Here is an 840249-nt window from a genome sequence, read left to right as displayed (position 1 = left end):
TTAATAACATATTAATTATACTTTTTTATATTGACTATTTTTTATTGTCGCAGTTATTAATATTAACAACATTTCAACCTAGATTTAATATCAAAAATGGAAATGTTAAGATGTGGTAATTTTGATATTAAATCTCAACTTAATCGTTTTATTAATATTAATAACATATTGCGAGAGTAAAAAATAGTATTAATATAAAATTATATATATATACAATCTTTGAGATTATATTATACGCAATCTACAAATAAATTAATGCTGACGCCATTGTATGCATACAGGATATGCAAATCTCTGAAAAGTTAAAAATATTTTACTTTCTTTAATGAAATGAATATATTATCAGAATTATCACTCATAAATAGCGCTTACAGTTATAAGTATAGCACTGTACATACGTAGTGAAATCTCACTGAAAAGGATTAGTTAGTGGTAATATCTAATTTTACAGTAAAATCTTACTGCCATAATCTCAATGAAATACAAAACTAAAGAAACAACATGTAAATATTTTAATTAAAAATTAGTAAAATATTAATTGATTTTCGGTGAAATTTTATCACTTTATTAATAAGATATTTTTTTTATTTAATTTAGCGAGTATGGTTATAAATTATATTACTATATTAAAATACTTCTCTGTGATAATCGAGTTGACCTTTCTATCAGACGAAAGCACGTATCTATCGAATGTTATAGTTTTTACAGCAAGCTACAAGATGTCTGACACCCTATCGTACGTACGTGACTTGTATCATGCAAAATACATTGACGTAATTACTGTGTTTTTTATCGTTGAATAAGATATTATTTAAACATTATAAAGTGAAAAATAATCATAAGAAATCTTTAAAACAATGTTAGTTTTATTATAAATTTTTGTGAATAGATTCTTCTTTCATTAGTTTAAAATTAATTTAAATAAATTCTACGTATTTTAAAAAATAAGACAAATATGAAATGTATTAAGTTCAAAAACCCCGCACTCTAATTATATATATATAATTTAATCTTAGGAAAATCAGCTAGAGTTGTCATATATTGTAGTTTATGATCTGTCGAATAAAAAATGTAATAAGCTTAAAACTAAATAATAGATGATTACTGATGATTAAAGTCAGTCAAACACAAAAAACTCGCGTCTTGCGAGATGTTTAATTGGTCGTAACTTATCGATTATTTAGTTTTGAGGCTATTACATCTTTTGATTAGAATGTCACAAATTACAACATATCAAAAATTCAATCAATTTGACGGAAAGCCATTTTCCATTGAATTAGTGCGGGATCCTTTATTAAATGTTTGATAAATAATCTTTCTAATAAATTATATGCGTGCATGTGCAATGCATATTAATAAACATAGTAAATTGGTATTGTTTAGATTGACAATTTTTTATATATTTTATTACTTTTCGTTATTAAATTTAATTTTAATGACATTTTAGATTTAAATATATTGTTGCCTTCTTATCTACTATATTATCTGTAAATAAATAAGTTATCGTTACATATTAAATAGCAAATATACCTTTTTCAAATTTTAGCCAAACATTTATATGTAATCTAATCGTAAACAGTCATATATTTCTATGTCGAGTTGTTTTATTGATAAATTCACTCACATCCAATTAATCAGCAAATAATGTCTTGAAGCTTTATAAATTTGATTGTGCATGTTGCGCATTTTGTACATGTATGTATAAAAACCTTATCTCAGCAATGTAAATACGGTAAGCTATAATTATGACCAACATAATTTTTTTTGCATATTACTCGTTGTTTTTACGTTACCATTAGGTTATCACGTAACATGATTATTTAAAACTCTCCTTATTAAATAAAAATTGCAAAACGATATCAATAAAAATGTTTAAATAATATTTTTTAAAGCTTTATCATTGAAAAAGACATAACATATATAAAAAATGGAGGAAATAGCTCTGGACCTAGAAAAACGAAAGACACAATTATTCAGAGAAAAGATAAAGCAGCTTGTCGAATGTGATAAGATAATTTCGACTGAGACTGTTAATGCTATCGGAGAAATTATAAAAGATGTAGAAATGGCCGAAAATAATGTGCCAAGCAGCGATGAATTTGATGAAGAATTAGAAAAAGAATATCGTAATATGAATGACATTTTTGATTTACCGCATGATACGTATTCCCTTACTGAAATTAAACCGGAATTACCTTTTTGCGTCAAGTATGGCATCCGTTCTGGCCTTACTCATTTAAATATGCCGTTGTTTTCACCATTATCTAGAGGTTATCAGGTAATCGTTATTATTGTGAGCCTTGATGTTGAGGACTTTATTTCGAGAGAATCTTTCCTTACGTTCTTCTATTGTATATTAAAACTATGATTCCTGAATTGTGGAGCTCTTTTATATTAATTTTCTATGTGCGTTTTTAAATATAAATGAATGAATTATTGTATTAATTAAATAAATAATTTAACAAATAATGACACAATTAAAATAATTTTTTGAAATCTATTATTAGGCATCGTTTTGCAGTTTCTTATTTTATAGCTCTAATAACAGGGTGGCGCTATAGCGATTGCAGCTTTCGCCACAGCCGCGATTCATAAATCACGTTGTTGGAACGAGGCGGTGATCGATCAGATCATCGAAGACGGCGACACTTTTTACTGCGAATCGTACAAGGATGTGAACACCGGCGATCGTCGAACAATGACCATTCTTGACTTGAAGAGGAATCTTCTCGTTCAAAAAAAGTTTAATATAAGACTCAAGATCGAGGAGCCGGAGTACGTCGGAAAATTTCGTTCGTGCGATCCAACGGAGCTTCATTTGGCGAAGGCATTAGAATTGTTTTTCGAGCGACACGATGCCGGGATCCTGACGTCACCGGTACTCGATGTAGCTATATGGCGTGATTCAAAGTATTACAATATATTTGACGGTCGAGCACGAAAAGATAATGGTAAATCGGTTGCCGAAGAAGTTAGTGGTTCGGCCAAACTATTTCTCGTGAAGGATCTGATGGGAGTGCTATTTATTATCCTCGAGAAGAGCAACGTACGGAATGAACATTTCCTAATCTACGCTATAACTGTCTGCACAATCGAGTCGATCTCTCCGGATGATTTCGCGCAAGTCGAGAAAACTCGCGGGAAATTGCAGAGAAGACCGAGCGGTTACAAGATTCGCCAGAAGCACCGAGCCGTGGTGCAAGGATCCTATCATCTCACGCATCCAGCCATACCGAGAGATCTGCGAGACAAAGGACATCTGATTATAGCCGTGGCGGCCTTGATATATTCACGATTAATTAATGCAAACAAATGGACAACCGGTTTGCTAGATCTGATTATCAATCAGTCCAATATTTATCTAGTCGATCTGGTCAGGATTCTTGAGAAGAAGCTCGACGATGAGTTTGAGCTTCGATTAGAAAATCTGATGAGCGACGTTATTCTCGGAGTATATTCCGCCAAGATAAAGGTAGACGCGAATGTGATGCCGGAAAAAAACGAGAACGCCATTGACAATAGTATACTCGAGTTCTTCGAGACACGAGAGCTCGGGATACTCGAAATCAAGAACATCTTCTACGCGATCTGGAAGGACGGCGATGCATATTATTTCCTCGATCCGTTTGCATGCGACGACGAAGGTTTCAGGATCAGTCATAACGGAGAACACACAAAGGATGACGGGGGATTTAAAGGCGCTGCATGCGTTACCATGAACAGCACTGTTAACGAGGTAGTGGAGATTGTGCTGGGGAATACCGGTAATAAAGACAGGGATCCTTTCTTGATACATGGATTAACAGTACTGTACGTGAAGACTGGAGTAATGCCAGGCGGACCACTCGAGAGAGTAATTTATCGAGAGAGAGGTACGAATCGTAGACCGCGGGCCCCATCACCTCCAGTACCGATGGATGTGATGGAAAAAGTGATCGACACGACACCCCGCATGCGACCAGATTCGCGTAAGTCCGTGGAAAAGTCTAATCAATTTCCAGAAATTATGCAACACGTGGACAAATATACAATGGCAGACGACGAGCCGATAACTTTCATACTTGCACAAGAAGACAAAAAGAAAGATAAAGAAGAACAGGATATTAAGAAGGAGTTGGAGGAGGAAGAGGAAGAGGAAAAGGAGGAGGAGGAGGAGGAAGAGGAGAAAGAGGAGGGAGAGGAGAAAATAAAGGTAAAAGAAGAAGAAAAAGAAGAAAGCGGCAAAAAGATGCAGAAGGAACGCATAAAAAAGGAAGAAGACGTCATAAAAGTAGAAACAGCCGACGATACAAAAAAGGAACCTTCGTTAAAATTTATTACGGGATATAGAATGGTAAATGTTCATTGTCTACTACTTCGTGGTACCAAGAATTGTCTGAGCGAGAATTTTCGTCCTCAATCACGTGGCAGGCAAGGATTAATAGCCGCTTTGACTGTTCTGACCTACAGAAGATTGAAAGATCCGACGAGCTGGCGAAATGTAGATGTGGATCAAATTGTTGATGTGAGCAACAAAGCTTACGAGCAGGTCATAACATGGATTGAACAAGGTCGACCGGAGATACCAGAAGCAAGAGCAGAAGAGGAGGAAGAAGAGGAGGAGGAGGAGGAGGAAGAGGAAGAAGAAGAAGAAGAAGAAGAAGAGATCGAAGAAGAGGAGGTAGAAGAAGAGGAAGAAGAAGAGGAGGAAGAAGCCTTTAAGAAAGTAATACGTGCTCCGAGTCACTTGGACATCTCTTTCTTACCACCTAGATTGAAGTTAGCTCGCTACGACGCTATTTTCAGGGCAAAGACAAATGTCGTTGATGGCGACGCGAATCCGTTGGCAAATCTCGCAGAGGCTCTCGAGCGTTATTTCGAACGATACCCTGAAGCGGTATTGGAAAACAAGAGATTGATGTACGCCATTTGGAAGGAGGATGGAAAATTCTTCATGTTCAACCCTTATGGCAGCGATTCGGAGGGATGGCGTCTTCGGGATCATCCGGCTTCCTTCGCTGTAGCGGACAGTCTCAACGAGCTGATCGATCTTCTTCACGGTGTTTTGGAATATAATGATTCTTTATTCTCGCTTCATTTCGTGACTCTGGACGCGATACAACCGGGAAAATATACATCTCCCGTGGAAGTCATGATGCCGGACGAGCAGACGATCGACAAGTTTCGTACAAAATTTCTGCCGATCACAGATGATGATTTATTGAAACTCGAAAAGGTGAAACCAGATATCACTGTAGAAGCGTTAGAAAAAGTAGGCGATGAAGTGGAAGAAGAAGAAGAGGTGGAAGAAGAAGAAGAAGAGGAAGAAGAGGAAGAAGAGGAAGAGGAAGAAGAGGAAGAAGAAGAAGAGGAAGAGGAAGAAGAGGAAGCAGTAAGAAAAAAACCAGAAATGCTGGAGAAACCTCTTGTAGATCCCTTGCTAGAAGTCGAGGAATTCGCGCAGCCTGATGCACCTTACCGTTTAAATCTAGCACTCTTGACTTCCACGGTAAAAATTCAAGAACCGATCGAAGAAGAGCTCAATGGCCTGCACGAAGAGGTAATGATGGAAAAGATGAAGTACAATCATCCGCCCCCGTACGTGATGCCGCCGCGAAAGACGCTTTAAGTTTTGCTAGAAGCGAAACGAGCAAATAGATCGATTCCCTCTCTAGTATCAAGGTTCTCCATCGACTCGAGATTAGAGGTCAAAGAAAAGAATGGTTTCCCCACCAATTACGCACCTGCATCAGTCGCGATTGTATCAGTGCCTCGAGACGCGAAACCTTCTAAAATGATCAAACTGTCTTTCGGGAAGTACTTGTACTCGAGATTACTGCCGATCCGTATGATGCCTCTTAGAGCAATCGACGAGAGTTACATCCAGGACGAGGATGTCGATAATGCACTTGGTGAAAAATGTCTTGAACGAGAAAAGTTGGAGGAGAAAAAGGAAGACGTGGCGTTAGCAAAATTAACGATAGTATCTTCCTGTGCAAGATCAGAACTGATACCGCTCGGACCAATAATTAAAACTCCAGTTTTAACGATAAAACATCTGACATGTCCCGATGAACAGAAGCGAAAGAGCATGTCGAAAACTGAGAAAGAAACGTTTATTATCAAGAAGAATCTCACCGAGGCGGAAAAATTTCTATTCAAGATGATATTTCCCAATTTTAATCCCGATTTACAGGTGAGCGTATTTTATATATGTATATATATTTCTATCCAAATTTTTTACACATGTTTTATAATCTTTCTATTACCTGATTATTATTCAATGTATTCAAAATGAGATAAAGATATTTCTATATGCATGTTTTTTATCTATAATATTATATATTATTACAATGTAAAAATATATTATATAATATAAAAAAATTATTAAATCTCCCTTTCTTTATCCAATATTCCTTAATTTATAAAAATTATTATTATTTCTATATACATATATGAAAGAGCTCCTTTTAATAAACATTTTTCTACATTTAGTCACTAGAAGAAAAAGTCGATAGTAAAAAGGTGGACATAAGAAAAGCAATAATTAGCTCAGATAAGAAAATAGACCGATCGTCGGAAGCTGTCGGCTTCAAAGTAATTTCATTATATAACATATTATGTATCAAACAGGAAAGGTATTAGTAATATATAATGATCCATGTTACTTGGTCGCATCATGTAATGTATAAACAAAATAAGGCGTGTAAACGTTTAATGCCACAATGCAATTATATGTCGATAAGAGTTTTCTTAAGTAGGTATAATTTATATTAATTTTTTTTAGCATAATTAAAAACTTGATAAATAAATTATGTAAGACACAATTTGCTTCACAAATATTATATTCAAGGTTGTGGAAGATGAAAACGTTGAGATAATACGAGGCAATTCGAGTTTAATGGATCGTGCGCAAATTGAATCTTCTCATTTTAAACCATGTTACATCGCGGCTGTATTGTGTATTTTGGCAAAAATTGTGCTAGACACGGATCTGTTTTGCGGAAGCACTCTGGATGAATTAATCCTCCTCGCCGGTAAAATCGATCAACACGTAGGCAGATTGCGATACAAGGAATTTAGGACGTTTTATAACGTGAACATTTTCGATGCGAATTTTAACGTAATTTTGAAAGAGATCATTCCCGATCCCAAGAGCTCAATATCCAACGAGCTTGATACAAGCGTAGAGAAATTTTTAGAAAAGAATCGAACCGGCATACTGGTGCTGACAAATTGTGCTTATGCATTTTGGACAGCAGATAATAGATATTATCTCTTCGATCCTTACCCTTGCAACGAGAAGGGACACGCCAGTAAAGAAGGTTGTTGCTGTCTTTTACGATTCCGCGATTTAAAATCTATGCTCGACAGAATTAAAACGAACGCCGGCGAGACAAAACCTTTCCGTCTCTATACCGTGTCCATCGCTCACATGGAGATGAAAAAATGCAAACGGAAACGAAGAAAAGGCATCGAACGTCGCGCAAAATTCACTGAGTCGGTGAAAAGTGAAGAAAAGCGAGATGCGGCGATGCGACCAAGCGCATCAGAGATATCTCTAATCGAGTTAGCCGAGTGGGTTACCTCGGATCCGGAGTTGGATCCAGATCATGACGTCACAATTCCCGGTTTCACGCCGATGCGATGTCACGAAGCTTCGATGCTGGAAGCGATCGTTTTGGAGAACGATATTACGACCCCTGCTCTAATGCCGTTCGAAAAAAGAACATCGGAAACACCAGACGACGAAGAAACGACAATAGAACGAGCGAAACCATCTGAGAGGATATTTCGAAACTACACGTCCCTCGCGATTCCCATCGATCTCTGCATCATGGCGTGGTCGTTAATCCACGATCCCGTATCCTGGTCGGAGCGGACCGTCGACGGTTTGCTCGAAGCCAGCGCGGATTACGCTTTTGACAGCGTTTTAGCGAGCGAAGACACTTCTGTGAGCGATATGACTGACGGCTTGCTACCGGAATTCGAGATTGCGAATTATGCGTTTCGCGCAGTATTTGCGCCGCTGCACTACGGAAAACTGTACGCTACGGAGGGCTGGAATCTTGCCATGACCATGGAGAGGATATTCGAGACGAGAATCTACACCGGAGCAATAATCGTTTGCAACTATGCTCATGTAGGCGTCACAAAATGCGGCAAAAATTATTTCGCCTGGTGGACAGTCACAGGGACGAAGCGCTTGCAAATGATCGTGTCCAGCTGCATAAACGAGTTTCTCAAATTGATCGTTAAGGTAATTGACGCGCCGCAGGAAACAGGATTCGCGGTGAGAGTGGTCACTATATCTTACGCGCTTAAAACAGCGCCAGATTGCAGCGATATTCGCGGTCTTCACGAGCCGATGGCACCAACAAAGTCCTTGGCGGAGATTCACCGGAAAAAATCGTCAGAATTTCGTAATGTTGAAGCGATCTTCATATCAATCTGTCAGGCTCCGAAACCAATCTTTGTGCTGGGAACAGTGGCTCTGCGCGATCGAAATAGCTTATTAGAGCCGCGAACGAAACGTTGCTATTTCGTCGCGTTGTTGGTTGTCGCGATTAAGCGGGACGTCGTTCAGTCTCCGCTTCCAGGTATGATCGACAGGATTCTCGAAGTGGCGGAGAGTTTGTACAGAGGATTTGTTGAGCCGAAATTTCACGTGGAACATATATTGCGAAATGTCCCGCTAATGAACAGGTTATTCGACTTCCGAGACTGCGCATCGCCATTGGTTACGTTCACGACGAATCCTCGGACCGGCGAAAACGACTTTTATATTCAAGTGAGCGTCAAAGACATAAAAAAAGAGAACAAATTATCCTTTCAGTTTTTTTTCATGTCTATCGTTTAGCATAATTGGAAATCTTGGTTTTTTTATTTAATGTTTATTATATATATGTATATACACATTAATTAATATTAAATATTTATAAAAAGAAAGAAAAAAGATTGCAATATTATAATAAACAAATATATGTAAAAAATTAGATAATTAAAAAGATATGCATTTTTTTAAAATCAATATTGTACAGTAAAAAAATAGGAAAAAATGCAGAATAGAAAATATTTAAATTTCTTATAATGAAAATAGAAATATAAGATAATATATATGTTTGTAATAAATGTGGACACATGACAATCAATACGTGTAGTTTTATTTTTTGTAAAATTGTTAAAAGTTATATAACATTAATTGTGAGTTATATTAAACATTATAAGCGCGCGCTTGTGTTGTCTAGTATTCATAAAAAATGTATCTTTTTTAATCACATTTATATATATTCGTTTATTATAATAATGCTTTGCAATCTATTTAGTTAATTATATACTGTATTTAGAATTCTTTTCGGTTTCATATAAAGATATTCTAACACATTTTTAATAAATAATTCTAATTTTCAAGATTTTTCTTACGTTTATCTTATATCGATTTAGGTGAAAAGACATTTGAAACGTCATTTTAAAATGCACACGAGCGGTATATTACATTTCACGAACTGCTGTTACGGCTTTTGGTACTCGAAATCGACCAACTGTTATTACTATCTCGATCCGTATCAATGCGACGTAGGAGGCAAAAAGACTTTCGCCAATGGCAAGGCCTGTCTGTGCATCTTCTCCTCCATATGTCAAATGACGAAGCATATGTATCTCAATCAGTACGAAGGTACAACCGGATTCTATATTCATAGAATTCACGTGAGTTCCATCGACACGCTGCTCTACGAGAAGTTTCAAGAGGATCCGATGTGGATGTATCTCGACTATCACTGGAACTTCAAGCATTCGATTATGCGAACGCGTAGGAAAGCGAAGAACGGTGACATATCGGATTCGTTGCAGTTGGATAGGCAATTTTGGAACAATTACGCGGTTGAAATTCCCGATCTAATTTATTCCGTTTGGGGTACAATCGGCGCTTACGATTGTCATTTTGGCGAACGAGCCGGGAAAAATCGCGTCGCTATATGCGTGGCTATCCTGGCCATGCAACATCTTTGCCATCCCTCTAGATGGAGCCCCGCCATCCTGGATTCAGCTGTCATCTGCGGCGATTCGTACTATACGGAGAGTCTGAAGAGCGCCGTGCGAAGTTGCTCGAAGTCTGTAAACAGGTTTGGCCTGCGAACCACCCTTAGGGTATTCCCACACTTGTGGACCGTGAATTTCGGCACCAGTGTGTGCGGAATTCTATACGGCGATCGAAACAGGTTGACGTTAACCAGCGCGTTGAAATCAGCCTTCGAGGGAGCACGCAACGTTATTATTGAATGCAATGAGATCACCCTGGCCGTCTTAGCTGCCAAGGACGCTTATTATGTCGCCGACCCTTGCTGGATCGGTCCACCGTTGTTCGCGAGGGAGCGTAACGCGATTTACGTTTTACGCTGCAAAAATGTAAACGTACTAATATACGCGATCACGAAGATGTTTAATACCAATCAGCGACTTGGTGTTCGTATTACGCCGTTGAAGCTCGCGTTCCATCGAGAAGACTTCGATGCTGATTCTAAATTCTATACTCCTAGAAGGAAAATCTTACCGAAATCGTTACGAAAGGGTCCAGGAAAAATCGAAAATCCCAGTACGCCTATTCCCGGAGCGGTTACGGTACCCGACACAGATTTTTACCTTCGATATCGACGATATCTCGCCGACGGTATAACCGGAAATCTCCGACTGGAAGGTTCCCCGCTGCAAAATCATAGGGAGCTTGCGTTGAATCCTGAAAACGCAAACAGCACGTTCGTGAGCACCAAGTGGCGTTTGAATCTCGGCCAAGCGCGTCCTCTGAAACGACCCAAACCACCCGCGGATCCTCTAGGGATGAAACGTGACTTGGCGGACTGCGTAGATTCCGCGACTGAGTTATTCCGGTCGCGTCGTTCGCAAATTTCTGTCACGGAATTAATTACCGCGTGCGATAATTATCCGAGACCGATGGATTTTGCCAGTGATGCTCCTCCACCTGGAATAGAGTCACTCGAGTGTGCTAGTAAGCGTGATTTCATTCGTGAACAAAATCGCATGGATTTCAATAAACGCGTTGCAGATATGTCTCGAAATATTTATAAGAGCTATCGGCATCGTCTACCAAAAAATAAGAGATCCGGTAATTTACCGATCGATGCTGCTAAAAACGGAGCCGAGAATATTCCGGAAACATACAGTGAGTCAAGCGAAGCAACAACCGTTATTATGGAAACTCACTGAATGTTAAATAAATAATCATCGCAATAAAAATAATCATTGGAAATTTACAAAGAGAAAAATGTGATCCTTCAGGAAATTGATTATGAACGTAGGCAGATATTAATGTTTTTTCTCGAAAGTCTGACGTAAATGGAGAGCAAAATAATCCATTTTAAACGATTCCATTGTGCAATTCATTGATGTCTAGATACCTATTAATACTCTTATCTGATGGAAAACATTTTAATTGTGAGAAAAATTGAATAACTTGATTAAAAAACAAGAATATTTTCAATGATTGCAAAATTATTAACTCGTTGTTACGTATCAAATTATACATATCAACATACATATCAATACTTATTTGCAACAATTATAAATTATATATACAATTATAAATTACCTATTACGTAATATTGCAATTGTGCAATACGTATGTGTACAATTAAATCATTCATATATCAATGTTATTGAATAATTATTAAAGATTTGTATTAGAGATTTATTCAATTAAATTATAAATCCGAGATTAAGAAATATTAGTCTAATCATTTTATATAACTCTTTTTGTAGAATCTTTGTATATGTTCTGTGTATATATCGTTCTTTTTTTTGCATATCTATTCTTTTAACAATAATTTTTAGATAATTTTCAATAAAAAAAATATATAATTTTAAAAGATTAGTTATGTTTATCACATTTTTTCAGACCTAAAATCTAATATTGTTTTAATCAAATAAAAAACTTAAATAATTAATGATAAAAGAACAAGTTGGCTTTATATATTCGCTATACGAATTGCTAAATTTGTGTACACTAATGTGTCTAACGCATATCATAATTTTATCTACAATTTTTATATAATTTTTTTTCAAATAGCAATAGTATTTTTATCAAATTTTTATTATTTGTATATTATATTGTAATATCTTATCTAATGAATACAAATTTAAATTTATAAAAATTTAAGGATTTAGGAAATCAGGAACATATACACAGGTTTAATAAATGTTAAATTATCTATTTCATGTATACATATATTATTTTTTATTTAGTTATTTATCAAAATAAGTGTACAAAAAATAACTAAATTTATTAGTATTGGACGGTGGAAAATATTTAAATCGATATAATCGTACATTTTTACGAATATAATCGGACGAATCAATGATTGACTTATATCTAACAAGTTTGTATTGCTGTTAAATGATTAATTTACCGTAAATTAAGCCTTTAATATTTAAAAAAATATATATACCACACCTAAAGATTACTTAAAATTATATAATTATTACATAGATTGTAGTATATAACTCTTACATAGTTTTTAATAAACATTAATCTCGTATTCTTCTACAATAAAATATACAGCATGTTTCAGAAACAAATCAAACTTTAAAAGCATAGTAGAATATGCTCTTAAAGCTTGGCTATTTATTTTAAAAACACCCTGTATATAATTTAAATACATAATTTTTAAGCATATTGAACTTTACAATATACAAAAATGATACTTTCGCTTAAAAGACAATAGTTTTATTTGGTATTATTTAAATGCTTCGAAAATATGTTAATTTTTGTATTATTAATTACTTTTGCCATAGCTATATTCTATAAAGACTTTTTTAAAGACATTTTACATATAAGATTATATAATGTTTCAAATTTCAATTATCCAAACAACTTTTAAGTGCATGATTTGAACAATATTCATTATTATTATTACGCTTACATATTATTTAAATGGGCAATTAATAACAACATTAATTAATGTTAATACTTAAGTACATTTAATGCAATACTTAGCATAATGTCGCAATAGTCACATATACGTGTTATAGAAAAAAGAAGACATTCATAGAGAGAAATAAAAGATACATATTTTTATTTGAAAGTGTTCTGAAAAATATGCTCACATTAATATGACTCGACACATGCAACAAATCATTTAGCTTAATGAAAAAGAACTTGTCCAGCAACACACGATTATGGTTAAAGATCATATCTTCCATAAAATTCTCATCAAGGAAGGAATTCTCGAATGTAAGTCATGAGAAATAACTATGTATGCCGCTTGCATTTTGAGACATGCTATATACTTAGAGTAATTTGCGCGCCGCAATGCATATTTTTTTGCGTGTTCAGTAAGATGCTGCCGTGTCTCTCCTTGCTCCCGAAATCAATAATCATCAGCTGTGCAACATGTACGTTGAAGGAGAAAAACAGAACACTGTGCGCGCGATTGTACCATAACATTATCTACCATACAACAAATTATCACACGTAAATCGCGGACACATATAAATTATAATGCTTTGATTAATCAAAAACGTGTCCGCTTTCGTATATGAGAATAATCGCGATAAACGCGAAAGATCAATAATGATATAAGGAAGGTAACGCCTTGAAATGAATTATTTGTCGCTTTAATTTTCATTCCGAATTGTATGTCCATTTCGTTTTTCATTTGCTCGTATTATAGTAAAATCGTATCAGATTTTGGATTTTTTTACGCGACAAAAATTTTAACTCATGAGAACGCGCGATCGTCTGCATATTATATCTGTATAAATCGCTTTCGCAGAATTGCAATTATTTCTCGGCCGTTTCTTCCGTTTCTGGTTTCGTATACAAAATCTCGGCATATTCGGTTTTATCCTCGTTAAGTCGTCGGGATGTGGCACCTTGTTGTGTAAGATCTAGCTCAGCGTAAACTATCCCACCTTCACCCGTCGCAGGATTCGTCCTGCTTTCCTGCGCGGTTGGCTCAGCGATCTGAAGCTATACACCATATTCTTTTCAGACACGGATATGAGAGCCAATAAGGTTAAAGATATATATCAATTTTAATTAGCATTTTATTATCATACGATTATATTATAATACATTAAAAAAATTATTCCACAAAAAATTTTGTGATATAAATCCTGTAATATAAATAACTAGTCTAATCTTTTTATATTCTAGTAAAAAAATTAATGATATATAAATTATATCTATATATGTTCCATAGAAAAAACAGTATCCTTGAAAGTAATGCAAATATGCCTTGATTCAAGTATATTTTATCCTTATAATAGCGCCAAATATAAATAATTTTGAATAAAGGATAATTTATTCTTAAAACAAAGTGCAAAATATTCTTGGTTGAAGCTGAAATTTACTTATAAGTATTGCAAGGACAAGTAAGCATCGGATATAAGCGGTACTTTCAAGTATATATAATAATTCTTAGTTCAAATGTGACTAAGTTTGTTTTTACCATATGCGATTTTTAAAACAAGAATATATCTTAAGGATAAAATATACTTCACATAACTTATTTATTATTAAGGCAAATGAAAATTTGTGATTACAGAGAGCATTCTATGCTTAAATCAATCAAATAGCGTTCAAGAATAAAAATATACTTGAATCAAGGATTTCTTTTTTTCTGTGTTTTTATATTTCAGATGAATATTTCAGATATACGATGAAAAATTATGAATGATAAAATTATCGGTAATTTATTGCGATGAATTTCGGGCTGGGATTTATATTTATGAAATACAGAAAGTTACGATTTATGTTGATGAAATTTAAATTAAATCAGTAAAAAATCATTAATTAAAACAAAATATCAAGCGAATATTTCATTGATTTTCAGTGAAAATATACTTCGCATCTTACATTTCACGCGTACTGAATATGATTTCCTTGAAAAATCCGCTACCACTATAATTAGTTCTTTTCAGTGAGATTTTAGTGTTTCATTATATTTATAATTGAAACTATTTGTCAGTGATAATACACTGATACCATTTAAGAGAGTAAAATTATTTTTTAATTTATATTATCGTAACTAAATTATCGATTTTAGAATGACCATTTACGTTATACCGACAATAAACATATTCAAATCTACTGGGGAAAAAGATATATAGTAATAGTAAAAAAAAAAAATTTAAATACTCTCATATTCACTAAAAACCGACCGAACTTACCTTTTCGTCGTCGACTGTGACGACAGTTTTCATGGTGTCCGTATCAGCGCCTGACACTTTATCCTTGTTACGTCCAAAGAGTCTGGACAAATTGATCCTTGGTTTTCGTCCTCGGGACGACGCTCCGTCTACTTCCGACCGCGAATATTTGCCGGCACTTTCTGTGTCGCTTCTAATAAAAAGAATTAAGCTGTTTTTTTTCATACAAAACATCTCGTTGACACATGATCACGTAATACTGATTTTACGGGGAACGACGAACATCAAGCTGTAATATGCAGTGTTCATGATATTGATTTTTCAACTTGTTATCGAATGACGATTTAATAATTTTTTCCGTAATTTTAATTTCCGCATTGAGCAATTATTATTCTCGATGTATATGTGTTATTTTCTGATTAATTTCTATGCGCGCATACATGTGTGTATACGTGTGTGTGTCATCTGTTATTTTAGTTTTCTTTTAGACGAAGAATGAGCAACAAAGGTTACGGGTTAAGTATGAACAACGATTAATATCGATAAATATGTCACGAAAAAAAAACATTTATAATTACACGCGTATAAAAAGGCGTTACATCGACTTGTTTAATTTTTTTCAAATACGATAATTATTAAATTTCAAGTGCGAACTAAATTTTTTTATTTCTTATTCTTTTTTCTACTTGCCTCTTCTTAATATATGCATATGTACGTTTATGAATAAATGTAAATTCACTGAACATTGAATCGTTAAAAAAATTATGATAGACAGAATTGATTGCAATAAATCTTTTTGTTTTTTTGTTAATTTACCAAGAACTGCATTTTGTAAATATAGCATTGGATTACACAGCGAAAATTATCTTGAGCAATATTTTTATCAAATTTCGCATAATGTGCTGATATGATAATAAAGCTTACGTTATTTTCAGTATCATAAATATATGATTGATTAGTCGATAAATGTTGTAAATTAAATTTGGGTTGTCATTATATCAATTAATTCAGCATAACATTTTAGTCACTTAAAAATCTTGCTTTCAAATGTTATAAAATAAGAGCTGCGATTAATATAAATTATATATGTTATACACATATAAATTACGATGAAATACTACTAGATGAAGCGTATACATGAACTGAACAAAGCACTCCATTTTTCACGCTAATTAAATTAGACAAAAACATTATATAAGCAGAATATAAGTATGCATGTTGATCGCGTATATAAAAGATAAATGCAATCGTTTGGAAAAATATGAGGCAATTCGCACATAAGCAGCGATTATCTATGTCATGTGCAACTAATTGTAAGCTGCGTATTTTCTTACTCGCGTTGACTCGTAAACTGGGAACTTTAAAAAAATGCAGCGCTTGTTCTCTACACCGCAATTATGTAATTATGACTTAAATTACAAGCGTATTATATTTTCCTTGCTGCTATTTGAATATTACGAAATAAACATCGTGAATGTATGCAGCAGGCAGATACTCGAAATTATACAAATCCGTGTTTAGATTTTCTTTGCACGCAAACGGATATAGGAACAAAGTTCTATTCATACATCTATGTTAGGCAGAAATAGACATTGTGATAACTAAAGTAGAACGTATAATAAGAAAATACAATGTAGAATAGGGTAATCGAGTAACTGTTTAATTTCATTTCGTTGCTACATATATCACGATGATCTGTGTAAACACGTCACGTGATGGACACCAGCATTTAGCACTCAAGTTCTGACCCTATGATTTATCTTATCTGATGAGTGTATGAAAATTAGGCCACTTAAATTGAGGTCACTTTTATCTGGTGTATGTGTGTATACACAGCCAATAGATTTTGACAGTTTAGAGTATGACGTCAAAAGCGAGACTTATTCTTGTAATGTACATTGATAATTTCAATGAAATGCGAATTAAGCTTCACATATTTCTTTGTTTTAGATCGCATTGTTTGAGATCGTGAGTTAGTACGAGTTATAAATATAAATTTAAATCTATTGTCAAATAAGGGATTATTTTATTTTTACCGTTTATCACGAGGACAAGTTCCCAGTTTGATGAAATTGTGCAGAAAACAGATGACGAACAATACTTTGTTGGCCGTTCGCTTTCCGCGCAATTTAATTCAATTTCTCTGTCCCGACGAGTAAGAAAAGCGAGCGCGTCGACGGACACATCCGACATTGCAAATAAGATAAAAAAGCTGCTGCTTGCCTTTTTCTAACGACATCGGCCGCAGTTTTCGATTTCTCGAGGCGAAGAAGACTAACACTCGTCGCAGGGTCCGCGAAGTCTCTGAAAATGCATGCTTGGCAAAAATCTACAGAACGATAATCGTCGAGTGACGGAAAAGCGACGAAGAGATCTATACTATTCGTCTCTGAACCGCGTCACACGAGTTAAATTAAATTAAAGCGAACTACGAAAAATGAAATATTAGTCATGACGCCATGGTGCAAGTGTGTGTGGATACTATAAGCGAGAGTGCGAGAAAATGTGGGTTTTGTATCATACATTAATATATCGTATATATTTTTTAGTATACTCACGACTCCCCGAGATTTCTGGTGGTTGAATGACCTGAAAGTAATAAGGAGAAATTTGGCTTAAATTTGGCAATATTTTGCTGTTTTAAAATGAAACTAGCTTTTGTAATAAAAGTTATTAGATTATATAATTAATATTTTTGACAGGACTCTATTCACTTTCAAAAACTGCAATTAATGAGTAAAGTGACACTGAGATATGATCACTATAAGTTTTTTCTCTTATACTTATAAGATTAATTAAAAAACTTTAACACATTTTTTAATTAAATATACTTTTGAAGTTAATATTTATCGTTAATATTTTTTAAGTCGTAATAATTCCAATTTATTAAAGCAGTCCAGGATAATTCATTTGACATATAAAACAATGATGCTTTTCATTATGACGTTAATATAGTATGATTCAAGTTTTATCGAAGAGATATCATTAAAAAAAAAGAAACATATTTCACATATACGCGTAAATGATTTGAAGAATCGTAACTTGGAAATCTTGTGTTTAAAACAATATCGTATTAAAAGTAAAGCACGCGCTCAATTATCATATCTTGCAAATTAAGACTCAATGTGCCAGTATGTCAACAATGTGTAACACATATTGTATCATTAAACTTTGATCTATGATGTCAATCTATGACACCATTCATTTCTGGTTCAACCGTATTATATTATGTATTTCAAGTTTCATGTATTTTAAGATCTATCTCAATTAAAATGATATTACGAATATTAATACACGTCTCTCCTTTTTCACATTGATCGAATGAAAGATACAAATCATTAGAAAAAAGGTGGCATAACATTGCGATTTATGAATTTAATTTTCATACTATATCAATTTTTATATTCAGAAGACTGCATTTTCTGTATTAATCGCTGTAACCGATAAGATTTCGAAGTTACGAGGTAAAAATGGTCCAATATCGTAAGTTTAATGATAGGATGAGACACATCTCTCGCAACATTTATCTGTATATATTTAAAACAAATGTTTTATTTCAAAAATCATACGATACCTAAGTATATAATATCATAGCGACGAATGAACTTATAGTTAATTATACATACAGCTCTCTATATATTAATTCATTTGAATTCTTAGATTTACTTCTCGCCTATCGCATTGTATCTACAAGTAGAGATACAAAATGTCATCGTTCTCGCGCGCTTGCGACGTGGCTGTTTCGCTTTATAATCGCGGTCGTGCATAGCGTCGTTTTTGAACTATATTTCTTTCTTAATTTAGACATTTAGCGATCTCTCTGTGGTGTAAATAACCGATCGCGCCGTTTCTATTGGGCCCTTAATCGGAAATGACGAGATAACGATATCGCACAAACGCAATTTCTCGGTAACTTAACCGCGATTTTTCACACGGTACTTAGGTGGCTTCTAAAAATGTTTCAAAGGGAGAGAGAAAGAGAGAGAAAGAGAGAGAGAACACCAATTGCAGGTATTTTATAATATAATATCTCGTGATCCGGTAAATCGACACCGCCATCGCATGCTTCTTCATCTCATCTCTTACTCTATAGAGACTTACATTAACATAAATATATATCTATATCATATAATATATAATATATATATATACCCCATTGTGTATGGCCAACGATCATGCTCCTTAATAACGTATGTTATCTTTTTCGTTAATATATTACGAGTTTTACAAATGTTCATTCAATCTCTAGTTGTCACGGAAATGACGAAAATGCGATCGAACGTGCGTACACATCTGTTTTATTTCCTACACGTCCGTATATATTTATATATATTATATTATATCCTCGCAGCATGATCATCGAGATTTTATAAGTCGTAAACATTATCGATATAATTACACGTACATTACAGTTAACTAATTATATCAAAATCAATTATACGTAATAGCTGCATTAATATTAATAAGAATGTAAATGTATAGGCAGGTTTTGTACGCAAATGCATCGGTATATATCATTTATCTTTTTCTTTCCTTTTATAAATTTTTTATGAATATATATATAACGACAAGGGAATCGTGTCTCGCTAAACCGGATTAAGTCAAATCAACAACGCAATAAATCACAATCTACGACGATACTTGTCACGCACTTTGTAAACATCGATATTATTTAAGAAAGCGCAGATCTTATTTATGGTAATCGTCCTCTTATCAAATAGAAACATGTTAATACATAACTTACAGATTAAGATGAAGGATGTACATGGTATTCTCTTATGGCATTTTTGTAAATAAGATAGAAAAAATCCTATATATCGATTTATATTTTGGCAGTGATCTTTGACGTTGTTCTTGCTATGTATTTCTAGATCTGTTCGAGCCAGCTTACAATAGTCTCGTGAAAGTCATTGAAATATTTATTACAATAGCCCTAAGGATAGTAACAGCGGTTACTTTTAATAAAACTGATGAATTAAAATCTGAAATTTACAAAAAAAGTCGAGACTAAGAAATAAGCATTTTTTATTTATACAAAAAATATAGTAAACATTTTTTTTTAATATTTCATTGATAATTTTGATTATTCTCTTTTTTTGAGACCCGAAAATATTTTTCGAATCAATGAAAAATAATGCAAACACCAAAAACGACAAGAAATTTTTCGATAAAATCCTAGAATATCATATCACTTTTAAAATATTAATTTAAATTCCGATATTATCCTCTGATCGTATTCACTGTTACTATATGCTTGGCAATTTTATCCGAGAGTAATTTTCGGTTAGTAAAAGTTTCCGATAAGTAGTCGAAAGAAGATCTCGATGGTCATTTAATCGTACGTTTTACTTCCCGAGAATAGCTCTGTGAGAATCTCATGTATATACTTAGTCTAATTGTAAGACAGAAAATTGTAATGTTTATTTTAATCAGTTCTCTCTTTGTATAGTTTCCTTCTGGAAATGGTGTGTGATCTCTCTCATTTCTTATAGAATATTGTGAAACATTTAAAAATCAGATGTGACCACATATATATATATATATATATATTATTTCTTATATTGTATATAAAAAATTCGGATCGCTGCTGTTCTTATTCGCTCGCTACAACAAAATCGTCGCGATGCGTAAGAATATGCAGAGGATACCGCATATCTACTTTATTTCTTTTCTTTAGGTAAACGCGCGATTTCCCCTTTCCCTGTGTTTTTAGGCTCTCTCTATTACATATATTAACATATTCTGGCATATAATGTACATAATATATATTATTCATATATAATACATATATATATATATATATAATGTGTATAAATTATACACATATACATATGTATATATATTCTTTCTATATATGTATATATTATGTATATTTATAGATCTCCGATATTCGGATTGAAAACTGATGCGAGATAGCCTTTCTGTGACAGCGCAAACAATGTGTCAGCCTCGTAAATGGAGGCAATTTTCAGTTGGCAATTTTTTAGCTGCATATGCCAGTATCTCGAAAATAGAATAATCGATATCAATGTTATCTGTCTTTGTCAATGTTATCTTTTCTTTCTTTCGCTTCCAATAATGCTGGAAGGAAGGTTGGAAAAATAATAAAAGAAACTTTCAGCATATTTAAATATGCATGCAACTAGAAAAGAAATAAAGAAAAATAAAAGGACGAACTTCCAATGTAACCGAGAAGAGAAGACACGTGGTAGAGAAATAAATTTAGTAATTGAACGTAAAATTTCTTTCGTTTTGCGAGTCGTAACAAAAACTCGTCCATGTTCGGATATGTAAGTTGTAATATATAAAAAAAATGACATTGATCGTTCTAGTTTCTAAGATACCAATATATCTAATCGTTTTTTCTCTTACTTTTCTGTTACACGCCTCCTCGCACATTTCATTTTTTTCCATCCGTTTTTCAGAGTTTTATCAACTTGCTTTAAGTAACTTCACACATTTTCTTTCCGTTCGATAATATCTTTCATTCTAAAAAAAAGTTCATGAATAACGACAGGTCGATTCAGCAATTGGAGTGCAAGTGAATAAGTGAGTCACTCACTCGATCGGCATTCGCGAATACTTGCAAACCAAGTGCTTTCCGACTCAGAATATATATATCTGGGGTACCGTTTTCTTCGTGTACCATTTTATATATATTTATATATATCTTTATATTTATATATATTTAGTATGTACAACAGCAGAGATTCGACCGTCGACCGACGAGCTGCATCGGCGTTCTCCTTCATTGAAATTCGTTCAGATCGCGATCGATTTTTTTTTATCATAATTCTGCTTAATAATCACTACACGTCCTTTCTCCCCCTATCTCCGATGAAAACCTCGATGATCTCGTCGGTCTCAGCACGGCCCTTTTCTTGTAAATGAAAACACGAATGCATCCGGAAAAAACAGTGAAGGAGCGTACGTGCCGAATTCGATAATGTATCGTCGATGAATTTTACATTCATCCTTTGGTTCTTATTCAATTTTTACGCGATGCCGACGAGACCTACGTTCAGTATATGCGGGGTGTGTGTGTGTGTGTGTGTGTGTGTCATGTGAATAATTTGCGCTCATGAAGCAAGTATTTTAGAATTAGTGATTAACTAAAGAAAAGTCATCTGTGTACAAAAATACAAACAACACTTATTGTCAAAGGCAACGAGAAAAATTTATACGAAGTTGACTTTAAACGAGTCATTCGCAATATTATTAATATGCCTCGTAAAAGGTATATCCGGTGTGAGTAAATGCATATAGAATGTTTCTCTGTAAGATCTGCATCAAACTACGTAAGAGTGTTATTCTATCTAGTGTAAATGACAATATTTTTTTTAGCAAAAAGTTTACTTAAAAGCGCGTTTTTTAACAAAAGAGATTCTGAGAGAATAAAGCTCTCCATTAAATAAAATCGTTTTTATGTTAATTAATAATGAAAATTTTGTTATAAATTTACATTTCAAGATCTTAATTTATATCAAAAGTTTTTAAAAATTTTGCCAAACTACGTGTAATTGTACAATAATTTAAATATTAGCAAAAAAATACTTATTAAAAATCTATCAAAAAATTTTCATCTTAAAACTTGATGCAAGTCTTTTAATAATTCTGTAAGGTGTGTTGGGTGGGAAATATATTTAATGCACTGTACATAGTGCGATACATTTAATACGATGCAAATAATTTACGTGCTATGTAATATCTTTTGCATCTTTAATAATGACAAAGTCTTGAAAATTTGATTTTCGAAATTGTACTTATAAACTCGTATCATTCCTTAGATATGATTCAGTTGCCCTTATATCTCAAACGTATTAATTACATTCACCATCCAACAAATAAAATATAGCGTGTCGTTGAAAAAAGTTTAATTTACTGAAACTGAAATACGTTTTTTTTTTATATAAAAATTGCATATAATCGCAAACGTCGCTCTTATAAATAGTCATATACATATATCATAGAAAACATGTAGAATGAAAAATTACAACGAATTCTGCCGATTGATATACAGTATTGTGACGTATAATATAATTTATTGAATATCGTAAGAATATATCAAATCTCGGTTTGACGAGTATACTTGATTCAAATCGTGCATTTCACGGTCAAGTGCGAACGCATATTACTACACATTAATAAAATATCATATATAAAATCGTTTTTTTTTAATAAAACGCAATTGTTATATAATATTGTTTCATAAATGAGATTCTATAAATGGAATTCATATTTTATAAAATCGCATACTCATTAGATCGTCATTAGTTTAATCGCTATAATTATATACAGAATGTTGCGTAACTCAAAGGGAAAAAAAATTAGACACAATAAAATTGATAAACTTGTCGATTGCTTAATTAAACTTGAATTGAAATTCTGCATGTATTATTTTCAAACTAATCATTTTGATATATCTCTTTGATAAATTGATAGATTTTACTGTCTACATATATATATTCCTTAAATACATTAGAATTGAATAAATAATATACAATCCTATTTCAAAACTTACGCAACATTCCGTATGCTTACGCAATGATCTTATTATACTATGTGTATACAGTAACTTACAAAAACTCTTCCTTTATTTAAATGCATTTAAGTAAAACACGCGTCAGGAATGTTATATTTGTAAAAATGTTACAGTACAAATGGCATGGAATAATAATAGTCCTGCCTAATAATGTTAAAGACACGATCGCACTTTCGATTTCGAAATTTCATAAAAATTCTCTGAATATATCTGGCGACCGTTTCTATTGTTCGCTTGTATGCTCGTTTCGTGTCTAATTGTAAGATATACATTAAAATCTAGAACTCTTCGTTGCGTGACATGGCAGAAATTTCGTGTCGTTAAAATGAGAGTGCGCATCGTTATAAATATGTGTTCGGGTACAAAAACTTTTATTTCGAACTTCGGCTATTCTTTAGAATCAACGCAGAAAACGCGTTATTTTTACATTTCACGAAAAGAACAAAAAAAAGATGCACGATCACAGTGTAATGGACACGTTTTATAAAGATTCACGTTTACGAAAACATTTCTAGTGTATATTAAATGGAAATATCTTGCGTGGAATGTGTTTTTTTATCTTAATGATACGCACACACGCGTTGTTTCTTGCACATAACGAATATTTTCGTGACTTTTAGGAAACGTAAACGCGTACATGCGTAATGTCTCGTCGCGCGTAACAAATGTATGTTTTCGTATGTATAGATGTGTATATATGTTTTTTTTTTTATACATAAAAAGTTTCGGCTGCACAATTTGATTTGTCCGGGTTATCGTGAGGATACCTATCATCTCTTCGAGAATGGTACATCCCCCGCAAAATTTGTAATAACTACTTTATAATCATCGCTAAGTTCGGCATAAAAACCACATGTGTCCAATGGCGAGCGAATTACGGTAAAATTCTTTCGATCGTCTACCTCCAGATCTCTCGATACATTCGTACAGATCCGTAAAAAAATTAATATCCTTACATCAGATCATTATTTTTCTTAAAAAGAATTAATATTCTTAAAAGTAATATATTTGACACTGTTATAAATCATTATAATAATTATATTAATATAGTTAGAAAATTCAAATTCGTGAAATAAAATTAAAATTATGAAAGATATATAAATATTTCTTAAAATCAGCATAATCAATCAATCAATTGCTTCAAAGTATTATACATATAAGTTCGCCTCCGAGTTCACGATTTCTATTTACACGTACTCGTATCGAGAAAGAATCGGATCTATCGAATAATTTTCTTATTGGCGATTGATGAAGGGAGATTCGGAGCATTATAGTCGATGAATCGATAATCAAACTTCTCCGACGCGAACACCTACGGTCGTACTTGAAGGCTTTGAAGATTTACCGTCAAAGGAAATGTCAAAGCGACGCGCGATTGAAATAGAAATTCGTTTCCAGGAAATTTCGATAACAATTCTCGCTGTCAATCGATTTGGCGCGCGCGCTTTTTATGATCGTTACCTACATATATATCACGATTATTTTGTTTGTTAAGCGTGATACATTTAGCGAAACGTGCGCGACATAAATTACGAAGAAATTTATATATTAAAGGCAAGTTTCAATTCCTTAATAGATACAAAAAACTTATCATCGAAATTATTTAATTAAGATAAGAATTAAAATAATGTTTAGTCTAATAGCTTTTACGATTTGTAAAAGCGACTCTTCTAAAAAAATATTTAATGTTTAATAAAATGTACTAAAAAGTCTTAAGAAAAAAATATAAAAAAGTTTAATTATATGGAAAGATAATGTTTTAAAGTTAGTCATTTTTATTATTATCTAATATATTATGTTACGAAAATTCTTAATTTCAAAAATTTTTCTGTTTATAACTCCTAAAATAAATATACTTAGATTATTAATAACTTAGCATTATCGAGATAAGTGATGTATGCTGTTTTTAATCCTCTCGTTTTCAAATTACTTTTATGTTTATACTCTTATATTTATATGCAGTACCCAGTGATTATTAATACAGTGATACAATGGAGTACATATCTTTCATATCTCTTTTAATTTTATATAATATATTCTTCTTTTATATTTATATATATAATCTTTTAAAATTCCTTCCTCTTTCTTTTCTATTCCACAATTGTTATACAATTATACTAGGCATTTCAGAGAATCACATTCAAACAAAGTCAATTACATGACAAAGTCGTTTTGCAGAAATTTATATAAATTTTCTAGAGTTTACGTGTACACTCTTATATATACTCTTAATACACACGTAGTTCACACGATTACTGTGTGTGAGGAAAACGAGAGGATTAACATTTTTTTATCTTACTCTATAAATGAAAAATGGGAAATAAATAGCGCATATCGTGCTCGCGCGCGCGCTCACTTTACGATCATCACTTTTCAATCACACATTTAACGGGAAACGTCCATGCGCTTTATTCACAAACAAAAAGACGGAAAGCACAGAGAGAAACTTGGATCGTTACTGCTAAAGAATCCGGCGTGGCGTGGAGAAGTGCGACAGCTCGGTTTTTCCCTGTATCGAAGGAAAGGGTAGAGGGACGAAAAGAGCGAGGCGAGAAGAGAAAAGGTCTCTTTCCTTCTCTCTTTTTTGTTCTTTTTTTTTCTTTTTTTTTTTTTTAAACGGGCGTGTCCGTCTTCTCGTCCTTCTTGACGTCCGCACGGCCGTTCACGTATTCGGTGCTCGCGTGTATCGGATTCTCTTGGCCCCCCTGCGGCACTTTCTCGTCGATGATACGCGGGTCCTCGTGATCCTCGTCTTCCTCGTCGCCGGGCGTGATGTGCGCCTCACTTCCGGCGCCGACGTCACCCGCAGTCTCCTCGTCGCCGCGACGTCTCGCTGCAACAAGCAACGCCACGATCGGTCAAGGCAAATGTGCGTGTGGATTTTTTTCTCTTTTTTTTTTTTTTTAATGAATGCGAATTCACTCATTACGATTACAAATGCCGTGTGTATGTTGTCAATTGATTGTTAGAGATATGCGGTACTTTCTTATGCAAAGGTTTCTTTTTCTATGTATAAGTTATATGTATTTCGTTAAAAAACATGTCGATATTGGAGCGAAGCTAAATTGTTATTTGTAGAATGAGAAATTGACATGTTAATCTTTTAATTAGTTCGCGCGTCAGAATTATAATTTTAGGTGAATTATTCAATATTTGTTTCTCCAATTAGCGAGAGACTATTATGTGGAATTCGTACTCTCTTATGGACTACATTTATAAGTTAAGTTTTAATATCCATTACGCGATCAATGCAACAACTTGCAGCGCGGCTGCATGTTATCGAGAGTGTTTTACTAACAAGTACTTTGAAAACATATCGAAAATGTACAGTGTAAACATCGTGTGCGCGAATATGTGCGTGCGTGTCCGAAGAGTAAAAGGTATTATTGTATCTAATTATCTACACGCTACTATAAGAGAGACGAGACATTCAATTTACATCGCTCGTGCGTTATGTAAAAAAAGTATGTATGAATTAACGAATGTATCAAAGAAATCGTCGTAACATTCACAAGCATAGTTCAACGTCGTACCACGATTCAAGCAAGATAAAATTCGAATAATAGCGAGAGCATGATGTCGCTTTTCCCAACGCTAAAAAATTAGCAACTAGCAAAGAATACACATTTATAATCTGCGCTGAAATATATTAAATTAACGGCGAAGGGATTCTGAGGTGACAAACATGCTTGATCAGAGTCCAAGGAGGAAGGAGACGAAAAAAATCGCAATTTCCAATTGTAATTAAAAAATGTTGAAATCGCGCGGCGATGAGCAATGTCAGAAAGCACGCGAAGCTATAATTATTGATATCGATTGGATCACCGATCGTTTCTGCTCAGGATAATTTCACCACACTTGCCTTTTTGCCGATTGCTTATCATCGTTGCTTGTTGCGAGAAAGAAAAGAAAAGAAACGTTATGCCCCTGTCCATTCTTATTAGAGATTTACAGTGTGTTTGCATGATTCGATTTTTAAATCGATACCTGTGTGAAAATCATGAGTCTATATTTACAGGCGTTATCATTTTTATCAGATTTCGCAGCGCTATTATCTGCAAACATGATGTTATAGCGCGATAATCGATATTAATACGTATTGATTAATTATTCACCTTCGTGATATAGCACGACTTTTTTTGCATTACAAGTGAAGAACGATTTTACGCCGATTCGATATTGTAAGCGACATGCTAATGAAATCACGTAGTGTAAATGTAAATGGAGAATCGTACAAGATGATTGCGAGCACGTAGCAATATAAATATGCTTAAATTATCGTTGGTCAGCTACGGAGCAGCAGGTATTATTGACATGCAATAAAGTTCGATGACATAATTATAGAAAATTACACAATCATTGATGTCGACATCGATGACAACAAAATTTCAACATCGTATAAAAATTAAAATGCGATTTAATCGCAATTGTAAAAATACGTACTTTTCTGCACACAATTGAATTTCGTCCGAAACAAAATTACGGAAATTATTCTTCCCAATTTGAACAAACGAGCATACATTTCGATTAATCCTATCCTTTGTGCTTATGACATTTTTATTCATATGTATTATACGCGACAACGAAATAATTATCGAAAATTCATGAAGATATATAAAAAAAAATGGTAATTTTTCTTATTCTTCGAGGTTTATGAAAGTATTGAAATATATATTTCTATAAATAAATTACGCGGAGGTCTAAATCATTGGGAAATCAATTTTTTCGCCTAGGCGTTAATTGCTCGGAACAGTGTTGGCCGTAAAAGTTTTACTGCTAAACTCTGCGGTCTTTGCGGTTTTCATTGGAATCCTGGATACTATGTATGAGTTCATATAATAACTATTACTTCACGCGTAAAAATAGTAAATTAGGCCGCGCATGAGAGAAAGAGAGAAATCAATCACGAAAATATGATACAAAATTGAAAAATTCACGTTAAAGAAATTGTTTAAAGAGCGTCAAAAGAACTCTCAAACCATTCTCTACTGGAAGATGTTTTTCACACATGCTCCATCAAAACTATTTTTTGGCTTATTTCCTGACGGTATCGTATTTATCACATACGTCTTCCTAAGTCTCCTCTCTTTAAATATAGATGGTTCGCGTTAAAAATCGCTGTAAAACAATGCCGCGGAGAAGAAACGGGCAAAAATCGTGCGCGTTTTAAGCGTCGAACTTGGCCAACGAAAGCGAGAACGCGGTAGAAGCGTAATCGATTAAGCGGGGAATGTTTATCGGCGATATAAAACGCAAGCCATAAATCGATAAAGCGATTACGTATCGACACATGCCAAATAAAAATGATGGCGCGGCGTAAAAATTCGAGAATATGTCGAGGGTCTGCAAGACGAGAGCGTGGGGAACGAGAGCGCAAAGTGTATTAAATTTGAAGGGGAGAGTCTCTACTTCTCTCGAACGAGTAGACGGCTCGTGATCGTTGATAAGCCGGCGTTGAAGATGATATGGCGCGCGAGCGAGAGAGAGGGTGTATATGTTGTCTGCTTGATAAAAATGATTCTGCTTGAGAAAAAAAGGTGGTGACGAGCGGACGGGTCGATGATGAACGAGAGAACGAGCATTATTTCAGAGAAAAAAAGGGGATGAAGGGATGAAGAGAGAGGGGGTATTTCGTCCTGCCTGAGGTAACTTACCCCTGGACAGTGTCATGCCTAGAGTACGGAATCGCAAGGTAATCGTTGACGTATCTCCGTATTCTTTACTTGGCCCGACTTGCATGCTGTCCTATATCAGTGTAGCGGCACAACACATAAGATATTTGCATATACGTTCAGATAAAAGGTACATTTATTTATATACATACACATATACATGTATATATATATATGTGTATATATATATGTACTTATATATAATACTTATATATATATATATATATATAAACGGTAACAGCGCATTACAGTTTCTTTGGAGCGCACTAATTAAACCCAGTATATATACGTATATATACGCTTCTACTGCACGCGCGATGCTATGCTACCGCTGTGATAATTACCTCGATTTAAGCTAATCGTATATATTGCAGACACTGCTCCACGCGATTGTAACGCATAACGTTCACGAAAACAATGGTAATAAACTATGTAGTAATAAATAACGGCAACAGCGACAACAACAATCACAACAAGAAAGGTGATAAGTGATATACATAAACACTGTTTCATCGCACTCCGAGTTTTATATCGTCGATGAGCGTTTATCGTTTTATCCGTTTCTGATATTTTCCTCGAATAGACGTTGAAATCTTTCTCTCCGTCATTTATACGTAAAGCTTCAGAAATACATTTTCTCCATGCATTACGTACGTTCGCGTACGATAGATTGTCTCTCTTTTATCGAAATCGTCACATCTGTCAAACGAACAACATGCGCGCGCGATCAATTTTATTTAAATAATTAGATCGAGACTAGAAATTAACAATAAATTGCAGATATTGGATATATAAATAGAAACGACAAATTTTTATAATTTTTCGACTTATTTATAACAAAATCTGTAATTTGCTACATTCAATTATGCTATTCAATTATGCTATTCAATTATGCTATTCAATTATGCTATTTAATTATTTAAATATTTAATGTGACACAAGAAATCTTTTCAATTTTATTTTAGATATTTATATACTAATGGATTTTTAAAAAATTTTTAATTGGCAGTCACAAATGAAAAATGAGAAATGTAAAAAGAAGAATTAGATTAAGAATATAAAAATAAAATATATAAATCTTTTACTATTAATTTGAAGTAAGGAATATTTAAAAATTGTATCGTTTAAAAATGTATATATCTTTTTCTTTCAGCTTATCATCCGTGTATTACAAACTGATTTCTCGTGAAAATCATAAGTAGGAAAAAGTTCGTTTTAATTTCCTACTCTGCCATAGTACTCGCTCATCTCTTCTGTATAATTGATTATATCCCGATAACTGTTTAATGGGATTTGTGTCTATTCCAAGAAGTATATCATCCTACGCAAGCAACGTATTTTACTCAAGTTTCACAGTATTTTCGGTTACAGTATTTGCGTTTCCGACCGTTCTCGCGAAACGAAATCATTAGGAGGAACGAAAGAAAAATAGGGAAATTGACATAAATATATAAGACGTGGCATATATAATCTAAAGAGAAAGGATTCTTTTATCAAATATATATATATATTTTTTCAAATTGACTCACCTGCAAAGCACCAGCGACCAGTCGCGCGTGCAAAGATTACGAGGAAAATAATGAGTACGAGCACCAGAACGCCCACGACAATACCAATGATAGATCCAGCATCCAAATCAACACCTGCAAATCGGGTGAAAAAAATCTCTCTTTATTGTAGTTCTCTTTGTAGCGTAGTTTTAATATTTATATCAATATCTTGGATTGAAATAATTAGCAATCATTTTCTAGTGTAGGAATAAAAAAAAAAAAAGAATGTTACACACAAGAAAAAATATTCAAGACTGAAGTGATTTAGAGCCGATTTTTCAATAGTAGTTTAAACTTTGCACAAAATATGTGTGCATAGTTCAAACTTCGATCTAAATTCAAACTATTATTGAAAAACCAGTCCTCCTTAAAGTATTATGTAATATAATTTAAAACACTAGAAATTATAAATAAATTATTAAGCATATGTTTATTTGAGCTATTAAACAGAAAATATTTTTCTACAAAATACACACACACACTCTAATTTCTTTTAATTTTCTGTTCTCAAAATATTTGAATATATATTACTTCCAAGATATTGATATGAATGTATGAAACCTACTAAATATATTACAAAATGTGCACAAATATTTATTGAATATTAAATAAATAATTGCATCATTATACAGGATATGTTGACAACTTTAATTTTTATTTACTAATAATAATTTATAATATTTATAATTTCGAAAGTTAATAAATTTTGAATGTTTTATAAAAATTATTTTGCGAATTATATATATATATAAACTTTCAAAAATGAACCGAGATAAAAGCACATTTTTTAAATAAACTCTTTTACCGAACACAATTTTCCAAAAATACATATTGAAAATGAAAAATTTGTAAAAATGTCGAACATTTTCTCAATATTCTCGTTGCAAATTATTGAGAGCATCCTGTATAAAAGTGCATTGATAAAAATAACAATTAAGTATAGTGCAACACTACATATACGCATATTTAATTACGCAGCATTTCGTGCGATTTTCGACGAAATCTAGATTGTTTATAAGCAATTGTGTTCCGTCGAAATTGGTAAATTACTCGTCGTTCGATCAACGTCAACGTGTTCTCTCGTGATCGACGTATATTACGCTCTTAACCAAATAACGGTTATTAATTTCTCGGCATGATCATCCCCCTGGAGTTTAAATCAAATCTGCCGCGCACGGAACGCCGCGTTTGCTACACAAACTACTTACGTATAATAATATGAAAAAATAACATTACCTAGTGCGTACATGTGTTCGGAGAGCTTACCATAGAAGTGACCGAACGCTCCTGCGTGAGCATGCGGTGAAGGATCGATATTGTTAGGCATACAAGAACATGGATGAAACGTATTTTCTAAAACGCGCGTGTGTGATCGGTGGCGATCATCTCTGACGATTACGACGATCGATATAGTCGCGATTTTACGTGCGAGATCGCGGTGGCATGATTACGATCGTGATAATGGTGAACCAGCCAAGTGTGAACGTCGGTTGATTCAAGCAATCAAAGGAAAAAAGTGTGTGTGAACAAAGCGTGTGGAGCTATATTGATTGCTCGCGTGTTGCTTATCGTTTGTTTGCTACCATATATAAAAAGTAAAAAGGAACTTGCGAATATAATAATTCAATTGAGTAAGAGTTATATGTACACGTATTTATATATATATATATATATACACACGAAACGCGTCTCTCATAATTTTGTAAAATTTGTTTGTTTCGCAATGACATTGCGCATTAAAACATTTTTAAATGAATTATGCCTTTTAAAAGTTTTTCAAACGTAGAACTTTTAAAAGACATAATTCATTAAAAATGTTTTTAAACAGACGTTGTTGTAAATAATTTAATTAATAATTTTACTGTTATTATTTCGAAAATTATTGAAACAAGAGAGATAGTAATATTTCCATTAAATTTTTTATAGAAAGAATTATTTTCACGTTCATAAAAGTAATTAAATCGGAGACACCCCTAATGGTATATTTAAACATAAAAAATATTATCTAACTTTTCCATATGCGCTTAAATCATTTTAATAACTTAAGACGATTTATATTTTGTTCACATATAGAGAGTTTATATATAAATTATGAGGAGAATTAAAAAATGATCCTTTAATTATTATATTTATATTGTATTAGAGACGCCACACACATTTTTGTACGTTATCATTTATCGTGTGATATTCAGGGTGCTCTAATATATTTTAATATGTACAAGAGTGCACGGTGTGTAACGTCTTCAATAGAGAAAATAACTTGCGTAAATCGGATTTATGGAATAACTCACCCGCTGGTTCCGAAGATGTCGACAAAACGATATTATATTCGTACGATCCCTGGTTGTTGGTCGCCAGTAACCTGTACTCCTTCTCCGTGTCGGATTTTTGAACGCTGTCGATCGTCAGAATTACGCTCCATGCTCCTTTACCCTATAAATGTTGCCTCGTGTTACGATCGTGGTACATCAATCCGTTCAGCTCTCCGTCAAGCTCTTAATTTCCTCCGCTGTATCGTTCATTAATTAAACCCTTTAATTAAGCTCTCTTTAAAATGTCGACGGGGCGCGCACACGAAAGTCTATTAATAAATTATTCGTAGAAGCTTTTGCTATTAATCTGCGAGTTTTCGCGCACTCTTTGTAATCTTTGTATATCAAAGGGGCAAAATTGATAATTAAAGCGCTAGCTACGAAAGCACGAAAAAATCACATTTCTATTTTTTATATCTGTTATATATAATTTTCACATAAAATGTATTTATTTTTACGTATACATCTTAAACTTTACGTTTCAATTTTCTTTTCAATTAAATTGATTAAATTTTTTAATCAACCATCCTTCAATCTTAATTCAATTATATTTTCTAGGAAAATAACACAGACACATTTAAAAAATTTTTCTCGGTTTATACAATATTAACATTTTGTTGCTTTCGTACATCCCTATGCACTTCTCTAATCGAAGAAAAATCCATTCGACAATTCTCGATGTCGAGCCTTGTTCTCGGGCGCTGTTATAGGGAAGAAAGCGGTATGCTGAGCCTTTTTCGCGAGCTTTCGCCTTTCTTTCGACCGAGGCTCGCCGTAATTGCGTTCTCGGAGTGGAAGCTGATTCGTATTCGTCGGTCGGCTTGGCGTTCACCGATCTACTGCAAGTTGTGACTTGTGAGAGAGCCACCAGCCTATTTGGAAGCCATTCATATACGAGCCGGGGCCGAATAGCGGCGGTAACGCCGGCTTTTATTGGTTCTGGCACACGCTGGCGTTGTTCCAGAGTGTTATGCTCGCGCGAGCGTGCTGTTCGCTCTGAAAGTTTGCGCCCGAATTCGTGAGTTCCGACGAAATCATCGGACGCCATTGAGAGTTCTCTCTCTAGCTCTCTAAATCGAAGAATGGCCCGCATCATTGAATGTACTCGACCGGTTTGCTGCGCGCGTGCCGCTCGATTAACGCTTCGAACCTCCTTCGTCTTCAAATCGTGAACTTGCCCAGAAGTCGTGATTTCGCTCAGAAGTTTACTAACTTTGCGATCTTTTGCTACGACGAACAGCTGGCGCACGATGACGAGAAAATTTCGAATTTTAAATAAATATTAGACTCGAAGAAACATATAAGAGAAGGAAAGAGAAAGAAAGTAGAGACATATTTTACCATTTGCTTTCTATCTTTAAATTTTAGAAATTTCGTCCATTAAGGAACGAAGAAGAAATTTTAAATTTGACATATCTCGCAAATATCCAGGTTTCGCGAAGCTCTTTAGACTTTACTCTAGATTTTCTCTTAAACCGATTTAATAAATCGGATTCAAAAAGTGTGATAAGAAAAGTAGGATTCAGGCACATTCGGGGAAACGAATGTTCGCCACTGTTCGCCGCTCCGAACTAATTAAAAAGTGCAAGTTGCAAGATCGGCAAATCCATTTAAGCCTTAATTACGGGACGAACAAACCGCTTCTTGTGCTAACGAAACAATAGATGGGGAACAAACGCCTCTGCCGCTCGAGGCCGATCGCGCGGTTCCGATCGATTCCGCGCTGTGTCTGAATTCAATGGAATTTCATTACGGCGTTGTACTCCGCGCGCGCTGTCACACAGGTGCATGGAGAATGCATCCCGGGCGAACGGTAAATCGAGGCCCGAGTCGCGGCGCACTATTGAATTTCTGTTTCATTTGCATCCACCAATCCGGCCTCGCACTCTCTCTTCTTTCAACTCCAATTATTTCTTGGCCAGTGCGCTTCTTTCCTCTACATTTTATCTGTCATCGAAATTCCCCTCGAGCTTAAACAAACCGCCGATATGCTTTCTACGACTATGGTATTTCATCCAATCGTTAAATGCATTATTTGCAACGCGCTAATCCGACGATCGTTTTAAAGAGAGTGGTGCTCGCTAAAAACGGACTTTTTTGACAGTTGTAAGGATTTTTTAAAAGAAAATTAATTATTTAAAAAATATCGTTTTTGACGTAATAAATTCAGCTTTCGACTTGCTACGAGAAACCACGATAAGACGACAAAACTTTCTTTAATTATCGTTAAATGCACCATTTGCTACGCGCTAATCCGACGATCGTTTTAAAGAGAGTGGTGGTCGCTAAAAACGGACTTGCTTTTTTGACAGTTGTAAAAAATTTTTAAAAGAAAATTAATTATTTAAAAAATATCGTTTTTGACGTAATAAATTCAACTTTCAACTTGCTACGAGAAACCACGATAAGACGACAAAATGTTTCTTTAATTAAAATTTATCGATTTGAATCTTAAATAAAGATGTTTAATAATTAAAGAAAAAAAAGAGAATAAATTTTTGAAAAAAAAAACTTACCAAGTCGACGGCAGTTGAAGTCTCCAATCGATTGCTCTCGTCAGGACGACCTTCATTGATCTTCTCTTGGTTCACTTGCCATGTGAATCCCGGTCTAGGATTCGCATAAATGGTAATATTGATAATTCCCTGTCTGCCAATTACGTATCCGAATCGTTCGAACGTTGCATGTGGCTGAGGTGGATCTATGTAGAAAGAAATAATGCAATTCTTTTTAAATTTATTTATATGTGAAAATTACAACAAAAAATAATATCTCAGAAAATGTCCATTAAAATTCTTTAATTTAAAAACTGATTTGTCATTTTGTATTCTATTATTATATGAATATAGAAAGATTTTAGCTATTAAAAATTGACATGGTAGAAGATTCTAAATTTTAAAACAGAATAAGATGCAACGTAGAAGAGACACAACTACAAGGAAAATAAAATTTAAATTAAAAAAAAATTATAGAACTTATATTAATAAAAAAGAGAGAAAATGTTTTATATTATAAAATTAACTTACAGTATATTTCGAGTTGCATAGTAGTTTCCTTCGGTCTATCAAGAGCTATGTGACTGGCCACGCATCGTAACGTTTTGCCATTGTCAGTCCAATCCAAACTGCGCGTAGCATTTTGCATGGCCAAAGAGTTATCGTCTAAATTTGTGTCGTAGATGACGGTTCTATCATCGTTGCCGATCGGCTCATCGTCTAAATATTAAGAACAAGAACAATTTCATTTTTCTGTCACATTTATTAATACACACATTTATAAATTTTTGTTTTATTTCTTTATAATTTCTTTATTAATAAACATGTATTGGTTAATTCAAAAACACGCAAACAGGATCTTTGAAATTTTACAATTTACTTGTTTTATAATATTTGTTTATATTTTTAATTAAATTTTCTATTTGTTTTAATCTTGAAATCAAATTATTATAATTGATCTTTTGTATTATCCCAATTAAGGTTTTCTTTAGTAATTTCTTTATTTTAGTTCTTGTGAATTTTTGTTGAAGTCTACATGTGTGAAGTCCGGTAAAAAAATGATCTTTCTTCTGGAAATATTGAATAATACTAACCGAGGAACAACGAGATATTTGCCGCTGGTCGTCCAGACGGTGCACTGCAACTAATTTCCAATTTTTCGCCTTTTCTGTAGATAGTTCTGCCAATAGATCCAGCATTCGTGCGAAGATCCGGGTTATTGGGTGGTCCTGAAAAATAAAAATAAAAATTTCTTTGGATCGCTTTATTGTACATATCAAAAAAATCGAGATATAACACATTGATGTGTTTTTCTATTTTATATCTTATTATATATTTTTTAAATTCTGTCTGGCGATTCTCAAATATCTACGTTCTTACTTATTATATATATTATTATTTTATCATCCGAATCGCGATAAACTTGAATTTAATCTTTTTCTATGTTTCTTCGTTAAAAATGCAAAAAAAAAACAATTTCTCTCAAGATATTCATGAATTTCGCAATTTATCTTTAGGTATCGAGTTTATCTTAAATAGAGTAATTTCGCTCCGGGCACCTATTTCAGTCTCCGTAACCAATTTTCTTAAGGAAGATTAATTACTTTTCGAATACAGCTATAGCGACTGGAAAACAAGCTAGTTAGTTTTTTCACTTCTTGTTCCAATTGATGTTTTTCTCTCTTTTTACTATAAATCTTTTATAAAAGTATTCTGATTTTATTACTTTGCGCTATGTGATAATATTCCCATTATATTTACTTTTAAGTACCGTAATACTGAATTTAGAAAAAAAGCAATTATATATATATATATATATATATATATATATATATTATATAATAAATTAACATAAACGCATTTTCAAAATTAGAATCGCTATAGAATTCCAAGAAAGTTTTTTTTTAATTATATGTTTTAGAGCAGAAAAGACTATGAAAAGATGAAAGATACGTATAAGTATTTCTGTAAACTTGTAGGTCTTTTACAATAAATTTTTGCAGTCTCTACGTCTCTGGAATCTCATAGAATTAAAACAGGAGGCAACGACTTACTCGCAACGATGATTTTCAGAGACGCGGTTGCTTCTTGTCGGGCATTGATAGTCGTCAGGGAGCATTTGAAGATGCCGTCGTGTACTTCCTTCACTCTAGCGATACGGACACCGCACTGGCCAGTCTTGACACCTTCGCCGAAATACTCGATGCCGTCTTCTGACGGTTCTTCGTTCAGCACTATGCTACCCTCGCCAGGTATTTCCACACGGCAAACACGAATCGGTTGTGGGGCTCTGCATAGAATCTGCAAACTCTCACCAACCCGGACAGCTGTTTCCCTTTTCGGCTCGATGTCTATCATCGGATTCGGTCTTGACGCTGAAAGTAGATTAAACAGTTTCGAGTTTGACAATGACGTTAATTTTACGATCCTATCGATCAGCGAAGTTACGTTATATAAATATTGAAAATTTCGGCGTGGAATATTAGAATTCTGACTTAAAATAAAAATGTATATAGGAAAATTAATTAAGGGAGAATTTGCTTTCTATACTTCAAATTATACATTGAAATATAAATGTGTTACAGAAAATACAAAAAATGTGTTACAGAAAATTATCTTACGAGATGCTTTACAAATATTTTATAAGACGTTTATATAACTTTTCTTTGCATAGCGTCTTAAAGTAAGACATTTAAAAATTGCAGTTATCAATTTCCTTTCTACAGTAAATACATGAACAGAAATTTCTTATCGAACATCGAGTATTAGATATTAAAAACTCTATAAACATAAATATATTTTATTTTTATTACTTTAGAAGTTTTGATATTAGCTTTTTAATCAGAAAAAAAAACAAATAATTAGATTTGACATTCATGTTCGATATAATTATATATGCAGCACGTACACATTTCTGCATTTAAAGTCCATAATATACCAAAATATATATTTAATTATATTTATATAGTTTGGTGCGTAAAAGTGCAATGATCGTAATTACGCTTTTTCGAAATAATAAAAAGAAAAAGAGGAAAGAAAAGAAATATTAGCAGTAGGTTTTAAAGAATACGCATTCGCACCGCGTCTGATAAAAAATCGAGAGGGCGATTCGCATGGGCGAAGATGCCGCGTCTACGAAGATTTATGAGACAAAAAGGAAAGTTGATTAAATCCCCACCTGCACTGCTTCTATCTCGCCCTCGTGTATCTTTCTTATACCAACGCGTTCTGCATTAAAAAGAAAGGTAGCTGACTTTTTCGTTCCCCTATCCGCTCTTTCGTCACTATAAACCCATCCGACATGCTGGTACATTTAATCCTTATGTTGCGAGCCATAGCTTTACGTTTTTCGTTAATTGATCTATTATGAAACGAAATCAAGAAGGGTGTTCAATTTTTATCCAAGTAAATGTTTTCAATTAAATGTTTAAAATTATACTTTTGCGTGAAAGTCAATAAGTTAATATACAAAGAATGCAAAAGTGAACATAATAATTCAATAATAATAAATGTAAAAAAACTATCCTCTCTAAAAGACATATCATTTAAAAATTTTCATAGTTTCGGTATAGTATCGAGGGTTTTACAAATATAAAACGAAAGATTAAAATAATGAAAAATCATGATATAACCATTGTTACTTAATAATTAATGTATACTCGCATTTTAGAAAAACTTGGGCTGTCGGAAAAATATATTTGATTTCAAGTATTATTAGAGAAATAATTAACATTCGTGAAAAAATCGAAAATCGATCGGATGTTAATTGCTTCTTTAATAATACTTGAAATCAAATATATTTTTCCGATAGCCTAAGTTTTCCTAAAATGCGAGTAATACATTAATTATTAAGTAACAATGGTTATTCATGACTTTTCATTATTTTAATCTTTCGTTTTGACGATTCTACATGTATTATATATTGTATTATACTACAAAATTGTATATAATACAACAATCCCCCCGAGGGTACACCTTGACGTGGTGGGAGGGCCTAGTACCTGGATGGTTAATCCTTTAAGATTATTTATTCTAAAGGTTTATCCTGAATGGGAAGCCAAGTACCCAAAACGGATCGGTTTTCGCGTTGTCATCGCGTTTTCGCGTAAGTCCGAGTTCTCGATTTCGTTAAAAGTATCACTTATGCAAGTGCGGGAGTGTCGTTAAAAGTGTCGTGCGTGTTGATCAACGGATTTTGACAACCTGAGAGGAGGAGGTCTCGAGGAGGCATGGAACACTGACGGAGAAACCTCAAGGTGAACATCATTATTCGTTCATTGATTATTATAAATGGCATACATACATGGCACTCACATATATACTCATTAATTCGGTTCATTTATTTGAATGATTCAAAAGAGATGAGATTCAATGAGAAAAATTTTGATGTTAATCTTATAAAAGTGTTTCTATTTTATATTTCAAGATTATATAAAATTATAATAATATAGTAGTAATTTCTTTAAATATTAATTACTTTCGGCATTATTATAATTTGAATTTTATATTTATATGTTACAGAGATAACGTAAGTTCGATTTCAATAACTCTTCTGTTGTGCATCAGTGATGGTGAGTGATAAATTTTTATTTAATTTTAGAGTAACGGATTTGTAGAAATTCTAGGTAGGAAATTAGATATAGATAGTATAATTGTAGGTCCGATGCCTCAAAATGGATGAGTTAAAATAGATTAGGTTTTAAATAACTTTTAATAAGATCTTTCGATATGGATTACATCTGCAAAAATAAATTATAAAGTAAATTATGAAGTATAAATTAAAAAATATGAAAAAGCATTTTTCAAATTATAGATTTTATCTAATTTATTGAATAAAGGACGTTAATTTTTTTTTAAATTATGTATGGTTAACTTCATCTTACAATCGTGCGCTGATCCTAATCTTTTATAGCTCATCCGTCTATATTGTAGAACTTTGTAGTTAAACTTCGCTTCAACTGAAGTCAAGTGATCAATTACTTAAGGAATGATAGATTATATAAATGATTTTTAATTAATTTTAAAAAATATTTAAAAATATAAAAATTAATATAGAACTTACTTTTTAATTATTTTAGTTAATTTCGTCATGAATCTATAAAAATTTCAATCAATAAAATTTGATTAAAAACTTGATCTTTTTAAAAATAAAGTAAAGAGTAAAGTAATATTAAAATTAATATGAATCGAATAGCAATATTGCACGATCGTCAACGTGATATATTTATGTTTATCGGTAACATACATTAGAATAATTCCTTTGTGCGTGAAGTTATGAGTTTCATGAATATGTGCATTTAGAAACATTATTAAGAGCAGTATATAAAAATTAATTTATAATAAAGAATAATAAAGAAATTTCCAGTTATTTACATATCTTTTTTCTGGATTTTTAAAATTTTATTTTTCATTTTTAATGTGAATACGGTACACATTCGTTGACAGTTTGTTAACTAATGTTATATTTTAACCATATCCTGTTTTACACAAATTAAAATTGTCACAAAAATTTCTGCAAGTAATTTTTAGTGAAGTTTAAACATTTACAAGAACTTTACGTAAGAGTTTTAATGCAACGGAAGCGATAAAGAAACCTCACATTCAGTATGCCCTCGTTATGCGGTAAACCCTTAAATATTAATGTCATTAGTATGCGCATACGCATTGTAAAGGTTTCATAACGTGACATAATATTATAATCGACTCTGTAGCACAATTTTAATATTCATAATGTTTATTTTACATAATATGCAAGATATTTCAGATAACTCTTTCTTTCTCCTAACATTTTATAAGAATAGGGCAAAGCATTTTATAGCTACAGCACAAATTACATTTTTAAACTTATATTTATTTTCTTACTTATTCAGTATATCTATCCAATTATGCAATGAGTAATTTACAATTAAATCAAATTTTTTTCATTTTTTCCTTTTCACATATACTTGAAAATATTTCAACTATTCTTATTATTCATTTTTCAACGATCATAAAGAAACTCGTATTTTATAACAATCTAAATAAAAGAGAAGAAATAAATAAATAAAATAAAATAAAATAGAAGAAACATCTCTAGAATATTTCTCTCTGTATATGACTGATATACATGACAATTATTTTATTCAAATGGCGATCATCAATAAATTTAATCAACGCAGAGCTAACGATGCATCATATCAAGGTAATGTACATTTTAGTTTTACTGTACACGTAAGTACAATATATCTCAGATATACTATACTCATAATGGAAAGCTTAAGGGAAAGGTATAAGAACTCGAATCACCTTGACAAAAAGTCCTTAAAGAGCTCTTAAAGAGCTCTCATCATAAGAGTTAAATATAGACGTTTGCTCTTAAATCCTGATGGGGAGGCGTTGCGACGTGTCGCGCCGGTCGCATCGATCTCCGCCCGAGTTTGGAACGTGGCGTGTCATCGACGGAACGACGTAGCGACCGATCTCATGCACGATGCTATTATGATAATGCACTTCAAGAAATATGATAAACTGGGCGTGGCATGGCCAACGACTGTCATATTTCATCCCGTCGACCGGCTGACTGGTCGGTCGCCGGGACAACTCTGAGAAGCAAGTAAGTTCCAATTAATCGATTCTGACATATTTGTGTCGTTGTCACATGAACAAACTGCAAAACTTACAAAATCAAGTAAACTAAGCTGAAGTTATCGAATGCGCTTGTTTGGAGATACATATGGATATATAAACAAATTATATAATAAGTGTAGCATGACAGAACATATATATATATGTATATTATTAATTCGAGATATATAAAAATAAATCATATCTTTTATGATCAAAATTGCTTAATAAATATTAAATTAAATTGTATATCTTAAAATTCATCCACATTATTTTGGATACTTGCTTCTCATAAAAAGAACCATAATCTTATATTTTTATTATTACTCCAGTACTTCCGTTTTCTCGCGTGGCTATATTATCGCTGCGCGACACAATCGCAGATTTCCTGTGTTTTATTTCCTTTTTTTTTTCGTTCGCACACGCATATTTTTCCGTTTAGATAGATTCAAATGCGTTTTCTGTGTACGCATACCAATATTTCGGTTTGTGGCGTGGGATACAACGGGTTCGTCAAAACCGTCGTGCAGTTTTATGGCAGTTTTATGAACTTTTAAATGTGCTAAAAGCATTTTAAAAAAATCGATGTTCGCTGATAGTGCCGATGTTTCTACTACTGTTTTTAAATACAAATACTTTTTTATAAAAATATACATATATATAAGATAATTTGCAGATTATTATTCGTTATATATCATTTTATTTATATTGATTTAATCTATTTTATGAATATGATGATTTAAATATACAATATTTAAATCATCTTTAATTAGTTGTACAAAACTTTTTTAATCCTTTATTTACACTAATGTTCGTTTCATTGATTGTATTCCATTTGATATAATAATTATATTAAAATCACGTGAAAATCTCTCTACATCCTATTTTCTAAAGTGATCGCCGATTTGGCGCATATTGGTCCGCCAAGCGATCGCGAAACCATAAATCCTATTTGATTTTCCGCTCATCAATTTGTTACACTGCCGACGTCACGATCTAATTTGCCCGTAGAATCCGACCAATCGCCACCGTCTGTTCCCTGCATCGAGGAACACGCATCCCGAAAGCCGCAGCAACAGATGCGATGATTTGTGGATGTCGCGTTGCGTATCGTTGTGATTATGAAATTGATACGCATGACAGCGTTGTTTTACCGCTCTTTTGCCTTCTTCCCATGATTTAATGCTAATTCATATATAGATACATAATCCATAATATATATCCACATATATAAATATAATAATTATTATAAATTTTTGTGATATTTATTTGAAGAGCAACCGGCCAAAGTTTTTATTCATGCACGAGCAAATTTTTTTCTCACTCTACATTTTCCATCTACGTTACATTGTAAAAGGGTATAATAAATAACGGATGCATTCGTTCGCGCATTCCGCACCCTGATATTTTATACTCGCTCCCTGTTATTGACTCTCTTCTCGTCTTGCGACCTTCCTTTCGCGGTGATAACGCGGTGAAGATAATCTTGGTTACCTGGCATGCAACGTGCCGGTGCAATTTCGCAGCGATTTCCAATTTTCTCGACTCACTTGCATTCCCCATCCTGCCTATACCCGTGCCATTTTCCGTTCGCGAAAACGCGAAGAAGATGCTGATCGAGATAAAACGAGGGAAGGAAAGCGAGCGAGCAGAGGGAACTATCAGGGCGAAAGGAAAAAGGAGCGTATGTTAACGTGGATATACACTGTGCATTTCAACGAAAAACGAATTTGCGAAAAAGTGCTTATTATTCTCGTTTGTTGCTTCTCGTTTACTGCAAACATTCGAATAAATTCGATGCATGCGCAAAAGCCTTCTCTAATTAAATTTGTTCGGAATCTATCGATATTCTGATATTCGTTACGTCGACTGTTGACTCTAATCGAGTCAGATATTTTAAGTACCGCGGGCGTATCTAGCAAGAATTTACTCCTCTCGGTAAGACTCGAGTACATGCACCTTTAGGGCGACGGAGGTTTGCCACAGTCAGTTTGCGGCGAAGGTTTCATGATGCAACGAGAGGAAGTAATCTCAGTCGGCACTTCTCGTATTAGACACCACTACATTGCTAATTTCGCTCGACGGGCACCGCGAAATATGCTCGACCAGCACCAAAACTCGATTCTCGTTGCAATTAGATCGAAATGGAGATTAAAATTCGTACCATCGTGTTATTTCTGAAGTCGCGAACTGCAATTGAGATCGCGATGCACAATAATTGGGTGAAGAACAATAATCCAGTAAAACGTAAAAAACGCTAAGGAAATTCTTGACATTTGTTTACAGTACATTTTTTATAGCATTTCTCTTTTGACAATATTTCTGAATTCAAATCGAAAAATCGACAAATGCTTAGTATTAATTTATGCAACAATTTTTTTGCGTATATTTTTTATGGATGCGGCAGATCAATGGTTAACTCGGTTCAATTGACTTTCAAAATAAGCGGAATGTATGCGAGAATATTTGTAGCATAAATATGTCAATTTTATGATGCTTCACATCGCTTGTGAACAGACATTTTTTAAAAGCCACTGTCCGATCGAGTTAACTTGATATCGGTTGCGGTCAAACAAAAGTAGTGTATTGCGTGTAAATTTGTTTTCCTTTATTGGACTGGTTCATTAGATCAAATGACGATTGGATAACACTTTAGTTTCATTAGTATTTATATATAGTGTAATATCCCGTCACACAATAATGAAATATAAATCACTTTCAATTTAAATGTTTGAAACTTATTATTATTGAACGATATGTTATTTGTGTTGTACAAGTTGTGCTATACTGCAAGTGCTGTACACTTGCTAATTAGTCATTAATGAGCAGAACCGTGTATCATGATTAGTCATAGAAATCAATATAACGATGCACCCACGAGCGTGCAATTACACAGTAGGCAGGTAGATATAATTTTGACCGACGGTAGTCAGCAAATATTTGTAATTACAGCCAATCCATTTAGGCGATTTATTGATCATATAAGAGAGTTATGGATTCAAGTATATGAAAGTTTTCTTTTTAGTCCGCGCTGTATTACGTGAAAGGATCGGTGAAATAAAGCATACTGAAACTGAAAGAAGTTTGCGTGAATATACACGATGCATTGTTCACAACAGCATGCACTTTTCAATTTGATTTATCGTTCGTATGCGTGATGATCGGAAAGTTGGATAAGATTCCAAAATACACAATAAGAAAAGGAAAAATCTCCATATCGGTCGGTGTATTTATTTGAAAGCTCGACGCGCGATCGCGTGTAATTTCGCCGTGGTTTTTATAAATAAATGAAAATATTTCAAAGATTTGCAGATATTTCTCTACAGTATAATTAAAATAGTACAGTATATAATTTAGATTTCGCTACAGAAAAATCTCGTTGCAGGGATTAAAACGCAAGGCGAGAAATCGCAGATGCACGCACGCGTATATGTGTGTTCCTAAATTATTTGTTTACTCTTTCTGTAGATAGATTAGAAATAAGTCCTAAAATCGGAGCTTTGCTCGCTTTGAGAAACAGAATTGATCCTGCTTCTTTTATGTTTTACTATCCCGAGTTGAATGAGAACCGCGCTATCAAAGTGGATCACGCGGAAGTTCCTTCCGCTAAAGTGAGAAAAAGTTGATTGTGATCGAAGAGGCTTGACGTGCATCCACGACAGAGTTTCCGATGCGTCGCGAACTTCCGCATTTCGAGAGAAAACGCTTTCCGCGAGTCACAGTCGGACGCCAATTTCGGCCCGACGGCCGTAAATCCTCGTCGAGATTAAGGGCGGTTTACACGGCAGTAAATCAACTCATCGCGTCGCTTCTTTCACCATCTCTCTCTTTCTCTCCTCTCGGTTTCACCGACGAAGAACTTTTGAGGCGAAAAGTTATACCGGTAGGATGCGTTCGCCACATCGATACTGCCCGAATATCTCCTCTCCTCCCATCGACGAGTAAATCAATTTTACTCGGTCTATGATGACGTCGGAATTCAGTTAGGTAAACCGGATTTCGTATTAAATAACTGTCGCTCGATGTCCGCTGCAGGACTTCGAGCTGCTTCGGTCAATTTCGAGTTAAGTTAGGGATTTAAGCCGAAGAACGTTCCATGAGTAATGAACATAAAATGCCTCTGGGAAGCATGCATAATTGCTGAAATTATAGATATTTATTTTTAATATTGCAGACTTATATAGTTACACGTAAAGTAAATTTGATTTTATATATCAAGGAAACAGAAATAAATTTGCGCTATTAGGAGAATGATAATGGTGGAGCAACCGTAAAATGAGTGAAGAAAAAATCAATTTATTTTATTATTTGTTAATTATACATATCATTATTGTTTCGAATATTATATAATTCTTTTAAACGCTTTATGTATAATTCTTGTACATTTATTATATGGATATTTATACGTGCATTTATTAGTAAAAAATTCATTTCTTATAGTTTTTGATACGAATACAAATACGGTCTTTAAAAATGTTCCATTTTATTTTATAATTTCGAGAATTTTAAATGTAATATTATATTACGATATTTGACACGATAAAAAAAGGAACACTCCAAATTTGAAATAATTTTAGTTTTTGATAAGATTTCATCTTTTTGTCGATATCTAATAATGGATGTTCGATATACAACGATGTTTCGAAGATATTGTACATTTAACATCCTCAAATATCGTTGTTGCATGTGATGTGACGATATGATCTTCATTGTCACAGAAGTTCAAAGCAAATGCACAAAGCGCGTCTCTTCTTAAGAAACGTTATCACGCCACGCCTATGCTATCGTTTCGTCACCATGACAATATTGATGGTTTGTAAATGGCTTTCGTGTACAACGCAGCTTTCTGTCAATTATTCGATAACTTCATCGGGAAATGGTTCTGTCAACTGGAGCTTGAATAAAAAAAATCGAATGTCCAACGGGACGTATTTTAGCGAAAAAGTGAGCGCGGATTTATATATCTAAAGTCAATTTCTAACAACAATTGATATTGATAAACAGATGCCCAGAGATATCACGATACGATGTAGATCGATATTTATCTCCTCATCATACGATCTCGTCATGAGTGCAAAATTATGTTGTAACGTTAGAGCCCTTAATACTAGGGTGAAGGTGTAAACACGAAACCGCAAGCGGGTTATCGTTAAGCCCACGCAATGTGGCGGGCGAAAGTGGACGCGCTTGAAAATGATGATTATGACTCGGCATTTCGCATCGAATTATCCACGGTTATCCATTTTGACGTAAAATGTACAGCTGCGTGTATAACTTCCGACCAATTCGCGTATCGCGGAATATGTATCGTGTTCTTCTTATTTATTTTCTGCCAGATTTTCTAAACACAAAGTAATCGCCAAAATTTAATTAAATAAATAATATAATTTTAAAAATTTAATTGCACTAATCCTTGCGGATACCAAGCAATTTAAAATTTAGAGCCGAGAAAATTCAAATATATAAAAGATACTTATTCGGATAAATTAAACGATCGAATTGTGCCTAAAAGTATTGGTATTGTACTCGAAACTTTAACTAAATAAAAGTTGTGCTCAATAAATCCTTCGTATTCAACATTTTAATTAAGACAAATAAATCGGATTATAAATAAAAAATACGTTGGAAAGTGGAATTATAGTAAAAATATTGAATAGTATCAATAAACTGAAATATTCTTGAAAATTGATTCAAGCTAAATAAACTGAGAGGAAATCGCGACATAAAATTAAATCACTCTTCAAAAATTTAGTTAGGCTAAGCGGATCAAACTACAGATTGAAAAATTTGGTTGAGCGGATCAAACTATTGATTGAAAAAACGTGTTGAAACATGTAGAGAGAGGCGTGCATGCAGAGCTTTAGTTAAAAATATATATACTTCCATTAGTATACACAATTCAATCCGTCGAAGTATTCGTTGAAAATAGTGACAAAAGAATTATATCCATAGGCAAAACTAAATCGAATATATATTTTAATTAGTGAAATACGATCAAGGTACTTTTAATATTGATAATGATGTTGTCACGATTTGATTGTAATTAGATCTAATGCAGGACGTTGCTACCAAGTTCGTCGATAAACTTTAGTGAGACATCTCAGCTTTAAGGAAAATTGGATGCGCCGCGTAAAGTTACTTATACTTACTTTTCTTTATTGACATCTTAGCTAGATAAATTATTTTTCAATCTTAATGAAAATTTTTAATTACTCTAAATTAAAGGTACGATCGTAGTTGAAAATATCTTTATCATTTAAGTAGTTTTCGTAGAAGAAAAGAGATCGCGGTGAAATTCGAATTAAGTGCTCGCGATGAGATTGCCGGAATCTTTATTCGCGTGGAGATCAAGTCGTCGCATTTCGAACGAACGAACTCACAAAGAAATTCCACGGCTAAAGTTTCGTTCAGATAAGACCGGTGGGAAGCGACTTATTAACTAGGCAAGAAACAATGCCGTTCCACATTCAACTGACTAATCCGCGATGTTACTGCGGATTACTGATGTCTCCTATCCTCTGTTTTGTTGTCTGTTTTCCTCGTCTCGTTAGCGATGAATGTCGTTCTGTCTTCCGCGATCTAGTCTTGGTATAATAAGTATCAAGCTCAGGAGAAGCGTATTTATTTTTGAGAAAGTAGAAAAGGAGAAAGTTAAATTCCATTAATACCGCCCGTTATGTCTTGTATTATAAGATTGTAATTTATTTTTATATAGTTCTTTTCAAACTTTTTTTTATTTCTACTAATGTGTTCTTTGTAGTACCAAGACAATAATGCAGAGGAAATATGCGAATGCTTGAAAATGGAAAAATAAAAATGATGTTTTGAGTATAACATTTTATTAGTAATATTTTGCAAAATTCAAAAATAGAATGCACATACATATTAAACATATTTTGTGCATTAACGGACGATAAATCAGTATTTTTTGATGCAAACAGGCAAAATTGACGATCGGATTAGTGAAAGAGTTTTACATCGTCGATGAGAATATACTTGAGCACGATTTGAATTTCAAGTTGTTCGAGTACCTGGCATGAATGGAAAATAGGTGAATTAAAATAGATAGGTAGGAATGTGTATTCTCTGTAGAATTAAATTCTGCGTTTTTTTAAGTCGGATATTTAAAATCTAATAATTTTTAATTCATATATACTTTATTTTACAAGAAAACAAATCCTATAAAAAATAGAATTGTCTTCTAATAATTTTAATAAGACATTTGCAGATTAAGATTTCCTAACAATAAAATTAAATCATTAATATATAATTCCTTTTTAAAAAGTAATTTTTATTATATCATCATAATATATCCAATTGTACGTAGAAAAGCATTATATTGATTAAAAACCTAATTTCACAAATTTTTATCAATCTCTTTTATTTCATATATATTTTTTGGAAAAATTCTTACAAATACGCGAACGTAAGCATGTGCATAATATATGTATAATAATGTATATTATGTATATACATGTGCGTTTCGTATTCACGTTGGTGAACGGAGACATGAATTGCTAGCAAGCTGACCTTCCACATGGGAATGTAACACTAATTAGTGACTCTGTTCCGTGAAACGCGGACGCGTAAAACGAATTTCGCCGAGCACCCTCGAAAATATTCACGAAAATCCGCGCTGCGCTGTGTTCCGAACGAGAATAACGATCATGAAATTAACGGAGAGACCACATTTTTCTTTTCATATTTTTTTTTATTTTCGATATATCACCGAAATTCCGCAGTGGATATAGTAATAAAAGTATATCGGTTTTTTAATGCTTCTCGTTGGAGAATATTATTAGAGAGAAGAATATGACTCAAGTAATTTTTGCATCCGTGCAGTTTTGTAGATAAAACATAGATACGATCTAGATTGCAGGTAAAAAAAAATGAAAAAATACATCTTTTCAACATTTTAGAATTAAAATAAAATAGATTAAATGGCTATTAATTAATATGAAGAATTAATTAGCATTATGAAAATTAAAAGATTGTCTAATTATGACAGTGTATTATATTATTGTATCACCGTTTGCTAGCATATTAATAGTTTGAATCTATTCAGTTTTATATAAAATTTTCCTGATATATATTTTTGAATGATTGATTGTTACTTAATTATCTGCTGAATTAATAGATGATACAGAATTTAGTGGACCAATTTATCTCGATTTCCTTCTACGAGAATTTTTTTGCGAATTTAATAAAAGAGGAAGAGTTTCGTTTTGTTTGTTCAAAAGGATCAAAAGATTTAGTACATGGTTGATCGCATCCTAGCTTTTGCTGAGAATTTTGTTCACGTTTGGTTTATTCCGTTTGTTCCGGAAACACGCAATGTAAATTTGCGCCGAATGTAGCTTTCAAAGTCAGAAGTGAAAGTTAGTGAAAACCACAAGTGAATGTCAAATGGCTACAACAATATATGTTCGTCAGAAACTAAATTTATAAAATACAGTGACTTCTATATATGTTCGTTCTTTGCACATCTCGCAGGTTCTATGTATAAGTTCCTATGTATTCTGCGAATATTCTTCATCACACATTTAGAAATTCACATAACTAAAGAGAGACCTTTTAAAAATCTCTTTTAATATTTCTAGAAAAAATGGTACATATATTTTCATATCCTTCATTAAGAGATTTTTTTATGCTTGAGCAGAGATAAATTCTTTTCTCCGTGTCTCTCTTGTTAATCCGTCTTGTACATCAAAGAGATTGATAGAAGCTGTACTTCTAGATTCAATCGCACCGCCTCGTTTACTCGCTAATTCGCGACAATATCGGGCAGAGATTAAGGCGACAGACGGACGCGAGTACAAAAGAGCTAGGGTACCAACAAAAACGCGGATCAAGCTGCTGGTAGTCATCGCAGCGAAAAGGATGAGATATCTCAAAAATCTCAACGTACGCCATTACTGCCGACTGTGGATTTCATTTGAACGCGGCTTAGAGTCCTCGTAGTCCGGTCTTTCCTAATGAAGGCGACTTTTTCTTTTTCCCATTGCTCGTCTCTCTATCCTTCGAAGCCAACCCTCTCACTCTCTCGCGCCTGTCATTCCTTTTTTTCGCTCTCGTTTCCCGCCACCCTGTTCGCTCTGCATTCGCTCTTTGAACAAGACGATGGTACGAAGAGTACCGCGAGATGAATGTTATCATCGCACTGCCAGATTCAGTTTGAAACGGCAACGAAAGAATCAAAATGAACAGACTACCCGACATAATTAAAACTTGTAGTGCGACGCGCGTTTCGAAGGTTAGAAATATGTATATGTTATATATTAATCGCGCTGGCACTCTACAAGTTCTTGTTAAAAGCTTGCTACTTGCTTCGCATTGTTATTTATTCAAATTTCAATTTAATCATATTTTATTTTACTTTAATTGGCAATAAAATTTTATCAGAATTTTACTCCGATTTTCGCGCAAAATGTCTTTAACTCTAATTTCAACTATGATAAAATAGAGCGTTTATTGAGCAATCAATTTTAAATGTTTGCAACATCCGATCGATAAGAAATTAGATATCAAATACTAAAAAAAATTAATAGCATTACAAATGATAACAGAATTTTTTGTATGTACAAGCAATAACATACTATTATTCTAAGAAACAAGCACATCTGCAGGAAAGAAATATATTGAAAATTCAAAATCAGTTTTAATATTAAAAAGTCCATTTAAATATTTTCATTTTTTTATACTTATTACTTTTATTATAAATAATGAATGATGTAATGCTTATAGATCTCGATAAGAAAAGTGATTTGTATTGTTGTTACACAATGTATTAACTATAAAATCAAGGTAACGATGAAAAACGCGTTCAGGGTAGAGCACGATATTCATTTAAAGCGAATGCATTCGATCCCGATGGCACGTAACATGTTGCCACAATTGAAACGGAATCCGACTTGGTAACAGTTTTATCGAATTGCGGCCGTATGTTTCGAGTAATTAACGCGTTCATCGCGCGAATGGGGTTCGAGGGAAACTCGATTAATTGCGTGTGAAGCGGCAATTTCGACGTTTGAATCACGATAAAATCCATCGAGCCGCCAAAGTAAGCCGCCACGTCTCTGCTATAATTTTCAATTAACTTTGGTAAATGCTATTGCTATTCGAATGGGATAGAAGAAATGCTATAACGACAGTAATACGATTTCGCTATATGTATATATTAATCATTTAACAATCTATTTCGTAATTGATTCACGTTCTCATAAAAATCTCATCTCACGTATATAATTTTTCATGTAAAGTTTCTTTTATTATCTGCATAAAATTTCAAAAAATATTCGGATCAGTTTTTCTGTTTCCATACAAAATAGAAACATTTTTTTATCGCGGTATTTCAATTTCGCGTAGGAGGGAAGTTTGAAAAGTTATCGTAAAATTTCGTTTTCCCCGGAATATAACGAAGCAAGCTTCGCGTATGGCGCGAAGATATCTCGACGGTGCATTAAACAACAAATCATATCCCACGAGACATCTAGGCGAAAGCTACGGGGCTATGGCTACCCTCCAGCGCAATCTCAATAAAGCACGCCAGAGAGAATTGCCGTTTATTTCAATTCTTCAGCGGTTAAGACACGTTAAAGTGAGGGCAAGCACCGTGTAAATACGGCGATTCGCAGTCGACTGATTATTTGCAGCCGGAATTCTCGAGAAGCTCGCCAAATTGTACACCCGGGAATTAAGGCCGCGCCGTGCTCCTGCTTCTTTCTCGCTCGCTCTCTTTCTGAACTTGATGGGCGACGGGAGATAAAATCGCGGGAACAAATATTCTCCGCGTCTCTAATAATGATGTAGAGTATAAAATATACGCGCCATGCACCGAAATCACTTTTGGATCGCGAAGAAGACTTTCGAAGGGTATGACGCGGATGAATTAACTCGGTCTCGGGCATTATCTTTTCTTCACTCGCCATTAAACGGCACAAATAAGGACAGAAAATATTCGGGACTCTCCCGAATGTATTTCCCCATTACTGTAGTTGACGTTATCGCACTTTTACTAACGATCCCTTCCTCCTCGCGCAATCCTCTCGCCCCTTGTTTGTTTCACGAAACGTCATTAGCATCTGGATAGCTGGAGAAAAGAGGAGGAATACTTTCTTTCTGATATCTTACATCTGGCAAGCGCTTTGGTGCCAAAATATTACTTGCAACAAAAGTCTTTCGAAAGTCATTACTTGATTAAATCAGTTTAATGTTGTATTATTATTCAGATAAAAATGTCGATTTCGTTTAATACATTTATTAAAAAGTTGTTTATTTTTGATCGTTAATACACTTGCGCATATTTTATTTCACGTGGACAATGATAATGAAAATGATAAAAATTGATCTAACAATCTTTACAAGTTATTAAATGTTAATTTTTAATTTGACAATAAAATGGCAGGAATGATGAACGATGAGATATATTGCAGAATCGCTATATATAATATATCGAAAATACGTCGTGTACGCTATGAATGTGTCGGGAACGTGCAGTAAAATTTAATTGCATTTTTGTACAGGTCCAGACGACCATAGGAACGCGCTCATTTTCCCGCGTGGCACGCTCATGCGGGGAATAAATTCGAGATATGAGTGTCGACATACGCTGATAAATGTGTTTGTGGTAGGAGACATGCTCAGAATATGGAGCAAGAGAGATATACTATCGGTATAATAAATCGTTTCTGGCTTGGCATTCGCCTTGCTTACTTCGGGGATCTATTTGGGCGCTGTCACTTAAATACTCACAGTTCCAAATTTACATCTAGCACGAATAAAGCATTTTATCGGAATGTAATTTTGAAATTACACTGTTATTTATACATATGTGAAATTTACATGGATTTCTGATCACATTTTCGGATAATATTAGAATGCAATTTGTAGACTCTATATTGCCTCACTTTATTTTGCTTCACTCCAATGAAATCTAGTTCATCAGCAAATTTAAATGTAACATATCATGTCGCGTTATACATACAACATACTACTGAGAAATTACGTATTCTGTTTTTCTCTCATTTATATATGTACAATATATAAATTTATTTCCATATCTATTTTCAATTTTATATAAACATATTATGTATAAAATAACTTTGTGAAATGAGAGAAAGCTGCGACATCAAAATGACACATGCCTCCGACAATATAACACAATGAGACGATTCGATCTGTTTTCTATATGTATTCAGCGCTCGAACATAAATCATTACGACACGCCGGAATTTTCCCATCGGAATTGAGCTGAATTTCGTAGTCAGTTGCATTTTACGAGAACGTCGATTTGCACGCTCATCGTCGTCGTCCTCATGTAGATACCAAAAAGTCTACGGAAGCCCGACTTAATGTCGACGTGTGTGTCCTTATACCTTCTTCTCGTGGCAACCCTCTCCTTTCATCCCCGCGCTCTCCCCGAGATCAGATTGGAGCTTATTTCGATGCGAATCGAACGCGGATTGAGGATATCAATGTCGGGCATCCCCGAATGAAATCACCATAATAAAGAGTCGCTCACGCAGCGGCGTCGCCTCGCGTAGTCGTGGATATCTCGCGACGCTTCGGTCGCTTTGCCATCTTCCTGGGAGAATCCCAGCGGAAAGTCAAAGGAGTTATCGCGCCGAACGTAGAAAATCACCTGCCAATTTCTCATTCGGGCATTCCTCAATTTTTCATCGTGTCGCTCGTCTCTACTTTCCACTTTCCTCCTGACGCGATCTCGACGATAAATTATACTGTGTACCTTGGTATCAAACGCCGCGAGTTCGATCTGCGGATGCTTGAGTGTGACTTGGGACTATAAAACGATTCCCAATCCAAATATTCGAACTGTGACTGCAGTTTGGATAGAATCGTTTTAAATCATAATGCCAGCTAATGTGGATAAGCTGAATCGCGAATGTTCAAATATATCGAATTAGAAATTTTATTAATAGTCAGTTTGACATATTTCCATAAATCTGATATCGAGTTTTATGAAAATTTAATGAACAATGTAAATGACAAGTTTCCATATTTTTACTATATATCCGCTTATGAGAAATAATACTATGCTGAAAATATCCATTTCACTGCCAATTGCAAAGTGTATTTATACAGTTAGATTGAATAAATGATTTTAGGAAACAGGTATGGACTTACATAGATTATTCATATATAGTTTATTTATACAGACAATTAATGGATATCTGCATGAAAATAGATCCATCATGATAATCATGACGATGAAAAATAGGACAATAAATAGAATCTTTATTTTCTCGATATTATAATATTCGCGATATACAACATGCGCGTTTCTCTCAAAAATGTTCACCTTTATTAAACGAAGAATCTATAGATGAAAAGAGTAGAGAGTGGCAGTTTTCCACGACACCCTGCATAGTTCGATGATCGCGACACATAACCGAAACATGTACACGCTCGTAACGCACACGCTCGACCGCGAACAAAAGCGGAAAAAAAGCCTTTTAGCCTTGAAAAAAGAGCCACGCTCGAGTGGTGTCAATGTTTTCGGATTCGGCTCGCTGGCGAAAAAAAAAAATAAAAATAAAAATAAACCCGTCACGAAGGTCCGCGCTTGCGAGACATCGAGCCGATCCGTCAGAAAGGGTCAATCTCGCAGAAGGTACAACGTCGATAATCGGCCAAAGACCCGGGCTTTTCACCGGCGTGAAACGGCGAGCCGGGCTCGTCGTGAATTCGGGCGGGCGCGGATATTAAATCAGCATCCCTCTCGTGCGCCAGGGATGGTTTTTGCTGACGTTGTGCGGTTTCAGCGACGCCGCCGCCTCTCAAAGCCGGGGCCAAGGGGGTTCTTCACGCTTCTGCGCCGAAACAATTGCAAGCTCGGAAAGCTCGTTCGGGCGTGAGATAAACTGGAACCTGTTGCGGATCCGGACGAGGGGAGAGAAGGCGAAGAAATTTGATTTTTCGAAGCGGGATCGCTCGTCCATCGGGTCGCGCGGCACGTGTGCTCGTTGAGTTCGAATGTTATACTTCGAGTGCTCTGGATTTTCAAAATGGATCTGCTGAAAGCGTATTTTGACAACCAATTGATTGGCTCCAAATGTTCTGCAAGTGTACAGTTTCGAAATGTACAAATTGCACGATATTGAAATCTGATGGAACGTGTTTACAAATATGTAAGAATATTTTATTGATAATTAACATATGAGAGGATTTTTTGCATAAGCATAATTCGTGCGTTATCGTTTGCACGGCGGTGTCTATTATTTCGCAAGACATTGCGAATTCAAAGTTGCCACGAAGACAGACGTAACGCTATTTAAAGCGACACGTCTGGTATCGGCGAACAGACAGTATCCTTCGTGCTTGAATAGATGTAGGAACAAACCTCTTGAAGCTGCAATACACCGATATCTCGCGATAACAAACTAAACGAGACACAACCACCTTAGCGAGTTAGCAACGCAATACAATTGCGTCGAATACTACACCAATTCGTACACGTTTGCGGTGAGAATTTAAATTTATTGTGGCGTAATATTATGTTACAAAAAAAAGGAAAAATATTAAACCTGATCTGTATATCTGTGATAGAATTTTGGTAATAATATAGGATATCGCGCGAAACGAAGTAAGTTTATTTAAAGTCTGCATATGATTTCGCTCTTCATTCGGGACAGTTGTCGAGAACGGATCATCCTTCGTAAGTTCGTTTTAGAAAACGTGACACCTTGACGATCGTGTCATCGCGAGATATAATTCCGCCGAGAGAACACGGTGGCACGTTCCGCGACGCGGAAATGCTGCAGAGTGATGAACGAGAACGCGTGAAGCGTGCGTGAACAGATCCTGGAAGAAGCATAATGCCGGGAACTTACTAGGTTCATATGCGCGACGACGCGTTTTCCTTCAGTTGATGCCAAGTCGCATACCGATCGGCGACGTGTCTGAAAGTCCGAAAACGGACTTTCGTGCTAAAAATTTTGGCTCCGAAGGATCGCAAATTTTCAGCTTTTCGCGAGATTCAATTAGGATAATAATGACATGTTAATCGTCCGCGCCAACTTTATTCTTTCCTCTTTTATAAAATCGATAAATTATAAGACAGAAAGTAGACAATTTAATTCTTTTTTGAAATATATTTTTAAGACATTCAATTTTCTAATTTTGAATTGCTTTTTCTGATATATATAAACAAATATTTATTCTTCGTACTATAATATATATAGAAAAATCACGTACATTCACAGATACTTTTATTAAATTTTATTTGACGCAGTCAACTTTGATTAGTATTTTACATTCTTTAAAAAACTCACGCAAGTATTTCTTCTATTTTTCCCCTTTCTCGAATGCTCTTGTCGAATGACTCACCTGTAACAAAGAAAAATATGCACGATTAAACGAGATGATCACAGAAGCAAACATATATGTATATTTTTGTTCTAATAATGTCATAAATAATGAAGATGGAAAAAAATAGGAGCGCAATTCGGCAGAATCGGGGAATATAAAGACGTTAAAGGTAAATTAGAATGACACATTACGTGACATTAGATTGTAATGTACTGGGCGGTTAATCTATAACATCTACTTGCATCTGTAACGTTAATATCTCTACGGGCGTGTTTCGTATATCGGGTGCATAGGTCGGCGCAGAGGCTATCGACTATCGGCTCGGTACGATAGTCAACGACGGAACGCGACCTCCGGATTGTCCCGCGGCGATGTATGTATCGACGTGCGGCAGATATATCGGCTTCCGCGCGAGCCGTCACGGTCCTTCGAACGATGCCATTACACGCGCCACGTGTTCAGAATTGGATCTTTGGACGTCACAGGCTCGCATCCCGTAATTTATCAGAGAGTCGCGGCCGGTAATAGGGTCACTTGCCAACACAAAGCGGCCGGACCAATCGTTTCTACCGTTCGAAGTCCACCAGAGACTCCACAAATCGTTAAAAAGAAACAAGAATGATGAGATGTCCGAGAAGTTTCCTTTCCTCTTTTCCTGCTCGTAACGGAACTATATTTCTAGAACATGCATAGCAGAAATGCACGCGTATGTACGTATGTAACTATATCTCCAATATTGTTTGAAATGTCATAAATGAAAAAATTCTTATTTATTATATATATATATATTATGATATTTTTATGCAGAAATTATTTCTCTTTAACGATGCTTAATTAATCAAATATATCTCGCATATTTTTCGATATATGTAATTTAAATTATCATTATATTTTTGGATTGAGAGAACAAACCAACGTACAAATCGAATGAAAAATAATTAATATATAAAGCATGAAGTAATATATTAAATGACGTATCAAATAATTTACGGCTTGTTTATAAATAATCAAATGGAAATTGAAACAATCAATTTATAATCAATTAAATACGAAGGTATACTCGACATGAAATTATTTCATAAAGTATTAAATATTTGGCATAGAAAATAGTGTTTCTCTTCCTTTCTCGCTCTCTCAGAATGATAACAAATCAGCATACGGCCTTGGCCTTATTTATGCGCAGATAAATACGTACGCAAAGCCGCCGTATTATCATTCGCTCGACGAGACTCGAGCTGGCAAGTAGTAGCAGAAGCAGTTTTATGCGCCATCTCTCAAAAAGCGTTTATTCTCTACAAACAATTAACAATAACGAAAAGCCCGTACAATTAATTAACGTCATGATTAAATATTTATAAACGTATCGAAGTAGTTATTTCATCGAATTAAATATTTCGCGCAATGTATTCATTTGAAGTAGAAATTAAAGCAATAATTAAAAAGTAAGAATTAACTTTTATGTTGAGGTAACAAATTAGGTCAAATAACTTTTAATAAATTTTTTTCAAGTAAATATCAAATATGTGTAATAAAAATATAATTTAAAGTATGAAATAAGAATTCTAGAAGAATATATATAAAATATATCTTTTTAATCGGTAGCTTTTATTTAATTTCTTAATAAAAAAGACGTTAATAATTGTATTAATTATATGTAATGATTTATTCTTATATCGCGCCGATTTTATTCTAATTTTTTTATAGCCCATCCACATTAATATAAAAGAGCTTTGCTTTAACCGATGTAGAGTCTGATGTGAAGTATCAATTAATTAAAATACATATATAAAATGTAACATTAATTTTATTTCAATATAAATTACATAATTTTTGTTATAAAATCTTCAATCAATTAATTTTGATAACTTGACATTATTTTAATTAAGGCAAAGTTATATTAAAATAACGTAAAATAAACGGTCGTAACGGTTTAAACGAGTATAAAATTACATTAATGCATCGGCGATAATAATTAGTCGGCAAGGAATAGAAGGAATTTTTCTTCTTCAGTGATCTCTAATAGAAGTCAAAGCTATCTAATAGAAGTCAAACATCTCTATAGTTAGATATAATCAGAATGTATGTCGAGCTAGGAAAATAGTCTAATACTAGTCAAAAAATATATGAAGGAAAAAGCAAATGTTCCTTTTTATATTCTCGTGTAATGGCGCGTTATCTGATGTAAAATGAACACAAACAGAAAAATGATCGCTATCGCGATGCATTTGTAAATTAAATCGATTAGATCGCGTAAAATGATTATGCTTATCAACGATAATAATCAGCCGGCAACATAAGTTTTTCTCTTTCCTCGATTTTTTAAAAAAGTCAAAGCAACCAAAATAAAAATGCAATAGTTCTTTTTTAAAATATCTATATATGTAAAATGTCGATCTCTTTATATAATTTAGGAAAGTATTTACATAATTTTTTCGGAAAATTCATTGGAGAAATGTAAATATATAGATCTCTTTCTGAAAAAAATGCATACCGATTTTAATACTATAAAATTATTACGCCGTGCGCGAGTAATCGCGTTTCGAGATACGTCGAATTCGCGGATAATCTAGCCCATGGATCCTCATTGGAAGCGAATCCTTATTGTGTTTGCGCATCGTGATGTTAGACTATTGTGGACTATTGCCCCAGGTGTTTGATGACCCAGGCGGTCTTTAGACGTCACTCGATCCATAGCTCGTAATTCATCAAAGGCACTGTGCGTGCGCTTTGACGTAAAGCTGATGGATTGGCGTGTACTTTGTGGCGGAGTGCCTAAGCCACGTCAAGGTGGATGTGCTTTCTGAATGAACGAATTCGACTTTAGTTTTACCATTCCGATATATTAAAATCGATCAACTGGCGCGATTGGCCCTGCCTTCGGCCAGATAATTAATACTTGAAGAGTTGAAAATTAAAAATGATTAATTTATCATTTGTTTATATATTATATATCTATATTAGAAATAAATACATTAAAAAAATAAATTTGCAATAATTAAACTGTAATTAATTAAAAATGTTTTAAAAATAAAGTGCAATAAATTACATAATGAAAAATAAATATATTAAGTCAACAAAGTTGATAAATATGTATTAGTGTGGTATCGCCAGTAGAAAATTTAAATTTTAATTAATTTAGTTGACCAAAACTGGCATCACTTTATTGTATGAAAAATTATATAACGTTTCAACCACCGCTTGTGGTTCTTATCAAATGTAGATAGAATCAAATCATGTGGTGATTGCAAATTTAACATAGATTATATAAATTTTTCATGTCGGTTAACTTGACAGACGAGATGAACAATTGTTGTGTCAAATTAATACTGATTTATCTATGTTAAATTCGCAATCACCAATAATTTTTTTCTATCTACATTTGATAAGGACCACAAACGGTGGTTGAAACGTTATGTAATTTTCCATATAATAAAGTGATGCAAGTTTTGGTCAACTAAATAAATTAAAATTTAAAGTTGATAAATATTTACTCGCGAAAAAATGATGCTGCATTAAAACTGGAAGCATTATATATATATATATATATATATATATATAGATAGATCTGCAACAATATTTCCTTAACTTAATTTATTTATTTGAAATTCTATCCTCATCTCTTCTATATTTGCATTAATTTGAGTGTGTTAATATTTTAGTAAATCCGAAATTCGATTTGAAGCAAAACTCGATATTAACTCTCAAATATCGTAAGGTAATTTCCAAATGAGGGATATGCTTGCACAAGACGTATATAGTATATGATTAACAGGGAATACGCGAACATGGAATAAATTAAATTTTGAAAACTGCAGTGTGATTAGAGATAGAGATGCAATATTGTATTTATTGCATTTATGTATATAATTTGAGAAATCTTCTTTTCAATTTACTGTGTTATAAGTATTATCTATTTACTGTGATTCTTGTATGTGTATTTTTATGTAATTTTTTTAAACGGTTTTATAAATCTTTAATTATATAATCTCTTATTTGGATTAAAAACAAAACTGTCATTGTTTATCTTGATTATCGTAAAACATTTTTTTCTAAATTATTCCACTTACATTTCTTTTCTCTCACAAACAAAACTCTCTTCCTGCTCTCTATAATATTTAATCTATCATTGCCAAGTTTGTTCAATAAATTATACGTTAATCCATATCACATTCGCATAAAATGTCCTTCGGCGCGTAATGCGTGTCGAGAGTTAGAAATGAAATGAAATTTACTTAGGCGAGAAGGAGAGACGAGAAAGAGTAAATATCAAGTCTCGCGATTCTCAGGATTTCCTACCTGTGTAACTTCGCTTCTGCATTAAACTCGGCGACATTACGCGAGAGAGAGAGAGAGAGAGAGAGAGAGAGAGAAAGAAAGAGAGACAGAGAGGAAGAGAAATCGTATAATTCTGTCGTATAATCCATATATCCGGCGCCTATCTATTCTCGGATTGTTACATCCGACTCCAAGGTGATTCAAGGCATTGCAAGGGAGCACTAAAATCAGAGAAGATATTGCGCCTTGTAAATCGACTATGTCCTGCCAGATGGATTATGCTCGTGCTCAAGGAGCTTACACGCTGAGTTAATAATTCGAGTTATAAATCATCGTTGTCGGACGGATTCTATATCGCGTCTCTCCCAATATTCCTCATTATTTGCCCTGTTACGAATTTAATTACTGGATCGCAAACACACAATTACGAACACCGCATTTAATTAAATCATGGTTTACATGGAAATTCGCCCAGTGATACATTTTACAATACATCATTGCGACAACAAACGTCACTTTGTGCTTATATCATAATTCTCGCTTTTTATCGTAAATTTATTAGAATATTGATCTATTGTAACACATTAATTCAGTAAGAGCGTAACTCTGTTATAATATATTCCTTTATCGTGTATATTGCGTATGTTATCATGTATATCACATCATGCATATCATGTATATTATCATGTACATCGCGCTTAATTAATGCGTTAACCATTTTGGCATGCTGCATATTATGATATTTCACGGTAGACTATTATGGTAACATAAATGTTCAATCATAATACGAATTTTTCGTTCTAGAAATTTATTCGAGCAGCAATCTTTTGTAAGTAAATTTATCACTGCACAGAGAGATGGAGAGAGCCAAAAGTGGGAAAAAGAAAGAGACAAGGGAGAAATTACTCCAATTGCTAAACTACCGCCTCTCTTCTCTCGTATTCAGACATTTAGGCAAGTTCACTAAAGTGCGAATAACCAAAAGGAATATCGTATTAGGTCGGAAAGTTTCTGTCTCGCGGTCGGCATAAAGTACAGCCCAGACATACCCCCTTAAAACCGATCCCTGCTGAATACAATTATCCGCGAGATGCGGAGGCGGAGTAAATGGGATTCTTCACCGGAGAAGTAAGAGCGAAACCCATCATCTTGCTAACGGGTGTTCGATTCGTAGGAAAGTTGAGCCGAGATAGTATTTCATCCTCGAATAAACTGTTTGCGAGTTTGACTTTCGCGTAAAACACCAGGTAGAGGTATTCTCCTTCGCACGCGTACGTTACAATTTGTGTATCGATATCAGTAAAAGTGAAGTATAAACTATTCGATTCGTAAAATATGCATTCGTAATGATACAATTTCAAAAACAAATTATATATACAAATGGTTATGTAAATATAAATTTACAGACACACTGCATGATATTTATTTAAATTTTATATACTAAATGAACATGAAATTTTATACCTCAATTGTGACAAAATTCATCTATATTTTGAAACAATATATTTTTATTTTTCTCGCTATTATTTAAATAGTAATGAAAAATGGTTTCGATTATTCTTATCAAAGTCAAATTTAATTTTTTGTATCCGAGATTTACAAACGCTGTTTTTTTTTTTACTTTCGATAAATTATCATTGATACACCCGTCCTCTTATCTTCGTATATAGATAGCTCTCTCTCTTAATCGCTCTTCTGTTGAGCTTTCATACCAGACTAGCGAATTGAATCAGGCCAATTTTGAATTAATTGTACGGACAGAGGAATATACGTAACGCTTTTACGCCGCGACGCGAAATATTTCCATATCCGCGCCGTTCCGTCGCAAAGCAACGCAATGACGTTACCGCAAAGCGGCGCAAAGGGCGCCGACAAATATTGTGCTCTCGTGGCGCTACGCGTCCCAGGCGACGAAATAACAACGGTGACGAAGTTTCGCATCCGATGCCGATTAAATATTCCACGTTACAACGCGCCAATCTGGCGTTGCAACTCGATTCCCTCGACGTTCTACACGCTATTTCGCGCGCAAATCATTTTTCCGCGATATGGCGAAGCTTCGCGAGAGACGCAACTCTTCCCGGAGTTACCGGCAATGTTTTTTAGGCGAAGAAATTGCTCGCGGGAATATATATATATATACTACCTTGGTGCAAGTGCCATCCAACTAAATCTTTCTCTTTCCTTTTTTCGACGTAACTCTCTAAGGTTGGCTGACAGAAAAATAACATCACGTTCCGATCAATCACGTATATATGCGCAGAGGATTTTTGCAAGCGTGCTATGACGTACACACATATCTGAGAGTTGTACGTCGAATCTTTTTTGAATTTTCATAAAAAAATTATTCGTATGCGAGATGCTCCTGACATCGAGCACATCTGCAGAGACATTCACGAATTGACGATATGCAGCGTTTTTTAAAATGTAGGATCGATAATATAATGCATATGATATGTTAATGATCACAGCAAAAATGATATGAATTTTCTCTTGCGTTTGTTTTAAACAAAGTTTCACACTTATTTTTAAAGTGAATCTTTTACAAATAATTTTTTGTTTTATCCTTTATATGCTCTTTTTACATATTTCGCATAAACATAAATAAAATTCGTCACATTACATGTGTTCCATCGCGTGTTATGAACTTTCATAATCATCAAAATCGTAGTTACATCTATCGCATGAACATTGAAGTCACGTGAATAAGTTGATATCCCGGAGTCTGAAGTTGGCGAATCCGATTTGCATGTAAAATTACTTACAAATGCGCGATACGTTGTTGATTAGTTCCAACTTTTACCATATGCAAGGATTCGGTTCCGGCGTCAACTAAGCCAATTATACGCGAAACAAGTTTTGTTATCATATTCGTGGACGGGACAGGAGAAAGTATGAGGTACGTTTGTTTCGTAGAAGCCGATTGTTCCGGAAATGCCGAAAAGATCTGATTTACATAAAACCTCTGTCATGACCTCTGCGATGACACGACGAGGTTGAACACGTAAGATTCATATCGTTGTACAAATAAAGGTTGTCAATACGCAGACGTAGAGACACAGACACGCTGTCACGACGATGTACGCTTTCCTTCCGCGAGAGCGATAACCCACCTATCTTCCCCAAGTTTCGGGAATCTCCCATGAGAAGTTTCGCGAGAGCACGAGCGATTATCCGAGCTATTCCCTCCGATTGTGGTAAGCATACGGAGAGACATAAATGTACGAGCATGCCTCATCTTGCGCACCTATAAACTAGGTTATAGGCACCCAGAGGAGCAAAGCGCAGCAACGAGGGGATAGCCGGTATTAAACTCGCGCTGTATTACGTAGTTTAGCGCGTTGATAACCGCGCGGCTATCCGCGTGAAACATCCTGCGGAAACTTCGACGTGATCAGATCTATTCTATGCGACAGTATGGAGAACCCTCCTTCGTCAAATCAGCCTTTCAAATCTTTCCACTTGAATTTATAGAGCCTTATAAAATCTGCATCTCTTCATTTGAGAATTTAAAAGCTTACGCGTTCTTCAAATACCTCTCGGATATTTTGCATATATCCTTCCTTAAGGAAAAGAAAAAGAGTAAATTTTATTCTCGCGAAACTCGCAGCAGCTATTATAATTTCACAAATATTTCAAAACGCTCTAATTTAACTTGGATGATTTTAATTATATCTGAAAAGAGAGAAGGATTGACTTATTAAATTCGCAGATTAGAATATTCCTTTGCCCGAAAATTACACGTCGCTTGAATTTCGTGTCGCAGTTGTACGACGATGGATAGGACGGCGGCTAAAAAAAATTGTACACCACCGTGCAGCATTTACATGCAAATCCTGTATATTGTACAATAGTATCATACACGCCGGAGCTGCCGCAGTAGGCAACCCGCTTCCGAAATGAAGAGCCAGGGGAGAGAGTGACATGAAACACGTTAAGTTTATGCCTAGCGCGAAATTGCCTAGTTTAACGCGTTGATAACCCCGCAGAATCCGCTAACTCCTTTTTAACCGCATAAAATGCAGATCGTTTCTCGCGGTTTTTTTACACGAATCACATATGACATATGTCAATCGACAATGACGGCATTCACACATCATTTATTTCCTTTGACACAAATACATATATACGCGCATATTGAATTATGTTAGTAGGATTTTATCTGACGTGATTATGTGATCATATATCAAAACTACTTTCCGTGATTGGCAGATCCGATAAAGGATCCGAAGTCTTTGACCTGAATGATTGTGTAAAAAGAAAACATAAAAAAAGCTTCTATTTTTTTTCGTAATATCCGTAATTAATAATCGGACAGTTGCATCATTAATGTTAATTACTGCGTTAATTAACGAGATCAACAGCCATCTAACTCTTATTTACATTCAGAAAAGTATGGAGCTAGAGAGAAGAGATAATTACGATTGCTTAGCGTCACACCATCTATTTCACGTTCGTAATAAATCAGTGTACCGATATTAATTGGATATTTCGCAGATAGGAGAGAAAAATTATCCGAGAATTTTTACGACGATTTTCGAGAATATAATCCGAATTTTATATCCACGGGCTAACGAATCGCTTTTTTTTACGGTTTCGAATACACGCACGTTCATTGCCTTTTTGCTCGTAAGTAATCTACGTATATATCGATGATTATATATCCGGCCGCGCGTACATCCCGTTAGATCATTTCGTCGAGTATCCTGAAATCCCGAAGCAAATTGCACATAGAAACGGAATGTTATATTCCGCGGCATAAATTGCGAGAGCGTTACGAGTGGCCGTACCGTGTATATAGTATATATACGCGATGCACATACAGCAACGAAACGGCGATGCGCGTACTTTGCGCCCGGAATCCCATGGGAAATTTTCATCGCGGTCAGCGTAAACTATACTCTCTATACGACTGTCCCGTCGACCGGGGAACCTCTCGTTTGGGTGGTTGATATCGGTTTTGATATTTGTACGTCACGCGCTCATCAGCAATTTTCATCGCTCGCATCAAACGTCAAACTAGCCTCATCGAATTATTCGATTTTTATACATGGCATATCCTTGTCGCTAATATTGTACTCCTGAAAATATGAAATCGAAAGGTCCGGTAAATGAACTCTCTGTATTTTTACTCGTAGAATATTTTTGTAAAAATAAAGTTGCATGCAAACACTCTATATATGTGTAAGCAAGCACCAGAAGCAAACAACTTTTTTTCTAAAAAATTTAATTTGTGAATATATTTTGAAAGATTATAAAAGCATAAAGATTTAAAAATTATTTTAAAGAAATTTTACTAAAAAATAATATGGATAATATAGACAGTATGAAGAAGATAAATATACATCACAAAAAACTTTTTTTCATATTTTACTTAAATTTCGTGAAATTGAAAGATCGATCTATCGTGTCACAAATGACTTTATTATTGCTTGCAAATGCCACGCTTGTTAATTTTCTACCGACTGAACGCGAGTTATCTTCGATCAGCTGTTATTATTATGGCAGATGATTTGATAAAGCAACGTTTTCTGGCTACTCTATATATGTATATTTCTACTGCATTTCCAACATGTCAGTCACAAAAATTATTGATTGTTGTCTATTTATTCAATTATAATAAATTGGAAAGAAAAAATTGCGTTGATTTTTCTAAGGTTTAGTCGCAGTCTATAATTGATCGCGCATTTAAAGTCCGTAAATCATGAAGAAACTTGAGGTACTTTAAATCAATTTCCACCTGAAAAATAACTAGCTTGTACTCGCGCCTTGGAGTCGCGCGCCATAAAACTTTAATATTTTTCAAGGAAGTTTACAAGCTAAGTTGTGATACTGTCTGAAGTAAAATCTGATAAAAAGACCAAGAAAAAAACTTGAAAATACAATATAGAGATTCTTTTTGTTAATAATTTTGACAGAACTGTTTATAAGATAAATAATGGAAAAAACTTGATTTATCAATGAATTTCAATTAAGAATTAATATTTCATGAATTAATTATATAATAACTTAATTAATTTTGAAAACTAAAAAGCCAAAAAATAAGGTAATCTGTATTCTGTCAAAACGAACTCTATGGACATTGTTGTATTTACTAAAAGGATATTTAATATTTTTTTAAACAAGCCGACATATACAAAGAGATAGATTTTATTGTAATTTATTCTCTGTTACACAAGCGCATTCACTGAAGTACAGAAGCACGCCGCAGAACTCGGGATTTCGCTTTGCCGTGGCGTAAACTAGGAAGAAAAATGCGAAAAGTAAGCAGGAATGGCGCTATATACAATGTTTAGCGGAGAAAGAAAATTCGGGCGAGTGGGATTGCCTCGCGAACGTTTCCGCCAAATAGAACCTTTGTTTCCCGTTATTTGAAGCTTTTCGATAATCTCGCAGATGTTTTGCATAATAGACGAGAGATCGACCTTCATACGCGAAAGCGTTTATACATCCTCGTAGTTGCGCGAATATCTCGAAAAGAAACTTTAAAATTTCTTTAAACTTTTATGAAGAGATACAATGAGAAGAAGCGATAAACAGCGATAGTAAAATATTGTTAATAATTTTGAGATTAATGTATCATTTACTTGAAAAACTTAAACGAGACCTAGCATTTTTCAAAATCTACATGAAAATTAAAATTCTATTGACAGATATTGTGAGGTCTTAGCCTCTTTTGCAGTGCGGTAATAAACAAGTCCCTAATTAAATATTGATCGATTCGTCGAAAGGCGCAATGCCGCTGTTGATCAGTGCAGATATTCCTGGGTATTATATATTCTCGCGAAATTTCTCTCCTTATCAGCCTCAGTTGCAACGACGATGTTTACAACTTCCGCGTGATTGCGACGATAAACGAGCTCCATTCGCCTATCGGAGTAGTGCGCGTTCTCCTTGGGCGGGAAAATTCCGGAAGATCTACTCGATCGCACCGGCAATCTTTTTCCCATCGTGGTCGCTTTCGCAATTCGCATGGACGATACCGAGCGCAAAAGAACCGGATAGCGATCGTCTGCGGCTTAAAGGATCGTTAGCATCGTCGTTCCCGATGTACCGGAGTCCCCGACTGTCGCTGCTACTGTCATAACTTTGCCATTATCCGACTTGGCAACTTTCAGACTCGGTCGCTCAGTTTTCCCTTCGACTGCTACTCTTTCTCTTCCTACATCATTCCTTTTCTTTTTTCTCTCTTTCGCTCTCATCAAAAGTTGCACGTTAAACGAAGCGGGTTATAAAGGGAATGTTTCGATCACTCGAGCTGATATCTAACGTAGGCATTCGATCATTATTATAGAAGTTACGAGAAAAGCAGAGAGAATCTCCTTAGATTGATACAGTACTTTATTTCTGCGAGTAAGTCACCAAATCATTATACTAGCTGAATCACTGTTCTACTTTACACAAATTAAATCTGTGAAATATCAGATGTCTTAATGTATGTTAACTAGAAGTATTTAAAATTTAAGAAATAATTATTTAATAATTATTATAAAAAATAATTATTTGAGTACATTATAAGCACGTGTTTGAATAAAATTTTATTTTTTAATAGCCAAGTGTAATTAAAACTAAAAACTCTCCAGATGTTATTTTATAAAAATTTGTCAACTTCATGCATAGAATTAATATTAATAATATTCTTTCTCTTTCTTTCTTTTTATAATTAACACATTCGATGTCCTGACTTGACACTATGTAAAGATGGACTTTAATCCAATTTTTTTCTCACTGTCAATTTTTGTTCCGGTCTTCAACCTCTCGGGCGCGACGCATCTTCAACATTCTGATTCTTCAAACACCGCTCTCCATTTCCCTAGTTCTTCTTCTATTTGCTCGCTTCTCGTTCTCTGTTTGCGTGACCTTAATATTTCCGTAATACTTCCGCAGAGTTGCCTGATTTAATACGCCTAGCTTTGTTATATTCTAGGATAGATTCAATGAAAATGATACGTCAACAAATGTAAGCGTTCCTGGTGTAATCTTTTTATCAGCGTGTTTTTTTAAGGTATATTCTTTTCCTGCACACAGTTCGTAATTAGCTGTACAGAACGTGTTATAATTTTATCTTGATTACGAAATCCAGGCGAGAATAATAATAACGTTGTTTTGAAACTAGAACACCTATTTTGTAAAACGGTTGAAAAAATAAATGATATAATTTATATATATTTATTTTTGAATTTTGCGTATAAAGTTCGATATCAGGTAAATAATAAAGCTTGATCGTTAAATAATAAATTTTTAACTTTTTTAACACAAATCTAACTTATAGAATATTATTTAATTTTAAACATGTTAAAATAAAATTTCGCAAGAATATAAATATTTTCGTAACGTGCATTCTTATATATCCAAGTAACGTTATAATGCTTAATAAAGAAATAATGACAAATATTTATAAGCTTATATAAGCCATCTTATTAAATTGCTTTATCTTTCTATTTAATGCAAAAATAATATTTTACTCATCTTTTTTTATATAGCCAATAATTTTCAGCTCCTCACAGATCATAAATCTTTCACAATATGATATTTTTATTACTTATCCTATTAAAAGCTTTAAAAGGAAATTTTCTCTACTTCAAAGAAAAAAAAAACTTTATATAATTATCGTCACAAAGGAATTAAATGAAGCAAGCACCGTTACGAAAGTTTTAATGCGATCCTTAATTTTAACTTTTCGTTTTATAACAGGATAAAATCTAATATCGATGTGTAAGTTCTCTCCCGCATTTTTCATTTAATTATTCAACAATCATCTATATCAATAATTATATAGTGAGTAATTATATTGAAATTTATTATCCAAACACATTTTCTTCTTTGCAAAAGATCAAAGACAAAAATCGTAAAAGTCGTTTTTTTTTCACACTTTTTTACATCTTCACGCGCTTTTAATCGTCACTATCATTCCGACCGTTTTCGACTCTCTTTCTTTTTTCTGCTGCGGAAGCAAGACGTAACTTTCGGCGTCATTACCACTGCGGAAATTTTCGCGCTTAACGCGCCGGTTTGTGACGAACAGCCGTAAGTCTCCCGATAAGACAAACTTACTTTGACGTCCTGTACGATAATAGGAGCCGCGATAGTACAGCGTTTCTCTCGTAATTCTTATCGCCAGTTTTCCTTCTTTTTCTTTCTCGCGCATTTGAATTTTTGACAAGTTGCCATAAATGAAACGGCGGAAATCGTTGTTAGCGTTAAAGTCAGTTTAGCAAAAATGGATTTTGAATAGAGAATCTCATAATAATATCTCGTGTGATTTTATTGTAATTATTGATGAAAAAAATATATTGTTCTGTGAGTTTTCTTCTGAGAACATTACTTTTATTTAAAGATAATATATTTATGGATAAAAGTATACAATTTTTTAATTTTAATTAATTCCTTGCAATTTTGTGGTTTATTGGTTATAACTAAAAAAATTTGATTAAATATGATATAAATCTGTGTGAGATTGCAGCTGACCATTACAAAATTAAAGGAGAGCGTACATTTCACGTCGCTGTTTCCTCTATCAAAAATTTTGATAAAAATTTGAATTCTTTATAAAGTTTAATATTAATATACAGAATGGCCTGCAGCTATTATTTAAAAAAAAAAGTATATATATACATATGTATATTGATTTTTTTTTATTTACATTGAGATATAAAAAAATGCCGATGCAGATTGATGTTTATTGCAACAAATTAATTTTAAATGTCGAGTTTTCAATTACAATTCTATTATAGTATAGTTCATTTGACATCACATAAAAAAATTAAATTTTTTATTGGTACAGAAAGTTTAATTTATAATAAGACATTTACTGAATTCTTGTAATTCGAAGTCTCGCTAATTAGCTAAACTTTTTAATGCAAACAGCGCTTCTTTCTACTGTACGTGTGCTACACGATCGTTTTTCATCTTTAAATAACGCCACGATCAATAATAAACTCTATTCGAGCTCTTTCTCTCTCTATGCCTTTAGAAAATGTTTTCAGCAATTTCTCTATCGATCCTGGACCGCGGCGTCAATTATGCGTTATATGTCGCTATCAGGCACCTGGACGGATCTTTTTTCTAGAGTTAGTAAAATAAGTCGTGTTGAAAAATACCTCGTCGATGTGGATGAACATTTTATGATATTTGTCGGATGAAAATGTACGCGCGAAACGAGAGAACGAATAAAATATTGTCCGCAGATAAACGCCGCCAACTCGGGCAAGACTAGAACCAACTTCGTCGACTGGATTCCGCGTGTAATCTGATTTTTACATCGTCGGTGCCGTTCAAACGTGAACGTTATATTGTCGTACTTTCGTCGACAACGTCGCGTTTATTCCAAATCGCCGAAAATCGTCCTCCTCATGGTTCTTCGGAGTTTTAAAAAGCATCCGTTCTTTCAGCGTGTCGCGCACGAATTTATGTCCGATGATGTTTTATTTTCTTTCTCCGCTTTTCTTTCGCGGTTGAAGCTTCCACTAGAGAATGCGGAAAATACGAGACGATCTGAACGTTCGATTCGCGAGCCAACATAGAGACGCATGTTTTCTTATCGCACCCTTTCTTCGTACGCTTTGAACCGATTGCCAATAACAGACCTGAAAGGTTTCTATTTCGACCGACAAATCGTTTTCGAATTTGTGGTACGAAAAGAGAGAGGGAGAGAGAAACAAATTCGATTAAATAATAATATTAGCGACATAAAATGTCAAAAAAAATTTGTAATCAAAATTAATTTTCGACATACTCGTATAAATATAAATACGACTTTGACAGATTTGAGCATTCATTCATCTCATCAATCTCTAATTATATTTGTGTTGAATGGTGTTATAAATAATGCATTTAATATAATAAACACGACGATGCATTACATTTCGAAATATCACAGCCTGACAATTGATTGCACAGCGATACATACATAAATAAATTTTTCGCGATTGAGAATTATGAAGGTACTCATATCGTAGTGCCCATTTTAGCGACCACTATACATCACGTATCGATTATTCCTGTTATCGTCGGTCGTGCCGTATTATTGTACGGGCTGAATAATCCACAGCCCGTCTATCAACAGAAGAGTCCTGCCGTGATAGGCTATCAACCCTAAGGAGGATACCTCAGGTGCTTCCTGGGTTTATTCGGGCCACCCTTTACTCTTGAATGGGTAAAGGCGCCAACTCAGAGAGCTTCTTCTGCCATAAACTTCGGGCTCACGTAACCGAGTCCCCTCATGCCACTCTCTGTATAAGCCGCGCGCGCGCTCGTCTATCGTCGCTCACGATCCATTCACGATCCTTTCTAGCCGATGTATGATGTACTTTATATACATCCGAAAATCTCGAGCGAGAACGCGGCCACTTCTCTCACAATGTAAGTGCAGTACGCGATAATGAATGCGAACGAAATTGCATGTCAAATAAATTTCATTTGTCAAACAATTTCGATTGTGAAATTAGTCTGATTTATGCTACGACATTAATATTATATTCTAAAAAATCATATATTTTTGTTTCATAATTTTTAATAAATGAGTAAGTCAATTTTCCGCGGTTGCATTAACAGTAAGTACGCGTACGTCCGCGAAATAATTATGAACGCTATTGTGAATGTATAGTGTATGTACATTTGCGTTATGTTATACCTAATATCCTCGAGGCATTCTAGTAGCACGTATAATACTTCTTTTGTTTCACAATGGAGAATTGCAAAATTCCAGATGTCAAGAATATATTTTGGAAACGAAAATGTAGAATGTTTAACAAAAGAATTTAATAGTTTTAATTTCCGCATATACAGTTTTCTCTTCTTTATCCTCGACACACAGAAGAAATTATACAATTGCTATACGATTATTACAACATATTTTTAATTACAACATCAGCATATTGCTCGGCTGTATTTAAAAATTAATTTTTATAAATTTTTAATCACAATTAGCAGAGAAAATATTTTTATATAATTTTAATTTAATTTAATTAAACTCTTGATCGTCGTTTAAAACAATAATTTCATTTCTTTCGTCCGTATTCCCATATTTCGTCGAATAAACCTATTTCTGATTAATTACACTGTTGTGGAAGATGAAAGACATTTTCACTTACGAAGATAATTGAATGGATGCGCGCGAATATATAATATACGATATGTATATGTATCTATGTACATCGACTAATTGCGAGCGAAATCAAAGTACAGGACGGCACGTGCGAAATTAGCACCAGTCAATTCACGGTACGCAATCGAACAAATGGCACTAACGCGTGATTGAGGTTTCCCGGAGAACGTGGCGCGACCGACACGTGCGGCGAATAAACGTTGCCGGAAATTGTCGGAAAATGAATCCTGCGCGTTCGGGCGCGCGATAGATAACGTGATTTCGGCTACGGGGATACAAATCGCGTTATTAATTCTCATTAATTGCCAATTCACGATTCATTACGTCTCTAGTAAAAATCGCACGTCACCCGTCCCTCGTAATATCGGTACACGAATTCTTTGAGAATTCTGCTTATCTCGAAGCGATAACAATTTAGATCAACATCGAGACGTCTCGTATGAGATAATTCGAATGGTTTCAGGCTGCGTCCTGAAATCTTTGTTTTTATTTTCTCAAACACGAATATGTGACTGCGGTCTTTGCCGCATTTTGTTTCCGGAAACAAATCTCCGACCTGCCAAAAAAAAAAAAAAAAAAAACCGTGATTTGTTTATGGTGAAAGGGGAAAAAGGAGAGAGAGGATGGGAGGGAAGTTGTGTAAAACTACGGTAAATGAAAAGCGCGATGGAGACAATGATGAAAAAAATACATCCATTTCCACGTCGGCTTTGCCGTGTCGTGTTTGTCAAGCCGAATCAAAATAATCGCGAACAATAGCGGGATCACTGACATCGATGGCGACCGGAAGTTCCGAAATTTTTGCGAAATACCGTTCATGAAATTCCTAAAGTGACCATTTCCTGTGGCGACGGAAGGATGAAAGGCTCGCGCGTCCTATCGGGAAGGCAAACAAACAATCTCTTTACAATCGCGCAATATTGCATTCTGTTGGTACGTTGAAGAGAGCTCACGTCGTGTAAAAATACGCACTTGATACGCAACGAGAAATTTAATATGAGGACCATCCATTTTATGAGGGCACCGAGTGTCTATATATTCCAGACGACTACGTTCGCAAATTGGATTTCTCTATCTGCTGCGCGATCCAGGGCTATTATTTGAAAGAACTGTAAAAATTAAATAGGATTGTATTTTGTATTCAGCCTATATTATACAGGCTGCACAATTTTTATCCCAGAGAAAAATTCGCAATGATAAATGCGAATTCGCAGAAAAAAATATATCATTAAATAATCAATAGAAGAAAAAAAGATATAATAATTGGAAAAATATAGAGCAAAAGATTAATATATATTGCTATATTATTAACTTTTCTGTCATTACTGTTAAGCATATCCAATTGCTATTATTAACTATTGAATTTGAGATACGTGACATTTGATTATTAAATACGTTAAGTCCTTGATTAGCGATATTTCATAAAGGCTGCATAACTAGCTAAATAAAAGATCGATATTCGGTGGCCACACGACGAATGCAGGGCGTTGCATCAGGCAGATTGATCAGCTGTCGCTGCATAAGTGCCAGCGAACCGCGGTTATCGATGCGCATTTTGATACGCGTGATACGCAACCAGACAAGTGATTCATCCGGCCGCGAGCGCGTTCATGGAAAATTCATTTGCCACGAACAAACAATATTATTATAGTTAAGTAGAGCAATTTGCATTATCCTTTTTTCGTCCGAATTTTACATTTAACATTGCAAAACGGCATTGCGGTCTGCATTCTCGCATTCAATCGTGGATTGAGGTAAATATTTGATGAACGGATAAATGAAAACCGAAGAAATTAAATGATTTTAGTAGGATTTTCACAATAACAATTATAACAAATTTATTTCTCCAATGCGAGAGCGTTTATCGCAAAGGCTATAAAAGATTAAATTACGGAATTATTTAATTATCAGATCAGATCGTGTCTGTTGGCAATAATACAATATTAAATAATTGCTTGTTCAAATAATAAAACAAGCGAATGCGCGTTTTGCATAAATCTTTGTTTTATTAATATCTTAATAAAACATGCACAACTTTCTTAAATTATAATCTGAATATCTAGTAATATTTTAAAAAGATGATATATTTAACATTATCTGATTCTCTTGCATCAAAAGAATAAAAATGAAATAAGTCTCAACAATTTATATTTACTTTAAAGTGGATTTTATGAATTGCGCAAAGCTTGCTTCACACTTTTGCTATGTGTGAAAACTATTCGTGCGAAAAAACTATCGATGGTGAAAAATATAGCGCGGCGAGAAAATATTTTCGACGCTATCGTCGGTCGAAAAACCGGGTGAAGCCGTCCAGAGGAATTGAATCCATGACGTATGTCCGACCCAAAGGGTTATCGGGCAGAGCCGCGAATTTATTGCGCGGAAACGAGGAATTCCGCGCATATTTTCGGCGACCGCGAAACGCGCGGACGAGAGGATCTCTTGAAAAACTATCGACGGTTTATCCACGTGGGCTATCGTCGGTCTGTCGTTGGGGCGCGCGAGCTTTCGAAAATTGGGAGAGCTGCAGCCGTCGTCGCCGCGTCAGGAAGGGCGGAAAGCTCGAAAACGGCATAGATCCATCGCTCGTCGCCACTATCGATACGAGATGTCAAGAAAGAACGGATCGATCTGAATTACAGCGCCGGGCTGCGGACGACGCGACGCGACGCGCCCGCAATCATTTCGCGAGATTACTGGAAACCGGCGTTCGCCGCCGTCACTCGGCGATGCGTTTAATTAACGATCCTGGGAACTCGTATTACAGCACGCGCAACCAGAGAGTGAGAGGGAGAGAGAGAGAGGAAACTGACGCGCGAGTTACAATATCGCGCCCCCGACATGTTATTCACCGTAAGGTTTCTCGTCCGTTAAACCCAACCGCGTTGCATCGCGACGTCAAAAGCGAGGAAGCACAGATTATATTCTCTTGCAGTGCATATGTAAATATACTCGTAACAGAATTCTTTTTTTTTCAAGTATCCCTCGTGTTTGGAAAATAAATCTGGTATGTACGTTTTAAAGAAAACATAACATTTTCGCAAGAGAACGTTTTTAAAATATTATTTAAATATCAAATATTATGTGTTGCGTTAGTATTTTATAGAGAGACCTATATATAATGAAACGTTGGAAAATTTAAACCTCATGTTAATTTAATGCGTTTTAATGAATGTGTACGATGTGTGCGTATGTACATTCATAATATTTTGTTAACGATATTTTGGCGTCCATTGTAAAATTGGGAGCTAATGGAAAACTTTCGTTTAAAGGTGATTATTATTTAAAGCCGCGTAATTTTCGCACAAATATGGCAAATGTTGGAATAGGAGATCCTACGCGACACAAGTTAAATATTTATTTGCCACTGCAACATAATAATAATACTTGAGGGACTATGGGGGTCATGAATGCATCGAGATTGGGGAAACTGCGGGCGATCGAGCGACATCGCACTACGCTATCGATGTAAATCCGTTTTGTAAATTGCGCGAAAACCGCGGATACCGATATGGGCTGTACAATTTTGGCGGTATTCAGATGTGCCTTCCGCTCGCTTTCACAACGAACATTACATACAATAGTTATCGAATTAATCGGACCGAAATATACGAAATAATTAGAGAAGAATTTAACAACAAGTTGGTTGACTCTTATTAGCCCTTTTCTCCGATTTATATATCAGAATCTTATCAATTTATTATATTATAATATTAATAATGTTCTAAATATTATTATACTATAAATATTATTATGATAATGAGAATTACAACGTCATCTCCAAATCAGTTCTCTCTTTATCATCGAAGATTTATTAAATTTAAAAAAATATGATAAATTATAATATGGCACGATTAAAGAGATCAAAATGTAATGATATATTTGTTTCAAGACATTTGTTTATCTTTACGAACACGTTATATTATTTTGTATATCGCGCTACGTTGTAAAGTTATTAATTCAATCTTACATGACGCGAAAATCTAACTGGCCATCGCATATTTTTTTGTAAGTTCACAGTAGAGTCACACTGGCGCGCGAGCGCAATTTTGGTTGATGGTAGAGAAAATTAACGATTCGGGGGAAACTCGTTCGGATAATGGAGTTACGTCGAAATAGCGTCGGGGGTTAAATCCTCCGGGAGCGATAAAACCGCCTTTTTTTCTCTTTTTCCTTTTTACACGCCAAACGATTTTAGTCATTAACCACGCGGCGTTCGGCTTATGAACTCTAATTTCATCTTGTCGGTGAATTAATTTTATTGTAGCAAGAGCGAATTATAAATTGAGGGAGATACTGCAACGATAGGTCACTGATCAAACTTGGTTGCAATATTAAGATTCGGATATTAAGATTTTTTTTCTCTCAAAACTGGAATTATATAAGGAAAGATGTTATGCAACATAGAAAAAAACAAATAATATTGGGTACATTATAGTTTAAATATAATTCATTTTAATTTAATTAAAATAATTTGATTTAATAAAATTATTTTAATTAAATTAAAATAAATTATATTTAAACTATAATAAAAATAATTTGATTTAATCAAATTATTTTTATATATAAAAGCATTTGGATTGTTCTACATTCTATATATTCTATTTACAGTTAAATAGATTAAATAGTTTCATTAAAATATATCTAAAAGTAAAATATATAGCAAGTCTAGAAAAGTATTCGAATATAGTTGTACTAAATTTAAACATGTCAAAATTTTAAATGAAATTATTCGAAAGTGAGTGACACAAATTGATATCAATTAACAATAATTAATTTTCGTCATTAAATTACAATTTCTTCAATTAATAAATGCTATTTTAAACATTATCCGTTTTTATTTATTAATGATGAAGATCGAATCGAATATGTACATACATATACATCATTTTATATGTATTGTGTACATCTAGAATTAATATATTTAATTAAAATACACAATCTGTAGCGTCGTGAAAATTCCTAAATATTATTAAGTAATTCTGCGCTAAATTCCCATCTCATCAACTAACTACTGCATATATTTACATTCAGTAATTTCGAGAATGCCCCTTAAATCCGCGAGAAAAAACCGCGGGCGTCGCAATGTGCCGTTTCTTCGCGTCCACTTCTTCATTCCTCCTGCTCTTGTAGCGCTCGTTTCACCTGGGGGCCGCGCAGAAATATGGATGCATTACGCTCCTTCTTCTCGCCCGTATTCTCGTCCACGACTCGAATGAGAAGTAGGCTCGGGAGAACATATGGCTGGAGGCACCAATGTTTTCATGCCGGCCACGCAACGCAGCCCTGAGACTTCGTAAACGCGGCAAGACGTAGTTTGTTACGAGCGCATTGTGGATTTTCTGGTTTCCCTTTATTCGCCTTCCTCGCTCCCGTTTATGGGTGAGATAGATGCAGGCACCGTCCGTATTTTTCTTGGGATAACTATAAATTGGCGCGCAGTAATGGCCGGCAGATATACGTTCGCGATTCCTCGCAGTAAGTAATTTGTCGCGCCTTCCGGAAGGAAGTTCTATGAAAAAGCCAATACGAGACGCACGCGATTGCCTCCGTTAGTTTCTCGAAAATCAATCAAGAGATGCCTCTCTTGATGAAGTCGATGCGTTCCTGTAGCTTTTCTATCGTCGTAATAAATTATATAATGGAACTTATTTATGTGGTACTACAGAAAAGAACATTTATCTTCGTATAATTTACAAGTTATTGCAAAATCATTTAAGAATTTCTCGGATAAAAATTACATTGCTCATTTTTCGCAAATCATTATATTTTTGAAAGCAAGTATCTTTGTTTTGGAGCATTTGCTGTTCAACAAGCTCATGCACTTTCATGTTTATGAACCACACATGGCGTGACAGTTGATATAAACCACTTAACAATAGCAATAAGAAATAAGAATACTTTCCACTAGGAGAGCCAAGCGTTCTTGTGAAATTAATTGCGTGTGCAGTCGAAAACGTACGATCGCGAAGTTTATACGTGTATATACAACGCATACGCGCGCAGTTATAGAGTGAGACTCTCCATAAAGCAAGTCGCGAATATTTGCGTGGGAAGGCATGGCCGCGGTTGTTGTAGAACGCAAAACGTTTCTGATTTCGCAGACTTGGATTCATCTTGCAGGCTCGTTTCTCGTACGAGCTCTATTTGCGGAACAAACTACGAGAACAAAGTATGCTCGCGATTGTTCGCGCGAGGCTATTTCAAAAATTAAGAGAGGAACTTGTCTCACTGAAAACTACCCAAGATAAATCGAATTTATCTTCACCTCCAATTCTTCGAGTAATCAATTTGAAACGAGAATTTGAAATTATGTGAAATTAAATTGCTATCCACAATTCGATAAAATTAAAAAGAAAAAAGTACAAAAAATACATTTTGCAATTCTTTTTTAATATGCTTTGATGTAGAGAGAGAGAGAGAGAGAGTTTAGAATTTATTCCTTAATATACTCTGAAAAGGATAGGAATTTTTTTTAAAGAGAATAATAAACTTGTGGATGTTTATGAATTGAATTCTCTCTTCCTATTGCCTTCTTTTTATCGTGCACCAAATTATTTACAAACGATTGCGCACATTAACGAGGATCTTTTATTGCAAACTATCGCAAAAGCGTAGACAGACAAAGAACAGCGAGAGCGACAGGATTCCTGTTGCCAATTTTCAAGCTTTAACGAGAGAGAGTGGTCTTTCTCTCGACTACATTTCACTATCCCATCGTGTGCATCCGCATGCGAGTGCACGAACGAAACGACGCGCAAATGGTGGTCATGGAGTAGTCCGACTCGGCAATTTGTTTGGGTTAAGACTTGACGAGATTCCGTAATGAATATAAAGCTGAAGGCGTAACGTTGCTAATATATTTTACGGCGTGTCTTTCCACCAGGGAAGGAGACAGGAGACGCGAAGTGAGATAATTGGAAGAAAGATATATTTACTCCGAAATTGGTCAGCTTAAGGAAACGATTTCGTCTGGCATTTGGAACACTGGGATCCTTTTCTCGAGGATAATATCTCAATGACGCATTAACTAAGATTTGTTACGCTCTTCTTATTAAGCGGGTAAATTGATTGCACAAGGATGTAATTTTTTTCGCGACAGATATAAAGAGTCTCCTATTGTGTAATATCTTGTATAGCTGTACATTAAGAGAAGTTTAATGTCACGTTTTTTTTCTGCTAAATTATAGTTACGAGCGCACTTGAACGATCGCATCATTATCGAAAAATTGAATAGGATTTTTTCCAAAGGAGAAAATAATGCATTACATAAATTATACAGACAATTGTGTACGGCCATTGTAGTAGCATAATAGATCCATTCTGAAAGCGATAAAAATTTTTAGAAGAATTACCATTACTGCTTTTATGAGTTTTAATGAAATTTTGTTATGCACATTTTTTATCTCTCGATTGACATCATTTGCAAAAAGTATAATTTCTTTTATCAAATAACTTCATTATTCATTTGTAATATTGACATTTTAATTACTTCTATTAACAAACTTAATGCAAGCATTCATATATATATATATTCTTGTCAATAAGATTAAAAGACAAGGAATAATAATGCGAAGTTAAGAGATAATATGAAAAAAATCAATATGGAAGATTGGAAGGATGCCTGGTATTATGTCGATGCTTAATGTCATGTTCTATAAAAATTCACAAGAAAAGAAGAATGCAATTGTCCTCCGACAATAGTCTCGATATAAGCGAGAGATTAAATAAAAAATTCTTTTGTCCCACGAAAATGTCTTGTTAAGCTCGTAATGGTCCTCTCTTTTAGCAAGCCGTTTATTCACGCAGAACATTATTTTAGTTCGTCTCCTTGTATTGCACCGACTAGTTCTAATATTGTATTGTTAAAATAATAGATTGTTCAATAATTCCATTTTTTTTTCGTTAAACCTAACATTTTGCTTAACATTAAAAAAATAACAATTAAACTAATAATAAATATTTAATATTGTTTCGCAAAGTTTCACATTATACAGCTCTACTACAATTTTTAAGAGTACTTTTTTTACACAGATCGTGAGTTACTGTTTTAATCTACGGATGTTGCGATGCAATCTCACGATTCGAAAATAATTCACGAGTCGATATTGCGATCGGGTCGATAATGCATCTAGATCGTTACAATAAATCATATTACTTTAGCAATTTTTTTACGTCAAAATTTTATTTATGTTTTTGTATGAAAACGTGGCATTTTAAAGACCAAATTTTGGAGTTAATTTAATATAAATACATCTATTTATTCAAGCAATTGATAAAGCAGCGTGAAATGCATGTAATTATGCTACATACATATATTTACTCACATTATTTCCCGTTATACGATTTTTCGGTTGATTGCGTAAGAAAATGAAATGTAAAGAACAATTAGACAGAGCAAAAGGGAGAGGTTTATACTACAAACGTTACTCTCTTTATTATATATACAATATATTATGCTTCAATTTTGATGAAAATGTACCGATAAGAAATGCTGCATAATATTTAGAAATGAATTTAATTTCATGATTTGCCAATGTTTGCTTTGAAGTTTCTTTTACATCATCGATTGGCACGTTCACGGTTTTCTCTCAGACTATCTTCTCGTTATTTCCTTTTTATGCTACCTTGAAACCATTTAATTGCATTCGATCGTCCGATGAACATTCGCTAACATTAGAAGTTTCCTCTAATTTATTTTTCTCTGTAACTTTCTCAACTAAAAGTACTTTCTCTTAATCAATTGTTAAAAAATATTTTCTTAATCAATCGTTAAAAATAATCACAATCAGGGATGCTATTCGAATATTCCAATTGATTCTGAAGTTTCAGCACTTTTGTTTGTCCTTTTAAAACTTCGGAATAAATTTGTTTTGATTATCCTCTGGCATTGATTCCTATAACAATTAGCATTTCATTCGTATTCAGTTGCATTCAACGTATTTCAAAACATTATTTTAAAAACATTTATATTAAGATAATAGATTATACGTATAATATAATAATTATTATATTTGCAAATATCGAATTTAATATATCGAAAAAACACTATCAGAAAATTAAAATATTTTTCTCCTTTCTATAAGTCAGCTTGAATTAATAAATAATAACCAATAATGAATGAATATTATAATAAATATGACAGCAGATGCTATATACATAATAATAAATAATGAATATATATTCTAAAAAGAGAGCACATAACATTTATTTGTATAATGTACGTTATTATGTAGTGGAGAAAAAATTAGCCCAAAACCGGACGTGCATCTATCTACTATCGCGGGAGGCAATTTTTTTCAAGACAGGCAGCAGGGTCACGTCGTAAGAAATTGTGCCGCTATAAGAGCCCGAAGAGTAGACATTGAAATAAACCCGCCTAGGCGTTGGCTTCCACTTTCTGCTACTCAACAGCGTAGAAGCAACCCCCTCGGAATACTTCCGACGCGAGCAGTAAATTCCATCCGCGGCTCCGCCGCGCGTTTCCGCTTCTTCCCGTATATTCCTGCTCCCATTTCTTTTCTTTTTTGTCAAGACCGGAAACGTCTCCTCGCTCTTCTTAGCGGAGCGGGCGAATGAACCAAAGTATCGTTAATATACTTGGTCCTTTTAATAATCGCTGTCGCAGGCTTTAGCTTTCTTGTTTCGAATTTTTCAAAAGCAGCTTTAATCTCGAAATATTTTATCAAACTCAGTATGATTGATTCATTTGAAAATTATAGTAAATCACATTTCGAAGAAAAAATAAATTTAAATGAGATGCAAAGACAAATCAAAGTAAAAATTTAATAATAGGATTTAATAATAAGATTTGTAATATTGTATTTTACATATGATAAAATAAAAGCTGATCAGGAACTTTTTTACTAAAACATATTTATCATTTATGAAAATAAATGGTATATTCTGTCTGAGGATAAAAGGGAGAAACACTTCTTTAATGCCTATTAATTTCAGAACATGATAAATGTCGGATATGTCGGATAAATAAATCAACGGATTTGATTATAATTATTAATTGAGTCATTCTTCATGAAAGAATTGCAAAAGGCAAATAACTGAAATTGTTGCATTAAAGATAAATCTTCCGCTGTATTATGTTGCGAAAAGTTTCAGGCTTAATTTCCAAGTCACGAAAGTCGAGCTCTTTTTCTGTCCGCTACGTGTCATGGCAAAATTCAGTAATGAGCTAATAGCGACAAGTCGTAAATTAACGTCGTGAAACGTGCAAACAAGTAATACTCTGCTGGTGTTTATTGCGCACGATCGATGAAAGCTAGCACCTGTTAGTCAACATTATTGCCAATTCATTCTAGATGATTATTAAGAAAGAGTGACGTGTTACATTCATCATCTGTTTTCTGTAACACGATAATCATGCTTGTAGCAATCATTTTTACTATTTATAATAGAATTTGTATTATTAGATAAGAAAGTTTTTTATGTCATATAGGAGCTTCTTCATTTCGAAATTTATTATTGTTGTGTGTGATTTAATATAAAACTAATTCTTTATAAAATTTGAGACATAGTTTTATTACTAATAATTCATCATTAATAATAATTAAAAATTATCGATAATTCGCTCTGAGAGAAATATGATAATGAATTTATTCTAAGTTAATTGGAATCGTGGAAATATTCGCACATACAATACATTGACACGCGCGTTTCGACGATTTGGCTTTAATTCCATCTTTATAATCGCAGCAATTTCAAAATTTAATTAAACGATGTAGCGGCAATCTGCTGTATTAATGGGGTTACATTTAACGCCAGTAATGAGAAAGAGATTGCGCGACAACGTGAGAGGTATTAAATAGAGAGAGAGAGAGAGAGAGAGAGAGAGAGAAATGCAACGGTTGAAATTATTTTGGGACATTGCACCGGATTTCGCGTGGAGATTGCGCGCTACCAATTTGCGATCTCTTGTGTACACCGGAAGGGGCATGGTACGCTCTCGTGCAGAGACAAGAAACAGAAGCCGAGTTCTCGTGCGAACCTGCAAGACGTAGCGCAGATGCGCGCGCTCTCGAGAGCTCGACAACTCGGCGACTGGAGAACGACGCCAGACGTTACGTCTACATCACACCTGTCATAGAGAGAAAAAGCGAAGCGCGGAATCATCGTCTTGACTCGACACCTTGAATTAATTACGATTCGTCAGGATTAAGTACCTACTCCATCGCGCGTCTAGATACGGCGAATGTGTGTGACTCTAAGTACCCGATACGTCACGAGATTTCGTATTACATAAGACAAGTTCGTACAGGCAAATGAATGGATATGCTAATTTCTTGGTGGAATTACGTACAAACACGTGAAGAGAAATTTGTATTTAATTTGAAGGAAAAAAATGGAAGCTTGTGTATGTACCATATTGTTATTCTACAATTGTCGGAACATAGTAATTTATGTAAATGTTTCATATAGAGAATATATTTTTTTGCTGAAAAAAATTCTACATATACAGTTTCTATTGTCGCTTTTTTAAATGTACAATTGCTATTATCATTTCTTTTTCCTCAATTTTTACCTGATATTTCAATGTATCGAATATAAATTGCTCCGAAATAAATCTTATCACTCTATTTATTCAAATGGAATCTTTGCCTATGAACATATTTGCTCTTAGAAAAAAATATTAGTTATAATAAAATATTGTTTCGTTTTGTATAAATAGAGCAATATATTTGCAAGATGAATTATAAGTAGTCGAGATTATAGATCATGATAATTAAATCCTCCCAAAGGCTCTTTCTCCCTGAGAGAGTTTATGATTTATTTCTGTAACTTCTTGCTAACGTTTGGAGATGGGGTCGAAATGGGATCGCTGTCCCTAAAAGATTTCAAAAATAGCTTACGCTACTCATATTTGCACGATAATTCCACCGGGGGGTATAACTCTTTTAAGGACGGTCGAGAGAGCTTTTACTCGTATTTCTAAACGTCCATTATAGGACACAAAAATATTTACCTCGTATTTTCCATTGCATCAGATTATGTGTACACATTCGTGGTTTGAGCTCTAATATCATAATGAGAGAATAATTCCGGATTGGCGTGATATAGTATGGCGAAGCGTGCTTTTCGAGCGCAAGGAATTAAGAGATTAGTTTGCTTACTAAATGCTTTCCCGTTTAGTAGCAAAAAACGAATCACCCGACTTTCCTCGCTGTGGCTTACGCGTTGCCCGTCTATGCGAAAATATTTAAATGAGAAAACGCACTTCTCTCTTTCTCGTTTTCTCCCTTTCCCTCGGTAGAAAGTTGATTCGCAGCGAACTTTTTGAATTGCGATTTGAGTTTCCGCTTCGTGTTTTCGCGCGGTCAGATACGCGGAAAGAAGACTGGAAAAATGTATCTTTAAAGATAAAGTTCGGAGAATCTTCTTAATCAAACCGAATATCAAAGAGATCGGGCTCTCCGTTTCTCGATCCAATCTTTTTCCACGCGCGAAATATCTTTCAAAGGGAAGATGGAAGCGATAGAAGTATGCGCAATAATATCGAGCATAAAAAATCGTTTACGCTGAACTACGTGCAATTAAACTTCCACCAGTTATACCATACATTCGAATATAAATGACATCTATCAATTTATTTATGATGTGACATGATACATTTTCTTGTCGTCTCAAATCTTCTCAATTACATTAATTATCACAAATTATAAATAATAATGATAAAAATAATCAAAAATAAATTATAAACCATTAAAAAGTAAATTATGAAAAACCAAGTAAATTTTTCTCTCACTCTTTCCCTTTTTTTCTCTTTCTCTCTCTCTCTTTCTATCTACCTCCATGCGAAAGATTAAATAAATAATAAAAGTTACATATTCTTCAAAGGATATAAAAGGATATAATTAAAATTGTACTTGTCATTGTGGTATGAAGTCTCGGTTAGATTGCAACAGAGTAACAGAGTACATACTTTGTCGGAGCAATGTTGCAGCCGTTATTACAAGAAGGATGTACTGAGATAATTAATAATTACCCGCCGCTCTGTAGGGTCGCGTCTCGTTTGGGTGTGGTTTCCTTGTTCAACGATTCTTTATTGAACGATCTGCCGTAATTAAATTTCGTGTAATACCTGCCTTAATTACTATCGCATATCGGAGGCGAGCAATTATTAAGACATCAGTTTATGAGCCTCGAGACTTTTTCCAAGTGTTTCTATCATGAGAAAATAATATCGACACTGTGATTAATTATATTGATTATTGCCACGAAAAAATAATTACATAAAAGATACAAGGAAAGAATTAAAATACTTGATAAAGTTTAATTTCAGAAATATGTAAAATAAAAAATAAAGCTTTTATTCTCTTATATTTATATATACTTGAAAAGCTTTTAGCAAAAAACTATATTTGCTCTCTTCGTTTGCTAAAAGCATTTGCTTTGTTTCTATGCATACGACTCGATATTTATTTATTTTTTGCCCTTCGTAAGATATTCAATGTATCTGCGAAATTTTTTTCATCCATGAAATCTTTTTTTATCCGTAAAATTTAAAAAAAAATCCCACAATTAACTGCCTCGACGTAATCTCATCCAATATTGGGAATTGCGTTTATTCCGAGTCTCGGGAAGTTCATGAACAAACCGCAGCGACGGCGACACTCCTTGAAGCAGACCGCTGATGCAAACGCGCGCAAAGCCGCAACTCTAACGAGCGATAATGAAATAAATTACATTTTGGACTTTCTGTGTCTCGCATTACGTTTACGTCGGTCATTCGGAATTTTGTGGCTTAATAAGCGTTCGCGTAATTCGCAAGACGCAAGGCCGCTAATGGACGGCCGAGGGCACGTCTGAGGTAAAGCTGTCTTCTAATGTATTCTCGTAGATACTAATGAGCGCCGTTTGCATCCAGGTAACGTTTGCCCTTTGAGTTCAACGTGTCGTTACGTAAACGTGCAGAGGCACGAGTACGCAAACAGAGAGACGCGGCATATACGTGAAACACGTGTCGGAGTAATGTGTGCTCCGAAGCGCGAATTCCCGACCAAATTCATTTGTCCGATTATATTATAGGGTAAATCAACAACCACGTTTTATCCATCATTTGTAAGCAGCGGTGTGTACCTACCTGCGTGTTTTTTTATTACGTGTGTTCGAAATACAGATGAAAATAGCAATTGTTTAAATGGCGCATAATAGCATTGAGAGCACATAATTTTGTTCGAATACTTCAACAATAATAATACAGAGTAATTTGAAACTCTTGTTTCTCTCTAATTAATTTTAAGTGTATATTTTATGTTGAAATTTCTATATCTAATAATTATATATCATTATAATCTATATTTGTCTAATTCGGAAATTATGTTTACGAGAGCCGCATAAAATATTATAATCGTTTGATAATCATAATGATAGAGTATGACAATATATCTGCTATTCAATAATACAATATTGTTTTCAAAAAAGCTTAATGGAAATGTGCGCATTATCTTCCATATCAAATTTTAATGAGATACTTTAATTGTTATTTCTGGGAATTATAAATTATTTATTATGCATTCGTATAAATATCCGTACTAAATCCAGCATTTAAGTGTTTCAATTATTACGGCGATTTATCAAATTCCTGTATTAATTTCCTAATTATTGTGGATAATTATTATCTATTGTGAGTGTACGGGCAATCGACATGAATAGTGATAATAATGTCCGTAAACGGGCACAATCGGTAGAATTTAATCAACCCATGGTAGAAAATTAATCAATGGGATAACGAGACCATTCCAAAGGCTCGCGCGTCATCACTCATTCAATTTAGTCGTCCTCATTAAGCAGTTTGCCTTATTACAACTTATGTGCACATATCGAGCATATGATCGCGTGGTCGATATCTCGTTTCATGAAACTGTCATTAATTTAATTTTTATTTTAAAGAAAGTAAATCAAAAACAGTCTCCCTCTGGTGTATTTGCATTTATGTATATACTTTTTGTAATATAAATATAAATTTAAGGATAAACGAATTAAGCACCATTTTTGTCCACACAGATTTTGAGTTTTTAAAATTTCTTTAAAGTAAAAAAAAAGCAACTTAGAATTAACTGCAAAGTAGAATTTTCTTATCTATTTTCATTCCCACGAAGCTTACCTTAGTAAAAGGTTTAATTTACGATGTAAAGAACTCCTTAATTATGCCTCGATTCAAATTATAACCAAGAAGAAGTCAACTTATAAAACTTGCATTTTTCAAGGATTACCATCTAAAGTTTGTTTATATATTTTGCGGGATGTATATTGTATATTAGAAGTAATCTGATATAATGATATAATGATTTATGTAAAATTATGACACATATTCGATCTAATAAAATCTAATCTAAAGAATGCATAAAAGGAGACAGTTGGTATCTTGAAGAAAAATTAAGACAAATTATAAATCATTCGCAATCGCATTTTCGCAAGAATTAAATTATGTAAAAATGATATAAATATATAATTAATGCAATTTTAAACATTTTCTTCAATCTACATTGTAATTGATTTTTTTCTCAAATCTATTAATGTAATTAAAAACACAAACAAATTAATAAAACTATTCTACTTACTTAATAAAAAAACACGCTAGTAGATATATGTGCGCATTAAGCAGATTCCGATCGTAATAAATAAAACTAGCCGGAAATATCTAACAAATTTTTCAAATTATATTGGCTGTTAGCTTTTATTTCGAGAAACTAGTTTCAGAAGTGTGAGCGATGCTAGTCACACGTCGACGATCTGAATTTTAACTACCGATTCGTCGAATGGTGCGCGCAAATATCGGTCGATCGCGTACAAATCCAATATCTGATAGCATTAATAAATATTTCTTTACAATTTATCGAAAGCACAATTCTTCGGTAAAATTCTCGATGCAATTTTCTCAGTGACGAGTGATTAAAGTTGAACATCTCTTTCAAAAATGTATTCTAACTTTTCTTAATAACGTTATCAGAGTTAACTGCAACATTTTTAATATAAACTATAGAAAAGCAAAGAATTATTTCTCGTTTAATTTTATTTAATAATTTCACACAAAACTAATTGTAACATGTACATACTTAGCTAACTACTTAAAAAACTTGAAGGTTTACTTATTAAACTATTTGATGATTCATTAGATATTAAACGAGAGCCAAATAAAATATTTATTCAATGAACTATCTGCAAAATTCAAAACTCATCTACTTTTTTTTTAGCAATAGACAACCTTTCGATAAACTATATATAATATTAACATTTAATAATGTCAATCTTTTCATGTGGATAATATAACATAAATGTCGATCGTTATATGATTTCTGTCGCGAAATGTCACTGGCCGTGTGAAATTTAATCATACGATCGAGCCAATGTTTCTGACGAGTATTTCTCGTGGTCGCGACAAAAATGGAGGAAAAGGTCAACCGAGAGAATTGATCGAGCAATCCGGATTCGCGTGCGGAAATGCGAACTCGCGAGCCGCGACGTAAAACTTCACGGTAGCCGGTTTTCGCGGCGAAGGAACAAATCATTCTAAAATTTTACGAGCGGTAACAATGCTGCAACGCTTGGCTTTTTGCTCTATTTATGGGTTGCCTTCGAAAGCCTCCTTTTAAGCTGACCCGTTAAGGTACTAGACCACATCTCTCCGTCGTCGTTGTTACACTAAAATTCTCACTTATCGTATTAACGCCGAAGCGAGCTGATCAGATTCCTACCGTCACGATTTTCTTGTACGATTCGTTACATAAATCTCGAGTAAGATATAAAGTCTCGACATTTTTTCCAAGATTAACTTTAACGAATTTAGTTTATTATATAATCAGTGTCTATTTCTATGGAATATTTTGATAAATATTATTACCAATAAAGTTAGTATAAGAGACTCGCCGATAAATTATATTATAACATACATATGTATGTATACTTAAATTAAAATTATTTTGTATATATAAATTATATTTTAATTATACATATACTGCTAATTACTCTCGATTCGATGTGATGCTCGCGAACAAATGAAAAAACAAATGAAAAATGTTTTACCAGAAAACCTCAAAGAGATCTTGATCTTGCGCGTCTTTGCTCTTCGATCGTATGATTGTACACGATTGATCGTTATCGATTTAAAGGAATGAAAAGATCTCGACGTTGTAACTTCCTCACCGTTGACATTCCCCGATCGTTTTCCTATAGTTGCTTCAAAACGTAAGACAGAATGCGCGATGTAGAAGCAGTCTTTGACTGAAGCCTCTGTTCTCTCCTAGTTGACCTACCCCAATCTCCCTCGCTTCAACCAGGCTTTCCCCTCCGGCATAAAAGAATGCGAGTACATCGATGAGATAGAGTAAGGAGCTGCCGGGAAAAAAGGATGAAGACACCAAAGGTAACTCGATTCACCCCTGTTGAACTCTACTCTTTTTTATTATCGCCACCAAAGCGATCTTATCACAGAGAAGAGTGAAAGGGTGGGAGTTGGAACCAGAAGGAGAGAAGGATACCTTCCGCTTTTATTCCCTTTCTTTATCGGATGAAATAAATACATTTGAAGGGAAAACGAAAAGAGGGCGAAGGGGTAAGAGGCCACTGTCTCGTAAGAGAGATGTTCAGATACAAGCGAGAACCTTGTTTATCTTCTGCTCTGTTCTAGTCGATCCAGAACTATCTCTTCCCGATCTCTAATGCATTTTCGCTTGTCAACTATATTGTTGCCGCGACACCTTAAAATCATTAAATCGACATACCAATGCAACTGTCGAACATTAAACTTGGTTCTTTAGACTTTGAAGAAAGTACTATCCTGAGAGGAACACGGGTGACTTAATAAAAGCTCTTTAAAAGCCTCTTAGATCCATAACGCGGTATTCTTAAGGACACTATGCAGTAAAGCTGAGAATGTGATCCAACCTAGTTCAATTTTATGACTATATTTTATAATGATGTCAGCAATTCAGTCATTAAATTCTTATAAAACTCAATTAAATTATTCACAAAATAATATAGTCCACTCTGTGCAATTATAATTTAATGATATATATTTTAATATATTTATAATGAATGCTTAGTTTATATACATACGAATAATTTGTATATAAATAATCTAGATATAATATTATAAATCATTATTATTATATTTCATTAATTTGAAAATTAAAGTAATTGTAATATTAAAATATTGTAATGTAAAGTATTATCTTTATATATTCGTCTGTGTAAATATAGCAGACTATACAACAATAGTATTTTTATTTTAAGCTTATGCATATTTTATGATTACTAAATAAAAAGCTGAAATGCAGGACTTTACAGTAATATGCGAAACGTACATTAATCCTAGGATTTTCTAGAATGCGGTAAGAACCATGCAAATGGTGAATCTTCATTATCGCTTTAACTATAATACATCTAGATTTTTAATTTTAATGTAAATATTGTTCAATCTTCTTAATATAAATTTATGTAAAGGTTAAAATTTTTTTCATTTTTTCGTGATTTTTCTTACTTATGTAACATTATTAATCTTATTCGCTTTAAATCGAAGATCCTGTCGTATGCAACTTTTTACCCTATTTCCGATATTCGAGGTAGATGAGCATCGGCGGGTAGAAGTTTATCGTCGGAAAGGGTCGTGATGTCTCTATAGAAATCGCTCATGCAGTTATACGAGATTCGATTCTAAGCGCTCCACCATAAATTATGCGAATAATATCGTTTGTGATAATGGACGATAATCAAGTTCTAGCATGCGGAGCGACTATTGAATTACGATGCCACGTTGCACTGAATATAATGGCCCGCTTCGCAAAATCCTACAACTTTGCCAGCTACTAAGCTCCACATATATTGAAAGCAACCGCATTGTAATACGTCCGTGTATAATACCGCATTTATTTCCGACAAACAAGAAGAACGTTACGTCGTTGATACTCATCATGACTATGCTTGGAGTAGGAACTCCGTGCGAACTTACTAGAAAAAATTGTCAAAAAATTTAATTTATATCTTTTAGTTTACAATTACATTTTTAGTATTTACGAAAAATATTTTAGTTGTAAAAGGAATATAACAACTTAATTTTCTCGATATAAGATTAATTTTTAAATATAATTTTAAAACAGATTGAATTGCTACCTTTTAAATTTATAATGCGATAATTAATTAACTTGTCTTTTATAAGACAATAATATCACTGAGGTAAAATATTGATCAAAGTTTCATGTGAGAAATTTGAGAAATTTATATTTTAATCAAAACTTATATTCCTACAAAAAAATACGAATAAACTAATATTTTGTGTGCGCGTATATATAATTCTATATATATTATAATGACATTAGAGTAGAGTAAAAGAACGATGGAAAAGTCGACTTTGTCGATACAAAAATATCTTGAAAAATATCGAGATAAGGAGAAATGGGAAACGATGCCGAAAGCATCGAGAATGGAATAAATCATCGGGTCGCAAGATCGATAAAATCGCGGAAAAAGAATTGTAACCAAGACGATAAAAGGTCGATAAGACCTTTTGCGCGTCTGTTCTGCAGAATTCTATTCTCGATCTTGTTTTTTAAAAGCAGACAGAAGCTCTGGTGTACAAAAGTCAATGGCGCTTCGAACTATCGAGTTTATAGCGGACCGTGAAACGTTTCGCGCAATGAGATTCTTCGCGTTGAAGTATTAAAAAAAGAAAAAACTGACATCTTTGTGCTGTCACGTAGAAACGCTGCTCGTAAACCGCGCGAATCGTTTCGCTGCATGATCCATGACATTATCCATGTATATGTAAAGTTTTGCAGCTTAAATAAATATATAGGATCTTTATGAAAACGAGTTATGATCTGCGTAAAATTACGAGTCGTTTCCGAATATCTGTTTCTGATAAAAATATATATAATACGTACAATCTTCAGCTTTTCCAATTTTAATTTACAATCCACGTAGATTTCTATTTTTGATGATCCCCTACATATTATTCAAAATGACTCAAATTGGTTTATAAATGTGATATTTTATTTTAAAGAATAGATATTGCTATTAGAATCGAATTAATTGGATCAATGATAAGTATAATTTATTATTATAATTATAATTTATTTCGCCAAGTCAAGAAGATAAAAAAGAATTTGCAATTTTCTACAAGAGTGCTTTAATGACAAACACACGTATTATATAATTTGAGTCAATGAGCGCTCGTTAAGGACTTTCAGAGGAGCAAACACGTTCGTCTCTGGGAATTGCCAATTTCCACTTCAGATCTTCTTTTCTTTGACCGCGTGATCATCCCAGAAGGACCGCACGATGCCCAGGAAAAAAATCAATAATTGTGAGCCATCCTAATTTCCCAAGTGTACCGAGCGCACCGCTAGTAACACGGTGTGCCACCAGTATATATCTATATCTTACATCTATATCTCTACATATATAGACGGATAAAGACGCAATTTATCCAAAACATAGTGAAAAGTGACAATAAGTAACGATTGAAAAAGCAAAAATCGTGCTCCATGAAAAGATGGTTAAAATAAGAAAAGCATTTCTTAAAGATTTTAGCTTAGACGCAGTTAAACTTAATCACTTTCAAAATGATAACATCCTTCGGTTTTATTTTTTATTCTCGACTATTCTTATTTTTTTCCTTGTGAAATAAATAATTTTTTAAGCTTAATTAGTTTCAAAATGATAACATCCTTCGGTCTTATTTTTTATTCTCGACTATTCTTATTTTTTTCCTCGTGAAATAAATAATTTTTTATATAAAATATTATCCGGGATTATTCTTAAAAAATATTAATTTCCATATTTCTTGGAGTACAAAAATATATGAGATGCTAAAATTCATATATAATAAAATTTATCAGAAATACTTCTAAATTCATATGAAAAATTGACAGAATTTCAAGACGATGTATGTGTTAAGATATTTGATTAAAAAAATATATTATGTACTTTAAATGAAAAAGAAACAAATAGAAAGTAATTATATTCATCTTACAGATAGTTATCCTATAGTTTCTTTTGTAGATATACAATCTTTTATACGAGGACAAAGCGTACAGAAAATACAGTACATTTCAATAAATATATAAACGTCTGACAAGGATTCGCCATCAAAACGTTCAGAGTTACAAAGTTTATTTATCCATTGTCGTTTATCGTGGCGCCATAAATAACTAATTTTCAACTTCCACCCGTATTCGGCGTCGCCATATAAATACGGATACCGAAAAGAGGAATAACAAAGGAAACTAAGAGTGGAGCAAAGTCGAACGAGCACAGAACGGAACGAAGAGGACGATAAGACGCGACGAAAAAGAAACGAGGTTCACCGGGGGCTTCGCGAAGGCGAGTTTCAATGATGGAACTTCGGATTAACTTGGCTACTTCCTGTGTCCTGCTAGCTCTGGCACCGGAGGAAGGAGAGAAGCGCTAGAAATTCCGCTCCCTTCTTTCCCTCGTGGGAAGAAGCGACTCTATCAATGGCCGTCTAAAGACACGAATTTATTAGACCCGACGGTCGGCAACCGGCGACCGCGCCATTCCGGTCGCGAGAACTTCGAAATCCACCACGCTCTAAGCTCCTACGTTACTTTCGAACCGTGGCGACGGTCAATAGTTGTGATTCCAACCAGATCCGGCCCGGCGGCCAGGACCTAAAACGGATCTCACGGAATCTGCGGAGGTCGCATAGGTAGAGGCGAGACCATTCAGTTTCAATAGACAAGTTTTGGACTTTGAAAAGCCAGGACGGGTAACAAACGCGATTGATGTTGCGATAGTAAGAGGAACAAAAAGACTTCCATCAAGGAGAAACTATCATACTATTGAGGCAGAATACAAAGTCATATAAGAAAAACATATTTATTCGATAATCATTTATTCTAATTTTATATAATTTGTTCTTCAAAATTTGACATTTGTTTCCTACTCGTTTATAGAAGATATATTCTGGATATATTATAATAAAAATCGCACCGCGCTTGCTTAAAAATGCGGCAACGAGCCAGATGGTGATACGGAGTTGGCTAGAAATCGTTGATCATACAATACTTGTTTTGCAAAGTCTTTCGAATGCGGATATCGAGCAATGTAAGTTCAATGGGGTTGACGATTCACGAAGCAAAAGAGAGAGAAAGGAAACGAGGAGATAACGTGAAGCGACAACGAAAGAGACGAGAAAGAGAGGATGTGCCGGACGAAGAGGAATAAAGTCAATTCCGAAGCGCATCTCGCAGTTTTGCCATCTAATCTTGGCAGTCTGCCAGAGCAATGTAAAAAACTTGGTAGACTTGCTTGTACTGCCCGTTGCTATCGCCCGTTGAAATTGGATCGACGACGAAGCAAGAAATCAGCCGCAAATATATGGTCAACGTATTTAAATAGAAAGAAAGAGAGAGAGGAAATGAGTCAAATATAATTTCCAATGACACTTGTGCATTTCTCACATACAAGAGAATTGTAACAAAGTCTCCTTCAAAGTTTCTTTCTCGGAAAAATACTCGTGAACGTGTAAATCAATTCGACGCCATTCGAACATCCGAGTCTTGTTTAGCACAGACAACCAGGACAGCCAGTTAGCCCTTATTAGTTGACTAATAGCTATTTCGATCGATGTTTCGTCGAAAGAGCAAAACAGCTTCCACGCGACTTCTTTTTACGCAAGCACACCACGGGCGTTCCTCCGACATGCTGTCGTCTCTCGTCTAATTTGCATTCGGGTGGGGACACTTTAATTTGCCCAGGTAGCCGTCGTCGTTACTGACGAACTTCGTCTCTAATTTACGGCCAACGCCGGAAGTGTCGGCCGTGCCCAAGGCGTCTAATACGTTCTAGCATTATACGCGCCATACGGGAGGTCGAGATGTGTCCGATGAAAGGCAAACGAAGTGACAGTGCGTTAAGAAAATTGGACCGAGAACGAAATTGAATAGAGAAGCGAGTCCGTTTTTTCTTTAAAATAATGTGCTTTGCGCTATACAATATCCCTTAATTCACTAATTTCGCGAACAAACAGAGAATGAGATTTCTTTGTAATAAATACAATGATTTTTCTTCCAATATCATTTCAGAATGGCGTATCTTTTCATAATTTTAGAATTTCATATCTTTGATAAATATAAATGAGTTAAAAAATTTATGAAATATAAAATAATGCTTTGCGCCATACAATATCCCTTAATTCACTAATTTCGCGAACAAACAGAGAATGAGATTTCTTTGTAATAAATACAATGATTTTTCTTCCAATATCATTTCAGAATGGCGTATCTTTTCATAATTTTAGAATTTCATATCTTTGATAAATATAAATGAGTTAAAAAATTTATGAAATATAAAACAAATCTATTTAAAATTGAATAATTATATATTCACATTCTCTCTTTTCTTAAATTTAATTTTCCTCATACGGAACTCTTTCCTATTTAATCGCTCGATAAAATTTATTTCAGTTCTATGCATTATATAAATGCGCTTGTACAATGAAATAATTATGAAAATGACGGACTCCTTCTAAATAAAGAAAATTATTACTAATAAACGAATCATAAAATTAAGAATTATAAGAGATTCAAAAATATGCCACGTTTTAATCTAATAAATTTCTGAATCAAATGCGTCGCATAATTCATACACCTAAAGATTTATGAACAACGATAGCTTTAGGCATCAAACTGCCTGCGATGACTAATTAAAATTTGCGCGGGATACATGGAGTTAATTAGTACGCGTAAAGACCATCGGCTATCGAAACAACCAGTTAATTAATAATGCCACGCGCACGCATTCCGCATATATGGGCGACATATGCATTTGTCGGCGATTTCGAGCACATATAAAAAATCGCGTAATTGTTAATCAGATGATGCTGACGCTAAAATATGCTTGGCCGACCTCACGATAAATCAATGTTCCTCTATCATTTTACTAATCGAGTAGTTGCTGCATTACATTTAATTTATATTAAATAAACGTGCATTATACTAATTATGGCACAATATGCGAGAAATTAAATTGCAGCGAATAATAAAATTGTTATAATACTGTTGGTTATACTGATGATTTCTGCATTAATTTAAATAACAATTGTCGGGGTATTATATGTAGTATAATATTAATAGACAGAATACATTGTTTTATAAATCTATTTTTCATGTATACAGACACTATATTTATAAATTATACATCATATATTATAATTTTATATTATTTATAATATAATATGGTTTTACTAGGAAAAATATAATATTCCTTAATTAGAACCAGTCAAAAGAATTATATTTTTCACAAAAGAACAAGACAAATATTTTACGAGATATATGTCATTCGCATCAAGTTACTAAAGGTACAAATATTCAGCCGATACGATGCAGTTCGTAAAATTGAGCTTTCAAACGCAGTTTTTATTAAACGTATATGGGCAAAAAAAAAGGGGACAGTTTTATAGAAATATAAAAGAGCGTTTTTAGCGGCGACATTTAGTGCATAAAAAACAAAATGAAAGGAACGTTACAATTCAATTCACATTCGACGTCCATGACTCTCGCCGAACGCAGGCTGGGAAAAAGCGTGCGTCCGTGCGAAATAGGGAGAGGAATAGAGGAGGGATACGAAAGCATTCTGCGAGGTGAGGTCTCCGTGTATATGTAGGATCGAAATAAAATATTTATATCTCTATTTGCATTTTAAAAGCGCGCGCTAGAGCTCACCCCTGTTTCGGCGCCGTCCGGTTTTCTCGCGCGTTATCGTCGGACGCGACTCGCATATATCCGCTTTTCTCGTCGATTATAAATCCCTTTCTCTCACACTTATCGCTCTTTTCCATAGATGACCCTATAGCGATTAAAATTGACGAAAAAATGCGCGAAAATTTATATCTTGCGAACAAAACGCAGGCGCGCGATCTAAAAATCCAGAGAAGTCATCTGCCGAAAAAGTTGTTTTATAGTATAGCTTCGTATATATGCGCATATATTTTTCGAACACACTGTATATATATATTCCGATTTATATGCAGAACTTAAAATACGTTAAGAGCTCGTTGCAAAATATAATTTTACTTTATAATTATGTATGACATGTAACAACAGACAGAAATGCAAGACTTGTACAAGTGGAGATGCGCGTTCAGTATTTTGGGAGTAATTTAAGATTTCCGCCAACTATTCAATCTCGACACAAGTTTTGATTGCTTCTCTAATAAGCTTCGTTAAATGTTAAGTAAGACGATATATCTAACATTTCGGTTATGTACAAGTACACGAGTATATTCATCTGTGAGACTCAACTTGGAACTTGCTAGATTTCGACAAATGTTGAAGCAGTTGGAATAGCATTTGAGGTAACAATTTAACACGACACTTTCTAACAATTGATGTTATATTTCGAGAGGGAGAAAGCGCGCGAGAGGAGAATCTAAACTTCAAATTAAGTTTACATTCAAATTAAAATTACATTCAATCATATAAATTGTTATACTAACATTTCATTATTGCACCATATATCGGATTAATTTAGTTATTATAATATCGATCGAAAAAGAAATTCGAATGTAGATTTCTTACTCTAACGAAGAGTTTTACTGTGTTTTTCCAGCAAATTTTTCGTTCGTAATTCGATGTTACTTAGAGCACTTGCACTTTTTTAAAGAGCTAATGACCAATGTTCTTCATTGTACCGTAATATCTTCGCTCCTTTGATCGACGATGAATAAAAAAAAAAGAAAGAAAAGAAGGGTAATTGTCCGGCGCACATGCTATTTTCATCATTCCATTTTACCGGCCATCAAACCAATGAGTGCTACAATTACGTGGAAGCGCGGCCGCCGAAGTTTGCTTTGCTTGCGAGTTTAACGCTTCGACACGAGTATTAAAAGTTTCGCATCACGCGAACCTGCTGGCGAATCATAATCCACGATAATTCGACATTTTCACGAATGCGAGTAGTAATCACGTTTGTTCAAATTGAATACGCCGGTTGAAAAACGGGTGGAAGAGAAAACTTTTCAAGAACGTACGTTTTTCCAGCGGTTGATTACAACACGCCGACGCTAATCAAAAGCGCGCATTTAAATACGAAGTTGCGAGCGCGGGTCGAATCGAACGTGCGCGATGATGGTAATCGTTATCGTCGGCCATACGGTTTATCGTCTTATTTGATCACGACGAGAATGCCGTAGTATAATGCTTATAAGCGGAAGCTCTACGTGTTCCACGATCAAAATTGTTTCTTCCTTTTTTTTCTTTTTTTTTTTTATCTCGCCGGATTTAATATGTCCGACGTGGCGCTGAACGCATAATCGCGGTAATCCCATCACGATTTCGGGACGAGACCCGGGTATTGCGGAATCATACGTGCGGCTTTGGGTACCCGCGCGCGTATTTAGACAGGACGTGAATAATTAATGGCGCGCCGTGTTGGCCTGCTTTTTTTCCCCCAGACGTCATCGTAATACACGCGCTGGCCGGCGCTTTTATGTCGAGACGACACGTGAGTGAGCTGGCGATTTATCCGCTTTTTTCTACCGCCTCGTATGAAAAAAAAAAAAGAGAAAATATAACGCGCGGTCCGGTCTCTCTGCTCTCTCTCTTTCTTTCACTCGTTCTTAATCGCGCTCTCTCCGTCCCTCTTTTATTTCGTTTGTCCTTTCTCCTCTTCCCCCGAACCATTCCTGCATAATTTGTACTACCATTCTTTTGCGCATGTATTTGTTACGTCAGCGAAATATAATGTCGCATTTGTCACTTTTTTCGGCAATCAGGTGCATCGATATTAGCATATCGCGTTAACACGTTCGCGGATTATTTACGAGCACGTGAATGATTTCGCGGCGAGAGAGAGAGACACTTTCGTGGAATATGAGAAAAATGGTGCGATTTGTCACACCAGCGTGAATTGTGACGTTATCAGTGACCGTTCGAGACAATATTTTTACACAACTCGAGGAAATATGTGGGTAAAGTTATTATTATGAAAGACGTGATCATACATTTTTTATTTTACGGAAATTATATATATAATTCAAAAAATGTGTATTGGCATCGCTATTATATTTTATTTCTAGTAAAAATCTCTCTATCTTCTAGTAAAAAAAATTATACTTTTACGGTAACATAGTACAATTTCAATTATTCTTTTATTGGAAAAGATAGATGGCATGAGAGAAAAATATTTCCTTTTTTTAAGAGATTAAAACGCAGTAGATATCAGAAAAGTATCATTATTGATAAAACATAATATTAAATCATTCATAAATAATTATCTATTTTAATATAGCCCCATATGTAATAAAATATTTCATATAAATTAAAAGACAGGAAAGAATTGAAAATCAATATTAAGTTGAATTGAAAGAGTCCCTTCCTTGAATAATTTTTCATTTTTCATATTAAGTATGTAATAGTCATCACAATTTCAGAAAGAATTTTATTTAATATTTTATAATATTTCGAAACGGTATCCTAATTTAATATCCTATTTTTAATTAATCCTTTTCGATCGAATTCAATCTCTAAAGTCATATTAGCACGTTCATATATAGAGACTTTGTGTTTAACTTATAAATTATCGTAATTATCTTCTTTAAAATGTACTATGTATATTTTCTCGCATGATATTCTCGTCGTATAACTTACCGGACAGTTCAGATATCGATCTATAATCGCAACAGCTCACAATGCAAAAGTTACAACTATTGCAAAATGCATTTACCAATACTATAGCATGTGTAGCATTATGTTGTACCTTATTATAGATCGAAAGTTATAGAGATCAATGTAGGATTTACGAAAGTTTCCGACATGCAAGCTACATTTGCCAGGTGTGTTTATTCAATACAGGATATAGAAAGAAAAGACTTGTGAACTGAAAGGGTCAATAACACGTTAACATAGAAAATGACGAATGAACAAAGATATAATATATTTATAAATCAAATTTTGTGAAAATATAGAATATGATTTTTCCAGATTTTCTATCTGAAATTAAACTTAAATTCAGTTTCTAAATAGCACGTGTATATATACATATTTAACTTGAAATGTATAACACACATTCTTCTTTAAAATGTATGAATACAAATAGGACTTTCATATTAATTTTCATACATTTATTTACAACTGTTAAAACACGTATAAATAAATTGTGCGTGCTTATTGATAATCTAAATTGCTAATTAATAAATTAAATTTAATCTTCGTTTATTCGTCATATCAACTGTCTTATTTGTATATTCGTTATCGTCATTAATATTTCATACCTGTCCCCTGAAAATGTAAATCTCTTCACGAGTCGGATGTGATTTTTGAAATTCAATATTCATTGCCGTAAAACAATTACGAGTTATCGCGCCGTCAATTTTGCAACGGCAAAAGGACGAGGACGGGCGAAAAGATCGCGAAGAGGAAGACGGAAAAGGAGTGTCTGAGTCTCTAACATCAAAGAACTCGGTGCATAAATTTGCAATAAAGCGCATTAACGGTCGCATAATGGCGCACAATGCTACGGGCGACGGAACGTACAAGGTACGATGGTAATTTGAAAATTGAGTGGCTAATTCAGAATCGAGTAGACGCTGAACGTCTCACCTACACTCCATTAAAATTTCATAAAGCTCGCCGAGCTGCGCGAAGGAAAATGCGAACAATCCGCGTTAAATTGTTTAAAAAAATAATTAAAAAAAAACTGCTTCTTTCGTTGTCATCGCAACGTCATCTCGGCGACGTTGTTTTTAGTTTTGACAAAATATATCGCGCGAAGCTTTATGACTCGCGCATGCGAAATTAGTTTAAAACAATTTTCCCCTTGCGCGTGTAAATTTCAGGAAACATTAAATTATTATTAGCGTTATATATGTTAATCAACGCGTCAGGGACTGTGTTCGGTGTATTCGCACCACCGAGGAAGTATCGTAATTCATGATGAAATTGTCCAATGAGATTAATATTCATCGAGGAAAAAGATTTATGCCTGTCTAATCCACGAATTCTAATTTCAATGTTTCGGAAATTTCCTTGTCTGCTGATTACTTTCTTGAATGTTAGTAAACTTTGAAAGCTTTCTGTACCGTGGCCTTAAATTAATTATCTTACAGCAATCTCGTTGTGACTTAGATGTTAGTTAGAGCGGACAATTTTCCAAGAGTTATAATAATATTGCTAGAGTCGTAACTCTCTTCACATAGAAATATGTATAATATCGTATAAATTCATATATAAGAATATCTGAAATCTAATAATTTCTACATTAAATTAATTAACTGCTTAAAATAATTATATAATTAGTTTAATTATTTATTCAGAATATCCATATATAAAAAAACTAATTGAAATTTGAAAACATCATCAAGGCAATATTATAATGATGTCATATTAAAAATTATCCCGTTCGTTAATTAGGATTTTACGGTGCTCGTACACAATTTCTCTTTAGTAAATATTTGATTAAATAATTTCGCTGTACGCAGCAGCTTTTTACATATTCAGCGTTGTCGTTTGCATTTTCATATAAACTTATTTCGCTTTTATATACGTTTATATACAATATACGTTTGAGTTTTATATTTTCAGCGTATACTGATGAGAAAGAGAGAGAGAGCACGCGCAAAAATATAGTCGCAATTTTATATGGTCGCAGCTATGCGATGGAAACCACAGGCCGTCGATGCTCTCGCAACGTTCATTAACGTTTTCATCAACGAGAGTTTGCATCGTCAGCTGCAGTTTTTCTATTTTTTATTTTTTTTGTTATAATCAATGCGTTATCAATCGCAGCCAGTCAACGTGTTCACGATAATTCGCATATGCATCACGCGTTGAACCATTGAGAATTTAATCGACGAGATTATATATTGATCAATAGAAAAAAAGGAGACAACTTTAACAAGTCGCGGTAAAACAATTAAGCTCACAGTTGCCATTTTACAAGTAAACGCGTAATGCATACGATACAATCCAAAATTGCTTGTTTTTTTTTTGTTGAAATTTCACGCACGTATTCATTTAATATTATTAAATTGACAATGTATAACGCACGGTTTTATTAATTCCATTATAAATAAAACATAATACGTAATTTTATTATTGGATGATTTCGGAATATTTTTATATGTGAATATATGATCCGCGCATAATATATAAAGTATGCAGCATACTTTACAAAGTCAACATTTTAGAAATATCATATTATTGAGCCAGAAATCATTTCGATAATCAAGTGCAGGAGAGAGGGAAGAGAGAGAGAGAGAGAGATAGTGGGTGTGAGAGAGAAAATAAAATGGATCTTAACATAAAGTATATTGACGCCATTCTTCGTTTCACATCGTAAAAAGGGTTTCGAGAAGGATCACGCTACGTGAAATGCGATTTCTCCGCGTCCTTCTACTATCCATTTTTCCTTTACTCAACGCGCAACATGGAGGAACGGAAAACTAGAGAAAGAGAGAACACGAGAGAGAGAAAGGGGGTGTATGAGAGAATGAGTAAAGGAAAGGGGCAAAAGGTATCTTTGATCCGTGGCTTTTAACTTTCCGGAAATCACTTTCCTCCATTATTTCCCGTGGCTCCTGCTTCCCAGACGCTGGCTGGCAAGTTGCGCCAGACATAAAGCCGTATATATGTATCTCGCCAGTTTGTTGCGTAAACTCTCAAAGTTGGTTATATATTTATATATGACGTTCGTATAATACAAAGCTGCATATAATGTGACACTTGCAAGACACGTTTGCCAAATAACGAGCCGCTTCTCGCAGATTTTGGGATCTCTTCTCGAATTTTGTATGCATCTCGCGCGCGCGTGTCTTCCTTCAGATACAACACTTTACAAGATACATAAAGTTACATAAAGATATCATTAAGATTCCACATTATGATAAAAAATTATTTTATACATTTTTCTGCTCTTTTACTCGCAATATTATTTTTCAGATTTTTTAAGAGTACCATTTTTTTTTATAACAGATCGTATACTAAAGTTGTTTTTAATTTATGGTCAAGGAAAATTTTAATTAGAACTCGATATTATTGCTCGACTTATTGCTGAAATTTCGAAAGATGACGAAGAGATAATTATTTTTAGATTAAATTTAATAATTTAAATGCACATAGCTATATCGCTAAAAAATTTAATCACTTGTAAGTGAAACGAAATAAATGGTACTGTAGTCTTTCGTTATTCCAAAGGGATTTCTCAAACTTGGCTTAATCCTGACGCTTGATAAAGCCAAGTATGTGCAACTCCTGACCCGTTTCTCTTTTGACCTAAGCAAGCCACTTGGTTCTTTGATCCGGCGAGTTGGGCGAAATTCATTGAACAGTATCAGGATACTGCTCTCTCGCTCATAGGTATGCCACGTACACATCAAAGGGCATACCAGGTTCATCAGAATTCTCTCGTAGAACGGACCACTTATTTTCTGGCACGACACTCCTTTCGAACCAAAAAGTTCGGCGGCCACTGTCAGAATTCTGCTTCCGACCGCAGCAAAGAAATCAGGTCGGTCAAAGGATCGCGCGAAACTTTTTACGTGCCTATACGTGCGTGCCAGACATGCGGAAAAGGTTTTCTCGATTGATCATACCGAATTGACGGAATTACTAATATATGTAGCTATTATTAATTTCGACTCCGAAAAGAACAGCTTCCGAATATTTAAAAAATTACTCAAAATATAAGATAGCGTAATATTTATGTTATTTATTAATGGTACAAAAATATTTTGTTTTACAACCAAAATAAAGCTTTTCAGGTTTGAAATAATATATGTATGTAAGATGAGCAGCAAGAAGTTTATAAATTATTATTGGCTCGGATACGGTATTATATATCAAAATATATATAATACCGTATCTAATAATAATTTATAAACTTCTTGCTGCTCATCTTACATACATATATTATTTCAAACCTGAAAAGCTTTATTTTGGATGTAAAAAAAATATTTTTGTACCATTAATAAATAACATAAATTTTGTCAATTAAGAAAACGATATATTTTTATGAAACTAAATTTTGCAACAGCTATAATAAAACATTTAAAAATACAAGTCCATAATTAATTATACATGTATTTGCAAATTCAATCAAGTCGATGAAACTCTTATGCAATAAATAAAAGAATCTGTAGCAACAGTTCTATTAAATAAAATGTATTACAACAATACATTGTTGAGCTAGCACAATGTGGCAAGATTATCAGATGCTGCATTTTTCTTTAGCGGGATTGTACACGAAAATTTACAATTGCCACGAATTTCGGTCAAACGCAAATGGTGCGGAATGAAAAATACATGAGCATGACAAACGTGTGTATGTACCGATATACAATAAATTTGTTCACCGCCCTCACCTTACGGTCCAGCGCCTGTCGACCACCAGGTCGACCGCAAAATGGAATCAAATATGACGCGCAGACGACATTATCGAAACACAATATGCGATTTAACCGGGATGCGGGCTGCCAATTTGTGCCGAAATACACGAACGCGCGGTATCTCCGTGGTGGTCCAATCGCAATAATCTATCGTGAATTTGATGCAAATTGATAGATTAGTGATTATATATAAAAATTGATATTCACAATCAAATATTCGTATTTTTATACTTTTTTTCCCTGCAGTCATACGAATTTTCATCGTTGTTAAATGAAAATTCTTGCATTATTTGAAAAAAGGATCATTATTTTTGTTTATATAGATTATAAATTTTTTTAATCAATCACAAAATAAATGAAATAAATATTATATTTTCAAAATTGTGAAAGATAAAACATATGAATATATTAGGATAATAACGCTTTCCACAGTTTCAAAATTATTATTTCCGGAATCTAACTGGAGTGTGATGGAACAGCGTTAAAAATAGTTGCGACAAATTTACGAGTTTAACGCTTGAGTTGGGTAACAAGAAAATGATTTGTCGACAATCTCGTAGGCGGATACAGCACACAAGTGGCAAGAAAACTCGTACGATTTTCTTTTTTTCTTTTTTTATCTCGAACCTCTTGGCAAGAACAACAATAATGTACACGGGAGACATACGCACGGACAGATTCTTTCAGCTTTTCGTTGCGAGCGGGTCTAGTTTATGGCTGCATTTAAGAGTCAAGCCTGCATAAACGCACGGTCCCAGGTGGACCTCCGTAAGAACGGCCAATGAATTCTTCTGAGGAAATTGCCCGGGGCCGTGCGAGAAGAACGTTCGTGGACACTTTCTTCACCGCGTGCAAGCGTGAAAATCGATTCTCGCTCCGGAAGTAACCATCGGGGTTGCGAAAATGTTGCTGGGAGTCGCAAAAGGTCGGGGAACGGACCTTCGATAAATTTCACTCGTGTTTCTTAAAAATCCGCTGAACACATATAAATATCTTCTCGAATCCGGTAAAAGAGGTTGACGTTATCTTATAAAATATTTGTATCCCTTCGATATTTTCTTCCGTAAAATAGATCAGAAATCCTACTTTCTCAATTACGAGTCTCTTTAAAATAAGACTTCTCAAGCGAACGAAATGATACTTGAGACGGAACATATTTTTAATATTTTAATTTAATTTATTATTATTTCTGATCATGTGAATATAATTATTTCGACCGTATTTTACAGCAGAGATCAATATTAAAAAAAGATAAGCATAAAATCGGTTTTTATTTTATTTATTTTTTTTAAATAAATGTAATTTATATCGTTTGATATAAATGATAGCGTGTTCGATATTCGCATTTGCTATGGAAATATAAAGATAATTTAACAACATTGTCATATAAAATAATCTATGAAAAAGAATTATACCTTCGAGTGCGGTTTAGAGTAGTGATATCGTTTCGGAAATCGAAGAACCGCGGTTCTAAAACATGGCGCGCCATTTTAAAGGATTATCCGACGAATTGGAGACTGCTACTGAATTTTAGTCTGGCAAGACCAAATTCAAAGTTTTCAGGATAAAACTGTCCCACAGTATTTAGGTGCTTCGCTGGATTGACGTAATCGATAAAAAGTGCTCGTGACATTTCTCTTATACCACATTTATAACAGTGACATTGGTTATATCTATTGCTAGATATTAACTATTGATAGACATTAATGGAACATTCATTGAAAATTTACAGAGTTATTCTGTCTAAAAGAAATATATGAAGAAAATTTCATGAAAGATTATCTTATAGTTCCCATTTAGTTCGCACTTTCAAGAAAATTATAATCCCATCCGTATTAAACATAAAATAAAATCTTAAACTATCATAAAATAAAAATTGATGAGAAAAAATATATAAATGAGAATTTGTAGTTTTTTATACCAAAAAATTAATCTCATAAAATAATATTATTTCCTTAAACATTAGTAAACATAATTTACGTTTAAATTTATACTGCTTTTTTAATAATTTATTTATAGAGATACTAACAAATATCTCATATCTAGTTACCGCGAAAAGAACGAATTGTTTCGCTGGAATTAGAAATATTACGTAAAGCATTACACGGATTCCGCCGTTATTCGTGTTGTACAAAATACTTCAACTCTCTCGGAATTTGTTCCATCGCGAAGTACTCGAGCTAAGCTACTAAACAAAAGGATAAAGCGTTGATATGATTGATAGTACGTCTCGTCAGGGAATCAGCAGGTGCGGCTCGCGAGCCTTCGCTGAGTAATTCATCGCGTACACCTTTACCTGGACGAGAAAATACTGACAAAAAAGAAAAAAAAATTAACAAAAAATGAGGAAGAAGCAGAAAGAAAGAAATGGACATCGATCGATAAACACAAAAAATGCTAATTATTCGCTCTAATTAACGCGTATATAGATTGCAAAAATGTATAAAAAGTATGACAGCTCCTGTTTTGATTTGTGATGAATTTATTCGTGAGCATTTTATAATTTTAAACTTTTCTCATAAAATGGTTAGTCAGGTTAGTGCATTTAGCGAGATATTTTCAAACACGTCACGTTCAGTTCACTTTACACTGACTAATTGACGAACAATTGCGCTCCGCGGTTTGACAATCTGTCACGTTGTAATTTCAAAGAGTCATCGGTTTCCGTTTCGTCTCGAAATTCCTTCGAGTAAACCTACTTTTTGCTCGTTGCTTAACGAGAGACAGCAATGAGACTTCCTTCGCAGAATCATTAATTTCGATGACGGTGGATCGGGACGCGCGTCCTGACAGAACTGTCGGCTATCCGCGAGAAGAAGCGGGATGGAAGATTCGTTTCTCTCGCGGAAAAGCAAAGAGACTGGGGATGGGACTGTCATTGATAGTTGTGATTAATGTGCGATGCGTCGCCAAGATAACTTGATTATGCGGGTGGACGGGGTTCCCTCTTTCCGGCACCATATCTCATAGCTTTTTCACCTTCTCCTTTCGTCGCTGCTGCTACTGCTGCTGCTTCGATGAACATTTTAATCTCTTTATCTCGCGTCTTCTTCGCGTGCTCTTCGATTCAAATATAATCGCCGTCCATTTCTCAGTCAAGTAAGGTGCAATAAAAATGTTAGCATTTTCATAGAATATTTGCATAAATCTTACTTTAGCGCCGATGTTTCATCGGTTTTAGTAGAATTACTGGGATAAAAATGTTTTGCAATTTATGCGCGAGAAAGAAATAAACACGAAGATTAATCCTTCCAGTTAAATATACTCGACAATAATGATGTGAATAAATGTCGAACTTGACTCAGCTAGAAGTTTCCCCAAATATTTTTAAAATGCTCGTAACGCAAAAACAGTTAATGAGAAATCTATATGCAGAGTTTGAAATATAAAAACTGATATACGAGTTTTTGGTAAACCCATCCGCATTATTTTCGATAGATGAATTTGTGAGTGGCAGCATTGAGTAATATTTAGATCAATATTGAGATTATAAAATTATATCAGAAATAATTTATTTAGCCTATTTGTAAAAAAAACTAGAGTTGCAATATTTTTAAATAAAAAAAAGATGTATTATTTTTTCGAGAAATTCTGAAATTTTATATTCTTCATTTATAAATAATCCGTAAAGTTTTAGAAACAATTTTTATATTCCATTTGTATCGCAAGTTATAAATATAAACATGAATTTTATGAGTGGACCTGTAAAAAAATTCGGTAAACCTTCAACAAATTTTAATAAAAGATCGAGAACAATAGCGCTTCTCTGACGGTATTCGGCAGATATCTCGTGCGTTCGTCATGGAATTCGATAAAGCGTAAACTATTTGAAAACATCGACGGCCTACTCGCAGTTCATGGCAACTCGGCAGGATTCGAACAAACAATTCGAAGTGTATGAACAATGTGAAAAAGTTGTTGATCGATCCCGACTCGCGCAAGCGAGGAGATGCACTAAATCAATTACGCGGCGCGAATAAATTATTATATGGCCGTCGTCGAGTTGCGACTCCTTCGACTCCACCATTTCTAGCCTACTCGAATGGTCATTAAACATGCCGCAGATTATCCTGGATTATAGCGAGCGTCCATTATCATCAGGCGTGTATTCTGACTAAGTCGTAAACCTCCGATCAGACCGTCGCAGAGATCTGACGATGACGCCTCGTCCTACCCTCCCGAAGCGGATTGTCCATGTCGACGTCCTCGGCTCTTCGTCTTGCGAAGGGTAATAACGAATATCAAGGTTTGTGCAGCTGCAGAGCGGATAGGCGGCCGCTGTTTAACTTACGAGCAGCAGTGTATTATTATTATCTGTCGTAATTGAGGTGACGATGAAAGCTTTCGATCATTTCCATTACGTACGGCAATATTTGAACCGAGTCGTTATATTAAAGTCAACGTGAATATTGATGCAGAGCGCTATACGCGAGAGTTCTTAGAATAATGAAGATCAATTCAAGCGAGGTTTTCAGCGAAATCGATTAACTTTCTCTTCCATATGATTTTATAATATTTTATAGATATATGTATATGTCTAAAATACCTAATCTTTTATAAATATATTTTTAAAATAATATTTTAGAAATATATATCTAAAATAATATTTTAGAAATATCTTTTATGCTTACTATACATATATTAATGCCTAATATATATATATATATATATTCACGTTTAATAGATCACGTTGTGGTAAATAGCATAATGTGAACAAGCGAAACTAAATCCGTTTGGAATTGATCTCTATCTTCGCTTACGTAAATTGTTTAGCCACTTCGATGTTAGAGACGTTAGCCGACAAACTGTCATACGGTCACGAACTTCCGAATCAGCGCAAAGTTTTGGGTAGCGACAGTTTCCGGACTACGAGACGTTGTCCATCGACCAAAGTTTGCCGAGAAATTTGAGTTTTATACCGTCTGTACTGTGGAATTCAAAGTTTCCGCTGTGTCTCTTATTCGATCCGTTTTACCTGCAAACGCGAACATGTCGAAACGAAATTGCGCTGCTGCTTTAAAGAACCTATTGCATGTGCAGGAAACTCACTTTTCTACCAATTTTCTTAAAATATTTTATTAATATACTAAATGTAAAATCTAAAATCTTCCAATGTTAATTTTCCATGTGAAGGTTTTGAAGATATGTAGAAATCTCGTATTTTTAAATCTATTTTCAGCCATCAGTCAAAAGTTCATTATTTAATCTCAAGATATTATCAAGCTTTCTCGAGAGCATCGAGAAAATGAGTTGAAAATTAATGAGCGTAAGTGATATATCGAAGCGGAGAATAAATCAGGAAACATATGTCCTTAATTGCGTATTATCGCTGCAAACGCCATGAGATAAGGGGCAAATGAGATATTCCACAACGAAACGTACGTGCGCGACGACGTTTTAAAGTAATCCCATTATCGGCCACACGCGAACACACGCTTAAACCTTCGCGAATGCGAGAACGTAGCGAATTACGATCGATTCGTATTATATGCAATTAACCGTGGCACGATTACGCGATAATTGCATATCTCGCGATAATTAACCTGCGTGTCACGTGCTGCGTCATCTATAAATCTAGACCGATAGCATAATAATTGCCGGAATCTGTCTGAAAGTCTCTCGGTTGTCTCCGGATCCTTGTTTATGTACCACAATTTCCGTACAACGTCGAGATCGTCGAGACGTTCTTGAATAAATCTTAATTAATCTACCTATCCGATTCGCGACACGCATACATATTTATTTTATTTTCGCAAAATCGCGGCGACATTAACGCGCGCATTTCGAAAATTGTATTTCGAAATATATATCTCACCTCGAGACGCAAAAATGAACGTCTCGCGCAACGAGAGCGGCGGCGAAGTAATTAAATTCGCGTCAATTACCGGTGTCTCCGGGATTCGACCCCCTCCCCCTTCCCTCCCCTTCTCGTGCGTAATTATTTGCACCCGAAGAGAGAGAGAGAGAGAGAGAGACACGACGACATCGCGACGGTTCCGTACGCGAATAACGCGCGTCTTGCACGCGCGCGGAAAGCGAAATGGAAAGAGGGGTTGATGAGGATGGGGCAGGTTGACGGGGGAGCAAAACAAAAAAGAAGTTCGCGAGAGGCAAAAGCGAAGATAATTAGAGCGTCGGCGCGGTCGGTGGCGGAAACCATATTCCTGGCGATACTCGTTAAAACAACCGTTACGCGCGCTGATAGCGGCTATTAAAGGAACTTTCGGTTGTACGATTCAATTACTCGGCGTGTTTTAATTGCACCTACGTATCCCTATACGTTGCGCAAAAGAGTCGAACCGCCATCATCCCCCGAAGTCGACAACTGCGAAGAGAACGACGACGTAAATAAAGCCGAAACGTCAAGATCGCTTCGCGCTGATATCGCGCGAATCGAAATTGCCCCTATCGAGACGAGCGATTCTCGTTCGAAACCTCGACGATAAAACTCGATAGTTATTAAGCGCGAAATTAGCGTCCGTATCGTCGACGCCGTTTATTCTCTCTCGCGATGGATTCTAGCTACATAATTAGGTCATTTAATTAAGCAATTTGCTACGAAGAGTACCGGCGCGCTTTACGAGGAAAACACGGAGTTGTCCTGTTGGCCGTTTATCGCTCAATTTATCGACGACGCGTTAATTTTTCCCGTTGATTTCCTCGCGAATATTTAGACCTTTTTATTTCCCTCCTCTTTTTCCTTTTCCCGTTATTTCTCTTCATTGTTTCGTTCTCGTTCCTTTTTCTCCATTTTTTTCCAGCAGCACACGCTTTATTTGAGCGATAGCCCTCGTAATGAGAGCAATTTATTACATCAAAGGTCACTAGGGCAAGAGAACGAGGGGCAGAGGAGTTTTCATTCTTCCCCCACGAATTCAAAGAGAAGAGTGTTCCCATAATGGAGAGAAATTAAATCGTCTTCCCTCGAAAGTTGGAGGAGCCGCCTCGTTTAATACGGAGGAGTACTCGATTCGGATGGCCTCGAGTTATCGCTTCATAAATCGAGAAGGGATCCGCGGTCGCTAGCGATCTGCCCGGTGCTCGATGGGACGGTAAACTCGATGAGCGCCACGCTCGCGGCGAATCAGTCAAATCGGAAAGTAATTATAGATTTTAATTGAGATTATTAAGCGTGTTATGTACGACGCGAGCGCGCTTATCCGCGGGCGAAATCTATTATTCAGCGCGGCTCACTTGCAAACCTGCACCGCTGATACGTATTTTATAACGATTGCTCTTCTATTCGAACAAAATCTGACATCAAAACGCACATGAGTACGAATATCCTCCAATGAGCGCTCGAATGCCACAAATGTTTAATCCAATTTCTAATTTAGTCTCATCAAGGATTAGGTTTGCTCGTGCATGTTCCTTTCATTGTGAAATTATACAAATAAATGTTTCCATAGTTAAAATAAGCAGAAGATGAGAAAACTCTTCATTGTGGATTATCAATTATTATCAATTATTCTATTGTATTATCGCTAATTTCTAATTTAGCCTCATCAGGGATTAGGTTTGCTCGTGCATGTTTCTTTCATTGTGAAATTATACAAATAAATGTTTCCATAGTTAAAATAAGCAGAAGATGAGAAAACTCTTCATTGTGGATTATCAATTATTATCAATTATTCTATTGTATTATCGCTAATTTCTAATTTAGCCTCATCAGGGATTAGGTTTGCTCGTGCATGTTCCTTTCATTGTGAAATTATACAAATAAATGTTTCCATAGTTAAAATAAGCAGAAGATGAGAAAACTCTTCATTGTGGATTATCAATTATTATCAATTATTCTATTATCGCTAATTTCTAATTTAGTCCTCATCAGGGATTAGGTTTGCTCGTGCATGTTTCTTTCATTGTGAAATTATACAAATAAATGTTTCCATAGTTAAAATAAGCAAAAATGAAAAAACTCTTAATTGTGGATTATCAATTATTATCAATTATTCTATTATCGCGCTCCGTTCGTTCTGAAAATGTTAGAGAATGTAGGTTATCGCATTTTTTTTATCGTACCAAGAGTCAAGTATAATTAGGCAAAATAAAGTAAGAATAAATAAAGAGAAGATCGCGCCACAATAAAGACGAGACAATAACGCGGTGTAAGTTATTATTACTGCATATATTTGCTAACGTTCTTGTGCGTTTCCAACATCTCGTTCTATAAGCTGACGTACTCTAATCGTTCTCTGAAACAATAACCATCGTCTTCTGCGCGTGTTCTCTTTAGCGTTTGCTTAGCAATTAAAGCCTGCTCCTCCACGGTCCGTTTATGTCTTCGCACCATTCAAACATATATATTGACACAATGTCCGTTTATAGTCGATTGAGAGTTCGAGTTCGTGCAGAAATATGCATCGTCAAAATAAAACGATCGGAACAGGGAAAACAAGATTATTAGATCGACAGGTATCTTTCTTGGCATTTCAAATAATAGAGAATTTAAAGAGAGAAAATAAATGCGAAGAATTATCTGAAGTAATGAAGGCGAAAATTTGAAAGTTCGCAATTAAATAGCCATTAATGCGCGTATTTTGTGCTATCTGAATGAAAATTACATTATCGATTATTGACCGTTCAATGTATTATTTTCATTTTATATTTCGTCATTTCGAATTAATAGCAAAAAAAAAAAAAAAACTGAGGCAACATAAAAATCTAATTTAGTAATTATAATGTTAATAAATTGTCAAATTTTCTCGAGGTACGTATTTATAATATATCTTTTATACTTTATAATTTAAATGAACCTAACAATCGCTCATGTAATTGATACGTTTAATTATACAAGAGAGACAATGCGAGGTAAAAAAAAATAAATAAAAAGGACAAAGAAAATGGCTCGATCTATACTATATGTCGGAGCAGGCTATTCTCAACGGCCGCCGTCTCTCTTAACCACTGTATGCGGATGGTCTAATTAGTTAGATCAACATGTAAATCTCAAGGATAAACGGAACCATCTCGAGGATGGCGCCCTCCGGCAGAGGTAGTTAATAAAACGGTCTTGCGACCCCCGAAATCCCGCAGCGTAACGATCGTATGTTTTGCGTTCGTGGGGGCTCGTTGGCGAGAGACCAAAAATCATGTTATTCCTGCTTCCCGTTTCATTAACCCCGAAGCGGAAGATACTTCGGCGGGGCTCAGCCGCTCGGTCCGTTTATCTATCAGGATATATGGCGGCGATTAATTAAAAAAAAAAGAAGCATCGCAAAATTAATGTTAAACTCGTTCTTAGAATACCATTCACATTCGTTTCGAAAGCTTTCTTCCCATCCCATCTCTCCGCGTGTAATCTTTCTTTCCCTCCTTTCTCTCACCCGAGTTATTTTATTCCTATTTTTTATTTCATTAACTTCTCTCCTCGGTGGCATTCGAGCACGAAAACTTAATAACCAGAGTGCGCCGGTGTTCGAACTTGGCACTGATGCAATTAATATCTCGCTGCACTCGTAAATGATACACTTTCGAATTTCATTTCTATCTCTTGTTACGTTAAAACCCGGAATTCAATTACCGATCCCGAATAATGTTTCACAAAATATGACGTGTTCTCTCTACATCGTAAACAAGTCATTTTAATATAATTTCAGAAATACTTCCTTTTTTTTTCTTGACGCAATCCAACCCAACTACATAAAAGTTCACGTCATCGCACACAAACCTAGATTCCGTTGTCTCTAAATATATACGAGACAAAGAAACGAGCTATCCATACTATATTGCAAGTCGGTAATTGACCTCCTTCGCGTACCTATGGCCGATCGATGATTTCCCGACGATTCAACGTTGAAGTTCCGTAATTTCGCTGATGAGATTGCGAGGTCGAAAAGGGCTCGGAGAGAGAGAGAAAGAGAGAGAGCAAAAAGGAGTCCCTACGAATTGCTTTATTTAACCGGCGCGGCGCCTGTCGAAGGTCATTATTTTATCGACGGCGACGGCACGGATATCTCGACTCCGTCGTGCGAACGTCTGAAGGGGATAACCGAAACCGGCCGAATGCGGAGAAAGGGTTGGATTGCAGGTGTATGTACGCTGTGTGGTCAGCATTACTCGGGGCCCGAGCACTGTCAGCACCTCCCCTAATCGCCGTTTTTGTCGCCGCGCCCACCATTCCTCTTCCGTTCCCTTACTTACACACAAGCATACCTTCTCGATACCTCTCGCATTCTCCCGTTTTCTCTCGCTCCCTGCAATCGACGTTCTGTATTCTCGCTGTTTATATTCTCGACTACTCTCATTCCAATCCCGCATTTCTCGTCGCGTTATTTGTTATTTCTTACCCTCTTTCTCTTTCTGCATCGTTAATCACGAGCCACGTTCTTTCTTCCGGATAATCTGCCCGATTGAAAAAATGATTACGTCGCTCCAGATTACGAAAATGCGGGGCAAACGTAACTTCGACGGTGGATTTTCAAATATGTAAGAAAGAAATTATTTTCTTCCTGCAATGTCTATATATTCATTTGTCTGATGATTATCGTGAATGTATGTTGTGATAAAAAGTGGCAAGTGATGATTAAGAAATTTGAATAATAGTGAAATTATTGATTAAAATGAGAAAGATTATTCATTTTTCGATCGGTCACTTATCTCGAAATAATGATTAATTATGGAATGACAATTATTAATTTCTATATTCATTTGTCTGATAATTATCGTAAATATATATTTAATGAAAAGTGGCAAGTGATGATTAAGAAAGTTGAATAAGAGTGAAATTAAATGAAAGTGAGAAAGATTATTCATTTTTGGATCGATCACTTATCTCGAAATAATGATTAATTATGGAACGACAATTATAGCGTGCAATTAGGGATTACTTATTTAACAACTCACGCGCAAATCATTCGAAATTTCACAAGGAAAGATGGAGGGACGAGCATTGTGGGGAAAGCAGCCCAGCCTGCATAATCCCGAGGGCCATCTTTCTCCCTTGCGGAAGGGAAGCGGAAGCTTACCTAAAACAGAAAGGATGACGAAATATTAATGACGCTCGTAAAGGTTAGTGGCGGCATCGTGTCGTGCCACTTGACCTTATAAATCTTCCGCTCCTTGGGCGACGCAATACAAGAGTTAACGTTGACGCGGTTTGCCACCGCTGAAATATTGAAACGGAGCGTCGCGGCAATTTCGCCGATGGCTTGCACCGCGAATAATGCACATGCATGTTTGATACCTAGTCCCTTTAAAACGTAGAAAAATAGCTCGAAAACGGAGTGCACAATCTTAAGCTTATTTTAATTTTTAATTTTATTTTGACAGTTGAGAGAAAGACTGGTAGTCTGGGTCGAAATTAGCAATGTCATCAAACGAAGAGCTTGACAGAAAAAAATATCAGTGCGATGAATATTGCGAGAAAATATCGCCAATTTGAACGTGCATTGTTCGACTTAATAATTTTAGCGGTTTAATAACTGTCCTAAAGAAGAGAGGAAAGGAGATCAAGAGTAGAAGAGTAAATATACTTCGCCAACAGTTTGAAACAACTTATGAAGTACCAATTAAGACCGTAATTACACATTTATGTACTTAAACAACGACTGACAACTTCATCGCGATTCTGTTCTGTTAACAAATTGTCCGCCCTCACTCGTTATTCACGATGTTGGTTTTGCGTGAAAAGCTTATGCTTTAGTGATTTTCCGGTTCGAATGTCAAAGGTATTTACAACGTGTAATTGATACACATAATTAACGCGAAATTGCAATAAATAACGGATAAACCGATGCGCATTTCACTGACATCTCGGAAATCATAATCAAATATTATTGTAAATCGACATTATACAATATAATCCCAGTGTTTGTAACGGCAAAAATAAGAGATAATTTACATGTAGGGATATAACAGTCGATTCTAATTAACAGTAATTAACCCATATTCTATTTTGGCACATTTATTTTCTGATTGTATATACAAGATCAGATTATTCTAAAATTATGATAAAATCAGTCGAGTATAATGAACGGTTTTAATAATACACGTGAACTTTGACGTATGATAGGAATAAATCGGCGAGAAATAAGATCTCGGCGACAAGATGTAGAAACTGAGAATCGAATGACAATCGCGAATTAGAACGAGGGTCAGGAAAGCGACGCTGGCACAACTCCGAGAGTTGCAATGCAAATCTTACGCGAAGAGTCAGCCAACTCCGCGAAATTGAAGCAACCCTCCGGCGATTTCTCCATCGTATCGCCTGCAAGAATTGCAAATTCGCGCTCGCGCAAAAACGACGGAAGGAGATGAATTCGTTGGGCTCGTCTCGTCGACGACTGCTAGATACTTTAGAGCTGAGATCGAAATAAAAAATCTCGCGAAAACTAATATAATTTCCATCGGTTTCGCGCGGGAAAAATATATTATCTTCGTTCGGGGCCAAAGTATAATACATGCAAATAAATATAATTATAATAAAACATCATCTTCATATTCAATTTCATGCAAACACTTTAATCGAATTTTAATTCGTTCGTCATAAAGATGTTTAATTATGTTCGATTTTAAAAATTGGAAAATTGTCAAAAGCAACGACTCTCTCGTCGAGAAAGCAAATGTCGAGTTCGTTAAAAAGTCTGCCCGTTAATTTGGATTGATCCGATGGAGAAACGAGAGCTTCTGTCAGCTAGGCGAAACCATTTTCATGTTATGGCGGGCAAACACAGAGAGAAGAGGGCCCAATACTCTAGCATCTATACCTTCCGCCTCGTTATTAACGCAGCACGCCTTTAGTTTTTCAACGCGGTGAAAAAAAGCCCTCTCGGGTTTCCACTCCTGCCATCGTTTCAAGAGTCGAGCGCGAGCGCCGGATGTTTTCGGCTCTCGAAAGACGAGCGAGTATATATACCAGTGATAGTTTGATGGTGTTGGTGCGCCGTCATCGGAGCTGTGGATCAGAGGGATGTAGACGTAAAAGAGAGGGAGAAGGTGCAGAGAGAAAGAGAGAGGGACCACTTGAACCATTTCCACTTCGGTTCTCTACTTCGCCGCCCGGCAGGCTGCCAATTGCGAGAGCGCGAGAAAAATCGGGAAACAGAAGTGGAAACCGCGATAGGCAAGTCGCGCGAGAACGAGACTTAAGAGACAGATGGATAATATAGATAATTGCGACTTCGTAATTTTGAGGATTCTATTTTTTCTCCCTTTCCTTTTTTAGATCTCATTAACAGAAATACGCGAGTACTTTTAACGTGAATCGAATTACGTTCGAGTTCTCTCTTCGAAAATGAATTAATTTGTTCTAATGGGTATCAAATTATATAATTATTACTATTATTATATACTTGATATTTCTCGTCATTTACCTTCATTATTTATTATTACTGTTCATTTAATGATGGATTCCGTATAATGAATTCTCTCTAAATCTCGTTTTATATTATGTTCGATCATACGTTGACTTTTACTACTGAAACTTTCAAAGAACACGTAGAGCTCGCTTTCTTGCGGACGCATACGAACCCTTTTTTAATCGCGCGACAGAAAAACTGTCCTGGAAAATCTTTACCAGTGATATCCGTATTATTTTGACTTTCGTATCGAAATAATCTCGTATTTCTCTCACACAGCACGACACGCGAAATTACGTCGTACATCAAAGAGTCCAGGAGAGAGAGAGGATTCACGTAGCTGGTAATCCGAGGATCAAGGTGGCTCGAACGAAATTACACGAGCCCATAAATCTCAACGTATAATGCGACGAAATAATAATGGAAACTTTCAACAATAAGGCGACCCGGGAGGACAATCGTATTGAAAACAGTGAGGGCGGCCGCGCGCACAATGGGCGGCCGTCTTACGCGCGACATCGGCCGAATTATTATTGGCCCCGTTAGTCGCGTATCCGCGATGGTCGGTCACTTGGTACGGTCAATAGTTCCGCCACGTTGTTGTTTAGTGCCTTATTTCGTGGTTGAACGCGCGGTGTCAAAGGGTTTATCCCTCTTGCCTCCCTCGCCGCAAAACTTTCGGCGACGACTCGCTTCTTAACGAGGCGTTTGTAACGTTCCCGAGAAGAAATATTGCGATTTTAATCACAGCCAACGCGAATAATAATACTTGAAAGAACGGCCGAAAGTTTGCCCGTATAAATTGAGCCGAGCATCTTCGATCGTTTATCGCGATGTTTTAATAAAACTCCCTTGATTTTTTTCTTTTACTCTGGATTGAATGTTTCTCTTTCAATATTTTCCGCTTCGAAATATTTAATGTCTCTTCAACGAGCCGCACCGGAACATCATTCATGATATATTTTATTACGAAATTGTTCTGATAATCGAGATACAAAAGTCTAGCAAGATTAAAGAAATTCAAAGTTAAAGAGCTTGCAATTTTTTGTATTACAACTCTATTATTTTAATACTTTAAAGCTACTATAAGTAGCCTCGTATGTGTCCGAAAGAATTTCTATATAGCAAGCTCTATACAATATAAAGACGCTTCTTTAAAAGTTTCAGTAGTAAAAGTCAACGTGTGATCAAACATAATTGAAAAAAGATATAAAGAGAGAATTCATTATACAAAATCCATCATTAAATAAATAGTAAATAATAAATGACAAGATGCTTATAATTATTTATTCAAAAAATCAATCACAGAATTAATAAATAAAAGTTAATTCGCTGAAAATCTATATCAAGAAATGAGAATGTATCGATTCAACTCACATGTTTCCATCAACATCGCCTGATTTTATCCGCGATACTGAACTTATCGTTAGCATCGCTAGTCGTTACAATGATAATGATTTCTGTTGCCGCGTTCTAGACATAACGACGACTTCACTCGTATCCGCATCTATAATAGAGTATCTCTCGTAAAAGAATGAAGGTAATATTTCGCCTCATATAATGATTGCTTTGGTGTGCGCACTCTCTGACTTTTCATTCCCATGATCCAATTATTATTTACTTTCTGCCCGTTCTCTACTCGCTTGGCGCGCGTAAAAATGAATGAAATTCAATGGCAGTATTATTCAAGACTCGCGCGCAATGAAAGAATATCAATTCTTTCGTTTGTCCACTGCAACGGGTCTTTCGCCTTGTCTTGAACAATACTATAGACGAGGGGCAATTCAATGCAGATTCGGGAGAATTGCTTCCGGTGCAGTCCATTGGAATGGCGCATTTCTGCAAGAGTTCCTTCGTCAGCTAGCGGATTTATTCGAAAATCGTGGACTATCGTTGAACTTCTTTCGAGCGATTTGAGGAAAGAGAGAAAAAGAGAAAAATTTCATCCCGAAGGTAACGTGGTTTTTAAATTTGCATAATAATGAAACTGACGGTGTGTCCAAGAAATTTCTGATAAGAATTTTCTATAAATTTCTTAGAATGTGACTGTCGAAGCGTTTTTGATCAATCACACAGTCGGTAAAAATATAAATTTTAAATTAAAATATTTTATTAAAAAGTATTCTATATATATATATATATATATATGTTGATATATTCGCAATATTATTTAAGGTAATGAATGAGAAGTTTTATAGACAGAGATTAATTAAATTCATATTCATATATGCATATAATAAGAGAATTAATAGATTTCAATGGATTACTAGCAATTTAAATAAAAATGATAGACGTAGATTATTCTGTCTTTTTCTATCTGTACAATTTCCAATTCTCGATTAATCTTTCCACATTTCATTGCTGCAAACATTTTCCATATTCTGCTCACTTTCCATGATTGACATCTTGATATCTCTACTGCAGTTGCACTTGTTGCTCGTTTCGATTTGATCTACTCCCGTCTCACGTTTATATCGTGCATCACGTTATATAATTCAGAGACGAACATTAATGAATATTACATATATTTTCGTATCCAAATCTCCGTCTTTTTTCTCGCACACATACACGCAAAACACACGCTCGCGCGTACTAAATCATATATCGCGAAAAATCGATATCTTTATATATCCAACAGCTTTTACGATATTCTTTGAAATTTTTCAATATTTGAAATGTTTCATTAAATAAAAGCCTTTTTATAGATAAAAAATTAAATACTGGTTTAATCATTTATACCCACATATTTTTCAAAAAATCGCTGTTTCAACAAAGTTAAAGTATAAGTAAATTCCATTACTCTAATATGAAATATAAAACGTTATCACAAGTGTATCGTAACATCCTTATACACGATATGCGTGTGCATACATCGGCGCCAACGTACTCTCCTGAAAGTTATCCCACTTGTCACCGCTTTTTACTGCCTACCTCAAATTCGACACGCTCATTCCCCTATCCAGTTCGAAGGGATACCTCGTTTTTCACGCGACTTTATGTATTCCCGCAGGGAAAGAAAAAAAAAACTATATCAGTCGTGTATGTTCCGCCAAAAGTCCCGCTTTTCTCTCTCTCTTCTTTTCTCCGTCTCCTGTCATTCCTTCCTTCCGTTCCGTCGGCGCTTCCGCCAAAGTTTCGCGGTAAGAGACGACGAACGACGACGACCATGAATTCCGAGAGGCGATGAGGATAGGTGTCGTACCTCCGCATATTGAGGCAGACGTTTTCCAACTTTACGCCAATATGACCAGGTGCCGCCGCGCCAGTCATTTTGCGCTTATTTGCATCCCGTCGCGACGCGTCGCGACGTTATATGTACGTAAGGTAGATAGGTACACAGAGGGCCGCCTCAAGACGAAATACCGCGGGATGGAAACTCGGCCGAAGTGCAGAAAGCGGCCCGCGAATCATCTCGGTCGTCGCTCCCAATTTTCGCGCTCGTTCCTACCTCGTGGGCCGAATATATGTATGTCGCTCGTATTTGTGATATTTTCAAAACTGCATATCGCGAGCGCGGAATTTAAAAATTAAATTCCTCGATGTTTCTCGACTCTTGCGAATGTGTCAAAATTGGTGCAAAAAAAAGTATCTGTCATGCGTAAACAATTGTTTTTTCTCTGGAAAAAGTTTCATCATTCTATCGAAATTGAAAAAACACAACGACAGAAATGTCTACAGAATGTAACATATATACTTTTTCCCTCCTTGGATTTAGGGGAACTTTCTCAAGTAGGTTTAAAAAAAAATCCAAAAAATAATTTTCAATTTATATTGTAATCTGTAGGATTTTATCTATATATATATAGATAGATAGATAGATAGATAAAAAATCCTACAGATTACAATATAAATTGAAAATTATTTTTTGGATTTAAAAAAAAAATTGTTGGATATATATATAAGTATAAATACGAATAAACAGGCTGATTTCTCTTCAGTACTTTAAAACTTGCATTGCCATCAGTATACGAGTTAAAAAAAGATTGAAAAAAATAATGTAGTCAATCGATCTGCTCGATACTCAAATGACACCGATGCTCATACTACATCGAACCAACAACATCGATGCATAAGCGCAACAAAGAGATCAAAAGAGGTGGACGAAGGAATAAACGCTGATAACACGCGTGGCAGCGATAAAAAAAATATGAAGCCTGACGCTTGTTTGTCAGAGGGAAATCTGTATTGGTATCGTTAAAACGACAGCGATGAAAAAAAAAAAAAGAGGGCGAGTACCTTCCGTAAACGGCAGAGAGATGCGGAAAAGTAGTATAGATGGTGTGTTGCACGCGGCGGAAAATTGAAAGTGTGAGTCTCGCGGGGAGGAAGTTTCATTAACAGCAAAGGGTGTCGTCGCAAACGTGAGGCTTGCCAACTTTTAAATTACGTTGCGGCGGGAAAGTAGTAGCGTTAGAAACTGGCGCCGTTTGCACGACCTTTCTTCCTCTCTTTTCCTCTCATTTCATCTCGCATTTACTTGGTCGCGGTTTTCCACGTCTTTTTCCAGTTTCGGTATCATCCTCGTCTTCGCCGTGTTTTTTTTTTTCATTTTCTTTTGCCTCTTTTTACCGGAATCGTAAATTTTCTCGAACAGTAAAACGGAAACGGCGCGAAAACGACTCGTTCGAGTATCGATCTCGGTTTTTTGGTTTCCCGAACGGTGATTCATCATGGAACGCTATATTCGACGACGGCTTCGATGGTTTTTAAATTTCTAATCGATTCCGTATGCGCATATATGTGCCATTAACATTTTACTTATATATGTACGAAATATATTTCTTGTCGCGTTCTAGGTATAAATTTTTTACGGAATGATACACACGAACGGCAAAAGTCAATTATTGTTCTGAATTTAATGGCGATTGAATCATTTCCTCGTTTCACAAAGGAGCGGTCTGTTACGCTTTTACTGGTATTCATAAGCTAATTACGTAACAAATGTGTCGCGAAGGTCAATTGAAGAATGTCATGCATTGCAATAATACACATAATGCACTTTTTCCAGCTTTGCATGGTCATATCAACTTAGGTATATAATTACGTTAAAAGGTTTTAATTGCGTATTTCCCATAGCGTATATAAGAATTATTTATTTGAAGTGTCATTTCATTCAATAAAAAACCACTTTGCTAAATGTACTTAGCTTTTTGCTGCGCCTAGCTCATTTCCTTTCTAAAAAAAAAGTGTATTTTGTACAATTTATCTGCAAGTAATAAAATAATTGGTAAGATTATCGAGACATAAATGTCAAACACTGTGTTTAAAAGAATATATTATTAATTTTTTATTCGTTCAACAATCTAAATAAAATTCAAACTAATTCATTTATCAAACAGAAAGACAGGAAATTGCAGACAAGAACGATCGAGTAGCTGGACTATTTATCGTCACAATTCGTCACGCACTGGCTCGTGAGAAATCGAAGGTTACACCCACCGTAGAAGGGTCGTCCTTTTACTTTTGTTACTGTCGTCGCCCTCGGACTTCTCACGCTATGGATAATGCGCTCGCGACTATCGACTATCGCCGTAGCTTCGAGAATAAAAAACGTCACTAAAAATAACCGAGATCGTCATCTCGAAGTCAAATATTTTCGAAAGGCCTAATCTTGGTCGTCCGCTAAATTGCGAAATTTTAAAAATTCCAATGAATTTCACCGAGGGAAGGACCCGCGTAGGCGAATAACTGTTTACAACTTCGCGCGTATATTTCGCGAATAATTTATCACAAATGTTATTCTCGCGGGTGCCGTTCGAGCTCTTCGGGATCGTCGCACTTCGCTGTTCTTTGCTCCCTGGAATAGGAATATACATCGAATGAAGAAACGAACGCGTTCGCAAGGCTCTCTCGCGCTCTCTTTTTTTTTTTTTTTCGAAAAATGATTTTTTGCGTGGCATAACACGACGTTACATACCGGCGTACTTTGCGCGTTGCGTCTCCGCGCGGGTATATTCGTAACTTTCGTACCGAATAAGCCGAGAGCGGTACTCCCGGGACGAGAAACACATAACTCGCCCGTGTATGTATATGCGCGAGTTTCCCCGGAGTGGTCATAAAATTGCATATTCATATTACACGACTACCGTTTCGAGCGCAGTAATGAAATAGCGTGAGCAAGACATCTCGAATAAGGTTAAGTGTCGGCATAGTTTGGAAATTTTCGGTTTTCATATACAGGTATATAACGAGAGGTTACGCGGACGTCAAAGGTTCATTTGGTTCTGAAAAAATATCAACCGCTCGCCTGTTGGTTTTCCTTCGTCGCGTGGTTGCTTTATATTCATATCACGCGCCGACATCAAATTTATATTCAGTAATGAATCAAATATAATTGTTCCATAAATAAAGTTTATTACGGGGAATAAGCGTGGGGAATATTTTAGAGTTTATACCCTACATAAAGATTAAAAGAGAGGTAAAGAGTATATTTGAGTGAAACAAAAGAGATATAGCGGGATAGAAAAGCATAACAAAGAAGAAAGTTCATTTCATTTGCATTTAAATGTAGTTGCGAAAGCATACTTTTGACGCTTTAAGTGCGAAATGGTACTGACATCGAGGCATTTAAATGGCTAAAGAGCCAGTTATGATATCATTACCATCGTACAAACTTGTGATTTCTTCGTGATAAAGCTTACCGCATTATATACCGATGAAATCTCTTCATCATTCGATATATTATATGCAACTTTAACGTTAATGCAGCACTATTAGTCTCGCAAAGTATTTCCATATTTAATTATGCGATGCAATAGCTTCAATTTCGACTTAAAAAATATATTTAATTTTTTATGTTCAGAAATTGCTACGAGTATACTTGATTTATCTTTCTACTTGCATCGAAAAGCTATATTTTCAACTAATTAATTCGAAACGCGTTTTTAATGCGTTAATGAGTTTTTAGAAAAGATTTCGCCAATAAGATTCTACTTTGCTCCAACTTGTTCCGTTGAACGGACGACTGTTTCACAGTGAGCTCTTACACGAGCTGCTACACGCGTCTGTATAAAGACCCAAAGAGGAAACAAACATCTCGCGAGAGTGTTCAACATGTATCCTATAGATGTGTTCCCGATACGATTCGCGAGAAGTAGTAGCGCATTTGTTGCAATCCAACTCGCACAGTCCGCAGGTGTTTCATCGATAAATCTGATTCGTTCGGCACACAAATAGAACATTTAGACATCGGCTCGTCCTGCATTCTAACGACTCGATCTACGGAGTCGCTACGGATAGGTTGCAATGCTGTTACGCGTCTACATTCGCTCCGACTTTCCATTAGTGACTTTCTAATGCATCGAATGAGCTGTCCTAATGAAATAATACTAACGCGTATATATCATCAAACGCGTAAATCATTTTCTGCAATATTTGCCTTGGAAGAAAGTAGCACAGTAATAATAATTAGTAATTACTCAATTGAAGAAAGCTATTGTCGTTTTCGCAAAATATATACTACTTTTCAAAGATTATTATTATTTGATATCAATTTTTTCTTAGCTCTTGCATTCGATTCTAGATTATTTTCCTTCCTAGTAAAGAATTTCCTTTCTTTCATCAGAGAAAATTGCGACGCTCTCTCTCCGTGCAGATATTTTATTGGCGTTATAAAAGATGCGCGTTTCCAGAAGAAAAGTGAGCTCCTCCGTATCTCCGTTATTCGATACACAGAATTCGATTAAGAGGGCGTATTTCCATTACAAGGTGCGCGATTCCCCGTCACCTGTAGTTTCACCGTCGCGCGCTTACAAAGCAGGTAGTCGATGCTAGATCCGACATACGTCAAAATGTTCGCCGCGACGTAACACAATGGCGGTTATTGAGCCGGCATAATTACCGAGCGAGGCGAGGCCGAGTTACGATAGAACGATGCGTGCAAGTATACTATACGTGCGCGTGTGTATATATGCATGCGTTTCCGTAACGAGAGCGGCAAGCTTCTCTTCCCGTGTGTCGCGAAACTCTCCTACGCGCGAATCACCCCCATGGCAGCCTGCTCTCACGTATCCGGTGAAACAATCGAGCGAGGGGTTGGGAGGAGGGGGTTGGAAGGACGGAGGGACGAGGATCATGCGTGACGTCGTGCGTAAACATCCATTATACGAGAGCCTCCGTAACAGCGTCGCTGATGCCAAACGCGCAACGACCGGAAGCTACGTCCCCGGGGACCCCAATCATTATTTTCCGACCCGCTCCTTCGAATACCAACGACAGAAAAGCTGATGTTGGCCGTGGGAGAACCTCGCTAAGGAAAGAAGTCGCCCTCGTTTAACTTTTCAAACCCGTTAGCGAGCGCGTGTCGCTCTTTCGATGCTTGTCAGCGACATTTCGTTCTCGTTGTATTTTACTAAATTTTGAATTTTTTTTTAATGTTATTTTACTTATTAATTATACGTGTTGTATCCCATTATATTCGATAAGCTGTGACGTTCTGTCTCTCCTTGATGTAAATTAGACGTTTCCGTGTGTGTGATCAGACGTATAGAATATCCGAGAGAGCTTACGTCGACTATACGATTATCTGCGAAAGGGTTAAAGGCTGTATCTATAGCTCCGTTTCTGATAGGAAGCTAGCAATAGCGCATGGTTCAATAGATCTGATCTCGAGAAAATGATCCGCAGGATTAATTAGATACTCTCAGTGCCTATATTAGCATGACGAATAATCAGAGAGATTGAAATTACATATTGAAATGCCTTTGAAATAATTGTATTCTCCGATATAATTATACTCTGCTATTGTTCTTACTAAACTGTATTATTAACTAAATATATTAATCAACATAGTATATTGTATACATTTTTCATATATTATTCATTCTTTCGATTTTAAAAAATATTTTAAAGATTTAATATAATACACAATTTTTAAATTTATAAAAATTAAAATATTAGCAAGTTGAAGAAAAGGACGAACGAGTTTCGAGTGTACACAAGTTCATTTCTGAATATAATTATGCATGTTGATCGACATGTGTTTCCCTCCAAGTAGTTTCCTACAATTTTGGTACATCAACTTAACTAAGCGTAAGTCTGTAATGTTACAATAATTTTGCAAGTCACCGTGAAAATCAAGTGGCGTGCTATCGTGACGTCGAAAACTAATAATATTCTATTGTCATGATCATGAATATCGTGAAATTTCACGTCACATGCAAATGGGCCTTTAGAGCTCCGTTTCGTGAAACATGCGCGCTAAGTGACCGCCTCGATCGATTTCCTCGTGAAAATAGCTTGGCAACCTTTAGCCCTTTTGTACTCGACAGACCTCTATAGTGAGCCAGCGATTAACCTTTAGAAAGATAGCGTAGAGCCGATCTAACCCCGCTAAGTCTTATATATATATATATATATATCCGTATATGCTACTATCATAGATGTGCTGCTACACAATATAGGATTTAAAGATATTTTTCAAAACATTTTAAGAGTCTTTTCTTTTTTTTTTATTTTTCAATTTTGTTGCTAATAAAAAATATGATTAAAATTATACACATTGAAAGTTTTATAACTTGAAATTTTTTATGATAGCATACATTTTTTACAGTCGATGTAAAAGCGCATCCTAATTTATTACCAATTAATTATTTAAGAATATTTATAGTTTGAAATTTAAAAAAAATTTCAAAGTATTTTAATTTATCATTTATAATTATTTTGATAGTTTTTCAAGTAAAGCATTTTATTAAAAATATTAACAGAATATATAAATTTTCAGCGTACGCAACGCGATAAAATATTGCATAAATGATGCGAATAAGTTAACGGAAGAATATTTTTATATCGTAAAATTCGTTCGTTAAAATTTAATGAGAGCCAGTGATGCGCATTCACGCGCGAAAAATGCAGAAAGTTGTGATGCTTTGAATGGGATACTAGGTACTTTGAAAGTTGCTTAAATCCAGTTTTCGTTATGCGAGGAAGCTTTCTAAGAACGTTTCTAAGAACGTCGGCAGGAACGAAATTACGGCTGGAATGCATTTGTGGCATATTTTTGACAGGAAGAGGCACGTTTGAAAGGATCGAAAGATCGCTGTGGCTTTTCATTTTAATCTAAATAGCATGTTGAATAGCCGTTGTTTGCCGTTAAAAATATATCAGAATATTCAAAATACTTTTTAATCTACAATGAGCAGCTTTTAATATTTTTTTTTTCAGGAGAAAATAATAGCCGTGTGTGTAACTTTTACCAATTTCCGCGATTGTATTCATGAACGTGTACCGTCGTATCCTCTTTTATTACGCAGCAATGTATAATGCATGCGTAATGTTTCTTCGCAATTAAATATATCTCCGAGAATGCGCGTCTCCTGTTACGCCCCGGTTGCACGATTAAATATTTTGTCAAATGAATAAGTGATTTTCCCTCAACCACAAAACGCTAATTTATATTCCCTTGCTGCGAGATATGCACTTTAGTGCCGTTTAATTATATTAACAGGCACATTTGCGTCTTTCGCTAGTGAAATAGCACGGTAAATATTGTATTAACTCAATTTCCTTCGAATTTAATGTCGTTTGTCCCTACAGTTAACACGTTGCTCAGCCTTTTCAAAGAGAGCTTCTATTTTCCTAAGAAAAAATAATATATTTGACGCGGCTGAATTTCTTATTTATTAACTATTGATTACAGTTTCATTGATTAAATTTTTTGTAATTTTTGTTGCGTCAATAAAACGGGTAAATATTAACTCAATTTCCTATAAAATTAATATTGCTCGTTCATTTAAGTTGTCAAATATATATTTCAGTCTCTAGTTTTCCGATATTAAAAAAAACTTCACGACCCAATCTTTCTTAATTACTAATATCAATCTCGGTTTAATTAATCGATCCCTGTGCTGATATATAAGTTACTGCTACCGGAAATTTTACGTTCGCTAGGGTTATACAAACAATTTCGCGGACGTTGCTTATTCATGCAAATGCAAGGCGAACCCTTACGCTGGCAAAGTGGCAGCTTGCTCCGACAATGCTAATGCATGCAACCAGTTGTATTTCGCGGAGTGTTTCTCTGCCCAGCCTCTCTTCGTCCTAGGGTTGTTTTGGCGGCTGCAGGTTTTCCCTTGTGCATCGTTGTGATTTAAATTGCGCGACGTATATTTCTTGTCTGGCTATCAGAGGGACTGGCAGAAGGTTCCTCAGAGCAACGTTTTCACAGAGCGGATATATTTTCTAACGCGTGCTGCGAAATTGTCGTTTTTCGCCGCGTCGCTCGGATCGTTACATTTTAAGCTTACACGAAAATATGTTCGCCTTGGTATGCGCGGCGGAAAAAAATATTTTCACCAATACGCATGTATTATTTATTTCTCATACATATTGCATTTTTCAAATAAAATTTTTATTTCTAAAAAAGTTATTTAAATTTTATTTCAGTATTAATTTGTACGTGTCAAGTGCAATTCACAAGATTATACTATTTTATTCAAATATAAAATTTTACTCAAATATAATATTTTAAAATATAAATTTATAATTTGCGGAATTGCGAAATTGCATATTGCCCGCGTTTCAATATTATTATACCCGGATTTTATTAATAAAATTTTATTAATAATTTGCTAATTTCAACAAATTTTATATGTAAATCTAGGGCGCGGATTAAAAGCACGGTAAAACTTCTTTATTAATAGTATATCGATGACGGTAGCGCGAGGGTGATATAAAAATGCCAAAACATAGTTTTATCATAAAATAACTGAATTACGAGATTCCTGACGAACCATCGTATTCTCCTCTTAGACGTGCAAGTTGATACAGTTACCGGATTAAATTAAATCTGCAGAGGCAGATCTCGGATGGGAGAGAGTTAGTGAAATAAGTAACAGTGCGGCGACGAGACCAAGTCAAAGCTCGAAACTTTGATACGCGACGTGCAGAGTTCAAGTCGCCACATAGTTGCCCATTGCCATTAAAAGCTTCTCTTGGTTTAGAGTTCCACGGACTCGCAGGTCATCCCTTTGAGGCTTGACATACATCGCGTTTCGCGACTATTTCAGACAACGATACACGCTTTTGTTTACGAACAGGAATGTTACCGATGTTAGCAAGTATGAGACAATCAACTGTTTAAATGGAAAATTTTATGCTGATGTAAAAATAAAACTGTCTTTAATTCTCTTTACATTCACTCGCGAATAATCGAAATTATTTCGAAATACTCTCCATTACGATTTATTGTTTTTAAGTTTGTCAAAGTATGCTATTTGACAGAATGCATTTCATCACTGAATTCGAGAATATAAATTGTCACATAAAATCAAAGACTTCAATTCATTTATACGTAAAAGCATTCATAAATAATCATTAATATATACCTGAATTAACAATTTTATATATATGTATATATATATATATATACAATTTTTATTTCATCAAACGTGAGTGTGGCTAAAGTTAAATAACGCACAGCGTTAATCAATTATATTAACCGCGATAAAATATAGATCCGACAGCGGATGACACGCGTTTCGAACATCGTACTAAAATGTAGAACACGCTTGTCGAAAGTGCGGACACGGAAGCTTTCGCGATCTTTCGAGAGAGCTTTACGATCAAACGGAGAACGTCGACGCGTGCGTTGCGTTGCCCGCGTTAGAGAGATCCATCGATATCCGGAAATACTCGTAAAGGCTTTAAGTAGGTATTAAGTAGATGGCGAGAGCTGCAAATGGCTGTAGATTAACGACCTCATCGAGCACTCTTAATGGCCACGGTTACAGGCAATTATGCCGAGCAGTAAAATCCATGCCCGGCCATGGAGTGGACTTTTACGATGGACGGTGAGTAGCGTGTGTTTCTGCCTTTACTCTGCTTTTAGATTCCATCGTCGACGAAATGACGAGCTCTTTACGATCCGCCCGAAAGAAATCATGCTCGCGAAAACCGGCGGTAAACGGCCAATCGAATCGTTCATATTTTGCGAACAGATAGGTCTCGAGAATGACATTTTGCAGAGAGACGTCATATAAGTGGAAGAATATAAGTGATTTCTCGATAGAGATATAAATGTCACTTCAAAATTTTATCGCAAACGTTTATCATTAATATTATTATGTGCAATAAAGAATTGATAGTTTTAGAATGTTAATCGTAATCTTTCGAACATTGTTGGGAGATAAATTCATGTATGAAAAAAAGATGTGTTCGAAAAGAATGGACTAGCCATCAGAAATAAAAATAATATTAAGAATAATATCAAACAAGCCAAGTGGCAGTATGATCATATGAGATTAATAGGTTGATATTTACGGGATTTATATATATATATATATATATATATATATATATTTTTTTTTATTCCATAAAAATACCTTGACCGGCAATATTTTATTCCGTGTTACATCATCGTAGATTGAATAAAAATACTCCATCTACCTTTAGTAAAAATGGAAGTGGAATCTCACCTGAAACAGAAATAAAACCACTTGATAATTATCTGTTATAATTTTGTTGCTGCCGAATATTACTGCTAAAATTAGTTCGCAATATATTTAAAACATAAAATTAAGCTAAGTTATTAACTTAGTTAATTTGACAGTATGTATAAAATAAATCGTATATAAATCCGATGATTACTATTTCCTTAAAAATTTCACTTTAAGAAAAATGTGCTTGCTATTTTTGCTTTAAACATTTGTTTCATTCATTCTTTAAAATTTCCAAGTTTATTTGACGTAAATTAATTACACGCACATTTTTTAATATAATTTAATACACTCTTTGCGTCGCTTTCTATGCCTTATCCTCATAGCATTATTTTCTCGCATTTTCCAGCATTTTATTTTGATATTTTTTTATTCCTCCCGTGTGTCTTTTATCTCATCTCCGATATCCGGACGAGTCTTCGAGCGTTTTTCACTTTCTTCCGTTTCTCATTTATTATTCTGCCACGTTGTGTTATTTTCACGCTTTCAGTCCACGCATATCTTTCCTTTCCATCACCGTCAAACATGTTCGGGATGGATAATTCACAGTTGGCAAATTCGCATAATCGACATAACGACTGACGGAAACGAGAATCGTTATACTACATTTGAGTTTGCTAAATTCGAGTTATGACAATTTGCATTAGCAAGCGCGAAAATATATTCTATCTAATTTCCATCTGATTGATAACAAATTGTCAATTCGTCAAACGTTACGCTGAACAGTTAAATTTCAAAGAAAGATTCAAAATTGACAAAAGATTAAAATTGACATAACAAATAAAATTGTCTGTTTTATTTATCAACGAGTTGCTGGAAATAATATTAATCAATCATAAAATTTATAACTGCGGAAAAGAATGAAGAGAGAAAGAGAAAAAAGAGTAATAAAAAGAAACAGCAAATAATATAAATATCTTATGTAAATTTAATCTTGTTGAAATATTTCGTAAAATAATCATATTTATGCGTTGTAAAATATATATAATATTTAATTTAATTATTTTGTATATAGCTGCGAAAGATATCTCATTAATAAATTCGACATTTAATGTTTAAATATGATCTCTCAAAACTTATAATACGCGCGAATCGTGTTGTGTATGCTACGAAAAATCTCAGAATATTCTATCACATTATGAATACAGTATTCACACAGGGCTGTGCTTTCGCTCTGAGCGCTTCGACGTTTCTGCTTTCCGGCAATTTAGCGATGCGCGATAAAAGCGCATCGTTGTAACTCAAATCGTCGTACATATCGATGACGTCAATAATATAACAGATTGAGTAAATTCCGTAATATCGGGCAATATTGAAGCAACGACTGGGCACACTAAGCCATTATAGATATTACACAAGAATTGAAAAACATTAAAACAAAAAAAAATTCGAAGCAAAAGAATAGTAAAATTATTGCAAAACATGCTTTGCATACATACAATTTTAATCCTTAAAATATAATAAAATATAATAATGAAAATACCGATAGTAAAAAACGGACATTAAAAATTGTATAAAATTTAAATCGTTCATTACCATGTGCTTCGATATTTTGTGAAAGTTTTATGTTCAATAATTGAGTCATAAAATTTTGTAATATCGGAAAACCTCGAAGCGATGCGTGTCGCACACTTGCGCGTAAACCATTATATATTTAGATATCATACATCGCTCAATGTAATGCAGTGCGTTCTCTCTGTCTCTCTGGCGATGAAATAATATCATAAATTCACATTAGATAGGCAGCTTGATACGGGAAATTGAAAAATTGCCCGGCATCCTCGTGAGATTTTTTACCCAGACAGACTCGTTCGATGCGAAAACATTACACATTGCGAAACCATCAAATTTTCAATCCAATGTTATTCACTCCACGTACGGCCATATCGCTCTAATTCTCTGTGTGACTGCGTTCCACGTCATGATTTCCAATTTTCATTTTAATCACGCCGGGGCTATTAAGAAACAGAACAGTATATCCAAAAGTATCGGAAAGCGATTTACTTGAAATTGCGCTAGGGCTTTCATTCGCAGAAAAATATCTATTAACGGTATTTCATGAAATATTAATTTGCGTCACGCTCAGTTTCTTTTGGTCATGGCATATCTATTGAAATACTAATAATATATTTGTTAAAATAAACATATTCCAAATATTAAAAAAAGGAAAAATATTAAAATTATATGTGCGCAATGCTAAATAATCATTCTATAGTCTTTAAAAATAAAAAAATTAAAACAACACATGTATAATTATGAATATATATTTTCATACCAATGAAATTAAAATTTTAATGCAAAGCGTGTTTTTCGATATATTTTTGAGGGAAATACGAATAAAAAAGAATGAAAGAAGAATTTATAAACGCCGTCAGTTTTACTAACTCTACCTCATTTCCTTCCTTCTGAGTCTTTTACAGGTATTATGTCTTCGAAGTAAAGCGAAGATCTCACTACTCTCTTTCTTTCTCTCTCATACACACATACACATTCAAAATTACGATTTTACTATTAAATGAGTTCTCTCTATGACTATCTATATCTCAACGCAAATTACATATTTAATGATCCATGTTCAAAGTGTGTTGAGCACATAGATGGTATTATTGTCACGGTTTCGAGTACTCAAAATAATTAAATTATATCGTCCATTTATTTATTTTCAAAAATATCATAAATTTCAAGCTCGATTCAAGTAATAAATATGCCATCGAGGAGAAGTGAAAAATAGTAATAAAAATCATGCGAGAATACTGAAATATGACCGAACAAAATATATCCCGTCGAAGAGAAAATTTTTCTTTGACATTTTTGTTCGTGCAAAATATTATAATAAAATCATTTTTATTGTTAAAAATATAAATATATTTCTATTAAATATATATCAAAGAGTACATATATTGCACCCGTGATTTTAACCGTGTACGTTCGTAGTTGCAATAATTCATGAAAAAAATTTGCTGTTATAAAAATATTGTCGGATAACATGTGAGATACATTATGCAACATCGAAAGGCAGGTTTTGAGTTATATTGCGCGTTACTCGATATTTCATGTAGAAATCTATTTACAGATTAATCGATTGTATTCGATTTTGTATGTATAATATACTTGAGAGCGAGAATATAACTCTTGTAAAAAGTTAACGATTTACTGCGAAACCAAATTTCCCGATAACGAAGTTTTTTCATCTACACTTTTTTTTTTATTTATGGCACCACTCTTTCCATCTCCTCGACAGGTCTCCGCTTCAACGTCGTACAACTTTCCTGTTTGCTACAATCATATTTGCTTCCGCCGTGGATTCCCAATAAATGACATCGTCGATAAGCAAAAAGTGTATCGCCGGAGGAGAGTAAAAACAGAAAACGTTAAGATCTCTCGTAATGTAATTGCAAAGACGATGACGTCGAAAATAGGAAAACAAAAATATGATTTTGTTAAACTTATTTAAAATGTTTGAAATATTAGCATCTTTTATTTACAAAATCCACACGGCCGAAAAATTATCCGATTGTTTTCCTTTATGTATCTGATTGCAAATTAAATTTCATTTGCAAAATATTGTACTTAAGAGGATTAGATGAAATTTAAAAAGTAATGAACAAAATATTGTATATAAGAGGATAGGAAGGATTTAAAAAATAATGGAGTTTGCAATAATATTAAAACTTGAAACCTTAAATTAATTGAGAGATCTCATCCGGAGATAGAGAAGGATTAAGTTGATGAGTTAGGCCGGGAAAATTTTATATAAATGCAGGACGACGTCCGAATCCTCGTTGACGCCTCATTAAATTCTACTCTTTCTTTTTTTTCCTTAAGGCTTCATAACCACCCGCGATCAAATCACGATCAAATCAGCATATAAAAGGGGAGGTAGAAATCGCGGAAGGTAGATCGTGCTCGTCCCTTTTAGAAATAATCCTCATGAATATAAATTGTTACATCCTCGAGCGGGATGACGCGATGAGCAGGAAAAAACGTGAGGAAAGAAGAAAATGAAAGAAAAGGAACTTTTATCCGATACAAAAGTTCAAAGTTCTGTCCACTTGCTCGCTCGCACATAATTCTTAACGCTTTGAAACATTTTTGTTCGTCAGTTTTCCGTGCTTAAATTATGAGTTAACTTGCAATTTTAAGCCTCGTTGAATCTCTCTAAAATTCGATACTTGTTATAAGATTTTTACTTGTTACAAAAAGTAAAAGCAAGCAAAGTTAATTATTTTTCTTAAATATTAATTTTAATAATTTTTTATATATCTATTGATGTTTTTATATTAATTATTTACTTATATCAAAGACCGAATCGGTAATCATGAGAGTGTGACGCTTCTAACTTCTATATAAGTTCCCTTCTATCATTATTATTGCCTTCTTATTCAGTCTAATGACAAAGGTATAATCGTCGCACGACTACATGTAATAGCAATGTTCGTATGAAAGACTTAGGTTGCTAAGAGAGGACATTTAGTTACCTTTGATGTGAGGTTAGCTTAGTCGAGTGGCACGTTATATCCTTATTAATTCAGGAGACACGTGCTGTACCGAAAGGTTGCGACCCCTAAGAGTACTCGTCGAGTGTGATCCGCTTTTATGAAATTCTTACTATAAATTTTAGAGTGTTTCTACTTGCATTGAAACATATTCGTATGAAAAAAAAAACGCTTAATAAAAAATTATATTTTTGCATTTTGACATCAGAAGCTTTTTTTACTCATCGCATAAAAAAATATGTGAAAGCGTAATTGTTTTAACTACAGATATTGCAATTCGAATTGAAGAGAAGTTTTATAATACATATTAAACTTTTTTCTACAATATTTGTTGTACAATGGTCCTACAGCACGATTCGATAAAAATAAATCCATCGCAGGATTAACTTGATATGAAACAAACAGAGCGATGTGTATGCTTCTCATATATAGTATTTCCATCGCTAACGAAATATGACGGGAAGAGGGAATCGGTTCAATCGACACGATCGTCTCTTGCAATGAGAATAGAGGCGGCTAGTCAGATAAGATGACCCCGTATGTAAATACGAACATCTTCGCCTAGCTCGCGCATGAAACGACAACGATCTGTCCCGCGAGAGTCGTTCGAACCTGCACCGAGTTAGCGGATCAACCCCAGAATCATCGTAACCGGAGACCAGTTTGGTGAAATCCCTGGATACGTATCACGAAACCATCGTCGTCGTCGTCGTCGTCGTCGCATCGCGGATAGCACGCCCGACGAAAAATCGAGAGATAACGTCCACAGAATGTGGATTAGAGTCAGCGCGACCGGGGCCTCGAACGAAAACGATTTCGGAATTGCGATTCGCGATACATCACGACGCGAACATATCTCCATCTCTATTTTCTTTCTTCGATCCAGAGAATACCCGCAACGCTCCGATCTTAGAATTTTAACGAGAACAAGATGCTGGAAGCAACTGTGTCGTTTCTGTTTCTTGATTCTATTTGAAGCGATGCAATTTTAAAGATTAAAAGTACATATTTATATAAATAATATCATTTTACAGGCTATTTACAGACTGATACTAAGTGATATTTCCTTGAATATTTATTACATGACCTATTTCTTATACGTCTATTTCTATCCATTCGTATATATACATATATATATATATTTCTGAAAATAACTTGTTCTCATTACAATTCAATTTCGTTAAAAAGTTCACTAAATCTCGTTACAAAAATACATATTTTCATTAATTTTACTGTTACCAATCAAATAAAAACTTCTATTTTTCTTTACATATTACGAATATTTTATGAACAGCTCCATTAATTTTCTTTTACATAATTTATTGTATTATCAATTCTATTTTTTTCTCAACTTTTTTTAAGTTGGATAAAATATATATTTCACAAATCATAATCTTTTTATATGAATTGATCATTAATTTAATCCATTACTGCATTGCATAATTCCATTAGATAATTGTATTGTACTTTATCATCGTGCGATTGATATTATTGAGCAACTAAAAATTGTACGCCGCGATATTTTCAACACAAATTATTGCGATCCATCATGTTACAAAATTTATCGCTTGTCACCATTTCGTAAAATTTTTCACGAGCATTTTCATCTACGCTCGTGCAAAATAATTACATATCACATATGCTGTCACGAGACAAAATTCGCAAATCTTTCATTTCTCGTACATTCTTTCTGCAAAAAAGCTTCACGTAAATTTTGTGTCATTAATTTTCCTGAATATTTAACATATTTTCTCCGAACGTCTCGCGAATGCATAATGAATTCGTAATGCGTTCTCGTAATAAGATTCACAGATAATATTCAACAATATGAACTGGGATATCATATATGTACAAATTAATATGGAATTGAAAAATAAATTACGCGATAATTAAAGAACAAAAATTATTCATCCACAAACAAGATCCGGAAAAATCTTTTTATCATGATATTTCTGTATAGACGCCTATATACTCGTTTAAAAATTTATCACAGTCGTCCCTGTGATTAGTGCCAAAAAATAAGAGTACGGTTGCATACTTTTAGATTATTTACGATAGAAAAAAATTTACTTGCTAATAAACAAGGTTCGGAAGAGTTCCGTTTAACAAGATATTTACATATATGCGCACAAAAATCCATACAAAAACTCAGTGTGGCCATTTTGACATCTAGTTCCGTAAATTACAAGCATTGCTGTATGTCTTGGGACCTCTTAGAATAGAAAATAAATATTTTTAAATTGTTCTTAATTTATTTTAGTAGTTACATAATTACGTAATTAATTTACATAAATTTACATAATTAAATTTTAAACACGATCAAGAGATTGTTATTTTATTATACATCAACGACAACAACATATATATAATAAAAAATATTTAATAAAAAATAAACCTTTTAAAAGAATTTTTAATTGGCAAATAAACTATACAATAGACTTTTACGATACATTGAGAAAGCTGCATTATTTTCTTGTTTATATTTGAATTCTGCAACAATAGTACTAAAATAGTATGATAAATTTTTATTTTATTAAAATATTTGTAGCCGCACTAATATTTTTTATTCGATACTAAATTTCCAAGTATCAATTGACTATAATATAAATAAATAGATGCTTTTTGTAAATACGTTTTATTCTCATCACATATATTTCAAAAGATAAAGTTTATTCGATTTACTGATGTAATTAATATCTCTTTACAAACAAAATAAATTATATTCTCTTAACAATTTTAATGAAAATTACCTATTGATGCAATTAGATCAAAATATTATTACCGTCTTGTTTGCTCACGAGTTTTAAATAATTGCAAAAAATTTAACTATAAAATACAAATTTTTAAATTTAAATTTGATACCCAATTATTTCCCTTTATATTTTTATAATTATCACAGTGAATGTATTTCCAATGGATTCGCAAATTCTATGAATTTCCACACACAAATAACATATATTCGGCGACATATAAAAACTGCTAATGGAAAATTATTGTTTCAGCGGATGATTCCGCTGCGCGCATCGCTTTTTACATCGAATGAACGAAGATGCGAGACGGAAGGAATCATATTTTTCGCGTTTTTCGAACATAATGGAATTTCAGAAAAGCATCGTCAATCGTTATCCCGAGCGAATATCGCAATTAAATGAAATTGCGCTGAAAATTACAATAAGCTAATTATCGTGTCATAATGACTGTCGCGATAATAGCATTTAATTTTTTTTCGCTTTTTTGTAATTACAGATACTCTACGAGACTTAATCGAATTATTATCGTTTATTTCGGTGTCAAATAGATAACGTCACTGCATGAGGGTCGGATCTGGGTTAATTTAAAGTATTATCAGACACACCGGAAGAGAAGCGGAGAATGAGAACAGAGAATAGACAAAGGGGAGTGTCAAGTACAGGCGACGATGTTTTGAAACTTGATGAAATGCGCGCTCTCGGTTGTCTCTCTATTTTAAAATTTTTCTCCTTAATTATTCCCAGAACCAGCATTTATAACATAATAAGTTGAAATGAATATAATTATAAATAATTATTTCAATTAATTCAATTAAACTGAGGATTATATAATACTATATTTTAAAATAGCATTAATACACATTTAATGAACTATTTTATATATATGTACCTATGTGTATATGTGTTCTTTCTATATTTTAGTACAGCAATATTTTACGTTTTTACATCGCAAGGTACTTTGTTTGAATCTGTCGTTTCGCATTTCTTATTCTAAAGTAATTTTTCACTTTTGTCTCCTGGATAACGAAACGTAGGAACCAATTCAGCAAAAATTGACGAAGAACGCGCACAATATAAGATCGATAATAACATTCCGCGTGAGGATATTAATTAAAGGATTAATTAACTGATTTCCGACGCATCCGAAGCGCGCGAGGATCGTTTCTAGAATCTGATAAACAAGCCTAGAAAGATATCGCCGTCCGCGGGTGGTGCTCGAAGCGGCCTGGCATGCGGTTCGTGACGGTATTTTGACAACGGCCGCGTTTCGCATCATAGTCACACAGCCGTTACATGCCGATGCGTGCACGCATCCGTTACGCGCGGGTGGCATGCAGCACGACACGTACCTGGGGGCCGTGCACGTGTACCTGCGGGCCATGCGCAACTGTACAACGTGTTTCCTGCGATCGGAACTGCGAGGGAAACCCAGCGCGATCAAGAGATAGGTCGCGCGACCACCGGCTGCAAGTATACACTCGCAGCTGCCGACTGTAAGCGACATGTCTCATCGGGAATTCAATTATCTTTGTCAATGACAATGACTCGTCATAATTGGTCAAGTGCGAGCAATTATAAGAAATTATAGTTTTCGCTTACTTTTTATGCATTTTACGAAAATATTTGAGTATACGTTCGTACAGCTGAGAGATTGTATGGCTGAAGCATGAAGATGAATGGAGACGATGGATTCCTTAGATGAATGGAGAATTTTTTGCCGTAGAAAAATCAATTTTTTTAATAAATAAGACATTGCTTCTTTGAGTATTTAATCAGTTTTTTTGATTATCGAAAGAGAGAGAGATGTGATGGATAAATTATAAATTTACTTATATTAATTTTGTAATCATTACAGAGAATAAGAGTTTATTTTATAAAACTAATGATATTTCTATTATAGAATAATAGAAACGTACAAAATTTTTTTTTTCATAAATTTACATAAAATCTGAGAGAATTTTAGCTAAACAAACTCCAGCGATTTATTCTCTCGCATAGAATTTATATATAAATCTATTATTAATTACATATATATAAACCATGGAATTTTTATGTAAAAAAAATTACTTTGGTGCAATAATACTAGGTATATATTTTATGATAGTAATTATTGTTGCTATTTAAGATTCTAAAGATAGTAAACTTAAATGAAATGTCGCCGTTGCCGCTTTGTCTGCACAATTAATTATGAAAAGGCAATTAATCGCATTTTCACTATCAAGGGAAAACTGTGCCAACATACCTAGCTAATTCATGATCCTAGCATTTTTACTTCCTCATTCGGAATAGTCCGACACACCTATAGCGTGATAGTCATACAGCTTATTTTACACCATCAGTTCCACCCTGTGGAACATGAAACGCCCATCTTGTACACACGCGTGCACCAACGTAATGTCACTGTGTGACACGCGCGCCACACCTTCTAGGGCAAATTAGACTCATAAATGACAAGCGTTAGTAATTTATCATGGTGCCCAAGGAGGTACTGTTGTGATGTACGATGTTGGCGCGTAAATGGAAAGGTAATTAGTGCACCGTTTTTGTAATAAGAAATAAACTCTGTGTGCGTCATTCGTAACCTCATTCTGAAAATGAAAATTTTCACGCGAATCTTGCTGCTTTGCGTTTTCAATTATGTTTCAAAAAGTGTTTATCGATTTTATTTAAAATACATGTTTATTATCCTATCAAGATTCTATTTTTTTGCTAAGCATGATGCTTAACTATTAAAAAAATTAGTAATATATTTATGGATTTGAAATTGTATTCATGAAATTGAATTCGATATTATTACAATACGAAAAATTAGAAATGTTCTTATAACTTCAAATGGTCAAATAAAGTGATAATTCTATTTGATGGAAATTAATGAGGCGATCCTAGATTGATGATTAAAAAAAAATGGTAAAAAATCAGAAACTTTCTTCTGAAGAGCTGCAACGATGTAATCTTAAATTAAGCCGTCCGTAAGAATCAAACGCGAAAATCCCTCTTTCTTAACTTCATTCACTGACCCTCCAATTATCCCTTTAACCGGGATTCGGCGTCTCGTTAGGCGAGTGCAGCGTTCAAACACACTCAGCGCAAGCGCGTTACATTAGTAATATAGCTTAGAAGTAATTACTAGCATCGGCGAGTTCTCCGGAAACAGCGATAATTAATTCGATCAAGCGTGAAGATCAAAGGCGCGTAATAATGCATCTTTAAAGCGACGAGACCTACGGCCGGTCTACGGAAGCAGGTTAATTAATATTCGCCTGACGGGAGGAGGAAGCGAAAGAGAGAGAGAGAGAGAGAAAGAGAAAGAAGGGGATAGAGAAGAGAGAGAATAGGGTCGATCGAGACGCATGACACAACGTTGCGGCGGCTTAATCGAGGATTCGTTTGACGAACGACTCCGAGTTTACGCTCCCGTTTGTCCTCTCGTCTCTCGTTCGCGCTTGTACAAACAAAACGATCGCGTCGGCGTCATAAACCCTGTTGAACTTTGTGGTCTAATTTCCTCGTGTAACCGCTCCGCCCGTTCGTGTTCGCCCGTTCACGTTGTTGCACCTCTTCGGAGCCGATCCCGACGGACCTGTTCGACCCTCTACGGATAATAGGTACCTCCGTTCGTCGAGGTAAATTCTTTGGGTATGGATGAATAAACCGTGACGAGGAGGCTGAAGAACAATCCTGAAGCTCAATGCGTTTTTTGTAGGATGCCTAGCTTATGTTACACGCGGAAGAATCAGTCTGTGTAACGATTAGTTGACGAGTTCCCTAATTTTCCATTATTATTTCATCCCACGACGTTGCATTCCATATGAAACATGATAAAATTTGTGATATAAAAAGAAAAAGAGACATCTCGCACCAAGACACTTCTCGTTTTTCAATCAATTAAAAGTAACAAAGGATATATCAATCCCGAAGAGATGTTACACAATCGTCCCCTCATGTCGATTACGCGATCGTTAAACGTTTTGTCAAGCGACGCGTCGCGTAACATTTCTGGCAATATATTCGATCGTTTATAAAATATCTCGCTCTCGTCAAGGCGAACAAAAGTCATCGAAACTTCTGCTACGGTATCGGTAACGCGAGAGGCTGATAAATCAAAATGGAAATAAAAGTTATTTATCGGGTACGCGAGAGAGAGATCAGCCCGCGCGGCTTGATAAAGTGGAAAAATGCAGCCAGGAGGCGGCTTTGTCGAAACAACAGGATCGGCCATCCCTCAAGCTCTCCCTGCCGTTCCAACCCCGCCGAAACCCATCAGCAGCTCTCGGCGTGCTTGCCCGGTTTTATCACGACGCCGTTTATCACTGCTTGCCTAGACAATGCCGTTGTTGTTCCCATTGTACGGCCCACGGGGATGCCGTCGTGACCCATATCCTCTTACCGAACATTCCCATGGGGAGAATCAAACGCGTCGACTACGACTGTGAACCTTTCCGCGCTCTCGCGACGTGGAATATCAAACGGAAGGAAGAAAGGCAAGCTCCTCTTTTCTCGATGTTCCTTCCCGGAGCAGCTTTTGCGCGTCTATCGGGAATAATCTCGCCTATTATCGTCGAGGAAAATCGAACTCTCGCTCGCGCGAGCCGGGAAAAGTGAGATGGGAGTTTGGAGACGAGAAGAAAGTGCTCAGGCGTCAGAATTACGGTCGCTTAATTGCCTCCTCTCGAGGCGAACTAATAAAAAGTATCTTACCAGAGAGACTCGCGTGGGGAGACTCATTGGAGAGAATTCGTGCCGGGGTTTTAAGATCGATTTACGCACCTCGTTCTTGACGAACATCTCGCGTGAACGAAGCGTTCAGGATGAGGGAAAAATTATGTGTATAAATAACATTTCCGCGAAAATAATCTGCGTCTTGAATTATGAGAAAAGGAAAAGCATTAAATTAACAGCTATAGATTATGTTTCGCGCGATAAAGATGATATGATATTCTTGCTAGAGAAAATCATTCATTGATAAATACATAAGATCGAGATTCTCTGATATATTTAAGGGATAAGAATAAAAGGAAAAAATTATCTAGAGAATTGTGTGAATCGAACAACGAAAAAAAAAAAAAAACACACATGCGAAGAAAATATATTTTGTTAATTATACTGGAAAAAAGAAACTTGTTCCATCATCTTTAATTCATCCGGAAGAGACCGTACAAATTCGTCTTCAGATACTTCCCGATGCAATTCTACAGATCAATGCGATGCTTTTCAATCACTAAATCTTACAAGAAATGCAGAGTACCGAGAGAAAAACCAGGCAAAAATCTTGAATGAGAGCGACGCGATATTGCGGTTTCCTTTATTGCAATTGATAATGCCGTGACTTGCTCTGTTTTCCGCCACAAATTATTTCTGAGGCGGAGAGTTACAAATATTTAATAACCAAACTTATTCCGTTTCTACGTTGCCTTTCACCGCTTTAGTTTCTGTATTGTCAGTTCTATCAAGTACGTCTATCAAGTGCATCCAAGTGTCACAAACATCCGGAATATTGGATGCTGAAGCACTTCTCAGAATAGCACCGGAATTCTGGTAACAATTGTAGTAACATTAATGTTATGACAACTGCGATATTATTATAGGCAATAAAAGACGCATTTTGACGTAGCGTACCGTAAAATAATGATAAAGATAATGATATTAATATATGCGGATAATGTTAATAGAGATTGGTAAAAATATAATGACGTATATTATATCAACATTAAATAATAGCAGCAATGGGATCGTTAATAATATGTGAAAATAATCCGATTACTTTTAATTCAATTAATGAAATAAACTGAAATTGTTGAAATAATTACGAAGAAATGGTATATATTTGTACGTAATATTCGTATTCCATATGTGATAGAAATTCGTATATAATATTTATATCGTGTAAGAGCTTTATTGAATAAAATTTTTATCAACAGGAAAAATGCCACTCCGCATTAAAAGATTGAAATAATCCTGTAGAATTTTTATGCCTCATGATTATAATAGTGTACTTTAAATCTCTATTTTTATTTAATAATTTTTTATTTTCTACTGATATTTAAAAAAAAAATCGCCATAGTTACTTAATTTTTATATTATTATTATCATTTATATTTTTTCATCTTTCCAAGTTAAAGTAATGGAAAAAAAAACTATACAAAAGTACTGGAGAAACAGAAGAGGACATATATGGTTATTAAATACTTGTTACTCCGTTTTCCGTTCGTCGATCGAGCTTCGAATCCGAGGAACGAAGTCGCGCGGGATTACAGATCGTAATAAGAGAAGCTGCAATATCGAGGCGTTAGTGCTAGATATTTCTCTATCTCTTTCGCTATTTCCACCACTAGAACATTTCTCCAATATCCAATGCCGAGCCGTGAACGTGGTTAAGACACACGACATTCCCTCCATGTAACTCCAGAAACTAATTTACATGAAAGCAAAACGCGCACTATATATCCCATGCAGCCTGATAAAATTGAATCGACGAACCTATCTCGATTCGCGTATACTTTCTTCGAAATCGGCTTTAACGCAATTTTATTGTCTATATTGATTTGCAGCAAGAGATCGTCTATCATCGCGAATGAATTTTTAGAAAAAATGTTTGATTTGGTCCTCCGCACAGGTTTACGAATTTCTTACATTATTTTTCTACATTATTATCTAGCGATTTTCCTTTTGCGTTTGAATTTTTGTGCCGCATCGATAAGTCGAGAGGCACTCTGCGACGACGTAGATTTCATCGCATATCTACCGGAATGACGTACGATCTGCGGATTAGCTCGAACACGGCGGAGAGCAAGATAGGTACACGGAGATTTAAACCGACAGAGGACGAGCTGTAGTAGGTACAGGAATTGCCCGGCATACATACGTCTCTATATGGTACCAAGATCGCTCTGCGCGCATTCACGATAAATTTTCTTCGCTCTGAATATTTCGCGCACTCTATAAAATCCTCTTATTCCTCCCCGATCCACTTACTTTTCAACCTTTACAAATTGTAAGCACCTTATGCGTTCTGATTATACGTTCAATCGGGCAGCGACACGACGTGAAATCCCGCTTTTATCAATCTTAAACGCGTGCGCGTTATAAAATCACGGAAAACTTGAACCTAATTACGTTGAAAATTTTTTCAGCAAAAAGAATATCTCTCTACATTCATTTTTATCTCTTATTTATTTCCTCTTTATAAGAGAGAACCAGGAAATCTTTTTTTTATAATTTCACAATAAATGTGTAAGCAATTTAACAGTTAAAATAATATTGATTTTATTATTTTAACAATTGACTAATTTTTGCAATAAAATGTTTTATTGCACGATCAATTAAAATTAAAATTTAAAATAACAGTAGAAGTTACAGAATAAAAAAATTAATGTACCATTTTTATTAAAAATCACATTGATATATATTAACGCGTCGAGGTAAATTATAATATTATATCATGCATCTTTCTTATAAAAATTGCGAGATATCTTCAACGTTCATTAGAGTGATACTACTATCGCACCTCGTCTGATAATTTCAAGATATGAAAATCGAAAAGCTACGATAAGAGAAGACCAAAGTTTGTTCACTCTTCCCTATTTTCGCCCCGAGTTCTTCCATATCGACATCCCTTTATTTCTTAGACGAGACTCGAGACTTTCTTCGTTCTCGCAAAGTTTATTGGTTGACGGTGGCAATTTTGGAACATGGCTGAGACCCGGAAGTAGCAAAGTTTTACTGGCAACGCTTATTTGCTCCAAGTATTTCAAGTCTTACACGCACATCTTTGGTTCAATACACCATCCCCCCTCTGCTGTTAAATAATATTGAAAACACTCCTGATAAAAAAACTTTTTGATCATTTTTATACAACATTGTGCTGACTCGTCATTTCTAGATATAATATCACAATAAATATAAAAATTAATAAAAATATAAAAATTTGTCACACATTTATAATTTTTTTATTATTAATAATTTCCCTGCAGAAGTTAGAAAAATTCATTAAAATTTTGAAATAATTATAAAATAATCTAACATATAAGACAGAATATAAATAATATAACATATTACATAATTCATTGCATATTGTTATTAATGCCACACTTTATATCCTGGATATAGATACTTTAACAAGTTTAAAATTTAATTGGTGAAAATTTTATAGAAAAATATTACAAAAAAGTTTAAACAAATTAAAATTTATTAGATTAAAAATATATTAATATAAATGAATAATAGAAGCTTTTGCTTTGTTCAAATAAATTTTAACATTTGTATTGAAATATATCGAACAAACCAATATCCAATAATTAAAATTATAATTTGTATCAAATTAGAGAAAATTTAATATTCAATTTTGTAAATATTTGCATTGTATTATTTATATATACACTGTATTTTACTCATTACACACAATGTTGCGGTTTTTAATAACTTTTTAAGTTTCATTTTTGACTTTACATGAAAATTTTAATTTTTATCTTCATTTCTAATTTAATTGTTTTATCTCATAGAAATGCTTTAAATGTATCAGTGATCGTTGCCAATTGAGATTATCTCTCACTAAACATGATATGCTAATTTTCGCAAAATGACACCCCTACAGTATCGCGACATTAAACTAATTTCTCGCTGTACCGACACCGGTTGCTTGCACGAGCAAGCCATTTATCGGTTTCTAATTACGTTTAATCGTTACGATTTCTCAGGATTAGCCGAGGGGAAGCGGTCAAATGAGACGCCGCGATGGCACGTCCGTGGCTGATCTTATGGCTAATTCGAAGTTAACGCCAATTACCTGCAACTTTCTCTGACTACCGTCGCGTCGCCATTCTAATTGGCTTATAAAGCAGCTTTTAATCAAGACTTTATAGTTAATTTGTTCACAAAATCCTATGCTATTTTAGCATAAGTTCCAATGATCACAGATTAAAATATCAAAAACAATTATTAATAAATTTATTTGTGTATATCGTTCGATTATTCAATTAATCGAATCAATTTTATGTAATTAAGGTCTGTCAATAATAGATGTGACTCTATTTTTCATAATATTAAATTAATATTTCGATTCTATAATTCGGAATGTAGCAATTAAAAATTTATTTTGACTGTATAGATGAAACGTTCCGTTTTCTATTACTAAATTTGTTATTAGCTATTTAACCCTTAAAATATTTGTTATCAAATTTTTGATATGCACACGAATTCAAATACGATTAAAATAAAACTTTTTAAAAAATTGCAGGATTATTTAAAATTGTCTTTAAGAATAAAGTATTTTTAATTTTAGTTTTGAAAAAAAGTAATAAATATCAATAAAAAATTTGAAATTTAATTAATCTTAAAAAATATAAAAATTATATCGTTTAAAAAAATTTAGGAAGTAAAAATTATCATAGCATCGAAAATATTACATTTTTTAAAAATATTTTATTAAATTATTTTAATTGACTCTGTAATTGTGACAAAAGTAAAAACTAGATTTACATATAGAGAGACTATATGCATTTTACTTATACGCAAAAAATGTATATGTTTTTATAAAAGAAAAATCAATGACTGATAGTCACTATGATCGTAAAGCAGCTTTATATTATGATTATCATGAAGATGGATTGCTAGGATGCGTCGCATTAGAATTCCGATATCTATTCGCTAGCAACTTACGTTTATTTTATCACTATATAGTAATGCATATAAAAATGTCAGACAATAAGCTTTTATTTTTTTCGGTTCATCTCTCTCCCACAAGTCATTTTAAAATTATTATACGAAATTCATAATTTTATTTTATTTTTGAATAATTCAAAAGTTGTATGTTTGTATGTATTTTATGCATAAAACTTTTTTAAATTTTATATACATATTCATATTTCTAATAATTTTTTATATTAAAAGAATATATTAACAATTTGTATTAAACATGTGTCATTCCTTTTCTAATCTCTTACTCTCTTTTTTCATCAAGAGATCACTATTAATATATCTAGCTTTTATCTTTTAAATTCCTATTAGAATTCATGAATTCGAATAGGATCACTCTGCTCCTCGCTTATACATGTTAACGGAGCATTTCCGCATCACCTCTAGATAGGAGCGTCTTGAATCTAATTACGCACAACAGGAGCGAGTAATATATTGGGAGAACTTCTAATACTGCAAACATAAAGTTAAGTAGCTACTAAGCAGTCTCACGCTTTGAGCTTTGTCAAATTAATCTTAACTAATTGACTCTGCGAGGTCGATCGATAGCTTCCGGAATGCTTTTGTCAAAGCATTATCATTACATGTCAAATAGCTAAGGCACATCGCATCTTCGGTTTCAAGAGTATTAATATCGTTGAATTAAATATATTTGTCTCAAATAGAAATGCAGCAATTCTATAATCTCACTTCATCTCATACGTACGAATTTAATCTTTTAATCTTCGTGTCAAAATTTGCATCAACACAAAATAGAGCAGATACGGTATTCGGCGAAAAGGATAAGCTATTGAAAATGATAGAACATTTACATCTAATTTTTTTTAAATCACACTGAATGTATTTTAAACAATTCCAAAAACTCTTTATTCGCTTGGATAAAAAGTTTCTGCTTAATTTAAATTATATCGATCGTCATTAACGCTTAAAAGCAAGACATACCGCATACATCGCCATGTGTTCCTTCGTGTCAAGTCACCATTTAATTCAGAAACGTATAAATTTGATACGTTCGCGTGCTAATGCATTCAGCATTACTAATGTGCGTGAATACCTTTCCGCGCGTCGCGTCGTTTAATATTAACGAAAACGATACGTTTCTGCGTGCCGTACGTGTTGCGAGGTACATACCCGATTGCAACGATTAGCTAAACCCGTGACGGAAAGTTTCCCGTCGTCCCGGAACTTGGACGCCGGCGCAGCTGTTAGGAACTACGACGAAGTCGACTGCGGCAATCGACCCCGGTCGAGCTCGTACAAAAGACACGGTCGGCGAAATTACACGTCGCCGTGTACGTGTTCTTTTCTCGAATCGTCGATCCATGCAGGAATGATACATGCGATTGATGACACTTACCTGGAACAAAGAAAAGAGAAATCGTATGTTAGAGAAATGCTGAGAAGGAATTTCGCTAAATTATCTGTTCTTTTTTTTTCGCCGATACCTAGAGAATAACAAATCAATTTCACGACTCGCAGGTGAAAGGATACGAATGTTCCATATGTGTTCTATATATCGATGCTAGAAAGGAAGAAAGAAAATATGATAGTGATAGAGGTATATATTTCATTTCGTAGATAATCTCTATCAGAATTAATTTTGTACACATTGAATATAATATATATTAATAATTATTAAAATATTAATATATAAATCTTGCTCTTCGTGGTTTTTGTATGTGTTCTCTTTCTCTCTCTTTCTCTTCCCTCTTAACTTTCTTCTTCTTTTTAATTATCAGATGACATTTTCTGTTCTCACTCGAAGATATTAATAATAGCCAAGGAAAGCTGGCTATCATTTTTTAAATTTTATTTCACGACACCATTATTCACAATAGCTAGGGACGTTTCGCGATAAATCATATCGCAATATTATTTTTACTACAGTTTTTACTCTGCATAAATTTTACAGCAATATAATCTAATGCATGGTCAATGACATTTTTTTCTAGTTCTCATTGATTATTTTCATATTAAATAATACATATTTTTCATATCGCAATATTATTTTTGCTATAGTTTCTACTCTGCATAAATTTTACAGCAATATAATCTAATGCATGGTCAATGATATTTCTTTCTAGTTTGTTGATCATTTTCATATTAAATAATACATATTTATAATTATATTAATTAATCAAATTTAAATAATAATAATTGTGTTAAAAAAGCATAAATCTAAATTGTAGGATATATTTATTAATACAAAAAAAATGTTTTATGAAATATATTTTATCATTCAAAATTCAAGTAAAATATAAAAAAGATATGCTTACATATAATTATCTGGAAATTATCTATAAATGGACTCTGCCTAATTTGGTAGAAAAATGAATTTTACATATATAATATAAAATTATTTAATGACAGTACTTATTTAATATTAACAATAATATAACAAATAATTTTACACGAAATCAAGCGTAAAAATTGATCAAAAAATGTTTATATGCATTATATATGCTTAATTAAAAAGATTTTTGCTTATTTGACATAAAAATATAAAAATATTTTTATAATAAAACAACAAAGCATCAGAATAAAAAATCAAGAAATGATATTAATAGAAATTGTGGAATATCAAAATTTTGACTCTAAATCATTATTACAAAATTAATGATCTATTATCGCAATGCTTATACAAACATTTACTATTTACGTTTGTTGTATAATGAATCGGTCTGTCACACTGTTGCAAAATAATTATATCAATATACGAACACAATTTAATTGATGCGCGCTGGAAAGAATCGAGTGCGGAAAAAAGCAACGAAAATGAAAAGGAATGAGAAGAGAGTAGTGACGTGAAAAGAACTTGTCAGTTCGCAAAAAAGCGCTCTCCGCCGCATCGTGCTGGAGGAGATAATTTGTTGGTTCAGTGAACTCTCCATCGACGCGGTTTCAACCGTCGTCACACTTCGATTTTGCAGTCGTAATATCCACATGCCCATCGCAAAGAAGTCGGCTCAAATTATTGGTCTTCGACCAAGGTTTATATTTAACCAGAATGATTTCCACTTCGCCGTCCGATACTTCTGTCTACAATTTACTTCTTCCTCTCGATTAACTATAAAAATTCTGAGTTTCAACACATCCCCCGTACAAGTAATATTGATATTTATGTATGCATATTGTATAATAAAATGCGAATCGAATCATATACGAGTTTTCTCGTTTTATTGTTCGATAATATTGATAATATTTAATAAAATTGGGCAAATATTTAAATATTTGGGCAAATAAAAAATCATAAAGTTCTTTAAATACATATTAAATAAAGTATCTGGAAGCATAGTTAAAAGATAAAAGACTATTAATATGTACATTTATACATTCACGTATTTGCTTGCTAGGTGAAATTCAAAATGCATATGCAAACATTAAGATGAAAAGATTTATGGCTGTGATAATAATGTACTAATTGCGAGATGAAAATTAAAATAGAACAATACCCAAATTATCTTCCATTAGAGAAAGAGCATTTATTAATACAATATCACTATCATTACTGCATTCACGATTCCTAATAAATAACATAAACCCATAGAAATTGTTTGTTATGTAATCCGGTTGCCGCTACGTTTTGCGTTGAATGCTATAATTATATGCTCATTGTTAAAACAATATCATCATTTCAACTAGGATTTAATATAAATAATGTTTGTAAATACAGAGATTTCTCTGCAAAAGATATAAAGTTGAGAAATATAAATTTTATAAAATATAACAAAAGTTAAAATAAATAATAAACTTGCACCAATTCATTTATTGCAATATCATATGTCGAGTAATCGTATTTAAAGTTATAAAGTGAATAATACAGAGCAACAAAATATATAACTTGCGTTATCGTATCATTTATCTTTTTTCCTTTGCGCGAGAGATTAATGCAAGATAACCATTATTCCACGTCGATGACAGAGACAGGATCTCCGAAGGGAATAGGATTTTCGGAAACGGGACTTGGTGTACAAAGTAGTCGCCATGTGAATCAACACGGTCAATCGTACATACTAATTCCAATACATTTCCAGAACACATATTTGTAGGTGCAAGCGAGCGTTCCAACAACTTGTTCAATTAAACGCCCTTCGCGCAATTAGTGCAACATTCCTTTGATGATGTTTAGCAGAAATCTAAACTGAAATGCACCCGATCGCGATACAATAACTTGCAGACATTAACATAATCGAATCAAAGTGTCGCTCTCAATAGCGTTTATAAAAATATAAAATATTCTTCGGGAATTAGACTTATCTCTTGTCAGTGTCTCTTCTGTAAAATATTCAACAAGACAAAATCATACATATCTCACGGAATATACAAAACAGACGTTTGAAGCATATTTAACCCTCAGTTACCTGTTTGGGTTACGTTAACTCATATCAAAAATGATTTTTTCGAAATTTTAGAAGATCACTTTTCATTTTTTCTCAAATATCTCGAGTCGTAGAAATCTGGTGACATTTGTACCGATATATTCTGTTTTCTTACTGTCTGGCGTATCGATTGAAAAAAAAATACTTCATAGCTTTATTAGATCCAGAAATATAAACAAAAAAAGACTCTGGGTTACTCTAACCCATGAGTGGTAAAATAGGGGGGCAAAAATGAGTGGTAATTGAGGGTTAGTATGTACATTTATACACGAAGTCGAAAATTAGATGTGTCATTGTTCCACGAGAATGTATTATCGTTGCATTTTTATTAAAGAGACAGTCGTCGCGAGAAGCATCTCAAGAAATTGAAGAATCCTCGCTTTTTCGGCTCGAGATAAATTCGCATCGCGATATTGCGAATCTAGAGTCCCAGACTTTTCGTGATCTTGGCTCTCGTCTCGCGTCTACGTGCGCACTTTTCGATTCGACTCCGGCGCGTATCTTTTCTTTCCGCACGCGCTCGTGTTCAGAAGGTAAGAAAATGAAAATACGCGAGGAATGCGATAGCGAAAGAGAGAGAGAGAGAGAGAGAGAGAGAGAGAGACAGAGAGAGAGAGACCGATAAACGGGATTAGAATCGATATCTCGGATACCTTATACAACTCACCAATATTACGTAATTGTATCGTGCACGCGTGCGCCCGAAACCACGTGGTACGCGCGCGCACGTGCTTATTATGTCAGCATGATCGCGCACATGATTGCGAATTATATAATATTTTAAGATTAATCTTAAAATATTTATCATATTCAATATAAAATAACCGTGCAAATACATTTTTAAATGCCCAGCATGGATATTGAATAAAATATTTGTTTTAATCATAATATATTTAAATCTCGATAGTTCATTAAAAAAGTTCTATAATCAGAACATACTATTGTTTATATATAGATACATTTGTCTTCTATTTAAATTAATCACTTATTTATAATCAAATCAATCGCATGAAAGTAAATTAAATTGGCCACGTGTCTTAATTAAAATAGACATTTCCGAATCGCATTTTTTAAAAGTTTTGCTTAATTCTTATTTAAAAATTTACACACTTTCAAAGCTGTTGAATAAAGATTCCATTAAATTAATATTGATAATTAGGAAACGCCGCAAAAATAGAAACTGTGTCAATATTTTGTTCGCAATTCTCTCGCTGTATCTCGAGATCCTCGGCGAATATATACGGAATATATACAGCGGATGCTACGGGAGGATGAGAGATGCGAAGGGAGATCTCGTCGCGGTCGAAATGTTGGTGCTCGTGAAGTCGAGAAGGTTCGGCACGGTCATGGATCAAATCTGGATCGAACGGCACGTGACAACTGGATTTTCGTGGACTTCGTGTCCCCGCGAGAGAACGGGGTGGGACGACGCGCCGTTTTATTCCGCACCGCTAGAAAACGCGCGATGGGATTTCGTGCCGAGAAATCGGCTTCAACCGGAGAGTTGATAGGTGGATGAAATATAACGCTTTGGCAGAGAGCGTATTCGACCATCACCGCAAAGAAGCAATAAAATTCGTTGACGCGCGAGCGGGAGCGAGCAACGAGAGAGATGAGTTTTTGCTCTTTTTCGCGAAGAAAGTGAGAAAGCGAGAATATATGTAAAACTCGCGCGAAAAGACGTAACGGGACGAGATCGCTCTCGTTGAAATTTACGCCGAAAAATTTATGAGACATCAATAATGTATAGTTTTCGATATGGCTATATTTAGGGGGTGTTAAAAATGTTATTTTAATTAATCTTTACTACTTACTTTTTTAAAGCTGTCTTCTCGTAAAACTAAAAATGATCGAACTTTTTAATAAAAACGCATTCCATAAAATTTTGACAAGTATCTTGCAATAGTATATTATTTTATCAAGTTTTTATTATATGATGCTATATTCAAAATATCTTTAAAAACTTATGAGCATTTCTAGTAAACACAAAAACAGTTATACTTAAAGTTAGTCTTTGTACGAATTCATCAAAGAGAGTAATTCTGTTACTTCCCAAATGTTGATTTCCTATGCAATAATGCAATCCAAGTTCGCCAAGAGACACGTTATTGGATTGTTTATTCTGTACACACACTATGTGTTCTGGTAGTAAACCTTCACTACGGTAGCATGTCGGTGACACGTAATAAAGTCCAGCTTGTCCCGTTTGACATGCTTGCACGAATCTAGACGGGGACACGAACTTTAGATGCACCTCTGCTGCAGTAAAGGTTAACAAGCGTCGGGATGCTGTCGCAGTTAGGATACATTTCACTCGATTAGACCCCGCGCATAATACATTTATGAGATTCGCCGCAATTATTCAGGAATCATTCTTCAGAATGTCATTACAACATTGTACACATCTGTCCATTTGTGTGTGTGTTTCGGAATAATCTGTATTAAAATTAATTGAATCTATAAAAAAACAATAATGTCGCCAAAGAAACAAAATCCAGTTTAATTATTATCGTTCTTAAAAGCTGAATTTGAAAAGCAAACACAATTTGATTTTGAGCTCTTAAAGCGAAAATTATTACCCCGACATTTGTGCGAGAGTAAACACAGCGCGATTAAGAAAAAAAAAAATAAAAAATAGCCTAGGGTAACTGGTTAAAAAAACGATGCGATAATAGCATTCACGTCGCCGTCATGAATGCTATTACAGGATCGACAGCGGCGCGTCGCGTCCTATGGTAATTATTCTTCTAGAAATGGACCTCGCGTCTCTTTCTCTCTCACTCTCCAGAATCCCGTAAGGAACCCCGTCGGTTGGCCACGCGAATGAGGAAGCATATTATTCCGGGCGCGTGCTCGGCGAGGGCACGGAGTCTTAAGTCGCATTCCGCGCGGTACCCTCGAGGGTGCTTTTGTCAGGTGACATGCCGGTGAATAATTCACTCGGCGCATACAGCGATGACGTTTTCGCCGACGAGAAATTCGAGCCGAAACCCAACATGGCGCAGTACACATTCCATTTTCGGAGAGTGAAATGGGGAACGGTGGTGTGTACCTATATACATCGAGTCCGCGAAATGCGGAAACTCGAAAAGTGATGCTTCTTCGATGTTCGCCAGTCAAGCTGTCCATTGGACGTAAAAAGCGCGCGGGTATACTTGTTTTTAGTAAGTTGGGATCTTACGGCGCAAGTTTGCGAAGCTTGTCACGTCGCGTCGGTTGTTCGCTCTCGGTAGAGTGGTACGCAGGTGCTACGGAAATGACGGCGAAATTGCACGTTTATATAGCAAACATAATGGAGTGTGTATACTACGTCTATCCCTCTCCGCGTAGATACCCTTATCTTTAAGATTATTGACTTTGCCGCAGCTTCTCCGTCACCGTAATCTTTAATCTACGTAATAACTCGGCGTAATGTCATTTGTATTTCTCTATGGAAATTTCAGCAATTTCAAACTTCAATTTGTATGTATTCAAAGTATAAAGTAAATTTCTTCAATCTTTCGAGATAATACCTTTGTCAAATATTTGATAAGCAATATTCTCTTTATTTTATTCTCAATTATTCTTCGTCTCTCGATATTTTTTTTTATTAATATGTGTTCGTAATATATTTGTTATGCACGAAAATTAGATATTGGATAAAAAAATTATTTAATTATTAATATCCAATTTATTAACGCGATGAGGAAATGTTTTCTTCTTCATTGAATCGAATGAATATAATCGATTATCTTTACATATTTACTCTTATTTCACAAGCCAAATGTATGCAAAATAATGCATACGATGTCGCTGAATGATATTGCTGGAATCCCAAAATGGGAATTGAGGGAGATCGATTTTACTGAATTGGAGATATGCAACGATGCAGCAGCCGTTATGCATACTGTTCCGCTTTAAGATAACGGTCTCTCATAGCAGGCAATTTGTAACTTCTCGAGTATTATCTTCTGAAATGTTGCATTCTAGCTATTTGCAACGTAACGGACGTTGATAATGCGTACGCTATGCAAGAATAAAACGTTTTATGAAAATGACTACGTAATGTTAAACGAAATACAAGAACGCGTTAAAGAACGTTATAACGACACTCTCTCTTGTAACGCTTTATTAGCATAACTGTAGACCGTGTTATACAGAAATGTTATTTTTTACGATTTTACTTACTATTTCTCTTTCTACTTATCCCCTAGAAAGTACAAATCATTTTATAATTAAATTGTATATTAAAGACGACCGTCGCAAATTATAGATGTGATGGAGCAAACTCTTACATTTTAAATCAATCTGCGATTAAATTATTTATAAAATGAAAATCGAGATAAACCGCTTATAAAAAATTCACTATGCTAATAATGTCCGAATCGATATCGAAATATCGGATCTAATTTATTATAAAACTTTTTTATTTTTTCATGAAATTAATTCCGCGGATACAATCAAACGTTACGATATACATTTTATGCAAAAACTACTGCATTAAACAGACGTAAACTGAAATTATATCAGAAGCAAAATAAAAAATAGAAAGTATCGCATTACTTTGATTTCTTTGTATATTTTTAATAAATTATTTTAGTATAAATAAGATACCTTACCTGCTGAAAATGTAAATCTTGCTCAGACTCTATTTCTTCATACAAAAAAGATAATCTATCAAGAATAAAATGCAAATATGCGCCACGCAATATTTTATCGAAAACAATTTTTTATCATAATACGATGTCTTTAGATATGCTTCTATAATGTATTATCATAAATATAATATCAACTGACATATATTATACCCGGAATCTCACACACGAACTCGCGGCTCGAGGAATATCCGGTGTACTCCGATCGGAAAACAGACTATATTTTCGTGAATCCGGAAGAGAAGCGAAGAACGCTTTTTCTCCTGCTTCCTTCTCTTCCACCTCACTTACGTATGCGGCGCTGCTGGGAAAGTATTAAATCTCAAATATTTAATATCCTCAGATTTTCGTATGTAACCTCGACGTTCTCGTGTATCCTGCCACTGACTCGGTCCCCCGACCTCCTACGAAAGTGTGAAGCGTGTCGCAAATAACGGAATGGCATTCCTCTTGTGTAGAATGTAGACACGATGTGCCGTGCAAATGCAACCGGCTACGATGCGGGTATTATAAGTAAGGTATGCGGAAGAAATGGAGAAGAAATAGAGGCGGAACTTCTGTCCGTTCGAGACATTTTGGGCAACCGAGACGAAAATCATTATTTCATTCAACCATTTGCTTATCTTTAGCAATTATAGAAGAAAAGCTATCCTGATTATTGATTAGGAATAATATTTTTGCTTATATACACAAATACGCATATCTGAGATGAATTTCGGAAATTGCGAAATATACGCGTAATATTATTTCTGATGAAATTTTGAACCGCCTTTCTTTCAGAAATTTCATATCATTGTTCACAAATAATGAATGATGTTTCATTATTAGAAAATACTGTCAAGTGCCACTATTTTCGTTAATAAAGACTGGACACTAAAACAACATAAATTTTAGGAAGAGGTATTTGCAAGAAAAATCATTTTGAAATTATCACACCTTTAATTCTTTGTTTCTTTTTTTTTTAACTACAGTAAATAAAAAAAAAATAATCTCTAAATTTTTACGATAAAAAGTTGAATAAATGGAAATATTTGAATAATAACACTTGAAAATTCAAATATATTTGTGAAAATATTTTTGCGATAATGCGAAAGATTTAGAAAACATTTATATGTATTTAAAATTTTCTAGACTTCTTAATTTACGAAATTACTACTAAATAAATTTCACGTTTTGAAATATATCTCTGTGCAGAGATGTAACAAATTGACATTAAATTCCAGCATAGTGCTTAATGCCAGCTTCCACTATTCGATATTCCCTCGATATGAAATTCCACTTTATTATGAATAAAAATAAAATATTTCCGGATGTATGTGTGTGACGGCGGAGTAATTTTTCATCGGATAATGGAATCGCGAGTTGAGAACGTATAAAACGCCCGTCGTACTCGACAGCTAGCCTGGCTGATTTGACGTTAAGTTGTATTTTAAGCCCAAAAACCGAGAATTTATCGCCGCGTTTCTGCCTGTTTTTAGTTTTAAACTCGGGAAATACAATATGAAGACAAACAAGAAACTTCATAATTTATTAATTCCTTGAAATCGATTAATAAAATTAACGTTTTAATTCAATCTTATTATAACATATTAAACCTTAGTGTTATGAAATATAAACACATTTTCTTAAGATAAATATTTCTGTTTAATATAAAAACTTGTGTCTACATAACAGGCAAAATTGTCTGTTACTTTCAATTACATCAGGTATTCAAGCAGCAGTATAAGTGATTATTGCATCTTCAGAGAATGCAGCCGATGTGCGATTCCACGGTCCAACCAACATATAGAAATCAATAATTGCAGGAAGTAGTTTGCTTTAACTATTAGCGCCCGACATATCTAGCTATCTGCGCTAAGGTCCGATAACGAAGACACGGTTGAACTATCGTTAGAATTAATATCGTCCGTTCAATTTCAATTTAACTGTCTGACGCGCATTTATCTCGCTAGACACTAGATTAGGAAAATCGAAGGAATATATAACAAAATTGTTTAATAATTATTTAACACGAGATAATATAATCAAATAGAATGACGTCAATAACGTAATAGAAGACTTATAATAGGAGCTTTACATAAAACAACGGCATTATTTATCAATTTTAATTAAATCATTTACAAAATAAAACAGGCAGAGACTTTTCTCGCTCGTCGTAAAATTTAAATTTCATACAACAATATGATGAAGGATACTCGATTTCGATTATCGATCTAGGCTGGATTCTCGCGTATCGGAACCGCGATGATAGGAAACTCTCGCCTTTAGTTAGCGACGGCGTACCATCGCACCAGTGTACGATTTCCGTCATGGAAACTTTAGAAGCGGGAAGAATGTTCGCGTCGCGACAACTTTCTATTTAAATTGGATGGGAAATGGAGAGGAAAGTGCGCGGAGGAATGGGACGGTAGGCATCGCTCACAAGGGAACGATTTCAGGGTAGATTTCGTCCGTCTCGCGTATCGACGAATGCATCGTTTAACAGGGTGGCGCCCACGCACTTCCGAGCACTCTCGAAGAGAAAAATGGATTTATGTCTCACCTATACGCGGCCTCAAACTGGAATGCGAGACGCTACGCCTCGAGTGTGCTGTTGATAAATGCGGAGTCTGAAATTCGTCCTGCCGATTGCGCACGATGTAACGCCGAGAGAAATGCTTTGTTTCCGTCCAGATATTCAGGAGTATTTCGATAGAATACGGGGAGGGATAAGGACGAACCCGTTTTTGTCTTTCTCTCTCTCTCGCTCTCTCTCTCTCTTTCTTTATCTGACGTACGATAACGGCAAATAATTTCGCGCGAAATACAGGCGATATCGGGTGATTACCCTGCCATCAATTCAAGAAGAAACGTCATTACGAAAATCGAGTAGAGAAACTCGGGAAAATTGAACCCCGTGAGAGAATCGAAAAAGTGATAACATGATTCCCGTGTATAACGACTACGAATACTTTATCGTTAAGATTTTTATTTCCCGCTTAGATCAATGTCGAATAGATAGCTGCTTGATTGATGTACGATTCGATTTTTTGGCGAGAGATAAATTGCTAAACAGAAATTAAATCTACGGAAATTTTATTATATATGAGATAGAGTATAATTAAAAATAGAAGACACAGAATAATATAATTTTTAAATAATATAATTAATATAAAAAATGATAAAATTTAATATGCATTATAATATTCACAGTAATTTTCATGGATTATTGTTGCTTAAATGGTTTTAAGCAACTTTTTCGTGAAACTAAATTTAAACATTTTAGCAAATATCGAGCAAGAGAATTTAGCGGATATTTTAAAATTATTTTTAAAATATCCGCTAATTTCTCTTGCTCGATATTTGCTAAATATTTGGAAAATTAATATATTTATTTAATTAAATATATTAGATAATTTAAATTAGCCCGAATAATATGCTTTATTTATTCAAGTAATACTGTATATTCGTATAACTGCTAATTTGTTAAAGTAATAAAATTCAATGATTGACATTAATAAGTGCTGAAGATTCGTCTTGATCGATGCACATTAAAATTTATCAATTGCATATATATATATACATATAACTACATTCTACATTACAATATATCATGCTTTATTTCACGTTTACAGAGAACAATTTTCTTTATACGTTTTCCATATACATCTTCTTTCAAGATTCTTTCAATATATCTTTCGAGAAATCGCCAAAAGCTTTTCGATTACAACATTTTGTTTTTTTTCTTTTCCTCAAAGACAGAGAAAATGTGGCAAACGATTGAGCAATTTTGCACAGCTGAAGAAAATCTCATTCTAGCGCAGAAGAGATAACTTTATAACTTTTTCCCTCGACATTGTTGAATATTACAAAATAGAAGACGCGTGTTATTTTCACGCAGCAAGAGCCGTTCAGCGTAGATGGTCGAAAATGATTTCAGAATGCTCTACGGTACACTCGAAAGTTCAATCTCTGCGAGATAGAAGGCGAAACTCGGCGAAAGTTTCAAGCGCTTTCCTAGGCCCGCGTTTACGCGGCACGCGAAGGGGAGCTTTCAATTCGTTTCGATGAAACTGCCGTTCTATTATTGTTCCATTTGTAGTAGCCAGAAAACTGCTGTCCTATTTCTTGGAAAAAAAAACTTTTGCGAATTATCGATACGCGATCGTCAATTAAAATTCTTATAATTTCTACACGTGTATATAATTATGCTGTCTCTCTTTCTTTGCATATATATATATATATACACAACAGTAAATATAGGTATATGATATGCAAAGAAAGAGAACTATATATATATATAGTGTAAACAAGTCTTTCATTATTGAAGTATAATTATTTCGAGGGAAGTTTAAATTTTCTCCGTAATTATAATTGTTTAGAAGAAAGTTTTAATTAATGTTTGCGAGGAAAAAAAGAATCCGACGCGACTGTAGATTACTCCGGGATACTCGCGGATCTCTCGAGTCGATTATAATAAAGACCGGCTCGTGCTTCGGGGCCTTTGTGCATTAGAATCGCCCTGCCTCGCCAGAAAAGAAACCCATCTCGATGACATTAAGGCGCACGGAATGCGCTCTTCTCGCACCACCTTCCTTCGGGAAGTTCTCCAACCACCCCGTTCAAGCGTTCAGGATCAGGAGTCTTTTTCGCGCTCGGTCGAGGAACCGTCTCATTTCCGGTCGCTTGATCCCTTCGCCTTGCGCCCGAATGACATGTAAAGAATGGAATCCACAAGAGCATCTTGGGCCGGCACCATGGCAACGAATCGCTATTTCGGCACGGTCGGCTAGTTCCCGAAGTTTTTGCGCTCGAGATCGCAAAAGGCGAGCTCGCTGAGAGACGAAATCGACCTTAACCCGCGATAAAAAGGAGATCGCGAAGCGTACGTACGATTTCCATATACACTGCTACGTCGAGTGGACGAAAATTAACAACAGAAGGATGCGCTTGGTGAATTGCAAAAGTCCGTTTTAACAACGAGCGCGACATCGTCAAAGAATCTTTATAAAATGCAGGTAGATAACTATACAATCTCGATGAAACATAATCGCATGATTCTCAATAAAACCTTTATTGCGATTATTATCAGTCAGTATATATATTTGGAAATATATATTAAATCGAATATTACTAAAATATAATAATTAATATCTCTCTCTTACATTTTTCCCTCTATATTCTTCAATTTGGTAACTACTCACCGCGACATCTTTCAGCCCCTAAATCATGATATACATGCAAATTTTCCGTACCACGGTCTACGAAACGGAACTTTGACCGCCATTACGACGTCGGATATTGAATATCGTAATGCAGTACCTCCGTTCTGCTCGGTCGTATACCACAAGGGAATCGAGCTACACCTCTCTCACAATTTCTAGAGAAACTTTACGTTCTTATAACGGGTGTCCCTGGCATACCGCGCAAATTTAAGAAACCAAAGCGATACGAGCAAAAGTACAGATAAATTCGAAGAACCAGATATTCAGAACATTCTGAATAAAAGATAAAATTGAAAGAAAACATTATTTACAAACAGACAATTATTATTCCCGAATATTCGGTTTCAAATTGTAATTTATGTATACATGTCGGAGAATAATAAAATTATTAGAGAAAATGTTTACGTTTCTCTCTCGTCGTGAATATCGATCATCCGCTCGAATAAATTGTTTAACTATAAAGCGGAATAGTTTGGTGAACACAGAGAGAGGTTTCAATATATCCTACATATATAAATATATATATATATATATATATATATATATATATATCGATATAAGCGATATATCAATTTCATGGAGTCTACAGAAGCATGTACATATATATCGTTGTTGACCTTTTCGTATCCATACACTATAAATTCAGAAACGAATTTTTGCAGGACATCTCGATTGGATTCCTCCGTCTATTGCGCTCGTATGTATCATACTCGTGAGTCAACAGTTTTACGATCGGGACTAGAAAGTGGATAGAATCATTCGCGATGGTTCTTGAATTTTATTGATTAACCTTTGAAACACGATTTTGTTCCTGACCTCTGAAATTGCGCACATAATAACACTATATATGTATATATAACGCTTGTTCTATTATTAGTCTTCTATACCGTCGTTATATAATCTCAACTACAGTTAGATACTTGTTATAAATTTCAATTGTCGATTGTCGGACACGAATTGTGGAAGATCTATATATATATATATATATATATATGCAAGTCTTGCGGTTGAAATCGCTTTCACTGCTAGACACGGTCTACTGAAAGATAAATCTGTTTAAATTCGACATTTAAATTAAATTCTATCTCGGAAAACGGGTAACACAATAAAAGAAGAATTAAATTGAGAAGTAAAGTTACTATAGAAGGTGTAAATGAGATAAAAAATTAAAGCGGGATATATATTATAAAAGCACATGGTTCTTGCAAAAATATTTACTCTTTCTCTTATTAATAAATTTTGATATTTCTTCATAAATACTTATATGGCAACCTAAATTAATTTTTACAAAATTCGAATATCTTGTTTCTTGTTAAATGTTACTTTTTTTATACAAGATGAATCCTAATTAAATCGTGATACTCTGCATAAAAAATAAATAAAAGTAATATGCAACAATAATCACTGTCTATTTGAATATCTGACTTAGAAGATCCATAATACAAACAGACAAAATATAGTTATAGAAATATAAAATTTGCTAAATATTTATTGCAAACGATCGTTAAAGCAATTATCATCAAATGTTATAAAATGGAGAGACATTATTTTATTTTTTATATAAAAAATACGTCTACATTTTTAAAACGTATTTTTTAAATATTTTTTATCTTAAAATAACATGTCTCGCTATTTTTTGCACATAATTAGAAATCGCTGTTATTTTTTAATATTATACAAGATTATAATATTATATATACATATAAAGTTTCAAACGCTTTGGGCAAAGTTGCTAAAATCCTCGAATCTATTCGAGAGAAAATAGGCAAGCGTGAATTTAAAATAAACACGTTCGCTTCTATTCGGGAATTTGCTTTTGTATCGGCGCGGCGCACCAACACGAACGTCGATCTGTGCACTTGTCCAAGCAAACAGAATTTGACTGCGGCGGCATAGTCGGCATGCGAGCAAACTTTAAAACCCGAACAAACTATCCACCGACTGTCTATCTGCCTCGGGAAATGGGAACGAACAAGTCGCGAATGGAAGAAGCACTTCTCACTGAAGAAATTGAAAAAAACGATGCCCCGGGAGTGGAAGATGTTTACTCCTTCGTTTCTCGACTCGAACGGCACCCGACAGTATTCCACGCTAAAAATGTCCATTTGCAGCGATCTCTGTGTAATTTTCTTCGCGCTTCGAAACGATTACGAGTTTGCTAAACGATGTACTTTCGTTTCGTCGAACGATTTCAAGAGCGGCATCAAACGCGAAAATTGATTTTCCGTAATGCTATAATGTCTAAGATTTTTAACGCTATTCATTGGTCTCGAATAGCTGAAATTTTCAGAAAATGCGTCTTTTATCAGAAAATGAAAGATATAAATGTCAATTAATATCATATATAAAATAATTACAATATATACATTTCATTTTTTGATATTTAGCCTTATTTTAAAATTTTAATGAAAAAATAAATATTTTAATCAGTGCATTTAGAAGATACGTATTTCAGTTTTATCATAAATCTTCAAATATGAAGGATATGAGGTTCGCTATAATTTCTCATATATTATATTTCTCATTTACATATATAAGAAGGGTAAACCGCTGGAGAATTTTGATGTAAGAAGTCAAGTAGGAATTAGCAATTAGTACTTGAAAAGGAGATTATTATATAACGCAGTAATTCCCATTTAGGTAATACCTACTAATCTTTTAGGCGAAAGCATAAATCTTTTAAAAATCCTTGAATGTTAATGAAATGTACATCAAAACATGCATTAATAAAAAGAAATATTAAAATTAATAATAATATAAACTTTTAATTATAAAAAACTAATTATAGTAGAGTTAACACTTTATATTAAATTGTCTTTATAATTGTCAATTGAACTCGTGTAATATAATTTTTTTTTTATTTTCTTCAAATCTCCAAACTGTATCTTATCTCCTCCGCTGTTTCATGGCAATAGAACGCGTGAAAGTGTATCGGCACTGATGATTTCTTGCACTTATTCCGACCGATTTAGTCTGATATATGTTGCTCACGATTTAAGAAAGAAAACCTTTATAAAGGGAAACATTATTAAAGAATAGATCGAATAAACAGTCCAGTACTTAAAAGATATCGATTCTCTTCATTTTTATCTACAATAACGCGTCCATATAATCAGTTTTGCTGATCTTGAAGAAAATAAGTCTTCGCTTCGCTTTTCGATCCCACGATAAAATTAAATTTCAAAAATGTGAAAAATGTGAAATTATAAAAGAGTAACCGAAATGCCGTTTATATCTCCCGACGTTGCGGTCCACGTCCATTGAACGCGCGTCTATTGTCGAGGTTCGATCACCCCGGGGGATCCAGTTTGCCCTTCCTCCTCTTCCTTTGCTTTCGTAGGTGAATATAGGAGCCACGAAGGCACTCAGCGGGTGCATACAGAGCCGACTCTCATACGAGCCGATACAGGTGCATGGACGTCGTGGCCGATGCAGTCGATTGCGAGTCGGGAGGTGGCTTTCGGAATCAGGTAGGCAGGTTGACAGACAGGGAAGAGGAGGGGAAGGTCGTTCTGCAGCTGGATGGCTGCTTTCTGTCGACGGGTATTGTCGGTGCATTGACTTATCGACCAGAGAAGGGAAAGGGTTGGAGGCATAGCTCTGCACCACGATAGATCGCGGTTATGTCCGTTGTTCCGGTAACGAGAGTCGCTCTTATCCCCATCCCTTATCCATCGTACGTCCATCTTCATCGGACGAGATCAGCGAGAACTGTCAATGCTCGTCATTATCTGCCAGCAAAGACGAGAATAACGTACATGGCTGACAATGTGTCGTCAGGCAGGAACTTGCGATGTAACAGTGTTTGCTCTTTCGCGAAGGATCAATGTTGTCATCGCGAATATATACGATAGCAACCGGTTTTGTACAGGATATTTATAAAAACGCTCGATCAAGCATTTTGAGAAAAATATTCCTTGTATAATAAAATAATATTCTTCATTCGTTAAAAATATCAAGACGTGAAAATTAGGGAGTCGAAAGAGCACGCGATATTATTTAGAGTCAATTTATTTAAATATTTAGTTCAAATAATTAGTAACACTATTGTAGAGCGTTTCGAGCGTTGATGGGGTAAATGGAACGTCATTACCGTTTATTGTCACGCGTCGCGCGACGATGTTTATGAATACGAAAATCTTTAGACACGTGTCACGTCGGAGAGTGCTACGCGGCGTGAAAACAACGTGCTTATGGTCCATTAAAATGGATGTAAAACAAGAGATCGTATATGCATGATACTATGCGCCATTATCGTGTCACATGTATCAAGTGGATTTCAAACTTAAACCTGCCTCCGTCTTATGCCCCTGATCTGATAAAACGACCAATTCGCGTCTCTTCTCGACGAGAGAAATACAGCCGAACCATCCAGATCGCACAAGCATGATATAAATACGCAGGATCGATCATTCTGTTATATTTTATATGATAATAAAACATTATAAATAAAAAAAATATAACTACAATTCAAATTTCTAATAATTTCTTTCTTCTCTAATCCATCAAAAGTCAAATATATAATTTGCACGAATTGGAAATTTTTGCGCCGAGTATTAAGCTTGTTAGAAGTGTAACGTTGAAATAGAATTTTCGCGTAATGGATATGTAACTGAATGTAATAACGGAAAGCGCCTACATTGTCACGATAACGAGGTACTCTCCTGTCCGCTCGCCTATCTCCGTTCTATGACTGCATCTAGCAGGTAGAGGCAATGCACGTCATTACCCGCCGTCGTCGACGTCGTCGACGGAATATGTCTGATGTCTCTGAGAGGAAGGACGAGAGAGAACAGGAAGGGCGAGGACGTAGAGGATTCCGGCAAGGTCCTGCTGACAGGATTCTCGAAATAAGGACTACCCTACCAATACAATGGTCATCGACACATCCATGATCGATGAAGAGCACTGCCAATTGAGAAACCACCAGTCTAGAAATTCAGTTGATCCGCTTATTACAATTAAATGCAAATACAAAATTTCTCTGAGTGCAAGGAATTTTTTTAATTTATGAAATATTCGATTAAGTATATAACAGACTAATAAAGTAGTAGTCTGAGAATCGAAATGTCTTAAGCAGTGATGACAGAAAATGAAAAATAGAAAGAAAACGCTAAAAGAGACACTATTTGTGCTATTATATATTTGCAATCATTTTTATATCGATAAGAAATATATAAAGGTTCTATTGAATAATTCTATACGAGAGAAATATTGATAATAATTCTCAATATAAAATCTAAATAAATCTTTTGCTAGGTAAAAGAGATCGATATCGAATAAGAACTTCAGACTAATAAGCCAAATTAATTTAAAGTTTTAAGAAGAGCTATTTATGAATTTTAAAACTAAATAAATTTGTAATAAATTTAATTGTGAGTTTAATATATTAAAATTAATATATTTAAAAAAAATTATATATAAACATTAAAACTTTTGCTTAGAAATTTCTCTGATTGCATTGTTACATTGCAAACAACTTGCATTTATCTGAAACATTTATAGGATCTGTAAAGAACCGGTGAATATATATATTTTTCTGCGAGTTGGCGCCGCGACGGGCTAAAGTTGCGACTATCTTTATTTGGCGATATACTCTTCGATTTCGTGGAGTTGATAACACCGAGGAAGTTATACGCGAATTTCTCTTTCGCCCAGGAGCTGATAGGGATAAAAGCAAGTGCTGTTGTACAAACAGCAAAATCGTCGTATCTTCCCAAGGTACGACACGCAAGTAATGACAATAGTGGGAATGCTGACGTGGGAATTTTGCTCGGAGAAATTGAATTATCTTAATTAACATAACAAAAAAAACTTGGACAATAATTTCTCGCACTTTCAACTTTGCTTCCTTAACATTAAAAAAGATTTGTGACGTTATTAATTATTTCGTTTTGTAATGTTCGTTAAACGATTAAAACGATTAAAGATGGGAGAGTTAAATAAATCTCTTTGGGAAAAATTCACAACCAGCGATAGCATCACGCGTCTCTTTACATTCCATCCCAATTACATATAATCTTGTTCATTGCACGTCTGATAGCATAATAAGATGCAAGATACGTTTAATCAAAGCAACATACATTTAATACAAGACTATAATGTAAGAGAAAAAAATGTTCCTTAATATCTTATAAATATTCAGCGTAGATATCAATACTGTTTCGCAAGGGTTAATTTAAAATGGTATTGACTTGATTAAATTATTTTAGCTCGTTGTACTTTCAAGCGAGCTGAAGTCACCATATTACTCATTCGAGAGATTTTCGAGATCGAGATCTTTCAGCACAGCACACTTATACTCCGATATCTCGCAAAAGAAGCTATTGAAGCGCATCTCTGCGCGCGCGTATCTATGCAGGGTCTTTATTCTGCCTCTACTTCTCTCGGCGCGGACCGAAAATCGAGTTTCAAGTATCCTTTCGGTTCGCCATCTACGTCGGATGCGGATTAAATCCCGACGGGATCACCGATCGCCGGAGGGAGACTACCGGATACGTCAATGTTATTTTTAAACAAGTAGCAGCATCTCCTCGCGCGGAGGGAACAGATAACGAGGGAGAGAACGCGCAGGAAATCTTCGGCGGATCGTAATGGAATTTGGCCGTTATTCGAAGGAGAATAAGAACCTCCTCTGGCCCGCTTTTACTCTCGAGTCTGTGACAGCCTTGCCATTGCAATCGGTTGTTCCGACGGAGATCGAGTCGACTAAAATTTAATAATCTAATCGATACGACGCACCGGAACCGCTTTCGAGAAATTAAAATTGCACTCGAAATTTTTCATACATAAGCATGAAAAGCATCCGACTGATCCACGTCGTCTCAGACGCATATAGTTTCCTCAAATCTACAAATTTCGCCAGACACTGCAATTTTCTCAGATATGCAGATCGTTCGAAATTCACCTCCGTCCTCGCTCAACAATTATAATAAGAATTCTTATTAGTTTTCTTCTCTATAATAATGACAAGACCCTTCCCTTTCTATTATTACTCGTAATTCCATTCCATTTATATTCCAATATAAATCCGAGATTTTATTTTAAGATAAAAGCTGAACAGATGATAAACTTATAAAAATAATATTAAACAGAGAAAGCATAACTTCGTTGCAAACCTAATTTCTTCACTTCAAAATCACAACATCGCAACATAAATTAATACAACGATTAATAATTCTATTTATAAGACGAGTAATAAAAAATAAATTTCTCTAGCGTCATGTCTCTCATATCATAATTATATTCGCTCTTTTTTCTAGACGTTATTAATCAATAATATATTATTGAACGCCAAAATTTCAAACTGCTCAAATAAATTCTTCTTATCTATCGGCGAAACAAACATGAGAATGCGGGACGACGAAATCGTTTGCATCCGATCCATGAACTATCATCAAGGAGGCATCAGACCCGCTGATGTAGCCGCACTATGAGTGAAACGAGACGGAACGAAAGCCGTAACGATTCAAGGAAACGGTACGAGCTCCCCCGACACGATGTTGAACTTATACCCGCCTTATATTCGCGATCGCGAGGTGAAACGCGAATTCTCGCTCCACGCGAGTGGACGTAGCAGAATCGGTTATCGCTGGCAAAGCGCTCGGAAAATCCATCGTTGATCGCTTTTTGGTACGGGCTACTGGCCGATTCCACGCCGAGGAAATGAGTTTCCCCGGGTCGAGTTACCGTAAGCTACCGGTAAGCTTTTCTATTTCCCACCGTTGCTCTTCCTTTCTTGGTGAACGCGAGAGGGATTTAAAACTGGTCCAGCCGTGGTGCGACCGTGAAATTCGATACACACGATGGCATGTGCGCGAAACTTGCCGAAATATCCTCGTAGTGTAAATAAAAGCGTCTCTTTGTCATGAAGAACGAGTGTAATTTTAGATTTAAAATATCTCTCCTGAGAGAGATAGAAATAAATTGAAAAAAAATTGTCGAATAAATGTCTAAAGTAAAGTTTGCACATTTGTGCGCCGTTTCTTAGAAAAAAAAACGTCAAGTTAGAAAATATTATTTGTGCAGAGACTTATTGGGTTTCAACGTTTCTGTCACCGGTCATCCCGATTTAACAGATTTTCCCATTAGCGATGATTGAATTTTTCATCAAACATTTGCGCGACCAACCTGTTTCGGTGACGAATATGGACAGTCCCCTGAAAAAAAGCCGGCGCCAACTTTCATTTCGCGCAAACGGGAGGGTTTAAACGAATATCACTGCCGTGCGGAAGCGGGACTTAATGGAAAAAACGAAATACCGTTTCCGATGCTTTAATGGACGCGTGTGAGAGACGACTCGGAGGCGACGCGTGTTTCTTATTGAATATGAACAGCTGGTGAAATAACGAAGCAATGATTAAAATTCATTATTGTCCCGCGAAAAACGGCAGCCAATTTATCGTTGCAGTTAATTACAGACTCGACTGTGCTTTGAGAACCGCTCGTGTCAAATAAATCGGGCCATCGAAACTTAGTTGGATCGCTGGTACCTGACCGAGCATAACGTATAATGGGATTAAGATCGTCTCTCGTTAATCCACTTATACTGCGAAACCCAACGAGACATCGCCCCTTCTTCTGTACCTAAACCCATTAAGCGAGTCTATGCACCTATGCACCCTCGTCGACGAAGGATTAGGTGCGCTCGAGATTTTGGGAGAAAATAATATTTAGGAAACTGGGGTGTATGTGTAGATGTGTATGCGTTCTCGTTAGTGGCAACGTTCATGAATATAAAGCTCCGTGTGCGTCACTGTAATAGTAATCCTCTATCAATGACAGGGAATTGCGTTTTCGGGGAGGTCCTTAATGCAATATCGCTTTTAGAAAATAGCTTTGATCATATATGTATGAGGCAAATACAATTACGTGTTATAAAAATTAAGTACAAAGTTTGTAAAATTATTTATCTTGTGCAAAATAAAATATGCAAATTGCATTATTCGTTAAATAACAAACTAAAATATAAAAATTTATAATTTCTCTAATCTTCCTCACAATTCTTTTTGCAAAGATTGTTTTTATTTTAGAAAGTGATAAAAGAGAAAATGCTACTTTTACTATATGCAATTTGAGAATAACTATCATAACTGCCTCTACACACAATTATTTGCAGATATTACGAGAGAAATCGGAGAAAAATTATTTGAAATTGATAATAACCACGCGAAAATCTACACAGTGAAGCAAAACGTTCCGAGTTAAATTTTCATTTTAAGCAATGTCCGATATCTCGAAATGATGATCGGAAACGCTTTCCGGAGAGGAAGAGGAAGAGAGAAAAAAAAGCGAAAGAGAGAGAAAGAGAGAAAGCTAATTGGCTCTCGTACCTCATATACATTCGCGAAAAATATCCGCCTGATCTCTTTCTCTTTTCTCTCGCGTCTATCATTTTCAGTTTTCACTTGGCCGATTAATTACAGCCAGACTAACTAGAGTTCCCACAAAAGTGGATCGCGCCGAGACCATCTCTCTTCTCTTCCTAGCTCGTTCTCTCGCGCCGCCTTGCTCACCTTTTTACCGGCTCTTCTTTCTCGGATTATCCACGTGACGACGAGGTAGAGAAGGCCCCGAGACTTCTTTCGCCGGCAATTATTTCGAGAAAATGGATTTCACGCGATGTAGCTGCGAGAAATACGAATGGTCGCTCGACCAATGAAAATCATCTCCCCAAATCCGTTTTAATGACGCTTCCGGATATAAATACCGAGCGAAAAAAGAACTTTCGCATCACACACATTCGCGTCTTTTTTTAATGAAACCATTGAAAAATTCAATTTCAGCTGCGCTCAGTCGAGTTCCGATAGATTAGTTCCGCCCTATTTTCATGTTTGCCGCGCTCTCAATTATATTACGTCTAACGAAGCGAATTATACGGAATCGAAAAGGTTATTCACGTGATATTCATAGAGCGAGTCTTTAATCCTTTTGGCACTTTAGAATCGAAATGATTGTAATTGGACAAAGTTTCAATCTATATTATCTGATAGAAAGTGCTAAACTGTTCCATAGATTTCATTATAACGAAATATATTAATAGTTATGATTAGTAATAATAATTAAATATTGTAAAAATATTTATGATAAATTTGAATTTAAAACATTCTTTCATAAAATAAGTTCAAATAAAATTGAACAAAAATCAATCATGTCAAACTAAAATAAGTCCAAACTAAAAAAAAAAAAAATTAATATAAAATGTAATAGAGTGTCTATCTATACTAAGTATAATATATCGTTCACTCTAACATAATTAAATTTATATCAGTTTGTTATTTATAAAATCCGAACAAAAAAAAATTAATTTTTTAATATAAAATTACCAATCCATCTACTAATTATAAAATATTTTAAGTCATTTAATGATATAGTTATTTTTGAAACAAAAAATAAATTATCTTAATTTATATTAGATATTATCATAATTTGTTTAGAAGTATTACTCTTGTGAATATAGAATAAATATAGAAAGACTAAAAAAAGATATTTATATTTTTAGAAAGAGATTTATACTATCAAAATTATATTAATCACGAGATAAAAATAGCAGCATCAATGCTGATTGACACAAACTTTTTTATAAGCACAATCTTTAATAAAATACAATTTTATTCCATTCTTTGAAATTTGATTCAATTGGATGCGTGCATCACAGTGAATAAAAGTGAAAAGATTTTATTTAAAACTAAAAAAAAATAATTTTGCAACAATCATTAACCAGTTAGCTTTTTCAAGGAAGCAGCATTTTTATACGGAAACTGGTTGCGATATTATAAGATTATAAAGTTTGCATTATGTAAACACACGTGCGCATGCATTATCGAATATGCGTTATGCAAAATTTCATAAACAAAACAGTCACAACATTGAGGACTATCGAGAGAGTATATTAAAATAGATAAATAGATAAACTGCATTCGAACAATAAAAAATGAAAAAATATAACGATATAAAACTATGAAATCACCAGATGATAATTAAAAAATGGTAATAATTCAATCGACCAACTCTGGCAAATAAGTAATTTTATTGAATATTTACAACGTTTCGGCCGTGGGTTTTGGCCCTTATCAAGTACTAAATCACAACTTTTTTAAAAAAACAAAAATTCGATCTTAGAATATGACATGATATAATAACATGATAGTATGAAACGAAATAACTATGAAACGAAATAACATATCATGTCATATTCTAAAATCGAATTTTTGTTTTTTAAAAAAGTTATGATTTAGCACTTGATAAGGGCCGAAACCCACAGCCGAAACGTTGTAAATATTCGAAAAAATATAAATTCCAATATAAATCTATGTGCCAAAGTCTCATTTTAGAAAAGAGTTATAGATATCTCGTAATATATTAATCAAGTTTGCAAACTGATTTTTTTACAAAATTATTTTTGTCAGAAATTTTATAAAATTGTTATATAAAAGTAGAGTAATTTCACGTAGAAAATAAAAATTATAAAAGAAAATATTAAAATTTCTTTCAATGTTTTTTGAGAGGTAATAGAATTTATTATTGAGAACTTCATACAATGATGGAATATATATAGATAAATATACCTAGATAATTAAATCAATAAAATGGATAATTAAATGAAAATTTAATTAAATTCTCACGGAAATTATTATCCTAATGCAAATTTTGTAAAATATGAAATATGATAACTTGAAAGGCAAAGTATAATTTATTGCACCAATTCAACACAGTAAATGCGTTTCCGTGCCAAATTGTAACATAATGCAAATGCATTTAATATTGTTAAATTTAGTATAGAGAATTGTGACCAATAACTCACGTTTATAAGGTAAAATTCACGCTTCCCCGAATATAAGAGAAACTATAATTAGTTACATGCATCATAGAGTTCCGTTCGAGCATGAAGGGCCGATATGAAACAAATTCTTCTATCCAATCGACCGTGCTTACGCAAAGCAACCGTAGCAACATTTATGTTGTTTACACCATACTGTTTGTGTGTTAGTCTTCTTGAATTCCGTTACGTAACGTTATCTATATACTATTCAAACCGCTGTGAGAGAGTTGAACGAAAATCGAGCGAAAGGAACGTGTATCGTTTAATTCCACATAGGATTAGTGAATGGCAAACCCAGTTTAATATTTTTTTAAAAATACGTTTTACAAAAAAATTGGCAATATCGATACAGGATGCCATCACGCTATGCGCATAAAAAACATCACGTACGAGGAAAAAACTATAATTTTAAATAAAATTTCCGTTGTGCTGTACTTTCGTTAATCGCGCGTAAATGTAGTCGACCGATTAATCCTTCGATGTTTGAACGCAAACGTTTATGGACGATCTCCGATATCCGAAAATAGCGTTCTTCACGCGTGCATTCGCGAATCTGTTCCCATGGAACACACTCACGGTTACAATAGCGCCATAAAACCATCCGCGTTTCATAGCCGCGTTTTTCGTGCGGTCGATATACTGCGCGATTATACGACTGCGTGGAAAAAGGATGCCAAATCCTCCAGAAAAATCCGCGAAGACGTTTTATATATAGCATTAATCTCGACATAAATATCGTCGTAAAAATAATTTATTTCCCTGGCAATTTTTATTGCGCAAATTGGTAATATAATAGGCATTTTATTATTTTTCGAAAAAACTGAACAGCTATTCGATCCAATCTTTGTCCACAACAATAAAATGTAACAGTTTTTCTCTTATATTGATAACAAAAATTGGTCAATAAATGTATAAAGTGTACCCTACCCTCTCCTATCAAACTATCAAATATAATAATAATTCTCCCAAATAAATGTATAATAAATACGTATAAAAAAATACTGCTTAAATCTAAATTTTAATACAAAGGAAGATAAAAAATATTTTGATATAATATCGCTATTTTTTATTGATCCTGTAATTGATTTCATACAACCAAAGGGGGAAAGGCTAAAGTATTCAAGGGGCATCAATGTCGAGGAAAACAATCCGCCGAATGTGAGATCGATGATCACGGGGCGGTAAAATCGCTCGAGCTTTTCCAGGCTTTACGAGGAGCGATCAACTCATGCCTAGCACGCTTCGCGGTCCAAGCGCGGTCGTAAATCGGCCGCGATACGGCCGCGAAATTACACGGACGTATAACGGTGTTACGGTCATGGGGGGCCGCCTAACCCCACGAATTCCATGAATCCCGATCGCATAATTCATCTCGCGCGGGCAGCCGTCGATCGCGTCGAGGCATTAACGTCAGCGTTGTGTTTCGCATCATCTCTATGCCTATATGTGAATAAAATTAAGTCTGTAGCTGCAGCTGTATACGCATGTTACATGTGTCATGTCACGAAAGCAACTGCAACATTGAAAGATATTTTTCTCACAAATCAAACATTAAAAATAGATTTTATTTTTAGACCCACCAAGTGATGCATGAAACATTTTTCTCTCACATACCTCGTTTTATGTATTATATCTATTTTATATATGTATTTCATATATAGAAAGAAATTGTGTATAATTGTAGTTTTAATAACTTTGAATCAGAAATTAATAAGCGCGATACCACAGTACACAGCGATACTTTTGCTAGCTTTATATTATATAAATCCCACCCGAATAATCTCTGAAATTATAGGAATGACAAATTGTAGTCGATACTTTTGCATGCTATCGAAAGCGTGATGGTAAATCACGGCGTTTAGATAGCCGCGATGTGGTCTCATGCGCTGCGATTATGTATAGAATTTATGGGGATGTCATATAATACTTTACTTGCAACTATATATGCATTTTGCGGCTGTGTTTCGTTTTCGCAATCGGATTTAATAATGCCTTTCGTCTCGACCGCTATAACGCGCTCGAACATTGGGCTTCCATGTCTCGTTATCTCTGTTTATGCGCGTAATTAGCATTAATCGATTGCTCACTCTATAGCGCGTTTATCGCGATTATTAGAAGTATTACCCGCGGAGCATAAAATTCGGATATATAATAATGCTAAACAATACGCTTAATAAACATCTGATCGCAAACGTCAGTAATATTTTATGTTCGAAAAAAAATATGGCACAAAATTGTGTGTGCTGGCAAAATTTATTTTATCGGGTAATAAAGATAAAATTGAATTTATCAAAAAATAAAGACAAATTTCAGAATGATTAACGACATAAAGCCAAAATTGATGATCGTGATCCAATATTGCACGAAAATATTCACGATATCAATTTTTGATCGAAATTTTAAACACAAAATCAAGTTGTTATAACATTAATATACGTCAATTAAAGCTAGATTTTTCATTCATTTCAATGATACCTTTTTTTACCAAACCACAATTTATTTCTTTTTATAACGATGTAAATTAAAAAAAATATTTTTATTGCCAAATATAAACAAATTGATAGCGGCACCTCATATAATTATATCTTTATTTGAATTTCATAATGATCTCTCTCTCTCTCTCTCTCTCTCTCTCTCTCTCTCTCTATTTCAATTCAACATAACAGAGAGAGTATTATGATAAAGAATGTAACATTTTCGTTCCTTGATGGAAGAAGTAAAATAGATATTATTCTTACTCTTAGCAGTTATAACGGCAATACAAACGTCGACGTTCGTTTCGAGGTGATTTACTATGCCGAGATGATTTATTATTCCGAAAATGCGGCGCACGAAAACGCTTGGAAACTGGATCGCGCACTGTCTATGAGCATCCTCGGTCGAGAAACTTCGTAGTTTCTCCCAAAATTAGCGAAACTCGTTTACACCGCGAGACAGGTAGTTTCGAGACAGGGCGGTTATAACGACGAACTCGACAACGGCGGTATATATACATATCTACGTACTTCTAGTGCGGGGAGAACAAGGAAGGACAGAGAGCGAGAGAAAGAGAGAGAGAGAGAACGTCTGATGCTCTAAGATACGCCAGTTTCGGAGGGGCTGTTAACAAGGCACGTTACCTAGCATCGTTTCTGGCCGGTTGGAGCTGATGAACGTTCCGAATATTGCGGCTTCTCGGCGCGTACAGATTCCCTTAGATTCCTCGAATTTTGACGTACGTGTCGGATTTTGAAATTACATATTCCCCTATATAATTCGTTCGAGTATTATACTGCCGATTTGTTGTCAAAATTAGAAACGCGAAAAAGACCAAGCCACTCCCTTCCTCAATACGTAGGATGATTCAGTTTTAGATTTACTCACGTCGAGAGTTAAAGTTCGATAAGAATGATTGATAATATCTTTAGCTTCTTTTTTCTTCAGCTGTCAAAAGCGATTGAATGAACGGTATTACAAAATATCAGATATCTGCGTAATTGGTTTCTCTCTCGTCTGACGTTTGCGATCAGACGTTTATTAAGAATATATTGTTTTGCGTTATTTTATCTATGCCCGAATTTTGTGTTCCGCGGTTAATATAATAATTCTTATTTATTATTATATCACGAATATGAAATTACATTGGAATTACATCGCAAAATAAATGTGAGCCATTTCTTTTGCGATAATCCAGAAATTATCGGCGCGAAATAGAAGATTATAGATATATAAGTCAATTCTTCGCGAATTGATACGCGAATCCGTTGATCATCGGAGGACAAATAAAGCTGTACGAAGCTATAGCAAACGAACTCGATTATAAGTGGAACGGTATTCAATTACAGTGGGATCGCAGGGCTTCCCGGAGCGTTGACATACTTGAAATACAATCCAATTTTATGTTGAGCGCAGCAGGAAAGTTTTCCGTACGTCGGCACATCTCATTTCGAAGTCGACTACTCTCGCATTCGAAAGCATCCCGCATTTCGTTCTGATGCCGACAGATTTTGATTGTCCCAATTCCTGAATTCTTTACGCAAATATTGCGCTGCTTCATACTTGGTTATTCTAGTTCCCTCCTTGCGCAGATATTCATCACGAGAGAAGAAAGATCACACGTTCTTACGATAATACTAGAATGTTCAAAATTTAATAAGATAGACGAGATGGAAGATATTTTCTTTTAATTATCTTTTTCAAATTTAAATTTAAAAAATTGATTATAAATCTCTGTTCGTCTCAATGCGAATAAAATAATTAAGAAATGTTTTATATATTAAAACAAATAAAAAAACTTCTATCTACTGGTGACAATCCGCTCAATGGATAATAATCAATATATAAAATCTGCAGCGCTGCATTTTCACTTTTTCATTTTTTGCCTCCATCTCTTTGCATTTTCTGCAATACATTAAGTAACTAGAACTTATTTTACTTTTTTGAATAAATGCTTCGAGAGTTGAATTTAACAAGGACATGCTCTCTCTTCTTCGACTCGTTTTGCCCAAACGGCGCGCGCGAACGATTTGCCCTCTCGTCGAAAGAAACTTTAAAACAACTCGTTACGAAGCGACCCGTCGTTGTTGTTCGCCGGTTTCAACCAGCTCGAGCTAACTGTTTCGCGAACGTCAAATCCTCGGAGGCAGACTCTGCCCTTCGCGGATACACTGCTGAACGACGTAATAATAATGATAATTATTATTATAAGTTTGCGCAAGACGTCCGCGTGCGTCGCAAAAGTTTGACGTTAAAGTGGTACCATCCAGAATTCGCACAACTTGAGTCTCCAAGATTTATTCTCGCAATAGATTCGCGCGAGGATATTCCGGTTTAATGGATTAATATATAAGCGACTATAGTTATTTTTGCGAAGATTGACTTATCCGGCATTTTTCGAACGCATTTGATAATAAAATGGCAAAAATACGAAGAGATAATCTCTGTGCACCATGCAATACATCAATATCAATTGTCATTTAAAATTTATCACACACGCGCAGATGGAAAAGTCTATTTCAAAATGAACAATTTTTCAATAGAATAAATTCATCAAAAATATCTTGCGAGTTTCATCTCGCAGATTTCATTTCACAAAAGTCTAGCAGATTGCGCTGCGTGAGATTTAGCGGTAATATTTTTATCTTCTGCAAATTAAATTTACGTACCGGAATAAAACAGTGAAGATTACCCCTCTGGCTCAAGAATAATTCGAAAAAAAATAATAAAAAATAAAAAATGCGGGACTCCCTCTCTCTCCGATTCTTTCCCTCATCATTGTAAATCATACATGTCGCCGTATATTTCACATATGAAAACACGCGGCAATAAATTAAATTAAACCGCGTCATTATCGGTATTTTTCGCCGCTATCAAATCACGTTTAACGCGACGAAGAGGACAACAGCAGCCAGAATGGAAAGAGAGAAACCGAAACGCCGAGAGTGCACCGAATGCTTCGAAGAATAAAAAGAAGGAAATTGTGATTCTTCTTCGTACCATAATATTCCCACGAATTTCGATGAAACGATGCTATTAGGAAATTACCACGAGCGGCACAGCCGCTCGCTTCACGCTACTTAATATTATCCGTTAATGGAATGCGGAAGCTTACGATAGATCTATATATATAATATATATACACGTCTTCCAAATGAGTCTAACGTGCACGTAACGATTAAAAATCCGCCTATCGCTGCGTAAAAATTGGCTCCTTTTTTTTGCGGTTTAAACTTTATGTCCATGTATGTGTGTGTGTATCTGTGTGTGGGGGCCGTATCTCTCTTTTTATAACCCCCTAACAATCTTCCTGCTTCCTGCGCTACACGATCGAACCCCCTTTTTCATTCCAGGCCAGCGAACTCGTCTCGTGTCACCGGTAATTATCTCTTCCATTACCGCAAAAATGAATAATATAGTTCCATTATATCGGCGAGGCGTTGTCTGGTGAATAAAGTGCTTGCAGGCAGACAAGCCTTGATTAAGATTGCTCGATAATTGACACAGAGATCTTTATTTTTACTTATCTGTCCCGCCAAATTGGATGCAAGATCGATGTTATATTTAATATTAATGTTATTTCTTACATTTTTCCGATTCATCGCGCGATATTGTCTGCGAGTAGTGAATCATCATCTCGCGACTATAGAGGTTCGAAATTACCATTCGAACGTAGCATTACGGAATCGACCTCACAAAATATTAAAGTAGATAATTCACAATACTCATACGTCGACCAAGAAAATTACGAGGGTTCCGTGACCTTCTCTATATCGATCCCTCGCGATCCTAAGACCACTGACAGTTCGCTGGCGCCAAAAGCATAATAGTCGTCTATTCATGATATATATGAAAAAATGTCAAATAGGTACAAAATATTCCTAAATTATTTTACATTCATCGTCTCTACTCTATACTCTAGTCTAATCATTTTAAATTATAGCATTGTATTGTAATTTTTCTTAAAAAGATATATTTTAGAAAAGCTCGGTATATGGTGCCTGTATAGATGTGTTGCTGTAAACTATTATAGTTTGTAAATATCTTTACCACTCACCGCTGCCGGCGTTTCTTGCAGATCGAAAGTAATTACATGTATTTTCTCTACGTCTCTTCCTTCGTGCAACGATATTTTCAACTCACCTGCAACAGAGTAAACATCATGCAAACTTTGATGCAACATATATTTTACATACAAAATCACCGATATAATGCAGATACTTTAAAAGAAATCCAATGCGGAGACGCTTATGTCTAATGTTTAGCATGATATAGTATAACATGTACGATTCTTTGTTATCTAAATATTTTTATATTCGATTCTCGATTCAGCACTTTCGTGTCGATATTTCTCTCGCCTACATTTCTTTAGAAGAATTTATTAAAAATAAAAATATCTCGAATTAAGATTTATTAAATTATGTGTACCAAAGAAAATTTGTGTCTCAACTAATCAGTTTCAATTAATTACTTTCTTCATAACCGCATCCGACTCTTTCTCTCCCGTTGAAATTTAAATGTGTATTCTTTATTATCTTCTTTTTTAAGATTAAATAACATTTCAACGTTATTTAATCTCTCACACGCGATTATGCATATTCTACTTTGAAAGGCACAGGCGATTCTTGAATTTCAACTCGTGCTGAACGTATTATCGCGCGGCATGTTGCCGACGATATCCCGATTCTTATCACCGCCGTGTAACGTATTGCGCGCGAAACTATAATAATTACACAGCGTAAAGCTAAAAGCATGAACCGTTAGATATTTCGCGCTTGATACGTTTAACGTTCTTCACGCGAGTGCAGTTGATGCAATCTCTAAGAAATTCCGTCCAATTTTCCATGGGAAAGTCTTCACCCTCTTGATGCATCATTCAATTTTCGCCTTATCTGTATAATAGAAAGTAAACATAATGTCTTCCGAAATGGTTTTATTAATGATAACTGTAGCTTTAAAAAAATACAAACAAATATATTATAGCGAAAACTAAACAAATTTAGTAATACATTTTTTTACATAATTATATACGATAAGAAAAAGAAAGTTAAATCAAATCATTATTTAAAAACAATTTGATTGAAAGAATTTTGTTAGAATATACATATATCATTTTATATAATAACCCGTATTAAATATTCCTATTAAAATGATTTATTATGAAATTTAATTCTTACGTTAAAATAAATATCAAATCCAGATTTATAAAGCAAAATAATATTTTTATGAAGCGTTCGTGAGAAGATACGCCGGTGTTTTTCACGGAAACGTTTTTGTTTCGCCTTTCTGCGTGCTTTCCATGGTTCGATCCACGTTGCAATATGCAATACGCTTCGCTAACACGTCGCCAACACAGGTCGCGATAGGTAGCCAGCGGTTGCGAGGGATAGTAGCTGGCGACTGGCCAGGCCCCGATATACCGCGCGTGTTTCTTCGCCGGCATTTGCATACCGAAATCCCTAAAGTGTGAAACTATTGCCGGTAAAGCCGATCCGCAGATTGCAGATTAAACGGATGTCCGCGGTTCCGAACACGCCGTTTTCCTTTCTTATCGCCGTAACGTAAATGATACGTAGCACACTTAAGCGACAGTATTTTGCTTCGCTACTTTGCGTCTCGACACTGCACCGTATTTACGGCTCGCGTCATTTTTTGTATAATTTTCAGATTAAAATAAAAAATATCGACAGAATATAATCTTATTATTTCTAATAATTTTAATAGTAGATAAATTAGCTATAATTTGATATAATTTAAAAAAGAATTAAGTTAAGAAGCATATCAATATTATAATAGATTATAATAGAAATCTCTCTCTCTCTCTCTCTCTGTTTAATTCTATTAATATATTAGACGAATAAGATCAGGATCAGATGGCTGAATTTAATGCTAAATATATGAAATATGAAGTAGAATACACAGATAAAATATAATATGTTTATATCTCATATGTCGATATATCGTATTGTAATTCCATCTGTCATAGTATATACGTGTCTATTTGGACTGTATTGTTCATGAACATTAAGTGAAATAACAATATTGCCGGATTTACCACGCCGTATTCACACGATCTCAATTTCGCGATGTGATTATAATCGCACGTTCGCACGACAATGACAACACACACGAATCGTAATTCAATTAGCAGCTCTAAAACTTTGCCCGCACTCGATGCGACTGAGTCCGGAAACGTTTTCGGCAAACGCGGCGCGCGTATATGTATATGGCGAGCTCGCTCTGCCTTGGGGAAGACATCGTGGGAGGGATAACATATGTTACTGTTCAGATTCGTGCTAAGGGACAGGCGCAAGTTTAGCGGAATTATATCGGTGCCAGTGGTGGAATCTTCGTGGTTAGCGCGCCGTTGAGTTATTAGCTGTTTCCCTTCAGAATTAGCACCAAATTAGCATACCATTAAGGCTGCCCGCACGCATGGAGGTTACTCGATAATCCCCTAATCCTGGGAGTTTATCTTCACGTGATCCTATTACAGCCAAGTGAAATTCACCACAAAGCACCGGAGTCTTAGAGCAGCGAGCGTATTATCATTTTTAAAGACACGCACGCGCAAATATGTGCGCGCGTGTGTATAAGTGGTTGGGGCAACTCGCTTTAAATTATCGTGTGTTACCGGGCCTTCGTATAAGCTTCGAGAACGATGGTATTAGCAACTCTATTATTTTGCTCGCGACTGAACGCGGTATTTGCTCAACGGAAACCATCGCTGCCCGCAACGAGCTCGGGTGAAAAAGCTCAGTCGCTAATGAGAACAAATTGCATGCGATACTTTTAAGCGCTAGACTTTGTTAATTATAACGTCATAATGATAAAGATGCGTCAAGATTTGCAGTGGCGTCCAACGATCCACAATTATCTCGCTTTCGCGCGCCCATAATATTCGTGTATCGTTAAAAGAGCACAGAGTGCACAGAGAAATCATTTTTATTCCATATAATGATTTGCTTCAAAACAAATTCGACATTAGAAGAAAGAAACATTTATACGCCAAAGATGTTATAAATCTTAATTAATATGAATTGAAAATTTATAGTAAAATATTTTGCCGAGTTGAAAATTTCACACATTTTTCTGTCAAAAATTCTTAAATAATTTTTATTTGTAATTCAAAAAATATTAAGCTTCGCGCTATTTGATATAGTTTCTAAACATCTTTAAGAACATATATACTTTTATTTTCAAATAATTGCCATATTATTTACATAATATAAAATTTGGAAAAATATACGAAGCATGTCAGAGAGAAAAAAATATCGCACGCATTTCAATCACGAATAAATAGAGTAGTTTATAGCGTGAAGACATCCGAAATATATTTCGAATAATAGAATTATATATATATATATTCACTGATGAAATGTCTCGCTATAGAAATCGTGCTTAATTTACGTAGATATTCATCATCGGTGAACGAGGTGAATAGACGTAAACCGACACTTCGTTTCGTGAATGCACTCGAGTGCAAAGATGATGCGCGAGCCTTCGGCGGAAAATCTGACCCGGTGGCTATCTGCCATAGTATTAAACGAGGGTGCTAATTTCAGGTAGCTTTCCGACAGAACCTTCTCGCGTCTCAAGTTTCAAGATCTCCTCCGAGAGATCTTCCGCGCGGATTGTACGTCTGTGCGACTTAACGCAAGTTCAGGAAGTGGAGAAAAGGGAAGGAGATCTCCAAATGAATATGCCATAAAAATGAACAGCGAAACAACGTAACAGCACGACGAGACGACGCACAGATGCTTATTAAATTTTGTAGAGAGATTAAACTCGTCGGTCACGGGAAAGGAAAGAGCGGACGAAGCGAACGTACGTTAAAGTTAGTAGAATACACACAGGTTTACAAGGAAAAAAGCTTTCAACGTTGCGGTAGCGAGTCACTGTCGCGCGCCTTTCACGCTGCAACGGAATAAGCAAGAGCTGAAAGTTTCCGGATCGCATTAGAAGTCGGCCGGCTGAGAGTAAGACCATCAGACTAAGGCGTTAATTCTACCACGAAGCGGAACAGCTATCTCTAGGGGGAGGATGTTTCCGAGGACGAGATGGACGCATACTCTCGAAATCCTCTCTGGCAGATCCGACGCGACGGTTCCTTTGCTAGCGGCAACATTTAACCTCCCGAAACTACTCTTCCACTCCGCATCGCTCTTTCTCTCTCTCTCTCTCTCTCTCTCTCATCCCTTCCAGCTTGGCTCTTAGCCTCGCTCCTTAGAACCGAGTTTAGTCCTGGGTCACGTCTAACGCGCCTCTGGGTCGTCGTAATTAGGATTCAGACTGGTTCGGCTCCGCCCTCTGCCCTTAGATTTATCCCTCTTTCGGAGCTTGCTTTGAATCTCCAGCGCCAAAGTTTGCGCCAACCTCGCGAACACGCGCCGCCGTTCTTCTCGCGTCCTTTGAACGGTACTGCTGCCTCTTCCCAACCCCTTCGCTTCTTCCGAGCGGAATTCTCATACCGCGCTTTACTTTAGGCGGCCGCTACTAGTCGAACGCGTTTATCAGAAAATCACGTAGGAAGAGTTTATCTTATTCGCTCGTTATCTCGAGCATTAACTGTGATTTAAAGCCGACTTTGCCGATAATGCAAGATCCAAGACTAAACGCTGGTTTGAATTCGAAGACGAACCGTAGATTTCTCCATATACATCTCGCTTTATCGGAAATACTCTAATGTAGGACGAATAGGAGACATAAATTTGCCTTACACACGATTGTGCATTGCGATTTATTTTTCCAAGGTAATTACAGAATTTTTATTTGTCTTTTATTTCCAAAGTTGTAATTACAATCTCTTAAATCTACGTCCAATAGAGCGCGAAATACTATAAAGGAATTTATTAAAAATCTGTATTTTCTCTTTGGAAAAAATCATAGAAATTGATTGTACTATTTTGAGACATTAGGGAAAAACTCTTGGTTTCTTTTATTATAGGTACTCCATGTATCAAGACACGTAAATTCTCGTTCGAATTCTCTCGTTTGATTCTAAACGAAGCACGAAAACGGATCGGCGGTTGCCGATGCCGGCGATTTGAATTTCAAGCGGGGCCGCGGCTTCATCGACGAACCATGTAGTAAGAGGATTCACCTTCGCTCGCTATCTCAAGGATCGTGGATTCATCGGGAACAAATAGATCTCGAGCACGCTGGTGCAGTTTCGCAGTAAGTTTGGCGATAGTTGCGCGATACCACGTTCGCGGAGTCTATCGCGATTTAATCAGAGGGGAAGGCACCATCGCAGTAATCAGCCACCCTTCGTACATCATTGAAGCTCTCTTGGTTTTTCCACGGATCCGATTTGAGAAATCAGTGATAGAGGGAGAGAAAAGTACTCTTCATGAGTCTACAAAATTGCCGAGATTAATCATCCAGTCAATTAGAAAAATCATAAAAATGTAATACGGATATTATATTATAGTGTAATTTTTTCATTTATTTTTATTTTCCGTTTGACTGCGCTACGATTTTATTTTTTTATGTAATTTAAGTTTAAAATTATTTTTTAATTGCGATAAAGCTTTGGGTCTTAAAACGCATATTTATATTGATCCAATGCATACTTTATATTTATAATTTTATTTGGTTATATTATATTGCTTATACTATACTTTCAGTTTGAAAAGAACATCTGAATATGGTTATAGGAAATTTTATTGCTTCTATACAAATAAAGGAAGACTGACAATAGGTTCTGATAATATCGGATACCTTTCAAGTATCCTACAAAGGACATTTTTAAATGAGCTTTTTATTATGTTGAATATAAATCGCAATTCTTCGGTTAGATAATATTATCTAAAAGTCCTTCCTCCTCATATCTATAGAGATGCCAAGAGTTTCTCGTTATAATTTGTCGAATCGATATAAATTTTCGAAGCGATCTGCATCAACCTGACTTCTCGCCCAGATTTCCTCTCGAGAGAATTGACCCGGGGCATACCCGAATCGCGCAAAATATATTATCTTTTATGGGTTGCACCTAGCAAGAGAGCGGCTCTCTAATGCCTTTTATCCGATAAAGAAAGGAGCGAAAGGAATGGTGCGCGCGCGGAGTTAGGCAGAGAGAAAAGATGTGCCCGAGAACTGCCGTAAATCGTCGAATGTGAAGTCCACTTGAATTTGGCGGTGAATTTCCTGAAATCGTACTAAGTCACAACGATGAGAAAACGGAAGTTAAACGGTTCCGTATCATCATATCGCATAAAAGTAATTAGTGATATTCGCCATACTATTTCGCATAATCTGTACAAATGATCTGTATCAAATATAAAAAAAAAACAGAAAAATATATAGAATAACATTAATCTTAGAAAGTCTCTCACAAGTTTTTGATAAAAATGATGAAATGCACAATTTCGTATTTTATATTTATAATTTTTACACATCTAGTTTTACTAGTTTTCCAACAGAGTTTTCTTGAGAATTTTCAATATGAAATCTATATATCGGAATATATGGTACTAGTCTATCTTGTCAAAAGAATATCGATTTCCTTGCGATATGCTCGATATCGTTTATAAATAATGATACCCAAGTGACGAAAAGTTACATGCTAGATTTTGATCGTGAACGTTCCTTGTTTTGAGTAAAAGCGCACCTGCGTTTATTTTCACGTCGACTGTTTTAGAATTCACCGTATCAACCCTTCGGGACGTAGATATATGCGAAATCACCTAGTCGAGTACACGACACACGAATCTATGTGTCTTTATTGAAATAATACACGTGGCTCGTGTTACTTTCTGAAGCTCCTCGAGAGTCATCGTCTAGAATAACTGTTTGATATGCAGCACATTTTTCTTCTTTCAGATAATAACCATGCGATAGGAGGATATAATCGTATAGCAAATTCCCTCGCGCGTATATTATCTTACAACTTCTCACAAGTGTATGACAAAAAAAAAGACAAATTCTTACGCAAACGTTTCTCGGGATAAAAAATCGCGAACTCGCGAAGCTTCAGTTAAAAAAAAAAAAAAAAGAATGCGAATAACGTTTCGACGAAAATTTCATCAAGCATCAACTCGCGTACATCCGCTTTCGTTTATCCCGTTTTCGAGAACAACGAAAGGACTCGAATATAGCGGAATATGACATATTTCTCCGTTTTAAGTGGACACACGTCATTGCCGGAGAGATCTGAAATTTTTATATCATAAAAACGCTCGTAAACACGGATAAAGCGGAGAAATAAAGTACGCGAAACATGATTTTACGACACGAATGCTAACTGCATGGATTTTTCACGAATTCGCCTTTGCACGAATGTTCTCAATCCGTGACAATGCATATATGTACATATATATAAGAAACGTCTCGCGTAAAAAGGCTGTATTTCGGACAAAATATTTCCATTTATATTACACATAGTATTTATTAAACAATTTAATTAATTAATTAATCGAACACAATTGCAGCAAATACAACAGTAAAATAATCGTTAAAGGAAACCTTTAATCGACAACATAACAAAAAATATATTTAATATCAAGAAGATAAAAATTGAAGCTACACGATAATGTTAAAGACCTCTAACTATGATCAAGTAATTTTTATTTATTTTACGACAAGCTCGGATTCGCGTCTTTAAAAGAAAAGCAGAAATAACCTAGTTGTGCCTTTTTTTCTTCTTCATCAGTTTATTTATCACGACAGGTCTTTCTTTTTTTCGCACGCTACTTTTTTCCACGTTCCGTCGTAAATCCGATAACCCACGACGCTGTATTGCGACTTTGCGACATTTCGCGTGCGCGAAATCAGCGCGATCGAAAGAACTCGGGGAGCTGTTTCACAAAACGTCGCGCTCGTGGAATAAAATGTATTACGAATACGATATGCGAATTATGAATTCATACGCTCACAAGAATACAACAATACAACGCACGTAACAATAAGAGCGATCAGCTGACCGGCGCACGGAGCTTTAAATGTAAATCAAATTTCCCCGTCTTTATCTCTTTATCCAGTCTTTATGTGTAATCCAATAAGGATTAAAGTTACGATATTCGACCCATGTGTGTGTGTGAGACACGTTCGCTTCCTCTTTTTCCTTCCATTTAAGAACAAAAGGAAGGAAGGATCAGCAGTCCCATAATAGTCCCCCGCATTCATGCTACGATTCTGGCGCGACACAGTTGCATCCGCAGCACGTGCAGTAACGCAATCGTATGTACACACGGGCGGTAATAACTGGACGATATACGAGCTCCACGGTCTCGCGTTACGCATGTATGATTATCGCGGTAAGCGTTGCGTGGCACGCACTACCGGTGAACCAGCCGTGACGCATCTCCTGGCCCCATCATTGCCACCCCTTTTCTCCCACAACCGCCCGTAATTACTCACGCGACCACTGTATTTCCATCCCTCGACTGATTGTGAAAATCGCATCGGGAATTCAGCAGAAGGATGAATATCAAACGTGAACAGAGGCGTTACAACTCTCGCGATCCTTTTCGCGCGATCCTCTCGCAAAGTTATCATTACAACAATATATATATATATATATATATATATATATATATATACGGATATCCGTGTAAAAATAAATACCGTTTTATTTATTTTTTTTTGTTTGAATTCATTAACGAATATACGAATATATATTTGTTTAATTTTAAATATTACAAAACCATTCGCGCATTTATTCATGTCATAATTGGAAACCTGTCATGTGTTAATTTTTCTCAGAAAATCATAAATCTTATAGTTCATTAAATTATCTAAGTCATGTTTGTTTTTAGATTTTATATAGTTCTTTGTCGGAATATTAGATTATCACGCGACAACTGCGTATTTCCATCCCTCGGCTGATTGTGAAAATCGCATCGGGAATTCAGCAGAAGGATGAATATCGAACGTAAACAGGGGCGTTACAACTCTCGCGTCGTTATCATTATAGCAATATATACGGATATTCGTGTAAAGGTAAATATCGCTCTATTTATTATTTTGAATTCATTAACGAATATACGAATCTACATATATTGGTTTAATTTTGAATATTACAAAACCATTCGCATATTTATTCATATTAGAATTGAAAACCTGTCATATGTTAATTTTTCTCAGAAAATCATAAATCTTACTATTCATTAGATTATCCAAGTCACGCTTTTTCTAGATTTCATATAATTGTCCATTCTTGAATAGGAATATTCGAAATATTAGACTATCAATTTCATTAAAGTGAGGCTCGTTGTTTGATGGATTGACTGCTATAATAACGTTTCCCGAATTTAATATGCATCAAAGCACTCTGCAATGTTGTTTGTTTGATCGAGGGATTTGATCGACCATTTATATAAACGATAAGGATGATAGATGGTCGAATAAATTCCCTCATTCAAATATTTAGTTGCGCAATTATAACGTTTTGACTATTAATATCTCCTCTGATAGAAATCTCTAATCCTAAACCTATAACTACACTTTACTATCATAGATATATATATATATTGTATGCTTATACACGTATAATTGTTTACTCTTCAAATTTATATCAATTATCGTGTCATTAATAATTTTGATATCTAATTTGTACACATATTGCGCATTTTGTTATCATGTTAAAGAAAAATAACACATACAATATATAATCGTATTATTACCTATATATTTTGGTAGAAGAAATAATCTCTGTAACAAAAAGACAAATCTTTATCACATCTCGGAGTTTCGAAGAACAATAAAGACAATTTCAAATCGGATAAGAGGAAAGAGTATCATCAGGCACAAGTGGCTTTTGGAATAGACAATGAGAGGGCACACCTATTTCCCTCGCGCATCTCGCGCGGTTACAGTCCGCATAAAATCTGTTTACACAGCTGGAAAACACACCATACGCGCTCGACCGAAGTGGCGCAAGGACTACGGCACTTCGTGGGCGTCGCGACACCGACACAGCGATCGACCGACGCCCCTGGAATTTTATTAGGCGAAAGAGGAGCGCATAGGGGAGCTCTCTCTCTCTCTGTCTCCGCGCTTTCGAGGATTCATTTTCCTTCCGGGTTATCCCCAGTTTCCCCTCTTTGTTTTATAGATCCGTATCTCGGATACAACGCATAAAGAATCGCATTCGCCGAGATAATAGCGCGATGTGTCAGTTTCGAGAAATGTCAGTTTTATTGTAATTGGATCGTCCTGAATAAATTATACGCGCACAATACATACATATTTTCCAACCCATTAGTCTTTGCCAAATTTTAACATCGTTAGAATCAAGCTGTTAAAAAGATTAAAATTTTACCGCATAAAAATTAATAAAAAAAAGGAAATCCACACTTAAAATTTCACGGAAATTATCGAACGTTCTTTCGTAATCGTTTTAGAAATCGCTCTTGTGTAACTCGTTGTACAACGCATTCGTAGAATAATTACAGCGAATACACCATGACATCGTATACTTGCGAATTTTATTGGGCGGAAGTGAAAGAATATTAGCATGAAAGAAAAAGTAAAGCTTCCGGTATCTCGCGATTTGGCCAGACTGAATTTACGGGGTTCTCCGGAACTATTAAGTCAGAATAATTTATCGCGCGGATTTATACGATTGCGAGAAGTTAATCGAACTCCAGGCTGTTCTTTATCTTTGCTTTATTACACTGACTTCTTCAGAAGGTAAAACTTACATTCACGATGACTGCGATCCTCCATAAGTCATAAGACTGTAAGATTAATATCGTTGCAATAGTACGTTTAACATTCCGCCTAATATATGTAACTTATAACGAATTCCGGCGACATCGCCCGCACACAAAATAAACATTAGAAAATTAATTTCGTAAACTGTCGAATGGCAAATATAAAGATATATGCGCTTTAAACTTACAGAGATAAGGATGTATTTTATTAGCCAAAGAAGACGAAATTTGCATGAGGGCTCTGAACTTTCGTCCACATCGTCCCGTCCCGGCGATTCTACCTTTGTGGACCACAAAGTTGCTTCTAAGTTACGACCTAAACTTTCTCGCGAGTTGACAGATTTATCGCACGCGTGAATGCTATAAAAAGCGGACAAATGCGAATATACACGAACGAGCTGCTTAATATAATCTTACACGTGATGAATGTTCTTTAGAGCGTTTTTTAATTAAATCTTGAAAGAAGCTTTACGAACAGCTGAATCAAGCGATGATGCAGCATTTCATATCAAATCAACAGAATAATACAAAGCGAAAAATTTTCTATCTTGCATTACTATATCTTGGTAGAATTAATTTAATTTTTAGATTTAATATATTTCAAGATAGAATTTTATTTAATAATTATTAGTTAGCGTATAAAAGTTGAGTTTTAATAATGAAATAAATAATTATAATTAACGGTAAAATAAATGACATGTATATATATATATAAATATAACATGTGTGTTTAAAACAAAAGAATATTTCGCGTGTCGAAAAAAATCAAATTTACACGACAATATATGCGATTGATAAAACAATATGGTTGATCTAGATACATTCCCTCATAATAAAACGCTCGTTAATCCTTAGTCAGCTCGCATATTTCACTGATATCTCGCGACAAAAATCATTTTTATCTTTTATTTTCGACAGTTTGTTGAAAATTGCGACATATATAGATATTTATCCAGCTTTACATTAAATCAATTATTATTTTTTATTCCATCCATTTGAATAAACCACCACTTTTCATTGTTACGTAAAAAAAATACCAAATATTTATGTGTAAAAATATTTTAATAATTATTAAAATAATAAAGACTTAATTAACAAAATAGGTGTGTCTATGAGAACCAATAAATATATCATTAATAGTTTTTCCTTCAAAGACTTTAAAGACTCTCTTTTACATTTATATTCTTATCATATAAAATGAATATATATATATATATACACCAGTTTCTACGGTGCAAGACTCTTGTCTTAAGAGAAAGAGAGAGTCGCGGGATTCGCGTTAAATTTAGAAATTCATAAAGTTTATCTATGTATGCCGTCAAGTGTCGAGACACATTGCAATGTCTGCATTAGTGCCCCTTCTTCCGGTTCGCAGCGGCGCGACGTCCCGTTGCGTGTATTTCGCGCCCTGCGGAATTACGGGAGCGGAAGATTTGTCCAGGGCGATAGATTTATCGCGTACGTACACACGCCGACCGTGGGTAATTCCAAATGCATGGCCGAGCAAGATTAAGGGGAAATCCCGGGAGTTATAGGGAGGGTGAGCGCGCACACGATTCTTTCGCGTTCTTTCCGCGCGACGGCTTAAATATCCACCAAAAGGGTGTTTCGGGATCCACCCTGCTCGGTCCAGCGGAGACTGCGGGGAAACTTCCGTCGGAAGCTGTTTAGAGTTCCGCCGAGTGTCAACAAAATGGACCGAATCGGAAGGGAGCCACCGAAAAGCCAACAGCGAAGTAAAGAGGAAAGAGCTAGACTCGCGTACGATTCACCGATGTTTGCCTGTCTGCGCGAGTGCTTGCGGGATTCCGTCGTATACCCGGTTTAGGAGCCACTTTTCCGACTGGTCTTCCCCTTGGCACAGAACTTTTTCGAAAGCCTGCAGTTAGGACGTTGAGTTTAGTATATAGAGATTTCGCTGAAAATTTCAAAGATTTCTATTAGCGCTTTCGACGTATATATAAAGTTGCTGCGAAATAAATTTATCATTTTTCTTCCAAAATCTGTATTAAATTAAGTTTGAAATTCTAAGTTTCTTGAAAAGTAATTATTACAAAATTTCTTTCCACGTAAGAAAATTAAAATCAAGTGTTTCGATTTTGTTATAATTTTGTTTTCTATTTTATTTAACAAATCTTTTACACCAAGCTTTGTTCAAGCGAAAGTTTGATAGATGTGTGAAAGTACAATTTTTCATTTTTAATATAATTATGTTAGATTGATTAGGGTAACATTTTTTTTTATAAAAAGACTCAACTAAAACCGGCTAAAGAAATAAAATTACAATAAGTGATTTTTTAAAATCTAATTTTAATGTTTGATTCAATAAATTTATGAAAATCTATTAATGTTATATAATAATGTGTGTATACGAAATAAATGTTCTAGATTAAAATTTCGAATTGGATTGAAATTACCTAAACAATTGCACACGAACGGATTTCATGGTTTACTTTTGATCAATTCCCTCTGCAATTTTTTTTCCATTTCGAGTCTATTTTTTAACAAAATGTCTCGCGGCAAACGTGCGTGTATCAGAAAAAGCGCATTCGAGGTATCGTTCTTCCTCATCAACTCTACGCACAATTGACCGGGGGGATCATCCTCTTCGGCGTTCAATTTCGTCAAAAGTACTATCATCTCGAATTTGTTGTTCACCCGGCAAAAATTCGGGAAAAACTTGCGTCACCCCGAGATACAAATCGTAAGTCCGTGGTCGTTCCGGTTTTATGACGCGACGCAAAAATCCGGTGACGGATGCGGCGCGATGGATCGTCCCGAAAACCGGAATATGTCTTTTCTCCGTGTGCAACGTGTGGGCTCCCATAAACCCATCTCACTCGCCGCGGCAAACACATAATGCCAAATTGCGCCGCGTAATGAAATTCAACGTATCCGCATCGAGAGCGCAAATGTGCGGGATATACTGATTTTACGATGAAACATCGACGTAATGGAAAGTGCGTCATATCATGTGTATAGCGCGAATATCTGCGCGTATTATCGCGAAGTGATATTATCCGCGTTATCCGTTTTCTATACGACAAATCCACGGAAATAATGTTATCTCGTGCGCGACTGTTACGATTATTTACAACCTACATACATCTATTCGCCTTTTATTTCGCGATAAATATATGTATGCGGAAGATGTTGGCGAAGGATGTTGGCGCGATTTGGTCATAAAATTTCATTTCCTTCGATATTCCAAATTATTGAAATTTCTTACGCACGTAATGCCGAAAGGGACTTGCAAAGTCGAAGATTTTTTATATCCTGATTTTTTGTTCGCCTAAACATATTTTCTGACAATAATTTTTACATTGCTGTGAAGTTTATCCCATATCTCGCTTTAGGATTCTCTTTACAAGTCGGGTCACATATCGTAATTTAATTTTTTTCGTGCGTTTATGTCTGACAAGATAAAGGGACAAAAACGGGAAGAATTGTCGATCTCTTTGTCTTCCCGTTTTCATCCGCAAAATTTAAAAAACGCCACACACCGGGAGAAAAGATGCGCCGGCAAGCGGAAGTAGTCTCCCGTTAAAACGAGGTCAACGTGGGCGCCGGCGCTGCTGCCTGGCTCCACACAACACGTGCCACGTGTGTCGCATAAATAACGTCGGTTTACATTTTTACGACGCTCCCGAATGAATGCTACGCAGTCATTTATCCGTCGAGGGTTTTCCGCGGGATTACGTGCGACTCGTAAGTCGTCGCGCTCGGTGCGGTCTCCCAGGAGTGCAAAACTGTTTTAGGCATTAGGCGTAAAGCACAGACACGCAGCGTTGCTCGGGACTTTTCGAGAAGTTTATGAAAATTTCCTACCGGCTGTAGGAATTTCTTTGCTCCAAGTTAGACGAAGATATGAATTATAAAATCAATATCAAATATTTAGTAAACTCTCTGCGGAGTATGACATTACATCAAATGCATTTCAAATTAAATTTAAGAATTTGAAGGTAAAGGAAAGAGAAACAAATAATTTATATAAATTAATAATAAAAGTCTTATCAAGTTTTTTGAAAAAATTAAAAAAATTAGCATGAATGCATTCATGTATGCGAATACAAAATTTGTATTCTGAAAATTTGATATTCGCAAACAATTCGATCCCCATCATCCAGATCGTTCATGACGTCGTACATTTAGAGTTTAAATGGTCGGTATTTCGAACGAGTAAACCACTAGTTATTGAAGTGATTCGTGGAGCGTGTAAAAAAAAACTAACGCGGTAGACTATTCTTTTTTTTTATGCGAAATAACACAGTTTGTATACGTACACCGAGTATTTTTCGGTTTATTATTTGGTTACAGAATAGAATGCGTTTAACCGCGAAAGGCTGGGTTTCAGATTTACAGAGAATGTAATTTGCACCAAATCTCTAACGATAAATCATTGTCACCAAACACATGCTCGTATAACAATACATATTTTTTGCAAACCTGATCGGACGTTATATATAAAATATTGCGGTAAATTGTTTATATTTAATTATTGTTCGCTTATTTGCACGCATGCAAAATCACATTTATTCAAACCACAGATTGTAAAGAAAGCATATATCCTAAAGCTTTTTTGCCAATCAACGATATAAAAGAATATATTACAAAAGCGACACAAACTTTACTTAATTACACACAATTCTCTCTGGTTCACAGCAATTTATAAAATATTTATTTCGAGAACGTTTCAAGTATTTCCCTTTTTGTTATAATGTAATATTTTTTATTTGAATTTGTAAGATAATACAATATATAATATACTTTTTATTAAATATATATAGTGCGATAATATATTAATGCTATATATGTAAATGTCTAATTACACGTTCGATTTTTTTATCTATTTACATCTATTTAATATTTAAGATTTAATTAAATATTAATTACTAGTGTTTAATTACATTTAAATACATTCGCATTCATACATATTCGAATCTATCCCGTATCGGGGAGGCGGTATAGATTCACTTCATCATTGCATAATTAATCTGCGGAATAAATCATCTGCGACTTGATAAATATCTCGTTATGCACAACCTCCCGCTATTTTCCACAAGATTTCCAGTAGACTAAACGCACTAGAGAGAGGAAAGGATGCGTGCGCGTCAAAGCCGGCGCGCTTTACGCGTACGTGGATTCAAATTAATTTCCCGTCGTGCACCGTCGAGGCACATTCCAGCAGAGCGCGTGGACACGCGGCTCGGGGCTCGAGTGTCAAGCGAGTGCCCCGTAGCCGTTTAGAGCGAATTCCCCGCCAAATTGGATCTCTCGGATTTCATAAACCCGGTTGAAAAGCGCGCGCGCGCGAGAGTTCGGCCGTTCTTTCTTTCGCTTTTTCATCGAGGACGGAAGAGAGAACGGCATCATCCTGACTGACCGCGTCGGGATCCGAAGGAATAAAAATCCTCCGGTTCTCAACGATGAAGCGACATGATCGGGCATTGTCCGATTGTGACCATTCAGGGACACGAATTTTTCATTGATTCTCTGAGCGAATAGCGGTCCACGTAGATGGCACACGTCCATCTCTCTCTGTTTCAATCCCGGAATTCCGTTAGACATAATTCGGGCCAAAAGTCAGCCGGAGATTAAAATTCGACGGCACGATGAAAAAAGAAAATAAAAGAGAAATAAACAAAAAGAAGCTGCGAATAATAGATTTAATATCTGCGAAATGTGTGCAAATATATATACGAATACATGAGCGCGAATCGCGCGGAACGATCCGCATTTGCGAGACAATTTCGACGCATGCAATAATTACGCTGCGATTACGCGACTAGCAACGGTGCGCTTAATCGGATTCGTATATACAGCTCGATATCGTCGAGCGCGTTGCATTACGCGACAATTACATCGTTGTAACGTTAACTAATAAATTGCCAGAGAGCTTTGATAATTCGAACGAGTGTAACAATCTTCTGCAACGCGAAGCTCTTGCCAATACTCATTTTCGTTGCTCGTTTGTTTGCATAAGCCCTACAGCCCGATAACTTCGTCATTTATGCAGGTCTATGCTAATCTCCGGATTAAAAGGTATAAAGAAGGGCTTCCAGCAAGTATCGATTCTTCGCCGACGCGTGCAAAATTATACGCGACGTTGGACGTTGAGGAAATAAGGTCTGCTTCCGCGAGGAAGAACCTTGGGGATGAAGAAAGGATATAACGAGTGACTGTCGAGAAGGGAGCAGCGATAAAAAAGAAGGAGAGAGAGCTGTAAGAAGACGACCGCGATTGCACAAAGGAATTCCGCGGTAATCCATTGACGAAAGCCGTGGTACGTTGTCTGGCGAACGGTTTTCAGGGACCGCGCAAAAATTGCGTTCAGACAGTAGTCGTAATAGATTCGGTCGAACTAGATTTAATTCCCTCTTTCGAGGTTCTTCCCTATCTTTTTTTGCGACATTTTCTTCTCCACCAATAATTCAAGTTCTTATTAAAATTTTATTTTATATATGTAAATCAAACCTCGAATCTCCATTCAATATAGAAATAAGTAGCAATGCCGATTGATGATTAGTGATAATTATCAAATGATCATATAAATGTTAAATAATGTACGTTTCCTGCAAAGCTCACTTGTAAAAATGCATTGGACAATAATGTTATATTCTGAAAATTAGAAATCCTTTCGTGTGATAAAAAAAGTAATAAAGAACCAATTCCACTTTATTAAAATGCTTATATGGATAATTGAAGTTCCACAAATTTTCTGCAGACTGCACTCGATAAAATTCATTGAACAACTATTGCGACATAGAGCAAAGTGAGAATAATTAAAATGAGATAAAAAATTTCTTTAACTCGGTAGAGTGTCGCGCAGTGATAAAAAAGCAATCTCTTCGAGAATTAACCGGTCAGCGGCTGACAGAGGTTTCCAGGACCTAATCTTTAATTAAACTTATCTAGATTCCAATATCCGGAATATTAAAAGTTTGGTAGAAGTTGCGGTCGACCGAGTGATGTGTGATTAAATATGAAGTTGATCTCGATAGACTTGGCGCAGCTGAATTCATTTTCTCTTCGTCGTCTTCATATCGACGGGCTGTCTTCACCGGGTAATCGACAACGACGCGGAACACAGACAAAAAGAGAGAGGAGAGAGAGAAAAAGGAAAACGACTGAGGCGTAAGAAGGAGCAAAGTTCGCGATAAAGATTTTACGACATTTCGAGAAGCCCCCTATTAAAGGACATCCTCGAGTGGCATTGGACGCTTGCTTGGTCCTCTCTATCCATCGGTGATTCGGGCTTTAACTCTCGTCTCTACGAAGGTACATCCGGCTGCACGACCGAACATTACAGTCGATTGCACTCGACTGAAATTTTATCGAACCATCGGAAGTTATCCATTTCGTGTTCGCGTAATAATTGTCGCACATGCAATCATAATATAAAAGTTAATTGAATCTCAGATTCAAGCTATTCTATAAAAATCTCGATTTTATATGTCTCAATAGGGAAGTTAATTTATTCAAAAATTATAGTAAAAGTAATTAGTGATATTGCACAAATTATCAAGTATATAATGGATGTTAACTAAATAAATATTCCCCGCTGGATAAATATTAATCTAACTTTATCAATTTAAAACAAAAATAAATATAATAATTTCAGTTAAAACTTCTTTTTCCTTTTCGCGTCAGTTATTTATAAAGCTCTCAAAATAAATTAAAATTTCCTCTTTCACAAACTATCTCATCAAATAAATCATAGAGTAATGTATAAAATTTTTCAGAGTTTTTCCATGAAATTACTTATGCAATGTTTACGAAATAGAATTTTGCAATTTGCAATGCCTTTAAAAAAACGTCAAACCCTTGAATAAAATAAATTTATATTTCAATGAATACGGAGTCGCTTTGTACTTCTATCGACAACAATTTTTTGGATCGATGATACGCAGACATGAATTATTATTTAATAACGCGACAGAGACGCCGAATATTTCTCGCAAGATGAGCCAATAGGCCGTAAAAAATCGAGCGCAGCGTACCAGGATGCAGCATCGATGATTATCGACAACCGGCGATAATAAATCGCCGCCGTGTTTTTCCGCGAATGTGTTGCGCGATGCAAGATCACGCCGATCCGGGAGCGTATCATCAATTATTTCCTGCCGGACGCGCGCGTCGAGAAGGCTGGCCAGAGTGCAATTGAGGGGAGATCTCGGCCGCGAAATGAGAGAGCGCGACGAAGGAAAAGGACGGGACTGCTGACACGAAACGACGGGAAACGCGAGATAAATCGAGCAAATCGAGAGAAATTCGCGCGCTTCGTTGCTGGCCCGTATCTTCGCGGTCCGACCATCGCATCGTCCAAGTCACTTAATTCGGGCACAAATGGCAAGAAAAAAACCGCCGACTAACGAGAGCATCAACGACCGATCGAATCGACCGATTAGTTCCGAGATTCCCGTGGGATTTGTCTGCGTTTCTCGCGGTCGCATCGAACCCGACTTAGAGACGGTCGCGTTTTAATTGGATCATTCGGAAAACAAAGTGTAAGTCATGATTCCATATGATGGAAAAAAATAATATGTAAATTCATACTAATTATTCTTGCTTGTAATTGCAAAAGACAAGCAATATAAATAAGTAGACAATACATATATGTATATAAGAACTTTTTATGCTCGATAATTGCGTTTATATACAATTTCGTTCGATATTTTCATAATTTATGCAGCATCATTATTTTATGATGCACATCATTATGTATGGTTGAGAAATAATTATTATTCTATGTGTATATATATGTGTGCCCAAAGTAATTATATTTTAACACGTAAATAACAATAAGTAATTATTGCGACGAGCAACACAAAAATGCAAATAATTGATTGACTTATTTCAAAATTTATTGTTTATAGTGCTTTACGTACTCTGTTTGTGTTGGTAAATAAAATAAATAATTCTCATATAATTAAAATCAACCTGGATACATAATAGTTTTAGAAAGCCAATACGTGATCATGTATGTAGTTTTCATATTGCGTTATAATGCCATTGGCGCAATATCCGCTAATTGTTCATGGTAATTATAGCAATTTACAAGGCGTCATATTTAATTATGTATTATTATATCATAGGATTAATAAATTGACATCGACGAGTAGAACTTTAATAATGTCGCGTTTCAATTTTCATAAATACACTCTAAATTTAAGAATAACAAAATACTATAGGTATTCATTCTATTGTACGACAAATTACTGTTTGGTATTTTTAGAAATTTCTAAAAAAAGAAGTTAATTCATACCGTTACATATCTAAAATTAAACTGAACATATATAGAGCAATGTGATTAAATTTGATTACCGTAAAACGATTAGACCAAATGAGTTTAATCTCCTGCGCTTTGCTTATACCGTCGTATAATCGAAGGAGTATAGAGTTTCCCGAAATATTGCGACTTAAAGAGATAAGAAAGCTCCGACGGAGTAAATGAAATTTGTCGCGAGCACGGCAAAGCTCGGTGCGGAAACTTTAATCGCGGATCATAGAATTCAGCCACGATATTGCCATTCGTCACGAAAGCAACATGAGCAAAGTAGTTCTCTCTCTCTCCCCTTTCTCGCGGCGTTATCTTCGGTGCAGTTTCGCGGGGCATAAAGGATGCGACCGTAAATCTCAACGGGAGCTCATTTCGCTGGCGCAACACAATAGTTCAGCGATGCCGTTGGCCAGAAGTGTGCTCAAAAGGGAGCACGGCCATTTTATTGTGATACGATTTACGATTGCTCGGACCGGCTGCTGAGACGAATCTTTGGAATTCACTTACATGGGCTCCGGGTATATGCGGACGAAGATTCGCGAATTTCTCTTGTCACAAAATTTCGCACTTCTCTTTCTCTTACCTGCAACGAGAAAAATGACAACATTAGGAAAAAAATTGAATCATTATGCTAAAAATGAAAAACTTGTTAATTAGCTTGTTAGTTCGCATATCGTTTATCTATGAATGAAATATCTGTCAACGTATATATTTCAGTAATTTTCAAATAATGAAAAATTTATAATATAATTATATTTTTTCGAACTATATTTTTAGATAATATATGAATATAAAAGGATTTTGAAGAAAATAAAAAAAGATATCGGAAAGTCCGTAGATATTGAGAGAGAATTCGGAGGACACTTTTCCGATACATTTCCATAGTATAATATTTTTACTCTTACAAAACTAATATTAAATTATAAGCAAAAAATTTAAGATAATCAAGTTTCGAGAAAATATCGTATATTTTGCAAAAAATACGAAAATAACTATATATTCCGCTAATTACTGTCATATAATATCAAATGTTAGTCATATGCAAATAAACGTCTCATTTATTAATGTATTAACGAAAATCCTCTTTAATATTCCGCATAAATTGGGATTATACTTCCATTATGGATAAATTGAATGAAGCTTTTCGAAAATAGGCTGTCCTATATATGTAACAATAATTTAACGAATAATTAAATTTAACTCGTATTAAATTAAAAATAATGAATTGATAAGATAATAAAATTTAATAATAGATTAGTAATAAATAATATATGATACATGCTCTCTTTTGCAGCTTTTGTAATTATAACACACGAATATGTATGGTATTTACCACCAATGTAGTTGTCGTACGCGAACATGACAAACGCTAATTTTACCGGTTCAAAAATATCGGTTTATGTACTGTTTCCAAGAATATATTTAATTATACTGAGAATCTTTGGCGGATACTCGCAGCAGTAGCCCATATTTCTTCGCAACTACTATTTCGTACCGTTGTTACGGTCGCTGCTAACAACGAGTGTATTTTTTTCTTCACCGATCTCCGTAACGATGGCACGCAACGAAAATGTCTACGTAATTATGAGCGCGACACGAAGTCGGAGTGCGAGAGAAATAGGGCAAACTACAGTTAGAATGAAATAAAACTTACTGTACATTCCAAGTACTCTTTAAAATATATATTATATATATGATTATACGCAACAAGAATAAAGCAGAAAATAATAAAGTCAAATATAGAGTAATATACCTACGACTATAATCCAACTAAAAAAAAAGAAAAAAAAATTAAATAAAAAAATCAGTACATGTGGAGAGAATTTTTACGAATGAATATTAAAAAAAGATAAAATTGCACAACGTAAATATGCTATTGCTCTAGAGTTAAAAGAATTAAATCATTTATACTATAAAAAATAAACAAGTATAAAAAAATTAGAAAATTACACTTTTTTCAAAATTCTAGGATCAATTTAACATTGATAGATTTATTGTACGAACTCGACTCTACATCCGTTCAAATAATTAAACGTTTCTATAGAAAGAGACAATAAAGTAGAAAGAGAGAGAGAAAGAGAAACTACGAGAGTTGCAATTAACTCGAAACCTCGCTCACGTTCCTGGCGATTCAGCAGTTAATCACCCAGGAAGTTATTCGGCGTTGAGGACCTATGTCACATTCATTCCCAGCCATCCCTTCCCGCCTACATACCACTACGCTGACGGACCCTTTCTCGCTCCTATCCTAGCCCCTAATGACGCTTCATTAGGATAGCATTAATAAACATCCATGTGACGCATACGCAATATGTCGATTATTATTATCGAGCCGCGCGCGTGCAAACGACTAATTAAAATACTCTCTCTCTCTCTCTCTGCTACGCCTTCTCTTCTCTCCTCTTTCTATATTTTTCTTCATATTCTCTCCGCCTTTTAATTTTCTCAGCGCGGATAATATTTTTTATCATGTTGTAATTTAATGGCTAATTAATCGATCTGTTTGTAATTTTTGAACATTGCAAATTCCAGAATTGGATTTTTCATCTTTTTTTTCTTTTTTTTAGAGATTTGACAATTTTCAGCTCGAAACATAAATATACATGTAGGAGATCCGGGGTAAAAATTTTAACATTTTTATCGATACGAGAGCACAGATGTAATATCGTAGAATGGCGTTAGCTAATAGCGGACGATAGTGCCCGTTTTCATCGTAAGCGAGAGATTTATTGTGACGGCTGGCGACGAGTTATCACCTCGCAACACGAAAGTGCGGATAATCGCACCCGACGCTGATGGAAACCTGTTCGCAGCCTTTACTTGTCCGACGATCATCCGATATGCGTTGCATCACGGAATCGTGCGAGGAATCCCGAGTAATTACGAGCTTTTTACAGACACTTTTCAGCATAATCGAACATTTTTCGATGTAATGAGATGTAACGTTTTTCATCCCACTAAACATACATATATTAGAAGTAGCTTATGAATTTACTTACTTATGCTATATGCTTGGCAAAAGTTATAATATCACATTACGTAGAATAATATATGATAAATTCAAGTTTGATTATATAAAGATTTATTTAGAAAATTAAGAAAATACTTGACTAACAGATCGCGACAAAAATATTAAGAGTTAATTACATCAAGAATATAATTATGATAAGTTATCTCCATTTATCTGAAAATTCACCAAATTTATTTAAACAGAGAAATATATGATATCTGGAAAATGTGATTGTGCTACTTTAATGTTTAATATAAGAGAAAATTACATTATTCGCACGAAAGCTGATTATCGTTTCGATTCATTCTCGAAAAGCGACATTTAGAGAAGCAAATGCCGCGAATATCTCGAAACTCCTCGAAAGTCTCGATTCTTTCGGAACGTATAAAGTTCGGAAATTGTTTCTTCAAAAAGCGAGGTTCTTTCTCTCCTCGCGAAACTCCTCGAAAAACTTGGGTCCTCGTCCGCGCGAGACTTGGTTGTTTCATGCCGACGCAGGCTCGGCATCGCTCACCTCGCGTGATCGTGCCGGAACGAGAGCGCCCTTTTCGTGAGCGCTAATGGATTAAGGCGGAAAACGCAGTTAAGCCGAAACCAATTCCTTATCTTTCATCCCGTAAGTGTACGGCCGGCCGGACGAAATGGAACTATAGATCCTTTGCGAAACATCCCTCGCGCTCCCGCCGCGGACTCATTCCTCCTTTCTTTTTTCTCCTCGTTTTTTTCTCGTTTTTCTCCTTCGCCGCGTGTTGCACCACGGTGCATTCTCGCGTTCGGAACGATTTTGTTCGCGAGCGAAATTGCAGTTTGCGCTTTCGAAGCTGCGAGGCGTGTGCGATATTGCGCCGCAACACGCGCCCACGTGTGTCGAATTTACGAACGGTTAAGCGATCCGATATCGAGAATCTAGAGACTGTCTTTGAAGGCAAAATGCGCAACTGCGAGAAAAAAATGTGGCTTTAATATAGTAATATAAAATTGTACAATAAATTTTACTGATACACTTAACGGCAGAATAACGTAGAAAATCGAGCAATGTATCACAATAAATTGCGAAGCATATTGAAATTCTTGGAGTAAAAAGCTTTCGTACGAACAATCAAGGAATGAGAAAGGATAAGAAAAATTCAAGGACTCGTAAGATTGGTTAACGATGGCGGGATAAGAAATTAGTGATTTGTCCTCGGATCGACGAGCTTTTTTTCATCCGTCCTGGTGCTTTGATCGAAGCCGGTGAATACCGCCTTTGATGTCGCGACGACGACGTCGCGACTATGGGCGACGACGTAGTTACGCGGATCGATGACGACCAAGACGTTCCGAGTTTAACGACTCACAACGACGAAAGTAATCGCGTTATTTCCGCTTCGTTAAAGGCACACTTTCTCGGGGTTACACGTATCTCCCACACGTGCACGGGATAATAAAACCGCGCAATCCGCGGTAAAGCGAAGGTCTATATCCGCGAGATGACCGAGAACGACAGACGTATTTTTTTTCCTCAAGCTGAAAAAAAAAAGAAAATATTTTCGGTATTACGACTTGCTTGTAGAAAAGCGTAACGTTGCGCAACTGATTGGTTTTGATTCCTATTATCTCCTTGTCACTTTTCTTACGTTACATAAACGTAAGTTTCATAAGCAACGTGTTCATACAAGCGTGATTGATACATATTATGCAACAGTCAGTGACGAAGAGTCTCATGGTTCTCATGGATTTTCCCTGAGCGCCTCAACGCGAGAAAAAGTTAACGCATCTTGCCGTGATCCATTTTCGTCAAGACTTTGAACTGCATATGCATCTGATCTATATATTAAAACAGGAGAGTAATATGAAAAATGGGCTCTTGACTTGACTGGATACGACGCGTATATATTCGTCTTGTAATATCCTACAACTTACTGGGTACACAACGTTCCTTATTTCTCTTGGGAATTACGAGTGTGAGGCTTGTGGTTACACATTTTGAGATATTTTTATACCTATATATACCTCAGAAAAATAGACTAAATAAATCTTCACATTATAGATAGAGGTGAGAAAAATAACTCGAAGAGTAAATGTAAAAATAATTCAATCGAAGAATTAAGAGAGATTGTGAAATCTATTTCTCGCAAACTTTTATCCAATCAGATTTTATACTATTATCTCGATGAGTTTACGAGAGAATTTACAATTGTTTTCTCGCTAATGAAAACACTATTTACATATCAATAAAAAATACTAGTCCAAAAAAAAAAAAAAAGAAAAATTAACACGTTATCATAATGTTACATCTGAAAATTAAAAAGACAATTTGATTCTCTCGAAAAATATCGTTCACGTTGAAAACCTCGCGGGCAATAAAGAGCGCAGAGAGAACCACATCCTATTTGAATTCAGATACATATATTACCGCGCAACGCTCTTTCCATTTGAATTCACGACATCTAGACAATTCTCCTATTGTGATTTAAAGAACGCCGCAACTTTCGAATCGCGGCCGTTTTCTCGAACGACGTGACGCGCGCACGTTCGCGACAAGAAAAGGAGCCACTTTGAAAAACAAATTCGCGCGGACTCATCCGCTTGCAAATTCGCGCCTTTATCGCGGGATATTGCATGAGATACATACACACGTACACACGCGAATACAGCAACCTGGTGCGCAACTCCGAGCTGCATCAGTCATTTTGTTAGCGTATCGTAACGCTATACGAAGCCACCCCGACGCTCGCTCGCGGAGTAATATAGCGACGAGGCAGCGACGACGACTTCCTGCATGCTCGCTGAGATTGAGTCACTTAGATGCCGCGTGTACATCATGAAAATTCAATAGACAACGTCCCCTCGCATATGTCCGCGCGCGCGGAGATCCCGTTGGAGAAGGAAGGTAGAACGAAGGGATGAAGAAGAAGAAGAAGAAGCAGAGACGAGAAAAGGGAGGATGAAGAGAGACGAAGAGAGGTCTGCCGGAGATGCAATAACGGCATCAGGGGACGCTTATCCTGGGGATCTTTGTACGTCGCGCGCCCTTTGTGCCTCCACACACCCTTATCGCGATCGTCGACCTCTTGGCCGCCGCTTTCGAAAGCTACCCCTACTTCCCGAGGGCTAGTTCCCGCATTCCCTCGAGATCGCCGTCGAAAAGACGCATCGAGTGGTCGCGTATAGCGATTCATCGTCGCAAGCTGCTGCTCCACCCTAATTTCTCGGGGTGAAACGTACGATAAAATCGCCCTCTAACGGATTGTTTGCTTCTTCTCTCTTTAGAACAAGTTTTTCGAGCTATTCAGATCGAAACACAAGCTGTTTAACTAAATTATGCAAGGTAATATTAATTAATGAAAATTGATTACGTCATGCGCATATCTATTTCTTCTCAGATGTGATGTTGAATTTGGAGACATTTAATTTTGACGTCTAGAAAACAAGAAAATTTCCAATTAATTTTCTAAATTGGACAGGAGAAAAGAATCTTAACTGCACAGACGAAAAAGAAGTATGCAATAAATGCTCTAACGGATTGTTTGCTTCTTCTCTCTTTAGAACAAGTTTTTCGAGCTATTCAGATCGAAACACAAAGCTGTTTAACTAAATTATGCAAGGTAATATTAATTAATGAAAATTGATTACGTCATGCGCATATCTATTTCTTCTCAGATGTGATGTTGAATTTGGAGACATTTAATTTTGACGTCTAGAAAACAAGAAAATTTCCAATTAATTTTCTAAATTGGACAGGAGAAAAGAATCTTAACTGCACAGACGAAAAAGAAGTATGCAATAAATGCAATGTTGAGTATAATCATGGGCATTTCCTGTCTTTTTGAACAAACACTAAAATTCATTTGCGTATTTAATATAAAAAAATAAAACAAAAATAAATTTAAAAAAAATTAATCATGCTCCCTTCTGGAAGAAATTCTGCGAACGCCCATAAGCATAATATATCATGCTGCATTATATTTCAAAGTGAAATACTGTTAACAAAGACGAGAAGCGCAACCGTTTGTCTTGCCACAAATATTTCCTTAATAAAAATAGGTGAAGCGCCTGCTGGAATACGTTTGTAGGCACAAACTCGGTTGCCGCACAACAGTATCTTGCACAAGTCACGAAGACCATAAAGCGTCGCTCGTTTCGCCTTATCCTTATCCGGCAGTAATTGCAAAATTGAATAATGAAAAGGGGGGAGAAAAAAGGAAGAAGCCGCGCCCAGGTGTTGGACGCGTCGTGCATTCGCTCGCGGTGCTCTAGATCACTCCTGGCGCAATGTGTATTACGCTTATCCGACGTATCTGCACCGATAACAAACACGCGTGCGCGCGCGCATTCGACGGGACGGGACATACGCGCTTATCTATTCCTATCCTCTGATTGGCTCTATCAGTTACGCGCGGTGGCAGAATTCCGCTCGAACGCATAGAAGAAAAAAAGGCTCTTTGATCTTTCGCGAATCAAATCCGGTTACGTGTTCGCATCCAGATCTTCGTCCTTTTCCCTCCCTTTTATCCATGATGTGTCATCCGCGAACGTCCCCTCTTTCAGATTCAACGTGTGCACCTTGTAACCGGTAACGGCATTAATTTTCCCCCGGCTGGATTTTTCTACGCAAAAAGCGTGTCTCTCTCATAGCGAGACAACTTTATTTATTCATTCGCCGAATCGGACACGCGTCACGTGCGTTGCTGAAAATCGCATCCCCGGGTCGAGGGACGATTCGCCACGGTTCTCGCGAGTCCATAGGGACCGCGTATTTTGCGTTAAACTCCGTTTGTATATAGCGTCGTGCTTAAAGATAAGATTGATTTAGGTAGCTGAAGGGGAAGACTCGCTGTGTCGTTCAAGCAGGCGTGACGGAAGGGGCTTTCAGTTTTGACGCGACACCGTAACGAGACACTGTATAAAGGACATCGGGGCGAATTTAAATCAGTCAACGCGCATAAAAAGCTTGTTCTTTAAAAAAAAAAAATAAAACATTTCCTTTTATATGATATTCTTCTTGGCATTTTATTGGTGTAAAGATACTCGAGGAAAGAATTTTATTTGCCTCGTGCACGTTTTTGTGCAAAAAGGTAAATTTGTTTTACAATTTAAGAGAGAGAATTACCGAGTTTATTTAATCAAATACTTACAGATTAGGTTTCAAGTGATAGACACAATTTAAAGAGTATCGTATTTTAACAAAGAAGTAGAGAGAAGAAAATCTTTTCGCTTCTTGAAATTTTTTTCTATATTAGCAGAGAGATCTGTTTGTCTTTCTTTCTCCCTTACACATTTTATATTTAATTCTTTGACTTTCAGACGATTTAATTGTATAGATGGCGTGTTTGATTTTTCGATAGCCTATGACTATCCTTGAATTTTGATTTATAAGAATTATTGTAATATATAGAATTTCATGCAATAATATTATAGAATTCATATCGGATTGACGAGTAAAAGTTGAAAAGGCGAAATCGCGCAGATTATCGCAGAAAAGTGAAATGGGGAAGACGTTTTCACCTAATTATCACTTAATAATTTTGCAATACTTCAAACACCGAACATAATATGCTACTCACGAATATATTTATGAGGCTTGAACACTGTTATAAATTAAAGACATTAAATTTCCACCTGACAAATACGCGCCGAGTTTAATTAACGAGCACGTCATAAAATTCATGAAATCACGTTCATTAAGCAAGACACAGGAATCGTTCACGGCATAACATAAATATTCATTACGATTATTTTACCGATGTGCGTGCTCGTTTTCGCGTGTACCGCAAATCTAGTAATACGTGATTAACAATTTTGAAATTACGTTGATGTATCTCGTGCGCGCGCGCGAGCACAAACGCTCGCCTCTCGTGAATTTATGGCCGTCATTGATTTAATTACAGTCTGGTTAACCTCATTCAACTAATCATGAGGTTATGTCACTGCTCCGAATGCAGGGTCCAAATCGGTGCACCTTGCGCGTATACTTAACTTGCCATAAACTGCTGCATGATTAACGATTATTATCGAACGAATTAATATTTGTAAAATGCAATAGATCGGGGTCGACATAGATTGTTAATTCTTATATAGTTAAATATATATTTCCTACGATAAATATTCCTTTCATTTTTATATTTTTGCGACTATATAAATTAAAATTAATTCATTTAAAAATATTCCTCCGTCAGTTTAGATATCTGAGTTTTTATTTTTCAATAGGTACTCTATATATCTTGATAATTACAGAACATGAAATCTATTTAAAATTATAATATTTTTATTACCTAATATTTGTTTTTATTTAAAAATTTATCAAAATAGTTTCAAAGACTTTCTGTTTTTAATAAACTATAATTTTAAAATTGTATATAATAAGCATAATAGAAAATGGACTATTATTTAATCAACAGAGAGTTTGCATGTGAACAAATTATCTTAAAAGCTCTAGCATGTCTAATTATTAATGAATGCCATTTTAAAAGAAAGTTTAATGTCTTTCGTATATGTATATAATTAAGAAAGATTGCAGAAGAAAATAGAGAAAATAAAATGTATAATTCTAAAAAATATATATAAACAATTTTTTATAACAAAATTCTCTAGATTCGATCGCAAGTGTCTTCGTTGAAACGTTTTAATTATAAGCAGCGGACAAAATTGGCGTGAATAATGTTGACAAATGGGGGAAGAATGGAAATTATTATGTCGACGGTACGGTTGCGACAAAATATCTGCACTGTCATTTTCGTTACTTTGCGATTCATTTAACCAACGATGCGTTCAGACTGCGTTCATAATTGCGGTAGATGTCTCACACTGAATCGCGCGCTATCCGTGTATCTCGCGTGCCATCCGTTTCATCCGGTTAAAAGGTTTCATCATTTGGTTATTCGACACGTACGTATCCTCGCTGTTCTACTTTCAGTTCGTTCCCCTCAAAATTTGTTTACAAATGCGTCCAAATTCATCTGGTTCGTTATTCGCATCGTGAATAATTCGTTGGAATGGGTTCAAGAAAGAACAACAACGTGATAAACGTACGCTGCATGTGATCGATATAACACAATTAAATTGCCTTGCATTGTAAAACCCATTTCGTTCGGATAATTTTGTCACATGTGTCTGTAAAATTTTTCTTTAAATCATTTCTCCGTATTTTTTCCTGCTTGACGTTGATGCGAACGATTTTAAATATAATAAATATAAAGATTATATATACATACTGTATATATATGTATGTTTGATTTCAATGTAAATTAGTTTTAGATAATATCAAGAGAAAAGTTGCATCATTATTGATATTTTTTATTAATGCATAATTTTATTCATTTTTTATAACATTGCATAAATGTAACGATCGTGTTATGTAAAATATAGAATATATATATCTCAAGGCATGAGAAATATATTTAGAGCGAGAAATATGGATACATATAGGTATACGTACGAGTGCATATATGCATATATGTATATACATGTATAGATACCATCTTTCTTTCGCTGTAATATATCTGTCATACACTTGAGATATACTTTATATTTTGCATAACGCGATTGCATTTATGCAATGCTATTAATAATATCAATAATTATGTGATTTTTTTTGGCATCCTCCAAGATTAATTTACATTCAAGTCTTATATAAAGCACAGTGTATAGTAAAAAATGTAATATATATATATAATAAGCATATATTTTTTAATCTATTGCATCACATAAATTTTACAGCAGCTACATCTTTTATTGACAAGGAAATAATCAGCGAAATTCGATGCTGGTTATCGTTACACGATAGTTATCTGGTCCTCGTTATACGTCAGGCGTCGTCGAAGATAAGAAAAAAATCGCACATAACAATGCCATTTTCCGCGACTCCCCAAATTACGAAGGATGCGCTTTTCGACGATGTTACTTATCGGAAGATCTACGATTCGAAAGGGACTATTTACGGTTCGTAGGGTAACTCGTCGACCTTTCCTCCCTCCGTCGTGCTTTTCTGCTGGCCCCTGCCGATGCCCTTTCTTCTTCATAAGAACAACGGCTTTGGCGAACAATAAATCACGACACGCTCGTGGGAAGTTTTCAGACCGTTTCCGGATATCATTCTGGATGGCTCGGATTTTTATGCTAACGGTGCGGACCGATATCGCGTCCTGTACTATACGAGTATGTCGACGCGGTGCCGTTCGCTGCGATCTATTCGTTTCGTTGGGATAATGTCGAAGGGTCGAGAGTTGGTACCCATGGGACGACGGGGGTATACTTCAATATCCGGAATTCGGTATTCGCGAAGGGGGACAGTTCGATGGGCGTTGAATTATCGCAAGTAGCATGACGCAACTTCTGCACAATAGCTTGGCTTTTTCAATACAGATCTTATACACGAAGAGATAAAAAATATAGAATTTGTGTTCGATTACAACTTGATGTACCTAGTATTATATAAATAGCTACATTTTTAATTAGTGTCACTTTTTCATAATAAAATAGTAAATATATATTTAAATAGTAAATATATATATTTTTGCTGATTAATATGTAAATCTTGTTTTTTTAACATACTATAATATTTGCAATTTCGTAATGAAAATTGAATCTAATTTATAAGAGAATTTTGCATGTGTATAGATATTTCCCCAATTTATAATACAAGCGTGTTCTTTCAAAATCCATGCTAATTTAAATTAGCTTTGAAAAAATTTTCGCCGCGAGGCACGAGATATCCCCGGTTGATGAATATGGGATTCCGCCAAACTAACCCTACTGTCGCGCAACGAGCGGCTTCGCGAAAGAGAAGGGCGCGATCCGATTGACAAAGGGGCGCGGAGAAATATCTGCGATCAAATCCCGGCTGTTTCAGCTTGATGGACCTTATTTGTGTCGTTTTTTCGAGGGACGATCAGAGCCGACATCCCGCGAGAATCGCCCAAATGCACGACCTCCTCCCGTGCGAAGACCACCCTCCGTCAGGCTCATCCCCTAACCGAGCTAATAAGCAACCCCAAAGAGACGTCGAGCGGCAACTGTGACATTTATATATATATATATATAATATATATGTATATGTATATACATATATAGATATACATGTACTCACATATCCACCTAGGGATGCCGAAGGGCAATTTGCATTCATATTTGGGATGGTAATTAGGGGGAAGGCTATAATAATCGCGATACTTGGACGCCCTAGCGACCCTAATAGATCGACTCTGCAGTCGAGCTTCGATTTTAATAATAATACTACGAGCACAAGAATTGCGAGCACTGCCAACCCTTCGTAACGTTCGTCGCAGCCTATCCTTAGGGCGATCTGTTATTTTGAACTTTGACAACCACATCTGAATTGTTTCTCTTTGTTAAGGGAATGACTTCGATCACGTTCGACGAAAGCTTCGATATAAAATGTAATGGCAATAAGAGATGTTCGATAAAAGGAGAGAATTGAATTTTCTCTCTCTTCTATAACAAATTGAAAGTTTTTTTTTCACAAGTTGTTAAATAATTTTTATTTCCGTAAAAATGCTTTGCCTCCTTTTTTGCTCTCAAATAATTTCAAAAATAAATGCCACGTAAAATATTTTTTTTACATTCTAAAATTAAACGTTAAATATTTTTTACCGGTTTCAAAAGGATTCACATTTTTTGAAAAATAAGTTCTCCGATCGACAGATGGATGTCAGAAATTACAACGATTGTAAAAATGTGCTAATGACGCGACGTCGTGACGAGATACATATATATTCGTCGCATTTCGGTATGCATTCGCGTCAGGTGTGCAAACAGAATACTGTCCGACGCGTTTGCATCTAAATCCGAAAAAAACCAACCTCACCGAGCGGAAAATGTCGCTACGAGCCATGCGAAACGAATGTAAACCAGGATGTACAACGCGCTCGCTACACGATTCCATACCATCGAGTTCCGGTAGACTCCGGTAGGTAAATAATTATACGTGCAATGTTTCTGTAAAACAGTCGTTGAAAAGCTCTAACAGTAGATACAATGGCATCACATGATTTCCAACTTCCAACTGACACGTTAACACACGACTATTGATTACGCACGACATTCCTCCTATAGCGCAAATGATTATGCATAATGATTGTCAAACATTGATGGCCGACAATGTGTATAACGAATGATGTAAATTTGTCTCGTTTTTAATTCAGTTAAATATTTCCCATTAACACAATGTTATAATAATATATTCATAAATTAAGTCACATAATAATAAATCAAAACGAGAAAATTAAAAAACCAAGAATAAACAGAATATATTTTTTAATATATATATATATATATATATATATATATATGTATATGTAATGCTAAAATATTAATAAATTTGAATAAAATTTGTGTATGTATAATAAAGAATTTAAAAAAAATAAAGAAGGCACGAATTTAGTACTAATATTTCATACATAAATTATGTTTATTAGTATTTGATTTCTTATTTTGCATATAAATACATCAACTTATAAATCTTTTTCTTCTACTCACGCATAGACGTTTGGTGAGTCTAATCCAAAACGTATTTCCGTCGAAAAATAGAGCATGCTTTTTTCTTACCTGCAACAAAACAAAAATAAAATTATTATGTAATGAATAAAATAAAATAGATTATGTTGAAATGTGTTATAATAAATTAAATGTAATATTCCTGATTAACAATAAAATATAATAGGGAATTAATTTCTAGCTCGCGCTGCTCGTTGTAAAAGTGCGATTATTTTTTGCTTCTCGTTGAAAAAAAAGAAATAATATTTGTTTAAAAAATATTGTCAATAGCGGAAAATGCGTTCACGCCCCGTGGCATACGGACGTCAGAAGTGATTTAGGAAGCTGATACTACGGGTGAAAGTCAAATAGAAACCCCGTCGTGTTGAAATACGTCGTTGGGAGGACGTCCCTTGGTACGCTAATGGAAAGAGCCAGGTCGCACTTCTGTATACAGGGTGTGCTGAAAGAGCTATACGCGATCGCTTAAAATAAAGAGTAAATTGATAAACATTTAGGACATCAATTATTAAAGTACGCTTTCGCAGCGTATATCGTGTATAAATAAAAGAGCCAGCCGCTTCTTTTGCGAGAAAATCGCTGCACGCGATAAGCTTCTCGTGATAAAAGATTTCAATTTGTGGCAGCAAAAGCGCATACTACTAAAAGATTCATGCAGTCACGAAAACGTACTACATATTACAAGCCAAATTGTATCAATGTCTAAAAAGATTCATTCATTTCGAGGTGAAAGATTTCAAGGTGAAAGATAAATCGCCCTTGGCGTTTCATTTGTTTAGAAAGTTAATAGTCACGCTTGTGTTATCAAATAATAATTTCACTTTATCAGAAAGAATTGATGCTACAACTTTTTGTTTAATCTGTTAATTAATGACTACCTTTCCTGTTCTTTTAAAATTTTATAATTTTAGATTTGATTTCTGATATCTTAAAGAGAAAAAACATTATGTGCTCATATAAATATATCAAAATCCATCAATAATTATAGTGCAATTATAAATATATTATTATACATATATTATACATATTTCATTAATGAGAAAAAATTACGATAATAAATGATTAAGATAATATAAACGATTCGTAATAAATCGTTGCTTATATCAGAAGAGAACGGTAGATTTACATTTTAACATAATAAATTATACATATTTTGCGTTAGATGCAAATATACTCGTTCATTAAAGAAGTCGATTAAGTCCAATCCGAGTGACCTAATACATTGTCACCTTGTATGTATGTCGTATAAGTATAACGTCTCTATACGGCGCGAACCCTCGCACGAGCGATTGCGGTCGGTTCACGAAGGGCAGACAGGGATGTCTTTTGGGGGACGGGCTCTTTACGACATTATGTATCACTTAAATACCCTCCCGCCGACAAATAGCCTGACTCATGGGATTTTATTAGGCCACCGTGAGCGCATTCTATCGCGAGATAATGGCGGGCGCCAGCTGAGCGTGACGCTCGGTTACGACCATATGAGCACGTAGTATGGCATTTGCAAGAGCGAGACATGTGTATTCGTAGGAAGTAGATGCTTATGTTGACCATGAGAGGGAGAAGGATGAATCAAACGGGATGTTGTCCCTTTTTGTTAATCAGTCACGATTTATGAATGTCATTCGCGTCAGGAGTTGTAGAGAGTGACAAAGAATACCTAATATTAATTAACTTGATTAATTCCGATAATTTGCTGAGTTTTCCTTCTCCATTGTTTCAGTGTGTAATTTAGAAATTTAAATTTAAAAAAGTGCATATATGAATCTTTTTAATTATAAATATCTCTCTATATTTTCATACTGTTAGAATTTCGTGAGAAAAATCAAAAAGGAGAAAGAGAGAGAGCGTGTTCGCTTAAAACCAGGCAGCGATGTCGATTACAGCTAGTCGTCGTTAACTGTTTTTCTTCCGCCTATGTTATAGTCGGAATCCAAGGAAGAACAGAGAATCGCGTCGAGCAAAATTAATTTACGAAGGTTGTCGGTGCGACTGTCGGTGTATCTCTGAGCGATATAATTGCGCGAAGCGCGTGATAGTCAGCGAATCAAATTACATTCAGGGCGCGACGGAGAAAATGCTTCTTCTTCTTCGTGTTAATATCACGCCGTTTCTCGCGCGCGCGATTTTAGACACTCCCTAGCATAAACAGTCCGCCCTGTCACTTCGCCGGGTAATAAAACCGCCGGTGAAGCGTCTAGGAACAATTTTCGAGGCTCTCCTTACTACAATCTCGCCGTCATTGCCGATCCTCGACACCGCTCCGAGACAAGCCTCGTAAAGGAACGGTTAACCAAGACCCTCCAAAGCCAAGCTTCGTCTCTTCTAACGTTTCCTGCTTTAATCATAAATCCTTATTAACAAGCTTCCCTTTATCCGACGTATGCGCAGATATATGGCACTCTTACGTAGATAGCTCTCTCTTAGGTTAACTCGATTGACTCTGTTAACATACTCGATTACTAAGACACTCTTTGTCGGAAAAAAAGAGAGTTAGTAAAAATCGGTGTTTCGGATTTATATGCATGGGATTTCACGTAAACATGTTTGCGGATTGTATCAATTTTAATTGCATCGACAAAGCGGCAAAGTTCGTTTAAGATTCTCTCGACGAAGATTGTTCGTAAAATAAATTTTGATCACGTCGCGATATAGGTACATGTTGATAGATCAAACTGAAGGGTGATGGGGATAAACGCTGACGACGAAAGGTGAGTGTCGTTCAAAGCCTTTTACTATCTACAACGTTACCGCGCAGCGAAATCCCCTTAAACCGAAGCGGTGTCGTCATTGATTAACTCGACGTTCAAAGTTTGAATATTTATAACTTGCCTGGATGGACGAGACCCGGTTTCTAAGAGTTTCGGAACAAAGCGTAGTAGTTGTCTCGTCGCTAAATTTCCGGTGGTCGTCGAGTAGATTCGCAAAAGGTTAACATGAACTTTCGCGTATCAAAGTAGTACAGAGAAAACATATGTATTATATATCAAGAAGAAGAGAAATATTAAAATAGCTAATGTCAAAAACAATAAATAACAATAAATGCTGAATATTATAATAATGCAGATACCAGGGATACAAATAAAAAGGCAAACAAAATTCATCATAAATACGATTAAAAAATCGCAGTTTTTTACACATTTTCATCTAATAAATCACATAAATTTTTATATTTATATTACAAAAACAATTAAGGATGAAATTGCGCACCGCGGATGTTCAAAATAATATATCAAATTAATTACAGAAGATTAGATTAATTATTGTAATTAATTAAAATAAAATGATTATTAACTCTTAAAAAAGATTATTATATTACACATTATTATCGCTCTATCTCTAGAGACTTTAATAATTACAAATCATTATCATATATATAATATATAATTCTCTTCTTTATAATTACATAAATGAGTACATATCGTAATATATAATTACTATACATTTCATCAGTCAGATTGCAACTACCAAATACCTATATACCAATTAGAGAATTCGATGCCGCGCGTATTTACGGTTTCGTTTACAGCCGCAACATAAACCGCATTGCGCGACGTGGAGCAAATTAAGTGGTGATTCCAATTGCCAATGTAATAACCGAAAACCGATCGTCGAAACAGGCAGCACCACTTTCTTCTTCCGTTGCGATACCGCGGCAATTCCGATAATCTGCGAGCGCGCGCGCGCGCGAACGGATCCGGCAATACTGTACGATCGGGTATTGGTAACGGAGGGTTCAGGTGAAGTCGATACGGGTCACCAGCCGCGGTGCAGTCTTCTGGCGGTGCATCGTGAATGCATTAATTTGTAAAGGACTATTAGTTTAGCTGAGCGCTAATCGGCATTGTCCAAGTGAACATAACCCTTGGCGAAACTGGTGGTCCGTTTCAGCGGAAAATTGCCGCAGGAGCGACTATATTATCCTGTATAGCAGTATGTTGTATGGTTATCATACCTTCGCTGCGGCATCGCTCAGTTTTAGATCCGCTTAGCGAGGATGCGATATAATTCTCATTCGCTACTTTCCGTCAATGAATCGCGCGCAACGTAATGCCAAACATCCCTCTATCTTTCTCTTGAATTAACGAACAGTGAGACGGAATGACGATCGTGCGCGCATCACCAAATGAAAATCAAAGGATTCCGCACTTCATTGCTAAATGCAGCAGAAAACAAAGTATGCGCGACATATTCACGCTCGACCTATGCTGGCTCGCTGCGATTCTCTCTCTTCCTCTCTTTTGTCATTCTCTTTGCTTCCTTTCAGCTGCTTTCCATTAGCGCGCTTTCAGTGATATCGGTCGTTCGATACCGTTCCGGCAGACAGGTAATTGCGCTCCCTCCTGCCGTATCAGCTGATCCAATTCCAAACGCGTAACGCTTTTGCTTAGTTACACGTGCGCAAACCTAACTGTACACAGGGTGACACTAAAAGAGTATCGGCTGTATATAAGTACACGACCGTGTCGTACGCGCGCGTGTAGCCATTTCACGCATTTCCGCGTCACGCTGGAAAATTCACGCCAAAGTGAGGAGGAAAGAGAAAGAGGGAAGGAAAACAGAGAGCCCGATTACGTTTTCCATTAGCGGTCGCGCCGAGCTTTCTTCGAGCTCTCGTGCTAGGCACTCGTGCTGATTATCAACCCACAATGTTCGGGTCAGGTCGCTTTTTTTCTCTCTTCCCGCGTTTTTTCTCCTTGCCTCATTTGCTTTTCCTTTAGGCGACGCGTAAACTCAACACCCTATACGGTTTTCCCGTTACGAGAGAACGTATTACACGTATTGCAGCGCGGACTGTACACGTTGATCGAATCGTCAAAGTTCTCGTCACTCTCGTCCACGCGATATCGAGATAATAACGAAATATCCGAATGTGATGTGGTTACGTATTCCTCCCGAATAGATTTCAAAACGGATAGGTTGATATAGTATATGTGTGAGCTGATTACCGAGTCATGCCACGCAATATTTTTATAGCACGTGTCCCGGATGATAGAATGAATAGATTGAACACGCTACGAATATGGTGGATATATATGTATATCCGTAAAATATAGAAATGATAAAGTGGATAATATTATTTTAACATTATCAATTTGCGCATTACGAATTATTAGCCGGTAATGAAATGCTATTTACTTGACGCAATCAAATTTTGTTCTCAATTGTTTTCAATTAGCACTCTTATAACCGATTAATGTTTAAGTATGTAATAATAACAGTTAATATATTACACGTTTCGAATGTATTTCTCCCTGTTTGAAAGCGTTAAATAGTCTTTATGCCGTTTATAAATAATACGCCGTAATAAATTAAAGTTTAATCTTGTTTTTCGGATAAAATTAATAACTCAAAATCAAATGTAATTAATTAACTTTATTTTAAATAAATGACTACGCGCGCTCTCTAATTGAATAAATGCGATACGACAAACTTTACATTTCGCAGCTTGCGCATTAAACACTCCACGAAATATATCGCTCGAGAGCTAATTCGCGATCCGCAGTTTCCAAATTAATTTCGCAAAAATGTATCCGCATGATTTGCAGATTCGCCCGATGCATCTGCTCGCGCGGCTAATGGTTTCCTTTAGATTGAAAATTTAATTAAACCCTTGCCAATATATATTAGCTTATGAATAAAATTGTGTAAAGATCTCTCTCTCTCTCTTCCTCTCTCTAAAGTGATGTATTTACCGGTGGACGCAAAGGTATGTAAAAAGGTATGCAATATCGGTCCGATGCGTAATTCTCTGCGGCTGGTATCTCTAACCCGGCTGTGATTAATCTCGCGTTATTGCCGTGTTACACACAGCATCGTGCTACATAAACGAGGGAGAGAAAGAGCAACCGAACGGTAACAGAAATCGGAAATAATGGATTTATCGCCCCGGGTAAAGATTCCACCGATTTTAAGTGACGTCCTGCGTTCGGGGTGAGCGCTCGTTCTTTCGCCTGGATGCGTCGCGGGTGCATCGAAGCGAGTGAGCTCGCGAAATTCCTATCCCGGAGAAGGTAGAACGGCATTAAACTTATTCATCGAGCGATAGGGGAAGGAAGAAGAGAGTCGGAGATGTTAATTTTACGGCGAAAGATAACGAGAAAATTCGCCGCCGGCGACCTCGATAAGGATTAATAACTGCAAGATACGTAAACGTGACTGAGAATGCACATCGCGTATTAAAGCCACTAGAATGTTGGAAACCACATTATTGAAAGTCACGTTAATCGGAGGAAAAAGGCACGGTCATGGCTATCTTTTACATTGGAATTATTGCAACAATTTGTTGGACCGCTTTACAAATTATATAAATAATACATTTTAAAATCTCTCTATCGCGATCTTCTCTATCGAGATACGCAACGTAATAATTCGCGACTAATAATAGACTCGCGGATCCGGTTTGCCTGTAATTGTAATGTCAGACTATCGTGTCTTCGCACGAGGAGGATAAATAATTTCCAACGCAAGGTAGGGCGCGGGCATATAGAAGGAATTTCTATCAATTTATCGCTAATCGGCTAACGCGAGCAATTAGAGATGGAGTTGGTCGAGCAGCCGGAGGCGAGCACGCGAGGGCGGATCGTCGATTTTAATCGGCTATTCATTCGCGGAATGCTCGTATCCCGAGGAAAACGGCCTCTCGCGCCCCAGTAGTCTTTGTGCAACGGAGAACAAGCGGAGGCGAGCGCATCGGAGCACGTAATTTTCATAACTTCTCTCGCGCGCGGAGACAATAACCGCGTGCTTCTCGAACCCCGACAGTGCTCGAACAGCTAAGTGGCTCCGAGAACCGCCGGATCTCACCCTCTTCTTCACCTTCCTCACTTTACCGTATCTCTTGCACCTCCTTTGCGTTTTCCTGCTACCCCTTTTATCCCGCAGACCGAAATATATATATATATATATATATATATATATATATGTGTGTGTGACAAATCTAATTTGCGTATTTACGACATTATCAAACTAAAGTCTACATTGCCTGACGCAGTTGTATTTATTTACATTTACTTCTCCGGCTGTTTCAAGATATACAAGATCTCCCTAGTGCTTATCGGAAGATCGGTCGAGGACAGTTAAATGCGAGGCGGGTCGTAAAAGCTTATCGATGGATATATCGGAAAATATCGAAGAAATTCATAACCGTTTACAGCGATAGATCAACCCGCTCTGACAGTTGCAAGGCACGTGTCGGACGAAAGGAATCCGTATGAGTATCTCTCTCTCTCTCTCTCTTTCTCTTTCTCCTAGAATGACCCCCCAATTCATCATCCCGATGATAGTATACGGTCGTGGAACCGCCGTGTTTTATGTTGTCCCGGTGACGCGCATCGACGAGCACAAAGTTCCCAGAGGGGGAAAGTTCCTTCTCGGGGTTTTGATCTGCGAACCGGGGTTTCGAAAACCAGGACGCACGTATCTTCGCGCGCGTCGCCTGCGACTTCTCTTTTATTGCGCTCGCTTGAACGATCACGAAGAAATCAAATTACTTCCGCCGTGCGCGAGCGCTAGTACGCGCGCGAGTTCTCCCGTAAATATATATTTTCGACCCCGCAAAAGGCATCTCTTGCCTGTCCTTCGTCGGGGCGCGTCGGCAAACTGAATGCTGAGGCGGATGATTCACAAAGTTATTGTAAACTTTGTTCGTCGAGTACACGACTGCGTCGAATCACGAGTTCGCGACAGAGTTTAAATGACAACTGCGAGTAAACTTCCGAAGATATACCTCTGACCTTGTTTAAATGTAGCGTATGAGCTGTTTATAGAAAAGTTTATTTTAATACAGAAAAGAATAAGTGAAAGAATATTATAAATAATGCATATTTATATTAATATTGAAATTGGAAGGACTACTCGTGCGGACAAATCAATAATGTCATTTCAAATTAAAACATTTTATAATTTAAAAAATAAAATTAAACTTGTTACAATAAATATATATATATATAATATAATATATAAAATATTATCTTTAGATAGTTTAAATTTGATTTAAAAATAAATGTAGTTAATTACGCGAGTATATAAAACGCATGTGCTGTAATAATAATACATGTTTTCATGAAAAAAAAAAAAAACTTATTTTAGCGTAATTAATTTTTCAAATAATTGAAGCGTAAATGATACATCACATTACGAACAAGACATTTGTCATGTGTACGTTCAGTCTTATTATAACTTCCTCTCAAAAGCCTATATGTAGTTGTCGTGGATTAAATCCGCGTCGTCTCCCCCTATATACATCTTGATGTAATCCACATATTGCATCAGACAAACGGAAACGATCTTTCGTGTTAAGAACTGTGGCATCATCTGTCAGCCCTCTTTCATTACATTCGCACGAACGATCACCAAGGGATCAAATTAGCCGCTTTTGATGTGGATCCAGCGAGGTGGATGTGCAATTCGTTCGCGGGTCGGACGTGTCTTCCAATATAGAGGGTTTTGCGCGCGTACACGAAGTAGCCGCGAGGGGTTCTGCTCGCAAACTCCTGAAGAACGAGCGTGGGATCGAAGGGCGGTGGTGATGGGAGCTGCTGTCTGGATAAGGCTTGAATGCCTGGAGGACACAGCCGTGAGTCTCTCACGTGTGGACGGTTCCGGGTGTTATGTAAATATGTTCGCGCGTTTCTGCCACCTTAACGAATATTGCCAAAGTTTCGGTAGTTACGCGACTGGGAACTGAAGGGTTCGAGGAAGAGGGAGATTATTACGCGCGAACGAATCGAGGAAGAAAAAATTGATCGATTTTCCGACACGATTTGCACGACGATTCACGTATCAATATTAATCGAAGAGGCCTGTTATCGCTCGGATCAAAGAAAGTGATGATTTTATAACAAGCGCTTGCTAAAGAGAGAGATTACAGAGATCTTTGAAGTATGATCTTGTCGATAACTTCGCTGTTCCAATAATATAAGCTTTGCGGTACTCTTGATATTTTAATATTACATTATTGTCATTGTCCTTTGTGGAGGAAATCACTTTTCAAAGCTTTTAAAATATATAAGATGTATAAAAAAAATGTTATTTAACTTCAAAAAGTATAATAAAGAATAGTTTCTATCGCGAATTTATGAATATTATTTCGTTATACAATTTTATATTATAAATTCCTGCATTTTTAAAGATTATATTTTCAAAGTATCATCTATAAATATTATTCAAATTTTTATAAAATATATAATATATTAAAATTGATTTTTATATTATATAAAAGATAAGAAACAAGAAAGTTTTTAAAACATTAAAAAAAGAACATTTTACTATAAGATTGTCTGACATAATGTACAAAAAATAAATAATGGAAATGAAGAGTATACATAAAGAATAAAAAAATTACATTGATAGTCACGCATTCAATGTAAATGTACTTTATGCTTTTGCCACATTTGTGCGCAAGTATATATCGTTGCATGGGTATATAGTACTCTTTGATCTCTTGATTCAGAGTTAGCAAGTCGACAATCCACAGACATAAGTAAAGTGCTCATCTCACATGAGAAAAGATATGCAATTATGTTTAGCGAGGTATATAAGGTTGAATTCCAATTATCTTCTTAATTAGAATTTCTAGTAAATTTCTAGTGAACTTGATTGTTCCTTAATTATCTCAACTATGGCCCTTTTCTGTTATAACTAGAAATTAGCATTGAAATAAAAATATCGATTTCAATGAATAAAAAATACACAATACTGTTATAATCTGCCATAATAATTAAATACCATATATCGATATAGAAAAAATCGTTATTAAAAAAATGTTCTTTTTATGTAAATGTACTTTGAATGCACCACATATATGAAACAAAATTAAAATCGCAAATCGATATTAATATCTCGTTTTACTTTTTACAATCTGTATTGCTGTATTAATTTTTTCTCTTATAACATTGTGCAACATATAACTACACGCAAAAGTTTTTATCAATTTTGTTCGAAATACATAGTTTGCGAAATTAACACAGCAATTTTCCCTCAAACTAATTTATTATTTGGGTAATTTTCTGCTCTACTGCCGATCAATGCCAATTGTCGACAGACAGAAATATATATTTTTTTTTTTCCGTCGAATGAGGATTCATTTTCAGATCCCCTAGTTAGACGGCACATCCCCCGAGAGATTCAGATCGGCGACATAACGTCAACGTCGTTGAAAAACCACCCCTGATTAATGCAAGCGGCGCACGCACACCCTTTACCCTTATCTCACGTACGCACACACAACCCTCTGCCTTACAAGGCGTGCGTTATCGGTGCTATCACACGCGGGTACGGCGCGTGTCGTCGCTATTGTAGTCGTCGTTTCCGGTCGGACGCGATGGATCGCGTGAGATTGAACTCTAGTCTCGATTCTTGAATTACGTTCGCGATCGAGAGCCGCTTTGCTCGCTCGGCCGAGCACTTAACGCAGTAAACAGCATTTATCGATTAACCGCAGCTGATTAAAGTTGTTTGCTTTACATATTGCGCGCGATATGGACAATAGTAATAAGATAATGTACCAATGAAAAAGATGAAAGATTTTTGATATTTTTGCCTTTGATAAATATTTGCATACTTAATATAGAGATAAAAAATTTCGATCAAACTAATTAACAGTATTTTCTGTAAGCATAGAATTTGTAAATATTAAAGAGTTATTTAAATTAAAATTACAATAATTATATAAGCAATTGTAAAAATAAAAATTCTTGTTAAATTGATTAGAGACACGCGTACACTGTAAAGATGCAAGTTCTATACTTGTGCGATGACATAATGGTGAAAAATTTTACTGCTTATAAAAGTTGTCAGAATTAAATTGATCGATCGTACTGTCATAATACTACGCGCAATGAATCGCGAATAGATGCGAATTATCGAAGATCAGCCAAGTGATAAAATCAAAGATTTATGCATGACGATAATAGATAAAGATTTATTCATTTAATATTTCACGCGCGGTTAATTCTTGCGCGCACACATACATAACACGTGCGCTTCTCATAAGTATTTCAAATTCTGCAAGACCTTCTCGTATTCGCTCTAGGAATACATGCATTTTACCATATTTGCTCGAGAGAACTTGCTAGCACAGCGAACCGCGGCATTATTCTATTTGCATTCAACGACATGCCGGCTAATGCAATAAGGAAGGACCGGGTGCGTGTGAAATAATGGTAGATTTGGAATATTATCAGAAGCGCAAAGAGTTAATTTAGGGAAACGCGTCGAAAGATGGAAATATCGTTTATCGTGCCTCAACGAGCGCACGTGTTACATATAATTCGCACGGAACACGTTGACATTTACCCCTCGTAAGAGACAACGACACAGAGAGATTATAGTATAATTAATTCAATTCAAAATAAAAACGGTAATGTATTAATCTACTTAATGAAAACTTGATAGCGCATCGCGTGGGGAAAGCGTGGGACACGCGCGTTCCCGCTGTTGTTTCCCGATGGATTATATTATAATACGCGGAGTTAACGTTTAATTCCACGCAACGTTTATATACGAACAACGCCAGGACGGACCCCGGCGCGGTGGTCTACCTCATCTTTATATACGAGCTCACGAGCTTGTAATGAACGAATAATTATTTGTAACACACTGTCATACGCGGTCTTGCGGCCGGGCTCCATCGTCTACGAGAGAGAGAGAGAGACAACGGAATAACACAGCAGGCATAATTCATGAATACACACACATCTCCCGGGGCGCAAGATACAAAAGGCCGAGTAAATCGTTACGGGCTATCCTTTTTCTATGGAAATTTCTTCTCGCCCGCCCGCGCATGTCGCTTCACTAAGGTCGGGGATGTTTTCCATGCGGCACAGTTTTCCGTGCTTGTCCTCCGGCGCCGTCTCCCATGAATTATAAACGCCGGCGAAATGAGGAAGTTGCTTAAAAGGATTTAAATTCTGACGCGCGCCGGCCGGCCGGCGTCGAGGCTCCTCCTCGCACACAAGTTTCTTCTTTCAATCTCCACGCGTCGTAAACCTCCTTTCTCCTTCCGAAGAAAGACGGGGCGATATCATTTCAACTTTTGCGCAAAATTGAAAGCGGTGCGGAACATATCGCCTGAGAATCAACGGCGCGAACGTGGCACGCTCGCTGCCATCTCGCCCTATCTCTTCCGGTCTCTCTCTTCCCGACAATTCCGCTCTCTTCTTCCTTCTGCAACGTTTCATTCCGCACTTTCATAACATACGGGTTATCATGCCAAGCGACGGAAGTGAAAATAAATTGGCGAAGCGCGCGCTTCGAGAGTTTTCATTAAATCGTTCAAAGGCGACGAAAAACTATTTATCGACATTTGATAGCGGATGTTGGGAAATGAGAAAAGAGTTGCAATTTTTGAGACACTTGTTACTACTAAATTGAGAAATTATTGCCTTCTTATAGAGATATAATATCGATAAATAAAATTAGACTTAAAGTGAAATGAAATCTACATTCGTTCTATAAAAACAAAAATTGCAAACTTTATCGTACTATTAACTTTGGTAATTTCTTCTAATAGAATGAAGAAACGTTGCGGATTCGCAGAGATTTGTCATGGTGTTTACGAAACGACGTGATACCGGAACGATGGTAAACCTGTGGTTTCTTTTCATTCCTTTGCATCCATTGTACATTTTTCCGTTTCGAGTAACGAACGAAAAAAGTGAGAATGTGGAACGGAATGGAAAACAATAGAAAGTCTAGCAACGGGAAAAAGAATTCCTAAGTAAATTACAAAGAGGTACGTATGCAGAAAGAGAGCATGGAACGAACATAAAACTTGCATTGCCACCTAACCGTACTTGCGAAAATATCTACGACTAAAAATATAATTCTATTTTTCACCCAAAAATTTGCAAATTTACATTCAACTCTCTGTTATATGTAGGGTCTAAAGAGAGTTTGATATTTTAATTGTATATTTGTGTGTTTAAATCTAAAATCCGCATATATATTAGTAAAACTTTAAAAACATTTAAATATTAGAAAATCACAGAATATAAATTCAGAATAAAAATAAAACTACACGCGAAATAAATTAGTAAGTCGTGCTGTTATATTTATCTGTTGATTTCCAACATTTATCCCCCTTTTATTCAATAAAAGAAAATTCATGTTCTAATTTAATGTTCACAATTTAATGCGTCTTTGTTTCGGAAACGCGTAACCGAAACAATCATTATCATCGTGAAGTGCAAAAGAGACCATAAAATTGTAATATCGCGTAGGGGACGAAAAACTGGAGGGATAAGCGTGCCGTGACATCCCACGACGTATTGCCAAACCCCGACTCTAAATTGGGGAACTTCTTATTTGTTTCTCTTTCTCTCTCCTCCTCTATTTCTCTCCCTTTCTCCGATCCCTGTGTATTTTTCCGCCTCGAGTGCTCGAGCAGAAAAGCGAGACGTCGAAAAGAAACGGGTGCGAGAAATCGGCACCCTTGAACAGACGAACGATAAAGGCGCGCAACACAGCCAGCAAGCATTGGCAAATGAGGGTGTCTCGTCTTTCTGATTGCCCTCGAGGCCGATTGTACGCTTCGATAGATTGAGAAGGAACGAACGGAATGAAGATTGACCCCACGAACAAGTCGCGCATTCGCAGTGATGAAAATCAAAGATATATTCGGCGAGAAAGATCGAGTGACTGAGAATATTTTCTTGAAATTGACCCGGCGCGAGGAAAATCGAGAAATCCTAGAGGAAAATCCTATACGTTAAAAATCGAAAACCAATGTTCGACGCGATGGAATCAAATGTGATTATTGTAAATACGTTCTCTTGTGTTTGGTAACGGTAAAGAACACACAAATAAATATTTTTTTGTTTCTACGATAAGTAAACGATTTGAATGTGATGTTGCACAGTTCTAATGACTTTATGTACTAAATCTATACTAGATCTACTCGCGCCTAAGATGCATCTAAATGTGCGATAATTTAACCGGTCATTGAGACGGCAATAACGTATCCCAGCCGTTACAAAGATGGACGACTGTAATTTAAGCGAACACGCAACAGTTCGTGATATTTACAGCCGTATTAATGTCGTGCCAGCTATAAATTGCCTGCCCACTACAATACTCACAATGATTCGAAGAATCAGAAATTTTACTTTTTATTTTTTACTAACTTTTTACACGACACCTAATCTTGGAATAAATTCAATGTATCCATGAAACAAATCAAATAGAAAGAGAGATCAAACATGGACTCGACTACTATAGAAAGCAACATAAAAAATAGAATTAGTATAATATAGAACAGAGTAAGATGTATAATATTTTAAAGAAATTATAGCAGAGACAATGTTTGCGTTAAATGTAACAAATCTCAATGCAGCATAGATATCGATGGAGCTTACTTGTATATGCGCTCGAAGAAGTGCGACGGAACTGGGTCGGGGCCGTGATAAATCGCATCAATTTACCACGGATCGATACACGGAAACGAGCCTTTATTAAAATCGAAGTCGCAATATTTCTGCTTCAGAGCGCACATCGTGACTATAGATTTCGCGATACCGACCAAGATGATAGTAATGTATTAGTATTACCTGCTGACTGAGATACGTTTCAATAAATATTAACCGAGGTTTAACTCTGATTCTCTGCTTCCTTCCGGAGAAAGAAAAGAAAAAGAGACGAAAGAATCAGTTAATCAGCATTTGAAAATATAAACTCTGGATGTTGTGATTAACTGTACAAATAATAATAAAGCATACCGAGTACTTGACACGATTAGCTGTTTGTTGCAAAATTCAGTTCTCTTCACAAGCTCACTTAATTGCGATATTATTCAATCATAAATGAAAAACATTGCGATAATGTACGATGACTTTTTGTACAATTGAAAGAAGAGAGATATTTAATAATATAAATGTTAAACATGATCTAAACATCATATCCGAAAACAACACTTAATTCTTAATTGACAAACCTTAATTACATCACATAAAACGTTAATTTCATTAAATGTATCAATGCTAGAAAAATTTTTGCGTGTACACTTCACCGTTTTTATTTTACGTGGTAAAAAACCTCTTTTATCTTGAAATATACATTTTTATTTCCTTAACTCCTCTTAAAACCAAGTTTGCCCGTATATTACTTTTTACCTTTCTCGCACACTGAAAATCTTGCTTGATTTCTGGAATTCTCTTTGCGACCGATCTCTCTCATTCCCTGCGTCGACGATCAAAGTCGGCTGCTCGCCTCGAAATGAAAGAAGGAGGTAACGTCTCGCGCAAAAGTGGACGACCGACTCCGTCGTAGCATCTGTCTAATATTTCTCGCGCTCGCGACGACGACACCGTCGTCGTCGTCGTCGTCGTCGTCGTCGTACGATGCCTTCTTCCTCGAGAGTCGACGGTATTATGGAACAGAAGACGTCGAACCAAGAACAAAACGTGAATTCCTTCCGAAAGAATGTCGTGTGCATACAGAGTGTCCCGAGAAATTGTAGTAAAACCGCAAAAAAAGTTGCGATTTCTAATAAAAAAAATCAAAAGTATAAAATTTTCGTTTCCGAGATAATTAAAAAAATCGCGGAAACAATCTTTCAAATTTTTAATTTATTCATTAATATTTAGATTGTAAAAATTGCTCTTATTTGATCTTGAGCCAGTGCCCATTTGTCTAGTTGCATCCGACGCATTTGCATCTGTGCGCGCGTTAAAAGCACCGATAAAGGGGTAGAAGAACGCGACTATACGGTCGTCACGAAACAGGTGCAATGAGAATCCGGCGGCGAAGGCGGCATTTGGCGATGGCGCAGGCAGAGGCACGTGAGTTACGTATCGGAAAAGCGCGACGTGGAATTCGCTGATTTTACACATGGAGCTGGAAATATTTCCGGGAATTGTGCCGTGTGTAACGGCCGTGGAAAAGCCACCACCACGACACCTTCACCTCCATCACCATCACCATCACCACCAACACCAACACCAACATCGCCAACAATATCCGCGTGAATACCAACGCGACACCTTTTCTCCGCGCCGCGTCGCTGCCAAAGTAATGCCGTTCCTTGCAGAATTCGGACCATTCATGAATGCATTACCGTCTTACTTTCCCGCTATTCTTGCTTGTTCCGTCGTTTGTAAATCTATAAAGCTATATTGAATTTTTATGAAATATACGCGAGAAATAGATGCTTTATTATTACGTAATCAATTACTTTTGACCTTTTACTTTTATCTATAGCAATGTAAAAATATATCTGCTGTTCGTCAGAATGTTTATCTTTATATATCTCTCATTAATATTGCGATTTATTTTAAATGATTTAAAGCAATTTTGGACTTTTTAAACTTACATATATATTTATATATTTTATTATTTCTCTCTCTTTTTCTCTATATATTTAAAGCGATCGAGATTCAATAATTTATCGTTGCAACGAGAATCCTGATCTTGTGCAAATAATCTTGGAGTGTTCTATGTAAAGGTTCCTATTTCAGAATAGCGAATATTCCTCTGCACCGCGATGCAAATCTCAACGCATATAGCAGCTCGCGATTTTGGATGAGTAATAATATGGTAGCTTTTCAAGCCGTAACACGCAGAGCTCCACCGAGCTTTCTTCGTGCAGTCTGTACTTTGCGACCGTGATAAGCACTTGCGGATTACGTTGATTATGCGCGGACTCTGACTGCGCGCGAGTCTGGATTTCGATGGCCGGTAATACGGCAGAGATCTCGCTTTACGCGCGAATAGGACACGTACGACCCGATTCAAACCCGTTTTCAAAATACTCGGACTATCCGGCATAAATGGATTTAACCGAATGGAAGTTATCCGTTCATCGGGACATTTTATCCGGAACCGTCGCGGGCAAAAGAGGGGAATAAAAGGTATCTATTCATCTATATATGAGAATGTCTATATATATATATATATACACATATATATATATATATATATATATATGTGTGTGTGTACAGACACATATATATTCACAAGCATATTACATATGCGACAGAGATCCGTTCCACGCTCCAACGCGACTGACATAATAGTTAATTTTAAATGTTGTCGATACATTCCACTGCGTCGGCTATTGATGATTTAATTTTCGACACCTGGCCGATATTTCTCGTCGCGACAGCGCGATTAATTGAATTTCGAAAACGCGTGCTATCTCGCGTAAAATAAAAGGCAATAATTCGCGTTTGCGCGATTTCCACGGTTCGTGCCATTTCGCTGAAAATCGATCAATGTAAATGCAATGCTTTAAAGACTTATCTATTCATAATCAGATTCACGTTATTTAATAACGATACTCTAAAATAATATCTTGGAAAGAATATTCTGTAATTGTGAAACATTTATCAATCTATGCTCTAATATATTCTACATATATTCGTATATATTTACCAATGATATAATATTTTAAGAATATATTAAACAAATTTATGAGATTATATTTTTATTATATAGAATTAATGTATAATATATTAATTCTACATATTTTATACATTTTGCCTTTTGCCTACCACAGTTAAGTACTTTATGTATAGCATCTGACGCATACATTAGGCTTAATTTATTGCTTAAACTGCAATGATTGCTATATCGGAACAGTGATAAAAAAGTTCGTAATATAAATACATCAAGTGAAACAAATCGCTCAGATCAAATCTCAATAAAATAGACAATCCCCTGCAAAAGTGCGAATGAGAGCAAAGGTAACATGTGGTAAGCTTACAACCAAATACAAATATACATCGAAATATGAGTGACATGCGAATTCGACGATTTGAAAAGCGTTACCTAGCCGAGCGACGCGGGCAAAATCAGATTTTTGTTTGTCGTTGTGTGTGTTGTTCACAGCCCATAGTTTTCATCTCCATAAAGATTGCGTGACTCAGTGCAGGGCTTTTTCAATTTTCGATAGGAATCAAATTCCTGTCACTCGTGCACAGAGGAACATACGCCTCTGCGTGACAAAATCGTCTAAAAGGAACTGTTGGTTATTTTTTTATCACCAACAGCAAATGGGACCATCGGCGCGCGTAGACTACTGTAACTCAATCACGAAAATCGCACGCTACACTATGCAAAATACAACAATCGGAGAACTAAGAAACAGAATCGCTAACACGCTGCACACAGCTATACATCGCGTAATACAGCCATGTTTCGACCGCTCTAATACCGGTACTTATATTTCCATGCTGAAAGGCATTAATAATTTTGAAGTTATAAACGCAACTGAAAATTTATATATATATATATATATATATAACTTCAAACACAAATTATAAACTTCACGATAAAAATAAATATAGAAATTAAAATATTGCTTTACAAACTTTTGTGAATTAATTAATAAAAATATTCAATTTTGATATTCAATCAATATAACATTAAATTAATAATAAATAAAGAAATAAAATATAAAAATATATACTATTTTTTTATATTTTCGAAACTGAAACTTTTATATGTGTAACTTAACTAGTAGAAAAATAATTGTTAAAATGTTTCAATTTTATATTATAAAATGTTATTGTTTAATTTAGCATTGTTCAAATAGGGATGAGTATAAAAATACCGCAGAAAAATTGATCAGAGTTGATTAATTTAGGAATGTTCATTATTCGTGAGACAACCAAAATGTTGATGGGTTTATTTACGATAGCCCGCAGCTATATTTCGTTGGCTTTTAATCAGTCCAAAATATATACCGGATATGCAAAAAATTCTTATTTGCGCTAGGATATTACTTGGTTACATCCCTACGAAACGGGGGCAATTTAATCAGCTCTCAACATTATATCGACGAGGAACAGAATTGCGATTCTTATCGCGCGCGGCGAGCTGCTTTCCTACCGACAGATTGAAAAAGCTCCTCGACGCTCGCTCGCCCGTACTTCCGTGCTTTTATATCCGACCGTATATAACGAGGATTCCGATGAAATGCCGCTCACGGAGATTATTTTTGCTTATTACGGCGTCGACCAAAAAGAGAGTCAAGGAACTACGATGATATTCGTAAGTTCAAGCCGCGTCCTCAGCGAACCGAAAATATTGCCACGCAGGAAGTTAACTCTTGAGTGAGTCGGACTACGTAAAATCACGTTGGTCGCGTATGAGTGAAAACGCTACGATTCTTTCTCACGCTAATATTACGAAGTTATACGACGAAGCGAAAAAAACACTTCATAATTTATATAAAAAAAAAAAGAAGAACCGAGACACATGATATGTTAAAAAAATCTTGCCAAAGGTTCTGCGTCTACCGCAACTCGTTGATTTTGCTTTTACAGTCTAAATTAAAAATATGTATATATATACGCTATTTACGTAGAGTTGAATCCGCAGATTAAGGTCGAGCATGCTTTAAATCCGGTTTGAACGAGGGATGGTGTAAATTTACACTGAAGTGCCTTCGCTTTAAAATTCTGCATTTTTCCATCGCTTTGGCAGAAGTAGGTTTTGAATTTAATCAGTTTTGGAACGCTTTCCGTACAAAAACTATCAAAATTTTTTTTCTATTTTTTTAGTGTTCTTATTTTTTTGATTTGCGGTAATTTTGGTTTAATAAGGCAGCATTTCGTATAAAAAATGATGTATGTCTTTCGTTTCATATTTAAAAAGATACATACTAATCATTTCATGTAATTCAATCTGCGATTTAAATTTACATAGAAAAAGATATTACATAAAGAAATATTTGATGTAAAAACTTTCTCTAAAATTTTAGATTTTCATAATTCGCAACAAGTTTTAAATGTGTAAAATGTATTTAGAATAAATAAAAAGTTATATTTCGTGGTAACAAATTCCAAGGTCAAAATTACGGTACGGTGCATTTAACGGACATCGTGTAATGGAACATCGAACCACATATGAGGGTTGCATTTTACGTACATTTTCACGGGCGCAAAAGCCACGAAACTGGAAGACTGGCCGCGGGCTCCGAATGAATTAGTAACTAACTCTCGTCGCTCGTGCGATGACACGCATAACCACGCGGGACACATTGCGCGAGTCTCCGCATGCGGAGAGTTAAAATTTATATTAATGCTGTGAGTGAAGCTTTGTACCATTCGACCGAGCGATCCTTGCTTCGCATGATTTCCATTGCACAGAGCGAAACGAAGAATACGTAATAAGAGTCTGCGTGGGAGTAAAACGCATGCGGGTCATAGGTCACGCGCCACAATTAGACGCGTTAGTTGAAGGTCTAATAACCGCGGAATGCAGCCTTTGTTACTTTTAGCTTCTACTGCCAACATTCTACTATACCGAATAAAGTGATAAAAACCCGATTAACGCAAACGTATGGGATAATTGAGAATAGCTTATTTATTTAAAAATTAGCACTTGTCTGAAATGCAAGATGTTACGATAAAATGATTAACGGTAGTGTTGATTTGTCAGAGTTGAAAGAACAGTAACTAAATTATCTTTTAGATATTTGTATCTTTTAGACATTTACGTCAGCATTATTTCTGGTTTTTTTAAAAAACCGAAATATCATATATATGTGTTAAAATGCACATTAGAAAGACAATAAATTATCTTTTCTCATGATATTCTATAGATAATTCATAAACCACGGTCGAATCTCATTAATAATATTCTCTCGGATACTCTCGTGTTTAAATAATGCAAAACATACGACAAAGTTAATGAATATTAGCTGTCAAGTTTTCCATAAAACTTTCTTAACGTTTCTACGTTAACATTTGTGTTCGCTATGATATCAGATTGCAAAAGAACGTTGTGACAAAAAAGAACGGCACGGTAAATATGTAAATTGTCATATTTCCATTGTTATCTGAATTTATGATATCATGTGTATGACTTGCGTCCAAGTACGGGAAAGATTAAAGCGGTGCACTTTTGCGAAAGAATTAAATGTTAATCTAAAACCAAGATTTCTCCACAGTGCACTAACGGTAATTAAACTTTACGTCCTGCTGCACATTTCGCGAGGCTCTATTCCTACGAATTCTCCTTTTTATGAGTTTCCGGAACGGACATCAGCATCCCGTTTAAGTACCAGCAGTTTCACCAAGTGTTCTTGTAAAACGCCGTCTTCATTCTACACCGGTAACGCAAATAAGAACAAATTATGGCGCTTTGACTGTGTAATAATTAGCACAATAATGCGAAAATTATTATCGAGATTAAACGCACTGTTAATCTTCATTCGACGAACAGAAAATTGTCAAAATGTTTTTAAATGTAAAAAACATTACGTAAAAAACCAATTACTAATTATTAATTTTTTAATAAAGATGAATACAAAATTAGATATAAAAAAAATATGAAAAAAATATATAGGTATTATAATTATAAATAAAAATAAAATTAATAATATTGCTATCGTTAAGTGTACTTTTAAATATTTAAAAAATATAAAAGTTATAATAAAAATATGACAAATATATATTTCATTTTGCATTTGAGGCCCATGTTTTAAAAATTGTACTATTATTTTGAGTTTATATGTATATTACAATTTAACTTCGGAATACTAACGAAGAAAAAGTGCAAGTCGGCTGTTCCAACGAAATTTTAAAGAACTTGTAGCATATCGCCTTGCCTCTATTATTTAAAGTTTGGAAACTGGGACCAATTATGACGCTTCAATTGTAATCAGTGGCTTAAATAAAATATTTCGTCGGAAGTTTAAACAGTTACGTTTGTTGAATATTACTGTGATACCTCAAGATTTTTTAAAGACTAAATGTGAAGAGTTAATTAAAAAACTAGCTTTTCTTCTTGGATAGCTCCGTATTTAAGATAAAAAAAGTAAGTTAAAAAAATTTACCGGTTTGTGCAAACTTTTATTGTTCTACTTGGGGAAGCAAACTCTGTAAGTTATAGAATAAAAAAAATCCAACTGGCGATTTTTTTCCTAAATATAAGACTTTGAAAACTATATTAAGTAAGAAATCGCAAAATAAAAACTCGCTATAATTTTATATATAATAAAATTTATATTTTTAAATATATAACTTTTATATATTTAAAAATATAGTTGAAGTAAAAAACTAAAAATTTACGTTACTTATATATGCATTTCGAAAAGCAACTAATATATTTTTTGTTTATTTATTGTATTTATTTTATATTTAATTTGTATTTATTTAAATTATTTGAAAGTCTACATATCACACACTCTGCACATTTTCAGATTTCGCCTAAAATATTTTCTTTTGCTTTTCAAATAAAGCTGAAAAAATCCGATTGATGAAAATTGACATAACCGATTATAATTTCTAGAAGAGTTTACTACACAGAAAAAAAGGAATCCTTGATTCAAGTATATTTTTATTCTTAAACGCTATTTGATTGATTTAAGCATAGAATGCTCTTTGTAATCACAAATTTTCATTTGCCTTTAATAAATAAGTTTGTGTAAAGTATATTTTATCCTTAAGATATATTCTTGTTTTAAAAATCGCATATGGTAAAAACAAACTTAGTCACATTTAAACCAAAAATTATTATATATATTTGAAAGTACCGCTTATATCTGATGCTCACTTGTCCTTGCAATATTTATAAGTAAATTTCAGCTTTAACCAAGAATATTTTGCACTTTGTTTTAAGGATAAATTATCCTTTATCCAAAATTATTTATATTTGGCGCTATTATAAGGATAAAATATACTTGAATCAAAACATATTTGCATTCTTTCAAGAATACTGTTTTTTCTGTGTAGAAGAGTGACGAGCGAGCCCAAAGACAGATCGATATTACAGCGGCGAAGTTAGATAAAACTCGAATATAGAGATTCCGATATAATGGCAGTAGCCGATCGTAAACCGCTTCCACTTCGATTTCAGTCACGCTCACAAACTTCGCAAATCCACCAACTTATTCGCAGCGATTTCATAGTGCGAACAAGCGCGAAGGCGAACCTTTAAGAGATTAAAGTGACTCGTTGAAATCAGTCCATTTAAAAGATTGAACGTGCGAATTCTGTGGCTTGGCTTGTCCATTGTACGACGACTCTTTTGTCAAATATATTGAATACAGATACATACATATACAGTCATAAATGTAATATATTTGTCAAATACTTCGTTTCAATACTTCGTCAACGAAATATTAAAATAATTATTGAAGAATAATTCTCAATTTAAATTTTCCCTTATTAATTCTCATACTGCTAAGGAATTTTACATAGTATATATATTGATGATCTAAGCTTTTAATAAATACAATACAAGACATGTTATCTATGTATATTTGGATCAATATTATATATTTATTCCGATCCGGAAATATATTTCTCTTTCGGTATTAAATTTTGAATTATATCATCATAAATGTATACGGTTATTTCAAGGATTTGATATACAACAGTTCAAAACTTGGAAGAATAAAAATTAACTTTGCTCATTTTAAGATTAATTTCTCGAAAATTCTAAAAGAGAAAAGAATAACCTATTGTTATAATAAATGTTTAAAATCTAAGTGTGTGTCACGCAAGCTTGTTGAATGTACGTACGCAATTTCACAGGATATTACAGCGATAAAACGTACCCGCGTTCCCGTTACTCGCTACAATTTTATAAAAATAACGTCTCGCTCCGCGTTTTCTTCTCAATTGCGAACTCGGTCCCTACATCGTCGAGATCGCGTCATATACTCCGAGGGCAAGTCCCGAGAAAAAAATCTCATCTCGCAACCGAGGTGGGCGCCCGCCTCGAGAGCTCGCAACAACAACCTGCGAAACGCTCGGACAGATTAGGGGGAATTGCAATTTACGGTACGGCATCGCCGTTAAACAGTTTTAAGCTCGATATAGATGACGGAACGGGTCTCACGTTCGCCCGGAACCGCACAGGCGTGATTTTATATAGCGGATGCGTCCAGCACCCTGGGTGGACGTGGCCGAGGAGAAGTTGGCCAACTGTTGTCCCGAGCCGCGGCGCGATAACCGCGAGAGAATTATAAAGGGGGTCGGCGCGATGACGAATGGTCGCCGCGAAGAGCCCCGGACAAAAGGAATTTCGCAAAACGGGGCACTGTCGACGTGCATCGTCGCACCGTCGACAAATTAGCGCGTGACAGTATTGTACGTCGAGATAGTATTGTAAAACAAAATTGTTAGCGTGCGCGCGGTAGATATTCACAATTCTTGCAGCACGAATCAGGAAAACGACCGCAGCACCGTTTTTACTTTATCTCGCCTTTCAGCTTTACGAGAGGCTTGACCCGCGACGCAGACTCTGTACTTGCGCGTTGTTTTCAACTGGATTCTTTTTTCTTATCTCCTTTTGCGCGCGCTATTCCAGAAGCTTATCGCAAAGAACGTACGTTTATTTGTATATCGTATTAAGCAAATTTATCCGGTGAATAATGTCGTTTCTCTCGGCGCGATAAAACACCGAGATAATATTTCAGATGATATTTGTATCGATCATGTTAGTGTGTGTATGTATGTATGTTTTATTAATTCATTTTTCATAAGTTTGTTAAAAAGAAAATATTTACGATAGACTAAATTGACTAACAATAAAGTAGCCGTTATATAACATTTTAATCGCAATCTGCGTCTTTCAAACTAAATAAAACCGCAATGAATGTTAGCCGGCGCTTTTTTAACCGCGATAGCGTAACTTTTCGCGCTGCGTAAAAGCCCGGTATTATTCATCGAGCTAATATTTTTCCACGTAATAGCCGGCATCTCCGCCTAAACATTTTTCTTCGTTTCGCATCTATTAGTTTCACTTCGAAGCTAGCTCGATCCACGGTATAACAATCGTTTCTTTAAACATTCGGCGGGAGATGGGCAACCCTCTTATTAGAAGCGACGATTCGTAATCGAGTTACGTTAATGCACAATTGACTTCCGTTCGATTTCACGCCCACCCAGACGGAGAGCAGCGCGAATCATCGGAGCTGTAGCAGATGCGCAAATTGTCCCCCGTGTACTTATCATCCAAATTGTGCGAGTAGTCGGGGAAGACAGGGTGGAGACGTGCGGACGAGAGAGAAGGGTGGAAGGAGCCGCAACATATGTCACAGATGCATTCTCACATTCGCGCGAACGACAAAGACGCGAAATATCGAAGACGCGAAATTGGGGCGCGCGGATTCAATGAGCACGATCGAGCGTGAAACGAGGTAATATAGGGGGACGAGAACCTCTGTCGACAGTCTGGGGAGGCGACCTTCGAACGCCGACGACGCCCTTTAACAATGACCTACGAGCCCGTCGGGAAAACTTTGGCCATTCGCGTTGCTGCATTAACCCATTAATTAAAACCTTTATCCGCTCAGATTTCTAATTCACCACGATTGCCAGTCATATATTACCCGTACACGTAATAGTTTTATTCTTAACGATTCCCAATATATTGTATTTACTTTTTATATCTCGCAATTTTTGTCCTTTCTTTCTCTTTTTTTCTCTTCGTATGGAAAATATTATATATAAATCCTACAATCCGATAAAGTTAAGTTTTAAGTCTGCTATGGAAATTTTTTAAAAAAGGAGAAATATATATACTGTAAAACACACACACACACAGAAGCTCATTTTAAAATACTCGTATATGCTCGGAAGTGGGATACAACAGAGAGCCAAGAAAGAAAGAGCCAAGATCGTGTTCCATTCAACATCTTGTTCCGGCGCATCGTTCAGTTATATACAATATACAGCTCACGGTGCAGCAACAATGCGAAAGGCGAGCGATAGTAGTCGTGAAAAGAAGCCACCATGTGGACTAAGGCTACAGATTATACGCCGCAACACGATACGCTGCCAAGACAGACTTCGTAGATGCGTTGCAAATCTTCTTACTTTGGAGTACGTTTCATACGTCCAATGACATTATTTATTTTTCTTCTTTCTCAGCGGAGAAATAGTTCCGGATGTGACACGATTTTTACAGCTTTTGTCGCGTATTTTTGTTTTATTTTATTTTATTTTATTTTTTTTTGCTATTTGTTTTTTTTCCATCTATATTATTCAATAATATACTTTATTCAAATATCAATTCCTATTTCTCTCGTTATTAAATTTTATAGACAATAGCTTTCAATATTTTCAATCTTTATTTCTATACCTACGATATATAAAATCTACGATCGAAAGAGGAAATGTATTGATAGCTTTGAAAGATTTTGTAGATTGGAGCGGAAAGAATCAATTCTGCTTGTCAAAGACACTGGACGGTTTGTAAGCAAAGAAATACGGTAACGGATGCGGTAAGATCTCATATGCAAGTTCGGTGTGTACTTGACGTGTATATAAAGTCACGTGTCTCTATTTACCTATATATGTTTGCAAGTTGTAAAGAGTCGACGAAGGAGTGAGCGCGGAGCGCTTGAACAGACGTTACTCCGAGACAAAACCACCGTCTCGGTATTGTCTGAGCCAAACCGAGCAAATCAACCGCCACCAACCGCTCTCACTTTGGCTCTTGCATACCTAAAACACTTTCTCTCTCCGTCCATTTCGCCCCAAAACACGCGGACCGTCCCTCTTCGGGTAACCTATCTCGAGACGTACTCGTCATCCATTCCTGTTTCTGAAAACCGGACAAAATTACGGCGAAATTACGCGAGTTGAAGAGTCTAAAATTCAAAAGAACGTTCAGAGATAGAGAAATGCAAGATTTAAATACGCCGTCGTGTATCATTATTATTTTAATTGTTTTCCGACAAGATTCCATCTTTTCGCGATAAATAAAAATATATATATCGCACAAGATATCAGAAATAATTTATTTTTAATTCCAGTATTTTTCGAGTATTTATTTGCAAGCTTATATGCATAATCCATGCACCGAATTTCCGAAAATGAACAATTTTCGCATGGTTAATAGGCGTAATGCTGCCAGATGCATCCTGCGTGTAGACAGCTCGAGATCGTCCTGCTTATGTGGGCAATCTGTCGCATTGCGCGGTGATTGGTCTACCTTGATGTAACCTCGATCGATTAGTTAGCCATTAACGGGACCATTAATTACCGTGACGAACTTGAGGTCGCGACAACTTTCTCGCAACTATACATAAATCATAGCAAATCCTGACGTTAATATATGTCCACCGAAACGCAAACCAGAAAATGCACCAACAAGAACGATATTTTTTTTAACGCGAAAATTTAAATGCACGATCATTTTGATCGATCCGAGAGAGAAATAGAGAAAAAAAAAAAAGAAAAAAATAAATCGTCCGACGTGTCACACGGAAACGTTTATGTTGCACGCACAACGAGTTGTGCGTTACGCACGTTTCGTCTTGCGAATCATGTTGCCGTACATGTCGCCAGTGCATCTACGTGTCAGACATAGAATACTCGAGATACATAGACACTGGCAGAGCGAATTGTATTTCAAAACACTGTCTGAAAATAGCGACACATGATTTATAAACATTATACGCGCTCTTACTAGTAATATTATATTTTTGTACAACTAAAATATATTTTGTAAAACAGAACTCTCTCTCTGTTTTTCTTATTACCTTCTCAAATTATAATTTATAATTTTCTCTCTACATAAAATATCGGAAAGTTCGTACATGTAAATTAAATTTTAGTTGCAGTTTTTCACAGTTCATCTCTCTTTCCTCGTCCAAAACTTCCTAAATTAAAATATAATTAACACGTTCAAATATAACAAAGATATCAAATACAAGTGCGTTTTCATATTATGCAATTTTTTCGAGTTTAACTCCCATTCATTTTCTACATAACTTAAAATACAAAGGATGTAATAATTATAACTGTGTTTCAAGTGAATATAATAGTAACGTAGTATAAGTTACTCGCGTACGCCAAATATATGTCAAGCTGCTTTATACGCATCTCGTGTTCGCAGTCCTATTGGATAGTCCAAAGTACACGCAACGACGGTCACGCACGCATGCGTATGTATTCAACATATGTACATTAACGAAGGGTCGTAGCCCGAGGGATGGATGACGTCTGCGACAAGAGAGACACCGCCGCGCCGGTTTGCGGCTGATCATGTGTGCACATGTGAATTCGCCACCAGAGGTAACAGGGTCAGCGTGTTGCGTGCGAATAACGGCTAATCGCTGTCTAATAAGTTTATCCGCATAATCGATAACAGACATCGTTGCTCGCGATGTCGTTTCGAAAACGTTCGACGATTTTATCGGAAAGAACTTTGCGAGTGAAATTCAATTAAACACGTTGGTACAATGAGAGATAGAGAGAGACACGAACGAGTTAATGCGTTTAATAATAAAAAAATTCGCCCGTTTGAATTGTATTATCGTAAATCGCATTTTAACAGTCACTTTTATGCTGGAGAATGTAAATAATCTCGTTACTCTTTAATCGTATCATTTTATATATAAATTCTTGTCAATAGGAACAAAAGAGTTGTATATATGGTAAATTTCCCGATTTGATTCGGAATATTTGAAAAATATGGCAAAATGTTTCAAAATATTTAAAAAAAACTCACGTATGTATAAAATTGCGATTAACAAAATATTTTACTCACTCTATTTCTTGAAAAGTTACGTGTGAAAAATATTTTTTAAAATCGTAACATTTTTTTCACAACAGACGATATATTTCACTTGCACGAATTTCGCGATATTAATCGCGCGAGTGCACAATTACATTTCGTTTCTATAATTTCTAATGGCATTTCTAACGGCATTTATCCGCGCTACATTTAATTCACAAATTTGAAATCTTCCACAACTACAAATATAATGTTATCGCGAAAGCTATCTACTGAAAGTCCATTAAGAGAAGTTTCTAAAACGCTATACTTGAACAGCGTACCATCCCTTTAAGAATGACAATGTGTCTACCTGTTATAACCCGTAATTGCAAAAGTTACGCCACATTGTATTATTGTCGCATTAATAAAATGCATGACTGTGCCTCTCTTGCATTGCGTTCGCGTTCTCCACACGGAATTGAATGGCAGTTTGAGAAAATAATCAACAAATAAAAGACGACGAATTGTTCGAGATATCGACGTGTTCGCTGCACGATTGTCACGCTACATTGAACTACTTTGAGAGACGTAATCGCTCTTACAATTCACGAGTCACGAACTAACATGTAGAACAATCTTCAAATGTAATTTAGAATAATATATGAAAAGATACGTATATGTAAAACATTAAATACATAATTATGTAACGCGATTCTTTTAATAAAAATTAAATTATTACATTTATTATAAAACAAATGTAACGATTAAAATAAAATATTACTATGAGCAAAAATTATAATATTTTATTAGAAAAATTTAATGCGCATGTCACTTATATACGTTGATGATATGCATATAAAATATGATAGTAATCGATGCTTGCATTCTATTAAAATATATAGAACATGCACGCCTGAATAATCATTTTTTAAACAAGTATACCTTTGTGCTCTCTTTCGTAACTAAGGTTGAGTATTTGAAAAAGAAAATGTTAACGAAATTTGCTGTCGCAAATGGAGCGAAATCATAACCAGAATATGGAAGAGTGTTGCACAAAGTTGCTTAATGCGAAAGATTTATTCGGCCTTTGACTACTCGACCCGTTTGCAATTCTCTTAGTCTCTACTTGATGATCATTTCAAATGATATGTTTTTACATCAGTCAAAGAAACCTAATACAAAAATAAAAGAATGAATTTTAAAAAGTATATTTTATCGTATATTTTTGCTCTTCTTTTCTTAAAATAAAAAATGCGAAAATTATGATTTAATATTTTTCAATTTAATTCCAAATAAAATGATAAATTATTGCTTATATTCATCTCTCTATTTCTTTTCTTCTTTATCAATTGTGTTATAATAAAATTGTTAATTTTGAAGATTACTGTACGATCAGTTTACTAATTTATAGAGTGACTTAAATCGAATGACGACTATTACAAACACACACAGCTTTGTCCTCCGCTCTAGAATTATCCTATATATAATGCAAAGTCGCGTTTAATTGTCTCATCCACTGATGTCTGTCTTTCCGTTGACTTTAGGACGTTACCAAATGAACGATTAGTTGGCAAGTTCTTTGTGGTTCATGGACACATGTCCCGTTATAGCTTACTCGCAACTGACCACTCAGCAGTTGATTTTAATGGCTGTTCGTCAGACACACACATGATCGGCATATTGTAAGGTTCATTGAAGGAATACATAAAAAGGAACTGTCACTTCATTCTTTATGAATACGAACGACTTTATGTATGTGGATAATTCTGCCAATAAAATATATTTGTAAAAAATTTTTAAAAATTTTTTATTCTTGCACTCATTCAAAAGCTTTTGTTATTTATATGCCTTTGTTCTAATATTACATAACTTTAATTACTCTTCGATTGAAACTTTGCAAGTGTGGAAAAAATCTATTTCAATACGCTCCAGAATATTGATGTGGTTTTTATTTAAAACGTTTTATGTATTGTTTCCTCGCATTTGTTCGTCGATTTCAATGACAGTGTCGTCTTTATGTAAGGAATGTCTATTATATATAACAGGCGTTACATAACCCCAGGCATTACAAACTCGATAAAATTCTTCGAATTCGCAACGATAATATCGCACTGCCTGGAGACCTTTTATAATCGCGAGAATACAACGAAAATTAATAAAAAAAAAAAACAACGGCATTTTCGCCAGCGGCGGAAAGAGAAATGTGTACTTTATGAGTCTTTTTCTTTTGCCTTTGAGTTACGTTGCAAAGAGTAACCGCATCGATCGAGAGAGGAAGTGCGAGCGCAGTTAGAGAAATTTCAGCACGCAAAGGTTGATCGACCTGCGGTTCCGTCTTACGTGACGCGTTTCGCCGCGAGCGCGACCTCAAAGAAGAAAAAAGAAGGTAGAAAAAAAAATGCGCGTGTAACGTTTTCTTTCTGTACGAAGACAAAAGCGTTTCCTCTGCGACGAAACGCCCGGAGGGCTCCAGCTACAAGCAAAGTCACCGTTCTTCTCAATGTAATGTGAGAACTGTTGCGGGTTCTTTCTTTTCGAACGATTAAAAGACAATCAAATTGCTAACAATCGAACAATCATTAGAACACGTTTTAAGCGACGCGCGAATCGTGCATAATTTATTTGATATAAACCAATAATTTTTAAAGCTTTTATATACACCGTATATTATTCATGCATATGGTCCAACTATAATAAGTATATGCATACAATATTGCGAGCGTAACTGTAAAGTACATGACGTAAATTAATGCATGGAGTAACGTGAATGTAACTCGCATAAATATAGAAAGATATGTAATCGAAATAATTTCATTAAATGCAATTATGTCGACATAATTGTGCCGCATAACGGCATAATTATGCCGGGCACGGGCGTGCATAATTGAATTCTGATTTCCGCTCGCTACATTTTGTAACATAAACGAAATATCCAGTAATCTGTTTTGAAAAATTCTTCGCAAATAGAGGTCGGTGTGAAAAGTAAAATCACGTCACGGGACGAGGTCCGAAGTTTCGTGACGAAATACGATTCGATCTGAGCGAAAGAGAGAGAGAGATAGAGAGTAACTCTACTCTTTGTTTTTTGCGCACTCCTGGAGTACATCGTTACGGTAACGGGATGAGCGAACGGAAAAACGCTTTAATTTACCTGTGGCCGGCGGCGGGGTGACGTCAGCGCGGTTTAATCAACGTAAATACTATCGGCGGCGAGTAAAGTTTGTTGAAAAAATGGCCGACGGCCTTTTGGCGGGTTGCGCTCACGGAAAATCGAAGGTTGCGCGACACCCCCTGTGCACAATTTTTATTGTTTCGAGTAGATTAGCTAGAGCAGTCTCCGCGGCTATTATACGTCGCGGTCTTTTTAATTATCACGGCCGTTATTATTATCGGACAACGCCGTTTTTTTTTTCGCGCCCGAAGATATTTTGCGTCGAGATTTAATCGCGCGTGTATCCAGGATGTGAATAAATAAATAATTAAAGGCTGAATTTTACGATCTACGAAGGGGGATTTTTAATCCTTCACGTTCTTTTTCTTTTCTCTTTCTCCAGCGAGAATTATGTGAGAATGTAGGTACCGTTTGTTATTATTTTACGTCTCGACGCAAAAGTGTAAACTTTTTTACGTTTCTTCGTATCTTGTATTAAATTATGAATATAGTCACTTGTGACATTTGTATTTATATATATTGTATCATTAATATTGCGAAACTCTCACGTGGGCGGACATTATGACGTATCTTCTACAGCAAGACACCGTCAGAATTAAATATTTAGTGAGATTCGTATTTTTACTCTGTACGTAGAATACGGAGTTGGCGATAATAAAATATATAAAATCTCTTCTGATTGCGATCTTATATTATGTCATAAAATAGAAAAATTTTCAAATTATATATTTAGTAATATCCATATTTTATAGCTATATGAGTTCAAAAAATTTTTGCTCGTATTGTAGAAGACATAAAAAATAATAGTATATGGTAAAAACATGTTTGAAAGAATTATAGAAAGTTAGATCCATATCTTTAAAATTATTATTGCGTTCTAAATTTTACTCCTACAATAAATCATAGGACAAATGCAAAATGCAACTTTACCGCCGACTTTTTCGAGGGTACCGGGTGTCGGCGCAAATCAACACGATGATCACAGTGTACGCACGACTTCCGGAAGCAGGGGAGAACAAGCAATGACCTTAGCAATCGACGCGATCGAGCTCGCTTCCTCGATGACCATCATCGGACTTGATAAAAGCTTCGGAATCGTAGAAGATTCTTCCTCCGGAGTTTCTCGAGGAGAGAAGGAAATTATATAATGCTTATTGATATTTTAATAGCAAAATGTACCTGGCGTTGGTTGTCGAAAAATTAATAAGGACACATATGTGATGAAAATTTATCGCTTAACTACAGATACAGTCGGTCAAACAAGTGTGCATTAAAGCGAAAGGTCATTGACCGCGCGCAGACATGTCAAGATACGCGCACGCAGTTAAATTATGGCTGTACCGGATCGAATGGAACGAAATTGAAGAAAGAATCTCTCCTAACTTATCTCACCTAATTCAGAAACGCAGTCGGAATGATGCAATAAGAAAGTTGGAAATGGAGTATGCAGCTGGTCTTGATGAGAGAAAGCTACTGCCGACCAGTAGTCGTGCAAACACGCTAGAACATCTTAATGAGTGAATAAATTGTTCGCAACGCGATACAAATAGTAGTAATAGCAGACGTGAACTTTGAAAAAAAGAGGGAAAAAAATAACGGATGCGCGAATCATTACTTGGAGAAGAATCGACGATCGATATCTTCGGATTGTTAAGAATGCAACTGCATTTAATCATCCGATATTAACGACGCTTATATATCGCAGTAGCGAGTATGGAATTATTGGCAATTGATAACAAGCAGTTTAAAAACATCGTGCAATTTAGCGTTAAATTAAATTTTCTTTGCATTCTCAGATATTTTTTGTCTTTAAAAATATAGTTTATCGAAAAATATTAAAACGGTATATTTATTTTTCTGAAATATAGATACTATAAAATATAAAAGTACAACACAAAGATAACAAATTCATACATCGTATTTATATGTAAATTGATTTTGATATTCTAATATTTTTCCTTCGAAGAGCATCTATATATATTTTAGAAATAGTATAGTTTTATTTGTGTACGTTATAAAACAATTTGCAGATATGATTTCAATGCTTGTGTTTACATATAGCATTTTAAAAATCGATTTGCTCAACAATAATAGACATGCAAAAACGAATGATTTCGCTGATAGTTTCTCTAGATTGATATTATTTTATTGTTACGTGCCAATCGAGAGAAACTTTTCTTCATAAATATTAAATAAATAAAGAGAACCAAAAACCGGCCAGAATTTTGAACATTGCGACTGACTTTTGCGACGACTGCACGATGCGCAATTAGCCAGTCTTATCTTGCACCGAGTGCTCCAGATTACTGACGCGAAAATGCAGTCGGTTCGCCAAGACGACGTTCTCCGGGGAAGTATTTTCCACTAGCGAAGGCCTCGGAAGAAAAAGACGAAAAATGTGGGAGAAGACCACGGAGAAGAGCGACGAAAGACGCGGCAGAAACTGTATCGGATGGAACGGAGCCTCCGTGAAAAGTAAGACGAATAGAGTCGCGTTTTACGGCAGAAGGAAGATAGGAGCGTGAGAGGGAGAGAAAAAGAGAAAGATACGTATACAGCGAGGAAAGGGATCGGTGAGGCGGATGAGAGGCAGATGGCGGGAGAAAACGACGTGCATTAACGATATGATGGACGGCGGACGCGGACTCTGTCTACGATATACCTTCATCGTAAAAGAGAGAGATGCAGAGGGAAGCGTTATTTATCCGACGCCCACGCGACGAGCTGCTTTCAGAAACGATCTTACTTCGAAATAAGACGACATATAAAGGGAATAAAGTACGCGTGAAAACGATTCGACATCGATGTAAGATACATATAAAAAAATTAAGAAAAATAGATTATATTTCACATTTGTACTTGATAATGATTGTGTACAGGTTTCAGATTTGCAATTCATGCAAATGTTCCCCGATTCGTTTGTCGATTCAGCGAGGCATAGTTAGAGATTAATAATTTTCGCGGAAAAAATAACATTTTGTTTTCCTCTCTTGTTCGTTACGCGCATACATTTTACACGCAGAACCGGAGGAAGAAGAGGTGGAGGAACTTCGATAAGGGGCCACAAACGAGCGGCTTTATTACGCAACCGTAACAGGTTGCCGGTTATTGTAACGCAAAACGAGGACGGTCGGTGGAAGAGAAAGAAAGAGAGAGAGAGAGAGAGAGAGGAAAAGGGATTTGGTGTGAAAAGAGAGGAGAATACGGAGAACACCGTGCCACTCAGCGTTATTGCGGAATTATCATGTATATACGTACGGCAAAACGCAAACAGTGCCTGCACTCAATCCAGGAGTGCACGACCTGGCATGGTTTTGAAGCCACTGAAGCGGCTTCGATATCGCCGATGATTACTATAGCCTGCGATAGATTACTATACCGATATCGTATCCGCGTTTCGCTGTTATGTCACGATCGGGGCTCATATAGTCGGAGAATACGCTGTTGTTCTCCTGCGTTTTACCAGTGTAAAGCAGTTGTCGTTGTGTGTTTGCAGATTGCTATGCCGTTCACGTCCCGAGGAGATCGATAACGTATATTCTAGCAAATTTTCTTACATGTTCGGTCGACTGTAATTGGCCTCGTAATTGTGTAGATTATGTGTTAAATCTTGATTTGAGATTTTGCAAGCTATATTACTCGATTCATCTTTTTTCTCAAATTTATCGCGGCTTTATATAAATGTGTCATTATAAAAAAAACAAGCGAAACTTCGTGAGACTAGAAACTTTATTCCCGAAAAAAAAGCATGTAGCACGATAACGAGTATCAACAGTGATTCTGGTTGGTACGTACGAATTTTGATTGGCCGTTCCTGCGTACTTTTAACGCGACGTTTGTACCGACAAGAGATTGGTCGCGAGGGAGCGCAATCACGAAGGTAATGAATTCTGGCAATTTCTCGCAAATTCTACGCCGTCCAAGGTAGGCGTATCCCCATGGAGTTTCCCGTAAAAGCAGACACACTTACGACCGGGAACTTCGTCCGCTAGTATGAATCATGCGCGCGACACCCAACGGTACATCAGTACGAGCTTACATGGAATATATGCATGAGGCTAGAAGTTAAAGCGTACGTAAGTGAACTAATAAATAAATGGAATTTAAAGGGGATAAAAAATAGCTAAAGCGCGGTTGTCGCGTAAAATAGTAACCATTAAACGAAGGTATACAGTATAGTACATTCTGAAAGTTCGTAATTAAATGTTGAGCTTTTTTATGTGTATATAATACTGTGGAACATAGAGAGATGAATTGATAATTTTATATACTGTTTCGAAAGAAACATTTTTTTACTACACATTTCATACAAATATTTATAACAGAAAATATAAAACATGTGTACGCAAAACTTTTGTATGTTATAAGGAGACTTAGTATTTCATATAAATTTTTAAGTCTTCAAAGGTCTATCATGCGTGAGTAATGTGATATAGAATATCTCATAGACGAGTTCGAAAGCTAAACTATCATAGCTGAACTGTAAAGACAAACAGCAACGTGCGAAAGATCCGAGCTCGTGAAGGGTTAAGTCGAACAAAGTTTGTGCAAGTTCGAGCAACTTAACCGAAGCCGAGAAGAAGCGAAGAAATGTCTCCCCTGGCCTGCGGCTTACGCCATTCCGAATGAAATATGCATGTACAAGGTTAGGGAGTACAATTTTTACGGAAAATAGCCGTCCCTTATACGGTCTCGCCTTTGGGAAAACTTCTTCTTCAGTTAAACTACAAAAGAAGATGTGCTCTGGGTCTGCGGCAATCTTTCTCTCTCGCTAAACATGGAAATCCGTTACTGCCTGTCGCGAAAAAGCGGCACATAATCGCGCCTCTTTAAAACATTGTAAATTTTCTCAATATTTCAAAAATGTTACAAAGATAAAGATATTCAAATATTAAATAAAAAAGTATGAGACTGATTATTAATGTACGCTTATTCATCTGACAAATAAAAAATCCAAAGAATATTTTAACTTTTCAGATACAGATTCAAAACTCAAATTTACACATTTAGAAAATTCATCAGAAATCCAAGAGATTAAGCCAGCTTGACAAAGAAAATCACATTTGATTATTTAAAAAGAAGCAATTACGGATTCTAGTAATGTATTTTCAAGCACGTAACAGAGTGCGAAATGTAGAATTTAGATAGGCGAGCAAGAGTTATTTCAACCTAAAATCCGACTTAGTACTGGATATTTCGATATGTAAATCTCAAAACCGTAAAAAATTCGGAAGACAGGTTGATCGTAAAAAAAAAAAAAAAAAAAAGAAAAATTGCGCAGCAATATAACCCGGGCGTCCAAATAAATATATCCACGCTCTACATCTAGGATGTTGTCGATATTTCAGCTGATTCGAAATTTCGTGAGGTTTCGCTCGAGCAAGCGTCACTGTAGAGAATTGTTCACGTTCGTGTCGCATTTCAATTGCATTTCTTCACAAAAATTCTTATTCTTTTCAGCATCGCGAAACAATTTTCTCCCTTGCGCGGCCTTTCTGTCTCTCTTTCTCTTTCTATCTGTCTATTTTTTCCTTTTCTTCCGTCGTATAGAAAAATTCTCGCACTCGATTTTCGATGACAATTTCGACCAATTCGTGAAAAGATTCGTAAAAGGATGTTCCCAACATATATATAATCGCCAGATAAAAAGAAAAATTGCAATTTTGAAACGGTAACCTGAATCTATCTTAACTTGTTTTATCCCTTCAAGATTTTCATTTCTCCACAGAAGAATAAACGCGCGGATAATGGGAAAAGCGTTTAATCTCGGCGACCGAGATATCCGTCGCGATTTAGTCGCCCCGAGAATTTGTGAAATGCGGGAATGTAAAATCTGCTTTGCGAGACAAGAATCGAGCGAAATGAGAGCGAGAAGAAAATGTGCTTGTACAGATATAATGAACGACATTTAAGTGAGATTGCCGCGTAAAGTTTCATAAAATAATTTCACATGCGATAATTACAACGCAGTCGTCTCTGTGCCATTGAAAAATTATTTTATCCGTAGAAAATATAGTATATATAACTCGATTTATATTTAAAAAAATTGAAAACTTAATGCATCGCTTATGCGTGCAGCGCACGAACGCTCGTTTTCTTTTTCACTCGACGTTGCACCGTTAGAGACAAGACGACGGAGCTGCACGCTCCGACTAATATTAATGAAAATATTGAGGATGCCGTGGCATCCTCCGATGCGACAAAAGCGGCGCAGCGTGCCTAAGAAGCGATGAATTCATGAAGGATATCTCGGGTCGCGCGTTAATCTCTCTCGTTCATCCGTTCTCGCAAAAGTAGGATAGGGAAATAGGCGCGTCGATAGAAAGTTAATGCACTTTCGCGAAATGACTCATCCTGCATCAAAGCGAATAAATGTGCGACGCGACCTCCCTTCCCCCACATTACCTTCTCGTAAGGATAATTAAAAACTTGGAGAAACGGTAGACACGGTGATTACTCCTAAGAACGTGGTAATGAGTAAAATCCGATTAATTCATCATGCGTCAAAACTAAGTTTCAGAACGAAAGTTCCTAATTGTCTCGAGGAATGTTCGTTAAATTAAAGGGGCGCTGTGTAGGTAGGTAGGTAAGTAGGAATTACCATCCGTGTTTTAATGTTTCTTCTCACTTTACTTTCATGTAATTGATTAAATTTTATCCCGGGCATACTTAACGATCGACGTGCCGATAATTTAAAGTAAGAATGTGCAAGGGCTTTACGTTATCCCCACCTATTATGTAATAACTAAAAAAACGAAAGAAAAGTTCCACTACATATTTCCCTCAATTTAACATACTTCGTCATGTAAAAGCTTCGGCTGAGCTTCGGTGTTTCACTGATACTCGATCTACCCAGGAAAATTCAAATCCTACTGTAAAAATGTTTATATTCGAAACTTTAAGTGCAATTTAAATTTTGCTGATACACCGTACTCTATTTTAACGTATAATAAATGTTATACCTTAAATTTGATCAAAATAGAATCGTAGAAAACAAATAATCAATTAATGTTATCTAAGATAATTTGTGATATCGATGAAAGTTATTCAATATTAAATTTTCATGAAAATGCATGGCGGTAGAAAACAACATTGAAAAATGATGCAATTTAGAAGTTCTGCAGGCTACTCTCATAGATCTTAAAGAACGATAGGAGGGTTCATTACGGGACAAACGGTGACTCGGAAGCATCGAAAATGAGAGCCGGATAAAAATCACGTATTCTCCGTTCGCGATTGCGTACCGACCGCGTGCGGCATTAATAAATAAAATGCCCGTGCTCTTTTTTATAGACTGGCGCATACGTGGAGTCATAATGAATCTCATTTATTCTGCGAATAAAGAACGCGGTGCCCTGGACATGGTGATCGATGATCCCGCTACGTACGTAGTAACCGTAGTACCTACTAACTGCCTTTCCGCGTAATTTAAACTTGCCATTCGTAACTCTTTACAACCTGACGGGATTAAAGTGTAATGAGGCGACTACGAAATTTCTTTGACAATATTTTCGTGCGTTGTTACGCTCAACATTCTCTTGCTGATCCCGGTCACTTCTAATCTTACCTTTTATCGATCTCTCTTTGCGAATCTGGTCTCGTGTTCAAATGTAATGCACTGTTTTATCAACATTTATATATGCATATTATTTCCTTCTCTGTTAATTATGATAAGTCATTTTATATAAAAATTATTAAAGGAAATATCAAAACTTACACCGCGAGATTTGGCGAACGTAATAAATCTTCCTTCTTTCGAAAAATTATAAATATTCAATACATGTTCATTTTATCTATCAAATTAATCAAAGTGAGAAATAACGATAGTTTTACTAGGTCGAGCAATCAAAAATGCAGGAAAATTACGACACACATGATATACTACTGCCCATTGAGAATTCTTGTAACGTCGCGCAGGCCTACTTTCGCAATTTATTACGGCTTAACAGCATACGCCAAAGTAAAAGTCTGCATGAGCAATTTTCCTCTTGACATTTGCCCTTCCGACGTGAAAATCTCGAGATGCCGGAATATCGCGCGGTTACAAATGTTTCTCTCCCTCCCTTTAACCCCCATAGAATTTTATAAAGGATCTCACTGAGCATGGTCTCGTTATACGGCGTATCGCAGCATAGTTTGGGGGAGCACCTTGTATATATTTGATACACTGATGCACTCGCTATATCCGCAAATTCTTTCGTAAAAGGCACCGCCAAATGCGAGCTGCATTTTTCAAGACTGGGCGATCCGTTATATTATTACGTGACTCAACTACGAACAATGCCAGACCGGGAATCAAGGTTGTGCCCACGGACCGATGCTGTATAATTCAAAAGAAACACAATATGGTATATCTTAATACCGCGATCGGTATCACAAATTCACAATATGCACGGCACATGGAACCATAATGTATTGCAGACATTTTTTTAATGGAAATTAAAGCGATAAGAAAAAATTTATGATATAAAAATATATATCTCTAGTTGTATAAATATACTTTTCATTTCACTCTAAAAAATTAAAGATTGCTTATCTGCGCAAATATTTATTATGATAACTCTTTAGGGTGACTAATCCTTTTCAATTTTTATTCCTCATATAAAAAGATATGTACCTATACAATATAATTTAATACTACATTGATCGAGAAAAATGCAGTTGCATTTTAAACACTCTCAAACATTTTTCTTAGCTTTAAATTATTTATGACACGCAAATTCACGAGAGATTTTATTTTATACTCGAGCAACAATAATATCAATTTTATTGATAAAGCAAACAGCACGGTTACTTGCACTGAATAAGCTTGTTTCAGATATAATAGTTCTCTGGCGGGAGAGTTCCAGAGAGACTCTCATTGTCACAGCAATATCGCGCTTTGTATTGAGAGAGTTATCGAAGTTACCTGTGATGCTAATTCGATAAATACTCGCCGCTTATTAGAAACGAGGTTACGGTATGACGGGCTAAAGTTCAGTCTAGCGGCATAATATGGTACTTCATTATATCTCGCGATCGCGCCAACTCGCGTTGACTACGCGGCCGACACCATTATACATCCCTCCGTATAACGACGTCGTAACGTAAAATCTAAACGTTATAGGCAGCTAACGCCCGAGTCCTTCCTAATGTAAAGCGACGCGGATAATTCAACGTACGACGACAACGTGGCGGAATCAAGACCGACAGCCAACATCGCATTCAGAAAATGTATATTGTTACGATAACGTCGATATAATTTAATTTAACTGTTGTTTTTATTGTAACGATATACTGATAGCGTTATAAATAGCACTATATAACGACTTATATATACATTTTTTTTTATCGAATGTCTCAACTTTATTCGATCATACATTTAACACAGAGAGAAGATTATGTGTACTTAATGTTTTAAAATAAGATGAAGATTCAAAATATTTTATTTTTAATCGTTTCACAGCACACGATCCGTCTCTCACCATTTACCAAAGCGACTAGAAACTCATTGCGACTGGATTGCTCATTACGTACATACGACCGTGGCAGGATTAACGACAGACGTGCGCGGAGATTTCGATCTCGTCGCGTCGATAATCGCGCTCACTCCGACCACCCGCGTATGCAATTCGCAATTTATAAGAGCAGCGCGCACGAAAGGTCGTATTATCGAGTAACGATTTATCCGAGCGTAGTACGTGTGATAACCAGACGGTAACTTCTACTGTATACAACCGCGATACGATTGATGTGCATTTAATCTGTGATGTGTGTGTACCACTGAGATTCAACCGGATTATATGGGTCGTGCTTAAACCTTCTATACACTTTATTTATTTAACTAGGAATAGAATTTAATAGCCTCTCTTAACAAATTAATAAAGGTAAACGTTTTTTTTCATACGTATACAAAAAAATTTATATTCATACGTATAGAAAAAAATTATTAAATCAATAAATATTTATTTCAATACTGTCAAATTGAAACAAATAAATATATTTATCTGTTTTGAAGAGAATTTTCTTATATGAAATAAATATTTTTTCACATCAAATTAATATTATTAGTTTCAAATAAATGATTTATGAGGCAGTATTGAAATAAATATTTATTCGAATTCAATAATATTTTTTCAGTGTATATGTACAAGATATTCCGAGAAAAATCATGAATATGAGAATGCGATTTAGAGATATAAGTAAACGGAAATGCATGACAGGGATATTAAGGAAAAATGGAAGCAGATCACTTAAATGTGTATATGTCATTTTGTCATGCGCATAATAATAATCAGTACGCACGAATGCATCGAACGCGGCACTTCGATTCAGATGTAATCGACCGTTCATTAAACATTTTCTGTCTTCTGTCAATCAGACTCGTTCGATCGCGTGTACATTTTGGCGTGAAACGAGCAATTTGAACGATTGCTCGATCGATTGAATAGCAATCAGTATGCAGTTTCGAGAGATACCATGCTTCCAAAAGATACCAAAAACAATAAATAATTTTCTTTACCCTCCCATGTGTATTTATGTCTCATTTTTTTCGGCAATTAAACGTATGCAAAATTATTTCACTTTTTTCATCTGCTATTCGCAAATGTATTTTATCGAACTTCCGCGAATATTAATACAAGTTCCTTCGTCTATTCAAATATTTTTAATTGTTTTTTAACACTTACAACCATTTCTTTCGTTTCACGGCGCGATGCGCAATTTGCATATGGATTTGCGGTAGCTCCGAGTCTCTAACTTAAAAAAAAGAGCAAAAGATAATTGAATTACGCCGTATCGGAAAGATGAGAGAATCGGTCATTTAAGAGAGAGACACACACAGAGTCCCCGGCAGTCGTCCGTTCATTAATATTCAGTTCGCGTTCCTCCGAAACTTTTCGGGAATGACGCCCGGCCGGAAATTGAGTACCTGCCTTGTAATCCGCTATTAATATCGAGCTTTAAACTTGTTTCCTCATCGGGGAAGCTTCTCTCTCTCCCTCTCTCGACCGGCGACACCCCGGGTTTCCAGTGGTAGATTATGAGAGCAGAGTGACGGGCGAGTACGATTAATGCACTCGCTCTGCTGTCCCGGACGGGAAGAAATCCGGTGCGTCGCCCGCGCACGGGAGCACCTGCGGCGATCGTGCACCTGCTCGCACAGTTGCTCAAACTTTCGACCGGTGATTAATGATTTCCACTGCGAGAGAGAGAGAGAGAGCGGAGTCTCCGCGCGCTTTTCCCAACCGCCCTTCTAAATCGCGCGACGAATTTGAAGAGAGAGAGAGGCTGCTGGCTCTCGGACTGAGTTTTAACGGATTAAAAGTTTTGCGAACTCGACACAAAATACTGCTTTATAATGTCTTTCGCAACGTCAAATGTTATCGCATTTGAGCAAGCGTCGCGATGGAGCAAGTGAGCGAAATTAATTCTCGGAATTTATTTCCGCAAATCTAAAATTAAGGTTCAAGGCAATTCATTAGTCTAAATTTATGAAAATAAAATGCACGAGATTATAATAAATTAAAAAAAAAATATATATATATATATATGTAGTTCTATCATAACTTTGATTAATTGAAACTTAACACCGCAATCCGAATACAATTGATTTTGCGTTCTAACAGAACGAATAAATCCGTTTCGATCTATAAATAACGTATCCACATGTAACACAGTATCATTTTTCTTTTATATACGTGATTCGGACAATATATAATCTATACAGATAATACTATGCTATTTTTTGTTTTTACCACATCATTATTCAATGAGATATTTTTCCATTAAAATTTTTCCTATTAAAGAAGACATTCTTATTATAATTGAGATATTTTTCCTGATATTAAAATATTGTATTGTTATATAATATGCAGCCAACTTTTAAATAAATATAAGTTAAACTCAATTAAGATTTTCCCCCATTTCCTCTTATGTTTAAAATATTTTTTTCGGAATTAATATAATGTACATACATTTTTTCTTGCTTATGTAATAATTAAATGATAAAATGCAAAATAATTTGTTTTCTTATTTGCTTATAACGCGATAAAAACAGGGAAAAATCCATTTATATCATCTGTACGATATCCAAAGAATTTATGTATAATGCTTTCACAGCCCGTAGCACGGAATTACCGTAAAATACACAAAAAACCAGAGCAAATGGAAAAAGATTTTTATCGGAACGTGAAAATTTGTTTCCGTGCCGTACGACAAATACCAGGCGCGTTTACCGCGGTACAACACGACTCATTGTTTGCTGAAAACTGCTCTCTCTCTCTGGATATGCAAAAAAATTGTTAATTTATCGCCAACCAGCGCCGGTCTCGATGATTCGAGATACTCGAACGTAGCAAAATTCCATGCAAAAAAAAAGTAATCAATATTTTATCGCGATCAATACCAGACACCGAGATGACTCAAGATATTTTGTTTCAGTTAGTCGCTGACACAACGAGAAATACCGCAAGAAAAGCCACCGTGTCCTCTTGGGCGGATGGCGAGGAAGAACGAAAGCCTTTTCTTGCCGGGATAACAGAAACCGTATGTTAACGTTTATTTCATTCCGTAATTTTAATAATAAGTTTTCTCAATATCTTAAATTCTAATTCTACCGTACTAGATTCCTATAGCGTTTTATCTGCCGTCTAGAAATTAACTTCAAATTATATAACAATGTAATAAAAAACTATTATTTATATGAAACACTGATCTCTCATTTCTCTTACATTTTCGGTATGTTTAATGTTTTTATATTAAATATCTTTTAAGTTTATTAAATCCTTTAATATTTTTAAATAAATATATAACTTGTGAAATATAGCACACAAATATTATTTTCCGTATAATTAAATGCTTCATCAAGATTCTAGTACACTTATCAGATTTTTAGCAAATTAAAATCGCGCTGTAAAACAAAATATATAAGATGTCTTATATCGCTCTTATCAAAGTCAATTCAGTTCAACAAACTGAAATTCAGTTCCGTATGTGCGAAAATGTAAAGCTAGCTAAAAAATTTCGGTAAACGTCTAGAGAGATTTAGAATGAGCGGCGGTCGCAGACATGAGCCGACTGCTTGAGTCACGTATAACGAAAGAGAAAAGTGAAAGAAACAGAACATTCGGCGACAAAAAGTACCAGTCTAAGCTAAGATCGCGCCGTACGCTGCGAGTTTTGAAACGTACCCATGAATTATGAAGCAGGGACAGAGGAGCGGAAAGGACTTTACGAAGTGTTTAAACTTTAAACGGCCGGAAACCATTTTAGGAGTTCAGGTTGTACAGTCTGCGCCTCCACGTGCGAATATATATAAGCGGACTTTTTTTTCCGCGTATATATCTCATGAAGAAAAGGTATCTCTTACCGTCACACGTCCTATCGTCTTATCTTGAAGCGATCACTGCGGCAGTAGCAGCTGGAAGTAATTCGTTTTGAAGAAACTTACCTGAAATTAAAAAAAAGAGACTGATTATTACGACAGACAAATAGAATAGAATAGATCAGATTTTTACGCGCAAGAGAATAAGCGGCGAACGCATCGCGTGAGCGCGAGTGATATCATTATCGGACGTGTAATTTCAAGGACTGTGGTCAGCCCTGTTACCGGCTCTCTAACGCGTTACGATTCTGCTTCAGAAGTCGTCGGGATATTTATAATTTGCCACTAATCGCGACGCTTTTATTACTTGATTTACGTAACAACGCGACGTAACGGTCCGCTTTAATGGCTCGCTACAACGCGAACGAAATGAGTCTAATTTATTTAGAGGGTCGTACGCTTAACGAATTATACCACGTACTGCTTTAATAACTTTTGCTCTGTACAATTCACGCCTTTTGCAAATAGTTCTTGCAATTCGTCGTTTTATGCAATATAAGTTGCAGCTTCGTATATATAGTACACATATTTCTAATTATATTTGTCCACTAGCGGATCCTGACATCGATAATAGGGGGGATTTCTGCGAAAATTTAATACAAATTTTCAACTGTGTAACATAACATAACGATACGTAAATCGGGGCCTAAAATTTGTTAACACTAATTAAAAAATGTTGTAGAACTATAGAATTCGTCGAAAACTATAAAATTCATTGAAATAAACTCAAAAAATGACATGATATGCTAACTTTCAGCCAAGTTAGCACATTTTTCTAAATTTAAACAAGAGAATTTTATAGTTTTCGACAATTTCTATAATTCTGTAACATAGTTCCGACCGTGTGCTGCCACTAAATAAATATTTAACCTAAAAAACTCGTATTTTGTGTTGAAATATTAACATAATATTTGTATCTCCATTTAACATATCCATATTAGTTAAATTAAACAAAAATTTCTGTGTGCCGTTTGGGACATGTAATATTTATCAAAATTTTTTCTTTAATAATAATTTATATCGCAAAAAAATACAAGTTAATTACAGCCAGACATTTAGCTACACAAATATACGTATCTTATAATTTGATAAAATATACGAATATAATCTGTATTTCTACATATATGTATATCAATTTCAGTGGATAAAATTAATTTCGCATACAGATGTCTCATTAAGCTCTGCTCACTGAGTAAAGTATCTATATGCGAAGTTGATCCAAAGTATCTGGTTTCCCTTATCGCTCGGCATATCGGCGTAAATATTTTATCAGAATATCCTCATAATTATTACCTCTATTAAGAGTGACTTTTCATCCGATAACCTGCGGCCGAAAGAAGAAACCTGCGAGCGACTCGTCGCCGTAAAAGGCCGTTCGCGAAGAACGAAAAGGAACAAGAGAGAGAGAGAGCAACCTCGCGTGCAAAAACTTTCTTCCGGAAATTCAACTTGGAGGAAGAAGCTTTCAGGATATCGAAAAACTTCGACTAACACCGCCCGCGTTTCCGCGGTGATGATTAATTGCACTCTGATTCGACGATGAAAATGCCTACCCGTCCCATGAAAGAAAATCACCATCGGCCTGTCGACAGATACCCCCGGTCTTTCGATTAAGATTTTTCCCTGATGGCTATTCAGTTCTTATGTAGCATGTAAATTGTGCGTCGCAGAATTTATAATTTATCGATGATATTATTTTTTCTATAAGTAAAAAAACTATAAATGTGTCTCCTAAGAAATAGAAAAATTGTGGCTTTTTTGTATTATATATTTGGATTTTTTATATTTTTGAGATCTGCTAATATCGATATTTCTCAACATGTTTAATGTGATTTGGAGAATATTATAAAAAAGATATATAAAATATATTCTTTGAAAAATTAGAATATTTTTCATATTACTAGATTTAATTAAAACTTAACATGAAAAATGTGTCATATTTTTCCGAATGCCTCGATTTATGCAGAATATTACGTGTCGCGTTTCGTCAACGCGTGAGATTATTTTATCTCGAGGAAAAGGATTTCTACGATAATTACATCGCACGATGAATCGTCAAAAGCCGCAAAGATTCGGAGAGAGAAAATGCGATAAAAAACGAAGCGTAGGATACGCAAATCGAACCAAGTAGGTACATTTCTTCGCAGTCAAACCAAACGGGGTCAACGACGATAAAGTGGTGGAAGAAGAGCCTCGGGACGCGCAAATGAGCAGTCAACTCTAATAGGCAGTTGGAAGATGCAAAAGCGGTAGAAAGACGAGACGAGAGCCGATAAGATCTGCCCGACCAAGAGATACTACGGTATTAATATTCGCTGTGTTTCCACATAGAGAGTCGTCGTGTGTATGCGTTTTAAAGCGTCATAGCTCTCCTTTTCGAGCGGTCTTTTCGCGTGGATAACATCGACAAACGTACTTGAAGAAAGCGGCACACGGTTCGGAACTTCGCCGAGAGCCGTAAGAGAGTCGATCTCAAACATATATACTATGGATATTGAAAAGCCCACGAGAGAATAAAAACCGCAAAAATTACGGTAAAAAGAGACGCTGTTCTTCTTCTTCTTCTTCGTCATCGTATGCTTAATCGAGGGTCCTATAGCTAATGAAAGGCGATTCAAGCTGATGACAGAGAATTGAACGATTATTCTTACTAAGAAGACAAGAACTGACGGAAGGAACAAGAAGGACAAGAAAGAACGTGTTTGTATTGTACTAGGAATCACTATTTGACGCGGCTTCACGGTAACGATGGTAAATTCTACAAAAGAGAGATCTGATCCCGTTAAATTCTTTTGCAAAATGTAAGAAAAAGCATGAAATAATGAGAGAAAGAGAGAGAGTAAATACAAATATAGTATAAATACAAGATTTCTCTTAATAAAATTTTAACATGATCAGGCAAGTTCTGATTGTCGCAAAATAAATTTCCGAAATATATATAATTATATAAATTATTTCAAAATACTATCCTTTTCTAAGCTTTTCATCTTTGATCTTTTCTTCTCTTTTCATTGCACAATAATAGCTATTTTAAAAATCTTTTTATATATACTAATCTACTAAAAATTGCATAAAATTATTATAACAATCAGCCACAAGTAATTATTTTCTATCTATAAATATATTTCATAGTTGTCTCTAACTTGTCGCTCATGTCACATGAGAAAACAAGTAGAAAATAAACGAGAAACACAAAAGCTTAATTTAATTTCAAAATATAATTAGACTTTTTCCTTTAATTAATTCTCCGTGTTATACCTCGCTTGTATTAATTACCAATGTGCATTATGAGGAATGTGCGTAATGGGGAATCGAAAGCCTTTATTCATACTTCGAAATTTTATCGCCTAAATATCATTATGGGAATTATAGACATCAGATGTTATATTATAGCAGACATGAATATGAGAGATATACACACATGTAATATCGCTTAGTAATTATTGACACATCATATAACCGAAACCGAGCATTATTAGCTTTAGGCTAATGCTAAGTGGATAATAATAGAAGATACGAAATATATATGAAAAAGATAATATTGGATTTTTTGTCAAATAATTGCAAATATCCATTTCGATAAATGTATATAAATGGTTTAATATCAATTATCATTATTTCTCAAAATTAATAATATCGCACACATTATCGCATTTTCATTTACAACAGATCTTTTTAACCAACGTGAAATTAATTGTCTTTTGTCGATTGTATTAAATGAGTTGTAATAATTCCGAAATTTCTTTTTCCCAGCATCTTAATTTCTAGTATAAAATATCTCAATACCAAAGAAAATTTCAAATTAAACTAATGTTAAAATACAATCCAATATGAAATTATATCTAGCATAAAAGACACTTTATAATTTTTATCTGTGAAGGCAAATTCTCACACAAACTAATTTTTACTTTTAATCACTTGTAACCTATAGCTATCGATTCGTCGATTAACAAAATTTCGAATTAGTCCAAAAATCTGTCAGAAAAGAATAGATACGTTCATATGACAACAATTTTAAGAAAGATAATCGAATAAACTGAATAACGGATGGCGTACAAACCTGTCATCTCCATCTATATCTTATTTTACACGGGTGAAAAAGTCGTGCAACAATCTTCGTTACAATCTCGACATAGATTAATTAAGCATCGTAATTTGATTTGCAAAATTAATTCTTTCATTAATTTAGCATTAATTATTATTAGTAATGGCAAGAATGTTTAATACTTTAACGCGTACTTACATGTATACATCGCTTTCTTAGCAACTTGAAATAATTTTATTCTATTCAAAATAATTAAATCGTTTAAATTATTATTATCCGCTAAACAGTTTCATTATGCATAATCTAATCGATTTGCTCGCAATGTAGAGTACTGACGTAATGAATATCCGTTATTCGACCTGCTCAAAGTTATAGCATTGCAAATGTTATTTCCGATAGATAAAGAGGAATATCATATCAATGATAAATTGTCAAAAAGAAAATAATTTTGCACAAATATATTGTACAATCTTTTCAATTTTTACATTCTAATTCTTATAATATATAAATATATGATTTCTAAAAACTGATTTATATAACTTTTATGTATCATCACATGCAAGATAACTAGAAAATATTTGCATTTGAAAGCAGTCGAATCGCGCATCTTTATTTCCTTTCCCTTTTCCACATGTTTAGCGTGCAAGATTGATTATGATACTGCTTTCCATTTCGGTGATACAACTAGAAGTGGTCACACAAAGTGCGCCAAAGTTATGTAAAAAACGATGAAACATGTGAATGTGGCGTCACTGAATGTAGACAATCGCATCTTTATTACGTTTTCACTCGTTCCGCGAGTGAGTCACTATTTCCGGTAAGCAGACTAAAACGAGCAACATTCACACGCGTGTACATACAGTACGCGCATAAATTTCAGTTTTTATTTTTCGTCAAAGAAGTATATTTATATTTTTTGTTATTTTATTCACCGAGGCGGTCGTTGATAGGCGGTAAAAATTCCGCTCACGTTGCACATTCTGTGTTATACGCAAGTCTGATGGATATGCAGTATATTTTACGATGTGTAATGTACATCATGCGGAACAAACAAGTAACGCAAAAGTTCAACTTTTGATAAATGTAAAATTAAAGAAAATATACGATGAAAAATTACGTTGCCGCCAATGTTGCGTTCACTTAAGTTAAATTGTTCTCGACAAGGAGATAAGGAGCCTTGAATGCTTATCTTCGCTATAATAATTTTCTTTGCAAATGTAATTCAAGGTGAGATCTAACTGTCATGCACTATGCGCAGACATGTTCGCTCGATCAGTACTCGTAAAATTTAACTCGCACATAATCTGTTATTGCGTAAAGCGAAAATTCGCGACCGAGCAAAATAACGCAGAGCGAATGCATACACAGGGACAGACAGCGTATTTAGAGTTAGTTGTCTTAATTGCGGGCCCGTAACCACTTTCCTGTAACGAGTCGTAATTTATCCGTAACAGTTACTCGCAATGAAAATGGTTATCTCTCGAGACGAAAACGCGCCGCTTGAATTGACTGGAGATCGCGCCCGAGATTCTCAGAAGATGCTGGAAATTGCTTAGTCGATTGCCAGAGCGGCCGTTCACTCACCAACGACCGCGTTGCCGCATTGCGAAATAATCCTTTCGCCTCTAAATTATTCCCCGTTATCCACGACGAGGGCGATGAACAAACGTGCAGGACGTATGTACAATTAAAGGGAAAAAAATATGGCGCAGGAAGCGCGTATATGATGGGATAGATCATTAAAAATGCAAAAAAAAAAGGCGACAGAAACGAAACGTGGACGGTTCGCAGGAGGTCACGCAACGACAGTTCTCGGCATTGACACACAGAATGGCAAAGTTACTCGGCGTTATAAATATTTATGCTCGACGTACACCAATACTCAGAGAGAGAACGAGAATGAGAGGGAGGGAAGAAAACACACATCGTGCATCCTCGATCCGCCGTTTGAACGTTATTGTTATTGCGTTGCACACTTTCTGTTGCAACTGCGATCGACATCCTATGTGCAGCGATTTTTCGGTGTAACGTTTATTTTATCTCTTCGTATGTAAATATCTTGTATATAGTTATGCCGTATCGGCAAAAATGCTTGCGTATAGTTATGCCTACCATACGTGCACCAATAGTTATTTAAAAAAAACTACGATATATGTGTTTTCATTGAGAACATGCATATATGAATTCTCTTAATGTAGGCTGCACTTAAAGTGCACGCGAGTACAGACGCACTCAAGCATACCTTCATACACAACTATAACAAGACGGACTCTATCGTAGATCTCCTTGACACCATTTCAACATGACTTCTTGTACAGTTCACAATTACACGATTATTAGATACGATATAAACGCAAGAATGCTGTTCAAACTGTAAGGCGTTGTCCACCGACTTTATTTGAGGTACATATGATTTGGTTGAGTTTCAAAATCAATTTTTCATTTTTAAATTAATTGGCGATTAATTAAAAACGTACAATTTTTGCCCGAAAAATAAAAAGATTTCAAAGATTATGTTGTTAATTAAAGAAATCTTCAATTAAACTGAATCAATTAGTCTCGAGCATGTTAAAATTTATGTTTGTCGAAATAAAATCAAATGTATTGCAGTATCGTAACATCGCGAATTCGTTCGAACACAATATACCCTTTGTCTTTTCCCTTGCTTTCTAACTGCAAACGATTTACGAGTCGCGGCGGATAATAAAGATCATATAGAAGCGTTGTTAAAATGTTATACGACCGCTGCGTTCTCACCACTAACTCTGCCAATGTTGGACAAAATAATTGTACAAAACAGTATTGTCAATATAAGTATAAACAATTTTCAATTTATACTTAAAATTCGATCAACTTGAATAAAATAATAACTACGAAATAATTAATTTGAAAAAATAAATATATAGAATTATTATTAACTGTCACCTATTGAAAATAAACACATTGTTTAATTTATTTAAATTAAAAAATAAAAAATGTCTTTTCCAACATAAATTCATAAATAAAAGTGCTGATAAATTAATCAATTTTGCTGTGCTATATTCTACATATATTACTTGATTTCAATATTCCATGTTTTTCTAAAGAGATGTTTATTAAATGATGCTTATTTTAAATTTATTGAAAAGACCGTTTCTAAGAAACGCTTCATCTCGGAGAATGTTCCTTATTGTAAAATTTATTCCTCGATGTATTAAACTAAAAGCCTTACACCGGCGCTTGTACGGGTCCAAGATGGCAATCATTCTGGCAGAATCATCTCGGTGCGAAGTGATGGCCCACTATCTCGCGATGCTCTCGCGCCCTCACCGTCGACAATACCTCGACATAGCCCTAAACCACCTAACGCTTCACCGTTACTTCCGTCGAGTAAAGAGAATTTAGGACGGTCATCGGGACGATGGCAAAGCGCGGTCGAGCTTTTACGTTCGTTTCGCCCCGATAACGTCCACGAGAAACAGCTTACGCCTTAGCTGGCGTAAATCGTGATGTAAGTTAACGATGAATTGCGAGTCGCTGGATCGGACTTGTCGTCGTGTTCACGCACGAACGGTGCCTAACGGTTCTACCAATTCACACACGACTACTGAAGCTGTCTGTCTCTTCTCTCTAGACGACATCATTCGTTTGCAGTACGAATTCGCGCGAACAGACAAAGCTTGTTAAATGGGATAGCCGATATTATGCTGTCTTCAACATGCAGCGTTAGCTTGAAGACCCGTCTTTGTAATATAAAGGCGCTTTCCTTCTGAAGAATATAGCTTTAATAAATATCTCATCCAATTAACCGTAATATTTATTTTCATTTATTTTCAAGCAATATATTTTTTTTACCATGTATTATCAAAGATTCTATTGTTGTCAATTACTGCTAAACTATGAAAATAAAATGAAATTTTCTCGTTGGAAACAGAATATTAAATATATAAAGAGATAAAACAAAGGTGCTGCAGCTCCAATAAAAATTTAAAAGACTTTTGTAATATTCTTCAGCTACTATAACTAATTTAAGATTCTTAAAAATAATTTAATTTGTGCTAATTTTTCACGATATAACGTATTTTTAACTATCAGCAACATAAGAGAAGTCGTTTAATTATTAGTACGCAGGCTAATATACCGCCAGTTTTCCCACCCGTGACTGATCGCAGATAACCACCGGATAAAGTCCTTTCTAATTCGCAACATTTCCCGTCTACTCATTCAAGTATCTACCTCTCTATTGGAATCAGTATGCACCTGTCTCCGTTTAAATTATCGTTGTTTACGTTATGTGAATTTTCAATATCAATAATATTGACATGAATTTTATTTTGCTAGATTATGTCACCGAATGTTTTATTCGCTCGTCTCGAAGTTTTATTTGTAAGATCGTTCTGAAGCAACGTTGTAAAAAAACTCAAATTTTTTATTGCATAAATTTTGAGTGCAATCTTGCGTCTTAATAATGAGACGCGTGCATCAACAACGGAGAAAGATGCATGCGTCAACGGGAAGTGCGTTGAACCGCATCGTAACCTTGGTATCGTCACGGTTGCTGCATCCTGGTTGGCAGGTGTAAAAGCAGTAGTCGAAAGATGATTCTACCGCAAAGGTCAACAGATACTGAAATCACCCCCATACTCTTTTCGATTAATAGCCTATCTCTTGTATCATCCGATAGCACGATTCGTGTTTTCTGCGTTGATTAACCTTCTCTCTATTTAATTGTCCATTTAATCTCTCGGATAGCGTATATCGAATTGAAAAATTATACACAAAGGAAAAATAATTAATTTTTATATCTGAATAATAAAAGTTTAAATAATCTGTTGAATGTATAAAAATGTAATTATATTAAATAAAATATATTTATATAGAACAATACGGTCTTTTGTACGGAATTTAATTTCTATTGAAAGCAATGCATGTTTAATATAAATCTCAACTTACAGTTATTGTTATTATAATAGTAAAATCTACATTAAATAAAAATAATAATGCAATACACGCGCGTGTCAGTGACATTCTCTTACATCATTTTATATTATCTTCTTCTGTTTGAATACGATACGATAATTGCAGAATAAAAATGTTTGTTTTAACTCTTAAAACATCGTGTATTCTTTCTCTTACAAAACAAAAGAAACATTTTTCCCCGCAAATTGTTCCAGCCTCTTTATTTCTTCCGAAGAAATAACTTCCTCCAGTTTATTCAGTTACGAAGGAATAATACGTTGGCCTATGATGACGTAACCGTTTTGCGGAATTCTTACTTCTAGAAGAATCATTTATATTGCAGAAAAACGGATGTCGTTTCCTGTAGTTTTCCGCGAAAATAATTAGTAATTTATACATAATGTATGCGTGCAAAAAATGTGGGCGTTGCCAGTAGAAGTTTCAATGATCGCATATGATTTTTTTTTCTCACAATAACTCAAGTTCATACAAAATATATAACAATACAATGTTATATAATGATAGATAAAATGATAAAATGATTATGTTATTGTTGAACGATGAGAATTAAGATTGTAAATATAATAAAACAACTGTTTAACGTAAGTATAATTACAGTCTCTATTTATTAATTTGTTCGCACTGTTAAATAAATAAACAATTTAAACTAATAACACCAAAATACTGTTTATAGTAAATTTTAATTAAATAAATGTATTCTATATGTAATTAATTGTGCATTTTATTTTATGACTCACAACAGACAGGATCTTCTTTTCTTCCTTCTCAATAATTAATTTTAACATTCTACACCGATATATAAACGATTCTACACGATATAAAAATGGTTGTCTTTTTTTAAATTGTTATAATAGCTGTGCCAAGATTTTATTAAATAAGAAACTTTGTAAGAAAAAAATTCTGCCCTCTTCATTAAAACTTGAAGAAACCAACAAGGAGATGCCCTTGAAAATGCAAAAGACAGATAACGAGAATCGAGTGTAAGTCAATATATAGTCTTTGATGTGCGATAAAAAATGGGCATCGCAACTTAACAGCTACGTTTATTTCTTAAATCATTGACAGATCGCACGTGTCTCCACACTTCGTCCCTGATTCTGTCTCTCTCTTTCGCTATCTTACTCATACATGCACATTCTCTCTTTCTCTCTCTTCTTTCCTTTCTCTCGCGCGCATAGTCGGTGGGTATGTGCAACGGCTCGCTGACCTGTTGCATGCTCTTTTGTCCGGGACCCAGTGCGCCACCGGTTTTCTGAAACGGCACTTATTCTTTCTGGCGTACTCCTGAGCGACGCTCGCGAAACAAGAAACCCGTATTATTCTCGTTGGAAATCCTGTAATTTCAGTAGATCGACATTGCACGCGCACGAGGATCGCGAACTGCCATTCTCATGTTCTCGATAAGTTTGATCGGGTTTTTCTTTACAGGAGTAGAACCCGTTTCGCAACATCTTAAGCCTGGCCGATGGCACTCGATTGCAACATCGTCACGTGTCTATAACCACTATAACTCGAAGATATGAACTGTCGCGGATGGTGAAAAGTTTAGACCTGTGCGATAGCAGAAGCTAGAGGGAAAGAGATTACGAATTTCGAATTGCTAGTTTTATATCTAATATTATATAGAATAATAGTTTCAAATTAGCTTTTGATGTAAAACGTTAGCTTTTGAAATCAGAACGCGTCTCTATATAGTCTCTATTTATTAAATACGTAAAATACTGTTATAAATGTCAGAATTAAATATGATGTCATAAGTAAATATGAAAGCATGTGTCACTATCATATATGTATGTACAATAGAAAATTAAAAATTGTCAGTGAAAGCTAAAAATGGAAAAATTCAACGATAATACATATACACTATTTCACGTTACAAAAAAAAGTTTGCCTGTTCAGTTGGATATTTAATTGAGAGAATATATATGTGCATTGCACAATAGTATAATAGCAACTTTACGAATTATATTCCAGATTTTGAATAATATCCATGATAAATAGCGCATATTTTTCGTAATGCAGTAATTCTTTTGCCGGACAACAACGCGCGACTCGAACAAAAAATCTCTGTAACAATGGCGGTGATTCAAAATAACGGTATATGAAATGCGCGAGGCTGAGACTCCGCCGTTCAATACAGCTTTGCCTAAAACTGTTTTTATTACTTTTTTATTACACGTTTGCTCGTCTGCGAGTCGTGGGACATGTGAATAAAACGTCGCGCGTGTATGTATATACAGTTAAAAAAAATTCATCGTGCAACTCGTTGAAGGTTTGGAGACATATGTCCGCCGTTGCCTGCGGATGAACGTCAAAAGTGTTTTAAAAATTCATTTCCCTCGGCGGAAAATATAGCGACAGAAAAAAAGTCCACTTTTATTCAGCGTCGAATTACCCGGCGTCGTTAATCCTGGAGTCGAGAGACAGGAAATGGCTGGAAGATTATACAATGCAAATCTCCGATTACAATGTATGGCTAATCTGCGTTAACCCTTGCCGTGCTTTCGTTGACCGACGCCATGAAAAATCTCAGAGAAGGATTGAAAAGTGGCGTAATTTGTGTGACGATAAAAAATATCGGTACTAAAATAGAAAAAGAACTTATTTATATGTACTCAAGACTGTGAATCCTCAGTTCAATGGAATTCTACTTTCGTGCTCTACATAGCTATATATAGTTGCGATTCTTCTTCGACATTTTATTACAATTAACCTACAGTATAATTTCTAACATAGAAAACTGATGGTGAAATAGAACACGAGTATACGTATATACATATTCGATACAATCTCGATAATCGCGAAAAAGAATGATGCATCGTTAACGAGAGTAATTTATTTCGCATATAAATTTTTCATTCAGATAACTTATTGATATTCTAACGAGAAACATTGTTGTCATTGTCGTTTAGATCTTTCGTTATAAATAATGTATTTCGATATCGGCTATTCAATGTCTTTTATTCATTGATAATCGATACTGTCAGTAATAGAAAAAAAAAAAATACAGTTAAAAATGTCATGCAATAATAATTTGAAACACTGACTGCACGATACTGCCAGGAATGATAAAACGAAATATATATATATATATATATATATATATATATATATACACATATATATTTATAAAGAGACAAAGAGAAAGAGAAAAACGAATGTGAATTTTAATCGTGTGGTGATTATCGCAGGAGATGCGTAATCGCATGTCGTGTGAATGATTGTTCAATGAGTCACACGAGCAAGAACGATGAAGGTAAACCAGTTTACTTTTTATCAAGGGTGAGATAAATCCTTCCTTGTTCACATTACCAGTTATTTCCACGATTGACTAAAAATAATTATGACTCGTGGTGTAAACAAAGTAATTAATTTTCACAATTAACGGTAATAATCAATGTAGTGTATAATTAGATACTAGAATATTTTTTTTTATTATTCAATAATATTGTGAACTTTTACTATTGCAGAACTATTTATCATAATTCGAAAAATTCGATGAAAATTAAAGCAAAGCACTTTGTAAAAAAATCGATATAAATTAAATATCTTATAATCTATCATTATATCCCATAATGAAAATAAAGATCTTGAAGATAAAAATATTTTTTTAAGAATATTCTAAAGTTAGAACTTTTAAAATTCGATATATGCAAATGGTTCGTATAATCATCAAAATATATATATCCTAAATTATATGATGTTTCATTTTGTCAATCATAATTGCGTGTCTGAATATATAACACTTTATTATTACATTTTAAGCAACAACAGATGCGATTCAACTCGGGAAGATAGGATTATTGCCGGTAGAACGGTATGTAAAATCGAGTAGCATACACGAGCAGGATGGTTTCAATTTAGAAACTTGTTACCGTAACTTTCGTAACAAGCACTGTAGCGGTATACGGTAGTCTCACGGCACAATGTTTCGGTGTGTCATCGTCTAAACGATGGACCTAACTTATATCCGATCAAATTCTGCCGCGCGAGCAGATTCCGCTTCCGTTGGGACTGTGCAAACGCACGGATTTCCGTCTTTGCCGGAAAACATAACATCGAAGCCTATAACAATAACCAACATTTTTTCCCTCCCGAATAAAAGACTCATTGTTTTCAATGTTGAAAGAAAATATATGTATATATATATATATAAAATTAAATTTAGTTCAAAATTTCACATTGTTCTTCCAAATTTATATCAATAAAAGAGACATAAAAAAAATTCGTGCATTGAATGTGCACGCTAGAGCATATTGTCATTTAAAGTGTAATATTCTCTTGTTAGATGTACAAACGTGGAATTCTTACGGTGCATAAAAAAAGAGTTACGTAAACAACTGCACATATATCAAAACGCGTGTTTCAACAAATATTTATAATTAAAATATTTGTATATTATATTCTCGCGAAAGATTGAAATATAAAGATGAGAAATATCATTTAAACATTAAAATTATACACTTTTGCCTTCAATTCCGATAATTTTACGTGTATATTTTTTCATTAATAACGTTACAGTCGTTAAAATGTATTCAGATAAATACATCTAATTAATCGAGAAATTTAATTAAGTAAATATCTACGTAGATATGAAAGCTAAATGCGAGATAATAATAATGTGGAATATTACAAAAATTAACTTTCACTTTTTCTATACCTTCAAGTTTATTGATTATAACGGTGTGTATGCGCGATTATACTATGATATGAAAACACGTTTATCACAAAAAAGCGATAAAGGCGAAAATATATCACACTGAGATAAGGGAATGAAGAGTCAGCGAGGCTTCATCATAATAATGTTATTTAGCTTTAGGTCTTTAACGTTAAAGATCTTTTTCTTTCTTATTCTCTATCGTTTTATCCGATATGAAGCAGCGCATGTGAAACACTGGATTATTCTCAAGGAGTGGAAAACAACAACTTAACGAAAGGAAGCACTTTCTCGCTGTTCTCGCTATAACAATTACGATGTATACAACAGGTAGTACAGTCGAGCAAGAAAATTGGATAGCTTGCGAACAAAGGAATTAGAAGTAAATGTTAAACAACTGTCGACAAAAATGTTTAAAGCGAAATTAAAGTATATGATACACAATAATTCTATTGTATTCAATATTAGAATTTAATAAATAATAATTAAATAAAAACTAAGAGTTATTATATTATACATTTCATTATCCATATTATAAATTATATAAACGCATTTCCTTGAAAAATATTAAACTATAATTTAGAAGTTTTCTCTTTCGTAGAAAAGTGACTGTCCCAAGAGAGAAACTTATTTCTTCCATTTTCAAATAATAGAGAAAATCTCGGTCAATCTAATATTGAAATCAATAGATATCGAGCGCATGCTAAATGCTTAATTTCACGGCAAATTTAAACAAGCGAACGCTTTAATGAAGCGAAATAATCGCGCGGCGAGATAATATATAATATAATCGCGGTGTAGAAATATCGCGGAAAGTTCTTTAACTCGCTTGATCCGCTTATTAGGCTTTGTCTCGCTGTGTAACCCCGATGTCGGTGAAAAGTAATCGATAATAGACAGAATACGGTCTGTCGGCCGTGAGAACTTCTTTGTAGAAACAGCGAAGCGTGACGACCGTCTATATACTCTTTCAGTCGCCGCTGCGCTCTGGCAGGTGGAGAAACCATAACGGATCTTCCCACCTCCCTCGACTTCCGCTATTCGTAGTAAAATGTGATCGAATGAAACTTCTTCCACGGTGTATCGCAGCGCCTTAGGTGCGTCGCGTTAACCCACATGCGAGTAACTTGTTGGATATTGAATTTCAAGGAGAACGCGTATTCCGACATATTGATTGGCAGTCAGTCTATCGCCACATTCCAAACTGGCAGAAACTATTTATCTTCACTAATGAAAGCCAAACCCACACGGCGTGTTTCACACCATGTGCTCAAAAACTTTATCTACAAATTCTTTGCATACATTTAGTTTTAAAAAATCAGTATTAAATTGCTGAAGATATTCGAAAGCGAAATTTATCAAGCACCTTGCAAAATATCTTGTACTATATTTTCATTATTGGTTTATTATATTACATTTATATTCAATATTTCTAAAAAATTGAACTATTTATATATTATATCTATAGTTTAGATCATTTTCAATGACAATCAATGAATAATAAATAATTATCAATTAATGTGCAAGAATTAATATTAAAACTAGTCTATAGTACTTATTGATAATTTTTGGAAACAAATGTATACAAAATGTATACAATAAAAATGTATGCAATATAATTGTATACATTTAATTAAAAATAGCGATTTGTATGTATTGTATGAATTGTGAATATTTCGAGATTGGTCGAAAAATTCCACTAACGCGATAAAACTGATCTCAAACTTTGAACAGCTTCCGATTTTTCATTTCAATTTTATTTATATATTGAATGTATTATTTATTTTATTGCTTCACATCATAGCGAACATAATAAATATTGTCTACATTTCGAAAAACTAGAGAAAAATTTAAAAAACTACATTTGAAAAAAATATTAATATAATTGTGTTTAAATGTATTTGTATCTATAAATTCTTCGAAAATTTGTGTAATTCTTCACAATAGCAATATATAGTTTCAGATATTTAATTTGAAAGCGTGTCGAATTTTTAAAATAATTTAATAGATTCATATAATGTTGATTATCAATTACAACTTATTTGTATATTATCATTGATTGCTATTATAATAAATGACAAATTTTATACATAATTATTATTTACTCCAAAGCTTCATTTTTAAAATAGTATTAAGAATTTTAAAAGTATATAAGATTTAAAAGAAATTTTCAAAAATATGACTTAAATAATTAACGAATAATAATTCCAATATTTATATTATATATATATATATAAAAGAGTATATTTTAATTATAAATATATTTAATCTTTTTCAAATATAACTTTGTTAACAGATATTATCGAGCAATCATGCACGTTGGTATCAAATGTTTTATTGCTTCCACTTGTATATCATTATAAAAAATAAGAAGAAATCTAAGAGAATCATCGACATATTATTCCTTCCACGCGGATCAAACCTGAAGTGTACTCATCGAGTTTCCCGCGATTCCTTCGACATCCGACCTTGACGAGGCGTAATGCATAATTCATCTGCATGCAAGGAGTGAAAGATCAGACGACGTAAGCGTCACGATGGACGTCGAAGTGATCGGTCGCTCGTGAGCGGGTTTCCTGCGTCTGTCTACCGACTGCTAACGTCAATTCGGAAACGGACGATCTCGAGCCTGGTTGCAGAATTTGTCAGTCAGGAATCGTGGGAAACGTGCTAGGAATACGAATGACGATTGCTGTCAAATGTGGGGTGCTTCTGCGGCGTCTCGCGACCACGAACGCTGTCTGTCGTATTAAAGCCATATGCGCCACGAAGGAGTACATACATCCAAAATGACATTCGTACGCAAAGCTAGGACAAGTTTGTGGACGTATGACAAATATGTTAAAATTGTCTCACATTTGTATTCCACGCATGATCAACTTAGAAACACGGCGACATTCTTAAACCACTACCCGATGTCAATATCTTACTATTCTCGCTACAAAAGCTGTTGTCGCTTTAGAAAAAAAATATTAAAATATATTCCACCTACCTAACTATCTCAAACTGATAAGGAGACATATTAATAGCGACTGACGCAACGTCATTGCAAAATGTCAGAAAAACGACTCCATATATATCGTATCTATTGTATTAGATAATTCGTTCAACTTAATATGTAAAATATCTTTAATTCGTATTTAAAAATCTGTTTTCTTCTTTTTAATATAAAATATATTATATTTAAAAAATTTTTCAAATTTTTTCAAAAGTTAGGTGTATTATATATCTTATATTGTTTCTTAAATAACAGATTCGTATCTTGTCATAAGAATATATATTTGACCCGTGAAAGAGGAAATTTCAGTTGGCACAAGCGTTTTCGTTTCGACACTATCTTGCTGCGAACAATATTTCCATATTTCTCGAGCTACCGCGAGCGCACTGCGCGCACTCAGACATTTCCCGGTCGCCAACAGAAAAATGGATGCGTAAAAGTAATTTAAAGTTCGCGAGTGGATGCTTCGCATCGTCATGATTTAAGTTCACTTAAGTCGCGACTGCGCCGTTGGTTCGCTTCGAACACGTAGCAAGCAGATAATACAGGGAGACGTTGTACTCCAAGTAATCTTTTTGAGATTGTATACGCGAGTAACACAAATATTGCTTTTCTGACCGCGAGAAATTGCACAATACTTTTCGACGAGCAATCCGTAGCGAGCAAATCTTTCTACGTATAACGAAATCTATAGTACCTATACCTTACAGTATATTTTAACATTATTATTCCGTTCGCATTATCATCCACGATATTCATCAAAATGTGCCTGTAGCGTCAAAGTAATTACTAGGAATGTTATCGCGCTCATTGGAATTTAGTGCAGTCGAAACGGTCATAACTTTGCTACGTTAATGTGTCTCTACAATAATAACAGCAGTATGCACTTAAAACTATGCAGTATGGTAGAAATGAAGATTATTAAAGTGATGATAATTACTGTAAACCAGACACAAAACTTTATCCATTCATAAACGATATGTTAAACTGTAATTAAATTTCGCGAACTCTCGCTACATTTCCAGTTGAAGAGTCAATAGCTGTTCAATTTACTCCGCCGATTAACATTTTGACATTAATAAAGATGCAGCGATAAAGGAAATTTTTTCATACAATACCGCGTGGTTTCTTCTTTAGTTTGTATTCGCGCGCCTGATCAAGATATATTTTGCAAAATATGAAATCTCGTTGTTGAGCTAAATAAATGTGAGATGCATGCCGATCTGCCTGAAAAATCTCATCTCAGGATACGGCGCAGTTCACTCAAGTGTGAAATTCAGAAAGACATAAATTGTGACGAAATCGATACTTCGTGGCTCTTTTGGTGCAGTCGACGTTCTAGACGCGTTGCATATATACGCGAACCGAGATGAACATTTCGACGGTACGCTGCATTTAGTTCGCAAACTGAACGACGAGCGACTCGGTACAGAGAGGAGGAAAAGCGGAAATATATTTATCTAACAAGCGGATTTCTGCGTTATGAGAATCGCGTGTATAATGCCACCGCGGCAAATTACACCGATTCACATAAACGAAAGTACTCTGCTCGGAGGAAAATTTAATACTATTCCGCGTCGACGAAATAGCGCCGTGATAAATTGCTGTTATTATATATATATATATATTTTCATTTCAATGTACCTCCATAAGCGTATGTCATAAGACGAAGTCGATACCGAAACTCTTTCTAACGATCGAGCTTTATCGCGAACAACCGTGCGGGCCAATAAAATCCTGGGTTTTATCGAAAGAAGTGGTCAGTCAGGAGTTTTCAAAGAAAAGCATGAAAGGGATCATGAGATGAAGGAACGAACCTGCCAAAAATGAGGAGAGATGAGAGAACTCGTTAAAGCAAGTCGATGGTCTAAAGCTTAGACGGGAAAAAAGTGTAATAGTGTATGTTCGCACGTATCATAAATAAATTGATATTTCTTCACTGATATTCGATGAAATATCATACTGTCGATATGGCAAAATTAAATTTTGCAAAACAATCTCGCATCTCGCGAGATCATTCTTATCTTTATTAATTTTCAATAAAAGGTGATCAAATATGTATTCCGTTTATTTTCGTCGCGCATGCTATTTCTTTTTATTAAAGAGATTTTCTCGCGGCGTTATAGTTTTTTGGCATACGCAGTAAATGTAAAAATTCCATGTTACCGCGGCAGCAATTTTCACTTACAGTTCTACATTACCATTCACTGTATGTACACGCGAATTTTATATCACATGAACGTTTACCGTACCCGAAATACGCTTCTATGAAAAGTTACTGTTTACACATAGTTGCGTAAAAGCGGTTTCTCAATTCACGAACAAGATGTACTCCGCGTTTTTATCAAGAAGTTTCCCCTCGCGGCAGTGATTATAAACCGTAATTAATACTCGCATTCCTTAGTCGTGGCAAATATTTGCGCGCCCCTCGTCGGAATGCAACGATAAAATTACGGATGAGATTCTGCGGTCCCGCGCAATTCCGGTGAGAAAACGTTCGTTTGATCAACGTTGCGCTCTTATGTGTATTTTTTCTCTCTCTCTCTCTCCCTCTCTTTTTGCATCATGTTGTATAACATTGTAATTATTATTTCTTGGCAGATCGCGTAACGACCACTTCTTGCTCTCGCGGCAGCTGCAAATCAATATCTCTATCGCTTTTGGCCGGAATCTTTCACAGACCGGTAAGCCATAAGTACCTAGGAGTTTCGCGTTAAAGAAGGGAAAAAAGGCTCTTGGCTCTCGTGCTCAAAGCACCTTGTAAGAACGACGCCGGGTTCACCGGGAGTCCAGTAGCGTGTTCTGGACTCGCCTTCCGCCGCCTGCCAGGCAAGGAGCGCGTTCATCGGTGTGTGTCTGATTGGCGGGCACGAGTGTGGTGTACGGTGCCGGAGATGTTCGGACTTCTCGGCCGACAGTTCGCCAGCGTTTGCCAAAAAGGAAGATTTTCCTTCCTTTTCCGCCGGGCAACGCCGTCGCCCAGAAGAGACGTTTATATACAGCGACTTTGGCACATCTTTCGAAAAAGATGAAGCTCCGTCTCTCTCGCGGTGAACCGGAAGACAAGCGCATTGTACTCGAAATACCGCCGTCGCCGTCAAAGTTATATTCTTCGAAGACAGGAAAAATGTGTTGAAAAAGGTCGAATTTTATCGCGACATTTGTAAATATCGAAGATCTGTTAAGTATTGCAAAGCGTATTCTAACTAATTTTTTATATTCATATATTATATACATATATATAATATGTAATAAATTTTATATACCTATATAGAAAAAGAGAAAGGAAAGAGAAAGAGATAAAAAAATTTCTATTTTTGCAAACTTTTTTTAAAATATCAATAAATGGAATACTGAAATATATCTAATTTAAAATACCCAAATCAATAAAACGCTTAGCATAACTCAACGAATAAATTATTTTGTCATAAAGATAGCAACGACTGACATATGACGTAAGCATCATCTTCTGAATTCTGCGTGCTAGTTACTAGTTGAGAAGATCTCAAGTTAGAAAAGGTCAATATTTTGCTGCAATCTTAAGCAATACATTAGCAATTTAAATTTTTTTATGGTGTAAGAATTCGTTTCTAATTATTTAAATTAGAAAAGGAATGTGAAATAAATATATTTGTAGCAAACAACTCAAGCTTAAAATAAATTCGTATAACTAAATAGTATTATCAAATTATCAACCTTATTTATTGAATTAAAAGCTAAATCGAGACCTTCTGAAACTATAAATAAATTTTAATTTAATCAAATAATTGTTGCTAAAAATGTCTAAAACGTATATTAAGTCGTTTTGAATGATCTACAAGAAATTTTCCGATTAATCATTTTGTGGCCGAGATTTAAGGGAAAAAAAATAATCTATTGTCGCGCTGTAAGGGAGCGCTGTTTCGCGTTGTAATCTCGATGAATTCCTAGAATGCGTTCACGGTTACAAAGCGACAGTGTCCAGGGCACTCTCGAGAGTACAGGCAGCGCAAAGCCGTGCGCAAAGAAAGAGGCTAACGGAGTAGAGGCTTTCGCCTACTCGACCCGAGAAACCTGTTCGACCGGTCTTTCTCGGCCGACCGCTCTTAAACCTCTTTCTCGTTACTGGCTTCTTTCCGTCGCTCTCTTCTTTCTCTCTTTCTTTTCTCGTACTGTCCCTTTTCAACTTCAGCCCGATTCACGTAAACGCACACGTAGAAACGTAAGCGAGTAGAAGGGACTCGTGAGGAGAGGGAAGTGACTTTGTCGAGAAACACCACGCCGCGATACTCGCGAGAGAAGAGTACGTCCGTCTTCCTAGAATTCTCTTTTATATCGCAAATCCGCCACTAATGTTGACGCATCTAGTGGAACAGAAATTTTAAGCCCCGAAAATCGAATCGCACGCGAAACTGCGATCGCGATCGCGATCTTAGATCGATTTTTTACTATATTTTTATGTATCAAGTAAAATATTAATTCGCAACTCACATTTATCTTATTTCGAAATCCGACTTAATAAATATCAAGGTAAACTTTCATTAAAGCAGAACATTTTAAATGCTTCGCGAACCGCGAATACCGCGATTTTTTATATCGATGACGTAACGTTCGTGTGAATCGATTCAAAATAATGCAGCGCAAATTAGTGGTAAAAATATACGTTGCTTCGTAACAAATTCTCGTAAATAACTAATGCTCTCTCAAACTTTAATTTTTGACCACCTTTCTCAACGATGGATCGTTGAACTCTATAGGCAGCCTTGAACCCTTCGACCGGCTTTCCTTGCTGGTACCTTAGTGCGAATGTTCTAGGAAGTATAACGACCGCAAGTAAGAGTTCCCCCCTGTTGCCTCGAGCTCTTATGCTTTGTTCTTTCTTTCCTTTTTCTTGGGTTCTGGCGAGGGTTCGTTTCTCTCGTTAGGGTCAGTCCAGGGCAAACAGTAACGTAGATCTAGACACCATTATTGTAGTTTACTTTATGAAAAATGGAAAGAGAAAATTCTTTTTCTCCTTAAATTATAACTCGATAGAACGGAACAATCAACGATCATATATCGTGACATTTGCATAATTAGTTTTCAATTTATCACCGTAGTAACTCTAAATAATATAATGAAATTATATATATATATATATATATATATATATATATATTTATTTTATATTTTAAATATTCTTTTATATTTTCTATACACTCTATTTGACAATATGATGTTAATACTCAATTGCATCTACATTTTGTTCGCTATATAGTTCGATGGTATTATGGTAATTATACTAAGCACGGTTAAATTAGTAAGACGATTAACGTCATTTACATTATTTATCAGGCCTCAAACTCTTTGAGAATAAGTCATAACGAAACAAGGTAACCTAGATTACGTCAGAGATTGCACCAGAGTGACCCAATTTACATCAGCCAACATTGCAAATTTGCATGACAAAATAAATTGTAACAGACGTTGCTTTTTTTAATTCTTCTCAATTGTAAGTAAAAATCTGCTTAAAATTAATAGTAAAAAAATCAAATTCCATTATCTATTAGTACTTATGGGATTTAATCGACTAAATCTCTGGCTTTCAATCGCTCGAAACTCGCGAGAATCATCGGTGCTAAGATGCCGCAAAAGGGCCATTCTTTTCAGTTTAGTTTGGCAAGATCTATGGCCCAAAGGATACACGCGCGATCTCTGCGACATTGTGTATACATTGAGAGATTACCGATATCTAAATTGACAATAAATATCCATCGTCCACAAATCCCCTAACACTCCACTATATTAACGTGTTCGCAATCATACGCCTTCGCGCTTCATTCGCGTTACGATCCACGAGAAGATTTCGGTGCGAAGGTGTTGGATCGGCAACAGCAAAGAAGTGGGAATGCTAGCAACGGAGTAATTACGATCGAAGCACACCATCTCCACCGTTGCAGTGTTAGATCTACGATCGCAATGGATAGCCGAGAGAAAGAGAGAGAGAACCGAACACGAGCGAGCGAACGATAAAGGAAGACAGATAGCGAGAGAGAAGGAAAGAGAGAGAGAGAGACAGAGAGTGAAGGGAGAAAGCGTCAGTCTCGAAGAGAAGCTCTGGTGGATCGAAGAAGAATAGCCCGGAGGATGGAAATTCTCCAGCGCGAGAGGTGGAGACAGAAGACTTTATTAACGTCCGAAGAAGAAAGGGACCCCTGACTGGAAGACGAAGGACACACACATTGGAGTGAATCGACGCCTACGCCGTGTACTCCATCCATCCCTTTTCGTATAACGGATTCGTTCCCGTCTCGATTCCAAGGCAGCTCTGTTGGCTCGTGTCCCAAGGCGAGAAAACGAGGCTCCAGCTGAGAACGATTCTTCTTTTTATGCAAAATGTGGAAATTACGTTGACGCGTAGAGAATATTTAAAAAATATCTTCAATTTTCGTGAATAACAGAGCTTAAGCTTTTAATGTCGTTCCTTCGGAAAAGAGTTGCGGAAAAAGATTTGTCTTCTTTTTTAATCATTTATTTGACGTGTAAATATAATCACGCAGTTAAATGTAATTGTGTGTCTAAAGCATCTCTGATTTCTTGAAGATCTAAGTACATGAAATCTAGATGTATCTTTAGTCTTATTGTCATGATTAATGCTATTATCGTATTTCAAATACACGTTCACTTCTCTTAATTGGTAATTCGGCTTCATCATCACCCGCCGCACTTAGATGAGTAGTAATGGGAAGCTGTCTCATGATGGAATGCGCATTGTGTTCGAAGTTTCACTGTTGGAACGTGCATCCGGTAACCATGTCGCCAATTCTCATTTGTTGAGAATTACGCCATGCTGCGCATACTTGGAAGGTCTATTTTTGGAAGATCTCCTTTGTAAAACGTTTCTTTGTATCTCTTATATTTATTGTACCAAAAAATGTCAAAATCTAACGTATTCAAAATACTGCAATATTAAATCATAATCAGTATAACAAAAAAAAATAATATTTTTTCGTGGAATGATTTGAATAATGTTTATTGTACAGTATAATCTCTATAATTTAATATTTGGTAAAGTAAGAAAATAGATTTAAATATCGGATACTTCTATGTTTCATGTTCGTTTATATATAAAAAAAATGATACGCTAATTATAAAATTAAAACATCTGAAATATTTTTTTCTTAAGATGAAAATTTACTATTGCAAAAATATTACTATATTTATCTGGGTGCGGGTGATGATGAAGCCGAATTACCAATTAAGAAAACTGAATGTGTACTTGAAATACGACAATGACACTAATCATATTTTTTTTTCTTAAGAATCTTAAGATATCTTCTGTCTCTTAAATGCTGAATAAAATAAAAAATGTAATTGCTTTATGTAAAGCAACTTATTATTAGTATGACACGACCGATTGAATACAATGCAATCGACCAATTCAACTGAGCCTGCAAGCACCGGCCTTGAACCATTGGATTCCAACGGATTAAACATTATTGCAGTAACGTTGTCAGTGTTATTGATGAACGTTGGAGCGTTCGGATGCGAGTAACGACGGATAGAAAGAACGGGCGTTTCATTTCGAGTCTCTTCAGGAGTCGGAACGTTCGATCGATCAACCGAAGGATAAAAGGCAATTATAACCGATGAAAAGGTAGACGGTTGGTTTTAACCCGGCTTTGCGTCCGCTTTCATCCCGGCGCGACAAACGAGGAAGTAACAGAGACAGTCAAGTCACGACTTTCTTCACGGCGTGTTGTGCACGACGAAATACACCTTGCAACGGATGCTGCAACGATAATGCATCGCGTTGTTTTTCCCTCTCTCGCTTGCTGCATTTCCTCTCGCGGGTTCTCCTTTCTCCTCTCTTTTTTTCCCTCTCTCGGCTCGCATTTTTCTCCTCGACAAGAACTTACTTGAAGTAACAGAACGCAGTTTAACGACGTACCGGCCGCTGCTAATTTATCGAATGGAACTGGCGCGAGCGAAAATCAACGCTCGAATCGCCAAACGAAAAAGCTTTCAACGAACGAGCCGGTTAGCTACTCTGCGAACTTTAATTGCGCCGCATCCGCCTCGAGTTTGCACACGCTGTGTGTACTCTTCGGGTGGGTTTGATCATCGCAACTTGACGGCATTTCGGAACGCGGAATGTATGGCAATCGATGTGTGTATACGCAAACTTTTTCCGGTCGAATAAGAGAGGAAAGAATAAAACATTTTTTTCTTTTAACAAGACAAATAATGTTTCAACTATGACTATAGCTGATTAAGAAAGAAGATGTTTTGACAAATTATGCGAAAAGATCAATGTTAAGAATTATAAAAATTTTAATATTAAAAACATTATTAATGTTAATATAATGTAACATTAATAAAAACATCATAAATATGTATGTCAAATGCATCTGTCACGAATATCCTGTTTAGATTTTTTTATCCTCTATTTGTAAGTTTTATACTGGCAATCCAACTGAAATTGCCAATTTAGATAGCGGCTGATTAAAATACTCATCCATGCATATATCGAACTATCACATACACCTACCTACAAACAACAAATGTTTGTGAAACTTGCATCCGAATTTTATTGAAAAAAATGCTATTTTTGCACTAAATTGATAACGTTGGTTTAGATTCAACACAAATGGGCTGTCATTCGCTATTTCAATTTACGCGCGAATGCTGCACGTCGAAATAAAATGCGATATATACCTATATGTATAGCGGATTATCTAAAATCAAAACGAATTAACTCTTTTTCTGCGGAATAAGAGCGGAAACATATATCGCGAGATAACTCGCCGGTTAGCGCTGATGTAAAAGCAATTTGCCGACGCACGTACGTGCATCCTCGTATTATGCATCCTCGTATTTTGCGATTTACTGGCAAAGCCTCGTTGCGGCGCCAATCGATTTTCTGTCCAAAAAATAATATTGATATACGAGAGAGCTAGTCGATTCCAATCCTCCCGAGGGGATCGCTTGTACGAGCCGTACAACGCCAACGATGATCGGTACGTCCGCAGCACGTCGTTGTGCATCTTCCCTGCGCCTATATATATAGCGCATACACGCAGGGTGTCCCAGAATTATCATGCTTCCTCTCGTCTACAGCTAATGTTTAAATAATGAAAAACAATCGTTTGACAGAAGTAGAATTAAAATTCAAATCTCAAATTCCATATCGAAAAATTCGTCAAATTTTGAGTGTTCATCAAAGAGCAACATTTTCATCTTTTAAACTATTTTCCAATATATTATTTTTCAGAATTTAATTATATAAAAGAAATCTTTTAAAGAAATATATTAGTTTAAATGAAAACTGGTTAAATGTTAATTCCTTTTAAGAGATAATTGCGATATAAATTTATATTAAAAATTAATTATGAATTGTATATAGAATGCGTAATAATTTTGACATTTAGTAGCATATATTTCAATACAAATGTTTAAATCAATTTATAAATTTGGTTAAATTTATGAAAGAATATATATTGAAAGAAAAGCATAATACAATTTTAGAGTCACCTTGTACGTTCGCGCACAGTTATCGTCATCACAATGTACTATATATATCGAGACGACGTATGTAACCATGTTACGAGGAACTCGGTTCATGTTCATCGAACGACCGCCCCGTCACAGAACGTCGAAGTGGAGCATGCCGGCGAATCACGCGACTACAAAGCGGAGAATTCAATGCGATTAACGATCGTTAGGGATCCTCGCTAATTAGCGAGTCGTGACTTTGTTCGATTAGGTGCGGCCAGAATCTATCACTAGCAAATTTACGGAAATATCTTCTTTAATATCGAAGCGAGATCTAATGACTTGATTCGCCTAATGATAAATTCTACCTCAATTTTGTATTTGTTCCGTACGTCGATATTAACAATCTACTGCAATTGCGCAATAATTTCAAATCGATAATCAATCTATTCAAAATATGTAAAGCGAAAATACCGATTTTCATTGAGATAGGTATTTATTAATAAATCTATCTTCTCTTTTTAATGCAAGCACGCATATGTAGGGTATATAGTCTATTTCGTATTACATTCCATACATATACATATATGTATATATATACACATGTATTGAATGATATTTTAAATATTAATTCACAGAATATATTATTTTAATATATTATAATATATTATTTAAAAAATATACATATTATTTAATATATTAAAATAGATTTTATTAATATATTTTATTTAATATATTTATATTAAATATATTAATATATTATTTTGAAATTATATATATAAATAACGTTTTCGCTACTAGGAGAATAATTCGAAATGAGATAAATTGCTGTCATACAAGATTTTTCTCTTGGATTATTTTTTTAAACAAATGCATTCGACAAAAACAAATGAAATATTAAACTTTTCGTTGCTATCAAATATTAAATTTCAATTAACTTATTATTAGTCCAAGTGCAGGACGGCCCGTTAACCCACATTGCTCGCTTAACGAAGCTCGGCATCGCTTACGAGAGCAATGCGCCGCCCTGGCTGCATTCCCGGGGAGGGTAAATTCCCCGACGATAAATGCTAAAAGCGCATAGATTCATCATAGAGATTTACAGTGGCCGTACGGCCTGGAATCGTATTTTCCAGTATTAGGAGAAGAGATGGGCGAGGCTCGTTTTCCCTTCGGCCAGCGTACACATATATACATATCGTGAATGCGTAGCGAGCCATTACTACCAATAACAGTTACATACTTTACGATGACACGTGTATACCATCCCGTTAGAAGTTCTCTGTTACTTATACGATGTTACAATACATACGTAAAAATAACCGTTAAATCATCCAAAAGATGTATAAAATTGACGGTGCATTTGAAGCAACTAATAAAGGCCACGATATATTCTCGGTCGTATTAAAAATAATATTTAATAATAATGTAGAACACAAATACATATGTAGAATAAATATAATTAGTAGTCACAAAAAGCAATCTACGAAAAGAATAGAAAGTGCAACTGAAATTATTTCACCAAGTATCAAGTATTTTTCTAATGGTAAACAATATAAAAATGTAACAGCGAATGTGCAATAATTGAAGTCATCAACCGTGTTAAATGAAAATGATATAATGTTTAGTCTGTTAATTTTACTAATTCTTTTATGAAGAATTATAATACATTTATCAATATATTACACGTTATTCTCTAACGTACATAAAATTTCATTTTTAGTATTGATATTAAATTGTTTATATCATGTGGAATTTGCATGTTACGTTCGAATGTTTGACGACCAAAAAATAATTCATCGGAATGCAGGCAATATTTTAAAATCTAGTAGACTCCTCAATATTGAAATACGAAGAGCGTAGCGTAGTAAGTTGGCGAGGTGCTCGAAATGTTCACGCGTTCGATCGGTGAACACCTATACGGTGGTAAAAAGGAGATGCCTCTTCCAAATTGCATTTGCAATTCAGATGATATAACGGCGATGTTTATCTCGCGATATATTTTCGATATCGACCGAATGAAACCGGATATCCCCGAATTTAGAACAGACCTCCTATATCAAGCACATTCGTGCTTCGTTCCCTTTATGATCGCTCGATACTCGAAAAAATAGCGCATTTTATAATTAAATAGTTAAAATTTAATAATATTTTTAGATAACAAAAGAGAAAATAAGTATACATCAATTGATCAAGATTTTTATTGAGATTATTGGCACAATCTATATATAAATCCTAGTTTTTGTTTGATTAAAAAACATGCATTTATAAAAAATGTGTTACATTATAAATCTACATTTTATGATTTTGCGATTCAAGAGTTTGAAGAGTTAATGTATTAAACCGTCACGTTAAACGTGTGGATTTTTTAAGCATTCATGCATTTTATATCTTTTAATATTTTGGTATTAAATTATTTACAATTATATTTTATATGAAAATATTAGTGAATAAAATAACATATGATCTGCAAGGAAGCGTCTGGATAAACAATTGATATATCAGATACAATTGAAGACGATATATCTCATTATCTGCGAATAACTTGTACTTAATTAAGACTTCGAACCAAGATGTTGATTATTTTGTAATTATCGGAGCAGTTTTATTTAGGGACGAGCAATTTCAGACACTAGAGTAACTAGAGATACATATGTTTACATTAAAATATAGTATTAAATTTTATAAATAAAAATTATTAGATTTTTTCTTTTATTTTATACATTTATTCATTGTTAATAAAATAAAAATTTACATTAAACAATACAGATATAAACTACCATGAATTAATAAAATATACAAAATGTGAAAAGTATGAGTGTTATTAAAACCTCTTTGTAAAGTAAAAATAATCAAATAACAAATTTTCGATAGATTATCTTGGCTATTTGCCCGCTTCGAAATGATGCTTGCACCATCGAAAACGTCGCGTCGACGCCTAATTGCAAAAAACCTCGATGAGAGTGTAATTGACTCAAATCCCGCTTGCGAAGCGTGCGCTCTAACGAGACATGCGATTATTATCTGCGATATATCGAAGCGAGCTGCTGACTGCGACAAGTGACAAATCATGCCAGATGCGACTTAATTAGCTCACACCTGAGAAATCAGCAGATAATATTAGCTGAATATATGATATGCCAAAGAGAAAAACAAGATATATGAGGTTAATATTTCTGGCACTTGAGTCTTAAAAAAAATATATTACACATCGCTCATATATAAAGAAATTAAATTGTAACCCTAAATTAAATGGTTACATAGCATTAAATATTAAATAATTATATAGTAATTATCAAACACATAAAATGTTTAAAAAGTATAATATTAATTTAAAAAATATTATCAAGTTCACGTAAATCTTGCGTTCTACAAGATTACAATTTCTTATTATAATAACCGTCTAAAAAAAGGGACTAAAAAAGGAGAACATGAAATGTTCATCGTCACGGCGGAAAAATACGCTGGCAACACGCTGACGAGCGTGCAACGAATGCCGTTGCGTAATCATAGCGGAGGGAAAGTCGCGCGAACGAGAGCGTTCGGTTAGCTCGCGTGCTGCTCTTTACGAGGTCCCTTTCCGTGACCATGTGCTCTTTAGACCGGGTCAATATCCTCCTTTCGTCTGCTCGACACGTACAATTAAACCCTACGCAAGCGCCCGTTGATTAGTGAAGACTCCCATATCGCATAACCGAATTGCCGGACTTATTTCTCCAGCTGCTGTAAGAGCAGCTATACTTAAGTATATCTTCGAGCTTTTCGTCGAGACAATTCATCATCGAATGAATCAATCAAGTTCATTTTCCTTTCTCATACTAATTTCTCTCGTGTCCCAAAGTACTAATCAATGTATGTATCTCATCCTATCAGTGTGTAACTCTTTTTCTTTATAAAAGCTAAAAGTTCTAGATTAGCGACTAACAATAAGAAAATATTTATATTCGCGAAGAAAATGTCATAAAGATATTCTGTTTAATTCGATAATGTTAATAATACATCAGTTTCTCCGAATTAGTTAAATAATTCATTTATATTATAGGCCACGTTTCATATTTGTATTTTTTACAGAATATCAAGGAATCCGAATCGTTTTCCCAAATGGAAATTCACATAGTCGGCATCATCGTGTATTTGAATTCCTCTATTAGCAGTCGAACACATAACGCGATAGTGCGTGTTTTCGTAGCTAGTCTCAAAGCTCCCGTAATGCATTAGAAAACGCTGTTGCGCGGATGTCACGGTATAAATACGCGGTATCGATGCACACGTAATCCGCTGCGCATGCAGCATGCAGATGCACGTAGATATTACAAGCTCAGTTATATGCACATGAATCTATGCGACTGTGTGTATAATGTATGCATACATAGTTATGCTCGCGGTATATACAACGGTACATTTGCAAAGATTATGAATGCTTTAAAAATGCATTTCTGCGCAACTAATTTATTCGCCAATACAGATATGTATCTTCTACTCTATCATTAATATAATTACGAAATATCCCATTTACAGAGATTTAAGCATTAAATATCGAGATCAATAATAAATTCTACTTCTGTTGGCGTACAAATATCAGACGAGAGAAATAAATAAGTGCACTTGCAGTTTTAAAATTTTCAAGAAAAATAAAAAAACCTAGATTATAGAAATGCGTGATTACGTATTGAAATGTACTTAAATAAAAAATGCACTAGTAAATATTTAAAAATATTAAATTTTAGACAAGATTGCAAAAAGATAATATAATTAAAATTATTATTTCAATATTAATGTTTAGAAATTATGGTTTGAGTCCTGGAGCAAGAAAAATCTAAAAATGATTGTACGCATACGCATGCACACATGCACATACACGCTTTAAATGGAAGAAATTATATCCAACAAGTTTTTATAAGTGAGATGGTAAAGTTGAGAAGCTACGTAAAGTCTCAAGAGAGAAGCTGCGTAACGGCACAACTTGCAAGGCCATAATACCTATTAGAATAAGAGATCTCGTCATATAGTTGCAGTTTCAGTTTGCCTCAAAATAAGCATAAGGGTGAAAAGTTTCGGTAGAACCCCCGAGAGAAATCTCTATGGCGAACGCAATATACATACATATATTCGAGTTACGTCATAAACGTTTCGATTTAATTGTTTATGTTCGCCACCCGCTCGAAATACCAAAGCGAATTGTTGAGAGCAAACAAAAGAAGTTAGAAAACAGAAAAAAGCATCCGGTTCGTCGGACTTAATTTAAGAAGTTCAAGCGACAAAGGTGCTGTCTAAAATAGTCACCGAACCTGTTCTGCGAAATAACCTGCTGGTGTGAACGTCTATACATGCGTACACACCTGTGTGTAACAATACAGGTGTATGTGTATGCGTGGGTCTACGCGGCGAACACGTCAATAAAGTTAGAAAGCACCTGCTGCGTAATTTTTCTCATGACAGAGCGTTTCATCTTCAGATCCAACCGTTCGATTTGCTTAGATTTATACCTCATCGACTACAATCGTTTGTTATTTGACCTGTTTCACGAACAAAACGAAAAAGGTAAAATATAATAAATATCATGCGATCAAAAAGCTATTGTTGTATTATTTCAAACTAAACCGAACTAACCCAACGAAACCACCACTATTATTTCAATAAAAAATATTTGGCCGAACCAAAAAATCATATTTGCTCTTTCCTTTCTCTCTTTCAACAATATATTAGTTATAAAAATTATAAAAAAACCTCTAAATTAAATTTCAATATTAATAAATAATCAAATTGCAATTTTAATTTAATTCGAAATCGATTATTAAAAAAAATTATGATAAATAATCACCCGCTGCCATATTGTACATACATACATATATCCGTTACGAAAAGGTTGACTTCAAATTAACTAGTAAAGAAACCGGTATGAGTGAATGGCCGCTCGCGTACGCTTGCACTCAACGCACTAAAAGTATGTCTGGTATGTGTTGATTCACTGAGTGCAAGCGTACCAATATCAATACTATATAATTATATTACTCTTTATATTTTTAATATATTTATGTGATTCGATATTACTCAAAGTGAATAAAAGATTGCAAAATTATTAAATATTATTAATATTTAATTATTTATAAATTATAAAACAAACTATTTTTTTAATCTTATTTAATTTATATTTTGTCTCATAATAACTTTATAATAATTTTGTATATTAACTACGTATTAAATACAGATTTTATTACGCAAATTAAGTCTTATTGTTTGATTTCTTTATTAAATAAAGGTAAGGAAAATATTACTCGCGTTATATAAAATAAAATATAAAGTCTCTAACATTATTTGTGAGTTTTTTATACATCTCCTCTATGATTATTATTGTAGATAGATCCTATGATAATAAATACCAATAATAGATAATAATTGATGTCTGTATGCGTCATTAACAGCATGTATTACAAAACTATGCGTCAAAGTATTATTCATTCTCTGCAATTAAGCAGTTCTTAGAATCGTTTTGTACATAAAATACTAACAAAAGAAATTCTGTAGAACAATATGTCTCGATTTGTACAACATATGTCTGTCTACATTTTTTATTAATCTCAAAAATATTTTTCCTATACGATCAATAAATCACAGCATGTATGTATGTGATAAAATCTAAATAAAATTATTATATTCTAAATCTAAAAAATATGCTTATGTGCCTATGTACAATTAATATTACATACAAGAAAATTGAAGAAAATATATTTGATTATCTACGAATAACTTGTGATCAATTAAAACTTCGAACTAAGATATTGATTTTTTGCAATTAATGCAGCAGTTTTATTTAGAAGCGGAGCACATCGAAATAATTTGATACATTAGTTTTCGCAAACAAGATTAATTCTTAATCAAATCATTTTTGTAATTTTCGGTAAAAATAGAATGTAAATTTTATTTGATTATTTCTCAAATATTTTTGAAATAACTGTTTTAAAAATATACTCTCTTGATTTAATGAAAAATTAAATTAGTTGATTAAATGTTAAATAAAAGCTCGAATTTTGGTGTAAATTAAAAACACAACTAAAAAATTTTATCCACAGATTAGAGCTATTTTTAGATTGAATTGATGATACCGTTATAAATCGAAATTTCGCTTCATAACTAATAAATTTAGCACTATTTCGATTTGATATTCAATTTTTTGATCCGTTGTATTATCTAAATCTAAATTCAATTATCATTAAATCCTTTATTCAAAGTATCCCGTTAAATATATCTTTCTTCTCTCTATTTAATTAAATTTATCTATAAAATTATATTCCTTATGTGTTGTACGCACATAAAATGATGCGAAACAAATCCGATTGTCGTGGCACAGGTATAAGACGACTCCAATAGCTGACATTTATTAATCTAGGTTATGCGAACAAGAGCCTAACATTCTATTTACTGCTTATATGTGATATGATTTGCAAAGAATTGCGTTTACATAGAATTTTTATGCAGATTACTATTTAATTTATTATTTTAATACAAAAAACTTATAATTTTTAATATATTTTTAATATATATATATATATATTTTTATTGTTTAAAAGTAAACTCGAGTAAATAATATTAATACCTAATGTGTGATAAATTAATTCGTTTCGCAATATTAGTTTTCAAATTTGGCAATTAAATACAGAATAAAAACATTCGAAATATACAAATTTGTAAAAAAATTTGTAAAAAATTTATTAATAATTTTGAATACGTATATCACGGCAATCGATACTCATGATACATATATAATACATATTTTAGTAGAAATAACGTGACGTTTAAAAATGCCACGCGTATATATATCGACATTGCGTGCATGCCATCATAAAATATCCTGAAATACGTCTTGGAAAGTTTAAGGTCACATTTGTACAAATCGCCTTTTGTTTAACGTCGATTAAACTCGTGTTCGCCTTGAGCTGCAATGAAAGGTCGATGTAAATCTAATGCAATTGCAAATTCTGGGCGTGTGCGATATACTTGCAATTAAAATGTGAGATGCATTCCAAGTAAATTCGTTGACGCATCTTATATTTCTGCAGAATCGCGTCGGGCAAGATCTATTTCACGTATAGACGTATTCGTCACGCGAAAGGAGACGTAATTTTATATTTTACAAGCACTTGTGGCAAGTGACGTCATGTATTATACTTAACGACAAATTATTATGATTTGGTCATGCATACTATAACCTAATTCCCAGAACAGAATGAGTCAGTCGGTCGATGAATGCCAATTGTTGGTATGCTCCAACTTTGATCGTAAATATAACGTATACGTGCATTCACATACGAGCATCAATGATGATATCATAGTGATCCAGCGAAGATAAAAACTGAATTAGAGTAGAAATATTTTTATTCTATATAGAAAATTACTTAAAGATCGTGATTATTTTTGGACGAAAAATAGAATTTTGAAATATAAAAATATCTCATTAATCTATAATAAAGAATAAATTAAAAATCTGAAATTAATATATTATTACGCAATATTACGTAACAACATACATATTTTTTATTTTAGAAAACTATTGCTCTATTTTTTCAAAATTTTGTTTTGTTAGCATCTAGTGAAGAAGAATTTTATTTCTTGTTGTGTAGAGTATAAAGCATTAATACTCGAAAAAAGCTCTTGCAAAAAAAATTTGTTTTCTGTTATCTAGTCCTTGCGCACCATTATGTCGACCCGCATGTTTTGTATTTACGCGAAAGACTATCGGCCACCACAGAGACTGCAAAAATATTACAAAAAGTGGAGGGAGATTTTCGAAAGCCAGTAAAAAATACTTGTTTGGTCGAGGGAGAATATTTATGTACAAACACAGCGGGAAGGGATTGCGAAGTAGAACAAAAAGAGATGGAAGAGAGAAGAGTAGAGAAATGAAGAGGGACAAAGAAAGAGAGTGATACTGGGATGATATTGTTCGAAGAGAAGAGGAAGTAGATGACTGAGGGTTTAAATTCGATACTTGATACGCGCATGGTTGTTGGTAAAACTGTACCTCTGGGTGGATAAATACGAAAGAACGGTAGTCTGCCAGCTTTCTGTCTCTCTTTCTCTTTCCCGAGTGAGTATATTTGAAAATTTTGTCTGCCTTTGGATGTTCGCGATTGTGACTGAACGCGGACGAGTTCCGAGTTTGTTTTGTAAACTAAACCGCCACGAAGTTATAGAGCAGTAGTCGATTCCAGATTTTACGGAAAATATATCATTTCTTTGCGTTGAGTATTTTTACCGAATAAAATGCGGCAAACCTTTCACAAACTCTAGGTGATACGCGCTGTTTAAATAATCTTATCAGATTCGGAGCGCAAAGAAGAAAGACAGAGTATGTTTTATCATATTACACATTCGAATCGCGCACTTGACAAAACAGAAAGCGAGCTACATTAATAGCTATATTTAGTTTCTACAATTAGATTATGATTTTTTTACGCAAAATAGATCAGCTGAATAAACTAGAAGTGTTGGGTCAACATAATTTCTTCCACTTGTTCGAGCGATGAATATTAGTTCTTGATAGTAATAAAATAAATTATTATCATCTCATTAGTGCTATCATTTTTTAATGATACTAATTATATAGCAATAATTCGTGTTCAATTTAGGGGAGAGGAGGCATTGATGTATTTTATATCAATAAATAAACATTTATCGATTACATATGTGTATGCGATGAAAAATAATGCATTTTGAGAGAAAGGAAAATCTCAAAGATAATATATAAAATAATCAAACTTAAAAATTACATAAAATAAAGACTACATATAAGTTAAAAATTATACATGGTATTATTTTAATTGTTTTAATGATGTTTTAAATTTGATGTGTAAGAAAAATGTTAAATTGAAAGCGCTGATGTCAGTAATGGTTAAGTAAGCGTAATGTCATTGCCCGCACGGTTATCTTACAACGCTTAAGTGTAGAAGAATGTGGGTTACATTATGAAACAGGGCGGCGCCCTAATTAGTCCAAATTCCCCTACGTAATCTGAGCACCCGTTACACAATTAATGCAAAAGTTATCTATAGAAGAAAAGAAGAGAGAAAAGTTATTATAATAATTAAAATAAGTGTGTATATGTATCAATCAAATAAAATTTACCCTCCATTTTTATCGAAAATTACAAAAAATTATTGTTCGGTTAAGAATTAACTTCTTGTTTGCAAAAAATAGTGTACCGAATGTTTCGAGATACCTACTCGTCCCTAATTTAAGTAAAACTGCTGTGTTAATTTAAGTAAAATTGCAAATAATCAACATCTCGATTTAAAGTCTTAATTAATTGCAACAAGTTATTCGCAGATAATGAAATATATTTTCTTCAGTGTATGCGATATTAATTGTTTATCCAGCCGAAGCTTCCTTGTAAATAATCGGCTGTCATTTCATTGACTAATATTTCATATAAAATATAATTGTAAGTAATTTAATATCAAAATATTAAAACATATAAAATGCAGAAGTAAAAAAATCCACACATTTAACGTGACGATTTAATATGTCAGTTCCTCAAACTCATGAGTTATAAAATCATAAAATATAGATTTATGATGTAACAAATTTTTTATAAGTGCATGTTTCAATCAAATAAAAATTAGGATTGATATATACTAGATTCTGTGCCAATAATAAATCGTACAGATACAAATGAGCAAATCAATTGATATATATCAATTAATATACATACATATGGTAAATTTATATTTATATATTAACGTCATCAATTACAAGATTTACATAAAGCTTCTTTTTGATCTTCAATTAAGATAAATGATGTTTTAAACAGAGCAAACAATATTATGTCTTTGGGAAAAATCGTCAAATGACGTTTTCGTGTTTAGAAATATTCTATTTTTTGAATCCCTCGTCTCCCATGCATCCCGCCCAAAAATGACTTTTTTAAATCATTAGTTTTAAATAAAAAATAGATTTGGATTAAGTTATATTTTTCCGAAGTGGATCCTTTCTATAGAAGAGTGGAATCCATTGCATTCATACATGTATCTTGCAAGACGAAATAAAGTTCATTCTTCTTCTTCGTCTTCCAAAAACATACGTGAACATAATTGGTTTTACCCCCTCCCTCCCTCCCTCCCTTGGAAAAAATCCACTTCCGGAAGATATAATCTAATCTAAATCTATTTTTTATTTTTAGATATAGAAGATGCGCCACTTGATAATTTTTTCCAAGACCAACATACTATTTGTCCGGCTTAAAACATAATATATCTTTATTCAACACTAAATGCAAGCTTCATGTAAATATTGAGACAAATTGGAGGTAATGATAATATAGTTTACCATATATATATATAGGTTATATATCCGTTTTCACTAAATCAGAAACACTTCCGTATCGCGAATTTATTAGCCATTATGAAATGTCACGCTTGCAAATTGATATAAATTAATAACAATCAATCCTACTTTTAAAAAAAATCGAGACCTACCTTATTCGTGAGTAAATTTCTTTCTTTTCTTCTTTCAATATTAAAGATTTCAATAGAGATGTTAACAGTGATAAGATTATAGATGATAGGAAGTTCAAAATAATATATATACTGCTTGTTCCTAGTCTCACATAATAATTAACATTTAACTATATATAAAATGTACGTTACATACCGTATATTTATATGTTATTACACAATTATATTATATATTAAAAACAATTAATATATTTCGAACTTCTTGAAGACGAAATGGTTATTGCGATGTGCCTTTAATCTTCGTGCCTTTTAATCATATTTGAGAAATTTGATAATCTATATATTCGTATATTTTGTTTAAATGATAATATGTTCTAAAATATAATTTTACGATAACTTATCAATTATTAAATCGATTAGTCACTTAGAATGCGATAAAAAAACTCGATTTTTTTTCATAGTAAGCTATATGTAAAAAATTTCTAACGAGAAATATCGTGTTTATATAAAAAGCAGGCAACTATGGAAAATTATTTTTATAAGTAAAATAACTTGTGTCTTTCGTTTTTCATATAATTGAATTTTTAAATCAAATTACTTGAACAATATTATCAGTGATATTAAAGTTGCACGGCTATATTGAATGGAATAGACGTGAAAAATTTTTATTTTGTTGTGATAAATATTTTAACAATCTATACGTATGTAAGAATATTTTAATAATTGTTGACGTTACATTTACAACGCTCCATTACTCCGAATTCGTTTCGCTCGAGAAACGGACCGCATTCAGGAAACCATAAAATCTCATTCCGGCTTCCGCAACACGCACGAGTTGGATAATCTCGTCGATGACGATATTCACAAGAAAAGCGCGCCGAAAGCATTCGTATTTTCCCGCCAGCGTTTATATTTCGTACATCATCGAGTATTTATTTATTACTGATGCTCAAAAATCGAAATGCATCAAAAAAGCACATATACGATGAATATAATATATAAAATCACAATAAAATCTCATTATAACGAATTCTAAATCGAATAAAGTTAACATAATATTACGATTTCGTCAAGGTTATACACACCGATAGAATGTCATCGTCGTCGGTCGACGTGCATTCAAATTACGATATTCGTCATAACGAGATTTCACTGTGTGTAACTTAGATAACTTTCGCGCACCTTTAACAAACGTCGAACACAGCACGATGAAGACACAGGCCCAGACGGTGGTCATCTTGTAGCGGCTGGTAGCTGGCTTCACGCACATCACAAAAAAGAGGAACACTCGGAAACTGATCTTTTTTCAGTCGCGAACTTCAGGCGTCAACTCCGCGAACAACCGCGAATAAACACAAAAAACTCGGAACGCAGTAGCGCGCGTGATTTATCGACGCGGGCAAACAGATGCCGCGAAAACGCGCGGAGGGTATATTTCGGCGATCGAATCCGTTAATCCGTTAATCCGAATTCGTAAATCGTCGACTCGCAACAACCGAGACTGAGAGGTGCGTACGTGCACAACCGGAGAGCTCGACGCGCGAAGACCGTCTGCCGCGCACTTACTTTCAGAGCGCTTCGTGACACTTCGGCGGACAGCCGAGAGCGCCCGAACACCGAACGCGCCGCGATTCCTCCCCCCTCCTTTTCCCTCACCTACGAGCCGAACACCTTATACACTGTGCGTACCTACTTTCTCGTTCCATAACCTTCCTCTATCCCACGCACGTCGCGTCGTCCACACCGTGTCGTACGCGTGAGATCGAATATTATCCTTGAATCGACGAATTTGTATTTCGTATCTCCTCCGCAAACGTGTTACTCTCTAGTCGGCCGATTCGTTCACTGTTGACGCTTCTCTAATCATTCGATGTATACATAGGTATGACGCGACGTGTACTTCAAGACGTAGCAATTTCACGTGAATGAAAATTGCCGCGTAAAGATGGCACGAAAAATGCGGACGTGCTCCGGCAAATTTGAGAGACACAAATGAATGAATTGTTGTCGCGCGAATGCGATATTCGATCGTCTATAGAAATTTAATGAATATTTCCGATACACCGAAATAATTTTCGACTCGACTCGAGTTAAAGTCGCGTATCGCGATGTACTTTAAAGAACTGAATATATTTTCATTGACGAAAAGACGAAATTAATCTCGATCGTGTGTGTTTATCGGTACTTAACTGTCACTTTTCGGCGTTCAATCGACTCTAGGCGAATTTGTCCTTGACGCCCTTGACGGCGAGACATAGAAGAAAATACGGAGCGATCGCGAATATTAAAGCAACAAATATTAAAGCTACGACACATTTACGCATAACACGATAATCGCCCGATTGTTTTCTCGACACTCCCGACACGTGCACTTTATTTACACCGACGACAGATTATTTAACGGATTAAATGTACAGGACAAGCACACGGACGTCTCGACGCCACCACAAAACGCTGCAAATGGACGCTACCGCCAAATAAATATCTCAATTTCTGTTTCCGGTAAAACACAGTGTGATCCGATTTCGACCTTCCGAGTACACACGTGTGTACGTAAGTCGGATGTAGCTGCCGCGACATGAAAACGATAATATATTCGAGCAGTAATATTTTAACAAACATAATATATTAACACGTATATGATATATATTAAATATAAATGCGTAATATTAAAGCAGAAGTAAGATATCAGAAAAATTTTCGGACTGACTTGCGTGATAGCCGGGATAGTACTAAACTGAAGAAACTATCTCGAAAAATGTGCGTGGAAGCCAAGAGAAGGACAAGAAGAGGGAGATCTCGGAAGAAAGATTTGCACGAATAAAATGGTATGTGTGTGTATGTGTGTCGATCCGTATTATATTACATTGCGCACGGTAGAAATTGAACCGAGATAAGCGTGCGATCCTAAAAAGGGATAGAAATGTATGAGAGAGTGTAGAAGTATAGGGGAAACGTAGAAGGAGTGTAGGAGAAAGAAGGAGAGAGAGAGAGAGAAGTGCGGGTGAACGAAGCGAGGTAATCGTGCTATCGCGTATGTAAACAAAGAGGCTAAATTCGTTTTTGAGAATCTTCGCCCGTCTCGAGCACGAACTTCTCCTATGTTTTTTCTATATAATTTCTCGCTCAATACAATCTCGATCGTAATGAAAAATAACCCAGACAGCACCAAGCCCAAAATTGGCGCATAAGATATCATTAATAAGAAATCTTTAAGATAGCTTTAAGAAATCTTATGATATGATATCCGAAAGACATCTTAAACATATTTTAAATATATCTTACCGATTTTGGATTTGGTGCTGTCTGGAAACTCATCTTAACTTATCATGATTCTTACTCGTGTCGCGTATACGAACACATCATATCATCTAATAAAAAACGGCGCCAAATTCACGTCGTAGCCATAGCAACCAACTTATTGACATACGTAGTGACAGCCATATTTAATTCGCGCAAAGTGCTCGGAATTAAACCGCGGTATCTAGAGTGAAAAGTGAAAAATGTAATTGTCTTCGCGCATTATCATTTGTGGTATTGATACGCTTTAAAATACAGATCTAGTCGCGATCGATCTCGTGAATATCGAAGAAACGGAATCAGTCTATATTACGGTACGGTATTGCAATCATAATATCCAACCATAAAATGCACTGGCCACATATAATCTGCCTTTAAATAATTTGATTTACATATCATATTTATCGTATTTATCACGACTCTCTTTGTCTTATTGAAAATAAATATTTTGTTTGCAGATAACTTTGTAACATCGGAAGTGCCGAAAAGAATATTCGTCGTTATATTATATTCGTTCGTTGATACAGTATATATATGTATCGGTCGTGCGAATATGCGATAATTATGGAACGATTACAGTTCCAATTATATAAGTATTAAATGTATTCATAAAATTTCCAAGAAATATAATTTTCGAGTATAAATATTTAGTATCGGGAGTGCCGAGAAAAGTATCGGGAGTGTCGAAAAAAGTATATCGGGAGTGTCGAAAAAAGTACCGGGAGTGTCGAAAAAAAGTATCGGGAGTGCTGAAAAAAATATCGAGCGATAATTATGTATATAGTATATATCGGGTCGGTAGTGAACAGAATATGAGACAATTCCATCAAGCTAACTCTGCACAAGTCCTGCTTCAAATATTATTAACGTAAGTATATTAATAAATGGAGAAATTAAATTACAGTAGAAGAAATATTATAAAAATATTATTAGAAAGCTTATGAAAATAAATTAATAACGAGAATTCATAAAAAATCAAACGTATTATACGGAAATTTATATTCGCGTTGATAATTCCATTATTAAGAAATTATAAAAGATTGAAATCTTAAAAGAAAATTTTTTCAATAATATTTTTTTCCATTTGTTTGAAGAAAATATAATTAACAAACGAAATTCTTAACTGTATTTTTAAAGATATAAAATTGTATGAATATTTATTTTGAAAATACTATTATAGCGATGTCTCGCGCAAATTAAAGCTGATCTATCATTCGGTCGGGTGCATAATGTAGTGCTGAAGCTTAAGATTTAGATTCGCAACCGCTCGGATGACAAGCTCGTTCGGGCAATCCGTTAAGCGCACTTACTTTAGGTGCCGATTTAATCTTTAGCGAAGGTAAGCGGACTCACGACATTATCTGTGCGCTTATCTACAGTCTCTTGGACTCCGGAGAATCTAGTGGGTTATGTATCTTTCCGTGTCTGAGTATGACATACGATGTATATCGCTCAGTTGATGTCGTATCATAAGGCTTAAAGATAATCGTGATAATATATATGAAATAGTCTGACACAATTATTACATTCTAGAAGTACTATCGTTAAGTAAAACAACGCGATATTAAATTGACCAAACTAGTAATTAATATTATTAAATTGATATAAAATTTACGAACATTTAGATAAATTATTTTATTTTATATATGATTTATTTTATTTTATATAAATAAAATATTAAATTCGAGAGAGCTCACACGGAGAGAATTTTCTCTTAGAAGTTACCCTGAAAATCATAGTACACGTAATCGTATAGGACAATATGGAAAAATTTTATAAGAATTATATGAGAGTTTCTCTGCTTAATATTTACCACAATAAAAAATATTAATACGTACATAATAAAATCGAACATATTTTATATCTTATTAATCGAACATATTTTATATCTTATTGATATTAATATTTTTATTGTGGTAAATATTAATCAGAGAAACTCTTATAAAATTCTTCCAATACCGTAATATTGTTCCACGATTACCATATAATTTTCAGAATAAATTCTAAGAGAAAATTCTCTCTGTGCACAGTAGTATATTTCTCACAGTAGTATAACTTACTAGGTTAAAGTTCAATGAAATGAATCAATTAAAAATTAATTTTGATTTTTATTAATTTTCTAATTTATTAATTTCATATATACATATATATGTATGCATGTATGTTGCTGGAATAAATATTTAATAAAAATGAAAATGCTTCGTTCACGCACGAGATCTTAACTACTATAAATTTATCTTTAACTTTTTAAAATTTCGTAAAACTGTAAAAGCAGCGAAAGATGGCAAAGTAGTCGCGTTATACTTTAAAGTACCTCTTACAAAGTTGAACCATAATGTAAGCAATCTATATAAGTAAACTAATATTATATGTAAACGACCGTGCCGTTCTAAGGAATACACATAAAGAGAAGTGTGCAACTATCTTTATTCTCTGACAAATTCGAAAGAGATCCGCAGAATTCGTAGTATGCGATAAGAATAATCAGAATAAGATAGAAGCCGATCGTGATCGCGGACCGATATGCATATATACGTAAATTACGTGAACGCGAGCAAACTCGAGAGTTAGCCATCAGTGAACTCGCAACTGTTATCGCACATATCGCATAAAGCGGAGAAAAGAGGTCAAAGATACGTCAAGATACAAAATGCAGGTGAATGAGAACGAGATGCGCTCGCTCTGGCAGGCACGCGTATTATACGATACAATAATGATCAGATATCGATATTTATATTAAGTTTGCAATATCGTTGCAGATTTGCAAACACCAGTAGCAAAGAAAAAACGACCAACAACAAGAGAGGAGGAAGAGGCCCGGGGAGGCATCGGGCAAGAACGGAACAATCGTAAGGTGCGAGTACATTTTAATTATTTAATACTTGACGATTTTATGAAATTAATTGTGTATTTATTTTAATGATCCGCTTTTTGTTATTGTGTAATATAATTTAGTATTTTATATTTTACTTTAAAATATTAAGTAAAATAAATTAATTATTTACAATAATTAATATTTTTTATACAAATAGATATATGTATATATTTTTGGAATTGCTGTATTCAAAATTTTTAAATTATTTTATTATTTATATACAAATTTTTGATTTTTATTTAGATTATAATAGTTTAATCTGTAAGAAAAATTCTTTTCGTAAAAACATTTTTTGTGGAACATTTTTTTTGTAGTATTTCTTTATTTTAGTAAATAAAGATTCAATATTAAAAATAATAAAAAAATTCAATAAAAAGTTCAATTATTATTTAACATAATTATTATTAACAATAATAAGAATATTATTAATTTTGTGTTTATAATTATTATTATTTAAAATTTAATTATTTTAGACATTTATTTATAACTTGTTAATATTTATATTTTACAGATCATCATATCCATATGCACTACAACTCTGTTATGATGCGTCGTACCGGTGAGTCTTAATTTATATTTTTTATTTTTCAGTTATCAGCTGATTTCTGTAAAAAAATATTCGAGTTTGAAATATTATAACATATTATCACATTATTATTTTAATTCTTTATAACATATTTTTATTTTAAAATTTAATTATCATATTAATGCTTTTATCAGCTGATTTCTGTGAAAAATATTAATTGAATTGTGTGTGAAACAAACTTTATATAATTTTTAAAATATATATCCTAAAATCGAAGAATAGCGCGTATAGCGCGCGCTTGTGTTGCTCCAGTGTAATAATAAATATAAGAAGCAACACTATATATATACAAGTCACCAAATATATCATAATTATCTTGATAAATATTCATGATAAAATTGTAACAAAAAAAAGATAAATGCAGTATTTGAGTGTTTATGAATATTCTTTGAGCATTAGGATAATTTCATTAAAACACATTGTGGGAAACAGAGACGTAAGAATATTTTAAATGCAACGAAATAAAATAAAATGTAAAACAAAATTATGTGATTTCGTAATTTCTCTTTTTGCGGTTTAACGTTGATATCATTGGACACTTTGAGAATGTTTTAATGAACGACAAAAACGATATCACGAAATTGATATTCCCCCCTGGAGCGCATCGCGACGATCATATTTTTTTGTGTGCGACTAGGAAAACAGTAGAAAAAACTAGAATTGTGCACGATCTTCTGTTTTTTTATCATACATATCAAATTATATAAATATAACAAACAATAACAAAAAATAAAATAAATATTCCGAAACAAAATATTTTTCTATATAAAATAGATTACAATGAAATTGAATACGCCGATGTGTAATAATGATATTTAACACGGAAATAGAGATTTTAATAAAGTAAAATTGTAGATGAAATAAGTTATAACTAAATTTTTGCTTGATGAATTAATAAATTAAGAATGCAATTAGAAGAAAATTTAAAAAAGATCAAAAGATAAGTCAAGATAAAATTTAAGAATATTTTAAAAATTATTATTTATATTAAACATTATTTTTTTTATTATCAAATATATTTCAATTAACGAGAATCTATCTTATTAATTTTTGCTAGAGAAATTTATAATTTTTATTATTTCAAAGTTTTTTTAATTTTTTATATAACAACCATTTTTCTGAAAAGCTATTTACATTGTTTGCTTTATTCTAATGAAAAGAAAAACGTGCGTTTAAAAATAAAAATCTAGTCACTTATTATTACAATAAATCTTTGCGTGTGGCCATGACTTTTACTATACATACACTTACTTTTGTCGTTTGCATAGTGGCATAGAATCATCATTATTAAAGCAATTATTCGCGCGCGCGTTTCGAGATCTTTTAGAGATAAAGTTTTGGTACATGATCAAATGGTCCTGGTAGTAATCTGCCGTTTCTCTATACGCTGCTTTTGAAATCGACTAATCGAGTTGACTGTAGTTGTAAATGCACACGCGTATATATAATCGTGTTAGCGGTAGCAGACAGCCGAATTTGTAGCCGGTGGTGGTCACTGACTTCGTAAGTCCGCTAAGTTACGATCATTCCTCTGAGCCATCTATTTCAACCATTTATATCCGTATATATCATGCAATATATACGAAATATCTGTAAAATGAACCTATTTAATCCGCACGAAATGACATGTGATATTTAAACGAGGGTAATATTCTAAGTTTCAATAACATATTCTTTTTCTGAAATATTCTTTGTAGATTTTTTATATTTTTTTAATTTTTACGTTTTTTATATTTTTACTCTGTTATTATGAGCATATAAAAATTAAATATATAATAAAATAAATATATAATAAAGAAATTGTGAATCAAATAGATTTGCTAATATACATGCTTTTCATTTTTCTTATAAATTATTAATGATTTATATGATGCTTATTCTATTATTCTCTTAGTCGCACACAGAAAGATATAATTTCAAACTGGAGCACACGAGAACGTGATAACTTTTTTATATTTTAATAGACTGTATCTGACTATATCTGACGCTGCAACAATACGTTTGCGCGCACTCTTGTTACATTATATCTACTACAATTTACTCCACAATGCGGCAGCATATTTTGATTCATAATATAATTAAGCAGATTCAAAGGGAATGTTATCACTTGTAACTTGTTCTCCTAAACATAACTTTTTGGGAAATATTGAAACTCTTTTGTGCTTTGCATTTTGCATTTTGCATTTTCTACAGTAAACTATTATCGTTTGAGACAAAACTTTTCCTCGGCAGTACAGGAGCAATATCATATCGTATTATAGATATGGTAACAAGTTTCAGCTGACGTTAGTGAATAATGATCCCTTAACTAGCGGCGACTCGAATTATACACGCTTGTATGAATTTGCTCTGTACCTAAAACAGTACCGTAACATCCGTTAATGTTAGCATATCAGAAAATTCCATTATTGCTCAGCTTCTGTTTGTTCATTATTACAATGACATTTTGCGTCTTTATAAAAATAATTATATCTGATATATTATACATATTCAAAATAGTTTATATAACAACGTAGGTAAGTACAAAACAAATGTGCATTGATATAAAAATTAAGGATGTTTTATTAATTATTTTTTACGTAATTTTATTCGAAATATAAGCGATTTTTTATATATAAAAGATTTTTTTATTTTAGACAATATTAGAATATATTTTTATCTAAAAAATTAATAGCTTAGTTTTCAATTTTTACGTCCATGAGCTTTGTTTCCTTTGTATAATTAAAATCGTCGTTAAGAATTATAGCCGTTTTCTTGTTAGAAAAATACGAAAGCAATGTTTCCAAATACCGAAAACACAATTTGACGTAACGAGCTGACGACGATAGCTGACACTAGCAAATGTTGATCTCCTAACTGGCGGCAAGCCGAGTTACACGTTTGTATTAACAGGTTTCATCAGTTTATACAGTATACTACTCAGAAATTCACGCGTATGTGTGCGTATGCAATGCACATCAGAAAGTTACGTCACTATTTTATTGGTTAGCTAATTACTAGAAATTATATAATTTTCTCTGATATATTAAGAGATTTACAGTTTAATCGGTTGAAAAATTTTACAAATTTAGAATTTTGCCTTATATCTCTCTTGTATCCAATTATATATATATTTCAACCTTTAATTCTACAGAACCACTTTCAATTTTTTTCTTTATTAATACTAGATTAATTTGAGATTAATGATTGCACGTCTGAGAATTGACTACAATTCTTTAATCTTTATATATTTATTACTAAGAGAGAATCTCTATTCTTACAAATTCTCAAGCTAATTTACACACATATATATATATATATATATATATATACAACGCGCAAAAAAATATATAATAGCATTATAGCACTAAAATTAGAGATCTTGAAATTAAAGATCTTGAAATTGCACTTTATTTACAAAAAAACGATTTGATGATTTTAATTTACGTGATTCAAAATATCAATGCAATATGAGTTACTGTAATTAAATGAACATGGTACGTGTTCAATCAATGTAGATTTATGTTGCAGTAATATTTACCTATTTTGATCAGAATTTTTTCGCGTCGTTATCACGTTTTTCACAATTTATGTGGCAGATATATATAAGACATTTTTAAATAAAAAATTTTATTTTTATATAAATATCTCAATTATTTTTATATTATTTACGCGAGAATTTGAAATTACATGTATTGTATATCTTTGAATATGAGTATGAAAAACTTTTTGTTAATATCTTGAAATTATATCTACTATCTCAAAGTTTAAAAATTGTGTGCTATAATCGTGTTTTACGTGTTAAAAGGTATAATATTGGCTTAATACTAACTCCTCAGTTGATATTTCAATCTCGTAATTATTCAGCGATCTTCTGCAAGTTTTGCGAGATACTAAGCGTGCCGATCTTGTTATATCAGCACGAGTACAGCAGATACGAGTATATAGCTTAAGTTCTTAACATGCTTCGAAACAATTTAAAGTTCCATAATTGACAGGAACATGTGCGTTGCGTAACTGTATTAGCATTCATTATTGTGCGCGACAGAACTTTGTACAAAAATGCATTTGGTTACTCGGCTTCGTTACGCTAATGGGCTCCTTGTTATCCCTTTAACACAATAGATGCTCTCAGTATTGCAATTAGTATCATCCTATTAACTTATTTATCTTGCTACTTTGAATTTAGGATCGAACGTAATTGCCTGTTTATACTTGCTCATTTTAGACGAGGGTGTGTATTGTCCCTTCCTAAGGGTTTGTAAACGTGTTCTCCAGATAAAATTGCGCGACAATTCTCTTTTCTTTTGGCAGAAGACAGAAATTTTACAATAATGTAACGTAGCTACTGAAGCGGATCGCGATCAATGATATCACATAAATTAAATAAAGAATAAAAAGATAGAACATATATTATTGCAAGAAAGTGCAAACGTTAAAGTCGTTGCACTCAACTCACTACTCTTATAATGCTTAAAAAATAGTAAAAGCAGGTTGATTAAAAATCGGACTATTCGTAAATATAAACTTGTAATATTTTTCTTATCGCGATCTAATCTAAATAAGATCATATATATTGGAGTCACACTCTCGTAAATATATTTTTATTAAAAATTGCTATATGCATACAATTCATATATGCATCAGAGTAATATATATGAAAAGCTTGAATAAGCTCTACGGCCTTTGATATCGTACTCGTGCTTTTCTCTCTTGAGATTTGTGTCGATATTTTGAATTTGCAACAATCATTTGTAAGAAACAAACTGACACTTTAAACATGTTTGTCGTAGACATCACAATCTCGTCTTTATTTTTCTTTTGCATTTGTTATATATCTGCTAACAGCATTATTTTGAATATTGAAAGTAAGTAATTAATGAGAAAAAGTATTTAAAAAATTGACAAATAAATCTATCATTATATATAAACGTCCATTTAAAATATTTATATTTTAATGTATTTATAATACATAATACTATATATCTCTTTTACTATTGCAAATTATAAAATAATTTTTATATTTCTATAAAAGACATTATATACACACACATATATAGAGGGTATATATAAAATCTCTTATCTGAAATTAAATTATTCGTTTCCTATTAGTTTTGCTATTAATTAATTAGTACTTGAATTATTTTGTACACATACATTTATAAACAAAAAAATTAATTATTCTTTAAAAATAATTTTGTAGTAGAGTGCAGTAATATTTCTCTCTATTTCAATTTGTAACGATTGTTTGTTACGAATGATTGTTGCAAATTCAAAATATCGACACAAATCTCGAGAGAGAAAAGCACGAGTACGGTATCAAAGGCCGTAGGACCTATTCAAGCATTTAATATCGATATACGAACATTACTCTGATGCAAATATGAATTGTATGCATATAGAAATTTTTTAAATTGATATCGGAATGATAAAGTGTGTGAAATAGTATCTCTGGTAGTATATTCGTTACGCAGCGAAAGCAAAGGTTGAAGCACTTCGATATATAATATTATAAAAACATGGTAACATTCGATTAATTTATGTAATATCATTGATATAGTATTAATTTATTTATATGAATATCGTTCAAATAATTTTGCCTTATCGATATTAATTAAAAATATTTGGAATAAATTATTTCTTATTTAAGACTATTTCTGCGTAAATCGATCTTATAAACTTTTTCATATAAAAATGAATCGAAAAAATGTATAGGTATAAATCGTGAAATTGTGAAATTGTAAAATTTCTGCTCTAGAATTAGTAAGATTAAATGTAGGTATTAAAATATTCCGCGCGCATACCCATTCCGATGGCACGTTCTGTCAAACTCAGTTTTCTACAGATTGTACATCTTGGTATTTGTCGGGAAATTGGAAACCTACGATGGAAAAGAAAACAACATAATTTACGAGTAACGCAGTTCGCGTCATAATATTTATTTTCTTCTTTCGGTGCAAACATTTTATCGAATATTTCAACGAATAACTCGTACAAGGGGAAAGTATCGCGCTTTAATGCGTCTCAACGAATATCGATATATACCGAGGGTATAGATTTTTATTCGTAAATGTACGATATGCAGAGGATGGGGAAAAGGTACTCGATGCAGGAACAAAGGAACGGTGGATTTTATATTCAGAATCGTATCGCGTACTGCAAAGAAGTTTTGCATTAAAGTATTTCTTATATAACGTTAAACATATGCTGTTCGTTCGCTCGTTTACTCTCTCTCTCTCTCTCTCTCTCTCTCTCTCTCTCTCTCTCTCTCTCTCTCTCGGAAAATTAGAACGGTCATTACAATGTTTAACATTGTCGAATATCTCTGTATTCCATTTTTATCACCGCGCCGTGAATTAAAGGGGATAATTGCACTATACGACTGCAGAATTAAAGCCGTTCGGTATGCGACGATCGATTTCCCCAGTCTCGCATAATAATGAATGATTGAGACTCTCGCATACGTAATTATCATTAGATTACCACATGTTAAATTGCATGCAATTTGAATGTGTTATTTTATGAAACAAGACAAATATCCATAATCAATTTAATTTATACATACATATATAGTATGTATTATATATACCTATGAAAAGATTTCCTTTTAATTGAAAATATTTATTGATTATTATTCGCTATTTTCTATCTTGTAACTGAAAAATGTATTATAACAAAATATTTTCAGTATAAAAAACGTTTTTAAGATATAGTACACATATTTGCAATTCTTTTTAAGTTAGGTCCTCAATTATTTATTAACGGCTTCATTGACAATTGACTACTTAAAATGATAGACAACGTAGAAGTATTGACGTTTCTAGTTTTTAGTTTATGGGAAAGTTAAAATTTAATAAGATAGAGAAAATAACGAAGAGATTCGCGAACTAGAAAGGAGTTGCACAATTACCTAATCAAAGTGATAGTATCGACAATAGGAATGTTTACGAGCTGCAATGCGCGCGAAGCGTTAATTATTTCCAGCTACTTGGCTGATGCTATAGTTGATTGACGGGACCACAGACACTGAATTAGAGTTCCTGGCGGGCGTCGACCACCGTGCGGAAATTGAATTTCGATGACAAGCACGAAATATTAATGGCCGATATGCGCCGCGTTACTCTACCGTTACATAATATCCATTCCGGTCTTCGCGCAATGGTAGAAATTGGGTGCAATTGTGGAATAATTGCGCATAATGGCCTCGCGAAAATATTACCGATTCATTGAACCGGCGTACACGTTTGCGCGTTAAAGCGCGAGAGGCATTTGGCCACGATGAAAATTGGTTTAGGTGTTAGCACTACAGTTTGAGGAAAATTACTTACGTTCGCGTGAAGACGTAATTGAGAGAAAATGAGTAGCAATAATAACGTCGCTCTTTTCAAAATATTATTTAAATTTACTTTTAATTTTTAAACTAATATTATTGAAATATTATTGGATTTTAGAAAAAAGATATTCGCATTTAATTCTAATTGTATAGGTATGTATTGCTATAGACAAAAAATATTAATTATCATTATTATATTTTTTACATAAACCGTTAAAGTTTATTGGAGACTAAAAAAGAAAATATTATTTGCAAATAATAATAAAATGTTATTAAATAATCAAATTTATCAGAAAATCTGCAAATGTTTATACGTGCAAGACAAAACTTGACTAAAATTCAAATAAAGTAGTTACTAATAATGTCTTTGCACAGAATAATCACAAAATTATTAAAAGAAAAGCGCAAAGTTAGATCTGAAAATTAACTGCTCTCATTTTCCGAAAGGGTATTCGCGAGAAGCGCAGCGATCGATCCGCCCGTATATCGTTGTGACATAATCGCATTTGCACGCTGTACTTTGATACAGAAAGTCCGTAAAATCCTCTTTCGAATGTCCGATGAATAGAATTATTACGGTCGGCTTTGCGGGTTCATTTCTGAAATATGTTTCGTGTCATCAAGACTTTTAAATTCGTCGTTGGAAATTCCTATCTGAATTCTTTCATTTATTCTATTTGTTTACTTATATGAAAAACATATGTTTTATTTCGAAACTATTCTTTGTTATTTATATTATAAACGCATAAAATTCACTGTTGAAGTATATTTTATTGTAATATTCTTTCAACAACAACAAACAATCTTTTACACATTCTACACTTTTTATATAATATATTTATCATTTTAGCTTTTAAGTTTTAACGAAAATAGCTATTAATAACTTCGATTGCAATGAATTAATTTTGCTTTTAATATTTCAATAGAGATACGATAAATAATACTCGAGCAGAATATATAATATGAAAATATTTTAAAAATTAAAATATTTCCAAGTTATTGGATATGTGTTTAAGTCAAAAGATTTTTGATTATATGCAGCGATTTCAATGATACCACTACTTTTCAATTCATACAGCTATTTCATCGTTTCAAGATTTATTATCTTTTGGAGAGCACATACTTGCGTTTCAAAAGAAAGACGAGAAATTTGCAGAAAAGTGAATCTAATAAATTTCTAGTCGATTTAACTCGTTCTATTCTCTTTTGTAACTTAAAGAGTATTTTGAAAGAAAAATGGTTATTGCTTTTCAAGCAAGTCCGTACCAAATATGCATAAAAAATGAGAGAGCTACTTTATATATCTCGTTGAATCATACTTTACAAAGAAAAAAGTTGGATAACTAGTAAATGTTTTAGTTTTTATATAATAAATTCTATCTCTCGAATATTATTGATCATATTTCGTGTGTGATATAAAACTCTACATCTACATATAAATGGTCAGTACGAAATCCTGCTCACATACACGCACGAGAGAATATGCGATGCTTCGCGTAATAATTTTTATTGAAATACCCAGGCAGGAAATAAATTTCAATTTTTTTGCTTATATTTTCCGTTAATCCGTTTATATACGCAACGGAATTTTGAATGCGTCATCGAATGTGAAATAATGCGTGTAGAATCCGAATCCCAGTGGAATTACAATACTGTGAATAGCAAAAGCTCTATGTTTCTCTCGTTGGGAACTGAAGTTGCACAAGGATTCAATTTCATGAGACGGTAGAAAATCTACTTTGTCGTATTCAGAGAACGGTCGGAGAACTTCGTTTCGTAATAGAAGAGAGTTGGCCTAATTCGAAGAAAAGATTAGCGAAGAGCTAATAATCAGATTATTCACTTTAAAACGTGTTTTTCCTATATTTTCGCTCTAGTTTTCATGAATACTGCGATTTATTTCTCTAGCGCTATGTTAACAAATAATTGTTTCCAAAGACTTGTCACACGAATATCATTTCACGCGTTCGGTCACCATTGATTTTATTTTAAAATTGGTACTTTATTCGTCGAGCATGTCAACAGTTTCTTTTACAAAAGTGATATTTAAATAACAATTTTACTGTGAAACGAGTAAGCGAAATAATTCATAAACCATGTCAATATCGACAACCTATCTTGCAATTTTTAATTTCAACACATTCACACAGCTTTTCCGCTGTGACACGTATTTTTTCTCTTCATCTCTCAATATATATATTTTTTAATAAGTATCTACAGATAACTAAACATTCTGAAATAATAATGTAATAGAATTTTAAAAAATTTGACTCGAGTACTGTAAACAAAAATTAATAAAGCTTAAATTATATTGATATTGCAAATAATTATGTGATATCAACGAATCAGTTTTATTTTAATAAATGAAATAATTGGTAATATTTCGGTTCTCTTTTGGACGCATAAAAATATAGTTTGAATTAACTAGAGAAATATACAATACAATAACTCATACAATACGATCTTATAAGAAAGTCGATAATTGGATATACGAAGATGCGATTGTATATATATGTGTGTAAGTTCTGTTCACAATGCGTCTGGCTTCGATTTTCAATAGCTGCTTTTGACAAGCACTTGCCTCTGCCTATACAATATTTTCTATACATATAAACGCATGATATGATAAACAGCATTATTATTACGATCTGAATCTCATATTATGTCGCATAAATACCACTCAAACTTTCTTAAAGGACTGTATAGGTGGACTATTTAGTCTAAATTATGATAAAGAAATCTGACAAACCCATAAAAACAAAGCAATATAAATTTACACAAAAGTTTATAAATTATTCATATGAGATAATTTACGACGTAAAGCAGGATTAAATATGAAAGAGCTTACGAGCTCAATGAAGTTTGTATGGTGGCAATTTTATCGTGTTGACAATGCACAACGTTGGTTATTATATATTTAATAGTGTATGTAACAAAGTCGGTTTGATCCGCAGTTGGGAGAAAGTTATTATAGTGGTTGGTTATATAATTGGCAAGCGGATACACGCGCGCGCGTACACTAATACTGCTCGCGTTGGATCTCGTTATCTCGTGCATTCGTTAAAATATAATAGTGACTTGATAAAGTATGATCCTTCAAAAATGAGTCGAAATCACGTTATTGACAAGGTATCGCGCGAACGCGACGTAAAATTATATTCGTGCGCTTGTGATTCTCTCTGATTTCTCGGAATAAAGTGTTAATAAATGCAAAAATTGGCGGTGGAGTCAAGTGTGCCGCAAAGAAAGAAATAAAAGGGATTTACGAAGGGACTGGCAGAAGGTACGGCAGCTTTTTCCTTGAAGCCTAATTATACGAAATCGTAATTCAAGCGACCACGATGGGACGGAGATTCCACGGGAATTCCGCACGCGGAGGGTCGATTCTTTCTTCATAGGCGGAATAACGTGGCAGTAATTCACTGGAATAAAACGCGAAGATAAACGCGACGCTACCCGAAAACGTATTTTGCGTATCTGCGTAATTATAGATTGCAATAATAAATTGCAATACTATTATATTGTACGTATTTTAGCCGCATTTTAATGATATTAAATTATATCAATTTAATTTTATTAAGCTCTCTATATATTGACATACAAAATCGCAACAGTTTTATTTGAATAAATAATGTATATAATTGATTTTATTTTATATATTACGTAATTTACTTTATTTATTTAAATGAGGATATATATTTTATTTGGAATTGGCATATATATATATATATATATATATATATATATGTATGTATATATATATGTATATATAATTTAGTGAATAACTATTTTCGAATAAATGAGAATGCATTTCCAGCAGGTAATTGATCAATGTAGCAACGTGTTTATCAATCAAGACTTTAATGTTGCGGGACACTTTCCTCAATTTCATTCAGGTGGAAGGAAATAATAATAAATGGTTTTGACTCGCTCGCAAATGGAAACGACATCTTATGAATGATGCGGGGAAGCATGATTACTTTTTGAATAATATATTGAGAGAATAAATTTCTCCGACTTAATCTTATTATTTATATATAATTCGTGCTACGTACCATTTAAAAATATTAGCAAATTGATATATGTAGGTGAAAACATGGATATTCGAGGATAGATAATTTGCCGAGTTGCTGATTGAAATTTGTTTATACATCGCTTACTCTGCCAAACGCATCGCGTTGATTGTGAAAGATTTTTATCGAGGCTGCGCGTCTATAACGAATCAAAAAATCAGGTATTGACCCGTTACGCGTTGGTTTCGATTTTTGTTTGTAATGCAATCAGAGAGAATCGGCAAATTAAACCTTTTAATTTGCTCGCATCCGATTGTTCGTTAATCTCGAAACGTTAAATGACAGGTAACACGTGGTAGTATTTGCAGTAAAGTTTTAAAGATATCTGATTTTATTAGTATGTATTCCGTATTTTTTATTTATTAGTAAGGAATATGCAATTTTGAAGAATTTTGAAATATTTGTATTCTGACTAATACAAAAAATATCATGCAATATTTTTACATTTATGCAATTTTCTAATATTTGATATAGGAAATCTTGACAACACAAAATTAATTTTTATTAACATCATTTCTCTTTACAATAATTTGACTGTTTCGAAAAAAAAACAATCAAATTTTTAAATCAGATACATATGTTTAAATTAACATTAAAAATTTAACCAAATGAAGCTTGTGTTCAAGCTTTTAATGTATTGAATTTTTGGCAATGCAATATTGACTACAAATTCGCTGAATTTTAACATAAATAATTGCAGTTATAGGGATTAAGACACCTATATAGAATCACATCGAGGTTAATTAAATGATCACAACGTGGATAAATTGCGTAGACTAGCAAAAAAAAAAAAAGAAAATGGTGACAGAACGGTAATATAAAGATACGATGGCGGAAAACTGCGGAAAAAGATGCAGACGAGCGTGACGTTATTAACGGCAGCGGCTTACGAACGTAAAGCGCAAGATGTCTCTCGGTGGTTATACTGTCCACCGGGTGCCTTGGAGGCATTTATCTCGAGGCAAGAAGCTACGAGAGACCGCAGCGGAGATTTTTGTTGTTAATTTAAATTAAGTTTGCTATTCTTCTCGCTCTCTCTCTCTCTCTTTTGCGCGTAGGTGTATTTATAAAAAGAAATCAGTCATTTATTATGCAAAAAATCTACTATTTCGTTCATAGGATTAATGTCAATCGCACATATTGTGCACGTGCTAAAAGAAAGAAAAAAAATTCTTAATCTCGAAGTAATCGCGACATAACGGATTATCTCACGTGAATTGCCACTTTTCTCAAAATTTAAATATATTTTCCTAGTCTAATTTAAAAATTTTTTTAAATAGTGATAAAAATGCAACACAATTTGAGGATTATCCCTTAAAAATTCACTAAGAAAACGCGAAAGCAGACAAAGTGAAAGCGTCAAATAATGTCGGAAACAGTCGGAACGGTAATTCGGAAACGTGGGCAGATGGTGAGCGCGCGCGCGCGCGCTACCTGATTTAATATTATTTTCATTTCGCGAAATAAAACTTTTGACATAACGTACCATTTTTTTCACGCATCCCTGGACATCACTGCGCTCGCTCGTATTGTTCCTACGTTTCACACGTCGGCGAGGACCGTCGCCGCAACGATTTCTCATGCGGTTAACGTTCGAAACATTCCACCTCTCTTCTCCGCGCCACCATTCATTTACATTTTACATGCTGAAAAGTTGAGGCGACGTAGCGCATGCCAGATGGAACTTAAGCTTGCGCGCTGGTACCCTGTTTATATTAAAACACGCGAAAACGTCCGAGCATGCTGCATAGGCGAGATTATGACACTCTGTGGACGCGTTTAAAATTCAATGTGCTTTTACGCTCAAGTTAGATATCGCGAATACTCGGAAAAATATTGTGGATACTTGCTTAAAATATCTTCTCGCGATTTTATATCGACAACAAAGTCAAAGTTTTAAAAAAATTACCTTTTTATATCAAAGAACTAAGCTAAAAGTACTTTGTCCGCTGAACGTAAGAAAATATATTCTACTCTGAGAAAAATCTTACACTTTAAATTTTGAAACATGTTTTTAAATATATAAAAACATATTTACGAATAATTTCTCTATCTGACGTTGCTATTAAAATATATATCTATGCAAGCTTAATCTTTTGAAGCATAGTACAAAACATATCATTATTTTTAAGGAAATTTTCCCATCATGATTTGATTTAGCCGCTATATATTTTGATTGATTGACCGCATATTTATTTATAACGATAAAGAATTCATATTTTACGTTGCATTAACAATATATGCGTAACGCAGATTCCTTTAAAGAGATAAAGTTTTTGCGATACTTCCGCAACAAAGACAGTGTAACAGATTCAGGCATGGGGATGAAAATGGATAACATTACTGAAGGTGGATGATCGGAGAGAAGATGGCAAAAAGTATCATCGATTCGGCGCGCAGTACATCCGTGTAATCCGGGTTATCCGCAAGTCGGCTTTTTATTGTCGAGACGGCTAATTTATCTCTCCGAAGCCGCCCGCGTCTCATACATAAATCCTACTGACCGCCTCTGCACCATCGACTATGCAACATTGCATGTGCAATGTCTCTCTGAAAAGTGACGTATCCAATCCGGACAGTTAGGAAGACTGGAGATAATTTTGTTCAGAATCAGAAGCATGGTATCTGTCAGAATTTTTTTTCCCGTTTTAAAATACATTTGATATGAATTTTAAATACATTCTCTCTCACACATGCAGCATCTTATCTCATTTACAGTTTGATCGAACATTTTCGCATATTTTAAATAACGCAACTATTTTTACGAAATTATTATAATTATTATCTCTACAGTTCCGAATTAAATATACGCATTACACATTCTAATTTAAACATTTTGGTCTTTTTTACCTTTAAAAACAACGGAGATCCTTTTTCACTTTCAAAAACACGTACACTTACTTTTACGAAACGAATAATTATGATGGTCCTAATGGAAAGCTCAAGTTGCTCGAGAAAAAGTAAATATAATTAATTATCATTTATGTTAGGCGCGTTTGTCGTCACGGAGCGATCGATGAAACAAGCTGAAATTGCAAAAATTATATTAGTTGTAATCCAACAAAATGTCACGCGTTTATTTGCACGCATAAAGTGTTGTACATGCTAGCTGCATGTATTCTAACCGGCTAGTGTCCGCCGCACTATGCAACATTCGGCTCGATTCCGGTCCGTCACGATGGTGCTGGCGGACGCATTAAATCCGAAGCAGAAGCACGGGGGCTAAAACGCAACGAGAGAACATTAGCAGAGTGCCAGGTAGGCTTTCAAGTACCTCATCCCCTTTTGCTCCACCATCGAACCAACCATTCTGCTACTCTATCCACCAACGTTCCTTCCTTCTATCTCGCGCTCCGCATTGCCATTACCTTCGCCCGATACCTGTGTTATTCTCCAACTAAGTCGTAATTGTACGTTACAGTCACCAGTCTTCTTAAGGACTGCGCGAAACGGTCTAGAAAACACTTTCCAGTTTCTTGCGCGAGCTCCAAAATCCTAGATATTTTGATTCTTGACATGGTAGTAGATTGAAATGATTATTCGGACGATAATTTAAATTATATGTGGAATAATATATTATTCAAAGATGTGTGATTTTACTTTTATCTTTAAAACTTACTACAGACTTAAAAGTGAATAATGTAATTATATATTACCATTTATTTTAATATAGCTATACTTAAACATATTTTATAAATCTTAATATTTTAGATACATAATTAGCGATAAAAAGATTATAATTATGCATTTTACGTTATTTTAACGAAACGTAGTAATCATTTCACAATGAAGATTAAATATCGCTGAGTTTATGTATTATGATTTTTACATTGAAATATTAACTCATGAATATTTATCTCGGAATCAAAAAAAATTGTATACATCGCAAACAGCATTTCCGATTTGACATACTTTTTAACTCGGTCGTCCATTTGTCTCTGATGAAACGACGGCTCACGCGGTTGATACGGTAATGATTGATGAATGTCTGTCAGAGACACCGATTATCTAACGACAGTTGGTGCATGTAAAAAAGAATGTTATGCACGAAGGACGTTGGGATAAAATATCAGTCAGTCGCAATATGAAGTGATAAATCCATTTTACAATATATGTAAAATGGATTTTATGAACGAAAAAGAGAGATTTTTGTTGCATATGCTACAAATAAATTAAAAATATTAAAACAAAAAATTTAATAATTTTAGGTTTTACAATAAAAATTTAACATTATTCACAATCATATATATATATACACAATATATTACATATAATTCGTTTTATAAATATTAATTAAAAATAATTACTTAATATTTTATTATAAAATAGATTGTGTGAAAGAGAGATAATTGATAATGTGTCGAATAAAATATTCTTTTTCTATTTTTTAACTATATGTATATAGTTTCTTTTCTATAAAAAAATAATCACATTAAAAGATGAAATAAACGCGTATATGTATATTATTTTTAATATACATTAAATTCTTAATAGTTATTTCTTAATAAAAATAAGCATCTTGAAATCTCATTAAAACATAATTTCTTTGATGTATTGGAAGTTGTTACATTATCGCAAAAATTATTTTTATTTTTTTTTATTTGTTTTAAATATGGTACTACAATGTCATAAAGCGTTATGATGTAACGAGCAATGGAAGTATTATCTCGTTTCTGATAACGCTTGTTTCATTGGTACTTGGGAAAAATGAAGTAACTATCTCTCTTGATAGCGGCTTCCGTAGCCCTGCTTCTTAATTCTATGTACAGACTTATCGCGACTTTACTGTTACCTACTTGCACTTTTTTTCAAATTATAAAATGTAAGGTACACCAAGGGAGATTGCTGTATGTGACAGTCTGCTAGAGGTTAGGGAGTCCCTCTCATAAGTAGCCCTTGCCAGTTATCTCGCACAGACTACAGCTTTGCATAATGATTATTACTTTCTTCCAACGTGGTTTTCGCGCGCGCGAGGTCTGTATCTTTTCTACATTTTAATCAACTATCCAAGATTTTAATATAATTACTGTTTAATTATTGTAAAAAAATACTCAAAAAATTTGTCACAACGGAGTTTTTAATGCAAAATTTCTCTTTTGGGAGAAAAAATTTTTTTTACATTTATTTAAACATGCGATAAAAAAGGATTACTGTATTTTTTCTCTCTTAAAAATTATGAAATAGAAATATTTTTATTACAAAGCAATAAAAGTTGTTCATTTACTTTTTAATACCGAAAATTTGACATATTTTTAAAATAAAATAAAATAAAATAATGAAATAATCTTCTAATTTATTATGGTCATTATAAGATAAAAATATTTTTAAACAATTGAAATGAAAAAAGAGTTCTAAACTTGTGCGCTATGTCGGTAATATAAATATATATATATATATATATATATATATATTTCTATCTATTGTACATCTCATCTATATTTAAGCACTGTGCCGGATAATGCGCTCTCTACCATTTAAGCAAAACGTACATTCCGCACACCATGTAAACAGTACCATAGCTCGCGAGGGAGACTTGGCTCGGGAATACATACCGAATAGGCGGTAGCTAAATATCAGGATTTCGTAGTAAGTAATGTAAATGTATTCGTGCGATTCCGCGGCGCAGGAGCAGGATTTCAAACACTAGGCGCAGAATACAACTGCAAATTGAAATACTCGCGGCACCACGTGGCTATATCATGTGCACGTCAAGTTCTGACGCGTACCAACGTTGAAGTGGACGTTAACCAGGAATTTATGTAACCCGTCTGAGCAGATAACATAATTAATTGTAGGAGTAGCAATGCAAAACCGTAAATTAAAATAAAATGCAGAAATGAAATAGTTCTTCTTTTAATTAATTAAGTTTATTAACAAGAATATTAATATTAATCCAAAATTTAATCAAAATTAAAATAGATTATTAGTTTTAATACAATAAATATTGCGCGTGTTCTATTGCGATTAATGAATAATTTGATAATTACGTATATGTAATTATTTTATAAATAATTTTTGTTATATATTTTATAAATATATATTATATAATACAAAGAATTACTGAAAAAAATTTTGAAAAAAATTATTCATTATACAAAGTTTAAAGGAGAGGATTCGCTTCTTGAGAGGTACAGGTCGGATACTATCGTTTACTCGTATCACTTGCTCCTTTAATTTAACATGAGATGTTTAATTGCTTGTGCAACAGACTAACTATTCAAACTCTGCTTAAATCATTCGATGAAGCAAATATTTATTTGTAGATATATCACGTTTCCTATCTTTAGCTTGATAGTTTTATAAACATTTGTCACGAACAATTGAAACGTGTCCGTCCAACGATATGATCGATCGATTCATTTTTCTCCTGTCCAATTCAAGTTATATCTTGGAACAATTCCGATATAAAATAACGCCGCTGGGAAAGGATTATAGATCACCAGACAAAATATTAATGTTATCATTGCACAAATTCTAAAATAAAACGAGATGCAATGAAAAATCTAATAAGCCGGATATCGCTGTTTAAAAAAGCGCGTAAAAAGCACGATAATAAAAATTTACTGTTTGTTTGCGTTGGAAACATTAATCAAAAGAGTAAAGACTTACTTTAAATAGAGTGACTTGTACAACACGATTGTAATTTTTTAATTAATGCTGTTTTCACTTGAATTTTACAACTCTGGCGAACTTTGGCAGAACGACGGTGATGGTGAAGCGATCGACTGCTCGAAGTCCAAACACGAACTTTTTAATTACCGTTACGAATAATGAATTCCGATAAATAATGGTAAAGTAATCCTCGCCGTTTTGCGAGGACAGTGCAGGAAGGGAAAAAGCAGACAATGAACACTTACCATGTTTACGCACGGTGAAAGGTCGACGTCGAAATAATAGATGTGCTTGAATTCAAGCGGCACGCGTGACTTTTAAAACAATTCCGGGCATGGCCAATTGCCCGTATATCGAAATCGGTGCTTCAACGATCGATAGGCAATCTCGCAATCGCTCCGTCACGCGTGCACTAAAACGCGATTCCGAAAACGGAACTTTCGATTAGTTTCCTCGTTACGCGTTTGCGCTATGATTCAACGCTTGGAAAAAAAAGCGGAGAAAAATGTTATTCATTTATACAAATTTATTTGATAAATTCTTTTTTTTTTTCTTTTATAAGGGTTGTTTTACTACGTTTATGAATGAAAATTTTTAAAAGCTTCACTCATATTTATTAAAAATCAAAAATTGATGTCAACACACACACAATTTATTCCTCATCAATCAACTTTTGGAATGTAATCTGTAGAGTACTTTAATCTATCTACTCATACATGGGCACACATATATTCATATACAATATATATATGTGTGTGTGTGTGTGTGTATAACATATATTTTTATATACATACACATTTACGCAAATATTTATCATTATAACTCTAAAATTAATATTGCCCGAGCAGAGCGATTTATCCTTGATAATTTATTATCGTTGCAGTTTCGTTAATTAATAAAACCAGTTATTTAGAATCTAATTAATTCAACAGAGTAATATATTAATTAACCGAATTATTTTTTTTCATCTTTTATGCATATATAAAAATTATGATTATACAAATGATAAGAATGATTATACAAAAGTTCTATATTCTTATGATATAAAAGCAATATAATATATATTTCTTGGTACCTGTATTTTATTCTGTTATGTGTTTCTATGAGAAATTTTAATATGCTGTGCGATAAAATGCTTGGAATCTCCGAATGCACTCGATTGCATTATTTAGATGCCAACAGAAACGATATTAATATAATGTAAGAGCAATATCCGTTGAAACTTTTATAACTGGAAGATCCATAGCAGACGGAAGGTCCTTTTAAACGAAGATTGCGGCTTCTAGCTTTGCTTTAGTGCGATCTGCGGTGCTTAACTGTAGTTGCGCAGCTGCGATCCATTCCCACGAGGCATGAAACTTTAAAGAGAATGGTGAGGGAGGCGGAGTATGCAACAAAAAAAGGGCTCGTCGCCAGGCGGAATCCCATTTGCAAACGTATTTTTAACGAGTTCCTGCGGTAGAAAAGGTGTCCGAGGTCGTCGACGTCGACGCCGTCACCGTCGTATTCGTTGTCGCCGTCGTCAGTAGGACGCGAAGTAGAAGCTTCTCTGAAATAGAAAGAAAAAAAAAATTTAAGAAGGATCAACAAAATATTCTTCGAGAACGTGTCTCTTAACAACGAGCAGTTTATTATAAAATTATATTAATTCGCGGAAAAGAAACAGCATACACGGAGAAATATACTCTTTGAAATCTTAAATTTTTGATATAATTTTAAAACTTTAACAAAATATTCTACAAGCACGTTTTGCCCAATAAAAATGAAAAATCAATTTAAATCGAATTTACATATTATAAATGATTCTAATAACATGAATTAAAGATAAGATGTAATTACTAAAGAATATATTTTTTGATCTAATAATCAAGAATAGAAAGAATTCTTGATTATACGAACACATTTTTAAGTTTGTTAGCTTTAGATGATAAATTCTTTTTTTTTCTATGCTTTAGTCGTGCATAATTATTTAAATATATCTAAAGATTATAAATTAAACTAGATATTAATTAAAGACATCTTTCTTCTTTTATATAAAGTTTGTATTAAAGTCTAGTAGGACAATATGCTATTAAAGCTATAAGACGGTGAAAGATATAAGAGTATAAAAATTTATGAAATTTTTATACTTTTATGCTTTTACCTTTATGCTTTGTCTTCTACAGTATAATTTAAATTATCTGTATATTGCTTTGCTTGAGAATATTAATTTCTATTTACATAAAATTAAATTTTAATAAAATAGTTAAATCTGTTACTTTAATCAAAAAATGTAAATTTCTTAAATCTAATTCAATGAAATTATAAATGATATAATATTTTGTACTATTCTTTATAAAGAATAATTGCAATTTTTTATGCATAACGCATAGTTTATATTTTAGATGACACTAACTCTGATCAAGTTTGATAAAAGTCTATATTAATACAGTAATACAGTAATAGCAAACAAATATTAAATTTATTTATATAATAAATGTTAATAAATGTAAATAAATGTTATTAAGGAGAGCAGATACTTATCGAAATCGATCTTGACGACGATTTATCAAATCGTCGATTTTGCTGCGCGCTTTTCTTAATTAGGACACGTTCCTCGACACGCTCGCCGTCATCCTGAAAATTCCCACGTCTCACGACTGATTTATAGGAAATGATAAATTTTCTAGTACGGTATCCGCGGAACTCCCGAAAGGCATTGATGGATCAAGTAGCATTATACGTACCGGACTCATCAGTTCCCGTGCGTCTCGTAAAACTTTTATATTCCGCAAAATGAGCGTTTGACTCAATCTACAATCCCGCAACTCTTCAGCCCTTGTCCCAAATATTCCCAGCACGACGACGCAAAGTTTATTACGTACCGCCGAACCGATCTCCATTAACCTAAATATGAGTTCCCCTCGAAGCTGCCAATATATTGCGTTACGCGGTTTAATTAAAATTTTCGAAAATTGACCGATATGCTTAATGCCTATTGGAAACTGCAAGGGATGATTACGTGTCGTGCGTTAATTTCGACCACTACTCGACGCCGCGGTACGCGTAATTATGTGATAATTATCGAAGCGCGCTCGCGTTACCGGGTTTCATTGGTAAGTTTCAATCGAACGCCGCCAGGAATGTATATTTGATGCGGTTGGGGATTTGATCACACGTCTAATCTGCAAGGAAATCATGGAAATTGTTACGTACACAGAGAAATGTTAGTTTACGTAATACGGTAAATCCTAAACCTATATAGAGGATTTGGTACGTTAATATGCCAATCCACGCAGGGCAAAGCCAAACGTCATCATGGTTTATATACATATATTTGAATTCAATCGTTGTTTATCCGTAACACATTTACATTCCTCATAATTATACAATGCATTCAGAAATATTTTTTAAGCTCGCGATAAGAAATGCGAAATGCTATTTCGTTAATCTATCTTGTTTCTTTTAGCGATTTATTACACCACCACTCCATACATTCGGTTTATTATTTCAAGTCTTTTACACGTGAATATTTTTTTTCTATAAGCGAGACTATACTTTTAAATTAAAGAAATGGTGGAATCTACAAAAATAAATATGTAGATGGAATTTTATGGATGAAAATTCCATGAGTGACGAAAAAATCACCGACGTAAATCCTCTGGCGACAGATTTACAAACTTTTTTCATACATGTACACGACTTTCTCAAAAGAATAAAAATTGCTCGCTGATCAATGCACTCATCTCGATTCGTTCTCATGCGTCATACGAATATTTCCTATGAATAGTAGACGATATGAATATCAGCAAATATAATATCATTTTGTTTCATTAAGTAAATTTTTTGTGTTAATATCATGATATTTAAGCATATGTTTCTAAAATCTATTATACATGATGAATACATTTTTAATTTAGGTTCTGTATTATAATATTGTTGAAATTAATGTATATATTTCCATGTTTAACGTATAAAAATATCGTAAATGTTCATAAAGTTGGTTTGTTATGAATAAAACTGTATTAATATCATAAATGCAAAATTTCATATAAGAGATATTTTGTTTTATTTATCATAAAAAATATAAAGATTTTTATTAAAAATGTAAAGCAAGTATTTTATATGATGCATGATATTCCGAAGAACTTTGATTAATTGAAAATTAACAAATTTTTATCTTTAAATTAAATACATCAATAGTTCGTTATTTGATTCAATTATAAGAAAATTAGCGAATTTTTTCATTGAAAATATAATAGCCGTATTTTTACTTGAAAGTTTATTGAACTCTTGTGATTACATTCCAATACATCCCATATAAGTTGACACATAACTTGTGCCAGAAGCAGCGAATGAGGAAATGTTACGCGAAAGATGCATCTGATGCATACAGTTACAAATAATTTGATCGGCCAAAATATGTTATCTGCCCGAAACCGCCATAAGACGATTCGATATTTTTCATGAAGAAACATATTTCCATGGATGCGCACTCGATCTGAAAGTCGACGTGGGAAGTGCTGATAATATGAAAACGGATAACATATTTTTGCATTTTACGTCGCAGCGAATACCAAAACGCACTTACCTCACATCGTTGTCAAAAAGAGAGAAGGAGAAGGAAAGAGAGTCCGTTTGTACCGCACATATGATGCGACGAATTCCGATGTCAATATTTCTGAAAGCACGAAGGCAGCGGATTTTAGATAACGGGCTTTCAGTTTAATAAACCCGTTTCATTTTCCACGTATATTTCAGTGCCGAATTGACAAGCGCAAATATTCGCGGATATTTTTAACATTAATTTTTCTCCGGTTATTCGCGTCTGCGCTATTGATCGCATTATCTTTTTTGCCTTTAAAATATTTATATACTTATTAAAATGTATAATTTTGTACGTTCTGTTTGCAAAATTTCAACGATTATATGAAAGTGATATTAAAAATTGCTTTGACAAAAGGTGAAACTTTTGATTTATAATAACGCAGGGAATAACATAAATGTAGATCTAATTAAATAAAAAAACATATAATCTTTACTCAAGGATTAGAAATTCCATTAAATAATAAAATTTCTATTAAATTCTAATAAAAATTCATTTTTCTTCTATTTACTTTCAAACTTTTATGTAATAGAAAATTTGCAAAAAAGTAATGACTAAATGGCATCTTAATTTGTTAACAGATATAAAGCAATGCTTACAGTCTTTAATTAATTTTTTAAATCGATCTAAATCAATATTTATTTTTGTTGAATTTTAATATTTTATCTTATGATTGATTACTCGACAACGTGAGTAAGATTATATGTATCTATTTTTAACTTATATTTTTGAACTGAGATCACATCGATATCGTATTATTGATATCGTTTCGTTAAAATAAATTAACTAAATGAATTAAATACTTATTGAGTAATTAATTAATAATTTTCTCATATCGTTGAAATAACTTCGCACAATATTAATATCTGCATTCAAACCAGCAGGCATAATCTCAGAAATTGTTTAGCAGATCGACAGACGATTGTAATACTTTAATACAAAAGTTCTTTAAGCTTATAGAAAACTTTGAGGTAATATGCCGGTCTGGCATTTGATTTAAAACTCGGGAAAAAACCGGTACGTAACAATAAATCCTCCATTCTCCCTATTTCTCTTGGCAGCTTACGCTTTTTGACTTTCACGTTGCCACATATATACCGCTGTGAATGCCCGGCTGAGTGTTTTACTCTGTTATCTTCTTACTTTTTATACAACCGTTTCCACGCTTATTCCGGAACAAACTTTTATATATAATGTCTTTGCTCTCGCATATTTCTTTCTAAACAAAAAACTCTGTTTAAGGTTTGCTAAATAACGAGAATATATCCAATATATTGTATAATTACGTTTTTCGGGACAGAGAGTGCGTTCTTCTCTCTGTAAAGTATTTTATTCGAAACGACCACTTTATTAAGCGTCGTTACCGCGACGTAATGATGCTTTATTCTGCTACGTGAGAAGAAAATTTCAAATCAAAGTTAATGAAGACTTTTGAAGCCAAATTAAAGCAGATTCTTCGGTCGTTGTATTTTTTAAATTTTTGTGTAAACAAAAGGACAAGATTGAACTATTAATAAGCATATTGCGTTAAATCGTAATAACTCGTTATGCATCGTCGGATAAGCTCGCTAGAAAATCGTAAATAGAAACGTGAATAGCTGTCAAAGTATTTTATTCGAAACGACCACTTTATTAAGCGTCGTTACTGCGACATAATGATGCTTTATTTTGCTACGTGAGAAGAAAATTTCAAATCAAAGTTAATGAGAAGACTTTTGAAGCCAAATTCGACAAGATTGAATCATTAATAAGTATATTGCGTTAAATCGTAATAACTCGTTATGTGCATCGTCGGATAAGCTCGCTAGAAAATCGTAAATAGAAACGTGAATAGCTGTCAAAAGAGCTCGGTGGGTACTTTGCGTTTATTATGTCAGTCCAAACTTGTTTGAAGTAATGGTAATTAGCATGCCTCGCGACGTCCGGCAAACTTTCGACGCTTTATATTCTTTTAAGTACTTGTCGCATCGTATAAGCGACGCATAAAGCGCTTAATGGAAAAAATAGTCGTTAGATGTACGAATAGTGAGAATGACATATTCAACTTGCTACTCTTTTCATCGAGCATATTTTTCTATCCTTTACTTTGCATATGCTTTAACACCGACCTTTTGAGCATCACGTATTATGTTTAAAGGGGAAATGCTGTTTCGTGCCAATGCAAGGTCTCTCGAGCGCAATTAACGGGTGACCAAATTTGCATGTTGAAAAGAATAGACGGAATCGATATTTACGTCAAATAGCGATGGATTAATTGGATTTTATTAGAGAGAATACCAGAGGTAATTTATATATATACGCGAGAATTAAATAGCAATTCTGTTAAGCAAATTCATTATTTCGTGTACATTGTTGTGTGGCGTACTAATATCCGATATTTTTGGAGATCTAACATTTTGTTTAAATCTGCTTGAATCCATTCAAATCTGAATCTAATAAATATAGAAAGCACCCAGTTGCATAATTTCGAGTTGCTTGTTAAATAAACATGCAACGATTTATAATAAGTTTTATAATACTGAAAATTAGAATGCTAAATTATGCGAAACATGAAAAATAGACTCCGCGATAATAATTATAGCTTTTCGAAATTTTATCAAGGAACATTATCGATTCACACGAAATTGATTAGAAATGAAAATTGATTGTCTGAGACAATCAATCTTTCAATTATGGAGGGAACCGAAAAATCGTAATATATGCGGTTGTTGTTCCTATCTATACAAATATATCTATGAAAAGCGCGTGGCAGATACACAAATTCGTCGTCGTCGACATCAGCATCGCGAGCACGCGTGCGCGCGGAAATAACCACTGGCGCTGCATTTGCATCTTCAAATCTGCTGTGATACCGCCCTCCATGTACGAGCGTTGACACGGCGTACAAACATTGAATTTACTCCGGGTGAGATAAGAGTACAAATACCTGGATGTGTATCCGCGCGTGTCCCTGTACTTACACGCTTCTCTACGTGCGCGACATCGTGCCGAGCATCGTACGACGGTTGCAGGATTTTCGAGCGCATTACGCAAGATTCCAATGAATTAATTCGCGCAACAGTATTGTGCATGAGAAACTTCCTAATAAAGGATCTTTCGCGCGTATTAATGAGTTAGGGCATGTTTTGCGAAAGTGTAAATAGAGATTTGCAAAGCCGAAATAGATTAATTTGTCAATGAGGCTCGTCAATATATATTATTAGTTTCTAAAATTATAAATTGATTGAATACAAAACAGCTGATATTTTCTAAGAGTTTTTTAGATAACTTTAAATATATATAAAAAAATGATATTTAGCAAGTTCATATGCAGAATGTTATGTTGTTCTACTGTGTCATGCACAAATTGATTGCGTAGCAGAATACGTGCCAGAGAGACTTTTATCAACTTTACATACATGCCATCCCTTTTTCGCGTTCATAGCTCGGCGTCGCGTCACGCTACATTTAACAATTACGACGTGATTTGTGCTCTGCCCCTCGAACCGGAAATGAGAAACGAAGGTAGGCGACCTTCTTTCCCCCATCAATAATAACGACTATTTCCAAATATTCACGTTCGGCCGTTCATTACATCTATGTATTGTATTTGACAATTATAGCGCTTGATATACAACATACTTATGAATAATGTTGATAATTGGACTCTTAGTTTTGAATTCTGTAGATTGGATAAACATGAATAAAATTAAATTTGAAATATAATACATACATACATACATATATATAGCAAAAATAATAATATAGAATTATAATAATTATTATATATAATAAACATTTTAAATATATTTATATGTATTTAACGGAAATCCATAAAGTTCAACAGAATGCAGACGTATTGATGAATATAGAATATAAAGTAATAAAAAAATTTACATTTACAAAATATCAAAAATTTTAAATATATTTTAAATTGCACAAGTATTGCAAACATACGATTATTTGAATAAAATTAATTTTCACTGCAAAAAAATATTTAAATTGTTCAATTTAGCAAAAGAGAATAATTTGACTTACTTATTTTCAATGTGTAAAAGTTCTTCATAACATATTGTGAGATATTTTTTTGAATGCTTTTAAATGGTTTTGATATTTCTTACTATAATATTAATTCTGCTATAACACAATCTTATTTCAACAGTACGATAGACAAATTGCATAAGTCAATAATTTACATTTTTAGGCGTTACAAGAAGGATGCAAAGTGTTGATGCAAATAAGCTCTTGGGTTTTAAGAAAAGAAAACAAAGAAATTTAGTTTTAAATTACCTCTAGTATAATTTTATAAAACAATTTATCATAAAGTACAAATTTTACAACAAAAGATAACAAATATAAATGTAAAACATTGTTTTTTTTACAAAAAGAAAGTTGAGAAAAAAAAATCTCTTGAGATTGCATGTACGGTGCATGCAATTTCAAGAGATCCTCTTTTTCGTAACGACAGACTTGATAATACTTGTTAGCATAAGAGTTTTTGTCACTACGGATTATTTCCAGTCATGTTTCTTTGAAATAAGCAGGAGAAAAAAATAAATAAAGCTTTACTGAAAGCCTCTGTGAGCAAAACTCGCTTGAGAAAGCTCGTGTTTGTATTACTTTATAAATTTAATTTAGTTTTAAGGTGTAGTAAAGCTTCAGAATTAACTGAAATACAGGGATCGATGTTATCCAATCTACCCTGATCACAATGTATGTCACGGGACACGTGCGAAATTCCATAGGATCGTCGCGATCGTATATACATCCGTGCTTGTCTTTATAAAAGTGTGTTCGTGTATATCAGTACACGCGTACATCCATTGACGAAATTTCAGCATCGTCGATACATAGCCGAGTTTTAAAAGAATTTAAAATTCCTCTGACAACACCGCGCCACATTCCGATGTATACGTTACAAGCCGCACATGCATCAGTGTGTGTGAACACTGTGATTTCATACGGCTTGACGCAAAGCTTATTTTATTAGCACATGCTTCGACTTCTGTTCGATCAATGAGAATTATATAATCGATATTAATCGAAGCTTTATATAATCGATGAAAAAAAGAAAGGTCAATTTTAATCCTAATGGACGAGTCTTGAGATATTTTTGGCACATGAATATCTCAAGTCTTAAGAAATACAACAGATTTGTTGCAACAGATAAATAAAATATAATTTTGAAAGTACACGTTTCTCGAATCAAATGGTAGAAATGTCATTTTAGCATTCTAGTGTTTTTCGTGACTGAAATTTTTAGTCACAGGAATAAAAATACCCTTATTGAATTTAATATTAAATTTAATTTTACGTAATTTTGTTATTAAAATACGCGTTCTACAATATATGTATTTGACGTATATGCTCATATGACATTAGCTTTCGTCTATTTGTCTGATCTCTTTCGGAATGATTAATTTTGACATATTTTCACGCGCGGAAATAGAACGTAACAGGATTCAAACTGAGTACAATATCAGATTTATTACGCATGCAATATTCTGCATCAATACCCTCGGAAGAGAAAGAGAGATATTTATCAATGTGTCTTGTGTATTCGTAGATAAAACCATCATAGTCCTTTATGGGAGATACAATACTGCACAAACGCACTGTGGAAAATTTCCGGTAAATATCATTCTCTAGAACAGATAAAAAAAATCGCGAGTGAGAAAGAGAGAGAGACAGATGGAAGCTACGCTCGCTTTGTGCAGCTTTCATGATAAAGTAGACCAAATTACATTCTCTTCCACCATTTGCACTTTCGAATTATAAAACGCGCTTATGTTTTTGAACTTTGAGAGAATGACTGTTACATCACCGCGAAATACGTCTATATTATTTTCTCTCAGATTTTTCTCAAGTATACTTCGTAATGCGAATTGCGGCTAATTGTTGTAAAAATATACCAGAGAAATTCGCCGTTTTATCAAATGCATCGCGTAAAGCATATCGAAACGCACAAAGTCGATAGAAGTAATTTTCGTCGCATCGTATTATGCCATTAGATTTTGTTGTAAGCATTCGTGAAAAACGACGCTCGCAGAGAGCGTAATTGTGCTCGAATTCCGGTGCACAGACGACGTGTATGCACGTACGTGTAACATCGACGCAGCGGTTGGCTAATTTATGAAACTTGCATCGATCGCGCGGGGCAGTTTGCATTTGCCGGCGTGCAAGAAAACGGGGGTGACTACTACCGAAGGAGGATGGTACAGGGGATGGTCGAGAGAGAGAGAGAGAGATAGAGATAGAAAAAGGGAGAGGACAGGGGTGGATCAACGGTAGATGTAGTGCGCCCAGATCCGAGAGGCACCTGTATAAAAGAGCCGACGATTTTTCAAGCAGATAAAAGTCACGAATAAAAAATCAACATCACGCGCTCCGCGTCACGTCGCGTCGCATCGCGTCGCGAACCTCGACGAATGGACGGGCGAGATATCTCCGTGCACACTGTGGTGCAGGATTTGCCCATTTCCCCCATTCTCGAGTTTTGTTAAAAAAAATGGGGTGGACGCAGCAGTCACAGCGGTCGGAATGAAAATTGTTCCGCCGGCTGCAGCTCGGCTCTTAATACAATTCAAACGACAGTCGCATTCATCTAATCTCGGACACCTCGTGAATCTTGACGTATGAAACTAGTTTCGATTGATTTACCTTAAAATGAAACCTATTCTTAATTTAGAACAAGAAGTATCGCACTGATTCACTCGCAGCTTTTATTCGACATCGGAAAACCAAATGTACAGAGGGAAGCTCTTAAGACCTTCGTACAGTCTAAGTAGTCGTGTTTTAAAAATCTCCATTCTACATTATATATCGAGTGCTCCATTTATCAAAATTTATTCTTGTGCACATTTATTAAATCTTTTTTTTATTATAATAAAACTTTTGAATTGTAAAAAAATTTAATTTTGTAATTTAAAAAATTTTATCTCCATTGTTTAATTCGGGTGTATAATTCATTGTCAAAATATGATAACTCTTTTTAATGTTAAAATTAACAAATTTTTGCTTTTCTTCATTTTTCGCTGTTATATGTATTTATAAAATATAAACAAGAAACGAACGCATTTGATTAAAATTACATTATAAAATATAACAGTATATGTAAACTCGAAATTATTAAGCGTGTATTATAAACGAAAGCGGCAAACCTGAAATTGTATAGTATACAATTCAGAATGATAAACATAAATTGATTGAAAAGTCGCACTTCTCTCGCGAAGATTTTTTCTAAACGCAGCAAAACTGATTTTATGTCGATTTGTGGTGCAATTCTCGTCTCGCGTGGCGATTCTCGATCTTGTTTAAGCGCACTCTAAGCACGAAGCATTTGTAAGATAACATCCGTAGGCGGTACCGCAGCCATAATGCCACGAAACTTTGGATCTGCGGCTCCTGCAATAATATTCGAGTTTTCAACTCAATATACTCTTGATTAAAATGTGCCCTTCGTCGTACTCCTTCCCCTTTCCCTATTGCGAACGCGAACGCTCAGAGTAATTTGAAAATGAGACGTGCCTTTGCGGAAAAGTTCTCAATACGATACCACGCTGTGGTATCGTTGGTAGTGGTATGGTTGTTGCTATTCTTTCTGCTTCCCCCATCGTTGTTTTCACCTTACTCGTCTAAAAAGTATCCGGCGAAAAGTATCCGAGCTCTGGCTCTAAGAGACCCGCTTTCGAACCACCTCTGGAATTTTTTTGTAATTCCACTGACGAATATTAGTCGTGCTTTTTTAATCTCGCGGTAAGAGCGGAGATTCCTTCATGATAATTCTCTTTCGTATTTCTTTTCGCGGCCTTCGGCAATTCTGCCATAACAGAATTTCGAACGTGAGGATTAAATGCGCTTTAAATGGATAAGATATTCTACGCACGAAATAGATCATATAGATTGCTACCAGTATTTTCTAATTAACACGCAGATTGCGTGCTACAAACTCAAACTAACGCAACATACATGCTATATAATTAAACGGATCTCTTGAGAATATTATAATTAAAGAATTGTTAATTTTTTTCACTCTCTTTAAAAGCGAAAATATAAAATATAAAAATACTAGTTTTCACTCACACATATCTTATTCGCACTATATATTTGTATTTGCAGTAGCAAATTTCTCCCTAAATCTGCCGATGGAATTTAATATTTATGCGAAGATAAAATTAAATTCTAAGACACTCTAACATCGCAGTATTGCATTAACGGTATTAATGCATCGAACATCAAAGTTACAAGTTTGATAATGCCATTATAGCAATTGATGTCAACTAAAGCAGACATTTTCTTAAAACAATGTCAATACCATATATTTGTATAATCATTATTAATCGATTATTATCAATTCTCCGTAATTATGTTGGACGATTCAAGGTAGAGCAAATGGCATATTCGATCGTTATGATATCTCGAACGTGCTCAACGATCAGCCACGTATGCACGGCTATATCGAATCTATTATCTAATTTAGATAATTTCTGAAACTAGTGATTTCTCAGTAATTAACAAGTTAACTCCGACAAATTACAGATATCACGTAACGTAGTTTTACCTTAAAACGTAATTACAGAAGCGCGTATGCTCTGTAGAAGCGTCGTGCAACATCATAAACACATCGAGAGGTAGAAATAATGCATAACGCTCATAATGACCGTAATAATGTGTCCTATTATTCGTTCTTTTTGTTACTTTTACCACATATGCATACTCACACATACAAATTACATAATTTAATATGCAGACAAAAATGCGCGATACATATCGCAGACTGCGTTTAATGTGCATTAAATTCAAAACAAAATGCGCTGAAATTTTATTGTTCAGCGAAAATTATTTACTCGAAATCACCTAATTTGCAGAGTAAAGAATATTTTTCTCTCGAGGGAGTTCGTAAAAGTAGCGTTTTAATAAAACTTTAAGTATTAATAAATATTAAGAATTTTAATATAACTTATCAACAAATAATTGATCATTTTTTCGATTTGCTTCATAAATAATATATTCTTGAAAACAGAATTTAATAAATATTTATTAATTTAGCACGTGATTCCAAAAAGATATTTAAAACTTTAAATTGAATTATTCCCATTTACTTTTACCTGCACTTTTTATATATTTATTATTGCAAATTAAAATTGATTAAAAGAGCATTTATATCGAAATGATATTGTAGTGTACGATCCCATATTTCTGAATGTATTCTTAATTCGCAAATGATACAGATGAATAGGAATGTACATGCATCAATGATTATGTTATTAATTGGTTGAAAATTAAATAGCATATTGAAGGTAGTATGCAATTTGGCATGCGATTAAATAAACTATATGCAACAGGTAAATCTTTATTACATTTATATATCAGGATGTATATTATATTATAATGGATTTAATATAATGCAAACATATTATTTAGATGTAATTGTTCACATTTATACATACGTACACATATTATATTCATGTACATATGTATATAGGAAGATTATAAGCAAATGTTTTTCCGCAAATAAAATATAATAAAGAGTCAGGCGCGATTAGCAATTTGATACAAAATGATGTCGAATAATATTCATTAAGACATACAACAAAAAATAATCTGAACTAGAATGACGGGAAAAGTCTGCATCACTGTCTGCATCACATCTGTTTTTTTGTTGTTGGTAGAGAATTTGTCACGATTATCATGGAGATCGCTAGAGTTATTAATTATAATATGCATTATTAACTTAACTTGTTGATGATAGTCTAATTCTTCAAAGACCGCAACATATATTTATAGAATTAATCAATAAATTCTTATGAGAGCAAAAAGAATCTTTGCTTCGTTAACGATATCTAGTTCTTAATGGCTCATTTTCGATATATCAGAGCTTCAGATTTTATTTTTTTAAATTATATAGAATATTCGAGTACAAATTATTTAATAGCATTCTTTGAATGATAAACGTACTACATAAATAGAAACTAACGATTTGAATTGATAATCACAAAATTTTCAATCAAAATTAAAGCAAAACTTTTTAATTCAATAAATCTAATTAACACTGCGTGTTAATAAAAATTATATAAACTTCCTAAATGTAACAGTGGAAACAAAAATATCTCATTGAACAAATATTTTAATTCTAATTTGAATTTGCTTTAAAAAGTAATCGAAATCACAGTTGTTTAATAATGTATCTGCTCTACTTTGGATTTTCATTCGTTCTGCTATCGTGTTACATTAAACTTTCAACGTTGACTGCCATTTTCCGGCCAACGATTAATTATATCTCAGCTAACCGCAGCAAATGTCCTATTCACAGTTTCCGTCGTCAGATAAATGGTTTCGCGTTATGATTTTTTTTTCTCCATTATCCGCGCTTAATGGCTACCGGCACGGGTGACTGGCTTCCAAAAATGCTCCTTAAAGCCGCGGAGGAAATTCTCGGGGAGACTATCTATCCTCAGCTTCTCTCAGCCTGCCCGCGGTGACTCTTTCCATTTGCGCGAGTCGAAGTCGAAGCGGCGCGCGCGTGTAATAAAATCCGAGTCAATTAACGGTACGTCGCAGAGTATCATTAATAATCCTGCAAGCTCCGACTATCGTCCTTTCAGGAATCTCGAGAGGAGATGCGGAAGTAGGACCATAGTAACATTCAAAATGCGAGGGAGACAGCGTCTCACGGAGGAAGAGCTCGTAATACCGTATTAAGAACTTCCGGCATCCCTTATTCCGGCATTTGCATTATGTGGCAGGTTCCTTCTCGTTTATATTTCTTGCTGAACATATCTCTGTACAATCAATTATTTTATAATTGCTTCATGAATTATGAATGCAATTTCTAATTATTAGATCCGTTATCAATAAGTTTCTTTCTTCTTTATCGCAGAATAATAATAGAGAATAAATCGAAAATAGAATAATCGAATTTATTTTAGCAGACTTTTAATTCGAGATCGTGAGATACTGAAATATGTAAGAGGTATTTGAATTAAGCCACACATAGTCACGTAACTTCGTACTTATTTTTAATGATTTAAAAATACTTGTAAATGTACTGTAAAATTTACGGTGAAAAAGAAACACGCGATTTTTGGTGATCTTATACACAGGCAAATCGTGTACTCTTCAGTTTTAACCTTATCCAGTACGTCCATGTTTCTTCTCTTCGGACATTCACTATGCAAAAAGTAGTCACGAGTCGTTGCTTCCAGTGAACTTCCTCAAACTTTTCCCTACATTCATACATATGTAAAAGTACGTACGCGCGCAAGCAAACACAAATACACACGTATTTATTTGCTTCTCGCAGAGACGAGTATCTGCAGCGTCACCGTAGTTTATCAATTCCGGTCCTGTTTCCTAGTAGATAGGACTTTGCATGTTCTCTTAGAAGGCTTAAAACTCTTGTTTAGAATTGTCACAAATTTGTTTGTAACATTCTTAGTAAGTTCGATAAGTATATTCTTAGTATGCGAATGATGCTTGATTCAGTTTCACAAACTAAACTTGTATAAATAAAAGTAGGTTTCCATTTGTCACATATTTATTTAAAAATAGAGTCATCAGAGATGTCAAGCTTTTTTTAACAAATAAAAATAAAGAATATCTACTCGTAATTTCTTTTTAACTGGATGAAATGTTATTTAACTTATATCTGTTTAATAGCTAAAATAATGATTAATTTCTTAAAAAGCAAGCATTTTTTAAAAATAATTCTTAATTTTTTAAGTTATTAATTTTTCTTTTTTATACACACAATATAATATAACTCGAACAAACAAAATTTACATTTAAATAATTTATTCAATTATAATTAACATTTTCCTCGTTCTCTTGCTTGTTAGAAATTTGTTTCTAATAATGATAATTAATCTTAGTTTGCGTAACCGCTCAAGGCTTTCGCAATGAGTAAATAGCCGCGACTAGAGGTATGCGATTTAAATGCGACGTTCTCCACTCATTGTCAGTGGCCCGAATATCTGACGTCCCGAAAGAGAATTCCCGTGTTCTCGATTCTATAATGTATAACGAACCGCGGAATATACGGACGGAACGAAGGTAGCCGCTAGTTGATTCGGCATCGGAGAATACCTGAGCACACGGACGGTACGAATCGCACGCTGTACCATGATAAGCGCCGAAAGAGAATTCTTGAGACGTTTGTTGCATAGCATTTGAGCTGCGCACTCCAATGATACAGACAAAGAGCCGAACTGACGATGCCATTAAGCTTTCACGCCTGAAAGAAGAAATGCCTGTTGTATTCCGCACAGGAATAATGTAGAGAGAAAATGCGAATATAGGTATACATATACTGAGAGAATGTGAGCAAATATTTCAAATTAAGCAAGAAATCCGTCTATAAATATTTTTGTAGCCGCATCACGAGCGCAGGTACTAGTAATTTATTCATAAGCAATAAAATTTTTATGAATCTTCAAACTCTCGATATATTATATAAATGGAACAATTCTTGATTACGGAGAATATAACGATTTTTCATGCATTATTATTACTAATGCATAAATATGTGGAAAAATTGTCTAGATTTCATGCGTGAAAATAATATGAAAATGAAGGCAATTATGATGTACACCATTAGAAATATAAAACGAATTATTCTTATGTAGTAATAAAGGCAATAACGTTTACAACTGGCGTTATATTTCAGTATAATTAATCTTTATACAATAGAGAAATTTAAAGTTATTTATACGAGAAAGCGCATTAAAATAGCTTAACAAAGTTGTTGCATAAAAATGTCGAAAAAGAATTGGAAATCACGCAAGACCACCATACTAGCGGCAAGTACCATCTCCGTGCTCTTGTTTTCCACTCTCACGAAAGATATGCCACGTCCTCCTTTATTACGCAATTCATTTTCCAGGACGTCAGCATAAATCTAGAAATATGGTACCTGCCAAGCTGTAACCAGCATCGCGCTGCATGCACCATGAAAACGCAGGCAAAGAGTCGTTTTCCCGATGTGTATACATTTTACCTGCCACTAAACGTTCTCTCTTTCTCGGTTTCTGCATCGCGAGGAAATTCTCAGCTCGCAGAACTCGCAGATGAGCACAAAAACGGAAATGATAAACACCACTAGTGAATATAAAGACTCGCGCGCAAACATCTCAAATTTTATACGCATTGATATAGCATCGTTGATCATTTCAGGAAAATTTATTCGTACAACTACAATACGTTTATAAAATACATTTCTCTCTTTTTATGAACTGTAATAGCCTAATAATCGTCTAATTTCCGAAATAATGATATAAGAGACTTCCGTATCATATTATTGGTATATTAATTATTCAGGGGTAAATTCGTTGTTAAATGACTAAGGAACATAGCGTTGAGTAAACTAGTTGCCATTTAAATAAATTGGCACGTTACCAATCTTGTAGGAGGCGAAATTAGAAAATATATTCCGCTGGAATATTATTTCCAACTAATTAACGATCGAGCTCTTTTACGAAAACATTTCGTAATTATTAGCAATGCGCCAAGTAGTGAAAGCGGCGTGCTGCCAGAATTTTTTTTTCATTTAGCAATGAGTTTGACAGAGAGATTTTCATTTCGATTGTGTCTATAAAAGTGTGATCTAGAGAGACAGCGTATCGAAAATGCACTAGGTAAATTCGTTTGATCCCCTGACTACTTTTGTGTGACGTAGAATCGTCTTCGAAACGCGCCACGTCGATGCAAAACAACATTAATTAGAGCAGCGGCGCGATGTTGATCGCACTCACTCGCTGAAGCGGTGCCCTCGCAAAAACGCTTTAATTAATTCCGTTCACGACGCGCAAGAACTAATACGGCGGGTTACACGGGTATTACTAAGTATGTGTCGTGCGCCTCCGGAACGCGGTGGTCGTGCGTTTCGTTTCAGCCACGGGGATTACGTTAAGTACTAAAAAAGCATTTAACCGGCGTAACAACTGCTTCGTAGTTTTGTTATTTTCGATAAAAATACATTTTGTGCAAATATGCGCTTTTGTTACGATCGGTTACGCGACGAAAATCATTTCTGTTATCCATAATACAACTCATTAAGCTGTTTTGACATCTCGCGGCCTTATCTCCATGAAATAAGAATCCTGTGCGCAAGACAACAGACCTCTGTAAGAAATTTTAATTTTCTTTAAGACTGTGTGCGGCTGTGTGCAAGTAATTCGTGAAAATTAACCGTCAGTTATTTTTTCCTGAGCCATTATCGTGAAGTAAACTTTAGAACCGTAGATATAAAATAATTGGATATTTAATTATAAAGTTGTTTGCTTGTGGATATGTGTGATACATCTTTATATATCAAAAATATAATATTTGCATAATAATATTCTATGAAATATGTTTGCAAATTTTTGGCCCTATTACATTTAAATTAAAGTATTGAAAGAAATGCAAGTGTAACGAATATCGCAAATGTTTAATTAGATATTTGTAATGTGCGTATAATCGTGGTAAACATTCATTAACCGTATAATTAACCATCAATCTTTTTATTATAAACAAGTACGGAAGCTGCAGTTTATAATTATCGTGTCATTATGTGTGATCTTCTTTATACTTCGAAATAGGAATAAAAATGATATAATTTTTGTAGTATTAAAAATCTATCTAAAAAAATTATCGAAATGTAATTTGTTTTAAATACTGCTTTAGACTTTAGAGTATACATTTAGAGATGAATATGTAAAGTACAGTACACATAATACACGAAATATAATTGAAAATGGAAGAACTGACAAATTTTACTTTTATTGTTGCCTGAGAGCTCGTAAATTAACTCTGTTTTTTCAAGAGCAGCAACTCTCGACAGACAGTGACATGTTTGTGCACATGATAGGCGCAAGGGAAATACGCGTAGTCACGAAACTATAGGCGAACAATAGTTGAAAAAACAGATTGTTCATACTTTTCTCTTTCTCGAAATATAGTATATATAAAAATATATTCTTTTTATTTTCGTTGTTTATATTTTTATTTATCTAAAAATATAAATAATAAACAAGAAATAAGAATTTTATAATTTTAGATAATGTATGACTTATTTAATTTATAATACTCGATTATTCGGATATTTTACTTTAAAATCAAAGGAAGATAATTTTGTCGAATTTATCAGAATATAACTGACTGCTGTGGCTTTATTTATATAAAATTAAAAAGAACATACACACACATAATTATTGTGGCAGATGATGCATAATTTATATTGCATTGGGTCAATATTGTATTAGTTTCACGTTCGCAATACTGGTGACGTCTAAGTTAGCAAAAATGTTTCTTAAAATATGACGGAATATATATGTATATACATTCAATGCTATAAAAGTAGGAAATAAACAGTGCATCTTTTTTCAAGCACACATAAATAATTTTCTACTTTCGTGATTATTTGTGAAACGGATTAGTGGAGTAAAGTTTACTGTGTGTTTATTAAATAATAGAATTATTAATGGCTCTTTTATAAGAAATTTATATTTTTCTACTAAGCAATAATGACGATAATTGTAAATTTTACGAACAGTGAGAGATAATATTATTAAATAATTTGCATACAGCTATTGCAATATTAAAGTTTTTAGATCGTATTTGTACCATAAAAAATTACTAATGTAGTAAAATAAAAATATGCGCACTTAAGTATGAATTATTATATTAAATATTAGTACTAGCATTAGTAATATATATGCATATATGAATCGTGTATAAAAATTATTTATTAAAGCAAATATCACGAAGAATCTAAAACAGTTTATTATAGCATTTTGAGAGAGAAGTTATGCATGAAATTGGAACATTATTCTTCATATATAAGAAATATATGAAAGGACATAAATCATAGAAAGTACAAACTGCTTATTGTTTATATGAATATAATCTTTATGCTTATTATTACTAGTATAATGTATCGCATAATATTTGCGAAATATTTACTTATATGCTGATCGACAGGAAAAGTTATTATTTTCTTGCTCGACCCATGAATAACAGTAGAACATATGGAAGTTGTTTACGTATCGCCGGAAGGATCGATCTCATGCGAACGTCCTTCTTTAAAAGTTTTATAGTAAGAGACTTCCCGGCGCCACGCTCCATTGCTCCATATTGGAAGAGATAGGAAAAAAAAGCCCTTTTACGTTGCCGCTCGAATTGTTTGCTCGTGTACGCTAAATTAAACGTCAAGGACTAGGTACATCTAGATACCATCAGTTGTAAACCGCAAATGTTTGTATCTACTAACAGACCCCTGCTTCAATTCGTACTCCAAACTTAACCAATCCAGTCTTTCGTAAAGATATGTCCCCAGCAACTCTGCCAGAATTAAGAAACCTTATCAGTTTGAAAATTTTAAAAAGTTCAGCTTATCATTCTGCGAAGTTTTACGTATCTATTAAGAATGACGGATAGTCGCATGACATTTTTTTTCAAACTATTTGATTTCCAACATATTTTGCTAAGTGTATATTATTTTGAAAATTACAGTGAAAAAATATTACAGCCACGAAACACAATTTTCAGACATGCGCAAATCGAAATTCAACACGCTATTTTGCATTTTACAAATATGAGTGTTCTAATTGGACAATTTGATTTAATGAAGTCATACGGTCATATCGGAATATTTCACTGTAAACTGGTAGATTTTAATTGGCAATTTTCCTTTCATCACAGTAATGAGAACTTTGTGCATATTTTTTTTTATAAAAATATCTTTGCAACATTTTACGACAAAAATAATTTTTTTTTATATATGTATATGTAATAATGCATCTTTTTTGTAAAGATTTCTTTAATTATTATAAAGAATATTTTCCCACTGAACATTTTTATATTGAAACATTTTTGAAGATATTATGAATAGTTCACATTTTATTTACATATGTCTTTTTGAAATTGATCATTCATAACTTAACATTTGATATATCATGAGCAGCGTCAGTTTAGAAGTAGACGTTTAAAAATAGCCACGATAGCAGCTTGACGACAGGAGACTGTTAGACTGTCAACTCGGCAGCACTTACTAACGATGCGATCAGTTAAAGGGGCAGGTACCGAAAGTTTCGTCTTTCGGGGGATAAGGGCAGCTTGAAACTTTGGATAATAATGACAGTCGTGACGGCGGACCTGTGCCTTTCTTGACATGAATGAAAGGACTCATATTAGAGTGTCACGCGTTTTCTCATTTATCGTTATCACATATATAAAGTTACATCTCTTTAAAGAATTATTTCATTCAAATTTTAGGAATTAAAAAATATGAAACGTTAAGATTATAATAAAAATTTTATCTTTATTATTTATTAATACATCTAGTCAGTATTTAAATATGAAGTCGAAAAATATAAAATTAGACGACAGCATTTAAAGCAACAGCATATAAATTATTTTAAGAGACAATGGAATAACAATCATGACAGTCGTGAATTGTTTTTTTTACACATGCAACGCGTGACAAATTGGTCAGACGGATTTATAGTGTCGGGGGAGAGAAACTATAAAAACAAGAAAGCTGTCGGAATTTTCGTAAACTCTCGACTCGGCTATGGGCCGCCACGAAGTGGCTGCGCGTGGAAGCGACATCGCGAATCTTATTAAATTCCGGAACGCGGTCTTACAGCTGTTTCACAATACCTTTCCTCGATAGGGAAGTCAAGATGCAATGAGATACAAAAATAAAACAAAAAAAAAATATATATATATATATATATACATATACGTATATATTTAATTCATACATAAGAAGCATTGTATCGATATACTGATATTAAAAACAAATATCCGTTCACATATTTTGTATTATTTTATTAATTTCAATTCCTAATTTATTTATATATTTTGAAAACGTTAAACATTTTCAAATCTATAAGAGTTTATTATTATACACTCGTGCATGAAATTTTTTTCTTAAAATTTAATATACGTTACGACATTAGAGCCAAAAATAAAAGATATAATACTATAAATAATTATGATATTTATTTATGAATTCAGACAATCTGATATAAATATGAATTATTATATTAGAAGTTCAAACTAATAAAATAATGTCGCATTATAATCTTATTATAATTTATTATAAAATACATATATAGAAAGGATATAGCACAAATCTGTAAAAAATACGCATTTAAAATTTGTATATATTTTAGAGAAACAATGTTTTTTAATTTTTTAATTTTATATATTATAATATTTGGCACGCACGCGATCCTGCACAGATTACACAGTTTCGACAGAGTGGCCGCAGGCATAGCCTTAACAGCTAGATTACATGGGTAGAGCCAATGATTAATCAAACACTCCGATGTGCAACATAGTAACAATGCACTGCTCACCGCTCCGGTGCCATTAGATGTAGGGGTTGCGGTTGTACGGTTAACCTGTGATTAACCATGTACTCGAGATAAACATGGGCTCATAGGTCTGACGACCAACTTCAAGACGGCTTGCTATTGAATTCTCGACGAATTAAAGACCATTCGATATCACCCGTTTATATACAATGATTAATAAGCTGCATTCTGGAACAATAAGCCAGAAACTGTGACAACCATTATGATAGTATTATTGCGGTATCAAAATCAATTAATTTCAATCTTAATTTATCCGATTATTTGTCTCCTTTTACAAATAGACTCAAAATCAAGATACTTAATAAATTTATGCTTATTTACATCGATATATTTGTATGTCACAATTTCTGACATAGGTACAATAAATAAAGATTTGGTAAAGCAAAACGATAATAAATTAATAATAAAAAATATGTATGTTTCTTACGTCGTGCGTGCTCATAACATTTTTCCTCGCTCGTGATATCCGAACAAGTTAATATTCAGCATTGAAAAATCAGGCAGACAAATTTCGAGGCAATAGTGCTTAGAGCTTGCACACAATAGTCTTAGAGCTTCTACGATAGTTTACAACGAGTAGACATTTATACCCAACGTCTGATCCCTTGAACAACATCTCGTTCGGCGATACCTACCGATATATCTCATTTATCATCGTACACAACGGAAGTTTTTATTACTCCTGATATAACAGGAGCTTCGTGGGGGAGCGTAGAGCTAAGAAGGATTGTGGAGAGGAAATGGAGCGAGATGGGAAAAACAAAGCGCGGCGCGCGCGTCCGTTATTTTTTAATAAAACTTGCCCCGGCCGTTTTTTCGCTCCCGCTTTTCGTCGGGCGGAAGTTCGTTAGATTCAGCCAGCCTCAATTTCATAAAAACTCGTTAAAGAAAGAGATCGCGGGGCCCAGGAATGTGAGAGAGGAGAGAAAAGCTCACGGTTGGCGAGCGGTCGCGCAGGAAGAACGTTGCCAACTCGGTCGCAAACAAGCTGCATCGTTATCGCAATTACACCGGCGGATTTACCGATGAGTTGGCGAAGTAAATTTATTAACCTCCTACGAACGAAATTATTTTCTTACCGAGGAGGAACGTTAGCTTCGTTTATTGAAACTGAAGCAGTAATTAGAAACTAGTACATTTTTATTTTATTTTATTTTTTTCTAGTCATTATAATTTTTTTACATTAACGTAATTGATAAAGCAAAAATTAAAATTTGATCGTTTATTTGATGAAACAAGACGTAATAAGAAATACAAATAAAGAACTTAAGAATTTAATTTTCTATAAAATAAAATTTTTTTAATGAAGGAAAAGATTCGAGAAAATGCAATTACTATAATAGTCTATAAAATAAAATTGGATTTTTTTAAATACTCAAATACATGAAAATATTTTTTAACATTGTTACTGAGAAGCAATCGATTTTGAGTCACTTTTTAAATGTATTATTCAACGATTCTGCTACAATCTTGAAAAATTAAAAAACAATTTCTTTCTTACCCAAGCACATCTGTTTTATTTAGACAAATGTATAAAAGCCATGAGGAGAGAATCTGACAGATGACTGAGTATCAGATATTGTTATTGGAACTTTAAATGCGTGGTATGTCTCGTTTTGCGACTGCTAGAGAAACGAAAATGCGAATAGCCGACCATACTCAAAATAATTTTATCGGAAAACTTTTCGTGCAACTCAGCTGGCGTCCGCTTGAATATCATGCAGGATTATGCTATTGATTCGAGGATGGGACGTTCGTTTTATGGTTGACATATAGTTATTCCAAATTTGCCAAGCGTTATATAAAGTCTGAGGAAATTTAAAACACACATCGCTCGTAAAAAAAACGGCTGAATTTGCCTCTTTATACCAGGGAGCGAGATGAATCGCTATAAATGTTATTCTTACATTCCTTTCTTGAGAGATAGCGATAGTCGAAATGGAAATATAGTGAATTCGTTATTTACTAAGGAAGTGCCGCTTCATATTTTTCCGCTCGCAGATTTGTCATTGGTTCCTTAGGGTATGTTCTCGCGAAACGAAGAAAAACTCGTGTAAATATCTTACGGAGAGACGAATGGTTTTCCGCCGCGGTTGAAACTAATATAGGAATTGCGCGCGGTTTGATTTATGACTACGGTAATGCGCGAAATATGAAGAAAGTCCAGACAATCATGTTTCTACAATCGTTTCTGCCGCGAGTTTTTGAGGAAATTACGAATTTTATTAACGCAATGCGGTTATGTCTGACTTTCTTTATGAGACTTTGATGAGAGAAGCCAGAAAGAATGAAAAGTAACAATGCCAATGTATATACAGGATGTATCAAAAGCCCTTTATTTCCAGATAGTTATAAATTTAGAATTCGGTTTTTCCTAAGATTTTATATTACATTATTAACAATGTGACACAATTTTTACTATTTTAACAAGATTAACTCTTACTAGTGAATTCTTACGAAAGTATATGAATAATCAAGCATCATTATTTTTTCTATTGTTGATATCGTTAAAAAAATTTAATTCCAATTTCTTTAATTTTTCAATCTTTTATATTAAATATCGTAACTTTATAATTGTCTGGTCATTATTACATTTTTTATAAGAAATATGAATTTAACAAAGCGTTTATATTAACAGAGACGATGCTAATCAAGTCACTTTGCATTTCTACACGTTTTTGTAAGTCTCCTCTATAAATTACGCATATCTTTACCTGCAATTTACGATCTTGCAATGGTATACAACGCCGACATTTGCGAATCGTTTAAAAGACAAACTACTGTGTGTTTAAGCGATAAATCTCACCCTTGTAGTCGAAATTAGAAACAAAGTTGCATTTGTTGGTCAACAATGCCTTTCTCGTCCGGGGTGCAGACCATGATTTCGAATTCGTAACATCCGGTAAAACCGGCCCATGAATGCCATGCTTATGGCTCAATTAATTTCAATGACCTGCAGGTGACACAGGCTACTTCGATAACAATGCTGGCCATCCCGCGTGTCCGTCGACGATTGTAATAGTGACGGTCGGCTGATCGTGGCCATTGCGCGTACAAAAACAAGACGAATAGACCGGCTATCTAGAGCAGATAGCCATTGAATGGATCCGCTTGATCTACGACTCCGAAAACCGCGCGCGAATGTATCTGTCTGCAAAAAGTCTCCGTCTATTGGACGCACGGAGCTCTCTTGATCCTTTTGATTTTCATGGATGCAATCAGATTTATCGATGAATCTTGCGCGGTTGATGAATATCGCAGAGCGATATTTATATAAAAGATCTATATATGTATTTTTTTTTACATTTATGATAGAAATATATATTTTTATATTTGAAAAAATTTATTGTGAAATATGCGTGAAGTTAAGTGATTCGAGGAATCACAACGATGTGAAATCTGCGCGAATTAGTATGTGCCGTCATAACGCAGTTTTATCGTAGTTGCATTACAAATATTGGGGTACGATATGTCTGCTTGGAAAATATCATGAATCATGTTATAATGGATGAAGGATCGAGCTTGCATGCGAATGACATGGATTCAAATGTCAGCTATCAAATACATGCGGAAGCCATATTTTTCTACAAGCTGCCGAATCAATATCTTCCCGAAAAATTCTCTTGGCCATGTACAGTTCCTCTCAAAAGAAAATTCTTTTTTTGACGAAGATAGATATTTTCAATATTATAATTTATAAAGAATGTTATAATTTATAAAAAGTGTTAGAATGAGAATCTACAATAATATAATTAATTTTTTAGTAAAATTATTTTATAGATAATTATTATTATTGCTAATTAATAAAGCTAAAAATATTTTTAAGATCCATTTTAACTGTTATTGCCATTTAAAATATGACGTTTAATTTATTGTTGTTTTATTAAAAAGACAATTTTACTTTTAACTAATACTCGATGATTAGTATCGCGTAAACAACACTTTAATAAAGCAGAGTCTATTTTAGTCCAATATATTTTCTCGATTATCACGATAAGTGCCCTTGTATGAAAGACGAATGTTCGTGATACTGTCGTCGAATTCCGACACGCAATCAGCTAATTGAACCGTAAGAGAAATTCGTTGGGGTTTGTTACGCGAACGAACGACCTTGGCGCTCTAATTCGTAACCTGGGCATGCCAAGCGAATGCAAATTTATAGCGCGGCGAGAAGTTCCGGAGAAACGGCAGGTCTTAGGGTTGGTGAGCCGCAGCGTAGGGTTGATGGTCAAAGCTTGTATTAATTACAACTGTCAGGCAACCGAGCGCGCCGTCGACTGGAGCAGAACCGTGCCAGCGCTGACTTTGTTCCTTCCGAATCGCTTTACGACACGCAGCGATTCTCAATTCTAGGCTATGGACTCGCGCGATTAATCTTAGACTACGTGATCTGACAATAAAATACCGCAAATATGAAAACAAAAAATAGATTTCGCGAAACTTCATTCTGATGCTGTCGAAGAATTCCCAAGTAATGATGTATGTTAGATTTTTATATAAAATACTTCGATTATTAAGATTAATTGATTTAGTACGAAAAAAAAACAATATGGGAGAATATTCAGAGATTCGGCTTATATATTTTAATTTATTTATTTATATTGTATGTTTTATCTCTCTCTCTCTGAAAATATTTCACATTATTAATTGTATAAAGTAAATGATTGTCAATACTAAAAGATATTTTTATGAAAATGACAATATGAATGTTAAGCAACGTCGATGGTCTCTAGTGACAACAATAGTGTTTTCGCACTTGAAGCACATATATCAATCTTCGGTAAGACTGCTGTCTGGACCAGTAGCCGAGCACAAAGTATCGATCATTTTAGGAAAGGTATCAATCTACTGCAAACAGCATAAAGTAAACTATAACAGTTTTATTTGTTTTCTGATTGCTTCAACTTTGCGATAAAAAAAAGGATTTTAAGGAATTATATAGCGTACGTACAAATTTGATTAATTTCGCAGTTTTTCAAAATTCTTTAAAATAATATTATCAAAACTTGTTTTAATAAAAAATTAATCTAACTTATCTTATCGTAATATTTTAAATCTGTATTAATAATAGATTTTAATAATTTTTGAAAGAAATATATCTATTTTATTTGCTTATAAAAATTGTCATTGGTTTAATACTAAACTATTAAATAATTTATCATTTAGTCGCCCACGCCAAATTTATTCTCATATTTCAGCAGTATAAGAAGATCTCTAAACAATCTCTAAATAGAAGATATAGCTATATTTGTGTTTGCTATAAATATCATAATGAGGTACTATACTATTATATGGTTTCTTGATTTCTTGCTACGTAGCTCGTGGTACATACTCACATAAATATGCGCAGTACACGCGAATCCTTGTTTCCTTGTTCCTGTCGGATATGCGCAAGATGACGTCGCAAGGCAAACTTCGGGCTTGTAACTTCATTGCACCAGCCGTGTCGACCCAAAGTTCCGTGTGCATAACACGGATAATATATAGAAGGCTGCGTAGTCTTCCGAGGAATGACGTGCGTGCGCTATACGATTCATAGCGTAAATTATTACAAGGAAACTTAAGCAGTTTTGGTCTAAAAGAGTACGTGTATCTTGCAAAGAGCCGATATCTCTCTCCAAAATTTATGAAATAGATCAATACGAGACATTAAATTGATCATCGCGTAAATGACGGTGAACAAAATATTAGCCTTTAATATCACATTTATTCTGTTTCTATTCTTAATTAATTATTATAATCTTTAGTTGGTGTTTATATATTTTGTTCACTATACGCATAATTAGTCGCATGTCTTTTCAACGTCACATTGTGTCGTTCCTCCTTTCCTCGTGTCAAGCTAAATCTTATTACCTTACGATAGATCGATCCAACTTTTCGGTACCAGCAATACGTCTTCGTATCAAAATACTTCTGTTCGCAAGGCGACCTCTTTTCCCATCAGCGGCCTCTCGACCTCGGAACTCGACTTCTTTCGCATCTACCATCCCTCACCTACGCGAGGACGTGTGTTCTCTAGGAAGCGCTTGGGTTTGATGCATGGGGCTACTTCGCAACGTCGTCGAGAAACTCGACTTTATCAAGCGGCCTGGCGCGGAGCGTCGAACCAACGGCCGATTGTCGACATGGAAATTCGAATGCGATGAACTTTACCGGGAAGCGATAGCCCCCGTCGACGTACATATATATAAGAGAAGACGGGAAAGCTATTTGCTTTTGATCTCGCGTTAGAGCGAGTCGCTTTACGACGACGAGGCACTCGAGTGACAGAAGCGCAACGGCAAGATAGGTCGGGCAAAGTGTGCTTTAAGAAACTGAAAAAAAAACGAGATCGTAATAACACCGTAGTATAGTTCAGCGTGCGATAAAAATCCTTCCTCACTCGTTGTAGCATGTTTTCCGCGAGAATTCCGAGTTTATCTTTACTTTATTTTTACATATGAAAATTATAATTGTTTGGTTTCATTGTTTTCGAGGATGAATTGTACTCCAGTTACACAATCGGAGAGAAAGATAAATATAATATAGCAACATGTGCAAACTATATAAATATGAAAAATACGTAAGGTAATTTTCGTTGAAATTATTAATTACGATTGATCTTAATTGGATTTACATATTGTTATGCATATTTTTATTGATATCGGGAAAATATTTGTCTCTATGGAGAAGTTAAAAACAAAAATATTGAATGTATAATTTTTATGGAATATCATATTATTCAAACAAAAGCATCACATAATTCAAAATGCAGATATGAATGTGTCAACATGCGCACACATACCTATGTATTTGATGCGATAGAATGTTTATTTGTGCGTGCTTAGAGGAAAATTCGTGCGAAGCAAAGCAACGCGTGCACTTCGGGAGCAGCTTAAAGACTAATAAGCACGCAAGACACATGGCATGAAAGTTCCTAATTGGAGAATCTTGTAATGTCGTCCATTGCGCTTGATAAACCACAAGTCTCCAGAATTCATCAAAACTCAGAGATGACAGTTTGCGCATTTTGTCAGATTATAATACAACTTATTAACTAATTCAGGCAGAGAAATTTAAAAAATAAAAAATAAAGTTTGCTAAACAAATTTTTATAATATTTCTAATATTAATTTTGCTTAATATCTCAGATGTGAATATCTATTAAAAATGTTTGACTGTGTGGAAAGACGTACTGAATAATAAATCTCCATATCTATTAAAAGTTATCTAGATATTTTAAATAATTTTTGCTTTAAGATAAATGTTTAAAGTAATATTAATTAATTAATTAAAGCATAATGTAACTTAATGGTAAATGAGACAAAAGATAAAAAACTGCTTTTTGAAGAGACAAAATAATATTTATGTGGTATATTTTGTTAATATATTAACTTTTGGAATTTACACTAATAGATTTTGTTGAAAAATTTTTCCAAGCGATACACGTAATCGAAATAAAAGTAATTAAAGCTACGTGAACGCGAGACAATATTTTTGATATTTTTATTATGCAGAAATATGCATAGTACCGAGATAAATTATTTTACTGACTGATCGAGCCGGACTGTATCTCTGTTTGCGCACTGTCATTCATGAAAATCGTTCATATAAATTAGTTTCATTTATAAAGCTCCGAAGCGCCATTCGTGATCTTGCAGAACAAGGCGATTTTTACGAGCATATATCAAACTATGGTGATTAACGATTGTCTCGGCCGAGAGGGAACATTAATTTTGATTTCGCACGTCGAATTGTAACGCGTATTCATTCCTCGATAATTGGTGCATCATTTTGTTCTATTCGTACAGAAACATGTCATGTCGACCGCAGCTGCATTTTTATATTGGCAAAATTCTTTTATTAATTTTTTCGTACGATTTACCTTTCCGTCACTTCTGACTAAATAATTTTAATTCCAACATTTGCTTGTTTGCTTCGAAAATAAATAGCAATCAAACTGTTGCATTAGCTAATTTCTCGCGCTCGTTCAGATATAACATTGTATAGATAACAATCTGTCATTAAAATGTAACGACATTCTAGTTTGCACATAAAGCTATATATATACAATTCTGGTTTTATATTATTATGCGACCAGGGTAATAACTAACGATACTATATACAGGTACGTATGCTCAGCTATCGTACGATGCTTTCGTTATTTGTTGGCACGGTATTCAGATTTGAAACAATGGAAAGATTATTTTTTTCAACGTCTATATATATTCAATATTAATCAATTTTATAATTCATATAAATCTTTCTCTCTTTTACGCTTGCTTTATTTACTCAAATATACGCAAGTTTAATTTTTAAATAATCACGAAATTTGTCATTAATACGAAAAACTATTAATAAATTATCTTGATGTTAAAAAATAACACTGAATTAACTAAAATATTGAGTTATTTAAAAAATTATTGAATACTTTATATGTGGTTTCTAAAACTCTCTTATTTCTTCTGTACATATATTCAAAAATAATACATTATTGAATTATTCCGTATTTCTTAGAATAAAAAATAAAATAATTGCCACAATTTGTAAATTATAAGTCACTTTGTTCTTATATAAATATTCAGAGCAATTTTTTTTTGTCAAAGTCGTTCTTAATGGTTCGGATTCGAATTATTATGCAATCGAGAATAATGCAACGGTACCTCTCGATGGTTGCATACATAGTAGTTATTATCATAGAAGGATCACTATCGGCTCGAGTATGCATCCTCCGCGCTGATATAGGTACACGTTACGCCGAGACTAATGAATCGCTCGGGACTTTAGGGATAACGAGCAGCCAGCCGATCTATCTTCCCGTTATTCGATGTCAAACACTGTAATCTTCCCGGATTAATCGACTTTAGTCATATTTATACACCTGCGGGGGTGCGCGGTGAGAATTTACGTCTTTGCCACGTTAAATCCTTCAATATTGGCCAACTTGAACGATCACGGTAGGCAGATCGAGTTCTTGATAACTTTGATAGTTGATCCTCTTTTGATTCTCTTCTTTTGTATACTCCTCTTTTTGCGAATGTTGCGAAAGCAAAGAATGTGACGCGAGAAGTTTTCAAATTTACTAAAAAGTATCGAAATAAAATATTTCAAAATATCCAAGATAGCTTTCAAGTTTAATTCTCACAATCAGTGGCATCTCATGAATATGCAAAATATTTTGTGTCTACATAAAATTTTAATATTTAAATATTTTTAAAAATATGTTATTATATATATATAAGATGCATATAATTAAAAGATGTGAATCATCTTAGAAAAAGAAAGGCAAGATTGCTTTCTGAAATTTCTGAACATTATATTATATATTCAATCTTATTTCAAATCTCGTTTCGCAACCTTTTAATTTTCATTATTTTCTTTTATGTTAAGATTGCAGATAATATTGCGAACTATAGTAGCGAAGCATTCAGCTAGATTGTTTAGGATTGTTCAGAAAGTCAATTTCGCGAGGAAACAATTCTGAGAGCGCTTTGAATGGATCACTTCGTATCAGAAAGACGTTGTTTTATCGACATCATCAATCACCACACATGCATCGGATAACCCTTTCAGACATGCCGTTTTCATTTCGTTATAGCTAAGCTGGCGGAATCGCCGTAAGAAAATTACTACGCAAAACTATTGGCTAGGCTCGACCTCGAGAAAGATCGAGGGTGCGCTTAATCGTATAGTATAAAGGTGATGTTGGTGGTAGTGACACGTCGAGGATACGAGACTTCCTGAAAGGCTTGTATATGGTTGTCGAGATTATTCCACTCTCTGTCTTTCTCCTCTATCCTTTTCTAAGTAATACACTTCGATGTCAGGCATTCCTGATGCATAAAACCGCATATCAACCGCAGCAATAAGAAAGCGCTGCAACCGGATTTAATATGACGTGTACCCTGTTATTGCCGGTACAGTCTCTCTCGCGTTTCTCTCAACTTCCTATTTTCCACTCTTCCTTTCCCCATTGCGCTCGACGGCTCTCGACCCACCGTCTTCTCTTTTCCTAGCCGTGCACGCGGATATACCAACGCATATCGTGTGTTGTATAGGTGGCGTGTGAATTTTGCAAAGTTGATCTTGTCTCATCCCATCCGCGTCACGCTTTCTTCGCAGAGCAACGCGTTATCGCGCTGAATTTTAATATCGTCCCCAAGGCAGTCGTGGATCCGGGCATTTTAATAACGAGATATGTTCCTGGTAATTACTTTGCAAATGTAACAACGATTTGCGCGCGATTGTTGAAATTTTTGATGAAGGGAATTTAAGTGGGATTTTATTCCATTTGAAATGCATATATTTATAAAATGTATAAATATATATGTACACAATATTGGAAGAATACTTTGATCACAATTTTAAAGTTAATGAAGATTTTAGCGTAATAGATTTGCAGGTTTCAATACCTATACCGATAGACTTGTAATAACGTCCGTCCATTTGCGTATCATGTTCCCGTGAATTTACAGAATATTAATGACATCGTGCTTTTGGTGATTACTAGCATGCGCGGCATGGTATTTAATTCGGAAACGCTTTCAGATATATTTCAATATTAATGGCCGGTATTGCAAGTTCGCTTGCAATACTGCTCCTAAAAATGAATGATTCCGCGGTTGCGCGGCGAGTTCGATATCAAAACATATCTCAATTGCCGCCGATTTATTTCATTGTGGAGGAATGCGCGTGTGCATAGGATCCAACGCGGAATGTCAATGAAGTCGTATATCATTGCCAATCTAAGCTAATAACAATCTATCGTACACACTATACCGATCTACTCATTCCGCTAAGCCGCTGTAAATTAGGCTATTAAATTCGTATTGGTCGGCGGTGGTCGTTCGTCCCGGCGTGTTGTTGCCAGTAAATCGCCGAATAGCTGAACGAAAAGACCAACCTAGTGGATTCCATATAATCGTGGACAGCGCCACGAAACTCGCCGCATTGTAGTCCGCCACTCGAGCGTTTTACATATTTTGATTGTTCACATACACACGTACACACACATTCACACCCTCGCGAGATATCTCGCGAGCGAGCATAGAATCTCGGGTTCGAGGTTCGAGTATAGAATGGAAAATGCGCATTATATTATTGAACATGCCGCTATTGTCGCACTCATGCATAACGATCGCAGTTCGTTGCTTTTTGCAAGCGAATCTGATGAAGCTTATCAAGATATTCTCTAACGAAAAATGGATCTCTACAGGATGCTCCAAAATTGCCGACTGTTTATTAAATTCACGATATTTTTTAGGACTGCTCCTTTAGAGTATTTGAATTATTTTCATGCGCGAAATCATTATTCGTTCTATTTCTGTTTATTTTCAATCTTCGTAAATTATCAAGACTTGATCGAATTTATGTGATTACTTTTATTCAAATATATATCGTGATATTAGAATAATAATATCTTGAATGGATATATAACCATATTTTTTATGGTTTGTTCTTCAATATCTAAAATAAAAATTAATTTTGAAATGTCCAATATAAGAATACAAAAGCAGTTGAATGATCGACCGTTCCGAAAACGATAACTGTGCATCAAGAATGCAATTCACGATAGAAGGTTATTAAGTTATACCTTTTATCATAAAGTGCGAGCATTTGCCAACATTGTGTGCTATTATTTTTGTATCATTATTTTATAATATATCGCGATAGAAATATATAGGTATACTATGAAGTTTTATTCATTTTCTATCAGCGATGAAGTAGTAGCTTTTTATTCTCAATATACGAATATGATGTTTGCTATCAGTCATAACTAATTACGTTTGTTTGTGACGAGCAATATAACTTATTAAATCGCTGAAGATTTTGCTGCATATTATCTCAGAGAATGATATACCATTTTGTAAATGAGATGTACAGAACCGAGACACGTTAAGCCATACAAAATGAAACAAAAACCATTGCTAAGAATATAATTGCTTAGAATTGCAATGGGAAGAGATTCATAACAAAGCCTTACAATGCAAATGTGAAGTGAACTTTAATAGCAGGTTAATGATAATAATAAAGAAAGATAATGAAAGAGAACTAATAATATTTGATGCATTCACATTCAATTCAACACGTAAACTCGAGCAAAAGAGTTGATTGAATCTCTCTATAACGAAGAGTTTGTTCGGTACCTTCGCATTTTAGAAATAACATTTCAGATCAACTCCGAAGCAATCCAATTTAGGAGGAATACACACGCAGCTTTCTTTGCTCTGTGTGTATGAACTTTCTATATATACACATATACATCATTTCTTTTTAACAGTACATTTTTCATATCAGACACGACGATTTTTGCGATAACGATAAAGAATTATTCTTACTAAAATAATTAATACGAATTTTATGGAAGCATTTTTGTCTTCTTTACGAGATAACATTTGTGTAATAAATAAATCTACATTTGTTGTGTATAATTTTATAACAAAACTGATATGCAATTGATTAATTAAGCTGTAGCTTACAGATATATATTTATGAATTTTAATTTCAAATTGTTGTTGCATCTTAACAGAGGAAGAAAAAAGAGAACAAAGGGAAAAACTTGAAATTTCTGTTTCTAAAAATTCTCGTAGAAACTTGAAATATTCATATTAACGTATTCATTCTACTTATTGTAGATGAACGTTTGCGATAATTTATATTACGAGACGCGTGAGTACATCGAGATATCGTCGCGAGATATCATCGCGAGATGCTGTTTATCAGGAAGCAGTAATTAGCTTACAACACGCGTGTTTTTCTTCGAGCTGTTAAGCCGATTTTTCGTGTATGTCGACGATAATAATTTTTGATCGTAGATTAAAATTAGCGAGAAATATACACTAAGGATTTCTTTAGCATGCGAACTACGGTTGGGCGCGAAGTCGCGAGAAAAGCTCTAATCGGAGTTACGAGTTGATTCGCTGGTATTCGCAGGGTGTTATTACGAGGCCAAAATTACGAAGTAACGACTTTGCTCACCGATCGCGCGTAATACGCTAATTAGTCATGTGAGTAACAATCATACAACGTTCACTGCGTGTGAGGTAAAAAAAATTGCGACCGTCCGGGTAACAAGACGGGTCGATCATATTCGCGGGTTAAAAAGAAACACTGACAAATAGCCCGAGGGAGCGGTTTTCGTGTCCTTATTTTATCAGAACTGTACGACACGCGACTTTCATGCGTGCCGCTCGTCGTTGCATCACGCAAACGCCGAGATACGCCCGCATAAAGAGTTTAATTGAGTAATAAAACATACATATTATACATATACGCATATACATATATATACGTATATTGCACACTGCGACGTCGAATGAAACGGCGATATCTAATGAATTTACGCGGTCAACTCTTTCTCTCTCTTTCTCTTGCGCGAGCTGCAAGCTTTTATTTTCCGCTGCGAGCTCTGCATGTTTATTAACTAGATTGACTTCTCAATTAACGAGGTTGGAAAAACTTTGAAAAAGAAAGATATAAAAAAGATAGATAGTATATTCCAGCAAAGTACTTTTTCACAATTTTTGAAATATTAAAGTAGATTAAGAAAAAAAACCGATTATTTTGGTGAATTTGATTTTATAAATTTATAATTATGAATGATCAAACATTTAATAATTAAGTTGCGACAATAAATAATAAAACTTTGAATATGTATTAAATAATTTTGAATTTTGACATTTATACTTTTAGAAATTGTATTAAAAGTTTAAAATTTTTAATAAAAAAATGTATCAAAATTTAAAAATAATTATGAACAATGAAAATATTGAAATGTCATAGTATTTTCAAAATAAAGTTAAATTAAATTTGAAATGTAAAAATATAATAAAAAAGTAATGACAATGTTTTTAGAAGGTTACATGTTAATTGTATATATTTAATAAAAAGCGCAGCTAATTAATATATTGAAATATATTAATTATAAAGTCTTTGGCTTTTTCTCGTTCTTTCTCTGAAATACTAAAATAGCAAATGTACTATAAAAGTGCTGAGACCAGCAAACGATTGCAAGTAATTTGCGTATTATATAATAGTAAAAAAATTTTAGCGAATTTAGTCGACTTCGTTCATCGTATAAATGGCCAAAATTACGATTTTAAAAAACCTCTTATAGGACTTATGCAGTTTACGCTGAGAGTGCAGATTATAAGACCTGGTAGTACATAAAAATAAGCTCTTCTGCAGAATCTAAATATAATTGTTATTTTATGTCTCTAAAATAAAATTCTAAATGAAAAGCGCAATAAAACGAGCTGCACTTGCTATTTGCCTTTTCTACGATTATTTTCTTAACGTAATCGCGATACAATCTTAGAAAAGATCTTGAACAGTATAAAATTCTTTCTCGAGATATCTAATGATACTTATAGATACTTATAGATATGCGTTTATAAGAAAGGAAAGGGAAATAGAAAATATCTTTTTGAATATTCCATTACAAATAAAATTGATAACTGTGAAGAAAGAGCTTTTTATATATTTTATATATATTTTGTGTAACTTTGTATAATTGTAAGGTATCTCATCGAATCTAACTAACATTTTTTTAGTTTTAATATGAATATGATATACTCCTTTTGAATGTGTCATTTCTGATATTATCCTATATGACATATTTAATAACATCCTTTGAGATTTTGATAGACATTTGAAACAAGCATTATGTTAAGGTAAATTGAATTGCTAAAGAATTGTCATTACATCTTAAAATGATCGAGATTGTAGTGTTGTCGTATGGGTTGTAATTCAATCTGGAATATATCGAGATGAAAGCAATGGACGATAGTCATGGAAACACTACACATGGAACTAGAAATCAAAATAATATTTTACGAAATAATATTTTAACAATTGTAAAAAATTTCACACTTGAATATAAAAGAATCAATCAAAATCAATTTTTCAAATATTATAGAAAAATAGAAAAATAAAATACTTACTTTGCTTTACTCTTCAATAGAGAGATAGCTCATAAAAATGTATAAATTTTATCAGCACATTTAGATCGAAAAATATTGTGAAAAATGAAATTCGGAATTTCCAATCGTGAAATTATTTTTATCAAATTTCTATAAAAATATAGTCAATATTTCAGGATATCGATTGTATAACTTTTTCTAAAGTGAAAACGTGAAAAGTGAAATATTGCCTCCAATCACACATTTGATTTTATTTTGAACTCAATGCGTGATTGGCGGAAATTTTTCACTTTTCATGTTTTCTCTTTAGAAAAAGTTACACAATCGATACACATCCAGAATTTCAAAATTTCTACATTAAAAAATTAAGAAACAAAAACGCACACGTGTGTGTGTGTGTGTGTGTGTGTGTGTGTGTGTGCGTGTATCGCGTCATTAATTTTGTGTAGCGCTCGGAGACTATGCTATTTCTCTCGCGCTCCCTAATGCTCAATATACATCTTCCTTTATCATCTTGGCAACAGCGCGGATATAAATGTGCGGTCCGGTGGCTCATGGCCCGAGGGTGAAACCAACCCTAAAGACGTACGCACGTTTCCCCAGGAAGGGTAAGAGACGAACGCACGAGATGGGAACGCAACGCGCGGCAACCGATGAAATATTCCGCGGCACAAAACAGAAACAAAAGCCGGCCGTGTTTCTCTGCCGTGCCGATACACCCGGGCATGGCAGAGAGCGTACAGTAGTATATTTTCACCGGTGGTTGCGCCCCGTTGAATGCATCCCCTACAGCCTCCCTCTGCTCTCGTCGCGCGTATACGTATACGTACATCCATATATATACCGCGGAACGCGGCAGCAGATGTGATAATTTAGAGCGGGAAGCGAAGGTATGTCTAGATAGACGCGCCGTAGAAATCGACAGGTATGATGAATGCTCAACAGGCGCCACCGTTAAACCGACCTAGCAGAGATTATTGCGCGCATCTCGCCGTCGAACGCGTAGATCGGTGAACGTTGAAAGTTGAGCGGGTGGGATAACGATGTAACACACATCTGTGCACCACTCGCCAAGTAAATGGTAAACGAATTTCACTCGTGTCACCCCTCGACCGATGGATCGAATTGTTCGCGCATTTTGCCTTTTCCGTATTTGTTCACTCCTTTTCTTCTTAACGACTGATGTTGCGATACGCCTGTATCATAAGATTATCTACATGATGTAGTATGTCTTAAATGAGATGTCTTGTCAAAAAAAAAAAAACATAAAGAGATAAAAGTTAATATTTCAAGATTTTTATTATCAAATTGCAAAAACAACTTTCCATGATCTTATTTTATTCGAATTTTTTGGAGATCTTTTCAGGTTATTATAATTTATGTTTTGATAGGGTATCTCGAATGTTGAACCCGCATTTTGTTTTCTCCATTTTGCTTATCTCCGTGCATTAAATCATTTATTAATCATGTTGATTCGACTTATACAAACGTATATCACCGTGTATTTTAAGCGACGCAGTCGTCGTTCTTTCAAGTATGAAAAAGAATTGATAAATCCAATGGAGTACCTATATTTACATCGAAATAAGAAAGCTTCGCTCTTGCTGATCATTTCCTTTTCTGTTATATTTTGTATCTCTTCATACATTTTCATAAATGACATCTATAAATTTGCTATCAAATCACATTTTTTATTTTCTAATAACATAATAATAAGTTGAAGGATTCATTTCAATTTATATCATTCAATTGATATCAGCGAGGATTCTTTGCATATTTTTGTCAAAACTGCCGAAATGTTCGAAAGGGCTTTCACGTAAGCTGTCATAATCATCTGCATCTTCAGAGTCGCGGTTGAATGCAAAAGAAATCGCACTCCTGTTCCACGCTTCCATCTTTCTCCCTTCAGAGTGTGCGCTCTATATCATCCCCTTGCTTCTCATCTCCACTCGTCGTTTTTATTTTTTTGTCGCCCGATGCCGCTATCGAAATCCTTTTAGCTTGCTCGTTCGAGTGATTCGAGGTTTTAAAACGGCATTCCATCACCAGACACTTCAGAGATCCTGAAGAGAGCGATGCCATTGCGGAGGAAGGCGGGAACGACGACGACGACGACGACGACGACTACGACAAGGACGACGACAGTGACGAAGGCGCGAGAAGAACTTCTCGTGCTGGGAAGGATCGACCGAATGGCTCGACGCGAATCGTCCGGCGAGTTTTGATGGATTATCCGTCGACGAGGAAGCCAGTCGATCAGTGAGAATTTATCGTGACTGCATTCACTATTGACGTCTACAGTTACCTAGACAAGCGTCTCGACATTGACGTGACGTCGAAGTGTCTGGTTAATACAATAATCTCTTTAGCTATTTTCTCATGTATTGTATATACACACATACAGCAATGCTTGTAATTTTTGGAACTAGATGTCAAAATGGCCACACTGAGTTTTTGTATGGATTTTTGTGCGCATATATGTAAATATCTTGTTAAACGGAACTCTTCCGGATCTTGTTTATTAACAAATAAATTTTGTTCTGTCGTAAATAATCTAAAAGTAAATAACCATACTCATAATTTTTGGCACCAAACACAGGGACGACTGTAATAAATTGTTAAACGAGTATTTAGGCGTCTACGCAGAAATTTGTGCGCATATATATAAATATATTGTTAAACGGAACTTTTCCGGGCCTTGTTTATTAACAAATTAATTTTTTTCTATCGTAATTAATCTAATAGTATGCAACCATACTCGTTGTTTTTGGTACCAAACACAGGGACATACATCGCTACATTATTCTTATTTTTTAATTTACGAAGAGAATTAACGATGAGACATGACTAACTTTTTTATAATCTCTCTGATTAGTATATATAATATATATCTACGAAGAAATAGTTATTATGCGTAAAAAGAGAAGGAAGAAAATATATTTATACTAAAGTAAGAGAACTGTAATAAACGCAGAAATCTTCTTTTCATTTTTTCTGAAAACTTAAGAAACTTTAAAGCCTGTTTTTATCCTGAACTCTCTCTTTCTCCAATTATCTCTGCGTTCTGCTCGATTTTCTCTTCTCTTCTTCGGCATCGCAGCAGTATGGCAGTACTCTGCTCTCAGAAATTCCTTGAAATCCTGGTAGACTCACGCGATGATTAGCGTACCCTGGGGGGTGCCAAATAGCGGGCGGACGCGTTAGCCACCGCTAAATCATCCGCAATGATGCATCATCGCAATGGCAGGCACCCTACAATATCCATCAAGAGCCGTCCGCTCCTACGTCGACGAGAGAGTCGACAGAGCGGTACCAAGCAGAAGCAAGGTCCGCAACGCCGGAAGGAAATCATCAGTACACCCGACTCTCGCCGCCACCGTGCGGCGCACTGGACAATGAATTATTGCTGGTTTCTGGCCCAGCGATAGCGTTGCATGGCAGGCAAGCAGAGACCATAATGCCGTCCGGCATTGAGACGTCTCCTGCGTACGGCCCGGTATTTAGGTTTAGGTACGAAATAACCAAGATCGCGCCGCGCGCTTTGTTTCCGCAACCGTTTGCATGTGCGCAGCTCCCACTCTCTCGAACTTCCGGCATCGTAACGGAATCCCATTGTAACGGTAATGCGCCGGGTTCCCGTATCGGGAAACGGCGCACCTCGAAGAGAGGATTCTCGCTCGGCTTAATTCGAGGGTGAAACACGTAGTTTTATCCCTCCATTAGTATAGAGGCCGAGGGTGGAACTCTATTATTTGAGACAGTAACTGTAGACTCTTTGCTAGCGTTTCCAACGCGGATTGTGTGTTTGCTTGTCGGCAATTTCTTGAAATCGATTCTCGGATGATTATAGAGGATATAGTCGAAAAGGATCTCTACTGAAATATATGTATACAGAAATTGTTTACTTGTTTTTAATGGATCTCGAAGTATGGCACAATTAATAAAAATTAATAAGAGAATTTATTTTATTATAGAGGTGTACAAATTTTACTTTCTTCTTGAAAAATGAATTTTATTATTGATTTTTGTAATTCGACATCTCGTAGATAGACATTGCTTATTTTTCTATAAGATATGCATTAGAAAATTGAGATAAGAGTTTATAGATCTGGTTGTCATCAACACTATACATTCCTTGTATATGGTATACGAGTATACATAGATGTATTCGATGAAATGAGTATTTTGATCGCAATCATACATTGTGGTGAAGGCTATTATTAATCTCTGAAAAGCATTTTCCGCAGAATTATATAAACGCATATTATTTAGTATTTATGCATAACCACATTTCATAAACACGTTTCGATTTCCCATAATGGCGTTATATGCTCTGCCGCCTGGTCTTGTCTATCGGTCCATCCGATGAAATCGCACATGCAATGAGACTGCTATATCTATATATGCGGATATATGTACGTATATCATCGCAAAGATCAATATACGCTTCATAAAATAACAAAACAAATAAAGTACGTATTTTAATTTAAAAACTTACAAATTATAATAGCAATTTTTTTCAATCAACAAATCTTTTCATTTTAATTATACACAAGGAAAACTTTTTATTCAGATTACATTTCTTAATCTTTATTTCATTTTTTATAATAAATTAGACTCGATTTAAATCATAATAGAAAGAAAATTTGAGAATTCGAGTGTTTTTATATATTTTATTTTATCACACGAGAAAAAGAGAGAAGGTAAGAATACATTTCTGAAACATATGTGAACATTGTGCGACAAATACCGTAACCGACACTTATAATTACAAGACCAGACAAAGGAAGAACTAGAATTAATAATAAAACGCCGCGAAATATATATGATAGAAAATATCGTTATACTCTTTGACGATCGATATCAAAATTTAAATGGCACAATTCTGAGCGAGTGAAGCGTCGATTAACATGATCAACGTATTACGTGCGCCAGCTTCGTCAGGCCGGGCACCTTGTATCTGCCGGAATTCGATTAACGTTTCGGGGCAGCCGCGCTAATGGTTAACGCGTTGCCCGGTGGAAGCGCGCAACGGCTCGTTAACGCGTTGCAACGCGTGAATGATGCACGCCACGGTGTGTCGCGATGTAACAAAAAATTGTCGGCAGCGCAAAACGAAACGCCAAACGCCAGAGCGTTTATCGTATACGTAACTCCGGCGCAGGTTCGCTCGATCGAATCGCTACATGTGATTACCGTATGAAACGCGGTTCATTAGAAACGCAGCGGGCGTCTCGTTGCACGGAACGAACCGTTACAACTGCATCGGGCGTTTGAAATCGAATTGTACTGACATTTCATTACATGGAATTCACCGTACGGCAATGCGCGATAGACGTTGAATCGGATCGCACGTTGCCACGGTATAAATCTCGTTCCGCCGATATTCGTTAACGAAATTTTCTTCCACAAAGAGAAGCATGCAATGTATACATAGGATAATTAGTTCGAGACAATTAGGCAAATGCGAACTTTGCGAATACGTGAGTATAATACAATGCCTTTGTGCAATTTAAATAATGCACCAAATACGTACATATATATATATATATATATACGAGCTTTCGAAGTATTGTATATTCTATTTTTAGAAAAATGTATTGACATTATTAAAATTATGCAGTTGAATGCAATTTAATATGTCGGTGATTTTGAAATGTCTAATTTATATATCATGTATTAATTTCTTATAATGAGCGAAAGCCATCAATATAAAAACAAATTCTAATTCTAGAGGATTGGAAAATTTATCATAATTAAATACATACTTCTATAATAATAAATTAATTAACAAGTGTCGTTTAATGTATATATTTTTCTTCGGTTGCTCTATCGCATGTTACGTCAAATATAGAAGACATGCATTTTTCAACGATATTGAGTGCTGTCTAAATCCGAGTTCCGGCGCATCTCGATATCGGATTGAAGATTTAGTGGCATCGCGTTCCTTATGCAAACGCGCAAAGACTCAAGCATGTTTCACGACATTACGGGTTCATCCGTTCGAACATCAATAACCGAAAAGCAATCTGGCCCTTTTGCGTAGCGGAAATTACACCGATCCGTATGCGTTATCTCTAACGTGAATCGCTAAAAATTATTTCGTTCCCCCGAAAGTCATAAAATGTGCAGCTGTTGTGTCATACAATGCAATCAATCGTCGCGAGGTAATTATTTTTTTCCCCGATATTTTAACGAAAGAGATAGATAAACATGTGTATTAAATGAATAATTTTTGTTTCAATGGATCCTGGCTATATCCCATGAAGTTATTTTTTGTTTATTTATTTATGGAAAATAGGATCCACTTGGAAGCCGTCCACGAGTATCGCGGCAATGTAAAATCTTGGCACCGTCGTCCGAAAAAAAAACATTCCTTGAAAAAACACAGCATTTTATGTATCGCGCTGAGCATTTTTAAAATAACAGATTCGGATCCTTGAACGATGGTCCGCCTATCACGTTGAACTGTCCGGTCCGCATTCGTTCCGGAAAGCGTAATAGACGTCGCCGTCCGGCAGTGTGTTTGAGAGCGTCGGACATCTACCGATGTAAATTTGCGTGAATTTGTTGGAGGCGGCAAAAATGGCGCACAGAACTAACCCAGGGTCGCTGAGGAGAAAGAGGGGTTCGCGCCGCGGGTGAATAATGCCCCCGTTTAAATGGTGGGCGTCCGGTCATCGGGGGCGAACGCCGTTTATGCCGCATCAGAGTTCGCCGAATTTATTCCATTGCTCCTGCTCGCGCTCAGGTTGCCTCCGTGGTGCCATGTTGTTGGTCCGCGTGATGAATGTGCGCATTAAAATCGTCGCGAGAGAGAAGAAAATACGGGAGAGGAAGAGAATATCGCGCAAAACACACACGTTTATATATGTACATCTCGCGAATTTCGTATACGAGTATTCAATGATTAAGTCAAAATATAACGTATTGGCATTTATGTAAAAAAATCTGCATTGTCCTGAAATGCATACCAAGCGAGAAAAACAATGATTGAAGATAAGTTTAAAAAATATCTCGAATAAATTACTTGATACTAAATATTTTTTGAACATTTTTATTATTCCTCTTACGGTTTTTCAATAATGTATAGTTTAAATTTAGTTCGAAATTTAAACTATGCGCATGTCTGCGCGAAGTTTAAATTTCGATTAAATTTGAATTGGTATTGAAATACCAGTTCTTGAACTTTTACATTTAGGATAAAAAATAGGCTAAAATTGTATGATTGTTAGGTTTTTATTTTTAGCTAATTCACAGTAATTTAAAATGAACATTTTTCAATGTTTGACTTAGTGTATTTTTAAATTGAACTGTCAATGTTCGCATTTCAAAAAACAAACAAGGAAATATTCATTCACATTCAATTTTTAATGTTTATTTCTGCGAATAGTAAGAGCAAGTAGAAACTATAAATGTATTAAATTGGTATTTTACGTTCAACAAATCTTAAATCAAGAAATGAATCAAACGAGCAGTAACATTCGTCGCTATCATCCAAGTTCAGATTATGACTTGTGTAGAAATAGAGGGGCTCGTAATCTCGCAGGGGTATGAAAATTATTGGAGCACGATCAGCTAGAAAATCAGATATGCCGTAGTTTCGCTCCCGGAGGAAGTGGCCCCAGCCGGATGTTTACTTGAAACTCCAACCGCATCTAGCGCGCAGCTAAGTGAAGTAAGGTAGGCCGGAAGCTTCTTAAGTAAAACCATCTCCAGCTATCTTACCTTACCCTGGTCGTAGAATCAGATCAATCCACTCTTCTCATAGATCTCGCGATGGTATCTCTGAGATTTGTTTTCCTATCGTATTTCACGTCTGAATGAGAATATTGAAAATTAATCCTGGTTCTTCTCATCTCCTCCTCGAAATAATCATTTTTCTTTTTTCGTTAATTAGCGTTATTGATTTTAGTCAAAAAATTGAGAACTATCCGTCAAGAGAATCTCATATTCTTTACGATTATATTATATTTTCACAGACAAAGAAATTGTGTATATGACCAGATTAAAAATAATTTTAAAGAAGCAAAATATATTTGTGTTTTATATTATTTATAATAGAGTATTTTAGAAAATTCTACTATTTAATTCTTTTAATAATATGTTCTTTGATATATAAACTTTGAATCAACTTTTACGAAAAAAAATTTTTTAGAAAGACTGTTAATTTTTATTGTATTATTATACTTTTTTAATGTCTTACATATAAAAATTAAATCTTTATATGATAATAAGCTCAATTTAAAATTTGAAAAGAGAAATGTATCAATTTTCAAGAGAAATGATTTTTTATTCAATAATATTCATATACATAGCTAACAAGAAACAAATTCTAATTTTCAATTTTTTTATGTATAATGTTACAATATTAAACATTTAACAAAATTACAAAATAATTGCTATAGAATATGACAATATACAATTTTCAAGCAAATGAAAGCAGGTGAGAGATATTCCTTGCTCGGTTCGAACAAGTGCAAACACAGTTGCAACTACACTTCTAAGTGCACTCACAACGCTGTACTCCTTTCGGGTCTAGAAGTTGCTAAATTTCTAAACAGGCTCGAGGCAACGGCACGTTACACTAGTTTTTTTCTCCACCTCGACGGCTTCGACGCCGCGGCTTGTAAAATTGAATGCTTCAATTTTACAGGCTACTTGTTATTTGGCCGTAAGAGGAAGTTACGGCGCAATACCGAATCTATTGGTCGAGTTCCAACTCGAGGAGTTTTTACTGTTTGAACGAAATCCGAGACTGCCGATTACCTTCGCATTGGATCACGTCCAACTTCCCATTCTCGCCGGTTTAAGGTCCTCTGCATGCTCATCTGCTCGTGTTTTTTTTAGCCGTTTCGCGAGTCCTGCATCCTTGTCGAGCTACTCGAGAGATCTATAACCGAGTTTGCATCGGTTATGATGTATGCACGTCATTTATACAAACGTAATACATACATTCCCTACAAACACACTCGCAAATGTTTTAATCAAACATTTAGTCCTGAAAAATGTAATTGTGGATAGAAAAGTATTCGTTATAAATCAAATTCTGCTCTCATATTCAAAGACATTTGTTTCTTTCTCTTATACTAAATATATATTCCGGAAACTATCAATTAATATTATTCATAAGAAATTGATTTGTTGATATTATATTTATATATCTTTTACTATAATAGATTTGAATAAAATATAAACTGCAATATATAACTTTCTTTTGACGGGAGATTTTGTAACTTATTCTGATAATATCTTCATTTTTGGAAGACATTAATTCATCTTTGACAGATGAATCAAATAGTAAAAAGTAAGAACTTTGTTTTTTAAATTTTTATGTTATCTAAGGTTAACATTAAACGATTGCACATTAACCCATACAGCGCAACAAGATTGCAGTAGCATTGTGGCAACATTTCGTTGCAATATTACAACATTGCATAAACATTGTGAAATGTTGCAGCAATCTTGTTGCAAGATTGCAGCAACGGTAAAATGTTCGCTTTCAGAAATATTGTTCTATAACATTGCAGCAATAATGCAATAAAATATATATGTAATATTACTATTGGATTATTGGAAATGTGTTAAATACATGATCGGACTACATGTTCTGCACCTAATTTTTTTTGCGTGAATTTTATTCTCATAATATTTCCGAAATGTTGCTGCAACGTTGTTTAAACTATATTGCAAATTCATGCCTATATAATATTTCTGCAATATTGCTATGCAGTGTGCAATATTGCAATGTTGTTGCAATATTGCTGCAAACTTGTGTGCTGTATGGGAAACTGCAAATTATAACAAAGTCACATTAATTATTTAATGAAACTATTGCAGTAACATGTTTGTATTTTTGTATAATCTAGATTCTAGATGTACAGATTACATAAAATGATATTAAAGTATTATGATACGAGTAAATGTATTGTTTTAAGATTATTTTGTATCCGCGTACGAAACAAGTCATAAATATCCGAGACTTTTTATGTTGTGAAAAGTAAATAGGAGTTTGGGCGTGTACTTTAATTATTCATACTCAATTATAACTTTCCGCTGCCGATTTATGCTTGCATAATACATCTGGCGATCGGCTAATTGCGAACCTAGCTACAGGGTATACATAAAACGGTATTGTGCCACTCCGTATAACCGGAAAAAAGATTCACTCCATACAAATACGGACGGAAGACCTCAGGGGATGCTTACCGGTAACCCTCCACGGGTGCGCTTTCTACGTTAATTAAAAGAGCAAATAATATTTACAAACACATTTTGTATGATTTTTATTCCGTTCCGCAACTTCCCCTCTTCAAAGAATTCCCTAACTTCTTGCAGAATTGCATGAAAACAATATTCGATATTAAATATTTTTCGATACATCTATATTTTAAAGTTCATATTTTCATTCTTATATATAAAATGTACTTTTAAAACATATTCTAGGAAATCTAAGATGTGTATTTTTAATTACCATATGCCAAATCTGTTTATTACTCGATGAGACATAATATAGTGTGTAAAATAATGTATAATAATGCATAAAATAAAACCTCGAAAAGTTGAGAAATAATTGTATAATATTACATCATATAATAATTATATTGTAAATGAGAGCATCGAGATAAGCCCGAGTCTTTTATCAATGTGACAACGAAAAGAATTAATTTATCAAGTTCTATTCTTATGAAATATTTAACTTTTATACGGATTTTTAACGATTTTTTATATTTATTAAAAAATATATATATAATTAATTAAAAATTTTTTATTCATAAGTTATTTTTATATTAATTTTAAAATAATATCTATTTGTGTATTTTTTTATAATATAATCTATTATCGTATATACATATGGAAAAAAATAGAATAATTCTAAAAAAAAGTGCTGAATTTTAAGCGGAGATCTCTGGCAAGCACCGAAACTAGCTCGACAATTTCTCAGTTCACGGTTGTACTCCGTGTTTATCGAGCCAAAACGGAAAATTTGACGACAGATAGTGTCGATCCCTCGCAATGAAAACTTTGTCTACAAAGCCAAGTGTTAGCTGGCACAAGAAGCGTTTACGTAAATCGTGCTTCCCATATTATCATACGATCAGAAAGCATCTTATATTAATAATTGCGCTTTGATATAAAAAAAATTGATTCATTTTTCACAAGATACTTTCTGATACTTTCATTTTCATGGTTTCATTATTTCTTCTTATTATTTCTGCACAGAAAATGTAATATATATATAATATATAACTGTTAATCACAAGAGACATCGTAACTTGAGTAATCTTATAAGTAATCACAAACAACGTTTAACAATTAGAATGGAAATGAAAAAGATGAAATGTAAATAATCTCCAATGACCGACAATATAAACTGATTTGGATTTCATCGACAGAATCAATGATGTCAGTGTCCGAGAAAAATTTCCTGAAGAGATAAAAATTTCGCGAATTTTGTTTAAAAATTTCGCGAGTTACTTTTCACTAGATCGTAAAGTTCTGTCGGAAGTAACGAACGCTGTTGACGAGTCCTATCCTTCTCGAAGGTCCTCGTCGGTTTATATTAGGTCACGCGCGTGTCGCGCCCGACCAATTTGAACCCTCCCGAGTTTCCCCGAGTTTACGAGCCGGAGGATTTCCTTCGCGTGTTTACGGTCCGAAAAATAAGAGACGCGAAATTAGACGCCCCCGGTAAGGTTCGCGTACGAGTATAAGAGAGGCGCGATAATGGAATAAGTCGGGTCGCGCCGTGCACCGAGTGGTAAAGGAATGCAAGAGAAAGTATGTAGAAATACGAGCGCGGGTGTGTAACGATATACGCATGGCAAGCTAAGAAACCACTCTTCTAAGCGCATTACGACTGTTCCGCAGAAAATTAGCTATTCCGTCGCTGACTTTCTCGCGATGAAATTCTCGCGTGTTTTACGTTGCGGTTGCGCGTTTTTTTTTCCTTTTTTTCCAACGGATGTAAAACGCGGAGTAGATTGCCTAGCGAGATGTTTGGAGAACAACCCTCGACATCTCTCGAACTTGCGTAGGGGGAAGAACGTTTCTCTGCGCCGTGGTTACTTTAATTTCCTCTTGAAAGAATCTTTGTTGATAAAATACATTTTTCAAACATTTTCTCGATCTCGCCTGCATAAGTTTCAACTCAATTAAGCTTATGCATATAATGTGAAATTGAACGTACATTTCACATCTTTACATCATATAATTGCATATATTGTTATTTTCTTTGAAGAAAGATTTTCATTGCCAATGTTAATGTAAATTCGAAAAGCAAATTTTTTCAAGATATTTAAAATATTATGCACTGAGAATTTTTTATTTAAAAAATTTTTACATTTTTCTGTAATGTGGAATATGTCTATAATTTTTTCATGTTTCTATAGTGTTCAAATTGGAACGATTTACTTTGCGAAGTGTTATATTGTTTATCGCAATTATATAGATTATTAATAACATGGCATCAGCAGTATCTCAATGATCAACTTCAAATAATCCACACACGTTTTCACAAATTCTCCCTCCATTGTGTACAGTTTACCTTGCTAATATTCCTATTTCGGAATCGACCATACACGTTTGTATCGCCACAATATGCGTGGTATTGTTACTATTTTGAACATGCTCGAATTGTGTTGATACCACCATTGCATAATTCGACAACTTATATTGCTCGTTACCACTAATTAGCGTTCTATTCGCCGGAAGGTATTCATTCAAGACCGCATACATATATAGTCCGGTTAGTTTATTTAATGCATCCCCCACAAACGGAAACCTCCATCTATCTTCGCAGTGTAGTCTACATACCCCGAAGTGAAAACACGCTATCCCCTTCTGCCCTGCGGACGCTTTTATAAACATTTGCGACAATTTATCGCAACTAATTATGATGATTATTGGACATGCGTGATCCGAAAATTAAATAACCATGACGAAATATTTTTTAATAAATTAATCAAATATTAATTGAGGAATTAAAAATCGAGATATCATGATAGATTTTATTTACACAGATATCTCATATTAATAATATTCGTTGCGTTATGTACAAAATTATAAAAAAAATTTATATTAAATTTATATATTTTTTTCTTTCACAAATATGCTTTGGCCAAAATTTTTTAAAAATTCTTTTGGATAATTATTTTATCAGAGCGGTAATTTATTTTTTAATTTATTCTCTGTTTTTCACTATTTCTCGAAAGAGGAAGGTAGCTCGTTTATTTGACTTCTGGATTTATCTGTCCATCTTTTTCTTGTTCGCGGATTGGAGTAAGCGGAAAATTAAAATAATAGATCCTTTACACGTTCAAACGAGATAAAGGCTTGTCGCAATAACGTCATTGTGTCTTGCGCGTGTTTCGCCTTTCTTTTTTTATTTTATTTTTCCTCTAATTTAATTCTATGTTTTACACGCACGAAGGCGACGGCGCCGGGGTGTGCTCGTAGACCCGCTTCGCTTTTCATTTTTCAACCGGCGCGGGCTTTTTACGTTTCCTATGCTTTTGCACCGTGAGTAATTAAAACATTTTGGCCGGAATCCACGGATGGAGGTCCTTTGAGGTTTAAACGCGCCAGAAAATTCATCCTTCTCCCGCATTTACACCGCACCGGAGCCCGTGGCAAAGTGCGTGTCTGCCATAATGGAGAACGCCGACGCATCTCGCCCCACCGACGAGTTTCGTTTCGCGTGTCACGTATTCGCCCCGTGAACTTTAACGGGGATTCGCGGCAAACTCGTGCTTCGTTTGGCGAGCTTGCGAGCTGCGCCGTGAAAACGCGTCTCTTTGATCCGCGGATGATCGTTACGATCTTCTAACTTGTGATTACGTCTCCTCTCGCATTCACGTGGTATATACAAAGGATCTTTCTGTGTTCGCGTGTATGTACATATGCATATTTATGCACGCGTGTGCGTGCGTGTATGTGTATGCATATGTGCCATATATTAATGCGTGCTTGAGAAAAATATTTCTAAAATGAAAAATTTGATATATAAATTTTATCTTAATTCTTTCTTTTAAACACCAAAAAATATACCGTTCTTATTCTAAACCAAAATATTAATTTTAGTAAAGACTAAAATATTCTTATGTTAGACGTACAAAATTTGGAGACATTTTTTCTTCGAAAAAGATTTTTAGATTGTTATGTATAACAAAGTTTGGATTTAAATAAGCACTAAGATTTTGTTGAATATGATCATATTGTAAAAGTTAATTAAATTAATAATGTCTACGAAATATGTCTTGAAATTTTTATTTTGAAAAATTGGTTCCAAGTTGTTCAAGGAAAAATTAGATGACAAAATGCAAAATAAATCTATTTATATTTATATATCCTCAAGGATATAAATAATTCTTTTATATTTATATTCATCCGCTTGTTCACAGACTATGTTCATTTATATTCATTCTCTTGCACATAATTTAAATATGTATATAATGTAATATATCCCTTTGATATGTCATTCAAAAACAGTTCTGCACAGACCTGATGAACATATTAAAAGTAAAATAGGATATTGTCTGACAGAATTATAAATTGCATCTGCTCGGGAACATATACACGTTATGTCTTTTCTACTTAACAAGATAATTTTTACACACACACGAATTATACATTGTGTGCTTTTGAAAGATGTGTATATACAATATATGTATACCTACGATTATGCTTTTGAAATATGCTTTAAATGTAAATAAATATATATATATATATATATATATATATATATAATAATTGAAAAATGTAATTCATGCATATTTAATTATCTTACTCTCGTTGAAGAAAAAAAAATGTGTATATTATTAAAATAGATCAGACGTATGTTAAAAATGATCAATTCCGAAAACAGTCACTGGAAAAATCAAATGTTTAGATTTAAATGTAAATAAATATATATATATATATATATATATATATAATAATTGAAAAATGTAATTCATGCATATTTAATTATCTTACTCTCGTTGAAGAAAAAAAAATGTGTATATTATTAAAATAGATCAGACGTACACATTATGCTTTTGAAATATGCATACACATCTCTTTCTTTTTCAGACACATATAACTATTGTACAAGACTCAATTACACCCTCCAACTTCTACAGTTAATACTCCCGAGTATCGTTGCTCGACTTGGGACATGGTAAAGTTCGGAGCAAATTTCCTATTGAACGTAACTGCAGCGTTTCGATATCGCGAAATTAAAACGCACCCCTTCGATCAATGTTTGACTAACCAATGCGCGCGATAAGGAGGGGTTAAGCACGCTGTGTACTTTGTAAATTTTATTTACCTCCGTTTTGGGGCGCAATTGCGAAAGGCAAGTGCAGGCCAGAGAAACGCGAGCATTGTGCTTTCGCGTGATTCACGCGGTCTGTCACGTAGTAGGGAGGAATGAAACGTGCTTGTCAAGACTAATTAAAGATTCCTCCAATTCTAGAGGTAAGCGCCTTTAATTCTCAGTGCCGGGTCGAATGCAATCGGGGTAGAGAGGAGGCGTTGCACCTCGGCGAAAAGCTCTTGCAATAGGGGTTTCCAAGGGTGTAGGGTTGCAACATGAGGTATCGTCTTTTATAGAAGAAAACAACAAACCCTCGTTGATTAATAGTGCCGTCTCGCTCTCTCGTTTCCCTTTTTCGTGATTTTACTTCCTTCACCACCCTTCCTAGACCAGAGAAGCTATTTATCATAGCGCTTTCGCGTATTATCAATTTCACTGAACGCAATGATACATTTCGAGATTCTCTTAATTTTTCGCGATCTATAGATATAACAAAAATCGAGTGTAACTTCAGCACGGCTGAATCTTAAAATTACACTATTGATTTAAAATTTTTTAATGACGATATCGTTTTAAGTATAGAAACATTTAAAGACAACTTTTCAAATTTGTTTTATCTTTTTTTATTTGAAATCATATATCTATATAAATATATATGAAAATAGTATTAATAATTTTATTTTACAATAAAAAATTTATACATAGGTATTAATGTATAAAATACATTTAAAATTCGCAAAGTTATTTTGTGACATTCTGATTTTTGTGAAAGATATACATATATTTGACTTGTTGCCTCATTTAATATTAAAATAAATGGAAAATTAATGCATCAAAAGCTGCTTATTAATCAATACACTCGCATCAGCGAAGATATATTCTTTTTATTGTCGATTTTATTGACGATATTAATGCGTTATATTATTATACAATTTGACACACACACATATATATATATGTATATATGGTTTGTGAATAATTTTTTTCCAAACGAGAACGAATATACGGAATCTCTTTTGGAATTCGTCAAGTCGTACAGCTCTATCGCGAAGATTACGTCGATGCAGCTGTCATGTGCACACTAACTTGTCGTGACGCCTTTTCAATCGGGAACATCCAATCGAATAACGCATAGGCGCCTCGAAGAAATCAATAAATCCGAATTCAAGCACGAAACAAGTCAATTGCGTGCGTAATGCCATTTCCACTTTCGGTTAACAATGTGGCGTGCCATTTTCATTATCCACGCTCGAGTTAATGTGACATGAGAAATTCCACGTGTATTTCTCTTTCTCTCCTTCTCTCTTTCTCTCTCTCTCTCTCTCTCTCTCTCTCTCGAATATCTTTTGCGATTACACAAAATAATAATAGAGAAATTGACATTGATTTTATGATAAAATTTTTTATTTTACCGGATGAAATAAAATATGTGACAAGATACAGCTGTTTTTAGCGCGTTGCATCAGATATCAAAACTGACCATATCCGATGATAATTCAAAATTTCCACGAACACGTGTGATTGACATTGCTATATATACGAAATAATTATTGCGCAAATTGAAATTCCTCAAGAGTTCTCTAATGCAACGATCGATATATCTTTGCGAAATTGGGATCAAACCGCACAGGAGGAAAATGTCGATGTAAACCTACGCGATTGCCGTTCATATCTAGACATGCACGTAGATATGGATACGTATACGTAATATATGTGAGTGACACATGGATTTTATACATATACATACGTACACATACAAATACATGTACAGATATTCAGGGAGCACGAACCTACTCGAGCTATCGATGATCGTCGATGTCGGGCGCCTGTCGGTCGAGTGGGTGCATCGGTTGCAATCGCAGCACTGCTGATTCGGTCTTCAATGGCAGTTCGACGTTCCAATCGTGATCGTATGTACAGATAAACGACGGAAATGAAGCTCTTAACCTTATTTTTCGTTACAGAGCTTGTATCACCGAGGCGAGTCGGTATATTTGACTCCGAACTCCGGAGAGCCATTCGTGAAAAAAGTGCTTTTGTTTAGAAAAAAATTGATTGTTGTCTCTGTATCTGAATTTTCACTGTTCTACGATGATTGTTTCGCATATATTGATTAGCCAATTTTCTCATTAAAAATTGAATCGCAAAAGTTTGCAAATCAAAATTACGCAACGAGATTAACAATATGAAAGAACTATGTTTATTTTAATTATAATGTAAATTATAATTTAAAAATGATGCAAGCAAACTTTCGTACACCTGATTAAAATTGTGAAAGTTCGTGAACCTTGTTACATAAGTTTCTATCGATACCTGCATTTTAAATTCATAATGTTTCAAAACTAGGCTTATAACACTTTTGAAATAAATCACTTCACGAGAAAGTGAATTAAAATTATGACTACTCAAATCACTTTACTCTTACAAACAATTTTGAGATATTTTATTAATAAGAATATAGTAAATATAGAACATATCTTGTCTAAAGTCGATAATGTTTCTATGCAATTTAACCATCATTGTTATTTTTACAAAGAAAAATAAACACTTGAAATTTGTTTTAATTTTTTCTATATTTGATAAATTCTATAATTTAGTTTTATTAATAATATGAACGTTACTGTTAATAATGAATTATAGCCATTACCAAAGCAGATTCTGTTTAATTCTTCCGTAAAAAAAATTGTAAATTATTGTTCAGAATTAATTTGTATTTAATTTATTACTTATACATTCAGACTACAAATGTATCAATACTGTAATTGTATATGTAACTTAGTTTGAGCACGCTATTATCATTCTGCATAATACAATATAATGTGCTCCAGGCAGTAAACTCTGGTCCAGCGACCATATCGCATTATATCTCCATTTCGTATCCGGCTCAATTCATAATGAGTTGTTGTACCTTGAACAAATTAAGCCTAGACTATATGCATCTGCAATGCATATTCTCGATCGTAATTTTAACGACATCCTCGGCGACAAGGATATAACTCCATATTGCTAGAGTTTGGTGCATAAATATTACGTTATACGACTACAAATAAATCCACTGACAGAGAAGGGGAGAGAGAAACACAGAGAGAGAAAGAGAGAGAGAGAGAGAGACATGTGCATCATCGCTTGCAGGGTTGCGTCAGTAATTTAACGGAATATGCGCAATTAGGGTGGGATAATTAATATTAACGGCGCAGGTATTGGTCTAATTTGAATTAGACGAGGTCTGTGTAATTAACACTATTGTTTCGCGACGCATTGCACGAATCATCGCACACATGTGCACACATCCGCCTGCTTAACCGTTTGCGACTTTCGCGTTATCATCAATCATTTTCAAGAACGAGTGAGTGCACTTGCAACATTTATGATTCCTTTATTCGTCCCAATAAAAACATAACGTTGATTACGTGTATTTTAAAATCTGCATTTGTTTGCAAAAAAAGGATGCATTTTTCGAAAAATATTTTTTTGTATTTTTTTCGACAAAAATCGCGAATGTTTAATTAAAGTTTAGCGATGCAGATTGTTTGACGTTTCACACCTCTATGCAAGCGAAAATGACAAAAACTCTCTGTGTTGCACATTAGCGCGAAACACGAGTTTCACGAGTTGTTTTTCGTTCGCTCGTTCTTAACGAATTAAATTATACATTATTCATGTTTACAACGAATAAGATGTATGAAATGAAAAAAAGTATGTGCCGATGATAATAATGAAGATTCAACTTCAGCGAAAGAATCGCGTGTATGTAAACCAAAAAATGATAGGCATAAGTAAATGACGAGAAATTGCGCGTTGATAAAAAGGAAAAGCGAAAATTTATGAAAACGAATCCACATTATTCGTTATCCGCGTGCTATCTGCAGCAAGTAATAAAGAGAGACATAAAGTTAGTATTATATAACTTCTCAGAATCGATGAAAGAAGACACAAGGGAGTAGAGAGAGGACGCGGAGTGTGCAGAAGGAAAGAAAGGGTGGAAAGTCACACAATGTGTTTTTTCTTCATTAATCCGTTCGTTGGACAAAGCTGCGCATTACGTTGCATCGTCCAATTGCGCTCGCCCGTAAATCTTGGAGTGCGACTAATATCATCATCTCTTCAATGTGCAACGTTATTATTCCATAAAGTCAGTCGTGGCGCTATACCGCGTCGGTCATTTCCTCCCGTGCCTTTCGCATGTTAATACATTAGCCGTCGTCCCGGGGTGCAATTTTCCCGCGCGAATGAGCATCCCTCACGTAGGATAACGTGGCAATCTCGCATAAATATCCGCTGGAAGTTTATTACGTCGATAATGCACACCGAGGGAATAAAGTGAAGATGACTGCGAGAAAGACCGACTGAGAGGAGATTGTGAAAGAAGAGCTTTCTCTTTTTGCGCTCCCGAGCTGAGTACATCGAATGTATATCTCGATGTTCTTCCCGCGCTCGAGTATTTTTCTAACTCGAGCTATAACGTCAACGAGGGACGGTTCGTTGAACTAGAGGGATGCGCGCTCAGGGAGGACCACCAGCGGCGTCAGCCACAATCCGTTCATTTTACAAAATGCCATTATCGTGGGTCGAACGCGGGCGGTTCGGATAGCCATTGTGAGGATAACGATGCCGCCTCCGGATGACGAGTGCTATTGAATCACTCCGCCAATACAGCCGCTGCGTTATCGTTCTCATAGATCTGTCTGCTTGCGCCGAGTATTACGAGTAATACAATAAATTGCCGCCGATAGGAGCTGGAGGATGACGATAAACTGGTGGCGTGTTCAATTAAAATCCCCGAAGCGTTCCATTTAGTCCGAGATCAAATTCATTTTAGGCGATACTTAGGATTCGCACCCTCTGACAGTTTGCACGATGTGGATGCGTGAAGGTGATATTATATGCAGATGGGCTTTAAATATTACGCAACGTTGAGTTATCAATGGAAATTAGTGAAGTTTCTCGCAGTAATTACGCGCGTATTAATTAGTGGAAAAATATTGATGAAACTTATTCGTGAAATATCTCGCAATGCTCCGAAGTTCGCTATCGTGCGTATCTATAGAGTATTCTTTACCTGCGAGGCAGAATTTCAAAGTTGGAAAGACAATCGTGAATCGGTTGTTAATCTTGTCGTTACCGATACGAGGAAGAAATTACTCTTACGAGTTATCTTGAAGTAGTGTCCCGTGCACACTTCCAAGTACGAGAGTTATGCGTTAACGTCCTATGAAAGGCCGGGTACCGAGCGGCAGCCAGAGCCTGCTTTCGGCTCTTGTCATTTGTCTTCCTCCGAGATAGAACCAAAGTTTCAAAGACCGCCCCAAGTCGCGTCCCAGAGCAGAGGAGGCCGACGTCTCCCTAAATTTTCGCGCTTGCAGAATTAATGGCGGCGTCAGTTTGTAAAATCTTCGTTAACGTCGCGGGAAGTCGCCGGAAACGATATACGTTCCGATAGTTGGGATCGAGTAAATCGAGCCGGTCGTACGTAATGGCGAGATAGATCCTAATTCTCTGCCTTCGGTGTCGCGAAAACGGAGAAAAATCAGTGGTACCATGCTGCTTTTATTTCCGAACTTTCTGACGAAGGGATCAGGCTTTGTATAGTACACGCCAAATTATAAAGACCTTCTATACGATAATTAAGCATGACTTTACAACCATCTATCCTTTGTTCGTGCGTAATAATCGCATTTAATTCCTCTAGTCTCTGCAAATTTAATGATTAAAAACACCTCCGCCTATATTATATCACATCTCTCAGAATGAAATATGAATACGGAATATGCATTCGGTATTCGATGCTTTTAACAACCGCGCTTCAATTGGCATTATTTAATTATATAATCCCGAATTATATCTATATACCCGATTATACCCCGAAGCTATTTCTAGCTATTCGTTGAAAAATCGTAGGTATAAAATACACTCCTCAAAATAATTAAGGGATTAAAAAAATTGTCCACAAAAAATAGGCAAATTTTAAATAGTTGTAACTTTGTTTCGAAAAATAAGAATTTAAATTTTAAAAAGCGGTTTTAAAGCTTAAAATCTTTGCTTTCGAAAGATTACAACATTAAATTCTCATTTTTTGAAACAAAGTTACAACTATTTAAAATTTGCCTATTTCTTGGACAATTTTTTTGATTGCTTAATTATTTCCAAAAATGTATATTAAAAAATTAATCTCACACAAATTATTTTACTTTGGTATATGTATACTTACATATTTGATATCTATGCTAAGCTTTCATATTATATATACATATTATTTATTTATTTATTTATTTTATATGATCTAAGATCAAGTCCTCTAAGATTGTCGATTTGCGCATTGCAAAATCAATCGTGATTATATCGTTGATGAAATAAATATCATTAACCAGAAGATAATGTTCTGATGGCGATCATTAATTGCTTCCTATTGCAACAGGCGAGTCTCGTAAATATAGCGTCGTAATTTATTGAATTGTGATTATTGAGAATTGAATTATTATTGTGAGAGAGATTTACTGATAACTCTATTAGAACTTTTAATTTATATTAAAACGTAAAATTCAAAAGGCATTATTTTTATCTATTTGTTTCTACCTTATTTTCGTAATGCTATTTTTAATCATACAATTTTCGTAAAATTCACATAAAATGCGCATAAATCAAACTACAAATGAGAACTCCATGGTGGATCGTTATGTGTCGCGACACGCATTTGGCTCGTTAAAAAATCGTTAGTGTAAAAGTATAAAACTCGCTAAACGTAATCTCTCCACATTCGGAACAATCTATGGAATATTTTTTGGATGTGTGTCTTCATGTTATAATATTATTATTTTATTGCATTAATTACACTAATAATTATTGAAATATTTAAGTATAAATTTCATATTGAATATATATCATCAGAGTAAAATTGAAATAATAATTGAAGTAATTATTAATTATTGGATTTGTTTTTACCACGAGTTTTTTCTCGTCTCGCAAAAGTCGCATTGCAGTTCTTTAACGATTCTGATCTAGTCCAATTCGTTCTGTGCTTTGTGCTAATCTTTGCTAATTCATTTATCGCGCGACACTCTCCCTGTAGTTGCAGTAAAAGCTTTCCAGTGCACGTGGATAACGGGAGGATACGCGTTTAAGTACGTTATTGAATCGATACGGAAACACCTGGACCTTTACAGGATTTTCGAGTATCTGCTAGGATTCCCGCGGTTGCTATTCGCGCGCAAGTAGTATCGCATTATCATTTCCACGACGAGAAACAGCCGAGTGTTTTGTATAAAAAATTTCCGATAAAATGATCAATTCTTTACGACGTTGTAGATGCGATGTACTCGATTCGCCTATCAACGATTTCACAATCATCAAGATGCAAATACCGCCGTTTTTATTAATGAGAAGATAAATTATTCTTCGACAAAATTAGACATCATCCTGGATTACATGAGTTTTACTTAGATTACACGATAGATAATCAAATCAAGGGTAATTCTATACTTTGCTGTATCCGAAATACTATATTGATTAAGGAAAAGCAATAAAGTTTCATTTTACGCGTTATCGCGCTTCCCGAAATATGATAAACGAGCCGGCGTAATTAGTCATACCGTGCCTGCGACATCGATTTCCCAGGAGGAGACACGTTACGCTCATCAAGGGGAATCTCGATGGCGCAGGCGGTTTCAGAAGAGAGTACAAGTGCGAGGTATCCTATCCCAAGATAGATGGACGCGCAAGTATGCCGTAGTTACGCGTCAAACGCTTGAGGATTTATGTCCACGTAATAGAGTTTAGATATCCGTTCGCTGCTCATCGCGTGCACTTCATTCAGTAGTAATTAAGACGATAGTGGTCAATATACTGTATAGTTAACTAGGAGTTCATCGTGTCACTCAAAAGTCTGTTGATCTGTCCAGCATTGAGTACTTTAGGTAAATTACTAGGCTGCTTTCATTTTAAGCAAATTGATATAATATCTATGAAATAATGCTATCTTTTATCTCACTCGGTTTTTTGTTCTGTTTTCTTTTTTCGTAGTTGATTTTCTTCAAAGTATTAATTTAAATGGTTTGCTAATATCGCAAAAGTTGAATGACGATATTTTAAAATTTAATATTTAGATGCTGTTTAACATTCATATAATTGTTGTGTTTTGATGAAACAATTTCTACATGCATATAAAAATTTATATAACAATTTATTACAAATGTATGAAATATGATTATTTAAAAATCTCATTTACATTTTTAATATATGTACACACGGAAAAAATAATTAGCCATTATAACTAGATTTTAGCCGTTCTTATATTGCAATCTGAAATTTATCATGCCTAGTTATCCATGCCTCAATTTTAGATATGTAAGTAATATTTTTTAGTTATAGTTAACAGAGAATTCTATGACTAAAAAATATTAGCTATCAGTTAAAATTTTCGTATGATAATTAAATTTTAGGTGTAATAGAGGGATAACTAAAATTTGCCCATAGTATCTACGGTATACTATAAAATTTATTACTCTATAAAAAAATATATTACATAAAAATATATGTAAAATTACATATATAATAAGTGTAAAATTATACGATAAATAATGAAAATATATACATTTTACAGTGTGGCTAATTTTTTCCGTGCAATAACATTTTTAAATGTATGGATTCGATTTTTATAAGAATTTAAAGAAATCTTTTAGGTAAGAATCATTTATTATCAAAATTAGCAGGATAGCGCAAAATGTCATCTAGAAGTTAATTAAATTCGAATAAACTACGTCAGATCTTTGTGATATATTAGTATCACGAAATTCTTGAATTCTTGGCAAATCAATTTTTTTTATTATTAAATAATTTGTTGAAACGGTTGACAAACTAATGTGGTTTCGTGCAGATTTCAGTCGTTTATCAAGTTTTCGGTACAGGTCTAACTGCGGACACTAACTATTTTCGAAGCCCGCAGCCCAATTTACCGTTAACCCAAGGGGGCCATTACCAGCCACTCGAACTAGGAATAGTGATCAAAGTTTAATTGCACCCTTATCGTAAAGTTGTACCTGCTAACAAAGTCTACCTTACCCGCGAGAAGCGCTGATGACGAGAACTATTTACTTCATTGTGGCGTTAATATCTCCAATTTGTTAATTGGACAGCATTATTCATACATCGAATAAGTTTCGGACTATATTTCAAAGCAACAAATGAATTAATCAATGACAAAAAGAAAAATAGTCTTTATCAATATTAAAATTCTATTTTAAATAGCTGCAGATCCGAAATAGCGTATTTTTATGGATTTCCGTACATATTTAATTTCTATTAGTAAAACGCGATATATATACTAATAAAATTTAAATAGAAATAGGTATAAACTGTTATTATAAGATAAAATAATTTAATATCACGTTTATTGGTCCTGTACGATAAATTACATACATTTAAATATGAATATTGATCAGTTTAAAATAAAAATATTAAATGCAATCCCAACAATAGTTACAGCAAAAATTACACGCAGATTGGATACAGCAAAATCGCTTTACAATGATTATTTTATTCTCTAATCTCATTATAATTTGAAGAATTCCGTCTCAACCTGATAGATTCAAAATTGTTATAAATTTAAAGAATATGAATCACAGAAATTGCCCATTTATAGATAAATAGCGCATTTCTTCTTTTATATTTTTACATGTCACAATATGATTTATTTAAAAAATAATATATATTATTTGATATTGTAGTCTCATTATCATCATAATTATATCAATATAATCATAATTATAATACTAATCTTACATTGATGAGGAATAATACATCCAGTATAACAAATATTCGATTGCATTTCTATTGAATTATTTTTAATTTTATGAACAATTGCATGTATATGAGGAAGGATATAAAGTTAAGATGAAAATATAGTTCTGAAATTTCAGAAGAACAGATTCCTGAGTACACAGTACTCGAAATATCGTGCACACATTGTCACATGAGGAATTTAATAAACGTACACATATAACGTATATCTCGCGAATATAGTAAAACTGTGTTTTCCGACAGTTAGCAATGCGCAGAGCGCAAAAAAGTAAAATGATAAAAATATTACATGTCCACGCCGACACGTCGGATCTCTATATTCGTTTCATACTCATATATATCCCTAATACTTAAGTCTCTCTTGTTCATTTGACTCTCTTCTGTTGTCTTTGGCGGTAAATATCATTTATAGGCGGAGGTGGTAAATCTTCCTCTTCGCTATCGTCACCACCTAATCGTGTTCGTCTTCGTTTAGATCCGATGCTCATGCCATCATTACTTTCATCGACGATCCAATGTACAGATTTCGCGAGATCGAACAGCTTTGTATCGCATCCGTTATCCGCCACTGGCAATGGAGCTGTAAAGAATTTAGGACAAGAATTAAATAACGTTCGAAAAAGAAATCTGTAAGCATAAAGATAAATACCGTGATCAGGTAATTGGATTCTACTAAAAACATCCATAAGTAAATCAACGGCAACAAACGGGCCTCTGAAGCAACCAGGTGGGGGTAACATGGTGCACAATTGAGCTGCAGCCGGTGGTAATGGAAAGGAACCGCCTACGTAACAAGAATATAATAATATATATATATATATATATATATATATATATATATATATATATATATAACTTAATTTATATTTGAGTACATAAAAATTGAGATACATTCAAAAACATACCTGGTACCGGATGTTCACCAGGTAGAGGATTTACTTTCGGTTTATATGGGATCATTTGTGACAAGTCGGGTCTAGGTAAAGCGGCAATTGCTTCTTCTGGATCAGGTACACGGGGTAGAGTGCCGATGGAATTTCTAACAACGCTAGATACCTCCATATATCCGATTGATCTCAGTTCCATAGGTGTACAGGGATATAAATCCAAGAATTTATATCTATCTACTAACTGAGCAGTCTCTTTGCCTTCAAATTCTTTAATCTGAAACAGAAAGCAATAAAAGTTAACGATTTTTTATGAGTGACAATTATATATTACTTATTGTTAATTATAATATAGATTACATATGAACCTTTTCCAATACTGCGCTTCGTCTCTTCTCAACTTTGACGATACTAGCTAGATCGCCAATATTAGATTCGAACTCCAAGAAACGATTCCAAATATCTCTATAAAAAATAAATTATTTGTTAAATAAAGAAAATTTACAATTTTGATAAAGTATCGAAATATGTTTTTATATACATACACTGATTTTTCTGGCTCTAAGCTACCAGAAGATAATACTCTCTCGAAAAGAACTCTTGTATTGTTATCCTCTACAATATAATAGTTATTTCGAATATATATATATGGTATATACATAACAATTTACGTAAAGTTACATAATTTTCTTACACACACTTTCTTACCATTTAAATGTGACAAATAATCTATGTAACAAAGAATATAATCCGGATTATCTCCAAACTTCTTCAAGCCTAATTCAAATATACGAAATGCTATGTTTTTATCTTTAGTACAGTAATATTCCATTAACGCAGCAGCGACGTAAACGTGATGTTTACATCTTGTGTCTTCTCGTGCTCGTTTAAACACTGTCCTCGCAGATTTTATACCCTCGGCTCTTCTTGCAAATTTCATATATTGTACATATGCCTGTAAAACGAGATATCTTATTTTATAACATAATCCACAACTTAATTATATAACGCATAAATATATTTATATGAACCAACCAAGGTAGGATCTATATCAGGTATATCAAGAAATTTTTGATATATCTGATGTACTTTTTCGTATTTCACTCTACCCTCTTCGAAGTCCGCGTGTGCAAAATACAGTAACATATTCTTCGATAATAATGTGTTCGTCGCTCTTTCAAACATAGTAGCGGCCTCATCACTGAGATTCTTAGCCGCATTCACGTCACCCTTTTCCGTTAATATCTTAGAACTCAATTCTAAGAAGTGCGCTGCTTGATGCCATACTGCGGGATGATGACCCAAACACAAGAGACACTGCTCGATTGCGAACATAACTCTGCGAGCAACGAGCGATGTATCTTCTGTCCTTAAAGGATTACTGCGTTCCCATGCAATATATTTCTTCCATAATTCGACCTAAACGACGAAAATATATTAATATAACATATTATATATATAATCAATTTCCAGTATTAATTGCTATATAAATATAATATGGCAATTAATACTGAAAATTTTAACAATAAAAAATATGCTAGATATAAGATGAAATATAAATACCTGTTTAACTTCTTCAGGATGACCGGTTGGTGGGACGCTGGGTGCACTTCGATTCAAACCTCTCGTAACTGCTTCCAATTCTTTAGCAACACGTCTTGCATTCATATAATCCCTCGATCTTTCAATTGCCATTTTCTCCGCGATTATTGGATTAATATTCTGCTCAAATGCCATATAATCTTTCCATAATTGCTCCATGTTGATCATGGGATTGATAACACCTCGTTGATAAACCTATGACATTAATTATTATAGATTGCTTGAAAATTATATTTTATTATATAATTTTTTATCATCCAATTTTAGTTACCTTTCGCACAGCACTGATTTTCTGATTTTCAGCATATGATCCGACCGCTTCCACACTCTTCAAAAACATAACGTAATCATTCCAAATACTATATGAATGTATATCCATCCCAATTTTATCTAATGCAAAGTCGTATGCTTGTGCCATTTTCTCTCTAGAAAAATGTTACAATTAATTTCTTTATCTTGCAATGATTCAAAGAAAATAAGCATCTGCAAACTATTATTAAATTCTTATTTATATACTTATAATGGCCATTAATAAAAAAAATAAAAAATGAAATAATGACAGAAAAAAATAGAAAATTAATAAAAAAATAAATAATACATTTTTTATTTATTATAAATTCAAAATATGTCCATGTACTTACTTATATGTAGCTAGACTCGCTTTGGTTTCTTTGACATAAGAAAGATACAGTTTCCACAATTCAATATTTAAAATTTTCATGAGGCACCTTTGGAAAAGCTGTCAGACAAAAGAGATATTTTAGAAATATTGTAGCAACTAGCAATCATAAATATAAAAATTTATTCAAGTTCCGTCTCCTAAAGGAAGATATATATGTATTGTATATATATCTACCAAATTACTTACTTACCCATAAAGGCAAGTTTAATTAATACACATAGTTATTTGTAATGCATAAATCACGGGATTGAACATTTATGTTGTAAGAAATAACAGGTAGAATTTATTAAGAAAATTTTTAATAATACAGTCACTATAATAAAAACAGTATATATAAAATAGGATAAATAATAATGCACCAATGCATCAATTGAGAATAGTTTATTATATAAATGATCTATTAATAATAATGAAAGAGATATTCTTGATATGTTTTATATATAAATATATTATATGTATTGATATATATAACATAAAAATGCCCCACAAAATAAAAAAATGTATTTATTTAATGCATGTGGGGCCAATTATAGAAGATTGACCTATGTGGGATCCGGAAATGAATGATCCCAAGACATTATAAAAAAATTAAGACAATGTGAAGCAGCATAAGATGATAATAGAGAATATGCTAATATTAAAATATTTTAAAACAAATGAATAAAAATGATATATTTAAAAATTTAATTGTGTATGAATATTTTATCAACTTATGCTACTTCTGAAAGTACTCGCAATATTTGAGTTTTTTTTATCTATGTCAAATTTTCTCAAATATTGCTAAGAGGAAGGGTAAATAGAACTTACTTTCGATACTCTCTGATTAGATAAAACATTATAAGATGTTCCTCAAGATACAGATTCAATCTGATTGAGGATTTGATGTCATCTAAGTACTTGAATCTTATACTTATTATAAATGACTACTCAATTTGCAATAATATTTATATACAATACCTTTTAAGCACAAATAAAAATATATATTGCAGGAAGGAATACAAGGCTATTATATTCAGAAAGTTGTCTTCTTTAGATCATATTTTTATACAGCAATTATTATTTTCAATCAATAAACTGTGTAACAAATATATAATGTAGCCAAAGAAAACAACCTCCCAAACATTTTAACAGATTGATCATTAATCAATGAAATAATTGGCTTATGGTGAAATAGTTTTTTATTCACCTCACATAATATGCAAAGTGCTTAGAAGATCACATTATATATGATAATATTTGAACATTGCATGTTAATAATATCCTAAAATTCTGGCCTGTTATGCTACAGCGACAAAAGAAAACAAATATTTCATTCCACAAAAGCAGTATAATAAAACAATTAACTCTATAAAACGTGTACTGATAAACCTGATTAATGAATTAAATAAAGATGACATTAGAATCACATACAAAACATCATTCTTTTCTATTCGCGGTTAGTTTAATTGTAATCAAAAGGACCAACTTTTTACTTTAATTTATAACATATTTTATGATATTTTATATTTAGGCCTGCTTTATTTATCTGCATAAAATAAGTTTTATTTTTGTATCATTTTTTACTATTTTCATATAGAATAGAATTTTTATATAGAATAGAATTTTTATATAGGAGCTAATTTTTAATAACATATAAATATATACATAAACTTTTTACTAAATATATAAATTCATATAAGTTAATAACATACCTTTTCCACCTTTTCAAAGTTCCGCATTTTCATCTAGAAAAACGAATAAGAAATATGCCAATCAATAACAACAATAACACATAATAAATCTTTTTTAACAAAATAATTTAGAGTATAATATTAATTTTTTAAGCCTTTATATTACAATATAAAGTGCAAGTTCAATTTTTGTAATAATTTTTACTTTATAAAATCTTTCTTTGCCCAGTTACCTCTTGTTCTATGTAAATTTTCCAATAACGTCCAGCTGATGGAAATACTGATACCAGTTTTTCAAATACTGGTCTCACTTCTGTAATCGGTCTAGTCTGTGCCTCCCTTATAAGAACGCTCCATGCCTCCAGGTCATAAGATGATTCATCAACTGTCTTCTGAGCACGTTGTAACTTTTCATTTCCCCAATCCTAGAAATTCAAAGAAATTTCAATATATATGTATATATTAATGTGTCTGTGTGTGTATGTGTGTGTACACATACACATACACACACAAAACTTCCATGCATAATTCAAATATTTTTAGTTTCTTTCATATAAATGCACATGTGTACACAAGAAAATGTGCAGAAAATAAATATATAGAGATTCTTGAATATTATTAATATAAAAACAGAATTCTTTCAAAAAGACATAATATAATCGTTTATAATATAAAATGCAACATGAGCATGAGTGTATGTTCGTTTTTCCTATAGCATTTTGTAACCTTAAAAGAGATAATTTCACCATAATGCATTACAATATTTCTTAAACAAAAATTTGAAGGGGAAAGATTGATGTGAAAATTCATGATGGGTTTTTTATGCATATTGATAATCAACAAAGGGACCTTGTGGAAAGCGAGGTTAGAATGTAAGCAGGCCAGAAAATCGAACCATCGAAACATCGTGGCTACTTACAAATTCCGTTTTCTCTTCTGTCATTTTATTTCCTGGTCGTAGTCGATCGTAGGCAAGATCTGCAAAAAAAATTCACTCGCGAAAAAAGAATTATTGTTCCAAATCACTCACTCACAAAATCGTCACGAAGTAACCGAATATGGAGTAAAAGGTACATATACAAGACCAGCATAGTGTAATAAATATTCGAGAAACGTACGCAGCGTCACCTGCACGCGCTAGGGAGAATGACACTCGAGTCTCAGCGACCAATCAGATTTCAGTATTTCCGCGTCCGTGATGCATTCGATAAATAATCGATTGTTTCATGGTCGATTTTCTGTTCGAAGTACAACTTCAAACGAAACCTCCCTCTTTATCGAAGAACGTGCGTCTCCTTGCGTAAGAACAAAAAAAACTCGTTAAATGTGATAATTAGATCGATCGAGTCTTATAATTATGTGTATCTCGTGTGCAGGGAGTGCAAAAAGAAGGACGCCGCCCCCGGGTGGGCTCGAACCACCAACCTTTCGGTTAACAGCCGAACGCGCTAGCCGATTGCGCCACGGAGGCGTTTCATTTCTAGGTCGCAGTTGTCCAAGAGAAGGAGAACGGCGCGAAAGGTACCTCTCGATATTTCATATCAAAGTAAAATTAATTATTTATTTTTTATTTATATTGGACGCGTATATATTTAGGCGTGTATTTATATCTTGCAATATAATTTCGTGTAAAAATATATATCTGACAACGCTATTAAAGAGAGCCTTGAAGTAGGCAACAACTGTTGCAGCTGCATTCAACGGATTGCATATTGCGAAAGGCAGTCTATTTTCAATATATATTTCTATGCTTATGCGCGCGCGAAAATCGCATATAATAACAGTTGCGCGGTTCATCTATGTGCTATATATATATATCATCGGTTTCTCATAAACGTTTCATTCAAATGTTCAGTTAATGTAGCGAGCTAACGTGTAAACGTGAAATAAAGAAATAGGAAATCTCCGCATATATGAAAAATTGTTAAGAAGGTAATGCATCTTATTAAATGTTATTAGTTATTAATATTTACTTTTTTGATATTAGCGTAATTGAAATTTTTTTTATTTTTCGACAGAATTGACCTTGTATATTCTATATATATGTTTCATACTATCGAAGCAAGAGGTGCAAAGTACTATCGTCTGAGAGGGACAGAAAGAGAGAATCAAATACTATGAGAGTGCGAGGTACATAAATATTCACTTATTGTTACTTGTTATTTTATTCGAAATCCATTTGAAAGAAAGTAAACGACGCGAAAAGTACTTCTTGATATTTCATATAAAAGTAAAATAATGATTTATTTCTAATTTATATTATGTGCATATTTATATATATATACCTATATATCTTGCAAATACTTTTGTATAAATATCTGACAATGTATTAAAGAGAACCTTAATTATTGGCGTAATTAATTTTTTTTTATTTTTCGATAAAATTTATCTTATACGTTCTATTATGTTTCAGGTTACCGAAACGAGAGTTGCAGAGTACTATCATCTGAGAAAAGAGTCAGTCACAACAAAATCAAACATATTGTCGCTAATCAATGTTGCAGTCTTTATTCTGATATCAGGTGCATAAATATCCATCTCACAATATTGTTTTATTCGAAATCCATGAGGCAATCTCGTAATTTTATCGATAATAACATTGTTGCTGAAAAAAACTATTTTAACTTTGAGAAAAATAACAGAAACACTCTGTACATAATATAAATTTCGAGATTAAATCTAAATTATTTTGAGAACATATATAAAGTCAATTAAAAAGGAAATTAAATAATCTATATGACTAAATCATAGTAATATTGAGGAGCAAATTTTTATTATTATATTTTCTATGCTTTAAATGTGATTATTGCTTTTGACAAAGTGTAGAATATGAGAAAAAGAGGAAGAAAAGAAGAAAAAGTTCCGTTCTTATATGTCTTAAAATATGTCTCAAATATTCGATTAATCGCCTAACACAATAATTTTGATATCAATTATATTTTAACTTAAAATTATATTTGAATTTAAAATATAATGTATTGTGTTAGCGATTAATCAAATATTTCAGATATATTTTAAGCATATAAAAACGGAGCTCTTTCTCTTTTTCTTTAAGTACTTTGTCAAAAATAATTACATTTAAAGCATAAAAAATAAAATTTGCTCCTCAACATTACTATGATTTAATATACATTGTAGATTATTTAATTTACTTTTAAATCGACTTATATATATATATATATATATAATAAATTTCACTTCTAATTTAATAGTACAATGATACAATAGAGAAACAAATAATGGAAGAATCAAGGATCAGGAATGTTAAAATTAAGATGGTAACCGCGCGGACGAGCGACTAGGTGTCGATAATGAATCTCCGCGTTAATTAGCCTCCGACCGGACAAGGCGATAGGTGGTTCATTGTGGCATACTGATATCTTCCTCCTTGCCAGTCCTCCTGGGCAAAGTAAAGCCCAACTGAAACGTTACGCTTGTTATTCGTTAGGTGTACGATGTCATCTTCCCTGGCGGTCCGGTTACTTCGCCTTCGCTAGCCAGCATCGATATCGGTGCACGACCATATAATTAACAATGTTCCTTGATTCTTTATCTCCTCCAACGAGACGCGCCTTACTTCTAGAACGCAGACAGATTTTGTGACAGTGACGCGACTTATCACTGATCCAGAAATTATCGTTAAATCGTTATGATAAGCATGTTTCGTGAAAACAACTTGATGTTACGTCTTTTTAAATATTCTATTAGCTATAGCACATTTTATATAAAATTAGAGAGAACTATCAGAAAGAGTAGTAATGTATTCCAGTTTTATTTTATTATTAAACCACTTTGCATATAATTTCCACGTACATATTAAGTTAAAAGTCACTCTTCAGAATCTAATATTTTAAATATTCTATTACCTATAATTTTATAAAAAATCACATACTTTTATAAAAAATTAGAGAGGAATTTCAGAAAGAGTAGCAATGTATTTCCAATTTTATTTTATTATTAAATTACTTGCACGGGAATAAAATATCCGCACATATAAGAAAGTCAAAAGTCGCTCTTATGAATTTAATATTTGAAACATTCTATTATTTATAGCACATTTTATATAAAATTAAAAATAAATATTAGATAGAGTAGCAATGTATTTCAATTTTATTTTATTATTAAATCACACAAATAAAATTTCCACGTACATACAAAATTAAATGTCGCTCTAAATTTAATATAGTACGTATAAGATATTATTTATATGACGTTTAACACGTTATTTCATTGGGAAATGAAGTTAAGTCAGAAAGGGTTAATGATGAAGTCAGGTGGAGTCTGGGTGTTCTCGTGGAGACAGGTTCGTGCAGATCTCATCTGGGACGTATCCCTTGCGCGTCGACAGAGAGCTCTTCCATTACACTGGGCGGTGGTCTCCGTCCTTATATCTAGGACAAGTCAAGTCTGCTACGGCTGTTGATCTGATAGTCCCAGGATTTATGACGACCCTGATGGTCCATTTAGCGCTGACATGACTGGACGGAGGCGCACTTTCACGTGTATATGCGCGCGTGCGAAATATCTTGTTAAAAACAAGGGTAGGAGAAAAAGAGGAAGGAAGATTATAAACAATTTAACGGCGCGTACATTAATGTATATTAAATGCAAAAATTGAATAACGGCATCAATTAAGTGTGCCTAAACGACTCGATAGCAACGATTAAAAAAAGTATTTCATAATAACAAAATATTTTATGTTTGTTTTCAGTGTGCCACGAATGGTTCGTCGCGTATTAGTTCAGGAGTGTCGTAAAGAAGGTCGCGTATTTAAAGGCGGGAGTGCCGTAAAAAATGTCGCGTGTTTAAATTCGGGAATGCCGTAAAAATGTCGCGCGTTCGAATTCGGGAGTGTCGTTTTTATCGTATCGCGTAATGAACCGTTAATAAATTGTATTTTCGCGAGTGAGTGAAACAACTCCTGACAACCTGAGAGGATGAGGAGGCCTAGGAGGCATCAGGCAACAACCGAACAACCTTGAGGTAATTTATTTATTTATTTTATATTATTTTTTATTAATCACACGCTTCTGTACTCATTTAATTGATGATTTGAACAAGAATTAGAAATAAAAATTTGTATACATCTTGCAAAAAAAGTGTATATTTAAGAAGAATAATGTATTCAAAAATTATATGTTTTTAAATGTCTCCTTATATTTTTATATATATAATTATATATATATATATATAATTTGAATTTTATATTTGTATGTTATAGATCGACGTAGCTTCTCGAGTCAATTTCGTCATTGCACATCATGTGGTGAGTGAAAAGTTTTTATTTTATGGTAAAAGAAACGTTAAGTAATACAATATATAAGTACATGTAAATTCTGTACAACACATCTATACATTATACATATATCTTAATTTTTAAATATTAATTAAACAAATTTTTATTTACATACAAGTTTCAATACTTCTTTATACTTGACGTTTATTTTACCTTTCTTAAAAAGAATTTGTTATTGAAATAAAATGATAAATACAACGTAAGATAAGGATACCCAATTATTGATTCATGCAAAATTGCAAGTTCTACATCTTCTACGAAAAAAAATATCAGACAGTAAAATTTGTAACAAAAACTTACGAATTTAAGATGTCGAAAATACTCGCACTGTTATTGTATAATTGATATAATTAATGCACTTCGCGAAAATTTAATTTCCAAGAAAAAAGATTGAATAATTTTTCTGTTATATAATATTATGAAGAACGCATTTATATTTTAATATTAATTGATTAACCTAATTTTCTGTATTTATACAAAATTTTGATATTATGAAAATGATTGTCTTCACATTGAATTATTTTTAATTTTGAACAAAGAAATTTTGCTAAAAAATTATTATTCTATCTGCGTCTAATAATTCGTGCAATCAAATTTCTTTATTTAATCTAAGAGAGTACGGTAAATTTCCGCGGCGATAAAACAAATAGATTTATTACGATGTATAAGATTTGATAGGTTTATATTGCTTTTGTGAAAGTATTAAGGAGTTAATTATTACTCTAAGGAGGGCGATCTGCAAGGTAAGCCTGAAAATGCATTCATATTTAATAGCGAATAAATTTAATACGGCGTCTCGTAATCTATTAAATCGGCAAATCTATTATATTTTTGCCGGATACAGTAATCAAATAAATAAAAAAATACCGCAATTAGCGATTACTGCCACAATAAAATGATAACGCGAGGATCTTATTGTATAAGAGGAAATACAAGAGTGTCAGAGATTCGATCGTTTTTCGATTGAATCTTTTATTAATCCACAGATGTTATATAAAAATCAAAATTCGCATTGTCTCATTTTATGTCAAAATATATTTTAATAATTTTTTTAGATTTAATAATATTCATATTTAATGATAATGACATAAAATTCGCTTTTTATTTCTTTCAAAATTATGATTTTATATCAACGTATTACAATTTAATTACAATTTATCAAACTTATTTTTTTCACTTTTGGTGGTCTAGATTATTGCCTCGTCAAACGATTTGAATAATTTAGTAGATACTTCTTAAAATATTACGTTCTGGTGTCATGCGTGGCATCAGTTGCTATACTCGGTAGAAGAGTAAGCAATTACGATAATAAAGATGAGTATTCATCACGCGATTTTAATATTCGTATATCATAACGAAGTAATTATAGTACTGCGATCTATGGCACAGTAATATTAACAATTACTCAGTACGATGTCGAGCGTGCTCACCGCGGGCGATACTTATTAAAGCGCGCTGCATGGAAAGGAGACGAGCACTTTTTATTGATTCGGTAGAACATAAAATCTGCAGGTTATACGGCTCGCGAATAGATTCATATGCGATAAACGTGGGACTGACATTAAAACGCTTCTAATTCATTAATAGCCCGCATGAGTAATAATTGATATCGCGTAATTGCCAGATCGGTCTCGCAAACGAATGTGGGACATCTGGAAAAAAGTATTACGAATTGGCGACGTTAGCATTGACGTTAGCATAATATTATCTCATATATGATTAGATTATATATTATATATATCATATATAATTATTAATTCTATTTATGATTCAATTATATATTATATCATATATTACGATCCTCCTGCGATAGATGCGCAGTTGAAGTGTATAGTCCCATCTTTTTTAATCGACTAATTTATCCATGATAATCGAAGATAAAGCTTGCATGTATAATTGTTTACCGTAGATCTTGTCAATGTACTTAGAGTGAATGTAAGGAATGTAATCTATCGTGTTTTTCTTTACCCATATACGAATATGTATATGTTCAATGCGTTTACATAATCGAACGAAAAGATCACTTATAGTTTCATCTCTTGCAGACTCCAGTCTTTCGTTTCCAGATGATTCCAAGTACAAACTAATCGTTCAATTTTATAAATTCGTTTCAGTTCCTCTAAATACTTACATATGACCTTTAAAAAGTACTTATCTTGCATTGTGAGATTCTTCTCATAATATATATATTTTTCGTAATATATTTATCATTATCATTTATATATCTTAATTTTTCTTGTCGCGCTTAACTCGCTTGGGAAATCGTTGAAAATACTCAACGTTCTCGTAACCTTGATACCTTCGAGAAGTAACTGGATAAGGTAAAGGTAATAATCACAGGTACCTTTCTATACCGCCATAGTGGCGGCAGCATACTGATTTCTTAGATAATTGTGCAATTGAATTTGTTGCACGACCTTGGCGCTACCGCAACGGTGATATCACCGTCTATTTAATTATCACATTCATTGCCATTTTCGAATACTCACTACGAATACCTTGCCACCATATACGATAGTTTAATAATAGCTCTCTGATTGGTCCTAGACACGTGTTAGCCGATTCGCAAAAACTTGACGATTTTACCTCCGTGTAACGTACTTGGATGTCTTAGCACAAAGGCAAATCCATATTTTACTAATAACCAAATTTTAAATAAATTATATTTAATTATATTTGATATATAGAAATTTTTACTAATATCTTTTTAATATTATTAAATTTGTTATATAAATTTATACATATTCAGACATGAGGATTATATTAGACTTATGAGTGCGATATTTCGCAAACTTTCAGATGAACAGGGGAATACGACCGAACATATATCGGCTGTAATTGCGAACGGTAGCCGTTAATAGTCAGGACGTTATGCAAACTTAATATCGTCGGAACCGGCAATAATAATCCTCGATTGCGCGATTATAAAAATCTCAACTTTCGCAGGGAATACACATCGTAGAGCCGCTAGAAAAGCGTAAGGCGCATTTTACGGCGAAGTTTCTTGCATGTGCGTATACATGCAATTGGCGCTGCCGTGGGAAACGTGACACGAGCTCGCTCCTAAACCTGAAAAGCCGTTTCGAGACCGTAGATAGAGGTCGTCGGTCGGTCGGTAGCTACGTACGACTTGTACTCGACGCACAGGTATACCTCCGATAGCCGCACGCAATAAATTACTTATTTGCTTGTCACAAGGAATGTCCAACCAACATTTCTCGTCATCGTCGCACGATGCTGCATAGAGATATTACACGTTAGAGATCGAATAAACTCTTATTCTTTTCTATTCTAACGATTCTTTTAGAATGTGAAAATAGAAACTTTATTAACGTTGGCGTATTATAAATAGTAAATTTTGATTTTTAATAGATTTATTATTTTTATTCTTATTTATTAGTTAGAAAGACAAATAATTAAAAGTGGTAGATTTTTGTTAGATGCTACGAATTACGTATGTTTCATTTAGTTCTTCGAGTTTATTACATTCATAAAACTTTCTTCATTTGTAATTAAGACTCGAAATTTTGATGGATTCCCCAGAACGTGCAAAATAATTACATTAACAGATAATGATAACATTTTCAAGAATCAATTATAGAGATATTAAATATTACACGCGTACTATTAAAGAAAGTAATCTAAATGCAGTAACTTAACATATACATACCGACATTCGTGCGAAACTATTAGAGATCAAATTTATCTACGTGTTACATATCACATTTCTCTTCGAGAATATACAATTATATCGTACTAATACCATGTGATTAGTATGCATAAGAATAATGTACGCAGGGCTTTACAGTTAATATGTTATCTACGGTTGAATCGGCTGTTGTATTTAATCAAGTAGTTCAGCGATTCATTACGCGTGCATTCGTGCGCTTGTAATTCCGCTTTGCAACATTTTATAAGATTGTTAATCTGCATCGAATTGTGTCGTAAAGATCGCGAGATATGACAGCTGCTACAGCAATAGCACACAATTTCCGCAATGCTGCGTCACGCAAATACTATTATGCGCATGTCTTCCTTTTACAAATAAACTCATTGTCTCTCTGAAGTCCGGCAACTTAAATTAGATGATAATGACAGAATAGTTACAGATACAAAAGTTACGTTATACAAATGCTGAAAAGGAAAAGTGCCATTAAATATTACTTTCTTAACGAAATAACTTCGATTAGAAAACGTATACTTCAGCAATTTTTCCTATCAGTATCTGTATAATGTAATTTTTGCGCCAGTAACTATTCTATAAAAAAAACATTTTTCTTACCAAAATAACTTTGATTAGAAAACGTTTTCTCTATAAATGATTAGTCAAACCAGTCAATTAAATATGTAACTGAAATTATATTGTTATAATCAAAAAGTAAGATTCTTACAATTAGTATCATTAAATATATGATGTAATGACATTTTTCAAGCAAATCACTTTTTATGATTTATTAAGTTAGTACTGATTTTATACTAATGCAAAAACATACGAAAAAAGAAGTAGAAATGAAAACTTTTCTCAGCGGGCAACGCCTGTAAAAACTCGTTTGCAAATTGCACGCCGTTCTCCAGTCTCGCGAATTTTTCCACTCTATAAGACGCTACAAAACGCGTAAAATTCACTTCGCCAAACGTAATAAGCGCCGGACCCTTTTACGAGCCGCGTGGACGCGTCTTCGTAATTCACTTTCTAATGCTCGGCTAAAATTATATCGTCACTTTTACCATGCGGTAACCACACTATTCCGTTCCCTTCTCTATGCGCGCGATCGGCGCGGATACGCCGCAAACGTGCCCGCAAGCTATGATTTATAATGCAACGCGCGATGCTCGCAAAAAGACGTTCGCTCTCGTTCCCGTTCGCACATCGCCGTGCGATCGCAATCATTATTTTTTTCTCGCGAAGGTCGCGATGTATTCACGTTAATCCGTCAGCTACTGTGACACATTCAAATCTGACCCTGATATAAATTTTATAAATTGTTAAGATACTTTCACTGATTATAAGTTTAAGTAAAAGAGATACATACAAAATTATTTTACAAATTATAATACACAAAACTCAATATTATAATTGCATTCAACTTCTTCAAATCTGGTTCTAATAACTGAGATGTATTATTTAATTCTAGAATCAATTTTGATCTATATTAAAAAAAATTAGATTAATATAAAATATTAAGAAAACTATTTCTTTCAATTTTATTAAGCATATGTATCTTTTTTTTTTATATTATTTATCGGTGGCTACGATTTTTGCTGATGTAGGTATCTTATCAAATATAGAAAATTTAATAATAGATTTTAATATTGATTAGAATGATATTGTTTTCTTGTACACTATATTCGCCATGACGAACAAAAATATACTTTACACAACACAGCTGGGTTACATTAAGAGACGATAAGTAGGCTTGACACCTTTAATGCAGTGGCTTCATATGATTCGGATTATGCCGCATGTACATGTATACCTCGCACCCGCTAATGATGACAAATATATATATCCGCGCAAAGTACTACTCGTGATCAATAACGTTCGTGGACAACATTGGCCATTCGTTACGTTCAAAGCAAATGTGTGTACGAGGTTGTAAACATATATTTTACTGTAGCTGATAATCGCGCAGCTTTACGCAGTGTATCCTTATTTGCCGAGAAACGCGCTAGGTCTCGAGGCCGCGTATGATTTGGCCGATTTTCTTCTACTTGAAACCCTTGATCGCGTCGCGACGTGTCAATTTATAATCATCAAGAAATCACGCCGCAATTACCGTCAAAAAGATGTCTCATTAGTACCAACGTGATTGACGCGAGTTATATATTAGAATCTCATTTAAATTTATCGCGAGTATACACATATCGATATAGAGTCTATGACAATTACAGAAACTGAACAAAAAATATTTTCGTAATTTGATATAATTGTATTTTAAGCTTGACATAAAAATACGCGATAATGTGTTGAGAAAAAAATAATGGACGTCTATATTTTTTTTATTTAGAAACAGCGTAATATTTTAATAATTAAATAAAAATTTATTACTTAAATTAAAAATACATGTGTTTAAATTGTGTAACTCAAGATTAAAGTATTCTTCGGAATGCGACCTCCACATACGTGTAAAGTATTTAACGTCCGCTTTATAGCAACTATGCTATTTTCTAATAATAATGGCCATCATCAATCGCCTAGTGACGCGGAAGACATGTGGACACGATACGAATGGCATGATCACGAATACGAGTTTCTTGCAGCCACTACCTTAAGCGTGCTTGTGTTGTATATGTTTTTTTGTTAACATTGTCCGAGAACTTGGCATGAGTAGTAACGTCTGTTTGGCTTCAGATAGAAGTCGCAAAACATCGTATTAGATGTACCGATCTCTCATTGAAATAGTTTCTTTTATCCTTAATTACATATTTTACACATTAAATGCACCGCACGAAGAATTCAGTTCTTTATATGTTGCATCTGGTATAATCATATTTATTATCGACTGTTATTATATTTAATATTTTCCTGTGATGTTAAATAGACAATCCTTTAAAAAAATATCGATTTAATACGTTCTGTTTTTCGACAAAGTTAAATGTAAGAGATACATATAAAATATGATTATATGTATCTCTTACATTTTATATTATTGTCTTTACATTTAGCAAATAATCTCATAATTAAATTGGTTCATTGAATTATGAAATATAAAAGAAAGATATTATTGAGATTACGCGTGATAAAATTATAAATTTAAATTTATTTTTAATGATCATTATATCAAAGAAACATAAATTTCAAAGAAGCTATCATCCTAATCTTACTTGTCCGCTTTGAAAAGCTTGAAGTTTCAAATATCGGAGATTTTATCGGCATACCTACACCCGTAAGCCAATCGCACTTCTTTTCTGAAGAAGATGCGAGGAAACTCGTCATGTTGTCACGGTTGATATCCGAGGATTGCACCTCGACTTGAGAGAATTCCGTCATAGACCGGAATCAGCAAAAGCGATATTCCGCTTTAAGTTATGGCCTCGGTTATAGCCGCCGTTCGGACTACAAATTCTCTCGCGATGGGTACATATATACCGTAATACACACACATATATATATATATATATATATATATATATATGTATGTATATATGTGGTAGGATTTGTACTTACCTAGTACAGAAACTATCTACCTACCTACAACTTAGCAGAATGCCAGCGTGCAGAAAGGCTCGTTGCCGTGCGGGACAAATACACGGTTACCACAGAGATATTGCGTCTTGGGACACTACACATTCCCGAGGAAAATAGCCTAATGATCGTAGCCGTCAACTGTCAGAAAATATCTCTAGCATTTGATTGTTCGTGAATTTATTTGGCACCGTTTGTCTATTGAAATTTGCGTACTCCGAAAAATGCAATCGGACTAGATATGTTTATGACATGATTTCTATACGTTAAAACATCAAATGAAAATATAGTCATGCAATATAAAATTTTATCTAGAAAAATTAATTGTTCAGAAGGATATTTGTGCATTCGATTTTGTGCGTATAGGATCTGATTGGAAGGGATGTAAATACACATGCCTGAGTTTTTTTTTCGGTTTTAATGTGTCGTAACCCTGCCAAATACAATAATAATAATAGCAATAGTAGTAATTATAATAATAATCGTAATAATGATAATGATAAGTATTATCTAAAATATGTAACCACAACGCGTTTCGATAGTGTGGATACCGAGACAGGTGCGTGGCTGTACCACACACAGAATGATCATGGCATGCCATGTGTATGTACATCACACGTCGCTGCAACTCGACGGCGTATATTTATTTCAATAAATCACGTGTCAGCCACGAGAGAGAGAGAGACTGTACCACCAGGGGATCTTACGATATATATAAGATTCACTTCCATAGTAGGAATCGCAAGTTATTATAATCAATATACGCGCTCGCGGCCATATCCGGCCGTGAATATATACTTTTTTAGGACTTTCTCGTAAAAAAACTTTACCGGCATTTACGATAATATCGTATATATAAATATATATATATATAATATATATATAATTTCGCGTGCGTAATATATATTTCACTATTCATCTCTCTGCGAAGTACAATAATTATACATTCTTTTCTCATTTTTTTTTTTTTCAATAAATAAATTATCCAAATTAAGGACATCGATATCGATAACAATAATATGATTACAACCACATTTACAATATATTTATATTTATCTCTCTCTATATATATATTCATTTATGTATATATATTTTTTATTCTTTTTATTTAACTCTAACAAACTCTTCTGTGTGCGCGGTACGATAGAGACCATCTTTAAACGCCGCGTGATACAATAAAAAATACCAAGTTAGCATAATGCCTTGGTTTATACAGTGAATCATATAATATATTATTATTATTGATCTACATTCCTACGCAACATATACAATTATACTTAAACGGTAATAGTTAGTGGCGCGCAGCTATTTCGCCCTTCTTTCAAAATTTTAGCATCTTGCATTTTTTATCATGAAAAAATAAAATATAACAAACCATTTGCTCTACTTTTATTTATCAAAAAATATTATAACATTTAAATAAAGTGAAATTATGATTATGATTTAAAATAATAGAAAAGCGAACTTTTATGACAGATAAGAAATAGTTTATTATGTTCGCATAAGAAATATTTTAATACATATATCAACATGTAGAGTGATTGTAGGACGAAGCCGGACTAAAATTTGTAATTCAGGCTAGGCTACGCGCACCGCAGTAGTATAAATCCGTGCGAGATCCGAGAGAGAATTACTGGCCCCCATTGATTATATTAATCAGATAGAATCATGCTATTCTAATCCGCCGATCGTCTATCGATGATATCAGACGGCGAATTTTACATGCTATGTACAATAATTATTGTTACTCTAAATTATTACCTTAAGAACTAGTAGTTCCGTTCGTTAAATTCACGTGAATATTCGAACCTATAAATCACGACACTGCTTGCGTTGCATAACTTGTCGTTTAAAGAAACTGTTATATAATGCTCGTATTTCGCTTTGAAAGTATTTTTCGGTATATAACAATAAAAAACACTTTTTTCGGTCGCCCATAGAGACATGTACCGCGGCATTTTGATATCTTGACAAAAAAGAAAATATAAGTAAAGATAAACTATTAGAGATATCATGAAACGAAATACGCTTGCAATTAAGAAAATTATACTCTAAAAAAATTATAATCTTGTTGATATAAATCAATGTAATAGATGCCGGAATTAATAGAAGATATAATAGAAACGAATTTCCCTTAGTTTCGAATTATGAATCACTTCGATTCATCAAACATCTTGTATTCTATTTCACGCATATATTGTATTTTAATATGCGCGTATGTGAAATTAAATATATGAAAACACCATGATACTAATTATAAGCACCATAAACATTAAGAGCACATGAGTAGGTATATATCTTGAGGGAAAAAAATGCAATTAATACGTATTTATAATAGAGAAAATGATTCTTTTTGTATGCATATCAAGTTTTCAGAGACGATAAGAATAGTACTAAAAAGGTACACACAACTATCTGCAAACTGAATTAAACTTATATGCTCTTATCATGCATTTAGCATTCAATAAAGTCGTATTTCTAATTGAATATAAAAAATAAAGTTTCAAAATTAATAAAATAAAATAGTAACTTATTTCTTTTTTAACATGTGTTTAATTTGTTGTTGAAAAGTGTTTAGACCTTTAAGGTAAAATCAAACTTTCTCTTGGGCCGATCATACACATATCTTTCTGAAAGAACGTGTGGAATGCGATATCTCGTGTGTATAATAAATGGTGTAATTTCTTGCATTATTGTGTGTGTAAATACCGGTTTCATTCCTCAGTCCTTCATACTATCGGTTCTTTCGAAATAAATCTAAATTTCATTGATATTTACCAAATGTTCGAGCTCGATAACATTCAAGATTACAGAAACACGAGAGATATTGTCAATGAGATGTGCCAGTATTTTTTTCTTCAGAATTATTAATAAGATTGTAATCGAGAGAAGAATCCTCATCATATGTGTCGTATGTATAAAAAAAATATCTGATTTTTCATTTTGTTCATACATCTTTCAATCGAGTCTAACAAGATATGCCAAATATGTATAAATAATTCGCGTCTGTGAAAATCGACTTGATTGTGGTGATTTCGACCGTATAATCTCGATTAGTCGATTGTCAGGTGACGTTCGTTAAGGCACTTGAAATGCTAATCTCCGTGGGCGAAGCCCTTCGAAAAAAATTCAGTTAGAGCTCATTTACCTACTCCCTTATCCATTCACGATTCGCCTTCTATGGGAAATTGAATAGTCATGCATTAACATGGGAAATAAGCGCTAATACATATATATATAGAGAGAGAGATAGAAAGAGAGGGGGAAGGAAACACTTTTCGAATACGCGTAAAGCATTGGACTCTTTCTCGAAGCTCCACGTACTCTTAGATATAGGAACGTGTGTGCTCGGGGAATGTAAATTCGCGTAGTCGGTTCCTTTTTCTTTCCGGGATATCAAAATCTCTAACGACAATGCGGCATTAAAAATTTCCGCGCGATTAACCTCATATCGTACTAACAGGAATGTTTTATTTTTTCCCGTAAAAAGGACGGCAATTAACGTACACAATAGCTAACTGCTCTCGTGTACTTTACGCGTTTGAAAACCTATATAAGCAAGAATGATCGACATCACATATCATATGCGAGTATAAAAACATTTTTCTGATTGAAATGCGTGTGAGTGAATGAGCAAATTGTGTGAAAACGATATATACACTTATATCAAACAAATTTTTTCTTTATCATGCCGAATGTATAAATATAATTTTAATTCAACTATAATTCTTAACATTTATATTAATGAAAGCACTCCAAATTCTTGAAAGACAATACTACAAAAATCGAGAAAAATATTGAAAATAAAAAGACGATTTAATGAAATCATAAATTCATCATTATCACAAATTCATTAATATTAGTAGCAGTTTTCGACATGTGCATACATATTCTAGATAGCAATAAATTTAGCTTATCATAGGGGGAATCGAATTTAATATATATCTTGTATTATATAAATATCATATAAATATAGTTCACGTATAATACGATTACTCACGTATAATACGATCATAAAATTGATAATCAAGTTAGATAACTTTAATATTGAGCGGTAATCTTGACGAAAGATCATGAAGCCTTAATTGTGTGCAAGTTCTTAATAGTTTAAGTTAAAACATCCATTGTTTTTAATTAACATTTCTGAACATTACAAAAGCAATTCAGATTTTAATTTTGTTAATGCGATTATTCAGACAACCTGAAATTTAGATAAAAAGTGCGAGACAAATGTAACAACATATTCCAGCGCAAAAACACACGGATAAAAATGATGAAAGTAACGCACGTTATTATATCGTCACGTCATTATATATATTTTCACCATCTATATGATGTATGAAAGTAATTCGTAACACTGTAAAAACGCGATTACTATCAATTTTGCCCATAAAGATTCTACTGTAGCCTTCATTGCTTCTTTGCTCGTCTAATATATATAAGTAATATATGTATGTATATATAGATCCCTACTTTATTATTTATCCGTTAGAACCGATAATTGATTTACGGGATATGTTGAGGAATATGTCAAATAATAATTCCAAGATTTTAATAGATGATGAAATTTACAAAAATGCATGAGAATACAAATTAAAGATGAAAATAATTTCATCATAAATTGTCAAAGTTATGAAGAGGGAACAAGATATTCGATTATATCGAACGATCAGGACCAACCGCACAATCGAGATTTTTAAAAAATATTGTTTACATACTTTTTACTAGAAATGCAAAATAAATTCATACGTAGACCTTAATACGTACAAACTTCACGGCATTATATAAATCATTTAAAATTCCATTAGAAATTCGTATCATTACGAGTATCTTAATTGTCCGATATTTTAATTTTCCTGGATTTATTCTGTTTCTAATACCTTGAAGCTTTGCATACGTCTGAGTTTTATATAAGCCGACATGTGACGTTCGATTTGTAATTTCTACGGTGAAGATATCATAAAGCGCGCCGAACTGGTCCTCCGGGCGAGGATTTTTGAAGGATCGGATTATGAAAGGTGTACAAGCACGAAGATTCGCGTGACTTAAGGCACTAACAGTATACTTAAGGCCTAAACGCAATGTCCTCTTTCTTAACATTAGAAGGCACTATTTCCTATCAGAATACAACACGTAACAAATGTTAATTTATCGACCCTTTGCGTTAATCTTACACGCGGAAATTCTTTTAATGATATAAACTGGCTCTCTAGCACATATATATATATATACATATATACTGGCATCTCTTATTCCATCGTTTTAACTGGCTTCAGACGGATGTCCCAGCTTTAATTGCAGTTATGCAGCGATTGAAAATACGGTTTGAAGAAACAGATTAATGCTATGTCTGCCACCTACACAGGTCGCGTTTCGCAAAGTTTCTAGAAATTATATACACGATGTATGTATTACTATACACCAAGCGAGCGCATTGAGATTTTCGTGCCCCTCACAATTCCGTGATTAACATGTGGAATCAACGACTTCGGTGTCTATAATTTTCGAGAGTTTTTTCCATTTTCATTTTCAATATCGCATCAATAAATCATTCATTTGTAGGAATATATTGCAATCTTACATTTTTTATATATTATATAAAATGAACTATATATAAATTTATTCTCACACATTATGTGTGATTAACTTTTAATTAATTAAATTCGTTAGTCGTATTCTCTCTTATTTATTTAGAGATCAAACTTTTAAATATCATCTGAATTTTTATCGATTAATTGACATTAATCAAGCAACGATTAATTAAGTAACTTTCTCTTAAAATACAAAGTCTCTAAATTGTGCATTTTCAGATTAGCAATTCCGAAATCGCTAATTCGATGCATCAAAAACATCCTGATGCAATTTTTATTTTGTAATCAGACAATCGCGTGCGCAAAGAACGATGTCATAAATATATATGATAAAGTAGATCGTTCTTGCGAGAGACAGCACAGAGCGTTTGAGCATATATTTGCCTTTTATAGGTGCCCTGCGGATATTTATTGAGCTATCGAGTTTTCCATCAGGATGCCATCACGTAAAATGCGGAATAATATTTATTGTTATTGTTTGTGTGAAACGCGTGTGTCTACGTTCTAGGATGAAAAATCTCAAAGCGCGATAGAAAAGAATAATTTACTCGATTATGCTTTTATTTTCATAAAGCACGAAGTAGTGTTAACGATATTTCGTGATTGCACCTTCTACTTTGGCACCTTTACGCGGAATCAAAATTTGACGATTTACGATCGAAAAAAGCTCTTGCGACTAAAAAGAGATTTTAAAAAGCATCATATATAATATATAATGCTATTAATGATATTGCTTATTACGCATTCATAAAATACTGGCTTTTGGGATGCCGACGTTCATAATATATATCCCTCACTTCATTACTACATAATGAAACATTAATGATTGTCCGTCCCTAAACGCGAAATTCTTTGTGCATAATCGAAAAATTGCTCTATTAATGCTTTTACGTAGTGTCTACGATCACGATTGTAGTTTATTTAACTGAGCATGCTAAGTCCCAAGCTCCGTCACCGGAGTTCGATATATATATAGTTATATATATATATCTTTTAGTTTACATTCTAACCATTTACTTACCTTAATTAATTAACTTTTATATACTGGCTCTATTCTTCGTAATGTATACGATAAATGGTGCTCTAGACTAGTTGAGCTGGCCTTATTTAAACGCGTTATATATATATATATATATATATATATATATATATATATATATATATATATATATAACAAACTGGAAAATAGAACAAATAAAAATTGGCTAGAAACACAGAAGAGAACAGATACACGTATATATAATAACGATACATCTCGTCGTGCCGAATCTACGAACTCGATTGCGCAAGCAAATCTTTCCTTTCTTAAAATCGTGAAATGACCAGATTGACGCGCCTTTGTCAAAGCCCGACAATTGGCAAAACAATTATCCTCTCGCGTTCAACGCTCATAATTTAAGATACCGGTTATCATGCAGCTGCAACACTGCAAAAATCCATCGAAAGACTCGCGAAAGACAGCATCGAGAGAATCAGCCGACTATAGTTGATCAGAGTCGCGGTCACTTTGCTCGCGATTAAACGCTAAACCTAATGAACGATTTGTTTGTTTCGTCAATCTCTTTTTCCTAGTTGCTGCCCGTCCGATCAACCAGTCCGTCCTCGTTAGATTCCGAAACGGGCCGGATCGCGACGCGGCTCTTCAGGTCCCAAATGTAAGAAATATCATCGTCCGTCTCTCGCTCCAGGATCACTCGGGATCACTGGCCTATTGCCGAGGACCGTTTCTCACCTCTCTCGTCGATCAGCGTGCGCTTTCTCTCGCGTCGCACGATTCTGTGGACGGCCCTTTTCATCAGTGCCTCTTCATGTGAAGCGACAAATGGTCGCTTCGCGAGAACGATCGCTGACAGAGATGGCACTTGAACGGCTTTTGGCCCGTGTGCTTGCGATAGTGCCGCGTCAGCTCGTCTGATCGTGCGAATTTCCACGTGCAACCTTCCCACGTGCACTGATACGGCTTCTCGCCTGTAACAGACAAATGAAAGCATATCTCGATAAAGATATACTGAATATTTATTTATCTCTATAAATTTTTCATTTCTTTTAATACTAGGGTGGGCTTGAATAGGCTATTATGCTACATCTTACGATAACAGAGACAATTGCATGACTTATCGTACTTTATATATACTAATCATCGTAATGTGTCGTATATGATTAAGCATTACATAATAGAAGTCTGATAAAAAAAACAGCCCTTATTTGTTTGTATAATAATGCTTGGCTTTTTTAATTCGAGAAAAATATAAGTCATTATCTTTTTGTACATATTGGGAATGCCAATATCGCGATAGTAGTATTCTTGCCAGAGCTATTTTATTTAGATATTTTGTTCAACATTTTTTCAAAACTTTTGTCATTTCTATGTTAAATGTTTCTCTATCGAAGACCTTTTATATTTCTCCACATGTCTTTATACATATGTTTATTTTTTTGGAAATAATATTACGGAAAAGATTGCATTATATGATATATACAAATGTGAGATTAATATAAATTTATAATATATGCAAAAACAATTTCGTTTGAATAATCAACGTAATAATAGACAATGTTTAGATAATCGAAAATAATATATTTAACATAAATTAAACATTTAACTTCAATTCTGTTCGACAAGGTAATGACATAATCGCCATCAAGTTCAATCGTTTACGATCACCTGATCGATTTTGCGATCCCACTAAATTCGCGTCGATTAATAAACAGCCGGATTCAACGACGAAAACAACGATGTGATGCATCGTTTCTCCGAATTTGATCTCACAATGAAAAATCGTCGCGGTATGATCGATATATTTGCATTCGTCCGCGAATTCTCTTTAAAGCGGTGCTTCTCACCTAACTGCGGATCGTAAGTCACGGGGGGTCAAGATGAGGAGTGTTATTATCGCGGAGGATGAGAAGGGAGAAGCATGGGGAAAGCGGCGCTTAACCCTTAATTTGGTATTTGCCCTTGTAAATGGCCGGTGTTAAGGCACAAGCGGAACAATTATCGCGTCGCGGGACGTGAGCCAAGTTGCGGCCTCCAACGCAAGACGATATAGGCAGAGTTAACGCACACACATTTATTATTACGCATTAGGAACGATTAATCTTTATAAATCGGACGTTTTAATTATTGCGCGATGCGCGCGCGCGCGAAGGGTGAGAAAGGAAGAGATAACCGTGAGATCGTTTTAATGAGGAATCGCGCTTATTTCGGTAACATCTTCGCGCGAACGGAGAAATTCAACAAGTGCGGATAAGGAAGCGAAGGGTTTACTTCTTTCTCGCGAAAACATTCTATTTTTTCCCTTCATCTCGCGATTTTTCGTTCCGTCTAAAATAATGGAATAATGCGCAACTTGCGATCTCGGAAAATGGATTAGCGTCATTACCATACGATTAGAGTTAGCGTTTCATTGTCCGCAACAATTGCGGTTGCCGCGGTTCTGCATCGCGAGAAAGAGAAAGAGAAAGAAAAGGAAAACCAGTCACTCCGGAGTATTAACGCCACCTTTTTGACAGTACCGCGGGGCTAATTACCGAACGGTAATTAACGAGGTATACTGAAAGCGTTCCTGAAAGCCGGCCGTAATTAAAGACGCGACGCAAAGGGAACGGCAGGTTGCCGCGCGGCTGGAAAGGATTGAGCTTTAGCGGTGCCGAGAAACGGCGGGGCGCGAATGATCGAAGACACGTTCTCCACGCCGTAGATCTAAATCGGCCGTTTTAACGTCCCGACGCCCATCGGGCGAATATTATTGCGCAACGCGTCGGGAATATACGAACGACTAATGACGTTATGAAGGAAATTGCGCGCGCGCGTCACACACATACACGCACGTGGTTTGCGTTACGTAATCGTGAGTAATTAGTCCATTTACAATCCGTATGAGGTGCGCGTAATATCGACCGATGGGCAACGTCGCATTAGTTCTCTCCGTTATTAATGTATTTCGATCGCGTTTTTTTCGCCTGGCCCGCGTGATTATTGCTCCATAGATTAACGTCGCGTTACCTTCCCTCTATCTGTGTCCCATTCTCTTTTACAAATCGAGTTACTTAATCGTAACTTAAGCGAGATTGGTCGTTCGTTTGCGACGTCGTTCTCATGTATATCAACGTATAAAGGTCGAAATGTGACAAGATAAAGAATACAATTGAAGAAGCAAGCACTTTTCCACTCGAAATATTATTCAAACTGTTATTGATTATTTAATTGCATTTTTGGAGTACTCTCTTTGCACTGTTTCTGAAAATTATTGATGCAGAACTGCAAAAGTTTTGTTCTATCAATTTAATATTTTTGGTATATAAGATTTTCATAAAAGAAATCAGCCACAAAAACATATACGTAATCAAAATTATATATATATATAGATTCACACTAAGATTTATATTTTATTTTTTTTTTTCCAATTGCGCTCCCTTTATTTTAATTTTTTTCATTTTAATTGTTATTCTCATAACGTCTTTAATTAAGCGACACAACCATTAAGCTTGCCGCAACGTATCACTTTTTTGCGATGCAAATACGCGCATTCATTCATCACCGCGTGCAGAGACATTGTTTAATTATCGCATAATAGCGTGTCGCGTCCTTTGTTACATTTCAAGATAGCGAGATAGATGAGACTATTTATCTTGGGACACAAGTCTACTAGAGTCACGCAGAGCGAAACTTTGAAGACAGTGTTGTATCGTATTGCGACGTGATATACAAATAAGATGTTACCTCTGATGTATTAACTGTAGGTTACAAGTTAGGGAAGATAATAAAGGAGATGTATATTGCAAACCTATTTTCACATCAATTGCATTAATCATCTTCATGAAAAGGATCAAACTATTTATATGTCATATTTATGTATACATTGTTTGCCACTTATATGAGGGTACATTATCGTTAAATCTGTGAAATTGACAGTTTGTACATAATATGATTTTGCAATTTTATCGTTCGACTATCAGTTAATGAAGCAGCACATTTCGACACATTTGCTGCGTGAAGCATATAATTATCACATCACAGCACGTGAGAAAGTTGCTCCGACGCATGGCTAAGCGACACGATGCGTGCCAGTAATGAGGAGCGAACTAACAGCTCTCTCGACTAGTTAGGAAAAAACATAAAGCTTATGTGTCGTTCATAGATGCAGCGTTCACGTGATGTCAATCTTGGCCTCTAATGAGACTCGGCGTTTCCAATGCATCATGCTTGAAATTATTACACACGCTTCGAATAAATTATCTCGTTTTTAGGCACACAATTGAATTTGTTTCTCTCGTCCATCAATGACATAAATCTTAATGTAATAATGTTATTAAAAAAACGTTTATAAAAATATTTCTAATTATAATTTTAAAAAATTAAAAATTATTGCAAAGATACAAAAAAAATTTAAAGATTTATGTAAGTATAAAAGTTCACAACTTATAAAAGATATTTATTTTATATCAAAATTCAATTTATTTGAAGTAAACAAGTAAATAAGTTAGACCTATTTTGCATAGGTTCCAAATTCAATTAACACATCATCTCAATTGCCGAATCTTCTAAATTTATATACTGCAAATCGAATGCGAGCGGAACCAAAGTATTACCATTATTATTATGGATGCCATCGAACACGAAAGTGAGCCAAGATGGTGAGAATTTATTTGTAGAAAAGAGAGCAACGATGATTTGCAACGCGAAGAACAATGCAGAGAAGCGTGCTCGTCAGGAAATCGTTAACCCAGCCGAGAAGGTAATCGCAGCCTTCGGCATTAGTGCATAAGTGCATTGTTAATAACAGGGTATCCGAAGCCACTACCACTTGTAGAGAAATCTACAGAGTGAACTGCCTGTGATCATCGGCATATCCTTCGATACACGGAACCGATCGACGGACGTTGTCCGGCTTACGCCAAGGCTAATTCGCCTTAATTAATACACGAGGTCTCTCAGCAAACCTCCTGTCTATCAAGGGTCACGCCAGTTGGCTGACACCGAGCTTATATTCTGATAGTTATGCACAGTGATTCTCAGTTTTGATCCCTTATCTTCTCTGATTTATCAAATTTTTTGCTACAGAATATTCCGAGTGGTTCGCATTCGAAATAACAATAGTTATAAATAAAAGAGTTTATAAATAGAACAAAATTAAAATCAAATAGTATTTTAATTGTATAATATCGACAATTAATTGATCATAATGATATAAGAAGAGATAGAAATCAATTAATTAATTTTTTTAGATTAAAATTTAAAAAAATTGAATAGATTATTAATATGTTTTTGTAGAACGTAGAATATGAGAATGCTGCTTCAACTCGGATAGGCTATAATTAATTGTAAATAAACTTAAATTTATATCACTCTGATTTATAATGTCTTGTTAAGAATTCTCTCGACTCAATCAAAACCGACTCTGGTGGAAAACTCTGGCGTAGAAAATAATGATGCTTTTAAAAGAAGCAGTTGGCATTTCTTAACTCACGCGGAATCATACTCAGCTGAGGGAAATGCGATAATTAGAGATACCCCGTAGATATACATGTTGCTATGCGATTTCTCACAGGTAGATAAGAAATTTTATGTATACGTTAATGGGCGTAGGAAACATCTCTCACCATATAATCGTGCAAGGGCGATTTACCGTGCGCTCATAATGAGTTATGATTCTCTACCTGTAATTCAACTCTCGTTACACGCAACAACGTGTGTCAGGTACGCTGTTATTCATCGATATTAAAAGTAATATTAGGCTGTTATTGTGTTCCGTTACATCGTCAATGAGGCGCGTAATATGAACAACGTCCAACACGCATAAACAATTAATATTGCTGATTGCATTTCACCCTTTGATCCTTTTTGAGATCTGTAGCTTTATTGAAAAATTCTAAATGTCATAATTTCAACTCAAATGTCATAACTAAATTTAATGTAACTTTTAATTAAAATAAAAATTATGTGCCTTTCTAAATTCATATGTGAAAGAAATATTTGTATATTTGCAGTGCACAAGTCAGTGCATATTTTATGATGTCTAAAAATTTTACTATTTATGAGACTTATTAGCAAATAATTATTATTAAATAAATATACATATTTTACTTTCACTTTGATAAAAATAGAAATGAAAACTATTGCAATGGGAGAGAACCAATTTGTGAAATATTTCAAAACCAATGGAACATGATATTTACAGCGTTTAGAGTCATTTGAAACTATGAGTTGTTGAGAACTAACAAGCCTGTTATTTCTCGACAAATCTTGACAATTTTACGATCGCTCCTATCGGCTTCGCAACGAGACAGTCATGATCGCACGAGTTACAATGAGCGAGTTACAGCGCAGAATAGTAGAAATGACGGTAATCAATGAATTGGCATTTCCCACATTCAGGCGGTGTCCGCCTTAGTAAGGATATCTCTAACTGCATGATGCCGCGCGGTGTTAGAATGACGGATAGATAGTGGTAGGTCGTTACAAGAAACCCGTGTTACACGGATCGTTGAAACAATTAGTCGAAACCGAGTACACAATCGAGTTGTACGTCAAGTAAGGCCTTTCGTTTGCCGATCGTTGCACATTGAGAATTATAAAACCGTCCATTATAATAGCATCTTAATATGCGAAGCATGTTTCAATCTTTGCAAACTTCGAAACTAGGTTCTTCTCGTGGAATTGGAGTAAAATGGGAAGAAATTAAAATGTAGTTATCGTACATGTGAATACTTAAAAAAATTGAATTCTGTCTTGCGTTAAAATAAAATAAACAACAATAATAAAATTCTGAAACTGCGATAATTGTATCAAATTATTAAAAATTTCTAGTAAAAAATGCAGAGAGATCGTAAATTATAGATCATTAAATTAAAACAAATAAAGATTTTATTTAACTTGTTTAAAAAAAATGTCTGAGATATGCGCATATATGTAAACTCTGGTCCGCGATAACGATATTATCAAAAAGGGCTTCAGTGTTTCTCCTTATCGAACGTTTCTGAGTTGAGCACCGCGATCGCGCTGCGTCTCAGTTGAACCATGGACCAGACAAAAGATCCTGGTTCTCACGACCACGCCCTCTCCCCGCTGCCCCTGCCTTCTCCAGACGGCGGCGGCGATGCCTTCACGAAGGTACCTATCCACCGGAAATTCCTGAAGCAACCACCGCCGCCGCCGCGTCGTATATGCACACGGAATGGAACGGCGCGATCTCTTCCAAGTTCTCGTGACGCGGTAATAAATGGCCGGTGCGCCTGGATCTATACGCGAGAGCGACCGTACGAAAGCGGATAAAAATGCCAGAGTTTTCTCTCCCGTTGGACAGAAGGCAACGCCACGGCGACGCTGCGGAACGGTATCGAATTTCCGCGAGGCTCTGCGGTCGTGAATCCTAGCGTGCGAAAGTCGGCGACCCTTGACCGCGACGGGCCGCGGATCACGCGCGCGAAAAATCTCGGCGGAGGATAACACGACGGTTGTACGCTGATGTGTGCCTCTTATCTGTTATCCTGCAAAGGAGAGAAAGAGTCGCGTGTTCGAGTCTGATGTAAATTCGTGAAGCGCGTGAGCTAACGCGTGATTAATTCGACGATCCTCATTAGCTGTTCTATGAGAGTTAGACTCTCTGAAAATAACATCGCGCGTTTATCGCGTAAAAGAAAAAAACCCTATTTTAAAAAAAACCTCTCTTTTATCAAATCCGTAACTCGTAAATCTCGTGGAGAACGACTACCGGTTATGCGCCGCGTCCAATTTAACCATCTTGTCAGAGGAACCGCGTCAACTTCGATCTCGAAGATTAAAAGGGATGTTCGATGACTAATGGTTTACCGCCGAGCACTTGACCCGGTCGGGCGACAAGTCGTTAACTACCGGCCGTACGCTCAGGTTAAACATTATTATTATTATTATTATCGGTGCACGGATCTCACGGCGATATTTGGTGGTGTGGTTGTGGGCATCGCGTCGATTTAACGTGGGAAGACGAAGATAATGGCTTCAATCTACACGTAACCGAAGCTTCCATCTATCGTCTACGAGAGAAGAAGAAGCGATTTCCACGTCCGCTCGAAACATCACGCTATTTCGCTGAACGAGGTCCTAGCTTGTGACGTGTAATTGCGATGTGACAATAACGAGATGTTGTTGTCCCCATAATTAAATTCTTTCCCGTTAGCTTTCTTACCAGATTTTATATATACGCGCTCGTTTATTTCAGGTATATTCTATACGTGTAGATTATCGTTGAAATGATAGCGTCACCATAGCGAAACCACGTATATGCGAAGTGAGAGAAGGGACCGATGGTAAAATGACGTGCGATTGTTCTAACGATTGCTGACGCACGCGCGTGACTCACGATCGTACATAACGATCATCGAGAATGTAGCAAGTTTGTTTCTCTGAATCGATTGATGCATTTAATCTTGATCAGCTTTCGCGATTCAGAGTTTCAATTAAATGTCCATAGCTTTCTAATCGCGTATCGGAATCGAGAGATTTATGATACATGTGTGTAATTTAATTAACTTTTTTTCGAATTTTTTTCTCTCTTTGGTGCATAGCTATATCTTTCGTCTGAATCTTGAAATTCTGTATATTTGATACGATGTTAAAAAAAAAAAATATCAAAATTATTTACTCGATTGAAATTGACTTACCAGTGTGGGTCCTCTTGTGCGCCTTGAGATGCGAACTCTTCGTGTAAACCTTGTCGCAGCCGGCGACGTCGCATCTGTGAACCTTACGTCTCTTCAACGCGTCGCCGCAATCACCATCGACACCTAAATTGCCGCCGTTTCCGCCAACGCCGGCATTTCCTCTACCCCCTAATCCGATACCTCCCGCCAGCGGACGTTTCTGGAATGCGCTGAAATTCAATGACAAAAATATGCCGGTCAAACTCTAATGCACTTACATATATTCGAATATATAATATGCTTCTCTTATAATTTTTTTCTTTACTAAAAATAGATTCATCTAAGAAAATATTTTATGATTGACGTAAAATAAATCATGATCGTTTAAATTTAAAGAATGAAAGGAAACAGAGATGAAAATTAGATTGTATACATAATTATGAATCTCGACAAGTTAAACGACTTCGATTATAATTTACTTAGAACAAATTTTATTTCTGAAAATTTTTTATATCTTGATAAGTATATTGATTCGGCTCATATTGAGCTTATTCTTTATACAAGCAGAAACTTTTCTCAATGAATAACTTTTGATTATATATGAAAGACAGCTAGCGTTTTCGAGAGGCGACTGAGAAAAGACGAGAAATAATATTCTACATTAAAAGAACTCAGACGCAATTTATAAAACGGTATAACATGCCGGCGACATGCGGTGAATTATAAAAGAATCAGATGTAGGATCACGCGTTTTCTTGCGTCTGAGATTGCCTTCTGGTGCTCATAATGATACACGTATATCTGAGATGACATTGATTATCACAAGCGACAAGAAATTCGTCGTTCGAGCACCAGTTGCTATCAATATCAATTCCAATAAATGTGGAAGAGACATCTTCATCAATCGTTTTGCGCATGAATCGCATGTTCCATCATGGATGATCTGTCATTCTTACTTTTTCTAGACACGCGGTCGAAGAATATATATGATTTGTTTTTTAAATAAATCGCTACTTTCAGTATAATTTAATTTTATTTCTAATTTTAATTTAAAGATAGTTCTAATACTTTTATTGTGAAATATTATCTCTCTTTCTCTCTAATATTTTCGTGTAAAATCAACATAACTTTAGTAAAAAATTGTACAGGCAATTTCAGATCGAAAAATTTAATAAGTATTCACGAAGTAAAAACAAAAGTTCATTTAAAAAAAAACATAAAAAAGGAGAAATTTAAATCTGAAAATAATAGATATCGGCACGAATTAAATTTCTCATTATTTAAGCCAAATAAGCATAGAAATTTTTCCACAGATAACATATTGCTTGCTCATTTAGATGAGTGTCCTAGTTTCTAGCAACGCGTTGTTACGTTGCAAAATTTTCTTTTCGAATCAAAGTGTTTTTTTCGGTGGATAGACGAAAAACCGAGCGATTCTTTCGAAAGCAGGCAATCGATCTGATCCATGAAGAAAAGAAAAGCATATCGGGCTGGTTCGATCAATCTCAACTTGACACGCTGAATTCTGGTAAGACTTGTTTTTTCGCGAAACATTCGTACGTGCTAACGATATAAATCGGCTTATTTCTTAAGGCGTGCCATATTAGTACTGACCAATTTGGTACAGCGCAAAATATCACCTCTAAATATTGTTTGTGAATAAAATAAAGCAAATAATGATAAGAGACAATCCGAAATAATTACGCGATTGACTTTAAAAAAATTTAAGCTTCTTAATGATCACAATAAATTCGATTTCTCATTTTACGCTCTAATTTTTTTATGTAATTTTATATATATTTTTAATGTGACTTTTTAAAAAATAAAATTATCGCATAAATCTTTCAGAGTGATATCAATCTACATCACACAATCTGTGACTTGCGATCAAGAATAAAAGTTTTAAAATAGATGAAATAAAACGATACCACTAACGTGTCCTTAGCTACCATCATATTTTATCGAAGTCACGTGAAGTTTTCATGCACAATTCGCGCTATAAACTAGAACACTGTGCAAACCAACATACATAAATCCCTTTATAGTTGCGATAATCCGGATAACGTTCATCTACCCCTTCAAAAAGTAGGTTTTTGTGTATTTTTATCCACATATAAATGTGTCATGGAAAAATTTATTATTCTCTCATATTTTTATATGAATGACTATTTTGTTTTTTAATATACTTTTCTAATGATCCTGCTATACACGGCACAATGCGATAATCCTTGAATTGGCGAGCAGATAATTAATAAAAGAAAGACATATATCAGACAAGGCATTTTATATGAAAAATTACCAATAAGTATAAAAATAAATATGCATAGAATCGTGCAGTTTAAAAATTTTTTTCGCTATATAAGTGAAGAGATTACAATAAATTTTGTTTTAACAATTTATCGTGCATAATAGAAACAATGTTGCACACACATACAATATTATTCAGAAAAATTGAAAAATGGCAATATGTAAAAATGAATCTTGCTATATATTGTATCAACAACGACGTGATATGAAGACCTAAATCATTATTCAGTTGGAGTAATCATTATAAATCTGATGATCTAATAAATAGACAAGAGCCTGACTAAGAAGTGTATTTGTTATAAAATATTATCATCAGTTCCCGTCGCGAATCCTCCGCAGGGGGTTCTGATATGCGGGTACCAGGTACTATTATGGACGTATATTCGTATATTTATTCGACGTAGATATAAAGAGATAAAATAGAAACGTATATGTATAGAAGAGACGAGTTAAAATTTATATATCAAGCGCAATTCGTATATATATAGCCGCATTCTACCTTCATACGTAAAACAAAGTTAGACATAAACTACAAGGACCTGTATAATTATAGGTCATAATTATTGGGGGAAATGCTTAAATTTTAAATTAAAATTATTTTTTCCTCGTATATACGTACGTTTTTTTTCGGGTAGCACAAAGTTCTTCGGTCTTAAAAAAAATGGAGAACAAACACGAAGCTTATGCGCAGTACACCGTATAGACAGGTTGATTTGCAAAAAGCGTATAATGAATCGGCGTCACGCTAATTGGAAGAAAGAACGAGACGAAATTACTTCGGCGCGTGCTCGCTCGAAAGAAATCGTGACAGGACGTGTAAAATGAGGTTTGTTAGCGTGCGCCGGGTGTCACGAGATTACCATGTGTTCTTGTGTGTGTTATATATGTTTGTATGTGTATATGTGTGATGTCAAGACGGTGGTTTCTCTAAGAGAGATGGATCGGGAGACCCGGGATACAATGGAAACGACAGTCGCGCGAGTGAGAGCAAATTAAACGAGATTTACAGCGGGCGCACGATCTTGTCCTATTAACCCTGGACGTGCTTATGCATTCGATGAAATACGATTGAACGTAAGCATCGACGCCGCGAGTGAGCATTCGCTGTGATATCCCGCTGTTTTCGGCCGATTGTGTGAAGCGATAATAAAGTCAGTCTTTGCATTTCGCAGCGAACTCGACACGTTTCTCGCGCGCTTATTTCGTACATCTTTGCCCCAACATTCCAACAAATCGTACATTTACATATCAGTGATCAATTTCGATTCCTTCTATCATTACATTTCTCAAAAGATGAGAATTTTCAACACTTATGATTGAAATTTGAAAAACAATTTGAAAATGAATTGAAATTGGTATAAGATTTACCAGGAACATTTGGATTTAAACTATTTTTACAAGTATAAAGTAATTTTCTCGTATCTTATTTTCTTATTTATATATATGAAAAAACGAAATTAGTATAATTGGCCACATTCATCATAATCGTTAATGTACACACTCGAAAATACAAATAATTCTGTTGATAATTAACTGAAAAAAATTGACGACGGGACATTAAATTATTCTCACATTGCCCATCCCATGAGGTAAATTCAATAAATGATTAATCATTTAATTTTTATCATACATAACTTTAACGTTATCTCGCTTCAATGGCATTTTCTCGCGCGGTCTTTACGCAACGTAAAATACACGTTTACGCCAAGATAAGATACGCAATAGCGAATAAATAATACTTACTAAGAAGCCTTTATCCTCTGTAACGCGAGAATGGCGGAAGGAGAAATCGGGAAGACGGAATCGGGCGGTTCCATCACGCAGACCGATACGTCTCTCTCCCGATCTCTTTCCCGGTTCCGCTGCCTGTCCCTTTCGCGATCGCATTGCTCCCTTTCCCGATCTCTCTCCCTGATCGCGGGTTCTCGTTCTTGTTGACATTCCCTCTCGATCTCGCCACTCCTCTCCCGCACCCTCTCGCGCTCCCGGTTTCTTTCCCGACTTCGATCTCGATCGCGATCTCTGTCCCACGCTGTTTCGCTCAAAGGTGGCAAGGATGGTGACGCTGCAAAAGAAACGAGAGGTGCCTGTTATAAGAAAATTTTTATTTTTTATTAATTATTGTTAAAAGTTATTATATTATTATTTTAAAAATTCTTATTTTTATATAAATTTTTATTACATAATTCTGATTATATTAATTATTTCAATTCAACTTGCTAAAGTTGATTATTTATTTTGACATTTATAAATAAATTATCCATTTAAAAACTCATACTGTGAAAAATTGTATAGCAAATATGCGCTGATTTAAATAAGATTCTATAAACATAATTTAGAATGAAAAACATAATTCATTGCATAATGGCGATATTAATTAATATTCGTTTTTTAAAAGACCGGATAAGGATAGAGAGAACTGTCTTCGCAGATTGGAAACCTATTTCCGAGAATCTGCTCCCCCTAACTGATTACGGTATTTTACAGAATTACGTAATACCTCTCGCACCTTGTAAGAAACATATTATATAATTGCTATTATTAGAAGTACAAAAGCGAATCACGATATCTCGGAAAGATATTAAAAGCAAGCGAATAATTTTGGAGCAGCAATCGAAGTATATATATATATATATATATATTAATTATCAAATTTTTTTTAAATATGAGATACGTGTTTGCCACTTTGCGTGAACGTGCCATGGCGGTCACAGGGTACCGTGCCCTCGATCTATCAGCGATCGAGGATCGAAGGTCGATGTCAGACGAGCACGATGCAGCTCGCGCAACCTCTCGCAGATACATAAATCAACGGAGTGAAGAAATGCAAACGTTTCTTATGCTCGCATCCTTTCCGAGACGTAATTCTTCGCGATGGCGTGTTATAAATCGCTTTATGATTTCTTTTCGCGGGACTGTACGAGAGATCGACTTGTTGAAGATCGCTTCGCTTATCGTTACGTCAGATTCGCGCCCGCGCGTTGGACGCGATAAATATAATTCGATGTCTCCGCGGAATTTCGCCAATTATTGCGGCATTTAGACCGTGAAACGTCTCCACACAGATTCCTATACTTCCTTCAAAAATTGGCAGCCGCAGTTTATTATCGTATTACATGGAAAATTGCGATTCACCTCGCTATCTAGAGAGTTTTGACGACCGTTGACATTGCGGCCGCCGCAGCTCTCTGCATTTTCTGCGATTTGCAAGAGCCGCCTGACAAGCGTGTTAATGTCCGTGACATTGCTGTTACTAATTAGCAGTCGCTTTAGAGCTGAGGCCAATACATTCGCAAGATAGAACGGAAAGATGCAGGTTTTGCGATACCATTGTCGATCGTACTGCTGATAATATTTTGACACAAGGCATGCTTTTCGTTTGATTATAGAAGCTAGCTCGTCCCACGTAATCGATGTAAAACTATAATTTGCAAGCTCACCTTATTACGCGAGGATAGTTTGCTTATTGATAAACACGTTATTAGCACCGTGTATAATTTTCATTATATGAAATCATCGAGTTTGAATTTCTAATCAAAATCGACATCTACAAAATTTAAATAATTTTGTTTTTCACAATACACAGAAAATCACGCACAAATAATTTATATATATATATATATTTTTAATACGTTTAGATTGTAAATTTTACTTCTAAAATATTTTAATTTATTAATGATATACATATATTATCACAATGCTTCAAATTACACTTGTCAAAAAGTGTCTTGCCTCAGAGAAAATTTAAGAATAGAATATATCTAATGAACTAATGTATTAGCGATTTAATGAATTATAGTCCACTATATGGAGAGAAGTATATATTTTCTTTTTTTAATGAAAATTCACGGTAATGTTTAAATTGATTGGAATCGATCTTACATTCACGAAGTTATGCGATAGCACGTGGCGCATGGTCGTAAGTTAAGCGGAACGTTCGTGCGGAACGATCACTTAAGCTGACGCGATATGAAATTTAATGCCTCGTCTTCACGAACCTGAATAGATATCTGAAACAGAGTTGAAACACGTACCGTTGCTGCTTCTCTCTTATGTATTACGTGTCTCTCTCACTGCACCTCGACAACCTGAGTTATCTTAAATTAAGTAATATATGTCGTGCATCGCGTAATAAGATTGACAGTCAATTTCGAGGAGAAATTGTGACGAAGAAAACGAATATAATATTCGTAATTCAAATTTTCAAACACATTAATATAAAGTTAAAGAAATATTATATTATCGTTCTGTTACATTCTTTCAATTGATTTTATCTTTAATTAGAATATGATTGATTTACGATTTTCATCGGATAAAATATGTACTTTTATACATGGAACATACTCGCAAGAAATCGTAAAAACTGAAAATAGAAAGTAAATTATTATTCAGTGCTTATGATGTAACGCGAGAATTATCAAAATACTCGTTCTCATTATACGTATATATATATATATATATATATAGGTGAATTTCTCATTAATTATTTATTCTTATCATGGTAGAAATCTCATAAGCATCTTCGAATCGTATCGAGGAATCATTATGAATTCAGTCGGTCGAACCACGACGTAGTAACAGCGGTATTATTAACCGCAATTTCCGTGCGCCGAGACGGCCTCGCTTAATTAGCCGCTGCTTCGGACACTTTTTCCCCCCTCTCGAGAGATCTCGTTCCGAACGTCTCGTTAGGGCCATTAACTCTTCTCATAGTTTTAGCCGAGACCTATGATCTTCGCTATCTAATGGGGCACGCAGTCGTCACAAACAGGAACGATCTGACGGAGCTTCGTGCGTCGTTACTTTGCATTTCACTCTCCTATTTTTATTTTTTTTTTTTTCATTCTCTTTTTCCACAGTTATTCCTTAATATGAAAATATATGAATGTATGAATGGTGGTTGCTTAAAAATCGAGATAACGCGATCGATTTAATTACATCTCTAAAAAGAAATTTCCATAAGAAATTAAATTAGCAATGAAGACAGATAGTCTAAATGAATTGACTTTAACTTAATAATTCATCATTTCTTCCACATATTGTGCTATTTATAAAGAAAGCAAAATTAATCCTCATATATTAATTATTAATTTAAGAATTAATTATTAATTCTTATAATAATAATCAAACTTTCTTCCCAAATTTATAATATCAGGTTACAATATTTTATTTTTTGAGGAATTTTTTTTTCCGATCGCGATATCTCTATATCAATGTTTTTCAATGATTTATTACTAATATATTATACTTTTTCGAAACCATTTCAAATTCGTAAAAAGTATCGTCAGCTGTTGTTTAATTAGCATACCAATGAAAATCCCTCTCTAAACGTATTCGCTCGCCTCGCCCACGCTCTAGCAACAGGGTTAATTCTAAGCATTAGCGGTAATAATACTCGTTTTTAACATGTTTCGCCTTTCCGTTTCATCTTCGTCTTTCACCCTCCGTCCAGGCATGATCTTTTGCCTTCCGTCGCTTTTTTCTCCCGCACACACGTATCCGATGCGCCAAGGAACGTCAGGGGGTAATTGATAATGTTAAACGCCAGGGTTAATCCGTCGATTTATGGGCAGAGAGCGTGCGCGCCGTGGATTTTTTAAAATCCACCAAATTGAGGGATAATCGCCCGACATTAATGCCTTCGCCGCTAAAGATCGCCACGCCACACCGGGCGCGCGAATCCAGAGGGATGATTGAGAGAGATAAGTGGGAGTACGAAGGTTATGGCGCTTCTCGCGTGTCCGGTGGCGAATAAAAGAGGGACCCCGCTAATCCGCCAAGAAAAAGGGAGAGTGCTTGAATCGACTGAGAGAATCGATCTCGAGATAACCACCGGCGCATGGCGTCGAGGATAAAGCGCCTATCTCATGACCCGAAGTCAAAGGTAGTCACTCGTAGGATCTCGCGTTCGCAACGAGATGCGAGATGCACATTTCTGTTCCGTGATTCTCGAATTACATGATATAAATCTCGAATACGATAACTCGTATCCATAAACTTGCGCACTTTTGAGTAAACATTAACGTAATATGACTATTTTTAATACCTACACTAGTATAAGAGGTAGAAATATAAATATATTTTTATAATAATATTATAACATTATATAAATATATTTTTAATATACAGTACCCTCCACAAGATTGGAAACATCTTACATTTTACAGTTAAACAATCGCATGACAGCGAGCTGTGCAGGATTTTTGTATGAATATATCATAAGATATTTAAATGACAATATAAAAATGTCATTTAAATATCTTACGATTCCAAATTTGTGAAGGGTACTATATATTTAATATTTTATAAGAGAGATAGAAATATATACATATCGGGGGAAAGATACAGTTATAGTGTAATACAAATAATTACAATATTATAAAAGCAAATGAAATATGTTTATAAAATATATATTTATTAATTATCAAAGATGTTTTTTCTTAATAAAGAACAGACTTATTTTTGCAGAATTTTTGTATGAATATATCATAAGATATTTAAATGACAATATAAAAATGTCATTTAAATATCTTACGATTCCAAATTTGTGAAGGGTACATAAGATATTTAAATGACAATATAAAAATGTCATTTAAATATCTTACGATTCCAAATTTGTGAAGGGTAGGTACTATATATTTAATATTTTATAAGAGAGATAGAAATATATACATATCGGGGGAAAGATACAGTTATAGTGTAATACAAATAATTACAATATTATAAAAGCAAATGAAATATGTTTATAAAATATATATTTATTAATTATCAAAGATGTTTTTTCTTAATAAAGAACAGACTTATTTTTGCAGAATTTTTGTATGAATATATCATAAGATATTTAAATGACAATATAAAAATATCATTTAAATATCTTACGATTCCAAATTTGTGAAGGGTAGGTACTATATATTTAATATTTTATGAGAGAGATAGAAATATATACATATCGGGGGAAAGATACAGTTATAGTGTAATACAAATAATTACAATATTATAAAAGCAAATGAAATATGTTTATAAAATATATATTTATTAATTATCAAAGATGTTTTTTCTTAATAAAGGACAGACTTATTTTTGCAGAATTTTTGTATGAATATATCATAAGATATTTAAATGACAATATAAAAATGTCATTTAAATATCTTACGATTCCAAATTTGTGAAGGGTAGGTACTATATATTTAATATTTTATGAGAGAGATAGAAATATATACATATCGGGGGAAAGATACAGTTATAGTGTAATACAAATATTTACAATATTATAAAAGCAAATGAAATATGTTTATAAAATATATATTTATTAATTATCAAAGATATTTTTTCATAATAAAGGACATACTTATTTTTTCGGCTTTATCACTCGCAGGCGGCAACGAATCCGGCGGGATAACGTCGATTATCGCATATTGTATAATCCAGCGGGTGGGCGCATTAGACGCGCGGAAATATATGCGTGCGCGTGCACGGATGGAAGGTGGGTGGACATGCCACCCGCGTCGCGGAACTCGTTAGACGTTATGTGTTTTCAATTAAGTTTCCGAGGCCGCGTACGCGAAGCGCGCAGATTAGCGCGAGCGACCGGACTTGCGTCGATTAATCGTGGAGCGTTATTTCTCATCCTCCGTGTGCCGCGGGGGCCGCCACGACGTTTAGAAATTTATCGACGGTGGTTCGTTCGTACAAAGTACCGGTTATCCGTCAGGTGCGAAGATAACGTGCGCGATAACGCTTATTCACGTCGCAAATTCATCGGCGGAGAGAATCATTTGGAATTGAGAAAAGAGATCCTACTCTGAGGGAAGAGGGATAGGGAGATAATCGCGGAGAAACTTTTGTGCGAAGATATATCTGTGTTTTATAGAAAAAAAATGCAATTATCCAAAATTTGCGCAAAGTTTATCTAGATATGCGAAATCATAATAAATGCAGAATATGCTAAATATATGTTTATAGCAAATATATTTACGTATATACTAAAGATATATGTATAATACATATTTATAAAAATGTCGTATAATGTGACATAATTACTGTTATATATTATGATGTAATATTCCATCAGAATGAAACCCAACAGCTTAATTCGCGCAAAGAAAATTTCATTCTGGAAATAATTAAAATTTATATTTCGTCCTATTAAACGACGACTTCAAACTATATCGCGCAATCCCGCTGTGTCGTAAACGTAGAATGAGCGATTATTTCTTTGTCAAGCGCGCGCGGTACATTAACGTATTATCATAATTAAGCGCCGTTTCGTGCACACTAATTGACAAAAGCGTAATTGCATTAGCGAGGTGAAAGTAAATGCAGAAATGCAATTAAATATATGTCAATTCGTCGGTCGAGATCCTAAAAGGATTTTGAACGAACGCGATATTTTTGTCTCTCTTTCTCCAATTTTAAATCAAATTTATTGGTAAATATACACAAATCTCTCCTCTCTTCAAACAATAAAACATATCTTCGTTAATTCGAGTACGAAATTATTTGTAAAATTATTAAGAGAGTATGAGTAAGAATATTACATCGATTTCGATTAACGTAGGACGAACGATGTACCAATGTGGAAGGTATAATACATAATTTTTTAATAACCCAGGAAGGTATCGGAACAACACAGAGAGAGAATCGACCGCTCGTAAAACACGAAGGCGCAATGGCATCCAGATTAAGATATGCGTCGGCAGGTAATCGATTCATGCACGCGTTGCATTAATCTCAAAGCTGTACTTTTACGACGCTCACTATTGCCGCGCGATAAATCGCGCCTTCGTTATCGTGTCCCCCGGGTTCGTACCCTTCTTCTTTTCTTTTTTTTATATATGTGTCGTAAATATCACACCATCAAAAGTAATGCGCGCGCATATGCATGCGAATGAGTTTTTGCAGTCGTTAATGTAATACTTTTTATGCGCGCGCTCTCTTCCGAGATGTAAAAGTATCTCATAACGTTAATAAAAAAGATCATGGTACAAGCCGTATATTATCGTCGCGCCATGGACCCACGATAAAGCAATGCGCAACTTTAACTTTGTTTGCTAAAACATGAATATTACACGCATATATATTCTTACACATTTGCGAAAGGAACGCTCTAAGAATGAAATCTTGTTTAAAAAATATTGCATAATTTCTCGAAACTGTTTTAATTCTCAACATGTATATTTTTCACATATCTTTACATACGATAAATCAAACTCGGACAGTCGCATTTAGAGTCAAACACGCAACGACGAGGCAAAAGGGAATTCAATTAGAGTTGTGGTGATATATATTTCGGGAAGCGCATATTTTATTCGCCAAAGAATAAAAAGCAGCATATCGAATGAATATATGGTCTAGGGTGAAAGCGCGGGAGATGACCGTTTTTCGAAGAGAAATCTCTCGCGGGCAAGATTCGAATTGTTCCACCCACGCTGATCGCGCATAAAACATCCGCATGCGAGCGAGAGGAGTCCCAGAATCGCGATGAACATATGCGGCAGATGGATGAGCTCGAGCTCGATTCGTATAAGAGTCGTAAGATCAAAGAAACGGGACAAGACAAACATCGGTTAATTGAGAAACCGCATAAGATGGATGAATATCTTATTATGCGGTACTATGTACACAAGAGTAAATCGCGTGGTGCTCCGCGTGGTTGGAACCAGTTGGGGACAGAAAGATTAGGAAGAGAATGACAATCAAGGTTGCATTTATGAGCATTAACAAATGCAGTTCGAGCTTCGCGTCCATCCGTCGCATTGGTCGTGATTAATCGAGCCCGAGAAAACCACCGCATCGGAATGCATTACCGACATAAAATGACTCGGTAGAACCAGTCACGAATAATGGTATCAAAATAGGTGGTCACGAAAGGTCGAAATCCGTGAGCTTCGTGAACTTCGAACGCTATAAGTTATGCTCATTATAAATCTGCAGGCAATTACCAGTATAACGAATGCTTCATCAGTTCATTTTACGGCTGCGAGTTGATTCTACTATGGTGTCTATATAGTAGAATACAAATTAAAAGTAGCGATATCATTATTATAATGTGAAATTACGCGCGATTACGTGAATATTTATATATTGTATATTTATTGAATATCTCTTCTTAAATTTTTTTATCTTTGTATGTAACAATTTTCTGTCTAAATTAAATCATTAAATTTGACATGTTTCATCCAATTTCTTTTTCTTTTTCATTTCAAATATTAATGAAGGAAATAAAAAATAATATCAAGAATAAAATATAAAGAAAGATACAAATGCGATATAGAGAGAATGAAAAGATAAATAAATAAAACGATGGTTATTATTGTTCATGTATGAAATATAATGTCAGAGTATCGTATATGCGATCAAAGTTCTTGAAACAATCGCAGAAACAGCAGAATGTTATATAAAAAAAAAAAATTCATGAATAAAATCTAACAAACGTAAAGCAATTCTCTTCAATGTTTTTAAAGAAGAAAATTTAAATTGCAACCTTAAAAAATCTCAGAGCGAATATAAGCCGTTTTTCCCGGCAATCTTAGTAAAATGAGAAAAACGCTAAAATCCTGGAGGGTTAAAAGCGAGTTTAGTTTGAATCCGCATCGAAACGAGACTTAATGTTCCATTGCGAATACCATCTTTACGGACGATTACGGACGTACGTCGCGGACCTGTCCTAATGTCCGTTTGCACTAAGGGAAGGTGTATAAATTGTGGACGCGGAGGTGCCGATACTTGATAAATCTATCGACGGGTGATAGACGAGCCGAGACGGCTATGCGCATCGCAGCGACAGGCCGCACTAATGCATGCAGCACATCCTTAGCTAGCGCACCTTCACCCGTAATCGTCTTCGGGTATAAGACACGTGGACGACAGCGCGCGCTAAGTCCCTCTCGATTCGCTCCTCCTTCCGCGCATTGACTCTATCTTTCTCCCTTTCTTTCTTGTGTGTGGCATTCGAGATTGCAGGAACTCCGGAGGTCAATCTCTCGAGGCTCGATTACGCGTATCGATGACTATTAGGCGCGGTTTATTCATGGCTCGACTGGCCAGCTCTGTCTCGGTCGTAGTTCACTTCGCATCACGATAACCCTGCGTCACTCATTGAACTAGGAAGTTCCGAGGGACGGATGACAGCTGATTAAAAAGGGAAATAGAGGAATTTTACGTTGAGAATTAATTGGCTTGCAACGAACGTAATATAAGAAAAATAAATTTTTAATGCATGTATATTAAAATTTATATGTATAGTACGATTATAAACAGATCAAGTTTGTGTGTTCGATTGTTTAGGAATATCTTAGAAATTATTGAACTAAAGAAATCTTTCACTGACAAATAGCTTAGTTAAATTTTTCTGAGTAACATAGGCTATAAAGTTTAGCACATCCAATAATAATTTTTTGAAGTAGTAATTAATTTGAACGCTGCTATAATTTAAATTTTATATTTGTATGTTACAGCTTGAACATCAACTACTTGTCCGTTGTGCATCAGCGTCGGTGAGTGAGATAAACTTTTATTTAATTTTAAGGTAACGAATTTATAGATCGTAGATAGTAGTAGTTGTATAGTAGTTGTATTCGTTGCCTTAAAATGGGGAATGAATTAAATTGGACTTTTAAAAGATGCCTTTAATATACATAATTAAAGTACAATTTACATTTTATTTTATTTAAAGAACATGTTTATTTAATCAACTTTCAACCTTTAAAATATTTTTGTAATCAAGCCTCAAAATTGTATAAAATATGTTTTTCATATCCATTTTTCATTTGTCAAAATATTTAATTTTCATACCGCAAAACCTTGTATTTAGAACTCAATACTTCTAAAAAAGACTGATGTCTTGTGCAAGACATTCATAAATCAAGAAAATAATGATAGTTTTAAAGCATTCTGTATATACTTAGAATTTAAGACGCAATTATTGTACAAGCATTAAGTAGGTATACCGAGACAGTTAATCTGCAGCTATAAAGAAGTTCGTATCTTTCATTGCGCGTCAAAGAATGTTTATGAGCGTGTAGAAGAATCGCACTGTCGATACCCAGATGGTGTTCCATTTATACGATAGATTGCACAGGTGGAACACATTGCATTAATGACTTAACGTACGATGAAGATTCAATTGTTATGTCGAAAATCTGCATACAAAGTATCATTGCTTATCTTAAATATCATCCGCAATAATAAACAAGTTTCAACGTCAACGTTTAACCTTTCGATAAACATGTGTGATAAGAAAAAAAATTGTTAAATTTTTTTTAAGATTCTAACTTGATCTCACAATTACATATCATTGTATCATGCAACAAAATCAAAACACTATTAAATAATCGACTGCTAGTGATTTTATCTCGATAAATTCATCCATCTAATGCAGCAATCAATCACCAAGGTAAGGTAAAGTATTTAATTTCCATGGTACAATATTACTTCGATTTCATCTAACAGAAACATATTTTCTGCAACGTCTATCAACACCAATTGCGCAATAAAAATAAAAATTAAAAAACAGTCGTCCAATTTATCGATTAAAAATTCTTAACGGGTTTAATCGTCGCGATGATTTAGCGTAAACGTGTTTCACCTGTCTGCTCGATCGAGCGAAAAGGAAGAAACCAGGTAAGAAAAAGCACGCGCATGTATGTACAGATTTCTCCGGCGGGCGTGCGGTCCATAAATTTGCGATTTTTCTCGCAAAGGGAAGCGACTCCCCATCATCCCACGCCCGCGCTCGCGGCCATCCCTCGTCCTCGGGACAACTTCTTTCCCGAAGCGCAGCATCGCGGTGAGATTGCGCGCGACCCGGGAAAAGGACGGCGCGATTACACGGATAATAAATTAACGCGCACGACCTTATCGAGGCGTATAATTCATCAAGGGGTTACGTGCACGCGTGCGCGACCCGACTCTCGGCATCGTGCATGCGCCGACCCGATATGGCGGTTTTGCACATTAACCTCGTAAAACTCTAATGGCACCCGACCCCTTACACCTGTAATACGGTATACGGCCGGGCGATGTGAAAGTTCGGAGCACGGAAGGAGGCTGTGCCCGGGACAAGGTAAACGCTCGTTAGGCCGAAGACGCGCGTCGTTAGAAGAACGATGTATTCCCGGTCTACTAGGGGAATACTCCTCTCTGTCAGAGAGATAATGACTTTTCGTTAAAAAATATACTGTAATGATATTAACCCTTGACTTGCGACGCGAGTTAATAGCGCTTTCTTCTATTAATCTATTATCCTCTTATATTTCACGCGCGAAGAGTGTGAAGATACTTGTAATACTATCAATCATAAGGGACGACACTTTAACTTCAAATTAGATGCGAGCGTTTATAAATAATAGTAAACAGAAAAAATGAGAAAGATTTTAGATATGAATCATAGATCATTGGCTCAACAATTAAAAGAAATTATTTTAAATGATAATCCTTAAGAGTCGCCAGTAATAAATAATGAAAATCTCTCCTCCAATTTTAAAGTCGACCAGACTGGCAATAATTTATTTAAAAAATTATTAGTTAAATTACAGAAATTATTTTATATAACAATTTCATAATAAAATTCTTAGGCCCGGATTTTCAATAATAGTTTAAACTTCGATCCAAAAAATATTCTATGTGCGTTTTGCTTAAAAGAAATATATTAATAATATTCTGAAAAAAATTATAATTTAGATTTGGAAATATTGTCCCTTCACTTATATCAGAAATCAATCGTCAAGTTAATCTTTTATATAGGAGAAATTAGATCGCGGTTGATGTAACAAAATGAATGCAAGTCGCTGCAATTACGCAGCTAGGAAATGAGCGTTATCGATGTACGTAAACAGCAATCCGACTGGGAAATAAGTCTTGTAGTGGATTACGAGACGGTCATAATATATCCACAAATAGGAATCGAAGCTCTACATAGAGCACAACCATTCCTGTTCATTGCGGTTCATTAGACATTTTGAAATATCGGTCGACGTCGCGGTTCGCATTCGGTAACACGCACACACAAATTTTCTGAGAATAAATTCTATTTTATCTCATTTTTGCACATGCGAAAAAAATAGCTTACGATCTTGATCCGGAACAATAATCTTCGATTCGGCTCAATCCTCCTCATTATCGATCGTAACATTCGAGTTAAGAACAAAGAAGAGTCTCGTCTCGTGCAACATAATGCACTCGTGACCGACGTTGTCTCGACCTTTCTGTCCATCGTAGCCACATCCACAGAGATATTAAACGCAATGCCGACGAGCATTTGTCTCGCGACGCTTTTCCGCCCGCTCGCTGCCATTTACGGGTTCGGAGGAGAAGCAAAATTGCGCAAACGTTGGCGCACCCGCAAGATATTCCGTCGCGTCGCGAAAGTTAACGAGGCGTGCGAGATATAGACGGAAAATAATTAATTAACGGTTCGACGTAGAGACCGCGTCCAGACGCGTTTCTGCGCCGACAGGACTTTCTTAATAAGAAACACGTTCACGTTGTGGAAGTAACGTGTCAGTTATAGTAAATGTCTGACCGATCTCTCGCGCCACAAAACCGGATAGGCGAAAATGCATATATATTTGAAGTTCTGGTATAAATTGTTAAAATATATTTTCACATAATTATTTCTCTTCAATACTCTGACATCCCGAGAAAAATTGCTGATCTCTCCCTTGATTTATGAAAGCGCGCGTATTCATCGAGACGTACGAAAAAGGAATTCTATCGACCGGACTTATCGGTCTTGTAAATCCCGTTTAACGAATAAGAGATCTCATTACATGTGATATATCAACACAAATCACACTAACCGATAATCCGGCCCGACCTTCGCTCGCAACCTGTAGATCGCTGTTGCGGCGCAGGCGAGCGGCCGCCGTGGTAAGGTTGCCGTATCTACGAGCCGCGGAATACATTATCCCGAAGATTAGTGTGCGAACGATACGAGAAAAGGCACGTACGGCGAGCGAGCCCAGAGGTCCATGTGAGTGCGGCACGAGTGGCGATCTCCGCCTGGTAAATCGCGAGGTACGCGAGTGTAGGCGTCAGATTTGTGCCTCTAATTCGCGTAAAATGTATGCTTTAGAACCCGGTGATTCACATTCAAATCATCTCCTTGAAGTTTCGCTTGAAACAACGTGACAATTGCGCTGAAAATTTGCACAGTGAAAGATCTTAAAGGATTAGCAAATATCGTTCTAAGAGCCCTTCGACATGTATAGAGGGAAAGAAACTGCGGGAATATCGTTAATTATTTTATCAATCTATTTCGCGCGAAGCTATTTATAAAATAAAATTTAATATTTATTATTAGATATGTTTTATGTGTGAAAATGTTAAAATTTCAGTCAGTAACATATTTTCCGAAAGAAATTCTATTTAAGAATGTTGGAAATAATTTATTTAGAAATTCATGCATTCGGAAAGATACGATATTAACTTCCAAATTAATTCAAATTTATTCTAGATTATTACAGATAATTAATCTACGCGGATCCCAAATTTTACATCATAAATTTAACTCTGAATTAATTCGAAGTGTAGCTTCTGGTTCTTCGAGATTACACGCAATTTAGTTTAAACGCTTCCGGATTAACAGAGCGAGAGAACGAAATGGAATGAAATCGTCCGTGTGCGTGCACATTTATTCCATCCGGTCGTCTTATTTCTGTCCCTCTTCAATGGCAGCTGTACAGTTCGGTACGACATCATTCTCGGCATTAAGCGTAGGAGTACCAGTCCGGATTTACACGTACAGGTGCATCGCCGGCGTATGTAGGTACAATACACGAAGCGGCGATACGACCGTGCCCCATGCCCCCTTTATTCAAGTACGACGGGGACCGGACTGCGTACACGCTGCAAACGCGCGTTGCTGGAGTGCAAGTTAAACAACTATTCATAAATATCGTAAAGCGCCGTTACTGATGGCCGCATACGGCGCTCTCAGGGTCTTCCTCGCCGTCATAGCAAGTCGGTAAATCCTCCGACCACGTCGACGATCATGCCGTACGTTAAGCGGATCGCCGATGCGGATGATATTCTCTTTCGCGAGAACACCTGACGCGCTCCTGAACGTAGAGAGGACGATGATTGGCTGTAGAAACGGGAAGATATTCATGTGCGTCGACCGTATTAATTTTACTATTTTTTTATCCTCATAACGGGATTATTACGTCGTCGAAATATATATATTTTATTATAATTAATGAATCTTTTTTTTAACGTCGTAATATTATCGATTAGACTTCTTAAAATATCATTAACGTTTTAACAGCGCTTTCTTTATTAAGGAAAACATATCTTTCCCATATATTTCTTTTTCCACGTGAAAGAAAATCTCTTAAAAGATAAAACATGATAAATGGATTATTTCAATTAGATATATGCATAATGATATTCCACTTTTAATCAGTTCTTTTAATCATACGGTAAGCATCAATTTTCTTTCGTTAGCGAATGAAAATTTATTAGCCGCTCTATGAACATACATCATAACTATCAGCTTTTGACAGAAGACTCCGTAACTAACTTAGTATTAATTGCTCGCCAAGTCTAAAGCTCGCCGCGCTACGGTTCATTAATGCACGCTTGATCCCCCATCGTCATGATACTCTGATGTATGATTCGCGCATGAATCTATGTTCGCGATGCGTCGAAGTTAATGGATTTAATCGAGTAATCGAGGAAGCGATATCGAGGCCACCTATCTCATCTCGCAGGCGAGGTCGCGTGCTTGCGATCGACATAATTCACGGCCGAATGAACGTCGATAACAAGCCCGAGCTGATTGACGGCATCCAAGGAACACGTGGACAGTCGCTTTTACTCTCTGACGTATGTGCGCCGTTTCTACGTGTGGCAGGTGGAACGTGCAGTCAATAGCACACATAGTCCTCGGCCCATGGCCACATGCAAGAAAGTAGGCAGGCTTCCATGAATATCGCGTTCTGTATCGACATATTGTTGGAAAAACTCTGTACGTTCGAGGCAATAACAATTACGATAAATTAAAACAATATATACTATATTTGCACTTGGCCAAATGTGTGCTTCAAATCTGAGCTAGTTGACTATTCCCAGAGCAATATGCTTTTCTGTTAGCGCAAAATCACGCTCGAGAAATAATCTTGAACACGCAAAAAATTTTAAATTACAAAATAAAAGTTTAATTGAAACCGCAAAGTAGAAAACAGTCATGTCACGCTAATTTTGTAGAGCCCCACAACAATTTGTCAATTTCTATTTCTAAAACGCACGAGAAAATTTAATTCTTCTAAATAACATTTGAGATTTTTTAAATTATATATTTTTCAAAATTATTAAAACGCTGACAAAAAATTGTTATTTTGAGAGAATTTTAAACGAAAAGCTTATAAAAAGAAACATAACGTAAGAAAAAGGATCATATTCTTGTCAGTTTCACGGCTTTTAACACCTGGGGACTTTACGATAATTGTACATATCCGGATTCTGGCGGGACTTTACTGCACGTTATTCATATAATAATTGCGCGTTGAACGCGCTAGTAACGTGAAAAATACGGCAAAGAGATACTTTGAAAACGACTCACGGTATCCGATAATATTTCGCGCGATTGATAATTATTATTCGGCCGAACCGTAAACAATCCTGCGATGTGTCTTTCGCGTGGTCGTGATTCCGAGGGAAATCCCCTTCTCGTTCCGATTCTACACCATCCCGGATCTCTGCCTCTTTCGTGCGCGGAAGAAGCACGAAAGACCTTACGTTCCCTTAATTTGTCACGGGCCGGGCCGGTTGCGAAATCCACGTCGCTGGCCGCGCAACCGCGCTCTTGCGGTTGCCCTGGCTTTCATAATGCAAATTACGATCGTTTCGTATTGCCTTTGAGAAAATGTTCCGGCGAATGTTGTCGCGCGCAGACTAGGGTATCGCTTTCTGCGAACCCTTAAATTACAATTGTGCCCGCTCGCGCGCGTGTTTCATAAGGCGTGTTTCGTTTCATCGTCGTGCCCGCGAATGTGCGTATTTCAAGAGTTACGTAACGTCGCGTTGATAAATCACCGAATTATTTCTCGTTCGATATGTGTTTCTTTTCCGCATATCTTTCCTCTCCCTCTTCTGCCACTGTCCTCCCTCCGAGACAAGAATTTAATAATTATATAAAACTTATTTATTTGTGCGAAATTGCTTTTGGCGGACGATACTTTTACTCGTAACATGTTTTTTGCGGTACCGTTGCGTTTACAAACCTGCCAACAGATGCAAGTTTTAATAGCTGCTTAAAGTTACTTGGATACATAATGCTACGTGAAATAAACTAAACGAGTTTGCCGTTGTATCGTATACGTAAGCGATGCGCAGTAACAACGAGAACTTACATTTCGTATTATAATAAATAAAAATGCAAGTTACTCTCTGTGTTATCATAGCAAAATAAATTTAAAAACTTTTGAACAATGTCGTGTAATTACAATGTTGTATAGATATATTATTTTCACAAAAGAAACTGAATCGTAATAATTTTACATAACTTTTTTAGAGTACCTCATCGTAGATTGAGTCTATAGCAAACAATATTATATATTTGAATCGAAACGAAGTTCGCTTATAAATATCTCAAATTAGAAAGATAATTAAAAACGATAAATAAATAGAAAAATTTTAATAAAAATTATTTTTTCTAAATTATTATAATTTAATATTATTTTTGATACGATTCCAAAATGCAAGCTAGATCGCTATGAAATATCTAATTTCGTTTAGCAATATTCGAAGCAAGTTATGCAGTACACAAAGAATCATATGTTTTTAATGAAAGCCAAACTTGCCGCTGTTACATCAGCATTTGCATATTTACTCGTTCCCATGAATTATAATTACTAATAATTAATTATCTCACGCGGGATGTTAAGGTGCGAGAGATGCCGCTAAACAATATATCGTAAATTAACTGATCTCCAGCGTGACGGCGAATTAAGTCGAGTTTAAATCGAAGGGCCTCGACATAAGAAGATGGAGTAAAAACATCAGCGATTTTTTTTTAAAACTCACGGCAGCATATTGCCATGTAAATACAGTCCTCCCTTTCATTGCATCCTCCACGGTACATCGCGTTGCCACGTAATCTCAGTCGCATCTCAGATTTTAATTTGTGTCCGCGTTTTTAAAACGCACCGCACGCGAACGATCTACAAATCAACCTCATTTTTTTATTTCGTCCGGCCAAGTAAGACTACGTACATACGAAACACGCATACCTTGAGTAATTCACGCTGATTTACATTGCTATTTGAAAGCCTGATATTACAATATTATACTGCGGTCTCCGAAAGAAAAATAACAAACTTCTGTATGATATGAATTTCATTGAAAAACGAAATAAATTACGCTAGTTGATTTTTTTAAAGATGTAATGAAACACATTGCGCATATTTTTGTATGCAGATCCCGTACAATTTTTTAAATCGAATAATTGAGTTCTGCTATTATTTTATCATATTTTATATCATTACATGGAGACATTATTTTAAAGCTTTGTATGTAATGTTCGAAGAGAAAAGTTTCTCATCGATTTTCTCTTCAATCATCTTAACGTCGCTTTAAAAGATGCTGATTAGATTGTAATTTTATGCGTCTGGCGAAAGTCTTTATCTATTCTTATTCTGAGCAAATTGAAGATTGATCGGATTAAGCTAATCAAAAAGAAAATGCCGCTTTTCCCTGTAATAAATTTAATCCTGAAACGACGTTTTAATCGCGTATAGATTTTTATTTTATAAATCTTGTGGATTTCTTTAGAAATAGCACCGTTTGATCATCATTATACGGCTCTCACGAAACAAATATGTATATGTGCATAAATGTTTCATGACCGTAAACGACGGAATTCTTCAGCTCGTTACTGCGATCTCGTTAATTAATTAATTATTGTAATTATAGCAGATTGATCGACGTCGAGGTTTGTGAGAAGGATTAAAGCACTATGTACCCCTTTATTAAAATTCAACGATAAGAAAATTGCTCTGCGAAGAGATTTATCTCTCTAAAAGTCTGTTATATCATTATGTTAAATACGTTTTGCAATAAGAAATATATTTTAATAAGAAATAACAAGACATATTATATTTAATATGTCTACAGACTAATGTTTTTTCATCGAGAAAGAAAAAAACAAGACATATTAATCGTCCAATTTGGAACATGATAATTTTTTTAATCTGTGTGTGTCTGTATTCTTATATTCTTGGAATGCAGCAGAGCTTCCACCGTTGTAGGAATTTTAAAAGAGATTCTCTCTCCACTTTGTTAGACAAGCGAAAGAAGAATGTACTTCTCACAAGAGAGGCCATAAAATTACTATAATTAATGGTAATTTCGCAGCTTCTGCTTACAACGTGTGAGAATTTATTAAATCGCCACGCCTCGGGGGGAAAAATCGCGCGGCGTCATTACGGGCAGATATTTCATTGTAAGCAACACTCTCCCAGATCTAAGGAGACCGGGTGCGATATACATATAGAAGTCCGCCACACGAAATGCCATAAATCACGCGGCGCGCGTTTCGTCGGGCGTAAACGGCGCGAACCGTTCGTTAAAAATTTCGCGTTTCATGTGTCAAACACGCAAATGTGCTCCTGCGGATATAAAAGCCGCGTCGCCGTTTATTACGTCTGTTATCGCGATCGTCACTTTTACGCTTGCAAAGTGGCGAATTAATCCACGTTCGCAATCGCCGCGTGTCGACTTGTTTTTCGCTGCGATAAATTTGCCCCAAGAAAGCAGTCGACCGGACAGGAAATTTGATCAAAGAAATTCACGGTTGATATTATTTACGCGTAATTTATTACCGGTTAGAGTGCGTTATTTATTTTTTTTCTTATTCAGATATAATAAAAATATAAACGTATTCGAAAAAGTTGTCGAGTGAATGTTATCCTGTTATGAGGAAGAGTACCTACTCGATTCAACGGTAAAAAGCACTTCACAAATGCCGAAATGATCGTTCACTCACATTCACGTAGTTTTATTATTTGAAATTGAATGCGTCCTACATAGAACGAACGGTTTTTCAGATTTGTCGATCCTATATTAAAATCTTCCGAAGAGAACGATTTGCGATGGCAATGAAGAAAATCGCGAACAAAAATTCGTATGAAAAAATTCGTGACAGTTTTTACTTTCTATAAAAAAATCGATTTAATTTATTTTAATATTTATTAACAAAAAATCAACTTTTGAATCAATACGCGCTTTGGCAGTAATCACGTTTTAAATTATTAAACGCTTTTTATAGTTACTATTAATATTGCACAAAATTGCAAATAAGTTGATTGTAAAATCAAAACATGGACAATGTAGCCTCTCGCAGGATCATGTCATACCGGCATATAATCTCCCATTTTCAGTCTAACACGCGAGTCCCCAGACACGATTTGTCAATCTATGTTCATTACATCAGCCGAGAAAGACAATTTATGATCGTGACGAATACGATCGTACTGAAAGATATGACAGGATTGAGAGAAGCTTGCGCAGGACCGCGAGAAAGGATCTCGAGGTGCATTATTGCCACAACATAAAATGAGAGCATCGTTCATAAATACGTTGATAACTTAATCCTTCCTCAAATAATCCTTTCATTTCTTAACAATCTTCCTTTTTTCTTCTGTTTTTTTTTTTTTTTTTTTACATACATGTATTAGCCTGATGTAAGTACAGAATATGAAAAAAAAAAGATTATTTGCAGAGAGTGAGAGTATCTGTAGCAATAGACGAAGAATTTAAAAGAAGTGGATATTACCATCCCTCTTGTTCGCGCGTGGCTACGTATAATTTACCAGTGAGTCGGTGTAAAAGTCCCGTCTACGTGAAGGCTAGACTAGAAGAAGACGGAAAATGGAGCATTCTCAGTGATTCTCAATCGAAATAAGTTTCACACGTAATAGTCCGAAAACACCGAAAACCTCAATTAATAAAACGCGAAAAAAAAATAAGACTCCATTTGATTTTTTAAGTTATAAAAATGTTCGATACATTTAAACTATAAATTCCGACAATATCCTGAATATCGAGATCCTAATAGTGAGTATTTACAACAGTAAGATAATATTTTCCTCTGCTTTATTAATACATCGTGCTATATAGCATTTTTATATATCTAATGCATTACGTAAATATATCTTCCTTACGCGATACATCTCTTTTCATATTTGCAAGTCCTGGTCAGGCAGCTCGTGAAAGGTAATTCTGCAAGAAAGCGAACGCTAGACGCTGCTCCGCCGTCGTCGGCTCTATTTTTATCCGAAACGATGGCAAGAGCGATCGGTTTGGATCGGTTCGGTCCATTTTCCCTCTCCTACTATATCTTGTTTCTTCGACTGCGATTTGCCAATAGCTCGTTGATATGCAGAAAGCCCATCGCTGCCGCTTGAACGCGCAATTCTGAACACGAACGCGAAAAGTTTCCAAACGGCATACGTGCGCTGCTGTAGAGTGAAATATGGAAATACGAAATGTCTTCTTTTGAAACTTATTATTCGGCAAATGTGCGATGAAGCGCAAGATCGTTGAGAACGAATATCTTTTGTCGAATAGTTGCTGCCGGTTGAGTTCCGTTGAAGCACACATCGAGAATAAAACGAAGCTTAACTCTCGACTTACGATTAATGCGAATGACTGACTTTATTCCTCCGGATCAGTTTTATCTTTTTGATGAATAAATTAATTATAATTTTATTCTTATGATATTAAATTTTGGATAATTTTGTTGTTTTTCTTATCATAAAATAAAATTAAGCCGCTTCAACGAAATCTCTTCCCCACGATTTAAATCCATGTTCTATTAAGCAATCTTTCTCTGTTTAACACACGTGTCTAGTCTTCAATAAACGAGAACAAGTGTCGGGCCATATTATGCGACATTGATAGATGCTCGAAGACTACGTTTTCAGTATCACCCGGATTAAGATACGATCACGCAACCGGGTGTCATCAGCATAAGAGATACAATTACGGTTATTAAGGGCAGGCAATTATGGTTATTAATACGTTAGAACGTTACATCCTGCAGACTACGAGGAGAGCGATTACTTATCCTCATTACGACACGATGATGATGCGAGCGATAAACTCGCGGAGATACGGGGGCCTAATACATAAAGAGAGTTAGGCGATCGCAGATAAGGGAATCGGATAATAGTTCCCGTCACGCTATACAGCGAGAATCCGCGAGGCGCAATTAGCCGAGCCGACTTTGCGACGGCCGCGAAAAAAAATCTCCACCGCGTAACACGTATCAAGCGCTTGCAAGTCGAGTTGATAAATATTAGCCGCGCTAATTGCGGCTTAATCAGTCGCGTGGACGCGCTGTATCTAGTGAATGCGAACGATTAGAGTCAGACGTGCGACGTGCCAATTAGAGGTCATCCGAACCGTGCGACGAAAGGCGTATATATGATGTTGAATGAATATTATCTGTTATTTCCTACGCGATAGAAAATGGAGCTAAAAGTTGGCTGATCGATTCGGCATTAGTATGAATTGGCCATATCACAAGCGGACAGACATAAAAAAATTAAACGCCTTTCAATTTAGAATATATAAGATTCATCTTGCGAACAAACAGTTTCCATGCCATTAAAACGTACACGAAATGTTTGCGATACGTGCATGCTTTTGAACCGCGATAAGTGCCTCGGTGACCTTATTCCGTGGACTCGCTTGCGAGTACAAGCGGGTATCTCCCGGTGGACCAATTAAATTAGAAATTACGAAACGACGGCACGCTATGTCTCGTACAATTCGCGGTGCGTCTCATGCATATTCATGCAGAAAAGAGGGCGATCTGTCCGGTCGATCGAATATCAACGTGATTCTGAGGTGTCCGCGCGAGCTCTTACGAGGGCCGCGAGATTTGAAAGTAAAGGTATATATCGGTGTTCGACGAGAGATCGAACGGTAAAAGTAGTCTTCGCGCTTGCGAAATCAAATCGCCCGCGATTATCGCGAGGAACAGCAGCGGGATGCGGATGCGAGGAGCGCACACGTGCGGCTGTCATGTGCAGCTGGTTCTTGCGAGTTAGAAGGTAGGCGATAGCTCGGCAAAATTTACATCGATATTCGATTGTAACGTCAATATAGAAGTTCGGCTTAAATTTCTGAAGAGTGAGTTAAAGTTTAATTAAATTTAATACTCTGGAATCGACATTCTTCCCATCGTATTATTATAGAACATTAATAATGTTAGTTCGATATATATTTTATTATAAAAGTTTCTTCATAAAAAATATATCAAACTGACAGTATTAATTTCCCATGATAATAATCTGATATTTTTAAATATGTATATTATTAATGATATGATATTTTACATTGGACTGACGGTATTAATTTTTCATAATAATGATGAGAAGAGAGAATATATACTTATATTTTTTCGGGATTAATAATACAATAATATACCATGAATTCAGCATATTTTACAGTTGCAATGTTTTGCAAATTATCGCATCGTTAATTGAAAAACCGCGCTTTATAAGCAATACGAATCAGTATATCAATGCGGAGCAAAAGGCAGTGCGTAGCTGTGATCGCAATCTGCGAGTCGCGGTCTAGTCTATCGTATTAGCGGCAAAAGGACTTGCAAGATAGGAAAGCCGGTGACGCAACCGAGGAGGAGACTCACTCGCTCACTTCGTCTTGCTGCAGGGCTCTAACCTCAGCTATTATGCAAATTAATGTTAATTAAAATCAAACAGACATCTTCTCCGCATTCTCGCCGCGCTGTTGAGACATACAAGTATAAATACGTACATATATACCTACACACAATATACGCCATTACATTTGTCACAGTACAGTAGTTCGAATTTCTAGATTTTTTGAATTTATAATGGAATTTATAATTTACAGAAATAGAAATTATGTTAAATGAGTAAAAAAAGGGAAAGGTAGATTTCGTTCTTGCATTTAATCTTGAAATTTGTCTTTTTAGAGTATATTGATAACAATTTAATATCAATGAATATATATATTGAAAATATGTATAAAATATGGTTTTAAATTTAAATAACGTAAATCTTTATACAAAATTTTTTCGAGCAAATAATATATTTCCTTCATTAATAATTAAATTAATAATTTGATAAGTCCAGATAAGATTTAATAATCAATGCTTATACTTCGCTCCCTGTTTCTTAATAATTATCTCTAATTAAAATAATACGCTCATTCAGGCAATCTCAATTTTTAACGAGAAAACGCGGGCAGTCTCGACGTCGGCATGCGCTTTATCAAAGTAGCTGCAGCCTGCTGCTGGTCGATTCGCCTTATCAGCGGCGCATGTAAATGCCAATTTAACGGGGAAACGCGCATTAATTCGTTTATCTGCCGTTTCGACGACCAGATTAGGGATAAAGACCGCGAGCGGGATGGTTTTGTCGGTCATTAAAACGCGCGCCGATAATCACGCCGGTCGATTTTGACTTAATTAATGGCCGTATTTAATATCGCTCGACACCGATGCATCGCGTTATCGCAGTTGTATTTATTACATTGTCACGTAGAATAAGGCGCACGATTATTAATACTTTCACGCATGGCTGGCATCACATGTGGTCATTCGGTTATGATATTACGTAATAAACAGTGAAGACAACTTATTTGTACACCGCGTAATATGTATGAATATGAAAATGATGTAAACAAGTTTTCAGATTTTAATATTTTCTTGGTTGTTTTTTTACTACATCTGCGAAATTAACCGTTCTTATATATACAAATAAATTGTATGTCGTAATAACTTATACAATGTTGTTACATATTAATTAAATTGAGAAATCAATTAAACTGAAAAAATTACATGCTTCATATTTCAAGGTATAAAAAATGTGATTAATAATTTTAAATGTTTTTTTTTTAATATGCACACGCGAGTATTAAGAAGACGAGTAAATTAACAAGTTGCTCATTCATTAACAACGTGGCGTGTCGAATAAATTTCATATTAAACTATTAAATTTTTTTTGCCGCTAACGACTGCTTGTGAAACCCGTAAAAGTGAAACGCGCGCATAATTATTAGAATATAATTATTATTACAATATTACGAGGTCGCGGAATCTCGACGAGCCGCTCCTCCGAAGACTCGGTCTCCCGGAGAGCGGAAGACGATTTAACGGCGCAGGTGATCCACATATCGGGCTGACTTTCGGGTACCCTCGGTCGGAAAAATTCCCCGACAATCTACATATACACGTCGCGCAAGATCGCATCGAGAGTAACGAGAAAGCGGGTCGGAAGCCGTGTGCAATTTACGAGCAATAAGCGAGATCCGCCGCGGATCGTCGTTGTTAGGATCGGAATATGCACGGCCGCGACCTCGGTGAGCTCGCTTAGGCTCACCTTTCCTTCGACGACTCTTCATCCGTGCCACGACCCACTCTCCTTCAAGTGCACCTTCACAGATACATACATACACACCGGCTGCGCTCTCGATCCCCTCGAGAGAATGCATCTTTGATTCAAAGCGGATTCGCAGATAATCGCTCGGCCCGTGAAATATCGGAATCGCGAATATTTTTCATATAGAAATAAATGCAGGCGAAAGAGAGCAACGTTCAACAATAAGGTTAAAAATAATTTTTAAAAAAATTGACTCATATTCTTCCTTCAGACGTAAACTTTCAAACACGTAGAGAGTTGCATACGATGCAGTTTGCCCGGAGAAAATACCAGCGACGCTGACCGCGGCGGGTGAACCGGAGCGGTATCCGGGCGACATGGAAATAGTCGCGATAAATCGCTCTTGCCACGAACTATTCCATTATAAAAGCAGCATGCGCCAGGAGTAACATAGCTCGCTCGCGACGACGTTGCTTTGTGCGCCGGCGCGCCTACCTGTACGAGAGCATCGAGCTGCCGCGCCGCCAACAGAGGCGGCTCGCGACTAACGACAATCGCGAGCCAAGGATTTCGCTGAAACCCCCGTCGCGACGATCCTAGGCATAGATCTTCGGCTCGCTCTTCCTCGTATACATTTTACTCCCGACATTTTCTCCCTCTCCGCGCGGGATAAGTCGAGCTCGATCTCTCTACGGATGCTGAGGCCAATTTTTTTCAACGATTCAAGATTGAAAGAATTGATTACCGATGTCTCTCTATATATTTATAAATAATAGATGACGATACAAAAAAATATTATACGGAGATAATTTCGTAATTTTTAATAGTAGAGTTAAAAATCAATATGTGCATTAATTTAAATAAGTTAAATTAATATAAGAATTCCCCAGTCTAGAGTCTTCCACACTCGCGCAATACTTCTAGGTTCATATTTACCAAGGGTACACCGAGATATAGTATAAGATGAACGTACTCGAGCTTCGTCCCGCGCGCGTTACCATCACGGACGTACAAAGAGGCGAGGTGGAAACACGCCTGTTATTACTCGCGCAGATTGATGGAATCAAGCAACCAGTCATTTCGTGGTAGAATCAGTGAGAATTAATACCGGGCTATTAATTTCCTTTCCCTCTCCGCTTTTACGGCGAGGGAGATCCCTGCACGGTTCACGCACATACACGTGGCGTAGCGTATCGTATCGTATCGCATCGTACCGCGGCATGTGCATACGCTATGCACGCATCGTGTGGTGGAGAAGAAACGACCTCGGGCACAGATAGCCGAGCAAATAGCCCGGTGCGCGTGTTGGAAAAAGCGGCGCTCCACGTAATTTAGACAGCTTTTTCCGCGTGCAGAGCGCGCCGAGTCTTGAACCTCAAGCGATCTCGCTCCCTCCTTGATGAGCCCCCGGGAACGCATAGATTCACAGATCGACCCCTCTTAGCGTGAATTGATGCGCGGGCATTAATTACGCCGAGCGATCGGCCGCGGCCTGGCCTGGACTGGCACCGATCGATGATCGAGTCGGGGTCAGCCGCAGCGCGGCCCTGACGGAGATTTGTACCAATTTGTTGATCAAATCGCGCCTTGCTCTGATGGACGAGCGTCGATGTGCAGACCGGGAAACGCGCTGTTCGTAAAGGTACAGACAGACTGCATGAAATATGTAGCGTACGCGGGATACTATATATAGTTATTCGAAAGGGCAAGTAGATAAGAGCCGAACCCCCGTGGTGAGCAAATTTAGAAATATTTAATGTCAAGCTTACACACCTTAACAAAATTTAAAAAGGTGAATTTGTTATAGAGGTATTAACAAGAAGTTAAAAAAATAATCTAGATTAAAGTTTAATGTAAGCTTCATTAAATGCTCCAATTTAATAAAATGATATAAAGTATAGATAACAATAATTATTAATTAATAATAAAATAAGATTATGAAAATGAATAAAATGATAGAATTCAGCATGTTTATTGCAAAAGACTAAAGTTTCAGCTTAAGTCTTTCACAACGAACTTGTGCTGAATTCTATCATTCTATTAATTTTATCATTATTACTATTAATAATTATTGCTCCATGGTATAATTTTATATGTATATATAGCATCAATTCAAGAGAAAAGACACGCAATTTTCGTTCTCTTCTGTATAGTCCAACAAGATATCGCGCGCGATGCTTGTAAATCTGTCATAGATTAATCCACTGTGTAATTACTTCTCGCTACCTTCGCCATTTAAATTTTATTTACACCGAGCGCGGAAAAAGCGATCTCTACGAGCCGGCGGGATTTTCTCAAGACTCGCAGACTCTCGAGTCGGCCTACTCGGGCGTATTTCATAAGTCGAGGGCGCGATGGCGCCATCGCGGTCGTATTTCCCGTCGTAGGTCTGTAAAGGTAAAACCTTAGGCGCGGTAAACACCATCGGGCGTGTCCCGATTGAGACGTCGCCTCGGATGCACGACGGTTCAGCATGCATCACCAACGAATCTCCGTAGTGCGCGTGTCCGACGCGATAAATATCAGTTTCCCGGCCTCGATCTCCTTCGGTTTTCAGTGTAAATGCAAAACCGCGCGTAATTCACGCTGGCAAGTAACACGCCTCGGCGATGGGACCCCCGCGGCGAGCTTACAACGGCTTCATAAGGCCCAGAACCGCGCGACTGCTCAACGCCGCCCTGATCTTACAATTAGTTACACCTGCCTGATTGTGGCGATATACTCGATAATCAGAGGTACTTTGAATCGTGTAATTTTAATCGCTACACCATTGACATTGTAAGCAAAGCGAGTTCACCACGGCATGCTCGTATTTAAGTATATCCGAGTATTACACGTATATTCTTTATCTATTTTCCAGGTAACAAAATCAAATTAATTCATTCTCGACAGATTATAAAAAAAAAAAATTAAGCGTGTTCGCGAAACTTGTACCGCGTTGTAGAAATATCAAAAGTCATATATATAATAGATATATTTTTAATAAGGTAGAATGCAAATTTGTGTACAAGAAAGTGAATGATAGTCTGAATTGTGTCATTCTTATCGCAGTTTATCCACTCCTTTAGCAATTAAACGACCGTGATAGGGTCCGCTTTCTATGCATAACGATCTTGCAGACCGCATTCAAATGCGGCCGCAATGATCATTTATAGAGAATCGCGGAAAGGTTTGCAGGAGCGGTCGGTGCACCAAATTGAGTGCCGTCTGATCGAGAGCCTTTCCATCCGTCTCGACTGAAATAGCAGCGACGTGGTCGTTGTTTCGAGGACCGTGTCTACCTAAATGGAAGGCTAATTGCACGCGAAGTGGACGCGAAGTGACAGGTGAAACGGTCATTCGTCGAGAGTTAGCACTAATGTGATCGAATCTACGATTACACGTTCGGAACTCCCTTCGTAATCTATGTGTTGGCTTTAATAAACAAACCCAGTTTCATCATGCAAACCTTAAGTCGTAAACACATTTATCTTCGCAGCTGAAGCTTTATTAAAACATCGTGATGTGAAAGTACTTTTTAAAATAAAATATATGTATTATATATATATATGTGTTGCGTCGCGTTTCAGAATTTGTGAGAAACGACCCAATTTCCGCATCGTTTGCAATTCTTGAATAATCTACATGTCAAACGAAGTTATGCAAAATAAGTAAATATTTCCGGGACCAACACCGAGATCGTTACTTATCTCTCATTAAATACTCTCAAACGTCATACAACTTACTTTCCAGTCAATATTGTCTTGTGAAACGATATTTGAAAATTATAAATTACGGGCAAGTTCGCTGTGCGAACCGTTTCCCACATGTAGAAAATAATCGCGTTAAAACATCACGAAGTAGTATATCTCCCCCGTGGGCTGTCACGCACGTTTAAACACCTAACTTCTGTAAGGCATAATGGCGCACGTCTGGTAATTGCAATCAATCGTGTCAGTGGGTTCAGCGAAAACAGGAACTCTCGCGGCAGTCAATAACGCCTCCGCACGAGAGATTGCTGAGAGAAGGCGGCTAATTCATAAAAGTAGTTTCATTCAACGCAAAACGTTTTGTTTCTATTAATAGAAATAAATTTAAAAAAACTGGAAATTAATTTTTTTTGAAATTATTTCCCATTTTATGTACTCATTATTATTAGATGTCGAAACTAATCGAATTTTTAACAACAATCTTTTATCGTTATTTATTTGTTATTATTTTTAATTTCGTTATATTCCTCCGTCGTATATTTACTTTAAATACGTGTGTAATTTATAATTAGTATTTATATAATTCACAAGATAAATATTCAAACTAATTTAAATATGATTGCTTGATATAAAAACACATTTTTAAAAAATTGTGTATGATCAAATGTAATATTCATTATGCAATATACTTTCTGATCACTGTTTTATTAAAAGGTGACTCACCGATATTACATATATTGCATCCTCGTATGTCGTATATTCCGTTTAGATGACTTACCTGAAACATAAAACATACACATATATAGTATTCTCAATCCATATTTTCTTTATAACTTAATTACACATTATAAATTTCAAACATTTTTATATAATTTATAATCATTCGAATTCATAATCTTTTACTAAAATCTTTACTAAAAAAAAGTTGAACAAATAATAGAACAATTTAACAAAGTTTCTAAGAAATAATGAGATTCCAACAATTAATACTTTGCTTTCATAAACTAACGATGTGAATCAAAATCATTTCTGCGATCGCAATCGGCTCGTTTGTATCGCGAGTCTTATAATTGACTATTAAACTCAACGAAATGCATTGTCGGATTCACCGCGATTATTGCCCAGTAGTTATATCTATATCGACGATTGCAATCGTATCTGCATCACGCTTTCCACGGCTCGTTAGGCTGAGCATATCGTTTTATACCAACGAGGTGTTTCCTTACTTGCCTACCGCGCAGATAGAGAATCTTCTTGTCCGGTCAACTTGTTCTTTGGCGATTACATCGCTATGTAAATTTATCGTTGCTACGTGTACACGCGCACGAGCATACATTCTTTTTCTCTATTCCTTTTTTTTGTTTCGGTTTCCCTTCAACGTATATACGCGTACATTACTGCGTTACGCGATTATGCTTTGGATGCTTCGGTAAAATATGAGCAATTATTCATTCGGTTCGTACACGAGAGAAAAGTGCAGAAAATGATCAAAGTTAATATACCAACCACTCAAACTTGCAAACATGTCACTGTAATAATTCTCATTAAACTACGATAGCTATAACATCCTGTTATTGGTGTTTATGTAAACAGGTTTTGCTTAGAAGAACCAACCAGTGGGTTTCAACTATTTCAACCATTATCCTTTACGAGTTTTTCATAATTTCTGAGGATAAAATATAAAGTCATAATTTAGATTTTACTTGAAAGCTTTAAATGCGATGACACAACCACTCGAGTATAATTAAGACGAAACTATTCGAGAACAAAAATTCCTAACGATTTTCATTTAATTTTTCTCATTGATAAAATGATTGCTCCCTTTCGAAAATCATGAAAGCATCAATATTGGTATAATTATACTTTATGTGGTAACATATCCGTGTCAATTAATATCGTATGGATTGATTAAGCTGACCCAATAGTCAAATGTTCGAATGATCAATAGAGATTTGTTATTAGCTAACCAACGATGGTAAACAACTCGATCACGTCGAGCTTCAGAATCCGGTCATTAATTATGATAATTGATTCACGCGCGCATAAATCGTAAAATATCGAGGCACGAAATAACGAGGCAGACGAACAGATGAAAGATAAAGACTTCATTGACATCATTTTTTTCCTAAAAAGATATTTATGACGCGATGAGTCTTGTCGATTTTCTTCTTCGATAACTTAATCTTACGCGATCGAGAGGAGGCAGCGAAATGAGAAACGCGCAATTTTTGCGTATAATATTGCACGGATGCAATTGAATTCGCATTCATATACGCACGACGAACCATCGAAGAAATGTCGTCTCGCAATACATTAAGCGAAACGCAATACGTTGACCGACAAGATATAAATTAAAGGCGAACGTGACAGCGTAAGTGTCACTCGTCTGAGAAACGCAAGTGATTTATATTAATTTTGCTGGATATTATATTATTTTGGCCGCACGGCGCTTCGTGCATCCGACGAACGTTATTGCACTTCTGGAAGCGATTTACGTACCGTGAAAGAGACGACGACGACGGTGTCATGCAGTAATGATGATTTTTGTCTCGTTTAGGATAATAAGAAAAGAATACGCTGTAAATTATCGTCCCTCGTCGCAGGATGATTTAAATATACACCCGACTCGGCTTATCGCGGATTTCCATTTAGTTCGACGAGGAAGAACTTCGTTGACGTTTAGCAAATGCCTCGACCGATGTACCGCGACACGACTTGATAACCCGCTACTATTCATCATACCGTGTTTTATGAGCCTGTCACGATACGAAACTCCGAGATATCCGCGGAAACGCGGCGTTTCCGTGAGAATATTTTCTACGGTAAATCTCCGGACTCTCTCGTTAGGTCTTTCTCTCTCGGCGGGTTACGTCGCTCGCGCTAAAACGTGACTGATTTTACAGGAAAGATTTATCGGATGATCACCGACGAGAGAGAGAGGAAATGATAGAAGCGCCAGTATATGAGATAACGCGCGTGAATCATCCGGTATACGTCGCGATATTTAACCACTCTTTTTTTCTCACCGCGTCGAACGATAAAATTTTGTTTATTTAACGCGTCGGAAAAATTGATAATTAATAACTGATTGTTCTTCAGTCAGAGGGTTCAGAGTCGGAGAGTCCACGCACGACCCGTAAAGTATGCTTTATATCCTCGTCGCGCGATCGCACGAAAGAAAGCGATAAAAGAGGACAGCCGCATCGGTGATGGCCATCGTCCAGATTGATTAAACGGTCTCCCAACGGTTCTTCATTAATTGCAACACGTTTTAATGACCGCGTGCGATTGGCAAACGGCTGCGACGCGGATAGAGAGTTCGATTAGGGAACGCACGACGGCATCCATCATCAGCTGTCGTTTTGCAGCTGGTACTCTTGAAAAAAATCGCGATAAATATTGCGAATCGTTCGCGCGGTTGATTTGCGCGAGGCATACACGCATTAAGTCAGTACGAAGGTAATTAACTTAATTATCGTGCGATACAGCAACACGCATCTCTTTCCTCGCGGAAGAATCATGAAGTCTAACGCGGCGTCTTGTACGAATACATTATACGCATGCAAATTATTTCCACCAGTCTTCGTACCTCCCCTGGCTGGAGAGTATATTATTTGATATATTGGACGCTAACGCGATAATTAAAACTTGTCGGCAATCATTATCATACATCTAATGCCAATATCTGACATTATTATAATTGTCTTTCTAATTATGTTAAAAATTATATGTGTAATTATTTTATTGCATTATATTAGTTTTAATTATGATTGACACTATATGTTAGGTGCATATTTTGAAAAGAAAAATTATTTTTCATTTAATGCGACTTTTGTACCAAATAATTTATGTCTCTATTTTCTCTCTTATTTAAACAGATACTATATTACAAAGAAAATCAACGGTTTTATCTAATTTCATCTAATTCTCTTTTTAATGTTACGTTAATGCTCGGCTATTACGCAACATCTGTTTAAATATCATTTCGCAAAGTAAACGTTAAACATTGCACGTTAAGAGAACATTATATTTATTCATTGACGTAACGACGAATAAAATTGCCAATGGTGAAGATAAATAATATGATACCCTGTAATGACGACAAACGATCGTGATACTCGATCGTCCTCTTTTTGCGCCGATCGATCGTGATGTCGCGGCGATAGTAAAAAAAAGTAAGCTATTGCAAAGAGATCATCCCTCACCGCGGAATTCCAAAAGGAATCGATCGCAGTTGCATCGGTTACAAGTGCATGCACTGCATCTCGGGATAAGACATTGATCGATCGGATGTTAAGTTATTAGCTATGATTATTCATCAGCTCGCGAGAGAGTTGCCCTTGCGTTAGATACGTCAAGCGTGGGATTTGTATATCCGGAGATAGTAAGTAAACAGGTGGAGAAATACAGATAGATCGATGTTCGCATGAACGTAAAAGCCACATGTAAAATTCACATCCGATTATCTTTTAGTCATGAAGACAATATCGAAGTATGAATGCAAAATGCAGTATTTTTGCTACGGTGTATTGAGACGTGATTGAAGTAAAAGAAATATTTTATATAAAGCCCGTATTTTTTATATATTTATATGTGGCCGCGTGTGTATTTTTTTTATATATAAATTTTTATATTTATATAATAATGTTATATAATATATAATATTTTATATAATAATATTATATATATTTGATGCAATATTATTTTATATAATAATGTATTATACATATATATATCTTGGAAAATTTACGTGCCAATTACGACAAATTACAATAATCTCACGCACTCGAAATTGAATAAAACGCGTCCAATTTCCAAAATTAGCGCGCTCCCTTCAATCTCAAGCGTAGCGGCCGCTTCGATCGATAACTCAATCATGAAAAAAAGCATCGCTTCTACGTAACACGAAATTATATTTACGAGCCTCAGATCGCATCTAATTATAACGTTCGACTGAAAATAAACTCCGGTCTCTGGTTCTTTCCGCGAGACGTTGCGAGGGCGAAACGTTTGACGGGGGCGTTGACACCCACAACGAGTGGACAATGAAATACATCCGAGAGATTATCGACGTCCACGCCCAGACGGAGATACATCCTGTTTTTGCTCTCGTCATTCCCATAACTGCGGGGCACACAAACTGCACATCCAATTAAAAAGGATCGCGCGCGTTTGATCGCGATTATTTTTGTATGCAAATGAATTGCGCAGGCAAAAAAAGAAGGTCGGCAAGTTCCTGAAAACCTCTTTACCTGTTTTAATTTCAAACGCTAAATATGTTAATTGCAGTTAATTAACCGGATTAATTAAATTATCAAATTTGTTAAAAAGAAATCAAGTATTATAGAGAAATGGGTCATTTTATATATTCTTTTCCAAATTTGTATGTGAATACTCTTAAATCTTTGCAATATTCACAATAATAAATAACATTTCACGCGCATTGCGACATAATATTTATTATTATTACTCGACGCGAGTGATATGAAAATAGTTCTTTTCCTATGCATTATCATATTAATGAAATTGTATACAACTACGTATATTAATTTGCGTGAAATGTAAATGATCCCTCGCGCCGAAATAAAATTTACGTGCGATCTATCTTCGCTTAATTATTCTTTATGTAAATGAAAAGTGTCGATAAAATGGATATTTTAATCTCAACTGTTTAAATATGACATTAATTTTGAAAAATGGCACATTTTCAACAAATTATAACTGGCACGAAATATTACTTAAAACTCTGCCAAGCTCATTGCCCTCGGAAGAGACAATCGTTCATAATAATTGAGAGTAATTAAAAAAAGTGCAGCTCGTGAGATGAAATATACATTCGTTGAAGTATTTCCGATAATGTTCCGAGTATATTAAAAGTCTCGTGAAAGCAACGCGACGCAAGATGATTTCTTTATGAAGCCATTAAAATGCCACGTTTCGTAAAAACATTTTATCAGACTGTTATCTCTCTCTCTCTCTCTCTCTCTCGAATGCTGTCGAGATAATTCTTCGCGCAGTCACGACGTGTGTCGTTGATAAGACGTTAATTATGCCACGGCAATTGTTTCGATCAATTAGCGCATCCCACGACAGTGTCTATATTCCAAAGCTTCCGTGGAGAGAATCGCGCCAATTAAAGTCGTTTCTCCGTCGAAAAGTCAATTTCCACGGATTTATTTCTCCTCTAACGGCATTTAATACGGATTCGTGATTTGCAATGTCCAATTAAGTGGCGAGCCATTTTCAATCGAGACAAAGGAACGGCCATCTCATAGTGACACTATATTGCGTGTGATAAAAAAAATCATTGATAAATAATAGAATGTGTTTAAGTTTTAATTACAAAAAACGGAATTTAAAATAGGTCAAAGTCGATTTATATATTTTAAAAAATATTTTTGATTACGAAAATATGTAGAAAATTCTCTCGTTTTAAAATTTTTAATAACTTTTTTCGTATAATTTTTTTTATAAAAGTGTTCTATGTTATAAATGAAATTACAGAAGAATACAATGGAGTAAGTTCATATATAGCGTGAGATTTAGCTCAGAATGAAAAGAAGTAAATCTTCCCGATATTTTTCGTTTTCTTAAGAAAGAAAGCTCCAAATTTCAGAGATGGTTTATGTCATCATTTCCTCTAGCGTCGAGTTCTCCGAATTTCTTTTAAACTCATTTTTACCGTAGGCGGTTTGGCGGTTCCTTGACTCAATGATTTAAGTTTTAATACTGAATTAATACATGGTATTTAAATACGGACGCGAAATAAATATGCACGTTATGATATACGTGATCGTTTGAACTGACGTATAATCTAAGGAACAACTGACATATATAATCCAAGAGAACGTTGTCGAATATCGCATGAAAGTGTCTTCTCGGAGGCAGGAGTATAATTTGGAAAAGTCCGAGAAATCAGGTCGGATCATAACTCAAAGGGCGTTCTTAAAAAGAGAAGAAAAAGAAGTTATAAAGCGATTTACGGCGAATAGAGATAACGATACAAAATGATAATGTGTATATTTTATCAATATATGAGAGGATGAAATATTTTATACTAGATGGCTTATGTGAAAGAAGACTATTTTAAATGTACTTATCTCATATTTCACAGATTTAATTAAAAGGATTAAGATTTGCTAGAGTAAAATCCACATGAATTTTTAACTGAATCAATTTTATTATTATATTACTCAGTCGCTAAAAATTTGAAGATTATTAAATTGACTTTACGTTTATATAAAAAAGTTCATACAGATTCCCGTGATGATGAAAAAATTTCAAATAACAATCGCACTTTTACGTTTGTGTGTTATAAAATATTTTTTAAATAATTCAATAAAATAAGTTTATTCGAAAATTTTTATTTTTGTATCAATTCTATCTATTGCTTTTATACAGAGAGAATTTTCTTTTAGAATTTATCCTGAAAAGCATGCGGTAATCGTGGGACAAAAATTAATATATACATAATACATTTCACTATGTACATAGTAAAATTAATCGAACATATTTTATATCTTGATAGATGATAGATATTAATATTTTTTACCGTGTGGTAAATTAATCAGAGCAACTTTTACAAAATTCTTCCAATATCATATTGTCCCATGATTAGCATAATTTTCAGGATAAATTCTAAGAGAAAATTCTCTCTGTGTATGATTAAATTGCCTTTCCCATATTTGACCACTTGTATAATCGCCGAGATACGTCTACATCCAAGTAGAAAGTATATCTACATCACGATGATATTCGCCGTTCGTGCCAAATCTGAAAGCGCGATGATCGATGGCGGTGTGTCCGCGACGGTGATAAATTCCGTTTGGACATAAAGTGCGGCTAGTATTTTTTTTACAATGCAACGGGGAACACATGTATCAACGGAAAGAGGGAACGCGCGCGCGATATCACGTATACCGCGCTGCATATTAATCGTCGCGATACGTGCGAGTTGTTTAACGCGCGGCCTCACGCTCGCCGTAATACGTAACGTAAGAAGTAAAGCACTATAAGATAGCCGATATGTTAGGTACGGCGTTTCTCCCGAGGTGGATTACGTAAATCCGCGAGGGAGCGAAATGTGCAAAGACGAAGGAGCACCGAATATCCTGGTGCGACCTCGCAAATCCCTTTTTTTCGTACAAAATCCGGTTTATAAATCAAACAAAAAAAAAAAAAACTAAATTTTGCTTTTATATTTATAACAGCACCGCTTTTTCACGCGCACAGATAAGTGTTCATTAAAGACTGCGATTGAATCGGAAATGCGAAAACGTTAAATGCATTGCTTAAATGCCTCTTTCCAACCGTGACTTTAATAACTTAGAGTATCAATAGTTAATCAAGCTATCGGCCTCTCTCAAAGTAGAAGATGAAACAGGAACTTTCACGGTACCCAACAAGATATATATCTCTTTCTAGTTAGATTATCGATTATTGCTGTTAAGCATCAAGATTCGTTTATTATACATAACCTCCCGTCTTAGAATTAATTCATCTCCTTGTTTCATTGCTACGGCACGGCGGGATGTTTCTCTTCGACGAGCGTCGCGTTGAAAGATTCATCGTCTTGCGCAAACATGAGAAACGTTACGGGCTGGAGTGTTGAACGTTGAAAAGCATAATCGTTCCGCGGCTAAGGTGCGAGCACGGAGAACGTTTATCGAGGATAAAGGTGGAAAAGTATCCGTCGTGCTGTCAGCATCGTCCAGGAGAACGTTGATGAACGGCCAATCGCAATTTCCAGCGTTGAAAAGTCGCGGGATATAATTACGAAAACGCACGTGCGTTTCGGCGGATATACGTTCATCCGGATATCTTGCAGAGAAGACCAATTTTTTGTTAATTAAAGCAATATCTCGCTTGAGAATGTCATAAAGTAACAATCGAGCATTGTCAAATTTATGCCAATTATTTACAATTTAGATTTAAAAATTAAAAAATAGAAGAATAAGACTAAGCAAAATTCAGTCACAATTACCAAAATTTTTAAATATAATATTATTTATAGTAATATTTTTTTGATACAGAAAAAAATCAAAATAAAGAAAAATCTGAAAGATAGAGATGAAATATGAGAGATCAGTAAGTAATATACATCATGTGAAATCCAGCAAAGCCAAGTGTCATTATAAATGATTCATAGCGGTTAACTAGAAAATTACCAACCGAAAAGAAAGTCGCGGAACGGAGGAAAGGACGAGACGAAAGATGAAGTCAGAAGTATGAGCTGGTTAGCAAAAATTTCGAGCATCGTCGCTGTACGCAGATGGTTTACCAGGGGGTCAAAGAGTTAACCCAGTCGGCATGCACGCATCTACGCAAGCACGAATCTACCGGACGAGGTTAAGGTCAGATTGGATGAATATCATCGCTTTTACAGTTGCTCCGAGGCATGTATATAAAATCACCGGCAACGGGTTACGAGCATCGTGTGCAATTGGCAAACGATATCATCTCGGCAAATTAAATCGGATAATCTTATGACAGATCTAAGCACCGCTAACATGCTATATAAGCGATTTTAATATGAAATTGCCGGTGTAAATGAAGATGACTTTTCTTTTGACTCTGCCATTTAATATATAAATATCTCTAATCAAACATATCTCGACAATAATTATAATATAATTTTATTCTTAAAATGTAGATTAAATATATATATATTTTGCGTGAAAGCTCTACATATCGCGTTTCGCCTCGCGTATATTTCAGACTATAAATTTATGCCGGATCGGGAAGGCGGATTGAAAAATCTACTTGTGTTCGAACCGGCTCGAAGTAATCATAGCCTTTAAAATTCACCGCGGCTTCGTGGTTAATTCAACTAGATTTTTCGCAGACCGAAGACACCGCGAATATAACGGTACTTAATAGTATGGAGACCCGATCGTTCTCTCTCTCAGGTTAATGGATCTTCATCCTCGCGTGGGCGTACGTCGTACGTTCTCTGACACGAGCCGCAAGCGTTTGCGGAATTTCCGCAGACACGTAAATCCCGCCATCCCTCTTGAATTCAAAAATGGAAAGACAGGTTATTGCTTTTATTTTTTATACATTTTTTACCAAATTCATGCGCAACTCTAGACAATCTTCGCTTTAATTAGAATGATATTTCGTGATAAAGATTATATATTTAGCATGAAAAAAATTATAATTAATTAAACTGCATATTAAATAGATGTTAAAAACCTGCCCTAAATGTATAGGGGTTGAGTCGCCTCTGTGTCGAGGTAGCTGATTTTACAAAAGCATAAAATCGACAGTGCAATACATAAATCTCCTTGAAAATAGGGCTTTCCGAAAAATATAAATTTCTCTTCGGCACTCGATCAATCGCATACTACGTCGAATACTATTGGCAGTTTGAAAATAAACATAGGAAATGGACCGTGACATGATAACTTGTTCAAAGCGATCATATATCATCTTCATCATCGAGTTTTTACGACCGGCGCTGCAAATCAATTTTCTGGTTGATGGATCTCCGTTACAACGTGGGCGTTAATCGTTTTCCAGCAAAATGCGAGTCAACGCGAGACGAGAGAATTAGTACATTTTGCGCGATCGCATAATCCCGCAATTATTTGCAATAATTTTCCAAGTCCTCGTACGGTTTAACGTATTATATCTTCAACATATATAATTGTATATATTTACATCTTTTATATTAACTTTGAAGATCTGTCGCGTATTTTATTTTTTCAAAACGTCATTAAAACTCGATTATCTCCCAGGTGAAATAACGTAACAATTTTTACCGATAAATTAAAAGTTCCGCGAAATGTGACAAGAGATACATGACTGTGAATAAACCACAAACGCAGTTTCCATCTCAATATTGTCGCTGAAAATAATTATCAGCATAATTAAGCGTGCGTGCACGCGCGCACATATAATCTCTTCATCCGGCGGCACGCTTATGATTTTCCAATCCGTACGCGAATCACAATATATTCACACGTGTGAACACGGCTATAAATCATATTCCATATTATTAGCGGCCTCATAGTCTCACGATATATCGCGCGATACGCGCGTGAATCGCGGCGATATATGAATTTTAATGCGCGTGCCGGTGGCGCGGGAGCACGCGAGATGCATTAATTCTCTCCCGGATGGCATCCTACCACGAGATGTTTCCCGAAATGCATTTTGATGATTCACGACGACGTTGTTCCGTCGGGGCAATTTGGCGCAAAACACGGCTCATCAACACGAATACGTTTCAATCACGCACGATGCGCGCCAAATTATGCATTAGCCCGGATTTAGCGCGCTAGTGAGTTAAATAGACATTTATCTTTCATATCGAACGGTCAATTAATATTAATCGTTATGATAATGCATGCGTTAATATACCTGGGCAGAGCGGCAGCACGCGAGTCGAAAAGTTTTACTTTTCTCGTTGGAGCGGAAATGATACCGAACGATAAATATACATCTCCATTTAATATCGCTACTTACTTTCTCGCGTATTGAGAGAACCCGCTCGAGTTAATTCCTGTCGATTAAATTCTTATTCCGACGAGCGGACATCTCCTCCGCTTCTTTCAATTTGTTACAATACGCATTTATTGCGCATTCTCCTCGCATTCATTAACCACGCGAATTATTGAGTTACATAATTGAGGCGCGTTCAGTAATTTATCGAATTGATGTAAGAAGTACGACGTATATCCCAACGGTCCATTCCGTCTGTTATTATACATTTTATATTTCTCGCTCTCGCTTCACTTTCCCAAATATGGATAATTAATATGTGCATTAATATGCACATGATTTCGATACCATCGCGTGGGAAACGATCGTTAAATTATTATCGAAAATAATTTGGCCAGGGCGCGCTTTCTCGCGAAGCGTCGAATAATATATATAAGAGATTCGACACGACTTATATATTTTTCGATATAAAGAGAGAGGAGGAGAATGAACGAGAGAGGAAGGGACGAATTCCTCGCGAGGTTTTCCACCGTGTTACACCCGCAGGAATGCGCAGTTATAAATTTTGTCTCGCAAACGCGCCCGCGATCCTCTCGAATCTCGGTGTGTTTCTCGATGCCATCAGGCGAAACCGAGGATCCGTTAATCACTCGGCGATTATTAGGCCAGGCGTCGCTAGGAATGCGCACGAGATACTCCGTAAATCAGGGGGTAGGAGAGGGTGGAGGCGACGACGCGGCGGCGGCATCGTCATTATTAATTGCCCCTCGCCGCCGTTGGCGTTAAATAATGAGCGAGCCGAACACGCGCGGACGCCTCCCTTCTAATCCTAATCCGTCTGAAATGTTAACCATCAATCGTCGCGATAAAACTTGCCGATGCGCTTCGCGCGCTGTTGTTGCGAAGTCGCGATGATGCGGCGATCGAACAACAACGAGCCGCGAATAAATCGTCGACGTCGCGACGATGAATTATCGTTCCAAGCCTCGACACATTATCCGCGAATGTGACTGATAAGCCACACCTTCGCTTTATTATGAAATACTTCTTGCGAAACTATTAATTGCAAATATATATGAATTGCGTATGCAATATAAATATTATCAAAATGTTTTTTATATTTTTTTTATAAATTAGGAAACATGTATTTAATATAACAAAATATATTCCCTTCATTTTTACATTTATCTGATAGCAGAAATTATTTAATTAAAAATTTCAAAATAATTAGATGACTAAAAATTTATCTTGTTTACAGTATAAGAATAAGCTCTATTGATTGTATAAAAAATATATCGATTAATACTTCTTGCGAAACTATTAATTGTATATCGGAAATATATGAATTGCGTGTGCAATATATATTATCAAAATGTTTTTTATATTTTTTTATAAATTAGGAAACATGTATTTAATATAACAAAATATATTCCCTTCATTTTTACATTTATCTGATAGCAGAAATTATTTAATTAAAAATTTCAAAATAATTAGACGACTATAAAAATTCATCTTGTTTACAGTATAAGAATAAGCTCTATTGATTGTATAAAAAATATATCGATTAATACTTCTTGCGAAACTATTAATTGTATATCGGAAATATATGAATTGCGTGTGCAATATATATTATCAAAATGTTTTTTATAAATTAGGAAACATGTATTTAATATAACAAAATATATTCCCTTCATTTTTACATTTATCTAATAGCAGAAATTATTTATTAATAATTAAAAATTTTTAAATAATTAGACGACTATTAAAATTTATCTTGTTTACAGTATAAGAATAAGCTCTATTAATTGTATAAAAAATATTATATCGATTAAAAAAGTAGAAGTATAGGATGATATACATGCAGACATTTCCTATTTAGATGCGGTAAATGGGTGTAATTGCCGAAATTGTAGTAATTTGCGGTTGAAACGAAATTTTATGTGCTTTCAGCGAGTTCAGCTGCAAATTTCGAGGCTATTACTTTGCTACATACAAATTTTATTTTATAATATAACCGCTCCCGGAATAAAAACGCTCAAATTTCTCGGACGATCGCTTGCACGATAAATTTGCTCGTATTATAAGTAAATTGCGCTCAAAATGTCCAGAAAACCGGACTCTGAAAACTTGACGCTGACTCGTGATCGGATTGGCATTACGTTCGCTAATTTTAATGTGGATACCTTTCTGCCGGAGCTGTTACCAAATATACATAAATCGCGGGCACTTTTTTAGATACTTCGCAATTATTACTTAAAAAAAAATTTCACTGGCAGCAAGGCAAACGATCGTCGAAATGATAACGATCAAAGTCAAAAGAGAATCCGCGAGAAATCGCACGAAAGAGAAACTGATAATTTATCGAAGGGGAATCGCAAGAATTTTTCATAAGGAGCATTTATACATTGCAATATGTATATATAAAACGTATAAACTTCGCGATTCGAAGCATTAAATTTCGGGGCAGTATGCGAAAATATGATGCAATTACTTTGTTATTTAAATTACGTTCTCTCCGCGTCATAATGAAATTCGAACGTCACTTTATAAAGAGCAACCTGTCGGGCGCATTTAATAATATCTACCGGTGATCGAGATAGTGAGTTAATACGCGATATAATATCGTAAAATTACTATCTCGTTTACGAGCGCCGCAAATAGCGCACAAGTCAGAAAAGAGGAAAATTTACCATAACAGATTATACGACAGCTACGATGAAAACAATAGTTGTCATAAAAGCTAAAAATATATTTTTTATAAGTTAATTTAAAAAAACATTTTTTATAAAATTAATAACAAATTTTACACACACATTGAAAATATAGTTTTCCAAAAATATAACAAGAATGTTTATTTTTTCTAAATTAATCGAAAAAAATTCTATTACATTAACAGAGTTATAACTAAAAAAAAATATTAAAAAGGCAATAAATATTGACCCCAAAACAATTATTAATTTATAAATATACTAATATTTATACGGTTCTAAAAATAATATACTTAATTATAGGAAGAATTCAAAAAACAAATGTAATATATATCTCGAAATAATAATAAATGAATATCAGTGACAAAAAATTTTTTGTTTTTATAAGCTTACTACAATTATTTTAAGCATGTCATGTATTCAATTTATAATTAATATTTTAACAAGCCGCGTGTCGCTGTAGCAGTTTATCGTAACAATTTCAATTTTCAGAGATTATATCTTTCTCATATATGCAAAAGATGTTATCTCGTACACTTCATCTCTCATTTTTCAAAAGTCAGCAATTTCGAAAGATAAAAAGGTAAAAGTCAACGCGCGGACGTGTGATCTACACGACGTGCGAGATTCCATTTAGCGATAAAACGAAATGGCAAGTCGACGACAGAGCGGTAATCTAGTTAATCGATTGCTCGGAGATAATCGATAATGTCGGCGATCCATTCTAGACGGTCCAACCAGCGGCGTGCAATCGGTGGTAAATGATGCGAGTAATGGCTGTCAACGAGGCTGCTACGGTTAGTCACATCTTCATCTGTTATTAATTCACAAGCGACCGCTAATGAAAAAGCAGCCAGACACGATAGATTTTTTTCTCGAAAAAACAAAGACAAGGATAAAAACGTGCAATATTTTTATTATTATCGCACTTAACATTCAATCTGACAGAATCTGAAAATGTATCTCAACATGCATTTAAGAGAATTATTTTTATTTTACCGCGGAATTTAATTACTTTATACTTTATACATATAACAATATCTCTATGTTTCACAATAATTATTGCAATTTTAATATTTTCTATTTCTAATTAGTGTAATAAATTCTAATTAAAAAAACTCTATAATACGTATTGTGAAAAAAATATTTTCTAACGTTTTTTTTTCTACTCGAGAATATCTTGAAGAAAGATCGCTATAAAATATCAAGAATTGTCGGATCCCACGCGTGTATAGGTTCCAGCGCTAATGAGCGCGCAGCAAGTAACGCGAGACTTAAACAGGTGCAACGACGCCAACATCGATTCCTTCGCTCTTTTGTATATAGCATTTTCATACGCGATATACGTATACGTATATGTATGCACACGGGCGCGACACGTCGGAAACGTACTCTTTCGCTCGCGGTAGATCCTCTTCTGCGATCGATCGTTAGACTCGCGCCGCCTGCGAGATTCCCACAGGCCGCCTCCTGTATACGTATCCATATGGGGTTGCGACCGCGGTCAATTTGCGTCCAGTCACGGGGTGCCCCGGGTTCCCTTCCGCCGTGCCGATGTCATAGCTGCCGCATAGAAATGTCGCGTGCGGTGAAGCGCGCGTAAAATAAGATGTAGCGTCACTGATAACAAGCGCCCGGCTACCAAGGCGGGCAAAACGTAAAGCCGAAGAGGCAAAGAGCGAGGCAAGGGTTGTCCGCGAGATGAAGGGAGAGAGAAGAATCGATCTGATAGCGGAAACCGCCACCGTTCTACGCTTCTTACTTTGCGTTGCAAGAACCTTTTCTCGGACTAAGCTACCGTCTTGCGCCCTTCGCGATCTCTTACCACCACGTTGCCGCTGCCCTCGGCTATCTCTCGTCGAACAGCGCGTCGAGCTTGTAAATTTGTGCTCGCCTTTCTTGATAAAGAGCCGCCGCCGCGTTTCTTTCGCGCATCCGCAACGGCGGAACGCGAGATTTAAAGTGCTCTCACGAGCGAAAACACGTGGGCACACAGATGAGTCTTGTATAGAGTTAGATCTCGCGATACAAATCAATGTGAGAACAACGAGTATTATTTCTTAACTTTTTTAAAAAAAAATTAAGAAAATATCTGACAATGAGATTATTGTAGAACATATTATTTTAGTCGGAAATATCTTGGAGCATCAATTCTAAAAAATATCTAGTGTTTTAATAGTAAAATATTTTGATAGTTATAAATATTATATTTAATTTGAAGTCAAATAATAAATTATTGATAATCATATTATTTAAACTTGACTTGAAATTATCTTAAGTTTGAGAGAAGATGCGCAAGTCATTATATTACAATATCTCAAAATTAATGAATGAATCTTGGAGCATCTCAATTCTAAAAAATATCTAGTGTTTTAATAGTAAAATATTTTGATAGTTATAAATATTATATTTAATTTGAAGTCAAATAATAAATTATTGATAATCATATTATTTAAAGACTTGAAATTATCTTAAGTTTGAGAGAAGATGCATAAGTCATTATATTACAATATCTCAAAATTAATGAAGAGTCTTTTCGAAACGAGTTGCTATTTACTTGAAATTGGCACTATATAACAGAAACAAAATAATTAATTATACATAATAATTATTCAACTAAAACGAACGATCGATCGATGCAATCTTAACTCAGTCTTAACTGGGTTGTCGACATGGTTGCAATTTAGTTCAGCGAAAGCATCGTCGCGCATAATGATATGAAAGGAAGTCGCAGCCGGTCATCGGGTTAGCCGCGAAACGAGGGAAACGTCGAAAAAACGCTCGATCGAGTGAAAAGTTCGTCGTGTCAGATCCGCATGATCGCTCTCGAAGTACCTATAGAGGGAAACGAATTCTCTTCCTCTCTCTTTAGAAACAGGCCGTACTTTCCTCCTCCGATTCGAAATCGAGATCGACGTTGATATTCGTCATTCGTCGTATGTTTTTTTTTTCATTAATGACACGTCGTAAATAAAACGCAGTGACACTGAGAAATTATCGTTTGCCATATCTTACCGATATCGAGATTCATCGACGATTCAACACGAAAAAAAACCGCTTGCCGAGTCAATCTTTATAAGTATGCGAAATAAGAAATTTTTTATTGGATTACAAACTTAATTACAAGTTTTTAAAGATGTAAAAGAAAGATTCACGCGTAAAATGCAATCATTAAAATTGTATTTTTTTATCATTAAAAAAATAGAAAAACCAAGTTTCCGCGCTTGCTCGCTGATAATTTAACATAAATACGATAGATAAATATTTCGCAGCAGAAAATTTAAGATTGCAGAAAATGTTTAATATCAGACCACGGAGCTCGGTTGGTGAATCTCGCGCAAGCATTTCTGGCAAAGAGAACCCGACGAGGGCGAGAGGGAGGCAATGGTGGAGGTCGAAGGGTTGAACCGACGCGATGCCTTGAAACTGAAGGGGATAGGAACCTTAACGCGTAGCAAGAAACTCGCATTATTCCGAAGAGAGAGAGAAGAGGAGGAAGAAGGATCGCAAGAAGTTTTAATCCCGGTGGTGTAATCGTCTGATAATGAATACCGCGCAACTGATTATGAATGGCTAAGCATACCCGCGCTGGGATTTTTACATAAACCTCGTGTAGTTGCATACTCGCACTCTCGCTCGCACGCGCGTTCGTGTACTTTATGATTATTGAGGGGTGTAGCTGCTGACCGCTAGGATGCCCTTTAGGCTCGTCCCTCGTAACGTTTCCACGAAGTAAGACCCCTTGAGCCTTGGAAAAATCTATAGCCGTGCGAACGACGACGCGAGTTCTTGATAATAAAATGGGTCGGCTAAAAATTTGACAGCTTTGCTTTATATAAATTCTCTTGAAAAAAATCGATAAACAATAAAGCCATAAATTGAAATAATTATTTGAAAGTAACCAAATTTTCAGAAGATTCTTAAAAAATTAAATCACATGAATTTGTCTCTCACTCCAAGATATTTTTTTATCCCATATCTTTATTTAATGCTTTATTTTTGTTTAAATTCTCGAAACATTCTTGGGCTTCTGATTTTATTATCAGCTACTCCGGAACACGAAATAAACCTTATGCTAATCTCGCCATAATTGACGTAACCGATTTCTCTTACACGCGGGCTAATTAGCGGCGTTTAACGCATTCTTGTTTATCTCGCACATCGATTCCCGAATTTGCCACCGCAGATCGGACTTTCGCCTTGCGATCGATCCGATCGTAAACATACAAACGACGCCTCAGAGAGCTTCGGCATTTCGCAAGACATTCCTTCCTGCAGATGTACGTGGCATATCGCGCGCATAAACTTCTCCGCACGATTGATAGAAGCGCGAATATCCGCGCGAATTATTCGAGAGAAGTATTCAGCGGGGAATGATGGGAGAAAAGATGATAAAAAGGACTGCCAGCTGATCTATCGAGCCAACGGCGCGGCAATATTTCGTCAGGATCCATATTCTCCTGACAGGCTATCGCCGCCGTTAAATAAGGCGCGAGAAACGCGACAAATGATAAATAGAGTGATTACCGTCGAGAGACGGTACCATACCAGCCACCGCGTATGAAATTGTCCAATCATCATCAGTCTGTTTGTGCCTCGAGTGGGTAAATCTCTCTTTCTCTCTCTCGCACTCGCAAAGTAATGCACGCCCGCGTCGCGTGCATTTATCCACGCGCAGCGTAGAAAAAAAAATGCGCTATTACCGGGCATAGGATCATACATTTCCGAGATGATTGGCGGCAACGCGAAGTCGATGATTCGGTGGCCTATAATCTAAGATGAGTCGGAATTGCTTGATTTATAAGTTCATCGAAATTATCGTGCATCGCGTAATAATCTTAATACGCGATCTAGAATAATTTGCGAGATGAGAGAGAAAAAGGGAGAAAGATAGAGGGACGGTATATACCCATTTACACTCGACCAACATCTCCGTTGCATATCGGCTTCTCCCGTGCAATTCAGAATCACGCGACTCGCTTCTTAGCCTTCTTGTTTGCGGTCAACGTGGTCATCCAAGCGCATCGCGTGTTATTTGTAGCAATTACAGACTGCTTAATCAGTTTACGAACATTACGAGCGACTTGATCGACAGTAGTTTTTTTTTATGACACGGTGCATCTGGCTTTGTATTTTGTATTCATTATTTCTATTAGAACAAAAAATAGTAGTTAAATAATATGCATCATGCTTTGATTGATTTCTATCAAGCTGCATCTTTTTTGTAGACATTTATTTTCACAGAAAAAAATTGATTATATTAAATAAGAAGAAAAAAAACACTTCGATAATTGCTTTACACATGCCACATTGCTCTACAGTGCTCTTCAGCTCAAAAAGCTCTCGTGAGCAACCGTGTACGCGCGCAATTGGAATAATAAGTGAAAACGCGGTTTAACGGCTCGCGATAACAGCCACCGTGGGAGGGCTTAACGCTTGTTAAACACTCGATTGGATGTATCCACGCAAGTTTTGAAACGTAAGCAGAGCGACTTGCGGGGCCGCGCCGGCATAATGAAGGAGCTCGCTCGCGCGCATGCGAGATCGTATTTATACACCCTGGGCACTATACGTCGCACGTGCCAGCACTGCCGCCAGCACGAAACGCAAGACGCGTTGATGGAGATAGGCCGCATGCAAAACATCGTGTGGGATTTCACGGGTTCGTCTTACTCGTTCAAACTCGGAGAGACCGCGCGAGTCTCGTTACAGGGAGGGAACACGAGGAAGTAACAATTACAGTTGAATAATTGGACGACTGTTCTTGTTATTGCGCGCGCGTTTGGCATTTAATTTACGTTTGACTTTAATTAATTAAGGGAACTTCGCGCGATTCCGGGATAATGCGACGACGCGAGAAATTATGAGGAATGACGAGTCTATTTCTGATCGATTAAATTGTCTAGATTTATGCAACATCTGGAACGAGGATGTGTAAAGAGAGAAAAAAATAATGAACGAGAGTAAAGATATCCCTTTCCGGGTTTGGAAACGATACCTGCAAGAATCACGTGTGTACGTACAAGGATCATCGAGACCATAAGTTTACCCCGAGGACTTTACTCGCTTCAGAATCCGATCGTTCGGACACATATCGAATTTCTCTGTTTAATTGCGACAAGTATCGCGCATGAAAAAAAGCGTATCGGAGAAATATATATCTGCACGAGTGAGATATTCTCACTTTACTCATCATCATCATCGAATGTTAATCGAGCGTGAAAATAAATTAGCTGCAAATTAAAACTCAACGCACATGTCATTTATGTTTTTTCAGCTTAGGGAAGAGATTTATCATAGGTTCTCAAAAAATTATAATCGATAATGAAGTCGAGGGGTATAGTTAAATATTAACGCAATCATTAACTCTCCTCAATATTAATAACCCTTCTCGTGTTACCGAAGAAGGATGACCCGAAATAAAAACGACGCTAAGAGCATGCGAATATACAATTACGTTGTCGAGATTAATGATATACTTTTGCGCTGTACTACTTTCGTAATTTAAATACATGACGTGTAAAGATATATTACTGTAAACTCTTGACGTTCGGCGGCAAAAGCGCTGGACCAACCTCGCGCTCATCTTCGGTAACATTGGTCACCGGGTCGCGGAATATTAACATTTTACGAGCGCGGATATTGCTCGGAATGTCGATTACACAGTTCGTTAACTCCGACGCCATTAATATTCCGCACAATCTTAGGCCGGGCTGGTGGGGAAGGGTATATACGGTCGCCGGAAAACATCTTCATTACATGCACGCTTATACATCCCCGTACATCCGCGATTCAGCTAGCCGGGGCTAAGCGCAATGGCAAAATCTTGTTAACGAAGAATCCTAAGATTCCGTTATTTCCATTTAAATTCCAGAAGCGCATCCTTGAGTGTATGTACGTGCGAGCACATACGCGGCATGAGGGAGATTTAATTACGCGAAATGGACCATCTCACCCAGCCCTTTTCTCTACGAATAATAATTAAGCACGTCCCGAGATGTTTTCAAATCGGATATTAACACGTAACTGTGTGTAATTAATGACAGATGGAAATCTTCGAGTAAGAAGCGAATTGGGTAGGAACCATCAAATTGAACTATTCTTTTTTTTTTCTTTGCAAATTTCGCTCAGTATAATTTTGCATCGCTACGCAAAACGCAGACCAATTTCATTGTTCCTCGCATAAATATACGAGGCCTGGTGCGCAACAAATCTCGTGAACTAAAAATAATTCGCCGCGAGGATTGAATTCAGTAGACGCAGCGCGATGCAGGTGCATCAACGCCGTTAATCATCAGTCGGCTGTGGGAGAGGGAGAGCAAGTGCGAGAGAGAGAACAACGGGATAATGGTATGTCGGTCGAAGATACAAGCTACGCGGGTAAAAGGGGGAGGAAAGAGGTGAAGAGGGAGAAGGAGAAGGCACGGGGTGGGAAACCGAGAGGGTAGACTCAGGCGCTCACAATCGGATTGTGACGTGTATGTCAGGCAGCTGTTTCCATAATTACGGTCTCCTTAAGATCCGTATCGGTGCTACGGTTGGCTAGAAAGGCGCATTATTGCTGCTGCTGCAGCAGCAGACGACGACGAATCGACTGGGAAAATGATACGGCATCTGCGCGGTGAAGCATAACGTAGAGAGCGTCGCAATTAATGGCTATATTAAATTACGATTTTCAAATCCCTCTTCTGCGCGAAGAAGCCTATGCATCGCATGCATTTTCTTTTCCCCTGTGAAGGACTTCTCCGTAGCATATCGTGTCGTAGGCGTCTTGGATTCAAATTGTTTTGTACGATTTCTCTCTAAGCATGTAGACTATCTCATAATATGAATATATTCTCTTCAAAGTCTTGAGAAGTAGAAATTAATAAAAATAATTTTTACTCTTTCAGCAGATTTGATTTGGAAAATTTATCACGTTTCTATTTAAATTTTTTTCATTTGTAATTCTTTACTGTTTCTAATAAATTCTAAATGTTTCAAAAATCTAAATTTATTTTAATTTTATGCGAGAAACTTGATAGAGAGAATCCATCGAATAAAATACATAATTCATTTCATCATACACACACTTGAGTACAAAGATATATAAGTATCTCATATAAAAAGATTCAAGTATTTATGTCATCGTATATTTTAAAGTCATAACGGGAAGAAAGGACCATTAATCATTGTCACCATCCTTGTCAACGAGCAATCATCTCTTTTTTTCGCACTCTCTTTTTTTGTCTCTTCTCTAGACAGTTATCTCATTTTCTCAAGCGCGATACCGATCGTGCGTGTGTGCTCGCGTTAAAGAGATGACATCACCCGAGGAAAGCAGGTAAAAAAGGTATTGCCTCACCGACGCGATGATGATGTAGAGCGCGAACGGGACGTGAATTTCGCTATAACAATACACGGAGGACAACTCCGGCGGCGATGCTGCTTATGGCGTGTAAAAATGCCGGCGCGTTGGAAATGGTCTCGTTAGCGCAGCTAGAGATAGGCGCGGCGAGAGAGAGAGAGATGCGATCGAACGGTCGTGTATGCGTTACTTATTGCCCATTGTCGTTGACCGCCTTCGCGCGAGAATCGCCGATCGCGAACTATTAGCCGCGACGGCCGCAATTAGGAACGAGTTTTCCGCGCGAGCCACCGACACGGTCGCCTCGCTTTCCAAGATAATCGCGCTGATGGATGGAAGCACGTACGTAGTAGCCCCCGCGGTGTTTCTGGCGGCTCTCCCTGTGTGTATTTTCCCATTTGCCGCGCTACCGTTTAACACACAAATGGCCAATTTGATGACGCTCGCGGATATCCCCTTTTATCACTTGAACGCGTTTCAACTGTCACGATGCATTTGCGATGCATTGTAATGCTAATTTCATTTCAACGGAACAAGGTATTTGTTATAAATTTTAGTTTTCAATATTATCATATGAACGATTTAACATTTAGTAGAAGAATAGAGAGATTAAGCTAATTTCACATTATGAGATTTTTTATTTGTCGAATCAATTTTAATATATAAAGTGAATTCTTTTATAATAATAAAAATATATCACGTTATATAAAAATTAATTTTTAATTGTGACGTAAATGATTGATCTATTCCGATTCCACGTTGCTATAGGAAATTTTGTTACGGCATCGATCTGTCAAACATACTTTCAAGTTGACAGAGAAAATTTTGACTCGTACATTATTTACACATTTATTATACATCTCGCTTTCTAACGAACAACGAACAATAACTGGCCATCGGCCGGAGGGCTTAAAAATCACATCGCGAAGTGGGTGTCTCGTGGGTGGGACAAATCTGAGAAGGTATTCAGTCTCGATCGCGAGCAGAGGAAAAGAAACGAGAAGGCAGGGACGAGCAAAAGAGGATGGGAAAAGCCGGACGGGGAAGCCAAAGGTCAAAGGGGCAGTATATCCGTGAAAGAGATCTAACGGATCGGTTGGAATACGTAAGAACGATAAGAGCCACGGCGGAAGCCCCCGTTCCTTTGTCGTTGCAGCGATGTTGCACCGACCACATTGCTTGGCCGCGTACACACACACACACACGCAAGACTTAAACCGAGCCGAGCCGCGCCGGCCGGCCAACACCGTTCTTCCATTTAGCTATCCGAAAAAAATCGGCCGAGGAACGATCGCAGCCCGGTTGAAACCGGGCGCCCACGTTTAGCCATTTTTACAATCCGCCCGTGGTTCGCGTGTCCTACGAGAAGGGAAGAGCGAAGGATCCGGAATTGCCGTTTACAGTCAAGGAAGGATCCGAATGAAATCGCAAATTTTGTTCGTTAAATGCTTTTATACATAATTAGCCGCGTAATCATTAAATATATATGATATATCGGCGAGATTTGATAAAAATACTGAGGAAGATATTTTTATTGCGTTTTATTGCATGCAAAAATCCTTCTTTATTCATAAATCAAACTTAATTTAAGAATATTCTTTGTGAAACTAAAAATATTACTTGAATAAGATATTCGAAATTAAGAACGTGAGAATTTATTTCATAAAATTAAAATATTTTTCTCGCACGTAAAATACTCGATAGCTATAATTTACAATGGAATAGAATAACTGTAAGGTTTCATGTGATAATTATTGAATACAATGAGTCTTAATCGGAAAAGAACATCCCTTCGGGATGAGTCATATGGCACCTGCGCAGGACGGTTTCCTTTTACGTTTATAATAATTGTTCCTCGACTTGCGTGGGTTGAGTCATTAATTCCGAAGCGTGGCATTCGCAAAGAAACGGACAGAGGTATGCGTCGTAACGATGAAGTCAGCAAACAAAGCTAACCGAATGAACACCTTCAAACGATAATTAAAGAAAACTGAGTTCACTATTTAACTGTTAATTGTTGCAATTTGCTTCGTGTAATGACTAGAATTCTATCATTTCTAACAGGAATGTTCTTTGTATGTAATAATTATAATCGTTAAGCTTCTTTTTATTTTCAATATTTCGACTAAATATCTAAGCAAAGTATAAACTAAAAAATTTTAATTTCTTGATGTCAATATTATACTATTGTCTATGAAAATTTTGTACAAGTGGATTTTTCATACAAAATGCATATGAAATGTCAAAAGAGATACCCCATTACAATCTAACTTTCATAATTCTGAATATATCCTAGTACAGAACGTTATTAAAAGCTTCCATTTATAAACGCACTTCTCTTCCTTTCATCTTGCATTCATACACGCAGTATTTCACTCGGTTCTCGAATCGCGATCTCTCTCACAATCAGAGACGTACCCTCTCACGATCGCTGCGACGGGCGCACGATCTTATAAAACTGAATTTATCCCCTTTCTAAAATTCAATCTCTCTTTCCGTTCTTTATACACCAACTACGAGATTTCCCATTGCCGTGGATCTACCATATCGTCCCTCGTATCGGCTCCCATACCGGCCCGATTATTCCGCAATCAACGAGCGCGACGACGCCTTTCTACACCTGCCTGCGCTCTTCTCTATCTCCCTCTGTCCTCGGAAGAGAGAAGGAAGAGGTACGTTCGCGGTGTCGTTTATTCCCGTTTAAGTAAAGTCAAGGCGACGGGACCTTGCGCACACAAATCAGTCAACCCTCGCGAGCGAGAAAGGCGTCCAATCCATCTCGGTGAAATCACCCTCCACCGTTCGGCCTCGGACGTTCCCGTCCCAGTATCGCAAACATCCTCCACGTCCTCGTCGCCGTGCAGGACACCGTGAGAAAACCGCTCGCCGATGCACAGGCGCGAATACCGATACCGCGATTCCCGTTCCTCTTTTTGCTCCTGATTTGCCGCTCGTTTATTTCCGCGCGCGAACAATGGCGTCGCAATATAATCAGATCAGATGTAGTTTCCCTACAATTGTTGGTGCGATTGAAACCTTCGCAGAATCGATTTTTCGGAAATTCTTTTGATCGTTCGATAGCGGAAACAAATAATGCTTAATGATAAAGTATGACTTATGATTCATTTTTTATAGTCTTAATACTATGTAATTTTTAGATCACAATTTTTTTTTTTATAAATTTATACGAATAGATAATTATTTAGATAATTATTTGTAATATTTCAAACTTGTACATGTTAAATGATATTAAGTGTTATTCAACGGGTGCCAATTCTTGCACTCGAGAGCATTTTCGAGAGAGCGTTTGTTAAGAAAGGAAAGAAATATACTGAAAATGCATTAAAAAATCAAGGACACTCGCATTAACACCGCACGGTGAGAGTTTATCGTCAACTTTTCTGACTAAACGATCGAAAACCACATAAAACCAAGAAATCCCGCGGTGATATCAAGTTGTTTTTGTCCACCCGAAGAAATTATCTTTCCACTGGTTGTGACAGGACTATCAATTTCCTATAATTTCGCTTGACTGAACATTAATGGGTTAAAATAATTTTAAGCATAATTTCTATCATAAATTACATTTGACTCTTTGCTACATGATTTCCATAAATGTATATATAGTGCCAATAATTTTTTAGCATATTATTTTTTACAGTTGTAATTTGAAGTTATAATTAAGATATAAAATTATATTTTTAAGATATATTCAATTATAAAAAATTATAAAAAGGATAAATATATCATAATAATCATCCTGTTTTGCTTAAATAAGAAATTAATTATAATCAGAGAAATTATAATTAACGAATTAAATTAATACAGTGACAGTATAATACTTTTTCGAAACCTTATATCTCTTTTTCAAGTCTGATATATATTTTTTTAATTAAAAGAGAGATAATACTAACGAATCACATACGCATATCGCAGTAAAAGAAATACTTACATTCGCACTCTCGGTCATGAAGCAGCCAAAATCGCGACCACTAATGCGTTCAGAACGGCAGGAAATACGGAGAGAACGAATAAGGTAGTGCGATCGCTGGCAGTCGCCAAATTGCTTTGCGATGGGATACTCGTGTACTTGCTACTCATGAAGATAAAGGAACCGTCAGTTACCTGCCCGACATAAGTTTCGAATGGTTTCACAACCAAGATGGTTGGACGCTAATTACACTCGTAAAGATTAATTAGATTAACGTTAACCCGTCGACTTGTATCCCGCGTGGAATTGCGGCACCGTGTATCATTGAGATACGAGCCGTCATGTGGCGAAAGCTCTTTATAAGGATGTCAGAAAAATTCCAAGATTTAAGAACAATGAGCTCTCTCTTATAAATCTCTCTAAATTCTTTTCAACACTCACACAGATTAAAAATTGTTACAACAAAATTTTAATGTACAAAAAATTTTATAAAATATATACCTATATATGTTACGTTATTTTAAAAAAAATGACGTGAATTTCTAAAACAATAATTAGCTTGATCTCTTCGAACACAAAGGATAGACAACAAAAGCTGACGTTGAAATATTACTGCAATATATTTATCAAATTTAACGTGTTTAAACATATTATGCGAATTCAAGGTAACATCATTATTACCGAAATCGTGCGAAATTACGTAATCACAGGCGTTTATTATAACATGTCTTACACGAACACGGCCCGTGTACTTTCTTTGAAAAAGCCTTTGCTTTTCAGCTCGTTATGGTGACACGCATAATCGTTGAATTATTGTGGCATAATTATGCTAATGGCAACGCGTCAGGTAACACGCGTGATTATACGTTGCGCGATACACATGATCGCCGCGTATAGATATCGAGCGTAATACAGATGCATGTTACGGGAAACATTAATGAAAAGGCCGGAGAAATAGGCTCGTGCACGATTTGAATACCAATCAAGAGATTCGACACATCTTCATTTCATTAAGACATCTGTGAAAAAAAAAAAAAAAAAAAAAAAACTAAAACTGTGAAAACAAAATCTCTCGCGAATATTATACACCCATTTTATCATCAGTCTGTATCATAATAATAAATTATACGTGGAATGATTTTTGTATACTGCTTAATACAATTATATCAATATCAGCTGAATTTAAAATTCCCCAAAAAATAATAATGACAGATCGCAAAAAGCCTTTGATTGAGATGATTGTTGAAGCTGCGCGACAGCATACAGAACGATACTTGACTTCGATACTTCTATCGATTGCCGAGAGCGAAGTAAACTGTTCACGCAGCCTTGTACCAATTGGGATCCGGCATCGCGTGCACCGATCCCTTTTACAATGTTCGCCGCAGCGTGTACACAAATGAAATCGCCCAGAACAGCGGACAAAAATGTGGGTCTCTACCGTATTCGTGCTCACCACTCGCGTGTATATATATCGAGCAAAAACTAGATCCGCCATATTAAGCCACACGTGCTGCGGAAAAACGCCGTTTTATAAACGCGCCTTCTCTAAACGTTGACACGTTTCCCTTCCTTCTGCGCGTGTTGTTTATTCCGCGGCATTTAAAACCTTTCTCAATGTGCATAAGACTTATCCTCGAGTTATAAAAATTCTCGACAAGAGTGCAGTTAGAGAACTCTCTCCTAATGAAAATTCTTTTTTTGTCGATTAAATTGTTGACAAAATATGATCATAAAAAAAATATTCTCTTTCTCATAATTGCATCTGAAGAGTATGTCATTTCTTCTGGAATCTTTTCCGCGAAAAAGGTGAAAGAGGTGTCTTGGGTTATCCTGCATTATCGTGTCTCTGCTTAAAGACGTAATCTAGGAGTAATCTAAGAAGGCGCGTCCGGGAGTATCAGGTTTCGCAGGCAAATTGCGGATAAAATCAATGACCGAGAGCGCGCTTTTAAGAACGATCGTAAAATCGAGCCTCTGACTGAGTATGGATTCTGCCTCCTTAACGGTATGCACACACGCGCGTGCGAACGAAAAGTGCAGTTTCTCGTAATGGTAAAATGCATCGGAATGCGCGTAAACAGTCGCGGATAATCGCGGACAGATTGGGTGAACGATTGGACATCGTCGACAAATATACGATAAAAGAAAGCGTCATCCGTGAGTTCATTCACCATTAAAAAAGCCGTAGAAGAGATCGACCGAATACGCGCGATAATAACTGGATATATAATTATGATCCTACTCTTCGAAAACGAAAAGAGCTACGAAAATCGAGGGAAGAATCGGAATCGATTCTCTAATCCGGAAACTTACAAGACTGTAACTACGCGATGTTAGCATCGTGACGGATATATATGTATTGTATAATATGTACTCGCGCACCCACACGGCGGGTCGAGTGCGCGTCTAGGCAAGATAACTATAAAGATACGGACTTAGGGGAGGTCATAGAGCGAGGTCGTAGTAGTAAGCGAAGCTTTAATCAATAAACTCTAATAGTTTCGCGGCCCCGCTGCTACCGTGCGGCACTCTGACCCCCGATGCGTTCGCATCTCTTCCGAAGGGAAAGGAGAGAGAGAGAAAAAAAAGAAAAAAACCCTTGCGCGGCGTTCGGGCAATAACCGTAAAACCGGCTTTTAATGTTCCGCACGCATCGGGCTATCGTGCATCGTGATCGGACGTTTTCAGAATCTCTTACCGGGCGTTATGTGTACGACGGATACAAGCGCACACGGCTGCAAACGTGTATCGGCGATTTCGTTTCGCGTCGCGCGTTTTCTCTCATAACTTCTCGACTGAAACCTTTCGATACCTTCGGCCGCACGCGCGCAATCCGAGCGTTATAAGTCAACATATTCGCGTCCATCCGGGATCTGCATATCCTCGGAACGCGCAGGATAAAGCTGCAGAAACAGACACGCTGCATGGAATGTCATCGTCACGTCAACGTAACGTCAAATATTTTCATATGGCTCTCAAGTGGAGCGATATGCTAATCGTTAGGAACCGGATATTTAAGACCTATGTAAGAATATTTAATGTAACAATGATGTTACGTAGAGTATGCAGCTCAACTTGTCACATCGAATGCCTCGTGTATATACAATAATAATAATTTAATATATGAAGAAAAAAACTTTATACTACCTTTAACAAGAATAAAAATTCGTAAAAGAATAAATATAATTGAATAAAATATTAAGAGTTAATATTTTGATTTTCAATGACGTATACTTCGATGTATATAAAATATTCTTTTTATCGTTTCATCAAGAAGGTGGATCATCACATTAAATCGATGGTTTTATTACAATATAACAACATGCCATACAATAGCATTAGTTTATAAATGTTCCGAAGCCGTGCATTAGACATGTGTGCCTCGCACTTACGCTAACGATCTCTCACGCTCCGCGGTTGCGCGTTTTATTATACGTTCGTGAACACTCTCCAATTATCATAAGTAAATTGCAACTTTGCAGGCACGATAGCTCATGTTCTCCGCCGCAATTACGACGCGCAAACTCGTACGCTGAATGTCGGATTAATTACGATCTCGATAGCTCGAATCTCTCTCGCGCCTCATTGTTAACGATTCCAGCGGATTGCTCCACCTTATTTAATCGAGAATGTGCAACGACTTGATTACAATAATCCTTTAGACAGGCGACTTTCACTCTCCTTTAATATTAAGGCTTAATCTTCCAACTTATTCAAATAGCCGATTCTATAAACAATTAATTAATTTAACCATCCACAGCAAGTCTCTCGAACGAGTTATGACTTTATGACACAGACATGCTTGGTTGACATTAACGATTTAAAGACAAAATGCTATTAAATGTGAAATTACACCTAAAAATCTATCAAAAGTATTCATAAGCAAAAAAAATTGATAGAGCAAAATTATCTAAAAATACTTTTTAGTTTTGAAAATTAAAAGAGAAATAATGACTGAAAAAATAAAGTGCTTGAAAAATTTTTTCGCAACAAGACTGGATTTGTGTAAATATGTAATTTAATTGCAATCGAATCAGAACGTCACTAATTTAAATGATATTATGTGTGTGAAATTAATACAAAATCACTTTGTCTTAAATTAAAAAAGGATCGCGGTAAGGTGACAGTTTTAGGACCATCTCTCGAAAAATTCGGATAAAAAAAATAGAAGGGAACCGCAGGAGAGTTGAGGATGGCAAATGAGCATTCTCGATGACAGGCGCGTGGCCTTACAGGGCGGTGATCACGTTCATTTACATTTACAAGACACACTATTACCTTATATGCCGCTCATCTACCCGTTGGATGACGTTTCTCCCTCAGTCTTTTTTTTCCTGCATAAAAATGGCATTCGACTGTATCCTTGTCACCAGTTGTAAGCGATTTTACATAATATATGTTTTCGTGGAAAGCGATATCGATTACAATGAATTAATTTACCTGGCGATAACTGCATTAATTTTTTTTTGGATAAATAAAAAAAATCATAAACTTTTTGAATATTTTTATTCTCCCGAACAGATGCTGCTATTTTCGCGATTATAAAAATTGGTAGAAGACGACCGTCAATTCAGTGAAAAATTAGTTGCAGAAATAATAACAGTGATATGAAGCATTTTGTATAAATGAGAAAATGGGTAATCAAGTAGCATATGATGCATATGATCTTTAGTATACGAGTACACCTAGTACCTTAGTTGTGCCGAAGAAAGCGAACCGGTTCCGTGTATTGTTTTCTTTTGCTACTCCGTAGCCTCTGGATGCATAGGATAAAAAGAAGCGTGGCGTTGTAGAGGATTAATCTTCTATGAATCTTGCTCAAGCCAATCTTACTCGCGTTATGGCGAAGGCCATCCTTCTTCTTGATGCCATGCATAATGCGCGCTTCTCAATTGAAATGGCTAAAATATAATCATATATAGCTTCTTGCGCGCGTCTTAGCTTACGGCAGTGCAACGTTGCGTCAGGACATTACGGACCAAATGTAGACCACCCATCGTATTCAAATCATCTATTCGCAATTGAATTTTTTATAAATAGGTATTGAGTAATATCTATAGCAAAGTCGTAAATTTAAACAAATTGTTTTCATTTTTAAATATTTGCTCTTTTTCTTTCTCTTCTCTTTCTCTCTCAAGATGTATAATACATAAACGTAAATTGTGCCAATCTATAAGCTGGAGATAATCTACATATAATTATCATCTACTCTCAACTTGTATACACATATGAGAACACATTTTTTGCATTTACGAGCAATTCACTGGTACAATGAAAACTATGCAACATCTGTAATTATCGAGAAAACTCGCAACGCGCAAATTCTCATGTGTATTCTGCCGCGAAACACCGCTGTTATATATGATCGAGAGATAATTAGCCGCTAATAGCAGTCACTAGAGCCGCAAGTAATTTGAATCATTTTGTCGTGCGGGGATTAATAATTGGTAGACTCCCGCGCGGCTTCGTTCATTAATTGTCTTTTATTGGAATTCGATAATTCATAAGTGACCATCAGTTTATAAGAGTCATTATTAATCATTACTATAGCAATTAATCGCAATTGTGATAAAAAAACCTTGTGCAATAAATGTCAACATAATGACGGCTGTGCATGGTTGTCTACGAGTAAGATTTATTACTTATATAACAGTTAAATATATAAGATAAATTTAGTTTGATGTTTAGTTTTACAACACAATATAATAAAATTCGCACAAAAATATAAACGATCAGGAAATATCTACCAATTTGTTAATGTGCAATATATATAACAGTAACAACTAAATTATCACTATCTATGTAAATTGAGAATACTTAGACATTATTATACATATAATTATACTTTAATTTTATATTACACATTAAAAAATTATTTAACCATTCTATAATTATAAACTATTATTATGTATGCTTCGATATATATTAATGTTTCTTTTTAATTTGTATAATTGAATAAATTATGAGAAGCGCATTATATTATGCACAAACTCGGGCATTATACTGACAAAATTCCTGGCCATGAAGTAATGTAATATCCCGCGGGCTTGATCGCGACTCGCCACGATGTTACATATTTTACGATGTATTAACGGTAGCGAGAAATCGGTAATTGCGCCCATTTACCACGGCGGGTTGGTTGAAATGAGTTACACATTCTGCAAGTGTCGATTTAATGGAAAGCAGCCATGTAATGGCGAATCGAAAAATTGCGGTTATAATCACTGAAGCTATCAATGCATTTTTAATATCATAAAAGTGGACCAAGGAAACGCAATAATGCGTTTGCTTTTATATAGGCAACTTGAATTTTAAAAAATTCTGATTTTGAAATTATAATCATTAGCATATTTTGATAAATTTTTGATATAAAAACTGCATCTTCAATTTTTAAAATATTTTACAATTTCAGTATTTTGAGACATAAAGAAATCAAATAATTAAAATGTTCTCGTTATAGTTTTTTTTAATACCTAATACACATTTCATATGTTTATACATATACATGCATATAATCCTAAGAATCATATTTGAGTTATGATTTTAGAAAATAAATATTGCTTGCAAGTATAAGCATATAATGTGAGGAATGTTAAAACAAATATCGAAAATAATTATTATAAAATGCCTGAATCAGTATATTGAGTCCGTAGTAGTCTGCGAACGTGTGAGAGTTTCGTCAAGTGAACTCCGCGCGATCGTAATTTTTAATATTATGTCAAATGTATTAATTAAATTATCAATAGAAATTTGATTTTCGAGAATATATATTGTTTGCAAGTAAATGTATAGCTCGAGAGTGCTAAAAAAATATTTTAATAATGCTGAGAAAAATTTCAAACAATCACAATTATGCACAAATAATACATCGTGAGAACAATAAAGTGAACGTGAAGCACATTGAACTCCAATCCACTTTTTAAATAAAAATAAATAAGTTTTACAAATATATAGATTTTTTGGCAAAAATATTTAATACCTGTTCTATAATCTAATCTTCTCTTATTTATCAAAATCAAGCATTTACTTCGTAAATATGCTTACTATGGTATTATGCATGAAGAATAAAATATGTTAAAGTCATTTGTATATGTTTACTTCGCCGATATTACCTTGAGAAACATTCATATGTATATACTTAGAAGGCATAAAGCACTAGATAAAATGTGTGAGAATTTAAGCGATCGGCAGGCGGCGAGAGTTCCTTGACGAGATTTCACACAGGATCTTGACTAGACTGCCAGACTCGCAGCACGCCGTGTGTGCAAGCGCGCAAAGACTTATGGCCTTGGCACTTAATATGCAGTGGAAAGTCGTTAGGGTAAATCGACTATTAGATTATCAAGATACCGTCGAGGCGGCGGTACAGCGACGTCTCTTTTTCGATAATCTTATCCCCGCGCGCGCTCGCACGATCTTAACGAGCCGCAGATGCGAGACGCGGTTGCGACAGAGAGCCCCGGACAGATATTTATCACCGGCGTCGCCGGAACACGCGGAAAAGTTCGCCGCCGATAATTAAAGCCGGGATTTATTATCGCGCTCTTCATTGTGGCGTTAATCTTTTATCGCGTTTGGATTTATCGCCGGCTGAAACTAGCCGGTTGCGTTAAGCCAGTCCTATTCGAACGAATTGCTTTTTAATCCTTACTAATTTCGCCATAAAAAAATTATACTCTCTTTTATACCATAGTAATTAATGTCACATTAATTTATCGAATATTACTCTATAAATTTACTTTAGAATAAAATACGAATGGCACGAGAGGTTCGCAAACGAGATTCTTGATATATTTTTTGATTTCCAAATTATATAACAAAAAATTATCTTTTTTTTTTTTTAATTCTAAAAGATCGAGCTGTCAGACTGAGAAAAACATTGCAATCTTACAGCTGTAACATCACGTGGCAGCATTTGAGTTCCATCACTAAATAAGCCTTCATTGGACAGAGTTTCCATTTATCGCGAGCAATCGGCGCTTTGTAGACGCGCGAGATGATTTTCGCAAAATGAATCTTTCGTAATTACACAGAAAGCAGTGAGTTCGTTTCGCCTCGGGCTCACGCGAGCTTCGGCATCTATCAACGTCGTCTTCGGCATCGGACCGAGGAATGCCGAGAGGGGAATTGTACGCCATCGATAATAACCGTCCCACGATCGGCCGCGACGACAAAAAAGATCTCTTTCGCTACTAATAACGTCTTATTAGCACAGCCGCGGTGACACATGAAAGATGACCATAATGAGGCCCTTTATATCTTAACGTGACAAATTGCGATTGCGCATGTTACCTCGCGACTCGCGGAATCGCGACTAGCATGCGTGCGTGCATGCGTGAGCGCGTGCGTGCATGCGTGAGCGCGCGCGATTAAACGGGAGAAACCTCGGATCGCATTTTCCAACGTAGCGAAACCACCGAGTTTTCGTTCATCAATCAGTTTTAGAATAACGATTAGTCTATAAAATGACTTTAAACTCTCGATTGACACATATTGAATTTTAGACACTCAGAATTTTTTTAGAACTCTTCTCTCTCTTTTTTTCTGTTATATTTTTATCTACATGTATAATTATATAAATAATTTTTCAATTCTTTTATGTTTTCTTTATTTAATGCGCTGCCTCATTTTAATTATAATTAAAAAAAAATAAAGAGAGCAATACAAAGATTATCGCAGCTTAATCTCGTTTATATGAAAAATAGTGAAATCGAATTAGCGGCTTAACGAGGGGCTGCTCTTAACGAATCGCACCGGCGACAAGAGAAGTATCTTTTTTGCGCGAAGGCGTGTCGAGCTGCAGGCGCAAGATGTGTGTAATGCCGGACGCAATAATGTCCAGGCCGTGATGAGCGCGATAGATCTCCCGGTAGTAACCGTAACGAACGAGACGCGCGATGGCAGCAGTCTGATAAAGTAGACAATCCGACGATTGCGCCGTAACTATTCCTTTTATGCGTTGAAAATTACAGAAATCGGAATCGATGTCGAGATATCAAGTCGAATCTCTGCGTGTAAAATAAAAATGCAACATTACAACTGAATTATATCTGCTATATACGACGCTACAGTAAATTTTGTATAGTATAAAAAAAAAAGAAAATAAATCCCGCAAATATAAAATTACCTACATAAAAAAATTGACAGATAAATTAATAACATATCATCACAAGACTAGATAATTATGAAATTGAGATTGATAAAAGATATTTCTAATTATATTAAATGGTGGGATAAAACCTCTGTCGAAAATTCTTAAAATGTATATTGAAATCCGGCAAATTAAGACGATAATAGCCGCGCAAATTGAATTTCTGCAAGAAAAGTTAAGCTGTGGAGCAACATCGGCCACATCCGGAGGAATGAAGGAGCCTGTTCTTGATTATCCCCCGAAGGATCGGCGGCGATGCCCGCGAAGGGAACGAACGAACGAATCGGTAGTGCGCCAATGGAGAGGCGTGTATATCCTTCACGTGACACGGGAACGAATGGCTAGCTGGTAGTACCCGGGGAGCAGTAATATACCTGGGTTACACAGTGCTCAGTGACTAATGAACCTTTACAGTCACCTTTACGTCCGACTGTCGACGCAGCGCGACTGGCTGAGTTTATTGCCGATGCTAATTCACGAGTCTCGGCAATTAGAGGCCGCCGCATGGAAGCCACCGCGCGGATCCTTATTCACCCGCGGGATCCCGTCGATTCTCAGTGAATACTCCTGTCGATATGGATACGATAACTCGGCGATGCATGTCCGAGTAAGAAAATTAGCCGATTGAATAGTAACGCGTTTGTGTAAATTATTTAAAGCACGGAACCTCGGCTTAATTTCAAAATGACATATTTAAGATCACATTTTTATATCGATGAAAGAGAGAAGATGAAGAAATAAATTTATATACGGAAATATTTCACGTATTTCTTTTTAACGTCGATCGAAATCTGTCAGCGGGATATCACGTCGCAAGAATTATAGTCATTCATATAATTCTTCAGCCTATATTACATATCTGCGCGATCGTCGCGTCGTCGCGAAATCCATGTTGCTAATTTGCAAGCAGCATCTGTCTGCCTGTCTCGAGACAAGTTGACGCGGCATGTCTCTTATATACGCGCATGGAAGAACGAAATCTTTTCTTATACCAGTGACAGCTCGACGAGGGATCCGCCAAGAGATTCAGATGATGGAAGGAAGCAGGGAGGAGGAGGCGGAGATATGGAAGATCGCGCGGAAAAACCGGTATGCCGGTAGCACGTACGCCTAATGACGGGACGCAGCAGCGATCATTAGGATACGCCAGCACAGCAGCGGCAGCAGGTCTTCGGGGGGGCCAGGGTGACGAAGACGAACGGTGCACCTGGACGGGCGTCTTCGTCGAAAGAAACTCGTTGTCGCCGAAAGGAATAATATTCATACAACCGAGCGAGTTTGCCTCGAGAAATCGTTAAGTGTATTGTGCTAGGAGAAAAATCACTTCGTCGGGAGATCTTGAAGAAGAAAACGAGGACCGTACTGCGAATCCTGTAACGCAACGAAACGTAGAACAGAGTACAATCCCTGTCAGATCCAACGCGATGAATAGCGAGAGTGATTTAATCGACTTGTAAACGATGGGTAACTAACGTCAGTTAACTTTAATCCTCAGAGTCTACGTATTTTTATCATGTACGAAATCTTTAGCAATTTTATGTACGATAGTAAAGTCATGTTTATTAATTTCTCCGATGCCGACAAGCATGAGCGAGTTTCACAAACGATAGGTAACGGCCAATTAATTCCATTGAAATCAACACGCTAATTATTTTACATAAACTATAAGATCGTAAAACTCAGCGCTGGCTTCCATCTGACTCGACGTCATGCATAAGTGATGCGTCTGTCGATATGGACCGGTACGTGTACACGCAGTTCGCACGACCGATAGTGATTGATGATGATTAGCCGCCGATTTACCGATAAGGAAATGCACCTCGCCAACGTGTTACCGCGCTATGACGTAAACCGCGCGATATTAAAACGCCGCGCGTATGTTCATGTCAATGCGTTGCACAATGCGCAATTATAGCAAACGCACGATCGCGTACATTAATGTCGCATTCGTATTTTCCAGTCCGATATCTGACGCATCTCGACTGCCGCGTACAATAATTATTTCACTTATTTAAATATACATGATTAATTGTGAGACTCTTTGAAACACAAAGAATAAAGTGCATGGGTGTGATCTCTCTTAGATCAAAATATTTTATACTCTGAAATATATATACTGAAAAAATCCATGTACTTTTACATGGAATCTACTTATTCAAAGCTGGAAAAATAATTTAATTATATCATTGTGATTTTTTTCCAAAAAGTAAAAATACATATTAATGTAAAATTACTATTTTTATTTACTAGCATTTCGTATGTGCAATTCCATGTTCAGTGGAATATTTTAAATTATGAAAACATATAAGAATACATTTCATATGAAATTAGGTATATATAATCTGTAATCTTCCATATAGGTAGCAATATTGAAAAAGAACCCAGCATAATCCTGTAATTTCACACAAATATTTTTTTCAGTGTATAAAAATTTATTTTACTTACAACGAGAAAATCGGCAATTTCTTGAATTCTCGTTGAGCGGATCCCCGTTGAAATTTGCACGACAAGTCAATAGCTCGTGCGAGAGAGGGTTTTACGATCTCGTAAGAACATCATAACCTGGGACATTACTCGGTCACGTGTGTATAGCGTATAACCACGTGTGCGCCAAAGTTACCTACCACGCATCGGGAATCTCCGGGACTTCGTTAGACGCGCAAGAGAGATCACGATCGCGAGCGTCGTTGCACGCTGCGACGAAGATACGGATCTACCTGCGTGACAATCACCGGACAACAACAGAGCGCGATTCTACCTGCTACCGGTTATGCGATGCGCGCTGATAAGCGATATCGCACGCTCGTGCACGACCTCCGCATCCCTTCCGGCATATTAGTCGCGATTGCGTTCGTAAATCTCTGCCGAAGCGATATGCAATGAAACAAATCATGAAACCGATTATTCGGATTCCGTGCATAATATCTTCATACAGATATCGTATCTTATTATATCTCACGTTCGCATTGATATACTGGAAGATTTAGACAATTCAAATCATTTAAGCAATTTTTTAAAAATCCGAAATAAAAGATTACGGCAATGGAAGAACTTGATCTAATAAAAATAATTTTTTTAGAATTATTCAATAATATTTTTAATCCTAAAAATAAATTTAAGCGTGGGAGATCTGAAAGAGAAAAATTGTTCAAACCATTATAGCTAAATATCTCCTGTATTCTCTTGGCAAATCATGATCGTAACCAGGTAGGCGCAAGACGCTGACGAGACGCGGATACATTTAAAGATCTCGCCGGACGCTCGGGACACATTAAAGTCCGTATCTCGCCTAAAGGGGCGATGACAGGGATCGTACTCGTGGATACCCTGAAAGTACCAGTCGGATCGTTATGCCACCGATGAAACGACGATAAATAAAAACTCGCCGTTTGTTGACAAGGGCCGATAATAGTTAAGTGCTCGTTGGATGCTGTAAAAAGGTGAATATACGAGCATATGATGGTTCTATATAAAATATTTAATAACTAACGATGCAACGAAAAAATATGTTGATTTCCTGCCGCTACATTTAAATCAATTTAGTTTATTTTTTCGAAAATAATTGTCATTATATCAATGGCTAAATTATATTATAAAATTTATTTTAAAGTATTTTGAAGATTTTTTTCGTGTATATACATTCGTCGAAATTTGTTTGCTCGCTTTATTACAACTTGTTTATACAAGAAAAAAATCGACAGAAACTTCGGAATGAAATCTCAGACAAGGTAGAGTCCGGATGTTTACTCTTGTACTGACGTTTTACAGCCGCGTAAATTTTCTGCTCGGTCGCCTCGCGCTTCTAAGCGATTTACGATACGATCTTACGAAGGGGGTATTTCACCGGCATCACGATGTATGAGGGACACGCATGCTCGATAAGAGCATAAAATTTACAATCTGTGTTCAGATTTTAAAACACTTTTCTCTCGCACGATATCCGCAAAAAGAAACAATAATTTCTATAAAAAAATTACACCTTATCAATTAGTACAATAAATCGTTACACATCATCATATATAGATTTTCACACTCATCTTTGACTCATATAAACGTCGATATAGAAAATTAATATATATAAAAATTTATGATTAAAAAATAAATTACACAATTATTCACGCTATACTACAGCAGTAAATGATTAAAATTTAAGATTTAAAAAAATGTGAAAAAATTTATTGAAGGATTATTCAAACTGTTATAACGAGAATATGACGCCAAAATATTGAAACTAAAGAACCGTTTCGTTGAAGATAGTAAAAAACGTTAAATTTTTCTTTTCAAAACACCGTTACGTAATCTTCCCGTCGCTTCTAGTTAGCGTGATTCGGTCGCAGGCCCCGAGTGCACGCTCTTACACTCTCATGGACCCTTCGAGGGATCGCCAGGTAGTCGATCGGTGATTAGACCGGCAGCTTGTTGTTTCCGATCGCTGTTAAATATCTCGTTTCGACGAACGGAACTCCTGGTTCCCTTGGCGTGTCCTATCAGGTTCCGCTACATTCCACCATCAGATTTTTACATGCAGCGTTTAGAAAGAACCTTTGTACTTACATTAGCCATCGAAAGCCCGTTTAACGGAAACTCGGCGCGTGATATATAAATTATATGCACGGAATAGAACATCGTAAATTTTTGTAAACAGGTTTTGGTCACGGTCTTGTATATATGTTACAACTATGTTTCATGTTTCCAACATGTCCGCTTGTAAGACCCGCTGATGCCTCGATAAATTCACTATACGTCGACAAATCGACATTGTCACCGTGACAACTTGTCCGTATCCGTAATGTTGAATAGCTTCGTCGAACGAGATTGCTCCATCGATTCATAAAACATGAATCTTTGAGGAATAGGCAGAAGAAACAGTCGCGCACATTGATGTACGACGCTAAATGACAACGCAGACGATGCGTGAGAAATCGATCGCATATAAATTTGCAAACTCGTATCCGCCGTGTCTCGCCATCGAAACGTGTTTACATATATTAATCTTTTTAATAGTTTAATCACGCCTCTCCTCGACGATTTCGTATATTCGCCCATTTTCCGGCCCATCTCGAAGAAGAGACAGGGACCCATTCTCGCATGCATAATCAAGCAGGTACGAGCGCAAATTCCTCGCGGATACTTTCTTCGCGCGATGTATGTACGTATACGCGTCCGTCGAGAGATTCACGCGCGTCAGGACAAAATTACCGCGGATCTTTTTTTTTATGTTTTTTTTTTTTTTTCATCACACCGGCCCCTCTAATGCCAACCTGACTCGTCTACCCTTGGCGCGACGGCTGCGGTGGCGGCGACAGTTGAAAATAGTTTCGCGCCGACGAGCCGTGACTAAACGAACGGAAAACGATGGGCAGCCGGACTGACAGCGTCTATGCATGCGTCATTATCCACTCCAGGTGTTGCGCGCCGCGGCGTATATTTGCATGTCAGCGCGAATACCGCAGCCGCGAGACGCGTGACGTCTTGTACGACGAAAAAAAAGAGACGGAGAGAAAGAGAGAGAGAGAGAAAAAAAGAAAAAAAAATATAGAGAAAAGAAAAATCGTCCCTGGCGAACGGACAGATTCGGAACGGAACGATCTCAGGCCTTCGTTTCCCTTTTCGGAAGTGAAACGAGAGACGCGCCTTCAGATAGAGCAAACATAGGCGCGTCATCGCGTGTCGGACGCCAACAACGAGCCCGCGGCGTCAAGATGAGAACAGGTAGATTTTACGTCGCGGGTGCCTGATTACGAGCGCGTGTATACACGTGATGTGCACGTGTATATATACATACCAGCGAATGCCAGTCGCAAACCGATGCCACCGCCGTCGCCGCCGCGTTTTTTTACCAAGAGGGAGTTCTTCGCCAGATGTGCGGTTATATGCGCGCGGGATCTTCGCAGCATCTTCTCTCGCCGGCCACCACCAGGACTTTCGTATAAATCAAAGCTTCGTTTCGCGGCGCTCCTCCGACACACCGGCCATAGGTAGGTAGGTAGGTAGATATAATATCTTACGTTGGGGTCAAGGTGAATGCGTCACGTTCGTTTACGGGTTACACACGTGTGTGGATTAAGTACCATAGTACGGGCCATCGGATACCAGAAAGAAAACTAATCTTCCCTGATTCCCCGCTTTGACGGAGAGGCCTCTCGCGCGCCTCGCCAAACCTCCTGACGTCCTCCAGGGACTTGTAACATCGCCATGTATACATGTATTACGATCCCCCTGTTGCGAATTTATTTTCCTAAGTTTATATAATAAAAAACTGCGACGTTTAGTAACATTTTATGTCGTAAAATGAAAAGAATTAAGTAAAATGAAATCTTGCGGGTAATAAATAGAGATTTTATTCTATTAAAAAATTTCATAAAACTGAAAAAGGCATAGGTATATGCTCTTTGCTAATAAAAAAATTTATTTAGATGGATGAATCGACAAAAAGTATAAAATAAAACAAGAATGCCGTCATCTTTGCTGCTATTTGTTCGGAAATATATTCCGCGGATATTTTCTGACGGAATCGCACTTGTTTATTGACACGCAGCTCCGCAAGGTGCCTTTCAGGAATTCGTCTTTCTTTCGCAATTGTTCTAACCAGTCGTACCTACGTACACATCTGGCGTCTACCTGCGGGTAGTCTGGAAAAAAGTTGCTCAACTCAGCGGCGGTGCTCGTGCTGAGAATAAATAAATTAATAAATCGATCGCGGCATAGTCGGAATGCACGCGTGCAGAAAAGAAAGGGCGCGTGTACGTCGCACATGCCTACTTATAAACGGTACCTTTCAAATAATTCTCGAACACGCGCGCTGCAGACCCGCAAAGAAAACAAAATTAAATGCCGATGCACTGATGTTATCTCCATTTTAATAAAGGTGAAGTGCAATCAGACTCGAGAATCCGATGACGCAATCGAACAGCGATGTATGAAGCGTTAAAACTTTGATACCGAAATGTTGAATTAAATATTTAATATACCATGTGTTAATTATTTTGTTTCAATAATAATGTGTATATAATATATTGATTTTTAAAATAGAGTTCATATGCGTTTCATCCCACTTTCAATAAAGTATGATTTTCATTGTATTTTATATAAACGATGGACAGTTAGTTTATCTATTATAATTAACATGTTACTTTTGATATTTTCCTTTCTCGTTATTGTTCATAATAAAAATGAGATTTAAATGTTGAATTGCAATTCTATTTAAAATCAATTTCAAAATAATCGAATGTACAAAGAACCCTTTCAACAATTTAATTAATTCTTAATTATATCGGCGTTGAAAAAATTGTTAAAGGCTGCGAAAACAAAAACTCGTTACAAAATTCTCTTTAATGTTCGATATGACGAAGAGACGGAACACCGGGTATATCGAAAGCGATTCATTGAAATTTATATATGAATGCTTGGTAAGGGCTCGGCGCGCGATAATCTCTCGATTGGCGTGTGTATTAACATTTAACGCGCCGCCGTTTTCATCGTCAGGCGTGTCATTGTGCGACGTGCGCCACGCAATTTGCTTCATTTCTTTTTTTTTTTTAATGCACGCGTCTTCTCGTAAACAGGAGTGCCGAGTGTGTTTCGTCTCACGGATCTCGAGAAGATGAAAAAGTAGACGCCGCCTGCGCGACGCACCGGCATGTAATCTTGTGATTGACTCGCCCACATTTTCCGCGCTTTTTCCCTTGTTTTTTTACACCTATCTAGCACAAGCTCACCGCGCGACGAGAAAGTCGAGAATGTACGCGGAAATCGGACTGGGCGTGACATACGATTTGTGTTTTAATCTCGACGAGAGCTCTCGCTCGACATCGTGCAAATAAGCGGTCTGGCTTGACAATGGAATAATTATACACGTAACGCAATTTATAATATTTAATAAAAAATTACTATATTAATTTAGAAAAAAAATTTAATGAGCGCGTTAAATTTACCAGGTTTCGGATTCATTAAAAAATCTGTGAAACAACTGTAGTTAGTAGAAGCTCTGTAATTTTTCTTGGTCAATATAAAATTGCGTCAATAATTTTTAAATTAAATTTGTTCACAAAGACCGATGTTTATTCATAAACCATTGTAATTCTGTATTTCTTGTAATTTCTCGGCAATTGTCGACTTGTCGGTTTTCACTTCGTCCACGGCCGAATCAGTGCATAACTCAAACGTCACCTAGCACGACGTAGATCTATCAAGCATTCGCTGTGGATCGATGGAAAGAGAATGGAAGCCACGACGGATTAATCTCGAAGTGCAGCGCGTGTAACGTGGCCCCGGCGAAAGTATATCGCGAACCGACAGAGTATAATTCATTATTTTTGTGCTGTCAACGCTCACGTATTCCGTTGTCTTCGAAAGATTAAATTGCATTCTGGCGCGGTACTTAAGAACAGTGGACGCGCAGAAATCGAAAGGACGGCGTGCCATTTTTACCGTCTCGTTATCGTGAAAAATTTGAGATGTCAAATATTCGCAGCGATTTTTTTATAAGACATTTATAGTTATTCGTCTTATTTCTCGCAAAAAATTCTTATTTACGCGTCCTTGCGGAGCGTGATTTATTATATTAGAAGAATATAAAAAGTAATCTAATATTATATATTTTTACCATGAAATATGTCTTGTCGTTGCTCCAAACTCCAACTGCATCGGATACCTACGGTACAAAATATCTCGAAGCAGCACAAACAACTGTATCCGTTCATGATGTTCGAGGAAATGCGTCGATTCGCGGCGAACACTTTTAGATGCACTTTACGATTTGTCACGACAACCGATCGAAATCAATGTTTATGGTGAACGGCCGATGGTGACAATACGCGATTGGGTAACTAACGGGTGACTCGATGAGCCGGATCGTATGGGAGAGCCGTTGTTTGCGACTCTATTCCCTCGCCATTGTACGCCCGCGATGACAGAAACCGGTGAGATTTATTCGCTATGTCGCGAACACGGACAACACCTTGTTCTCATTCGCGTGCTCCACTTTTAACGCCGCTCTGGCGCGCTCTTACTTAGTTTCATAATTTACCTCGGAGACGGATAAGACGGAGACTTTTTGCCGCGGCAATGTTTTGCAAACGTTAATATCGCGTTAGGTAATGCGCACAGTGAATGATAAGAGTTGCCGTAACAATCATTTCGCCTACAATAAGACACATGATTTAACGTTCGTAATATGTAAAAATTACATTATCTTACATTGTATGTCATCTTATAATCGACATTAAATATTGAATAATGAGGTAATTGCCAACAAAATTCTTTCGTCATAGAAGCAAATGATTTACCCATTGGCAACAGCTGGCAGCTTTCATTTGCGAATCACGAGACAAGCGCGCAATTTCGTGCGAATTAACAGACAATAAATATGTATACGTGTATATCCGCTCGAGAAAGTCGCGGACAGTAGAATCGCGGGGTCCAAGCGACTGCGAAATTAATAATCCGTCGTTTCTTATGCCTCGTTATCGCGCATCGTCACGTCTTTATAACGCGGCCGACTTCCATACGTCAGATGTTATCGTCGTATATCTCTCGTACAGAGCTAGCAGCTAGTAAAGTAAGTGCAAGTAAGAATAAACTACGTGCTGGGGGGAGACAGGGAGAGAACCGCCACCCTCGATGTTCCGCCCCAGCGAATAGATAACATCTTCGTGCATACACTCGCTCTCTCTCTCTCTCTTGCTGCTTCTTCTCTCTTTCTTCTCTCGTATCTCTGCGCGCCTTCCTCAACCCTTCCGTTCGACTCGCGACCGTTCGCCCGGAGGCTTCCCTACGAACGGCTACTTCAGTAGCCGCACCATCTGGGCACCATAAATCCCCGTTAGCCGTCTATGCTGCGCCGATACGCGCGGACATCAACGTCAAATTCGAGCGCGCTTTCTTATCTCGACGAATGAAAAATCGACCGCGAGTTTTTGGATTTTATACGAGAAAGGGGGAATATATTTTAAATTCGAGAATACCTTCTGCGCGTTTTTTTTATACTAATTTCAACGAGCGAATGATGTATTATCGTGTTCTTCTACTTTACAAACTTGATGAAATTAAAGAATTTTAATTGTTATATTAATAGATATTAAAAGGAAACACAATAAATTGTGAGCAGCTTTTTTTAGAATTTAATGAAATTGCAAACATGATGAATATTGTATGGCATTGTGTACATCTCTACAAAACAACACTGGTAAATGTATTTCATACATTTGAACATAAATGATTACCTCATAAGCTTATAAGCTTCTTCTCTTTGATGTGGTCAGACAAAAATAATTTCTAAAAACTTCCTTTATTATCGGCTTAATGGCCGTAGTGACATTTAATCTTCTTCAAGGATTCAAATTATGGGATTTGAGAGTTCTGCTGAAGAAATCGGTGGACAGTTCATTCGTCGAGCTGTTTTCTCGCGATTTTACATGTAATTTTTATAAAAGCTTTGTATGGGAAGACTAGAAGAGTTTTAATATAAAATATACAAAAGAGTCTTTCACAATATAATTAGATAATTTTTCTCTTCTCTCTCTTATTCTATTTGATTAAACAACTCAATAATTTTTAATAATATGCAGATATCAATTAAAGCAGAGTATATTTTAAACAAATTGGTAGTTGAACAATCGCTCATAAAATAAATGATAATTAACGAAACCCCACCAATATCGCAGTTTATGCCTACGATTATGAGATAGGATAGAAAAGAACTGAAAAAAAATTCTGCTTCACACTTTTGAGTACGAAAGACCGCGAAAGTTTAGAAACGACTCGTTAAAGCACTTCCGTGCTTTGCAACGGAATTGCTGACTTGTTAGATCGCTCGAGAGCCGATAACTGATAATTGTAGCACCGTGCTCGTATCGGCATCTCCGCGGATGTCGATCCGCCGTTGAAGCCGTAGCCTGTACAAGCCACCACCGCGTGGGAGAGCACGTTGCAACCCGGTCCGGAGGCTCGTCCGCTCCTTCTTCCTCCGCTAAGTACTCGTCCGTTCCGTTTTCTCATCTCCCTGTTTTCCCATGGGAACCTGACGAAGAGATCCCTCTTAACGCCGCGATATATTGCCATTTGTTTCGCCGGCTATAAGGCAATCGAATATGTTTGTCAGTATCGCGGAATCGAACCGTCGAATCTTGCTGGGGAAGTCGATCATGACCCGTTATTTTGCCGGCGAATATGGTCCTAAGCCGGATTATATCGCCGACTCTAACTACGATCGCGCCTTCATCGATATCACGTACGAGGGATCCTTCCTCGTTTTCTCACCGCTCCGATTTTTCGTGTACCTCCTGTGCTTGTTATTCATTTGTTGATCGTAGATCTTCTTCCAAGAAGCATCGCCGTCAGGATGTAGCGAAGTGGAGATTATGTTAGCGAGAATCTACGATCGTAAAATCTCGATCCTATTCGAGCAAAAGTTCGAGTTTGAAAGATTATTTGAATTAATTAAGAAAAATATATCTATATTTTTTATTTACTCGTTGATTAAATAATTTTTTATGACTATATATTTTTAAAAATTACCGCCAAATTATTTGAAGGAAAGATAGTCTCTAGATAATGTTCGGCACTATACAACATTGTCAGCAAAGAAGCTTTAATTGTTGATTCGACGCGAAAGAAATTCTTGAAATATAGGACGGCTTTCTTAAAATAATAAACCTGTCTAAGAAGAAAGGTGAGCATAGGTATCGTCTCGAAGGCATTGACTCGCAAGATATATCCGCAATTACTGTGCAACATGACTACGCGAAATACACAATGAATTAACGCTTATGAACGAGAAGGCGAGGTCAAAGACTGTAGACTTCGTTATACGTTGTCACAAATTTACTGCCGATGGGGATAAACGTTAAAAAGGAATTAAGCGATAACACATTATCGAGATAGTCAAAACTTGCCTCCTCGCTAAAATATTTCATCTCGATACATGCGAATAATAATTACGCACGATTTGTAAGAAAATTTACGAGAAATACTAAAGGAATAAAATAATTATTCATGTGATCAAAATACGCAATAGTTACACAAGGTAAAATTAATAGATTAAATCAGAATTATCTCTCTCGGTCAACTTTATTTAATTTAAAAAAATAAAAAGCTTATAAAGATTACATATTATTTCTCAATCCAATATTGTCTTGTGTCTCCAATCTTCAATAAACTGGAAAAAATGTTCATGGAAAAGTATCGTTAAGTGAAACATCTTTAGTCTCCTCGCGAATATTCGATGCTTATCGTTCGCTCTCCGCGGGAGGGAACAAAGATACTAATCGCGACAGCGCGAGAGCAGTATTATGAATAGGAAAATAATATCGGACACGTCGGCTCTCGCGTAAGCAGGTTGCAAGCCGGTAAAGAGCGACGAGAGTCCCGGCAATTCGCGAGAGATCTATCACCGCTGATCCGCGATCGACGAGAGATAGAGCGCGTACGTCGATGATCGCTTACAAGGCATCTCGTCGGAGACAACCGAGGAATCTCGCCGGTTTCTTTCACGTCGTGATAAAAATGCCGTGTGCGCGGAACTCCTTGTCGACGTCGTGAATTATTATGACGTTAACGGGACGCGCGCGCCTTTCTTGCGACGGTGACTCGTCGAGCGTTCGCCGAGTGTTGCATTATCGTTAATCGCTGACACGAGACCCGTGGAAATCGTTCTGAGCGATGACGTTTGCTCGAGGAATATTCAACGATTGAAAGAAGCATGCAATGCACAGTAATCTGTAATCTCTTTAAGGCGGGATTGAATATATCGTCATGATAAATCATCGAGATGGTCACCCGAGACATATTATTACGAAATAATAATGCGATACAATTTTTTTTTTAATTACAACATTACAAAGTTGTCAAAATACTTGAAAATAAATTTCGATTTTTTCCAACGGAACGAAAAGGAAATAAAGAGACATCGGATTAATATTCGCGTGCATTTCGACAAACAAACAAACACGCGTGGCGAGTAATTCGTATGATATATCGCTGAACACAAGGTGTAATCATCTTGGGGCTGCCCCTCGGTAATTGCAACGTTTCCGCTCGGTTGTTCAACAATGATTTTCCCCGATCGGCCCCAACGATTCGACGAGGCGGCCATCGGCGTTCGGCGTACGGAGAAGGTCAGAACGTAATGAGTGATAATGGAAATTGCGTCTTCCATGCGGCCACATTTTCTGCGAAAAGTCTTGACATTCTCACGTGAAACTCTGTGGGGTAAAACCGTGACAGTATCTGCTTCCTCGATCGTGAATATTTTCGTGGCCGTTATATGCAAAAGACCGTCGCGCATATAATCTGTCACGGGAAGTAATTACGTAATACAAGCAGATATAATCAATGTGTCTTCTTGTCACAATATTTTTTTTTAAGTCACGAAATTATGTATATATTATCGGAACGAACCATATATTTATGTATTGTGCTCCGATAATAATTGTATTCGAGATAAAAGAATGTGAATTATGTTAGGTATGTTAATTTAATAACGTTGGAAATGTCGTCTTTTTGCAGCAATTTGATAATTTATCTACAGCGGTAAACCATTCAATCTGTTTACGAGGAAACCAAATCGGGGTCCTGAATCTGCAATTGACGGGCGTGAGTCGGTCACAATCGGATACGCTTGCAAGTTAAATGCTGACACACCAGCGACCGCATGTGTACGACACGAACGGAAGAACGGAATCGTGCAACATAATGCATCCTAGCTGCTCGCTAATCTGCGGGAAGTGAGATGCACAGACTGATGCACATTTTGCGAAAAAAAATAACGAGTGATGGGAGAGAGATTTTAAAAAGATCTTTAATTGAAAAATAAGCATTTAAAACTAAAAAATGTGATCGATATTTCCCGATAACTGCACGATTTAAATCGGCATAAAAATATTTTATTTCCTATTTCATATTCAATTTGATTTTTTTTTCTTTCAAACGTTCTCCACTCTTCCAATTTTATATTTATTTTAATATTCTGCGATGTTCCAAGTGCTGGGTAGTAATTCACGCAAATTGTAAGGATTTACATTCGAAATATAAGAAGTTACACGGGGCAAGATTGATCTCACGACGAGGTCTCCCCCTTAGCAAGTTTTCTATCAGCAATGTGCACCTGTGAATTACGACGCATACGTTGTTTTACGTGTATGTACGCGAGGGTCGCGAGATGCGTTATCGCGATCTAACAGTACGCGACCTTAAATCTCCCGAGAACGTTGCTCATTTCTCCGCACGTGATGCTCAACAGATTTTTACGATAGAAAAGGGTGACGGTTTTTTTCCTCGCGCGTAAAGGAATTTTGTTTCATTCAAATCAAAGTAGAAATATTATTTGATGGCGTACTTACTATGTCGGATATGGAGAAATAAGCAGATAAGAGGGAACGGCATTTTATCTGAAGACTTACCTGAAACAGAAAGTAATAATAATAATAAGTAACAATGCTGTAAACACAACGAGACGTAAGGTGTAACGTATCTTATTAAAACGTTTCAGTGTAATGACGCGCCCACAATATTCTGATCGAAGCAATTCGCGATGAAATAGTCCGCGCATCGGTCGTAACGGCGTTGGAGCTTACTCTACAACATGAGAGAGACGATCGAAGATGTTCTTTCTCAACCGAGCGCCTCGGTGATGTTCGAGGCGCTGCCCTCTCATTCCGTCCATTACCAAGTCCAGTTCCCACGTTTATATCTCATTCGCTACAAAGTTCGCGTCGTAATCGCATAAAACGATGCTCCCATCGTTGATAAGCTTATAGATCTTACGATCCGAGAAGAATTATGTTACGTTCTCATAACAATAAATTTGTACGATGATCCGCGCAACATGCACAAATTTCGCCGCTCGTTGCTTTCTCAGACGACGCGTGTCTTCGATTATCGTCATCAGATAAACATTTTAAGTTAAGAAACATTGATTTTTTTTTTATTTAAAAATTCTACAAAAACTTTAATATTATTAAGGCTGTGTAAGACAATATTATTAATTTTAAATATATAATAATTAGAAAGAGGCGTAGAGATAAATTAAAAAATGCAGAAGCATAATTAATTCTAAAAAAACTAAATTTTTGTACCAAAATTGTGCGATTTTGACGCTAAACTCATAAAACCGTCGCTCGCAATTTTCTTAATATCCGTAAAGCTAAGGAGTCGGGGGGGATGATCAGCTGTGACAGGGTGGTCCCCTGGGCGATCTAATGACCCGCACGATGAATCAGCTACCTTTCGCAATCTGCAGAACTAGCAGAGATCGCCGACACCGTCGCGATCGGCAGGTAGCCTTCATCCTTTCTCAGCGGCAGGAGGATGCGGCTCTCCTTCTCTCAGGATCCCTAAGCTCGCTTACTCTCCCGCTCACCAATTCCGGTTCCCACGTTTACATTTCGTGCATGCGCAATGCCCAGCCGGCCAAGTGCATGTATGTATATAGCAGTGGTAGCTCGTTAACCGGATAACGGTAGGTCGGGTTGCAGCGCATAGTCGCGATGCAAGCGCACAACCACCACCGAGAGGCGCACTACGACGGTCGAAGTGCAACGATAGCGAGCTGAGAAGAGACGAGAAGACGGGAGAGAAGGACACGGAGAGAGAAAGAGACGAAAGGGGACGTGGCTTACTAGGGTATTACAAGGTACCGGAGAACGTCGCGGACGCCCTTAGGTTCATAGTACAGAGCCTACGTTAACGTGTCTATTTGAGATATCAGCGATCGAGCCGACCGACACGGCTGCTGCACGACGCGCGACGACTTCGCTTCGGGTCCTCGCTACTTAGCTCGCGCTGACCGATCGAATGCAAGGTACCTTGCGGACGACGACAGGTAGCCATCAACGTTCGTTTCCGCATGGGATCGATTCTTCGAAATCACAATGGCTTACTTAATATAATTATATTCCTCGATGGAGATGAGGTCAAATGCTGCTCGATTATATTTTACTTCTTATCGAGTAAGGAAAAAGTATATTTCTATATGAATTTTTTTATCTGCCGGAGTATTTAATTAAGATAATTAAGAGAAAAAATATGATACACTGTTTGTATATTTATTTTTTCTTGTATTTACTGTCTGAATATTTAATTAGCTTCAGATAATTTTTGCAACTGCTTTATTAATTTTTTCCTATAAGAACAATTTTTTATGCCAAAATAATATTTTAATTCATGGTAAAAGATACATTATTGAATATCGAGAAATCTAACTAAAATTATTTACCAAGATTATATAAGATATTAATTTATGACACCTATCATCCAATAATATTAACGATGTTGCCAAGAAATTTATAGATACGTGATTTGTGCAAATAAATTCATCAATTATTTTTTTTACAATATATTAGCTATTAGCTTTCTCCTCGAGATGTCTGACAGGAAATAGTAAGCGTTATATTCCCATACAAATTTCTAACTTCTTCGCGAATAAATTCGAAACAGCACAACGGCGGATGATAATTTTTTTTAGATTCAGCACATTTTAGCATCTTAATAGAAAGAAATATATTATACAAATATTAAAAAAAAATAAAAAAATAAAAAATATATCTTTTAAAACATCATCCATATATTGTTTCAAATTTATTATTTTTTTGTGTGGATACATAATTCAATCTTTTGTCTTAAATTTCACTAACAATAAGTATGATACGGAGATATGAATCGCGTCTTCGTACATTGCTTGGCCGCCTTTTTGCTCCGGGTCCATTTATGCGTATACGTATACGTCATATCCACGCGGACGGACGGCATAGAGAATCAACGGGATTACAGACCTGCGAGAGTGCTCGCAGGCGCGGCAGTGGTCTACCCATCCATTTACGTAGAAAGTATATATACTCGCGTCGAGCGAAAAAAAATTCGTGCGTAATACCCGCAATTAAATCGAGTATAAAGTCATTTACGAGACGCAGCGTGCCGCCCCTCGCACATTGAGAGGACTTCAGAGACTTCGCATTTAATACGTAATGAACGGGGTAGGAACTCCTCATCAACGGCACATTTTCCTAAGAACGCTAATTAACGCCGCGCCGCTGTATTACGTGCGAGAAATGCAGTTATCCCCGAGTGCTTCGCGAGCAATACGCCCAGATTGGAAGTTACTTCCTTCTTACACGACGGTTGTATGTATAACAATCTAATTGTCCTTGTATAATTTCCCATTTGTTTAGTATAAAATAGTTCGGAGTTATTTAAAAAAACATTCGAATTTGCGCGTTTTCCCAAATCATACATAAATTAAATTATTATAATAATTTATATTTATGAAATAAATATCAAACTTAAAATAACAGCTTAGCTTTTATCATAGATGTATGTAAAGCGGTCCATATGATCTGACAGTCAAATATTTAATACAATAATTTATGTAATTCTCTGCAAATGCATTTTGATCATATATATTTTTCATCAGCTGATTATTTTCATATGAATAAACTGTATACTTTATTCCTGTGAAACAAGAAATCTTCTTTCGAAATAAATTTTAAATCGCCTCTTGTCACATGAATATGTACAAGTGTAAATAGTTTTTCAGGCTTCGATCATTCCTCGCCACTGAGAGATTTACGGGAGCGCATCAGGAAATCGAAATCATTTGATATTCGCCTTTAGAAAAGTTGGTTCGAGATATAAACATGTTATAGCTTCCGCAGCTGTCGCTGAGATTTCCTTGCCGCCGCCGGCATTGCGGAACTATATTTCGCAACGTCATCTTAATAATGTGTTAGTTCCTCCCTAGTGGTACCTCTCTTATCTTCTCTCGCTTTTGCGCATTTTTTAATAGCCGTTTTAGAGATTTATAAGCGTCGTTTGCGAGCCGCTGCTTTACACGTGGATGGTAAATTAATTGAGTAACCGCTAATTTTAAAAACTGTTAAAGATCTCTTTAATCAAAATGAGTTTTACTAATTAAAACTATCGCCTCTCGTGTAATATCAAAGTGTTTAATCGTTTTCGGAAACCAAATTACCGGATAACGCTTCTGTTTTTTTAGAGAACGTTCACGAATGATAAATGAGAAATTTGGGATGCGATTCTCGAGGTCATTACGATGTAAATTTTATCGATTCTTGACGTTCTTTTTTACAGTCATAAAAATACCGCTGAAACGCAGGCACACATATAGAGTTATAAATTGATCGAAAACAACTAATAATATATATTCTCTTTCGTATTGCTCTACATTTATAATTATTTCATTAATACTTATAAGATTCTTTACGCAAATTCTTATTTTTAGTATGTATTCACATCCAATAAATTGTAGATGCATATAATTGCTATATAAATATTAATAGATTACTCAAATTAATAATTTGTTTTTAATAATTAATAGAATATTACGATTGTGTGGTTTTACTAAAAAATACCTCATTCACTATTGTCTGGTAAAAGAAAAAGTAAGTGCATTTATGTTGCGAATAAAAATTTTTATAATCAAATTTATAATTTTCAACGTGTAAATGATTAAACATTATTAATTTTATTATTCTATACTTTGTGACTTTACTGTCTCAATTATATATACATTTACAGAAATAAACCAGTGAAATCAATTCTCTCTTGGGAACGCAATAAAGAATCTAATAATAGGCGACTAATCATTAATTACTGAATGTTACACCGTCACTTAAAAGTAAATGTCGCGGGTCACTTGCAAGTGAGTTATCAATATATAATAACGTGATCGATAATAGCATTCATCATTTTTTCCTTGCATGGCATATAACGAATAGAAAAACTTGCTGAGTAAAAATATATATAATCAAAATGCACGATGCATTTGTAGCGATCTACAAAATTGCTATTTTGAATATTTGATAGTCAGATGTCATATAGACCGCTGCATCATAACCCATAAGAAAAGTTAAGCAATTTCAACATTTTATATTTAGTTCTATTAATATTATCTATAATGGGATTTTATAATATTTACAATAAATATATATTTTTTTTAAATTTCGAAATTATTGCGCTCCGGTTTTCCATCAAATTTCACGATCAAAATGCTATCGGAACAAAATCGAACTCTACATAAGTAGATGCTGTCGTTAAGAGCGCGATAGTCAGTACGCTGAATTCGCTCGTAAGATGCAAACGCGAATGTTCAATCTCAAGAAATAGCTCGTTTCATCCAATCGATCTCTCGGTCAATCGATCGATCGTTCGATCGATCGGTCGTTAAGCGGACCAAATGACCATCTGAATTCCGAGCTTGATCGTCGGCGGTAGCGTGAAATTTCAACTTTCTTTCCCGATGCACATGCGATAGAGAGAAGAACGAAAGGATTGGAGGTAATTTACGGCCCCTCATCGCATCGCATTCTCGTCTCGCATCACAACGCTGCGTAACGTTAACAGTATCGAATGAAATAGCGCCCTGAAGTCTACGAGCGAATCGTATATCAGCGCAATTAAGAACGACTTCTCGTGCACGAATCGGCGAAACAAGGAACGCGGAGGTCAACAATACCGCTTTTATTTTCCGGATTATTAGAGGGAGATCATGTCGTTAGATTTTTGCGAACGAGGTGTCCGAGCAAATCTGCAGATGGTTATGTATGCTGACTTATTGTCTAGATACTATCTCAGAGCAATTTCAAAATTTAATCGTGACTCTAAGCATAATTAGAGCATAAAGCATTTAAACATATTGCAGTGATTAGTTGAGATATCTACTTATATAAATAACAATCTATATATTAATTAACTTAAATCATTATTTTATATGACAATCACGCTTCTTTAAAGTATCCAACACTCAATTTCCTGACATATGATTTTACGATTACATGTACATATTTTAATCGGCGAACTGTTCTCATTCTTTCGTCGATTACTATTTTACAATGTAAAGGGAAACCAAAAAAAAATTGAAAAACCCATTGAATTTCCCAAAACTCTTAATAAAAAAATAAATACTTTAGTTCGTACAACAGTCTGAATAAAATACACGGTTCCGCAACACATCGATCGTAATCGTGAATATATATGAAGACACGGCAATCGTCCGATATAGAAACGCACGACATACCTATAGCAACCCCCGAAGAACTCGATGCATCGGAGTCACGTACGCCATCGTCGTAATGACATGTCGCGGCTCGTGCGTGAAATTAAACGACGATTACACGCTCGCTCGCGTCCCATCTCTACTGCCCGCTACCTTTTCCTCCACCTCTTTCTCGTTTACTCCTTTTTCTCCCGTCTGTCCGGGCATTTCCACATCAACGACTCAATCGCGCGGCATAACACGGCGGGGAGGATGTTTTACGCAATCGGTGGCCATTATCGAATATCTTCCTGGCCGCCTCCTCTCGCTCTAACGATCTAAGAGCTCGCATCTACCCGCGACGTATCTCCTCCAGGCAGGTACGTGCCTAGGCAAAGGTATCCTCTACCTGCCTACCGACCAAGTAATCACCTTGCCGGATGGGACAAAAATTCACCAATCGCCATCAATCACGGAGAATTAGAGAAAACGGCTCGCGGTAACGCGCGCGCGCATATATGCGCGTCTTTTCCGCGTCTCTTCCTCTCTCCTTCTCGCTCGCTCGCACTTTTTCCGCGTGAGTTTTCTGCCTCTCGGATAGCCGCGTCGTCGTCGTGACCGGCTCCGCCGCGGGAATTTTCTCCCTTATCGCCGTTAAACGCGATATCCTACGACCGGGACAAAACATCGGAATCTCATTTGAAACTCGTTATGGCCGTGCCGCGCGATTACCGTACACTCCGATCGGAAACGTCGTTCGAAGGTGCGAAACACACCATTGCGTGCATATTCGTGATGGAGAGAGAGAGAGAGAGGAGAAATTTATTGTATTATGATCTTCTGTTGCGGAGAGAGAATAATATTCTATCAGAGGAAAATCTAAGAATCTACTCTTAAAGACGTAAAGAACCTAGATGATTAGGTAAGAGGAATTAAAGTCGTCGCGTAAAATTAAATATAAAATTGAATGCGGTAAAGAAAATGAAATAAATTTATTATACGAGGGAAAAATGGGAAAAAGAAGATAAAAGCTGAAAAGGCAGAATATTTTAAATATTACTTGAGATTTTTCACTTTTCAATTTACTGGAAAATATCGTAAAGCTTCATCTTAGTTATTGATATCACACACAAGTTATTTCACAATAAATTTGAAAAATAATATATTTATATTCAATGTACAATTCATTTGATACATTCAATATAATAACGTTGTAACAGCAAGAGACAGAAATTTATAAATAGAAAGGAAGAGAGAGAGAGATATTGCGGCGGTAATCGCCTAATTAGCTTTTCATTGCTGCGGATGAATGATTCCGGAATCGCGCGGCCATCTAGTTTCAGGCAATTCCGATCGGTAGGATTGGGTCTAATGGGCAAATAACGGCGAACACATATTGGTTTAAGTACTCGCGAACCGGTATTCGCGCCGATTTGCCGTAATACGATAATACATTCGGATTGCAATAAGAATACGAGCGGACGATAATGGTGTAATATCTCTCGGCTTTATTAGTATCCGTAGATAGTTTGAAAGCCAGTTCAACGCGCTCCCTCTATATCGACGATTCTGTAAAACGCGCGGCAATAAAACGATGCAATTTTATCAAATCTTAACTTGAATTTCTTTTGTCGCGCGCTCGTTGGAGGATAAACTTAATCCGCATCGATAATTAGATCCAACGATTAACTGCAAATGAAAAAAAAAAATGTCACAATATCACCATTTTGCTCCAATCTTAACAATTTGGAAATGAAAATGAATACTCATTTCTAGTTTATAAATTGTTATCTATTTTTAGATTGATCTAAAAAAATTGATTTTTTTAATAGTTTCTTTATTTCAAAAAATTGTACTAAATATAAAGATTAAACACATTACGCGATTTATTTTTGGGGGAGAAGGATAAAAATAAATAATTTTTAAAGTGTGACTTTTGAAAACACTCATTTTTCCATCACTCGAAGAGATTTAATCTGTAGCTAATTAAAATTTAATAAGTGGCGTAAGTCGAGTCTTCTGTTTGACATAAATTCACACACAGTTGCAGCAGATTATTTTTATTATGCATCCAATGGGTTTTCAAGAAATGTTTACGACATCGGCGCGAATATGCGCGACAGCGCATCGAGTCCGGCGCTTGAGACGACAAGATAGTTTCAAACAGGATAATCGCGTCAGAAGCAATCTCCATATCTATCTCCATCATCGGTTATTGACGCGTCGTCTCGTATTCATCGTCGTCGTCGCGTATTTAGCGATATGTCAGAAAATGCCGGTTAAGATGCGATAATCGAATAGGCGCACGCATTACTTTTACGCATCTCGGCAACCATAAATAACGCTATTATACATTTTTGCCGATAGCTTACGACTCTCACCTATCCTAGCGTAAAGTCGCGTGTCGTTAATTTTTTTTTCGTCACATTGCTTAAGTAAAAATATAATTTGCAAGAGGAACGTCGCGTTGAAAGTCAAGATACTGATAATAAGGTAAATGAGCGGTATCCGAAAGACTATTTATGCCTATGCATAAAATTACACGATAAGAAGCTGGCAATATTATATTCTGTTGGAAGGGACTGTAAAAAATCACCATAATTTTGCAGAAGTTAAAATATAAAAACGCTGTGGTATGAGACTCATATCGTAAACCGAGAAGATTGCAGATAAAGTTATAAGATAAAAACAGCAGGGGAAGAAAGAATGAGAAGGATAGGGGGATCAATAGACAGTTAAAAAACAATCAACGCTGATAATCATGCGATTATTAAAGCTAAACTTCACTTTGCGCTGCTAATTAAATATTAGCATATTAAAATTGTTTTCCTTATAAGAGAGAAAGGCATGCTTTTTTCCGATACAATCTTACTTCATCGCGTTGCTCAAGCTGAACATCGAAATCGAAGTTTACGGATTACTAAACTTTCTTAAACGTCGAATGATCTCTCTTAAAACTGTCTATTGTACTTTCATAACTACTTTACGGTACGCGCGCGTCGATGAAATAATATGAAGAAAATAAGAGCCGATCGTGCCTCGATGCGAATGAAAAACGAACGTAATGACGGCGAAAAAGTGGAGGGAGAGCAATAATTCATTGGCGAAAATCATCTTTCACCTCTCTCTCTCTCTCTTCTCTCGTTAATGCCCTAACGAGGGGGAATTAAATGTATCCAACGATTAGGCGGCTCGCGGGACGATCCCCGTCGTAGAAATCGGTTCACCTGCGAGCGTGGGAACCTTTGCTGGCGGCCTTGCGGAACCAACCACCGCGAGGTAAGGCAGAACGGCCTTATATAAAAACGCTAATGATATCTGATTGCTCCCTATTCACGATGATACCCGGCTTTTGCACGCCCGTCGTGCAGACTCGCGCCTCGCCTGCGGCCGAGCTCCGACCTTATCTGGGCCGCTTATCAACGCGCCGTCCATCCGTCCGTCGCGCAACCATCTTGGCAGATCTCGTCAAACGCTCCAGTCCGCGCTCCGGTCCCATTAAGACGCTTCGCTCGCAACAAATGTCAGAACGCTATCGTAGTGACTCGGTTAGTGACAGCGACCGCGCTTTCTCTCTCTTTCTCTCTTAATTCTTTCATGGTCATTTAGTACCTCGGCGCGTTACGTGATACTCGATGTGATATACCGACCAGGATTAGGTCGCGCGAAAAAGATAATTATCATACGGACTTTTTTTTCGGCGATTTCCAAAAATTAGAGCCAACGACGTAACAGACTCATGTAGATCTTATCCGTATCGTCGCACGTTGCTTAACATCCGGCGAAAGTGACAAGGCGAGTTTCACGCATATGTCTCGACAATGACTCGGAATAATTTCGGTGAATATCGTCTGGAAGAAAGCGCGGCGCGGACCTGTCTTTGAGAGAGACAATGACAATCCACGTGTCATACTGACAATTTAAGATTACTTCGCGAATTATTCGACAAGGCACCGTTGTGCTGAACAAAACCTCGATTAATACTTGAAAATTATACAATTAAAATACTTGGACAATATATATATGCAGTTATATGTATCTCGATGTCGAAATCCATTGTCCACGCATTTAAAGTTTCTTTGATATATAATTATAAAAATGCCGCGAGTTTGAAAATATGCATTCGGCAAATATTTAAAGACTAGTTATTTGAATTTTTGTACGTCTCGGAAAGCGTGATTGCGGGAACTTAGAAATAAAGTCCAATGTAAATCGAGCGTGCGAATTGAAATGCCGGGCGGATTTCTTGCTCGTGCCGGCGGGGTGCATCTCGACAGAGATCGTGACGCTGCAAGGCAACGAATTTGTGGCAACCGCCGTAGGTAAAACAATGGTCGCAAGCTCCCTGACAGCTCGCAGGGACGGAAAGGGAAGAAAGGAGCGGACCGCCGAGTCGGTCGAAGCTTGTGGGAGGAAAGTGGCAAACTCATTCCCAGCCCGAGAGGACCTCGACATTTCTCGTCATAAAGGTACTCCCTCCGTCTATTTATCCTTCCGAAACGCCTCGATCGAGATATTTCAAAACCGAGGAAGGAGCAATGGGAAAGGGGAACCAAGGGAAGAGATTAATGCCGCTGAGAACGGCGAATAGAGTTCGATACCAGTGATACTCCGATTTGCGCAAGAACGCCGGCAAAATTATTATCGCTGCGCAATCGGAAGAACATTGATCGCAGTCCGGTTCGCGCAATTAGATATCGATCGATCCTGAAAAAGAAATAATATCGGAGCGACGCGCGCTTATCGTCGTGCTAATTAATCGGCTTTAAATTATCCGACAGCTTTCGCGTTAAATCGTGATCCTTAATGTAATTTAGAAATAGATTGCAAAAGATTTCAGTTCACATGTGTACCATACATGTCTGATTTGATTTCACTTATAGTGACAATATAAATGTGTAAGAGGAGATAGCATCCGAGAATATTTCTGGTATATTCTCTCGTTTCTCATTATACACACATACACGTGTCAGCAGTCTCGTTAAAATGATGATTTGCACCTACTCTGCATTACGAATAAGTTTCATGCTGTTTTCACTCGTATGCTTTTCCCTTCCTCTTTATCTGTCACATATTCGTTACCTGACATCGTGTCTGCCGCAATCGAGTCGCAATTTAATATCGTCTTATAAGCAACTAAAACGATGCAAATATTATAAAGGTTAATCCTACGAACCCTAAAAAGCGGAGATTTATGTGACAACGCGAAGATGTCGTCTTTCTCTGTACGCTATTCAAACGTATAGTTAAAGAGAAATTAACGTATCGTTATGAGAAAACGCATTTTGTTTGAAAATATATTACTTTAAAGCAGAAAATTATAAAGAAAATTAAAATACCTATACACTGTTAAGTTTTTGCAGAACTTTACGAATCACATCAATAAAATCAGTCATTTTTATGTAATTTAATGTAATTAATGATTTGACATTTGATTATATCCTCCACATTACGTAGTCTTTTTACTAGTCGTAATGTTAGATACATATTAGCATCGTGTATATATAAATTAATGATCGCTTTAGCGACGACGTCCCGCTTAAAAGCGGGCAACAAACTCAATAACGAGAAAATGATGACTCGCGCAGAAAAGCAGAGGTCAAAGACGGAACGGTACTGGTCCAGGGACCGGTATCACGACGGAACCCAAAGATATCTTTCTCCCTCTGTCTCTCTCTCTCTCTCTCTCTCCTTCCTTCTCGCTTCTATCCAACGTGAATTCGTTATTTACCTCTAAGTACGGATCTTCTCCTCCGAACGTAAGACACTGGGTTAAGCGCTGCTTCCACGAGCGGCGTTTAACCTTAATGACGCGTCTTTAACGATGTACAACGGTCAGCTGAGCAGTGTCGAAGTGAGCCCGTTCTACGCTCTCGGCGTCGGGTGCACCGTTTCCCACGAACCTGTCTAAGAGATCGCCTCGGTGGACCGCGATCTCTTAATTGTTAGTTCGGCAGACGTCATCTCCGCGCTGGAGAAAAGACGAAGACGCGATGGAGGACGAAAATCAAATTAATCGCATATGTCAACGAGTCGAATATAAAAAACTTGAAAAAATTTCAAGCTTTAAATGTTAATCTTTTTTCAAGATGCATTCTTCATAATTATCATTATAAAATAAATTTATGAAATTGACGATAACTCATTAATAATTATATTGAGGCAAGTTAATTTTAAAGATAAAAAATTCTGAAATTCCGTACAAATATACACATCGGTTTTCTCTCGCAGATATAATCTTATGGAAAAAAAGATTGAGAAGAGAAAGAAAGGCAGCTCGAGATGTATTGTTGGATACGTCATCACGCTTGAGACCGATACAATAGCTGCGTTATTCCGTCAACAATATTGTTGATCAAGATGGTCCCACAAACGCAACCGCACGCTTTGTTCCTACCAATCTTTAGCATCGATCTAACAAGACTTTATCGTAGATCAGGATAAAACTTCACGCGTCTAATCGTGAATTCTCGATTATCTTGCGGCGCGCACACAAACAAGCAAATTATGTATATTTATTCACCGACTATCACCTGGCTAGGATTTTAATAAGCGGCTTCTCGCGTTCGCACTGAAAACAATGGCACCGTCATCGTGATCGACGTCGTTGTGTATGCATCAACAACAACAACATCACGGTAATCTCACGGGCGGTCGTTCGTTTCGTCGTCGTATGCAAATGCCGTCAGTTGCAGCCGCGGATCGTTCGCCGATTGGTCGGATATCCCCAGTTTTTTTTACAACGCGACTGATGCAAAACGAACGCGGTCGGATCGGGACGAATGCGGATTGGCCGGTCGGCCGACGAGACTTTTCCGATTAGAAATCAACACCGCAGTGGATGCCCCTCTACTTAGGAGGAGCCTGTTGAAGTAGGTCATCCTATCTTGCCTTGGACTAGCGGTAAAATAGCCTCTCTCCTCCGCTATTCGAGTGGGGGTGGTGTGGAGGGGCCTCTCTTTGCCTCCTCCGGTTGACTCCGTTATTATCTCGGTCTCTCCTGCCACGATTCTTCGGCAGTTTTCATAGAAAAAGCGGAGAGAAGACCGAAGGAATCGCGTCAATTTAATTGAGATAAAAAACCTCAGAATGGGTATCATTAATAATGAAGATTATTATATATTTCCTTATAAATCGCAATCTTACTCTGCACAAGAATGCAAGAAATGGAGAACAGGTATCAATCATTCGCAAAAACCTCTCTTAAAGAATTGTAAGATTTTCACTAAAAACTCTAGAGAGATAAAAAGATAGATTCAAAGCCGCGGAGTACTTAATGCTGGCTCGCAAGTGGATTTAATTTCAAGAGCGATATACGCAGCGCTGAAGCAGACGAGTAATTTGTTCAAGGAAGAAACTCGCAGCCTCTTTTTGGTTCTCGCCGTCGCGTGAGCAACCGCGTTGTCGCTAATGTTACGAGTTTCAATATTTCTTAATATCTTAATGGGAAGGCGCATTACTGCATCATTTGACGCTCATACCGCAGGTATGAAATTGTATATATCGATCGCGTGATCACGCGCTATCACATTCCCCGTGGCTGGTTTTCCTAAAGGAATGGAACGTATTTACTGCGGCCAGACTGTATCTTTCGCGATATGCGACGATGATCTCGGAGCAACTCGTGTTTACACGAATAACTATTTTGCATATAAAAATTGTTGCATAATATTTGAAAGCCTACAGATAATTTTTCTCAGAATGTTAACATTTAATAATAATTAATAATTTATTACAAATTGAAAAAATGCGTAATAATTGTTTATCTTTATTTTCTAATTATCAAAGAAAATTATTCTTATTTTAAATTGTCAGTCTTGACAATTTCTGTGAGATACAGGGTGGCCCATATAAAGTATTACAAGCTGTTTTTTTCGCTATATTACTGCGAAAGAGATATTAATTTGAATTTTTTTTATGTGGGCCACCTTGTATGAATAGAATTCAACTTCCTCATTATTGTAATTCAATCCATAGTTAATTAAAATATCAACGTATTTTTAAATTTAATTAAAATATTTTTAAATCTTTAGTATATATTTGGGAGAGCAATTCATGCTCGTGTTAATCCTAATTATCTCAATATATGGGAAGAATGATATGAGAATCGATAAAACTTTCCCAATAGCAATGCGGAGACATGTCCATGCACAATTAATGATTACAATCAAAGAGAGGCTAAAAACAATCTTATTTGCGCGTCGAATGGAATTTGTCGCTAATTAGAGATTAACATTTCGATTTCCGGTGCAGAATAAACGTGTTATGTAAATTATACAGCGGGCAAAAGGTAGCTTTTTCCCGTTGTATAATTTACTCTGATCAGATTTTATTTTACGATGTTTTCAATTTTTTTAGGACATCGTAGTTTATCGTAAATGTAAACCTTACGCACAGTACTGCCAAGTAGTCATACCATATGTGTTCAATATATCCTTTCCTTCGAAAAAATTAAATTTCGCGCCATTATATTTTACGACTCCAAAATATTCCGATATTAGATATTTTTTCGTCGCAAATTATGAGTTTTTAAAATAGATTTATATTGACAGATCGCGCGTAAACTTTCTATAAAGGTTAATCCTGCGATCGACGATCCCGGATAAGGACTTGTCTTCGACATAAACGTAGGGACAGGTCGCTAACATTCCACGTAACTTCCTGATCTTCGTTAGGCATTCCGATAAAAATTGCATTTTGTGACTGTCGCAACGTCCCGTTAAGCCGGCATTCCAGCCTGTCCGGAGATGTACGCATCGCATTATCGTACGACCTTCATGCGGATTGTAACGTTAATTTCCTCGATCATTGGTCGACGACGAACGAGCCGATAAATACGACGCACCTGCGCACCAAACGTATCGCGTCTCAGATATAAGCGATCTTATCTTACAATCAGATATCGTATTTATCGTTTCGCATCGCGGTATACAATTATCGCGCAATCAAATCAAAAGCTCTGATAAATGCTCATACATTTATTAAAATAAACTTACACACCTTAAAAAACAAACCACTATTGAATTCTCGCGGATCTCCAAACAAAATTACGTCACGTCAGCATCCGACTCTGCGCGACAGTCGTTCTGTCATCGCCGTAACATAAAGATGCCGCCTAAGAGAGCATTTCTCACGTCGAGGCGCGAGAGTGGAATTCTCGCAGCGATAATTACGTCACCGTCGGAACGGTTAGAAGACGCTGCGACGAGGTGGATACGCGCAGCGACCCGGTGGGACGACGATCAGAACCCGAGATCCTTAATTCGCGACGGTACGGCTCGGCTAGCACCGCACAAAGTAGCCGCCTCGTGATGAGTAAAACGAGAAGCCGCGGAAGAGAATGGTGGGAGGGATGGAACGAGCGAGTCATTACCGAAGGGAACACCTAGGATGACTTATGGGAGAGCCCGGACCCGAGAGGAGGCTTGCTACCGAGCAAGAAGCTCGCGAGAGCTCAGGGAGCGGTCTCGGCTCACGCGATGCATAATTCCTCCTGGAGGGTTGCGCCCACTCGGGGAAAAAAATCCTCCGCCTTGAGATAATCGCTCGCCGTCCGTTGGAAATCGGTTAACTCGAATGGGAAAAATGAGGTAACGTTAAACGTGGGAAGCCGCAGCTTCCGCAATTGACGAGCAAACTCGTCCCGTTAGTTTTTATATCGCGTTATCAATTGTGTGTTGGAGCAAACGGAGAATATACTTTTCAAATGTCAAGAATAAAGAAATCGTGGATAAATTATTTTTTTATTTTTTGTATTTGAAATGTTTGACGCTGAGGTTTCATGGATGAATTATTCATGTGTGATAAATCCTGTAATTGTTACTATCACTTGACTTTAAACAAAATATATATATTTTATATGTAATTATAGTAATAATACTTTAACATATCGCTCCTAATATATAACAAGCAAAATAGCAAAGGAGAAAACAAAATTAGCAAAAGCTACGACTGTAACGTCGGTACATCTGCCGTCTCTATTAATAACAATATTTCTTTGCACTTGTCGCACATGTTATGCAAAACTCTCTCTAATCCCTTGCGGAAGAGAGTAATGCGCGTGTTAGATCATTCTGCTAACTAGGAAGATGCGAGGAAAAGAAGCGTTTTACACTTCGTCCCTCGAACGCGAAATACCGCGTGGATGCGCACGAAGTTTAAAGCGTTTCGCTTTTCGAATTAATTACATCGCTAATGAGCCGCGCGTGAAATTGCGTCACGGCGTAATCGTCGGTCGAACGCGTCACGCGTTCGCCACCTTTAACGAGCATGCTTAATCGGCTGGGTTTGACGAGGAATTCGCGGGCGTAAAGGGACGAAAGGGCGGCGATAAATCATGCCTCGGACAACCTTTTGCGAACACGCGGCGCGTCTCGATGCATTCGGAGTCAATAAGAATCGCGATGAAAACCTGTTCATTGTTCAACGTAATTATCCGCGAGGAATGTTCGGTGAAAGCGATCGATATCTCATCGTGGCCGAAATTTTTCGTCTTGACATGCGCATAAATCTCGAAACTTCGAAAGTCAGATTTAATCAATATAAAATGAATTAAATTTTGCACGATCGTACGTGCATGTGTATGTGTTTACGAAAATAGAATCTTCTTTATGATTCTCGAGGGAAGAAATTCTGAAAAAATTAATATATAAACAGCACGCATTAGACATTTCATGCAAAGAATTTGTATATATTATTTGATTGTTGAGATGATTCCGATATTAAAAATTAAAATATGAATACATTATAAATATCGTAACGATTAAAGGAACCTGCGGCGAGGCCGATATCTTCTTGCGCGCTAATAAGAAGCCGATCGACTAATATTACACGTGTATTCGTAATACACCGAGCTTCGGAAAAAAGGGAGGAGAGACCGCAAGAAGACTGCCACTGCATATTTACGACATTGTGTGTTGCGCGGGGCGAAGAAACTGCATTATTATTCCGTTATTAATCAAGCTTTCTTGTGTCGAGAGGGCCTGTCGACCGAGATGCTCTTCTTGCATTCGGAGCAAACACCGCGACGAGTTATCGACGCAGGAATATGATGCATGGGACGCCACGCAGCGTCAACCTTGCTTTTTGCGGCGTGTGCATCCGTGGCTAATGCGAGCGAGCCCGATTATGCGTGCATCATCCCGCACACGCGCGAGATTGAAACTTTTTTCCCGCGGTATGACAGCACTGAACGAGAACATCGATTGCAAGCTGAACGAAATTTCGATTGCAGCAATTTTATTTCTTTGGGAGCGATTCTAAAGTAGGTTCAATCAATAAATTATCTAATTATAGCAGAAATATTTTTAATATGTACATATTTCTTTAAGAAAAAAAGAATGCATTCATCCTATCACACTTATATTTCTTATGATAAAATATTAAAGTAATTCTATTTCTTTTGGAGCAATTTTGAAGCAGATTCACAGACAGTAGATTCTATAATTGTAGCACAATTATTTTAAATATGTACATATTTTTAGGAAAGAAATATATAAAAAAGAATGTATACACCTATCACACTTATATTTTTATTAATAAAATATTAAAATAAGCACATAGAGAGAGAAGCTGTAATCGTAATTCAGATTTTATCATGAATCTAAAAATCCTATAAAATTTTTGAAAATGTTAGTTTTATTAAAAAAACATTTCTGCTCTTTCTATTAATTATATAACAATTATATGAATAATTAATCTCCTAATTATTCTATTCATAATTCTATGTATAAAAGAATAGAAAAAATATAAAAGAACAGTTAATATTGGAAATGATAACGTCAAAACGAAAAAAAAATTCATATATTGATAAAGGAGAGACGCAGTAGCAGAGGTGTATCCGATAAGAACGGCAAGTGCAGAGGACACTATATCAATGTAATTGACGTAAAGCCGTGGCGTTCCCCGACCTTTCACCGTAAGCCATATCTACCGTTATCGTCTCCCGTGGTCCTTATGTTTCTAGATGCTTTTCCACAGAAATCATTGATCGATGATCATCTCATAAAATACGAAACGCGTGTTTCGAGAAGACTAGTCTACCCGTGGATATCGATCTTATGGAAAATGAACGGCAGAAGGAATAGAATGATATATATAATCTCGTAACGAAATCAATAAAAAATCATTTACAGTAATTCTCTTTGTGAGCATTAGGCTAAAAATTCGAAAAAATATGTAGAAATAATTTAATCCAATTTATTCAAATAGATTCCGAAGATAATCAAAATATATATTCGCAGTGCAAACATAAAAACCATTCTCTTTAGAATTTCTCTTAAAAATATTTTCTATATTCTAGAAATATTCTTTCAGAATTATAAAAGGAAAAGTAAATGAACGCTAATTAACATCAACGATATACGTTATAAAAATATTAGATTAAAAAACTTATCATAATAAAAATGAAATGCTCACATCTGCAAGTTCTTCTGTCTTACGCGTGCATAGAGCCTAGATTCTTTCGACACTTAAATATTTCAGATGAAAAGTAAATAAAATGAAAAGGCGACCGGTCGAAATAAAAAAGTGAAAAATTGATAGCGATCGAAATGTAGCGCATACTAATGCCGGTATCGTTGCGCAATCGTGTAAGCGCCACGTTCATTAGTCCGCGTATCCGTCAGTAGTTAGCCTTCGTCGCATGTCAGCCGCGTGCCGCGCGCATCACGTTCGCGATGCAGTATCTCGCGGCTTTACGGTGTTTCGTCCCAGTCAGACCGGTTTTTATTCCAACTTGGCGGTAATGTATTCAAGCACGACCGGCCTTTGCATTTCGTGCGCAGTCTCTTTCCTGTGCGTCGCGTAATTTCTGATGCCGATTACGGAACTATGGGGCTTATCCTGCTCGCGCGCGCTCTTTTACCTCCTCTTCTCGCGCGCGCGCACACGCGTGCGATTCGAAAATATAACCGGGCGCGTAATATGTATGTACACGCCCCGGTGTTTCAGGGATCCGAGATTTTACGGTCTTGGCGTACGACGCGACGGTTGACAGCGATCGTCATTAGAGCTTCATTGCCGCCGTTGCGAAACAGCAGTGGTGGTACATGTATAATTGGCGTCCCGCCGGGGTACCGGTACGAAATTTTATACGCGCGTATCGCCATTTACGGCGAGAACGCCCACGGGTATTTCTCGTGAGTTTCCGCGTGAATCGGGACACTTGGGCGTAATATATCCGCGTATTTTCTCGATATACATATTTCGCGTTTAATCCCAATAAATACGAATTTTATTAATTTTAGTTTTGACCATTTTATATATGTATATATATTTTAGAAAAAAGATGTAGTGTTTTCTCTTTTACTTTTTTTTTTTTTTTTTTTTTTTTTAAGAGAAGTGGGTTGAGAATCTTTTCCTTTTGTCGAAATAATTATCTTATCGTTATATAAATTTAAAAGAGATATCACGTAACTAAAAAAAATGAGATGTCGAGCTGATTCATCGAGTACACCTTGACATATATTCTTCTGCGATCTATGACACAGCTGTGTTTAAAATAACATGCGGTTAACAATGAGCATATACGCAAGTTGTTTCTTCTCTCCGGCAACGCACCATTCAAGCGCGTCAAATCAATCTCTCTTGGTCTTGGCCGGCAGGCATACGCAATATTAATTAATTCCCGTCTAGCTTGTTCGGAGGATTTTCTCGCGTGCGCGGGCACTGGATGCGTGGTTTTTCGTGCGAAAAACAGCGACGAAGGTCAGAGATCATTTTCCGAGGAAGACAAGGAAGGAGGAAATCTTTGCGCGCTTGTGCATCCACACTGTGCAAATACACATGTGAAACCATCCGTCTTGCGTGTCACGCAGTGCATCGCTCACGGGTGAGTCGAGGTAAAAAGATAAACGTTATGTATACGCGTGTTAGACGAAACAAAGAAAGAGAGAGAGAGAGAGATAGAGACGGAACTCTATACAAACGTTGCCCGCGAAATACCGCCCACTCCCGCTCGTTTTCCCGCCCTTTCCTATTATTCCCTCTGAACTGCAGAGAGTGCAGCATGAAAGCGCGCGCGCTCTCGCATCCGCAAAGTCAGCCGAGCATCAAACTTGCATCTGGTTAACCGTAGCATCACAAGGAGAACCCCAGTGTCTATTTAAAATTTATTAAACTTGATCAACATAAGTTTCTTCAATCTTTTTATATTATTTTCATATAAAAGACTATAATTTTCTCTGAAACATTAATTTTGTTGAGCATTTCTTTTCCAATTATATTATTTATTTCCAAATATATAATATTAATATTATATATAACAAAATATTCGGTTCATGAATTATTACAATTCTGTGCGTAATATAAAAATCAAATGACAGGTTTGATCACAGAAACAACTGACAGAGAAAAAGCCACATGGTAGCAGGCGTGTCGACGCAAAACGCGAGGCGGCGTTACTTTGTCGGCGTGATAACTATTGAGCATTGAATTTATTCCGAGAGGGATAAGTCGCGGTTATATAAAACGGAAGGAGATAACCGAGTAGGAGGGAGAGAAGCGCGATAAGATCGCGCGGACCGGCATGGAGAAGCCTAGGAGAGGAGACTCTAGGTCCTTGCGTCGCGGATAAGAGAGATACGGGTCGTAGATAAGGGAACACGGGGTGACAAATAGCGCGTGTGCTACGCGCAACCCCCCATAGTCGCTCCTTTTTTTTCCCTTCCTTTTTACGTCGCGTTTGTGCGGCGGTTCTCCACTGTCCTGTCTCGATGATAAATGCCCGCGGACCTCTCGGCTGCTGCGCTACTATTCGTGTATCCTAAAGGCTCTTATAAAGCGAGTTTCAAGTCCGCGACGATTCCGATGGACGACCGAGATACCGACATCGAACAATAAATCGCGTTTGTATCAGCGCGTCGGCTAAGAATGTCGCGTAGTAGTAATTACCGCATTAACAATGTCAAATCACTATACTTGTCTATAATAATATTTAATGATATTTAATAATACGACAGATGCGAGAACGAGCTCGCATCTCTCAAAGGCCAACTTGATTACGGAGATAGCAGCAGCTTGCTTAAGAATTGACACGCGTCTAACATAAGCGATTTATTTTCTCTTTGCAATTCGTGTCATCTTTTGATGAGAGAATGACAAATGGGTCGTGATGAATTTTATACAAGAGTTTCCTCGCGAGCTATAGAATCACGAAGTTCCACTTTATTTCAATATACAAACGAAACATGGACAGTTCGATCAGTGACCAAATATTTTTATATTTCAATTCATCCCCCAATTTCATTGAGCAAATGTAAATTTGAATAAAAATATTACTATTATTTCTAAAACTACTTTTGAAGCATGTTTTCATTTAAATCATTATTGCAAGCGTCATTAAATAAAACATGCGTAAAAAATACAATATACAGTAATAATTCCATCGTTTTGTAATGAAAGCTGATGTGGTTATTGTACTCGGATATCGGGTGTTTAATTTTTCCTTTAACGGAAGCGCAATAATTTATATCATTCGATGTTGGATGCGACACGTACGGGTTTCTCTCGACAAGGATATCGAATCTCAATATATATCATCATCGAACACCGGCCTGATTAGTTGAAATTCACGGCGCACAACTCGGTACAAATACGCGTCTTGTCGATCGTTATGCCATCCTGTCCCGGTATTTCCATAATATTGGCTGACTACGCAGGAGAGAAGAATCGAACGATGCGGGGAAGGATTCACGAGGAGTACGAAACGTGTGCGAGTGGGAGCCCCGTACACGGTTGGAGTTTAACATTTGACGCAGAAGGAATACTAAGATTCTGCATACAAAGTACCGAGAGAATCGGTCTCTCCCGTCTTCGATTGCAACGCTCGTTGCAATCTCTCGCTCTCGGAGCATCCCTATCCTCTCTCTCTCTCTCTCTCCCGTCTCTTTCACCGAGAGAGGCTCGGTCGAGAGGCTCCTCCTCTTCTGAAGCTGATTTACTTCGTTATGTGAGGGATGTCACCGTGCGCGTGTCTCGTCGTCGGGAGAGCGCTATGCTGCCAACTACGGATGGTACGAGCGAGATCGCGGATAACGAATAGGTAACGATCGGAGTGTACTCTTCGGAGATGAGGGCCAATTATGGAATAACGTTTCGCGCACGAGCTACGCGATCTTCGACCGCCGTTAGTGGTACAACCCACACGCCGAACTCGCTCGCTCGCTCGCACGCGCTGGGACGAGTGTAGGAGGATTTGCCGCGCATTTTAACGCTCTCCGGGCACGTTCAATTCCGGTGAAAGTTTCAGTCGGTGGAATGCGAAAATCGATGTACCTCATAGGAGGAACGTGTGCCTCTTGCGAGATATGACTCTGGCATTAGAATCGAGAATTAATACGGGCGAGTAAAGTTGCTTTCTGCATTTTTTTTCGGAGTGGAATTTTTATCAGAATAATTGAATCAGTTCAAGTAATGCGTCACACATTGTATTTATTTCATTTAATATTAAAAACTTAAGAATGTTGATTTTTCAATTAATATTTTTTATCTCGATTGTAATGATAAATATACTAGAGAATATGTATAAGATTGTACTTCATATTTATATGTACATGTGTTAAAATTAATTGCACTCTATAAAATTATATTCGTGCTTCTTTCTCTCATCTCATTTTTTTTCTCATACAAATACAAATCTTTATTTTTTTATCAAGAGATAAATGACGGATGCAGAAGCAACAAAGGCTGCTACACGTGATAAGAGAACGATAAGAATCGCTCGCACACCTTTCAAATTTCGCCTATCCTATTTTTCCCTCGAAAAAAATAATTTCATATCGACGAGAGCGGGGGTCTTCTAAAAATAGACACGTCAACAAAGAGACATATGCGGAACGGCTAACATACGTATTGCGCTCGGCAATTGGAATGAGCCTGGGTGCAGCTGGTACACATCATTTCCTTTGCATCGCGCCTCATCCCCGTCCATTCGACACAACGTCGTCGCCGATTCGTACCCCGTACGATCTCTCTCTCTTCTCTTCCTTAGTGATGGTAGAGAGATGGGTGATTGCGCAATCTAGAAGATGTGTGAGCGATGACGATGTGCAGAAGAGGAGCGGCCCGACTTGGCGTGGCGCGGCCTCAGCCCGCGTGCATCCGTGCCAGCGGCGTGCTCGCGTGCCGTAAATTTCGAGCTCGTGCGCGATGCTACGGCGGCGTACGTGTGCCCCGAGTGTGGCACGAAGTGTGCCAGATCGGTATATATACGTATGCAAGTGAGAAAGAGAAAGAAACTCTACTGTGTGTCGCGCGGCGAGAGATCTTTTCTCTTCTGCTAACAGCGCGCGCTCTTTCTCGGCAGCGAGAGCATACACTCGGAGCTGCCGCGGCTCTCGTCTGCGATTCCACTCGTCGCTTCTGTCGGAGGGAAATGCGCGTTAAGGCGAATCGGCACGATGCTCTCTGAATGATCATCGCGAAATGTCAGTTCTTCGTTGGCGCATCCGAGATGCACAATTCGATCTTTTATGACTAAAGGGCTCTTAATTAAGATTAAGAGATTTGTCTATTTTTAGTATCTTTTATCAATTTTGAAATTTGATTATTTCATTTCACAAATGCAATTAATGATTTCGTTCATTATTAGATTTAAATAAATTTTTGTGTTAATTAACGGTTTTTTATTGAACTAAAATGTTTTTAAAGGGGATAAAAAACAAAAAAAAAGCATAATATTCCTTCCTTTTACTCATCTTGATTTTCTTATACGGAATAATCATAAAAAAAACTTATATATACGAGTGCCAATATCGCAAGAGAATTTTACTATCGTGTAGTACATTCTCGTAGACGGCTACTGTCAAAATTTCAGCCGAATCGGACTCGTACTTTTGTTTTGACCGCGTGTGGAAGCGGGCGTGTCCGCGGATTTTAGAAAAATGGAAAAAGAGCAATATCGGTCGGTGATTCGATTCTTGTTTTTGGAAGGGAAATCGCGCAGCGAAATCAAAGATGTCGAAATGAAGAATCTTTGATGTCGCTGCGCGATTTCCCTTCCAAAAACAAGAATAGAATCACCGACCGATATTGCTCTTTTCCATTTCTCTAAAATCCGCGGACACGCCCGCTTCCACACGCGGTCAAAACAAAACTACGAGTCCGAAAAATGGAAAAAGAGCAATATCGATCGGTGATTCGATTCTTGTTTTTGGAAGGGAAATCGTGCAGCGAAATCAAAGATGTCGAAATGAAGAATCTTTGATTTCGCTGCGCGATTTCCCTTCCAAAAACAAGAATAGAATCACCGACCCATATTGCTCTTTTTCTATTTTTCTAAAATCCGTGGACACGCCCGCTTCCACACGCGGTCAAAACAAAACTACGAGTCCGATTCGGCTGAAATTTTGACAGTAGCCGTCTACGAGAATGTACTACACGATAGTAAAACTCTCTTGCGATACTGGCACCATCGGGCGATGAGGCTACTTATCGGACTGTCTTCGTATATATATCTATTTTTAGCATCTTTTATAGAAATTTGATTATTTTATTTCACAAACGCAATTAATGATTTAGTCTATTCATTACCAGATTTAAAATTTTAATGTGTTAGGTTAACTGGCGATCATATCACGTTTTTCTTTTAATGTGTTAATTAACATGATTTTTTATTGAACTGAATATAGGTATGTATTTAAAGGGAATGAAAGGAAATTAAATTGCAATATAAGTAATATGTCTTTCTGAAAATCATATAAAATAAAAAAGCATAATATTCCTTCTTTTTACTCATCTTGATTTCCATATACGGAATAATCATCAAGAGTGTAAATTCGCCTTTATCTAAATGCACTTCTCGATTTGCGGCATTTAATGCATTCGTGAGCGCACGTGGATATGCGCGAGTGGGCGTGTGTGTAGCCGCAATATGTGAGCGGGCATGTAACCGCGCGTTAGGGATCGGTCGGTATCGCTTCCCTTCAGCAGCTCAAACATCATAGTGGTTGCTTCATCAGGATGGCTTTCATATACCGAACCGTCCTGGTCGATGAATTGCTCCGGTTTTGCAAAGTAGAATCGACATCGTTATTAGAGGATACGATCTAGTAGCTAAAAGAACTCTTACTTTCAAAAATATAAGTCATTATTTGAAAATATATTCTGAGAAAAAATATTGTAATTTCTATCTTAGTAAATTTGATGAAATGCATATAATTCTCTCTTTGTACGTTTAAAAAAAACGCTACAAAATAGAAGCGCAGTTTTACAAAAGATGGAGAACAGATTTTTTCTATTATATTAAAAATAGAATTAATTTTAATTCTCTGTTAGATTGCATATTCATATTTCAAATGTTAAACGATATTATAGAAGAAAGAATGTGTCACGCAAAAAATATACGATTAAATTCTCTAGATTTTAAATCAAAACTTTTGACAGATATTTTTCAACACATAATATTCCTACAAATGCTATTAAAAATGATGTAAAAAAAAACCGCAGTATTTCATATAATACTGTGTCTACGCTATGCCGTTAGAAATGAAATCTCTGAGGAATTCTACGGGAAAGAATTCTGTGGAGATCGAAAGATGTGTGCGTGCGCGTGCATATGTGTGTGTGATCATATCCGGGTATCAAAAATAAGTCTCGGGGTACAAGAGTGAATATTCCCGTGCAATTTTCCGGATAGACCGTGTATATACCGGATACTCGCAGCAATCGATTCGTCGAACGACCGTGTCGACGAAGGGTCACCGAGGTGGATCGAAACAAGTCTTCTCGCCTGTTTCGCAACCAAGCGAATCGAACGCGTGCCAGTCGGCAATATGACCCGAGAACATTCGCACAGCAAAAGTTCCCAATAGAAAGAAAGCGTACGCGAAGGCAGAAATATTCAATGAACCGACCTTGTAGTAGTACATGCAACGTGTCGCGCTGACATTAGGCATTTAATTATTCACTTTCCTTATCTAATCTCGTCCCATTATTGTAGATTCTAATCAATTCACACATTATATTTTTTAAACACATATATCTTCAACATGTAAAGTAATAGTCCGTAATTTATGCAGAGACTGCATAATCGATATTGATTTTTATAATAATTATTTTCTCCCTTTCAAAGTTCTATATTCCCTCTTCAAACTTTAAATTTCTATCAAGTTTCAAATTTCTTAAAAGAAACTAAATTTAACGTATATCTACCAACCTATCAATTATGTACATATGCGCAGCTACATTTATCTCGCAACAATCCACAGAAAAGGATATGATTTAAAATCTGTCAATAATTAGCCGCAAGATACGGCGGAGATTCTAGCAGCTTAGTTGTTAGCTCCGACGGTTTTCTCCGATCGAGGCACGCGCGGGAGGAGGCCACACATCTCGCGCCGCGGCGAGAGCGCGAAGGAGACAGGTAGGCGCTCCATAGAGTTCCTGGTTCACCTGTGTGCTTCACCTGAGAGAGGCTCACCTGGCCGCGTTGCCACTCCCGTGGCTACGGCACCACCTCCGCGACATGCCGCCTTTTCACTCGCGCCGGCGTTATTATCAAAGGTCAGCCGGGAGGTCGTACGGGCCGAATTACCATAGTATAGGTCACGGAAGAGAAGATGCATAGGCGCGAACGAGGCGGGAAAGAGCGCTCTTCTGGTGGATGCGTAATTCATTTCGGTTCGTTCGTTCCTTCACGGCGGCGAGCGAAGCGAGACTCGACACTGTCGTGTTTTTCCTCGGGATCGTGGCGGACAGCCACGCGGAATAAATTATCGCAAGGGAGAGAGAGTCTACCGTACGGTGGATATATTCGCTCTTTCGACATCGAATTATTCGACGTGGCATGCGGAATCCGGTAGTGGCGCGAGAACTTCATCAACAATCGCGAAGAATCTTGGAAAGATGCCTAGTCTCGCGTCTACAATGTATTTTTGAACTATAAATTTTCGGGTGAAATCACATGCTATTATATTTAACTTCGCGAGATCGAAATTATCGTAAAAATTAAAATCAGATGAATATATATATTCAATATATGAGGCGTCAATAAAAATAAATTGATTTTAAAGTAAAATATAAATAGGACGAGCTTCTATAGAGATATAGAAAACATATATTCAGATTTTACTACGTACGAGTATTAAAAGTGCTAAGCATTAATTTCTTTGAGCGACATGACTATTTAATATTATAATTATTATAGCGAATTTTGGATCTGGAGAATCTCTATCCCGATGGAATTATAAATATGGCGTTAACGAATCGTGAGGCAGATGATTATCATGGCGATTTACCGCAATGCGGGTACTACCGGGCTGCAGGTAAAATTTTTGCTGGCCGCGCGTTTGAGTAAAGAGGTATATCCCTCCCTTTGCAAAGCGCGCGACTCACTCCTTATATAGATATATCCAATCATTGCGCCCGCATTGCGGTCCTGCATGCGAGGGAGGCACAATTTGCGGCGAACAAAAAGATCGGGGGAAAAAATGTGTGAAACAGGCAGGAAGTCCGTGACGTATTGTTGCAATTAGCGTCTATGTCGGAGCGACTGATTCCACAGCCATTTTTACGGCGTTCGTAAGAATTGAACGCTCTTTGTAAAGACGTTACAAAGACGCGATGTACCGGGGAATATAAGTTCAGAGTTCAAGTCACTGCACAATAAACCGTTTATCGTAGCGCGAACGATGAAAAAAATTCTTTTTCTCTCTGTCGAGAGCAAATCGTCTTCAAATGGTCGTTCGGAATAACGCGCCAATGGATCTGTTGTGAGCTCGTAAGATCCGCAAGACGAAGCGAAAAACTTTCGTGAACTCGCAACGAGAGAAAACGGTATGGTCGAATGGAGAAACGTTGCGTTTGAGCTCGAATCTGTGTTACGCGACAACTATTCACGACACGCTTACGAATGCGAGCGTATTGTCAGAGCCAATGACGAAGCACGATGATTAAACGTCCGCCCGCGCGAATATAGCACAAACGCTTTGTCGGGCAATGCCGCAATTGACTCGCTGCGAACTATTTCGATGGTCATAATCGAAGTAGTAATGAATGGCGTTTACGCAATTTGCCATTCGTGTACGTACATTCAGAAACATGGCTTTGATAAATATGCAAATGACAGAACAATCGAACAATAAAACGCACGTATGTAATCGTATGCATTATTTTATAATTAATATAACACAGGCTCTCTTTTTAGAATTAATGTTCGAAGCAAAAGGAAAAAAAAATTAATGAATTATTTGAAATTCTGACGAATTTCATTTCCCTTTATTTTTTCACGATTGAAAAAAAAGCGTTTTAATACATATTTGATATATTCTTTGGAATGCAGAATCGCTGCAACGAGGGGACTTGTCTCGTTCCGCGCAGGTTTCTGTTTCTACTCCGCGTTGAACCCTGACCTCCCTCGCGTCGTCGCCCTGTGTTACGTGTGCAGTCCCGTCGCCATCAGAGAGATGCACTCGCGGGCGCGCGCGATGCATCTCTCTCCTACCCTACTATCATCCCTACGCCGGACTCCCCACTTTTCTTCCCGCGAGACAGCTTGTCGTTTCGCAAGGATGCACGTATCGTTTCATCTCTCGCGGCTGCATTTAATTCACGTAGGTAGGTAGGCAGAGACTAGGAAGAAGAGCAGCACGCGCGCATGCATATCCCAGTCACTTTCAAAGGTTGGGCGTTCGAGATGTTTGCGAAACGCAGGAGCATAGCTGCTTCAACCTCTCTTTTTTGTGCTCTTTTATCCCTTTCTCCCTCTCTCTCTCTTCATTTTTCGAGAAGCCGCATGTGTCGATCACGAATCATAAATCTCGGCAAGTTAGGTAATTTCGTAGCAGAGAACCATCAGCGATGATGTAATTGTTCGATATTTGACGATATATTCAAACTCGCGTAAGCGGAGCTTGGGAGTAACTAGAATATGATAACTAATTGTCATAGAAAAATATTGCGAGTAATTTTATCGTGTACGTATAATTTTTCCAATTGTTTTATCTTTCAAAAAAAAAAAAAAAAATGCTCGTTCTTTAAAAAGAATCGAAATAAATCCTCTTCGCGAATCCTTTCTTCCGCTATATACCGTCTCTCGCAGCATTATATCACGCGGCCCGAGCAAGATTTGATTTTTTCACGCGGTTGTTATCGCTGTATTTTGCCCGCGGGTATATTACTTTAGCCCAAACCCGCCCCGTTGCGCGAGGAATTTTCGCTCGGAGCGCGACCTCGTCGACGACCTTCGTACCGCAAACTCCGTGTTAACGCGCCTCTCGAAAGCGGTGCTGATGCACCGCGACGAACCTCGTCACGTTCGCGGCCCGTTGAAGAGAAGAGAGCCGTCGAGGAGAGAAATGGAAGTGCAATATAGGATGCGACGAGATAGCATTGTGGTATTGTGGCCTCCATGAGAGAAGAGAGGATGCCATAGGTGTAGGAGGATGCCGGATGAGTTGTGCCTTATTGTCGGGGCGGCATAGCATTAGAATACATTAGAGAAGACTCGTCCCCCTCTTTCGGAGTCGGTGCAAGTCGCATCGACTCGCTAAAGCGTTATAGAGAGCGCGTACTAACGCGGACACGATGATATAAACGGGAGAGAGAAAGAGAAAGAGAGAGAGGAGAAAGGAAGGAGACCGCGAGGATCGGCCAGGTCGTGATTCCTGATGATTAAACGTTCGCGGGGGCTTTGAATTATGCTGTGATCGTAGCTGGACTTACGAGGGGCGTGATCGATGTTACACCGTGATACGACTAACTAGACTCTCTTCTAGGACAACACGTTATTATCTAATGGCGGAATACTGCTCGCCGACGATCCCGATGTGACGGATGACGGGATCCTTTCGACGGAGTTGATGCTATTATGTCCAAAGTGCATTTCGTTGCACGTGACAGTTTCTATTAATGGATTATGCGTGTCCAATTTCTCTCGCGGACACAACTGAAATTTGTCCTCGAATTGTATCCGATTAACTAAATAAAAATGATCTAAAAGAAGATATTCACGAAAGCGTTGCCATATAGTTGAGTAAAATGAGAATTATCGAAAGAGAGAAATGTCAATTTTCTTAGTAATCTACTTGAATAGATATAATATATTGTCGCGAAAATAGTTTCTCTTCTAATCTGAAAATAATCGACAGAGAAATTGAGTTCTGTAATAAAAGTATATATATGATTGTCTAAAAAAAAAATCAAGAACATCGAGGAAACGCACAGAAAGATAAACACGCAGACGCGTCAATCAATTACTTCGACAGACGAGAATTTATTCTTCGCGAAGCGACGACTAAAGACATTAAGAGCAAGTCTCGCATTACAACAGTCGTCGGATGGTACCCCGGTCCTTAAATCAGTTGAACTTTCTCTCTGCGCGCGCTGATGTTCCTTTAAGTGCGATCTAATGCGCGTCAACAAAGCGCATATTTTAAAGCGGATATAATTACGCGCCGCGAAACGCGCGTCATTGATCAAGCGCATCAAGGAGTATTATCCTACCATGTCATGCACTAAACGCATCGCATAATTCTGAACGATTAAAATATGCGGAATGCGGGAAATCAAATTTGTTACAAGAGGGAAGACGAAACTTTTTCTCCGTATCTCTCGCGCGTAGGAAGTTCGATTTTACGACGCGCGCTCTCAGATTCTCGACTGTCGTCGGATTTATGATTATAGTAAGGCTTAATCGGAATTAAGAAACGTAAAGGAGAATGATCGACCGAACGGCGCAGAATATTATTGGTAGAAACGTCGTATAATAACATCGATTTCCCGATGCAGATGCACTATCCAATCCGTCTGCTTATATAAGTGTCATATAATATAATTTAAACTGTTTACATGTGTATACATAAAATATGCAGCAAAACTTTATGTTGTTTGTATATTTCCACATTTTTTTGTATTATACGTGCAGGCAAAGTGGCACTTTGTGTGCGCGAGGTGGCCGATCGCACGCCGCCATCTTGCGACGGCACGGTGCGGGAATAGCCGCATTCCAAGCCATTACCTACGGCTGAGCCGCGTTCAAAATCATTGCCCACGGCTTCAGTCGTGGACAATGACTTTGAACGCGGCTATTCCCGCACCGTGCCGTCGCAAGATGGCGGCGTGCGATCGGCCACCTTGCGCACAAAGCCACTTTGCCTGCACTTGTAATACAAAATATCGTGTGTATCAAGTGCGGATTGACAATTGTTCACTTTCCGCACTAGATACACAATATACTATTAATTTAAATTCAAATGTTCGCAATAAAAACAATTTTATATAATGAAATATTAAATATAATTCTTTCTATGATTTTCATTTATAAAACAATAACATTGAATAGAAAAATCATAATCAAATAAACATATTTAAATTAATAGTTGCACTGATATGCAAATAAATTCTATTCGGATGAATTAATCGCAAGATAGTCAAGAGAAATATATTATTATTTCCTAGAAATTATTACACACGACTCCACAATGCGAGAGTTGTGGATGTAATGAAATAATTTTCAATTTTTCCGTCTCTCTTCCCGACTCAAGTGGCTGATCGAAACAATAGAGGGTCCCGTCGCGCGATTTCCCGCGCACACTCGGCATTCGAATTAACTCGACAAAGTATCGGCAGGTAGTCCTTAATTAGCAGAGCTAATAGCGCGCCGACTCGCGCATGCAGAAAAGGTTACGCGCCGTGATTTATTGACCCCTCGCCCCGCGTCTGCGCACCCCCGTCCTAATTAAGTGCAAGCGTGCGCTATTGTAGCGGCCAGCTGAACAGAAACAATTACCGATCCGCAGGACAAGCGGAAAAAATGCAGAATTCACGGACACGAGAGAACCGACGAGGAGGAAAAAGAGAAGAAGGAATAGCGCGCCACCGACCGGCACCTTCGAAGCGGAGGTTCGTTAACCTGTTTTGTCCTCCCCTCCCTCCCCCGCTGGTTAGTAGTTTCGCGTACACACTGGCCACATTTGCCTTTTCAAGAGCGCGTTACACGCCGCCGCTCACGAAAAGGCGCGATCGTGTTTCACGAAATACACGCGCCTTTCGCGAGGGAGAAATTATTCGGATTGTAAAGGCGTAAAGCACAGGAGCTAAAGAGACTCACGGAAATTAAGTTAACTGATATGTATTTTCGGTATGCACAGAGCGAAGACGTGCTGTGCGAATAATGTTGGCTTCTACCAGTTTTATCGTGCGCGTTTGTATTTTAATTGCGTTTTAATTGCGTTTGCAATTGCGTATGAAATAAAGAATCTGAAATTTAAAGCGTAATATGTGTGTTGCCGACGAAAACGTAGAAATTATTAGAACTCAGATATAAATAATAATAGTGATAATAATCAAATCAATAATGCATCTGACAAGGGACATTATTAAATTACTATAAATCAGACTTTGGAGTACATTATTACAATATATTCAATAATTAATACTGATTCAAGAAAAAAAGTATGTATCGATTAGCTTATGAATCTCAAGGGAAGCAAAAAATCGTGATGAAAATAATTGAACGAATCTCAGTTTTCAATTATCTCTTCCAACATCTCGGAAGATCGATCTCGTCGAAATATATTCGATTGCATCGAACGACGAAGACGCGCGGCGAACCTCGTGATACTATCGAGAAAAAAAGCATACGAGACAAAGACAGAAAAAAAAACATGTAATTAAAATAAAACCGGCGCTGAAAAGTGGAGCTTCGTGCGCTCTCGAGAGCCTGTCTTAAATTATTGCGCTTCGCCGTCAACAATGCCGATCGTGCCGTTACGTAAGTCCGCGATGATCGCTCTAAAATGCTCAACAATAGAGCTTGTCTCGCTTTGATTGCCGGATCTCTTCGCCCTTTCTCTCTCCTCCTCGATACCGCTATCCAGTCGACAAAGAAAAATGCGCGTTTAAATATGTATACATGCACACGCTGTGTAATCATCGCTTTACGTGACGTTGTAGCTTACGTTGCGACATTCGAAAGATTAAGCGGGTCATCGCGATATTAATTATATTGGATTTCGCCGAGAGTATAATCTCCCTTCTGTCACGTGTACATTAGCTATTATTCTCGGTGTGTGGATGTATTTATAATTATAATTACCCGAAAAATAGCGCGACAACAATGAAGCAAGTTGGATGTCTCTTCTACGGCTCGACTTATATGTTATGTAAAAATTGGATAACTCTTACGTACGTGATTAGTGGGATACGATGTACGAGCAACGTTCGGTAACATATCAAACGTGCGAAATGGATCCGCCACGATCCGTGCGAGATACGGGGGTGTATCTATCTCGGTTGAAAAAGGTATCGTTGACCTAAGCGCATCAGGAAAGCCCTGCAGGGGAGCGCGGCTCACAAATTACGGAGCAAAAGGCGCCTCGGAAGTAACGCGCTCGAATCAAGAACGGCTCGCGGCCATAACTCTCAGGACTCTCACGGGCTGAATAATAAGCCTTATCTCGCCGTTGAAAATTACAAAACCAAATCGCACCTCGTTAATCTTGTTCTCAACGCGGCCACAAAAGTTTCCTCGTTTACAATAAACGTATTATTCCTTCTCCCCCACGACGGCCGATTTATAATCCGCGTCCGATTAGAGGAATTTTGAGTGAACACAACGATTCGAACAGCGTGTCGATCTCTCGGTAGGTTCGTAGAATTATCTACACGACGTATTTGCGATCTGATTTATGTCGAGATCGGCATATTTATTTCCATATAATTCTGCAAAATGAACAGCGTTATTTACCTTGAAATGTTAATACGTCTATTCCTATCTCTCATATCGATCGATATACGATCTTTATTGCTGCTCACGAGCGATATTGAAATATTTCCGAGCAGATATCACAAATATACTCTTAGCACAAGAGCTCTATATGTATAATTAAAAGTCGATTAAGCAATTAAGATTAGATCGCTTAATTGCCACAAATACTGTTTGCCACGCTTAATTAAATGCTGCTTTATATTTGGTACGTATCGGTATGCCCTATATATATCGTAAATCTAACGTCTCGTTCGATCCAGGTTGAGGTCTAGCATTCCTATTCTCTGATTAGACAAATTTATCGAAACAATGCTCGCTTTATCTTTCATCGCATTCCATCGACTGCAAACTACCAGCAGTAACTTGCAATAACTAAGCATTAGTAAGCATTAATTCTCTTAGAACGGAATTTCTCTCTATGTCGAGAAAGATGCAGAGGAATCAGCTAATAATCAAATTATTAGTGATGTAACAAAATGTCAGGGAAAGTATATTTAAAAATAGTAACATGTCAAAATTAAATTAAATTTCCATAAAGGACAATATTTTCATATTTCCAAAGAATAATATAATAGTATCGTCATATTAAATAATATAAAAAAAATTCTTTTACAAGAGCAGCTTCAATTGCACATTTGCTTATTAATTTCTTAAATTTAATGATAAAATATGTATCTAATTATACAATCTAAATTGATTATATTATGTTACATTATAACAAGACATTATTGTCTCCCGAAGAATTCACATATTTCTTTCGTCGCATCTTACTTTTTCCGCGCACGAATTTTATTATAATTGTGCAATCGGTGTTCAGTTTCAATCGCGCAATCGCACTTTGACATGGTTTTCGCAATTGCGCGATTCGCGCTACGAAACTCGAGCTCTCGTTTCGCCGCTCATCCATGTACCCATAAAGTCGCTTCGTTGAGAATTTCGCAACATTTCGTCCCTCTATCCTACACGCCGCTAGCAAAACGACGACGTCGCGATACGATCGCGAGCGAGTATCAGGTGCAGCGCGATGCAATAATGCACCGGATCGACGCGATGAACAAGAGGATCATCGATCGTCTAGCAATATATATTACGTGACGTGTCGCGTAATACCATCCATTGTTCCCGAATGGTACCGGATAGACATTACTAATAATCGATCGATCTAACATCGATGATCTTTCTGTAGAAATCTTCAGTAAAATTGCAGGATTATTTCGCTCGAAGAAGAGAAAATAAATAAAAAATGTATTATATGTAGAATTATTGAGAAAAACCGCGATAAAAAATTATATTTTAAATAAATATATTTAATAATGTAACTGTAAGTGTTTTAATTGGATTTAAATAGGAAAATAAATAGTAAAATCCATTATTTTATGCAATACTAAAAATAATCTCTTCATTCGGCAGATCAATTGATTTGCGCAGTCATTTTTCAATGATTAATTATGCACGTGCGTTTGCATCAAATGCAGTTTTTTCCGAGCCAATCTAAACCGGAAAATAAACATCGGTCGAATCGAATTGAGAAGCATGTATCGCTATTAACAAGAGTGTCAAATTTGGGCTAAGACTTTCACGCACAAATTAGCACGACGACGGCCGTAAAGAAAGAGTATCCTTGCGCAAGAGATCGCTTATCCCTCAACGCGATCCCGAAATGCAAAGCAAACGTTACGTGTGCGCACAGGTGCGCCTTTGCGAGCCACCTTCTTGTCGGTTTATCTTTTGTCGGCGCTTCGCACACATAGCGCGCGAACGGAACGCTAACGATTATTTTCCTATCCGATCCAGATTCGATCCTTTGATTTTTCCCGCGCGGCCGACCTTCGACGGCCGCCACCATCGCGTATATCCACGACTGATGTACGTGGGAATACGTATATGTATATACCTATGAATGTGTGTATGTGGTGCGCTCGCGGTTCGCGGTGGAACGTGCGAATGCAATTACCGGTTTAGAACCTTAGTGGGATAATGCCCTTGGCAGTACCGGGAAAGACGCGGTCACGATAAATCTCCGGTGACATTTGGAGATCGAGTTTCCATGACCAAAAATTTTTCTCGACTCCTTTTCCCTAATCATAATCCACAAATATAGAGAACAACTAAAATATTGTCTCCCTCATTACTTTATCAACCTAACTAGATTTGCACATCCATCAATAATTCTTTTTTTTTTTATTTAAAAAAACAATCGAAATACATGAAAGTATTTTTAATTTGAATACTCGATTATTTCATTATAATATCTTTTATATAAATAGATAAAAAATCTAAAGTTTACATCGTTATATGTCACCGAAAATAAAATTCATATAATTATATTTGACGTGTATAAAATATTCTGAATAAATATATATATAAGACAATGTGCGTTTGATACAAGTGCGATATATTAGCATTCGACGTTAGAGAATCGATCCGACGAGGGAGACTGAAGGATAAGTTCCGCTCGCTCTATCCATCGCCCGGCCTAATATCAAATTGCTTCATTTACTTTCACGCTCCATCTATCCAAGTAATATTTTATCTTTCCCATCCGCGCTTTTCATCGCGCGGGACAAGACGTGAGAGACAAACTCGGCGGGAATTGATTTGCGAAGAGGAGATTGCCGAGTAATAAAGGGTGCTGGTGTGCCCTCGCTCCCTCTGGGCGCTCGCTCACGCGGCGTTAATTGCAAGGACACCGGACAGCGGCTTCCAGTCGCATCAGATGCAACTGCTGCTCGCCAGCTGGATGCCTCATGCCTCTGCACATGGTCGCTAATATTATTTAGCGAGCGCTAGGTAGCCCCCAAGAACAATTGCCCCACGACGACGGTGTGTAATGACGCGACTACCGCGAGACCGGCCGCGCCGTTGAACCCCGTAATTACGTTTCCGTTCTATTACACGCCCGGCGATGTAATAGGCGGTGCGCGAGATTTTCGTTCGCTCTTCTTCTCTTTCTCTCGTTCCTTCTTCGCGCGAAGATAATGCACGTATTTTTTTTTGTTAGCTAAAAGTCTACGTTACGATCGATTATTCTCGAAGATCGTTGACTGGGAGTGACCCGGCGACTAATAATCTTAGCATAGCGAAGGCGGAATATGGTAATAATAATGATATTGTAATAATAATAAGGACTTTATTATCACGCTTTGATGATAAGGGCGAGCCGCGGCCCAAAAGCTATTTCACGGTCCAGCCCGGCGATAGATTATGTATTTTATCGTCCGACATGGGATAATAAAATTATAATCCAAAATTGAATTCGCTATAATTAATGATCTTAATATATTAAACCTCAAGAGCTGTTAATTACAAAAAATGTGAAATATGCAAATATTTTTTTAAAAAATCACGCAAAAATAAGAGGATATATACGCTTAACTTTTTTTATATTCGCAATACTTCATATATTCTTGTTATATTCGTGATATACGTGTATCGTGTTAACTCCTGAATGCCTGTGGCTTTCGACACTTATTTTTATTACAATGATGTGAAAATTATACGTTGCGTTAAGTAAACCAAAAACTGCAGCATCGAGAAAGGAAACTCACGAGCGTGTTAACGAGCAAAAGCCGAAAAAGCAACGGAGCAGAAGAATGAGAGGATCGGTATAGCGCGCAAGGTGAATTCCCGTTTCGTCCTTTTCATGTCTAATAAGAAACGCCGGGAAAGAGAGAGCACGTCGACGTTGCACACACATATAGGTACATATATATATACGTGCGATATTCCGTATGCGTACCTTATACATATACGCGGTCTTATACCCGGCGCGGCGGCGCTCATTAACATGCATTCACGCAGCAATATTTATCGTCGCCGGTTGTTGCTCGAAGCTTGTGCTATGCACCATGCGAAGTGCACGCGCGCGTCTGCAGATCCTAGATAAATCCACCGTGAAACCCGAAACATCTCTCTATCGACTCACCAGTTGTCTACATTTTTTCTCGTTAAAACTTAGTTTCAGAAATCATTTTTATTTCGATTTTATTTTAATTTTATTTCGAATATTTCTTTATCTTTATTTTTTATATTATTCTAATACGAATTAAATGATATTTTAAAATCATCAATAAAATTTATATTTTAATGTCATAATTGATAATAAAAGTCTTGTATTTTCTCACACAAGATCTTTATACAGAAATGACTGATTTATAAAGCTAGCTAAGCAGTTAAGATATAGTGCCGATAAGATCCTCACATTGTCGTTTTTATGTCTAAGACTAAATGAAAAATCTCGATCTCTCTCTGATTCAAAACATGTACTAATAGAGAACTCCAGCGTCGATTAGACACGCGCATCATGAAAAACTCGTATGCATTCGTCGTTACCACGCTTGGACGACGGTGGTGCGTTTCTACATCGAGTGCTATTATACCTTCGATCGATGATAATAAATCGATCTATCGGAAATCAGGTCGTAGAAACGATGGCTATCGTACAAAGACAGATCGTTTTGCTCCTTTGCCATTTTTTTTCATCGATATTTTCCTAGATGCTGCGTCGCGATAATATGACGCAACACATTGGTCGATTGTGTTCCATTTATAAATAAATCAACACAAGAGAGAATTTAATATAATAGAGGACCATAAAACAAACATTGATCAGCCGATAGTATTAACAGCATCTCGTTATTAAAATAAAAATTTTTTTTACTGATTAAGATAACTAATTTATGCGCATGTGATACCTACATAATTCGACAAACTATATGAAAGCGAATTCATCATTCAAATATATGAAAGAGCAGAAATAGGAATTTTTGTCATTTAAATATGCATGAAGTTCATCTGGTTTGCAAGCTCGATGCTTTGCATATTTATGCAACTAATCTGTTAATATCGGCGAAATCAGAAATCTACAAAATCATAGCACGAGATCGAATTAACAGTCGGAAATTTTTGTTGGAGATTCGTTTTGTCCCGAGAGTCTCTCTTCCATGATACTTAATTATGAAGCTAACTAATTAGCTTAATTAATTATCCATTCGCGGACATGTCAAAAATAATGGTTATTAAGTGAATTCCGCACAAACTGTATATATCTTCCTTTTTTCAATCCTTTTCAAAACACTTAATTATCGTAAACTTAATAGCAGCCCGAACATTTTTTCCGAGATTTTAAAACAGATTTCAACGCAATATATTTTTTTAATACTGTGGTTACCATTTATCAAAATCCATTCAATCAATCAGAGTTCGCAACTGCAATCAATTATTACGAAATTTATCTACATAAAAGCGCTGACGTAAATCGACTGTAATACTGTTATATACTTGTTGCTCCGTCAGATCAACACGTACAAACGGAATAAGGCATTAATTATGACACTCGCAACGGTAATATCAGTTTTCACAATCTCGCTAATGAGATCACCAATAGAAATACATATATATATATTCCGCGGATCTAAATCGCACGAGACCGGGATCCTCATTATTATAATATAGGGACTCGCAACGACGTCCAGAAAGTCTAGCGCGGGCAGATTCGAGGAGACTCGGAGTCGCGAAACGACTCGCGCTCGATTACGCATGCAAATGCGTGGTCGTCGCGGTGCACAAAGGCGAGATCGATATCAGTTTTTCAGCCGGTCGGATTTTCTGTGTCCGAGACACGTTGGTCGCGGTCGCGGACGTCGCGGATAACGATCTGGTTAGCGATGACAGCAGCGTTTCATCCGGAGAGTCGCGACGTTGCTCGCGCGCATTGAATTATATGGCCTTATACATATAGTCGTGAGTCTTCTCGGGGAGACACAGGACACAGTTGCCCCAGGAAACACGAAGGGAGGAACGAGTACCCTGCGGCCATATGCTAATCAGCTGGGCGCGTCAAGGCTTTCCTATACGCGCGCAACAAGCCTGGACCGGATTCGGGGTAAAAGAGCGCGACCGACTAGATGAGCGCAGATAAGCTTAGCGCGCATCTTTATAAAGCGCATCGCTGGTCTCTGTAAACGGAACTCTGGTACGATGAAGACTGAGATTTGCGTGGCAGTCATGAGTTTAGGTTTAGAAAAGCAAAGATTTTGACAGACAAGATTCGAAATTGCGACATTTGTTTCAAAGGTACGCATAGAGAGAATTTTCTCTTAGAGTTTAATTCGAAAATCATGATAATCGTAGGACAATATTGTATTGGAAGAATTTTTTAAGAGTTTCTCTAATTAGTATTTATCATAATAAAAATATTAATATTTACCACAATAAGATATAAAATATGTTCGATTAATTTTACCATGTACATATTAATATTTTTTGTTGTGCTAAATATTAATCAGAGAAACTCTTACATATAAAATTTACATATAAAATTTGGAAGAATCTAAATTCGATTTCAAGTAATACACAATATCATAACGTTTGTATTAAAAAGATTGGAACAGTTTATCAAATTCATGCTTAATCGCAACAAGTACCTACGAGAAACGCGGTTGAAGACTGCAGCTTCAGAAATAAACGCACGTTATCGGGCACTGACAAAGTTTTCCACGGCAATTACGAATAAATGACGGGTAATCATCAAGGAGAATGAGGGTCTATCTATGTGTTCCAGGAATACATTAATAACGTCATTTCTTGCCGCGAATCGACGCGCGGGTTTGTAATGATTACGTTACGTGCCAAAATGCGGTTTCACGTCTTCTGCTACAATGCGAATATCGACACCCGGCGGCAACGAACGATTCTCGTTTCGTTCCGTTTTGATGGACTGCTCTCTCTTACTCGAAGTTTATATGATCTGTATTTCATTGTGCTTTACGGAAATTTATTACCTCGCGGTTTTAACCGACGTGTTATCGGCCACATAAAGAACGAGAAATGATTCTAGAATTTCACAATTTCCCAGCAGCAGACGCGCAAAATAATGAGTAACGAGTCGTTTGTGAGAAGTACAATGTAATGCTGCTGTAATTATGTAATGCGAATGGAGCTTAATTGCATAATCTTTTACAGCCGGCACATAAAAAATGCGGAACCGCATTTTTTAATTATATCTGCGCGATGATTGGAGAGATAATCAGATTAAAAACAGCTTCTACTTTGATTCTTCAGATACAAAATCTCTTACCATTATAATTTTATTGAAACGTTCACACGCGTTATATGTATCATGACACGTTCCAATTCTCCTGACAATTTAATATATTTCTCTAAGCACAATTTTACATTTTTTTTTTTAAACACTAACCAATGTACTGTTATAATTTTATTCATATTTCAAATTAGATTATAATAATATTTCTTTACAAAACAATACACAGATAACAAAGAAAAATGTTGTAACAGTAACTTGGATAACAAAAAAAATACTTCTTTTAAAAGTAAGTGAATCTCTTTGTTCATTAACAGATTAAAGATTAAATGACAAGAACGGAAATAATTTGTATTAGTTTGGAAATTAAATTAAAAATAAAAAACGGTAAAAAAAATCTTTGCAAGAATTACAATAGAAATCATATTAACCTGAGATTCATAATTATATTGTATATACCTACGCATGCACCTCGTAAAGACGTTTTGATGCGTTTTACGATTAATCTCGCAATCGCGGTCTAACTAAGCGGTAACACTTTCATAACTGAAACAGCTGATCGCCTCGACGTCTTTGATATCTCACGATGGTGAACAAGAACGACTACACGATCCGGAACGGGATATCGCGTATCGCAGCGACAAAACTATCTCGTTATGCGGCGAGAGAGCGTTCGCGAGGATGAAATGAATCTGCCTGACGAAGTGCCGTGCGCGTTATGCACGTAATGCGAGGGAGTGGAGGAGGCGCGCTTTGATCGGGCGGATTAACGGGGAAATTTACGTTGGTGCGCGAAAACGGGACGGGTGAGCTATCGCGCTAAAGCTGGGAAACGACGTCTTCATCGTCGGCCCGGAGAGGGCACTCCGCGCCTTCCGTGTAGACAATAATTATCAGGCGGCGGAGGAGACTCTCAGGTAGCCGCTCCGGATGCAACGGTACGTCGTGCAGATGCAAATAAAGGTGATCTACGGCGGTGCAATCGCGCTCGGTGGGCAGCTCACGATGGCCAGGCGTCGGGCTCCTCCGTTTCTCACGATGCAGTCCGCACGGAGAAGAGAGAGAGAGAGAGAGAGAGAGACAGCGGAGGCGTCTAGAGATCGTATCGAGGGAACGAGAAAATCACTATCGTGATCTCTGAAAAAGACCTCGATCCGCTACCTCCGATACGAGAGTGTCGTAATGAAATGAACGCGTTTGATATGAGTTGCATTACGAAAACAACGCGGAATGCCACATGTTCAGAAAGATAGCATACAAGTGATTAGTACCGTAGCCTGGAGCAAGGTTTGGTCGACGTCGGATTATTGTGTCGTTGAAGGAAAATTCTGCGTAAATATCAACAACGATTTCACCCGCAATTTCCATATAGCACGTTTATTAGGTACCATCATATAATTGATGAACAAAATGAATTTAGAGGATATAATAATAAAGTAATAATTGTGGCAAAAAATCAATCATTTGCGGTTTTAATAAAAATAAAAAATTCTGTTTAAGAATTTATAGATAATATTCATAAATAAGCTTGAACTCCCTTTGCAGTGAGATATGTGAAATTTTGGATTAGCGAGTCATTAGTGGATCATTACTTGTGGTTTCTCCAGCATCCGTTATCTCTATCCACAAATTAGCCAATTATCTCTCCTATGTGTGTCTCCTCCTCTATTATATTTTAATATATAGAAAATTACACACGATATATTCTAAAAAATCCCGAGAAAAACAGTTATTCGCCGTAGGGCATTCGAGAGATAAGATGAAGAATTAAGACAGTCGATTCTCCAGTGTGTGCACACGCCTAAAATATTATCTACAATAACAAATCGATAGGAAACAGTTACTCGAGAGAAACCGCGAAGAATTTCATTGACGACGACGTGGCAGAACGTAACCTTTCTCAACCAAGTGTGCATCAACGAAACGATTGCCGTCTCCTCGCCGTCTTCCCTTCTCTCTCCCTTTTTCTCTCGTTATCGATCTCGAACCGGCCTGCAGCAGAGGGGACAAGTCGCCTCTGGCCTGGAGTACGACGCACGCGCCATGTTCACGTAATGACAGGCCAGTCGTAGCGCGGCGCTTTCGTAAAAGTGTCAATTCCACGGTTACGACGCCGCACGTCGGGTGACTAAAGGGTATACGACACCTTGGGTAGGACGACCCTAAATTTTAATTCTTTCAAAAAAGACGGTCAGAGAAACGCACGCATACACGCCTGAAAACGAGTATACGTAATCAGGCGTAATTAGCCTGTTGTGCCGCGGTAAAAGGCCGCATAGAGAAAGAGAGAGAGGAATAGGTGACTGACCCCTTGCCTCGGGCGGGGTTCACCGTGGGGTCTCCGGCAGAGGTCGAAAGGAGTCTCCTTCCACTTTCCTTCCCCCCTTCCACCCCCGGTCGGTCGCGGTTTCTCCCACCTTTCCTTCGGCTTCGACCCTTCCTTCTCCAAGTCTTCTTATATACCGCGGTATACGTCCTATTCTATCACTGGTAATTTATCCCTCTTCTCCCGGTGTCCTTATCCCTATCTATCGTTCGTTTTGCCATCTATCGTTCTGCGTTTTCTCTCCGTCCATCGTGCGCGCCCGCGAGGTCAATAGCCTCGACTCGCGATTACCTGCGGAAGCCGCCGCGCCGTCGCGAACACTTTTTCGCACTCATTGACGACACTGAATTCTTTAATACTCTCGGCACCGTATTTCATTAAACGCATCCGTATATAATTGTATATCGAGTAAGAACTGTATATCATTAAAGAATTAATCCGATTCAATTTTTCTCATCATTTACAGAAGCGCCCAAAGTGACACCCAGAGCTAAATATATTTCTTCATTATTCATTATTCGTTTCATTATTTCGCGCACATATATAATAATCAAGATACTTGTTCTACCTGACAATCTCTTATGTCTCCAAATAGCGAGCATGTTATAAAAGATCGGAATATACAATATAATAACACGCGTATTGGAAAAATTATCATCTAAAGCTAAGAAGCTTGAATTAGAGTCTAAAATCGATCGACGCAGGGAGATACGAGAGGGAACTTTTTAATTGCATTTATTTCCCGCTTTTCCCGTTCGCCGCGGTGTGCACAACGCCGGGTGCAACGGCCTCTCGGAAAGGGCCAGCACCGAAGGAGCCGTAGATTTTTCGACGATCGATCGTGGAAACTTCGTCGGTGGTCGTCGCGAATTATCACGCGACCGGCGCGGTGGTTGCTCGATCGCCGTGCGTCGCTCCTCCACACGCGATCGCGCGATGACTCCCACGAGGCACCTAAGCACCTCGCCGAGGTGCGCACACCTAGGCCCAAACTATCCTCCTTAGACGCGAGCTATACAATTAGACGGCTTGGAAAAATTTTCTGTTACGGTAAAGTAAATGATGAAAATATTACGACAGAACGTGCGAACACGTGGTGTCGCAAAAATCTCGACGTTGTTTGATTTGAATTTTTTGGTTATCTCATCATCGGATAAAATCAATGGATAATATATAATGTGTTTAAGCTGTGCGCGAAGCTCAATTTCACGAGCTAGCTCTCGAACGCTTAATAGTAGGTATACGGTCAACCGAGCGGAGAGAAATAGGGAGGAAGGAAACGATACTGTTTTACTACTGGCTGAGCACGACAAGCGTAAATTTATTTTACAACGTTTCGCAACGGATTAGCGTAGTGTCCTGGTTCACCGCGGATGAATTAGAAGCGGCGTTAGATTTATTTCACATCGAAAAGGTGAAGATACGTTTAAAATATATGATCCTAATTTATGAAATATTTTATAATATAATATATTTTTTTTTATAATTTAATCTACGTCTATATCAATCGTTCGGCTCTGTCAAGTAGGCTTGGCGCGTTTTCCAAACCGACAGCAACATTTTTGTGACTTGCGCGGTAATAAACGTATTACACGCCGTGGTTTAATAACGCGATTTATCGCATTTTTCCACTCCTCGTGGTCAGATCGTGCGCTAGGAAAACTCAACGCGTGCTTATCGAGTGCTGTGTAACCGCACCTGTGAGTTTTTGCCGCGTTTTAGCGCGGCTATCATTTTTGCACGCGCGCAAAATTAGAATCTGGCTGCCGTGAACTGATCAGTAAATCTGCCGGTTCTTATGCGAGGAAACGTGACGCGCCGTGCACGGGCAAATGCGTTTTCCTACCGAAACAGGTGGTCGTTCGAAAGAACTCACGCAAGAAATTGCGTATATCCCGGCGTTCGAGCTTGTTCACTTATGGTCTCTAACCATTCATGCGATCAGTTTAGAATGTCGAGTGATTCAAATTCTCTATTTCTCCATCATCGAAATACGTACCATTAGGTACGCGTATGGCAAAGCATAGAGTCGATGATGCTACATAATATTACGTATTTTTAAAATAAAAATCGACCATAAATCAAAATTCATATTTACGAAAACTCGATACACAGCAATTGATTGGTCACAGAAAAATATATCAATTTTGATTGCGTAATATTGCATCTAATGTTCACGATAATCTGTTACGCAACTGATTTTAATGATGTGGCGTTCTGACGATCTGACCGACGTCCGATTGATTCATTAGTGTCGATTGCTCAATAAATACGGCAGGGGAAAGTGTTGCCTCGATAAAAAGAACTTATATAGATTACACAAAATCTTTCAACGTAATAAAGCATGATTATGCTGCGTGCATCCGCGTTAATGCGAGCAACTTTACTCATTCTCTCAGACACATATAGGTACACAAACACAGTAATTGCTTGTAAGTATACACTCCACAAAATAATTAAGAGATCACAAAAATTGTTCAAAAAATAAGCATATTTTAAATAGTTTTAAAAATTTAATTATCATTTTCCGAAATAAAATTATAATTATTAAAATTTTTTTGATCACTTAATTATTTTGTGTGAGGAGTGTATAATTTTACAGCGGTAATCTTTGTAATCTCAAATCAATCTTTCGTTACATAAGATAGATATAAAAACATTTAATTATTAATACTTTTAATTATTAATATCTACATTCTCTATATACAGTAATGCATGAAATCTGTATATGTATATAAATTATCTGCATATATAATTTTATATAATTTGCACTCCCCGAGATCATTTGTTTTGTTTACATGCCTGCAGAACGTATAATTATTGAGCTTCAATTTGACAATCCTGTAAAATTCCACCGCGGTGATAATTCCGAAGACCTTTCGCAATAGTAATTATTCGACGCAACTTGCCGCCATGCCCTCGCTAAAGGTCACTCGCGCATCATTATTCCGATTTTCTATTGACTGTGTACGTAGATACTATCGATACAACACCAGGCTTTGTCCCTCTCGCAGCTGCGCGATAGTCGGAACAGGAAACGATTAACCCTTTTAATGTCGAGAAGTATGACGCAGCGTGTCGTTACGCGCAGATGAAACGTTCTCAATCGACAGTTTTTCCGCACACGATCGATCAATGCTTACGCACGCAATTTTGCTCATTAAACGAAAATTAGATGAAATACAAAAATTAATAAAACTCTGACTTTCCCTTCTAAAGCTATATCTTTTAAAATTTAAATTAATGTTGCCTTTAACGCGAAGAAATTTAATAAACTAAGATACTAAAATATATTGCAATGTAAAAATTATAGAAGTAACTGTAGTTTCCTGGAGGCTACAAGATTAAAAATATTAATATCAGAAATATAAAAATTATAATTATTTTTATATTTCTTTTATACTATTAATATCTCTAGTCTTACAACAGTCTCCAGAAAATCGGAACCGAAACGTTCGAGAATAAAAAAAAAAAATAAAATTTCAATAAGAAAATAATTCTTTTGTGCACCGCACCAGGCTCTCAATTAGCCCTTCTCAAACTACAGATACTATAGATTTTTTATTATAATTAAATTAAATTATTTTTGATATCGTGTATATCGCTTATCTGAGAACTCGTGCGAGTATTAACAGTGAAGAAAGATAAGCCGGAAGCTGAAAGGAGCGGTAACAAGAGGTCCGTGATTCTGCACGGAAGTACAGGAGAGTATCTATAGGAAACTTAAGATGGTTGTATGTAGATGGTCGCGAGAGAGGCGCTAAGAGGTGTACAGAGATCGCGCACGAAGAAGGTAGTCTATTAGTTCTGTGACCTTCTGGAACAGCGAAGGAGGCACCATATCTGCGATCGGCGTCGATAATGTACGAGACGTTAACGTGAGATTCTCACTCGAATACAAGCGTTTCGCTTTAAACTTCCCGAGCGACACTCCGTGGTGTCCATGATGGAAAAATTCGAAATTACAGCTTTCAAGTTAAATAATTAATATATAACTGGTTTGAAAGTAATTATTGCTAGTGTAATTTTGTAACATTAAAATTTCGATAATTTGAATGACATGTAAATGAATTTTATAAAAGGGTGAAATTCGCTAATAAAATTTCGAAAATGTGAAGGTAATATATATGTAAAGGTAATATATACGCAATACACGATATAATAAATAATATAATTAAACTATAATGAAAATGCGATACATTCTAATTGTGTTAGAAATTCCGAAGTGAATAAATGACAAAACTGCAACATGTTAAATTTTTATATTGGATAAAAATCAATTTAAAGAGCAATTTAATATACTATATTCTGTACACGTTTATTTTATTATCGCATGGAAAAAAAATGACCCCTTGCATATGTATATATACTCTCATTGAATTTTACGGCGGAAAACCGGCTTTTCCGAGAGCACAAAGTCACATTATCGGCGAAGATACGATCTCCGAAGAAATAATGTATGGTTGTGTGAGGTTCTGCCTCATTTGCGGGGCCGGCAGCAAATACGCCTTACACGGGATCGTCGGCATCGACAACCTCATATCACCATATTCGACATGCATTAACTTCGAATGCGCGTCGACCCGGGCACGCGCGACGATGCGCACAAGATCAATCCGCGTCTCTCGAAGAGACGGTTTCGTGGTGCAAGAGATCGAAGGATATCGAACTTGTCGGCGAATTCTCTACGTGTATCCGAATAATGCTAATATTCACCATAAATATGTCTCGCGATTGCGACCAGGACCAGATCGAGGAAATTCTCGGAAATAAAATCGAGGTGACGTGACGCGCCTTTTAATTTTTTCGTGAGAATCGTGCAGTCGACAGGTTTCGTGACGGCTTACATAAGTAAACTCTGTATACATTTATATCCGTTATTCGTTTATATTTCTGGATTTTTTTCTTACAATTTGTCTTTATTATAAAGGTGCACAGAGAGAATTTTCTCTTAGAATTTATCCTGAAAATCATGATAATATGATATTGGAAGAATTTTATAAGTTTCTCCGATTAATATTTACCACAATAAAAAATATTAATATCCACTATTAATAAGATATAAAAATATATTCAATTAATTTTACTAGTACATATTAATATCTTTTATTACCATGATTTTCAAGATAAATTCTAAGAGTTTAATAAAAAGTTCTAAGAGAAAATTCTCTTCGTGTATAGTAATGGATAAATAAATGCACGTAAATTAATAATAAAATAAATCTCAATTAAATAAAAAAAAAAAAATAATAATTTTGCGCAAGTATGCAGTCGAGAGTCACGTAGCGAAGATGAGCAGATGAATGAATCTAAAGAGAGAAAGATTTGCAATACGCGATCGAGGGTTGCCGCTGTCCACGTCGCGGATTCCGGGGATGCAAATTCGCCTGAACTATCGTCGAATCGTGAATCTCTTCCGCAGGTATTTTCGATGCTGCTGGCGGAGAACGAGAGAGGGAGACAACGAGACTCGACCGCAGATATATAATGCGGGCCTCCTTCACCCTCTTCCACACACGTGCACCATCGTGCGCGTCGACACGACACGGACGGATGCACCGTGTGGGTGCATCGTTGCACTTGCATCGCCGCGACCCGCCGCGGATACATGATGTATAACCGCCACCGGGTTGTGCAGTGGCGAATATGCAAACCAGCGAGCCTGCCCGGGGTCAGATTCTCCCACTCGCCCCCTCGTCGGTCCCCATCGAGAAAAACGAGACGGTCAATACAGAAGGAAGTCGTAAATCATGCACGTACATATATATATATATATATATATTTTCATGTTCCAGTCACTTGCATCCCTCTTTCCCCTATCCTCCATGAGCCACGTGCACTTTTGTATCGCATCGCGACTCGTTAACCCTTTTAACGTGTACAAACACAAAAGAAAAAAAATGGCTTCTTACTCCCATATATATATATATGTATAGCGAGAACGACCATTCGAGACGCTCGGTTAGAAGGACTCTGAATCATGATCGTGATAAAATCGCGCACAAAATATTCTCGGTAAGAAATTTATTATACTTATACAAAGTTATGTTTCGCGAACGACTTTAGTTTCCCGATTCATTATCCATCGCGCATTATTATTTCACACGTAATTACTGAAATGAAATATTCTTAAAGAGAATACTGAATTCCTTCTTGGACACCCTATATGCATCGTCGAGCAGAAATACTATCTTCTTCCGAATGCTGCCTATGTATGCACTTAGAGAGACATTTGCAACGATCGATGCCCGACGGTCGCGAATGCACGCTACAACTAAACGTCGCATTTCGAAGCGATTACATCACCAATCGATCGAATATATAATAGTCGGCTCCGCAGGAAGGACGTCTTCTTCCCTACAGACTGTATCGCGCAAAATATAGTGCTTATATACGTTAGGAGGGTTAGAACAGACGTAAGAGTAATGATGATTGCACAAAATAAGTCTGATGGTGTGTCATGTTACGATCACGAACTATAAAGCCACTTTTGCATCATAAATATGCAAAGTATCGAGAGTCAAAAAAATTCACGTGGCACGAGTCAAATGCTAATTAAATCGGATAAACGGCAGAGTTTCAATAATCTTGAGAAATATATAACTCACATATTTTATCCCATGTAAAATAATCTCATTATAAAATAAATGTACCTTAATGCATATTAAATTTACTTTCTTATTTTAATGAAATTTACGATTAAATCTTTAGATCAAAATTTAAGTTTTTATGAAATCTTTCCGGGATATTAAAAAGTCTATTTCTGTGAATGATATAAATTTACAATTATCACGTCGCATCCTACGTTCCTCCGAGGCAATTCAAAATTACATCACTTCCGCTTTATCAACCATTCATCTCGAAGGATTTTATTAGACGGACAGACAAGATCTTTTTGGCCTCGACGTTAATAACTTAATTCCCCGTCGCGTAGCTTCGTTAAGGACATAACGGTGAACGAGCATAATGATTCGCGAATTAAAAAATCGCGCCCCAATCGATTCGCGCATTGCGTTTCGCAACGTTGTATCGCTGATTTACGTTAATGACCAAAGCCGCGCGGTCCGTCGGTTTTGTTAACTTGGCGGCGGCGCCAATCATAGACTCTAAGCGCGATAAATATAGATTCTGACAAGTCGTTAAAGGTGCGCGCGGCCGATTCCGACGGCGGAGTCGATCAAAAGCTCCGCGGATCGGCGCGGTTGATTGAGATTTATGTTGATAACATCGGCCGAGCTATAAATACGTGCCGCACAAAATTACATAAATCTATTAATGACGGCCACGCCGCGAATCGGTCCTCCTTGCCTTTTGCTCCATCTTTCTCACTTTAAAGAGAAGATCTCTTCTGATTTCTTTTTTTCTTTCACAGTTTCTCGTTCTCGCTGCGATAGAAACTGAGAGCAGTTGAAAAATCTTAGTTCTCCTCGCCAGGAGAAATTAAACTAATTGAAAAAATGTTTTTAAATTTTTATATGTTGAAATCTTTGTATTAATCAGAATTCAATACCTAATATACAATATGAATTTTATATTATTTTATAGAATATATTTGATAAGGAAGTAACGCGCGCTTTAAATTTATCCTTTTTCAAATTTTGTTTAAATCTTATATCTCTTTCCACATACATTACATAAAAAACGGCGTAATAAATTTTCTTGTAACCACTTTTTGCTCATTTTCGGTGTTGAAATGAATAATTAACCCTTTCGTTTCGCTTTGCCAATTCATCCTGATTTATACCTCGCGTTATTAAGAAAGAGACGAGTGGTTAAGCTACATTTTTTCTTCTTCTCTTTGAATATTTCGCTGGAACGCGTTGAGTAGATATGCGCGAATTACAGATGCTTGGCTGAATCTTTGCTACAAAGTAGTGGTATAAACTTCTTTCCCCTGCATTTCGTTATAAATCAACTTTCGAATCGTAATTTATGGATATTGAAATATAATCGGCTACCGTTATTCTCACGCCGTGGCAAAACGGAGTATTCCAAATACTATTCGTATATGATGGAATTGCAGATGAAGTGCCCCCGACCCCAAGAAATCGCTCGAGATCGAACGGAATTGACGAGCAAGTACAGGTGCACAGACGTTGTTCACAGGTGCATCGTTACGCTCGAAGGAAGGGTTGGACGAGAAACCGAGGGTCTCTTCCTCTTTCTCTCTCGCGGTTCCGCGTGGTGCAGAAAAGCAGGCATTCCTACACGAGTTCAGGTCGAAGATCCGTAATGATACCAAAGTGGAAGAGGTCGATAGAACGAAGATAGTTCGGATCGCGAGCACGGTTGCAGGACCAGATAGGCCGTCGACTTCGACTTTGTTGCGATCCTCCGAGCGGCACTTATCCCACTTACGAGCTATTGCAATCGGTTGCGATGCCTGGCTACCGCCAGTAGGTCAGGCGCCGCTGCCTTCGAGGGCACGGGAACTCGCAAGGGTGCCGAGATGATTTTCAGATTGAGAAAACAATCGGAAATCGAGAGAAGCAACGAATATATATCGCTTAATATGATTGCGAGACGAAAGAAGATATATATATATATATATTTTTTTTTTAACGGCTTGCTCTTCTTATTATTTATTTCGCATGATCTGGCGAACGAAAGTATGACAGAAAAGGAATGATAGATATTTAATAAAAACAGATATATATATATATATATATCTGTTTTTATTAAATATCTATCATCCCTTTTCTGTCATACCTTCGTTCGCCAGATCATGCGAAATAAATAATACGTTTATTGCAACAGCCAATTTATGATAGACCGTGTATAAGCGTTCTGTATTTTTTTTTTCCATATATATGCACGAAGTATAATATATCGTCGTAATGCGTTACTTGATTCACTTGCCATTCGGAATCGACGCAATGTTATTATACGCCGATTTAACGCCTCTGCTTTAATCGCGCCTTTCGACGGACCTCATCGCGAGATTCAACGAGCTTTTAAACGCGACGGCGACCTGGACTAGAATGACGACCGTTAGCGGTTAATCGGCTAACGGTCGTCATTCTGAATAGTCGAGTGTAAAATAGAGAAAGGGTGTAAACTTTATTACGCGTGCTTTACGACGACCGCGGTTTCTACACGAGCTCCAAATTTAATAGCTAACCGAGGCTGTTAATTTGTGCAACGAAGCGTCAGCTTGAATATATAAGGCGATGTTTGAATGATGAATTAATACGCGCCATACAGAAATTTAATCAAATGAGTCAGCATCGCAAGATACCTTGAGATCTATCACGGAGAGAAATCTGTTCGTTTCATATCGGAAAATATAGTAATCACGATAATGAAGTATATACAGTGATCGCGTAAATAAAACAAAATTATTTAAAAAATTAACATTTAGCGTTTGAAAAAAATCATTGTTTAATTAAAATTCAGATTCGATAGGCAGTATTATTTCTTACAGAGGCATAACAATCTTTTTCGAAATATTATATATGTACTTTCGCTACTATATATACGTCAATCGAGATATCGGTCCTACCTGTCAATAATCTTACGTGACGAGCCAAAATCTGCTCGGATCGGAATCCGGAGTACAGTCCGAGGATCGACGAAAGCCACGAAGAAAATCCACGGAGGAGACCCCGTCCGGGAATCGTCAGTAATATCGCGGCGATGACGCGCAACCTTGAGCCGACAGCATTATTTATCGGATTAAGCGCTGGCAACGGAGGAGGTAGACAGCCGGGACGTATCGTCCAGACGAGAAAACGGTCCGAGGAAGGCAAGGAAGGTGGATGCTGGTGCTAGTGGGGGCGTGTGATAGTTCAAGTCGTGAGCGGGCAGCCCCGCCCGACACGATCGCGGAGCATCTCCGTTCTGACCCCCGCTGACTTAGCCGAGAGGGGCCCTCGACGAGCGAGCAACCCCCCACTCACCCACCCACTCTCTCCTAACTACCCCACGAGAGGATCCTCTCCTCTTCTTCCTCTCTGCGACCACGGAACGCTCGTCCATTTCTCGCGCGCGTATTCCGCTCTTTTCCTCCCATCACATCCTCGCCTACGAAAGAGTCACCCTACCCTGAGGCTGCCAAGGGCACCGCGAAACACCGTTCCGAGGGTGGGGGATCGACAACGAAGAGGAAGAAGATGGGATGGATGAAAGAAGAAGGAAGAGAAAGAAACAGTGATAAGTGTGGGAAGGGCAGGTTGCATAAGGTCTAATATTATGCAAGCACACACAGGCTCTCCACTCGAATGCGTTAGATCCCTTGGGTCCTGTAAGTTCCCGTTTCTTGTCCCCTCCACTCACTCACTACCTCACCGTTCCGTGTGCTATACACATCGGCGTACACGCAGAACATAAGGCCCCGGGAACGATTCTCCACGTCGGGATACAACCTCCGTGGCTTGTGTAGGTTTACGCTTCTCTTCGCGCATGTCCTTTCCGTGTGAGCGCGAGTGTATGTGTGTGTGTGTACGGCTCACCCTATACCTGCATAGAAATCGCGGGAGCATTGAACCCAGGAAGTGGCCATGAAATAGTCATTCCTGAAAGGTTAACTCTCCTACCGCATCTCGCGGGGCCCCGAGGTCGAGCCTGAAAGTCCGGAAAGTCCGCGGTCGACCGGGAGAGACGGATGGGATGCGAGAGGGTCGACGGAACGAAGACGTGGAGGAGAGGAGGAAAGCAAGTCGAAGAAGTCCGGTAATTCGTCCGGAAACTCTGGGCTTTCGCCAGAGAAGGACTTCGAAGGTTAATTGACTGTCAAACACACACGGGATGGATCGCGAGTTACTGGGACGATCCGCTGGAACGAAATCGCTCCTCGCCAATGTCGCTCTATCTCGCGGTCAAGGATAAACGTCGGAGCGCGAAAAAAATGTATTATCTTTTTTAATATCATCAAATGTGATATAGGTATACTAAGAATTAAACAAATTCAACATTTGAGATATTATGCTAGAAATAATTTGCGTGACGTTGATGATTTGATTAAAGACTTAGAGTGATCAATATTTTTGATAGAGAAAAATATTAGGGTTCGCGACACCTTCGGACGCATATACGATGCAGATGAGACATAGAGAGAGAGACGCGGAAGAAAAGGCTTTCGTTCCCACAAGCCGCGCTATCGGACTACATGGATTCGAGAGCGCGGGGTCGAAGATCGAGCGAAACGTCGAACGTGTCAAAATTCGAACGGGCCGTACATACACAGTATATATCCCGACAGATGGGAGAAGGCCGCTCGCTCCTATACTCGGACTATGCGAGGCGAAGGCTTCGCTCTCGCGCTATCGTGTGGCGAAGTGCACGATGCGGCCACGGTGAGTATCTCTACGAAGTAGTAGTACCGGGGTACCCCAGAGGCCGTAGGGGTCACAGGGCGAAGGCACTTCTCACGCCCCCGCCATGTCCATGGAGAGAAGAGCACCCCACTTAGACGAGGCGTACATACCTTAACGCGGCCGATTAGTATACGCGCTTAATTGCCGCTAACGTGCGTGCGTGACGGCGAGTATCGATCATTCGCCAGCCGGCGCGCACCGGGAAAGAATTCTGAGGGAACGGGATCGACGAAACGCACGGAACCGTATACCGCCTAATTAAAACCGAATTTCATCCGATGGCTTGGCAATTATATTATATATATTCGTTATCGGATTCGAATACGAAATTGGAACATTTCGAAATGATATCGAGCTATTATATGTTTGATAACAGTATACGTGGGTGTTTTTTTAATAAAATTGCGAAATGTCGGAAACAATTTTAATTCGCCGAAAATGGGGAATTTTGAAGTATCATATAGAAATGCTATAAATAATACACATCGTTAAAAAAATTGGTATGGCCTCCTTTTACCGACTAATCCCATGATATCTTGTGCCGTATTGCTATGATTAATGGGGCGAGCTGACTCCTCCGTTGACGTATAAAGTCGTAGAATTGCGAAATTCATAATTTATAGCCTTTCGACTGGGAGTTTCGCGATTTTTTCAAAGGAACGGGATTATATGAATTGATTATATAGTCCTGATTACGTAATTACACGCTGACCGATGTATATGTGATATCGCGAACTTGGTTACGCCGTAAAGCAGGGATCTATTATGTGCGTATCTTCACAATAAGTATCTCTTAACGACGCGAGATCAAGGATTCAATTACGGTGTTAATTTTCGCCGTACAGCAATCACGGGCCTCACGGAAATTTATTAAAAGTTCACTCTTCGTCATGCCTTTCTTTCGCGCATAGGACGCGCGCTTTAGAACAAGAAGCGGCGTCGACGGCGTTAATAATGCGATGACGCAAGCGACTATTCTACAGCCCAAATTTATCACCAACAGAAGTCAATTCGTTACGACGTTTCTCAACTCTTGGCGTTCCGCGGCTAATTACAGCGTTAATTATACGATCGCTTACGCGCGGAATACAAAAATTTATTACTCGCAGAAGCCCATTACGCCATTTTTCTCATTCGTCGGACCGCGCGAAATTATGTGCTTAATGGCCGTGTTAATTATACAAACGCACAGTTACGGATACGGCGAATATTTATTGCAGCCTGACCTCGATTAGTCACAATTTTTCTCGGTGCGATGTGCGAATCAATAGACGTCGATATCGATCGGCATTAACCATCGCTTCGAGCTGTTTATCGCGCCACGATATCTATTAACTCTATGAAAGCTCGGTGTGTTCAGAGATTCTTTGTCCCCCTTTGTCCGTGCAGACTATTATAGTCGGTTTCGCGAAATTATGAAAATCCCTATCGCGAGGACGCGATCGGTGAATCGCGAAGATAACAGAACGCGATAAAGCGACTTACACCTGATTCGGTCTGGAAGATTCAACGATGTGAAACGATTGGCTTCGATCCATGAAATGTCAGCCTGGCAATTGCTCTCCTCTAAGAGTGAGTAGAATATAATCGTGCCGAATAGACATAATGTCAAGGCAACCATTGTACGCAGCTGTGAGTAAAAGAAGCGATGAATCGTTCCGCATCAAAAGGATGAACGGCGCACAATCTCCTCGATCGATCGAAGATCGTAGATTTGAAACTTCTATATACACGGACACGTAGTGCACGAACAGTTTCCACCGAATAAATATTCAAACCATTTTATTTTTTAAATATTCTAATGAGATTCATTACGAGTCGTACATGAAAAGTCGAGTAAATAAAACGAAGCAATTAAAACAAAAGAGGAAAAAAGGGATTACAGCATGAATAATTCGAAATGATGCGGCAGTTAAGCGGCAATTACATTTGCAATGCTAAATTGATAAAGAATGTAAACAAAAAGAATGTAGATCGGATGATAAAATGTTATTTTTAAAAGAGTCTATTAATTATACAGATACTTTTTGCATTGCTAATGAACATCTCAGGAGCTTAATTAATTATAACAGCTTAATAATTGTAGAACATGTTGATATCATGTTGTTTAGATAGATATTAATTGTTTGAAATAACAGATCAAATATAAAAAATTTCCTGTTAGAGAAAATCCATGAATTTTATTTTATTTTATTTATTTATTTATTTTTTTTTGCTTTTGCATCGTAGGCAATGAGCACGTTTCAATTTTGCTAATCAACCGTGATGAGACTTTCTAGTTCCGGGGGCACGTCAAGGATACTGACACTTCGCGGGCAGCATTATCCCATCAACGGTATTAAGCTCTCTATCCGGCGTCCCAATTTAACTGAAATTCGACTGTCTATAATTTTTTCGAAAGTATACCGCCGACAGTATTTTAGCTGATGCGTCGCTTTCGGCGAATTAATGTCGAGGGGAGAAAAAAACGCGCTTCACAGATAGTACTATTAATTCTTCTACACGCGCTGCAAATTGCTATATAAAATGTTCGACTAGTATTTCTTTCTCTTAGAGCAGAAAAAGTGTATAAAGAAAAAATTTAAACTCTCATCCACGCCTTTTATATAAGTAATCACAACGCAGGGTCGATACTGCACATTTCATGGTACCCGAATATGCAGACAGTGATGTCATTACCGGATTCGCGATAAGAGCATTCTCTCTCTTCTTGCATATTTACATATTTACATACGTCAAAATCTTTGACATCGATTGATCAGCAAACTTGCGATTCCTTATTAATGTCGCTCCAACTCGCAGGATTTCTTATTCGCACGTCAATTCTACTCGAAATAATTCAGAAGTTTGTATTTTTATTAAACATTTAAAAAATGCAGCCGTATCTAATTTTGAGATTTGCTTGAGTAATGGAATAAATACTTGATTATAAATAATATATACATACATATATTTTATATTCTACCTCTTATCTACAATTCTAAAAGTTTGATAAATTATTTGTATATATATATATATATATATGTAGTTTTTAGAAGAAGCATTTATCTTTTTATTGATCACAGTTTGTCAATTTGTAATTTGATTTTTCTTACTAATTAATAAATATTCTGAGAAAAATTATTCTCTGATATCATTTGACAATTGTTAGATTAAATTCACCTATTTCTACAGAGTCGCTTTCGAAAAAGTACAATGATTTCAATACTGATGAGACATTATCGATACCGGGACTTTATTCTTTTCTCAATTGGATGCGTTTCGAGATGTCTTATACAACTCGGCGAGAGTTTAGGCGCTCAAAAAGAATCAACAGAAGGAGGAGCAGTTCGGGGCAGGAATGAACAACGGTACCGAGAGATGGTTTACACCGTGACGAAGAACGAGAAGATGGCGCAACGTAACGTCGGCGTTACATAAAAGCGTAAACGGGTTTAAAGATTTCCCTCGCGCCGCGGTCCCTCTCAAAGTCGAACCAAGAAACTCTTCTCTGCCATCGTTCGATCAGTCGTTACACCATTTCGTTGCGGCTCTTACAAACTTTCCCGTCAGTTCTCGCGCCTCTACTCCGCGACCGATCGCGAAGATCGATCGATTACACATAATAGGCGGGGCTGACAAACCGGCGCCGGCATTGTTTGATTCCTAACGAATATTAATTGAAATAGACGGACTAATACTAGAGAAGTGACGCGCGTAATTGGTTTAATTACTGCTACGCTTCTGTCATCAGTGATAAAGCGAGAATTAAGGTTTCATAAAATATCGATGATGCATATAAAAATAGTCACTTTTCTCTTCGATTAATAAAATATTAATTTTACTGCGCAAATAATAATTATATGTTAATGTTTAATTTTTAAAAGCTTGGGATAAAATTTAAGAAATCGTTTAATAAAAACGATATCTAGATTGACAATTTCTGCGAGATAATCGACTGTGAAACAAATCGCGTTTCATATTAATACGAAAAGAAAGGAAATGGAATACGTTCCCTTACGAACAGACATATGTACATACATACACGTCCACGTGTGTATCTATGCACAACTATTCAATGATATCTATGCGTGTAAGTATTTATACGGAACGCGCACAAGAGCGAGAACATCTAAGATCCTATCGCCCAATGCTTCGAGCGCGATATGACCACCGCCTATCGCTACCGGTCTTACTACCAGTCCGACCACCATTCTCGATCATCGTTTCGCCATTCAACGGGGATTTATCTCGATCGTCGTCGATAGCTAAGCCGCGCACCTGCTTCGGATCGCGGCTGATTACCGAGGCTAAAGTAATAATAATATTTACGAACCATGTATCGCTCGAAAAAAGATATCTGTATAATTTTAATAGAAAAAACTAATCATGCGTTAAAAATGGTATTTAATGAAATTAAATCAACTATACTTAAGATAAGAAATTTATATTATAATTTTTATTATCCACGTTTTTATTATGGATTATAAAAATTGTAACTTTAATGAAATTATTGTGATATTTTTATCGTCGTGTTCTTGGTGTAAATATGATTAACTTGTTACAATTTCTATGAAACGTTATCGTTTCTAAGTAATGTGACATACTGGACCATAATGTTCGTACGACACCATGAATTATCCATGACATCTAGCGACACGATACGTCTGTTCCCATTCGCCGTAACAGCGACTTGATCGTTTTATCATTCAACTAGGATTTATCTCGGACAGCGAAACACGCCTCTAGTTTGCACCCGGTTTCTGATAAGAATAATTTATTACGATAACGTCTGTATAATGCGCTGTCTCTGTCGCTCCTTGAGTCGGCATGAGCGCCGCTTGCCTGCCCGTAATATGTCTTCTCGTTTATCCTCTAATCATTCGCGAAAGACTGTGCATCATTATTATCCGAATAAGCGGGTGTTGTTCCCACGTGGGCGTCTAACGATGCCGTCGTTTAATAGACACTTAATCCGCGTAATCGAATAACGCTTAATCTCAATGTGTCGTTAATTATAGTGTTTATCGCGGAACTACTTCAACGATCCTTTACGATCCCATCTCTCAACAAATATCAAGCACATTGTAATCAAGAACGATAATGAAATCGTGGTAATCTTAATAAAATTTTATATCGAAAATTCCAATCAGAATACATTATATAAATTACTGATAAACGATAATTTATATTTAAGGAAACAAAAATTGCGGGATTATTTGAACAACAGGATGATGATCGAACGATCTTTTCACCATCTTCCTGCCATCGGACTATGTTTGAACGGTTTTTACGCCTTGAAAAATCAAAAGATTACGTCGGGCCCGTTTTAACACAGTTATGCATTATCAAGATTGCGACCCGTCGACTTCCGCCGGCCGAGAAAGAGCATGAGTAATTAATCAAAGACAATCAAACTCTGGGAGCGTCGGCTTAAGCCGACTCCCAACGGGACGGCCCGCTATCCGTCATCTCTCTTCTCCTCCCGGGTTGAAAACCGGGAAAGAAACGGTGATGGTTGCGCGTTGCAATTGCCGTTGCTCACCCGGATGTGAATTATACGAAAAGCTCCGGCGAGATGCGCGCGGCTGACTTTCTCCGCGAGATTCCGGCACTTTTTAACGACTGGAATTAACGTCCATCTGTTAATTCCCGCAAAGGACCTTGCCACGCGCGATTTAATTTCAGGCTCGTTCGCCCACGGATTGTCTAATTATTATCATTCACTGCCGCGACTAAACTAATAAAGACCTTCGCGCCGTTGTCGACGCATTTCGGGGTTCTGACAATTTTGTGTTAAAAGAGCAATTAAAACATTGTAAAATTCGACTCGATCAATTGTACGTCTGTTTAAAAATAACTTTAATGGTTTATGCCACGTACGAATGTGTCGCTTGATAATTTTTTAATTTATGCATAATTAGATTTTACAGGTAAATTATTTTATGAAGCAGAGTTAAATACAATACATATCATTTTATCGCAACTTTTCATGTATTCATAGAGTATCTAAATTAAGGAAATTGATAAAAAAAAGATAACTAGGCGACAGGATGAGCGTATTGATATTCTTATCAAACACATTTTCTCTGATAGATCCCAATAATTTGACTTGCTGATGTTTTTAACCGCGTCTATCAATTTTGCCAGCGATTTTATTGCATCGGACTCGCGAAATGCGGTGTCGAACACGATCGGGTTTAGCACCAGCGACGGTACATGCGACCAAGACTGTGTCTGCGGTGCGTATATGGTGTCCACGCACGATCGGAATTTTCCGATAGCCATGCTCGAAAGGCGAGTTACGATCGCGGACGCGAGAATCAAGGAAAAAGCCAGGCAGCGATCTTTAATATCCGTTCGGCGTTATATATCGCTGCGGGCGATCACCGCCGCACGACGGAGGATGCTTTTGATGCAAAACAATAGAATGTCGATGTCGGGGAACCGAAGGATGTATAACATCGACCACGGACTACTCCCGGACCGCGTCTCCTTGAACGATATCACCCGAGAATCGTCGTTTCCGTCTTTGCCCGGGAATGTCACGTGCCGCCATTTTTACGCATGACGCGGTAATAAATTCCGGATCTGGTCAAATAAAGGTCGGTTTAACCCGACATGACGTGGGATGTTATGTGTCAAATTTTTCGCTATATCGAATATTTTTCATATATAAAAAGATGATACGACCTACTACCTTCAGTTCTGTAGCATATATGTAAAATTTCTGACAGAATGTGTCATTAATAATTGTCGATGTTTTATATGTCGAAAAAGAGTTATAGCTAAAAAAGAAAGCGTGTATCTCGAACGAAAAGCATTCCATAGATTAGCATGCTGGGAACGTAGAACTGCACAATCTCGTTTCCTGCGCCTGTTATTAATGTCTGAGAGAGTATCGAGCCTCGCAGATATATCCCGTATATATATGAATGCTCTCGCGTCGGTTATTTTTTAATTTTAATAAGTAGCAATCAAGTTTACGTAATTCGCGATTCTACTCGTGACTTAACGCACGCTTTATAAAACATTTGTCAGAGTTTATTTTCTTTATAGACGCACCCATTAGGTGCGAAAGAGGATTAACGCAGCGACTGGTAAAACGACCGACCATGCTTTCCAACAGCGGTAAATCACGAAATCCAAGAGGACGATTTTGCGCCGGAGAGATTGAAGAAGGTATCGATCACGACAGTGATAGAAAGAGAGAGTCAGGTGCGTATATATACAATATATATGTATGTATATACATATTAAACGCGCGATAAAAGTAATCCTACGTATTCGCTACCGGTTATTCCTACGACCAACGATCACGACGACGAAAGCCCGCAGGCGAGGACTACGGGTTGCGACCCCAATCGTATTCGGATTCCGCTTTGCGCAGGTGTGCGTGATCATTAATCCAGAAATGGAAGTGAACGTTACGAGTCCCCTCGCGCTAGTCGCGGCGCCGCGATTTCTTTCCCGTTTCGCCGTCTCTCGACTGAGCCTCCTTTTTCTATTTTTTTTTTTCCTTCTTTTTTCTCGAGGCGCGATAAAACAGAGGCGTGGCGCTTACGACTACCTGCGCGAGCGATTTTGCGGTTTGAATTATAAGCGAGCTAAGACGCGCGCGCTAAAGCGACTTTTTTGCGGCTCGCCTCTCTTTATCGAGGCGATTACGGCGTTTTAAGATGATTTCAACGGGCTTCTTTCGGCTTTTTTTCTTCACGCTATATTCGCGCTGCAACTCCGCCCGCGGCGCCTAACGAGACCAGATTTCTCTCAGTCTTGTTCCTTTAATCGCCGGCGAATCGGCGATGAACGCATCGACCTTGAGACCTCAAGGCAGATCGAACATCTGTCTACGACGCGTTTCGGATTATTATTTCGTAATTACGGCGTGCAAATCAGGGTGATTCCCCGAAAAAGTTTATATTTAGAATATCTTGTAATTATTTTTCTTTCAGATACTTTGTCAGGTTTTAAATCACTATTTGGTTAAAAAGATATCCCTCTTGATCTTTAATTTTTATCAAATATTTTATTCGTTATATATAAACTTCAAGTTAAATCCCTATGGGGGCAAAATTTATGTAAAAAATAATTGGAGAATAAATAAATGTGTCAAAACGATTTCAATAAAACAATATTCAGTATCCATTAAATTGAAATATAATAATGAAAGAGAAATTTGCGACTGATTGTTGAATGCTCACACATATCCAGGACAAATTCGTAATTTATTCACAGGTATTCGCGAATACCACCTCGCGCGGTAGTAACGACGAGGAATTTAACGACGGTTCCATAGGTCATTCGCTTAAACGTTTGCACACACGGACGTATATACGCGACATACGAGTTGCCTATTGCACGCATGGATTTTCCATAGAATGGTCAATCGACCAGTGGGCTCGTCCGCGCGCGGTATGCAGAAAAAATCCAACATAATTAACCCATAAAGCAACGCAATCGCCGGGGATCTCTATAGTTTATCCATAAGCGAGAGTCGAGGCCACACAGCTTCGTGCAGCGCAGTGTTTTCTGCGCGTGCTGCATCTGCACCTGTATGCATGCTGCTGCGCCGCACCTGTATGTATGCGGCTGCGTAAAGGCGAAATTACACGATTCGCTTTTGCCGACAGCTTCGAAACGCGAGAAAAACGAATCTCACCCGTGTCTGAATTTTTACCCAATTTCATTCAATTTTAATACACTCAAAAATCATCATATCTATGTTGCATTGCACATAAATGGAAATTTATAGATTAATTTTAAATAGAACAAAAAAAAAGTTTGCAAATGTCAAATCGATGAAATTAAATTGCATTATACGATTCACTTTTGATAAGGCGACTAAATACAAGCTCGATCGTTCAATACATTTGGCGATTTATGTTGAATAAAAATTTTTAAATTTTCCGTTGTATAAATACGACTTAAAGTTGTACATACACGGATATATACAGTCGACCAAAGTGACAACCAGTAAGTAGTTTCGTACGTGCAGTTCATAATATAGAATTTCACTACCTTACGAAGTCCGTGGAATTTTAAACACGTCTCTCGAACGTCAGGTAGATGTCTTCGGGTTTATAAATTAATCGATTGGACATTCATCAGAAGAAATAAAAAATTAACCAAATGGATTTTAATTATCCTCGCTATAAATCGAAGTTTCTTTCTTTCTTATTCTTAATTCTCACAAAATTAGTCACAAAGTGAGAGTTTCCTCGACTTCAATATGCAGAAAAAAGTACCGTAAAAAAATCAAATTGCGGAAACCGCAATCACGAACGCAGCCATGAACGTAGTGACTGCAAAGAGTCCGTGAACAAGTGCAAATGCATTCTTTCGAGCTGTACATCGCCGAGGGCAATAATGCACCGTGATCGTGTCACTGTCGCAAGATTCGATTTAAATTCCATCCGTATACATGTATATATGTATACACGGCAAGGAAGTCTAACATAAATTTTCGTAGTGATATAAAGTCTAGGTGCTTACCGGTAGATGCGCAGAGTGGCGGCAGCGGCGGTGGCGTGGGCGTCGTTGAAGGTGACGGCACTCTTCTTGCGGCGGCGTTAATTATCGCTGCCGGACTGTACCGCGGCACCTGCAACACCACGGGAGTTTTCACGGACAGGTCCACTGGTTCCACCTGCACCGGCGGTCCCGCCGCCTGTAACAGAAGAGAACGTGCTCGTCAATACACAAAAGAAACGAATGCTCTCTGCCAGCTTCACAGGTATTTATATATGAGAAATTTTTGCGAACCGCAGTTTTATTGACTTTAAAATTAAATGCAAAATGGGTAAACACATATTTAATTGTTAATTGTGCGAATGTAATATATTGTGTTTTTTTCCTGACCTACTCTCTCAACTGTGCACTTTATAATTCAATAGACTTGCATATGAATATAATAAGCTATATAAATTACTGTAATAAAGGATAATATAAATATTTTGTTGGAAGAAAAGATTCTTGACGCTTGAACAATGTAAAAATATTTTGCGGTAATTTCGTATATAACATCACAAAGACCTTTCTCAATTTTCTTACAACAAATTATTACGTCTAATATAAGATGTGTATTTTAAGATGATTGTGTGTGCTTTAGAGAGTCGACGATTCGTTGGCGTAGGTGTTCCCGCTCCTCTCTAACTTACAGATATATTGAAGAAAGGTACGAAAAGTAATCTGAGCAAGACTCTCTTTATATTAAATCGTTCAAAGTTAATTCATACGTATTTCGAAGTATTGTGATGTGTTGGCGTGTAAATGAATATTAGTGTAATGCACCGTTGCAACGTGGCAATTTTGCAGATATTATTTTGATCCCAGCTGTGGGATTTCGATTTGAGGAGACTTAGAAGCTGCGCGAGTATAATTTCACCCACGCAGCATCGCCGATTGTCATATCCGAGATCGTCGAGAGTTAATGCGGTACCGAGATGCCGTATTGTAATTTTTCCCGAATGCTATACGCCGCGCGAATATCGACAGGCGAAATCGACGGACAAAGGTCTGGTCTTAGTACGTGACTTACTCAGCGGCAGTTTCAATAGTCGATGCTGATAGCAGGCCAAAGTGCTTAAGCGCAATTAGCATAACTAGCGTCGGTAGTGACGTAGACTAATCACAACCAGTTCCCACGAGAGATTCGACTGGCCTCGGCCTGTCGGTCGCTTGTATACCTTGCGCCGTCTAATTTCTCTGTGACACACCTCCGATCGTCTAATGACCGACTGAATTAATAGTCAATCACGGGAAGGAACCAATTCTCACAGTTTACGATCCAATTGAAGCATCACCGATATTGAAAGCAAGACGATTGCACGATAGCAGAATATACTTCTCATTTTAAATATTTTTTATTAGTCATACCTATTAGTATGATGTTATATTAATATAATAAATAATAATATATATTATATTAGTGTGTATTTTTAAGAATTCTTAAGACTCTAAATAAAAATTATGCATGTAAAATAAACTAAAAGAAAAAATACACAAATAAAATTTTTAAACTTTTATTATGATGTAAAAAAAGTAGAAATTAAAAAAAAATAATATAAAATCGTTAATACAAAACATATTTTATTTAAAAAAATAAAACAGATATTATACAAACATTGTTCCCACATGCTGCTGCTAACAGCAATTAAATAATCGCAGTGTAATACAATGCGACAAAGAGAGGAAATGATTCTTCTAGTTGTATCAAAAGAGGGTCATTTTCTAACGAGCAATGATCGATCGCGCCTTCTCGCGTCAATATCGAATTTCCGAAACAATCGTGCGGTAGATCAAATTTACAGTATAGAGCGATTGTTTCCCTGACAACAAGCTCTCGACGAAACGTGGGAATACACTCTCCTGTGCACATCGACAATGAAAAGCTCGCCTCTTGTCCGCGCCGTCATAGGATCAAACAAATGGTTCGTGTCGTGAAACACGATACAAAACGCTAATAGCGCAACTCTTCGAACGACCGACGGTTTACACCGGCGGTGAGTGTAACTGTAACACCATAGCGCGATTAACAAATTACACGTAACACATCCGTGCGCATATTACGCTTCTCGCAATAATTTATTATAACGGAGTTTTACCGCTTTTAAAGAGAAAGAGAAAAAGCAGGGGCTATACAAATCATAATAAAACTGCAACATTCAGCAAAGTAACGTCCGATGAATAAAAGGCTTTACAATTCATCCTTACGTAAACGCGTGTATTATAAAAGTAAAATCTAAATTACTATTTCCGTTACCTCGGCATCACATATAATTCATCATTTTTCATTTCTGATATTTTTACAATTTTTTACGGATATATAAAACTGTAAATAAATCTTAAATTTCACAAAGTAAAATATTTTTGTCTAATATAGTTTTAATTTAAAGTTTAATTGCATCAAGATATTTAATGATATAAAACTTATGGATTCAGATACATTTATACTCATATATTTTTTAATAATTTATGATAAATTTCCGCATATGCTTATCGAGTTGCTTCGTACAGCTTATTAAGCAATTAAATTTTCTTGAATAATTTTCGCTTGCATTTAGATACAGTCATATTTCGAAACGTTGACAGCAAATGGTTAATAATGTATCGCGTAAGTGATGTTGTAAATAAAATACGCCGACAGCGAAAACGAGACACGCCTGCCGCTTCTTATGACATACCGCGAAATCGCGTCGATTCCGAAAGTAAAGGCACTCGGCACGCGAAACACGCTTAACACGCCGAGTTCTGGTTTCTGGAAATCGCAGTACGTGCGCTTGTTATTCATGAGTCGTGAGATGAGCGAGACGACAAACAAGACGAATGTATTTTTCGGTCCGACCAATAAAAGTTGCAAGAAACGAATATATGCGCGTCACGTGAGTAAAAAGCGAGTCCCCAGTCTACCTCTTTATGATGCGATAATAATTTAAATAATTATCTAACACAAAATAAAAATCTAACACACGCGACAATCATCCGTCACATAAATTGTACATATTCAAGCGATAAATAATTATAAACTAATAAATTTCAACGAGCCTAGTATAATCTGTTGTATAGGTACGGAAGCGCAAAGCGAAGAGTCAATAAATTGCATAAGATAGCGCGCGCCGAAAAAAAGAAAGCGATATAGAAAAAGATGATCGGCAGTCCGTTGATGAAATAAAATCAAACGACGCATTAAATCGCCGATGACTAATGAAAGAGCGAGTAAACAGTTCTTAATGATTCCAGTCCGCACACCGCGAGGGACGTATGTAAGTTACATATATGTATCCCTGTATGTCTAAATAAGCGCATATAAGCGTAATATAGACGGGCGTGCTCTTACCTATGTATTACGTGTGTTCTCACAGTAGCGACCCGTAATGAGAATATAACGTTCATCTATCATTCGTTGAGCAATCATCCACCAGAGACTAGACGAGAGTCCCGGCGGAATTAATTTAATTACTACAAATGTTTCAGGGTAAAAATGCTCGATCGATGCCGTATTACTGACTGCATTGTTCCGTAGCACACGATGATCTGATGGTGTTTAGCCTTTCCGAGGCAATCGAAGGTAAAGGAGAAGAGAGAGATAAATAAAAGAGCATTTGTTGACATTCTATAGACCTCTATTTGCCTAACGACTAGAGTACAGCAAGTAATAAATACATATACGTTTAACACATTAAATTTTGGTATGTAAATCAAATATCGATAAAATGAAGCAGAGAAAAATCTGTAAAAATTGAAACTAGGAGAAAAAAAACATCGATAAAATAATATTATATTCAATTTACTCGCGCAGCAACTTATATTAAACGTGCTTAAAGAAAAACTGATGTCAATAGTAGTTGATTAAATTGTATGAAATGCTTATCAATTCTATAAAATTTCTCGTTTGTAAACGTTTAATAAAACGAGAAATTTAAAAATAAGAAGATCGATTTAAAATTGTAATTTTTTAATATTACTTCTAACATTATATTTCATATTTAATCAATCAATGTCTATCGTATTAGTCTCATGTTTCTTCGTACTTGTTATTACTCTTACTTTTTTATTCATTGTAAATATTCCGCGTTTTCTACTTTATAACATCTTGTCGGACGTGTCTTTCAACGAATCAGATCGACGACGACGTTAATTTATTTCCGGGTGTGCATGAGCGCGCACACACAAACAAACACACACACACACACTCTCTTGCTCTATTAAATTCCAATAATAATTTCTTAGCGAGCATATAGCGACGTTAATTATGTCGTTTCCGTAACATATAATGGCGGAGCTTAGCTATATGTATTAGAGTATGACATTACGAAAGGATCATTCTAGATGTTAATATTTTCTTGTCAGGGAGTATAGTGTCATGTTTGCGCGAATCTTCTCGCTCTTCCTAATGCAAGATGGACACATAGGTATACACCGGTCAACTGTAATATGGCGCATATATGTGGCGCTTTGTCTTCGAAATTATCGGCAAGATCTACCGTGGCCGAAGTAACTGCCGAGTTATTACGGAGATAGGCCTATTACATATTATACACGGTTTCTTTTTATTGCAATCGCTTTCGATGCAGCGCGTCTAGGCGGCGCGTGTGAGATTAGCGCCGATGTAGACATTATCCGGAGATGGGGTGTTTATGGAGCAATTTTTGCATTAGTGAATTATTAGTAGTCCGATCAGAGTATCGTGCCATATCGTTTTTACTTGATTTCACCAATACGCCGCAAACTACGCGGAGATTTTGTACAATCTCGCAAAGAACGACAATTAAAACGCAACGCTTGCATATATAAATACCCTCTATAAGTTTAAAAACACCTTACATTTGACAGTTAAACAATCGCATGGCAGCGATCTGTGCAGATTTTTCGTATGAATATATCGTAATATATTTAAATGACCTTTTTTATATTGTCATTAAAATAGCTTACGATATATTCATATACAAAAATTCGCACAGATCGCTGCCATGCGATTGTTTAACTGTAAAATGTAAAGTGTTTCCAAACTCGTGGAGGGTACTGTATATATTCGAACTGATTGCGAGAGCGAGATTTTGCGCGGATTTATTATGCTCTGCGAATAATCGTGTCATCAGAGATTTAATATTTCGACGAAAGCGCTTCAAAGTACCGTAAGGCAAGCTTATTACGCGTTATGGAGCACTTCATTTTTCTTCCTATATCACTACTCGAATGAGACATTATTCTTACGCGGGAAAGTCATTTTTTATCCCCTTTCGCGCTTACGTGTCCGTCACCCCGAATTCGGAGCTCGGCCCATTTACTCGGTTGTTTTGAACAGCTCGTGTGTCTTTTGCCCTCATATATCACTGGCGACGAAACGGCAATCGAGCATCTCGCGAGTCTCTTTCTCTCCCTCACAGTTGCCGAACAGTCTTTTCTCGGCCAGTTCATTATCGTTATCCGCGATCGGACGCGGATAAATCCGTCCCTCTTTTGATACCAGCCCTGCGGCTAATCGAGATCGGCCAAATTAACCGGCTTGCACACAGACACCGGGTGCAGCGACCTTTTGGGGAGCCGCGACATTATACATACTTGTTTATTCGACGTGCATCCGCGCGCAACAGCCTTTACCGAAAGGTAGAATGTTTTCTCTCCCTCTCCCTTCTCGCTTCTTCTCGCATGCCTATATATTTTTCGCTTTATATACACGTCCCCTTCACGTGCCAGATATTTTTTGCTGCCGGCTGCTGCCGAGAATTCTCCGACGAACTCTCGCCGCTTCCGCGTAATATGGAATAACAACATTTTTGTCATTCATGCGGTTGTAGCGTTAAAAAAACGTGCGAGCAGATGATTGTGGGCCAAACGATCGCCGCCGTCGTCCCAATTAAAGGGGACCGCGACGCGAGAGATCGGTGATTTCGACGAGTTATTATCGCATTCGTCCTCCGTCGAGGAGACGAGATTACAAAATCGTCAATCAAGATGGGAAGTCGACGGCTCAATTCGATTCGGCAGGGGAAATGGTTTATGACACCCGAATCGAGACGGATCTTTATTTGGCAACGACGGATCTCGTTAGTCGCCAACTGAATAGGCAGAAAAAGGAAGAGAAAATCGCTCGATTCCCGTGGAAGCGTTAATTCGAGATACGCCGTGACTTGACATTTCCATCATGAATCCCGTTCGCGATTTTTCTTCCTCCGCAACGCTTGTTCTTCGCCGCTCCGTGTATCTCGGTCATTCGTATAGTATACAATTCACTTTTTGGTTTTAATGCTTTTTTTTTTTATTTCTGTGACATCTACGAAAAGATGGCATCATTATCCTTGGATCGGACGCAAACAAGTTCAATTAGTGCGAACTTCGTCGGTGGTCGATTGCATGCAAATGTGTGGTCACCCACCCATCGTGGATACAGATACATGCATATCATTACACTGAAAAGAAAATTTATTAAATTCGAATAAATATTTATTACACTACTGCCTAATTAATCATTTATTTGAAATTAATAATATTGATCTAATGTAAAAAATATATACTTTTTGATATAAAAAAATCCTTTTCCGAACAGATAAATATTTATGTTTTAAATAAATGATTGATTAGGCAATATTGAAATAAACATTTATTAATTTAATAATTTTTTTTCAGTGAATATTTAAGAGTTCCACTTAGGTGATTGATATTTTGAAATATACTTTATCAACAAATGGAGCAATAATGTAATCAAGACTACTATCTCTAGCAGTAAGAAACTCATCTAGTATATAAATATATCAAATATCAATTTTAAATGAAACAATATTGAAATAATCCTCGTATTTCCTTTTACTAAATAATTTAAAAAAATCTCAAGCTTTCTAATGAATGGGCCAAAGTGATGTCATCGTATTACTTGGAAGCGACTAATTATTTGAAAAGCAAAATGTGCGATGAGTACTTTCTGGAAGAGAGCGTTCGCATCTCTCGCGCGTCTACGAATGCTCTCGTCGTCGAAAAGAATCTCGCGCACGTTTCACAGTGCGAGACACGCCCCGTGACATCATCGCGGCCCGTTGATGCCGAGTCCCATAAAGGCGAAGTGCAGCGCCTAAGAAGAAGTGCAAGGAGAGAAAGAAGCGTGGGGTCAGACGAGGAAGGAAAGAAACGGACGGACGAAGAGGATACAGCCAGTCGGGCGGGCCGAGAGCGTTCGAGCGCATCAGTCGCGGGAAAGAATTCCGGGCGATGTTACAGCTGATGCGAATTAAGCCGCAGCGGATTTATCACGCAGCAGCATAAGAGACACTCCCTGTTGTCTCTTCGACTCTGCGCCTCTGTCTCTCCAGGAGCGGACGTATCAAATTTATCAGGAGATGATGGTAACGTTTTTTTTTTAATTAAATATCCAGAATATTTGTGACTTTATAATATAAAACTTGGGCGAATTAATCTTTTTTTTTTTGCAAAAAAGTAAATTTAAAATTAAAAAGAAAAATAAAAGAATTTATCCGTAAAATTATTAATTTTTTAAATATTTACGACCAATTATTGAAAAATGCATTGTGCTGAAATGTTAACTTATTTTAAGTTTCTTATTGCGTGTGTGTAGAAAATAAATTCTTAGATAATTTGCATGATAACTTGAAAACAAATCATCAAAATTTAATTTCCGTCTAAAAAAATGTCATTTAAAATATTTTAATAAAAAACTAAAAAAAAAAACGATTTATTAAAATATTTAGCTGCAACTGACTTTTCATGTGGGAAGTCAATCCGTTACTGGCTGCATCTTCTTCGACAGTCTTTTCACTTTTTTCCCTTCCCTTCCCTCCTTTTGTGCCTCCTTACTGAATTCGCCGACTTATCGCGCTCCTCGTAAAGATGTCATTGATTATATCCGCCATTCGTGCGCTGAGATATTATGCGTAGTATGAATATACCGTGCAATAAAGATGCCTTTGGGAGAATGAGTTCGCTGCAACGTGATGCAGCTGTATTGGTGAAAGTCGCGATGTTGGAGAAAGAATTGCAGTTTAGAACGTATTCGGCTAATTGCATCTGGCCGACGAAAGAATTAAAAAAAGAAATGATACGGTCACCGTTATAAATGTTGCTAAAGTGTGAAGATAAATTTAATACGCGATGCCCCATATCGCACATGCATCAAGATTGTATCAATTTACCAACGTCCACACTATTCGAATTTAACGTCGTCCGAGATAACGGCGTTTTCACGCAAGATTTCTCCGTCGCGTCGCAGATATAATCAGAAATAAATTATGCGTAAATGCAGTTATTCATTAAAAAAAAAATCGTAAATTTTGTAGAAATTAATACATGATATATGTGTACGCGTGTAATATAATAATTGCCAATTAAATATGTATATACGGCAAATTATTAATTTTAATTCTAATTAATTAACAGTAAATTTAATTCGCAAGTCATTAAATGAGATTATTTCTGATATTAAATTGCTTGATCGTTTATGAATCCCGAATTGCTTCTTACATAAGGAGATATATTTAATACAGCACATTTGCGGCCATTCGATATATAATAAATTGAAATTTATTTTGATATATATCGAACCTGTAGTCATCAATTTCAGCAGCAACGAATCAAATTAACTGATTCATATTGCAATGATTTATAATTCGAAAACGGCATATACTCCCCGTATATACATATATGCTCTCGAAACAGAACCGTCGCAATTTATCGCGACTAACGATCGCGAGAAATGCGAGAGAGAAACAAAGTGCTACAAAATTTTAAAGTCGATAAATAATAATTGAGAGAATGAGGCCTCGTATTTTCAGAGATCCTTTTCGCTCTGGATCTGGCAGTTTTTCGTGCGGCGGTACATATCGAGAATCAACTTATACACACATATATATACATTACGAGACGTGCACTCGATGCGCATCTCGACGCTCAAAGATGTCATTGATTAAACGAGCAGGAAGCGTCGAACGAAATATTTCTGCGCGAGTTCTCACCCACACACGTGTGGCAACGCATTATGACGCACGGACGTATGAATAGGCATGGCACTCGGACTCTCTTTCTCGAGAGATGCGCTTGGGCGTGCACGCAAGCTCTTTTATGAGTCGAAAGCCCTCTTGGCATACCAGATGCGTTCTCTATTCCAGAAGAGAAAGGGAAAGACAAAAAAGTCGCGTTTTCAAGAGAGCATATAATAACTCTGAGCAATAGTATGGTATTAAAATTTTTTATTTATTTTTTTTTTTCGTTGGAAATCTGATTAAATTGAAATAAAAATATCTAATTTCTAAGTATTTTAAAAGAAGAACCAAAAAATTCTTTCTATTTTATACGATAAAAATAATCATTCTGTCACTATCAACTCATATAAATATAAAACAAAAAGAGAAGCAGATCACAAAAATCTATTTATTAAAAATAGACGAGTAAAAATCCTCGCGATATTCGCGAAGTGATAGCTTGCATCTGTCAAATAGTCGCTCTTCGGAAAATATATTATGCACAAATACATTATATAAGTATAATGCATTTTGGATGTGAGAGGGATAAGATGAGAAAGAGAAATGTCGATGACATGTTGGAGAAACAATTCTGAGCTACTGGAGCTCCCGAGATTCCTTTCTATACAGTGGCACACGAGTTGATCTCCGCACCAGGTAGCAAACTTCATTATCCAACTAATTATTGGTTCGTTAACGGTATATCGGTGGTTTATTGATGCTAACGAGCGTCATCGCGAAAATATTACCGCCCCTTAATCGCGGCCAACTCGGTCGGGAGCAGGAAGAAGTAAGGCGCCGCATATCGTCCTCCTCTCTCTTTCTCGTTCCTCCTCGCTCATCTCCGGTTCGCAACCGAACTCAAAGAAAAAAAGAAAAAAGAGAAAAAGAAAAGAACCGGTTCCGCGTCATTATCGTTTCAGAAACTTAGCGCGTCCGATTCGATACGGTGAAATAGCCGGCGGAATAAAGTCGATAGACGATACACCTGACGCCCGATTTTCGATGATTATTTCGCTTGTTCGAAGCTCGTCTACGCTCAGGATAAATGCTAAGCGATCGTATCAGACAGTTTATATAACTATTTCGACGGACGATACATCGTCGGAAGCAATTAAGATTTCATCGCGTCTTTGGCATAATCCTCGACTAATCACGACACGATCAGAATTTATTCTTCTTCATGAGATCATCCATCCTTTTAACCCTGGCCTTTTTTTGATATTAGTATTGTGATAGTATGACATGTCATTCTTTCAGTTAATATGCCGATGATTTCTTAGACTGCCAAAAATCGACGAGAAAATCGCAAAAGTATTTAACAACATGAAACTATATTCGATTTTAATTATTTTAAGTAAACACAATAAATTATATATTTGATAATTAAATAAAATAAATTAATTATTAAATAATATATATGTTTTACTAATCAAGAGCTAATTCAACCATAATAATAAATTGTTCTATAATGTAAGTGAGTTGAATAATAATAAAATAATAAATAGAACAGAACTGAATAATAAAACTGTCATGATTCTTTATGAGATATCTCAATTTCTTTATGCCTGTAATCGATTTAACACGAAAAGAAATTTTCTTCGCCTCGATATTGAGATTTCGAATTTAGACAATCAAGTTATTTTCTCAATTAACGATTACACGGTGTCTCCGAATGCGTTTCGTGTTGTATTCCCCGATGAACGTTCAGCTTCCCAGATAATTAGATCGTAACTCACGAACGTCTAATATCCCCATGTATTCGTGTAAGTTTTATTTGAGTAATTAATCAAAGGAACTTATATATACTATTATTATAACGTCAATAGCCGGCGGATGTAACTTCGTTGTGCTTAACGAGATCATTGTCCCTATCGGTATCGACAGTTAACTCTAGTGAAATGATTTGTAATTTGAGTTACAATGTGTTTTATTTCGTTTCTGTTATGTCTCGTGATTATTCGTGTGCTTTAATGAACCTCGATTATATTGATGCACCAATAATAAAACGTATTAATTATAATTACACTTATGCGTTCGTCAGATGTAAGATTACTGCAGAAAATTATGAAAGTGATATATTGTGATTATAACGTGAATTCTATAATTAACTGTCATTAAATATTAAATTACAGCTATTGTATTCGTCATGGAAAAGTTGCCTCTCTGCATGATTCGAAATGTTTTTTTTTTAAACAATATATATGCAAAATTAATTTGTAACAATTATGACAGGTTCCGAGAGACCTCCATCAAAGACGCGATTAATGTATTGTGCAAGACAAAAAAAGATAATAAGAGATTCGATTAGATTCGATTATGTTTCGATTGGCAACGTGTTGCTTTCATTTCGATTCTCTATATCTTTTTTTACAAAATCATCGAGCAGCGCCGATGTGATCGCGAATAGCCTCGTAAATCTGTTATCCCGCACTATTTATTATAAGACGATGCTCGTTCTTCACAACTTAAATGCATCAAAAACCCCTTATTAAATAAGTAACAATAAGCGCATTATCGATATATCATAAGCTTTAGATGATCGGACGTAATGTTCGATCGATTTTTATCTCTCTTCACCAGAGAGTTTAATCTTTCTTTTTCTTTTCCTTACACATTTATCTCGGACGAGTAAAATCTGTTCAAGATAACCGTTCCATCATCGACTTCCCGGGAAGATGTAATACGTCACATCATTACGACAATATGTGCGACAGGAGCTTCTCGTCTGCTGTTCCCCAAAGCCATCGAAAGAAAATTCCTCTGATGGATTTCCAATCCCGGCTTGATTTATCGGCATGGTCTGATAATTCAGCTGTCGCTCGGACCACCGTGACCATCGCGCATGAATACCGTAACTTCTTTCACGCTTCTACGATAGATTATATACGACGAGAATATTAGACTCGCGCGTACCATCAGGCGGCTAAATTGATGCAGCTGATTATACGTGTTTTACAGAGTTTCGTAAGCGTTTTATTTTATAGGGTTCGAGCACGATACACACACCTGTTGAACATGCACGTGATGCATTAGCAATGTACAATTTAACTTAATTAATTTAGATTGATACTATTGATGCTTGTTTCACATGATTATACGCATTTTTATTCATTCTCTATTAACACGTTGTACTAATCGGTTTACGCCCACTGTTAAGATAACGTGTCAGTGACAATAATTCGGCAAACTATATGCAACATATTTAAGATAAAGTTAAAAAACTTTGTATTCTGTGATCTTCACTCATTATTCATTTATAATTAAATTCAGTTTTAATCGTAAAAATAATTGCGTAAAAATAATATAACATATCTATGCATTTAAAAGATATTATAAATTGATGAAACTTTTTAAAAAAGAATCATCCTATTAAATTATAAGAAATATATGGGTATATTATTATCCTGATATTACTCTCTTAATCTACATGTCATTACTTTTTTGTCGTAAAAATAATACACATTAAAAATTTTTTTATTAAAGACGATTCGAGATTGCACCTGACGGTTCGAATCACGACTGGCACACTTATGAACAATTTCGTACATCGATATGTATCTAGACGCGCGCCCGATTCCTCGAGAGGAGAAAGCAGAGTCAGCGCGTCGCCTAATTTCATGGGGAATTTACAATTTGTAGTCGGCCTCAGCTCTATCTCGCTACTCGTTATTATTGATTATCCGCTCGATCGTCAAGACCGGCAGCTGCGCGCGAGCAACTAGAATGATATTCATCGTATATCGTATCGCTATCTCGAAAGCACGCGTATATTTTCGAATCACAAGCACAAGGTATTAATTTTTTTTTATTTAAAGCATAAATTTCCAACGTAAGATTTTCATTCCTCGACAAACCAACGTCAAATTCCTTTTTCTTACTGAAATTTAATATTTTATATTAGACGACTTTAGTTTTTTGCGGAAATTAAAGAGGAAGTCAAGAGCGGAAAATCTGTAGGAACAATCAGTAAAATGTATAAAGTAGCTGCAATTGCGTACAAGATTAGATAGAAATTCCGAGAGCCGCAAGGATGGGAAGAAAATGCGCGAACACCTCGCGGATAGCAAAAGCGTCTGGCGGGAGATCGAGAAACAAGTACAACTGCTACACGGAGGAACGACTTCGTGAGACTCCTCTCCACGTTGACATTCGAACGTACCGTACGGCAGCGGGTGCTTGCAGGAAGTCGTGAGCCGCGCGGCGGCGGTTCACAAGCGCGCGCGCACAACATCCAGAACCTGTTTGATTAAGCAAAAATGTCGCTTACCGCACGAGGACAGGACACAGGTGGGGGAGGATTCATGAAGGAAGCCGACGACGATGACTGGGATGTAGGCAAGTTCTCTGCGAGAAAGAGAGGGTTAACTATCGATAGTCGCCATGATCGGCTATCGGTGTTTACGCGATGAACGTGGAAACACCGCTTTTTACCGAGAGCTAACGCAACGTCGGAACTACTAATGATGGAATATATTTAGATACGAGAGCGTCGGTGCATAACAGAGGCGGCGGCAACGAGACGCTACTATAAGCCGTCCTAAGAAGAGCCGATTAAAACACGAACGTTTTGCGGCGCCGTTTTTCACCGTCGGCGTCGGTGTCGGCGAGAAGAGTCCCCGGGGTCCTCTATAAGGAAGTGCAGCCCGCTGCACCGAGGAGCCGGACAATAAGCGTGTGCCGCGCTGGAAATGACATTTGAGCGGCACGTAAGAGTCCCGAGACGGCCTCCTCGTAAAGGAGGTAGGACGATTGAGAGGGAGGCACAGGTGAGACAGAGCTGAGAAGGACGATCGGCGTAAGAAGTATCGGGATCGTTATTGCTGCCGTACGTCGAGAACGCTTTAAAGACCGCGCGACTCCTATATACGGCACTATAAACTGCAAATTTCCACGTCAACTATATAGCTATATACTTAGGGGTTTGATAGACGAGCGAATCTCATTTTTCAATCTGCCTTCATGTAATCTCTCTGGATTCGATTAAATTTGTTGCAAAGTATAATAAAAAGATGTATACAGAGAGAATTTTCTCTTTGAATTTACCTCGAAAATCATATGGTAATTGTGAGATGATATGGTATTAGAAGAATTTTTTGAGACTTCCTCTGATTAATATTTTTACCACAATAAGATATAAAATATGTTCGATTAATTTTATTATGTACATATTAATATTTTTATTGTGGGAAATATTAATCAGAGAAACTCTTATAAAAATTCTTCCAATACCATATTGTTCCACAATTACCATAATTTTTAAGATAAATTCTAAGAAAAAATTCTTTTTATTTTCTATTTAAAGATTCAAAAAGTTTTGCCTGATAAAAAAAGAAAATTTAGATCTCTTTCTTTTTTCGTATAATTGTAAAATAATTCAAGCGAAGTACACAATGACGATAAAAATTCAATCTTTTGCAATTTGCAGTAAAATTTGATCCCGTCCTATTATTCGTTATCCCGTAATTGAATGTTAATTTTCAATTGCGTTTTGCGTGCTTAAATCGCATCAGGCGGAACGAGAAAGACGGGAATCACTGGTTTACCTTCGTCCTCAGCCGACTCCTCTCGAGATCAGGCTGAATAATAGCCGAAGCTGGGTAGCCGCGGTCGATCGCTACCGCCGAGCAGCTCACGGGAGAGTCTGTAATAATTGATTAACCTGGACGGGCATAAGAGATTCACCCGGCGAACGATAATGATATTACACTCGGCAGTGCAACTCGGTTAGATCGGTAGGGAGCCGCCGACGAGCGTCGGCGCGGCTTCCTAGATGCATGACTTGCACTACTTCCGCGGATCTCAACAATCGGTCAAACCGCGAGTAAAAGCTACCGATCGGTGAAACGACCCTTTCGCGTTTGAAGTATAACTTCGCGTTTTCGCGAATATACGGCACCGATGAAGAAAAAAAGTGATCGACCGTGGAAAAGAGCGGCTTAATTAGGCGGTATAATGTTCTTTCTTTCCCGGGGGGACCAGGTCGGTCAAAATTATAGGTATCGTTAATTTTGAACGAAGGTCGTCGTCGCTAATTCGATAACGAGCCACGAGAAAACGGGAACACTCGCGATCACGTTCTCTCCCGCGATCTTAAGACGGCCCGATCGCGACGATTGGCGATTCAAAGCCGTAATGCAAGGTTACGGATCGTGTAATAATAATCGTGCTGTTTATTCAAATGAGTCCCGGACCGAACCGGCGCGGCGTGTCGATGTTTATTCCTCGCCGCGGAAGTTGTCGTGTGGGCAATAATCACCGTCGCGGATAATGCGACGCTGCACGTGCATATACGTATATGTGTACATATCGACTCATTCCTAATATTATTCCTCGCGCATGTACGCGGTAGCCGGGACATTGTTGCAACATGCTACGCATATGTAGGGTGCATAAGGAGCTAATAATGTGTTGCGCGTACTTGCTGCAGGCGAGCAGAGCCAACGTCCTTTAGTTAGGTATAACGTGCATATATGCATGCGCGAGTCCTCATAAACGGATATCCTTACATAGCCTTACCGCTATTACGAGAGACACTTCTTTCAGTCGTACGCGAGCTCGTTTTCGATATTCATATATATATATGATACTTCAATCCTCCAAAGCGCTAAAGTGAAATTTAATAACACATCTTTAAAACAAGTTTGCTTAGGACACAACTGATCGATTGTATGTACCTGATTATCAATCAGTATTACATTATACATCGTTAAAAGCAATGACAGAAAAGAATTTCGTCTCTTTAAAAGTAAAATTGATTAGTCACGCAGTATCTGTACAAGGTATCTTTTCTAACGACACAGGTTTCTCGCAAAGCCGAAAGAGACGGGATAACGAAACAGTTAAAAAAAATATCTACGTAACATCTGGTTTTCCATCAAATAAATTACGACGATCTTTACGCTCCGTTAGCAACGTTTTGTTATTATAGGATAGCGAGTGATCTCTCGTGGGTGTCGAAAGAACAGATGACAGAGAGAGAGAGAGAGAGAGAGAGAGCTGCAATAAAATCATAGTATCTCGGGCACACAATAATAGAGCTGATTCTCCGAATCTGGGCAGCCGCAAACGAGCTCCCTCGTAATTATAACATTCACCCGACGCGTCAACTCTATATAAACCGAGATAAAGAGCCTCGAAATTGTCCTTGATAAGCGTTACACGAGGCGCGTCGACCCCATTTACGATTCGCTGGTCACGATCAAACGCGTGAATCCCTATTTAATTATGTCCGCCGGCAGTGGCCGGTCCACGTGGTCACGGATAAAAATCATTCGTCAACTAAATCAAATAGCGGATAGAGGAAAGCTAGAGAGGGAGGCGTCATTATGACGGAACGGAGAACCACGCGCACTCCGGTATTGCTTTCGTCCACTGTTCCCTCTTTATTTATGACGCACGCAACGCCACTTCAGAAACGTTTTAACGAACGAACGGTTCTCTCTCTCTCTCTCTCTATCTCATTTATAACAGCGCTTCTTCGTATAAATTAAGTGCCTTTCTTCCGATAGTAAACGTCCGCGTCGGTAATTTAGAGATTTAGAAATTGTTGCCGCTGACGCCGCGCCCGGCAGGAAATAATGATGCCTTCTTCTATCTGCGACGTCGAAGAAGCACCAGAGATTCGCCCGAGGAATCCCGCGATCAACCTGTTGAGATCTGCTCTTTAATTGTATTCTTTTGCATCGTAGAAAGCCGAGCGCGAATCTTATTTCGAGGATGTCTCGCTCAGTTTTATCACGACTCTCAATGGTTTCTCTCGCGCGATTTTTCTCTAGAATGTAGTCGGGAATGAGAATACATTAACTGTTTTAAGTCGATGTGTAAATATCAAGTTTCATGGTGGCACGCCTTAAAGCATGCCATGGGCGAAAAAAACTATGCAACATATATTCGACGTTTTGCTCAAATAAGCGAGAGATCTTTCAGAACATTATTCACATGGCTCGCATTAATACAGTTTTTTTAATACAAACGTGTCGAGAAGATAAATGTATACTTTGACATATAATTTATGTGAATATTTAAATAATACTTTACAATAAATTTTTAATAGTCTTAACATGTCAGATCAAGAAACAGAATGATAAATTGTGGTTAGAATTTTTTCAAGAAAATAATATATATATATATTATTTTGGCAGTAGAAGTAAAATATATTATGATTATTATTTATACTTGACTTAAAAGAAGGAATATTTATTCTTATGAGAGAGTACACTTAAAATACGCAGTATTATTTTGCCACCATATATAGATGCAAAATTATCCACATCAAACGGAACAATCGATTCTGCTGATGAGCTTTAATAAGATGCTTCGTACAAGGGGATATATAATAACGTATTTACATATTCATCCTGGTTTCATAGAACTGTCAAAACATATAGCTTCGAGTCGTCACGATTGCGAAACAGTAAAAATTTCCTTTATTAGAAAGAGCATAACGGAAAAACATGCCAAAGTAACGTTAAACCGGTCGTTCGAGTGTTATCAACGTCGTATCACAACGACGTTCACCGTCCTTACCGATACACCGTGAAGAGCGATACTTTTCGGTGCTGACATACCGGAAGTCACGATCGTAAATCTCGCGCAGAACGCCGCTAGAAATGTGCACAATGTGCAATAATAATATTATCACGGATCGTTAGCAGACGTAGCGAGGCATTTCAAACTCGTAATAATCGACAGAGTCGTTCATTGTGCCGTAGTTTATGACATTACTTGTGAACGAGAGTTTTATTAAATTTCACGGAAAGCCTTGTGAAAATTCCCTACAATGCTGCTACAATGGTGTTAATTTTCTTCGTACGCGAAACCGATCTCTAATTTAATCGTATTCAATTTTATTATTCTTTTTCTAATTCTATTATAATTTTAATGAATTTTAATGAATTTAATTATTTACAATGTGTCTAGTTTTTTTTTTAATTTTACGAACGGTATAATATATGTGCAAAAATAAAATCTACTTTGTGCGAATACACATTAATAATTTATTTATGTAGAAATTAATTTTATACTTGACGGGGAAACTCTTGAACTAATAAATTATATAATAGAAAAAGACAAAGATTTTCTTTTATTCAATTTTCTATTTCCTTTTTCATTATAATACTTGAATTTTATATTTTAAACTTTCTTACAGAATATTTTGAGTATGCAAATATAAGTTTATGTAAATAAAAAAAATTCCAATACGCGCATTCAAGTTATAAACCGCGAATCTAGACGATGCCGAACGGGAAGATTTATCTTACGGATTACATTGTCTATAGTTTAGGAAGAACATATATACGAAGTGGTTTCGAACCGATCAGATCGCATTTATTTGACGTGCGTCGGCGTCGGACTCGATGATGAGAATTTTATGCGGGATTCCCTCGCGCTCGCGCGCATCGCCAAGGCACAACTATTTCACATGAGATAGCATCTGCGGAAATACCCACACCGCTCCGTTATTCGCGATTCCCGTGGAATCAGTCAGTAGGTACGTACGGTCGCACGAAGAGAGTCCGGGATTCCAGATATATTCTCCCTTCTCGTTATCTCATCTAACTCCGTGGTGGTCGATCGTTACATGATCATTACGGTCAGCGGGTCATTGCCACGATCGCTTAGATCCAAATGATAGTGTGCGATCGGGGCACGATTAAAACGAGCGCGGGAGGAAGCCAGGTGGAAAGAATGAGAAGATTACACGGCTCGATCGATCATTCGTCCCGGCAATAAATTCTTCTACGCGCACTTACATGTAAATCTCCGACCGTTCTTATCGAGAGAGTTCTCCTGCCAAAGTTATTCGGCAACTCATTCGGGATAATTTCCCCGAGGAGGAAACAAAATTAAATAGAAAATAAATGGCATATTTTTTTTTTAATATACATGTAACATGTATATTAAATTATGTTATACTCTTTTCCTCCGTAAAATCCCAGATAAGATTAATATGTAGCCAGAGAAAAGATTCTATATAAATCACATGTAATTTATCTTAAAAAATTGAATCTTTCGCGTGGACGTAGGTATGGAAACGTATTTTAAGTATACTGACTACCGTTAATTATTGACAGCCGAAACATTCGTCGGAAGCGTACAATTCTTTATATCGATGTTTTTCAAACAGACATTTGACACTGAAAGACAGCCGCGGCTGTTAATTTCGAACGTCGAACGAGCGAACAAATATTTAGCAAGCTGTCCGCGCGATTGAATTCGGACAGAAACGCCATGAACGGAGAACGGACGGTGAGAAAAGAGCTATCGTGCTTCTCTCTTTGGGACTCTTTATCCGAAGTGGACTTTATCCTAGCCGGATCTGACGGACGTTCGAGCTGTCAATCACGTAATTTGAGGATCGCCCGTGGGCCCACCGTGACGACCCGAATAATTGCAGGCTTCCCTGAGACTCGTCGGCCTCACCGCGGCTCGAATAAACACAGAATCCGTCTGCGTGCAGCCTTAATCAAGCGATAATGTTTAATTACAGGCCGCATGTTTTTTTTCGGGTGATTAATCGATCGATCGATCGATCGAAGGATGCTCAGGCTAAGGCTCGATAAACGTATCGAAAGATAAGAGTTAATAAGTTCTAAAAATTTCTTGGCGAAAGAGTAAATCAGTAAAGACATTAAAAGGAAACCTCTTATTTTTTATTATTCTATATAATATGATTCTTTTGAAATTAAATAAATATTCTTGAACAAATTATTCCATTTCGAATGCAATAAAACGAGGTAATGAATAAAATTAAGTACACAATCTTTTCAATCACGAATTACAAATTGAAAAGAAATTAGGAAACTAAATCTACATATCTGAATAAATAAAAAAAATTTTTTAAATCAAATTATTTCAAAAAAAAAAGGAGACAACTGTATTGTTCTCGAAACCTAGAAGATCTGTTCCGATTACCCCATGCAGATCCTGCGCTGTGAACAAAGCAGGACCGAAACGCGTAAACTGCGAAGGCGAGAGAGCGACGAAGCACCGCCGCGGAATAAGGTGTACCTGGTCTACCAGCTGTTTAACTGAACAGCACGATGGTTGCAACGTGTGTTTACGACACGGGGGGGCAAGCGCGCCGAGCAGCCAGCGGCAGACGACGGATAATAAATCACGGCCTCGGCAGGCTAACGCGTTCTATTCTGCGGCGTGTTGGACGAGGTCTACTTTCGAAAACGGAAAAATGGCAGGACGCGCGCGCGTGGAAGGAGACGTATGTCGTACTTTCGCGGAGGCGAATTATTGTCGTCGTCGTCGTCGTTGAGGCGAAGGTTGCCTCCAAAAGGTATAATCGAGCCTACACTACCTTTCCTTTGTGAGAAATGTCCTTTTATCGAATTGAATTCCAACAGAACCTAATATAACGCCCGTATGTTATGCTGTGATTTTTTAAAATTATATTATAATAATTTATATCGCACAAAGTATCCAACAGATTGTGTAACATCCACTTTCGGGGAAAAAGAAATCATCAGATTGGAAAATATATTTTGATTACGGTCATTCCCGCGCGGCAACGCGTTCTCGCGGAGCATTACGTATCTTACGCGATTTGTGAGTTAAATCGCAATATGATCTCGAGAATATCTCGCGGAGGAAACGCGGCTTTTCGACGCGTCGAGGTAATACCGCGTAATTTTATTACCGCGCTCGTGTTTACCTCGGCTCCCCTATTTGTAATGCGCGATTTACCAGCCGGAGAAATTCACTTAAGGTCCTAGGCAGAGAGACCTGCCGCGATTTTGTAATGAAACGCAATAAAAGCCGCGGTGCAGCCGCGAGAAGATGACACACGCTCTCGTCGAGAGTATTCTACCGCTACCCAGATACTCAACGACGGGACCGACGGCAGATGTTACGACTGTTAAGCTAAGCTGTGAGCGACTGACTCGACAGATCTCGCGGAAAAAAAGCGAGGTTCGAGTATTATATGCGTTATACCTTCCTCTTCCTAGAGGTAACGAGCGGGACACGGGAATGAGTCGGGACTTCCGGAAATGTTACACACTCTCTCGACGAGATCGAATGGCGGTGCCTCTGAAGACGGCGGAACGGCGGATTTCTCTCAACAAAATCGACGCGAGTCGCGGCTTAACTCGCGCGATGTGCCTCGTCGAGTTCTCCATCAACTTTACTCCTCGTCATAGAAATTACTTATCGTGGTCATCACAGATACTATGTATATATACACGATATATGTATACGTCTATAAACGCGAATTTACCCGTACCGTCGCGACCTTGGTCTTTAACATTTTCTCTCTCAAGGCGTTCCATCAATTGTATATCAGATTATTAGCAATTCTGCTGTCGCTCCTTAAAAGTAAACCGCATTTCTGCGAGATGTGCATGCGCTATAAAATACCTCTGACCTTCCAGTACCTGCGCGCGCAAGGCTTCCCGCAATAATCCCGGCTTAGCGTGTGCTGAATAATTTTTTGCGCCGCCTCGTCATTACGTATTACACATAACATAACGTTACATATTGCGGAAAAAGAGCATTCGTGCCGCGACGATTTATCGGCGGACCGTAAAACGGGACGAAAGGTGGACGCGGGAAAGAGACGGTTGAAACGCCCGAGAGGAAAAAAACAAGCAAGAAGAAAAGAGAAGAGAAGAGACGAGGTGCGAGGTGAGATGAGTCGAGGAAATACGAAGACCGACTTATTCGCGTCCACCTGTTGTGGCATCGCAAAGAACGCGTCTTCTGCATAGATACGCGCACACGAATCGAAGAAAGTAGGATATAGCGCGAGCTTAGAATCGCGCCAACGCATCACGCGAGATTATCCGTCGATCGTGAAGAATCTGTGGGACGCGTGTGAATCGTCGAGAGGAGAGAAATACGCGCCTTCCTTCGTGCGCGCACCTTGGCAAAACGATTCCTCTCTTGTGACGGGGAAATAGAATTGCATATGACGCACCTCGTTCCGACGCTTCGTATCGAGTAATCCTCACTCGAGAAGGAACGAGAGAGAAGTGAGGATGGAGATGCCTGTGCGAATCAAACGCCCATCTGCAATCTGCATATGCATTTTGGCAGCGCGCGTAGAAATAGCAATTCACTCTACAGCATCTCTCTTTCTATCGTAATCTCGTACGACGGGTTGCGCACTTAGGAAGGATCTATACTCGGAAATGTTCTATTACGAGCGCTTAGAGAGAAATTCGAGATATATCCGACGAACAGAGCTGATGTATAGTGTGTCCCAGAACTGTCATCACATCTGGCAAAGAGCTTTTCAATTTAATTCAATTTTTTTCCCTCAGCGGAAATTTCATTTAACGTCGTCTCTTTTCGGAGGAGCTTAAATTTGTCGATATCAAGTATTTTCTAACGCAATTTTAGATTAATATTATGTCAGCGCAATATTGACCGTTACATCGACATTCTTGATTGACGTTTCTGTAATCTATATATATTTACACTCTCGAGCAATTTTTTTCCAAAAAGCCGTTCTAGCTTATAACTGATTTTCACTCGAAAAAGGTTAAATGTAGTTTAATTGCGAAATGTAGTTCAAGGGTGAGGCAATAGTTCAAGAACATCTCGTAGCACTTCACAAGTCATGAAAACTCATTCCCTAACGACTTTAGGAGTTCTTTGATTCGCGCCGGTTAACAGTGGAAAAAAGTTATAAGAACACACGGCGAAGAAAAAGATGTACATATACGGCAGTGGAACAAGAATGTTTAACCCGCTGCGGTGGAAAAAGAACGTTAGAACACGACAGTTGGCGTGAAAGAAACGGAGGAAGAGCTGAAATCATCGCTCTCCCGTGTGAAACCTCCCGAGGTTACAATACCGCAAGCGGTATTAGAGTTAGGGTGTGCTTATGGTAAATGTGAGTTTCAGCGAAAGAGTCATCCTAGCAAATTTATACTTCCAGTATTTTCGAGAGCTCAAACGTATTTCGCCGGAAAATTCACGCGAAGAGACTAAGAGTAGACTCGCCTTTCGAGGAGGGAAGAGAGTTTCCATAAACATAACTAATATTTTTGATTAATATTTTTAACTTAAATAATTTTCTCTACTTTTAGGTGTAATTCGGAGACACTTAAAATTCAATTATGGATTACAATTTTTTTTTCCAAGCGACAGAAAAAAATGCGTTCTTACATACATGCGGAGGGAGCAAGGTGTGAATACCTGCGGTTCGATGCGACAGTAATTCCGCGCACATCTGCGGCCACACCTCGCGCGGGCTGCGTTGCGGCGGCACGACATGCAAATTCGTGTAGAGCGAAGCCACGAGCCGCCGCGAACGGCATCAACGAGGAGGGAGAAAGGAGAAGAGACACGGTGAAGGTGGAGACACGAGAGTTTCGAGCTCTTCGATTAAAATGCCATTGGCGAAAACGTGCCGCGGGCAGCATGCGCCTCCGAGGAAAGCCATATTTCGTTAGCGACACGACGCTGTTGCTCCTCTCCGAGGAGCATGATCGTGTCGCTACGATCATGTCCGCCTCCTGGATCGTGCGCGATCCCGATTTACCGTCGGTGTGCCTTCGTTTCTTACGCGAAGCCTGAAACTCTCCTTTCTCGAAGAAAGAGAGAGAAGGGGACAATTATTAGACTGCACGATTGTGATTTTTAATTTTTCCAGATCAAATTGGATAGAAAAATGTTTAGAAATTATTTAGAAATTTTTCCACGCGCGAAATGTAGAATTTAACGATGCAATCTCGGATTAAAATTTATGTTGCTACAGGATCGCTCAAGATCTTTATTAGTGCGACGATATGGTTTCGAAAACGTGGGTAAAATTGTGACGGATGACGGATTAGCAATGGCACGAAACGCATTTCCGATGCAAATTGAAAGGACGTACGGGTTGCTACCGTACATTAAAATCCCGTTTGTACTACGTATTCTTTACAATCAACGTTTCGCTTAAATAGGTATTCATGTATTCTGATACATTCCAGTGCGCCACGTACGCGCGATGCTAAAGCGCAGCGCGCGTCAAAAGATTTCTACTCGGCCTTCTTTCTCCGCGCACGCATTTATCATTGCAGTCATCCTTAGGCTGCAAATAATGCAGCTGGTTAAGTGCACTCCCCTTTGATCCGCAAACGATCTAACATCGCGCAGCCACGCTGGATCCTCATACATCTTTCCCGAGAGTTATATACCACGCGTATAGTATCACGTACAAATCTATCTACTTCGAAAAAGTGATGACACTAAACTATGTGTAATAAAATTTGCTCGAAACGCCGGAGAAATTTTTTTCAATTTTGCCCAATAATAATTTCAAATTTTTTATTTATAAATCTAACCATTTCATTCCTCGATAAGCTGTGTAATATTAAAACTAATAATAATTTCTCGATAATAATTTAACGTCGTGTCGCTGTAAATCTGTAAAAATATTAATCTGAGATTTATTCCCGCAGAGAGAATTTTCTCTTAGGAAATTTACCCTGAAAAAAATCATGCAATATTGTACAATATATTGGAAGAATTTTATAAGAGTTTCTCTGATTGATATTTACCATAATAAAAAATATCAGTAATTACCACAATAAAATATAAAATATGGTCGATTAATTTTACATAGTATGTATTAATACTTTTCCAATGTATATACATATCTTTTATTTTAAGGGTAAATTCTAAGAGAAAATTCTCTCCGTGTATAGCAATAAGAAAACGCATTCGTTACAAAGACATTGTTTTCTCATCACGAGCAAAGGATCGGCACCGCTATTCGACGAGGACTTCACGTTCATCAGGAACTGTCAGGCTTAGAAGCAAGCGAGTTAAAGAGTTGCCGAGAGTGCCGCCTGCCCTTATAGGCGATCGGGATCGAACGGGTCGATTCGCGAGGCGCATCTCGCGTGCGCGCGCGGCAAATTGCGCGAAGCGCATAACGTAGTTTTGCATAACGTTTCGCACGCACCGCGCCGTCGTTCCCGTTATGACGACGACGTAGCAGAGCCGCGGCAGAATCATCCGCATATATACGTGCAGCACGCCTTCCCTCTCGCTCTTCTCCCATCCCTCTCAGAGCGTGGATGCTGCGCGCCGACAATAGATATTCCCGTAACGCCCACGTTACGTCGGGAGACAAAGGCCTGAATGGCCGGCTCCGGCAGATGCACGGGTTGCACCGAGACGGTTATGCACCGACCAAGTACGATTTAGAACGCAACGATGCGCGATGCAGTTTGTCCGTCCGTTCGTTTATTCGTTCTCCGTGACGAAGGCGCGGTACCCCACGTAAAAGGCGCGCACACGCACGCACACACACGTGTGTATGTATATATGTTGTGTGCATCCCCGCGCGAAGTTACGTAATTCGGAGAAGAGAGTGACGACACCTACCTACGGAGGAGAAGAGAAAGAGATCCGGGAGTGTCCACTCGACGAAACGCGCGCCAGACTCAGACGTCTCTCCTACATGGTAGGAGACTCGAATTCCTTCGCAAATTCCTGCCGCACATCGATTGCCTCTTCTCGATGTGCCGTATAATAGACTCGAGGATGCTCGACGATCTCGAAAAATTGTGAAAGGTCTTTCAATACGGTTCGCAACTTTCCTATTGTGTTCATTCATCGGGATAATCGTCAAAATAAAAGTCGCAAAAATAGAAATGTATACAAGGTGTGATCAAAAAGTTCGTGCAATTTTTGTTTATTTGAGAAAGTATGTCTTTATTCATCCATACAAATATTGTTCCCTTCAAAGTAAGCCCCATCCGATAAAACATTTATGCTAACCTTTTTTCTAGTCTTCAAGAATTTGTGGAATTCAATTTTCAGATATCCTCAGTACGGTCAGAAATTTTTGTTTATCTTCAACGGTCGCAAATTGTTGTCCTTTCATGGTTCATTTATTCTTGGAAGGATCGTTTTTATCAGGTATGGCACCCTTAACTTCTTTCTCGTCCCAAGAATAAAGAAAACCATGAAAAGATAATAATTTGGGACGTTGTAAGTATTAACAAAAGATCGCTGAGGTGTTCAAGCTGAAGGCATCCAAAAAGCTGAATTCCACAAATTTTTTAAAGATTGGAGAAAAAACGTTTTGGCGTAAATGCGTTTTATCTGATGGGACTTACTTTGAAGGGAACAACATTAATATAGATGAATAAGGACATACTTTCTCAAATAAATAAAAATTGCACGAACTTTTTGATCACATCTCGTATGTGTTTTGTCGAATGTGATTCTCTACGAATGTGATTTTATGAATGTAGATAATAAAAAATTATTACAAGATAAAGATATCCCGCATTAATTTTAAGTAGAAATGAATTTCGGTTAAATAAGCTGCTTTTTTATATGCTGAACTTATGATCCGCTAAACAAAAAATGTAATACCTTCAAAGATGTATAATATAATAAACAATAATAAGAATATTTTTAAGTCAGCTCCTTCATTTTAAAACCACGATCTACACTTCATTCCTCTCAACCAATAGAGCCAAACGCGATGTTATTGCGACAATTAAGAAAGAAAGAAAATTTGGAAACTAAGGAATTTGAATCCTACGGTTGGGATCTCAGGAATTCCACTTGTTCCTTCTCTTAACATCCCCTGTAAAGAAATAGGCGAGAAAAATATTGGTCCGAAAGTTCCCGATTCAGCCGATTTTGGAATTTGGAAACTAAGGAATTTGAATCCTATGGTTGGGATCTCAGAAATTCCCCTTATTCCTTCTCTTAACATCCTCTGTAAAGAATATAATAGGATTCAAATTCCTTAGTTTCCAAATTCCAAAGTCGGCTGAATCGGGAACTTTCGGACCAATATTTTTCTCGCCTATTTCTTTACAGGGGATGTTAAGAGAAGGAACAAGTGGAATTCCTGAGATCCCAACCATAGGATTCAAATTCCTTAGTTTCCAAATTTTCTTTCTTTCTTAAATGTCGCAATAACATCGCATTTGGCTCTATTGGTCGAGAGGAATGAAGTGTAGATCGTGATAATAAACAATTATGCAAAGAGCGAGTTTTCACGTCTGATTGTAAATCAGTAATTATCTATTATTTAACTTTGAGTCTATTACATTTTTTATTCAATAGATTAAAAGCTACAATGTGAGAAAACCAGCAGATTTTAATTTAATTTTATACAGAATTCTTTAGTGCGAGGTTTTTGAACTTATATGAAATTCTAGATGAAATTAAAATCTCGATAAAATCAGTTGCACTTCTCATATGTTGTAACTTATTAATTTTCTGAATCAAAGCTAAATAATAAACGGTTACTGATTTTACAATCAATCAAATACGAAGAACACGGGCTTTGCGAGTTACTTGACTGTAACTCAGTAATTGTCCATTATTGATCTTTGCAGCTAATTACATTTTTTATTCAGCAGCTCATAAGCTACAACATATGAAAAAACCAGCTGATTTAATCGAAATCTAATTTTACATAAGATTAGTTTTTATATTCGCTTTTCTTACATTAAAAATTTCGTCTCTTTTTTCCTCCTTTTTTCTTTCGATTCGTATTTACTTCACGAGGATTTTCTAATTCGAAACAGACGATAAATGAAAGCTACTTTTCGTTGCATAGGACGTATTCAAATGCAACGGTGCGCCTTTCCGCGGCTCTTTGCCGGTGCCGCTCGACAAATCTCTAATGAATTGGAAACGCGCCGCTACGGCAAAGAGACATACACGCGCCCCGTAGGAACGTCCGATGACGACATTCTCTTTTGTCAAGAGGAGAAAGAGACCTCGGCGAGACGGCTCTGAGAGCGCGACTCGACGATGTCCACCGGCAAAGTCGGACTTCGAATCTGCCCACGTTCGGCCTCAAACGCGACTCTTTTTTTTCTCTTCTTTTCGCCCACGAGAATCATCTTTAAAAAAAAAAAATCGTGGAATCGTTCATTTTCGATTCCACGAACAACCGATAACCGATCGATCGTGAAGAGTTACGATGTTCCTCTGCGTGGGCCACCATTTGCCTAGTTACCCACATCTGGTCAATTGGCCAAACGTGAAATTGGAAATTAGAAATCGAACGGATAATGTGGGTGCAAGATTCCGGGTTTTCTAACAATGAGAAATCGCGATGACCGGCCAACCGCTGACGTTCGAGGTGTCATAAATCTCGGAGTCGGCACGCGAGCCAGCCCGACGACGACGACGAGGACGACGAGGAGACGATGACTACGGTTAATCCTACTTCCGAGCGTCCCGGTTTCAGCGGGGGCTTTGAGATTCATCGATGCAGCAACGCTGCAAGTGGGTCAAATGCGACGCGAAGTCCGTGACTTCCATTACTTGGCGCACGCATACGCCGCGAGGAGCAGGTGGCGTTTCGAATTTCCACGAAATACGAAAGCTATTATTATAGATGATGAGTCTCTCTCTCAACAAGCGGATAAAACCGCTTGTTCGTGGCAGATAAAATTACTATGTTGGTAACGTACTTACTTCTCCGCAAAAAAAAAGTTGGCCGCGTTTAAAAGGACTTTCTCACTCTCTCGCTCTTAAAATCTTTTTTTTTTTTTTTTAAATGATCGCACGGTAAATATCACAAAAAAAATTTAATTTTCAATAAACAGTAATTCACTTCAATTATCGCAAAAATGATCATTATACAAAAACGCGTCGTTATAAATATTACAGAGTGTAAAAGCGACGCAAATGGTCTCTAAATAAAGCTCTCTGTGAGACGGGATATCGAATAACTCCTGTTACGGCGAAGAAGAGACGCGTCAGAGATCGGACTCGTCTGGGACCAGGAGGTTCAGCCATTAGGGCCTTGCCGATGCCATTAGCGCCGTTCTGAGTGATAGACGCCAACATTAGCCGTCCGGCGACTCGTAACTTTCGCGGCTATCCGCGCTATTATCCGCAGCGAGGGAGACTTGACCGGATCGGGTCCGATCTCGCCGTCCGTCTCAAGTTCTCCGCCGAAGATCCGCCTTTCAGGTTTGCCTTTAACGGGCACCCCCGCGGTCTCTTCTGCATCGCCGCCGCTGACTTGGAACGACCGAGCAAAGGAGGAAGCGAGGGAAATCGTGGCGAAACGACGGAGGATTCCACGGCTGCCAAAGGCAGGCGACGAGCACGAGACTCGCGGAGGAATCCACGACTATCGGAAGCGATCGCCGAATGCACCGACAATAATTTACCCTCCCCCTTCACCCCCCGGTTCTGCTCCTTCTTCTCCTCCACCCTTGTCGCGGCCGACCCGGGTCGGGACTTCTTCTCGCGTCTCCTCTCGCGGAACATCGCGCCGTTGCGACTGCTGTGGGAAGAGCGTCGGAGCCCGTTATAGACCGTTTCACAGGTCGCGGAATTTTCTCCTACGAGAGGATAAACGTAGGAAGAGAAGCGAGGTGAGGATACCGTCGAGATATACGGCGTTGTATAGCCGCCGTAAACACATCGCGTCTACACTAATTCAATTCTCTTAAATAGTTGCGAATTTTAGAGTACAATTTTATTTTTATATATTTTTTCTACCCGGAGCAGGTTTGCGATTTCTTCACTTTTGGCATCGTGTTTTAATTTCTATTGATTTGTAATAAGTGTGAAAAATGAGATAATAATACTAGTTTTTTTTTCAAAATTTATCAAATAAAGATTTGAATTAAAAATAAATTTTTTATCTCTAAAAATATATCCTATAATTTAAATATCTTAAAAATTAATTGATGTTAAACAGAATTTATCTGTGTATGTAATTTTGATTTTATCAATCTTAAATAGGTATCACTCTGTATATAGACACGATATAATTCTATATTCCATTCTCCAGCATAATAGACGCTTATATTGCACCTATCAATGTTTAATTTGAATAACCACTTTTATCTCGCGCGGCTAAAGTAATACAATCGCGCGTATCAAACTCTGTGACAAACAATTCGCGATTACCGACGGCCGCATTAATCAGCGTATATCGCGCCCGATCGAAAATAATTTAAGATCTATTGTGCCGTTTCACGTTTGCGCGCTATCTGATAAAAGTTTGCTTGCATGAAACACAGATCTTAATGCTAGCACGCGCGCGCGCCAGAGGAGAATAGCAGTAAAGGTATTGTTAGAAGTACGCGTCCCGTTACTTTGTTGCAGTTGACAGCGAGATAGCCGAACGAGGATGCTGCCCTACGGCGATGACTATCGATTTCATGCAAAAATCACGTATTTTTTATTCTTCGATTAGATAGACATTTCATTCACCATTGATGGCATTAAACAGTTAGCGGCATTCGTGTCGCTTTTATAACATTCCCGAACTCATCGAACTCTTTGGAACATGAATAATTTACGATCTAATTGTCAGTCGAGATACTAATAAATATTAGAGTTCCTCTTTTCTAATGTAACCAGTCTCGTAGTATTCGATATTCCTATAATTATACACGAAGAGAATTTTCTCTTAAAATTTACCCTCAAAATCATGTAACCGTGGGTTACCAATATATGGTATTGGAAGAATTTTATAAGATCTTCTCTGATTAATATTTATCGCAATAAAAATATTAATATGTAAAATTAATCGAATATATTTTATTTTTATTGTGGTAAAGATCTCAGGATTTTCAGAGTAAATTCTAAGAGGAAATTATCCCTACATATACTAGTTATCATTTCGAAAGGCAGATGTAAATATTATCAATTTATTCGTTTAAAAGAAGAAACAGAATGTTAAGTAGAAAATAAAGTAAAATTATGACTTCAGAAAAATTAAAAAAATTATTTTCGACGTTTTGTAAAATAAAAATCTCATTTCGTGCAAAGGTAAAAAAAAGATCGTTCATTGCGCATTGCAATGCTAAGAGCAGTTTACAATAATAGAGTAAATTTAGTCAGCAATCGCGTTTCCCGTGGGAGATACATTTCCGAAAGAAACCGCGAAACCCGCGGTTGCATGTATATAGCTATAAACATTGCATCGACGCGATCTCGCACAGGTAATATCGAACGGTAACAGGTATACCTATCTACCCGCGCCGTAATATCGCATCAAGCCGGTGGACGGGACGAGATTAGTTCCGATTGCCACGCCGGAGAGTTATAGGAAGGAGACCGCGACTCACTGTGTGTTGTATGCGTCCGCGTCCAGGCATCGATCCCGGGGCTACCGGCTGCTGCTACTGCTCTCCTGCCCGTTAATGAGTCATGTTTAATTGGCGTGGGAAGCCCGCGGCTTACGTCCACGTAACGGAATTGAACCGTACTCGATGTAACCGTGCGCACCCAGGATGCACTAAGCGCTGTGCTCCCTCGCGAAGGATGCACCGTGGCTTGCAGCAATTATCTCTCTGGAAATACTCGAGCGGGAGGATCGGGTCTTCGGAGAATAAGGGTAACGAAGTGTCATCTCTTTCTTGTGCGCAAAATTAAATAATATAAAATATATAATATTATTGTTAATTGTATTATAAATGACAAAATTTCGTGATTAAAGCCATCCTCCCTTTGCGAAAGATGCATCGTGGCTTGCAGCAATTATCTCTCTGGAAATACTCGAGCGGGAGGATCAGATCTTCGAAGAATCAGGATAACGAAATGTCATCTCTTTCTTGTGCGCAAAATTAAATAATATATGTATATATAATATTATTGTTAATTGTTATATAATTGACAGAATTTCGTGATTAAAGCCATCCTCCCTTTGCGAAAGATGCACCGTGGCTTGCAGCAATTATCTCTCTGGAAATACTCGAGCGGAAGAATCAGATCTTTAAAAAATATATAAGGATAACGAAATGTCATCTCTTGTGCGCAAAATTATGAAGTAATATAAAGCGATGTGTCAATATATAATATTATCGTTAATTGTGTTATAAACGATAGAATTTCGAGATTAAATCGCGGCCGGACACAAAGCGCAAAAAAACGCACCGTCAAATTGCGATTTTACGTCGGTCGCCGCGTGTGATTTGACGCGTGCCAGGCAACAGCGAGGCGCATCGACAACGGAAATATCTGTCGTAACAGATGGTACGCGTCGCGAGGCCGGCTTCGGACATTCGCGTGATCCGAAAAAGGAGAAAGAAAGAAGGACGAAGTTTTTTCTCTCCTTTCAGAGCTAATTTTTTCTCTCTATACTAGCTACACCATTTTATCTGCCAATATAATTATATTCATACATGAATAATTTAAATATCTCTCTAATCGAGTATTCATACTTTCCAATTTTCTAGAATTTCAAGTGTTTAAGAAATTATTGGCCGAATTAAAATTTCATATAAAATTACTGCAATTTTTTACAAAACCTTGAATATTTGCAGCTACTGCGAGTGAAGCCTAGCACAATGCGAATGACCATGTCCTTCAACGACGCATCTCCTAGTCATCCTAACAAGCGCGTGAAACGCGATGGGTCTTGAATACGTTCCCCGGAGCACCGGCGATTCTCTATTTTCGTTTCGTGAAAGGATCCACGATATTTCATGTCACGGACACGAGCGAGAGAGCGTTTTATTACCATGGCCGGTGTTCTATTGCCTCATCATAGAGCGGCGCGTATACATATGTACCTAACATTGCTCTAACGACGAACTTGCGCGAGCACTCGCGGTGTAGTTGAAAATGGAATCGAAATCCAATCGCTAATACCCGTGTAATTGGAATTATGCATAAGTTCAGTTGGTCAACAGACATGTGCTTCGCGGAGATGGTGAAGAAACACCGTCGATCGAAAGCAGCTCGCGCTTGTTTCCAGTTTCGACCAGTTTCGTGAATATTTGAATAATTTTATACATCTTTTAAACATGCCTTTTCTTCCGAAAAATCGTCGCGACACGCACAAGCATTCCCACTTGGAGATTCTTCGGAAGAGGAGATCAGACGGAAAATATGTTTATTCGAAAATTGATCATTCAAAGCGCAGAATTCGCGCATTCGAGAGCCATCGATATATCTTGCATCGTTAAAAGAAACACAGACGAACGCGTTCGCGAGAGGCGACGGCATCAAACGATTCGTGTTTTCTCGCATCGCGACGTAATATGCATCGCGAATGCCAACACGAGTCACACCCATCGTAGAGAGATCCTGTGGGTGGCGCCATGTATTCGCACGAATAAGTCGTACGACCGGCATCCGCCAAGTGCTTCACGAAGCGCTCCGAGCGCTCGTTATTATACGTGCACCGTCCATCCGAGGCGAGATTTTATCGGCATGAATAATCGCGAGGAAATTTTAATGTCCGTTAAGAGCAACGACACCTGATAGCACCGGGAATGACGTATCTCGCGAATAACTGTACGCGAGAGCGTCTCTATTCTCGGATGTATATATTAGCCACACAAAGTGTGACATGTCGAGAAAAATACTCAAAAATACTCGACTCTGTCGTCAAATCATTTCGAATTCATAAATCTTGATTGACAAGATTATTCTCCGTATACTTAGTTAAACTTTCACCTACCTTTTTTATATTATTTCTTATACATATATCAAATATATTTGTTTCACGAGATTCTATATAAATTAATTATTGATAATATTTTGACAAAGAGAATGTGGGGCGTTAAATGAAATACATTGTACATTCTCGCTTGCCTTGGCGAATTTTCTGTAAATAAGACGACGCGTTTCCGAGACGTCGAAATTAGATACATTCAGGATCAAATCGACTTACCTCCCTAGACGTCGGTGCCCCCAGGATGCAGGGGCTGTCCGGACGGCGAGGCGCACTGGGCCACCGCTTGCTCGAGAGCTCGCTCTCCTCCTGAAACAATAAACGCGACCTGTAATTAGACAAGACGAAGGTAAAGGTGATAGGCGGCGGGGTCTGATGAGCGCTATTATAGCAATCGTAATGGCTGCCTTGGAAACAAAATTGCTCTTCGCAGAAAATTAGCGAGAGGGAGACCAAAGGGGGATGAGAATGGAATAGTCGCGGCATATAAGTCGTGGGTGATCTCATAAATGCGCGCGTGTGCATCGCGAAAATGTATAAAAGGCTGCAGTTTCTCTAAATAATTATAAAATGTTTCGTTGAATTATGTTTTCATCAATGAATTAGATCGAATGAAGAGAAATTGCGTTTAGGATTAATGAAAATCAATTTTGGGACTTTGCATTTAATTCATTACTGCTGAAAATTAAAAAATATTCCAAGAATGGTGCAAATTAATCTTTCTCAAATGAATGAAATTCAGCGAGTGTCACTAATCATCGTGTCACGTAATTATCCATCGAAATTTATCGTACACGTAACTGAAAATAAACATTTGCATATTACAAATGTCTACAAGCACGAACATTGGTTTCATTTCAGTGCATTGTATGAATGAAGCAACCGCAAATTAACGCTTTCGCTCGTCAATCGACGCGCTACAAATCGACTTCCATTTCGATTACATTCACGAATATCGCGACGATCGAGACTCGTTAATAACTTTCGCGTCAGTGCCCGCCCTGTCTTTAATTTTAATCTCCTTCAATGGAAACTGTCAGATGGTATCTTATACAATGCCGTAAGCTTATTAACAGTAAACATATTATGGGATGTAAATCAATTGTCAAATTAATTATTGTTTTTCAAGATAAGTAAACTGTGGAAATATATATTCTGTGTACAATCTAAAGAAAGAAAAGAGATATAACAAAAAAGAATATATAAATGTAGCAGAAGTATAGTTATAAAAAAATCATAGTGTTTAAGAGATAAGATATGAAAGTTATGAATTTCGAAGGGGTAAAATGTCGAAGAAATGTAGAAAAATTCAGAAGAATATTGTATGACAGTTCCTGTAATACCTACTATCCCTTTTTTGTATATAGAGACGTAAATCAGTGCGGTAATATACAATTTAGAATAGTGCTCTGCGACACGATTAAAGTGCACCTTGCGGCACGAAATGGCAGGACCGCGCTAATGGTTCAATTATGCGAGTCATTCGCAATGAAACGGTACGATGAGATATTCTGAGGGAATCCTCTTTCCACACAGAATGCACCGGAAATAATTAAAATCATATCTCTCCATACAATATCAAGTGAATTATCCATCACACTAATTTAATAATATTTATTCTAAATGCTCAATTGGCAAAGTAATGAAATTTTAATAGGTATTCAAATATATACTATATCAAATCATTATTTTCATTAAAAATTTAATAAGTACAATAAGAAACTCAATACAAAACGTGCTATAATAAAAAGAGAATAAATATAAACCCGATCGAACGAAATGCGGTCAGACTAAAATAAGTAAAAAAAAAATATAATTCAACTCGCGAAATGTTAATTCACCGCGTGACACATACAAGTTGCGGTGCACAAGTATCTGACGTAATTTGGGTTGACACAATTGGACAGTGTTTCGCCGTATTTACGTGAAGGCGACAGGAGTCTTTCTCTCTTCTAGCGGAGCGCACGCGAACACGCGCGGTTATTAAAACGTTAAAACAATTACGGCTCGGCTCGTGTATGTCACGAGCCCGGGAAAAGGAGCTGAGAGGAAGAGAGAGAGAGAGAGAAAAAGAAAGGCAACGGCGAGGAGTAATTGCGCCATCGTTTCTTGCCATCTCGACGTATGTACGACAAACTGCGACGACGCCCGCGACCAGAGAGCGAGAGGACGACGATGCATTAAGTGCACCTCGGTCGCGCCGTTCGCTCTCGCGAAAGGCGAGACCACCCGCGTACAAATGCGACAATGAAACAATCACGAAAGATACAGATTCGAGCGTGCTGTGATCGATGGTGGGAACACCGCGATCGCATTTTATCTCTTCGACTTGGACTAGTTGGACTTGCGCAAAAGGAACGCTGGCACGTTAATTGGTTGTTCATTAATAACGCACACTATGGAATCCCAACGGAGTCAAGTACTTTCTCAATTAACAGAAATTTAAATATCACGTGTTTTCTACTGCAAATTTTCTTTTTATATTTATCGCATTTTAATGTATAAATTCCAATATTTTTACTACTAATAATTATTACAGTCGTCCCTGTGTTTGGTGCCAAAAATTATGAGTATGGTTACTTAGATTATTTATGACAGAACAAAATTTATTTGTTAATAAACAAGGCCCGGAAGAGTTCCGTTTAACAATATATTTATATATATGCGCACAAATTTCTGCGTAGACGCCTAAATACTCGTTTAACAATTTAATCTCCTTCCTGCTTGATTTTGAAAATATTATTTTAGTTTCAAAAGTATTATTATTTTTTTTATTTCTTCGCTAATATATTAAATAATAATAAATTATTAATATATAATTATCTTTTTCTTACGTTACTTATCAATTTATACTAATAAATTTTGCAATGCTTATATTCATGATTTCAAATGAATCTTTAAACAATACAACGAAACAATGATAAAATTAATTTAGTAAAAATCTATAAATGCATATAATAATATCGATTTATTCAATTACGCAATAATACTTCCAATTCTATTATCCAGACGAGAATTATACGAAATAACTAACACTTTCTTTAACGATAGCCTGCGTATGCGGTAATGCAACATATGCATTAACATATAACATTTTCTTATACAATGCAACGCATACACGTCCCTTATTGAATCAATTACTTTCTCTATTGATAATCCCGCACGCGATCACATTGAATTTACGAGACGTCACTCTCGGATAGGACGAATTAACTCGTTCCTTCTCGTAAAGTTGAAGTTGCGTGATTCGGAGGCATAGCTAAAGGGGTGGAAATGGATTATGTACGTTATACTTATATCTGGCTACGTGATTCGTCGCGAAATGCGACGCGTTATTATCGTCTCATTGCTATTACATTACAGCGAATGCGAGTTACGTTTACTTTCGTTGGATTTCTCCTATTTTCCGTAATACCGCGAGATTGCGTCGCAGAAATTGAATCTGCGGCGCCTTTGGGCACACGCCGAATATGTGCTGAAAATATGCGCACGCGTTCCTTCGAGAGCGTTTCAGCGAGAACGAAAGTTCGCACGGGAACGACGACTGCGATTTTGCATTTCCGCGATAGAAACGCGAGGCGGCGTTCGCGTTTCTCGAGGGCACGACGAATCTCTCTCCCTCTCTCGCGTTTTAATATATAATATTCGACGCTCCACTTCTGCGCGGCACGTCGTTCACATTACAATTCGTTATTTGGATATCTGGCGTGGGCACCGCAGAAATAAACCCGTTAATAGAAATGTGAAGCATCGCACGAGGCCAGCAGTTCTGCACCAAAAATGGATGCGAGCTCTAAATTCGTTCTCAAACGTATATCTATATATGTATTCTCTGCGCGCATCTCTTTCTCTGTACTTTATTTAAAATAGATTATGATGGAAAACGGTTACGCCCCTAAGACACATATATAAATGGTATATGTAAACTTAATCTTGTGAAAATCTTATCTTAGAACATAAATATTATTTCAAATTCTATTCATACCTTATATGAATTTCTATTCATATCTTAGGATCAAAATGTGAGAAAAATATTAGTTCAAACTTATATTATCTCATTCAAGTTTTAATGAAAAATAATATATAATACAAAATTTAATCTTTTATATTTTTTTACATTTTATAAATTAATGAAGTGTTGAATGTGCATACACAAAAATAATTATATAATTTACCAATAAATCTGTCATTTTTATATGTACATTAATTAACCAAATAAAAAGACTTCCCTTACGAACAGTAAACTGATCGCTGCGTAGGATTCAATTTATCGCATTTCGGGATTCAATTTATACGATCAACCTCTTGGGATAAACGACGAGCTTATTTATATTAAAGGTACAGGCCCTTCTCGACGTATTTATGATTTCGTGGCATGAATCCACGTCGCCCACGCCTAAAAGCAGCAATGAAATATTCAAGCTCGTCCTACACTTTCGCACAGGCAGCAGAATTCCGGTAATTCCGAATATCCCTAATTAACTTACGACACGCATTAAGATCCGAGATTAATCGCGGTAGCTAATAATGTCTATGTTCTCACGCGGCGCAATTATTAATTAAACAAATAGGCGACCCGTCAGACGCGAAAAGCAGTTGAAAACATTATGATAAAAGCGTTTGCACAAACGCGTCGACGTTAAATGCACAATTATGCGCGAATTATTATAGGTCGCGACTTAGAGAGAAGAATTTCTCATTTGATTTACACCACGCGCAGAGTCGGATCTCTCATTTAATTGGGAATCAAATCGCGAAAGAGCAGCCGCTCCACATGCACAAGTGCGTATGCACTTTGCATACACGCACTCCGTGTCTTGGCTTGGTTCCCACGCCATCTTTGGCTCATTAATAGATTATTAGAGCTTCGAAAGCTCGAGCATTCTGATACAAGTGTTTCTCTCGTCTCTCAGCACGTCTTGTCGTCGCGTAATCCCTTTCGCGTGTGTGAGTTACGCCAATCGGGTGTATCGTAAATTATAACTTTCGGTCATAAAAGCGAGACTATGAAAGTGATTTGCAACGCGGTAAGAAGAAAGATATCTCTCCTTCCCTTTTGCCCCGCGATCACGGTTTTCGCGCGGATCGGACAGAAGGAAAGGGGGATTCTGAAATAACATATGAAGTCGTTGGGCCGAGAGCAAAACGAGCGAGTTCATTTGCGAAGTCCGTTCTCTTAGGAACGATTCTCGGTAGCTCGGCTAAAGAGACTTACGCAACGCTATATATACATATTGGCGGAATATTTATAAATTTATATTACATTAATATCGTACGCGGCCGCGCTTATGGCGTTAGAAAGGCGAGTCTCCGATTGTGTCAGTAAATAAGACTTTATGCATTGGGAAAAGTTAATTATATACTTGACCGTACGCGTAAAGCAAATAATATACTAATTCAATAAATACGATACTTTATATGTAATTAGGTTGTGCAATGCATATCTTTGGTAACTTTTTATTATTAGTATGATTTTAATAAAATGCTACAACATATATGATTAATTAATTCGTAAGCTTTATCTGGTGGAAACGATTTTAGAAATAATAAGTTCCTGTACATGCGGTGTGATGTTTATAATTTTTACGTCGCCCGTTTTGACAGAACATTTATAATATTAATTGTATAACTGCATTTATATCGCCCTGCTACCGCTGTTATATTGCAACGCGGTTAGAAAGTCGGTCGCGAGTCCGATTGTGTGCACCAAATTGCTTCTATATTCGCCACGCCGAGTGTAAACACGTAATTACATTAAAATTACATTAAAATATGTCCGGGGCGTTGCAAAATTAACAGTTATGACTCATAAGTGTCGTCTTAAGGCGGATGCCGCTTCTTCGAGTCCGAATACATAAAGTCGGATACGGGACGCTAATGGTCTCCGTTTAATTGCTCCTTGTACACTAAGACCTCCAGTATTTTATATATGCGGTTACGTCTCCCATATTTTTCATAAAGATCTGGTATTCCATATACGTTATGGATTATACCATGTAATATAGCAAAAATTTAATTATATTTAATAAGCTTGATTCCAAATAAATTTTGACACATGAATAAAATGAAGAGAAAATATTGCTTAAAATTTATATAGAAATTAAAAGAAAGTTTTGGAGTACTGCCTTGCATAAAAAAGACATAAAGTCGTAGTCGAAATATGGATCGTTAAAGCAAAGGACGCGATGAGAAAAATCAAGTGAGCGAAAAAGAGACGGTGCATGAGAATTAAACCCTGCAAACCCGCGTAAATTATGCGAAACGGAGAATGTATATGCGCGAGCCGCATCTAAACGTCGGGCGCGAGTCGCACCTGCTTCCAAACGGCGATACGTGTCGGCGGCCGCGATTTATAAGTATCGATACAAGAAGTTTCCCAGCGGGGCGGTTCGGGCTACGACGAAAGATTTATATCGCCGGTTACCACCGCCGGGCAATATCAAAACAGAAATGTGGAATGTGCGCGAAAGGGGCTACCGTGCGCCGAGTCATTCAATAAAGAGAAACAATAGAGCCTGGGTGATTTATGGGGACATTACTGGCGATCCACGTACACGCTTTGGATCTACATATTATAGCAATATCCTCGATTTTACTAGACGGACGCTACCGTTATCTATATATATGCAGAGCCTCTTGCATAAGTTTGTTCTCCACGTCGCTCCAAATCGCGTGACTAACCATCGGAATCTTGTTTCCTAATTTTCATCTTGAGACCACATGCGAGAAACATAATAAATATACAAGATAATCTTTGCATTGGCCGTGTGCTTTATTAAATATAGTTTTCAGCAGATTTAAAATAAATCCTTTTTCTCTTAAATAAAAATTGGACAGAAAATATAGTCTTTAATGACAAAAATAACAGTCTGTTAATTTATCGCCAGCACATGGAACGTCCATCAATTGGAGGCTGTATACGAATTAAAGTGTCCAATCGTCGAAATTACGGGTTTGCCGTTCTCAAAAAATATTATGATATCGCGATGGCGTATTATATCAAAGGAGATGGTCGTTGCGCAGTGATTCGCGGACGAAGGAAAGGAATTAAACGAGGGACGGAAGTGAGCCAGGGCCTACCGTATAAATCACTAGGATGCGGTTAACGCAATAAGGCGCACATAATGATGACATATATCATCGGACTAATAGTAGGCTCGTGATACGATCACGCTGGGGCGAGGCGGTAGGGACCAGAGGGAGGAATCGCCAGAGCTACCCCCGACTGCGCAGACGCGATCGATCGTTTCGTATCGTTATAATCGGTCGGATAATTACATTCGTTAAAATAACTGCGACCCGTGTATTCGCGCCGCTGCTTATGTCTCTCGTCGCGCGAACTTTTCAGCGATCGCCGCGGTGCGGTATCGCGAATACAAGGTTACAGGCTGAGAATTCAGAAAATATGTCGGGATGCTAAAGAGATATTTAAATAAAATAAATTTATATATATTTAAATAATTTTTGATACACCGCGATGCCAATATAAACTGTTTCGCACAAATGTTTATGAAGTACTCACGACATATTTCTTGTGATATATTAATGTTCCAGTAGCACGATGCTTCATAGCTAAAGGTTGATGACTGACTAAATAAAATGTCACGCCTTGACTTTGTCAGGTAGAATGTAATACATACCATCCCCACTATCCGGCGTTCAATAACATTGCCCGCGCGAAGCGATATAAATATATATATTAATGTTTACATTTGATATGTGTCTACGAAATCTGTTTTCGCGGAAAATAAATTTTCATTTTATTTCATCGATTTTTCAAAAATAAAATTTCTCAAAGACATAGTCTAACATACATCATCATATTAATATCTTTTTTTTAATATTATTTTATGCAAAGCTTTTAAGGTGCTTGTATGCTTGATTCACATTTTTTATATTAATTGATTTACAAAATAAGTGATTAAATGCTGAAATGTATACTGTCAAATTTTAATTTAACGAAATAAAAAGAATAATCAGTTTCAAAGATAAATTTAATAACTTAAAAATAATTTTAATTACATTTTGTATCAAATTATACCTGAGATCTCACTTTGGACAGTTTCTTTTCTCGTTTGTTATTTATATTCCGGGCAAGAATTGAACGAGCATTCGTCGATGGGCTCGTTAATTTTCACGATGAGAGAGTCGAAGGAGAATGGTGACATTTTCATTTGGCACAAACGAACAGACCGCATGATTCGCGACACTCGGTACTCGGATCACGGATGCGTTCGCAAATTAAGAGATAGCTCCGTTCTTATTGTACGGGAGAATAAACGCCGCTTGACCATCGGGAATAATTGCGGCACTAATTGGAACTTCGTCGAACGATTATGCCTCTTTCTCGTTATTATACCGAACGCGCTTCTGTTTAACGATGGAAAAAAACGCGGTCGGGACAAACAAAACGAGAGCAATTCGTTCTTTCGCGAACGCGATAGCCGGAAAACGAGGATCGCGTTGCGTTAAAAAAGACGAGCGCATAAATCTGTCGAGTACCTCCTTGTTCTTATACCAATGCCACGGTGAAAGTCCAACTACGACGGCTCATCAGCGAGAAAGAGATACGCGCGAAACTAGACTCGCGTCGAAAATGACTGTACGTGCGAGCTGAAAATGCGCAAGCTGTTACGTATGCAGAATTAGGCACACGAGAGAAGGCGATTGCGCAAATCAGACGAGAGTAACGGCACGTGTTCGCGGAATTGTACAACAACTCGCGAACACCAAGATTTTCTCCGGAATAAAAATGTACTTTTCAAACGATGCATTTTTCTTCCTTCTTTCATCTTTTTAATTAAAATCAGCGTCTTTGTCAGAAATATACTTATCAAAATATAATTCTAAAGATTTATCCCTCTACAGTAAAGAGCTATTTAATATTATAATTAAAATGTATAGAGAATATATATATTTTCATGTATTTTCAAGTTTTATAAAATATTTTTAGTCAAATTTGAAGTCATTCTTTTTTTAACTGAAAGAAGCGACATACTTAAATTTTCCTTGAAAATTTTAAATTATCTTAATAATGTAACAGTATTGTGTGTAACAATGTAATAATTATATAAATATAAATTGAGATATTGAGTACATATATCATCATCATGGCAATATTATATCATCGTGTAACATCTTGATATCGAGTACGCGTGTAGAAATTGGCATGTGGTGTCAGACTCGATATGCAAACGAGTACATGTTAATACCGATAGGCAAGAGATTGCCCGATCGTGCTAACTGAACGTGCTCGAAATAATGTTTGGTCAGACCACGAATCTGAGATTGATCAATCGCATGTTAAATAAAAGAAGGCAGCAGCTCAATCTCGCTCTCGTAGTGATATATTTTTGTCAATATTACTTTTTTCTTTATTGCGGTTTCGCTGGAAACGGCCAATATTTCTGCGATCAAATTAATGAATCGCAATAAGACGTCAAAAAATTCAATTATCCGATAAGCACACAACGATTGAAAAAAGCTCTCATAAAACGAGAAAGATTGATTGTCAGAAAAATTTATTTCGCGTAATACAACAAATGTATATTATATATAAATAAATATCTGAAGAAAATGTTTCTCTAAGAAAATAAATAATCGAATTTTGTTTTTCATAATTTTTCAAAACTTTCTGTATATATTCCTCTTGTATATCGCGCAAAATTGCGTCCAAATTTATAAGATGTCACAAGTAGCGAGTTTGGAATCTTGATATCAATCATGTGTGCCCGATCGATCGTAAAATTGCTCGTCAATTTCCCCGGCATTTTCTCCAGCTGACGGATAATTTCCTCCCATTTATAGGGATGGAATATCGAATTGGCGCAAGCCTCAGAAAAGACGTAACATACACGCGCGGGGATAAAATCTTTTACGATCGCAAAGTTTTCTCTCTCTCTCTCTCTCTCGTCGAGAGGTCAAATAATTACGAGAGAGGCGATCGAGGCAACGAGATCGCTCGGACGTGATTTCACGAGCAGCATAATACGCGAAATGAGCGTGTACAGGCAGATTGTGATACTACGAGGGACATGCGCGACGAGGATAATTCGACGAGGATTCCGTCGACATTTAAGCGTTATGATATACCGGATCAACGAGCGGCCCCTCCTTTTATGAGTATAGATCCTTTTATAAGTAGTGCAAAATAAAGTGCGCGCGCACACATACATGCTCTAGCCGGATAGTAAAGGCCGAAATACTCGTTACGTTTATTTTAACAGCTTTGGAGTCGCCCGAATGATTGCGCCGAGGAAATAAAGCGCATTTACGCGCTCCGCCCTGCGTAGAATTTAAATAGCCGGCCGGCTTGGAAGCGTTAATGGGCGCGCACTCTCGCGATTATGGCAAACAGTCGAACGGTATATCGCCGGGATCGCAAGCGAGCGCGATAATTACGGACGTTTGCGATGCATCGTGTAATAAATGTTAACCCCCGGGTCTATATAGAATGAACCCGACGTGTATAGCGCCAGATTTATGACAAACTTGTACGTATTTTTTCCTAATGGAGAGCGTATTGATTTCATTTGCAAATCTGATCTTTCGGATTTTTTCAATCAAAAATAAGTATAATAGAGATACAATTATATATAATTGTATCTCTATTATATGCAGTTTAAATATTTTTAGTATAAATTTGACGACTATTTGAAATGTTGGGGTATTAATACAAAAGTTAGCTTCAACTAAAATTACTGTCAAGAATTGAAGTTTAAATTGGAACTGATTATTGATGCCTTGAAATTATCTTAGATGAAGGGTCAACGATTTATAGCTTGAGACAGTTAATATGCTGGCTGGAAAATTCGCAAGTCTATATCGTACACATTTAAATTTTACGATCTTTTGTGAGATCTTAAACCTAATTTTCGTTCGGCGTAATTACGGGCCCTGAACTACGGGATACCACCTAAGTCTTTTAGGACCAAGCAGTATACGCGGTAAAGTTTTCGCCGTTATACGGCCGCATAAAGCGTTGCACACACCCACTTCTTCTTCGGTATAACAATGTTTCTCAGTCTGACAAAGGCGTTACGGTATACTGTCTGCGAACTGCAAGACGTTTACTTCGACTTCATTGAATCCACAAACAACAATGACTTTCTCCGCGCGTCGAAAGGAGGAAGTTAACGCAACCTACAACTATTCATCGCTAGTGATGCCCCGCGCTTTTCTCTTTGAAAAATGAATTATTTATTTCACACGGAAATGGTCCAGTGGCATCTTCGACCATCGGTGAAAGTGCCAAACTCATCCGCACACTCTATCAAGAGAGATTGAATCTCTTAATCAATAGATTTATCTTTGAAAAAGAAAACTTTTAATATAGCTTTCAAGCTAATAAAAACTTATCGTTATATTTACAATAAAAATAAAAAGAGTAAATGTAAGATAAAAATTTAATCGATAATGGATGCAATTGTTTATAGAAAATACACACAGGTATGTCACAATAAAATCGTTTAAAAACTAATCTACTGATTGAATGAAATAAAGTATTGATCTCCGCAAATTTCATTAAAATCTGAACTTATTTCGGGAAAGGCAGCAGACAGCTAGATGGAAGACTCTGAATGATTTATTAACGCCAGGAAGTGGAAGCTGTCCTATCTATTAGATCTATTAGCACCTTGGACAATAACAGTGCCGATCTAAGTACTTAAATAACGTGCGTGCGATTTACTTGCCGCCCACGTGCACTTCTTATGGTCGCCATGTGTTGCCTTTCTCTATCTTTCTCCTTCTATCGTATTCAAGCGATATCGATTGCGAAGACGACAAGATTATACATCAAAGAAAACTCTATTACTCGGATGAATGGTCTCGCAAAGGGAGAAGAAAAAACGCAGTGAAAATTTTATCGAAGCTTCTCTCTCGACTATTATGCGGCCTTTGTTATATACTTCCATGTTTTCATTCTGTTATTATAAAATGTTAAATCCGTAGGTTTCATCAGAAACTTCTCTTCGATTAAAAGCGACGCTCCTTTGATTTTTCGCCATGTGTGATACATTTTTCATTTTTAATAATAATTAATAAGAACAATATAAATTCTCATCTAAATATGCTCGTGTTATTTTCCTCTCTACATCTTGAAATTGTTGATTCTTGGACGCCGATCGAGCGCAATTACCCCACGACGACCGCGCCCGAGATCGAACAAGGAAAGGTCGGGAGTGGAAGTAAAGCCCTTTAAAAGCGACGGCGCCGTCCGGCCACGAGCGCGATTCGCCGCGGCGCGACGAACGTTTTGTCGCCGGTGATTGGCATTTGAAAGGACAAGCGCGTACAATGCAATTACCTTGGCCTTAACCGTCGCCCGACCGACAGGACTCGCGGCAAAATATATTGCGACAACGCCAAGCATCGTGCGTGCACGCTCACGCGTTTCCGCCACGTCGGGCGAATAAAGCCCGCTTCTCTTTTCTCACCTCCATCGTTCCTCCTTTATCGATTTTTATATTGACAACGCCAACAAAATGCGAGATATTATTTTGTTCAAAAAAATCATCAGTTTGCCTTACCTACACAAAGAGAATTTTCTCTTAGAGTGTACCCTGAAAATCATGATAATAAAATATTAATATGTACGTAGTAAAGTTAAACGAACATATAGGTATTTTATATCTTATTGTGGTAAATATTATATAGAGAAACTCTTATACGATTATCATGATTTTCAAGTTAAATTTTAAGAGAAAATTCTCTGTGTATCTTTCTAGAGTGTGACACTATAAGTATAGTAATGTTAATTCGCGCTTATTAAAAATTGAAAAAAATATATATATGAATTCTAAGATTGAGATATCTATTTTCTATTTATATCTCGTTTTAATGCTGCATGATTAGATTATAAAATCCTCGTTCATACTTGACAAATAATTAATAATTAAGTGATGTGGATTGAAAATTTTACTTCAATCCTTTAAGTCAAATATCTTTTCGAGTTCTTGCGAGAGAAATTGATCTAATCGCGTACAACATCATTAGAAGTCTACACATTTTCCGGAGTATAATTCATTTCTTTAGATAGTTCGATCGATAACAGGTTTCGCGAGCATTAATTCCCCTCGGCGAAATGATATACGTCCGTACATTATATGTGCAACGTAAGTCTCGTAAATGCGTTGATGTGAATGCACGCATGCCTCGCGCGCGTCAATATTCATATATTAGAATTTCGTTTCATCGTTCAATAAATCAGACTGATAATATGTATTTTAACGTATGCAGCCTGGCTGCAGCATAATTGCAGGCGAGCGTTGTGCGTTACGACTCGTCCGGAAAGGGTTAATTAGCATGGCCCCGTCCTCGCCTGCTTCCGGGGGAAGTTCACGAAGAGACAAAAGAAAGAAAGAGGAGAAAGAGAGAGAGAGGGAGAGCAAAGGTTACTTAAAGAGAGTTTCCGCGTTTCCAGCGTAAAATTATCGAAAAGTGCTAGCTCCGCAAGGGTAAATTGTAATTATCTCGCAAGCATCATTTGAAAGTTACCGACTCTCATCCCGAGATTTTACTTTCCCAGAAAAGAAAAGAAAAAAAACAGATGGTTTCTCCTTTCGTTTTCCAATCACTCGAACAAATCTTTATCTCTCAAATCCTTGGAAGATTCTTTGCAGCAGAAAATGTATATCTCGTAAATGAGAAAACGATCATGTACAGTTTACTTTGGAAATAATCGACACAAAATTGATGCAATTAAGATTTTTTATATTTCTTTTATATGAGAAATCAGCTCTCGTTTATCAAGCTCGCGAATAAAAAATAATTGTTCAAAAGTTATGAACGCATAAAAAATATGCAATAAAATAAACATTTCGCAGTAATAGTTTGGCGATTCAATTCTACGTAGGCAAGATGCAATGAGAGCTCTTAAGCCGAGGAGGAAACAAAGTTCTTCGTCACTTACGGCGATCCCGCATTTGCCACTCCAATACGTTAAACTCGGCCTGTAATCAGTTCTCTCTGTTACGAGCGAGCGCAATCGTCTTTCCCTGATTTTACGAGCGCGTGGTGAGAGAGGAGCGCAATTCCAGGATCGAGCAATAAAACGATATTCTCTATTGTGAACTGGTCTAGCCCTCGCTCGCGTCCATCCGGCTGACGACTGAAAGCGCACGAGAAGAGGTAGATCGAGGCCCAGAAGGCAGAGAAATAGAACGACGGCGAAGGGTCTAAAGAGGCGGAAAACTGCGCGATCGGACGCGGCGGTTCCAGAGATTTACGGGTCGCCGGATAACGAAGAGGACTCATCAGCATCGGCGTTACAGGCCGGCCTTTTGTGTCCTAGACCCGCATACTCGAGTTCTCTCTGATTTCACGGCGAAGAAGAGCGAGAAAGCAAGAGTGAGGGAGAGAGAAAGAAGGAGACGAGAGAGCCGCGAGCATTCAATCAATTTAATTACTCCGCTGGAACTCCGCATGCCGAAGCGGGATGCGTTCATCGGGATGCAACGCGCACAAACTGCAAGATATAGGATTATTGAGCGAACGAATCGTCTTGCACAGTGACGTTAAATCTTCTCCAAGTGGATGACGATCCGAAGATCCGCGTATATATCTCTGTCCGTAATAAATATCGCATATAGAATAGGTTCGAACTGATGTTATTGGAAAAATTTCAATAATGAGAAATGTAAAATATCTGAAAGGATAATATGAAAACCTCAACAAATTTAGGCCGTGAAAAATATTGTATACCATTAACGCGGATCATTAGATTGAGCAAACGCGTGGGGGGAAAGTATCAAAGGGAACTCTAATTATTCTTGCCGACGCATGACAAATTGATACAATCGGAGAGACTGATGACGTGCATTTGCCGGGGTCGCGCGATGGCCGAAAGATGACAAACGGATATGTTAATTACGAAAGGGCACGCATTGCGCGGCGCATAGGCGCGACGCTGTTTTACGACTGTTTTAAAGCTGACTGAAATATACGACGACCGATGAAATCGGTGCGAGCTCCAGCGCCTAGTCTTCCTTATGACTTTACGACGCTTACGCAACGATATGAGAGAAAAAATCATACGGACGGTTTAAAATCGAGTCTTAACTGTGCGTTCCCACAGCCTCGATTAGACTTAATATCTCATATGAATATAATAATTTAATCGACACAATTTCAACATACAAAAAAAAAATTAAAAACTGACAATTTCGCGTTCTTTTGTACAAGACAAAATAAACGTTAAAATTTTGGGGAAAAAATGATAATTTTAGACAAGTCTTATTTGTAGTACACCTTATTGGATTTTTTCTCTTGCACCTTCACTTTGACCGTATCTTCGCGATTACCACAAAATTGCAAAAATGACTTGACAATGTTTACGCCTCATGCAAATTTCCATGTCATGTAAATTTCCACGCCGTGCGTCGCGTGATCGCCAATCTTCAATCTTCTACGACGTACGGACCTATAATGTAGACAAGAGGCCGTAGCGCTCGTAGTCATTTATCTCGAATTTTCCACGTCATTATCTTCGCGTTCGATTACGCGGACGGCATTTCTCTTATCATATACATATAATGCGTCGCATTAAGATTATCAATGAACCGACCGACAAAACCATATAGACGGGCGATACTACCATTTCTACAACCGCGATATGTTATTGTGGAATATCGATTCCGCGGAAAAATTTGTATTTTTTATACAAACACAATCGTCGCGTTCAATATAATCTTCAATACTATAATCTCGCAATAACGTTTTCTCTTAAGTTTTCACTAAGGGGAAAAACCAGTCTCGTATTCATTTATTAATCCTATATTTAATCTATTAATAGCTACATTTTCCAGACACATAATAAATAAAAGATTATAAATTAAAACTACATATATGTATGTACTTGACTGCACGCTTATATGCATGACAGTAAGCCACGATTATGGCAAGCAAACTTATTCCAGCGGCATTGTTCGGCTCGATCTACCGACGTCGGTTCCTCGTAACGCGTCTTAGTCTTTACTCTTGACATGTCTATCGCGTTATACAAGATTAATTATCTTTTTCGTTGCTATTATATATAATCGCGCATCGCGAAGCGCAGGGACATTAATTATCGATCCGACCACGCCTCGAAAAATAAATAACTAACACGCCGCGCGAAGTATGCGAAGAAACCAGAATCCGCTGGAATCCGCCGGTCGTTCAACGCGTTTGCTGAACGTCTCCGCATATAATTACATACAATGATAGCCGCGCGTCATTTCGTGTGCTTTTAAATACACGTTCCCGTTTAATGCGCGCGCCTGGCACGACTGTGATGCACAATAATGCGCGACAAAGAATGCAGTTGCGACGCGGTTTAATCGTATGCCGGATAGGGTGATGTGGGCGACAGACGTGCCGGGTATTTTTAGGCACGCGTTAAGGAATTTCTCACGTGGCTGTACTCGCGGTGCACGGCAAATTTGCAAGGAAAATTCAGAAATGCGTGAAACGTGTAGTCAGATATTCTCGACGAGAGTATTTTAAGAGTGTTACAAATCAAAATTTTTAATATTTAATTTTAGATAAGCACATTCGAACTAATTTCGTATAAAAATAATTATGATAATTATTTGTTATCGTTGGGAATGATTGTCTAATTTATTTAATAATATACTGAGATATTATATACCATTATACTATAATCGATATGCAGAATATTATCGTTAAATTCATTCAATCTTATCACGTTCTTTCTTAACGCATGATAAAGATTATAAACGGTTCATCAACTTTGTCTCTTCAGAATTCCAATCTGTTTATTCAAGAATATCAAATTACAAAGTTATTAATTAGTTAATCAATGATTGAATTAACATCACGTATCAAAAATAAGTGAAAACAGATTCATATATTCGAAAAACAATACCTTTGTTTGCTTTATGTTAATAAATTACTTTGTTAGGCACTTTAACAAATGAAAATCTCATTTACAGAATAAAATTCTCGCAATGAAGAATCAAACGTAAAATTTTATACTCTCTGTCTCTCTCAATTTTTTGTGCAATAAAACTTTCAAACGTAATGCTTAACCGAACCGTATTTTATATCACAAAACGCACTCTTTCCCTCGCTCTTTGAGTGCACCATACATGCGAAATGCGCAACGACCTACCGTAACGTAAATTCCAGTTGGAAAATATACTTTCGCTGTTTTGCCGGAGGCTTTCAACCGCAAACCGATAGCGTCCTGTCATATGAGTGATAAATATTCACGAAGTTGCCACCCGACGCATCGTCGCCATGCACTGGCCGGCGTCTATCGGTGAAGCGCGACTTTGCCGCGTGGCAAGTTTCATAAACAACGACAAGCGCACCGACAGGTTGGTTACTTATGATCCTCGCTGAGGTCGGCGCCGACTGCGGCGAGGAAACGCGCGAGGAGAATCGAAGAGGCGTGGACGCGACCTTTACAATTTTTCTGCGTTTTTGCACCGATCGTGCACAGCTTGGTGCAGCAATACAGATACGCACGTGTATGTATATACATTCTCTCGATTATATTATGCTGCATGATCTTTGTCGATTTTACGATCAAGATATCGGCAAAAATTTGTTTAACTTGAGCATTTCATTTGTGAAAAAAAGATTGATATTTCTGGTTTATTAAATTTTTTAAGCATCGAGAAAAATAAGCTACTATTCTCTCTTTTTCATATTAATAATTTCTGATAAAAAAATATATATTTTTATATAAATTATCACAATTTTATTTCAAGATTTATTAAAAATAAATTTGAACTACTATTATCGTATAAAACCAATTAAAATTTCAAGCAGATTGGAAAATTTAGTTTAGGCTATAAATAACTGAAATCCAATTATATCTCCTGAAGTATATAAAAAATATTACACTTATATACACTTTATTTAATACATATATCGCCACTTATAAAAGAATTTTTAAAATATTGTACAATTATTGCTCATATATCGAATAAAAAAACGCGTTTCGTGAAAATCCACTACATTATCCTACCTATTTATATGCAACGCGGTAGCACCGTGATACTTCGGCGATAATGCAATATGATGCATCGCAGAAATATCATCGATAATACCGTCGAGTTTTATATTAAAGCCATCCCTGTTCAATCTTTATTAGTCTATTCTTCCTTGCGAGCGTCATCGTTCGTATAAATATATATTTTCTACTTGTGTGTTCTCTCTCGCGGCAAGTTCTCGCGCCATTTGCGTAACCAGCTCGTAATGATATTTCTGGCTCGCATTGCCGTTGTCCCGCTGGAGAGTGTAGACATCAGGATCCACAGCATCTCGCCGCGGTACAACGTCAACGGTACCTTTATGCAATGGCTAGAAACGACGTTACTTTATACGAGTCGGCAACTCATACACAACAGTTTGGCTAATATTCGAAACACAATGGTGGTGAAAGCAAAGTAAGTCTGATACAACAAAAGAGGCAATGTGCTTTCAATTCTAACGCGGCATAGAAAGCGATCGATAAGTACTATGTAAGCTACTCTCGAAAGTCTGCATTCGACTTTTATATATAAGACAGTTCCTATATAAAAATTCATGATTAAAAAATTAATTAATAAAAAATAAGTCGGAAATCTAATTAACTTTTCAGTCGATTTTAGCTAATATTTATCTTCCTCTATTCTACTTTCAGAATATTTCTATGATACAGACACAGCGATTGCTGTGGAGAAATGATAGACAACTTTGGAGAGCATAATTCGAAAAGACGATAAATTTATGAGTTCCCGGCAGGCGTTATTATTGCACTTTATCGCACAAGTTCGCGCGCATAGAACGCTAATTAAACGCGCGCGATTAGTTAGTGACAGTTAATTATACAGATTAATATGCAAATGGTTCTCCTCTCTCTTTTCCGCGGATCGTCGAACGAAGGTAATATATGGAGGGCGTGATATAACTATCTCTCGGTTTCACCACGTAGGCTTTTTGGTCGAATCTAATCAATTCGCGCTTTCTCAAATAAGAAATACCGATAATTAATCTTGCAGACTCCCTAAGCGGTGATTAAGAGTGAGAGAATGCCACTTAAAAAGATTATATTCTCGGATACCGCTACGCATATTAAGTTTAACATACTGTAATCGGTCTGCCACGCGTGATTATTCCATAATAATATAATGTGTTGAGTTTCTACGCGAGAAGAATTTAGCGATAATTCGCTAATTCGAGCATAAAAGTACAAATACGAATTTAGATTGAAGTAAAAATATTTTGCCAAAGATGGTATAAGGATTAGATCAAAAAATGAACTATTATAAAAAATTATACCATAAAGAAAAGGTATAATACGAACAAATGTATTTTGCTGTCTAGTATTATATTATAATATTATTGACAGATGCAAGCAATTCTGTAAGGCGTACTTTCAACGCTTGGCGAGAATTACCTGTCTTCTCGCTTGTGATGTGATAGCATGTGGAATTCCACGCAGTACGTGAACAACTACGACTCGTACGAGTTCGACAAAAACCAAACCCAGCAACGCACTGCGCATTCTGCCTGTTGCACGAAGACACACCCGGATGACTTCAGTACTCTTTCACTTTTGTGGCAGAGCGAGCATATTATGTCGAGTTAGGCAACCATTGCGAAATACCTGGCGGTGCTGAGATAGTTTTCCAGTCGCTAAGAAATGTAAAAGATCTATCATAATTTTATACGTCAAAGTTTCTTATTTGCCGGAGAAATCTGGATTCAGCCTTCATATTTTTTTAACATATGACTTTTAATTTATTATATATGTTGTATTAAATTAATTTATGATGGGAAAAACTAAAGAATCGCTATAAAATTCAATTCGTAAAGCGTAAAGATCTGTAATGTAGAGACTCTTAAAATAAATTCATGCATATAATATTCATAAAGAGCTAAAGTTTTGAGAATAGAATGCTGTTTTGTTTCAATAAAAGTTCTAAGTATTCTAGACGTACGAATCGAGGCAAATGTCTATTTACGTAAATTCGAAGTATCGTATCGTACTAATGTGCTGTAATGATTGCTTTGGCCGTCGCGTCAACTCGGTTAATTATCGCTAATGAAAACCAATTAAAACATCGTCAATACGTAGCTAAATAGAATCATTGCTATTGTGAAAGGCATAGCTCGCGGACTTCAAAGACTAGCCGCTGAACGAAAAACATACGCTCTGATTTCGTACAAACAGATGTCTACAAAAACTAGATTTCGCAACGTTCAATCAAGGATCTATTTCTCCGCAATATTGCATACATTTTTATATTGTTATATTGAAATATATAATTCTCTGGAGATAATAATTATTTTATGCATTATTCGTGCAAAAAATGTAAAAAATGCTCAATGTATGAAATAAAGATTTTATCACAATTAAAAATTAATTGCCGAAATATTAAAATCTGTTAAGTAATCTATCGTACATTAAAATATTGAAATAAATAAGTATATATAATATTTAGCAGGGAAAAAGACTTTCTTATATTTCGAACATTTATTGCTAAATAGCAAACGCAAATTTCGAAATACTAAAATAATCCTAAATCAAATGATTGAGTGAGATAGCGCATGATGTGAAACGAAAGTATCTAAATATATTGCGTTCTCCCGGCAAGTCCCTTAACCTCAGCATTAAAATCGTTTCGCAGGTGAGCGGACGAAAGAACAACCTAGACTTAGACGACAGGTAGACACGTCGGCGTCCGACCTCATAAACTCCCGGGGGCTCTGGGAAGATGGGTTTAGCGCCTCCGTATACCTCATGTAACGAACATTAGATGCATAATGCATAGGGATAGGTGGCCGTACTAGGTGTCGTCACAACAACGCTCTACAACCCGCAACGCATGCGGAGGCGATTGCGGTCACCGTGGCTATAAGAATCAACAGAAGGCATCGAGTAAATTATCGAAACCATCGATTATGTTTCGATAAATGTGAAAAATAAATTCATTATTAAATTGTATCATCAAATTATATAATAGCCATTACACACAAGGATAGGCAAATTATTTTAATGACAGATTCTTTAAGGAATTAATTAGAGAGTTGTTTCTCCGATTATTGCAATTCAATAAAATAACAATAATAAGGAAATTAAATGTCCAAACGATGCTTTGCAATTAATTGGTAACAGATATCAACATAAAAAATTCCTAAATAATTTTAGGCGCTATTCATTCAAACGATACGACTCTGCGAGATTCGCACACCGATGTATCCCAGCCTACGTATCCTATTCGAGATCTTCGCCGATATAGCATTGTAAACCATTGTAATGGTAATACGACGCATGCTCGATATTACATTGCCCGTTATCGGTGTTACTCCATTCGCGATTTTATCATCACTGATTCGATTTAAACTTCTTTTCATACAATGAATATTTTGACGGTTTGTAATACGTAATATACAATTACTGAAAAATGTTCTTTCTCTAAATGCGCCGAATAACACGTAATTTAATATTTGAGAGATATAATTAACAGTAAAAATAAATCTTTAATTTTGAAATATTTAAGAAAGGATATTTCTAAGATAGCCTTGAGTATATAATTAAGAACAGACACATCTCTAATCTAACGTTAGTCCCGACGCGCCCGAGCCCGCGTCACTCCGTTGCCAAAGAATTGATCGTCACGCCGTGCGAGTGAAACACCCCGATGAAACAATTAAGTCACATATGTGCGAGCGAAGCCAACGCGTAGCGAAGATGATGCGAAGAGCGCGAGTACCCGCGGCGCGGCATAAATCATCTGATTCGCGGCGGTAATGATACTCCGCGACAGCTCGGTAGCGCATTACGTATGCATTTGCAACGTTACTCGCCGCAATTACAACCGCACACGTTGGTGCACGTTGATCGCTCCGTATAACAACGTCCATATAACATATATGCTATATATGCGCTGGGACTGTCCGGTGATTCTAAATCGATCCGTCAAAAAGTTGAACGTCCCGAAGAATCCGGATGCGCATTCGTGAGATAAACTCAGAGTATATTTCAATGCTATAATAATGTGCGATATACTAAAACCATTAATATTACATAAGCTTCGGAAATACCGCCATTAGGGAAGCCGATTAAATAATTATTGATTAAAGGCTTTTAATAGCTCGGCCGCAAGAGAGCGAACTTCCTCGGCCGACTTCTGCGGACAATGGAGCGACCGCGAAGCTGGATATGTGTATCATCGGAGGGACTCTTCGTAGCTCTACGCATGTGAATATAATCGGGGCATTAATATCTCCAAGCCGAGGATATTAATACGGACTAATGTAAGTATGCGCACGCGGAATTTGTTGCGTGTCCGTGGCGTAAAAATCGCCTGGGCTGCGTCGCACAATGGCCAGCCATCGTTGTTATCTGTTCGTGATTCGCGTGGTGAACAACGCACTATCCGCGTTGCCAACTTACTACTGGTACTCGCTGCCGCTTCCGGTACCGGTCGGAGCTTGTCGCGGCAACTTGTCGCGGCTTGACTTATTCTCTCAAGTATCCCTCACGAGTTGTGTCACGACTAATCGTTCTCGTACGCGAGAGCATTCGGGATGTCTCGGTCTCTCGATTGGTGTACTCTCGTCGCGATCCAGTATCATAATTGAAAAACGATGCTTGAACGGGTCGATGAAAGTAGAGTGCGTGTTATACCTTCGTGTTTTGTGTCTTAAAAATAATGATATATTAACTGCGCCTTGCCTCTTTCTTTCCCTACAACTGCTTCTTTTATGCCTTCCGATATTATCCCGTCCTACACTCTCTGTAATAATCATTAAGCAATTTCGGTAATTACGGGACTCATGTCTCGTGTATGTAATAAAAGATATAATAAAAGTAAATTACAGTTTTTCTGTCGGAATTTTTATTGTTTCCCCGGGAGACAGATTTCCCCGCTTAACACAAAAAATATTATTTTCTGAGACGTTCGTGAATGTAATAAAAAAAAAAAAAAAAAAAATTGACACCGACCTAAACCTATACGGCGGGAATAATTTTTCTAGCCGCTGTCGCTTCTCAGACGCATTAAGGTCGAAGTACTTTCTCGACCGCTATTTGTGCCTGGTCGATGTCCATATTTCGAGTGTCTTTCTGCTTGACGAATGAGCGGACGGAAAAAAGTGTCGTAGCCAAGAAAAGAAGGATTAGCGTGACACTTTCACGTAGGTAAAGGAGAATATGCATGAGTGAGTGAACAAACTGTTTCGAATGTCCCTGGTTTATATTTCTCTTTGTAAACGGCTTTCATTATTTATTTAGAGATTACGAACGGACAGAATGCCGAACACATGTTACTGGCAATTTCTGTTTTAATACGTTTATTATAATTATCGTGTCCATGTGTTGCTGTTCGCAAACAGTGTATTCGCCTGACACGTGATAAAAAAATCTTGTCAGCCGAGATGAAATCTCGGATATCAGAATATTAAGTAGTTGAATGAATCATCGCTCATATATGTATGCATTATTTTTCAAAATATATAAATAGTATAATGTGAAATTTAATTTAAAAAGATTCGTCGATATTTATCATTTAAATTAATATTTTCTAGCTACGTTTAATATTACTGCCCCAAGATCCGAGTTTATAATATTTTCTCAACATATCCAAGTCTCGTTAAATTTACGGGACCGTGGGATTTCCGATGCGCGAGAATGAGGAATGCAGATCTGCTCGGTGCAACGAGATTTACACAGTCGTCGTTACTCCGACGTACGCGAATATAAATGCAGGCGAGGTCGGGACTTCAGGTGGCGATTCAATGCCCATCCACGCGCGGAAGGTCGTCCTTCCTACAAAGGGAAACGAACAGTGGAAGGTGCACACGCGAGGGCGAGAGACGGAAGAGAGAGGACGCGCGAGCGTAGGCAGATATTGAAAAAGAGAGAGAAAGCGCGAGAAAGAAGCGAGAGACGGATAGACCGTCGGCTGAGAAAAGGAGCAGGACATCGAGGACATGACAACTTCACCGGCCACGTCAGTACTCGTTAACGGTAACACTGCGTGCACCTTCGACTCGGGACCAGTTTGCGGATACGCATCCGTGCCGCGGATCTCGCCGTCAATGTTGTCATGATCGATTTTGCAGCGACGTATAATATGCATTTGCGTGTACGTGATCCATCACGCATTTATGACGCATGAATATTCGGACTTTGATCGAATCGAGATAAGAAATGTGGAAAATAAACGGAGCGCGTATCTCTTATGAAAGAAATAAAAGTTGCGCAAATTTATTTTTTCTTTAAGTGACGGAAACAAAATTCTCTCTCGCGGCGGATAAATTCGTCGAAAAATTCGTCTACGAAAAAATAAAAAGTACATAAAACTCGTTACACAACGATGAGTAGCGTACATCGACGTATCGCTCCGGCCAAAGTGCGCAAAATGCATATCGCATCTGTGCCAAGTCTATGGTCGCATCAAGACGCATCAAGTCGGTAAATAAATCGGTGCAACGGCGAGATAGCGCACTCGAGACAGCAGAGGAATAAATAAAGGACGTTAACGGCACCTCGCGCGAGAGACGTACGCGTCTGTACGGCCGCGTTTCGTTTATCGTCGTTAATGCGCGTCATTAATCGACGATAAAGCGGCCGTTTGGTCGCGAAGATCGCGGTCAATAAAAGTGGCCGGACTTGCATACAATATCGCGGCCGGTCTGGCGCGACAAGGAATGAACGAACGAACGGTAAGCGGCAATGAGCCGCGCGCGAGTAAAACTCACCGCGACACAAAAAGCCTATCATTATTAACGCGTTAGCATAAATCCTCGACGGGTGGCCCCGGCACCGCCGGCGGAGGAGATGGAAAAAGAAACGATTGTCCGGCAACGGTAAGCCTCCGCCACATTTGTTGACAATGACCGCCGCCGTCGAGAGTACCACGGCGTCTTCCGAGGAAGCCTCGTAAAGGCTCGTTGAGCACGACGACGTGCCACCGCGGAAACTACGGCCGGAGTTACGGCCTCGTAGCTATCGTGTCCGACGGGCTCGTCGCCGGGAGCATATATTTATATGTGTGTGTTGGTGCATCATTCTAGATAAAGAGAAACTCTCAGGCTATCGAGGAAGAGAGAGAGAGAGAGAGAGAGAGAGTGAATTCTCTGGCTTTATTTTTTTATAATTTTCTTCATAAATAATTATAAATAAAAATTATTCATAATAAATAAATACAATACACATACACATATTGTCTTGCAATAATTGTAATTATTTGTTTATTTCAAAAAATCTTTTTTAGAACATCACGCTTCTTAATATCTGACCAAAAAATATGACGAGATTCTCGCAGAACAAGTTAATAAAATACGAGCCCGACGCATCTGAAAAAATTTCTTTCATTCAATGCTCAGAATATTACTTGTCACTACAATCTGTCAAAGAAATGTAGTATTAATAAAAGTTATAACTTCTTTCTGCGGATTTTGATACGGTGTAGTTTCGCGGATGCGGATGAATCCGTCGTCGAAGTGCTCAAGTATTCAAGCTCGGAAATAAATGTCGTAAGAAGAGAGAGCCTAAACCAGTAATGACGCCTGATCGCGGTGGTGAATGTTGTCACGCGTGGCCGATCCAAGGAAAGAGAAATAGATTCGCTGAGAAAAATTTAGACGTCACGGATCGTTTCGAGAGTCGCCTGTTCCCGAAATGATCCGTGACGCTTGAATCCTCATCGTGAAGAACTTTTATTGTATTCGTTTCTTCATCAGTTCCGAGATGATAAAGGAAAATCATAGAATCTGTGGTTTCTAAACATCGATGGAACGAATAAAGATGCATGTTTCATCGACTGAACTTTTTACAACATTATATTACTTTATAATATTATAGATAAAATAAATTATGAAACTGCGAACATTCAATTATCAAGAATCGCTTGATCGAATAAATTACGAGAAGTATATATTATATATTAAGGAAGAAAACAATACAAGATAAAATATACATATAAAATTAAAAAAGTAAATTGTTTCCATATCGATGATGGAAAATAAAATAAATTCGATATGATCGATAACCGCTATCCTCACTATCGAATCAGATTGCAAGTTCGCGTGTACGCAACAACCCCTCTGCGAGTTTCCCGCTGCTAGCGAAATTATTCAGACTGTAGAAACGTCACATTGTCACGAGACTTTCCAGTGCGATATGTAATAGTCGTCATAATGACGAGCGTATAACGCATGTAATATAAAGCGAGGCAGAAAACAAGACGCGTCTCTACAACATGGGGGAAAACGTGGTCGATTGGGGGTTCCAATGGGGTTATATCGCCGTTCGCCATTATTACCACGTGAAATATTAAGCATCGGCCACGGTAATTACCGCGCGATGGAAGCGAAGCTGCTCCGATTAGATCTAAAGCGGCCGCTAATGCTGTTAATTGCGATGGATTGCGTAATTGTCGGCGCCAGGAGGTATCCCGCGTCGGGAGCTACATACGCTTTAATATACGCATGTAACATGTGACTATATAAAAAGAGAGAGAAAGAAAAGCCGGAGATAAGGAAAGCAGATACGCGCGTTCTCCCCTACTTTCCTTCTTTAATACGCAAATTACGATTCCGCCGTCTCGATTCGCAACCACGAGTGTATTATATGCGATTACATAAGTCATATACGATAAATTAACATCGATTCTGAAGCGCGGCTGAACAATTTTTACGTTCGTAGGCGTATCTATTATATGTGCCTGCGATTGTCCAAATAAAGTTACAACAACACACAAATAACGATTCGATAATATACAATGTGCGCGGCGAGTTTTCGATTTTTTAACCTTTTACGAATGTTTATGCTTTACAGGCGGAACGTATATACCTTATTATGTAAGGTGCGCGATCAATTAACGTCAATCTTACATGTCTGAAAAATGTGCGTGCGATTGTACGCACATTATGAGCTATATAAAAAGGCGTTCGAATAAAGCGATGAAAATAAACAAATCTCCCGTCATATCCTTTCTAGTCGTAATCAATTTTTTACGATTCAAAAGAAGTCGAGTCTACCTTATATAAGATTCACGCGAAAAGTTAATATCAATATGTGCAAATGCAATTTAGGGACATTGTGCACGCATAAGGAAAGTAATTCTTTAGTTCAGTCGAGCATATATTACGTAAAGCTGCCAATAAATTAATATCGACATTTTGATATTAAAAAATGGTATATAATATAATACATAAAATTGTATAAATCGAATTCATTCTCAATTTTCTTCTTCTTTTCAATCTTAGGAGACTTTCTATCAATAAATGATAAATGAAAGGAAAAGACACGAGACATAGGAAATATAGAAAACGACATATACGCATAAGAAAATTCGAAAGCTATAATAAAAGGTTCTTGTTAGTTATGCACCGGATATCGTAGACTATATATTATTAATTCATGTAATTGTCTATTGATGGAAAACAAGGCAGTTAGTTGGAATTAATGCTCTATGTACGCTATTATGTATAATTTTGAGGGACGACGATAATATTGACCAATTCATAAATTTATGAGCGTAAGAGAAATCGCGAATTAGAATGATTAACCCCTTTTTACAACTTTTTACGACACATTACAGACTCAGAAAAATGAGAATTGATATATTACCATTATACGATTATTGTATATTTGTACTTTTTTAATTTTAATTGAAGATTTAAAAATATAAATGTATATATATTGTGCAGTTATCGGAAAAAATTGTTATCTAACAAATGAATTAAATGCATCCGAGACAGTGTCATCAACGAATTAGCGAGATTCCGTTGCAATTTGTAATGCTGCCCTGGATCTCGTTCTTTCGCACGACTGTGAAAGAATAAAGCACGCTCAAGTATGCTAAAAGGATATGCTGTATAGTGACTACCAAGAAAACCATGCTACACAGGGAGAAATAAAGCATCCCATTATAGCTATAAATCAATCGTCGTAAAAAAGAACCAAAGTTGCCGACATGCGGGCTGAATGACATGCAGGTATAAAAGAATCCAGCACACATAGAAAACAACAGTTATCGTAAACTTTTGTTCAATCCTTTTCTCATCTTTAAAAAAAATTAGGAAGAAATAATCATATATTTTTTAATTAAAAATGTGTTCTAAAGGAAATATCTGGCTAGAGAAAGATTGACAGAAAAGATTAATAATATTTACAAAAAACTTGTTTTTAGCAGGCAAATTATCCTTGAGATCAAATATTAAAATAAGTACATTTCAAATTAATTTAACACTATAATATCGAAACTAAAAAAAATCTCCTTAAACAATATGCATATTTTTAATTTTAATCGAAAATAAATAATATACTTGAAAGGATTGCTTGTACGTATATGTGTAAAATCTAATAAGAAATACATAAATTATAGGAATATAAATCTAATAGGAAATATATCCCTCTTTGAATTACTCCGCAATTAGAAATTACCAAAATTAATAGTAAATAAAATAATTAACAATAAAATAAAATAATAATAACTAAATAAAATTCTAACCGCGATCTTTCTTAATAAATGCCTTCAAGATATGATCACGAAAGGAATGAACGATTCGAAATGCTGCTGCGGAAAAGGGGCTCATCGAAGAAGGACTCTTTCTGTGGCAAAATCGCGCGGCTGCTTCTATAATCGTGGTTTCATCTTTTTACTCACGCGGCATGTTTAGGAACTGTCGGAGCGCGATTCTTCGGAGCCGTTCATTCGTTCGCAGGCGGGAAAAAGCATGCTGGGCAATTTGTGACGACGACGACGTCGAGGTGCTGGCGATGCAAGCTCAACATGTACGTGCTGTTATGGTATATACGGATGTATATATCTTTATACCTATACGTAAATACGCGGCGGCAGCAACGGCGACAAAAGCGGGACTCACGCGCGATTGCTCTCATTAGCCGTAATGTGTCTAGGTAATTCGATAAAACTCAGGGATTCCGATGTCGCGTAAGCGCAAGATATATGGTTCCGACTTGGCACACCTCGTGAACCATTTCAAGATCCACGTTTGTCGCTCTGAAATTTGTTTTAAATGCCACGCGGCATTTCTTATGGCATTGCGATAATACGTCGCTACTTCTGAAGGAAATACGCGAATTAAATGTATAAAACGTCTCAAGTATTACGCATTTTTTTTCGCTATAGATATCAACAACTATATTTTAAAAAATAGCAAGCTATTATTTTTTTCATGTATATAATTAAGAAAATTTAAAATCTTTATGAATCATACATACCATCATGTGCCATGTGTCTAAATTATTTTTTGTTCTTTCCTTTTTTGATTTATATTTATCTTTGTAACTTTTTTATTTCTGATAATTACCATTCCAAAAAAGTTACAAAAAGAAACTTTACTTAATCTAATTAATTGATTTTTAATAAATTAATTTAAAGTAATCACTCACAAGATATAAAAGACAAAACCATAAAATATAACATCATGTATGTATAATCCCGTTCGCGCGATATGTGCGAAATAAAATAGAATTGTCAGCAATTACTAGCGCAAATATTTGGCTCGTTCTAAAATGAGAGTAAGCAGTCTGGCCAGGATGGCGAATACGAGATGAGTCTTACGTTACACGTAGGCGTGCCTGTCTTCCGCGATACTCGGAGCAGTAAAGTTGGCTAAGCATTTAAATTACGATGAGTTTGGCTCTCTACTTAAGCAAAGCCAAGTTCTGTATTTCTCACGTCCTTGATGCGAGGTCGGGCTTTCGAGCACTTGAAATCTTTACTTATCGCCACCTTGCAGAGCGTAATAATCATCGACCAGTCAATTAACCAAGAGTACAGTAATTTAGCAGATAAGTTTATCATAAGTTTATCTTTTACTCAGACGAGTAAAAGAATACCAAAAATATTTTCACCAAGAAAATTATCAAAATTTATTAAGAGGTCTCAAGACATACCGCTATGCTTATAATTTTTGGTACTACAGATGTTAAAATGGCCACAATAAGTTTTTGTATGGATTTTTAATTAATGAGAAAAAGATTTTTTCCAACGATAAATAAATCTAAAGTTTATCCTAGAAATGTGCAATAATTTTATATGCTTCAATTTTCGCTATAAAATATTTAAAAATATCAGCGCATGAATGAAATAAATCTAAAGAAATCTAATATCACATCGCCTATATACTGTTCTATCTCTCCTTCCCTCAAAATTCTGGAAGCGCGTTTCTCGTCGACAATGTTCGATCGGACTCCACCCCGACTTGTACCTCGTGTTATCTTCGGATCATCGAAGCGTTAATGAAGCGGATCGCTGCTCGGCGTGCACCTTAACCAACGAGCCGAGTCGTGGAACGCGCCGTACGCGACGCTCACTTGCTCGACATTCCATACAAATGTTACGGCTGATCAGATTACTCGTCGCCCCGGCTGATGCGCCACAAGTCTCCGCGTTTTTTCTCCCTTTTGCAGCTTCATTCTTTCTTTTGCTTTTTTTCCCTATTCCCCGACGACGACCGCCGCGACGGCAATTTCGTTGTGCGGTGTTCCGCGGATCCGCAAACTGGTTAAAGCGACGTTTCGCATCGCGACCGCTGCATTTTTCACACCTCTTACATCGTCTCCCAATCACAGTCCATTTACTCTCGGCGTAGCTATCAGACGATGCTAAAGCGTTCTCGCATCTTGTTAAATTAGGTATAATGCGCGGAGAATTTTTGACGGGAGGATGTAGTATATAGGAAGAGCTCCACGTGACATTATATAATGACATGCTGATGTGACATCAGACTTAATAATGCGAAACTGTTTTCTTTAATGGGATTTTAAATACCATGACGTCTATATATAATGTAGTAGCATTATGCTTCTATGTTATAATATTGCGATATTTAGTTTCCACGACTCGTACTAATAATAAGACAGAAAATGTCATATAAGATTAATCTCAAATAATTAGACTTAAATTCAAATTCATCATGTTATTATTATTATTATTATTATTATTATTAGGCTAATTTCATTTAGCTTAATAATAATAATTAATATATGATAATTATTTATAAACATATACCTTTTTATACATTTTTTAAAAATATAAATATTTTTGGTACAATTTACGTAGTTCGTTTCTTAAATAAAATCCATCATTATTCAAAGAAAGAGAGAGAGAGAGAGAGAGAGAGAGAGAGAAAGAAAGAGAGAGTACGAATACATTCCGGGTCTCTATTGCAAAAATATTTTATACAAGTCTTCATGAATGTGTTTATATACCTTTACAGTTAGCAAAGAGTTGAATCATGAATAATCTCCATTGATCTCTTTCCTCAAATCGTTATCCGATTTGATAAGTCGTACATATACGCTCTTTCTTATTTTTCCTCGCACATAAACTTGAAGATATAAACACGTACCGAATCTCCGTTTGCATTTGCATAAGACGCATATCACGCGAACGAATCGATCGTGGACACGCTGCGTGCTTTCTCGGTAGCGGTCTCTCTCACGAAAGAACCTTAAATTACTCCTGCGCCTTAAAGCGACACACGCGCCTTAAAAAGCTCTCGTACGAGACACTCGTTTCATTCGCGATACTTATCGGTACGTAAGTACACGATGTTACGGCCAGTTCGGTTTTAAAGAATGTCGATGTACACGAGCGATACCTATTTACGTTTTTATTATGGAACGTAAAAATTTCGACGTATTTACCGAATGTTACAACGTGTACCCCTACATTGTACATGTACACACATATAACCGAAAATTTATTTCTCTCAAATGGGAAAAATAAGCGTAAATAAAATTAAAGTAATTAAGATATAATTAGGAAATTTGCAAATAACTTCCAATTCAATTCTGATTGTAAAAACAAGAATTTTAAATAATAAAAGAATTTATTATTGTCCTCAATGTATATCTCATAATTTTTTCAAGGAATAATATTATTTTTTCCAAATCAAATATATTATAATTATTCAGCGAAGAAGTATTCTCGTAATAAGATAAATATTTTTCGAAACAAATTTATGGACTTTTATGTATCTCTTCTCCAATAAATGTCTCCATCATATATTCGCGACAAATAATGGGAAGATATAAAAATTCGAAAGGGTGTCTGCCGAATTTTCAGCGCAAAAGGGTTCGATGATTCCGTTGGCTGTCTCGAGGCGACAGTGGGGCGATGCTGTGGGAACCTTAAGTAATTTATAGGATGTAGTAACGGTATTTTTACAACATTGGACATTGCGGCATGGGAACGGTAGACAGGCAAAAAAACTGGAGCTGCGCGATCGAGGTCGCGACTTACCCGCGTACGCCCACGAGAGCGCCAGACTCGGCCATTGTCTCGCGCGCATCTTAAAAACGCGCTCTCGTTTAAGCCAGGATTCTCCATTTCCCACCATAAATCACCGCGATGATCTTAAATGACGCCGCGCCGCGCGCGCTCGCCTAGTTAACTCCGTATTTTTCATCCACCTTTTACTGTATGCGGCTGCGTAATTCTTAAAATGCATCCAGGAAGCGTGCGCTTCACGCATACAAGCGATTATGTTGTTTCGGCTCATTCGACTTTATATACCATCTGCCTTAATGACTTTATCTACTTCTCGCGCTAATAATCTCGTAGAAACGACTCCCAGTAAATTATTGCGTGAATAAGTATAATCAAGTTTTCCATTTTTCGATGAAAAAATGTATTTATTATAAATATAGTCTTTACGAAAATATTACCGATAATTAACAAAAATTTTAGAAAAATCGTTTTGTCTTCATTTCTGAATATATTTCTAAGAGAAAATTTTATTTAGAGCTTATTATTTAAAAAGAAAATTTAGACTTTTGGACGGAAAAAGTTTTTAGAAACATATACGTTAAATCATATGATTGCTGTTGCATGAATTATGACATATATAATATTCATTTTATTAAAAATGTATAAATAAAATCGATTGTGTCGGGCGAGCAAATTCCTGTTATGAGTTGACTGCTAGATATATTTCGAATCACACGAATATCGTTAAAACTTCTACTATGTGGCGGTTATGAGAAACACTTCGTGCATCGTGGTAATTACTACGTGGTATAGGGACACGATGTGATTATCTCCCGCTGTCTTTAATAGAACGATAATTATGCTTATAGAGAACCGTATATGGACTAATCGGTTGCTAAAACTCGCGTGACGCAAACTAAGGATGCCGCGAGATGCAAAATGACAGAGATAAAATTTAGAATTCGTATTCGCAGTAAATAATAAGCGATATATGCACACTTCAATTTCTTTGATTTTCTTTCGTAGGAAGTATAATTATGCAATACTGAAAATCAAAGCCACCTGCCTTTCCCTTCACATTCCCTTCGTTCAGTTTCTTAATCAACTCGGAATATAATCAGCTATGCGAGATTATTTAATAATCGGATTACAAAAGTCAGATAAATAAAGAAATCAGTTTTTATAAAAATACAAAATTTAATTGTCAGGAGGAGCAGCATCTCCTTGCTTGGATTGTTTTATTATTTTGTCATATCGCGCTCTTCTAGCTCGACCTTGTCATGTTCCATTTCGTCATAGACGGAAAATGTTGAATATTTTCTATAGTCCATTAAAAATCTCATTGACAATTAGCTAATGGCGAATCGAAATATCAAAGTAATAATACAGATGCATGAATAAAGATTGGATCGGATTTTAAATTAGAAATTTCCTACGCTGACTTATAAATCACGCGAGACTCACTGCATATTAATTTTTTCGATTAAATCTGAAAATTGCTGTAGATTTAACGTTTGATAACTTTATTTTTTTTAGATTAAAAAATATATTTAATATAATCTAATAAAAAACAATAAATATATATTAAATATATTTAATATACTTTATATTGTATTTGTTATTATCAATATTTGATAAATTATTTGATACAGCCTTTCAGTACGTAATTTTATTATACAATTACGAAATAGCACTTATACTAGTTTACTAATCCGAAGTTTTATTTCAAGTTTATATATTAATAAAACCATTGTCCTATTTATTTTATCTTTATTATAATAATGTTCACTCGAGTGTAGCAAATGATCTCCAGACAATTAATTGCATCGATTGTTGCAAGTGCAACAGCGGAATCAGCGGGTCCACCGTCTCGTAAACTACACTTCTACCCACTCGGATTGGGAAACTTTAATGGGTGAGTCAACCTGCCTATTCGAATGGACATCGATAAACAATAATCGATGACGAAATTGTTCGCGATAGACGCCGGGAAAAAGATATCATGAAAATATAATAATATCTCATTTTTTCTTTTGCAACAGAAATGTGATCCTGAAGAAAAACCGTGAGCGAGAAATCGCGCTCAACTGAAAAAAAAATCTCGACGAGATAACCGATTATATGAGAGACGATATATCGAATGCCGAAGATAACCGTGCAATTAACACCGTTCGCAATTAATGCACAACATCGCCCCGACATGCATCGCTCTTAGACGTCTCTTTCGCTGAGATATTCGACAAACCGTCCCCGAGATATCTTCGCGGACAGGTTTTCGCGCGCGTTACAACGACGACACGACGACGTACAACCGGCGCGAGCGATCTCTTCTTCCTTAATTAAAAATAACGATCGCTCGAGCGCTGAGGTGTAGAGATTCGTAATCAGTGGCGGCGACGGCAATCGTTGAAACGGGATTGGCACGGACATAATCATAATTTCCCTCTCCGCTCCTCATTTTTCTCGGTTACACATCCGCGGTGCATCTCACTGCAACTGACACGGTTCCGCGGATGTTCAAGGACACGCCTACCTGTCGCCTTCGTTGCGCGATTCATAAAGATTCGAATGTCGTGTACGAAATCGAGAAACTTCACCGACGCGAAAATTATTAACAAATACGCGATAAAAAATAGCAATTTTTTTTCCATTATTGTAACATCCGTGTTAATATTTGTCACGCATCAATTTTATTCTAGCCAATAACATATCAGGTCTGTTTAAATGTTACACGATTCTTTGAATAAAATTCATTAAATAATTGTTAAAATTGTGTTTCGTCGCTATTTGCGTTCTCTTATTGTTGGTTAGCGTATCTTTAACACGTGCATTGCATATTCACAAAATGACAATAATTCAGTACTAAATAAAATTTTACTGAATTATTCATCATATTATAATTATATCGCGAATCAAATTATTGCTGTAATTCGAATATTATTGAATAATTCCGTATAATTAAAATTTCATAAAATATTTGTATTCTAAATTCTTCAGAGAATTCTTGAAGAGGCGAGACAATAAAAAAGTATTCTCTACAATGGGATTTGTATTAACGAGTGTCGATAGCAGGAATCACAAATTTCTGAAACAATGGAGAACGATTACAAAGAATGTGGTACGAAAATGGGAGGGACGAGAAAAGGAGAAAAAAGGTAAGAGGACACCGTGGCAACTGTCAACGGTTGTTAACGGTGCGAATTACTTGCCATATATGTACCGTATTGGCTGTTAGCTGTTAGCACTGCCTTAACTAATGCCAACTTTACGTACACAGTAAGTATACCGACAGACTAATACGATCTAACTTTACGTTGCGAGCTACACGATGACCTCACGTTTCGCTCACCACAAGGATACGAGAGAATATATGTGCAAGGACTCGTGCAAGGATTCTTGTATAGTAGCAAATCTCGATTACCGGAATTTACATTCCCGATCCTGATTAAAGTAAACACTGTAGATATTAAATTCTATGGCATTTCGTATAATAATACTGAATTTAAAGATCTCTCCTCCTGAAGAAAGATATGCTATTATTAAAAGTATCTATCGAGAATGCACTTCTGACAGTCCCAGGCAATTTATTCGTAAGATCATTAAATCTCTCGATATTACGACTTTAAATACTCGATATTTTATTAACAACGCTGGTGAGAGAAATTCCACATTTAATTAAACACTGAGATAGCTAAAGAATCTTGATCAATCAGTATACTCGTTGTCACCTATTACAAGTATCTATGATTTCCTGCAATCCACACCTTCTAGATTTATGTAAACATAATATAAAAAAAGGTTTTTATATACATTAGTAAGAATAATGAAACACCTATAATAAAAATATGCGTTCTCAATATAAATTAGAACAGTTTTTTATGCTTGTGTAAAAATGTTTAAAAATCCTAATTTTTTTAAAGAACAAATTTAAATTAATTACAGGATTAATATCTAAATATGTAAAATTCTAATTTAAATGTTCATCTTCTCTCTTCCTTCCTTTCATTACGTTCATTTACTTTTCAATCTCTTATATCTAGTTTCTTTATTCGAGAACAAAAACAACGCCAACGCTCTGTTTATTCCTCCTGTAAAGTAACGACGCCCCTTAATTCTAACGTTATTGATCACGATGATTTCATCGTGATTGACTATTCTTACCCTGGAGGCACGCGACCTTTGTTCGATGTTGATCAAAGTACCGCGTAATATTGAATCAAATAGTTTCCGCAAGCGAGTTTCCGTACACTCGACTCCTAACATTCCCGCTTTGGTACATGTCCGATTGAGTTAATCCACTGGCAACCCAATTATTGTTATTTATTTTGAAAGAGATAGGAGAGTAAAAAGACAACTAATGGTCGACCTTATTCTCGACGCGCGACGGCCGGCCGGTAGTTGGTGCATTTGCATGCAATTTACTTAAATCAACGGCGTGGCCGACGTGCAAGTTCGCCGACATATAGCACGACCTAAGCCCGTTCCTCCGACTTCTCTTCGAGGTGTAGCCCGGGTGTATCGGGTGTCCAATTGCGGTACGTTTCATCCGGATCGCTTGCAGTATATTCTTGTCTTCGAGCGATTATACACGGGCGAGTGTCTGTTTACGACGCGTGTCTGTTCGTGACTTTCCGACACGCACCTACTTTTTACGATATTACTTTCAGATTATTCGAGACTTGAGTACGACTATAATTTTGAAAAAAATTGATATCAAACCAATTAATTTAAATAACCAGTCAAAAAATTTACTCAGAGAAAGAATTAATTTCTTTTCAATTTGAAGAAATTAATTTTCTCAGATTTTTTAAATAATGAGCTAGATTAATTGAGAATATATACATATATAGTAGATTACAGTAAATCGTAAGTGTCTTTAATTATTCTATAAAATATGCTTCATGATGAAATATGTGATTGTAACCAATGCACAAACTGCGTTGAGTAAATCCAATGATTGCATAACGGTTGAATAGTGATTGCGTCTGATTGATGTATACCAATAGATCTCTAAACGATTGGATTCAATTGCTGCGAGTTCGACGTATATACCATCTCACTATTGAGCGATGTGAATTTACTTGTTATTCTTAGTTTATTTTTATATTGAATTAGTATATTTTTATCTTCCTATAACTTTTAAATCATTTTTACACCAAACATATTCAATGTCAAAAAGATCGAATTTTATTTTTGATCCTAAAGTGATTTCAATTAAAATTGTATGTATTTCTGCATCACTAAATCTCTGTAACTCTATTCTAAAATTAATCGTCTCTCTGAATTTACTCAAACTGCTTGAAATCGATACTACAAATCCACGTAGGTCAACTAATTTAACAGCGAAGAATCAATACCGTCTTTACTGTCGCGTGAAAGTGGCACAAGTCATCACTTCTAGCATTGACCTTAAGGGTCACTGTACATGTCCGTTGATGATTTTACCAAAAGACTACTACGCGTGCATCCACGTCCGTCAATTATTTCGTTTCCCTCTGTAGTTATTTATTTTCTTCCATTTACCATATTCCGTTACGGCTCACTATCTAATTCTTTATATCTAAATTTAAATGTAAATTCACCACGTAAATCATTCCTAATACTTAAGAATCTCTCAGTAGATAAAATTTTTATATTTTATAAATGAAAAGTCTTTCATTTTCATATATATCTCTCTTTCTCTGTGTGCGAGTGTTTTCTTATCCAATATTTATTTCATCATTAAATGCAAAATTAAATCGCAAAATTATCATATATATATATATATATATATATATATATATATATATATATTATGACGTTTGGAAGGGAAGAGAACGCGCGATTTAAACACAAAGCCCAACGAAGTCACGAACATTGTGAATGTTGCACGGTGTCACGTAATCGTGCGGAAGGAGAACGCGATTTGGGAACGATCGATCGATCAGAGATTGATTTTCGCGCGCCTGTGTCACAAGGAAATTAGCCAAACCACCGCAAACCGGTTCAGCATCAACCGCGCCTATATCTGCCCGCTCGATGATTGCTTATGCATTTATTCTGAGGCGGATGCCGCTTGACGATCAGTCTCGGTGACGTTCAAAACAATTTGCTGATAATTCGGTGGTCGCGAGAACACTGTGGTGTTGACGGGTGCGTGCATGTAATATATCAGCTGACCGCAACCAATCGACAGAAAAGCAACTAAGTAGTAACAAAAGAAATTTTCAGAATTTAACGATTACGAGAAACTGCAAAAAATTATATAACTCTTAGGAGACTTCAAAACATAATTGAGAGTCGACAAATATTTTACAATTTTTTTTTTAATATTCCTTATTAAAACAAGCATTAATATGAGGTTTCTCAAATATTTAATAATTCGACAAATATTTAACAATTTTTTTAAAATATTCCTTATTAAAACGAGTATTAAGTATGTGAGGTTTCTCAAATAGTCACCGTTTTAATGTTCTTGCAAAAGAAGACATTGTCCACGCGATTTAATACTGCGGTTGCGTCACTTCTCTTGTGCGCAAGTCACTGATAGGTTACAGCTGATTGCAGTAATCTAAGCGCCAATGTTTCGCCGGAAAAATTCTGGAAACCTTAGGCAGCGAGCGTGAGGCATTACTAACTAACGGTACGCGTAAGTACGGGCTTTAATGTATACGGGAGAAATTATAATTACTCCGAAGTTCTCGGCGAAGACCGATTCCTATCGGCCGACGTGCCTCGCGTGTGGTCGCGAAAAGCATTTTTTCACAACGCCTAGCTCTTCGGAGCTCTTCCAATTTTTACGATAGTCCTGGCGGTAATCAAGGTGTGCGTTACGTCGAATTCCCCGGCGAATAACATATATTGCGTATGCAATGCCACGTGCGCAATTCCTACGTACGTGATGATCGATACGAGTGGCTATTGACACGCATCGGGCGCCAGGTATCCTTAAGTTTCCACCGCTTATTAAGATTAATGTGTATACGCAATGCTACGTTCGTGATTTCTGTGCGCGCTATATAATCGATAGGCGGTACGTTAACTATTTTCCATGCACTACGTACACGCAGTTTAATGAACGACAGGCGAATCGAAAGAAATTAGTCACGAGGAAAAGATACGCGCATGCCAAGACGCTCGATTTAAAATTCAAAGATGTAGTAATCACGGCTCGGTTTTAACTCTCGCACTGGTCGAGTGTGAAAAGCTAATCGTGTCCTTGCTCTATTGAGGCTCTGATTGAAAATGCTTTAGTAATGTCTACCAAATCGGATCGAAGTGAACGGAGATCGTGTAATACACAACTTCAATAGGCATTCATGTTTCAAAAACTATTGTTAAATTGAATGTTTAAAAATTCCAGAGCTTAATTAAATTTAATGACGAAACGTCTATCCACAGAGAGAGAAAAGCAATAACTTTTTTTATATATGCATCCTTATTTATTCACATCACACATTTAGATTAAAAAAATGCCATAGAAAATCCTATACACGAGTATGTCACTTATAAGAGTGACAAGACAATTATAAAAATTCGTCGGGACACGTTTTAAAAAAGGCGTAACGCGTGTTCCAATGTGTTGACGTGCAAATAAAGTACGCGGGAAAATGTAATCGCGAGCACGATATTGACGTTAACATGAGCGATTCGCACTCGGCAGATACCATAATAAAACGAGTAAAGCCTACGGTGTATACCCGAGGATCTACGGCGAGTAATATCGAAGCGAACGGGCCCTTTCCGCTCGCCGAGGCCCGACGAGTCTCACGGTAATAAGGGACCCGGACTCTGCCACCGCAGAGAATATACGACACCTGTCCGATAAGCGATACGTGGCGACGCACGCGGCCGGCTGTTTGCGATGCGGGTATTATAACCGTCTTTACCGAAAGACAATTAGCGCCTATGCGCGTAAATCTAAGGTAAAACGTGTTCGGCGTTTTCTCCGTGTAAAAGCCGAGATGACATAAAATCTCTTAAGTAAAAATTGTTAAATGCAAGTACGTTTCTAAGTTTAGATTAATTCTAAAATACTTTTCTTTTATGGTATTCCTAATATATTATTATTATACTATAATATTATTATAAATTAATTATAAATGATCGATTTTATCGTTAAAAAAATCTGACAGATGCATACGATTTGTTAAACGTCAATAACATTTGATTGAGACTTGGTGCGACAGTATTGATATTATTATCGAAAGATTTTATGGCTAATTATATATGGAATGTAAGTGTCCTGAATTCGAGATTTTTAGAAATGTCTATGTTAGCGCAGGCTCTCGTAATATAGGACGACTGAGATGCTGTGCTATTGAGTATCAGAATGATACGAAGATCCTACAACTGCGTACAATTGAGGTAAGCAATGCGAATGACAAGTGCGCGCGACGAGAATTTCGTCGTAGTTTCTACGAAACGATTTCCAGAAACGTACGAGAGACACGTTGCTACGAACCGAGCTCCCGCTGATACCGCAGCCAAGTACAAGCGACAAGAAGTCAGATGTACGAGAAGCTGTAGACTCTAAATTGCACATAGAGATGTCCATTTCTCTAAAATACCGAGATTTAACAAGAAAGATATTATATTCTCCGAGAGAGAAAATTCGTAAATTAATTAAGCTATTATTTTCTATCTTTAAATCTCTCTAATCGAATACATTTTTCTGAAGCCTCAAAGAGATACACAGATACATACTTCGAGAAGAGATATATCGACACATCTTAATTTTTGAATAAAATTTGAATATATTATTATTTAAATTATACGTTAGTTATATTATCTCTGAATTTGAAAAAAAATGAAATTAACTTTTGAAAATTTGTTCAAAAACTTTTGATTATTTCAATGCGTAAAGCCGTGTAAAGTATAAACGTCACATTAAATGCTACGAAAAAAGGACACATACGTAATGCGATGACGTCCACAATGGAATAGATAAAATCATTCGTCTACATCGAAGTCACATGGCACACACGTTTGTACACGTAATACCCGAGGAGAAGCGACTTCCTCAATCGATCGCCGATGCATTTTACGATACCTGTCTGACGTAGCACCGTATTTCCGTCCGGCACGCAACAGCCGACCCTCGACAACGTACGCCGGTCAAGGAAGGTCATGGAGGGAAATTCCGCGGACTGATCAACCGCTCTGTGTGAGATCGGGGGAAGGTTTAATAAGCCATGTCGTGCCTCTTGTCATACTGTCACGTATTTCTCGTGGGATGCACCGAGCCGGTACAAGGAAGTCTTGAGAGAGGAGATAGAGAAGTTAGCTTCAGCCCCGCGTACATAATTTCGCCAATTTCCCTTCAGCCACTAACAATCCTCGCTCTAGGCACCTTCATGAAGATCGTATAAGAATGTGAGATATATATTGTGTGAGAAACATCACCACTACACAAGTGCGTACACTTTCGGTCGATGTAACGCGCACCTAATTACGGTCCTGAATTTGTTTAAGAATTAACTTTTCATATTCATTGCGAATAAATTTGATTTAAAGTCATGTATGCTTATAGAATTTTTCTTTGTTCTAATATTATAATATAGTAAATAATTATATAAATGATTATATAATCTTTTTTGATAACAACAAAAAATATGACACCTTTAATTGATGGAATCTGGCTAAATAAAAGATAAACTTTTTCTGTTGAAAACGAATCCGTCTCTTCATATGCGAAAGCGAGTCGAAATTCGCGATTTAATAGACCAATTTAATAAGGCGGGTTTCTCGGCTCGTCGAAGCAGAGAGAAAAGAATAGAGCATGCCCGCGTGTATAATTCCAGTGATTTTCTCCTGGCTAACAATCACGCGCGCAAAAACTAATTCGCCCCTTGGCATGAATAGTTTTTGCGTGCTAATCTACAGAATTCAACAATATAATCGTGATTTCATCAGGATAAAAGGAACATTAAAATCTTTCGAGATTTCTCCAAAAGAGCGTTGAGAAGCGTTCCCGGAAAAATAATAATTAACGACACTGAATTTTGATGGCCACATTTCACGACTACTGCAAATATATTATTATATAATTTAATCTCCTGCAAGATTGCGACGATATTTTAGCGCGAAAAGAGCTGTGCGTGTATGTGTCTATTAAGTGCGCATGCAAGCGTAACTCTCCACCCGTCGCAGCGTAAATATATTGACAGGCTTTCTCGTATCTCCCGCACGCGGGAATTGCATTTTTCATTGGCGCGTCGTTAATTAGTAGTATAGAAATCGCTAGCGGCGCGGACGAGCCGGTCGATAATCACGGTGGACAATGAGCCGCGGCGATAAACGTAAAAAATATCGCCAGGTGTCGACCGTGGCCCCGGAGCCACGTAGTGATTATGCAGCATGTCCGTCTAAAAGGCTCGCGGGAGAGGACATATACGTGTGGGTAAGGGGGCAAGAGGGAGGAAGGGGATTGTGAATAATTACCGATTCATTCATCGATCATTAAAGGACGTATTATCGGATTGCGCGCTACGTCCGCTCTTGACGAATGTCCGGCGAGCTGGGCGTTACCCCGGCAGTGAATTACGCTAACGATTGTGGCTAAACCACTACGGCCGCACAGGGAATAAAAGCGACTAAGCAAACTATACAGTTAGGATATTTACCTGTCACAATGTGTCCGCCGATGTAGGCTCTACACAGCGCGTGTGCTCTGACTTAACCGCGAGAGACTCTCTTTCGGCGCAGTTATAAATAATATTTATTGGAAAATAATACCGCGATCGATTACATGTTGCGCGGGACGTTTATATCTACCTTTGATACGTATATGTATGTCTTAACCATCGATTTAACGATCGTACGACCGTTTTGTTGCACGCAACCAACACTGCGATTATAAAACAGTGGCGAGAACGTTTCAAATAGAAATGAATAAAATTATCAATATAAAACTGATGTATTTTCTCTTAGAATTTATCCTGAAAATCATGATAATCGTGGGACAATATAGTAGGTATTGGAAGAATTTTATAAAAATTTCTCTGATTAATATTTTCCATGAATAAAAAATATTAATATATGTACATATATGCATATAGCAAAATTAATCAAACATCTTTTACATCTCTTATTGTGATAAATATTAATCAGAGAGAGAAACTCTTATAAAATTCTTCCAATATCATATTGTACCATATTATGAATTTTTATTTCAAATATTATTTTGCTCATATACTTCTGAATTATAGCGATACAAATCCATATTTTACTTTAACGATGTACTTACGTTGAGTCAATTTTTTCTTATATTACAAGTTTAACTTTTTAATTACAAATTATCGAAAGTTAAAGAATATCAAGTTGAGGATCTTATTAAAATTCTTTACTACAAAATATCTCAAAGCCTTTTGTTTATGACATATTAATACATTTAAGCGTTCTTCAGACTCGTAGAGAAACTATAAGCGGGATTTTCTCAGAGCACAAGGTATCGACCTGTTTCGTCGTATTAGCACGACGTTTTACGAGTATTATTAGGTGATCGGGAGAACCGGGATGCGAGACACGCGATCGCTGCGAGAAGACTGTTCAGATCCGGAACGAGCCCGTTTCTGCGGCTAATTTGAGTAACTAACGGAGTCCGAGGAAACAAAGGCTCGGAAGACGAGAAGAAGTCTTGATGAGCGGGCGTGGCCGTCGGATCATTTTATAAGGATCCACTCCGCCTCCTCTTTCCCCGACGCGAAAACCGAACAACAAATGCGCCGGTCTGTTAAGCATCGGAGTCAAAGTCAATACCTCCTTAACGAAACTCCGGCAAAAAGGTTGAACGACGCGGCAGTATTGCGCGCGCGATCGGCGGCAAAATTAAATTAATTATAAATCGCGAATCCGCAGCGAAATTCCGTCGACCACTTTTTAAGACCTTGCCATACCCGGTTTCTTATTACAGCAATTTCTGGGACGTTAAAACAGTGTGGCTCGGCTCTTTCCGCGTGGATCAAATTTCACATTAATGCGAAGTAACAAATCAGCTGATCGGTTCAATCAATTTCTTTTATTTTCCCAACTTTGCAAATTTCAGACACGATAATAAGAGTTTAAAATTATTAATCTAAGATGAAAAACTTATTGTTTAATTGTTTCTTTTTTAATATTAATAATCAATAAATAATTATCAAAATTTTTTAATTATTATTAATCTTATTTAATACTAACATGAGAACGCGTAAAATTGCAATTTTTAAAATTATTATTTTAAGAAGTAATCCGCGCATTTCGGCAATCGCAAGTAAGAACTAAGCAAACTGTATTCCGGTGACATCGCGCTGGTGTACAAAGGATAATGTTTTGTAACAACGAATCATGGAAATCGCGTACGAAGATGAAGCTCGCACGGTTCTATTATTTCACGAGTATCAAGCTCATTTCTCGGTGGACCGCAAAAGAGACGAAGCAGCAAAGTGGATATCTCTTTTCTAAACGTATTCACGTTGTCGGTACATTAAGTATACACAGACATTAGGTAAAGGCTCTCGGGTGGACAAGCAGTTAGGTGAGTAACGTAACGTAGTTATGAAACATGTCACTCGTTACTTAGGGTAACAATGTTTACCACAAGCAGGATCGTGCGGCCGATGAAAACGCCGTAATTTATCCATAAAGAAATTATCTTGATGAAATCACGTAATAATTTTATTCCCTTCAATGTTCAAGTAATGATTTGTAAATTATCAAAATTCTTTCAAAATTTGGATAAAATTATATGACGTTTATTTCTACATATTTTCGAAAATTGTCTTCTTAAATTTAATTTATTGTTAACTTATTATTAATGTTATTAGTTGAGTAAGATCGTAAGACAAAAGCTGCCTTTAATAATATATAATTATAATTATAAATTATAATATTTATTATCTTTAATCATATTTAATAGCGTTAAATAATTATTATTATATACTTAATTATAATTAAATATTTTTCAGTAATTTGGATATTATCAATTATCAAGCTATTTAAAAAAAATTATTTTCCTCGAAAAGACATCAAGTATAATTAAAAAAAAAAATAAAATTTGGACACAACTGTCTTCGAAAAAAATTCCAGAGGAATACCTAGTGTTTCACACATTCTGTCATTTTGTCCTTTTTTTCTTTGAAATAAAGCAGAACCTGCGAGAAAGATAACGGTAACGCGCGCGCGCGTTCTTGTTCACATTTTTTGCCGTGTCATAGCGAATCGTCGCGGAGTTTAACGAGTCAAATATTTGCCTAGGCGACGATCGAAGAAGAGGAACGAGACGGGACGAGTCCGGACGCGCGACGCGGAAGCGACCGGGAGCAGCACGCGCGCTACACTTATTGTCGGCCTCGGGTAAACACGCGTGAGCTACACGCTAACGTCTTCGGGAAGTCGTGCCGCGGGAGTACTCGGGAACGCAATTAGAGAGTCGGTTGTACCGAGCGACGGCGTGTGCACGGCCGCCGGTGCTAACTGCCGGAGCAGGTGCGCGTCTACCTGCGCCTGCTCTCGCAATCAAGTTTCCGCGATGAGATATGACTTGTAAGTTGTAATATTATGAAAAGCGTGTCTCGAAAAAATACGCGTCTACGGGCTACAATTACTGATACGAGAGTGACCAGGAATAATCGCAATTTGCATTCAAAAACTTTTCTCTTTCTTTATCCCTATATATACTATAAAAAATACTATTTAAAGTATCTTTATATTAATTTCTTGTATAATCGACGAAAAATCACGTAAAGTTTGAAAATATACAAGTTCCTTTATATTTTAAATTCTATTATAGGATACAAGATTAATATCACGTACCATATATTGGATTTTCGAATCTCGAGATTCTTCAAAATTGCTTATAGAGAAATATTCTGTTTTGCATGTAGTATAATATATTTATCACTAAAACCGCAATGTACGTCGTAATAAATGAACACGATTTTTACACAACTTGTAGTCGTGTGAAATAAATCGTTCGTATGGTTTATTGCATTTCTTGTATCAGCCTGTCGGCAGTACAAGACGTTCCGCTTACTATGTTAAAACAAAATGATGAATCGCACCGGCAAGATTCGCATTCGCAAAGTTGAATCATCAAGGAATTATGCATGCCGATCAAAAAAAACCGAGATTAAAAGTCTTATCTTTAATCAAATGTTCCGAGGATTATTTCTTGCAAAATATACATATTTATATTCTTCGAACTAATAAAGAAATCTCTATAAAATATCGAAAAAAATTCCACGTTAATAAATAAATCATCTCTAAAAATACATATCATACCAAAAAATACAGTGATATAAAATATATGTTTACATTATTTATCAAGATGATTTATTTTTCTGATTTTTGTGATTATAATTTTTCGATATATAAATAGAATTGTCTTGAATGTTTAATTTAAATAAATGTGTTTCTCCTTAACCAATTTATTTAGATTTTTTATTTTAAATTATTACTTTTCATAAATTTACATGTCTTGCTTCTTCTTAATGTATTGTGATTCCTCATGTGATTATTGATACGGCGATAATTTGTCGCGCAACTACTTTGCATAAAATATACAATAAGAATATTCAAGATTATTGTGATTTATTTGTTTAAAGCTCATAGAGTTGTATTATTATTCTTCACAATAAAATATAGATCAATCTAAAATCTGCTGTTTGCGACGCTATATAAACGATATACGTGCTTCAATTTTATGTTCGCTCGTTTAATTAAATATCTATAAAATATAGAATTTCTTTTAGCTTGAATTCAGCTTCAGTTTCCGGTTTCATTTATCAATATAGATCGCATAGTATACACACACGTGGTGGAATCTCTCCGTTATTCCAGTTTTCATTTGATATGCACGACCGCGGACATAAAAGTGACGGATATTCACACGTTTCTTCATCGACGCCCACCAAGACCTGGCTAGGTTGCGTTATTCATATATACAGACGCCGCAGAAACGTGCGTAAGTACCTGCACTTAATTACTTACTGCCAGAACTGCCAGCTACCGCGGCGTGGCCGGAGTGAGCGATAGTCTCGGCCTGCCGAGTTGACTCTTCGCCTTTCTCACCGGATAAAAGCCATGAAGGAAACGGTACGACCGGCCCGCGCGATACCTTCGAGTATCCACCCATGGAAGGGTGAAAGGGACGATAAAAAGCGAGACGGGAAAAGAAGGACACCAGAGCATTAATATACTTGGGAGCCATCTCCCGATCCGATCAGGGAAACAAGTAAATATTTTTTAGGTAGCTCAAGTTACAAGTTGAGCAGTAATTATTTAATAAAAATAACGATCCCATACGTAAAAAAAATTTTTTAGATACAAGAAAAACCAGTTGGTTGCTTCGAAATAAATTTCTTCAGAAAAGCTAGATAAATATCTAGTAATATATTATTAAATATATTAGTTTAAAATATTTTCTTCATTAGGTACTCAAAATGATTCGTGCATTCATAAAACCGGCGATGAGGATTTCTGTCTTTTCGAGAGAAGCTATCTGATCCTTGGTCGTAAAGAGGAAGAAAATTAATCAGAGCGTGATATTATCGAATTTTATCGACGAGCAGTTCTCTTCAACGTTTATCGATCTTGACTAAGTGCAGTGAGACATGATATGCACTCCGTGCAGATTACAACGTCGACAAACGTTTCACACAGTCGTTTTCTAAAACTGATAAGCGACACATTCATTAGAGCCACTTACCGGACTACGTATCAACGTATCGCTCTACAAATAGCCCCGTATTTATACTTTCATTGCTCGCGTAACTAGTTATCGCGTCGGACACGCGGTCTGCGAAACATTGCCGGATGAATAACGGCTCTCAGCTGATCGGAGAAGATTCGCCCACATCGGTCTTTGAATCAATTATGTACGATTTATATTTATGCGCACTGCGTGATACGGGATAGAGTGGTGGAAGGCGAGAGAAGGTAGCGCAGGATGAAAGGGAAAGAAGAGAGGAACCCGAGAAGAGAGAGAGAGAGACTGAGAACGCTACACGATCCGCGGGCATATACGATCTCGACCGAAATAAATCAAGGCTGCGCCCAGATTTCAAAGCGCAAGATTACAAAAATTAATCGACCTGACGTTCGGTGCGATAAAAAGCGTGACTCTCGTTCCCTTCTTTTTTTTCCTATTTTTTTCCCCCACAGACCTCCCCCATGCATGCACATGCACGCATGCATACACACGCATCACCGCGAGCGGAATAACCGCGGCTATATGTGCCGCATCGTGGATTAACCGTGTGTACTCGCGTCGGGTTTATATCAATTACACCGATCGTGGCCATAAAATTTCCCGGGGACAGGCCTCGGGACGTCGTTAATTACAGCGCGCGCTCTTAAACTACCAAATAAACCCGGAATGTAGATCGCAATCGCCGCATAACTCGATAACGCCGCGCGATTAAACGGCTACGATCCGAAATTCGCGCGAGTATTCGCAAAGCAATTTCAGATATCCCAAAAATGCGAAGCACGCGATAAAAAAAATTCGCCTGATTAGCCAACAACGTGTTTATTAATTAAAATCTCATAAAAGTATGAATTACTGATTATTCGAGATGAAAAAGTAATAACTGCTGCAGAATAATTTAATGAAGTTATTAAATTAATTACTGCATTACATCTAACCCTTTAATTAAATCTATAATGTATGCTAGTTTAAATTTAAATTGCGTGAAAGATAATTAATAGTCACAGAATTACAATAATTTATATCCATATACATATAGGTATGACTTCTCAGAACTATTACAATTAATTAAATGCGTTTTAATATTTTCAATCTAACATCTCTTTCCATGATCAAGAAAAATTATATAATGTAGTATTAGAAAAGATTAATTCTTTCAATATAGTACTAAAAAAAAGTTTCATTATATTTTTTATTTCTATAAAATAAAAAGCAATTTTTTAAATATAATATATATAATGAATATAAATCAGTATATGAAACATTAAGAAGTAAAGCAAAAACGACGGAAATCAGTTTTTAATATTGGATACGACAAAATGTTGCTGCTTAGCACAATTTTGTCCCCTATATATTACGCCGCTCGATTATAATGATTACCAATAATTCCTCGTATTTAGACGTAATAGCGACGTAACGTAGCCTTGGTCTGTCATTCAGACGATGGACATTCACTAGCGTGCACCAGACAAATAACGAAAATTGCGACTGTATGCATTGCGAATTTTAAATTATGCATGCATTTTAATTTATGCTCATTGGAAATGAATGAAGAGATTAAAACAATGTCGCAATAGTGTTGTTTTTCAAAGAATTTGAAAAATAATTGTTTACTTCTATTTTCATTTCTTATTCTTGCAAATAATTTAATACTTGCTTGACATGAAAAATTGCTAAATTAAAAAAAAACTAATTTAAAATAACTTAAAATAAAATAACTTAAATTTAAATACGCAAAGATAAGATAAAATCTTTGAACTCTGCGTTGCACAACTTTTTTTCTCGACAATGGACACAGATACGTGTATGCATCGAATAAACAACGAAAGTTGCCACTGCCTGCACGCGAACAAGTACAAGTTTCAAACCATGCCTGCGACGTGCACTTTAATTTATAATCTCCCCACACCCCCAAAAAAAACAAGAAAAATTAAGACAAGAAAAGCAAGGATTAAGACAATATTACCCATTTTTTACCACTTACGTAAAGCACTTGTACATATTTAACGTTAAAGATCGACGCTAATTTTCTAAATATTTTTTGATATTAGGTATATGTAATTTAAAAACTATGTAGAATAGGTAAAAATATATAAGAATAGCATAAGTTGCACCGATTTCACTATACTCGTATAAGTCCAAGATTTTCACAAAGTGGGACAGCAAAAATGATTTCGACAATGCTCGTCCCTGAAGTGTGACGAAGGTTGCACACGAGAGGAATTTCGCGATTGTTGGGTGAAGGGCGAGCTTCGTATCGGCACGATCGGGTTAAATCCTCCTCGAAGAAAGATACCGGTCGCGAGATTTACCTGTGACTTGGAATACTCGGCAGCCGTAGCTGCGTCTTACTAGCTGTACGATAAATATCGCTTTGCACACGAATCGATCTCATATGCACAATCGTTTGCCACTTTTTGACATATTTAATTAGACTATCGCGAAACAAATCTCGTTAATCAGCGTATGTTTAAGAATTATATTATTTATTGTTAGACGCTATTGTATTGTGAGAAGTGGATTTCTGATGAATAGCAAAGAAATTATATATAGTCGTAAGTTATTAAGAATTTTACGATTTCTAAGATCTTATGAAAAATTACGAGTATTTTAAACCGACAATTGAATTTAGAATTTATTATGTTTACGAAATTAAATACGATACGAATACAGAGCGAGGCCGTTATAAATGGAGCACAAAAATGTTCTCTGATAATAATCCGCGAGAGTATTACAGTAACGTCATTCGCTTTCTTGCTGGCGTACGCTGAAATAGAATGTAAAATCCAAGCAATATTACTCTCTGAGACAGAGCGCATATATAGAACATCTTAACATTGTTATCCTTTTACTCAATATTTAAAAAATTAAATAATTCATAAAATTATTTCATGTTAAAAGATTTCAGTACATGAAACTTTTAGTAAAAGCTATATCTTGTTTCGCAATTTGCATTTAATATAGTAATAGTTTAATTAAGTTTTAGTTAAGTTTCGATTGATTAAAAATATATGTTGAAAAAATATGCTTTATAAAATTGCGATTCTCTGCTGTTAAAAATATAATCGAATAAATATCTGATCACGACGGGATATTGTATTCTTTCGAAACGAGCAAGTCGCGCGTGCTCGAAGACGCAATGTCATTGAAGATTTAAGGAGCGAACGGCGGGCGTTGTCTCGATCGAACGATAAGGGTGGAAATAAATGCGAAATGCACATTGCACACGCAGATCTTTTTCTGTTGACGCAAGAAGATCACGACATTTTTTAAACATTGAAGAAAATTCGAGATTCCTCATTTTTTAGTTTTTTTAATTCCGCATCTAAAATACATACATCGCTAAAAAATAATTATCATTTATAAAAAATGTAATACAAAAAAGCTTAAAAATATTTCTTCACATATAACTTTGTATAAATAATAGTTCCATGAAAAAAAATTTCTCAGAAAAAAAACGGGATTCTATCTCTCTTTCTCTCTAAAAAATCGTAAATAAATTTAAAAAATATAAATTAATTTCTTACATGTATCCCGGCTTACTACATCACAATTTAATAAAATTCATTATGATCATCGCGCGAGAGCAAAAATCGAATTTCATTATTCCTTAACAGCACATTGAAAACATTTTCGAAAGCGTAACGAATATGCAGAAATTAAAATGAATATTGAAATTATTATGGCCATCTTAAATAATTATTGATGCGCGCAAAGAAAGATGATATATCGTATCATCACAGATATATATGACAGATATAAATTTCTATATTTTGCCTTTGATGACGTTACGTATTAAAACAATACATCGCTTAAAGTTTTACGAGGCTATTAGTGTCCTGTTCAAGAATAACCGATATACATAATTTATGCAATTTAAACAATAATTTATCTCATAAATAAAAGAGAAACTCTGTGGCTAAACAACACTCAAAGAAAATTACCGCTAAGGTTGGTCAAGCCAGTGAAACGAGCGCAAGCTCGAAGGAAATTTCTCTCTCATAAGGACGTTCGTAGGCCCTGACGGGGACTGGGAGAGCACATTCTGTCAATGCTAACACTCGACTATTCAAATAGAAGCCGCGACGGTTCGTCTCGTCTACAACGGCATGTTTAGATACCGGTTTTAAAAGCATTTTAAGCCGGCAAACATTTCAAGGTCGTCGTCTTGAATGGATCGTCGTTGTCATCCATAAAATCTGGAAAGAACCACCGACGTGCGCATTCGTCGCGCATTTGTTCGTCGTCGTCGTCGTTATCGTCCTCGTTCATGTAGGTCAACCGCCCGCGAAAATTAATACGAGAGGCTCGTTAACTTTACGTAGGCAGAGACGTGACTCTTTTCGCGACGGTTTTGATTTGCATCACGCAAAGAGAGACTGTCCCTCCCGGGTCTTATATATGTATATATATCCATGCAAATTGATTATTATTGGCCGTTACGTGGCGGAACTCTTGCCGAGATCGAAATTGCAGCTAACTTTTACTTTGTTAAACCGTGAAATGCAAGCGTTACGAACGTATCATATTTGGATGGAAGATTATACTCTTTTCAATGTAGCTGTAACATGAAAATTATTGTACTCTACTTGTATTTTTTTCAACGTATTTTTAACTGGATATTCAATATGTAATAGATCAACAAAAGAGCAAAAATTATTCTGCACATCTACATACTACATGATCTTTGCATTTGCATAGATAAGCGTTATAGCATTGATAAAAAATTAGTAACTTTTAGTTAATTATTTTTATTCATCGAAACATAAAATAATTTGTCTGCTCAGTTAAAGTTCAGTTTGATATTATTTTTTTTCACAACTTTGGAAACCTTAGCATATATCTGGATTTAGAATTAAGATTGAGATTTTGTTATAAAAAAAATTTAATAAGATTACGCATCTCATGCACTTTCTCTCTCTCTCTCTGTTCTCTAAAAACATTGCAACGCAACGATCGAATGCATAGCATGACTTTTCGTGGCAAGTTAAATCGAAGAACAGTAAAGCACCAATTGCGGTCATTTTAGCATATCCGATTAATTATGACTACAATGTCGCGCTTAACCGTAACGCCGTTCCGTCGTGTCACGCGCCGCGCCACAGCGTTATGCATTTCATGCACGATTACGCGCTATATTGTATTATGTGCGTACGCGGCTCGCGACGTTTCGTCGTGCATGGGTGCGGTTGCATACGATGCCAAAGCCTGAGTTTGCAGTGGCTATCAACTGTTGCTATCGAAAGTGTTCACGAATACAGTAATACGTAAAAATACGTTTGTACAGATTTTTCTGAATAAAGACAATTCCTATGGTTTTAAACTAACACTAAATCTATTTTTCTCGACATTAAATTAAGACATTTCTATTTCTAAAATATTGTAAAAAAATAAAGGTATAAGAATGTGATTGTAAATAAAATAATAGATACTTGTTAAATGAAACATCAGCAAGTGTAAGAATTTACAATTGAAACATCCATCACACAATACAAAATCATCAGGTATATCAAGAAGAAGACTGCACGGAAAATTATCTTCGTGACGTTTTCTCTCTTTCTCTCTTTTGATACGCAAGAAATACGATATTAATCGACCGATCGTGTTCGAATCAAGACGATCATTATGGAAACTAAGCTGTGCAACTTTTTCCGCGAAACAATCATCGGTTGCCATGATTCAGGATCAAGAGAAGGATGGAGAAAAACCGATTGACCATCTTCGACGATCAATCAATCGGAAGAAGAAACCGCATCGAGCGGAAAGCACGCGTAGACATAGTAAATGCACCCGTGATGCAATAAAGTTGGCGTGCGACGTTCAGGATGAACGAGCAGAAACAGCACAAAATTGTCCGAGAGAATGTCGCGTAGAGTAAAAATCGTTTTATTATAGTTTGCGCGGAGATTATTATACGCCGAACTGTCACTAACTATTGCTAAACTAATCGTCTCGTAAGATTGATAACGTCACTGGAATTTTTTGCAATAACAGTTAGTCAATCAATTGCGATTATCCCAATTTGTATGTATGTATTGGATAGATCGCTATACGACTTTAATGTAGAATTCTCACAAATTGCACATCTGAAAAAATGTGAATATATTTGTTGTGTAAAATATATTACTTGTGATTTATTAGAAAACGCGTAAAAGTTAGAATGCAGGTTTTTTATCTTATTATTTTACATATAGGACTGTGAATGACTCGTGAATTTTAAATAAATTTAAGAAAAAATTTAAAAATTAACTGATTCTTTCTCTTTCATATTTAAAAAATATTAAACTAGATATATTTCAAGATATCCTAAAATGTCAAATTAGCATTTTTAACTATAATATATATTATTTTCCTCGTGTAAAAAAGTTAACCGTATACGAAGTCACAATTTTGACGTTATCACGAAGTAATTTACAGAATAATTTTCCGTATGCAAGAAAATAATGTTAAATTACCTTCATATATGGTAATGTAAATGACCTTTCGGCAAAAAAGTCGACTAGCTTTATTATCATTATCATTAGAAAGGAAGTCGCAAGCAAGTCGTATATGTGCATAAAAAACATATTGTAATTCCAATTATTTAATTGTATAGAAAGATTAATCATGTCCATCTAACATTAATTTGTCGTTTACAAAGCCGATGTTTTGATGTCACTATGAAGGATCTTAAATCGTATTGTGCAAGAAGAAGTTTCTATATGCGGGCATTCGAGGTATAGTATATTTTTTTACCTAACAATAAGTAACGAACAGTGTCTATGCATATTTCTCTTCTTTTTTTCTATTCGCGAGCAACGATTTTATATTTATAAATTACTTGGGAAGAAACTCGATTTAATGCTGGCAATACTTAACGCCAATATAATTGCCAGTCTCGCTTGCATTCATCATCTAATAATAACGTATTATGATAGCTTTCATTCTCTAGACCTTTCCTCACAGTAAGTTATTCCCTTAGTGTTTTCAATTCTCTCTTACATATGACTTAAATTATACATCAAAATACATATGTAAATTGTATTCTAACTAAATGTTATCATATCATTGAATGTTACGTTATAACGATATAAACTATACAGATTAATTAAAATAAGATAACTCAAATATAATGATTTATTTGAATATATTAATCGCGTTTGTAGCGCAAACCCTGGCGGATTCATGTATATCGCTTTACAAAGCGGCTAGGAAATCAAGCCGTATATGCACGAACGCTGGCAAATCTAGGCACGCTCGCGTACATACATAACGTAATTCAATCGACGGAGCCCAGAGCGCGTCTAGTTTACAGTGTATATGACTCGAACAAACCGGACCGAGGGGCCTATTTCGAAACGTACGTACGTACATATACGTATATAGTGTGTATGTTACGTTTGTTGATACCCGCATTCCCGCCAGAAACCAATAAATTAATCTCCCATGCTAATACCTGCGGCGAGAGTCCGAAGCACGGAGGCTGCGCGCGGCTCCGCAAACTTGCTCTTTCGGACCTCGCATTAATTTTCGAACGCTTCCGGATTTCGTGACTGGCGTACGCACCGGGAATATCTATACCTATACCGGGTGCTCTGGAAAATTTTCACCCGTGATAAATGCCAAAATAGAAAAAATTGTAGCCATAACAAATTTTGAAACAATCTTTGTACAGATTCACGAATTTGTGAAAATTGTTCACGATTCTGTAACTTTAAAAGTATTTAAATCAGATCGTTAATCATAGTAAATATAATTGAATATTATTACAATTACATGACAAAAGCATCAGAAATAATACTTGTCATTAATTTTTATTAAGAATTTAATTGTAAATTTCTTAAAGTTTCGAATCAATTTTTAATAAGATAAACATAAAAGTGAGATTTAACCGATATTTGTAAATTACTTTCTTAGGCATCAAATAGTTCTGATAATGAGTTCAGAAGAACAGAGAATTCAAAGCGTTACGCACCCGTTAGAAATTTAGTTTCAAGATTCACTCGTCGACAAGAGATAGCGGTTGCTTTAATATTAATTATTCCTGAGAATATGGTTCTGCAAGTTAATGCGGGCGGTATCTTTTACAACCTTCGCGGCCTGTGGACATGGTAAATATCTCTCCTACCTCGCGAATTCACGGCCGTTTTCTAGGATAGCGAGGAGGAAGATAATTTACTTGCGAGATAGTCAATGTAAATTGAACATTAATATATATATATATATATACATACATATATATTTTTAGGGCTCTGGTTATTAATTGGTATAATCATCATTTCAAAAGTTAAATTTATTCTTTCCGTTGTATTTATATGCAATCATAAATTCTTGGCGCAACGTTATACTGACAAACAAATATAATTTATATATGTTCTGAAGATGACCTGCATTATTATTATTAATCTTTCCATCTCTAAAAATATATCCATCGTAATTCGTACTCATCTTTATATACATATATTATAACAAAGATCTGTCAAGAAGTCAAGATAATGTATACGGAATAGTACCATTCGCAAATAAACTCACGGACTTTCCCAGCCCATCCTCACGGAAGAGTCGTAAATGTCTCGTTATCCGATTTAAACACATCTCGACATTCAACGGGTTGGGCGAATTCCGCGGTCGAGACCACAGCTGTGCCCTTTTACGCATATTATTATCGCACGAGCACCGTAATTAGGAACCGATCCACGTGAAAAAGTTTACTTGATGAGTAAGATGGAATAAATAAAAAGATTGTCGAAAGCACAAATTAATTGATTATCATGAAAACCTTTAAAACGTACGATTTATATAATGCTAAAGAGATGGAAATGCGGTAACATTAATCCAGAAAGATTTCTCGCTAGAAATAATCATTTCTGAGATTTCGGGCTTTATTGCCCGATCGCGCGAGTCCTCCATAAAGACAGTCAAATTTACGACATTAATATTCATCCGCGCAGTTAATTAGAGAAATACCAAGTGTACTCTTACGTGGCGATGGTATATCAGCCCGGGGTCATAAAAAATTAATTAATTGTGCACGCTCGAAGGTTCAATTCACGAAGAGACACGGCTCGACGGACGTGTTATTAATGTTGCGAATCGGCGATTAGATGTTATAAAACGCACGATGACGAAGCGCGCGTCGATCGAAAAGCAAACATCAGCTGCGTTTAAAATGAGCGGATGAACGACGTGAAGAGAGAGAGAGACAGAGAGAAAAAATAACAGAGTCCCAACGGTGATGCGGTGCGCGCTTGGGTATGCGGAACGTATGCGTAAACGGGCGCGCAACAATTGCGTGCATTCCCGCAATGCGGCTGTAATCGATTACCGACCCGGCGGCCTCCGCGGTGCGGAATTCAAACGGTTTTGCCGATGCGGCCGTGGCGAATATCGATGAGATCGTTTAGCGCACGGCTCCTAGAGATAACGATAACTTATCATCGAGCGACCGAAATCGACGTTATACGTACGTTCAAAACATATCGTATGATGTATTTATGTATTATACATATACTATATACGCGACACTTAAATATAGGTATACCTATGCGCGTATGTCATCTGTGACAATCGTCTAGATTTATATTGAGGTAATTAAGCGCGTGAAAATAATAAAATAAACTTTTTTTGAGAAATGCCCAATGTAAAGACGTGCATATTAAATTGTTAACGTATTATGCGAGAACACTATTTTTTCTACTGTCGTAATAATGATGTATGTTTTCTTGTGAAAATCTTCTGCAATAGTTCGCATTCAAAAAATGTAGATATTTAATTAATATTAAATGTACTGTTTCTTTCAGATTGTTATTATTTCTTTTTTTTAGATTTGTGCTATTCGTTATTCTATTTCATATTCAATTTTTATGTTTTATTAGATAGGTCAGATACAACCTATTTTCATAATGTCATTATGTAAAATTGATTATACATCAACGTTTGTTGATATTAACCGCAGCTAATTAAATTTTCTTGTTCTATCTATGCTAAAAAGATAATTATAACTAACAATAAATTTATTAACGCAAGTGATTTTTAACTTCAATTTCCCGTTTGGGAGTAACAGTATAACGTCAAAATTCTATCTCTTTAAAATCTTGAAAAATTCACAAAAAATTTTCTTTAAACAATTAAACATAATTAGACATATTAACATAAAAATGCTACTGCTAAAACTATATCTATATTATTCCAATTCTTTTTAGAATGTATCGCAATCTATAATAATTAATAACATTCACGTTATTGTTACAAAGAGAAACAATATGCATATTACAGCTATACAGTCTATTTTACTAACATAGCTGTTATATCGCCAAATCGACTGTTCCAAAGGTTTGGTTTTCGACAATGTGCTAAATTTAACCATAATATGCCACGAACACGTGATCGCGTCATTAAATCAGACTAATTTTAACGGTAACATGTACATATCGAACATTACATATCGAAATCACATCTTCGTTATATTCTCACCGTCGAAGAGACAAGGCTTTTGCAACGAGCAATAAATGTCTCAACACAGCGGGGAGTCGATCATATATTATTGACAACTTACTAGAATTAATTAACTTTTCACCTGTACGCATGCGTCAACTTATATAAACAAGCAGAAACGCCCTATCGTCGCTCGTCCACATCGCGTTCCTATTTTACCGCTCTTCTCTCTATTTAATCGCTTCGAATATTCACTCGTTATACCCGTGGGCGAATCAGGGACTGTCGATATTTGCCCAGAATAAGTCGGAAACTACACTCGCCCGCAATAGTCGCGCTTGCAATCCCGTGGGACCATTGTCGTTACAATTGCAACTCACTTTGCTTACCGCATCTCACCTGCGTGAGAAAAAGTCTCGCGAAGCGCATTGCGGTTGTCTTTCCGATCGTGCACATAGCCGCACTGCGGATACTGGCACACTTGAGAACGAGAATGCTTTTTGTGTGATTTAAATACGAGGTAAAAGTTCTCCGCGTGAGATGACGAGGAAGAGAGAACGTACGCGTTTTAGCTTGTATAAACACCTCAATCCTTCCTTCCTTTCAAAAAGTTGATGCAACAATGGAAATATCTGTCTCTCATGCAATTATATTGATTCTTTTTTCTTTATACATAACTCTATTTTATTCAATACTATAAAACAATATAAATATATCTGGCAAATTTTGCAAGTTTAATTGATGGATAGTTTGTGCATAATCATCCGCAATGCATCGCGATGCAGCGACAGAGAAAAGAGAGAAAATGAGAAAAATCCTCTGCGAGAAGGAGGATAAAAACACAGAACAGTGAAGCAAGAAATGATGAGCCAGACGACGGGTAAAAGTTCGAGGTAAGGCGAGGTCGAGGTGATTCGAGACACGAAGTGAGTCCGGACCCACCTGCAATTATCCGGTCTAATGAGCAAACAGTTCGCTTCCTCTCCCTCTCTTTCGCGCTACACCCTATTTTCGTCTCTCTTAGCTTTCGCGATCTTCCCTCTCTTTCTTTTCCGCGTGTTCTCCAGCTGAACTGCCCATCACTCGGATACTTGACTCGGCCACAACTCGGCAACCTTCCACGGTCGTATTTCCCTCTCTTCCCCCTTGTGCCCCAACCTTCACCTTCGCCACCTCCACCTTCCTCTCTTCTTCTTCTTCTTCTTGCTACCCCGCCTGAACGCCGGTTAATGAAGATTATTAAATTAGTACCTCTCACGAGCAATTTTTCCAAACGTACCGAAAGGACCGGCGGAACCTTTAAAACCATGAACTTCACGGAGCAGCCGACTGGTTCGTTAACGTCCAGAACGGCACCACCTCTCGGACTCGTTTCACAGATCTTTATAAGGCGGCGAGGTCTGAAAAATGGAGTTCGATCGCGTACGTGGAAGGGATAAAAAGACAGGAACGCGGCCGGTTAAACGGTACGGAGCGTGCGAGCGCGAAAGGGATTTGCTTCGCGCTTTCGTAGCGAATTGTAGAATGCTTTCGAACCATTACTCTTCAGTGATTTCAAATTTATATTCAATATCCGCGCACAGAGGGAGGGAGCAAATAATAAATAGGATTCTTAATATCTTATTCAGAGAATAAGTTGCTGTGTTATTAACCGGTTAAAAAATATTTTTTATAATAAATAATCTGCAGTAATAAAAGGTACAAATTTTCAGGAACTTAATAATTTAATTACATTACATATGATAAATGTGGTTTAGTACTAATTGTCAAAATACGCTTTCTAATCATAATACGCTTTCCCACTATAGGAAAACGATAATTTCTCCATAACTTTCACAATTCGCAATTTATACTCCTCTCATTAATCATCAGAATTATTTTCAGAGAATAAGTTGCCGGGAAAGTTGAAATACCAGCACGAAGACAAACATGATTCGTACGAGTTATAACTTTTCGATTCGAGAGTTAATTGTTCGCGTTACAAACGCGTCGGAAAATTATAAAGCCTGGATGATATGCATATTCATCCGGTTACAGCTCGTTACCGAACGATAGAGGAAAAGATGATGGCTCATGGCGAGTCTCGGCTCGTTAGTCGTGTCAAAAGGGCGGGGCAGAAACGGCGACACGTGGAGAGCGCGTTTCGTCGCGCCGGTGCGTTGACCTTGATTTTTCGATTTTAGAAATAGAAATGATGCGGCATATAATCGGTCACACACATCGCGAGACGACGAGCCCGTGACTCAGCCAACGGTGCAGGTGGGAAAGGCCATGCATTTACGTACGTGAAAGCGACGCGGCGGGACTCGAACACGAAAAATAGACGTGGACAAATAATCGAGAGTGGAGGATGTTCGGACGCGGAGAGAAATCTCTCATTTACAAAAAGCAAAATTCAACGCACTAGTCGGAGAAAAAGATAGAGAGAGAGAAGAAACGAGTGTCATGTTGAACATGGACAAATGGCGGGATTAAGTCCAGACGCGTTCGATTCATATATGAGCGAAAAAAAAAACACGTGTCATATGCATATTGCAAGATTTACAATGTTGTATTTGTAAAAATATGTTTATTGCACAGTGACGATCTATCTTGGATCGATCAACTTATAGATCATCGATGCAATATTTCATTTTAAATTTAAATTTTATAAAGATTTATGCGAACTTGATCGCGTAATATTTCTGCATCATATACTCGAATTTGTAAAAGATTATCTCTTCTGTTATATATCAATTTAAATTTTAATTTACATTATAATAATGATACAAGTAATTGGCTGGACAATGAGATTGTACATTTCTGTGTGCAGAAATATTCAGCTGGGAACCTCAGATATCTCCAAGAAACGTCCTTCGAACTGGAATAGCTTGAAAGAAAGGAAGACGGCGATCAAGGCATCGTTGCAGCAGGATGCACTCACCCTACCTTGGCTGCCCGCCACGCCCGCCATTCACCTTCAACTTGGTCTATCTCTTTTTCTCGTTTTTTCTTTCTCTTTTCTTCTCTTTAAATCTTTCTTTTGGTGCAGAATAAACGCGCTTCGCTATAATTACATTTAGCAAACACGATTAATCTTCATGCAAAATTCTCAATTTAATTCCTAATTTGTCAATCATATTCATTATTCAAAAATATATGAGAAGAAACTGTAATAAAGATACTTTTGAAATTTTAATAAATTCTGAAGGAAAAAAATCTCTTTCCAAATCCTTTTCGTTAGATTTTTCTTTCACAAATTTTTATAATTTATAAATGAATTAAAACAAAATAATCTATCACAATCTATATATATTCTCTTTGAACTTCACTATAGCATGACAACAACATCGAATAATTTCAATACTGGTGAACGAAAACGCGGTCTGTCATCAAAGATACCGGATGGCACCCATGCCTACATACATACCCGAGAGCTCGCGACCTTGAATGACTCGATGTAATCGTTACCACGAGCTTGCCGAAGAACAAAGAGAGCTCTCGTCTACCTAACGCCGCACATACCGAGACGGCCACTACCGTCGTTCGTTACTACTACCGTGTCCGAACCGCCGTGCCGCGGGTCGCTTAATAGCGGCTTGTGTTTATTCCGACAGTCTGTGAGTCCGCGCGCGATCCGTAATTGCTGTAATTATGCGACCGCGCGCATAATCGTCGATTCGACGGTAATGGAGGGAAGGGGAAGAATGGCACGAGAGAAGGGAGAAATGGCACGTTTTCCGCGTGAGTCCCTTTGACGTCGTCGTTTCCTTCCTTCCTCGATCCTTTTACGATATGCCTCTTTTCGTGCTTGACTTTGCGGGATTCTACTCGTCCGTGAGAAAGAGCGCAAGTCGGCGATTATCGTAATTATTCCAACCGCCCCTGTAACCGCACCGCGATCGAGATTGAATCCAGACGATCGGCGATGCGCCTGTAGCGAACCGAGTTTTCGGATGTGACCCTGCGAAGGAAACGATATCGTGCGCCTTTGGCGTTTCGAAAGAGATATACGACAGGACTGCGGCTGTCTTGTTAGTTTCGTTTCCGCTATGAATTGTTATAATGCGAAATGTTCAGATACCGTGATTCCTGAGGATTGCTATATTTCTGTCATATACATATATATGCTTTTCACTTTTATCTCCTTCGAGACAGTTGAACATTTTAATTAAAACATATTTTTTCAAACTCCAAATATTTTATGAAAGTTGACGAAATTTTCAACATCTTCTTCAAATGAAAATGTTGTGTAATAATTTTTTATAATAATGAAGAACTTCCTTTTATTTGAATCTCGTTAAATTACGTTTTAATGAGATTTAAAAATTAAGCAAAAAAATACTTTTCATAAAATAATCATAATTATATATAATCAATGATTCAAAACGATATCCGATTGTTAAAAAATATCAAACATTTGCACCACGATGCAACAAACATGAACCGATAGGAAACCGCAATCGTACGTAACCGCAATCTATATTGTGATATTTCAGGCTCGATTATTCTCTGCGTGTTACATGTCTGCTCCAAAGTTTTGATTCCGTATTCGTAAACAACGCGAAATAATTTCATGGGAAATACAAAATTCACACAGAGTAACAAATATTATAAATATAAAAAAAGACTTGCACTTTTCAGAAATTATTCTGAATAATTATCATATAAAATATTCAATTTTATCTCAAAATTTTCATATATAAAAACTAGTTATTTATGACATAATCCATAGAAAAATTATATGTATTGTATCTTAGATTTTTGTTAAAGATTTTAAAATTATTTCTGTCTCAAAAAAAGAAAACTCAAAAATCTCACGATTATAATGGACTTTAATCAGTGTTTAAGCTCATCGAAACTGATAGTAGTTACTACTGCTGCGGAAACTGCCCGTTAAAACGAGGTGAAGGCTATCACACGCAGGCATACACGTGGCGCGTTTGCCAGTCGATGAAATCATATATGCATATAAGCGTGGAGACAGTCAGCGTTAAGCTTTCTTAAAGAAGCTATGTGCTCAAACAGTGCATAAATAAACAGCTAACGAACGAGTTATATAATCGCGCTGTCTTATATTCGTGTAAAACGATAAGGCTTGAAAATGATGAACTTGTTCCTCAAATGCCGCCAGTCGTGCCAGGGCAACCGGAAATAGTAGCACGCGCAAAAGTGATAACACGATAAAATTTGCAAGTCTGTAAATTTTGTTCCAGAATTAAAATTTAACAAATAATTATCTAGACAGCTAAATAATTTATTCATTTATCAATAATTTTATTATTTTTAATTTTAATTTTATTTTTACTATTTTGTTTATTCTTTATTTATTTTATACAATTTAATTTATAAAATTCTTACATATTATAATTTAATTCGTAAATTTATAAAAGAAAAATAATGTAATATAATAAATGCAATAGATACACATATGCATTATTTTTCTTTATAAATTTATATGAATTAAATTAAATAAGTATATAGCTTTTATAAATTAAATTGTAAAAAATAAATATATCAAGAATTAATGACATAAAGATAAAATTAAAAAAAAAAAATATATATATATACATATATAATATACACTCGTAAGTTTGTAGAACATTTCAAATTAAAACGCATCATCTTTAAGACCAGCTTTAAGGTTTCTCCGAGTGCAGTGACAATGCAGCGCAATTCGTCGTCAATTGCCTATCAACGATTACGTTGACCTCAAGGAGATATATATATTAATGCCATGTTAGATACGTCCTCTCTCTCTCATATGCACCGTGTTATCATGTAAGCGTGTCCACTTCGCTACTGTATGCATTACCAAAATCGATCATTGCGCTAGTGCAACACGATACTCTATCATCACAATATTTATTACCCATTGCAAAAAAAGATATCTTCAAGCTCGACATAATTTACGACCTTACAAGATTTATTTATCGAACAAATGCCGGTTTATCAAAAATCTCACCACTGTCATATATTTGCTGATTAAGTTCTCTGCGAGATAATTTATTTTTAGAAACAACGAAAAACACAGAGCGGTTATGTAATAATCCGCGAAATTTGCATAATAATTACGAAGATCTCTAAATCCTATATATATATATATATATATATATATATATATATATATAGGTATAAAAAAATATTTATGAATGATATATTCTGATAATCACATATGATATGGTTATGAATGGCTTTATAAGTTATTTTTGAAATTATGCAAATTGTCATATATGCAGAAATAAAAAATTCTTGCAATAAGATTATAAATAAAATTAAATTTTCCAAATTTAAAGATTGGCGTAATTTACGAACCACTGCGAAATAAAGGAACGTGTCATCTCTTATGAAATGAAAAAACGCGATAATAATGGCGCTAGAAATTTGATTATATCGCAGACTCCAAAAATTACTATATTCGCTCCGCGTATGACGCGCAAAGTTCTTTCTATCAAATTATCGTGCGGTGAATGACCTATTATCTGCATATACCGATATCACGCGGCCAAGGAATTGGCGACACCCGGTACGTAGGCGAACCACGCAACGTATCATGCATCCATCGGACGGGAGAAGGGCGTGCCTGCAGTCGTTGCACACTGCGCAGTTTATGCACGCGCTGCATGATCGTCGTGTACATGTATGTATATGTATTATATGTATATGTCGGCTTTCGAGCGTGCACAGGCCGCTTATGACACGCGCGTACAGCTTTAAACGCGACCAGAACGCAGACTACTCCGTCGACTCAATCAATTGACACAGCACATCTTTTAAGAAAATTCATTAAGAGTACAAGCACGTCTCTTGGGATTTCTTTGAAAAAGACAATAAAAAGATTTCAAATTTCGACCACACAAGGTGAAGAAAGGTGGCACGACGCGGGAACGAAAGCTCTAATAAATCTTCATCAGGAAGCGATCAAAAGTGGATGCTTCTGATTTAAGAGTGCATATATGATGTCGTTTAAGAAAGTCTCTTAATGCTGAAGCTTGAAAACATTAAGGAACGCGGCAACGAATAAATCATTTCGACTCGCAGGCGTTTCGGCTATAACCGGCCCCTTTCCTCTTGATCCAAATAAATGAATCTTAATCACTGGTTGTATGCAAAGAGACACGGCCTTGCCCACCGCGCTCGTAACTGGGTTATGTTTGACATGACTACGCTATATTATCTCATTTGTTACTGTCTCTATCTTTTTGTATAATTTTTCGAGAATTAAAAATACATCAAATACGAGAGAAATTTTAATAGATAGCTATATAAATGAACGCGTTTTTAGTATGGCGTTCTAACCGATTTAATTTATTTTTAAAGCGAGATGACACACAATGTAATTTTAAAACATTATAAAACTTTAATAATAGGTAGATAAATATCGCGCACTGATGAATTTTTTCTGTCTGCTAAGAAAATTCAACAATATTGATACTATCAAAAATAGCGTAAAAGAACATGAAATTATCAGAGATTAACTCTTGTGACAAGCAAAAGATGACACAATTAAGGTGACGGAAATTTTCCGGAGATGCTGAGCTTCGATACGACCGTGAAACAATTCGACGTAACTACGAATCATATCATGAATGACGTTCACGATGAAGTCGAGAAGCGTGGAGCGTGTCGGTGGCGAGGGTCCCCCTACTTCCGGCGAACCATATCCGGCAGAACGCCCACCTATATCTCGGTCCACCAGACCGTGCACACTCCCTGATGTGTCCGTAATCTATCGTTCTATTGCAATCGCTACTCCAAACGAAATTGTATGCAACTCTAACTTTTTGACACGCTATTCAATCTTCGTGTTGGTTAAAGTTACATCCAATGCGATATATTATTTTCGATGCTAATATTATTTCTGCGTCCAATGTTCGAAATTAATTAAAACAAAGAAATAATGAAATAAAAATAAAATATAAAGACAATTATTTTATTCTAACACAATGTTGGGATAAAATCGAAAAAATATCAATTGATCGAATATTCTATTAAAGTACAATATTGATATAATTTTATATAAAATTTATCAAATTCGATAAGTATCTGTTATTATAAAGACAAATCGCTTAATGCAAAAATATCAAAACCAATCGAGAAATGAATGAAATAAAGAATAAAAAATCTTTCATACTGCACTTTTGATTTCGCAATAAAAATATCATACGTAGCTGGAATGAATACCCAACACGCCAATGGCAACATTTTAAATCTGTTTCGTAATTAATCATCGCGACGATATAAATGATATCTCACGATTTTATCGCGCGACGCAAACAATATCTCACGCGAAGGTACATACGTAAAATGTCATCATCGGTGACAAAAAAATCTTGACGAACTTGCGATTAGATGATAAATAAAATAGATAATGATGTACTTCCTGTTCTGTGCGTAATTTAAATATCTATTAAAAGTATGCACCCAGAGAAGGAATAAAAAAAAAAATCTAATAAAAGAACGATGATTGAAATTCTGAATAAATCTTGGATTTAACAAATTTTATATATATATATATATATATATATATATATATTTTAATCATTTTATTTTATAAAAAAAAATATGAAATTATGTTATCGTGAAGCAAATGCAATTTATTGCAATATATCGCTAAAAGTTTGACATTAATATTTGGAAAACGTATTGATTACTCACTTCCGTTAACAATGAACAGTGTTAAAACAGAAGTCAGAACCTGGCAAACCAACTTCATGAATCGCGGCCCGACTCAAGCCAATAGAATCGTCGGCGTGAACTGATGCGCGCGCGTGTATATGTGAACACGCGTTATTAACTAATGAAAATTACACGCGGCCGCGCGCCATCGGCCTGACAATGGAGCGGCAGGCTAGACATTTCCAAGACGCATAAGTCAGCCGAGCGTTAGAGCAGAGCCTGCTCACAGGCCAATGTACACTAACCATTTGTCATGCTTGGTTACTGCACGCGCGCTCGGGCACCCGAAGTGACTTCATAAACCTAACCACGGATAGAACACCTGCGGCGCGTAAGGATGCTTGCGTAGCTTTTATCGAGGTGTCAACCCACGGCGCTTAATCGAAAAAATCTAACGGCGCGAGTGTCATCGTGTCAATCTTCAAACAAATAACCTCCGCCGGTTGTTTGAATGATTTCATGGAATGCTTTATAAATCTTCAGAATGTGTATATTAATGAATTTAAATAGCTGACTAAGCAATTTAAGTCGAATACAATTGTAGAATTTTGTAGTGTTACTAGAAAAAAAAAGAAAATTTAGCTTTCGATTAAGTTTAAATAAAGAGAGAATTTTTGTTAACTGTGTAGTATTATGCAAAATTATTATTTGATATTATATTATAATTTCGAGTAAATTAAATATGAAATGTAGAATTTTCATTCATATAGTAGCTAAATATATAACAATTTTATAAAGATTAATATGAGTTTTAAAATATAATTACACGAAACACCATATGTTAAAAGCATTTCGATTATAATTATTTAATCAAAAGATTAATAATCCTCAGATATTAATCTTTTACCATCTTTTCTCATATAAATTAAATTTTTCTTAATACCAAATATTTCTTTCATACACAGAGCCATTTTTAAATATAAATGCAAAAAAACGAACGAGAACTGTTGTGACAAGATTGTTGCCCTCAAGGAAGTACCTACTTGTCAGGACGTCATGCTAGGTTGAGCTACGTTCACAGTGTGGATCTTCTGGTCTACATGCAACGAAATTTGCAGTCAACAGAATCTCGTTCCAGGAGAAATTGGATTATGAATTATCCAGACTTTTTGGCGCAAGCATGGCAATCGCGAATTCATTATGATCTCGTGACTCCACACGATATATCTCGCACAGGCGAGAAGCCCGTTCGCAATCATATAAACATTTCGTTACTCTCAATGCAGCAAAAATGCATCAACTGGTAGATGCACATATGGTGACGAAAAAAAATTTTATAAATAATTACGGCGGAATGAGTAATAAAAACGATTTTAATTGTCGAAAGATTAATCTCATTAAATTATCTGTATATATGTAGAGATTTTTAAAAAAGTAAATTTATATGCATTTGTGAGATGCAAGATACATAAATAGCACACTCGACTTCGGATGATGTTATGTAAATTTGTAAAAGTGTAATGTTAGAAAATGTTAGACAAATAATATAAAAATGTAATAATTTCTCTTTTCTTCCCTCTCTGTTTCTTCGAATTTTTTAATAATTGCAGTATTATTTTAAAAAAATATTTGCCATTACGATATATTATTTTACCAAAATTTCACTAAAGAAATGTATTGCGAAATTAAAATTCAGTCAAAAGCTGCATAGGTGTCTCAATTATTAAACTTTGCTCATATTATGTAAATGTAAAACGTACATAAACATGTGTAAACGCATGAAAAATTATATAGGTAAGACAGTTAAGAGACAATAATTCATATAAAGACGTTCAATCGATTAATGTTCCGGGTAACAGTGACGTAACACAGTTACTTTCTGTCAAAAATGAATTCGCACGTGAACATGCGCATTAATTTTGAATCAATAAACCTTAATAACAGCTAATGCACACGAGAGATGCCACACTAATGATGGGAGTGATACAACTTCCTTATAATTATCGTTGATTCGGTAATCTCCCATCCCTCGACTTCTCTTCGCGTCAAATTAATTATTGCGAACGCGCGGATAATATATATTATAGAAAGTGCATTAATGAAAAATAAATGCATTGCAAGTAATTGGAAGTCAGTTAAATAATAATTAAATGTGGAGTAAAAAGTATTACACTCAGTTACAAAATTAAATCATTTACCTTATTGCTCCGGTATTTTAATTTTCTAGACGAAATATAATTTAAAGGTAAATATAATTTATTAAAGGTAAAATTATACACCATATTTTCAACTCTTCATTATAATAAAAAGTAATCTATTCAAGTAAAATGTAAAAATAAAAGCGATCGATAACACATTTAAGTTGGTCAATTTGGACGATGCAAAAATGAGCTTTCCCCGTGATAAATGACATGGGCAAAAAATCCTTCATCGGCACTGAATAATTATTCGGGCAATAACTTATCTCGTGCGTCCAGACGATCAATAACTTATCCACCGTCATGTAAATTGTAAATTATGTTATTAACGACTTAATTGCGTTGGATTATCGATGCACATTCGATGGTGCGACACTGTTTAAAAGTTACATACAAGATCACAATCTTTTTCACACAAATATAATGCAATATATTTAATATGATTATTTTTCAATTGCAAAGATATTTCTCAAAGATACGACAAAAATTGCTTTTTATCATATTATTTAATTATTAATAAATATCATTCGCGCTCGTTTGAATATGAAATAATGACCTATATTCTTAATCTTTTCTCAAACTTTCTTTTAATTTATTTTTATAAATAATATTCTCCATTTTTTATCGGAAATTTTGAATGCAACCAATATTAATCTTTATTCTATTTTTTTAATGCTATTTACATCTTTGCGAAAATCCGAAAGAATCTGTGATGTTGCTTCTATAGATATATACCGTGATTTTTGTGAGTTTTTTATTTTTATACCAGTGGCCGAACTACCTCGTCCTATTTGTCCGTTTTGGGCGACAGTGTACGGAAGAAATCTTTCCGGTTTTGGCGGTATAACCGGTTTTGACTTCTTTTTTCATTTCTTACTGAGAATACGCGGGGGGCCTTCTGTGAGATTTTTTATTTTTCCAGTGCGCCTTTATATGCGGGTGTACAATTCACATATTTAATTTATTCAGTATCGAATTAACAAGAAAAATTTAACTGTTTACTATCGATACTCAAATTGCATTTACATTATAATTAGAAACGTGTGCAGTGTTTAAAAAAATAGTTTTCTATAAATGAGTATAGCACATGCATTGACGCATTTATAATATATATTCGAAGCAAGGAATATTTTTGTAAAGACACTTATTTTATGACAACGATTCTCGATTGTTTATCATATTTTAAAATAAATTATATGTTAAACATAATGAATGTGAAATAGATAATTTTTCACGATTAAACTGTATTAACAGCTGTATTACAGCAATTAATTGTATATAAGTGTTGTACTTTACAGTTCCAAGTGTCAATTAAGTGGTATGTGTGTCTCCCATATAGGTAACTATTTTATAAATAATTGATTATTCTCCATAAAATGTTGATAATATTAAACGTGAAAAAATAAGAAAAGCCAACGCATGTAATTCACAGAATTACTGGTTGCACTGATCTCACTCATGTCTAGAAATTTTTTGAATTATGATATCAGCGATGCTAATTATACAGATCGGCAGGTACTTGCCGAGAGCACAACGTGTCACGCATGAAGAGCGCAGTAATTCTCGCAACTAACACGAACACCGACGTTTTTCATTAGCACTCTCGAGAGTTCAGCCGAGTTAATTTCCCCTTTAAATAGATCGGCGTTTACGTTCAGAACCCGTCATTAGCGTACATCGAACAAAGAGAGAAGCGCGAATTAAGAAATACAGAAGGCGGCGAGACGTTATGCAGGCCAAAGAGAGAGAGAAAGAGAGAAATATATAAAGAGAACATTAGTTATCGTTGTTTCGTGCAGAATATTTTAATTTCTCACTATGATAAGTATTGATGGATTATCACTTTCCCATTCAATATATGTTTCAATGCAACAATTCAAATCGAAAAAGTGCAAGAAACCTAATAATAAATCTGACAGTGAAAATTAACGTAATTCAGTTCTACCAAGTCATAATTGTGTAATATTTTGAAATCATATTAGAATGTAAGTGGTCAAATTATGTTAAATCCAGTACAAACAGCACGAACTATTTGAGTTTTTAAGTATACCCGTTTTACTACGATTAGCATTCGCTAATAACATAAGCCTAGAAACGATCCAGTCGGAAGATGAGTAGCATTATTAACAGCGCGCAAGAATTAATTTAACTCTAATTTCAACTATTTTCAATAAAAGAATACAAATAAATGACATTAGAAAAACGTACATTATATAAAAATTATTTCGAAAAGTTATTTTTAATACTTTTTTTTTTTTAATTGAATAAATGCCATCTGGAAATTCATTTCATTAATACAAATTTTATTTATTATAACTTCTACGTATCTCTGCTAATAGTAATAGTAATAATAGTTTATAGTAATAAAGTTACAAAGTGCGAGTTGAAAACGCAGAGACAACGTAATAAAAGCCAGACTATTAAACATGTGTATAATAAATGCGGGTGCAAACATTGGGAAAGCCATCGTATTTGCTATCTCGACTCGTTTTAAACACCGCGAATATCGCGCGAACAAGAGAGTACATATATGCTAGGGATGAGTGAACTAATAAAACGTTGAACCAATAGTTTCAACGTTTTATTAGTTCGCGTAATCTGAAATGTTCGATCGTACGAGTAGCACAAAACGACAGAAAGTAAACTTTGCGAGCAATAAGCGAGCATCGTATGCCACCGGCATTAAAACATTTCAAATTGACGGGCCATTTCGGCGACTATTAACATTGAAACAGCTCGAGATTAAATTTTTCTACAAAGAGAAAGAGAAAAGAGAGATTGTTACAGAAAAATAAAAACTCACGTGAAAAAGAGCCACTATAATTATAACGAAAATAGAAAGCACGAGAGATGCCTTTCCAACAATAATAAATATAGTTTTTGTATCAAAACTAATGTTTTTATTTTATGGAAGCGTTGCATAATTTTGTTTTTCATATGTATATTGTATATTTATTTCCCTTATTTATATACTTATTCTTAATAATATATTTTTTTATTTAAAAATAAAATACTATTAAATAAGCAAAAATATTTTAAATATCGGAACAGTGAATATATGGTGCGTTTTCTGTGATTTCTTCTTTCCGAATCATTATTAAAACCAACGTTGTCACAAGACATGTTATCGATAAGCTAGCAGAATCGAATATACCGAATGGTGCGTGAAATAAAATCGCGATGTCGAACAGGTTTTATCCGATGGATGCGGCAACACGTCGGAACCAGAAAATAGATATAGACCCGAGAGTTCGATTTTACGAGGAAGTGATTCGTGAAACGCATCTTTTATCGCCGATATTTGTCGGCAATATGACCACTTACTGATTCGCCAGTGCGAAAAGTGATTCTATTAACTCGATAATGTGAGTTACAGTATATAGAAATGACACGATTTAAACGATTATTATGTACATACATTATATATGTTATATGCATTATATAGTGTTATATATTATACGGTCGTACCTCGATTTTATGAGGTTTCAAATGGATGTTGCTGCTTAGGTGTGGTCGCTCATTATTATTCACAATCGATTGCTACATCAATACTTTGAAACGAGAAATTATAACATATATGCCGTCAGGATATAAAGACAAGAATACGGACAAGTGCACTTAAATGTACTTTCAATATGACGATAATGGAATCAATGAGATAATGATTTGAGAATGTAAACATTCTGAGAGAATATTAATATTCTCTGACAGTGATTTCTTTGACATTAAGATACTGTTGCAAGATAATATTAAGTTTTAACTCGATTAAAAATGTTTTAACACTCTACATCAATTAATATTAAAAACTCTAATATAATATAAGATTGCAGGTTTATGGTTTTGTGCTATCATTAATAAATCGAGAAGAATGTTACTGTATTGACATGCACTTTGTTAAAATATCGGCACATTTAGTTGCAGCTATATGTAAAAAATGTGCATTTATTGACTCGAATATATCGTCGTACGTTGTGAATATATTTTTCACATAAAACGCATTAAAGGCAAGCATACTGGGTGTAAGACTTCTTTCGAGGGAAGTGAAAAATGAAACGACTTCGCGGTACGATTCATCACTCGCGCTGGTTGCAGTCTTCGAGAAAGTGATGCATGTCTGTTGTCGGGGATGCTATGCCGAATATCATTTATCCTATAACATGAATGCGCTCGCGAGATATATTCAAAGATCATTCACGCTTAGCACGAAAGGATCATGTCAATATAACTCGTATACCTCGCAAAGATATATATAAAGATTGAAAAATCATAAAATTTATATTGATACGATTTTAAATAATAAGAGAGTTTTCGCACTGTGAAATCTAATCTATTTCGTTTTTATTATTCGTGAAAAGTTCCAATATCGTTAGAAAGTTGTAATTTAGTGAACAAGAATTGAAATATTTGAGACAACCATTCTGTTGGATAATTTTTTTAAACAAGCCTAATTAAAGATTAAACGATATTATAATTAATGATGAGGTAATTAATCGCGATAAAACGAACGCAATTGCTAGAATAAAGAAGTCTGCGGTAAAAATCCCACGCAAAAGAGAACATATTGAATTACTAACTAGAATGGAATAATTTCGACATAAATAATTAATAGATGTATTATTAATGTAAAAATAAAACAACCACAATTGAGGCAATAAATCATTCTTGAAACACGCGAGATATACGAACAATTATTACGAACAATTAAAGTGTCGAATTAATGAACTAACGTCAAGATGGATCGCGATATAATGTTACGAGAACACTCGAGCATTGCTAAGACGAAATCGCCCTCGTAGCATGCGAGAGCTCGTATCCTGAGGAAGGGAAACGCTATTTCCTGCAAAATGCCCGGCCGTCATATGTGCACTTAAGAAATACAAACTAATTTTTCACGATACATTATAAGTGTACATTTTCTTCACGCGTCGTCCGTAAACAATCACTAAAATTTGGGAATCTTGCTCGTTAAAAATTAACGTTGTTTCGGGGTCCGGTTAATGTTTTAACGCGGGATTACAAGATTCTTGGTGCAGGTGCTATTCCAATTTCGAACCCGGCATTCACTATAAAACTTCTTAATTATTAATTTTATTAGCCACGTAATTCAGTAATATATAAATGTTAAGCGACCGCGAGCGAATCAACGGATCCTGTATATCCGATATATTATTCTCGTTTCGCTAGGAAAACCACAGGAAGTGAACGCCTGGCGGAAGAGTGGAAAATTTATGGCGGTATAAAATATTAACATTATCGCGTTTTCTCAATTACGCAGCTTGGCTTTAGCACATACAAGAACAAGAGTAAGCTGTTGAAAGGAAGCACGGCGTCAACCGTGGATATGCACACTTTTTTATACTCTGTGAGACAATATATAAAAAATATTTAATGTAAAATGTTTCCAAGAGAGTATTTTTATTATAATTAATAAGCGAAACGGATGTGAATTGTTTGGCGTATATATTTATATCCTTGCTTTTTTTAATTTTTTATGTTTTGTAAGAAAATAGAATTTTATACCTTATACTTTGAAATAATTAAGTGTTATAATACACTGTGATTTATTTTACTACTAGCTTTTACCGCTATTTCATTCAACGCGATGCAAATAACGATCGTGCGATAAACGTTATTTAATTCGCATTCACCTCGAATTGCATTCGCCTCGGAAAGTTAACTTACGTATCTTGGTCGCATCTCGAAGAAAGGGAAGGGGAAAGGCGTGTGGCGCGTTAAAATTTCTCCGGTTGATTACATTGTATAAGAGTGCAACATCCGAAATGCAACGCCCACGCAATGAGAAAATGCCGTTCGTTAATTATTCAAACAGATGATTTAAAGACGATGACCGAAATAAATAAACGACGCGAAAGTGCAATGTATCTAATTACACATAAGTTTTAATTGCGCGAATTTTAATTTTACATGCCAAATTTTTAACTTTTACAGATAAATAAAATGATCTATATACAAAAAAAAAATTAAAATAATACAATAAAGTTTATTAATCTGTATAAATCATCACTTTTAGAAAAATCCGGGATATGATAATCTTTGATTTGCCTCATCCATGCGTGTGTGCTTATTGACGTTTCTTAAATTATGAAAACAAAATACTAAAGATTAGTCTGTAATCTCGGCGAATGAAGTCACTGTCTCGTTAAACGTCGCGACGAAAAAATCACAAAAACGTGTCGATAATCACTCGTTTGTAGTGACGTAATGAGATTTTATCACCGGATAATATATGACCGGAGGCTGTTCTGCGCACTTGACGCCGATGCATGTCCACGCCAACGAGATATTAAAATGAGCTCAATTATGCAGGTAGAAGTGTAACGTTCTCTTTCTTATCGATGGCTAATGATTGCGGAGCGCGGTCATTAAACTAATGTTCTGTTCAAGATATAAACGTGTCAGTTTGCCAAGCAAAATATCTATTTTCTATTTTTCTAACACGATACGCAAAATCTGCTTTAAAAATTGGAGAGAATATAATTAAATATCCATAAATATATCTAAAAATGAAAAAGAATGCATACAAAATATGTAGGTTTTATTTTTATTAATATCAATTTGTATAATTATAGCTATTTGTAGCAATTATTTTTATGAATAAATAAATTTAAATTTATATACATATCTCAGAAAGTACTATTTTAATAATATTTAAAGTTAATTGCACAGTCTTTTTTAAAATCATTTATAGTTGTTTGTAGTGATTTTCGTTTCGTTTGTAGTTACGTGGTTTAAAAATTACAATTGTTTAAAAAAATTGTCAAAAGTAATTTTTATCAATTTTAAAGATTTTTCAAATCTGCTTTTTCCATTAATGTAGATTTCGATTGCAATTGCTACAAACTACATACGAGTCTAAATCGCCTGGAAAAAGCAGATTTGAAAAATCTTTAAGATTCACAAATTTCACAATTCAACATTTTTTTAAACAATTGCAATTTCTATAAACCGTACAACCGCAAACAAACCAGAAATCATTACAAACAACTAGAAACGATTCCAAGACTGTGCAAACGGATTTGAAATATATTAAAGTGAGGTGCTGGTCAGTTTTTAACATTTCGCTTTAAGATCGATATGGATCTATCTTCGCTTAAAGACTTATCATAACTCGAACTAAGAAACGTCACGTATTCAGCTATGTGAATCTGCTACCGGTCTTTCAAAAAATAAATATTTATTTGTTTTGAAAAGGATTTTCTTATATCAAATAAATATTTTTCATATTAAATAAATGTTATTAGTTTCAAATAAATGATTCATTTGGCAGTATTGAAATAAATACTTCAAATTAAATAAATTGTTTTCAGTGTGTAATTAATGTTTGTAATTTTTTCCGATAGTTCCAATTTAGAAAATTTGTTGCAACACTTGTGATTTATATGTGAATTTACACCGTGTAACACATGATCGGTTGTTCGCTGGACGCATCTCATCGTCAGTACATCGCTTCGATGGCGATCCCGTACGCGGCTCAACTCTCACGCTACATATGGAAGAGAGTCGATTATCGGTATCACGTAAGCGCGATCGATTTTTCGATGGTCCATTTAACGGGCGTGAACACGCGCGCTTTCTGATTTACGACACTCTCAGATAATAAGCAACCGTACTCAGCGGTACCGTTACTTACTTCCCACACACGGTGAAATTGCGCAAAAATCGCTAATTATGAAATTATTTAATTGGGAATTTCTCCCTTTAAGGATGATCGGTGGAAATTACTACGGTGTAAAAGCATAATTAGACGACGATATTTCACGTATCCAAGAATCTTAGTTATGAATATTAAAATAAAAATATAAAGGCAATACTCTTATAACTCTTATAAGAACTCTTATAATCATAAATTAATGAATTACACAATTAATGAATCTTTCCAATTGATAATAAACAGATGAAATAAATCACTGTGCGCTAAGATTGTTAGGAAAGAAACTCGCGATTAATTCAACACTATAACGTTCCTTGCATAAAACGCGTCGCATTCGTTAACGGAATACATACTGGAGGGTCGAAACGACAAAGAATTCGTCCGAATTTTATGGCGCGGACCAACCGCGCGAACAACTTCTTCTCTCCCTCTGCCGGAACAAAATGGCGTTTCTTTTAATTTACGAATCGTTAATGTCGTCTGGGTGAGCACTAAAGTCGATGAGAGTGCCGCGGCTGCGGACGAGACCGGAGGTTTAAGGTCGGTGTAAATTTCGTTGGTGTTAAAGAGGTGCAAAATTTTTTAAATCATCTGGTCGAGCGTTCCGCTTTCACGATAATGCAAGAGCTCGCGGTGTATAGGACGACGCCTTTCGGCAACTTTGTTTCGGCATCAATATGCATCGTCGTGCAGAATCAGCAATATACGCTCGAATAATACAATTATTGCAGAGAGTTATTACAGAGAAAACGGAACCACTTTTTTTGAAATTATTATGCGGATGAAAAAATAAGCCGTGCCTCAAGAAACAAGTAATTTTATTATGTAAAATATGAACCAGATACCATGAATTTTTTTTTCTTTTATACAGGATTTATTATACTTACATTAATTTCAGATAAATTTTTTCTTACCGCAAGTCTCGTCATAAATTCAATTATAACAGAATATGTTACATATATAAAAAGAAATTTTTTTTTGAGGAATTTCAACACTCTCAGCGTCTAATTTCTACGCGACAATGTAGAGAAGCTACAATTTATATTTATCAAATATCTGCGCGTTTATTGTGGGAAGAGAGTAACGAGTAATAACGGCATGCAATTGTTAGCACACACATTTATTTCACTTTCGGTAAGCTCGAGAGGCGAGAGAATAGCGACGCGGCCGATATGGTTACTTTGTGCGCTTGGATTTTGAGTGAGAAGATTCACGAGCTTTTTACGACCCACCCGCTGCGCAGGCTGAGTCACTTCGCGACGTATGTGCTGGTGGTCGTTTCAGGGACCGTAAGTACCCACATTACCAACGAATATTGCCGATAAATAACGCGTCCCACTTCCTCGTAAAATCAGATGTACACTCTACGCGAGCTTCCCCCTTCGTCGAGAGCTCGGACCCGTCTATTTCTATACATTGTAACCCGTTCCGGTGATAAAATTATCTGTCGCTATTTCTGAACTGCCCTGATCCGTTTATTGCACTCAGTATAATTGTTCATAGATTTCACACTGTCATAAAGTACTCGCAATAATTTTATCCATTTGTCACAGATGTCATCTATACTTGTTATACACAGCTGCTGTGAATAAACTGCATTGATCGGATTTATAGCGCATTATTTGTTCTATTAGTAATACCGTAACATAATTATTCTGACATTACCTCGACGTCTCGATTATTGACGCTAATATGTAAATAGCGTGTGTCTCGAATTTCGATACAGCAACGTTTCGAGACACCATCGTGCAATGTCGTGCATATGCATTATGCACCGCAGTGTTATTAATGCGTCTCGTAAACGCGAGCGCGCGATGGACGACGTCTATTAAATTCGACCGGATGCTAAATATACTGATTCGCCGCTGCAGGTGGCAATGGTACATTATTTAAAGGAATAGACGACCGATTTTAAAACGTTAAATTTTCTCGTCGTTCTCGCAAAAAGAAGAGTATTTTCAGAGAGAGAAAAAGGCTCTACATGAAAATCAAAATGTGCGCGTTTATTTGTTAATAACGTGACCACCCAAAAAATCCCAAGTTACGATTTCGTAAGAAATCTATGAACTTTCATGAAATATAAATATAAAATCATACTATATAATTAAATAATAATTTGTCAAAATGTAGGGAAAGGGCCAGCTTGATATAAGACCAAAAACCATAAACCAAAGACTAAAGACCAAAGATCAGACCAGAGATCATTTTTATGCATTTTTACACAACAAAGATAAGAATTGACGGAATATCGAAATTATAAAGTCCATGATTGCTAAATTAAAGTCAAAATTAGGAGAACCTGTAAAGTCGAGTGAATAATGAAGTTCGAGAAGGTAAAAGCTTCGCGAGTTCATCGAATCATCTATCAACTGTCGTTTTTTCTTCGATGTTTATTTCTCCGCGAGTCTATTCGATCGCTCATTTCGTTCGCCGATACTTTAATCCGATTGATCGATCTCCGATTCGCGACGGTGCCATTAATTTCTTCGATTCGTGACGATGGATCCATCAACACCGCAAATACCATTAGCGCATACCGCGGCTTTTTGTAATTAACCTTACCAATGATTGCGAAATCGTCTGGTATCTTGCTAACCTATCGGGCTCCGTCTCGATTAATTAATCTAATCACCCTTTATAAGCTACCCCGACTTTCATCCGATCATCGCCGCTAGAAAGCGGCGGAGCTCGCGATCACCAATTATTTTGACGCATTATAATTAACATAATCTTGCCTAATCCTTCATGGAGCCAATCATTTTTCTTCTAAGAAGAAATATCTACCGGCAATCTTTTTCAATAAATTTTTTTAGCGATAAAAATAATTTTAATTAATTTACTTTCTAATTTTTATATTTTCAATTACAATTCAAATTAATAGGTATCGAATATTTTCTCTCTTAGCAACTTTTTGTCGATATCTACACGTTCGTTCGAAAATCATATACAATTGCTTCAAAATATTAGCATTAGACATATGCAGTGTCTTTCTCGCAATAATCACAAAAAAAAATCCTCAAAAATAATAGTCAACCGTCTTGGATTCTCTCTCCGATTATGATTCTAATCATGATATTCCAGCTATTTATGAGACTGTGATAATGCTGAAACAGGCGCAGATATTACGCGGACGCACGACTAGACATTAGTAAACTCCTCCTTCTCGCGAACATTGACATTAATTTAAAACTCGTCCGGTCGAGATCTTATCGATGTATTTCGAAAGCGAATCGTGTCCGCGCATATATAAGGCGTAATGCATACGACGACATGCATATGCATATAAGCGTTTGTATAACGTCACTATTTATTTTTATTTGCAATTCGAAATTGCGTCTCGCAGCAAAATAATGTCATTAATTTTAAACATAATTTTGAGTGATAATTGAATTTTAAGGGAGAAAATAATATCTAACGTAAAGGATTTTTGGGAAATTATCGCGAAGTGTGAGTACACGAACAGACACAATAATAATAACTGCGATCTCTAATGCGCGTCGCATAATAATAATACGCACCGAGTGTATTAAAGCACGTTTCGTCACACATGTCGTCGCCGAAGAAACTCTTGTTTCAGGTTGAATGTAGATCGCGCGAGTTATATACGTGCGGCTAATACCTAGATCCGCGATATCAGATTTTATCGTTTCACGTGAAAGAATGACAATTAACGAGCCGATTTAGGTTCTGAATTACGACACACTGCGTGAAGGAAACGTCTAAGCGCAAACGTGTGCGCTGTGCATATAGGTACTTGTCTTGTACTTATCTTGCAACACGGCAGCTGGAGATCACGACCAAATTAAAAAAAAAAAAAAAATAAAATAAATAAAAATATATATATATATATATGCGATATATCGCAGTAATTTAATTGGAAAATAAATGTCTATAATATTTCCATACATCTTCGTTTCCCACCCGATAGAAAAAATATAATAATTTTAATATTTTCATATTTCGCAATATAAATATATATATCATTAATAATTATTATTAATTGATAATCAATCTGTATTATAATATATATAATGTTATTTCTACAAAACAAAATTATTATTGGAAAATATTTTTAAACAACAAGCGGAATTATAATTCATATATGTTCATATAATATTTCTATTATATGTATAAGTATTTTATTTGTTAAAACTTAGATCAGTTGGATTCGCAATAATCATTGGCAAAATCAAGTGGCATCTGCTTATTCTTACCTTTTGTTGTCAGCTAAAATAACGTTTACTGTTTCAACAGTCTCAGAAAGTATAGCTTTGAATCTTCAGTCGATTTTTAGCAAATTATTTTTTGAACAAATTAGCTAATTTTTACTGAATAAAAAATTGTTCAGATGACAAAAAGTTTTCTTAGTTTTTATAGAAAATAAAAAATCTTTAATAGACAGCCTTTCATTAAGAATAAAGAAACATCTTATTTATATAGATGTAATCCAGAGTTTTTGAGTCAAACGACACTTATTACGCTGGCAGATGTTTCGCACGATTACGAGACATAAAATCATGTGTGTAAAACTGGCGTCTCATTTCGTTTGTCTATATTTCAGCTTAATTAATATTATTTGTTTTCAAAAAACAGAATTTTTCTTAGAATTCATATAAAACTTTAATAGTAAATCTTTTCAATCTTGATAATAAAAAAATGTAATAGAATAAATTGAGACGCTGCTCCAAGTTGCCGTGTGAGTTTGTCTCATTTTCGTTGCTGATCAGAATTATTTGTTTAAATTATCAATAACTTTAGAATTACTGAAAATAAAATCAGAACTCTTAATTATTTTGAATTTCCACGAACTAAGATATCAATTTCACACATGACAAAATCGCAATGGAAACAAGAACAATGTTACGAGGAAAGATAGAAATAGAGTCTATGACTCACCATGAAAACCATGAACCTTGATTGCAGGTTGGCGCTCCCGATGTAAGTCAGCGTTTCCAGCCACCGTGATGATCGCCGGGATGGTGTCCGCTTCCACTTCACTTTGTTACAAACTGTCCTTTTTTTCTTCTTCCTTCACACTCAACACAGCCGCGAGAAAAAAAAGTCGATCTCACTTTATCGAGATTATACGCACCGGATTTCTTTTCCCCCCTTTTTTTATTTTATTTGCCTCTTAAATATGACGACACGAATGAAAAGACGCCGAAAATTATTGTCGTTGAGAGAAGTACGATAAGCGGACGTATTTATTCACGAAAAGCGATTTTTATTGTTTACACGATCGTGCAAAAAAATGCGGATCCACACGCGTTCCTGTCCCTCCTGTCGCAAATAATCGACAAATATCCAACTTGGGATATTTTATTAACTATTAATTGATCTAGCTAAGTAACTTATTAATTGGCTATCGCGCGGTGACGACGAATATTGATCGTCTACCGGCATTCGATTGGCATACTGGCATGAATACTGGCCCGTTCGGTTCCGGTCACCTGCAACATATAAATGGACATTGTCTGCATTAGAGAGATTGTCGTACTATCGAAAATTAGGAAACGTAACTAGCGTTGCGGAAATAATCATTTCGATCGCCTTTGTGGCGCAGACCGAGAGCTACAACACCGAAATAGAAGATATTCGAATCAACATTTTGCAAATATCTTTTACATCTCAATCGTACACATGTATTATTGTTAGAAATAAAAAATATCTATTATAAAAGCGAATTAGTGATTCATCAACTTACAATTAATATATAGGTACGCACAATCCAATATTATATTTATAAATCAATAAAATTTGTATTAGTGATTATTATCAGTAATAAATTTATTAACAAGTAATATGTAAAAAAAAGTATAAAATTCATACAAATTTATTAATAATTTATGTAGTATCAAGATTTATTTGCACATATTTAAATATATTTTCATATCGAGATAAAATACATAAATATATAATATAGTAATTTCCTAATTATTATGTGCAATTTTTATAATAGTAATTGCTTATTAAAGCTACAAAGAATAATATAAATACTTTTTCATTCTATGTATTATGACAATTCAAGCTAATAGTATAAGGAAAGATGTTCTCGACGAGAGATTTATTGAAGCGGAAATATTAGTCTCCGTTATTTTGTTCTGAGGATCTAGAGTATAGTCAATCGGATTACAAGGAAAAACGTAGCGAATCGGATAATAGAGTAGTGAGTGAATGCAATGGCATCATTTTGCGGGGCGCGGTCGAGTATGTTCAGGCCGGGCCTGTGTGACGCACCCGGTCTTTATTTAAATCATTCAATCCGTCACGTTATAATCGATTAACGTTAATAGTCGAAGAAATAGAGTTCACCGTAGCTCGAAGCTGCTCCCATTATTTTCGTACCTTTCATGACCTACGAAACTAGAATTTGAAAAACCATAATGTTTAAAATTATACAACTAAATACAATTTTACGTTCTTTTTTCACAATCATATTTCTCAATATTTTCCAGCGATCAATATATATAAAATTATAAAATTTTATATATATTAATTTATATATTTATATATATTTTTATATATATTAATTTATTAAATTAATAATCTCTTCAAAATATTTGTAAAATTTACAATAAATACTGAATATGCCATGTCAAAATTAAAAACATTGACATTCTGCAAAAGTAAAATATCTTTCATCTAATTAAATCTGCACGCGAATATTTAACGAATTGGTAAAACAAATGGAATAACAGTAGAGTCGCTTCCTATATTCGCTTGCGCGCTCGTGTTTTACCACTTGTTTGCGATCTTGCACATCTATACGTCTCGCCGGCGTATGTTTTTATAGGTTTATGAATGGAGCAGCACGCGTGCCCGTCGACTGGAGCACACTGTGTGTAAGAGGCGGCGGCAGCGAAAGTGACCTGCTCTAACTTGTATCCGTTCGCTTGAGGCGTACATCACGCGTGTATATATATATATATATATATATATATATACATATGTGTGTATGTGTGTGTGTGTGTGTGTGTGCACGCACGCACACATTTATATACATATATGCGCAAGCAAGTAGATAAAGAATCGTCTTGAATAATCGCACCAAGTGGCAAACCGCAGGACGACTAGCGCAAAACGTTGGATGCAACAAAGGGCGACTTTGATTTCTCTAGCGACATCGAGATAGAGAGAAACATATATTATCAGAGAAAAAACTTTTGTACGAATAAAATATATTTAGATAAAATAAAAATATGATATTCGCAGCGAAAAAAATTATTGAAAATCAATTCAATTGTTTTTCTTTAAAAAAATTAAAAGATAGAGATTATAAGAGATAAAGATATAAATTCTTGTATCTTATCAATTCAATGTCAATATGTACATATATACGGAGAAAGAGAGAGATTCAGTCTTCCTCTCTCTGCAAAGAACAAATAGTTTCACCTATCAAAAGATAATTAACTAGAAATTGTTAACTCTAAATGATTAATTAAAGTATTTAATTAAATGTTAAGTACTTTTAGTAAAACTGCTCATAGAGAAGATTCAATTAACCTTATATACATTACAAACTGGATATAAATACTTAATAGAATAATGAAGATTTAGCATAACATGATATTCATTAAAATGCAGATAAAATCATATCAGAATCATTAGTTATCATCGTTAGGCATCGTATTTTATTATTACCATTTGTCACAATCGATAGAAAGTTGCAAAGCGTAAAATTAATCATGTATCTGCATATTCAGCGCAAGAACCAGACAAGTGACTTTCCCGCGCGACTACGATACTAAACTAATGACTGAATTATCTCATTTGAGTTAAATGAGATAGCTGCATATACCAAGGTGCAACGATAATCAGGTTGAACTTGAAACTTTCATGTAAGACCGCGATAATAACCGGTCTCACGGAGCAACATATAATATTTCAAACCGCTTTAATCTGAGATAAAGTAAGAAAGTATCAAATTTCTCGATCGTCGTTCATCTCAAAATAATTGGTTGTATTGTAACCTGAATGATACGGATAAGTATCTCAAGCGAGTTAAAAATGTATTATTCTTTAAAAAAAAATCTGTTAGTCAATTGTGCATTAAAATTTATAATGGAAAAAAGAGCGCTTCCATATATTATACTTATAATGTATAGCATGCATATGTACGTCTTCAAATTTTCTACATTATATTTTCCTTAAATACATCGATGTGTCCATATGACTATTGTATCGTAATCTTCGCAATATATACCGTTCAATTTTCTCAAACAATTATCTTGATAACGCGAGTTTTGTTATGCCGTGCTAAGTAAATAAAAAATGTAGATATACTTCCTCCTGTCTCGTGCACTGCTATCGAATCGCCTAATTATTTGCACGCAAAGACTGATACGGTTGGCGCAAATAACTGCATTGTACGATAACGCGTTAGATAATGATCGACGCGTATCAGGTCAGATGCCATGTGTGAATTCGCACGAGTTTACTATTGCCAGGACATTACCTTATCTGGTCTTATACCCGATTGCCTTGAAAATCGCCGCAGTTGGTAGCTGCATATAGATAGCTGCACCAAACGCGAAGCATATTTGTGCAAATCGCAGTAGCGCATCTTGCAAAATATATTCCCGATTATCTAATTAATTCACGAACGCGCCCTAATAATTTCTCGACTTCCATTTCTCGCTCCGATAAAATTGATAAATAAAATCAAAATAATTATAAGATATATATACTTGATTTTCACAATATTGTACAATTCGAATAGGATTTTATTTTTTTAAATAGCTGCGCATTCGCGGTAAAAGGGTTAAGATTTATTTCATGACGACAAATGACATTTCGAAAGTGCATAAATGTGCAAAGATAAAATAATTTTCTAAATAAAAATTGTAAAGGTCCCTTTATTTATTTGGAAAGCCTATATGAGTAAAGAAATATGTATATTGTGTCATCAGGAGTTAACGCGAGACTGATATTGAAAGAAAAGGAATATAATTTTTGTAACATTAGATGTAACCGTAATCTGCCACTTGGTTGGTGACTGAAACGACACGAGGACGCGATATTGAACGGTAGCTGTCAGCGTACGATCCTATTAGCCCGCATTGTATGCTAATGAGCGCTTGTCGCCTGTGATCCGTGCTTATATCGCATTATATTGTCGACAGCGGTTCTCAACGAGTGAAAGAAAAAGAGGGAGAAAGAGAGAGAAAGAGAAAGATTCGCACTTTTCCGTCGTGTCGCAATAATTTATCGCCTCATCACCGTCTCGCCGTTTATCCGTCATTTTCTCGCTATCGAAGTCACCGAGCAATTTCAAATCCGAGCGCAATGCTATCGTCGGCGTCTTAGTCGGCGGGATCCAATTAATCGGAGCCAATTAAAGATGCAATTACGTTGTGCTCCGCGTGAAATTGATTATTCTCGAAGCAGACAGGGATGAGAGCTGTTGCTATGCGATTACGGTCGGATTACGGTCGATTTAACGCCCTAATACGTTTCGTCGATGGATAAAAAGAAAAGTTCCGGTAGGAGAAACCCACGCTCAAAGGGTTACGTAAAATTACTCGCGGCTTTAGTGAAAAGTTCAGTCAGTAAACGCGAAAAACAAGGGGACAGCGATGAAAAAGGGTCGCCGCTTATCGATTCATAAACAGTTTACGGCTTGGTCTAATTTCTCTTTTAATCCTTTGCACGCATTTTGAATCTAAAACGAGAACGTAAACGATCGTTATCGGTTATGACATCAAAACTGCTCGGCAAATATTACACACGTGTATGTATACATAAGAGAAACAAAAATTACATTTTGCGGAACATTTAAAGATGTGAACTATATATAAATTCTGAACATATATTACATAGATATTATGATCTATTATAATAATTTAGCTGTCCTGTTTTCAGTTATATTAATATATATAATACAATATTTAATGTATATAATTTTAAGCAGTCTGAAAACAGTCGAACATAACATATAGCCGATGAGGATACACTGTGCTTTAATGAGCGCGTAAATTTTTTTATGCGCCATTAAAGTGGTCATGAAAATGAGTACGAATATACACGCCTTCCGCGTACAACAAAGATCTTAAGAAATATAGAATAACTTTGGTGCAATGAATTTTTCTGCAAATGGCTGGAGTATAATTAACAACTGTTATTAGTGATGGTTGTCAAAGTATAAGCCTATAGCTCATCTCAAAACCGCCATCTAGTTGACTGCTCAGCTTTAATACGCGTGTGTATGCATATATAAACGCCCGAACCATGCACATGTATATGAATAATATCATCGACACTTATAGCATTCGAGCATTCGATACGTTATACGTAAACACTGAATTAGATATCAACAATTAAACGAGTGAAAGTCCGCAGTAATGTAATGTAACATAAACTAACAACGTTCAATCTACATCGGAACGAATAATTATCGCTCATAACACGTTCTCATAATTCAAGGTACAATCTCATTATGCCAACTTTATTCAAACTTAACTGCTCGCACAATTTCCTGTCTCTTACATGATTGCTCGAATGAAAACATCTACGGGAGATACATATCTTCTTCTCGTTTCATTGTCAACATATTCTGACTTTGTATCTATATGACGAAACATTATATTTTAGTGATTTAATCTTTTTTATATACACCTAAGCAGCTATTTCGTACTTATAATATTAACTTCTCGTTACATTTATTAATTCGCCATTCTAAAGAAAGTCTAAATAGATAGCAGTGAAATAAATAAGGATAAATCTATATTTATTAGGTTGACGTTTGCAGGATTGTTACTATAAATAAGATATTCCATACCCTAGTCGAAGTAGCAAATCTTGACGCTGATCATCAAGGAATTAATGAATATGAATCAATATTACCTACATCGATAACTAATTTACGTCCGACAGAAAGACATAAAGATCGCAGTGAAAGTAACGTAACATATACATCGAGAAATCCCATCTCGAGGACGGGATCAGGGATCAGGGTCTAGGCGTCGACGCGACGAACGAGATACATGCCGCGTGCGTGTCGACATAATTATGCTACGCGCCGTCAGGTAGATGAAGTTGATACGGACGCAGGGGCCGTTTAAGCGCCTCCGAGAGCATAAATAATCCTATTAAATATGTCACTGCTTGTGTCAACAATCTGACAGGCAAGCAGCCTATCTCGACCGCCGCGCTGTCGATCGTATAGGAACGCGAGTGCATCGATTAAATGCAAATACGTGCGTTTACACGTGGGTCGAGTCTACGAGAACCAATGTCAAGAAGTCACGGAAATGATCTCACCGACGACGGCTGCACGAATATTATGCAATGCTTATTGCTCTGCTAGTCCGGACATACGCGCACGTGCGTGTTTTAATCCGCTTGTAAAGGCATGTAAAATTTACGTTATATCACGACCACGAGAGAGAGAGAGACCCGATCGAAAACGATGGCATCTCAAGTGCGGCCGATCTCTTCCTAAGAATTGAAAACGTCCGCTTACAGTTAAGAGCCGCGGCTCGCCACCTGTTTGACCGTGCGGTTGTTCCGCAAACCACTCTGCCGATTCGATGTGTGAGTAAATAAGGATACGCAATAGAACACGTCTCGTACGACTCGAGTGTCTCGTCGAGGTAGGCCAGTCCGTCGTTTGCGACGAGGTGTCACTGAGTGATTTTTAGTTGCGTCTAGAGATTATTTGAGCTATTTGCAGTCAACGTTTTCTTAACAGGAACGTCGAAATATCGATGGTCTTTAAGTCAGTAAATAAAAACGTACGATTTTTACGACTCGTATATATATAAATTAAATTCACAAGCACGGATAAATGACGAAATTTTACTCTTTGTTCAATTTTCAAGTAGACTCCACTTGGAATATTAATTGAAAACATGGTTGTTAAAAAATGGATATTCAATAATGAATATTAAAAAGATGTTATATTAACAAATATACACATTCTCAAAATTCGTAAAAAATAACAAGAACGTACATATTTTTAAAAATATTACTCAATATTTAATTTTAAAATGCACAAATGACTCGATTTTAAGTTTTATATTTTTATACATTTATAACAATTGCATTTCAAGAAATCGATTAAAACTAGATTATATTTAAACTATAGTAATCAAATAAAAATTAATCTACATATATGAACTTAGCACCCAACTATTTAAAAATTAATTTTTTTTATACAAAAAATAATAGCATTTGCTTTTTCCAGGTGACACGTTTGTAATTATTATTGTATGTGTTTTTCGTTTCATTCGCAGTTGCACGGTTTAGAAATTACAATTGTTTAAATAAATGATGAAGTAAACTTTGTCAATTTTTCAATTTTTTTATCTGCTTTTTCCATCAGTATAAATTTCGATTGCAATTGCTATTAATAATTACAAACAAGTTTGAATCATCTAAAAAAAAACGGATTTGAAAAACCTTTACAATTGACAAAGTTCACTACTGCAGACCATTTTTTTAAACAATTGCAATTGTTTTCTAAACTTGTGTATCACAAACAAAACGAAAACAACTACAAACGATTCTAAATAAGACTGCGCAAGCGGATTTAAAGTATCTTAAAGTCGAGTGCTGCTCATTTAAAAGATATCACTTTAAGATCGATGTATCGATCTATCTCCGCTTAAAGACTTATTCGAATTAAGAAATGTCGCGCGTTCACGTGCGTTTAAAGCGATAGCCTCAATTATAATAAATTAAGAAACAATTTCTTTTCTGCTTATGCTTACTTACAAACAAATGAAGCGATTAAATAAATGAATGAGAGAATGCTAATGAAATTGTGTTCACGCAATTCTGACAAACTTTTTATTTTAATTTGCATTGTTCTATTATATATTTATGAAATTTTTACGTGTATAAATTGTACTATAATCTTCTTTTATTACAGTGTTTAAATTATTGTTATTAAATTAATGTTTAATACATACATATATTAATGCTATTCTAATAAATTTTATTTTATAAAAAATATAAAAAATGTAAAAGTATACAAATAATGATTCTGCCAATCGAATATGTGTTAAATTTCGAATTAAAATACAAACTGTATTTATTTAATACGATGCAAAAATAATACACAGATTTTCAAAATTTAATATTGTGTCTCACAATTTAACTGAATTTAAAATCTAAATAAAAACAGCAAAAGCTCATATTTAATGAGATACATGAAACCGAAAGTTAAGATCGCCGAGATGTTGGAAATTTAATGAAGATGGCAATCTAAAGTTTAAAAACTATGGAAAGTTACCGGGAGACAAAATAATTCTATGCACCAGTGAGGAGAATTGAAAAGATGCGTAATCTCACTAACAAGTACGGACACGCCGTCTTCGATAAGATAGAAAAGGAAAAGAAGAGGGAGAAAAAGAGATAGAAAGACTATTCTTTGATGCCACAGGACTCTCACGTTAGACGATTAACAGTACTTCTCGTGGGTCATAACTTTCCGGACACGCTTCGACGAGGCTTTGTCGCCGGGACTCCGATCCTCGGTGGCGAGCCCCTCGTAAATCTGACAATTACTACACCCAAAGCCGCGTGTGTACTCGACCGCCGAGAGAATCGCAAATGAAATAACTGCGAGCCAATAACACTGTGTTTCTCCTCTCTTCCTCTTTCTCTTTGTCCCGCGTGGCTCACAACGCGACTACGAGAAAACGTTATTCGCCAGGTTGCATCGCTGCGAGTAAACCGAATCAGGAACGTGCGACCGCAAATTAAGACGCGCTCTGTGCATATATATATGTTTCATGACTATGTACGGACCACCCTCGCGACAACTGAGCGTTTATCCTCACTGGTGACGAGCCCGGAATTCTCGAGTGCTTTATGCAAAGACGCTGTTTTTGTATCTATTGTATATGTATACATAATATATATTAACCCTCCGAGTTCTCGGAAAATGAGCGCACATAGCTTGAATTTCTTCTTAACGTTATCTCACAAAATTCAGACTCGATTTCAGTTAGATATATAATATCTTCCCGAGTTATAATAAAGCATTGAGCATGAAAGATTTTTGTGGTTCAAATTTTAAAAGCAAAAATAAATAATAAAACGTTATTTTAATTTATTTAACATAGACATAAAGAATAAATGTTACATATATAATATTAACGGCTATATATGAATACCTAGCGTAAAATTTGAAATCAATTTTAAAGTCGATGTTTTATTAGCGAAAATATTTAAAAAATGTCATTCTTACGATTTTATATACCTATCATATTATATGTATTTATAAATCAATATTCACTTTAAAATTGATTTTAAAACCGTTATATGAATTCATAGTCATTAATATTATATATTTAACATTATTCTTCCAAGATGCTATCTTTTTTCATCGTGAATTTATTATCGCTCAATTTATTTACGATTATGGAAATCTGATACCATCGTGGATTGGGGCTCTCATACTTGGAACAGTTACAAACTAATCCATCGAGTCGTCGGTCAGTCGTCGTAGAGTCGACGAACCTCTCTATCGATCTTTACCTTCTACCTACGTTCATCCTCCCCCGTTTATTCACAGTAGAAACGTCAGTCATTTCTATTGTCATTTCTATTGTTGTTGCTCGCCAAATTTTACGCTTTGATCTTCGAAAATAAAACGAAATTTATTTCCTCTATTTTTATATATTTTCTCAGTTATATCGTGCTTATTTATTATATGATTTATTAATATTAACACAAGGAACGGATTAATTTTATGACTTTTAATTAGATTTAAAAATTCTTAGCTATCTATACACACGGTAAGGAATTTTTTTTTAAACATTTTTTTGTGACGCTAGAGTTAACAGATAAGCACTGAGAAAAGTCTCTTTTAATATTTTTATTACCAGCAAGTTATTAATATCTAGTTGTATATATATGTATAATAGATTTTGCAGGAAAGGAGAAAGAAAAAGAAAAAGAGAGGAACAAGAAAAAATGCACGGAGATCGCGATAAACGCAAAAAGAGCCAGCGTGTATATAAAACGAACATTGATAACATATGCCTCTAATAATGTAATCGATATTAAACAAATGCTGCCCGTATAGTACATTCACACACGCAATAAAGCGGTTGGCAATAAGTGTCGATACGCAGAAAGTATTTCCTGCTACGAAATATACGATAATCTTTCTCGTTGTATAATCGATCTTTTTTCTCGCCATTCAAAGGCTAAATGCGCACTCGAATATTTCACATTATCCGGAAGATTACAAATCTTTTACGATCGAAATCACGATTGAAAATCACTACTTAATCTTGCTTGCACCGAGATTCATTATGCATCTGCTATCTTTATACCAAGAGAGTAAAGATATTCTGAAGTGGATACTCTCTCTCAACCATGCGTGTCCGTATTAGTACATGTATTAATTTGTCAAAATGACCCACACGAGAGTGATAAGAGTATAATTGCAGATGCAGTTCGCATTGCGAGTTTATATCGCGATAGAGCAAATATATTACTAATGTTAGAGAATGTAATTGAAAACTTGAGAATCAAAAATAATCATCAAATATCATCTTTATAAAATTAGTTATAAGAAGAGTTATAATTATTATTTTTGTACATGTGAATATATATAGGATATTCAGTGTAATAATTCGCATGATTTTTCCGACAGTTGAAAAAAATTTATATAGTAAAAATTAGTCCGTTTTATGCAAGCTATTACATGCAATAAAAACAATTTGAATTTTGCTTCTTTTTTTTAATAAAACTATCAATGTTTCCTTAAATTTTTAAAATAAAATCATATTTTTATATATAAATCGATTCCTCACAATATTCTGCATAAAAAATTATGAGGATAAGATGGTAAACTATCTCATAAACTATTCACTTTTTAACCACCCTGCTCTTTTTATGCAGAATATTGTAAATCAATTTTATATATTTATATATATAAAATATGATGGTATTATTTAAAAATTTCAAGATGACTTATTGAAAATTATTGAGTAAAACTGATTTTAAAGAAAAGATTCGATTTCTATTTCGGCCAAAACTCAAACAAAAGCCAAAATTCGGTTTCGGCTATAAAACTTAGTTTCGGTCCAACACTACTTTTTTTTATATATCGGAACCGTTTTGAAAATTATGCGGACTGTTACATTGAATACTCTGTATATTTAAATAATATAGAATATAGAATATATATTGCGACAGAAATAATATTAATTATTTTGCATTATTTTTAATATATCTTTGAATTGTAATATATGAAATATTTTGTAGGTAGTAAAGATATGATTTTATTTATAAAATAATTATGCACATAGCTATAGATATGAAAATGTTTAAATGCGTTTATATATTTCAAAAGTAAATTCTTCTTAATTGAATTATTGTGAGAATATTCTTGAAAAAGAAGTGTAAAAAATTTTTACTACGCAATTATACATACATCATATATATAATATATACATAAAATTTATATATAAATTAATACATACAAAATACACTTTAGTTAATATAACATATATATAAAATATATATAATATGTATAAAATATATATAATTTAATTAATTCAACACAAATTTTAACATAAAATTTTAATTTGAGGTTTTCAAGTAAGTATGTTGATTATTTTGCATTTATATGTTTTCAATATTTACAATGTAATATATAATTCGAGAACACAATATTATATTACAGTGCAAATATAAAAAAAGATGTATAAAAATATAAAATAATCAACATATATTTCTCAAATTAAAATTTTATACTAAAATGTCTACGTTAAATTCATCAAATTAAAATAACGCACTATTATTTATTTGCGTTTTCAAATTTGAACTATAAAAAATTTTTCTCAACACTAAACTCAGGAATTTATGTCTATATACAACGGAAATCGACTCTGAACGTTTGTGAGATAACGCTAGGAAGAAATTCGAGCTAGTATACTGCTCCGAGAATTCGAAGCGTTAAAGTATATATAATATATACCTACATGTTACTGCGCCTGGTTTGACGCAAGACACTACCGTCTCTCTTGATATACATATATATATATATATATATATATATATATATATAAACAAAATACGCGTCGCCATGTTTGTAAACAGTCAGAACTTGCACGATTAAGAAATGTACGTCATGTTGGTTTGTCTAACACAAACGGAGTTAAACTTTGAAAAAAAATAAACATTATTTTACTCACCAGAGTTATCTCGAAAAACCTGCTTCCCGGAAACACTGCTACCAGCCCTGCACCTTTTTCGTTTAATCCGAGCGGCGCCTATCACAGAGATTTCCACTTTTCACTTTTGTGTTAACCGTTCAACACGCACACAACGAAACGAAAACTTCTGACACTTGGGTCGCACGGGCGAGTTCGAGAATCTAATCCTTCGCGAAAGTCGCGCCGAGGCTCAATGAACACGATTGTCACAAACAGTGCGTAATCACGATATCCCGGTCGAGCACCCGGACGACACCGGGGCAGCTTAGTTCGAATTTCTGCGAAAACTTGCCGATACGAGCCAAAGTCCATACGCCATCCCGTGCTTCCGAGCGAACTGTCGAAACTGCATCAGAAATCTCGACGCCAGCGGCGCAACTTCACGGCGTTGGGGATGGGCGGGAAAGATGGGTAGGCAGAGAGGGCGCGAATTTGGAAATTCTCAAACTCGTGCGCAAAAATCGACAACTCGTTTCATTTATGCAGTAGAAATACTCACGACGGGATAAATGTATATTCACACACACACACACACACACACTGGTCCAGCACTGTTTTGAGCCTCGGGGGTCACATTGCTAACATTGCTTCCGTGCGACGCACAGCACCGTCCGAACTCGTGCACGATTATATGTACAGTCAAAACGGAAATCGCGCGACGAACATACCTCGCGTCGCGACGACGTCGACGCTCGTCGCGGAAACGAGCTGTTCGAATTGACAACCGAACACTGTCTCCACGTCGGAGGAGGTAAGCGATCCCGCTTCTCCGTTGACGTTCTCGATGCCGCCCTGCGGGTGGGAAAAACTACTTCCTGCGGCAACGTTCACGCCGATGTGCTTGACATCGCCACCGGATCACCGACGAATCATCTCGTCGCGGCCGACACGCATCGCCGACGATCGTTCGCGCGCGGACGACACACGTTTATCGCGAACTGCCGGCATGACGGCGGGACACGCGCGCGTGTCGTGCGTGAGCCGACCATATAAACACACCACAGCGCACCGAAAAACGTCCTCTAGTCGTGGTCGACGCGCCCGTACTGCCGCGTACGGAACGGCACGGGGTGACACGACGGGTGGGTGGCGGGCGACGATGTGCGACGACGTGCGACGATGACGCGCGAACGTAGCCGCTGGTGGCCGACTGCCGCCGACGAACGCGCGGGCAACTTCGTTCCGTGCGATCAGCTGATCGCCACGCGCGCTGCTATAACTCGACTACGTCGGCGCTCGACTCCGTCAAACGGAATTCCACTCATTTCGTAGATTCGCACGCATGCTCGCGCACGTTACGCGCTAAATCTATGCACGTATGTCCGCGAAGCAGCTCCTCGATATGTATATCGCGCACGTGCGACGCCGATATAGTAGTAGATTGTAGGATAACAATCTCTCTGTGCGCGCGCACGTGACAGGGATGCTCGTCTACGTGCGCGAAAATAACACGCGTCATACAAAAGATTTTTCACGTGAGTTTGCTTTTGTTCTTTCTTTCTTTCTTTCTTTCTTTCTTCTCTTCTCTTCTTTTAAGACCAGGGCGTGTCAGACAAAAAATAAAAAACGACAAGAGGACGGAGTGACAGACAAAAAAAGAGAGCGAATAGAAAAGGGATGGGAAAAAAAAGAGACGTTGTTATAATAAACTCTGACCTAAGCGCGACTCATCACACTTAAAAAACGAGCGTGACTGTGACAGGAAGGAAAATCACGAGGCGAACGTGGTGATAGCGCGAGCGACAACGTACACCATCCGTTCGTGTCGGCAGCCGGGCGTGCACTGCCTTCTCGAATCGTCGGTTGGTTCTCCATCCTCGACTCCGGCTCGTTCGCTCACTCGCAGCCTCCGACCACGTGACGGGGATCAGCTTAATGATATCTCTGCAATAGAAGAATGGGCAATCGATTAAGAGAAATATTTATTGGAATTAACTGCTTTTCGAGAACACGATGGGAAGGGAGAAGAGAGAGAAGAAGTAAGAGAGAAAAAGTCAATTAACTCTTGATCTTATTATCGGTATATACTCGGTTGTACATGTATATTTAACGTCTTAATTAATATTAATTAGAATCAATTCAACTTTTTATTGCTTTGCTATTTGATTTATCATATAATGTGTGTTTTGATCCGTGTATTGTAGGATAAGGATATGCACATCTACACGCACTAATTAAATTAAAACTTCTTGATTTGATTAATAATAATGACAATAATTAGCAGACAGTAATGACATTTATTGTATTTTGTGATTTAATACTAAAATACGGAATACTGATCATAGGTATTTCTATATAGTTTAACAATAAGATAATATAATGAAATTTAATACAATTAAAAACTAAATGAATAAATGGAAATTTAAAATGTAGGAAAAAACTAATTCATTTTGCCCTGTTTTTAGATATGATAAAAAATGCTTAAATTATACAATACATTCGAAATATTCCAAAATTATGAAAAATATGAATATTAATTCAAATCTAAGATAATTTCTGTATGCAACTCATATGTTAATTCATGTCGAGCATTAAGCTTTTGTTTTTTTGTCGATGATGTAAAAATAAATAAAAAGGGAGAAAGAAAGACGTATTGAAAAAATAACTTTATTTATAAAACAAGAAAAACGAAAATTATAACGAAGAGTTTAACAAATCATTCAAATCGATATTTATTTATTAATCTATTAACGATTTTAATTGATCTGATTTTTTGTAAAATGTAAGTATTATATTTACTTCATAAAAATTTAACGCATTGTAGCATCTTTACAACAACAGCACTATGATTTTATTTTACTTTAGCAACTGTTTCATAAAAGTTTTATATAAAAGTTTTCACAGTCAGTGCTAATTTGTTAACTAATTGTAAGAAGCCAAAACATTTCAATTAAAATTCCTTTGAACATAACTGATGCAACATTCCCCATCTTTCGTTAACAATTCACGTGAGAAATCTAAACGATACGATAGCGTGATTAATCGTAACATGACGTTTTCTTTTCTATTGTTTTATTTAAATCGCGTGAGAGATGATGTAGTACACTATACCAGAATTAAATCGAATAATATAAAATTACATGTTTACATAATACTAATGAAAAAAAGTACATTCATAACTGAGGGATGAATTAATTTAAATTACAGCTTATATAGCCGATTCTTTGTCGTAATAAAGATAAAAAAAGGACAGAGAATTTTTTGGTGAAATCACTGTTGAACATTATTAATGAAACTTACCGTGATCGTATGCTATATGTATACATGATGTGGAACATAAGGACGATTATACAAAGCAACGTGAACGGAGAGAATTGTCGATCGCGGGACACAGAGAATCTGCCGATGAATAGCCGCAGGCCGCGGATGTGGGTGTTGCTATTCGAATACTTTAGAGTGAGATCAATCCGGCATTTCTTTTCTTTTTCTTCATGATGTGTGTGACCGAGATGTAGACGAATCAATGGCCACGCCTTTGAGAAACAGACGCTGCGCCGTTACTAGCCGAAGACAAAGACGCCTACGTGCGAATTGTATCTCCCTTATGATCCGAAAAATCCTTTAGGAAACTATCTTCGATAATTGCCGTATCGAGAAACTCTAAATGTGACCGACTAAGTATCACCATGCACATATTCCATTTCTCTCTTGTCCTCTTTCACAAGAAATATATATATTATTAATTGTCGCGATCTAATTTCTTTTTCGCTCGCTTACAGATGCATCAGATAATTTTTTTCGGTATCATGTTTCTCAATTCGAGATATTATTATTTAAACATTAAACTAATCATTAAAATACACACAATCAGAATAATTTCTCAGGTGTAAATTATAAAAATCATATACATTTAGAATTCGAAAATCAAGTTCAATAAATTCAAATTTACATGAAAAGTTTAGCAGGAATCAAGTTTCAAGAATTGCGGCCTCAGAGTCCCAAAATCTCACAATCAGTATACTGATTTATAAATTGAAGTCCCAGCATCTATTTCTTGCAGAACAACATTCCTGCAACGCAGCTTGAATCCATTAGATGCGTGAGAATGTCCATAAACTAGCGGTTGTGTAAAGTGCATTATGCACGCGGATCGCCTGAAGTGATGCAAATGTGCAATCGTGACACATCAATTCGTGAGTGGACCGAATGTAATAGATAAGTGCGGGAATTTTTGCACCATTGTCGCGAATTCCAATCTTATTATTCGCGGGTGATGATACGAGAGCTGTGTCGATCGGTGCTGAAATTACCATAAGTGTGCGATTCGCGTAACATGCTAAACAACGCTAAACGACTCGATAACAATTCGTGAGAATTTTAAAAGGTCTTTTTTATGAAATGCACACGTGACTGCTTATCTATCAAATGTGAGATTTTTTTCAAATTGACATGCTATTACATTTATAGACACGCGCGGCATGCATTTTTTAGACATATTGGTGAGAAAAATTAATATATATGTATTTAATTTTGATTGTTCTTTTACTTCTTGTTAATCTTCTATTAATATTGAAATAACTGTGAATACATAAATTTATTGTTTACTACCATGATTAGAATTGAAAAACAACAGTCATTTGTAGTATAAAATATATGCATTATTTGTCTGCATGTTCATGAATTAAATTTTTCTTTACATTTGAAATTTGAATTATATAATAAGAGATAAGAATTTTTTATATGATACAAAAATATAAAAATAATATTTTTAAATATTATACAATACATATATAATAATTGTATAATGAAAAAAACTCAATGTTTGGTTGCTTAATTTAATAAGAATATGAATAAATAATAAAGTATTTATAAAATATAAAATATTATATAAAATATTACATAATATTATGGAAATTTTTTCAAAGAATATTGTAGAATTAAAAGAGAGAGAGAGAGTTAATTTTATTCTTATGCTGCCATCTATTTCTGCTGATGAAGACTACATAAATTCCTGCAACATGCAAATGCAAATTAGTAAAGACAGATATCTGCATTATATGTAGCTGCTTATCAAATAATAAATATTTTAATCATTGTTAATCGTTAAATAATTTTGTATCATTATTTTAATGATTAGATTAGCTTAAAAATACAAGATCATATGTTTCAAGTACTTGAAACAAACTTGTTTTTGTATTATTAATTAACATATTATATTTTATTTAAATTAATATTAAAAAAGATGACACCAAAAAATTGTTATATTATAGTAATAACAATAACATACAAGTTAAAATAGTGTATATGGTTCATAAAATATTCTAATCTTGTTTTAAATTTCTTAATAACTATATTTTGTACAATGCTAAATCTTTATTATTACAGACCAATTTTTATTTCTGATACAAAAAAATATAACTAGATTTTATTCAGATTTTACAATTTTACAATTTAAATTATTTTTAATATTGTAATAATATTAATCAATGTCGCTAAGAATTACGAATGGTCGGTCATTTATTAGCAGCAGGTATAGTATACATTGTTACTTGGCAATATTTACTATTTATATGCGTATATATATATATTTATATATATAAATATATATATATATTTCTTTTTAATCTCGCATTCGTGTATTCTATTATTAATCATGTTCTTTTATTAACTACAGTATGTACTATTATGCAATACCTTGTATCGCTAAATAGCACAAATAACGCACTCTGAAGGCAACTTGCTAAACTTTATATGTATCGGATTGTGAATAATAAATTGAATGATAATATAAATATAATTTAACAAAATTGTTATTTTGCTGGAAAATGTTTTTTATTTAAAAATTCCAAGAAAAGCTATTTATATCTAAACATTTTTTCTCAATACATACAAAATTATTTATTTCTAATTATTAACAATTATTAGAACAAATAAAAAAATAGAAATACCTAAGTCATAAAAAATATCTTTTGGAAGCAATAATTTAAACAAGAATGTTATATATATGAATGCAAGAGTTTTATACGATTTTATAACAGGTTCTTTTTTTATTTTTTAAATTGATACTTAGTGAATTATTACTCATTGCCTAAGCATATCGCATATTTAATTTTTTATTCTAACTGTTAAAAACAAAATTAATGTTTCTTCGTATAATTAAAAAAATATATATTCTCAATATGTTCTATTTAATTTCAATCTTGTATAGTATATACACAAAATACACACACGCGTGTTTTAAATAAGGAAAAAAGATTCAACGAAACAGGATAAACTACTGAAATTTTCTGTTTTATATGCAGATATGATTTATATAATGTTTATTTTTCTACAAAGCATTTTACAACGGTTGTTTAACATTACATCATATCATAATGTATTATTAATTGTGCATATTACAACATGACATAATGTGTTGTTGATTGTAAAATTAGAAATAGTATTTGCATAGCAAAAATTCGTTATGACATAAATTGTTATTCATTGGTAATTAATGGTAATAATGTTTTCCGAAGTCAATGAGATTCTCACCTTTAGCATCCCACATATATGCTATTGTAGATATATTGCATTTTATATTACTTTGCCAGAATAAAATGAGAAGTCATTCAATAAAGCCTAATAACAAAAAAGATAATAACTTAACAATATTTAGATTTGAAAAATTATTTTGCATAAATAATTTTCTTTTCTTAATATAATTTTTTATTCAAAGATATTATTTTGTTATTATTATTATCATGACAAGTGTAAATCAAACAGTATGTAATGAAATATAATATTCATAAAATTATATTTTATATCTTACATCATAATTTTGAATATATTTTTTTAATGTTAACATAAAAACACACAAGTGTAATACGAATTAATGTATGATACAATGTGTATAATAAAATTAAAATATATTTTTTTATATTATTACATTTTCTTTTTTATATATAATATTTAAAAAGTAGTATATAAGTCTTGTAGTATAATTTTTATATATAAATATTACGAAATAAATAATAAATATACCAATAAAGGCTGATGTTTGAATAATGTCAAACTTCATAGAAAGTTGAAACGGTGCATTAGTTTTTATTTAATTATTATATAATATATTTGTTTCTGATTGTTAATCTTTAAATACAAATTTTTTGTAAAGAGGAATCTGAGAAAAAAAGAAGGGGAGAAATACCACAAATCTCATTATTATTCAAGATATACGTAATATAATGTGTTAACTTATGCTTTTCTAGCGAATTATATAAAACTGTAAATGGATTCGACATCAGTCTGGTACTTAATATCATAATTCCATGAACATGTATTTCATAAAAGATCAAGTAATAATAACAGGTTTTTATAAGGAAAATTATAAAGAGAAATCAAAAGAATGTTATAAATATGCATTAAATCGATATTTGTTTCAATTTAATATTGCATAATATAATGTTAAATAAAAATATATTTTGATTTCGCTATCAATGTGTAAAGTTTGTATCGATTAACGTATCTTTTACATTCATAACTTAGTATATGCAGTATTTTTTATACATCCAAGAAATATTATTACCAAAATATTAAAATAAAAATAGATTAATTTACTTTTATTTGTTTATTTTTCTTTTTTTTCTCTTTATTTGTATATAATATATTGTAATTATACAGATACATATTAAGTTGCTAGATAGAAATAAACAGCTAATATTAAAATACACATAAATAATAGAAAAAATAAAATTATAGCAAGCAATATGAAATCAAGTACGGCGAACAGTTATTCCAGTTACATAGTATAATATTGTAATGTTTAATAAAAAATAATAGTTTAACTTTTATCTAAAAATTCATTAAAAATTCATTAATAATTTACATTCATATAAAACTTTTTTAGTTTAATAAACATCCGCTGCTTTGTAATTCTGTATTTTTTACTTTTATAAAAAACAATATGAAGGACGTTTTCTCGCACGTGCATATGCAATTACACATGTAAGGGAAAAAAAAGGAATATATGTATACATTAATCTTTTCCTCCAAGAATGTTGTGTAAGGTCAACATAAAAAACGTAAACAGAAACATTTAATTTCAACCATTCCATTCTCCTTTTACAATTGTAATTTATTTTTGTCATTAAACTGCAACTTAACAAAAAATAATGTTTTACAAATTAAAATAATGATATTATACGAATCATTAAGCTTAGGATGCCCCATATTAGTAAAATCGAGAGAACAGTTATTAATGTATAATGAGCAATTTTCAATCTGGAAAAAAAGGAAACTCATTATACATACGTTTTGCAAAATATAAGTTATAATAAAACTCACGCAGAAATAATACTCACTTTCTATATTTTGCTCGTCCTTGTTCTAAAGTTTCCATTGGATCATTAACTAAGTATACGCGCATACCAGGAATCATATGTTTAAGATATGATTCCCATTCTAAATTGTCAATGTTGAAATCAAACATCTGGCGATCAGCTGGATTTGTGCGTTCCCAAAGTCGTATAACAGCTTCATTGCAAAATCGCCATTGTTGCGACGAAAAGTACGATATCGCAGAGTTAAATTTATTTATCTTTCTATAAGCCTCTCGTAACCTGTAAATTAAAAATCTGTAGAGTTTTCTGCGGGAATTCTTCGATTATGTCCTAGGTGAAATCGATAAAATACTTACATAGGTTTTCGACCGATTAGAAAGAGCAGAGTATCGCCTATGATAGAAGGTATTAGATGTAAGAATATCACGCAGATATCATGCATGAATTTGTATCTGTTTAACACGAGCATATAATACCATATAACATGTGTGCTTACTACTTGCATGCCATAAATCTTATTCAAGTTCAAGAATCTTTCCCAAGTAATAGGATTTTGACATATTGACACATAATTGTAAATTGGTATTCTTTCAGTTGCCGGTACTTCTGGATTTGCGTTTTCGATGCTTAATAAAGTATTTCTATAACAAAAAATATATAATGTAATATATTATAAATAATGAATTATGAGTTATATTGTTTGTTTTAGTATTATTTTTTGTTACACGGTAATATTAAAAATTACACAATAAATGATTTAATATTTGTTCTTATCGTAATATTTAATTAATTGTTAATCACTTTTTTACTCAGGGTCATGATCTTGACAATATATGTTAAAGTCAAGGTTATTGAGGATGAATTCCCTAATATGCATAAATATGTACAAAAAATTAAAAAAAGTCTAGATAATAAAAAAGCAATAGAAATAAAAAAAGTCTTTTAAATATGCGATATCTGTTCAAATTTTATTGTATATACGCATGTATGTGTGTGTACACACACACACACATACATAATCAAGTAATCAAGTAAATTAATCGTACATATATAATAATATAAAGTACCCGAAAAAAATTAATTTTGTTAATATAAGCTTACTTTCTTTTAGCAGTGTCCCAACTCGCAACGATGAGATTAGAAATGACGTAATCCGCAGGCACTAGTTCTGCTACATTTTCAGGTGGACAATGTAAAGTACGTAATAAACCTATGGCAGCTCCCATAACTACACCTGCCGCTCCGTATACATTATTAATCCAACCTGGTATTGGCTCCTTTGCCGTTGATATTATAATCGAAGGACGTACAATGCAGATCGGAAGTCCAGTACCATATTGCAGCACAGCATTTTCAGCAATTGCTTTCGTATAAGTGTATGTATTTGGCCATTTACCTAATAATCTGCACACACATTCATTCGATCAATGTATAATAAAAGATACAAATTAAAAAATAAAAATAAAAAATATTTATTGCACTCTTATCAATCGAATACAAGTTACGAATGAATAGGAAGTCTAAATCGCAATTTTCCTTCTACAACACTTTTTATCTTAATATTCAATATTCTTAACATCTACTTTAATCATACTTTAAATAAATTATCCTTTTGAAACTACTTTAGGCAATGTACATTAATTTTGTCAAAAATGCTCGGTTCTTATATATATGTAACAATAAGAAACTTTGAGTACACATAAAGTTAAATACAATTTTAAATCTCAGAATTCTCTAAAATTCTTAAATGTTAAAGAAAAAGAGAGATTAAAAATAAAAGCAAAATTTTGATAATTAAATGTACATTACAAATTTTTAGTTTTTCGAAAAAACAAAACTAGGTAAAAAGTTTAATATTTTTATACTAATAACTAAAATTTTTAAATATATATCCAAAAGTTTAGTACATAAGAGAAAAAAAGAGAGAAAAAAAAGAATGGAAAAATTTGTGCGCGCATTATTACGCGTAAAAAATTTATTAATATAATACAAGATTTACTGAGTATTGCATAACAGTTAATAACATTTTTAATTTTGTAATTTTTTTAAAGGACACTTACACCGGCGTTAATTGTTCCATCTGTTCATCGTCCAAAATATCAAGTAATGTTAACATTTTTTCCGTATCAATAGGCGGAGGATAAAACTTTTCCTCAATGAATTCCTTTACGCAATGAGAATATGCGGTAGATACATAAATAAATGCCTTAAATAATAATTATGTAATTAAAATCGCATTTTTGCAATTATAAGAATAAATCTTGAGTAAAATGAATTTTTGTGTATGTATATATATACTTTTAAATTTAGCATTTCTTTCGCGAGAAGAAGAAATTGTTTCGTTCCTCTCACGTTTATATTGACTGCGAGTCGAATAGGTTCGTTAAATCGTACAGTTGCTGCCCCGTGGAAAAATATATTTGTATCTAAAATACGTTTTCGATTTTCTGGTGACAATCCAAGATCTAATTTGCTTACATCGGCTTCTATCATTATTACTTTAGAGTTAAAATTGGGCCTATCTTCCTTTAGCTTATCATAAACCTAAAAATTCACAATTAAAAAGAAAAAATTACATAATACGTATCTTTTCTATTTAATATATGTATATTTTTGTTATTACAGGACTGTTAAAATGCTCTTTGAACCGTTCTTCTGGTGATTTTTCTTTCTTTGTCCTCATTAATACATACATCTTCTTTATATCTGGACAGCATCTAAGGATGATTTTATCGATTTAAATAAAATTTTTAGCAATTACTCTAAATTATTGTGATTAGAATTATATTTTTAATTAATTATTATCATAAAACGATTATATTGTATTAAACATATTAGTTTTATTGCTAAAAAAATTATATTTTATATCGAAAAATCCGTTTGTAAATTAAATTTTAATTTGCTAAAATCAAAATATAGTATAATTTAACTATAGTATAGAAATTATGTGATTCTAGTAATGCGTTATTTATTTATATATTTAAAGAAAAATTAAAATGTCTTTCGAAGAATTATTTTATGTTAAGTTTACGTGTCAATATAAATCATTTAACACATTGTTTGCACTGAAGATTTTCATATATTAAAAAAAGAATATACTTACCGCAATAATTTTTCTACTAATAGTATACCAAGAAAACCGGAAGCACCTGTTATAAGAACATTAGAACCCGCAAAGAATTGAGGAATTTCACTTTTAGAATTGTCAGTGTCTGAACGATCCGACATATCCAACATTTCTTCAATGTATGTTTTTTTTTGTGCCATCTTGTTGTTGTAGCAAGAATCTTTATCTATTTTTATAATTCTAATTCTTACAAAGTCAGAATAAAAATTCACAATTTTCAATAATTGGCACTATATTTTATCACTATCTTAACAAACTGATTATGAGTTGTATAATTTTTTCAACTCTAATTTTTGAAATAAATAGGCATACTTCTTTCAAAACGTTTCTAAAAATATTTAAAACGCTTTTTCTTGAGATGTAGCCATATAGAAAAATCAATAAATATAAATTATTTATTTATAAAGTAATAATAGGCTGTTTCGTCGTAAACGCGACGACAATTGCGTTTCTACTGACAGTGAGATAAGACAAGCGGGAGTATAAAAAGGTAATTGAAAGTCAAAAGGGGAAGGGAGACATTAATTCTTTAACATTGAATAAATGTATACTGAATGTAAGAGAAGAGAATGCTTATTTAAGAGAAGGATACCAAGAAAACTACACTGACTGTTGTATTTTAATGATTACTATGACTAAGCAAAAAAACCTTATGTACATACGCCATATGTCTTATGGTTTGAATCTTGCATTCTAGAATATTATTTTATTTTATTTAAGTTAAAAGTACATGGTTGAAAATATTTGTACATTTTGTATAAAAGATTTTTATTAGCAATTAATTATTAAACTATTTTAATTATATATATATAATAACTTTTCTTTTAATACCAATTAACGTTCCAAAATTTTTATGTAAAAGCAACTGTATAAAATATAAAAATTTAAAGAATAAATAAAATTAAAATAAATAAAATATACAAATATATGTATATTTATATATATGTGTGTGTATATATATGTTATGTATAAATAACATATACAACGCACACACACGCACACGTACACGCATGCACGCACATATATACGTAAATGTTATTTCGTCATGTCATACCTTTCACCGTGATTCACAAACACATATTAAATAAAGCATGATACGCAATAATAAAAATTTATACACTGAATTAAACTCGCTTGACCCAACCGGTTTAACTTGTGTGCGATAAAAATAGACAGATTATATATTTCTTCAAAATATAATAAATTATATATAATAAATTTTTTAATGTAAAATAATAATATTATAATTAATTTATACAAGTATATTTGTACAAGTAATTTAAACAAGTATTAATCTTATATATAATATTAATTATTTGTTACAAGATTAATTAAATTTATTCAAGTTTTGTGACAAACAAAAAAATACATATGTAAATTATATTTTTTAAATAAATGTCAACTTTATATGATCTTCTCCGAATTATCAAAATTAATTTTAAAAAAATACAAGAAAATACAGACAATATTCAGCCTAAAATAATATAAAATGTTAAGTAATGCAAAGCGCTCCGTATATTTTGTTAAGTCCGAAAGGCGATTGTAACAAGTATCGGAGAGAATAATTTACTATAATCATTATACATTTCTATTTCAACGATTTAAATGTAATGTTGATTGAGAATGCGCAATAAAATAATTAAATAGCAAAATAGAATAATAACATAAATATATAAGTGATACATCAATCATTAAGAAAATAATCAATCTATATTTTAAAATGTTTATAATAATTTGATATTTTGTATATACTATATATATATATATATATATATATATATATATATATAATACAGTTGTTTTTAAGAAAAAATATGTAATTGCAACTAACAATTACATGTATATATACAGGGTGTCCCAGATCTACCGTATAACACGTTAATGGGAGATTCCTGAGGCGATTTGGAGACGATTTTTCCTCAGCGAAAATGTCCAGGCACCAATAATTTTTGAGTTAAAAATGATTGAAAATAAAAGCTTTTTTGTAAACTAAGCCTTGTAAAAATAAATTATTAACAAAACTACATTTTTTAGTTAATTTCAGATAAAGTTTACTTTAATAGAATTTTAATTTAATTAGTTACAAAGATACATGATTTCAAAAATTGGGAACATTAAAAAAATGATGACCTTTCTCGACATTTTCGCTGAGGAAAAATCGTCTCCAAATCGCCTCAGGAATCTCCCATTAACGTGTTATACGGTAGGTCTGGGACACCCTGTATATATATAGTCGATATATATATATATATACATATATATAATCGATTTATCTCATTATTTTAAACATGAAATTAATAAAAGATCTTTGGAAAATGAATATTTTACGAGCTAAAAATATATATATATATTTCCTAATTTATATAAGATTATGTCACAAATTAAAACATACAATGTCTCATCAAACTATTTATTGTTTACCTACTCTACCCTTATAACTTTTTACAGAATATTCCGAGGAATCGATTTATATAAAAAATATATAGTAGTTCCATTAAAAAAAAATTAAGATGATCTCGTTCTGACCTTGGCAAAGCCACTCAAGATCAATGTGATAAGATATTTTTAAATCTTATATAACTTTTTTTAACATCTTTTCTAAAATGCATTATTTACGAGATATTTGACTGCATTCCGACTTTGGCTTATCTTGTATGTGTGTGAGTGTGTGTGTATGTACATATATATGTATATGTTATAATGTGTAAAATATTTCGTCAGCGAAATTAACATTGTGTTCGGCCTTGGCAACGCAACATATGAGAGTACGTTAATGTTTACGTGCCTTGATCTTGTTTTCATTCGTCCATAAACTCTGGAGACTAGTAGTGCTTTACCAAATTTTTTAATGTGATAGCGACAGTATAAAAAAATTATTTACTGTAATTATATAATAAATGAGTAATTAATTTTTACATATACATATATCGACAACAGAATCCGAAAGTGCATATTTCGCATAAATTCATGTAATTAAGTGTTTATTTAATCATAAATTATTGTTTTATGATCTTTACGGATATTAATTATTTCCTTAATAATACTTACAACATTTTACAAAATCTCATCTATTTATTTATCATTTGAGTTTTAGATTATTTAAATATAATTTAGATGAAGAACGCGCAGTAAAATAATCGATTCGCTGAATTGAACACAACAATAAGCTTTATGATACAGCAATCATTTAATAATTAAATAATTAATCTATATATTTTAAAATGCTTACATAATTATAAATATTCCACGTATATATATATATATATATATATAATGTTATAATACGTAAAATATTTAGAAAAAGTATTCTCAATAACATAGTTAGCCTTGATGTCTGACGTGCTATGGTTTACGTATTTTGAATTTATTAATATTCGTGCGTCAATACTTACTTTACCATTAAAATAGATGCGAAACGCTTTATATAATGTTGAAATATTTTTTAAATACGATTGTGATTAGTATCAAAACATAATTTGCTATTATTATTAAACTTAACGGTTATTAAATTTTTGATAATCTATATGAAATTATAAATTTTAACAATAAATCTTTATCAAAGCGTGAATATTCATTATTGCAAGTAAAAGTAGAACCACATCTTAGAATGAGTATTGTTATTTATATATTTATATAATAAATCTTTTTAATTTAAAAAATTGTATTTTTAAAATTTATAAAATTATTTAATATTTACATATCTACTAATTATTTTATGCATCAAATGCATCAAATACATATATGTATAATTAGGCGCGTATAATAATAACGCCAGCAAAAATAGTTCTTTATAATAATAAAAAATATAATCTTCTCAAAAATTATGTTTATAGCCAAAATAATTCTTTGCAAAAATTAATCATTATCAAAAATATTTTCTCAAAAATTATATTTATAAATTATATTTTATTTTTGTTAATAATACTAGAAAAAAATTAAAATATTAGCATCAAAAAGTAGTGAAATCAAAAAATTGCGCTAAATAATCATATTGATAATACGAGAAAAAAGGTTAAAATATTAGCATCAAAAAGTAGTCAAATCAAAAAGTTGCACTAAGTAAGTGACAACATAATATATAATATTTAGATAAATTTCCTATAATGATACAAATGTATAATTATTGCTTTATTTTAAAACGTTTATAATATATACAATAACAAAATAAATTCAGTAAAATATATATATATATTTATTCATCTTTACATTTAAATAACATAAATAATTATGTTTCCAAAAATTTTCTAAATATTAATTTGTCGCAATAACATCGCGTTTGGCTCTTAGTCGAGATGAAGATGGAGTTTTTTAAAAAATAGGAGAGCTGACTGACAAATATTCTTATTAATGTTTGTTGCGTTTAGACCAGGTACGACGCTTTGGTGGGGGGTGGGGGGTTATAAACATTGAGAGAAATATTGATTTGTAAGTGTCTGAATAGCTCAGCTGGAAGAGCAGTCGCCCGGCAAGCGGAAGGTCTCGGGTTCGTTTCCCGATTCAGCCGACTTTCGGACCAATATTTTTCTCGTCTTTTTCTTACAGGGGATGTTAAGAGAAGGAACAAGGGGAATTTCTGAGATCCCAACCATAGGATTCAAATTCCTCAGTTTCCAAAAATTTTCTAAATATTAATTTGTCGCAATAACATCGCGTTTGGCTCTTAGTCGAGATGAAGATGGAATTTTTTAAAAAATAGGAGAGCTGACTGACAAATATTCTTATTAATAAATAATTATGTAATTAATTTAAACTGGAATGTATATACATTGTAAAGTTATTATATATTTTTATAAAATATTTAGATAAATAGATATATATAATAAAATAAATTATTTATCTCTAAATAATTATTTAATTCAAATATATTTAAACGTATATTCAAAAAAGGTAATATAAGGCACAAAGAATTAAATTTAGGAAATTAAAAAAATTTAAAGTTAAATAAAAATTTTTAATTTAAATTAAAAAATAAAAGTAAAAAAAATGTAATGTACAAAAAATACTTAGCGCTGTTTTTGTATTATAGCCCTTTGACTACGAAACGTCCTTTTCCCAATTTTATTAAAAAACAATTTTTCCTTTCCTCACCTCAAACGCATCGATAAATGTATGTATGCATACACATATGTTGCTATTATAAATATGTGTAATATACGAAAATAGGCGGAACAACTAAGAAATAATAATCATCTGTTGTCCATTTTTTATGCAAAAGTTATTTCGTTACAGTAAATTTTTTTGATATATCCATATGTGTACGTGTGGATAATAATTATATCTACAACATAACTGCGTCAATGTTTATCATATTTTATACTATACATACATTTTACAAAAATATTTTTTAATTATCATTTTTTTAATTTTATTTAAAGAAAAATACTCAATTATTTTTAAATTATACTTGATAAATAATTTTTTATTACATTGTTATATGTACAATACTTTGCGTACGAGATACAATTAAAAATTTGTAATTACGGAAAATTATTCAAAATAATTATATGTCTAAATAAAAAATTGATCTCACAATCAGTAAAACAAACAAGTATGTATACTTACTATCAAGTACGTATATATACTTATTATCAGTACATGCAGAAGACAAATAATTAATCGGTCAATTAATAAATGATTGACAAAATAAAAATTCGAAATTATTATTATATGGCAATATAATTTCAACTTATCGAATTTTTATTATGTGGCGACATAATAATAATTCGATGAATTAAAGTTATATCGCGACATAAAGATATTTCGGTAAAATAAAATTATATCGAAACATAATAAAAGTTCGATAAACTAAAATTATGTTTGGGTATAAAAGTAACTCTCTATTCTTATTATGTATCGACATAATTTTAATTCATCAAAATTTTATTTTGTGGCAACACAATAATAATTCGATAAATTAAAATAATATCACAACATAAAAATAATTCGGTGAATGAAAATTATGTTGAGACATAATAAGAATTTGGAATTATTATTATGTCGCGATATAATTTTTACTTATCGAAATTTTATTTTGTGGCGACATAATAATAATTCGATTAATTATAATTATATCGCAATATACAGATACTTCGGTGAATTAAAATTATGCTGCAATTATTTTTCTTATTTAATAAAAAGTAATATGCAATGTAATGAAGGTTTGACAAAGTAAAAGGAATAAATATATTTATTCAATGGAGATTTTTTTTATATTAAATGTTGGTATTGGTCACCATTCGGTTCCAAACATTTGATTGCACTGTACGCAACGCTTTCTGTGGCATTCTTTATATGCCGCAGCTGTACGGTAGCAAACGCTCTTTGTATTCGTTCTTCTAATTCGTCCTGCGTTTCTATGCGGTTAAAATAAATTTTCTCTTTCTGCGTACCCCACAAGAAAAAATCACAAGGATTCAAATCTGGTGATCTTGGTGGCCATTGCCAGAAAGGTGCTCCACGACCCATCTAATTATTTCCATACGTATTATTTAAGTATTCTCGGACAAGTAGTGCTGTTATAGTTAAAACAATAAAATTAATAATTAATTAAAATTAAATAATTAATTAAAACAATTTTAGAACCAATAATTAATGATATTTATAAAAAGTTTTAATTAGAAAATTGAATTAATACAAAAATCATTTACGCAAAATAAAAATCGATTAAAAAGTATATTTGAATAAATAAAAAATTGTTGTTATTGCATTGATGTACGGTATTTTATGCACTTTTTGCATGCAATTATTAGTCAAACATAATTTTAATCTACGAAAAACAATATTTATCCGTATAAAATAAAACTTCTTTAAAACAAAAAATTGCAAAAATACAAATATTGAAATAATAGCAAAACGTCATGTGTTTATTAAAAATCAGAAGTTTAGAAACTCTCAGAAGCTAGTATTTAATGATATAAAAAACATATTGCAAACTAATACTAATAGCTGTAAATTCTTTATAAGTTGTACTAAAAAAATTTAAACTTTACATTAATTTGTTATTTGATTGAGACCTGAAAATTTTTATTAAAACAAATTATGTTTTCAAATATGTTTAATAATTTATAATAATTGTAACCTGCATTATTGTGCGCTGGACATCCATCATGCATAAAAATGATGTTACGTCGAAATAGCGGCATATCGTCGATAGCAGCGGGAGGAAAAAGTAAATTTGGCAACTCATCACGCAAAAAGTCCAGATAATTTAAACCATTTAATCTTTCCGGCAAGAATACTGGTCCAATCTAAGGATAATTATTTGAAATTCATCATAAATAAATACACATTATGGCTTTATAGAAATTTTTTATGTTGACAAAAGCAGAAGTAAAAAAAACGGAATGTTTACAAATGCTAACATAGTTATCTAAATGAAACGCTAAAATTTAAACCAAAAATAAATACGTAAATCTCCAGTCACAAGAGAAAGACAAAATGGCAAAATGTTAAAATATGTATTATTATAAATTTCAAGAAGACCTAAATTTCAAAATTAAATCATGAATAAGTTTTCTACAATTTTTTTCGCATATATATATATATATATATATATTTATTTGTCAAGATTATATAAGTTTGTAAACATTTTGCTTAATGAGTCGTCACGCATTATTTATTAAAAAAACTTATTGAAGAGCATTTATGATACGGACACACATTAAATGAATACTTTGAACTAACAATAAGCATGTAAATTCCACATTAACTGCATATATTTATACATTGAAGTTAATGCGTAGTCGGGAAAGGAGTCTCGTCTCTGCATTTCGATTCCAAAGGAAAAAAGCGCTTTTCAATTTTAGTATACCAATGCATTTCTTTTATAATAAATGTATATATTATATCAAAAGTGTAATAATAATAAAATTAATAGAGATAAATATATTATGTATATATTATAATTATTTATAAATATATTATTAAGTATAATAAATATTCAATATTCAACGTATCATAAATTGATTGAGAATTTAACGATAATATTGTTGCAATATTAAAGGAAAAATCGAACGAAATACTTTTAAAATGAATAATTATTTAATAATTATTCAAATAAATTCACGCAGCAATTTTATTGTATAACAGAGTTTGTTATTACGTAAATGTAAGTATATAAAAGCATTCGCAAATAAATTATCAGTTTAGTAAGAGAGTTTGCTTTAATAACTATTATTCGTTGTGAGTTAATACAGTACGTGTGAGTTTATAAAGTACGTATTGATATTTTCTGTTATAGACCATCTATTATCTTATAAAAGGACAAAATTCTTTTTTTATAACCGTATATTCTATGTATTCTACGTGTTTTATGTTAACGTTTGTTGTCATTATTTTACGTGAATTTAATCGTAATTACATGCAATGTTTTCCTGATCGCAATCAAAGTTTCGAGATAGATGTTTAAAGCGCATTATTTTCATTATGAATTTTTTTATAAAAAAGGTTCAAATATAATTTCATGATTCTTTAATTTCGACTTATTTTGACTTCATCATTTCACTCTCCAAAGATAGGATGCGACTTCTGAGTGTGATATATTTTGTATATACACATTTCGTTACTAATCATCATTTTTAAGGACGTTTCGTAGTCAAAGGGCTATAATACAAAAACAGCGCTAAGTATTTTTTGTACATTACATTTTTTTTACTTTTATTTTTTAATTTAAATTAAAAATTTTTATTTAACTTTAAATTTTTTTAATTTCCTAAATTTAATTCTTTGTGCCTTATATTACCTTTTTTGAATATACGTTTAAATATATTTGAATTAAATAATTATTTAGAGATAAATAATTTATTTTATTATATATATCTATTTATCTAAATATTTTATAAAAATATATAATAACTTTACAATGTATATACATTCCAGTTTAAATTAATTACATAATTATTTATGTTATTTAAATGTAAAGATGAATAAATATATATATATATTTTACTGAATTAATTTTGTTATTGTATATATTATAAACGTTTTAAAATAAAGCAATAATTATACATTTGTATCATTATAGGAAATTTATCTAAATATTATATATTATGTTGTCACTTACTTAGTGCAACTTTTTGATTTGACTACTTTTTGATGCTAATATTTTAACCTTTTTTCTCGTATTATCAATATGATTATTTAGCGCAATTTTTTGATTTCACTACTTTTTGATGCTAATATTTTAATTTTTTTCTAGTATTATTAACAAAAATAAAATATAATTTATAAATATAATTTTTGAGAAAATATTTTTGATAATGATTAATTTTTGCAAAGAATTATTTTGGCTATAAACATAATTTTTGAGAAGATTATATTTTTTATTATTATAAAGAACTATTTTTGCTGGCGAAAGATATAACTTAGCGCTTTTTTTTTACATCTGTAATGTCTTTTTTTGTGGGATTTAAGAAGTTACATTGTTATATGAGTCATGTTGCTAATAAAAGATGGTTACTATATTAACATAGAACATTTAAAAGTAATTTTTTTGAAATTTATGCTATTATTGGGCTTGTTTCATTTCGAATGTACTCGAGATATATTTTGTAATTGCTCATTTTTAATGCAAATTACAATAAAGATAGATATACTTTATTATTTTTATATATACTCATTTGTAACTATTTGAATTTCCATAAAATCATTAGTCATGCATTTTTTAATAAAGAGAAATATTTCTTAATAGCGGATAAATGTTTTTTTTGTGCGAATTGGTTTGAAAGCTTATTAAAAGCACATTGAAAATGATGACGGTAACTATCATTAAGTCGATGCCGAAATTATTATCGTAGAACAGTTCAAAAAATTAAAAATTAAAAATTAATTGTTTTTTATAGTGAGACTTTTGGATATTTTTTCGCTTAATTTTTATTTTCACGTGTTAATTCTGTAGAACGTGATGTGGAAACAGAGTAGGTTTTTTCACTTTTAGATTGTTTTTCTCCGTCCGACATTAACCGTCACGTCATTCAGCGGAGGACTTTGATCGAATATAATCCTTGAGCCAGTTATCCTCCATTGAACACGGCAATAGCACGATATTTTTAACATTATTTGAAAGTTTAAAATTCTTTTCACATAATTTCTGTATAGCCGTCAATTATTTTCAAAACAATATTTATCTTATTTTTTGATCACGAAATTTGCATACAATCGTGCATTTGAAATAATACGTCAAAATATACCGTTCGATTTTATAATGTTTTTATAGATGCATTATTTTTCATATTTATAGATTTTTGATAATTGTAGATGAAATTACGAAAAAAGCTTCAAATGTCCGTTCAAACATTTTTATAATGTTATAAAATAATATTAATTATATATATTAAGCGTTGTGCTCTTTTTATAAAAATTACACATATCGCAATATAAATATTACAGCTATCGCCAATTTACGTCAAATACGTTTGCGAAATTCGAATTACAATTTATATTCTGATATAATCAATTGGCTTACATCAAAACGTTGTTTGATTCCGTACCGCTGGATATTTTCTTTAGAAATTTTCTTCAAAACAAAATATGTCCAAATTTTATATAATTGATCCTTTTTATAATTGAGCATATAATGTGTTAATGCCTCTATGGTCGCAATTATGCTTGTGTAATTAATTGTATCAGTCATGTTTAATCTTAAAATTTGTAATAAATTCTATATTATATTAGCATTTCGGAAATTTTAATGTAATGTAGTAAAAGATATTTTTATATTTTGTATTTAATTATATACCTCGTATGAAACTTTGCATTATTCCTTGTATATTTTATAATATTATTGGTTATACGAATTATTTGTTAGTGACCTACACTGGCTTCCTTTATTACGTGAAATTGCAACGTTTCGATCACAGATTGTGATCCTTTTCAAGTACAATTATGCATAGGGAGAGACAATTGCAAAAGAAAAGTGGCTGAAATGTTCTATAAAAAAAAAAACAAATAATACCATTAATTAACAAAAAGACACAAATAATCTAAATACAGCAGATGACGCAATTTGCTTAGACTTTAGTTTTTATCATGCTGATTTTATCATCGCTTTTTTTATATTGTTTTTATTGTTATTACCCGTTTATAACTTTATTTTTTTTGTTCGAATTGATTGTCATTTAATTATCGTCAGTACGAACTTAACATCCTTCGAATAAGGACGTTTTCGCATGCCTTTGCGAGATGCGTATAAGTCCCATCTATTTGTTGGTCAACTGTAAGTTAAATTTATGATTTTATAATTTTTTTCCTATTGTATATTGTTTTTAATTGTAACTTTTAAATTTTAATCTTATTTAATTTGTACTTGAAAAAGATCACAATCTGTGATCGCAAAAGTTGTAATTTCACGTTATAAAGAAATAGAAGAAAGAAAGAGTGTAGGTCACTAACAAATAATTCGTATTTTAATTTTTTACTGGCGATATAAAATAAGAATTTATCTTATTATTGGTTATACATTTGTATTAATGTATTATTGTATTAATAGTTTGACAGTTGTTTAAAAATAAAATAATATCCAAAATAAAATTACAATGATTAAAAATTTAAATTATTACATTAAATCGAATAATTACTAAAGGCAACAATGCTATCTCTCTTAGATGCATAATTATACTGATTTTATAATATCTATATTATATAAAACAAAGATTTATTAAAATAACCACGAAAAAGAGAATAAAAAATAATAAAAAGAAAAAATGATAATTGTATTCATTTTCTGTCGATTCAATTTTTGATCGATGTTTGGAATGCATTATATTTAATATAATTTGTAACAGCTCTTTAAAAATTAATATACATATAAAAGGCAATAAGAGCTAATTAAGTTCTTTCATTAATATTTATTTGTGGAAAAATATTTATAACATAAAATATTAGACAGAAATAAATTCGAACGTTTTGGTTGCCTTTTTCAACCTTCTTCAGCGCATCATTTAAAATTAAAGATTAATAGAAATCAACAATCAATTATTCATAACTGTCAATATAATAAAACTATACAGAAACACAGTTATTCGCATAAAACTACGTCAAGCTATTAAAAAAAAAAAAAAAACGAAATCAACGCATTTTTAAAGCATGAGCATTTTTATATATTCTATTCTTCGAATCGTCATTCTATGTAATTGTCGCGAAACAGATCTCTCGTTAATTGTTCGGTTGCGAATCTCGATAACAGCAATTGTTAATATGGATTCGTTATTGTAACCTCGAGCAATCAACATCTGAAAGTCTTCACGTCACAATATAATATTTTACTCGATTTAATTACATATTAACAATTGCTGTTATCGAGATTCGCAACCAACCTTCTAACCGAACAATTAGCGAGAGATCTGTTTCGCGACAATTACATAGAATGACGATTCGAGGAATAGAATATATAAAAATGCTCATGCTTTAAAAATGCGTTAATTTCGTTTTTAAAAAAAATAGCTTGACGTAGTTTTATGCGAATAACTGTGTTTCTGTATAGTTTTATTATATTGACAGTTATGAATAATTGATTGTTAATTTTTATTAATCTCTAATTTTAAATGATGCGCTAAAGAAGGTTGAAAAAAGCAACCAAAACGTTCGAATTTATTTCTGTTTAATATTTTATGTTATAAATCTTTTTCCACAAATAAATAATATTAATAAAAGAACTTAATTAGTTCTTATTGCCTTTTATATGTACATTATATTTAAGTAAAAATAATAATTAAATTATACGAAACATAGGTTGACATATGAAATATTTAAATAAAAACATAAGAGAGAAATTTACAAATAAAATATTATTTTCATGTATCAAATATTATTGTTAGATATTTCATTTTAATTTAATTATTGCAAAAAAGTGCGATATGCCAATTAAATCTATACTATATAGACAACACAAGTGCGCGCTTCACGCACGCTATTGTCTGATTTTACGTAGTGATTTTATGTAATTTTATTCAATTTTATTTTGATGAACTCGAATTGTTAACGCTCACAATAACAACTGCTAGACAACACAAGCGCGTACTCATAATTTCTAATATAATTTACAATTTAATTAATGTTTATAAATAACTTCTAACAATTTTATAAAAAATAAAACTAAATATATTGATTTTCATGTGTCTTATTGCAAAAAATAGAAAAATGAAAAGTTAATTATTATTAATATTTACAAACATATAAACATTTATAATTATATTTAATAATCTCATATTGTAAAAATTAATTGTTTTATATTACTTGCTTCAAGGGTGATTTTTTAGTAGCTTTTTTATATACAAATGTTTAACAGACTCGTTAAACTTGCCTTTTTTGAAGCAGAATATGTATCTATTTTTGAAAAAATAATTTATACCTATCATTAAAAATGTAATAAAAAGTATAATTTTTTTTGTAAAATTGCCAGCAATTATAAAGCGTATTAATTAATTATGCATTACGTAATTATCGCAAAGCGCTTGCAAGCAAAACAACAATTTAAAAAAACAACAAAAATTTGCAAGCACATTAATCACTCTATTTATTTTGTGTTTAACAATTTTAAATTGTCATTATTTAGATTCTAATCTTATATTTTTATAATACAATTAAGTTTAAAATTATGTCTAATAAATGGTAACGTAAAATTTTGATGTAGAATAGTATTATTTATATATTTTTTAGGTGAGAGAAAGAGAGAAACTGTGTTATAAATAATATAAATAAATTTTCCTAATTTTTCGATCATTGATAAAGTGCCGTTCTTGCAATTTGCTTCAGTAATATCATAGTTATCTGCTGGAAGCTGTTTCAAGATTATTAATGAAAGAGTGCGCTACTTGTATACAAATTTTACATTCATTTTATTATACCCACTTCTAAAATGTTCTTAAAAAATATTAAATAATGAAAAAACAAGTAAAAAATATAGTTTTCTAAAATTAATTCTTGATTTTGAAAACCAATTGTTTTTATATAGAGTAAATACTTATTGATTACATTTATACGCCTATTTTTGAGGAAAAAATTCATATTTTTATATCATATTTGTCAATTACTAAATTGTACTCAAATTTTGAAAAAGTATATGTAAATTATATGTGAATTAACTGTTATCTTTATCAAGTTTATTGCAAAGTGTAATATACAAATATTTTAATATAATTAAAAACAAAACATAAAAGCAAATAAATAATCTGTTGATTAAAAGTAAATTCAATTAATTTATTTATTGTTATTTACAATCTTTTTTTAAATATTTCTTCTTATTTTCAGTTTTTTTATATAGTACAATATTAATATTGTAATCGATTTCTGTACAATTAAAGATGTTATCAATTTGTAATAATTAAATATTTTATCGTTGTAACACTGCAAAAAACATAAATACGAAATTGATTCGGAATTAATTCAGAAACATTCAAAATTTACATTTATACAACTATAATATATACAAATTGTTAGTATAATTATTAATTTTATTTATTGGAATATTACATATGTTGAGTCTTCATTTTTTCTATATTGTGTTACACTTATTTATAAAATAAAGAAAAAATAAAGAAAATAAATTATTTGGTAAAAATAAAGAAAAAAAATTATTTGATTAACCATGTGGCTTTCTCGTATTCCTAGAATGAAAGTTCAAAGAGTATGCAAACGTCTTTCAACAACATTTTATTCAGAAATTAATTTACATTACAGCAAACTATTCTTTTTTGTAGAAGATGATAAATTTTTTTATAATTTTATATAGTATTACTGTAAATATAAAAAAAGTTATTTTTTAATATACAATAAAAAATTCATAAATCTTAAATTATTTCTAGACGATAATTGTGTGCTTGTTAATTAAAAGCAAATTTGAATATACAACCTATCTATTGAATATATCTAAATTGGAATATATCATGCAGCATGTATTATATTAATTTTTATATTCATATTTATTTTGCTATTGAGATTTTAACATTTAAAAATTTTGAATAATGAAATACTTCTTGCAATGTGTGAATTTGAAGAAAAAATAAATACATAATGTTTAACTTGTTTAAAATTTACATGTTTGAACTTGAATTATATTGATAATATCATATATGTAATAATAATTATATATTAACATATAATATAAACATAAAATATAAAAAGAACATCGCGGAGATTAATTAAGAAGAAAAAGTCTCTTTCCCTCTTGATTTTACATTTTTTGCAATACAAAGTTTTAAACATATATTATCGATAAATCTATTTATATGTAAGAATAAAATTAAATAGAATAAACGAAAATAAGTATGTAAATACATAAAAAAAGAAAGTGATAATGGTTAAAATAAAGATAACATTTATTTTACTACTTTTTCAATTGTTTAATGATGAATTTCGCGTGAATTCATTATAATTCTTAAAAAGTTCTCTTAACATTCATGCTGAATAATTTAGAATTTTCTTAGAAAAGTATCACAGGATATTGCAAGAGTTACAGGTATAATCATCAATATTAGCAAACACCATTTAAAGATCGAAAAGATATTCATTCTTTTAAAAAAAGATTGATGAATTTGACTATTAGTCTTGTATTTGTATGTTTCTTCTTTTTTGTTGAATTTATTTTACACGTCTAAATAGACTGTTTAGTATTTTATTGTTATAAATAATAATTTGTTAACTTTACTCTTTACAGTTTACAGTAAAAATTTGATTAAGAAATTAATACATGAATTATATAAGCATAAACATTCATTTATATATACATATATGCATTTATATTAGCACATAGAGCAACAAGAAAAATTAATTCTATATTCTCATGTAATATTGCATCATAAAGAAATAGTGCTTCTCAAAACACATTGCAAGTTGGAAAATTAAATTATGGTACAGACCAAAAGAAATAGTTCGCTACTATTTGCTTTGCAATGCACCTGCAATCAACCGTAACGCATTATAAAGTGGCTACAGTAGCCGGTTAAACTAGCAATTTGTTTTAAGCTTTGAATGCGCGAACGCAGTATTACTTGTATAATTATTCTTTACTTACTATTCACACACTTAAAAGTACTTAAAAAATACATAATTGATATAGTATAACGTGGCAAACGTGCTAGAATTATGGATGTAACTAAAGAAATTTGCTTATTTTGATGCATGTATAATTATCTACAGTGATTTATTATTTTTATAAATTTTTATTTAATATATTAATTAAAATATATAGCACATGCATAAAATAATAATATTTACAGGAACATTAATATGTGTTTTTATAATACTTATTTTTCATTATTATACAAATTTAACAATTAGATTAGATTTTGGCATTTTAGATTAATAATAATAATAAAATGTAATATGGATTTTAATGTAAAAGAGAAATTCAATTATATCGTTTGCTGATATCTGAAACGGAAGATCTATTAAATTCCGATCTTTTCGTAACCGGTGACGTAAGTACTTTTGCTTGTAAGTAAGCATGTTACATTTATAATATGATGAATAGAAGTGATGGATGAGATTATCTACTTACTTTTTAATTATGACTTATGTAATCATGTTTACCTGACTGTATTTTATGTTTCCTTTATTATATATATATATATATATATATAATGCGCGTACGGACGTACATTGTAAATACGAACGATTTATATTTCGCATCTATCTCCGAAATCATGTACAGACTTTTGTAAAGCCTTTTCGTTACCAGTGAATATACCGCATATTTATACGTAATTAACGCCTCTCTTTATTTCAATTCCTGACTCGCATCGTTCGATTAATATTTCCTCCACGCCAGTTAAAAAAGTATAATACATTTCTTATGTATGTACATACATGTCAAGTAATGCTTTTAATTGTACATTTTTTCAATATGCATATTTAGATGCCTATAAGCAATGACATTGGCGATCACTGCAAATTAATTTTTTTTTAATGCAAGATTTTTTGAAATAACTCCACGCAAATGTTTGCGCTCCGTTAAAGAAACTAATTTATTATAATTTAAAAGTAAAAATACTTGACTCTCTTAAAGACTACTTATAAAACGAAATTTATGAAGAAAAATATAAGAATACGTCTTCGGAAGTTTTTGATCGCCAATTGAAAGAATAATTATTGTAAGGACGACCGGTTTTTCGAGATCCCTGCATGCATCACTGTCAAATGTAACAAAGATCATGGCAATCGATTCAATAAGATTAATTTGCGTTTATTTAAAAACCAACGATAATATATATATATATATATATATATATAGTATTAGTTACATTATATTATAGTATTAGTTACATTATAATATATATATATATATATATATATATATATTAGTATTAATTACATTAAGATAAATTTAGTAGTTGCACTTGAAAAGGACCTAAACCGATTGTCGAAACGTCGTAACAAATAAACAATTTATAGCTAGTATCGGTCGAATTTATATAAAAGTACCTTTATTAAAATAAATATTACTTTTTTTTTTATAATTACTAATATAACTTTTTAACTAATATATATACTAATATATATATATATATATATATATATATACGGCTCGACTATTTTGAAAAAGTCAAATACTTTGACACGTACGCTAATACTTTGATACATTGATTTATCTACATGTACATAATAATTTTATCACAATCTTATTTTTTGTTTGACAAGTTTGAGAATATAAAATTTTATTTATTTATAATATTTATTTTATATAATACACATATTTTGACGAATTATTTTAATTCTTAAATATTTGGTCAATTTTTTTATTGAAGTTAATTTTTTTAGTACACACACAATTTATAGTTTATAGTTGCAAACATATAAACAATAATATTTTTCAATTAATTTTCAAAAATTATGTTGCTGATTCATAAAGGCATACATTGTATAAAGAAAAATAAAATTGCAATTTACATTAAATATTATTAAGATAATCAATATGCTTTATATATTTTTATTAAAAATATTCCAGTAAGCAAAAAATCATTGTTACAACGTTATTATTGGTGTCAAGTATGTAGTTTTTAACATTGTATGCAACGTCATTATGGACAAACTTTGACATCGATTTAAAGATTCCGATAATGTTGAAATTAACATTTTTAAAATATACATTTTAAAATGTTAATTAAATATTTCTTGCTTACTGGGATGTAACAAAAAAATGCGAAACTTTAAATTTATCATGATATAATGGAAACGTGTTTGTCAAAATATTGACAAACATTGAATACGTTTTTATACCGCACTTTTTTACAGTGTGTATTTTTTAACATTGTATGCAACATCATTATGAACAAACTTTGACATCAATTTAGAGGTCCCGGTAATGTTGAAATTAATGTTTTTAAAATATACATTTTAAAATGTTGATTAAATATTTTTTGCTTACCGGGATGTAACAAAAAAATGCGAAGCTTTGAATTTATCATGATGTAACGGAAACGTATTTGTCAAAACATTGAGTACATTTTTATACCGTACTTTTTTTTTACAGAACCCTCTCATCATATATCTGCAGTAACATAAACTCTTTTCAGATCTATAAATCAATTCAATAACTACTTGAAGTTTATATAAAAGTCTTCCAAGTAAAAAACTATCGATTTTATTATTGGATTTGTTCATATCAATGCGTTGTGCGAGGTTGAATACGTGAAGATTCCTTGAGAAAAAAATAATTTTGAATATTATGTTACGCATCTCGGTGTGACGAATCACTCTTAATATCATGGAAACTGTAATTGTTGAATGTTTGCATGACTCCACTAATTCGTGCATGTAAAAGATTCTTCTAATATTTATTGATTAAAAAAATTAATATTTCTGTCAATATGATCTGACTGATATATATAGTAATAATGCGAGAAATTGCGTAATAATAATACAATAATTGTAACACTGCATTTGACTGCTCATTAAATATCAATGTTCAGAATTTTAGTTTGACAAGCTAATTATGTTATCTTGTATGTACATATACATGCACTTGTAAAACACATGGATGTTAAAGTAAAAAAAAAAAACGAGCAATTCTTGATTAGAATATAAATTTTACATCTTTTGACTATCTTTTTAACATTGTCGTTAAAAATTTACTGCATTTGGCTTTTTTATATTGCTTTTATATTACGTTTCTTTTATACTACCATTTTCTCTCGGGACGAAGAATTTTGATAAGAACACGATTTCTTTTCGGTAGTAATACGAAAAGAGCATGCAGATTTAATTTTTTATACAAGAATTAACAAACAATAATTATCATTGAAATATCATAAATATCATGAATAATAATATATATCTAAAAAATAATTGATTCTGTATTTTTATAATTTTAAAATTAAAATTTTTGAAGAAAAAAATCCAATTTTGTGTGTGTGTAGTAAAGTAGAATATTTTACGAATGGCAGCATAAATATATTAAAAAACATTAAATATATACATAAATAAAACATTTTATTCATAACTATTTAATGATAATGACAATTATATGAATGAACCATGAACAAACGAAACGATGCATACGACTGCTGTAACTAGAGGCTGCATTGAATCTAAAAGGAAGGTCCGGTTGGAGAGAGGGAAGTAACCCCCAACAAACGACAGTATAAAGGGAACCGCACATAGGCCTCGTACGCATTATACGATTGGAAAAGAGGGAGATTGTTTCAGCAACAGCCGGTGAAGGAATTCAGCAAGTGAAGCATATTTCTGCCGTATTTTTTTTTTTAATTTTCTGTTTATCAATCTCAAAGTAAGCGTTTCAGTGAATGTATTTTTTTCATTTAATTCCTCATTAAGTTTGTTATTGCGCAAACGTACGAAAGTAATTGTGAGAAAAGTGAACCTCGACTTTAACACGAAAGCATCAATTCCATTGTCGCGTAGCAACTCTATTTCGCACGGCCTTGGTGCATCCCTTGGATAAACAAAAAGTGCGTAATTCTGCTATTCTTTATATAGAAATGTTATAAATTAAACTAATTATATATATATATATATATATATATATATATATATAATACATATACACATAATACACATAAAATACACGCGCGCGCGAGCATGCAAATTTGTTAATAATCTTAAAAATATTTATAAAATACATAAATACAACTATCCGTTTAGAATTTTATACTGTCAGAACTTTTAAAAATTTAGTTTATTTCTATATTTTGACTTTCTCTAAAAAATTAAAACTTTTTCATAAAATGTTCATAAAATAATAAAATGTTTAATTAGTGCACATAAAACAGGTAAAATAAACGATATCTTAAAATTTTGAATGTTTCGAACGTTTGAATGTTTACACCGTTTAACATAAATTCTCTTACAATTAGATTCTATTTAATGAACAAGATTTATAAATATTTCAGAAATTATTTAAGATCGACCTTTCCACAGAATTTAATCAGTAAAATTATTTATTATATCCAGACTATATTTTACATAAAAATGAGATGTTTACTTTTCTATCAATTAAATAATTCTGTTTTTGCTAAAATATTCTTATGTGAGGATGTTCTATTTGTTACTATACAAATCTTTTTATCGATCTTCTATGGTAATTATAGTAAAATTATCTCGCAGTTATATCATCGATTATAACGCGATCAACATGTTTTCTTTACTCTTAAACTTACTCATATAATATCAATTATTTAATATATGTTAATTATTTAATTAAATTATAAAAAATATTAATTATAAAATTAATAAGAGAAATAAATATACATATAATAAGGAAACTAAATATCTAATAATCTTATAATGTACTTAATAAATATTTTGAGTAGTGTTTAGAAGAATTGATTATGGAAATTTATTTATCAATGTTGTGTCTATAAATATTTTTTTACAGTGCATATATATATATATATATATATATATATATATATATTACTAAATTTTTTTTGAAATTTTGATATATAAATACATAATAGAAGTTTCTTCAAATGCAAATAAAATAGAGATATTATATTTTTATTTATATAGTTACAGAAACTCACGTATATAAATAGTATACACTTCATATGATTTTCGTTGATAATTGCGTCATATATTGTTTTTTTTTGATTACGCATGTTACATGATAAAATGGTCTGATAAATGTTTGTTTGAAGATAAACGTTAATAATAAAAACTACAAAACTGTAAAAACTTTACATTATATAAGATTCGCATTTGATACTATCTGTCAAATATTATATATATAATAGTCTAAATCTTTACATTTTATTCTTATAAATAAAAAAATCTTATCGCAGTCAATATATGCACAATTATTTTATATCTAATTGTTGTTGTAAAATTTATATATGTACATGTATATTCCACAAAATCTATTTATACTTCTGATTTAATATTGCTGATTTAATATCTCTTTTCCTCTGCCAGAAATAAAATTTCTTGTTAGAGAATGATCGAGCTTTGAATGAGCATATCATATCAAAGATTGCGAATCTTGTACAACATTGAACTTTCAAATTCTTACTTTTCGTTATTTTATCTTTAACCAAACATCCGTTATAGGATAAAATATTTGATTGTGAATTACTTGACCATAACTGTTTTAATTAGATTTACATTTTTTAAAGTCGAAATCTGCTCTAATCAAGTAAGTGTAATACTTATGTTTTGTGTTATTATTAATAAATTTATAATTATATAAAATTTGTGAATTATAATTTTAGTTAATTATAATATAAAATAGTTATATGATTTTTATACTATATTTTTGTTTATATATGTAAACAAAGAATTAACATGTGCTATAAAATAAAATATAAATTTTTATATAAAGCAATGTATATAAAAAAAATACGCGTTTGCATGTGTTAAATATAACTAAATAATGTTTGTCGTCACAGAATTATTAGACTCATAGGCTATTAGTAAGTTGTAGTGTGATAAACCACACTAGATACAATTATTATATATATCTTAATGACATTATAAATTAGTTCACATTTCTCTTATAAATGAAAATTTAATCCGTTGCGGTCTGAATCGCATCATGGAAGTCATAAATAATAAAAGAATGCAAAATTTTCAATATGTCTTCATATTTAGCATCTTCTCGCATGTCTTAAGAGTAGTTCTAATTTACATATGATTTCTACATTATATGAATATTCATTAAACAGTCATATTAGTATTGATTATAAGGCCGAACAAAAATACTATCTGTAGATATATAATTTATATAGATATACATGTATGATCATGACAAGATTAACAGCATTTAATGATAGTAATTAGTTTTTTTCTATAAACATATTCATTTACGTAAACTTTATTAGCTAATTTCGAAAGGTTTCAAGCAATTTTTTCCGACTAGCTCTGACTACGTACAAATCAGGATCTTGACACGATTCTTTATCGTGTCAATATAACTTTAAACATCATTTTTATATATAACTAGTAATGAGTATATTTTTGAAAATTGTTTCTCTATTACTCTATTATTCTAACAAGTTCTTTGAAAATTCTTCGAAGTCTCTTTGTAAAACATGGACTTTACATAATTGATTACAAATATAAATGCACTTAAATAAACTACTAAAAATTCCCTAACATTAATTATAAAGTTTTAAAAATGAATTCTACTTATAAATATTATTAAATATTATTAATATGTATAAAATGGAACTTACAAAAAAACAAAAAAAAGAAATATCTGTTGTACTATATTATATTTTATATTATAATATCATAATATCATATGAAATGTAAAATATATAATTCTTCCTTAGAAATAGTACAAGTTTCGATTCGTTCGGTTACGTTCACGTGTTTATCGTAAGTGTGTAATAATAGCCTTGTCACCGTTTTTGTAATCATTATAGAATGATAAAATATTAAATTAAAATATTAAAGATATGCGATAGAAGTTACAAAAAAAGCATTTAATAATCATGTTTTATGGTTTATTAATACACATATGTATATTTTTGAAAAACGATACATGACAGTACAATGACACGTAAATGCAAGCGAATGAATCAACTGCTTTCAAAGGAAGAATTATACTTTACGTTCTGTGTGAATTCAATTGTTCAGTGTTGTTTTTTTCAATGTGTGTGTATTGTCAGTTAATAACATAATTAATAATTTAAGAGTTGCAAAATAAACAATTAAATAAAATAATACCGAATATTTTTTATATATAAATTTAAATTTTATGAAAAATTATATAAAAAATAATTCTTCTTGAAAACAAAAAATATATGTACCTATATTTTATTATATATGTGTTGAGGTGTAATTTAAGAAAAAAAATTATTAATAAAAATTCAGTGGATTAATAATTAGCAATATTTTCAATCGGCAAAGCTTATACGAAAAAAAATAAGCCTTCATTGTTAATCGTGAACTTCAGCATGAAATAAATGACGTGAATTAATGTGAATTAATGTTTACGCGTGTTTTGTTACCGAATTGGTGTACAATGTACGCATTATGAATGACGGTTATTCATATATTAATTACCTAATAGATTATAAGCGTGATCATATAATGAAGATAACTGTAATCAATACTTCCAAGTGTGGATAATCTTCAATATTATAAGAAATAAGAAATATAATATGTACTTTGTACACAAGCAATAATTCGATTAAGCATATTGCGTTTATTTTAACGCTTGTAATTATCTTTCTACTGAAAGTTTGTTATAAAAACAGGAGAGAAAAAAAGAAAAAGCGAGAGAGAAGGAGAAAGAGCTGCTTAATTGAAGAGTTTTTAAATTGAATAGTTGAATAGATGAATTGATTATTATTTTGTAATAATTTTTATATCAATATATATAATAAATATTAACAATAAAAATTATAGACACAGAGTGACACGGTTTAATAATTATTTTTTAATTTTTTATTTTTTATGGTTTTTTAAATTTTAATACATATAATCAATATTTTGTCGTTAAAATAAATAATTATGTGTGTAATAAATTACATAGTATTTAATATTAGATGATTATATTAAATACAGGTTTTATGTTTCTATGTATCACTACTAGATGAAAAAGCGCAGATGTAAATTGAAACGAATAGTGATATTAACATTACTAATTATTGATACATATCTCCATGATTTATTTCAAAATAGCGTAATCTACATAATCTAACATAGTCGTCTGGTAAGTCAGCTTGCTAGAGAAACAGAATAGTAGATAAAAATGTCCATGAAGTATACAGAGAAGGAAATAGAGCTGTGATTGTTATGCAAATATGAGCAACGTGCTAATAGCTTCGACAAACTCGTGAATATCGTTTAAATTTACTTGTATGAATCGATTGTACGAACAAATATAGTACTGCGCGGTCATATGCTCATGTATAATGAGCCAAATTGGTTCCTCCAAATTTTTAATTTTAAATATATATTGGTGAAAATAAATTATTAACAAAGATATGAGATTTCATAATAATAAAAATATAGTATTTATAATTAGCTATTTTTTCTTCGATTGTATATTTAATTAAAAGAAAAACATGTAAAATAAATTGAATAGCTGATTTAATAGTCTTCTCTCTCTTTTCGCTCTCTTTTTCTCTCTCTTCCTCTTTCTCTCGCGCTCAAGATAATTGCTTATGTACTGATCCAAAAAAGAAATTTTTGATGAATATCTCACTGAATATGATTTAATTAATTTGACATAGCATTCTCGCATATAATTGATATGTATTGACCTCGGTTTATTAATTATTCATATTCGTGATTTATGTAATTTGTGTAATGAATTATGCATATTCTTGATTTATGTAATGGGATGATTCTACATTCATTTCAGAATTCTCAACAAGATAACTTTCCCAAAGTAACTTTCCCAAGAGAAGGAAAACTTGCGATAAAACAAAAGAAATTGGGTCGCAGCCATGAAATCTGTGATCGCGCTACAACAGTTTAAGAGTAAGTAATCTCTAACTTATAATGTGAAAATTTACTAATTCAATCTGCTATATAATATATAATAATGGTAAATAATAATATAATATAACAATAATTGTGACCATTAAATTATGGAGCAATTTGGAATATACGCCGCGCACACCACTTTTGTATTTTAAATTGAATTATAATTGTTCTATAAATCTTTTCAATATGTATTATTTAAGATTGCAATATCTTGAAAAATTGGATTTAGATCGCTTTATTTAATTGTTAGTCACGCGTTTTTACAATATGTTATATTTTCTATGAAAGTAAACGCAATGGAGGAAAGGATAAAAATTTATTTTATAAATAGCAAGTGTCACTGAACTGTCATAAATGTTAATTTTATTCAATAATTTGTATTCAACTTTAAAAGACAGCATAACTTCCCGCAGTTGCAAATTCTGTGATATTAATCTTAAAAATCTATGTAAATTTATGTAGCGACATATATCACTTTAATTTTATTTTCTATCACATATTACAATAAAATCAAATAAAATATTTAATAAAGTCGAAATGCAAAAACACTCTAGTATATGCATATTTTATGCATTTTTATCGTGAGATTGACAGTCACAGCATCATGAGTCTTCATATACTGACATAGGTAGTCTGATTAAATCGAAAATTTCAAATGAATGAAATGACCTCGATTGGCCTTCATTGACCTTTTTATTATGTTTTTGTATTATAGATAATAATATAGGATCTAAGTCAAGGTAAGCCGCTATCTATCGCACAGATTATGCATACATCTCATTGTCAGGACATGACAAGGTCTAAGCTTCTTGATACTTGATACACTATATTTACTAATTATCATATTATGATGCTAAACGAAATTTGTTGGAAAATATAGATAAAAAACATAAAAATATTCAGAGCAAGAATTGCGTTAAAAATGCATCTTATATTTAATTACATATATACATATTTCATCACATTATGTAGCAATGCAGCTCTAATATTTTATTGTTTAAGTGCGTAATAAATTTTATGGATAATTAATTTTATGGTCAAACATCAAATATAATAGCAAAACATTTTCCTCAGGAAAAAGTATCTTTCGAAGTTTATTCAGAGGCCGTTGTCCTCAATATATTTCCGTTATAGCTGATTTATTTCGATTGAATTCTTATAATATCCTTCGTGTGTAGCAAAGCATTATTAATTATTACAAATAATAGACAATTCTTTTGAGGCATAAAATATATTTAAGAATTAAGAACATAATATTTTTATTTAGTACAATTAACCGTTTAAAAAATTTTATTTCCGTAGAAAAAAATATTTTTTGACAAAGGACCCCGCACATTTCTTATGGAAATTGGCTTTTAGTCGAATTGCTTGAAATTGAAATATGTTGTAGTTCTGAGGTCCCTGATGAAAAGTCTCCATAGGCACAACCGAATCCTATGGCTAGTTTCAGAGATGTGGGCGGTCAAAGTATCCTCCGCCGTGCACTACATACGCGTCATTGTCGATTCTTTAGGGCTTTATTTCTATTATATATGAGTTAAATAGTTACAATAACAATAATTGTAATAAATATTATAATTATAATAAATATAATTATAATTATAATTAAATTATAACTATAATTAAAGGACATCGTACGTTTCTTATGGAAAAATTGTGTATGTATGCGCGTGCGCGTGCGCATGCGTGCGTGTGTACATTTGAATGCAGAGTATATTACTGTTTAAGTGTGTGCGTGTAAGAATATTTTCCATAAAATAATTAAATAATATTATCTTGCACTTTATCATACTTTACCCAAGATTTGCGTTATCCAGGATCAACGACGTGGACGTTTTGGGTATGTGATCTCTTTGGGGTGGCTTGAGAGGGAATAACTGTGACTTGGAGGAAGTGTAAGAGAGTGCATACTTATTATATTACTTGAAATAGCCTACAAACGTACGCATTTCATATGTTTTACATTTATCTTATTTAATTACAAAGTGGTGGATTAAGCAGGTTCTAGCTCGTAAACTGCCCATTTTTAGAAGTTGCACCCATAAGAACATTTATTCAGGATACTATCACCTACAACATATTTCAATTTCAAGCAACTGAGCAACATTTCGACTGAGAGCCAATTTTTCCATAAGAAACGTACGATGTCCTTTAATTATAGTTATAATTTTAATTATAATTATAATTATATTTATTATAATTATTATAATATTTATTACAATTATTGTTATTGTAACTATTTAACTCATATATAATAGAAATAAAGCCCTAAAGAATCGACAATGACGCGTACGTAGTGCACGGCGGAGGATACTTTGACCGCCCACATCTCTGAAAGTAGCCATAGGATTCGGTTGTGCCTATGGAGACTTTTCATCAGGGACCTCAGAACTACAACATATTTCAATTTCAAGCAATTCGACTAAAAGCCAATTTCCATAAGAAATGTGCGGGGTCCTTTAGAAAGTTTCATGAATTTTAAGAAGTTTTAATTTTGTTTAGTTTTTTTTACAATAATTCTTTAAATGAAAAAGATGTAAGAATGACAATTTGATATCAATAACATTTCAAGATTTAACAAATATATTAATATTATGTTGGTTTTTAAAGTGTAAATTAGACATATCTTTAAAATGTTAAAAATAATTCCTAGAAAGATAAGAATAACACAATAATATACTTATATATATATATATATATAATCTTACAAATGGAGAATCAGCACATACTTGATAATTCAGCAAGAAATGATGGTCAAATCGACGTCAAATCAATGTCGATTTAGTTATTTTGAATGAATCGATTCGACCATCATTTCTCGCTGGGAAAGATATATGTATAACATCTTGTTTTTCTGATAATATATTTAATGTTTATGCATAAACATAATAATAAATATAATTTTTTCAATTATTTTGATACAAATTATGTACTTAAACATAGACTAATAATGAAAAGTTTTCAGAAATGTTTATATCTTTTAAAAAATTTTACATACAATTTTTTAAATTTATTAATATGTTTGTCCAAGATTTAAAAATTTTAAAATAATGTGTTAAAATTAAAAATTAAAAATTTTACTTTTTAAATTTATTTTTTCTAGCAAAAATTTTAACATTGATACTTATAAGAATTTAATAAAGTTTTTAAAGTAAAAAAAGTATTGTAATTTATTGTTGTAAAATTAAATACTTTGTTATAAAAAAGTATAAAATAATGCATCCATTCTAACTTTTTTATGTTATTGCCAAAAGAAATAAGCGATGTTTGTCTAATATCTTAGAAGCAAATTTCTATACGCTCCTTTCTCTATCTTTCGGCATTTCAAGAATCCACTTAAAGGGATTTTTCACTAGTGCGGCCGGATGTTGAGTGCTACCTTGACAAACCGGCAGCCAAACGCGAAAGGATCATTGCGTGTATTTAACGAGTCACTTATATACATAACGATCCGTAAGTGACGGTGCCGAACCAAATTCCGAGAGTGGGCGAAATCGAAGGTGAATGGCAAATATACGTGCCGAAAGACATTACTTTTTAACATGTATTGAAGTGTCAAGTGGTAAATAAAGATTCATTGAAGATATTCAAAAAGTTTCGTATTTGTCGGCTTGTATACTGAAAATAAATTGTACAATACATCTTAATTTGAATGTTTACAATTGCTACATACATGTATATCTATAAAACTTAATATGCTCAGTGTTTCGAGTTATTTGATCGATAAACTAATAGAACAATATATAAATCCTGAATTACTTTTATAAATAACACAATTTTATCATATTTTGTACGTGCTAAATATATTTATTTGTTTCATTTTACTTTCGTAATTTAATGCGCAGTTATAGTGATACAATGTTAAGAAATATGTTGTAAACGTATATACAAAAAGTTAATAGGTTATCATAACGACATATCATTATATAACTAATGCAATGAGGCAGTTTTTACAATAACATAAATCTGCAAAATTAATCTTATTGGAAAAAATACATAAATATGAAGTATAAATATTGAACAATAAAATCGAATAATGTCATTTTGCTTTCGTTTGGCATGGTCATATTATTTTGTAATCGCAATGTTTTCAAACCAAAAAAATCTTAATTATTTTTTAATTATTCGTCGATTATTTGATTTACCTATTTTTTAATTTCTTTTTAATTCAAATAAAATAAGAAAAATATTATTAATATAAATTAAAATCATTTTTAAATATAATTCTTTTTTTCAACAAAAATTATTATTTATTTCGATTTATATTAACGGCGTTGCCTCATAAATAGGAGTTGATAATAAATAATTTTTGATTATTATTATTAATAATAGAAAAGTGAAAAAAATGCAACACACACAAACATTATTCTAATATAATTAATCAAATATTTAATTAATAATAAAAATTAATAATAAAAATTTTAGTTTATAGAAAGAAATGAAAAATCAATTAACTTATTATATTCAACGAATATGCGTTAATAAGAACAACGTATTAATTCTAAGTTACTGATAATGACATCTGCTATTCGATGTTGTTAAAACAAAATATTTTTCTTTTCCAGAATGTATCATTTTATTTACGGTGGGCATTCTATGTAGTTCTTTAACTTACATAATTTATACTGTGGATCCCATAAAGCTGTTAATAGATTATGTAAGTATATATATGTAATTATTGGAAGATGCAAATATTAAAAATTGTGTAAAGTAAAAGTCCTAAATACGGAAAAACGCGATTAAAGTGATTTATATATTTTAATTAAATAAAAATATTTTCTTTCTTTAAATTCTTATATTAAAATATTATATCAATTATATTAATATTTAAGAATAGAAAACAATAATTTAATAAAAATAAATTATAATAGTTTTAAATTTTTATAAAGTTATTAAATTTTAATTATTTTAATAATTAATTTAATAATTATTAAAATAATTATAAAATATATTATTATTATTATTATTAAAATATATTAATATATTAATATGTTATACATATTAATAACAATAAATTTAATAATAATAATAATAATTATTATTATTATTAATTTTGAGATGTTATTCTTTTTTTATAACAAATATTAACTTTAAAAATTAATTGTTTTTAATTATAAAGCTATGTACACGTATGTAATTATGTATGTACTTCAATTAGATAATCGATAACATACATTGGAAATTTCAATGCCGACTGTATGAATAAAGTCTTCAATGTTGAAGTTTTTATTATTAAAAGCACATTTTAAAAAGCTAAACTTAACTTTAGCTTTTACATAAAATTGTTTAATAATGAAACTCTATATTACATTTATATGTAATTTTATAATATTTCGCATAATTATCAATTTATTTTCAAAATTAGGATAAAAATAAATTATTAAAAATATATTGTATTGCAAAATATTAAAATAAGTATTAAAATATAATATAGATATATATAAATACAAAAATAATTTTTAAGTTTTATAAATTAAAAGTAATTTTTTTCAAAAATATGAAAACATTTTTAAAGGCTACATACAATTAGCAAACTAACGTCATTCGATGTCAAAATGACGTTTAATGACGTCATTCAACTTTCTATACTTGCTACCTGGGATAATATTATACATATATGTATAATGTAATAATAACTTATTATAAATGCGTTTGAATGTATAATATATGTCGATGAATTTGTAAACTGTTTTTGTAGATATTAAATTATATTTAAATTACAAAGTAATATTTCGATAAAATATGTTTACAGTAAAATAATTAATATTAATATATTATTTTTATATATAGAATTTACAAATGACACCGCACTCTTTGCTCTTCTCCATGTGGAAGAAACCACCTCTTGCTGTTTATTTAAATCTGTACATATTTAACATTACTAATCCAGTAGAGTTTCTAAGCGGCAAGGAGAAGCTCAAAGTCCAAGAGATTGGACCATATGTTTATCAGTAAGTATCTCTCATAATTATTTCTTTTACTATCATAAAATATTATTTATATACATATGTATATGAAAATTATAAATATTATTATGAATATATTATATATACATATATGTACATATACATACATATGTATACGTACACACATACATATGTATATATACATATAGACATATATATATATATAAAATACTTTTTATAAATAATTCTTAGAGAACAACGAGTATATTACAAATATTTGATGCAGAGAATTCCTCGAACACGATAACATTACATTTAATGATAATGGCACTATGACTTACATCCCGAGAAGAAGAATAGTTTACGTACCCGAAATGTCAATCAACAATCCTGAAAACGACATAGTTAATGTCCCAAATTTAATTTATTTGGTAAGTGTAATAAATTATAGAATTTATTACATTAATACTAAATTATTTCGACAAAGAAACTTTTTAATTTATGATAGTTAAATTTAAAATAAATTTTTTTATGCTTTTAAATAGTTAAAAGCGTAGTTACTTAATATATAATAATATATAGTAATATATAATATATAGTAACATATGTAATAAGAAGATATAAAAATTCACATTGTTAAACTCACATTCTTATTATTTTTTCATGGATTTGAAAAACATTAGAGAACATTTAATTAATATAATATATAATATATATTATATTAATTAAATATAATATATATCATATTAATTAATTTAATTTAGGTTTAATTTAAATATTAATTTCTTATATATATCTAAATTAAAATATTTTAAGATTTATGCATTTATAGTATATATGATTATAGTATACATATTATTAAAAAAGTATACAAGATAAATTTTTTGTATTAAGATATTTCTATATAAAAGTTAAAAAAAATGTTTTGCTTTAAAAGTATATTATATAATATTTTATAATGTAAAACTAATTTGCACTATTATACAAGTCAGTGCATGGAAAAGTTAATCTTTAGTTTGCAAAAAAATCTACATTATTATCAAGTTTATTAATCAAGTAATATATTAATATTATTATAATAATTCCTTTATAAGCCACGGTAAGATAATCAATAAAGAAATCAACTTTTAACTATTACGAGTAAGTAATTTTAATTTTATTAAATTATTTTATAAAATCTTTAATTGTGATCTGTATTACAAATATCTTTATTTGTGATCTGTATTACAAATTTTCCAATTAATTTTTAAAACGTGAGTAATTAGGGTCACTGGTCATTTTTTTGCTGATAGCTTGCTTTAATAAAAAAATTACGAAACTGTCGTCATTATATTAATTTAATCTCTCTTGATAACTGCAATTCTTCATAACTCTGTAATTGTATATACAATGTATATATAGTGCGTGATATGCATTTTATGCATAAATTAATATACATTGGCAATAGCCTCAACATTTTTTTTGTACAATTATGCTTTAGGGAGATTGAAAATAATAATTTAGTCTTATTAAAATAAAATATTTACAATTACTTACTGATTATAATGCATTTATGATTAGTATTGTCGGTATGTATTATGATTTCTTCTGTCGCAGGGTGCCTCATCCGCTTTGCATGATGCCGGATTTTTAGTGAACTTTCCTTTCGTACAGCTGGCAAACATGATGGATGCAAAACCATTCCTGAATATCTCGGTGTATGATTATTTGTGGGGTTATGACGATTTATTAATAACATTGGCCAGTGGAATCTTGCCAAACTTCATTAACTTTCAAAAGTTAGGACTTCTAGACCGGGTAAATATAAATCAACATATTTATATTAATACAAATATGATATTGAAATGCGTACCCTTACGAAAAAGAAACTACAAGAATATGAAAAAATTACTGGTATACCAATAATATATTATTGAAGATTATTATATCAGTAATTTTTTCGCATTCTTGTAGTTTTTTTTTTTCATACAGGTAGCACTATAAAAAAATATTGATTAAACTCTAATCATGTATGCCATATGTAAACACAATTAATGATTATGGACCCAGTGAGAAATGATGGTCGAATCGACGTCGATTCGTTGTCAAATCGATGTTAAATTCATCGAATCGATGTCGAATCGATGACGATTCGACCAATCATTTCTCACTGGGGAGTCATTTTTTGCCAATTCTGACCGTATCCCAGCGAGAAATGATGACGTCAATTCGTCGTCGAATCGATGTTAAATTCATCGCATTAAAAAAATTTATCTTGCTGGCACACTGTGTATTTGTTAGCTGAACACATGTTTTAGTTATGTAAAACTATTTCTTTGGGCTATTGGTAAATATATTTTAATGTACATATTTGTAAAAAACTAAATGCGTCACATATAGCAGAATTTCATCTAAATATTTATACAAGATTAATGAGTTAAATCTGCGACTAATAAAATTATCTTTAATTTTCTTATTACTATTTGAACAATTTGAATATTTATATGAATATTCAGTGAATTCGATTCTTATTCTTGCTTGAAGATATAGCTTAAAAGTAATTGATGAAATATGATAATGATAAAAATGTCATGATAAAATCTATGTAAAAAAATATTTTAATTAGTTGCAATAATTTTAATTAGCTATTTTAATTATCAAGCAATATATTATTTCGATATTATATGTTTATCCTACTATTTATATTTAAAAATATAAATATAAATTCAAATAGGAAAACGAGTTAGAATAAGAGTCAAACGCAGAAATTAGACGCAACGAACGTTGTTTTAAATTTTTCTTTATTTAATTTGCACGGTTCTTCCTTTGAATCATCTTCAGTAGATTGATTAACAAACAAATTCATGTTTCTTAATTCAAACCGACATCCTGGTCTTACGTCTTTGATTAGCCTTCAAAGTGATCGAAGATGAGATAATGTAAAACACGTATGTCATGACGCTCATGACCTCAACAAAACAAGCAAAGGTCATGACGACGTATGTTTTCGTTCCTTGTAGTCATCTGATCTTCGATCGTTTTAAGGACTTACAATTAGTAAAAAAAATATTTTTATTAATCGATCTGTTAAAGATAGTTTAAAGGAAAGATTAAAATATTCAATTATATATATAAAGAACTAAGAAGTCACCAGTCAATAGTTAAAAATGGTAATAATTTCGTCAACCATATCTGGCTATAATTACTATTTATTAAGCTTCACGACGTTTCGGCCATGGGTTTCGGCCCTTATCAAGTGCTACTTAATACCGCATTATTGTAATAACACTACTTGTTTGATCTTAGGTCATGACGTGATGTACTGTCATGATAATGTGTTACGAACTAACTTGATAAGGGCCGAAACCCATGGCCGAAACGTCGTGAAGCTTAATAAATAGTAATTATAGCCAGATATGGTTGACGAAATTATTACCATTTTTAAAATATTTAAATTAAATAAAGAAGATTTTAAAACAAATTTATTGCGCCTAATTTCTGTTTCTGGTTCTTATTAACTCATTTTTTTACTTAAATTTATATATTTACAATAAATATCAGAATCTTTTCGTTTTATTATAGTAACTATATGATTTTAGACATTTGCTGCATTTATTGCATGTTTTAAACAGATACATCTATTTCGTCATTGCAATAATTCGATCGTTTCTGACGCAATAAAAAAGTGAAGAAAAAAGCTATAATTTTTTTTAATTGTCAGTGCTATACTGCGGCTATTAAAATAAATCATCCATAATTGTTCTTATTCGTCAAAGATCGGAAAAAAGAACCAGACTTTGGGACATGAAAAGAAACCGGTTTTTCAGTGCACGAGTTGATCTTTAAGAAACGTGATCGTATAAAGATAACTTTTTTTAAGGACTTTTTTGTTTCCAAAACGAGATATAGTCAGGTCACAGAAATGTTGAGTTGAATTGTTCGAAATTGATGCTTGCTCATGTAATTAAATAAAATTTTTACTTTCAGACAGTTTAAAATCTACGCATGCATGTGCTGACGTAAATATATGCATATCGTTTTATATTATACAAACGATTAGCAAATAATTGTATGTATTATGACGCGTGCCTGTGCTGACGTAAGCATATGCATTTTGTTTTATACGATTAGCAAATAATTATATATATATATATATATATATATATATATATATTATGACATTTAATTAAAATATTATTCATATTAAATAACGATAAAATTAATGAAGTCGCCAGTGATGAGTAAAACCATACAAATTTATTGAAATTTCTACCTAACTGTACAATTTAATTAGAAACACTACGTTTCGATCCTTAGATACGGGTCCTTTTCAAGTGTAACTGCACAATAAAATTATACAATGATTAAGATATGAAACAATAATTTACAAAGTTGTTAACAAAGAAATTTAAAATAATATGAAAATAATGTAATGTACTTTTCAAGATGTTGATTCGACAGCAGTAAAATTACTAATGTTAAACCGGAGAAGAAGACAAGTAGATCAATTTAAGTCAAACGTTAAAAACACAATAATATCAAAGTTCGACAATACAACGAAATAAATAAATAAATAAATAGACAATCATATACTGTGGATCAACTTATCATAAATCGGATTTAGATTTTCTGTGTCCTTTTGCAAATTAATGTTATTTTTTAATAAAAAACATCTCCGCTAATTCTCTCTTCCTTCTATGTTTTTCGCAATGCAAAATCCTAGGTTCCATCCACTTAAAATCATGGTCATATTTTATTTGATTTTTGCTAAAAATCTTCTATCAGATACACAACGTCAGTTTTTTTCATATGGTTGATCTTATCTTTAACAACTTTGTAAATTATTGTTTCATATCTTAATCATTGTATAATTTTATTGTGCAGTTACACTTGAAAAGGACCCGTACCTAAGGATCGAAACGTAGTGTTTCTAATTAAATTGTACTGGCCAGTTAGGTCAAAATTTCAATAAATTTGTATGTTATTATTCATATTCTTTGTAATTTTTTAATTAGATATCAATTTTAAAACACAATATTATTTATTCAAAATTCAGAACTATTATTTGAAATTATTTGATTTCTTCTTACAATACTTATATCTAACATTGGTATATATCTTTATTATTTTAATTATTTTTCTTTGTTGAAATTTAGTAATACATTTTATAACGTACATCTTTATTTATTGTTTTACAAACAACGTATTTTATAAAAGTTACAATATAAAGAAGAGATATTTTACAAAAATTTCTTAAAAATTTATATTATTTTTTCATAGATTAAATATAATAAATATAATTCCATAATTTAAACCCTGATTGAAATTATATAACAATGCAAATAAAATAGTGTCGTACATTCGAATGTTGAACTGCTGTCGCTTTTCGCAATTCTTGCGAGTTACTGATCCTTTCACTATTTATACCCGCTCGTTTCAGGGTTCATGAGGTTAGTGTTAACGACTTTTAGCACTATACGGTCTCAAGGGACATGATTTCCGGACGCACCTTTCTCTTGCATCAATAATTCAAATAGTGCATTAAACGTTTAAAGGCATTATTGCCTATTTATGAGTACAGAATTTTTTACACATACACATATAAATTGATTACAGAACACATACACATAAATTGATTACAGAATACAATCGGAATATGCTGTATAATTTGGACATATTATTAAAGAACTTTAATGTGTGTGTGTATATATATATATTATAACATATATTATATATCTTATAATACTAAATAACAAAAGAGAAAAGATTTATAAATTGCTTTGATAATATAATATATATTAAAAATTTGACATAAAGGACACACATATACTGTCATCATATTTTTGCATTCATATCTTTATGTTTATAATTTTATGTTAAAATTTCCATTATAGTGTTTTACTGCTTTAGGAAATTATTTTATTTTTGATCTCATTATTTTATAATAATTTATTAATTTTGAAAATAATTATGTGATAAGCAATATGATAAAGAAACAGTTATATATCAAAAGAAATTATTTTATTTAATAATTGTTGAAGATAAAGAGAATTAGATTCAACATTTAATAATCAATAAGTGATATCTCGTTGATATAAAAAAATATTATTGATAAAATAATTTGATGATAGTAATAAAAACATTTGTAGAAATAGTTAAAAAATTTTAAATAATTTGTAAATAATAATCTGTTATATCTACATAATTATTTAATTGCTTTGCTACTTATGTCTTAATTTAAATTCAAGACATATGCGTGAGATTTAATAATCTGCCAATTTTAAATATTTAATACATATGTATTACATACATATCTTTAATATTAATTATGGAAATTTAAAAACACACATTATAAATATATTATAATAATATAATATTAACTAATTATGTGTGTGTTATATTTTATAATCAGTTAATTTAGTTTAATACTCAATTTCTTTGTAAATAAAAAAGTATGCTGTAGAGAATAGTCATTAGTAATAAATAATAATTTAAAAATTACAAAAATTTATATAATCTATATACATGAAAATAAACTGGCTATAAGAACCTCAGATGTCGGTGTATCGATTATAGCGAAAATTATTTTATAATCTATATGATAATATTTAATTAAAGTAATCATTAAACAAACTCAAAATTATTTATTCAAACTTGATTTTTACTTTTTAAACATTATAATATTTAATTTTTGTTTTATATTAAGATATAATTTTGAAATATATGAAGCGTAGTATGCTTTTTCTTCTTATCTCATTATAATATTACATGTTCAACGTTGCAGAATCAAATAAATAATTTTTTAAATATTGATCAAAATACAGATAGATTAAATTAATTCTAAAAATAATAGATGTTCTTTTTGTGTGTATTCTGGCTTTTAAATATAAATAAAACTTGTATTAAATAAAAAAATTTTAGTATATAAATTTACATATAAAATATGCATATGTATTTTTTCTGTTGCATTTAGATGTATGACGAAGGGGAAAATATCGTGACGATAATTACGCAAAAAAATGCTGATATGAGGAATGAGAAAGGACGATATCTCAGCATTGATAAGTTCAATGGTAGTCCTGGATTAGCAAAATGGGGATATATTGAAACAGAAGGCAATGAGACTCAAGAAGGGTAAAACGTATTTTTAATAATTCTGCGGAAAAATTATTTTCTTTAGACAGATAACAGCAAATTTTCTTGAATGTTTTATCTCATCAATGTAAAGTTTTACATTGTGTTACAAATGAGTTATATATGTACAAAAATAGAATATAAAACAAAAACAATTCCGTATTATTCTCTGTTCAAAGGTGCTAAATAACATTTCCACGAATATAAAAATCCACGGAGACTTTTATTAAAAATCAAACAACGTGTTACATTAAGACGTCTTAGACTGTACAAATATAAATAAGTTAAGAAGAATTAATTTACGTAATTTTTCAATTTTACTATAAAAAATATCAAAGAGAAGATTATACGAATAATATATTATGAGAATATGCAGTAGCTTTTATCGAATATATCGACATTTTAATACTTCGTGGGATAATATTTGTGAATCTTTACGGTCTCACTAATGCATACAAATACAAGAGTAAGACCGTAAAGATTCACAAATATTATCCCACTCTTGTATTTGTATGCATTAGTGAGACCGTAAAGATTCACAAATATTATTCCACGAAGTATTAGAATGTCGATATATTCGATAAAAGCTACTGCATATTTTCATAATATATTATTCGTATAATCCTCTTTCATATTTTTTATAGTAAAATTGAAAAATTACGTAAATTAATTTTTCTTAACTTGTTAATTTAACAATTACTTAATACTTATATATGTTTTCTATTATTTGATGAAAAATTCATTTTTTTATCATTTTAGAAATTCAATTTGCAACACACTTCAAGGAGCCACAGAAGGTATCATATTCCCATCCAACATAGATAAGCGTGCCATTTTCAGAATATTCAGGAAAGCGTTTTGTCGAGCGCTACCGATTATGTACAGGAAAGAAGTTACATCGAAAGATGGCATTCCAGGATATCTTTACACTCTCACAGATGATTTTGCTGATCCGCCAGATCAAAATCCGGACAACAAATGCTATTGCCGCGGGATGAAGACCTGTCTGAAAAAAGGACTGATTGATCTAACACCTTGCTACTACAGTATGTATCCTATCAAGCTAATAATAAGCTAAGGATGGTAAAATTGAAATACTATTATGATCTGCTTGAGCATATTAACATTTTTGCATTATAATTTAATCAAAATCTAATTAAATCATAACTCTTGAAATATCTCATAATATATAATTTAAGATTGCGTGTTTATTATTTCTTCGCAAAAATGTGCATTCTTAACATAATTCATTAAAATTAAAAATTAAAAATTGGAAAGAAAAATGTGTGGAAAGATATTTAAAATTTTTAAATATTAATGAACTGTATTTAAATTATATAATAACCACTTTTTATGCAATTAAATGTTATTGTAAAAATAATATAGCTTTATAAGTTTTATTTTATAGTTATTAAGTGAAAGAATACTTAATAACAGATATATTTAATGAGGCAATAAATGTCATATTTTTTGACTTTTCTAAATAATTTTATAACAAAAAAAATGAAAGGCCGCATATATATTTTTATGTATGTAATCAATTATTTCCATGTAATTCTTGAGCAAACATATAAAATAGATAAGAATTAATAAATAGATGAATACTTACAATGTGAATACTAACAAATGTGTATATATGTATATATCTCATTCAGCTATATATATAGCATTCAATAAAGTAAACAGACATAATCATATAGCGGAGCATATATTACTTTTTTATAACAATTATGTTTATTTTATTATCTGTTTATTGTAATTTTACATTTTTTATCTCAACAATTTAATTTATTTTATTACTAATAATTTTATCAATATTGGGGAATAATGTATTTTTATTCAAAGTTACAATAGTTTAAATTTAATTTATACGCACGTATGTGTAATATGATAAGATAAAAAGTTATAATTAATGCTAATTATTATTACATTAAGTATATACATTTTGTTGTGTCATTTCTATAAAGGCATGAATTTATGCAGTGACCTTTTTCTGGTCACTTTGCCTTGAGCTTGTCATAAATTGTCGTAACTTTAGTATTTCATCACTCAATGTAGATAATCGTGAATACACAGATTATTCTGACGTACAATATCAGAAAAACTTAATGAATTATTCATGTTTTGCTTTTCCTCTTTTTAGATATCCCGGCAGCAGTATCTCTTCCACATTTTCTTGATGCTGATCCGAGTTTGCTAGAGGATATAGAAGGTCTCAAACCGGATCGAAAGAAGCATGAATCTTTCGTAATATTGCAACAAGTAAATATTGATATTAAATTATCTTTGAAAAACAAAAATGCTATATAAGACACATGTTATTAAATCATATAAAATTAAAAATTATTTTAATATAATTTTTTTGAGATAAATTTAAAAAACGCAAAAATTAAAAAATTTTTCTTTTAATAAAAATTTAAAATTTAATAAAAAGATTTAGAGTAATATTTATTGATAGAATAATTGGAGATCATGCGGTTGCACTAAATAAATTTATAGTATTTATTAGTTGTCCATGTGTTTTTGTGCAATTAAGATTGGATAAGTCTTACGCGTAGATTATTCAATCGCGTGACACCATTCTTCAAAACTATGCGTATAAAGAAAACGCTCGAAAGCTATTTATTAGTTACTCAATCTATTTGAATCTTATCTAACATCTATGTAATATATGTAATAATCTGGATGGCATGAAAATGTAGCTATTAATTCAAAGACTTTCCCTAAGATAATTCGATTTTAATTGCAACATACTTTATATTTTTTTGTGCTATCGAATGCTTCCTCATTAAAATGTTGGTAGCAATAAACTGGTGTTCTTGTAAATAGTAGAATTAAAATCTCTTATATTATTCTAAACGTAAGACTTAAAGCGTAATTTTTTTAATGTAACAATTTTTTTAAACAGAATTAAACAATTCTGATGTAATTAAAGTTCTTTTTCTTCAGTATAAAAATTATTTTTTTATTATAGTTAAATCGAAAATTTTATATCTGAATTTTCTTTAGCATTTATTTATACACATGCATGTAAACTTATAAAGTTATTTTTGCGATATTACTATTTCAGATAATGGGTGTACCCATACATGTGCACTCGAGGATACAGACAAATTTAGTAATGCATCCCATACGCTACAACTCCAAAATTGCAGTTTTTAATGGCATCACAATACCTTTATTTTGGTCTGATATGGTGAGTAATCTGTGTGTAATTTTGCAATCAATATCTAAAAATCCCGTTCTTTTGTGAAAATATAAAGTATAGATTATATATATATATATATATATATATATATATATATATATATATATATATATATTCGCTTTCTCTAATCCACTTGTTTTATTATGCTCATTAGTCGTGGTTTGTTGAGCAATATTATCGTTACTATAAAAAAATATTGCATAACGTCAAACATGTGCATTAATAAAGATAATTACGAAATCACTGATTATGTTCAAGTATAAGACAAAAATTTTTAATTAGTATTTTTATCGCGGCTTATTTAATTCTATACAAAATTCTGTACAGAATTTTTCTCTGATTGAAATATTTATACTAATTTTTGCATTGTTTATAAATTAAAATTATATAATTAGTACAACTTTTTCCGTTTATTTTTATTATATATAAATATTATATTTTTAAAATATATTTATTTATATCAATTATTTAATAAACAATTTAAATATATGAAATATATAAATCATATATATGGATATATATTTTTTTATACAAATATAATTTATCTTTTTCTCCCACTACACATACTATATATACATACATACATACATACATACATACATACATACATACATACATACATACATACATACATACATACATACATACATACATACATACATACATACATACATACATACATACATACATACATACATACATACATACATACATACATACATATATATATATATATATATATATATATATATATATATATATGATATGTATGTATGTAGTGTATATATGTATGTATGTAGTGTATATGTGTATGTGTGTGTGTATGTGTGTGTGTGTGCGTGCGTGCGTGCGTGTGTGTGTGTACATAATTAACATATGATTATATAATAAATTATTTAATTTATTTAATTCACTATTTACTATATATTTTTATTTTAGATTTTTTCTTTTTCTTTTATTGCACAAAGCTTTTTATGTAAATGTCTCTTATTTTCATATTGTTAGCACTAATTGTGATCATATAAACATTTATAGTTCTTGAGAATAGTGCAAATGCAATTTAGATCTATATATGATCTATATATATATACGATAAAATACAAAATATATATATATATGTAAAAAATTATTTGTGTGTGTGTATATATATATACATATATACATATACATACATATATAAACAATGTATATATTTACGATTTAAACAAAAAATTAAGTATATGTATGATACAGTATATATTCACTTTTATCAAATACAATTAACAAATTATGTAACAAATATTAAATATTCTCTTTTCAGCATATTTCGTCTTTACCGACCTATGTGGTGATTATATTTAAATTATTGTATATACTACCAGTCGCACAGACGATATTGATATATATGCTTGGTATTGTCGGAGTGACAATGATAATGTTATCGTTGACATTCACTTTATGGATTTTCTATAAGCAACAACAGAAGCAAGAACAAGAGGCAATTAGGAATGCCGATAATTCCGATTTGAGAATACCTTTGTGTAATGGTCAATATACTTCGATAAATATTTTACCATCGATTAAGAAGATCACATCAAAGACGGATTTGTTTACAGTGGAATCTCCGTGTTCTTAATAGTTCTATATTTTATGTGTTTATATTATTAATATTTTGAATTGCATATTTTTAATATCTTTTGGAATGTTTGTTTATTGGTTTATAACATGACATTAAAAAATATATTAAAACAGACTGAAGAAAGATATTAAGAGATTGTTTGGCTCCGATTAATTAAGAACACAAAGATTCGATTGTAATTTAATTAGAGACCGAAATAAATGTTTCTGGGTGTGTAAATAAGTGTTAATAATAAAAATTCAGAAGAATTATTATTCTTTTGTTAATCTACGTGTTATTGTAGTTTAAAGTTGGGACTTTAGCTTGAAATAAAGCAAAGTGCGAAGTGATGGAATATATCTTTATTATCATCCTTTGCGATTAGCAGCATTATACATAAGATTGTATATGATAATTATTAATGCCATAGTAAAAAGATCTAAATAATATATGCGATTAAATGCACACATTATTGTTGTGTGTATATATATATATATATATATAGTATGTCTAATTTTCAATTATTTTGTGCACAAAGTTTTTTAAGAAATTATATTTGATTATTATATTTATATATATTTCAATTTAATCATGAAAATGTAGATAAGATTTGGATGCTTTAACGTATAAATTTCTGATTAATTGTTCTTTAAGTTTATCATTTAAAATTATATATATATATATATATATATATATATATATATATATATGTGTGTATATGTATTGTCAGCAAAAGAAATCAAAATGTTGAATATATTAAAATAAATTAAACATGAAATTAAAAGAATCTAAAATTATATACAAATTATTATATAATTTACAATTTATATATATTTAGATTATTTTTTAAATAATACATTTGATTTGTGAACATTAATTGAAATATTTAATAATGTATAGAAATAATAGATTATTATTGATATAATTTTTATTATGATCTAAAATGTGATATTTTTAATATAATTCATGGTCAACTTTTATTTCGATTTTTAAGGAGTGTACAATAATAAAATAAGTAAAATAATAAGATGACTGCGTGTGTGTAATTAACATGCTTTATATTTTATAATCACATAAAATTTATTAGTAAAATTAATTAATAATTATTTAAAATTTGTTAGCAAAACTTAAGCTTATCTATGTAAAACATTTCACATATTTTATTTTATGTATATAATATATATAAAAATATGAATAACTTTTTTCTATCATAATGATATTTACAATGTATCGACTATAATCTATTATATCACAATATGCTCCTTATATATTGTTTCCATATTTGCAATTGAAATAAATATGTGATTCGGTTTGCTCGATCTCAAAAAGGTAGACCTATTACATTGTGATTATGAATGTTTATAAATCATTTAATTTTCGAAATACAAGTTCCATTTCCGGCCGATTTTGCGCCAATCGGTTAGCACACCACTTTCCCAAGGATATTAAATTTTTGTAAACTTGTTTGTCTTTATCACCAGCCTTTTTGTCTATCAATAGAAAAAGATCTTCGTCTTCCCAAGCATCGATTAAATCTCGTAAAAATTTCTTCTCAGGCCGCAAATCATCATAAGCCCGAAGCCCAGTTGCCATTTCGAATAAAACTATGCCATAACTATAAGTGTCTATTTTTGTAGATAATTTCTTGTCAAATAAAAATTCTTCAGGTAAATAGGGTCTAGTTCCATGAATTTTGCTGATCTAGTAATAATTTATAATAATTATTAAATATATATAATAAAATATAAATCTTCATAAAAAAATTTTTTTTAAATAATTTTGACATTTTTAAATATAGTTAGAAATTAATTTTGATATTTTTTTAGCAACTTACATATTGTAAATAATTTATATGTATATTTTAAATAAATTTATAATCATATTTATTTACATTATTATTAAATTTAAGATAATTACCTTCATACTATCTCTTTCAGGACCTTCGCGTGCTAAACCAAAATCGCCAATTTTGGGCTCGAAGTTTTTATCCAACAAAATATTCGCACTCTTAATATCACCGTGAATCAATGGTTTCTCTCCTATAATATGCAAGTATTGTAATCCACGTGCTATACCTTTGGCAATCTCGTGTCTTTGTATCCACGTTAATGGCTCGGTTTTTTGTCTTAATAGAAGTCTGTCCTCTAAAGATCCATTTTTCATTAACTGATAAACCAAGCACGGTGCCTCGCCACCAAAACTATATGCGTATAAAGGTAAAATATTTTCATGAGCACGAGAATTCAAAATTTTTATTTCTTTCAATGATTGTTGGAGTTGTAGAATATAACTTTCGTCCGAATCAGGTCCTTTTTGTCGAATCTTTTTTATTGCCACGTCGGTGTTTTTCCAAATGCCTACAATATATACAAATTCAAATTATCATAAATAATCTATTACTGCTGTATACAAAGCCAATTAGAGTAAGAAATTTTAAAATATAAAAAAATTACACCCTTAACATACAAATACAAATAATTGTATATAATAATTATACAATTATATACAAACGCTTATTTGATATAAATTTTTTCAAAATTAAATTTCTACATGCCTTGTGTGCCTTACAATTAGATATGTACCTCTATATACTGTTCCAAAACCACCTTTTCCCAATATATTGTGTGGATTCCATCCATTTGTAGCAATGGCTAGTTCACTATAACTTGCATGTGGCAAAGTAGTTTCTGTTTTTGGTAATGGTGATTCATTAATCTTTTTGCCGGTACTGTCAGTATTTTGCGAAGGCAGTAAAACAGCAGCTGCTCCTGGTGAGGCTACTAGCAAATTATTAGAATTGCTTGGACTAATAGCTAATTGCATAACTGGTTGATTTAAAATCTTATCAACACTCTGCTGTGGCGATGCACGTTGATTAAAATTCTGTGTTCCAATCTTTAAATCTTTCGTGTTCTTGTTGATCTGCTTGTTGAGATGCTTGCGTGATATGTATTGCAAATTAGCCTCTCCATTGTACAAAAGTTGATGAAATTTCTGATCGACAAAAGGCAATAAGGGAACCATTGACTGATAGTGTTGCATTCTGGACAGTAACACAAATAATTCTGCTATTGTATGATTATGATGACCCCATAGTGTCAAAAGTTCATCTGTGGGATTCTTTTCCTTCCTCAAGCTTTGTATTGTTAGAACATCGTACTTCATCCAAGTACCTGTAAATATTATAATAGAGTGAAAAGAATTCCAATGTAATGGAATATACATACTTCGCAAGCAGCATAAATAGTTGTAACATCATATTTGCAACAACTTAGAAGAGAATATAAATAACATAAACAATTGAAAGAGATAGAGTATAATACAATTTAACATGCAAAAACAAATAAAACAAGTAATATTAAATAAATATAGGAACTGAATACTGGGACTTTCCGATGACTTACCAGCTAGTTCTTCCCACTTATCGTTCTGATTCATAATTTTACAAAATTCTGATCGTTCAGGGAATGGCAAGTGATAAATATATTTCAAGCTTTCCATTATTTGTAGTTATTTCATTAATATTTCACGTATTATATATTATTGTGTATTGTGTATTCTTGTACAACGTATTGTAAAATTATTATACTTTTAATTCACTGTGCATATTTAGTACCTCACGCAGAGTGCACAATATGTTATACAGAAATATATATATGCCTAAAATAATGTTTTATCAATGATAAGCTCTACGTTTTGACAAGTTCTGACTGCCAGTTCTCTTAATGGTAATACTATGAACAGAGAGAAATACTATACTATACTAAATTTTAATCTCCAGCTAGCTGCTTGGTGGCAGCACAATATTCTTATTCTTACTCCATCTCACATCCATTGATGAGATCATCAGCTGATTTGATGTAGTATGTAGAATCTACTAGTGTACATCTCTCCATTTGTAAAAATTGGCATAGCACTTTATTGTGCTTTCTTATATTACTTTTTAAAGAAATTCTTCCATTCTTATTATTTAAAATAATAAAATGATATATTAATAAAACATGTAATTGAGATGCTTTTATTATAGAAAATACACACAAGAAGCACAAATTGTTAAAGATAAATATTAAAAGTCTTTCATATATGCCAGCTTGATGAGAAGTGACAAACTGTTTATTGTTGTAAAAGATTGGTATATATTTGTGAAGAAAAAAATTCATCCAAAAGATGCTGTGCAAAGATGGAATTCTTAGTCTGTTCTGTTTCATCGCAGCAGGCTTAATATCTCTTCTCCCTAACATACTGTTTAGATTAGAACTTGACGCTTATGTTGTATACTTTACGAATATCTGGTTTCTACATGCAATACAGTACATTCTTATAAATGTACTTGCGTGTTTGGCATTTCGTGGCTTTGCGTATCAAGTAAGTGTTGTTTCACTCTTGTATGTTATGTATGTTAAAATTGTGTACTCAAGCACTTCTTTCTTTTACAGGTGGCAATCAGAGCATTGTTTCTTGGATACATATTTGGAATTGGTATTTTAATATCAATTACTGCCCCACCATCATGGCAAATATTTGGAATTTACATGACAATATTAGCAAGCTTCCATTATTCGGAATTTTTAGCTATAGCATGGACAAATCCGGCAGTATTGTCAATCGACAATTTTATTCTCAATCATAGCATAGCATATGGTATAGCAGCAAGTCTCAGTTGGATAGAATTTTTCATAGAGAGACATTATTTTCATGATTTGAAACTACCTTCTCTGGTATCCTATTTTGGATTAATATTATGCATCTCTGGTGAAATTCTGAGAAAATTAGCAATGTGTACTGCAAAGCACAATTTTAATCATATTGTGCAAAGTGAGAAAAGTGACAATCACCAACTTGTTACACATGGTGTATATAGTTTGTGCAGACATCCTAGTTATGTAGGGTGGTTTTATTGGTCCATAGGAACACAGGTGAAGCATCATAATTTTCATAGTATTTAATTCTATACTTTTTAATTACATTATTAGTTAATGTTTTATAAATCTTTATTTCAGTTAATACTTCAAAATCCACTCTGTTTCTGTGCATATGCATTGATGTCATGGAGATTTTTCCATGAACGTGTTATGATCGAAGAAATAACATTATTAAGTTTCTTTGCGGAAGATTATGTTAAATATCAAGAAAAAGTAGGTACAGGACTTCCATTTATATCTGGATATAAAATTAGTTCATAGCATCCTACCTTGGTATAATTTCATTTTCATAAGTTTGTTATAACATATAGAAAAAAAATATTTATATATTTGTAAGAGAATTGATGGGAATAATTTATTATAATTATTAAAACTTAGACATTTTTTATTTTTTTACACACACAAACACACACAAATAATATATAATAAATAAATTATAATAGCTAATTATTATAATTTATTTTTGTTTTAATTTTTATTGTTATATAACAAATAATTTATTTGTGATATGTGATTACTTATATTTTCAAATTCACATATTTCTTTGTCTAGTCGTAAGATTTACACTTGAAAATGTACTTATCCATGTAAAATACGCTCAAGTTTAATATATTAATTGTTAACAACTAAATAATTATAACAGGTGTATAACTAGTACAAAACAGCAGTGTATAAATGTTGTGAATAATTATATAAATAAATTTTTGTAATCTTCTTATTGTGTATATCCTGTTGTTTTTTATTTGGAAAATGTTTAAGAATAAATCTGACATACAAATTAGAAATTAGAAGTTTCATGAGTATGAACATTTATAATGCCATTAAAACACTTATGATAATATTATAATGAAAATATTCGTGATAAATATTAATGAAAGTACACAATTTGTTAGCAAAATTATATTTATTGTCTCATTTTCTTTGAAGAATTATTATATAACAATAGATTACATTTATATTATTATACGGTAAATACTTTCAATATGATTTTATATACAGGGTGATGCAATACTAGCTATTACCACCTGAAATATCGTTCCTAATTGAGATGTTCTAATTAGGATATCATTGATATTATTCATACCCGAACGCCGCAAATGTAAAGAAGGCATTTCAGACCGGAATATTTGTCTCATTTTGCACCCTGTACATATAAAATGCAATATACATATTACAGCATTACTAATATTTGCATGAACATCCAAAAGCGTTCATTCGATGTCAGAATATAATTAAGGAGTTATAATAATATACAAGTATATGCATCAGTTATATATGCAAAGTGTTAGAATATATAGTAATATACAGTATCTCGGGTTATTCTGTACATGATCATTTACATTGTGTTATAATAGAATCGTTGTGGACGTAGAAAACTTCGGGAACTATATGATACATATTATATATTTCGGTATCTCGTTTTTTAAATAATTCTCTAAAGACAAATCTACAGAATATTGTTCAATTATATTTCTTGTTGCACATTACGTACGATATTTTTAATTACTTGGTTAATTTGATATATTTCGCATTTGCATAAAAGATACATAAATGCAATGTTGAATATTAATAATAAGCGTACTGCAATATATATTTTACATACGAAGATCGTAAAAAAATATAACGCATTACTTGCATAAATTAGACAATATTTTTTGATGATTATATGTTTAAAAAAGAAAAAAGGTATATTCAATATGCATTATGGAGGTCTCTTTCGTATTTTTAATAATTATATACATTAGGAGAATATGTGTATATATATCCTATTTTATCGTATAAACTTGTAAAATAGATATGCAATTATATTGCGCGCATGGAAAATGTATTTTAAATTAGCAATTAATTACGCGATAAATGTATCAATATAAAAATGTTCCATCTATAAATATTCCATCTAATTATAAGTATGATTAAGTGATTTAGAAAGATTTAAATTAATCGCATTTTTTGTTTAACGTATGCAAGTAGAATAAAAAATTTGTACAATACAATAAAAGTATTTATGATGAATATTACACTTTAATTGATATTTTAATTGCGTAGATACGGTCTTAACGCCTGTGTACGCAAACAATAATTATTATTACTTTCAAATTGTACGTTTTACTTTCATAAAATCTTGAATATAGAGAATATTAGAGACCGCTAATTATCCGCACGATGCGTGTAATTTTTGTCTCATAATTTATTCGATATAAATTTTATATATGTAGCAACACATAATTTTTTTACCTACGTCATTCTTATCTATCTATCGCGATTCTTCCTCTTATATATGTAACTTTCTTCGTTTATATATCACGTAAACTGATACCTTTAAATCTTAAACCTACCCTTAAACCTTTTAATACAAAAGTACGCGCGTTCGATGCTGTTATTTATTCATTACCTATTAAATATTCTTGATTATTTGCCTATTGCATTAAAAATCACATGTATAAGCACCTACATATATGTGTACGATAACTCATAAGTATTCATCATGGTATGAGTGCAATCTGAATTTAGATACTCAATGCTCATCAATTTTTTATTTGATTATTGATATATTTTCTATCTCTTATTTCACGGATCTTATTTTTCACGACAATTTCTAATATTCAATGAAAGATAATGTCCGTAATGTTTTATGTTATAAATATATAAATCTGCGCATTCTTCAACTTTTCTGTAAAAATTCGATATCTATATAGTACCATATAGAAAAAGTCGTTTTTTGTTATCCCAACGAAATAACTTTGGCTGTGATAAGAATTTATTGTCTTTTCGGTAATGGGAGATATAATCTCAAAGTCTTATTAAAACTTTGATTACACTCATACTCTAGTGAATAATATTTATCTTATTTGACGCAAATTTGCTTTATCATATTACGCGAATATGAATAAATTAGTACATGGCAGTGAAAAATTATAGACTGTACACTTTATCATTGCAACACATTTTCGTTTCATCAGTCACTGCATCAGCTATTTGTAATTATTCATTAGCTGATTCGCAAAAAAATAAAACAAAAATAATTAACATGAAACATAAAAAGAAATGTTAAAACATAAGAAGTGAAAGTTCCAAAAATTAATTTTTTTATATTTACATTATAATTGATTTGAAAATGAGATTTCCTAATGCATAAATTTTCTGTCGCTTTTTTAAAATAACAATTTATTATTCGCAAATTGCATGTTTCAATCTTTTTATATAAATAAAGCAGTATAAAACGTTATAGTTATCTTAATTATAAAATATTGATAGTGATATATTAATACAAGATAGATTCTTGTATGTCTATGAATATAAAATTGTTTTGTTGCTCGTTTAATAACATTCACAGTTTCGTATTTTTCATGTTCTCACTAAAAATCGTTTACAATAAACCGAGTTAAAGAAATACATGTATTTTGTACAATATGTGTTAAATATGTGTTTTACTTTTCGATTTTTGTGTACAAGCAGGATGTCCCATGCACAAAATTATACTTTTATCATAATCGAAAAGAGTCATCTTTACAATATTCTGACAATGTTTGATTAGTTATCATATCAGATTTGCTTTTGATCCTCTATCTTGTAATGTTCTCTTCAAAACATTAGATATGTATGAAAAATTTAAAGTCTACATTTTTGGCTTTAGATTCGATATTTACATCACTGTATTATCGCTTCTATAACAATACAAACTTGCAAATACGTTTCCTAGATGCAGATCGTTTTCTTAGCCGAAGTCATCACGTGTTGAAAATTTATCAGTTCGATCACTGCAAAATAAAAACATGTTTCATTAATCGTATAAATAAATTAATATTATAAATAAATTAATATTAAATATATTATAATTCAAGATGAAAGAAAGACAGAAATGCTAGAAAGGGACATACCGTAGTTTTTCGTCACAGTATTCCGATATATTGGTTAAGCATTAAACAATTTACAAATTTATTAGATATATATCATATGCAAATTGGAAATACATGTTTTTTAAAATATTATACATTAGTGTTTAATTTAACACAATCGCCGTTCTTGGTCTAAAGAGAAACGCGTATTTCCAAACAAGAATATTATGTAACATTATACATAATATTCTATTATTTAGCTTATAATAAGCCCTTGAAAACGTTAATTGCGTCTACGCATAATAGCGTGAAAAGTACACTTTGTTCCTTAATATCCCTAGTCAACGCGATCAAATTCTGAAGTATAATTAACAATGAGTAACTCGTCAAGTCGCACGCGGCCAAATTGGACGCGGGTTTTGGATGAATAATATTCACTGGTGGCGGTGGGACAAATGCATCAAATACATCTGGGTCCGCGTCTGTGAATACTAGTGAAGATGGAATCCATCTTACTCTATGAGCGGCGTGCAAAAATAATATTCAACAAGATTAGTCACATCTTGAATAAAATTTTATCTTAAATACTGAATTTTACGTCATTTATTGATCCAAATATTTAATTAATGAGAAACTTATTTTTTTTCTATTTTCTTTATGGTAGAAGATATCTTTTTACATCTTACTTGGTACATGGCGACACGTTTACTCCTCTGATAGCTTTTTCACCGATATGGATAGCCCCTGAGTCCTGTACCTCTAGAGTGTAAATGCAACCGGAAAATCCATCATGGTACCTTCCGTAAGTCATCGCATAATCCGGCAGTCCACCCAAATAAACGCTACCTCTCGCGTTCAGGATCTGTTGAAGTCCATCGCTTACACCACTCTCGGTATGTTCGCCGTTCAGTTCGATGCTACCATCACTTCCTTGACGTTTCAGGATTATTCTATGTCGTCCTCCGTCATCGACCCGCTGAGCAGTAACGCGAATTATAGCGGGACCGGAGCCTAAATTGTATTGATACTCCACATATCTAGGTAAAACAAAGTACGTGTATACCAAAAACGTATTCAAAGGGATAATCTTGCAAGATTTATCAATATCTTAAAACTAGAGCATCGCAAATATTATGATTTCGAAAAAAATAAATATAAATACACTTCTCAAAATAATTAAGGAATAAAAAATTGTTCAAAATATGCAAATTTTAAATAGTTGCAACTTTGTTTCAAAAAATGAAAATTTAAATTTAAAAAAAAGATTTTAAAGCTTGAAATCTCTATTTTCAAAAGAAAAATGAAAAAGCTATGACCTTTCAAAAGTAGAGATTTCAAGCTTTAAAATCCTTTTTTAAAATTTTAATTATTGTTTTTCGAAACAAAGCCATTTAAAATTTGCTTATTTTTTGGAGAATTTTTTAATCTCTTAATTATTTTGAGCAGTGTATATATTTAAATCGAAAAAGATCTCTTATTTCTAATTTTACATAAACATTAGTTATTTTATGTTGTATATACCCATCTACTACAGCAACAGCGATGTAATCATCGGGTGTTAGATCATTCATGGTTTGACCATGCCACATAATCAGTCCGTTGCTCTTATTTGTACTGATTTCAAGACCCACAACTTCACGTTCTTCTTCATGCATCATAACAGATCTGTCAAGTTCCAACCAACCATTTCCTTTGAAAGCAACATCGTACGTGATCTCTGCCGCTACAAAGATATAATCATGTGATTTTAAATAAAAACTTTTATTTTATAGTATTTTTTGTAAAATGTCTATAAATTGATTTAATTATAATCTTGCAAAAAATAATTTTCGTTCTTTATTTACATTTTACATTATACCTATTTTTAAAAAACTTGTAATTCCGATAAAATTGTAGTTGAGATTTTAATTTATATTTATAATCTTACTTACATTTTTCACAATCTTGTCCATTATAACCGAGACGACAATCGCATTTGTAAGATCCGCTAAAATCGGTGCAAGTACCCCCGTTTCTACACGGCGTAAGTAATTCGCACTGCTTCAATACATTCTCACAGTTTCTGCCCACATATCCATATTCGCATGTACACGAATAATCATCGTGCATACTTTGACATATACCATTAATGCAAGGATTCCATGCGCAAGGATCGTACAACGTTGGCGGCTGAATGGATGTCGAAGTTGTAATAGTAGTATGCATTATTGCTCGATTCAGATGAGACATCGAACAGTTTTCGATATAAGCTGAGGCAATCGATGAATTCAATATGTTCAAACCGACTGACGCTACTTCGAGCTATATATATCATAACAAATTAGAAAAAATATGTATGTTAAAAATGAAGAGAATATTATATATTATAACTATATATCTCCATAAATAATTTCATTTTAAAATATATTACAAAATTTTACTTTGATTTATAGTTAAAGATGATTAAAAATTAAGAAGAGACTTTATTTCGTTTCCACTAGAGAATTAGCTCTATAAATTTTTCAATTTATTAGCAAAATGACTATGCTAGTTATAATAAATAAATATAAAACTGTATATATCGTTATTTTATATAATTAATAATATTCTTACCTCGCTTATACATCCACGAAAACTACGATCGACACCCACATCCGTATTGATCATAATTTTACTGCGATCCACTCCTCCGATGTAAAGAAGTGTATTTAATACCATGGTTCTCTCAGCTCCAGGTGATTTAGCTTCCAAAAATGGCTCGCCATTCACTGACATTTTAGCTGCCTTGTAGTCTCGATTCAATGTTACATATGTCCATACACCAGGGTTGGATTGCATAAGGTGATCTTATCGTTGCCATTCCGGAGCCGATATCGTAACGAAATTCGATGTGTTTGTCTTTTATTATGAGCGCTGCAAAATCTCCGCGGCCTTCATCATCTTGAGAACAATACATCAAGATTCCATCCCCGGAGTCCGTAGGATTAAAACTCATGGCTACCTTAAGCCTAAAATTAAGTATTGAGAATGTAAAAGAATTTGTATACATCTATAGAAAAGACTTTAAGCAATATATATATATATATATATATTAAGGTGATCCTTATTTATCTTAACTTTGACTACTAAAATTTTTTTCAAATTTTTTTTACGACATCAGAATCGAAAACAATATCAGAATGTTTTCAATTCATAAAAAATAATCCCTGTAATAAAATTTTAGTTCGGTTGGACAACGGAAATTTGTGCAACCGGTTCGTTAAACATTTGAGTATCTTTGTATTAAATTAAGCTCTCAAACAATGCAGATAAACAAGACACACATGTTAAAAAAAGTCCTCTATATAAGCTGATTTTTGTTGAAAATTTTAAAAACCAATGTAGAAAATTTAATACAAGAGTACTCCAATGTTTAACAAGCCGAGAACATGAGTTTCCGTTGTCCGATCAAGCTAAAATTTGCAGGGATTATTTTTTATGGATTGAAAACGTTTTGGAAAGTGCAAAAAAATTCGAAAAAAAATTTGAATCAAGAATAAATAAAAATTACCCTATATACACATATACACACATACATATTGCAATTTTTAAAACTTACAATAAGTTCTGACATTTGGTATTTAAAGAGCAAAGAAAAGATTTTAGTTAAGTAGTCTTCACCAAACTCGGCTACTATCGTTCGAGTCTAATGGAAGTGTAGGTATTTTAATCCAAAGAAAAAAGATTTTGGATCTGTATTATTTTTATGCATGTCTACATGTATATAATATATATATATTTTTTTTTCTGATTTTGTTTAATTTAATTGAATATAATTGCACGCGTAAAGTTATATTATTCTTTGAAAATAAAATATTAAAAATTGCAATACACATGTATACAAATACATTAATTAATTATATATAATGCATAAAAATTCTATATTTAAATCTTTAACAGAATATACGAACAAAGAAATAAAATTTTCTATATAAAGAAATCTTTTGTAATCTACAAATATCTACGCTTTCATTAGAATCGCGCGAAACTCTACACCCCATATATCTGTCACGCTGCGCGGCTCGCGCGAGACTGATTCTCGTGCGAGGTATCGCGAACGCGGGACCGATGGTCACATGACCAGTAGTCACATGACCAGTGGTCGTCACGTGACCACTGGTCATGTGACCATCAGTCCCGCGTTCGCGATGCCTCGCACGACGATCAGTCTCGCGCGAGCCGCGCAGCGTGACAGATATATGGGGTATAGAGTTTCGCGCAAGTCTAATGAAAACGTAGATATTTGATTACAAAAGATTCCTCTAGAAAATTTTATTTCTTTGTTCGTATATTCTGTTAAAGATTTAAATATTGAATTTTTATGCATTATATATAATTAATTAATGTATTTGTATACATGTGTATTGCAATTTTTAATATTTTATTATCAAAGAATAATATAACTTTACGCGTGCAATTATATTCAATTAGATTAAACAAAATCAGAAAGATATGTTTATATATATATATATATATATATATATATATATATATATATATACATGTATATATACATAAAAATAATATATAGATCCAAAATCTCTTTTTTTTTTCATTTTCTTTAAGTACCAATGCCAGAATCCACCGCTATTGAATTTTAAAAAATATGTATGCTTATTTTTATTATAAAAACTCACGGGGCACATACTAATTGCACACTTTAATTTTAGTTTTGTTTATATATTGCGTAAAATATATTTATATAAATAGCCTGTTTTCTTGTCTTTTTCTTTTTTTATAGAAAATGTTAATTAAAATTAATTTATGATTAATATATTAATAAATTAATATATAATGAAGCAAAAAATTGTTATAACTTGTCCTTTGATAAGTGGCATATGGATGGTACATGCAAGTAATGTATATTTATTATATTGGACAAATTATTATTATTATTTTTAAAATTATTAATTATAAGAATATTAAATGAGGAAGAGAGAGGAGAAGGATTTACGTATACACACACATGTATTACACATATGAAAATATGCTAAACAACTCATTACTAAGCTCATACTAAACAACACATTTTGTCAAAAATAGATGTGTATGTTATATAAATAAATAATGTATCTGTCTTAAAACTTACCTTTTTGTCATTTTAAATATACAAAAATGATGAAATTAAATAAAATATTGTCCTCTTAAGCTAAAATGTATGACTTATTACATTAAATTTGTTTTAAAAATATTTATTTGCTTCATTTAAAATAAAGCGTTTCTTTAAAGCATTTTCTTTAAATATATTTATTTGTATAGCATGATATAGTCCCCCCTCGCTAAATATATAAATGGTCGATGTGAAACATCTCTTTTTTTAATATTTATATTATATATATATAGAATCTTAGACAATAAGTATAAACATTTTACATATGCTGTCATATATAACTGTCATATACACGTATATGAATATTACAACTTTGACGTTTTCTCTAAGCTTGAGTTGGGACTGTTGTTAAATGCAACGGATTTGGCAGTGACTTCACGCGCGCATATTATTTTTAATAATTAATAATGACTAAACAGAGTGACGCGTTAAGTGTATTAATTAAAAAGCTGTACAAAACATTAATTACTAATTCAATTGACTGATGTTCTAACATTATAGCACCATAACGTCCATAAGGAACTACGCACTAAGGCAGGCTTGTTGCAAAATATCTGTTAAGAACTCATATTGCTTTATCTTTATATTGCCACTATATATATCAAACAAAAAAAACAGGCAGTGATAAATTGCAAATAAGTCAAACTTAAATCTTCTCGGACAGACGTAAACATATCTTAACAAATTTAAATAGCTCATATGTATTATGGAGGTTGATTAGATCTACGGAAGTAGATTACTACTGTGAGATTGGATAAGTAATGATTTTCTAAGTGCGTAAAATTGGTGCTAAGTTTAGCTAATGTTTTGTGTGGTGCAAATTATTGTGGTGATGTGGCCTTGATCGTGGTTGCCTAATTTGTGCGTTGCGTAATCGTGATCGACTGTGTGTAGTGGTCGAACTCTCTCTTTCCCTGAAAAGAATTTTAGTAATTAGGATGCTTGATGAGGTTCAAATGTGCACTGACAATGAGATTAGTACCTATATTCCAATTATAGTCGAATCTGTTAGTTTGTCAAAAGTGTAAAGATTCATTTATAGAAAATAATATGTATTATGATTGTTGTCTAGACAGGACTTTCTGTGTGTTTTATTTCGGAATATTACAATTTCAGAATAATACGAGAAATATTTATTTATGTAAAATTTATTTTTATTGTATAACAATAATTTATTTTTAAGTGTATAACAATAATTTAGTATTTTGCAAATTTTAAAACTAAGAAATTTATTTATTAATTTTGAAAAATTAATTTTACAAGATATGTCCTATTAATTTTTCTTAATCCTCTCATTTTTGTTGTATGCAAGCTATATGCAAATAATTTTATTTAAAGAAACTCAAAGTACGAAATACATAAGATGCAATCACCATGACAATATGTTCAATCCTGGGCGCTTGTAACATCGATCAAAAGTGATTTATTAAAAAGTAATGCGTGCACGTGCGTTCAATAGAATGAGTGTACTCACTTTCTATAAGCTTTTGGAGTTTGGTACGCAAGAAAAGCTCTGTCGTCATGAAAAGCTGGATCGTGAATGTTCACCGAATGCTCGCATCGTGATCCTGTCTTTCCGATCGGACAATAACAATCGAAGCCCATATTCTTGTCGACGCATTTACCTTCTCCGCATGCACCTATTATTACACAATTTGTTTACTGTAAATATTGTTTAAAAATGTCAGACACATGTATAAATTTGGAAACAGTAAAACACTAAATATTTCTGTTATTATAACAAATCGATTAATTGATATTTAAACGATATGCAATTGTTATATAATTAATTATGATGAAAAAATTACTTATTATAGTTAATAATAAATTATACGATTTTTTTTGTTATGTACTACTTTATAGCTTCAATTAATAAAACGTAATATGTATATAACTTAACAAACAAGTTAAATATACACTTATTTATTATTACTATTTTACTTTATTATTATTTATTATATACAAAGTTATCGTCGTTTAAAATTTGATTTTTCCAAATTTTAAGTGTACCGCTTGTTTTTGGAGTGAGTGTATATATAAATTAATTAACAAATCAAATTAACTTTTATACCTGGATAACAGGATTGTCCGGCGTAATCGCAGTGTTTGCCGCCGAAACCAGTTCGACACAGGCATGTATAGCCGTTCTTCGTGGTCGTTTCCTGACATACACCGCCGTTGGAACAAGGATTTTCGGCGCAAGTCTCGCAGCTCGTGATTCCCACACTCTCCGTTTGATCGCCGATCAGATCAACCTGCTTCTCTCCGAGAACTAATCGGCTGATGCATCCGACGAAACCCGTTGTTACTTCGAGTTGTTCGTTGATCTTACTGTAGCTCAAAGTATTAGGTAGTCCGCCGATGTACAGGGGGATCTTTGAGATCCAGTCCTTGACGTCTGCCTTCTGCGACCACCTTGTAAGTGCTCTCGCCGTCTACCACCATTGTTGCTTCTTTTCGATTGCGTTGGATCTTAATGGTATGCCAGTCGCTCAGGGTATGAGGTTTATCCGTGTGAACAATAGCTGCTCCGGATCCGAGATTGAATCTATCAAGACATTCAATGTACATATATATATATATATATATATATATATATGTATATATATAATACACATGTGTATATCGAAATTAGTATATATCAAATTTAAAACAGTTTCTATCCATATAATTGGAAAGCAATGTTCAATTTTTAACGTTCAAGTTTTAAATTATTTCTAGAATTAGTCTAAAATTTAATTATTCCAAAAAATATATTCTAAAAAATATATTCTAAAAATTATTTTTTTATTAAATAATTATTTAACTGAGCTAAATTTTATTTAGGTAAATTTTATACTCGTCAAAAAAATTTGATAATTAAAATATATACTAATAATATAATAACTTATGAATGTTCTCTATATATGTATGTATATTATAAAATTTTTTATTTACTTAAATTGCGGATATCCGTTAATTAGAGATAAAGCAATGTAGTCACTGTCGTTGGTCCTTTGTTGACTGGACTCGTCGTTGTATAATAGGATGCCGTCATAACTTTCTGGTTTAAAGGAGATTTCGATATTAAATTTAAGATAGGAGTCGGATAAAGGCGGAAGAGCGATGTAGCTTTCAGGTGCCTGACTAAAATTAGGCACTACTCCTGTTACGACCAGCACCGTAGGAACTTCTACTTGCGCTTGTCCGTTATATCCAACGCAAATATATGTTCCAGCATCTTCAGCCTTTACGTTAGTCAGCTTTAATTTGTTCTACATAAAATAAAAAATACATGAAATACATATCACAATAATTTTTGCAAGATATATATATTTTTCTTTGCTAATATATATTTATTTATTATTGATTCAGAATTCGTTTAAGATTTAACTAGATTCCAGAGGTATATTTTTATATATATATATATATATATATATATATATATATATATATATATTGCATACCTCCAAAATTTGGTTATCACGTGGTAAAAATCCATTAAGTTTGTTCCAGTGATATTGTATCGGTGGATCGAGATCGATACGACAATCCATTTCTAAGCTCGACCCGTACGGTGCAAATTTCGTTTCAATCGCTGGTTCATCATGAATTCCACCTGATTGTGAGTATAATAATGGAGAATTAGAAAAATCCTTGTTTACAGCGAGATATTCACAATAAAACCGCTATTTTTATCAATTTACTTACGTGAAGCATACGTAAAATTTTAGTAAGCATAGGAAAAAAATAGATAACATTAATTAGATTAATAGATATAACGTTAATATAATAGATAGTATTAACAGATATATGTTAAAAAAAATATATATAATATGTTAAATATTCTATTATTGTCGTATTTGTTCCGTACATATGTATATTGTTGTCGTACATATTTATTAATAATTACCATGGACAATCAAATTGAAGTCCTTTTCGAATGTACCCTCGGGCGTGTTTACTATGCATCTGTAGGATCCACTATCGCTGACAGCTACATTAGTCAGCCTCAGAACAGAACCGTATTCTTGGGCGTTTGTTGGTAGGCTCACATGATTTGGTCTTGACCAGTGATAACGTGGGCTTCGTCCAGTGGATGTGCAATGTATATCAACTGTGTCACCGATGTTTACTGGGTCTTGAGAAGCCTCGACACTTATTGAAGGCACGGTAGTAGCTAGAAAAGAAATAAATATTTTGGCTACACGTTACGATTAATTGTAAAATCAGAAAAATTGTCTACATACTTTGTTTTTTACACAGCGGATATTACTGTGTTTTAAAAAACAAATAAATGACAATTTTGTATGTGATCGATGTTTAAAATAAATTACGAGATTTGTTTGCTGTATTTTTTTATTTTATATCTACGTTTCTAAACTTTTCATATTATTCAATATTAAAAAAATACATAAATAAAAAGAAATAAGAAAATTTACATTCCTCCCTTATAAAAAAAGCCATATTAAGTCGAATCTCGAAAGTCTCGAAGTATTCTTGCCTCTTTTCCGTAATGCTGATAGGCTCCCCATTATTAGAACTCTTTGAAAGAGCATTGTACAATACATGTCCAGAAATACGCGAGAATTGTTTAATAAAAAGCAAAACTGTCGTAATACAAACAATAGCTCACAATAATCTCGAAAATACCAGTACCATTTTCGATAAAATAATTGTTTAAATAAATTTTCTAATTATTTCAGTTATCAGAACTCTTTGGAAGAGCAAATTCCTTATGTTTTAATGTTTAACAGTGATAATTAATTTTTTCTAATCATAGAATTTACTCCTATAACTTACTTTTTGTCGTGTGTTTTTTCAAGTTTTTTGTACTATTGAAATATATAAGTAATGTATTTTTAATAAGTTCTAAAGTATTAAATGTTAATATAAAACCAAGGAATGGCGCGTTTTCGTTGTTCTCAGTAAAATAAATTATTTCTTGTTAAAGTAACAATAAAGAGCAAAAAAATATTACACAAACTATTCAAAATGATTTCTTTAAGAAATATCGAGTCACAGATAATAACATGATAATATCAACTATAAAATCTAAAGTATAGAAACTTAACATTTATTTATAAGTAAATTTTTAGCACTGACAAGGATGAGATACGCATTGCATATAATACCTTTGGCATAATTGAATAAAAAAAAATGACTGACCAGAACTTGTATAAAACACATACATACATATTTTAATATTTTATTGTACTTATATCTTATCTGTTATTTAAATTTCGATCACTATAGTGAAAAAATTTATTGGTAATAGTTATCAAATATATTTAGTTGTAAATTTAAATTGAATATTTGATAATTATTACCATACTTGATAATAATTACTAAATCTTTTGACTATAGCCAAAAGTTCCTTACAAAAAAGAACTGTAAGAATACGAAAAAAATACTAGTATACCAATAATATAATTATTGAAGAACTATTATTATATCAGTAATTTTTTTGTATTCTTATAGATTTTTTTTTTGCGTACGGGGTATATTTTAATTCGTATCATTTCCTTGTAGTTTTGTACATTAAGCAAGAATATAAAGAACAGTTCACTACAAGTAGAAGAACTACAAGACGTCACATGACACATATATCTCAAAACAAACCGCGTCGTCTTTGAAGATATTGGCGATAGCGCACGTTGCGACAGAAGCGTTCGTCAGTACCATCGTTGCACTGAACATAGCCGTCGCAAAAGTATTCCATTGGAATGCATTGTAGACTTCTGCATTCATACTCCCAATGCCTGCACTGCGATCGGTACACTGGCATGCAATCCGCAAGCAAATTAACAACTAAATCATAACGCGAGCCTTATAAAAAAACCTAAACTTGTAAAGACGTTCTCGTGGAACCACGTTTACTCTACCATATGTGCTATCTCATTATTAATATAGCCCAAATAATTCAAAAATTCAAAGAGCATTTAAAGGATCATCTTTTTAAACATTCTTTAAACATATTTTGCCAATTATATTGTTTGGGAACAATCTGATATGCGCTTGTTAATTATATGAGCGATGCTTTGAATTATTATATATTGTATATAAAGTAGAAGATTTTTTTAATATATAACCCGTGATTATACATATAGAAAAATATACATATTATTATTTACTATTTAAATTTTCTGTAATTCTCTGCTAATTGTATTTTTTTCATTAAGATAAACGTGAAAGTAGAGAGCCGGTTGCATATTAAACGAGAAATTGAAATCTTTAAATAGTTTAAATAGTCCATTTAAAATATTGAAAAATGTCACTAAAAAATCAAATATACTATTGTTGAAAAATCACGCAGAAATAGCAAAGAAAATATCTTGTAAAAATAAGCAATTTGTGATTTTAATCATTTCAGGATTACGATTCAAAAAATGTGTTTGCTAAGATTTTTTTCTATTACAAAATCCCGAAAGATTAAAGGCAAAATAAAGATTTCTTAACAGGCAAAACATTCTTTAGCATAAATATGAAGTGCATTTTGATCTTTGATAGATGCATTCAAATAGAAGCAAGGATCTGTGACGCTGAAACAACAGAGTTTATAATGAGAAACAGAATGAAACTTACGAGATACGTTGAAATTAATATAATCACTGGATACACCACGACTGGTCTGGGCTTGACAAATGTATCTTCCACTATCTTCCGGTTTCACTTGCGTCAACTCCAAGTAATCTTCTCCGAATTGCGCGGTGCTCGGCAAGGTTTGTCCCTCTCGACTCCAATGAATTATCGCACGGTCGCGGACCACGCAACGTAAACGTACAGAATTGCCAGCATGTGTCACCACGTCTCTTTGTTCAGCACGAACTTCTGAGTCATCGTAAGAATGTTCTGCAAATTGCGTAAACAATTTATAATGTATAAGATTGCTTTTTTTCGAACAATTTTTAAATATTTAATAAATGCATAATATTTCTTCATATACTATACTAGGTTTAAATATATTAACTGATTCTAATTATTTTCTACTGACCATTGACTAAAACTTCAGCTACCGCCTCCGCTGTTCCTGCTCCATTCGTCGCTTTGCACACGTATTTGCCGGCATCGGAATAGGTGATACCGTGGAATTGGAGGATACCACGGCTTTGCGATACCGAATACGGTAACGGGCGTCCTATAGCATCCCATTCTATATGCAAAGGTTCGTCTCCTGTGGCGGTGCAAATGATGGATGGATTTTCTCCGGGTCCCACTGTCTGACGCGTGGGATTCAATTCGATTCTTGGCGGAGCTAGAAGAAATTGAACGAAATAAATAATTGTTTGAATTAATTCATTAATTTTGAATTTATAAAATACACAAAAATTTAGAATAATAAGCTTTTTATATTGTAGATTCATTTATTTTAGAAATTCAAATCCTATAATTTATATTTATATTAATGCGATATATTTTTTATACTTACATATAATTTCAAGATGGGATTTCGCCCTGAAGAGCACGGTACCGGCGGGATCCAAGCCTAAACAGATATATTCTCCGGCTGCGTTTCTGTCAACAGTCGGAATGCTTAATACTCCATTATGCACCGTGCTGCCTTCCGGTAGGGAACGATGATCGCTCCTCTTCCAGTCCAGATAGATGTGATCTCCATCGGGTCCGAAGACCTGACAACGCATTTCCACCTTACCACCGTTCGGGATTCTCAAATAATCTTTGGGAATTAACACTCCTTGTTGATTCGGTTCTCTCTGTAAAATATGTTTCAACATTAAAAGCGATTAAAAAATATTATTAGAGTATCGAGACTGAAGATGTGCGTAGAATACGCACATTATCAGGCTGTTGTCGATCATCGCATGGAATATCGCCTCTATCGCCAGTGCAAGGAACATCATCGTCATCCTCGATGCGTATTTGAATACGCTCTTCGGCTATTCCTACGGCGTTCGTGGCCTGGCAAGTGTAAGATCCTTCGTCGTCGGGTGAAACGGAGAATATCTCATATACAGCACTCAGTGGAGTAGCCGCTGTTTTGCTATATGTGTCACTGTAAATAACAATGTTTTTCAAATTTTATATAACATTCTAATAGCAATCACAGTTAAAATCAAAGTATAATTTTTAGATTTAATTTTTAAACATTATAAACTTGTTGCTGTTTGAGCTGCAAGATTATACATTTGATAAAATATAAAAATTTACAAATTAAAAACTTAATTATATATCCACAAGCTACACGACGATTTTAAAACATTTTAAATTCACAATATCGCATAAAAATGTTAAAGTCAACTTACTGTATAGTTACTCCGTGCACGTATTTGCTCCAAGCTACGTTAGGCTGCGGATAACCACTCGCGCTGCACATTAAACGGACTTGACTTCCGCGTTTCACTTGTAAAATGCCGTGTTTCGGAGTAATGGTGATTACAGGCAGAGACTGGACCTCGATGTGCGCGATAACCGATGTCGAGCCGACTTCGTTCGACGCGGAGCAGATATAGGCGCCGTCGTCGTTCACCGTGATGTTCGACAGTCGAAGTAGTCCGCCAGGAAGCTGTTCGATATTGGAAGCGAACGGTCGACCATCCTGACGGGACCAGTGCAACTCGGGCACAGGGAAGCCAGCCTTTGCGCGACATTGAAGATCGGCCGAGCCGCCAAGGATGACCGTTTGAACGTCTTGAGGATACAGTTCTAAGACCGGAGCTTCGCGAGCTGTAATAAACAATTCGTTTTTCATTGGACATTTTTTTCTATGACTTTAGCGCTTTCTCAAATTAATTGGTTTATACTATAGAAACTTACGTTCAACTTCGATGATGGCACTGGCCTCGTGACTGCCTGTTGAACTAGTAACCCTGCAGATATAGACCCCTCGATCGGCGACCTGGGCGTTAACGATCCTAAGTGTGTCTCCTACTTGTTGCACGCGCGAACTCATCGTTTCTGTGTACTTGCTCCATTTCACCTGTACACCTGGTTCTCCACTGGTGATGCAACGCACCTCGGCAATCGTGCCTTGTGACACTTCTTGCCGTTCGGGTCTGACTTTAATCGATGGTAGCTCTCTACGAGGAATTATCGTTATCCTAGCGGTGGTGCTCGTTTCTGTTCCGTATTGATTTGTCGCAGTACACACGTATATGCCGGAATCGTTCGGACTAGGATTGGTGATGGTTAAGACTCCCCCCTGTTGATTGGCTGTATAAGGCAGCGGTAATCCGCCGGATCTTGTCCAAGTGACATTCGCATGCTGAGTTGGTGTACAAATTAATCTGACAACATCATTGATAGTTCCGGACCATTCGGATGGAGTCACGGTTGGCGGTACACTTTGAGATGGCGGCTTATTAGGATTGTCTACACGAAAATAATGTAAAAGCCATAATTAAAATTACAGGAATAATTTTACATGAGTACTAGCAATTTAATAATTTTCATAATATGCATGGTAACTTGAGATTCATCAATATTCTGAAGTATGAAATGCATGATTAGATCGTACCTTGAACATACAAGATGGTCGTCTTCTCATCTATACCAACACTGTTTCTAGCAATGCACTTATACTCGGTTGCATCGTTCTTCGATGCGGCTGGAAGATTCCATACACCATTGTAGAATGTCGCTTCCGGACTCATGCTTCCGTGAACTCGAATCCAATCTAATTGAGGTGGCGGATTACCAGTAGCTTCGCAGCGGAATTCGACTGGTTCACCTTCTCTCACTTGTTGATACGGTGGAGTTATAGCAATTCTTGGTTCCACCGGATTAGCTCCTTAAATAAAATGTATATAAAGTTATAATCTGTTTTATGAATAATTTAATACAATTATGATTTGTACCTGGTATTTCCAGCAAGTGTTTTGGAAATGCTGCATTTAGTACAATACAAAAGAATATAAGAATATATGAGAATATATGAGAATTAAATAGTATCTAATATTTTATAATTTATTTAAAAATTTAAATACTTTCTTTAACTCGATTTCGAAAAACTATATGTAATATAATTGAATCATTTTACGTTATACCTCCAACAGTTAGAGTGACTTTCTTTCGTCCGATGTTTATTCCATCGCTCACTTGACAAACGTATATGCCGCTATCAGATACTTTTACGTCTCTAATGACTAACAGTCCATTCGAGTCGTCCACGCTTCTATCAAGTGGCAATTGACCATCTTCTTTCTCCCATCTAATATTTACCGAATCCTATTTTCCGTAATAGAAAAAAATTTAATAAATAATAAAATAAAAAAAGAATAAAATAAAATAAGAATCAATGAAAGACTTACGCTATCCTTTGATCTGCCCGCGCAATGATATCTGACAGTGTTTCCGGTGTGAACAATCTGGAATTCTGGTTCTTGAACATAAACTATAATCCTCGGTGGAGGTATTGAACCAGGTGTAGTAGTTGGTTGCGTTTCTCCAACTAAGAAAAATAAAAGTAAAATTAATTCTAAGATAAATGGAATTATTTCAGAAAAACATAAAATTGCAGCAAATTTAGCACGATGCATTTAAATGATACGAGATAAAGAATAATAACAGAGAGACGAACATTATTAAATCTACAATTTTATGTACATAACATTGTAGTGAATGTATAATATTTCTCCATGACATAGAGAGACAAATGACACCATCACATTTTGACAAAATATCATAATGTTATTTCGAAGAATGATTACTTGTTATTAATTGCTACGAAAGCATATATTTTATACATCGATATGTATAGCACGTAATACGTTCATGATACCATATACCAAGATCAAATTAAGCTTTTGTCGGCAAATTCTAATTCTATGAAGAACTACAGAACTATGACAAGGACTATAGATTCAAGGAAATTCCTTCACCGGATTCGGTGACGATCTACGATGGTAATCTACGATGATTTTGAGCAACAACGCAGTTGCAAAGCGATGATTTGCACTCTCATTGAGCTGTAAATCATCGATGGACGGACAAGATACGAAAGCTTTCGCTATGTAGTCCGTCAAACCTGGCGTAATCGATGTCACGATCTTGACTAATTCTTTGCCATGGTAAGTCACGATGTGACACTCGACATTGCAAGCAGTGTGTTCCACGTGGACGAACCATTTACGGACAGCTCCTTTTTCTGTCTTGATTATAGATCCGGGTTTGCTAGTTCTCGCAGTTACGGGAAACCCGTTAAGTGACGATAATTTAAAATAGATGTAAAATGTGTCTGGATAGTCATAGTTGCACGTAAATTGGATCGTAGAGTATGGTTCAACTTCGCCTTTCATAGGCATTAGGCTTACCATGAGCTCACCTGATCAACGTTTCATTACTAATTATTTTTTAAACAGACTTAACAAGTTATTTCTCTTCATTAATCCAAATAAAAAAATTCTACTCTTATATTCACATAAAATTATTGAAATATAAGATGACTCGCGATTATTTTAATTTTTCTTGTTAAAAGTAATTTAAGTTTAGAAATTTAATCTAATTATATAGATATAATATGATAAGATTTATCAAAAATAATTACAATATTTATTTTACGCGTTTTATATGTTCATTTTTAAAGCAATAATAACGTGATAAAAATAAAATAATGAAGAGGGGTAATTTTTTATTTTTTATACGATAATTCAAGCTTAAGAAAACGCTATTACTTACCGACGACATTGTCTTGACAATATTGTCCGGTGTATCCTGGCAGGCAGTGACATTTGACTTGACCGGATCTGCTGATCTCGCAGCTCTCCTCATTCTTGTTGCATGGACAAAGATTGCACGCGCCTAGATAACTCACGGATCGGTCGCTGGTATCTCTGTAATAGCCGCGTGTGCAAATTTCGCAAGAAGTTCCTGTGTAACCAGTCGGACAGCGGCAGGCTTCGATTTGAGTTGCTCGTCGGTTTCCGGTTAGATTTTCCACGGCTGTATCCAAGCTGATGTCACTTATGTATGTTGCAGTCATACGCTCGCTGTGGGATGCGCGGACCAAGATAGCCTCCAGATTCGAGAGAACGATCATGAGATCCGTCCTGGAAGCGCTCCGTGGTCCTTCGGTGGTTAATCGTTTCCATTCGTGTTCTTTCAATGGAACGGAGTAAGTCTGAAAAATATATATATATATACCTGTATATTGTCTTCGATCGCATATAATCGTAAAATATTCGAATTTATTCTGTATTATACGTATAAAACTTGGTGCATTATTCAGATAATCAAAGAGAGGAGAATGTTGCAAATTAGTTTTCTATTTGAAAACTGTATGGGAAACATGTTTAAGAATTCTTAAAGATTCAAAATATATTTTGCCATTAAATTTTATTAATAAAATATCATCGATAAAATTACAAAACGTCGGGTAAATTTACGTACCAGTGGATTATCGAGTTGAAGCTCCGTTGGATTTGTCCAGAACAATGTGATGCCATTGCCGATCAAGAGAATATCTTGATCTTTATAACTCTGAGCGCCAGGATACGCAGTGATATGCTGCGTCAGAGTCAAGTTTCCACCGTAACTCTTCACTTTGTTTCCGGTGAAAACACTCGGCAGCGACCAGAACAATCTACGACTTCTACTATCCGGATAGCGATAACCGATTTCGTTCATTGCCACATTCAACTCGAAACCGTCATCGATTATGTCGCGTCTAGTCCTGCATAAAAGCCCGAGAGTCGTATTACATTTTCAGATTCAAATTTTATTTTATTTACTATACCGTATTTTCTTGATCAGAAAGAAATATACTGATAAAGTTTATATTATTTATTTGTACTAAATTAAAAAGCTCTTCAGGAACGTGTAAAAAAAAATATATATATATATATATATATATATATATATATATAATAATGAAAAAGGATTGTATTTGCATAAGCGTGTTTATACTTACGAATCCGTGAGAGTGAAGCCGTGGTGCGAGTCGTATACCCACATCGGAATTTGTTGTACATACAATGTGCTTTCGTGACATTGATCAGTTACCCCGCTACAGTAACATTCGATGCATCCATCAATATTGTCGGCATGTAATCCGTATGTCGACGGGCGGCACCGATTACATTCGGGACCCTCGACATTCCTTTTGCACTCGCATATGCCGTCAACGCACGAAGTGCTGCGCGAACCAGCCTCGTTGCATCTGCATGGCTCGGGTCTGGGGCTTCTGTATGTGCAATCGTTTGGCGCACCCCGGGTAGCATCCCCTTCGTATCCCCCTTCGCATACCTCGCAATAATCGCCGGTAGTGTGATCAGCACAGTTCTGTTGACACAAAATGTCAAAATTTGTATTAACTTCGAATAATTTAATCTGCAGATATTAATGTTACTATATATTCTAATATATAATTTTAATTATATTTATATTCTCTTCAGCTTTATAATTTAGCACTGAAAAAATTAAGGTACATTTTCTTAACAGAAAATATCAAATCTAAATCAGACGCAATTATCGAGAAGCAATATTTTTATTTCAATGAGCTTTCTGATTTTCAAGAAAATAATTAATCCAAAGTAATGGAACAATTAATTATATATATATTATTAAAATGTAAAATCGCTTTATTAAACTTCCTTGTATTACTTGTTTACCTCGCAAACGCCAGTCTCAGGATCGCATTGGTTTGAATGGCCATTGCAGTTGCAAGGTTCGCAGATACCCAAATAAAGACCTTCGATGGCTCTGGTATAACCAACGTCGCAATCCTCGCAGGAAAGTCCTCTGTAGCCGTTGGGACACGTACATTCTTCAACTTCGGCCGCACGTGCTTTACCAGTGTTATACTTTTCGGCAGTGTCCAAAGACACGAAGGAGAGCCTGAAGTATATTGATAAATCACGGAATTGTCTTCAAATTTTTTCCGATTATTTTTCTTTTTAATTTTAATTTAATTAAATATTAATTAATTCCGCAAGTTTTGTTTTAAGATGCTGGAAAATTTATCTATATATTTTTCAAGCATTCTTATAGTATCAAAATATTTTAATTAGAGCCCAGATAATTAGATTTTATTTACAAATTTTATTAATTAAAGTTATTTCACTATTAGAAAAATATATACATGAGATTCAATATTATTAAGGATGCACGCAGAGTTTACTTACGCAGCTTCGTCTGTGTGCGTCGTGTAGGTGGCTTTGATTCTGATGGCTCGCACGTCTGCCAAAGCCATTAGAAGATGCTCTCTATCCGCTTGAGTTCCATCATTGCGTTGCCAATATTGCTCGAGTAACGGTACCGTAAACGATTGCTGGGAGTTTGGCTCGGGAGACTCACGAGAGTAATAGAGCAAGTTGATATCGTTAGCCTGTATATATTAAGCATATACATATATATTACCTTCTGCTATATCTTTATCCTTGAATGCGCGGATTAAGATTTGCGAATATGCACTCACGCTGATAAGTTCGACGTCCGCGGCATTATTTCTTGAACTTTGACCGCCCGGAGAAGGAACGTATCTGACAGTGTACTTGAGATTACCTCCGTAAGATGTTATTTGATCTCCCAGGAAAATGCTGGGTAATTGCCAATAATAAACGTCATTGTTTCCACGATTCGGAAAATCGCTGTAAATTATTTCTCGGCTGATAGTGTTCAGATTAATTCCTTCTACAATCGCTGGTGCGTCGGTGCTCTTAGATTCGATCAAAGAGAAATCTCTAATCGAATTGGTGAACGATACACGAATCTACAAATGCGTAAATGATTGATTCAATTTTTACAATTCTATGCAGTATTTATATTTTTTATAATTCTATCATTTTTATAATTCTATCCAGTATTTATATTTCTAAAAATGATATGCAAATTGTGCGAATTTGTTTCATAAAAAAATGTAAAACATAAAATCGTACTTATGCAATTTTTCTTATTAAAACAAACTTTTTCAATATCTTTATCGTACCTCATTTCTGTACCAGTTAGAGGAGACACATCTGTTTGTAATACCCATACAGAAACAAGATATGCACCCAAATTGATTTGTCGAGGCCAGATTAAAGGTATTTGCCTTACATTGATCGCAAGTAAGACCAGTTGCATATTGCTGAAAGAGAAAACATCATAGAATAGACGGTGCTTGTTGACCGCAATGTAGAATTTATTTATTTCACGAATATCGATTTATATTTGCATATAAAAGGATCGCGTAAATATACTTACATTTTCAAAGTTAAAAAATCCACGAATGGATGCAAGAACAACAATAAAAATATGATACAAAATGTTTGAGACATAGCATAATTAATCTCGTTTAGATTTTGCTAATAAAACAGTTTATCAGCTTTTTTTAAGAGAAGATATTGTATAATTAAGTAGAAATGTGTGATTATTGGGATACTTTGTAAAATATTATACATATAAAGAGATCAGCGTAGTACCTTGCAATGACATTTTCCAGTATGTGGGTCGGCGTTAGGGCTAAGGCTGCCGTTAGGATCGCATTGTTGAAGAGGGACGCACATATCTCCAGGAATAAGGGGATTCCCTTGGTAGCCGGCGGCACACTGTTCGCACCTGCGTCCAACGTAGCCAGCAGGACAATCGCACGTAGGTTGCCCGTCAGATCCAAGATGACACGTGCGAGCAAACCTATTTTTCGTGATTTATTTTTTATTTTTGTGAATTGCGAAAGCGAATTAAAATCAAAGCGGTAATCGATAACGTAATGTAAATTTTATTTGATTGGTATCTTACTGATTTGACGGATTGGTAAGTGGACAAGGACAAATCTGACAAGGGATGTTTCTTGAGGGGTCGCCGTAGTATCCTGGAGGACACGGCGGTTCGTCTCTGTAACACTGACCGAGCCACGGTCCATTTTCTCGTCTTAGATAACCAGGTGCGCAGTGCTCGCAGGATAGACCAGTATATCCTTGAAGACGAAAGTAATGAGCAATAAAAAAAAAAGAAATAAAATTTCATTATTCTCTAATAAACAAAAATATAAATGCTCAAAGAAATATACCGGTAGGACATTGACATTCCTCGACAAAGATTGCGGATCCTAGACCGGTGTTTCGCGCATCAGCGGTATCCACCACGATGTTGGTGAGACGAACGTCCAGCTGCGGCGAGCTGTCGTCGAATTTCACTCTGAAATACACCAAATATGTTGAAGAAAATCGTTATAATAAAGATTCGTGACACAAAAATGCCTACTTTATAAGAATATTGTCGACGTTTGCCAGTGCCATCATGATCTCCTCTCTGGATGCCAGGACTTCGCTTCTTCCTTGTTGCTTGTACCATTCACCATAGAAGAATCTGACGGATGCTTCGGTGTCGTAATCGGGCGTCGGCACGTTACCTCTGTGCAGCAGAATGTAATTATTACCGCTCAAGATGACGGTAGGTGCACTGTTCGGCGATCCATGGCCGTTGTGACGGATCGAATACTTCAAGTAGCCACCGTAAGATTTCAATTGACTACCATGATAGTTCTCCGGCAGCGCATAATAAGGAACGTTGTAGACGTTCAGCTCGTTGCTGGAAGATTCCAGTAGCTGAAAGCCATCTCGGCCGAGCGGACGCATCTGGGATATCTGGCTGCTGATATCGCCGTGGATTTTAATCGTCGGATAGGTTTCAACGGACACAATCTTGTGGCGGTCGAAGGGCGGTGGAATCTGATAAGTGAAGAGGTCGGCGCTGCGACACTCAGTGGCGACGCCGAAGCAGAAGCACGAGATGCACTCGTCGATGACCTTTGCCTCGGAATTGAACTTGCCCTTCGGACAGACGTTGCGAGGCTCCTTCACGACGACGATCGCGTCCGGCACGGCGAAGACGAAACCGCCGACGTTCAACGCCTCGCACGAATACGCGCCCTGATCCTGAATTTGTATGTCCGGACATGTCAGGGTGCCCGTTCCATTAGTGGACACGGTCGTACATTTCGCGGGAATATGTCCCCAGTTGAGTCGCCAGTTGATTTCCGGTATCGGGACACCGATAGCGGTGCAAGTGAGATGTAATTCGTCGCCTGGCTCGAGAACGACCATCGGCGGGGGTGGTTTCACGATGTAAACGGGAGCTGGATAAGAACAGATCGCTCGGTGTAACATTACAATGATCGACGAAAGCGACAATCTATCGAATATAATTGTTAATGACACATTAAAATAAAATATGTGAGAACATATGGTATTTTAGATCTTCGATATATCGAAGATTTTTTTCGCAGAATGATTAATTGAAAAATGCGTGAAAGTTAGCTTCTTGATCGTCAAATTGATCCCATATAAAGTTCGGTGATGAAATAATGATGCCTTGTGCTCTACGAAATACTCATCGATACTGACAGCATCCAAGTTCGTCGCTGCCGTCCAAGCAGTCCCGCTCCATGTCGCAGTGATAACTCTTCGGGATACACTGTTTGTTGCTGCTGCAAGGAAACTCGTTGTAACGGCATGGAGATCCCGGGGGAGACGGCGCGCAGTTTTCCTCGTCGCTGCCATCGGCGCAATCCTTGTCGCCGTCACAACGCCACAACTTGCTGACGCATTGCTTATTATTGCAACGGAACTCGTTGGGCTCGCATCCGTGCGGACCTGTCGAAAACGGACGCGCGACGGTTCTCGCGTGAAATTCGTATCGTAAAATATGAATGGCCGATGCGGCGTCGCTCCGGAAAGTACTTACTGCATCGCATCTCGTCAGATCCATCGGTGCAATCGAATTTGCCGTCGCAAACGTACGATTTGGGAATGCAATCTCCGTTGCTGCAGGTAGCCTGATCGTATTGACACACTTGAGGTGATCTCGTGGCCGGTTGCTCAACTGTACACGGGATCGATCGATTTAATTATTTAGTCAATCTTCGATCGATTAGAGCGGTCGAGAACTTATTAATAGTTTCCTTTCGTTAATAATAATCCTTATTTTAATTGAGAGAGACAAGAGGAGAAAGAACGTACACTTCTCGACGGTGAGAACGACGTTCAATTGACGGCCCGAGGTAGACGGCGGATAACCCACGGCTTCGCAAGTGTAAATTCCAGCGTGGTCGAGCTGGATGTTGGGTATCTCCAGGCGACCGTTGATGTCTCGACTACCAGGTGGTAGAGGAAGACCATTGCCGCGAATCCAACGTACTCTGGCACGTAGAAGACCCTCGTCACGGCATTGGAATACGACTTCGCGACCTAATTGGAATGATTGATTTGACGTGAAATAAATTTTGCTCCTCCTTCGAAAGATCGCACCCCTGATGATTATGAATTATTAACGCTCATGACAGACGTTCCGTCAAAAAGCAAGTGAATTTCTTCGTTTCTTGAAATGACATCGATTCGTGTTAGTTTGGTTCGTGCATATGTTCATTCTTTCTCTTAATCGTGTTATTCGATGCTCGTAGATTACATTTATAAATATAGTGAAAATATTTTATGCAAGACATCCCGCATAATTAGTAGAAAAGAGCTCCTTTTAATTAAATATAATGCATGTATATATGATAATTAGAATTATTAAATATCCAGTGACAATAGACAAGTTTTTATAAATAATCTTGCAGCATAAAACCTGCAGCATTTTTTTAGTTTAAATTTGAAATAACACTAGGTATCATGCGCATAATCAACATCGGCATGCATGCCTTTAAGAGATAAATAATAAATAATAATGAATTATTAAAAAAATTTTGTTACTGATTCAATTGCATTCAAAGTTGCACTTTATGAGAAAATATGTATCTTGTAAATTAATTGTAATATAAAAATATCTGTAAAATGTAAAACAGTGTATAAATGTGTAAAACAATTACATTGAATTATTAATAATCATATAATTTATCGAAAATAAATCTTTTAAAAAATTATTTCAAATTGCAGCAAATATATATTCTATTGCTTATTTTACAAAGCATTCGCAATAGAATAAGATCGATAAGCGAAGATACTTATTATATGTGGACATTTATGTGTACACCAATAAAAAATATGCATGTATTATCAATTTCGCATATTTTATGATTTATGAATATTATTTTTTAGCCCACAGCATTAAATATATGACTTTTGCAGCTTATATCTTTTAAAAATCTTACCTTGCTTTGCCGGGTCTGACCAAGGCAAGAGAAAATAACAAACATATTTATTAATTAATTTTAAAATATGAGAATCGACAACGCGACACTTGTTGCTAATCATTCTTATGTGTATTAATTTTTTAATATTTAAATTTTTTTCGGTTATTTTGAATATTCGAAGTTTTTAGTTCTTAATAATAATCACTAGATAGAAAGTTAAAATTGCAACAAATGCATACAGTATTTAATTAAACACTCTATATACGTTCATAAACAAGAAAAATAATACTTACTCTCTTTAATCACTTGTTCACTGGGATATGTTTTCAATCTAAGATCAGATGTTCCATGTTCGGTATCTGCATATAAACAAAAGCAATAGCTTTATAATAAGTATACTTTTGAGTAAAAAGTAATCATAAACTCATTAATAATTAATAAGTCTACATACAAAATCTAAACTAATTGCATTATTAATTTTTTGTTAATTCGAGATTTTTATTCCAACACCTTCTATATTTTTTTGTTTACAAGAAAATGTAGTGTTGCTTTAATTTAATCATTAATTTTTTCAAAAGTGAAATACTATACAGTGATGGAGTACAATGTGTTCACTACGAAATACTACTGGATATTGTTAAAAATTTTAAAAACGTACAAAAATAATGCTTTTAATCTATCTTTTATTATTTTTATCGTTAAATAAAATACTTGTTATTGTCAGATAAGAGATAGTGTGTGTTATCGAGTAAAGGTGTAATTGTAATTTAACTCCAATTTAAATAATGGAAATATACAACAGATTTATTTGCTCGTATTCTATTTACTGTAAATACGTGGAGATAGCTTTTTAGTATAGTATTCATGTACATATCACAATTATACAATATTATGTTACAACAGATATTATGTTACATATATTTACAAGATATTATTGATTAGCCGATGGTGTGTTATCGGTCGACCTGTGATCCCCTTATGGAAAGACGGGTTTTCACATCGGAAAACTAACTACCGGGGAAAACTCACAATTATCATAACTGCAGTCCATTTCATCGGACATATCTCTAGGACAGTCGAGCCTTTTGTCGCACCGCTGATGCAGCGGAATGCAATGACCATCATTGCACATCCATTCGTGCGAGTGGCACGTACTGTGATTTCTTTGCATCGACCTATAGTCACAGCCCAACTCGTCGCTATCGTCGTACGGACAATCAATTCGGCGATCGCAATGTTGATGTCGTGGTATGCAATCACCGCTCTTGCACTGCCATTCTTCATACGAGCATACCTCTCCTTGTTCTTTAGTTTTGTCGTATTAAATGCGTATCATTATTCTGCGTCCTCGTAAAATTATAGAAAATATCTTGACGATTGTAGTCGTGGAAAAGTCAGAAGGAATCGCTCCAATTTGGTTGATCATTTATTTTTGTTTATTAATTTACACGCGAGAATTCGAAATAATATGCGCGAATCTATTGTTTCATTACACGATTTTATTTAGTCTCATTATTATTTGCTACTCTATATAATATACGCTTATATGCCGCGAGTGTTTAATTTTAATTTCGCTAAATTTAAGTAATATATTAATAACTTACCGCAGTTATGCTCGTCGGATCCATCTCTGCATTCTGGAATTCCATTACAAATGGAAGATTGTGGAACGCATCTTCTGTCCGAAATGCACATAAATTGACTCTCTAAGCATTGACCTGGCTCTGGTCGTTCTGGCTCTACATAAATAAATAAATAAAAATATAAGCCAAGTAGAAAATTGTACATGGAATTGTTATCTCAAATTCTAGATTTATAAATTATTTCACATTTACGTTGAACATTGCACAGCTCTACGTCCAGTTTAGTTATGTGCGTAAAATTTTTTTTTTATTACGCATTGATTAATTACGTGTTACTCATTATATACTTACCGCATTCCTCCGGCTCGTCGGAACCATCAGCACACTCGATATATCCGTTGCATCTCTGATTGGCGGGGATGCAATCTCCGTTAGCGCACTGGAACTGATCTCGCGTGCATCCTAAAATAAGAGGCTCGTATTATACATCGACGAGACAACCACAAGCCGCGTTTGTCCGTTAAAAGAAGAAAACAATATAGATGAGACACAGATACATGTAAAATGTCAGCCATGGAGCCATCATATATGTCCGTCATGACAATCTAAACAATGATCTAACGTCGAAATATAAATACGATGGAGATAACGATTACCTAAAAAAGATTGTTAAAAACATGGAGTCTAGAACAGAGCTGTCTAATTAAGTGATTTCTTTTGTCAATTTCTTGCTTAAAGTTAAAAATATTTAACAGCTCCGATCTAAAATCTAGATAATATATTAAGAATCAATTCACACAGTAGATCCATGAATTTAAATACAAATGTATCTTCACATGCGTTTTCGTTTTTTTTTAAATGCATTTTCCCGTTTACCGTGTGCACCGATTGTCAATCTACAAACACTTATATGTATATAATTCGTCATTCAATATAACGTGGACTTAAGAGGAAAGACATTTATGATTCTTTAATCCACTGCATTCATATAGACGATTTTAATAAAATGGTATCGTTAAATATTAATTTTCTAAAGTAACTTTCCATCTAAGATGTAATACAAACTTTCTTGCACAGAAAGGTTCTACAGATAAAAATGTACTTTCCTCACACTATGCATGCCATAATAGGATTTATATCAAACTCTCTACCTACGAGAAAAAGAAATGATCTAAATTTTACGCCAGGCAGAGATGCACTATTGTTTATAAGGATGCGCCGGATAATATAAGACTGCGATGTTTGATTGTAAATTTTATAAATATAATCAAATCTCTACTCCAACAACCTACACATCTTCTATTCAGCTGCTAACACAGATTTAGCAGAAAAAATATAGATTCAAGAAAATCTGGTGCTTTGAAGGAATTTAGACTATATTCAGAATATCTCGCGGATAAAAGAGCAAACTTTAATATACTTGGAAAGATGAGATAAAATTCCTAAAAAGAATATCACAGAGAAATACCATAGAAGTCTATTCAATGTTTAATCGACGTAAAACTTTAAACTTGGGAAATGCTCATTAAAGATTGAAAATTATTCTCCGACGAAATAATGTGACAAAAAGCTGAAGAATATAATAAAATAATGATAAATGACGAAAAATCTTATAATAAAAAATCATCCGCGTAAAATATTTTTTTTACTATAATGACAGAGTAATATAAATTCGTAAATCAATTCACGCGCGAATAATTATTCAGAAGACATGTCAGTCCATTGTAATAATTTATCTCCTTTTCTATAATAGCGAAATTCATCGATAAAACATCGAGAAAAGAATCGTGTGAGATCAGGTGAGATTTTCGCAAAGCTGAATCTATCACCAGATTTTCAAGATCTAGAAATAATCTAACCGAAGCAGTATTGCTCGTCGGTAAAGTCGCGGCAATCGTAGAAATGGTCGCAGTGGTGAGTTTCGGGGATGCAAGTGCCATCGGCGCAAACAAAATCATCCGGAGCACAACTCCTCGGCGTGCTCAGATTTGTCGGCGGCACATCAACATTTGCATTTGTGTCGGGGCTGTAAGTCTCGTTATCCGAATTCACCCCCGTCTCCGGACGCCCCCCCGAGGAGGCTCTATCCGAGGCATCTACACCTAGAAGTAACTCAATCTGAACTGCCGTGTTCACGTGGAATATGTGATCGGTGATACCCGCGCGATTGCAACGATAATATACGCCGAGCTCGATAATCTTGAAAAAGCCTTCGTCGCTCTGGAGACGACGTACGCATAATCAGGATAAAATGAGCTTGGACATGAAGCTATAGTTTGAACAAAGCTCGAAGCTGTCTTGTGTCTTGACTATCGCCTTAAATCATATACCAAGTATCAAACCCGTTTTAGAAATATGATTTATTTACATTGACGAAAGCAAGTCTAGTGCTTACGCGCGAAGCTTTAGTGACGTAAGAATAACTTGTCCGTTGCATGAAGTATAGCCAGGGCGGGATTAAATTTCAAACTTCGTCCAAGAAAATATTCATTCAACACTCTAAACGTGGTAGTGACGTAAGGGCAAGTTGAGAAATAAGGTTGCCTTCTCGAACCGTACCATCGTACGTACGTCGTCTTGAGTCTTAGCTATGAATACGTCTTGAAGATTGAGTCATATCGATAAACCTGAATTATGTAACCAACAAAGAGTGAGATTGTATTTCTTCTATCCATCCTCTGAATATTTTATTAATGAGGATCATTTTTGACCTAAATTAACGCAGCTTTTTGAATGAAAGAAGAGACAGAGCGCAGGGATATGGGTTCCGAGTGTCATTCTAAAGACTGACTTACTTTGACGACAGTTGATCTCATCCTCATCATGCGGACAGTCCGCACGGCCGTCGCATACCGCCGCATGAGGTATGCAGCTGCCATCATGGCAGGTAAAGCTGTCGGGGTGACATTCCTGTCCAGAACCGCCGGTTGCCCCGCTATCCGCTACAAGATGAAACAACAACACGTTTATCAAAGTTATTTATTCATTTCTTGAATAAAAATTTGCAGAACGCGGAAGGAAGGAGTTCTATAAATATCTCAAATGAAAGATTTTATCTATTATAATTGTTCGAATTATACATGCATCTATGCACTTTATTGAAATTGGAAAATTTTCTGCATGACAGACAGAAAATACATGTAAGATTTGTTGCGTAATGTTGTTTGGATGGATAACCGAATGTTGCAGTTTTTAAAGCGTATAATATGCAGAAAATGTGTCTATCTTAAAATCTAAAGATGTCCTTACGGCAATTTCGTTCGTCACTAGTGTCAAGACAGTCGATATTGCGGTCGCAGAAGAAGTCCTTATTGATACAGACGCCGTTGTCGCAGGATTTCTGACCGTCGGGGCATTCTGCAAAAATCAATCGACTCCGTTGAATTGCAAATAAGAGCGGAAGGAACACAGGACGATTCTTTGTGTACGTTTAAACGGTACAAAGCGGCAATGTGCACGTTTGTCTAATAACAATTATTCCACAGGCGATGGACATTCTTGGCATTTCTCAGCCAGGTCGTCGAGGTCACGAAGAATACCCTCGTGTGAGTCAGCCGGAAAAAAAAGTGCGAACGACAATCGATGTGTTACCGCGCAACCCTTCACGAAGAAATTAGACGCGCGAGGCTGACCAAGTGCCTTCGATAATTGTATCGATCGACAAGGAGTCCCGCGAGAGGTGCTTCCTCCTGCGATGAGCGGAGGGAGCGATAAAAGTGCGCCGATGCGGAACGTCAAATAAGCATTGTGCACATTGCCGTGTATCGTACACCTCGAGAAAGATGAAGACGGCGGCGCGCGATGCCGCGTGCAGCACGCACTCACCTTAATTGATTAAATAGACTACACCGGAAGGAAGAGAAACAAATTTTTTCAGAGTCGTGCGTGTCTCATATTCTAATTAAAAACTTTTTTTTAAGTCTGCATACCATACCGATAAATTATAATCTAAAAAATTACCGTATAAACGTCATTTCTTTGATTAAATCAATTTTAACTATTGTTCGTATATACATGAACGTTGCTTTTTTTTTATTTAAACAAGTTAAACTTAGTTTCTCACGCGGAGAGGATCATCGTGCGAAACGTGACATTTACAAAAGTTCGCGTTACGTCAGTCACGAGCTACGTGGTATATGTAACAACAGAGCGCGGTTTGTGCACGCGTCAACGCGCGGTGTGGAAAATTGCAGAGACGTAAATAACCGGAGATAAAAGGGTATCAGAGAGAGGAATGTATATATACATATATACACACGCAAATATAGATATGTATATATACGGATAGATGCACAATTCAAAGATTAGGCAACCTGTGCTGAAAATAGAGGGATAATAGATAATAGATAAGGCATACAGAGATAGACAAGTAGAAAGACAGAGAGAAGTGAAGAATAGATAGAGTTAATTCGATCCCATCCATAATCGATGCAAAATGCATGTCAAGAAATCCGAGCGCGTAATCAAGATGTATGTTATATATGCCCAATTATAGTTATTAAGTCAATATTCAAGACACAAACAACTATAAGAATCAAGACACAATAAGATATAAAAATTTAGTGCAAATAAAAAATATAAGAAACAATATAAAATCGAATTTATTTTCAATTATTGTATCTTATCTTATTATTATATTTTATTGTGTCTAAACGTTAAAATATAAAAAAGATACCTAGGTATGATACTAAAACATAGAAAGAGAAATTGTTTATTACACATGTGAAAGAAGATGAATTAAAATTTATTTTAATTCTCATATATATACCATTTTAATTACATCCAAATTAATATATCGACAATAAAAGAAAACTAGGAATCTCTCTCTTTCGGAATGTTTCGAAAACACTTTTCGAGTTCGATTGACTATCAAGTGTTTTGCAGAAATGAAGTTTCCCTTCAATTGATTTTAACTCATCCATCTTTCACAGAGTCCATCTCCGAGGTGACTACAATAAGTGGTGCCGCGGCACGTCGGTGTTCGAGTTAATGGCCAGTCAACGTCCGGCTAAAACGTGCCTGATACATGGCGAAATGAGATTAACAGCTTCCGCGTACGTGTACACGCGGCCGCGCGTTTATATTAGTTACACAGTCTCTTAATTGCCAACTTGAATACCGACGCGCGAAAAGTCATTCGAGAGGCGGCCTCGTCGTCGTTGCTCGTTGCAGTTGCCGCCTAGTTTTGCGTGTAACGAGCAGACATTTATAAACGTCCTTCACGATCGACATCTCGCATAGATCATTCGGAGAAGTCGCTCGTGAACGCGATCTTATTTGAAAAATCGACCGAGTGCATGATTAGATCTCGAGCGAGCTTTATACACTGCATTTTCGCTGCGTCTTGCCGCCAGCTGCAAGCGCATTTTGTGAAAACGTGTCAGGCAAAACGATGCAAAAGATGAAGTATATATAAACTCCTCTCTAACAGACTTTATGGTCCTTATCTTGTAATAATGTACGTAGAGTACGCAGAGAAGCCAATCTTGATGAAAGAAAGTTAATGAAGTATCGATGAAGAAAATTAAAACGTAAGGATGTAAGATAAAAATAAGACCAAGTTTCAGAGACAAGATAAATAGAAAGAAAGTTATGATAGTCATAGCATTTAGTATTCTTGGATTCAAGTCTTAAAATGCAAACATATACCTTCTTTGTAACGCAAGACTGATTCATGAGCAAATAAATTAGCAAATGGTTACATTCATTTACTGTTAAGTCGTTAAGAATAAGTATCATATGCCCATAACAAGAATGCCATATATCGCAGAAAGTATTATAATCCATGATGAAAATGCTGATAGACAGTTCGAGAGATAATTAGGGGATGAAAGTAACGTTACGTAGAGATTAAAAACAGAACAGCGCACGAAAAAAAATTATCTTAATTATTATTAATTAATATAATTTTAATTATTATTACAAAATCATGCGTGCAATCATTATCAAAATCCATGGAAAAAAATTAATGATAAACTTTCTTCGTGCGCATTATTCCCATTATTGCTAATAAATAATGCGCTAAGAAGGACACAGACCTAAGTTACAAAACGGAACTTAAATCGAAGGAATCAAACGGAAAAAATAATATAATTTTAAAATATCAATAACTTATTCTAATTCTCTCTTGCTCAATGCAATTATATTATTTAAGAGATATCACTATACTATTCAGACAGCGTCTACAAAAGTAGCTATAAAGCAGCACTTAATCGGAACTACTGTATTAAGTCGATTTCGTTCCAAGAGTGTTTGGCTTAGGTCTATTTCATCCTCCGCACACATGAAATAAAGCCAAATTATAATCATTACGAAAACAATTGATTTCGTCGGAGCCGTCCAAGCAATGCGGCCGACCATCGCAACGTCTCTTATTGTCGAGGCATATTCCATCGTTGCATCGAAACCATCCAGCTGGGCATTCGGTTACTACAATAATTATCAAGTTCCATGTCGAGTATTATCGTGCATGCTACCTACACGAGGAAAGGAGAGCGGAAAAAATGGCCTTACCACTGCGCTGTCTCGCAAGATAATTTGTTCAAGATAATCGAATAACATGTAAGAAAAACGTGCTCGCACCGTGCATAATAATTATTTTTTATTAACACTTAAATAATCACCATGGTACATATATGTATGAAGAAATGTCTTTCTCTTTTCTCGAAATACGTCTTATCTATAAATTTATAATAAAATTATAATTTTATTGCAATTAATATTTAATTTAATTCTCTTTAAAAAAAAAAAATCCTTTCAATAATATTCCAATTTTAAAACAACAAAGCAGATAGATATTAAAATTTATATAATTATTTAAGTGTTGAGCAAATATAACAATAAACGCTCGCGCAGATTATACGAATATGAATTTTTTATCAAACAAATGCTGCTTCTCGTTTTTGTGAGTTATATATTATTGTATTCTACTTGAATATTAATCACTCTGCTCTAATAATTTTCCCAGGCAAAATATACAGTAAAACTATTAATTTTTCTGATTTCATGGTGACACATTCACCCTTCTTGCATCGCTCAATTATAATATCGTGATCTACTTACAGGAGCTTCATTATGCGCGAAAGTTCCCAAATTTATTTTATCGATCATATTCTCAAAGATACATCTGCAATTTATAACATAGACAAAATGCAACATGCAATATCGCACTGATCGTGCATTACATTCAAGAATGATTCTTTCTGTTCGCAAAAGAATCCGACATCGATTAGACGGTCTCATGCAAAAAGTATATAAACTCAATTTAATATTTTGTTTTTTACGACGTTATTTGATATTAAAATGCATTCTTGTCTTATAAAGAGGAATAATTAGAAGTAGAAATTAAAATGAGAATAATGATATATTGTTATTGCATCCGATATTATATGAAGGAAAACAATTTAGATAATTAAAAAAATAACACAAATGTTAATTTACAGGCATTAATTAAAATGGACAAAAGAATATATATACTATTAAATGATTACTTTGATAATACAAAATTGAATTTGGAAAATGTTGCATAAATAATATGCTACATCTAATTACATAAATAATCATTCTAATCGAAATACGTTCATCAAAGATTAAGTTATAAATAAGTAAAGCTTGCAATATTCTTGTATTATCTGTAAAATTTTGATAGTGTACGGTTCAATATAACGAGTTGGAGCAATGTAAAGGCCATTTTTTATGATAATTGCGGGCAAAAGCTATATAATTACCACATCGATCCTCATCAGACCCATCGCTGCACTGCGTTATCCCATCGCACCTCTGATTTTCCGGCAAGCATTCGCCACTGGCGCATTTCCATTCGGCAGGTGTACATAGCCCTTTACGACACAGATACGTCGAAAGCTCCCGCAAAAAGCGTTAGGGGACATAGTGGGGAATCATCAATGGTATCATTATAATGTACGCCCGTCATTTTAATGTACATCTTGTTAAGATTCACCAAAATTTCGATATACAAAAAATATGTAGACAAAATAAATTTAAATGCAATTAAAAAAGTAAATTAAGTTTAATATAATAATACCATTGAATATTCAAAAAAATATTGCAACACATCAATAATAATCTTTTAAATTAAGTTGTCGATGACAAACGTTACTGCAAATATCATATATAAATATTAGATATAAATATAAAAATCGTAATTAATTTATTATATTTTAATAAGAAATTTCTATATTGCTATGCTAAAAAATAATACAATTCACTCAAATTCTTACACACACATTAATTGAATAATATTAAAAATAATGACAAATAAATTAGTGAGATATAGAAGAAGAAAGCGTTTTTTATCTTCGACAAGAAAAAAGTGATGTAGTATATCCAACTTGTTTAAATTCATTTGTCAATAATTATATTAAAAAAATTCTCGCATATTTGAAACGATATGATAAATTAAATACATGTAGTAGCAAAATGATAATTCATAGATTTAACAGATCAGAAAGAAGAAGAGGGAAGAAAGAGAAAGAACGTTCGTCATCGTTAATATAAGTACTTGGAGAGAGGAAATCAGAAAACGTTTGTCATCGTATAATGTATGAGTGCGCGGGACAGGGAAAAGAAGGATGAGTTGTGAGAACGAGAGATAAAGCCCTTACCGCAACCCCGCTCGTCGCTGCCATCAAGACAATCGAAGACATTGTCGCATTTACGCCGTAAAAGAACGCAACCACCGTCATCGCAACGCATTTCTCTTCTTGGATCGCATTCCCTCTTGTGTATCGGTGTCCAACGTGGATCGGACGGGTCTAAGCGCATATACAGGCACATTCAAGGTAATAGAAGGAAAGGAGCATCATCCAGAGATGAAATTTAAAGATAATAAGGCAAGATATAAGATGCTCACTTTATCTCATATAAATGCAATTTAATGCAGCTTCGAATGCAACAAGGACTAAGAAAGAGGTGAACACCAAACTCTAAGCAAAATCGTACAAATGCGCTGGCCAAGTGTTGCAACAAAATGCCAAGTGAGAATATCCTCATCGAATTCTCCAAATTTTTCATCTTTATTTCTTTATCATCTTTTCGGCAATTAATTAGGCAAAGAAAAATGGAAAGTCAGTTACCGTAAAAATGGGATAAAGAAACTTGCAGGGAGAAAAATTCGGAGGCGCGTGATTAAAGACATTCTCGTCAAATACATATTATTATTGCATCTGACCATACAAGTTCATGCGCAATGCAGCTATTTATATCAATGTATATATATTTATACAATACATATAAAGCAACTTATGATATATATACATATGTATATATATCGTGAATTGCTTTATATATTCGCGGCGATTTGTGACACGAATGGACGAGAACATACCATCGACGATCGCCGTGAATCTTCCGTACACGGGGATTCGCGGGATAATGCGTTTCCGGTGTGTCTCCCGATCCCTTCGCACTCGGGGGTGGTACGATAAAAGTGGAGCCGTCGTCGAGAACTCGGTTCGCCGAATAAAAAAAATGATACTTTTTCATCTTCAATAAGTTGTCTCGATAAAGTTCAGTGTCCGCGTTTTATACGCGTATAAATTTTTTTAGCTCGATACGGTGACAAATATTACAATACTCGTTGCTTCTCTTTCGAAAAGCAACAAGACGGAGAATCGCTTTCTCGACCACGTAAAACGATTGATCGTGAAAAATGTACAATGAAATGCAACCATCGTCTAGTGTGTATCCGTGTGCGAGCAGGTAGATCCACTTGTCCCACGTAAATAAGAGTTCCTTAAGAGGATCCGGCCGAAACCAAACATTGTGGAGCAAAAGCAGAAAATTTTCTTACAATATCGGCTCGACAATATTTTTTAAATCTCCTCTATAGAATGGCATAAATAAGTGAAATCGATTGCATTTAAAAGAAACGTCGCGTACTTAATAAAGTTACGAGAGAAGAGAAAATTATTAGTTGGATTTACATATTTAAAAAGAAATAATATAAACACGAATTCGATTTTAACTGTGATTTGATGCAATATAAAAGAATCAATGATTCGAAAAATTGGATTATTGAAGAAAATACAGAGAACGCGTGAAAGCAATTGATTCAGCCGTATTCTACGTTAGTGAGACAGTCTAGACAAGATTGTTGCATGAATGTATTATGAATGAAGCGACGGACACACTGAAAAAGGAGCGTACTGGTGGTAGGCGAAGTGGTGTGTGTAGTGTCGTTAGCGGATGAAGCGCAGTCCTCGTCGCTATGATCTGGACAATCCGGATGGCCGTCGCACCTGTAGACATCCTCGATGCACTTGTTCTCGGTGGCGCATTTGAACTGGCTAGGCGTGCATTCCCGCTCTGTATTTTGTTTTGTTCAGCGAACATATGCGCAAAGAACACACACATTTTTACACGATACAATGACTCTGTGTGCATATATGTATGTATATATATATATATACTATATATATATAATATATTTTGTACATATATTATATATATAATGTATGTATGTAATATATGTATATAATAAAGCTGAAAGCCACGCTTATACTTTTCAATTTTTCGGAGCGAAACGTTTCCGACACGATAATGACACGTGCCGAATTTCGTTTTTATTTCCAGATATTTTTTTCAATTAATAGCTTTTGCTGGTATTATCACATCACGAAAGCGAAAAGTTGCCTCTGGGGATAATGAGAATATCAGTTTACAGTTACGGTATGAATGAGGGCATTGGAAATTATATTTTCGGCTCGTGTTTATAAAGCATAAATCGTTTATTGGGTTAGATAAAACGCTCATAAAAAATAGCTCGCTGTATTGGTTAATGCGGATTACGATGTCGCGTGCATGCGACGCGAAAAATGTGTCGTGACGATAAGTATAGCTTTCCTCCGCATGGGAATCGACTACTTTTGTGGGAGGATACGCGATTATTAGCGCCCTCCCTCCCCCCACAAATGTGTATAATAATCCGACATTATGAAATCGTTTGTCAGTCGATTCTGGTGTATTTAGAATCAAATGTAGCAAAAAGAATCGTTGTTTTCATGCATATTCGATACGTATGAAAATAATATTTGCGCGTTTTCACACTGATATCTGATAGAAGCATCGAATAAATAACATATTATATATTTACAAATGGATTACATTGCATGTGTTAAACTATTACTTTTCATATATTGTAATAATTAAATAAATTATTAAATTATTTCTTGTAATAATTAAATTACACCTTAATTTAATTGGAGGAAAACGTTACATTTCTAGTGTGTATTGCAATTTATATGCTCTCTCATTATGATTTTATTTACATATCTTGTATAAAGAGAGAATTTCAAAGGAATAGGAATGCATTAGGATAATGATAGAGCTTTTAGAGTTATTTACACGATTATAAATAACAGAAAAATGTACGAGCTGAGATTTTAAACGCAGAGATATATCCATAGTTCATATTTACAATCATATATTTACAATTAGATAATAATTTTGTTTTTTGAGCAGTTAACGTTTAATATGCGTAATTTCTTATAATGGAGAGAATCAAATTGACAAATGTTTTGTGTGTAAAAATTAACTTATAAATCAAAACGGCTTTATTATTCAATTATTTGAGCTTGAAATCTGCGATTAAAATCGTCATTTCTGATTATGTTGGATCCAGATTCAAGTAAGCGTTTCTGTAACGATTCTAACTAATGCGGAATGAATCTGTTATTGAATCCAACGAGGTGAAATGATCAAGCGATCGTTTTAATGGCAAGCGTTGTACATATCGGGTATAAGCAAAGCAGAGATTCAAAAAAGAAAGAGAGAAAGAATTAGCAACTTTTGCACTCTTTCATTCCAATTATACATATAATTCACTGCAATTCAGTTATAAATAAATCGAGATACTATAATTTAATATAATTACGAATATCGATGTAATTATGAGAAAATAATATAATCTTGTTCTATCTAAAGTATAGAAATATTATCATTAAATAATTATTCAGTAAAAAAACTTGGCATTATATACATATATAATATAAAATTGTTAGAATTTAATAATTCTTATATATAATACTGATGCATATGAATTTATATAGTATTTTATTTAATAATTTAATTGTATTGCCAATATACAAGTCGAATACCATATCAATGTGCAAATAAATAAGTTGCACCAATTATTCAAAACCAATTTCTATGCGTTTGTCGTTAAAAGTCTATCGCGTCATTTGTTATTGTTTGAATGGCGTAACGATACTGCTACAAAAATATTGTATTTCAGTTCAAAAATATTTTTTTTAGAGCCCAAGTTGCGTTAAACGTCAAAATAACATTGGTTGATATCACACCAGGAAGTCATCCACACACACACACACACACACACACACACACACACACATACACATACATTTATACACACATTTTCTCTTGTTTTTCTTTCTTACTCTTTTTTTTTTTTTTTTAATTAAATTTCTCTCTCTCTCTCTCTTTCTCTCTTCGATATCAGATGGCATAAATGGTATACATGGTTATGTACCGCAATGAAGTTCGTCTTCTGCCCTGGGGCAGTCGTCGAATCCGTCGCAGATCGAGCTCTTCGGTATGCAAGAGCCATCTCCGCAAGTGAAGTCCATGGGAGGGCACGGGGCCAAACCTACAGGATGCCACCGACAAAAACAAAGACTCTCTTCATCAACGCTCGCTCGTCATTCTGTCATTCAGTCGTCGTGATATTAATTTTTATTTCTAAATTCAAATTTGAGAATCCAAAGGATACTTCGTGTCATGTAATTCTACCTGTGATAGATTAAACGAAACGAAATAATTTTTAAATGCCTTTAAATGGCAGCCGATATATACTACTGTGTCATATCAAAATTATAAATAATAATTACTATACTGTAAAAAAAAATAATGATTAAAACTAGTCTTAAATAATTCACAATAACAACAAAATAAAATAATTTTTATTTATACAAACGACGGTGACAAACGAGTTAGAGGTTGAGATTACGTACAAGCTATATATGGACATACGAAGATACATTTAAAGCAGTTTTAGGCATGGTAGAGAGTAATCTGTACATAAAAAGCGTCTTTGGTAAAACGCGCGATTCTGCGATCAAGAGATCTTTGTACAAGATTCTCTTTTGAAGCTTGTCTAACATATAAAGCATTGTGAAGAAGCCCTTCAAAAGTGGTTAGATTTATTTCGATTACGAGAGAAGGCAGGAATACGAGACAATGCTTGCACTTTTGAATTATAAAATCGAATATTTTTATTCAATAGACTATGTGTTTATTTTATTTATCGTCATGTGTTTATTTTATTTATTAATTCCATATGTATTTATAAATAAACTCTTTCAATTTTTATATGCACAGTCTCCATTCCTTTATCTTCCCAATTATTTCAACGTGGATTATGTATATACAGTGTTCAGGTATGAGTAGATTCATTAATATCGCGAAAATGATTCTCTAGAGTGTCATTAAAATTTCTCTTTCCGTGATTTAAGGACGTAGAAGTGGATGTAGTCTGTATCTTTGTAAAGAATAAATATGTATGTGTTTATATGAAAAATAGAATGAGAGATCTAAAAGAGGATTTGTACTTTGGGTTGAGAGTGATCGATCAGCGATTTAATTGTGATTACATAAAGATATTGTATGGAGAATAATTTTTACGCAACCATTGATATCAATTCCCATGTAATCGTCAATTGCAAATCCTCTTGAGAAATTTCGATGAGTAATAAGTCTAAAAAAAATTAAAGATAAAAATGACAATCGTCTAAGATTGTGAAAGAAATAAAATAGTCGTTTTCGGTTTCTGCAATTTAAAACTTGTCGTTTCTAGATTTTCTTTTCGACCGTTTTTCTTCCTCTCCATAGAAGGCAATATTTTTACAGCAAAGATGGACGACACAATGTAAAGCTGTATTACACATAATAGACGACGTGGATTTTCAACATCTCTGTCTGCAGTATCCTAATAAAAATACACACATAGAAAACGAAGCACCCGGAAGTAATGCCTCTTAGATGTTTCCCACCATAGAAGATCTCGGTAGAGTTTCCCAAAGACGTTCACATTTAGCCATTCTGACATCTTCAAAGCCATTTTCTGTACAGCAAAGATGACGAGTCATTTCGAAATAATGTCACGTTTGCTCAAAGTGATCTCGCATTCTTGTTTCGCCCAGGCGAGAAACTTTTTTACAGCAGAGACGAAGAGAGCAAATCGGGATCATTCATATATTATTTTTTACACAGGATATACCTTCCAAGCTCGGGCAGCCCTCCTCATCGGTACCGTCCAGACAGTCTCTCTTGCCGTCGCAAATGTTCAGTGCGTTTATGCACGTGCCATCGCAGGGATGCTCATAAAGGCTGCATCCATCGAGCAACGTGTTTTCGATCGAATTCTGTGACGGAAGGTCAAACTTCTCGGGCTGTCCGTTGACTTTCAGGTGCTCCTCCCATCTCTTCATGTATATACGATCGCAGTTAATCTCGTCACCGGTGTTAATACAGTCTACGATACCGTCACAAACTTGATCGTTCTCGATGCAAGTGTACTTGTCGCATGCATATTGATTCTCATTGCAGTTAACAGCCTCATAATCCTCCACGATTGATGTTACGACGCCGTTATCGATTTCGTTATTGTCTTCGATGGCCGTAAATTTCTCTGTTGAATCTTCTTCCTCTTCATTGAGATTCGAAATTGCATCGTGGGTGGTACTTCTTGTTATAGAATTTGTAGTGCTTTCCTTATTCCAGAACCATTCATGTGTTTTTTCATTATTTTCATCACTTTGTTTATTCAAGATTGTTCCTTCTGTTGCATTATTTCTGTCTTTACTTTCTCGATTCGTAATCGTATTATACGTTGTACTCTTTTTTAAATTAATTTTTTTTGGAAATAAAGTAATACTGGTTGGTGTAGATATTTTTTCATGCGCGAGAAGATAATAATCATCACTATAATTTTCTGTTTCGATTTGATCCTCCAAATTGTTGGTGGCAGGAAGCGATGTAACATCTTCACAATTAATCAATTCTTCATCTCCTTCATTATTTATTTTTTTGTCATACAACCAACTATTCTCGGTGGTTGCTGCAATCCGAGTTTGACATTTCTTAAATTTTTTCCCTTTACACGCTATTGATGAACGAAATGTAGTATCATCGGTGATAAGATCCGCATTCGTTCTTCCTTCCGACTGAAGTCCTTCTTCGGTGTTGTCTTTTGTAAGGTGTTCCGTGACGGACTCATCAACGTCAGAGAATTCCATCTTAGGAGGTTCCGTTGTAATTTCATCAGTGAGGTGCCAGTCGCTCTTGCCAGTACTCGTATTCCGATTACCGTCAGCTTTGTCATATCCTGGATCATTACGAGAAGACATAGTCTTTCTGCGCTCTGAGCTATAATCGTTGTCATAATCGACACTCGTCGTCTCGTCGACCGTCCAAGTGGTTGATGTAAGTTTCTTCTTACGCTTCGCATTGTAATTTTTCTTCCCCTTCTTGGGTCTATTGTTTTTATGATCATTATGACGATCTTTGCGCTTGTGTTTGTCAAGTTTTTCGGTTTCTTCCTCCCTCCAGTCGTTCTCATTTTGCGTGACAATGTCTGGAGTACTCGTCGAAGGCATTTTCGTCCAGTTTAACAGAAAGGCGACATCATTCTTTGATTCTATTTTCAGAATCTCTCTGGATTTTTGCGATTCCTTTGATATCGAGTACGCGTAATCGTCTATATTTATCGATTCGGACGTTTTGTTGGGGTTTATTAATTCGGAATCAATCTTGTCGTTATTTTCCATCGAGCTTTCATTACTTCCGTGAAATATTTCCAAAGTGCTATTTGATTGTTTGCGCATTTTACTCGTCCTACATTTTTTCTTATCTCGATCGCGATTTTGTTGAATCGAGCTATGATTTGAAGTCGAAGAATCTATCGACATTTTATCGATACCGTTGACATTTATAAAGGTTTGATTAATATTTGGAAAATATTGACGTGCCTCTACTTTTGAAGATTTAGATTCAAAGATTAACTTGTTCAAGTATTTATCGTAATATTTCTGGAAAGCAGAAGCTTGCTTTCTACGTGACATTTTCCTAAGACTTTTGTTCTTGCGATTCACATCTATCACACTTAAATTTCGATTAATGTCAGTGTCGTTTGTCGTCATCGTTTCAGTTGTCGTGTAAGTTGTCTTATTCGAAATCTCAGCGACTGTCGAATTATTCAGTTGAAATATAGATGTAATTTCAGTAAATTCGTAAATCCTATCGTTAATCTGTGGAGTAACGGTATTTGTCATAGTTTCGAAAATAGAATTTTCAAAGCGATGCGACTCTTTTGTATTATTAACAATAGTATGGTCTTTATTTAATATATTCATCGGTATTTTTAACTGCTTAACTTTTTTCTGTTCTTTTTCCAATCTTGTTTCTGTTACATTAATGTCGTTCCGATAGCTTTCTTCATTTCTTAAAACAGTATTATTTTTTACTTTAATATTCCAGTTCTTCATATTGAAAATGTTTTTTTCAGTAGCATATCTGTCCTTTGTGGAATTGGATGAAGAATTAATTTGTACATTTAAATTAAACTTTTTCGATTTATAATCGAAATTACTTTCATTTTTCATTTTTTGCGTTCCATCATCCTGATTATTAATAAATTGTAAGCGAACATCTTTTAATAAAAGATTGTAATGTTTGAATCTTAATAATGATCCTATAAGACTGTCTGACAATTTTAAAGATTTAGGTTTGAAAGTTTGAAGCTCAGTTAATTGCAACAAGGCGTGGTTGATAGTTAAATGATGAATGCCGTTATTGCAATTCTTCATGTCAGGTTCGTGGGATTGATCAAATTCTACGTTGTCCGATTCGTGTTGCGAGGACGAGGTGCGCTCGTTATTTTTCGATTTGGGCGTAATTCTTGTCGAGTATGTCGAGAAATTCTGCAGCGTAGAGTTTGGGGATCTCCGTCGTTGAGCTTCTTCCAGAAACGCTTTCAAGATCGGGTTACCGATCATCACGACTGGCTTGATGGTGAGTCGATAGATACTTTCCGTCGTTTCGGGCTTCATATTCATATTCCTTCGGCGTTCTATAGGTTTTCGACCGTAGAAAATCCACGACTTCCGTGCAATCGCATCCAACTTTTGGGCATTATAGTAGGGTTGCCACGAATACTTTTCTACGACGACGCATGATTTCGTGATAAGTATGATTAAAAAGACATCATCACGAAGAAGAGCGAGTGTAGTGGCGAAAATGTTTGGCGAAAACTAAATTCTTGAAAACTAAATTTAAAAGTCAGCGCAATCGATAAAGAATAAGTTCGTCGAATATCGCTTTTAGAGTGTCAGATTTTTATATTTCAACTGTAATAATAAAGCCCTGGCGAAATCAAAATCTGTACAAAATTAAAAATTAAATTGATCAAAACTTTTTTTTATATACATATAACCATTTTCACAAAATTCAAACATTTAAAAAATTTTATATATTCTATATTATATGAATATACAATTTTTTGCATTATATAAAGTACCTTTCTACATTAATTTTAATTTTTTACAAGCATTCAATGTCACTGACTTTAAATAATCAAGTAATCTGACATTAAAATTTCACGATGCTAACGGAATATTCTGCGAATGACAAGTGCTATTATTATAATGTTTAAATGCAATTCGTAACGTTAAGAATGTTTCTACACTCATCCGAGAAAATGATGTAATAATACGTATACCTATGTGTATGCGTAATGTACGTCTGCATTGTATATGTAAAAGGAAGAGAACGAGTAAAAGTGTGTGACTTGTGTATGACGTTGTGGAATGACATTATAATTACCGCAGTCCCTTTCATCGGATCCGTCAGGACACTCGTTCATCCCGTTGCACTGCAACTCGTAGCCGATGCAGCGGCCGTCCGTGCAGCGGAACTCGGCATCTCCGCAACCTGCTCCATACACCACACTCATGCGCATTTAAAGATGCATTGCCCACTGACGCGTGTCAGCCCACCCGCATCCTCAAGATCGTTCGTGATCCTCCAGCAAGCCGCGACTTGCGGCTTACAAGCAAGCCCTTTATTATTCCGAATCTATCGTCCAAGACACGTGTCAAGACAAACTGCGCGAGGACGTTAAACGACGACACCAAATCAGAGTAGCGTATTTATGAATGATACATGGCGCAATTAAAATATGAATTACAGTACGAACAACGCACAGTTATATTACTTGGACGGTAGACACGGATATTCGCACCTTTACCTGGTGAAATGTTTTTGAGCTGAGTTGCTTTTTTTGTATGCTGAGGTTAGTATATATATATATGAAGGAAAAATATATAGCAAGAGTATACGAACAGAGAGATAACAATCTGTTCTTCCCCAATCAAAGATATGTTAATACGCAACGAAATATATATTATAAATTACTAGATTTTTTAATTTTCGCGATTAATCTATCTTTGATTGATAAAGAGAATTGATGTCTTTGCTCCGTAAACGTTGATTACAAGAACGTTGAACCTACTTTGCGCAAAAATCGATCATTGAAGGTAAACGCGTTTAGGAATTAGTAACGTTGTAAATTATGCAACAAATCTGAATACGTTAGTGGAATGCTTGAAATTCGACAGCTCGTTGCCCTCTTCACACACTGATCGTGTTCCGGTTTAGATCGCAATGAAACCAAGATTAGATGAGATGGCAACGACATTGGCTAAACTATTTTAGGAAAAGACGTTATTTTCGAGGTTGCACACTGGGCGTAAAGTTCGGTCAGCGTGGAAAATCGTAAATCGAAAGTCACGCGAAGCGTGCTGGAGGAAATTAAGTTTACGTATTCACATTACAGTGGCGTAACCAACGCCGGGGATTTTCAAATTGCTCGCCAGACGCATAATTATGTGCGAGCGTAAATACATGGCAGTTTCTGTTCGCAAATTTTGCCGCTGCAACACGGTAAAAAAATTTCATCCGCGACGAGATTATATTAAAAAAGAAAAAGATGTTGTCTCTTCTCTGAAATTTGTAAGGGATATCTGAATCACAATTTTTGCGATGTTATTTTTACGCATACGAGTTTAGAAAAAATGTGAGATCACTATTAAATTTATCCGCGAGACTTATTAAAGTACCTGTAATCTTGTTGGCAAACTTCGCAGGCGCGTTTGACGCTCGTTTAAGCTCAAGCGCCCCTCTCGATCGCTCGTAAATAATCGCGTTGGATAACCGACACTTAACAAAGAGCATTGGTGCAAGTTTATCGCGGCAACTTATTGCTGCTGTACCATTGCGGAAGAGTTATCGTTGCACGTACAAAAGTAATTATAAATCTCACAATTAGTTGTTAATATGTCACAACGTAGAGTTTATATACATATATATATATATATATATATATATATATATATATTGTTAACACGAAGAAAAAAACAATTGAGAACAATAAAGAGGACTTGAAACTCTCTTGAAATCCGCATCATTGAAATCTCATTGGTATATAATCTATTTGTGTTATTCTGACAGCCTCTAAGAATCGATCGAGTAACGTACACGTTTCAAAGAGGGGGAAAAAACGAATTAGCTTACCGCATTGATGTTCGTCATCGCCATTGCGGCAGTCAGGGATTCCGTTGCAGCGCTTGTCGATACTTAAGCAGATACCGTCGAGACACCGGAATTGGTCTCCGCTACAGGTGGTCACTAAAAATAATGATATAAAGACATAAACAGAAAGATGTTATTTTCGTAGAATTTACAAGATCAATCCATATTAAAAAAATTAATTATAGAATAACATTCGTAATCTTATTGCGGGGTAATCAATATAATATTGTAATTGTGCCACAAAACAATTTTCTTTAAATTGAACAGTTCTGATTCCTGTGTCTTTGCTTAAGAAATAATATAATTCCTAAAAATATTATAAATAATTCGGAATTTAATAATATAATATTGTAAAGGAATAAAACATATAAAAAATGTAAAACACATTAAACTCAATACATATTAAAAAGGAAAATAATATACCATTGCAATTATACTCGTCAGAGTGATCGAGACAATCGTTTCGTCCATCACATCTTGCTCTTTTGCTGACGCATGAACCGCTGGCACACTCGAATTCGTCCACTCTACATCGTGCTATTTAGAAAAAGATAAAAAATAAAAATCTATATACAAATAAAATAAGAGCGAACGAAAAAGAGAAAGAAAGAGAGAAAGAAAAGAATAGAAACATGGATAAACCGATTAAAAAAATATGCGCAAAACAAATATCCTCATTGATGATTTTTACAGCAATATCTTGATTTAGTTAAAAGTTTTTATTTTTTGTCCAAAACAACGAAGAGCTATCGAGCTCAAAGCTTTTTTGATTATTGTCGCAATTCGAACCAGTTACTGAAGTATTATTCAATTTATGCAATATCAATTGCATACGTTACGTTGAAAAATATTCGATATCCCGGCTTTTTAGTTAATTAAAAACGGCAACTGTTTGCCAAAGTCCACTTGACCTATAGTAAATATAGGTCGTTATGTCACGGTGCTCTGTCTGCTTGACATTTATTTTAGTGACTTTGGCTATTTATCGCATCACAAAAATGTGATATCTGAAAATGTCACTAGAAATATGACTCGATAAAGCTCGTGATTTATATTACCTAAATATATTTTATAGAATTTTATGCAATGTGTGGAATTCGAGAACTATTTATAACACGTGTTTTTTATATATAATTTTCATTAATATATTTCCCGATCGTGAGTCTACTTTAAAATTACGTTTATATTTTACACTCGCGATTCATAGTTTTAAAAATATCTGATTATAACAGAAAGCGCGAAAATTTTTTTCCAGCGGATATCTAAGCTGGAACTAATTTATTCGCAACAGTTGGATAACAATTACTCGACTGTTAATGCTGTTAACTGTTCACGCCGGCGAGACTGTGTCTCGCAGAAAGTAAACTCGCGGCTAATACGCGCTACCACATATCCATGAATAATTAAGCACAAGAATCGCCGTCGCGTTATTGCAAGTACGAATACCTGCTCCAGCAGAGTTTCTCTATAACTTTGTCATGTAACCAGCGTAAATTATCATGCGCCACTTCCTAATGAGTTAAAAATGTGAGAGGCTCAGATCTCATGCTGTGAAGTCATCGTTCATGTAGAATGAAAACTTTGCGCATGCCGTAGTCTTTCAATGAATTATCCAAAAATGCAATAAAATTTATACCCACCTATCTGTCGCTGCCAAGATGTGTGTATGTGTATATGTGTTGCGAAACGTATGTATATGTGTGTATATATTGCAACGCGGAATCATATAAACGCGGAAACACGAGACTGATGCCCTCAAAATTTAATCAAATTCAGTTTTTTTTGTCGATCGTAAAGTTTCACAATAAAAAAAATGAAATAAACGTTTAAACTTCTCAATTATATTTCGTGTTTCCCGTAACTAGTGACATTTGAATCTCACAGTGACCATGTTTGCCTTATAATACGATACATCGGAATATCATCGTTCGTCCTGTTTGCCTACGGCCTACAACATATGTATGCATGCATGCAGCTTGATATTCAAATGTAACGGAAGAAGAGTGTCACGAGATTTTTTTTTTTTTTAAGTGGATCAACAAGTTCTTGTCCTTATTAAAAGGCCATTTAGTGCACGTATGCGCGACTAGATTAATTCCAACCCAAGTAATTGATTTACATGCTTCTCGCGAGTGTGGCGTTTCGCAGCTCGTTGAAGTAAATAGTGATAATTCGTACTCATGTTGTGACAATTTTGCTCATCCCTTCCACCAATACAGTCCGTGTATCCGTCACAGCGTCGTGATAAGGACACGCAATAACCAGGCGCGCATTCGAATTGGTCTTCCTTGCAGGCTGTAAAAATTGTTCACTCAGGCTAATTTGGGAAGATTTACGTCGCCGAGAACGGCACGATGACCCGACTGACGCGGGTCAATTCGAGAGATGACACGTACAAACACAGTTCAGAATGACGTTTACTGTGCTGACGAGGATTAGACATAAACTGACGAATGGACGTAGCACAGAGACACAAACGACGGAGAAAGCACAATGATTGCCAACAATGATTAACGATTCTTCGACAAGAGAATTAAGCTGCATTCCTGGCTGATGTTCGAGAATGAATAGAGATTTATAGAATTAGATTCTTCTTCAAGCAAATATAAAAAGCGAATATAAAGCGATGTAAAAATAAACAATTTTACTTAACAAGATCTGTTCGACTTCAGTTGTATTTATAATTTGTTATAATATATTTTTCTACTTATTTTCTCCGAAAATGAAATATGCATATGTGCTTGTTCAGAATCACATAGGAAGTCGAAGAATTCTAGTGGGGATATAATTTCAATGTAGAACCATAGCACGATGACGTAAGGTAGTATAATAAGAGAAGCTTCTGGAAAAGAATTAATTAGTGGCCGAGTGAGACGCGTTAAGTGCTAGAGCATTAATTAGCACGCACTTGAGGAAATTTCATAGAAGAGATTATAAATGAACGAAGAGTTACGGTCAACCTTCCACCGTACTCTAATTTACGACAGCAATTAGTATACGATAAAAGAACCTGAAAGGACCTAATTGTCGCAAAAGAACACTGCGTGACGTCCAACAGTTGCCTTTGCATTTAATCGATGAATGTTATTGTACGAATACACGTATTGTATAGAAACGAAATAAAAACGTAGACATGAGTAGACACGTAAAAGTCATTAGGAAATCAAAAGGTTTAAAGTAGAATGTGCATTTTATAAGTAAAAGCAATTAAAATTTCAACACTTATATATCTGAAAAATGCTATTGTCTGATCTAATTAAAATTATTATTTTAAAAAATTGGAAAAAATAAGACATGAGAGAAGCGGTATGAATAGGTATCTGATGATATCATTTTTTATAATATTTTACATGATTGCTCGCATTTGGTCCTCACCTAAATATTCACCGAAATATTTATCACGATCTAAAGCATTCCCGCAATATAGAAAAATTAATCGGTTATTTCAAAAGTAGACAGCAATGAAAACCAAAATTAAAAAATTATGGAAAAATGAAATGGTACTTTATCAGCGTTTAAACCGCGCTGCAAAATAAATAATTCTCATCGGGCCATTGAATCATATGGCGGTAATAAAATTACGCAAGTTTCAATCGTATCCATTTAATTGTCATCGCGCGCGAATCAACGGTTATTAATTATAAAAAAATTTATTCGTTATACATTTTTCGCAGTAAAAGAATCAAACAAAACGGTCGATTATGAGATGAATAATTTTACTGTAATCAAAATGTTGCGCGAGAAAATCTATTATTATTCTAATTGTCTTGAAGGATAAAATAGCAAAGATTAGATCATTTTGATGACTCGAATGAGATATAAAGTCGTGAGTCGCTTGATAATGTGGTGTACAGAGTGAGAGATTCTGCGATTTCTGACATCATCATAGGTTCAAGGTTTGCCCTGAAGCCTCGCCCATTTGACGATTGAATTGCAAATGAACCGCGAGTTCAATAATCCGTTCACTCGGTTGCTCGCGGCAATATTCTCTCTCGTAAATATCCGGGTAATCTGAAAGCGATGCGAGAATATGCATTTGAGAAATTAACGCTTTAACTAAGAAAAAAAATTTCAAATTAATCTCATCGAAATAAGTATGATGTAATATAAATGCGTAATTTCCGTCGTCGTAACGATAATATATACAAAAAGGTATATCTTGTAATAAATTTATTATTATAATCATTAAAACTTTTAGATTCGTTAAATAAGCCGTAAAGTATTATCCGCTTAATGACACGCCATATAACGTTGTCTCGACAATGAGAAATAAACATAATCTCGCGAGTACGGAGGATTTAGCGGGGAATGTGATGACTCTCTCGTGAGTGGTCTGGCACGATTTCACGGCGTGCCGTTTTTCGGGCAAAGTTCGGCGGACGTGACGCGCTCTTGTCACGAATCAAAATTGGATTAAAACGGTGAAAATGCGAAATTCTGGAGCAGAGCATGACGGAAGGGCCGGACCCGACGTTCAACGTCAACCGGTCCGCGGAGATTAACGTCGGATTAAAATTGCGGCCGCGGTTATTAGGGCGGATTAATAAACGCGAGCAAATCTCGTTCGACAAGAGGCCATTCCGGATTTCCGGCGGGGAACGCAACGTGTTCCTCATTTTCCTCTGTTCTTTTCTTTTTTTTTTTATCTTCCTCTCTCTGACGGTTCTCAACGGCATTAACGCCACTAATGAGGTGTACGATGGGCTATGCCAATGAATAAGAACTCGATCGGCAGTCGATTGATGCGCTCGTGCTGTTAGGATTAATTACTGCCATTAGCCTCCGTACAATGAACATGTAAACGTTGTAATAATTGCGTAAACACAATGCGCGTCACCAAACATATATTGTTCTGCATTACGGTTATTCCCGCTAATGGACTATTGCCGTATGAAATTGTAATTACAGCATAATATTTGTAACATTATTGTACACAAATTACAGAATAATACAAGTTTGAATACCTGTAATCTTGCGTTACGATATACGCGTGGATATAAAGATACTTTTTTATATATAAATCTTGAGGATCATTTTTAATCTAGAGTTCAAAACACACAATAATATACTAATTAGATAATTTAATTTTTGATATAGAATTTCTAATTTCTATTTAGTGGCAATAGGCAGTCTATTCATCCTCGATCGTAAATTCTATTGCATCCTACTCTTAAAAAATTAGGCCGTAACGATTGTAAGATATAGTTAACGATGCACGTGGTCGAAGACGGCGGACGAAGCGTGCATTTGTAAAAGACGACGGAAATAATAAGTTGGTCGGGAAAAAGAGTTGACAAAGATGATAGTTAAAAGAAGGGAGAAAACGAATGTCGATGCCATACGGGTGCAACGGCCTTAAATGCGGGGCCGAAGAACGCCATCGCCACCCCATCACCATCACCACCACTACTACATCATTACTATCACCACTAGCAACAAGCAGCACCAACTACCCACCACGAGCCTCATACCTTTTTTTCCCCGAGCACGCTATTGTTATTGTCATAGCTATTATAATTATTGAGTTCATCGTAATACGTCGAGGCCCATTCGCGATTAGTTCCGGCACAGTCGCATGCGAAGCTGACGTGCAATGTTAGTCGGCGATAAATAACACCGGTACGTGCGAGGACGTATGTCAGTATTAGTATGACGATTCCATGTATAGATACTTTTATCGGCACGTATGTCTCATGCAGATTCATAATAACGCGTGTGCCGAGAGAATGATCTTTGTATAAAACTTACGTCTGCCTGTAATTAAGTCTCTCCTTTCATACATTTTCGAATTCGTAATTATTTAAAAGGATATTTATCATATTTTGAAATTTTGTCTCACAAAACAATATTTCGCATGTTATTTAAAATATAAAAATAGTATATTTTTGAGAGTTTATAGAAATTTTGCACTACAGTCATTTTCGTAAAAGGATTTAATGATTTAATGATTTGAATGTTGTAACTCGTACAAAAGTGCAACCTTATTAATTCGTTTACCAAATTTCATTCATTGTAAATAGAGAACCTGTAAAGAACTGTTAAAAAACTACATCTATATAGCGTACCAATGCGCTACATACTACTACTAGAATCTCAAAGCGACAATCTGAGTATGCAACTAACTAGGATGAATGTGAACGATTATTTTTCGAATGTGGAAACAATACTTACGGCAATTGTGTTCATCTGATCCATCATAACAATCGGGTATGCCATCGCAGTATCTCTTACGGTCGACGCACTGTCTGTTTCTGCATATGAATTCGGTCTCAGAGCAGCCTACGCACAGAAAAAAGATATCGGTTGTTATTATAAATAATATTACTATTAAATTATGAGGACTGTAAACATTTTTATATATACAGTTTAAAGATGCAACGTTTATGAATTTATCCCTCAGACATTGTCCTGAAATAAATATCAGAGAATTTTATATGCATTTTATACTTTAAATGTTATCTTAATGGTATCTTAAATCTAAAGATATTTAACGTTAAATATTTTCAACTCATCTCTCAGTTATCAAAATGCTAAATTAAATTTTTTTTCTAAAACGAAAAGATGTCATCTCGTTGAAAATTCGAGGTTCATATTGCATATAAGCGAGTTACGTTCGTGAAGAGTTGTGAAGAGAGATCGTCGTGCATCGCATGCTCTTCTGGAGCGCTTACGAGATTCGCCGGATGCTACTTTGCCTCACAACGCACAAATAAACCAATAATAGGGAGGTTGGTTGTTTAATATAAATTCTGAGAAGGTCGTACATAGCGGCGGATAAGATTTCAAAGGTGGAGCAGTTGACAGTAAGAGGCGAGGATAAGGTTGCAAGATAAGAGGTTGTAGGTCGGATAGCGCTTTAGTGTACAGACATTTCTCGTTTATCTCCTCAGCGTGTGTCGTCTTTAATTCCAGGAATATCATAATATCATTTCCATTATTTTTATAAGATTACAACAAAAAATAATTGATTCAATATCTCCAAATTTAATAATGACACTTGAAAACATTTCTAAAATATCTATGATTGCGTACACAGTTAAGAAAAAAAATGAGTAATTTTTTTTTTGCTTTTAATTAATAAATACTCGCGATATTGAGAAAAAAAGGCCAAGAACTTGGACACAAACACGTATCAGTCCTCGCGCTCCCAAAAGGGCATTGTTTTTATTATTGCATGGATTCCATACATCTCGTTTCGCCACTTATTTTCTCGTATCGCACAAAGCCAATTGTTGTCACCGAACGATACACCCGAACCGCAAACAGTGGATGCAAATTTTTCGCTGCTAGCTGCTCGTTCGAGGTTCAATGCACGGATCACTTCGCTCGGGTTTCGAAATCAGGAGCGCGCAATCGTTCGCGGCTATCCTATTTCAAATAAACATTTGCCCGCTCTCACAAGTCCGCCTCCGATTTCATTCAGGCCGGACGCGTGCTCGTCCGTTTCCACTTGCTGATCATCCGGTCAGCGCGACTGGCGAGTCGCGCCGTCGCATCACGCTCGGGATATCGTCGAGCCGCGCAAAACGGCGCGGCATCTCGTTTTCGCATTTGTCCTATCGACTAATGTGAAGAGGCACTTGCGAGCGTGGAATGCGCGAATGGCATAGTGACTCGAATGAATGTCGAACGCGAAAAGTGGTACAAGAGAACGCGATACTGCGGGTCTCCGAATGTAATAAAATCGATCGACAGTGACATCGATGCCTCGTCGAATTAAACAAAGTAATTTTACATGACGTTTTTAAGAGAGGAAAACACTGTAGAAAATTGTACTCCATACGTAAAATGAAATAAATATATCATGTAAAACGGTATACGGGGTAAATACACCGTTTATCCCTCACATGTAAGTAGACCACTCAACGTCAATTTTCATTTATTGACAAATTATTATTGTATGAGAAAAAATGTATCACAGCTCATTTTTGTGCCATTTATAGAGACGTGTTGCTGAATATTTAAAATACATAGGTAATTTTAAATGCACATCAGTAAACCAACGTTCACGCAATACACGGTGGAAAAAAAGAAAGAATATAAGAGTTCTCTAGGAGTGGCATGATGGCATCACCTTTGAAAGTCACCGGGAAAACGAAGAGGCAAATTGCGCGAAAGCGGAGTATTTTATCTCGAGTGTCTCGGCGGGACCACAATATTGCATTCGTCGCTCGAATCGCGCGGCTTTCGAAGGAAAACAGGACGGTTACGGAAAGGACGGAGACTGCCTTGCCCGGGATTGATCACGTTGTACAACGACGTCCGGGTATGCTTTGACATCGGAGACACCCTGTCGTTTGACAGTGCAGGTCCTCGACGTTGGAATCGCGATGCGACGCGGCAACGCAATGACACGATGCAGGCACAGCAGGAATGTCCCTTAAAGCCCTTTCTATTCTGGGGCATTACGCGTCCTAGGGCAGCGTCATTGTTCAGGTATCTCACGTTACTCCGGTAGCCACCGAGTAGTGGGAGAGCAAGCTTGCAATCCGCGTTGAAATTCGCACCGCGCCCGAAGCGTGACTTGCGCGCAATGCAAATCAAACGGGGGTTTGTTTATTAAACAGAGAGACCACATGCGCTCTTCTTCTCTCACTCTACCTGCCGACCTCTTGACGGATCGACAAACCGGAAGCGCCATAAGTCAATAGGATCCTGAACTCGAGGGTCGAAGTGCATACCTGCGTGGTGTGCACTTCATGATTCGCGTTTGTATTAAGAGATTTTCGCACAAACATTTTCCGCTCGACTCGTTTGCAAAGCTCGAAAGTCTTAGAAATATCCGTTTCGATCACAGAATATTGAATAATCCCAAAAATGTAATAAATTTTATCTGTGAATAGAATTAATTCGATAAAAAACTGCAATACTAATTAAATTCAAATAAATAATATTTTTGTACATCATATTTTTTTAATTAGATTAATTTTGTTTTTACTTATATTAACACTTATATAATTAATTTCATTAAATGTATATACATAATTTTATACCTTCAACTTTTAATTCATGTAATAAATGTAAAGTTTCAAAATTTCTGTAATACTAGTTGCTACCATTTGTAAAAAAGAAATATATATATATTTTTAAAAAAGCACAGATTTAACAAAGCACATTAATATCTGTAAAAATCACATTATAAAACATTTTCAGATAATGGCAACTTTGCAAGAAATAAAACCATGACTTCTAACTTCCGGCGTACAATATCCCGAATGAAATATTCAGCGCGAGATGCGAGTAGCGACAACAGAGAGACGGGAAATCCATAGATCAATTGTTAGCGGTACCGAAAATAAAATTGTATCTCTTTGAATACTTAATGTTTGTGATATCAGAGCTATCGATGATGTTCCGCAATGTATTAGCGACGCGTCGGAAATGTCGTGCGTCCCGCAGGTACATACGTCCGATAAATCGCGGGCGATTGGGATCGAGGAAAGCATTATTAATCTAGAGCGCACCGCTTTTGCTCGCAATTTCGAACGTCCTTTACTCGTGGCTATGTTTGAACTGTTCGCTCGAGTTGCGAAAGGTTAATATAAATACATTTTATTACCGATATATCGCGCATATATAACATATAACAGTTTCAGTTAATAGACAGATGGTGACTAATAGGTTTACGCAAAATGTATTCAATTTTATACCCATTACAATCCTGGTACGTATATATAAGAGATCAAATGATATTTCGCGTTTTAATAATGCCATTTAAAGTAATATAATACCAAAGAGCAATGTAATGTTTGGCGCATTAATTTACATTCTGATATTTCAAAGTGCACGCCCGCAATCTTGTCGGCTCGCTGCTTTTCGCGAACATTCGGCTATGTTAAAAGCTGCACGAGCTGTTGCACGCGATACTAATGTCGTCGTTACGATACGTCTAAAAACCTCGGGTGCTCGTGACAAAAAGATGAAGGAACAGTACGGCGGTATGCCTCATGCCGCTTCTACTCCTGAAGAAGCGGAATCCGACAAGCCAGGCTGCTGTTGCTCGTGAGTTTAAGGAGAGCGCGGCAATTAAGTCGATAGAACGCTCATCACATTTACGAGATTGCGAATTACGCGACGTTTCGTGCACGAAAAGATATATATCATTCTTCAATGCGTAGACAATTGCGAATTAACCCTCGAAAGTGATAAGTCAGTAATGCATCTTAAGTAATATATATATATGCATATACATATCATTATTATTTTTTCTCACTCTAATTCATCGTTATATCATATTCTATATCTCTTTTTCTCGTTTATAAATAAATATATGAATAAATTGTATTAATTAAAAAATTAAAAATTATATTTGACTTGACCGATTTATTTCATCTGATTATAATTGTTGGTGATAAGTGTATTGTGTTTACTGATAGTTTATTCGCGGCTTTATACGTAACGATACCGTATATCTTTCCAAAGACGTTCGCCAGGCACTTTTCGTATTCTCATAACACAATTTCAAGATGTGCACTCTGAAATAGAAGAACGCCAGTGCTTGCGATCTCGCTACAGTCATCCGTCGAGGGGCACTCTAGCCGTAAATTACACAAATAACTTTCCCGTGCACCTTAGCTATCGCATAAAATCTTTGTAGAAGCCCACCTTGTGCACGATTCCGTGCATAATATGTCTTTTGCGTTCATCAGAATTAAATGGCGAAGAGAAAAATGATGACGCGAACAGCGAACCCAAGATCGAAATCAAAGAATAGTGGAATCTATTTCTAAAACTTAATTGAATTTGATCAAAAAAGTGATATAAAATAGATATTGAAAAAATGATTTGTTGTTTTTGCGCTATTTTATACAAGTTTTATAAGCAGAATGATATTTATATTAAGAATTCTCATCATAAATCATTAAGATTGACACAATTTTTCTTTGCAAAAATAAAGACTATAACTTTTGACATTATAATATTGACATTATATATTCATTAAATTATAAAATATATGTCAAATCTAAATTCTATTAACGTAAAGTTCACATATAAATTTAAAAAAGATTTTTCATTGATTTATATTTCCAAAAGGAGCACAATATTTTCGAATTAGATGTCAAAATAGGTTATACAAAATTATGTATCTCGTTATTTTTGTTAAAAAAAAATACATTTCAAAAGTATCTTATTTTGCAGAGATTTTTTAAACATATCATTTATTATGAATCGTTATTGAATTATTGTTACAGAGGTTTACAAAATTGAGAACAGTGCGAGTATATTCATCATTTTCAGGTGATTATTCTTATATCTCGTTATTGCAGTTCGGAGCAAACGTTTTCTAAAACTACTCCGTAAAATTAACTTAGCACAGTAAAACTCTTAAACCAATTTCCGACTAACTGAATTTAATATACAATCGCCGTCGCTCTATTTCGGTGATATGCATAATTTATTGAACAATTCATACAGACTCACTAAAAAAAAAGATCAAGAAAGATGAAAACGCTGTTTTTCGTTCGGTTACTCGACTTTTATACGCGTTAGGAAGGAGTAAAAATCGAGGTAAAGACTTACTTGCGAGTCTACAAAGACCGCAATTTCCGAACTTTTCCGGTTTAAGCGCGTTAAGATTAAGAGCTATAAAAGAATCGGCCCATAAAAATGTATATTGTAAACATGGGTCTTTGGGGAACGCTCCGTTAACTCAAGGATAGTGGCGCGACACAAGGCCTCTCCAGCCTCACTTGTTCCGTGAAAAAGCCGCGCAAACTTTCCCATTTACCCACTTTACATACATGGTGTTTCTCACTTAATATTTTACTTTCGCGAATTATCATCTTGTCTGTATTCCGGTGCGAAAATCCATTTTCGTAGAATTCGTATTTATTAATTATACATTACATCTAGATATATATTTATGATGTACGAGTGATATATCACGTACGATCAAATTTATCACACGTACAAACGTTGACGAACGATCTCAAGACTGTAAAGGATAAAAAAGCTTTTGATAATTCCATCTTTTTTGTGTTTCACCAAGTACGCACAATAAGACACGTTGAAAAATGTATATTAAAAAAAATATTTAAGCAATTCGCTATACCAATAATTTGTATAGCTTTTCAAATATATATATATACATATATATTATATTGAACATGGAAATTCCGCATCACGTCTCTTGCGCCGCGCTGTATCTTAATTCAAGCGAAATGCCTTACACATCTTTAACGATGCAAATTGCACCGGAATATTTAACCGATCGTAAAGGAGGATTTGCCAGCGGCGTTGCCGCAGCCGCGTGGTACTTTCATTAATCGTACCGCGTGCGATATCAACCCCGCGATATAATAACGTGAATCCGGAAATCATATACATTCTTGGAAATTATATTATACATGCGTCATAAGGCTGGGATGGGCTACGCGTATATATATTTTTTTACAGCGTATAAAGCGCAATTAAAGCAGCCGGCGGCTGCACGGCCGCATTTTCATCAAATTAGTAACTACGCAAGATTGCAGATGCCATGAACTCGTGATATTAAAGCCGTTGTTATTATGTGTCATTATTATATTACTATTCGCGTATTAACTCTCGACGTGATGTGTTTGTTAATGGCAATTCTAATTAGACGGGAGCTAAATACGTTTCGTTTAATCGGAGAAACGTGTTTAGAAAAACATGTACTTATAACATTTTCTATATATTGATCTACTCTCGTAATATCATATCTTAAGCTTATTGCCTTATACTTAAGTACCACTCCTGATTATGTAATATCATTCATCTCGAATAGCCATTAGGCTCAAAGATGATACGCAAGTATACCGGTTCTCTTACGCAAATGCCATGCAAATTACATTTTCGAATTACCGTGTAATTCGCAGTGATGGAGTGCATAAAATTGTACCCGATAGAATCGAAATATATCCGCGAGATATTATAGAAAATCGTTATTTTATCCAACAGCTGAGCACCGCGCCACGTGCGATATTTCCATAAAAAAGAATCTCGCGCGCACGAGATTATTTATAACGATACGCGCAGGGATTAAAAAAAAGGAGGAATAAGAGCGGGCACGTTTGCGCATCTCGTCGCTTGAAAAAAATCACTCTTGAGTAATTCATCTCGCGGCGACGTAATTTTAATGATGACAGAGCGACGGTATTTTTCGCGGTGCTCAACGACGCGTACCGAAAACGTGCATCAACGCCACCGGGAAAAACTCAGCGACGATATAAAGCTGAGCATATTAGCATGACAAGCAACGAGCATCAAATTGCCGGACCTAAAAGCCGACCCCAGAAAAGCGCAGCCGCCGTCGCCGCTCTACCCTGCTAAATCGTCCGTGCGCTTCTAATGGACTTGCCGTGAGTTGCGGCGAAAGTTTCGTCCGGGCCTGCGAAGATGCCACCGGCGTGATATTCCACGCGTTTATCTGACAATCCCGGACGCGTGCGTCATTTTTTTAAGATCTCGATTTTTTTTTTTAATTTTTTTAAGGTCCCGTAATCGTAAGCGTAATCGTCTAAAAAGACAAGAGAGGCCAAGAGACACTCGTCTTCTCGTTTCTCTCGAGAACGAGAAGCGATGCTCTTGTCGCGCGACTTCGTTAATGCGCCTAGTAAAATGTGCTCCGCGTGACTTAGATTGGATGAAAAGACGGAGAGAGGCTCTTTTCCCGTATACGTACATATACGTCTATATATTTATATACACACGGAGCACTTTAGAGTCTTGCACAAATGCAAATCTTGATGAGGGATGGGCGCGGGCGTGCATATGCGCATTCATCTACATTCGTATATTACATTCGTAATAGTTGTGCATAGATTTGTCATGTATAATACATTCTGATTTGACATAAATGATAACGCACAGTTCAGGTCAGGTAAATGACTGAAATAATCGAGTCGAGACCGTTCATATACATAGGTACATATATACGCGTCGCGTTTGCGCGCTATTTCGTCTTTTTTCCTTTCGGAGATAAACATGACGGTTAAATTGCCGATTATCTTCGCCGATGATCCCGATGACGCTGATGGATCATAGACAGATCATATGGTGAAAGAGCGCGCGTTAACTTTTTCATCGGTGCCAGAAGCGGTCAACAGGAGTTCCGTATATATGTACGGCCCGGTGTCCGCAGTTTAGTTAATATTATTGTCACATAGATGGTCGCGATAATCGTTTTATAAAAATTAACATCGATTTTATAAGCGAATTTGCATGAAAAATCCCCTCTCGGCATGCCGGACTGCATATGACACGTACACGTTGGACACGTGCGCGTGTATACGTCACATATATTTACGCATATATATATATACGTACATACGTATATACGACTTGCCGCATGCATACGATGTGCATGTGTATCGCGGGCGTATGCTGTCGCATATAAAATATATATCTACACCATAGATCGCGCGCGAGCGCGATATATGTGTGAACGAGACATTAAAGTGTGGACGGCCGAGTACGCCGGGGATTCGACATATTTTAGCGAACGATTTGCAATTTAAATGTTATAATTAATGACGTCCCGTCGCGATGCGGCGGTCGCCGAAAAGTGGCGAAAAAACGCCGAGCTCTATAATAGAGCGCCTATACTCTCATAGATAAAACGCGATAATCGGCCGGAAGTTTCGGATTCGGCCGATTCGGTTAATATGGAGAAATCTCTTGGGATCATTCGCTCGGCAAAAAAATGCGATGCTTTTAGTATTCTTTGAACGTTCGGAAATGTGCGAAGAGACCTCGCGGCAACTCAGCAGGACGTTTCGCGAGACCGATAAATTTTACACGTGACTGTCGCGTGATATATCTTGGCGGAGGTGAAAAAAAAAAAAAGAAACAGGAGCGTATAGTTAACGAGGAATATGCATAATCGTATCGAATATCCAAGTGACTTGAAATAGAAAAATGACGCGATATTATCTTGCAAGAGTACTCGCGAGCTCGATCGCCCCGGGGAGGCTGCAAATGCATCGTCGTAATGTATTTTCATTTAAATCCATAAGAGCCGATTGCATATATCCGCTCACGAATGCGCGTTGTTAACGTTATTATCACTTTTACGTCATGGTTACTTGAAACCACATGGATAACTGTCGTATAACTGCGACGAGTCAACGAGGCATAATTAACGCGTCGGTCACGGAGTCATTTAATCCATTTAATAATTCCACTGTTTAAATGTTTACACGGTGGCGGGACGCTCTCAGCATTAATGATGCGTGAATCCGAAACGGCTTAATTGAAGTCTCCCGTAACCATGGGATATTTTTACAGCACTTAAACCCCTGACAAAATATTTTATGCAAAACGCGCTTTCTATATATCTTTTGCTTTAATATTTTAATATAATTATAACAGTCTCCTCTTGAAATGAAGATGAGAAAGCTTTTATTGAATTGACGCAAATAAAGATTTTACTTAGAACAATATAAACCGAGGTCGTGGCTGCGGCAGAAAGATAAATGTGATTAAACTATTTAATCAATTAAATGAGAAATAATTTCGCAAATAGCTCCTCGTTCGATATTTCTATCGTAATTTGACTATAAGAAAGAAAAGAAACCCTCGATATATAACATCTCCAGTAGTCTGATTAGGTACTAAAAATCGCGGATGTTTCGCGTGCATTTCTTTAGTCACTTTTCAATCGTAAGCTTGTGCAGCAACTTTGACGACGCAATCAAAGTCCCCTATTACCCACGCGAATTTCACGTAACAAGATGCATGCGCTTGCAGCTTGCACGACGGCTATAATCGCGATGTATACAGCAGGTTGAAATATCGACAGCGCGCGGGCGTATACGCGCATACAAGGCAACTAGAAAGTAACCCGGTCGACCTCCCGGTATACTATTTTTTTTTTTTTTTTTTTTTTTTTTGCGTCGGTACACCCGCCCGGTGATGGACTCCTGTGATCGAGTCGATCGCTAACCTGGCTGCTGGCTGCTGGTGGCGTAAACGATGGCGCACGCAGCGCAATCGCGTCGACAATCGAGCCGTGCACGGCGCGTCGCAATCGATAAGACGATTGTAATTTATCGTGCCCCGATGACGACGATCTTTTTACTCCCGGTGTGGTCCCGGCTCTGAAAAGGTCGCGGCTGACTAATGGGAATGTCGCCGTGGAATGGAAGCGCTTTGAAAATAATTCAATGTACCTCGATTAAATATACGATTCTCGAAGTAAAGCATTGGACGAATAACGCGCGTTCTTGCCGCGTCACGCAATGATTTCCTATAGATGTTGCTCTAAAGACCGTAAAAGTAAGACATATTCCCCGAACTTACATACGTGTTAAGAATCTCCCTCTTTGGTAGAGAAGAAAATGCGAAAATTAGAGCGCGCGTTTCTTCGTCCCGGTTAATTAACACTCGCGAAGATGCACTTTGTGCATGTGCGTGTACTGAACTAGAATGATGAGCTATCTTCCGTGCGATTATCGCGATAGAAAGAATCAGCACGAATCTATCCTCTGTATTCCTCATTAATTCCCCACACGCGTGCGTCTCTTTGTGTCACACGCGCTCTGATCGTATTCTCTTATGCCCTTGTGCAAAAATATTTTTATTATCGTCCGCGCGATCCTATTTCTCGAGGAAAAACGAGCAGATATATATATATATATATATATATATATATATATATATATATATACGCGTTATACGTCCGCCTACGCGAAAGAAGAAGAGAAAGAAACACGAGAGCGAGAGTGCATTTTACGTTGCACTGCACCTCTAGTGCAACGTAACTCGATTGGCAGCCGCGCGCATTAATGAACGGGACGCGGCCCGCTGATTCAATCTCGCAGTCATGCGTACGTCGAAACGTAATCGCGGGTACGAGTTTCGAGTCAAGGATCTTTTAATGTCACCAAGCACTCGGTGCATCGATGCACGAGCGCGTTATAAATTAAAAGACGCGGTCATATCGCAGAAGAGGATACTTCCGAAGAGGATCCTCTTCTCTATATATCTCCCTTTTTCTCTCTTCTTCATCTGGCCGCATCTGCAATTTTTCTCAATCTGCTTAACGAACGGAATGATGGTTCCCGTTCATCGACCGAGTTCGCGTCTCATCGGAATGTTAATCGCGTCGCGTGCGGATCTCGCGGAGCGATAAGCAAGTATTGCAACGAACGAGCGAGCGAGCTAGCCACGCGAAGAATGCACGTGAAAAGGGAAAGGACTTGGATGTAAAATTGCACGTTTTCTTGTTGCCCGTTTTCCCTGAATGCCCCCGGTGGCAGTGCTAATTTGCATCGACGGCGATGCAATTAAGATGCGCGACACGGGTGTGCGAGAGAGTCGCCGTTGCGCCGACATATTAAATTAAACAAATGCGATTGGCGGTGGATAAAAACGAAATTATTAGCGGACACAGGCACACGCGGGAGTTTTTCCGTGTGTCACTTCAATTATTTATGTATATTGGGTCAAGTTGTTTAAATAATAACTGTCCTGAGTGGAGAGAACGAGACAGCCCGTAAATATCCGGCCTTTATACAATTTTAGATATTTCAAAATACAATAGATACAAATATTATATGTAACATTTAAAGTAATACATATTTTAATATAAATTGTTAGAGATTCCAACGCTCAATTAACATTTCGATGTAATATCCATTTTTTATGACAAAGCTTTTATGTACATTTTCAATTATAATCAATGTTTTACGTGTGCGTTTCGGTATTATTACTCCGATAAAGAGATTTAAAAACCATTTTCTCGCATAAACACGCACATGGATATTTTTATACTTCCTCCACCTCATGTAATTCAAATTAAAAGTCTTATAATGTAACTTTTATTCGAATCAAGATATCAATTAATTTGTAATTAAATAAAATTTTATATTAATAAAGAAGAGAAATAAAAGAATCGAAAATTTCTAGATACTTATTTTAAAGACGATTCATCGCAATAACGGAGTGAAAATAGATATATGAAGACAACTACTTGAGACGAAATAAAATACGACATCGCGAGATAAAAATGATATATGCTGACGAGTTTTGTATATATCTACTATCATTTTGTCGCGAGTATACGATTTCTGGCATTTTGATGTTTAATTTCACTCGATGATTGAAGATCTCGAAAAACACTTCTTTATGTATAGGACCATACATTCGGCCGTTAAATATAACCACATGGTTCTTAATCTATCATAAGTCCGTCCGTATATTAAATAAATCAAAGTCAGACGTGATGCTCAGCGTTAAATATAAATGCAGGCTCTTGTCTTCTGTTCTCTCGAAACGCGATTGACATGTACAAGTATATTCCAGCTTGACGAATCATGTTATATCTTTAGAAAATAATTTGGCCGTGCCAGAAAAATTTTCGCAACTGTTGTTTTAATAAATACGCGCGTTACGTCAGATCTAAAAATATGCAAGTAACGCATATCGGTGCTCGCGATAACGCGTGTTCGTTTACATCATATTTGATCTACGGTGCAACAGCTCACCTCACGCGTTAGAGGCCATAAATAAACACGCTATCGTCCACTCATCCCGAATGATCGACGGGGATTAAGATGCGCGCATTAACGAGACGCTTCGCGCTTTCCCATCATGGATTCAACTGCAGTTTGCGCCTCTTCAACGATTATTTGACTCGCAAAGTAAAATAAATTCCTTCGCGATGTTCAGAAGCACGGCCGATAATGGGCGCAATTCGATTCTTTTCACTTGCATCTACAGATAACACAACACGCATATTTTCACGATGCATCATCACATAAATTACCCGTTGCGAATCTCGCAATGATGTACGAATTATGTCTTTCGCTATAGTGTCGTATGTGTACTCAGTTTGATACGGTATCTCGTTGTCCCTCGTATAAGAGCGCGCGAAACTGCAATAAAGAGAGTATAATTCAATTTTTTTGCCGCCTTATATGCCGCGCGTTTTCGCAGACTCGGTATAGCAGATGCGGATCTCGCGATGCGACGAGTGCAGTAAAAGCTGATGCGTTGTATGAAATATGCGAATAAGGATACCTGGAATGTAGATAAAGAGGTATCACGTGACTCTTGGTATCTGACGAGAGAGTAAGGTATTCCCCAGACCCGCAAAGAGAGAAACTTTACAGACTTTCGTCTCTCGTAAAAAAATAGAATGAAAATCCATACGCGAGGAAGGAAAACAGAAGAAATGTCTGATTAATTGCATTTAAACAAACAAGTTTCAACAATTTTCGTTCGCAAAGAATTTTTTTTCTTCTCCTTCCGATATCGTCTTTCCCAATTTCAAAGCATTTGTTTAAGCATCATCTATTTCTGTTTCAGATATTTCCGCTCGCAGACTAAAAAGCTCACCGAGAGCCACCGGTAAAAATTTTTACGATTAGGTCCACCGTATTTACGGTATGATAACCAGGAGTGTATAGTTTGAAAATTATGGGCTATGAGATATAGAAATATACTGCTGCGGGAATCCATTCGATTCGGTTGCTTCGGTAATCTTTGGCACGAAAAGCCTTCGCGATTTACGTGTGATTCCAATAATTCATCTTAAACCTTCATGTATAGTATACATATATGTATTTACAAATATGTATTGATAATTTTGCATAAAAGTATCTGTAATATAAAAAAATTCTAATAAATTTAACAAAAAATAAAGAAGCACTTCTCGTATCGTTGAGCTATTAATTATTAAATTATTTTGGGTTGAATAAAATTCGAATGGCATCGATTTTATTGCCTCTGTTAACTATTAAAACGTGCAACATACATATTGCACAATTCGGCTAATCCTGTCGCCGACATAGTGTTTTGAAAACGTTCATTCGAAAGATTTATACGAAATCCGAGAGATTACACGTCTAAATCTATGGAGGGCCGAGGGTCCGAGGGTGAATTGTCAGAATCCACACGTGTAACGGAAGGATGGCGACTCGTCCGGTTTATTGACCCCTAGGCTATATTGACAGTTTAAAAAGTGGATCGATCGTCGGATGGACAAACGCAAGAGCAGGTAGCACAAGCGTCGGGATGAAGGGGAGAGACGGCGGACATGCCAGACGAATTCTAAATACGATTCTGAGACAGAGAACACGCGGCCGTCCGTCAGTTATCAAATAAATGGCGGCAAAGAGGAGGCGGCCGGCTGGCAATGGCCAGCTTGGAAAACGATAGTGCGCAACGGTTATGAAATAACGATCGCCGGGGCTCGTCGGTCCACAACGTGACACGTATACACGACCCGAACATTTATTTATCGACAATTCGTTTTACCTGGTCCGTTATTTACGGCACTCGTGGGCGGAGAGAGAAAGAGAGATGGAGAGAAGAGAGAGGGAGACAATTGGGCCGGTTATCATATCGTCGTCGAAATGCCGGTCGAATACTCGGACATCCTAGTTACGTCAATTGTCTGTACCCTAGTAACCCTTCGTCAAGAGGACGAAATTTGACAGACGTATAAACCGAAGATTGAGGAAGATTGAGGCCATCCGGCTTTGAGAAAAATCGTGCTGCGCCGCAAACATTTCGTCGAACGTATTGTATTGATTATTTAATGCAAAAGGTATAGAAAATGACAGTTGGTTAATTACGCATGTAAAGGTTTAGCTAATAAAAGATTTTGCGCGCACGCTTTTTAGTCGAAACTGGATTTATGTAAAATTATGAAGTTGGGTCTGATAGAAATAAGACATTTTTATCTTCTTAACAAAAAATAATGAATGTTGAATGAATATTTTCTCTTTGTACTCAAAGATTTTATCCTAATAACTTAAATTTTTAAAAGATGTAATTATCGGTTACGTTAATAAATGACACTGTTAAATTAATTTTCAAAAGAGTTTCATAATCTTGAAGTAAAATAAGATGAGTTAATATTCTAGTCATTAACTTTTTGCATCGATCCTTGACACATATTTTACATTATAGCTTTTACAAATTGCAACTCATATTTTACATTTTTAAAGCAGACTATTCTCGCGTTATCGAAGCATGGTCAAATGGCGTTTTGTTATCGATACTACACAATTGCTTATGCAAACTGTATATGTTTCTAAAAAATTTACTCGCATCTACCATAGAATTCTATTCGACCGTAGTTGTAATACGCTGAAATATTGACGGATGTACAAGTTTTCATATATCCGGAATAAACATATAACGCACTGATTGCGCGTCGATTAATTAAGAGAGATAAAAAACCGCATTTAGCAACCATCGCATTATTAACCCTTGTGTGCGCACCCGGTTACCCGGGTGCCCACCACTGCTCATTTTTGCATGTAAGTGGATTAAAAATGAAAATTTCGCTTTGTACGCCCGGATCGTCGTTATTTAACTCATTTTTAAGCAAATGGTGCATTTGGAGATTTTTAAGAATTTTTTTAAGCATAAATAATTTAGTTTAGAGCATACATATGCCGCGGACGCACCCGGTTACCTGGGTACCCACCATAGAAAAATTCAATTTTGAGTGAACTATTAGCTTTTTTTATTAATTTATTTGATTTATGCACGTGAGATGAGTTGCGTAATGATAGAATATATGAAAATTTATGTAAAAAACAAAAAAAAACATTTATTTATTGCATTCTATGCACTTGGCAAAAGTTATCGCATGTTCATCGCAAATAGGCCTATCACATTCGGAGCAGGCCTTTCGTGTTTTCCTTCTCTTCTTAATTGTTTGTTTGTAACAAATATGGCAGGAACCGATAACTTTCTTCCTTCCTGATGCATCTCGTTGAACTGACGGACCTGGATTAGCCTCCACTGGATTTACTGGCCGACCGATTACACTTTCAATAGCGATCTTGGTGCTATAATTTCTCATTATTTGCACGTTATGATATCGATCCTCAATCATTGGCGTTGCAAGTTCTTCGCTCAATTGGTGTAGAAATAACCGTCGCTGGTTGGTTTTTTTCGGCAGCATCTTATTATTTTCATAATAAATGAGGTAGGCAGCGAGTGAGGCAACGTCTAACATGTTGAAAAACATAACTACCGGCCATCTCAAAGTGCGACGTTGTGTAGTGTATCTACTAATCGTGTCGACGCCAGCTTTATGTTTATTGTAATATGTGATAATATGGGGTTTCTTCTTAGCATCATCGTTCACAGCCATGTCGGAATGCATCGTTGATATTAGAATAACTGCTTCATTCTTCTTCGGTACGTAGGAGCACAGCGTTACTTTTTCGTGGAATCCAAACATAGTAGAGTATAGTTCTCTCGATTTATTTCGAGCCATCGCACTTGGAATGTAAGGTTTATTTTTCTTCAAAGTGCCAACTAAAGTTAACTTCCATGAAAGTAAATGTTTGGCAAGTGGTAAGGTTGTAAAATAATTATCCATGGTAATATTTCTACCACTGCCTCGGTACGCGGCTGCAAGTTCTTTTACTATTCTTTCTCCTTGATGTTTCTCTCGAACATTACCTGTTTTGCCTGTGTAAATGATGCCGTGCAAGGGATAGGCATTTTCAGCGTCGCAAATCCACCAAATCTTGATTCCATATTTGGCTGGTTTCGAAGGTATGTACTGCGTAAACTTTGTGCGACCGCGAAAAGGATAAAGTTGTTCATCGATCGTTAAATTCTCCGTCGGCTTGTACATCATAGATAAATTTGCGTTGAGCATTGTCCAGAGATCACGGATCGGAGCTGCTTTGTCCTCTTTTGCGCGTTGCTGGCGTGTATTGGCGTCGTCAAATCTAATAAAACGCATGATGTTTCGAAACCTATTGAGCCCCATTGTCGCTCGATAGAGTGGATATGAATTTGAATGCCACATAACACTTGTATGATCGATGTTAGAATTATTAACACCAGAGCAAATCAAAATGGCCATAAATGAGTACATTTCTTGTACAGTAACATGCTTCCATTCTCGCTTCGAATCTGGATGCGCTGCATTGAATGCTGCGTAGACTGACAAAGCCTTTTTATTTGTATGTCGAACGATAATGTCTACCATATCTACTGTGAATATTTTCTTGAAAGTGTCGCTTATTGAAAGTGTTATGGTACTTCGATGAGGACCACTTTGCTGACGCACTACATTATGAGATGCAGTTTGATGTTGATGAAGCGGCGTTTTATTCCATACCGTTTTATCTTTCGCTATGTAAGCGCATAGTGTTTCCCCTACTGCTGCTTGATCCTCTCTTTCACTTTCTCCTTCCTCTCCCTCTTCTTCGCCATCTAAGCATATTAGACCAAACTAAATATTAGTTATGATTTTTTATTTCGCGCGGCAACAATTTATAACAATTTTATATACCTTCTTCGGAAGGTGCATCAATTTCCTGAGCAACTGGCATTTCTTGATTATCTACACCAGATTCATCGCTATCAAGAGCCTCACGCTCAGGCAAAATTTCATTTGGTAACCAGTCGCCATCGCTGTCAGACGCTTCGTCTGACGACTCGTCATCATCGTCTCCTAATATCGCGTTCAAATAAGCTTCTTTTTCCGTTTGATTCAATCTAAGATAAAATTCATGCATTATTTATTTTTTCAATAAAATAACAGAAAGAAATTAGAATTTTTAAATAAAGCACTGAAAAAAACCATTGATATACATTTTGTTTTACCTTGCAAATTCAGTCCTCGATAATTCCTCCATGTCTCTACAGTATATTGCATAGGCTAGCCAAACGTTTCCGTTAACTGTAGCACGTCTGTGCATGCGAAGAACACGATTCGCACTGACTCACATCTATTCAGACCCTTCTTTAAATGTAAGGAGGGAAAACAGCTGGCTGCTTGGCAGCCTTAGTAACCGCGCGCTACCTGCGTCGACCTCGAAAATCCTGTTTTCTCTTACCTTTGTACGAGCTACAGCAAACCAATTTATTTACAAATGCTTCGGCCTCTCATTTTTTATGTTTATTTACTGAGATAAACGCTAAGGAAACCATTTCAATTGCATAAATATTGAAAAAATTGAAAAAATAAGAGGTGGGCACCGGGGTACCCGGGTGCGTCCGAACGTTGGTAAAGTTGGGTGCGTACACAAGGGTTAAACTTTGCATCGGATTTCATCGAGCATTGCCAAAACGTCATTTGCTTCCGCACATGTAGTAAATTTTTTTTTTTTTTTTTTTTATTAATCCAGATTAGATTTCTCTCACAACGAGAATATCGAAGCATCTCGCGGGAGAGGCAGCTTTTACATTACCTTCGATATAAATCGTGCGGTATTACTACGTACCTACGTGACTTCGAAACGCTTTCGACCTTCGTTATTCACCGGGTGTAATTAATCTCGCTTAACTCGCGCGTCGAAGACGGAGGAATCAGAAAGGGAGAGAGAGAAAGAGTAAAAGTAGCGATCCCACATTATGTATCAGCGATAAATGGCATCACTCCTGCCGCCCTGCTTGCGTAAAGTGCACTCTTCCACCAGTTGCGGCTTCGCACCTTTCTTTCTTTTTTTTCGCCGCGTCTGCTGGATGCAAATGGCCAAGTTAACGCGCGTGAACACGTGCATTGCAAGTATTATGTCACCGGTGCGAGCGCGCGCTCCAGCTCGGTGAGTTCATCGGCGAGAAATCGAGATGCACATCACGGAAAATAAGTGACATCATCTAACGTTTGTTGGATGGAGCTGCATCGATCGCGATGAATATACGATACGATCGTTCGTTTTTAGCGTCATCGATCAATTCGGTTACAACACGGTGTGGAAAACATCCGGAAAATTATTTCGCGCAAGCAAACTCGCGTAGCTAATATAAGCCACGCGGATGCGCGCGCATTTCTATTATTCATACGTAAACCGTGTATTACGTCGTTCGCCAAGTATTCATAATTAAATCTATTTATGATCCAATTGTATTTAATTAAAATACGGTATCGTGTGAATTGAAAATCCTCCTCGACAGTTCGTTAATGCTCGCGAGCGAGACGAGGTACTTCTCATTCGGCTTCAATTTGAGCGGCGCGAGAGCAAAACTGGCACGATTAAAGCGCGGCGTGCGCGAATACTTTGTAGGACAATGGCTAATCTCGAGTCGTCGCTGTTTCTTGAGAAACGATTTGTTGTCCGTCTCTCTCATTGAGAAGGCGGATTAAATTTCACGTTGGCCCGACAAAATGTCAAACGGCACGATCATGCCGCCAGGCGTTTAGCTTCACTTCTCCAAGGGACAATATGAAGGCGGACACGTATATGTGGGAGAGTCGTTTATTCTTCAAGGAAAGAAGACGGATGATGACAACAACGTTACGCGCGTTACGAATTCTGTGTCAATGTCAGAAATTTGCTCACGTTCGCTACGAGAAACGTGTTGCAGATCGGTGTAACGAGAATCGTCGGCCTCGTTATGCTATACTTCGTCGCGAATCTAATTAAGCATTCAAATGAGGACAGGATAATAAGGCTATTTCGAATGGATGGGAATTAATTATTGAAGCGACGATAAATTTGACTATTCACTTCGACTATATATTTGAGTCTATTGAACTTGGTTGGGCGTTTTTCAAAAATATAAGCGGATGTAAAAGAGTTTTTAGAGATGCCTGTAATTTATTCAACGCGTATACTTTATGCAATATACTGTATCTATGTGTATCCACCTCCTCATCTCGCACACGTCGATTCTCGCCGTTAAATACTTAAATAGCAACGTGTACATACAGTGCATGTTGAAAAATTTACGGATGATATTGACAGTCAACCAAATAAGGATCAAACAAATATTTGGTTACAGCGCGCCGTTCTGCCGATAATCCATTATGTCGTGAAATTTTCAGCGTGTGTTCGCTGACCAGTTTTATCAGCAACATACCGTATCAATATTATGGTAAGGTCATATAGATCGTTGTCCTAAGTCCTAAATGAAGTTTAAGAATAAAGACTGATTCATCAATAATATCGTTTATTTATGCTACCTTTAAAATGTTATGAGTTTTGTCGTCAGCGTAAGAGGGATGTGAACTATATTTCGATTCGGTGGTTGATTAATCCAAAGTTGCTTTCATCAATTACAGCTATTATTGTGACTTTGCAGTGATTATCTATTTTTTCCACACTTATTGTTATTATATAAGTTATTTCCGATTTCTATTCGATTGTTTAAATTTAGTCGTGCATATGTTATTCCGGATGGAGTGCATATCCATCGTATTTCAAGCACGTTTCTCGACATTGTATTATAGTCTTGGACCAGGGTAACAGCTTCGATAAATTTAGGATTGCGTCACCGATCTCTCTGAGCGCCAGTCTCTCTCGCTGTGACACATCCATCTCGATAAATCGCGCCGGGATGAGATCGGGTGGAGATCAGACGTGGGTGATCCGATACAGGGACTGGTGCGTGTCAAGCGTAGGAGTCATAACGGGTGCCACAAAATCTAACGTTTAACGCGCCTGATTCCTGGAAGTGTTCGCGATCATATACTCTTGTCGCGATGCTTATGCAACCGTCTGTGAAATTTATGGTCATTGGGCGTCGCCACAACAATCATTTGCGTGCGTGACGCTACCTTTAACGCGTTCACATCTTGCCATCCGTCTTTTACGGCGATCTTGCGACAACGCATCGTTTCCACTTATAATCGCGCGTTTCATTCCCGTTTATTTTCTCTCTCTCTCTTTATCTATCTATCGTTGCCGTAGAGCGATGATATCATCGACCCTTGGCGGACATTTGGAATGACCAATGACCATTTCTGATAAATGACTACATTGCCGATATTAGACGCAATTTAGGTAATTGTCTCGCGTGTGTTATATTTTTAGGGTCGCTTGTTACGATGCTTTCGAAAAACAATTCATAAATTTTTAAAGATAATTTACCTATAAAAAATAACAACGGACGAATAAATTTATAAAGTTAATATATAGAAAAAAATTGCTAAAAAAAGTCTAGAGTCAATTAATTTTTTGGACGCTCGAAATACTTTGCAACTCAAAATATCCTAAAACAAATATAGTGACGGATTTAAATAATTTTTTTTAATTATACGATAAATAAATCTCTCCAAATAAAACAATCTAGTCGAAAAAGAGAGCGAATTATTCTTTTAATAGAAAATTGGAGAGATTGCTCTATTTATTGCTACTAACAAAATATTTATAGTATTTTACAAATTCACAGATAATACGTCGCTATATAATAAATATAGGTTTACGACAAGCATAAACTCATCAAGCAAAGAATTTCAGTTAATAACTACCATGTGTCACAAAAACTAAATCCAATCCTTGCATCATGCATTTTGTATGAGATCTATTTTCATCTCTGCTGACCGGAAGAGCGTAAACATCTACTGTATCTCGTGCAAGAACGTGAGTGAATCGTTTCCCGCTCAAGGCCTCGTGTATGAATCTATGATAGAAAAAGGAAACTTGCTCGAGTGTCAACATTTGTTGCTTGACACAGATTTTAAATCTGTTGAATTAAAAGCTCTTTACTCGTATTAATGTAATAAAAACATATTTTTTGGCAACATAGCATCATAGATAATTAATTTGACAGTTGAGAAATGCGAAATGCGCTAACTTTAATAAAATTAAAATTTAGATCAAAATTATCTACAAACGGCCAAATTCTTCGAATACCAAAACTTTGAATTTTCATAAATTTAATTTGTTAATAATAAATAAAATATGATGTAATTTCAAAATTTTTAAAGAAAAAACAAAGGGACGTGAAGTAGCCTCTAATTCTTTGTGGAATCAGAGTCTCTACGTGAATGATAGCTTTAGATCGGAGATGAAGAGCGAGAATTTGAGGCGTGGGATGCACGGTCCGGGGTGCGAACAAAGAAGAAGAGCATCGGATAAAGATGCATATCACACGTGTTGATTACATCACAAGAGAAATATTCTAACCGTAACACTTGCCCGCGCCTACACGTACCGTTCCAATATACATTAACCCGTGTGGCGCGCCAAGGTAAACGTGGACGAATAATTTATTGTGCCGTCACGACTTACGATATCGAGAGTCCACTATTTACTGTTTCGATACGTACGATATATAGTACATATATATATGTATGTATACACATCGTCTCGCCTTTGAAACAAACCTCTCGTCGCCAGGTCGAGTCTGCCGTGCTCGGCCCCGATCACACTTAGCGACAAACTTGTATAATCGGCCGTCGAAAGTTGTTGCACTGTGATTTGCCATTGGAAAGCTGTATTACAGTATAACTGTGACATGCATTTGCATTTGTATTAATCAAAGAATAAAATACTGTACTGCGAATTAAAGCCTAATCAATAATTGCTTTATTAAATCCGAATAATTAGTGTCATTTATATTTTTGTTCAGTATTAATATTCACGAGAGTTCTCCGGTGTATAAATGTATTAATGTGTATACTGTGTGCATATATTTATTTAATAATATATTTATATGCATGTGTATAGATATATTTTTATCTCATTTACATATTTAATATGATTGTATTTTTAAATGCGTCTTTGGAGACAAGCTGCTCCAAGCGCATTTAGAATACAAATATATAATGTCGTTTGGTAAACAATGAATTATGCGGAACAAGAGGTAGATAAATACAAATAAAAATACTATAAAATATTTTACATCATTTACGTTATTGAAAAATCCGAATTTTAAAGCAAGATCTTATAAAAAAGAAGCATTAATAATTAATTAATTGCGAGACGTATCATTTCTATTTTTATCTAATGTATTTTTCGTATAATTTGATGAGAAGCAACGCTTACGGTGTGTAGAGCTAATTGAAAATCGCTTAACAAGCGTCAACACCGATGGCATTCGGATTGAACCGACCGGGGATTCACGCCTTTAAAATCATGAATCAGCGCGCGACGCGGATCGATGATGCATCAGCCACGGCCGATGTATGACGTGCTTCATCTCCTTAGATATTCTTATCGATTATAACGTAAGAATCTCTCCGCGCGTGAATCGTTGGAAATGAAGAAAAAATAATTTTATGTCATCGACATTTTTTTCTCATTCATTACGCTTTCTTTGAATTGTATCTTTTCATCGACCTTCGAACAAGATAGGAGGAAAAGGACCGAGAGAAGAAGACAGGGAACGGCAGAATTTGATAGACTACAGGGAGGGTAGTTGTAGTCGTGTGCGATGGTAGAAAGCCGCGACTACGTGTGTGTTCCTAGTAAAGCATATTTACTTCGAGGGACGCGAAAGGCAGCCTCAAATCTAATAAGTCCCGAGAGCAAATATCTCTACGGAGGAAAACGTCGTTTTATCATGGTGGATATATTTCCGACATTTTTTTTCCTACATTGCGCGGTGGCTCCTCGTGCGTCGCGAAATATCTGGCGATTTTCTCCGATGGCCGTTGCAATCAACGATGTTTATCACGCGATTTTTATTCGATAATAATCACGATTAAAATCTCGTACAATAGGAGTTAGAAAAATCTGATAAAAATATTTAAAAAACGTCTCAACCTTTGGATGTCTCGCGAGATTTTTTGTTCTTTGGGACAATTTATTTTCCATTTTCCATTTCATTCTGACAATGAGGCGTTATGCTCAGAATAGATAAAATGGAATATTTGATCTATTCTGAGTATTTAATTTTAAGTGATTAATAATTTAGCGAACATCACAGTTATAAAATTAACTACTGTGCACCTCGAAAAACCTGTCAAGTGACATTGGTTTTCTAAAAGCCGATCGTTCAACTTTTGTACCCACTGAACCACCGATAACCGTACGCTTTTTCGCTTATAGTATAAAGAAGAAATTACCGTTGCATGAAGCCCTGGCGCAAAAATGATGTTCGAAAAAGTGTCTGACGCTAGGGTGAAAATATCCAGGAACTCACTAACGTTGTCTCTCTCTATCCGAGAAATTGATAGTGGTAGAGTGAGCCCCAAATGCCGAGCCGCGACAGGAAACCATCGATATTTAAGGCGAGAAAAGCTACTCGGCCGAGTAAGCATCTCGCTGCTATTGAATCGTTCTATTCGTTTCGATCTCGCGATCTCGAGATTTTGTGCATCGCTGCGTCCTCCGCGAACCGGTAGTGCTACGTCATAGTCGGCAACCACTTCCGGTTGGGAATGCATCCTCGAGAGAAGGGCGCCCACGAGAGATCGATAGGTCGAAGATGCTCGCACGGAGCCACGGCTGCGAATTTATGGCATTAATTATCGGCGTGTTCACATTTTTTCTGGTTCTTTCACCGGTATCGAGAGGCGATGTTAAATGACGTATACTCGGCCGTAAATAAAGAAGCGCTTATTGTTAATTTTTTTGCGAATGATCACGAGCGATTATAGAGCTTGTATGTCATTCAAAAAGTGTTTATATTTTAGATAGATTTTTAAATTTCGAAATCTAAAAGTTAAATGCAGAATTAAAAGTTTGATAAAATGTTTAATGCATAAATTATATGCGTAAATACAGTTTCTAGTTTAATTTTAAATAAGGGTATAAACAAAGCAGGATTAATTTTTTAATCCGAAAGCTCTCTCTCTTATTCTTGCTTTGTCGAATTTATTTCAGGGAAAAGAGACGAGTTATACGATGATATTGTGTTAGTAAAATAGATCGTTATTGATCTTGATATTGGAATATGTAAGTAATGAAAGTAATTTGAATTAAGAATTTAACAAGGCTCTGTAATATAAATATAAATTTAAAGTGTAAGACAGGCAATAAAAGCCAAATCGCGGATGACAGTGCGTTATCCCAACGAAACTAAAATTTTTTCCGTTAGAATTAATTACCTGTGCACAAGGCACCAAATTTTACTTGGTCACGGCCAAGATTTAAAATTGAAATAATCTCTACAAGAGATTTAATTCCATACATCCCCTCTTCCCACCCTAAGGAAATAAATGCGAGAGAAAAATATAGATCCGAAAGTCGCGAAAGGTCTCAGGTTCGATTCCCGATTCAGAAAAAATTTTAGTTTCGTTGGGATAACGCACTGTCATCCGCGATTTGGCTTTTATTGCCTATCTTACACTTTAAAAAGTAATTTGATATATCAGTGATATGCAGATACACCCCCATACCAATAAATAAAAATTACAATATAATAAAATTATATAAAAATGAATTTCTGATTCGATATAACCGTGATTTATTATGCACATATTTATGCGCTTTTTATCATAAAGTATGTTAAATAAAACACAGTTACAAGAAAAAGAGAGAGATTAGTATGTATAATCCATATCTATGTGTAATTACTTAAGAATCGAATAGTAATATATTGTATATTAAAAGGCGATGATAATTATGTAAAGATATCATCTGTTAAATATTTTAATTAAAATTATAATACTGTAATAAAATTATTGTTTATCAATCAAGCTGTTTATATTGATATATATAACACAACAGTTAACAGATTTTAATGATCGAATTGAAATTGTTATATTATTATATTGTTACATTAATTTATATCCGTATTACGTTCCATCCTCCGTATTGCATTTCAAAAATTATGACTTATACCATTTTGGAAATAAACGGCTAAATATGTCGACATTTCAATCTCGATTCTGTTTAACAAAACGGGCGTTTGAAACGCGAGAACTGAGTTACAGAAACGGCTTCTCGGATCTTCCGCTTCTCTGAGACACTAACGAGTCTGAAAACTATTTAAGTTGGTTTCAATGCGAGCAGCATTGCCGATCAATCGTCTTTCCGTATATACGCATTCGCGCTTACCCGAACCGAAGCTACGACAGCGAGAAGCCGTATTTTCATTTAGATAAGAACAAATTTGTTTTGGATTTCGTCGCGAAACTATCGAAGATCGTTCGAGTGAAACGGCTCGAGAGAAGGCAGACTGCGGTGTATTTGATAAACTGATAGCAGAGACACACTCCAATATTTACGGTTAACCTTCTTAATTCACTTTTGAGAGACAATATGTTTTTATATATTGTGTACTCATGAAATTTTTTATTTATTTAAAAAAAATAATCAAATCCTACGCTTCTCCTTTTTTTCATTTCATTATGATATTGTTGTTGGTTCATCATTTCTGTTTTATTAGCAAATTTCAGTTAAACTATTTTGCTTAAATTATGCACGATATATTAATAATACAATGTTTTTGTTCTTGTAAATTCTCTAACAGCTGGAGCTGCAAGTTGTTGAAAACTCATAATTTTACGTTGAGCGCGACAATAAAATAAGCATGAAACAATTCACAAGTGAAATGGGAGGGTAAATCTTGCAATAAATGAAATATTAATATTTTAATTGTACGATTTAATGGTACGGTAAAAATCGGATCCTTTAACAACGACATTCTACCTATGCATTTGATTTCTTTGACAAACTCGAGACGCTTTTTTTCTTCAAAATGTCTTCTGTTTGAATTTCATTGAATTTAAATACATTTGCCGACGTAATCGGATGGTCACGGAATGAGTGCGAATTTTTTCATCCCTCCCACTCCTTTCTTCTCTTCGGCGCCTTTTCTACTTTTTGCGTCCGTGCTTGCTCGTCACTAGTAATATTCAATCACTGAATTAATTAAACGATGTTAATCGGTACTCTTCAATTGTATGAAATATTTTCTACTATCTCTTATTTTTTTTAAACGATTTATGATCGCAAAATTGATTAAAATGTTATTTATTTTTATTATCGAAACTTGCGAAATTTTTACGCAACACTTTTGTTTTTCAACTTTTTAGATTTGAAAAATCTGTTATAAACGCGAAGTGATAAAAGTGAAAAAATATTTTTTAGTTTAAATAAACAAAAAAAGAAAGAAAAATAATAGCAATAGTAATTACGAAAAAAATGATATAGTTAATCTAATATAACTTTTTAGATGCAATTTCTAATTATATAATTTCTGCAGCATATGTTAATGTGATTTATAAATACGTGTGCATACAATAAATGCAGCAAAAACATATGTGTCCATAAAAAATGCAGTGTGTATAGATTAGCAAATTTCGGCAATGCGCATTGTAATTAAAAAAAGTTACTTTTAAGAGCTGTGAGGTTCGTTAAAATTAAATGCTGCGTTTGAGAAATGCAAAAATGAAGGAATTTCACTGTGTTCTAAATTCAATGCATAAATTTGAGAAACAAGTTTTCACCTAGAGTGATAGGTAATTATACAGAATACGGGAATAACTTGCAAGTCAAGAATAACACGCGCAAGGCTATACGTTTCTGTATATCCCTTTCCTTTAATGATTGCACACTATATTTTCGCTATCAAAATCGAAAGGTGAAAACCGTGCGTTTAATATCGTAAAACCTGACTATTTCGTAAACAAATCCTCTAATTTGCAAGCAAGTGCTCCGATCTACTCTTTTGCATAAGAAAATCTATTAATAGTGAAATTACAACGTACTCTTTTATGAATCTCTTAATTAACGTTGCGTTCCTGGATATTTAATATTCATTTTCGCCATTTATATGACAATCAGTTAACAATCAACAGAAAATTTGTTCGTCTAGTGTATTCGCAAATCATTTTGTTGAGAGACAACAATGTACAGTATATATTGTCTTTATGTAAACATGGCTAAAGTGCAAACGACCGAAAGCATTTTGCTTTATTCTGGCAAGAAATCAGAAAAACCGCATATAACAAAGTCAGTATTCGAATTAATCAATATGCAGTGTAGTTTACAGTTGGTATACAAACTAGTTATATAGACTGCCATATATAAAAGTATAATAAAAGGCACGCGAGCTTTATACAAGCGAACTCAACGATGTATAAGCAGCAATCGATCCCGGTGCGACATTTTTTAGACGAAAAGCATGTTAGAAAATGGAGCAAATAACTCTAATATTAAGTCTATATAAAGTAAGATGTATAAATTGTATATCGTCTCTTGTAAAAGAAGATTTCTTCAATTTAAGACATTCAACGTTAGAAAATGGAGTTGCAAAGTTTAATTAAATTTATCAAATTAATTTTTTCGCTCTCAAAGCACGACGTATTGATTATACGAACAACAGTACAGCTGTTTCGATTAAATCGTAATTCTAAAAGTAATAATCCGTCCGCGCAAATGCACCAAGTCCTATTTGCAGAAATTTTAAAGGCAATAACGCGGCGCTATTCTGGAAAATCAGCGTTGTAAGGAAATCAGGGCGGATCACAAGGCGGTTTACGCGGACGCTCTTTTTATCGGCGCTTTTCTCCGGGCCGGTGCGATACAAGCGAGGATTAGGAGTTGTACTAAACTAACGAGAGCAGCAACGTCGGGGCCGGGATCGCCGACGCATAAACGCAACGCATCGTTAACGCCGGTTATGGAACTTCCTAGTTTCTTGCCCATTAGCCTGGGCCTGTAACGGGCGGTCGTTGGCCGTCTCGCGAACTTCTGCTCGCTACTTCACCGCGCAATCGTAAATGTATTAATAAATAATAACGAACTTGCGCTCCCATGTGCTCGCCCACCGCCCGACTTCTCTTATATGTGTCCCTGTCCTTTGCCTTTCGTCACCAACGACACTACGAACCCTATACATATATGTTTTGCCCTCTTTGAATAGACCTCGACCATTCTCTCAAGCCATTTTCCTCATGATAATCGTGCTTGACTTTGCACACATCGGCGTCGCGTGACCCTCGAATTTGACATTTTTGTGTGTATCGTCAATTAATATTACAATAATCGATGATACACAGATGTCATAGATACATAGATATTAAGAATCATATCTTATTTCTTATGTAAACATTTAATTATTCTATTACTTTTTAATTACTAGTTTCTATTTTTTATTTAAACAATTTTTGTATAAAAAAATTAATATTAAATCGTGTAATAAAAATTTCATTATATTTATTATAGATTTTGCTTATAACAGGAGCTTTGGTATTAAAAAATGTGATTGCTATTTTACTAAACTGATAAAATATTGGTTATATTAAAATGAAATATTACTATCTTTTTTCTTTAAAATTTTTGAAAAATAAATTTTAATGTAGTCATTCAAAGAATTAATTTACTTGTGATGCAAAGTTAATGAAATTTTTAAAGTAGCAAACATTTTTTGTGATATTTTTACATATAATTATATATACTTTTGTTTAATATCTTTGTATCCAAACATCATATTTCGGGACATAAACACTATAATATAATGCGGTGCAACTACAAGCTTTCAGCGGCGATAGAATGGAGAGAAAATAGAATGGAAAAATTGGAGAAAAAAGAATGCCTCTTTCTCTCTCTCTCTCTCTCTCTCTTTCTCTCTCATACCTGCACGGAAGGGGTAGCTGGCGGTAGCTTTTATATTGCGTACGTTTTATAGTGGCCGCATCTATATATACATATGTATATAAATATGTGTATGTATGTTGCGTGCATGTGCGTGTTTATCGTTACCCGCTGTATTGTTTAAAACGCATAAACAAAGTTTTTCTCCAATTCTTTGCTCTTAAACTATTTTTCTGCGAAGATAATACATCACGTCATAAAATTAAAATGTTAAAATGTGTATTAAATTAAGATCTTAATTTCTCCATCTTAATTCACATAAACTTGAATTTTGTTGTAAATCAATCGAACTGTGTAAGAATTTAGAATCTTATATTATAAAGACTTTTGTAGCTTAAGAAATATTTACAAATCTATATTTTTTTAATTCAAATATAATTAATTCTTATTTTAGAAAGAGAAGAGCTTTTTGCTTGTGCCATAATTGAGTACCTTACGCGTTTCTGCATCAAATATTTAAGAATCTGTATTATGCAAGTACTAAGTGCAATATACATGCGAGATAGAAAGAGTATTAAGGTTTGTAAAAAGTATAGGGCCAGATTGTTTTATTTTGAAAATAATATTCAAACGCGCTACTGTATTTATACTATGTATCTATCACGCGTTAAAGACTCTTTCCTCTTATATTATTTTTTTCTTGTTTTCCCTTCTACTTACTATAATATAATCTCGCATTTTCTGGCGCGAAACATCACGAGATTTATCCTGAAGATACATCGTGTGCTCGACATCATGCAATTAAATACCAGCACTGTGACGCAAGAAAGAAAGATTAGGAATAAAGAGAAAAAACGGAGAAAAGTCCAGGAGAGTAGGATAGGAAGAGAGAAAAAATAAAGAGGCGACGCTGCAAAGGTGAATGGAAAGAAAAATATGGAAATGCCAGGAAAATTGTTATCACAAATACTGGTAAAGCAGTGCCATTCATTTGTGAAGTTGCAGTGAACTGAGAAATAATGAGTTTTTAGATGCACAAATCCATATGAGTATAGTGATTTTATTATCACGTATTTTCAATGCGAATATATTATCTCTCCTATTATTAATAATATAATCTCTGATATCTCTGATATCAATCGCGCTTCTTCGCGAGAATTATTTCTCATTCATAGAAATGATTAAGCTATCACATTTGACGAGAAAAATTGTTTCATAAAACTTCAAAGAATAAACGTTTTAAATTCTCTATCTTAACATTAACAGCTAATGTGCTTAAGGTAATTAAGCTCAGCAATGACAGCAAATTACAATATTATAATATAGAAATATTTGCGTTATATATTAGCGATATACTATATGAATTAGACCGTTTAAAATTGGTTAGAACAATTTGTAATGTATATAATTCTTTCAAAAAGAGTCTTGATTTCTTGATAGGTGTCTCCGTTGCCAAGCTTAAGGTGCTAAAAGATACGTGAAGCCGAAAGAGAGATCGTAATTACCTGGATTTTCTGATCGATAAGGATGAATTCTGTGCTTCTGCGCGAAATTTGATTGTGCCACGGCCAGCAGAAGCAAAAGAATTGGTAGGAGTCTCGTCGTCGGTAGTCCCATTTCACTTGTCGATCGTTTACGAGCGATTCATTTGCCGCGTACACGTGCGCGTGCTTTCTCTCGCACAGAAATATAAATTCGAAAGCTTCCTTTCGATTTTTCCAAACGTGTCCTGTCGTCTCAAGGGTAAATGACACGATGGTGGTGTTTTTCAGGAACTAAATGTGATTGCAAACGTTAATTGACTTATGCATACCGATCACGACGAAAAGAATCTCTCTGACGTTTCCGCGGAGAATTTTATTCCTTAAGTATTAGATTGAATATGGAACCGAATATTGCAAGAAATGACAGGAACCGCAAGTCGTCTCGTTCGGTGAAATGTCGGAGCACGCGATGAAGATAGATCGTAAGAAGTTGAGAAAAGTTTTTATATCCGTTTCACGATTTTTTTTAATATGAGTCTCTTTATATATATATATATATATATATATATATATATATATAATATACAGAAAAAATTATATTCTTCTTCGCAAAGTGTAACTATCGATATATTTGATTACTTGAGTTTGTTTAATTTCATCATCGACACTACAAAACTATACGACAAAAAATACTTCAAATTATAGTTAAAATTTGTAATAAATTCTACATTCTTTAATATAATAATAATTATCGTGCAAGAAAAATGTGAAAAACGAAATAAATATTACTTCTTTCTGACCCGCGTATTTCTTTTCTCATCTTTCATTTAAAGTTTTGCCAGAATTGTATAAACTGAGCTTCTAGTTTTGCATAATTTTTGGGGAGGTGTATTCTGCTTTTAGTCGGTTCACCTTTTTTTTCAAACCTTAGGTTTGGCTAGGCACCGTTGCAATTCAGTATTTGTTCGCGCGGATTAAGCCGGATTGTACGATGGCGGTACGCGGTTGCGGTAAAAGCCAAGGAAATTGTGCGTCCCGGTAAACAGACAATGGCTGTACACCGCCGTACGACGCGCTGTTTTTCAATTATTTTTAATTATTTTCTGAATGACGGCCCGCGTGCTCTGCCGTCGAGTTTGATGTACGCCAGCCACGGTCTTCAATCTCGCTCGCCGTTGCATTGTCGGTTGTTGCACGTCGCGTTGTCGCGGTCTCTCTATCGTGTGTCGTCCGCTTTCCTTCCATTATATCCCAATTTTCGTTATTTAATTGATTTATATATTATACTTATTAAAAAATCTAATAATCTTGTCTCATCTTTTTTCTCAAGACACTTAAATCGCAATGCAACTTTTATTTAAAATCAATTTCAAAGATTTTTCCTACGGAGATGGCGAAGCTATTTTTTCCGCTTGTTACTCGATTAAATTAAATTGTTCGTAAAAGTTATTCGAATTGTACATAATGTGAGAGAGAACGCGGGCCAAACGATGTTGCTTTTCGAGATTCTTGCGCTTTCGTATTGGCGACGAAATACTGTGCGTAAAAGCACGTCGCGAAGATGCAGACTGCCGTTACGTGCTAGCAGGATTTACTCGAGAAAACTCATGCTCGTTCTTACTTGAGTCGCAAATGAGATTTTTTCGGACTTCGTGCCCTGCATTACTCGGCAATTTAATTTCAGAAGTAAAGAAACCTCGACGGATTAGAAACTGGGTTTCGCAAGCTCGTAACCGTACTTTTACGATGCGCGTCAATCCCGGCCAGATTTATCCGTCGTAAATTATAACAAGCTGTTAAATATTATATAAATACCGTTTGTATAAACGACGAGAGAAAAAGAAAAATATATTATTTGTATAACAGCGCGCAATAATCTAATTCTTCCTTATACTATTAAATATAAAAATTATATTACATGAATGTCGGAATTATATTACATGATATTCGTAAAATATTTTACAGGATTTTCCCAAAGCTCTTTTTATACATTTCAAGAAAAATAAATTATACTTATAATTTAAACAGGAAAGATTAAATAAAGAAAAGTTTTCTCTTGCTAACCGTCACGCCATCCGAACAAGACGAGCTTACGAACCTATGACTCCTCGTGCGATATCAATGGGTCCGAGAGAATTCAATGATTCGCAGAAGAAGAATGAAGGCTTCGCGTAGACCGAACTTGACAGACTGGCATGCCGTCAGTCGTCATAGCGAAGGAAGAGCCATCCGAGTATAAGAACACCCCACCGCGGTTGTCAACGGCGGGAAAGCGTGGGAGGTACTAAGCTACTAGAGATTTTTTCTCTTTTAACATTCTCGCTTTATAAGCGCGCAACAAAGTCATCGGTGATGGCTCTTGCTCCTGACGAGCTTCATTGTTCCACCACGTGAATAGGAAACACAAGCAGCATTCGAAAACGTAATTCCAGTTTAGATAAATATAATCGAATCGTCGAGCAAGGATTAAAAATAATTAAATTCGTGTTAATTTCGGAAAAGCTTGCGTAATTCGAGGCTCATCGATGACTAATTTGTTTGAGCAGAGATAGAGAAAAAAGGGAAAGGCTAAATATATTTTCTTTCGGCTCTTTTTTATGTAGAGATAATTTTGGACGAAAGATTAAACGACTATCCGGACGTGCTTGACAAATACAAATTGTGCCTTTCCACCCCTTTATAACGAGTCGGAGCACGTTAAATATATATGAAGCGATGAAATACATGTGTTAAATTAAATTCGGAAACATGCTTACGCATCGACAAATTCTACATGGAAGCTGCTACAGAAAACTTTTACAAACAAAAAATAAAAGATGATATGATATAACATGTATCAAAGCATTCGTGCACAAGAGTTTTACAAAATAATTTACTGAATTTACAAATTATAAATTATATTGTAACAAATATTATAAATAAATCTTAAATTTTATAGTCATCATTTTTGCTTTTTTCCTCAGAAAAATTAAATTAATTTTTCCTTTTTTTCCTAACATATGTATTTATAATTATTTTTAATATTTCAATGTAGAGACTATTTCAAATTTACAGCTTTAATTTTGTGTTATCATGCCATATAATTAGTAAGGGGTGAGTGCTTTGAGATTAATTAATAGGAGAATTTGATAGTACCAAGAACGGAAATGAAGACCTCGATATGTAAGTTAAGTCAAGTGCACATTGTAACAAGACACCGTTTATAAATAAACTGATAAGAAGGCAGACAAAACTATAAGATCGAACAGTCGATTGAGCAAAGTAAAAGTTTTGAATCGAGTGAGATAATATTATTAGTTCAAGAACCGGTAACATTTAAGATATATATATAGTGACACCTGGCTCAATTATTTCCAAAAACACTATTACACCGGATTATAAACGTGAGGCAATTGATAAACATAAACTCTTTTCGAAATCTGTATAGAATTGTTCTTTTGCTTTTCTTTCCTTTCTGGATAACTAATAGATGCGCGCGGAATGACAGTTCGAGATTTTTCACCCTCGTGTAGCTCACATCCCCGCAATTATATCGTTGCTCCGAAAAAAACTGCAAAACTCTAGACTATAACAGTCACATGTCCATCTTTAGATATCCATCTTATCCAAAGATATCCGAAATATAATTTAATAGTTTGTACATAAACTCTACATACAACAACGTAATTAAACAGGAAGCGCACCACACGATGAGTTATTCGCGAATGTCGTGAAATAAAATTCCGTCTCGAGGCCGCG

The 840249-nt window shown here is 35.1% G+C and overlaps 9 protein-coding genes, 4 long non-coding RNA genes and 1 other non-coding gene across 21 annotated transcripts in view; 5 read left to right on the top strand and 9 right to left on the bottom strand.

Annotated features, from left to right (window-relative positions):
- Positions 1-13040: 13040 nt before the first annotated feature.
- On the bottom strand, positions 13041-300065 carry Fas3 (fasciclin 3). 6 transcript variants are annotated; one of them, XM_029303082.2, is made up of 12 exons: positions 299681-300065; positions 37770-38090; positions 36810-36944; positions 36247-36435; positions 35737-35921; positions 33200-33341; positions 32145-32195; positions 30888-31001; positions 17703-17733; positions 17368-17448; positions 15166-15337; positions 13041-13963 (listed from the first exon to the last, which is right to left on the bottom strand). In XM_029303082.2, exons 1-12 carry the CDS (start codon positions 299766-299768, stop codon positions 13775-13777), a joined length of 1698 nt encoding a protein of 565 aa, XP_029158915.1. In that variant the 5' UTR covers positions 299769-300065; the 3' UTR covers positions 13041-13774. The 6 variants fall into 6 exon arrangements, with proteins under 6 accessions (XP_029158915.1, XP_085337048.1, XP_029158917.1 ...); XM_085480922.1 differs by having other exon boundaries at positions 32175-32195; XM_029303084.2 differs by lacking the exon at positions 17368-17448.
- Positions 182628-216027, bottom strand: LOC114931122 (uncharacterized). The gene is made up of 3 exons (XR_003819606.1): positions 215983-216027; positions 203004-203079; positions 182628-182702 (listed from the first exon to the last, which is right to left on the bottom strand). It is a non-coding gene; the product is annotated as an uncharacterized LOC114931122 (long non-coding RNA).
- Positions 260000-392403, top strand: LOC114931121 (uncharacterized). Its single transcript, XR_003819605.2, has 5 exons — positions 260000-260098; positions 302257-302666; positions 304558-304652; positions 305185-305232; positions 392387-392403. It is a non-coding gene; the product is annotated as an uncharacterized LOC114931121 (long non-coding RNA).
- On the bottom strand, positions 385744-392087 carry su(f) (cleavage stimulation factor subunit su(f)). Its single transcript, XM_029302948.2, has 13 exons — positions 391930-392087; positions 391244-391435; positions 391032-391064; positions 389300-389397; positions 388930-389083; positions 388620-388853; positions 388092-388475; positions 387765-388011; positions 387602-387671; positions 387425-387521; positions 387075-387333; positions 386819-386953; positions 385744-386749 (listed from the first exon to the last, which is right to left on the bottom strand). The coding sequence occupies exons 1-13, from the start codon at positions 391951-391953 to the stop codon at positions 386535-386537; spliced, it is 2142 nt and encodes a 713-aa protein (XP_029158781.2). The 5' UTR covers positions 391954-392087; the 3' UTR covers positions 385744-386534.
- LOC114931040 (uncharacterized) lies at positions 392398-659217 on the top strand. Its single transcript, XR_003819590.2, has 7 exons — positions 392398-392531; positions 393073-393140; positions 393424-393532; positions 395722-395993; positions 396232-396276; positions 432468-432506; positions 658925-659217. It is a non-coding gene; the product is annotated as an uncharacterized LOC114931040 (long non-coding RNA).
- TRNAN-GUU (transfer RNA asparagine (anticodon GUU)) lies at positions 392408-392481 on the bottom strand. Its single transcript has one exon. It is a non-coding gene; the product is annotated as a tRNA-Asn (tRNA).
- Positions 404419-693521, bottom strand: LOC114931039 (uncharacterized). Of its 2 annotated transcripts, XM_029302951.2 has the most exons (7): positions 691737-693521; positions 679477-680030; positions 598060-598149; positions 564508-564682; positions 422755-423076; positions 418726-418934; positions 404419-411051 (listed from the first exon to the last, which is right to left on the bottom strand). In XM_029302951.2, exons 2-7 carry the CDS (start codon positions 679486-679488, stop codon positions 410879-410881), a joined length of 981 nt encoding a protein of 326 aa, XP_029158784.2. In that variant the 5' UTR covers positions 679489-680030; positions 691737-693521; the 3' UTR covers positions 404419-410878. The 2 variants fall into 2 exon arrangements, with proteins under 2 accessions (XP_029158784.2, XP_029158782.2); XM_029302949.2 differs by lacking the exons at positions 679477-680030; positions 691737-693521 and adding an exon at positions 605363-605419.
- A 6246-nt stretch (positions 693522-699767) lies between these two features.
- LOC114931044 (fatty acyl-CoA reductase wat) lies at positions 699768-703584 on the bottom strand. Its single transcript, XM_029302955.2, has 8 exons — positions 703116-703584; positions 702636-702729; positions 702311-702556; positions 702073-702218; positions 701114-701416; positions 700369-700653; positions 700034-700291; positions 699768-699953 (listed from the first exon to the last, which is right to left on the bottom strand). The coding sequence occupies exons 1-8, from the start codon at positions 703277-703279 to the stop codon at positions 699857-699859; spliced, it is 1593 nt and encodes a 530-aa protein (XP_029158788.2). The 5' UTR covers positions 703280-703584; the 3' UTR covers positions 699768-699856.
- A 7707-nt stretch (positions 703585-711291) lies between these two features.
- LOC114931065 (scavenger receptor class B member 1) lies at positions 711292-747523 on the top strand. 2 transcript variants are annotated; one of them, XM_029302992.2, is made up of 11 exons: positions 711292-711352; positions 727903-728021; positions 732593-732684; positions 733818-733978; positions 734220-734364; positions 735530-735730; positions 740886-741046; positions 741806-742092; positions 743190-743308; positions 744117-744242; positions 745555-747523. In XM_029302992.2, the coding sequence occupies exons 2-11, from the start codon at positions 727988-727990 to the stop codon at positions 745867-745869; spliced, it is 1641 nt and encodes a 546-aa protein (XP_029158825.2). In that variant the 5' UTR covers positions 711292-711352; positions 727903-727987; the 3' UTR covers positions 745870-747523. The 2 variants fall into 2 exon arrangements, with proteins under 2 accessions (XP_029158825.2, XP_085337012.1); XM_085480886.1 differs by lacking the exon at positions 711292-711352 and adding an exon at positions 722742-723040.
- On the bottom strand, positions 746889-749612 carry pll (serine/threonine-protein kinase pelle). Its single transcript, XM_029303004.2, has 4 exons — positions 749256-749612; positions 748434-749024; positions 747769-748208; positions 746889-747552 (listed from the first exon to the last, which is right to left on the bottom strand). The coding sequence occupies exons 1-4, from the start codon at positions 749350-749352 to the stop codon at positions 747211-747213; spliced, it is 1470 nt and encodes a 489-aa protein (XP_029158837.1). The 5' UTR covers positions 749353-749612; the 3' UTR covers positions 746889-747210.
- Positions 749613-749634: 22 nt separating this feature from the next.
- Positions 749635-751498, top strand: ste14 (isoprenylcysteine carboxylmethyltransferase ste14). The gene is made up of 4 exons (XM_029303005.2): positions 749635-749714; positions 749879-750216; positions 750288-750767; positions 750852-751498. The coding sequence occupies exons 2-4, from the start codon at positions 750019-750021 to the stop codon at positions 751032-751034; spliced, it is 861 nt and encodes a 286-aa protein (XP_029158838.1). The 5' UTR covers positions 749635-749714; positions 749879-750018; the 3' UTR covers positions 751035-751498.
- A 160-nt stretch (positions 751499-751658) lies between these two features.
- LOC146725312 (basement membrane-specific heparan sulfate proteoglycan core protein-like) lies at positions 751659-758209 on the bottom strand (the record flags this gene model as incomplete). The annotated part of the gene is given in 7 exon segments (XM_085482999.1): positions 751659-754531; positions 755296-755646; positions 756131-756332; positions 756541-756910; positions 757202-757414; positions 757416-757596; positions 758187-758209. Coding segments are annotated over 7 exon segments (1383 nt in total), but the record flags the coding sequence as incomplete, so codon positions are not given.
- Positions 758210-759803: 1594 nt separating this feature from the next.
- The window catches only part of trol (terribly reduced optic lobes), a 141359-nt gene continuing 60913 nt past the window's right edge, over positions 759804-840249 (bottom strand). Inside the window, 49 exon segments of the mRNA XM_085480898.1 lie at positions 759804-760651; positions 761212-761377; positions 761809-762109; positions 762111-762285; positions 762675-762991; positions 763184-763335; positions 763630-763896; positions 765339-765497; positions 766302-766568; positions 766711-766971; positions 767146-767431; positions 767514-767730; positions 767981-768401; positions 768492-769046; positions 769192-769464; positions 769721-769901; positions 769985-770124; positions 770701-770997; positions 771351-771792; positions 772062-772344; positions 772582-772952; positions 773282-773507; positions 773795-773997; positions 774088-774381; positions 774598-774738; positions 775073-775283; positions 775389-775566; positions 775660-775787; positions 775854-776727; positions 776996-777244; positions 777336-777473; positions 777611-777838; positions 778741-778755; positions 779016-779081; positions 779752-780027; positions 780327-780461; positions 780657-780767; positions 783101-783247; positions 783555-783662; positions 786618-786734; positions 788033-788143; positions 788930-789079; positions 790473-790631; positions 792814-792930; positions 798162-798269; positions 799911-800024; positions 800352-800465; positions 802107-802223; positions 806100-806207. Of these exon segments, the coding sequence (XP_085337024.1) occupies positions 760537-760651; positions 761212-761377; positions 761809-762109; positions 762111-762285; positions 762675-762991; positions 763184-763335; positions 763630-763896; positions 765339-765497; positions 766302-766568; positions 766711-766971; positions 767146-767431; positions 767514-767730; positions 767981-768401; positions 768492-769046; positions 769192-769464; positions 769721-769901; positions 769985-770124; positions 770701-770997; positions 771351-771792; positions 772062-772344; positions 772582-772952; positions 773282-773507; positions 773795-773997; positions 774088-774381; positions 774598-774738; positions 775073-775283; positions 775389-775566; positions 775660-775787; positions 775854-776727; positions 776996-777244; positions 777336-777473; positions 777611-777838; positions 778741-778755; positions 779016-779081; positions 779752-780027; positions 780327-780461; positions 780657-780767; positions 783101-783247; positions 783555-783662; positions 786618-786734; positions 788033-788143; positions 788930-789079; positions 790473-790631; positions 792814-792930; positions 798162-798269; positions 799911-800024; positions 800352-800465; positions 802107-802223; positions 806100-806207 (10589 nt within the window). The 3' untranslated portion in view covers positions 759804-760536.
- On the top strand, positions 818806-819374 carry LOC146725311 (uncharacterized). The gene is made up of 2 exons (XR_014924301.1): positions 818806-818931; positions 819201-819374. It is a non-coding gene; the product is annotated as an uncharacterized LOC146725311 (long non-coding RNA).

This window comes from Nylanderia fulva, unplaced genomic scaffold (assembly GCF_048542155.1).
Source record: "Nylanderia fulva isolate GAGA-0341 unplaced genomic scaffold, ASM4854215v1 Scaffold1, whole genome shotgun sequence".
Classification (NCBI taxonomy): Eukaryota; Metazoa; Arthropoda; class Insecta; order Hymenoptera; family Formicidae; genus Nylanderia; species Nylanderia fulva.
The sequence above is the reverse complement of the archived record's forward strand: the minus strand, read 5'-3'. Positions and strand labels throughout refer to the sequence as shown.

Coding starts and splice junctions, on each gene's coding strand:
- Fas3 (XM_029303082.2), bottom strand. CDS start 299,768: ATGTGCGTGAAGCCAGCTACCAGCCGCTACAAGATGACCACCGTCTGG. Junction 31,002..32,144: donor CGAACACATGTACGCACTAG/GTAATGTTATTT, acceptor CCCGATTTGCAG/GTGTTGATTTGGATGCTGGA. Junction 13,964..15,165: donor TCACAGTCGACGACGAAAAG/GTAAGTTCGGTC, acceptor TATGGTGTATAG/CTTCAGATCGCTGAGCCAAC.
- LOC114931039 (XM_029302949.2), bottom strand. CDS start 605,410: ATGAAGCATCGTGCTACTGGAACATTAATATATCACAAGAAATATGTC. Junction 564,683..598,059: donor GGGCACCGACGTCTAGGGAG/GTAAGTCGATTT, acceptor CTTCTGTTACAG/GCGGCGGGACCGCCGGTGCA. Junction 423,077..564,507: donor GCCACTCTGCGCATCTACCG/GTAAGCACCTAG, acceptor TTTCTTTTGCAG/CGTCACCATCCTTGCCACCT.
- LOC114931044 (XM_029302955.2), bottom strand. CDS start 703,279: ATGGCACAAAAAAAAACATACATTGAAGAAATGTTGGATATGTCGGAT. Junction 702,730..703,115: donor TTAGTAGAAAAATTATTGCG/GTAAGTATATTC, acceptor AATCATCCTTAG/ATGCTGTCCAGATATAAAGA. Junction 702,219..702,310: donor AAGAAATGCTAAATTTAAAA/GTATATATATAC, acceptor TTATTATTTAAG/GCATTTATTTATGTATCTAC.
- LOC114931065 (XM_029302992.2), top strand. CDS start 727,988: ATGAAATCTGTGATCGCGCTACAACAGTTTAAGA. Junction 732,685..733,817: donor TAAAGCTGTTAATAGATTAT/GTAAGTATATAT, acceptor TTTTATATATAG/AATTTACAAATGACACCGCA. Junction 742,093..743,189: donor TCTAACACCTTGCTACTACA/GTATGTATCCTA, acceptor TCCTCTTTTTAG/ATATCCCGGCAGCAGTATCT.
- pll (XM_029303004.2), bottom strand. CDS start 749,352: ATGGAAAGCTTGAAATATATTTATCACTTGCCATTCCCTGAACGATCA. Junction 748,209..748,433: donor TTTTGGAACAGTATATAGAG/GTACATATCTAA, acceptor TATATATTGTAG/GCATTTGGAAAAACACCGAC. Junction 747,553..747,768: donor CTGAAAGAGATAGTATGAAG/GTAATTATCTTA, acceptor AATTATTACTAG/ATCAGCAAAATTCATGGAAC.
- ste14 (XM_029303005.2), top strand. CDS start 750,019: ATGCTGTGCAAAGATGGAATTCTTAGTCTGTTCTGTTTCATCGCAGCA. Junction 750,217..750,287: donor TTCGTGGCTTTGCGTATCAA/GTAAGTGTTGTT, acceptor TTTCTTTTACAG/GTGGCAATCAGAGCATTGTT. Junction 750,768..750,851: donor ATTGGTCCATAGGAACACAG/GTGAAGCATCAT, acceptor TCTTTATTTCAG/TTAATACTTCAAAATCCACT.